Below are 1,092,808 nucleotides of genomic sequence, written 5' to 3' on the forward strand. Positions count from 1 at the left end.
GATTTTTGTAAAATCATTTTCAAAGGTATCTTAAAATGATTATAGGTTGAACAAATCAGTCACTAGGTTTTTAATGCAGTGAGGAGAAAAAATGCCCTCTATCATTTATTAATTAACTAATAGCAACAGACTGTATGCCAATGATCCTTAATATTTCTTTCAAATTCAAGATGTCTATCACTCCTTATTTGTAAAAGAATTGAAAAAAAAAACACCAACAGTAAAGAACTTTAATTACAGACAACTGTACAGCTTGAAGACTTTCCTCCCGCGGGTCCCAGGCTTCATTTTCATTCTCTTCTCTCCCATCCCTTCACATGCCTCTTCGGCTGCTTTCTCCACCCTACCCTACTCTCATGCCTGATATCGTCCTACCTCAAACACTTCATATGAATTCTCTACATTTAACTGATTACATCGATTTCCATCCTGATCTTTCTGGATGAAACAGAAGCTGTGGACCCAGCTTTTGAGCTGCTTGCATGAATGTCCCGTCCTTGAAATAAATGGCAATGACAATAACAGCTAGCATTTCTACAGTGCTTTAAGGTTTGTAAAAAATTCTTTACACCTATCATTCTATCTTCCCAACAATCCTGAAAGATGGCTGCTATTCTTATCCCCATCTTGAAGATGAGGAAACTGAGGCAAACAGAGGCTAAGGGACTTGCCCAGGGTCACACAGCTAGTAGGCGTCTGAGGTTGGATTTAGATCCAGGCCCTCTTGACTCTAGGTCCAGCACGGCGCCCTTTAGTTGAGTTATAAAAGGTAGCCTTAATCTGCCTTTGTTAAGGTTTAGGCTGAGTAATCTTGAAGGGGTAAGCGGGCAACATTTGTAAGATACATTGGATTTTGAGACATTGCCTGTAAGGGTAATAATTTCTGATAGCTGTTGTAAGGAACTAGTTCTCGTGAGTGAGCAGCTAGGTGCTACAGTGCACAGAGCACAGGGCCTGGAGTCACAAAAAGTCATCTTCCCGAGTTCTAATGTGGCCTCGGAAACTTACTAACTGTATGACCCTGGGCAAGTCACTTACTCCTGTTTGCCTCAGTTCCTCATCTGTAAAATGAGCTGGAGAAGGAGGTGGCAAACCACTCTAGTATCCTCATCAAGAAAACCCCAAATGGGGTCACAAAGAGTTGGACGTGACTGAAAAATGAGACTGAACAACAAAAGTTCTTATGAATATCCAGGCATGATAGTATTCCTGTATAGACTTGTACTTACAAAGCGGAAAAGCAAATGATATCTCGGGAAAGTACAAGTTCAAAATAATTCAGCAACATGATGTTATTTCCCCAAAAAGGCTGATGTGATTTTAGGCTCCATCAAGGGTCAATAGAGAACCTGGAATGGAGATGGTAATAATTCCAATCTGGTTTGTGTTGCTTGATTTAAATCAACATATATGTATTAATCACCTATAATTTTCAAGGCACTGAGAATACAAAGATGAAAGAAAACACAGTCTTAACCATTAAAGAATTAAAAATACGGTAGAGAGAAGGAAATAGAGTATAAAGAAATGAATTATCACCACCCACTTCACCACACTAAGCCTCAGCCTCCTCAACAGTACAAGTGTAGACAGTGAAAACTACAGTTGCCTACCACACTTGATTGTTGAACCAATTGATAACGGGAGACTAGACCTGTGATTTCACTGATGACAGGAAGCCCCATTGAGCAATTTTCTCTACCGATGCTGGTTGGCACCTTGTCTTCATATTACAGTCTTACTAGGATTAAGTCAGTGAGCATTTATGTGGCACATCCTATGAGCCAGACACTATGCTAAGTGCGGAGAATGACAGCTCCCAGCTTCTAGGAGCTTGCGTTCCATTGGCAGACACACACCTGAAAGGAAGTTGGTAGGGGTGAGGGGGAAGAAGAGGTACTCATGCATGGACATGGCAAGAAGGTGTGGGAAATGAAGGGTCCTTCATTTGTCTCTTTTGGGTCCTTCCACAAAATGGAGGTTTGGGAAGAACTAAGCAATGGGAGAAAAGAGCCACAGGGGCAGAGGGAAGAGGTGGTTGAACAAAGTCTATTGCTCTCAGAGGTTATGTTACTTTCCCAGAGTGAAACAGCAGGTGTCAGAGGCAAGATTTGAACTTAGGTCTTCCTGGCTAAGAAATCCATTCTATGCCATATGTCCTAATGCACAAAAAAGTGCCTCATAAACTGAGAGTGTCTTGTAAAGTCAGCTATTATTGTTAAAAAATAGCTATAACACAATTGTTAATGTTTTATTCATTTTAAACTCAAATACAAAATGAGAAAAGGTAAAAAGAACATTTCCATGTACACGGCAGAACATGGGAGGATTCAATATAAAACATTAAATTTCCATTTCATGAAAACCTGTGAATCAAATCCTGCATACTGTTTTCCAAGCTGCCCAGCTTTTCTGTGCTTCCGGCCAGGGTTCTGTTTGTGGTTGTTCTCGGAGGTGCATTTTTAACTTTTTTTTCCTCCCTCCCTGGCCCCACCCCGAGAAGGCTATAATGAAATGTAAATACATGTACATATCTACAAACATACACATATATACATATACCTAACATGCAAGACCATAACATTTCTATTTCTATTTGCCAGTTCTTTTGCCGGAGGTGGATGGAATCCTCCTTCATAGCTCCAAATCTTTTCATGTTTTTCTAAATCAACGAGTTTATTTCTTCTATCACAGCAGCATTCTACCACAAACATATCCTATGTGAGAGACTATCTATGAAAGTTTTCCTCCCAATTTTCTGCTTTCCTTCTAATCTTGGCTATGTTGATTTTTATTTTTAACATAAAATGTTAATTTAAAATAATCGTTTTATACATCAATAATGCTCTTCCCTTATAAGATAGTTTAAGGTCTGGTACTGCTGAATCTCCTTCCTTTACATCCCCCCCCCTTAGTTTCTTTGACATTCTTGACCTTTTGTTCCTCCAAATGAATTTTGCTTTTATTTTTTCTAATTCAGCAAAATATTTTTAGTGATTTATTTGGGATGGCATTGAATAAATAGATCAGCTAGGTTAAAATGTCATTTTTTATTATATTGACTTTGCCTGTTCATGAACAATGAATGTTTCTCCAATGATTTAAATCTGACTTCATTTGCACAAAGAGTGTTTTATGTTTAAGGTCCTGCAGTTTCTGTGTCTGTTTTGGCAGGTATACTCTCAGGTATTTTATTCTGTCTAGTTATTTTAAATAGTCTAAAACAATATGGAATGACATTGGTGATGCATAGTGCAGTTTCTCTATTTTTCTCTTTTAATTAAATCTGTTTTACCATTAACTATCATGATTACTACCCGTTTGGTTTTTTTTACATAATAAATTCTACTCCAGCTCTTTATCTGTGTGAATCTCTCATTTTTATTTTATTCCCTGAAATCAACATATTGTTGAGTTCAGATTTTCAATCCATTCTGCTATGTGTTTCTGTTTTGTGGGTAAATTCATCTCATTCACATTGTACATTATAACTACTTGTTATGAGTTTCCCTCCATCTTATTTTGCCTCACTATTCTTCTCACCCTATTTGCTCTATCCCTGCTCACTCATCTAATTTACTTCTGCCGCTAACTTGCCCTCCTTAATCTATCCAGCCCTCTAAGAGTTTCTCCCTTATCCTCTCCCCCTTCTAATTCTTAATCTACAGATCCTTCTAAAAGTCCCTCCCTATCCTATCCCCTTACCCTCTTATTTCTTTCTAAATTTGGGAGACTTTTATAACCTTCTAGATATGCATGTTATTCTCTCTTTAACCCATTTCTGAGGAGAGTAAGGTTCTAGCACTACCAGCCCCCCCCACTTGCTTCTTCTGTATCAATTCTTCCTTTAATGCATCGTTTGTATAAAACAATTACTCATTGTTATCTCTCCTTACAAAGTTTTATTTTTAGAACCACCCTATCACGTACAGCTCAGCCCATACCTACCTAAATGATGATAGTCATAAGAATACTAATAACATTTTAACATGTAAGAAGTAAACAGTTTGACCTTATTGAGTCCCTTCTAATTGGTCTTTAATGTTTACCTTCTATTTCTCCTGCTCTTATATGTTGAATTTTCCATTAAGTTCTGCTCTTTTGTCACAAATACCTGAAAGTCTTTCAATTTGTTAAATGTTCTTTTTTAATAAAAAAAAAATCAGTATTATACTTAACTTTGCTGAGTAAACTACCCTTGGTTATAATCCCAGCTCTTTTGCTCTATGAAATATAATGTTCCAAGACTTATGGTCTTTCAATGTAGTAGATGCTAGTTCTTGTGTAATCGTGATCATAGCTCCATGATATTTAAATGTGTTTCTTTTTCTTGTTGCTTACAATATCTTCTCCTTCTCCTTTGAAGGATAAGGGAGCTTTGAAACTTAGCTATGATATTCCTGTAAGTTTTCCTCCTAGCATCTCTTTCAGGTGCTGATCAGTGATTTTTTTTTTCTATTTCTGCTTTACCCTGTTGTTATAGAACTTCAAAGCAATTTCCTTTAATAATTTCTTATAATATCGTATCAAGATTTTTTTTTTATTGTAACTTACAAGTAGTCTAAAAATAGAACGCACTGATGTATTCTTCAACATTCTTCTAATCAAACCTGGATGACTCTCAGATTGTGGTCAACAAGATTTGTCCTTCTCATGATGGAAAATGCTATCCACATCCAGAGAAAGAACTGAGAGAGTCTAAATGCAGATTGGAGCACACCATTTTCACTTTGTGTGTGTGTGTGTGTTTTTCCTTTTTCTTCTTTCCTGTTTCTTCTTTCACAACATTACTAAGACGGAAATATGTTAAATCAATTACCATTTCAGGGAGGGGGAGGGAAGGAAAGGTGGAAGAAAATATGGAACTCAAATTTGTTCAAAAATTAATATTAAAAATTATCTTTACATGTAATTAGGGAAAATAAAATAAAATTTATTAATTTTTTTTTTAAAAGACATGCCCTTTGGGTAAAGTTTGATGCAGATGACTTCTGAGGTCTAGGTCTCTTCTAGGCTCAAGTTAAATTGTTCTTTGAACTTTCCACTACCGACTAATAGATTCATAAGGCTATGGCCTACTTCATTAGTTAAGAATATGGGGGAAGGGTGGGATCTCTTTGTGAAGTAAAGTCAGCTGTAAGCATAATACCTTATATAAATGAGCTTTTGGAATTGTCACCACAGTTAACAGCCAGGATATAAAAAAATTGATTAAATGTAACTAAGCCTAACAACACTAGGAAACTCAGGAGGGGCTTTATGCAACAAAGCAGACTATGGTAAACCCATATTAGTATTGCTCTCTTCATGGCCCTCTCCCCTTTCCTTCCCTTTGACTCTCGTAGAGATATTGATAGGATATCTATATATCCTATAAAGTAGCCTTCTGCACAGTTAGCTGGCTTGCTGAAGGTAGAAGAGACACAAACAATTTGCTCCAGCTTTAGCAGGGGTTTGAGAGATCTTTGAGGGCCTTGCCCCTTGCTCAACATACAAGGTCATACACAGGTTTGGACTCACAATCGGGAGATATGGGAATAAAGAGCTTCGCTCTATCCCAACTGGGCCCCCAGCCTCAGGACCTCCAAGTGCTAGAGACCATCCAAGTCAGTCTCACACACATCAGCCTAACAGCTAGTCACCTTTCAAGACAGATTTCCTTAGCTTTTAATGGAGGGATCATCCAGGTGAAAATGTACCAAGGAGCTCTCTTTGAGACACCAAACTTTGGGCTTTTCTCTGATGATTTCAAACAAAAGGGACTTTGAAAGAGGTACCAGGAGTAGGAGTGTCTCTGCAGAGGGAGGACATTGCAAAGGGAAGGGAAGGTCCTGGCCTAGAAGGAATCTTGATTCTAGTAAAGGACAGAGAATCAGCCGGGTGTAGAGCAGTCTGATACATGGAGTGATGTCAACTGAAAAAACATAGAAACAGAGAAAGGAAAGAACAAGTCACTTTCTTTCATGTAGGAGGCACTGAGTTCAAAGCATCTTTGTTACAGAGATGGAGAAAGTGCCACACAATAAAAACAGGACTGGTGCAGAGACCCTGGGTTCAAATCCTCCTTCTGCTATTTTTTTTTAACCACGTGGATGAACTTAGAGAGGTCGCTGAACTTCCCTGAGCCTTCCTTCTCTCATCCCTCCAGTCAGACGGTTGGACCCGATGTCCTCTAAGACCGCTCCCCACTCTAAGCTGAAGAGGACTGAGGACGCAGCTTCTGACAGCTCAGCAGGCCAAGAATCTCAGGGTGTAGAGGTCAATGGCCTCTGTGCAGGCTGGTCTCCCTTCTAGAAGGTTCAAAGATCATCTCTCCCCAATCCAGGACACCAAGGACAATGACGTGGTCTTTAAAAAGAAAAGCACAAAAAAGACCTGGACGAGGGCTTCAAGGGAAAACAAAGACCAAACAAGACATGACGAGGAAGACGGTGATGCCAATCCCGACCAACAGGACCAGAGTGGGAAGAGGACAACGCGACAAACGAAGAGGAAGAGGGGAAGAAGGTGGCTCTTGGCAGTGAGAGGGGAGCTCCACCCACTGGGCTGCACACTCACACTGATTCTCACGAACCTGGTATGCACTAAGGCACCAGCCTTTTATCCACACAGCTGAAGGCTTACCAAGCCTCTAATCCAGTACTTGTGAAGATGATTTGTGGACCCCAGGATTCACAAGGAATCTTTGCATTAACTTTTTTTTTTCATTCCGAGAATTTAACAAAAGATCAATATCGAGAGTCCCACCAAGAGTTTGAAATATCCACCTTCATGATCTTTTTGAAGAGGATGAATATTTAAATTTCTTGTGTATAAATGACATTCAGGTGATAGGTATTTTAGATGACAGAATTAGAAGGTCTTATCAGGCTGGAATGAAGGACTAACTCTAACAATCTAAAAATGAATACATATAAATAGGAACCTACTTGGGTTCAAATTAAAAAAAAAAACAAAAACAGCACAAGTCTAGAATGAGCAAAATATTGCCAGACCACATTCGATTTGAAAAAAGACCTAGGAGTGTTAGCGGCCCTTGTACTTGAGGACTTCAACAAAGCCCATTGAATAAGGAGCCATCTTAATTTGCCAGCTTCCTCCAACCCTACAACCTGGATCTCTGCTCCAGCCGAGCTATACACAGGGTTGGTCATCCCTCGAATCTCATCATCACCCTCAAGTATTCCCCCATCCATAGTTCCAAACTGCCCAGATCTGATCATCACCTCCTCACATGCTAGAAGCCATGCCACCAATTATATCCACTTCTCCCAGCCTGAGGGAAGTTTAAGGAAAAAAGTCTGCTCTTTCCTCAACTTCTGGTGCCAGTGCTTATCCATTAAAAGACACCACAATCCATTTGAGTTGCTTCTTTACTCCTACTTTGCACAATCTGCATTTTGCCTGGTTCACAAGGAAGGCAAGGGTTAGCTAAAGATAAATATAACTTAAAATTCAAGCCAGGAGTCAGACTTCTGTCTAAATGTTAGGAATTCTCTAAGTGATTGTGATTATGCTCCTAACTTTCATTTACTATAAAATGAGTAAAGCTGCAGAAGATGGACCACTTAGACTATTACATACTGATTTTAAAACTAGATGATCACTGTAACAGGGTGTGACTGATTACATTCCAGGGATGAATGAGGTAAGGAGGAAAGGGCAATGAAGACTTCAGGACTGACATTGGCCATCTGCTCCCTCAAAAAGGATGCTGGAATCCTTTAAAACAATTACATCTCAGAATCACTCCCACCACCCAGCCCCTTGTCTAGCCTCTGTGCTCCTGAATTCAGTCAATCATCAATAAATAAACATTTATGAAGTGCTAACCATGAGTTAGGCAGTGTCCTAAGAGCTAATTTTGCTGGAGAAAGCCAAATGATCGTGCTGCCTGGGTCTAATGCCAATTTACATTATCCAATCATAAATGGACTTTGATTGGCTGCCCACCAAAACTTCTACTCTCCTTGATAACTGTTCTAGTCTGTTCCTGTTCTTCCTTTTCTTCCTTCTTTTCCTCCTTCTCCTACTCTTCCACATTTTCATCTTCTGCTTCTTCTTTTGAGATTGGGTCTCTAGACCTTTCCCAGGCAAGACAAAATTGCCCTTCCTTAGGCAGCCTGGCACCCCTCCTGCCCCCAGGCATTGATTGCAGACTTGGAGTGGACAGCACAGCTCAGCACTCATAAACCCAAGCAATTCCACCAACCTTGTCTTCTGCAGCAGTAAAAAGTACAGGCGTGCACCACAACACTCACTCCTTTCCTTCCATTTCAAGCCACCGACACCATTTTTCCTCCTTTCAGCAGAGGAGTTCATCTTCCTCGTCGCCTGAAAAGAACTGAGGCCATCTGTCCAGAGGTCTCTCACCTCCCCATAACAATAATCAACACGTCATTAGGCACTAAAAAAGCCTCATTTACCAGGCTCTGTGCTGGGCACTAGGATACAAGGACAGAAATGAAAGAGCACTCTTCCCAAAGGTCTTATGTTCTGTCAGGGAGACAACATGCACATATTCAAAAGATGCACAAAATGAATATAAAGTAATTTGTGATGGGAGCAGAAAGGACTGGCAGCTGTGAGAAAAAAGGAAAGGGTGTGTGTAGAAGGTGAAGGTTTCTATTCTCATTCATCAAAAAAATGGCATGCCATTAGCACCCTACATTTGATTAAGTATTTTATTCAGAATCTTTTATATCTCTTTTTGCAAGGTAAATCTTCTTTGTATAGTTCTAAATAAATTATTAGAGTAAAATAAAGGACATAGAACAGTTGTGCATTCAATAAAACCTTACCCAGCAGTTTTGGTTGGTGCTTAGCAACAATGAAAGGTCCTTACGAGCACAGGTTTATAGATCATGCATATATATGTACCAGTCCCGAATGTTTAAAGTAAAATGTAAACTAACATGGAGGAGGGGAGAAATACCCTAAAGCATTCAATGCCAGGAATCTACCTCCCAAAAATGCTTTGGGAAGCTAATTTCTGTATTCCTTATTAGAACTACAACAATCACCAATGGTTTTAATAAAGCAGTTAAATTCCAGTTTTCACTTTGGGGACAAGATAACATGAATGTAGCTCACCAAATCAGATGACAATGAATGTTTATTGAACACCTCTTCAGTAGGGACCTTTTCTATTTATGTGAGCACATCTTTAGGATAAAATGTTTTTGGCAACTGCAGCAGCCTGTGTGTTCTACTTGCTTGCAACGTCTGAAGAAGGTCTCTCATTAGAGTTGAGAGATGGAGGTGAAGAGAAAAAGCATTCTATGTGTAAGAAACAGCCAGTAGTAAGCTCATCTGTATCTTTGGGGTGTGACAGCACATCTTAACCTTTACAAGATGCCTTTCCTGCCTCCCAGCCCCATTAGTATCTTATCTCCAATTAGAGTATGGAGAGACGAGGCAAGAAGACTATTGAGAAAGATAACTATTGTGGTAGTCCAGGTGAGAGATTGTTACAACCAAAAACAGAGCAGCTACAACCAAAAACAGAGCAGCAGCTGTGTGACTGCAGGGAAGGGAATGTTGAAATGCTTCTATTTACATTACACACACACACACACACACACACACACACACACACACACACACACACACGTGTTTGTACATACATATACATATATATATAAATATATATGTGTACATTCATGTATATACATGGTTTTATGTGGTCTCCCCATTAGAATATGAACTCCTTGTCAGCAGGCACCATATTTCTGCCTTTCTTGTGTGGCCTTCCATAATGACCCAGAATCTTTTGCCAGTGTTACTGTGTATAGTAGTCTTAATTAATCAACAAATACTTATTAAACACCTACTGTGTGCCAGCACTTGGGATAAAAATACAAATATAATGAATAATCTCTACCCTCCAAGGAGAAATAGTGAATGTTCAATAAATTAGTCACAAACCAGACAATAATCATTAAAAAAAAAAAAGATCAGAATTCAAAATTCAAAGAAAGTCAAAACACATTGTATTATTCATCATGACATTTCACAGACTGAGTAGCAAACACCAGTCTCAGCTTCTTTTACCAAACTCTTCTCATCAGTTGTTGGGATAAAAGTCAAGTAGAAAATAGGAGCTAAAATGTAAGAAAGAGTGACACATTTTTCATTTGAAGTTCCTTTTAACCCTTTCTGAATCACTTCTTTCTACCTCCTGAGAGATGGTTGGCAAGTTTCCTGTTTTCTTATAATCCTAAATTCAAAGCTGTTTCTGGGAGTCAGAATAAACCAGTTTATGATCTGGATGATTTAGAAGAATCAGAAGAAGAAAAAAATGCAATGGAATTCAAATTTTTTTTAAAAATAGTCATCATTTTTTATAAGTGGGAATACCTCGGGAACAGATAATTTTTTCACGAGTCAGGCAAAGTTTCCTTTATATACTAGATCATGCTTTAAGTCTGGGTTTATATAGGACAAAACAAACATGTTTATGCCACTGCCATTATATCTGGCATAGTTTCATCACCATTTCTAGAGTTGGAAGGGAACCCAGAGCTCATCTAGTCTGACTGCTTCCTAAAGCAGGAATCCTTCTCTAACCTCCCTACTAAGTGGCCATCTAGTCTGCTACATTGTGAGACTTCCAGAGAGAGGGAATGAGCTCCCCCAGGGGCCAACCTTCTCGTTCATGGACAGAACTGATGGTTAGAAAGATCTCCCTTATGTAAAATTAATATGGGGGAAAGGGGAAAACATTCCTGTGCTCCCAGCCATCGATCCTATCTCTGTCCTCGAAGATGAGCAGTCAGTTAATAAACATGTATTAAGCAAACATAATGTGCCTGGACCTGTGCTAACCACTGAGGACAAAGAAAAAGTCAAAAGACAGTCCCTACCCTCAATTTAATAGGGGAAACAACAAGAGAAATAGTACACATAAGCAAGATAGACAGACAGATAGAGATGCAGATAGATATCGAGATGTAGATATGTATATATCTATATCTTGATATAAAAACATACATATAGATATACACATATTTACATATACACATACACATTATGTATATGTGTGTAGGTGTATATGTTTATGTGAGCATGTACATGTATGCATATACACACATGCACACATACACATGTACGTGCATATATGCCTGCATGTGTGTGTATATATGTCTGTGTACATGGAAAGCAGTAGGTAGAAATGAGGAGAGAGAACATTCCAGGCATGAGGGACAGCCAGGGAAAATACCCAATTGTTCATGGACCAATGGTCATACAAAATAAGTGTAATCCTTTCCTATAGGAAAACCATTAAACCATCTGAAGAAAGTGACCACATTCTGCTCCTCATAACTCTTCTCTTCTAGAGAACAAATGTCCTCTCTTTCTTCAGTTGATTTCTATATGATGAAGTAACATGACACGAAGGGGAGATGGCAGCGTCAGAAGTCGGAGGGTACGGGTTAGACCCATCTTATTTGTGGTGCCTGTTATTAGTGTGACCTCAGGCAAGTCAAATCCTTCTGCCTCAGTTTCCCTTGTGATTGAACCAGATGACTTCTGAGGACCCTTCCAACTTGAAATCTATTATCTCCTGGCTCTTCTTTCCTCACACCCCATGGGTGGATGGCTTGAGGGAAAGGGCTGTCATTCAACTCGTGAGATTCTCGAGGGCACGGACCCGGCTTCTGCCTGTGGTTTCCCACGGCTTAGCAGAGTGTGTGGCACGTCACAGGAGCCTAGCAACTGCTTGTCGATGACTGACTTTCATATGAGCAGAAACTATGGACCACGAGGGCTCCTTCTGCAGGATGCCTCTCCCCAGTGCCTTCCCCTGAGATTGCTTTCTCTCTTCTCTGAATGGATCTTGTTAGTTGTGTGTGATCTTCCCCATTAGGCGGTGAGCTGCTTGAGGGCAGGGATAATGTATTTGGTTTCTATCTATTCCCAACACTTGGCATGACATCTGACACACTGAGTGTTTAATAACTGCTTGTTGTCTAACTGGCTGAATGATTGCCTAGTGGGCATGAGTCTGGCTGTACAACTCCAAATCCTCCTAAATCTTCCCCTGTTCTAATCACTTTCTTTTCTCTACTTTCTACTCCTCTCACTGGATCAAACACTGACTGCTTGTGGCTTGTCCCTCCCCCATCCCAGCCTTCTTACTCGTTTCTGGATGACTTTTACTTTTTTCCAAGCAATTAAATTCAACCTCAAAGGATGATAAACTTGCTAGCTTTGACAATATCAACAGGAAGGCTCTGAAGTTAATTCCTAAAGAGGGTCAATGGTATTTTTAGCATTGTTGACATTGCTGAAATACATGTCCTAACCATGCAACTTCCTAAGGTGACCACTCCTATTTGGATCCATAAACTATCTCCAGTTTGTTTAAAAATCAGTCACAGTACATTAAAGTGAAGTCATATGATACAAAAAAGGTACTCAGATATGAAAATATGAGACAGTATGCAAATAAAATTGATCAGTTTGAATCAAAGCCACTCATCCATATTAAAGCAAGGACATTCCAGGTAACTGACAGACCATTGGCTATCTTGGATATATATAGTTCCTTTGTCATGAGAAGGAGTAAGGACAAGTTCAGCGTGATCTCACAAACCACTGGAATATTTGATCTTCCTCTAAAATGCAGTATCCAAGGGGCAGCTAGGTGGCACAGTGGATCCGGCCTCAGACACATAGCACTTATCAGCTGTGTGACCCTGGGCAAGTCACTTAACCCCCATTGCCAACCACAAAAACAAAAAAAAAATGCACTATTCAGAGCTTGGTAGAGTCTCTCTATGATTCTGAAATTTGAAAAAGGGAATTTTGCTTGAGGTAGACCAGGCAAGAAGAGAGAGTTTGGAGTGAGAGCAGGCTAGGCAAGAATGGCAAGGCCAGAGGTTCTTAACCTGGTGTCTATTCACCCTTCCTCTCCACCCACTCCCTCATACACACACACAGGGACTTTGTGAACACAGAGGAGAAACTCATTACAGTGTTCTTGTCAGTAACCTCTAATGGAAATTTAGCATTTTTTACAATTATTTAAAGACATGATTCCAAGAAAGGATCCATAAACTTGACCAGATTGACTGTCACAGGGCTCAAGGCGAGAAGCCTTGGTTGGGTTAAAGAATTGTAAGCCACAGAACAGTGAAGAAGGGAAGCATGAAAATCAGATAGGACTTAAAGATGAAAGCTTTCTTGACACTTTTCTAGAACTTTGTCCACTGGTTCTAGAGTGAGAGAGAGCCAAGGTCCTCTAAAAATGAAGAAGACAGATTGAACTGGAGGAATACAAGACACAAGTATTCAGCCAAAACCTTGAATTGACCATAGATAATGAGAAGGCTATGGGAAAGAGATTCCAGAAGGATCAGGCACAGAGAAGCCTTGCTTCAAAATTTCACAAATTAGAAGAATTAAAGGAAGGTTTGAGAATGATGGAAGGAGACGACTTGAAAAAAAGCACTAGCTAAAAAAGAAAGGCTTCTTCCCCTGACTCTAATGGATAAGCCCAAGACCAAAGCTCCAGACCACTGGAGGACTCTAAATGTCTCCCTTTTTTTGTTGGTGTCTCCTGAATGTAATTTCATTATTCCACATGTTGAATACAATGGAGGTTCTTATATATTAAGGAAACATCCAAAATAGTTAAAGAATGGTCATATGTTAATCCTGGGGTTTGGCCTAAGTCTATAACCCCCCCAGAGAGACCTTATAGCCAGGTGGCGGGAGTGGGCAGGACACTTTTAACCAAAACTGCTTTCTTCAAAGTTACTAAATACAACCTAATTGCAATATCCAGTGGCCTTGTCTCAATCCTCACCATTCTTGACTTCTCTTCACTTTTTCATGCTGTCAACCACTCTCTTGTCCTTGCTATTCTATGTTTTTTGAAACTCTTCTCTCCTGGTCTTCCTCATCTTCCCTGTCTGATGAATCCTTTTCTGCATCCTTTGCTAGATCTTCTAACCATGACAATCCCCTATTTGATAAACTCCAGTGGCTCCTATCAGCTCCAGGATCAAATGCAACATCATCTGTCATTCCAAAGCCTTCATAACCTGGTTTCCCTCCTCCTTTTCCAATCTTCTTACTCTTTACTCTCCACTCCCCATCCCCACATAGTCTGGAATCCTATGACACCTGTCTCCTTTCTATTTCTCCCACAAGATGCTATATATCCAGACTCCAGGAATGTGTTTTGGTTATTCCCCCCCCCCATTTCTAGAATACTCTCCTTTCTCATTTCTAGCCCCTGGATTCCCTGACTTCCTTCAAACCCCAGTTAAAATTCTATCATTGACAAGAAGCCTTTCCTGATGTCCCTTAAAATTAGTGCCTATTCTGCATTGATTAGATTGGAAATATCTTGTTTTTACATAGGTGTTTCCATGTTTTCTTCCTGTAGATTGTGAAGTCCTAGAGAAAAGAAAATACCTTGTTATGTGATATGGATGAAATGAGAAATCTGAATTTTAAATGAAGGCAAGAGATAGAATGGATTAATAAAAGGAAAAAAAAAGAAAGAAAGACAGTAATCTCAAAAGTTACTGTGTCAGTCAATGGTAGGGTAGAGAACTTAAAAAAGGAATAGTGAAAGAAAAAGCTTTTCTTAAGTGATCGCTATAAGCCAGGCACTGTGATAGGTTCTGGGGACACAAGTGCAAAAATAAAACACCTTCTAGCCTAAAGGAGTTCATTTCATGATGGCAGAAATCCCCATATATGGGAGTGGTGGCCAAGGGATAGAGGGCAATAAATATATATGGCCAAACCAGGGGACAATGTTGGCATTGATTTGATTAATTAGTGCAGTGCAAGAAGTGAAAAGAGAGAGGAACAGGATGAACATAAGGAGAGGGTAAGTGACAAGGTTTAAATAGCCATTAAATGTATGGTGGTACGGTACATGAAGCTTCATCTGGTCGGTGGACTGAGGACAATCAGATAGGGTCAGCCACTTAGTTTTGTTTTCACTAACTCACCAATCAAGGCAGAGCAGTCCAAAGCACACAAAGATGGAAACGCTGGTCATAGTCAGAGTATAACTGAGCCTTTCAATAAGTTCAAAGAAAACGATGTATACCACAACTATGAGCTAAGGAAAATCTGATCAAGAGGTATGATAGCAATTTCAAATGAAATACTGATCCCGTGAGTATGAAATACTTTACTGAGAAAGACTAGGGGTGGAGGAGAAGATTCTTAAAGAAAATAATGGCTTTATATGTGGTTTTATGGAGATTTTAGTTTGGAGAAAGTTCAAGTTCAAAAGACAGAAACTGGGGCATCATTGAAGGAATAACAACAAAAAAAAAATTCCTTGGTCCTGAAAGAAGAGTGCTAGGAAGGCTAAAATTCCAAAATGAGGCAAGGCTTACCAAAAAAAAAGAAATGCTATGGAAACTAAAGGGCATTTTAGAGCTCTTTGACAGCTACTGCACAGCAGAGATCTGCTCCATGTTTGGGTCAGTGAAATCCTTTCAACAGTTCAGGTAGAATGCTCAACTCTTCTTAGGTTTCTGTGTTCTTCATCAAGAATAGTGATTTTCAGCCTGAAATGGATTCTGCAAAACGGAGTGGACAGCACTGGGATGAAACTGAAACTGAACTCTTGGTCAACAAGGAGGTGATCCCACATGTTCAGCTGCCTACACTGCCTTCAGGCCACCTGGCCAGGAGAATCATAGCACAGGGTTTGAGATGGGGGTCAAACAAGAAGAAAACAGAATTATTGGAGATTGTAATTTAAGAACCACTGTATTTGATCTTTGGGTGTCGACTGAGACCAGAAATGCTACAGGATGGATCAGCAAATGTTCTAATATAAAAAAGAGAGGTGGGGTATGATTCTACAGGGAGTAATGGTAATCTGTGAATGCATGACTTGGGGAAATGGGAATTACTCTGAGTCAGTCCAGGATCTTTATGAAAACATGTTCCACCACGCTAACATTGGGATTTGGTGACAGATTTACCAAACAGGGATATTTCAGCAAACCTGGAACTCAGAGAAGTGTTTGAGGTCATCTCCTAAAAGGCACATGGACAAGATAGAGAAAAAATGGTTTGGGACCAAACTTCTGGTTTCACTGGTGGGGTGAGAACCCTCAGTGAGAAAACTCTCGCTGCCAGCACAGGTCTGTGCCTTCTCTTCAACTTAGCAAGTTGATTCGAGCACTAAGGGGTTAAATCAGACACTCAGATCTGACTCCTCCTGCCTGGGATGCCAGTTCTCCATCCCCAATGCCATGCTTCCTCCATAGTCTAATGGGTTCAAAGTCTCTCGTACATAAGGACTAAGTCACATTAAAGTTTTTTATTTCAGCCAGCAGCTAACACATTGCTTTACATAAAGTATCATATAATTGTTTTGACTAATTTATTTATTTGATTAATTTGATTGAAAGAATTTGCCAGATTGGAAACTGATTTGGAAGGAAGGTATGTTGTTGTCTCACCATTAACCTGAAAAGTCACTAGGAACAGATTCCAGACTTGTTCTTGAATCTGCTCTGTTTGATCTTTTTACCAGTGACGTGGATGAATCAATGAAGAGCACGATTCTTCAGTCTGTGGAGAACATAAAGCTGAAAGGAATGAGTAATGTGTTGAATGAAAGGATTGTTATCTAAAACATCTTGATGGGCTGATACAATGGGAAGAATTTAATAAGATGAAATCAGGATAGGGATAAATAGACAATGCTGCACTTAAATTAAAAACAATCAATTGCACAAGCATAAGATAAGGGAATTTGGTAAGATCGTTTATGGTCTAAACACTGAGGGTTTGAAAGGTCTTCAAGCTCAATATGAGAGGATGGTATGATGTGTTAGCATTAAAAAACAAAACAAAACAAACAAACAAAAAAACAAGAAAAAAATCTGTTGCATTAATAAAAATCTCCTGTCCAGAATGAGGAGAATGATTGTTCCACTCTATTCTGTCCTGATTGACTAAATCTAGAGAGTTATGTTCAATTCTAGACACCATTTTAGGAGAAAATAGGCAAGCTGAAACATGCAAATGAGATGTCTTGAAGCCATGGCATCCGAGAGCCAAGTGAAAGAACTAGGCTTATGCAGCCCAAGGAAGAGGTGACTTGGTGGGGTCTGGGTTCAGTTAAGGTGGTGGTCAGAATTAATGTCTTCAGGGGGCCGCTAGATGGCGCAGTGGATAGAGCACTGGCCCTGAAATCAGGAGGAACTGAGTTCAAATCTGGCCTCAGATCAAACACTTGACACTTACTAGCTGTGTGACCCTGAGCAAGTCACTTAACCCCAATTGCCAAAAAAAAAAAAAAGGAATTAATGTCTTCAAATAATTGAAGAATTGGCATTCTGAAAAGGCATCACATTTGTTTGGCTTAGTCCCAGAAGTTACAACTACAAAAAAAAGATGAGAAGTTACAGGAAGGCGGATTTTGCTTTCAATATGTAGACCGGCATCAAACAAGGAGAGCTGCCCCCACGTGAAGAGAATGAGCCACTATGGGAGATCACCAAGCCGTGTTAGTGCGGCCGTCCATGTAGAAGCTGAATGAACTCTGACGAGGGCTTCTACAGAGAGGCTTCAGGCCAAACGCAGGCATCGGAGAAGAGGAGTGCTGGGTCCTTTCATCCTGGAAGATTCATGGACTCTAAACTGAAAAAAGAGTCTTGTTTTGTTTTGTTTTAGAATCAAAGAAGGGAAGGAGGAGAGGAAAGAAGAAAGGGAGGGAGGAGGGCAGGCAGGACATTCATCGCTTAAGCTCTTAGGTGACCCTCTTTCCATACAAACGTGTTGGGGGAACTTGCTATGAAGTTTGTGAAGAAAGTAATTTCAAGATGAAAGCAGCTTTTTTTTTTTGAGGCTTATTGTCATATTTTGGTATAAATATTTTAAATTTTGGTAATACATTTTCCTTTGGTACCATGATGAAAAAGAAAAGGGCTATTTCAGTACACAAACACAAACAGAAAATGCCCATTCCTTAACACATTCCGTTCGTTAATAACTCTCAGGCTAATGCTTTTAGCAGATATAAGGAAATCACAAATTCCTGGAAAACAGAACTTTAGTGTTGAAAGGAACCTCGCACACACTCCCCTCCCAGGACATAAAAAGCTCACCCAGCCCTTGGCTGGAAACCTCCAAAGACAGGGAATCTCACTGCCTCTCCTAGAGGCCATTCTGATTGTGGACCATGGTGGGAGGGTGGCAGCAGCTGCTGCTGCTCTTTCTCCCTCAATGTCAAGTCTAAAACCACTTCCGTGCCAATCCTCGTCCCCACTGTGCCTTGTGGATCTAAACCCAGTGACTCTCAGACTGATGCCTATCCTGTCCACGTCCTCTCCCAATTCCAGGCATCTCTTCCACAAGCTACCACTACAAAATCTTTCAACAGATCCTCATACGACACAGACTCAAGGCCTTTTATCACCGTGGTGGTCCTGCTCGGGACCTTTTCTAATGACATGCCTAGAATTGAAGATAACAGGTAGGCGGTGCCACAGTGCATAGGCTACAGGGCCTGGAGTTAGGAAGACTCATCATCCTGAGTTCAAATCCAGCCTCAGATACTTACTAGCTGTGTGACCTTGAGCAAGTCACTTCACCCTGTTTGCCTCAGTTTCTTCATCTATAAAATGAGCTGGAGAAGGAAATGGCAAATCACTCCAATATATCTGCCAAACAAACTCCAAATGGGGTCACTAAGAGTTGAATGGGACTGAAAGTGACAGAACACCAACAAAAACTCTAGATGAGGTCTGATCAGAAGGGAGCGCTGAGGGACTATTGCTTTGCTGTTTACCAGAAACTGTGCCTTTCTTAACCTAGACCAAGTTTGGCATCCCAATTTTGGCTGCATCCTCACATCAGTCTTGAAGACCACTAAACCCCAGATCATGTTCAGATAACCAAATTTCCCTATTAAAATAGGAGGACCTGGACTACTTGTTAATCCTGCCTTTGAACTCTGAATTTATTCTCCCCAAATCTCAGATTCCATCAGAATCTGCTGCCCCATTCCTGGTTCTACTTGAGAATCCTGAAGTTTCAGTCATTCACCTCTCAGTTTTCATCATTTCTACACCAACAGGCAGTTCCTCACTTTAGGTCAGGTCCAGAATAGCAGTTTTCTCCCTTGTTCCTTCCTCTTTCTGAAGAATTGGTACATTAAAGTAAGCCAAGACTCTTCTGCTTTTAAAAAATATCCCCAAAGTATTTTATAGTCTGGGGAATGATTAATGATTCCAGAGAGGAAATGGAATATCTCCCTACTCTTCACGTCAGGTTGAAATATGGCCAGTTATATTCCCGAGTTTGCCTCAGCAGGGAGTTGCCAACCACCACAGCTGGCCTTCCAGATTTCGGCCCATCCCACCCTCGACATAATGTGGAAGTGCTCTCCCTGCCCAACCATCCACCTCCTGGAATCTTCTGCTTCCTTCCAGGCTAGGCTCAGATGACACCATCTTCAGGCATCCTCTCCCAGTGACCCCTGGTGCTAGGGCTTTCCCCTCCACGGGGACATTTATCTGCTTTGCATGTGTCTTGAATATATCTATAAATGTATGGGTTTTCTTCCCCATGAGAGTGTAAGCTCCTTGAGAGCAGGGACTGTTTTACTTTGCCTTTGCACCCCCAGAGCTATGTATATTTCCATCTATACTGTGGGCACTTGATAAAATGTTTGTCAGATGATTGGCTGACTGACGGGTGGGCTCTCCCCTCCCACCACTGGTAATTCCTCTTCTCCATTTCTCAGAGCACTACAAGCTCTTTCTTCTTCAAGAGTCTAGCCCTACCCTTTACAGGAATATCCTCCGACCCACTGCACAGCTACAAAAGTTTTCTGTCGCTCTTTTCTTGCTTTTCTATATTACTTTTTTCCTCTCCTTCAACCTTCTGACAAAGGCTACGGTTCCCCTCTGATTCTTCAGAGCCTTTTTTCCACTCTTCATTTTCCCTTTTAAGCACTTCCATGTTTTCAAGGGGCGCTTCATTCTCTTTGAAAATCCGGAGAGTGGCGAATCATTCCCCTCGTCCTCTCACCTTCTCCTTTAATGGAGATCCTAATCTGCATTTTTTGCAGGTGTATCTATCGCTTTTCAACTGCAGAATTGTAAAGAGCCCACTCTCCCAGTTATTAGAAGATTCCCAATTGTTCTCCATACTTATCGGAAACAAGCTCTTTAGTTATGCATTTCCCTGCTGATGGCTCTTGTAACTGACATGGCAAGGTGCCTGCCTCCATTTTCTACCCCCACCGAGCTCCGGGCAGCATGGGTAGGATAGCTATCACTACGTATTCTAAGAGCTGGCAGGTGAAAAATGATCAGAGAATCATAACATCACTTTATAGAAGGTACCTTAAAGAGAAAAAAGTCCAATCCTTTCGATTTACTAATGAGGAATCTGAGGTCCAGACAGGTTCGGTGACCTGTCAAAAGTCACACAACTAGTCAGTGTCTGAAGCTGGGTTTTTCTGATTCCAAGGACAGCACTCTAGCTACTCCACCGCCCTACCCGGGTGGGATGAAGCTTATTCTTTTAGACCCCATAAGGAAGAAGTAAGAGAAACTGATAAGAACTGCAGAGGGAGAAAAATGTAGCTCGATACAAAAGGGGAAAACAAAACTTGCCAGTCTACTTCCTCAGCGAATTCCCTGTCAGTGGAGGATCCCAAAAGGAACCTGTGGATGTCTAGATAGGAAGGTGAGTGGCATGACTTTAGGCTACTCGGTCAATAGCATTGATTAAGCACACACTATGTGCCAGATGCTATGCTAAGGGTTATGGATGCAGAAAGAGGAAAAAGACAGGCCCTGCCCTCCAAAAGGAGACAAGAAACAAACAAATATGCACAAAGGAGCTTTATACAAGATCAATAGGAAACACTTCAGAGAGGGAAGGGACTAGAAGTAAGAGTGGTTGGGAAAGGCTTTGGGTAGATGGTGAGATTTCAATTAGGGCGTGAAGAAAGCCAGAGAAGCCAGGGGCCAGAGAGGAGGGGGGATCACCTTCCAGGCAGAGAGGACAGCCAGAGGAAATGCTGGGAGCTAAAAGATAAGAGTGTCATTGAATCAAAGAGCATGTCTGAGGAGGGTGTAAGGTACAAGAAGAGTGGAAAGATGTGTGTGTGTGTGTGTGTGTGTGTGTGTGTGTGTGTGTGTCGGGGTGGGGAAGGATGTTCATGAAGGGCTTTGAACGCCGAACTAGGCATTCAAGGATTCAGGAACTAGGTATGCAGGTAACAGGGAGACACTGGAGTTCATGTAGTACAGCGCTGCCATATTGGAACCCGTGCTTTAGGAAAATCACTTTGCTGGCCCAGTGGAGGATGGGCTGCAGAGGAGGAACACTTGAAGCAGGCAGATCTGCCAGCAGCCACTGCAGCAGGGCAGGCATGCTGCGATGAAGGCCTGGACCACTGTCTAGGCATGGATTACATTAGATGGCCTTCAGGTCAGAGGCAGCATGGCCTAGGGGAGAGCACAGAGCATTCAGTCACAGGATTTGGTTTGAACACAAGTGCATCACTCCTGTAAAGTGACCCTCGAGCTGGGTCTCTCAATCTCTCTGAGTCTCAGTTTTCTCATCTATAAAACTAGTGACTGGGGTCAGATGATCTCTGAGGTTGCTTCTTTCCTTAGATCTTGTGATCCTCTGATTTTATGCCCCTTCTAATGCTGAGGTTCTGCCTGCTATTTGGAATTGGGAATTTTCATCTCAAGATTAGATTTGCTCATTACTGATGATTCGCATCTGGTTGAATCACTGCCAGACAGTGAAGGAAGGAAGAGCATGGCCATGCTACCCAGAAGATCCGTGATCTAGGACATCGGCATGACTGGGAGTGAGCAGCGGCTAGTAGGAAAGATGCATGAAGAGCAAGAAAGGGTTGGGTCAGTTAAGTGGCTCAGGAGGGATGCAGTGACAGCAGGCGATGGAGCAAAAGCAGAAACAGTGAACTCCAACACCCATTCTATTTTCTTAATTAAGGGGAAAAAATATTTCATACTGGAAAGACCAAAACAAAAATGGTCACTGAGGAAGTGATGTCCAGGGCAAGAGATGTTTCACAAAGCCCTACTTGGCCTAAATGAGTTCAAATCATCAGGATATGACAAATGATACTTGGGAAATTGTTCTGACAAATATATTTGATATTATTTTTTAAGCTGTATTGTGAGTAAACTTGAATTGACGTAATTATGTTCTGGGGTTCCAAAGGAAACTCAGCATCCAATTCCTGAGTTGCTGTTAAAACGATTTTGGAGTACTGGGACTTTTCTCATCTTCCCTCACCCCTGCCCCCACCCATTCCCTTTCAGAGCAACAAGCTGCAGCAGATCTACCCAAAGTGCCAGAGCCCCACGTCTGCCACTAATGGGAAAGAACCCTTAGAATTACCAGGGCTTACGAGACACAAGCAAGAGAAAGCACATGGGAAGGGAAGCCTATGGTGCTGAGGAGGAGGGAGAAATGGATTTGAAACATCTAGAGAGCACAGGTAAGGGGCTCCTGATCATTTTACTGATAATACTAATACCATCTCATTCTCCTTTGTGATAGGGGAAGAAGAAGGGAATGGAACAAACATGCGTTAAATGCCTACTACGGGTAGGGCAGGTAGGTGGCTCAGTGGATAGGGAATGCTGGGGCTGGAGTCAGGAAGACCTGAGTTTGAATCCAGACTCAGACACTTACTACCTGTGCAACTCTCAGCAAGAAGGCCTTAGGTCCTCATCTGTAAAATGGGGAGGCACAGAGAAAGAAATGAAAAAACAATCCAATACCTTTGTCTAGAAAACCCCATGGTCTTTGTCACATAGATTCAGACACAACTGAATGATTGAACAAGAAACCAAACCATGTCTGGCCCTACACTAAGTTCTTTCTAAATATTCACTCAGGGGACCTCACAACCGACTTCAGAGAGAGGGGCTGTCACGATCCCTGTTCCACAGATGAACACAATGAGGCAGATGGAGGTGTCAGGTTGGCTTGACCTGGGGCAGCCTTCCCAGCTCCAGACTCAGCCCTCCTTGCCCTCTGACATCCTCAAACTGCCTCTGCACTGGACAGAGTTCAGAGAAGTCCTCCCCTGCCACTGTCCTGGGGGCTGTCACCCAGATGGGAATCAAATAGCCTGGGCTGGGCCCGACAGCTCATCACGCCCATGGGGATGCTGTACACCACTGACAGTTTTTATGGACACTGTTCCATCAGGAGAAGGCATCTCCCTCTGAGGCCATGCTCCCCTTCTCTCCCCTAAACAAACAGGGCTTTCCTCACTGTTGCATCCTAGGGCGGGGTGGGGCTTCAACGATGGGAGACCAAGCCACAGGAATCCAGGACTGAGATCTAGGCTGGATTTTATAGGCAGACAACATCAGTGCCTGGAGGAGGAGGGACGGAGCTTGAGCAATGTCCTTTAGAAGTGGAGCCCATGGGACAGACAGGTGGTACAGTGGATAGAGCACCAGCCTTGGAGTCAGAAGGACCTGAGTTCAAATCTGGCCTCAGACACTTGACACTTACTAGCTGTGTAACCCTGGCCAAGTCAGTTAATCCCAATTGCCTCACCCCCCAAAAAAAAAAATGGAGCCCAGAGGAAAGATCCATCCAACAGCCTTGTTGCATCTGGACCTAACTGAGGTCAGTTTTGAACCCACTCCCTCAGAAACCAAGATGGCATAGAAAGAGTCTGCTCTGGACATATGGTGAAAAATAGGTGTACATTTGTTCTCGATTTATCTGTAAAGTAAATCTCTCTGTCAAAGCTCTCAGTGACAAGTGGTTAAACATCATTGGGGCTGGTTAGTCAGTAAGTAAACATTTATTAAGTGCCTACTATTTACAAAGCGCTGTACTAAGTACTAGGGAAAAAAAAATCCTTGCCCTCAAGAGATTCACAACTGGGGTGTAAGGCATTGCCCCCGAACAAAGGCGGGAGACCCTGAACTTACGGTAGTAGAGCGAAGGGACAACCCCAACTCCTCCGGGCACCTGCAAACTCTGAGAGGCAACATATCTTGGCCATTAGCCAGTGAGTTGGAGGGCACTCATCCTACACAGAATTATCTGGATGAAGGCACGCTGTGTTGGTTTCTAGCTGTTCCCTTACAAAATAAACAATGAGGAGACAGATTTTTTTTCTTCTCTAGACCACGTGTCTCCTTAATGATAAACACTAAATACGCATTTCTTTTTAATTAAATGAGGCAGTTAAATGGCATGGCGAATAGAGCAAAGGACTGGGAGTTAGGAAAGCCTGAGTTCAAATCTTTCCTGAGACACCGTGGGTGGCTCTGTTCACCCCATCAGTGTCACTTTCCTCAGTGGTAAAAAAAAAAAAAAAACATTAGCCTTCTTCTCTCCACTACCGTCATCTCGAGCCCACCCCAGCTATAGCCACCCCGCTCACTTTAGCAGACAGTATGCCTAACTCATAGGGACGTCCTTAGGGATTAAACGAGATGAAGCGTGTTCAGCGCTACAGAAAGCTAGCTGTTATGAATGGGCAATGCCTGGCCTCATTTTTAACAATTAAATTGCAAGCTCCCTGAGGGCAGGGACCATCTTTTGCCTTCCTTTGTACGCACTGAGTTTAGCCCAGCGCCCGCACACAGTAGATGCCAAATAAGTGCTTTGGGACTGACTGAGCACTGCTGATAGATGGGTTTCACAAGTTATGGCATGGTTTGGATGCTCTGACGATTCTGGAACGGATGGTGAGCCAGATGACTTCTGAAGATCCTCCGGACTACCCAGCCCGAGCAGCTCAAATGAGCTTCATGGGAAGCATCTTTATATTCTTTTTCACAGGCTTCACTGTAGGGACATAGGAGAAACACGCCATCAACAAGGTAGACTCAGATTTAGTGAAACACTTGGCAGTGTCTCCCAGTACTCTTATAGGACAGGATCAAGAGATAGGGATCAGAGGACAGTACAGTTAGCTGTGTTTGGAGCTGCCTGCCTAACTCAACCCAAACGACCAATCCAGGCTGACCAATGGACTGATCTCACCTCATGTGGACATCTCTGTCCACGTCCATGTTCTGCTACACGTCTTCCATTGGGCGACATCAATGAAGACATCAGCAGAATCTTCAGCAGATCTGTACAGAGTATGTCGCTAAGAGGGATAGCTGATATGTGTAATGCCAGAGGGGGGAAAAAAAGATCCAAAAATATTTCAAGAGTCTGCATTACAGGTCAAACTTAGTAAGATATGGTTTGCTAAGGATAAACACAAAACTTGCTAAGGATGATAGATAATTGAATTCAAAAAGACTCGAATGCAAAAGTATGGAACTGTGTGGAGGTAGTTAGAAGGAAGCCCATGCAAAAGTGATTCATGGGGTTTGTTAGCAAGCAAACAAGCACCAAGATTTATTTTCCACCTCCTACATGCCCAATGTTGTCAGGTTAACTGGGATGAATCACAAAACCAAAGGCAATGTGATCTCACAGAGAAAGGGAAGCAAGTGTTCCATTGTACTCAGATGACATCTGAAGTACTGAGTTCAGATCTAGCTATCACACTGAGAAAGAAAAGGGGCATGCTGAAAGGTGACTATAGGCTGATGACAGGGAAATGAAGGGTCTCAAAACCATGCCACAGGAGGACTGAATTAAGGCATTGGAAATACCAGTCTAGAGAAGAGAAAACCATGGGAAGCATGATCCCTATTGCCTCCTCTCTACTTGGGGCCGTGTAGGATTTGGAGACGATTCTTCTGCTTGAATCCATTGAAAGGAATTAGGAACGGTTGGTGAGAACTACAACGACATATATATTTGCTGTAACAAAGGGCAAAAACTCCTTACAATCAGAGCTGCCTGGAAGGAATAATCTTGGCAATGAAAAAATGACATACGAAGCCAGGCAATGCAGAAAAGTAAGTCCCAATGTTTTTACCTCTGTTTAAAAAAATGAACTCTTCATCTAATCACAACACTCAACGTCCAGCCTCTGAGCTCACTGCAAGGCCCAAGTGCCTCTTTTGCCTCTCCAGAACTAGCCTCCTTTTAGGGGTCAGCTGCCCCTTTTTCTGACACAAATTTCTGCCAGACCATGCCTACACATACACATGTGCACTTCCACATACACATCTGCACACACGAGCACACACACACACACACAGAGGCATGTACTCTCTTTCTTTCATCTACTCTGATGGACATTTGATGATCTGTACCAAACATAATGGCACTTAGGTGAATGCTGACGTGTATTGTTCTATCATTATTCCAAATGTGTATGTCTTGTCTCCTCGATTGATTAGAAGCTGCCCATGGGAAAGGGCAAGTCTCAAGCATCACAGCGCCTAAAAGTGAAACGCACGCAGCAGATCCCCAATACATGGTGCTGAATTGAGCTATGTGGGTCGGTGTGTCCAGTTTTGTAGATAAAGCTGGCTGGGAAACACAGATGTAACCCAAGCATTACTTCTGCTCTAAGAGCATCAGTCAAACTGAAAAGCCAGAATTACCACTGAATACAAAGGCACGATAACCAACAACGTGTTCATAAACCAGAGCCAAACCACTAATCCTAAAGTACTTTTTGCTTTAATATAGCTCACCACCACACTGCACTAGGAGATACTATGGAAGACAGTTGGCACGGTACGCGTTGGGTGAGATGACAGGGACCTAAAGAAGGCACTAAAAACAAATGAATGAGCCCAGGAGCCCTGACGCCCGGTCTCACAAACCTGAAGACAAACCATGGGTGTCTGGGCAATAAGAGCATGAGATTGACCAACACTGCCAGGAAGAATCAGTTTGAGTGGCTTGAGTAGTGTGGCCTGGCCCCTGCGGCTATAGCTGCAAAACAAAGGAGGAGTCAGGTTTGCCGAGGGTCCAAAGAGCTGCTCCTCCTGCAGGTAGGCTTTACGCGGCTCAAAGGAACAGCAATGTCATTATCACATCGTTGTCTAACATGAAGGATCAAAACAGTGCCGAGGAGAATGAACAGCATCGTTACACAACATTCTCCACAATGAAAATATGTCTGTCCATAGCTCCACTTGATCTCACTGATATTATAGCAAAACTGCTCCTCTAATTACATTTTCTTTAAAACTACTGATCACTCGCTTTATAATGTGCAGACATAATAAGGGACTGCAAGTCTGCACTATCTGTTAGTATGTCCTGGATAGGGGGACAGCACTGGCATGATTTGAGAAGGAATACATGGCAATAGATGTGATCTGGAGGGTTTGACATTCCTGCTAGAGAAACAGGACATGTCACGATGTGAAAAAAGACTCCTCAGAGCTGACGTCCGTAAATAAGGTTCACATCTTATCCGTGATGCCCACAACCTGTGTGTCCTTGGCCAAATCACACAACAGTTTGCTCATCAGTAAAATGAGGGGATTAGACCAAATGTCCCCCACCACGATTTTCTGCCACTTTAAATCCTGTGAAAATGAAACTAGCAAACATTATGACAGACTGGCATTGGTGAAAAGTGCTATAGGCCTGAATGCAGTCACTAAGGATGGAACGGTGGGGTTTGGTCAGAAATCATGATCTAGAAACATCTATCTATCAATCCTGTTTGCACACAATGGATACAGGAGAAGGTTGGAAAAGACTCCTGCTATCTCGAAGATGAGCACATTTCTTTGTAGACCAAGGGGCTGAAGGCAGAGCCAGGCAGCAGCAGCTGGCTGTGAATCTCATTTTCTAAACTTCCTAGCTATATGAAGGCTATTGGTTTAATCTCTCAAACCTTCAGCGTCTACATCTGTGAAATGGGAATCTAAACCCCTGTATTACAGTCCCTGCCTCACAGAGATATAGTGAGGTTAAAGTGAAATAAGGAATTGAAAGGGGCTTGGCCAACCTTAAAGGGCAACAAAGATAGCAGTTTTACTATTCGTGCTGGGAAGACATTGTGATTTCTGTTGTACATTGCCTCACTCACGGCAAGTAGCAACACACAAGTGAATGGTCCTCAGAGGTCTGAAGTACAGGCACAGTTTATGAGAAGGCGAGGGTACAAAAAAGGAACAGGGCTTCTCTGGGCCCACAATGTCTACTCTAAAGGCCATTCACCATCTAAACTCCCGGTAAAGAAAGATGCCTCTCACAGTGCTTCACACAATGGAGGCTGTCAAAAAGTGAATGTGGAGTCAAACTGCATCTAAGGAAGGGCTAACCCACACTTCTCCTTACTTTGAAGTGCCAGAAATTAGCTCTTCTACCATCCCACCAAATGTCTGGTGTCATCGTAATGTGAGAATGCAGCAAGAATTATTAAAAAAACCAAACAGTAATTAATGTACCATGTGATCTTGCTTGTTTTAGAAATGATTCTTTCCAGTTATCTGGATTAAAGTCACTAGAATCTGAAGCAGAATATTAAAAGCTTTTTTTTTAAATTCCAATTTTTGGAGGCATGCATTACTTTCCAAAGCTATCTCAGGAGGTGGCCAATAGTCTTTTTTTTTCCTTTTCTTTTTTCTTTTTTTTTTAGGCAACTGGGGTTAAGTGACCTGCCCAGGGTCACACAGCTAGTAAGTGTCAAGTGCTTGGTCTGAGGCCGGATTTGAACTCAGGTCCTCCTGACTTCAGGGCTGGTGCTCAATCTACTGTGCCACCTAGCTGCCCCACCAATAGTCCTGCGATAGAATCTCAGCTCAAATTTCCTAATGAAAAACTCCCCAGTGAGGATTCCCCATAATCACCTTCCTTCCAGGCAAAGTGGGCTTTTCTCCTTCAGTTGCTCTGGCTGCCTTCTCATCTTCCTTTGTTGGGCACTTCCCTTCATTTTCCTTTTGTATATTAATAGCTATTTTTTCATGAATAATAACAGGTTCCCTTTGTAAAATATTAAGGTGAGGTTTTGTCCTAAAAAGGAAAAAAAATGAATCGTCAATTAATTATCTGGAAATTAAAAAAAAACATTTCAAATTTCTTACAGCATCTTACGATAACAGTTATTTATATCACTTTAAGTTTTCATGTTACCTCATCTGACCCTCATAACAATGCTCCACAATATGTGCTACTAATAATCTCCACTGTAAAAATGAAGAAACTAAGGCCCAGAGAAGATCAGTTATCTGCCCAGGGTCACATGGTGGGCATCTGAGGAAGAGGGCCCCAAAGTCTTCCTAATGTTCTGTTGACATGAGGCTGCCCCGCTAGCATTTCTTCTATGCCTCCCTTCAGGAGTGTTTATGAATTTCTGATTGTTGGAATGTCTTTCTCCCCACTCAGCTGGGAGCTACTTGAGAGCAGGTTACATAGCACATCTCTGAGTCCCCAGTGTCCATCTCCATTTCATTTGCATAGTAGATCCTGAATAAATATCTGTGGACTGTTGTTTGTGTCAATCGGTTCATGAATATTTTACTAAGTCCAAAAGACAGTCACTACTTCCAAAGAGCACACGGTCTAATGGGAAAGACAATAAATAACCAAATACAAGCAAAGCAAACTATATGCAGGGTAAATAGGAAATATTTAATATAGAGAAGGCATTGAAATGAAGAGGGATTGGGAAAGATGTTGCTGCAGATGGAATTTTAGTTGGGATTTAAAGGAAGCCAGTAGGGGCAGCTAGGTGGCACAGTGGATAGAGTTCCTGGTCTGGAGTCAGGAAGACTTGAGTTCAAATCTGACCTCAGTCGTTTACTAGCTGTGTGACCCTGGGCAAGTCACTTAACCCTCTTTGCCTCAGTTTCCATATCTGTAAAATGAGCTAGAGAAGGCAATGGCAAACCACTCCAGTATCTCTGCCAAGAAAACCCTCAACGGTGTCACAAGGAGTCAGTTATGACTCAAAAATGACTGAACCACAACAAAGGAATCCACTAGGCAGAGAGTAGGAGGGAGACTCTTCCAGGTATGGGAGTCAAGAAGAGAGAATGTGGAGAACTGAGGAGTGGGGGTGTCTTGTTCCTGGAAAAGCAAGGAGGCCATGGTGTCACCAGATCAATGAGGACAGCTCAGGGAATGAAGAGTAAGACAAGAAGGGGAGGAAGAGACTAGGTCACGGAGGGCTTTGAAAGGCAAGCGGAGAGCTTCGTATTTGATCTGGAGGCAATAGGGAGCCCCTGGCATGCACTGAGCATGTGAGGGGTTGGAGGTTGAGATGGTCAGACTCTTACGTTAGGAAAATCACTCTAGTGGCTCAAAGGAAGATGAATCAGAGCGGGGAGAGACCCGAGGGAGGCTGACTCCCAGAAGGCTACTGCAACAGTCTGGGCATGAGGCGATGAGGATCGGCACCAGAATGGCAGTAGGTCAGTGGAGAGAAAGGGCTATATTTGAGAGATGTGTGTGTGTGTGTGTGTGTGTGTGTGTGTGTGTGTGTGTGTGTGTGTGTAGGTAATATTCCAAATTTTTACCAGATGATCTTTACAGGAAACTTTCATAAAAATTTATTAGATAGTAGCAAATATTAGACTTTTGTTCTTTTTTAATAACATTTTTTTCAAATTTCATGTAAGAACAAAATTTAATCTTTTTTTTTAAATTTTGAATTTCAAATTCTCTCCCTCCATCTCCTGACTCCTCTATGAGAAAGTAAGCAATTTGATATAAGTAATAAATGTGCAATCATGCAAAATATATTTCCATATTAGTCATGTTGTGAAAGAAAACAGACAAAAAAAACACAAAAAAATTAAAAAGTGAGAAATATGCTTCGATCTGCATTCTGACTCCATCAGTTCTGTCTCTGGGAGTGGAGAACACTTTTCATCATGAGTCCTTTGGAAGTGTCTTGAATCACTGCACTGCTGAGAAAAGCTGTTATTCACAGCTGATCATCACACAATGTGGCTGTTACTGAGACCAGTGTTCTCCTAGTTCTGCTCACTTCACTTTCATCAGTTTGTGTAAGTCTTTCCAAGTTTTTCTTTCTTTCTTTCTTTCTTTCTTTCTTTCTTTCTTTCTTTCTTTCTTTCTTTCTTTCTTTCTTTCTTTCTTTCTTTCTTTCTTTCTTTCTTTCTTTCTCTTTCTTTCTTTCTTTCTTCCTTTCCTTTCTTTCTCTCTTTCTCTCTTTCTCTCTTTCTCTCTTTTTCTTTCTTTCTTTCTTTCTTTCTTTCTTTCTTTCTTTCATCAACTTCTTCATTTTATTTTCCACTTAATAGTATTTTTTTCCAATTACATGTAAAGATGGTTTTATAAGATTTTGAGTTCCATTTTTTTTCTCCCTTCCTCTCTCCCCTTCCCTCCTCTCTCCCCTCCCCTCTTCCTAAGATGACAAGCAATTTGACACAGGCTATACACATACAATCATATTAAATATATTTCCCCATTAGTCATGTTGTGAAAGAAAAACCAGAACAAAAGGGAAAAGCCACAAGAAAGAAAAACGAAAGAGAAAATACTCTGCTTAGGATGACACCTATAGGCTGTGAGTCTGAAGGACTGGGAAGACATATTTTTGACAGTAATACAGAAGTTTAGGGGGAAAGATGTTAAGTTCTGTTTTGGACATGTTGAATTTAAGATGTCTACTGATATCAATTGGAGATGTCTGAAAAGCAGTGAAAGTTTAGAGATCAGCAAAGAGGTTAGGGCAGGATAGAGAGATTTGAGAATCATCAGCATAGAGATGGTCATAAAATCCATGAGAGCTGATGAGATCATCAGATGTAGTATAGCGGGAGAAGAGAATGAAGCCCAGAACAGAACCGTGGGGGCCACTATGGTTAGAGTGAATAGAAGAGTTTGGTTTAACTTCTATGAAGGGGGGTAGGGAAACAAGCAAATGATGAATGCCTATTGGTTAAGACTATAATTTGGAGTAGAAGAGGAAACCCATACTGTTAGTCGATCAGGTTGATACTCTGAACAGAAAGTGATTTGAAACAAGCATTAAATAGGAGTAAAGTAGTGTGGATTGCATTTGGGAAACTTCACAATGCTTTTAGTCACTGAAAGCAGGCCCCAATTTTTTAAGCATCAATATTCTTATATTCATGATTTACGTCTGTGAGTCATAGAATTAATTCTACGGTCTTTGAAAAATTTTATCACCCAAAGGGCAATAGTGAGAGGTCCAGTTGCTATAAATAGCCTGTGACATAATACCACCAACGAAGATTTAGTTTTAAGGATAGCATCAAAAATAGGTCTTTAAAAGATGGTGAACTGGACATGTATAGAGAGTGAAAATAAGCAAAATATGATGATGTACACTGGTATACCAGTAGTACTCCTGAAATGACAAGAGCTCTGAGAGGAAAATTCCTAATACATTGGATGAGCCACCTGTGAAGGATTTACAAGAGGACAGAGATCAAAGTCATGGACAAAGAGAAAGATACCAATGTCCTTGTAAAGGTAGTACCAATGTTGATGAGATAAGAAAGTCTTTAAAGTATCCAAACACCTGTCTATTGAGGAGAGAACCATCATTTTTACATTAATCAATAGGACATGTGTAACGAATATACTAATAATTTCATTTCTCAAGAGCTGCCTTTCTGGCTTGTGAGTCAGAAGCTTACAATGTAGCTTGAAATGATCAATCAAACTTTGACAACACTCACAATCACTGGCTTCCTTGTGCCTGCACACCTGCAGTGAAGCGAATCAGAGATTATAGAACCTGTTCTCACCACAGAACTCTGGCCTCAGGACCCACCAAATAACGACCCCCAAAGACCTGAACAACGCTGTTGCCACAGCACTTCAGAACACCTTTACCTTAGTGAAGGTGGGATTTGTGAGCTGATCGTGGGAAATCACTCCCGTCCTAGAAACAATTGTTTGTAATGCACCTTCTCTCCTTTCCCAATTGTGATTTAAGTATATAATCTCTGTCTTCACTTCAGCAAAGTGGAATTCTGATCAAGAGAATACTCGATTTGAAAATGTGTTCCTCCTAATGAAACTAGTTAATTAAATGGCTACCTGATTACCAGCACTTTGTCTCTGGCCTGCTGTTTGGTCATTCTCAGGTTGGAGACCGGCTCAGTAAAATCCTGTTAACATTATAAGTCTAGCTATCTAGTTCTTAAGAGCCACTACTAAGAGATTGAATGGATATTATAATATTCTGAAGAAGTTTTCATTTAGTAAGTTTGTAGTGCATCTTCTAGTGCTTATAAGGATTTGTTTAATTGTGGATTTCTGTCGATAAATTATTCAAAGTCTTATTTTTCTTGGAAATAAATAATTATGTTATCAAACAATATTGTCAAATTGTGGATTATGTGATTTGGGGATGTTAACCTTAAATTTCAAGACTTCATATTTTTGTCTTCCTTTATGATTTTTCCTCACTTTTGCATAGTGTGATGACTTTCATTGGTATTTTAATATAACTAAATTCTGTCTTTCATAGGCTTTTGTGACTTTGTCTTTATAATTTCATAATTTAATATGCATGTGCCTGAAAGGTTAACAGTGAGGATTTTCCTCACTGAGGCTCCTTCTGCTTCGAGAATGTCTCTTGCTCCTGACCACCAGCACGCTTCACCCAGTACTCCACTCTCAGCAAGCACAAAGTAATTTACGCAGGTGCAATGATGCATGGATTTTGCTCAGTACTGGGGATACAAACACAACATGAAACAAACCCTATCTTCAAGAAGTTTACACACTAACAAGGGAGACTATGTGCACATGTGTCTGTAGAAAACATATACAAAATAAATACAAGACAATTTGGCAAGGAAGTCAATGAGCAGCTATGGAATCAGGAAAGACAACCTGGCCCAGATAAGAAGGCCAGGCATTCCAGGCGCGGGCACAACCTGTGCAAACAAAGATGATGGCATGCCATGACTGAGGAGTACATGCTCAAATAGCTTTTCCCCTCATTCTTTGTCCAGCTTACACACATACACACACACACACACACACACACACACACACACACACACACACACACATACTTTTTAGATGCTTTCCTGGGATCTCAGTTAATATAATGTTTGTACTTCTTACTTTGTGAGTGAAAGATCTCTTAGCTCTGGCTGGGCTTGGAAAGGAAGGACTTGCCTCAAGCCTGAGGCTAGGTACAAGGGGAGAGGAAGGATACATAAAGGATATGCCAGGCTATGAACACATTCAACACCAGGTAGGAGTAAATGAGAAGATTCTGTTGTTCGTTCCAAACTCTACATAGATAAGACATAAGGATTGTCAGCTACCTAGCCTCTAGTCATACAAAGGTAGGAAAGGAGTATTTCCTAGGGCTTAGGCCAGTCTGGTAGTGGGGGGTATTAATAAATTTATGCACAAGTAGGGGAGTGGGGATTCCCCTAAGTCTCAGGCCAAACTAGGGTCAGAGGACACAAAGGTCTCTTACACAGTTGGGTGGGGCAGCTTCCTATGACTTTGGTTCAAGAGAATCATGGAACCTTTGTATCTCTGTGCAGAAGAGAGGAGGAACGAAGCAACTTGAAGCTGGATATGGGTTTAGAGATCCAGAAATGTTGTTTAAAAAGGAGGGAAGAAGGATTATGGGAACCTTTGGTGCTCTAGTGCAGTGCAAGAGAGGGTCTGAAGTGGAGCAAGAGAATGTCCTGGTTTTGGACTTGTGCAGAAATGGGGTAGTATCTGCTCTGTAAGGGCTAAGACGGAAGCTGCGGAGACTTCCCAGAATGGTGGGATCTGGGGACAGAAGGAGCAGGAATCCATGTTCTGAAAATGGGCAACTTGAACAGTGATAGAGATGGAAAGTGGTGGGTGACCAAACCTGAAATGTATCCCCTCCTCACCTGTGCCTCTTGGAAACTTCTTTCCATTCAAAAACCCTGATCAAGAGCTCCCTTCGACATGAAACCTTTCTTGATTCTTCTAGATGCTAGTGCCTTCCTGCCACACTTGCCAAACACCAGTGTTTAATCTGGATCTACTTATAAAGGCACATTTTTGTCTTGTGGACAGTACATAAGATCCTCGATAAAGGGTTGCTTCATTTTTATCTTTTTAGCCCTAGATCTTGTCACATATTAGTTGCTCAACAAATGATCAACTTTGTAGGCAACAGGGGTAAGAAGAGACTGAAGATAACACGGGGCGGGGAGGAGGCTCTAATCGAGTGTGCAAGATCCCAGAGAAGATGTGATGGCACAAAGGATGAAAGGCACCTGCAGAGAGGCTGGACTCATTAAAGAGGAGGATCATCAGAAACTGGAGGACACAGAAAAAGAAGAGAATAGGAGGTGAGTAGAGGAGTTCTGAAATGTAGAATTGGGAAGAAAGAGGTCACAATGGATGGCTTCGGTTTTCTTAGGAAAGTGTGGAGTATGGTTCTCTTGTAACGGGGGTGGCACGCAGGTAGGTGGTTTCAGAAGATGTTTGGAATGGCTGTTGTTTAGCTGGGTTGAAATTGATGATTAGATAATATAAATTTGTTCCCTGTTTGCTTCTGTCATCCCAGCACCTAACATGGCAAGCAGATGGTTGGCATCTGGTGAACATTTGTTCAGGCATTGCTTGGCTAAATGTAGTGGACCCAGTAAGAAGGGTTTTGTGACCTCATTCAGTAGCATCCGAATGTAAGCCAAGAGAAGCAGACAAGACAGATGTGGAGAGTAACCCGGGATTGTCGTTGGCGATCGGGTAAAAACAACATAAAGATGAGCTCACGTCAATGACGCAGCTTCACAGGTACGAAAGTGGGACCCGGCCAAGGGTGCTGGACGAGGTGGCACTGAATGACCAGAATTCACAATACAGAGGAGGAATGGGTTTCGGAGAAATGAAGACGAGAGAGTTGACTGTAGCAGAGGCATCTGTAGCCGGAGAAGGGAAATTCAGAACTGTGGCCCATGAGAATACTTAGAAAAGACGATGAGATCAAGCATGGAGGGATCATGGCGAGTCACTGGCATGGAGTGCAGGGTCAGATCACGGACTCTGGGGAGGCCATGACATGCAAGGATGCAATGGCACCTATACGTACTGTTGTCCCCAAGTCAAAGGGCAAGAATTAGGTTGAAAAAGAGGACTATGAGCCAGAAACTCTCTTTAGAAAGAAGAGACAATGACCTGGTGGCCAACAGGTTGTATCAACCAGGATATAAACAGATGTCTATATAGATAAGGAGAGGTTTCTGAAAGTGGTCTTGAGGAGCGAGGAATATGCCCACTCCTCCTCCTGGTCCAGTATGTTGGGAAGCATGAGAGGACAAAGACTGGCCCTATTTGCTTAAATTGTGGAATGGAGGTAGCAAGGGTATTGGTAGTGAAAAATGGACAACTAACAATGACTCTGAGAGATATTTTGAAGGACATTATAATAGGAATTCAGTCCTGATGTGCAATAAATGGTCAGAGAAAATAACCAAAGATAAGCCAAAAATCTCTATACTTGGAAGAATGGTGGTCTCATCACAAAAACAGGAAAGTTAGGAAGGGGGCAGAGTTCCCCCAGGAAATAGATGAGTCTGTTTGTTTGTTTTTTGGCTTTGTTTTTTTTTTTAACATATACAATCTAATTTGATGGAATATCAAATATTCTGTGACAGAGCTAGTAAAGGGTGAAAACTAGAAATATGGATTTAGAAGTACTAGAACATTAAACTTAAAGATTTAGAAAGGACCTTCAATTCAATTCAACAGCCATTCATTATACGCCTGATTTGTATAATGGACTCCAATAAGGAGTGAAATGCAAAGATGCAAAATGGTGGCCTTTGATCCCACAGGCCCAATTGAACCTATGAGAAGAGAAGAAACAAACACAAATGACTATAATACAAGTTAGAGCTGGATTAAGTGCACAGGAGAGGTCAAAGCGAATTAAAGGATGTAATCAGACCAGCCTTTAGGGAGGAAGGAAACCCCTGAGCAGAATGAATATGTTAAGGTCTGAGAACAGGCCTCCCTCCATGGATATATTTTGCTCTCAGATCATCTCATAATCAGTCCCATCTTTAGTCTATTTGAATCTATAAGTAGTTAGGTTTGTGATGGACCATTTGCCCTTCTTGTGATTAGCTAGCTCAACTTTATTCCTAGGCTATATTTGCCCCACATGGCTCTTCAGTGGAATAAATAATAAATATTAAAGTATTCCTGATCCCATATAATTTCTTGAACAAAAAATTTAAGGCCCAGTGACAATAATGTTAGTGCTTCCTGGGGTATATAAAAAAGTACTCTGGAGACCTATGCGGAATATACGAGTAGCAGATAACATCAAGCTTACAATTACGAGTTCTAGTCAAAACAGTCAATAACATATTAGAAGTCATTCTTAACAGATAATTTTTGGCCATGGCAGATACTTTGAAATTATTGGCCCGCTTCTGATTGGACTTAGATATCTTCCTATTATAACTAAGTTGATGGAGAAATCAAATCCATAGCTATAAAAAGTATAAAGTGGGTATTTGAAAAACCTTTTTAAAAAGCCTGAAGTATTATGTCTTTCAACAATATTGAAATGACGTTTCAGTTTCACTTCAACTGAGCTTAATTAAAAAAAAATACCTAATGGAAGTCATTCTGCTAGATGAAAATGTAAAAGGGACGTTAAAGTAGTGAGGAGTATTAATAGCATGGGAATGAAATGTACAAAGAAACAAAACATGTAAAAGAAAAATGAAGGTGTATGTGGTGGGGGGGTAAGCAGGTCATGATGTCACATGAGGCAGTATGACATCATAGCGAGGGGGAAAGCCATGACAATTCCTATGAGGCCAGCTCTGTGGCCAGGGGGAAATCACTAAACCTCCTAGTCCTCGGGGCAGCCCTCTAAAGTTTCAAGTTATAGACCGGTAGCCAACACCAGGAATTCCTCACTGAAGTGAAACGACAAACCTCAGTCAATAGACAAAGAATAAGCAAATGAATGACTGAATAAATAGATGGTTGGCTATACAGGTAAATAAGTAATAGAACTAATTAATTTAAAAGGAAAGGAAAAATTTGTTAATGCTGCAGATTAGGAAAGTGGTTGAATATTAATGCCATCAGCTAATTAGTCAAGAAGCATTTAGTAAGCATTTCTTCTGAGCCAGAAACCGTGCGAGGAGCAGGAGATACCAGTACTGACCTGTGACAGTCCCAGCCTTCGAGGTTCGTAGGTGCAACTAGCATTTACCTGCTTTAGTGCAGGGCTTGCATCCCGGGGCTCCCCAGACCCCAACCCCCCACTGCCCCAATCGCGTAAACTTTCACTACTGATGGTTTAAGTGTGTGAGCAAGTACAGAAAGTGCCACTTAAAGCAAAAAGGTCCAAAGAGCCCATTTTTGTTGTTTAATCCTACAGAATATGACCTGAATTTTAAAATGCTATTGTAAAAAGAAGAAAACAACAGGAAGCAGCATCTTTTCTGGCTGGATTAGTCTTCTGAGAATCAGCTACTCTGAGGATTCGAATGAAATCAAGACAAAGCCTGACTTTCTTTTGTGGACCACAACACTGCTGAGCCTCCTCCCTCGGACCTGGGGTTCCCAAGGCAAAGGCAGTCAAAGATAACAAGTCCTTCTTCAGCATCCGCCAGGGTCGGGAACTCTGGGCTAAGCATTTTACAAACGGGGTCTCATTTGAGTTTTACAAGCAGTCTGCAAGGCAGCTGCTACTATCACCCGCATTTTACAGCTGACGACGCAGAAGCAGACACAAGTGAAGGTCTTTACCCAGGGTCACATAGCTAGTTTTCCTGACTCCAGGCCCAGTGTTCTGTCCAAGGAATGGTAAACATTTTCTTGTGGACCTAAGACAAAACGAGCCCGGTAAGTGTTGGAGGAGGGAAAAGATATTAAATCACTCTTTTCTTTCACTAATTATTATTTCAGTTTATCAATATCCCTACCATCCTACACCAATGAAATCACAGAAAAACCTCCACCCCCATCAATCAATCAAATGTTTACTGATTAAAGAAGATATTTACTCACTAACTGTTGAATCCAATTGAAGTACAAAGAGGTAGGATTTGAACTGAGATCTCTAAAGACTTGAAGTGAGCTGCACACAGACATAATTATACCCATCCTCTTACCATCACCTGTGAAAGTGCTCCACTTCATGCCTGAGAATGTTTACATTCCTCCATCTGACCACACCCTTTCAGCCTTACATTTCTCACCTATCTGTTTAATCTATTCTTTGTTCTGTTTCCCCAACTCTATGAGTTCTGTCCTTGGCCATCAAACCTGTGATGATTTCTCTCCTCCCAGCCCTAACCCCATAGTCTCCCAGTTCAACTACACAGCCATCCACCCTCAGCTCCTTACCCCTTTGTCTTATTATTACTCAGGCCTTTCCAAATTTCAGTCCTGGAGCACTGTCACCATCTACGATCCTATTCAAATACAAAAAATGGCACTGGAGAACGCCACTGAAATGCACTGTCTGGGTCTGTGACAACTTTGCCATCTAACTTCAACAGGCCCAAGCTGCTGGAAGGCAGTGAGTGGGTGGGCTGACCCTCTGCTCTGCTCAGGCTTCCCCTGCCACCCCTCATGCCCCTGCTCTCAGCCCAGACTTCATTAGATACTTTCAATGAGGAAACAGAGGCTGCCTGTTGTGACCCCCCTCTCATCCTCTGTCGGGCCTCTTAAAACTCACTGACTTCTCTTCCTGCATTCTCTTGTTCTGTTCCAATCTCTGACCGCTATATTTGACCTCAATGGCCATCCAGGATAGTGACCTGGGTGTCTCTGGCATTTCCCAGCCAAACTCCTGGGGGGTGTGTGTGTGTGTGTGGTGTGTGTGTGTGTGTGTGTGTGTGTGAATGTGAGTGTGTGTGAGTCAATGTGCATGTATGAGTGTATGTGTCAATGTGTGTGTATGTGTGTGTCAATGTGTATGTATGTGCTTGTCAATGTGAGTGTGTGTGTGTGTGTGTGTCAGAGTATGTGGGTCAGTGAGTGTGTCAGGGTGCTGTGAGTGTGTCAGAGTAGGTGTGTGTCAGTGAGTAGGTCTGTGTGTATGTGTTTGGGGAGGGGTTGATTTTCTACTTGTTGACTCTCCTTTCTCATTTCCCTCTCCCTTCTCAGCCCTGTGTCATTGGCCTTCAGCCTCCACTACTCCCCTCAAACTGCGCTCTCCAAGCACACCAACAATCTCCATTTCTACATCCAGTCACCTTTCCCCACTCTTCATCTCTCGGTTTCTTCACAGCATTCTTTCTAGAAACTCTCTCTTCCCTAGATTGTCAAGACAACTCCTGGTCTTAGTGCTCTTCCTCTCCCCATCTGGCTGCCTCTCCTCAATCTCCTTGCAACACCCCCCGCCATGTTCTGTGCTCGGTCGTGGCTGTATCACAACATTTTGTCCAGAGGCCTCTTTCCATATTTCCAAACATTCCTTTGGCGAGATCACCAGCTCGAATCTGGTCAGCTGCCACCTCCATGGAAGTGACTCCCATACCTATTCTCAGCACTCATTTCTCTACTGAGCTCTAGTTCCACATCTCCAACTCCACCTAGATGCTTATTGTCATCTCCAACTCAACATGACCAAACGACAACTCACTGTCTCTCAAACCTAGACTTACTCCTCTTCCAAACATCCTCATTTCTATTTAGGGAACCCACGTGATTTTCAACAGAGGAGCCAATCCTGACTCTTGATTCTCACCCATCACCCACAACTGGTCTGGTCAATTCTGCTTCCATAATGTTGGTTGACTCCATCCCCCATTCTTCCTATTCATACACAAACTAGCCTAGTTTCTACCTTTTGCCTTAACCCTAAATTCCACTCATCTGTCCAGCTAACCTTCTTAAAGTACAGATCTGATCATGTCAGACCTATACCTGGAGGTCTAAGGAGAGCCACTGGTTTACTACATAGGAGGAAATTCAATAAATTCTAGTGGTTCTCTTATTGCACCTCCAGGATCAAATTAAAATTCTGTGTTTGACACTCAAAGCCCTTCTGAACCTGCTCCCCAAACTTTCCAATTTATTTATACTTCTCCACCTCCCCCCACAAGTAGTTTTCCATCCAGCTGGCATTGGACTCTTTGCTGTTCCTTCTCAAGACACTCCACTCCCCTAACTCTTGTATTTTCACTGACTTTCCCCCATTTCTGGAACGTACTTCTCCCCTTCATCTTCACCCTTGGCTTCCCTGGCTTCCTTCAAGTTCTAGATAAAGTCTCACTTTCTATAATAAGCTTTTTTAATCCCCCTTAATGTAGTACCTTACCTCTGTTAATCATCTCTAATTTATCCTCTCTATATCTTATTTGTGTTAAGTTGTTTGCATGTTGCTTCCCCACTTAAATGTGAAGTTTTTGAGGGCAGGATTTTTTTTTGCCCTCTCTCCCCTTTTTATCCCTAGTGCTTAGCACAGTGTCTGATATATAATAAGTGCTTAATAAGTTCTTGTTGACTGAACAAATTATTATGTTACTTCCCTTCTCAAGAAGTTTGGGTATAGACGTCATCTCCCAATTGATAAATGGTCAAAAGATATGAACAGGCCATTTCCAAAGACATCAAAACTACCTACAGTCATATGAAAAAAAAAATGCTCTAAATCACTACTGATCAGAGAAATGCAAATTAAAACAACTCTGAGGTACCACCACATACCTATCAGATGGGCTAGTTTGACAAAAAAGGAAAATTATGGATTTTGGAGAAGTGGGAAAACTGGGACATGAATTGTTGGTGGAGTTGTGAACTGATCCAACCCTTCTGGGGAACACTTTGGAACTATGACCAGTAGACTCTAAAACTGTACATATCCTTTGATGCAGCTATACCTCAGCTAGGTCTATACTCCAAAGATATAAAAAGGGGGAGAAGAAGGACCTATATGCACAAAAATATTTACAAAGCTCTTTTTATGGTGGCTAAGAACTAGAAATCAAAGAGATGTCCATCAATTGATGATTGGCTAAACAAGCTGTGGTATACGATTGAGACGGAATAATAACTGCTGTTCTGTGAGAAATGACAAGCAGGATGATTTCAGAAAAACCTTGAAAGACTTACATGAGCTGATGTACAGTCGGTGTGCACTGCTACAAGAGCATCATTCTATGAAGAACTGTGAATGACTCAGCTATTCTCAGCAATCCGATGATCCAAGACAATCCAAAGGACTAATGATAAAGCAGACTATCTGCCTCCAGAGAAAGAACTGATATTGATTGAAGATACACTGAAGCAGGCTAATTTTCACTTTATTTTTTTCATTTTTTTCTTTTATTCAAGTTTTCTTGTACAAAATGACTAATATGTAAATATTTTACATGATTGAACATGTATAACCTATTGTTTACCATCATGAGGTGGGGTAAGAGAGGGAGAGTTAGAATTTGGAATGCAAAACTCAAAAAAAAATAAATATTAATTGTTTTAACATGTAATTGAGGAAAAATTATATATACGTGCACACATTAAAAAAAAGTATGGATGATTCCTTATCGCCTGTAGGAAAAATATAAACTCATCTACTTAAAATTTATGCTTTTTCCCAATCAAGTTCCAACCTACCTTTCTAAGCTTGTTAATCATTATTCTTCTTCAGGCATCCTATATTTCAGGCAAATTGGCCTTCTGTTCTTTCTACATGACATTCAAATTTCTATCTCCAAGCTTTTGCATAGAAGAATCCTTATGCCCAGGATATATTCCTGATACACCCCAATTCTTAAAATCCCTGTATTTGTTTAATTAATCAATCAGCTTTTTAACAATGCCTAGTAGGCACCAGGTTCTATGCTAGGTTCGGGAGACAGAACAGAAAAACTTCTTCCATGAAGAAGCTTATGTACTTTTGGGAGAAGGAGCATACACACAAACATATATATGTGCACAATCATGAATGTAGATGCTCAGAGTAAACAAATAAGGGGCCAATTTCAGGAGCTGTTGGCAGCAGGAGGGATCAGGAAACACTCCTGTAGGAGGTAACTCGAGTATAAAAGGAAGGGAGGTGTGCTAAGATGTGGAGGTAGAGAGGGAAGCCATGTAAGGTCTGGGATGGGAAGCCTTCAGAAAGGTGGAGATGGGATGTCATACACTGGGGCAATCTGGAAAGAGTGGGTGGAACACAGGAGGTTAGTGTATAATTAATCTGAAAAGATAAGAGTGAATTCAGATTTCAAAAGGCTTTCAAGGCCAAATAAAGGAATTTTTCTTTTAAACTAAGGGCATGAGAGTGTCTTGGTCAGGGAATCACATCTTTCAGGAACACCACCCTTAAGGCAGTAATGATTAAAATGATTCAGTACTGTTCAATAAGCAGCTGATCAGTGGAAAAGACTAGGTTAGTATGAGAATATAGTTTGATAATGTTTAAGAAGCACAAAGACCCCAGTTATTGGGGGAAGGATTCACTACATGAAAAAAACAAACAAACAAACAAATCTACCAAGAAAATAGGACACTGGTCTGAAAGAAATTAGGTTTAGATCAATACGTCACAGTATTTATCAAGGAAACCTTCCAACAGATGCATGTCCAGAACTGAAAAATTATATCATAAACAAATGAAAGGAGCAAAGTAAAAAATATCTTTAAGATGTGTGGACAGGGAAGAGTTTAGAGCTAACCAAGTGATAGAGAGGGTCACAAAAGACAAAATGAACAAGGTCACCTATATCAAATTTAAAAGTTCACACACAAACCAATCGACTGTAGTTAAAACTGGAAGGGAGAAAGGGAAATGAGTGAAATATCTTTGCAGCAAGTTTCTTTGATAAAGACCTCCTCTCCAAGACATTAGGAATTGATATTAGAAATTGATTCAAATAGATTAAACTAAAAACTCCCCAAATTTGTTAAACCAAGAAACATTCTTCAACAGAAAAAAATATAGTCAAAGAATATGAACTGAGTTTTAAAAGCAAGAAATTGAATCTATCAACAAAAAATGAAAAATGTGCTCTAAACGACTAATAATTAGAGAAATTCAGATTAAAGCAACCTCACACCATCAGGCTGGCAAAGAGGACAAAAGAGGAAAAATACAAATGTTGGATTGGATGCATGAAAACAGGCACATTAATGCTCTGTTGTTGGAGCTACAAATTGGTTCAGCCATTCTGGAAAGTCATTTGGAATCATTCCCCCCAAAGTTCATAAATTGTACACACTTTTTATCCTAACAACATTACTAGTAGGTCTACACCTCAAATATATCAAAAAAAGAAAGGACCTATGGCTGCAAAAATTTTCATAGCAGGGGGCGGAGCCAAGATGGCAGAGTGAAAGCAGTGACTTGTTTCAGCTCTCCCCCAAACCCCTCCAAATACCTATAAAAAAGGGCTCTAAACAGATTCTAAAGCAGCAGAACCCACAAAAAGACAGAGTGAAGAAAATTTCCAGCCCAAGACAATCTGGATGATTGATCAGAAAGGTATATCGTGGGGGGCTGGTAGGTGAGCACAGTGAGGTGTGGGCGCACAGGACACACAAACCTGGAGCAGGCCTCAGAGGACTGAATCGTGGGCAGCTGTGGTGGTTTCAAGACTTCTCAATCCAGGAACGCAAAAGAAGGTCAGTGGGAAAAGTCTGTTTCTGCAGTGCTGAGAGAGGAGCTAGGGCTCAGAGCCAGTTTCACAGTGCAGAGCGTGGGCGCCAGGGCGGTGGCTGCATCCTGATCTTCCAGCCCACAGACTGAGGGGGAATCCAGTGGCTGATGAGAGGGGGACTGCAGGGGATCTCTTTGCCAGTGCTGAGGCAGGAATCTTGCTTTGCCCATGTTTGGATCTGGGTCACAGTTCTCGGTGGTGGTCCTCGGGTCTAATAGGAGGAGTGGTGGCTTGGTGGAGCTTGTAGTGGCAGTGGAGAGGAAACCTTCTTCACAGTTCCAGGACAGAAAGGAATGCTTGTGGTCACTAACAGACCAAAGCACAGGCCAGGAAAGGAGTAAACACCTCACCCCTTATCATACCACCTTGCAAGAACTGAAAATTTACAGGTCCCTATAAGTATCTCTGAAAACAGCTGTATAAGCCCCCGAAGCTTGGGACAGTACATTCACCACATTGGAAGCAGTCTCTTACCTTAACAAACAGTTTAAAACTCAAATACTTGGCTGGGATCATGAGCAAACCTCACAAAAAGAGTCAGACTATATTGTCTTACTTTGGTGACAAAGAAGATCAAAACATACAACCAGAAGAAGAAAACAAAGTCAAAGCTCCCACATCCAAAGCCTCCAAGAAAAATATGAATCAGTCCCAGGCCTTGGAAGAGCTCAGAAGGGATTTTGAGAAGCAAGTAAGACAAGTAGAGGAAAAACTGGGAAGAAAAATGAGAGTGATGCAAGAAAATCATGAAAAACAAGTCAACAGCTTGCTAAAGGAGACCCAAAAAAATACTGAAGAAAATAACACCTTAAAAAATAGCCTAACCCAAATGGCAAAAGAGGTCCAAAAAGCCAATGAGGAGAAAAATGCCCTAAAAAGAAAAATTGGCCAAATGGAAAAGGAAGTCCAAAAGACTACTGAAGAAAATACTTCCTTAAAAATTAGGATAGAGCAATTGGAACCTAGTGACTTTATGAGAAATCAAGACACTATAAAACAAATTCAAGAGAATGAAAAAATAGGAGACAATATGAGATATCTCACTGGAAAAACAACTGACTTGGAAAACAGATCCAGGGGAGAGAATCTGAAAATTACTGGACTATCTGAAAGCCATGATCAAAAACAGAGTCTAGACATCATCTTTTTTTTTTTGGGGGGGGGAATTTTCTTTTCTTTATTTTCTTAATCTTAATTAAATTTCCACAAGTTTTTGAGTTCCAAATTTCTCACCCCTCCCCCCACCCCAAGATGGCATGCATTCTGAATACCCTTCCCCTGTCTGCCTTCTCTTCTATCTCTCCCCCTCCCTTCTCTTATCCCTTCCCCTTCTATTTTCCTGTAGAGCAGGATAGACTTCTGTACCCCATTTCCTGTATTTCTTATTTCCCAGTTGCATGTGAAAACATTTTTTTTAAAACATGTTTTTAAAACTTTGAGTTCCAAATTTTCTCCCTTCCTCCCTCCCCACCCACCCTCATTGAAAAGGCAAGCAACTCAATATAGGTTGTACATGTGCAGTTATGTAAAACACATCCATAGCAGACATGTTGTGAAAAACTCTCTTTCCCTTAATCCTATCCTGCCCTCCCATTTATTCTATTCTTTCTTTTGACCCTGTCCCTCCTCAGAAGTATTTGCTTCTGATTACCCTCTTTCCCAATCTGCCCTCCTCTCTATCATCCCCCTGCTCTCTTGTCCCCTTCTCCCCCTATTTTCCTGTAGGGTAAGACAGATTTCCATACCCAATTGAATGTGTATGTTATTTCTCCTTAAGCCAAATCCTATGAGAATAAGATTCCCTCATTCCCTCTCACCTTCCCCTGTTTCCCCTCCACTGTGAGAGACTTCTTTTCTGTTTTTTTTTTGTGAGATAATTTACCCCATTCTACCTCTCCCTTTCTTCTCTGAGTATCATCCTCTCTCATCCCTTAATTTTATTCTCCAGATATGACCCCTTAATCTTCAACTCACCCTGTGCCCTCTATCTATCTATATATACATACATACATTTTTTTTCCTTCAACTACCCTAATACTGACAAAGTCTCATGAGTTACAAATATCATCTTTCCATGCAGGAATGTAAACAGTTCAATCTTAATAAGTCTCTTATGATTTCTCTTTCCTGTTTACCTCTTCATGTTCCACTGAGTCCTGTATTTGAAAGTCAAATTTTCTTTAGCTCTGGTCTTTTCATCAGGAATGCTTGAAAGTCCTCTATTTCACTGAATGACCATTTTTTCCCCTGAAGGATTATACTCAGTTTTGCTGGGTAGGTGATTCTTGGTTGTAATCCTATCTCCTTTGCCCTCCAGAATATTATATTCCATGCCCTGCAGTCCTTTAATGTAGAAGCTGCTAAATCTTGTGTTATCCTGATTGTGTTTCCACAGTACTTGAACTGTTTCCTTCTGGCAGCTTGTAATATTTTCTCCTTGACCTGGGAACTCTGGAATTTGGCTACAATATTCCTAGGAGTTTTCCTTTGGGATCTCTTTCAGGAGGAGATCTGTGGATTCTTTCAATTTCTATTTTGCCCTCTGGTTCTAAATATCAGGGCAGTTTTCCTTGATAATTTCTTGAAAGATGATGTCTAGGCTCTTTTTTTGATCATGGCTTTCAGATAGTCCAATAATTTTTAAATTCTCTCCTGGATCTATTTTCCAGGTCAGTTTTTTCCAATGAGATATTTCACATTGTTTTCTAATTTTTCATTCTTTTGGATTTTTTACAGTGTCTTGATTTCTCATAAAGTCACTGTCTTCCAATTGCTCTATTCTAATTTTTAAGGAAATGTTTTCTTCAGTAATCTTTTGGACTTCCTTTTCCATTTGGCCAATTTTTCTTTTTAGGGCATTTTTCTCATCATTGGCTTTTTGGACCTCTTTTGCTATTTGGGTTAGGCTGTTTTTTGAGGTGTTATTTTCTTCAGTATTTTTTTGGGTCTCCTTAGCAAGCTGTTGACTTGTTTTTCATGATTTTCTTGCATCACTCTCATTTCTCTTCCCAGTTTTTCCTCTACTTCCCTTACTTGCTTCTCAAAATCCCTTTTGAGCTCTTCCAAGGCCTGGGACTGATTCATATTTTTCTTGGAGGCTTTGGATGTAGGAGCTTTGACTTTGTTGTCTTCTTCTGGTTGTATATTTTGATCTTCTTTTCACCAAAGTAAGATAATATAGTCTGACTCTTTTTGCTGCTTGCTCATGATCCCAGCCAATTACTTGAGTTTTAAACTCTTTGTTAAGGTAAGAGTCTGCTTCCAATGTGGAGAGTGTACTGTCCCAAGCTTCAGGGGTTTGTGCAGCTGTTTTCAGAGATACTTGTAGGGACCTGTAAATTTTCAGTTCTTCCCAGGTGGTAAGATAAGGGACTAGGTGTTTACTCCTTTTTTGGCCTGTGAGCACAAGTACTCCTTTCTGTCCCGTAACTGTGAGGAGGGGTTCTTTTCCACAGCCACTACAAGTTCCACCACGCCAGCAATCCTCCTCACTCCAGCAGTGCCGCCCAGAACTGTGACCCAGATCCACACATGGGGAAAGCAAGAGATTCCTGCCTCAGCACTGGCAAAGAGATCCCTGCATCCCTCTCTGATCAGCCACTGGATTCCCCCTCAGTCTATGGGCCGGAAGCTCGGGAACCAGCTGCCCCCCACCCCCAGGGAGAGGCTCTTGGGGAATGGAGCTAAGACCCTGCCTTCCTCTCTGAGCACTGACAGAAACAGACTTTTCCCACTGACCTTCTAAGTTATCTTTGGCATTCGTGGACTGAGGAGTCTGGAAACCTCCACAGCTGCCCGCGATTCAGTCCTCTGAGGCCTGCTCAAGGTTTGCTGGGGCCTGCACGCCCACACTGTGCTGCGCTGCGCTCCCAGCCCGGCGCGATACCCCTTTCTGATCAATCATCCAGGTTGTCTTGGGCTGGAAATTTGTTTCACTCTGTCTTTTTGTGGGTTCTGCTGCTTCAGAATTTGTTTAGAGCCATTTTTATGAGTATGTGGAGGGGTTTGGGGGAGAGCTCAAGCAAGTCACTGCTTTCACTCTGCCATCTTGGCTCCGCCCCCCCATCATCTTTCAAAAAATTGTCAAGGAAAACTGCCCTGATATTTTATAACCAGAGGGCAAGATAGAAATTGGAAGAATCCACCAATCTCCTCCTGAAAGAGATACCCAAAGGAAAACTCCTAGGAATATTGTAGCCAAATTCCAGAGTTCCCAGGTCAAGGACAAAATACTACAAGCAGCCAGAATGAAACAATTTAAGTATTGTGGAAACACAATCAGGATAACACAAGATTTAGAAGCTTCTACATTAAAGGACTGCAGAGCATGGAATATAATATTCCTGAGGGCAAAGGACATAGGGTTACAACCAAGAATCACCTACCCAGGAAAACTCAGTATAATCCTTCAAGGGAAAAAGTGGTCATTTAGTGAAATAGAGGATTTTCAAGCATTCTTGATGAAAAGACCAGAGCTGAATAGAAAATTTGACTTTCAAATATAAGACTCAAGTGGAACGTGAAGAGATAAACAGGGAAGAGAAATCATAAGAGACTTGTTACAGTTGAACTGTTTACATTCCTGCATGGAAAAATGATATTTATAACTCATGAGACCTTTGTCAGTATTAGGGTAGTTGGAGGGGGAAAAATTATATGTAGATACATAGATAGATAGATAGATAGATAGATAGATAGATAGATAGATAGATAGATAGAGGGCACAGGGTGAGTTGAGTTGAAGATTAAGGGGTCATATCTGGAGAATAACATTAAGGGATGAGAGAGGATTATGCTCAGAGAAGAAGAAAGTGAGAGTTAGAACGGGGTAAATTAGCTCATAAAAAAGCAGAAAAGAAAAGGCTCTTACAGTGGAGGGGAAATGGGGGAAGGTGAGAGGGAATGAGTGAATCTTAATTCTCACAGGATTTGGTTTAAGGAGGGAATAACATACACATTCAATTGGGTATGGAAATCTGTCTTACCCTACAGGAAAATAGGAGGGAAGGGGACAAGACAGCAGGGGGATGATAGACAGGAGGGCAGATTGGGAAAGGGGGTAATCAGAAGCAAATACTTCGGAGAAGGGACAGGGTCAAAGCAAAGAATAGAATAAATGGGGGGTCAGGATAGGATTAAGGGAAATAGAGTTAGTTTTTCACAACATGTCTACTGTGGAAGTGTTTTGCATAACAGCACATGTATAACCTATATTGAGTTGCTTGCCTTTTCAATGAGAGTGGGTGGGGAGGGAGGAAAGGAGAAAATTTGAAACCTAAAGTTTTAAAAACATATGTTAAAAAAAATGTTTTCACATGCTACTGGGAAATAAGAAATACAGGAAATGGGGTACAGAAATCTATCCTGCCCTACAGGAAAATAGAAGGGGAAGGGGATAAGGCAAGGGGGGAGATAGGAGAGAGGATAGACTAGGAGAAGGGATATTCAGAATGTGTGCCATCTTGGGATGGGGGGAGGAGTGAGATGGGGTGAAAATTTGGAACTCAAAATCTTGTGGAAGTAAATATTGAAAATTAAAAATAAATTTATATTAAAAAAATAAAATAAAAAATAAGCATTAAAAAAAAAGAAAAGAAAGGAAAACAAAATTTGGAACACAAAGTTTTCAAAACACGTGTTTAAAAAAATGTTTTCACATGCAACTGGGAAATAAGAAATACAGGAAATGGAGTACAGAAGTCTGTCCTGCCCTACAGGAAAATAGAAGGGGAAGGGGATGGGGGGGGAGGATAGAAGAGAGGGCAGACTAGGGGAAGGGGTATTCAGAATGCATGCCATCTTGGGGTGGCGGAGGGGCAAGATGGGGCAAAAATTTGGAACTTAAAATCTTGTAGAAGTAAATGTTGAAAACTAAAAATAAATAAATTTATATTAAAAAATTTAAAAAAAGATCTTCATAGCAACTCTTGTCATGGAAGCCAAAAATTGGGAACTAAGGGGAATGTCCTCTTATTAAGGATCATTAAGTAAATTGTGACATGAATATTATGGAGTAATATTGTGCCTAAACAATGACCAGACAGCTACAGAGAAAACTCAGGTGGCTTCACTAAAGTGATCAGGAGAGCAAAGTGAGCAAACTGGGAGAACAATTTATATAATGACTACAGTATTGTATGTGCAGCCAAACAATCTAGAAAGATTTTAGAACGCTGATCAAAGCAATAATAAACCAAGAGTCCTGAAGACTGGAGGTGAATCACATCCTCTACTTCCTGCCAGAGAGATGATGACCTTAAAATGTAGAGATGCATTTTGAGGAAAGACTATATGGTTAACTATGAACCTTTATGGTAAAGGTTGTATTGTTTATTTTGTTGTTTTGGTATGGGGGTGCAATGGGAAGGACAGGTTTGTAATTCATGTAAAACAAATATATATTTTTTAAAAATAATTACCTTTCCTTATGTGCATACTAAAAAAAGAGAAAAACCACACACACACACACACACACACACTCACACACATACACACACACAGAGAAAAACATCACAAAGGAAGACCACTTTGGCAACTGTGTATGGGAAGGATTGGCACAAGGACATACTCCTAGACCAACAAGGAGACTGTTGTGTTAATCCAGGTGAGAGGCAATGAGAGCATGGTTTAGGGCAGTGACCATGTTAGCGCAACTGCTACCTGCTCAACTAAGCCTTTTCTGATGATGGAAGATGCTATTACTGCCCCCCCCATTTTTATTTGGTATTTGCTGTCCAAATCTCTAAGCAGCAGAAGAGGTGCTCATCTTCATTGACAGAGAGAACTTCCTCACTGGGAATTTCTTGCACCACTGAAGTCCCTGATCTGGTCCCAAAAGAACTATTTTGTGATTACTTATGCAACAGATTCACGTGTTCTGTTCCCTCAGTAGAACCTAAGTTCCTTGAGCGTAAGAATTATTTTTACTTTTGTCTTTTTTATCCCCAACACCCTACCCAGTGCTTGGCACCTAGAAGTCGCTTAATAGCTTCATACTAAATGGATGAATATGACCTATGAATGAAGTGTGGAGACCGTGATGCTTTCCAAGAGGTGCCACAGCTGTGCCTTGCAAAATGCATCTTTTTCACGAAGTCAGTAAGCCTCAGTTGTAGAATATTTTGCCATATCTCTCATCATACTTTCCTATATGTCCTGTACAGAAGAAGAATTACCAAAAGCAAGACTCCACTGAAATCCTGCTAATCTAACTATAACGTTGAAGCTTTAGTACCATTAGACTGGGAAACTGATTTATGACTGAACACCAAAGCTGCTCTGAAATGTGTGCATGTGTATGTATGCATGCATGTGTGTGTGTGTGTGTATGCATGCATAGCACTAGAGTCATTAAGAGAAGCAGTCCCATTGGTGATTTCATAGCACTTTCTCTCTGCAAGTCCTCCTAAGATATTTATTAGTTAAATATGCATACCAAGAGACATATATGCTGCATCGCTCATTTCCCATTTGCAGGGAAACAGTGACACAGCAAAGCCTCCAAACAGAGCAGTGCTGTTCAGGGGCGGTCCTTTGGTCTAGCCTTTGCCTAGACTCCTAACATTTGGCCCGAGGCTCCTTCCTCTTTGATTCCTGAGATGACCAAGAAATCTTCTACTCAAGTTCAACAAATCATTTCCTCACAGAATTTCAGAATTGAAAGGGAGCTCAGAGACTATGTAGTTAAACCTGTCCTCTTGGAAGAAACCTTTCTGACCAGTCCTCCCTTGGCTTGAAAATTTGCACGGAACAGGAATTCTTATTTCCTGAATACAGGCCATGCATTGAAGCATGGCTCTAGGTACTCTAGGGCGTTACTGATCCAGAGCACTGGGAGGAACCTCAGGAGTTATCTCGCTTCCCAGTTGAGGAAACAGGCACAGAAAGGCTGACTTGCATAAGGCTTTAGGAATAGTAAGGAGTTTGTCCCCAGCTGGTCTGACTCCAAATCCACTGGGCTTTCCATTAAAGATCATTTCTGTTAAGAGTAAGAATTAATGAGTTCAATTCCAGCCTCAGACACTTGACACTTACTAGCTGTGTGACCCTGGGTAAGTCACTTAACCTGACTGCTTCACCAAAAAGCAAAATAAAACAAACAAAACACAAAAGTAAGAATTACATAAATATCTCTACCATAAGGTATGAAGTCACAAGTGCTCTAAAAAGCACACATTGTCATGGAGGTTTAGACATCCAATTGAAGGACTCTGAATGGTTTCATCAGATGGGTGTCAATACGAACGGGGGTGTGCAAGCAAGCATTATTCCAGTGCTCCTAGCTCAGAACAGCAGATGGACGAAAATCCTCCCTATCTACTCTCACCCAGATTCATCGTTTCAAATAAGCTTTTACTCTTTTGCTCAAAACAATCATCAGATACAAAACATTCTTCCTCCCAGTAACCAACAAAACGCCTCAATATCAGCTCAAATGTCTCAAAGAGAAGTTGTCGGGTGAAATGAAATTATAACAGCAGGCTCACCCAGCCAGCAATTCTTCTAATTTGCCACACATGTGGATTAATATCTTGGCATCATGGGGATGGTGATTTATACGTGCCACATGAACCCTCAAGCATTATATAAGTGTGCACTATTACTACTGGCCATAATTTCTCTTTAGTTAAAAGATTTTCATTTGCAACAATGATTTGAAAGTCAATCATAAATATCTCAAGGGCCGTAGAATGATGGAAATCAGGGTTTCTTCCATCTTAAAGCTAATATAGTTTCTATCGGGAGACACAACTCCTAACAGTGAAAGAAAAAGAGGGGGGAAAGATTGTTAAGACCTCCATCTCTACTGCTTATACTCTAGAATGCACCAACTACAACTCTTTGGTTGTCTTAATAAATGCGGAAATCTGATTCTAAGAGTGGTCAGGCTACTTTGTGATCACTAGATAAGGCCTTGCATATCTTTAAAGACTACTGATATTTTTATCAACATTATGCACAATATTTCTACCTTACCCATACCGAGGCCTCTAACCAATGTGTGAATAGGCAACACCTCATTCTTTGACAGTCTCCAAATTTAAACTATGTTTCCGAGTCTGAGTAAATGTTAAAAGGCAACTGGATAGCTCTCTTCTTTCTCCTAAGTAACCCTTACCATTAATACTTTACTACAGTATGATTAGGAATATTGTGGCTATTGTGGGCTAATCCCTAAAAATACTAACATATCAATATCAACATTATATAACACATACTCGCATATAGAAACCTCATGCCTACAAATTATGGCTTTCCTTCAAGAAAGAAGGATCAGATAGATATGATGAGCACAAAATATCAGAAAATAAAATAAACTGATTGTATTTTAATGTAAATGACTAAAAGTGGGAATCATTTATGAACAGTGTATTTATAGAGAGCCTATATCCTCTTTAAAGTAAGTATCAAAATAAATATCTACATGAATAAAAGCTATAATATACAAGTGAGTCCATTCTGACCAAGCTATTGATGTTGAACAACGAGGAACAGGTACAATAAGTGATAGACACAGACGATCATCATTTCCCAAGGGACAACAGAAGATCCTAGAAAGCAACAGGAAGAGGCAGGCTTTCCACAACGATATTCTGCATCAAATCCCATCTTTCCAGGAACACAACTGACCTTTCTGTCCTTCCTCAAACCTTCCACAGCTTCTCTGTCCCCTGCCCTCTTGGATTTCACCAACAAAAGGAGGTCATTTGCAGAGAGCTCTCATTTCTCTCCCACTTCTCATCTTACATTACCCAGATGCCTTCTGCAACCATCTCCACCTTCATCCCGATCACATGAAGACAGGCCTTTCTCCTTGCCAAGGCAAAGCCCTCCACAAGCATGAGGTATTCCATTCCATCATGTCTTCTTCAGCAGCTTGTCCTCTCCTTCATCCCTACTCTTATGATTTTTTTTTCAATTACTCCTCATCTACTGGCCGCTCCCCTACTGCCCACAAACATGTGCACATCTCTCCTATCCTCAAAATTTAATGCTCAACTGATCTATCCTTCCCCACTCTTTATTGTCCTATGTCTCCACTTCCTTTCATGACCAAGCTCCTTGAGGAGACTGCAGTAGGTCCTCTACTTCTTTTCCTCTCACTCTTTTCTCAACTCTTTGTAGTCTGGCTTTTAACCTCATCATTTCACCAAAAGTGCTCCCTTCAACGTTGCCAATGATCTCTTAGTCATCCAATCCAATAGCCTTTTCTCAATTCTCATTCTCCATTGCTTTTCTTGCAGCCTTGGACATGGTCCATCATTCTCTTCTCTGTAGTTTATCTCTCGGTTCTCCTGCTATCTGTCTAACAGCACCTTCTCTGTCTCTTTGGCTGGATCTCCATCCCACATTACACACACTATGGGTGACCCCCGAGGCTCTGCCCTGCACCCTTTCATCAGTGATTTTCCTCAGTCATCTCATGGTTTCCATTATCATCATCTCCATGCCAGTGACTCCTGGATTTACTGTCCAGCCCTAGCCTCTCTCCAAAGCTCGGTCTCACTTCTCCAAATGTCTATCTGTTGTCCTGTCTTTGTCAGTCCTGTCCGACTCTTTGTGGCCCCGGCCTCCATTGGCAGTCCTCATTCACACTCCATCTCCCAAATCTGCTTCTTTGCTGGCTGTCCTCCATGACTCATCTCCACCTTCCAGCTTCCTCGGCTTCCTTCAAGTCTTAGCTAAGGTCACTGCTGTTGTTGTGCAGTGCTTTCAGTCATGTCCAACTCATCCTGACCCCATTTGGGGTTTTCTTGGCAAAAATATTGGAATGGTTTGCCATTTCCTTCTACAGCTCATTTTACAGAGAAGGAAACTGAGATAAACAGGGTTAATTGACTTGCCCAAGCTTCCATAGCTAGTAAGTATTTAAGCCAGATTTGAATTCAGGTCTTCTTGACTCCAGGCCCAGCACTCTGTGACACACACACCAGCTCACTGCCCAGCTAAAGTCACATCTTCTACAAAAATCATTTCCCAGAATGCCTGAACTAACCTTAGTGTCTGCCCGCTGAGACTACCCCTCATTTATCCTGTCTCTCACACGTAGTTGTTGACATATTGTCTCCTCCATTAGACTGTGATCTCCTTGAGATCAGGCACAATTTTTTGCCCTTCTTTTTATCCACAGAGCTCAGTATGGTGCCTGGTATGTAGTAGGAGATTAATAAATATGAGTTGACTGACTGCAGCACTGAACTACCTTACAGGCTTTCAACCAATAAGGCATCCCTCTCCCTTGCACATATCAAAATCATGCAAAATTTGTGAAAGAAGAAATGAGAGAACTTTGTTCCATTAACCCTTTGTCCATTAACCATTTGAATATGATTATCCTCTGAGGACTGAGCCTCCTGTTTTGAAACTAACAAGGAAGAGGTCCAGAAGAGCATGTAAAGAGGTCTTCCTGTGAATGTTCACAACCCCCCTGGGGTCTTATTTATGAAGGTCACTGGATAAACTACAACAATAAAGCAATTCAGACACATGTCTTAAGGACTCTCGTGTACCAGGCACTGTGCAAGTACCTGAGGATACAAAGAAAAATACGTCAGCCCGTTGCCTTCAAGATGCTTACATTCTGATTAAATGAGGTGAAGGCTTGGTCTTCAAAAGTTTAAGAAGAGTGATCTGAAATAATGACACGCAGTTCAACAGAAAAACACTAGTTAAAATGATCTTCAGAATTCAAGGAAATTGTTGGTCATGGTAATTATTCAGTGAGTACAAAGAATAAGCATATACTTTTTAGAATGCATTGTGCGGTACTTTCAAAAGATTGACAAAGCATTATCTGCAAAGGGCTTCAAATTAACATATTAATGAAAGTTTTCAAGACATTATGGGAGAGCTGAGGTTTTTACGGTAATATCTAATGTGCCATTAATAACGTGTAAAATGCATAAGCATGAAGGACAGAAATTTTAAAGGTCTATACTTCGAAGAGCTATTAGTTTAAGAAAGTGCAGCTCAGCTATTATGTATTTAGAAATTAGGTCTATTTGTCTCCCAGAGTAAATGATTAGGACATTGTAGCCACTACCTTTCATTCTGCTTTTCTAACAACGAGAAATGTACACAAAAGTATAAAAAAAGCAATAATTACAAATAGTAAAGGTAAGTAAAAAGATAAAAAGAATACGACAGCAATAAGAAAATGGTCTTTTGGGAGCAAATCCTTTGTAAATTTATGGCATATAAAAGTACAAATCCGCCGAAAGTAAAAGTGTTCTGGATTTTCTTTCCTTTGGGACCCTGGCCCCTTCTGACTTTTCTAGTCTTCTGACACTGTGCTCTTGTCCACACCCTCCTCAACCCAGGCATAATTGCCCACATGGATCCTTCATGCACACTACCTCACTTTCCATCTCCCTGTCTCACTGTATTTGTCGTCCTTTTACCTAGAATACTCTTCGTTCTCATACCATGTCGCACCTCCCCCCCCCCCACAATCCTTGGTTTCATTCAAATACCAGCTCAAATGCCACCTCCTGTAGGAGACATTTTCTGGTTTCCCAGCCCCCACCCCCCAGACGCTGAAATCTTCCTGCTAATATTTCTTTCCACATATTCTGGTTTGTGTCCTAGGCACCTGTCGATTTACATTACGTCTCCCGTATTAGAATGACAGCTCTTTGACAATGGGCTGCTCTGGCTTTGTTTTCACTGAGCACAGCGGCCGGAGCAGACCAAGCACTTAGTAAATGCTGCACTGGTATAGATATGACCAACACGCAAAATGAAGTTCTCTCAGCTACACACATGCAGCTCATCTCTGTAAAACTGCTTTGCCTTAACAGGAATTTAGTAACAGGGGACTAGATCATATGAAGTGTCTATTCCAAATAATTAAAAATCATTTCACTTATACTATCTCCTATTTCCCCAACATTGTTGGCATAGCCTCATCTTGCATATGGAAAAACTGAGTCACAAGAAAAGACTATCCAGAAGTTCCAAGTCTACTATACACTGTTCCAGAGCTTCATTTGCCTAGGTTGCTAGACCATTCAAAGGGATGGTGCTAAAACTCAGTTTCAACAAAATCTGTGACAAGTCCTCAAAGAGGTGGGAGCACTAGAACATCTCACTTGTCTCCTGCAGAACCTGATATGTGGATCAAGAAGCAATGATTAGAACTGAACATGGAACAACTAATTGGTTTAAGATCCAGAGAGAAATATGACAAGTCTGTATATTGTCACCTTATTTGTTTAACTTATATGCAGAGTGCATCATGGGAAATGCCAGGCTGGATGAATCAAAAGCTGGAATTAAGGTCACCAGGAGAAATATCAACAATCTCAGATATGCAGATGATAGCACTTTGATGGCAGAAAGTGAAGAGGAATTGAGACACCTCTTGGGGGTGAAAGAGGAAAGTGTCAAAGCTGGCTTGAAGCTTAACATTTAAAAAAAAAACTTAAGATCTTGGAAACTGGTCCCATCACTTCCTGGCAAATAGAGAAAGAAGAAATGGAAGCAGTGTCAGATTTTATATTCTTGGGCTCAAAGATCACTGCAAAAAATGACTGCAGCCATCAAATTAAAAGTTCCTTTCTCCTTGGCAGGAAAGCTATGGCAAATCTGGACAGCATATTAAAAAGCAGAGACATCACCTTGCCAGGAAAGGTCCACATAGTTAAAGATATGGTTTTTCCAATAGTAATATATAGCTGTGAGAGCTGGGCTATAAGGAAAGCTAAGTGCCACAGAACTGGTGTTTTCAAATTGTGGTGCTGGGGAAGATTCTGAGAGTCCCTTGAACTGCAATTAGATCAAACCAGTCAACACTTTAAAAATCAATTCAGGCTATTCACTGGAAGGTTAAATATTGAAGCTAAACATTTTGGCCACATAATGAAAAGATGGGGCTCCCTGGAAAAGACCCAGATATTGGGAATGATTGAAAAGGAAAAGGGGATGGTAGAGGATGAGATGGATGGATAGTGTCACAGAAACAATGAATGTAAGTTTGGGACAGACTTCAAAAGACAGTGGAGAAAAGGAGGGCCTAGCATGCTCTCGTCCAGGGGTAGGGAGCCTTCGGCCTTGAGGCCATATGTGGCCCTCTAGGTCCTCAAGTACGGCCACATGTAGCCTTGAGGTCACAGGGTCCTCACCCCTACAATCTGGTCTACGGGGTCATGAAGAGCTGAACTGAACAACAACAAAAAGCTAATTTCAAATGAATGAGGACAAAAGAAAAATCAAATGCAATTGAGGTTTAAGCACTTACGGAATGCCTGAGCTTCATCAAACACACACACACACACACACACACACACACACACACACACACACACACAAAATAACAGCTCAAACACCATGTTTGCTAGAACCAGTTGAAGAATGGGGAATTCTCACTGTTTTAGCAATCTTAATTCAACTTTCCTCTGTCTAAGGCAACACAACTTGCTCTACAAGCACCTCTAGCCTTTTCTCTCAAGTCCTATCTTCTGCTGTTCCTCCCCTTTCTCTTCTTTTTGGCCTCCTCTATCATGAGAAAGGAGTCATCAGGACTGATGTGAAGAATAATTCTACTCCTTTCATTCCCTCCCATCAAAAATCTGCCCAGTGGGGACAGGGAACAAGGGGGCAATCAGCAAGAGGAGTTCTAAAAGTTCAAATTCTAAAACGGAAGAGGTGCCAGTTACTGGTCTTTCACATAAATCCCCAGCTATGCACGGGCTCCATTTTTCCATAATGCTTTCTCTAGCTCTCTCCTACATGTATGTTTCAATGCAAATGAATTAAGCACTTAAGCAAATACTGATCAGAGGACCACTGAGGGAGGGAGGGAAGATGAGAGAATGACAGAGAAATGGAGACAGAGAGAGGCAGAGAGAGGCAGAAGCAGACAAAGAGAGGAGAGGAGAGGACAGGAGGGAAGGGGAGGGGAGGGGAGGAGAGGAGAGGAGAGGAGAGGACAGGAAGGAAGGGAAGGGGAGGTGAGAGGAGAGGAAGGACAGGAAGGAAGGAAGGGAGGGGAGGAGAGGAGAGGACAGGAGAGGACAGGAGGGGAGGGGAGGGGAGGGGAGGGGAGAGGAGAGACACAGAGACAAAGCACAGTATCAGATGCTAGAGAAGATACAAAGTTTAGATCAGATGGAAGACATGGCTCCTCTCCTCATGGAATTTGGAGATTACTCTTCTCTAAAAGATAAGAGATTGCTCTACTTAATTCTTGGCATAATACCAGGTTAAGTCAACAAACATTTATTAAATGCTTACTATGTGCCAGGCACTAGGCTAAGCACCAAGGGTCCAAAGACAAGCCAAAACAGTTCCAGCCCTCCAAGAGCTTACAATCTAATGAAAGAAGACAACATGCAAATGAATAAGGACCAACAAGATATATGTGTGTGTGTGTGTATACATACAGATATATGTAAATATGTATACACACATGTGGAGGATAAATTATAAATAATCTTAGAGGAAAATAGAGGAAATGCACTAACATGAAAGAGAACTACAATGAGGCATTTCACTAATATATTGGGGGGGGCAGGGAATAAGTATATAGTGATTACCATGTGCCAGGCACTGAGCTAAGTAAATGCTTTACAAATATGATCTTATTTCATCCTCAGAACAACCCTAGGAAGTAGTTGCTTATTTTATCCCTATTTTACAGTTCAGGAAACTGAGTCAAGTTAAAGGACTTGCCTGAGGTCACACATCTGGCAAGTGTCTGAGGTTGGATTTGAACTCAGGTCTTCCTGACTCCAGGGCTGGCACTCTATTTATTGTTCCACCTAACTACCTGCAAGCAATACAAATTATGATAAGGGGAGTGGAATAACATATAATTGCAATTTCAAACTTAGCCTTGTCCTCACTTACTACTGAAGAAATAAAATGTCTTCAAACATTATTAAATTCATTGCCACCTAATTTGTGATGTCTTTTTTAGTAAATAATCAATACCATAATAATTTAATCTCTATCTTACTGCTTTAAAACTCAAATAATCAGTAGCTTTGCAGGAAATATAAAAATTCATATGCAAAACACTAAATATCCATCTTTGGCATGTCACTGCTTTGAGATAGCACAGCTTGACCTTAAATTATACAGAATTATACTGGAAAAGCTGCATGTAAAGGGAAAGTTTCCAAGTAACATAACATCACTTTTTTATTTCCCTTAAATATGTTCTCACACATAGAAAGCTCAAGCTAAAATAAACATCACCTTTAAGAATCTACAAGTTTGGGATGGAACATGGTGGAGTAAGCTGCTTGGCTTGCTCCAGGGCTCTGCAAAACTTTTAGAATCCTTGGCCTTGATACAACACAAACAATGTCCCAGATACAGAGTTATTAAAATTGAAGCAATAAAAAGGCATTAGGAATTGCCTCCACATAGTGTAAATCTTTCTGATCCACAGCAACAATATGGTCCTGACTTAGATTCATGTTCCTCCTGCCTTAGCTGCCCATGAGGCTGATCATAGCAGATTGATGCTGAACATCTCACCGGGTTGAATTGGCTTTTATTATATCTTATTATTAATAAAAATTAATTTTATTATCGGTTTTTATCATGAATCTACTCTCTTCGCCTCACTGCTGCGAGCAAGTCTGGTTCCCTGTGCCAGAAGCAAACTTGCCTGACCCTACTGGAAAGATAAACTAATGTATGAAGAAGAACCAGCAGTCTGGGACTGAACTGGGTACCGAGAAGTTGGGGAGGGGTTAATAACCCAAAGAAATTCTGTGCAGTTTCTGATGCGGTCTAGGGGTGCTGAGAACCCTGAAATGCAAGGGTACAGGGCAGAAGTCTGCCTCAAAAGAATCTTACTGGAGCAGCTAGCTGGTACAATGGCTAGAGCATCGGCCCCTATTGTCAGGAGGACCTGACTTCAAATCCAGTCTCAGGCCAAACATTTGACACTTACTAGCTGTGTGATTCTGGCTGGGCAAGTCACTTAACCCCAATTCCCAAACAAAAAATAAATAAATAAATAAATAAATAAATAAATAAAGATAATTCAACCAATCAAGCCTTCTTTCAGTCCAAGTAGCAAGTTTATTAAGACATTGGGTGGGTGGGCAAGATTTCTAGGAAATCTGCAGTATTTGTGATTCTAATACAATCAGGCCAGATTTTAAGAATCTGCACATTTGATGAGGATAAAATTGGTTACTTTTGCACAGAAACACTGTGGGAAGATCTGGGTGGGATTAAGGGGTGTAGAGTAGCCTGGGCTGGGCCAGGTACAGACAATGAAGGGAGGTAAGTGGCCAGCCTGGAAAGCCACAGTGAAAGGGCAGTTAAAAGGCTTATTGACTGGGATGGGTCAAGTGCCTCAGGTGAACACCAGAGATCTGGGCTCAGGGGCTTTGAGGTCCAGGTTCCTTATAGGGGTACAGCATGAATCCTACTCCCATCATTTCCATAGGGAAGACAGAAGAAGCACCTTGCAACACCAAATTAGTATAAACAGTAGATAATGCTTCCTGGCAAGGTTAGCTGCATAAGTGTGGGAATAAACTTCACCTTTAGATTATAAAGTTTTGATGACTCCTCCATGCCTTTCTCTTCCCAGAGGAAAGAACTATTTCTGAATGACTGCCTTTTCAAGTCCCAAAGTAAATCAATGCCATGAGGTGAGGAATAAAGCATCTTTAATTGAGATAACAGAGTGGCAAACCTGCCATCCTGCAGGATGTCCAGTGCATTTCCCAACCAAAGACACCCATGAAAAAGTTTTTTCTAGTTTAAGGAGGGGAGTGGGAGGAAACACTTTGAGGTAGTAAAGCCTGCTCATGATACCCCAGTGGCCCTTGGCAACCTGGGCAAGGAAAGCCACTTCATTGTAGATGTTTTGCCCTTCATTCCATGAATCTCAGTGGTAGGGCACAAGGACACTAGAAGCTGAGCTCCAGCTTGAGCTGGGCTCCCCACAAGACAACACCCCTGGGTGGGGGGACCTTGGATATGGTTCAGCTCAATCTAATCAAGAGTAAATATTTTGAATAGTAATGTAAGGTCATTACTGAAATTCTGACATTACAAGGACCACTGAAAGGAGTGGCAGTCCATATTACATTTGATATTAACAATTTCTGTCATTTTAACAATTATATGAAGAGCTATCACCTTTCTCTGCTTGGCATGCTCAATAAGAAGACTCAACGAAAAGACAGTATTTGCATGTGTGTGTATGTGTGCATGTGTGTGTGTGTGTGTGTGTGTGTATGTGTGTGTGTATGTGTGTGCATGTGCTGTGAGGCTGACAACTTGTTTTCCACATACCCGCCCCTTCCCTTCATCAGACCACCATGACTACACCTGTCTCACAGTGCTTCACTGTGTTTGTATTTTTTGTTGTTTTGTTTCATTTGCAGCATAAGGGGTAGAAGAGGGGAAAAAAGAGAAAAAAAGAAAGGAAGGAAGGAAGGAAGGAAGGAAGGAAGGAAGGAAGGAAGGAAGGAAGGAAGGAAGGAAGGAAGGAAGGAAGGAAGGAAGGAAGGAAGGAATGGAGGGAGGAAAGGGAAGGAAAGAAAAAGGGAAGGAGGGAAAGAAGGGGGAATTTCAAAAAAGCAAGAAAGAAAAATTATCAAGAGACCAGAAAGGGTCAATAAACATTTATTAAGCTCCTACTATATGCCAGGTACTGTGCTAATCATTGGGCCACACCAAAATGTAGAAATGGTATCATAAAACAGAAAATAAGCTGAAAACTCCCAGTGAAAATGAAAACAAAACAAAAAAAAGTATCTGATCCCCTGCATAAAAATCAAGAAACTAAAAAAAGGAACAAAAAAGGAAATGGAAAAATAAATATTTTTGTTTTATTTTTACTTAAGGAAAGAAAAAATGGGAAATCTGAACTGAACTAAGAGGTGGAACTGAGAGCTCATAAAGAATTTACCAGGAGAACTGAAAGAGAAGCTAGTTTGGAATCCATGACAGCAAATCTCCGTACAATGCCAAAGCTTCTGAAAAAAGAGAATCGTAAATGTGGGTTCTGAGAAGAAGGAGAAATGGTTATTAAAGCCCACCAATGTGAACAACCTCAATGGAAGAAAGCCTGAATTATAAACAGATTCCATTCCATTAAACCAGCATTGATGAATGGTCTGTTGTGTGCCAGGCACTTTCATAGGTGTTGGAGATAAAAAGACAAAATATCCCTGCTCTCAAGGTCTTTGAATTTCTATTGTGAGAAACAACATTTACACAGAAATTAACCACAAAATACATAAATAGTCACATGTGGGCTGGGGAGGGGGCGGGGATTCCCTAGTGACTGGCAGGATCCAGATGGGCTTCCTGTAGGAGGTGATCCTGAGGCTAAGCATGGACAGCAGTTGGAATTCTAAGGTCCAATGATTAGGAGGCCCATCCCCCTGTAGACAACACAGCAAAGGGGGCTGAAGGGGGTGGAGATGAAGGTACCCCAGGCTGGGGCAAGGGTTGTTTTCTGGAGGCTTGGAAAGTCAGCGGCAGGCCTGGAGATGAATGTAGGCCAGCTGGCCTGGGCCTATCCACAAAATGAAGGAGGAAGAGGACGAGGGAGTCATCCTTGGAATTAGAGGGGCCTGCGCCAGGAGTCTGCAGGTCTTGGGGGACGTTTCAGGTCAAGGAGATAGATCTGGGTGTGGACAGAGAAGCTCCTGGGTGAGACGGCAGGCCATTTGTAGGTTTGTTTTCCAGGAATACGGAATTCATAAAGCAGAATAATGAGCAATAAGGCTAGGAAAGTGCCTGGAGTTCAATGGGGAAGAACACCAAGCAGAGTCTGTGTTTCTTCCTGCTCGGGGCACTAAGGGGCCGCCAGAACTTCCTGTAAAGCAGAGTGCGGGATTGGACTTGTGTTTGGGATTCCTAAATCAAAACAATCAACCTGCAGAGAGTCTGAACATTTTAATCTCAGGAAAAAACCAACTGCATGATGACAGGGCTAAAAACCTACTCCATGAACTACAGGAAATCATTGAAGGAAATTTACCTGAACTTTTGAAAAACAAATGTCGTTCTAATTGAGATAACACTGCTTAAAGTTCAGGATTCCAATTCTGAACAACACGCATTGTAAGCAATCATGAGAAATGTCTTAGCTAACAAGGACAATCATTTTAAATATTAGCACAATAGCATCACTTATGTATCTCGACAGCATTTCAGCATTTGTAAGGTACTTCATGAATATCACTTCACCTGATCCCCACAATACCATGAGGTAGTTATTATTATCTCTCTTTTATGAAGGAGGAAACTAAGGCAGGCAGAGGTGAAATGACTTGTCCAGGCTCACAGACAGAATGTGTCAGAGGCCAGAGTGGAACACCTGCCTTCAGGTCCACAGCTCTAGCCACTGGCCCACTTGGCTGCTTCATCCATAGCCCAAGACTAGCTGCTGAGAGAAGAGAGAATGTACTATGGTACTCCAAAAATCAAAGGAGAGCTAGATGCAATACGTATTCCAAGGCTATTATCTGCCAAGGAAAACCCAATCAAAGATGTTAGGATTACTCATCCACAAGTAAACCAGACCTTGGAATGAGTCGCTCTAAAACACCCCAAGTTTGAGGATTCAGCAGTCACCCATTAAATGAGGAAAAATGTTTAGAATGGAAACAGTCACTATTGGCAGGGCGAGGCTGTACCAGCTTACACTGCTGGTGGAACTCTGAATTCCAATCACTGGATGCCAGAGAGCTTACCCCAGCCAATCTCCTCATTCTCCAGATGAGGAAGGGGAGCCTTTCCAAGGTTAGGAGTCACATAACTGGTGACAAGTATGTGGAAAATCAGTTATTTGGAAGTGTGTCCTGTGACTTCAAGTTCAGAACGTGCTTGATCACACTATTAATTAAGTCAACCGTTAAAAAATCAATTCAGAGTTATTCAAGGAATGCCATTGAGTTATGGTTATCCTTTCACTGAGAAATCCCCACACCAGGTGGAAGATAGTCCACAGTACTGGTGTGGCCACCTGTCTATATTACTGGTTTCCCATTACTCTAGAAGTCAGTGCATTATGTAGGAAGTCTCAACTGCAATGGACATTTTCAACAGTTGCATCTATTTACACATCCACCTTACAAGATTTATCCCAGCGTTAAGAAAAATTCACCATATTAAATAATTTCATATAAATACATTTTGTAGACAAAATTCAGATTATTGTCAGATTCAACCCTCTTACTGAATATATAAATATGTCACAGGTTTTTGTTTCTGGTTTTTTATGGAGGCATTTCATCAGATTCCTCAGAAATCTTCATTATAACAACCCGTTCTAGTGCACGCCAGGTGTTTATTGAGCATTAGGTTATTATTAGATTATTATTCTAAAATGTTGCTTTGAAGAATGCATTCCCAGCACAGAACTCTGGCACAGAATTGAGGTAATCAAAGCTTTTTAAAAAGTTTCTCTTTTGTTTTGTTGCCTAAGAATGTGTGTGACACCCATGTATCTTAGCTAAACTGCCACTGCAATGTAGAGCCAGTGAGACATGAATACAGCATCTTACATTTATAGAAATATCTCGCATCTGTGCTTAGCTTAATAGAAAACCATTCAGTGTTCTGAAAACTTAGACCAAAGAAAATCTTTCTGAATAATAACAGATTCTTAGCCAAAATGTTCTTGGGTTTTATTTTTCATTTGCCTCGATGTGGTATTAAAGATAAAACAGGGTTATTAACAGAATCAAACAAGAATCACAATCATGAAACATTTTCCCAAGAAACTTCTCTTGAATACATTAGAGCACTTGCTGGCTCAAAAAAGATTTTGATCAAATGTTTCACTGCGTAGAACTGGTTCCCCCAGACTCGTGCCTGGATGCACCTGTGATTACTTTCCAAAAAGCTACTGTGTATCTTACAGACTCGAAGAAGGAGTATTTTCTTCATTAACAAAGTTAAGTATGTTCCTACCAACCACCAGGAGACAATAATGGACTTACTGTTTGACTCACGTATCACAAAAACAGGATGTAAAAGTAAGAAGGGGCCTTAGAGGCCATTTCACATGAACAAATATCCCAACTGCAGGGAAATAATTCTCATAAGACTTGTTATCACAAAGGAGGAACACCACTTCTTCATCCAACCAGAGGAAGAGGAGTGCTAGGTGTTCTCAGAAACAGGATAAAAAGGTAACAAATAGTGGCAAAGCTACGAACCAAAACCAGACTCCATTTTGGGGAGCAACACTAATGACCAGAAGAACCAACCACTGGGTTGGTGCAGCGCGAGTGGAAATGGTTTATCTGTGACAGAGCCCACGCATGACCAAGATTCAAGGCTGGAATCTGCATGTGCATCAACTCAACAAAGAAACATCAAACAAAAGACTGAGACCTGATTGTTTGTTTATTGAAACAGAGGAGTTTATATGATGGTACTTGAAGAGACCAGATTGTTCTTGTTTAAATTAATGCAGATTGTGTAATGAATGAAGCCATGGAAACATATCACTGTAGGTGCAAAAAAAATTAGCATCTGCACGAGACCAAAAAAACATCATGGGCTACCTAGAAGTATACACCAAAACCTTGATATCCTTTAGAAACACATAGGTAACAAAACCCTGTATTTCAAGTACAAGCTCCAAAAACTCCTTGAGAATGACTGAAACCAAAATGTTATTAGGGCTAGAACTATGTTGAGCAGAACCAGGAGAACTTTGTAACAGTAGCAGCCACGTTGTGTGACGACTGACTTTGATGGACTTGGCTCTCCTCAGTAATGCAAGGATCTAAGACATCTCCAAAAGACTCACGATGGAAAATGCTTTCCACATCCACAGAAAGAATTATAGAGTATGAATGCAGATGGAAGCATACTATTTGCTCTTTTTTTCCTTTTGTTTTGTTTTGTTTCCTCTTTCTTGTGGTTCATTTCATTGGTTCTAATTCTTCTTTACAACATGACTAATGTGAAAATATGTTTAATAGGAAAGTATATGTAGAGCCTATGTCAGATTGCATGTTGTCTTGGGGAAGGAGGAGGGGAGAGGGGAGTTTAAAACTCAAAGTCTTCTGGAAGTGAATGTTGAAAACAAAAAATGAATAAATAAAAAAAATAAAAAAAGAATAGAGCCAAGACCACAAATGCCTGGATAGAACACTGATCCATAATATTTAAGAACAATGTTTTTGTTTAAATATATGTCACCATATTAAATATTCATAATCTTCAAACTACATGAAATGGAAAAAAAAAACCTTTCAAAATAGAGAAGCCTGCAAGTATCAGTGGGAAGCGGGTGTGAAGAGGATGCATGACGCAGTACACACCATCCCTATCATCCCATCTCCAAATGGTGCATCCAGGATACTGTCAGTGAGTCTGCAGGAGAGGAGATGACATCCAAACAATCCAATTCAATAACAAAAGGCAATCAGCTTAGTCATCTGTGTGATGGGGTACTTATGGTCGCTTCAGTCATATTCAACTCTTTGTGACCCCATCTGGGGTTTTCTTGGCAGAGATACTGGAGTGGTTTGCCATTTCCTTCTCAAGCTCATTTGACAGAAGAAAAAAATGAGGCAGAGTGAGTTAAAGTGACTTGCCCAGGGTCACACAGCTAGTAAGTGTCTGAGCTGGGTTTGAACTCAGGTCTCCTTGACTTCAGGCCCAGGCCTCTATCCACTGTACCACCTAGCTGCCCCATCTGTGCAACTGTTTGTAGAATATTAAATGAAAAAGATTAATAGCAAGAAAGTTCATACCATTTTCATCAGAAAAGATGAGAACATAATGATGATAACAACCAATAGGGGTATACCTCTGGATGGAGGCATGATGGAGAGCTATGATGCCAGAGTGGAATCAAATGAACTCCCATCAGGTCTATCCCATGTGAGCCCGATCAAAATGATGAAGATGAAGAAGTGTGAAGCAATGGCTATGTCTTGTGGATTGATTTCAACCTATAAACAACCATCAATGTAGACATAATCCTAGAGAATTAGTCATGCCATGAAGAATTATGAAAAAATATAAATGAAATAAACCCATCTCTGATAGCAGAAGACCCTGGAAAACATTGAATTCAATTCAATTTGAACTGTCTGCAGCACAGACCCTGTGCTAAACATGCCCCAGTCCTCAGGAAGTTCACAATCAGAGTGGAAGGAAGATGCGCGCACAAAAACATCACGAGGCACAAGGCGCTAGGTATGGAAGAGACAGCCAGAGAAGCGTCATTTGAAAAATCAGCAGGGAAGGATTCCATTGAGCTGGGAGCATGGAATTAAGACCCACTGAGGAGGCACTGGCCAAACTGGGCTTTGATGGAAGGGAAATGTTTCAGTTGGCAGAGACTGGGGAAAAGGAAGGGAAAGAACATTGATTAAGCACCTTCTATATGCCAGGCACAGTGCTAAGTGCTTTACAAATATCACCTCATTTGGTCCTCACAACAATCCTGGTCGGCAAGTGATGTTATTATCACAATTTTATAGTTGAGGAAACACATAGAGGTTGTGACTTGCCAAAGGTCACACAGCTAGCAATTTTTTGAGGCTGGATTTGAACTCAAGTCTTCCAGACTCCAGGTTGAGTGCTCTAACCATTGTACTACCTACCTATTTCAGATTAATGAAAAATAGAGGAAACAAGCCCACTATTCACTGGAAGACAATATGAGTAAAGGCTCATTTAAAAATATGTGTTCAAGTCCGTGAATGCATGGTTCCTTCAAAAGATTAAATGCTTGAAATGGTTTTCCTCATCATATTATGGTCTTTTAATTTTTACATCATTTCTATTTTTAAAATGTTTGTTGTTGTTTTTTGTGATCTCACAATGGGATGAAATCTGCCTATGCTCTAAGACAGAACTGTATTATATCAAGTCACTGGTAAGGACTGTGAATTCATTTTAGATGGATCTACCATTCACTATCCAAAGCTTCGAGAGGCCCCAGAACTAAGGCCACAAGCCCGGCATGGACTGCTCACCTGTCCTGACTGAGAAGTGATGCTGCAGTGCTCCAATACCCATGATTCCACAGGGTGGTCACCGCTCTACCCAGACCTTCTAGCTCCTTTTGCTGTCTTTGAGAAAAGCTCTCTAGTTGTATAAATGGCATTTGCTCTAATTATATTTGTTTGACAACCAGCTATCTGGAACATGTGCATTTTGAAAAGTCAGGCTTAAGTAGTATTTATAAATGATGAACTGAGAAATATTCTTCAATATTATAAAAATAATGGAACAGTAGAAAATAGTATTCAGAGTTACATGAAAGAGACTAGTAATGGTATAACCATTACAGTTCAAAAATGAGATTTCAAAATTTTCCCTGCGGGAAATGCAAAGGTAATTTACTTTATGCAATAGATTAAATTATGTATTTCTCTAAAGCTACAAGAAAAATAAATTTTAATATACTGATTCATGTTCATATTTAAAGGCAAGTTTTCATATTCAAAGAGCATCCCTTAAGAAAGCAAAAAAAAAAGACTTCAATTACTTCCCAATTAACTTAATTTCAAGTTGCAATTTTCATATATTCAATGCTCTTAATAGAAGGTTTAAATTATTCATTAATCAATAAAAATCAAAGAGTGCCAAAGTTTGAGAGTGTTTCAGAGGTCCTCTATAGTCAACCCCAAAGAGAAGCATGAATCCCCTATGAAATCTTAAAAACAACTGGTCATCCAGCCCATTTAAAGACGTTAAGTGTGGGATAGCACACTATCTCCCCTCCTGAGCCTACCCATTGTATTTGGGATGATTCTAACTATACCATTCCATCTAAAATTCCTTCCGCTTAAAACCATTCCCCTGAGAGTTGCTCTTTGAAACTAAGCAAAATAATCTTAATCCCTCTCTTCCACATAACTACCTTCAAATGCTGGGACACGATGATCAGGCCCTCGTTAAGTATCCCTCTCCTTCTCTGAGATAAACTCCCGTAGCTTCTTCAGTAGACCTCTGAATTATATCCTTTCAAGGCACCTCAACATGCCTTCCAAAATGATGCACCAAGCCTGTCCCTAGTATTGCCTCTGGGGTCTGGCTAGAGCAGAGTAGGAGAAACCACCATCTCACTTGCTCTGAATGGATGCTGTACTTTTCTAAATGTGATCAGAGGTCACCTGTTTGTCTTCTGCTATCAAATTCTAACACAAATGACTCAGAGCTCACAGTCTGCTAAAACCACCTGGGACTTCTTATTCATATGAATTGCTTTCTAAGCATGTCTCCCCCCATACCGCACTTGTGTGTGAATTGAAATAGGTACATGATTTTACACTTTCATTCACTACTCAAATGGTTCAATGACCTCATCAATGTCCCGTTCCCTCCAGTGCTGCAAACTGTGAATGAGCCAGGCCTTCTCCTCCAATGAGATTCTTTCCTGCACATGTCTTCCAATAATTTCATCACGGGGGGGTAGGTGGTGGGGGCGGGGTTCGTCCAACATGTTGGGACCTATCTCATTTTCCCCCCAGACGTTGTAAGAGTGACAATGGAGCCAGTGACTGTCCATCAGTTGTCCTTCCCTCTTGTCATGTGACCAAGCCATCCTCATTTGCCCCCATCCATCTCCTTGGAGACATTCTTTACCATCCTTTTCTTGTGTAATTTGTTGTTCATAATGTGTTAAGCCTATTCATGACCATAATGTACTTTTCCATTTCTATTTCAATGCTCTTAAATTTCAACTCCTCAGAGGAGGTAGTGTTCCACAACCTGCAGCCATACAACTCTCATAAAAGAGTATTCCATTCATCATTCGATCAGCAAGTATTTATCACCACTACTGTTAGGCAATGTGAGGGCAATGAGGATTCAGAGACAAAAGAAAAATGATCTCTTTCAGGGAGTTTGCTTACATTCTACAAGTAGAAGAAACACGTACACATTATCATCATGTAAAGAATAAATACATTCATAAAATAGTGTTGGATACATCTGTACAGCATGTTCATGTTTTTATAGAGAGTTCTACAGAGAGAACTAAGATAAAACTTTACCAGGTAGTTAAATACATGGCGAGGGACGGCCCTTGGAGACTTTGTGCAGACGCCAGTCTTGGAGGACGTTAAGGGAGAGAAGAGGCTGTGCTCTCCAGGCAGGGGAGGGTCACAGCACAGGCACAGGCACGGAAGGAACACAGCCGGCCTGGTACTTTCTGCTTTTTTTTAATCCTCGGCACTCAGGACAGTGGCTTGCACGTAGTAGTTACTTAATAAATGTCAGCTGACTTAATACCAGACAAGCGTGAAGAACAGAGAGAACACCAGTGTGATTACACCATGGAGTCCAGGAAGAAGAGTATCATGTAATGAGGCCAGAAAGATAAGTTAGGGCCAGACTGTGAGTATCTGGAAAATCCAAACAGATGACTTCACATTTTGTCTTAGAGGCAATAGGGAGCCACTGGATTTTATTGAGAACTTAGATGTTTAAGTATATACACGAGGAAAAATCACTTTAAAGCAGTAAGGAGGCTGATCTGAAGTAGGGAGACACTTGAGGAAGTAAGGCTAATTAGGAGAGCATTGCAATCATCTAGGTGATGAGGGCCTGAACGAAGGTAATGAGTGCATGAGATGTGAAAGATGGAGGAAAAAATTGCAAGATTTAGCAGCTAATTTGTTACTTAAGGTGAGAGAGAGTGAAGAGCCCAGGCTAAAGCCAAGGTTATGAACCTAGGAGAGGAGAATAATGGTTCCCACAACAGACACAGGGAAACTTGGTCAACAGGAGGTTTTAATGGGAATGATAACAACTCCTATCATGTATATGTTGAGTTTGATGTGACAGTGGAAAAGTCGGTTTGAATATCCCATGGGCAACTGTAGATGTGAGAATGGAGCTAAGAAGAGAGAACAGAGTCACATACATAGAGCTCTTAAGTCATTTTATAGAGAAGATATTTAAATCCATGAGAGATGAAGTCAGCAAGTCAAAGAGTATAGAAAGAAAAGAGAAGAGAGCCCAGGACAGAGCCTTGGGGTTGGCAAACTATGGCAAACAGGGCAAATGGAGCCATCTTTAGATCACTAGTGGTACAAAAAGAGGTGGTGGGCCACATTCTACAGTCCCTATAATGAGTGAGAAAAAGAATTATCTATTTGCAAACATATTTATTATATACTTGCTACCACCCAGCTCTGGCCTTCCCTCAAAACAAAGAAAACACTTAAGTGAAACACACCAGTGCAGTGATCCCATTTGCTATTCTCCACTCAGGAGATGATAGGAGGGTCATCATTTCACTGGGGCTAAGGATGATTAATTATATCTCCTCATATCTGTATTTTTCATGTGGCAGAATAACATCACATTGAATTTATGTATTGTAGATATTAAGCTATCTGTTAATAGACATGCAGTTACTTTGTTTTCTTTGTTTTTCTTTGTTTACAACAAAAAGCCCTGGTGAATGTTTTGTTATATGTGGGGTATGTCATTCTCTGTTTTTTATCTTCCCACAACAGGATCTCTGAGTAAAGGGGTATTAACTGTTTAATAACTTTTCTCATGTAATCCCAAATAGTTTTCCAGAATAGTTGAACCAATACATAGTTCCATCAATAGTGTAGCAAAAGGCTCATCATTCCAGAGTCCTCCAGTTTTGACATTTTCATCTTTTGTTACTCTTTAGTGTCACTTTGACACCTGTACCAGGATTTCATCACAGAATGAACGCACCGAGATCTCTAACATACTTTTTTCCCAACACCATTTTGTTTCTCCTTCCAGTGAGATCACATTTGCTTCTTGCATGAAAATCTGTTAGCTTAATTTTTATGGACTTGATCAGCTATTTGATAGATATATAACACCATTCAGACATATATGGATATATATATAGGAGCCCCATCATTGCCCACATTATCTGTAACAATCTTGTGTAAACTGATGGCTACTTACACAACTAGTCATGTTGACTTCATGTTTACTTCTATCAATATCCACTTTAGAAGCTGTATCCAAACAACAATCTTCCCAAACTCCTTTTTCAGTTTAAAGGTCTTAAAATCAGATCAGAAGTTCTCCATCCAGGCAAAAGCATTGTTCCTCACGGATTGTACACAGTCTCTAGTTATGAGTCAGAGATAGAGATTTCTGGATGCATTTTAAAGAATGACAGAAGAGGCACAAAATAAAGAAAGAAATCTACAGACACTTTGTACTACAAATTCAAAATGAAACTCACAAATATTCAATAACCAGTAATGTTGGATCACTGACAAACTTTGACTCTCCAGGGCTCTGTCCTTTCTACATTACCAAGAAACTTTTTAAAATAAGTTTCAATATTTCACAATGATGACTTACAGATAGGGGGCTTCTCTGACCACAGGAGCATGTCATGGTCCTATTTCTACATACATCCCATTCACAACTTCTGCCCAAATTTGATAACATTTGAATGTTCAATAGCCTCATTTTATCTCAGCTGAAAAGTGTAAAATAAGGTCTGAATTTAAAAGGGCTAAGCTTTTCCATCAACAAATATCAAATCATATTCCAATCTCATTCAGATTTGTCACAAACTAAATGTGCAAGCAGAACAAAAAAAAAAGAAAAAATTAACGTTTTTCATTATAAATTAAATTAAAATAGTACCAAGCAAATGGAAATATAAATAAGCTATTAATATTTCAAGAAATAATGTCTTGCTCTCACATCAGACTTTAATATTGTGATAACATTATCCATACATATGCACAAATATATATAATATGAGTATATATGTATATAAATGAAAGAGAATTCAATGTCAATTTATAACAAAAGTTGATATTTCTCAAGAATCAGTCCAATCTTCATAATTACACTCTACATTGAGGTAGAAAAAGCATCTGCTTGGCCACCTCTCAGCACGGCATAAATTATTCAACCAATAACAACTAAAAAGTGAACAATAAGATTCCTGTATCCAGAAAGGATTCTGGTTGCTAGGGTGGTTACATAAAGGTGTTATTTTTTTAATCATATGAGAGCTTCCATTGAAAAGAAAACAGTACAGGATAACAAATACATGTTTTCTTTTAATTCCCCTAATTGCATTTACCTTTTTATCCTATTTTTTCTGAAAGAATAATTGTAGTAATTATATTAACAGTGATTGAGTATTTACACACACACACACACACCCCACTTTGGGCAATATTAATAACTCTCAACCAGGTAAAAGCACTTGTTTGCACCCAAAGCTCCTGGGAATACTTTCTAATAAGAGACAGAAATGAGTAGCAAAAGAACTTTTGTGAATATTGTTATAACTATCACCCTAGGCCAAGGAAAATTAAAAGGAGCAAATTTGGTGTGACATCTATTCCCTTTGAAGAGCTGTGTTTTTTACTGTATAAATGCATTTTGTGGGAAAATATTATCTAAAATTATTCCATTTGAGATAAGAAAATTCTTTCCTCTTTGATGTACTATTTGCCTTTGATGTATCATGAATGCATTCTTAAATCACAGATGATAAATACAAATTTTAGGGTATTATGGAAACCCAGAAAATTTCCAGTTCAATAATAATATAGGCTATACTATTACAATTATAGTAAAGAAAAAACCAAATATAGACTAAAATGTCTCTAATTTCAGCACAGCTTCCTAAAAAATCAAAAGGCTTAGCTTGAAGAAAAACAGATCAACAATAACAGGAGAATAAAGCAATTGTCAGAAATCTTGGTCTCAAAATACAAATATGTGGCATAGAAGAAAGGTACATGAGAAAGTACTGCAAAACTACATAAACAATGTAAGAATCCCAGATTAGGTGTGAGAAGTGGCTGAGGCAGGATTTGAATCTAAGTTTTCATAACTCTGAATCCTACCTTCTATCTACTATACCATACTCTTTCCTTAGAATGTTGCATTGAAGAAAAATCTTCATAAAATCAGTGATAATCTCAATTAGCTTCAGAAATACATAATTCAGGTTAGCAATCCAACGAGACAGAATTGTAGAAGGGTATATGGGGGGGGCAGTGCCCACCTATGCTACATCTCAAACTACCCAATAAAGTGATAATCATTCAAATATTCAGTTCTAGCTCTAAAAGAGTGGAGTCAATCAGTGGAACACAAGAGAAGCAAGTAGATCTTGCAGAATAGTGTTCAATAACCCAAGTGCCCAAACTCCTGAGGTCAGCACTCATTATTTCACAAAATCTGCTGGGAAAAGTGGAAAGCCGTCTGTCACAAATTAGGTTTAGGCCAACAGGCCACACCAGTTACTAAGAGAAGCTCCGTGTGGACATTTGCCTCCAGCTGAATCAGGAAGACTATGAGAGAAGAGAGAGGAGGCAGATAGAGCTAGGCAGGTCAGACCACAACCTCCTCTAGCCTGCCTTCGCTCCTCATGTTTGCATTCCCAGTGGATAGGTCGCTCTCTTGTCTCTTTGGTCAGGCTTGCCACGGCACATTCAAGTAGTTCTTTTTGCTCATTACTTTTTTCTAGGCAGGCCATAAATCCTGCTGTCATGATCACCATTTTTTTTAACTACCCTGGGACAGTGTGTTGTGGTTCATCCCCTCCTCACACTTCATGGGGTCTTGTGTTCCATCAAGAGTTGGATAATTGGGGCAGGCAGGTGGCTCAGTGGATAGAGCACCGGCCCTGGAGTCAGGAGGACCTGAGTTCAAATCCGGCCTCAGACACATAACACTCACTAGCTGTGTGAGTCTGGGCAAGTCACTTAACCCCAACTGCCCTCACCCAAAAAAAAAAAAAAAGAGTTGGATCATTTCAAGATAAACCAAGGAATTATACAAAAACAATTACAAAACAATGTTTGCATAAATAAAGCCAGATCTAAACACTTCTTAAAATATTAGCTGCTCATGGGTAGGCCAAGCCAATATAATAAAAATGACAATTGTACCAAAATTAACTTATTCAATCTCATAGCAATCAAACTACCAAAATATTACTTCATAGAGTGAGAAAAAATAATAACAAACTTCATCTGGAGGAACAAATGGCCAAGAACTTCAAGGGAATCAATACAACAGTGAAGAAAGGTAGCCTAACCATACCAGATCCCCAGCTGTATTATAAAGCAGTAATCATCAAAACAATCTGTACCGGCTAAGAAACAGAGGGCAGGATCCATGGAAACGTTTAGGTAAATGAGACACAATAGTAAATGACCACAGTAATCTAATGTTTGATAAACTCAAAAATCTAAGATTTTGGGACATGAAATCACTATTTAACAAAAATTGCTGGAATAAGTGGAAAGCAGTTTTGCAGAAACAAGGTATAAACCAACATCTAATGCCATATACCCTAGGAAGGTCAAAAGAGATATGTGATTTTGACATATCAGGTGATATCAGAAGAAAATTAGTGGAACATGGAATATTTTGCCTGTCGGATTTATGGATAAGGGGAAAAAATTTGTCAGAAACAAGAAACAGAGAGCATTACAGGAAGTAAAAAGGAGAGTTTTGATTACATCAAATTAAAAAGAGTTTGCACAAAGCCAATGCAGCCAAAATCAGAAGGAAAGCAGAAAACTGGAAAAAAAAATTAGAGTGAGTTACTTAGATTAAGCCCTCATTTCTCTAAAATATATAGAAAACTGAGTCAAATTTATAAAAACACAAGTCATTCCCCAACTGATATATGGTTAAAGGATATAAAAAATTTAGAAGAAGTCCAAGCTATCTATAGTCCTATGGAAAAATGCTCTAAATCAATGCTTTTTATCTACCTCCAGAGAAAGAACTGATGCAGTCTGAATGAAGATTGAAGCATAATTTTCTTTAACTTTTTATTTTTCTGGGGGGGAGTTGTTTTTTCTTTCATAACACATTTAATATGAAAATGTGTTTTGCATGTGTATAACCTGTATCAAATTACTTGCCTTCTCAATAGGGTGGGGGAGGGAAGGGAAAGAGAAAGGGAGAAAATTTAGAACTTAAAATTTTAAAAATGAATGTTAAAAATTGTTTTTACATGTAATTTTACATGAAAATATTTTTTAAGAGTTGGATTATTTTGCTTTGATTTGCATTAATTCTTAGAGATCTAAAATCATTTACTACATCTGGAGGTCATCTTTCCTTCTGTTACTATTGTTTTCTCTATTGATTTATCTACTTATGTATGAGGTTTTTCTTCCTGAGATCTTTGGTAATTTTGGTCTCTCTTTTTTTCTTTCCTTAGTTTCCCTTATTACTCATTTTATGACTCCCTCCCCTCTGATGGTGGTTTCCTTGGGGACTGCTCTCAGCCTCCACCCACACCGGGCAGTTTCATGGTTTTCCAGCCTAGGTGTCTGCCCAAGTGACTTCTGGGGGACAGAGCTGGCCTTAGCTCGGTGCGGGGCTCTTTCCCTCAGCCTTGGCAGAGTGTCACACAGCCACAAGACACCACACACACACATCTGATGCTTTGTCCCACAATGTATTTTCCTCAGTTCTCTGGCCTCGTACCAGTGGTTCTGAGTTGGCTCACTGGTGCTATGGTTGATTTCAGTAGTTTGGGTCTCTGAGGCTCTGCGTGGGGGAAGGGGCAGAGGGTAGAGTTCTATTTCAAGCCCAGATATGTCTTTCCTCTTTCCCTCTGTCCATCTGCAATCCCACAGACACTGCCTATCATAATACTGGCGGGCTGTTTAAGCTCAAGCAAACTTCTGCAGTATGGAGCCTGGATTTCCATGGCACTGGAAAGAAGAAGAGGAAACCAGGATGTGGGGCTGGGTTTTATGCCAATCTGTCAGATCCTCGGATTGGCTAGTGCTGCCAAGTTTATGGAGGTGGTGGTGACAGTGTTTGGGGATGGGGTGTTGAGAGAGCTCAGGGTTGGCACGAATTCATTTTTTTAACCTTCTTTCCGATTCTGGGAGTCCTAAACCATGGAGTCAGCTGAAATTGTTTGATCTTTGATGCATAATTTCCATTTTGGAGAGGTTTTCTGGATTGTGAAGATCAGAGAAAATGCCTATTCTGCACTATTGCTGGTCACATGACCCAGAATTACTAGTTCTCTTCAGACATCGATGAACAGCCTAGGACACTGAACCGAAGAGCCTTGGAAATAGTGTCACCACTAAGATCTCATCTGTCCTCTTTCCAGCCCTCACCCTGGAAAGCAATCTCCATGGAGGACACGGCAGTTGACAGAGGTTAAATGACTTGCCAGGGAGGTAAGATTTGAACTCGGGTCTTTCTTGACTCCAAGCCCAGTGTTCTTTCCACTGTGCCACTGATTAGAGATTATATATTATCATCTTTCTTGCTGCTGCATCCTAAGGACACTGGGAATTTTCCATCTGACTTGCTATCACCCTACCTCTTCCCTTTGACCCACCTATGTCATTGCTAGGTCCATATACCAAAGAGATCAAAGAAAGAGGAGAAGGATCTATGTACACAAAAGTATTTACAGTACCTCTTGTTGTAGTTGAAAAAACTAGGAAACTAAGGTGGTGCCTATTAATTGGGGAATGATTAAACAAATTATGGTACATGAATGTACTGGGATTATCCATAACTCTAGAATTGCTTCAATTTATTTTGCTATCATTTTTTTTCTTTTCCTTTACCTTTTTAAATATTACTATCTTATCATTAGTCCCGCCCCCTTCACTGAAAACAAAACAAATCAAAACCCTTATATCAAGTATCTATAGCAAATCAAATCCAAACAAATTCCACCACTGGCCTTGTCTTGAAAACATGTCTATGTCAGTGTGTATCCTAAGTTCATCACTTTTCTCTTAAGTTGTAGGAAGCATCACTCATTACTGCTCACCTGGAATTGTGCTTGGCCATTTCACTGATTAAAGTTGGTGAGTCTTTCAAAGCTATTTTCCTTGACATATCAATGTCATTGTATCTAATTGTTTTATTAATTCTTTTCAATTCACTCAACTTCAGTTCATATAAGCATTCACAAGTTTTTGAAAACAGTCTTTTGTCAATAGAAAGTTAATAAGCCTGTCAGTGGAGAGTTGAGCTGGAGAGAGGACTCCTTGAGACAAAGTATTTCCAGGCCCTCTAGTACCAACAATGGTGAGCAGTCATGATCCAACATGTTCCATATTTGTGTGCCTCACTATTTGTACCCTGCTTTTCTAATGGATGCTACGTATATTTGTAGGCAAGCGAGTCTTAGGTCTGGGTAGTGGGAGGGTATGAGAAAATGCTTTGTTTTAATACTTTCACTACATCATGTTAGTAAATGATGTTAAGAAGAGCCATTTGTGTCTATTATCTGATTGTGATATTTAGGGGTATGGACATAGCACCCACTCCCTTGAGCCTATGAGTAGCAGTTACCCTCTAGAAATCTTCTCGGTGACTACAAGTGTATAAGCGGTATTGCAAATAACAATGCTGAAGGGAACAGGTCCAAAGAAGGACACAGATCCCACCCCAGCACTGTATGAAGACCCTTGCTAGGTTGTCATAAAAAATAAACAACTGAAAAGCAACACACTGGGTAGAATCATTGCATTACTGGTGAAATGACCAGGCTGGTATTACCGAGTCATCAGTTTTTTCTCTATTTTCCACAAGGATATCATAAAAGTACTCATCCTTTCCTTAAAGTCCTAGAATCTTATCGAAGGGACTTCATCAGTCCAAGTCAAATGTACCTGCAACACAGTTACCTCTACAATGTTTCAGATTATAGTCATTCAAGAATGCTCATTAAAATGGCTATTATACTTGGAGTCAGAAGGCCTGTGTCTGAATCTCCAGGTTACGTGGGCTTCAGGGAGTCACTGAACCTCTCAGGGTCTCAGATTCCCCATCTGAAAAATGAGAGGGTTAGGCTAAAAGAACTTCAAGGTCCTTTCAGTTATCAGTCTAGAACCTTATGAAGACCTCCAGGAACGGGGAATTTGCCACCTCCAAAGAAATTGCATTACATTACCAGACAGTCCTAATTTTTTAGACATCCATATTATATTCAGCCAAAGTCTTTTTCCCTTTAGCTTTCAACTACTGGTCCTAGTTTTCTCCCAAGGTGTCAAAGAGACCAAATCTAATCATTCCATGACATGACAAACTTTCCAAAATTTGAAGGCAGTGACCACATTCCTACTTTCTTCTCTTCTTCAGAACCAAGCTCTGCAGTCCCTTAACTGATCTCATGAGCTCCCGTCATTATTGACACCTACAGGGGCATTAGCTTTTGTTTGTTGGCTGGCTCATGTCAGATATGGCCCATCTCAAATAAACAATCACTAACCTTTAAATGCAGGCTGCTCATCACTCCCCCATCTTCCATGTCTCCAGTCACAGCTGGAATGAAGTTACATTATAGCCTTATCTGATCTCCCAGCCTAGCAACTCCGTCAATACTGAATGGAAATTATTCCTAGTAACCTCATATTGTTGACAAGTGATTACTCTTTGCTTTTTGTAAGTATTCTTAAATCACTAGTTAAATAATCCAGTTTTGTATTACAATGCTGATTAAAATAAATTTCCTTTGTCAATAGTTTTCAGAATATCTTTTTGTTTTCCTTTGAAAACTAAAATAACAGAAGCAAAGATGGCAGAGTGAAAGCTGTGACTTGCTTGAGCTCTCCCCCAAACCCCTCCAAATACCTATAAAAAATGGCTATAAACAAATTCTAAAGCAGCAGAACCCACAAAAAGAGAGAATGAGGCAAATTTCCCACCCAAGACAACCTGGATGGTTGACCAGAAAGGTATATCAACCCGGGCTGGTAGAGGAACGCGGTGTGGTGTGGGCGCACAGGCCACAGTGAACCTGGAACAGGTCTCAGAGGACTGATTCTTGGGCAGGTGTGGTGGTTTCCAGACTTCTCAACCCACAAAAACCGAAGACAACTTAGAAAGTCAGTGGGAAAAGTCTGTTTCTGTGGTGAGAGAGGAGCTAGGTCAGAGCCAGCTCCAGAGTGCAGAGCGCACAGCACGGGCACCAGGGCAGTGGCTGCATTCTGAGCTTGCGGCCCACACACTGAGGGGGAATCGAGTGGCTGATCAGAGGGGGACTTCAGAGATCTATTTGCCAGTGCGGAGGCAGGAATCTCTTGCTTTGCTTGTGCTTGAATCGGGGTCACAGTTCTGGGCGGCGGTCCTGGGGTGAGTTGGAGTGCTGGCATGGTGGAGCCTGTACTGGCTGTGAAGAGGAAACCTGCCTCAGAGTTACAGGACAGAAAAGAGTGCTTGTGGTCACTAATAGACCAGAGCACAGGCCTGGAAAGAAGTAAACACCTCACCCCTTATCATACCACCTTGCAAAACAGTGAAAATTTACAGGTCCCTACAAGAATCTCTGAAAACAGCTGTATAAACCCCCGAAGCCTGGGACAGTACATTCTCCACGTTGGAAGCAGACTCTTACCTTAATAAAGAGTTTAAAACTCAAGTAATTGGCCAGGATCATGAGCAAGCAGCACAAAAAGAAGATCAAAACATACAACCAGAAGAAGAAAACAAAGTCAAAGCTCCTACGTCCAAAGCCTCCAAGAAAAATACGAACCAGTCACAGACCTTGGAAGAGCTCAAAAGGGATTTTGAGAAGCAAGTAAGAGAAGTAGAGGAAAAACTGGGAAGAGAAATGAGAGTGATGCAAGAAAATCATGAAAAACAAGTCAACAGTTTCCTAAAGGAGACCCCCCAAAAAAAAATACTGAAGAAAATAACACCTTAAAAAATAGCCTAACCCAAATGGCAAAAGAGGTCCAAAAAGCCAATGAGGAGAAGAATGCCCTAAAAAGAAAAATTGGCCAAATGGAAAAGGAAGTCCAAAAGATTACTGAAGAAAATCCTTAAAAATTAGAATAGAGCAATTGGAAGCTAGTGACTTTGTGAGAAATCAAAACACTGTAAAACAAATCTGAAAGAATGAAAAATAGAAAAATGTGAAATATCTCATTGGAAAAACAACTGACCTGGAAAATAGATCCAGGAGAGAATTTAAAAATTATTGGACTATCTGAAAGCCATGATCAAAAAAAGAGCCTAGACATCATCTTTCAAGAAATTATCAAGGAAAACTGCCCTGATATTTTAGAACCAGAGGGCAAAATAGAAATTGAAAGAATCCACAGATCTCTTCCTGAAAGAGATCCCCAAAGGAAAACTCCTAGGAATATTGTAGCCAAATTCCAGAGTTCCCAGGTCAAGGAGAAAATATTACAAGCTGCCAGAAAGAAACAATTCAAGTATGTGGAAACACAATCAGGATAACACAAGATTTAGCAGCTTCTACATTAAAGGACGCAGGGCATGGAATATAATATTCAGAGGGCAAAGGAGATAGGATTACAACCAAGAATCACCTACCCAGCAAAACTGAGTATAATCCTTCAGGGTAAAAAATGTCATTCAGTGAAATAGAGGACTTTCAAGCATTCTTGATGAAAAGACCAGAGCTGAATAGAAAATTTGACTTTCAAATACAAGACTCAAGTGGAACATGAAGAGGTAAACAGGAAAGAGAAATCATAAGAGACTTATTAAGTTGAACTGTTTACATTCCCACATGGAAAGATGATATTTATACCTCATGAGACCTTTGTCAGTATTAGGGTAGTTGGAGGGGGAAAAATTACTGTATGTATATAGATAGATAGGTAGATAGTAGGTAAAGGGCACAGGGTGAGTTGAAGATTAAGGGGTCATATCTGGAGAATAAAATTAAGGGATGAGAGAAGATTATACTAGGAGAAGAAGAAAGGGAGAAGTAGAACAGGGTAGATTATCTCACCAAAAAAAAAAGAAAAGGCTCTTACAATGGAAGGGAAACAGGGGAAGGTGAGAGGGAATGAATGAATCTCATTCTCATAGGATTTGGCTTAAGGAGGAAATAACATACACATTCAGTTGGGTATTGAAATCTGTCTTACTCTACAGGAAAATGGGAGGGAAAGGGGACAAGAGAGCAGGGGGATGATAGAAAGGAGGGCAGATTGGGAAAGGGGGTAATCAGAAGCAAATACTTCTGAGGAGGGACAGGGTCAAGAGAAAAAAATAGAATAAATGGGGGGCAGGACAGGATTAAGAGAAATAAGAGTTAGTTTTTCACAACATGTCTAATATGGAAGTGTTTTGCATAACTGCACATGTATAACCTATATTGAGTTGCTTGCCTTTTCAATGAGGGTGGGTGGGGAGGGAGGAAGGGAGGAAATTTGGAACCCAAAGTTTTAAAAACATGTTTGAAAAAGAAAGTTTTCACTTGCAACTGGGAAATAAGAAATACAGGAAATGAGATACAGAAGTCTATCCTGCCCTATAGGAAAATAGAAGGGGAAGGGGATAAGAGAAGGGGGGGGGAGATAGAAGAGGGCAGACTAGGGGAAGGGGTATTCAGAATGCATGCCATCTTGGGGTGGGGGGAGGGGCGAGATGGGGTGAAAATTTGGAACTCAAAATCTTGTGGAAGTAAACGTTGAAAACTAAAAATAAAAAAAAAAATTTAAAAAAAGAAAACTGAGATAACATTCTCAACACTTTAACATTTAAAGATATGTTAAAAAATAAAACATACCACATTCTTCTAGTCAAATGTCCACGTATCCATCTTTGGACTATCACAACTGGTGAATTGTGGGCAACAATTTTGTTTATTTTTGAAATAGTGCAATTCATCTGATACAACTCTTTCTCATAGTTTGTATCCTGTATAAAGGGAAAAAAATGCTCAACATTTGTTTCATTCATCAAGTTCTTAAAAAGAATTTCTAAGTTTCATACAAATCATGGCAGTCAATGTATTGAGCATGGTTCTCTTACTGAAAAAAAAAATAATATCATTGAATTTTTTTTTTTAAATTTAATTAGAAGACAGAAAAATCAATGCAACTAAACTGGATTAATTCTATCACCGAAAATATGCTTCAGAAGCATAATTGTACCTGCTCCACTCAGACATGTTTACCTTGACCTGGTGGCCTGGCATAAGGGACCAGATGTTTTAGTTTGGCCATAACTATCTTAATTATTCACATCAAGTTCCTGAGTGGCCTAATACCCTACTGACCTGTAGAGAAACTATGAAGTATGTGAAATTAATCTAGAAATTACCATGCCCATACTAACTTGACATATGATAGTTCAGAAAGCAATTTATAATTTGTTTCCTGTTCATCTGCATCCTGGGATTCCTTTCACTGGAATATGGCACCGTTTCTTGGCAAAGCAAAATCTGTAATTCTCCCAAGAATTGTTATCCATTATTATTAGCCCTCTCCAGGAGCTTTTCCCACTCCAGTTACAGAGAGTGGGGCATGATGAACGGAGAGCAACTGGTTTCTCCTGTCTTCTTCTTGACCCCTATTGGACTACTCTGGCTAATGAGAAATTTGGTCAATGACTCTTAAGCAACAATCTCAAGAAAGGACACTGAAAATCTGACATTTTTATTGGGTAATCAGCAATGCCACATTAAAATGCATTAAGTGCCAAATAGGCCTAAAATGCTAAAAATGTTTATTTTTGTACAAGGTAATTTGCCGACATAAAATGAAATATAGTTCATTATATAGCTAATCCTTTTATTCAGCTGATCAACTGACCAACATTTATTGCTTTCTACATGCTGGAAAAGCAAAGAAAGGCAAAAAGTACTCTCCCCGTTCTCAAGGAGCCCCCGTTCTAATCAGCAGTAACTACCTACATCCAAGACACATACAGAGTAGGTCATCTAAAAGGTGAAGGTCCCAGCAGCTGGGAGAACTCGTAAAGTCTTCCTGCAGAAGCTGAGATTTGAGCTGTCTCGACAGTGAAGCTAAAAGTTGGAGGTAAAGAGAGAGTGCATTCCAGGCATGGAGGAGAGGCCATGAAAAGCTAGGGCATCAGGAGATTAAGTGTTGTGTGTGATAAACAACAAATAGGTCAGAGCAGATGGATTCTTCTTTGTGTATAGGGGAGCTAAGTGTAAAAAAGAAAAAAAAAACTAAAAGGGTATAATGGCCCCAGGAAGAGAAGACGCTTAAATTCCAAACTGAGGAGGTTATATATGATACTGGGAATAATGGGGGCCACTCAAGTTTACTGAGTATTGGCGGGGGGAGGGGGAGATGAGTAACACAGGGGAGGGACATGATCAAGTCTATCTATGTTTTATGGAAATCACTTTGGCATCTGCAGATGATGGATCAAAGTGGAGAGAGACCTAAAACAGGGAAATCCACGAGCAGCTGATTGTCATAGTCCAGATTTGAGGTGATGAGGGCCTGGGCTACAGTGCAGGGTACGTGAACAGAAAGAAGGAGATGAATATGAGAGATTCTATGAAGAAAGAAATGCCAATATCTGATGACAAACTACAGATGAGGACTGAATGAGAGAAAAGTATTGAAAATGAATCTAAGGCTGCAAGCCTATGTGACGGGGAGGGATGGTGCCATTGCCAGTGACAGAGAACTCCAGAAAAAGAGTGGGGCAAACAAAATGAATCCCGTTTTAGACATCCGGGTTTTGAGAGGCCTCTGGGGCACCCAATTCAAGATGCTCAAGAGGCAATGGTAATGCAGGACTCTAGTCCAGGAGAGAAACTAGGACTCTAGATACTGATCTGAAATCATCTGCATAGAAATGATATTTGAACTCATAGGAACCGATGAGGTCACCAAGTGGGATGGTACAGAAAGAAGAGAGGAGAGTCCAGGATATGTCTTTTAGGGATGCAAAAAATATTGAAAGATCAAGAAAATAAGAAAATGTTATTTAACATCATCATCGTCATCATCTTAATAACTTTAACCCTTAGAGAAAAAGTGCAATCTTATGACTAGATTATCTATAAGATAGATAAAATAGTAGGAAATTTTATTTTTAAAAAAGAAAATTAAATTACCAGCACCAAAAGTGACAAAACAATAACTTATAGCCAATGCAGAGGAAATAAAAATAATTATGAGGAGCTATTTTGCAAAACTATATGTAAACAAAACTGATATGAATGAATATTTAGAAAAATATAAATTGCCCAGATTAACAGAATAGGAAATAGAATACTTAAATAAACTTATCTTAGAAAAAAATTTAACAAATAAAACAAGAAATGCCTAAACAAAAAAAAAAAAGGAAGAGAAAGGGAAATCAAGAAAGAAAGGAAAAAAGCAAGAAGGAATTAAAAAAAAGAATCCAGGACAAAATGAACTTAAAAGCTAGTTTTACCAAATACTGAAAAAACAAAACAAAACAATGAATTCCAATACTACATGAATTAGTTTTTTTTAAAAAAATAGGTAAAGAAGGAATCCTCCCAAAGTTCTTCTATGACTCAAATATGGTCTTGATACCAAGACAAGGAGAGTCAAAACAGAAAAAGAAAACTAGGGACCAATATCCCTACATAATATTGATGCAAAGGATTTAAATAAAATATTAGCAAGGGTACTACAGCAATATAGCCTTTCCTTGATGATGAGCCTTCTGATAAAGAAATATTTTGCTTATATTTATTTCATACCAGACTCTATTTTCCATCCTAACCCTACTCCTTTCTTCCTTCTCTATCCTTGTCTAGTAAGTTTAATGTATTTCTACACTAATCTCTGTGTGTGTGCACATATTCCACTTTCCTCTGTTGAGTTCAGTTGAATGGTATTCCTAAGAAGTCATGTCCTTTCACTCCATCCTACAAACTTATGTACTCTTCTTTTACACATCAATTATGTGAAATAACTACACCTCCTTCTTACTCAAGTCTTCCCTAACGGATTCATTTTACCTCCCTTTTTGCTCTCTAAAACCCATCAAAATGCAACAAAATCAGCACCAATTATATCTATACAGAAATAGCATATATACATATATATAATATATATACACATATTATATATATATATATTATATATATATATATTATATATATATATACACACACACATATATACATACACACATAGATAGATAGATAGAAAGAAAAAATGCTACTGCAGAAATATCAATGACATTTTGATGAAGATCCATAGATCTTTATATATTTGAGGATAATTATAGTCACTGTTTTGTGAGAAAAGTGAATGTGCCTTCACCACTAATATTTAGTTTATGAAGACAAAGCCTCAGTTTCATCTCTTTCAAATGAATAATGATGAGAAAATAAGGCAGAAAAACTTATTGAGGACCAATAATTGTGCTTCATATTTTCATCCAAAATTTATTATTTGAGCTCCTTGGTCTAAAACATTAAGAGCATTTTTTTTCACATCTTTTCTTTCCTTATAGAAAGTTGTGATTATTTGAATTCATGAGAACCTCAAAGCATCTCCAGAACTTACTATCTTCAAGGCAAAATTTAATGCTTGCTAACTATTTTAACTAATGGTACACTTCAATATTTAAAAATATATATACATATATATGTATGTATGTTGTACTGTCTTTAAACTATATTACCACTATGCTCCAGGGTAAAAAGCATTGGGTCAAAATAGTATGGATTCATTATGATTTAAAGGAGCTGTATTCATCAGTTTATTTCTAGAATATATCAGTAATACTGTAGATATCAATTCTTGGACACTAAGGATATTAGCTATACACACAAGATAATGTGTATGTGTGTGCATAGAGAGACACAAACAGAAGCAGCTACATATATCTAATAACCCAATATAATAAAACTTTATATATAGACAGTAAGATATTAATATATACATTATGCATACATACATGCATACATACATGTATGTGTGTATGTGTGTATGTATGTATATATGTATTTTTTGGTAACAGGACATCTAAGTAGCATAGTGCTCAGAGCACCAAGCCTAGAGTCAGGAAGACTCATCTATCTGAGTTCAAATCTGGCCTCAGACACTTACTAGCTGTGTAACCCTTGATAAGTCACTTCACTCTGTTTGCCTCAGTTTCCTCATCTGTAAAATGAGCTGGAGAAGAAAATGGCAAACCCACTCCAATATCTTTGCCAAGAAAACCCCAAGTGGGGTCATGAAGAGTTGGACATGATTGAAAATGATTGAACAACAACGGCCTTTTTCTCTATACATTTGTAAGTATACATTATACCTATCTCCCTATGGTAACATATTTTTAAGATTTCTAATCTCTATGAAATTTTCCATCCATTGTAAAATAGCTAATATGAACACATTAAAGCCATCAGATAAAAGATACTCAAAATTGCTCTACAAAAAGCAAAATATTCCTAACAATGTCCTTAGTAGTCTATCCTCTTTTATAAAAGAGGTAATAAAATTAACACAAAAGGCAAGAGGGCTCATTAAAAAAAGCTGGTTAATTTCTATCCTACCTGTCTATCAGGTACTGGCTTTGGAGTCAAAATAGCTATAATTGAATCCTGATCTTGCTCCTAGCCAGATGAACAACACTGGACAAGTCATTTCTACTTCCTGGGCCTCAGTTTGGTTATCTATAAAAATAGGTCTCATGATAATGAAGAGCTCTTCCAACATGAATACTCTCTGATTTTATCATTCCCTTGCTTTATCTCACAAAATACTGACAATCTCAACAGGTTAGAAATGGAACTGAGTACCTATTTTGTAGAAGAATTGTGGTGTGAGTTTCTGAAAACACAAATTTCACTTCCATGTTGCGCCCATTTTAATATTCTTGGGGGAGATTTTTTTTTACAAGTATGACAATCACCCTGGAGCAGGGCCACCTTAGCACCCCCACATTCCAATGAAAATATAACTGCATAACTAAGGTGAATGCTTCTCTAGCTCTTGCTGTTTTCTCTTTCTTCTTGCCTCTTCCAGGACACTGATCCTTAATTATTCCTTTTACAACTTACATCTTTAATTGCTCCATCAGTACTGGTTAACTACAAATAATGGTAGATGCCTGTAAACTTAAACTCAACATGTCGAAACTCTTCATAGATAGTTTCATTTTTAACAAGGGTGTTAATGTCATTCTCTAAGTCATAGGATCTTTAAGGTCTGTAATTATCCCTGACTTCCTTTTTCCCCAAGATCCAATACATTTCCAAGGCACAATGATCAGCCTTTCATATTGTCTTACGACCCACGCTGTCCTTCCCATTTCCACTGTCACTAAGTTGAAGCCTTCATCACCATATCCCTGAAAAAGAACTTAATATTCATTCTCTCTCTCTCTCTCTCTCTCTCTCTCTCTCTCTCTCTCTCTCTCTCTCTCTCTCTCTCTCTCTCTCTCTCTCTCCCTCCCTCCCTCCCTCCCTCCCTCCCTCCCTCCCCCCTCCCATCCATCCTACCAACTATATAACCAGTTTAACCTCCAGGAAATGTTATTTTGTCTTCATTACCCCACTACTCAATAGCTTTATTTTTTAATTAATTTATTTTGAATTATCAACCATCACTTCCATAAGCTTTTGAGTTTTACATTTTTCTCCCCCTCCCTCCCCACCTCCCTCCTCAAGATGGCACACAATCTGATATAGGCTATACATATACATTCCTATTAAACATATTTTCACATTAGTAATGTTGTAAGTAAGAATTAGAACCAATAGGAGGAACCACCAGAAAGAAGAAAACAGAAGAAAAAAAATTGCAAATAGTATGCTTCAATCTGCATTCAAACTCTATAGCTCTTTCTTCGTATGCAGATAGCATTTTCCATCATGAGGCCTACTCAATATCTTTAATGTCTAAAGAATAGGACCTGAGTTCCCTGGATTTGCATTCATACCTTTTGTATTGTGGCTTATGTTTATACTGACAGGAGAGTAGGGACTCATTACATATTCCCCAAAGCTCCCCACTTCTGACCTTCCCTATTATTACCCAGGTCACCACAAGCCTCCCCTTCACACAGGCTTTCAGCCTTAATGACATCCTCAACACCTTACTCATGATTACTCTATATATCCAATCTGTTACCAAGTCCCACCATTTTTATCTTCACAAGATCTGTTGTACAGTTCTCTTATTTATAGTCACGCAGCTGCTGCCCTGGTGCCAAGCCTCATTATCTTAGGCCCAGACTATTGCAATAACCTTCCAGTTTGCCTCCCTGCCTCAAATCCATCATCAGTTCGGCTGCTAAAGTGACTTTTCTAAAGCACTGAGTTGACCATGCCACAACCTCCTTCAGTGAGCTCCAGTTGTCCCCCGTTAAATTCATGACACTAAGTCCTCTGCTTCTTGTGTAAAGCTCTTCATAGCCTGGCCTCTTCCTGCCTTTTACTCCAATTGATACTCTCTACCAACTGGCCACACTAGCTCCTCCTTGCCCGATGCTACATTCCGACCCTGCGCCTTGTCTGGAATGCTCTCCCTTCTCACCAGGTCTCCCAGAATCCTCCTCTTCCTTCCAGACGCCGCTCAAACACCTTCTTCTATGTGAAGTCTTTCTGATCTCCACAGCTGCTAATGCATGCCCTCCCAAATGCCCTTGTATTTACTCATTTATTCTGAACATGTTCATATATGTACACACATATACACACACACATATATATGTTCCTTGAAAGTAGAAACTGTTCCATTCTTCATATTTGTGGCCTCAATTCTTTAGCACAGTGCTCAGCATAAAATAGTTCTTTGTTAAATGTGAGATGATTGATTGGCTGATTATTACCCTAAGAAGAAAAAAATGGACTTTTAATAAAATAGAGGGCTTTCAAGCATTTCTGAAGAAAAGATTAGAGCTGAGCAGAAACTTTGAAATTCCAACCCAGGAGTCAACTGTAACTGTCAGTGATTCAGTGTTGATGGACTAGTTACATTCTAACAGAGAGAAGAGATAAGTATTGCTTGTGACTTACAGCATCTTTTCGTGTCACAGAGCGAGGAAGAAAAAGATGAACCCAGAGACTGGTGCTGATTTTGTTCCATTTTGATAGTTTTAAGAGAGAAAAAAGGGAGGTGAAAATGTATTCATTGTTAGGAAAGATATGAGTAGAAAGGAGGAATAATTATTTCTCATAACTGGTATATATAAGAAGAGTAGGTAGATGAGCACCTATCTATCTATATCTATATGTATGTAGGACTGAGTGGAAGGAGATGACATCTCATGAATACCATTCAACTGAACTCAACTAAGAGAACCAGAACATGCAGAGATGAAGAGATGAGTGTAGACACACATTAAACTTAGCAGGCAAGGACAGAGAGGAAGGAAATGGGGAGGGGCTTGGATGGAAAACAGAGAAATGGAGTCAGGTATAAAATAAATACAAGAAAAACAAATTTCTTTATCAGAAGGCTAATCATAAATGGAAGATTAAAGGAAGGAAACTGTCAGAACCACATTGTAGGAGAAGAGAGAGTGATGGAGTGTGACCATGTTCCTTCTTTTTCACCAGCTTCTTATGAAAAGGGTTTTGGACAGAGGTTAGTCAAAGAAAAGAAGAGAAAAAGTAAGAACATATGATGTAAGGAAACACAAAATTGACAAAGATAATTGTGACCATGAATGGGATGAGTTCACCCACAACATGAGAGTAGACAGTAGGAAGGACTGGGAAGCAGAATCCAACACTATGTTCTTTAAACGAAACACAGTTGGAACATAAACAATCACATGAAGTTAAAATGAAAGGCTATATGTATATGTATATGTATATGTATATGTATATCTATATCTATATATATATATATATAAGAATTTATTATATGTGATGGTGGTCTCAAAAAACCATACGCATGGAAAGAATTTTAAAAACATTAGTTATGATACATCTCATGTTTACTAAATCAAACAGAAAGGAGCACGCATATTTCTCAGCACTTTGATGAAACACCCACGCTAGTCACCATGCTCTCTTCCAACACAAATCAACCCATGATTTGCCAGACAACCTATCCATCTTGTCCCAACATGAATATTCTCCGTCTTTTCTCTCCAGCTCCATGTTAGTCAAATGATTTCATTGAAAAACATTACAACAATGAGCAACAAAGCAAAATGGAAAATGGGCTTTTTGAATGTAGCAAAAGCATGTGACTGTGCAGGACTCCACCGAGCCTGAGGGAAAGGACCCAGTGCCCAGCTGGGGCCACTCTGACTACCCAAAAGTCAGCGCAAGTATATACCTAAGCTGATGAACCACGAATTGCTCAACATGGGAGCTCCCAAGAAAATGACAATTAGAGGAAAGTAAGTCAGAAAGTGAGTGATAAGGCAAATGGGGGTGGGGGGATACTGAAATTACCTAAGATTCCGGAAGCACACTTAAAACCTTGAACATAAATAAATCCACAGGGAAAAAAAAAAACAGTGACAAAAGAAATATGGCCTTCGGATCCAGTAAATGAGTCCAGGTATTTATGAATAAACACTGGGGAAAAAAGGAAATGATCTAGCACTTGAAGACACAGAGGCTCCTGTAGAAGTTGAGAACGAGCGAAAAAGCCGTGCTATGCCTGAGTCATCTAAAAGAGAAAAGAGAATTAAGATGGCAGCGTTTATGTCCTGCGCAGCAAAACTAGTGAGCAGCGCAGAAAACCTGGAATCTGAAAGGGCCAATCTCACCAAAGAAGCTCACGAGAGAATGAAAGACTGGGAATGCAGATGCACTGGAGTGAAAGAGAAGCTGGAAGAAGAGAATGAAATTTTTGAAAAAGAATAATTTTAAAGAATTATACTCACTATGCAGGCAAAACATATAGCTCTCTAAGACAGGATATTCAGAGACAAACCAAGGATTGTAAGTCTCCCAGAAGAACATAACGGGACAAAAACAAAACAAATTAAAAAAAACCAAAACTTAATACATGATGCAGGACATTATAGAAGAGAGCTGCTCAGAACTTTTGAACATAGAAAATGAAAATCCAACTGAACACTTTCATAGATCACCCGCCTCTAGAAAAAATCCAAGGGTACAAACTCCAATTTTTTTTTTTAATATTGCAACACTATCCTGCACTCACTAGAAAAAGGAGGAGGGAACGGAATAATGTGTTTCACAGTGCAATGGTGCTCAGGATACAGATCAGGTGACCTATCCTGCAAATCCTGACCTAACATACAGGACAGATGGATATTCAATAATAAAGAAGATTCTGAAACATTTTTAGAAAGACACCAAAACTGGGGAGGCAGAGCCAAGACAGTGGAGCAGAGACACACTCAGTCAAGCTCTCCTAAATTCCCCTTCAAATACCTCTAAGACAATGCCTCAAATTGAATGTCAGATGAAATGCTTTTCCAGCCCAAGACAACTTAAGAGGTCGGCAGGAAAGTTCTGTCTCATAGGGTGATGGAGGACACCAGAAATACATCACAGGTCACTGAGGCCCTGCTGAAGGTGTGTCTGCACTGGTAGCAGCAGCGGTATATTGAGCTAGTAGCTTATGGACCCTGGGTGTGGGTGCAGAGAAGTGGTGGGAAGGAGACTGTAGGGGAACCTTTGCTGGTGCTGGGGTCAGGACTTGGCTGCATTGGTGTACAGTCATTTCAGCCATGTCTGACATTTTGTGACCCCAAAGATGCCGGAGTGGTTTGCCATTTCAAAAAATCTGTTCTCAGACACTTACTAGCTGTGTGACCTTGGGCAAGTCACTTACCCCTATTTGCCATAGTTTCCCCATCTGTAAAATGAGCTGGAGAAGGAAATGGCAAACCATTACAGTTCCTTTACCAAAAAACAAGGTCACAAAGAGTCAGAAACAATACATATACTGAAAGGAAACCAATAATATTCAAATACCCAGCGAAATTGAGCATAGCCTTTCAGGGGAGATGGACATTCAATGAAATAGGGGAGTTCCAAATCTTCCCGATGAAAAGACCAAAACTCAACAGAAAATGTGATCTTTAAATGCAAGATTGAAGAGAAGCATAAAAAGGTAAACCGGAAAGAAAGAAAAAAAAAACATGTTATTAATAAGGGCAGACTGTTTACATCACTACCAGGGAAGATGACACTTGTAACTCTTGAGAACTGTATTGTTATTACAACATTTTAAAGGGGTATACATTGACAGAGGCCATGGGTATAAGGTGACTTTGATATGATGATAAAAAATCTAGAATCTTTTCCAATAAATACTGGAAAGAAGCAGTGATGCCCACACTCCTCACTATTTTTAGCTAGGTCAGGGAATGCTGGCAACAGCAGTGAGACAACAGAAAGGAATAAAAGAAGTTAAAGAGGAGACAAAACTACCCCTGCTTTCTGGAAAGATGATGGTTTACTTAGAAAATCCAAGAGAATGAACAAAAATGTTGAGGAAATAGATTCATCAAAGTTGTAGGCTACAAAATAAATCTTCAAAAATCAACAGCATTTCTATTTAATAATAACAAAACACAAGAAGCAATAATAGAAAGAAAAATCCCATTCCAAATAACTACAACATGCATAAAATACAATATGCCAGCCTCCAAAAGGACACAAAAGACTCGAACAGATTCAACTAAAAATTGCTCCTTTAAAGAAATAAATAATGACTTCAACAGCTGGAGACATGTTCAGTGCTCCTTGCTAGGTTGTACCAACAGAATTAAAATGACATTACTGCCAAAATTAATTTACATGTTTAATGCTATACTAATCAAATTACCAAATGGATACTTCGTAGAACTTGATAAAATAATAATGGAATTCATTTGGAAGAACAAAAGATGGAGAATAACAAGGGAAATTATGAAAAGAAGTGAGACTGAAAGAGAAATAGCACTTCCAGATTTTAAGCTATATTATAAAGAAGAAGTCATAAAAACCATCTGGTATTGGTTAAAGAACAGAGATGGCGATCAATGGAACAGATTAGACAAAAGAGATTCAATAAAATCCCAAAACCCAGTATTTGGTAAAGCTAGGATAAACATAAATTACTTTTAGGGAAAAACTCCCTATTTGATTAAAAAAAATGGGAAAATTGGAAAGCAGTCTGGCAGAAATTGTTCTTAGATCAACACCTTAAACCACACTTCACAATATGTTCTCCATAGATATACGAGTTTAATGTTACAGATCATACAAGAAAAGAAATGAGAAGAGATGTAGCTCATAAACCTCTCACAGATATGGATAGGAACTATATTGTTAATTAAATAAGATACAGAGGTAATTACAACAGATAAAATAGATAACTGATTATCTGAAACTGAGGAGCTTCTGCACAGACAACATTAATGTACCTAAGATTAGAAGGGAAGTGTTTGAAAGAGGAAAAAAATCTGTGTCAAATTTATCTAAATGGTTTGATATCCAAGATGCTTGTTTAAATACATACGTGCATATCTACATCTATATATAAATGCACATGTGTATATGTGTGTGTGTGTGTGTGTGTGTATACATTTATAGTTGTTAGTCCTTTGTACTTGAAGATCGAAATGACATCGTGATGTTGGTGTCAACATTCAGCATATTCAACTGCAGCTGATCAGACCAATACGAGCTGAGAAGGCTGTACCCCAGGTAAGTCACAAAGAGTCCGTTTGAACATTTGAGATGCAAATGTTCCCAGATTTGTACATCTCATGCTTCTTTTGAGCTACTGTGATTCTGCTTTGCTCATCAAGCCCAGTACCATTTCTGAGGCAGGCATGCTATACTGGGCAGTCCTGCGCCAGTCTCGCATGTCTCCCAATCAATACCAAAGTTCTCCAGAGAGACCTTGAGTGTATCCTTGTACTGCTTCTTCTGACTTTTGTGTGAGTACTTGGCTTGTGTGAGTTCTCCACAACATAGTCCTTTAGGTAAATATACAGTTGGCATTCAGACAACATGGCCAGCCCATCAGAGTTACTCTGTCTGCAGAGTTTGAATGCTTGGCGGTTCAGCTCAGTGTCCAGCACGTCATCTTGGCAGGTGATCTTCGGAATCTTCCTAAGACGACTCAAATGGAAGAGAGTCCATTTTCTGGCATGGCGCTGGTCGACTGTTTGAGTTTCACAGGCATACAACAATGAGGACAGCACAATGGTTCTGTAGGCCTTCAGTTTGGTAGTCAGTCTAATACCTGTTCTCTCCCACACTTTCCTTCAGAGACACTCAATCATTGAGCTAGCTCTGGCAAAGTGTGCATCAACATCATTATCTACATGGACATCCCTGGAAAGTATTTGGCCAAGGTAAGTGAACTTATTGGCAGCATTTCAATCAAAGTTTCTCCATTTGCTGTAACCAATGGTTCTACATATGGATGGTGTGCTGCTGACTGATGGAGGACCTGTGTTTTCTTGATGCTAATTATCAGGTCAAAATTAGCACGCATAAACATACAAATACATACATACACACATACGTATATAGCTATACATATGTGTATATATAGAGAGAATACTGAATATACTTATAGTTATTTAAGTCATTCTTTTTTTCTTTAAAGAAGCAATTCTTAATTAAATCTATAAAAGTCTTTTTGTGCTTTTGGAGGGTGATTCCCAGATGTTTTACACATTTTGTAGTTACCTGGGGTGGGATTTAGCCATATATATGGAAAATGCATATCAAATCACACTGACCTTTATTTCCCACCCTGCAAATTGGCAAAATTGATAAATAAAAATATCAATGGCCAATGCTGGAGGGGATGCAGAAAGACAGGCATACCAATACATTGTTTTGTTTGTTTGTTTGTTTGTTTTTTAGGCAATTGGGGTTAAGTGAGTTGCCCAGGGTCACACAGCTAGTAAGTGTCAAGTGTTTGGTCTGAGGCCGGATTTGAACTCAGGTCCTCCTGACTTTTGGGCCGGTGCTCTATCCACTGTGCCACCTAGCTGCCCCACACCAATACATGGTTGATGAAGCTGTGAAATGGCAAAACCACAGAGCAAAGCAATTTCAAAATATGCAAATTAAATGACTAAAATGTCCATATCCTATGAACTAGAGACTCCTTTACTGGGCTCATACCCCAAGAGAGCCATCAACAAGAAGAAAAGTCCCCATGTTCTCCAAAATATTTATAGCAACACTTTTTGTGACAGCTAAGAATTGGAAGCAAAGACAACGCCCATAAATTGTGGAATGACTAAACAAATTGTGCTACTTGAATGTAATATAATATTACTGTGATGTAAGAAATAATGTGTGTGATGTATGCAGAGAAACATGGAAAGAAACATTAACTGATGCAGAGCAAAGTAAGAAAGGCCAAGAAAACAATATACAAAGGGACGACAATTACATTAATCTTTTTTTAATAATATTTTATTTTTTCCCAATTACATGAAAAATAATTAACATTTTTTAAGTATTGAGTTCAAATTACAACCCTCCTTCCTTCCCTTCTTCCCTCCCTGGTAAGCAATCTGATATAGGTTATGCACGTGCAATCATGTGAAACATTTCCATATTAGTCATTTTGTCTTAAAAGACAAAGAAAAAAGAAGGAAGGAAGGAAGGAAGGAAGGAAGGAAGGAAGGAAGGAAGGAAGGAAGGAAGGAAGGAAGGAAGGAAGGAAGGAAGGAAGGAAGGAAGGAAGGAAAGAAGGAAGAAGATAGTATAGTACAATCCATATTCAGACCACAACAGTTCTTTCTCTGGAGGCAGAGAGCATTTTTCATCGTGAGTACTTTGGGACTGTCTTCGTTCATTGTATTCTGAGTATAGTTAAGTCATTCACAATTCTTCATCATAAAATACTGCTGTTAATGTGTAAAATGCTCTTCTCATTCTGGTTTTCACTTTGTATCATTTCACGTAAACGTCTTTCCAGGTTTTTCTGAAATCATCCAGCTTGCAATTTCTTACAGAATAATGATATTCCATTACAATCATAAACCACAACTTGTTCAGCCATTCCGCAACTGATGGACATCTCCTCAAGTTCCAATTCTTTGCCACCACAAAAAGAGCTGCTATAAATATTTCTGTACAAATAGATTTTTCCCTTTTATTTTAATCTCTTTGGTATACAGACCTAGCAGTGGTATTGCTAGATCAAAGGGCAGTTACAAATTGTTCTCCTGAATGGCTGGATCAATTTACAACTCCACCAACAGTGCATTAGTGTCCCAGTTTTCCCATATCCCCTTCAATATTCAAAATTTTCCTTTTTTTTCATGTTAGTCAATCTGATAGGTGTGAGGTGGTACCTTAAAGTTGCTGTGATTTGCATTTTTCTAACCAATAATGATTATTATTAATTAATTAAAGTATTAATTGCTCACGTGTAGGCTGAGCCAATATAATACAATGATAATTATTCCTAAGTTAATCTACTTATTCAGTGTTATACTAACCAAAATACCAAAATATCATTCTATAAAGCTAGAAAAAATAATAACAAAATTCATCTGGAAGAACAAAAGTCAAGAATATCAAGGGAATCAATGGAAAAAACTATGAAGAAAAGTAGCTTAGCTATACTAGAACTCAAACTGTGTTATAAAGTAGTAATTATCAAAACAAGCTGGTACTGGCTAAGAAATAAAGTGATGGATCCATGAAACAGATTAGGTACACAACATAACGTAGTAAATGATCATAGAAACGCCTAGTGTTTGATAAATCCAAAGAACCAAGCTTGTGGGAGAAAAACTCATTACTTGACAAAAATGCAGGGAAAACTAGAAAACAACACGTCAGAAACTAGGGATAGACTAACATCTCACACCACACACCAAGATAAGGTCCAAATGGGCACGTGACAGACACAGAGAAGCTGACGTCATCAACCAGAAATTAACATCCCCTCTGTGGTACTGTATTTTGATTTATTTTGTCAAACATCATCCAACTCTACTTTAATATGGTTTGGACACACTCAGGAGTTTTGAGGCTACTTACAGCAGTGAGTTGGACACTTGTCTCTTAGACTATATTACAAAGAAATCACAATCATACGTATCTGATACTGGTTAAAAGGCAGAACAACTGCCTAACTGAACAAAATAAGTACACAAAATTCAGAAGGAAATAAACATAATTGGATCAGCTCACAAAAAGAATAAAAGATATCTACGTGGGTACAGACTTTTTTTAATTGTTAGTTAAATTGAAAAAGTCTAGCAGAAATTTGGTTTCCACTAACATCTCACACCATATACCATATATGACCTAAATATAAAAAGTCAGGTATTAAACAAATTAGAAGAGACTGGGAACAAGATATCTTTTATAACTCTAGAAATGTGAAGAAACCTTGACCAAATAAGGTATAGAGAGCTTCACAAGACATAAAATGCCCAATTTTAACTATATTAAAAAACATCATAAATCAATGATGTTAAAATTTGACATGACCTATGAACTTTAAAAAAAATGGCTTTAGGTTCAGATTCTTAAAATCCATCCACTGCTTAGATTCTTACAATCTAGCCAATAGCTCACTAACATGCAGACTCCTTAAGAGTCTGCCCAATATGACAGATGTTCTAATAAACCTTGTCTTTGGCTGAAAAAAAAAAGGCTTTAAAGTACACTTCTCTATAAAGACGTGTTATCCACAATATGTAGGAAATTTATTAAAATTTTTAAAAATCCCAGTAGATAAATGGTCAAAAATCAAAAGGCAGTTCTGAAAAGAATGTCAACTTATGAACCATATGAAAAATACTCCAAATCATTAATAAACTAGATGCAAATTAAAACAACTCTTAGCTTTCAGCAATTTGGAAAAGATAAGAAAAAAGGGAAATGGCAAATCTTGGGATATATGAGGGTAAGCACAACATACTCACCCGTCTTGGTAGAGCTGTGAATTGATTTAACAAACTTCAAACACAATTTAGAACTAAAGGTGAAAAGTCCCTAATGCCTGCATATCCTTGGACACAGCAAAACCACTCCTAGGTCTTATACTCCAAAGAGACCAAAGGAAGTGAGAAAATATATTCATGCACAAAAACATTCCTAGCAGGAATTTTGTTAAAGCAAAAAAAAAAAAAAGGCACCAAAGGGAGTGCCCATCAGTTAGGGCATAACTGAAGAAATTCTGGTTTATGGATGTAAAGAAACAACAGAATGTCACAAGAAATGATGGAATGTGGTTTGTTCTCAGGCATTCAGAGAGCACTTACTCGGTGCCGTGTTCTGAGGACACAAAGAAAAGAAAAGCTTGTCTGTGACCTAAAGGGGCTCAAGGTCTAATTGGGGAGGCAGTATGTAAATGATGATCCATACTGGAGGTGTCAGTCAGTAAACATTTATCAGGGGCCTGCTATCCTGAGGATACAAAGAAAGGCAAAAGATGGTCCCTGCCCTCAAAGAGCTCACAGTCAGATGGAAGAAAACATACAAGAAGAAGTTTAAAAGGGGACAGTCAGAGAAAGAAGATACCTGGGGGAGGAGATTAGCATGATGGAAGAGTCCAGAGAAGCAGAGTTGGAGGTGAGGAGACTGCTGACCTGGGGGCCCTCCTGCAATGGGGGTTCTGAGAGGGACTTCTAATCAGGAAGCCCCAGGGGCATAAGGTACAGAAGAGGTATATACAGTATGAATGAAAGGTAAGTTCAGACTGAGAAATCCCTTGTGCAGAAGGTGGGACTCGATAATGCAAAGCAAATACATAGAACCAGCATAGCAAGCTCCATACTGCTTACAACAGTGTGAGACTTTGAAAGACTCCAGAACTCTCATCATTACAAGGATCAACCAGGACTCCAGGAGACTGAGGATGATGGATGCTTCCCACCTCTGGAGAGAAATGTCTGGAGATCTCAAATGAGGTAGACATTTTCACACATGGCACTGTGGGCATTTTTTTTCTTTACTCTGCTTCTTTGATTTTTTTTTCAAAAATAATGATAATGATAAATTGTGGTTTTGCATAAATTAAATTCCCCTGTCTGGATCCCCCTCCCAGAGAGCCGGTCTTTATGTCCAAAGATGCAGATTTGTAGATATTTATATGTGGATGTGTATATATACGGATACAAACGTTAACAGAAGATATAGATAAGGGGATGGAGAGAGAGAGAGAGAGAGATGGACATGGACATAGCCACAGAGATATAGACAGACAGAGTTATGGTTACAAAGATACAGACACGGATATGGCTTGAGATAGAACTGTGGACATCGCTACGGGTGTGTCGACACACACACATACATGCATATACGTGTGGGGGGGTGGGGTTTGAACGCTGCTGTTCGGTCGTTTCACTCAAGCCCGTCTCTTCATGACCCCTTTTTTATTGGCAGGGGAGGTTTCTTTGTAGAAATACTGGAGTGATTTGTCATTTCCTTCTCCAGCTCTTTTACAGATGAGGAAACTGAGGCAAACAGGTTGAAGTGACTTCCCCAGGGTCACACAGCTAACACATGTCTGAGGCTGGATTTGAACTTAGTTCTTCCTGACTGCAGGCCTAGTATTCTATCCATCACACCACCTAATTGCTATATTTATAGATACAGATGTAGAATATGGATATGTTTAGAAAGAAACACAAGGGTAGGGGCATAGATATAGATTATGTATTGCTATATAGCTATCAATATTAATCTGTCCCTTCAACAATCCTCCTACCCAGTTGAGTACATTTTGAAAAGAAGGAGGAGGAGAGGGAGGAACGGGAGGAGAAGAAGAAGAGAAGAAGAGGAAGAGGAAGAGGAAAAAGAAGGAGGAAGAGGAGAAGAAATGGAAAATAAAGTCCTCAATATATCGATGCATAGCCTGATAAAAGAAATCCCCATGCTGATAACAGGACTCTGCTTATTAATTATCAGGTAGGATTTTTTAAAATCTTTTATATTAATTGTGATGTCAAAAAAGACAAAAGAAAAGGAAACATAAGAGCACTAATTATTTTTTTAAGATATTGAACTTTTTCCATACTAAAATAACTAGCTATACTTGATAGAGATTTAACATGCAAGCCTTATCTATCTTGCATATATGGAAATATCTGCAATTTTTTATCAAATTAATAATAATAATGATGATGATACAAGGTAATTGAGGACAAGCAGGGGATGCTTTGTTTGTTTGTTTCTGTCTCTTAGGCCCTCAGCATTAGGCCTTTCACCTAGGGGTCTAATAAAGTCTTGTTAAATGGAATTAATCCCATCCTTTCCTCCCTCCTCCATTCTCATTGGTCTGAAGTTATGTTCTTTTAAGTCCAACCAGATTTCTTTGGGCCAGAAACTTAATAACTTTCACAGTTTCTATAAAACTGTTAATAACTTTCTCAATAATTTATGATCCCTTGTATGATTTATTAAAATATCTCTAGAGTGTACATAATTTCAGTACATCATTCAAAACTGAAGTCTCTGCTATCTAATTACTCCATTTATACATGGCAGCCCAAACCAGACACTCACCTTTATCACCTTTGAAGTGATATCACATAAAAGCCGTTTGTTGAGTGCTTTGAATCTTTCCGGAAGCGTGAAATTCTCAATTACTTCTTCATCAGAAATCACATACCGGTCCAGGATTTTGAGTGACCATATACTATTGACCATCACGTGTCTATAACCTTTTTTTAGGCTCACTGGGCAGTCGTACAAAGTGAGGGCAATGAGGTTTGGGCAGGTGGATAATGAACACATATTTTTTAGTTTTACAAATGAATTATCATGAAGATACAGAAGTTTTAATTTCTTCATTTCACCCCAAAATTTCTTATCCGGCACAATTCTTATCTGAAATAACATTGAAATACAAAACTTGAAGTTAATTTAATAACATCTTTCCTTTAAAATGTGTAAGAGCAGCAATGCATTGGCTTACAAAGTATTCACACTTGACTAGCCTACATACACAGTACAATAAAACCATGGTTAATGAGAGCTTAGAGAAACTGGATTATTTTATTTTTGAGGGTGCAAAGCACCTTAAGCCTACTTAAGACTACTTAAGGAAACCCAAAGACCAAAAAGAAAAAAAATACAACTTTAGAAATTTTTCAGAAAGAATTTGTGTAAATTATAATCATTGAGAGTATGCAAAATTTGATCATTTCTGCCTATTAAAACAGACTTCTGAATAGAATACTAGTGCCAATTAAAAAGTGAGAAAATGGAGAAAAAATCAACAAACTTATCTTACCCTTTTTCTAACAGAGAATTTGAAAACAGAAGTTTCATGCACACACACACACACACACACACACACACACACACACACACACACGCACAGGTTTAGATAGGGAAACAGAGGCATGACTAAATGTATTGAAAAATCATACTTCATTTCTTCATTAGAAATCCCTTTTCCAGCGCACATTTTGAGGGATTACATATAATCAAGAAGCATCTTATTGAGCGGCTACTCTGGGCCAAGAACTGTGTTAGGTGCTGGGACTACAAAGGCAGAAAAAAGGCTGTCCCTGCCCTCTGGGAGCTTATCATCAAACCTGAGGGCAATCAGCTAAGGCCACAGTCTTGGAACATGATACAGCATCTATATTGACCCTGATGTCAAAAGGCTGAATAGGGAGAGGGCGCTGATAGTTTCTTTTACCAAATGCTAAAATTTATGGATGATACACCTGTGAAATCCTAATTTTTTAAAGGCAAAAACTATTTTTCTAAATAAATGGTCCAGTTGTTTGTGTTTTTTTTCTTTCAATTGCTCCTGGAAGAGCATCCCATGAGCTAAAATACCTGCTTCTCCAAATGCTTTAGCAAAGTAACGACAATATGGAAGAGATTCTGTGGTCCTTTTGCAAAAAAGAGAATCTTGGAAAACTGAATCTCATTTAAAATATCAAATTAAGTAGATGAAGGCTAATTATCCCAAACGGACACATGGTGAGCAGTTATTTCTTTATAATCGGTTTCAATGGCAGGCTTGAAGGCAATGTGAGAAAATTTAGAAGGCAATCTGACAAATGATACTGTACCTCTAAAACACAAAGGTATTGGGATGTAGCATATAGCCTCAGAGCAAGAACATCAGAGTGACCAGTGATCCAGAGCTCTGTGGAAGAGCTCTGGGGGCCCAGGCTACAGTTCAGATCAGCATCTGGCTAGTGGATGCACAGCCAGGGCGGGCACATGGCCTCCATCCCAGGGCACCCTGAGCTGAGAAGTGGAAGGGACCTCAGAGGCCAAGTCAGCCAGGTGAGTCACCCACCTCACTGGTAAGGAAAGCCTCAACTTCCCAAGCCAGTACCCTTTTCGTGGCATAAGCTGCCTCCAAGATAAGTACTTTCTGTAATCCACAAAAGCCTGATGGGCAGATGGGGGAGGGACGCCCAAGGCCAGAGGACCTGGCTTCAAGACCTGCTTCTCACACACAGTGGCTGCAGGACCTTGGAAGAGTCCCTGAAACTCTCAGTTTTCTGGGCAGCTTGTAGGAATATAGGTTGTAGAAAAAAAGGGTCCACATGAATTGGTAGGAGTTTTCTCTGGAAGTTCCACACATCAATGAAATCACAGGCCCAGTCCCTATTCCTGTGAAACAATAGGACATGACAGGCTAGGACAGGTGAGAGGGGAGGGGAGGGAGAGGCTTTAAACTTCTAAACAAACTTTTCATCCTACTTTTAAGTAAAGAATTAAGGATTCTAAATTAAGTTACTATATACATTGTTCACCTAAAGATGAAATAATTAAAATGGTAAGAGCCTAGAGTGACTTACATTTTAAAACAGTTAATGTAAGGAATATTGAGCCATTAAACATATTTACATTAAAAATTCTACTGAGCTAATATGTGTTTACATATATCTGCCAGAATTCCTGTTACCTGGTTTGAATGGAGATCCAATTTAATTAATTCTGTACAGCTGTGAAGTGGAGACATATCTACAATAAAATTCTTGGACAAGATGCATATCCTGAGGGATCTGGAGCACTGGGTGGCCTCCAGGGCACATAAGTGTGATCGGTGCAGACACAGAAAAACAGAATCCTTCTCGTCACTTAATTCATTTTCACTGTCTTCTTCCCTGTCTTGGGAGCTACTTCTTCTTTCTAACTCTTCCATGGAACATCTGCGGGTGGAGGAGACAAGGACAATTCCTTAAGAGCTGATCTTTTTCCCCAACTTTTAAAAGGAAATACATTTACAAAATTTAACATTTTGCTTCTAAATAAATATGGCACAGCATTGGTTTTGTATGAATAATAATAACATATAGCTAAAAGGGAAAGAATTAGGTTACAGTTAAGTAGACAGAAGGTATTTTATTACATAAAAGTAGCAGAGTAAAAAATGTACTGAAATTGCCTAGCACATTCTGTCCCAAAGAAACTTAAAATACCCAAAATCTTATATAGTTACATAAAAAAATTCCTGTCTTCCCAATTAAATGAAATTAACTCGAGGACAGAAAAGGGAAACTCCATTTAATTAGAAAACAAATTTAAGAACATTGGCTTGAAATAAAACTACTGGGAAATTTTAGGTCATATCTAGACAAGAAAAATATGAGGAAGGGAGGACTCCCCAGTCGCTTGAGCACAGCAGCAGTTCAGATGGCCCCTCCTAGATGTGTCCAAGATGTACAAGTACCACATGACTGAACACAGAAGCAGAGGCAGTAGTTGATAATTTTTTCAATAAACTTATTCATTTACTTTTCACATTCTTTTTTAAAATTTTGAATTCCAAATTCTCTCCCTGTCTCCCATCCCTCCCTCACCCACTGCAAAGGTAAGCAAATGATACAAATGACATATGTGAAATCATGTAAAACATTTCCATTGCAGCCATATCACAAAAAAGAAAATGAAGAGAAATCAAGATCATTTGACTTCAATCTGCGCTCAGCATTCATCAGTTCTCTGTCTGGAGGTGGACAAGGTTTTTTGTCATTAGGCCTTTGGAATTGTCTCGGATCACTGCACTGATCAGAACAGCCAAGCCTTCCATGGCTGATCATCACGACAACATGGCTGTTACTGTGTGCCAGGGTCTCCTAGCTCTTCTCCTTTACTTATATCAGTTCACACAGCTCCCGCCATGTTTGTCTGAAACCACCACGCCCTGTCACTTCTTACAGCCCAAAGTACTCTATCATAATCATATGCCACAACGTGCTTAGGAAACGTCCCTTCAATTTCTAATTCTTTGCAATCACAAAAAGGGCTGCTCTAAATATTTTAGTACATATAGGCCCTCTTCATTTTTCTTTGATATCTTTGGGATACAGACCTAGCAGTGGTATTGATGGGTCACAGTTTTATAGACATTTAGGCATAGTTCCAAATTGGGCTCCAGAATGGTGGGACAAGTTCACAACTCCACCAACAATGCATTAGTGTACCTCTTTTCCCTCATTCCTTCTGGCATTTGTCATTTCTGAGAGGTGAGAGGTGTACCTCAGGGTTGTTTTAATTCGCACTTCTCTAATCAATAGTAATTTAGAGCATTCTTCTTCATATGACATTAGATAGTTTTGATTTCTTCCTCTGAAAACTGCTTGTCCATTTCTTTGACCATTTATCAGCTGGAGAAGTGCAGTTATTTTTATAAATTTGACTCAGTTCCTTATAAATTGGAGAAATGAGGCCTTATCAGAGAAACTTGACTTAAAAATTGACTCAGACTCATGCCCTCTGTGTATGTAACTACCCTAACAATAATGTTCTTCTCATCTCCCCATATAAGTAGGAAATAAAAAAAAAAAAGATCAAAGACTGAACATTGACAAAGAGAAGACACAACTGTTCCAATCTGCTGACACCTTGATGCTTTAACTAGAAAACCTCGAAGAATCAATAGAGAGTAACAGAGACAACAGCTTCAGTAGAGAATACAAAATACTTTGAAAAAAAAATCAGCAGCATTTCTATACAGTTATGACAACATGCAGAAGGACATAATAGGAGGGGAGATCCCATTTAAATAACTTCAAAATGTATACAATATTTGAGAGTCAATCTGCTGAGACTCTCACAGATTCATATGAATATAATTGCAAAGCAAACCGAACAGTTGTGTGTCTCCTCTTTACCAATGTTCCTGCCTTCCTCTTTGTTTTGTCTTCGGCCTTGGGTTATCTCTAGCATTTCTAGAATTACATGGAATAACCTGGGGGGAGGTGGGGGAGGGGGAATTCTGGCTTTACTCGTATTCATTGAGAAAGCTTGCATAAGTGTTTTTCCCACTGTAAATACATGAATGAACATGTTTTTTATGTCAATATTTTGTAGGTACTTTTTTTTTGCATTAGTTACTATTGTATACTGTCATAGGCTTTTTCTACATTAATCAAACTGCTGTTGGTGTGTTTTTAATATAATTGTCTATGTAAGTTATCTCTGTGTATCTTATCTTCAAGGCTGGTTACTTTGGCTTATATAAAATTCATCCATCCTTTAAACAGTGATGACTTCTTTCACCAATTTTTTTCTCTACTTCAGAATTTTTATTGCCAATCAATTTGTCTCCCCGTTGGAGCATCTATTTTCTTTGCAGAAATTCTTCATCCTCTATTCAATTTCTCCTGCTTTGTAGTGTGTGTTTGTGTGTGTGTGTGTGTGATAACTTTGTATTGGGAGCTAATTTCTGACAGTCATTCATTTCCTTTAAGTGGTCTATTTTTCTTTTGGAACTATTCTGGATTTTCCTGCTGTTACTCTATGATCTCTGGGGGTTCCAGAGATTTTATGCTCAATTTCCCGTTAGAGTGTAATGCTTGATCACTCTATTCTGGACTTTGATGCTTCATTCCTTCTTTTTTCGGTTTTTGTGATCCTCTCTGGTGGTTTACCTCCCAGTGAGCTGGTTTTGTGCTGCTTTTTTTGTCTTACATGTTTCTTCTTTCATAACATCTCTTGTATCCCAAAGACCTTTCCTTGAGGTTTCCTCCTCAGTCTGTGGTGTCTCTCTCTCAGTGCCCTGTGCAGATAATCTCCGAGGCTGCCTATGTTGCTTTCCAGCAGTGTGATGCTGAAAGTCTCCCAGTCCACAGAGCTGGCCGCAGCTAGGTCATCATTTACCTTTCCCTTTGGGCACTGAAGGTCTCTTTCCCTCTGGCTGCCTCTGGGCAGTGAGCAGCTCGTCTTCCCTGGAATCAGTTACCAGGCTGGTTTATTCATTCTGCCTCTCCACAGCTCTCACTTCTGCCTCTTCTCTGCTGATCATTCGACCAAGGTTGTCCAAGTTCTCATCACCTCTCACCCATGCTATTGCAGTGGCTTCCCATTTCTTCCTTCCTCCCTAACGGCTTCAACATCAGTCGTCCTTCAGCACAAGTCTGTCCCTACCCTGCCGGGCTCTCACTGTCTCTGGGAGAACACACAGCCTCTTCTTTTTGGCGTGGAAGGCTCCAGCCCAGCACTCTGGCCCGATGGGGCAGGATTCTCCTCCGCACCCTCCACGTTCCAATCCAACGGGCCTCTCCGCCTTTTTCTGCACACAAAACCCACCGTTGCACCCCTGCACCTTGATACTTTTCCAAAGGCTTCTTCCCACGCAGAGAACGTTCTCTCTTCTCACTCCCAGTCAGAAACCACAGCTCTCCTCATGCCTGCTCTCAAGGTTCACTCCAGGAAGAGGCCTTTTCCAGTTCACCAATTCTTATCAGTCTGTATTTATTTTTTAAATAGCTTGCATTTACTTATAGAATATAAGGACTTTACAGTCAGAACTTCTGGATTTGTTTCTCTAAGACCTAGTACATGGTCCTGGTATGCAGAGTCAGGAAGAGCTGAGTTCAAATCCAGCTTCAGCTACCTACTAGCTGACAAATCACTCACCTGTAAAGTGGAGATAAAACTAGCACCTGCCTCCAAAGGTTGCTGTGATGCCAACAAGTGACAACATTATTAGGCGTTGTGTACACCTGGATGCGCTCTATAAATGCTGATTGTTATTATCCCATTTGCTGTTTAGTCATGACCAGCTCTTCACAAGTCCCTGGATCATAGCACGCCAATACCGTCCGTGGGGATTTCTTGACAAAGATACTGCAAGTGGCTTGCCGTTTCCTTCTCCAGTGGATTAAGGCAAACAGAGGTTAAGTGACTCGTCCAGGATCACCCAGCTAGTAACTGTTTGAAGCTGGCTACGAATCCAGGTCTTCCTGACTCTAGACTCAGCACTCGATCCACTGAGCCATCTAGCTGCCCCTTTATTATCACACAGTAGGTGCTTAATGAATGCTCACTGGTTTGGGGAATGGAGGTGTCCTTTACTTTGTCACACCACAGCCGAATCCCACTCCATTTTGTGCCTGGGAGCAGGAACACTTCTCGTCAAGCTCGTCTGAAGCTTGTGTAACAAACACCACAGGCTCTGAAGAAGATCACACAGAGCCGGATTTGGGCACTGCCACTCCTATTAAATGTCGATAACTTTACTTGGAGAAATTGCAGGTGGATGGGTAAATGACCAAGCTCAGAAGGAGAGTGGGTGCAATCACAACAGCCTTTTACAGACAGCACGAGGGCTGCAGTCACCAAGAAATCCACACCACTGCCAGGAAGCCTCTCTTAATTCAACGTGTCCACGAGGACACACTGCATCATTTTCACGTCATCTTACACTTTTAATCACTCTGTGAAAACCAGGCCTGGGCAGAAGACGGTGCTGCCCCTTAGGAGAATGTCAGCCTGGCTCCCAGTAGGAGTCTAGGACACTGAAGAGAATGAAGACAATAAGAATTAAGGAAGAGCACAAATCCTCTGCGTGCATATTTAATTCACTTTGTTGCCTAGTGAGAGAGGATGAAACATTTGTTGAAGAAATTGCTTCGATGGCAATAGTAGCAAGACATGGCAGGCCTTCCCCAGGCCTCTTCAACAGGAGGAATGCTAACAAACTATCACCTAGAAATATAAACTTATTCATATAAATATTATCCTTCAAGGTTGATGCGCATTCAATTCCATTTACAAATCAGACTTGTGGACTCTGACATCTAGAACTCAAAATATCACATTAGTCACTGAGGTTCTGTACAGTAATCCCTATCTCCTCTCCCCTCACCCCCATCCCCAAAAGCCCAATAGTCACCTCAGGGATTGCATGAAAAAAGGGGATATATCACAGACATTTAATTGTAAAAGATGGTGTGGTGCGTCGAAATATATTTTACACGTGTGAAATAATTCATATTGGCAACGCAAATGAAAAACATTTACTAACTGCATCCTTAAGTACACAGCACGGTTCTCAACGCAAGGGAAGATAATGACAGTTAGATATTTAATGAATTTAAGTACAACCTAACACAGAGATCAGAAATACACCCAGGTGACTGCAATACAAAATAACATCCTCAGAAGCATCAGACGCATATACACCATCCAATTAATCAAATCAATAGGGCAGCTAGGTGGCGCAGTAGATAGAGCACCAGCCCCGAAGTCAGGAGGACATGAGTTCAAATTCGGCATCAGATCAAACACTCAACATTTACTAGCTGTGTGACCCTGGGAAAGTCACTTAATCCCAATTGCCTAAAAAGAAAAAAAATCAATAATCTGTAAAGAGCAGTCAGCACAATGCCGGCGATATAGTAGATGCTCGATAATGTTTTACTGATTCACCAAAAAAGTAGTTGGAGCTAGACCTGTGATTTCATTGGCAGAGGAGAAGCCCTGTCTGGCCATCAGAGGTCCCTGCACCTTTTTAGTCTTAGAGACATTAAGAGGCACCACTGGTATGCATCGGAGGCAGATCTTGAACCCAGGTCCTCCTAGATCTGAGCCCAGGCTCCCTCTCATGAGAGCATTCTATGTGGTGACTCAGCCACTTCACTGTCATCACCAATATTCTGGAAACAGAAGATGCCCCAATTCGACAAAATAAACAATTATCTCATACTGAGATCAGGCGCAAGGTTACGAGAAGGGTAGAATTGTTCTTTGAGTTTCTTAGTCACAGAAATGAAAACAGAAAATGATAAGATTTTAAAGTTAATATAAATAACTCCTAAATGATTTGAAATATTAGCTTTTCTAGACATATCCTGACTGCTTTTAGACAAATGGTCTTTACAGAATCACTAAATTACATTACATTCTATGTGGATAACACTATTAAAGCTAGACCCATAAATGCAGACTTCACTCTAAGTCTGTATTTAAATGGTTCATAACTACAGGAAAGAAATTTATCTTTGAGATGTTGCTAGGATTCATTTTTCATCAGTTTCTCTCTTTTTAGAAAACTTTATTCTCTAAATTAGCAATTTTATTGAAATATCTGTGTTCAGAGGCTTGTGGAAAAGATACAATTATTTTCAACTTCAATTTTTATTTCAAGCACGTGGTCTGTAAAAATCACAAACCAAAGTCAACTACAAATTAATTCAACTAGAAGAAAACGGAGCCAGGAATCAAAACCATTCAGTGGGGCACACCCAGTGGATGCAGAAAGCTGGGAAGCTCGCCACAGGAGAGCAGTGAAAGAGCGGGCCTGGAGCTCTCCACTCCCTCCTTCTGCCACATGATCCTGGGCAGGGCTCCTGCCCCAAAGCTCCCCTTCCCTCTCTCCTCGCCAGAACCTTTTACCCGTCCACCTCAACCCTACTCCCACCCTGCAGACCTGCTTCTCCCCAGCTCTCCCCCTTCCATCACAGTCCTGTCCCAGCCCACCCCCGTCTCGTTCACCAAGGATGCTGTGTGTGTAACCACACGTATCCTTGATGTCACCGCCTCCACTGAAGCAGAAGCTCCGTGAAGCAGGAACTGACTCATGAATCAGTGTTCCAGAGTGCGGCACAATCTCTGACATATTAATAAATAAATACTTGTTAACTGATTATAAGCGGAAGGCGAATAAGCATTTACACAGCACCTCCTATGTGCCAGGCACAGTGCTAAGCGCTTTTGATAAACATCCCAAGTGATCTTCACAACCACCTTGGGAGGTCAATGCTACATCGCCCCATTTTACAGCTGAAGAAACTGAGACAGAGAGGAAATGACTTACCCAGGGTCACACAGCTAGACAGCATCTCAGGCCAGATTGGAACTCGGGTCTTCCTGACTCCAGGCCTGGCACTCTGAGCACTGTGGCGCCCACCGTCTCATAAGACCAAAGACACAGCTGGAAAGGATTTCTGAGATCAGCTAATTCAACTTATTTTATTGGTGAGAAAGGAGTCCCAGAGAAATTGAGTTACTTGCTGGAGATGACACAGACAAGTGGCAAAGTCAGCACTAGAACCAACCCTAGGTGCTCTGCCACCAAACCCAGCCCTACTTTTCTTTCCTACTTAGCCAATTCTATCATCTACACTCTCCTTTACCCTTGACTCCCAAGGCCCCTGGCCTGGCCATCCACTCACACCCTGACAATCCACGGCTGCCTGTATTCTCACCTAAAGCCCCAGCCTGCTGAAAGCCACTGGAAGAGCTCACACCACAGTGCCAAAGGGCAGCTGCCAATTCATTTTTATCCACTCCTCCTGGGCACTCACCAGCTCATGGAGAGCTTCTCTTCTTCTGTGGTTCTCTATCCATTTCCCTCATTGCCTTTTCCAAATCTCTTTCTCTCCTTGATACCTCCTCCAATGTCTTCAGTTCCCTCATTCCATACCTCAAAACCTTTCTACGTCTCCATCTTGATTCTAGTAGACATCAAGGCCAACTCCTCTTTCTATATCCTCAACCCCAAATCTCCTGTCTCCCCCAAGACCTTGTCCCATTCATCACTTATTCTCCCTCTCCTACAGAATCTCTCTACCCTTTCCCTCCCCTGTCTCCGGTTTCTCTTGGTTTCAATAGATAGATAGACAGACAGACAGACAGAGAGACAGAACTGTCTCTGGAGTGTCTTTGAGTTTCTGTTTCTCTCTCCCCTTCCCCCCTCTGTCTCTCTCTGTTCCTTTCTCCCCTTCCCCCCTCTGTCTCTCTCTGTTCCTCTCTCCCCTTTCCCCCTCTGTCTCTCTCTGTTCCTTTCTCCCCTTCCCCCCTCTGTCTCTCTCTGTTTCTCTCTCCCCTTCCCCCCTCGGTCTCTTTTTCTTAGTTTCTCTCTGTGTGTCTCCTTGTTTAGGTTCCTGAGTCTGTCTTTCTGTCTCTGGCTAGCTCTCTCTGTCCCTCTGTCTGTTTCTCTCCCCTTCCCCTCCTTCTCTTCAAGTACGTTTTTCCCCATAGGCCTGGCAGGGGTGGAGAACGTGCAGCCTTGAGGCCCTACCTGGCCCTCAAGTGCAGCCCTTTGACCGAATCCAACCTTCACAGAACAAATTCCCCTTAATGAAAGGATTCGTTCTGTCCACTTGGACTCAGTCAAAAGGCCGCACCTGAGGACCTAGAAGGCCACCTGGGGCCAGGAGGCTGCAGCTTCCCCAGCCCTGGGCTAGGGGCTCACTCTATCATTTATTAGGCACCACACGCTTCATTTGACCCTGATGCCCTGAGTGCTCTTACATTTCCTCCCTTTCATTGCCAGACTCCTAGAGGTAAGTATCTACACTCACTGGGCCCATGTCTGGGGCCAATGCTGTTGGTCATTAATCAACAGCCAAACCTTTTCTCACCCTCCTGAGTTCCTGCAAGTTGCAACAGCTGGCCTAGTCCCCGTCCCCTAGGCTGCCACCCACCTTCCTCACTGCCCCACAACCTCCTTTGCTCAGACACTGTCTAACTCCTGCCCCTCCTTGGGACCCAGTTCCCAGGACAGGTTCCAGCCCTCTTCCTGCCAGTCTCTAACCCTCTCTTCCCTTAAAGAAGGAAATGGTGGACTGGCAAACAAAAGAACCTAGCTTTAAATCTCAGCTGTTACTTAGCAGATGGAAGGCCTGGAACAAATAATTTAACCTCCCCGGGGCTCATCTGTAAATAAGGCAGTTGGGCTGGATGGCCTCCGACCCTGCACCTCTACATCCGGGCTCCCAGAAATCTAAGCAATCAATAATAAACTCTGCAGAGGACCACAGATGAAACATGGCATCAACCGCCTGACAGAGCACTGACAATTACAACTAAGACACACAGTCCTGAACACGGCGAAGGACCAGAAGTCGTGTTGCTGGATTGTGCATGTCTTATGAGGTCAATACACATTTACTAAGCGCCTTGGTCCAAAGTGTCTCACATCGAGGATTCACCGGAGCCTCACAACCAGCCTGTGCAGGGGCTGAGAGGAGCACAGTGAGTATCATCCCCATTTGGCAGATCAGCAAACTGAGCCCAGGAGGTGAAGGGTATAGAAAGAGTCCTAAAAAGAGCGTGCGCCAGAGGCAGGATTTCCATCCCACTCTAGAGAGTCTCAGCCTTGGTGTCAGAAAAACTCGGGTTCAAATTCTGACTCAGAGACATACCAGGTGTGTGTCACTCATAACAACGAAGATGACGACAACGCTGTCTAGCATTTCCACAGGACCTTATGGTTTGCTAAGCACTTTAGGAGTATGATCTCATTTGATTCTCCCAGCAATCCTGGGAGGCAGGTGCTATTATTACCCCCATTTTACAGATGTGGAAACCGAGGCAAAAAGCAATGAAGTGATTTTCCCAGGCCCTCACAGATAGGAAGTGTCTGAGGCTGGATTTGAACTCGGGTCTTTGTGAGTCCAGATCCAGGGCTCTAGGCACCACACAGCCTAGCTGCCTGAATAATTATGTACGTGCAGACACCCTAAGCCTCAGGGTCCTCATCTGTAAAATGGTCACGAATAGCAGCTACCTCAGAGGGTTACCGGATCAAATGGGTTTAAACAGTGAATATGCCTTTATTAAGCACCTACTGCATGCCAGGCGCTGTGGGCCAAGTGACGGAAAGCGCTTCGAGAACTTTAAAGCGCTACAGAAACGTCAGTTGGGGAGGCAGTTTGCTTCAGGGGCTCTTGGGGGCTACGCAAACTTCCTCTTCTGGACCTAAGGCTCAGAGGGGGTCACCCCAAAGCCCACTCACCAGGCTGGCAGGGCAGCGGGGCTGCAGGGTCGCAGACAGCGAAAAGAACGGCCGGAAATGTCGGCACCAACTCAGAGCCACCTGCACCAACTCCCAGGCCGGCCGCTTCCGTGGTTGCTATGGACACCCGCCCTGAGTCTGCGCATGACCTCTGGCGGGGGTCAAGGAGGGGCGGGGCTTCGAAGACGGCGAATCGCGAAAGCGGGGCATCGCGCGAGGGGCGTGACCGGCCAATAAAAGCCGCGCAAGCGTGCTGCTCCGGCAGCCCCGCCTCGTTCCACCTCCCCAGCGGCGTGACGATCATGGCGGCTGCGGAGGCCGGGCCCGGCACGGTGCTGCGCGAAGCCACCCAGCGCAAGCTGAGGAAGTTCGAGCAGCTGAGAGGTATGGGGGCAGGAGGCGAGAGGGGCGGCAGCCTGCTGCAAGCAACCTTGGCTTCTAGGAGGGACTTCCGGGTGACGAGGAGGTGGGGCCTGGGTCTGTCGTCTGCACACTTCCGGAATCCGTTTGCTCTCCACGCAGGGGCGAGAACGGCGCGGTGACGTCACACCTAGCCCACTTCGGGGACCTCCAAGGCCCCAGGCCAACTTCGTTCAGTCACCTGGCTCTTATTAAGCGCCTGCTCTGTGCAGGCCCTTGTTAAACACCTGCTGTGTGCAGGCGCCGTGCCCTGCATTGGAGATGCCAAGAGAGGCCCTCGGGGGGAAGAAACTGGGTGGGGGGGAGGGGTGTCTGCCTCGTCCTCAGCGGGGAGGGAGGGACCCTAGAGGTGAAGTTTAGAGGGTTTGCGGAATGGGGCCCGCCAGCATTCATGGAGAGCCTGCTGTGTACCCGCGGGGACCGGGAACAAAGAGAGACTCCGTCCAGTAGGAGAGGATCCTGTTCGCAGAGGCGGCAAGGCCATGGGGGCGGGGGTCACTCAGTCAGTCAACAAACACTAACATTTATAGAGCACCTACTGTGTGCTACGCACTTGAGACCTGTGATCTCCCTAGATCCACACAAGAGCCCTGGGAGGCAGGGCTGTAAAGAGCCCCATTTTACCGATGAGGAAACTGAGGCAGATGTGATCTGCCCAGGGTCCAACAGCTCCTAAGTGTCAGAGGTCAAATCTGAACTCACGCCCAGGGCTCAACCAGCGTGCCCTCCCAGCCCCAGCGATCTGACGGTCTCGTGGGGAGGGATCCTACAAGCAAGCCTGGGTAGGAGGACATAAAGCGGAAAGAATCCACAGAGAGGCCGGTCCAGGTGTGGAGTGACCAGGAAGAGAGCCAGTGTAGAGTGTTCTTGGAAGGGCGGGTGACTTTTGGCCTCCCATCCGCCATGCCTGGCGCCTCGCCCTGAGGCAGGGTGGGACCGGTCTTGACCGGGAGGGAGGGAGGGAGGGTCAAGCAAAGCAAAGATGATGTCGGCCTTTGGCTTGGCTCTGGGGTCCTTCTGCACCAGCCGCCCCCTCTGCGGCCTTGGGTGGGGTCCTTTGTGAGTGGATGACCCATGAGTCTGTTTAATAACCGAGTGACCCTGGGGCCCGGCTCTGCCCCCCCTTCTCATTATCCTCTAGACCAACGCTTGAGACTGGGACAGCCCCGCCCAGGGTGGCTCCCCCTCACCTCCCTGCAGATTTCCCATTGTCTTTCTCCACGCACTTGCGCATAACCTTGCCTCTCCTCTGTGCCTCTGTACGATCTGTTCCTGGGCCTGGAATGCCAGCTCGAGCTCCCCTCCCCCCTTGGAATCTTGGCTTGGAAGCCTCATTCACTCTCCCTTCTGCAAGGACGTGACACCTGTCTTGCAGGTTTTTGTATCTTCTTGTCTGAGTATGTGTGCACTGTCAGCTCCCTGAGGGCAGGTATAGTACACGTGTATCCTGGTATTCCCAGGACCTTGCACAGTGCCCGACACGGAGCAGGTATGTAGCAAATGGATGTTGAATTTCATTTTGAGCAGCAGTGTAGGCCCAGCTGATGCAGGGATTGCCTAAACTATTGAAATGCTAAGGCTTAGACTAGCCAGTCAGCCCTGGAGGCCCCTAGCCAACAGGCGTCCCTGGTGTTCATGGCCGTTTAGCCATGGCTTTTTATTTGACCTGTTTGCAAGCATAAGAACTAGGCCCTCCCTTCATCTGTCTACCAAAGGTTCGAGATGTTCCCCAGGAAGATTTTTTTCTTGAGCTAAGGCTTTCTGTTATATAGAATTTATGTATCCTATCCTTAAAGCCTTTCTTTGCTTAAAAGACCCCGTTTTTAGTAAGGAAAAGGGATAGCTGAAGGCAGTGGTGGCCTTGGAGGACAATCTTTCCATAGATGGTGGCTGACTGCCAGCATCTGCCTGAGCTAACTGCCTCTGAATTTCTGTGATCTATGAAGATTGATTTTTTAAAGCAGGAGACTCGTTTATCTGTTTCCATCTTCTCCTCTCAGTGAGAGATTGAGATAAAAGCCTCTGACAACCCCAAAGTCCACCTCTTAACCGAGAGCGTCCAAATGGAATGTCTTTCATCCTAGGGTTTAATTCAATGAACAGAGTCTGGGGTCTGTCGAAATGGGCAAGGAGAAGTCTAGCTGGTGGCCACCAGGCCCCCCGAGGACCATACCGCTCACCAGGCACGACACAGGCTCTCCTTCTCCAGTGGAGAAGGTATCCCCATTGGTCTTGTAGGGGACGCAGAGGTGGGAAGTCAGGAGAAACTTGGGATTGCCTCCAGCCAGGGGTGCTGAGTACAGGCTTCCCTGGGTAACTTGCGTCCTTCCAAGCCTTAGGTTCTTGGTATTTTAGACGGCAGATCATACTTGGAGCTAGAAGGAAGCTAGACGTTCCTCTAGTCCAGCCCCTCATCGTGCAGTGGCCAGGAGCACCTTGCGGGGAGGGGAGTAGCACCCAGCTCCTCTGACTCTCCCTGAAGCTCCTGGAGCCCACGTACCAAAGGAGGGCACGTTTGTCAGCTCACGTCCTCACTGCCTTCTCCCCTTTCCAAACAGGCCGAGTTGTGAACGTCGGAGAATTCTGGGATGTGGTTGTGATAACAGCGGCCGATGAGAAGCAAGAGCTGGCTTATAAGCAGCAGCTGTCCAGGAAGCTCCAGCAGAAGGAGCTCCCCCTGGGTGTCCACTACCATGTGTTTGCCGACCCTGCTGGAGCCAAGATCGGTGGGTTGGCCAAGCGGAGGCTGATGCAGGGTACACTAGGACCTGAGGGGCCTCTCCACACGTGTCCAGCCACAAATGGGGCAAAGTGTTAGTTGGTGTGATGGGAGGAAGCTCAGAGTAGCAGAGAGGGCTTTCAGGACCAAAGGTCTGGAATTGATCTCTGGCCTTGGCCGCTGGCTAGAGCTCTCTGGCCTCCATTGCCCTCTGTAAAAGGAAGAGGGTTAATTCCCAGGGCCCCTTCAGAGAGCTGGTCCATGCTGTGACCTGGCTGCTAATTTCCTGACCTGAGAAGGGAGTCTTTATTTTCAGTCACTTCTCTTCCAGCTGTGAAAGATTTGCAGAATGCTGTTTAAAGGAGAATTGTGTTAATTGAGCCACAGAGTTTTAATGACTTTAAGGCTTTGCTTTGCCCAAGTGGAGAATGCTCCCTGGAGACTTCTCAGGATGGCCATTAAAGTCTCTGTGTCTTCTCCTCCTCCCCCCTGTTCCCCCATGTGCCCTGGGCTCACAGGACAACCAGGCAAAGAACAACCATCACATCTTGGCATAGCATAGATCCCCTTGGTGTTGCCAGGGAATGCCAGCCTTCTGAGGTTTGGGAAGGGAATGAATCTCGCCTGCCCAGGGAACTGTTTCAAGTTAGACATTTGGAGCCAAGGACTATGGCTCCAGAAAGATGGAGACTCCCTCATGGGGGCCTTTATTTATGTTGGGCCAGGCCTGTGATTTCATCCTCAGAGGGAATCCTCAGCGTGGACCTTCCACCTTTACAGAGCAGCCACTCAGTTAGCCTCTTTGCTGGGCTCGGACAGTGAATGGGCGCCCACTGGGGGCAGAACTGGACCCCAGGCTGTCCTGGCTGTCCCTCACTGGCTTCACCCCAAAGGAGTCAGCTTTGTTGTTTAGCTTGTGACCTCCAAGGTTATATTGAGTATATTGAGGTGGGATGGGTGATGTCGTTGACACAGGGGACTCCCAGAAGAAGAACCTCAGTCTACCAAGTTGGGGCAGTGGCTTCCCTACACTTTATAATCTGGGGAAGCTTTGGCAGAGGACTGAGAGGTCGGTCACTTGCTCAAGGTTACACAGGCTTCATATGTCAGAGGCAAGACTTGGGCCCATGTCTTCCAGTCCCTAAAGGCAGCTCCACATTCAGGACACCATGCTGACTCTCAGCCAGGAGTGTACTGGAGGCTCCTTGAACCGCTTACAAAACCTGGTGCTTAAATTTTCATAGTGAGCACTTACACCTTGGACGTTAGAAAATGCTACAAATGAAGGCTGCTTGTGTGGTTCTGTTGATAGTTGAGGCTTAAAGTGATAGAGAACATGTCAGTAATGCAGATGAAATGTAACAGTCTCTGTGTGTGTGTGTGTGTTTACCCCTTTTTTTCCTTTTCCCAGTGCTGGCTGTTAAACATTGACTAGCACTACCTCTTCTCCAAATATGGTGGAATTCTCTTTTGAACTGAATTCATGCAGGCCCTTGTCTTAAGGAGCCTTTGAGGCCCCAGAGTCGTTCTGGGCCCAAGGCCAATGATGGGTTGGAGGGGGCACGACAGTAGACCTGGGTTTCCTGCCCAGCTCCCGCTGCCTCAGTCTGGAGGATGCGGCCCACGCCTCGCAGGACGCAGCCAGCTCATGTCCCCTTGTGTCCTCGTTCTGTCATTCAAGCTGTAGCTGCTGTGAGCTGCTTTACTTTCAGCCACTGCATCAGCAAGCTATTTATCAGGTCCCTGCTGTGTGCCCAGCAGTGTGCTGGAGGCTGGGGGTGCGGATTCAATGAATAAAACCCTGCCTGGGCCTGTATTGTAAATAAAGCTAGTTCAGACTCTTGAGCACATGGCTCCTCTTAGGGCTGAATGCCTGAGGCTGACCTTGTTGGCTTGAAGCCCAGGGCTGGACAGAAGCAACAGCAAGATGGCAGAACCAAGCAGGCATTTTCCTACTACTTTATAAGTTTGGGGTTTTTGTTGTTTGTTTAAAGATTCAAGCTCTTAAAAACTCACTTGGGGAAAACTACCTATGAGAGAAGTGAAGCCTGAACATTGTGTTGTGTTTTGGCGCATTGTTTCTTGTGGAATCTACATGGAGCCTATTAGGATAGATGGGACAGAAAGAAAAAGAGGAGGCCTCAGGGTCCGGAGAATGTGGTTCAAGCCCCACCTCGGGCTCATTCCAGTGGCATCACCCTGGACAAGTCACCTGACTCCTCCCGTTCAAGGGCAGCTCTCCAGAACAGTAACTTTCAGAGAGGAAGAGTCTACCCTGGCAGCCCCCCAGTCCCACAAAATCCCAGTTCCAATAAAAATAAATGTGGGTCTGGGTATGTACATATGCATATGTTCTCTCTGTGTGTTAAGGCATATGTGTACATGCATGCATGCATATATATCCGTGTGTGTACAGCTATAGATTTACATGTGTATATGTATACATAGGGTGTGTGTGTGTATGTGTGTGTGTGTGTATACACACACACACACATACACATATGCACCCACATAGAATCACAGAATGTTAAGCCTGTAAAGAGATCTGGTTCAATCATTTTTCAATCATGTATGATTCTTTCTAACCCTATTTGGGGTTTTCTTGGCAGTGTTTTACCATTTACTTCTCCAGCTCATTTTACAGATGAGGAAACTGAGGCAAATAGGATTAAGTGACTTGCTCAGGGTCATCCAGCTAGTAAGTGTCTGCCGTCAAATTTGAGCTCGAGTCTTCCTGACTCCAGGCCCAGCTCTATCCACTGGTCCACCCAGCTGCCAAAGGGTCCTTAGAGATCATCATATCTAACTAATTCCTCTTACTGATACAGAAACAGAAGCCCACAGAGGGGCAGGAGGTGACTTGCCCCATTCAGTTAAGTCCAATGGCCAGTACAGGACAGAGGCTGAAGTTTGACTTGTATCATCTGGTTACGAACATGTTTACTTAACACTGTGGAATGTTGTCCATCCAGCAGCTTGTCACTTTCATTGTTTTGTAGAGAATACTACCACAAATGTATTATTTTTAAAAGCCTTAAAATCTAAATGTTACAGCCAATGTTAAAATCAGTTATACATGTGTATGCTTATGTGTGTTTACATATATGTGCATGTTTGTGTGTATGTGTACGTGTTTTAATGTGTGTGCAAACACATAAATGTAAAGGTAGACATGGGCACACCTAAATCACACGTAAGGGTCCCTCCTGGCTGCGTATTGATTTAGTTTCAAGATGCCATTACCTGTGTTTTATTATAATTCTATTTCTTTTGCTAACTATTTCCCAGTTAAATTTTAATCTGATTTGGGCTGCACTTGGGACTGTTGTGAGCCGTGTCTGACACCTCTGTGCCAGATGTCTCCTGGTCCTTCCAGCTCCAGATTTCTGCTCCTGGGCTTCTCTTCATCTGTGCGCTATAGCATTTATGTTTCTTGAGGGCAAGGGCTTTTTCTCTGTCTTTTCTATCCCTAGTGCCTGGCACATAGCAGGCAATAAATAAACATTTCTTGAATTGAATTCAGTCTCAATAATATAAAATATAACTTGACTGAAATTGTACTTTCTATTATAAATATATTAGTAGTTTTAAAAATTCATTTGCCAAGACCTTGTGTTCATTTTTTCTAGTGGGTATTTTATGGCTTGAATTTTTGAAATCCTAACGTACTGCAATTGTAGCTCCATAATGGGTTACTTGGATATAAGCTGAATACTTCTATCTTACCTCAATGATTTTAATTTTTTTTTCTTTTCCTTTTTTTAAAGGAAATGGAGGATCAACACTTTGTGTCCTTCAGTGTTTGGAAGAAATATATGGTGATAGATGGAATTGTTTTACCATCCTGTTAATTCACTCTGGTAAAGTCATACTTCACTAATTTATAAGTTTCTTTTGAGTTCTTCACCTTTGAAACCTCAGGAACTTTGTCCTCCCCCTTGGGAAAACTTAGCATTTTTGTGTGTCTTTGAAGTCGCTCCTCTTTGAAAACAAACATTCCGTACACGTCTTGCTTTGATAGTGTCTAATGTCGGAGGCAGCGTGATGTGATTTTCTCGGTTAGAATATTCTTTAGATTGTACATCACGTACTTGGTCATCAACTTTTCATCAGAGATGGCTTTGATCTGGCGATTGAAAGTTACTTTCTTGAGGCTGAGCTCATCAAAATGTCTCCATCTGTTGGGAATGGTCTAGAGAGGATTTCTGCGTTGGGTGGGAACTTGGTGTAAATGCCCTCCAGCATTCGGTGTTGGGTCTGGGCGTGCCAGACTCTGAGGTCAAGCCCTCCCCATCAAAGAAGTCTGGTGGTTGTTGTGGATGTCTTACTTTCAGCCTCAGTACCTGGCACCAGCCGTGGCCCAGACCTGGCCTGCCCCAAAGGCACCATGTCCTCCCTGGCCTCCTCTTCCAGCACAGCTGCCCCTTCACTCCTTCTCCTTGGCGCTTGAGGTGGGGTTGGGATGGGGCAGTTGGACTCCTCTTTGCTCCCCATTGGTTCTCCCAGGATTTCTCCCCAGCCCGTGACTCAGTAACTTCTCTTCCTGTCTACTACCCAATCACAGCCCTGGTAGCTTTCATCTTGAGCCCCCAGTAACTCCCCTTTCTTCCTCAATACGTTCAGTCCCTGGCTTACCATTTCCCTCCCATCTTTAGCTCCTGCCTTCATATGAGGGGACTTCAGAATACGTTTCGACTCTCAAACACCCTAATCGAGTTCAAATCTAGCCTCAGACACTTGACACTTAGTAGCTGTGTGACCCTGGGCAACTCACAACCCTGTCAGCTCCTCAGCCTCCTCCCTTCCCTGAGCTCTTCCTCCACCCCACTTCCACCACACAGAGATGCTCGTGCTCTTGGCTGTGCCTCCCCCCCCCCAAAACGGACCTCCTCTTTGTGCAAAGTCCCTTCTTGTGACTAGATTCAGATGGCCTCCATCTCTCTTCTGCCTTCCCCTTGCCCAGCCTTCCTCTTGACAATCCATTTTCAGTCTTCTTCAGATTATCTTGTGTTCTTGAAAGGCAGGAAGATGTCTTATTTTTAACACACTCTACAATTTTTACCTTTCTTTGACTCAGAGTGTCTTATTTCTACCTCTGCCCCAAATTTACCTGAATCACTGAGATTTGATCACGTCTATGGTTTGTGAGATCATTTCTCAAACTCTTACCCTTTTAAATCTTGTAGCTGATTGTGGATCTATAGCCCATGCAAAGGCTTCTACTTCTTAAGATGTAGGTACAAGCAGATTTTACCAGTTTTTAGCCTCTTGTCTTTTTCTAGACACAGCTTCATCATCTAATTCATTCAGCAAGTATTTATAGAGCCCTTGTTAAGTGTGAGGCCCTGTGCGTGCTCTGTTAGACATTTGTGTCCAAACAGAGCCCAGGCCTGGGGGGAGTTAGAATCTTCTTCCACCTGCATCCTTTGGACTACATCATTTCAAACAAATGACAGAAGATGACTGACTTTCAAGGTCACTTGTTCGTCTTTGCTCTCTGTTTTGACTTAGGCTCCCAATAGAAGAAAGCTACATTGCGTATGGTCAGTATGCTCAAGACCGTTTCAGCCAGTGACTAATCAGGGTCCCTCATTCACTCATTTTCCCTCAGTGTGTCTCTATATTCTTCTTGTCTGGAATGCCTTTTTCAACAATCTCTTTGATTTTTCCAGGTGGCTACAGTCAACGGCTACCCAACGCAAGTGCCCTGGGAAAAATTTTCACAGCTCTGCCTCTTGGTTACCCAATTTATCAAATGCTGGAATTAAAACTGGCCATGTACATTGATTTCCCCTCTCGTATGAGTCCTGGAGTTCTGATCACCTGCGCAGATGATATAGAGCTTTATAGTGTTGGAGACGTCGATTGTCTGAGGTTTGATAAGCCAGGCTTTACTGCTTTGGCTCATCCTTCTGACTTGATGATAGGGACAACTCATGGGGTGTTTGTGTTAGAACCTTCAGGTGGCTCAGAATGTGGAGACCTGGAGTATAGGACTTGCTACCGTTTCCTGCACAAACCCAGCTTAGAAGAGATGTATCAGGCCGGTGCTGTAGGCAAAAAGGGAACCCTCTCCTCAAAGAACTTGGCTGTAGGGGACCTCAGTACTCCTAACTTGCACTCAGACTTTGTCTACACAGATAGTCTATTCTACATGGACCATAATTCAGCCCAAAAGTTACTAGCCTTTTATCAGCAACTCGGGGCCCTAACCTGTGAAATTGATGCCTACGGAGACTTCCTGCAGGCCCTGGGCCCGGGAGCAACTGTGGAGTATACGAAAAACATGGCCAATGTCACCAGAGAAAAGTCGGAGTTGGTCGAAATGAGAGAGAAGATCTTCCATCTTCTCAAAGGGACACCACTCAACATTGTTGCTCTTAACAACTCCAAATTCTATCACATTGGCACGACTCAAGAGTATTTATACCATTTCACCTCAGATAGCACGCTGAAATCTGAGCTTGGCTTACTGTCCAAAGCTGTTAGCATCTTTCCAGGGGGTTCAGAATGTTGCCGTGAAGCCCCCTGTGTCATTCAAAGCATAATAGAATCAGGGGCTTCTGTGGGCCTGGGCTCCGTGGTGGAGTACTCCTGGTTAGGACCTGATGTCGCGGTTGGAGCCAACAGCATCATCAGCGGCTGTCACGTCCTCACTAAAGCTGCCCTCCCCCCCAATTCTTTCCTGTGTGCTCTTAGCCTGCGGGCAAATGGACACTTAATGTACGCCACGATGGCATATGGCGTGGAAGACGACTTGAAACGGAATGTGAAGGTGCTGTCAGACATCCATTCCCTTCAGTTTTCTGGACTGGGGTTCCTGGCCTGCTTAGATCTTTGGGGCTTGAAAGTGACAGAAGGCCTGTTCTCTAGCAGTAGAACCAGCCTCAGTTTATGGAATGCCCGGATCTTCCCCATGTGCCCAAGCTTGAGTGAATCAGTGACGGCCTCCCTTAGGCTGCTGGCTGCTGTGAAGCATGAGTCACCATTCCATCTGACCAGCTACAAGCTCCTGTCCATTGCAGAAATGCTCCTCTACAAAGACGTGGGGGACATGATGAGATGGAGGGAGCGCATTGCTCAGGAAATCCATTTACGGGGGTGCCAGGCAGATGTGTCACAGTAGGTTTGTGGGGTGTTTTCCTCGCATTCAGTTTGAGCAGCCTTGCTGTCAAGGTTGCAGAGCCCAAGAACCCTGGCTCTTTTTTCTTTGTTTCGCTGAAGTAGAAATAATGAAATTGCATTAGCAGTGTTATTGTAGCATAACATTAATAATGCAAAAATACAAATAAACCATTCTTTTGATGAAGGAATTAATGAAATATTTCAAACTTCCAGGTACAGAAAGAGACAGATTTTCTGAGAACATTCATTACTCCATGGGGAGCTTTTTGAATAAGAATTAATGACTATGGACATATTAACTCCATATATTCATGGAAACAATGTTTAAAAAAAGAAAACCCAAGTAGTCATTTTAGCAATGTGTCCTGGCAGATCATAAAAGAGCATTTTATTTGGTATTTTCCTTTTAAGAAGGATTTAGGATTTGTGTAATATTATTTTGACTAAATAATATCATAAATAGTTTTTAATGTAATTTTCCTCAAGGCTTAATTGAGGACTGGAAGAAATAAGTCAACTTTAGAGTCTCTTCTGCTGCTTATAAAGGACATTGGACTTTTGGTTCCAATAAAAGCTCAAAATACTCCTTTTCAAAATACTCCCACCCTGGAATGTAATTTCATTTAGATGAACTAATCAAAATATCATCTCTTTAGGCCTATTAGATTCTCAAGAACCCTCCTAATAACTCTTTATCCTTAGAAACAAAGCTGTAGCTAGAAAATTCAAATTAAATTAATGCTCAACAATCTGAAATTGTTTTAAAGTAAGAATTAACTCAAGGTCTTAGTAGTTCAGCATTTAAGGGAAAAAAATACATACATACATATATATATATATATATATATATGTATACATATATATATGTATATATATATACACACATATATATATACATATATATATATACATATATATATATATATATATATATATATATATATCTTTTTTCCCCCTTTTTATTTCTCAGTTAAGTGTCTGTTTTGTCCAAATGGAAAGGGGCAGCATTTATGTGCTTACATGTATTTTGGACGTATGATTTTATTTGATCTCAGGGAATTCTCCTTTCTATGCACTACATGAAAGATGGTGCTAAGGGATGATGGGTAATTGGAAGGCCCTGATAATCAGCTAACAGGAATCCATCCATTTGTCTCACCTTTTGTTATGAAACCATTTTACACAAATGTTAAGTTACCGAATCGTTTATTGGACCAGTCCCACACTGGTGAAGGTGCTAATCGGTGATAAAATCAGAAGCAGGAAATAAAAAGAAGAATTGACCTGGATAATACACAGAAGGAAAATAAATTTGGGGTATGAGCTCAGGTTACTTAGGTGTTCCTAGTGAAATATGGAAAGACTTTGTATCAAATTATCAGTAAACTTGTGATTTTTAATTACTATGCATCAACCAAAGTAATAAACTAACATGTAACTCTTAAGTCTGCATCCTTGCACCAATAGTTTGTTCACCTGCAGCAGCTCATACACTGTTATGAGAATGGCACATGGCATATGGCATCTCATTGGCAGAGAGGGTAAGGAAGAGACAGGACTTGGTACTTTGGCCCTTGACTGCCTCCTGCCTCTCATCTGCCTACCACCTAGTAAGCAAAAAGTATCTCAGTAGTTCTGTTCCTTCCGTCCTCTATTTCTGGTGACCCAGGAGAACTCGGCTTCCATCCCTTCTAGCTTTGCTTCTGTCTGTGATCTGTCCATGAGCTAAGTAACAGAGACCAAATTGGGTTCCTAGCTGTTCTCTGACATTGTTCTGCCCTCTATGACCTGTCCTCACACAGAAGGCCATCTCCCACGCTTGGAATGCACTCTGCCATCTTCTCTGCCTGTTGAAGTGCTCCTCGTCCTCCAAGGTCTGGCTCACAGCTCTCCCAGTGTCCCAGGCTAAAATGGCTCTCTCTGCCTCAGATTTTTGTCAAGACACTGATTGATCTCTTCTTTGCTCCTGTCACACCCTAACTACTGCAGATCGTACTTGACATGTGTGTGACATCCCTCCACATTTGTACTTGACCCAAAGTTGGAAGAGAAAGGTCACACCCAATTGCCAGATTCAAGATTGAAAAGACAGACTAAAGTAGTGGGCCAAATCAAACAAGAAGTTTAATGGTGATGAATAGAATGTCTTACGCTTTCACAAGTTCAAGAATCACGGGATTTCAGAAAGGTGAAGGACCTCGGGGTCCATCTAGTCCAACTCTTATAATCCCCTGTACAACCAATGTGACGGTTGGCCATGGTGCCATTGATTTCAGGGAGGTGGAGCCCCCTACCTCCACAGTCAATCCCTTCCAGGCTGGAATACTTCCAATCCTTAGGAATGTATTCCTTACATCATTTGTCCCACTGCTCATAATTCTGTCCTCAGACCAAAAAACCCAAGTCTAGTACTTCCTGCCCATGACAGCTTTCAAGCATTGAAGACAGCTATGATGGTCCCTTGCCCTGCCCACAGCTTTCTCTTCTCTAGGCTAGGTAAGCATCCTCAGTCCCTTCAAACCATTCTACTGTGGCACAGACTCGAGACCCTTCTCTAGTCTGGTTTCCCTCCTCTGGATATGGCCCAGCTCAGCCATGTCCTTACTAAAACGTGGGAGCCAGAATCATTGAATGCAATGATCCTGAGGTGGTCTGATCAGCACAGAGTAATGATGATGATTATAACAGCCACAGAGTTGAAAGTTTTACAGATGTTCTCTCATTAGATCGTCATGTGAATTCTAAGATGGGGGCTATTATTCCCATTGTATGGACGAGGAAACAGTATGAGAGAGGATAAAGGATTTGCATAGGGTCCTACAGGGCATATCAGAGGCAACACTGGACCTGGGTCTTCTTGACTCTGAGGCTGACTCATATCATCTGTACCATCTTGCCTTGATGTTTTTTTTAATCACTTAATAAATGATTATCTAACTAAACATTTGAATTGATGAAGACCAGGTTGCTCAGCTGATCTGCTTCAGGTTGCGGGTCATGGCACCTATTGTGTGGGAAGGACCACTTGGGCCCCGTTCTCTTTCCCATGGGCCTGGGGAATAGTGATAGCTAACATTTTTATGATGTCCACTAGGTGCTACTGGGGTTAAGTGCTTTACAATTGTTACCTCATTTGTTCATCACAGCAACCCTAGGCAGTAGGTTCTATTATTATCCCCATTTTATAGTTGAGGAAACTGAGGCAGGCAGAGGTAAAATGACTTGCCCATGGTCACACCTAACTAGTAGTATCTGGGGCTGGATTTGAACTCCAGGCCCAGTGCTGTATCCACTGCACCACCTGACTGTTCCATGTAATACTGCCTCTTCAAAAAAAAAATACAGTAAAACAGTTTCTAGATCTGCTCTTGCTGGTGAACCCCAAGAAATGATACCCCTCATCAGTACATGAAAAGTGATGCTCTTTTTAATCTGTAGCACGCAGGGCATAGAATAAGCTTAGGCCCTTCTGAGGAGCTCCTAGCTCAGATTGGACAAAACCCCCAGAACCAAAGGCCACCATAGTTTACCAGGGAGCTCATTTGTGGTTTGTCCCAAGGCCCAGAGTCAGAGCAGCAGGGAGCCAGACTGAGCTCCCACCCTCCCTCTGTCACTGAGTCTCACCGTCTGTCCTTGGTGACAGCTCACTGTGTTGGGCAAAGCCCAGATCTATGAACGTCACCCACCACTGAGCCTCCACTACCCAGAGTCGTGCAGCCACTTCGGGGCAGAAGCCAAACGGCTCCCCAGCTATTACCATCTGCACAAAATAGCCCAAAGGCCTCCCTGATACATTATTTTATTTCTTTGTTTGGCTGCATAAAAATTCATGTGTTCGTGTCCGCCAAGAACAGAATGATTGACAGTGGGAGATGGAGGAGCCCTCTTAGATTCTCTGAGCCACATCCTCACTGGTGTAAGGGTGGCTGATGGAGGCAACCATTATCTGCTTAGCTGCAATTCATTTTTCTGTGCCTCTAAGGCATGTGGAATTCACCTCTTTCTGTTGAAGTTGAGAGGGCACAAATTTTATCATTTGCACTTGTTGAAATTGCTATAGGGATATTCCTGATGCTGGGGTCTGCAAAAGGAGTTTAGTGTTACCTATTTTAAAACATTTCTTACGCAGATCAGCAATGTGCTGGTCTCCACATCACCTACTAGGGTTTTTCATACTCTGATTTTTCGGTGTGCAGCATTCTCTCCGATTCCAGGCAGAATGATTCCTCGACAATAGGGAGAAGAAGAAGAGCACCCAGCTGTCTGTCAGGGGAGCTGAGCTCTAGCCACAGCCCTGATGGAAAGAAGCTGTGAGACCTCAGCAAATGTTATCCTGAAGCTTATTTGCTACGTCTTTATATGTCTGAGCAGATCTGACAGTGTTCTTCCAGGACCACGTCCATGCTTTTCTATTTACCCTTGTATTCATCCTCCATGCGCATGTCCACCATCATCTTGCCCCAGGAAATGTTCGCTTCCTGGGAGCTCCACGATGGGGAGAATCCTCATCTGTAGCTTCTTCCGCTCTGACTGATGGGCAGAGCAAAGCCTCCCCCCAAAGCTCCTATTGAAAGCTGGCTCAGAGCCCGGCTGCTCCCTACCACAGGCAAGCCTTGGATCCAACTCTACCTTCCCAGCCCCTTTTTTGTGTATTGCCTTCCCCTAATTAAAGTGTAAGCACCTTGAGGGTAGTGACTGTTTTTTCTTTTCTTATTTTGTAGTAGTCACTTAATAAATGTCTGTTGAAGTGAATTGAATCAGGTATGAGTGTTTTAAATCAAAGTTGACTGGTGAACTTTAGAAGTACAACCATTGGTCTCTTCAGACAACTCTCTTTCATGTTTCCTATTAGAATTCATTCCCTTTGAGTCTCCAGAATTTTACTTTTGAGAGTTTCCCATCCCTCCTTGTCTAATATCCCCTATAGAATGTTAGTTCCCGAGAACCTTCTTATCCGTTCTCTGAATCATTTGAAACCTGTTCTCCCCAAATCAGACTATATATAGCTTCTCTCTCTTCTATCACAAACCCCAGGAAAGAAGAATAACTTTTCCCCAAGATTCCTTTTCTTTTCACCACAGTTCATCACCATTACAAAGAACCCAGTCCATAGATTTACCCTTTATTGATTTCTTCACCTTTTCCAATATGAAATTATTATCAAAGCAAGGTAGGGAACTATTAGCTGTTCTTCGGTCAGCAGAGAGAGCTCCAGCATGTGGCTGGACACGTGAATCCCCTAACAATAGTTTCGTATCTTGGGGCTGTACTTAGGAGAATCTGTTTCTTGTACTTGTCATGCATTTCTTTCTTCTGCCCAGATGTTATAAGGCATACCAGAGTACAGAATGGCTTTCTTTTCTCTCTCATCACTCAAGTTCTCTCTCCAACATGCTTCCCTTCACTGGTTCTTGGATTTCATCTCCTTAGTACACAATGCAACCCCCTGCTCCTTTTTTTCTATTTCTTTTGAATGAGATAGCCCGATTGGGAACCACATGCCAATCTTGGGCTTCACCCCATCCAATCGTAGTGATAATGTAGGAGGCAAAATTTGCCCCCATTGGTTAGGGCTTCTGCTTCCTCACACACTAGTCTATGTGTCTCTAGTGACCAGCACATGCTGTCTTATACATATAATGTGCTTAATAGGGGTGAGCTGATGAAAGCATCATAGTCTCAGAGTGAGAAGGGCTCTCAGAGAGGACTCAGCAGGATCTTAATGTCTATAAAATGATACCAAAGTGCTGTTACCCTCTCTCTGGCAAAGGGCCTTCTACCATCACGTCAAGTCTGAATTGTCCTCTTGGTGACTGCCATCCACTGCTCCCAGTTCAGTCTCCTCTGGCTGTGAGGATAAGTCCAGTCCTTCTTCCCCATGGCAGGGAGATGAATTAAAGACAACTGCCCCTCCCCAGTGGCCTCTCTTCTCGGTGCTGAACACCCAGGTCCTTCTCCAGACCTTCACCTGTCATGAGCGTGCTCTTCACTGTCCTGTTCTCCCCTCTCTACATGAGGTTCAGACTTACTGCTGTCTGATGTAGATTTAGCCCAGGCTTCCATTCTGTCCAGAGCTTTTTGGATGCCAGTTGGTATCTGTTTAACTCTATTAACTGTCCTTTCCATAACTGGGCTATATGCAAATGTGATAAGAACCTACTATTCCTTTATTGGTTTCATTGATTAAAATGTTAAAGGTATGAGCGTTTATTAAAACACCCACTATGTGCTCAACACTGTGCAAAACACTTCACCAGTATTATCTTCTCTGATCCTCATAACAGCTCTGGGAGAGTGTCACTAATATTACCCTTGTTTCAAAGTTACAGAAATTGAGAGAGAAGTTAGGGGACTTTCCTAGGCTCACCCAGCTAGGATGTATGGGAGGCTGGATCTGAACTCATGTCTTTCTTCCTCCAGGCACCATGCCACCTACACACCCCAGAAAGTCACTAGTGATTCCCGAGGCCTTCTGCTTCAGACCTCTTGCCAAACTGATGTGGATACACTGATGACTAACCTTTGAGTCCAACCTTTCGACCAGTCCTGAATCCCTAAACTATGTTATTGTCTGGCCCACATCTCTCCTTCCCACCCTCTTAAAGAAAATAGCATGAGAAAATCTTTCAAATGTTTTGCTAACACCTGGGTAGGCTCTATCTAAGCACACTCTACAGTATTCCCCGATCTATCCTGTCAAAGAAGGCCATGTCAGCTCTTTTGGGCACTGCTTCATTTTTATGATATTGACTGACCATTTTTCCATAAACTGAAGAACTGCTGTTGTTCAATCATTCTTGGTCTCTGTATTCTCTCTCTCTTTCTCTCTCTCTCTCCCCCTGCCTCCCTTCTCTTTCTCTCCTTTCTCTCTCTCTCTCTTTCAAAAGCTTTTGCCCTTTTCCAATCCCATGTTAAATATTCTTATGTCTACAGTTTATCAATGATCCCTGACAGTAGTCCAGTCATAACATCTGCCAGTTCTTTCAATGCAACGCAAACCCATCCAGGACCACTGGGTGTTCTTTTACTCTCTCTACTTTTGCTGGACATTGCGTCCTATAAAGCCATTTTTATTCACCTCTCTCCAGACCAAATGTCCTTCTCCTTGGAAAAGATCGTAGTGGCAAAATAGGACACTGGGTTCTAATTTCTCTCCATCAAAGTTCACTGGCCCTAAGATGGAATTGCACAAATCCTTCTCACCTCGCTGTCATGAAGGGGATAGATGCTGATGACCCAGTTGTAGATATCATTATTCCTAAGTACATAGTTCCCTGTCTCACTAAGTGAATGAAAGTGAAGCAAGTGGTTGGTGACTGGCATTTTTCCTAGGCTGTGGCCTCTGGCTGCAAGGATATTCTCAGCTTTTGAGAGCGTAAAATTCTACCATTCAGATGGGGGAGGAGTTATCTCTCATTGCTCTAAACTGGACCCACCCACTGGCTGTGGTCATTTCCCAACTATTGATGTTAAAAATTGCATTCTTTCCATTGTGCTTCAAGGCATCACTAAAGCACTGGAGACTGCCTTGTCCATGTTCCATGCAGTGTCTCATGATATGGTACTGATCCTGTTGAAAGCACCAGCCTCCTGCCAGGCTCTTAAAATCTTGCTGCAGTCAAAAAATGTTAGGGCGTCCTTCCTTCGTGTGGGTGAAATATCTTCATTGGTTTGTCTCTTTTTGTCACTAGCACTTTAATCTAGCTGGCTGAAGCCTGTTTTCACCTTGCACATCAGGCAGAGGTCTCAAGTTCACTTTCATCTACCCCTTTTGGGTAGGACAGTCTGGCATTGCCAAAAGAATTAATACATTTACATCTTGAGGTTAAAAAAAAACTCCAAGAAAGCAAATGTTTTGAAACCAAATAAGCGTCCATTTCATTTGTGGGTTGAGAAATGTTGTAGCACTTGCTCTGTGAGGTTTTACATGATTGGTTTCTTCTCTATTATTTTTAGCCCTGGGCTTCCAGAAAGTAAATTACATTCAGTAAATACGCTGCTCTTCACAGAAGTTTCAAACACTTTGCAATAAGCCCACAAACAATGCAACTTCTCCTCCACTGAGGCATGATTCCAGGGGAAAAAAAAAAATATGTCATCCCCTTACACCTTCAGCAATGCACAAGCCCACTGCCAATGATGCTAATTTATGCCCTTTGATTCCACTCTCAATCTGATGTCCTTCTTCTGTAGCCCTGGGATCTTTTCTGATGAAATTAAATAAGAAAGAACATTACTCATTACAATAAATTTGAGTTGATAAAGCTTATAATTAACCATTATCCAGCCAAATCAAGACATGCATGAAAACTGGGGGATAGGGACTGGGGAAGGAGAACAGTGGGGAAAAAACCTGGAATTTTCAAAGAAATTCTGCCATGTTTCAACTTTTATTCTTGAAGTACAGAAGGAACTTGGCATTTTAAGAGAAGAAACTGAAACAAGAAGGGTCTACTTTAATTTTTGAAAATCCTTCCTTCTGTTATTTTCTTTAGTTTTGTCCTCTCTTAAGTTCTGCTTTTTATTGGGGGTTTTTGTTTGTTTTTTTGTTTTCTTTCTAAGAGAGATTATTTTAAAGAGGAGATCCAACCTGAAGTTATTTCTAGGAGTTCTTCACCACATCCATGAGGTGACGAAGAGGAGCCAATAATCGTTGACAAAGCTGTGAATTGGTCCAGCTGAGAAAAGGCACTCAATTATTCAGGTCCTTTGACCTCCAAATCCCATCTTTGGCTGTGTATATCAAAAACATGAAAGTCAGGAGGCGGGCCCAAGCCAAAACCTTTGCCCCTTGCCCCAAAAGAATTTGGGTCCCATTTATTTGAGGGGGAAATGATAGAGTTATAGGCTCTGGAAATCCCCCCACTTTTGAACCCTCTTTGAATTTTCCCAATTAATCAAGTAATTCTCTAGTATTCACCTGAGGCTATAGTCCTCTTAACTGACCTTTCATTATTGCTTAAACTCAATTTTCTGTTACCTTTAATCTAGCCCAGCCCTTCTAGCTCTGTTACCTCCAGATTGCCTTTAGCTACTTCCCAACCCAGATCCTACCTGACCCCTTCTCCCAGACCTCTCCTCTAGTCACCCCAAATTACTTGGTCACTCCTAGATCCCTCCCACAGTCTTTCTATATATAAGATCCATCTTGTCTCCATTGAGGTGCTGAGATTCACTCTGGCCCATGGCTCGGATTCAATCTCTCCCTCTTGTCAACAGGAGTGTCACCAGTGTTCAGATTCAGTAAGAGTCTGACCAATATGGCAGATCTTTAATATATGTTGTCTTTGGCTGAGAGAAGGCTTAGGTCTGTTAGAAATAAATGCCTTAGAGAAATAAAGCCTTCTAGTTAAAAATGAAACTAAGCTTGGAGTGAGTGAAGAATCATGTATTTTATGGTTCTTGGGAGAATCGGGCAAAACCTCTCGGAAGAGATTAGGCCAATTACAGAAGCAAGAGAACATTTTATACCGTTAGAATGCCGAGAGTCCTCCTTTCCAGGGCCGGACCATCCATTCCTTTCCATGTTACAGTCTTACACATCCACCCATCCCCGTGTCCCCTTGACCTGCCCCAACCCCATCCCTCATCATCCCAAAGCCTGTGCCCTTTGTTCTACTTAGGGCTAGTTAAAATCGGTTCTGCCCTCTTGAACTTCGGGGTCTATTAAAGGATTAGGGCCCTTCTCGTTGGCTCGCCCTTCCAAGGTTTCCCAAGCTTGTTAAAACAATGTAACTTCTTTGCTGATGTTGTAGGATGTCAGAGGTTATTTTAAATTGTGGGAGCATGCTACCTCGTCACTTACAGGTCGAATTCATTCAGCCAGGAGCCACGTGGCGCTATTTGAGGCACCGAGCACCCCTAAACCTCAACAGGCCCCATATATGCCCAAATATTCGTAGCAGACATCCTTGTGCTGGGGCGGCCCTGCTCTACCGTGGATGCCAGATGTTCACGTGGTTTTCTGCACTTTCTAGATCCCAGGCACCAGAAAGATACGGCCTAGGGAGGTAGCTGGGGGGATTGGGTTGGACTGTCTCTGGGGAAGGGGTTTTTCAAAGGACAGACACCGCTTTGTGCTGTTCACATTTCTTGGTTGCCTCATATTGTTAGGGCTAAGCTGCAACCAGACTCTGAGTACCTGGATGGCCCTGAAGGGCAGGAATTTCTCTGGGCCGGCCCAAGCAAGTACCAAGCAAACCTCTGGCTACAAATTGAGTGTGGACTTGACCAGCACATGAGGGGATGGGGGTGAACCAGGTATATATGATGTGACTTTCCCTTCTAGTTTGACTTTGAGAACCAGAATGCTTGAGAGCGCTTATCCACAATGGCCTTCGGATGGATCTGTACGTGTGGTAAAAGGAAAGATGTCCAAGATAGGGTTGGGCAGATGGAATTCCAGCTTCATCTGAGAAGCCTCTGGCAGGAGGTAGCTCTTGGCCTGATCCCAGGGAGCTGGGCTTTCCTAGAGTCCGAGAGAGGAGAGAATCCCGGGCTTGGGGAACAAGAAGGTGTGGAGACGGGCTACAGAATGCTGTGTAGTGAATAAATGAATGGATGGATGGGGGAAAACCTCTGATGAAGCAGTTGCCATTGCCAGGCACTGGGCTGAGTTCTCTGTATGTGAAAATAAGCAGGACAGGCCCTTCCAGCCCTCAAGAAGTTTACTTTCAATGGAAGACAACACGTGTGGAAGAATGGTGAAGAAGGAAAGGGATTTTGTTCTGGGAGGTGGAGAATGCCATGGGCAGGATGGGTGGGTATTTGTCCTCTGGGGGTGAATGTTCTGGGTCTCACAGATTTTGGGTGTAGGGTGCTGGTGGGTCAACAGCTGCAGCCAGTCAGTCAACAGACATACATTAAATGTCTGTTACATAGTAGGCACTGTGCTAGCAGCTGGAAATTTTTTTTTAATGAAAAATATATATACATTTTTTTTTAGGAAGGTCAGCCTTTGCCCTCAAGGAGCTTACAATCACTTGGGGAAAGACCATACACAAAAGGACATTTAATTAGAATGAAAAAGTGGATTTAAATCCCTTCCCCCCACCGCAGGTAATAGGGTGGACTCTAGCTTACTGTGCAGGGGAGTGACTTTCAGGCCCTCCCTGCTGTGCTGCTGGGACATCTCCCAGACCTCTCGCACTGGAACGCTCCTCTGCCATGCTGGCCTCCACTTCCCACTGGTGAGCTCCTTCTTGGGGAATCCATTTGGGGGATGGGTGCAGGCTGATCAGGTTGCATTTCAGACTCTCTGGGCATTGCCACCACTCCCTTTCAGGGACCTTCCTACCCACATACCGCCCTTCATCCTCCTTTTATGAGCTGTGCTCCCCATCAGAAGGTCAGTTCCTCAAGGGCAGCATGCTCTTTGTTTTGCTTGTATGTGATGCCTGGCCCCTCCTGGGCACTTACCAGATGTGGGTTGCCTGCCTGCCAGCCGTGAGCAGACCAGTGCTCTGGGAATAGGAGGAGAGTGGGTTGGGCTCCACAACGAGCAGGCTTTCACAATAGTCCAGGAGAGTTGTAGAGGCCTTGAGCTAAGGTGGTGTACCTGTGAGTGGAGGGAAGGGCTCACATGGCAGAGATTCTGCAAGTGGTCAGAAGCCAGACCTCCCTCTCCCCTCTCAAAGATCAATGCAGGCCGTGGGTGGGATGCTTCCTGCTCTGGACTTCCTTTCCAAGGAAGGGAGAGCATCAGAGCTCAGCAGCAGCATGTGGCCACACCTGACCAGGACTGGCCGTGGGCATACAGTACGTGCTTATAAATGCTGATTGAGTCACCTCCTGGGTGTGAGTGTCAGCCCTCTGCTCCTTCTGCCTCTCTCCCACAGGGGCCTCACGGGCCGACCACAGAGAAGATGCTGTTTGGAGCTCCTGAAGAACAGCTGCTGTGAACGTGCCTTTCCAAACTCTGGAGCCGCAAGGGCCTGTGGGCTCCAGGGTGGGCTGGCAGGGGCCGCCGCATGGAATGAGGGGCTGAATGATAATTCATTCCTAGTGACTTATGATGAATCAAGCAAGACGTCCTAGGAACCACCGACAGTTTTAAATCTTAATATTGGGAGACATGAGGAAAGCAATATGAGTAGCCCCAAGCTTGCCTCCCTTCCCCTCACTTCTGAGTCCTGCTTTGAAGGGTTCCCAGCAGCCTGTCCCCTCCAGGCATCAGCCCCACCCCACCCCCAGCACTGCTCTCCTTATGTTGTGGCCTCAGAGCACCAGCACCGAGCTCAAAGGCTGTGCCAGCAGCCACGTCCACCTTCTGAAGAGGCTTTGAACATTCCAGGGGTTTTGCTTTCTGAGGACCCCAGCTGAGTCCAGAGATTTGTCACCTGGAAACTGATGCCTTTAGCTACAAACAGCCAACATGCAAGGTGGCAATGGTCCCATTCTGTTCCCATTTGGTCTGGAAGTTCGATGGAAAAGAGAGCAGAGGGTGCTAAGAATCCCATCATTTCTAGGTTTTAACCTAGCACCTAACGTTCACTCCTTTTCCAGTGCCCAGCAAGTGAGCATGCTACTGAAGAGCCAAACCAGATCCATCTTGGCATTTTCTCTGTCCGTGTAACCAGAAGATTGAAGGAAGTTTCAGCTAAATGGAAGGGTGCTCGCAGGTTTTCTCTGGAGAGGCAAACAAAGGAGTGGGTGAAGATGATGCTATCGGCTAGCCTATTGGCTAGCCAGGGGCAAGAAGCAATGCTATTTGAAGGGATGTTTGATAATCTGTCGTGTGAATCATATTCGGTATCTGAAAAAAAAAAGGCAGCATGAGAAGATTTACAGTTTGCATCCTAGCATCCCTTGCATCTATAGTGAGGAACTTGAAAAAGCCCTCCACATTGAATCAACCTGTGTTAGCATTCTTTTTTTTTTTAAGGAATTTATTTATTTTTAGTTTTCAGCATTCACTTCCATATGATTTTGAGTTCCAAATTTTCTCTCCATCTCTCCCCTCCCTACACCCCAAGATGGCATGCAGTCTGATATAGGCTCTACATATATATTCATATTGAATCCACATTGATCATGTTGCAAAGAAGAATTAGAACATGGGAGGAACCATGAGAAAGAAGAAAAGATAAATGAAGAGAGGGCAAATAGTATGCTTCAATCTGCTTTCAGACTCCATAGTTCTTTTTCTGGATGTGGATAGCATTTTCCATCATGAGTCTTTTGGAATTGTCTTGGATCATGGTATTGCCAAAAAGAGCTAAGTCTATCAAAGTTAGTCATCATACAATGTGACCGTTACTATGTACAATGTTCTCATGGTTCTGCTCATTTCACTCAGCATCAGTTCAGATAAATCTTTCCAGGTTTTCTGAAATCTGCCTGCTCATCACTTCTTATGGAACAAGGTTTTCCATCACATTTATATACGACTTGTTCAGCCCAGTTGATGGGCATCCCCTCAATTTCTAATTGTTGGCCACTACAAACAGAGCTGCTATAAATATTTTTGTACATGTGGGTCTTTCTTCCCATTTTTGTAATCTCTTTGGGACACAGCCCTAGAAGTGGTATTGCTGGATCAAAGGGTATCTGTGCTGGCATTCTTAAAGACCTCCATGTAAAGTGAGGATGGGGAGGATGTTGAAAATTACATTGTAAAGTGTAGGTCAGTAATGAGGAATGAGAGATGCCAGACACTTGTAGACCACACTGAAGCTAGAAGTTTTTACTTCAGGAATACTTTCTTAGAGAAAAAAAAAAAGACATCCTGAGTATGGCAAGCAGCAAGTAACCTTCTCCCCGCTACACACACACACACACACACACACACACACACACAAAATGGATTGCATTTTAACAGTCAGGAAAATCACTGATTGGAAGTCATTTCTGAATTATTTAGCCCACGTGTCAAAGTTAGTACAAAGCTAGACTAAACAATGAAAATGAGAAGAAAAAAAATGTGGTGTACATTTTCAACAACCCTAACCTGGAATGTTGTAAAAAGTTATCAATGATGAAAAATGAAATCTGTATAGAGAAAATGGCACAGATACTAATTATAATGATTTTATGATGAATTTTTAACTGAAACAGATCAACTAGAATAAGAAGAAGAGACTGAGAGAGCTCAAAAAGTGACTTAGTAAGCAAACCTTTGACTTCCTTGAAAAGCGGAGAGATGTGGGAGGCAAGAGCAACACTGATTTTGAATATACACTCATTTGCAAAACCTCTTGGAGAAAGATGGTAGATGATGAGCAGTGCTACTCAGAAAACAGAGAAGTAGTACAGGGCAAACCAATGGAAAGGACTGTGATAATGAAGCCATGTATGCAAAGACACACTGTGTGTTTTTAAGGACAAAACTGGAAGGTAAACAAGAAATACACAAAAGATGGTAAAAATCTGCTGTTTTAGATAAAGCAAACTCTTTTCAGCATCAAGGAAAGTGAATCCAAGATGCTAGGTCTTTTATATCACAGTCTTGGATGTCTTTCTGAGGGACATACAAATAGCATTAAAGGGAAAAAAAAGGCAAGATGAACGTTGGATTGGATTTTCTTGCACGCAGGTATGTCCATGCTGGGGGCAATATCATTGGGATGGCGTTGAGAGAAACCAGCAAAGACACGGAGAAAAGTCCACATCTGTTCCCTGCTTTTCCAAAAAGGTGTCGGAGAACACCAGCACCTCCCAGCCTGCAGAACTGTCTTTCCTTCTGCAAAAACCTTTGAGGAGAATAGCCTATGTAGACATCAAGACCATCCTTCAAGGCATCAGCAGTGAAGAAGCAGGCTTCACAAGCAGTTTACATAGGAGGCCTCACATCGTCACTGTCACGTTGATTGAGCTGCCTGAATGATGTAGAGAAAATGAGATCCCATTGGACCTGCTGTAGCTTCTGATTTGTTACAGCAAAGTGCTGCCTTAAAAACTCTCTTCCACCTAGATGTCACTCATGGATGGAAATGCAAATGGGAAAGAACACTGGAATAGCCTCATTCAGCAACCTGAGCAGGCGCAACTGCTCACCAAAGGCATTCATCACCTTAGGTGAGAGACCCACTGCCAACTCCAAGGCGAAGGCCGATTTTCTGTACATGGTGAGGCTCTCCATTGTTCTGGCTTGCAGGTGACCTTTTGCTGATCACATCAAGACCTAAAATGTGGCAGAACCTGGAGATGAGATCCTTAACCATGAAAGGGTTGATCTTAACCATTCCCAAGGGGGCACAGGCAAGGAGATGAAGGATGCCTGTTATCCAGACTGTGAAGTGTAATCAATGGACAACCTGTGAGTGAATGTGTGTGTTTATACATATAATAATAATAATAATAATAATAATAATAGCTAACACTTATATAGCATCTGTTATGTGCCCAGCACGATGCGAAGTGCTTTACAAATATCAGTCTGCACAACCACCCTGGGAGGTAGGTGCTATCATTACCTCCATTTTACAGGTGAGGAAACTGAGGCGAACAGAGATTAAGCGACTTGCCCAGGGTCACAAAGCTAGTAAGTGTCCGAGGCAACATTTGAACTCAGGTGTCTCTGACTCTAGGCCCAATGTGCTATCCAGTATACCACCTAGCTGTCTCAGTAATATGTTAGCCCAGTGCTATATCTGCATGTACATCATGTATGTATGCATATGTGCATGTATGCATATATACTGTGCATATAAATATGTATATGATACGCCTTGGACAAGTACTACAAAAGGAAAGAATGAAAGGTATATATGACAGTGACTCCTTGTCTCTGGATGGGCAGAGAAAGACTACCAACAATGTTTTGGTTTTAGTATATTATTTTATTATCTATCGGTTTTATTATCTCTTTCCTCTTTAAATAACTATGTGGCACAATGGATGACGTTCTGAAACCCTGGAGTCAGGAAGAAGACTGGCCACGTCACCTTGGGCAAGTCATTTGATTTCTCCAGATCACTTTCCTCATCTGTAAAGATCTCAGTTTCCCCATCTGTGAAAACAGGATTAATAATAGCACCTACCTCCCATTGTGATTATTAGGATCAAATGAGATACCAGGTGTAAAACATGTTGCCTGCATTAGAACACTATATAAATACCAACTCGTTTTCTCAGTATGCACAAGAATACTTAACGAGGAGTGAGAGAGATTTTACAGTTGCTTGGATGTTTTGGGAGAAATATTTCTGTAATTCTTTGACAGAATCTACTTGGACCAAGGTAGAGAATTAGAAAGCAAAGTATTGACAAAAGTGACTGTTTTGGTAGGAATCTAGAAGTTTAGAACTACATCTTATCATCCCTCTAGAAAGATAATCACAGGTTAAGTACTTTAATTCCACATCGCCAAGCGTGCTGGGAACCTGGAGTCCCGGGAAGCAAGGAATCAACGTGCCATGTTTGTAGAGGAAGCATATCGAATTCTCATGGCCAGTCTGGCTCTAACAGGTCATGTAGAATGATCTCCCAATACTTCCCCTTGTATTTTCAATGGTCCGACCCAACTGGCTCACTCAGAGCTCGCCTTTCCCACCTCCATGCTGCTCTAGCTGGATCCCTCTACCTGGAACACCATGCTTTCCCCATCCATCTCCTGGAAGCCCAAGTTTCCTTCAAGGTTCAGCTCAAAAGCCACTGCCTTCCAGGGGCCTTTCCTCCTCCCAGAATTTTTACTTAGTACTTATTTTGTGTGCACATACACACACCTCGTATACGTATATTTATATATGGATACATATATATACACACATATACACACATATATAGTCATCCCTTCCACATTGCAACTTTTCGCATTGAGGTTTCAATGTCTTTTGGGCCTGTTTGAGAAATTAAATGGGAATTTGGGGGGAGATTTGTGGAAACTGCAGATGACATGTGAAGGCTGGCAGACAACACAGAACCTATGACCAAATACCCAGATTTTGCAATAAGGTACTATAAATACCCCAAAAGAAAATGAAAAAGAAATTCAGACTTCTTCTCTGGGACACAGGAAGGCCAAACATTTTGTGTGGATTTTCCATACCTTGAGGATGTGGTACCCCTAATCTCCATGATGTGGAAGGGAGAACTGTATACACACACACACACACACACACACACACACACACACACACATACGTGGCTAGCTGGCACAGAGGATAGGGTGACAGGCCTGGAGTCAGGAAGACTCATCTTCCTGAATTCAAATCTGGCCTCAGACATTTACTAGCTGTATGATCCTGGGCAAGTCACTTAATCTCTGTTTGCCTCAGTTTCCTCACCTGTAATTTGATCTGGAGAAGGAAATGGCACACTCCTCTATTAACTTTGCCAAGTAAACCGCAAATGAGGTCATGGATGGTTGAACACAACTGAAATGACTGAACGACAGCACACACACAAACATATGTGTATACACATGAATGTTTATGTGGTTTGTATATGTGTATATGTACATATATGTGTGTGGGTATGTATATATATACACACACCGGCATCCCTATGATGAACTCATCTAGAACTTAGCCTAGGATGGATCATTATAGAGAAGGTTAAGGGAACGTATAGAAAAGGAACTGATAATTAGCGAGAACCACTATGGCTTTGTCAAAGGCAATTTCGGCCAGAATGGCCTTATTTCCTGTTGGAATAGGGCTACTAAACTGGCCGATCAGGAGAATTCTGTACAGACTGTGTGCATGGATGTCGGCAAAGCATGCGATGAAGTATCTCGTGCTGTTCTTATAGGAACAATGGAGAAATGTGGATTAGTTCATAATAAAATTAGATGGACTCAGAAGTAAGTGAACAGACTCAAACAGATGTTGTTACTTGTTCAATGTCAATGTGGCAGGAGGTTTTCAGGCGAGTGGCCTGGGGATCCCTCCTTGACTTTGGTGTTCCACATTTTTATCAGTGACTTGGATAATGGCAAAGATGCCTCGTTAATCAAATCTGACAATAACCCAGAGCTGGGAGGGCTAGCTATCACTCTGGATTACAGAAGCAGAAATCAAAAAGTGTGATCCTGGGAACTTTGGGGTCCCAAAACCCTTTCTGGGGGTCTTTGAAGTCAAAATGATTAGCATACAAATATCTCAAATATTGATAAATATAATCTATATTAATAATTGCTGAGGGGGAGGGAATCCTGAGGCCAGAAAGTAGAGAATCCCTATGTTAGAACATTGTTCTCAATCTAGAAGAAATTCAATATGCACATTAGTAAAGTCTTACACTTGGGTTTAAAAAAAATAACTTGCAAGTCTGTGATTTGGGAGGCAGGAGACGATTTTATTTCTTCAGTCAAGAGATGATGTGGGCAGCCTAGTGGATGGGAAGCTCTCTGGGAGTCAGCTAATATGATTCTGGGCTGTATTAAGAGAAACATAACTTCTGGAATAAGACTGGGATAATCCCTCTGAAATCTGCCATCATCAGGAGATCAAAGAAATGAGTTTGTAAGTGCTAGAATCTGAATCTAGCTTGGGTAAACCGAGAGCTTCATTTTCAGTGTCATGGGATGGTTGCATCTATGAGAGCTTCTCTGTGGGACCACGAGGAGCCTCATCACATTCACAAGGATAAGGCCTTTTCTTTGACTCACGTGAAATCACAGGGCCACAAATATTTAGAGCAGGAAGAGATGTAAGATGATATCCATTCCAACCTTCTTATTTCACAGTTGAAGAAACAGGCCTATAGAGATTAAAAGATTATTCAAGGTCAAACAGGAAGTCATCATCAGAGGTTAAATTTGAACTAGATTCTCTGGCAGTGTTTTTCTCTTATATGTCCCCTTTCAGGCACATCCACTGGGACCTATATACCTACCACAAGTGGAGTTCTGTGTGTCATGGATGGGGTACCAGAGGACTGTAGGCCTGAGGACTTACTCCTTGCCCACCAACACCACATTGGGGATGACTGATTGAGTTGCAGATACCTGAGAGGTGAGCTACAGCCTTTGATTCATCTTTTAAAAGTGAGTTGGAAGAACTGGCAAAACCTAGTTGAGTGTCAAGAGAGATCAGAGCAAAGAGAATGGCCTGAAGTGCCTGGGGCAGAGGAAGATGTCTGCTCATTACCGTCCTCCAGTAGAATTTCCTTAGGGCCTGTGATGGCAGCTGTGAAAAGCATGGGGGGAACCCCTCAGCCCAAGGGAATGAGGATGGCAAGTAGAAGAGGCATTCCACTCAAACTCCTGCACCAAGACTCACCGAGACACAAGGAGATCTCTTAGTGCTTGAGAGATGGCAACAGCTGGGGAGCAGCAAGGGACAGCTGGCTGAAAGCTCCAGACTCTTGGCCAGAGGGGAGGGATGTTACCTGGCCAGTGCCACAGGGCTGGACCCAGCCTCCTGGAGAAAGGAGGGGCAATGCTTAGATAGTGCCAAGTTCTTGGACCTGGGAGGAGCAAGAGTCCAGGAGCAAAATGGATAAAACCCCCAGTGTGGAGGAAAAACAAACCAGCAGACTTTATTATTGTTATGACCTGGAGAGAGTTGGCTCCCTGGCAGCCCCCGCCCTTCCCCTTCTGGTGTAGTGTTCCACAAGAATGGAGAATAAATATGTCGCTTCCTTGGGAGAAATGGGGATCATCTGAAGAGAAAGGGGAGTAGTCTTGAGGGTTTGAGCCTGACCCCAAGTTCTGCACATTGGGCATTTTCTATGGGGTGAAATCAAAGCTGGCTGTTACATTTTGTTAGCCTGAATACTCATGGGAAGAGCAGGAGAAGCGATGCCCTCTTTAATTAGAGACCAAGGCAGGATTCAATTTTTGAGGCTCCCAAAAAAAACCCATGAGAGGACACAAGTAAAAGGACAGATGGGTGTGGGAAGGCTCAAGATGGAGCCCTGTCTGTGTGTGTCTGCATCATGGAATTATGGGCTCTGTCCAGGTGACACACTGAACAGAAGAAGCTGTTTTGGGAGGACATCTCTTCTCGAGAAAGCTGCTCGTGTCCCATACATGAGTGCTGTCCAGACCACCTCGTTTCTGCTTTATCTGGTATGGACTCTAGTTTCCATTCATTTTGCTAATTAGCCCTCAGTCAGCACCAAAACATGTCTGAGATCTACGTAAGTGCTTGCCCTCTTTGGATAACTAAGTAGTGTTAGATCCAGACCTGATCATGATACACTGGGGCAGAAACAGGAATTTGCACGAAAGTATAGGTCTGGGATGTAGGAGTCAGGAAGAACTGAATTCGAATCCTGGCTGTGTGACACTGGGCAAGTCACTTACCCCATTTGCCTCAATCTTCTCAACTGTAAAGTGGGGGTGACAGCATCACCTCTCTTCCAGCGTTGCTTTGAAGATAAAATGAGATGACATTTGTAAAGGCACAGTGCCTGGCACGCAGTGCCCTTTCCCTTCCATCATTCCAATGAACAATTCAGTAATCCCCCAATAAAGCACCTACTGAGCTTGAGGTATTGGATTAAGTCCTGGGAATATAGAAATGAAAAACCAACACAGCATAGTCCCTGACCTTAAGCATATTACAGGGCCCACGGGACATTTTCAGAAACAAATACAGTATGTGATCGGATTTGTCTGGGAGGTTTCCAGCCTAAATACGATTGGATCACTTCTCTTAACTGAGGGGTTCGGGGAAAATTTCGTGGAAGGGCCAGGATCTGACGTGGGCCTTAAAGTAAGAGACAAACATGAAGCGATGGAAATGAGCGAGAATCAATGGCGGACACTGGCAACAACGTGACCTGAGGCCAGGAGATGAGGTTGGGACTATGACAGGAGCTGTAGAGTGGTCCAGTTGGCTAGCATGAGGACCACGTTCAGGGGCAAGCAGGGAGGTTCAGGCTGTGTTGTGGGGGGCACTCACAGTCAGAGCAAGAAATCCGCCTTGTAGCGTGTCCTCCCTGGGGAGCCACTGGAGGCGGTCATTCTGTTTCTCTGGCTTTTGGTGGGGAGCGGGGAGTGATATGGTTGGGCCCAGGTCTGAGGAAGGACTACTTTGGCAGATTGGAGGACGAACAGAGTGAAGGCTGGGAGAGTGATTAAAAGGCAGAAGATGCCCTGACAGCCCTTGGCCTGTGAGGTAGAGCAATCCCTTGCTGGGCCAGACTCGCCAGAAAGAGTCCACCCCTAATCATTACAGATATCAATACAATAGAACAAGCCCCTGAGCCTGCATGGAGGATTCACGGATAGAGAAGTCCAGAGCTTCTATCAAGGGCAAAAGAGACATTGCAGTAAAGACATCTGTAAATACTCGAGATGGCAGTGTCCTTCTCTGAGCAGGATGACTGGCCTCGGGTTGAGGGAGCATAACTCCAGCACTGAAGATCTAGAGCTGAGAGGGGCCATCTTAGGGGCCATCTGGTCCAACCCCTTTACTTTACATAGGAGGAAACCGAGGCAGGGAAGTGAAGGGACTTGCACCATGTCATCCAGGTCATGCTACAGCTGGGGTTTCAACCTGAGTCCACTGACTCCACCACATCAGCCCCTTTCCAGCCAAAATCGGAGCTGCAGGAGGAAGACACTGACTCCTGGTACACGACAGCTTCTTAAACAGCGGTTGGCCCTCCATCGTAGGTGTTCAAGAGGGAGGAAAAGGCCACCTGTCAAATAGGCCATAGAAGGGATTCCTGGGGCAGGAAGGAAGAGTAAAGGTCCATGATAACTAAAATGAACAAAGCAGCATTTTTAGTCAGTCAGCCAGCTTGTGTGGAACACTCACCATGTGTGAGAAAAGGTATCTAAGTGGTGCGGCACTGGGCCTGCAGTCAGGAAGACTCGTCTTCCTGAGCTCAAAGCTGGCCTCAGACTCTGACTAGCTGGGTGACCCTGGCCCAGTCACTTCACCCCGTTTGCCTGAGCTGCAGAAGGAAGTGGCAAATGCTCCAGTGTCTTTGCCAAGAAAACCGGAAAGGGGTCCCAGGGAGTCAGACACGACCAAAAAAATGACTTAAAAACAACATGTGTGAGGGATACAAAGAAAGGCACAAACATGGTCCCTGACATCAAGGAACCTGCATCTAACTGGGGAGACAACATGCAAGCCACTAGGACCACGCCAGGCATATCCACAGGCAGCAGTGGTTAACCTCAGGGAGGGCACTAGCAGTGGAGAGAGCCTGCCATGTCTTCTTGCAGAAGGTAGGATTTGAGCTCAGTCTTAGGGAAGCCAGGAAGGCATCACTCTGGCTTGAACAGTGACATGGAAAGTCACACATCAGAAAGGTGCTCCAGTACAGAAAACGGTGTTGAGTGAACGTGCTCCCCATCTGAGGAAGGAAAGAACGAGGCTGCTTTGGTGGAAATGTTGTTTACTGAGGGCAGCTAGGTGGCACAGTGGATAGAGCACCGGCCCTGGATTCAGGAGAACCTGAGTTCAAATCCGGCCTCAGACACATAACACTTACTAGCTGTGTGACCCTGGGCAAGTCACTTAACCCCATTGCCTAGCCAAAAAAAAAAAAAAGGAATGTCATTTACTGGTTTATAAGTTGCAAAACCTTTTGGCACTCATCACAAATTTATATAACATTTCCAAGTGTTAGAATTTCCTTCCAACTACTGGAGTTAGCTAACCTCTTCATAAAATAACATGGATCCTTAACAGTTTCCAATCGACAGCATGTATAAATGACTTTTTGTATATTACTTGTTCTAACAAGTCAGTAAAACATATTACCTTCCTCCTTGTATTCTGGGTTTAGGTTGAAGTTTTTTTTTTTCTAGACTAGATAGAGATTTTTTTTTTCTCTTTCACTTTAAGAAATGATTTTTTTTTCTTCCCTTTGAGCCTCATACATTTGGAATGCTAACCATATTAGTCTGGGCCTTGTCACAATATATTACCTAGACTACTCTCATTCCTCCAGCGATGTCTCCGTAATTCCATTGATGCTATGAACAGAGCTGCTTTCCAGATTCTCCAACAGAATCAGTTTATTAAATTCAAGGAGCTTTTGATAATTGGCAAGAATGTGCCTTGGCACATTGTATACAATAACATATCCATACACATGCATACACAAACTCTACTTGATAGCAGAAGCATAAATTTATTTACTGAACACTCAGAATGAAAACATACATTGATTTCTTGGGTAGGAATTTTAACAGCAAAACAAATTTGCCAATCTACCAAATGGCAGTTTGTGTACATAGTCATTTTTGCTTCCATTCCAAATCTACCTACCCACTTACAATGTGCACGAAACAAAGATGGAAGGAAATGCAAGAGTCTCAGTGCATCAGGTAGGAGTTTAGCTCAGGTGACTAGAAGCCCAGAACCCCCCCCCCGCCTCCTCTAAAGCTGCAGCGGCCTACTTAAAACAGGCTTTCAAAGAAAGGTTTCAGGTAGCTGTATGGAAGCCAATCTTACAACAGAGCTGTCTCAGCAAAGAGAGAGTTTATCTCCCTAAGCTAAAAGTACATCGAACATCAAGGACCTTGGCTGTAATGGAGGAAAGAGCACCCCATCACAAGCCTGTGAGTACCATGGGGGTCCCTCCCTAAAGTAAACCTTCCCCATCAATCAAAAAGAGTGAACCTCATTCCTGACCTCGACCTTGTTACAGCATTCCTTTTACTAAACTCCAGGCTGGCAGAGATTGTATTTGGGGGCCTACCAATTTCATATTGCTTCAGCAAGCTTCTGGTCCAGCCCTAGAAGCTTGGATCTCACTCCTGCCAACATCTGGTGATATCATTTGTGTTGAGGGAAATGGGAGCAGGATGGCAGCTGGTGGAGGGTAGACAACGTAACCTTCATCCTTTTTCTTTTTGACTTGCCTTTTCCTCTCTCCAGCTTCTTCTTGATGCCATGGGCTGTTTGCAATTGTAGCTTCTATAGCTCTTCAGAACCCATCTATCACTCAGCCAAGACTATTGTTCACCATGGTTCCCCATGGTTCAGGGGTCACTGATCTCCTCAACAGAGGGGATCAATTGAGACTGAAGAAACTCTATCCATTTTTAATAGAATGTGGCAGGTTGTTATTGTTGTGGTTTGAATAGCGCCTCTCCTCCCCTTCCCTGCCCCATCCTGAGACCCTGGTTCTGACTTACTCTAGCTCTTCCAACACTGATCTCAAGCTGGAAGAGGCTATCTGGTTCAATCTCTCACTTTACATACAAGGAAACTGAGGTTCTGGGGTGAGGAGCCTTGCTCAAGGGCACGCAGGGAGGAAGCATGGGAGGGGACTTTGATTCCAGAGGCAAAGAAAACCACAGAATGGACCCCAGATGGCCCCACTGGGAGTCCTTTGTTACTTCTGCTATGATAGTGGGAGAATAGGAGAAGAGATCCTCCAAGAAGGACCGAGTCTTCCACCCATCCACAAACACCATCAGGATTGCTGATGCTCTAAATATCAGAGCCTTTCCAGTGACCAAGGAGACATCCTCCTGACGCAGCCACATTGAGTTCATTTTAATGTTCTTGCTCTGCCGAAGTCAGCAGACAAATGGTGGCTGTCATTCCATGGAAGGTCCTCCTGGTGGGCTTTTGTCTTGTGTCCAAAGACAAAAAGCACAATTTCAAGGGCCATTTATCCATTTCTTAGCCCAGGGGTCATGGGGCGCATTCTCTTTGAAGACCGTCTTGAAGATGATTGCACCTTCTGTACTGATGAGGCAAAAGGTGAAGGAGTAAAGGAATTCCAATGAAGATAAAACCTCCCTATTAAATCAACACCTATTTTAATTTTTGGTGACTTCAATACAAAAGTGAGTTTAGGGAAGGATGGTAACAATATATTGGAAAATACAATTCAGCAGTAAGAAAGGAGAGCGTAGTTTATAGAGCCTGTAGAAGGCAAACCTAGTCAACATGAATAATTTATAACAGGAAAGAGTTTAGAGTCATCAGACATGGTGGGCAGTAAGTAACATCACAAAACCTGAAAGTGATTCTGTTCTCACACCCAGCAGATGACTGAGTACTGACTGGTGAACGTTCTTGAATTGGCTGATTGTATGAAGAAGCAAAGGGAATTTACCAGATGAGGCCCATGGGGCCCGCACAGGGCACTCACCAAACAACTTAGATTTTTAGAAGAAATGTGGAAGATGAGAACATGGCCGGGCACTAGGTAAAGATGACTCTCAGGGCATTGGACCATTTGGTAAAAATAGACTCCTGTGAGCAAAAGCTCAGAGTGGGTTTGGACAGGCAAGGGGGTGAAAGGAGAACAGAGACACAGGTTTGGTTTTGGTGGCTACATAGGCTCTGTATGAACGAGTGGCCATGCACAAGGAAAGATGCGGAAAATCCATGTTTCATGCTTTTAAGACACTGAGATATTTATTTTGAAGATTCATGAAACATAAGCATTTACCAAGTGCTTGGAGAACATACGGACGTTTTTGTTTTATTACCAAAAATGTTGACCAAAACAATAACAGTGAATACTGCCCCATATGTCTACTTTCACATTTTTACAGCATGTTTATGAGGATAATTTATAACCCATCTTTGTTGACAATATACAAGGTGTGTTGTAAAATGTTTAAGAACGAGTTCTCAAGAAAAAATGCATGCACAGCACATTTTAAGTATAAACTGCATTATTAACATTTTCTCCATCGTTTTCTTAAATCCAGACAAGGAATAGAACAATCAGTAAGGCTCTGTTTTATAGCATTTGCTGATTTTGGAGGTGTAAGTGCTGACACTGAAAATTTAACTATCAGCTCTCGGCAATCATATGAGCTGCCTCTGTTCAGTTTGCCCCTTGAGTTAGGAGAAAGGAACAATCAGCCATTTACAAGTAGTATTCTGCGGTAGACCACCTACTTAAAGTCGCACAAATAATGGTAGAGAGGATACAAGTATAAAACTGAAAAGAAAACAACAAAAAGGTGACAAAGGTAGAAATGATACAACAAATATAAAGATGTGTTTTTTCATTTATTAACTACAAAAATAATATGAAAATTTAAAATAAAAACTAACAAACACAAATCAAAGAAGATGATAGCAAGGAAGACTTTACATAGCTACTTAACTAAGCAAAAAAGAAGAACTCGAGAATTAGAAAACAAGATGAAAGGTAGGAAGGAAAGGGATTAGTGAGCTTCACAAAGTCCCAAAACTAGGGAAAGAGAGGACAAGGAGGGGCTAAGGATGAAGGTGAGAGGCTGTCGGAATTGGGCCACCTTTAGATATATTGAGGGAAAATCACTGAAGACACAAAGTATTGACTTTATGGAGCAAGGGGGAGCCCTAATTCAGACGCACAAGAAAAAACAACCATAGAAGAGAGAGATGTAGGAAAATATAAACCTAACTCATAATTTTAAATGTCAATTGATTAAACAATTCAATGAAATGTAACAAGTGACAGAGTGTATAAAAAATAAACTTAGAATCTGTTGATTTTTTTTTTAAAGCACACCTAAAAGACAGAAAGAATAGAAATGATGAGCTGGGAAAAAAAAATATTGCTATGCATCAGATAAATCCAAAAAAGGAAGATCTGTCATCATATCATCAGAGAAAGCAAAGACAAAACAGAAGCATACAAAGAAGAGAGTAAACAAGTCAACACTAGGCTGGAAGAAACCATAGACGAAGAAGTCGTGTCAATATTAGACCTCTTTGCTTCAAATGTCTTCATATCAGTTTATGAAGTGTGAATGAACTGCATTACAAGAAGTCACAGACAGTAACACAACAGGGGCAGGTAATTTTTAATATACTTCTCTCAGTTTTGCATAAAGTAAAGAGAAAAAAATCATCAAAGGGATAGTAGAGAATAGGACAAATTGCTGGAGAAACTAAAGCTAAATACTTATGGCATTCTTTAGAGGTGACTGCTAAAGGATATACGGAATTCTCAGTACCGCCTATGCCTTTTACAAAAATCAACTTAAATTAGAATACAGGGATATTGCAAGCAAAGTAAAAAAGGAAGAAATAGGAAGCATATTTTTTATAAACCATAATACAAAAATAGTAGTAATCAGTTCAAAGAGCACAAAGCAAAGACACAAACCAAAATGGACACTTAACAATGAAATCATAACTAACAAGTGAGTAAAAGAACAAATCATAGAAATAATTCTTATATAAAAGAAATGATAATGATGAAACAGCACACCCAAAGTTCTGGCATGCAGAGAAAGCAGTCCTAAATGAGAAATCATATCCCACAAACATTCTTAAGATAAAAAATATATCCATAAAAATATTTTTTAAAAAGCATTGATTTAGTAAAGTAAAATATTATTTTAGAGGCCTGCTTCCATCAAGGAGTCTCCCACAAATTTGTCAAAGTCATGAAAAATTACACAAAAGTTGTGACATTAAGAAATACCTTTGCTGACCCTCTAATTATTGACATCAGATGAAGATATAGGCTTGGAGATTTAGGCTTACCTAAGGTGTCTGCCTCCATCACAGACGTCCACACAAAGTTCTAATTGAGGCGGATGGTGAGGTGCTCCAGATATCCCTTCTTATGGAGGACATTCTTCAATTTCTATCGAGTCCTGACACATTGGAGAGTCTTCTAAATTAGATCCATAATCACTTAAAATAGTACAATCTAAATATGTTCACAAGGGGGAAATTACATAAAGGAAATATATTGTTCTGATTTTGGTATTCAGTTGAATGAATTGTTCACATAGTTGTCTGATCATTCCCTATAACTTAGATTGGCAATGTGAATGGAGGCAACTATTTGACACAGTGGATAAAAGGCTGAACCTGAGTCAGGAAGGCCAATGTGACCCTGGACAAGGCACTTAACCCCTGTTTGCCTCAGTTTCCTTATTTGTAAAATGGTGATAAAAATAGCACCTACCTCCAAGCATTATTATGAGGATTAAATGAGATGTTTCAGAAGTTCTTTGCAAACCCCAATTCTATGAATGCTAGCTATTATTCTTGTTATTATTATTAAGCAAGGTGTACAATTGAATGGGAGGAGGAAAGTAGGCTGGTAGTCTTTGGACAATTGTGCAGTGCTTTTAATGATACCAAATTTCTCCCCCACAAAACAAAATCCTATTTTTTTTTAATACAAAAATTATTCTGCAAATGCTTCATGCCTGAGTAATGGAACACCGTGGTTTCTCTGAAGACCTAATTTGAAGGTCATCCAAACACCAAAGGAGTCACACATGGTGGGTGTGACCAGGTTGACATATTGTTCTAAAAGAGTTGTGCTGAAGACAGGTCAGGAGAGCATCGCCAGACAGAACAATTACCGAAAAAAAAGCTGCACCCACCAACTGGTAAGCCTGAGCAATCTGTGTGCATTCTGGATATCCATGCCATGTCAGAGAATCACCGGTCCCTGAGGAGGTCCTCAGTTCATTGAGGGGTCCCTTGTAGAGGATTTCCTGGGGGACACATAGAAGAGGTCAGGAAAGGAAGGCATAGACGGAGGTGTCCGCTTGGTCAGAAGGAGAACTAACATCCACAGTCACACATCCATCAAAGATTATTTCCATATCATTCAAGCCACAATTTTGTCACCCTTGCCCGGGGAAGGAGAACACTTGCTTCTTTTTTAAGCAAGGCCTGACCAAGCTAATAGAAGACAATAGATAATACCAGCATCCTGGAATTGACCTTAAGGGTCTTTTCATCCCAAACAAAAGCTTGAGAAGCTGACTTAGATGAAAACTTGCAGTTCATTCTCAGGTCACCAGATGGAGGAGCCAGCAAGGCAGACAAGCCATGTCTACTTTCTGTTCAAGCTGAAAAGTAGGTGAAAAGTAGTCTCCTCCATAGGTCACTGGGGATTTAGCAACCATACTCTACAGAAATCTAACCCAGCCCAGGGAAGAATGTACTCTCTCTGCTAATATAATCAAATGGGTTCAGCCAGGGCACCTAGTGATGGGGTATGGACCCAAGTCAAGACCTTGGCCCTTCGCCCCCCAAAAAATTTGGGACTCATTTGTCCAAAGGCCTCAGAAAACCTTTAAACTTTCTTTGACCTCTCTCTGGTCTCAAATGGTTGCCCAAGACTATACTGCACTCAATGGCCTTTCCTCATCTCTTATTCTTGTTCTGATGGACCTGTCTCATAGGCTCCATCTCCCTTTGAAAAGTTAATGAAGCTTAGTCTTAGATCCTACTATATTTCCCACCTTCGATCTTATTCAGACCCCATTCAAACCTCTTCCTTCCAGTTCCCTTCATTGTCTATTCCCAGCATCACTCCAGACACTCTCAATCGCCCAGGTCCTCTTCCCAGCCCCTCCTCCCAACACCCCAAAGTTACTTGACTGTGTATAAGGTTCATCCTGGCTCCCATTTAAATGCTGAGATTTCCTCATGCTTGCTTGTCTTTACTGGTGTCACCAATGTTCAGATTCCTCAACAGTCTGGCCTGTATGGCCCATCTCTAATAAAAACCTTGTCTCTGGCAGAAAGAAGATTTGGGTTGAATTCATTTGGGTAGGACCTGCCGTGTTGTGATTATGGGGTTCTAGCACCACAAGAAACTACACCTCATCACTAGTAAGGAGGGACGGAGGATCAAAAGTTCTTGGATGGCTTCTGAATGGCAAAGAGTGACCCGAGGCAGACCCAGACCTAAGGTAGGGCAGATGGGGCTTTTCCCCAGGAAGCTGAAATCAGAGGCTATGTATTTGTCTCCCATTAGCACAGTAAAACAACTGAGCAGAGCATGTAGATAGCAGAATGCATTAGTGAAGTAGCTGTCAAATGTAGATGATCGTTCCACCTCATTCCTCCTTCACCCCACCCCCATCCCCAGTCACCTCAGTGATTTTGGCGGCTATTTTCACTTCCAAAGTGAATTGATGAGCCTGAGGGTCTGTTTCTTGCTACTTTATTAAGCTATGAGCTCCTTGAGAGCCAGAGCAATCTTTTGCCTTCCTTTGTATTCCCAGCACTTAACGCAGTGCCCAGCATACAGTAGGGGCTTAATAAATGCTTACTGACTATTTGTTCCAGGAACAAAAATGCAAATTACAGTTTTGATCCTAGGCCGTAGTAGTGAGTGAGGAACTAGGGAGACAAAAATGGAGCTTTTCCTCTGGCTCACACAAGATTTGCACATTAAGTGAAGATGGTAATGAAGAGGTCTAGAGGCTTTTGGGGTGTTGCTGGAACCCCAAGATCGCAACGCTGGGACCTGCCTGAACGAATTCAACTCAAATCTTCCAGCCAGAGGAAAAGTTTATTAGTAATAAATCCCATAGGCCAGGTAGCACCCGTGAGAAAGGCTTAGCCTTTGGGGCTTGAGAGTCTCAGCATCTGAATGGGGGCCAGGGTAGATATTACATACTAAAGCAACTTTGGGTGGCCAGAGAAGGGGGCTGGGAAAAGGGTCTAGTTGAGAATTCTAATTGGGGAGGTTTGAATAAACAATGGGAATAGCTAATAGGGGGGAATGGGAAGGCATTTTTCAAGGGGAGATAAGGGGAGTCAATAAGGAACCTCATTAAGTGTTTTATGGGTTCTGTAATGGAGGGAGCTGGAAGGCATCTTAGTAAGGTCAAAAAGTGGAGGCTAAGGCTTCCAAAGGGAGATGAGGAGCTGGGGTCCATAGACAAATGGGAGCCAGATTCCCTCTGGGTCAAGGGGAGGGAAGATCTCTGCTTGAGCTCACCCCAGCAGTAACATAGAGTATTTCTATCCTGAAGGTTGCTGTATCACCCGGTGACTTGTGCACTGGGCTGGCAAGAAGAGGGGGAAAATGATCCAGAAGAAGGATCCCAAATGCTTTGGGTCAGAAACATACGGAGAGATGAACTAGGCAATTTTCTGCAGTGACTGTTTGCTCCAAAGTTGAAAATGAAAGCTAAACCGAAAAAAAAAAAAAAGATTCCAAAACCCTTGTTAATTAATTCTTGACCCCTCATTCCATTTTACTGCATGGTCTTTGTTGTTGTTTTTTCTTTAAACATAAATGCATATGTTTTTTCCTTATAATCTTTTCTCTCTTATTTAACTATGCTGAGCTCAAAATTCAGTATTCAGAAACAAGTTTCCATTAGTATTAATGAAATGACAACACACCACACATGAAACTATTAAATCCATCTGATTTAGAGGATAAAAGGAATGCATTTTTGTAGTCAGCTACACTACATCAACCTTTTCTTTCATGGATTTTATTAGGGAAGTCACAAGTGTAACTACAAACACTGATCAAGACCCCCACCACAGAATCCATAACCAGCCATCAGCTTACACCATAACCTGGATGTGCTTCAGCAGATGGAAACAAAACAGAATTTCAGCCTGAGTCGTACGCGGCTCTGCAGAGGACAAAGGGGAAAGACTGGCAAGGTGGTGAGCCCTATGCCCTACTTTCTGTTAACTAAATGAGGTCTTTATTGAACTCATCATTTCCTCTATGTTAAGACAGAGTACCCTGGAGACTAACGCAGGATGGCAGCAGCCATCATGGCTGTGAAATGGACAGATTTGAGCCATTGCAAAATCCTCCACAAATGCAGAGAATGCCATCACACCTACATAATGAAATGTAGACTCAATTCTTTCAGGAACATTTGGTGCAATTATAAAAAAAATATCTTTCTGAGAAAAAGCATCATTATGGTGGCTAGCCCCTCTCAACTTGCATGGTGTGACACACAGAGCAATAGATGTGAGTCTGGAAGGATGGCGTTCTAATCCCACCTGTAACCGTCACCACCACCTGTGATCCTGGTCAAGTCACCTGACCACACTGAACCTCATTCTGCTCACCTGTAAAATGAAGATAAGATTGTTGTGAAGACGACATGAGATAATTCAGGAAAAGCAACTACGAAATTTGACTTCCTTGGGCATATACCTAGTAGCAGGATGTCTGGGTCTAAGGATGTGAGGACTTGATTAATTCTTTTTTTTAAGCATAATTCTAGAAGTTGTTTTCCAGAATGGTTAGATCAGTTCACAGCTACAGCCACAATGTATTAGGATGTCGGGTTTCCCACGACTCCTCCTGGCACTGACCATGGCTGCTCTTTGTCATCTTTGACAACTTGCTCTGTGCAAAGTGAAATCTTGCTGGCTTTAACTTAGATCTCTCCTATTGGTCGAACATCAATTGCTGCCTAACATAGAACATGGCGCCAGGGGCTCTCTGTAGCCATCCCCAGTTGGAGCCTTGCTTCTTCCTCTCCTTTCTTAAACCCCCCTTCCTTCTGCCCTCAGTCTCCCTGCATTCCGAGTTGTCTCCCTCCATGTTAGCGCCTACTGGGTACCAAGTATGTGCTAAGCTCATTACAATTACTATGCTATTTGAATCTCATAGTGGTAGATGTTATTATATGCTCATTAGACAAATAAGGAGACTGAGGGAAGCAGAGGTGAAGTGAAGTACCCAGGATCACACAGCTAGTAAGTGTCTGAGGCCAAATTTGAACTCAGGTCTTTTTGACTTCAGGCCCGGTACTCTACTCACTGCACCACCTAGGTGCCCTGATAAAATGAAATTATATATTTAAGTGCGTAGTACCCGTTAAAGCCCCATACAAATGCTGGCTATTATTATTATTGCATCTTCTTCACAAACGTAGTAAACAATCCGCACGAGCCTTAGTGCTTCCTAGGTTCCATAGAATAATGGAATCTCAGAGTTAGGAAGGGTGTCCATGAGAGGTCATCTTGTGCAGCCGTCTCCTGGACCAGAAGCCCACAATACTGCACTCACGATATTTTCTCCTGGCCAAATTCTTTTAAGTTTATTCCAGTTTGAGAGGGAGAGAAGATGGCAAGAAAGAAGGTGGCAGAAAAAAAATCTCTTCTTTCTTTATGTCCAAACTGACTGTATTTCTTTGAGTTGCGGACTTCAGTTTTCCTCGGCAATGTCAGAATAACTTTCACTTCCACCAAACGGCAACAGTGGCAGAGGGACCTGTGAAGGGTTGGTCTGCTCACTCCTCTTTTGGTGCCTTTGCTCCTGCAGCCTCCATCCGTTCCAGCTGCTGCTTTTGTGAGGGAGTTGGGTGATAAGAGGCAGTGTGGAAAAGCAGGATCCTGCGGAGTACTTCCTCCTTTCAAAGGAGGCCTTCCTTCTGGGAAAATGTGTTTCATTAGGAAAGGAAGACCTCAAGGTGGCAGGAAGTTTCTCACTCACTTAGGATCAGCCATTAAGGAGAACCTTCCAATCTTATGGAGCATTTTGAGAAAGGTCCACTTAAGCCTCCAAGGATCTATAGGTTGTGGTAATAGATGTTGAATTATTGTAAATATGTATGTATATACACATACTCACGCATATACATATAAGTACATATATGTTCAAGTACAGGAGCAAAATGTGACCTGAAAAGTTGATTTGCTCTATCAATAACATGCTAATTTCAAATGCCGCAGAACTCTTCCATCATGCAGTTAGAATTTTGCTTTATTTAATAACAAATTTTATTATTGGCTTGTAAATAATACACAGAACTGAAGTCTCATGCCTGATGAGGTGGTTATGACAAATTTTCATTAGGAAGTAAATTTTTCACTGTCCTGCAAGAAGGAAAAACTGACCATTTCTCTTAATGTCAATAAATACCTAAGCACCCTAGCAGTAGTGAAAGCCTTTTGCCACAATGTAGCATTCCTGCTTGTCCAGCTTTAAAATACTGTATCATGTTGTGAATTTCCATTAAAATTTCTGTATGATTTTGCGTTGAAACAAAACAAAAGCATTCTTGCCCTGGCTTTGCTCGTAGACCCCTGGTGAGTCTACCATCTGCCAAGCAGTCCCACCAACATTGGGCCATCACTAATCATGAGGAAGTGCTTCTTTCCTTAACTTGCCTTTGTGTGAATTCGTTCCATTGTCTCTCTTCCTACTCCAGGGCCAGGTAGAAGGCACCAAGCCCCTGCCCCCCAACAGCACTTCCAGTGTTTAAAATTGCTCCTGTATGAAGGCTTCTATTCCTCAACCAAAGACCCATAGTTCTTTCACCCAGCATGCCCAGCTTGGCATGCTCTCCAATCCTTTGGACCCCCTGGCTGCCCTCCTCAGCATCCTTCCTGAAATGTGGTACCTGTGATGCCACCGTGACCTTCCGGAGCTCAGTGTGACTCTCTTTGGGCGCTGGCACTGTGCTGCTATTCAGTAGTGTTCTCACGTCCCTAGACCTGGATACTATTCCTCACTCAATGTAGCTGAGATTCTGTTAGCTTTCTACTCTGCCTCAAAGTGCTGTTGACTGTGGCCTGGGGAGAAGGCGCAAGCCCCCGGGTAGGATTTTCAAGCCCTCAAGGGGTACCATGGTGGCTGGTAGCATATGGAATGCTGAGGGAGTGCCTCAGGGCCACCATTGTTTGCTCATTGGACTGTTCCCTCATCAGAGTTCTTGGTGTCTTACATCATGGAGACAACTAAAATGGACTTATCTCCTAAATGTAATTCTTATTTTGAAGTGGTTTGAGACATTAGGAGGATGGGGAAAATGTCTAGCCCTCCATCTTAAAGGTCACATGACATGGAAATCCTCATCCAGAAAATGGGGACCAGTAGGGATTGTGGTCCTGATTCCACAGAGTTGTTGAAGAGTTTAAATGAAATAAAATCACATCTGTGAAGTGTGTTGCAAACTTCAAAGTTCTCTTCTAAATATCAGTTATTGTAATTGTCATATCTGAATGGGCGATTTAAAGATTCTTCATTCACTTGAAAAAGAAAGTTTTCTCTGGCATCAGAATGCTGACTCTTGGCCCTGCTTCTTCCTGAGCACACAGCGTTCTCTTCTCTCCATTCATGGGGCTGCTCTGTTGGCAGGAGAAGATGAATCCTCATGCAAATGTCGCTGGTAAATGGAAGGAACAAAAATAACAGCATTGTTTTTCCCTTTAATCCACTTTCACAGTAGAAACATCCTGAACACCTGCTTAACTTACTGGGACATTGATGGTCTTGCATTTATTTTCATTACAATTGAGTCCTTTCCCTAGGTTCTTTTCAATTTTTTTTTTTTTTTGCAGCTAAATCTGTACATTACATCACTGGCTTTGAGGAGGGTGAAGAGGATTTATTGCTTTTACCACCATAGGAGAGATTTGGCTATTCACAAAGAGAGTACAGTGGGAGAGAGGAAAACTTATCTGACAAAAATAAGAATATTACAAAGTCTTCTTTTGCCACCGGGTGGGAAAAGGCCAACTGAATGCAAAGCATTATGGAAACTTGAATTCTTAGAGATGTTTCCATAACACTCTTTGGTCCTATGTCGCCGTTACACTCCTAAATGCTTTGTGCTACAAGAAGTAATTTTGTTTTTATGGAGGAGAAGGGGGAAAAAGGTGTGCATATATATGTATCTGTATATGTATAGATATGTATATACACATATAAACATATATACATATATCAGTTGGTAATTATGATATATTATGTATTAGGTAATAAATCTCTTAATTGCTTGGTAACCATGTTATTATCATTCAGTCAGGTCTCAGTCTTTGTGACCCTGTGGACCATAGCATGCCAATATTCTTCATAGGGTTTTCTTGGCAAAGGTACTGGAGTAGTTTGCCATTTCCTTTTCCAGTGGATTAAGGCAAACAGATGTGAAGTGACTTGCCCAGAGCCACACACAGCTAGTAAATGTCTGAGACCAAATGTGAACTTAGGTCTTCCTAACTTCACATCCAGTGCTTTATCCACTGAGCAACCCAGCTGCCTCCTTGGTAACCACAGGCAACATTAAACAACAAAACAAAATGTAAAACTTGAATGCATATTAAGAAGAGATATTGACACTAGGAAAAAATGCATTTAATGTGTTAATATATGTCCATTCCTGGTCGTTGGTGAGGGATATCCCACGTGCTTTAGGCGGGTTGCATTTCCTGCACATACATCATATCATTGTCAATATCTAGATGGCAAGAAGAATTGGCTATGTCCATTTGAGTCATTCACAAACTTAACATCGACCCTTTGAATATTCATGAGGATGCTAGTTTAAAAAAATAGCATATACACAAATGGAGATTAGGATAAAAATATCTGAACACAACACATAAAAGAAAAAGTGGGGGAAAAAATGTCTATAGGTTGCTTAAGGGCTATGAGAACGTAGTTATGACTGTGAACAAATAATACAATGGGTAAATGGGATAGACAAAGGTTTTCACTTTGATGTGGACCAGGAAGGGCAAATGGAAATTCAAGAGAAATAAGATTTTTATTAAGTTCACTAGGACATGTAGAATGAATCCAAATAAGCTCTACAGAAAGTGTAGACATTTATCAATATCCATATATTCCCTGGTGTAGTGGATATTTTCTATAAACACCGTTTGAAACATTTTATAATCTCATTTGTGAGATTAAATGCAGCTAGATAGCAGAGTGGATAGAATGCTGGGTCTGGAATAAGGAAGATCTGAGTTCAAATCTGGCCTCTGATTTGTGTGACCTAGTTGTATGACTCTGGACAAGTCACTTATCCTCTGTCTGCCTCAGTTTCCTCAATTATAAATTTGTAAAATGCTTCCCAGGGTTGCTGTGAGACTCAAATGAGATAATATCTGAAAACTTGAAGCTGGATTTGAACTCAGTTCTTCTTTACTCCAGGTGCAGGGTTGGTAGACTTGACAGTCTGGTGAAGCCAATGGACCACTTTTGAGAATATTTTTAAAGCATAAAATAAAATATATGAAATTATATATTGTATATGGAATATTCAATAATAACATTGAAATAAAGTTATCAACATATTAAAAGTTCCAAGTTCCCAGACCCCTTAAAATGAAGAATTCCTGAATTGAAGCTATCCAGAAGTGAAATGGAAGACCATTTAAGGGTGTTCATCAAATTCTGAATAAGTGTTTATTACGTGTGGTGTAACAGAGTCCTTTTTAAGTAGGACTTAGGCTAGATACCTTAAGAGGTTCCTCCGACTCCAGAATTTGTGACTCTGGATATATGGCTTCTTAGAGTTGTTGGACAACATAGAGGAAATCTGGAATCAGCTAAGTAGGATGGGCTGCTAGGAGAGGTAGTGAGTGCCCCCTCCTTGGAAGTATTCAAGAAGAGGGGGGATAACTGCTCATCATGTACATTACAAATGGGAATTACTTTTGTGTGTGAGTGGGAATGACTGACCGCTGAGGTTCTTCTGACTCTCAAGTTCTGTGATTTCCTGCACTATAACATTTGAGCAGGAGATCCCAGGGAAGCTAATCGTGCATGTACAATTCCACTCTTGACACAGGGTATTCTTTCCATTACGGCCACACCTCTGTCTCTTCATCCCTTCCCGAGCCCTTCTTTAGTGTGACTCTCCCGTCGGTCATTCACCTTCATCATTGACATCCTCCCATCCATCCACAGTTCTAAGGGTTGAGGGGGTTGGGGGAGGGACTCTTCCTGAACTCCAGTCCCTGTTGGACATTTCAATCTGGATAGCCCACGGGGATCTCAAATTCAACCTGTCTAAAAGGACCTCATTGCTATTCCCCCAGTGTCGGGGACACGTTATTACAATTTAGATGAAATGGTTGGTAAAGGGCTTTACTTAAAACACTGTTGCAAGCCAAGTCAGGGAGAAGCCACAATCGGTCCATTGTAAAGGATGTCTCTGTGTGACAAGGGGGCTTCTGAAGACACGCTGTTTTCCATGTGAATATATCATGTGCCAAAAATACAGACTCAAAACAAGGAGTCCCCGGCTTGGGGAGAAATCAGCTGTGCTTCAGCAGAGGGGACGAGAGACCTCCTAGTCAACTGGTCTGTCATCATCAGTCTTAGGATTCTAAGACAACGAGGACTGGTTTGTGCCGCTGACACTGCTCTTGTCCTCACGTAAGACCTGGGGCTAGAAGAAGGCAAAACAGAGAAGTGAGATGTGACCATACCTTTATACTGGAATGGAGTCACATCAAGAGGTAGAAATATAACTGCTCCCCTCTCTGTGCCACCAAACTCCTCCTCTCCTAAGCATCCACATTCCCGTTGAGAGTTTTACCCTCTATCAGTTTCCCAAGTTTATAACCTTGGTTTACACTTGATTCCACCCACCATCGTTCTACATGGCCAGGCGGCTGCCAGATACAATCATTTCTGCCTCCACAAAATCTGTCCTTTCCACTCAGACTGCTGCCAGCTGAGCTCGAGCCCTCATCGCCTCTGCTTGCACTATTGCAATTGCCTCCAAACTGGTCATTCCACTGCAAGTCTTTCTCCTTCTTCGGCCCTCCTCCACACAGCTGCCAAAGCGATTTTCCTAAAGTTCATATTGGACCCTATTAGTGCACTCCTCTGTGGGTGCTAGTAGATCCTACTATGTGCTGGATTCTGAGGATACAGACAAAAGCAAAACAGATCTTGGCCTGCTCTGTGAGGGAGACCCTGCACGTGTGGTTATCATCTTCATTTTACAGATGAGGAAACTGAGGCTCAGAGATTGGAGATGACTTACACAGCTAGAGGCCAGATTTGGATTTAGGTGGTCCTGACTCCATAGATGCAGCTAGGTATGCCAGTGAATAGGGCCCTGTACCTGGAGTCAGGGAGACCCGAGTGCAAATGTCAGCTCAGACACTTATTAGCTATGTGGGCAAGTCACTTAGCACCCACCTCCCAGAGCTGTTGTAAGGATCCAATTGGATGGCATTAGTCAAACACTCTGCAAACCTTTTTTCTTTCTTTTTTATAAATTAATTTTGAGCTTAAATACAAAAAGAAAAAAAAAACATTTCCATAGTACACAGCACATGAATCTCCATTTCCCAATTTACTTTAAAAAAACAAAACTATTAAACAAAAGCTGCAGGTCATTTTCAAAGCTACCCTACTTTTCTGTCCTTCTTCCTAAGTTGCTGTTTTTGTTCTCTGCCATGTACTTTTTTTCTCCCTCACCACACTGTACTAGAGAAGACCACGATTACACACAATTATGTATGTGTATACATGCAAAAATGTTTTTCTGATGTGTCCTTCAGAGGACCACGACGTCAGGAAGATGATGGCATGACTTGCAATTGACTTTGATTTGAGTGAGGGAGGGCTGTGCAAAGTCACCATCCTCACTTTCTCCCCCAGAGCCATCTGGGTCCTGGGGCCAGATATCAATTCACTCTCAATCTCCCGGTTTGGACAACATGGGTTCCTGCCTAAGCACTATTTAATGGTTATTTTGGGGGCCCTGCAGGATCAGAGAATGTAAATGCTGTTTCTCTTTTGGCCAGCCCACTGAGGGTCTCCCCCTTCAAGTTTGATTCTTTTTTTTTTTTTAATGAAGGGGTCATTCCTTGACTCACTCCTTAAAGAGGCCTATTCACTGAGTGGGACTGGCATCACTCAAAGTGAGAACCTGAAAAGACCTCAGCTTAAAAAAGGCCAAGGTCTCCCACTGCATCCTGGGCCATCTCCAGTTGTCTATTTAAATATGTAAATGTATCTATGTATAATATGTGTGTGTGTGTATGGTGTGTAAAACCATATTATACTTACTTCTATTTATCAGTTCTTTCTCTGGAGGTGGATAGCATCTTCCTCCATAGGTCCTTTGGAGTGGATTTGAGTATTTATAATATTCAAAATAACTTAAATGTGCACAGGTGTACTCTGAACACTACTGTCATTGCTGTACACAACTGTCTCTTGGTTTTTCTCATTTCTCTCTTCATTACTTCATGCAAGCCTTTCCATGCGATCTTTCTGAAATCAACCAGCTCATTGCTTCTTACAGCCTAGTAGTATCATGCTAGTCATGTATCACAGCTTGTTCAGCCATTCCCCAATTGATGGGCATCTCCTCAATTTCCAGCTCTTTGCTGCCACAAAGCAGCAGTGTAGAAGTTCCTTTCATTTTCCCCTGATCACCTCAGGAAACAGAGCTCATAGTGGTATTGCTGGGTCAGAGGTTATACAGTTTAATGGCTCTTTGGGCAGAATTCCAGAATGCTCTTCAGAACGGTTGGATCAGTTCACAGCTCCACCAGCAGTGTATTAGTGTCCCAATTTTTCCACATCCCCTCCGACATTTGTCATATTCTCTTCCTATAGTTTTAGGGAATCTAATAGGTATAAGATGATACCTTAAAGTTGTTTTAATGTGCATTTCTCTAATCAATAATCATTCAGAACATTTTTTCACATGACTATATAACTTTGATTTCTTCATCCAAAAACTGCCTTTTCATATCTTTTGAGCATTTATCAATTGGGGAATGACTCATATTCTTATACACTTGACAAAGTTCTCTATGTATTTGAGTTATGAGACCTTTATCCAAGAAATTGTCTGTAATTTTTCCCCTAAATTTCTGCTTTCTTTCTAATCTTGGCTACATTGGTTTTATTTGTACAAAACCTTTTTTTTTAATTTAATGTAATCAGAATTATTCATTTTATGCCTCCCTATGTTCTTTAGCTCTTGTTTGTTCATAAATTCTTCTCCTATCCTTAAGTCTGATAGGTAATGTGTCCCACATTCTTTGAGTTTTCTTGTGGTCTTTTGTCTAGGTCAAGTACCCATTTTGACCTTATCTTGGTAAATGGTGTAAGATAGTGAGCTAAGCCCTATTTCTGCCAAAGTACTTTCTAGTTTTTCCAACAATTTTTGCCAAATAATGAAATCCTTTTCCCAAAACTTAAATCTTAACATTTTTCAAATGCAAGGTTACTATAAACATTTGCTACTGTATATTGTGTGCCTATTCTATTTCACTCTGCAAACCTTAAAGCGCACTCAGAATACTGATGACTATAAAAGCCTTTCCACCCCTGCCCCTCTCCTACCACCATGCTGCCTTTCCATCTAGTGTCTGTGCTCAGATGACCCTAGCCTGTGTATCAGCAGCTAGTGTAAGAAACAAACAAGCGTACAGATAACGCTGAGTTGTGTGAAGCTGCTGTGTTTTCTCCCAGCCCTTCGGAATTCCCAGGACTTAGGCCAACAGATCTTGTATTCCCTTCTCTTAGTGGTTTACCTCCTGCAGGCCTCCTAGACCAGGGACTCACTTATTTTCATGCTCAGGGTCAAACTGTGCCATCTGAGGCTCTGGCTTTCTTGCTTCAGCCCCTTTGATGAGAAAGGGGAGAAACTGGTGGTGAAGAGAGGCTGCTTTAATGACTTTTTTTTTTTTGGAAAGGCTTAGGTACAGCTAAACCACTTTTCAGCATTATCTGCATAAGAAAAAGCACATAATAGGTGAGTATGGGAAGTCAATCAATTGTTGGAGGCAAATAAGCCCATTAAATGGTGTGCCATGTATTTTTTGGATGTCGCATTTTTAAGCAAACTGATTAGTTACCTTTATTATTTTACACTTGAGGGCACACACAGTTTCATTCTTTTGTCATCATGACATGACATTCCACTTGGCTCCTGGTTTATTTTTAGCCAGGCTATCAGAGTCATTCTCAACAGGACTGTCGACATACTGGAGCAAGACAGCACAGTGCTGGGAGACTTTTGCTGAGACCAAGGCGAAAAAGCCAACCGATGGGGAATTATAAATCCAGACCGACCCAAACCTGCACGGGTAATTAGCCAACTTTCTTCTAATGCAATATGTGCAGATTGGCTCAGGGACATGCTCTTCTGTCTTAGGTCAAGGTTAAGATGTTGCCTAGGAGGATTAGGATGATGAGATAAGCTCTACTCATTTCTTTCTGAAAGGTCAGCCCAGAAACAAACAAACAAAAAAAACAATTCTTGGGGAAAAATAGGAGGTGAATGTTTTATTACCTGACATAATGTAATTGAAATTGAGTTAGAATATTGCTGAATCTAGGGATTTAAAAAAAATTAATTCTTAAGTAATTAGTATTTAAAAATCTCAAACTCAGTTCTAAGACCAGAGATTGCTATAATTAAAATGCAATAAAATCAAATGAAATAACTAAAATCGATTTTTCTTAGTAAATATATTATCCAAAATAAAATGAGGTCTTAATTATTCCCATTCAGTATGACTGCATTTTAAATACAAACATCTGCATCTAAAATTCAAAATCAGTGATCTAAACTCGGTATTGTAGAATAAAGTATGGAAAGCAAGGCTTTGATTACTGGTGTGGTATAAACTGTGTCTGCTTTGTGGAAAACACAACCGCAAATCAGGCCCATTTGTTTTCCTTTACTAGATGAGTGGAAGAAAAAAGTCAGCGAATCCTACATCATTATAACAGAGAGGCTGGAAGATGACCTGCGTATCAAAGACAAAGAGATGTCAGAGCTCAAGCACGCCTTTAGGTAAGGTGGCCTGCAAGGACGCTTTACGGGACGCGCCTCTGAACGGGGTCAACCCTCACTGGGGAAACTCCCTCCTCTGGTGCATGTTGCCACCTCGTCAGCAGGTGGGGTCTTGGGCAGCTGCTCGGAGAGGCGGGGCCGCATCTTGTGTGTGCGGAGGTAGGGTCTGGAGGGGCTTCCCGACCCCAGAAGGGCTGTCGTCCCACTATATCACGCCGGCTCTCTTGCTGGCCTCAGAGACGTAATGATCAATGGCCAACGTTGGTAAAATACCTGACATTTTGCAGAGTGCCTCACCCACATCATCAAAGTTGAGCCTTCTAGCGTCTCTGCAAGGCAGGCACGCAGACTCTGGGGACTGACATCATTCGGCCGTTATTTCCTCCATTCACACAGATCCAAATCCGTCCACATCTGCCTGTCCTGTAAAGCCCTGGGCACTGACCCCCATCAGTTTGCCCCATGCAGCACTCCAGCTCTGTTAGACGCATTCTGCTTTGTGATTTTGCTTCCTTCCCTATAAGCTAACTCCCTCTTCCCATGCAGATGATCAACTCTCCTTCAATTTATTATCTTAGAGAATTGTAGGAACTTTCCTCTCTCCTCTCTTCTCCTCCCCCTTCCCCTTTCCCCTTTCCCTCCCCTCCCCTCTCCTCTCCTCCCTCTGTTGCAGATAGAAAGGAGTGGGGAACATGAAAGCCAGGAAAACCCAGTTGACACCTGTTCTGAATAACCCGTTCTGGGATGGTTCTTCTCCTGTGAACCACACCAGCCACAAGAAGTGTGATCTCACTTCCTTAACGGTGGCAGCAAATTGGCCACACTGTCCTCCTTTAGTGATTAAGGCAAGTCCAACTTTGACAAACCCTTTCATCTTCAGGAAATGGGTACTGCTGGCCGATCACACGAGAGCACGTCATATCCACCAAGGGCTTCAAGCAATTTTATTCTGTGGAAGCAGGAGAAAAAAGCGTCGGGGGTAGCATCACAATTCTGGGAAGAACAAAATACCTAAGTAAAGGGCAGGAACCCCCTGGGTCCAAAAATCTTTTAGAGAATCAGGCTGCATCCTAGAGGTGTCACTGAGGCGGGCTGCCCAACTTAGAGGAAGTTCAGCCGTTGAGCCTTGTTCCTTTGAAAAATACACAATTCCTACCCTGCGCCCACAGCAAGAACTTGGGGTTGGGTTAGAATCCATTTTCCTTTATTATTCTCAGAAAACGTGTACAAACCAAGGACTTGGTAGCATTATTTCTTTGCCAAAACAGCTCCCAGACACATTGACATATATACAGTGCCCATATCTGGGTAATAAAATCTCTGTGGATAAAATACTTTTAAGACTTTTGTCAACAGAGTTGATAAGAGCCAGAAATGGACTTGATTTATGGCCGAGAAAGAATTGCTTCAGATGACGTCCTCTACGGGCTAAGGCGATATTCATAATCCTGACACGGGCGCTGGGAAGCCCCCAGACCCGCCGACTGTGTGTGTCATCAGTGTGACATAGTGGGTGGAGAGCCAACCTGGGAGCGCCTGGGTGTGAGTCCTGCTTCTGACTCGTGCTGGCATGGGTGAAGTCACTAACCCTCTCAGTTCTCTTGGCATCTCTCAGACATTATAGGCTGCCAACAAAGTCCTGATTGATCTGCGTTGGTGGAGGGAGTTTCCTCCTCTGGGACTTCCTTCTATGAAGGAAATCACTGGTCTGGTCTCTGTCCATGTCATGTCGAATGGCCCAATATTCCAATGAAGATTTTGCCTCATTAGGATGGCATACTGTCCAGTGAAGCCAATCCCAACTCATTCATGTCTGATGAATGATAGTTAGATGATAGAGAGATGATAACAGGTGGATGACAGGTAATTAATGGATGATAGATAGATATCGATAGTTGGGGTTATTCAGTCATTTAAGTCATGTCCAACTCTTCATGACCTTATTTGGGGTTTTCTGGGCAGAGATACAGGAGTGGTTTGCCATTTCCTTCTCCAGATCATTTTACAGATGAGGAAATTGAGGCACAAGGGTTAGGTGACTTACTCAGGGTCACACAGCTACTAAGTATCTGAAGTCACATTTGAACTCACATTTTCCTGACTCCAGGCCTGGCATTCTATCCATGGTACCACCAGGCTGCCTCAAAAGTAAACAGAGAGATAAAAGGAAAGAGCAGAAAGTTGGTATCAGAGTCAAGAAGATCTGGGTTCAAATTCTGTCATGTTGTGACTGTGAAGAAATCATGACTTCTTCATGCCCCAGACAGCTCTTTCTCTTAAGTTTCAGAGCAGCTTCTGATCATCATTAATATAGGACATTTTCTCACGAGAAAATCCCAATCAGTTGCCCAGCTATGTTGAATTTACTTTCCTAAATCTGTCTCATGTGCCCCTTCTCTCCTCAGACAGTGCTAGATACTGGTGCAGGCCCTCAGTCCCTCATCTCAGCTGAAGGAGTGATCTTCCTAAAACCATATCACCCCTCCACACACACTCACACGCCCACATCCCCCCCCACACCTAACCACCCACACCCACACTCACCCCCCACCCCCCCCACACACGAGCACTCCCCCACACATACCTACCCCCCCACCCCCCCACACACATACCTACCCCCCCACCCCCCCTGCACACACACATACACACACCTACACACACACCTCACCACCCACACCCACACCCACACCCACCCCCCCCACAAGAGCACTCCCCCACACATACCTACCCACCCACACACACACACATACATACACCCCCCACACACATACGTACCCCCCACCCCACCTGCACACACACATACACACACCCACACCCACACACCTACCCCCCCACACCCCCTACACACATACACACACTCCCACACTTACACACAAACACTCACACACGTGCACTGGCCTCCTTGCTTCCAGCTCCATCTCCCCGCGCAGGGTACCTTTACAACCTATCCCTTGTGCCTGAACCCTGCCGTTCCCCTTCCCTGGCATCCTTCAAATCCCAGCTGAAACCTGCCCTTCCAAAGATGGCCTTGTGTCCCCCTTTCTTCTGCTGCCTTCCCTCTGACTTTCTCCAGGGATTGCTGACGTAGGTTGGTGTGAAGAGCGTTTTTGTGCGCTTTTGCCACTTTAGACTGTGGCATCCTTCAGAAAGGAACCGTCTTTGTATCCCCAGTGGTCAGCCCAGTGTCTGGCATGCAGTAGGTGCTTTATCAATGCTTATTGATTGACTGGCAGTTTGCCACCCCAAGAAAATCATGGCTGGCTTGCAGAAGGCCAGGGTGGAAGGTTCAAGAAACCTGCTCCCAGAGTTCTGACAACTCTTTTGGGCATCAGGTCATGGGGATTAAGGGGGTTTCTTGAACCGATTGCCAGACTTGGCATCAACTCTGCTTCAGATCCTGGCTAGCTTTATGACCCCAGGTAAATCACTTAGCAGCCTCAGTTTCCTCAGCTTAGGAGAAGTGGTGTCCTTAGAAGGTACAGCTCTAGACCTGAGGTGGAAGAAGACCTGGGTTTGAATCTTGCTTCATTCGTTTACTGGGTGACCTTGGGCAAGTCACTTGATGTCTCTGTGCATCAGTTTGCTCATTTAAAATGAGGGGACTGGCCTTGATGACTTCGAATATCCCTTCGAAGCTCTATATCTAAAACCTTGGGATCCCAGGAGTGTGCCTCCATTATCCCTCTAATTCATAACCTTCTTTCTGCCTTTTTGAGTTTCCTTCAAATATCTCAAATCTATAGTTATTAAATTAATAAAAAACGCAGCTGTCTCTGAATATTTGGGACAGTTATGTATGACACAGTCAGTTTTTGCCAACTGTTGGAGTGTCATATTTTAATAAGCAGCCATTTGGGGTTACAGTAGATGTCAGTTGGAAAACAGGGAGGGTCATAAGAAAGAAGCTTAATTGGATCACAAAACTTCATACTCTTCTGGGTAAAAGGTAAAGTCTTTAAAAAATAGGTTCATTATGCTACAAGAAAGAAAGTAACCTTTGGTTGCAGAACCACCATTTTTAATGGCCCACACTACATTCTGCTGGAATTTATTATTAGCAATATATTCATCATAACTGCTTCATTTTAATTAGAGACTCCATCCATGCCCCGGCAAGCTCTATGAACTCATTAGGATCTGCTAAGGTACTAGATGGTCTGGCAGATGACAGTGAATGTAAGGGGAAATTAGAAAGTCAATTGGGCTTAGGATGTTAGAATACATGGGAGGTGTTCAATTGGCAGTGAGCTCAACACACGCTGTTACTTTAGAACAGGCAAAAGGAGAGAAAATTAAATTTCTCTCCTAGGAATGATAGGTTTTAAAATCTTGAATATTTTAATTGCATGTATCAAAACAGAAACATTTCACCAGAAGCCAATGGGAAATGAAAATTAGTATCTAAATATAACTACAAAAGTAACTTCCATTAAAAAAAAATCCCATTCTAGTTATTCAGGTTGAGCCAAAAAATGTACTATGATGGATCTAAAGTGCTAAATATCGTTAGGGTCTAGTCTCCTGATGATTCACTTCATCAGCATGAAGAGATATTAGATGTGTAAGAAGTGGGCAAAGTGTGGGAAGAGCATGGGGGGAATAGGCAAGAGCTATCTCCTCAACAGGAGAGCTGATGGTGCGAATTGACAATCAGAAAAGAAAACAAATAGCTTTTTTAATGGCTTTTTCCCCACCTTTCAAAACATCAAGAAATAACAGACATGTCTCGCTAATATTTTAAAAATCTGCTTTATTGCTATCTTTTCATCTGTTCCATCCCACCCACCACCAGACTGAATTCTCCTTTTTTCCAAAGAAAAACAATTAAGCTAAAACATTCCCTACAGAGACTGTATCTGATCTTGGATACAACACTCTTCCACCTCTCTGCCATAAGGCAGTAGGGGTGCCCCATCCCATGTCCTCTATGACCTTCATTAGCTATTTAGGTTTACTGCCTTTCAGTAATCTTTTCACTTCGTGCCAACCTCATCTTAAAGCTATTTTTAGGGCCTTTAATTTCTTCCCTTCTAGTAGCAAAGTAAATTTAGTCATGTGCCCAAAATAGGAGAATCACAAAACTGTAGAGGTGGAAGAAAACGCAAAGACTTTCTAGCCCGACCTAAAGCTAAGAATCCTCTTTACCATCCCACCAATGAGTGGCCATTTTGCCTTTGCTAGAAGACCTCCATGGAGGAGAAACATTCTCTTTCCCGGGAGGGCCCATGCCACTTTCACACGTCTCCAGTTATTAGGAAGTTTATTTTCTCTATCCCCCTATCCATCCATCCATCCATCCATCCATCCATCCATCCATCCATCCATCCAGTTACTTACTTTTTAATTGATTTTAATCAAACCCATGTTTTCTTCTTCACAGTTTCTACACTTTTCCCCTAAGTCTCCTTTCTGTGACCAAACAGAACAGGTTGGATTTCTCTTCCAGATGAGAGCCCTCCAGATGTCTGAAGACAAGTCTTGTGCCTCCCCTAAGTCTTCTCCAGGTGAAGCAGCCCCACTTCCTGCCACTGTTCCTTGATAGGCATGAGGTCCAGGCCCTCCCCCATCCTGGTCACTCTCTGGTGGATGCTTATGGGCTTATCAGCAGCCTTCATGAAACGTGGCGCCACAAGTGAACACAATGGGCCAGATTTGATCAGGGTAGAGAACAGGGGAGAATACTCCCTCATTTCTGGGAATTGGGTCTCTAGGACCATTCTTTTAACCTTTTCACCAGCTTCCTTAATGCTAGCTAAAAGAAACTATTGAGATCACTATTTCTATATGTGGTAAGAAAATATTTCTTGGCTTTTTTATTTTTAAGGCAAATTTTATAGATCTTTTGTTTTTAATAATGCCCACATACTTCAATGTTCCATTACCTTCCCCCTTCCAGAGAGCCATCCCTTGTTATAAAATATATAAAGAAGAGAAACAGTTCAGAAAATCTAACCTTGTCTTCAAAAAAATCTGATGTTGCCTTAGAGTTCCATAGCCAGGAGGCACCCATGTTAGCAAAAGGGAGCAAGTCATCTCACTTGGCATCTCTTTTTTGAAGGCAAACGTGGTCACTAAAAGTCACTAAAGTTCGAATTATTTTGTCATTGTTCTTTCCTTATTTTTTTAATCATTGAACATATTATCGCCCTGGTTGTTCTTACAATACTTTCTAGTAGTTCATATATCTTCCCATGCTTCTTTGTATTTATCAGCTTCATCATCTGTCTCTCCTCTTGACCTTCCCCAGTTGGTGTACATCTACTTAATTTCTAGTTTTTTGCTGCTACTAATATGAATATAAATATGTTGGTACACTTGGGACCTTTCTTGTTTATCATTGACTTCTTTCACTAATCTCCATAACAGTGGAACCTCTGCAACAATGCGTATGAACACTTTAGTCACTTCATTCCCATAATTCTATTTTTTTTTTTCCAGAATGGTTGGACCAGCTCCACTGACAGGCCAAATTGAGCCAAATTTTCACAACTCCTCAACAACTCCCACTCTCACTTTGTGTCATCTTTGTCTAGGTGCTGAGTGTGATGGGGTCTAGCACTGTGCTGATTGCCTCTTTGGGCTTTTGTTGGTTTTGGAGTTATTTCATTTGTTTGTTTCAGGACAGCCATGGGCAGACGAGTAAATGTTTCACAACCAAGTCTCCAAGAGGAAAAACAAAAGTACACTAGACACACTTTTCAGTTCCTCTTCAGCATGAACATTTTTGTATCATTTTCTTAGGTCTAGACAATCTACAACTCAATAAGGCAAAACCTGATTTGTAGTGTTTGATTTCATAGATGTAAATGCTCATGAGGAAAATTTAACTGTCAGTTCTCTGAACTCGTTCAAATGGACTCCAGCACACACCCACAGCCATAGGGAGATTTGTGTGTGTTAAAAATGGGGTAAAACAATGGGCCCTCATTCCTAACACAAGTGCATTTTGGGGACACAATGATTGTACTGTTGAGTAGCTGTAAAACTAATAAGGTACAGTTGGGTTAGATAAAATAATGTTGTTATCATGAGAGAGGCTTATTAGTCACCTTTCTAAGACATATTCTTAAGGTAGAAATAAATTAAATTCTTAACTTTTTTACATCCAGTTGTACATTTCACATTCTGTCATGTTTATACTGCTAAAATAAGTACAAAATAAGGATTTGTGTTTAAATATGACAGTTCTGGCACAGTAGAAAGAAATCAGAATTTAAAATCAAGAGGCCTGGGTCAGAATGTTGGCTCTATTACTTCCTAGCTTTGGTATCTCAGGTCAACTCCTTGACTTCTCTGTGTTTCCAATCTTTATTCATTATGTGGGAGAAATAATGCCTATACCCAATACTGCATTGGGTACCAGCATGGTTCTGCTAATGGCTCTATGGGGCTTGTAAAATCCTGTCTAAACATCAGCAATTATGTGTATTATGGCAAAGTACACTGAGTATTTTTACTCCTGGTCAGAGTAAGAGGGACACTCACTAGGTAGGGGCTACTTGAGCGAAGCAAAGATGGTGGAAAGCATGAGAGAATTCTAGTACCTTAATTCCTACACAAATAGACTTTTGAGACATTGTAGAAGGATAGTAAGAACACAATTGGCAGTAGTCTTGGAAATCAAATGAAGAGGATGGTCAAGAGAAGGAGAAAGGAAGACAAAACTGCTAATATAGGTTTGCCAAACCAATTCCCACAGAAAACTATAGGTACAACAAAGGATGGTGTAGACCAGCAGAGGCAATATCCAGGAAGAGGGTCAGCAAGAAAAGCTCATGGATCTCCAGAAAGAAAGTTGTCACGTGCGGGTAATAAAGCTCCTCATGGACGGGGAAGAGCCCCTTTCATTTCATCCTGTGAGACAGACTCAGGACTGAGCTATGGCCATGGGACAACACGCTTCCTTCCAAAAGACAGAATCAGTAAAAAGAGTCAGGGGGACATCTTCATGCAGTAAAGCTATATTCAGGAAAGTCAAATGGGGGGGAGGGGCAGGGATGGCAGAGAACATTTACTGAAGAGCACTAGAAGGAGAAAAAAGATTTGATATTTTAGTGCCTAGATACCACAGACCACCCAACCAGAGGGAGGAAAAGGTTAGTTTGGGAAACAAATCCACGATTTTAAAATTCATGTTCGAGCGGAAGTAGGAAGCCAGGTATAGTCGGGTATGGTCATTAAAAGGAAAAAAAAAAAGAGAAATAATCTGCTCAGTATTAGAGTGAATAGCAGGGAATGGCTGACCTGGAGGATGGGGGGCACACCAAACATGCTTCACTGCCCCCATGGACCCAGAACCAGACGAACCCCTGCTTTCATTGTGTTTTAGACAGGACCAGAGATGGGGCACCTGCTTGGCTGGCTTTGTGTGAGCACTCCTCCTCTCTCTTCTTTCCATCTCTGTTGTGTCGTCAGTATTGCATTTGCTATGGAGAAGGGCATGATAAGCTATTGCCTCCCGGCTCCACTCAGGATACTTGTTACTGGTCTTCATAGGCTGCCTTGACCTTCCTTCCCTCTCCACTGCCCCTTGTTCTCCAGGACCATCAATGTCATCCCCATCCCTGAAATCTTATGCAATCTTTCCTATTATGCCCTCTGGAACTCCTGTCAAGAACTGCCTTTAATTCAGACATACGCCTTTGCCTTGTAAATGATTGCGTCTATGCCTTGGGTTTACTTATCTGTGTATATGTTGCTTCTAACCAATAGAAATGCCACTCTTTGAGGACAGGGGCTGTTTTCTTTTGTTTTGTTTTATTTTGTTTTTGAGAGGGAGGGGAGAGTCAGCTAGGTGGCAAAGTGTATGGAATGCTGGATCTAGAGTCAGGAAGACCAGAGTTCAAATATGACTTCAGACATCTACCAGATTAGCTGTGTGACTCTGGGGAAACCACTTAATCTTTCTCTGCCTCAGTAACCTCATCTGCTAAATGGGAATGATACTAGCACCTACCTCCTAGGGTTGTAGTGAGAATAAAATAAGATAATATTTCTAAAAAGTTTTGTCCACATTAAAGTATATATGAATGCTGGTAATTACTACCAAATGCCACATAAGAATTTATAACTAGACAATCAGTGGGGGCAGAGAAGGGAATCCACACGAAAGTGCAAGGGCTAGGTTCTATAAAGTCTATTAGGCAATCACCCTATTCCACTTATCCCATGACCACATTTCTGACCTGAGATATGACCTGATAATCTCTCCTTAAATCTATTAATCAACCGATCAAAGGTATTTCAATCAGGTTTGCCATGATGACTTCGGATTGACAGAGGGACTTGGTCATACCATAGCCAAAGACGGCATCAGGGATATTCCAGAGCCACCTTGACTTGGGTTTTGGAAGCTTACTGCTGAACTTTCAGTCTTACCATTTACACATCAGAAATTAGCAAATGCTACAGATCAGGTCTTCATTTATTGCTTTGCTGATTTTCTAGACTTAAAAAAGTAATGGAGAAAATATTAATAATTCAGATTAAGCTTGAAATTATGTTTCCAGAGACCCAGCTGATAAACATTTACCAACACACTCTTGGGTGGTGTGCTTATCAAACTGGGAAATGGCTCAAATATGGGAGGGATCACTCCATGGAATGAGGATGTGAGATGTCTAAAACATGGGAATCTCTTTCGGCATGGGGAGAAGAGCTCCAGCCAGGGCCTTGACCCTGACCTTGGTATCTCCCCTCCCACCTCTGGAACAGGAATTGCTAGAGAAATTTGGCAGTTCAAAGGATTTGGGTGTTCCTAGCAACACCCAAGAACAGCCGATGCTGTGTCTGTATTACACTGGAAACCACAAGGAAAATAAACACCCCAAAGAAAGGCAGCTTCCAGGCTGCCAGGAGTCCTAGAGAAAAGCCTAGGTGCTGCATCATGAGCAGCGGGCCATCAGGGGAGGAAGGACCTCCCCAAACAGGTGCTGTGTGCTGCTACCTTTGGCTGTGTGAGCTTCAAGCTTGAGCTCACTTTCCTGGGACATGGATGCTGCATGTACTGGTGAGAAAGTGAGTCACAGACTTCTGGGGCAGAGGAGATTTGGGAGGCCAATTATACCACTGTAGTAAATACCCATTGGTAAAAGCCAAGTCTGACTGGTTAATAGATATAAATCTACAGTCATGGTGTGTGGGGGGGGAGTGAGGTGGACTGGCAAGCTATAGGGTTGGAAATACGGCCACTCAACCATTCTAGGTTCCCCTTTGGTCCCTGAAGGGACAAACAGCCCTTGAATTCTGATGACCTAGCCTGCTAAATTCAACTGGCAGGAGTTGGGATAGTAAGCTCAGAGCATGTGCAGCACAAATCAGCCGGGAGGAAAAGGAGTGAGCTTTCAAGCTTCCTGAAGCTGCCACCCTCTCTAGCAGCAAGGATGCTCAGCTCCAGCGTCTGATGGACAAGGTGGAAAAGGCAAGGAAGGTGGGGACAGGATTCCCTGTGGAACCTTTGGGCACAGCCTGCCTATCTCCCCTAGGGAGAGCATGCTCCCAGCTTTTAACCAACACCTCTGCTTTTCCCTTCTTTCCTTCCCAGCTCAAGCAGAAAATTAATCTCTGGACTCACATTTTCATAAATGATTTGGATGAAGGCATAGATGCCTTGCTTATCAGACTTGCAAATAGCTCAAGGCTGGGAGGTAGAGCTAACATGTGATCTGAGAGAGTCAGGAGCCAGATATATCTTAACAGCTTAGAACAAAGGACCTGCAAAATACCATGGATTTTGATAGCAACTGGGGTGAAACCTTATGTTTGAGTTCAAAATATCAAACACACACACACTCTCCCATAACTGAAATTGGGTCATACTTTAAGGTTTACCAAAATAAAATAAAATAAAATAAAATAAAATAAAATAAAATAAAATAAAATAAAATAAAGCACTTCCTATGTGATCCTCACCATGACCCTGACAGGTAGATGCTGTAGTTCTCCATTTTTCAGATGGGGAAATTGAGGCTCTGAGAGCTTAAATGTCCCGCCTATTGTCTCCTAATTATTAAGAACCTGATTCAAAGCTAGCTCATCCATATCCCAAATCTTGTGTTCTGGCCACTCTGCTGTATATAAACAGCCAAGTAGACAAGGACAAATGCAGTAATAATGATGTTGAGAGCAGCCAACATGTATCTAGCACCAACATGTGCCAGGAACTGTGCTAGGCATGCTACGATGATTATGTTATTTGATCCTGACAACAATCCTGGGAGGGAGGTACATTGTGATCCCCATTTTACAGATGAGGAGATTGAGGTAGGCAGAGGTTAACTGACTTGCCCAAGGCCACATAGCTAGGAAGAATCTCAGGTCAGATTGGATCTCAAGTCTTCCTGATTCAAGGTCTGGCACTCAGTGCACTGGGGTACCCCCTAGCTTCTTGTAGACTGCAGTTTCTGTGAAAAAGGGAGGTTTTCGTGCATCATAAATTCAATAGGTCAGCAATCTGATATCAGCCAGAAAAGCCAACAGAATCTTGACCTACTTTCAGAGAGGCAGAGTTCCTCATGGGAAGGAGCTGTTTGCTCCCTAGCTTGGCCTTGCTAGCTCACTCCTGGAATGGTGCATCTATTTCTGGGCGCCATATTCTACAAAAGTCCGTTGACTGACTGGAGCAGAACAGAAAGTAACTAGGCTGGAGAAGAACCTCGAGATTCTACCTTTTCAAGATTGATCAAAGGACATGGAGACCTTTAGTCTGGAGAAAGGAAGGAAAAAGAAAACAGGTGGAATGGATAGACTTTGCAGAGAGGGAGGTGTTGCCTCGGAGAAGGGAGCTTCTTTCTGGTCAGAGCGGTCCCAAAAGGAATGGGCTTCCATGAGAGGCCGTGGGCTCACTTTCGTTGAGTGTCATGAAGCACAGACTGGAAGACTCCACAAGAGGGGGAGCTCTCCCATTGGGCGTCACTCTCTGCTGAGGGGCATGAGGTCGGGATAATTAGTGGGGTGGCCTGCTTCGCTCGGGCTTTGCCGGCTCTTTTCTGTGCCAAGGCCCTAACATCTTGTCCAGTTGGTCAGCGAACTCTTACAGGTTGTTGTGGAGTTGTAGACGAGCACCTTCAAGCCTCCTTTAGGCTTTTTGAGCCTTCTGTGACCCTGTCTACTCAAGTGGGGAAGTGGGATATAGGGGGAACAGCCTCCTTTCAATGCAATTTAATTCTTTTAAAATGATTCTTACCTAATGGAAAAGGTATTTTTCACAATAACCTAAAAATATAAAGCACAGATTTTCCTTTTTCCCATAAAGAGGATTAGGATGGGTTATAATTAGTACCTCTCAGAGTCCTAATGAGGACTGACTGAGCATGAAACAACACAGACTCCCTGGGCTTTTCAGAAAAAAGAGAGAAAGGAGAAGAATGCCTCCTAGCCAGCTCCTTAGCCTTCTCCCCCAAGGGCGAGACAATGCTTAGCTTGGCTGGAAGGCCCTAGAACAGAAGGATTCAGACAAGTAATCTGGCTCCATCCTGTAAATATAAACCCAGGTCTCCAAATTCAGCCCAGAGAACTCAAGGGGACCCACAGAATGGAATTAAGCAAGAACGGCCTCCAATTTACCATAGAATGTTGTTTGTCTGGACCCGTGACTCAGCTGTTATAGGGAATTACAAGGTGGGGATAAGGAAACTGAGGCAAACAGGGTTAAATGACTTGCCCAAGGTCACACAGCTAGTAAGTGTCTGAAGTCAGATTTGAACTCAATATAATTATGTGGATATCCATGTACATGTGTACATTTATGCCTATATAGATATTATGTGAGTGATAGACATAAATATGAGTCATTTCAAAAGGGTGCTTACTGAGATGTCAAGGAAAAAGAATAAAATCAAAAACATTACGAATTCTATCTAAAATCCGTTATCTTTATACCCTGAATAGGTCAAGATTTATAAGGTTATATAAGGCAGGGGTTAATTTTGATTAAGGATCATTGCTTTAGAAGTGAAAGGCATGGGAAAGGTCATCTATTCTAAATTTTCATGTAACTCATGCTAATTAATAATAATATTAATGAGCATTCATATAGTTCTTTAAGGTTTACAAAGGGTCATACAAATATCTCATTTTTTTTCCTTCCAACAACCTAAGGCAGATGAAGGTTAATTGACTTGCCCAAGGTCACATAAGTAGTAAGTAACCTATTTGGGATTTGAACCCTGGTGCTCTGACTCCAAATTCTGTATTGCTTTGACAGAAGCACTATAACTTCCTAAAAGGTCTGAGTAAGAAAGGAATTATGTAAAAGATTTCACTAATGAAACTTTTGCCTTTATGCCCCCCCCAAAAAAGAACTCTCTCCGCCTTTTCCTCCCCCATAAGATGGCCCTAGGGAGCTTCTGGCAGCCTTTGGAAGGGGACCCAAAGCTCAAGTTTTTCACCCCTTCTGGTAAGGGGCCTCCTTTGGCATTTTCCAGCAACATCCATCAGACTTTCAGCCTCCCAAGTCAATACTAGCTTGTCTCCAGCCTATTTAAAAAGCCCTCCAATTTCAGGATGGTAACAGAGCCTTTGGTCTCAGAAGGCGGTCTATCACTCATATAATATCCATATAGGCATGAATGTACATGCATACCCACATACTTCTATGTTTCAATGTGGGCAGCATTAGAGGCAGAGAAGCCTAGTGGTAGAGAACCAGCCTTAGGTTCCAGCACCTAAAGGTAGTGTGACCTTGGACAAATCATTTCCAAACGTTGTTCTCAGACTCTGAGTTGAAGAGCAGATCCCAATCTGCATTGGTAAAGGGAATTTCCTTCCCAAGGAGTTTCCTACCCCAAAGAAATGGCAATTCTAGACTCTGTGTGTGCAGTTTCTATGTCTTGGAAAAAAGACATTCACCTTTTCTAACATTTACTGTTCACCTGCCCCTCCCTTGAAGAGCTTCAATGAAAAGTGGGAGGAATCTATTGGTGAATTTTAAGTGCTTACTTGGTGCCTGGCATGGTGCCAACACTGGAGATAGAAAGAAAGGTAAACACAATGTGCCTGCCCTCAGGGAGCTGATAATCCTTTGTGGAGACCAAGTGCAAGCGTGCATATGTGATATATACTATGTAAATAGAAGACATCGTCAAAAAGAAAGGGGTAGATGCAGAAACAGAGATGGTAACAGGGAAATAAGCCTGATTAGAGATACAAGTAACTCATCTCTGCTCACATCTCCAGTCTTCTCTAATGTCTAACCTTTTACATGGGGAGGGGCCATTTCTGCGTGCAGAAAGGTAACAACGAGGAGGGAATAGTGCTTCTGCAGTTTAGTAACACGTTTCCCTTCTGTAATTTTCCAAATGAAAGACAATATACTGAAAGATTAAATATGTGATCATCTGTCCAATCTCTTTGCAGCTCTGATGAAGCCTTCAGCAAAGTCAACTTAAATTACCGCACGGAAAACGGGCTGTCTTTACTTCATCTGGGCTGCATTTGTGGTGGTGAGTACCTTGAGCGCCACTCTCCCCTTCCTCAGTGATCACTCCCTCAGTGCTGAGCCGACTATGAGCCCATTCTGGTCCCTGGCTTTGTCCCTTCAGACGTCAGTGACACTTAGTTGTGGTGCAAACCAATAGGCCATTGGTCCATTTGATTTAGTTCTGAGTTGAAGCGGCCATGTGTCCCAAACCAGTGATTATTGGGAAACTAAAGCACATTGTTTTCCTCCCCCTCCAAAAAAAAATTGTGCTTGCCAGTTAAGGAAAAGGCAGATCTTAAACTCAGAGACATTTAAAGTCTTAACCCAAAATGTTGTCATGCAGTCAATCAGCAAACATGTATTAATGGTTCACCTTGAGCCAGGAATCTTAATAAGGACAGGGAGAACGAAGGAAACCAAGAGCAGTCCTTGCCTTCTGGGAGCATGCTCTAATGGCAGGAGACCAGACATAAATAAGCCACTCTAGGACATATACAGAAGAGGCAAGCGCAAGTCTCAGAGTGAAGGCTCCATGATCTAGGGGAACAGCCCTGACCAGTAGAACACATTCTAATAGCCTGGGGCTGCAAAGAAAGGAGAGAGACAAACAGCTCCCTCCCCCCTTCCAAAGAGCTCCCAGTCTGATGCCGGAGACAAAGGCAAACTGGTGTAGACCTTGGAGAATATCCGCAAAGGGGCGGCACCAAGACGAAGGAGCATTAGGAAAAGCTTCTTGCAGAGACCTGAAGAAAGCTGAAGAGAGGGAGAGGAGGACAGAGAATTCCAGGCATGGGAGACAGCGAAAACACCAAACCTGAGATGTGGAGTTTCCTGTTAGAAGGATAGCCAGGAGGCCAATATCACTGGACTGCAGAGAATGAAGAGCAGAGCAGGATGGGAGAAGATTGGAAAGGCAGGAAAATACAGGCTTAGGAAGGGCTTTAAAAGACAAACCGAGGGTTTCCATTTGCTCCTGAGGATAATGAGGGGCAGCCCCGGGGAGTTTTTGCTTACAGCAATGATAGGTGGTCCCATCTGAGGTTCAGAACAATCAGTTTGGATGGGGAAGGAGTATTCAGTCAGGGAGGCCAATTAAAACATGCATCTTTGAAATGGGGGAGGGAGACAGCAGAAAGGGAAGTTTTCACCAACTCTTTCAAGGAAGCCCTGGATCCCACTTGGCTTACACGACTCTCAAATCCATCCATGTCTGCCACTGAAAGGCCAGAACACATTCAGAGAAGGGTGACCAGGAACACGAGAGGCTGGAGACTCTGCCATAGGAGGCGTGTTGGAAAACCCGGGATATTTATCACAGAGAGGAACACATGGGGGCTTGGGAGCATGCTCCCTTCTTCCCAGTACTTGAAGGGTCATTACGGGGAAGTACAATTGGATATGGTCCGCTTAGTTCCTGGCAGCAATGAGAATAAGCTGCAAAGAGGCAAATTTGAGTAAATGGTGAAGAAAACGCTCCTAATGAGAGCTCTTTGGCTTCCCTCTCAGAGAAGCTCTTTAAGCAGAGGGTGGAAAGATTCCTTCTTGGAGTCGTGTGGAAATCTGAGCTAGATCTTTTCTGACCCTCCCCCTCCTCCACACACACACACACACACACACACACACACACACACACACACACACACACACACCCCACTCTGTCATTCTGTGTCCTGACCATCCAATCCCAGTCCTGGCCTGGCCAATACCTCTGACTGTGCCCCATGCCAGCGGTTCTTTCCTTCCTCATCCCCACCTCTGGGTTACCCTGCCTTCCTTCAGGTCCCGGCTAAAATCTCATTTTCTACAAGAAGCCTTTCTCCACCCTCCTCACTTGTAGTGCCTTTACTCTGAGATCATCTCCAGTCTTTCCTGCCTTTACCTTGTTTGTGCATCATTTTTTGCAGGCTGTCTCTCCCATCAGACTGTTAGCTCCTTGAGGACAGACACTGTCATTTGTTCTCATTTGTATCCCCCAGACTTAGCCCAGTTCCTGGCTAAGCAATCTTGTTGCTCTGACAACACTCTCCACCTGAGAGCACACCACCTCCTTTTGATTATATCCTCAGACCTCTTCACCAATGTGACACTTGGGGAACTGGACAGGGAAGAAGGTAGCACAATAGAAGAGCAGTAGAGAAATTAAAACGAAAAGATGGAAAGGTGTGGTAGGCATTTTTAGAACACTTCATGCCTATTCAGAAGGTAGGGAGAAAATGAAAGCCATTAAGAGAACTGGCACAAGACCATCCCTTTGTCTTGCCCTTCTCCATCCCTCCCCCCAGTTCTCTGCCTCTGAACTTGGACCCTCCCCACTTACTCTTTCTTCCACCTCAAGCCCAAATGCCTTCAGTAATTTGTGTACTCATACCTAGTTGGAGGACTGATAGAGCTTTTAGGAAAGAGAGTGGAAGCTCTTTGTGTTTCAGACAGTGGAGATGTATGATGGAGCCACCTGGATCACTGTGACCTGACTTTGGCTCTCCTCCCCATGACTTCCCAAGCAACACTTGCCAGTATGTCCTAGGTCTGTTTTCTCCTTTACCTAAATTAAGATAAACCTGATCAACAAACGGCTAAGGAGGCCCAGTGCATAAAAGCACCAAATAAGGGGGGCTTTCAGACCTGAGGATTTGTTCCATTTAAGGGACCCAGGATTAGTAGGACCTAAAAAGAAGATGGCTGACTTCCACGCAATGAACACTTATTGAGCGTCTAGCTCATCTTTAGCCTTTTGTACTTAATCAGACTCCTTCTGTTTTCTCATCAAAGGCAACAAGTCTCATGTGAGAAGCCTCATGTTAAAAGGGCTGCGCCCATCTCGTCTAACAAGAAATGGGTTTACAGCTCTGCACTTGGCGGTTTATATGGTAAGATATTTTTGTGTCTGTTAATAATGCATGGGGAGCCTGGGGGGTGGGGACAGAATGAGCCATCCCTTTCTAGTCTACCACAGGCCTGGGGAAGATATACTGTCCCATAATCCTCTAGTGCAGAGAGAGCCCTGAGACTTGGTCCATCCGATCCTTTGTATTCACCGGCAGGCATAACCCTGGGCTGTGGGTCACCATCCTGAAGTTCCTGGCTCTGTCACTGGGGCACCCTCGTTCTCTTCACATTCAGGGTGCTCTTTTCCCTTCAGTTCCTCTTAAAGATGCTCCTCTAGAGCTCCAGAAATTCCCCCAATTCCCTTGGTCTACAAACTTGCCTCAAGAAGTTTCTGTGGTACGAGGTGCAGAGGCCCTGATTACCCAGAGACTGGGGAAGGAGACATTATTCTTGGATCCAAGGCTGGCTAGGTATCCCCTCTGCCACCCTGCCTCTCAGCTGGCAGAGGGACCTGTCTACAGAGCAAGAAAGGGCCTTATGGTAAGCCAGAAGAGGAAACCGAAGCCCCAAATCTGAAGTTACTTTCTCAAGGTCACAGAGGCAGAAAGTGGCAGAGAGTGCCTGCATGGGAGGCAATTACAGTGGATAAGGCTGGAGAGGCAGGCTGGGACAGGCTGTATTCTGGAAAGCCTTGAATGACAGGTAAAGGAATTCAACCTTCACTTGGTCGGTGGTAGGAAGCCTCTGAGGATCTTTGATGAGGACTCTGCTTCTGGAAGGGTCACTCATCTGTCAGTGCTGTGAAGAGACAGGGAAGAGGAAGGGGGAGCCCTTTTAGGGGGCTAGTGCACTCACCCAGGCTGGTGGAACTGAGGGCGGTGACAAAGGAAAAGAGAGGAGAGGTTGGCTTGGGGTGATGCAGCAGAAATGGGATGGACCCTGGAGTCGGGGACAGTCTGGGAGTGAGGGGAATAGGAGCGGGGCTCCGTCACAGATGATGTGAGAATTTTGGACATGGGAAAGTAAGTGCTCGATGTTGTCACTGTTGGAAATTGGGAAGTCAGAAACTGGAGCAGGGAGCTAGAGGAAGTTCTGTTTGGGACATGGAAGTTGGAGCTGATGATGGGATGTCATAGGTCCAACTCCCTGGGCTGAACCCTATGAACTGTTCAGTGGGGGGAGGCTTCATTCTAGCCCTGCCCAGGCATAGGGCTCACCTTCTTCCAAGCAAAGACAATATCCAAAAGGTTTACCTTTCTTGCAGATGCCATTTGACATCGTAATCTGGTGTGCCAGGGTCTGTCACTTCCTAATTCATTTTTGGGAGAAGTTGGCATTGTGCTTAGCATTTTCTAGATGCTAGCAAGAAGTCCACCAACCTGACCCTTAGGTATTGGCCACTTCCCTCCAAAGTGATGGATACCATATGGGGACCATGAAGCCCATGGACTATTATTACTCAGAACGCATGAGTCAGACATGGGAAGGGACAAAAGAGACGTCATTGGTCAGGGTTTATCACATGCTTTCTATATGCCAGGTTTTGTGTTAAGCGCTAAAGATGCAAAGCGCCCCAGATCTAATGGCAGACAGTGCAGATGGAGGGTGATCGCAGAGGAAAGCAGAGGCCCAGGGGAGTGGAGCCTGGGAGAAGCTGCTGGGAGATGGTAGGATTGGGATGAGTGTTGAAGGCAGGAAGGGAATGGAGGCAGTGGAGATGAAGAGGGGGAACATTCCTGGTTAGATTACAGCCAGTGCAAATGTTTGGGGTCTAGAGACGACATGGAACATCAGGGGAGTAGCAGCTCCTAAAGGAGACCATGTCAGGGAAGTAAGGGATGAAAAAACCTAGGAAATGCCTGGGGGAGTCAGTTATCTGCGGCCCCCAGTCCAGGGATCTTGAGAGGCCTCATGATCTACCTTCTGCTTTCACATGAAGCCACGCTTGCATTGCCAAGATGGAGAAGTTATCTTATCCATCCACCAGACGACTTTGCATTTCTGATGGATGGACTTCCTTAGAATTCTTGGAAACTGCTGCAGCAGCTTTTTTCTGCACATCTGTGCTATTTTTCCTCCCTTTTCAGTATGCAAGGTTCAATTAATCAGTGTGGAGAACATGCAGTCATCCCAAAACACTTTGTCTGTAAAGAAAATGTCCAAGTTTCCCCAAATCACTGGCCCTTTGGAGAACAGATTGGATAACTGACAGTCAGTCTTCTGGAGTATTTTGGAAAGCCTTGAATCGCAGGTAAAGGAATCAGAGGATTCTTGTTGTTATAACGGAGATAGATACTGAGTTGGTGTATCATATTAATGAAGAATTTAAGGCATCGATTATTAGATGGAAAAGAAAGGCTGTGAATCACTAACTTTCCTTGAACCGCATCTTAAAAGCAATACTTACCTTGGCTCCTCGCTTCATCATCATTTCAGCCAATGTTGAATATTTGACCAGCAAACAGGAAGAACTCGTGACCAATCACATTTCATATTAAAAAATGGGAGTGGCTAAGACACGGCATTTAATATGGTTCTACTTACATTGTACTGCCACAAGATGCCAGATAATTCGACTTTTCCATATATACCAACACATTTCCTATTAAAAAGGAGCTTTACTTTGTGTCACAAAGAATTTTCCAGTGGGAAGGGACCTTACCTGAAAGGCCACTTGGTCCAATATGGGCCTGAACAGTCATTTTCTCCAAGATATTAGCCACAAAGTGGCCACCTCTCCTCTACTCAAAGACTTCCATGAATGGAACACTGATGACTACTTACCTCAAGACAGGCCATTCCATTTTCAGATTGCTTGAATTGTGAGGACACTTCCTTTCGTATCTGGCCAAAATCTGCCTCTCCAAACTTCCTCCCTTTGCTCTGAGACAGCGAGGTAGCTTGTACATAGGTGCTGGACCTGCAGTCTCATCCTTCTTGACCTCTGGGCATCCTCCTTTCTCTCAGATACTTGCTCTTCTGTGTTCTCTTTCATGTCACTTCTCTCTCCTGGTTCTCCCTTTAACTCTTTGAAACTCTGCCTCAGTTTCCTTTGCCAGAATAACATCAAACTCTTTCGCCCTGACTTGATGTCCCTCAAGGCATCATCCTGGGCCCTCTTCTTCTCTGTCTCTAGATGTTCTCTTGGTGATTTCATCAACTATCATATATTCAATGATCATCATTTTGCAGATAATTATTATTGTCATCATCATCATCATCAGCAGCAGCAGCAGCATATGGCTCCCAAACCTATACATGTAATCACACATCACCAGCTCTCCACTGGACATCTCACCAGGATGTTTGATGGGCATCCAAAGAGCAGAATATCTGATGGATTTGAAACATTCACAGTATTCAAAGCTCACTGGTACAGAGGATACAAAGGCAAAAAAAAAAATGGAATAATCTCTGTCCTCAAGAACCATATTGTCTTCTGGGGTTTATGGGACATGTACACAAGTACAAAGTCTGTGAATGTCTTTGGCCAACACCTTTATGGAACGTGCCCATCCACATTTGGTCACAGCATCACATCTCATCAGTCACGCACATGGACATGCCATGACACTAGATGAGGTTAGCTTGACATGACTTCTCCTTGATCAGACTCTCCTGGAGCCTGGTGGTCCCAACTTTCCTTTCTAAATACAGAAAACAATTCCTTTTAATAACACATTGAAGGATTTCTCCAGGAGTCAAACTCAGGTTCACTTTTCTTAAGCCTGAAGAATTCATTGTCTTTTCTTCCTCAAAAAGGGGAACATCTGCCCGCTTCTGCAGTCCTTCACATTTCCTCCATAATCATATGTAAGTTCATCAATTACATTGCAGTCAGTACATTGAAGCAATATTCGTGAATTGTCCACTGTTCTGGAAACTTAGAATACAAAGATGAGAATATCACAGCCGCTGCCTTCAAGACCCTGAGGCATAACTGGGGGATATGACATGAACACACGTGCAAACGTTTAAGTCAAGGTAGCGTTTGAGATCCAGGCACAGCACTCTAGGGGGAAGGACAAAATAGAATGATTAGCCTGAGGAATCATCCAGCAGAGGGCGTCTGAGCTGGGCTTGAAGCAAGAGAAAGACTTCAGCAGATAAAGCGGAGGGCAATGGGTGGAGGGATGGGGGAGGAGTGAAGTTTGGCCTTCCTGAATCCACAGAAGGAAGCCTGAAGACATGTGTACAAAGAGGAGGGCATGGGAATTCATCTGCTGGAATGTAGAATTTGTGTAGGGGGGCGGGAGAGGTGAAGCTGGCAGGGAATTATGGAAGCAGAGAACTGGTGAAAGTATGGAATTATGGAGACAGAGACTCAGGTGGAGTCCTTGTTTGGCACCTTGTTGGAGGGATTCTGGCAGGTGTGGGTTTGGCTTCTCGGTCATTGATGTCCCTCCCTACTCTTACATGCCATGATTCTGGGATCAGAACAGAAAGGACTTTGGGGGTTCTCTGGTCACACCCTTGTTTTACAGAGGAGACGACTGAGGCCTAGGAACATGAAATGACTTGGCTAATATCACTTGTGAGTGAACACGTGTGCACACACACACACACATGCACACATACCTGAACACACACACACACACGGACACACACACAAAGTGGTAAAGCCAGGGTTTGAACCCAAGGCCTCCACCTTCCGATCTAAAATGGGATGATAATGGCCCTCAACTTATTGGGTTATTGTGAAAGTCAAACAAAACAGCATTTGTCCAGTGCTTAGAACAGTGCCTGGCACATGCTAGGAGCTCCATAAGTGTTTGTTTCCTTCCTTTCCGCAGCTAACACAGCATTCTAGTCCACATTTTCTACAATAAATCCTTCTTTGTCAAAGGTTTCCATTACTTCTCCTTTTGGAGCAAGCTCTTCTTCATTGGCCAGAATTTGGTCCAGAACAGCCTCATTCCTTCCATGTTAAATATGGATGCCATTTTATCTGGGTCTTTCAGAGTCACCACGTGTTCTTCAAAGGTGACCCCACTCCACCACTGCATCACTCGGTAACACATGCTATTGGTCCCTTTAGAGATGAAGACACTGAGGCTTAGCGGAGTCCATCTGTAAGTCACCCACTAGTCATCTGGCTGGTAAATAAGTTTGGGAAAATGGTGGACTCCCCTCCCTGGGAAGCATGGAGAGGCTAGATAACTGTGTGGCAGCAATGCTGATGAGATGCCCTTGGGGGTCCCTGCCAACTCTGAGATTCTGTGATCAGGAATGAGACAGACTGAAAAGTCAGGCTTCTCTTGGCTCCAAATCCAGAACTCATTACTCTGTATGTCACTGTCTGTGTGCTTGTTTGGAAGAGTATAATGATATTAATGATACAATAGCAACAGCAATAATAGCTAGCATTTATGTAGCACTTTAAGGTTTCTAAAGACTTTTACTGGTATCATTTGATCATCACAACGTCACCTCCCTGGAGGTAAGTGGTATTATTTTCCCCACTTCACAGATGAGGAAAGTGAGGTGGACATAGGTTAGGTGACTTGCCCAAGGTCCCACCTCTAGTGAGTATCTGAAGTCTTAGCCCAGGGCTCTACCCACTGCCCCATCCAGCTTCAAGCTCAAGAGAGTAAATCTGACACACACAAAGCAGCCGGCCTCCGTCTTCGGTGAAGCCTCCTGCTTCTCCCAGGCAGTTTTCACGATGCTGCCTTCCCTTCCACCCCTCAAGTCTCCCAACAAAGCCAGGATATCTCCGTACAGGGGATAATTTTGATGAAAACAGATTCGACATTATTTCAGCGAGAGGCTGAGGCGGAGAATGATAGCGACAATGGTTGTTTTTATTCTGATTAATGGCTCCTTCTGCTGAGGACCCGGTGTACAGGGGGGAACTCTCTGGTCCATTAAGTTTTAATGCCTGGAACTAAATGCTCTTCATCCCACAGGCTGGGCAGTCCCTTGTCCTTGGGGGCGGAGGCAGGACTTCTGTGGCTTCACTCCCCTGCACGCCCAACCAGCCCAGAACAGTCTTCCTGCTGTGCTTACGTGGATGGAGTGGGGTGGGGAGCAGACTTGGGATTTCACAGATGCAGGGGACTCCCAGGTGAGGAGAAGCCCTCTGCCAATGGGGGTCGCAGCTCCTCTCCATCTTAAACATTCAGAAGGCTGCCCAAAGGACCAGCTCCCAGCTCCCCCTCAGGAGCAGAGGCAGGAGCCTGCACCTGGAGTCAGGAAGACCAGACGCTTCTTACTTGTGTGACCCTGGGTGAGTCAGCTAACCTCTGCCTGCCTCAACCCCCTCATCTATGAAATGGGAATTGTGGCAAGGCCATGCATGGCCCTCTAGGTCCTTTTGACTGAGTCCAAGTTTGACAGAATGGGATCCTTTTATGAAAAGGATTTGTTCTATGAAGTTTGGGTTCTGTCTGAGGGCCCCCCTTGAGGACCTGAAGGGCCACGTGTGGCCACAGGTTCCCAGCCCCTGGTAGGGGATACAAAGACCCAAAGGACATATTCCCTGCCCTCAAGGGGCTCACATTCTGCTCAGAGGGTGGAAGGTTTGCACAAGGCAGTAGACCCAGCACAAACTGTTTATTGCGTCATAGAATACAAAGGAATTTCCAGAGGGAGCAGGTGCTAATGAGGGAGGGAAGCAGGAAAGGTCCCCTGCAGGGGACAGCCGGAGAGCCACGCCCTGGGGGGAGCTGGGATTCCAGAAAATGGTGGTGTACACCCAGCTGCTCTAGACACCAAGAGCTGCTTCAGCCCCGAGGGAGAGCCAGCAGGCTTCTGCGACTGGGAGGGCCGGTTTGACCAGCGTAGTGTTAGATTTGGACTGAAATCCTGCCTTGCAGCCTTGGGCAAGCTCCTCCTCTCACAGGGCCCTGGTTCCATCATCTGTAAAGGGAGAGGATAGGGCAGGAGGGCTCCTCAGCCTGGTGGCCCAGAGCTCCAGCGGAATTCAGAGGAGGGACATCTGTGAAGCCAAGTTTTGTTTCCTTCCATTATGAATTGTTTTTTAGAAGTTATTCCAAGGAGGTCAGAGGCCTCCCCAGACTGCCAAAGGGTCCATGAGACAGCAACAAAGGCTCAGAACCCCTAGACTATGTCCTTTCAGCTTCTCCATTTTAAAGAAAAGAAACCGAGGCCCAGAGAGGAGGAGTCACCTGCCCAAGATTACATCATGGGGTCAGTAAAAACTCATTAAGCACCTACTGTGTGCCAGGCACAAGTATATAAAGAAGGACAAAGTGCCTGCCCTCAAGAAGCTCACGGTCTAACGGTCTAACGGGGGAGTCACCGTGAAAATAATAGAGTCCAAGCTAAATGTCAACAGGCTAAATTGGAGATATTCGGGAGCCGGAGGTGGGCAGGGAGGGCTCCCCGTGCCTGAGGGGCAGCCAGAGAGAATGTCCAGAGCTGGAAGATGGAGGTCATATTCCTGGAATAGCCCGGAGCCCTGTGTCCCAGGGTCCCAGAGGATCGTGTTGGGGTGACTGAGCCTAGACCAGAACCTGACTGGCCTCACTCATAGTCTCTTAGGCCAATGCTCCGATTCTGTTATTCTCCCTCCTTTACACACTGTCTTCTGCAGTGTTACTGGACTCAGAGTACCTGGGTTCAAATCCAGGCACTGCCACTCACTCTCAGCATGACTTTGGGCAAGTAACCTATCTGGGCCTCAGTTTCCACATCTGTAAAATAAAGGACTTGTACTTGACGCTCTCTTGACTCCCTTCTAGTTACAATTCATTGATCCTCTTGCCCTATGTCATTACAACCTAATTCCTACCCCTCCCCAAGCTGTCATGTTAGCCTTAATCATTTGTTCACTGGGATACGGTTAATTAGATCTTCGGTGATGCATCACATGTAGTAGGCATATCATAAATGCTTGTTGAATTAAATTTTTGGATACTCAGTCATTTATTCAGTGTTGTCATGGTTCAGTCATGTCCGACTCTCCATGACTGTATTTGGGGTTTTCTTGGCAAAGGCACTGTAGTGGTTTGCCATTTCCTTCTCCAGCTCATTTCTTTACAGTTGAGGAAACTGAGGTCAACAAGTTTGAGTGACTTTCAAAGGGTCAGTAAGTGTCTGAGGCCACATTTGAACTCAGGAAGATGAGTCTTCTGACTCCAGGCTCAATCCACTGCGTCCTCAAGCTACCTATCATTTAACTTACTTATTTTGAACATCTACTATTGGAAAACACAAGGCACTAGAGATAAGTAGAAAATTGTAAACTGGTCCCTGCCCTCAGGGAACTTACATTTTGAGAGGAGAAATCATGTGCTTTGATAAGTCAACACAAACTGTATTCAAGTAAATACAATACCTTGTGTGTTAGTGGAGAGAGTCAGGCAAGAGTTCAGCTGCTGACTCTGACATTGGCTCAGTAACCCTGGACCTTACCTCTGGGTGCTCCCAGGCAAATCTCCAAGACTGGAAGATACAGCCAAAATGCCAAGCTCCATTGGTCAGGGAGCCTCTGTGTTTATCTGGGGAGTTTCCTCTGCCTAGGAAATCCCAGATCCCCTCCTCATCCCCTCCAGAGAAGAGCACTTCTGGATGAGGTGGGCAGGGTACCTAAGCTTGATGGTATCTGGGGAACCCAAGAGGAGAGGATGAAGAGGGAAAACTTCCCAGACAAGGTCAGAGATGGAATGTCCTGTATGCAGAAGAGCAAATGGGGTGTTTTGGCTGCAGTGTCCAGTACGTGGGTGGAGTAACTCAAAATGATCCTAGAATCATACCCTGCAGCTCAGTTGCAGAGGGCGGGAAGGGCCCAAAGGGCTGGTTGGCACTTTATAGGAAGGGCAATAGGAAGTCATTGAGACTTCTGACCGGGCTGTGACATTGCCCTCTTTTGTGCCTTATGTGGATCCATAATCACTTTGGTCATTAAACGGTCATCTCATCTCTTATGGGAACGCGGGTGGGAGAGTTTTGTTATGAGAGCAGGTTCTCCCAGACTGGAACTTTCTTGGCCAAGTGCCAAATGTGTTTGTTTTTAAAATCAACAAGCCACAAACACAAGAGGGCCATTTTTTCATCTTACTCCTACGCAAAAGTAAAGGCGTGGCCTCTGTTGCAAAATAATTTGGAAAGCTTGATTGTTCTCTCTTCCTATCTTCACCAAGAATGCCTTCTGTCTTGTCTGGATCAATCTAATAAAGATTGTCTAAAGACGAGAAAGTGAGCATATGGACCAGGTGTACAAATTATCCTTTGGGGGATAATAATGTCATCTATTTTTCCCCTCCATAAGATAGCTTGTAAATAATTTCTTGGTGTTTTCAAGATTGTGTTGCCACTAGAACCCTACAGCCTATGTGTTTGGGCCAAGTCTGAAATTTAAGATGAAATTTGATCAAGATATATTGTACAGTATTATAAAGACTTTTGGAAGAATTGTAAAGTCTGAGACTTGAATGAAAAATAACTCACAAATACAAGACGGTAGAAGTGTGTCCAGACAGAAGTCGGTCTGAAAAAGAACTGGCAGTGAGAGTGGACTACAAGCTAAATTGTATGCCAGGAAAGTCCCGGTGATGCTGGTTAATGAAGTCTCATGCTCCATTAAGAAAGGACAGAAAAACTGAGCCAGCAAGAGGGTGGCTGTCCAGCTGTGCTGGATGTGGTCATATTGCATGCGCTTCTGGGCACTGCATTTTCGGTAGAGTATTGGTAAGTGGGACGGTGAAGGAGCTCCAGGACACAGGAGATGTGGGTCCAGTGAGGAACTGGACGTGCTTCCCAGGGAGAGGAGAAAACTTAAGAGGAACATGGTGGCTGACTTCAGTCACCTACAATGGCTGTCAGGTGGAAGAAGAAAATTGTTTAGCTGGGCCCCAATTACAGGGCTAGAAGCAATGTATGAGACATGAAGAGAGGTACCTTTAGGTCCAGTGTAAACACACACACTCTCACACATACACACAAGCACTCACACACATGTGCGTGCACACACACACACACACACACACACACACACACATGCACTAACAATCGATAGAATGCTCTAAAAGTGGAAAGGATTGCCTTGGAGGGAGGTGGCAGGCACCTCTCAGGAACACTTTCATTGTGCCTGGTTTTCTTGTCGCAGTAGGAGTTAGGCGCTGCCGTGTCCTCTGACGTTCTCCCCAACTCTCATGTTCTCTAGCCTTTCCCTTCTTTTTGGAGGTGAAGAAGGGGAAAAAAAGGGGGGTTTGTTTCTCTCAATAAAAATAATGTTAATGCCAGCTAATACTTATATGGCATTTCCTATGTGCCAGGCACTGTGCTAAGTGCTTAATGATCATTATCTTCTTTGATGTTCGGAACAATCCTGGTACATAGGAGTTATTATGATCTCCTTTTAACAGATGAAAAAACAGAAGCAGACAGAGGTTACACAGTTAGTAAGTGTCTAAGGCTGGATTTGAACTCAGGTCTTCCTGATTCCAGGACCAGTGCTCTATCACTACACTGCCTTGCTGTCTCAATAATGCTATGTTACTAGAAGGATGGCCTGGGGAATAGAAAGTTGGCTCCAAAGTCAAACGGACCTGAGTTAGATCCTGCCTCTGACACATGCTGGCTAGGTGACATTGGACAAGTCATTTATCTTGTCAGTGTTCTAGGTAACTCTCCCAGACCATCAACTGGAGAGACTCGCTTCCTGTGCAATAGTGGAGGGAGTTCCCCTTTTTGAGACTTCCTTGTAGAATACTTGTGGAAAGATGGAGGGATAAAAAGAGGAACGAAGGAAAGGAGAGAGGGAAGGAGGAAGGGAAAGAAGAGAAAGAAGGGAGGGAAGAAGAGAAGGCAGGCAGGCATCAAGGAAGGGAGGGAGGAAGGAAGGAAGGAAGGAAGGAGGAAGAAAGGAAAGAAGGAAGAACAGGTTTTATCCCCTGAAGGAATTGTGAAGGATTCATTGTTTGGAATCTTTTTACCCACAGTCTGATCTGACAACTCATTTCCTTTGTCCAGCATACGCTCTTTGGAAAGCAGATCTGAATTCTGTTTTGAAATATCAAACCAGATGCACTTATATATGCCAAAGGGTGTGTACCCTCTACCTCTAGCATGCTTAGATATAGCTGTATTAAAAAATAAACACGCATTTGCCCCAAGGTAGCCTTAAGGCAAACCTGCCTGCTCTTTTGACGACCAAGTCCTAATGCAAGTCTTAATAGAAACTTCATTTCTTTAGGAAAAGCCGGTATTATTACCTGCCATATATAAAATGCTCAGTAATAAATGTAGTCAGTTTTACTAGGTTCGGGATTTGCATAATGCTTATGCTTTCTGTCAAATGCTGCTCTATGAGGTGAGTTTATCATGTAACGGCCTTGAAATTCATCTACTTAGAAAGACGCCCTCTTGCCTCTCTATACACTGCCTGTTGTAGATCCCATCAGTCTCCACAGGTGCCGGCTCTCCCCTCCACGTTGCCTTCAGCTCCCAGATCTGTGCATTCAGCCCCCATTTCTCTCCAGCTGCCTGAGGGACACCTCTTGTCTCTTCGCCATCTTCACTTCCACATGTCCTACACTGAGTCCATATCTTTCCCCATAAACACTGCCCTCCTCTCCTTATTTCTGTTGAAGGCACCCCCATTCTTCCAGGCACCCTCCTTTGCAACCGAGGAGTCATACTCAACTCTGTCTTCCCATATCTCTTTCCAGTACCCCATCAGTGGTCAATTTGTGTCCAGTCAAGTCCTACCATTACCCATTTTCTGTAGCACCACCAGCGCCTCCCCTGCTCAGATCTCATCACAGCTCAGCCAGCCTGTTGCTATGGTTTCCCCAAAGGTTTCTCCACATCCTGCCTCTCCTCTCCACTCTATCAAGAAGCTTTCCAGGGCCCTAAAGGCCTTGCCCTTGGTGTGCAAAAGAAAAAAATTAAACAAAACAAACCAGCTTTGTCCTCAAGGAGCTTCCATGCTGCCAAGAGAAGTCATCTGTGCACAAATAAGAAGACAAAAAATGTAAAAAAGTCAGCAGAAGATTGAGGCGGGGGAGGGGAAGGGCACTAACTGCTGGGGGGAGCTGAGGGGGTCCAGAAAGGCCTCATCCCCTCAGCTGAGATCTGAAGGAATGAAGGATTCAAAGAGGGGGAGGAGAGTAGGGAGTACATTACAGGCCAGGAGGTTGTCCTGGGCAAAGTCATGGAGATTAGAAATGGAAGGCCCTATTCACGGACAACAAATAAGACAGTTTTGCTGGTCAGTAAAGAGCACGACAACCGACCGGAAGGTGGGTCTGAAAAGCCAGGTTGGGTCCAGGCTGCGACGGGCTTTAAAGGCAAATGGACAAAATTGAATTTTACCATAGAAAAGAGGTCTGGGCAGGTGTCCCCTGCCCCGGGAGCTTGGATTGCTCCCTACTTTATGCCGAGGGTACAATGTAAATCCAGCCATTTAGGATGCAAAGCCCTCCAGAATCAATCTCCTGTCTGTCTTTCCAGTCTGATGACCCATCTTTCCTGTGAGGTATGATCAGAGCCCGTCAGGCCTGTGGGCTGGTCCCTGTGTTGGACGGTCCATCTCCCATTTCCACAGTACCCACGGCCGCCAGCCCTCCTTCACCCTTTTGTCTCTCAGCACGCCTGAGCAGGCTCAGCTCCAATGCCATCTGCTTGGAGAGTTCTTCCTCAATTCCCCAGCTTTAGTGTCCTCCAAATAACTTCATGTTTACTCTGCACATGGCTCATATTTAGTTAACTGTGGGCATCCTGCACCCTCAAGCAAGTAGAAGTGCCCAGAGGGCAGAGGTTGTTTACCTTCATCTTTATTCCCTCAATGATTGGGAGCTCTTGGTGCGTAATGGGAGCATGGTCAATGCTGATTGAACTGAATTAAATCAGGTGAAGTCTGAAGCCTTGGGCCAGAATCCTGACCTGTCCCTTTCCAGCTTTGTTTCCTTGAGAGAGCTATTGACCTCTCCACGGGACGTTTGGAATGAGAGTTGTAACAGGTGCCTCATAGGGTGACTGTCACATAACTCGCACAGAATGCTTGGCAATGGCAGAGGGCTATGCGATATGAGTTAGGATGAGAAGAATGAGAGGATGTCATCATCACGACTGGATGCTCAGAAGATCAGAGGACTGAGCGCTAGAGAAGCCTTCTTGTTGCTATCCAGTCATTTCAGGCATTTCTGACTCCTCATGACCCCATTTGGGGTTTTCTTGGCAGAGATACTGGAGTGGTTTGCCATTTCCTTCTCCAGCTCATTTTACAGCCGAGGAAACTCGGATAAACAGGGTGGATTGACTTGCCCAGGGTCACAAGCTTGTAAATGTCTGAGGTCAGATTTGAACTCAGGAAGATGAGTCTTCCTGACTCCAGGCCGAGCATTCTATATACTATGGCACCACCTAGCTGTCCCAGAAAAGGCCTTAGAAGTCATTTAATCGAACTTTTTCATTTTATAGATGTTGGAATTAAGACTCTAGAGGTTATACCCACTCAGCTAAGAAATCACTCTGATAGACAATGGAAGAGCCAGGATTCAAACCCAGGGTCTCTGCCTCCAGATGCTGTCCTACATCCTCTTTCCAGCGGTGATATCATTGTCCAGACACCATGACCCATGTCCTCACTTTTGTCCCTATTATACCTCATGACCCAGCTCTTCTTCACACAAGACTCTCCATTTCCTTATTCTGGGCACCTTCTCTGGCTGTCCCCCCATGCCCAGAATACTCCCCCTTATGGTCATCCCCTGCTGGCTTCCCTGGCTTCCTAAAAGTCTCAGCCAAAATCTCATCTACTGCAACGAGGCTCTCTTGGTCCCCTTCGTGCCATCTTCCCTCTGCCACTGCCTCCGATCTGTCCCACACGTGGCTCATTTGCACAGCATAGTTTGCGTGGCTCTCCTCCCTTAGAATGACACTCCTCCAAGGCTGGGACTGCTTTTGCCTTTCTTGGCATCATCAGCACTTAGCCCAGTGTCTGGCACATGGCAAGCATCTAATAAATGTTACTTGACTTTGTTTGCCCGGAGAAAGATGGGCAAGTTGGTTCAGGCGGGTTTAATTTCCACTTAATGCTTCAGTTGGAAATAAAGCTCACTCTGCTTGTTATTTGAGCATTGGTGATGGACTTGGGAGATTTCTGTAAAAGTCATTGATCTGGAGAAGAAGATGGTAGATCCTCAGAGCGCCAGACTTAGAAACAGGGAAATGTATGTTGAATGTGGCCTTGACCATTCACTCTGTCACCATGGGCCAGTCCCTCACTGTCTGAGTCCTAATTTGTCTGTAAAAGGGTCAGAAGAGTACACGCATTGAAGGCTTGACTGAGATGATATAAGTAGAAGTTTCATGTGAATGCCAATGAAGCAGCTGTGCTGCTGTGTAGGCCCTGTGCTAAGGGAGATTTCATCATGACATTATTATTGTTATCATAAATGCTATTGCAACTATGAGTTCTTCTCATCACTATTTTAAATGCTTCTCCTCCAATCCCAGTCTCTTCTGGATGTGCTGAGCTTCCTTTCCAGGGTTCCCTACAGGCAGGAAGCTTAGCATTGGACCCACACCAGGCTGCTTGTGGGTCCATGAGCAGAAACCTAGATGCCTTGAACAGAAACCTGATAGTTCTGGGCAGTGAAAGATCCCAGCTGTGAGAAGCAGTATTGAGTGAGTGTGGAGAGGACCCTACCGCCGGGCCTTACAGACGTAGTAACGAAAGATTACTGGTAATGATGAAAAAGTAGCCATGACTATATCTGACGCTGGCCGTCAACAGGCCCATGTCTCAGTTCTCTAAGGCAACTTTCATCCGAAGATCTAGAAACAGTGGGCAAACTTAACCCTGCCCCATCCTGGTCTCTTCCTGAGGTTAACACTCCTTGCTGCGGAGAGCATTCTTCCTGTCTGTGAACCCCACGTAGGGCAACCCCTGCCTGGAGGTCTGAGCTGAGGCTGGGGCAGCAGCATCTCCGGTAAACAGCGTCCCTGCCTTCCCTTGTGACTGGGAAGAGGCTCAATTAAAACTGGGACCCAGTGACTCCCCAGCTCCTGCTCTGAGCACCTGCGAGCCTGGCCTCTCCCTCTGATGCGCTAACACTTCTGAACACCTGAAATCCCACTTCTGTTTTCTCTGGGCGTCTAAACCAAGTGACAGGCGGGGAATCAGTAAAACATCACACGCAGCTTTGAAAGCTTATAGATGAGAAGTCTCACTGAGGATGTGTTTCCTTCCAGGACAATGCAGAGCTGATCACGGCCCTCCTGCACAGCGGGGCTGACGTCCAACAGGCCGGCTACGGGGCACTGACAGCCCTGCACGTGGCCACCCTCGCCGGGCACCTGGAGGTAGGCCCCTCTGTGCGCCTGGGGGAACAATGTGAAACGGCCTCACTGTTTTCATTGATATCTTTCCTTCTTGTAACACATAGTTTTCTCCTACAATACATTTGGGGGGGGGGCTAGGCAATGGGGTTAAGTGACTTGCCCAGGATCACACAGCTAGTAAGTGTTATGTGTCTGAGGCCTGATTTGAGCCCCAAAACATAGTTTTCTCCAATAACCTTTCTGCCCCGAATAATAAAAATGCCATCACTGCTGCTGTAATAATTTATTTAACATTTATGTGGCATTTTAAAGGTGAATGTATTATCTCACTTTCTCTGACAACAAACTTGTGAAGTTGGTGCTCTTATCCCCATTTTACTGATGAGGGAACTGAGGCAGACAGCAGTGAAGTGACTCGCCCAGGGTCACACAGCTATCTGAGGCCAGATTCGAACTCAGAAGAATGAGGAGATGCCTTGTTTTAAATCCAGCGCCTCTCTCCTATATTACTGAGCAGCCTTTTAACAATGACAACAAATGTTATCTTGTTTATTCTTGGTCTTAATCATAGTGACTTTTTCGGTTACATAGAATATCGTGCTTTGGAATGTTTGCCGTTGTTTTCCTGCTCAGTAAATAAACGCTTCCATTTCCCTTGGAGTTTTGTCCTTCCCAGTGACTCCTGGAAGCCGAATCCATCCAGTGGGAATATTAATATAATTGAACATTATGGGCTACGAGGAAGCTCTGCATGCTGGCCATCACGTCCAAGGTAGCCCAGCCAGAGGCAACAGGAGGCCAGCCTTGAAGGGACATTGCCATCGTCCCAGCTCGTCTGTGCCCAAAGCCTGGAGATGCTGGAGGGGAAAAGGAGGAACAATGACGCAGGGCTGGAAAAATGATAATAATATTAATAACTGATGTTAATAGAGCCCTTCAAGATTCACAAACCACTTTGCACTTATCTCCAAATCCAATCTAACAGGCATTTATTGCACAACATATAAGTGTAAAGCTCCAGGCCAGGTTCTACAAATGTATGTGTGTATGTATATGTGTGTGTGTTTATGAATATGTGTGTATTTGTATATATAGGTGTGTGTGTGATTGTATATATATATATATATATGTATGTATGCGCACATGCATATATACATATATACATATATACATATATACATATATACATATATACATATATACATATATATATGTACATATATACACATATACATATATACATATATACATATATACATATATACATATATACGTATATATACATATACACATATATATACATACACACACACACACACACACACACACACATATATATATATATATATATATATATATATATATATATATATATATTCCCTTCCCTCAAAGAGCTTTTGTTTCCCTGGGAGAATTAATAATTATAATCATAGCTAATATGTATATATAAGTACCTACCATGTGCCAGGCACTGTGCTAGGCACTTTACACTTATTATCTGATTTGATCCTCACAACAACCTTAGGAAATAGATTTTATTATTAGTCCCATTTTGGTGATGAGAGAGCTCAGGCAAACGGAGGCTAAAGGACTTGCTGTGGCCACATAGCTAGGAAGTATCTGAGCTCATATTTGGCCTCAGGTCCTCGATACTCCAGGCCCAGAGCTGACTCCATCACCCAGCTGTGCACAGGAACACACAGCACTTTTAATTTGAGAAGGAAGCCAAACCTCCTAGCCATGCGATTCCTGGAGGAAGCTCCCCCTGAGCTGAGCCTTGAAGGATGCTGGGGATGAGGAAGGAGTGTGGACCTCCTGCACAAAGCTGTGTGTGCGGAGGTAGGAGGGAATGCTCACTTCTGGTCAGTCGGCCTGGAGCATAGAGTGTGGGAAAGGGAGAAATTTAAAATAAGCCTATCAAGGTGGCAGGCTGTAAAGGGGTTTGAATGCCAAATTGAGGAATCTGTCTTTCATCCTGGAGGAATAGGAAACATGAACAATCATTCAGCACAGCTATCATGTCATCAAACTTCTGATTTAGGAAAATTATTTTGGAAGCTCCTTGAAGGGTGGATGGATTGGAAGCGGGACATCCCTTTTGGAAGCGGATGAGATTATACCATTTGAGCCAACATTGTGAGGCGGATAGCTTTGATATCATTGCCATTTTATGGCTGGGGAAACTGAGGCTATGTGGGATTAAATGATTTGGCCAAGGTAACGCAACTAGTCTGCATCAGACTCTGGATTTGAACTCAGGTCCTCCTCATGGCAAATTCAGCCCTCTATTCAGTAAATCCCATATGCATCAAAGACATTCTCTGCTGGTAATTCATAACAAAGGAAAAAGCCAAGGACAAGAGAGGTAAGGGTTTTACGTTGCTTCACAGAGGAAGGAAGAAATGGATCTGCTCCTCTTACTCCAAATGCAGGGAGTGGCCTTTCCAGTGGGAAATCTCTGGCCCACTTTTCTTTATGTCCACCTCAACTGAGACTGTGGGAAGACAAGCTTAGTGATGTCCTCTGGAGTCATCTCAGAAGTTCTATGTCCCCCACCCCCGCCCCCTCCCCTGCCACTGCAAAAAACAAATAAATATAAATAAAAAACAAATTACAAAGCACCCTGCCCAAATATTCGCCCTATACCTTTCACCTGGTGTTCATATTGTCCCCCTTTGTGGCTGGCTCACTAATCACTGGGGGACTTCTTCAGTGTGATTTACCTCAAGTCTCTACTTCAACTTTAATAGCAACAAAGTTTTGGATCAACCATAAGAACGCCTACGGTGGCCAAGGCAAGGAGGTGGGAGTCCCCCTGTACTCTGCCTTAATGAGAAGACAGCTGTGGGTGCCACATTTTAGGAAAGACATTGACGAAATGGAGAGTGTCCTGGGGAGGGCGGCCTTAAGGGTGAAGTTGGGGTGTGAACAGGCATGTTTTCTTGACATCAACCCTAAAGGTGCCTCTTGGCATTGCCCACCCATTGTTCTCAGTTCTGCCCTCTGCGGCCAAGCAGAACAAGGCTGATGCCCTCCCATGATGGCCTTTCAGTCTAGAAGATGGAGATCATGAGCCCCCTATATTTGGTCTTTTCTTGACTCCTCATTTCCATTTCCAACCAGATCATGGAAAGGGAGATATCATGGCTGCCCTTGGCTGCTTGAAGGGATCCCATGGGGAAGATGGATGAGACTCTTGCTGTTGACCTCAGAGGACAGAGGCTGTCTTGCCTCTAGGAACAAGGCCAAACAGATAGAACTGATCTGGTGGAAGCAATGAGGCAAATTCAGTGCCGCAAAGTAGGTGAGAGGGAGCTCTCTTTCAATAGAAGTCATGGAGCAAATTTGGATGACCCCTTGTAGGGTCACTCAGGAAGGAGTACTTATTATCATATGTAAGTTGGAGTAGGTGATCTCTAATGCTGAAATACTGCGATTTCACACAGTCCTACCCAGGGAACACAAGCAAGGTTTCAACTCCAGACAAATCAATGTTAGGGGTATTCTTGTGGAAGTTCAAATTCATCATTCCAGTCCTCATGCAATATAGTGATAGAACATCATATCAAAATGACAGTAAATGTGACAAACAAAATCTTTACCCCCCTCTTTAGTTACCTCTTGCATCCACAGTCAGTTATCATAAGAGCATAAATGCACAGATCTAGAGATGGAAGGAAGCTCAGAGGCTCTCATTTTACTGATGACGGAACTGAGACTCCAGGAGTAATTAGTCCAGAGTCACACAGGAATCAAGCCTTAGAGGCAGGATTTGAATCCAGCTCCTTTGATTCCAGGACCAATGGTCTTTCCATTGACCCATAGTGCCTTCTACAGGTCAATCCATTGCCTATATGTTCAGAGAGGAGCCAGCTTACATGTACTGAACTAAAACTGAGTGTCATCCTTGTTCTCAGTGGCCAGTCTCAGAGTACATTGAGGTAATTATGGTAGGAGAGTCATCTAAAGAAGACTAACGTTTCATTTTCACATTCGGTCCTTCAGCCTGTCATTTTCCTCCAGCAAATAAATCTGTTCAGTGCAATTCATGGCAAATGTAAGTCTAGGTGGCTCCATTGTGAGAAAAAGGAACTCCCACTGGGCTTCCCTAAATATTTAAACACACTTTCAGAAGAAGGAACAGGTTTGGACCAAGGATGAGACACAAAGCATTTAAAACTTTAAAATGTCAGAGTGGGAAGAACTGATGAGGGGCATTTTAGGAGCCAATGGAGCAAATTCAGCTTGTGACCCGGAGCAAGAGACAGCATGGGAGGTCTCTAAGAGGAATGGCTCTTATTTATATCAATGCTAAACTGCCTCCATTGGTAAATGAGGGGATTTCAGCTGAGACCACTAACAGAGTATATAAGAGCACACAGTCAAAGATCTGCGATTCCTTGAATTGCAAATCTTGGTCTGGAAAGATATACATACTCAGTGAGTCTTTCTGGCAGAACTGCAACTTATCCAGATAAAGAGGTCTCCATTCTTTTCCCCTTTCTCCCCTGCTCCCATATCCTCATAGATCCCGCCTCCCACTTCTCTCATTTGCCAATATATTTAAAGATTTCAACATGAATCCTTCCTTCTTCCTTCTCCCTCTACTCTCTATCCAGTCAATTTCCAAATTGTCATTTCCATCTCCATGTTAATTTTCCTATCTGTCTGTCACATCGTTCTTCCAGCCAACTTGGTGTTCCATTTCGGGCCCCGTTCCTTTGCATGGTATGATTCCCAGCCCTGGAAGTTTCCTCCTCCTTCACAGAAAGGTTGATCTCCATGAATCACTGGCTCCTTCCAGGCTCCTTTCAAGGTCTACTACCTGCAAGGGGTGTTCCCAATGCTCCTCACTTATTAGGGCTTCCCCCCAAATTTACAGTGTATTAACTTTGTGTGTATGTGTATGTGTGTATATGCACATATTTATGTATCATTTTAAATTTGACTTAATCTGTGAATCTGTAAAATTTCTTGTAAGCTTCTTATGGACAGGGACTGTATCATTCTAGCCTTGCTATCTTTGCTCCCTAGCAAAAGGATATTGAATGAATGCATGCCAAATGGAAGTGACCAGGTAACCAATAGAAGTCATATAATAGAAACTGATTAGCCTTGACTCTTCTGCATAATGAACTAATAAAAGTTATTCCTTAAACTAATAAGCAAAAATTTATACAGAGCTAGCCAAAAGTATCACATTCTTAATTTAGTGGATTTTCCATGTAAATGAATTGTTCTAATATTATTGTATATTATAATCATCCCTTCTTTCCCAAATGCATTCATTCAATAAATGCATATTATGTGGAACTTTTCTTCCCACTCTAATCTCTGGAATTCAATTCATCTTAACTGGCTTAAAAGACTTCCCTTCCAGGCCCAGCTCAGGGACTACCACCATACTTCCTAATTAAAGAACCCAGGTTTTCCTGACTTTGAGGCTGGCCTTTTGCCTATTACACAGTGCCACCTCAAGTGATAGTAGCCAATTAAAAATTAATGGGATTGAATTGGATTGTGTTGTACTTAAGTCCTAGAACTGACAAGGCATGGTCAACTGGTAGGGCATTGCTAAGATGAGCTCTGTGAATTTGAAAGTCCCTGGAGAGATGAGTGCCAGGAGGGCAGCCACTGCTTCCTGCACACTCCCTGGTTCAGACCAATGGGCTTTCTCACTTTCTTTTGTACATCTCTTTCCATCTCTAACCCCCAAGCCCAGAGCATGCCCCCTCCTCACCTCTATCACCTGTGGTGTCTAGACTCCTGCACGACTCAATTCAAAGGTAACTCCCTCCTACAAGTTGCCTTTCCTGATTTCCCCCACTTTTTAGTGCCCTCCCCAAGCTAATATTATCTATTAATTATTTTCCATATATTTTGTATGTATTTGTAAGCAGCCATATTTGGCTTTTAAAGCCCTGCAAAACCTGCACCTTCCTACCTTTCCAGTATCCTCACACTTTATTTTTTCCTCTCCAATTTTCCTACATTCCTGAGACACTGGCCTCCTGGCTATCCATCGCAGAAGATACTCCATGAATTTTCCTTGGGTGTCCCCCATGCCTAGAATGGTCTCCATCTCTGTCACTAGATTCAGGCTTCCCTGAGTCTCAGCTGAAATTCTCCCTTTTCCAGGCAGCCTTTACTGGTTCCCCTCAATGCTAATGCCTTCCCTCTGAGTTTACCCCCAATTTCTTATGTAGGTGTGTGCTTGTGTGTGTGTATGTAGGTGTCTATATGTGTGTGTATGTGTGTACATGTGTGTGTGCGTGTGTGTGTGTGTGTGTGTGTGTTGTTCATACAGAATAGCTTTCAGGTTGCTTCTCCATTGGATAGTGAGTTCTGTGAGCACCAGGGTTTTTTTTTGACCCTCATTTCTTATTATTCCCTGGTGCTCAGCACAGTGCCTGACACATAGTCAGTCCTTTATGAATGCTTGTTGAATTGATTAGCATAATGTTCTGAAAGTCAAGAGAAAAGAATTTTAAGACTGGGATCTAAATGTGAAAAGATGTCAAAGGCAGAGAAAAAGGGGAACGTCAAAGTGGTGTCACTTCCCAATACAGAACAAAATTACCACTTTTAATTACACTTGTCCCATTCGCCGTCCTTCCCACCATTAGTAGGAGGCAGGCTTCGGCCGAATTTTGAAATGAGATGAAAAGAAGTTTCTTTTCATTTGCCAGCATTCTGTTTCCTTGCCCACCTTTCTCCGGGAAACAATAACCGATGTTCAATCTGACAGGCCTCTTTGTCTCCAGTTATCAAATTCAGCTCCTCCATTAGTGTCTCAAGTGTGTTTGTCCTCCCATCATAGAGGATTCTATTAAATAGTTTTACAATAAAATTTACATTGACTAGACAGCTGTCTTCTTCAATAATAGAGGAGAAGACACTGAAAATTTCTAGACAAACTGACTGCAGCTGGAGACAAAGATTCAGATTGGCCGTGATTGGAAGAATCCGGCAGTAATGCTTTGGCCCTATCCTCCAACACACAAAACACCCTTCAGGCTGATCTGTCTCTGTCTCATCTCTCTCTTTCTCTCTATCTTTCTGTCTCTGTCTCTCCCTCCCTCCCTCCCTCTCCTCTCTCTGTCTCTCTTTCCTCTTCTCTCTTTCTCCTCTGTCATTTATCAAACCTCGTATCTATCTATATAATTGTGGTTGATTTTTGATCAATTGATCAGATATCAACGACTCCCATCCGGATCTGAATCTGTATATAAGTCTTTTTCCTTCTGTATTTCTCACTAGACCTGCATCATCATCCATAGCCTCACAAATATTTATTTTTGCTTGTATAGCTATGTTTACAAAGAAGAATGCATATGAATGTGCAGGCGTATACGTTTCTCTGTACCAACAGTCAATAAACTTGTAAAAAGCTTAATTCTCTTCCATGAGGGCTGCAGAGGCAAAAGGCAGCTTTCTTTGCCAGTGTCAAAGGGAGGATCCCCTCCTTCTGGGCACGCTTGCATGTACCGCTAGAGTTAGGTTAAGACTTCAAGAGTTTAAAAAAAAAACAACCATTTCCTTGGATCTGGCAATGTCTCAGACTAAAGGTGGGGTTTTTGTTTTTTTGGGGGGGTTGTTTTATTTTGCTTTTTGTTTATTTGTTTTTGGTGGAGTGAGGAAGACAGTTGAAAGCTGCCACGGTAGAGAGCCACACAGAAAGCAACTCTGTTAGTGAGTGAGTGTTAAGTGGTGGGTGGCTGCTGACCCCACTCATACCATGATTGGGCCATACTTCATCTTGAAGATACTTGGCCAGGTTTTCATTTGGGAATAGGGTAAATTCTGTAGTAATCTTCTACCTGAAGATAGGAACTGGGGCATCTTCCCTCTCTTCTCCAAAACTTCCCATCAGATTCTTGGTAGTCAAAGTCTTCTTTGCAAAAGCCTTATTATCAATGGGTAGAAAATGGATCTTAGCTGAATCCTTTCCCTACGCTCTAGTACCCTATCACATCCTAGTCTGCCTGCTGCGCACCTCCACTTAGATGTTCTTTTGAGCTCTACAGCTCACCATTTCGAATGATGGGAATAGCACTAGGTTTGGAATCTGGGGACCTGCCCTCAAATCCTAATTCTGTTTTGTATAAACTCTACTTATAATTTTATTTTACTAATCCTTCTCTAAATCGGTGAGTCTATGCCCAAAATGAAACTCAGAATGATTCCCCTTATGCTGACTGCTCCTGTAACCTCATCAAGCTCTGGTGACAGTCACCCCCATGTTTCCAGTCAGGAAAGTCTGCAGCCCCCCGCTGATCTCTGAGGCAATCTTGCCCCCTGCCCCTCTATCCAATCAGCCTCTAGAGCTTGCCAAGCCTACCTCTGGCATAACTCTTGCATCGCTTCTCATCCAGACTATTTCAGTAGCATCCCCCTCAGTCTTCCTGTTAGCCTCTCCTCTGTCCATTCCTTCACCCACACAGCTGCCAATGTGACTTGTCCTAAAAGAGGAATCAGACCAGGTCACTGCGCTGTTCTGAATCCGCAGCGGCTTCCTATTTGCTTAGGCTTACAAATACAAGCTCTTCCATCTTTGATTTAAAGCCTGTCTCAGTTCGGTTCCAGCCGTCTTTCCAGACTCAGTGCTTATCATCCCCCTTTGGGGGGGCTTTCTGTTTTAGCTACACTGTTTTGCTTGCTGTTCCCTAATGCTGACATTCCTCAGGGTCCCTCAGCATGGACTGCCTCCCTTCCTGGGCTGAGCTCCTGCCTTAGCTTCATTTCTTACTATTGGCAGCTTCCTCTAGGGTTCTGCTCATTGGCACCTCCTATGGCAAGCCTTTCCCAGCCTTCCTATTGCTAGTGTTTTCTCTTTCCTCCAGTTCAAATACAGAGTATCCCAGAAGTCTTAATGCCATTTTAAGCTGCTAAAAGTTAAGAAGAACCGGAACCAAACGAACCTGACCACTGGGTTACAACCAATCTTAGGCCCTGAGCAGAGTTTAGAAAAAGGATCTTCTTCCCTTCTTGGCAGAGACAGGGGACTACCAGTATTGAAGATACTGGCAGACCCAACTGAGAAATTGGTTGGTTTCACTCAACTGCTTCTTTTTCCTTTTTCTTTTTTAAACTCTGTGTTACAAGGGATGGCTCACCGTTTTAAGCTCACTTCATAGGCATTAATAGCTTAAAATGGCACTATGACTTTGAGGACATGCTGTATTTACTTATGTGAGTGCCACCTTGCCCCTCCCAGAATGTAAGCTCCTTGAGGTCAGAGATGGTTTCACCTTTGTCTTTGTGTTCCTAGAGCTCAGCATATTGTCTGACACAGAGTAGAGGCTTAATGCATGCTGGTTGAATTTGTCAAATTAATAATTGTTGTTGCTGAAAAAACACATTTTCATGAATTATTTAATAAAGTGAGCATTTATTCATCTTCCACTCAAATACCATACTCATGAATAAAATCACAAAATCTCAGAGTTGGAAGGAACCTCAGAGGCCACTGTGTCTAAGCCATCCATGAAAAGGCATCCCCTTATTCAAATATACTACAAGTGGCCCACGGCAAGCATTTGGTTGAAGATTCCAAAGCTAGAACTCAACATTTCTTTATTAAAAAATCTGATTTTGTTGCTATGTCTTTTGTCCCGTGATGCCTTTATTTCTAATTCTATTCTCCCTTCATCTGTTCAGTTAGCCATCCTTTGTAACACAGATTTGTTTAAAATAGAAAAAGAAAAAAAAAGTTGAGTGAAACTATTCATTTATTAGTTGTGTCTGTCAGTTTATTTGACCTGCCATTTCAGTAGTCCCCCACCTCTACAAAGAACAAAGGAAGATATACATACATACATACATGCATACATACATACATATACATATATATATATATACATATATATATATATATACATATATATGTATATATATATATATATATGTATATATATATATATATATATATATATATATATATTTGTGTCCCCTAAATTCAGCTTTGGGATTAAGATTTGATATAACACTGTGGTCAGGTTTCTTTGGTCCTGGTTTTTCCCATTTCCATTTCCATTTTTTGTTTGTATATCATCATGTATATTGTTTTGCTGCTTATCTCACTTTGCATTAGTCCATAGCAGTTTTCCTATATCTCTGAGAATTCTTAATGCTCCTCATTTCTTGTGATGTAGTAACATTTGATTTTATTCATAGGTCACAATGTGTGAAACCATACCCCAGATGATTGGCACATACTTTGTTTCCATTTTTTTGCTACCACAAAATGTGTTCCTCTGCATATTTTGGAATCTACCACTTATTGAGACAATCCATTTCACATTTTCATGGTTCTAATTATTGTTTTTACTTTATTTTCAATGACATGTAAAACAATTTTTAACATGCATTTTTAAAAATTTTGACTTCCAAATTCTCTTCCTCCTTTCCTTTTCTTCCTCCTTCTTGAGAAGGCAAGCAATTTCCTTAAGATTATACATATGCAGTCAAGCAAAACATATTTTCATATTGTGAAAAAAGACAAAAAACCTAATAAAAATAAAGTTTAAAAAGAATACTTTGATCTGCATTCCAACTTCTTTCTCTAGAAGTGGAAATCATTTTTCATCAGGTTTTTGGAATTGTCTTGGATCATTGTATCGCTGAGAGGAACTAAGTCATTCACAGCTGATCATTGTACAATACTGCTATTACTATGTACAATGTTCTCTGGTCTCTGCTCACTTCCCTTTGCATCAGTTCATATGAGCCTTTCCAGGTTTTTCTGAAACCATCCTGTTCATCACTTCACATAATCATATACCTCAACTTGTTTAGCATTTCCCTATTTCATGGGCCTCCTCTAAATTTTTTCAAATCTTTGGTACCACAAAAAGTGCTGCTATAAATATTTTTATACGTATAGTTTCTTTCTTTTCTTTTCTTTTCTTTTTCTTTTCTTACCTCTTTGGGATACAGACCTTGCAACGATATTATTGGGTCACAGAGTATGCATAGTGACAGATTTTGGGGCGTAGTTCCAAATTGTTCTTCAGAATGGTTAGACTGTTTCACAACTCCACCAACAGTGTGTTAGTGTCCCAGTTTTCATATGACCCTTCCAACATTTGTCATTTTGCTTTTTGTCATGTTAGCCAATCTAATAGATGTGAGATGGGACCTCAGAGCTGTTTTAATTTGCATTTCTTGAACCAGTGGCAATTTAGAGCATTTAAAAAAAATAACTATAGAGAACTTTGATTACTTCATTTGAATATAGCCTGTTCATATCCTTTGACCATTTATCACTTGGGAATGACTCATATTCTTGTTAATTTAACTCATGTAAATTCTCTATATATTTTAGAAATGAGGTCTTTATCAGAGAAAATTGCTGTTGATGTTTTCCCCCATTTCCTGCTTTGCTTCTAATCTTGGCTGCATTGGTTTTGTTCTTGCAAATGCTTTTTAATTTGTTATGATCAAATTGTCCCATTTTACTTCCTGTTATGCTCTCTATATCTTGTGTGGTCACGAGTTCTTCCCTTCTCCATAAAGCTGACACGTAAACTATTCCATGCTCTCCTAGTTTGCTTCTTCTATCACCCTTTACGCCCATTTTGACCTTATCTTGGTATACAGTATAAGATGTTGGTCTATACCTAGTTTCTCTGAACTGCTTTTCAGCTTTCCCAAAAAATTTTGTCAAATAATGAATTCTTGTCCCAAAAGTTTGGATCTTTATGTTTATCAAACATTATATGACTATGATCATTTACTGCTATTTGTTGTGGACCTAATCTGTTCCACCGATCCACCACTCCACTTCTTAGCCAGTACCCCATTGTTTTGATGATTACCACTTTGTAATACAGTTTTAGATCTGGTGCTGTTAGGCTCCCTTCCTTTGCATTTTGTTTTTCATTGATTCCCTTGATATGCTTTATCTTTTCTTCTCCCAGAAGAATTTTGTTATTATTTCTTATAACTGTTAAAATATTTTTGTTAGTTTGATAGGCATGGCACAGAATAAGTAAATTAATTTAGGTAGAACTGTCATTTTTATTATATTGGCTCAGCTTACCTATGAGTAATTAATATTTCTCCAATTGTTTAGATTTGATTCTATATGTGTCAAAAAGTTTTGTAGTTGTTTTTGTATAGTTCCTGGATTTGTCTGGGCAGATATTGTCTTTATATTATCTACAGTTATTTTAAATGGAATTTCTCTTTCTGTCTATTCCTTCTGGACTTTGTGGGTAACATGTATAAGTGATAATTATTTATGTAGGCTTATTTTATATTCTGCAACTTTGCTGAAGTTGCTAATTATTTCAACTAGTATTTTTTAGTTCATTCTCTATTGTCTGCAAGGAGTGAGAGTTTTGTTTCTTTATGCCTGTTCTAATTCCTTTATTTCTTTTTCTTCCCTAATTGCTATAGTTAGCATTTCTGGTGCAATGTTGACTAATCATGGTGATAATGGGCATCCTTGTTTCACTACTGATCTTATTGGGAAGTTTTCTGTCCTATTCCCATTGCAGATAATGCTTGATTATGGCTTTGGATAAATACTACTTATTATTTTAAAGAAAACCCAATTTAATCCTGTGTTCTCTGGTGTTTTTAATAGGCTTGTTTGTTATATTTCGTCAAAAAGCTTATTCTTCCTCTATTGAGATAATAATTTTTCCCTTGTTTTTGTTACTGATATTGTCAATCATGCTGGTAGTTTTCCTAATATTGAATTCCAGGTATAAAACCTACCTGGTCATAGTGTATGATGTATTGCTGCAATATCATTGCTGGTGTTTTATTTAAAATTGTTGCATCAATATTCATTCAGGAAATTGGTCTATAGTTTTCTTTCTCTGTTTTTGCTCTCCCTGGTTTAGGTGTTGGCACCACATTTCTGTCATAAAAGGAATTTGGTAGGATTCCTTTGTCTATTTTTCAAATAATTTATACAGCATTGGAATTAAATATTCTTCAAATATATGGTAGAATTCACTTGTGAATCCATCTGGCCCTGGGGATCTTTTTCCTTAGGGAGTTCATTGATGGCTTATTCAATTTCTTTTGCTAACATGATACTTTTTAAGTATTCCTTTTCCTCTTCTGATAATCTGGGCATTTTATATTTTTGTAAATATTCATCCATTTTACTTAGATTGTGATATATATTGGCATATAATTAGGCAAAATAGCTCCTAAAAATTGCTTTATTTTATCTTCATCGGTGGTAAATTCACTCTTTTCATTTTTGATGCTGGTAATGTGATTTTCTTCTTTATTTTAAAATCAAATTAATTAATGGTTCATTTATTTTATTGGTTGTGTGTATGTGGCAATTGGGGTTAAGTGACTTGCCCAGAGTCACACAACTAGTGAGTGTTATGTGTCTGAGGCCGGATTTGAATTCAAATCCTCCTGACTCCAGGGCTGGTGCTCTATCCACTGCACCACCTCATTATCCCCCCTTGGCTTTTTTAAAAAAAATTAAATCATTTCCTAGTTTTGTTTAGTAGTTCAATGGTTTTCTTTCAATTTTATTAATTTCTCCTTTGATTTTCAGGATTTCTAATTTTGTGTTTAATCGTGGATTTTTAATTTGTTATTTTCTAGTTTTTTTTCAGTTGCATGCCCAATTCATTTATCCACTCTTTCTCTATTTTTATTCATATAAGTATGTAAAGTTATAATGTTTCCTGTAAGTATTGCTTTGACTACATCCCATGAATTTTAGTATGTTGTCTCATTGTTGTCATCTCTTTAATGAAATTATTGATTGCTTCTCTGATTTGTTCTTTTACCCACTTATGTTTTAGGATTAGATTATTTAGTTTTTAATTAATTTTTATCTATATTTCCATTGTCCTTTACTAAATATAATTTTAATACATTGTAATATGAAAATGATGCAACTATTTCTGCTTCTTTGCATTTGGTTGTGAGGATTTTTTGTCCTAATAGAATGTCATTATTTTTTGTGAAAGTAGCCTGTACAGCTGAGGGAAAAAAAAAAAGGTATACTCTTTTCTATTCCCATTCAATTTTTATAATCACTAACTTTTCTAAAACTCTATTCTTCTCCTTAACTCCTTTCTTGTTTAGCTCATGATTAGATTTATCTAGTTCTGAGAAAGGAAAGTTGAGGTCCTCCACTAGTATACTTTCGCTATTTATTTCCTCTTGTAACTCATTTAACTTTTCTTTCAAGAATTTGAATGCTATGTCACTTGGTGCATATATGTTTAGTATTAATGTTACTTCATTGTCTATGGTACCTTTTAACAAGATGTAATTTTCTAGCAGATCTCTTTTAATTAGGGTTATTTTTGATTTTGCTTTGTCCAAATCATGATTGCTACCCTTGACTTTTTTTTTTCTACTTCAGATGAAACATAATAGATTCTGCTACAGACCCTTACTTTTATTCTGTATGTGTCTCTGTTCCAAGGTTGTTTCATGTAAATGGTGTGTTGTAAGATTTTGTTTTTTTAATCCATCTTTTTATTCATTTTCCTTTTATGGGTGAGCTCATCCCATTCATATTCACAGTTATGATTACTGGTATTTCCTTCCATCTTATTTCCCTCCTGTTTATCTATTTTTCTCTCACCTTTTAACCAGTCCCTCCTCAAAAGTTTGTTTTGCTTCTGACCACTGCCTTCCTTAATCTGTCCTCCCTTCTTTCAGCTCCCCTCTTCTATTCCCTTCCTGTTCTACTTCTTGTAAAGTAAGATAGGTTTCTATACCCAACTGAATGTGTATGCTGTTCCCTTTTGGAAACAATTTTTTTTTTCTGAGGCAATTGGGGTTAAGTGACTTGTCCAGGATCAGACAGCTAGTAAGTGTCAAGTGTTTGGTCTCAAGCCAGATTTGAACTGAGCCAATTCTGATAAAAGCAAGGTTCCAGTGTTGCCTACCACCCCGTACCTCCCCCTCCCACTATAAAAGCTCTTCCCTTCCTTTTATATGAGATAATTTTCTCCATTCTACCTTAACCTTCCCCCTTCTCCTAGTGGATCCCTCTTTCTTACTGCTTAGTTTATTTTTTTTAAATCATCCCATCATAGTCCACTCATTACTATGCCCTCTGTCTATGTATACTCCTTTTTATCTTCCCCCACATGATAAAGTTCTTAGGAGTTACAAGCATCATCTTCCCATATAGGAATATAAACAATTGAACCTTATTGATTGAATCCCTTATGATTTCTCTTTCATGGTTTTACCTTTTCATGCTTCGCTTGAATCCTGTATTTGAAAGTCAAATTTTCTATTCAGCTCTGGTCTTATCATCAGAAATCCTTGAAAATCCTTTATTTAATTAAATATTCATCCTTTCCCCCTAAGGATGATGCTCAGTTTTTCTAAGTAGGTGATTCTTATTGTAATCCTAGCTCCTTTGTCATCTGGAATATCATATTCCTAGCCCACTGATCATTTAATGTAGAAGCTGATAAATCTTGTGTTATCCTGACATGATATTTAAATCATTTCTTTCTGGATGCTTGCAATATTTTCTTATTGACCTGGGAACTCTAAAATTTGGCTATAATATTCCTGGGAGTTTTCATTTTGGAATTTCTTTCAGGAGGTGACCAGTGGAATATATGCTTAGCTTCTCATTACCTCAGCTTTGTTAGATTCTAAGATGAAGAATTTATGCAAATCTGCATGGATGGAGAAATTTTCATCACTGGGAATTTCTGCACCAAAGAATTTACCATTGTAATGTAGGAAAAAAATACGTATCTATTAAGGGAGTTAGCCTTCACAGAACTAATAACTAACGGGAGGCAGACAATGAGATATTAAATTAACTCTAAAATGCAGCCATAACAGGTGTCTCTTCCCAGATGGGAATTAGTCCCTTGATTAAAACAGAAAGGAAGTAAAGCTGAAGAATAATAGGCCAGGCCTCCAGTGACCTTTCAAAGTGATCGATGATTTCCTGAAGAGACAAGATGAATCGAAAATGCATGAAAATCTAAAGTACCCCCTTAGAGCAAGGAAAACTCTAAGAAGTCATGAAAATCTGAGAAAGCAAATATGTGGGCAGAGGCAGCCATCATAGAGAAAGGAGTCAGGCCTCTGGGAGTGATAGGTCAATGCTAGGGCAAAGATCATTGAGACAATTTGTGTTGTTGCCTAAGGTTGTAATCCTGTATGTACTTTTCCCCATAGAGTTCATTCATAGATACTTTAACTATTTTCCCCTGGGCAGACAGTTAACTTTTATTTATTTATTTATTTTGATATCTACTTTCTCTTTACAAACAAAGTTAGAATGTGACTGAGGAGGAACTATCCCCAGAGAAGAGTTAGAGATAGGTTTAACACCGAGGTCTTTTGGCAGAAGCCTTTCTCTGGCTGGGGGCTTGAAGCTTACATAAAGATAAAAAGAACCAATGGCCTTTAATATTACTTAACAGAGTAGGGAAGTTGTGTTTATGCTGGGCAACTCATCAGGGCAATGAATTGATAGGAAGGTAGGAGACAAAGAAGAGTGTTTGAACAATGCTGCTCACCACCCTCACCCTTTAACATGCTACACATAGGTTCATGGAATACATGGATACATATACACAAATTAGTGAGTAGGAAAGAGTTAGGGATTTGGACACAAAGGACTTGGGGTCAGAAACTGACTCTGGCCCTTTTGTTACCTTGGGTGATCAGTCAGTTACCAAGCACACCTATATTAAGTGGTGCACATGCTGGGCACTCTGAGAGGGAGTCAGGCTTGTGTTGTAGGAATATTCCTTTTTTGTGGCTGTGCAGAGGGTGGATTAGAGAAGGGACAGGCTTGAAGTGGGGAAATCCACTAGTATTTTCTGGTAATAGTCTCAGTGAGAGGTGCTAAGCACCTGAACTAGTGTGGTAGCAATGTGGCTGGAGAGAAAGGGACAGATAGAAGGTGCTTTGGAGACAGAATCAGTAAGAATCAGATTGTTAGAGCATGGGGCAGGAAGAGGGGGAATTAGGGAAGGGTAAATAATAACCTCTAGGTTGAGAATCTGAGTGAATAGAAGAATGGTGGTACCTTCAATAGAAAGAGAATCTTGGAAAAGGGTAGGCATCTGAAGAAATATAATGAGTTCTGTTTTAGATAGGTTGTCTGTAATGTCTCTGGAATATCTAGTTGGAAATATCCAGTGTACGTTTGGTGATGCTAACGTTGATATGCGGAAATGAAAATCATTCAGTCAACAAACATTTTATGCACCAGTCACTGTGCTAAATATTGGTGATCAATATAGCCATATAGAAAGACAAAAGAAGAGGGTACAGGGCAAAGCCTTGGAGGGAAGGGAGAATACAGCCATAATTAGAACATGGGATATGCATGAAGATCCAGCAAAGGAAACCAAGGAGTGGCTAGGCCGGTAGGAGGAAAGCCTAAATAGATCCATGTCACAAGAAGTCAGGAAGAAGAAGGTGGTTAACAGTGTCAACTACCATAACTACAGCCCAAGAATAGAGGAGACAGAGAAAAGATCATTGTACTGAATGAATCACTTACCACTCTGGACTCATTTCTTTATCTTCAAAATGAGACATTTATGCTACGTGATCACTAAAATCTCTTCCAAATATAATCTGCAATCTTATGATTCTATAATAGAAAAAATATCTCAACTTGGAAATGTAAGAAGATATACACACACACACACACACACACACACACGACCGAAGTCCTACTTTATTGTCTCATGGCAGCATGATTCAGATGAGCTTTGGTTCTCAGTCCTAGTGGCCCATAGCTCTAATGGTTACTAAAAGGGAAGAGTCTTAGAGGAGGATGGGCCTGGGGACAGACACGAGCACCAGCTGCTAAGTAGTTTGTGAAGAAGACATGTGGCCACCATCAGATTTTTTTTTTTTGCCCCAGCATGACTTGATTATAATTTCTTTTCCTAAAGTGGAGACGGGTTTGCAATCTGACCTGTGAGGACCCTCTGAGGAAATCATGGATCTTTTGGAAGATAGAAATGTATGTGTACACCCCACACACACACACATACACATGCACTAATACCTAGACACATCTGTGCTAAAAAGCTTTCTTTGGAAGTAGGTGCAGATACAAATTTCAAATAGATAAAAAGCAAACATTATCCTTAACAATTTCCCTAGATTCAAAAAGGGATTGAAGCAATGAAAGAATACCCAGACTACTTTTGTGCAGATGAGTAATAAAGAAATTATGAAGGAAAGGTGGATTCAAGTCTTGTGTCTTCTTCCTTCACTTCCTACCTCCCAGATTGGGACATTTGGGCATGTTGGGGTGTGTATGTGTGTGTGTTGGGTGTATGTATGTGTGTGTTTTAAGCACAAAACGTTTTATACTTACTCCAAATAACTCCATTAAAAAGCTATTATTCTTCAGTGTTTCATGTAGCAGTTTCAACAGTTATCAGGGGACAAATAAATTTTCACCAGCTGTAGACAACTCCTTCAGTCAGTGAACAGGGAAGCATGTTAATAGAGCAGGCTGAGATGATGCAATGTAGAATGTATAAATGTTGTGAAAGAAAAGTTTAAAGTCAGCTTTCTGGGTGTTAGAGCAATATTACCACTGCTACATTGGCTCCACTCCACCTAAGCCCATTTGAGAATGGAGAACTTCTCCAAATCATTACCACCAGAACACTTCCCGTTTATTTAGAAATGCGCTCATTCCTAATGTCAAGGAAATGTAATCAGTGTTTTTCCAGTTCATTCGTAATGAAATCATCCCAGTGTTCCAGGAGAGTGGCTCTGCAGTCAAGATGATGCTCACTCAAAGCTATTTCTTTCATCAGTCTTGCTTTTTTTAGATGCAGGAGTACTGATTTTCTCCTCAAAGGCATAAACACCATAATATTTGGAATCCCAGTTCCTCAATCTCTCCATTTTACATTTTGTTACTGTGTTTCATTTGTTTTTTCAGTACTGTGGCCACATTCCCAAGCCCTTCCTTGTAATGATGAAAGCTCCTGTATCTGCCTGAGTATGCACCGTTCTGCTCTTGCAGCCCTCCACCTCTCCAGTGAGGGAAGGGGAAACTTCTTTATGCTCTGTTGGCGAGACCAAGCTTGGCAATGTGACAATGAATTATTTTGGTTCTCTTGGGGTTGTTTTCATTTGCATTGTTGTAGGCATCAATTCATATGGCTCTTCTTCAGTTTTCCAACTTCCTCATACTCATTATTTCTTGTGACTCAGTAGCATTCCATGATATTTACGTGCAACACTTTTTCTTAGTCATTCTCCAATTGATAAGTACCCAGTTTGTTTCTAATTTCTTGTTACCCTTTGGTTGAAAAAAAATAAATGAAGCTGCTTTGCTCCCTCTTCCTCCCCCCAAAAAAACCCTTCCATACTCCGTAAGTTCTGAACCAATGCCCCGTATTGGGTGGATCACTCTGAGGAAGACCGCCCCTCGATGCCACTACGCTGTGAGCAGGGGTTTCTTCCCCTGGTGCTCACTTCCTTGCTGATGAAATGGGATCAGAGTCTCATGTCAGCAGGAAGGGATCACCGAGGCTATCTAATTGATCCCATTTCACAGAGGAAGGACTGAGACCCAGAGAGGTTAGGGGACGCCGGGGAGCCTCTGTCCTTTCTCATGTGCTCTGCTGCCCTCCCAATCAAGATCCAGTACAAGGACAAGTCAGCTGAGTCAAGTCAACAAGCAGTGACTGATCACTTACTTACATCCCAAACTGTGCTGTGCCCTAGGAATGCAGCTAGCCAGCAGAAGGAAGAGTAGCCCTGGCCTGGAGGAGATTATATTCTAATGGGGAGGGAGCTGAGAGGGCTGGAAGGAGACACCCACGAGGGCCATGGCAGAGCACGCTGGCAGCAGAGCCTCAAGAGGAAAGAAGACGGGATGAACTTGGGCATTTTCCTGCAGACAGAGGACTTCAGAGGAAGGGGCTGCAGGGCAGAGAGGCATTTCTAGGCTGAGAAGTTCATGGATGGGGTGGAGGAGTGAACTTCCAAGCCTCCAGAGTCGGAGGTAAAACCTGGAGATGAGGATGATGTGGCTGAGTGGGCCATTTCCCTGAAAACACAAACCAATGCCAGGTGTCCCTGCAGGCATCTTGGGGGCCTTTGTGGTGGTCATGGATGAAGAGTTAAGGTGAGGGGGACTAGGAAGGAATCTATGTGGGGTTTACCTGGGATCCAGTCCCACTGACTAAGGGTGAGGTTCATCCAGGAGGGAAGGGTCTGGATGGACATGATCTGTGCTGTGCGATGGGGAACTCAAATCAGCAAGACCACAGATCTATTGAAACATCAACGTTGGAAAGATGTGGGTCTTCCCTGTTTTGGACTGGGACTAGCAAAGGAACATCTGACTTGTTCCAAGAACTGTATTGACTTACCCAGGGTCACTGGGAGCATTTGAACACAAGTCTTCTTGACTCCAGCTTTAACACTCTAGCCACTGGGCCTTATGGCTGCTTCTGTATAAGTGGATGCTATACTTTCCATAGAAATATATCCCTTTGCCCAGTGTTATGATGGTAAATGTTTAACAAGCAGCTCTTTGCTGCTGGGGATGGGGATGTACCCCTGAAGCATTTTAAAGCTTAATCTGCATCGTTAGCATCATTTCCATCGCTTTCTTAAATATGGACAACAGAGAACACAATAAATCAAGCCCTGCTTTGCAATGTATGCCCATTTCTGAGGTCATCTTCTCACTCTGCACATTTCACCGTTGGCCCTTAGGAGCTGGTGTGGGCTGACTCCGCCGTACCCCTGCCTCTCACCCACCTTATTGGAAGGTAGGAGCTCCAAGTTAAGTTGAAGTTGGACTATAGGTGCCGGGACCACGTGCTCTTTGCTGAGGCCTCCAAACTGAAGAGCAGAAGAAGAGTATCAGCACTTCTGATAGTGGGGAAGAGGTCCTGGTGCTCCCTGGGCCAGGTTGCCACATTGCAGACTGGGTAATTCCGTGTTGGGCTAATAAACCAGCCCCTAACATAGGATCATAGGATTCCATCCCGGAGGAAACCTTGGCGATCATAAGCCAGACCTCCTAGCTCACACGAGCATAAGATCATAGTTTAGAAGCTAAAGTGACCTTGGGGATTATCTACTTACATGACTTATTTTAAAGATGAGGGAGCTGAGGCCCAGACAGGCTACACAGGGAAGGTGAGGCAGAGGTAGAACTTTGCACCATAGCTCCTGATCCAGAGTTTCTATTACGTGATGGGGCTTCTCAATTGCATAAGAGGGATTCTGGCTCTTGAGGATTCCCCGGACACCAGAAGAATAAAAGTGAAGGGCCCCGGGGTCCTGCTGGTGACTGTGCCCCGCATTGGCAAGTGCTTTCTCCACTCACTCCGAAAGCAGCCAGAACCTGGATTGAAATTTGGGGTCTTGCATTTTCATTAACATCATTTCTTCCCAGTCTTGCTATTCCCTTTCTCGAAGGGGATAATGATGTAGTGATCAATCCCTTTGGAGAGTCAGAGGACAGGCTCATCCTCCTCTTCAGTGCTAGAATTTATATATCTCTTTACCAATGATATCTCATCCCATCCTTGCTGTAACACTGGAGGCAGACATTATCATACCTATTCTACAGATGAGGAAGCAGAGGCGGAAAATGGTTAAGTGGTTTGCCCAGCATCATGCAGTTAGTATGTCTGAGGCAGAATTTGAGCACAGATCTTTCAGACTTCCTGTCCAGGACTCCGTCCACGTCAGCTAGGGTAGCTAAGTGGTGTGACATCAAATCTTGCCTCAGACATTTTCTAGATGAATGACCATGGACAAGTCACTTGACTGTTCTCTGCCTCAGTTTCCTCATCTGTGGTATAAGAATACTAATTCTGGCCACTTCCCAGGGTTGCTGTGAGGATCATAAGAGACACTTAAAAAGTGCTTTGCAGCCTTGCAATACTATGTAAGTGCCACATCCCCAGCTGTTCGTGATTTGAATAATCAAGTCTATGCCCACACTGGCCATGGTCTGGAAACCTTGTGTGAATGAAATGGAGTGCTCATTCAGAGAGAAGCCTTGATTGGACTTGCCTAGGACCTGTACAGTGAGTGGAGGGGTCTGCCCTCCCTCCCGGGAGGTTTCCACCATCCTTTCTCTCCTCCCAGATCTTCTTCAAAGGCCTTTGCTGTTCCAAGTGTCCATCCCTGTGGCCCTTGCCAAATGTCATGTGCTGCCCACTCTTTGAAGCTACCCTTTTCCTACTCCAGGCCCAAGTGGGCTGGGCTCCAATCCTAGACATGCCCCTTACTACCTGTGTGATATCGGCCAAGTAAGGCTACCTATCTGGGCCTCAGTCCCCTTAAGTGAAAATGAGGTGGTAGGACTGAAAACCACTGAGCTTCTTCCCTTTCATCTTGGAATTTGTGTTCTTCTCACCCCTCCCCCACCCCATTTCTCAGTTCCTTTTAGGTCACCACGGCAATTATCTTATCTTGGTATATGTCAGTCATTTGACTCTGCTGGTCTCTACTGCCTTTTGCTAAAAGGATAAACCACAATCCACTGGTTTGCCTTTTTTTCTAATTGACTTGGAATCTTCAAGGCTCAACATGAATCTCTGAAATGCTCCCCTTTCTCCCCTTGACATAATGAGTAAAGTGTTGGTATTATTTCTGATTCTGGTTGAAGATCAGGTGTCTTTGCTTCAGTAAAGGTCAACCAGGAACGTCTCTGCAGCATTTTTACAATTTTTGTTTTCGATTATGAAGTTGATAAAAAAGGACAAGTATGCACATTTAATATTTAAAGAACCAAAAAGGATTGCATAGGAAACTGTGGACCTTTGTCACACATTCTAAGAGTTCATAGTCACCTTGTCGTGGTTGTAGCAAAATTAGCCTTTCCCCATCCTTTTGTTTTCTTCTGTGACCTTACGTGTTCTGTTGATCCCCCTTTCTGTCTCTCATTCATTTATTGCTTTGCTACCCCCAGCAAAAGTCTGTATTTTCAGCACACATGTATTCGCAGGTGAATGGTCCCCAGACTGATGTCATCTGAAAGTGCAGGGCTCCTTTTAGCCCTCTGGAGCACTGCTGCACTGCCACAGGGAACCTGGGTCTGAAGCAGAGTAGGCACTGCATTGCTCACAGTTTGGGAGCCTTTTGGAGTTGTTTTCCTTTACATTGTGGTCATCATGGACACTTCTCTCGCGATTCTTCCCATCTCACTCTGCGTGAATTCACACAATTTTTCTGAGAGTTCTCTGACTTTGTCGCACTTGTTTTTACAACTCAATAATCCCTTGTATTCATGTACCACATCTGTGTAGCCATTTCCCAATAGACCATATCTGTTGTGTTTCCAGTGTTTTGTTACAAGCAAAGTCCTACAATAAATATGTTCATAACTGCATATCTTTGTACACGATTAGGCAATTCACCACCTATCACTTCTATGTTTGATAAAGCAGATGTGATGTAGGTCATAGCTCAAAAGTCTTGGAGGGACTGTCCTAGTCATTACCTTAAATAGCTGCCTGAGGATGGTGAAAATTGATTTATCGGTGGAAAACAGCATCACTGATTCAAATAATGAGTATTTTAAATTAAGATTCTGTATTAAGGAGTGGCTGGCTGAATTCAATTTGTCTTTAAGCTAGAAGACATCTTGGAGAATACATGCTGGTTATAAAGTATTTTACTATTTTATACCAACAAATGAGCTAGGGTCTTCAAATGCAACTTAAGAGGGAGGAAACATTATCATGCAAGCCACTTGATGATCCTGACAAGTCTCCCCTTTGTATAGAAAGGCGCTAGTGTAAGGGCAGACATTTTTGGTCCCAGAAGGTGGAACTAGCATGTCAGGGGCAGAGAGGCAGACTTTGTGCCCCTAGAGACCCCCCCTCACAGACCAAAGAGTTGGAAGGGACTTTGGTAGCCACACAGTGCTACCCACACCCCGAAGGAATCTCTTCTTTAGCAGACCAGGCAAGTGGGAGTGGGAACCTATGTCTACTTGAAGACTTCCAAGTTTGGGGACAGCCTAAGTTTCTGCTGACATCAAGCCTCAATAACCCTTTTTTTAATTCAACCTCCACCCATTACTCCTGATTCCTGCCTTTGGGGCCAACCAGAAAAAGTATGGTTCATTAGACGTCTCTATGATAACCCTTCAAACACTTGAATGTAGCTATCATGTTCTCTACCCTCCTCCATCTTTTCTTACCTTCTCTGAATCTACTCAGTTCTTTCAGCTAATCTCCATATTTCATGAACTCATGGGTCTTCACCCTTCTGGCTGCTCTCCTCTGGACACCATTCAGTTTATCAGTGTCCTTGGTAAACCATGGTGCCCAGAACTGAACACAGTGTTCCAAGGGAGATTTGATGAAGGCTAGAGTGGGATCATACCTCCCTCATCCTGCTCTGTTGATACCACGTCCAATTTCTTCCTCCCATGTGCCCCACAGCCTGTTATGGACCTATTATATGTGCTAAGTTCTGGGACACAGAAAAAGGCAAAAGAGCCCCTACCCTCCAGGAGCTCCTAATTTAATTCACTTCTATTAGCTTTGAGAGTCAATATAGCCTAGTCTTAGGATTAATGGATTTGGACTGAAAGAAGTTGAATTGAAATGTGACCTTTGCCAATATCTCTTTGTGACCTTCAGCAAATTGCTTAAGCTCTCTTTTGGGTTGATTTTCCTCATTTATGAAATTATAGGATTGGAGTTATTGAGCTCTGAGGCACCTTTCACACCTTATCCACCTCTTCTGCCTTCATTTTTCATGCTACTAGCCATGACACTTCCATGGATAAGCAATGCCCCCTCAACTGCACAGGTATTGGCAGTCTAAGCCTGAGCTTAAAAAAAGTTCTGATGTAAAAAAATAACAAAATAGGAAAATGTGATCCTGGACAACAGTTCCTGATTCCATGAGCCAGTTTGAAAGAGCCAACCTTACTCACGCCCTGTAGTTTGTTTTTCTAAGAAAGCTTCTATGTTCCAATAACTTACATCTTTCAGCTCTTGGCTTTTGCCCCAAAATTAAGCAGGTGTACACAGCCTCTCCTAGATATTCCCTTCACTTTTAGAAGATGCAACTGAAAAAAAAAAGGAATCCAATCTAAAAGAGATAAAGAGGAAAGACAAAAAATTGAAATTATTTCCTTTATAAGTGTCCTGAATCAAGTCTTAAAATATCTTAGGCAGAGAGAGATCAGAGACAGATAGATGGATTCATAAAGCTTGGTTTTGGTGTTCTGGCACATTTTAGCTGAGAGCAAATCAATGTATCACAGATGGAAGAAATTAGCCCAGTCCTCTTGATTAGAATTGATGCTTTCTGGGAATGTAGTTTTGAGTAGAAAGTGATGCCTTCTCCTCCACCCCCCTTATAATCCAAGAAATTGAAGCCTAAGCTAATCTTGGTATTGGGTGTGAGATGTAGGATTTTAACACAAATTCCTGATGTTGGATACTTTTCCTCTACATCAAGGTTTTGATCAGCGTCCAGAAGACATGCCTAGGGTTGTTACAACCCCTCATAATCACTCTTGGTAATCCTAAGAATTAAAATATATATAGCACTTCAAAGTTGGCCAGGGTTTTTCCCCACAATCCATAGCCCAAATAATATGAAGCATTGCAGGTGTCTGGTCCAGCCTAATGCACAAGACAAGTTTAGGTTGTAGAAACAGTAGGGAGTTTTCCAGTGGGAGAGTGACTTGGTCAGATGTGTATTTTGGGAATATCAATTCTGATGGATTGGAGAGGACAGAGAATCCCAGTGAGGAAGCTACTCTGCTAGGCGATCCAAGCTGGAAATACTGAGGGCCAGACCCAGTGTGCTGGTTATTAAATTAAACTTTTAAAAATCCTAATGTAATTCCAATCTCCATTATTATGAAATGTAGCATACCACATAATGAATATCAGAGTTTCTGTGCCTGCCACATCACACCTAAAGTACTGTCTTCAGTTCTGGGTGCTGTGTTCCATTATTCCACTAATAGAATTATTTAACCAGTAGCTTGGTGGCTCAGTGAATAGAGCGCAAGTCTTCGAGTCAGGAAGACCTGAATATGAATTGGGCCTCAGACTTTTACCAGTGTGTGACCCTGGGCAAGTCATTTCACCCAGTTTGCCTCATTTTCTTCATCTGTAAAATGAACTGGAGAAGGCAATGTCAAACCACTCCAATATCTCTGCCAAGAAAACCCCAAATGGGGTCACAAAGAGCCAGACGTGACCAAACAACAACAACAGAATGTATACTGTTTAGAGGGCCCACCTGGGAGCTCAGGAGACTTGGGTTCAAGTTGTGCTTTTCATGTATACTAGCCTCAAGAGCCTGGCCAGGCCTCTTAACACCTGAGTGCCCCCTCACAGCTGTATAAGGCTCTAAGAGAGCTGTTGCCTTTTATCATTGGGTAAGAAGAAATTACTTCCTAGGAATCCTAATGTCAATGACATCCCAGGTCTGGACTCCTCCACAGACAAACAAACAAACAAAACACAGAGCTTAAAGGGTTCTAAGCACTTTGCTCACAATCACTTCCATGAAATGGTTAGTGAAAATTTCTTACAGAAAGAGAAACTGAGGCTTGGAGCACTTCAATGACTTGCTCCTAACGCGGCCATTGTGATTCAGAGCTGGGCTTTGTGCCCACCCCTCTCCTGACTTCAGAGCCAGCTCCCTTTCCACTAATGGACAAACTGGAGCTCTTCCATAAGAGCGTTGGGTGATTAGGGTCATAATGGGATTTAAAACCCAATCATATGAGGATTAAGTGGAAGCAATGTGGGCATTTAACCCGAGAGGAGACACTTTGAGCAAATGAGATGGCAGCCTTAGTGCACTTGAGGAGCTGTAATGAGGAGTTGTAAAGGGGAACTTGCATGAGTCAAGAGTGGACAACCAGCATCAGCGTCTCCAAGAAAGGTATAGGGAAATAGATTTTGGCTCCGTGTAAGGAAGAGCCTGAAAACAATAGGACTATCTCAGTATCGAATGGACAGCCTTACAAGTCAATGAGTTCCTGGTAACTGAAGGTCTTCAATTACAAGCAGGAGGGCCTCTTTTCAAGAATAGCATGGAGAATTTCCACGCATTGATTGGGTCTTGGCCAAATGGTCTCCAAGGTCCCAACAAATACTAACAATCTCTGATTCTATACGGGTTGAACTCTCCAACTTTGGACATATTCCTAACCACACCGCTCTCTAGACAATGAAGCCATAAGCGACCCAGACAGGTCCAGGTTTGGGGCAGAGGCGGCAGATGAACATAGTATAGAGATGTTTCATTGACACTTTCACAGTGATTTGTGCTTAGAACTCATATTCCAGTGTGGATTTCCAAAGCTCAATTTCACTTATTCATTCAACAAGCATTAATTTAGGTACATGCAAAGCACCAAGATACAAAGACAAAATGAAAAAATCCAAAATCCCTGTCCTCAAGCAGCTTATATTCTAGTGGGGGATGGTGGGGGAAGGGGAGGTTGGATGCCTGGCTTTTGGGCTTTTCTCCAAAACTACGACTTCATTGGCATAGCAAACTTGCAATGAATAAATTCTCTCTACCAATGCAGAACAGAAACCACGCAATAACCTAAGAGTCAGGGGCACCGAGAGGTTAAGTGACTTGCCCAAGGTCACACAGCCAGTACATGCTTGAGGTAGGATTTAGACCCGGAAGGCTATTGCGACCATCCTGGCAAGCAGCCATAAGGGCCGAGATGAGGACTGTGGCTTTGTGGGTGGGGAAGAGGGAGCACATGTGGGGGATATCATGGAGGAAGAAACGACAACATTTGACAATGGGTCGATATGATGAATGAGTTAGGGAGAGGCAAAGAAGCTTTGGAAAATCACAGTCTGTCGAGGGCTCAGTGTCTTGATCTGTAAAACGAAGGGGCTGGCTTGGACAGTCTCATGGCTGCCTTGTGGCTTCATGATTTTAGAAGCGCTGAGTGAGCACCCACCATGTCTCAGGGGAAGGCATCCAGACATGATGCTTCTTTCATTGATCGTTAACTCAACCATCTCTGTATTCTCAGGTTTTAGGAGAGAACAGCCCTGATGATCAAAGGTCTGCAGGATGTATGTCTAGGAGAGCAGATTTAGTATGGCAGCATAGGGGATAGAGAAGGGACGGCTTTCTAACCGACTCCAAGTTGGAAAAATCCCACAATCTCCATGTAAGACAGGACCCTGTGACCATCCAGTGCAGCCTATACTTGACAGAGAATGCCCACTGCTGCATTGGAGAGAAGTGGCCACCAGTCTGACTGAAGACCTCTGAACACCACCTTTTGAGATATCCTATTGTCCTTGAGGACGCCATGGACCGTTAGCTGCAACTTCCTAATGTGAAGCCTAAAACTGTCCTCTCTGCAGCTCCTAGCCATGGCTCAGACCTTGTGGAACAGAATAAGACTAATCTCCCCCAGTTAGGCCCTTGAAGATAGCTGATTTACCTTCCCTGTAGGCTCAGGAGTTCACCAAGCTAAACAGCCCCATTCCTTAAGCTAACACTCATGCCTTCCTTTGGATGCCCTCCTAAACAGTGGTATGCAGAAGAAAACACGTCTCTAGGTATTTAGGTATGGACTCCCGAGGAAGGAAAACAGGTGGGCCTTTCAGGTTCTTTTGTGTGGGAGCAGGACAAGAGGATTTCTGTAGAATCTGCCTCCTTTCATCACAAATTAGGAAGTTAAACACAATGCAAAATGGTTTGACCTTCCAAAGGGCCACCCCAACCATGCGATGTTCTCCAGGCTGACATAAGGATTCTCTGAGTCTAAACATCCCTGGCTGTCTCAGAGCAGAGTCCGATACTGACAGCTCACAAACTGTCCATGAACCATCTAGATAAAGAAACATGTCTAGGCTTTTAGTACCTGCTTCTTGCAGCTTCCCACCTTCTCAAGAAAAAGTAGGCTTATGCTCTGCTCTCACGTGAACCTCAAGGTGACCTTGTAAGGAAGCTGCTGAGGGTTAGTGACAGATGAGGAAACTGAGGCCCAGGGACAAGGAAAGGCCCAGTTCTACTCAGACAGTGGGAAGACGCTGGGCCCGGGCTCCAGATCGCGTCTTCTTCCCTCCCGGTCCGGCTTCCTGGCTCAATTACGCCTCCTGACCCAAAGGAGGGACTTGCTATCTGTGCTTTGAATCGAGGGCTAGAAGTCCAGGCTTTGTCTAGGCTTCTTGTCTTACATTTGAGAAAATGGAGGCCCAGGAGTGGAGTGATCTTCCCCAAGTCATGCATGTGCCAGAGTGGGATGTGAGCCTCGTACCACAGACTTTCAACCCCACATCCCTTCCATTGTGTGAAGCTGCCCCCCCAGTAACACAATTGGCTGTTTCACAGTGGGAGGCCTAGGGGTGTGGACACTCTACACAGCACAGCTCAGAGAAGATAGGACTAGGGAGAGAATACTTCCATGAAGAGGCTTTCTTGCAGATTCTTGTGATCCCTTCAACTCTTAGAACCTTGGTTTCCCCATCTTTAAAATGGGAGTAATGTTACTTGCAGTGACTATTCCATGAGTTCACTATAAGGGAAGTGATTTGCCATCCTTGAAAAACTACAACAGAATATACTGAATTTGTAAATCCTAGTAGCTATCATCTGGTGATGATTGCTGCCGTATTCTTTTTGTCTGTTGTATTTTCTCATTTGTATCTTCAGGGGATCAGGAATGGTCCTGGGACAAGTCACTCTAGCTATTTTTCTTTTCTGTTTAACATTCTTTGGAGTGGCAGACAGCCGAACAAGATAACTGCTTTTTTGGGGACAGGGTGAACAGTGTTAGGATGTAGCCCCATCTTCAGTGGGCTCCCGGAACATGCCCCAGAACAGCCCAGCTCCAGGGCTGATAGAACAGTGGGCCAGGGCTTCCTCGCTACCACCTGGTGTCTGGGCTGCTGTATTATGAGAAGCCACACACGTGAAGCCAAATAACAGATGTCACATTTGTATCCTGTAATTAATTTTATCGATTCTATCTCTACAGAGAGCAAACCCCTGTAGACCGCATTCAAAACATGTTTCTGTGGGCATATGACTTCTTCAGGCTAAGGTCACAGGAACATTAATGAATTCAGGGAAGAAACAAGATTTCTTCAGATAGGTTGGATACCCGAAAGCTAACTCTGGTCCTCGAATCACCAGTCATGAGGCCCCTTCAGTGGGGGAGCCAGTGAGGCCCGTCATGGAGAGGCAGGGGAAGAGAGTGGTCAGTGGATGGCCCTGGGAATCAGAGGACCCAGCTCTGCCAGTCAGTGCCCATGTGGCCTTGGGCAAGGCCCAAGAAGATGAGGGTCTTCATCTGGAAATGAGGCAGCTGGTCTCAATGTCTCTTCAGGAAGGGATGGGCTGCCAGTATAAGCACCCAGCTCTCTGAATGAAAATGTCTGCACACTATACTTGGATGTGCACTATTGATATTTTCTCTATTACTTTCTTAAGTAAAGACAGTCAGCAAAACAATAAACCAGCCCTGACTGGTGGTGTTTGCCGATTACTGAAAACGTAACACTTGGAGCCAGTTGCAGTCTGTCTGTGCCTTAAGGCCTCCTGTGAGAGGAGGCTGTCCACACTCAGAGGATAGCTGAGAGCTCAGCCTGATCAGCAAAGTGGGCTCCATGCTGGCTGGGAGGGCATCGATGTTTCCCATTGAAGACAACCCTCTTGGTGGCTGCTCTGGTCACCTGGTGGCTGAAAGTAGTTGGTTTGGGTCCCTTTCTTCATTGGCCACCTCTGTGGATTGGGAACACAACTATGCCACTGTGCCAGGGGAAAGGACCCAGGTTCAGACAGATCCTGCACTCAAACATGGAGACCTCCTCCTCCTTGGAATCGCCTTGCTCTTTTCTCCACTGTCTCTTAAGCAGTTATCATGTCCTCTTCTACATCATAGCTATCTGTATATATGCTGTTATTTATTCAGTAAATACATGTTCAGTTCCTACTATGTGCAAGGCATCCTACCAGGGGCTGGGGAAGTAAAGATAAAACAAACAAAAAAGGAGTCCTTGACCTCCCAGAGTACTTCATCCTAGAGGATTTGCATAGATAAGTGCAGGAGATAAATGGGGGCAGGAGAGGGACCTTGCCAGGGAAGAACCTTAAAGCAAACCAAGGGGTCTAAAAGAATCGAGGTCATGTATTCGAGAACATGGGCCAGCCTGGGCAAAGACCTAGAGGCTGGAGATGGGATGCCAGCTTCCTGGAGTGATGAAGAGAGCAGTAGGACTGGAATGTCAGGCACATGACGGGACTGGCTGTCAGAGGTCTGCAAATGAATATGGAAAAACCCTGAAGAGCAGGCCATCACTGTCTGTGTATCCTGTTCAGAACCTCGGCCAGGAATCTGCACGCAGTAGCTGCTAGGAAGGGTGTTTGGACAGAAAACCTGAATTTGGACTGGGAGCATTTGGAACTGTGGCCCCAAAGTTACTAAAATCTGCATACCCTTTGATCCAGTAATACGACTGTGAGGCCTAAAGCTTGATGAGATTGATGGAAGAGGAAAAAAGCCCACATGGACAAAAAGTATTTACAGCAGTGCTAATTCAGGTGGCACAGACCCACAATATGGGTGTGGTCCCCATCGTTTGGGGGATGCCTGAGCAATGTATGCCATGTGTATTTAATGGAACATTAGTGGGCCATAGGAAGTGATGAAATGGAGGGTGTTCAGAAGATTTGCATGAACTGATGCAGAGAGAAAGGAGTAGAGCCAGCAGAACAATTTGTAACAGAACATCCACATTGTAAAAATGACCTATTTGGAAGACTTATGAACGATAATCAACTTGACTGCAGAGGCCCAATAATAAAGAATGTTCTCTATCTCCCGACAGTGAGGCGGTGGACTCCAAGTGTGGAATGAGACATATTTGGGGACATGGCCAACATGGAAATCATTCTGCCTGATGATGCAAATTTGTCTTAAGGCTTTTTTGTTTATTTCCTTTTTGGTGGAGGTAGGGGAAAAAAATACATGCTTGATAATTTTTTAATGACAAAAATGTGCTCCAAGCATAAAAGCTATTTTACATGAGTGTGTACATATATGTGTGTACATGTGCATGTATGTACATGTGCATGTGTGTATGTATTAATATTTATATAATGCTTGCTTGCAAATTGAACAGTGTGGATTGTATCACATTTCTGGAAATTCTGTGTTCCAGAGGGTTCTGTGAGGAAATGTTCAGCATAATATCTCACCTCTCCTACAACGTCCAAAAACATAATTTGTGTAATAATTTTTCATCTTCCCCAACTGAGGCAGGAAAGCTTGGGAGATTGTCTCCCACCCCACACTGTGAGAGGCATTTTAGGGAAAGAAGACTGAGAAGAGCAATTGTGAACAGGTCGTAGCTGGAGATAACGACATGGCTTTTATCTTTGAGTTTGAAGGATGCAGAAAGCGCCCATTCGAAGCAAAATAAAAATCAGTGGTACTTCTTAGAGTGTCCTAAATAAGGCCACGGCCTGGCAGATACCTTGCCCAGCTACATTTAATTTGAACTTATTTTTGGAAAACAGGAAAAGTGTGAAGGAAAACAAAGCTGTGGCGAGATATATGGTCCAAGACTGGCCAGCATCTTTTGATTTAAATTAATCCTCGGTATTGCCCTTTCTGAATTATTTTAGAACTGGAAAAAGACAGCGCAAAATCCTGCTCTCCAGAAAGAATAAAATAAAATGAGGAAAACAGTCTCTGGAAATGCTGACTTCTTGAGACAAGCAAAATTGCTCGTCACCTTAAAAGTTAGCCTTGTCCCTGAAGTAGGCTGGCCTATGAGCCATAGAATTCAATCCAATGAACATTTATTGAATGCCCACTCTGTTCAGATGTGATGCCATATACAAGGGTCACAGAGATGAAAGCAAATAGTCCCTTCCCCCAAGGTCTAACAAATACTCTACAATGATTTTTGGAGCAGAAGGAAGAATGTGATCGCTCCCTGAACATCTGTCTCTGTGTTCCCTGAGCCCCAGTCTCTCTCCTCTGGCAGGTATCCAGCAGAGAGCACCCCGAATCGCTTCCTTCTCCTGGCTCAGCTGGGCGGCCTTCAAGTGTTGTTTTCTTCCCTTTCTGTGCCTCCTTTGGCCTCCCCTCCCACAACATGCAGCCCTGGCCTCGCCCAGGACACCAGCTCTCCTCCACAGTCTCCTAGCTCAGACACACTGGCTGCTTCACTTTCTGGAACTTCCTCTCACTCTGCATTTCCCATGAACCCAAACATCCCTCCCAAAGGCATCCCAGGGGCTACACAAACACTCTCTACTTGGCATTTACAAGCTGGACTCTTTCCCCAGTTTTGTGCTGCCTAATGGCTTGTCATAGCTTGAGGCCCCCTCTGCCTCAGAATCTAGATGATGCACTCTGTGTGTGTGTGTGAATTTCTCTTGTGTCCAAAAGGAAAGGAGGGTCTCTCTCTCTCTCTCTCTCTCTCTCTCTCTCTCTCTCTCTCTCTCTCTCTCTCTCTCTCTCCCTCTGTCTGTCTCTCTCTGTCTGTCTCTCTCTCTCTCTGAAAGCACTAATTCTAGAGTCAAAGGGCCTGGATTCAAATTTCACCTCCAGCACTTAATACCTGTGTGACCATGAGCCCATCATTTCATGTGGGGTAGTCATGTAAATAGCACTGCTCCAGTCCAAAGACTTGGCTTCCGGCCCCGCCTCTGACACTCATGTCTTGTGTGACCCCAGTGAAGCCCCTTAGTTTCTTGGAGCTTCAGACACCCCTTCTCTAAAACAATGGGCTCAGACTAGGTGGTGTCGGAGGTCCTTCCCAGCTCTAGCATGCTTTGACCTCAGACCAGGGTGCAGTCACATCAGTTCTGTGATCCTTGAACAAGACACGCCATCTTTGGACTCCAAGTGTTTTCTCTGGAACACTCTCCTTCTCATCTGTGCCCCAGCTTCCCTGGCTTCCTTCCAGTGCCAGCCGCAATCCTCCCCCCATGCTGGCTTCTCCCTCCTGTTGATTATCTCCAATTTATCCTGTATGTCATTTACCTGTACAGAGCTGTTGCATGTTGTCTTGTCCCCCCAACCCACCACCATTGGAGCTCCTCCAGGGCAGGGGCTCTCATATTTTTTTGTATCCTAAATGTTTAGCACAGTGGCCTAGCCCCCAGCAGGTGGCTATTCCAATTGTCTGGTGTGGATTCCAAAACAATTCAGGAAGGAGTAAGAGGCACACAATCCCCAGACAGTGTGAGTGCAGAAAGAGATAAATCCTTTGCTCTCGACCCTTAGCTGTTAGTTGTTGTTAGGAATTATGTCAGGCAGGTCATAGATGCATTCAGAAAATGTGTGGAAAGCATGGCAAGATGTGGAAAGAATATTTGGATAGAATATCACATCCATATGTCAGCTCAGTGAATCTGGTATTACAAATACAATAATTATTTGTACCAGGGAAAGATGCAAGTTCCATCCCCTGTTTTTCTTTGAAAATAATTTGAAGTGTATTATGATAGAAGTCCATTCTGTCTGAAGATGACAGCAAAGTTCCATTCTGTCCTTGATTTCCTTTGGGCCTCCTAGAGTGAGGAGTAAGAGTGGCCCGAGAGGGAGAATTAATTTTCAGGATAATTAAGGAAAATCATGCATATCTGCTCTAGAAATGCTTTATCATGGAAATGCAAGGAGTCCCCTCAGCAGGTCTACAGTCTAATTTGGGCCTCTGGGCTTTTTCTCAGAAAGTTGAAATTTCATGCAGTCACTTCCCTGGCATTTCTGGGAAGGTCTTCTCAAACAAAATTTGACCCACTATACTTTGCATTGGTTGGGAGCCCTTTCCCCATCCTTCCCAGTCCAGTAGCGGTTGCCCTAGGAAAATAGACTACCAGTCAATCAACGTTGCTTAAATGCTTTTTAAATGCCAGACATTGTGCCAACTGCTTTTTTTAAAAAAATAATTATTATTTGATCCTCATACCAACCCCGTGAGGCGGGTGCTATAATTACCCGCATTTTACAATTGAGGATGCCAACCCAGAAAAGTACAGTTGGTGGGAAATGAAGAGATGGCAGACTGGGGAGCCCTCTGTACCTGGAGGTTTGGGAGGAGTCCTTCGCTCCACCCTCCATCTGGCCAATCAAAAAGGTAGAGGCTGCCAAGGGTACTGATCGGTGTGAGTACCAAGGGTGATGACATCTCACAGACTGAGTTTTCTGATGACAGTTTCCTGCAGCCATCACAGAGTCCAGTCCAGAAGGGAGCAACTGGTAGGAAAATGTGGGTGCTTCATAATGGAAGTTTTCATTGCAGCAGTAGGAGGCCTAACACTCTGTAGATCAACGAAAGCGATTTCCGGCTGGACTCTGTGATCAAATATAACTCGGTTGTCTAGTGGACTGTGTGCTGGCCTTGAAGTCAAGAAGATCTGGGCTTGAACTCCAATTCAGTGTTTAATAGCTGAGTGACCCTGGAAAAACCACTAGCTCTCTCAACCTCAGTTTTCTCATATTTAAAATGGGGGTAAATAATACCATCTTTCTCACCTATTTTTCATAGTGAGCAAATAGGATGATGAGTTTTGAAACGCTCAGAGTGTCAGGGGCAGCTAGGTGGTTCAGTGGATAGAGCACCAACACTGGATTCAGGAGGACCTGAGTTCAAATCTGACCTCAGACACATAACACTTACTAGGTGTGTGACCCTGGGCAAGTCACTTAACCCCATTGCCTAACCCTCCTCCCCCCCCCAGAATAAAAAGCTCAGAGTGCCTTGCAAATGTGAGGTCATCCTCACTATCCATGAGGGCACCTGTAGAATCTAAAAGACCAACCCCAGGCATAGGCGTTAATGCTGCATCCTCTCCTCTGAGCCCCAGTCAAGATGGGACCTTTCCTCTTCTGTGCCTGCTAATTTCCCATTGGCTGGGGCTTTCAGAAAGCAGGGAAATCCCAGTGGCTGGAGAGCCCACTGGCTTCCCTCCTCTTTGCTCGCTTAGTCTCCTGCAGGTGCTGAGATAGTCCTGACTCCTCTTCTCCCTCTGCCCTTTGTGCCAGACCAACATTCCGGGGGTGTGGCCTCCGTAAAAGTGTGGAGGTAGCCTTGATGGGGATGATGATGAGGATACCCTACTTTGTACATCAGAGGCATGACAGAATAGTAGGCAGAGAGCTGATCTTACATTTGAGAAGACTTGAACTCCTAGCCCCACTTCTGACACAGCGTCTATGTTGCCCTGGCCAAGCCATTCTTATATTTCAGGGTCCCAGGCAACCCTCTAAGACTGCATATTGTGGAATAGTTGTTGCTTTAAATTGATACAGTAAGTTCCCTCACTTATTGTTACCCTGAAATAAATTACAAGTCTAGAGGTAGACAGACAGACAGATGATAGATACATAGGCAGATAGATAGATAAATAGATAGATAGATGGACAGATGGACAGACAGACAGATACAGATAGATAGATGATAGATAGACAGACAGATACAGATACACAGATAGATAGATAGATAGATAGATAGATAGATAGATAGATAGATAGATAGATAGACAGATAGACAGATACAGGTAGATAGATAGATAGATAGATAGATAGATAGATGGACAGATGGACAGAGAGATAGATGATAGATAGATGGACAGATGGACAGACAGACAGACACAGATAGGTAGATGATAGATAGATAGATAGATAGATAGATAGATAGATAGATAGATAGATAGATAGATAGGTGTACAAGTGAGCAGACAGACAAGTATCATCTCTGTGATTCTGCTTTTGTGTCCTGGATATGGTTACACCTAGGGCACCTATCAAACAGCAACCAAAATGGTAAGGGGTCTTGAGTCCATGACATGATCATCGGATGAAAGACTCTGAGCCGTTTTGCCTATGGAAGGTGGCCCTGAGGGGGAGAGAGCTGCCCCCTTAAGATTGGAAGGACTGTGCCATAGGACGTGGGTTAGATTTGTTTGGGTTCCCCCACCCCAGAAATCAGGACCAGAAACAATTAGTGACTCTTACAAAGAGGCAAATTAGATTTGATTGAAGCATTGTCCCCCAAATTAGAGCTATACAGAAGTGGGATGGGCGACCTCCGGAAGCACTGGGTTCCTCTCCTGGGGAAGGTCCTCAAAGAACAGGTCAGCTGATCACCTCTTGAGGATGCGGTAGAAGGGTTTGCTATGTCAGGATGGGTTGAGCTCCACGGCCTCCGAGGTCCTTCCAACTCCAAGGTCCCCACGATGTTCTATGTTCCAAGGTTCTTTTCACTGACGCCCGGTCTACATGAGAAAATCTGAATCACTTCTCTCGCTGAAAGATGATTTTTTTTTCCTGTTTAAAACATATGGACACATGGAAAAGGTGGGAGGTGTCAGTGTGGAAAGACTGTGGAATTTGCATCTTGGCAAATCATTCAAAATAGGCCTCAGGGCCATCTGTCTCTGTTGGCTTAAACGCTCACCTCCCAGAGGAATACATCATGACCTAGTGGCTGCTGAAACCTTCTCCAGTCCTGCGACTGGTTAGACATTGCTGAGAAATATATCTTATTCCAGTGTTTCACCTCAGTGTCACCTGAATTTTGGTACTATGTCCAGGTTCAGGCCACCCTACGCAAAAACAAACAAACAAACAAACAAATAAATGAATGAATAAATAAATAAAGGAAGGTGAAAGCACTAATAGAATATGTGTAGAGAAGAGACATGGAAATGATGGAAGAGCTATTTTAAAAAAAGACTTCAGGGGGTTGCTGAAATTTTCATGTGGGGGCCAAGGTCAGTTAATACTGTATTTCCGGTGAGCAAAGGGGCACTTGGGGCTGGTGCAGTTGAGCAGCTAGCGCCGCTCCTCCCCATGAGGGAGTGGATTTAAATGGCATCAACAGGGAAAGGTTAGAACAACAAGGCAACTGCTGATGCTTGTGGGTCAGTTCTCTAGCTGTTAGAGGGTGCTGCCCTTTGCTTCCAGCCCCTTCCTGCTGCTGCCCCTTGAGCCGCGCCAATGCTCATTAACCTGTCCATGGAGACAATGAGGAAGGAAGGGAACATAAAATTAGTCAGTTCCTTAATTGTTGCAGGCTCTGGCTTGAACAACAGCAACAGCCACATCTCCCTTCTGGGAGAAGGGCAGCTTTGGGGAGCGATGATCATTCATTAACAGTCCGTCACCCACCTCTACCCTCCCATTCCCTCTCATTGTGCGTCATCTGCTCCCGACTGTCAAACAGTCGTTAGGCTCTTGGGAGGTTTTTGAAGGTTTGTCCAGTTCGTCCCCATGTTTAGAACAGCCCCTCCTACTGAGATCTTTAAAATGCGCCATGGATGGTGGAGCACCTCATTGAACAACTGTGGACACAGAGTAGGGACTTCATCAATGCTTACTAACTGCCGGGTTCTGTCAAGGACCAGCCTAAGTGCATTAAAGTCGTGAAATCAGTTCATCAATAAAGCAGCGAGAGTCCACAATGTCCCAACAATGTTCCCCGTGCCAGTCACTGGGGAAATAAAGGGAAAAAGAGGCAGCCCACATGCTTGAGGACATCCCATTTTAGTGTGTCTACATGCATCTGTGGATGCATGTGTGTGTATACATGTATATGAATAACATAATGATAACAGCTGGCACTTAGCGAGCACCTACTATGCAGAGGACCTTACAGATTCTTCTCATCTGATCCTTATAACAAGGGAGGTAAGTGCTACTATTATCCCTATTTTACAGTTGAGGAAATTGAAGCAGACAGAGGTTAAATGACTTGCCACAGTCACCCAGCTTGCAAGTGTTTGAGGCAGTGTTTGAAACCCAATCTTCCTGACCCCAAGCCTGACACTCTATCCACTGCCCCACCTGGCTGCCTCTCAGTATGCCTTGACATATACAAATAGGTACGGTAAATATGCAAAGTAAATCCAAGGTCACTTCAGGGTAGAGGCACTAGCAATTTCAGGGATGAGGAAAAGCCCTGGCTCTGAAGCTGAACAGCTGAATGGTGGTGGACTGGAGTGTGGAAGGAGACCAACCAAGAAGCCATTGCACCAATCCAGGCTTGATGTGATGAGGTCCTACACATGGACAGTGTCAGAGCCTGAAGAAAGAAGGGGAAGTAGATGAGAGGTATTAGGAAAGTAGACATTGGCAACTGATCAGATATGGATGGTGAGGGGATGGCACAAAAGTTTTGAGCCTGGAGGACTGGGAGGATGGGGGTGTCCTCAACATTAATAGGGAAGTTAGGAAGTGGGCAGGGCATAGGGGGAAAGATAATGAGGTTAGTTTTAGACATGTTGATGTTGGGATGTCTATGGGATCTCTAGTTTGTGATGTACAATGAGGAGTTAGAGATGCGAGACTGGAAATCAGGAGAGAAATGCAGCTGGATAAACAGATCTGAGGGTCAGCAGCATAGAGAAGATGATGGAATCCAAGGGAGCTGATAGGACCACAGGACAGGGCCAAGAACGGGGCCTTGAGGGATAGCCATGGTTAGCAGACACAGCTTGGATGGAGATCCAGCGAAGCAGGCTGAGATAGCCCAGTCAGACAAGGAGGACAGGGACCTGAGAGTGCAGGGACACAGAACCCTAGAGCAGTGAGGTGATGGAGAATTACAGAACCCTCAGCCATGGCTGGCCTCTTCCTTCCTTTAAACTGGCCCATTTAGAACCCAAGGCTCTTTTAAGAGGTGCACAGGTAAGCTCTGCAGAACCCCTCTGGGCCCCTGTGACCATTTTGCTCACTTTGTGATGGGGACAAGGTTCTTCTCACTTCTCTGTTTTATTTGGTCCTCATCCTCTCTTTTCCATCTTTATCTTATGTTTGTGCTCAAATACAGCTGAGTCTGGTGTTCCTGTTCCTTCAGCAACTACTTTTTGGGCCCCTCCTCTGCACAGTGCTATGAATGTTTAGGCTCATATACACAAATATTGCAATATAAATATGTATTTCAGAGTTAACAAAGCTCAGTGGATGAAGAGCTGGCCTTGGGGTAGACAAGATCTGTTTCAAATCCTGCCTCAGACCCATGCTGGCAGCGTGACTCTGGGGAAATCAATTAACCTCTCAGTGCCCTTGGCAACATAGAGAAGATGCTGACCTGCCTTCATAGAAGCTCCTCATTGAGTATTCCCTACACAGGTGAAATCAATTTGAAAAAGAAAAGAAAACCAAAACTATAATACAGGATACATGGAATTTATTTTGAAGATGATCTGTCTATCTATCTATCTATCTATCTATCTATCTATCTATCTATCTATCTATCTATTTGTCTGTCTAATCTGTCATATATCTATGTTATCCATCTATCTAATATCAGTATGACTATATAGAGTCATATAAAGATATATTCATAGGAGTCAATTCTATAAAGAGGGATATTCACACATATATATATGCAAGTTTTATTTGAGTCTTTTCTTCTTGCAAATTTAAGTCATTAAGTAGAATGTTGTGAGTTCTTTAAAGTCAGGGACTGTGCATTATGTATGTTTATATCCCTCATAGTTCCTAGAATTATACCTTATAATTAATATGCTTATCGAATATTTATTTATTGAAAGACTGCATGGATGACTGGACTAGAAGAGGCAGAGCAATTAGAGGAGTGCTGTAGGTTGTAGGTGGAGAAACTGTTTGTTTTAAGAATTAATCCTTTTAGAGGGAAACCATAGTCCATTTCCAGAATTATTAATGGGGTTGGGGAGTGAAGAATAGTGGAAGGCAATCCCAAGCCTAGGTGTGAGGGGAGCAGGAGAGAAGGGAGAGTGTTCACACATTCTGGGGGGGAGGGTCTTAGAGCCACAGCTGTTTTTATGTGGGGGGGACATGTTCATGCTAAGCCTCAATAGCTTCACAAAGCTTGTGATGGCCAGAGGCAGAGACAGACACTGATTCAGGAGGGGAAGTAACACATCCAAAGGATGGACCTTAGTGCTCCCTGCTTCCATGGTGTTGTTGGCAGAGAACAACCTATGGACCACTGCTGGGAGCTATATTTCTCAATGAGCCATCAGGAGCAAGAACCACCACTTAGGTGAAAAGCAGGAGTGAGGGCATCCTTCACTTAATTCAACTCAGCTGGGGTTCAGCAATGCTTGCTGTGTTCCTTGTTGATGTAAGGGGGAGGGTAAGAAGACTACCAGCAACCCTTGCTACTGACCTCAGCGGTTCTCGTGCCCTGGCGGCGTTTCACCGCGTGAGCCCTTGGTTGGGTGCAATTTACATCTGCAGTCACAGGAACACAAGAGAAACAGGACTTCAGCAGTGCTTCCATCTCAAACGTTCAGTACATAGGATCACAGATCTAGCACTGGAAGGGACCTCAGATTCCAGCCTTTCATTTTATAGATGAGAAAACCAGGCAGCAAAGTAATGTGCCTGAGGCTACCTATGGAGGATATGAACCTCTGTCTTCTGCATGCAGATTCATTGCTTTTTTCCATTATACCAAGTGTATGCACTACTTTTTCATGATGAAGGAAAGAGGGAAGGAAAGAGAGAAAGAAAGAAAGAAAGAAAGAAAGAAAGAAAGAAAGAAAGAAAGAAAGAAAGAAAGAAAGAAAGAAAGAAAGAAAGAAAGAAAGAAAGAAAGAAAGAAAGAAAGAAAGAAAGAAAGAAAGGAAGGAAGGAAGAAAGAAAGAAAGGAAGGAAGGAAGGAAGGAAGGAAGGAAGGAAGGAAGGAAGGAAGGAAGGAAGGAAGAAAGAAAGAAAGAAAGAAAGGAAGGAAGGAAGGAAGGAAGGAAGGAAGGAAGGAAGGAAGGAAGGAAGGAAGGAAGGAAGGAAGGAAGGAAGGAAGGAAGGAAGGAAGGAAGGAAGGAAGGAAAAGAAATAATAGAGTGACGTAAATACCTCTGTAGAAGACAGATTATTGAAGAAGTTGCATGCACTAATTGTTTTTATTTTCATTTATTCTACCAATACTTTTAAAAACGTGTCACTGATAATGACCCCAAACTTCTCCCAGTAACAAAGACCCATCTTCTTCATGCCGATGTCTTACTGGTGGTGTTATCTCATTCTAGCTCATGGGGCATAACAATAACCAAAGGATTAAAACTGAATGTCACATTGTAGGTGACGGAGACACACATGAATCTTGCAAGGAAGCTACAACATGTAGCCAATGAGGAACTCTGAAGGATAACAGAGGTTAAAAACATCAACCAGGAAATCTGTGATTAGAAGAGAAGCGAGGTCATGTGGCGAGGACAGCTAATGATAGATGGACTGGCCAGCATGTCTACTGTCACCTTGTGGCATCGAGAGGAAGTACAGAAGCCTCCAGGATGTCGGATAGATCCATTAGTATCAACTTATGGAAGAAGATTGACAAGAGTGGGAGGTGATGGGCAGCCACAGAAAGTGTGTGACCTGCATTGTGGGAAGCAGGATCCAATTGATTGAGGTCATATGTTCACTTGAGTATTTGAGTAATAATGATGATAACAGCTCACACCTCTGTTGTACACGATAGGATGCTGTTCATCCTTCCTTTGCAAAGAGAACCAATGAAATCACTAATGAGTGATGCCTTGACTTGCATATGAATTGGATTTAAATAAGGCAGAGCTGCACAAAGTTGTCAGCCTCACTCTCTCTTCTTGAGTCTTCAAAGTCTAGTGGCAGGAAAAAAAAGCCAAGACAGCTGACAGTGTCCTGGAATGCAGTGGGTGACCTCAGTGTCTTCAATGTCTGACCAAGCTCGAAGCACTCCATAGTAACTGCTTCAGCTATGTTCCATGCCCATTAAGACAAATTGTTCTTATCTGCCCATCCCCCTGGAGCAAGGCTTCCCATGCTTGGGGTAGATATTCCCTGAACTGACAAACAGGTTTAGACACCCCCTTGGGGTAGACATTCCCTTAAACATTTGCTGGTTACCTTCAACCTGGTTTAGCCCATCTCCCAGCCAGACGGTTTTATTGAGGTGTGGCCACAGCAAATTCCATAGCTTTCTGGAGCTGCTGGTGAGAGTTAGGTGGTAGGTGGACACCAAAGGTGGATGAGCAGTCCCCACACCAGAGGAGCTCATCCTCCTGAACACCCCCTGCACTCCTATGAGAAAATACATGATAACATGATAAAATACATAGGGTTCTATAAATTGCAGCTACTGTACTAATATAGACTGAAATCATTCCACATATTATGAGTTTTTTCAGAACAATAATAATAATAATTCCTAGTGACCTATTTTCCTTAAAGTAGGAATTCCTTTCATGCATAAGTCCCCTTCCAATTACAAAATTCTGTTATTTTGGTGATGAGTCACTCCGTATTTAGCTAGGCTTGTCCTTGATCAACTCCATCAACCCCTGGGGGTGGACCCAAAGCCGACTTTATTTGGTAGGACCTTGTAGACTAGTTGTAAATATTCGGTCATTCATTTGTGTCCAACTCTTCATGACCCCACGGACCATATTGTCCATGGGTTCTTGGCAAAGATACTGGAGTGGTTTGCCAATTCCTTTTCCAGCTTATTTTATAGATGAGGAAACTGAGGCAAACAGGGGTTAAGTGACTTGTCCAGAGTCACACAGGTAGTAAATGTTCGAGGTCAGATTTGAAATCAGGTCTTCTGACTCCAGCCCTAGCACTCTATCCACTGAACCACTTAGCTGCCTCCTAGTACCATAGCGCTAAAAATCTTTATGCTACAGGGAAGCTTTAGAATAGGGCTTTATTGCAAAAACAGAAAACTTTTTCAAAACTCAGGATAACAGGAGTTGCTTTCACTGAGTGGTGGGAGAAGCTATAAAAGACCTCGATGTGGCAGAACTCTCAGGGGCAGGAGAACTGGAAGGAATTGGGCTGTTTGGAAAGTGATGTCAAATCACACCAATCCAGAGTTGCACAATTGTGGGTTTTGCACTCCAGTGTGTGAGTGGATCTAAGATCTCAATATCACGGTTAAAACCACCAGGGATTCTGATCACAAACCACCTATGCCTACCCATTCTGTGCAGGTTGGCCATGATCCTCCCTTAGAGGCTCAGCCAACATGCTGGGGGTTTTCCTGCTATTCTATACTCAAAGTTAATCATGTGAATTAGCTCTCTACCCCGATTGCTTTCCCTTAGTTGTTGTTCAATCTCTCACTTTGTTTTTGCATTAGATCAACTTTTAAAAAAGATCCCTTTCATTCCTAAATGATATTTATTTTCAAAAATATCCCTCTGTTTTCCATCTCCATCATACACCAAAGGCCAACACTGAAGGATGAAACCCCCACATTATTGAGAACTCCTACCAGAGATCACTGGAAATGATTCCTCCCCACCACCATTTTCATATTCTCTTTTATGGTCTTACAGTTTCTAATTTATGCTTTCTCCAGGATCAATCCCAAGATTCACATTGGCAGATCTTTGGAGAATTGTACATCATGCTGTCTTTTCTGCAAGAGAGCAGAAAGTGTTGTGGATATAAATAACATCTGTCTTTGGTGAAATACAGGAATGCCTAAAGTTGGGGGGTACAGAGGAAGTAGACAAGTAAGAAACTTCATATTTAAAACTTCTAAACATCTGAATTTTCTCCATTGGATTTGATTTGGGGACTTTTTTTTGTTGCAACAGAAAACATGTTTTATAACAATAATGATAGAAGCTTCATTAGAAATATTCTTGAGGAAGGGAGTGGTGCACATTCCCTGGGGCTCGTTTGGTTTCCTCGCTTGTTTGGAACCTGAAGATTAATAGGTGAAACTGATGGTCTCCTTTTCTTTGTTCTATGACTAGCATGTCAGCCTGCTGAGCATCTCCCTTGCTGGCCCAAGAAGCTGACTTCACATGGGAGTCCATGAATATTCATGAGAGTTGCAGAAGTAGGAAGGTAACCCAAATCAAAATAAAATGAGGAACTCTGTGAGAGGAGAGGGGGGAAAAGTGTATAATTTTCTCTCTGCTTTCCTAAATTGGAGATGGGAGAGAAACATGTTTAGTTACATAATTAGAAGACAGCAGTCATACAAGATACATGTTTTATTTTTCTAAGGCTTAGTGCATTTGTTTTAAGTTACCCATAGTTTGTGTGTGAAAAATGAAACCGTAAAAGAGGCAGGTAAATCTTTTCTCAAGGCTCTACATCAGGTGCACTTTATGACTTTGAAGAAGTCACGGCAAGCTCTTTGCTCATCCTACACCATTGTGTCTACAAATGCAAAGAAATTTAAGGACATATCTGGAAATGATGCATACCAGTCCCCCAGATTCAGTGTGCTCTATGAATGTTTCATTTGCCCCATGATTTGTGCCCAATTTCTTTATTGAAAGTAGTTAGCATTGGCTTTTATTCAATAATGGGAATCTGCAGACAGTAGTCCTGTGCCTAAAGATAGATGTCTTTAGCAAGCAAAAAGAACTGGAGCAGCAGAAAGTCAGATAACAATCAGACACAACTTTGTTACTGGAGTTTCTGCGCTGTTCCTACACTTGGTGTTTTTAAAACATTATGTATTTTCAATCCAGAGAGAAATCGCCCTGAATAAATAACATATTTTAGTATGTATTTAGTGGGTTATCAGTTATTTCCATGCAGAAAGAGTATTATTATTGCATATTTCATTCCATAAATTAGTGTCGGCATTTGTAAATTATGGCACCAAGGAGCCCATGAACTGAGCTGAGACTCCATTCAGTAAAGAACAGTGTGGCTTGGTTTTCTCAATGTGCTCTTGACAATACAACAGTGACTTATTTTTAAAGGATTTGTAAGAAAATAAGATAGCCAGCCCCGTCATTGCTGCTTTCCTACAGGCAATTTTGTGGCTATAATTACAAATGCATTTCCATTAGCAGGCCATATTTCCTAATGGACAGAAAAATTCCATCATTTGTTTTCCCTTGTGGGAACTCTTTTTGCTCCCAGTAACTCCAGACTCTCGATTCAGGGTCCTGTGAACTTTTAGGAATCCCTCTTTTCACCTTCACCTCCACAGAGTGGGCACTTAAATGCTTACAATTTGACTTTGATTCAAAGACAGTTGTTGGTGGGGAAAAAAAGAGTCTGGAGCAGATGAAATAAAAGCAACATTTTTTGAGCAACAGAGGGAGTCTGGTAGGGTGGACATGGGCAGATCCATTCAACAATTAACATTCAGACAGCATTGATTAAGCACCGATCATCTACCTGCACGGTGCTTTCTTAGTCCCTGGGGATACAAAGATAGTGACACTGTTCATTCTTTCCAGCACAAGCCCCTCTCCCTGCCCCCTTGGTCCCATCCCTACCTGTCTTCTGCAGCAGATTGCTGCCAACATCCCAATCTAATCCCTAATCGTCAATCTCTCCTTGTAGCTGACCTCTTTCCCTGCTGCCTACAGACACACCCATGTCTCCCACATCCTTAAAAATCCTTCACTTGAGTCGACTATCCCGCTCGATATTTTCCCCATTCTCTTCTCTCCTCAGTTGAGATCCCCAGGGAAGCGGTCAGCACTAGGTGCCTTGACTTCCTCCCAGGGGATTCAAACCTGCCTTCTGCCCTAATGGGAACTGTGCTCTCCGAAGTTAGCACTGATCTCTTAAGTGGTAAATCCAGTAGCCTTTCCCCAGTCTTCATCCTTCCTGACCTCTTCGCAAACTCTGATATTGTTGAGGATCCTCTCACCAGGTCTTCATGATGTTGCTTTTCCTGGCTCTTCTTCTGCCAGTTTGACCTCTCTCTCAGGCTCTTTAATTGGGCATCATCAGTTAGTCCTCCCCAGCCATGCAGATTGACCTTCTTCTCTTCTCCCTTTATCTTGTCTTAATGGTGATCTCATACATTCCTGTTGGTTCAGCGATTCCCAGATCTCTATACCCAGCCCAGAGCTCTCTCCGAGCATCAGTCTTACCCTCCACCCCATCTTCGAACATCAAAATCGGATGTCCTGGAGGTAACAAAATTTCAGTGGGTTCACAAGGAGAGTCATCGTCTCTTCTATACTCTCATGGCCTGGAGAACCATCCTACTGCTGATCACTCCAGCTTGTCCTCTGTTTCTCACTAACACTCACCTCTTCTGTATTCAGTCTTTGACAAAGTCCCATTGTGGCTACTTTCTCAGATTTCTCAAATATACTCCCTTCTCTCCCCTGCCACTACCATCACTCCGGTAGAGGGGCTCACACCTCACACCTGGATGCTGGCAATGGCTTATCGGTGGGTCTGCCTGTCCCAAGTCTCTCTCCCCTCCCAAACATCCTCCATTTTCCCACCAAATGGACTTCCCTAAAGCTCATGTCTGGCCATCTTAATGCTCCCAGCTCAACCATCTCCAGTGATTCTCTCTTGCCTCCAGAATTGAATGTAGTGTCCTCGGTCACTCCAAGCCACCCACAACCTGACCTTTTCTCCTCTTTCTGGTCTTTTTACGCCTCACCACCTTCATGTCCTCAGCCTACAACATCCTCGCAGCACTGTCCTTCCTGCCGGTCAGTCTCCCGCCTCTGTGTCTTTGTACTGGCTGTGCCCAGTGCTTGGAATATTCCCCCTCCTGCCTTACCTGGCCTCCTTCAGAACTCAGCTGAAACCTCACCTTCTTCAGGAAGGCTTGCTGGGCCCCAGCCCCTGTGAGTCCTGCTCAGGCCTCCTCTCTTAGATTTTCTTTTCTCTGCACCATAGAGATGTTGTCTGGGGGCAGTTATATGCTTGCTGTCTGCCAGGGTGGTGCTGGTGGATGGTTTACAATCAGCTCTCTGGAAAAAAAATATTGCATGTACAACCACTTTAACTTTAACCTACTTTATTAATATTCTCTCCCTCACTTTCTTAAGTCTACAAAATAAACAGAATGACAAATTCCAAGTGATTTTACAGCATTGCTGCTTTCTGCCTTGTAAATATTCACCCTGAAAATTTTGCCCTTGGCTCCTGGGAGCCTGCTCAGCTTGGCTCCAGCACAGCCTGGTCATCTCACCCACCAGAGCACATGCTCTGTGGGTGGTGACCAAGCTTTTGTCTTCTCTCCAACCTCCTTGCTTAGCACAGCGCCTGCCACATTGTAAGAACCTAACAAATGCTCATATGCTGACTGTTGACTCATTCAGTGCGGGAAAAGTCCATGAATGCACGTTAGCACATCAGGACAGGCAGTGATTTGGGGGAACAGAAATACCGAAATCTTAAAGGTTCTACAAGGAAAGAGATCCATTTCAACTTGAGGGATGAGGGAAGACTTCATAGGCAGCACCTTAGCTGAATCTGGACTCGAGAGTGAGGTTCTCACAGAGAGAAGCAAAAGAGGAGTGAGTGCCTTCTATAGTGTTCAAATGCACAGGGGCTGGAAATTGCTTCAAAATCTGGGAACAGCTGGAAACACATTCATTTGGCTGCTTGATGCTGGAGTTCTTCTAGTACAGCTTATGCAGGAAAATTGCTGTCTGTCAAGTTTGGTACGGGTATATGGAGCTGAGATAGGGAAATTTTGGAATTTTTTTTGTTTTTTGTTTTTCTTTTGGCTGGGCAATGGGGTTAAGTGACTTGCCCAGGGTCACACAGCTAATATGTGTTATGTGTCTGAGGCTGGATTTGAACTCAGGTCCTCCTGAATCCAGGGCCGGTGCTCTATCCACTGCGCCATCTAGCTGCCCCAGATAAGGACATTTTGAAGCCAAATAGACTCGTTTTATTTGTTTCATGAACATCTCTGTACCAACAAGGACTCTGTCCTTCTAAGCCATTTAGGATTGCCATGTGTTCTTGCTTTGTTTCCCTGTACCAAAATGACAATGAAATCCTTGGAGGAATTTCCAGTTTGGACAGTCCCTCCACTTATGCAAATAGACAGCCCATCACTGGCTGAATCTCAGAAAGTTACCAGGGTCACTGAGAGATCTTATTATTTTCCACTGGTCACGCAGCCTGTAAAAATCTTTGCCACATACTGCCTGCGTGAGTCACCCTAGTCACCTGAGTGAGTCATCTAACTTGCCAGTGCCCTAGGAGACTCTCGAGGTTGCAAAAGAAAAAATGCTGACCTATGTGGGTGGAAAGACTTTAGAAATCACAAGCCTGTTCCTCCAAAAATGCCACAAAAAAAGAATGGGGGTAGTAAAAGCTAAAATGGATTCTGTGCTTGGAAACACCGTACATGGCATGTGATTGTCTGTCTTGGCACCTCATTCAAAAATAATACTAACAATGTAGGACACATCCTGAGGGAAGGTGCACGCAGGGATGGGGAGGGAGCTCAGAATCTTCTGACGTGATGCAGGAATCAGGAATGAAAATGTTTATTCTGGAGGAAACTCAAGGGTTGTCCTAGCTCTAGGGATTCACAAGGTGTGGCTTGACTATACCCAGATATGATGGCACTCACAGCCTATGCTCTGTGCATACCCATGAATGGAGCAGGAGACCTGATTCATTCTGAAGACAGAAAGAGGATCAAAGGTTGTAGGTTACAGGAGGGTAGATCCCAACTCAACATAAGAAAAATATTTCTGACAAATAAAGTGGTCCAAAATAATACATATTAATGTTTCAATTCCACAAACTTTCATCTATCCAGAACCTATTACGTTCAAGGGAAAATGTTTAGCTCTGGAGGATAACAGAGATGAACCCATGGACAATGTGTGCCCTCAAGAAATAAGTCAGAGGATGGGGATGTGCAATCACATTCGATGATTTCATCAGCTCCCATGAGTTCCATCATGATGTGTATGCAGGTGATTTCCAGCCTCAGACTCTCTCCAGCAACAACCCTGAATCTCCAGCTGCCTCTTGAACATCGAGGCTTGACCAGCCCATGGACATCTTACACTTAACAGCTCCAAAACAGAGCAGGATAGATACTGCCTGCCTTCCAAACTTCCCTATTGCTCTCAGGAGCGCCACCCTCCCACAGTTACTCAGGCTCACAAGCTCCATTCATGACAAGTTCTTCTCTCTCACTCCACATGGCCAACCTGGTGCCCATACATTCCACTTTTACCTTCAGAAAAGTTCTTGTGTGTATTCTCCTCTTCCAACTTATGCAACCATAACCTGAGTTCAAGCTCTCCTAGCCTTTTACCTGGGTAGAGAAAAATAAAGCATTTATTAAATGATTGCTATGTGCCAGGTACTATAGTAGGTGCTGGGAATACCAATACAAGCAGAAGGAAAGGCAGTCCCTGCCCTCTAGGAGCTTACACTCTACTATGAAAAGACAGTATATAAAATAAAGCTTAAAAGTTAGGAGGAAGAGGTACCCAAGACAGAACAAGTTATTAAAGTTGTCCTCAGAGTCAGGAGTGGAGATGCCCTCGAAGTCAGCATGGATGGCCTGAGCACTTCCTCAAATGGAGGTTCTGGGGAGGACTTTGCCAATCAGAGGAAAATGCTGCCAGGGTGGAAGTTTCTTCAGTGTGGGAAGTCCACTGGGGTGGAGGTAGGAAAGTATTCTGAGCAGTCAGGAGCTGATCTGGGTTAGATGTGGAATTCTGCAGGCCCCTTCCCACTGGTCTTCCTGCCTCAGGTTTCTCTATACCCCAATCCATCTTTCCCTCACCTACCAAAGTGATTTTTCCAAGCACGGGTCTGATCACATCACCCTTTGGTCAGTGAACTCCGGTGACTCCCTAGTACACCTTGAATCAAGTGGAAATTTGGCATGTGAAAGCTGGACTCTACCCAGGCCCTAATAACTTTCCAGCCTTCTCATACCTTGATTCCCTCCACACCTCGGCATTCCAGGAAGACTGGCCTATATCCTGTTCTCTGAATGCAACACTCCAGATCCCATGTCCACGTCTTTTCAGCAGTTATCCCCAGTTCCTGGAATGTTCTGCCCACTGACTTCTGCCTCATGTTTTCCCTGGCTTACTTCAAAGCTTGGCCTTTTACAGGAAGACTTTTCCAGGCCTCCCAAGTGCTAATGACTTCTCCTTTCAGATGACCTTCCATCTAGCCTGTGCAAATCCTGTATATACCTACTGATTTCCATGTGGTCTCCCCCATTACAGACTGGGCTCTTTAAGGGAAGGGACTGGTTTTGGGGCGTGGAGGAGGAACTTTCTTTGTCTTCCTGCAGCTCAGCGCCTGGCACATTCAAGAAATGAATTTGTTATGAGTGAACACATATAAGATGCTTAGCAAACCTTAGAAAACTATTTAAATACTAGCTGTTATGAAAAAAAAGAAGACTGTTGATTCACTGACTTGTATGATCTACTCAAGAAGGAGAGATGTCTATAATTGAGAATATAATAGAAGACACCCTGGGATTCAGTGAATAGCAAAGACTGTATCAAAGCTAAGTGGAGCATTAGATAGAGTATTTAGCCTGGAGTCTGGGAGACCTGAGTGTAAATTCTGCCTCAGACACTAGCTGTGTGACCTTGGACAAGTAATTTCACCTCTGTGACTCAGTCTACTCATATGTAAAATAAGAATAATAATATTACCTATGCTGCATTAGGATGGTGTGAAGATCAAAGGAGATAATATTTATAAAGTGCTTAGCGCAGTTCCTGACATAGAATAGGCACTCAATAAATGCTTGTTTCCTTCCTTCCTCCTTCCCTCCCTCTGTTCCTTCCTTTTTTCCTTCTTTTTTCCTTCCTTCCTTCCTTCCTTCCTCCCTCCCTCCCTCCCTTCCTTCCCGCCATCCTTTCTTCCCTTTTTCCTTCTTATTAGTCAACAATGTGATGTCAGCCAGTTAAGCAGATGGGATTTTAGGATTTATTAAGAGGCATAGCATCCAGGAATACAGAGCTGATCACACCAGAGCTATTTTGCCCTCCTCTGACCATTCTTGGAGTATTGTGTTCAGCCAGATTTTGGGTGATCAGGTGAAGAGTTCAGGGAAGGCTGTATGCTGAAAAGCCATGTGTTGTTAAACCCCATTTGAAATATCATTGAAGGAATTACCCATGTTTAGCCTTGAGTGCAGACAAAGAAGGGGCAGGCCAGGACAGCTGTTTTCCGTTCTTTTACGGGCTATCCTTTGGAAGAGGAATGGGCCAGCTTCTGCTTGGATACTTAGGGCAGAATTAGGACTAACGAGCTGAAGCTGCGGGGCTTGGTTTTGTGGGGAAGGAGGGAGCCGAAAACAAAACAAAAAGAAGTGAAACTAAACAAATTGGACCAAGGTTTGGTAACACTTACACAAGTGTCTCATGTTGGAAATGGATTGCCTCAGGCCAGTGGGAGCCATCACCGGGATCTATAATCACAGGATGGTTGAGGGAGCGTCCGATGTGTTAGAGTCGGGATTCTTTCTAAGGCTTCGAGTGGACAAGATGGCCACTGAGGACCCACACTTCTCTGGAAATCTGTGAAGCTGTGATTTTTGGTGCCTGAATTAGATCTTAAAAGAATGGGGTAGTTTCAATAGGAGACACTGGACAGAAAAACATCACCAACCATCATCCCTCACATCTACAAAATTCTTTAAGGTTTGTGAAGTGGTCTACACACATCATCTCAACTGAACCTTACAACCACCTGGTGATGGGGACGATCTCATTGCCCCACTTTACAAATAAGGAAAATGAGACTCAGCTAAATTAAAAGACGTGACCAAAGTCACACAGAGGGAGGATTTGAATCCAGGCCTTCTGACTCAGAAGTCAGCACTCTTGCCTTTGCAGCACGTGGTTTCCTGTTCCCGAGCCCCTGTGAGATGCTGTGGTTCTATTCTTGGCACAACATTATATCCCTAGCCTTCTGACCCTGCACTATGACACAGCAGGTGGGGAGCACAGTGGAGGGGCCAGAATACTGGGCCTGGAGTCAGGAGACCTGCCTCAACTCTGCCTTCTGACTGTCGCTATGTGGAGGACCTTCCTCTCTGAGCCTCACTGTCCTCACCTAGAAAATGAAGAGGTTGGATTATGTGGCCTTGCAGCTTGTCTTGAGTCTTAAGTGTATGAGCCAAGGCTCTCCCAGGTACCTAGCCTCATTCCTACTCTAGTACTTATTATTGTGGCCAGAGGCAAGTCACTGATCTTCTCTGGACCTTGGTTTTCTCATATGTAAAATGAGAGGGTCGTACCCACTGGCTTCTTTGGTCCCTTCCAGATGGAGAGCTAGGCTCATAAGTAGCTATTTAGTACTTCTGTGTCCACAAGCCAGCTCCTCCTTGCCCTAGTACGGAATCCAGCTGCACTACTTTCCTTGACGCTCAGAGATGTCAGTGCTGCCTGGAAGGGAGACCCCAGCCCAGAAGAGTATGTGGACTAGCCCCCTCCTGGGTTGCAGCAGAAGAACTGAACTCACGAAAACCACGGTTTTGCTTTTCCTAGCTGCCACAGAAGTTACTTGGGTAGAATTAATGTTTTCACTTTTCTACTGAGGCTTTTAAAAAAATCTAAAACCTAGCTGTATTTATCTTTGTTTAACAGGACAGAGAGAAGGTCTAAAGAGTTTACCTCCACCCTGCCTTCTGTTTTCTGTCCTCATACTAGTTGTCTGACAAGGAGACACTTATCCCAGACCCTGAGCCTACTCCTTCTGGAGAAAGCACATCTCCTCTAATTGATTCTTACACCTGCCATCCCCCGGTGCCTCATAATCATTGGAAACATTTTTGCAGCTATGGATTCTTCCATTTGATTGTCTGGCTTCTGAAATTCTTGCAGACCAATGGACTCGCTATTGTATTTTTAAATAAAGAGTCTTTACTGAAGGCGATTGATTACCTGCATCTGTCGCCTTTCAGTGAATTAAGTTAGTATCTTGCAGTTCATCATATTGTGAGCTTCCTGCCTTAATTAATGAGGCAGCTGGAAAAAAGGAGCATTAAATATTCTGTGGCTGTGCCAGTTCTGCGATGTAAGGGGCCTAACGCTGGGGCCTGAGATTTCATTGTTAGAGTTGTCTTTGTCTTTCTAATTCCCCTGCTGGAAATTCAATAATCATCGATTTCATTTTGTTAGAAGGATTCTTATCGCTTTGCCTTGTCTCAGAGACCAGATCTTTATATGTTCTCCCTTATGCTCCATTTGTTGACTCCACCTTACCTTCCGAGTACATTTAATGGTTGCCTTTTCAAGTGGATTGAAAGCACTTTGGTTTGCAAAGTGGTTTTGAGAAAGTGTCTCTGGTAAGAAAAGAAAGAGCCAGATCAGGGAAACCTCACTGGACTGAAACCTGGGTTGACAAGGGACTGTCAGGAGATAAGGATGCCTCCCTCTCACCAAGTGAGAATCCTGAGTGTAAATGGGGTAAAATCGCCAAAAACAAAGCTAAGCTGTTACAATTTTGTTAATTATAAACTGTAATGAACATGGAAGACCTGTCCACAAAAAGAACTGTGTTTAAATACAAAAAAAGGGGAGAGGGGGGAGATATAGATTTGAAGTTGATAGAACTCATATCTGTCTTAAATTTGAATGGATTTTTGTGATTAAAAAAAATCAGTTAGGAACTCTCAGTATGGAAAGTTACTCCTCTGATACAGATTAGCAACTCCTTTGTGACTTAGTGACTAAGAGGTTCAGTGACTTGTCCAGAGTCACACTGAAAGTATATCTTAAGATCATGCATTTAGAGCTGGAAGTAATAGCCTTAGAGATGATCTACTTCAGCCTCTTCATTTTATAGATGAGGAAGATGAATCCCAGAAGCCAGAGACACATGGCTAGAATATATTAGAGACATGACTTGCACCCAGATCTTCCTGAGTCCAAAGCTATGCCCATATCCACCACAGCAGTTGTGTCAAATAGAAACAACATTGCAGTTGGCATATTGACCTAGAAATCCACATGTCAATATGATGGCTGTTTTATTTTTCTTTGTTTTGCTAAATGTTTCCCCATGATGTTTTAATCTGGTTTGGGATGTAGCATGTGTGACATATGCATATTACAGAATTGTGGGCTCCTCCCAACAAAACTGGATATCTATATTTGGAATTCACCTGTTCCAAGATGAACTCATTATGCCCACCATCCCATCCCAATTCCCAAGTTGTACCTTCATAATCAATCCCTGTTCTGGCCAATTGCATTGCTAACCTGCCAGGTATAGATCTTCAAAAACCTTGGATTTTGAGCTAAGAAGATCAGGATTTGAATTCTGCCTCAAAACTTACTACTCATATGACCATGAATAAGTCAGTGAACCTCTATGATCTTCAGTTTCCTCATCTGTAAAATAGAGAGTATAACAGCATCCACATTATAGGGCTGATGAGCTTGTCAAGAAAGATAACATCCATAAATCACTTTGCAAACCTTAAAATGCTGTGTGAATGTGAGCTATGATGGTGGTTCTTGGTTAACAGTAGGGAGCAAGCTGTGTGCCTTCACAAGTTTTGAGTCCATTTCCATCATCACGTCGTTGCCCAAGTTTTTCCTGTAAATTACTCCCCAGTTTAAGTAGAGATTATTTTGAGGTGTGCTTGAGGAAACTCTAACAGACTTCAGCCTATTGAGAAATTTGTGGTGGGGCATTTACCCCTCAGAAATCGGCCAAGTTCCATTGATTGTTTCATTGATCATCTAGACTTGTTCTCGTGAATAATGGAGATTGAATGTAAAAGTGTTTGTGCATACATCCTGCAGAGGCTGGTGGTTAAACGTTTACCAGCACTCCCCTGTATTGTTCTATAGACACTGTGAGAGCTCAGTCAGAGGATAGTGGAAGGTTCAGAGAATAAAGTTGTCAGCAGGCTGGATGTCTGGTGACTACCGGCTGATAATGAATAATCATGAAAACAATAGTAATAGAGGCAGCAATCGCTGGCGTCTTATTGTTCTTTGAGGCTTGCAAAGCACTTTACTCCATTACTTCTCGCCAGCCTGACAACAGTCCTGAGACAAGGGATGGCAGGTAATGGTTCCCTTCTGAGGCAATTTCTCCTCATCAGCGCCTCCTCTTCTTCCTTTGAGGCTGATGCACACGGCTCATCCTCTCAACAACAGCACATCAGGGCTCATTCTTCTCTAGCATTTTGCTTCACCTCTCTTTTCCTCCTCCATCTCTTGCCTCTTGCTTAAAGCCCTTACAAAGGAGTAACAAAACCTTAGGTGGTCTATGTGAACTTCTTGCTCGTAAGGGCTCCCAGCCAGCTAGCCTTTAATCTTTTGCCCTTCTCTTTGAGCTTTCAGCTACAGCTGTACTCTGATGGAACATTTTCTGAGTGAGCTGCAAGAGCGAATTAATTTTAGCCTATGCTAATAAGAGAAGGATCATATAAAAGCACCTCGTTTCTGAAGGGAGGCTGGAAGAGCTATTTTTTTAATAGGTCTTCATACATAAATGCCTAATTACAGCTATGTCAGGTGAAAAAAGTCATTACATCAAACAGTCAGCCAGCACTAAGAGAAAAGATTCTGTAACAGCACAATTGAGGATTCACTCCTGAAATGGTGACATTTGGAATGAATGTCAAGAAGTGGGTACATTTAAGGAAAAAATAGATAATACTGTAAGAAAGAGTTCTGAGTGAATTAAAAAACAGAAACTTTAAAGCTTGTAACCAATTGTTATGGCTCTTGTCTAAAGCATATTTCCTATTGGAAGCAAGATATAATTTTGATGTAAATAGGCAAACCTTCATTGGGCCATCTCTAAAACCGGTGGGAATTTATTACCAGGGACTTAAAAACAAGAATATAAGGATGTATTGAATTGAAGGACTCACTTTAACTGCAAAGAGCTCTTTATGTCAGATCATAACAGACTGGGCTGTTGAAATGTTCATTAAAAAATAAATAAAACCTAGTTTAGACTAATCTCCCAGCCTCAAACCCACCCCCCCCATCTGCCCTAAAGGTCATGTCTGACCATGTCAGCCCCTAATTCTGTTGCTCCCCGTTGTCTCTGCCATTTAACACTCGTCTCCCTCCTCTCTTTCCATACTCATTGCACAAGAGCCCCCTCCATGCATTCTATGATCCAGGCACATGGGCCCATTTGCCATTCCTCACATATCCATGTCCCATCTTGATTACTTTGCATTTTCTGTCTCCCATGCCTGGAACACACAACTTCTACACTTGTTTCTGGGAAATTCTGTTCTTCAAGCCAGTACAAGCACCTCTTGCACAAGGCCTTTGTTGGTCCCCACTCCGGCCCCAGTTGTAGACCTTTCCCCTCCAAGTTCACCTTGCATCTCATTTATATGTTAATCAGCAATCATTTATTAAACACCTTCTATGGGTCAGGCATTGTGTTATATGCTGATGATACAAAGAAAGGCCAAAGACAGCCCCCGCTCTCAAGGAACTTATGACTAATAGAGGAGAAAGCATGCGTATTGAATAAAGTTGGTCAGTTCTGCATTTAAGGACCAAACTGACAGATGAGTGAAGGGTGGATGGGGGTGGGGAGAGATTGGAGACAAGGAGACTGACCAAAAGGCCATTATGAGCACGAGATAAGGAGGGCGTCCCCAGTGGTGGTATGTCCGAGGAGAGAAGAGGGCACAGAGGAGAAATGTTATGAAGTTATAAACAATATAACTCAACAATCAATTGGTTATGGGGTGGGGAGAGAGAGTGAGGAGATGAAGATGACACCTAAGTTTCCAACCTGCATGACCAGAAAGCTGGTGATCCTCTCTACAAGAGGACAGTTGGGAAGAGGGGAGAGGCAGAGAGGGAGGGAGATAAGCCCAATGTTGGGTGTGTTGAGTTTAAGGTGTCTACAAGGCACCCAGTCTAGATGCAGCTTGTGCTGCAAGACTGGATATTGAGAGAGGGGTCGGGGAGATGAATGAGTCCGAGAATTGTCTGTGTAGAGATGGTGATTGAATACATGGGAGCTGATGAATTCGCCTAGGGAAATAGTATAAAGGGTGAACAGAAGGTGAATAAAATAGGGTCAAAGAAAACAGGGTAGTACCATTTGTATTTTCTTATTGTTTGGAAGATCACGTGAGCAAATTTATGCGAAGTGATTCACAAATCGTACATTTCCACATGAAAGTTGAATATTGTTATTCGCTTCCAACCAAATGAAAGCTGGGATTTTCTGTGGGTTTCAGTCCTAGGTCAGCCTTGTCTTTGGGAGAAGGGATGGACAAACTGTGCAACCCATAAGCTTAATTCTGAATCTTTATAGGGAAAAAGTTACTTTAAAACATTTCCCCTTTTAGGGGCAGCCAGGTGTAGCAGTGGATAAAGCACCAACCCTGGAGTCAGGAGGACCTGAGTTCAAATCTGGCCTCAGACACTTGACATTTGCTAGCTGTGTGACCCTGGGCAAGTCACTTAACTCCATTGCCTAGCCAAAAACAAAAAAAAATCTCCCCTTCTAATTCTAGGTAACAATAGCTGTATTCTCTTGTAAGATTCTAAAGTACTTGCCAAATATTCTAAGCTCACAAAAAACTCTTCAAATAGATTTTATTCCTATTCAAGGAATGTTGAATTGTTCTAGATAATTCTGACATACCTTTATGGACTGAAAAGGACACCAGAAATATTGTCCAATCCATCACTTCGCAGACAAGAAAACTGGCCTCCGGAGAGATTAGCAAATGCCTTTTCCAAGTCCCTAATTCCTGCTCTTGGCAGAACCAGGACTAGACTCTTTGTCTCTGGATTCTCCTTATTATTTCTTTCCCCTAAGCCACATTGGATTGAAGCCTTTCTTTCAGCAGTAAAGGCTTTCTTGGTATTTTAAAACAAAACTAAGAGGACCCTGCACTTCATTGATAGCCCAATGTGGTTTCGGTAAAGCTCATATTTTGACAATTGTTCAGAAGGCCAACATTTCATAATTAATAGATGTTCAGCTGAAAGGCTGACCTTCTGAATGGATGGGCAAGTGCAAACTTAGAAAAAAATCCACTTTGGACTATTTATTGAAGCCTTGGAGCAGTTATCTTTTGGAATGAAGTACATCTTGGAACTGTGCCTTGGAAATTGGCTCTCTATGTGAGCATTTCACAAAGTCCTTTTAAAATAAAAATTCATGCTAAGTCTTCCATTTGAGCGTTATGCTAAATTTAAAATATGAAACTTTCTAAAAGGGCTCTCATCTACCTTGATCTCTGCCACATCCTGTTAAGGGTCTCAAAGGTCAAACTTTGGGGAATCAGAAATCATCAGGTTTTTTTTCACATGAATGATTCTTAAATTTTCCTTCCTGACTTAATCTGAAAGAGCCCCTGTGCAGATTTCTTCCTGTCCCTTTGCATTCCTTGTTTGGGCCAATTAGCCCAATTGGTTAAAACAGGTTTTTGATGACGATCTGGTCATGGATTTGACATCACGTTGGTCATCTGGAAAGTTCTCAAGAATACCAGTAATACTTCATTTAGAACCAGTACTATTATGCATAAGAGTAAACACACCAAAATCTACTGGGCCAGTACAAATGTATCCTAAACTCTTGGAGAGAAAAAAAAGAATATACAAGGCACAAGGCCACTGATTGTGGATCAGCAATATTGTTTTTATATACAGAGTTGTGGATCCCATGTCATCAAGATTTTCAGATTCAATAGGAAAAAACCCTACTCGTCTCCCTGCACTCTCCAGAAAACCCAATTACTATAACAAACATTTCTCAGTCCATGAAGGACAATCACCATTTTAGTTCTCTTTTCAAGTGACAGAGAGGATAATTTCTACAAGCTTCAGAAATGAAAACCATAAGATTCAGCAGGAAGATTCAGGAATTATATGTGGAACATTTGAACAGGAATCAGAAGGCATGGATCCTAACTCATCCTTATATGCATTCTCTGTCTTTAATTTAATATGTGATATTAGGCAGAACATTTTAACCTGTTTGATCCTCAGATAGATTTTTTGTTTTGTTTTTTATTGTTTTTCCTTTGTTAAATATGGTGGTTGGATTAAGCTTTGAAATTCCATGAGATGAGAAAATAGGAGCAGTTGTATTATTATAAGGGGAGGTAATATGATTATTTTCATGGAAGAATGAGTGGATAGATGGATGGATGGATGGATGGATGGATGGATGGATGGGTGGGTGGAAAAGCATCTGTCAAGCATTTTCTATTTGCAAAGCACTGTGAGATAAAGAGAAAGTCAAGAGAATCCCTACTGTCAAGATTTCACATTCTGATATGGGAGACAACATAGATTTTCAGCTATAAGTCAGAGAAAAAAGCAGATTGGTCTTTAGGGTACAGCAAAAAAATCAGATAATTTATCTTCTTTAATATAATTTCCTTTGATAAAATCACTCCTATACAGAATGCGGAACCATTCAAAAATTCCAAGAACTTTGATGTTGCTTTTTGGTTTTAGGTATTTCTGTAAGCTGTTTATAAGCTTTGAGGGAGATGGGACTGTCACATTTGATGAGAAAGTTGCTAGGTCAAGTCAAGGATTGCTTCTCCAGTCCATGGCTTCTGGAGTAAACTGAGAGCAGAATTGGTGGTGGGGGCTGAAAGGATTGATATTGCTGGGACTTTTGAACTGCCTTGCAACTAATGGCTCGGCATTTGGGGCTGATGGTGTCAGGGATGGAGTGGCTCTCCTCAAGATGTGTATCCTGTATGCACTATCCCCCCAAAAGAACTGACTGTGCCCTGAGGAAATTGGTGAAGAGGAAAAATAGCATTGTCATCACTGTCTTGACTAGCTGCTCTGAATACCAGAAGCATGATACCTGGCACATAGTAAATACCTAATAATTGCTTTTCCATGGATTGATTCATTCACTTTGAGATGGAAAGTTGGTGGGAGGAACTATTAATTTTGAGCTACTTTTTCATGAAAGGCAATGGATTCATCACCTCCGGTTACATGTTTTACAAGGACGTGGTAGGTGTAAGCTGAAACAGCAAGGGTTTGTATCATCTGCAGAACTGACATGGTCTTCTCTTGGATGCCCCCTTTTCTAGGCTGCTGACATCCTGCTACAGCACGGAGCCTATGTAAATGTCCAAGACGCGGTCTTTTTCACCCCTCTACACATTGCAGTGTACTACGGTCATGAGCAGGTAAACTGGTCATCATTTTGTGATACAGTTCTCCATTACTTTGGTTCTCTTGGAAAAGATGGGGTAAGGACCACTGAGGCAAAACATCTGGACATAAATATAGTGATGTGGATGATTAGCATCACTGTTCTGCCCTGTCCCCTTCCCAGGAACTCAGGCTACTCTGAAGCTACTGCCAGTCTTTCCCCATCCTTGCACAGGTCAGTCATTCAGTCAGTAAGTGTTTATAAAGGGCCTTCTATATCCTAGTCACCGTGCTAAGAGCTAGGGATGCAAAGAGGCAAAATATGTTCCATGTTCTTGAGGAGTTCCTAGTCTGACAGGGGAGACAAGACACAAACAACTGTATGAGCAGTATAAAGTTGGAGATCATAAACCAAGGGGATGGTAATATTAGCATTAAGGTGTACACAGAAATGCACAACACACACACATGTGTGCACACACACACATGCACACATGCACATGCATGCACACACACACGCACATACGCACACACATACACACGAGCACACCCGCAGGCACACACACACGTACATACACATACATACATGCATCACCCCCACCTCCATGTGACTCTCCTCATTATTGCAGTAGATTCAGATGCCCTTGAAAAGGAGGAAAGACAGACTCACAACATAATACTTGAACCACAGGGTGGAAGGGGCTAGTCATTAGATTGAGAGGGACCTAGATGTCCCAGGAAATGTATCTCCATTGAGAGGAGCTATTGGGTCACCTCACCGTGCAAACACACTGAGGAACCTTTCCTAGAAGCCATGGGAAGGAGGACAGTGCCAGGGATAATCCCCAAGGCCTTCAGGCCCTTTTGAACATTGACTAACTTCAAAGGGCTTCCTGGGAAGTGGGGCTATGATTTCAGCTTCTTCTGTCCAACAATCCTTCATAATGCCTTTTGCATTCCATGAACTCAGGTAGCTTTCCGAACCTGAATAGCATTTGACAGACCTGAAAATTCAGTGAGAGGGACAGCGCTACCTCCTGTCTGCCCATAGGTCAGATTGCTGGTGCTGAGAAGCCTCCCCAAAATGCACGGAGTCCACCATTCTCACCTCACTTCAAACAAATTGAGTAGAAGTGGTGAATTAAGTATGCTTTCTTGTGGTCAGTCTGAACTTAGAGTGAGTACGGACGCGCGCAAACATTCCAGTTCATCAAACGTCTCTTCATCTCCGTCACTTAGGAGAACGTGCAGAATGCAACAACTGAGAAATGCTTCCATTCAGCTGTCACGGACAATCACCCAGATGATGCTAGCAAGGAAACCTCGCCCGTCTTCACTGCATTCCACTTCAGGCGTTAGTGCCTAGTTATCCAGATGAATTTCTCGGCTCAGATTTTCACTTTGCGTGGGCAGACGCAGTCATCAGGAGATATCACCATGCCATTTGGTGAAATGAGAAAAGACTTGGACTCACAGTCTGCCATCTTCCGTATGAAACCGAATACCCCACCCACCCATCCACCCACCCATCCATTATACTTCCCGATTCACTTGGATGTTCTGTGACGAAAGCGAGAGTAGTCAAAGCTTTCTCCTTGGAATTTACCTTAAACTGTAAGTAAGCGAATAAGGAAATACAAGCCAGGTCAAACCCCAAAGACCAGTCTCCTGGAGAACAAAATCAGAATATGCTTTGCCATTCCCATTTCATCCTTCTCCATTTATGTCTTTGGTTTACTTAAGGGTAGTCTGCTGTCTTTGGAAACAGACTTCACTTCCCTTCAGGAGAATCCTAGAGTGAAGAGCAAGCCTCTCTTTGTGTACTTGACTGTTCCTTATTGCTTTTGCCACCAGAAACAGGCACATGCTTGGGCACTTTCAGTCCTGGGAAGCATAACCTCCAGCCAGAGTTGATTTCTCATCTCAGTGATGTGTTACTTAGAGCACTGAAGAGTCAGGTATTGAAAATGAAGTGGAATGGGGTGGAGCCAAGATGGTGGAGAAAAGCCAGGACGTTTCCTGAACTCTCCCCAGTTTCCTTCCGAAACAACTTTAAATCAAGCCTCTAAAAGAATTCTGGACAGAATCTACAAAAAGACAGAGTGAAACAGTTTTTCTGCTTAAGAGAACTTAGAAGGATTTCAGGAAAGGTCTGCCTCACTTGGGTGACAGGAAAGAGCAGCCCAGTGCAGGCACTGTCCGGGCAAACCAGTGGGATACTGTTAGCACAGCACAGATCAGCCACCGAGGCTCTGTGAGTCTGGCACAGCAGGCCAGTTGTGAGGCCTCCAGCCCCAGTGCAGCAGGCAGACTGCGAGCCTCGGAATCCAGGGCACAACAGGTATGACTAGGCCAGGCCACCCTAGTGCAGTACATAAGCTACCAGCCCCATAGGCCCCAGATCAGAAAGCCAGTGGCCAGATCCCTAGCCCCCAGTGCAAGAAGTTTGGGACAGTGTCCCCTGTACCCCAGGAGCAAAGCTCAACTTTTAAAAATGAGCGTAAAACAAAAAAGAGCCCTGACCATAGAAAGATTCTATTGTGACAGGGAAGATCAAAATATTAACTCAGAAGAGGACAACACTGTCAAAATGCCTACATGTGAAGCCTCAAAGGGGAATATGAGTTGGTCTCAAGGCCAAAAAGTCCTCTTAGAAGAACTCAAAAAGGATTTGAAAAACTCAAGAAAGAGAGGCAGAGGGAAAAAAAATGGGAGAAAATGAGAGTTACAAAGGAGAACTATGGGGAAAAAAAGAGTCAACACCTTGGAAAAGAAAGCACAAAAATTGACTGAAGAAAACAATTCCTTTAGAAGTAGAATTTGTCAAATGGGAAAAAAAAAGGTACACAATCTAACTGAAGAAAATAATTCCCTAAAATTTGGGCAAGTGGAAGCTATGAGACATCAAGAATTAAACAAAATCAAAAGAATTTGTGAAAATAGAAGAAAATGTAAAATAACTCATTGGAAAAACAACTGACCTGGAAAGTAGATCCAGGAAAGAGAATTTAAGAATTATTAGACTATCTGAAAGCCATGATAAAAAAAAAAAAGAGCACAGGCAACATATTGTAAGAAATTATTAAGGAAAATTTCCCAGAAATCCTAAAACCAGAAAGTAAAATAGTCATTGAAAGAATCCATCAATCACCTCCAGAAAGAGATCCCAAAATGAAAACTACAAGGAATATTGTGGCCAAATTTAAGAAGTCTCAGGGCAAGGAGAAAATACTGCAAGGAGCCAGAAAGAAGCAATTCAAATGTCAATGAGCCGCAGTCAGGATAACATAGGATTTATTGAAGGGACTGGAATATGATGAAGGCAAAAGAGCTTGGATTACAACCAAAAAATAAACTGTCCAACAAAACTGAACATAATCTTTCAGGGGAAAAGATGGATATTCAATACAATAGGGGACTTTGAAACTTTTCTGATGAAAAGACCAGAGCTGAACAGAAAATTTGATCTTTAATTACAAGACTCAAGAGAAGCATAAAAAGGTAAACAGAAAAGAAAAAAAAAACATGTGGAATTCAATAAGGCTGAACCATTGACATGCTTTCATGGCAAGATGAAACTTGTAACTGTATCTCTATTAGGGCAATTAGAAGTATACTTAGACAGTGGGTGTGGGTATAAATTGACTTTGATGTGATGATAAAAAGCAAATTAAGGAGTGAAAAAGGATTGTACTGGGAGAAGAGGAAAGGGGGAGGCAGAATGGGTAAATCATATCACATGAAGAGGCATGAAAGATTTATTACAGTAGAGGGAAAGAACGGAAGGGGTAAGCATTGTTTGAACCTTACTCTCATTGGATTTGGCTCAAAGAAAGAATAACATACATACTCAGTCAGGTAGAGAGATCTATCTTCCCTTATAGGTAAGGAGGGCAAAGTATATAAATAGGAAGGGAAAGGGGAAAGAAAAGGAGGGTATGATAGAAGGGAGGGCACATTGGGGGAGTCAGTGGTCAGAAGCAAAACACTAGTGAGGAGGGGCAGGGTGAAAAGAGAGAGAAAAACATAAAAATGAGGGAATAGGATGAAGGGTAAAACACAGTTATGAATCATCACTGTGAATGTGAATGAGATGAATTCTTCCACAAAATGAAGGCAAAGAGCAGAGTAGATTAAAAACCAGAATTCTACCAGATATTATTTAAGAAACACATTTGAAGCAGAGAGACACACACAGAGTAAAGGTAAAAGGCTGGAATAGAATATATGATGTTTCAACTGAAGTAAAAAAAAAAAGTGGGGGTAGCAATCCTGATCTCAGACAAAACAAAAGGGAAAAAAAATAGATCTAACTAAAAGAGACAAGGAAGGAAATTACATCTTACTAAAATATATCATATACGGTGAAGTAATATCAATATTAAACATACATGCACCAAATGGTATAGCATCCAGTTTCTTAAAGGAGAAGTTAAGTGAGTTACAGGAAGAAATAGATAGCAAAACTATACTAGTGGTGGATCTCAACCTTCCCCTCTCAGAACTAGACAAATCTAACCATAAAATAAATAAGAAAGAAGTTAAGGAGGTGAATAGAATTTTAGAAAAGTTAGATACGATAGACTGAATAAAGAAAACTGAGTGAGGATAGAAAGGAATGTAACTTTTTCTCAACAGTACATGGTACCTACACAAAAACTGACCATATATTAGGGCATAAAAACCTCACAGTCAAGTGCAGAGAAGCAGAAATATTAATCTTTTTCAGATCATGATTAGATAAAAATTACACATAATAAAGGACCATGGAAAGATAGATGAAAATTAATTGCAAACTGAATAGTCAGATCTTAAAGAATGAGTGGATCAAACAACAAATCACAGAAACAATTGATGATTTCATCAAAGAGAATGGCAATAATGAAACAACATACCAAAATTTATGGGATGCAGCCAAAGCAGTATTTAGGGGAAATTTTATATCTCCAAATACTTACATGGATAAAAGAGCTGATCAATGAACTGGGCATGCAATTTAAAAAGCTAGAAAACAACAAATTTAGAATCCCCAGTTAAGTACCAAATTAGAAATTCTGAAAATCAAAGGAGAGATTTAAAAATGAAAGTAAGAAAAATATGGAACTAATAAATACAACTAATGACTGATTTTATTTTCAAAAATAGCAAAATAGATAAACCTTTTCTTAATTTGACTGAAAAAAAGAAAACCAAATTATCATTATCAAAAATGAAAAGAGTGAATTCACCACCAATGAAGAGGAAATTAAAGCAATTTTGCCCAACTGTATGCCAAAAATCTGACAATCTAAGTGAAATAGATAAATATTTACAAAAAATGTAAATTGTCCAGATTAACAGAAGATGAAATGAAACACTTAAATAATCTCATTTTAGGAAAAAAGACACATGAACAAGCTACCAATGAACTCCCTAAGAAAAAATCTCCAGGGCCAGATGGATTTACAAGTGAATTCTACCAAACATTTAAAGAACAATTAATTCTGATATTATATAAACTACTTGGAAAAATAGGCAAAGAAGGAGTTCTACCAACTTTCTTTTATGACATGAATATGGTGCTGATACCTAAATCGAGAAGAGCCAAAACAGAGAAAGAAAATTATAGACCAATTTCCCTAATGAGTATTGATGCAAAATTTTAAATAAAATATTAGCAAAGAAATTACAGCAACTTATTATGAGGATAATATGCTATGACTGGTTGAGATTTATACCAAGAATGCAGAGCTGGTTCAATAGTAGGAAAACAATTAGCATAATTGACCATATCAGTAACAAAACTCATACGATCATTTCAATAGATGCAAAAAAAAAGCTTTTTACAAAATACAGCACCCATTCCTATTAAAAACCCTAGACAGTATAAGAATAAAAGACAATTTTCTTAAAATGATAAGTAGTATCAATCTAAAACCATCAGCAAGCATTATATGAAATGGGGATAAGCTAGAAGTCTTTCGAATAATGTTGGGGTAAAATAAGGATGCCCATTACCACCACTATTATTTAATTTTGTACTAGAAATGTCACCTTTAACAACAAGAGAAGAAAAAGCAATGGAAGGAATTAATTAGACTAAGCAATGAAGAAACAAAACTATTGCTGCTTCAAGATGATATGATGGTATACTTAGAGAGACCTAGAGAATCAACTAAAATAATTTGTAAGAATACAAGTCATTCTCCAAATGATAAATACTCAAAGTATATGAACAGGCAGTTTTCAGATGAAGAAATTAAAGCTATCTATAGGCATATAAAAAAAAGTCCAAATCACTAGTGATCAGAAAAATGCATAATAAAAAACACTCTGAGATACCACATCATGCCTATCTAATTGGCTAATATGACAGAAAAGGAAAAATGATAAATATTCTAAAACATTTGGGAAAATTAGGAAACGAATGCATTCTTGGTAGAGTTGTAAATTGATGCAACCAATCTAGAGCAATTTGGAAGTATGCCCAAAGGGCAATAAAACTACTCGGTCTGTATCCGAAAGATATCATAAAAAAGAGGAAAGGATACATGTACAAAAATATTTATAGCAGCTCTTTTTGTGGTGACAAAGAATTGGAAATTGAGGGAATGCCCATAAATTGGGTAATGGATGAACAAGTTGTGGTATATAAATGTAATGGAATATTCTTATATTATAAGAAATGATGAGCAGGAAGATTTTGGAAAAAACTGGAAAGTTCTTACATGACTAGATGCTGAGAGAAGTGAGTAGAATCAGGAGAATGTTGTACATGGTAACAGTAACATTGTGTGATGATCAAATGTAATTGACTTAGCTTTCCTGAGCAATACCATGATCCAAGATAACTCCTAAAGTCTCATGATGGAAAATGCTATCCACATGCAAAGAAAGAACTGTGGAGACTGAATGCAGATCGAAGCAGGCTATTTTTTACTTTTTTTGTTGTTGTAGCTTTCCCTTTTGTTCTGTTTCTTCTTTCACAACATGACTAATGTGGAAATATGTTTACATGATTGCACGTGTATAGCCTACATCAGATTGCTTGTCATCTTGGGGTGGAAGGAGGAAAGGGGGGAGAAAAAAATTTGAAATTCAAAAATCATATAGAAATGAATGTTGAAAACTATCTTTACATGTAATTGGGGGAAAAAATGAAATACTGTTTACTGAAAAAGAAAAGAAAAGAAAATGCATTGGAACGTGCCAGCTCCCAAAACTGAGATGATTGAAAAACTCTTCACTTCTCTGGTTCAGTAGCAGCAAGGATGTACACCAAGCAAGCTATCTGAGGAGCTTTCCTCTTTGGAGATTAACCTCATCATTCAGCAGGAACATAAAGGGAATCTTTACACGTTGGGCGGGGAGATAAGGTTGTTTACTTGCTGTGAACATAGCATCACAGTCTTGTGAAATTATGCTAAAATGGGCATGGGGCTTTTATGATAAGCCCTTGGACTCCTCCCTGCCAGGGATGGCACCACAAATGCAATTTATGGCTGCAATGGTTCTCTCCTGCAGAATGCTGACAAGAAGAATGGTGCATGAGCTAGAAAGAAGTGTGCTTCACATGTCTGCCTGTGACCACGCATTCATTTATTTCTCTGGAGAAGAGTTGATGTTTACTATTGTGGGCAAAATTTCCCAAAGTGCATAATCACGGGGCTTAATAGACAATATATTTTAGAGATACTTTGTGCCTACCCTTTATAAACCTCATCACTGAGATTTATGAGGTGTTCCCTTTAGTTTGTATACTGTATATGCTAGTGAGTGCTAGGCTCCCAAGAGGTAAAGGGGACTACTCTGACTTCCCTTGAATTTAAGGATGGCTCCTCACAATAGTAAACAAACACTTGGGAAGGGAATGAGTTCCTTAGAGTCATAGTTGGAGTTTTTTTGTTTTGTTTTAAGTGAGATAACATGGCTCCTTTTCTCTTTCCTCTCTCCATTGCAGTATTTTAGCCCAACATGGAATCAGAGGAGTAGGGTTGAAATATCCCCTTGTGTGCTCACTATCTCTGTGATATTAGGCCCCCTTCACTTCCCTGGGCCTCATTGTCATCATTGATACAGTGAGGAATTTGGACTAGCCGACTTCTGAAGCCCATTCCCACACTAGGACTACGATCCCACGAATGGATGGGTTTTGCCACGTTCTAGATAAAGCACCTGTCTGGTGCCATGTTGGAAGCCAGACCAAGCAGCCAGCACTCCCTTCTATTCCAGCTGCCCCTTGATTGAGCTATCAGGAAACAAAAGTGTTTGAAAGGGAGGTGTCTCTTGGAAGCATAGGAAGCTCCCATCAGGTGACAGGATAGAGATTTGCTAAGTTTGTTAACGGAAAGACGATCCTCAGAGGAGCTCCAAGTAGGGGGCAGAAATGGTCAGCCCTGAGACACCCCCAAGGCTCCGCAGAAGCTCTGGCCATCAGCCAAGCTCTTTTCAGGGGAAGGGAGAGGATCCGACATGAGGGTGCTGTTCTACTGTGCTGGGAACAGGCCCTCCTGCTTGGGCCTTTTTTTACCTTTCTGAAGCCACTTGAACCTCGCTGTGTCTCTCCACATTTGTAAAATGTGAAGGTTGGGTGAGATGATCTCTGAGATTCCATCCAGGCCTAGATCTGTGATCTTACAAAGTGCTGCTCCGTACAAGGAGTAACAAAACCCTTGGAGATGACACCTGAGGCTTTCATAGAGAGCTCTGACTTCATGGAGGGGTGGAGGAGTGGTCAACAGCACAAAGCCCCAAAGAGCAGTTGAGAGAAATAAGGCATGATTAAAGCCTCCTGGATTTGGCTGAAAAGAAATCAGAGCTGACTTTCAACGAGCCTGGGTCAGTGGGATGTCAGCAGGAGTGCAGGATGTGAGGAAGGGTGTTGCTCGTAAGGAGACAGAGAGGACCAGCCTGCCAAGCTCTGCAGTAAGAGTTCATTTTACCTCTGCAACCATTACCTTTACTTGATTGATGAGACATCTCTCCAAAGTAGATGAAGCAGATATTTCTGCCATTTTAATTATTAAAAAAACTGTGACTCAGAGAGAATAAGGGGCTCTTTATATCTCTAGGTAATACAAAGACTCTTCTCTGAGAATCCTGAAAGCATTACATTCCTTCATTCATGACATTTAAATAATTCTAATATTTGATTTCAATGAATGGTGTCTTTAGGTAACCCGTCTCCTGCTGAAATTTGGCGCCGATGTGAATCTAAGTGGAGAAGTTGGCGATCGGCCCCTCCACTTAGCATCTGCCAAAGGATTCCTTAATATTGCAAAACTCTTGATGGAAGAAGGCAGCAAAGCAGATGGTAAGATATTATTTTTAGCCAACAGAAAACTGAAATGGTGGCTTACAAATTGTACTAGCATTAGGTTGTTAAAACAAATCAGACTGGTTTTGTTATATCTATATTTTTAAAGTTTCTTTTTGAGTTTCTTTGACTGACCCTGAAATTGCATCTCTTTCTGGAGCTCCCTGTGAATAGCTTCCTCTAACAAAGCAGTGGCTGTCCTCCTCTGAAGCTGCCTTTGGTACTAAGGTTACATGACTTATCCAGGTCATCCAGCCAGCACGTGTCAGAGGCTTGATTGGAGCCTGCCTCTAAGATCAGCTCTAGTCTAGCCACTATTTGCTGTTGCCTTTCATAAAAGGGCTTTACATCAGTAATTTCCTTAAACCCTGGGATTAAAGGAATATTGAATTTATGGAATGCTTGATGCCTCTAAAACAGGTCTTCTTAACTTGGGGTCCATGAACATGAATAAGAATAATGAATTGTTTTTCACTAGACTCAGTTTCCTTTGTACTCCTATACATTTAGGTCCCAAGGCTTCCCCAGGATGCCCAAGGGCTCCATGACACAAAAATATCAAGAATCGCAGCTTAGGAGGAGAGGAGGAGCCTCTCACTCTTGTTGGACATTGCCACTACCACTCCTTCCCCCATCAGAGAACGTGCTCTTTGAAGGCAGGGACGCCACCTTTCTTTTTCACTCCAGCACTTATCACTTAGCACCTTTCCTTAGTCAGCACCTCATAAATGGTTTGTAACTTGACTTGTGTGCCATCCCAATTCTGGTCAGAGCCTGGCACATAGCAAGTGCTGAAGAAATGTTTGTGGATTGATTGACACCTCCTGATTTCTGCTTTTAAAGAGCATCAAACTCTCACATGACTTGGTGAAGCTTCCTTTTGATTTTTAAAATGTGTAAACTAGAGGATATTCCCAGAGATCACATTATTTGGTTTGGGTTTTGTCATGAAAACGTGTGCTTGAGTATGACGCGGAGGAAGATGTTCTAGGGCCATGGGGCAAGGCTAGCTTTAGACAGTTCTCATCCTATGGGCCATTTGTGGGATTGTTCAGAAGCAGAAAAAGCATAGTCTGGCCCACACCCCTGCCCATACCCTCCCCTTTTTGGACCCAAGTTCTCATAGTATTGATCTGCTTGCTCTGCAGTCCCTTCAGGCATGTCGAAGCCAACCTTCTTCCATTGACCCCCAAGAGACCTAATTAAAAACACAGCTGCAAAGGCTGTTGGCCTTTACTACACATTACAAAAATGGACAAGATTGTCAGACCTCGGCAACTGCCAGCTTCTTGCTCCAGAGTACGGATTGATTTCCAGTTAATCCAGCTAATCAGTGGTTTCACCTTTTCCTAATGAAAGCCCACAGCTCCAACCAGAGAAGAAAATAGGAAAGGAGGCCAAGGCTATTGTTATTCTAGTAAAAGAAAATAGGGTGTGTGTGTGTGTGTATGTTTAAAACTGTAATAATATGCAGCTTTCTATGTTGTGACATGTTTGCTTAAGACAATCAGGTGTTGCAATTAGCATAGAGCACAATTCCTTTATAGAAGGGATTGTGTCCTTGGGATTTGGGAGCCATTCATTTTTTCTGGTGGAGAGCAAGGGTTGTTATTCAATCTATGCAGTTGTGTTTGACTCTTTCTGACCAGTTTACTATACTGTCCATGTTTTTTTTTTCTTCTTCTTCTTTGTTGTGTTTTTAACAAAGATATTGGAGTGGCTTGGTATTTCTTTAAATGACTTGCTCAAGGTCACACAGCTAGTAAGTGTCTAAGTCCAGATTTGAACTCAAGTCTTCCATGACTCCAGGCCCAGGGCTCTATCCACTGTGCCACCTAGCTGCTGGAGAATAAGGAGAGCTTTTCTTCTATCCATAAATTAATTGGTCAGTCAACAAATGTGTATTGTCCTTCTTTGACCTCTCTTGTCTCAGTCACTTAATCAATACATCTAGAAAGGGCTTACTATGTGTCAGGCACTGCACTTCACTCTAGAGATACAAAGTCATAAATGAAACAAACAGGCCCCACCCTCAAAGAGCTTCCATTCTAATTGGGATCAGGAATTTCCTCCACTCCACTTCTTACTACTCAAATTAACTTCAAGCCTTCTCCCCTGATCACCTCTGAGGCTCCATGATGTCAGAACAAATGTCACTTATGAAGGGCATGTCCTCAGGATCAAAAAATCCTTCTGCAAAAGGACTGAAAGGTGTAACACACCCACGCCCCTCCTACGCTCCAATATCAGACCTCATAAATTTAACATTTTCTCTAAGTCTCATGCGTGCATTATATGCCTCCTACTCTCTCATTTTTAAAAATGTGGAGCCAGCATGACTCAGGTTTCTAAGTGTGTTTCCCTCCCTCTTCAAGCATAACCTTGATATTTAAGACCTGTTTGCGCCGAACCATTACTGCAAAAAAATAAACCAAAGGAGCCATGGGCCCCTGCCCACCAGAGTGCAGCACTTAATATTCGTCCGTTTATTTATTCTGAAAAGCAGGCTAAGCTTCCAGATGATTTGGTTTAGACAGGACCTTTGCCACAGAAAATGTACGGAAGGGAAAGATGAAATGAATGACCCGTAAAGAAGCACAATTTGAAACCTGGTATTTACAGGGGGTTGTCATGGTAACCCAGAATGTCACAAACACTTTAGAATGAAAATAAATTCCAGCTATAAAATTAACCAACTGTAATTCTGAAAATAGCCACCAAGGTTCAGGATGTTGGGAAGACTAGCCTATTCTGAGTCCTACGTTTTAACTGTCTGGTCATCCTCCTCTGAGTTCTGGGGTCAGCGACACCAACAAAATACAATACCCTTTCCCCTTCCCCCAAGGTGAATGAATGAGCCAAAAGGTAGCTGAACATTGCAAAGTGAGGTCTTGCGATTTTCCTTTCTCATCAAGATGAAAAAAGGCCTTTTCGACTATGGAAGAGGGTCACTGGGCTATGTGAGCAGAGGGAGACATGCCACAGTCTGTGTAGAGGCCTTGATCTTTTTCACCCAGTCCCTTTGACATGCAGCAGCCCAGGAAGGAATTCTTCATGCTGCGACCAAATAAATGCAAGCTGCTTTTGTGACGAGTGTCTGGATGTAGGTATTCCATTTCGATAGTGTTCTTTCCTACTAAAAGCTCATTTAGAAGAGCAATTAAGGGAGTAATTTGCCCCTGAGAACAGCTTTCTCTTGTCTTGAAGTCAACTTTTAATATTTTTCAGCTAATAATAGTGATGACTATGGAAGAAGACGGTGACAGCAATGATGACAATCATGATGATGATGATGATGATAATGACAATAGCAATAATATAATGCCCAACAGCAAACCAAAATGAAAATGCTAGCATAGAATATAAACTGGGATGGAATGACTTTGCAATTTAAATGTTCTCATCCACATTTTTCCTGATGATATTTTCTCTGTTTTCTGTAATTTTGGTCAATCAATTGATCAACAAGCATTGATTAATTGACTGCTATGTGCCAGGAACTGTGCTAAGAAGCAGAACAGTCCCTTCCCCCAAGAAGCTTACATTCTACTGGGGAAACAACATGTGTAAACCTATCATTCCACAAAGTACTAGAATTTGAATTAGACTGGACCCAGGATGTCATTGGTGTTGAGAACTCCTAGTGAACTAAGTCCTTCCCCCAAAGAAGATTAGCACCAGCCCTGGAGCTTTGGAGCTTAGAGTTACCTTTGACCACTGAGAGGCTGTTATTGCCATAGGGATACATACCTGAGTATATGCCCAAAGTAAGATTTGGCCTCAGATCTTTCTGATCACAAAACCAGCTCTTTACATATTCCTCTGCTCAATTGTTCCAACTTAAAAAAAATGCACAAAGTAAATTCAAAATAACTTCAAGTGTGGCACTGGCAGCTGACAGACCAGCCATGGTCTCATAGAGGAGGGGGCACTTATTCTCATTTGCACTATAACTCCTAAAATTGAGTCTCTCAAACTGCTGCCTGAGAGTATGGGAAGTGAATGAGAACCATGTACAGCTCATCGCCTGAGATGACTCCCGGGTGACACTAAGTCAGGAGGGCATCAGCTCATGGGTGTTACAGCTGGGAAGGGTTTGTGATGTGTGTTTCATGGGACTGAAGGCCAGCCAGATAGAAACCTAAGGTAACATAGACAGTGAGTGACAGAGCCAGGATTTGAACCTGAGTTATCCGATGCCAGACTTGGGGCTCTGTCCTTCCCATATGAGTAGGGACCCTATTACTCTCTCTATTTGTCCACCCTATTTACTATACTATCTGTTTTTGTTCCCAGTGCTTCACACTTTTCTTGACACCTAGTAGGCACTTAATTAATGTTTTTTATTCATTCATTCATTCTTAATTACTACAATTAGTCAGAACTGGTAGCAAAGTAGGAAAGAACACACCAGAATCCTTCACTAGAGATAGCAGCATGTTGTTACTAAAATAGAAAAAAAAAACTAATGAAATTCAAAGGAGAAAAGACCATTGAAGAAGGGTCTAAGTACTTTAAGCAAAAATGATCTGAACTTCCTGCATTGGCTACAACAATCCTCCATTGGACACAATCCATTGGACATGCTCTTTGGTAGTGATACTAAACATTTTTGAATTTTCTCAACAAAAACCTTTTTCTGTTTACCGGATTCAAGCAAAGTCCTACATGTCATAGTACTGAAATTAGGTCCAAGATGAAAATTTAACTGCTACTCTCAATCACTTGAGATGTTTGTCATACAATGTGGTTTAGTAGAAAGAATTCTGGGCATAGAAGCAGGAGGTCTGCATTCAGATTTTGGCTGTGAGACTTATTAGATGTGTGACTATGGTCAAGTCATTTAACTTCTTGAAGTCTCAGTTTCCTCATCAGTAAAATGATGATAATCATGTTTCCACCGCGAACTGGATAACATTGCTGAGAACAATACTGGATAAGATATAAAATGTGAGATGATAATGATGGTGATGATGATGATTACAAGATGATATGGAAATAGATAAATTCAATCAGAAATGGAAATGGCTTCCACTGCTGTGCTCTTTCTGCCACTGAAAGCAAAATGTACCTGGCATGTGCCCAGACAATTCATTGCATCATAGTTCTAGATCTGCATGGGACCTTACAGGTTATCATGAGTCAAAACCTCTCATTTCAGGGGAGAGGAAAATGTAGTTGGGGTAAAAGAGGGAGGACTGAGTAATCAATCCAATATCACACAAATGGTAAGCAGTGATTTCAAGCCTTATTATCTGATTCTAAATCTAGCACTCTTTCTGACATTTGGTTGCTATCCATCTATCCATATCTATGATCTATCTCTTTCTTTTTTTCTCTCTCTCCCATCTGTCTATCTACCTATCCATCTATTGAGCCACCTATGCACCTTCCATTCATCTATCTATTTACCATCTATCTGATGTATATGTGTGAGGAGAGAGAGAAGGAGGGAGGGAGGGAGAGAGGGAGAGAGAGAGAGAGAGAGAGAGAGAGAGAGAGGAGAGAGAGAGAGAGAGAGGTTATTTATTCATAACCTTCAATATTACCCAGTATGTTGGAGTATTTTATATGGTATGTGTGTTTTAATATTTTAGCTGTTATTTTTTAAAATTGAATTCAGAAAGCCACCACCTACCCTGGTGAGTAAGACCTCTGGTTAGTTGGACGCTGTTTCTTGGGTGCTTCAATGTGCATTAAGTCCATGTGATGAATCTACTTGTTTGGGATCCTGTGTTTAAAGAAAGCTAACCCTTCCCATATCCTCTGTGTACATCTCATCTACTTTTCTTCCCCATGGATATTTTGGTTGTGTTGATTGGACTGGCATGCCTTGGAAAACAGATATTCTTGCAGTATATATATATATATATATATATATATATATATATATATATATATATATATATATATGGGTGTGTGTGTATATATATGCACATACATACATGTATATATGTATGTATGTATACATTTTTAAGAGCAATCAGCGGTATTAAACATACTTTCTCATGATTTTTTTATATAAGAAATCTTATAGATCTGTTTTCTTGGGTCCATGAACCTTTGAAATGAAAGATTAACATAGATATTGAATTATAATAATTTTCTTTTTGAACAGACATGCGATTTCACTGGAGAAGGAACTCCCATGATAAACTTCCTGTATTGATGGGAATAGCAGTTTTCCTGCAAATAACAGTCTTAGGGAAGTATGTAGGGCATTGAGAGGCCATGTGACTTGCCCAGGGTTGTGCAGACAGGATTTGTCAAAGACAGGATCCTATTTCCCCACCTCAGCTCTCTATCCACTACAATGGAGGTGTTAAAGTGGCAGCCTCAAACCTCTAATACCTCTGAAAGCAAAACAAATCAGATTAAAATGTCATTGGAAACTATTTAGCAAAATGAAGAAAAATATAATAAAACATAGACAATGTTAATTATTGGTTTTCCAAGTCAATATGCAGCCCTCAGAGATCAATTTCTATTTGTTATTTACTATTGCACTATGCGCCATTGCCTTTCTCATTTTAATCATAATTATGGTGATGATGATGATGGCAGGGGTGGAGGTGGTGGTGATAATAGTAACAGGGACAGCACAAGCTAATTTACCATAAGGTTGAAGGATTAAAAAGCCTGTTGTAAATACTATCTCATCTGAGCCTCACAACCACACCTGAAAGGAGGGTGCTATGGTTGATTCTTATCCTCATGTTACAGATAAGGAAATTACAGCTCAGAGTGGTTAATTTACTTTCCGAGGGTGAATTTTCATAAATTCAACCATCATTTATTAAACTCTTCCTTTGCATAAAGTACTGGATACCAAGATAAAAATCATACAGACTCTGACTTCAAGGAATTTCCGTTCTAATAGAGGGAAACAAGCTGGACACCGGTTTGAAAATAAAATCAATGTACAAAATGAATACAGAGTGACTTTTTTTGGGAGAGGGAATTCATAATGGGGAGAGCCTCGAAAGGTGGCCCATGAGTTGAAGGGGCTTCAAAAGACTGTGATGAAGAAGAGCGTACCAGGCAGAGGTGCTAGCTTCTGAAAAGGGATAGAGATGGTGGATGGAGACTCATATATAGGGGACATAAAATGGAACATTTGTGGTCACATATCTAGCAAGGATTGGTCAGACAATCAGTCAACATTTAGCAAGCATCTGCAATGTGCCAGGCCATGAAACCAGGTTTTCCTGATTCTAAGCACTTCATTCTAATGTTTCTTCAATTGCATAACACAAAATGTGTGACTACTTTGAGACATTTATTTAGTCATTTTTCCTTGATTTTTCCATTGAAATGTGAATCAAAATATGTATTGTCCATGACTGGCACATAGTAGATGCTTAAAACACATTTTATTGACTGATTTCTAACCAGTCATTTCTTGTGAACACTGAAGTCCCCACATAATATTATTTCTTGGGTTTTGGAGCCTCTGTATATTAGAGATCATATAAGTAAATTATTTTGATGACAATCTTTTTAGACACTCTCCAAAATGGACCCATTTTATATAAAATACTGTTCTGTAAGCAATAGGAGTGTCACTGGGAATTTTTTTGTGGACATTCATTTTACCAAATTAATTTACAAATTTGTGATGAAATTAATCAAGACAGGAATGTCACAACATAGAAAATTTATAGCGCAAATAAAAAATCACCTTATATTCCAATCTCAATACTCATTTCTTTAAAAAAATAAACACTGAAAAGCCAGACTGAGTGGAAAATAAAACTTTAAAGAATTTTAAAAGTTTGATCTTGAAGAATAATCTATTCACTACTTTTTGTGCACTTATGGAGTTCACTACAGAACCTACTAACCTCCTACAATAAGGTGCTAATAAGAACATGAAAGGGCAGTGGATTTACATGAGTAAATATCATAGGATTATATCTGGTTTCCCCAGAGTAGAAGTAATGCCATCTAATATGACTGAGGGGAAGATGAAATGCTAAACACCTGGCAAGAGCTCAGACATATGCATCATTAAGAATTTGTGAATTGATTATCTGAGGACCATAGATTTAGAGCTGGGCAGGACCTTAGAGATTCCTGAGCCCAACACCTTGATTTGTTGTTATTGTTCAGTTGTTTCATTCACATGTAACTCTTCATGACCCCATTGGGGGTTTTCTTGGCAAAGATACTGGAGTGGTTTGCCATTTCCTTCTTCTACTCATTTTTACAGATGAGGAAACTGTGGCAAACAGGGTTAAATGACTTGCCCAGTGTCATATAGCTAGCAAGTGTTTGAGATCAGATTTGAACTTAGGAAGATGAATCTTCCTCTATCCACTGCCGTACCGAGCTGCCTCCACCTTTATTTTACACTTGAGGAAACTGAGGCCCATTTCAGTCTATTTCTTCCTGACTCCCAACCCAGCATCTACCCACTATGGTGTACTGTGTCTCTCATTTGTACAGGAAAGAGAAAACAGAGTTCCTCCTAGAAATATTAATAGTGAGCTCATTCTGATTCAAAATAATAACTGAGAAATGCACAAAACAAACACAAGAACAGAAACGAAGAACACTACTGTATTTTGGCACTTGATTATTTTCCTCCTCAATGTGATTTTTAATTAATTTTAATTAATAAATGTATGTGTAAATCTTGTCTTCCAAGTTGGATTTTAAACACCTAGAGGACAGGGAACATAACACTCATTAAAGGAGATATTAGACAACAGCAGTTTTTAAACCTTAAACTTTAAAACACTATATAAACATCAGCTATACTTGTTTAATTATCAAATTATAAATCCGAGACTCTTTAACGTTAGAAGTTACCTTAGAGATCATTCATCCATAAGATCATCAAGTGTAGATGCTGGAAGAGATCATAGATTCTATCCAAGCCAATCTTCTTGTTTTACAGATAAGGAAACTGAGGCTTAGAGAAGCTGTGACTTACACAGTCATTCAGGCAGAAAATAGCAAAGGGAGGATTTAAACTCAGGTCTCCTGACTTTGTTTCTAGTGTTCTTTCAATTATGCTGCACTGCCTTTTGTCGAAAAGCACAAGTCACCTAGTTCATCCTGTACTCTCTCCAAAGGAATCTCATTAATTCCATCCCAATAAGAGGGTGTTATGCATGGCCCAGCACACCCTTCGGAGGATGCAAGGTTCTGCAATTTTATCAAGGTGGAAAGCCCTATCTACAATGCTGAGCACTACCAACTATGAATTACTATATCAAAAAGTCCTAGACAGTTATCTGGGGCAAAAGTAGTGTAAGTGATTAGCTTGTCCAGAATCCCAAAACTAGTAAATTTTGTAGGACAGATATGAAGCCACTTCCTCTTGTCTGTGAGGCCAGACCATTCATTACCAGGATGCCTCAATGTCTAAGGGATATGCACAGTCTTCCATAAGTCTTTCTTCCATTGACCCCTGTTGAATCTGCTTAGAGCAGGGAAAGTAAGACTTGAAAGTATCCCTGGTTTTTCTCCAATTTGCAGTTGTGTTAAAATATATATTTATAACATGGTTGATACAGTTCTGGAGTTTGCCGCACTAGAGTCATGGATGAGTGGTGTTCTCATGGCCAGTAGCACCAAAAGCAATGTTCTCTCCTATCAATAATTCAAATCAGCCAACATTTGTCAAGGCCTGCTATGTATGCTGATTCCCAGTGATGATCTGGAGCTATGGTTGTATTAGACTTCATCCATTGGCCTATATACTTTAGGATACAAAAACAATGAAACAATAGAATAAAACACAAATACCATAAAACAGTCCCTGCCCTCAGAAACATGTCATTTACTGGAATTGGGAAGAGGGGATACAGGCAGGGTTTCAGATAAGTAAATAAAATAACTACAAAGTAAATACAACCTAGTTGGGGAGCACTAGCAACAGTGCTATCAGGCAGTGTTTGAGATGAGCCTTGTGCTGTCACCCTGTTACATGGGCTTATACCTCTTGGCTTTTCTATGTCTTTTCCATTTCTCAGCCTTCAACAACACTGCCCCAAATATGGCAGGAACATTCAAGAGACAAGTTAAAAAGTGAGATAATCATAATGGCTTCCATGTTAACCATTCCATGTTAGCATGTTACTATCTCTAGCATTTGTGAGATGTAACTTTGCATATGCATGCCCACTACAAGACTCTCTGGCCTGATAATTAAGCCAATTGTCCTAGGCATAGTCTCAAAAATCAGTTCAATAATGTAATATGGGGAGCAATACTCTCACCTCCCTATAGGCCTCACTGGAAACTTTGTTAGTGGGGAGGAAACCCTCCAAATCTCTATCAGGGTAGTGTCACTTCCAGAGCCATTTCCAGTCCCATTCAAATAGGTCAGCTGAATCCCCAAAGAGAAACTAACTATTCCACCCTTCAGAATACTAGGGGTAATCTTGAAGAGTACAGATTTGTAATATTGGAACCCACAAGCCTTCATCTAGTATCCTCCTCATTATCAATCAAGTAGCCTTAATTACCTTTTTAAAAGGTATTACTAATGTATTACAGTAAGAATTGTTGATATAAATCATACCTCTAAAACTAGGAGAACTCTCCTCTGGTAAGCCAAAGTTTCTGAGAGATTTAGAATCAGACTTTGGCAACATGTGATCAAAGTGTAAACTCATAGTTCCCATTAGCCAATTAGTCCATTTTCCTCTTTGTGGATCTCACATAAAGTTCAATCAGAGGGGAGAGAAGGCTGAGGGATGGGATATCCAGTCACTTGAATCCGAGTTTATTGAGGGCAACAGTGAGAGTTTAATATGCTGATTTTGCTGTGTTCTCCTTTGTATGCCCAGCACATAGCACATGAGCCCGCATGAGGGGCTTGATAAATGCTCATTGAGTTGAACCAAATTGAATCAACCTGAATTAGAATTTACTGAGGACATCACGGACACAGGACATGGTATTAAGCAATTGCTCAAAGGGAAACTGGATGACAAACAATCACAATAACCTGTTCCATCCTCTGTCTTTGATGACAGTGAATGCCCAAGATAATGAAGACCACGTACCTCTCCATTTCTGCTCTCGATTTGGACACGAGGATATTGTAAAGTTTCTGCTCCAAAGTGATTTTGAAGTTCAGCCACACATAGCTAATATCTATGGAGACACACCTTTGCACTTGTGAGTATGATGAATTGGCATTTGGGTCTACAAGGTATGTTATGTGACTCTCCTAGCATTTAAAAAAAGAACCTATATTTTCTTTAACCCTAGGGCTTGCTACAATGGAAAATTTGAAGTTGCCAAGGAAATAATTCAAGTGTCAGGAACAGAAAGTCTGGTAAAGGAAAACATCTTTAGTGAAACAGCTTTTCACAGGTAAGGGATATGTCAAGGAATCATGGAATTTCAAAAGGGACCTCATTTGAATTGCATCTGCTCAACTGTTCCCTCTATACCACACCTATTCGGTGGCTATCAAGGTTTTTCTTAAAGACTTTTTAAGGTACACATTTTGGGAGAGTTCCAACCATTAGGATTTTTTTCTTTTGTTATCTTTTGTTTTGTTTTGTTTTACTGAGATTAAGCTTAAATCCACCTCTTCTTAACTTCTAACCATTACTCCTGATTTATCTCTATGAGACCAGGCAGAATAAATCCAATGGGAGAGTCATTCAAATATTGGAAGACATATATTGTGACACTCTACTAACTCGGCTATTTTTCAGGCATCTCCCGTTCTTTCCATTAATTTTAATTTCACATGAATGTAAGCCCTCTTGTGGCCAAGCTCCTGGACTTCATAATTTTCTCCAGTGAATCATCTTTCTACAAGATCTCATAAACTCTGAAACTTCCAATTCCTCAGTCCCCCCGAGATCGGGGCCCTCTCCCTTCCTCTGACTGGACACGATGGACAGCTCCTTCCACCTCCTCCATTTACAGAAGGGTCCCAGGACCAGCTTGGTGCCCTGCTTCCCCACCTTTTGGCTTCTTTTTGTGTTCTCTTCTCCCATTAGACTGTGAGTTCCTTACAGGCAAAGCCTATCTTTTGATTTTATCGTATTCCCAACACATAGCACAATGCCTGGCACATATGAGGTGCTTAGTAAATGCTTCTTGACTCGCTGACACTTCAGCCAACCTGGTCGCTCTCTTCTCCACATTCTTGAGCATGACGATGTCCATCCCAACATGTGGAATCCAGACCTGAACACAATACCCTAGTGTTGACCTGATCAAGTAAGAGTGCAGAGATAATGTCGCCTCATTCCTTCTGGAAGCTATGCTTCTACGACCCCTGAATTGAGTACAATTTAAATACAATTGTCATCCAAAATGGATGCTCCTATAAACTGTACACAAAGCCGCATGTACCAAACACAGACAAATCGCAGCAGATGTTGCAAACATACAGAAAGCAGAAGTTGAGGAGAGGGCAAGGGGCCCAGGCTAGACACATAGCAGCAAAGGTAGAGGCAGATGCTATAGTCAGGACAACAGATGGAGTCAGAGCCAGCTGCTGCCATCACAGCAACAGCCACAAAGACAGCGACTTACGTTGTCATGGCAACAGGCATATCAACATCTGTAAGCATATTGCTTCTCTCCATCTTCATTCTGTGGGAAGCTGCCAAGAGCAGCGGCTCCCACAGTCTCTCTCCTTTGTCCAGATCCTCATCGCAGGAGCTCAACAGCAACAAATGTCATGCATTTTACTGTACTGTATTATATATGTATTTTTTGCCATTAGCATCTTGGGTGCAAATGTGCCTACCTTTCTAAGGAAACCATCTGTCATCCTTTAAAAGCATAGTTGGAGTGGCCACAAAAATGCCTAAGAAGGTACTGACTTCTTTCTAGGAACCTGTGAGAAGCCATTACAAGGCCAGCTTGCTTGCAAAAGCACACTCAAGCATCAGCTCTAATTGGGGAAAAGCATGATAAAACACCAGAATCTACTCCCTGAGTGCCTAATCAAGCTTTGGGTGCATTCTTTGATTTAATTAAGGACACAATGGGTTTTTTTAACCAAATGATTATAAGCTCCTTCATATCATACCGTCTTTGAGAGTTGGGATTGGTTCATTCTTTACATTTGCATCCTCTGGCACAATGCCTGGCACATAGTGGGCACTTAATAAATTTATACTAAGTTATTTAGCTACTATTCAGCCAAAATAATTGTCATTTTCGAATTTGTTAGAAAATAAATGACGTGTGTGTGCGTGTGTGTGTGTGCATGCGTTTGTGTGTGTGAAAATCTATAGACCCTACATAAGAACCAGTGGCAAAAACAGAGGAGAAAGCTACCCTCAGAACATCCAGGGTGCTGATTTATTAAGGAATAAAATCATTAAGAGATGCAATCTCGACGTATCTTTAAGTGTTGACTCCTAACCTCAGCCTTTCTTTACAGTTAAAATGAAGAAAATTTGATTATCTACCCATCCATCTATCTATTCAACTACCCATTGTACAGAACATTGTACTATATGTGAGGCAGATTCAAAGTTTAGATTAAAAAAATGGTCACTGCCATCATTAAGTTCAAAGACAAATAAAGAGATAATTATAGTAGCTTTCTTTATTATAGTTCTTTAAGACTTACAATACAAAAGACAGAAAATGTATAACTACATTTGTGTGTGTGCATCTACACGTACAGCTGTTGCTCTATCCCTATCTTGGCATTTCTAACTCATCTGCATCTACTATATATATGGTCCAAAGGATTAGTTAATTATTATAAAGAATTGCTGGAATGAAGACCCTCTCCACCTAGAAAGATCAGAATCACTTCAGTAGTTTTCAGTCTTAGGGACTTGTCTGTGCACTGAACGGTTAAGTGAGTTAGCCCTGGTTATAAATGAATACATGTCAGAGGCAGTACTGTGGGGTTTGGACCTGTACCCATTACAAAATGCAGTACTATGTAGGGAGTGTCTTTGAGGTGTTCGAATGTAAGCCCTTTGAGGGCAGAATGTTTTTCATCTTTCTCTTGTTATCCCAGTCACCTTGAATAGCCTACTGCCACACATACATTAGGCACTCAGCAAATGCTTCTTGACTGACTGATTCATTGGTTGTTGATTGGAGAGTTGAAAAACAGTCTCTGAAGCCCAAGGAATATGACTGATGGTAGAAATCATGAAGGTTTATGAAGGTTTTGGCCTTTGAGTTAAACTTTAAAGAGTGGATAGAATGTCAACTGGCAAGGAAGGACAACCAGCAGAGACAATGGCATGAGCAAATACAAGGTGCATGATGTCTGCAGGGAAAAAAAGTCATATTGGTTTGACTAGCACATACTATGTATGCAGGTGGTTATATGAATTAAGGTAGAAAAGATAAGGTGATACCAATTTGTAGAGAGCCTGCAATGCCAGGAAAAGGAATTAAACTTGTACTCAGTATGCAAAAAAAGTCTTAAAAGTATCTGGAATAGAAGTGTATCGGGGTTAGAGGTCTGTGTGCACATTCTTAAGCTGGCTGACCACCTCTGGTTAGAGTACTTTTTTGGAAGTTGTTCATCGGCATACCCCATATTATTTTAACTGCATTAATGAATAATAGAGTAAATGCATTTTCATAGTATACTTTGGATCGTTGATTAGTAAGGGAGCTGGTTTTGGAGGCTCTCCTCCAACTCAGCTGATGTAGTTATAGGAAGGTAGTCACACATGGTTAATCATTACACCGTGAGAGTAGTAATACCCTCCACCCCCCACCCTGCAAGTCAGTGCAAGATGCGGGTGTAAGGAAGTAGCCCAGAGGAAGTGTTGTAGAATCATAGATTTTTTTTGATAGTTGGCAACATGCATAATCTAATCAACCTCCTCATCTTTACAGATTAAGAAACTGAAGTCCAAGGAGGTTAAGGGACATACCTGGGGTCCCCTACCTAGTAAATGGCAGAGCCAAGATTCAAACTCAGGTCCTGCATCTCCAAACTAAGTGTCCTTGTATTTACATAAAGGAAGAACCAATATGAGGAGCCCTCAATTCACACAGAGACTTCTGGATTTGTCTTAATGATCAAACAGCAACCAATCAAAGGAAGATGATGGCACATCTAAGAGCGGTTGGTGCCAAATTTCCCCACTTTCAATTCAATTCAGTAAACATTTATTAAGTGCCTACTATGTGCCAGGTAGTGTGCTAAGCCCTAGGGATAAGAAAAGAGGCCAAAGAGTCTCCATCCTGGAGGAGCTCACCACACCATCCATCCCCATGAAGCCCGTTGGTACCAGAGATGTGTGAAGTGCCTTCTGCTCTACTGCCAATGTAGCTGGTGTAAAGTCACAATTTAAGTTGGTTCACAATCCATTTCCTCATCAGAGTTGGCCGTCCTGTCTTAATTATTCATGTTTTGGGAGTAAACATGCCTTGAACTGTGTTCAGTCTGGCAGTTATTCAGTACTGATTAGCCCATAAGAAGACAGCAAAACATTATTCTTCCTTAGGCTCTTTGGTCTTAGCCCAGGCATACCAGGTTCTTATTATTTGTCGGTCATCGATGCCATGCGTTGTCTAGGTGTACATTCAGGGGAGAAAAATCTTGTTGAATTACAATGATTACTTACAATCTGAAACTCTTTTGGCCTATGGGAATCAATCAACAAGCATTTACTCAGCATCTATTGAGTATCAGGCACTGTGTTAGGCACTGGAGCGTTGGCATGCTAAAGGGAAAAGTGCATCACATACAAGTAAACAAAGAGTATACATAAGGTAACTAACAATACATCTTTATGGAGAACTTTACAAAGACTCTTTCATTTGAGTTTCATAAAACCTTGTCTTGTAAATGTCATAATCCAGAGACATCGGAAAATTAGTCTAAGTGGTTGTGACTAACCCAAGGTCCCACATGCTCTTGAACCTGTCAGAGGTGGGGATTTGGAGCAGACATCTCCTGTCTCTAGGGCCAACATTCTCTTCACTGCACTACATCCACCTTCCCCACAGTAGGTGACAAATACATCTTTAGAGATGTAGGCTGTGGACACTATCATGCTTTTATTCCTAAGACGTAATTCAGATGTTATCCAGACTTCTTGGATGCCTCAGTTCAGCTCATGTGCTATGACTTACAGGAGACCTTTCCTGATTCCCCTAAGCCTTGGTACTTTCTCCACAATGACCTCTTACATACATATTTATTTATTTACATCTGGTCTCTCCCTCACCCCCACCACCACAAGCAAGATGTAAGTTCCTTGAGGGCAGGAACTGTCTTTCATTTTGGCTTTGTTATTCCCATCATTTAGTGCAGTGATTTAGGGTCACAGTAGGCACTTAATAAATGCTTTTTAGATTATACTGTAATGGACCCAGTGATCTATTGTCAGCACTCTATGATGGGGCTATATCCCAAATAGACAGATAGTTGAGAGGCTTTCTTATGACCTGGTTTTGTCCTTCCTACTCAGAATTCCTACTCAGAAGCCCAGCTTTCAGGAGTTTTGTTCAGAACCCGATGCAGCCACAGAGCCAAGCTTAGGTGGAATTGTGAGTCAATAATTTGCTTTTGCCTTCTTCCTCAGAGTGTCTTTGGTACTACTTTCTCTACTCTCAGCTCTTTCCCAGACCTTTGCCGTGGCTGCTGTCTCACCAGAACTTTGTTTATGGGAAGCAACAGAAAGAGCTCTGGCCTTTGAAAACCTGTTTTTGAGCCTTTGGTTCCCATCTAACTCAGCCACATTCAAACTGTGCGACATGTAGTCAGTTACTCCACCCCTCTCATCTTCAATGTGACCATTGATCAAGCTGAGACAATCCAGATTGTTTTCAAAGCAGCTTGAGCCTCCCTGTGACCTGTGAGCATGCCTCAGGGAGCTCCTGATCTCACCTTGCAGATAAGGAGACTGAAGCTTGGAGAAGTTAAGGGATATGCCCAGTGTCACATAGTCAACATGTGTAAGAGACAGGAGTAGAACAGAGGCCTTCCTCATTCCAACCTCAGCATGTAAGCAGTATGCACATTGCCTATCTCATGGAATTGTGATATCATCTTGTGGCTATAAAGTAAACCATAAATGAGTTATTAGAATTACCCAAGTCTTACTAAGGGGTTTACTTCTCCCAGACACATTTGGACTTTGACATGTGGAGACTGAGCAACCATTAAGACCAAAAGGATTATATTTATAACAATTGAATTTCACAGACTAAGTGGAATGAAGTCGACTGGTGGAAGATATTTGGCCACCAGTGTTTTGGGTTCAACATTATTCATGATATTTTTCTTTTTCAGTTTTTTCTCTTAAAATTATAAATTTAATAATGGTCTGTCCAGCTTTATTTAAATTACACTCCTAGTTAGATATTTCCTTTGCATAAACTCTGGAATGCTAAAGTCTGCATTGAAAAAGCTGCCCTGATTTGAAGTGATCACTTACCAAAGCTACCTACTCCAAACACCCATGGCTCCTTGCCTCTACACTAAAGTTCGGAGCAAAAGGCTTTCATGAACAAGCATCTTTTTCTGTAGCATTGCAACTAACATGACACTTGATTCCAAAATTAGGAACCTTCAATCAATAGTTAGTATAATAGCTCCCAATGCTTTTTTGTATGTGTTGCTCACATGATGTATGACCCTTCTACTACAAGAGCTTGACCTACACATTAGGTACCAGGAAGGTAGAAACTATTGAGTATTTATATATATACATATATAAAATTTATTTAATTAAATATTTACCAGTTACATGTAAAAAACAAAAATCATTTAAAAAATTTTTGAGTTCCAAATTCCCCCCTTCCATTCCTCCCCCTTTCTTGAGAAGGCAAGCAATGTGACATCAATTCTACATGTGAAGTCATGCAAACCATTTCCCATATTAGCCATGTTGCAAAAAGAAAACAAGAAAAATAAAGTGTAGAAAGTCTGCTTCAATCTGCATTCTGATTCAGCAGTTTTCTATCTGGAGGTGGGCAGCATTTTTTCGCCCTGGGACCTTTGGAATTGTCTTGGAGCATTGCCTTCATCAAAGCAGCTAAGACTTTCACAGTTGATCATACTTGCAATATCGTTGTGACTGTGGGCAAAGTTTCCTTGATTCTGCTCACTTTGTTTTGCATGAGTTCATATGAGTCTTCCCAAATTTTTCTGAAAATATCTTGAAATCATCATTTCTTAGAGCACAATAGTACTCCATCACAATCACAGGCGAAAACTTGTTCAGGCGTTCCACAATCAGTGAGCACCCGCCAGTTCCCAATTCTTTGCCACCACAAAAAGAGCTGCTTCGAGACACTTTTGTGTAAATATGTTCTTCTTCCTTTTTTATCTCATGGGGTATGGTAGCGATATTGCTTGCTCAAAGGGCATGCACAGTTTTATGGCTCTTTTGGCAGACTTGCAAGTTGTTCTCCAGAACATTGGTTCAGTTCACAACTACAACAACAGCACATTAGTGTCCCATTTTTTTAAAATCCTCTCTACTATTAGTCATTTTCCTTTTGTGTCACGTTAACCAGTCTGATAGGTGTGTGCTAGTATATCAGAGATATTTTAATTTATATTTCTCTAATCAGTAATGATTTAGAGCATTTTTTCATGTGACTAGTAATAGCTTTGATTTCTTCTAGTGAAACTCTTCATATCCTTTAAATATTTAGCAGCTGAGAAACAGCTTTTTTAAAATAAATTTGGCTCAATTCTTCATATATTTTAGAAATTAGGCCTTCATAAGAGTAACTTACTCTAAATGTTTTTGTTTTGTTTTGTTTTTTGTTCTGTTTTTTGGGGGGTTTCCAATTTTCCTTTTAATTTTGGCTCCATTAGTTTTACCTTCTAATTTCATGTAATTAAAATTATTTTACTTCCCATTATGCTCTCTATCTCGTGCTTGGTCATAAACTCTTCTCTTATCCACTGACAGAAACATTTTTTCCACGTGCCCCTAATTTACTTATGATATCATCCTTTATATCTAAATTATTTATCCATTTTGATCTTATTCTGGTATATGGTGTGAGATGTTGGTTACCACATAGTTTTTGCCAAACTACTTTCCAGTTTTCTTAGAATTTTTATCAAATGTTGAGTTCTTACCTCACAATCTAGAATCTTTGGGTTTATTAAACACTAGATTACCGTGGTCACTTACTACTGTATATTATGTACCTAATCTGTTCCACTGGTCCACCATTCTATTCCTTAGCCAGTACCAGAGTGTTTTGATGATTGCCACTTCATTATACAGTTGGAAATCTGGAGCTGCTAGGCAGCCTTCCTTTCTGCTTTTCTGCATTGATTATCTTGATATTCTTGATCTTTTGTTTTTCTAGTCGAATTTTGTTATTATTTTTTTCTAGCTCTATAAAATAATTTTTGGTAGTGTGACATGATACTAAATAGAGAAATTAGCTTAGGTAGAGTTGTCATTTTTATTGTATTGGCTTGGCCTGCCTATGAGCAATTAATATTTCTCCAGTTGTTTAGATCTGACTTTATTTGTGCAAAAAGTGTTGTGATCATATAGTTCCTGGGTTTCTCTTGTCAGGTGGATTCCCAAGTATTTTATATTGTCTGCAGGTAGTTTAAGTGGATTTTCTCTTCTTTCTCTTGACACTGGGTTTTGCTAGTAATATATAGGAATGCTAATGATTTATGTGGGTTTATTTTATATCCTGCAACTGTGCTAAAGTTATTAATTGTTTCAACTACTTTTTAAACTGACACTCTTTAGTTGTCTAAGCATACCATCATATCTGCAAAGAATGACATTTTGGTTTCCTTATTGCTTATTTTATTCTTCACCTTTTTTTCTTGCATTATTGCTTTTGCTAGCATTTCTAGTACAATATTGAATAATAGTGGTGATAATGGACATCTTTGCTTCATCTCTGATCCTACTGAGAAAATTTATCCCCATTACAGATAATGCTTGCTGATGAGTTTCGATAGATGGAACAACTGTATCATTTTAAGAAAGGCTCCATTTATCCCTATGCTTTCTAGTGTTTTTAATAGCAATGACATACTCTATCAAATGCTTTTTTCTGCATCTATTGAGATAATCATATGATCATTACTATTTTTTGTTATTTGTATGGTCAATTATGCTGGTAATTTTCCTAATATTGAACAAATCCTACATTCCTGGTATGAATTCTATCTGGTTGTAGTGTATGATCTTTGTGATATCATGCTGTAATTCCCTTGCTCATATTTTATGTGATTTTTTTTGCATTAATAATAATTAATGAAACTTGGTCTATAGTTTTATTTCTCTATTTTTTGCTCTTCCTGGTTTAGGTATCAGCACCATATTTGTGTCATAAAAGGAATTTGGTAGGATTTCTTAACCTATTTTTTTCAAATAATTTATACAGTATTGATATTAATTGTGACTTAAATGTTTGGTAGAATTCACTTGCAAATCATCTGGTCTTGGTGAATTTTTCTTAGGGAGCTTATTATTCAATTTATTTTTTCCAAGATGAGGTTATTTTTCTCTTCTGTTAATCTGAGCAGTTTATATTTTTGTAAATATCCATCCACTCCACTTAGATTTTCCGTTTACTGTCATATACTTGGGCAAAATAACGCCTAAACATTGCTTTAATTTCATTTTCATGTGTGGTGCATTAACCCTTTTTTATTTTTGATAGTAGCAATTTGATTTTTTCCTTTCTTTTTATCAAATTAATCAATGGTTTATCTATTTTATTGATATCTTTCATAAAACCAGATCTGTTTTATTTATCAGATCATTTTTTTTTACTTTAAATTTTATTAATCTTTCTATTTTCAGTGTTTCCATTTTGGTGTTTAATTGGGGATTTTTAATTTGTTCTTTTTTCTGGTTTTCTTTTTGTTTATCGTATGCCCACTTCACTGATCTACCATTATTCTCTTTTCTTGGTGTACATGTCTAAAGATATAAATTTTCCCCTAACTACTGCTTTGGCTGCAACCCACAAATTTTAGAATGTTGTCTCCTGTTATGCTTTTTTAATAAAATTGTTGATTGTTTCTATGATTTCTTTAACCCCTTCATTCTTTAGAATCAGATTATTTAGTTTCAAAATAATTTTTAATCTATGCTTCCATAGTCCTTTTTAAATGTAATTTTATTTTATTATGGTGTGGAAAAGGTGCGTTTAATATTTTTTGCTTTTCTGTACTTGGTTGAGAAACTTTTATGCCTCACATGGTCACTTCTTTTTGTGAAGTTTCCATGTACAGCTGAGAAAAAAGATATGCTCCCTTCTCTTCCCTTTCAATTTTATCCAGAGGTCTATTGTATGTAAATTTTCCAAAATTTTATTTCTTTCCTTGACTTCTTTTTTTATTTACTATATGATTAGATTTCTTGAGCTCTGAGAGGGGAAAGTGGAGGTCCCCCACTTGTATGGTTTTACTATTTTCTCCTGCGATTCATTCAAATTTTCCCTTAAGAATTTGGATGCTATTCCATTTGGTGCATATATATTCATTATTGATATTACTTCATTGTCTATGGTTCATTTTAGAAAGATATAGTTTCCCTTCTTATCCTTTTTAATTAGGTCTATTTTTGCTTTTGCTCTGTCTGAAATCATGATTGTTACTCCTGTCTTTTTTTATTTTTCATATAAATTTATTTATTTTTAGTTTTCAACATTCCCTTCCACAAGTTTTTGAGTTCCAAATTTTCACCCCGTCTCCCCTCTTCCCCCACCCCAAGATGTCATGCATTCTGAATATCCCTTCCTCTACTCTGTCCTCTCTTCTATCTCTCTCCCCTTCTCTTATCCCCTTCCCCTTCTATTTTCCTGTAGGGTAGGATAGACTTCTGTACCCCATTTCCTATATTTATTTCCCAGTCCTCCCTCCCCACCCACCCTCATTGAAAAGGCAAGCAACTCAATATAAGTTGTACATGTGCAGTTATGCAAAACATGTCCATAGCAGACATGTTGTGAAAAACTAACTCTATTTCCCTTAATCCTATCCTGCCCTCCCATTTATTCTATTCTTTCTTTTGACCCTGTCTCTCCTCAGAAGTATTTACTTCTGATTAACCCCTTTCCCAATCTGCCCTCCTCTCTATCATCCCCCTGCTCTCTTGTCCCCTTTCCCCCCTATTTTCCTGTAGGGTAAGACAGATTTCCATACCCAATTGAATGTGTATGTTATTCCCTCCTTAAGCCAAATCCTATGAGAATAAGATTCACTCATTCCCTCTCACCTTCCCCTGTTTCCCCTTCCACTGTAAGAGACTTTTCTGTTTTTTTTTTGTGTGAGATAATTTACCCCATTCTACCTCTCCCTTTCTTCTTCTCCGAGTATAATCCTCTCTCATCCCTTAATTTTATTCTCCAGATATGACCCCTTAATCTTCAGTTCACCCTGTGCCCTCTATCTATCTATCTACATATACATACATATAATTTTTTCCTCCAACTACCCTGATACTGACAAAGGTCTCATGAGTTATAAATATCTTTTCCATGCAGGAATGTAAACAGTTCAATCTTAATAAGTCTCTTATGATTTCTCTTTCCTGTTTACCTCTTCATGTTCCACTTGAGTCCTGTATTTGAAAGTCAAATTTTCTATTCAGCTCTGGTCTTTTCATCAAGAATGCTTGAAAGTCCTCTATTTCACTGAATGACCATTTTTTCCCCTGAAGGATTATACTCAGTTTTGCTGGGTAGGTGATTCTTGGTTGTAATCCTATCTCCTTTGCCCTCCGGAATATTATATTCCATGCCCTGTGTCCTTTAATGTAGAAGCTGCTAAATCTTGTGTTATCCTGATTGTGTTTCCATACTTGAATGTTTCCTTCTGGCAGCTTGTAATATTTTCTTTTTGACCTGGGAACTCTGGAATTTGGCTACAATATTCCTAGGAGTTTTCCTTTGGGGATCTCTTTCAGGAGGAGATCTGTGGATTCTTTCAATTTCTATTTTGCCCTCTGGTTCTAATATCAGGGCAGTTTTCCTTGATAATTTCTTGAAAGATGATGTCTAGGCTCTTCTTTTGATCATGGCTTTCAGATAGTCCAATAATTTTTAAATTCTCTTCCTGGATCTATTTTCCAGGTCAGTTGTTTTTCCAATGAGATATTTCACATTGTTTTCTAATTTTTCATTCTTTTGGATTTGTTCTACTGTGTCATGATTTCTCATAAAGTCACTATCTTCCAATTGCTCTATTCTAATTTTTAAGGAAGTATTTTCTTCAGTAAGCTTTTGGACTTCCTTTTCCATCTGGCCAATTTTTCTTTTTAGGGCATTTTTCTCCTCATTGGCTTTTTGGACCTCTTTTGCCATTTGGGTTAGGCTATTTTTTAAGGTGTTATTTTCTTCAGTATTTTTTTGGGTCTCCTTTAGCATCACTCTCAGTTTTTCTTTCTACTTCTCTAACTTGCTTCTCAAAATCGTTTTTTGAGCTCTTCCATGGTCTGGGACCAATTCATATTTTTTCTTGGAGGCTTTGGATGTAGGGACTTTGACTTTGTTTTCTTCTTCTGGTTGTATATTTTGGTCTTCTTTTTCACCAAAGTAAGATAATATAGTCTGACTCTTTTTGCACTTCTTGTTCATGATCCTGGCCAATTACTTGAGTTTTAAACTCTTTGTTAAGGTACGAATCTGCTTCCAATGTGGAGAATGTACTGTCCCAAGCTTAGGGGGTTTGTACAGCTGTTGTCAGAGATACTTGTAGGGACCTGTAAATTTTCAGTTCTTCCAAGGTGGTATGATAAGGGGCAAGGTGTTTACTCCTTTCCTGGCCTGCAACTACAAGTACTTCTTTCTGTCCTGTAACTGTGAGGAGGGACTCCTCTCCACAACCACTACAAGCTCCACAACGCCAGAGCTCCTCGTCACCCCAGCACCGCTGCCCAGAACTGTGGCCCAGATCCAAACACAGGCAAAGCAAGAGATTCCTGCCTCAGCACTGGCAAAGAGATCCCTGCAATCCCTCTCTGATTAGCCACTGGATTCCCCCTCAGTCTGTGGTCCAGAAGCTTGGGAAGCAGCTGCCCCCCCACAGGGCCACACTCTTGGGGAATGGAGCTGAAACCCCTCCTTCCTTTCTCAGTCACTGACAGAAACAGACTTTTCCCACTGACCTTCTAATTTGTCTTTGGCATTGGTGGATTGAGGAGTCTCAAACCTCCACAGCTGCCCCAGATTCAGTCCTCTAAGGCCTGTTCCAGGTTCGCTGCAGCCTGCGCACCCACACCTCTCTGCGCTGCGCTCCCAGCCCAGCACAATACACCTTTCTGATCAACCATCTAGGTTGTCTTGGGCTGGAAATTTGTTTCACTCTGTCTTTTTGTGGGTTCTGCTGCTTCAGAATTTGTTTAGAGCCATTTTTTATGAGTGTTTGGAGGGGTTTGGGGGGAGAGCTCAAGCAAGTCACTGCTTTCACTCCTCCATCTTGGCTGCGCCTCTACTCCTGCCTTTTTTAAACTTCGACTGAAGCATAGACCCTTATTTTAACTCTATGTGTCTCTCTGTTTCAAGTGTATTTCTTGTAAGTAGCATATTGTTGGATTTTGATTTCTAATACATTCTACTATCCACTTCTGTTTTATGGGTGAGTTCATCCCATTCACATTCACATTAACTGTCCATTTCCCTCCATCCTATTTTCCTCCATTTATCTTTATCTCTTTTTATCATGACAGAGGTATTTTCTCTTTGACCCAGGAGATCTGCAACTTGGCTGTAATATTCCTGGGAGTTTGAAATCTCTTTCAGCTGGTGATTGGCAGATTCTTTTAATGTCTATTTTACTTTCTTGTTCTAAGATAAGTGCATTTTCCTTAGAATATAATGTGTAGACTCTTTCTTTTATCATGGCTTTTAGGTAGTCTAATAATTCTTAAATTATTTCTCCTCAATCTATTTTCTAGGTAATTATTTTCTAAAAGAGATATTTCACATTTTGTTCAAATCTTTCATTCTGTTGACTTTGTTTTATTGTTTCTTGATGTCTTACAGAGTCACTAACTTATACTTGCCCAATTTTAATTTTCAAGGAATCATTCTCTTCAGTGAGCTTTGGTACCTCTTTCCCCCATTTAGCTAATTCTGCTTTTTAAAAAGTTATTTTCATCAATGAATTTTTTTACCTCTTTTTTTGGCCAATTCTGTTTTTTAAAGTATTATTTTTTTCATATGTTTGTAACTCTTTTACCAAACTATTGTCTTTTCATAATTTTCATCTTTTTTCTTTACCTAATTTGTCTCCTACCACTCTTATTTGAGTTTTAAAATCATTTTTAGCTCCAAGAATTCTGGTTGGGTTTCTGTCCAATTCATATTTTTCTTTGATGCTTTGCTTGTAGCCATTTTGACTTCATTGTCTTCTTCTGGGTTTGTGTGTTGATCTTTCTTGTCACTATAGTAGCTTTTTATGCTTATTCTATCTGTCTATCCATCTATCTGTCTTTCTGTTTGCTCATTTTTCCACCCTATTTCTTGATTTTGGAATTTATGTTACTATTTGGTTCTGGTACTGATTGGGGGATTGGTGGCTTGATTAGAGTTATCATTCTTCTATTTAGGTGACTAGGGCAGTATGCAGGCTTACCCCTGCTTTTGAGGTCTATGAGGACCTTGACTGTCCCTCAAAAGAGTATTTTCAAGTATTCTCACCTAATGAAAACTCTATGGCCATATTCACTGGTGGGAGGATGTATGTATGTATTCAGGCTGGAATAATTGGGGTTGGCTGGAACCCTAGGGAGCTTCCTTGAATTCTTCCCCTTTACTTCAAATATCCAAGTAGGTCCTGTATGTAAAAAGTTTTTTAAAAAAAAGTTAAAAAAGAAACTCTTACCATGATTTTCCCCTTTAGGAAAAAATGGAATAAATATGAATATATTTGCCAAGAAATACTCAGTACCGAAATCCTAGGAATCTAATGCCATTTTTCTGATGGTCTGGCATAAGAATCTTTGGGCTGTTTGAATAGCAGTCACACATGCTATTCTATGAATATAGATGGCTCATCAACAAGTGTGCATTCACCCTAGTTCTTTGGGTAACAAAACTTCAGTCATTTAGTCCAGCAATAAGCATTTATCGTATGTACTATGTGCCAGGCACACAACTAAGCACTCAGGATGCAAAGAGAAGCAGAAGATAGCCCCTGCCTTTGAGGAGCTCACAATCCAACAAGATTCCCAGAATTCTACAGTTTAAAAGCATCTCAGATGTCATCTAGTCCATATATCTCAATAGAAATCCCCTCCAAAACATCTCTGAACCATCAGTCTTTCACCTAGGTTTACGTTGAAGAGCTCCAGTCAAGAGCAGCACACAGCATCTGGATGCCAGCACTTCAAGTTCGGGATAGCTTTAATTATTAGGAAGACTTTCTGAACTTCAAAGTTCTATTGATTTCTCTATTATTTCTAGATATTGATCCCAGAACCAAGAAAGAGAAGTCTAATCCATCTGCCCTGGGCCCTCTTCCCTTTTTCCTCTTGACTATTTTGCTCGGTGATCTCATCAGCTCCCATGAATTCAACTGTTATGGCTATGGTGACTATTCTCAAATCTACTTTTCCAGCCCTAACCTCTCTCCTAACCTGCAGTTTTGCATTACCGCCTACCTATCGGGCATCTAAAACCTAGTGTTCCTTGCATATCTCAAAGTCAGCATGTTCAAAAGTGAACTCATTATGTTTTTTGCTTTCCAAAGACCCTCCTTCCTCTTAACTTCCTTATTACTATTGAGGGTGCCACAATCCTCCTAATCACACAGACTCACAACTTAAGGGTCATCCTCAACTCTTTACATTCTCTTACTTTTAGTCTCCAATCACTCACCAAGGACTGTTGATATCACCTTTGCAACATTTCTCAAATACACCCCCTTGTCTCTTCTTAAACTGCTACTACCCTGTCATAGACCTTCATCCACTTACAACTGGACCATGGTAATAGCCTGAGGATTGGTCTCCCTGCCTCAAACTTCTCCCCATTTAGGCAGCTATCAAAGTGATTTGCTTAAATCACTGCTACTTAAAAATTCCAGTGGTGCCATATTGCCTCAAGCATCAAATGTAACATCTTCTATTTGGCTTTTAAAGCCTTTCATAACCTGACCCAGTTTTACCTTTCCAGTCTTCTAAACCCACTCACCTCAACATACTCTGTGATCCAGTAACACTGACTTTCTTGTTGTTCTTCGCATAAGGCATACCATCTTCTAACTCTGGGCATTTTCATTAGTTGCCTCTCATGCCTGGAATCTTCTCTTTCCTCACCTCCTCTTCCTAGTTTCCTTGATTTCCTTCCCACCTTCTACAAGAAGGCTTTCGTGATTTTCCTGATTCCCCCTCAGTGCTAATGCCTTCATTCTTTTCATTATCTCTAATTTGTCTTGTATATAGCTTGTTTGTACATTTTTTTTGGTTTTGTTTTTTACATATATGACACCTTCACTGCATCCCAAATGTGAATTCCTTGAGAACAGGGGCTGTATTTGCTATTATTTATATTCCCAATGCTTAGCACAGTGTCTGGACCAATTTTGTTGTTATTGAGTTGTTTTTCTGTTATGTCCAACTCTTTGCGACCATTTGGGGTTTTCTTGGCAAAGATACTGGATTGGTTTACAGGTGCTAAATAAATTTGTATTAAGCAACTGATTCCACATAATGGGACTCAAATATTTGAAGGCACTTATCATGAGTACCTGCACCATATCTCCAAGATGTCTCCTCTTCTCTTGGATAAACAACGCTAATTTATTCAAATGATCCTTATTTGGCATCATATCTAGTCCTCTCCCCAACATGCTCACCCTATAAATGTACTTAATTCTGCCAATGCCATGCCAAAAAGATGATGCCCAGAACAAGACAGAAAGATATACATCACATGATAGTAAAACTGAATGGATTTGGAGCTGGTTGAATGGTGTTACCCAAAGTCACAGAATCTTGGTTTCCAAGGGACTTCAGAAGCCATCTAGTTCAAAACCTGGATTTTGAAAGATCCCTGAGACAGCATACCTGATAAGTGATCCTCTGACCTTTGTTGGAAGACCTCCAGTAAAGGATATCCTGCTGCTTCCTGATGCAAGTGATTCTATTTTTGGAAAGCCCCAATTGTTAGAAAGTTCTTCCTCATATTAAGATTAAAACTACTTCCTTTCAACATTATCCTCAAAACCTTGAAACTACTCGACTGATGCATTCCTGCAGTTCTTAAGTAGTGTGCCTAATTACCTGTCCTTGCAATCTAGTGTTCTTCATTTTATCAGTAGCTTGGATGAATCCATTAATGATATACATACCAAATTGGACATACGAGATAATAAAATCTGGACTCAAAAAGGAACCAATAGGATAGAAATTGGGCCAAATCTAACAGGATGAAATTTAATATGGATTAAGGTAAATTCCTACACATTAAAAAAAAACCAAAACTTCATATGCCCAAGATGGGGAGCCAGGGCTAGAAAACGATCTGTATGAGGAAAAATTAAGGGTTTATTTTTAAGGAACTTCAACCTCAATGAAATTCAGCTCTGTGATATGAACACTGATACCTGTAATGTGATCTCAGGGTATTTTAAATAGAGCCATAGAGTGAGGTTGCAGAAAGGGAGATTGTTGGTGGCCCTGCTATATTCCAGATACCCCATCCACATCTGAGAACAATCAGGGTCTTCCATTTGAACAAACCACAACATTCATTCCCAGTGTTTTGTGTTTTCACAGTGCTTGTACCTATGGCAAGAGTATTGAACTCGTTAAATTTCTTCTTGACCAAAACATCCTAAGCATCAATCATCAAGGAAGAGATGGGCACACTGGTAAGAGTGCAATATAATTACAAGTCATCTCCCTTTGCTGTCACTTGTCAAACCCAGAGAAATGAGACATTCTGGAGGTTTTCCTTCCTTGATTCTCCTAAAGCTGCTAAGTTGAGTTGGTGGTAATTACAGTCTATATCTAGGAATTACAGTAGAGCCAAGAAGTGGATTGGCTGTCAGAGAAAACACTGTCTGCTTATGACATTGTAGCTTTGGCCCCATAATAGGATGGACTCTTTATTAAAGAAATCAATTCTCACTTTATAGCTCTTGCTGCAATCCTATTACAGGGCAACAATTGTCTTTGTGGCAGTCAGGGGTTGATGTTTGGTTTTCTTGCTTTTCTCTTCCTTCCCCCTACCCCCATAGGATTACACTCTGCTTGCTTCCATGGACACATTCGCCTGGTCCAGTTCTTACTGGATAACGGAGCTGATATGAATCTGGTAGCCTGTGATCCCAGCAGGTCAAGTGGTGAAAAAGATGAGCAAACTTGTTTGATGTGGGCTTATGAAAAAGGTATTTTTTTTAATCCTCCTGTTTCTTAAAGCAATGTTTTGAACTAAATACATAGATTATGGAAATACATGGCTAGCACCTCTGCTCCCATCACTTGTACTTTCTCATAGCCTCTCACAATATTGTAGCAGGGCTCTGTGGATTTGAATCAATCAAGTGGACTATCACTGGGGAAATCATCGCTTAACTTAGAGAAGGAACTTATGAAAGCTAATTTTAAATCAAAGAGTCAATTATCTTGTGGGGAGAGGGTTAAGGACTTATAGCGGCTTGGAGATTCTCTATGACCTGACATGGAAAAGTGATACCTGGCTTTTTCTTTGTGGTTTCAGAGAGCGTAACTGGGTTAGATGGGTAGATGGGGCCCAAAGGGCAATAGATAGATATTGCAGAGAAGGCAAATTTAGGCATGATATGAGCAGGAAAAAAAAATAATATCCCAAGGAGCTAATGTTGTGCCTAAGTAGGAAAAGATTCCTTGTGAAAAGGGTATTTTCCCCCATTGGAGCTATTTGAGCAAAGAATTGACGTACATCTCATCTGCTATGTTAACAAGAGGTTTCTTTTTAAGAGACCAATTGAATCTGATAGCCTTCACACTTCTCTCCAGCTCTGTGATTCTCTGTTGGCAAAGAAGAGAGGACTAGAAGCTGGTGGTGATCTGTTGAATTTGCAGAATGAGATACTGTTGGGAAATAAACATTACAGAGCAGCAGGGGAAGGCAGATGTGAACACAGAAATACAAAAAGGTCTCCAAAATGTAGTGCACTGGACAAAGTGAAAAGTAAGGGGATGACTATTTATTGCCTAAAGTCTTTAAATGCAAACTCAATAGAGTACAAAGTGTTCCCCTTGAATCACAAACACTTCAAGACAGGACACCTACTACAAAATCTTTCAGATAGAAAGATAAAACAAATAGCAAGTTCTTTCTGAAAGATGGAGGTGATGAGGGCAGGCTGACTTTTGTTGATGCAGCAGTAATAGTTCCCTTGTATTTAGTGCTTTAAAGTTGATAGCGACATTCCTAGTTGTATTACAAGTGCCCTCAGCAGCCATCTAACTCAGACCTGAATAAGAATTCCCACAAAAACATACCAATAAATGACCATCCGGTTAAACCACACAGGACTGTTCTGTCTACTTCAATAGAGCTGTAATTGTTAGGAAGATGTAGCTGACAACCAGCATAAATTTGCCTTTTTGCAAATTACATATGGCAGGTGTTATTATCCACACATTATAGAAAGGGACACCCAGGTTTAGAAATATGAAATGAGTAGCTGACATAGGTCAGTGTCACACAGGTGAGTAGCACTGGAAGCAATCCTCAAGCCCAGGTCTTTAGACTACAAGATCAATCCTTTCTATAATGCCATCATGCTTATATAAAGCATATCCATCCCTCAGCTGTTTGAGAAGCTTATGCTTTGTGGTAACAGGAGATAACATGTCATGATAATGGGGTCTAGAAGTGTAGGGGTTCTGAGATCCTGAGATCACAACACATGGGTCCTTCCTGAAAGAATTTGACCCAAGCCTTCCTTCAGCCAAAAACAAGATTTATTAAAGATCTTCCATATTGGCCAGACTCTTAAGGAATCTGAGCACCTGTGAGCTATTGGCTAGATTGTAAAAATCTGAGCAGTGGCTAGATTATAAGAATCTGAGCATCTTAATGGAGACAAGATGGACCTTATACACAGAAAGATTATGGGAGGAATCTAGGAGTTGCCAAGGAGCCTAGACAGGATTGAGGGTGGGAAGTGGCCTGGGGCCATATGGAAGTTAAGACAATGGAGGCCTAGGCTAGGTTAAGGGTAACAGAATTGGGAGGTTGGATATAGGCAATAACAAAAGGCCAATTGATGGGATTATAGCCTAAGGCTAACACCAGAGATTTGGCCATGTGGGAAAGTTTAGGGTTATCCTTTTTGGGGTCCAGATCCCATCCTTATCAATGGGATCCTAGATGCAGAGCTGGAAGGAACATTAGATGTCATCAAGTCCAGCCCCCTCATTTTACAGAGAAGGAAACTAAGGCACAGAGTGGTCAAGTGACTTCTCCATGGTTATACCCCTAGTAATTGTCTATGGAAGGATTCAAACTCTTTCTTGACTCCATGTGTAGAGTTCTCCCCTCTACATTATGCTTCTTCTCCAAATCAAAATGAAGTGATGAATATTGAGATGATACAAAAGCATTTGGAGATCTTTTTTAGGGGCTGATTATATCCATGGTATGGTGCTAAGCTCCAGAACTACAAAGACAAACAGGAAATAGCTCCTACCCTCAAGGGGCTCACATCTTTTTGTTTTAGTCCTAAAGGAGGCAGCACAATAGTGCAAATAAATCCACATAGCATGTATATGCAAAGTAGTTATTTTAAGAGACAGAAAAAGCTCAGGAAAGACTTTCTATATAGGAAAGGATAACTGAACTATGCTCTGAAGCACTACAGAAAACATTTCCTAGTCAGGGAAGCATATGATGAGGTCTGGAGGTTAGGGGTCTTGGAATCCTGAAATTGTGACATGCAGGTCCTGCCTGAAAGAATTTGACCGAAGCCTTCTTTCAGCCAAACATATGGTTTATTGGAGATTCACCATATTAGCCAGACTCTTAAGGAATCTGAGCATCTGTGGGCCATTGGCTAGATTGTGAAAACCTGAGCCTCTTAATGGAGACAAGATGGACCTTATATACAGAAAGACTGTGGGAGGAAACTAGGAGTGGCCAAGTAATCAATGAGGTAATAGAATTCCAGGGAAATGGAGCCTAGATAGGAACAAGGGTGGGAAGTGGCCTGAGGACATAAGGAGGCAAGACAATGGAGGGCCAGGTTAGGTCAAGGATAACAAAATTGAGGGATTGGGTGTAGCTGAAAGGACAGAATCATGGCCTCAGGGGAACACCAGAGATCTCTTTGCTCAAGTGGGAGAAGGACAGTCCAAAGGTTTGCTAGGGCTCATAGACAAATGGGGCCCAAAGTGGGACAAAGGTCCCACTTTGGGGCCCATGCTCCATCAGTAACAATTGGTCTCTTAAATAATTTTGGGTCAAAAAATTTATATATATGTGTGTGTGTGTGTGTGTGTGTGTGTGTGTGTGTGTGTGTGTGTATGTGTGTGTGTATATATATATGTATATATGTTTAAAGAGAGTACTAATATTTATGAGTTCTATCCAAAAACTAATGCTATATTTAATTCTTCAGGGAGGTAATGGCGCTGGTAGGCTTTCCTGGTATTTTGTTGATTGGGAGTGAATGCTGAAAAGTTTGTGGATTTGCTAATTTTGTGAAATAATGAATGATTCTATTGTCTTCTACTATTTTTGGACCAAATCTCTTGGGTTAGTGGACTTGCCTACTGACCCACAGAACATATGCCATATTTGTCACCCTTATTTGTTCAACTAATATATAAGATGGCATTTAATTATTCCTATGAATTTTTAATGAAATAAATGTTCTAACTCAGGAATACCTAGAGGGGTGTTTTACATATTTTTCAACACAAAGGAATGCAAACCAACAAAATCAAATAGTGAGATGCCATTGTTCTGTTTTGTTTTGCTTGCTGCAGAAATGTTGATTTAGATCTATATGGGTAGGGTTTGTTTGAACAATAGTACAGTAAAAAAGAAAATGTTGCTAGAAATGTGAAATGTAAGGCTAAGCAAGCCTGGTGGTATAGTAGATGCAGAGCATAACCTGAAGTTAGGAAGACAGAGTCACATTGATCCTCTTCCTTTGACTCACTATGTGACTCTGAGTAAATCACTTCCTGTCTCTCTTAGAATCCATTTCTTCTTCTGTGAATAGGGATAATGTTCCTTTTATCTACCTAGGTTGTTGTGAGTCTTAAACAATCCTTGTTAAATTGTTTCAACCATGTCTAACTCTTCTCAACCCCATTTGGGGTGTTCTTGGCAAAGATACTAGGGGGGGTTTACTATTTCCTTCTCCTGCTCATTTACAGATAAGGAAACTGAGGCAAACAGGGTTAGGTGACATGCCCAGGGTCACATAGCTAGTAAGTGCCTGAGGCTGGATTTAAACTCAGAAGATGAGTGTTCCTGACTTCAGGACAAGCACTCTATCCACCTAGGTTGCCCAAACAACCATTCAGTACTTATTAAGCACTTAACAAGTGCATAAGGTGGGATCAAGCATGCACATTTCTAAGTATAACTAAAACATCAAACTGATAACCATGGGGAACATGTGGGATAGCCTTTGGGGACAGAGACTAAGAAAGGCTTCCTGAAGGAGGTGGCTCTTGAGGTGAATCTTAAGGGAAAGCAGGAAATGCAGGCGGCAGAGACAAGCACGGAAGTCCATTCTAAGCATGCTGGGCAGCCAACAAAGGTAACATATGGAGAGCATTTTGAAAACTATAGTCTCAACTTTTGTCATTGTGGTTTTGAAAGGCTGAACCCTACGAAAAAAAAAAGACAGATGGTTAAAAGGGGAGACAGGGGAGCATTGCATATTAAGAGGATACACTCACAGGAGGAAATCAGGTAAAGATCAATGAAAACAGAAATAGAAACTTTATATAGCTATCCAAAAATATTTAATAGAGGAAACAAAAATGGGAAATTTTATTCTGTATCTTTAATCAAGAAAGGATTAATAATGAGGATCTTGGGTATGGAATGGTAATTGTAGGAACATTGCTAAGTAATGACCACTCTATCTTAGAAGATATGATAGAGAAGAGAATCTAACATGTACTGTAGATTTTAGGAAACAAACAAAAGAAAAACTATTTCAAAGAACTCAGAGAAAGGATATGCAAGATCACATAGACTACAAATGAAAAGAAGTAGTCAGTCCTAGAGGAATGGACAGTCCTCACGAATGAAATTAGGAAGACACATTGAGGAATATTATCTTACAATGAGGGAAAGAAGGAAATGTCAAAAGGAACCAATGAAGATGTGCAGCACTCACCAACCAATGTAGATTTTTAATACAGATGAGAAAAACAAGGGTTGGTAAATGAGATAACATATGTAAAGCCTTTGCAAATCTTATAGCACTGAATAAATGTTAAATATTATTCTAGCAGAAGACTTCTGCAAAAGCTCACTATGATCCCATCGGAGTACAATTCATCAGGAACGCTAAAGATCAGGGTGAGCTGAGACCGGCAATCCAAGCAAAGAAGTATGTAAAAAGGCTTGACAGCTACATTAGGGGAAGGTGGAACACCAAAGAAGAGAGAGGACCACTTTCCTCAGTGAAGGGGTGGAAGGGATGGTGATTACTGACAGAATTTCTTCACCCTATTTGGAATCCATTGTTTTCGTTTTTGTCCAGGATAATTTTCTTTAGACTGAAAATGAGCACAATTGGCTAATGGGGAATACATTTTTAAAATAATCTAGGAAGATGGTCACCTGGCTGCCCTTGATAAGTTCAGGTCACTAGACCAAGATCAGCTCCAGCCTTGGGCAGACGTGCCTATTGAATCATTATCAGTGGAAATTGGGAGATGTACAGAAAGACTGAAGAAAGGCAAACAATGCCCCAAATTTTCCTTGAAAAGTCAGTCAGACAACAAGCATTTATCATGTGTTTCCCATACCAGTCATGCACTAAGCACTGGGGGCATACAATAAGGCAAAAATATTCTTTTCCTTCCATTAGTTTACAATCTAATGTGATAGACAACATATAAGTCAAGTGTGCACACAGAAGCTATAGAATATAGTGGAAGTTAATGTTAGAGGGAGAACGCTAGGAGAGAGCGGGGTCACCAAAGCCTCTTATGGAAAATGGCACTTAAGCTGAGGCTTGAAAGAAGATGGGAGACAGAAGGGAGGAGAGCGAGCCTGCCCAGTGTGGGGGATGAGCCACGACTAGGCAAAGAAACAGGAGATGGAGTGCTGTGTGTGAGGAACAGTAAGAAAAGAGCATCCTAGGATCATGAAGTATGTGAAGAAGATGAAAGGGAGCAATGGCCTCGATTCTGAAGGTCTTTAAAAGCCAAAAAGAGATTTTCATAATTGCATTAAATCTTGGAAGTAACAGAGAGCCACTGGAAACTGTGTAGTCCGGTGGGGATAAGGGAGGGAAGATCATCACACGTGGACTCAGGAAGGCCACTTTGATCTGGAGATGACAGAGGTTTAGGTAGAGAAACTAGCCAGAACATGATTGCAATAGTCTAAGCGTATTGTAATGAGGTCCTGTGCCAGGGCGGTGCTTGTGTGGGTGGAGAGAAGGGGAAGCACAGGAGAGACATTATGAAGGTTTGCAGCGACAAGACTTGGCAGCAGATTTGAGATGAAGGGGTAGAACTGTTGAGAGATCAAGGCTGTGAGTCTGGGTGCCAAGACAGGTGATGGTAGCCTCAACAGTAATAGAAAGACTAGGAAGATGGGGAGGATTTGCAGAGAATGATAACAAATTGTGTTTTGGACATGATTACTTTGAAGACTTTAGGTCTGTGAACTTGACTTCAATTTCTGCAAAAATACAGATTTTGTTATTAAATGAATGATTAGATATATTTTTTAAAAAAAGAAGAAGCATTGAACATAAAAAGATGGCTTCAGCAAGAAGAAGACATACTAGACTAACCATTTTCTTTTGGTTGACCAGTTTATTCGAATGGTAAGCAGTGTGTGTAGTCTCTAGAGAGCCACCATGAAGCTAGGAAGACCTAAATTCAAGTTCATCTTGTACACTCCCTGGGAACATCACCTACCATATTAGTATTCCAGGCCAATCTCTCAGAGTTTAAGTCGTAGAGAATGTGCTTTCTGGTATTGGTAAAAGCTGCTTTCTCATCCAGGAGCTTTCTATATTAATGAGTAGACCCGGGTCTGGTCCTTGTCCTCCATGAGCCTGGGAAATCAGTGGAATGCTATAGAAGGAGTGCCGAGATTTTCCCATTCCTTTGATATTCTTTCTTTTGGGGGGGGGGACAAAATGTAGAAATTTGGCATAGTTTATGGATTAAGTGGAAGGATTTGGAATTAGTTAAATGGCAGAACCCAAAGAATCCTCATTAATGGTTCAATATCCCATTGGAAGGTCATAGGGGAGTGTCCCTGGGGCATGGTTTTTGACCTTTTGATGTTTGACATTTCAACATAACCTAGAAAAAGGCAAGCTTATCAAACTGGCAGATGACTCAAGCTGAGAGGCATAACCAATCCATTGGACGACAGACTCAGGATTTGTGCAGAGACTGGAATGAGAACTACTCAGTATAATAAGATGTGAAGGGGTTCAGTTGTATATTGACGGGAAAATATGTGAAGTGATGACACCACATTCAAAGCATAGTATCCAAAAATAAAAGCCACAACACTACCTGATGGGGTTCTTTGGAGACAAACACTGTAAAATTGTAAAGTGTTAGCTAAATGTGTGTCATCATTATGTTGACATATCAGGCATGGCTCAGACACAAACGTCTCTCTACCTCACTCTGCCTGGCACACTGAACAGTATAAGATTTGGAAGGTCAAACTATTCATTTATTGTATGAATCTAACAGGAGCATTTACACACGTGGATGATTCCAAATCAAATTTAAATCCCACAGCTGTTCTTAAGCACCTCTCATATTCCAGGCACATCCAGAGCCAAGTGCTGGGGAGACCAACAAAGAAACAAACCATCTCTTACTTTCAAGGAGTCTACATGCTAGGGGGATGCATGGAGAGATGACCTATAAACAGATACAGAAATGCAAGGTGATTGGAGATGGGAGAGAATGCTACCTACTAAGGTGAACAGGCAAAGCTTTTAGGAGATAATACCAGAGCTGATCCTTGAAAGAAGTGAAGGATGACAAGAGACAGATTAAGAAAAGAGTGCATGAAAGGTATGGGTAAAAGGCCTGTGCAAAGGTGGGGAGGAGAGCAGGAGCTGCAAGGCCAGAGATTTCTCTTTGGAGACAGAGATTCCTTTGTTAAAGTTTGTTTGTTTGTTTGTTTTTGGTGCGTTCTACTTGTATCTGTTGAAACATGAGCTTGGTTTTAAAAAACAAACAAACAAGCCATACAGAATGAAGCCGACCAGGGGCTGGACTCCTGCTATGGCTATGTTTTCAGAAAGGGTAGAAAGGTAATGTGTGGGGCAGGCGTCCTCAAAGAGGGTTTCTGAGACCATTAAAATATCATCGTGTCTCCCGAAGCCCTTCCCATCTGCATGATTGAATCTGATTCTTATATTGCTCCATGACTAAGTACAATGATAATAATAATAATATGCTGCTTCATAGTAAGTGTCTCACATATGTAAAGAGATAGACACATTTTCCAAGATGTTCTCTTTCTTACCTTTGGTCAGATTTTTTCTTCAGGTAACCATGGGTTCATATGATTTGAAAATCTAAATAAATTTAGTAGAGAAATCCTTGGATCAATGGATCCACAATAGGCAAAGGAATCTAAGGATACTGAGGAGAGTGACCCACCTCTTTAGAGGTTAACATTTCAGAAGGCATTGTTTCATTTTCCAAAATATCCTTAGTAGTACTGTAAGGGGCAGAATCCTAAGTAGGATATTAATAAAGGAATGAATAAATGAAAGAAAAAATGATTACACATTTATTATGTGTCAGGCACTGCATTAATACCACATGGCCATTTTTTTTTCTTTTCTTACTGAATGTCTCAGTGATGCCTCAGGGCTCTGGAAGAGTTAATTTCAGTTTCTGGGCCCCAAAGAATCATTTAGTCCCCCAAGGCTCACTGTAAGATCAGATATTAATGATGCTTTGTGTTTCTACAGCCCTGTTAACCTAAACAGCTCAATGTAATTCCTGGAAATCATTTCCCCAGTGACCTTGATTCAAAGGAGAATCTTCCAGGTTAAAGTTTCAATAAGCCTTTCCCACCTCCCAAGATCTCCTATTTTATAACAACCAAAGCATTTTCCTTCTCAGACTACCCACCCCCTCTATCCCTTTTCTTTTCTACGATTCCATCTGAAAGTACAGAGATAACTGTCTCCCTCACGAGGATTTGTTCTCCCCTTTCCCTAGGGGTACAAAGGACTTGTATGAATCAATTTAAATTGGTCAGAAGAAATAGCTAGAAGCCTGCTTATGTTCAAATCCCTGACCCTGATCACCAATATGGAAAACCCATTGAAAAGACTGGCACGTAATCTTTCATCCATTGCGTTAAAGATGAAGCTGCCAAATTGAAAAGATCCCAGCCAGTTAGAACCAAGTCCACAGCTCAATACAGTTTGTCCACCAGGGAGATTTGGAAAAAGACAGGGCTGACAATGAAAAGTGCTCTGACAAATCAGACTATTTAAGGTCAGACAATCACTCAAACTAGAAACAGAATTAAAAACTTCATATTTGCCTCAGTTCTGATCCCAGTTAAAGTAATTTCTCTGAATCCCCCACATCCCAGTATCTAATTATCCTGAATACAGTATTTGTACACAGCCGGGTCGCTCTAATTCACAGTGACAGGGAGATGGAGATGGAGAATTACTAAGTAAGTGAACAAAAACAATAAAAATCAAGGGTCCTGCATCATAAGATATGCTTTGTTCATTCCCTTTGACAGGTGTAGTGTGGTGTGAATTATTTATAGTAGGAGTCCCATAGGGTATTCTGGAAGAGAGATGAAGTCCTACAGACATGAGCATGTCCTGCAGCCTGTGCCAAGAAAAATCAGAGCATGCGGAGAGAAATCTGGGGAGCCTGGGAACTTTTGTGCAGACTAAGAAAGGGTTGGGAGAGGCAGCCTGGTGGAGCATACTGGAGAGCAGGCTTTGGCATCGGGAAGAGCGGGACTCTGCCTCTGGCACATGTCTACTGGTTTGGTGGCCATGGGCAAGTCATTGCTTGAGTTCTCTCAGGGTTCCAGGCAATGCTCTGAGGCTGATTTGTAGATGGGCTGTTGGCCTGAATCAGTCCAGGGAGCTTGTGATGAAGTCATAAGTTAGCCAATAATGATGATGATGATGATGATGATGATGATGATGATGATGATGACAATGATAACAATAACAACAACAATAGTCATGATGAAGATAATAGCTAACATTTCTGTAGTGATTTAAAGTTTCAGAGCACTTTACAAAAAAGTCATTGGATCCTCACAACAACCATGGGAGGTAGCTGGTGTTATCATCCCTCTTTTACAATTGAGAAGACTGAAAGAGACAAGTTAAGCTACCTTGCTAGCAGTCATGCAACTAGTGTCTATGATAGGATTTGAACTCAGATCTTCCTGCCTCTAGGTCCAGTGCTACAGCCTTTGGACCATCAAGCTTCCTCTAAAAATAATAGTAAAACTTGATATGTACACAGAATTTTATGTTGTCCAAAGTGTTTTGCATACAATACCACCTATAGCGAGGAGACAGTGTGGCGCAGTGGACAGGCTGCTAGCATAAGAGTGAGAGAGGAGGTGAGGATCCTGCCTCTGCCAGTATCTTGCTGTGATAAAATGCACAAGAATCAGTTTCCCTTCTTTAGAACAGGGGCTCTGGATGGCCCGGCTTTTGCACTGCCTTTCATGTAGGGCTAGTCAGCGGATAGTTCACTAAGCCTGAAGTCAGGGAGATCTGAGTTCAGATCTGGACTCTTATACTTACTGGTTTTATGGCCCTAGGCAAGCCACTTAATCTCTGTCTGCCTCAGTTTCCTGGACTGTAAAATGGGGATAATAATAATAACACTTATCTTTCAGTGTTACTGTGAGGATACAAAGAAAAAATTTGCAAACCATTTAGCACAGTGTCTGAAACATAGTAGGTGCTTAATAAACACTTTTTTTCTTACTTCCTTTCTCCCGCTTTCCCTCCTTTATTTCCTTCTTCTTTTCTTCTCTCTTTCCTTTTGTTTCTTTCTTCCTTCTTTCCTTCCTTCCTTCTTTGCTTTCTTCTTTCTTCCCCTTCCTTTCCTCTTTTCTTCCTTCCTTTATTCCTATGATCATCTGAGTCTTACAAGAACCCTGTGAGATAAGGGCTTATGGATATTATCATCCCCTTTTTACAACAGGGGGAAATGAGGCATTAAAAGAAATTGAGTGACTCACTATTGCCAGAGGCCTTAGGTTGAAATCTAGTCTTCCTGACTCCAGTACCTCACCCATCCCCAACACAGATGTTCTGGCTCTTTAGGGAAAATGCGCTTCTTTGTTTAAACAAGAAAATCATGGACTTAGAGTTGTAATGAACCTTTAAAACCACCCATTTCAACTCACCTATTTAATAGATGAGAAGACTGAGGTACAGAGCTCTAGTAACTTGGCTAGGACCATTCAGCAAGTAAGCATCTAAAATAATCTTCCGATTCTAGTCTGTCTGACTCCAAGTCTTGAGTTCTACCCATTATGAAAGTGGTACTTCACTAATGAGTGTTCTCTGAAGAATCAAAACCATGGTTGACCCAGAGAGCAATGGAATGGTGCATAGGGAATTCAAGTGGCCTTTAGCATGCCACTTATGACAATTTATATGCCAAAGTTGGCATAAAAAGATTACTCAGTGCATGTATGATTGGCAAAGGAAATGGAAAATGTCCATAATGTATCCAGTCAGCACCAATTGCTATACAACTCAGTTTCTGCTCTGACATCCATAGAATGTTTAAAGAAAAAAAAAAATCAGAGGGCTACCTCCGTTGCATCAAGTGCATTCCTTATGGAGAGAATTTATGGGAGATTGTGAATAAGCATCACACAATCCAATTCATTTCACCAAAGATTTGTAGTATATACAATATACTGTTACAAAGAGTAGAAAGTGCAGATAGGTTATAAGCTATACTGCTGTGAAAGGGAGGGGAAAAGCATTTATATATCATCTACTGTGTGATAGACACAGTGCCAAGCATTTTTTTACAACAATGCTACAAGGTATGTATTTTACAGCTGAGAAAACTGAGGCAGAGGATGACTTGCCCAAGGTCACACAGCTAGTAAGTTTCTGAGGCTAGATTTTAATTCATGTCTTCCTGACTCCAGGCCTGGTGTTCTCTCTACTGCATTACCAACTGCCTCAGTGGAATAATGAACCCTAATTACAGAAGTGTAACACACTGATGTGATCATAAATCCACAATAGCAATAGGCATTTGAAGGCATAAAAAATGTAGCATTAAGGAGAAAAAAGGAAATGATGGTATTTTAGTTATGGAATTTTGGAGCAGCCTTGACCATGTGCTCCCAAGTCCCTACCCCACAGTGTTGAATAAGCCAGGGTTATGTGAAGATCTGTGCCCTTGTTTAATCTTAGTAAGCTGTATTTATTATTTGGGGAAAGCCATTCTGAGACCCAAGACCTGCAGCAAAATTAAGGTGGATATCAAAATGATAGGACTAGTTGAAATGTTTTGAAAATAATTCCAAGTAAATATTCTAATGTACTTACTAAAATGTAATTTCTAGGGCAGTACTGGAAAAAAGTATTCCCACATGTTGAGGGAAGTTTTTTTTTGTTCCTTTTCTTTTTCTCCTACCAATCTAACTCTGTACTGTAAGTATGATCAACGTGAGGAATATTCGTATTCCTATCTCTTCTCACCTGGAATTTGCACACTCTTCCTTCTAATGCAAATGGCAAGGGGAATATGCTTCAGTTTACATCTAGCACCTCAAAAACTAAGACATTAAAAAATGTGATGCAGTACAGGAGAGAGAATATGTGGGTCATCTTCTTTTTGGTTTGTTCTTGTTTTTTCCTCTGAGCTGTGCTCTGAGGCTGCATCAAACACCTAGAAAGCTGAAAGTTAGCATGCAGACATTGGACCAGCATCAGGAGACCTCACAGACAAACCAAAGAAGCTGCCGGGTGTGGCCAAAGGGAGGAAAAACCCACCAGCAACAATCTGTTATGCAGGGCATGTGGACTTGGCCACGTGTCAAACCCTGCCTCATCCACTTAATAGCTGTATGATCCTGAGCAAGTCATGTGATCTCTCTTTGCCACAATTTCCTCATATGTAGAAAGGAAGGGTTGGGACTCCATGGCCCTTAAGTACCTCCTAGCTCAGAATCCCTGACCTTGCACCCATCTCTCAGAGCCTGTTTAAATAAAGGTCTTGGACTAAATCTCTTCTAAGGTCCCTTCTGTCTCTAATGCCATGATAACCCTTTGGTCAATGAGTCAAGGAGCCCAAGAATGACACAGAAGTGAAACTTGGATGGGGAATCTGTCATTCTGGGCTCTCTCTTGCTCGATAATCTGGGAAAGCAGAGGCTAGAGAGTCCATGGCCATCTGCTCTATGCCCAGCTTGTCTGTCTGTGAAGCCTGCTGGATTTAACCATGTGAGACTCGACTAGATAGATAATGGAGGTGGGGAGGAGATTGACTCTGGGATGTCTCCAGATGGGCTTGCTTCTGTTATTCAGGGGTTCTTAACTGATTTGTGTCCCAGGATCCCTTGGCTGAAGCCTATGAATCTCTTCTCAGAATAGTGTTTTTAAATGCATAAAAGGCAACAAATTATCAGAATATAAAAACAAAGTTCACATGGCCCAGGGTAGGAGTCCCTGTTCTAAAACATTGTAAGGATGGAAGGGCAGGCCTCCTCAAAGTTCCATGCCACTAAGGTAGGGATCATGTGGCTATGCCAGGTTGTCGATGGACGGACTGGATTACCGGATTCCTTCATGGAATTGGGTTGGGGTGGCTAATAAAGGAAGCACCCCAATAACTTGTCTTTGGTTGAAACCTTTAATTGCCCATAACTTTCTCCCTATAGAACATGGAAAGTCCCATTGGCTTCTTCTTAAGAGGGCAAAAAGCAACTCTTAATTACCTTTCCATGCCTGGGGCTGCTGCCTCCTAATTTAGTTTTCTAATGAAGTGAGACTCTTGTCTAAGACAGAACTTCTCCATGCTGGCCCATAAAAGAGAATCAACAGACTATGCTGCTTAGATTTTTTTACCCTTTTCCTTTGTGGATTTTTACCTTTTCTTGGGTCCTTTGCACTTAGCACAGTGCCTGGAATATGGTATACACTTAATAAATGCTTGTTGACTAAAGCACTCTATTTCTTCTGCAGTCTAAAATAAAAGGAGGAGCAAATGGGGGCAAATGTGTAGGATCTGAATGTGTTCTTCATAGGCTTTCTTGCTCAGAAATCCAAAGAAAATGTGTCCTCAGAGAGGGCTATGCCAGGTCAAGAGATGGCTGCCTGTACGATAGTGATGGAGTCTCCTGGAAAAGTGTGAGGGAAGGAGACGTACTCTTCCATGTGGCTCCAAGGGAGAGATCACGGAGGATGTTTATGATGCCCCCCTTACATGACTTCAGGATTAGACTCGATCCTCATCCCTCTGAGTCTTTCCCTAAGGAAACTGTTATTGGTCTAATGACATCCTACTTCAATGCACAGGAATGATGTGAATATTGATCTTGGCCATTTAAAGGTCATGGCACGAGAGGGTGGGCTCTGAGAGGTACTTCTAGACTAGAAAGAGCTTGAATATGGCACATGTGACTCTATGCCTCTAAATGGAAGAGAGTGGGGGCCATCACCAGATTTGCTATAAGGTGAGGCATTGTTACTGCCTACATCATCTCTTAAAGATAATTTCTAACGTGAGTGTACTCAGGCTGATGAAGTCATACATACTTGACATATTGAAGAAATAATTATCCAGCAAATCAGAGCATTTGAAAACTACAAAGTGGTAACATGAAGGGCACATGAAGGATGCCTGAAGGAGCTCTCCATGGTGGAGCAAAGGCTTCCGTAGCAAGGTTCAGCTAAACCAAGAGGGAGAAAATGGGGTATCAAACACATGGTAATGGATAGGAAGAGTGAACAAAAGAAATGAAGTAGAATCAATTCAGTTCAACAACACGTGTTAAGAACCTACTCAGTGTCAGGAATTTTAATAGGTGCTTAAAGTGCAAAGTCAAATATAAGTTTGCCCTTGCTCTCAAAAAGCTCACCTTCTGCTGGTTAAGCATGAATAGAGAAATTTGCAAACATACAAAGGACCCAGGATTTTCTAAGTGGAGGATCCTGACATTAGAGGTCCTTCCACCAAATGTGTATTACAATCTGTCTGTGACTTCAGGGCCATAGGAAGTTATCTGGGGCACATTAAGAATAAATGACACAGGTGATGAATTCGATATGCAGAAAACAGGATAGACATTTTTTGTCATGACCAATACAGGGATTTGTTTTGTTTGAATATACATTCACTAGAGGGTTTTTCCCTTTTTGTTTTTTTTTTTTCCAGTGGGAGTAGGGAATGGGATGGAGAGAAAATAAATGCTTCTTTACTGAAAAAAATACTTAAAGGTAAATGACACAGCAAGCATCAGCGATGTCGGTAGAAGGCCTTTGAAGGCCGGGGCTGCTTCCCATTTGAGTGTGTGTCTTTGTACCTATTGCAATGACTGGCACACAGCAGGCCCTTAATACATGAGTATTCTTCTTATTAACATAAGGACCGTTCATTGATTCCAGAGAGGTGAGAGATTCAATATGCCAAATGAAACATATGTTTTGTGACAGAGGCAATATCAAGATTTGTTCGCCTAGACTGTGTATGTTTTTTACAAAGGGGATGTTTTTCCTTTTATTTTTCAACAGGAGGAGGATATAGGAGGGCAAGAAAATAAATACTTGTTAATATTTTTTTAAATAATTTTAATTTTTTAAAAAAGAAAATATGTTTCTTGATGGATTCATTGTAATTTTGACCCAAATCTTTCAAATTGTAAGTCCAACAATCTATTCCCCGACTCCGCTTCTGGCAGTGTATTAACATTTTACAAAACACTGAGATATTCAAAAGACTTGTGCTGTGGAAATGAACATCATTGTTCAGCATGCATTAAAACTCATTACATCAGTACTGGACTTTTGTAAGATACTTGAACACAAACACTAACTGCTTGACAAAGCCAACTACTTTATTGCTTTATCAGACTTTGAATGACCTCTGGGCAGGTGTTCCATTAGTATATCCTGGGCTCTCTCAATTTCTCCGTAATTGCCATTTTAGCTTAACCAGCCCATTCCTGATCTCCAACCAGGAAACTCTCCTCTTAATCCCTCAGAGTTGAGTATTGGGTCATTAACCCCAGGTCCTCTAAGGTTCTTCCCAAAGGCACTTGAAAGGCTTATCCCAGTTGGATTCACAGTCTTGGCAAGTGAAGATGTAGCATGTTTCAGGCTGCTGCCTCAGCCTCAGCAGGCACTGAGCAGGAGGTGGGAAATCCAGTGAGCCAGCCCTCCACGCATTTCCCTGACAGCCTCAAGCTTCTCCACAACCAGGATCTATACACTCATTAGATTCATGATGAAAAGCATCCTGGAGAAAAATGGCAGCCAATGGGGCCGCTGTGTTGGCAGGAAATTACAGCTGCTCCAAGCAAGTAGAGCCAAGAGAGCTGTTGAGATGAAAGGTGTGATCCAAGTGTGATCACTGGCTCACTTGGGCCATGTGAAGGTGGCACCAGGGACCCGTGGAGGAGGCCTGTGAGCCTGGCAGCCTCACTACATCAAAAAAAAAAAGTGCAGGTGGGCAGGAGGGGTGGGGGGAGGGGACTTAACTGGGTACACATATTGTAGCTTCTGATGATTTTTTCTTCTTCCTATGCAGGTGGCCTTCATGGGGGAAGAGGAATAATAGCATGAAGGGGGATCTCTGGCCTTGGAAAAATATTAACATCCCAATGAGCCATTAGCAAACCCTGATAGTAGTAGTGCCTAGAGGGCCAATTTTAGAGTTAGGACGACCAAAAGCCTTGCCTCTGAAACCTGCTGACTGTGTGACCCTACCACCAGCAAATCCCATAACCTCTCAGTCTTCCTAAGGGAATTTCTGTGTCAATAGCATGGTGGCACCGGGAAAAGAGTGTTGGCATCATAAAGATCTAAGTTCAAATCCAGCCGCAAACACTAGCTATGGCAACGTAGGGAAGTCACCCTTCTGTGCCTCACTTTCTTCATCTGTAAAATGGGGATAATCATAATATTGGTAGATGTTATTAACTGATGAGATAAAGGAAGGGAACGAGTATATAGCACCTACTATGTGCTGGGCACAGTGCTAAGTGTTTTTTTTAAATAATGTATGTATATTATGATATATACAATATCATATGTAAGGTATTTTGAAAACTCCAAAACACCATATAAATAAATGTTCACTACGGTGACAAGTGCATTTGCTCTAGAGTCAGAGGAACTGATTTCAAATTCATCTCTGTTGTTTACTGCTCTTGTGACTTGGAAAAAAATTATTTTGCTAGTCTGTGCCTGGAGTCCTTGATGTGTAAAACTGAAGGCATCAGCCCAGGGGGCGGTTAATCTCTTCAGCCATGAGGTTGTGGCCTGGGAGCTGATTCCAGAGAAGGCCGGAGGGGGTGGCAGCCCAAGGACTGGGGACAGGCCTCCGAGGCCCCCTAGGTAGTCCTTCACTGGGCCCCGCCTTTCCATCCATTCAGCACAGCACTGCTGAGGGGTCATCCTACCCCAGAGTTAGGGCTGAAGACTTCCAACAATGGAAGACAACGGTGGGCCTTAAGTCCATCCTCCCCACCCGAGGGCGGTGTGGGGGGGGGAGGGCTCCACCTGCCAGCAAGTGCTTTCCTATATTTAAGCTTAGTCAACTCTGCACTTGACCATTCAGCAAGCCTCCATTAAGCACTTAGTGTATGCTACAAAGTCTGCTAGATGGTCCTGTCAGGAACTTATTGATCCGAGGGGAAGAGTATATAATCGGTTAGCCAATCAACAAGCAATTATTGGCAGTTTTCACAGTAGATAGAGTGCCAGATCTGGAGTCAGGACGACCTGAGTTCAAATCCAGTCTCAGACACTAACTTTATGACTCTGGGCAAGTCACTTAAGGATTGTCTGCCTCAGTTTCTACATGTGTAAAATTGTGATAATAGTACCTCCCAGGGATGTTGTGAGGATCAAATGAGATAATATTTGTAAAATATTTTGCAAATTTGAAAATATTTAAAAGATTAGCTAGATATTTAGTAGTAATAGTAGTTTATTATTTTTATTATTAATCAGATGCTTACTGCATGCCAGACACTGTGCTAAGCCCTGGGGCCACTTACGGAGGCAAAAGTCAGGCCCTGTCTTCGAAGAGCTTTCAGTCTAACAGGGGAGACAGCAGGCAGACACATACAGACAAAGAAAAGCGTATGTAGTAGAGACAGGCCACGATTCCCAGAGGGAAGGCCCTGGAATTAATAAGGAGTGGGATAGGCTTCCTGGATGGGTCAGCGAGATGGTGCTTTGGCCAGGAGTCAGGAAGACCTGCATCCAAATCAGCGTCAAACACTTCCCAGCTATGTGACCCTGGGAAGTCACTTCACTGCTAATCGCCTCAGTTTCCTCATCTGTAAAATGGGCATAACAATAGCACCTGCCTCTCAGGATTGTTGTAAGGAGCCAACGAGATAGTAATTGTGAAGCTGAGAACACAGTGCCTTTCATGTAGTATGCGCTACGTAAATGCCAGCTAGCTGTTATTGTAGAAGTCAGGAATTTAGCTGGGACTTAAAGGAAGTCAAAGAGACCAGGAGGTGGTGATAAGGGTTATAGGATGGCCGGAGAAAATGCCCAGAGTGGGGAGCAGCCAGGAGACTGGAGGGGAAGTGTGGGGAGCAGAGGGTTCAAAGACTGGAAAGGTGGGCAGGTGGGAAGGGGCCAAGCTATGAAGGGCTTCGAATGCCCAGCAGAGCATTTGGTATTCGATTGTAGAGGCAATAGGGAACCACTGGAGTTGATTGAGGGGGTAGAAGGAAGTATATGTGACATGATTGAACCTATGCTTTAGGTAGGTCCAAATCACTTTAGTGGCTGAGTGGAGGATGGGCGGGAGTGAGGAGACACTTAAGGCAGGCAGACCCCACATGCACACACACACACACACACACACACACACACACACACACACACACAGACACACACACACACACCCCAGCTACTGTAATAATCCAGGCATGATGTCATGAGGTTCTGCTCCAGGATGGGGGCAGCATCAGAGGAGTGTATTGTAGAAACATTGCAGACAATCCTTGACAATAGATCAGATGTGAAGATGGGGGGATTGTGAAAGAGTGAAGAGCTGAAAATGACACCTTGTCTTTAAGATTGAGGGATGCGAAGATGGTGTTGTCTTCAAGAGTGGTACAGAAGATACCAGGGGAAAGGATTTAGTGGGAGAAGCTAATGAGTCCAGGTTCAGACAGGTTGAGTTCAAGCTGTCCACTAGACATCCAGCTCTGAATGTCAGAAAGGCATTTAGAGATGTGAGATTGGAGGTCACAAAAAGAGTCAGATATACAGGCAGGAAGTGCTATTGTTGTTGTTCGACCTTCATTTTCCAAGAGGACGCGTGACCATCACGGTGACGTCCTGACTTGGAGTGAATTGGACTGGAGTGAGGCAGAGCTGCACCAAGTCATCAGCCTCACTCTCTCTTAGAAAATGCGTGGAGCCAGTGAGGTGCTCCCTACCTCCTGGCCTTGGGAATCCTTCTGTCTGCTTCGAGGACTCTATCTCGCTCCCCTCAGGTGCATTTCTTAGGGCTCCAAGAATTGACCAGTCAGTCAAGAAGCATTTATGAAGTTCCTACTGTGTGCCAGAAACTGCTGAGTCATGAGACTGCAAAGAGGCAAAAGGTGCATTCTACCCTCAAGGAGCTTACAATCTAACGGGAGAAGATAAAACACAAAAGAAAGCTGAGAGACGGGGTGGAGCCAGGAGTACCTGGGCCATGGTGATGACAGAGGAGGAGAAAGCTAAGCAGAGCGGCTGAGGGCAATTGAATGCACTGAAGTATAATAATAATACATATATACAATAGAAAGTATACACACATTGTATGTATACATATACATCTATGTGTGTGTAATAATAATAGCTTGCAACCATATAGCACTTCAAGTAAAAGTAAAGTTTGGGAACTCAGAGGTGAATCGCCCCCTTTTCTATGTACACTCACACTGAGTTCTGGCTCAGCTGCTCCTAAGCCCTGAGTCCCTCCAGCATTTCCAAGTAAGGACCCTAAAGGCCACCTCCACTGAAAGAAGGACCAGATGAGGAGCTTAGCAAGCATTCCAGGCCTGGTGCGGCCCCCCGAGGCTGTGGAGAAAGAAATGATCCCTTTATCTGTAGGAGTTCTCTTTCTGCTAAAAGGAGAATAGCAAATATATTTTTGGCTTGACTTAATGTCCAAAGGTGGAGGAAGTGAAGGTGGACATGGGTATGCTGAACCAGATTCTCACCACGAGGGAGGAATTGCTTGATTTTTCGGCAATAACAGACACCGTGGGGAGAAGGGGTTTCAATGACCTCATTTGTGGTTGGTAAGGAGAATGAAGAAAGGCATTCCAGGTGGATGATGATGTGGCTAGAGACTGTCATACCAGGATTATTAAAGGAACAGGAGATGGTTGGCCCACCAAAAGAACCAAGAATAGATACAACAGTTCTTACCAGCTTACAAAAGCCAATTGTTAAATTTTGAGTGTGAGCATTTACACCTCAAAAATCAGCAAAAGCTATAAATCAAGGTTTTGTTTTGTTATTTGGTTGATTGTCTAGACTTGGGAAAATGATGGAGAAAATGTTAATAATACAAACTAAACTTAAAAGTGGGGGATATTCCTGCTCTTTTTACAGAGAGCTGGTTGTTAAACATTTACCAGCATGTGCCTGGATGCAGCAGACACTCTAACAGGAGATTTTGATAGTGAGCTAAGAAATATAGGGTAGCATGCATTTGGCCCTTAATTCAAGTTTACTACTGGTGTTCACGATCCCCATCACAAAACTTTGTTTTTTTCTACTCATCTGCCCCCGCCAAACCCCCTTTTTGCTTTCATTGTCTGATGCTGAAAAACTTTTGTAAAAGTTTGTTCTGGAATCTTCCATCCTGCAAATCTTATTTATGTTATTAATTTACCCTCTGTCTAATGACAGACTTTGACGAGTGCATAGACTTCAGCCCAAACTCTGAATGAGTCATTACAAATTCTGAATTAATGGAATGGCCTCATGCTGGGCTGTGTATCTTTGGTGATGGATGGGTGTCTCTGCCTTTACTTTTCTGACGTTTTCCACTTTTGGAATGGTCTTTTGCTCATCTTACAGCTACCTTGGCAAGGTCTGCAAGGGGCCCACAGTCTGAGGCTGAAATCTCCTCCTTTTGGATAATTAGCTGTGGTGGGTCTTTTTTGTAAGTGGGAAGAATAAAAGAGCACGAAAATATCTCCCCAATGTCTTTTTGGTCTTTCCCTAAAGGGCACGACGCCATCGTCACGCTCCTGAAACATTACAAGAGGCCTCAGGATGAATTGCCCTGTAATGAATATTCTCAGCCAGGAGGAGGTACAGTGAATTTCTGATCACAAGTATACTCTTCTTTACTGAACATCCTTCTTAAAGGGGAATAAAGACCCTTGCTATTTGAGGGCGTGGGGAGGAGAAGAATGGGGATGAAAGGGACGTGCTTGCTTCATATTCAGAAAGTTCACATCGACAGGGCACGGAATGGTTTTGTTGTGGATGCTGTTGTTTTACTTACTAAACCCCAATTCCACAAAGTTTAGGATTTTCATGAAGTTCCTATAGGAGGGTGGAGGCCCAGATGAATGGTGAACCATTTCCATATTCAATTAAAGCTTAGCAGAGCATCCCCCAAATCTAATGCAGAGTCAGCCTGCCATCAGGGTTCTTAACCTAAAGCCTCGGGATCCTGGAGTGTTGCATAGATTCCAGGAGGTCTGTGAACTTGGATGGGAAAAGTTGAATCCTTTTTATTTCAATATAATTGATCTTAGGTACCTCATTTTATTCATTCTGAAAAGGGGTCGGTGCCTAAACTTCCCAGGGGGCCCATGACAAAAGAACAAGGCAAACAAAAAGAGAAGGCCTATGGGCTGAAGAAACTCCATTTTCTCACTTTTCCCTCTTACTCTCTAATTGCCTGATGTTCAGACTCACTGTCTAAGGGGAGAAAATGGACCTAAAGTAAGAATCCTATTTTGCTTTTCTAACTAAATTCTTTTGTTCAGTATTCAGGAAAAAATGTGTGTGTGCATGGATGTGCACGTGTATGTGTGTGTGTGCATGGACATGCATGTTTGTGTGTGCATGGGCATGCATGTGTGTATGTTTGTGCACGAGCACCTGTGTGCGCATGTGCCCATGTTTCTGTCCTTCCCAAGGAGGAAGTTGGACTCTCTTCTCAGCTTCTCAACCGCATCACTCTTTGATTTCAGATGGCTCCTATGTTTCCGTTCCATCACCTTTGGGGAAGATTAAAAGCATGACAAAAGGTACTTTAAATTCTTTAATGGGCAAACCCAGATTCCTTTTTTTTTTTCACATGACCACATAATCATTTTCTACTGACATTTAACCGTTTAAAACATTGTAAGTAAATGAGCAGTGTAAAAGATGTTTTCAAGACCACAGGGAAATAATCAGTGTAACTGCATAGACATGTGGGCCTGCAGCCTCACAACTCACACACAGGTGATCATCATGGGGATTTTGCTTGCCTCTCTCAAGAGATTATACACCCCTTTAGTTATCTACTTACTTCTTCTGGATCTCCTATTCTCAAGAAAACTAGAAAAATTCTACCTATTCTTGGATAGGGGAGGGGTTGCGGGCTGGGTAGGCTATAACATAGAGGTTTTTTAAATATTAAAAACAATTATTGAGCTGGGGTGCGGTCTGAAGGAATGAATGCCAGTGAATTGGGCAAGGTATTTTTAAAAGATCAGAGAAGAACAAACCAGACTGCAAAGTTCTATTTCCAGATTTGAGGTTTTCAAACACTCGCATTGCCCAACTTTGGATTCCTGTGAGTGCCCACATGTCACTGAATGACCATGCCTCTGAGTCCTGTGAATATTCAGACTTATTCAGACTATCTTGTTACGAGAGGCCTCTTGGTTGACTAGACAAGAGACTACTTTGGGTCACCTTACAGCAGCCCCTCAGGGCTGGCAGGCAATACAGGCAAGCTGGTGTGGGATCTCATCAGGGAGAAACAAAAGAAAGAAAGAAAGAAAGAAAAAATACTTAAGCCCAGACAGGAAATGTCAAAGATAGAGGACAGGGCACTATTTCTCCAGAAGAAGGATTTTTTATGCACTGCTCAAGTGGCCTGGTAAAAATGGCCTCATGGGACAGTCTTCATCTGCCATAAAGTTTTGGTACTCCAAGTCCCTAGGCAGTAATAGCGCTGCAGATTTGCTCGAAGTGTTGGGGTTTGTTGTGGGTTCCTATGCAAAGAGGGATTACAAGTCAAACAATTTATGGTCCTGAAATTGATTGTGGCTGGAGAACAGTCTTGGTGAAGAGTGTGTGTGTGTGTGTGTGTGTGTGTGTGTGTGTGTGTGTGTGTGTGTGTGTGTGTGTGTATTCTTTAAAAATGCCCTTTACATAGAGGAAAATGTTTTCCATTTGCAGAAAAGGCAGATGTCCTCCTCCTGCGAGCAGGGCTGCCTTCCCATTTCCATCTTCAGCTCTCAGAGATTGAGTTCCATGAAATTATCGGCTCAGGTAATGTGGGGGAGCGGAGAAAGGGACTGTCTGAGAAGTTCAATAACCTCAGGAAATGTGCCTTTGCTTATTGGCTCAAATCGTTTTAGGGTCTTTCGGAAAAGTCTACAAAGGGAGATGCAGGAACAAAATCGTGGCGATCAAACGGTAAGGCAGAAGATGGAACCTGGCGGCATCGAGTCTCAAGTTCATTTTAATACACAACTTCCAGCAGAAGCCGTTTATCCTCTCGTTGTTGACACTTCTCTAATGCTGCTGTTCTTCAGCTATCGGGCCCACACTTACTGCTCCAAGTCCGACGTGGACATGTTCTGCAGAGAGGTGTCCATTCTTTGCCGACTCAAGCACCCCTGCGTGATCCAGTTTGTTGGAGCCTGCCTGAACGACCCCAGCCAGTTCGCCATCGTCACTCAGTACATCTCAGGGGGGTCCCTGTTCTCTCTCCTCCATGAGCAGAAGAGGTACGGGACCTTAGCTCTAATGCATAACACGGCAGTTTGGGTGAGGGCACAGCGGCCGGCCTTGCTTGTCCAGAGGAGCTGGATCCCGGCCCTGGCCAGACAGTCATGGACAAGTCTCCAGTGCCCCGGGGCGCTGGGAAACTCTCCTAGACTGTAGGCACAGACTTCACCCACATAAATGCGGGGAGCAAGCTCCCTAAACTAACGAAGCCACGGATCCAAACTGAAAAAGAAAACTTCATTAGGGCTCCATCTCTACAAAGCCAAGCAGAATGTATTTGGGGGATTCTGTCTTTTCTTTGACTGCCTGGTTGTGCCAAACACACCAATATCTCATCAGTGTGCCCCTTGCTGATGTTTTTTAATGGATAAAAATAACTGTACCTTCTGTATGCTTCCCAGCTGCAGGTAACAAATGCCTGGGATTTGGAAGCTGTTAATTAAAGCCTGTAATAATTAGCTGCATTTGACAGACCAATAAAGTAGATCTATATGACCAGTGAATAGAATAACTATTAGAGATCACAATGTCTGTGGGGGAAAAAAAATAATGTCCCTGCTTAAATCTAATTTTGAATAGTCTGTTGAAATTTATGCGTGTCATGACTGAAAAAGAATCTCCTCTCCAGAAATCTTCCCCCCACCTCCACCCCAGTCCAGGCTTCCAGTTCATTTTTTCCTGTTGATACTGTCTCCTATAAAAGCAGGCGGATTTGCTGCCGTGTGACCCCAGGCTGGTGACTTTACTTCCCAAAGAGGGAGCTGGAGAGATTGGACCAGATGCTACATAGAGTTCCTTTCTGGATTTGTGTTACCTTCCAGCTATCATTGTATGAGCTAGAACATTCTAGACCAGAACATTTTTCAAGAGAGGCTCAGATGAGAGTCAATCCAAAATGATATATGATCTGATTTAAAAGGTGAACCCACCCCTCTTTAGATGGACGGGAAAATGCCCCATTTCTGACCTGGTAACTGGGGGTTACCTTCTGCCTCCACCAGGTACTGATTGTATGACCTTTCTCCAGCCCCTTGGACCTCAGTTTCCTTGCATTTGAAACAAAAAGGGTCAGTCTGGGAGACACCTAAGATCCCTTTCAGTTGAGAATCTGTAAGTCAAATCCATATATGTATGCATATATGTGTGTGTGTGTATATATATATATATACACATATATATATATAATATTACATATTCTAATATATATGATATTTTATGTGCATAGATTGACATAAGGGAGACACCATAGGCCAGGTGATAAATGCTCACCTAAAGGGCAAGAAGATCTGGGTTCAAGGCCCGACCCTGAACAGGACCCTTCACTGTCCAGGTCTCTTGCCAGCCTTCTAAGATGACAAGCTGTAGGCTCATGGCTGCGGCCTCCAAGGGCAGAGGGTGAACCTACGCTGATGAAGTCACAGATCTGGCTTATCTTATACCACACAATAAAGGAAAGAATAGAATGGAATGTGATATGACAAAATAGGATAGAATGTCAAGTGTCTATACATATAAGTGCATGCACGTGCATTGATTTGTAGATATACACGTCCATGTGTATATTCATGTGTACAACGTTTTATAGTTTACATGATATATATTCAGCCAGAGAGGAGGGAGAGAAAGAAATACAGAATCAGAAATGTCCGATTTAATTGAGGAAATATGAAGTACTCTGTGTCTCCCAGGCATTGTTCTAGCCTCCACACACATAAAGACCAAAAATCTAAATTCCCAGCCTCCCCAGGAGCTTCCATACCACTGTGGGAAACTCACAGGACAAAAGCAAGCTAATATCCATCGTCCACTTTTTGGAATATGTGCGTTTGGCTTCTGCCGGTTTGGTCTCCTTACTATCCCCATTCCTTTCTAGGACTTTGGACTTACAGTCGAAATTGATCATTGCTGTGGACGTGGCCAAAGGCATGGAGTACCTGCACAATCTGACCCAGCCCATCATCCACCGTGACTTAAACAGGTCTGTCTTTCTTGGGGACTGCAAGGTCCAGAAAACTGTGTCAAGCCAGGAGCGTGCTGACCAATTGAGGAGGAATAACTTAAGAGGAAAAAACTTGTCAGTGCATGCCTGCCCCATTCTGACCATTCTCATCATGGTGCTTTTAAATCAGTCCATAGTCATAGGGACGGGGGCACAGGACTCTATGTAGGAAGCCAGGAAGGCACGATTGTTTTCATTCAATTCAGTATGCGCCAGGCAGGAGACCTTCTGCAGGGGGGACCAGGCCTAAAATGATCCCAGTCCAAGTATGGGCTGTAGGGATTAACGGGAGCATTTTCACCTCAGTCATAGACAGGGTTAGTGTATTGTTTTGCTGATTGCTTAGACTAGAAAGTGATGGAGAAAGGATAATAATGCAGATTAAACTGGAAAATGTGTCTTGCATACTTCTGTTTTCTTTTCTGAAAGCCTGTTATTAACCCTTTACCAGCCTAGGCTGGCCAGGGGCCAGATGGGCAGGAACCTGAGGAAAAAGAAAGATGAGACAGCCCTACAGGGTCTCCACCCTCAAGGAGCCCATAATCCAGCAGACAACACCTTCTCTGGACACCAGAGAGGTGCAGAGCCAGCGCTCATGGAGGCAGAACAGATGAAGGGCTGGCGCTGCCTGAGGTAATTAGGGAAGACTTCCTGAAGGAAGTGCTCACCCACTGCTCCTTCTCTCAGAAGTAGGGTTTCACCGGGAGATGACAGACACAGTGTGGAAAGCATTACTAGGTTTTCCATGATCTAGGCTGGGACTGTTTACTCATTCATCGTTCATTCATTCATCTCTCCATAAACAAATGTTTACGTATCTACTGGGGGTGCTTAAGGAAACAGAGCCAGCTCACCATAGCCCAAGATAGGTGCATTCCCCTAAGGCACAAACTATGCAAAAATATCCCCCCAAAAAACCCCACAGCACTTATGGGGAAAATGGGGTCAGGGGCACGATGCTCAAAAACTTCATTGGTGGTACATAAAACCAAGACTGATAGGAACCTAATACTTAGCACAATCTTATGCGCATTAGATGTTTAAGAAACATAAAATCATCATAGACAACGGCCCAGTCCAAGCCTCAGCCTGGGCCCTGGGCTGCAGGAGCGAACTGGGCCTCAGGCCTGGGGTCCGAAGGGGCTGGGGGAGCGGGGTGGACCTGCTTGGCTCTTGGCTTCTGTCGTACCAGAAGAGGCACCATCAACATGGCGCCTGACGATGCCCAAGACCTGATGTTTGCCTGGATGTGAGCCTCAGCAGGGCTGAGAGTGGGGCTTGTCCTCCACATTCTCCTTTCCTTATGTTTGATCCTACATCGGGCATGGCGCCACAAAACCCACGCTCTAGCAGAGCAGGCAGCAGTGTGCTGGAGATGTTGAGGTCCCTGCCCTCAGGGAGCCTCCAGTCATCCTCTGAGGACAGGGACAGCTGAGATGGAAGCCCCAGCCTTCCGAGTCAAACTCAGTACCATCGCTGAACCCTCCTCCCTTCTGCCAGAGGGAGAGGTGGAGACAAAGTCAAGGAGATAGGAAACCATGGAATACTTGTGGGGGGATGGGCAGCCTGGGGTGGCTTGAGGCTAGAGCCCGAAGGGGGAAGCTACAGGAAGTAAGTTAGGAAATGGGCAATAGGGGAAGGCAGTGGTGGGCCTTGAATGCCAGGATAGAAGGCATGCCGTGTGGCCCCCACCCTTCAAACAGGCTGAATCAAGCATGAAAGCAGAGGTTGGGAAAGGCCGTAGAGACCAGACTCTCCTACATCCCTAAAGGTCCCTGGACGTTGGGGCCCACGTAAGAACACTTGGGTATTGGAAGAGAGTCCACCTGGGGTGCTGCAGTGCACAGAGTGCTAAATCCTGCCTCAGACACTAGCACGAGCCACTTCACCTGAGCTTGCCTCTGTTTCCCCAGCTGTAAAATGGGCATCATAATAGCATCTGCCTGGCAGCGCTGCTGTGAGCATCAAATGAGAAATCTGGAAAGTGTTCCTCACAGTGGCTGCACAGAGTAGGTGCTGTGTAAACTCTGGCTGCTGTTGTCATTACTATCATCATCCATTTGTCTTACTGATGCAGAGAGCTCCTAGGGAAGGAAAAGCCCTCTGACAGCGCTGGCATGGACCTTCTCTGTAACTCAGCCTTAGACCATTGCCTCGGCCACAGAGAACTCGAGGGACTTTCCCAGGGCCTCCCTGCTTCCATCCATGACCCGACGATGTTGTCGCTGTTCCTGGACATGTCTCTGATTTAATAATAAATGGACTTAACTTTCTCCTATCTATTTAGAACAAGACAGGGAGGAAACATGGCAGAGAAGGCAGGGTGGGGGAAGGTTTAGAATGAGCTGGATTCAAATTCTTTCTCTGACACTTGCTGGCTGTGTGACCATAGGCAATTACTCAACCTCTCTGGGCCCTTCACGGTTGCTTTTCCTGGGGCCTCGATTGCTCAGCCTCTTTTTCTGAGTCAAACCTTTATTTTAATAAAATCCCTGCTTTCCCTGCCTGCAAGCATCCTGGTGCCTCACTCCTGGCTCTCAGGAAGCAGATGTAGCCCAGAAGCCAAATCAGCCCTTGGTGAAGGGTGGTCTCCGGCTTCGGGTGTGCTCCCTGGGGTCTTGCTCAGCTGCGCATGGTGCATACAGACACAGGAGAGATAAGGGTGCATTTTCTGCAGCCATGGCTTTTCACCCAATTTGGAGAATGGGCATCCTCTTGCACTGGGCGTGTTTTAAAGGGACGCTGGTGCCCACTCAGAGGCTCACACAGCATGCCTTTGAATTGTGCCCAAAGCTTTCACCGTGTGCCCGGGACAGGCCTCTTCTGTCCTCTGGGAAAGGCCGAGATCCTCTCCCCTACCCCAAGAGGAGAGCACCACTCCTCTGGAGGTACTCGGTGTTCATAGCTGTCATAAGGGGGAAGATGGGGAAAAAAAGCGGGAAACATCTGCCACGTAACATGAGGATAGCCAGATGTAGAATGGCTGAAGAGAGAGGTCCAATCCTGGCTCTTTATGTTATCCTTCTACCTGGGCCAAGTCACTTGACAACTCTGGGCCTTGTTTTCCTCATCTGTAAAATGGGGTTGAGCTAAATGATTGCTAAGTTCCATTTCCTCTCTGAAGACTAGAGGCACTGTGTTGCAGTGCAAACTTAGAGGGGCGAATTTGGAAAGATGGGCCTGGGTTCAAGTCTGGCACCTTAACTTACACCTGTATGACTTTGGGGAAGTTACTTGGAATACTCCAGGACTCAGTTTCCACATCCTGAAAACCAGCAGGCTGGATGACTTGTCCTCTAAGGTCCCTTCTGGTACTGAATCTGTGCTCCCTTGGTGATGGGGGCCTAGGTAATGGCGGCCAGGTCATGATATCTCTCAAAATCAACGAGTCTCTCTATAAAGACAATACTGGTCTCAGGTAAGAGAACACATGAGCTCACCTTGCAGAACCGGCATCCTAATGGCAGATGTCAAGGTCCTGCTGGAGGTGGAGAGGGACAGCTGTGACAGGTGGGGTGGCAGCAGCATGGCCACACGCTATGGGGTCTGTGGCCAGGCTGGAGGCTGCAGGATGCTTCTGGGGAGAAGATGAATGCTTCCCCCCAGAGCCTGCTTTCCAAAGGGGCAGAGCACAAAGCTCCAGTGGGGGGGGGGTGTCAGACTTCAGCAAAGAGTCGGGGATGATGGCCAGATGTGAAATCCAGGGGCCTGCATTTAAATTTCTATAGTGAGGCTGCTTTGGACAAGTCACTTAATTCTCTGAACTTCAGGTCCTTAATGATAAAATAAGGGGAATCAGTCCACATGACCTCTTACAGCTCTAATTCTGTGGTCATGCGGCTGGGCAAATAGAGGCAAAACAGTGCACTCTGTACTTTGTTTTCTCATTTAATCTTCGCAAGAATCCTATGAGGTATCTGCTATTATGATCCCCATTTTACAGTTGCAGAAACTAAGGCAGGCATATGGTGAGTGACTTTCCCAAGGTCACCCAGCTGTCAAGTATCTGAGGCTGGATTGGAACACAACATCAGGCCAGCATTCTATGGCATTACGTGGCAGCCTCCATGGAGGAATCAGGAAAGGCCCAATGTGGGCATTGACATTTGAGCTGAGCTTCGAAGAAATCAGGGAATCGAAGAGCCAGGCATGAGTCTGGTGGGCATTCCATGCAATCAAGGGACAACTCTCCTGTGTGAGGGCCAGTAACAGGAGTGCCATTCTGTCTGGCAGAGAAGTGAAGGGGAGTCTGGAAAGTGAGGATGGCACCGCCCCGTAAAGTCTTTACATGCCCCTCAGAGAAGTTACAGGGTCTATCAGTCCTTGACTCAGAGTTTGTGGATTCTTGGTTTTATATGCCAATAGTCTTTCTATAAATACAGATTCCTTCTGATTGTTTTTTTTTCTATTTCTATTTGCATGTTCAGCTCTCCTGATAACAAGTGAAAGATAAAAAAATTAGAGACAATTTAGAAAAGCCGACCTCCTGATGACCAATGACAGATAATTAAAAGACAAAGCTGTTAAGAGCGAAAATGATTCTGTTTTAGAAGATGCAATGTTCACTGGATCCGGTCATGATTTGAGAAAGTGACAAAGAACACAGGGAATGATTGAAAAAGGCTCCATTTGGGAAATCTAGGGATGCTTGGAGCTGCCTCAGGGACCTGCTCTCCTATAAGAGGGCCACAGTCCATGTCTCCCCAGTCACAGGCCTGGAGACCCAGGTCTGGTGTGGGTCCAGCGGCCCCACTGGCAGCGCAGTTCTGGCTGCACATACACGCTCCTTGAATTGCCGTTATAAAAACCTGTTTAATTCTTCTCTTCCCTGATAAGTTTTCACACTTGGAGAATTTTTGCCTCACGAGTCCCTGACGTTGATGAGCTTACTGAACTTGAAGAAGTCAGCCCACCAAAACACCTGTGGGTGTGCTTGGCTGGGGGCCTTGACTAATTATCACTAATTATCTCCACTAATGCTTTCAAAGGTCCAACCTCATGAAATGCTTGTGTCACCTCCTACATTACAAACTAGACATCCACCCATTCGGTCAATATATGCGATTTGCCACAGCCATTGTCTCCCCACTGCCCAGGAGATGAGGATGATCACCTTCTCTACTCTCCTTAAAGCCTAAGATCAGTCACTATGCCTACCCAGCCTTCCACTGGGGGCAGCGAGCAGTGTCTGGGTCTTTCTATCTGCAATGCTGTAATAGTTACGAGGGTTTTTTGTTGTTGTTTTTTTTTCCTTTTCCCCCAGTTCCACTTCCTTACTATGACTCAGTCTGTATAAACTCTCTCCTGATGTTCCTTTGCATTCATGTTTTTCTTTTTCTTTCTATTTATTAAAAGAGATAGATTCCTAGGTAGGAGCTATATAGGTAAGCTACATAGTTAACAGCCTACAGATGTGTGAGTCATTGTCAATAATAATAATGAATAGCCTGGGTAATATTTAGAGGTTTCCAGGAGCTTTAGGAGGTAGGTAATGCCAGTCCCCTTATTCCCATTTCATTTCACAAATGAAGACATTGAGGCTCCAGGCCCTAAATGACTTGCAAATAATCACAGGGCCAAGACTTTTCTGATTTGGCTAGTGCAGATTTTCAATTTTATGTTATTGAAATTGTCCATTTTAATCTCCTTTGAGAATGCCTATCCGCTATTTAGTTACAAATTCTTACCCTGGCCAGAGTGATGAACAGTATCTCTTTCCTCCTTTGCTTTTAAAAATGATACAACCGTCTATATTCAGGTCAGATATCCATTTAAAGCTGCTTGTAGCTTCTGGGGTAAGATGTTGGTTTAAATCTAACATCTGCAACCCTGCTTTCCAGGTTTCCCATTAGTCTGTATTGACTAGGAAATCCTCCCATAGTCATTAGTGTCCTTAGATTTATTGAACTCCATACTGCTATGTTCACTTTTTTTTGGTGGGGGGGGCCCTCTTATTTATTCACCTAATCTGTTCCACTGATCCACTTTCAAATGGTTTCACCTGCACCAAACAGCTGTGATGGTTATGTCCTTAAAGTATTGTTTGAGATCTGGAACTGCTGGGCCCCTTCATACCTACATTCCCCCCCCCCATCACTTCCCTTAAGATCCTTTGACTAAATGCTTTTTTGTTGGAATTTAAAAACCGCATACTATATCAAGTCCATAACTTGTTTTTCGGGCCTGGAGAAAACTTTGCAAAGCCCCTCTGGGACAAGCAGCATGTCATGCACCTAGAAATCAACTTTGTGAAAACAAATTTACTTGAGGGAAATGGGGGCTCTATGGAGATAGCCTTATGACACTTTGCAGCTTCTGCTCCATCAGGGCAGGGGTTGGGAGTTCACCTGGATGGTGTCATTCAGGGACAGGAGGCGTCCACCATTTTGTAGTTTCTTATATTATATAGCTATTCTTGATAACTAGGTACTAGGTTTGTTTCTAACCACATAAAAGGATGCCCCCCTTAAATGCTGGCACCTGGGAACAATGCCCCAGCTACCACACCCTAATTATTTCCTATGACCATTTTGCTGCCTCTTTGATTTTTCCTCCTGAAAATCCCCAGTGCCAAGGAGGCATTACACTTCATGTACTTTCCCTATAGGGATGTGGACTTTCCTTGTCTGTAGCCATAGTACATCTCCTCAGAGCATTTTCTTTGAATGGCTTCATTTTTTCCCCCACTGGCTTTCTGTGCAATGTGTGAGGGGGTGTGTGTGACCCAGCCGAATTCTAACTTGTTGGTGTGTTCCTGGCACCTTACATTGCTTCTTTCTCCTTTTCTTGATGATGTGTGTTGAGTTGTCAGCTTTGGAAAAAGTCAGCAAAGATGTCTGTGCCTCCCTTATAGCCCTCACCCACCCACCCAACTGAGTTCTTTTCTTTCCTCATTTCTTTAAAGGGGCTGGAACTGGTGTTCCCTGCCCCTCCACAATCTTCTGAGTTGCTAGCCTCTTGATAATGATGTTATTGCAAACTTGTTACCATTTACACTTTCCTTGGTCCATTATTTCTGCCTCTCTTTATTCATTCCAATTATGTGTTCTGAAAGAGGTAGAGCTGAATCCTCTTGGGATATTCAGAATAGAAAACTGGAATGAGAGGTTAGGATTAATAAAGGAGCAACCATTTTAAAAGACCAATGTTTCTGGTCCTGCTGATTTAATTTCCAGTAGCTGGACCTCCAAGAAATGATACAGATAATTAGTTAATTTCTTGGTTCTTTTCATAGCTTTTCTTTTAAAGTCCTCACTATCACCCATGAAAGGGTCTGGTTTTTCAAGCAGCGTTAATCTTCTCTGGGGACAATGCAGCCACTGCTTTCGTGTCTCAGGAGTGTGAGCCTATACAGAACAGGTTTATGTTACCAACACTTCCATTTCTCCCTTATTTTACCGTGTGTATGTTTCCCAGTCATGACCATAACTTCATTTTTTTTGGATGTCTGCCATAGTCAGTCTCTCCTTACTTAATAAGGTGGTCCCTATGGGTCTATCTCTCTTTGTGATAGCATTAGGAAATTCTTCTTGTTACTCAGATCTGTAGAATAACTGGATTACTTGGCTACAGAGCCCTCTGAGGGAGTACAGAAACAGGAATCCTATCTTATATGTACTCTCAGAGGACCATCATTGCTCAGAACCAGAATAGGTATTTAACTAGTTTGGAACCCAGCCAGAGGGTCACTCAACCAATGAATCTGTTTTTCTTAAATATCAGGCATTGTGCTAAGCCTTAGGAATTCAAGGAAAGGTAAAAACTGTCCTGGTCCTCCAGGACCTCACATTCTAAAGGGGGATGTGTTTCCACTGTGGAACAATGGCACAGGATAAAAGTTACTACTTCTAGGTCCATAGGCCAAAGAGATCAAAGACAGAGCACAAGGACCTATGTGTATAAACACATTTACAGCAGATCATTTTGGTGGTGGCAAAGAACTGGAAATGAAGGGCTAGCCATCAACCAGAGAATGGGTGAACAAAATAAGAGACATGAATATGACGGAGGACTATTTGTCATAAGAAACGATGAAATGAATGGTGTTCAGAGAAACCTGGGAAGAGCTTTATGATCTGATGCAGAGTGAAGGGAGCAGAATGAGCAGAAGTAACAGTATAAAAACAAAAAAGAATCAAGAAAAACTTTCAAAGTTTCATCTTCTTAAGGACCAGCTGTTGTCTTTAGGCTTCTCACATAAATAGGCAAAAAGATGCCATCTTAACCAACATCATCAACAAAAATATGATTTGTAATTCAATTCAATCATGCTAACTAAATGTTCTATATCTATCTGGCCAGCTGGCTAGCTAGCTATTTGTCTACAATAGTCACCAACCTTAAGGAGCTTACATTCTGTTGAGAGGCACACAACATGTAAATTCTTTTTTTTTTTTTAATAACCAAAGTAAACACAATGTAATAGAGAGGAAATTGAAGAGGACAAGCATTTACATAGCACCTAATACACTCCAGAGACTTTGCTAAACGCTTTACAGATATTGACTCATCTGATCCTTACAACAGCTCTGCGAAGTACATGCTATTACTATCATTATTTAAAGTTGAGAAAATTGAGGCAGAGAGAGGTTAAATGACTTGCCCAAGGTCACATGGCTAGGAAGTGTCTGAGGCTGGACCTAAGCTCAGTTCTTCCTGACTCCAGGTCCATGCTCTTTCTACTCCTCAACTGAGCTGCCTCCAGGAAAGGCCTGGTTTAGGAATTTGAGCTGATCCTCGAAGCAAACTAGTATCTCTTAGAAACAAAAGTGAGGTAAGAATGCATTCCAGGCATGGGAATATCTGTGAGAGGCAGGAGATGGAAAGCTATTTACTGAGAAGGGCAGATACACTGGTTTTGCTGCAGCATGGAGTTCATGAGGCAGGAAGCCTAGAAAGGTGGGCTGGAGCCAGGCGGAATAGCTGCCAGCTGTGAATCATCCTGGATCAGGGGGATGATCTGCCTCAGCGAGTTCGTCTTCATGTGCACACTCCATGCCATCCCAATACACTCAGCTGCAGAAAGGAAGGCACACACATTTTCTCCTGCTGGAGGACAGACAGGACCAAGCGGTCAAACGGCGCCGCGTGCCGTGAAGCTTCCCTTCCCCAGCCCGATACCTCACAATTAGCACCATCTGAAGGTGGAAGTGGCTGCCTCAGCACCTTGCGCCCCTTTGGATCTCATCAAGTAGAGCCTGCATTACCCCGTCTCAGGTATGTTGACAGGGAGGCTTTCTCTTCAGCACTAAGTGTGTCTTTGTAACCCCTGAGCTCCTCTCCACCTTTGAGAACACGTCAGGGCACAGCAATATCGCTCAGCAAATCACTGGCTCTGGAGATGGCTTCCTCTGGCCTCTGCTGCTTACTGTGTATATAAACTTGGGTAGACAATTAACCTCACTGAGCCTCGGTTTTTGTGAAGTGAAAGGGCTAGCCTTTGAAGTCCCTCCTAGCTTTAGAGCTATGATTAAATGACCTCTCCCTCCCCCATTAAAAACAAAACACTTTTAAAGGAGAACATTTAAGTAATTTACCGTTAAGATCATTGCCCCCCCCCCACTACAAGCAGAGAGAAAAAATAGGCAGATGCCTTGTGACTCTGGTGTTTACTACCTGTGTGACCTTTGGCAATTCCCTTAAATTCTCTGGGCTTCAGTTTCTTCATTTGCAAAATGAAGGGGTTGGATTAGATGATCTCTAAGTCCCTCTCACAGAGGAAGCTAGTTGGTGGAATGGAAAGAGCGCTGGTCCTGAAGTCAAGAAAACTTGAGTTCAAATCCAACCTCAGATATTAACTAGGAGACCACAGGCAAGTCCTTTAACCTCTCTGCCTCAGTTTCCTCAGCTATAGATGGGGATCATAACAGCACCTACCTCACAGGGTTATCATGAGGGTCAAATGAGATGATATTTATAAAGCTCTTGGCACAATGCCCAGCACATAGTAGGGGCTTGATAAATGTTTGATCCCCCTTCCCACTTTCCTCCTACTTACAAATCTGTGAGCTTCCTGCATCCCTGCAGGAAATTGTCTTACCAATTATCTTCCTTCATAGTCTCTTTGTGTAACTATAAGCAAGTCTCTTGATTTCTCTCTCTCTGAGGCTTCTCAATTGTGAAACAGGTCATTTTGTCTCTTCCTACCTCTTCTCGCTGATATTCTGAGTGCCAAGAAAGGGTACTAAGCAAGCAATTTGATCACTTTAGAGAAAGACAGTCCCTAGCAAAATTTTATGTCATTCTTATTCATTGAATGACACCAAATTACCTGAAAGTCTCTGAATGTGAGTCACTTAGCAGCCAACTGGCAGATCTGTGGTTATTGGGGGGATCATTTAGATTCTTTTTATGGCTTTCTTTTCTCCTATTTGAAGGGGAAAGGTGGCGTGATTTCTGCACGGTATGGCCAGAAACAGCCCGTCCTCCAAATTGCCCTATTCCTTTGCAGCAATGAAAAGAGTGTGAGAACCTGAATTATTAGAGCCTTTTATCCAAGAAGGATGGTCTGCAGATCAATCACATTTGGGGGTGGCACTAGGCACATAAAGAACTGTAGTTTTGGGTCACACTAAGCCTCATTTAATAGCTTTAACTATCCCTCCAAACTTTGTCAAAAGCAGATATGGTACTCTAGATGAAATCATGTAGGGCCTTCTTGCCATCTGGTTCTTTGTTGTTGGGGGCAGGGGGAGGAGACAGTGAGAAAGAGACAGAGACAGAGAGAGGAGAGAGTTTGCATCTGTGTAAAAAATCTCCTTAAAAATCCTAAAATAGCAGCTGCCTTTCATTAAACCTATAGTGAGTTAAGGGTCCGAGGATTATCAAGCAAACCCTTTCTTTGGAAAAAGGGCATGTGATTAATAGGCTTTTCCTGTCCATGGTCCTGAAAGACAGTCATCAGGCAAGCCACCTGAACTCTGGGAATTTTAAAGAAGAGAATTGATTACAGGCTTCTTCTAATTCTTTTTCTAATTTCATGTTTTCCCTCCTCCCAATCCATAGAAGAATGAGCATGAAATTCTAAGCATGCTTCTTTTGAGATATGGGTGGCCTTAAGGGCAGACGATTTAGTACTGGATTCTTATTAACCTCTTCTTGGGTTGACTTCAAATTCCTTCTTGGCAGCTTACTGAATATGGGGCTTAAGGGCAGCTACTCACCATGTCCATCCCTCAGTTCGGTAAGCCCTGAAATGCCAATAATAGTGTTTTTTTTTAAGTTGCTCACTTGAGCTATGGCTTTTTTGTTCCTCTTTTTTTTTCTTCTAAAAGTGGAATTAGTGTTTCTGAAAGGCACTAGATTGACATGTCCAAAGAATAGTACCCAGTAGTCTCTTTGAATCCGTTATTTCTTTTGAAAACTTGGTTCAGGCACCACCTTCTATATTAAGCCTTTCCTGATCCTCTAGCTACTAGTGCCCTCCCACACAGAATCACCTGGTATTTCATTTGAATATAATTTATATAGACATTTATTTACATGCTGCATCCCAGATAGAATGTAAGACCCTTGAAGACAGAGACTATCTTTTTTCTTTGTCTTTTCTGTCTCTCTCACCTGCCCCCAGTCTCTACCACAGTGCCTGGAATATAGTAGACACTTTATAAATGCTTATTGAGTTTTAAAATTAGTATCTCTAGAATTATTTAGAACTCATCTTAAGTAACATCATCTGCATGAGGAATTTCTTGATCTCTTCAGCTTCTAGTACCTGCCCTCCTGGAAAAAAAAAGATTGTATCCATTTTTATGTGTCTTATATTAACTTACATACACATAACCTTTATTTTCTGAGAGAATGTTCACGTCCTTGAGCCAGGGCTGTGTCAATTTTGTCCTCTTCTTTGCAGTGGAGAGCACAATGTTTGGCATATAGCAATCCCTTAATAAATGATTGTTAACCAATTGATTTATGAAAGAATAGGGGCAAACCTGGCCAACTCTTGAGCAGCAATTCCCAGTCTCCCCTGCCTGTGAAGCTTAAGGCAATTAGAACTTAACTCCTCTGATAGGAAGAAAGGATCTCTATAATTCACCTACTGTTGTTACTGTGTGGGAACCATGTAGATAGCTTTTGAGGACTGATGTAGAACATCAGCCACAGGACTGCAGTTATTGTAAAAAGACCAAGATTCCCAGCTCTGCCGTTCACTATCTGTGTGGGCTTGGGTAAGTCATTTAATCTCTGGGGGCTTCAGTTTCCAAATCTTCAAAATGAGATAGTAGGTTGAGAGCATATTTAAAGGTAGTGATAATGACCTTGAATAGTCTGTGGCACATTCTGACACTATGCCCTAGGTCATTATAAACAGGAGAGTAATCTGTCAGGAAACCCTAAAGGGCTGTCCTGGAAACCTATTTTTTTTTTTGGTGAGGCAATTGGGGTTAAGTGACTTGCCCAAGGTCACACAGCTAGTAAGTGTTAAGTGTCTGAGGCTGGAAGTTTTTGCTTGGACATTTCCTTGGTCCTTGTGTAGGTGAGTAAAGCTGGTGGTGCCAGCCTAAGTCTTTTTTTTTCTTTTAAGCAATTGGGGTTAAGTTACTTGCCCAGGGTCACACAGCTAGTAAGTGTCAAGTGTTTGGTCTGAGGCCAGATTTGAACTCAGATCCTCCTGACTTCAGGGCCAGTGCTCTATCCACTGTGCCACCTAGCTGCCCCCTGGAAACCATTTGATTGGAAGAGAGTCACACCTTTGCTAATTGGCTAGAAAAAAATTGGAGCTCATTGGAAGAGATGCATTTTTCTGCTTTTTCAGATCATTGTCTTTCAGTGCTTCCTAGAGCTTAAGAGGAGGGACTTGTCTCAAAGGAATGTGGTTGTTCTGTGCTACTTTCTCTGGTTTTGAGAAGAAACAACAGGGAAAATAGATGATTTGGTTCTGCATTCCTATGTGTTCTACTTTGCTAGAAGAGGGATCTTGAGGCTGATTAGAAAAAAAAAATAGAATCTTATTGAGAAGACCTAGTTGAGCTTGTCTAAAATTTTCCAGAGAGTCAACATGATGAATTTGCTGTAAGTTCTTGGTATCCTGTAAGAAGAGACTTAAAACTAATTTGACAAAGCAGAATATGCTGCTAATTACACATTCAATGAATTTGGTAATTCTCTGGATTAAGGGAATTGCTTCTCCCTGAAAAGTCATAACAGTTTTCTACAAGTCCTGTTGAGGATGACTGTGAGCAGACAAGATCTTGTTACTGTTTCATTGACTCAAGAGCAGAACAGGAATGGTTTCACCCAGCAGGAGACTCCAGAGGAACAAAGACAAGTAACTAGCCAAGAAGCAGCATAATGCAGGGCAGAGTGCTCCTAGAGATCAATGACAGAGGCATGCAGTCCAGAGCTATAAGTTACCCTGAGCACATTTTCCTCCACTCGTGTACTTCCTATAGTTTTCTGTAAGGGTGTGCTAACTCTCCCCATGGAAACTTTATACATTGGGGAGAAAGTACCACTTAGGTTTATGGGACTATAATATTATAATTAACTTTGTGTTTTGCTTATATTGAGTAACAGTGATATGATTTTCCTTGCTTTTGTCTTATCACTAAATACATGTTTCATGCTTAAAAGTTGATGGTATCAGCATTGCATTGGACTGAGGTTGGGTAAATGGAAACCACACCATTGAGGTCTCAGTAGCTAAAATGGCAAGTAGTAGGTGTATATCTCCCCCCTCTCCCACACACACACACATTCATGCACAGCAGACTCATCTTCATGACTCTGAGAAAGTTTTGAATTATAGCAGCATGGAGGTCCCTCTCTCTGAACCCAACAGCTGATAGGGCAAAAGTAGGGAGTGGACGTGCCTTACGAGTTCTACCTTCATAACATCTTTCAGATGGAAATGTGGCAGTGGCAGGATTGACATGGTCAGATATCAAAGAAGGGGCAATGGTTACCCAGAAAAAAGGTCTTGCCAAAGTAGCCTATGACTTTGAATCACAGAGATTCTGAGTCAATCAGTCATTAACATGTATTAAATACTTAGTGTAAAACAGTGAATAAAAAAGTTTTCTTTAAAAATAATTTACCTATTTTTTCTTCACATTCTTTTCTTTTTAAATTATGAGTTCCAAACTCTCTTCCTCACACCCCTCTCCCACCCACTGAAAAGGCAAACAAAATTATACATGCAAACCATGAAAAAATATTTCCGTGTTAGCCATAACCTCCCCCCCAAAAAAAAAACTGAAAAAAATATACTTCAATTTGCACTCAAAATTCATCAGTTCTCTCTCTGGAGGTGGATAGCATGTTTTAATCATGAGTCCTTTGAAACTGTTTTTAATCATTGTGTTGATCAGAGTAGCCAAGTCTTTCATAGTTAATCATCATAACAATGATGTTGTTACTGTGCACAATGATCTTCCAGTTCTCTTCTCTTCACTTTTCATCAATTCAAAAAGGTCTTTCCATGTTTCTTTTTCCCCCTTGAAACTACCTCCCTTTGTCATTTTTTATATTACAATATTCCATCACAATCATATGCCACAACTTGTTCAGCCATTCTCCAATTGCTGAGCAGCCCCTAAATTTCCAATTATTTACCACCACAAAAAGAGGTACTGTAAATATTTTTGCACCTATAGGTTCTCCTTTACCTTTTTTTTATCTCTAGTACTGATATTGCTAAATCAAAGGATTGCTAAATTACAGTTTTATAGCTTTTTGGGCATAGTTCCTAATTGTTCTGCACAATGATTGGACTAGTTCATAATTTGACCAACAGTTTTTTTAGTGCACCTATTTTCCCACAGCTATGCCAGCATTTTTCATTTCTCATGGGTGTGAGGCAGTACCCCAGAGTTGTTTTAATTTGTATTTTTTCCAATCAATTGTGATTTAGAACATTTTGTTCACATGACTATAGATAGCTTTGATTTTTTTTCTACTGAAAGCTGCCTTTGACATTTATCAATTTAGAAATGGCTCATATTTTTTTTTATAAATTTGGCTCAGTTTCCTATATATTTGAGAAATGAGACCTTTATCACAGAAGTTTGAGATATATACATATATGTATACATACATATATATACATATATATACATATTTTATATTACTTCATGTTACCTTTTAGCAAAATGTAGTTTCCTTGATTATTTCTTTCAATTAGGTTTAATTTAGCTTTTATTTTTCCTGAAATAATAATTACTTTTGTTGTTCAGTAATTTTCCAATCATGTCCAACTCTTCATGACTTTATTTTGGGATTTCTTGAAAGAGACACTGGAGCAGTTTGCCATTTCCTTCTCCAGCTCATTTTACAGATGAGGAGGCTAAGGCAAACAGGATTAAGTGACTTCCCAGGGTCATGTAACTAGTGTCTGAGACCAGATTTGAACTCACAAAGATGAGTTTTCCTACTGCCAGGCCCAACACTCTTTCTGCTGTGCCACCTACCTGCCCATACTATAATAACAACCCCACTTTTTTTTCACTTCAACTGAACCATAATGGAATATGCTCTAGTCCTCTATTTTAACTGTGTGTGTCTTTCTGTTTAAAGTGTCTCTTACAAACAACACATTGTTGAATTCTGGATTCTCATTCTTCCTTCCTTCCTTCCTTTATTTCTTTCTTTCTTTTTTCTTTCTTTCTTTTTTGAGATCATCTCAACCTAACTGACTCACATTCATGCCCTCTGCTTATGGTCTTGTTGTTCAGTCATTTCAGTCATGTCTGACTCTTTGTGGCCCATTGAGAATTTTCTTGGCAAAGATATTGGAATAGTTTGACATTTCTTCTCTAATTAATTTTTTTTAAAGATGAGGAACTAAGAAAAACAGGGTTAAGTGACTTGCCTAGGGTCATACAGCTAGTAACATCTGGGACTAGATTTGAATTCAGATCTTCTTGACTCCAGGCCTGGTACTCTAGCCACTGAACTACATACTTGCCATTTAAACTCTGCCTATGTAAACGCCTTCTAACTGCCCTAATAATGATAAAGTTCTTTGGAATTACATGTATCCTCTTCCCATATAGAAATGTAAACAGTTTCATTTTATTGAGTCCCTCATGATTACTCTTTCATATTTACCCTTTCATGCTTCTCTTGAGTCTTATGTTTGAATGTCAAATTTTCTATTTGGCTCTGATCTCTTCATCAGGAGGGCTTGAAAATACTCCATTAAATATCTACTTTCCCCCCTGAAGGATCACACTCAGTTTTCATGGGTAGGTGATTCTTGGTTGTAATTCTAGCTCCTTTGCCCTCCAGAATATCATATTCCCAGACATCTGATCTTTTAATATAGAAGCTGCTAAATCTTGTGTTAACCTAATTGTAGCTCCACAATGCATGAAATGTTTGTTTTCTTTTGTTTTGTTTTTCCTGACTGCTTGCGATATGTTCTCCTTGGCCTGGGAGCTCTGGAATTTGACTATAATATTCCTAGGAGTTTTCATTTTGGGATCTCTTTCATGAGGTTTCTTTCAATTTCTTTCAATCATGAGATTTTTGCAATGTCTATTTTACTCCCTGGATCAAAGGTATCAGGGCAGTTTTCCTTGGTAATTTCTTGAACCATGACACCTAGAGTCTTTTTTTTTTTCATGGCGTTTAGGTAGTCCAGGGATTCTTAAATTATATCTCATTGAGCTATTTTCCAAATCAGTTGTTTTTCCAATGAAATATTTCACATTTTCTTTTATTTTTTTCATTCTTTTGATTTTGTTTTATAGTTTCTTGATGTCTTGTGGAGTCATTAGTTTCCAGTTGCCCAATTCTAATGTTTAAGGAATTATTTTCTTGAGTGATCTTTTGTACATCTTTTTCCATTTGGCCCATTCCAATTTTTAAGGAGTTCTGTTCTTCAGTAAATTGTTGTGCTTCTTTTACCATTAAGCCACTTTTTCCAGTAAGGTGTTACTTTCTTCACCATAATTTTGTGCCTCTTTTACCTAGCTATTAATTCCCTTTTCATGATTTTCTTGTAACACTCTGATTTCTTTTTTTTTTCTACTACTCATCTCTACCTTTAACTCTTCTAGGAATTCTTGTTGTACTTATGTTCAATTTTTCTTCGGTACTTTGAATTTTATGTTAAATTTTATTTCTGTTCACCTGGGATGGGAGACACTACCCCCAAACTTTAGGCTTTTTCATACTGCTGCTTTGAGAGGTAGTTCTGGAGTTCTTCAAGTTTTTAGTGTTTCTAAGGAAATATGGTCCTGTGAAAGAGATGGTCACTGCTCTCATGGTCTGCACTATGTTCTTTACTCAAGAAGGGTCCCTGCTCCCCTGCAGTCAGAAGTACTAGTGCATCTTATGGCCCTGGAACTCTGACCAGGTCTCCTACTCCCCTTTATCCAGCAGGATATTTGCTCCTTTTGCCTTGGAACAGTAGTCAGGACCCTGATCCCTTGTGACCAACCAGAAGCAATCTTCTATGGCCTGGAATTGTGACCCAAAACTGTGTATGGGCAAGAGTTGTTAATCAGTACCAGCAGCACCCAGTGCCAGCAAAGGGTCCCCTTTAATCTCTTCCTGATCAGCTGTCTGACCCCCTTACTGGCTCTGGGCTGAAAACTAAAGTTGCTGCTGCTGTTGCTGTCACAATCTCCTCCAAGGTCCATGGCTAGTGCTGTCTCCATGTGTGCCATGAACTGGTGCCCACCCCAGTGTCACAGACCTCTCCTGCCAACCACTAAGTTGTCTTAGGTTGGCTGATCTTTTGTTGGCTCTGCCACTCACAAATGTGATTCGAGGCATTATTCTGAAGTTGTTTGGAAAGGAATATTGGGAGAGCTCAGCTGGGACACTGCCTCTAATCTGCTATCTTGGCTCTAGGGCAAGTTTTTTTAGCCATGGGACAGGCGGTTGTCATACCCTTCACAATACTAAAAATGGCCGAGCTACAGGCTTTAGCCCATAATTAATCTGATTATCATTTCCTGAGTAAGAGTTTGATAGGCAGAGAGAAAATATGAGTAAATGAGTAGAGGCCTCTGTTATCTAGACTCTGACTTTGGTCTGAGTATTTTCCAAGTGGCCCCTTCATAAGGGGGAAGGGGCAAAGACCAGAGTTTAGAAAGAAAAAGCCCTGTGTCTGAGCCCTAACTCATTATGGATTTACATGTTGTGGGGTCTTCCTTTCAGAACTCAGTCAGTCAATTAGCAAACATTTATTAAACACTTACTGTATTCCAGATACTGTTCTATAAGTCAGTTGAATTGGCTGAAATGAGAAGACATAGACCAGGCTGACCAAAGAATAATAGAGTCTTAGAGCAGGAAGGAAATCTAGAGCATTTTTCTCACACAAAGTCATCCTCAGCAAGGCCATGAGAAGTGTGATATGACCTTTCAGTAAGAAGCAATTCCCTTAATGCAAAGAACTGCCAGATTCTTCAGTATACAAGTAACAATGGATTTTTCTGATTATCTTGTTCAATCCACTTACTGTACAGACAAGGAAAATGAGGACTTGAGAGACTGAGTGGCTTGCCTAAAGTCACACAGCTCACAAAGGGCAGATACCCTCAAGAATGTCACAATATTCTAACATCCTACTGCTCTCTGGTCACTAGGACCACATGGATGTGAGCCAATCCCTTTTTATTGGAGTGATGGATTTGCAATCTCACAGGAAACATCTTCATTTTCTAACCTGCAGCATTTCAGTGCCTGACTGGAATATTTTTGCATTTGATTAATATTTTCATTTGACTTTTGATGTGATCTCAAAATGATTTAGCTTGTCATAGTCAAGTCATCAAATCACTTGGATATTCCCCCCAATAAAGGAACAGAGGAACTGAAATCAGATTCGTGTGAACCTGAAAGAACCAACACCACATTATCTGAATCCAGAGTTCAGTTGTGTTTTCTATGATGCTCCAACTCTAGCAGCCAATGACAGGTGACAGCACTAGTTTCATCTGACCCCCAAACCTACAATCTGGTGAAATTGGTGCTCTTCATTTGAACCTCCCCTCCCCCATCCACATGATTAATGCTCTCTGCTTTTGTGTTGAGTTCCTCATAATTGCTAGTAGTTACCATTTATCACATAAGATGAAGCTTATTAATCCATTTATTCTTAACTGCACTTAATTCTTTTTAATTATTATTAATAGTTATCATAATTTTATTCAAATAAGAAAGTAGTTCTTTTATCCAACTGTGTAATTGTCCAAAAAATAATTCGACATAGGAGGATAGCAGGGTAGTGACTTGTCTCATCCTCATCGGTAAAATGAGGATGACAATCATTCCTACCTCTCAAGGTTTTTATGAAGATACAAACAGAAAACATATGTTAAGTGCATTGGAAATCTTAAAGCACCATATAATGCTACATTTATCATTATTACTTATTCTTTATCTTGGAATACCTACTTCTATTTGAGATTCAGTTCAAGTGGCAATTCATCCAGGAAGTCTTTCTTTATCCCTACTGTTGTGAGAGTTTCCTCCAACCCTAGAAATCATTTCATAGTTACTTCATAGACATTTGTATTCTTCTGTCTATATGCATGTCTGGTTTTCATTATAAGCTCGTTAAGGGAATGTGGTTTTGCCTTTGTATTTAAGTGGTACATAGTAGATGTTAGAAAACATTTGTTGAATAGAATGGAATGGAATTGAATCAAATAGGAGTAAAATATAATATTGTAGGAGTAGAATAGAATGGGATGGGATGGGATAGGATGGGATGGGATGGGCTAGAATGGGACAGGAAAATAATGAAAATTAAGCATTGGGTGCCAAGAGATTCAACATACGTATTTCATAATCTCAGCTTGGATAGCCTAATAGAACTCTGTTTGCCCTCCCCTGTGACGTATTATCAGAAAGAGTGCTGTGCATATTCATCCACATGGTCCAACTCATTATCTTAAGCTTTTTCATGTTTAATTATTTTTTCCTATTTTATTATGAACTTAATAGACATAAACATTTCCATAAAAGGAACATAAAAAGGATTATATGTGAAAACATTCATTGATACTACATATGTTTGTTTTTGCATATTTATTACATTTAACATGATAGTGCCAATGTTGCCAAACTTGCCTCTGTCCTGTTTTGAACTTATTTCCATTTTTCTTCTGTGTATCTTTTTTTTTTTTGTGAGGCAATCAGGGTTAAGTAACTTGCCCAGGGTCACAAAGCTAGTAAGTTTCAAGTTTCAGAGGCTGGATTTGAACTCAGGTCCTCCTGACTCCAAGGTCAGAGCTCTATCTACTGCGTCACCTAGCTGCCTGTCTTCTGTGTATTTTTAAAAGTTATGTTCATGTTCTTTTTTTCTTCTCTTCATTTTTTTTTCTTTCATTGCTATGATTGCCTCATTACTGTCCCGCAATTTGCCTTCCAATAACAAGTAAAAGTATTATCTTACAATAAATTAACATAAAACAAAATCTATTGTATCTGGAAATGTGGATCTCATCCTGTACTTATAGTCCATCACTTCTCCACCAAGAAGAAGAATGATCCTTTATCACTTTTTGGAGTAATAATTGGTCCTTGATGATTAAGCCTTTCAAAGCTGTTTTCCTTTAGATTAATGTGATCATCATGTGAACTGACCTTCTGGTTCTGCAGATTTCACTCTGCATCAGTTCATACAAGATTTCCCGAGTTTCTCTGAGTCCATCATTTCTTATGGCATGATAATTTTTCATCACATTTAGCAAAATTTGTTCCGCCTTCCCCTGTTGATAAGCACCCACTTTGTTTGTAGTTCTTAACTACTAGAAAAAGAGCTTCTCTAAATGTTTCTCTTGCTTTGTTTCCTTTTGTTTTGGTCAATGAGTCCTTTTCCTTTTCTCTTTGATCTCTTTGGGTTTTATGACTGGAGCAGTAAATTGGTTCAACCCTTCTCAAAAGCAATTAGAAGACATGCCCCAAATGTCACTAAGCTCTGCAACCCTCTAATGGGTATGCAGAGTCTTGTGACATTTGGGCATGTCTCCTAATTGTTTTTGAGAAGGGTTGGACCAATTCATTGCTCCACTTTCAGTAGATAAATATTCCTTTCCTCCCATAGTCCCTGCAGCAAATGCTATTTTTCTCTTTTGCCTCCTTTGCCCATCTGATTGGGTCGATATGGAAAGTCAGATGTTTGTTTTAATTTTCACACTGATTATTAATAATTATTTGAAGTGCGTGGATATTTGCACACTTGATCCTTCAGTGAAAGTATTACACATATGGATGATAGCATGAAATGAACCCCTTAAAGGAATACTCCACTGAATTATAAAAAGTGCCCGTATAATATTCATATTACAGACTGACCTTTCTGAAAATGGCCACATCTGCTTGGCCCAGATGTGCAGAGCTGCTCAAAAGTATTCAAAGCCATTGTGACTATTTGCAATGATTCCAGATTAGTAGAATCAATAAGCTGCTATCGAAGTGAGAATGAGTTCTGTTCCTTTTCTGTGTCTTCCCAAGACACAAGAAGACAATCTGCTTCATCATGTCTTCCAATGTTTATTTACTTTTCTTGGCACAAGCTATTGTTAATCAATCGCTCAGAAATATTTATTAAACATTCACTATGTACAGGCACTGTGCTAAGCTCTGATAGAGTGTTGGTAACAGCCATCTTTCCAAAGGTGAATGACCTATGGATCTCTATGAATTTGAACCAGAAAAATCTACTTTTAGTAGGGACTCCCTCCAATAAAAGGAGGTGGCTAGGTGCTGCCTGCATACTCCTGCAGTAGATAGAGCTCTGGATCTGGAGTCAGGACAGCTTGAGTTCAAATTCAGCCTCAGACATTAGCTAACTGGAAATTCCTAGCTCCCTAGGAAAGTGTCTTGACCATTGTCTGCCTTAATTTCCCAGTCTGTTAAATGAAGGTAATAATAGCATTTACCTCCCAGCATTATTATGAGGATCAAATAAGTTAATATTTGTAAAATGCTTTGCAAGCCTTAATATGCTATATAAATGCTTATATTTATTATTATTATTATTATTATTATTATTATTATTATTATTATTGTTATTGTTATTGTTATTGTTTAGATTGCAATACATCCCTGCTCCCTCACACTATGTATCTCTTGGCCAAGTACTCACATAAATCCTCCCTAAAGGGCCCATTGAACATTCTGGGACCTTCCTCCCATTCTCTTGGCATAGTAAGGATACCATTGCAGACATAGGCTATTTTTTGGTCTTTTCTAGAGACTGATTTGATTCAGCAGTATTTCCACTCATTGATCACTGGGGTGGAAACCTCCATTTGTATTCTGAAAACTAAGTTAATTATCTTCAGTGGTCTAACAGTGATGTGATTCTTCACACCCTTTCCTTGAAGTTTTCTGTCACTCGGCTAGTACCACTTCAGAAGTGGACAGGGCCTCAGAGCACCAAGGGCCATTTTGCAAATGGGAACAGTTTGCCAAATGAGCTCTATTATATAGATACCATTGGAAAAGCAGCTATGTAATTATCAGACTCACTGCGGCTTTTTCACTTGGGGCAATTGACACCGATGTGCACCATCATACTCATTTCTAGATGGGCTTCAGATTTTGAATTTAGTGTGTTTGAGTTATATTGTTTACATGGATTCACTTTCATGATCTTCGCTGTAAATTAAATCATTTATAATAGGTTTTTGGAGTCACTAAATTAATTTTCATTAGTGTCTATGGATGTCTTCCCTGCTAAGTGGCATTTTGCAAAAGACAAAAGCCATTTCTGCTGCCTGGGTATGATGAGCAGTTTTCTGCTTCATCCCAGGAAGGGCATTGCTTTTAATCAGTTCAATGTGCTTAGGGTAGATTTGAGCATGTACGTGTGTGTGTGTGTGTGTGTGTGTGTGTGTGTGTGTGTGTGAGCATAATATGAGTCATTCAGCAAGCTTAATGGGGGCCAAGGTCTCCTACCCTGGTTGGATTCAATTTATAGGGAGATAGCGTGGTACAGTCTAAAGGTTCACTGGAAAGGGTACTTACTGTGGAGTTAAGATAGCTTATGTTCAAATTTAACCTTTGAATGGGTACATGATTTAGACAGAAAGGGTGAAAAATCATTTTAAAAAATAGAGAATCCGAAAAGAAATTACCTCTTAGGCTATGGAGAGAGGAAGAATTCACAATCAAACAATTGATAGAGAATTCCACAGGATGCAAAATGAACAATTTTGATTAAATAAAATGTAAAAGTTTTTGTTCTAACAACACCAATTCCACCAAAATTAAGAGAGCAGAAAATTTGGAGGAGGGAGAACTTTGCAGAAAGTTTCTCTGATAAAGGTTTCATTTCTAAGTATGTAGAGAACAGATTTCTAAAAAAAAAAAAGCCATTCTCAATTTGATAAATGATCAAGGATAAAAACAGATAAGTTTTAGAGGAAGACATGCAAGTTATCAATAGTCACACGGAAAAAATATTCTAAATCACCAAAAATTAGAAAATTGTAAATTAAACAATTGCACCCATTCGATTGGCAAAGTCAACCAAAAACTGTGGAAAACAACACATGCAGTGAGAAAATAGGCATGTTAATATACATTTGGTGAAACGATGGACTAGTCCAACCATTTCTGGAAAGCAATTTGGAAATATTCCCCAAAAGTTACTAAGCTGTTTATGTCCTTTGACCCAACAATACCACTATAAGATCTACAGCCCTCCCCCCCCAAAAAAAAGAATAAAAAAGAGAAAGGGGCCTTGTGTACACAAGTATTCATAAAATCGTTATGTATAACAACTCTTTCTACAGTGGCCAAGAACTGGAAATTAAAGGGATACCCACCAACTGGAGAATGGTGAAATAAATTATGCTGTATGAATGTAATGGATGCTATTGTGCTGTGAGAAATAATTAAAGGCATGGTTTCAGAGAAGCAAGACTTGCATGAAGTGATGCAAAGTGAGCAGAACTAGAACAATTTATATAAAAACAATATTTTAAAGGCAGACAACTTGGAAAGGCTTAGGAAGCCTGATCAACACAATGAGAAGCCACAATTCCAAAGACCTTGTAATAAAACACATTACCCATCTCCAGAAAGAAAGCCAGTGGCTTCAGCGCACAGATTTAGGCATGCTTTTGAGGGGGGTGACATGGCCAATAGGGGAATTTGTTTTTGCTTTCTACACGTTTGTAGATTTGGTTTTCTTGCTTTCTCAGTAAGAGAGGGAAGTGAAAAGAAAAAAAAATGGATGTGAAAATAAAATAAAATTCCATTAAAACACATTTGACCATTGACACTTTGTACCTATGTAACCTTAGAGAACTTGCTTGACCTCCTGGAGCTTGGCATTCCTTTTTCTCCTCTGTAAATGAAGGGTTGGATTAGCTGGCTTTCCTTCCAACTCTGTTTCCATGGTTCTTGATTGAAGGCTGGTAGATGACAAAGTGGATAGAGCTCTGGAAATCATCTGAGTTCAAATCTTGCTTCAGATCTTTCCTAGGTATGTGATTCCCGGGCAAGTCATTTAACCTCTACCTGTCTCGGTTTCCTAATAAGAAAAATGGGAATAATAATAGAATCTGCCTCCCAGGGATACTGTACGGTCCTAGTTACACAGTGCTTTTTCAAACTATTAAACATCATACGAACACTAGCAATTAGTATTCTATGAGTGATGGATTCATAGTCCTACCATAGAAGGGGGCTCAGAGACTATGTGCTCCATCCTCCTCAATTTGAGATAAGGAAACAGGGACATAGGTAGTATAAGTGACTTGCTCAAAGTCATATGGGGAGGAAGAATCAAAAGTAGAATTTGAATGCAGGTCCTCTGCCTGCACAGCCAATGCTCCTTTCACTAGTGGTACCATACCTCACTGAGTCAGAGGACTTGGTTTCAAATTCTGACTCTACTGGTGTCAAATTCAACATCTAATGCTTATTATATATGTAACTACAGACAAGTTACTTGACCAGTTCCTCATGTCTAAAATGAGGAGGTTGTATTAGATGGACTCTGAGGGCCTTTCCAATCAATCAATAACAATTCATTAATCATGTACCATGTGCCGAGGACTGCCAAGCACTGGAGAAATAAATACAAAAATGAAAGAGTCTCTACTCTCAAGGAAATTACATTCTCCCAAAGTACAATATGTAATGATATATAAATAAGTACAGAATATATAGAAAATATGTCAGTTGAAGAAATAGAAGGTAATTGAGGGAGGCAGTGAGTCAGTTAATCAGCTAATAAGATGAGGAAAGGTGTCTGGTAGGTGGAAGTATGTAAAGTTCCAGCTAGGAATCTGTGATCTGGAAATCATTATAATGCAAGTTCCTTAAAAGCAGATGGCATCTTGCTTTTAAAATTGATAAACTTAATGATCAGCAGTGTTGTTTTTTTTTTTGCTTTCTTATTAATTTATCGTTAGTTTTCAATATTCATTTCCATAAGCTTTTGAGTTTTAAATTTCCCCTTCATTTCCCCCTCCCTCCCCAAGATGGCATGCAATCTGATATAGTCAGCACTACGATTTACATACAATTAATGCTTAGTGCCTTCCCCCCCCCACTTATTTACCAACTAGTTCAATCTTAAATTGAAGTGAATTATGTCATTTCATGTTTATATCCCACATATTTTCTGGCATGGACAGCATTATTACCCTTTGGCTAGGAATGATGCCTGCATTCCACCAGAACCTATGAGAATCAATAGAGGGTTAATTTGCACCATCTCCAGGATACTCTTTCCTATCTCCCTCACAATCTATGTTTGTTATATCTGGAGATAGAGCAGTGACAGTGACACTGACATTGACATTGATGCTGACGCTGACACTGACAAACACAGGCTGACACTGACACTGGCAGACACTAACACTGATATTGACACTAATGACATTGTCACTGGCTGACACTGACATTGATACTGACACTGGCAGACACTGATGTTAACACTATTGACATTGACACAGGCTGATGTTGACACTGATATTGACACTAATGACATTGGCAATGACACAGGCTGACACAGACACTGATATTGACACTATTGACATTGACACAGGCTGATGCTGAAATTGATATTGACACTAATGACATTGACCCTGGCAGACACTGACATTGACACTGACATTAGCAGACACTGATGTAGACACTTGACACCAACAGTGCCTACCTTGTCCTCACTCAGGACAGATTTGTATTCAATGGTGGCATTGGACAAACCTATTTTTTTTCTTTCCAGTACACTCATGTCAACATCTTTTATTTTATAGGAATTTGTTTTGCTACCCTTGCTAAGGGATCTTTCTCCTCCTCTTTGATGTTCTAAAAAGGCAGGCTTTCATTCAGGATGAGAAAGTCTCCTAGTCACTTTGCCTTTGCATATCTCTCTTTTCCTCACTCATTTATCTTATCCTTAGGCACTTTCTTCTATCTACATTGGAAAGAAGTGATGGAGGATGGGGGACCAGTAGAGGAAAATCACATTTGGAATTGTAACTAAGCCTGGACATACCTCACTGGTGCTTTTTCTAAGTGTCTTTTCTTTCTCCTTAGGGAGCAGAGGGAACATATTTTTCCTCCTTTAGAAGTGATGCAAATATTATGACTTCTTTGGCTCTCTCTGACCTTGCCTCTTTTGAAGTGACAATTTATTTACCTTTAGCATAAAGCAACTTTCTGATTCCAAGTAAAAACAACTTCAAAAAACAGGCTCCTGGGTTACTTAGGGTAGATAGTCAATGGTGTTTTTGCAGCAGTATTTGACTAAGTTAAATTTAAACGATTGCCTCACCAAAAAGAAAAAGAAATAAAATAAAATAAAATGAGGCTAAGAATGGGATCAAACAAGGAGACACATATAAAGTGATTTGCAAGCCCTAAAGGCTGGTATAAATGCCAGGTAGTATTATTGTTGCAGAGTAGCTCATGCCACTTTGGGGTAGAATGAATGGTTAGGAGTCAGTGCTTGGTGTGAAGAAGGGAAGACCTGAGCTCAAATCCCACCTTCTGCTAGCTATATGATTATGTATAAGTCAGTCAGCCTTTCTTGGCATCACTTTCCACATATTTAAAAAAAGGAATTATGTTTGTTGTTCAGTCATGTCTGACTCTTCATGGTCTCATTTGGAGTTTTTTTTTTTTGGTAAAGCTGCTGGAGGGGTTTCTTTCTCCAGCTCATTTGACAGATGAGGAAAATGAGGCAAATGGGGTTGAGTGACTTGCCCAGAGTCACACATCTAGTAAATGTCTGAGAACAGATTTGAATTCAGGTGTTTCTGACTTCAGGCCCAGCTCTCTGTGCACTGTGCTACCTAGCTGCCCCAATTAAAATATTATCCCCACCATAAAATTGCACTGGAATGCTTCATCATGGCACAGAGGCCATGCTCACTCTTCTGCTACAGCAGAGACCCAACTTGGGCCACTAGCCAAGACCAGAAAGACTCATCATCAGAAAAAGCTTAAAAAACTTGAAAAATGGCAACTACAATCCTTAATAGGCTTTATCCTTAGGGATGAATTCTTGGCCATGGTAATCCACGAAAAAGAAAGGGAAATAAAGAGAAACCACTAGTCCTATGTGGACCTCTTTCCCCATTGTGAAAGTGTCAAGAGTAGCAACATCAGAGGCAGAGGGGCCAAGTGTTAGATCACTTAGAAAATCTAATTGAAATATTGGGGTTCTAAGTTAAATATCCTTGCTGAATCATCAGTAAGGGAACACGCTCCTGGACAACTCCAAAACATCCATCTTTAAATTCTTGTTAATTAAATCGGAGAAAGATGGAAGTAGCCAATGAATGAAAAGACGACTCACGGGTTCTTTTTGGAGAGGCAAATAAAGGAATTTGTGTATGCATAGAACACAGAATCTTGAGTAAAGAAAAACTTGTTCATATCCAACCTCGGAAAGTTAATGGCTGTGTTACTGGGTTTCTGTCTGTCTCAGTTTCTTCATCTTTACATTGGGTATAATAATAGTACCTACTTCCCAGGGTTGTTGTGAGGACAAAATGAGTTAATGTTTGTAAAGGGCTTTGAAAAGTGTTATATAAATGCTAGGTATTATTGATATTAATTACACACTCAAAGATGAAACATAATTTGATGGGATATGCCACCTTGTAGTGCACATGTATTTACCAAAAAGATTACAATGAAAATAAATTCAGTTTTTGCACAACATTTATGCCAGAGAATGAAAAAGTAGATAAATTCTATGAAGAATTGGGTAAGTCTGTCTGAATTAAATCAGCATATAGTTTGATATTTAGTGACTTCAACACAAAATGGGACTAAGTAAGGATGTACAGAAATATGTTAGGCATTAGAAAAGAGAAGGACAGAGGCTAAGGACTTGTTAGATGCACAGAAGACTTCTATTCAAATTTCATGAATTCTTTCCTTGAGAAAAAGATCAGACACTGGACGTACATCACCAAAAATATATTATAGTTCAGCAGACAGGGAAACATACATTAATTGTCACTGGATCCATCCTTGAATTTTCTGTCTTTGTACATCAACATCCCTGCAAAGATAAAAATTAGTACAAACAAGAGTAAAAATGAGTTAAACGTCAGCGCATTCAACTGAAACAATTGAATCATGGGTAGCACAATGGATAGAATGCTGGACCTGGAGTGAGGAAATCGTGCCTCAGATCATCCTTAGATACAGCCCTTTGAAGTCATGTAATCTCCCAGCCTTCTTTGCTTCACTTGAAAAGTGCAGATGAAAACAGCAAGAGGGACAGCTAGGTGATGCCGTAGTGCATAGAGCGCTGAGCCTGGAATCAGGAAGGCTCATCTACCTGAGTTCAAATCTGGCTTCAGATACTTACTGGCTGTGTGACCCTGAGCAAGTCACTTTACCCTGTTTGCCTCAGTTTCCTCATTTGTATAATGAGCTGGAGAGGGAAATGGCCAACCACTTCAGTATCTTTGACAAGAAACTCTCCAAAATAGAGTCACAAAGAGATGGACATGACTGAAATGACTGAACAAAACAACAACTACATCTTTAGATTATTGTGAAGATAAAATAAGATAGTATTTGCAAAGCGCTATGTAAGTGCCAACTTATTCTGACTTATTCAAATAATTTATTGATAATTAAAAAAGGATAATGGATAAAAGAAAGAACATAAGCAGAAACTAGGATAATTTCATGCAGAACTTTAACATGCACAATCCAATTGCCATAATAAAGATATTAAAATTAAATCACCTCAGTCTGCAAATATTTGACTCAGTCGCTAAGTGAAACAAGCACCATACAAAATCAACACTAGTCCAGATTGGGAACTTGTTTGTAAAACCTTATAGATGAGGATCATGGAAGGTAATGAGCCGCACTACCTGCTAAAAGCAGTGAGTGCTAAAGACTGCCTCTGAAAAGCTTGCAGAGAGACCAGCCTAAGCAAAGTGCTCCTGACAACATTGAACAATGCAATGCACAGGGCTCACAAAGGAAGAAAATCTGCAGAGATTCTAAAATGATTTTTAAGTCAATAAATGGATAGTGAGGTCCCTCAGAAGCTCTTCCGTGGATACAATGTTTTTGTGGCTACATCAAGCATCTGGACATTTCAGAGCCTCCTACAAGAGAGAGAGAGATATGACCACTCAAAAGTTTGGTATAACCAACCTCACAGGAAAAAAAATGGCTGAATAATATCTATTGCTCAGTATTCTACTGGCATTGTTGTGAGGCTTGAGTCATGGAGCACGATACTACCTAAAGAATTAAAAATTGACATTACTCAAAGACCAGTAGAGAGTTTCAGGGGTAATGGGGAGTTGACCAGAGCCTAATGTATAACAAATAAAAAATATTGAAGAAATGGGGGGAAACTGAGAGGGTGAATGATGTTTTCAGGGAAATATATCAATGAAAAAGAAGATAAGCTGTTGAAGTGTCCAGAGAGAGGTACAACTCATACTCCACTGGCTTATTTACCACTTCAGGAGACCCACATTAGTAGAGTCTCCCATGGCGACCTTAGGGGAAGACGTGGATGAGTGAGAGGTGCAGGAGGCGGGCAGATGTAGGTGCCTTGAGATTGACATCATTGTGTGTGAAGCACCCAAATTCTAAGGTGATGGAGACATTTGAGAGTGCCTACTTCAGAGGAGGCCTGGATACAGTCAGAGGAGTGTAAATATTGTAGGAGTTAGAGGAGTAGGAGGTCAATGGGAATGCAGTGGTCTGCAAAGACCGTGGGGAATGGGGAAGCTGGAAGTCTTCCATGGACTCACTTTCAGAGGGGATGGGAAGGGGCGATGACAAGGCGGGGAATGGGAGACCAAGGGATTACATACAGAAAATCCATGAAGACTTTTGGAACAGAAGGCTTTTGTATTTTTTGGTCATGCCCCTTTTTGACAGGGAAACACATCAAGTCTACAAGTGGATTTAGAAGAAGTTTGTCAGGGAAGGGAGAAAGAGGCTGGGGAGATAAAAGCGAATGGGAAAGAAAGTGGGGAATGATTAATGAAGGGATATCACTAGGAGCAGAACAGGGGGCAATCTGAAATCTATAGATAAGTGAGGAGATGGGAGAAGGAAGCCAATGAGAAGGTGATGAGTAAGCTCTGGGAGTTTAGCAATATGAAAGGAAGGGGACTGTGGCTGCCTTGGGAGTGGGGCACTGAGGACAGAAAGAGCATCTTAAAATCCCAAGCTTGACTTTATGTTTCTTTCCCTTTGGTTTTGAAGATGAGCCTGCATCAAGCAGCAGGGGCGAGCCCCAGGGAGGAATCCAGTGTCGGCAGAAGACTCAGTGAAGGGCACCTTTCCTATGGGGAGGTCTTCATCTCTAAAGGCATATATACGTGCATACACATAAATATACATATTCCATTAGGCATAGATACATATCTATCCCTACATATGCTATAGAGGCGTGCATGTATCGATCTCTATGGATATGGATAGAGCTAATTATGTCTATGAATACGATAATTATGCCCCCTGGAAAAGTTCTTTGTGAGCATCCAAAGAAAAGTCTTTTTTGCAGCATTCATATGGGGATGCGGGCCATAAAGGCACAGCAGCTAAGCATTGGTTTTAACACTTACTGCCTAATATCGTATTCCGTTATTCCAAAGTGAGGTTGTAGCTTTAATAGCTCTATCTATTGATGAGAGGGTGGCTGTCTATCTGCATTTTGTAACAAAGGGGGGGATGTATAAATAGGTGGGCATTGTCTGGCAAATTCGACAGTACAGCCCTCAGGAAGGTAAAGTGATGGGGATGGAGATAAATAATCCATACTCCATGAAAACAGGTTTTGTAAAAAAACAAAAAACAAAAGAAATCATTCAAGGGCCAGCAGAGAGGCGGATTGCACAGCACTAAATTCATTTTCATAAATGTTACCAGAGAGGCAATTGCTCAAATATAATTCTCACATTAGGAGGTTAAGAGAGATAATAACAGCTTCACACAGGAGGAAAATAACAAAAGAAATAAGATGTCAAATATAATCAGATCCATCTTTTCCATATAAATTCTGGCCACAAAATTGCTCTGTAATTATTTCAAAACTCTAGTTAATTTCTTTCCTTTTTTTCTTCTTTTCAGTATTGAATTCAGCAGTTCCCCAGAAGTCTCTGACTACATCTGGGTTTTTGTCCTCACCAGAGCATTTGCATGGGGGAAATCACTTTGCATTATGCCAGTGAAATCAGACAGGTTTCAGTGCCACAACCAAAGGTGATGCTGAAAATAACATTTGGGACACATTTCAAAGTTCCAATCTTCTTCCCCAAACTGTAGATGATAAACTTGAGTTGCTGTAATGAAATATTGGAACATGCACCTCAAACATGAGTTCTTTTATTTTTTTGTTTTGTTTTGTTTTTATTTTTAATGCTAGAAATTTCCTCTGCTGTTCTGAGATGGAGGAGGTGGAGGACCTTGTAAGAAAGAGGGGTAGAGTAGAAAGACCATGGCCATTGGAGTTGGGATGTTGGTGTGGTAGACTCAGATCTAGACATGTGGCTTTGGGTAAGTCACTTCACTAGCTTACTGGGCCTCGGGATCCTTTCATGTAAAATTAGAGTATTAAAATAGATGAACTCTCACCTCTTGGCCGTCCCCAAACATCTATGATGCTATGATTCACTCTGGGAACTCAGAAATTGAGTTTGAAGATGTTCTTTAAGAGATGGGAGCCAGGATAATGGGATGCTTGCCTTATCTCTTCTCCTCTGGTGGACCTATAATGGCAGTCTTTAGTGGTAACTAAGCCAATAACCCTGTCAAAGTGAATCTGCCCATTCCCTACCAGCAAGCCCAAGAAAGCCCTCTCCTCAAAGCTCTCTAGAATTAAAGTACTCAGTAGCTAAAACAGTCATTTAAGTCATAAAAAAAAAATGGAACCAAAAAAAGCCATCCTTGGAAGAGTTTACAGTTTGGAGGGTCAGTGTGGCATCCTGGCTGCCTAAGATTCATTGTCCCTTTGCTGCCCTTAATAGCTGAATTTAGAGTTAGGAAGACCTGGCTTCAAACACTGCTTTGGTCACTTTTTGTACAGGCATTTATTAAGTGTCTACTACGTTTCAGGTACTCTACTAAGTACTGCTTTACAAATATTATCTCATCAGGTTCTCACAACAACCCTGAGAGGTAGGTGTTATTAGTATTCCCCATTGTACAGTTGAGAAAACTGAGGTGAAAATGACCTACTCAGGATCACACAGCTAGTAAGGGTCTGAGGCTGTATTTGAATTCAGGTCTTCACAAGTCCAGGACTTGTGCTCTGGGCACTGTGGTGCCTTCAGTTGCCTCTTCCTAGCAGGGTGTCCCTCATCAAGTCACTTCTTTTCTCATCTCATTCCAGATCTAAATACATGAGCTCACAGTTCACTAAAACTTCCAATCCTCCCCCTTCCTTTCTCTTTCTTTCTCTCTCTCTTCCTTCCTTCCTTTCTTCCTATCTTTACTATTTCTTTCTTTCTTTTTTCTTTCTTTTTTCTTTCTTTTTTCTTTCTTTCTTTCTTTCTCTCTTTCTTTCTCTCTTTCTTTCTTTCTTTCTTTCTTTCTTTCTTTCTTTCTTTCTTTCTTTCTTTCTTTCTTTCTTTCTTTCTTTCTTTCCTTGGAGACAATCAGTGCTAAGTGACTTGTCCAGGGTCACACAGCTAGTAACTGTCTAAGACCAAATTTGAACTCAGCTCCTCCTGACTTAGGGGCTCGGCACCACCTAGCTGCCCCTCAATCATTTTGTCATACAAACTTTTGTCTAGTCATACTTCTCCTATTATGTGCTAAGAAAGGGCATTTTTTGAACCAAGGGTAAAACTACATTTTCCCCAGGAAATTTCATCTTATCCGAGTAGGCTGCCTCAGGCCAGCTCCCTCAGATCCTGCCTTTGTGTGCTGACATTTTGGCTTTCCCTCCCAGATCTCCTACTTTCTCACTATTTTCCACCCACTTTAGAAAGGGCAGATTTACTTGGCGCATTTCATACTTTCACAAACAAAATGTTAAGAAGCAAACCCCATAATCCTGCCCTTTATTGATTATCAATTGCTCAAACCCCTTGGCAGTCCTAAGCCCAGAGAACCAAGCCCTTCTTTACCCAGTCTCCTTGATAAACAAAGGCAACCCTCTCAGACCCCAGACTCTGTGGGAGGCAGCCCCTTTCTCCTCCCCCACAGGCTTGTATCTGTGAAGTTCTTCAGACCAAGGACGCCGTTTAACATTCAACTTGTCGGCTTCTTTCCAGAGAAACAGCTACACCGTCCTGGCCATTGAACTTTTGCACTGAAGTTATTTCCTCAGGGTGCTTATGTTCCTGAATTAGGAAAATACTCTCGATCATTAGAGCCAAATGTATATATGTCACATTCTATATGAAAAATGATACACCAGAGAAAGATGCCTTTTGTGGGATAATTCAATGCTGTAAGGAGGCCATAAGGTCAGCTGAGACCCAGACTGGAGCCTCCATCAGCTGAGATTAATTTTTCTTCTTGTCTTGGTTTATGGAGGGATGTATATCAATTTCCTCTTGTTTAGGTTTCACATTAAAAAAAAAAACTTCCTACAGAACGTACAAATTCTGGAAAACAAGCAGCAGAGTCAATCCACTAACTCAATTAAAAGTCAAGGCAGCATTGATTAAGTACTGCATGTCAGGCACTGTGCAGACCACTGGAGATATAATAATAATAATAATTAATAATAATGTAATAACTAACATTTTAGAGAGCACCTAATATGTGCTATTTCATTTAATCTTTACAACAACCCTGAGATGTGTTCTATTATTATTCTCACTTTGCAGATGAGGAAACGGAGGCAGAGGCTAAGGGACTGGTCCAGGGTCATACAGCTGCTAAGAGTATGAGGTCAGATTTGAACTCAGGTCTTCCTGACTCTTTATCCATTGTGCCACCTAGCTGCCCACAAAGAAAGACAAAAATAGATCTTCCTCCATGGGGAAGAGATTGTCAATAAATAGGAAAATACAAGATAAACACACAGCGATGGAAGGAGAGAAGGCCTTAGAGAGGAAAGCCCTGGTAGGAGACTAGGAACAGCTCTGGGCACAGGGTCAGAGGGTCTTAAGACTGGAAGAAACCTCAGCATTCATTTCATCCACTTCCCTCATTGGGCCGCTGTGAACCTGGATGTCGAGAGAGGGGAAGGGGCCGCATCCCTGCACTTCTCTCTCTGAACGGGGCTGTTGTTATGGTGTGCCTGTTTCCCTGTTTTAAATATAAGCACGGCTTTCCATTGGGTTACTTTTGGCCCCCTTTAGGCCAGCTGGGAAGATTAGCCCTACTCTGCACATCCTCACATTGTGGTACTGCAGAAGCCCAAAGGTCAGTCTACACCTATCTGCCAGAGCTGTCATGAAATAATAAAGCCCTGCTTCCTCAGAATAGCTGAACCCTAGGAACCATCCAGAAAAGTACATTGGGTGAGCGGGACGGATTCAGATTATAAGTTACAAAATGCATCTTCCCGCCCATCATCTCTGGCAAGGTGCCGAATACAAGAGAGACCCTGTCTCAGTAAATATTAGTGGAATTGAGTTGAAATAAGAGACATTTTCATTTTCTTTCTAATTTATTCTGGCTGGTGAATAGAGAGGAGAGATTAGGCTTCTTCTGCTTGGTCCTAGAAAGCAGAAGTCAGAGCAATGGGTAGATGTTGCCAAGAAGTAAATTTATGTTTAATGCAAGAAAACCTTCCTCTCAGTAGAGCAATTTCCAAGGGCAAGGGCCCCCTCTGAAGGGAGGAAGGTGGGGCCACAGCCCTTGATTTGGCATGTGGCAAGGGGGACATTTTCAGACATGGTCCAGACGACGCGGTTGCTGGAGACCCTTCTAGTCTGGAAATTCCGTAGTTCATTTTTAAGTCCAGAGTTCCTCAGTCTGGAGCCCATGATCTTTTAAAAAGAAAAAAAAACACCTTGATAACTCTATTTCAATGTAGTTGGTTTCCTTTTTCATCCTACCTATTTGTTTCATGTGTTTTAAAAGCACAGCTCTAAGAAGGTGCCCATGAGACTTCCCCAGACTGACCATGGGGCTCGTGCCACAAACAAGGCTAACAATGCCAGCCTTAATCGCACAAGAAAGTGAATTTCCGTTTGCGAAGGTGGGGGCGGGTCCCTTCACGGTGAACAGTGCGAGTGATACTGATAAGTTTATATTTGGCCATCCTAATTCTATTTCTACTGATGTGTTTCATCACACTGATGATAAGCAGGCTCTCAGCATCCATTCTCTTCTTCTGTGGGCTGTTGGCATGATAGAAAACACACTGCTTGGCAAGAGACGTACAGGTTGGGCACGCTGATTTGATTTGCATTTATAGAACACCAAGTGGGCCGTGGGAATAGGTGAGTTGGTAAAATGATTAGAAAGGCAGGAGGGAGTTTGTGTTGAGTCAAACAGTGGAAGAGATGGGCTGCGAATTTCTACAATCCCAGGTAACCTTGATGAGGGACAGAGCAGGCAATGTAAGCTTATGGGAACAAAATCCCTGCCTGCCAGATGTGGAGAATAATAGCCTGGTGCCTAGAAACTAGGCCTGGAGCTAAGGAAAACATGAATTCAAGTCTTGTTTCTGACATGTTGTGACAGGATGACCCTGGAAAAGTCACGTAAGCCTCTCTGGGCCACCTGGAAAACTCTCCAAGATTATCCAAATTGGAGAGCAGGAGTCGACACGCATTGGTAGAAGGCGTTTCCTTACTGGTAGGACCTGTGGAATCAAATTTCATATCTGACCACCTTCCCACTGAAAATAAAACGTTGTTCTTCCTTATCATGACAGCCTTCTCATTCCAACCTAGGAGGGGAAACTAGGTTTTAACCTTGACTGTTTAGAAACCCTTTGGCTATTTGGGATTCTTTTCCAACCAGAGTGCACCACTTGCTATCTATTTACTGGATTTGATATGCCATCCCCCACCTCCTGCATTTGCAGAAGGCCTTCCTTACCTCCCATGCTCCGCTTTCTCATCTCTGAAGCTCATGAACTTTGCGTTCCTCAAGGATTAGCTCCTCTGTGAAGCCTTCCTTGATGCCCTGGTGATTAGCAGTCCTGACTTCTGCCCTTTCTGTTCGATTCTGTTTATCTGGAAGTGGAGCAGAGCCTGTGCTCCTTCTGGACAGAATCCTCTGGCTCTTCGTAGCCTTGGTTCTTAGCAGAATGCCTCACGCATGGTAGGTACTTAATAGATTTAATAAATATAAGAGCTGTCAAGCATTGGACAGAAAGTAGAAGTTCATGTCTGTCAGAAAGACTTAGGAGTGTTGTAAGCATTGAGGGGGATCACAGAATGTTCGTGCAAGCCCTTCTTTTACAGATGAGGAGGCAGGCCTAGACGGTGTCCAAGGACAGGCAAGAAGAAGACTGCCATGGCTGGACCTGGCGTCCCACAGAATCCCTTTCAGGCACCATACTCTGTGAGTCTGTGACTGCAGAGCTATGACCTGCCAGTCCAGTGATGGCTGACACCATCTGAGCCATGCCTTCAGGTGGGCGCAAAGAGTGATGGGTTTGCGCCCATTCCTGTGACTCTGCCAATGAATCAGCCGCCATTGTAGGAAGGCTTTCGTGGGTCTGCAGCTGTTTGAGCTTAGTGACACAAGGGGGTGATATTACTAGGGTAGCCCATGCTGGTGGAGTGCATCTGGTGCACCCCACTAGAATGGCAGCTCTTTGAGGGCAGGGATTTTTAAAAGCTTTGTCTTTGTTTCCTCACCGCTCAGCACAGTAGCTCATGCGTAGCATGGGGCTTGACAAATGTTTTTTGGGTTTAATTGATGGCACACGATCTAATAACTGGAAAGTGAATCATCCCCGTTGCTGGTGTTGTCTTTGGAAAGTGGCATTACAAACATCACCCCCGGAAGTGATTGGGGTGAAACTGACTCCTCTCCCCCTTCCCAGCACAGTTCTTCATATGTTTTAAATATATGTTTGATAGGAAACTGGGCGGTCTAGAACTTAATCAATCAATAGTAATGACTTTAAGCCTAGAAGCTGAGTGGAACAGACTCAATTTGGAGGCAGAAGAACTGAGTTCAAACACCACCTCTGTCACTCACCACCTGGGTGACCTTGGCCAAGTCACTTAACCCCTCCTGGCCTCAGTTTCCTCATCTGTAAAATAATTGATTTGCACTAATTGACATCTAAAGTTCCTTCTAACTCCAGCTGTAGAATCCCAAATCATGACTCTGCTACTGCTTACCTGTGTGACTTTGGAAATCTCACTCCTTTGGACTAAAACAAAGTCCAAATCCTCAGAAACGACTTTGACAAATTGAAATTAGAATTCACAACATTGCTAAGCATGGAGACACGTACCGTCCTGGGAGAAGGACGCCGTTAGATTACAAACCACTTGTTCTTCTAGACCCTGTTGGGAATATACTAATGTGAGGTCTTATGGCCTCCTAGATCCAGCTAGGGAGACACAGAGAAAGCACCAGAGGGAAAAACAAAGAGAGGAGAGGTAATGGAGGGACGGAGAATGAGGGATGGATAGGCGACGAGACAGAAAGATAGATGACAAGAAGACAGATCAAAGATACACGTGTACATGGGGTGGGGAGGGGGAAATAAAGGTGGAGAATGCTGCTACTTCTTTGCCAGTAGAAATGAAGAGTCCTCCTGTGAGCATCTTTCTTAAGGCATTTTGACCACTGAGTGAGAGGCAATGCAATGTAATAAGACTGGGTTTCCAATCCTGCCTCTGAGACTCACTCTCGGACTATGGATAAGTCACAGGATAATAACTACAGTTAATGCTTTCAGGATTAAAATGAATAATTTTAAATAAAGCAGTTTATGTAAGTGCCAAAAGTACAGTGCTACATAAGTGTCGTCTATGGTTCCTTCCAGCCAAGTCAGATCAAGCGTAATAATCTCCCTTGTCTTTCCCTCTAAGATCACCTCTATGTCTAGTTACTTACATGGTGTGGCCTCCGATTGGAATGTGAGCTTCTTAAAAACTGGATTATTTTTAACTTTTTTGGTATCCCCAGCACTAAATACAGTACCTGGCACACAGTAACTAGTGAACTAACGTTCTTCAATTGATTGAATGTCCTCAAAAGTGGAAGGGAAGGACATAAGCATTTCCATAGCATTTACTATGTACGTCAGGCCTCCTTGGCATCCCAAGCCAGATTTGATGGCTCCTGGGGGCATTGCTTCTTTTAGGAAAACTTTTCAAATCCAAAAAACCTTGTCCTGCCAACAGACAGCTGTGTCTTTGTCTAGTCACATGACCTCTTCTGTTCCCTTTCCTCCGGTCCATTTTTCTCCTCGGAGATCAATACTAGACAGGTGTGCTATCCCACGCAGGAACAAAGAAGCAGAGGCTTGTCATCATGACTGTCTTTTGCCTCTTTTTGCATCCCCAATGTTTAGCACACAGTAGGTGCTAAATGAATCTTTACTGAATTGAATTGAATCTCTTGCCTCAGATTCCTCATCAGTAAAATGGAGGCACTGCACTTACCTCTGAGACAGCAGCTGTGACGAGTTTTGTAGCCCTTGAAATGCTGTAAAAATAGTGGCTCTTAGTAGGAGGAGAATCCCCATCATGCTTAAAAGCCTGTTTCAGGCACCTTCCTTGATGCCTGTCCTAACCTGTGCCAGCTGCCAATGTCTCCCACTCCCCATTTACTTTGGCGATGCACTTTATATCTACTTACAAGTGAAACCGTCATTTCTCCAGAGGCAATTTAAAGTCACAGAGGCCACGGGCTATTTCATTTGTGTGTTTCTTTAGTACCTGGCACATATTAGGTGCCTAATCAATGGCTGTTAATTGGCTCATTCATTTAAACAAGCAAACAAACAGAAAAAACCAAGCTTGTTCTAGAAGACACAACCTATGTTTTTCTGGCTCTAACGATTATTGGCCACAGAGACTCAACAAGAAGAATAAATATTAATATTCCCATTTTCTCTTGAATCTGAAAGGTTTGGACACAACCTTGACTGGAGTTTTAGGAAACTCGTTGACGAGACGGAGCACGGAAAGGCTCTGGAGAGCGACTGAGCTGTGCCAGGGCCTTCTGTCCATGCTGAAGCAGGCTCAGTCCAGGCACTGGAGGCATTCAGGCTGGGGAGTGGATAGGACAGCTTTCTTCTGTATCTGAAGGGATTGTAGGGAGAAGAATGAGGAAGAACCTGTTCTGTTTGTCCAGAGAGGGAAAAGCAGGAGTGACAAGCGTGGGGTCAGTGAGGCAGAGAGAATAGCTTTGTGAAAGCTTTGGACCAGAGCTACCCCAAGGTGGAATGAGTGGCTCGGCAGACAGTGTGCCCCTGAGATGAGGACATGGAAGCCACTGTTCTGGTGTGTTTTAGACAAGATTCTTTTCTACCTCTATTTTGGACGGACCCTTTTTTTGGAGGCCCCTTTCAATTCTGAAATTCTATGATTCTGCCTGACTTTTGTCAAGTCAACACAAGAAAATGCATTTATCTTTTTTCTTGGATTTGATGTGTAAAACCCATATAATTCTTACTTATACGGCCTTGTTTTCTGATGAATGTAATGACGATAATTTTAGCCCACATTTGTATAATGCTTAAGATTTATAATGTACTTCAAATGTACTATCTCAGTCGAACCCTGTGGAATCAGGTATTAAATGATAGAATTTTTTAAGATGGAAATGACCTTGGAAATCCTCTAGGCCAGGGATTCTTAACCTGGGGTCCTTGAACTTGGTCTTTAAATATTAGATTACTGTCCTGATGTCACTGGTCTCCTTTGTAATCTTACATATTTTACTTTATGCACTTTAAGGCAATATTCTGAAATGGGACCCCATAGGCCTCACCAGACAGCCAGAGGGCTCCCACATACCCAAACACACACACACACATACACACACACACACACACACACACACACTCACAATTAAGAACTTCAATCTATCCAACCCTACTATGCTCCGGGCACTGTGCTAAGCACTGGGGATGCAATTAGATTTTGCAGGTAAGGAAACTGAGGCATGGAGAAGATAAGTAACCCAGCAAAGGTTCTAGAGCTAGTCAGTCTCAGAGCCAGGATCAGAACTGCGATAAGTTGACTCAACCTCATAGTATCTCAACTAAACCAGACTTCCAGGCTTGGAGTAAGAAGGACCCAGGCCAAAGCCTTACCTCTGACACATTCATGGTGGATAGAGAACCACACTCCATACTTCATGAGAAAGAAGAAAGGTTGATCCTACCTCTGTAATTTCTAGGAAGGAACAGTCTCTTGCTTGTTGAAGGATGAGAATTATTTTTTTTTTAATCTAACAAGAGGCAGCAAGGTCTAATGGATAGAAAGCAAGCCTTGGAGCCAGGAACACTTGGGTTCAGGCCCTGCCACTAAGGCCAGTGGTGAGACTTAAGCCCTTAGAACTCTGGGAAGCTCTCAAAGACCAGTGAGAAATTCCCTGTGCCAATGAAACTCCCAATCCATTCCCTATTGTCTTCCTCATCTCCATTTACTGAAACACGGCAGTCATTTATTTTTATATATTTAGCTTTTAATCCAAACTTGCATCACATTACAACTGACCTCATCCAAAGGAATGTTATTCTAAGAGCAGATCTTTGAAAAGCATGGGCTTCTTCAAACTATGCATGTATTGAATTTGAGAGACCATTGGAGAAGCCAAAGACTGGGAGGAAAAAGCACCAGCAACAAAACTCACTTTCGTGCTGTGTTCTGTGATTTAGTGTGCAGTGGCCAAGATGACAAGAGTGATAGAGAATTGAGATGTATTTTGTGAATCCCAAATGGTGCTCTTGGGGGCCTCTTAAAATGAGAATACCCCCAGCAAGTGATTATAGCCTGAGCCTGCCTTTGGGTGGTTAAGCCAGCAGTGTCAAATGTACTGATTTCACCCAGTGCTAGGATGATGAAGAATGTGATTGGAAAGAAATTATTTTTCTCTTTGTCAATCAGAAGAGAAGGAGGTGTGTGTGTGTGTGTGTGTGTGTGTGTGTGTGTGTGAGTGTGTGTGTGTGTGAGTGTGTGTGTCTGTGTGTGTCTGAGTCTGTCTGTGTGTGTATGTGTGTATATTATGTATATTATATATATAATATATATGTGTGTGTATGTGTGTATATATATATGTATGTATGTGTATATATATATGTATGTATGTGTATACACACACACACACACACACACACACAGATATATACACACACAAATAACCTCAGAAGAAAGGATGTAGATTGATCAAGCAGAACATATTCCCAAATATATGAAATACAAAGTTAGGGAATCCTCCCCAGTGCAAATAAGGATTTCCCTATGACTTAGCAATGAAGTCCCAGGAAGTTGCTTAAAGCACATAGCAGTTAAACAATTACCCAGGGTCACACAGCTAACTAGTGTCAGAGACAGAATTTGCATATAGGTCTTCCTGATACCAATGTCACACTCTCTCTGCCTCTCCATTCTCCCCCTGTGATCCATCCCTACTACAGGAAAAATAATGATAGCTACCATTTATATAAAGCTTTAAGTCTTACAAAGGGATACATGTGTATGTGATCCATATCTAACACACACACACACACACACACACATACACACACACACATATGTCTAAATATGCATTTCTGAACCTCCAGATACCCACCGAGTGCTAAGTTTTAGCATTGGATTAATGGTCTTCTACATATCTATTCCATATAATAAACCTAATCAACCTAAGTCCCTTGCAGTCTTTATAATATCATCAACTCAATAAGACTTAGAATTTTTAGCCCTGGTGATTTTTTAAAATTTCTTACTTTAAAAAATTTTATATTGTCATACTTTTGCATAAAGGAAAATTACCTGACCACTCCATTCCTTTGTTAAGATCATAAATCCCTGTTAGCCTATCCACATGGTTCTATTTAGATGTTAATTAGTGAAATCGTTGTCCATTTGGGTTTCTGCTAACTGCAGATGTATCCAGATAAGAGCTCCATTCCAAAAGAAACCCATTGGCTCTCTCATTCAGTCTGGGACAGCATGCAAGTCAATGTCTTTGGATTACAAATGTAGGAGTACCAGCTCCAAGGTCTATGTGAGGATAGGTGAATTAGATCTAGTCATCCATAGGGACTGCTTTGAGCGGAGACTCCTGCTGTCTGCTGCCTGAATCTCTGGGCACCTCATTATGGGAAAGATATAGACTGCCCAAAGGAAAGTGAGCAGGACAGGTGATGAAATGCCTGTGGGGAAAAATAACATCTAACATTTCTAAGGCCTTTAAGGTTGGCAAAGGACTCCCCATATATCATATCCTCACAAAAATTTTGGGTAGTAGCTGTTTTTACTCTCTCATTTTACAGAGGAAGAAGCTGAGACTGAGAAAGGTACAAGGAATTCTCTAGCTAATATTGATAAGGAAGAGGAGGAAGAAGAGGGGGATAGTAATCATGCTAATTATAGCATATATAATATCTAAGGATGATTCCAACTCAAGTTTTCTTAAATGTAAGTTCACAGTTCTATTCCTCATGCCGGCTAGATGCCTTTAACAATAAAATTAAAACCCACACAACATTGGTGATGGCCAGTATGGTCATTTTATTACAGGCAGAAGAGCCTATAATTAACATATGGACATTTTAGTTACATGAAAAATGGTATTGAACTTAGAGAGAAAGTGAGCGCTACATCTTTGATACAATATTAATCACTAGAAATGTGACATTCAACTATCCTAGACCCTTCCGCACCTCACCACATGATATTTTCAATTATGTAAAGTACATTTCATGTCTTGTGCTAAACACTCTTGGGCTATTTTAAGCAACTACTGGCTCAGAAATGGCGGCCATCCAATGATGAAGTGGTGATCATATTATAGTCATAAACTATACTTAAATAGCAAGGGTATTGTGGAGCCTGATTAATTAATGTTCAAGAAATTAACTGAACTTCACTGATGAAAGGTACTTAGTGCAAAGTATAACTGTCATTATGTTCAGTGCCAAAAAAAAAAAGTCTACTCTCTTTGAAGTTAACTTACAGTGATGAAAAGGTTTCTCCAAGAAACATTTGGGTCAATTGGAAGGCAGGCAGATCTACGGCGTGATTCCCCACTCTCATTCTTAGACTGTAACCAGATCAGTTCTGTTGCTTAGTGTAATGTCCTTGAAATATTCAAAAGAAGAGAAGGAAAGCAAATTTGGAATATTGGTATGTCTGGTAGGATTGGAACATAAAAGTCCTTACCAGTTGGTGATTGCCAAGTGCTTTAAAACTGGAATTCTTACTCATAGTTATTATATGGTTCCTTTAAGAAGCACATCCTGAATTTGTGTTTCAGAGTGATGAGTACATCTTCTGAAACAAGCGTTTGTAGTGTGAGTGTGAAGAGTCTCTAAGAAGGTCTCAGTGGCCAAAACCTACTAGAACAAGTTTGGTTTGCTGGGTCATTCGCTCACTGGACAGCTTTATAGCCCTGGAGGAAACCGCTGTACTAGACTTCAGTTGTGGAATACAGCCATATACTAAAAAATTATTATCGGGATTTTCCTCTGAAAATCTGCTATACATAGAAGGTAGATTTGGCTGCTTGGTTTTTTTAAGTGTTTCCATTTTGTTATAGTAATATTTATATACACAAGACACACACACATACACACATATACATATGTAGGAATACGTATATATGTGTGTGTATGTATATATGCACACATACATGCATGCACATTGGCATATTTCCAAAAATACTATATTCCATATTATCAGTTAATATTATTTCATTAAAAAACTTGATATTAATTGAATTTTTTCAATAATAATAATAATAAATTGTACATATTTATCTTTTGGATCAGTCAATCAACATTTATGAAGTGCCTGCTATGTGCCAGGCACTTTGCTAAGTGCTAAGGATACAAAAAGAGGCAAAAGACAGTCTTTGCACTTAAGGAGCTCACAATCTGTTTGGAGCCTTATCCCATCTTCCATCTACACTTTAGAGTAATGATTCTATTCTTTAAATGATGATAAGAAATAAGTAATAATAATGATAATAACAATATTAACTAGCATTTATATAGTACTTAATATGCACCAAGTCCTGTGCTAAGTTCTTTAACACGTTATCTCATTTTTATCCTCACAACAACCCTGGGAGATAGGTGCTATTGTTAACCCCGTTTTACAGATGAGGAAATCAAGGGAAACTGAGGTTAAGTGTTATAGGAATCATTTTAAGCATCCATCAATATCACAAATTGTCTTATTTTGTTACCATGCTACCAGTGCCACTTTTGTCTCCGATTTCTACACCAATGTTTCTATACATTAATGAGTCCATGACCTTATGCGTGTGGGTGCTCCTTCCAATGGTGGAACCCATCAGGGAAATTCCACTTCACTGGGTAGATCTTCAGGGAAGGATCTCTCCCCCCAAACTCACACCCTTCTCTGGGTCCTTTGATCTCTTCTAGTTACCAGGGCAGCACTTGGACAGCACATCTGCTCCCTAGCAGCCACTTCTTCCAGGCTGAGCTGGACCCAAGACTGTTCCTCGGTAGTTGATGTGCTATTGCAGAATGAAATTGAGCATTGATCATGACATAACTCTCGCTGATCATCCAGCAGTTAACAACAGGAGATTTACTCAGCTATAAAAGGAGAAGGATATTCTCTGAGGACTCTCTGAGTCCATTCAATGGAGCAAAGCTCCCTTGCATTGTTGGCCATTCACCAGCCAAACCTCAAAGAGCACCTTGTACTCTGTGGCTGCTTTGGAATCAGGCATCCTAGAAGTGATGTCAATAGCCAAAGCCTTTGCTCCCCAGAGCTAATCAAGTCTCCAGAATGGTTTCAATGTGATTTAAGGAAAACACTACTATAACTTGTCGGGGGTGGGGGTGGGGAGTGGCGCAGATTGTTCCTGCCACTACAAGTACTCTTCTGTGGAATCTGGCATCTGCCCTTTGTCATTCTATCCAGGCTGTCTTCAACTCCCATTCCAGACTGCCATCGACTATTCCCGAAACACTGGTAGAACTGAGAAGGCTACCAAAAAGAAATCGAAATCCTCCACTTCTCTGAAGTTCACAAAGTGTTTCTCTGGCTGAGGGGAGGGAGAGAGAAAGGAGACTAAGACTGAATTTAGGTGATTAATTTCTCCTCAAGTGATACTGATTCTCGGTGATTCTCTCTCTCTCTCTCTCTCTCTCTCTCTCTCTCTCTCTCTCTCTCTCTCTCTCTCTCTCTCTCTCTCTCTCTCTCTCTCTCTCCCCTTCTCTCTCCCTCCCCTTTATCACATATTTCAACCTTCAGATTCTAACTGGTTGCTATTTTATATACAACCATGATCAGATCTCCTTAACTCCTCAAACAACCCAACACATTTCCTGTGAACTTGTAGTTTCTCCAGTAGCCTTCAAAAATGTAAATTGGTCATGGAGCTTTTGCTAATTAGCCTTTTTTTTTTGATTGATTCATTCATTTATTGAGTGGATGCAACTAGGCCTTCTTTTCACCTAATGAAAAATTGAGGTATGTTCTCCTGAAAACATATCAGGGCACAGTATCTTCTCATTGACTTCATGCAGGAAAGGGTAATATTTTACACTGACCCCAGCATTATTCCAGATAATTTTGAGAGTGAAGACCCTGTCAGCTGTAAAGATTAAAAAAAAAATTGTGGAGAAGGCTGTACCTGAGCTGCATTTTCAAGGAAATTTAGAAGTCTAAGGGCCAGAGGCAAGGAAGAGGGTGTTCCAGGCATGGGGCAGAGCTGATGTAAAGACACAGAGACAGAGGGTGATGTAGGAGAAGCAATGAGATGGCTAATTAGGTTAAAACACAGATTCCACAGAGGCAAGTAAAAAGACTAGTAAGTTGAGGTGGGGGACACAGGAGATTAGGTTGGATTCTAGATCAAACATTGTCTGGAAAATACCCTTGTCATCTGGTCTTTAAAGCAGCAGTGTAGAGGGAGATATAAATAGAGACATGTTGATTCCCAGCAAATATACCACGGTAAAACTCTGGGTTGGGTTTCCATAAGTTTTTCCATTGACTTTTAATTAGCTCTTGAGTAGACTTGAAGAACATTTCAAAGAGAGCTTGCTTTCCAGCCAAGATTTTCCAAGCACTTATAACTTTCAAAATTATCAAATGCCAACATGCATCTCCGGCCCTCTTTATCAAAAAGGACACTCCACAAAGCAATATAGGCTTCAGAATTCTTTATCACATCATAAACCAGCTGCATCCCAAAGCGAATGCCTCCACCTGGGCCGTAAGCAAGCAATGTTGGCATTAAGATGTAATATTCCGCAGATGCCAGTTTGAGCAAGAGATGCAATAAGTGTCAGAGGTAAAATGCATGGACCATTATCCAACGTGCCTGAGCCAAGTGGGAAACATGACGTTTATCAATCTTTTGAAAGCACATGTTCAACTTGCGAAGGCCCTTGCCTGCCTGCGCACCGTGCGAAGAGAGAACATTCGAAGCGGCCTGGAATGCAACTTTCTGAGTTCTCACTGGTGTGATTCTTCTATTGAGCATGTTTCACCCTTTTCCACAGTCATAGGGAGCTTGCTGATTGCTAGTGTTTCACGCTGTGAAGTAGCTACAATTATTATCCCCATTTTTTGTTGTTCAATTGTTTCAATTGTATCCAGCTCTTCATTACCATATTTCAGGTTTTCTTGGAAAAGATATTGGAGTCATTTCCCATTTCCTTCTCCAACTCATTTTACAGATGAGGAAACTGAGGCAAATAGGGTTAAGTGACTTGCCCGGGGTCACACAGCTAGTAAGTGTCTGAGGCCAGATTTGAACTCAGGAAGATGAGTCTTCCTCACTCCAGGCTTAGGACGACTCTATCCACTACATCACCTAGCTGCCCATGCCCAATTTGCAGATGAGGAAACTGAGATTGATTACAGTTGAATGGCTTACCTCACATACCTCCTTTAATCTCCCATGACTCTCCCTCCTTCCAGTTTCTCAGATGAGAATCTTGCCTCATATTTCACTGAAATATTGAAGCTATTCCCCAAGAGCTCCCTCTTCTCCTTTCCTCCTCATCTCATGTGACTCAAATGTCTTCTACCACTTCTTCCTTCTTCATCCCATCTCACATGAAGAAGTAGCCCTTGTCCTTTTCAAACCAAACCATTCTACAGGCACAGGTGACCCCATTCCATCCCATCTTCTCCGGCAGATTGCCCCTTCTATCATTCCTACTCTCTGACTTATCTTCGGTCTCTCCCTGTTTATTGGCTTCTTCCCAACTACCTGCAAATATACCCATATTTCTCCCATCCTTTAAGATCCTTCATTTCATCCATCCATTTATCCCCACTAGCTACCATTCTGTGACTAAAAGAAGGTCATCTGCAATAGGTACCTCATTCTATATTGTCTGGCTTCTGCCACCATTTCCAATAAGAAATTTCTTTCCAAAGTTATTTCTTAATTGTCACATCTAATGGCCTTTTCTCAGTCCTCATCTTTCCTGACCTCTCTGTCACCTTTGACAGCACCAATAACCCTTCTCTCCCTGATACTTTCTTCTTTGTAGGTTTTCAGGATCCTGCTCTATCCTGGTTCTCTTCCTTCCTGTTTGACAGCTCCATTTCTGTCTCTTTTGTTGGCTCTTCATCCAGGTTATGCCCTCCAAACCTGGGTATCCCTCAGGGCCCTGTCCCAGACCTTCTTCTCTTCTTCTCCTATAACATTTCATGTGGTGGTCTCATCTACTTCCATGGATTCAAATGGCATTGCTATTCCAATGATTTTTAGGTCTGCTTATGCATTTTAACTTCTCTCCTAAGCTCCAGACTCACATCTCCAGTTGACTATTAGAAACCTCAAACTGGATGTCCTGTCCCATGCACACTTTACAACCAATATTTCCAAAGTGAACTCATTGCCTCCCCTGCACCCCACAAGTCCTGCCTTCTTCCTAACTTCCAAACTCTTACTGTTGAGGGCAACACCCAGTCTTGAAACCTAGATATCATTCTCAACTCCTCAATCTTTCTCCTAGTTCAGTTACTTTTATTTCTAATGCTCTTAGACTTCCTCTTCTCTCATCTGACACTGCCACTACACTGGTGGAGGTCCTTTTCATCTTATCAAAAGCCAACTGGTTGGTTCTTCCACCTCAAGCCTTTTCCTACTCCAATCCATCTTCCACTCAGCTATCAAAGGGATCTTACTAATACATGGATCTGGCCATGTCAACCCCTAATTCATTAAATTTCCCTGGCCCTTCATCACCTCTAGAATCAAATGTAAAATCTTCTGTTGTTAAGATTTCAGCTGCTAGCTCCACATTTTCTGTCATCACCATTATCATCATGCTTGTTTCTTTCTGATTGGGGGGTGGTGAAGGGTGATAGGCAATGTTTCATCATCTTGGTAAAGAGGAATGAAATAGAGCATCTTTTGTTTGGTTTAACTCTTTCAGCCCTGCTAGGTAGTTTAATACTGGGACTGTGGAGAAAACATCCAATCATCTGGCTACACCAGTCCAGTTATTTCACCCTTGAATTCCACCAATTCAAGTCAAGTGAGTTCAGTAAGCATTCCTGAAATGCCTTCTCCGGATCAGGCCATCAGCTAGAAGCCTAGGCTCCACAGACAAGAATGGTACACTGGCTGATCTCACGGAGCCTGCATTCTTTTTCAGGGAGATACTATGCAAACACATAAAGAAATACTAAATATGCACAAAATTAAACGATTCAGGGTGGGGAGCTAGGATCTGGGAGACCAGGGAAGACCTTAGGACTTGGGCTGAGCTTTAACTAGAGACTCTAAGAGGTAGAAATGAGAAATGAAGAGGTTCCAGGCACAGAGTTACATCTTCTACAAAGGCACGAGGAGGAGAGATGGAATGTTGTTTAAAGGTGCAGCCAAGTAGGCCAGTTGAGGTTGGGTTAGGGTTAGGATTAGGTTGAGGTATCAAGTATGTGAAAGGGAGTAATTGGTAATGAGCTGGTAAAGAAAGACTGGAGCCAGATTGTTTAGGGATTTAAATGGCAAACTGCAGAGTTAGTATCAATCCTGAAGGCAATAGAGAACCCCTAAAGTGTCTTGAACATGGGAGTGACATCATTAGACCCATTCTTTAGGATTATCAATTTAGCAGCCATGTGGAGAATAGAGAGATGCTTGAGACAAAGAGATCCTTTAGGAGGCTACAGAATAGTCTTGTAAAAAAAATGATCAAGAGGCAGCTAGGTGGTGCAGTGGATAAGCTCCAGCCTGGAGTCAGGAGGACCTGAGTTCAATTCAAGCCTCAGACACTTAACACTTAATAGCTGTGTGACCCTGGGCAAGTTGCTTAACCCCGATTGCCTCACCAAAAAGGCAAAAAACAAAAATGATCAAGGTCTGAGCTAGGGTGATGACGATGTGAGCCCAAGGGACCCAAAGACAAAAATAAAGTGCATCATGCCCTTGGACATCTAAAATTCTCTTGGAAAGAAATGAAATGTCCATACATGAGTCAACACAAAAATGCGTCTTCCAGTGACTCAACCATATCAGAATCAAAACAATCTGTAAGCGCAGAGGGGTGAAAAAAACTAACTCTCTTTACTTACATATATGCATTCTAAACAGATGTTATTCTTTAGGAAAGAACACATTCACTAATGATATTTTTTTATTTCTTCAAATCACCTTTCCTAGCTCTTGGGTAGAGTCATCCACACCCACGTTAAGTTAAAACAAGCAAAATCTTATACAATAAATGCATTGCTTGGGTTCTTCCAAGATAATGCCTCCATTGGAGTCCCAGCATCAAAACTATTTAGCTCAGCAATTCTCTCACCTAGGAGTTCTCATGAGATTCCACCCTTTTAAAATAGATAAAAAAGTCTGAAACCATTTGTCAAAATGGAAATTATGCCATGCTTACTGATTCTTGAGAGCTCACTTATAGAACTCATGATCAATACTATGAGTGGGGGACTGGATTTATTCATTCATGGTTACTATTCCCATTTCATTCCATGGCTCTAAATGAATAGTAAGGGCTGAGGAACGTGCTTCCTCACATTGCCCTCAGTAAACAGGTTTAACCACAAGACAAATCTCATAATTCACCTCCACGGTCCCAGAGGCTGTGGGACAAATCCAGTCGCTTTAGCAATAAGCCTTCAAATATACCTCTGCTGACAGTCTTGAGTTTGTTTTGGGGAAGAGTCAAGGTTCTACAATCCTTTGCATTTATGGGAGTTTTCCGTTGCCATGGTTGCTGAGTTCACTGAAATTAAACTCTCCATGTATAGAAGAAGTTCATGATTCAGGCTGTCTGTAAATTTCTCTCCTCTTACCCAGATGCTTGAACAAAGGATTATTATAGGTGAGACGCATCATGGTTGTAATGGATAGAGAGTTGTCCTCAAAGTCAGAAAGGCCTGGCTTTAAGACCTGCATCTAATACATACTGACTGTGTGACCATGGGCAAATCACTGAGCCTTTCTTTTAACCCAGGTTACTTGAAAATTATAAATTGCAGAGTAGTTTCATGCCATATACCATTGAAATAATGGGATAGTGGGTCTGTTGCAAATTGCAAACAGAATTTTAGACAGCTAGATAGATGATAGAGAGATATAGACATAAATAGCCACTGATAGACAGAAAGACAGACAGATAGACAGGCAGACAGTGATAGAGAAATAGACATAGAGGTAATAGATAGATAGATAGATAGATAGATAGATAGATAGATAGATAGATAGATAGATGGATGGGTGATGGATTGATGGATGGATGGATGGATAGAGACCCATGATCTCTTAGTGCAGTTTTAAACTATTAAGGCTTGAACAGGCATAAACAGACACATTATTAGTCTCTGTTGATCAACACACCAATGCCCACCATGCTTTAAGGGAGATCTTGCTCTCATTAGGATTGTCTACCCCTCTCAGGGAGCACTTCACTCAGTCAGGGCACATTGATGAAATGGCTGTTGTATACCAAACAATGTTTAATTTGCTAAAGACACAAATACAAAGGGGCCTCCAAGGAGCTCACATTCCTTTTGAAATTTGATTCCGTGAGGAATTTTGGATAAAAGCACATGGTGACAGGATGGTGACTTTGCCCTTTAAGGGTCCTGCATCAGATGCCAGTCTGATAAAGACAGCCTGGTAGAGTGAAGAGTGCCTTGTGTTTCAATTGTATGCCTTTAGGCAAGTCACTTAATTTCTTTGGGACTCAGTTTTCTTCTTGTGTGGGGAGGGGTGGCTGGGGGTACAGAGAGAGGAAGGTTTTAAACTAGGTGACCTCTAGTATCCAAACCACCTTGAAATCTGTGGTTCTTTGATCCAGGTGGGACAAGCTGAGCTTGATTTACAGCCACAAGAAGGCAGGCCAACTCCCCTGTTGCCTGGGATGACCACCCTCTAAAGAAATTATAATGTAACAAGGAGGAGCAGGTAAGGGTATAGAAAGTCTGAAGGAAAGAACCCCGGTGTCTCTAGCACTGAGCAAAGAGTGAGCTTTAGCTTAGCCCTGAGCTTCCTATATTCCCCTTGCCTTGGACCTGACAGAAATCCTGGAATGGGCTTCCTTAAACTCCATGCTGGAAATACAAAGTTCAGGAGCATAGGGAAAAGATTCACCATGTTGTCTAGTACCTTATCTTGGGTAAGCCCTTCAATCCTTCCCAGTAGCTTTCTTAGAACCCAGGATTGCCTTTGTATTTGGGAACCAAATTACAGGATGTATCAACATGTTTTATGAGAGATCAATGACCACAGAACCACTGAAGGGGTAGGGGTGGGCATGTTGAAGGGCCTTGCTCCCAGTATTGGCCTGGCTACTTTATTATCTGTGTGATCTTAAATGAGTCACTTCACTTTTGGGGTTTCAGTTTCCTCTTGTGTAAAATCAGCAAAGTTTCAACACTTTCAAAGTCCCTTCTGGCTCTAAACCTAGGATCCTTTGAACTTGCACCAACAATCAAATGAACATCCATTGGAATCAGCCATTGGCTTCATGTGGCCTCCCCTCTTAGAGGAGTGTGACCTTTCTTGGAAAGCTCTAGAATACATCCAATGGGCTTCCAAGAATCATGGCTCAGTTATAATGATGATGATTACTGATTATTGTGGAACATCCACTAAATGTGGGAGGGAGAAAGTGTGTCATAAGTGAGGAGAGAGACACAGATGGGGGAAAGGGAGAGAGAAAATGGGGAAAAAGGAAAGAAATTGTCGTAATGACAGAAAGAGATGTAAGATGGAGAATGAAAGAGACAAGATGGAAAGGGACATGAGATAGGGGAGATGTATTAATGGCAACTGGAAGAGAAAGAAAGATGATGGGAAGAGAAAAAAGAAATGGTCAGAGGAGAGAGAAAAGAAAAGGGATTTTGTGTGAAAGGACAGAGACGAGACGGGAAGGAAAGCGTATGTAGAAAGAAATGGAAAAGGAATGTGTGTGTGTGTGTGTGTGTGTGTGTGTGTGTGTGTGTGAGAGAGAGAGAGAGAGAGAGAGAGAGAGAGAGAGAGAGAGAGAACAATCCTGCCAGTAAGGAGCTCAACTCTATTGCCAAGAAGTTTCTTGGGGAAAGGATGAAGACCCAGGGCCAACACAAATGAATTCTTTTTGACTCTAGGCATATCAATCAGCACCTCATTCTGGACTTGAAACAAACTGCAAGATGTTTCAGAATATGGCCCTTTGTGTGCTTGGAAAAGCTGAACCTCTGGAAGGGGAAGGAACACAATGATGAGTGCCCTGAAGCCTAACTAAATCTCCCTGGGGTTTTAGGCAAAGCAGAGCTGAGAACACTGGAGTTAGCTTCTTTGAGGGTCACAAGAGCCTATGTTGGCAGCCAGAGGTCTGCATCAGAGAAGAGCTGTCACCCCTTCTGTTCACTGGAATGGTGAAGTAAATGGGTCCAGCAGAGCAGAAGGTGGATTCTTTAGTCTTCTGGGGGGGCGGGGTTAGGGGAGGGAGAGATCAATGACACTCCACAACAGGGGTGTTTATAAACAGGTGACCTTCACGATATCCTAAAGGTACAGTGAAAAGAGTGTAAGGGCTAGAACAGAGGGAGCAGATTCCACACTCATCTCAACTGTTGACTCCCTATGTGACCAGTGGCCATTCATTTCATCTCTCTGTAACTCAGTTTCCTCATCTGTAAAAGGAGATGGTTGGATCTGATGGCCTTTAAAGAGTCTCCCAGCTCTAAGCCCATGGTATTAAAGACCTCTCTAGTTAGCCTAAGAGAACATGCCCAAATCATCATGGTAGTCATTTCAGCAAAGTCAGATATACTGGCTAGCCTTTGGGGAATGGAGAGCTGCAAATAGGCCCTTAGAAAGAGTACAAACAGGGAAATTGTCTCATAGTCAAGCTTGTCTGCTTAATAAGGACTATTCCTTTTGGACAATCTTATAGAGCTATGAGATTATGAATCACTGGAACATTAGGTAAATTTCAAATCTAGTCAAGTAGAATGAAAAGACTTATGCTCTGTGTACATAATGGCTTCATTAATTCATTCTTAGTTAGGAGAGAACATCTTATTTTATTTTTTTTCACTTTTGGTTAAGAAAATTCACGGAAGGCTATTTACTAATCTCTTTAAAATGAAACATAACTGTTTCATAGAAGAATGGACCAAAGGTTAGAATACATGTTCCTTCTCCATATTGAAGTGAATCTCATAGTTTTGGAATCTCAGAGTGGGAAGGCGCCTCAGTAACTGTCTAGGCTAGTCTGGACCTGAATGACAATCCCTGCTACGTCATTACAGATAAGTGATGATCCAGTCTTTCCCTAAAGACCTCAAGGGAAGGGTAACACACCACACAGCAATCCATATATTTCATTTTTGAACAACTGTGATTGTTAATGATTTTGCTCCTTTTGTGCCTCCCACCCATTATTCCCCTTTCTGCCTAGTGGAGCTGAATAGAGAAAATATATTACCCTCCCAATCCTGGGGAGCAGCTACCTTGTTCTCCCTGCCTCCTCCCAAATCTTTTCTACTTCTTTAGTGCATGTGTGTGTCATATATGGGCTGATCATGTGGCAGACCCTTCATTGGTACAAATCAAGAATGACCAATGTCTTCTCATCCATGGACTTTGGAAGATCTCAACTGTATCCACACAATTCACTGGCACAGGAGGTCTTCACCTAGGTTTTGTTGGTCTGTTTTCATTTCTAGTACATCAGAGAATTCCTCATGAAATCCATCTGTTACCCTTTGTGCTAATAGGATCATAGCATCATAAATTTAGAGACATAAGAGTCCTCCAAGGCAATAGATTAGCCTCCTCATTTTATGTTTCATAATATTTTATTCCCAATTATATGTCAAAACAATTTTTAGCATTCATTTAAAAAATATTTTTACTTTCAAATTTTTCTCCCTCCCTCCCTCCTTTCCCCTCTTCCAAAAATGGTAGGCAACTTGCTATAGGTTATACATGTGCTATCATGTAACACATTTCTGTATTAGTAACAGTTGTGAAAGGAGAAACAGATGAAAATAAAGAAACACAGCAAAGAATAAAGAAAGTGAAAAAAGTATGCTTTGATCTGCAATCAGAGTCTATCGATTCCCTTATCTGGATGTGGATAGCATTTTCCTTCATGAGTCCTTTGTACTTGTCTTGGATCATTGTATTGCTAAGAAAAGCTGAGTCACGCATAGTCAATCATCATACAATATTGTTGATACTGTGTACTATGTTTTCCTGTTCTGCTCATTTCACTTTGCATCAGCTCATGCAATTCTTTCTAGGTTTTTCTGAAATCCGCCTGTTCATCATTTCTTATTGCACAATAGTATTCCATCATATTCACACGCCACAGCTTGTTCAGCTATTCCCCAATTAATGGGCATCCCAACAATTTCTAATATTTTGCCACCATGAAAAGGCTGCTATAAATATTTTTGTACATGTAGGTCCTTTTCCCTCACTCATGATCTCTCTAAAATGCAGACCTAGTAGCAGTATTATTGGATGAAAAGGTATGCACAGTTTTATTGCCCTTTGGGCATAGTTCCAAATTGCTCTCTAGAATGGCTGGATCAGTTCACAACTCTACCAACAGTGCATTAGTGTCCCAATTTTCCCACATCCTCTCCAACATTTATTATTTTCCTTTTTTGTTATATTAGTCAATCTGATAGGTGTGAGGTAGTACCTCAGAGTTGTTTTAATTTGCTTTTCTATAGTCAAAAGTGATTTAAAGCATTTCTTCATATGACTATAGATTGTTTTAATTTCTTCATCTGAAAACTGCCTGTTCATTTCCTTTGATCATTTATCAACTAGGAAATGGCTTGGATTCTTAGAAAGTTGACTCAGTTCTCTATATATTTGAGAAATGTGGCCCTTTTCAGAGACCCTTGCTGTAAAGATTGTTTCCCAGCTTTCTGCTTTCCTTCTAATCTTGGTTGCATTGGTTTTGTTTGTGTAAAAGTTTTTTTTTTATTTAATATAATCAAAATTTTCTATTTTACATTTCATAATGACCTTTATCTCTTGTTTGGTCATGAGCCTGTAACTCACTTAACTTCTCCTTTAAGAATTTGGGTTCTATACCACTTGGTGCATATATGTTTAGTATTGATATTGCTTCATTCTCTATGGTACCTTTTAGCAAGATGTAGTTTCCTTACTTACCTCTTTTAATTAAGTCTATTCTTGCTTTTGCTTTGAGATTAGGATAGCTATCCATGCTTTTTTTTTTTTTATTTCAGCTGAAGACTAGTAGATTCTGCTCCAGCCCTTTACCTTTACTCTGTGTGTGTCTCTGCTTCAAGTGTGTTTCTTATAAACAACATATTGTAGGATTCTGGATTTTTGTTCCATTCTTCTACCACCTTTCATTTTATGTTAGAGTTCATCCCATTTACGTTCACAGTTATAATTACTAATTGTGTATTTCCCTCTCCCCTATTTTTCTTCCTGTTTATCCTCTCTCTCCTTTCACCCTTTTCCCTCTTCAACAGTGTTTTGCTTCTGTCAACTACCTCCCCTGGTCTGCCATCTCTTGTTTGTACCTCCCTCCATCTTTACTTAATCTCCTCTCCTCCTAATTTTTTTTCCTGCTGGGTAAGATAAATTCCTTTATTCAACTGATTGTGCATGTTGTTCTTTCTTTGAGCCAATACTGATGACAGTAAAGTTCAAACAATGCCCATCCCCCACCCTACATTGTAATAGGTTTTTTGTGCCTCTTCATATGAAATAATTTACTACATTCTTTCTCTTCCTTCTGTACCCAGCATATTGCTATTTCTCATCCCTTAATTATGTTTTATGTCATTCCCTCAAATTCACCTCATACCTGTACCCTCTGTTTATGTATATTCCTTCTATCTCTACTATTAGTGGTGCAGTTTTAAAAAATTACAAGTCTCACCTCACGTAGGGATGAAAACAGTTCAGCTCAATTGAATCCCTTATTTTTTCCTTTTTTCCCTTTTTAGGCTTCTCCCAGGTCTTGATATTCAAGATCAAATTTTTTGTTCAATTCTGGTCTTGTCCTTATGAAAGCTTGAAATCTTTCTATTTCATTGAATGGCCATTTTCCCCTTGAAGTATTGTGCTTAATTTCATTGGGTAGGTGACTTTTGGTTGCAGTCCTGCAAACTGATATTCTGAAATATCATGTTCCATGACCTCTGATCCTTTAATGTTGCAGCTGGTAAGTCATCTGGTGTAATCCTGACTGTGGCTCCCCGATATTTGAATTGTTTCTTTTCAGCCATTTGAGGTATTTTTTCCTTGACCTGATAATTCTGAAGTTTGGCTATAATGTTCTCTGGGGATTTGATTTTGGGATCTCTTTCCTGAGATGATTGGTGGATTCTTTCAATGCTTATTTTACCCTCCATTTCCTAGATATCAGGGCAGTTTTCCTTAATAATTTCTCAAAAGATTCTGTCCAGGTCATCTTTTTGATTATGGCTTTCAAGTAGTCCAATGATTCTTAAGTTTTCTCTCCTGGATCCATTTTCCAGGTCAGTTGTTTGTTTGTATGCTTGTTTCTTTGTTTTTCCAGTGAGGTATTTTACATTTTATTCTATTTTTTTTTCATTCTTTTGAATGTTTGATTGATTCTTAATGTCTTGTATACTCATTGTCTTTCACTTGCCCAATTCTAACTTTTAAGGAGTTGTTTTACTTAGTTAGCTTTTATACTTTCTTTTCCATTTGGCCAAGTGTACTTTTTAGGGAATTGTTTTCTTTTTCCAAGCTGTTGACTCTTCATAATTATTTTGAAACACTCATTTCTTTTCCCAAGTGTTCTTCTACCTCTCTTGTACGAATTTTAAGCTCTGTTTTGAGTTCTTCCATGAGTTTTTTTTTTTTTTTCCCCTGAGCTTGAGACCACTTCTCATTTTTTTTATTTGGGTTTTTGCCCATAGGTGTATTTTTTTTTTTATTTGAAGTTTCCCATAGGACATTGTTGTCATCTTCTGAGTTTGTGTCTTAAACTTCCCTGTCATCCCAATAATTTTCTATGGTCAGATTCTTTTCTTGTTGTTTCTTGCTCATCTTTTTTGGCCTTTTTATTTTCTTTTAAATTTGAGCCCTGCTCCCAGGATGGAAGGGACATTGTCTCAGGCTTCTTGTGTCAGGGGCTGCAGACCTTGACTGTTTACCTGGTGCTGCACAGATGTTTCCCTGAGGCCCACGGGGGGACCCTCATGTCTGGTGCTGCACAGAGAGGGTTTAGTGGGGGTGGCTGGAGCTGCTGGGAGCCACAGGGGTTTGGCAACTTATCTAGTACTAAGCTCAGGTCCTAGTGCTGGTGTCTGGCGTTTGCTGGGGGAGGTGTGGTGTTTCTGCATTTTCCCAAGGCTACACTGAAGCATGTGGCAGTCTGGCTGCTGAAAGCTGCCTGTTTGCCTGGGGCTATGCTGAATCACATGGCAGGGGCCCAGCACTGGCAGCTGCCTGTTTGTTTAGGCACCAGAGTGGTTGGCTGGTGTTGGTGTCTACCTGTTTGCCCAGAGCTATACTGAAGCACAGGGCAATTCTCAGAGCTGGAGTCTACCAGTTCCCCTGGCTATGCTGAGGCATGTGGGGGGTCCTGGTGTTGACGTTTGCCTGCTCCGCCACCCTGGGGCTCAGGATCTCTCACTGGTTTGCTGAGGTGGGGCATATTGCTGGCTTGCGGGTTGCTTCCTTTCTTGGACTGCATGATATAGATTTTTCTTGCCAATCTTCAAAGTTTCTTGGGCTAAAAATTGTTTCACCCCATCTTTTTGTTGATTCTACTATTATAGGATTTGTTTGGGGGCGCCATTTTATGGTTGTGAAGAGGTGCATATGGGAGAGTTATGACCATTTACTGCTTCCTCTGCCATCTTGGCTCCTGGAAGTCTGGCCAGCCCCATCATTTTAAAGATAAGAAAACTGAGGCCCATATAGATTCAGTGACATGCCTGTGGTCATATAGCTAGTAAGTGTATGAGAAAGGATTTGCACCCAGCTATTGCTGATTAGCCTACCTCTTCTTTGTCAATGATATAGTTCCTTAATGATCAACTTTATATCAAAGGTGTCAAACACATGGCCCACAGGCCTCAAGTGGCCCACAGTGCTCCCAAGTGTAGTCTGAACCACGTTAAAATGTAATTGGGAAATACTTAACATTGGGAAATATTTAGCAAAATAAATTAAAATGCAACAAAATATAGATAATATTAATATGTGGTTGGCTAAGTCAGTATGTGGCCTATAGGGATCCTTACGTATGGTGGCTCTGTTTCTATTTGAGTTTGACACCATCACTCCACACAATTCATACGCAAAAGTCATCAATGGAAATTACACCCTCCCCGTACATAATGTGGCACAATGGAGAGTAAGTGAATCTGGGCATACCCGGATTCAAGCCCTGTCTCTGACATATCCTGGCTGTGTGACCTCCAGAAGTTGCTCAATCTCTTTGTGATCTAGGCAAATCTCTAAGGGGACCAATTTCAAAGAAGGCACCAGCCTGTATGGTTAGAGGGAGTTCTACCACCTGGGAATTCCACATGCTAATGAAATCACAAGTCCTGTCTTTATTGTCATCCTGACATGGTTTCTCCATATAGCACATTCTGCTAAAAGGTAAAAACTTGAAGGAATGTTGGGAGTGGGGATGCTATGTGAGGAATACATGCTTCAAGTAGACAGAGACATTAAGTAAACCCAGACCACTTTTCCATTACATAAACATACAGTTCCAAAAAATGCTCTTCATGGTTAGAAAACAAAGTCTAAAAATGGCCCAAATATCACAGTGCCAATATCAATAATAAAGCACAGGTAGCTCAAGGTGAAGGTGACTGAAGCAGAAAACTGCATAAAGATGCAATCACATGGTGTGAACAGAAGAGGGAGATGCTATGCTGGGGTTTCAAGGCAAAACCATCCTCTAATGATCACAGTTATGGTGGCACTTCTTGGTCACCTTATGATGTCAAATGCAATTACTTTGTTTCCCAGACAGTCCGTCAGCTCTGCATAGATTATTTCCCTCATTACCTTTATCCCTCATCTAATTGTCTGTCTCCTGATGCTACATCTTGTGACTATTTCTTTCTCCAACCCTCGCCTCTTTGTTCTCTCATACAACTCACTCTAAGAACCTCCGATGAGTAGGGGGTTAGATTTTGCTTGGGAGTACGCTAACAGAATCACCAAATCTCAGGGTTGGAAGGACTTGAAAGGTCGTTAAAATAAGAATCCTCTTACCTTTGGACCTGGCCAACCTTTGCTTGAAGATCTGAATGGGGTGGGGAGGGCAGGTACCCAGTAATTCTCCAGGCCATTCTTTCTATTGGGATGTTTCCCCTGAAATGGAGCCTAATTCTGCCCCTTCCAACTTCTGAAATCCTATGCTCCTAGTTCTGTCCTTGAGGGCCAAACACAAGCCATTGGGTCTCACTGCCATGTAGCAGTGCCTCAAATGCTTAAACACAGGCCTTATCACCCCACAGAGTCAAGTCTTCTCCAGGCTCCTGCCTTCAGCAGCTTCTCTTTAACATCATCCATGCGCCCTTTACCATGCTGGCTGCCTCCCTATGGACATTCTGGAGCCCATCAATGTCTTTCCAAAAATGTGTTAATACCTAGCCCTGAATGAAATTCTCTGGATATGATCTGACCAGGGCAGGATGTAGTCCTAAAACTATGTCTCTCTTACCACAGCCAGGTTTCAATTCACCATTTTCATTGTCATACTATATTGTTCGGTATTTCAGAGCCTGCTGTTCACCAGAAGCATCCAGCCTTCATCAGAAGAAAATATTTTTAGCTATGCTTACCCCAGTTTTGAACATTTCAATTTGATTATTTGAACCAGTATATGAATTCCCACATAACATTTATTATTATTATTATCATTATTATTACTATTATTATTATTTTATATTCAGCCTAACTTTCTAAAGTGAGCTAGCAGAACAGCTATGTAGTAGATGGAGCTCTGGACTTGGAATCACAAAGATCTGAGTTCAAATTCTGCTTTAGATGCTTTACTAGCTGTGTGACTATAGCTAAGTGTGAATAATGAATCCCTCAAATGGTTGCATTATTCAAATTTGCATTGTACATTTCTTTTGGGCTAGAACCAATTACCTCCCTCACTTAAGTCCAATTCACTTGTACATCATGGCATCACTTCCCTGATGTCATGGTCTTCTTCAAGAAAGAAAGACAAACAGCAACCACACTTTACATTGTAATTTTGAATAGTACAAATTTTAATATATGCAGACACTTCGGAGGATTAATTATTTACACTGATTGAGGACTAGCTTTATATGGACAACATACATACACAAACACACATACATACATATGCAATTCATAGATCTTAACATGATGCTAGACAAAAACATAGTCTCTACTCTTAGGGTGCTCAAAAACTATTGGGAGAGACAGCCTACAAACAACCATGTACACATAAGAAATGTTTGGGCTAACTTGGAGGCAATCTCAAAGGGAAGGGAGCAGCATGAATGGGGCCTGGGAAAGAAAGATTTCCTACAGAAGGTGACAGTTGAGCAGAGACTTCAGGGATGGCAGGAGGGAGAGAGGAGAAGGAAGAGAATCCACAGCAACAGGGAGAAATGCATTCACTGAGCTGAGAGATGAGTCTGAAATGAGAAGCAGCAAAAAGGCCAGTGTCTTTGGGGTTAAATGTCACTGGCTCGGGATGCCTTAAGCAGGACTCACACACCAGCCTCATCTGTAGCTCGGAAGCATAGATGCTACTTTGTCTGCTTCTATCTCCCTCTGTGCTCTGCATACCCCACCACCCACCAGCCATTTTCTCCACTCCAGCATCCAGGCTTCTGAGGACTGCTTGGGGAGGATTTAGCTGGACAAGGTAATTAGCATCTATTAAGTGCCTGCTGTATGCCAGACACTTGCTGGGGCGGGGGATACAAAGACAGAAACAACATAGCCCCTGCCCTCAGGGAGTTCGCATTCTTTTTTGGATATAAAGATGACTATTCTTGCAGGTCCCTTCCAGCCTTCCTGGCCTTCCTTTGTTCTGAAACTCAGCATATCATAGGGGTAGAAATACAGCTTGGCAGCCACTGGATTTAAATTCTGCCTCCAGCATTTACTGCACGAATTACTGTGAGCCAATCACTTCATCTCTCTACCTCAGTTTATTCATCTGTGCAATGGGCGTAGGGCAGAACTGGTGATCTCTTTGAGTTCCTCCAAGCTCTTCAGCTAGGATCCTCTGAAGCACCAACTTCTTGTCGATCTAGACTTTCTTATTTGGTAGAAATTCATTATTCATTCCGGGCATCTAGTCCTGAGCACAGTCTGAGAACTTTTCTGCCAGTGTGCTCAGGTGGGAAAACTTTGCAAGGAGGGCTTATTTGCTAGTTTATGGAGCTTCTGTGTCTGAATGGCCCTTTTAAGCAGGAACCAGAAAAAAATCATTAAATAGACAGTGACTCTGAGCAGACTCCAAAGAACCTCCTCAGTCTCTCTCCCTGCCTCTGTTTACCAGGCTATGAGGAACAAAGACGTCATCACTCAGCTCTCCCTCTTCTTCCTCACTACATTGCCCTTTCTCCCCTCACGAGATTCCTTGATTCATGATTCTGACATAGCTTTCTTCATCTCCTTACATTCCCTCACTCCCTCTACCTTTCTCCTAGTCTATCAAGGTAACTCACGGTCTTGGATCTCATCTAAAGTCCTCTTTCGGCACTCCTGAGGTCTTGAGCACTAATTGGAAAAGATTTTGAAATGTCTGCTACTGACTCGTTATCAATTCTGGTTGACTATGTTCAGGTTGGCCTTCCCTGTTGCTTGTCAATAATTATATTCGTTTCTCATTGATTCACAGTACCATGAAAATTCTGTGTTGGATAGGACTCCAGCGGCCATCTAACATAACCCACCCCCACCCCAATCTCCCCTACAATGTACCCAAGAAATGTCGCATCCTGTCTCCACTTAAAGATCCCCAATGAATGGCAACCCATGACCTCTTAAGCCAGCCCATCCCACATCTGGATTACTCTGATTGTCAGGAAGACTCTCTTCACTTTACAACTCCATTTCACTATGGATATCTTCTCCTGTTCCTCCTAGTGCTGCTTTCTTAGGACCAAGCAGAAGAATTCTAATACCCCTTTCACCCAACAGCCCTACAAATGCTTGGGTAGAGAAAACAAATATTTAATAAAGCTTTCTAGATTTCCCCTAAGGATTGAAGTCAAGACCATTGGCCAATGAAGGAAGGAAGTGTGGCTGTGGCAGCAGGACCAGGGACTTGAGATTATTGGGAATTCCACTTTGGAGATGGAGACAGAGATGGAGTAAGCATGATTTAAATGGAGTCAAGAGAACAAGAGAGGAGCTCCGTGTAACAGGGGGCATAGTAAAGTGATTCTAGAGAGTGGGGCATTTGAGTATTGGGCAGTTCTGTCACCTGTGGGGCCACTGCCTGAACTCTAAGCATGACAGCTGCCATCTCTCTTATAAACTGGAATGGAAGAGTTGGGAGGCAGTACAGTTTGTCTGAGAGATAGGTGGTAACCAGCTTTCCAGCTGAGAGAAGAGGTATTAGACTGTAAAGTATGGTATCCCCATTTTTGTTCCCTCATTCTGAATTGGGAAGAAATTAATTTAAAAGTTTATCTTTGATTTCTAAAGTACAGTCTGTAATTTCTGTTTAAGTAGTTTGAATTTGCCAACTATTTATTATATTCAGTCAATCATAACTGGTTTGAATTTCTGTATCCTTATTTACAAATAGAGGCCATAAAAGAAAGAGTTAGTGGTTGGTTTGTGATATTAAAAAAGGAAATGGAGCAAAAAAAAGCAAAAAAAAACAAACTAGAATTGAGGTTGAAACCTTTGTCCAAAATATCTAGCTTTCTCCTTGGCTGGGGACTTAAGTGAAATAATATAGAACCATACTTATATTGATGTATTTTTGTATTAACTTTCAAAATGTAACAACAAATTACTTGAATCTAAACCATTAAATCTAGGTAGTCATGAGTGTACCTGAGCCATGAGTAAGCTGATATAAATGGAGGAAGAAAATTTGTTGAGGAAAAAAACAAGAGATCTTCCCTCAGAGGTGGGCATCAAAGATACATCCATTTCTTCCATTATTCACTTTGAAAATGATACTTTTCAAATTTTTACAACCAGTGTCTCTGATAAAGGCCACATTTCTCAAATATATAGACAACTAGGTCAAATTTATAAGAATATGAGTCATTCTCCAATTGATGAATGGTCAAAGGATATGAACAGGCAGTTTTCAGATGAAGAAATTAAAGCTATCTGTAGTCATATTCTAAATCACTATTCATTAGAGAAATACAAATCAAAATAACTTTGAGGTACCACATCACACCTATCAGATTGGCTAACATGACAAAACAGGAAAATGTTGGAGGAGATGAGGGAAAATTGGAGCATTAATGCCTTGTTGATGGAGTTGTGAACTGATCCAACCATTTTGGAGAGCAATTTGGAACTATGCCCTAAGGGCTATAAAAATTTGCACACTAGGGGCAGCTTGGTGGCATGACAAAGATGGTGGGCATGGGAAAATGGGCACCTTAGGCTCCCTTGGTGTAGCTATAAATTAGTCCAGCCATTCTTGACAGTGATTTGGCATGCTGGCCCAAAGTTACTAAACTGTGACTACATCTTCACACCATACTAGGCCTGTACCTTAAAGGGAACCAAGAAGGAGGAAAAGGGCCTGCGTGTACAAAGATACATGTAGCCCCCAAATGGAAAGTAAGGGGGGCCCCACCTTTTGGATGATGGCTAATAACATGGTAGTATATGAATACAATGGAATATTATTGCCCCATAAAAAAGGATGAAATGAAGTGTTGTAGAGAGGAAACTGGGAAGATCTCTATGAACCGATGCATATTGAAGTGAGCATAACCAGAACAATTTATATAGAAAAGACAAGATATATAGACAAGAACATTATAGAGAAAAATGACTTTGGGAGACTTAAGAACTCTGGTCATTGCAACAGAACTCCTGAGTCCAGAGGACTAAAGACCACTAGTTTCACCCATGTCACTGTAGAGAGGTGATGCATACAAAATGCAGGAGAAAATCAGTTTTGGACTTGGGCAAAGAGGGAATTTGTTTTGTTGGACTGCATGTATTTATAATGAGGGTTTGTTTCCTTGTTTGTAGTTAAGTTGGAGGGGAGGACTATGGGGGGTGAGATAATAGATGGTTGAATAAATAAAGAAACAAATAAATGCATGTTTATGAATTGTACTTGACACCCTGAGAATTCCTTAATCACCTTTCCTTCTAAGAGGGGAACCAGCCTTCTCTTTTATGTTGTACTTTTCATTGGTCGCCATTCCCTGGCTACTCTTTTTCTAAGAGTTGTGAAGTCACTAAATCTAAGACTTTTCTAGTTTTCCAACCACAAGTATCTTTCCAACCACTTTCCTGGTCTGATCCTGTTTGCTTATGTGTCGAATGAGGGAGGCAGAGTAAGACTCACCTTCCAAGGCTTTCTTCTGCCCTCTATGACCTAAGTTTCATGAATGCCTTTTATCTTTATATCACTATAATTTCCAAATATGCCTCCTATCCCCTCCCCCAAAAAGCTTTCCATTTTAACAAAGAAAGTTTGAATGGGAAGAAAATGAATGAATGAATGGATGAGACAAAAGGTATTAATTAATCAGTTACTGTGTGCCCAAGACTGGGCTAAGTGTTGGAGTCACATACCCAGAAAGTGAGACACCCCTTGCTTCCAAACGTTTTTCACTCTAGTTATGGGAGACACAGAAAAGAAAGTTCAGCGAGGGGGCAGATGGAAAGGCCTGTGAGTCCTAAGTTTTCCACAGAGAGGCAAAAAGGCAAGGCTTGGGGGTCTGGAGTCTTCATTACTAAGTTAGATGGCAGCTCTGGGGGACCATAGGGCATACATGCAAGGTAGATGAAAACTTAGGCAGCACTCATCATAGGAATGAATAATGTGGGTGACTGCTATCTCATCTGAGGTTCTAGGCAAGGGAGATAAAGGGGGAAGGCAAGAGGACAGGGTCCCTCCCATGCTATTGGGTCTTCCTGCTGCCAAGCAATCTCTAATGGGCACTGAGACAGCCACGGACTGGGGGTAGTGCCAAGGAGGCAAAGGGGATAGCAAAGCAAATCCAGTGAGTTTTTTTTTAATCACAGATATTTGTTTGATATAAAATTTTTCCCCAGTTGACAATATCTCTTCTTATCCAAGTGGCCTTGATATTATTCATGCAAAAGCTTTATATTGTGCTGTTGGTGAAACTCTCTCTAACAATATAGACACCGCTATTTAAGTGTCTTCAAATTGCCCAGAGCACTGAGGTGCAGTGACTGACCCATGGTCCCATTCCCAGCAGGTGTCAGGAGGGGGACTCAAGCCCTTGTCTTCCGAAGGCCAGGGCCAGCTTTCCTTCCACTCTACCACCTGGACTCCCAAAGCTATCATCGAAAGGTCTGTTTTATCCTCTTGGATCGCTTCTGCCTTGCGCTGTTAGGAATCCTCCCATTCACAGAGTGACTCCTTCCCTGCTCCTGATTCTTTTCATCAGGTGACTTTTTTATACTCTGGCTGTAAATCAACCCAAACTCATGGTGATCCATTGTCTGAGTGATGGTAACAACAGCAGCCACCACGTATGTGACACTTTAAGCCTGGCAAAGAGCTTTCTGGATGCTAATTCATGCAATTCTCACAATAGCCCCGTGAAATCTGTTTTATTATTAGCCTATTTTGCACATGAAGAAGGTGAGCTGGAGCCCTGCCCGCAGATACCCAGTCAATGTGTCTGTGATAATGTTGGTCTGAGGTGGGATTCTGATTCAATTTAGGTCTTTCAGACTCCAAGCCCAGTGCTCTAACCACTGTACCACCTAAGTCATCTAATCTATCAGAGGCTAAGCTGCTTTCCACTATTCCCAATAGATCTCATCAAATCCTCCCTTAAGTAATTTACTTTCTTGGACATTTCAAATGCTCAGTTGGATTGTTTTTGTTTCTTACGTAGCCTGTCCCACTGATGTAATGTTCGGCTTTTTAACACATACCAAATTGTTTCCGTGTTTACTGCTTCATAATATAGTTTGACATCTGGAAGAGCTATTACCCTTTCATTTCTGCATATGTTCATCAGCTCGATTCTGTTCAATTTAATTCAATTAAACAAACATTTCTTTAGTCCCAACTATGAGACAGGCATTGTGCTAAGTACCAAGGATAGAAATTTAAAAAAAAAATCATTGGCCTAAAATGGCTTAGAATAGAAAACAACACTGTCTATAGACAATTAAATATGCAATATAGAGAAAAGCATTTCAGGGGATGGGGGAAGGGGGAAAGAAGACCCAAGTGGTTGGGGGATTGGGAAGGGCTCGTTTTAGAAAGGACAGCTGAGCTGAGCTTAGACGTTAAGGAGTCGTTGAGGAGAGGGAGGAGGGAATGTTCTCCTGGCATAAGGGACAGCCAAGACAAAGGCACAAGACCAGGGCTCAAATGTCATAGATGGGGCACAGCTGAAAAGCCAGGTGGGCAGGACCAAAGAGGGCATGACAGATAGCAATGGTGATAAAGGCTGGAGGCTGACTGGGAAGGGTGCTTAAGGTCAAAGAGAAGGGGAATTATTTTATCCTAGAGACAAGAGGGCCACATGACAGCTCCTGAGCAAGGGAGTGAAATGGCCAGGCCTGTGCTATAGAATCATCAGTGTGGAAGCTGTACGGACAGGGGAGTGATGGAGGAAGAGAGATCAAGTCCAGGCTAAAGGTAGTGAGGGCCTGAGCCAGGAGGGCTGGTGTTAGAGAGGAGGGGGGAGAAGTCAGAATGTCATCAGAGCAGACTCTATAAAATTTAACAAGAGATTGATGTGAGAAGTGTGGGAGATAAAAGATATGAAGATGGTTCCAAAGATGCAAACCTGGGGGGACTAGAAGGAGGGGGGGTACTCACAAGAGAAATAAAGAAGAAGGGATGGTTGGGAGAAAATGTAACACTGTTGGATGTATGTTGTGATCATGGGTTGCTTTGAACAAATTGTGTCATTATCTTCTCTAGTATATTTTTTTCTTACATTTTTTTTTTTACATAGAGACTTTGTACCATAGGTAAATAAAATAGTGGGGATTAGAGAAGGAGGGGGCCTGGAGGATGCACTTCAGGAGAGGATAGACCCCTGCAGATTTGCAACACACTAACCCATCAGCATCTAGAGGAGGAGCCCACATAGTTTGCAAAGCCTGAGGGCTTACATTTTCGACTTTTAAAGTATTGTGATTAGAATGGCACCAATCCTGAATGTTAATATGTGTAGCATTATCATTTTTATTGTATTGGAACTGCCTAACCATGAGCAATGAATTGGTCTCAATGTATCATTGTGGATTTTGCTTCTGTAATAAATACTGTATTTATATTGTATTTATGTACCATGAGTATCTCAGTAAATTGATTTTGAATTTTTTTTTACTTATTTTGAGTGGTATTCCACTTTCTGTCATTTTCTCCAGTTTTTTTTTCAATTGATACACAGAAGCATTGGTCATTTTGTGAAATTACCTTGCTTTCTTAATTCATTATTTTATTGAATTTTTAATTTCATAATTTATTTACTGATGCTGTGGGATTTTCTAAGTGAACCATCATGTTGGTGGCAAATAGGAATAATTTTATCTCTGTTTTCTGTGTTTATGTTTTTAATTTTTTTCTCATCACCAGAATTTCCTGTCAAATTACAATGGTGAGAGCATTCTTGTCTTAACCCTGTATTACCTAGTAATGCTTCTCATGTTTCTTCCTTATATTGTGAGCTTTTGGATTATTTTTAGATCTATAATTTTTAATCCCCTGGAGAGAAAATGGCTTTTAATGCCAAATACATATAAAAGCATTAGAGGAAGGCATCCCAGATACTGTGGGAGCAGAAAGTACCTAGAACCCATGGTCTTTTCTGTTTATCTTACCCATAGAATCACTTAGGATTCCTCATTCGCAGCAATTTATCTCTGTGAGCTTTCAAAAATTAGCTCATCAAATCACTGGCATCAGAGTAGTCCCTGATGGAGTAATAAAAAAAAAATTATTAAGGATTTAACTGTGTTAGTTGAACCTGCATTCAGACACTTAGTAGCATGACCCCGGGCAAGTCACTTAACTTCTGACTGCCTCAGTTTCCTCATCTATAAAATGGAGACCATAGTAGCACCTATCTCCAATGTTGTTGTGAGTATAAAAAGAGATAATATTTGCAATAGGTGGTTTTATTATTGCCAACTATTATTCTATGTTCCAGGATAAAAATAGAAAAGGGAGATGGTCCCTGCTCTCAAGGAAAGGAACTCCCACTCTAACTAGAGAAGACAACATACACTGGAGTGTGCACTTGTTGTATCATTGGAAATTCTAAGGGTGCACCAGATGTCCAAACGGCAAAGGCCAAGTGTCCTTAGGGTTCATTAGCACATCATTGTAAGTAGCTATAGAACAGATCATGAGGCCTAGCAGACCTTAGGATACAATATCAGGGCAAGTCATAGGCTTAAGTGTCCTCTATCTTCCTTTTTTTTTTTTGATTTATTTTTTACTTTTCCTCAATTATATGTAAACAAAAAGTTTGACATTTGGTTTTTTTTAAAGTTTATTCCAAATTATCTCCCTCCCTCTTCCCTTTCCTTGAGAAAGCAAGCAATTTGATATCGATTTTACATGTACAGTTACGCAAAATATTTCTTCATTAGCCATGTTGCAAAAGAAAACATAGTCCAAAAAAAAAAAAAACAACCCAAGAATAATAAAATTTAAAAAATGCTTCAATCTGCATTGAAACTCTATGAGTTCTTTCTTTGGAGGTAGATAGCATATTTATCCTTTGGAATTATCTTGGATCATTGTATTGCTGAAAATAGCTAAGTCATCCACTTTTGATCATCATGTAATACTGCTGTTACTATGTACAACGTTCTCCTGGTTCTGCTCACTTCACTTTGCATCAGTTCATATAAGTCTTCTTAGGTTTTTTTTCCTGAAATCATCCCACTTATCAATTTCTTATGGCATAATAGTATTTTACCATCATCATATACTCCAACTTGTTCAGCCATTCCCCAATTGATGGATATTCCCCTCAGTTTCTAATTCTTTGCCACCCCAAAAAGAGCTGCTTTAATATTTTTGTGCATGTAGGTCCTTTTCCTTTTTCTTTGATCTCTTTGGGATACAGATCTAGTAATGGTGATGCTGGGCTAAAGGGTAAGTATAGCTTAATAGCCCTTTGTGCATAGTTCCAAATTGTTCTCCAGAGTTGCTGAATCAGGTCCTAACTCCACCAGCAATGTATCGGTGTCCCTATTTTTCACATTCCCACCAATATTTCTCATTTTCCTTTTCTGTCATATTAGCTGACCTGATAGGTGTGGAGTGGGACCTCAGAGTTGTTTTAATTTGCATTTCTCAAATCAGTAGTAATTTACAGCATTTTTTTTTCATATGACTATAGATAGCTTTTATTTCTTCTTCTGAAACTTACCTGTTCATATCCTTTGACCATTTATCAATTGGGGAATGACTTGGAGTATAGTAAATGTTACTCAGTTTTCTACATATTTGAGAAATGAAGCCTTTATCAGAGAAACTTGCAAAAAATTCCCAGTTTCTTGCTTTCCTTCTAAATCTTGGCTGCATTGGTTTTGTTTGTACAAAAACTTTGGTCCTCTATCTTCTAAGAAAAATAATTTGTAATGAGTGACTGCTCTTCCAAGCAGTGTGAGTAGTCGGGTTCTTCCTTCAAGGTGGGGCTTAAAGGCGCCCAGCCTACCACCACTGGGAAAGGGGAAGAAGACAGAAGATCACATTGAAAATTATGATTCTCTTTTCCTTCCCATGGGGTGGTATATGAAGTGATTAGTTTCCATCCAGGCAGCAGGAAGGAGGGGAGTGGCAAGAAGGTTATGGGATGAAATATGGATGGCTTTGGATGGGAGAAGAGATAAGAATCTCTCTCTACACTGGTAATTTCCTCCCAACATCACCTGGAGATCTCCAGGCCACAGATTTTAGAGGGAAGTTATAGAAAGCTTTCACACTTTAAGGAAGAACAGACCATAAGACCATAAAAGCCCCTTTCAACTCTGTGACTGGAGGATTTTCTAAAATATAAAAGTCTCTGATGGGGATTGATTTCATCTTCTAGGAGGCTTGATTGGAACAACACTAGCTGTGAAGCCAGAAGGCCTGGCTTCTTGCCCTGCCTCTGATTCTCCCTATCTGTGTGATGACCTCCCCAGACTTCCTCTCTATCAAAAGAGGGGGATAGAATAGAAGTCTTCTGAGCTTTCTTTACACTCTCAGTCTGAGACCAAAGAGAAGTCACATGAATCATTTAAGGGCTCCTAAATTCTACAAGTCATTATGCTAAAAAGAAAACTGAGTATGGTCATCTTCAGCTTCAGCCCAGTGCAAACAAAGCATTATTCTTCTGGCATGGAAAGAAAGCCAATGGATAGTGTTAGTCCTGAAACAAATCGCTCACAAGTGGAGGAAAAGGCATCTTTAATCAAGATAAGAAGGGCCGCCAGCCTGCAACCCTGAGTCACCCATATCTGAGTACATGGATGTGGAACAAGAAAACTCACAGAAAAGGTTTTTATGCTTTCAGGAGGAAATAAAAGGGAGGGGGCAGGCGTTGACATATGGAGTGAAGCCTGGTCATGAGGCACCAGCCACCCTAGGCAATCTGAGCAAGAAAAACCATTTCATTCTGGTTGTTTTACTTTTCATGAGAGAGGCAAGGACTTTCCACAGCTGTAATGTAGCCAGAGCTAGATTTGTTTACAAGGTAAGATCTCAGGGTGGGGCTCAGTTCCACGAAGTTGAGAGTCAGTGCCTCATAAGTAGGAATTGAAGGACATTGCTTCAATTCTGACATCACTAGGATTCTTCAGAGGGAGGGACTTTCCTCCCATCAGTCTGGCCTTCTGACAGGGAAGGGAATATTACATTGAATATTAACAATATTCCTGTCAATATAAACCAGTCATTCATCAAGAATTTATTAAGCATTTACTGTGTCCCAAGCACTTTTCCAAGGGGGCATCCTCTATTTGCAATTGGTTGATTGCAGGTTATCCTTGGAGATTTCTGGGAAGGGCTTAATGACTGCTCACATTTATATAGCTTTGGTTTATAGGCTTGTAAACTGCTTTACATTCCTTATCTCATTTGCATCTCACGGAAGCCCTTGGAGGGCTGCTGAATACACATTGTTTTCCCCAATTTCCTGGTGAAAAATTCATTTCAGAAAGGTCAAATGATTTACTTACTAATGGTCACACAGCAACTCAGTGTCAAGGGCAGATTTTGAACACAGGTCTTCCTGACTCCAAGACCAGAACTCTATCTGAGATGTCACACTGATTTGTCTTTGACTGCTTGGATCAGAAAGAATTGGTTTATTGGTTATTCTATTAAAATATAAGTTTTTTGAGGGCAGGAAATAATTTGCTTTTTTCCCCTTTTGTGTCTAACACAACATCTACCACACAGTAGGCACGTTATATATACTTGTCGTTTTATTTAACATAGGAATGCTACCTTCTATAATAACCCTTTCCTAATTAGAAAAGTTAGGTATGATAGATCTCTGGAAAAAACTGAATGGGGATAGAAAGTAACATACTTTTTTCTCGGCAGTTCATGACACATACACAAAAATTGACCATGTACTAGGGAATAAAAACCTCACAATCCAATGCAGGAAGGCAGTAATATTAAATGCATCCTTTTTAGATCACAATGCAATAAAAATAGTATGTTATAAAGGGTCACGGAAAGATAGACTAAAAAATAATTGGAAATTAAATAATCTAATCCTAAAAAATGATTGAGTCAAACAATAAATCATAGAAGCAATCAATAATTTCATTCAAGAGAATGACAATAATGAGACAACATACCAAAACTTATGGGATGCAGCAAAAGCAGTTCTTAGGGGAAGTTTTGTACCCTCTAAATGCTTACATAAATAAAATAGAAAAAGAGGAGATCAATGAATTGGGCATACAACTAAAAAACTAGAAAAAGAACAAATTAAAAATCCTCAGTTAAACACCAAATTAAAAATATTGAAAACCAAAAGAAAAATTAAGAAAATTGAAATTAAGAAAACTATTAAACCAATAAATAAAACTAAGAGCTGGTTCTATGAGAAAAAACAATAAAATAGATAAAACTTTGGTTAATTTAATTAAAAAAAAGAAAGAAGAAAACCAAATTACTAGTATCAAGAATGAAAAGGGTGAAGCTACCACCAAGGAAGAAGAAATTAAAACAATAATTAGGAATTATTTTGCCCAACTATATGCCAACAAATTTGACAATCTTAATGAAATGGATACACATTTACAAAAATATAAATTGCCCAGATTAACAGAAAAGGAAGTAAAATACTTAAATAACCCCATCTCAGAAAAAGAAATTGAACAAGCCATTGATGAACTTCCTAGAAAAAAAATCTCCAGGGCCAGATGGATTTACATGTGAATTCTATCAAACATTCAAAGAACAATTAACTCCAATACTATATAGACTATTTTGGAAAATAAGTGAAGAAGGAGTCTTACCAAATTCTTTTTATGATGCAAATATGGTGCTGATACCTAAACCAGGAAGAGTTAAAGCAGAGAAAGAAAATTATAGAACAATTTCTCTAATGAATATAAAATGCAAAAATTTTAAACAAAATATTAGCAAACAGATTACAGCAACTTATCACAAGAATAATACACTATGACGATGTAAGATTTATACCAGGAGTCTACCTCCCAAAACAAACCCAGGAACTCTATGAAGACAATTACAAAACACTTTTCACACAAATAAAATCAGATCTAAATAATTGGAAAAACATCAGTTGCTCATAGGTAGGCCAAGCTAATATGATAAAAATGACAATTCTACCTAAGCTAATTTACTTATTCAGTGTGATACCAATCAAACTACCAAAAGTTATTTTATAGAGTTAGAAAAAATAATAAGAAGATTCATTTGGAACAACAAAACGTCTAGAATATCAAGGGAACTAATGAAAAGAAATGCAGGGGAAGGTGATGTAGCAATTCCAGATCTTAAATTGTATTAATAAAGCAGCAATCATCAAAACTGCTTCATACTGGTTAAGAAATACAATAGTGGATGAGTGGAATAGGTTAAATATGCAAGACACAGTAGTCAATGACTATAGTAATCTATTATTTGATAAACCCAAAGACCCCGGCTTCTGGGATAAGAACCCACTCTTTGAAAAAAAAAACTGCTGGGAAAACTGGAAAAGAGTATGGTAGAAACTAGGCATAGACCAAAATCTCATACCACATACCAAAATGAAGTCAAAATGGGTTCATGATTTAGATATAAAGGCTGCCAGTATAAGCAAACTGGGAGAGCAAGGGATAAAAGTTTACCTATCAGATCTATGGAGAACAGAAGAATTCATGACCAAACAGGAGATAGAGAACATTACAAAAAGCAAAAACTTTTCAATTTAATGTAATCAAAATTATCCTATTAAACATATTTTCACATTAGTGATGTTGTAAGTAAAAATTAAAACCAAATGGAGGAACTATGAGAAAGAGGAAATAAAACTGAGCAGAAGAGAAAAAAAAAGATAGCAATTCAACTTCCACAGTAGTCAATGACTATAGTAACATCACTAATGTGAAAATATGTTTAATAGGAATGTAAATGTATAGCCTATATCAGACTGTGAGCCATCTTGGGAAGGGAGTGGGAGAAAGAAGAGGGAGAAAATTTTTAAACTCAAAAGTATGTGGAAGTTATTGTTGATTAATCAAAATAAATTAATAAAATACAAATTTTAAAAAATAACCCTTTCCTGGTCCACTTGGTTGCCAGTGCCTTGTCCTCCTCAAAAACCTCTTTGTATTTACTTTGGAAACCTTTTGCCTATACTTATGCATGTGTATATCCTCTCCCCCAATAGCATATAAGCTCCTTAAGGGCAGACACTGTTTCGTTTAGGTCACTGTTTCCCAGCACCTATCATAGCTCCTGATTGACACCTAATAGGTGCATAATAAATGCTGGTTGATTGACTGATTTTTGGTCGTTCTCCCCAGGCTAGCCCACTGTGGTACTAAGAATGACTTTTCATATTTTCTCTTGATCTTACACACACCATGGAATCAGAGCACCCATTCCTCTTCTGCTCTCTCACTATTGGCCTTATTGTTGTTCCTTAATAATGTTTATGAAATGAGGGCATGAATGTATTAATTAACGGAGAGGGAAAGAATACACATTTATGTAGCACCCATTTTGTGCCAGGCATTGGGCTAAGTGAGCCCTTTACAAAGATTAGCTCATTTTATACTCACTATCACCTTGGGAAATAGGTGTTATCATTTTCCCTTCTTTACAGATGAAAGAACTGAGGCAAACAGAGGTTAAGTGGCTTTCCCAGGATCACACAGCTAGTAAGTGTCTGCAGAGGCTGAGTTTGAGCACTCCATCCCTACTGCTCTATCCATGGTATCACCCAGCTGCCTCCTTTAAGTTACTATCAAGCTAATGATACTAACAGTTACTCCCAGAATCTCAAGGTTGGAAGTGATTCCCCAGTCCAGTAAGTCCATTCCATACTTATGCAAGAATGCTCTCTACTATATAACCAATAAAGATTCATCCAGTCTCTTTCTGAAGACCTTTGAAGTGGAGGAATACACTTTTCCTGGTGGCAGCCCATTCCACTTTGAGATAACTATTAGGAAGAGTTTTTCATTTGCTGACATCAGGTCACAGTTCCTCTTTGTCACTTCCACCCATCACTGCTGTTTGGTCTTCAGAACAGAGCCAAACCAACAATCGTGGCCGGCTGCATATAGGACTTGAAGGTTTATAACATGCTTTCCTCACGATAACCCAATGGGGGCAAGTACAAGAAAAAATGACTTGATTAAAAGGCTGTCCTTTCTTCCAGCCACAACATTCTCCTCTATGAAGATGGCCATGCTGTCGTGGCAGACTTTGGAGGTAAGACTTTCCTACCCAGCCCCCCAAACATCAGGCTGCTTCTGGCTTCCTCCTTACTTTCTGATGCCATTTGACAAACGGAAAAGTAGCTGTCTCTGTGACAGCTGTCTTTGTCTCAAGTCACACAAATTATACAGAAACTGGATTTTGATCCTATAGCTTTTTCTGCTTTGATATTATTAGTCAGAGGGGAGGGAGGAGTGGAAATGTAAATGTGACTGCCAGCTCCCTGTGGTTTGGGATTGTTAAAAACAATCCCTGGTGTGGGTGGTGAGGTATTGCTTTGACATGAATTTGCTTCCTTTCCCCCCCACTCAGAATCAAGATTCCTGCAGTCTCTGGATGAGGACAACATGACAAAACAACCTGGGGTTTGTAGTCTGCTGCTGTGTCTAGTCCCTGTAATTAGTACCCAATTAAAATGTGTAAACCCAGCCTAGAAGGAAGAGATGAGATGAGATCAGAGTGCCATTTTTTTTAAAGATGTCATTTTCTCAGGAGCAATAGAATGTTCTGTGTTTTGTTTTAGCTTCCAGCAATCTATTGGAATGGGGTGGGGTGGAAGTGGAAGGAGCTCAGTACATGGGAACGGTGCTGGATTGGAGTAGAGGGAGATGGGTCAAATCTGAAACTCCCTACCTACTTATGAGACTTTGAAGTCCCTTGACCTCTCAGTATTCTCATCTGCAAAACAGAGGCTGAGCTAGATGTCATTTCAGGGTCAGTGGAGAGCTTAATTCATGATCTTAGCATTTAAAGATTTCAAGGTTTCCTTTTGTAATTACATAGCTCACAATGACCAAGCATTTTAAGTACATTATCTCATTTAAGCCTGACAATATCCCTGAAGGCAAATACTCTTATTAGTGTCATCTTACAGATGAGTAAACAGGCTTGGAAAGGTTATGTGCCTTGACTGTGATCATATCTGGTTAGCATATGAAATTGTGTTTCTGATCCATCCCACAATCATCAAGTATTTATTAAGTGCCTACTGTGTGCCAGGCACTGTACTCCCTATGGCTATACACCCAAATGTGAAATCATCCCTAGCCCCAACGAGTTTACATTCCAATGGATTCTTCTTGAATCAGAGCTCAGCTCTCTGTCCACTTTTCCACTCTGACTTTTGCTTGGAAAAACTTTTAAAAATATAATTCAAGTGATATTGGGCATGAGATATAGATGGATTTGTTCCTGGGACCCTTGAAGGAATGTAGACACCATGAATAGACAATCTAGTTTCTTTGTTAGTTCTATCAATTTTTAATAGTTCATTAAAATCTCAATTTTCAATGTGTCAACATTTCTACACTGTTCAGAATCTACTATCCATTAAAGCATCATTCATTCATTGAAAAACCATTCATTGTTTAGCACAAGGATGCCCAGAGCTATGTGCCAGGAGGCAGAAGGTAATGATGGCATCAATAAGACAGGACCACTGTCTTCAGGGAGCTTACAGTCTAGGAAGGGTGATACAACAACCTTTAATGAGATGGATGCTATGATAAATCACCAGTAGAAAGTAAGCTCCTGGTGGGACAGCTTCCTTTTCCTCCATCTCCTCCTGATCAGAACAGTGTCTGCTTCTTGATATGGGCTTTAGGAAGGTCCAGCCTGAGTGTCTTTGCACTGGCTGACCCGGACACCTGGAGCACTCTCCCTCCTCACTGCCACCCCTCAGAAGCCCTGGCTTCTTTCAAGACTCAGCTGAAATGCCAGCTTCTGGAGGACTTTCAGTCCTCTCATCTCACTCCACACCAGCTGCTGATGCCTTCCCTCTCTTTCTCCCTTCCATCTACTCTGAGTGTATCTAGCTTCCATGCACCTATTTACATACCAGTTGTCTCCCCATCAGATTGGGCAGGGACCAGGTTTTGGCCTTTTTGGCTCCCCATAAGGTGCAGACATGGTGGGTACTTAGTAAATGTGTGCTGATGTAGTAGAAAGGGATAATCTATCAGTCAGTCAATGAACAAGCCTAACTTCACAGATCTAGAGCCAGAAGGAAACTGGAGGTTACTAAATCCAACCTCACCCTCTTACAGATGAGGAAACTGAAATCCAGACAGGCTGACTTGCCTGGATGGAGTCACAGAGCTAGCATGTGTCTGAGTCAAGATTTGAACCCAATTCTTTCTTCTTCACCCAATCCTCATGTACCATGGACAGAGGCTCTTTGCCAGGCTGCTTGTCCTCTGGGTCATCTCCAGTTTGCCAAGGCTCTTCCAGAACCATGACATCCCACAGGAAGAAATATAGAGGATGTCTCGCTTTCTTATTCCTGGAAACCTGGCTCCCTTGAGGCAGCCCATCTGCAGTGGCTTCCGGGGCCACCATATCAAACTCCTTGCTCATGCTGAGCTTGCAATATACTTAAGCCCGGCACCTTTTCTCAAACTACCAGCCTCCTAACCAGCCTGTGCTGCTGAAGCTAATATTTGAAACCCAGGTCCCCATTAAATTCTATCCAATAAGGCTCATCTCTTGCTCTAGCTCATCGTCCTGTGCATTAGCTGGGAGGCCTCTGCAGATTTGATGAGGAAGCTGTCCCCACCTTCATTCCAGCCTGCCTGGGATAAAGATGTAAGCCAGCACAGCACCAGGCACAGATAGATCCCTGGGGCATGCCATTAGAGACCTCTTCCCAAATGCACATAATTGGGATTATAATACCAAATATCACAATAACATAATTAGAATACCAAAGGAAGGCTCCAATATTATTATACCAGTGAGAAAATAATCCTGTCATAGCTTAGCAGTTTAGCCTCTTAGCATGCATACTACTCTGAAGACATAGTTTAAATAGTGTTCTGCCTTGTGCAAGTTGGTTCACCACTCCGTTGTCTCCTCAGTAAAATAACAATAAGACGTGTCTGTGACTACCTCTGACATATGGTGTATCGATGCACAATCTGTCAGTGCAGTCTCTCTTTCTCTCTCCCTCTCTCTTTACTAAGAACTCACATTTTATAGCACTTAAGAGGCAGCTTTGCACAATGGCTAGAGAGCCCACACTGAAGTCAGGAAGAGCTAGATTCAGATCCTATCTCTGACAAGTCAAGTCAGCAATCATTTATTAAGCACCTGCTATGTGCAGGGCACTGAGCTAAGTGCTGAAGATACAAAGAAAGATAGAGAAGAAAAATCCATCCACGCATCCATGCTCTCAAATTGCTCCTAGTCCAGTGGAGGAGACAATGTACAAACCGCTATGTACAAATGAGACCTGGACAGAATAAACTGGAGGTGATCTCAGAGAGAAGACTCTATAATTAAGGGGAAGTGGCAAAGGCTTCTGGCAGAAGCTTGGATTAAGCTGGGGAAGCTAAGGCAGGAGATGAAAAGGGAGAAAATCCAGCCAATGAGAGAGGATTGAAAAAGGCAGCAAAAGCACCATCAGGAGTGGGGACCACATACAGAGTTTGGGGAAGAGGAAGGGAGACATTGAACAACTGAAATGAACAGCAAACTCTAACCCTCCATGCAAGGCACCCTGCCAGAGGCTGGAGAGAGAAAGCAGAGGCCCATAAGGAGTTTAGACATAGCTCCATACGTACACATCCCACACTTACAGGTGTATGGTGTCCGTGTATATATAGTGCATGTATGTAGAGTGTATGTATGTATAGAACACCTAAATACATGTGCATGTGGTGAGGAGAGGAGAGACAGAGAGACAGAGAAAGGACAGAGAGATAGAGAGAAAGAGATGAGACAAAGAGGTGGAGAAACAGATAAAAGAAAAAACTGAGAAGAGACAGAGAGATAGAGATAGCTGAGACAAAGACCGAGAGGACAGAGACAGATGAGAAAGAGAGATAAAGAGATGAGGTACAGATAGAGATGAAAGAGAGACAGAGGACAGAGAGATTAGAGAGAGGGAAAGAGAGAAACAGAGAGAGAGAGAGAGAGAGAGAGAGAGAGAGAGAGAGAGAGAGAGAGAGAGAGAGATGAGGCAGAGAGAGATATGAAAGAGAGACAGAGAGGACAGAGAGTTGAGAAACAGACAGGTGAAAGAGAGGGGGGGGAATGAGACAGAGAGACAGATGTGAAAGAGAAATAGAGAGATAAGAGAGAAACAGAGATGGAAGAGAGACAGAAACAGATGAAACAGAGAGATGAGAGAGAGATGAGAGAGGCAAGAGACAGAGATGTGACAGAGTCATAGAGATAGAGACAAAGATAGATGAGACAGAAAGGTAATGAGACAGGGATGAGACAGAGTTCAGAAAGAGAGGGGAATGAGAAGGGGGATGGATTCTAAGAGGAAGGTGGACATGAGGAGGAAAAGTATTCTAGGTTTGAGGGACTTTCTTGTGTGACTGCACCAGATGAAGGAAATAGTCAATGTGCATTTATTAAGCTTTTACTATAGAGAGTGCCAAGTTCTTGGACAAATTCTACAGTTCTAGAACTATTCTCTCTCAAGGAAATAGAAAGAAAATGGGATTCCATAAAACTTAAGGACTTTGGGGAGAATTACAGAAAGGACTTGAGTTCACCCCCTTCATTTAACACATGGAGACCGCTGGGAGGTGCCACAGTGCACAGAGCTCTGGTCCTGGAGTCACAAAGACCTGAGTTCTAATCCAGCTTCAGAGGCTCCCTAGCTGTGTGATTTGGTATACGTCCTTTAACCTCTGTCTGCCTCATTTTCCTCAACTTCAAAATGGGAATCATATCAGCACCTAATTCCCCCAGTTATTTGGTAGATAAAATGAGATACTGTTTATAAGAGCACTTAGCACAGTGCCTGCACACAGCAGATGCTACATAAATGCTTATTTCCTTCTCCCTTCCATTTATAAGGAAGCCTAAGCCCTGAGAGTTTGAACGGGGATTGGCAGGTTTTTAATGCATTTTGAGATCCACCTAAGACTACTGGTTCACCCAAACATTTCTTCTGCTACTGTACCACAGGATTATTACTAAGGTCATTTTTTATTCTGCCACAAGTTTGAAAGTTTTTAAATGCAGGTTTACAGTAGGATCAAGGAAAGTTTTTGTTCAAGTTTATTCAATATCCAACTTTAGACATGCCCACAGCTAAGGTTAGAATCCTACGTATCATGTATTTTCAGAAGTTTCCTCAGATTTTTTAGGACATTGTTACTCTAGAAAAAGTGTGAAAATATGACCTGATGGAAAGGATGAGCTGAACTTGATGCGACAAGGCTTGGCTTCAAATCCCACCCCTGCACTTCCTATCTATCCTTCCTAGTCCTCAGTGTTCTTCCCTGTAAAACGAAGGGGTTGGGCTAGATTATCCTGAAATTCCTTCTAGCTGTAGACCTATGACTGTGCAGACAAGGTTAAATTTTAGCTACCTCTGTGACCTGGAGTAAAGCACGTCATTACTCTGTGACTCAGTTTCCTCTTTCATAAAAGAAAGGGTTGCATGGTCCCAAGGTCTAGCTGTAAACCTGTACTCCTCCGTAGCTAAAGTTAGGCGCGACCCTCCAGGGTTCCCTCGCTCTTCTCAAGACACTGAAGACCCCGTTTTCTTTTTTTAATTTAGACTTCCGAACCCAGAAAAGTTAGATTAACCCCCACAGGGCGCAATGTCTCTGCCAGGAAGTCATGCAGGTCTCCGGATAAGTCACTGATTTTGCTGCTAGGGAGCTCTAAGGCTCCACTGGGGGAAAGAGGGAGCAGGCAGAGAGGCCAACCGGCAAACCCACCCTGCCACCCCCAACGGCAAACTGGAGCTTATTATCCCTGCCATTCCATACCTGGCCGGATGTAATGAACGATGTCATGAGGCTTAGAGCAGGCGGGGTGGGGCGGGGTTTCATGTGCCCGGGAGACATGTGTCTCTTGGAGAAACAGCCAGAACAGCTAACACGGTCCAGCCTCATTATTTCAAGCAGTCAGGTTACCTGAGGTTAAAACTACTGGCAAACAGCGGAGGTCTAAGGGCTTCTCATGCTCGTCTTTGCTCTGCAGAATCTCCGTTGGATGGCCCCCGAAGTCTTCACTCAGTGCACGCGGTACACCATCAAAGCAGACGTGTTCAGCTACGCCCTGTGTCTGTGGGAGCTGCTCACTGGCGAAATTCCGTTTGCTCATCTCAAGCCAGGTAAGGCGGCTGCGGCCAAAGGCTCCTATCTGCCCTCAAGCTCACTGTATTCCAAGATATTGAGAAGCAGCCCCCGGTCCCCTGCACTCCCCCCCCGCCCAAAGTTTAGTGTCGGGGACTGGTCGATGCTTGGATTCTCCCTAGGACGCTGAAGAAAGTCTCTAGGTGAGCCTTCAGCACGAGGCTTCACGGGCTGCTGCAGTGGAAGGAGCCCTGGGCTTGGGGTCTCAGGGTGTGGGTTCAGATCTCAGCTCGGTCACTGACTAGATGTGTGACCACGGTGGTGTCCTTTGCCTCAAATGAGAAAACGAAGCTGGTTACCGCCTCCAGCTCTGTCTATGACTCCATGGTCTTATCATCTCTTCACTGGGCTTTATTTTGGTGTGTCATAACAGACTCCCTTTCCATCCCCCAGGCCCATGTTTGCAGTCAATCCAGGTAACTCCACCTAGTGAGCGTGTTGTGAGAGTGAGGATTTGTCACATACATCATTTGTAGCAAGACTTGTGATGTGTGTGGCTGCCAGTGGTTTGTACTGGACTGGTGTCCAGGAAGCATCACATGTAAATATGATTTTCAAGGCCTCTTGGAATAACATAGCTGCTTCTGACTGCTCCGAGGACTGTCCTGGGAAACAGAGAGTGGAGCTGTTCTGATTAACCTCGAAGCAGAGCATTGGGTCAGAGAAAGAGCTGACGGAAGCCTCAGAGACGTCTATACCAACCTCCTTCATCGGAATTTGTCTGACAAAGCCAGCGTTTGAACCCAGGTCTTCTGACTCCAATACCCTTTGTGCAAGAGGCAGTTAGGCTGTAGAGTGGATAGAGCACCAAGCTTGGGGTTGGGAAGTCCTGAATTCAAATGCTGCCAAAGCCAGTTCTTAGCTATGTACCTCTGAGTAAATCATTAAAATTTCTGGGCCTCAGTTTCCCCATCAGTACCTTAAGAGTTCCTGTCTCATTCACAGGATTGCTGTGGGAATTAAAGGAGATTCCATGCTGAAAGCCATTAGCCAATTCTAGAGTTCTATGTGAATACCATCTATCAGTACTGCTGCTGCAGTGTGCACCATCTTAGCCCCTATGTGGGACCCAGTCCTGGGTCTCTGTCCGAACCTTGGCAATGAATTCCTTTCTTTTCTGGTCCCCTGCCATGTTGTCCCAGCCATCCCTTATGATACCAGTCTGTACCTGCTTCCCCGCACACCTCAACCCTCAGCCCATTCAAAGCAATGGATGACCCAGGCCAGGCCCAAAGAACCCACTTATTGCCTTCGCCCATTGCTGTCTGTTCCGTGGATCAGCTAAGGAATACTTCTAATCGTAATAATAGCTATTATTTACCCAGATATTTCAGGTTTGCAAAATACTTTACATGAGCTAACTTGCTTTATCCTCATAACAACCAAGAGAGGCAGCTAGGTGTTACTGGTATTCCCATTGCACAGGAGAGGAAACCCAAGTACGGGTTAAGTCCATTTCAGTGAGCCTTCTGGAAATGTGTGGGAACTGCTGCTGAGCATTTTATCAAATGACTTTGTGCAGTTTTGCATGAAAATGATCATGTGCTTGAGCTCCAGATGTCTGACTCAACATCGTTATATTGTCTCTCTTGCCTTAGTTATGTCAGCGGGAACTTTGGTCCAGGAGGCAGGCAGCTCTTTGTCATTGGGAGGAGCTTGCTGTTCCTTCTATATTCCTATGAATGGAAGCCTCTCCAGGGCAGGAGCTGCCTTGGCTTCTTCTTTGTACCTTCAGCATTTAGCCCAGTACCTGGCACATAGTAAGGACTTAATCATTGTTTGTTGATTTGACTGATCAAGGTTTAAGGCTAGAAGAGGCCTTAGGTCTTCTGGTCCAACCCTTCCATTTAATAGAAGAGACTGAAATGACTGGCCCAAGGTCATACATGGAGTTAATGCTAGACTCAGGATTTGAACCCAGCTCTTTCCAACTCCAAGGCAAACTCTCAATTTGCTCTTCCATGCATCTCTGTCTCTCAGGTTCAGTTTCTGTTGTTGTTATTCAGACTAGACCTGAGATTTCAATGATTATAAGGAATTCCTATTGAATACTCCCCACCTCCAGCTTGACTCCAACCAAGGCAAATCTCCAATCACTCTTACAGTTTTAGAGAGTTACCTGAGACAGTAATAGTTGAACTGACTTGCCCAGGGGAAGTAAAATCCTTGTCATCCTAATGTCAAGTCAAGTACTTCATCTACGATGTCAGGCTGCCTTTATGTCAGTATCATCATTTATACAAATATCAGCAATTAATGGTAAAAACATGGTACCACTGGAGGAATCAAGAGAAAGAAACTCCTCAAATTTTATTTTGAACCATAGATAAAATTGAATAAAGTAAGAAAAAAATAAATCTTCTAAACAATTCTTTCCATTAGCTAATTTTTTTTCTGTGAAATGGGTATATAAAGCCTCTTTACACAATTCCCCAAAGTCTCCATAGTGGAAAGAACATTGTAGTCAAAGGACCAGGATTTAAAACTTGGTTCTACTTCTCTTTTTCCTGCGTGACCTTGAATGAGTTGCCTCAGTTTCCACATATTTTAAGTGAGGGGACTGGCCTAAATTAGATGATATCTCAATTCCAGTCTAACTCTAAATGCTAGCACCTTCTCATCCCACAGCCTTTGGGACTTGAAATGTGGCCATGTCAGGGAGTCTTGCCAGAATTGTCCAAAACTTCATCTATTGCTGACATACACATCGAGACAGAACAATTATGCTGAGGTTTGAGAAAGGGAAGCCAAGGAATGTGCTGGCCAATCACAACGCAGAAGCCTGGAAAAGTGGGGGTGTCCTCATCCCGAAGATGTTTCCATGAATATCTCACGGGGAGGAGTGCAGAAAGAGCAGGCAATGGTCCACCTCCATCCCTCTCTCTGATAGAGCCAGCAGTGAGAGAGGAGGTTTGGTCTGAAATAACCATCAAGTCAGTCTTCCATCAGTCTCTTCATGGTCCTCTCAGATTCTACAGCTTATACTCTGGTGATACATCATGGAAGGGTGTTAGTTTTCAAAAAGCCCTGGCTAGCAGAGGAGAATGCACTACACATCTCTGACTATGAAAAAGAATGTACTTGGATTAATTATGTTATTTTCTCTTTCAAAAAAAATCACTGTATACATAAACACAATTAGAGAAACAGTCTGGCAATTTTATCTTAGTGAGAACTGACAAACACATGCAAAACAGCTCACTTTCTCTGGAGTTCCAATTTTAAAAATGTATGCCTAGATTTAATTTTATATATAACCCATAACAGATCTAATGATGGTTTATTTTTGGAACTCAGAATCCAAGACCAATTTATCTGTGAGTAGGGTGTAACTAATTAAGTTCATCATTGAGAACTGCATTGTCATGCTCTTGACAATGATCAAATCTGATTTTGCAAGTTGGGGAGATGAGAGAGGAGACAGTCTGCAGCTAAATAATTTGCAAAAACTCAGCAGAGTTGTGTTTTTGAACACAAATTGAATTGCTCCACCTGCAAAGAACAAAGGTTTCAGGCCAAAACAGAAAAAAATGCTCCCAAACTGTTCCCCCCCCAATGTTTAGTCATTTTTTTGGTGTGTCCAATGCTTTGTAACCCTATTGGGGGTTTTCTAGGCAGAGATACTGGAATGTTTTGCCTTTTTCTTCTCCAGTTCATTTTACAGATCAGGAAATGGAGGCAAAGTAAAGTGACTTGCCCAGGGTCACACAGCTAGTAAGTGTCTGAGGCTGGATTTGAGCTCAGGATGATGAGTCTTCCTGACTCCAGGCCTGGCACTTTATTTACTGCTCCACCTAGCTGTTACCCCCACCCCACCCCCACCCTCTACCACACTCTTTTAATAAATTTCTTGGGACATTTTCTTTAGTCCTAGATTTTTCTGATGATTGAAGATTTTCCAAGACCGTAATTATAGGATCTTTAACCTGGGAGATACCAATGAGATCAACTTCTCTTGAAAATTGTTAGGGCCATTAAAATAACTTTGCCGACAATACTGAGCAGAGTCAGTTCTGGAGGGGTGATGGAAAGACTGGCACACTGATGCATTGTTCATGGACCCATGGACTGTCCCAGGCACCATGGAAAACAATTTGCTAGTTTATCAAGGAAGTTTTAAACAATGTCTGTGCCCTTTGATCTAGACATTCCAATGCTAGGCACATATCCAAAGGAGGTCAGCAACATAAAGAAGACTCATAGAAAGGAAAATAACCATCACAGTGCCTTTATTCATGGCAAAGAATTAGAAACAAAGTAGACTTTCCCATAATAGAGAATGGAAAACCCAGTTGTAGTTATCTGGACGCAGTGGGGTATCATTCCGCTATAAGAAATTATGCAAGTAATAAATTAAGATGCTTCTAAGTCAAGAATCTTGGGAAGACATGAAGTGATGCAGAGAAAGAAAAATAATGCACACAATGACTACGTGTCTGGGCAACGTAAATGCAAAGAATAATGCTCTGAGGTTGAGAGTGTCGCCATTGGAAGGATGAGGCACGCCGAGGACATTGAGGCTTGACTGGATTGTTAGAGGAAAAGGCTCTCCCCATTTGTATGGCCCTCCTCCTCTTGAGTTTGTCTTTGAATCCCAAGCAGCTAGCTCAGAGCCTAGAGCACAGTAGCACTTGATAATTGTTTGTGACTGATTCATGGCTCCTAGAAGTAGAGCTGGAAGGAACACTAAAGGCCACTTGGTCCATGCCTGTGTTTCAGAGAAACCAAGACCCAAGGAGGCTGGGATGTTCCCAAGACCATGCCAAGAGCAAGTGATGGCATCAATATTTGAACTCAGACGAGGCCTTGTTGCTAAAGCTTTAGCACATGGTAGGTGCTTAATCAATGCCTCTCTCCTCTGGGGAGTTGATTCTGAATCTGGCACTCTTCAATTCTTCTCCTGCTCTTTGCCTACATCACACTGGTTGATTGTGATTCTGTTTGTAAAGCTCTTAACACAGTGTCTAGCACACAGTAGGCACCATAGAGATTCTTATTCCCTTCCCTTCTTTTCTTCTCCTTTCCCTTACTAAAACGCATTGAAGCACAGCTAGCATTGTGTATTTTGTTTTGTTTTGTTTTCAGTCAGTGAACTGAGATTCTAATAGGTCATGATTCCAATCCAGGAGTAATGGAATTCAGAACTGGAAAGGTCCTTAGAGATCATCTAATCAACCTCCTTCATTTTATAGAAGGTGAAACTGAGGTTCAATTAGTCAATAAGTCAACACTGATTAAAGTGTACCAGACACTGTGATAAGCACTGGAGATACAAAAAGAGGCAATAGATAGCTCCTGCCCTCAGGAATTTACAATCTAGACAAGTTAAATAACTTGGCCAAAGTCACATAGTTGATAAAATGAGAGTATAGCTTTGAACCCTAGTCTTCTAAAGCCAAACTCAGTGTTTTTTCCACTGTGGGGCAACTGAGGCCCAGGGCCGTGGAGAGTTACCCAAGACCAAGTTTTCTATGTCATAGCAACATTGTGTGTTGTGCATATGTTCATATTCTACAATTTACTTTGATGCTAGACAAGAACACAAGTGTAAATGTACCCCCCAGGCTCACCCGAAGCCTCAGGGACACATCCTTTCCCGTATTCCACCTTATTCTCTGAAGAAAGTAGAGGAAGCCTTAGCACGGTTTCCAGATGTAGTTTCTTGGTCTGCCAAGGTCATTCTGAATATGGGATGACTGCCAGATGAATCTTTGTCTCAGCTAACACTGGACTGGGGCCCAAATGCCACTTCTGAAGGTCATTCCTCACTCCTCAGTTCATTAATGCCGGACTAGGTGCAAACCGCAGCAGATGTAACTCCAGGACACCGGCATGCTGGGACCACCAGGAGCTACTTTTCTGACCTTTTGAAAGTCACAAAGTTGGAATATCTAATCCCTTCCCTTCAATAGGAAAGAACAAGCTGGAGGCAAAGGTCCACAGCCATTTCTCAAGGACACACGTTGACCTCACAGGGAAGTGGGCTTTTGCTCATACATTGCATTTCTCACGGCTGTCCACAGAAGCATCAAACCAAGAGAGCAGCTGAAGAGAATCTCTCACAGAAATATCATGAACAAAGCATTCTCTGAGCCTTAAAGAGCACTTATTCTCAGGCCAGGCCATACTCTTTCTGTTAAGCCAGACTACATCAGCTTCAATGCAGAGATCCACAAAAGCCTTGGACAGGACTTGGCCTGATAGACTGTGGACAATGCCTGGCTTTTACTACATCTTAAACCTAGTCATATTTTCTTGGTAATTTAAAATTGAATAGAAGTTGCATTAACCTACTGCCCTAGTCCATTGCAGCAGCTTTGGGGTGGGGGACTTGGAGATGTCTACAGAAGAAGCAAACCAGCAATGATGCTAACAGCCACAGGCCCTTTGTGATGGACACGTTTTACCTTACAAAGCCCTTCAAATTAGACAATTGAGGTAGTGGGAGGTGGGAGCCAGGAGGAAGAGGAAGGCAAGGGAGGAGATACTGGATTGCTGGGATCACTGTTGCCTCAGATAAAATGATGCAAGTAGGATATTCCCAAGCCAGTGTGACCATCTTTAAGTCAATGAGAGAAGAAGGGAATTTGGTGATCAGACTCTCAGTTAATCCTCCATTTAACGACTGAGCTGTGACTCCATTTGGGGCTTTCTTGGCAAAGATCCTGGGGTGGTTTGCCATTTCCTCTCTGGCTCATTTTACAGAGGAGGAAACTGAAGCAAATAGGGTGAAGTGACTTGCCCAGGGTCACACAGCTAGTAAGAGTCTGAGGCCAGATTTGAACTCAAAACACTAAATCTTCCTGACTCCAGGCCCAGCGCTCTATACACTGTGCCACCTAGCTGCAGAATTAATATTTACAAAAACAGAAAATTCTCAAGTTAGAAGAACAAGAAATAGAAATAGAAACAACCCTATTTCAGAAAAAGAAATTGAATGAGCTGCAGATTAAATGCCAGAAGGAAAACTAAAACAAAAGCAAAAAAAAATACAAAACCAGGACCAGGTAGATTCACAAGCAGATTCCAGCAAGCATTTGAAGAACGCTTAATGCCAATGTTAAACAAACTGCAAAAATAGAAAAGCAGGGACCTGACTAAATGCCTTCTAGGATACAGCTATGGTCTTTATTCATAAACCACAAACCAGGTAGATTCAAAGCAGAGAAGGGAAATACAGCCTAATGTCTCCAGTAAATATAGACATAGAGTTTACAAAGTCGAGACCGAGACAGTCCCCAGCGCAGGACATGGAGTCGGCCAAAGTTCCTGGCGCTCAGTAAATAGTGAGGGATGGAGGTTGTTGTGGTGGATACAGTGGACAAAGCGTCTGACTTGTAATTGGGAGACCTGAGCTGGGACTCAGCCTCAGGCGTTTAGCAGGTGTGTGACCCCAGCAAGGTCCTGGATCTTCACTTGCCTCATTTTCCACATCTGTCTCTATGAGGATTAAATAAGACAAAACACGTAAAGTACTTTGTAAACCTTAATGTGTTGTATGAATGCTATATTGGAGAAGGTTATTATCATGAGGACGCAGAGAGTCATCTAACAAAGAAGATTCCAGATAGGGGTGGAGGATGTTTCTGAGGAAGGGCAGTAGGGACAGGAGGAAGCAGAAAATCTCTGGAGAGCAGCAGCCTGCCAGAAAAAGGCACCTCACCCACTACTGCGTCCTGTCAATTATCCAAGACGTACACCTTCCTCTCTCCAACATTGCTACCACCATGGTCTAGGCTCTCATTCCTTCAAGCCCAGGCTATTACAATAGACCACTGCTGGGTCTCTGCTTCAACTCTCTCTCCACTCCAGTTTACCCTCAAACAAGCAAGCAATAAACATTCATTAAGCACCTGCCATGTGCCAGCCACTGTGCCAGGTGGTGGGCACACGAAGAAAGGCATAAAACAGCCTCCTCTCGAGCAGCTAACAGTCTACTGGGAAGATGTGCAAGGGACAAATTAGAGAAGGTCCCAGAAGGCAGCACCAAGGTTAGGGAGGCCTGGGAAAGGGTTGGTACAGAAGGCAGGACTTTGGCTGAGACTCAGAGAAGGCCAGGGAGGCAGAAGGCAGAGATGGGGAGAATTCCAGACTTGAGGGACAGCCAGAGCAAACGTGGGGAGCTGAGAGAAGCGTCACGCCCAAGGAACAGCTGGAAGGCCCTGGTCACCGGGTCACAGAGTGAGTCAAGATGAAAAAGATACAAAAAGACTGGAAACAGGCAAGCATCTCCCCCCCACCCCAGACTGGGAGCTCCTTGCAGGCAGGGACCATTTTTGCATTTCTTTGTATCTCCCCTACCAGTGCAGTGCCTGGCACACAGTAGGTGTTTAATAAATGCTTGCTGACTTGACAGACTCGCGGATCATGAAGCCAAAGCTAGAAGGAGCCAGCTCCATGACAACGTGTCAGGAATGTTGTCTAAAAGACGCTTCAAGGCCCTCTAATGCAGCCCTGCAGATGATGCATGTTTTCCGCAGATGAGCCAAGAGACCCTAGGAAGGTAAGTAGCAGCTGGCAGGTGGCTGGGACAGAGTCAGGATTCAAACCCAGGTCCTAGGATTCCAATCTCTGTCCGTCACCTGTGCTACTTTGCTCTCCAGGAGCAGCGGCCAAATCCTTGAGTGGGTTGGGGCCAGGATGCCCCTTCACTCCCTGCCTCAGGTAGAAGGCAGACTGTGCCCCTTAGGGTCTCGGAGGGCGGCTCCAAGGTGAACCTCCCCAGGGGGTGTCCCCGGCTGCGCAGGGCTGATGCTGCTCCTCCAGCACACTTCTGTAAAGGGGTGCCACGGAAGAGGCACGGGCTTGGTCCCTACACGCCATTCCAGTCTCGCTAAGGCAGGAAGACACGGAGTTCAGAGCTGGAAACCCCAAAGTGCGGCTCCATGAACGACTGAGGTCCTTTGAGATTGTTTAGGAAAATACACCTAGGGAAGGAAAGTGACAAGGGAAGCAGAGGAGAGAATGAGCATTTATTATGCAACTACGATGTGCCAGGCACTCTGCAGAGCACTTTACATGTCTTATCTTATTCGTTCCTCCAAAGAGCCCTGAGATGTAGGCACAATCACTATCCCCACTTGATAGGTGAAGAAATTGAGGCAGAGAACAGGTAAGTGACTTGGCCAAGGTCACATGGCTAGAACGCGTCTGAGGCTGGGTTTGAATTCAGGGCTTCCTGACACCAGGTCCAGGTCCACAGTACCAGTCACCTCCCTCCTCAGAGACCACCTAGGCCAACCCCCTCACTTCACCTGTAAGAAAATCACACACAGACCCCACACCTCCCAGAGGGTCATTTCTGCTGATAAAACCATACCCAGTTCTGATTTTGACAGTGCTAAGGACTGAGAATTTTCTCAGCAGGAGAAAAAAAGACACATGGTCAGTCAATCAGCATTTATTAAGCACCTACTAGGCGCCTTACATAATAGTGCCAGGTACTATGCTAACTACTAGGGATATAAGGAAAGGCAAAAAAAAAATGTAGGTCCCATTTCTCAAGAAGTTGCCTTCTGGTGACTGTAAGGAAAATGATAGAGGGCCAGTACGACAAGAGATTTGAGATTGCCTTAGGAGAGCATCCTGAAGCGAACGCCATCTCTAGCGGAACACTTCAGGGGCTGTGACCTAAAGCTGTGGACCTCTGGGTACCTCCTGGAGGAAATGGGACAAGATCTACCTAACTAGGGCTCTGGTAAAACTCTGGAAGACAGTCCTGGCACCATCTCCTATCACATAGCTCCAAGGACCAAAGCCCAAAGCAGAGGATTTCTGAAATTACAGAAGGAAAGACAGGCCATTTTAAAAGAGGGCAGGTGGTGCTGCAGGAGACAGAATAGTGTAGACTATGCCTGGTGATGGGGCTTGATTCCAATACCATGGCCAGCTCCAAGACCCAAGAGAAAGTTTTGATCTGTGAGAAGGTAAGACCTGCTTCAGGGTTGTTCCTACCTAGAAACTGCATTGTGAAAGGTGGGACTAAACCCCAGCCATCCCATCCAGGACATGAGATAGAGTGACAGCTTACTGACTACAGTCACTAACGGGGAGCAGGACCTGCCCCAGCATAATATTACCCCATTTGATTTCTGTACAAAGTGAGAGGCATAGCCACCCCAGCCAAAAGCATGGGATGGGTGCAGAACTAATTTTAAGATGTGGTACAAAGCCCTAAATCAAGAAAGGAAGCTGAAAGCATGAGCAAACAGAAGAAAATGCCTTCGGTACAGAAAGAATACTATGAACTCTCTTTGAGCTCCAGGAAAAAAATCCCAAAGAAATAGAATAATTCTGAAATAATTACATGTAGAGCTTCACACACACACACACACACACACACACACACACACACACAGAGAGAGAGAGAGAGAGAGAGAGAGAGAGAGAGAGAAGAGAGAGAGAAAGAGAGAGAGAGAGAGAGAGAGAGAAAGAGAGAGAGAGGGAGAGAGACAGAGAGAGACAGAGACACAGAGAGACAGAGAGAGACAGAGACAGAGACAGAGAGAGAGAGGGAGAGAGAGAGAGAGACAGAGACACAGAGAGACAGAGAGACAGAGAGAGACAGAGACAGAGACAGAGACAGAGACAGAGAGAGAGAGAGAGACAGAGAGACAGAGAGACAGAGAGACAGAGAGACAGAGAATGAATTGGTCATGAAGACTCCTAGATTAATCCTTAATCCTAGAAAGCATTAAGGAGGAGCTTAAATGAGAAATAAAAAATGAAAACACACCTAACAATTACAAATCTGAATGTGAATGGGATGATCTTACCCATAAAAAGGAGCACGCTGATAAATTAGATTAGAAAGGGGAATACTATAATATGTTCTTTAAAATATACATGGAATCCTAAAATTCACATTGAGCTAAAATCAGGGATTGGTATAGAATCTTTTATGCTTCAGATAAATCCACCCACCCCTCCCACCAAAAAACAGGGTTGGCCATCATAACCTTGTTTTAAATAGGCTTTTGAGGTTTCTTCGAAATATTACATGAATGAGACATTGCAAATATGGTCACATCAAAGGACAAATTGCCACAGTTTTGATGATGAAGCCAGATAAATTTATTTAGGGTAGATTTCCAAAAGTATTTAGACAATACACCAATTTTAAATCATAGGTAACCTACTTCTAGAAATGCAAAACATAATTCATAGGTTGTTTTCTATGTAAGCAAGTTGAAATTTGTTTTGCTTTCCTCAAACAATTAAGACAAGGAACATCTCCTACTTTTATTTCCAGCAGACCACATGCTCTTATGGAGCCTATCTCAAACCTAAAAAAAAAAAAAACCTGTCTCAGAACCAGAGCAAAAAATCACAATTTACCAGGGTGCTCAGCCTGCTTTGAAGCTGATAAAAGTGAAGCCTAAAATTATTAAAGCACTGTAACCTCCATAATAAGGGAGCTCTGAAAACTCAATGATTTCCAAGGGCATTTGTGAAAAAAGGGAAAAAAAATTACATACTCGACTTCATACACAGTAGTGATTCTTCAGCCCAATAAAAATGGCAACAAACTGCCACTGAAAGGTGAACCATTCCAGCCTTTACCAACACATGATGCTGATCTCAGTCCACTATCATTTTGAAGTGCCCACTATGTGTCAGACCTTGCACTAAGTGCTGGGAACACAAAGAAAGGAGAACCAGTCCCTGCTCTCCAATAGCTCACAGTCTAATGGAGAGGGTGGGAGAGACAATATGAAAACGGTTAAATTGAGGCTCATTGTTGAGGGAAGGCACTAAGGTCAAGGAGAACTAGACAAGGCTTCTTACCAATGGGACTTGAAGGATGCCGGAGAATCAAGGAGGTAGAAATGAGTAGGGAGAGAGTTCCCAGAATTGGAACTAGTCCAATTGGGAAGAAATTATTTATATAGAACTACTATGTGCCCTTTGAATAAATGTTGTCTCATCTGTTTCTCACAATGGCCCTGGGAGGTAGATGAATTATTATCCTCATTTTACAGATGAGGAAACTGATACAGAGGAAAAATGACTTCTCCAGGGTGACACAGATAGTATCTGGGGCCAGATTTGTGCTTGTGACTTCCTGACTCCAGGCCTGGCCCTCTATCCACTGTGCCACTAGCTGCCTTGGGAACCTTAAGCTGCATTAAGAAGGGCACAGCTGTCAGGAGTAGAAAGGTAATCAATCATCTATTGTGTGCAGCCTTCTCCAGACCTCATTTGACCTATGATGTTCCTATGGGGGGGCCATGGTTTTGGTACGGATTATTGTCCAGAGAAGGGTGTCCAGAAGAGTGATGAGCTTTGAGTCTAAGTCATGTGAGGATCAGCTGAAGAAAATGGGGCTGTCTAGACTGCAGAAAAGAAGGCTCAGAAGGTACATCGCAGCTGCCTTCAAGTGTTTGGAGGTCCGTTGTGTGGAGAAGGAAACAGCCTTGCTTCGTGTGGCCCCAGAGGGCTGAACCAGTGGGGGGATGCTGTGGAGCAGAATTGAGGGCTGATATCATGAGCACTTGACTTCCAACCAGCAATGGTCCCAAAGTGTCATGGCTGCCCTTGGAGCTCGTGGTCCTGCTTCCAGCAGGACACTCGACCAGCAGCGGGTCTGTCCCTTTCTGGCATGTCCTGCTCCAAGATCCTTACAGGTGCGGGTCAGATCTATGGGCCAGTATCGTCTTCAAAGCTCTCATTCATCCATTTAATATCCAAGGCTGGGGATTGGGATCCCAGACTCATAGAAGAGTAGAATCTGACATTTTGAAGACACAGAGGCCATTTAGCATAGACTATGCCTGAAGAGAAAGTTTTCAGGCCACTAAAACTTCCAGATATTTCTTTTTTTTTTTTCCCTCCTGGAAAACAACAACAACAGCAAGAACAACCTACTATGGATAGAATACCTGGCCTGGAGTTAGGAAAGCCTGAGTTCAAATCCTGCCTCAGACGCTTATTAGCTGCATGACCCTGGGCAAGTCACTTAACCCTGTTTACCTCAGTTTCGTCATCTGTAAAATGAGCTGGAGAAGAAAACAGGAAAGCACTTCAGTGTCTCTGCCAAGAAAACCCTACGTGCGGCCATGAAGAGTCAGACATGACTGAAATGGCTGAACAGCAATGACAACCAAACAGTTGTTCCAGGCCTCCGCCCACTTTGTATTGATAAGGTTGATTTGGGCGCCTCAGTGCAAGGCTTTAGATGTATCCCTAGGGGATTTTCAGCTTTTTTAATTTTTATTCAACGCAATATTCTCCCCTGTGTCATTCTTTGTCTTAACTACCCCTTCAAGCTTTGTGATTAGCTGCATATTTGACAACCCTATCATCTCTACCTTTTTTCCAAGTCATTGATAAAACGTCAAACAGCTCAGGGCTGAGCGGAGATCCCTGAGGCCCTTCACTGCAGATGTCTTGCCACACAGGTATTAAATCATGAACCACTGTTCTTTAACTCCAGTCATCCAAGCAGCTTGAACCCATCCAACTTTGTCATCTACTCAACAAGAATCATTAGGTATTTTATTGAAAACTTTGCTAGGTAATCTATGTCCTCATCTGCTAGTTGAACAAGCCCATCAGAAAAAAAAAATGAGGTTACTCTAACATGATCAATTCTTGATGAAGCCATGCTGCCTTTTCTAATCACTGTTTTCCTACTTACTTAGATGATTGCCAGCCATTGTGTTAATGATCTGCCCTAAAATGCTGAGGTATATAGGGAACTGGGTCAAATCTATGGGATAAGAACCATCTTACAACTGATGAATAAATGGTCAAATGCTATAAATATGCAGTTTTCCGAGGAAGAAATTCAAACCATCAATAAACATATGAAAAATTCTCTGTATCATTAATCATTAAAGAAACCCTTGGAAGGAATGTAGTAGAGAATGTTTCTATATCACACCCAGAAGTCTATTTCTTCCAAATCAAAGATTCTGTAATTCCGTAATACTAAGCACTCATTTTTTGGTAACTTGGTTCTATTTAATTCCTTCCAATTCCCTTTTAGGCACCTAGCTTCCCTACATACATTTATAAACATGGAACTCATCACTGATGGGAGTTGTATCACCTATTCTAAAGTTGATAACACTGCAGAAACCTGACTGGCAGACAGATGGGGGCTCTCATTGCTGGCCCTATTAAGCCAGGAAAGCCTCCCATCACTGAATCATGGCACTAGAATTTGCTGGTGAAGAAGCAACACCTGAAGGTGGCAAATTGGAATTTCCATTGCCCACTTTCTGGTAGAAGTGCTAATGAGCAGTACCACTGCCAAGATCTGGGGAGAACAGGAGGCAGATGGAGAAGCCAAGGGCTCATGCAATCCACTTTGAATAATGAATCATTAATTATCATTCAATCTGAACCAAATCCCCCAACAATACTCCACGAAGCAAATACCTTGACATAGTTGATACTAGAGCATATGTGGAATATCTACACGGGGGTGATGGACACCTGAAAATGAGGTACATTCAAGTAAGTGGACAAGCTCATCAGAAAGGTTTTATTTGGCTGTAAGCACTCTAACTATGCTCATATTCAAGTGTTTTTTCTGGGTTCTACCAGGAGGCTAAGTGGAAGTCTCTGGGCAATGGCCACAATGGGTCGCCACAGGGTTGTCCCAATAGTTGAGCATATCTGGACCACAGCTTCCCACTCCCATCCCCACACCATGCCCAGTTATTAATTATGAGGCAGTGAGGGAGAGCCTTAACGTTGCATCTGCTAGACAGAAGGGACAAAGTGTCAGCACATCTAGACTAGATCTGTGTTACTGGGTCACCACACTCACCTGTTAGATTAATTACCCTCAATTAATCTCAAGGTGGATGCCAAGCATAGAGACAGTACAGGCGTATCCTTGAATGGAAGTGGAAGAGGTGTAGACATGCCGCCATTACCTCCCTACTGGGAAATAGCTAATCAGCAGTCATTTATGAAGCCCTACTATGTGCCAGGCGCTGAGGATTTTTATTGTTGAGTTGTCCCAGTTGTGTCCCATTTTCTGTGACCCCCATTTTCTTGGCAAGGACATTGCAATGGCTTGCCTTTTCTTTCTCTGGCTCATTTTACAGATGAATAAATTGAAATAAATAACGTGAAGTGACTTGCCCAGGGTCATACAGCTAATAAGTGTCTGAGGCAGGATTTGAACTCAGGTCCTCCTGACTCCAGGGCTGGCACTCTATCCACTGCACCACCTAGCTGCCCCACGTGCTAAAGATGCAAAACACAAATGAAATAGCATCTGCCTTCAAAGGACTTAACTTTCTGTGAAAAGGAATGGGCTATTGGTAAAAGTTGCCAAATTTGCTTCCCTTTGAATAGTATAGCTAAAGTAAAGTCACCTCCATTGTACATTAAATTTTCAATATTTGTGTGAATTTGTGGTTTCATCAATGTGGGTGATGAGACTCCCTCTAATGGTGCAAATCACAGCCCCTCCACCCCCTGGCCTTTTACTCTGTGAGACTCTGCTCCATGATGTATAAATCTTCCATAAAAAATCTCCCTAGCATGCTTTAGGCCTTCCTGTCATTGTCATAACAGCTAATATTTCTATAGTACCTACTGTGTGCCAGGTATTGTGCTAAGCACTATATAAATATTATCACATTTGATCCTTACAACAATCCTTCCAGGAAGGGGATATTGTTTCTTCCGTTATATAGACGACGAAACTGAGGCAGACAGAGGTGAAATGACTTGCCCAAGTTCATACAGGTGGTCAATGTCTGAGATCATATTTGAACTCAGATCTCTCTGACTCCAGACCCAGTACTCTGTGCACTCTGGCTCCCCCTACACAGGATTTAAAAGAGGCAACATTGGTGACAAATTTGAAAAGCTTTCATACAAACAAAATCAGTGAGGTTGAAATCAGAAATAAAGCAGTTAAGGGGGAAAAAGGTTTTGGAGCAGATTTTTTTTTTTCTGGTAAAGCTTTGATATTTGAAAGGCAACGTGTCCTAGAAATCTTAGTACAGGTTTAATAGTTATAATGACTTTGAAATAGCTTTAAAATTTGTTAGCTTAAAACTGCACTATGGCTTATGGGACACCCACAATATAAGAAACTAATTCATGTGTTCATAGTCATAGTCGATCTAAAGGAATGAGAGCAATTCTCCAAGAAACCAATGGTCAAAAGATATGAAGAGGAAGGAGTCATTGATAACTGTGTGAAGAAAAATGATTTCCAAATCACTAATAATTAGAGGAATGCAAATTGAAGGGACTCAGATCCTACCTCATACCTATCAGTTTGACAAAAATGGCAAACAAAAAAGTTGCCCGAAAGACTGCAGAAAAGCAGGCACACTCCAACCCCATGGAGCTGGGAAGTGGTCTGTTCATTCCAAAACTCAGGAGAAGCCTTGCCCCCTGATGTCACCAACTGTTCACACCCTTTGATAGCTTATACACCAAAGAGATAAAAGAGAGAAGAAAAGAACCCACGTGGACTAACACTGAAGCAGCTCTTTTGATTGGAGCAGAGAAGTAGACATGAAGGGGTCACTCATCAGTCACAGGATGGTTCAATGAACAGTATACTGATACCAGAAGAAAGGGTGACAGGGATGGTTTCGGAGAAGCCAGGGAAGATTTGAATGAGCTGATGCTGAGTGACATGAGCAAAGAACTAGGAGAATAAATTATACAACATCAACAACACTGTAATGCAAAAAAGGAGTCTTAAAAATCTTTGTAATGACCATCCAGAATATAAGAATGCTGCCGATGAGAGCAAGCCCCGTTCGGCCTCTTCACCCCCTTGGTTCCATCACCTTCCGTGATCACTCATCATTCTATTTCAGGTGTGCTTGGCAGGACAGTCTCTGAGGTTCCTCCAAGCTCTGAGAGTCTCTGATTCTGGGAATTGAGGAACCGTTTAGAATTCTCTTTGTGTGGACTCAGTTAGCAATTGTGGAAGATCTGCTCAGCCCTCCAGCCTACAAAAGGGCCCCCGCTGCACGGGGCCTGCTTGGAGGGCTGAGTGCATCATGCCGAGCACATCTCTGAGGCATGGATCTGCTCCACCCCTCCCTTTTCTCTGAGCCTTCAAAATGACAGCTGCGTCTTTGAGTCACAGCCTGTAGTGTACAGATCAATGTGTAATGATTTTTTTTTATCTATTTATGTTTTTTTCTCTTAAATTAAATGGTTTTACTCCCTGAAGTTGATAAGCGTTCTTTGTTTTCAGCTGCAGCAGCTGCCGACATGGCTTACCATCACATCCGACCTCCCATAGGCTATTCCATTCCCAAACCCATCTCGTCTTTGTTAATGAGAGGCTGGAACGCATGTCCTGAAGTGAGTAATTTTTTTGGTTATGTATAAAATGTGTCATGGTCAAAAATCTGTTTCAAATTGAGCAACAAAGTCTACTTTAAGTGTCTATTTTAAGAGTGATTTGCCTTCTGCTCTTCGCCCTCTAATTGCTTTAGAGATTTTGAGTTCTGTGTGTTTATTCAATTTTTTTTCCTCTGATGTTGAAATGTTTCTCAAAACTAACCAGAAGGCCCAGATCTGCTACTTGCCATCTGTGTGACTGTGTGCAGGATATTGGACCTCTCTGGCCCTTGCTTTTCTCATCTGAAAATGAGAAGATTGGATTGAATAAAATTCTGTGTCCTTTCTAGCTTAACCAATGGTCCTAAGATCCTAAGGACGTGAAGCCACCTATAATTTCACCTCACTTATACCTCCAGCATACTGAGGATGTGTGTGCTGAATGCAAAAAAACCTCATATAACTGTGTTTTCAACTGAGAGACATTTGGTTCAAGGCTGATTCATCTGGACTCCACAGAAGAGCTTTATCAGCCAATTAACAAGTTTTTAATAAGCTCCTATCACGTGTGAGGCACTGTGCTAGGCTCTGGTGGCACAGAGACAGAATCTCCTCAGGAAGATTACATTCATGTTATGACATGCACCTGTACATATTCTCTCTCTCTTTCTCTTTCTCTCTCTCTCTCTCTGTCTCACTGTCTCTCTCTCTGTCTCTGTCTCTGTCTCTCTCCCCACATCTATACACACACACACACACACACACATATACATATACATGTATATATAAGATATGCCTGTCTATGTATATCTGCATGTACATATTTGCATATATGTACATCTTGGTAGATGTATCTTCATATCTATGAAGGCTCTCTCTTCTTCCTCGCTTGGGTAGCACTGTGGGTGCATGCAGTCTCGGTCAATTGCTTCACCCAGCATCACAGGGCTGTCGCTCAAGAATCATGTCTGCGGGAAAGTGGGGCATCCAAAGTCATTAGGACTGCTCACTACAAGCAATCCCACAGAATGCCGGGACTTCAGAGCTCCTCCAATCTCTCGTGTACCCTAAAGAGGATCCTCTCTTCAGCCAGTTTGGGCTGTGGTCTTCCAGGCTAAGTGTAAAGACTTCCAGCAGGGGGAAGTCCACCCTCTACTTCACCCCTCACTAACCAGGTGTCCATTTCACTTGGGATTGGTGGGTGGGTGGTTTTCCCCTTATCTGGAGCCTAAGGTTGACTTTTTGCACCTGCTACCTACAGCTTTGCCTTTGGGGCACAGGAAAAGAAATTGCATCTCCCTTCCTCTTAACACACAGTTCAATTATAGAAGGATAAGCTTTGCATTGCCCGAAGTTGTCTCTTCTCCAGCTAATCATCCACAATTCCTTCCACCCCTCCTCCCATGGAAGGAATTTAAAGCCCTTCCCTCTTCTGGTAGCCCTTCCCTGGACAGGCCAGGTACCCAGACCTGAGGACAGCCCTCCAGATGTGCTCATTACTGTTACTTCATTTCAGAAAGAATTCATGGGGTATTAGTAGGAAAAGGAAAGGAGAAAGACAGAAAAGAAATCATGTGAACTGATTAAAAAATGAAAGTGATAAGAGAAGGAGAAATGAACAGAAAGATGGAACAGAACATAGTAGTTAGTAGCGAGAGGCTCCTAAAGCCAGGAATGAAATCTGCCCCTTGAGGTCATCTACTGAGTCCAGCCTCTTTCTTTGGGCAGAGATTTACCTCCTCTGCTGCAGACAGATGCTTTTATATTCTTTTCTCAAAGACTGACCCAAAAGGCAAGATTCCATAGCTTCCCCTGGTAATGCAGCCGAGTGTTTAACAATCCTCCCTGTCAGGAAAGGTTATCTCTTCTCTCAAGCTCATCGGCTTTGGGTTCACTCATTTCCATTATTTCTGCCTGACAGCAGCTATGGTGAGCCCTCATTCTTGCAGAGTGTGAAGTTTTTGGTTCTCTGGATAAATAACATCAGCGCTCTTCTCATTTCATCACCTAAGCTCAAGCACCGCCTTTGACAAGAGGCCTGCCCTGATCCCTGGTGAGAAGCTGCTCACCCTGCCCACGTCATCTTCTGTTTAGTTTGCATTTACGCATTTCATATATGTTTGCATGTGGATGTGATACCTCCCCAGACAGAATACAGGGGGTCCCAAGAGTCATAGTGCACTTTAAGCTATTGCAGCTCAAGCATTAGCCATGCCTTTGGGACACCCTGTACGTGAAGACTTCTTCAAGGCAGGGACTGTTTCATTTTTGCCTTTGTATGCCCAAGACTGAGTACAGAGAGGGAATTTAATAAATTCTGATTGAATGATTCCTTTATGATCCTTATTTCCATCCTTCCCAGAATTCCCCAAAGGTTTCCCCACTCTGTATTGTCAAAGTGGTGAGAGAGAGATTGCTATGGGGCGCCTGTGGCTGCTATCGGTTAAAAAAATCTTTTGTAAAGGACCCGCTGTGTGCCAAGCACAGTGGACATTTGGAGGGGAGATGTGAAAGGTGTAGACCTACAGGTCCAGTGGTGTGAGGAACATCCAAAGGAAAAGCTCACTCACCCACACAGAGCTGCTGCTCCTTGTGTTAGAGAATTATGTGCGGCCCCAGAAGATGAAGGGACTTGTCTAGGGTCACACAGCTAGCACATGTCAAAGGCAGGACTTGAACCCAGGCCTTCCTTAATCAGAAGCCAGTTTGCCATGACGTCTCTCACAAAGGATTTTAAAGAAAACGCCAGCCCAGTTATTTCGCTGGTCAAGGGAACTCCCGGTGAGGAAACTCCCCTTTCCAAAGTGTAACAGTGCCTTCTCAGAAACTGCCAAGCAGTATCAGGCATAATCACCAGTGGCTTCAGCTCCTTTGCTGCAAACCCACTCCCTCAAAACAACTCTAGGAAAGAGGAGAAAATAGGCCCCTCACCAAAGGCGTGGGGGGAGCGTCCCTTTTCTCCCAGGAGAAGCATTCTGGCCCTAACCTGTCATTGCCTTGTGACAATGGAAGATGATTGCTTCTGACACTTAACATGAAAAGGAAAAGAGGAGAAAAAGAAGCAGCGGATCATTTTTTTCTTATTACCCAGCTTTTCATGAGAATTCATGAAGAAGTCACAAAAGTCCTTGAGAAAAATGTAAATCAGAAGGAGATTCAGAGATTTCCTTCTCTGATTTCCTCATTTTATGGATAAGGAAACTGAGGCCCAGAGAAGCAGACTGGTGTGCAGCAGTGTGCAAGATGGTTTTTGGTAGAACCAGAATTTAAATTCAGGCCTTCTGTCTTCCAATGGCGAGCTCTTTGTGTGATGCCATCTCCAAGGGCAGTTTTGATGGCATGGGGATGGTGGGAACCCAGAAATTGACACAGCCCCAGAAACTCAAAACTATAACCTGTGCACAGAATGGGTGTTGCCTCCAAAACACTTCTCCTCATATACAGGGGAAGGGCTCCACCAAACTCTATAGGGTAGCATTCTTCAGAGTTCCAGGATCTGCACAAAGAATAAATGTTATTCAGATAGCCCTTTAAGATTTCAAAGCATTTTGCACACATTACCTCAGATACTCTTTACAAAAATCCTTTGAGTTGAGTTTTATGGGTATTATGCCCTTTTTAAGATATAAGAAGACTAAGGCTGAATGAAATTAAGTGACTCGGCCAAAGTCACACAGGGAAAGTAGGAAGTAACATTTTCTTGACCCCGACCCTAGTCTTCTATCAACTAGGCCATACTGCATAAACTCTCCCTCTATGCATGCATGGAACACTAATGTGGAATTACTCTTCAATTAGCACAAGCTGATCTGTGGGTGTCAAAGGCAGGAAACCATTTGCACCCTTCTGTGGAGGCAGACCAGCACTCCGGGAGTCTGCTGATCCAGCCATAGTCAAACTGTGCCTGTGAAACTCCAGAGCTTGGCAGGAGCAGATTTCTCAGGACCACTCCACTAATGGATCTCACACAGAGTCACACCATCCTGGAATCAGGAGGTGGCTCAGAACCCATCTGGTCCAGCTCACGCCAGGAAAGACTCTCTCCTAGAGTGTCCCTGCAATGTGGCCATTCAGGTAGGATTTGAAGAAGTCCCTGGGAGGCGAGCCCGGCTCCTCAGCCAGATGTGGACAGCTGTCACCATTGGAAGGTTCTCCTGACATCCAACCTAAGTTTGCCACTTGGGCAGCTTCTGCCCACTGTTCCCTATTCTGTCCTGAGCAACCACACAGGCCAGATATAATTCTTCGTCACAGCTTTTCAAGTACTTGAACGTGTCTGTGGGGTCTTCCTAAGCCTTCTCTTCTCTAGACCAAACGTGTCCCATTCCTTCAGTCTCCGCACAGCCTGAGTGTAAGCCCCTGTGGGCATCTGCCTGTCTTCTTCTGTACTCTCTACACACTCAAACTTAGCAGCATCCTTCCTGAACTCCGGTGCCCAGAACAGAACCAAACCTCTGGCCGTGAGCTGAGCAGGGCAGACTTCAGTGGATCCATCGCCACCTCCCTGATCCCGGGACGGCATCATTCTCTTAATCCTACCCCAAGGGCTTCCTTTTCCTCTGAGGATCAAATGTCAATGTCCCTGGCTAGCTCCTGCACAGCCTCTCCCCAGCCTAGCCCATTTTCCCAATGTCATTCAATGTCCCACCTCCTCTCACACTCTGAAGTAGAGCCACATTGACCTTCCCTTTCTTCCTCCCAGATGGCTTCCCATTTCCCATCTCTGTGCCTTTTCATTGGACATTCCCAATGCCTGAAATGCATCCTCCTTGTCTCCCCTTCCTAGAGTCCAAAAGATGCAGCTCAAGTGCTATCTTCTTCATGGAGCCTTTCCTATCGCCTCCTCTCCTAGCATTCTCCCCTCCCCCAAGCTACCTTGTAGTTAACTAATTCATGTATATTTGGATTTATTAACTTCATGTTACATGTGTGTATGCTCGTGTTATCCATTTGAATGCAATGTCATTGGGATTGCTTCACTATTTTTATTTGCATCTCCAGCACCTAGCCCCATGCCATGCACATAGTAGGCATTTCATAAGTGCTTGTTGATTGATAGGTGGGTTACTGCATTCCAAGATGGCCTTAGGTTGCTTGTGTACCACAGCCTAATGATGGTTCAAATTGCTTTTTCCTTACCTAGAGCTTTTAATGATGCCACCCATCACCAAGCACGTCAATGAATTAATTGATATGTATTTACTGAGCACCTAGGTGTGCCCTCAAAAAGTTTATTCCTCATTGTATTTGTTCACATATAATCCAATATTTTTTCATTAAGTCTGTCTTACATAAGACCTCAGTGATGCCTGTAAAAAGCTGAAGATTTGCTTCAGGGAGAAGCTTAGAGATCTTTAAAAACACTGAAACAAAAGTTCATCTTTTTAACACAAATATTCTTCCCGTAATTCTATGTGACTGCAAGTCATGGAATTTTGCAATCTCTTAAATAAACTAATTTGAGAGATAATTCCCTGGGAGATAAACTAGATTATGGAGAAGTCCATTAAGTCAACAAGTATTTATTAAGGATGTAATTAAGGACAGCATGCATTTACTGGATGCCAGACTGGGCAGTTAGGTGGTTCAGTGGTTAGGGTGCTGGCCCTGGAGTCAGGATGATCAGAGCTCAAATCTGACCTCAGATATTAACTAGCTGTGTGACCCTGGGCAAGTCATTTAACTCAGCTTCAGTTTCTTTATCTGTAAAATAAGCAGAAGAAGGAAATGGCAAACAAGTCCAGTATCTTTGTCAAGAAAACCCCAAATAGTATAACAGAGTCAGACGTGACTGATCGACTAAACAATTGACCAGACAAATAGACTCTGTGCTAAGCACTATAACTACACAACAAAGTAAAAATGTGGTCCCTGCTCTTGGAGATCTCCTCCTCCAATCAGGAGAGAGCATTGGGACAACTATGTTCATACACTGTATACAGCATAAACAGAAGGTGATCACAGAGGGAAGACTCTTGGGGGAGAGGAGAGGGGTGATGGCCCAGTGGGAAAAGCCTCTTGCAGAAAGTGGGGTTGAAAGGAAGCCAGGAGGGAGAGAGAGGAGAGCCCAAAAAGAGGCTTTGTGTTCAAGCTACTGCCCCTGAGAAGCCCAGGCACAGACAGGTGGGTGCCCAATTGGACTTCTTTGGTGAGGAGAAGAGAGGAACTTGGTGAAAGGGTTGTTGGAAGGGTAGACAAAGAGGACAGGAAAAAAGATCAAAGGGGCAAGTAGCAGAGCCATGCTGTCCATGGCCTAGGACTAGCTGGGAGAGCCTACAAGCAAGGGCCATTGAGTCAGCCCTAGAGGCCAGAAATGGAAGGAAGCCCACTTCACCCTCAGGGGCATTCAGCAGAGGAGATTGGGAAGCAAAAGGAGGTGGAGACAAGAGGAGCTAGCTCCAAAACCATGAAGAAGGAGGAACAAAGTGAGACAGGAATGTTGGGAGGCAGAGAGGGGGCACGTGTTCAGTGTTAGGGGGCTAAAGGAACAGGCCAGCAGGAAGGAGGTCGTCAGGGAGCCGTGTATGATGCTCTGAACCTAAGTACAGCTACCCTGTACTGAGCTAAATCGACCGCCCCCTTCCCTCCCTCCCCCATCTATCTCTTTCTCTCTCCCCCCACCATCTCTCTCTGACTCTGTCTCTCTCCCTTTCCTTTCCCTTCCCCCTTCCCCCTTCCCCCCCCGCTTTTCTATTTTTCTCTCTCTCTCTGTCTCTATCTATCTATGTATCTATGTATCTATCTTTCTTTCTCTTCTTTCTCTCCCACAATTCTTCCTCTGAATAGAATGTCCCCCCTCACAAGCTGGAAACACACTCCTCCTGCATATTTTGGAAAGCGAACTATTCCAACATTCTCGACGTCGAGGTCATTTGTCAGCATTTCATTCATCCAACCATCAAAATTCATTAGTTTTAATACAATCAAGGCCCCTTCAATTTACCATTGCTCTTTTTCCTTTGGTGCACCACTCAGCATAATCTTCATGAATGTGGCTGATGTCCTCACATTTCCTTCCTCTTGACAGGACCCCTCAGACCCAACCATAGCAGAGTACCAAGGTAGCTACACTCACATATCAATTGCATTATTTATTTGTCTTGCCCCCCTCCAAAAAAATATGGAGCTTAAAACAGCCAGAGACCAAAAAACCCCACAACATTTCGTTATTGCTTTTTATTTCATTTTTCGGACAAGATGCCTTGTGTTAATCTGCACACTTGGAGTCTTGAGGGCCTCCGCGTTTGATTGAGTGCAAGATCTCCACCTAGTGGCCATCAATAATATTACAGATTTTTCAGAAAAGTCTCCTTACCCTCCAGAGAATTGGAAAGACCTGCATTTGTTCTCCCAGCGAAATAATCGACTTAGAGGTTGTCTCCTCCTCCCTCTACACCCCACCCCCTACCAACTCCATCTAACACATTAACTATATTTAAGATCTAGGAAAATGTCAGGACAGGAGTTATAAATGAGTAAAACATTTTAAATGCACATGAAGCTGCCTTGAACCTCCTTATGAAGCTTAGGGAAAATGCAGTGTATAGAAATAAAGGGGTGTCATCAGCAGCAGAGGAAGCAGGATTATACTATATATTAATTGAGATGTGGACAATAACCCTCATAAAATAAACATCAACTACAAATCTGCTCAATTGTGTTTTTATCCGATTTTAATTTCTCAATTGTTATCTTTCAGTTGCTTTTCCAGTGGAAGATGACTGCCAGCCTCATCTTCATTTTGTGATTTTTCTCCTTCCCCAGGGTATGATAATTAATTGTGTCAAATGGATCTTGTCGGTTTGATCTTTGGTTTCTGCATCACATTCAGCCATGGAGTTTTGCTTCCTTGATACAAAGACTTGAGTGAGGCTTTTCTCTCCCCAATAATGTGTTTGGAATGCTTATAAAGGCTAGGGGGTTGTGTTTGTGCTTTCTGAAGAAAGCTAACTGGGAAAGCAATTATTATTGGAGTTATTTGGCTCACTCTGTTCTGCTGCTAAAGGTGATGGATTAGCACATTCAGCAGATGGTAGAAGCAGGGTAGGGTCTTCAGCAGAGTTTTCAGCATCATTTCCCCAGTTAGGAATTAGAGGCTCCTCATTTTCTGCCTCAAAACGGCCGTCTTTGATGTCTGGTAACAAAAAGGCATCTCCATGCTTCTCGGGGGGCATTACATCTTCTTCTCCATGTTCCTCATCACCTTTACCTGGTCGGATGGCTTGAATTTCTTGTACATCCTTTCTCATGTGATGACAAATCTGGGGATCAGTTTCACTAGGCAGCAGCCTCGTTTTCATGTCAGGAGACCTACTCTGCAAGAAGACACTTGACCCCGGGAATGCGTGCACTTCACTTTGTCCATTTTTCTGACTTTCCTGGGCCTCCCCTGCTGTGCCAGTGATGACCATTTCCTTGGCTTGAATCACTGTCCCATGACTGGCACTGCTTTCCTGGGCTGCTTCTTGACTTTCTTCCGCTCCTCCTTTTCCCCTAGGTGCTTCATTGCCATCATCCCTGGGTAATCCATTTGCACTGTCAGTTCCTTTTTCACTCCTACTGGTTGGGTGCCAATTGGTTTGAGTGCCAAGAGGAGAAATGTTGATATCATTGGGACACTCAAGTCTATTTTGGTGTGGAATGAAATTGGTTTCTACAAATGTTATGTCACTATTGGCTTGGGTCTGAGGAATGAGGGAACAGTCATAAGACTCTACTCTAGAAACATTTTTGTTTAGGGATTTGGGGCCCCCATTTGTAATGCAACATTTAGCTACTGGGGATGGTGCCTTGGTGTTACTTTTTACAGTAGCCTTTTCGGTTCCCAGCTGTAGATGTCGGGAATGCTGGAGCTTGTAAGGTAACATTTCCTCTGGGCTTATATCCTTTTGATTGGTGTCAGGCTTGAAATCACATTCCGGCTGTGTTTCATTCCTTGAGGTGATAAAGTTGTCCTTCTCTTTCTGTCCTAGAGTATACTGTGACATATGGCTCTCCCCAGCCTCAGTGGCCTCTGGTGTCACTTGGTCAGCAACAGCCTGGAAATGTTGGGGCTTGAAATCATCTTTTGCTGACCCTCGTACACCACCTGATGAATAGTTGAACACTAAAGATGACAGGGTAGCAGCCCTTTCCCTTCTCTCCATTGATGATGACTGAGGGGGAAATGCTGTTAGGATGCCTATAGATGGAGAAGATGCAACACGATCAGCATGGCTTTGTCCAGGAACTTGATCAGGGACATGAGGGGAGTGTTCCCTGGGGCTCATACTGACTCTGGATGTCACCGGAGCTACATTTTGGATCCTTTGGCTTCTACTTAAGACCTGTGTGTTAGCAGCATTAGGAGTCAATGTTTTAGGGACAGTTCTACTATTTCCACTGTTCTCAGTCTGCTCAGGGGGACCCCTGATCCCAACAAGGCTTCTCTGCCTTTCCTTCTGAGCTGCCTCTTCCTCAGAAACTTTGGATGATTTCTGCTGAACTACTTTCCTGCCTCGCCTTGAGGACTTGGGAGGACACTTCTCTCCATCAGGTTGCTTTTCTGGGTGGATTCTTAACTTCCTGAAAGGGTGTAAATTCAATTTAATGTTTAGATTCTGTCCTTTCACTTTTCTCCGTGGGTAAGAGGCTTTGCTTTGTTCTTTTTCTGGAATCTGTGCGTCAGAAGAGCCTTTTCCTCCTTTACTCTTTTCCTGCATCTTGCTTAGCTTCTCACTATGGCAGACAACTACTTGTTCATGTGAATTTTGCTGTTGTGTCCAAAGAGCTCCTGCCTCAGTTGAGTCAGTCAGGAGCAGAGCCAACCCATCTTCTTCGTCCAAGTCTGGAATGTGGAAGCTAACTCTCTTTTGGATGTGCGGTTTCTGGACTTGAGTTGATAATCCTACGTTGCCCCGACTTGACAGGTTTTTGATTATTCTGTTCACTTGGCTTTGGTCTTTCTGGGTCTTTAGACGTTCTCTATAACTTGATTTCTTTTCATTTGTACGATCTTGCAAGTGATCCCAAGGGCCATATTTGCAGACCAGGGGATTGTCTGGGGGCAGATCCATCAGCTTGCTCTCCCAGAGCAGCCCATGAGGACCAGGACGGCGGGAGCTGGGATTTCTTGTATTTTTTTGTACTTGGCGCTCCTTCGATTGGTAATGCTTGGCTGTTGAGCTTGTAATGAAATGTCTTTGGTGGTGAGGTTGAAAGCCATCATCTCCTGTTTCTGTTGGAGGCTGCCACAACTCATTTGTTAAATGGGTTTCCAGGCTTTCTCTTGCCAAGGCTGAGGTGGGCATTGAGCCTCTTCCATTCAATGTGTTGCTGCCGATATCTGCTGAACGATAAACACAGGCGTTTAGCACACGGCGGAGTTCTATTATACCAACTGAACAGATGCTTAGCCACCCTATGGAAACACTACTGAGGAGGATGGCTTTGCTTCTGGCAGATTCTAGGGAACATTGTCACTAATTCTCAACCAGATAGATAGGAAGGAATGTGGGGAACTCTTGCAAGCCTTGGTGATGACAATTGCCCATCACTGGATGGATTGACCAGGAAGTGTGCTCTTCAAACGCACTGGGCTAGGGGCATCATTCAGTCTGTTGTCCCACTGAATTGAACAGCATTCATTGAGGCTTAGGAGCATCTTTATTGTCCATAAATATAATAATATTAGCTGGAAACTATGTAGCTCTTCAAATTTTTCCAAGTGTTGTGTTACACATATATTATCTCATTTGAAATATAAAATATAAGACACATTAGCCTGATTGTTTTGAATCGGCCTAACAAATGAACTCCTTCTTGCCTCCCCCCCCCCCCCCGCCCCTGCCTTTCTGGTGGCTAAAAGCACTGAACTTAGATGGACAACTTAAAGTCATAGAATCTGCTTTTTAATCCTGACTGTGTTAATTACTACTCGTGTGACAAGGACAAGTCACTTTCCCTCTTTGGATTCCATGTCCTTCTCTGGAAAATGAGGATATTGTCCAGTCTGACTCTGAAGGCCCTTTTGAGCACCAGAGTTGTAACATTATGAATTCTGGTCTGAACCAGTCCCCTACTTAAGTCCCCAAAGTATCATTGGATTCCCCACAATGTAGAAAAAAGCATGAAGAGAGGGTCAGTTGAGTAATTTTTAGCTTTGAATATGATAGTACCCTCATTTAAAAAAAAATACAACTTTATATTGACTAGTATGTTAGCATATATAAAATGTGCCATGACATAGCAGAGAGAGAGAGAGCTAGCCTTAGAGTCAGAAAGAATTGGGTTTGAATCCTGCCTCTGTCACACATCATGACCCCGAGGCCCAGAAAGCTTAAATGAACCATCCAATGTCACCAAGGTAAGGAAAAGCAAAGCTACACTTAGGTGCCTGTCCACCATCTCCAGGTCTAGCCCTCCTCTGTCTCCCCACAGTGACTCCTTGAGTAAACAAATCAATGTGATGCTCCCTGCCCTTCATCCTCCAAAGTGAGCCTAAGTGAATTCCTAGAGTTGGAAGAACAATTAGTTGTGCCTTTAGAATGTAATCTTCCTGTGGGGAGGTGCTGCTTCACTTTTACCTTTACCTTCTCAACACCTTGCATAGTACTAAGAACATAAAAGCTGCAAAACAAATATGTGTTGACTGCTGGTTCACTGGGAGAAATAAAATAGGTCATGTAGTGAAGTGTCCCCTTTTTACTGCCTAAAGCAGGGAGTCCTAAATTTCTTGTGTATCCTGGGCTCCTGTGGCTGCCTTGGAGAGCCTATGGACCCTTTCTCAAAAGGATATTTTTAAATAATTGATAGAATGCTATATATATACATATATATTTTCCCACACAAGTACATGGACCCCCTGAAATCTGGACTCAAGGCTGAGAACCCTCAGGCTACATCTAGATCTATAAAGTGTGGAGGTCTGTATACATTCCCACCCTCAGACCAAAGCTGCCTTCTCCAGAAGAAAAGGCCATCTTTAAGAAAGTCCAGTATTTCAGAATCCACAACCTCCAAATTTTAATACCAATTCTTGAATCTGTCAAACTGAGGGCTTGAGAGTGGTACAGGGGAAATTCTGGGAGATAATAAGCATGCCTGAAAAGAAGGGACATCTGAAGAACAAGAAAAAAAATAAATAAACCAAAACAAAAATCACCTTGCTTCTTTATCAGATGAAACTCCTTTTAGGTAGTCAGCTGGATAGAGCATGAGACTGGAATTGGGAATACTTGAGTTTAAATCCAGCCTCAGACATTGATTAGCTATGTGACCCTGAGCTTAACTTCCTAACTTAATCCCAGGATTCCTCAAGTTTCTCAACTATAAAATGGGGTTAATAATAGCATCTACTTCCCAAGATTGTTATGAGAAACAAATGAGATAAGATATGCAAAGCGCTTAGTAGAGTACCTGGCATACAGTAGGCACTTCATAAAAGTTTTCTCCCTTCTGCCATCTAATAAGGTTCTTTGTCCAATGCTTCTTTCCACCATCATCCGCACCATCCATCCTTAGAAAGTGCTAAGAGCTAGGGCCTGGGTATACAGCAGAAGAGGTGCCCATGCCACCTTCCATTATAAGTGAAAGGAACACATGGTCTCATTCACATCCAATTGTCCCTAGTTCTACCCTTAGGCCTAAATGACCTTGGTAAGATTTCTTAGAGCAGCACCTCTGGCATCCATATTTTGAGAGAAAGTGCTGCTTGACATAAATGAACACAAATAAATGACAGGAGCCTCCCCCATCCTCCCAACAAATTAAAGGAATTGCCTTTCTAGTTAGGAAGCAAAGTGGGTCTGGGGGAGGTGATGGGGGGGAGGAGCAAAAGAAATTTCATTCATTTTTTCACTTAAATATTGCAAATGTCCATGTCATGACTCGGCTTGCTTCGTTCCCAGCCTGGGAGAACAGATGAAGTTCTGCCTTTTTCTGGCCTCTGAAGTGAGGGCAGGAGTCTGTTTTTGCCTCCCTTCCCAGGATGACTCACTAGGATTAGAAGGTCCATTCCTCTAAATTGTCACAGACCAATAGGGGCAGTCTCAGACTGCCAAGTTGGCATTGTAGATCATAGCATGCTAAAACTCACATGGCCATAAATCTTTCCTAGGATCATGGCCACTCGCCAGCCATCTTTTGGTTTGGACATTCAATAGACATTGTATTTTTTCCCTAATCCCACAAGTGTCCTTTGGCCCTGAAGAATGATGCTGCATCTACTGTTCCCTCCCCATTGAGCACTACCATGTACACTTCTCCCTCACACAAGAAAAGCTAACTCACCCAATGTCCTCTTTGAGTTCCATTGAAATGTCTGTGTCTGGATCTCTCCTGGTTCAAAATGCCTCAGCTTTCCTACTCTTCTCTGGAAGTGTCTTGTCAGTGGACTGGCTTCATTAATGACCAGCATGTTCCCTGAACACTCTGGAAGGTCTGGCTGTACCTGTCTACAGTTGAAGCATAAGAAAGGGCTGTTGTATGGCCCACATCCCTTCCCTTGTGCAAGGTTTCTGAAGGAGGCTTTGAGGCCCGTGGACTCTGAGGCTCTTTCTAGCATTGCTGGATGGCAGTTTTCTTGTAAAAGTGGCACTTCCTTTCCAGATCCCACAATGGCCATGACCTTGATCTCATTTTCCCGAGTTAAGTAACAGTTACAGTATTGTTGTGTGAAGTCGTCTCTTAGCTCGTGAGAACACAGGGATTCACCGAGGGCTCGGCAACATGGGCTCTCTGACATGGGTCTGGCTCTGCCTCGTTGGAGTTTCCAGTTCAAAATGGCTAAAATTAGGCAAGTGAGACCAACTGCTCCTGTGACAAATAAAGGGACCATTGAAAGTCAACGTCATGAGAAGAAATGTATACATCACCAGATGTTATAGCTAGAGATAACAACAGCGAACAACCATAACTAAGGGTGGCCACCGGACTTAGCTCCGAGGCACCGCCAAACAGCAAGCAAACACAAGCATTGATGCAGTAATCAATCGCTCGATCAACAAGAAAGTATTACATGCCAGCCCAGAGGGTGTCAAAGGGAAAAGGGGAGCAGTACCTGCAATGAAAAAAGCTAAGGAAAAAAGCCCCCTTTTCTCCAAAGGAATTTGTCGTATTCATGTCTTGTGTCCTCTTCATGCCGTATGCTACGAAGTTGGTTTGAGAAGCTTGCATGCAGCTTCCACTGGGCATGGAGTCAATCCAACCACCCAACTCTCTAGTTATGACTCTGATGGCAAATGAGTTAAACGGAGATGTGGCAAGACTTCACTCAATTTGAAGAGAAAACATATCAGAGGACAGAGAGTTTTCTTTAGTCTTTCTAGTTGGACATCTTCTTGCACACCTTAGATAACCATAGTAAACGATGCCGGGTAATTGGAAGTGACCTCTTTGGTGGAAATGTAAGACCAGGGCTTTTCTGTGTAATGCTTTAACTGTTAAAAGGTTATCCTAGCCTGAATCATTTTCAAGGAAAATTCTATTTCTGTTTTAAATATCCTTTTTACTTCCGTAAACAGGATATAAAGTGCCATGCCCTTCCCTCAGACAACTTAAATATCCCATGCTTAGCACAGTCTCTTAGATTCTCAAATAACCTACCACAAAACTTTCATTCACACCCACTCACAAAAGAAGAAACACCCATCATGCTTTCTCCCATTTTCATTTCCCCTGCTCTAAAATCCCCCATGGCCTTCTTCTGATCATGGGACAGCTGTGGGACAAAGCCTGCTAAGTTTGTTAGTGGGGCATCCAAGACCTTCACAATCTTGCCACAGGCTGTAGTTTATAGAATATTCAAACTTAAAGGGGCTTCAAAGACTGTCTGATCAAACCCATATCTGAGAAGACAGTGACATACAGACACATGGGCCTTCAACTTCTTCCAGGAGACCTCATTTCCTAGTGTGGTCATCCATCCTTCCTCAGATCAGATTCTTTGCTCCCACCTGCCTAGTCTGTTTACTGTTCTGAGTATTCACTTAGTCCCAGCCCCACTCCAGGCCTTTACTGGTGCTAGTCCCTAGGCCTGAAAACCATCTTCTCTGTGTCTGTCTATGGAGTCATAGAACCTGACATTGCCAAGGCTAGAAGAGATTAAGGACACCATTTGGCCCACCCCCTTACATTACACAGGAAGAAGCTGACCCACAGAATATCAGGATTGTACAAGACCTTAGTGGCAGATTTAGAATGGGAAGACCTGGGTCCCACCCTGTGTCGATGTGGGCAAGTCCTCCTCCATCTTTGGTTTCCTTAGATTCCTCAGGCATAGAATTGGAGGGGTGGCGGATTTGATAGGTCGTGGGATAATAGGAACATGAATTTAGAGATGATGCCTTAGGCACTGTCCAGCTCATAAGCTGATGTCTCTCACAGTGCTAATTGTGGGGTTGAGCATGGAGTTAGGGTCTAGGTATTGAAACATTGTTTTAATGAAAAATCATCCCAAATATTCTGCTTTGAAGCATAATGGTAGAACATGTTTTAGTGAAAAAATGTCCTAAAGCATGAAGCATGTTGTTAAACCAACAAGAACTAAAAAAGCAAAATTATTTTTAAAGTGTGGACCCCTGGAAACAAGGTTTCTGAGACTGGGGTCTGGGAATTTTTTTTTTTGAATCTTGACATCTATATTTCAATACAATCCATTTCCTTTTTAATCTTGTGTATTTCATTTTACACATTTAGAAATATTATTCTGAGAAGGATCCATAGGCTTTACCAGACTGCTGCAAAGGGATCCCTGCCACAAAAAAGGTGAAGAACCCCACCCCAATGTCTTGTTGTAATACCTCATTGCGGTATTAAGGCAACATGGGGCTCTCAAAGGCTAAGCACATCTGGCAGGCAGATCAAATCAGTCCAGAAGGGCTTCCAGTGCAGGATAGTCATTTAAGCACCTGCTTCTATTTGAGGGCCACTGTACCTTTTGAAATAGACTAATCCCATGTATGAGTATCAATTTCCATCAGTGGAGGAAGGACCTTTTGGAATGTTCAGAAATTATCCCAAGAATCTACTGATATGCTGGTGGAATTGGCATATACTAAGATAGGGTGGCACAGAGGGAACACATTGCAGGCACACAAAACAACTGGGCAATGGCTGAGGCAGGAGGTGGAATGCTACCTAGGAGAATGCAAACATAAAAATCAATGTAAACAAATAAATTGCACTGAGGACACTATTACTACGGAAAAGGGGAAAGATGTCCTCACACACCTTCTGTTCAGGGAAAGACTAGGAAACACTAAACAAAACCTCTCTCCTCATTGTGACATGCCGGACGTGGTAGAACTTCAAAAACATTGTGTGCCAGCTGCTGATAACACAGACAACATGAAAATGTAATGTTGCCTTTAAGTAAAAATCTAAAAGTCTTCTGGGTTGTGTGGTAGCTAAAGATAGTTCTTTCCATTTGACAGCATCATAGAAATTTGCTTACAAACACTGAGGAAATTGATACCAGAGCCAGGATTATAATACATAATATTCTGCCCACAGCCCACATCCCAGTTAACTAACCACACTTTTTGACACTAAGAGGAATAAGTTAAGATAAAAAGTGAAGGACCAAAAGAGGTTAATGCAAAGGTTATGGAAGACAGCTTAGTGTTTTAGCTACATTCAATGAAACCTCATATTTATGTTTATTAAAGTGTACATTTACTCATGTTGTCCTTTCTTTGCCCCTTTCATCCAATTTCCAATCAACTGGTTAAGAGACTGCCCACAGAGCCATTTTGGCAATATCTAATTTGACAAATGACCCCAAGTTATCTTCTATTTGTTTGGAACTGACTTGGGGGACACATAACATCCCTCTTCTTCACTTGGCTCCAGTCAAGAAAAGAGATCTCAAGCAAGGGTAGTCCCTAACAGTCATAGATTCAGAAAGCAGCTTTCTGTTATGAAAAGTGCATAACACAATGGATTTCTTCCTTAGAAAAGCAGGGTGGGGTCAGGTGGAGGAGACACCTCCATTGACATTTAGAATTGGAAGAAACTGGAATGTAAAAGGCATACTAGCCCTTCCAAACCTCAAGCCAAGTGAGGTAAGCAGGCAACGATCCTGATTTTTATAAACAGGCAGACAGACAGACAGACAAATAGAGAGATAGATGGATGGGTGGATGGATGGATGAATAAGGACCTTAGCTAGAAAAAGTATTTGAGTTGATGAGAATGGAACAGAATAATGGGAGTTTCCTAACATAAACTAGCTGCTTTCAAGCCTTTGAAGGGCATTCATGAAGAGGAAGTACTAGACTTGTGGTGTCTGGTTCCAGAGGGCAGAACCAGGTTCTTAGATGGAATGATATGGGTTGGACTAGATGCCCCCCACCCAGTTCTCTTCAATTGTCAAATTCTGTGATCTGTGACACTGCCTGAAAAGTTACCTATAGCAGCAACGCCAGAACTCAGGTAGAGAATAGCGCTACCTTTCTATCTGTGTTCTCTTGAAGGAAGGAAACAGTGACGGGCTGGGAGTCACTAGAATCCTAGGTTCTAATCCTGCTTCTGATATTCAATACCTATGAGACTCTGAGCATGGCATTTTAGTATTCTGGACTCCGTTTCTTTATTGAGAAATTGGGCATTGTTGTGAATATCAAAGGAGAAACAGCCAAAATCCTCTGCCAAATGCTTTCCAAAGACATCAGCAGTTGGTGTTGATGAGGCCTTCCTCTTTCCCCATTCCCATCCATTCACAGAATCATAGCATCATAGAGCTTATGGGATGGAAGGAACCTTAAGGCACTAAATTCAGCTTCTCATTTTATAGACTAAGAAATGGACCAGAAATGTGCTTACTGGCCCAAGATGACAAAGGTAAGTAAATGACATAAATGAGTTTGAACCCAGGCGCAGTGTACTGACTCCATCACACCAGCAACATCAATGGGGATGGCAAGGTGGAGCAGGGAATAGAGTGCCAGGACTGGAGTTAGGAGGACTGTGCTCAAATCTGACCTCAAACACTAATGAGCTGTGTGATGCTAGGCAAATCACTTAGCCTCCATTGCCTCAGTTTCCTCATCTATAAAATGTGAAATAATAGCCCCTACCTCCCAGGATTGTTGTGAGAATCAAGTGAGATGATCATTGTAAAGCACTTAGCCCAGTACCTGACACATAGTAGCTGCTGTACAAACATTAGATATTGTTATTGTAAATGAGGGAGGTGCCATTCATGAAGTGTGATGCAAGTTTGGAGTCCTTTGGTCCAGAACTCATTCTTAGGTACCCAATGTCCATTTGTCTCTGCTCTCAGTTAACCAAGTGTTAAGGAAAACACCTTCCTGATATTATGCTAAAGTGATGAACAAATGCATTAGGGCATGAAAAGTATCATGGTTTTATTAAGGATGTTAATAACGTATTTCCACTTCTTGAGAGTCATACTCACAAGGGAATCCCATAGGCTCCCTTTGCCTAGATTTTTGCAAGGCATTTACTATGTGAGAAAGATAGCGATGCATTGGCCAGGCGACTGTAGCCTTTAGTGATGTGGACGCTGGGTGAGTGACCATCCCCAGCAGTAGTCAATGTTGACATGGAGAGAGTTCTCTACTGTAGGGTCCTGGCCCTTGCTCTTGGCCTTGTTTTTTTTTATCAGTGACATTAATGAAGTTGTGGGTTGGATACTTATCACAAAGATGTGAGGGATAGCCAGCGTTCTGGGTGACAGTGTCAAGAACTCAAATCTGTCCCAACAAGCTGGATGGAAGGATATAATTAAATAGGCATAAATGCAAAGTCATAGTCCTGGATTCAAAACATGGATAAGCATTAATGGTTCCATCTCAGGATGGTGGGGCAGGGGAATGAGGCTAAACAACAGGTCATTTCCATCCCCCTCAGCTCACACTCTGTTCTGCAAGCCTCTATCTAGCGTATTGAGATAACATTGCTTATTACAGATAGCTCTGCTGGCATTCTTCATCCCTTACTAGCTCCACAATGGCAAGAACCACGATTTTCTCTAAAAGCTGCGTCTTCCCTAGCCTCTGTCACAGTGTCCTGCACATAGTAAGTGTCCATCAATCAAATGACAGTTGTAGCTTTTGCTGGAATTGGGGGTGGGGTGGGGGTGGCTGGGAGTTAGTGGAACACAAGTTCAGCATGAGTCAACAGTGGCGAAAAAACCTCATGCTGAACCTCTGCCAGCCTCTTGTTTCTCATCTGTACACTGGGGATAATGATGTTACCTTCCCATGCATAGAAGACCTACTGTGCAAAGCAGTAGAGTGTGCCCACCAGTCCTACTGTGCTGGTCATGTTAGTCCCGGACTCCTTGGGCCACATTTTCAGGACATTGACAAGCAGGGCAGCCAGGGAGGATGGCAGATGGTGTCATGTAAGGACCAGGCAAGAGCGCACTGGAGGGTGAGCAGACTCTGTGGTGGGAGTGGGGAGGTGAAGGACAGGAGATGGGATCTCTCTGAAGGACGGTTGTGGGGAAAGAGCCATTGGCTCTTGGTGCCCGAGGGCAAAACTAGGGGTCACGGATGGGACGAAGCCATTCTTTTCTTTGTCTCCTAGGCCCCTAGCACTGTGCCTGGCACACAGTAAGTGCTTAATAAGTGCTGATTGATGGATTGCTTAAAATTGCAAAGAGTTCAGTTTAGGCTTGATGTCAAGGGCTGAAACAAACAAACAAAAGCAAATCTTCCTAAGTCTTAAGAGTTGCTCTAGGGTGGAATGAGCTGCCTTGGGAGATGATAGATTTCCTCTCATTGGGGGTTTTTCAGGGAAGGTTGTTGGGAAGATTTTCATTCAGTTTGGGTTGAACTATGTGACTTCTAAGGTCCCTTCTGCATAATTCAGTTATTCTGATTCTGTGATTATGATTCTCTGAATACAGTCTGGTCTACTGGAATCCCAAACTCAGAATACCTTAGATCAGTCTCAGGCTCTTTAGCCGGCCAGCTCTGTGTCTTGACTGCTACTAATGCCATTGCCATTACCCAGACAGAAAAGGCTTCTCTAATTGTAGCTGGGAAGTTCTTCTCATTTTCTGATCAGCCCAGCAGTGAAGGAAACAGGGAGAAGTTAGCAGGGCACCTCAGAGGACAATCCAGAGAGGTAACCCTATCAGTGTGATACAATCCGTGTTATGTATAATGTGAGTGGGGATTCTTGGAGGAAATCATCGTGTGAGGCATATTTTCTCCTCGAAAATATTAAATTTGAAGTCATATTGGTACAAAAGTGACAATTATAGGTCACCATTACTGTTAGAAAAATAGAACCGAATAGGCTTAATTTTTACAATAGCTAACATTTCTTTTTGTATTACTGTAAATTTTACAAAATGCTTTTCATGTATTGTCCTCCTTGAACTTCAGAGCATTTCTAGAAGGCAGGCACCATTATATTTTCTGTTTTACAGATTAGGGAATGGAGGCTAAGAGACTTGCTCAGGGTCTTGAATCTACCAAGCACCCGAGGCAGGATCCCACCTCAGACACTTCTGTCCTCAAGTCCAAAGCTCTGTGCTCCTGACTCGATGCCCCTTTCCTGTAACATCCTCCCTCATCGCCATGTCCTGGTTCCGGGCTTCTCTTAGGACACATTTCTCCTGGTACCTTCTGTAAGAAGCCTTGCCCACTCCCCTGCTAATGGTGCTGCCCCTCTGAGATGACCTCCTATTTCTACTTTACACAGCATTCATGCATGTGTGTAGTTTATTGACCTGCTTTCTCTCCCGTTAGAATGGGCTCTCTTTGAAGTCACAGGCTGGATTCGCCTTTCTGCATATCTCTCACTCTCAGGAAACAGTTAATAAATGCTTGTTGATTGACTGACCGACTAACTGGCCTCTGAGATCTTCCTGACTGGGGCTGACCCTTTATCTATTACTCCACTTCTCATTAAGAAGACTAATCGGCATTTCTGTGTTGCTGTGAAATTTACCAAATGCAATTGAATGTGTTATTTCATTTGAAACACACAACAGCTCCAGAGCCCCTGAGAGGTCAGGTGACATACCCATCCATGGACATCTGATGGGGGGGGGTGTGAGAGAGGCAGGCCATCGGCCAGGGCCTCCAAGACTCCCAGACTGGCTTTCTGTCTACTGCCCCTCCTGCTATCAATGCCACAGAGCATTTGCAGAGTGATTGAGACTTCTTTTTGTTTCCTTTGAGATCTAATGAGGTGAGGCATGCACATCATTACCCCTACTTTAAAGAAGAGGAAAATGGGGCCTGGAGAGCTAACAGGATAGGGACAGCACGAGGCAGCCAGAAGTAGGACCAAGGTCTTCTTCCCCAGGGCTCTTGCCCCGGTAGCTCGCAGCCGCTTGGCATATCTGCTGCCCGTCATGTCCACCACCCGCCTTCACAGCTGTAGTGACCCAAGGCCTCCAAGGCCCTTTCCAGCTCTAGATATATGAACTGCGGCCCCATAGACTTGCCAGACATCCTAGGAAAGGTCATCTCCAGTGGGAGACAACACAGTGCTTTGGAAAGAGCCAGAGGAGGTGGGTTAAATCCTTGTGTGACCTTGGGTGAGCCAAATCTTTCTGAGCCTTGGTTTCTTCATCCTTAAATGACGGATGGGGGAAAGGGAGGAGAGACTTACTAGATTATGGAACCATTGCCCTAGAGCCAGGACTTGAGGGGCATCGTGCCCAGCCCTCTCATGTAACAGAGGAGGAAACTGAGCAAACAATGGCTAAGTGATGACCAAGGTCTGGCTTCTGGGAAGTGCGTGAGGCAGGGTTTGACACCAGACCTTCGGGGCTCCAGGCCAGACCTTTGGGGCTCCAGGCCCAACCTTTGGCCTGCTACATGATCAAAGCCCCTCTGGCTCTCTGTCTGTGCTTGCGTGATCTTAGCATGCCTGGACCAGAGGGAGAGAAGCAGAGCACACCCACTTCTTCCTATCGCACATACCTGCAAAGCACAGGACCGTCACCTGGGCCACCTCTCCTCCGGAGCGGCTGCTGGCTTTGTCCCTGAACACCAGCGTTGTGTTTGGAGACTTGTAATCGCAGTCGGTCTCCGACCGTCGGAGCACGGCGTAAGCAGCCACCGCCGCCGCCGGGCTCCGGCAATCCAGGTCTTTGCCACGGCTGAGCGTGGGGCCAGAGGAGTTGGTTGTGGAATTCCTGAGGAGTGGGGCCGAGGGGTGCAGGTCACACGCGCAGCCCCACTCATTCCTCTCCAGACCCCGAAGGATGATCTGCGTGAGAGGAGCGAATACGTCGGGGATGTGTGCCAGTTTATTGCGGGAAAGGTCCACCTCCCGCAGCCCAGGCAAGGCCCGGAAGGCACCCTCCCCAAGGTAGCTAATGAAGTTGTTCGATAAGTCCAGATAGCCGAGGCCGGCGAGGTCAGCACCGACAAAAGCGCTTTGTGTCAGGTTCCTAATCCGGTTCCCGTTCAGGAGCAGCCGGAGCAGGCCCTTCGTGTTTCTGAACCAGGTCCCCTGGACACCGTCCAGGAGGTTGTCACTCAGGGAGAGCACCTGCAGGTTCCGGAGCTCTTGGAAGGTGGCGTTGGTGATGGAGGAGCTGGACAGCTGGTTGCGCTCCAGCAGCAGAATCTGCAGCCCAGGCAGCCCGTGAAAGGCGTCTTCTCCAATGTCCGTGATGCAATTTCGGCTCAACGTGAGCACAGTCACATTTAATAAGAAGGACAGGTTGGTGCCCTCGACCGTGATGATGAAGCCATCGGTCACCATTAGCGCCCTGGTGCTTACTGGGGCCGCTGTGTGGAGGAAGACACCGGAGATGAGACACACACCTGCACACACAGTACACACATACACACACACAAACACACATGCACACACATCCCCCACCGATCTCAGCCAATATCCGAGAAGCAGTCACATAACCTGGGCAAGAACATATCAAAGGGGAGCATGAAAGTTACCCCCTCGTGCTCGGTGTGGGGGAAAAGCTGGCTGTTTATCAGAATGGTGCCTTTTTACATTCTGCATCCCCGGGATGTGTTTGCTAAGGAGACAGAAGCCCATCTGTTCGTTAGCAGTCAAAGTGAACTCTCTGCTTACTATATCCCTGTTTGTAACAATAGCTCACATGCTATGGTTAAAGGTCGGCAAAGAGCTTCACATCCGTTATTTTACAGGAAACAAAGGCCTTATCACCTAAATGCTGCTATTATACCCATTTCCAGGTAAGGAAATTGAGGCTCAGTGTATGAAAGTGTTTTCAACAACAGCAACAAGAAATCTGTATTATGTGTGAGAAGCCAGGGAGGTGCAAAAGGTCACCTAGCAGAAGCACTGCATGAACTCAGCTCTTCCTGCTTCTTGCTCCAAAACTCTTTCCCGCAGCCTTTGCTCTTTTCAAGATTTTTTTGTTTTTTTGTATTTATGAAAAGGAGAAACAAACATTGTTTCCCATGGGCAAGTGGCTGGCATGAAACAAACTGCCGACATATACTTTGTCCCCCAAGACCCTGCCCTGCCCTGCAGCCCCCCTGATATTCCAGTGTGGGGCTTTCCCTCATCTGGGGCCATCATCTAAGCTGGCTAATTCATCTGCTGATGGCAGGCTTTATTTAATACTGTGAGTTCATATGGATTTTTCCCCAACAGAGTAGATTATTATTATTGTTGTTGTTCACCTCATGCTAAAACCTGTGACATGGCAGGCATGTGTTTACTCACTGATGGCCCAAGGATCTGTCAGTAGGGCTCTCAGTGCCAGTGGGCTGTCCCAGCCTCCTGGCCATTAGAGGTTTCCTCCGATGACATCTACCATCCTATGACAGGTGGTGCTTGGGACTTCCAGCCGCTCAATCCAGTTATCATCATTATCTTCCAGAGATCACAGCTTGGCTGTTAGGAGCCAAACCGTTTTAACAGACAGAGAGGCATCATAAGGAGTCATTGCAGCACCTCATTATCATACTAACCTTATCTGGACTGCAAATGACAGTTATCATAATGACTATCATTACGAGCAGGTCTATGGGTGGTCTAGTGGCTGGGGAGGAAAGTCACAGAGCCGGGCCTTTGGAATCCTGATCTTTAGCAAATGGGGGAAAGGACAGACAATGCCTGGCTTTCCCATTGTGTGCTCCTTTGAGACTGAAGCTCATTTCCCTGTAACTCCTGGGATGTGCATGTTGAACACGGACACACTTGAATAAGGGCATTACTTGGTGATGATGTGGATGAATTAACATCTGGTTTCTCTTTCCTCCCATCACTTAAAAAACAAACCAACGCTGGATGGTGAATTTTGTTTTCCCTGGGTTCCTTCCACCTTCAGGGATTTGTTAACACTAAGTCACCAGCCTATAGCCAGTAAATTATTTTTGCTGGTGATGGAGGGAAGCTTCACTACTAACAAGCCGTCCACACGATGCTCTGTTTTCCTGAAATCCCCTGCTCCCCCATGTGACATCTTAGAAATGAAGACTGTAACAGAATAATCTGCATGCATGATGGAAATGAGGGAGTGCTCTTTGTTTCTCATCAGCATCAACCAGAGTCTAATCCCCTTCCCCCCCAAAAAAAAAGAACAAATCAGGGATTCCATTTTCCCACAGAAGGGTGCTTTAAATTGTTACAGGATGAGGCCGTGTCCCTACTAACCTTCCTCTTGTCGGGAGGGCTTTAAGAGCTGCCATTTTCCCGGCAGAGGCTCAGGATTTTAGAGTTAAAATCTACCTTTTTCTGTGGCTTCCTCTTCAGCCCAAGTAGATACCTCAACTTTGCACTCACTTTGTTTATGGCGGTGCTCAACTCTGGTTAAATATCAGCATGTAAATCACATTCTCTTTAAATTTCTTAATAAGGTGCCTTATTAAATTGTTGACTTTACCAAGCAGTAGGTAATGAATACAGCCAGTGGATCTTGTTAGAATGGCCACAGATCATTTACTCCCAATGAAGAAAGAAAGAAAGAAAGAAAGAAAGAAAGAAAGAAAGAAAGAAAGAAAGAAAGAAAGAAAGAAAGAAAGAAAGAAAGAAAGAAAGAAAGAGCCTAGTCTTTCAAAATTAGATCTGTTTGGATTGTCATCTCTGTGTCTGGATTATACCTTCATCTCTCCGAGGTGGGAGCCTGAGAGATGGGAGAGCTCTGACAATCGGTCCCACTGTTGAACTCAGCAGAAAGGTGGGGTGAAAGGAAGAGCAGAGAGATCTATTGCATTTCTTTCTTTTTTTTTTAAAGTGTTGTCCTGAATGCAATCACACCATTCATCTTCAATAATAAAGATTTCAAATGACCTCTGTAGGGATTAAGATAGGTTTGCTGAGGATGGTGGTCGTAGGGAAACAAAATCAGCCAGGAGGCTCTTGGTCTTCAGAAGGAAGGGTGACTCTCGGTGTTGCTCCCCTACAAGCTGAGCTCAGGGAGCAGCAGGTCCAGTTAAAGGTGGGACAGGAGTGGACTAGCCCATCCTTCCTTTCATTACCTGGTATATACGTCAGCCTCTGGCAGAGAGTGACGTCCGGGGAGCACGCCGAGCAGGACAGAGGGCAGGATGCTCCCAATCGAATGGTGATTGCCAAGAGGGAGAGCCAGCCACCTGAAAGAAGAGGAGAGAGAGCATCTTCACTAGTTTTGGCATTTATTATTTGTGATTTAATGACTGTCAGCTCATTGGACATTTTGCTGATTTCTTCTTAAAAAAAAAGTGTCTTCACAGAACACCCAATGAATGGCATTGGAGACTACTTGCCTTAATTTTAGCAGACAAGAATATTTGAAGAATGTAACTGAGTTTACAGCGGCATATAGACCCTGATTATAGGGAACTCATTACTTTTCTTTAGGATTAGATAGAATTAGACCATCTAGTACAATTTGTCTTTTTTTTATAAATTTTTTTAAGCCATCAAGGAAATAGAGGTCCAGAGAACTTAATTGACTTCCCCAAGGTCACAGAGGCAGTAAGTTTCTGAGGTGGGATTCAAACCCAGGTCTTCCTGTCTCTGGGTCCACCACTTTACCCCCTTTACCCTGATTTCTGCCAGTCCTCTTTCCACATCACATCTTATCAAAGTAAGATGACAAATTCAGACACATCCATAAGCACCTCTGGAGATGCTCTTCTATTACATTTCAGTTTCTGAGTATAGACAGTCTCGCTAAAAAGCTTTATTGATTACTTTTGTTTTCTATACCACAATCATATCCTGTTATGCTCCAAGCATATTCTTCCCCTTCAAACAAAGAAAACAGTTAAGCAAAATTGATCCACCTAGCAACTCTGTCTGACAAGGCACAAGTATTCTTCATCTAGAGCCAACCACCTTTCTAAAGAGAGGAGGGCAGCGAGTTTCATGACCGACCGTCTGCGACACCAGATACATTTAACTTAGCTAAAGTCTTAACAAGCTTGCCCCAAACTCCCTCCCCTCACCCCACCAAAAAAAAAAAAAAAACAAACCCTAACCGTTTGTGTTTGGACTTGCCCCTTGTTTTGCAAAGAACAGCACATGAAGCCAACCCCAGAGTCTACTGGGAGCACCAGAGCTCCTGACAATAGGGCTGAATGTATGAAGCCTTCTGTACCCCTCGGGACTTTGAGTCCAAGGCGATTTTAGGAGACAAGCCAAGCGCATAGTCTCAAGGCCTGTGGATTGGTGGGTCATTGGGCATTGAGGGAGTTAGCACCTCTTTTTTTTCTCTTTTTCATTTCCAGTCTTTCATTTCGAGGAGGAAAAACTGCCATTTCAAAACATGCAAAGCTAATTAAACCTTTTTGCAGCTTCATTATCTGAATACAGTTGAGAATCCTGACTTAAAACTCTTATCAGGAGGAGACTCGACATTGGACCATGAACAGCAAACGAACATTCAATTAACACTTCAATACAAGAGTATTTTTAATAAAACATATACTTTCTTGTTAATCTCTTACTCTTTGCAAATGCAAATACCACATTTTAAAACCCATAAACAGTTGCCACCCTTTTACTCTTTCTTGCCAGAGAGAAAAAAACAAGTGCTTCTTTCTCTATTTACAGGGAAGACCAGAATTTTCTGAAGTTGTGACAAAACTGGAAGAATGCCTTTGTAACATTGAGGTGAGTGTGTCAGGGCCCCTGAAATTAGCAGCAAACAATGGTGTACACATTCGGGTGTGTCCCTGAGCCTGGCAGGGAGGTGGTACTTGGGAAGAGAAAGCTTGGCCTGAGTCTCAGGCTTTGTTGTTCTTACTGAAAATTCATACAGTGCCCTCCAAGGAATCTGACCCAAAAGGCACGTGCTGATGGCTCCAGCCTGGTGCAATCAATTAGATAACAAACAGAGAACCCAGGGAATCTGAGCTCTCCAGACAAAACCAACCCAGCAAATCCAGGCATGACATGTTCTAGTAAAGCTGACAGGTAGAAATGTGAATTTACAAAAAGGATAAATAGAAGGGGTGCCATCCCTATTTTAAATATATACATATATACACACATGTATCATCTTTCCATATATGCACATATACATATATTTGCTTTCAGATCAGTCTTGTGAGAAGTGTAAGGCTTGATCACAAGAGCGCTGACAATTGAAGATCCAATTGGAAGTGAAAATGAAGCCATTCCAAATGACGACTGGAGTCATTGGGGAAATATGGTCTGATTTACAAAAATGTGATTTGCACACTTTCCCCCAGTGCACAGATATCACATAAAGGGATAAACCCTGTCATTAGGCCAACAGATTTTTTTCCCCCTCCTTCATAGCGGGGAGCTGCTAAGCCTGAATTTTCTGGATAATTACTTCAGTTTTCTAGTTGAGTTTACTAGTGCAGACCAGGCCAAAAGACTGGATTGTAAAAGGGGCAGAGACCAGCACAAACACTGATCCATACAAACTCTCTTGCCAAATGCTAATAATGCCCCCTCCTTCCTCTTTAGTTTCCTGTTGTAGAGATGAGAAGAAGGAAATGAAGGTCATCTACCCTGGCTCCATCTTATTTACTCACATAGAGAAGGGGAAGAAGAAACACACAAATAAAAAATGCCAACAAACTTAGGCACGGGCAGCTGAGGAGGGGTGGGACGGGGAAGGACCCAATCGAAGCAGCATTCTCTGCTCTGAATAGAGCTCATGCTGTCTCCATCTTGTGCAGTGGAGGTGGGAGTGGGGGAATGGAGTCTTTTTCAGCTTTGTGATAAACTCATGGAGACACTTGAACTCGAAGATGATTTTGAAAATGCAGGAGTCATAGGACCCTAGATTTAGGGAGCAAAGGGTCCTCAGAAGTCAAACACTTTAATTTTATGGATGAAGAAATCAAGGCAAGAAAAAGGGGGGGGGGAAAGGCTAAGGGATTTGCCCAGTGTGATGCAGCTAGAACATGTTTAAATCAGGATTTGAACCTAGGTCTATCTGACTACAAGCCCTGAGGCCTATCCAATACACAAGACTTTAGGTCTGTGTTTGTGCTATGCAAGGATCAGTAGAAGAAACTAGTAATAGGTTAGATATTATGTCTTCAAGTATATTGAGGCTATAATATAGAAGGGAAAGAGACTTCCTCCTCTCCTCCAGTTGGGCCCCAGAGGATAGCATTTAGGCTCAGGTTACACAGGACACTTTAGGCTAGGGTCGGGAAAACCTTCCCAGCTGTCCAGAGTGGACTGAGGATCCCTCCCTCATTGGAGGTCTTCCAGCAGAAGCCGCATGTCCACTTGACTGGTGTGCTGTAAAAGACAATCTTGCTCAGGTCCAGTTTGGACCAGTAAATGGCCCCTTCTGAACCTCAGATTCTGTGGATAATAGAAATGACTCTGAAGCAGTCCCTGCTGAGACTTCCCCAGGGCTCCCAAAGAGCAGAGCTTGTTCCATGATTGAGACCAATGGATGACTTGGCTTATGTCTGACCTGAAGGAAGCCGAATGGGGGAAATGGTGTCAACTTGTGAAGGGCCAGTGTTTAAATCAGGAAGCCCAAGCAGCAGGAGGGATCTCGGCTGAGTCTGGCAGGCTGTTTGTTTGTTTCTATTGCTTGGGAAGGTGTCTATCCAACTGATACCTCTTCTACACATCATATGAAATTCAAATGTGCAAATGTGCAAAAACACTTGCACTGCCCAGTTGGGCAGGGGGGCTCGTGCTAGCCACAGCTGTGCATGTTATAACTAGAAAGACACAGTGGGTACTAGAGAAACATGTCTTTGTTTTCCACACTGCTCCTCTTTTTTCCTCTTCCCTCCATCCTTGTCTTCTGCACCAGCAGCTTTTCCTATTCTCATACTTGTTTTTGTAGGTCCTATAATCTTTCCCTGGGTAGGCTCCAATCTTGGCACAGAACTTTGGAACTGGGGTATTGAAAAGACCCTCAGGAGCCATCCAGCTCAACCCATAGATGAAATCCCAGTCCAAAGGCATCTGCACTAGAAGACCTGATGAGTTTTCATCCAGCCTCTGCTCAAAAGATACATGGGTGCTCCATACTTTACACAATGGATGAGTCCTTGGAGATAGTTATATCCCCAAGCCTAGCAGCGGGTCTCCGTTTAATAAAGTTGTCTTTTGAATTGAATTGTGTTAAAGTGCCAATGCAATCAATCCAAGAGGATTGATTAGCCATGTACCATACGATAATTATAATGCCCATTTACATAATACATGAAGGTTGACAATGAGCTTTACACTCTTACTTGGTCCTCACAACAATCCTATGGAGTAAATGCTGGTATTCTTATTCCCATTTAACAGATGAGGAAACTGAGGCAAATCAAGGCTAAATAATCTGCCCAGAATCACCCAGCTAGTAAGTGTCTGAAGCAGGATTCAAACCCAGGTCTTTCTGACTCCAAATCCAGCTACTCTGCCCACTTCGTACACCTCCTAGCTCTGTTGAACTGAGCTAGACCTAGAGGATACAAAGACAAACTGGGGTGTGTGGGGGGGGATCATTGCCCTCAGGGAGCTTACATTCCATCTGGAGTCTGGAGAAGATACAACTTGTAGACAGAAGGATAATACCTTGTGGAGAAGGGATATTCAAGGGATTAAGAGAATCGAGTTTTTGTAAAACTAAGAGATAATCCAGGTTTTCTAAATCAAACACCCTTTAGAAATGCACTAGGAAAACTTCCTTTTTTAATGGAGTTTTACATCAATTTTTTTTTCAATAAAGTGAAAGTGTTTACAATGATCAAACAAAATTTATGTAGACCTTTCGTGCTCTTAAGTATTTTGCATTCACTGTGTGATTTAGTTTTCACAACAGCACTGTGAGGTTAGTGGAGAAAGAGGAACATTATCCTCACTTTACAGATGGGGAAACTGAAGCTGAGACCATTGAAATGACTTTCCACAGATTACGCACCTTGTCTAGAATTAGAGTTCTGGTTTTTCAGATACTAAGGCAGCTCCTATGGAAGGATCCCCTCATTCATCCATTTTGTAAGCTTGATTTCTGAACATTACATTTTAGGAGGTCAACTCAGAAAAAGCCCAGGTCTAAAAAATGAATGGAATCAGTCTTCTCTAGGTGACAGAAGATTAAAGAAAACACAGAAGAGAATTTAGATGAACAGAAATTAAGCTGAAAGAAATCCTAGTCTAGAGAATTAAACAGAGACCACCTTTGCTCACCCTGTGTCTTTAAGCCTGTCTTCTTTGTTCAAAGATTGAAAATACCCTTTCTTTATGCAGCTGATGTCTCCCACATCCAGTAACAGCAGTGGGTCTCTGTCTCCTTCTTCATCCTCTGATTGCCTGGTGAGCTGGGGAGGGCCCAGCAGGAGTCACGTGGCTGCCCTCCGGAGCCGTTTTGAGCTAGAATATGCCCTGAATGCCAGTTCCTGCAAGTATTGGTCCCAGAGGTGAGTGGTCCTCACAGACACATGGGATAATCAAAGTGTGCTTGTGTATGCGTGTAGGAGTAAATTCATATATACATATATATGTATATAAGCAGCAGAAAAAAAGAGATACTCTGATTAGAAGGCCGTCTTGTCATAATCCTCCTTGTTACACAATAATAACTAATTATTCTTCTCCCAAGTGCTGTTTACTTTGTTCCATGCTGTTGAAGAACTAAGTATGATGAATGCTTCTGTATTCCAACCCCTTGGGGCAAAGCCCCAGTTCCCACTCTGGTCACTTATGCTCTTCTTCCTCAAATTATCTTGGATTTATTAACCTGTTCACATGTTGTATTCCCCAATAGAAAGTAAGTTCCTTGAGGGCAGAAACCTTTTGTTCTTTCATCTTCATATCTCCATCGCTAGGCCAATGCTACATACACAGAAGGTAGTTTGAAAATTCTTCATGAATCGGTAGGTATTGGACCTCCGATTTCACTGAAATTGTCAGGAGGAAATTTCTTCTAATGATGTCGGTTGACGCCTTCTGATCTCGGTTGCATTGAGAGGCTAATGGTTTAGGGTCACGCAGCAAGATTATGTGAGAGGCTAGATTTGAACCCAGGTCATTCTGACTTTGAGGTGGATTGTTGGTCTGTTACTCTATGAGGCTTCTCTTTGATGGATTGGATGGGATTGGATCAGAAGAGAAGGTTCCCCTTCCCTGCCTTGAACCTACATGCCCATCAATAACCAATTAGCAGCAAGATATTTCTATCTTCTGAAAGCCAGTGGGAAAACTGTTTTCAGGGGCTGGCAGAATTCTATATAAAGTGCTAAGGACTTTACAGCAGTAGGTGTGAGGCTCTTCCTGGGTTTGCAGAAATATTTACGGAAGAAGATATGTAAGTGACACATTAAGCCTATGATGCATGCAGTATCCTAAATACAGGAATTGTGGCTGACTGCCTAAAAGCCAGACATGCTGTGGACACTTGGTTGGTTTGTTTGTTTTTGTCATTCCTTGTTAACCAACCTTACGCACAAAAACAGAAGGTTCTTCGAGGCCAAACATGGATCACTTGATTCTGCATGTCAAACTTTTATTGGTTACCTATTGCATACAAAGCATTTTAGAAAAGATACAGAGGTTGGGTAAGATAGTCCCCGTTGTGAAGCAGGTAACCATTGTGCAAAACAGGCCACATAAGTGTGTCTAAGAGGGCAAGTGTGTAACTAGGAGGACTGGGGAAATAGTCATTATTGATTGCACATCTTGGAAGAGGTGGCTTCTGAGAAGGTGTACTCACCCCATCAGCAATAGCAGTTGAGGGAATTAGGAGGAGGTTCACAGAAGAATCACATGGGAATGTGTGAAACAAGGAGCCTTTATGACAGTGGAAAGTCTAAAGCCTAAAACAGTACAGTAAGAGGTGAACAGAGGAAAGGAAAGAGAAATCCAGGGCAAAAGGCTATCTGCAGATCTTGGTGGATGGAAGGGTCAGATCTGATCAGGTCTAGTCCCCAGAAGTGGGAAGACGTCTCTAGGTCCTGAGTCACTGGGCCTGGAGTGCAATCATCTTCAGTGCATTGCAAGAAGAGAGATGAAGATCAGAAATAGTAATTGAGCAAGGATTTCCTTGCCCTAGCTGTACAAGCATAGAAAAAGGTATTTCTAAAAGAGAGCATGTCAGGTTACTGAACCATTCATGCCCTTAGACCCAGCAATAAAACTATACCCCAACAAGATCAAAAGAGAGGAAAAGGGCCCCTAAGTACAAAGCTATTGATAGCAGGCCTTTTGGTAGTAGCATGAAGCAGGAAATTAAGGGAGTGCCCATTAACTGGAAAACAGATGAACAAATTCATAGTAGATCAATGTAATGGAATATCATTGAGCCATGAGAAGTCATGAAGGGAATGGTTCCCAAGAAACCTGTAAAGACTTGTGTAAACTGATGCAGAATAAAGTGGACAGAACCTGAAGGATAATTTATACTCTAACAACAACACCAGAAAAAAAGGAACAATTTTCAAAGAACTCTCAGCAGTTTGATGGCCAGACACATTACCAGTCAGAGGACCGATAATGATGAACATAGCTCACATCCTGCCAGAGGAATGATGGACTCAAGATTCAGAGTCAGGCTACATTTCTGGATATGGCCAGCATTGGAATTGGTAATGTGTGACTAGGTATACTTGTGATAAGGTTTTGTTTTTCTTTTCAGGGCAAGAAGAAAAAAAACAATGCTTTGTAATAGAAAACATATTTTATTATAAGGAAGAGAAAGAGGAAGAAAGGGGGAGGAGAAGAACAGAGGGTGAGAGGTGTCATGTCCAAAACAGAAACAGTCTGTTGAAAGTAAGCCCCCATTGGCCTCAGAAAGCCCCCAAAGAAAGAGATTTTCATGGTCGATTGCTGTGTCTTTAGGTCAATTTCGGATGATCTAGTCTTCATAGATCCATATTCATGGTTTTTTAAAAGTTAATTTCAACAAAAAGCTTCACATTCAAATATTCAAATGCAACATTTCTATCTCAAACTGACCTACTTGAGGGAAATGAAAAGAATAAACCCAGCTTAATTAACAATCAAGCCTTAACTACTTTCTCCTTTCTTTCCATTTAAAGAGCTTCCACGCAGAGGTCGACCTTTCTCAAAGGGTTCTTGTCCGTAGCTAATACTTGAATCTCCTACCATCTACATATAACAAGTCTGTGGGAAATGGTTTAGAATTCTTAAGAATGAAAGCAGGTTGCAAACCGTTGGTCTTGAGAGAGGATGTGGAGGGAGAACGTGCTCCCAGTTAATTCCATAGTTGAGGTAATGTTCCCTTCTTCTTCCTACATCTCCCATTGGTGCAGGGTGTCTGTTTCTGCCTCCAAAGCTGAGGAGTGGCATGCTCCCAGTTTTTGCCTGGAGGTGGTTTAGGGACATTCTAGGTCTTTGAGGACTTTGAGGTTGACTTCTTCAGCCTCCAAACAACAGCGGAACGGAGACTCCAAGAGCAGAGGAGGCTTAGGATGATAGGATCACAGGTTCAGAGTGGGAGGGGACCTTGATGATCGATTTATCTGACATGCTCATTTCCAATGTGAGGTGCTTGAGAGCCATAGAAGAAGTAGAAAGTCTAGAAAGTGATTGTAGTAGTAGCAGCAGCAGCAGGAGCAGGAACATTGGTAACAACTGGTGTTCGCATAACACTTCAAAGTTCACTGAGCATTTAGAAGTTTGATTTATGTGATCCTCACAACAGTCCTGTGAAGTAGGTGCTATTAGGATCACCATTTTACAGATGAGGATGTAGGGACAGAGGCTAAGTGACTTACCCAGGGTCACACAACTGGGAAGTGTCTGAGGTGGTATTTGAACTCAGGTCATCCTGACTCCAGACCCAGTTCTCTTTTCATTGCCCCCAGCTCCCAAAGCATGTGAATCTGGGTCTTCTCAATCCACATCCTTTGTTCTTTCCTTCCCAACCACATGGCTTCATATGCCCTTTTTGAGGGTTCAAAAGCCAGCTCTAGCCTGCCTGAGTACTCAGCTTTACCCTTTGCTCTTTGGGAAGGTCAAGCTGTTGAGTGGCCATGAGAAGAATCAGCCAGAAAGAGGCCAGAGTAGCCACAGCTGGGCAGAGAAGACATCGAATTAAGCAAAGTCATCAAGCTGAAGCTCTTTTTTTCGATGGGAAGGGGGAGGATCCCCTAAAGATTTCATGGACAAAGATTGACCTCTCACCTGTAGCTTATAGTCTTAGAGAGTTTCCTGGAGCCTTTGAGCTAAAGTGACTTGCTCAGGGTCACACATCAATTAGGTGTCAGAGACAAGGACTGGAGGTTCCTATGTCCACCAACCCTCTATCCACTGAACCACCCTTCCTACACTTGATTGGGGGGAGGGTTAGGCATGCAATTTATATGTCAGGTATTGTATACTTAACATTTATATCAGGCATGTGAGGATGGAATGGCTGACTTTTATCAACGATATTTCGCTGTAGAACAGCATTCACAAAGTTGACTGAAAGGTGTAGAGAACAGACTGTACAAGATTCAGGATTTTTATTGTCTTTTGCTTAATAATTTAAAAAAAGAACGTTTGATTTTGTAGACAAAAATGTGTCTTCAAGTCACCAACAAGGCGACTCCCATGCAAAATGTCAAAATTATGTAAGATTTTTTGCAAGATATGACAGCTAGGTGTGGTATGGTGGATAAGAGTATTAGATTCAAGAAGTAAGAACACCTGAGTTCTAATCTGACCTCTGACACTAGATGTATGACTTCATACAAGTAACAACTTCTTTTTATTCTCAGTTTCCTCATCTGTTAAATGGGGATCATAATAGCATCTACCTCCCAGGTTGTTCTGAGGATCAAATGAGGTAACATCTATTTAAAGGGCTGGCCAACATTAAAACACTATATAAATTCTGCTGCTGCTGCTGCTGCTGCTGAGGATGACGATGATACAACAGAGATAACCTTGTTCAGTGAATCTATGACTATTGCTCTAAGGCAAAGCATAGAGTAGGAAGAAATATCTTCCCCAAAGGTGTTCCCTCTGTCATGTAGGGAATCAGTTCATACTCCAACTCAAAGAGAGATTTTTTTTTTAATTAAGAGTAACATTTTCTAGTTTTTCCTGGATGACATGGTCCTTTATCAAGCCCTGGGTGAAACTCATATTCATTCAGAATATTTTTCCCTAACTATCCACTAAGAAACACCAAGCGGATGGAAAATGTTTGTTATGTCCATTAATATATGAATTTCTCTTGAGCACAAACTGCATGTGGATTACAAGTTAGACTCAAAAACAAACAAGAGAGGGAGGAAATAAATTCCTATATCGCCTTTGGGAAATTGTGATGTTCTTTTAATGACCCTGAGTTTCTCCCTTAAAGGCCCATTCTCTTAATGCCAAGATTTTCCTGGTGGTATGGTGTGTCTGAGAACCATGGAGCCCTCCAGTCTATGAAGAATTGAAATCAATAATTGCTCAAAGAGCAACAGAGAGGCAGGTAGTAACTGGGCAGGTCAAAACTGTGAAAAATAAGGAATTACAATAAAGAAGAGGGGTTGAAGATGTTGTCAAATAAAGTTAGAAACAGAAAACAAGATGGGCTAGTCACATGGCGAAAATGTGGGACAGCTCTTGGACATTTCCTATGCTCTATAATCTCCTAGAATTGTCCAGAGACATTTAGAGAGGCCCCTGTAAGGCTAGGTGGCCCCACTTAAGCAAATTTATACTAGAGTAAGGTGACACAAGATAAGAATGCATGGGGTGAGGATGCCATCTGCATCACTGGAAAGAGGAGATTACAAGTCAATCAATCAATAATTAATTCCCTGATATGTGCAAGACTCTGTACCAAAAGTGGACTAATGCCTACCCTCAAAGAGCTCAAATAGGGTACATCATGAGCTTGTGAAGTTGAGTGATGAAAAGGAAGGCAGTGCCTTAGACACAGAAGGACAAATCTGAGCAGAATTGAATGTGAGGGTCAAGACAATGAGTTGTCTTTTAGACTTGAGATGAAAATGCTTCCAGGCATCCATCTGAGTAGTGCATGTGTAAAGTGTGTAAAGTCTTTCATAGACATTGTCCTGTCTCATCCTCCCAAAAGGTGTATAAAGACAGAAGGCACAGGAATCAGCCTTGAAGCAGACTTGAGTTTGGAATTTTGCCTCAGTCATGTGATAACCATGAGACCAGGGTAGGTCACCTACAGGTAGGTAGGACTGTCCCAACCTCTCAGCCTCACTTACCTTATCTCTAATTTGGGACTAATAATAGTCCCTACCACCCAGGGTTATGTTGAGAATTGAACCAAATGCTATCTGTAAAACCCTTTCCAAAAAGTGCCAAAATGCAATCTACTCGAAGTCCAGTCAGGCCAAAGCCATTTATTAAGCACTTGACGTGAGTCAGGCACTCTGCTAAGGGCTGGGGATACCAAGCAAGGCAAAAACACAGTTTCTGCCCTAAAGGAGTTCCCAGTCTATGGGAGACAATATACAAAGAACTCCATGCATAAGAGATAGATGCAGTATCTACAGTATAAATGGAGGGGATCCCACAATCTCAGTGGAGGGCTGGGGACAGAGGGAGGAGGTGGGGCAGAAAGGAATATCCCCAAGAAAGCCCAGGGAGGTGGAGTGGACCATGGACTAAGTGGAAGGAAATAAACTGTGAGCATTAAGTGGGCTGCCTGATGTAGAGTGTTAAAAGGGACATGGTTAAAGAGATCCAAAAGTGTGGCGTTTAGCCTAACAGTGTCCTATGAACAATGGAGAGGAGACAGACCCCACAGACCCTACCAACATAAGCCACCCAGCTCTGGGGCTTGGGGCCCTGCAGCCCAAGCCTGGGAATGGTGCATTCACATGTCACTTTTCTATGCAAAGGTTAAGATGTTAGTTATTTTATGGAACTCAGTTGCATTTTTCTTCATTTTTTTCCCCAAACTGTGAATTTCAATGTTGGGGCGGGGTGGGGAAGGAAGGCCCCACTGCTCTTGTTTGTGTTGAGTAGAGTTCTGGGAATAGAACACTGTTTAGCCATCTAGGAAAAGAAAACCAGACCTATGGAAATCAGAATTTTCAAAACAGATACACCAGGGAGTAATTATTCACATCTACAAAAGGTTCTGCCAAAAGGTTCCTTTAAATAGCAAGTTTGCCTGCTGGCGGATCTCAAACTCGTTTCTATGTTTTTAGGAGAAAGGACTGAATTAAAAATTAAAAAAAAAACAATTAACACACACTTTGTCAGGAACGTAACTATTGTGCAGGGTGAAGCAAGCCAGAGAGTCAGGCATTGGGAGCTTTGGGGGTGGGCTGGGGGAGAGCTGCAAATAGGATGGGCTGATCATTGCCAAGTGGGCAGAGGGCCAGCTGGGAGGTGCGGAAGAAAGGGAGATATGTGGGGTTATAGGCACCTGCTGTTGTGGGGAGGAACAGGTCAGAGCAGAGCAGTCTTCTGCCATATATTTATGGAAGGATGATGGAAGAGGGAGGTGGTGGGATCATTAATTAACACAGCTGTAAAGGCGTGGAGGTTTCTTACTTCTCTGGCTTAGGGATTAAAACCAAACTGGCGTTTTTGCAACACTGAGTTTCTGATCCCTGCGTTTGTTTCACAGAAGCACTGATTCTTAGAATTGGAAGGAACCTCAGAGGGTATCTAGACCAGGGGACCTTAAGCTGGGGTTAACTGATTGGCTGGCTGGCCACAGCCTATGAGCTGCCTATGGATTTTAGGGAGTCCATGAACTTATATTTGGAGAAACACATCTTTATTTTCAATAGCTTTGGTTTCCTTTTCATCCTGGGTATTTTATTTTATGCATTTAAAAGCATTACTCTAAGACGAGGTTCACCAGGTCCGTAGGCTTCACCAGACTGCCCAAGGAGTCCATCACACACACACACACACACACACACACACACACACACACACAAGAAGAGCTCCTGGACTTCCCCTTCCACCCGCATCTACAACACACATCCAGGGCCACTTGAAGACCTCTGGGGAGGCCACACCCAGTAGGCAGCCCATTCCATTTGGAGACAGCTCTAAAGTTTTTTCATGCATGAAATCAAAATCTGCCTCTCTGCATCTTCCACCCATTGGTCTCTAGGGCTAACACAAAGTAACCTTTTCATATGACAACCTTTCACATATTCGAAGGTATTCTCTTGTTTCCACGAGGTCTAACCTCCCCGAGACTAAATATCCCCATCCCCTTCAAAGGCTCCTCGTAGGGCTTAGTCTCAAGTCTTTTCACCCTCCTGATTACCTTCCTCTGGGTGCTTTGAAGTTTATCAGAGCCCTTCTGAAGAGGGTGTGCCCCAAACCCAGTACTCCAGATGTGGTCAGACCAGGGGGAACCCAGCACAACTATCACTTCCAAACCTGGAAAGACCAGACAGAATCCTGTCACTGAAAACCAACAAGGTTGGTTTTGCCTCCTCTGTCTGGCTACTCCATTCCCATAGCCAATGCCCTTGGGGTACGAAATACAGGCTGTCTTCTTAGAGTTATGCTGAAAATGTATAAAATGAAATCTAGAAGATTACAAAGGGAACCAATTACATTGAAATACAATTATCTGTATTTTTCTATTTGTCTGCAACTCTCTATATTTTAATATCTCTCCAGATGCTTGATATCTTCAGCATTATATATAGATCTAGCACATAGATGTAGAACCCAAAGCATAGGGGCAGTTGTGGTAGGTACGGAATGAGCCTTGACTTGGAGTCAGAGGATTTGAACTTGAATTTCCGAGCATTTGCTTAAGACCCCTGTGATTTTGGGGAGGCCATTTCACCTTCATCTGCAAAACGAGAGGAGTAGACATGAGGATCTTTAATGCCCTGTTTCACTTCAAAAGCTATCAAGAAGAGGGCAAACTTGAAAGGGGACATCGGAGACCACATCTGCTCCAGTGGAAAGAAAATCTTGTCGTTATGATTCATTTTCTAGAGGACTTTAAGATTTAACAAAGCACTTTCCAAACCACAAACCTGTGAGATAGATTGTGTAAATGTTATTTATTCTCCCCATTTTACAGATGAAGAATATGAGTTTCAGAAAAGTAACTTAAGAAGAAGAATATTCACACAGCACTTTAAGGTTTTACAAACATTATCTCATTTCATCCTCATGGCCACCTTGAGGATTAGGTACTATTATTGTCTGCAATTTACAGATTGAGGAAACTGAGGCTGGGAAGGTGACTTGCCCAAGGTCAGAACAGCTAGTAATTATCTGAGGCAGGTTTTGAATGCAGTCTTTCCTCATTTCAAATCCAGTGAGCTAACATAAGATTTTTTGGAGCTGGAAAATCTCACTTTTTCATTTGTACCCCTGTGCCTACCATAGTGCCTTGTACAAACAGGACATTTAATCATTTTTTCATTGATTCATATTTAGGAGTTAGGGACAGAATCCTAATACTTAAGATTCCGTTTCTTGTGCTACTTTGCTAATTTCCTCATTAAATAAAAAGAAAGAAAATAATAGGAAGAAAAGAAAAAAAACTGAAAAGGTAGGACTGTTACCTCCCCCTCCAAAAAAAAATAGAGAATAAACACTACCATTTCTTAGTTGGTGATGTCAGACGGTGTAATACAAAGAGTGATGAAGCTGGAGTTGAAGGACCCTGGTCTGCATCTTGATTCGCTGCCTCTGACCTGTATGACCTTGGGCAAGACATGGGGCCCCAACTGTAAAATGAGGGTCCACAATGACATGAGTTCTGGTATCTGTTCCAGCTCTGAATCTCTTATCCTATGATACTTAATGACTTGCAATAAAGCAAAGTTGGGGATCTTAGATGGGTGGGGAGGAAGGGAAAGGAGGGGAGGGGAAAGGTGGTGAGGAAAATAAACAAAAAGAGCCTATAGAGGGAGCCACTGAGTCCCTGCTTAGCGCTCCATGTTTACTAGGAAAATGACAACTACTTTGGAAATTAATGAATACTTTGCATTCTCCCACCCTCCTAACAGTCTGGACAGAGTTTAACACCCGCCAGTGTTAAGGATTTAACAAGTAGTTCCCTTCGACTGCCTACAATTCTCACAGCTATTGCAGGATTCCCTTGGGACTTGTGCATGCAAGGAAAGGATCTCGCACCCGTTGAGGCGCTAGTGTCTAATTGTTCACATGTCTCTACATGGGAGCTCCACAACTAGACTTCAGGCTTCTGCAGCAGAAGGATCCTCTCTCACTTCTTTCCCACAAGAAAATGAGCAGGTGAACAAAGAGGTTCTATTGCCCCCAAAGCAGAGCAGCCTTTGCCTCTGGCATGCAGAGACTTATACTTTCTTACCCTTCTTCATGATGGATTTAGGCTCCAACAGAAAATAGCTCCTGTCTCCCAAGTAGGTCTCAGCAAAATACCATTCATATGGTGGAGGAAGATATTTAAATATAGCTTCTTGGGAGAAGAGAAACTAGTTCAGAGTTTTTAGAGGTTACCACAAATCCATATGTTATAGTATTAGTCTGAATAGAATTTTCAATTCAATTCGAGAACTATTCACTCGCTTCTGAGATCTCCTTTATCACAAAATAAATTAGAATGAAGTAGAAGGTGAATTAACCAAATGAAGTGGTCTATGCCCAATTCTGCGGGGGAGAGTAGAGAAAATAGTGTTCTTGGGGTCAGAAGATAGGGCTTCCAATTCCAGCTCTGGCATTGCTTATCAGTGTGACCCTATGTAAATCACCATCCTCGCTGAGCCTCTCAGCTTCCTCTGGAGAGTGAAAGGGCCTACCCCAAAAGAAGATGGAGAGGGAAAAGCTCTGAAATCCTGACAGTGCAATTCTTCAGGCACAAAGCTCCATTTCCCATCTCCTAGCTCTGTATCTTTGCCACAATTGTGGACAATCATCCCTCATTCCTGAATGCACGTCCTTCTCCCATCCTCCTGCTGAAGGGGATGCTGGGTCCCTTCAAGTAACACCTTCTGTTGGTCCTCTCCACCCCAATCATCCCCAGGTTATCTTGTGTCTGCCTTATATATGTCATCCAAGTCACTATCTGCATATCGACGGATTATCTCTTCTCGTGGAATGTAGCCTTCTCAAGGGCAAGGGCTGTTTCTATTTTCTCTTTGTACTCCCAAGGCCTAGCACAGTGCTGATCCATATTATGCACTTAATAAATGGATAATGACTGATTCTTTCACTTGTTCCCTCTCACACTTCCTCATGTCTTCTATTGAAATGTTTTTGGAAATGAATTGAATCTGTCCTACTAAATCCCCCTCCTCCCTTCCCATTAAAGAGTGTAAGCTCTCTTCAAAGGCTTCCAGTAAAGGAAATAATGCATGCTTGCATTACCCGGCTAGCTTTATCCAATGATTGTCTTTCCTCTTCAAGGAGACCTCCAGGTCAGGGGCTGTCTTGTGGATGCTACCTACACCATGTTTCTCATATGGGTCTTTGTCTCCAATCATGTTCCCTATGCTAATTCTCACTCTCACAAGACTTTTGCAAGGGCCTCCTAGTCTGTTTCTCTGCACCCATTCTCTCTCCTCTCCAATGCATCCTGCACAAGCTACCAAACTGTTGTTCCTAACCACTCCCCTGCCTTGCTCAAAAATCTGCCATGGCTTCCTATTGCTGCTCAGAGGAAATAGAAAGCTCTCTGTTGGACATTTAGAGCCCCCCCTCATGGGGTTCTCATCTTGCTTTCCCAGCTCATGTCTCCTTCATAATTCCGATCGTTTAGCTTGCTTAGTGTGCCCCCCAACAGAGCATTCCATAGTTTGGAACAAGTGTTTTCCCATTCCTGGCACACTCTCTCTACTCATTGTTGTCCCTTAGTATTCCATCACCCTTTGAGGCTTATTTTAGGGGCTGCCTCCTCCTTTAGGCCTTTCCTGATCACCCCTGACTCACTTGGCATTCTTGTGAAGCCCAGGGTTCCCTTCTCAGAAGAATACTTTTAAACGTATCAAATAAAATACATACCATGACAAAGGAAACCAGTTGTATTGAAATACAGTTATCAAGATAGTTTTAAAAACACAAATGCATGGACCCCAGGTTAAAAACTGTGGACTTGACTGTTAGCTTCCTTCCCTTAAACAAGCTACTCTGTGTTATTTTTCATGTATTCACATTTACTTCTCTGGGTATATATTGCAGGTAGCTAGATGTCACAGCAAATATAGCACCTAGCCTGGAGTCAAGAAGACTCATCTTCTGGGGCAACTTAGGTGGTGCAATGGATAGAGCACTGGCCCTAGAGTCAGGAGGACCTGAGTTCAAATCTGGTCTCAGACACATAACACTCACTAGCTGAGTGACTCTGGGCAAGTAACTTAGCCCCAACTGTCTCACAAAATATATATATATATAACTCTGCCTGCATTTGCACATCTGTAAAATGATCTGGAGGGCTCTCTCTCTCTCTCTCTCTCTCTCTCTCTCTCTCTCTCTCTCTCTCTCTCTCATCTGTGTGCCAAGAATAGTGCCTTGCACACAGTTAACACTTCAGAAATCCTGATTGAAGGACTGTCTCTTCCAGCCCACGGCTTTGATCTCCTGATGCTATGAATAATGAGAAACTCTCTCCTTACCCTGGAGGCCCATTGCACTTTTAGACAACTCCAACTTCAGCTGTTGGCTAGGAGGAAATTCTTTTTATCTACTCTTAATCCCTCAGGCATGAGAAGAAAATAATTTCCTCTTGTTTTCTCCTCAGAGGCAGAAAAACGGATGGAAGGGTTGGAGGAAGAGGAGGGCGGGGGAGCTTTTTGACAAAACAGTCCATCCCAGTCTTCCAGACTAGCAGCTGGACAGCAACCACCTTCATTCTGTCCCCTACAGGATTATGGATACAGTCTGTACACTGAGTACCTGAGGGCATGATGATGTGTGCCCCAGTGTCTGTTTGTCTATTCTGTCTTGGCACCTGGATTGCAAAGACCTAGAGAGAACTCTTTTTTGTTTGTTTGTTTGTTTTTGTCTTACTCTTTTTTTTTAACGACGCCTATACTGTTCCCCAGCTGAGATTTAATTAGCAAATTTTTATACCTGAAACAAATGATGGGGAGGGGTGGGCCACCTGCGCTTGAGTGGTTAGGGGAGGGAGTAAGCCCCAGGACACCAATCAATCAACCAATAACTATTTGCCAGGCAGCTAGTATATACACAGGGTACTGGGACAGTGGCATGCTGTAGTGATGGGGATTCCTTAGCATAGAGAACCCCAGAGGGAGTTGGGGGAGGGGGAGGAAATTCCCTCTGGCAAGCACCTCTGTTACTACAGAATCGCCCAAGGCCCTAAGAGGTTAAGGAAATTGCCCAGGGTCACACAACCAGTAGAGGCCAGAGGCTGGGCTTAAACTCAAGTTTTGCCATGCTGAGCATACACAGTCCCTGACTTTAAGAATCTTATGTTCTATCACAAAAACAACCTGCACATATACAGATTTATTAAAATATATGCAAAACAAATACAGTAATTCTTTGTTATAAGGAATGAGTACCTGGAAGGAAGAAGAGGAGGAGGAGGGATACAGGGGTAAATCTAAGTGACATAAAAACAAAAGATATCTACAAAAAATGTATATTTAGAAAAAAAACACTCACGATTTTTGATGGGGGATAGAGTGCTACCAAACATTAGGGGGAGAACCCAGGAGAGCTTCAGGTAGAAGGTGGCTCTTGAGCTCAGTTTTGAAAGAAACAAATGGGTTCTGGGCCATGGTGGCTGTGGTAAGACTTGGGCTTCTCCCGAGGGGCCGGCCACCTGACTGAAGGAATATCAGAAAGCTTGCTTTGAGATCATGCAGGGAACTGTGGAATATCTAAGCTTCTGAAGCTGGAGTCAGTCAAGCTGAAGGGCTCTTCTCATTGGAGGGGACAGATTGTTGAACAGGAAGTGGGACCATAGCATGCCATGTACATACCCCCCCCCAAGCATAGACATGAATGGAGCTGGTATAGCCCAGTGAGGAGGAAGGGGGAAGGGAGAAAGGAGAGGAGAAAGAGGTGAATCAAGTGCACCCAGCACTCGGGAATGGTAAGAGGGCTGTTTGGAAAGCCATTGATTAGAGGAGAATAAGGAAAGAGACTGAACCTTGATTGTACTAGGAGAGGGAGTTGTTGGGTGAGGAAACCGGCTTCACCGATTTGCCTTAGAGTCCTAGAGAGTCTCCTGGGTTTGGAGGACTTGACCAGGGTCTCCTGGCCAGAGTGTGTCAGAGGAAGGACTTTGGCCCCACATCAGCCTGGCTTGGAGGTCTCTCCTCTATCCTGGTGAATCAAGGCAGCAGCTGATGGTGCAGAGATAGAGCCCAGGGCCTGGAGCCAGGTGCAAATCTGACCTAGTTGTCTGACTTTGGGCAAATCACTGCCTCAGTGTCCTTAGCTGTAATATTGTGGTTAATAGTAGTACCTGCCTCACAGGGTTGCCGTGATCATCAGAGAGGTCATATTTATAAAGTGCCTGGCACATATTGGACATTCTATATGTGTTAGTGTATCTCACTGCCTCTCATGATTAGAGAGGACACTGTTCAAAAAGGAAGCAGATACTCATGAAACCTGAGCTGTGCCTTCTCATTGTGTCAGGTTCTAAGATGCTCCTTGTCCAGCAGGCTTAGCCGAAGTGTCTGGTCTCAAACAGTTTGGTCTCAGGAGCCCTTTATACTCATGCAATACATACTTTATACTCAAAAGCACTGAGGACACCACCCAAAAAAGAGTTGTTGTTTATGTGGCTCTATGGATATTTTCTGTATTAGAAACTGAAATATCTTAGTATTATGATACAAGTTTTAACCTCCCCGACCCCCGGGAGAGTTTTGGGAGCCTCTAGGGTCCCTCGAGCACACTTTGAGGACCACCGGTCTATAGGAATGGGATGGAAAGGAATGGATACCCCAAAGCATTCAGCTCCCCAGACCACGTCTGGCCCAGGAAACAGGCATCATTCTTAGAGATCACTTAGTCTATCCTCACTGGAGACATTACATAGTAGTGCTGGACCTGAACCCCAAGCAGATCTGGGCTCCAGTCACCCCTTGGGCCTTTATATCGTGTGATGACACAAAAGTTCTTTGAGTTCTTAGCCTCAACCAGCCTCAGCTTAGTACAGAACCTGGCATGTATAGGCACTTAATAATGCTTACTGGCTGATTGATGTTTCTGTATGTATATGGTTGGGAGCACCTCTAGAGCAGAGACCGGCCTTTTCCTTTCCTGACATCCTCCGTGCTTAGCCTAGTACCTGGCATACAGGATGCCCTTACATTCTCAGTGACTGACTGACCATGACTGACCCCATATGTAATAGTCCATTCCCCCTTCCGTTACTTTGTGCTGATGGCACCCCATACTGGGAATGCATGATGTCTTCACCTCTTTTTCTAATATAGGGATTCAGCTCCAACAACCTCCAACATAAAGCGGTCCCTGATGCCCCTCCTCCCAGATGCTGGCACCTTCTCTCTCAAATTGCTTTCTGTTTATTTTCTGCATACCCGCATATGTCCATGTTGTGTCTCCAGGCAGGAGGTAAGCCCCGCAGAAGAAGGATGGCTTCCCTTCTGTCTTGTATCTCCAGCACCTAGCTACTGCCTGGCACATGAGAAGCTTAATAAAATGCTTGCTTGTTTGGTTATTATGTACCCCTTCGTGTTAAAAACACAGGACCTGAAGCCTGGAGAGTAAAGGAGCTGCCTGCAGTCACAAGCATTGTAAGACCAAGCTGAGATCCAATCCCAAGTCTTATGACACCGTATCCAGACCTTCCAGGTCTGGGCCCTTCAATGACCATTCCCTAGGAAGAGACCAACTCATGGGTCTTTCTGAAGAAGAGTGACAACTCAGGAAGGAGGAACAAAGGCCCACTAGTCATTCAGAAGATTGCTGTCCCTCCATGACGTCATACTCAGTGAGATCAAGAGCAGGCACCAGTGCATCATGTTTCTTTGTTAATTTAGTCTCTGCCTTCTTCTTCCATTATGGAAGAGTTCCTGGGCTCTGAACTTAATGAAAAGAATGCAGAGCTGGACTAGACCTTAGAAAGCCAGATCCAATGTCCCCATTTTGCAGATGAGAAAGCAGAGATGAAGGGACCAGCCAAAGTTCACACATGCAGTTGAGGATCTGAGCAGGTTCTGAAGCCAGCCTCTTCCCTCCAGTTCACTTCTTGTGCTGATCACTCTCTCTGGCCACACTGCCAAGTCTGTGCTTGAGGACAAAACACCTTTGGTAGCTTTTGGAAGACTCCTGGCTTTCTTCCCTTCCTCCTCCTCCTCCCTCCCCTTTCCCCTCCCACCCACATTCTTCTTCTCTAAAATGGCCCCATTCCTGGGGTCTGGGAGATAAAGAAAGCCATCTGTTACTGTTACAAAAAGTCTGTTAAAAAGGAGGGGAAAAGAAGATTTTGTTTGTTCCTCATTTTGAAAAGACTTTAAAATGTGAATTTCGAGTTTTGAGGAAGATTCTCCTAGTTTTCCCAACAGTATTGCCATTTCATTTTGCTTATTAAGTTGCCATTCAATGCTTCTGAAAGCAGCAGTCAAGCCTTGCCTCTGGTCTAAAAGACCTTAGAAGACTGTGACATGGAGCCCCCCTTCCCAGCCTCCCAGTCTGCTGCCCTCGCAGGGACTCAGGTGTCCATTAAATGTGGGGCCAAAAGAAGCTTGGAGCTGGGGGAGGGGAGGGTTCCCCAGGAACTTCTCTATAAATAAAAGCTTCCCAAAGCCAAGGACAATTTCCTTTTCATCTTTTTCTCTCCAGCACATAGTACAGGGGCCTGGCAAACAACAGGTTTTCCTAAAGCCATATTTATGGATTAATTGATGTGAAAGCACATAGCTATGGTACAAGAGACTGTATAAGTACAAAGGAATGGTTCAGGGAAGGAGCTAGGAGCACTCTGAGCTAGTAGGAAACATCACTTTCAGCTGTGGAGAAAGTCGCGATCTGTTTAAATTTGCAGGAGGGAGACAGAGGCCATAATCAATTAGAGGCCGAGCAAGAACCAGCTTTAGAGCTGAGAGGGCCATGGCATCTAGGTAAGCCACCCAGTCCTCTCCTTTTGCAGATGAGAAATCTGCAGGGAGTGACTTACCCAAGGTTACTCAGATACTCTAGAGAAGAAATGGGATTCAATCGAAAGTCCTCTGATCCCACCTCAGTCCTCTGCCCACTCTACCAGACTGATGGACACACACTGTCCCATGTTCCTTATCTGCTATCATTTTTCTACCCCAGTGTCCGAAGGAATGCCCGCAGACGTTAGGGAGAGCGGGCTTGGGCTGGGCAGAAAGAACGAAGCTGACACTAGCTTTTCTCACCGCACCCCCAAGAAGCAGGAAGGGCAGCGGGGAGGGAAGGACGAAGGGAAGAGGCTAAGGGGTGCAGGCGATTCCCACGAAGGATAACAGAATCCTCCCTCCCTTCATCGTTGCCACTGGTTACATCCAGCAGCCTTGGGGCTTGTGTGGTTAGAAAGCAAGGGCCGGGAGACCCCAGCTCCAGGGTTCCAGCCCCTGGTGTTTCAGGCCCTTACGGGGAGCAGGGGAGCGCACGGGCTGCGGGAGTTCTCAGCCCGAGTGCGGTCCTGTCCCCGCCTCCTCTCTCCAGCCTCGCTACACCCGCACCTGGAGAGCTGCGGGGATGCCTTGCTCTCTCGCGCCACCCAGCGGCCAGAAGAGGACAGCACAGTCAGTCCCGCGCCCGCCGCCTCCGCCGCCGCCGCTGCTGCTTCCCCCGGGCTCCTTCTGATTGCTGCCGCAAGCGCCGAGGCTTAACTGTTTCCTGTGGAATTCGGGGGGTTGGCAGGTTAAAGCAATAGAGGAAGAAAAGATGTTAGCTCTCTCCTTCGGAGCCATGCCCTGGAAAGGCTCCACTTGGTCGGCAACAGCCCCTCGGCATTAAACATACAAGAGGAGGATGTATTTATTTATTTATTTATTTAAGAGACCTCTTCAGCTTTGAAAAGGGTAATAATGATGGAACGTGGAGCATCAGTAAAAGTGACACAGGTTTTGTGGACACTGGCAAAGCAGACATTTGTTTTGCTTGACTCTGCACATATGCAGCAAGCCTCTCCCCACCCCACCCCATCTTTGGAGGAGGGAGAGAAAATATCAAATATTTAAAAAGCAAGGAGGGGACGATGGCGCTGTGTACGGAGCACTGGCGCTTTATTAAAAACCGAGGGCTCGAATTTGTGTTGGGAATAAAAGCTTTGCATGAAAAGAATGAGAGAGTGACACATTTGGGTTGGAGCCCAGGGACTTGAGAGGGAATGAGAAACATCTCTCCTGGATCTTCCATTGATAGTCTAATCGCGCCTCCTTCCCCAGGCTTCATCCAGGCTTGTTAGCATCCTCAGAAGCGCCCCTCACAATCCAAAGGCGGAGGGCTGAGGGTGTCCCCACCTTTCCAGTCCTTTGTGATGCTTATTAGCAAAATCCTGCCTCCAAAAAGGGCCTTGGAAAGATGCTTCCCAGAAAATGGGGGCAGCTTTCCAGGAAGGGAAATGCAGCGTCCTGGTGAGGGAGGGAACAGCTCTACTGCCCACTAATGAAAGGCTCCCGAGGTTATCATGCCCCCAGTGAAGAGGCAGAGGGGGCATCCTCGGGCTCCTCGGGCTGCCAACCAGGGCCAGCTCCTGTTCTGGGAGAAGTCACTCCGTAGCCGTGGGTATGTCTGTGAGGAGAAAGACCCTGCTGTGACCATGCGAGCAGGACAAAGCAAGGCTCGGCCCTCGGGGCTCCTTCTGCCCACTTGGCTTCTGATCCCTTCTAACTGAGCTATGGCTAGCCAAGTACTTTCATGGGTCGTGTGACATCCCTGAGCCTTAGTGTCTTCATGTGTAAAATGAGGGGCATTGGCCTCTACGGCCCGAGCTCCTTGCCAGCATCAGTCACTTTACCCGGTGAGCCTCAGTTTCCTCATCTGTACAGTAAGAAAGCCTTTGAGGTCCCCCCCCTCGGGCTGCCAGCCCTGGCTGTGCCCGAGCTGGGATCCCCTGAAGCTCCGACTCCTTGTTTGCATTGCCAGGGCCTCCGGCTTGCCTGGCAACAGTTGCCAGGTTTCAGAGATAGGCGGGGAGGGGGAAAGCATCCCTGTAATGATTCAGATGCAGGAGGGATGAGATCGGATTGGCGAAGCCTCTGACCCAGAGGCACAGCCCAGGTTAGCAGCCTGAATCCCCTGATGGATTCCTCCCTCCCTCTCCCTCCTGGCCCCTTCACAGCATACACACACGTTTGATGTGATCAGCCTCCCTTCTCCCTCCCAGAGGAAAAGCGGCCAGCAAACATAGTCAGTGATCATTCTGGTTCTAATTGCCTGGCAGACTGTCTAACCTGCCTTTGGAAAGTGGCAGTTTGTAGCTACCACAGAGCCAGACAAGGAACTTCGGGGGTCCAGAGGCAAATGACTGTCCTATTAATGACCATCTGATGGATGCCGCTTGTCAAGGGTATCACAGGCCACTGAGGAGATGAGGCAGCCAGTGACAGAATCATGGACCCCAGATCAGGAAAATCATAGACTCCTGTCTTACAGTTACTGGCTAGGTGACCTGTCCTAGCTATGGCTCTCCATAAGGGAAAAGAATCTGACAGTAAAAACTATTCTGAAATGAAATAGCTCACCTTGGGAGGTAGTGAGTTCCCAGTCCCTGGCTGGATGACCAGTTGCGAGATATGTTATGGGGAAGATTCCTGTCCAAGTATAGGTTACACTAGAGAGTCTCTGAGGTCACTTCTGACCCTGAAATACTGCCACTATGTGAGCTGACTTCCCCTTTCTGGGCCTCAGTTTCTTTGTCTGTTAAATGAAAGGATTGAGCTAGGTAAGATCCGTTTCAATCTGTTCTATGATAATAATAATAACAATGAGTTGAAGTCTGGATCTGTGGTTTCCTGGTAGAGGGGACTCCCAGAGGAGGACACTCCCTTTACCAATGTAGATCACCCCTTTCCTGAAACTTACAGTCTTTGAGGGTTGCCTAGGCTACCGGGAAATTAAGTGACTTGTTCAGGGTCACACAGCCAGGCCACATCAGAGGTAGATCTTAGTCTTTGTAGCCAGTTCCATATTCACAATGCCATGTTGTCTCTCGGTATACATATCTAAGTAGTGATAAAAATTAGACAAAATAAACATGGCTCCTGGCTCCAAGGTCTGCTCTCCACCCACAGGCTTGTCCATCCTGCTTGTCTGGTAGTGGTGGTGGTGGTGGTGGTGATGGTGATGGTGATGAAAGGAAGAGGGGGGAGTTGTTGGTAGAGGGGCAAGAAGAGGAGGTGGAGGAAGAGGAGGGGGAGGTAAAAAGAAGAGGGGGAGGAAGGGGTGGAGAGAAGAGGAAAGGAGGTGGGGTGGGTGAAGTGGAAGAGGAGGTCATGGAGGAGTAAGAGGAGGGTAAGGAGGAGAAGGAAGAGAAGGAGGAAGAAGAGGAGGACAAAAGGGAGAATGGTAGTGGTGGTGATAAATAGACCATCTAGTCCAATTCCCTCATTTTACAGATGGGTAAACTGAGGTCCAGGAAGATTGTGACCACAAGGAATGAAAGTATTATCTCAGAGTCATTTATTCCAACTCTTATCTGAAAGAGAATCCCTTCCACACCACATCCAACTTTAATATGGTTCACCCTCCTTTGGTACTAAGAGCTGAAGGTGGCAGTGGGAAGAGGGAGGCTCATGTCTATCTGTGCTTCCTCTTTTGGCTCTGACTCTGTGCTGGTGAATATCACACAATTATTTTAAACCCTTCAAAAGACTCGTTCCTTGTGCTGGTCACGATTGCACAGCTGCTACAACGGTTGGCAGAATGGTGCGAAGCCTGAGGTTGGAGATGCGCAGTTTCATTAATAAAAGTAAAGTCAGTACCCCCCTTTTTAAAGGAGCTAAAAGCCAATTAAGGCAGCCTTCCAAGAGACAAGTGTAGTCGGCAAGGATCTGATGATAATAACAATAACTGATAATCACGAGGAGGAAGATGATAATGGTGATGGCAACAGCCACAAGAAGAGTGCCGCTCTGCCACTACTTAGCAATGTTACCTTGGGTTGGTCTGCTGCTTCCCAACCATTTTAAGTCTGAGGCCTTCTTTTCAAAGTCCAAGCATTTCATGGATCCCTATGTTACGGTAGTTGTACAATTAATGTCCATTGATCATAGGGGAAAAAATGACAAAAAAGCTGCTATGAATTCAGTAACATTTTAAAAAGAATTTGGATTTTATTCATCCCAACTGTACTTTTGGGAAAAAAAGTGGCCTACGTGTGTGAGATGTCTCATTTACTCAGATCAAAGAAAATGTTTGCTAAATAAGGGGGGATGGTAATGCTTAGTGCACCTGCGTGTTCCAGTAAACCTTTCCCAAAGCTCGACACACGCCTCCAGGGACCCACAGCCCACAAATTGGGAACTACATCAACTCCCTAGGATTCATTTTTCCTGACTGACAGATGCAAGGGTTGGGTTGAATAATTTCTAATGTCCCTTTCAGCTCCCATTCCTTCCTCTCACCTTGTGGTCCTCCATCTAAACCCCTAAGCCATATTACGGGATTGTCCCTGGATTGCCCCCTCCAGGCTCACAATACTATGGTGTCCCATCTCCCTGGCCCTAGATTCTAACATTCAGATAAAATTTCCTTGATTCCTTCCTTCCTTCCTTCTTCCTTCCTTCCTTCCTTCCTTCCTTCCTTCCTTCCTTCCTTCCTTCCTTCCCTCCTTCCCTCCTTCCCTCCTTCCCTCCTTCCCTCCTTCCCTCCTTCCCTCCTTCCCTCCTTCCCTCCTTCCTTCCTTCCTTCCTTCCTTCCTTCCTTCCTTCCTTCCTTCCTTCCTTCCTTCCTTCCTTCCTTCCTTCCTTCCTTCCTTCCTTCCTTCCACAACTGTTGATTAACTACCTACCCAGGTTAAACACCCGGCCTAGTGCTAGGCACTGGGGATGGAGAGATAAAAACAAGCAGTCTCCATCCACTAAGTCCTACCTTGATACCTCATCATGGCTCAAGGTGACCTTGGTTTCATAAAGCACAGTGGCATCTCTTTCAGGCCCTACCAGGCTGGGATGAACTCAAGCACGAGGCTGGAGAAATATCAGCCCTAGTTCATTGCCCAGGCTGGCCAGGGCCATGAATGTTTGAACCACAACATTTCTTGAAGACCTTCTGCTAAGTCACAGGAGTTGAGCTCTGTCTTACCGGGACTAATGGTCCCACTCATGAGATTTCAAACTTTGGAAGTACTGGGATATAAAGGCCCTTCCAGCCACCATCTGGTGACAGGTGGCTTGGCCTCCATACTGTTCACTGGAGAAATCTGGAAGTCAGTATCTGAAAAAGCCAGCCACAGAATGCAAGCGGAGAGCATCCATTAAAGGAGGAGTCAGGAAGAACCTGAACACGAGAGGAAAGTGCAAGTTTTGAGTGTTTTTAAGGCAGTATGCTAAGCTGTAACTAACCATGGTCAACCAGACCTTTGGCCTAGGGTGCTAACAATGGAAAGAGAGAATGTTTTTGATTCAGAACGAGGCTAGCAAAGCAGATTCAGACACTGGCTCTATGACCATCTTTGTCTGCAGCTGAAGAAGAATGAAGGCAGTTGTGGAAAGTGAGTCACAGAATTTGAGTCAAAGTTTTGGAGCGACTATCACTATACATATGGAAGCCCTCTAATATGAAGGCACGGGTTGAGGTGGAGAGAAAGACTAAATCAGTCACTGACCTCATTACGGAAGAACGGAGAACTTCCTCAGAGAAGGATTGGTACTTGCCACAGGATGGAGATTGGGTGATGGTCTGGTTGGTCTGAACCTCGTAAGAGGTTGTCGACTGAACGTGGCAGAGGGAAGGTCTGGAGGAGAAAGGGGGTTCTTCCTCCCCCACCACAACCAAGGATTCCAGGGGGCATGAGAGAAAATATTGCCAGTAATGGAGTGACAAGGGATGCGGTGAAGTTGGAAGGGAGTCATGTTTCAGTGAGAGCCAGAAAAAACGAAAAGTAAGAAAGAGGTTTCAGCTTAAAGAAAAATCATTAACTATACAAGAAACATTCCAGAATGGGGATCTTCTCAGAAAATGTTGATGATGAAGTCATTTTTTCTGCTATGATATTAAGTCAAGAAGCATTTATTAATACCAACTGTATCCAAGGCACAAAGTCAAAGTGCAAACAAAATGTACAAACTAGATAGGTACAGGACATATGTGAAATATGAGATACTCAATATAAAATCCTGCATCATTCCAGAGAATTCTGCTCCACAGAGGGCCCAAGAACATTTGGAAGCATTTTTTCATACCCATGGCTCAGAGCCTTCCATTTCCCCAGTACGTTCTGGTATATGGAGACCAGCTCTTTACATGATTATAAAGGAAATATCAATCACCAATAAAGAAAATAAAAAAGTAATATAACAATGATCAACTATTGGTCCCAAAGATATATTTCAATTCCTAGAGTAACTTGCTGCCCTCAGTTGGAGGAAATATCCATCCTGATGAACTCACAGATGTATCTGAGGGTCAATCTGTCTCAAGTGAAACATATGTAGATCTGTCCTATGACTCAGTCAGTTTTAGAAAGTCTTTCCATTTATACAGTAGAAAGCACAGAGTCCAAGGAGGGGGGCAATGTGCCGTCACCTTCACCTGTTCCTCAATGGTATTTCCTCCTGGCTCTGCCACCTAGCATCCATCTGACTTCAGGTGCGCTACTTTCCTCCTCCGGAGATCAGTTTCCTCATTCGCTTCTAAATGCTTTTGAGCATTTCTTTCTAGTTCCTGCTTCTAACATTTTCCAGCCACGTACCCTTTGGGGTATCACTTAACCAAAGTCTGACAAATGGGAACAGTAACTCCTTTAAAATGTCATTGCTAACTTGAAAAGCAAATGAAGAGCCGTTAGCTGAATGAGGAATGGGAGACGTCCTGGAGTACAATTGTAAATGGTCGTTTTGGGTAAATGAGAGTTTTCCTCTAAGGAAGGAAGGTTTTTGTTTGGCTGTGTGTGTGTGTGTGTGTGTGTGTGTGTGTGAAATGGTCAGACCATCACACCCCATCGGAGGATTGGGCTCCTCAGATAGTTGGGCAAATACTTGAGAGACACGGAAAAAACAAAAGCCCCTGGGCAAGGGCCTTTGCTCCCTGTCTGGTTGGCAGGAGCATTCAGAGTTCTGTTAAATGGAAATTGCTTACTCCTGTCTAGAAAAAGCAGCATGCAGATTGAATCGAGGCTGGCCCACTAGCATTTGCTGCCTTGATGTGTTAATAAACTCCTTTTATCTTATTTCCTGAGTTTGCCTTAGCTGATATTTTTTTTTCACCACAGCCTGTCTGCGTTTGGAAAGGGTCCTCACTAGGCTGGCTTGAGGGACCTTTTCAGCAACTGCTATTTTCAAAGAGCATTAACTGAGCCCTAACGTGGCCACACTCTGAAGCAGAGGCAGTACTCAGCAAGGAGCTGGATCCATATTTACATAGCACCAGGTGGACACTGCAGTGACCTTACTGGAAGAAAGTGGACCAGAGTTATGAAGGATGACCTAAGGCCATGAGAGATGACATGTCCTCAACTCTAGCCCTCCAATTCTTGGGTAGAGGAAGCTGAGGCCTAGAGAAGCTAACCAGCTTTTCCAGAGGTATGCACTTAATGGGATCTGAGCCCTGACTGCCCAGGGCTGCATCCGTTACACTAGCCCAGCTCACACAAAGTACTAACAAAGCTTATGACTGAGGGCAGGTTCCACTTGTCCTGAAGTTTACTCTCAGACTCTGTCATGCTGTAAATAGGCTGAGCACTGAAAGTTTTGCATCCCTTTTTGCTACCTTGGTAGTAGTATCTCTATTCTATGAGAAAAATAAAATGCTTCCTTAATGAAACTTGGTGATGCTTTTGGACAATTGATGAAGCACTTGAGAAAGACCAAGGCATTAGAATCAGCTGAGCATCTTGAGTGATTAAGAGATGTGCTTGCTAACTAACTGAGGGTCAAGGGAGCATTGGCCAGGGGACAAAGATCTATCAAGGAGATAAAAATGAGGTTAGCTGGATGGAAGTGCCTGTCACGTTGCAAGTTCATTGACCAGGAGATTGAAGCCATTTCAATCTCAACCATCTTAGCCATTTCTTCCCAGAAGAGCTGTTAAGTAGTCCTAATTCCCTTCCCCAAATCACCCACATCTGCAATAGATTAATATTTTGCCTTCACCCTGGAAGTAGGACTTTTCTTTTTTTCATCAAACTTTAAAAAGTTCCTATTTTCTCAAAGGCAGCTGGCAGTACAATGCAGGAGTGCTAAGTGTTTAACATCCTGTCACTTATATAACTGATTAAGTCATCCTTTTTGGTTTCAGAGCTTCATGTTTAGGGGTTGAAAAGCTAGATTGATGAGTGTTCTCAGAAAGAAATATTTTTTGAGGAGTAAGTGAATCTGATGGCACATTACTTCACAGTTTAGTGAAATTCAGCAAATCTAATTCTATTATCCTGTCAAAGTTTCACAAAAAAGAGACCTGAAAGCATATTTTAAACAAACCTTTAAAGATTCCAGCAGCCGCACATGCATCTGCAAAATGCAAAAACATCTGGTGCCGACAGAAATTTGTTTTTCCATAGATTAGGAGAGTAAATGATATTGCCAATGATTAATTAAGTTTAAGTAAAATTCTCCTTCAGTAATGTAGTGCCTCTTTTTCCTTTTGAAGGAGTGCCAGGGCAGTGGAACTCTAGCAAATGACATTTTCATTTCAAAAGCTTTTCAAAATGTGGGCAGACTCCCTCAATGAAGCCACTTCCTTTCTGAAGCCCAGGACTTGAATACAGATTGTATAAAGCATTTAAAGCCAAAATATCCTCATTTTATGTCACAATCAAGTGCCATATATGATTTGATAAACACACTTTTTTTTCCTGAAACAGCAAGAGTAGTTTTAAGGTATGCCGGGAAATTCATTTGCAGTCTACAGAATTTAAACAAGCTGTCCAAAGTGAAGTAAAAAGAGGCTGCTGATTCTTTGGATTTGGGGAATGGTTTCAAAATGCATATAGTGAAGATGCCCCCCTTGGTCTGGATTGGGAAACTCCTGGTGTAGAAACTCATTCAAGCAATGCAGACTGTGAACTGTACATCAATGGTGAGAACATTGAGCAGTTGTGACTCGTCCAAGGTCACACAGACAGTATATGTGTCCAAAGCAGGATTTGAGACTGCCTCTTTTGGGCTCTGAGGATCGATCTCTATTCATATGCTACGCATGCCCATAGCTCCTCCACAAATGCTCACTGAATTTAGTTAAGTTTTTGGAAAGAGGATCTTTTGGGAGGAGATCCACAGGATCGATAGGCACAGATGGCCCTTCTATTCATGATGCCTCATTGCTCAGTTTGCATCTGAGCACGTGTGTGTGTGTTCCCAACAGAAAACTTCACTTGCTTCATTTTAATAGAAGTTACTATTTTCACCTCTCCAGGTATCAAATCCCTTTCATTTGACAATCATCTGCTGAAAAAGGAGTTTTACTTGAGATTCACCCTGTAAGCAGCAAGAATGTCACCACTAAGTTTAAGCATGGACTCTATAGATTTAAGCTTCTGTGCCCTATGAGGTAATATGACATGATAACCAATCAATCCACAAGTATTTATTAACGTCTCACTATGTGCCAGGCAGTATGGTAGGTGCTGGAATAGAAAGATGGAGTGCCTTCAGGGACATTATGTTCTATCAGACCAAGAGCCCTGACAAGGGCAAACACTTTGTGCTGGAGCCAATTAGCCTGGCTTGGTGAATTTCTCCATCTATGCTCGACTGCTTAGGGGCCATGGTGGGGACACAGATGGCTAGTGGCATTTTGGGTGGCAAAAAGGGTAACGTATTCTGGTGTGCTAGAAAGAAAATCTTTGAAGTCACCAAACTTGGAGCCCAAGGGAAGTAGGGATGCAGGTGAAACCAGGAAGGAAATCCCTCATTAGATTTGGTCCAGATACTGAAAGACATGCGGCTAACATGGAAATGCAGTAGGAATGGGGAGTAGGAAAGGGGAGATAGAAGTAGATTGTGATGAAGCAAAAGCATATTAGAGCTTGCAGGCTGGAGCAGTAATTAAGTCATTTCCTTCCAAAAACAAGACACTGAAGGTTAGAGAATGGGAATTCATCAAAGTTCTATGAGATATTCAATGAAGGGTCAACTTAATTTGAAAAACATTTGTTAAGTGTTTGCTACATATAATTTATTGCATTGGAAACAAGAAATACAGAAATGAAAAACAACATAGTCTCTCCCTTGAAACTTTTACTATCAAATAATCTCTACACTAATAATAACAATACTGACTGACATTTATATAGCACTTTAAGATTTATGAAGCTCTTTATATATAGTATCTCTCCATACCTTACAATCAGTTTGTGAGGTAGGTAGTGTAGATTGTGTATAAATCAATACATAAGCATTTATTAAATACCTACTAAGGGCTAGACACTGTGTTAAGTACTGGAGATACAAAAAGAGGCAGGAAACAGTATTTGCCTTCAAGGAACTCACAATCTAATGACCTTTTACAAATGAGGAAATTGAGGCACCGAGTGATTGACTACCACATGGTCACACTGGTAAGGAAGAGGGGAGGGTTTAGGGTGAAAGGAATGAGTTCTGTTTGTCTCATGTTGAGTTTGAGACACCTACAAGCCCATCTGACTTGAGGTGTCCAAAAGGCAGGTGGTGAGCTCAGGACAATGGCTAGAGTGCATCTGTAGATGGAGGAATCGTGTGTATAGAAATGGTTATTGAACCCATGGCAACGGATGAGATCACCAAGCAAGGTAGTCTACAGGAAAAAGAGAAGAGGGCCCAGGACAGAAACTGGGGAGACACACCTGCTTAGAGGCGCAGCCTGGACTGGGGAAGAGTAGATGGATGAGCAGGACATGGGTTCGAATCCAAGCCCACCACATGATATGTGCGTGAGCTTTGGCAAGTTCCTTCACCTCTGTGGGCCTCAGTTTCCTCATCTATAGAATGGGAGTCTTGGAGCAGATGATCACTAAGGTCTCCTTCAGCTTCATCTTAACCTTACAGTAATTCTCGGTCCAGTTACTCTGGCCCATTTTTCTTGGCTAATTACACATTAGTTGCTTTCAGTCACATCCAGCCCAGTGCCTTTTGACTTAGCGCACTCTACTTTCTGACCAAACTGGCCTACGTGAACTTCCACTTGCATGCCGTGCCATCTCCCACCGCCACACCTTTCAGCAGGCTCTCCCTGATGCTTGGAGCGCTCTTCCCCCTCCGTCCCTTCATGGACCATCCTAAGGGTTATTTCCTAGGAAGCCTTTTCCCATTCCCCATTTGCTCAGTACCTGTCCGAGTACTTCCAACTTATTTCTCTTTATTTCGCATTTATTTATCTCTATATACAGTCTCCATTTTGAGACCTTGGCTTCTTGAGGTTCGAGAATGTTTGTTTTTTTATCTTTGTATCTACAGCACCTAACACAGAGCAGGCACTTACATGATTGTTCAGGAGGGGGATCTTAAAGGTCGCAATAAGGGAGAGGCAGCCCAGCATAAGAAGCCCTAAGTTCAAATCCTGCCTTGGATACTTCCTAGCTAGTCATTTAGCAAGTAAGGCAAGTTAGCCCTTCCTGCCTCAGTCTCCTCAGGCATAGTATGAGAGGGGCTGACTTGGTGGCTACGGAAGTCTCTCCCAGTTTTAGATCTGTGACCTGACCTCTTCATTCTGCATACAAGGAAACACAAATAGACTGAAGATCAGTGACTTCCCTGAGGCCACACGCCTGATCACGAGCAAGGCCAGGATTAGCACCCTCTTCCTCTCATTCATGGCCAACATTTTTCCACTGTTACAGTTTTGTTGTTGCTTTTGCTGTTGCAATTCTAAGCCAAAAGCCTCAATTCAGGATGTGAAAAAACCCAGATGAGATCCATGAGGCATAGCAAATGCCTGTTGGGGATCACTCTGCAAAGACAAATGATGGGAAGGGGCCAGGAGCCCCCTACCCTTCCCCCTTTTCCATGAGAGCTCTAGGCTAAAGCTTGGGGGCCAGCGTGACCTTTATATGTCCAAGGTTCATCATGGGTGGAACACATCAGGCAAAGGACCCAGGGCCATGATGGACAGAGGCCAATTTCAGACAGCAGGAGACTAGCTCTGGAGACCAGGACTTGAAGACCTTCTTTGCTTGAAGGGAGAGGAGTTCACAGCAGCCAGCATTTTCTAAGAGCTGAATCCTGCAGAAGCATCTGTGCTGAGTGCAGATAAATAAAAGAAGTGTGTTCCTATGGGAACCTTTGGCAGCTCAGATTACCAAGGCCCCTGGGACACTTCTTTTTCATCGTGTTAGCTCAAGCTGAATGCTGGACCAAGAGCATCACTGGCAGAGTGGGGTGGGAGTCCAGGAAAGAAGAAATGTCGGAGGAAGCGACTCATGAGTAATTCTCCAGACACTTCACAGATGATTTGCCCCCAGAGAACGGAATCCATTGTTAAGATCGCAGAAAGAAGAAAGGTTGTGTCTATTTTTTAAAAACCACCCACAGTCATGGTCATTTGATTAACCCCTGAAATGTGTTTTATAAGTTGCTTTCATTTAAAAAGCCCTAAAGTAATACCAGAGTAATACTAGTCATTTTATTAGAATATTCTGTAGTACTTTCTTTCCAAGAGTATATCAATTCCTGGTATGGAAACCTCCCTCACCCATACAGATCACCAATTAGTCTATCCTTTAGACGTGTCCAGACCAAGGCAACTTATAAAAGGAAACATTTGAACCCAGGTCTTCTGGATTCAAAAATCAATTGACCATGCATGAAACGTCTCTGATTCTCATTAGAATAGAATGGTATAAAATGATATCAAAATGTCCACTTGACATTTTGCTGAGACTCCTAATCTGTTGTGTTTATCTCCATGGAAGGATTGTCTTGTATTGGGAATTCAGGATTGAAAGGGATAGTGATGATCGTGATGACAACTAACATTTGAGTAGCAATTTGAGATTTATATAGGTATGTACATATACATACACACATACACACGTACATATCCATGCATTGCATGTGTGTATATACGTACACATGCACACATATGTGTTGGTGGTGGTTGTCCCTTGTTCTCAAAGAGGACTGAAATGACATCACTATGTTGAAGTCAAAGTACCTTGTGTCTGACTGTGGCTGATCAGACCAATATGAGCTCAAAAAGCTCTACCACAGGTCAGGTGCAAAGAGGCCATGTGGACATTTTGAAGTGGACATGCCTCTAAATTTGTACATTCCTCGGCCCTTTCTGAAGTCACACTGGCTCTCAGGTAGATGATCGTCTTCCAAGTGAAGAACCTTATTAAGGAGGACTCTGGCAAGAATCTTTCTAGCAATGACTAAGAGAGAGATGCCCCTGTGATTGTCACAGGATAATCCATTTTCCTTTACCTTTACAGAGGTGGACAATGGAGGTGTCCTTGAACTCCTGGGGGATAGCCTCCTCCTCTCATATAACCCAGAACATTTCAGTCAGTTTTTGTATGAGCAGTGGACCTCTTGTCTTGTACATCTCAGCTGGAATAGAATTAGTACCAGGCACTTTGCCGCATGAGAAGAGCCTAGTGGCATTCAAAACCACTTCTTCAGTTGGAAGTTCAGCCACAGAGGGAGTGACTTCAACCTGAGGCATACAGCGAATGGCTTCAGCACTGATTGATGATGGTCTATTGATGATACTATGGAAGTGTTCAGCCCATCTCCCCAGGATCATGTCCTTATCACTAATCAATGGGACTCTGTCAGCACTGAGTGGTGGAGATGCACCATAGGCCTTTGGCCCATAAATAGCCTTCAGGGCATCATAAAAGCACTTGGGATTGTTACTATCAGCATAAAACTGAATTCCATCTGCCTTCTTACTGAGCCAAGGAGCCTGCCTCTCTCTCGGTTTGCTCTAAGTGTTACTTGTGATGGAGTTAAATGCTGCCTTCTTAGAGATGGATGAACTATCCTCCCGGTAAACTTTGTGGGGTTCTCGTTTTTCGGTTAGCAGCTTCTGAATTTCCCCATCATTTTCATCAAACCAATCTTGATATTTGTGAGTGTTCTGGATCACATGAGTAAATGCAGTGCTCTCTGTGTGTGTGTGTGTGTGTGTGTGTGCATGCGTGCACATAAATGTAGTGCTGTGTGTATAGACACATATAAGAGTATGGTCCTCACAACAACCTGGGGATATAGAGAGTGCTAGTATTATCCCCATAATAGAAAAGGAAGCTGGAGCAGATGGAGGTTAAGTGACTTATGAAGCGTCACACCACTAGTATGTGTCTCAGGAAGGATTTGAACTCAAGGCTTCCTAACTCCAAGTCCAGGGCCCTAATCACAGTGGCACACCCTTGCTGCCATGAATACACACAAATACTCAATTGCATCTGGGATTTCATCTGTCTGGTTGTGTCTTGCAACAATGTAGCTCACAGCCCATCCATATGGGTTGTCCATCCCATGCTACTGTTGCCCATGTTCTCCCAGAAATTTAGGTTCAACATTAAACCCAACTTGGCTGGTCTACAATGTCAACAAATCACTTCTAATTCAGTCCTCTGGAGATTGGTCTCATCCCTTTTCTTTGCATTAGGCTTTCAAATACATGGAGACAATGTACCTTTTAGTACTTCCAGGGGAGAAACCACCTTAAGTGATCAGTTCTCTAACCTTCTTTTTTTAACCTACGATTTCATTAGAAGGATGTTCCAGTGAGGAAACTCCAACATAAATGGGGGAGAGGGGTTCTGCAATGGTTAAATGACATAGCCAAGATCAAACAGCCAGTATGTGTCAGAGGTGGGGCCTGACCGTGTCTACCTGACTTCCAGGCCACATTCTCTGGTCACTAAAGCACACGGCTTTGCAATACTACCTTCAAATAGTATAACCTGAAGAGGCCCTGAAGTGATCTGTTCTGCAGCCTTTCCTTCCACGCCTTTGTTTACACGAGAGAAAATGGAAACGCAGCAATTCTCTCTGTGCTTTCTTTATACCACATGCAGACTGGCTTACTCAACAAGTATAATTTTCTTCCAACATCTGAAATTTGCAAACCATTTTCATCACAACAATACTGTGGGTCAAGTGCTATCATTACCCCCCACCCATTTTACAGACGAAGAAACTGAGATTCAAAAGATGCGCAATAACTTGCACAGATTCATTTAACTGTTAAGGACCCAAAAGGCAATTCAAACCTTGGCTTTTCTTGTCTCCAAGTACAGTACAAATATCATCATGGCCCACGGTAATACTGATGGCTTACCTATGTTTATAAAGAAGGCATGGTAATTCTGCTACTAATTTGAAGCATTGTATCACTCCAGAATGCAAATAAGTTTTTTAGAGCTTTTAATCTGCATGAAGCAGGAACAGGATGGGATCAATATTTCAGTCAAGAGAGATGGTGAAGGATGCAAAGGCCGCATCTTAGAATTATGTCAACATCTTGGAATTCAGAGTTCAACTGCAGAGCAAAAACGGCAGGCTGTGGTGGCACATATAGTAGTGGAAGTCCCAAAGGGCCAGTGTTCTTTCATTTAAAACACAAAGGTTGCTTGTAATTTTGTAACCCCCAAGGAATATTTCAAATGGTTCACAAAGATCAACACAGTCCATGTTTTAAGACTTTGGGTGTTTTACAGTCTTCCCATTTGGACCAGCTTGTCATAAGAACACAAAACTGGGCAACTTCTTGGCGGTCTGTGAGTTCATATACATGAGCACAGAGAACTCATGTCAACATGAATTAGACAGTGAAGTGGTACCTTAGAGGACAGCTGGGGCAACATTTTTGTTTTACATGTGAGAAAGCTGAAAGCTGGAGACATAAGTGACTCACCCACAGTTATTCAGGGAATGAATGGCAGAGTCAGCACTAGAAACCAGCCTTCTTCTTAGCCCTGGCTTCTTATCTTGGCCCCATTCTGCCGCATCCCCCAGCTATCAGCTATTAGTTCTCTCTTCCTTTTGAAAGGCCTTTATATTACTTGGTATATATGCATATGTATGTGTGTGTATATATTATGTATATGTATATACATAATATATACACACACATACATATACATACACTCATACGTTTTATGTTTTTATCATGCATATTTATGTTATATATAAACATGTTATATTTTTATATTTTACTTATATCACTCAAAACAAACATTTCCTAAGCATGTGTAATGCATCAGACATTATGGTAGATCTTGAAGATGCTAATTAGATGCATGCATGTAAATGTTATATCCAATTTATCCTCTCTATATCTTGTTTGTACAGAGCTGTTTGACTGTCTTTGTATCCAATCCAGATTAATAAGCATTTATTAGGCTCCTACTATGCTTGGTGGTGGAAATATGAAGAAAAAAGCAAAAAAAAAATATTAGTCCCTGAGTTCAGAGGAACTTACATTCTACTGGGAGATGATATATGTAAACAGACAGCCCCTAACATCTAGCACCTAAGCAGTCCTGATGAAATGTTTGCTCAATTGAATCAGCCTTTGACTCCTCTATAATCTCATGGAAAAAAGAGTAAGACGCTGGCCTAGAAACTCAAGGTTGCAGTAAAAGTGGTGCAGTGACACATACATGTAACACCAACCCTCACACCACTGTTCTCAGTCAAAGTTAAGGTTCATTCTCTCATTCTTTAACCATTACCTCACACTGTTTGGCTCATGGTGCATTTCTTTTCAGCAACCTCTTAAAAACTGAACCTAAAGAAAGCACTCCACTAAATCCATGTTTCTCTAAACCAAATAACCCCAGAGGCTGCACACACCATGGATTTATTGACATGGGAAAGAAAGCAATTATGCCATTCCATTTTCACGTTCAGAAGAATTTCTTGTAGTGTTTATACAAATGAGGAAAGCAATATTTGAGATTATTTTGTCCCATCGCCTATCTCCATTCCTCTTTAGAGGAACCTTGACTCTCACCCCCACACAGCTCTTTTGTCTTGCCTTTCCCCACTAGAATGTAAGCTTCCCGAGGTCAGGGACCGCTTTGCCTTTTGTTGGCATTTGTATCACCAGGACTTAACACAATTCTCAGCACACAACAATCGCTTAAGAAACGTGTGTTGCTTTGCCTTGTTGATCTATTGATTGATGACATAGGTGATTGCTGTTTCTCCCCTAGTAGCACAAGCTGGCTCTCACTCCTGGGCTCCTGAATTCAGGGATTCCTATAAAAGTCAGCTCACTCCCACTTCCTAAATAAAACCTTTATTGATCCCCTCAGTTGCTAGTCTCCCCCCTCCCCAAGAAATTCACTTGAAATTACTTTTGAAATTAATTTTTATTTGACAGATTTATTTAATCCCTCCCATGACCCCCTACTGAAAAAAAAAAAAGAAAAACGAAATCCTGGTCAAACATAGACATACTCAACCATAATTCACTTTGTATCTATAATTTTATTTCTGTATTAATATGCACTTTGCCACTGCCTAACCTGAATTGCAAGCTTTGGGGGGACCAGAGCATTTGTTGTTTTCAACTTTATGTGCCCAACACCTCACAGAATACTCAGCACACAGTAGGCACTTTAAAAAATTCTTGAAAGCCAACTTTCATTACTCTCCCGGCTCTGCTTCTGACGTTCTGGATTTTCTACCATGTCTCTCCTTCTATCTCATTCTGGAGCTTTTCTCAGTGCCTGGGCCCTTCTCAGCCTGGAATACACATCCTCTCCCCCAGCCTTCTAACCTTGGGACATCCTTCTGCCATAACAGTTCCCTTCTCCGATTGGTGACTTCCTGTAGACTCTGCTTCCACCATTCTCGTCTTCCTTATCGTGCCCCTGTGGGTACCCCTTCCTTCTCCCTCCTCTCCAGCTGTTCACTTCCTTTTTGTGTATGTCTTCTCCCATTAGAATATATGTTTTTGAGAGCAGATGCTGTCTTTCTTTACTTTTTTTATAATCTCTAGCACTTAGCACAGTTTCTGGCACATAATGTTTATTTAATAAATACTTGGTGCCCCCTTTACCTTGTTGGTTGATCAGTTGATTAATTATCTATGCACATATTGCTTTGTCCCAATAGATTATACATTCTTTGAGGGCAGGGACTGTTTTATGTATATCTCTGTATCCCCAGGGCTTAGACAGTACCTAGAACATAACAAACACATACCAAATGATTGTCAAATGATTTCATGAATGAACAAATGATGCAGCGAGATAGTCTGAGTAGATGCTGCTACCATTCAGAAACAAGTGGTTGAGAACCTAGACTAGGATGAGCTATGCAAAAAGTAAGAAAAGAAGAAAGATAAGAGATTGCCTTGGAGAAATCATTAAGATTTCCTTGGTAACTGGCTAGATTGAGCTGTGTGTAAAGGAAGGCAAGCAAAATTAGTCACAAACCATGCATCAACGGTAAATCTAGAATCAAGGAAATTTAAAATGAAGCTACACACAGTCATGAGGAAGTTTGAAGGGAGTTCACTTAGTGAAAGGGAACAAATTTAGGATTTTGTGATATTCCTCCACAGTCATACCACTCATCATGGTAGATGGCCCCTCTAGATGTTATATCTTTCTTCTTCTGGGTTATGTTTGACCTGCTCTAAATGTTTGTATCACATATTTATCTATGTATATACATGCTGTTTTCCACATTAGAATGTAAGCTCCTTGAAGGCAGGGACTGTTTTTTTCCCCTTTGTTGTATCCCTTTGTTGCATAGCTTAGCACAGTGCTGAGCACATAGAATTTAATAAGGCACTTAATAAATGTTTGTTGTTTGATTAATTGGTTGGAAAACAGGCCTAGCTGTGGGTTACAGGCATGTGGTCTGAGCACCAGCCCAGCTAAGTGATTCATCAGCAGATTGGCTCAGATATGATGAATGTTTCAGCCACAATAATTCTCAAAGACATTTTACTACTCATAGGAAGATTGCAATCTGCATTGATGGAGAGGGTCCCATAGTGTAAAATCACTGATTCTTAAAACACTTTAACCTGATAAGTTTCAAGCGTTCATTTCTTAGAATCTTAGCTCAAGACTTGGCAGGGGTCTTAGCGGCTATCAAATCCAAGTCCCTCATTTTCTAGATGCCCAAAGCATCCAGCCCAAAGTCACACAGCAAGTAATGAGGACCATGTGGCTAAGGAAAAGACGAGAAGTCAAAGCTAGAGATGCAGATCTGGAAGTCATGTACACAAGCAATGATGACTAGGTGCCTTCAAAAGAACACTGGCTTTGGAGTCCGAGGATATGGGTTCAGGCCCTGGCTCTGCTCAAGTGACCTAAGGGACTTGGCTGAGAGGAGGTTCCTCCTAGACAAGATAACAGCAAAAGCCCTTCAAAGGTTAAATCCTAGGAAGCAAGACTAGAAGCCATGAGAAAGATCATGAGTGTGGTCATGGAGAGATTGCTGATTTAAAGAGAACTCCTTCTCCCCAGCACATACAGCAAGCATCTCTTCCAGAGGCTAATACAACTGACTCCAAGTTATCCTTAAGATTATTTTTTGAAGAGCTGTAATTTCCCTTCAGAGCCAGGTGATGAGATCTTACCTTGCTAATGTCCAACAGAAAGACCCCTAGCCTAGGTTGAGGTAGTGGAAAGAATGGTGAGTTGAGAAGGGAAGACCTGGGTTCACATCCCAGTTTTTCCCTTTACTCCCTGTGTGACCTTAAGTAAATCACTTGACTTCCAAGCATTCCAGTTTCCTATTCCGTAAAATGAAGAACTTGGACGAGGTGACTCCTAAGGATGCTTTCAGCTCTAAATGAAAGTTCTAGTGGCATCCGGGGTCTCCCTCCATGGTAACCCTATGATTTTAAGATCCACAATTTCTCTGTTTACCTTTGAAAGACAATTGATGGGTTTGATTTTCCTGCAATACACATTTTGCAGTAACCTCTGGCTCCATGACAAGCTTTGACCATTGCCCTTTCACTGTGCTAAGAGCTATAAATTCATCTTCATTTAGGATATTGTAGGGCATCAATGGTGACAAAGACAAAGTATTCTTCTGTAAGCAGCCAGAATGAAATCATGAATAAATAAACATGGTGAGCTTCCTGGATAAATTAAGAAATGTTTATTCATAGAGGAATTCGGAGCACAGTGTGAGCAGGACTGTTGAAAAGGTGAGGCAAATGGGTCTCCATCTCTAATAAGATGCATGCTGCTCCTGTTTAGATCAGAGAAAAGATGATCTGCACAGAAAGACCCTTGAAGGTTTAGAAATGCATTTATTACATACAATAATTCCATTTTAAAGGTGCCTGTTTATTTCTAGCTGAATGCCAAAATATCAGACCAGATGCCTTGAGTAGCTTTTCCCAGGTTTCTTATCAATTCCCCTTTCAGAACAAAATAATACTGAAACCCTATTTTAGATATTTCATTAGGCTTCTCACCTCTCTTTCTCAGTCATTAATTGTTTGTTGGTGACAACAAACAGACATTCTGGGCAGCTCTTTTCCTATCTATGTTGTTTCGTTTGAGTGAAAGGAATGATTTCCAACCTTAATCTAATCCTTCCAGTCAAGATGTGAGATTTCATAGGCTATCTAGCCTCATTATAAACATTTGATTTCTTATGAAATGAAATGGAACACTGTGTCATTTTAATTCCCAATCTTTACTTGGAGAGAAGAAATTCAGAAATGTATGTTCTTCCTTTTGTTTGAATGATGGGAGACTCTGGGTGTAGAATGCTATATACTTTGTTCAATGTTGCTGATGGGTGGGTTGGTTTTGTCTCACTAGTTTGCCTGGGCTCTTTTCCTTTGTGACAAGGTAAGGTTCTCTTGGGGTAAAAGATGAGGCTAGGTCTGAAAAGGGTGTTGATGTCAGTTACAGAGGGCATTAACACAAGTTTTAAAAATAATAGCAATAGAAACAGAATCAAATAAGTAAATGCATGTGTATTCATGTGCTAAAAGTAGCATTACTGTAGTCTGAGGCCAAAAGACCTGCTTCGCCATAAGACATTTGTGTGTCAGGATTCTGGGCAACAGTGAGGTGCTACTGCCAAGTAAAATAATAAAGTACCCCAAAATGAAAACCAATGGATGAACCTTCTCCATGCCCAGATAACTTTAGTACATTTTCAGTTGCATGAAAACTAATTGGACCAATTTGCATGGATGAGAAATTTTGCTGGAAGACTTTAATCACAGAGTAACATAATGGTTTTCTGCTCCACATAGTCAGGGACATGATATTACCTTTAGGAAGATGAATTCATGTGGAGGATTCAGAAAGCACTTGGGCCTGAATTTAGGGAAGTTTGCACCATAAAAAGTCAGTTAGAAAGCTCTGTTTGGGGTTGATATTTTAATGTTTCAGAAAGTAACCAGAAGGCAGAGAGTTAAGGGGCCATTGATGGAGAAAAAAGAATGCCATTTTCTTGAAGAATGAAGTGAGAACAAGGCAGTGAATACTGGGGATTCTCTTTTTCTATAATTAAGACAGAGATATTATGACAATGGGTCCAGTGGTGCTGGGCTTAGCATTTTAAGACTTTCCTCAAAGCCTTCCTCCAACGACTTGTATCAGCATCGTCTTGGGCAGATGATGGAGACTCCTGGAGCCTCACAAGTTCTCTAGGACCCATTTGCTGAGCCCTAAGGACTAGAGGTTCAAGGGGGCTCCCAATTGGAGTTCTCTAGTACTTTGTGCTGTTAATGGTGCCAAACACCCCTAAATTCCAGGACACTTTTTAAGTCTCTAAAAATACTGGGATCCCACCTTTCTCACATTGCTATTGGGAGTAAAAATGCATCCCAGATCTTGAAGTACTCTGTGTGACTGTCCTTGGCTGTTGTTGTTTGTGGAGAGGTAGTGGGGCAAAGTGAGGAAAGGCTGGTCTTGGAATAAGGAAGACCTGGTCTTAAGCCCAGCCTCTCTCTGTCTCTCTCTCTCTGTGTCTCTCTCTCTCTCTCTCTCTCTCTCTCTCTCTCTCTCTCTCTCTCTCTCTCTCTCACACTCACACACACACACACACACACAGACACCAGTTGGGTGACCAAGTCATTAAACCTCTAAATTCCCTCAGAAAACTATAAAAGATGTTAAGTTACCCAGGATTGGATATCTGCATTGGTGGAGATGGTCTCCATGCTGGGAGTTCCTCATACTGGTGAATTCACAGGTCCTGACCAAAACAGTAGGAGTAGTAGTTACAGTGGTGGTAGTGAGTGGTAGTACTATTAGTGAGTGGTAGTGGCAGTAGTAGACATGGTTTCAGAGCACTAATTTAGCATTTCCTGAAATTGTCACAGTCTACTATGAAAAGTAGGAAAGAATTTCCTGGGCTCCAAGATCTTTCTTTGATACTACCACTCCCCTTGACCCATGATTTAGACAAAGCAGGCAGAGGGGCAATGATCATTCTTCTGTGAATGGATTCAATTGTCTGACTCCAGTAACACTATTCCCAGGGCAGGGGGACCAAACCTGGCTTCAGTTACACTTGGCATCCTTCATGAGCTTGAAAAAGAATAAAATATTTTAAAACATGAAGTCAAGGAAGGGAAAGAAAGTTTTCCCAAGCATGTTTCTCCTGCTCACTTTAGTGAGCCATGGAACTCTTAATTTACAGCCTAACATGAAAAATGTTCCCTTCCAACTGCTATTTAAATGAAGATGAAATAGGCAGGAGTTGTTTATGCCTCCACAAATGATTGTGCTGAGTAGCCCTATGTATTTATGGATGCAGGGAGTGAGAGAGAGAGGAATAAGGAGAAAGAAAAACTGAGAGACAGACTGACTGACTGACAGGTGACATACTGATAAATAGACAAACTGAAAGAAAGACTGACAGGTAACTGACAGATGGACCTGCTGACAGACAGAGAGACATCCTGACAGATGAACTGACACCTGACTGACTGACTGGTGACTGATGGAGGCACACAAACAGAGAGAGTATGAGACATGATTTGAGGTCCTGTCCAGAGAACCCCACACAATCAGCTCTGCCTAAAAGTGTGAAAGAGCTGAAAGTAGGTTATCACCTCCTCAAGATAAGATCTAGGAAAGGGGAGAGAGCTTGGTGTGCTATGGGAGAGAAAACACTGCTCATAGAATCAGAGGGCCTGGGTTCAAATTCTGCCTGCTCCTGACATTTGCTGTCTGTGCTGCTCAAGCCAAATTACCCTCCCCAGCCCACAGTTGTGTAGGCTGACCACTGAGAAGCCTTCCCACTCTAGGGATCTGTAAATCAAATCCAGCTGGTCCTGAGTTAAGTCTGACAGCATCAACAGTGTCCTGCCTAAGTGAAAACACCCTTGACCTAGCCAAAGGGAATGCAACATTCACTGAGGGTCTACTCTATCCAAGGCACAGTGCTAGGTCCCCAGGATGGAGCATGGTCCTGGTCTTCAAGGAGATAACAAATCTCATCCAAGAGACATGCGTTCTACATGGTAGAGAGCAATCAGAGCAAAGGAGAGATCCAAGGTCTCCTAGTAAAATCTTCAGAGCAAAGGGACTCTTTCAGTTGGAAAATTGGGGGAGATTTCATGGAGGAGGTGGCACCTGTGTTGGGCTTTGAAGGAAGACAAGAGTTTCCATAGGCAGAGATAGAGAGGGACTATGTTCCAGGAATGGGGCGAAGGGCAGTCAGAAAAGACGCTTAAGAATGCAGGGCACACATTCACCTACAGCTGGTAACAGTGAGTACCAGCCAATGTCCCTCCCTCCCCATGGCTCCCTGGATGCAGCCTGTGCTTGGTTCCAATCAACCTCCTCTTTGGGACCTCTTTGAGGCAGGGACAGCTCTATACCCCTTACCAGCAGGAAGCAATTTCATAAGCTGATACCTTCGCCTCTTACCAAAAGAATTTGGGTCCCATTTACTTGAGGGGGGAATGATGGGGTTAGGATCTAGACCCCAGAAAGGAAAAACCCTGGACTTTCCCAGTTGGCCAAATCTCTGACATTCGCCTGAGGCTATAATACCATCAACTGGCCTTTCATTTTAGCTACACTCAATCTCCCATTTCTGTTAATCTAGCCTGGCCTTCCTTTGTTTTACCTCCCTATGGATAGCCCCTGACCATTTCCCATCATTAATCCTAGCTAGGCTCCATTCTCCCTTGGCCACTGTGGTCCAGGTCCCAGGAGTTCTGTTCACCCCAGTATACTGGTGACTCCTAGGTCCCTCCCACAATCTTTCTGTATATAAGGTCCACCTTGTCTCCATTAAGATACTCAGATTCTTATAATCTAGCCACTGCTGGGATTCTTAAAATCTAGCCAATAGTTTACTAATGTTCAGACTCCTTAAGAGTCTGCCCAATATGATGGATGTTCCAATAAACCTTGTCTTTGGCTGGAAAAAAAAAAAAGAATGCAAGGCACAATTGTGCAGCACTTTGTAGCCTGGTTTGGCTAAAGGAAAGAAGGTGGAATCTGAGCGTGAAAGAAGGCTTGAAAGGGAGTTTGGAGCCAGAAATGCGAAGGTATAATTGTTAGATCAAAGAGATTTGGGGATGTCAGTGAGCTCAGGAAAGACTTTGAGGCTGTAGGAAAAGTGGGACCTCAGAGCAGAGATACAGGCTCATGCTTAGACCAGTGAGTGAGGAAGAATCTTTTGGCCACTCTGGAAGAATGCATTGGATATGGGAGACAGGGTGAAGAGTAAGAAAGTGACCACAGACACAAGTCCAGGCCAGAGGCCATGTCATCTGGGCCTGACCTGGGGGAAGTGATCCAACCTGAACAGAGAGGAGAGGATAAAAAAAAAGAGAGGGGTAGGGAGGGAAGGACAGAGAGGTGGAGAGGAGAGGAATAGAGATAGAAACTGAGAGAGAGAGAGACAGAGAGACAGAGACAAACAGAGAGAAAGACAGAGACAGAGACAGAGAGAGACAGAGGGAAGGAGAAAGAGAGAGAGAGAGAGAGAGAGAGAGAGAGAGAGAGAGAGAGAGAGAGAGAGAGAGAGAGAGAGAGCTGGAGAAGGAGCCCTCTATATGAAGTCTTGTAGTGCAATCTTGGCAATCAAGGCAGTTCCCTATACCTCGACCTTGGTGCCCAGAACTACAAAAGGAGGCAGTTGGACTGAATGAGTGGGCACAATAAAAAAGGCATAGGATTTGGAGTCAGATGGCTTGTGTTAGAATCCTCCTTTTGATTCTACTTCACCTCCCTTAGACTCTGGGGCTGCTGTATTTGATGGCCTTTGGGCAATAAAGTCCTGATCTTATCCCATCTGTGGATGAGAAGGTCTTTGGGCTCAAGCCTCCTCCATGGAGAAGGCTTGAGCCCAAAGACCTTTTTCTATGGAGTTTCACTGATTTTTTTTTCTGTTGTGTGGCTTCCCTGTGTTATGAGATTTACAATGCGACTATGATGTCAGCGTTTACTTGGTTTTCAGTGACTTGTTATTTTTTGCCATTTGGTCAGAGCAGGTAGATGGGTTCAGTGGAGAGGGAGGCTGCATGTGTAGCCAGAGGACCTAGGTTAGATCCCTGTTCTTCTACTAACTCCTCCAATGTCCTTGACAAAATATGCCTCTCTCAGCCTCAGTTTCCCTCATCTGAAATAGGAAGGAGATGGATGACGCACTGGCTCCTGCAATGCCTACCAAGCTAAATCTGTGATCTTAGAGCAATCTGTGGGCCTCTCATGGACGTCAGTTTCTTTATCTGTAACATAAAGGGAGAGGACTAGAAATCCAGAGATGTCAATGCAAAACTCCCGGCTTAAAATGTAATTGAGAAATGTTTAACAAAACAAACAGAAGTACAACACAGATAATGTTCATTTGTGGTTTCCTAAGTCAACTTGCTGCCCCCCAGGGATCTGCTTCTATTTGAGTTTGACCCCCTGGACTAGATGAGTATGAAGGGCCCTTCCAGCTCTGATTCTGTATCCTCCAATGCTCATTCGGTCTCCCTCAATAGGGCAAGGGGAAAGGAACAAGCATTTATTACATGCCTACTATGTGCCCAGCACTGTGCTAAGTGCTTTGCCAATATTAGATCCTTTGATCCTCACAAAAACCTGGGAGGTAAGTTCTGTTATTATCCCCATTTAAAGTTGAGGGGACTGAGGTAGGTGGATGTGAAGTGACTGTCCCAGGGTCACACAGCTAGTCAGTGCCTGAGGCTGGGTCTGAACTTGTCAGTAAGCTGTAGCCTAAGCATAGCTCCACATGTAGGGATATTATTGACAACAATTTTGTAAATGATCCTTGGAATTGGTATGGTTCAGGGGAACAGCTTCTTGGACAGAACCAAGATACTGAGGTTGAGCATCAGGAGACCTTTCATCTCACTCTATGCTCAGGCTTTCTAGTCGTACCCACTTCTCAGATTCTACACACTCCCACACCTCAGGTTAGTAAGAAACCATAGACGGCAGCAATGCCTGCCTCTTCCCAGCCCCCGAGCAATGAAGGGACAGATTCTCTCAGCCATTTGAAACACTTTGAAAGCATACACATATATAAAATGAGGCCATATTATCCTCAAACTAGCACACAAGCTATATTCTCCCGTGTTTTTCAAAGAAAAAAATCCACTTCCAAAAAGAGTGAAGTTCCTGCCTCCAGCCTCCCTGCCCTGGAATTACCCGCTTAGCGTATTCAATAGAAATGTTGCTCGGCGACCCTTCTGTCTTTCGGCCTGATTCTAGGCACAAGCTGTGTCCCTCCACCGCCAACAGAAGGACAGATCTCTAATGACAAACACAGCTTCGCTATTTTTTCTTTGTGTCCCCAGGGCCTAGGATAATGTCCATCTCATTGGCTATTTCTGAAGACTGTTTAGTTTGCCAAGAGAATCTCCCCTCCGGGCCTCAGTTTTACCATCTACACAATGGAGGAGTTTTGACTAGATGACCTCCGATGTTCGGACCACTCCGGCTCTCCCCATCCCCCAACCCCCAGAAAACAAACACCAACAAGCAGGGGAACCTTCCTCACCTGCCATTAGTTCCCAGCGGCCCTCATTGGAATCCGGGCGCCAGCTGCATTGTTGGAAGTTCCAGTTCTCATTTGGCCCCAGCTTCAGCGATCGTGGGGTCCCTGGAGGGTCTCTGGATGCTTGGACAACTGTTGTCCGCCTCTGGCAAGCCTAGAAACAAGGGAACGGGAAGGAAATGGGCAGCCCGGCGCTGTCTGTCTGTCTCTGTTCTTGTCCTGAGGTCCATGTGGCAGTAGTCAGCATCCATCTGTCCCTCATGTTTACTCTTCCTTTGCACAGTTTCCGTGGGGAAGAAGGCCAGACACACGGCCAAGGCCCCAAGTCAGCAATGACGGAAGACAGCTGGGTGGCGGGCCTCTAGTTTTGGAGAGAACTAACTGCGGGAAACCAGATAGCCACCCTGGTGATTAAATATTTATTCTAGAAGACAGTCACATTGCTCTTGAGAATCGCCACTCAACGAGTTTATTATTTTAAAGAGATGAAGTGCTGAGGTCGCCAGTGCAGATTGGCTAAATTGATTTTGATCCCACACTGAATGCCATTCGAATCCCTCCAGGTGTGGAATACCACCCAGCTCTTGGGCATCGTTTGTCATTCACTATCCACTGAACAGCCTTAATAGCCGGCTTCCAAACCATCGGTTTATTGACTTTTATTCACTGTTTTACTCTGGAGACAGAGGCAACCTAGCTTCAGGGAAAGAGGGCTGCAAATGGAACCAGAGGACACCAGGGTTCAATTCTAGTCTCTGACATCAGCTGTGTGACCACAGGCAAGTCACCCACCCCCTCCATGCCCCCAGGCAAGTGCCTAAGACCGAGAGTCTGGAGAGGTGGCTATCGCATTGGTGGAGGGAGTTCTTCTCAGAATGCTCCTTACGCCAATGGAGTCGCAGGATTCCTCCAAAAAGAAAGGTCATCCTTTAAGGATCAAGGATCAGGAAGCAGTTCTGGTGATCCTCAACAGAAAACAAACCATTTTCTTTACCTTGTATTTTTTTCCAAGTTACTTTCAGGGGAGAGGGGCCACTCCCACAAAACGAGCCAAACGTAAGTTCCTGAAAATGCTAACTAATGTTCTGTGGAACTTCTTTTCTGAACTTTTCAGTTCTGGACAGATCCTCGCTCAAGGTCGGTCTCTGGAAGAGATGAGGAGAAACTTTCGGTTCCCGGCAATTGACAAAAATGGTAAGGACCCTGAAATTCTTCAAAAGCAAAAGCTGCCCTTTAGGGGTTGATATCCACTTAGTAAACCAGGATTTTTAAAAATTTAAATTTAATAACCACTAACAAAAACACTCAAATGCCCTTCAAAAATATAATCACATACTACACACTACTATATGTAGACAGTTTTTTAAAAATCCATATTAAATTTAGCAAGTTAAGAGCCCTAACCTAAACCGTAACTAGGGCAGGGTAACTGGTACTTTTTGTCGTGAGTGAAGACTGGATAACCTTTTGTTGAAAAGCCATCAGGCACCAATATCTAAATTAATGATTTTTAAACTTTATTACATTTTTATGTTCATAGCAATTGTCTGGCAGCGTAGAAATCCCCAAGCTTCAATACCCACTTAGCAAGGTTAACTGATTAAAACATGGAGCTACAGATATTTTCTCCCCACTCCTCATTCACCTTTCCCTCACCCTGCCCATGGCAAGCAGGTGTCCAGGGATCTCCTACCACAGAGAGCAGTGGCACAGGATCAGAGAGGTGCCATTTTTTTCCACAAAAAATTCCATATTTTATTTCCAATCCCACAAATAAACAACAAACTCCTCCAATAATGAAAACTGTTCCAGCTCTGAATCTGTGTTTTATGGAACCAAACATTTTGAATGCCAGTCATTTCTGGTGAGATTTCTAATGGTCAGAAGCCAAGGCACAGGAGTGTCAGAGAAGTCCTGTAGTTGACAGCCTTAAAAGAAGGGTACAGCATATTTCATTTTCCCTATAAGGAGATGTTGCATGAAAAACCCAACCCCTTAATTCCATAGATAGAGAAACTGAGGCACAGAGAGCTGAAGTGGGTTAAATGAATTTATATGAGTAATAAGTCATACAACCAAGATTCCTACTGTAGTCCTTTTTATCTAAAACCAGGGCTCTTTTCACTACCCTCTGATGCTACACACATTTCTATCATTCTAGCTAAAAGAAATATGGTGGCAGTCTTCCCAAGGGACACCAGTGTTGAAGTTTCTTCCCTCCCCCCAATTCGGCCACTATCCCAGAGTTTTCTCTCCCACTTAAATGAATTTTTCTTAAGATTCCTTCCATTAATCACTTTGTACCTAGGTTTTCACCTGATAGAATTACAGAATTTTACATTTGGAACATCTCCCAGTAGACATCAGTCCAGCTCATACATACATGAATAAGAATTCTGCCTACAGATATCCAACAAATGATCACGCAGTCTTTGCTCAGAGATTTCAGTGAGGATAACCTGCTCCCTGGACTGGTGTTGCTTTAGCAAAAGAAAGGAAAACCTTGCAACTGTTCTAGGAAAACCCTTCTCTAGCCCATTACAGTGCAGGGGGCTCTTGACTATAGTCTTCGTGTGTCACACCCTTCCTCACCCCCAATGACCCTGATTGTTCACAAGAAGGGAAGGTAACAGGCATGGAGGAAACAGTAGGAAGATCAACTCAGGGTGCATCTTCTATGGGAAAATTGTCCTGATCTTCTCACATGCTCTAGTGCCCACAATCTCAAACCACTTTTTATTTATTTGTTAGCATATTTGCCTTAATATACTTGAACATGTCTTTGCTATCACACCAGTTAGAGCACATGCTACTCCCCCATCAAGGCTGATTCATTCTTGGTATCTGCACCCTTTTCTTCTAGTGTAGTACTTGGTACATAGTAGGTTCTCAATAAAACGTTCATTGATTGATTAAAGATATATCTATACACATAGCAACATTGTGGAGGGATTCAGCAGCCCAGATCTACATCACAGGTAAATGCAACCTCCAACCAGGAACAAGGCACTAGTCATGTAGAAGCCAACTGGGAGGGGTGAAATTGGCACCGACAACTTTACAGAAAACAGAGATTGTTCTCCGTGCCCACAGAAACAACTTCTCTGCTTCTTTAAAGGAGGAGGCCATAAGACAGGCTATGGGAAGCAATGAGGGCAGGAAGTATGAGAGTCTCCTAAGACAGTCAGAGCAACCCATTCTCTCCCCTAAGTCTGGAAATTCATGTTCCCAAGGAGGCTAAGCTGTATGCACTCCCCGCTGTAAGCCTTCTTCTTTGGACTATATGGGGAACTGGAAAATGGGTTATCTAAACAGATCCTACTTCTTAAGGCAAGTGCATTTTCAGGGACTTAAGAAACACAAATGAAGTTAACACACCCGCTTGATGGAATAAGAAATCTGCCCCAAAGGCCCTGAACTGAAGCCTTCAGCTTTTAGGATTTTATAAGTGATTTGGGTGACCTCACCAATGTGCTCAGTCTACAGAGTCAGCGTTACCTGAGGCATTAGCAAGCTATTTAGAAAACTACTCTGAGGAGCTGGATGGATGAAGGTGCAATACCTGGAAATATTAGAGAGGGGCTTTTATGATTTTGACTTTCAGCTCTTGCCTGGAAAGTGGCAAGCACCATTTATCAGCAGCTTTACAACATAATTGTGTTGTCCGGTAACAGATTTTTTTGGGAAGGCGGGGTGGAGGTAGAAATTGTGGTCATGAGTCAAATCATCTCTTTTTTATATATAACTTTAATTTCATTTCCTCATACTTTTATAGATGTGACTATATAGCTATAAAATATGGAGTATCCTTTGAAATGACTTCCCTGACCAGAAGTATTGCATTTCAAAGGGGAATTTCAAAATGGAGCAAATATTTCACTGAAATCTATGTTTCTTGAAGAAACATCACTTGTGGCCAGATTCCATAGGATGGAGAAATAAAAGAGGAATGCACTCACTGTCACCATAGGGACATTTGCCCATTGGGCATCTGTGGCCATTATCAGAGGAAAGGAGATAACTATGAAAACCATCACTGGCACCAGTTTATCACTTTAAGATTTATAGCATGTTTTATAGAATTCTCAGATACATTGGGAGATTTTGAAAGAGAGAATTTTTTCTTTGAAATAGAAGCTCCTGTAGCTGGTAAAGCAAGATCAGAAAATCTTAAAATCCCAAGGTTGGAAGAATGTTGGTTTCCAACCATCCGCTCAGTCCCATACCTGAACATTGAGTGATATCTCCTTGACGATATCCCTAACAAATTGTCACCTAGCCACCACTCGCAGACTCAAGTATTAATTGAGCATCTGTTAGGATTATTGACATAGAGTTGGAAGAGACCCCACTCCTTCAGTTTAGAGCAACTGAGTCCCAGAGAGATCAAGTCTCTTGCCCAAGGTCATAAAATATTCTGTGGAAGAATGGGGAATTACTAATCCAGTATGTTTTCTACTGTAAGGGAGTGGAAGAGGAAAGGAAATAAGCATGTATTGAGTGCCTACTGTGTGCTAGGTACTATACTAAGCATTGCACAAAATATTATCTCATTTGAAATTGATACAAGATTCTTCACATTATGCTAAGCACTGCAGTCAGCCTGTGCCTTCTTGCCATGAGCTAACGTGGGCTAGGGGAAGCTCTCTTGCCAGGTGACAGGCTTCCAGAGGTAGAAACCCTGGGATAATAATAACAATAGTAAGAGTAATAGTAGTAGTAATAACAGCTAGCCCTTATATAGTGTTTAAGGTTCGCAAAGTACTTTACAAATATGGTCCTATTTTATCTTAACAACAACCCAAGGATGTAAGTGCTATTATTATCCCCATTTTACAGATGAGGGAACTGAGAATGAAAGATGAAGTAAATTGCCCAGGATTGTACCCCTAGTAAGTATCAGAGCCAGGATCTGAACTTGAGCATTCCTGACTACAAATCTAGGATTCCAGTGACACTTGAGGATCTTCCTGGAGAGGCTCCCTCAACATATCTGTTGTCTCTTCTGCTGATGGACTTTCAAGGTCTCTACACCTTTGGCCCTCTTCCAGATCTGACCCCTACAAATCTTTCCTTCCAAAGTTCAATGTCAAGGAAGTGAGGGTAGAGTGGAAAGAGTGTTAGATTTAGAATCGAGGGGTCTGGGTTTCACATAGATTACCTAGGTGACCTAGGCCAAATCACTTAGCTTTTCTGAAATGCAGTTTCCTTGTCTGTCCAATGAGGTGTTTGAAGCCAGTGATCTCCAAACGCTCTTCCAGATCTGAAGTGGGGCAGTAGATAGAAGGCTGAACTTTGGAGTTAGAAAGTCTCCAGTTCTAATCCATCCCCAGAGACACTTACTAGCTGCTGAGCCTAGGAAGGTCGCTTAACATCCTTCAGACTCGGTTTCCTCATCTGTAAAACCCTTTGCAAATTGTAAAGCATCATCTAAAATGATTGGTAGAGTTATGATCCCCTCGTTGAGGAGAGAACACACTGCCACCAATACCTAGGTCCAATTTCAGTCACCTCCTTCTATGGCTGAATGGTTCCCAGGCCTCATTGCTGGTAGACCTTTTGGTGTTACCTTCTGCTCTTCCTCTGGCTTCAGTGCCACCCTGAGCTTGGTCCCTGGTCTGGGCACAGAAAGAAGGCCCTCCCGTTCTTTGGTGGTCATATGCTCCCTCTCTCTGGTTTTCACTCGAATCCCATGGGGAAAGTGTAGACCAGGACACAACACAGACCTAGGAAGTTTCCACGGGACCACCAGGGGTTCTATTATAGGCAGGAGAGGACTTAAACCAACTGGGAAGCAGCTCAGCAGACGGTCTGAGAGAATCGGGCCTGCCTCAGGGGCCATAATTTCACTTTGTTTTCATTTTTCGAATATACATGCATTTGTTTTTGCCCATTCTGAAAAAATATGACACTATTTAATTTGGTTAGCATTTACAGAGTGCTCTGAGGTTTACAGAGTACTTTATAAATTGTGTCTCATTTTATCTTCAAAACAACCTGGGAAAGCAACTGCTATGAATTTTCTCCCTATTTTACAAATGAGGAAGATGAGGCAGAGTATAGTTAGGTGACTAGCTTTGGGTCCTACAACCCTTAAGGTATGAGGCTGAATTTGAACTCAGGTCTTCTTAACTCCAGGTCCAAGCACTCTAGCCACTGAGCCATGTATTTTGAAACATGTTCTTCATTCCACACCATCCCCTAACAATACACACACACACACTCATACATACTCACATACATAAACCATCACAACTCACTCACACACATACATACACTCATGCACACTCACATATATAAACCTTCACATACACATACACACATACATACTCACATAAACCCTCTCACACACACTCACACACACACACACACACACACACACACACACACATTGCCTAGCCTGACTTTGTCTTTTCAACTTGCACCTAAGAGGAAAGTGATGAAGGCTGCTAGGAGTCCAGTGGGCAGAGGCTTTCCCATGAGCTGCATGAGTTCCAAGTCTATCTCATGATCTGCCTCAATGATTTTGACAGGGATCTCTCTTGATGAAAGTAGGTCTTCTCACCCATTACTATGTGTCTTGAGAATTTAGGGGAGTGGGTTGGACTTGTAAACTTGGCAGTCCTGGATGAGGGCAGCTGAGCAGCAATGACTGTTGACCAATGAGGTAAAGGCTGGTGGTTGGCATTCACATCTCAGCTCAGGAAATACCATTTCTAATAAACAATTGCACTTCTGCCCAGGGTAGCCTGGGCTCTCATTATTGGCCACATTGTCCTGAGGAATGAGTTCCTTTTTTGGGTTGGGGAGAAATCTGCTTGGATGGTCAGAGTGTGCTGTGTTTGAGAACTGTCCAAAAGAGGGATGGGGCTCCTCAGCAGGTCATGGATGTCCTCCCCTCACTGGGGGACTTAAGAGGAGACTGCATGACCACTTGCAAGGGATGCATGGTAGAAGTCAATAGACTCTGACGTGCAGCATAAAGTTGAGTTCTGGACCTTCCAAAGTGGGGAAAGATTCTCCAAGCAGAAAATAAAAAGCAGCATGGTTTAGGGATTGAAGTATTTGGTGTGGATTTAGGAAGATTTGTGTTCAGATTCTGCCTCTGATGATTTCAGACTAGTACCCATGGACAGAACACCAAATCTCTTCATTGCCCCCAGGCAACTCCAAATTATGGGACATGTTGATCTGTATTAATGGAGAAAACCTTCTACCCTAGCTGTGTGACCTCGAGCAAAACTGAAACCTCTCTGAATTTCAATGTTCTTATCTATAATCTTACTTGCAGCACCTACTGGGAAGTGGGCTATTTGGAGGCTCAAATGAGAATGATAAGGACAATGGCAATGTCAGCTGTGATCACTAATGATCTCATCTTTTTGAAAGGCTGGTTCTGATGATTGCTAACTTTACAGTCTTTGTAAGAGGAAAGAAAGAAAATCATCCTCTCCTTCCTCAATCAGTCAGCAAACATTTACTGTGTGTCTACTATGTGCCAGGCACTGTGCTGAGTACTGAAGATACAAAAACAGAAGCTGGAGTCCCTTCTCCCATGAGGGAACAAAGGTCCAAGGAGAATAGGCTGAACCTGGACCCTTTGTCCAAGCCTATCTCTGCCATTTCATGTCTGGGCAACTTTGGGCCAGTCCCTTACCATCTCTGGGCCTTGGTTTCTTCCTATGAAAAATGAGAGGGTTTGCCCAGATAACCTCTCTGGTTCTTTCAGCCCTGGAGCCATGATTCTGTGATCCCAAATAAATATTAAAACTATACAAGTTAAGTATCAAGGCTCCTTGGGCAGTATTTGTGTGCATGGGTGAAAGCCAAATACCCAACATTCCAATTTCCCTTCAACTCTGCTTACTTCCTAAGTGATAACATTTAAGCTTAATTTTCCTTTCAGTAATGGTGCACCAGCAGCTGCTGACCAAATTCTGTAGATGTGCTGGAGAGAAATTGGTAAATAAACAGCTTACTTATCATGGAAACCACGTTCTTGTCATGGTTGGCTCCAGGCTGTGCTGTAAAAGGAAAGTGAGTGGTGGAGGTAAACAGAGTCATGAATTCCAGCTGAACTTAGGCTCTCTTTGCAGGCTACGTGTCAGACCCCATGAGCCCGATGCCCTTCCAGACCACCCACCATGGGGGCAGCTTGGAGAACAGCAGCTGACCAGCCAGGCATCTACCTGAGGAGATACTGACTCCCCACCGACCATCTCACACCTCCTGGGCAGCCAGGCTTCCAATTACAGTGGGAGAGTTCCTCCCGAGAGATCACTTTAAATGGCTTTGCTTATTTACTGATTCTGTGTAATTTTCAGCCACAAATTGGGCTGTGGATTTATGTCGAAAATATTAAAATGCAAAAGAATGAAGCAAGAAATGGAGGTTGAAAAATTGTTTTTAATTTTGTAAACTAACACTAAGTTAATCACTATATTCATTATTTCATAGTATTATTTGGAGACAGTATTGCAGTCCAGAACGGTCACATGTTGTCATTAAGCTAGCAAGCTTGTTTCTGAGCTGAACTGTGGAGAAACATGGCTTTGAGAATTGGTTGTTATTTTCTCAGAATATTGCTCTCCTCTCTCTCTCTCTCTCTCTCTCTCTCTCTCTCTCTCTCTCTCTCTCTCTCTCTCTCTCTCTCTCCCATTTCTCTCTCTTCTCATTTTTTTGGGGGGGTTTGGGTTAAGTATTTTTAGAAACACATTGAACTGAGTGCAGGTTTGTGCATTTTGACAACAGGCCTTTTGCAGTTAAGACACTTGAATTGAGAGGGGAGAGGGAGGGGGGAAAGAGGGAGAGGGGAAAAAGATCTAGGGAGAGAGGAAAAAAGGAAGGAAGGAAGGAAGACAGGTAGATTAAAAAAAAAAGATGCATCCATCCTCTAGAGCTTTGCCCAGAAATGGCATCTTACTTATTTAAGGTTATTTTTGTCATCAATTTAATTCAAGACAACAAATTTGTATTAAGTACCTACGATGTGCAAGACACTGGAGATGTAAAGACCATCATTAAATGGCTCGTGACCTCCAAGTCCATGATTAGATTCATGGACCCAAATCCCTCTCCTCCGTACAGTGGACAGCACAATTACATGGCACGCTAGTGAGGAATGCTGCTGCCCACTTCCCAGGCAAGAGTGGAAAGTCAAGACCATTGGTCCAAGACCACAGATTTGGAGCTGGGCAGGGTGTCCACCATGCCAAGCCCCTTCTGTAATGCTTCCAGATATTCTGTGGAGTGGAGGGGGAGTAGGGAGAGGCCAACACAAACCCCCCAAACAAGAAATATGTACAAAGAAACACAGGGGGCAGGGAGTCATGAAGTATGGTATGATGGACTTGGAGTTGGAGAACCTGGTGGGCCTCCTTCCTGCCTCTGCTGCTCATCACTTGTGAGTTGGGTGAGTCACAGCCTCTGCAACGAGGAGCTCCCATTTTACAGATGAGGAGGCTCAGTGGCAAGTCCAGGGAAGTCCCGTACAGCAGGTTCCTAGGAAAGGCCTCTGGTCAGAGGCGGCCCTTGAGCTGGGCCTTTCAGGAAGCCCAGGGCTCCCCATCTGGGCAGGTGAACAGAAGGGGGGGAGAGGGGAGCCAAGCAGAAGCATCCATTCCAGCAGCCCAGCTGCCTGAGCTCTCAGCCCCTGGCTTGAATTTCTGAGGCCTCGGTCAAAGCCTGCCATCTCATGTCCAAAGACCCATCACTAAGTGACCCTGCCACTGGCCTAACTCTGTGAGAGGAGAGTACCTGCCCTGGGCTCACATTTCCAAGGGAGAAGCAGAATGTGTGTACATTGGAGTATCCAGACTTGACAGGAGGTGGGAGGTAATCTTAGAGGGGAAGGGACTTAGAGAAAGGAAGGAAAGGGAAAAGCAGAAGGCAGTGTATGAGCTGAGTCTCCAAAGAAGTCAGGGGTTCTGGAGAGACTCTTAGGCAAGCAGTATGGCTATGCAAAGACCAAGGGATGAGAGGCATGTCCTGGGTAAGGGTCCATGACTGAGACCCAAGAAGATGCATCCATGTGAAGGACAGAGTCTTCATGTCCTACCAACGAAGGTTGTTATTGTCACTGTTGTTGTTTAATTGAAAAGCACGCAGCCCAATGCCTTAACCTACTCAATACATTTGCTGCTTCTGGTTTGGGGCAGTCAGAAGAGCTAGGGGCTCAAAGCCCACTGCGGGAGGCGTTGAGGACGAGGATTCAATGGAGCACAGGGACAGGCACAATTTAAATCTTCTTGTGTGCTCTGTACCCTTTTGGCAATGGAGCCTTCTCACAATACTATCCTTAAGTATACAAGATAAAATACCTAGAATCACAAAGAAAACAATCCCAGTGAAATACAGTTGTTGAAGTGTTTGTAAAAAGCAAAGTTGCCATGGCCCCAGGTTATTTTATCACTAAGTGTGAGTGTGTGTGTGGGGGGGTGGATCAGCTTGGGAAAAGCAGCCTCTAGAGAGGTAGGAAAAGTCAGCCAATCCAGGTGATGGCAGCATCACTGGGGCTTCCCTGAGAGGGACTGCACTGGCCTCCCCAATAGCTGGAGCAGCACTCCCATCACTAAGGACCCTGAATGTCTCTCCCCCTTCCTTTGATGAGCTGAGTGAGAGTCTGCGGTGGGTCCAGATGTGGATATTCAAGCCGTGGAGCTTCAACCTAACTTTGTCCTTTCTTAGCCTCTGCCCTCTGCATCCCCTACTCCCATTATGGAGTCAGACACCCTACATCCCACTTAGTGATTCCCTACAGTACCTTTGAAGAAACCAGAACTTACCAGTTACCAGAGGTGAATGATAGGATGGATAAGGCCAGAACTGGGATCGTGGAATGAATGTTGGACTTGGATTAGGGAAGATCTAAATTCAAATCCTGCCTCAGACTCACTAGCTGCATGACCTTGGGCAAATCACTTAACCTCAGTTTGAGACTCAGTTTTCTCATCTGTGAAATCTGTAAGCAGCACCTGCTTTACAGGTTGTGAGGATCAATTGATATAATGTATAAATAATTGATAGGGTTAGTAAGATGGTATTTATGGCTAGAACAAGTAGAGGAAGAAGAGAGATGATGGGACAAGAAATATCTGTGCCCTCTGGCCCTGCACCCTTTCCCTTCCCTTTCAGCTCCTTTAGGAAATGAGCCACATTCAAGAGTAAGAGGGTTTATGGTTTAATTTATTTGGTAATTCAACAGATGAAGAGTTTATGAGTTGAAATGAATACCTAACGAAGTGGGGAGAATCACTGAACAATTTTAACTAAAAGATTTAGTGTGTGTAAGGCATAATGGGCGTCTAATCAGGAGTGTGTTAGGGCAAGGCTGGGATCCTCCCAGGTTTCTAATGAACTGACTGATGGCATATTCAGAGTGTGCTGTTTGTTTCTGGGAACAACCATTCGAGCAAGATTTAAAAAAAAATATCTACATGGCAGATTTTCTGAGCCCCTTTCTTGTTTCATCTCATTAGCCACCTCTTCTCTTCATTCCCTATCTCCTCATGTGTGGCTGGTTCCCTTCCTCTCTAGTCTTGTCAAGTATCTGCAAATAATGAGACTAATGGGTCTTGATTCCTCAGGGTGGGAACCTTTGCAAGCACCAATGCCACCTGTGGGGCTCCCTTTTCTCTCATTAGAGCCCCCAAAATAGGGCACCTAGATCATCTCCAGACTTCTCTTTTCATGATTTTTTTTTCTTTTCTAAAAAATGTCCCACTAATTGCTTCCCCGTCTGCTGGTAAAAATGAACTTTTAGGATCATGTTTTTGCATGCTTAGCACATTAGCCTTTTTTTTTTTTCATGTGCATGGCAACATGAGGCTTACTTTGAAGCTGTTCAATTAGCTATAATTGTAAGCCAAATTACAGCAGCACCAAGAGAGAGATATTCCAACTGAGGGAGGTTTTAGGTTAAATTATTTCCAGGGCTGCCATTTTCCTGGGAAAAAAGGAGAGAAGTTGTAGGGGGAGTCAGTGCTTATGGCAAAGGGGGTGAAGGAATGACATTACCCCAGCCATTTGGACCAGAGCATACCCTTGTTCTGCTTGGGAAAGGCTGAGCAATGGACTCAAAAGTCAGGAAGAAAAGTGAAGGGAGTGCGGATTTCTCCCTTTTTCTTGGGGAGCAATCTTTATGGAATGGACATAGGACTAAGACCATGGGCTCTATCTGAACAGAAGCCTCAGATTGGAATTGGCCCAAGAGCTGTGTGTCCTCTGGCCTCCTGGCCCGGGTCTCCTTTGTTTTCCTTTGTTGTCATCACAACAAAGCCTACAACTACAGGAGACAAGGGAGCCTCAAGGACACAGCAGAGAATTGTGGGTAGAGCACATGGACTGGGGATGATCTGGATTCGAATCCTGGCTCAGCTACTTAGCAGCTGTATGCCTCTGGCCAAGTCACTTAATTTCAGTGTCTCTGCTTTCTCACCAGTAAACTGTAGGATGTGGAAAGACCTCTCTGGTCTTTCCAGCTCTGAGTCTCTGGTCCTGGTTCATAAATGGCTTCTACCTCTGCCCTCCCCTGATAAAGCTCATGGCTACTCCCCACCATGCACATCTGGGAGTTCTACACAGGGTCCCTGGAGGGAGGCCTCCTGTGTGCTGGCAGCTTCTATCCCCAATGCCCACTGCCTGACCAGCCCCTTCCATTTGGGGAGATGCACACCTCTAATGACACTCTTCATTCTTCTTTATATGCAAGTCATCATTGGGGATAGACTAGAACCTACATACAGTCTGCATCCACCTTGTGGCTTTACATTTCCAGATCATATTTGGGGGCCTCCAATTTATCTTCACTTATGGTAATAATTCTCATAACCTTGTCTATGATAATTTACCCAAAGTCATTAAGCCAGGCAGTGGCAGAGAAGGGCTTAAACTCTACATTTGACCTTTTACCATGGCGATCTTGCTTCTCTGGAACGGGGTCAAATCCAAGCTTTTGCTTCTCTGCTCTCCAAAATCAGAACCACATGCACATTCAGTTTCTGAAATCATGGTGGTCTCTGATTTAGGCACCATCCACAATACAGACTACCTCTCATGATGGTGTACCTCTCAGCAATTCCAGGCTTTTCTGTTCCTTTCATGGGATTATAGGATTGATAGCTAGATGAGACTCTAGAGTTTAACTAATCCAATCTTTTTATTTTACAGGTGAGCAAGCTAAGCTCAGGGGATTTGGGTAATCTGTACAAGCTCACCCAGATTATAACATTAATGCTGTCCTCAAAGATCTGCCTCTGTAGGTCATGGGTGGACTTCTTCACTTAATGTCTTTAACCAAAGTCTAGATGACTATTTGCTAGATGTGTTATGGAAAGTCTTCTTTGGGGAGTGTAAAGGAGGATAAAGTCCTTTCTGATTTTGCAATTCTGCAATTCTAGAAATTGGTAGAAATAGGATTAGAACTCAGGCCTTCTAACTATAAGCCCAGGGCTGTTTCCATTATATTAAGGTTTCTTAATTCCCCAACTAACTGACCCCTGGAACAGTTGAATCCTCATTGGAGCCCAGGGTAGATAAATTGCTGCAGGGGTTGGTGAGCCCCCCCCCCCCAGTCTGGGTCCATTTTTCCTTTCCGGGCTTGAGCCAATGTTTTCCTCTTTCCAGACAATTTGTTGTCCTTTCCTGGTCCCACTCTCCTTTTCCAGCCTCCAGTATTTCCATCTTTTCACCCTCCCTCTACCTCTACCTCCTAGAATCCCTACTATTCCTCAAAATTTCCTGTACATATTTATCTATTTACAAGTTACATCCCCCCAGGGGAAGGTCAATTCTCTGAGGGTTGGAGCAGTTTTTTGTATCTTCACACTTTCCAAAACTAGCCAGTGTCTTGTGCACAAATGCCCATTGCATTGGATTAAAATTCACATAGAGGAGAGTGATTAGAACGGATAGAAGTGTGGAGACCATGCCCTTTGAGGATCATTTGAAGGAGCCCAGTCTTTAGGCAGAGAAGAGAAGGCTATGTGGGTCCGTAAAGCATTCTAGGCTCATCCATTTAGACTGGATTCCAACCTGCTCTTTGAGCAGGCAGACATCAAGCATTTACTAAGCACTTATATGTGCCAGGCACTGGACTAAGAGCTAAGGATAGACGTATAAGCAAAAGGCAAAAACATTCCCTGCCCTCAAAGGGCTTCCATTCTAATGGGAGAGGACAGTGTACAAAAGCGAGCTGAAAAGAGGGGAGAAGGTGGGAGGGGAGGTGCCCACACAGGGGAGGGAGAGAGGAGGGGAATGCTATGTATGGAGGGGGGACAGTGCAAGTGGTCCAGTCGGCTGCTACCCAGAGTACTTGGAGAGCAATTTATAATAAGCCACAGTCTCCTCGAGTTCAGAAAACAGAATTAAGAGTAATGGGAGACAAGACAGAGAAACCAATTTAGGCTTCCTGTAAATAAAGAAAAGCTACCTAACCATTATAGCCTCAGGTGGAACAGGCAGCCTCAGGAAGCTCCCCCTCCCTCCAGGTCTGCAAGCAGAGATTGGCCAGCCATTTATCGGGTGTGGTGTTATAGGGATGGGCTGGACTAGTTGGTCTAGACTACAGGCCTCTCTGCGATCCTCTTATACTGTATGGGGCTGATAGGATGATTGAAGCCTGCTTTGCCAATGGAACGTGCTCCATCTATACAATCAGGACTGGGACTGGACCGTCAGCCTGGGTAATTCCCAGGACAGGAAAGTCCCTCTAACAACGCCGGTAGGCTCTCTGCAACTTTTAGTGCCAGAAAATTGTCTGCAGTACTAGTAAGAGTAATAGCTAGTATCTCTATAGCACTTTAAGGTTTGTAAAGCACTTTGGAAAGACTTCTGTTGATTTTCACAATGGCTCTGGGAAGTAGGTGTGATTCTCCACATCTATTATCTCCATTTCATGAATGAAGAGACTCAGCAAACAGCAAGTAACAGGTAATAAATCACCTGAGGGCAGATTTGAACTCAGGTCTTCCTTATCCAGGTCCAATAATCTATTCACTGTGCCACCTAGCTGGCCCTAGGAAGCTAAAGGACCTTTCCTGGGTCACAGAACCAGGATGTGTTGGAGGCAGGACATGAACCCAGATCTTTCTGGATCAGAGCCCAGAAAAGCCAGCTCTCCATCCACCATGTCATGGCTACATATCCTAGATAATTGTAAGTTATTTCATATCCAAAAAATGAATGTTAAAACAGATGAGAGATTGTTTAACACAAAAGGGATGAATTCATGACTAAATGGATTTGTTCTGTTGGAGATTTGTTAACCAAAGGGACACAATCTATCTTTCCTCTTTGGTGCCAAATATTGGCACAGGAATGTTGACCAGAAAATGGTCTTCCTTCCTCCCTAACAAGACTCATTCTCTCACACTTACTAGCTGTGTGACCTTGCACAAGTCACTTAACCGCTTTCAGCCTCAGTTTTGTCATTTATATAATGGGGATAATAGTAGCCCCTATTTTATAGAGTTGCTGTGAAGGTCAAATAAGGCAAAACGTGTAAAGTGGTTTGCAAATTACAAAGCACTTGTGTGAATGCTAGTTGATATTAACATGATTATGATTATGAAATGAAGATAATGTAAAGTACAAGTTATTAATAAACATTTAAAAAATAGTAAAACAAATCATAATCTCTAAAAGCTGGAAGGGACTTTATAAGACAAGAAGCCATTTTTAGTGTGCAAAAAAAATTGAGAGTACCGCATAAAAGTCCACAAATATCCATGGTCGATGAAATCTTGGATAAGGAAGAGATGTGTTAAATGCATATGCACTTTTTTGACTGAATCTGTTATCTAAGTCAGCCAGGTAGCCAAGTGGATAGAGCACAAGACCTAAAATCAGGAAGACCCAAGTTCAAATCTGGCCTCGGACACTTATTAGCTGTGTGATACTCAGCAAGTCACCTTACCTCTGTCTTAGTTTTGTCATCTGTAAAATGGGGATAATAACAGTACCCACATCCCAAGTTTCTTGTGAGGTTACAGTAAGGTAATATTTGTAAGAGCTCTTTACAAGCCATAAAGTGCTATACCAATGCTAGTTATAGTTAATATCATTAATATTTAATTAGTGTAGAGTACTCCATCTACTTGTGCAGATTGCCACCAATTCTTAAAGCTGTAGCCTTTGAGGGGGCTGGAGCAGGGGAGGGACTTGTCTATGTGGGGCAGAGACAGGACCTGAACCCATTTTCCAAATTCAAAGGCCAATTCTTTAATGGCTTTCTAGAAAGAAAATGTGCAACATTTTGAATGGATTAGTTATTATTGTTTTATATGATTTGTTTAAATTCATATTTCAGAATGAATGTTTTTTTAAAATTTCATCAAAAAGTATGTAGACATTGTCAATTACAAGTTTAGTGTCCCCAAAAAGTAACATGGTTTCATAGTTAGAGGACTTTACATGGCATCAGGAGCAGTTGGGTTTCCATCTGGCCTCAGTCATTTATTAGCTGCATGACCCTGGGCAAGTCACTTGGTGGGAAAAGGGAATGAACAAGTACTCATATGGCGCTGACTGTATGTCAGGTACTATACTAATCACTTTACAAATATGATCTTATCCTCCCTACCACCCTGCAAGGTAGGTACTGTTGTGATCCTTTTTACAGGTGAGGACACTGAGGCAGACTTCAGTGACTTGCTCAGGATTACACAACGAGGAGGTATGTGAAAGCAGATTTGAACTCAGTTCTCCCTGCCTCCAAGCCCAGCTACTTATCCACTGTACCCCCAGCTGCCTCTTACCTTGAGCTCTCTGGGTCTAAGTGCCAATGTCTGTAAAAGAAGGATTAGGACTGGATGAAGTCTAAGGTCCTTTATCACTCTCAACCTACGATCCCTGAAACAACACTATAAGGTAGCTAGTACAAGGATCATTATCCTCATTTTACAAATGAGGAAACTGAGGCTCAGAGAAGGTAGTGTGACTTGACTATAGTCATGAAGTGGAGGTGGAAGTGAACTGGCCTTCTCATTTCCGGTCCAATGTTTGATACCTTGTCTAGATAAGCTACAGTGATCTTAATTGGAAAGAAAAACATTCTCTTTACACTGAAGCTGCTGGGAAAATTTCAGTCCATCAGGAGGAGACAGCTTCAGTAACTCTAGCCTGGCTATAATGAGAACCTGAGAAAGCAGGTTTCAGTTGTCTGCTGAAAACAGAAAATAAGCAGAACTTAGCATCTCAGCCACTAAAAAGAAGGTAAGTAGTTGTGCAGTGATTACAACCGAGGAGGAAAAAATGCAAAGTTAGGACCACAAAAAAGTAATGTGATAAATAGCACCTTGTACATGGATTTTAAGTCCCACCTTTGACGATTGTGTCATTATGGGCAAATCGTTTAATTATCCGAGTCTCAGTTTCCTCACCTATAAACTAGTGACACTATCTCCAGTAGGCACCATCACAAATTTATTAGGAGGCTTGAATAAGATGGATGCATGGGTAAGTGGATGTATGGTTGGGCAGATGGCTGAACAAACACTTAATTTCTGCTTTCCATGTGCCAAAGTTTGGGAATACAATTACAAAAACAAGATGGTCTCTTACTCTCATGGAGCTCAGGTTCTATTTGGGGGAGACAACATACATAGAAGAGGAGATAGTATGGTACATAAAGATATGACTGGCCTTAAATAGAGGTTCTAAGAAGGGAAGCCCTCACCCCCCACAACATGGCAGTGGGTACTTCAGAGATGTGAATCTGGGAGTTCCAAGGCTGTTGTGATCTTCCAGGATGAAGAGGTCTCAGGGATGTGATGGAGAAGTCCAAGAGGCACAGCATGATGGGAAATGTCCATTGTCAATAAAGATGGTAATGCATCTTCTTCAACATCATTTCTATGGATAAAACCATAGTCTCTTCTGGCACTGAATCACTTTAGGGGGCACAGATGTTAGGTCCAAGAGCATTCTTTTCTCTCTCTTTAGTGTCTGGGCAGCTGAGAAGTAGTTGCTGCAGTAACTGCAAGGACAATATAGATGAAGCTTTTCTGGGTCTTTCGAGCTCTGGTTGTTATTCCAAAGCACACGTTTACTGCATGGTTCACCAGCTCTCCCCTCCCAATAAAACAGAGGAAATCTTATAATATTCTCCCTGTTAATTATGATAAAGGAGGGTTGGGAATAACTGCAAGAGTCAGAGAACACCTACATTGTTATTTCCTCGTCAGAAAGAACAAGTGATTGGCAGAAGCACGACGCTGACTCTGATAAGCAGGAGGAGAGAAGCAGGGAGGTGAGTGATGGCAATTAGAGAGTCAGGCATCATCCACCCACATGCCCAACATAGAGAAGGTAGGGCCGCCATTGGAACCATTACCCAACAGATTTTGAATGCCAAATTCCTTCCCAGTTAAGTCTTGTTTTCAGTCACGCAGCCACGTAGACTGAAGAAACCTTCCTGACCAGTCGCTTTGTACTCCCAGAGCCCCACAGACCAGGAGGGGCCATTTGGAATGTGGTCCTTTCTCATAGTCCATCCACAAAAGATGAAGTTTGGCCAAGGCAAGGGTTAACACCCTAGGGGAGGCATGAGGGAGGAGTAGAACTCACCTCCCTCCCTAGATACCCCACATTCTAGGAAATTATCTAAAATGAAGAGGGCCAAGGCTGCTCATTTCTCTTTGAACCCTGGATGTAAAGAGGTACAACAGCTGATATGGTGTCCCGGCACTAATTAAATTAGCCTTCCAGAATTCAAATCCCCACCTGGCATCCAGGGCCTGCTGATGAATGCACTTTCCTAAGCACACCCTAACCTACATTTATTTTTAATTAGTGGAATAAAAATGAGATTAGCTAAAGGATATTTTTTTGACTGATGGACTCAAAAACTAGAGGAAGGAATATTCACCACCTGCAAAGTCAGTTTCTAAACTATCTTTGGTAATAAAAAATGTTGCATTTCTCCAGTGCCTTGCAGTTCACAAAGTGCCAACCTCATAAAAAACCCTGTGACAGAGCTACCATGGGCATTACTATGTTAAAAACTCTGTCTGTCTGTCAGAGTTCCAAGGGACCTCATGGCTATCTAGACCCACCATACCCCCAAATGGGTGCTTCTACAAAATGTCCTCACTTGACTGCAAGGTCTCTCAACAGGTCTGCTGCCATCCAAGACAGACCATTCTCCTTCGGAAGAGCTCCAAGTAGTTGGAAGTTTTCCCTTGTATTGAACCTTCTTTTGCTAATTTGCAGGTATAATCCCAACGTTCCTGGTTTAGCTATCTGGGGAAAAACAGACCAAGCCCCAATCATGCTTCCATGGGACAGCCCTCCACATGTATGAAGGCAATGGTGATGACCCTCACCCACACCAGTCTTCTACAAGGTAGATAGCCCTAGTTCCTTCAACTAATCTTATGGAAAGAAAGCAAGGTCCTTCACCATTAGAAAGGAAGTTGGTACAGCAGTGGAGGTAGTAACAGGCCTGGAATAAGCATGACCTGAGTTCAAATCTGGCCTCATACACTTCCTGGCTGAGTGACCCAAGGCAAGTCACCTAACCTCTATTTATCTCAGTTCCCTCATCTGCCTCACAGGGATGTCATGAGGCTGAAGTGGGGTCATGTTTGTAAGGTGATTCATAAACCTTACAGTATAATATAAATGCTCGTTATTATTATTAGGTGGATTTCAACCTTGTACACCCCTAGTCCTGGCTCTTCTGGATACAGGAAGAGACAGAAGAATACAAGTGAGTCTAGACAATACTGTAAAGGGGGTGGATTTCCCAAATGGGCATTGCCACCCATTTTAGCATCATGTGCTGAATTGCTGCAAATAAATGTCCAGCCATTCTCCAGCCCATTAGAAGTTCTATATGGAAGCAAACAAGGGACCCAGAATAAAAACATGAGAAAACACTATTTATTTTTGGATGGGGACAAAAGCACAAGCAGGAATGGGGCCCGATGACTGGTCTGTCTTTGTGCCAGGCATCAGATATCTAGAGGACACACAATCTCTGGAAAACCTCTGATCTCCTGGAATGCAGAGTCAGAGCCTTCTTTGCATAAGTCCAAATGGTCAAGTCCATGCAGAGTAAGCAAGATTTTTCTTATTATCCAGTAATTAAAATAATTGGCTGGAGGAAGAAAGGACTGTCTCCACTGAAGAAACAGCAGGCCTTAGGGACAATGCATATTTAATAGAAGTAATAAGTCGTTAATACAAATGGAAATTCTGCAAAATGTGGAAGAGGAGGAAAACGGCATTGGGAAAGTTGCTTGCTAAAGCACAACGAGCTCCTTCTCTTCCTTGGCCGATTCATTACGGTCGTTTATTGATTTAAAATATTAATTAACTGCAACAGTCATCGAGAGGCCCCTCCATATCTTTAGAGGATGCCTGGCTATGGTCGCAGCCCTGATATTCCAGATCAGAAGGCATCAAACAGCAGTGTCTACACTGAATAAAAAGTCTCTGGTGTACGACAGAAAAGAGCTCTCAGAAATGTTGGGATCTCATTCATTAACTTTATTCTCTGGTAATTTACAACAGTCAGTGGGAAGCTTAAATGAAGGAAGGAAGAAGTATTAATTTAGTGCTAGATACTAGGCATAGGAATACTAAAGTAGAGACAGTCCCTGACCTGGGCGGACTTATATTTTGATAAATGGGGACAATACACATAGAGGAGTCATGACAAGAGAAGAATAGTTTGTTTTGGAAAGTTACAGAGAAGTAGATAGAAGGTCACCCTTGATATACAGAAGACCTGGGTTCTAGACCTACCTCTGACACAAACTGACTACATGCCGGGAAAATTATTTAGCCTCTTAGTGCCCCCAGGTGACTCCTTAATGAAGATTCAGTGGCAGGCTGGTCACTGGTCTCCACTTGGTGGAAGGGTATTCCTCACTTGGAGGAGGGAAGAGAAGAAGAGAGAGAGGGAAAGGGAGAAGAAGGAAGGAGAGAGGAAGAGGGGAAGAAGAAGGGAGGGGAAGGGAGGGGAGAGGAAGGAGAGGGGAGAGGAAGAAAGAAAGAGGGGAAAAGAAGGAAAGGAGGAGAGAGACATAGGGGGAGAAAGAGCAGGGGAGGGGAGAGGAAAAAGAGAGGAGGGGAGGGGAGAGGAGAACCAACATTGATGTTTGTATTCTAAAGCTGCATCTTTGAAAACCCAGAAAAGAAAGTCTTGTCACCAGTATCTTTGGCACTGTCAGACATTTCAACATCATAAACTGATGTGATATTTATTGTCAGTAGAAATGGCATTCAAAAAGATTCATTAGAGGCAGCTAGGTAGTGCAGTGGATAGAGTACCAGCCCTGAAGTCAGGAGGACCCGAGTTCAAACCCAGCCTTAGACCAAACACTTGACACTTACTAGCTGTGTGACCCTGGGCAAGTCATTTAACCCCAATTGCCTAAAAAAAATGCGTTACCATCTTTTTTGCTACTTGCTGTACCCTAAAGACCATTGGATGCCTCAATCTTAGCCACACCTGACACTTCCTTTGTGTGTTATCTCTCCCTACTAGAATTTGAGCTCTTGGACAGCAGGGAATGTCTTACTTTTCTCTGTGTGTGTGTGTGAAAATACATATATATTTACATACACACATATACATATACATATATTACATATATATGCATATTATATATATATATAGTACACCCACTTAATAATATTTAATATTTATATTATGCTTTTAAATTTATAAATCATTTTACAAACATTATATATATTCAGAAATGCATATGTACAGAATGTGTATACACACACACACACACACACACACACAAACACACACACCCTCTATCCCCAGGGCTTTGTACCCAATAAGCACTTAACAAATGCAGATAACTTTTAAAACAAACAGCAGAGAGTTAACAAAAATCCTTATATAGTAAGACTTCTATAAAAAGAATTATTCTGTGGGACAATTTGGGACATGGTTTCTTTTTAAATCTGTCATCTGCAGAAACTGAACACAATGGGAATAAGTTACATTTAGTTGATGTCTTCCTTAAACAGAGCTGTTAGAATTTATCACTCACGTATTCCATTTAATTTATTGCTTTAGCCACATATGATGTCTCCCACTGGCAGAAGAATAAAGCAAACAAGGATAGTGATTGCCCCAGATCCCCCTTCTTTGGGGCAGGAAGCACAGAGTTTGATTTTTTACCATCTCCATCCCTGTCTCCCCCAAGTGTCCCTAACAATTTTTTTAACCAAGGTAGAAGAAAGCACATGAGGTCATGAGAAACGTAGGATGATGTGAGATGGTGTTCATTGGAATGGCTGAGTGATTTCCATTGAGTAGGGGGGCAGTAGGCTTCATTAGCTCATTGTAATATGCCAATTTCTGTACTAACCTCTGAGAAACATATGGCATCCTAGCAAAGACCATATGTACAAACCTTTCACACTGAGAGGCAGCATTTAGTATGCAATGGTTGTCCCAGGATTATGCCCATCACATATGTAATCACTAGACTGTACTTGGAAGAATCTACATTATCATGGGAATTAAAACACAAACCCTCAGAATATTAGTTGTTCTGTGGGTAAAATGGAGTATACTCTCTTTAGATCTTCAGTGGGGAAGGAAGGAAGGAAGGAAGGAAGGAAGGAAGGAAGGAAGGAAGGAAGGAAGGAAGGAAGGAAGGAAGGAAGGAAGGAAGGAAGGAGGGGAAAAACACATTTATTTAGTGCCTTCTATGTGCCAGGCACTGTGTTATATGCTAGGTATACGAAGACTGGCAATTAACACATACACATTTATGTAAGTGTGTGTGTATACATATACACATACATACAAATATGTATATATGTGTGTATATATATGCACATGTATGTGTGTATATGTGTGCATATATACATGTATTTTTCTATATCTATATTCTTTACAAGGAGCTCACAGTCTGATAATAATAACTAGCATTTATATAGCAGTTTAAAGTTTGCAAACTACTACACCTATTTTCTTAGTTTATGATTTGAACTCAGGTCTTCTTGACTCCAGGTCCAGCACTCTGTTCACTGCGCTCCCCCATGACCTCTAGGGGAATAGCATGATAGTGCATGGACAGCAGGGAAAGAGCATGCTACAATGTAGGGCCACAACTTCATGCCATAGGAGGACCATGTGAGGCAATTGGGAGAGTTCAGTTCAGAGTAGACTTGGGAGTGGTGGTGGGAGGTATATGGCACTCCCTTCATTATGGGCCTTCCTGTGGAAGATGGATCAGATGTGCTGCTTGGCCAGAGAGTGAATGACCATTCAATGACCACCATGTCTGAAGTACTGACTGTGTGCCAGTCACTACAGCAAGTGCTTAAGATGTGAACAAAACGCACAAGCAGTTCTTGTCCTCAGAGGACTTCCATTTTAGTGGAGGACACAAAATATGTAAGTGGAAGTCTCCTCTCCATGTGAAAGGCTTGTGTATATGGTCTTTGCTAGGGAGCCATATGTTTCCCAGAGGTTAGTATAAAAATTGGTGGACACAATGAGCCACTAAAGACCACTGGACCTCTACTCAGTGGAGATCACTCAACCACACCAGGGAATAATATCCCACATAATTCTGTATTTCTCAAAACCCCATATGGTTTCTCCCATTTTAGTAAAAAAAAGAAAGAAAGAAAAAAGAAAAAGAAAAGAAAAGAAAAGAAAAGAAAAGAAAAGAAAAAAAGAAAAGAAAAGAAAAGAAAAGAAAAGAAAAGAAAAGAAAAGAAAAGAAAAGAAATTAGGTAAGGACACTTGAAGGAGAAAGAGATGAGGAAGTAGAAGCTAGAACACCATTTGTGGAATATGCTTTTCCCAGGGAAATTACTATTTAGCTTTGGGTTGAAATAGATGGCAGCTGAAGATTCTTCCAACTCTGAGATTCTACTATTCTATGAGTTAAAGAAAAAAAATTAAAAATGAAGGCTCTTAGTTGGGGGAAACAGAACAATTGGTTCCCCTTACCCCCATAATACTCACATCTTTCATCCCCTACTGCCTTTAGTTAAAGGAGAGATGAAGGAAGAAGGAAATGAAGACTATGGAGAAGGAAGGATGAGGCACAATCTTGAAAGCTCTATCTTAGGATTAGACTAAAGGGCAAAGTCTTACATGTACCCAAGATGTAAAGAATCTAGATTTTATATAACTGAGAGAAAAGGGCATGGAGGATCCCATGGCCTTCAGTTCTACTTGCCAAGTCAGCCCAATAAGGATGTCATGTTCTAAAGAATGGGCATTTGAAGATACAAACACCAGTGATTGTTATGAGAAAGAAAAGAAGGAGCTCAATGGAGACCAAGTTGATGCCACAGTGACCTTGTTGATGAAGACACAAGGAATATGGAAATGAAGGTAGATAATGAGGATGAAGGCAGAAAAAAACTATAGTCCTGTGCAAATAAGGGCAGGTTTTCTAAAGCATAGAATGAGCTGAGGCTGGTGAGAAGCACTAAGGAGAAAAGAAACACCTCCAGTTGGAGACAAGAAGAATGTTGGTAGCAGGATAGATAAGGCCCCTGTCTGGCCTGAAAGGAAGGCCTATGACAGATTTCTCAGGGAATATAAATGCACTCAACACATGCATTGCTTCTGATCCTGCTACCAACAAGAACATGGAAAAATGGTTAACATGGAAGAACTGGAAGTGGCAATAAGATAAATTCTCAAAACCAAAGGTCCATGAGTTTGATAAGTTTATTACTCAATGTGTGGGGTTTTTGAGGATTTGGGTGGGGACATAGAGGAATAATAACAACCAGCTAGTATGGGTCCATCAAAAACAATTAACTTTGTTTTCCTTTTTAAAATTATGTTTTTAAATAAGTTTACTTCCCTGGTAACTTTCAGCCTAGTCAGACTCTCATAATGTTTTTTAAATGAGAAAGAGGCTTAGAGCAGGTCTTTTTAACCTTTGCTGTGTCTCATGGCCCATGTGCCTGTCTGACGAAGTCCACGGACACCTCCTTAGAATGGTCGTAAATGCATAAATAAAATCCATAGGCTCACAAGAGAAACCAATTGTGCTGACATATAGCTACGAAAATAGTTGCTACCCCTCCAGCCCCCAAACGGATATGGGAACCTTGCTGGGGTTTCCTGGAGCTGTTCTCAAATCTTTATCTCTAGATCTGGGATGTTGCAGGAGTTCAGACGAAGCCCGGTTATATTGATAATGGTTCTCATGCCTTCCTTGCCTCCAGTTAGTGACCTTGCAAAGGCCTTGCTGACAGAGAAGAACAGAACTTTGGAACAGACTCTTTAGGATTTCCTTTTGGTAATGAGATTTGCCACGGCTTTGTTGTAAGATGCGTATAGGAAAGGACATGGGGATTCTTGTTGTTAATTTGTCAATGTGCTCCTCTAACAAAGACGAGAAGAAAGTGGTCTTGGTGTCTCAGCTTTAAAGCCAGAAGGGATCCCAGAGGCTGGCTCATTCCACTCATTTTACAGATGAGGAAGCTGGGGCACAGAAAGGCTAAGTGATTTGTCGAGCATCATGCAACTGGGAAGTTTCTGAGGCAGGGTTAGAATGTTGGTGAATCTATGTCTGGAGCTGTTCTGTCCACTACACTAGGCTGTAAGAATCACTGAGGAGGAGGAGGGTCTCTTGTAGTTTCCTCATGAACAAAGATGTCATTCTTCCCACCTGGTGGGCATCTTGCCAGCTGCCCTATGATATCCCATGTTCTTCTGAGCTACCAACCCCAGTTTCTACATCTCGAATGTCTTATTGTTGTTCAGGGAATGGTAATCAAATCCACACCGCAATTGCTATGGGAAGGAGTGGGGCAGTCCATGGCCTTCTGGCCCCATTCACCATTGCTACAACTTTCTTGTTCAAACCTCCCTCCCTTAGTGATCATTTCCCTATTTGTGTTCTATCCCCCATCCCCCTTAGAATGTGAGCTTCCTGAGGAATGGGATTATCTCACATTTGTAGGAATTTCACCAATGCATAGCATAGTGCCTGGCATATAGTAGGTGCTTAATAAATGCTTTTTTCCCATTCATTTATTCATTCACTCACTTAACAATGACATATATAAAGTTAGATTAGATAATTCTTCCATCTTGCTTTGGTGTATATGCACATGACAACTGATAGAATAGGATATTCTTTCTCCTTTCCTTACTCTCCCCTTCACATCCCTGGGCCATCCAAAGCAGAAGCGCTCAGGGAACTTGGGGATTTCTCCTCTAGTGTAACACCAGGGTGGCTGCTTTCAGCCTCCTTCACAGCAACACTCCCACTACTATACTCTTTGTGTCTGCTCTTTGCCCCAGAGTCCAAGACCTTAGAAATCTGAGCAGAGCCCAGAGGGCCCAACTGGAGGAGAGCAGCCTTAAGCGATTTTAGTTGTGCTTAGAGAAAACTTTGTATTCTGCATTCCTTTTTGTGGAAAACTTGGATAAAAATGAGCAACTGGCATTTCTTTTTTTAAATTAAATTTGAATTTAGAAAGTTTGAACCACACAAATCTCCTGTGACTAATTAAATCTGAAACCCATGAAGGAAATATATCTCCTAGGATTTGAGAACAAAATCTGTACTATGGGCTGTTTATGTGGAAAGTAAGGAATCACAGATGGACAGCCCCAGTGTGATGCTAACACCAGGGGAATGTGCAAAAGCCCAGAAGAAGGAAGGCTCCTAGCTTACTGAAGAGCCAGGACCCAGGGGAACCTAGATAGCTGTAAGTGAAGGGATGTCAGGGGAAAAAGAGATGAGCTTGGCTCTGCCTGGCCCCCAAGGACAGAACGAGGAACAGTGGGAAGAAGTTTAGAAGAGACTTGACCCTTTAAAGGAAACCTTTCTAACAATTACAGGTACCCCAAAGTGATATGGATGGGCAGCCTCCAAAATGGTGGATTACCCCCTTCCTGGAAGTCTTCAGGCAAAAGAGCATTGACTATCTGGTGTATTAAAGGTAGCTAGGTAAAGCAGTGGATAGAGTGTGAGATTTGGAATCAAAAAGACCTAAGTTCAAATTCTTCCTGGGACCCTTCCTAGCTGTGTGGCCCTGGGCAAGTCATTTAACTTATGCCTGCTTTAGCTTCTTCATCTGCAAAATGGGGATAATAATAGCACCTTCCTCCTAAGATTGTTGGGAGGATCAAATGAGTTAGTATATGTATGTTGATTTGAAAATCTTAGAGCATTCTTTGGATGAGTGCTGTTGTTATTATATTGTAATGGGGATTCATTTTATGGTGTGGGTTGGATGGGATCAGGTAGTTTCCTGAAAAAGAAGGGGACTGTACACTTCATTGGACCTACCCCCATAAAGGGTCCAAGACAACCAAAAGATGTTGGGAGCAGTTCCTATTAAGAGAATGCTCTCGCTCTCTCCTTGAAAGGAAGCATGCTACAGTGGATACAGTGGTGGTTAAAAGACTTGGCTAAGGTTCTACCAGTATGTGTTCAATGCAGGATTTGAACCCACATCTTCCTAGCTCTGAAGCCAGCTCTTTATCTGTTATACCACCTGTCCTCATTAAAGTGAAGCCATTTCTGTCTGTCCAGATACATAAGCAGACTGGAGCTCCATAGCACCTTGCTGGAGTGTCCTGGACTGGGGAGACAAAGGAGGAGGGAGTTGGGGGCAGATCATAAACCTTCAACTCTCCCCTGGGTACACAATCCCTCCAGCCCCTTCCAACTGATTGGAGACCAGCCAAAAGCCATGAAAGAAGAAAAAGAGCATTTTCTCCTCTGCTTCCCACCATGGCTATAAACTTCAGCATCTTCAGTGGGAATCAAGTCTAGCAGGCACCCCCACCATCCTTCCATAAGGGACACTCATAATAGTGACAACCCAAAGCAATTCTCCTTGTAATGAAATTGGAAATCTGAAACCAAGCTCGCAAATGCAGGAAGTGATCTATTTCCTCTGTTAGAGACCCACTGAACCTGTTGGATCAGAGTGGGATTAAACACACATTATTATCTGTCTTCAACCCACTGAACTAAGTCCCTATCAAGGCTTAGCACACAAATTATTCACCTGATTGGAAAGCCAGGTCCTTCTAAAAATAGTACTTATCAACAAGTGGAGGGACGATGCTGTGGTGGCAATACCACTTGGCCTCAGAGTCTGGAGGACCTGAGTTCAAGGATGGGTTCTGCCCCTAACTTGCTTTGTGACTCAGGCCAAGGCAGATGCCTTCTCTTAGGTTCAGTGTCCTCACATGTAAAATGTTCAACAAGACAATCTCTAAAGCTCTATTTTATACTACAGTTGAAATCAGAGGCATGGATTCAAATCCTGTTTCCATTACTTAGCCCCTGAGAACTCTCATGCAGATGTTCTCTCCCAGAAAGCAGGCTGCTACCTAACCAATCTGTGTGGAGCTCGTCCGTATTCTGCCATCATTCTGCCAGAGACTGTCCAACCGATATCCTGGCTCCTTTATTTGCTTTCTCCTGACATTGTTAGGACGTCAGGCAACACGTGGGAGAGTGAATAGTTATCTCTCACTCTTGTCACACAACTAGCTCATCTTCTTCAATATGAATTTCAGAACAATACCTTTCACTCTTGTCCTTTGTGGCTCTTTCTTTGTTTATTGATTAACTATTGGGGTATTTACATTCACCAAGTGCCTCTCCATTCAATGCAATTTGCCAAACATAACCCAATCTACTCTCCTCCTCCTGCATAATTAATTCTAGGACCAACTTGTTCAGATGATAGCTATATGTGTGTGTACGCATGTGTATAGGTATATACACATGTGAATAAAACTATAAAACTCATCTATCACCATGTTTATCTATCTATCTATATGTGTGTGTATGAGACAGAGCTCCATATGGGAGATGAGAGCTATATTTTGACCTTCTAACTGAATGTCATGATCTGGACAATAGGCATTTTCATCCACATCCTTTTCATCCATTTCAATTCTTAGGACAAAGACTCTTTGGAATGGTTATTGATCTCTTCCAGAAGTCTTGCAATGTTCCAAGGCTTGATGCAACCAACATCATGTTCCCAAACACATGCACACACATACATATATGCACAGACTTACACATATACATATTCATAAATAAACACATGTGGACATACATGCATAGACACATAGAGCCCCCCAGATGGAAAAAGTCACGTACATCTATATATAGACCCAAACATATACAAATGCACACACACACACACACTCAGTGGTAACAGCTCCCTCTAACCTCCAGGATCCAGTCTCAAGTCCTCTGTGAAGCCTTGGCAGCTCTTTGTAGCCTGGCCCCTTCCTGTTCCCCATCATCCCCATCCGCTCCACCACTCTAGCATGCAGCCATACTGGCCCACCTGCCATTCTTCATAAACAACACTCTGCTCTTCTTCTCTTTGCCTTTGCACTGACCTTCCCCTCCAAGTAGAATGTTCTCCTGCCTCATGTTTGCCTTCTGGATTACCAGATTCCTAGAAGATCTAGCTTTGGGGCCACTTTCTGCAGGAGGCCTTTCCTGGTTCTCCCATCTGTCAGTAGGGCTTTCCCCCAAAGGTTACCTTCCATCTCCTCGTATGGTTGTATGTCATTATTTACATGTTATCCTGCCCTCCCAAATTTGGACAGGAAAATTTAGAAAGCAGACATGAGTTTTGCCTTTTTTTTTTGTATTCTCAGTGCTTAGCCCAGTGCCTGGCACATAGTAGGTGCTAAACAAAAGCTTATTCATTGATGGGCACGCAGTGGACACAATAAGTGTTTATTTCTTGCTGCCTGATCAATGGATATAAAAGGAGGTCTCCAGCCTGTCCAGTGGCCCCTTGAAGGAGGGAGGGAGGGAGGGAGTTAGGGATGAGGCAAGGATGAGAATGGTGCAACATTGGAAAGAGAAAATGGGTTGTGATCTCTCCTACTGGCAGATGTTTCACACTGGGGAGATCATGAATCCAGGCAAGTATTGAGGGGTCACCTTAATGAGGCCAGGTCATCCATGAACCTGCCCTTTCAGCATGTTATTTACTGGTCCTTTTAAGAATGAAGAACACTGACGAAGAGGAGCAGCTGGGTGGGGAGGCTCATGCTTTCACTGCCATATTGCCCACATAGAAGACCCAGCCCAAGAACATGAAATCCAGGTGTGCCATGAACAGTAACATCCCAGGGGACTTTGATGCCATGAGTCCTTTGTATAAATCATTGTTTCCTTTCTAACCACCACACAAAAATCATAGTTCAGTGCAGGAGAGGTGCTTATGCATTCTTCCACATTCTATGAAAGCATTGTCATTCCAAAGAGTGAAGACAGAGAGACCAAAGACCGCAGAATCCTGATGTGAGGGCTCATTAAGACGTGGCATGTCATACTCTGAGGATAAAATTATGCCCCGAGTGACCCGGTGCCTGCCCACAGGCTGTGGAAGAAGCCTATTAGAGCAGAGCATTCCCCTCTCCAAAGTCAGCTCATTATGGTTATTAACTTAGGGCTAGGGGAGAAGGCAAGGCAGGGGAGAAAAATACCATCAGCCCTGCTAGAATGCCATCATCCCAGCCTACTGGAGATCCCACCTCTCCCTCAAAGGCCCAACCTCACCCCTCTGACCTATTTTCTTTATCACAAATACCATACCCCCTTTGCTCCCCCAAAAAATTCTTCTTCTGCAGTGAATGATCAATGATCATGTTCTTTAGAGAATTCTCCTTTATCAAGCACCAAAGGGCCAACCAAAATAAGAATCCTGGTCCCCAGGGCCTCAGAAGGCCCAGCTAGCACATGTTTGAGGCATTTGTGGGGGAGGTTTGCTGCCTGTTTTGGGGGAGGAAATGGCTTTGGTGGGGATGGGGCCTGGGGGAAGGATGGTTTAGTGTTGGAACAGATCTGTGATTTTGTTGGCCTTGGGAACTCTCATTGAGGGGATTTCCTGTACCGACGAATGAGCTCAGTACCTTATATACTTATTTGTGATCATTTCTCTATAGAATTTATCTGCCTTTTTGCCAGAGGTTCACAGGTCCAGAAAGGACCTCAAAGCCCACTTTGCCTACCGCCCCTTATTTTACACATCAGGAAACTGAGACTAGGGAACGGAGTCACTCACAAAAGGTCACACAGAAAATAGGCATCAGAAGTGGAATTTGAACTCAGGCTCTAAGAACCATGCTTTATCCAATCTAACAAACCACTTCTATAAGGGGAAAAGGTGGCCAAGGCCAGCAGCCCCCAAGGGCAGTGCTCTGTGGCTAGAGGAATCCTAAGGGAAGTCATGAGCCCTTTCCACAGAAGGAGGCACACTCACACTTATCTGGGAAGTGCTTCCAGTGGTGATCCAGAAATCCAGTGCTGTTATTTACTGATGCAGTCTTGGCACAACACCCCCCACAGAAGTGGGGAATAGTGGGCCAAGCCACCCCTCCTGACCATTCCTTGTGGCATCAACACAGATCCACCAGGATCCTTAAGATGAAATGCTGTTAAGCTGTGAGTTTAGCTGGCTGTCTGGGGAAGGAAGGATAATAAAAATACTCTCTCTCTCTCTCTCTCTCTCTCTCTCTCTCTCTCTCTCTCTCTCTCTCTCTCTCTCAGCATTTCAAAATAACCCTTCCCACTTAGAGGGAAATACTTGGCATTATCAGTAAGAAAGGATCTTTCTAGACTATAATCAAAGACTTTTTATCCATCAAATCCATCTTGTCAGGACAATTCCCAGGGATTGCATCCTATAGGTCAGCACTGGACTTTGCTTGATGAACAGACATGGGAGACTACTGGACATGACTTTCATGGACCAAGAAGCCAAGTCATTAGTAGTCCCAAACCACAAATCTGATTTAGGTAATCCCCAAGCAATTAACTAAGAAAAATGAAAATTAATTTAAAACAAAAAATAAATTTGCATAAACTCATAAAACTATAGGGTGATTTTGCATAAAACTATAGGATCTTAGGATAAAAGGGACTAATTTTAAAATACTATTTCACTTAGAAAATTGATGGATGTCAATTACGGGAAACATCTACAGACTAATCCCATTAGAGAGCATTTCTTCTAAGTTATCTTCTTATAAGTCCATTTCAATTGCATGTCCTGTAGTTCCTCTGGATTAAACAGAAAAGTTTGTCTTGTTGGGCATCAGCAAAAATGAATAGATGAGTATCTTGATCCAGCACAAACTTACAGCTCTGTGTGTGTGTGTGTGTGTGTGTGTGTGTGTGTGTGTGTGTGCAATACTCAGAGGGAGAAAAAACACAGTGCTATAAAAGTCTGGACAGGACAATGATTAGAGACTTGCTCCTCTGCTTCTTGTTTTTTCCATAGACATATTTAAAGCCATCTGAAAAATAAGAAAAAAAGCAGACAATGTTACCAGCAGAATAATTCAGCAGAGCTAAGCAGAACCCTCACTCATCACTGGGAGGCTGTCAGATGAATACATCATAGGTAGGACACACTTTAGAGATTGCTGCTTGTTCCATATTTATTAACAAACACAAACTTTACCAAAATTCTAAGGTGAAGGCACAGAAAATACTTAATAGAAGCAAGCAGTATGAAATTTCATATCATCCTGTTCAAAAAAGAAAGAAAGAGAGAAGGAAAGAGAAGGGGGAGGGGAGGGGAGGAAAGGAGAGAGAAAGAGACAGAGACAGAGAGACAGAGACAGAGAGACAGAGAGAGAGAGAGAGAGAGAGAGAGAGAGAGAGAGAGAGAGAAGAGAGAGAGAGAGAGAGAGAGAATACTGGAATGTTCAACTCATTTTTCTCCAATTTGGGGGTAAAGGGGAGAAGGTCACTTGCTCCCCCCTTCCCAGCATTAATCTTTTTATTCTGACTTAGTGTCCCTAGATAAAGGGAGAGTAGTGTGAGCTGTTTATAGTGAGCACCTGTGTTCCTGATTCTAAGGGGAGAAATCAGAAAATCTGAAAAGAAATACAATACTTAGTGAGGGCATGGAGTACCCTATTTTATCCCCCTTTTCCCACCACACAGTGGTCCCACCCAAAGCGATCCCTCTGAAGCTATCAAGTCTAGCATCCGGGGGAGGGGCACATTTAGTTGAAAAGCAAAGTAGAGGGGGAGGAAGTGTTTCTCCCACCAGATGTCAGCAGCTGTGACTAAACCCTAGCTGCTCATGCTCCTCCCAGCTCTGGCTACATGCTCACTCCGGCTCTCTGACCACACATCCCTTCTTGAGTGACAGTGAACCCTCCCCCCTCTATTTTTCTAGAACACTTTCTCTGGTTCCCTCCTTTTCTGCCATCACCCTCTCTACCTTGTGCTGTGCTTATATGTGCACATGCCCTCTCCCTTATCCCCTGGAGAATGGAACTTCCTTGAGGTCAGGAACTGCCATCTTTATTTCCTCCAGTGCAGGGACTGTTTCCTTTTGCCTTTGGGTCCCCAGCTCTTAGTACAATTTCTCACATATATTAGGTATTTAATAAATACATGTTTGTTAATTGCCTTCCTAGCCCCTTGCATATAAGGAGTTTCATACATGCTTACTGCTGAATCCACTGGATTTCCTTGGGGCTGGACACAGTCCATGTGGAGGCTTCTACTAAGCAGAGCATGCCCATGTGTTGGGCAGAGCAAGGAAGGCATGACCTGGGTCACTGTCCCTCTGTGCTGCTGCTTGGGGACTCTGGGTTATACTCACCTTAGGGCCTTGGGACTTCAGCTCCTAGAGCATCATCCTTCCTTTGTGCTGTGCTTTCTTGCCTCTCTCTGATTTCAGTCATCCCATTTTCCACAGTCATGGTTTCTAAGCCCCGGGGCCTCTGGCTCTGGGGCCCTCCCTCTCCGTGTTTCACTTCTCCCCTGGGCTCTGGCGATCCTGGTCTGGATTTCTCCTCATCCCCTGCCTCCTCAGCCTGGCTCTTCTCCCACATCCAGTCTTCTCTCACTATGTCCCTTTTCTGATCTCTCTCCCATTCCAATGCCTGTATCATGAGACTCATTTCAAGAACCCCTTCCCTGGTGGCTGGGTCTGCCTCTGGGGCTGCTTTCCCTATCACCTCCTCCACAGCTGGGACTCTTTCTCCCTTTCCCTCCTCCTCCACTGCCACTCTGCCTCCAGCTGCTGTTTTCTTTAGTAGCTGGTCCTGCCTGGGCCAAGTTTCCCCCACAACACCATCTGAAGGAGAGGAGGCTTTATTTTCTTCTGTTTTGCCCTCAGCTGCTGCCAACACCTCCCTCTTCAGTGCTGTCACTGCCATCCCTCCTGCGTCCCCCACATCTGCCTCAGCTTGGCCGTCCACGATGGTTTTCCCTTCTTGTGTTTTGTTCTTTAGGGCTTCTTTCTCCAGAGACATCTCTGTCTCTGTTCTTGCTGCTGGAGCTTCCTCTTCACAGACCTGTCCCCCACTCCCTGGCTCTTCTTCAAAGATAGCCCCGTAGGTCTTCACTAGGACTCCTGTTTCTTCTCTCTCTTTAGCCCTTATTACTCCTATTTCCTCTGGGGTCTCTACCCTTTCAGTGACCGATGGTTCCTTTGTTGTGGTCTCCTCCTCAGGTGTCCACTTCTTTCTCACCAGTTTGACGTCAGGCATTCCATCTCTATTGTTGGGTGACCTCCTGACCTCCTCTGGTAATCCCATCTCTTGTTTTTCCACTTTGTTTTCTTCTTTTGCCCTGCAAGTCACCTCTCTTGTGGCTCCATATCTGATTTCTCCATCTTCTATTTCCACTTCTTCCTCCATTCCTGGAATTCCTTCTTTCCCTGACAACTCTTTGACTTCAGAAGCTGCTTCCATTAGGGACAGTTTTCTCTCATTTTCGGCACTTTCTCTGTGAAACACCACTCCGTCAACAGGCTCCATTCCCTTCCCTACTACTCCTTCCTCGGTATCACACTCCTTTTCCTCTATCTCTTCTCCTCCATTTGTGGTTTCTTCCAATTGTTCAAAAACCTCCTTGGCTTCAGCTACAGCTAGGGGTGTCACCACCTCCCTCTGGGACATGGTTGCCTTCACAGTTTCATTCAGTGCCTCAGTTTCCTCCTCAGTCACTATTTCCTCTCCCACAGCAGCTGTCTCCTTCTCTGCCCCCCTAGGATATCCAACTTCCCTACCAACATCTTCTAAATCAGCTACCCCAATGTCCCCTTCCTCCTCTGGGGTCACACCCCTCAGAACTGCTGCCTTTTCCCCACCTTCCTGCCCCTCTTGGTAAGTTTCCTTTTTCTTAGATAGTGCTTCCTTGGTGCCCTCAAGTGCCTCCATCTCTAACACGTCTATCCAAGCTGCCATGTTCCACCTGACTGGAGACACCATTTCTGTGTATTCTCCTTCCCTTTCAGCCTCACTCTCAGCCTCTTCCTCCTTGGACCTTCCTACTTCACTTTGGATCCTTCCTTCATTCTTGGTCTCATGCCTTACCTCCCCTGTATCCCCATGGCTTTCCCTGGCTGCCTTCCCTATAGTCTCCTCCTCTTGGATCACAGCCTCCTTTCTCTCTGAGCCTCTGTCCCTCCAGATCTCCTCTTCATGAGATCTTGCATCAGTTATGACCTGTGTTATTCTCATCCTCTCTGTCGCTTCCCCCTCTTCCTTAGATGCTAGCCCTTCTCTTTTAGCTCCTGTCTCCTCCCCATCCCAATGGACCCCTGGGACCTCTCTGACCTTAGTCAATTCTGCCACTTCAACTAAAACTCGAGGTGCTGATGTGGCATTGACCACCACCCATCCCCTCCCCAGAGCTGCCTCAGCTTCCTCTTCCTCCTCTTGCTCCTTCTCCTCTTCCTCCTCCCCCTCTTCCTTCTCTTCCTCCTCCCCCTCTTCTTCTTCCTCTTCCTCTTCCTTCTCCTTCCTTGATCTGGGCTCCTCTGCTCCTGCCCCTGGCCCAGCTTTCTTGGGCTCAAAGGCTTCTCTCCTCTTCAGCTGCTCTCCCTCAGGTGCATCATGCTTGGACTCCTCCTCTGTCTCCAGGGCTGCTGTTTCCTCTGCCAACAAGTCCCCATCTGGAGTTACAAAAATAATTGAAGCATTATGTGAGAGGTGTGTGGTCGCTGCAGTTCTATCAGATGCTATTTTGAGGGAATTGGAGAAAAAGGCAGATGGAGGGCTGGTTTTTTGTTTGCTACAGTCTTTCATCAAAAATAATACAGAACTCCTGGAGTGGGAGATTGGGAAGAGGGTGCTGAAGCCACCTTGAATAAGCTTGAGAGAGCTGATTGTTAAATTCAATCGTGTGAGCATTTACACCTCAGAAATGGTCAAGTGCTGCAAACCAGGATTTGACTTAGTGTTTAAGAAAGTGGTAGAGGAAATGCTAATAATTGCATATTGAACTTAAAAATATGCTGTGTGTACTACTCTGCCCCAGCAAAGTTGGTTGTTAAACATTCACCAGCACACCCCTGCAGAAGGCCTTTGTTTTTCATGCCTGTCCATCTGAGCCTATTTTTCTAGCAACACATTCATGTAGATGGCTTAGGAGAGGCAGCCAGGGATGGTGGAAGGAGAATCAAGTAAAAAAAGTGGGGTGCCAGTTATAGGGCTGGCAGGAAGTCGAGAAGACCTGGATTCAAATCTCACTTCATGCAACTAATTATGTGCGCTTGGATGAGCCACTTCACCTCTGTCTGCTTCAGTTTTCTCTTCTGTAACACACTATCATAATCTCCATTTTACAGATAAAGAAACTGAGGCAGGCAGAGGTGAAGTGACATACCAAGGGCCACAAAGGTATTCATTGTTGAGGTAGGAGTGTTATGGAGTCCTGTTATCTCAGATCACCAGCTGGGAGGGACCTTAGAAGTCTTCAGCTCTGCCCCCTCACCTTGGCAAGAAAGACGACTTGCTTAGATCACCCTGGTAATAAGTGGCAGGATTCTAACCCAGAATCTCTAACTCCAAATTTATTATTCTCTCATTGAACTACTTTGTGTAGAAATCACTTAGCCTCTGAGCCTCAGCCTCCTCACTTGTATAATGGGGGTGATAGTAGCAGTACCTACCTGTCTAAATGAGATAATACAACTAAAACATTTTGTAAACATTACAGCTGCATATAAATGCCAGCTATCATTATCATGTGACTAGGGGACATAGACAGATTTGAGTTCAAATCCAGCTTCAGATACTTAACTGGCTTAACTTTGCTCAGCCTCAAGTGGGGATAATGATGGCACTGCCCTCAGAAAACCGCATGAGGATCAAAGACACAGTAATAGTAGCCAGCACTGATGTCCCACTGATGTTTGCAAAGCACCTTCTATGTTATTTTCTTTGACCTTCACAAACAATTCTGAGAGGCAGGTACTGTTATTATCCTTATTTTACAGAGGAAACTGAGGCAGACAGCAATTAAAGGAAGGCAAAGGAATAGGCATTTATTAAGCACCTGGTGTTTGTCAGGCTATGTACTTTACAAATATTATCTCATTTGATCCTCACAATAATCCTGGGAAGTACGTCCTATTATTAGCCTTATTTTTCATGAGGAAACTGAATCTGACAGAGGTTAAAGGAAGAGAAGTGAATAAGTATTTATTAAGGACCTCATACTAGATGATACAGTGGATAGAGCACCATGCCTGAAGTTAGGAAGACCTGAGTTCAAATCTGACCTCAGACACTTAGTAGCTGTGTGACCCTGGCCAAGTCACTTACCCCTGTTTGCCTCAGTTTCCTCATCTATAAAATAAGCTGGAGAAGGAAATGGCAAATCACCCCATTATCTGCCCCAAGAAAACCCCAAATGGGGTCATGAAGAGTCAGATACGACTGAACAACAGATGTGCCAGGCACTGTGCTAAGTGCTTTACAAATATAATTTAATTTGATCCTCACAAAAACCCTGGGAGGAAGGTGGCATCATTACCCCCAATTCACGGTTGAAAAAACGAAGGCCAAAGGAGATGAAGTAAATGGCTACAGCTCGTGGGTGTCTGAGGCAGGCCTTTCAGTGGGGTCTTACTGACTCCCTTCAAGAGCAGTCCTCTCATCCAACGCCACTCGACTGCCATAATGAACGTGAGCACTTTACAACATCAACTTGAGCTATCGATATTTTAAGGTTGTTATGCTTGGAATGTGCGCAGCAAATTTAAAGTGTCATAGCTATCAAACATTGTTACTTTAACATGCTAATCAACATTTACAATGTCTGTCATGACCCTCTCTCAGTCCCAAGCCTCTGATCTGTGTTGTTTAATGGAAATTATGCTGAATCCTACTCTTCATTCCAGGGCAATTCTCTATGACTTCAAGTTGGAGAAGAGGTGCTTATCCGCATGGGTGGGGAGTTCCCTCACCAGCAGGACCTTGCCCCAAAGAGCTAACAACTGCACTACGACTTTTGGGACACGCTTCTAGAATACCTTAGGGTTCACCAAGGGCTGTCTTTAAACCATCTGCTTTGAGCTTCATGACAATCCCGTAAATTTGTATTATCACCCTCATTTAAAAAAGAAAGAAACTAAGGCCCAAGAGGATACATGATTTTCCCCCGGTCTTATAGCTACTAAGCATCAGGAGAATGGTTGATCGGACCCAAGTCTTCATGGTTCTGAGTCAAGCTCCTCTAGCCACTGCACCACACTGCCTGTCAAATATACTGCTGGAAGAGAAGGCCTTTTCTCAGTAAGCTCCAGGGTCTCCATATGAACTCCGTGATCAGATGTAAACTCCCCTCTCTACTATTGAAAGCCCTTCACAATCTAATCTCTATCCATCTCTTCAGTCTCCGGAAACATTCCTCCCTTCCAGGCCAACTGGCCTCCTGACTATTCCTGGAGCTGTCCTTGGTCCTGGCTTTCCCCCAGTTGTCCTTCATGCCTCAGCCAAGACCTTTCCTGATTCCCCCAGTGGTTTCCCCTCCCAAGTACCTATTTGCATATACTGATCAATGTGCATGTTATATACGTATGACGTGTACAGACATATGTGTATGAATCTTCTCCGATAGAATGGAAGTTCCTTGAGGGCAGGAGATGTTTCACTTCTATCCTTGTGTACTTAGCACTTAGCACACTGCGTGGCACATAGACGCTTAATAAATCCTTTCTGACAGATTGTGTGATGCTTTGGGATTAGCCTATGTGCCAAGAGGACATGGCTCACCTTATGTCTGTAATTAAGCTAATGATAGGATTAAAAAACAAACACACTTAGGTAAGAGATTTAGTCTTCAGTGGAAACGCAACTGGTGACAAGAAGCCCTTTCAAGCTCTATCTTCAGCCATGCAGATTTTAATTAAAATATGTTTAAAAACGTCATTTTCAAACATTCCCTTGTAAGTCCTTTATTTTGCTAAGCTGGCTCCCAAATTTAGAAGTGAATCAAAGACCCCTCAGGAAGCCAACAGCGCAGAATCACTGAGCCAACAAAAAAAGAATGCTCGCCAATGAGCTCCACGTTGTGGGGAAGAGGTGCTATGGGCCTACAGGTGTGGGCCATCTGTGAGCGCACCTCGGGCAGGAGGGGCTCAGCTAGGACGAAGCTCAGCTGCTGACCACATGAGGCCAGGCCAAATCATGGCAAGGAAGCATGTGTAAGAAAAGAGAAATAGGATTAATCTTATACATATTTTAGGGAAACAATATGTGCATTACTCTCTAACCAGACATTCTAACTTTATCCACACAGCATGGAATGGTCACTAGGACACTGAACTGGAGTCAGGAAGAGCTAGATTTAAGTCCTGCCCCAGACACTCACTAGCTATGGCTGAAGCAAGGCACATGACTCTGAATCTGTACAATAAGGGTGGGGTGGGGAGGCTACCTCGATGGCCCCTTCCAGTTCTAAGCTATGATCCTTTACCAGCTTTTATGACCTCCTTAGCTCTGCCTTTCTGAATCCTCTTCCTTCAAGGCTTGGCTCAGGTGACATTTCTACCAACTTCAAGGATTCCCTTCCTCCTGTAATTTTCTTAGACCCCCATCTATATCACCCCTTTGCCTCTATACACCTGACCTTGGATAATACCTCTCTATGCATACACTGGGCTCTCCAGTCCCAGTTGAATGTAAACTCCTTGAGGGCAGCAACAGCTTGGGGCTTTGGATGCCCAGGACTTAGTATAGTATTGAAGACACTAGGTGCTTAGCAAGCACTTATTGAATTTGAATTTGGATTAGTGGCTGGTAAGTAGCAGATTAATTCCCTGGGCCTGGCATCATACAGCACCTTGAACAAATCAGACATATGGTGAGCGATATCTTCTCATCCCGTATTCTAGCCCCTCACCAAAAATGGTTCCCAGTTTTTACAGTCTTATTAGCCAGGTGCAATAAAGACTGCTATCTAGTTAGATAAAGACAATAGTTAGAAATCTCATTGAAGCGAGAATAATGTTCATTGGTTTTCTTTAAAAGAAATAAACCAAGTACAATGACCAAATGTCAATGAATTAGAGTGTTTCTATTCCTTTTGAAAGTGTCACATGGCCATGAATGGAGACGCTGAAATCTCCCACCTGACTGACAACACCATGTCCAACCGCAGACACACATGGGCTGAGTAACCCTGGATGATCTTCTGAAGTAGAGGCTATTGTTAGGCCCATTTTACAGATAAGGATTCTGAGATTCAAAGGTTCCTTAGAAGTTATCTCATCCCACACAGCAGCAGCCCACCACCACCTTTTTACAGACTGGGAGAAGTGAGGGTCTTGTTTGAAGTCACGACGACAATAAATAAATGGTGGGGAACTTGAACCCAGATCTTCTGACTCCCTTTCCACTATATGAAACTGCCCCTCATTTGCATGGAATTAAATGGTCCCTCTGAAGTAAGGGGAGACATCATAATGATGAGGAGGAGCAGCAGGAGGAGGAAAAAAGACATAATGAAGTTAATAAAAGCTGCACTAGCTCACAAGAGCCTGATTGTTAAAGTGTTATTGCGGGCATGTACTCCTCAGAAACTGAAAAATGCTACAAATTAGGGTTTGAATGATTGTTTTGTTTACTGTCTAAACCAAGGGTAGGGAATCTGTGGCCTTGAGGCCATATGTGATACTCTAGGTCCTCAAGTGTGGCCCTTTCACTGAATCCAAATTTCACAGAGCAGTTTGGATTCAGTCAAAGGGCCACACTTGAGGACCTAGAGGGCCACATGTGGCCTTGAGGCCCCAGGTTCCCCTGGCATAGACTTAAGAAAATGATGCAGAAAATGTGAATAATGCAGATTAATCATAAAGGTATATTGTGCATACGTACTTTTTTTTGGAGAGCTACTTGTTAAACATTTAACAGTTTAAATATCTGAAGCCACCATTAATAGCTCACACTTATATAAAACTTTAAGGTTTACAAAGCACTTCAAATACATTAATGCATTTGAGTCTCAACAACAATCTCATGAAGTAAGGGCTATCATTATCAGCCCCATTTTACTGATGAAGAAGCCAAGACTCAAGAAAGGCGTGACATGCTCAGAGGTAAACAGCTGGCAAGTGGCAAAATTTGAACCCTAGTCTTCCTGACCCAAAATCCAGCCCACAACTCCTCACCCATTATGCCAAGCTGAAGGATTTGTCAATGAGCTCAGTGGAATCTTGCTATAAAGACCCATGTTGTATAGCATCGGCCTGAAAGTCAAATCCACGGAGCTCATTTCATCTTGAACTTCACAAGGAAGTGAGCATCCTTAACATTAGTTGTTTAAAATGTGTGTGTGGGGGGAAGAAGAGAATGATGGAGGCAGAGACTCTGCAACTCCAGGTGCACAATGCATTAGCAACCATTCAGTACCATAATTGGGTCAGCCATTCTAAGTGGCACTGCAAGCCTGAATGCTCATTACCTCCAGTAGTCAGGTCATATGCCAAAAGCAAGAAATTCCTTCTTGCCTCTGAAAATAAAAGGAATTCAAACAAATCTTTTCTAAATGTGCTTCCTCCCAGTGACTTCAAGGAGGAAATTGAAACCTCTTCACTGAGCACTGGAAATGAGGACCAATTGGGCCAGTCTTCTGTATTGGCCGACTGAATAAGGCAGAGGCAGCTTATGAATTAGGTCAGAATTTTGAGCAAAGAATCACGGTCATACCCAGAGGACATTTTGTGATCTTCTTTCTTTCCCCCTAACCCATTTATTAAAAAAAATTAGAAGAAGGAGCTCAATACCCAGCTTTGAGCCTCCATGACCAACTATTGCCCCTTATTCATGAAAGAAAAATGAAACGATCAAGATCAGGATGGAAGAATAGATACGAAGATGAAAGATGGAAATAGAGCTGCCTTTTCAACTTCATTCCTAGGTAAAAGCTTGACCTCACCTTTGTGAAGATGATACAGACAGCGACTCGGGCCTTCTTGTGCTTCGTCTGCACTGGAGTCGCTAGGCTCGCCTTCAGAAGGGTATGACTCATTCTCTTCCACTGACTCTCTTATTTCTTCTTGGATTGATTTGAGCTCTTCAAAAATATTGCAAAATATAAAACACAGGTGGGGAAGAGGGAGGGGAGAATATTGGATGATTTCCAGGCATTTTAGTAAGCAATTAAGACAGAGGAAGATGAACTTCAATCCATTCCCTCTAAACTGTGATCGTCCTTGAAAGATGCATTAAGATCCGACAATCCCCAAGCCATGATTTCATAAGAGAAAAGCAATAGATACAAGATAACCACCCAGCAAGAAATTCATGCAAAAAAAGGCAGGAGGCTCGATTTCGTAAGAGAAAAGCAATAGATACAAGATAACCACCCAGCAAGAAATTCATGCAAAAAAAGGCAGGAGGCTCGCTTGTGCAGCAATTAGTCTTCAGACCCCAAAACGAGGGTGATGGGCTTGGCACCATCTTGGAAATGTTTACACAAGGAAGTGCCCGAGAAAGTCCTGGCATTTTGGCTCCTCTAAGATGCTCTCCCTTGGCTTCTATGTTACAAATGATTGTCACCCTTTGGAAGTGCTAGACAAACACCACGAGGGTGGTCCTCATTTGTTGCATTTCGATGGTTTCTCAGACTCAAAGTCTATATAAAAGAAACCATTTCATTCATTTGCAAGTTTTGTTTGGTTTCTGGCTTTTAACATGAAAGACAGTATGACTCTGATACTTTTCTATGTAAAATATCACAAAGAAATCTTGACAACATGACCTTGCTGATAACTACCAATTGGGGACTACCTGAACTCATATCAGGAAGACCTGAATTCAAATCCAGCCTCAGACACTATCTGTGTGACCCTGGGCAAGTCACTTAACCCTATTTGCCTCAGTTAATCATCTGTAAAATAAGCTGGAGAACTTTGCCAAGAAAACCCCAGATGGGGTCATGAAGAGTCAGACATGACTGAAAATAACTGAACAACAACAAAGTAGTTGAAATTTCCATTCCGTATTCTTCAAGTTCAAGCTCACCCTCTGCCCAACCTCTAGCAATCTTTGTTCCCAAGCCTATAAGGGCTTCATGTCCCCAGTGCAGCCCTATTGATGAGCCCACCTTTCAGAAATGAAAGAGCGCTGATTCTGGATTTGGAGAACCTGGGTTAAGATCTTACCTCGGCCACACGTTACCTGGGGAAAGTCACTGGGCCTCAGTTCCTCTTCTGCAAAATAAGGGACTTGGAATAGATGGCCCCTGGGGTCTTTTTGAGTCTTAGCTCTATGATCTGACTCCAAAATTACCCCTTTCTTTATTCCTTCTATCCCAATTGGAACTCTCTTTCACCAGCTATTCCCAGCTAGTTTTCATGAGGAAAGCAAACAATAAGTTTCCATTGTTCTAATACAGCAGCTAGGTAGTGCACTGAGGAGAGTACAGCATTTGGAGTCAGGACGTCTAAGGACTAAATCAAATCCTGCCTCAGACACGTATTAGCTGTGTAACCCTGGGCAAGTCACTGAACTGCTATGTGCCTCAGTTTCCTCATCCATAGAATGGGGAGAATAATAGCCTTTATATCCTGGGTTATCATGAGGATGAAGTGTGTGTGTGTGTGTGTGTGTGTGTGCGCTATATAAATGCTAATTCATATTCTGCTAGCTATGAATACACATCTGAGACTCTGGGAGAGTAAATTTCTGAGTTTCAAGAAAAGATAGGTGGCTCACAAGGACTTGTTGAATTGAAATGAATTATAGGATTGTGTAGTCTAAATTCAACATATCAAATCCAAAGGGATGGGGCTTTCTGGAAGTTTTCATGATACAGTCATAAATAACTCCCATGAGGAAAGAAGAAAATGGAGTTATAGGAATGAAAGACAAGCATTTATTAAAGCCTACTATGTGCCAGGCAGTTTAAAACTGCTGAGAATAAAAATACCAAAGTGGAAAAAAGTCCCTGCTCTTATCAAATGGAGGAGACAAAGTATGGAGAGCAGTGGGGTCCAGGAAAGGGAGCTTTGGTGAGGACAGTGCCAGTGATGGCAAGCAGAGCCATTGGGCCCTTGACTCTCTTCCTCCTTCTAGTGGTAGCTAGCAGTGCTGCTTTGATGACCATCCCCAGAAGTTATGCTAGAGGTGGAAGAAGACGGGGTGCACATACAAGATGTGAAAGCAGAGGTAGATGCCTGGATGTCCTAGTGAATAACTGGACATGATGGCAATCACAACCTGGGACCAGCTTGATATACGGGATCAGGTGAGTCGGTCCTCATTGAATCATCCTTCAGGACAGTTCAGCCCCAGGACAGCATTCCCAAAACTGAGCAGAGCAACTCCCATGCAGAGTGGGGGCATGATTTCTGGAAATCTGTTGCTCTTCCAGGTAGAAAGAAGGGGGGAAAGGACAATGGTAGGAAAGGTGGCAAATGGCCCAGGTAAGTTTGGGCTTCCTGGGTGTGAGAAGAAGTCTAGTATAGCCTTAGGCAAGTTTCACACCACAGAGAAGGCTGAATGTTTAATGTAGTCTGTCTGAATTTGTTAGGGGTTTAATCTATACACCAGGAACTGTGCCAAGTCCTAGCATTACAAAGGTAGAAATCAAACAGTCCCTGCCCTCAAAGAGCTTACATTCTACTAGGGGAGATAACATATACACAAATAAGTACACACAGTGTAGAAAAATAGACTTGTCCCAGCTTCCGTTCCCACAATAAGTTGGGTCCCTGGAACATGACTGCTACATCTCCCAAAGCTCTAGGGTTGGTCCTTAGTGATTAGGGGGTTTGTTTGATTAATGTGCTTTCCCACTCTGGTAATTGGTTATTAACTAGTCAACCAAACTTAAGTAGCTCGAAGAAAGGGGTATTTACTAAAGGAAGAACTCTAAGAAAAGTTGGTGCAAAATATCTCCCCCAAAGTTGGTGACATTCTCCCCTCGGTAGACCTGAGACCAGAAGAAAGTAGACTCCAACTCCGAGAGCACACTGTGTGGCACACGGGGAACACAAAGGGCCTGCTTGTTGGCACTTCTTTTCTTCCATTTTTGCGGGGGGGGGGTGTCTCACTTGATCTCCACAACCTTGTGAAGCATTTAGATAGAGCTTTAAGATTTTACAAAGTGCTTTACAAATATTAGCTCATTTTGTCCTTAACAACAACCCCACAAAGTAGGTGCTATTATTATAATACCCATTTTATACATGAGGAAAGTGATGCAGACAGAGCTCATGTGACTTGCCCAGAGTCACACAGCTAGGAAGTGTCTGAGGCAGACAAATACAAACAGGCATACAAATATAAGCCAGATGAAAGACAGCCCCTGCCCGCAAGGAACTTACTTTCTAATGGGAGAAGACAATACCTAAAAAGAATCTGGGAGGTGGGGAGAGATGAAGGTGGGCAGGTTGGGAAGATGCATGGTATAGAAGGCAATAAAATTCTGTTTCCTGGTACGTGGGAACGTCTCCCATGGAATCAAAATCAGTCAAGGTCATTCCAACTAAATGTGAAAATGTCTACACACAACAGTAATTGAAACCAGAAATGATGTGTGTCACACAAGAAGAATGTTCAAAATGCCTGAGGAAACTTGGTCATGCCTTAGGAGTGCAAGAGTAAATGTCAAGGTAGTTCAGGATTCAGAGATTCAGAGTCCTTAGCATCTGGCTTCCCCCCACTCTCCCCATCCACTATCCACACACACTATCAGCCTGTGGCAGTGTGTTAAGGGCAATTGAGGACCGACTGTATGTGATGAAGTGTGGCACCTTCATGCCTCCACAAGGGGACCACTAAAGAAGATTTTTGTTGTGGTTCAGTCATTTCAGTCATGTTTGACTCTTCATGATCCCATTTGGGGTTTTCTTGGACAATATACGAAAGTGGTTTGTCAATTCCTTCTCCAGCTCATTTTACAGATGAGGAAACTGAGGCAAACAGAGATAAGTGAAAAAAGCAAAGCACTTAGCACAGCGCCTGGCACAGCGTAGATGCTACCCAAATGATCATTGCCTTCCCTCCCCTCCTATTCTCCATGATTTCTCAAAGATCACGGAAAGCAATCCTTGATAACATATCTGCCAGTTCTGAGTGGTTTTTATAAGTACCTTGGAATCCATCAAGTCCAAACCCCTCATTTTACAAATGAGGAAACTGAGACACAAGAGATTATGTGACTTGCTGAGTCATGTGTCTAGAAAGGCTAAGGTGTGATTTGAACCCAGGCCTTTTTGACTTCAAATATAAAGCATTTCTCCAACCTGAATGTGCTGTATAAAGGAGTAGCTCTCCTCTTCCTCCCCTTCCTCCTCATGAAGTGCTTGAGAGTACTAGACTCGGAGTTAGAAAGACCTGAGTTTGAATCCTGCCTCAGTCATTTACCAGCTGTTTGACTCTGGAAAAGCTCCTTACTTCCCTAACCTCAGTTTCTTCATCTGTAAAATAGAGATGCACACACCCTACAGGATTGTTATGACAATGAAGATAACATTTGATAAGTATTCAAACCCTAAGGCACTGCAAAATTCTAAGAATCCTTCTTCTCCTTCTTCTCATTGTCTGAAACCTCATGGAGCCTCATTCCCTCCCAAGAAGTGCCTGCCCCACTGCCTCCCCCAAAGCCCAGAGTCTGCTGGGGGTGGCTCCAAGGGAGAGTGAAGGAGAGGCTAGGCCATTGTATGAGTCACTTCAGGGTGCAAGGCTGAGAAGGCAGGAAGAGGCCTGGCACAAAAAAACCGTACAGTTTGAGTAGAACACTGTTCAATCGGTAGAATTCCTTTGGTCTGTCAGGACAACATGCATGTGCTAAGTGCCTACTATGTGCCATGCACTGTGCTAAGTGCAGGGAATACAAAGACCAGAGAAAGCCTGGTGCCTGCCCACAAGGAGGTCTCTATGGTGTGCACAGCGTCAGGCATCTTGAACCAGGCTGGCATCTCAATGGTGACCCTGGGCAGAGGATGTAAGAGACCCCCGTGGTCTAATGTCCAAAGCACAATAGGCTTCCTCTTCCTAAGGGGCTCCCAAGTGAAATGTATAAATCACAGCATTCTCTCCTTGCCTTTGAAGTCCTGGGACCCCACTGAGCCCAGGGTGTGAGCCCACAAAAAGCCAGAGGACCCCCCAGTTCTGACATTTAGTAGGGGTGTGGCTTTGGATGAGCTGCGGCATAGGGAAGTCAGGACTGTCTCTGAAGTCAAAAGAACCAGCTTCCAGACCTGAATCACGCTGGACAGTCACTGGACCCCCTGGGGCTCACTTCTGTACAGGAGGAAGGAGCCGGCCCCAGCAGCCTCTGAGAACCATGCCTGCCAGGTCTAGGTCCATGACCGAGCACAATCTGCCTCCCAGGGCGCATGGCATGGCACTTTGTGCCTGGAATCCGGGCTGGGAGAGAAGCAAATGTCGGCGGATCCCTTGAGCTCCTTTCTAAATTGCTGTGGGCCCACCAGGATGTCTGAGGAAGGAAGGACAGGCCCAGGCTGCAAACAGAGTCCATGAGGGCTCCCGCGGAGCCGATCAGCGGTGGGAAGGGGCCGCTAAAGGCCCTGCCTTTCCAGCCTACAGGGCAGCCACCTTGGGAGAGCCCTCCTGCACCCAGATAGAAATCTCCCTCTGGGTAAAACAAATCACGGGTACTTCACTTGGGGAGCAGAAGCGAGGGTTTTAAAATATTTTTATGATATTGCACTTCCATGTAAGTGTTTCTTTTGTAACCTCATGCCTTTTATGTCGTGCATTTAAAACATTCTAAGGAGGCATCTTCACCAGACTACCAGAGGTGCTAATGCGCTCTCCTAAGCAGTATTTCTGCTCCTCCCATCTACAGAGTGGAGCGGGATGAAGTCAATAGAAAAAGGAGATAGACATTTGGGTTTTCCATTTTGATGGCTGGCTGCTCAGGAGTGGCCGATGCTGCCGCATTTTGCCCTTGTTCTCACACAGAAGAAACCATTCTCCTCCTCCATACCTTTGCACTGCTCGTGCTCCAGGCCGGAGGGCGTGGCCTCCTCACCTCTGCAGCGCAGAATCTTTCCGTCTCTTAAGGTTCCGTCCAAGCGCCGCTTTGTATAAGAAGCCGCCCCGCCCCCCCCCCCCCCCCCCCACGATGAAAACGCCCGGAGAGCAAGGACTGACTCACTTTTGTCTTGCTGCTTGCTCCCATCACATCTGGCCCATGGTGGGTGATTAATACCTTTTTGTGACTGATCGTAGACAGAATTATTTCATTTTTGCCTTTGTCTGCCAGTCAGTCAGTCAACAGCCTTTATTAAATACTCATTCTCTGCTGGACGGTGTGCCAAGCAGTGGAAACACAGGGAAGGCAAAAGACACTGTCTGTCCTTCAGTAGGTCACATTCCACTGAGGCAGACAGCATGAAAGCATGACACACTCAGAGCAGACAGAAGGTAAACCCAGAAGGAGGCATCGGCACATACAAGGGATTTAACAAAAGGGGCTTGAGATGAACCAGTATGTATGGATTATTGAGACTCATCGGTGATCATTAAGAGTAGCGTAGCTCATTTAAGCTCTGAGGCGTCCCTATCCTACTTCCACTGACAAGTCGGGCTCAACAGCTCGGAGAAGCCCAGCCTTCAGGGTTCTGAGGACACTTTGACATGCCAAGGGGGCGTCTGAGATGCCCCTGGCTCGAGCCCCCACCCCTGTGCTACCCCTCGCCTGCAGTTCATTGCTGGAGAGTCATTTAGAAAGCCAGATTTAGGTGGCTTTTTAGAAAGGGGACACAGCAAGGCGTAGTTGGCAGAAAACATCTCCCAAAAGTCCATTACGCACTCTCCCAGGGGAAAATGGGCTCCGGCACCGAGAGCACACGCGGAGGCACAGAGCTCCTGGTTGCTGCAAGTCCTTTCCTCTCATTGGTGGGGTGATCAGGCAGTTCCCCTTAGGCGTGGCGTCGTCGCTTTTCTGGGCTCCTTGCAGAGGATGGGTCAAGAAGTCTTTAGCTCCTACAGGTACAGATACTGCCACCAGAGGAGCCACAGACACTACCACACCACCCTTCGCTCACTCCTTTCTGGAGTTTTTCTAATTCTCTCTCTCTCCTCATTCTGCTATTACTTCTCTTTCTTTTCCTTCATTATTTAACATGTGAGCCCAGACAATTTTCTTGTACTAAAACGATGTGTACACAGGGCAGAATGAGGCCACCACATTACTCTCCTGTAGTCAGCTGTTCTCTCAAGGCAGGGTTAATGTGTCAAAGCTGGCCGGCTCAGCTGAAAAGAAACATGACGCATGAGCCTCCCCTCTCTTTCTGAAGTCAAAGTTGGGACCAGGGACCGGGAGCAAAGGTCCATGAAGTTCAAAAAATTTTCAGAATTATATCTTAGAGCACAATTCTCTATTGCTTGGTTTTTGGAGTTAGATCAGGAAAGTTTCCATTTTTCTTATTTTATTCTAAGGGATAAGAAAGCATAACAATACATATTTGTTCTTGTTCAGTCATGTCTGATTCTTTGCGACCTCATTTGAGGTTTTATTGGCACACATACTGGGATAGTTTGCCATTTCCTTCTCCAGCTCATTTTACAGGCAAGTAAACTGAGGCAAACCGGGTTAAGTGACTTACCCAGGGTCACATGGTTAATAAGCATCTGAGGCTGGATTTGATCTACTAAAGAGAAGTTTTACTGATTCCAAGTCCAGTGTTCTATCCACTGTGGCACCACCTAGCTGCCGAGAATAAAATACAGGCTCCTAAACTTGCTGTTTAAGGCCTAGCCTAATCAGCCAGACTCAAGTTTATACTTGTCATTTCAATACTCACCTTTAGTACTATGCTGGAAAACAATTGTTGGCTGTTCCCTGACCTTAGCTAGAATCTGCTGGCTTTGGTACATCCCCAAAGGCCATCCCCTGTGTCTAGAATGCACTTCTTCATCTCTACCTGGTGAAATCCTTTTCTCCTCAGGGACAGCTTGAAGGGCACCTCATCTGTGGATTGTTCTGTGATCCCCCCAACAAAAAGTAATTATTTCCTTCCTCAATTTTTTCCTAGACTACATTGTCTGTACCTCTTCTTTGCCAGGATCACATTTTATCATTGTGGAAAAATAAAAGATATTTAGATTTGATGGATGAAAACCCAGTGCATATGCCTATTTGATTGTAAACCACTTGAAAGAAGGGACTGTATTATGTTATCTTTTTCATCCAAAGTACTTACAAAAGCCCCACTAAATATGTGGGGCACTGTGGTGGGCACTCAAGACCCAAAGACAAAATGAAAAAGACAAGGCCATACCCCAAGGGAGTTCACATCAAACCTACTCCTCATCCTACTGCCTAGCACAATGCCTCGCTCACAGAAGACATGTCATAAATATCTGTTGAACCGAAATGACTGGAAATCATGCTAATTCTGATGAGTCCCCCTTTAGTCCTTCTGCAGGCTCCTAAATGATGAATTGTTGCTTGGCGCACATATATCCTTAGTGTTCTTTATGTCCTGTGCTCTCAACACTCCATTGCTTTTCCTTTTCTGCTCCCTTTTCGTATCCATACCAATCCCATCTTGGCATATGCTTACTCAGAAATGGATCAAATAAAGCATAAATGCCAGGAACACTCTATTAATCTTTCAGGAAGGAGACACTGTTCTGGAAGGAGAAAGAACCAGGGATAAGCCTGAGGCCGTTCCAACGTGGATGTTCTGGTGCTGAAAATTATAGTTTAAAATCCTAGGAATATCATATCTCAAAACTATATTACAAAGTAGTAATGACCAAAACAATCTGGTGTGAAGAAATAGAGTGGATCAACGGAACAAATTGCCTACACAATACACAGAAGTGAATGACCACAGTAATCTAGGGGCAGCTAGTTGGCCCAGTGGATAGAGTGCCCAGGTTGAAGTCAAGAAGACTTCTGTTCCTGAGTTCAAATCTGGCCTCAGACACTTACTAGCTGTGACCCTGGACAAGTCACTTAATACTGTTGGCCTCAGTTTCCTCATTTGTAAAATGAGCTAGAGAAGGAAATGGCAAACCACTGCAGTATCTTTGCCAAGAAAACCCTAAATGGGGTCACAAAGAGTCAGACATGACTGAAATGACTGAACAATAATATGTGTTTGATAAACCCAAAGATCCAAGCTTTTGGGAACTCACTTGTATGACAAAAAATTTCTGGGAAAAGTAGAAATCAAGTTGGCAGAAACTAGGTATAGACAAACAGCTCATACTGTATACCAAATTGAGTTCAAAATGGATATATGATTTAGACATAAAGAGTGATATGATAAGCAAATTAGGGGAGCATGGAAAATTTTACCTATCAGACCTATGTATAATGGAAAAATTTATGACAAAACAAGAGACAGAGAGCATTACAAGATGTAAAATGGTTAATTTTGATTGTAATACATTTTAAAAATTTGCACAAACAAAATTAGAAGGAAAGAAGGAAAGCAGGAAACTTTGGGGGATGTATAGCAAGTTTCTCCAATAAAGACCTAATTTCTTAAATATATAGAGAATTGAATCAAATTTATAAGAATGTGAGTCATTTTTCAATTGACAAATGGTCAAAATATGTGAACAGGAAATTTTTAGAAGAAGAAATCAAAGCCATCTATAGTCATACAAAAATGGTCTAAATAACCATTTATTAGAGAAATGCAAATTAACACAATTCTAAGGTACCACATCATACCTTTCAGAGTGGCTAACATGATAGAAAAGGAAAATGCTAAATGTTGGAGAGGATGTAGAAAAATTGGGACACTAGTGCACTGCTGGTAGAGTTGTGAATTGATCTAAACATTCTGGAGAGCAACTGGGCAATATCCCCAAAGAGCTATCAAATTGTGCACACCCTCAGGTCCAGGAGTATCAGATCTGTATCTCAAAGAGATCAAAGAAAAAGGAGAATGATATATTTGTGCAAACACATTTATAGCAGCTCTTTCTGTATTGGCAAAGAAATGGAAATTGATGGGATGCCCATCAACTGTAGAATAGCTGAACAAACTGGAGCATAAGATTGTTATGGAATACTATTATGCTATAAGAAATGACGAGCAGGATGCTCTCAGAAAAACCTAGAAAGACTTATATGAAGTGATGCAAAGTGAAGTGGGCAGAACCTTGTACACAGTAACAGCAATATTATACTACGACCAATTGTGAATGACTCCACTTTTATCAGAAATAAAATTATCTAAGATAATTCCAAAGGACTTTGATGAAAAATGCTATCCACCTCCAGAGAAAGAACCGATGGAGTCTGAATGCCGATCAAAATATACCTTTAAATTTTCTTTATTTTTTCTTGTTTTTTTTTTTAGTCTGTGTTTTCTTTTGTAATAAGGCTAGTAAGGAAATATATTTTGCATGACTTCATATTTCTAATCCATATCAAATTACTTGCCTTCTCATTGAGGGAGGAGGGGAAGGAGGAGGAAAGAATTTGAAATCCATTTTTGAAATGTTAGAAAATGTTACAGGTAATTGAGAAAAAAGAAAAAGTAGTTTAAAATTTGATATTAATTCAAAATTCTATTCTAAGCTTATGTTTTCTTGCTACCTGTAAAAGAGTTCCTTGGCTTCGATGTTTTTTTTTTTTTTTCTGTGACCAATCAATTATCTCCCCAATATTCTACTATGACATAACTAGTGTCAATCCTCAAGAAAGTTAAATTGTTACGGCATTAAAGCAAGGAAAACAGAAGACCAGGATTAACCACAATCTTAAGGCCATTTTCCCCATCGTCTTCCCCACCACCCCATGGCATTCATCAAGGATGCCCTTAGTTGTTGAATCGACAAAAGCTAAGTTTTCATTTGTACAAATGTAATAACTAAATATAAGTCTATGGAATTTTGTGTTTTTCTAGTGGACAAATACATTAAATTTAAGCCTTAAAAGAAAAAGACAACTAGATCTGTTAGCAATTCTCAATTACTAGGTATATAAATTGTTCTTTCCTATTATTAGGACTTCCTCACCATCCCCATTACTCCCAAATGGCAAGCGTCTCTTCGTGTTTGACCTCTGTTTAGGTTTATACAGTGGCCATGTGCTCTGACTGTTCTTTTTTGAGAAATCATATATAAGCTGGAAATACACACACACACACACACACACACACACACACACATATATCTCCATTGATAAGAGATCATGATATATAATTTCTTTGGATTTGGATTCAATGGATGAAAACCAAACAATATAACACATATGAAGTACTTCACCATCAATACTAGCCATAGAGACTTTTTTGAACATGCTGAACTAAAATGCAATGTCTTTACTAAAAATAAAAACAAAAGAAAAGAAAAACCATGGAGGAAAACTATTCACTCTAATACTCAATAAACACCTACAAAGATGTAGCTCGTTGGGGTTTACAATGACTGATCTAAGTGATCAGCACCTCTCTATCTCCCAAAAGAGCAACCTACCTAATAGCACTGGGAAGTAAAGGGAAGAGGCATCAAATTGGACAAATACACACAAACTGTGGGCTTTGTTTAAGCCTTTTTTTTAAACAAAATAGATTCAGTCTAGAAAAAAATCTTTATATTTTATTATAATCTCAAATCTTATGACAACATCTTCTCTAATCCTATTCCATTCATCCAAAATCATATTCTCTGGTTAAAAGGTTTTATTTATGCTCAACTATGATGACAAAGAACACATTTTAAATTATGTGACTGTGTGCTCTCTGAGAGGAGAAGCTGCTTCAGCCTTTGTGCTTGTATCAGCTGTTACAGAGCCTGAGGCATATAGTAAGTGCTTAATAAATGCTGGATTACCTGATTAATGAATGTGTGACCTTTGGGCTCCTGTCAATGTCAATTTAATCATAAAGAAAAGGATTTGGGATTTTGTGAAGGCTAAGGATCCTTTCCACTTCTCTTCTGAAAGATAATAGTACTGACCTCATGAAATGTTTTAGTGATGAAATGAGACAACGTATGGAAAGTGCTCTGGAAATCTTAAAATAACTGCCATTTACATAGCAAAGGTTTGCAAGGTGATTTGTAAATGTTGCCGCGTTTTATCCTCACAACATTGTGAGGGAGGGGCAAAGCTTGGCTTTGAACCTACTGCACCCAGCTCACCGGCAGCCACCTGGTCAGTTTTTAGTGTGAGCATTTACTCCTCAGAAATCAGAAAATGCCACAAATCAGGGTTGGAATGTCTAGACTTAAGAAAATGATGCAGAGAATATTGATGAAGATTAACCTAAAAATGTGTAAGTCAATCCTGTTTGTCCCTGCTTAAGAACCACTGTTGAACATTTAATAGCACACCCCTCGAGGTAAGCGCTATTTTTATCCCCTTAGGACAGATGAGAAAACTAAGGCAGACCGAGGTTAAGTGACTTGCCCACAGTAATACAACAAGGGAGTGTCTCGAGTCAAATTCAAACTCAGATTTTCCTGAGACCAGGTCCAGTGGGCTACATAAATGTTAGTTTAGGATAGCTGGGATTTGAACATGAGCCTTCCTGAATTCTAGACTGAGTATTCAGCTTTGCTGAGCTCCACTGACAGGTCAGTCAGAATCAGATTACTGTTTTATTTCAAGTGGAAATTTTAAGACAAATGACATTTGTAAGAGTCAAATAATGCAACTCTATGGAAAGATTAACAATTGTTCCAACATCATGAGTCTTTTCTCCACTCTTTCTAGAATGAGATATCATAAAATTAAATAGACTACAACATACATGTTTATCTGTATATGCAAATGTATATATATATATATATATATATATATATATGTATGAACACAAATGTTTATATGCATGGATATAACCCTACTAATATGATATATATATATATATATATATATACATATATGCACACACATATATATATATTATGTGTGTGTGTGTGTGTGTGTGTGTGTGTGTGTGTGTATACACAGAAGGAGGCGTATATAGAAGGTTTCCCAAAAGTCTTCTTAAGTGTAAACTGCAGTAAGACTTTGGGCCCCCTGCACATACCTGCCTACCTATACACATTAACATATCCATCCATCTATATATGCACAAACACATAATATTCACAATATATATATATACACACATGCATGTACCATAACACACATCACATGTTTATTGTGTATGCACATGCACATATATACATATGCTTATGTGTACACACACACATAGATGATAGATGTGCAAACTGAGATATAGACATAGTCATAGACAGACATAGAAAAAAGGCACAGATAGACATAGACAGACATGTAAATTTGATAAATTGGCCCAAGTAGCATTTCATCAGTTTGGATAGAATATTTTCTCAGGTATCTGTATGAGATCTAAACAGCACATTCCATGGCCACAGAGCAAAGTGTGTGTGGCAGCTGGTTGGAGGAAGACCCACCTCCCTGAGTTCAACTCCAGCCTCAGATACTTAATGGCTCTATCACCCTGGGCAAGACATTTTACCTCTATCTGTTTCAATTTCATCTGTAAAATAGGGATGATAATAATATTCCCTACCTGCCCAGGTTGTGTGAAGACAAAATGAGACAATATTTGTAAAGCAACCTTGCAAATCTTGAAATGCTATGTAAATAAAACATGTATTTTTGGGGTTAGTTGAGAGAACACTGGACTTTTTGTCTGAGGTTCGTGGCTGAATTCATGTGTGCTCATGACCTAGTTCCCATTTCCTCTCTGGGCCTCAGTTTTGTCCTCTATAAAATGGGGTTGTTGGACCAGATGAGCACTGGGGACTCTCAGCTCTTTGTCTTTTCTTTTTCATATTATTCAGAACACACATTAAAAGCAGCATGAGTACAACTGCACTGTCCCATGAGGCATCATTCAATTAACATTCCGTCAATTGATTAAGAAGCAGTCATGTGTGCCAGACGCTGCACTATGGATGTCCTAGGGATACAAATGCCCCTCCTCCTATAAAGAAGCCCTTTCCCTCAAAGAGATTGTGTTCCATTACGTGTCATTTCTCAGTTGTTCCATCCATAGCCCTCTCCTCCGTGGCATAGAGGTGACACGGTTCTTTAGGCCAATGGAGCAAGGTTTGGCCTCATCCTCCAAAGCTGGAAACATTCCAGAGAATCTCATTGTTGGAAGGTTGACCCCCAGACCTTAAAGCACTGTATAAATACCATCATTAACGTCCGGTACTTTATATTTTCCATCCTAATTTGTACTGTCCTCCCTCCCCTGTGTTGCCTATGAATACACTGGTTTGCTTGGAAGAATCATTGAAAGTTCCTCATAGACTGTCATCTTCCATGACACAAGTCGGGGTACAAGCTGCGGTCATCTCCACAGCTTGCTTACACGTCATTACAAGGACTCTAAATTAAGGTGACCACATATGCCAGAGATGATATTTCTGGCTTCCAGTACTCACATGACCACTGCTACTTTACATACTCACCTCTTTAAAGAGAGTTTAAACAAACTGTAGTGTGGGAATGTAAATGCAATATTATGGCACCACAAGAAATGATGAATACGTGTGAGGAATTCAAAGAAACATGTGAAGACATATGAACTGTTGCTGAGTGGAGACAAACATTAGGAAAACAACATAAACAGTAACTAGAGGACGACAAAACTAAATTAAATATTTTGTAATTATGACCAACCTTGGCTCTGGAGAATAGATGTGGAAATGCACTTTCCTTCCTTCATTGCAGAAATGGGGGACTATGAATGAATGAATGAATAAATGAAAAAGTCAGTCATTTATTAAAGGCTTCCTATGTGCCAAGAAGTATGTTAAGAGTTAAAGATATAAACAGAAAGGCAAAGATAAACAAAGAGCTGACATTCTGATGGGGAGATGGCACAAATGGGACCAGAGAGAGGAACTTTGGTCAGTGACGTACATGGATAGTAAATTAGGCTGTGGGGAGAAGATTGACACTTCCCATCCAGGAACAATGGCAGAAGGTTGAAATGACCATGTGTCAAGGTTCAAAAACTGAGGAGAAGAAGAAAGAAGGAAGTTAAAGAATATAAAGGGTCAATATGGGGGAAGGGTTTGGAAAAGAAGTTTGGAAAGTAAAGATGGAACTTAAACATGGTGGCTACGGCTTCCCTGAAATAGTGGCCTTGGTAGTGAGTCTTATATAGGCTGTCCTATGTGGTTGCTGCTACTTCTTTTTTCCTGAGCTGTTTTGTTTTCTCTTCATATCTGTTACAAGGTAAAGCTCATAGTCCCAGGCTTAAAGGAATGAGGTTATATTCAGAAATGAAGGTAATACAAAAACAAGCTCATCAATATAAAAAGAAAAAAAATCAGTGGCTAGCATACTTGTCAGTCAATAAGCATTTATGAAGCACCTACTATGAGCCAGGTGCTAAATGCTGGGAATATGCAAAGAAAAAAATATCCTCAAAGATCTTATATTCTAATGGGGGAGAAAATATGCAAAGTAAGGTAGATACAAGATATCTATAATGGAAGTGGAAAGAAATCTCAAGAAGAGGCACAATCAGTGTGTCGGGGTTGGGGAGAAGGACAAGACAGAGTCCAGGAAAAGGCATCTGACTAATATGCACAGAAGCAAATCTTGTTATTCAGCCAGTGCAAGCAAGACCTTAATGACAAGGTACCAGCCAAATTAGCGAAAGCAACATGTTCATTACTTAGTCAAGAACCCATGTTTTCCCAGGATGCCAGGAAGGAAAGAACAAATTAATGCAATTTTATGAATCCTAGAAGAACCTAATATTTACCTCTGGGATGCTATGGTCCGAGACAAACTGACTAGCCATGTTTTCCATTATCTTCATATTACCATCTATACTTTTTTGTTATTCAAATACGTATATGTGAGCCTATATTGTCAACATTTTAATTATTTGTGTATATCACATACTATCTATAATTATAGAATATATATATACATACATTATAATATCTAAAATTAGGCAGAAGAATCTAGTTTTCTAGAGTGAAAATCAAAGAATCAAGACGTGGTTTCTATATCAATTAATACATCCACCTTATTTAAGTCAAAGCCTACCTTATTTAATAAATTTGCTGAATCATCCAAAAATACACAATTAAACTCAGCAATTAAGTCAAAGTTACTGAAAAGCTCAGCTCCTTTTTAAAGCAGATTTCTAAAATTAAGTTTATGGTATTATTGACTCAGATATTACAAAACTCTGGGAAAAAAGATGCTTATTTCATTGATCTGCTTAGCCTGTTCCTTTTAACTATATTTAGAAAAAAAAAACCCTAGAGCGTGTGCTACCCCCTTTGCTGGGGCATGCAGATGCTCAACTCTACAGCAGAGCAGATGGGGAACAGCTTGTTTGCCTATCACCCACCTCAGCCATGATCCCAACACCTAATTTGCCTCCTGTGTGGAGAAGAGCTAGATCCTTCAGTAATCTAATCTGTCTGAGCTAAAGACAAGGTAGAGTGGAGACCTGAGTTCCATTGCCACTCTTCACCCTCACCAGATAGAATGAATCATAACCTACACCAAGAGTCAGTTCCCGAGATGAGAAAGCTAATCAACCACCCAGTGGAAATCTAGTGCCTTGACTAGCCTTACATTTAGGAGGGGCTTAATGCACATTCGTTGAACTGAATCTTAGAGAAGCCTTGGCGTTTGTCAATGGAATGTCGTCAGATTGGGTACAAGCCCTGACTGCCAAATATTGGTTCTATGCCCTAGGATAAGTCATTGAACCTCACACATTCCCTCATCTGTTTGTGTGTTAAGGTTTCACTGATTTAGGGAGTTCCCAGTGAGTAAATTCCATCTACCAATACAGATTGGCACCCCTCTTGCAAAACAGTCTCAGAATTGCTTCGAGCATTGAAAGGTATGTGACTTGACCAAGATCACAAAGTAAGTATGTATCAGAAGCAGGAATTTAAATTGTCTTTCTGACTGGGATCCTGTTTTCTATTCACTGGATCATGTTGTTTCTCATCCTCTATAAAAAGGAATAAAACTACTTCAACTCACAGATATTTCCTAGGCCTCAGGTGAGATATCCCTGATGTTATAAGCAAATACTTCTCTTTCCAAAACTGATACTTTCTAATGATAAGGGGCTGTATCCACATGAATCATTATATTTTGAACCAAATGTCAGAGACTAGAATAGGAATTCTTTGGGAACTGGGGGCATGTGTGGCTCATGCCATGGCCCTGAAAAGTCATTAAGTTGTTTTCACCTCTGAGCCTGCATCCCATCACCTTCTCTCTCTACAAAGGCAATCGCTCTGTGTTGGTGAGTGCCAAAGTCTTAGAGGGCAAGTCCAGTGGGACTGAAGTACTTAGAAGAACACAAACACAACCCCAAGTACACAATATGATTTATGTGGCACAGAGGCAAACAGGAAATAACAATCTCATGTCTTCAGTGTTGCTGCAAGTGCATTTCCCATGCTCGTACAAAAGGTAATGGCCATGATCAACTTCTGTGCATGAGGAAAATCTCCACTCAATTCAATGACTGTACTCACCACCACCTTCATCAACCTTAGAAAGCCTTGCCATTGTATCACCCATCTCTTTGTCAGACTTGGCCAAAAGCAACAGAGCATCCTCATCCTCTTCCTTTCCTTCCCCACTTGCACTCTTTTTGGTGATTTCTTTTAAAGAAGAATGGCATTCTGTCTCTTGGTCTTCACACATTCCCTCAGGGTCCATCCTTTTTGACTCAGTTTCTCTTCTATCCATGACACCCTGGGAAAGGGGGTATTCTTCAGCTTTGTCCTCTTCATCCATATCCCTGAAATCTGAGTTTTCTTGGTAAGTTTCTTCTTGGCTTTGCTCACTATAGCTTCTCTCATCCCCCATTTCAGACATATCTTCACTGGAACTAGAATATATATTACTTCCGGATGAGCCTGAGAAGGAAGCTTTGCTAGCTACAAAGAGGAAAAACAGGGACAACATAAGAGTTATTTTTATCACCCCCTATATAATTTCCAGTAACCAGCTGGTTAAATGTTTCCAATCACTTTAGTAATTTCTTTGACCTCTGAGCTATCAAGTGGGCTCAAAAGTGCTCTGGACTAGAGGCAAGAGTCATGGGTTCCAGTTTGGGCTCCATCTCTTATTGACTCCATGACCCTAGCAAGTCATTTCCCCTCACCTGTAAAATGAAGGTGCTGGAGGCTGTGTAGATAGCGAAAAGAGTCTGTGTCTAGAATCAGAAGACCTGGGCTCAGTTTTGGCTCTCATGTTTGTAACCTCCATGAGTGTGGACAAGTCATTTAAGTTCCCTGGGCCTCCATTCCCTCATCTTCACAATGGTAGGTTTGGGCTGGATGGCATCTGAATCCCTTTCCAGGATTGTGTCTATGACCCTAGAACTAGATGATTTTAGATCACATATGGGCATTCAATTAAAGGTCATCTAGTCCAATCCCTTCACATTTTACAGATGAAGAAAATCAGACCCAAAGAAAGCAAATGACTTGCCCAACATCACATAGACAGAAAGTGGCAGAGTTGGGATTCAAACTTACATCCCCATACTCCACATCCCACACGTCTTCCACTATACCAACCACACCGCCTTCTTTACCAGCTCCTCTAGTTCTAGAAATCTTTGACTGTTCATGGATGAAACAGCTCAAAGATTTAGGGGTATATATGCCCACCTGTATTTCATGTGATTATTTATTGTGGAAAAAAATTAAATACATTAGAATCCTATGAAGTTTTAAACAGTGGCTACAATCTGACCAACCAACCCTTCTGATTTGTTCTGTTCTAAGATGCTTTAAGAATAGTTACCAAGTTTTGAAGACCTGCAAGTAAACATCCATGTTACAATATAATTCATCAAATAATGTTACATCGATGGAACTGGGGGCAGGGTTAGGGGATCCACTGGATATCAGGAGCTTAATAAACAGTTGGATTAATACATGAATTTAATTATTTCATGTTAACATATTTATATCAGTATACAATGGTACAGATAGTGGCCAGGCCCAGATATAAACAGGAGCAGGATGGGAAGGATAGCAACAGAGACAGTAGGCAGTGCTTTAAGGGATACTGCTCTCTAATACAAAAGCACATCTTCCAATCATCCTTTTCCTCCCACTGATGCTTTACAACTACATTGTACAGCAATTGTGGCAGGGCCAAGATCGTTGGTAACCCAAAGGTCAAGAGAAAGGCATATTGTGGGCATAGTTTGTCTTTGGCATCTTACCAATGAGAATTCATGGATGAGGAGTGATACACAAGATATAGAGTCATTTGGCTAGGAATGGACAGGGGAAGGTTGCGGAGCATGAACGAGAATGGAGGATGGACAGTTCTAAGGGCTGCATTGGTACCTGAAAAATATTAAAAGAATGGAGAGTGGAGCCAAGATGGCAGAGTAAAGGCAGGGAATCACCTGAACTCTCCCAAATTCTTCCTCAAACCAGATTAAAATAATGCCTCAAAATGAATTCTAGAGTGGCAGAGACAACACAAGGATGGAGTGAAACAATTTTACAGCCCAAGACAACTCAGAAGTTTGGCAGGAAAGGTCTTTCTCGCTGGTGTGAGAGTGGAGCACAGTACAGTACAGACTGCCCCTGGCAAGGCGTGATCCCCTGGGCTCTAACACAAGCCAGCAGCAAGGTCTCATGCCCATGCACCAGGCAGCCAGTAGCAGACTATTCCTGGCCCAAGCAAGCAATAGTTTGTTGGGGACCACTGAATTGGCAGCTGGATTCTATACGTCTCAACCCATAGATGGTAAGGGGGACAACTGGTCAGAACAAAATGACAAGACACCTTTTGCTGGACTCAAGTACAAGACTCTGTTGCATTGCCCACTGTTGATTCTAGACCATAGTGACAAGGCAAGGGGAAAACCAGCAGAAGCGAAGTTCCAGAGTAGAAGAGAGTGCTTGTGGTCATTCACAGACCGAAGCACAGACGAGGAGAGCCCTGACCATCTCTCTCCTTAGACTACACCGCTTGGGAAGAACTGAAACTCATAGACACCCTCCGCCCCAGAACTAGCTTTGCCCTCACCATCCCAGGATCAGGGCCAAACTTTAACATAAAATTAAAAGTCAAGAAAAAGATTGGAAAAATGAGAAACCACAAAAAAAAAAGAAAGAAAAACTTTGACCATAGAAAGTTACTATGGTGACAGGGAAGATGAAAACACAAACTCAGAAGAAGACAATGAGATCAAAGCATCTACATGCAAAGCCTCAAAGACAAATGTGAATTGGTCTCAGGCCCTGGAAGAGCTCAAAAAAAAAAAGATTTTTAAATCAAAGAAGAGAGGCAGGAACAAATGGGGGAAAGAAATGAAAACGTTGCAGGAAAGAGTCAACAGCTTTCTAGAGGAGGAACAAAAAATAATGAAGAAAATACCACCTTAAAAATAAGCCAAACATTCAAAGAGGCACAAAAATCTACTGAAGGGAATTCCTTAAAAAAAATGGAATCAGTCAAATGGAAAAGGAGGTACAAAAACTCACTGAATAAAATAATTCCTTAAAAATTAGAATTGGGCAAATAGAAACTAATGACTTCATGAGACATCAAGAAACAATAAAAGAAAATCAAAAGAATGAAAAATATAAGAAAATGTTAATATATTATTGGAAAAAATTAATGACCTGTAAAATAGATCCAGGACAGAAAATTTAAGAATTATTGCAGTACCTGAAAGCCATGATCAAAAAAAGTGACTGGATATTTTATTTCACAAAATTGTCAAGTAAAACTGTCCTAATGTCCTAGAAAAAAGGGTAAAACAGAAATGGAAAGAATCTACCAATCACCACCTGAAAGAGATCCTAGAATGAAATATGAAAATCCCAAGAATATAATAAAGTCCTGAGCTCCCAGGTGAAGGAGAAAATATTGCAAGCATCCAGAAAGAAAAAATTCAAATATCATGGAGCAACAGTCAGGATAATACAAGACATAGCATCTTCTGCATTAATAGATCAATGGGCTTAGAATACGATATTCCAGAAGGCAAAGGAGCCAGGATTACAACCAAGGATCACCTACCCAGCAAAACTGAGTATAATCCTTCGGGAGAAAAAAATGGATATTTAATGAAATTGAAGACTTTCAAACATTCTTGATGAGAAGACCAGAGCTGAATAGAAAATTTGACACTCAAACACAAGACTCAAGAGAAGCATAAAAAGGTAAATAGAAAAGAGAAATAATAAGGGGTTTAATATGGTTAAAATGCTTTCATCCTACATGGCAAGATGATATTTCTAACTCTTAAGAATGTTTTTTTTCTTTATTTGGACAGTTAGAGGAAGTGTATATAGACAAAGGGCATGGATCTGACTAGACTATAAGGGGATGATATCCAAAAATAAATAAATTAATTAATTAAGAGGTGAGGAAAATGGATGCACTGGAAAAAGGGATAAGGGAGAGGTTGAATGGGGTAAATTATCTCACATAAAAGAGGTGCTAAATAAAGAGCTTTTACAGTGGAGGGGAGGGTAGAGGAGGTGGTGAGGAGCAAAGCTTAAACCTTGCTTTCACTGGAATTGGCTCAAAGAAGGAATGACATCCAATCTAAATTTGTTATAGAAATCCATCTTACTCTATAGAGAAGTAGAAGGAAAAGAGGGGGGTGACAGAAGGGAGAGTAGATTGGGACAGGCAGTGGTCAGAAGGACAATACTTTTGAAGATGGACAGGGTGAAAGGAAAGAGAAGGAAAAACAGGGCGGAAAGCAAGATAGAGGGAAATAAACAGTAGTAATAACTGCAAATGTGAATGTGATGAACTCCCCCATAAAATATAAGTGGGTAGCAGACGGGATTAAAAACCAGAATCCTACAATATGGTGTTTACAAGATTCACACTTGAAGCAGAGAGACACCCAGAGTAAATGTAAAGGGCTGGAGGAGAATTTACTATAGTTCAGCTGAAGCAAAAAAAAAAAAAAAAAAAAGAAAACAGGGGTAGCAATCATGATTTCAGACAAAGCAAAAGTAAAAAGAGATCTAATTAAAAGAGATATGCAGGGAAACTACATTTTACAAAAAAGGTACCATAGACAATGAAGTAATATAAATACTGAACATCTATGCACCAAATGGTATAGCATCCAAATTGTTAAAGGAAAAGTTAAATGAGTTATAGTAGGAAACAGATAGTCAAACCATATGAGTGTCAGACTTCTACATGCCCCTTTCAGAACTAGATGAGTCTAACCAAAAATAAGAAAGAAGGGAAAGAAATTAATAGAATTTTAAAAAGGTAAAGACACTATCCTTCTGGAGAAAACTGATTTTCTTAATTATATATTCCTAAATATTCCCAAATAATTCCTAAAAACCAATTTCCCTAACAGGAAAATAGAAAGGATTATACCTTTTTCTCAGTAATTCATGGCACCTACACAAAAATTGACCATGTATTACAGTATAAATACCTCACAACTAAATGCATAAAAGCATCCTTCACAGAAAATTACATTGGTTAAAGGGCCATGGAAACATAGATTAAAATTAATTGGAAATGAAATAATATAATTGTAAAGAATGAAAAAGTAAAAAAAAAACTAATCATAGAAATAATAATTTCATTAAAGAGAATGATGAGTCAATATGCCAAAATTTATGGGATGTAGAAAATTCAGCATTCAAGAAGAAATTTGTATCTCTAAATATCCTTACATTAATAGAATAGAGAAAAAGCAGATCAATGAATTGGGAATTCAACTTAAAAGACAACAACTAGGAAAAAAAAGCATATTAAAACTCCCCAGTTAGACAGCAAATTATAAATCCTGAATATTAAAGAAGACATTAATAAATTAAAAGAATGAAAACCATTAAACTAATAAATAGAACTAGGAGTTGGTTTTATGAAAAAAACAATAAAACAAATAAATCATTGGTTAATTTGATTAAAAAAGAAAGAAAAAAGAAATTAGTGGTATCAAAAATGAGAAAGGTAGATTCATCACCAATGAAGATGAAATTAAAGGATGTATTAGGAGCAGTTTTGCCCAATTATATGCCAATAAATTTAATAATCTAAGTTAAATGAATGAATATTTACAAATATATTAATTACCCAGATTAACAGAAGAAATAGAATACTTAAATAATAACCCCATTTTAGAAAAAGAAATTGAACAAGCTGTTATTGAGCTCCCTAAGAAAAAGTCAGGAACAGATGAATTCACAAGAGAATTCTGCCAAACATTTAAAGAATAATTAACTTCAATAGTATGTAAAGTATTTGGAAAAATAGTCAAAGAAGGAGTTCTTCCAAATTCCTTTTATGACACAAATATGGTGCTGAAACCTAAAACAGGAAGAACAAAAACAGAGAAAGAAAACTATAGACCAATTTCTCTAATGAATGTCAATGCAAACATTTTAAATACATTATTAGCAATGAGATTATAGCAATAAATCACAAAGATCATACACTAGGACTAGGTAGGATTTATCCTAGGATTACATTGCTGGTTCAGTCTTAGAAAAGTGACCACCTTAATTGCACATGTTAGCTTTTTCTTGTTGTTATAGGAGATATCTGTGTGTGCATGGGGGGAGAGAGAGAGAGAGAGAGAGAGAGAGAGAGAGAGAGAGAGAGAGAGACAGACAGAGACGGAGGGACAGAGAGAGACAGAGAGGGAGAGACAGAGAGGGAGAGACAGAGAGATGAATGGGGGGGAGACAGAGGAGAGAAAGAGGAGGGAGTGAAAGAGAGAGAGAGAGAGAGAGAGAGAGAGAGAGAGAGAGAGAGACACAGACAGAGGGACAAAGAGAGATGGAGAGGGAGAGACAGAGAGGGAGAGAGAGAGAGAGATGAATGGGGGGGAGACAGAGGAGAGAAAGAGGAGGGAGAGAGTGAAAGAGAGAAAGAGAGAGAGAGAGAGAGAGAGAGAGAGAGAGAGAGAGAGAGAGACAGAGACAGAGACAGAGGGACAAAGAGAGATGGAGAGGGAGAGACAGAGAGGGAGAGAGAGAGAGAGATGAATGGGGGGGAGACAGAGGAGAGAAAGAGGAGGGAGAGAGTGAAAGAGAGAAAGAGAGAGAGAGAGAGAGAGAGAGAGAGAGAGAGAGAGACAGAGAGAACTGAATATTATAAGAACTCAAGTCATTCCGCAATTGACAAATGGTCACAGGAAACAAACAGGCAGGGTTTTTTTTTTGTTTGTTTGTTTTTGCTTTTTTGGTGAGGCAACTGGAGTTAAATGACTTGCCCAGGGTCACACAGCTAGTAACTGTCAAGTGTCTGAGGCCAGATTTGAACTCAGGTTCTCCTTATTACAAGGCCAAGGCTCTATCCACTGAGACACCTAGCAGCCCTTAAGCAGGCAGTTTTTAGAAGGATAAATTAAACCTATCTATAGTCATATGAAAAACTGCTCTAACTCACTGTATATTAGAGAAATACAAATTAAAATAACTCTGAGGTTGCACCTCACACTTATCCTATTGGCTAACACTATAGAAAAGGAAAATAATAGATGTTGGAGGGGATGTGGGAAAACTGTGATACGAATGTACTGTCAGAATTATGAAATGGTTGGAACCATTCTGGAAGGCAATTTAGAACTATGTCCAAAGGGCTACAGAACTATGTATCCCCTTTGACCCAGCACTGCCACTACCAGGTCTGTATCCCAAAGAGACCAAAGGAAAAAGGAAAAGGACATATATGTACTAAAAATATTTATGGCAGCTCTTTTTGTGGTGGCAAAGAATTGGAAATTGAGGGGATGCTTATCAACTGAACAAGTTGTGGTATATTATTGTTACAGAATACTATCGTGCTACAAGAAATGATGAGCAGGATGTTTTCAGAAAAACCTAGAAAGACTTACATGAACTGATCCAAAGTGAAATGAGCAGAACCAGGAGAACCTTGTACATGACAACAGCAATATTCTACTATGATTTACTGTGAATAACTTAGCTATTCTCAGAAATATAATGCTCTAAGACAATTCCAAAGGTCTCATGATGAAAAATGCTGTCCACCTTCAAAGAAAGAACTGATGAAGTGTGAACGCAGATCAAAATATTTTTCACTTTCTTTATTTGTGTGTGGGTGGTGGTGTTTTTTGGTCTATATTTTCTTTCACAATATGACTAATATGGAAATATGTTTTTCATGATTACACACGTATAATCTATATCAAATTGCTTCCCATCTCAGGGAAGGGGAGGGACAAAGAGAATTTAGAACTCGAAATTTAAAAAAAAAAGAATGTTAAAATTGTTTTTATATGTAATTGGAAAAAAAAATTAAAGAGTTAGTTCTTCAAAATGCTGAGGAAGAAACAGAGGCAGAGTGGAACAGGTAAGTCAAACCACTGCTAGCACCTGCCCTTAGACCTTGATGAAGACAATTCTGGACCTGAAGCCCAAGAAGCCTAGAAAGAGCAGTGCCCAGATCACCAGCCCTGCTTCCAGCCCAGCCCCAGTGGCCATGACAGAGGGGAAGCTGTGAGCTGTACCTCCTCCTGCTGTAGCCCCTACCTCCTCAGTAGTCACAGCTACAGAAGACCTGGAAGAGGAAGTTTTCCAGACAAAAGTCCTCGGCAGCCGAATGGCTCATCCTCGGAAAGATAGTTTTATCATTGGAGTTGAATTTAAAGAAGACGCGTTGCCGTTTGCTTTGCTGTGGACCTTGAGGCCCTTCCATTGTCTCTGAAGCCGAGAACCTCCCCCATTAGAATGTGAACCTCTGAAGAGCAGGGATTATCTTCTCTTCTATTTGTATTCCTGGCTTTGAGCATAGAGTTTTCGCATAGTGGGCCCCTAACAAATGCTTTTATCATTCAAAAACATTCAAAGAATGAGAAGAAGGCCTAGAACTAGAGGGCTGGAAGACTCATAGGAGGACATGGATCACAATTCCACCATTGGAAAAGGAATGGATGAGTTCTAAGGGTCATGCATAGGGCAAGTGTCTATCCTCTCGAAGGAGTGAAAAATCAATAGGAGTGTCTTCCCTGAAGGGCCAGTGGCTAAGCAATCTCTCTCTCCCTTGATAGTTGCTGCCTTCACTGTGAACCTGGGCCCGGGCAGGAATTCCATATGATGGTGGCCTCAGACTCTACAAAGCGCCATCTCCCTTCTCCACGTCTTTGCTCGGGCTGTGCCCCATGACTAAAAGGTCCTCCCCACAAAACAGCTCCCTGCAGCGCTCAGCTCAAGCCATACATTCTACAGGAAGCCCTAGTCTCCAGACTCCACACAGAATCACTGGCGTCCTCCCCCATCCTAAAACTACGTTGCATTTCTGTATTTAACTTGTCTAGGTTGTTTTGACTTGCTAATTATAGGTGTTGCCAAGGGAGCACTATATAAATATAGAGATATAAACATAGATATATTATAGATACATACATACACACACATCTGTATATGTGCATATGTACATACTTAGGTATATATGTGTGTGTTTACTTATCTGCATACATTCATTCACCACCACCACCACCACCACCACCACTCCCAGAGAATTCAAGCTCCTTGAGGGCAAGACTTATTTCATTTCACTTTGATCTTTGTATCCCCCAGTGCCTCAGGTTGCTGTTTTATACATAGTAGGTGTTTTTGAAATGGTATATAAGAACAATTTTACTGGGAATTTAGCAAATTTCAGAAGCTTTTTTGAAGAGTCCCCCCATCTTTCTCAGTTATCTCTGGTGGGCCTACATGGAGCCACACCCTAAAAGAGTTTACCTGCTTCCCAACATGTCCAAAGGACTCGCAGAAAGTCTCTGGGATGATGAATGTGAGCTAAAGGGTTCACACAAAGTCCCAACTAAGGAACCACTCTTGGAGGGAAAAGCAGTCATTGCTTTATCATGTTTATAAACATAATGTAAATAATGTTTATTATTTATCTCCTTACATTATAATGTAATAAGCCCTACAAAGAGCAGACATTAAGCTAGTGCTGGAAGATTTGCAGAGGGCTTTAGGTGACTTAGCTCATTATACCTACACAACACTCCTAATCCTGCTTGTTTGGCATTCAAAGCTCTTCACACCTGGCCCCCAACCTACCCTTCCTACCTGATTACACAGGCTGTGTATTTTGGCCCAATGCACCTTCTGGCTGTTTCTTAAATATGGTGCTTCATGCCTTTGCATGGAAGACACTCCTTCCTTCCTGCCATCTCCCAGAATTTCTCATTGCTTCAAAGATGAGCTCAGAAACTACCTCCTACATTTTCTCCTATTTATTTTCTTTATGTGCTGTATGAGTGTAAGATCTTCTCCAGAGAGGAGTGGGAAGAGTTGGGATCTGCAGACTTCTGGGATTTGGAATGCATTGCCCATTTCCTGAGCCAGGGTGGAGAGCCCTTGGAAGAGAGAACCCACGGAGAGGAGGGAAAGGGTGGGGAAAGCTGGACCCGTGGGGTAGCTGCAGAGTAGCTGTGGAGACTTCAGTGATGCCCCCTCCTCAAACCCCAGTCTCCTGGGGGTGCAGAGGTATAAGCTAAAGGGAAAGCCTCCAAGTAGAGAACTGTGTTTCATATGAGTTCTGACTCAGGCAGCTGTAGCATTGAGGAAATAGCAAGAGGCTTCTTTATTCCCTTTCCCTCCTGGCTTCAGCTGGGTGGGACTGGCCCCTATTTCTATGTGGGGTCTTTTATTCTGACCAAGGTTGCACCTGACTCATCTGTTCTTGCTTATCATTAACACTGGTGCCTATCCCTGTACTTTGGACTTGGTCGTGTCTCTCTGTTCATGGCAAGGGTCTTCCAGATGGCACCAGGCACTGCATAGCAGACAGCAGCCTTTCCTTGAGCAAGCTCCCAGTCCACTAGGAGAGATTCTTCTGTCTCTGACTGGGGTCAGAATCAAGAGCCTTGATATGTCTCATGCCTAAACTTCGGAAGGTAGAATTCCTATGTCTTTTGGTCTTTACATTTTCATCATCCTCTCCAAATCTAAGGTAACAAGCCCTAGAGGATTATATCTACAGGCTGTGATGTCCCCCACAAATACATTACAAATTCCTTCAGGGCAAAAGTGTTTCATTTATGTCTCCATATACTAGGGACTAAATAGATGCTTGTTAATGAATGGGCTGATATAATCTATGGTCCAATGCAAGTGCCACACTAACATTCCAAACAAGGTCTTTTAACTAAGTTCATCTCCTCTTTCTCACCCCCTTCTTCTTCATTTTTCTTTTGTTCTTTGTATTTTCCCACTCCACAACTACAAATTGATGCTGTATCAGATGGAAGAAAATGGCTTCAATGGAGTGTCCCCACTCTCCCCTTAACTCCTTTGCAGCCCCACCTGCCCTAAGCCTCCTCTCGTTGTCTCTGGATGATTTCGAGGGTCCCTCCAGACCTGAACCTACATCAGGAGTTCACAAGCTTTGGTAACCAACATTGGAACCAGACTGCTGTACATCATAAAAAATGAAGATGTTTTTACAGCTAGATCAGCCAACTACAATTCCAATCTTCTCCTGCCCCCTAGCTACCACAAGCATGCACCAGGCATCTCCCAGCAGCATCTCTCAGGCTCCAACCCACTGCTCTATTTCCACGACTTCTCAAGTGGCAAATGGTCTCTAAATACTAGTCTAGGTGATCAAGGCCAGTTCTTCTTCATGCTATTTTGTACCAGTCCTGGTGCATGAGAGGCCATGGCATCTCCTCCCTTGATGAGACATTTTGAAATTGTTTATAAAAATTTCTACAGCAGTTTAATCAAAGTACAAAAAGTCCAAAAATTAAGTACAAAAATAACTGGGACGCCAAGTTACACTTCCTCTGAGCTTCCAAAAATACTCATATCTAACACCTGAACATTTACATAATGACTCCCAATACTGGCTAATTGCCAGGCTTGACAGAATAAAGAAAAGTCAGCATGGCAGACTGGATGGAAAGCCTCTCTCAGTCAAGAAGCCGCTTAAGCCCCACTTCTATAGTTACTAGTTATGTGACTCTGGACAAGCCACTTAACCTCGTAAAGTGAAAAGTTGCCAACTTGCATTTGAAAGAGGAGAAACAAACAAAAAAGGCAAAGAAAAATGATCTACTATTCTATCTTTCTCCAAGGGAGAGAGACTAGATAGTAACAAAGAATTATAGTTCATTTTAAAGTGAACAAAACACATTCTGCTTAATCTATGAGATGCACCTCCAGAAAAGAGCTCAAGAGAATGACCTTGAAATCCGGAAAGGAGCCATTCTCCCCTATAACTTCATTTCCATCTCTCTCCTTTGCAATGGCATAATCTAGTTCCACTCCCACATCTTGCTCAGAAAGCCTCCTACTGGTTCTCTCTCAGAGTTAAGGCATAATAGATCACCAAACACGGAGTCTAGCATGGCACAATAGGTAGAGCCTTGGCTTGGAGGCCTGGCTTGGACTCCACCCAGGATGGTGTCCACAGCCAAGTCACTTAGCTTCAATCACAAAATTAATTTGGATTCTCTTTGTAGATGTTTTATATAAAACCCAAAGTCCCTGGAATACAGTAAGCACTTAATAACTACTTGGTTGATTGGGGTAGTGGATAGCGAACAATCCATGGAGTCAGGAAGACTTGGATTCATGTCCTACCTCTGACACATACTGGCTGGGAACTGAGCAAAGTCACTCAACTTTTCAGTGTTCCAGGCAACTTTGGCAGACGATCAGTCTCACAGAAGGTGCCCATCCACACTGTTAGCAGTTTCTCACAAGGGGCTGATAAAATCACAGTTCCGTTCCAAAAATAATTTTCCCACATTTACTTATTCATATACATGTTGTGTTCCCCATCCCACCCCCAGTAGATTGGAAGCTCCTTGAGGGCAGGGCCTATTGTCATCTTTGCATTTGTTTTCTAAGTATCATACTTGGCATATAGCAAGCACCAGATAACGCTTGTTGCATTGAGACAAACTGAATCGAAACATCAGAGTCAAAAGCTACCTGAGAGGCTGCCTGTCTGGCCCAACCCCTCTCCTCCCCATCCAGGTCCAGAACCTCTTCCCCTTGTTCCATCGGAGAGAACAGTCTCTGGGCTGCTCCGCCCAAAGAAGTGTTTGGACAACCAACATTTGTCACTATGATATGCACATCCAGCCACTGGGGACATTGGTAAAAATGCTTCCTCTCCCAGCGACCACACATTTGTTTCGCACCAAGGATACAGGGACAGGAAGCACTTTTTTTTTCTCCATACATACTAACCTAATTAGCACACAGATGTGCTTTTCTTTGACAACTTTTTAAAAGAAAACAAACAAATGAAAACTCTACATTTTCTTCCATGAATATTACTGAGCTATTATACTTTAGTGTTAATGCTCTGACAATAATCCTGGATTAAAGGCACTTCATTGACATATGTATAAGTACACACACATGTGTGTGTAGACACATAATATGGCCAAAACATAGACGGTGTAGAACAGATCACTTCCCTATTACTTTTACTTAATTTCCCCTCAGAATTAAAAGTAACCATTAACAGATATTTTCTAGAAAAGCACCACAGTGAACTTTTTCATCCATGAGCAGATGTCCCCAGATATTTCCTGTTCCATGAGATACAGACTGTGTGACATGGTGGACTGGGGTTCAATGTCACCTGCTGTGTGACCATGGACAAGTTACATAATCTCTTTGAGTCTCAGTCTCATCAGCTGTGAAATGGGAATATTAGCCCCATGAGCCCACATCATTCACTGACCATCAGATCAGGTTATTGTGAGTCTCACGTGATATATTTGAAAGTGCTGTGGAAAAGTCTGCCATTTTCCCAGATTTCTTCTGAGGTTTGTACTGCACAAGACGCTTTCAGCAAATACTTTCAGCTGTGTGACCTTATACCAAGATGAAGAATAATAAAGTGACTGTGCACTGCTTGCTATGTAGAAGTCCCAGTGTGGAAATTCTCTCCATTTGTGCATATCACCAGTGTGTCTAGAACCTGTACTCCAGAGGGTGCTGGGAAATGTTTGACAACCAGCTTGTCAACAACAAAAGAGGCCCTTCAAAGTGTAATCGGCAACATTCACATTTCCTTGCTTTTTCTTAAGTCTGGACAAGCATCAAACAGCTCAAGCCCTGATTGTGGGTGTGCCAGCTTCTGAGGTGAAAATGCTCACCCTTCACAACCAGGGCAGCTGCTTTACAAGAACCCCAAAGTCAAGGAGTCTGTCGATGCTTCGAGAGCTGAGTCTTCATGGCTGTGGCTTAACAGGACCTACAACCCCCTGCTAACCCATGCACAAACTTCTTTGTGCCGAGGAGGTTATTGACTAAGTTGCCTCGGCTAGAGAAAAAATCGTCCCCTCATAGGCAGCCCACTAGCCCTGGGCTTCTCTCCTTGGGACATTCAGATCAACCATTGTTGGGCTTGGACATTCTTGGGGCCAGCCTCAGCACCTTCCCAGCTTGGTACCACGAACATAGCCTGGGGGTGGGGGGAAGGGCACCAATGTGTCTCTGATATCTCTGCAGAGGAAATACACGTTGTTACTTTTCAATAGCCTTAACTTCTATCTACCACGTGCCCTTACCTCTGTAAGCACTTAAGGGTTAACTCAAGTCAAACTGTCTGATTATGCACCTACTACGTGGCCATGCACTGTGTTAAGTGCTAGGGTTCTAAGAAAGGCAAAAGATGATCCCTGCCCTCAAGGAATTCACAGTCTAATGAGGGACAAGCAAATAGCTGTGCCACATTTCCAAGGGATTACAGGCTCTTATTCGCATAAAGGACATAAAACAAGAGAGACCAGAGACAGAGGAGCAACTTTCAATGTAGAAAGAAAGAAAGAAAGAAAGAAAGAAAGAAAGAAAGAAAGAAAGAAAGAAAGAAAGAAAGAAAGAGAAAGAAAGAAAGAAAGAAAAAGAAAGAAAGAAAGGAAGGAAGGAAGGAAGGAAGGAAGGAAGGAAGGAAGGAAGGAAGGAAGGAAGGAAGGAAGGAAGGAAGGTAGGTTGATTTTCATTGAGGACAAAGAGAAAACATAAATCTTAGAATTAGTCACTTGACTTGCTCCAGTAGTAGGGAGGTCTTGAACAAAGGTTTTCCCCACTTTGAGGCCATCTCTCTAACCACTACACAACACTGTCCATCTGGATCTATGATTCAATCAATATGCAGAACTCCCAGAGTAGAAACTTACTTTGTTGGTGCTGACTGGACACTACTACATTAAAGTTAGCCTTAAAGAGTTGGCTGAGGGTAGAAAAAGCTTACCAAGCATTTATGCCACACCCACTAGACTTAAAGCTTAAGACACAAAGGTAACATGGAGATGCCTGCCCTCAAGCAGCTTACATCCTACTAGGAAGAGACATCACAAACACAGGCAAGGTCTACAAAATAATTTGAGGAGGGAAAAGAGCATCAACAGCTGTGTTTTTCAGGAAAAAGGCTTCATTTAAGAGGTGAGAGAGGAAAAAAAAAAGAACAGTTAAGTGAAATAGTAAATCTTGTTGCCCAGTGGCATATTTGCTGACTAGTCTGCACATGTTGAAACACTCATGCAATGCTTACATGTGTACATGTATACATACATGTATGAATACATGAAAACATACACATATACATGTCTATGTTCCCTGTCTGTCCATCCTATCATCCATCTATCATTATCTATCATCTACGTATCGAATCTATCTAATTATCGGTCCCTCTGCCTATCTGTCTCCCTGTGTATCTTCTACCTGTGTCTCTGATTCTGTGATTTTGTTAGTGAAGGGAGTGCCACCAATTCAGACCAGCAGTGATTATCCAGTCACTTCCAGTGCTCTACAGTTGCAGCCACTGAATGGTTACATGATTTGACCAGGGTCACAAAGCTTATGTATGTCAGAAGAAGGCCCTGAAACTATGACAGTCAGAGATAGTCATTGACAAATAACTCTGCTACACCAAAAACCCACGTGTAACAGGCCTGCAATGTTAGCATCTTTTTAAGTGGTGATGCCTGACATTGTCAGTTACTCAAGCAGTCTGAGCATCCCTGCTGATGCTTAAATTCTCAAGAACAAACAAGCAATGTCTACACCCTTTTTCGGTTTGATCAGAAGAAAACAACTTTATCTTAGAAGATCTGAATCTGTTCATAAGAAGGTAAGCTGATTAGTCCATGCAAAAATAGCCCCCTGATTCCCATGTTCCCCCCAAACCATCTTGATTATTTATGAAATCAGCAAACTAATCATTCATTGAAAAAACACAAAATTAACACATCTTTTGATCACAGCACTGATTCTTGCATACAAAGGCTTTCACTCTTTTTTCACCTTCCCCCCAACCTGTTTTCTGATTCCAGTGGCTTTTCTGTTTTCTAGAAAATAATCAAGTCTTTCTTGCATCTGCCACTTCTTTTCCATCAAAGGCTTTCCCTTTCCCAATATCACATAGGAATATAAACATCAATGTAATGTTCACATGTACTCTGAGAAAACAGCCCTTTTATGAAGCATGCAAGTGAAATAAATGTAAGTGATTGGTGCTTTAAATAGAAAATCTGCCTGGTATAATGGGCACAAAAGATGTATAGAGAATTGGCAGATATCAGTGGGTAGTTTATTCACATTGTGTGTAAACCACAAATCTGGCTTTCAAGTTTACTGAAGTTTATTCTACCTACTTGCTTTGTTGATTTCAGATCACTCAATTTCAAAGAGTTCAACAAAAACAGAGGTTGGATTGAATGGCCTTAAATTCTCAAAGGAAAGCCATCTTGGAAGGAATGGCAACCTGTCAACAATGAAATACTGGCAATGCAACTGAATGTGATCTCACCCAGAAACAAAAAGAAGGGTCTCTAAGGAGATGGATGTGGCTGCACAGTAAGCTCACAGATGACCCCAGAGCTAAAAAAGATTGCAGGAAACATGGGTAGGGACCTGACACCCACTCCAAGGGTGGCACAGTGCTGAAAGAATGGGGTGAGAAAAGGAAAGCCAAGGATGATCCCAGGCTTCGCACACTTCTAACCGTGTAAAGGGGAAGACGAAAAGCAAGGAAGAGACAGAACCATCACGCGGGGACAACAGGAGGGCAAGAAATGACTACAAGATGGAAGAACTGCTCAACATCGTTGCTTTGATTCTGGTTTTTTATTTGTTTTCCTTCCAAGGATAAGGATCTTCATATGGGGAATAATAAAATGAAAATAGTTGTGAAGAAACTGACAGCCAAGATAAGTGCTGAAACAGGAAGGGATTATTAATTCACTCGCTGAAATATGTCCAAGTCACCTGGTGAACTATTAAGACTCAAAAAGGACTTGGGATGAGCTTTTTGAACCATGGCTGGTGATCTCAGAAGAATCATAGAGAATTGAACTAGAGATGAACAAATGTGTTGATTTTCTTTAAAGGGAAAAGAATGGAGGCAACTATTGGGAGTCGTGGAAAGAGTGCTGGGTTTGTATCTCAAAGACTTGCATGCGAATTATGGCCATGCCATTTGGTAAATGTATGACTCTGAGCAAGCCAATGGACCTTTCTAATGCTCAGATTCTTCTTATGTAAAAGTGAGTAAGTGATCTCTGGGCTACTGCTCCAGAAGGCGAGTATAAGGATAAAGAGGAGAATGCCTGGAAAGTGTTTTGGACAAAGTGTATGTTACAGAAATGTTAGCTATTAATCTTCTTCAAATGATCAGCTAATGAGCCTGATGCCAATTTCTGGAAAACACTCTAGAATGGATTACTAAAGGCAGAGTTTGTGAGTAATCCCATCCTGATTAGGCCATACAAGTAAGGGAGGCACTGGTCCCCATGAGCCTGGTGGGTCCATTAATAAAAATAAGTCATGCCAGACTTAATCTGATTCCCTCTTTTGAAAGGCTTAGGATCAGAGTGTCCATAATACATGCCTGTCACACAGTAAGCACTTAATAAGTGTTTACAGAATGCTTGAATTTAGAGTTGGAAAAGGCCATAGAAATCATCTAATCCAACCCCCTCATTTTGCAAGTAAGGAAACAGACCCTTCCCTCACCAAACCTGACCCTTCCCTCACCAAACCTCAGGCAAGAGCACCTTCGCTTGCCCAAGGTCAGACAGATTTAAGTAAGTAGCAGAGCCAGGATTTGAACCCAGGTCTTCTGGCTTCAAATCGAACTCTCTTTCCATCCCAACATGCTATTTCCTATTGTGGATAGCACTTATGAAGCACTCTCTCATGCTAGTCTTACAAATAACACAGAGAGATATAAATTCAATTATAGTACAATTACATGGTTCATAATTGGTTGAAAGCCCAAGACAAAGAAAAAACTGATCATTGGTTTAATGCCTAGAGTGTGGAGTAGTAATCTGCGTAGCCAGTTTACACTGGGTTGTCCTCCCAGTCCTTACTGTGAGGCAGATCCATTCCCAAGAGATCCCTTCAAGGGAAAGCAGTGGATCAATAAACATTTAGGAAGCATCAGCTACATACCAGGTACTGCACTCTGTGCTGGGGGTCACCAATACAAAGCAGGACAGAATCCTATTTGTAATGAGCTGACACTCTGCTGCACAATAGGAGGACACACAACAGAAAATTAACAAATACCAGTATCTACAAAGTAGTTAAACTCAAGATAGTTCGGGAGCAAGGGCATCAGCAGTTGGAATAGGGAGGACCAGGAAAAGCTTCATGCAAAATGTGGTACCTGAATAGCCCCTTAAAGAAAGGAACTCTGTGAGGTAGATGTGAGAGGGAGTACATTCCAGACATGGGAGATGGCTGGTGCAAAGACATACAGATGGGGAATGGGGTGTCACTGGTAAGGATCCAAGAGAAGGCCAGTTTGGCTTTAGGAAGTATTAGGTAGCAAGGTGGTACAATACACAGAGGGCGGTATTTGGAGGCAGGAAGACCTGAGTTCAAATCCACCTCCAAAGCTTAATGGTTGTGTGACCCTGGCCAAATGACATCATCTTTTTGTCTCAGTTTCCTCATCTGTGACAAAGGTCAATAACAGCACCCTAAGATAATATGTGTAAACCTTAAAGCACTACAAAATGCTGGCTATCATCATTATCACCAGGAAACAAGACTAGGTGTAGAGATCCAATGGAGCAAGCAGAAAGAGCTGTTTTCATGACGGCACCATGGCCACCATGACGGTGGACTGACCCTAGGCTAGACCCGTACTGAAATCGGGGGCCACAAATGACCAGTGAGGCAGCAGTGAAAGCAATCTTTCTGTAGAGCTGTGGTTGTTCAGTTGTTTCAGTCATGTCTGACTTTTTGTGACCCCATTTGGGGTTTTCTTGGCAAAGATATTGGAATGGTTCTCCATTTCCATCTCCAGCTCATTTTGCAGATGAGGAACTGAGACAAACGGGATTAAGTGACTTGCCCAGGGTCACACAGCTAGTCTGAGGCCAGATTTGAACTCAGGTGTTCCTGACCCTAGACACAGCACTTTTTCCACTGTGACACCTTGCTTCCCTCTAGAAATTCTTCCAGGATCCTCAGACAAGGAACACCACATGTCTGGATACAGCAGCATATATTGTGGCAGACCCCTGGCCACCAAAAATCCTGGCACACTTTGGTCTTCCACATCACAATACAACCAACCAGCTGTGTGTCCACTGTAAGAAAATCTCAGTACCTTGACCCATCATCCCTCTTTAGAAGGTACATATAAACAGCAGAAAGAGTCTGTCTGGGGTGTATGCTTCAAGAAGAGAGATATCCTGCAGATGTTGTCATTAAACAAATTCCAAGCTCTCCCTGGGACCTTTGAGGGGTTCCAGATCTGTGTCTTGCTTCAGGACAGAGCGCAGAAGGGACAGGATCATAGCTCGAGAGACAGAAAGGGCCTTAGAGTCATCTTAAACATCTTCATTTAACAGAAAAGGAAATCAAAACCCAGGGAAAGTTATGGGACTTACCCGAGATATTACTGGGAGGAAGGGACAGAGCCACCATATTGAAACAGACCCTGTGGCTCCATGTCTGAGACCCTTCCACTCTCCCATGTTGCTTCGCACAGAGTCAGCTCTAATTTCATATAACCTCTCCAGATAATAGTAGTAGGCATCTCAACAGCACGCCAAAACTTGCAAAGCATGCTCTGTATGTTGTCTCCTTTGATTCCCATGGTAACTTTGTGTGTTAGTGTGGCTTATCTGTTTGGGTGTTTCATTTTGTTGCGGGGAGAGTCCTGTGATTTCACTGGTATGGGGGAACTCTTGGTGTGAAAACTCCCTCCACTGGCACAGATAGTCAGCTCATCTTTAAGTTCTTAAGGAGTTGCTTGGGTCCCTGAGAAATGACTTGTCCAATGTCATATAGCCAGTATGTCTCAAGGGCAAGGTTTTCATGACTTCAAGGCCAGTAACCCATCCATTGCACCATATGGTTTCTCTTCTGTCACATTTTTGAGACAACTGAAGGTGCTCCATATTGCACAGACTAGGCGTTAGATATTGGACTCCTTCCCCACAATTCGGTTGTGGTTGAAAAAGGCCTTGATTAAATGCAATCCTTTCTACAAGACTGTCTACTTTCATTTTTCTAGGGATCATTTTCAAAAGTTGGTGCTGGAGTAATGTACAGCTGGTTAAATCAACTTCACATGTATAAGAAGAGGGAAGAAGAGCTAGGCACCAGGGTTTTTTATTTTTATTGTTTTGTTTTCCGAAAAAGATCCAAGGATTTTAGTGGACCACATGTAAGTTCCATGCGAGTCAATATCATATTTTGGCAGCCAAAAATGCTCATGTCATCTTGAGTTCCATTGACAGGCAGAGGTTCCAGGAATATGGAGCTTGTACGTACTCTCTGGAGTGCCTATGGAATGAACAGCAGCATATGTGTGCTACCGACAGGCTGGTCTCTGCCCTGCTAAGACCATGTCTCATGCATGAATTGTACTTCCTGATCTTCCATGTTAGGAAAAGAAGGACATTGGTAAGTGAAAGGTCATCAATAGCATTGCCACCACATGGGTAAAAAACAAAAAGCCTTGGTCCAAGCCATAAGAGGACCAGGTGAAGGCACAGGAGATGTCCAGCCTTGAGAAGGGAAGGCTGGGGGTAGGGCTATGACAGCTGTCTTCAAGTATAGGCAGAATTCATCCAGGGGTCCTGCACTCTATCCGCTATACCACATGCTACCTCACTAGGAAAACCTTGACCCCAGTTGGAAGCCACCCAGAATGGAAAAGGCTGCTTTGGGAAGCTGTGAGTGCTAATTCTCTGAAGGTGTTCAATCAAAGGGTGGATAAACACGTTTATTTTGTACTCACCTTTAAAAGGTATTCCTTTCCCCCTCCCCAAGTTGTATGTAAGCTCCTTGACAGTAAGGATTGTTTTGTTTTGTCTCAGTGTTCCTGGTGCCTGGAACAGAGTGGGGGCTTTAAAAAAGTTTGTTGATAGAACTGAATTCTCAACTTCAAGGCCAATTCTCTATCCACTATGCAACATTGCCTCTGTTCAAGGTAAGTAATGTTGTATCAAAGCTGAAAATCTCAACTGATATGGGGAGCAGGGGTAATTTTTCAGTGATTCACATGAAGTCTTCTCTTTACCTCCCAAGTAATTTGTAAGATTTGTATTCCTGCCATAACTGAGTGACTATTATTTGAATAGCAAGTGTAGGCTGATGCTCCTCTTGGAGGAGAAGGTAACCCTTTACCTTCCAGGAGTGGCTCTGTACATTCTAAGTTCTAAAGGATAATGAAGTGTTCTGAAAGGAAATAGAATCAAGGCTTCACTAGGGGGAAAAGGAAGTGAGATGGAGGCATGAAGATGACCCTCACCAAGAGGTTAGAGAGGAAGTGTGTTACACGAAGAAGACAGGGAAGTCGACGGGGGAGTGAGATATTGACAGCTAAAAAGCTTATCTGAAGCTTTGCCTGAAGAAGAGGGAAATGGATGCTCTAAGGATGAAGCCTTCACTTGTCATTTAAGCAATGACAGAGATGAGACAGAGGTTTGTTTCTCTACTGTAAGAGATCATACATGAAGGGTCAGAGAAAGAAGAGTGATTAAGATTGGTGATATCACAGCCTCAGAATATTGCTGCAGCTATTTGTTGACCTAATAGCACCAAGAGAGAGGTCTACTATCTTCCCAGCTCATGTAACCAAGACATATCAGAGAACCTACCAAGGCTTATCAAAACAGATGATGACTACCCACCTTCTGGAGATTTATGTAGGCACAAATGTCACAGCCTAATGGTATAAGAAAGTATGACAAAATATCATAAAATCTTGGGAAAGAAGACCATAGGGGCATAGGTTGTATTTTCTTCACTGCTAACTTTTGAAGTCAAGGGACTCAAAAGAGAAAAAAAAATCATTAGGAAATTATCATCTGGCTGAGAAGGTGATATCTGAGAAAGGGATTTGAATTTCTAGTCCATAGCTTTTAAGAAAGCAATGACAGATTCCTGGCCAGTGATGGAGTATACCTAACAAAGGTTGATAAGAATGTATTTGCTTGATGTCCTAGAAACAAATAGGGAGTTGTATTAAAATGGTGGTTGCTCTGGGATTTTTCCTGGGGTGATATTTTCTGGGCTTTCAGAGATCAATAAGGGAGGGTAAGAGTGACTGACTTCTTACCCCACCATCTTGGCTCCCAGGAGTACAACTCTCAAGAAGGATTTTAAAAGTCAAAGAAGAGAGGTAGAAGAAAAATTGGGAAAGGAAAATATAGGTATGCAAGAGAGTCAACAGATTGGAAAAGGAAGGACAAAAATCCGCTGAAGAAAACAAACAACTCCTTAAAAAGTAGAACAAGCAAAATGTAAAAGTAGGTACAAAAGCTAATTGAAGAAAATAATTACTTAAAAATTAGAATTAGGCAAGTGCAAGCTAATGACTCTATGAGACCTCCATAATTAGTGAAATAAAATCAAAAGAATAAAAAATAGGAGAAAATGTAAAATAATCTTATTGGAAAAACAACTGACCTGGAAAAATAGATCCAGGAGAGATAATTTAAGAATTATTAGACTACCTGAAGGCCATGATAAAAAAAAAAAAGAGCCTGGACAGCATCTCTCAAGAAATTATCAAGGAAAACTGTCCCGATATCCTAAAACCAGAGAGTAAAATAATCATTGAAAGAACCTACCAAAGAGATCCCAAAATGAAAACTTCCAGGAATATTGTAGCCAAAATCCAGAATTATCAGGTGAAGGAAAAAATACTGCAAGCAGCCAAAAAGAAACAATTTAAATATCATGAAGCCACAGGATTACACAGAACTTAGTAGGAAATTGATTAATTGAAGAGTATTTTCAGGGGGCTGTGAGGATGGTTAAGGGCCTTGGATCCATATCATGAGAAGATCAGTGAAGCTCATATTTATCCTAAAGAAGAGAAGCCTCAGGATCCAGGTGGGTGGGGGGCAGTGAGAGTTGTCTTGAAATATTTTAAGGGCTGTTATGTGCATGAGGAATTAAACATGTTCTGTTTGACCCTGGAGAGCAAAACCAGGAATGTGGATGGAAGTCACAAAGAGGAAGATTTAAGCTTAAAGTCAAGAAAATCTTCCTAAGAATGAGAACTGTCTCCAAATGAAATGGGCTCCATAGTGAAGTTAAGGTTTCTTCTCCTTGGAAGTTTTCAAGGACAGAAAGTACAGCCACTTGCCAGGTATGTTAAGAGTATGGATTCCATTCTTATATGGGTTGGATCACTGGTGTGTCTTCTATCTTTCCAATTCCTTGATTCTCACTAACAGGGCACGACTGGCTTCTGGGTGGGAAGTGACCACTCCATCCCAGCATTTGTAATAGAGAATACAAAGAAACCTAGACACAGTTTGACAAGAACCCTAGATTTGGAGAAAATATATTTCAAAGTTTTCAGAAGAAGCATAGTTAAGTTCCCCTGAACCAAAATTCTATAGGGAAAGCCAATTAAGGAGACATGGGCAATGCTCCAGAATGAAATTTTAAAGATACAATGAGAAGCAATCCCAATGAGGAGGGAAAATGGGAGGTATCTAAATGGAACACTGAAGATACTCAGGAAATTTGCCAATCAGCTTAGATTTCAACAGAATTGTAATCAGCCGACAATCAACCTTGACAAGCTTTTATTAGTGCTTACTATTGCCAAGTGCTAAGGATACATAGAAGGCAAAACACAGTCCTGGCTCTCAAGCAGTTCATAGTGTAATGAGGAAAACAGCATTCAAAGCAAGATGTGCACACAAAAAAAATGTATCTTGTAAGCGGGAGGTAACCTCAGAGGGATGGCGCACTCGTCAGTTGAAGGAGTTGTGCAGGGAAGGATGGAAGAGGCCTCTTGCAGAAGGCGGGATTTCGGCTGAGTCTTGATGGAATCCACAGAAGCCATGAGGCAGAGGTGAAGAAGGTGTAATCTGGGACAGCTAACAAATGATGAATATGAGAGTAAAGCACAGTTATGAAAAAAGTAATGCCAGGAAGTCTGGTGGTCAAAATGAGCTGAGGTTGTAAAGGGAAGGTAAAGACAACTGAGAAGGGTTCGGTTTGGGTTTGGTCTTAGCTAAAATGGGAGAAGAGAGGATGGAAGCAAGACCTATGCTTGGGGTGGGGGGGGGACTTTAAGAACCAACAAAAGAGAGGGCAGGGCAGTTACATTTTTTCCCTTCTGTTTTCTTTGACCTTTGCAATGAAAATGGAAGAACCAAAATGGCCAACAGTTGATGCCCAAGGTAGATAAAGAGAAAGAGCACAGAGCTGCCCTTGATGGGTTCATGTCACTTAAGCCAGGTGAAATAATTTTAAGGTGCTGAAAGTCCTCGCAAATGCGATTCCTCAGCCACTGCAGGTGATGTTTGAAGGATCATGGAATACAGGAGAGGTCTCACGAGGCAGGAACGGCAAGTTTTGTCCTGGATTTCAAGAAAACTCTAAGCCAGTGAATTTGACTTCAGGTCACTGAAAAAAAAATATAGAACAGAACTTTATAGATGTAGTAAATATTTAGAAAGGGGAGTCATAATTGGCCACACATACATACACACACACACACACACACACACACACACACACACACACACACAATGGATCAATATGCCAATCAGTCAGCAAGCATTAAGCACATAGTATTCACACTGTCACTTATAAGCACTGGAGATACAAGGAGCTCCAGTCCGATTAGGGAGACAACATGCAAACATCGATGTACAAGTAAGATACAGCCAGGGTAAATTTGGGGGCAGTCTTGGGGGAAGGCATTAAGATTAAAGGAAGACTGAGAAATACTTTGTATAGAAGGCTGGACTTTAGCTGAGACATTAAAGAAGCCCAGGAAGCTAGGGGGCAGTGATGAGGGTGAGCATGTCAGGTAAGGTGGGAAGCCAGTGAAAATACTTGGGGTTGGGAGATGGAGTGTGATGTGCCAAGAACAACAAGGATACCAAAGTAAAGGCACAGCAGAGTATATAGAAGGGAGTATCCTATCAAAAGACTGGAAATGGAGGAAGAGGCCAGGGTAGGAGGGGCTTGAAAAGCCAAACAAAGGGTTTTATCTTTGATCCTAGAGGTCAAAGGGAGCCACTGGACTGTCTTGATTAAGGGGATGGTATGGTCAGAACTGTACTTTAGGAAGATCATTGAATAGCTGAGTGGAAGATGGACTGAAGTGAAGAGAGTGGAGGCAGGAAGCCCACCAGGAGGCCAGCACAAGGTCCCAGGTGGAGGTGACAAGGGCAGCAACAGAAGGGGGAAGAGGACATATAGAAAGGAACTTATGAAGGTCACAACACCCGGACCTGACCACTGCCTGGATGGGGAGGTGAGAGAGTGAGGAGTCAATGAAACTTAGCATGAGAGCCTGAGTGACCGGAAGGCAATCTCTACAGTAATAGGGAAGATGGAAATAAGGGAGGGTTTGCAGGAATAACTGATGGTTTCCATTTTGGCTATGATGAAGTTTATGATGCTTATGGTGCATCTAGTTCAAAATGTCCAATAGGCAGTTGGAAACGTAAGAAGACAGGTCAGGAGTGATATTAGGCTGGACAAGTAGATATGAGAATCATCAGCATAGAGAGAACTGAAATTGTGGAACCATGGGAGCTCATGGGACCAAGAAGGGAAAAAGTAATGGTGAAGAGAGCCCAGCAGGGACTCCCGTGGGACAACCATGGTTAGCAGGAATGACTTAGATGAAGATCTGTCAAGGAGACTGAGAAGCAGTGGTCACCAAGGAAGAGGTCAGGGGAGGGCAGGGGAAGGAAAACCTAAAGTGAATGTCAAGGAAAAGAGGGTGCTTAACAGCGTCAAAGGCTGCAGCGATGTCAAGAGGGTGAAGAGTGAGAAAGGGTTGTTGGATTTGGCCATTAAGGGATCATTGGTAACTGTGGAGGGCACAGGTTTCATCAGGTGTTGTCAGAAGCCAGACTGTAGCAGAGGAGCAAGAGGACAGGAAGTAGCAATCACAGATGTCCCTTTCAAGTCGTTTAGCCACAGAAAGGGTGGTAGCTAGAGGGGATGCACAGGTCAAGGGAGGGTACTTGGAGGATAGGGAAACATGGGGATTTCTTAGGCAGTAGGGAAGCAGCCATCAGACAAGCAACAACTTCAGATCAGTGGGGAACAAGGAATAATAAAGCGGGCAGCAGCAGAGGAGATGGGATGGAATGGGGTCATTTGTGTATGGAGAGAGGTGTGCCTTGGGGAATGTAAATTTAGCTTACCTAGCAACGCCTTTATGAATCTTAAACAGTTCTTGAGGTACAGGTGGGAAGATGTGAACTAGATGATCTAATTGGAATCAGAATTGAATGGCTGGACTCAAAAGAACAGTCATTAATGACTCCACGTGAACATGGCAGGCAGTCTCCAATGGACCATCCCAGGACCACTACTTAGTCCTATGATGTTTTCACATTGTTTATCAAACACTTGCATAATGATGGGAAGTGGCAGGGTCATCCGCTTTGCAGATGACAGAAAGCTGAGAGGCCCAGCCAAAAAACACAGGACCCCAAAAGCTTTATACATGCCAAGGCCCCAGGACAGACCTAATGAGATAATGTAGGTAAATGTAAAGTCTGACAAATAGGTTAAAAACCAGCTTTCCCAGCACAGCATGGAGGAGGCATGGCCAATTAGCAGTTTTTCTTTAAAAATTTTGGGGGGCATTAATGGACTGCAAATTCACAAGGAGTCATCAGTGTGATATGGAAGTCAAGAGGGCAATGCAGTCATGGACCCTGCTAAGAGAAACCTAAGAGACGGCTGGCCACTTGTGGGCTGTATTATGTGTGCTACTCCACTTCAGAAAGGAGTTGGATGGCCGGTGAGCTACCTTCCAGTTCTCGAATTGAGGTATTCTGTGACATGGAGATGAGCCCAGATCACATGGGGACTTCATATATCTGAGGGCCGTCCCAGTGGTCCAGAGGGGGAGGACCAGAGAATGGGAGAAGCTCAAAGAGGCAAGTTCAGAATTAATATTAGAGGAAACTTCCTTAATTTAGGGGCCAAGGGGGACTAGGGTTGTGATTTCATTTTGTGGCCCTCCTATTCCTTTACCAAAGCAAAGCAGGACATTCCTGGCCACTTAGAGAAGAGTACAGACCCTGAAAGAGTCAATGGCTTGCCCCAGGTGATGCAGCCAACATATGGTGAAAGTGTGACCTGAACTCGAGTCTTCCTAGAGACCATGCTATTGCCATGGTGCCTTCCTCCCAACTACAGCTCAGGAACAGCATGCTGGCCATCTAGAGAGATGGTGGGGTCCCTCTATTGGAAGGCTTCAGAGGTGTGATGACCATTTGTCAGGCCTAGGAGGCCCTTTCCAACTTCCAATTCTGTTATTTAATTTGGGGAGTCAGAAGGGAGAATTCCTGGAGCTGGATTCTGGATGGGGTATGTGGAGGAGAGTCACTCAGTCAAAGTCGGAAATTGAGATCAAAATACAAAAATGAGGCCTGGGTTGATCACTGTCAACTCAATTTGCACCCACGGGGTAAAATGAGCTGTGGACTGTGCTCATACGCAGGTGCACCCACGCTCCCTCCTAGCATGCTTCTAATGATTCCCACCTGTGCTGGCACAAGGCCTAGATGGGGGAGACTAAGAGATATGGCCTTTGAAGTCTTCCCATTGAGGAGGTGGGTCCTCATGATTCTATTCATTCATTCTCATCGGGAAAGACAGCATGAAATAGTGGAAGGAGGACTTCACTGGGAGGGACGTGAGCTCAACCATCACTCAGGTGACCTCCAGCACCTTCATCTCTCCACACCATCTTCCCTCTCTAAAATGGGCTTACCTATTCCTGGCCTGTTCCATGGGGCTGTGAGAGGGAGGATTTGGGGGGAAGGAGAAATTGAATGAGAAAATGTACATGGAAGTTCAGTGCAAGAATTCCCTTCCCGGATGAGGACTGAAAATCTTTATGACTTAGAAGATGATATTTGAGAAAAAACTCTGGAAAAAAGATAAAATTAAATTAATCATCCTGTGGCTGGCCAGGTTGTAAACCTCACAGAACTTTTGTAGGTGGGTCCTTGAAAGATACATCTGTCACCCAGTTTTTCCAGCCTTTCATTGGGAAGGGCTTGCCAGGGCTCCATTGGCAGAGCCTCAAAGAGCCTAGCAGTATCAGAGTAGGTCCTTGATAACAAAAGACAGTGTTTTATGAACAGGAAAGGGGAAGCGAAGAGGAGGCACTGGGGGAATAAACAATCACCTTTTTTAAAGCTATCAATAAAACATTTTTAAGAGAGTAGAAATTCATTTCAAGACTAGATAACATCTTAAAATATACTGCACTCCTTAAATAAACAAAAGTTGACAAAAAGCAGTTTTGCCTACAAACCAAATTCTCAGTCATAAGTGTATCTTCAGTTCCTTCTAATAAGTTTCACTGTGATTCTCTCAAACCCAGGTGAGGTTGAATTTGTATCACTAATAGACTGAGCAGGAATTCTAATGAGGAAAATGGAGAGTTGCTCAGATCCACAAAAGTCAAGTTTTCCTGAAGCCATTTCAATACTGAATTCCAGGGATATTGGGAACAATATATTGATAGATAGATAGATAGATAGATAGATAGATAGATAGATAGATAGATAGATGTGTGTACATCTGCGTGTATGTATGTATACATGTGTATTTTCAAATTTAAATAAAAGCAGGTGCAAATTGAATTTCTGTATTGCTTATCTGGAATTCCATAAAATTATGGTTTCCTCCATTAGTTAGGGTGATTATAATTAATTAAATAGCACTTATTAAGCACCTACCGTATGCCATACTATGATGATATAAAAACAGTAATTTGCTTCCCAATTACTTGTTGACTGACTGAAATTCTAGCAAAGGAAACATCACGAACATGTGTAGATAGGTGATACATACTAAGTACATAGAAACTAATTTGAGGGTGGAGTACCAGTGACTGGCTGGGGATGGGGACCAAGACAAGCTTCATGTAGGAGATAGAACCGGAGGCAATCTTTTTAAATTTTTTTTTATTATTTCTATTTTCCATAAGACTTCTGCAGTGTGGGGAAGAGCAGAACCAGTATTTCCAGGTTAATGCCACTTGCTGGGATGTATTTTCAATAAAAACAAAAATTTATGTAGCACTTTGCAATTTTCAAAATCCTTTCCAGACAGTCACACTGGAGAATGTAGTACAAATATTATTTCCTCCATTTTCAGACAGAGAGTCTGAGGTACAGTGAGATACTACAAGAACCCATGGTCACTTGGCTAAGTCAGAGCTAATACTCAACTTGGGTGCTCTGCGGAGGCGATCTTTGATGAGAGCCAGGAATTCTAAGAAGGTGAGGAGGGAGTGCATTCCAGGTATCAGCCTGAGCAGAGGCATAAAGACGGGGAGCTGGATATCATGTACAAGAAGTCAAGTCCACAAGCAGGAAGTGCTTACTATGTGCCAGGCACTGGGCTAAGCTCTGGAGATATGAAGAAAGGCAAAGAGAGTCTCTGGCCTCCAGGAGACCAAATTCTAATGGAGAAAGCAATTTCTAAACAACCAAGGAAATAACATAAACACAGAGCGATGGGAGGTAGCCTCAAAGTAGAAGACATTAGCATCTTAGGTGACCAGGATTTCTGGAGTAGGTGGTATCTGAATTGAGTCTGTACACTGGCCAATTGTGCTACAACCTAGAATACCTAGAGAAGAGTTAGAATGTAATAAGCCTAGAAAGGTAGACTGGAGCCAGACCCTGAAGCGCTTTGAGTACCAAAGACAAGAGTCTGCATTTCATCCTAGAGGCCATGAGATTGATGTAGTTGGGGGACACATAATCAGACATGCTTTAGAAATATCACCTTGGCAACCATGTAAAGGATGGATTGGAAAGGGGAAAGACTTGAAACAGAAAAATCAGTTAGGAGCAACAGTCTTCCTAAGAGGGGATGGCAATCTAAACTAGGAAGAGCAGCCATAAGAGTGGAGAGGAGATGGATTCAAGAGATGTGCATATGGAATGACTGCTCCTAGGCTATGGAAGGCATGGGGATAGGAGAGACAGGGAAGAGCCAAGGATGATGCCGAGGTTAGAAACCTGGGCAACAGTAAAAATGAAAACTTGGAGAATCTGGAGATCTGGGCATGGAGGTGGAGTGGGGAGAGAGATAATCGGTTGGACATCTTGATTTTGAGATGTCTACAGGACTTTCATTGGGAACTACAGGCAGCCGATAATGTGGGCTAAGGAGAGAGGCAAAGGCCAGATGTGTTAATGTAAGAGTCATCTGGAAAGAGACAGAAATTAGACCTTTAGGGAAAATAAGATAGGATTCGATTAGGGATTCGATCATTACATTTTGTGTGCAGTCCAGATTTGTGCCTACATCCGTAATGGCCCATAAGCAGAAATTGGCCAACAAGTGGTTTGGTCAATCCAACCCAAACTACGAAATTCACCAAGTCACTTCGATCAGATTTTACTAGTGATGTAAGTGGGTGATAGATCAACTTCATTTCAGTTAGACATACGAACAACATTCTGAAACCCATTAGAAAATACTTGGGCATCAGGCACTTCTCTCTTGAAGAATTTGGTTTTGAGGAGGTAAAAAGTATGTCTGTCAAAATCTCTTTAACAATCTGCTTTCTCCATCAGTGACAATCGAGTCAGCATTTGGATTCTGTCCCCAGTGTTCTTTAAAAGGCAATAGAAATAGCAATAAAGCAAATAAAGATGGGAAAAATAGACACACTACATGAGGCAAACACATGACAAGGTCATGCAGGGAAGGAGGGAATAATTTTGATATTTAAAAGAGAGGAGGATACCAAACCCTTTGAATCGACAACTACTAACTACCTAGAGGAAAAAGCAGCCACATCACTTATTATTGACACACATGCCTAATCGCCTATCTCTACAAAGTCTTTTTGAGCAATCTCCTCCCATATGATGATGAAGGTATGAGGAGGTAACAGACAGGATCTCCAAAATGCCCTCACACACATTTACAGTCACACTATTCACTCTAAGGTGTGCGAAGAATGTTTTAAAAATCTGGCAGCAGTTAGTATTTGTTGACTATACAAAACAGGCTTGGGAGAAGGCTAGAGAAAAGCACCACCTCCTCTCTAACAGGGTGACTTCCACTCATTGTTAAGAAGAACAGCATTTCTACAGCATTGTAAGGTTAGCAAATCTCCTCTATAAATATTGCCTTATTATGTCCTCAAGACAATGCTGTGTAATGGTGGACTCTCCTTGAATATCTGGTATAAGTTCTTCTTGGTCATTGTGAATATTTATTTTATATAATGTTGTAGTTTTTAAAAATAGGATATTAAACTTTTGTGCTAATATTCATTAAAAAAGGCAATCCTGTGACATGGGTGCTATTGTTAGCCTCATTTACAAATGAAGAAACTAAGGCAGACAGAGGTTAAGCATCTTGTCCAGGTAGTGAGTGTCTGAGGCTGGTCTTCCTGACTCTGGATTAGCCTAAATGAACTCTCAGTTCCTTTCCAGCTCTAAAGCTATGTTCTTTTGGTCCTACGTAACACAGAAATAAGTTAATTTAACCACCTTTTGGTTATTAATAGCAAATGAAGCCTAAAATGGCAAAAGGAATGATCACTAGAAAGTGTTTGCTGTTGCGATGGAGGGGGACACCATGCAAAACCCAAATGGAAATGGGGCTCCTACCAAGTGCAGTGAGGTCCTCTCAGTTCACCTGTGAGTGAGAACATTGTGCCTCTTCCAAACTCAAAAGAATTTGGCCTAAATGTACTCAAAGGAAAAAAAAAAGCAGCAGATGAAGTCCTGTTGTCTAAACTCCATTTTGCAGTTGGACGAACATCCACCAAAGAGCTCCTTTAGTCTACATAGCTTAAAAAGATGATACAGATCATCTAAAACTGGGATCAGAACTGAATGGGAGAAAGACAACAGGCTGCCCTGTTCTTGGGAAACTATGCTGCACTTTACTGTAAATAACCCTTTTCCTTGAAGAAATAAAAAGACCCATCTTCTCACTGGATGACTGTATGGCCACAACATCTGGCTGACCATGTGTCCTTCTCCAAATCTGGGGCACTCCTCCCACTCTCCACAGCCTATTCTCTATGGCCTTCCAGTGATCAGTCCAGGCACTTAACAAATCCTTGTGGATGGACTGAGTGATAATAGTCGAGCCATCACATCTGCCTGCTCTGTCTCTACTCTCAGATACATTTCTGTTCTAGAGTCTTGGACTCCCCCAAGGCAGCTACTAGATAGTTGCTTGTTAGCTCCTCACTAATGTTGGGGATCCACTCTCTCTTAGTCAATTCTAATCTATCCTTTCCAGTGCAATAACTCTCCTTCATGGGGAAAACAGATGGACAGCATGGAGGTGCTCTGCCTTCTCAACATCCCACATGCCTTAAAGCAGCCAGTCATTATTTTGTTGTAAATCCTTTTTTCTCCCAACATAATAAAATCACCTTTCTCACTGTAGTGAACCTTAGTTTACCAAATACTCTGAAGTTTGTGCAGTTTTTTTTTCTGAGCTGTCCCACTCCTGATGCTATTCAGTCTCCGCCCTCTTTGCTTCCATTTTCAGTTTGCTTTGTGAAATCTATGCTTATAGATTCCATATATCACTCCCTTTAGACAACTCCCCTTTTACTCCTTATCAGAATTGGTGTTATGTCTTCCCATTCTCATTATAAAGAGCTTCTAATCTCTCCTGGGTTAAATTTCACTATAGAATTTTAGGCTGTGGAATCCTACCTAGACCTTCTCTGAACCCCTGAAGGTTTCTTGTCCTGAAATCTAGGCTTCATCCTGAGATATCCCTGGTTTTATGTTTTCTTTATCACAGATTTCACTGGAGAGTAATCACTCTCCATGGCAGATTTGAATGTCTCCCACCCCAGAAGCCAGGCCCTCCTTGTCAGGGAAAATGAAGGGCAGAGGAGAAATTCCTCTCATTTGTTCCTCCACCTTTTGAAGAATGAAACTATCATATAAACAAGTCAGGAATTTTTCAGCTTCTCTGCTCTTGAGAAACATGTATCTCCAGCCGATTCCTGGGTAATTGCTGTCTATTATCATTGCTATATTATGTATCCAGGCCAAGTTTGTGATCTTTTCTCTGAATTACTTATCTATTCCCTCTTCCCAGACTGGTGGTAAGTCATGTACTTGGAGGCAACATCATTTCTACCTCTGTGTACAAGACTTTGACTCAAAATTCTTTACCATGATTTCTTGGAGAAAGAAACAGACAGAGGGAGGGAGAGAGACAGAGAGAGAGAGAAGAAGAAGAGGAGGAGGAGGAGGAGGAGAGAGAGATGGGGGAGAGGAGAGAGAGAGAGAGAGAGAGAGAGAGAGAGAGAGAGAGAGAGAGGAGAGAGAGAGAGAGAGAGAGAAGAGAGAGAGAGAGAGAGAGGAGAGAGAGGAGAGAGAGAGAGAGAGAGGAGAGAGAGAGAGAGAGAGAGAGAGAGAGAGAGAGAGAGAGAGAGAGAGAGAGAGAGAGAGAGAGAGAGAGAGAGTGAATTATTTAGAGCCATGAATTTGTGGATGATTTCTTTCTTGGATTTTGTCTCCTGTGAATTTGTAGAGGTTTCCTTCCAGTATTCCTACATTTGTTACTGTCTATGGTTTCCTTGTTTGGCGGATACATGCAGGCAATATTGTCCTCCCCACCTATCCCCAAGCCTTCTCACTTCATTCTCAGCAGAAATTGGGTTTCACTGTTTTTGTTTTTAGGAAATCAACAAATGAGCTGAAGAGTATTGAGAGGAGGGTAAAATAAAGGGCATCAAGACCACGCCACCCTAGGAGCATCAAAGGAGCGGGACATCTGGTCGGTAGAGAAGAGAAGGAGAGCCGCGACCAGTCTTTGATGGACTTCGAGGAAGTGCGATGGGTGCAAGAGACAAAGAGCCTTCGATTTGATTTCAGAGGGGAAGATGCTCGCTAGAAGCAGAGGAGGATGCACAGGAAGGTCATGGAGTCTCCCTCCCCGAAGGTCACTGAACAAAGGGGGGTGACCATTTGTCATAGAGGAGGGCATGGTCTGGCCCGGCCAGCTACTGAGGTCCCTTCAATGCTGGAGGGTTCCCTGTTGCTCTGAGGACATTCATTCTGCATTACTTCACAGAGTGCAAGCACCTGGGCCAAGCCATGCAGGGTACAGTAAGGTGGAAAAGGATTTGTGACACTTACAGCCCTCCAAGAGCTCACCAGAACACAATGAGTTCCCTGTGCTTGCCAGTACCCAGGGCCAGGGTCACCATATCACAAGGATTTTCTACCAAGGGCCCTAATATTGGGACGTAAGCCACTCCATACAATCTAAGGTTCCTCATGAGGAGTCACGAGAAGACCAGTTGATTGGTGTGGAACATGAAGTGTGAGGAGGGGCCTAACAGGAGATGGGTCTGGAAGGGTAATTCTGAGTCCCATTGGGAAGAGTTGTAAACACCTTTCCAACCCTAAAAACTGATTTTTAAAAAATTGATAGCTTACACTTATGCAACTCCTCTTTGTACCGTGATTGCTCTCACAATTCTGGGGAGGGATTGGTATAAGTTGCACAAATATGAGCTCCATTTAACAGATGAGTAAACTGAGGTTAAGTGATTTTCCTGTAATCAACCAGCCAGTTAGCACTATGCTGTATTTGAACCCATGACTCATGATTCTAAGTCCATTTCTCTTTTAGCTGTGCCAGGCTATTTACAAACCATTGGTTATATTCACTTATACCATTACCCCGTGATGAGCTATTTCAAATTAGAAGCAATCAATATATAAGCCACAATACCTTATCTAATTCATCTCCCTGGTTTCTAAGTAAGACTCTGCCCAGAAATTCTAGCCACATGTCTGTCTAATCCATTAATACAGATGAATTATTGATTGGTTCAATTTACATGGGATAGTTCCTAAGAACCTATAAAGAAGTAATTTTACTTTTGGTCAGAAGTATCAAAAATAAGGGGCAGCTAGATGGCGCAGTGGATAGAGCACCGGCCCTGAAGTCAGAAGGACCTGAGTTCAAATCTGGCCTCAGACCAAACACTTGACACATACTAGCTGTATGACCCTGGGCAAGTCACTTAACCCCAAATGCCCCCCCCCCAAAAAAAAGTATCAGAAATAGGAAAATAACATATATGTGTTAAGAATAAAGAAGTAATTTTACTTTTGGTCAGAAGTATCAAAAATAGGAAAATAACATATATGTGTTAAGAATAAAGAAGCAATTTTACTTTTGGTCAGAATATCAAAAATAGGAAAATAACATATATGTGTTAAGAATTAAGCTGTCACATCCTGTGTTTAAAAAAACTAACCTTGTTTGTCATCTTCCAAGTCATTGTCTGAGCACCCATCAATTTTGTATTTCATATAATCAGAGGTTTCTCGTATTTCCTGGAATGAGGTTTCACTCTCCTTTTCATGGTCTAAATTATCTTTTTCATCATCTGAGGGTGACTTTGACCTTCCTTTCATTTGATCATCAGTCTGTCCATCTTCATTAACTTTCTCATTTGATTTCTCGTCATCGACTTCAAAATCTTCATCATAGTCTGAGGAAAGAAAGCCTCTGCTTTAAGGCTGCAAATAGAATCCCTCACACTTAACCTATTCCAATTTAATGAGGGTTCTGACTTCATTAGTTCCTGTTTCTCTTTGCCTTTATCCACTTCTCTTTCACACAATTAGCGGACACAGGAGAAACTGTGTGGAGCTAACAACAAATGATGGGTGATTGCAATCTAATACATAGACCCCAGTAGAGAAAAGAGAAAGCCCCGCACCAAAATCTGCAGCAGACAGAGAGTTCATTTTGAAATGGACATAGCCCATTACAATGAATAAAGAGGACAAAGGAAGGCAATGATAGGGAAAAATAAATGAGAGAGAAATTAAAAATGAAGAGAACAGACTCATAATAATAAAAGTTAATTTGGAAGCTGAGCAACAGAGTACTTTGCATGAAAGATGATCAAAATATTTGGATATCAAACTAATGAATACTGAAGTGGAAAAATTCAATTAATCAGGTCTAAAGGCACTAGGGAGGAATGTGGCGAATATTATCTATTCTTTGAGAAATAAGTGGACAGCAAAAAGAAAAAAAAAAGGAATTAGGACGTATATCTCATTCAGAGTGAAAATCCTTCCCATTATCTATCCCTCCAACAAATCAAATAATTACATTTCCAAGCTGGACCGTCTCAGAAAGTGAAATATTCCTATGACGGCCACTAATTTGCAACATTCTCCACAGAGAGGTAACAAATCAGTGGCAGAAAAGGAAATCGTCACATCAGATAGACTCCAGCTGTCTCTGGTGGCCATAATTTTTCACCTTTCAGATTTAATTGTCTGCCTGCTTATTTCCACCCACATTTTTCAAATGTTGAAATGACAACATGCCAAGGAAAGAAAGCTGAGGGCTCTCATGTGGAACCAATTAAGCAAATAAACAATTACCCATAAAAATGAAAATGAGAGAAGAAGTGCCAGGCCTTGGATTGGATATTAGGGGAGTGCCATTCTGGGCCTTGTACAAGGGTGGGGACTGACCCCACTGGATTAGTGGGAGCTACACATGTCCAGCAATGCAAGCAACTTAATTATGAATTTAAAAAAAAACAGTAAAACTCAGCAAATTAGGAAAGCTATACTAATTCAGAAAACCCAACAAGGCAGTAGCAGGAGAAAAAAATCACAGAGTAGACAAAAAGAGGAAAACAAAAAGAGATCCAAGGTGCAAAAAGGCGGTGCAGTGGATAGAGCCAGCCCTGGAGTCAGGAGGACCTGACTTCAAATCCAGCCTCAGACACTTGCCACTCTCTAATCGTGTGACCCTGGGCAAGTAACTTACCCAGATTGCCTTGCTGAGGAGGGAGGGGGACAGGTGCAACCTCAGTGGCATCTTCACCACTTGCTCTAATCTGCCTTTCAGCCTCATTATATACAGCTCCCACAAATTCTGTGGGGCCTCCAAACAGGCCTTCTTGCTAGTCCTCACAAAAGACCCTTCAGGTCTCCCATCTCTGCACAAGCCTTCACGTGGACAGTATGCTGGCCTGGAATGCACTCTGTCCTCTCTACTTCCAAAAGCCCCTTCCTCATCAAACCCTTCCTGGCCTCTCTCCTTCCTAAAGTGCTAATGCCTCCCAGGAATCTGCTTTGTATATACTTTGTATGAACCTCTAAGTGGGCACAGTCATGCCCCCTGCTAGAATGGAAGCTCTTGGAAGGCAGGGACTGTTTAACTTCTGGCTTTGTATTCCCGAGATCTAGGTTAGTGCCTGGCATGTATTAAACGCCCTTAATACACTGCTCACTGATTGATCACTGAGCCTCACTTCCTCACTCTCACTCCCTGAGTCCAAAGCTTCTTAGCTCACGTCAGGCCACAGACATCTCCTCTCCACCTATGTAGTCATCATCATGGCTCACACCTTCTCCCCCTCTAGCCTGGACAATTACAATAGCTTCTTAATTGGACACAGCCTCCAAGCCATCCCACAATCAGCCGCCAAACAGATTTCTCCAGAGACGAGTCGGACCATGCCATGCCTACAGTGATACAGAATAGACCTGAGATTTCACTGATATAGAGACCTCCCAGATGAGGCCCTTCTATCTACCTGTGCAGGTCATCACCTTCTCTATCACTTGGAGTCTTAGGGAGCTACCTACACCCCTTACATGATGGTTTAGATCTGATTCTCTTAGTCACTGAGGAAAATCCAGTGGCTCCCTCCTTCCTTCAAAAGCAAATGTGGAATTTTATCTTTGGTATCTAGAGCCCTTCACAAGCTGGCCCCAGCCTCCTTTTCCAGCCATATTAAAGAGCATCGCCCTTCATGTACACTACAGCCTAGCCACACTGGACATGAAGAAAGCCAGACTCAGAGAGAAGAAATAACTTTTTCCAAGGTCACATTGGCAGTAAATGACAAGGCTAGTCTTCTGACTCAAAATCTAGCACCCTTCTCCAAGACAGTGCCATGATGAATCCAGCACCCTTCTCCAAGACAATGCCATGATGAATCTAGCACCCTTCTCCAAGACAATGCCATGATGAATCTAGCACCCTTCTCCAAGACAATGCCATGATGAATCTAGCACCCTTCTCCAAGACAATGCCATGATGAATCTAGCACCCTTCTCCAAGACAATGCCATGATGAATCTAGCACCCTTCTCCAAGACCATGTTGTAATGAATTTAGCACCCTTCTCTAAGACTATGCCATGACAAATCTAGTACCCTTCTCTAAGACTATACCATAATTTTATTTTTTCTTTACCAGCTCACACTCCTTAGAGTAGAATCCATCATATCCCCAGGAAACCTTGAAATTAGTAAACTTATCACCCTATGAGACTGTATCAGCTTTGATACACACACCTCAGCAGTTCCCTCTGACTCTCTGATGGATGGCAGGAAGGCAGCCCAAAGAACTCCCTTAAAAGCCTCCATCTCAAAAAGACTCCCAGTCCAGCCCCATCTTCATTTCCTATGGCTACAGCCCTTGGACTGGACTCCATCAGGCCCTCCACAGCCCTTCTTTAGCTTCTTTTTGTGCATCATCTTCCCCTCTTAGATTACAAGTGCCTTGAAGGAAAGGATTTCTTTCTTTTTCATACTTGTATCCTCCATGCTTAGCACAGTGCCTGGCACATAGCAGGTGATTAATAAATGCTTATGGAGTGATTGCCACCGAATAGACCCATTCTGTGGTTGGGTCCTACAAATGTTATAAAGTCTTTTCCTATATTGACCTGGGATCAGTTCCAGTAGAACATCCACTAGTAGCACTCACTCCCCCTTCTTGAATTACACAAAATAAATCTACATGACAGACCTTCAAATATCAGCAGATGTTGGTCACAGTCTGCCCCCCCCACCAGAGCCAGGAAAGTTTTATATTGAACTGTTACTATTTTCAAAGGTGAAGAAGTTTGTACCTTCAAAAATCTGGAAGACCTTATTATACCTTACCGTCTTTAAATGAGACTTCTTGGTTATTTTCAGCAGGATCTGGTCCTGTCTTCTCTTCTCTTCCCACCCCTTCTTCAATGCACTCTTCAACTTTCTTGTCATCTTCTGGAGCCGAACAAGTTGTTGGCATTGGCCCCACATTCTCCACTTCTTCATTAAAATTTTCCCTCGATTTGCTGAACTCTTCTTCTTTGACAGGGTCTTCATTGACCTCCATCATCTCTTTCTCTTTTTTTGGAGGTGGCAATGGCTTTTTATCAAGTCCCATTGAAATGATGCACCTTGAAAGAGGAACAGAAAGCCCACTGTGACATTGAGACCCAACACTAGGGATCCCCAATGTTTGCTTCTTTATTCAGTCACTTTCCCTTATTATATATTAGGAAGGTGTCAAAGAAAGCTTTTTTAAAAAAAAATGGATTAGCAGATTTATTTTTTTTTGGGGGGGGGGGTTAAGTGACTTGCCCAGGGTCACACAGCTGGAAAGTATTATGTGTCTGAGGTCGGATTTTGAACTCAGGACCTCCTGAATCCAGGGCCGGTGCTCTATCCACTGTGCCACCTAGCTGCCCCGGATTAGCAGATTCAAACTGACACAGGAAGACATGGCCAATGAGGAGTTTGTTTTGCTTGACTAGGTATATATGTGACAAGGTTTGGAGATAAGAAGAGGACATTATTTCTTTTTTATTAGAGAAATAAAATTTAATTTAAAAATGAACTTTCAAATATCAGTGCTAGAAACATATGTTAATAACTTCTAAATGACCAAATTATCTTATAAAAGAACAGAGAATTTTTCAAAACAACGTTGGCGTATAGAACCACAGGTGTAGATCTGAATGGGACCATGGAAACCAACAAGTCCAACGCTATCATTTTACCCATAGGGAAACTAAGGTCCAAAGAGATTAAATGACTCACCCAAAGGCCACCCAGTTAGGAAGTGCCTGAGGCAGGATTCAAACTCAGGTCCTCATGACTACAAGTCTAACACCCTAATCATTATGCACCCAACCGCTGAGTCACAGATTCCAACAAATGATATTGTTCGGAGTTGGAAAGCACTGTGCAATCTCTGCTGCCACTACACATCCCATTTCCCAGAAGCAGTGAAAGGATTGTGCACAATCACAGAGCGAGTGAGGGTTGAGCCGGGAGAGCAGAAGCCCTCGGGGAACCAGCTTCCCCGTCTCTATGAGACTGTCTCCATGGCAACACAGAAAAGCCAGGTGTGCCTAAGCTTTGGGATTGCATTCCTCAGGTGGCTCTCATCCCATCACCACTGATCAGAAGAGTCCCCGTGGGCTTGGGCATGACAGTCGCAGAGAGCTGAGGGGTCTGGTTACCCGGTGGCTTTCTGATTACCTGACACTTCTTTCTGTTTTGTTCTTCCGTGCTGAACGCGTCCTTTGGAAAGTAATACAATCGCTAAGAGCAGGAAGTAGCTTGAGCTCTTTGGCACAAAGGAGGGTTTGGGCAGGGATTCTCTGCCAACAAAGGAAGCAGCTCTGGTGGCCCTGACAATACCCCCTCATATTAAATTGTGTAAACAAACCCCCTGACAACAGAGTAACTACGTCCTAACCCTAGACCTGAGGCTCATCACTGACCCAGACACATATGCAGTGACGGCCACAAGGCCGGCAGTGCGAGGCATGTCTGGTATTTAGTGCTCTCTCCCAGAAGCTTTTTCTTCATCCTCATCTTACCGGATGACGACACCTACCTGTAGGGAAGCTGCATCACATCTAGTAGGTAACAATGAATAACATCCCAAAAGGATCAGAATCATAATATTATACTTAAAAATAGCCTGTGAGACCCACGTTCTGAGAGGCAGCGTGGTGTTGCCTGCATGGCGAATTCAGAACTGGATCTGGAATCAAAACACTGGGGGCTAAATGATCACTCCCGTGCTAACTAATTAGTTGCGTGGCCTTCGACAAGGGCCACCTCCGAGCCTCAGAAGCCTCACCTGAACGGTGATCAAATGGCCTTAATCATCGTTAAGGTCCCATCCGGCTCTCAAGTTCGGATCCTATTATTCTATAAGCTAACTGGGAAGCAGGTTGGCTCAGGGAAAAGCCTGGAGATGGAGCTGAAAGACACAGGTTCAAGTCTCTAATCTGCCCCCACGTAACTTCAGGACCTCAGGTGTCTCTGGTGGGCTTTGAGGATGGGAAGATCCCTTCTCCCTCCTGATAAATGGGTTCCATATCACTCCTAGCTCCCACTCTACAGATCTGAAATCACCCGTCTGCCTGTTTCCTAGTTTATTCACTCCCTGTGGGAGCAGGATGTCTACACATCAGGGAAGTCATCTCATAACCGATAATGGAACGTGAGAGCCCATTAGGCAGATATCACTTACCCTCTTAACCTGCGTCTCTAAAGTGGGACTAACCTGATTTTCTCCCTCTATGCCTCATCAAGGTTCTTGTGAATGGATATAATGTTATGTGCTCAGTGCACTGGGTTCCTTGGAAGCAAAAAGGTCATGGACTTCAGGCAAATTATGAATCTGCACTGCCTCTTCACAAGGAGCACAGACAACTAGAGCTGGAATAAGGGAGATTAGAGACAGTGGGTGCAACTCCCCATTTTACAGGGGAGGGGGCAACCTTAGGCTAAGAGAAGAAGAGACTTGGCCAAGGTCTCACTGCCAGAGAGGAACATTCTGTCAGCATCCTTCCCTCTGCAAGGTAGCCACCACATATTCCTGCTCCAAGCCTCGTGTCGGGACAGCAGAGGGCTCAGCTTCCTCCCAATTTCATACACTCCACACACAGACTCTTTAGTGCCCATCTGTTTGAGGGAATTGGGCACACGGAGTGGGCACACAGACTGTGCTTCAGTCTGGCCAGCTACGATCCTGCTTCAGGGCACACTTTAAGGTGCTGATGTGGGTTTCTAAAGCTGGAAATGAGCTGCATTCTAGTTGGTTTTGTAATGAATTTCCTTCCCAGATTTCTCAACAGGTTCTTAAAACAACTGGTGCCTGACTGACGAACAGCATGAGACACAGGACTGGACTTTGGAGCTGAGGAAGACCTGGGTTCAAATCCTGCCATCAGAAGCTCATTAGCTGAGTGACCCTGGGAAATTCTGAACTTGGGCTTCAGCCTCAGATTTGTCCTCTGGAACATTCCTGGAGTACTGATTCCACAGAGTTGTTGGGAGGAAAAATTCAGATAATAAATACCAAGTACTTTGCATAACTACTTCAGGTGACTCGAAGCCTGGAAGACCTAGGGTTGAGACACGCTTTTGGTTCATAGGCCTGCGTGACCTGGACCTATCACCCAACCTTGCTCAGAATGAGCTTCCTCCTCTGTACAATGGGGATACAAGCTACTCACCTCACCAGGCTGTTGTGAGGATCAAAGGAGAGGGCGTATTCAGTCAACAAACACTTACCGTGCAGAGCATTCTACAACATTAGTTTGTCATGTCAAAGCCAGTGATTTATCATCAAGAAAGTGAATGCTGGCCATTTGGACAGTGACAACTAAGAGCCCAGAGACAAAACTCAGAATGAGCGTTACGGACACGTCCTGTTTTCAAACTCTGTACGTAAGACAAAGGAGGGAGGGATAGGTAACACAGTGGATGACAGAGTAGTGGTTTACAAAGAAAGGTTTTGACACCCTACAACATCAGGTTGAATCCAATGTCAAAATATTGTCAGTATTCATTTGAAGCCTTGCACTTGCATTCATTTGAAACATCACCTTCATGAATGCAAGATGAGGAGACATGGGAAAGTATAATGTTTGAAAAAAAATTGAGGGTTTTTGTCTGTTTTCTTTTGTAGACTACAAGAAAAGTGGGGCTTTGAAATAAGGAGGGGCATCCTCTACAGTCTTTTTCATACTTGGTCCAACCATGTTCGATTTCTAGTGTTTGGTTCTGAGAATCTCAGCTTTAGAAAGACATTGATAAGTTATAGAATGTCCAGAAGAGGACAGCCAGGATGGTGAAAGACTGAGATCGTGGCATATAGGGCTGAAGGAACTAGGAGTATTTATCAGTTTGAAGGGAAGACTTTGAGGAGATACACAAACTCTTTGCAAGTAAGGATCATTCTACTCTTTTATTTGTATCCTTAAAACCTCCAACAGTATGTAGATCACAGTAGGCACCCAATAAATACTGACTTATTGATCTTCAAGAATGGTATGGATTATCCCATAGAAGCTAGTCAACAAGCATTACTAAGACATGCTAGGCACTGCCTTAGGCCCTGGGGATACCACGGAAATCAAACACCAGTCTCTGCTCTCAAGGAGCTCAAAGTCAAATGGCAGAGAGCCTAGATACAGAAGAGGGAATAGATGAGTTACACATTCCTCTTGGCTGCAGGAGACAGAACTAGGGTCAGCTGACATGTTGCAAAGAGGCAAACTTTGCTTGATGTCAAGGAAGAGACTTCCCAACAAGTCAAGCTACCCAGGAGACAGATGGGCCATCTTGGGAGATGGGGGGATGTGCTCCCCTTTACAGAACATTGCAGACACAGGGAATGTGGCCACTTGTTGGGCATGGTAGAGAGGGGCTTCATTCAGGATGGGCTGGCCTAGAGACGGTCTCTGAACTTCCTTTAAAATCTGAGATTTTGATTCTGTGCGTCTGTATGCAACATGGTGTATGTAGGGTAACTTCTAAACCATCATGTTTCTACTCATTAACAACCTTATAAATAAAATTTGACTCTCCCAAGGACAACAGTGTTGGATGCACCATAACCTTCAGAACCCTGACCTTGCCACGCACTCACTGCTTCACCTCAAGGGTTTCTGGACCTTTCCATGAGCCCGAGAGCTGCGTGTCTCCCAGTGAGACACAGGAGCTCCTTGAGAAGAGGGACAGCCTGCTGCTTGTGCCAGTATCTCAGCACGTAACAGTGCTGTGTTTCACCCATCTGTCCATTCATTCACTCATTCGTTCATCTGCAACCTCTTCACTTGGAACCCCATGGACTGACATTTAGAATTTAAAACTGTGCTCAGGGTCAATACAGCCTGCCACTTTTGAGCTGCCAAAATTATGTGGTGTATCATCCTGTTGGCTCCTGCAGAGTGTAGAGAATAAGGGTGTCTGCCCAGATCACCAGGCCACAGAGCCAGGGCCGGAGATCCAAGCTTGAGCCCAGGGCTCCAAGACTCAGAGCAGCATTAAACACAGGCAACATCAACACATGTGATGACTCTCCCAGTCAGCCATGTTAGGGACTGGGTCTGTGATTTCATTTGTCCTAAGAACTCCCGGGGGGGGGGGAATACTACCTCTACCACTGCAATTCAACCAATGTTCAGCAACTTAGAGTCTTGGCAAATTTAAAGGGGCCCCAAGAGCCCAGGTGATTTGCTGGGGTCACCACACTAGGATGGGTCAGGAGTAGAACTCCAGGTCGTAGGCTAACAGGCCAGAGACTCCAGAGGCCATCTTGTCTAAGCCTTCATTAAGTATTGGGGAGATTGTAGACCAGGGAGTACAATAGATCACAGAGTTATACAGTGGAAGGGACCTCAGGGTTCACTGAGTGGAACTCCTCCATTTATAGACAAGGTAACTTGTCCAATTGGCTTGACAAAGGCAGTAGAGTGTCAAAGGTGGCTAGACCTCGAACTCAGGTCTTAACTGAAAAGCTTGCCTTCCATCTAATCTAGTATACTGACTCTAAAGTACTCATTAAATTTAACAGAAGTTTCCAGGATAATTGGGGAGATATTCCTCTATCCTCCCTTTTCCCCCATCCCTTCAATCTTTTAAATATGGATTGGGAGTGGGAAGTAAGTCAGAGGAAAGAAAGCAGGAGAGTAGAACACCTTAATTCATGAGCCAACTCATATTACGTATGATCCATTCGAGTTCTACACTGCCAATCATGCGGACTTCGAGAAGTCACTGCCCCTCTCTGGAGTGTAAAGCAAGCCCAAACTATGAAAATCCAGACTGAGCCAACTTATACGATTGGGGCATTCACCTGCTTTAGGAAGGGGCTCTGGGCAGAATTCTTCTATTTTTATTTACAAGACCCAAGAGAAAATGCAAACACTACAAGAATTCAAAGGCAACAATATTAAAAGGCAGGTGAACTCAAATTAGCCGCAAGGAACACTCTTGATTCTGGACAGTAAAGGCTAAACCATGCCCTCCCCCACTGGGGCTCAAGAAAGAAGTACAGAGTGCTGCTTTCCTTCCTTCCTTGCTAATCATTCATTCATTCAGTCAGTCATCAAGCATTCCTTAAGTCCCTATGATGTATGTGACATTGTTAGGCACCAGAGACAGCATAAAGCAAACTCATCTCTGTCCTCAGTGAGCTCCCATTCCATTGGGGAAAAGAGCGTGCAAGCTAATAAGCGGACACCGAGCGGATACTAATTAAATCCAAAGCAATTCTGAGAAGCACTAGAACCTGGGGGAGGGGGCTGGGGTCGGCCTCGAGTAGCATGGAGCACCGGAGGGGAGCCCATGAATTCCAAGGGGGCACCGAGGGAGGGCATTTCAGGCACGGGCGCAGCGGAGGCAGGAGCTGGAATTTCCCAGTGAGGCAAGATGCAGAAGCTAGTTTTGCTTACGCCAAGTTTGTGGAGGAAATTAACAGGCAATGAGCCAAGGAGGGTGGGCTGCAGCTGGACTGCGCAGGGTCTTTGGGTTCCTGAATCCTTTCTTCAATTTGCTAAAAGGGAGGGCTCGGTGGCAGACGGGCTGGATGCATATTGTCGGTAATATGATTGATATAGGGATAACATATGTCATGTGTACCCATAAATCTGATGATGTAGAAAAGAGGGCATTGATACACATTGGGGCCAAACAACTCACTGGCAGGAAATGTCGCCCACTCCCTCCCCCGCCCCTCGACCTCTGTCTTCCATACTTGTAGCACGGAGAAGCTCCCTCGATGTCGACGAATCCAAAGTATCCGTTCTTGCCTCCGAGCCTGGACCCTCGGCGATGCTTAAACTCACAGCACGAGCTCAGCCTGTCCAGCTGCATCCCATTCAGGAAAAACGTGAGGCTGAAGGGGAAGCCATAATGTCGTTTGGAAACAAACCGAAACGTCTCTGAAAACAAGGATGAAAGACAGGAGTGAAGGAGCCCACGGGGGGCCTCCAGCTTGCCTTTCTGTCACAGGAATACCCCAGGGGACTCTGGAGCAGCCGGTCTTAGTTTATTTTTTAAATTCTCTATGGAATAATCATAGGCTCACAGAAGCTGGGTGGCACAGTGGATAGAGCAGCAGGCCTGGAGTTAGGAAGATCTGAGTTCAAATTTGACCTCAGACAATGACTAGCTGTGTGACCCTGGGCAAATCATTTCACCTTCTTTGCCTCAGTTTCCTCATCTGTAAAATGAGCTGGAGAAGGCAATGGGAAACCACTACAGTGTCTTTGCCAAGAAAACCCCAGGTGGAGGCACAGATAAAAGGACACAACTGAACCGTCTGAACAACAAGAATAATCAGAGGCCTAAGGAGCTTGAAGAACTTGCCTAGGACTCCACAGGCAGAAAGTAGCAAGGATTTGAACCCGGGACCTCTCCCTTCAAATGCAGCCTCCTTTCTACTGCACCCCAAGCCTGAGAAATCCTGTGCCGGACAAAGACTCTAGAAATCAGTGACTACTTACCAGACGAGGCTGAAACACATTTTTACACCATGCAGTTTTACCCTGATGGACAAAACAGGCATGAAAATGTTAGCTTCCATCTACTGTAGCACTCTCGGGTTTGGGTATTGAGGCAAGGGCTCGAGGGTCTGGAAGAGCTGGAGCCCTGCCCCAATACAAACAGGCTCCTTCACCCTTCCTCCCCCACTGCATGACTCTCCCACACAGTGAGGAGCTGGGCACCATTTGGGGGCTGCTCCATTTCCCAGGCCTTGGGTTCCAGGAAGGGTTTGAACCAAAGAGGGGTCAAGGGTGAGACATTGTGGGATCCCCGATCTTAGACTGGAAGGGAGTGAGCACAGATGGAGGAAGAGCCTTTCATTGGGCCACGTGGACATGGATAGGGTCCAAACCTGTGACTTCACTGGAACACGGAACTCCCAGGTGAGGAAATGCTCAGTACCAATGGCGGAAGGTGGTCAGAGCCTTCTTTGCACCCTGTCACCTTAGAGCTCCCCAGAACGCTGGCCAGTGAAGTGGTCAGGGTCAGGCTCATAGGCAGCAGGGACCCATGAGCCAAAAGGCCAGACGCAGACCTTGAGTCACTTCTCCAGTGAGTCCTGCTGTCCAGCCACACTCAGTCTGCTTCTCTCTCATTGACTCAGCTGTGACAATTCTCTCGCTGCAGTCCTATATCAACCACGAGGCTTTATGAAGCCCTACTAGATAGCGGGCACAGCGCTGAACAATGCCTGTTTCCCATGGGGGCGGGCTATCCCCACTGCCTCCAGTCTTGACCAGTCTGGCCTTTAAGTCTCTGTGGTCTAACTTCTGGTCCCTCTGTGTAGAAGCTGTCCTTCAAAATTCCCCTGCCATAGGAGAGGCTGTGGTCCCCTTTGGGAAGTACAGAAGAAAACACTGTGGTAGGGAGTACAGTCAGTGACAGGCCAAGTCCTGCCCTCTAGGAGTTTGCAATCTAAGTGAACGGGAAAACAACACATACATTAAGATGAAAAATGAGAGGGCGGCCAACAACATGCAGTGGTCCATAACTCACTGCTCAACTGCCTAATCCTGTACTCTAGATGGCCAGAGGGGCAGGATACCAGTGAAAACTAGAAGGCTGCAGGGAAGAGTCTACAGAGGAGACAGACCAGAATTGATCTCAGGCTTAATGGATGGAAGGTATTGATAAGCAGAAGGGGAAGGAGTAGACATTCCAAGCAAGAGGCACAGTCTAAGAAAAGTGAGAGGGATGGGCATATGAGGAGACACAAGAGACCAGAAGCATTTCCCAAAGTCACACAGAATTCAGAACTGGGAGGGAACTGCTGAGAGCTAGACATCTTAGTCCTCCAGTGGTCTACCAGCTACCTTTCCCATCATCTGAACCCCCCATCTAACACTGACTCTTTACCTTCCCCTCCCAACTTTACTTTCTTGTCAATCTGAAGTGACAGGAAGGAGCTGATCTGGTCTGAGGTGGAGGGCCAGGTGAGGAAGGTCAGGCAGAGGGTTCTGACTCTAGGCAGCAGGAACAGAGAGCTTCTGAAAGTTGCTGAGTGGCAGGCTGAGAGCTGTGTTCAAGGAAGGTTAGCCTCCTGAGTAATATGCTGTAATGTGGATTTGAGAGCTTGAGTCAGTCAGAGAGATTTGAGAGGCCAGGAGGCTGACTGGAGAGTGGGGGATGTGACCTAGGAAGTGAGGGCTCAACCACTAGGACAGAGAGTTGACCAGAGAGATTTGGAGGGGAAAATCCACAGGGTTGGGTGCCTGACTGGCTGTGGAGAATGAGTCATAACAGGCCACACCTGGAGCAGGAAGGGTCCTCCCAGGCTATCCATCCAACCCCTTCCTTTTACATAGGAGGCCACTGGAATTCAGGAAAGTTCGGGGACTTTCCCATGGTCAGCTCTGTAAGTGATGGAGGTGAAGGGAGAGTCACGCTCGTCTCCAAGGTTCTTAGTCTGAGTGATAGGGGAAATGACGCTGGATTGACAGAGACAAGAAGGCTGGAAGGGGGAGCCCATGAGCGTGTGTGTGTGTGTGTGTGTGTGTGTGTGTGTGTGTGTGTGTGTGTACATGCATGCAAGTTGAGTTTCAGGCAAAATATTCAAGTCAAAAGTTGGAGAAATGGGACTTCAGCACAGGTGAAGGATGCCAGCAAGGCACTGGTATTAAGACAATAGCATCATAGACTCAGAGCTGAAAAGGAGATCTGAGGCCATCTATCTGATCCCCTCATTTTACAGACCAAGAAACTGAGGCCCAAAGAGGTGTCAGAGAGTCGGTAACTGGCAAAGCCAAGCTTTGTGTCCAGGAGGCAGCAGCCAAGATGGCAGAAGAGGAGGAGGCTATACAGCTCAGCTGTCCCCACAGCTTCTCCAACAAAGACCCAAGAAGAGGGCCAGACTGAAGGCGATCAGGAAATCCAGGGGGAAATGACAGTGGGTCACCCCAAAGGCAAGTGACCTGGGCAAGAGCTGAATGGGAACATGGTGGAATTGGGCTCTGAGCAGGGCATAGCTCCAATGGGGACAATGCCAGCCAGTGATTTCAGGACCAGCTTAGAAAAACCCAGCTGTTGGGGAGAGATTTTCCTGTGTCTCTGAATGGGGGTTCAAGATAAGAGAAGCAACATGTCTGTGGAATATCCGATGTCTGGGTCACAGGCATCCCTGTCTCATGAGGGTTTCACTTGTTCAAAGAATTAAAATAAAAAATGATGCAGTCATTTCAAGATTTTCAGAAAGGCTTTTGCAGCAGCCACACTGGGACAGGCTGGCCTGCCAATTCCTCTGACATCTTCCTCATTAGGTACTGAGGAACCGATCTGGACGGAGGGAAGGATAACGAGGACCAGCCTCTTGGGTGGGCTCCTTAAAGGCAAGAACTGGGTTACTTTTTCTATTTGTATCCTCAGTACTTAGCAAAGTGCGTGACACCTAGTCAGCTTTTAGGAAATGCTTTCTCATTCATTCATTCAATTAGATTACAAAAATACCAGTGGAGAATATCACTGACCTGGAAGGACAGTCCCCTAATGCAACCCTCACAGCACAGTTGAGGAAACAGAGACTCATGGGGGTTAAGGAGTTGGCCAAGATTGGGCAGCTTATTGGTGGTGGAGATGGGAAAAAAACCCTAATCTTTTCATTTTAAATCTTCCTCCTCTGCCATTTCCTATTTTTAAAATGACTCTCTACTTAACTTCTAAAAAATAGTTAATGACAGAGACTGCATAGGAGAAGTAATCAGCATGTGAGGAGTAATCACTCGAAAGGCCAGGAAGCAAAAACAAAAGGGTCGTGAACAATGATGGAAATAAAGGTATGTATTTTTTCATGGAAAAAAAAATGTACCCATCGTCTGACTGCGAAATTATCTTACTGTGATATCCCATTAAAGGAACAAGCCCATATTCAGCCGCGCCGGACTGGCCAAATGATGCGATGATGAGAAGACTTCGTTTTTAATGAAATGGACTGCGCAGAGCAGTGTGCCCTCTTCTCCGCAGGAGCGCTGAACGAACTGATCGCGCTTCACCGAATCGCTCTGCGTGCACTGGTGAAAAGGGCAGCGTCTTTTCAGCCCGGCTAAATTGCTCCGATGGCAGAACCCGGGGTCGGCTCTGGCATGTACAATTTTTCAATTCTGAACAATTACTTTTCTGGCAATCAAGGGGCCCTTGGAGGTAACATCATCAGGGGAGCAGGATACAATTACACACTTCTCTGTCCTTTGCCATTGTGTGAGTCTCTCTGCTAAGCCAAGGCAAGCAGCAGAGTCCAGGGATAGATCTGTATGCACCATGTCACAGAGCAAAGGACTCTTCTTTATTCTGTGACCTTAAGTCTGACTTCTGTCTCAGAGCCTAGGTACAGTATACAGGAGAATTAATTTAGCTAAACCTCAGGCCCTCCTCATTCATGGGTATGCATCAATGTTGTCTGTGGATTTTCCAGAAATCCCATGAACATTCTTCTGAATAAAACATTACCTGGCATGCAAGGCTGGCTTAATTGTATTAATTCCATTTTGAGCCTACAGACTGTTTTCAAAAAGTTTTTTAATAGAGGTACTTGGAATTACACTTTGTGTTTGCATAACAGGAAGCAGGTGTTGGGTGGCTTGGCACGCCCATACTACTCTTTGGGAGTGACTGGATATCCCAAGCAGAAGCCTTCAAAATGCAAGGGAGCGGACACTATCATCTCATTTGGACCTCATAACAAGTACAGAGACTAGGCAGGCACCACAGAGAGGGTTGCCACCACTTTGTGCACGAGGGAGCTCAGGCTTAGATAGGTAGAGGGATTGGACATGATCCCACAGCTAGTGTCAGCCGTAGGAGTTGAGCTCCTATAGATAAAAGCTCTCTGAGGGCAGGCACTGTTCCATTTTTCTCTCTAGATCCCCAGCCCATGATCTCACTGCTACAGGGAACTCCCAGGTGAGGGAACTTCTACCAATGAAAATTGGCAGCTTTTCTGTCACCTGGCACCTGAGAGGTTAGGTGGTTTACCCAGGACCACACAGCCAATGTTCTCTAGGGCAGGACTGGACACCCTCCCCAGGTCTTTTTGACTTTGAGGCTGCTTCTCTGCTCACTTTGCCCATATCTGGCACCTATAGAGGATGCTTAATAAGTGCCTGGTGACCAATTCCTGACTCCAAGTCAGCTCTGACCAGGATTGGACCCAAGACTGATGACAACAGGATTCCCAGTTCTACCCAAAGCTGGCAGAGTGACCCTGACAAAGTCACTGCCCCACCCTTCACTCCAGTTTGCTCAGATCCAAAATGAAAAGACTAGAAACATGATTGGTAGGCTCCTTTCAGCTCGAATTATCACTCTGGCACAATGAATTCTAATTCTAATATGTAATAGGATACAATTCATATTGAAAATCCATAAAAGTAGCTTTTTATTTGGCTGAATTTAAAAGGAAGTGCTTAGGGGTAGCTAGGTGGTGCAGTGGATAGAGTACCAGCCCTAGAGTCAGGAGGACCTGAGTTCAAATCCTGTAGGCTTTGTAGGCACCAAAATGTTGGCTTATTAACAGTCACACACATACACAACATACAGGAAGTGTAGGTGGTAGTTTTAGTTATGTTACTTCTATTAAAACAGAACCTAGCAGACAAGTCAGTTAAGCACCTTGGGCCTCAGTTTTCCTCATCTATAAAATGAGGAGATTAGATTAGGTATCCAACTCCAGATCTCTGACTTTATGGGGGAAAAGCCACTGAATTCAGGGCTTAGATGATAGGACCCTGGTTTCGGAGCTAGAAGGGACTGAGAAGTCATCTGGTCCAACCCACCCATCTAGCAGCTGTAAATACTGAGGCCTAAAGAGATTGAGTGAGTGCCCCAAGGTCACATAGGTGAGAGCAGGTGACAGAAGCAGAAGGCTCCTTGACTACCCATCCTATGTCCTTTCTCCTCAGCTGCTACATATTGATCTCAGAACCACAAGGGCCTCCACTGAGCCCTGCTCCTTCTTGATAAAGACTCCCCACTACTGACCAGCTGAAAGCAGGGGGGCCTTGAGGGAGAAGGAGCCCCCGACTTCACACTGTGGCCCATTTGGGTTTTGAACAACAATCGATAGGAGCTTTTTGTGACATCATGTCTAAATTTGCCACTTTCTTCTCACATTTAACCCAAAGTTACAAACTCAATCCATTTCACTGTTAATTTTCTCCTTCTATTTTTTGTCGAGGAAAAGCCAGGATGGCTGAAAGTAACAATTTTCCCTACTTCTTTCCTGCCCCACCATTACATGAAGAATGTCAGAGCAGAAGAAAAATTTCTATTTGAACGAATATCTGGAAACAAGTCCTTAAAGATGACATTTCTTTCTAGACATATTTTTCCACATAAGCTATTAAAACTCTAATGTCTGAGGGAAATAAAAGCACAGTTACAACTTTCCATTTCACTCCTGTTCCACATGGCTGGATACGTGAGAGGTCTGTGGTTCCATCAGCTCTGGGGAACTTCCAGTGTGAGAACTCCCTCTGTCAATAAAGACTGCGACCCATCTATGACTTAGCAGATAAGTGTTCATGCGTTGCCCAAGGCTCAGAAAGGTTAAAATACTTACCTATGCTCACATTCTGAACCAGGTGGGGTTTGAACACATATCTTTTTGTCTCCAAAGCCAATCTCCCTATTATAACATGTTAAAAACTCTAATGCACAGCTGAATATCAAAAGTCAGATACTGAGATTTGGTACGTGAAAAGTTGTATCAAAGAGCAAATGGTCTGGGGCTAATTCTCTAACCAAGTATGATGGACATATACAAGCAAGAAAACACGTTCGAGATCCCAGACTTGCCCACCACACTAGGGGTATGCTTCACAGTGACGTCCATAGGATTTGTGATTTGAGGTCAAGGCAGAATCTGTAGAGAGCAAACCATCCTCTGGTAGATTTCTCTCTGAATAAGTGATGACATAATTCACAATGGCAGCCCCACCAGGAAGGACAGCTTAGTCCTGCAACCTTTGGATAATCTCCTCGAATTCATCTGGTACCTGTTTAAATCATGCCCACCTCCTTTCTCACACAATCCATGAGAGTCATTGCCACCTTAATTCTACCCGCTAAGAAGCAGTAAATCTCTATTTGCGTTAGGGCAGGCAGTCTATAAATCCCAGGATACACTGTCAGAGCAGGGCTGGTAATTTTTGTCCATACCCTCACCTCTAGCCCCAATGTGAGAACTCTCCCTGGTGGGACTGATACCTTTTTCAAGGAGTCTGCCTTGGAAGACACAAAGGTTTTCTCCACCGCAGTGCTGCTGATAAATCTTGATCTCGTCTTTGTAATTTATGTCATCATGATTCAGGTGCACCCTCTTCCCCCAATAGATCATGGTGATGAAGGCGTTACTGTGCAAAGGAGATTTGTGATATCTTCCGGAATCCTGGAATGAATCGAGAAAGTGTCTGTTAACTAACCAACAAGACGGCGATAGCCCAACATCCTTGGTGGCAGACCCAAGAAAAGTTACTCTTTAATATACAATAAAATAAAGCAAAACCCACTTTTTGAGAAAAGCAATCTCTGTCTTTTAGGCAAGATGAACTCCTTTGAACAGCCATATCCAATCAATGATCCCTTGTGGGGTATGCTATAATGGGCTCCTTCAGTGCAGTGGTGGGCTAGATGTCCACTGACTCCCTTTTCCAACTTTCAAATTCGGTGATCCCAGGATCTAGGGAAGTCAGGAGAGGCCTCGGGAAGGAGGTACCTGATCCGGAGCTTTGACTTGACCCAAGGTTGCAAAGGATGGCAAGGAGGAAAGAGAGCATTCTCATTCCAGGCATGGAGGCCCATCTGTGCAAAGGCACTGAGGTGGTAAAGGGATATCATATACAGGTAATAACTGAAAGTAGGAGGTGCCAGCCACAAGAGATGGAGAGAATGATAAAGCAGGTCATGGTAGAGGTGCATCACTCAGGGGTCAATCCTGGAGGCACCGGTGGGTATGAATAGGCTGCCACATATGACACATAAGCAGAGAGGAAACAGATCAGAGTAAGCATGTGAGAAGCTACGGTGATCACACGACAAGAGGTCAGCATGATGGACAGCCCATCCCCATGCTCCCCTGGTAGCACCATACCACAAGGCAGGAAGGAAGCAAGCATCTGTTAAGCACTGACTGACTCTATGTTAACTGTGTGGCACAGATGTACAAGACACAAGGAGGGTAGTTTCTGTCCTTAAGAAGCTCATGTGCTAGTATGTGAAAATGGCATGTCAGGGGAGAGCTGGGAAAGGTGGGGACTGAATAAAAAACACTGCACAATTCGTAGTCATTCTCCACATTTATCCTGCCTAGACCTCTCCAGCACTGACTTATTCCCTCTGTCAGAATGGGAGCTCCTGGTGAGGGATCCTTCCACTGATGACATATGTACCCACAGGGCCTGGCCTCCAGCAGATGCTTCAGAAATACCCATGTGCTTGATTTCAAGACAAAAGGGAGGCCCCCGGTCTGCGGGCGGCCCACCCGTGATGAACTCATGGGACGATGGGAACTGCCAAAGTGCCCCAGGATGGGCAGCCATGGATGGCTTGGGATCTGCATTGGGATCTAAGCTGATGAGATCACAGGCCCTCCAGAGCACTTCAGTGTCTGAGGAGAGTTATTTCGTTCATCCACAAAAAAATTCTCGTTGGGTGTGCCCAGGGACCAGCAGCCATTAGAAGGGGCATAAGGGAATAAGCACTCCTTAACCACCTTCCATCTGCCAGGCACTAAACCAAGTGCTTTTACAAATCGTATCTCATTTGATCCTCCATAAGGAAGCTCAGCAGACTCAGATGATAGGCCTAAAGACATTTTCCTAAGCGTGATTCTGCCTACTTCATTTTTCATTAGTTCATTCATTCATATTAGAAGTGTGTGTTTGAATCCTGACACTGTGAAGAGAGCCACAAGGGTGTATATATGTGCATCAAGGGGAGATAGAAGGGACATGGATGACGAGAGGCAGTAAAACATGACCAGCTCCTAAATACGTATACACAGCTGTGCAGAGGAATGAGTCTAACCCACTTTATCTTAACAAATTGAAAAAAAAATGGGAAGAAATGGCTTCCTGTGCATCCCAGACTGCAAACACATTGAATATTTATTGGGACATGGCCCTTGTGCATTACTGATGCCTTGGGGGCGTTGCCTCCAAAGATCCCACAAAACCTCAGCAACCTTTGGAAAGGGTCACCAATGGCAAATCTTCCCACCCCAATCCCAGCTTTCCATCTCTGAGGATTCTTCCTTTAGAACTCTTCACCTCTCTAAGACAAAGTCAGGGAAAAATCAATGGGACCTGAAACCTAGCACACACAAGGGCTGAAAACTGTAACCAGGAGCACAGTCCACAGCCTAAAACTTAATAAAACTGGCCTGCCTGGAGACTCACACAGAACCTGAACAGAGGACTGATCATCAGAGTAAACTACCAGACAGGACAGATCAGGCCTCTCCTGAAACACAGAGAACTTCTGAAAATAAGCATCTCTACTGTTGGCAAAGGCCTCATCCAGTGTTCTGGCTATCTGTCACCTTTGCTGGAGTGTTTTTGTGTGTGAGTGTAGGAAGAGAGAGGGGGCCAGGAAGAGGGAGGAGGCGGGGGCACCCATGCAAACAAAGAGCATTAAGTTGGCCTAATGAAAGTCTAGTCTAAAACTGCTAGAAGAACATTAGCATCTAGAGACCACCAATGTAAGCTGTTCATTTACAGATGAGGAAACTGAGGACAGGGAGATTAAGTGGGTCTGGCCCATGGTCAAGCAGGTAGTGAGTCCTCTGCCACCAAGTCCACCATTTTTTCCAAAGCAACATGTCATCTCCTATTAAAATAGATACTCAATAAACATTTATTAAGCACCTTTAAGTGCCATTAACTGTATGTTGGGCAGTGGGCTGAGTGCAAGGTAAAAACATGGTTCTTGCCCTCAAGAAGCTGACAGCGGAAGGAAGGAGACCACGTGCAAACAAGATACATACAGCACGAATTGGAGGGGATCCAAATAGAAGTAACTTAGCGGTGTGAGTGAGAGGAATCAGGGAGCTGTGAGTTGAGACAATGTGGGGAAATGGACCTTGTACAGAACATGATTTGTCCACCCCTTTTTTAGAAGAATAATTCTCTACCTTTTGGACACGAGTCGCGTGAATAGCCCCATCTGGCAGCCCTGTAAGTCCTTGAAAAGAGCTGCCTCATCCTTCTGGCTGCAGAGCCAGACACTGGACAGTTGAGAAAATGGTGTGGGATTTTGGAGTTGGAAGGAACCCTAGAGAACCTATCGGGCCTCCCTCTCATTCACTGATAGGAAACAAGAGTGAAAATGACACACATACACAGACCGCTTAGATCACTGCAGCAGAGCTGGGACAGAAAGCCGCCTTCACAGTCCTTTGGCTCCACGTGACATTCTTTCCACCATACCACAGAGAGGCACAAAATCCCAGGAAACATCCATAACACTTGCTTCATGCAGGAATAATGACCAAAAACACAGTCAAAGCCTGGTTGGCCTCCTCATTCACTTGCACTAAATGAGATGCCAATTGGCATGACAGCTCTCCCAATAGGATGACAATAACTAGACAAGACAAATTTAAAACCGAACCTTGCAGGGTCATTCCTGAAATCAGACCTAGTATGAGCAGCCCCAGATCTCGGACGGGAGGGTCCTGAGCCTTGGGCTATAACCAGTCACTAAGGAGGCACAAAAAGGCTCCACAGAAGAAGCTTTCTCTAGCTCCACATACTTAGTGATGCTTTAAAGTTCAGTTCTTACATGTGCACCATATCTGGGCCACCTAGTCCAAAGTTCCTAAAAATATTCTATATGTCACAGCACAGGGTAAAGCATAGAGATCATTGGACTTGTAGTCAGAAACTCTTGGGTTTAAATTTCACCTCTGACATAGGGACGTTCCTTAATAACTGATTCCATTTTCTTATCTGTAAAATAAGAGTAATAATATCTTTCTCACACACCTTATAGGGTTGTTGTAATGATCAAGTCAAATAACACACATAAAATGTCTTGTAAACTCCAAAGCACCATGTAAATAATAGCTGGTTGTAGTTGTAGAGGAGGTGAGGAGACGAGTGAGGAAGGAGAAAAAGGAAGAGAAGGAGGAAAGGGAAAAGAAGGCAAAGGAGGAAGAAGAAGACAATCGAAGAAAAAAGAGGAGAGAGGGAGGAAAAGAAGGATGAGGAAGAAAAAGAGAAGGGGAAGAAAAAAGGCCAAAGAGGAGGAGGAAAAGTGGAGAAAATATGGACGATGAGGATGACAAAGTGAAGGGGAGGAAAAGAAGGACGAGAAGGAAGAGAAAGAGAAGGGAAGAAGAGAAAGAAAAGGATGCAAGAGGAAGAGGAAGAAGAGAGAAAAAGATGGAGGAGAAAAAGGGACAAGAGAAGGAGCAGGAAAAAGATGGGGAGAAAAAGGAGGAGGCCATTAGTCAACTCTCTGCTTAAAGCATATGTCTAATCAACTGAACCACTATGAAAATTTGGGGACTTTCTTCTTCTCTAGTTTTCTTTCATTGGACTCTCAGCAGCAATTTCTGTTTATTTAGTAAGTAAAGTTATAGTTCTTATTCTTACTCCTTTTCAATTTAACATACAATTAAATTGAGAGAGAAGGTCATTTCACTTCCTACAGACTATGCCTATTAGAAGTTTACCTGGATCTTAAATTCATTCCCGCCACAGTATTTTAATGGACCAAGTCTAACAAAATGTAATTAATGCCTCCGGAGAACAGACTCTTCATAATGAGGGTCATACTTGGCTTTGCTTCATTAAAAACAAACTTCCATGTTTGACTCAAAGGCAGCAGAAGCTTCTGACGCCATACTAAGGTATAAGTCAATCAAAGGAGTGGTTAATTTGGAAGTGGGGCTGGATTACTGGGTGGTTTTGATCACAATTCTCTTCCTGAATACGTTGAATTGGCAATGAAAGTGGACTTCTCACAGCCTGGATTTCTGTTGCAATGGAGTCAGCACTTACATTTAGAAAATTTATTCCATGTCTTTGCACTGGCCACTCTGCATATCATTACCCCAATTTTCTCCCTGTGCCCTTGAAAAAGCTAGCTCTCTGCCCTGTAAATCCACCAACAAATGGGTTCAGTAATTACCCTGTGAGGCTCCGGGATGTTTGGGGCTGTGGTTGGACGGACTCGTCTCCTCCATGCCTGGATGCGACTTCTGTTGATTATCTTCTCATTTCTTGGGGACGGTGGTGGAGGCACGGGCACCAAATACTCATTAATAATGGGCAGCTGATATGGAGCCACTCCGTGGGAATGCTCTGAAGGGTTCCTGTACCTTTCACCCTGGAATCATACGTCCTAACATTAGAATTCATTTAATAAAGGAGAAAAAAGCCACCCGGACTGAACCAGTTCACACAAATCAGCATATTCAAGATTTAGAAATCATTCTGATATTCTAACTGGAGTGCTGGCACAAAGTTTTGGGCACCATCATTGCCCCTTACTTTCTATGTGACCTTGAAGAAGTCCATGTCTCTGAATCTCATATGTGTCCAATGTCAGATGAGCAAACAGTGCTCACACACCTGTACCTCCCCTGCCCGGAACACAGGTCACTGGGATTCTACGTGCTCTCATTTAGTCAGTGCAGCTGTTGATCGTACCCATCACTCATCAGAATTCCTGAACCCAGCATCTCTCCTTCTCAATATAAATGAAAGCATGGGAGAAAAGCCAGGGTCCACACTTTCTTGGCAACATGGAAACCCAGAACTTCTTGGGACATAAAGACAGGGGAGCAGCCCAGCCGAGGGCATTTAATAGCGGGGAAAATTAAGATTTCTGATTCCCAACTCATCTACGTGGCCCTGCAGCCAATGCTTGACCCATCTGTGTCCACATTTCACTGTGCAGCCACTCCCCCAGGGCAGACGCATACCTGCGTTAGCCAATCCAGGAGGTATGGATCACTACTGCACTGGAGTTCATGGGGGCCTGTTCCCTGGAGGGTCAAACACAGACTACCTCCTGGTTTTGACATTCCAAGCCCCCCCCCAACCTGGTTCCAGACTATCTCACCAGCCTTGTTATACAAACAAAACCCTTCCCCACAGTCTTCAGCCCAGTCAGAACAGCTTCTTGTTATTTCTCAGCCCTCACAGGCCATCTCTTAACACTATGATTTTGCACAATCTGTGCCTAAGACCCACAATTCCTTGCCCTAAGAATCCCTCCTTTCCTTCAAAGCTCAGTTTGAATGACCACCCCTACATGAAGCCTTTCCTGATCCCCTCAGCTGTTGGCACTTCTGTTCCCTTTAGAATTTACCTTGTATTTATTTTGAACATGGAAAGGCAACCTGAGAGAGACTGTCTGATGGCAGATTTGAACCCAGGTCTTCTAGGTTCCAGGACTGGTGCTCTTCACTGCCCCACCAGCTGACCAGGCTCATTGAGCTCATGAGTGTCAGAGGTAGGATTTCAACCCCAGTCTTCCTGACTCCAAGCCTGGCCATCTATTAAACTTCAAGTTACTATACAAATGGAAATTATTAGGAACAGTGCCCCATGTAGTAAGTGCTTAATAAATGCTTGCTGGGGGACTGCCTGGGACAATGAATGACAATGACCAATGCTTCCATATCACTGCACATCAGCTCATCTGGACACTTGAATGCTTGGCTTCTGCCCATAAAGAGAGAAGAGCAATAGTCTGACATTAATTAAGATCCTAATGAAATTCCTCCTGTCAGCTGTGGGTCATTTGTTTGTTTGGATTTAACAGCCCCTAGATGTAACTGAATCTCCAGCAGTGTGCATTTCCTCGAAGGGACCCAAACCCACCCAATCCCTCCAGTCCCAGGCGACAAGCATTCACTTGTACTTATCCCACACAATGGCTGTCATCATCGTGCATCTGTCTTTCACAACAGAATGCCATCACTAACCAAGGCGCTAATTGTTCTTCCCTGTTTAGGGAACTTTACTTCACGGTTCTCTGACCTTCTCTTAAATTATCAGAACATTGTTATCACATCTACGAAAATAGGTGACCCACACCTAAACCATAACTTCAGAAAGGCGACAAGATCAAAGAGCTGGGGGTGATTCACTGAGCACTCAGCTAACAGGAAGATCCTTACCCCTTCTTCACTGTTCACCCTTCTTAGAAGTCAAGCCCCAAGCAATGTCATACATTGATGGGAAGCAAGATGACGTGCAAATTGCATCTACTTCAGGCTTTTCATTTCCTTGCTTTCGTGAATCCCCCTCCCTCTGGGGTTGTTCCTCCCTGATGCTGAGCCCAGTAAAGGGGTTTTTTGTCTGTAGAGCTAGAGAGCGGGCAGTCACAGGCAATCACAGCAAATACTGCCCAACTCCAGGTCAAGGAGAGGGATGCCAGTGGTCATGGCAGAGGCAGCTTGTGCCTTGCTAGGCTGCACATGCATCCACTCCTCCTGCCCTGTGACGGCTGCCTGCAGCTACCGGAGCTCAGATGGCTCTGTCAGAGGCAGGACAATAGGGAATGAGATCAACTACCATCATCTGGCTGGGGAAGGGGGAATGGTTCTGTCTTCTCTTGAGCCCAGCCAGGTCCCAAGAGCAACCACCCCGCGCCCCCCCCCCCGCCATGAGCCCCAGGTCCAGAATTCCTCTAGAGTTTACTAAAGGCTGGTCCCGCTGGAGATCTAAGTCAAACACATCTTTTTTACATATCTCTGCTGTTTGCAAGCTGCCACATCCACAGGGGAATAAACAGACACGGACTGGCCACATCTGGCGCCCCTGGGTCCAGATCGATGAATGCGCGGGTCTCGCCAGATTTTAACACACACGGTATGCTAATAATCACGTAATGTTTAACTTGTCGGCTCTAAGAGTGAAAACTGCAAGGCATTATCCCAACATGTTCTTCTGTTTCTATGGAGAGTCGACTCCTTCTGCTGAGGTGACCTGTCTAGGGAACACAACTGACCCTGTTCTGAATGAATCCACACATCTACATGCCCCACCAAGACAATATGGAGCTGATTTACAGAGAGAGAGGAGAGACAGAGAGAGACAGACACAGAGACACGGACAGAGAGAGAGAGAGAGAGAGAGAGAGATGTGCACTCTTAAAACCCGAGAGGGGCTCAGCACATACTGGGCACTTCTGCCCAGCAGGGAATGGGCAAATTGCCAAGATGGAAGTAAGATGCTCCAGACCCAAATGAGATGAGTTCAATGAGATCAGAAGGGTGGACATCAATGCCTCTGGTGGTTAAAAATTTAACATTTGGAAACAGCAGAAATCTCTTGATTAAGAGATTCTTTTTTACTTTTGGTTTAGTCTTTCAAATGGCCCTCTCCCTATTTTTGGACAGACCTCAGGACTCTGTCCTAGGACTTCACTTCTCTCTCTATCTCTTTCTTTCTGTCTCTGTCTCTCTACCTGTATCTCTGTGTGTGTGTGTGTGTCTCTCTCTCTCTCTCTCTCTCTCTCTCTCTCTCTCTCTCTCTCCTCTCTCTCTCTCTCTCTCTCTCTGTCTCTCTCTCTCTCTCCAGCAGTAGCTTCCTAATTGGTCTGTCTGCATCCAGGCTTTTGCCCTTTCCAATCCATCTTCCACAGAGCTGGCACCCAATTAATATTACCCAAACCCCACCGTGAGCTTGTCACTCTGCTGCTCAGGAAGATTCAGTGCGCTTCTATTTCCTTTAGGATAAAATGCAGATGCCTCATTACCCACTTCATGCTTTCCACAGCCCGTCTCCCAAGCACCTTTCCAGCTTCCTGCACCTTCCTGACCCTTCAGACACGCTGTTCTCCAGGCAAGCTAGACCGCCTATCGCTCCCCTTCCACAACATTCTGTCTGCACGCTCCGCTCCTTCGCACAGTGCTTCCCATAACCATGCAGCCCCTTCTCACGTGCACCTCTGGGAACCTCAGCCTCCCCTTTCTCAGCTCAAGATGAGCTCCTGCAAGAGACCCCTTGGATTCCCCCTTACGGAGCGTCCCACCCAAATAACCTGTACATATTTTGTGTGTCTGTTATTTTTATCTGTGGGCAAGCTGAACCACCACCCCATCACCATCAACCACCACCCAACCGAGACTGGAAGCCCCTTAAGGGCAGGAACAAGTCAGCAAGACCTGGCTTTGAATCCTGCCTCAGACACTCAAGTGTCTGTCCTTGGGAAAACCTTCCCTTTGCCTTCTCTCACTCATTTTGCTCATCTGTGAAATGAGGACAAGAATAGCTACTGCTCCACAGGGCTCTTGTGAGGAAGGTATGAGGTACTGTCCATAAAGCACTTGAGAAAATCTTTAAAAAGCTCTGCTGATGTTAGTTATGAGCCTCATCATCCTACTGCGAGGCACCTCGCTCAGGAACTGGCACACAGTGGGTACGTCACAAATGCATATCGGACTGAAGTGCAAAGAGTTAATTTTCAATAACCCAGAAGTAATAGGATTTCCATTCCTGGGGAGCTTGACTGATACAAAATCAAATGTAGATGAACCTTGTTATTTCACATAGGTTTCTAAGACTCTGCAATGCTTTCCAACGCATTAGGAAACATTCCTCAAAGAAGCGCCTCACCCCATTGGGAAATCGACCCTCCATCTCCGTCACGGACGGCTTTAACTTGGACGCTGACGCTGGCTTGAGCGCCGCTCCTGCTGCCGGATGACTGAGGAGTGGCTGCAGCCGAGGTGGCCGTTGCTGCATGTTTGCTGGGGCAGTGCTGGGTCTTCCTGGGGCAGTATTTGGCCGAGGGAAAGCCTAAACAATTAGGGTGAAAATGCAGCTTAAATTAGGATCTAGATACAGTTCCAAAACCAATTAACAGCCCGACAAATTGCCTAGAGTAATTAAAGTTGGGGGGTTTTAACCGAACAGATTAAACTTTAATTATGTTTCCATTATACCCCCTTGTGACCCAAAGTATTTGTTCAGAGTCGCTGCTGCCATCCTCTGCATACGCAGATGCAGCAATTGCAAAGGACTCTGAACAATGGGGTTGCTCTCTGGTACTTTTCTGGTATTTTTATTCATCCTGTAAACCCAGCGACAAAATCTAATCTTGGCTGGGAACGGGATGGCTGACAGCCGTGCTCAGTAAACACAGAAGAGCAAGATGTTCGTATTTTGGAGCCCAAAGGGACCGTCCAGGAATTCATCCTTTCCTGCTAAAATGTCATCAACTTAAAGGATTCCAGTGGATCCTCGAGATCATAAATCAACCCAGGACTAGAGGCATGCCAGAGTCTGTGTCTACACCAAAGATGAGTCTGACGTTCTGTGATGTGCCTGACCAGCGGTCACCGAGCTTTGGGGGAGAGGCTGTCTAGGAGCAGAAGTGCGGAACCCAGCCCTCCGCCTCCGACAGCCTTTCTCAAGGTCTTGAAGAGAATCGGTACTGTAATAACCCATGCCCTATGTCCTCTCTTCTGCCTAAACTTCTTCAATCCTTTCCCATGAGTCTACCCAGCCCCTTCCTGAGAAGAGTGGAGCTCCAAAAGAATGCCATCTCTGCCTTCTCCGAGTCTGTTGAACTGAGCTGACTTCAAGAATCAAGGGTTATCTTTGAAATCTAAAAGTACAAGTGAACTACATGGATGCTCATAAGACTCAAGTCAATGGACATTTACATTTAGCATGCAGGCTAACTGCCCTCTCTGAAGCAGGTCACACAGGTGACCACAGTCACAGGGATGACACATTGAACCCTAAGAGCCTCTGCTTGCCAGGGCTGCTAAGAGGACCCAATGAGATGCTGTCTCTAAAGTGCTTAGCACAGTTCCTGGCACACAGTACGCACTATACAGATGCTACCTACTGCTACTACTACTACTACTACTACTACTACTGCTGCTACTACTACTACTACTACCACCACCACTAGTATTGTATGATTAATTAGCACAGTGCCTGGCACACAGTAGGCACGATATAGATGCTATGTATTGCTACTAGTACTACTACTACTATGCAGCGTCTGACATGCAGTAGGCACTACAGAAATGCTAATTATCATTATTGTTATTACAGTGCCTGGCACATAGTAGGTTTTATACAAATACTAGCTATCATCATCATTTTTTATTGTTAATTAACATAGTGCCTGACACATTTGATCAGTCATTCAGTCGACTCTTCATGACCCTATGGACCACATCATGTCAATACTATCCAGTCTCTTGACAAAGATACTGGAGTGGTTTGTCATTTCCTTCTCCAGTTCATCTTACAGATAAGGAAACTGAGGCAAACAGGGTGAAGGGACTTGCCAGATTTGAGGTCAGGTCTTTCTGACTCCAGGCCCAATATTCCATCTAGTGCTCAACCTAGCTTCCCCCACTGACAGATCATAGGTGCTACACAAATTCTAGATATTATCATTGTTATTTGAACAGTGCCTCACACATAACACACATAAACATAAGCATAATACACACATAAACACTAGATATCATTACCATCATCATCATTATCATTAGCCCAATGCCCACAACATCATAGGGACTATGTAAATGTTATTACTATGATGGTTGTTGCTGTTATCGACATTTTCTTAGAAACCTTCATCCAAGACAACCCTCACTTCAGAAGGGGGATAATGCTTCCTTCTCACCTCTCCTTCCAGAGGTAGCTGTTCCCCGGGGTGCAACAAGGCATACTTTTTCATATCTTACCAGTATGAAGCCTTGTTTGAATGTACCTGTTACAAGAGAGGATCCCTGGGAGCAGCGGGGAGGAGAGACATCTCCAAGTGATGATAATGCTAAAAACATAGATCTCTATCTATACACATACATATATACACATACATACATACATACACATATACACATGTATAAACATATATACGAAAGAAAATATTCTCTATACATAATAAATATACATATATATAAAGGGGAGATATCTCCAAGTGATGGTAATGTTAAATATATATTATATATATATATATATATAAATACATAATGCATGTATAGTATATATATGTATATATGTATGTGTGTATATATGTGTATGTGTGTGTATGTGTGTATATATATATTCTTATATATACATACATACATATATACATATACATACATACATATATATACATATATATGTATATATGTACATACATATGAAAGAAAATAATTCAGGGGCTGACACCCTTTTCTGAGAAGTATGCTGCACAGTAGGGAACCGTCGTGTTGACTCTTTTAGGTGTCATCAGTGTGGGTGGGTAGATGGGCAGATCACTGAATGAAGCCACATGCAGGGGTAGGACGCGTGACATAGCACCCAGGTGCCTCTTTCAGAAGTGTGGTGGCCATGCCTGGTGATTCACACAAGTGATCTAGGTGATACAGCGGATAGAGAGCTGAGCCTGGAGTCAGGAAGTACCAAGTTCAAATTCAGCCTCAGATACTTACTAATTGGCTGACTTTTGGTAAATCAATTAATCTGTTTGCCTCACTGGAGGCCAAGGAACTCAAAAATCCTGTGATGGAGGCAAGCCAAGGAAATGACCTGCCCAGCTCTCCACACTGTCCACCTTTCAATTGTGTCTGGGGCTCCTTTGGAGGGATGGTGCTCAGATGCTGGGACAGACAAGATACTGACCTCAGCAAACAGAAGCGGCCAGAGCCCCCAACTGTGAGCAGAGCAGCATGGTGCGTCTCCGTCTGAAGCCACCTATGGACTGCTACATTTGGAAGTCTCCCTCCCTATTCTCTTGGCACAAACAAGGGACGGACAGCCCAGCAACCCTGGAGAAACTGCTAATAGACATGACCTGAAGGAGACAAGCTGGACATCCCCGAGCTCAGCTCAACATGGCAATTCTTAGTCTAAAGATCTGGGGGGACAAATTTTCCAAAACCACACTCAACTTTAATGGGAATCGTGCAGCTGAAACCTGACGTGCTGATGATCAGAAAGTTTAGAGGCAATTGGTAGCAAGCGTGATAACTCTGTGTTGTTGCTTTTTTTTTAACTTTTTTAATGGATTTTGCTTAACACAAAAAGTACCAAAATCGTATACAGGAGCATCGGATCACAGAGGTAGCTGGAAGGGACATGAGAGACCACACAGTTCATTCTATGTGGAAACTGAAGCCAGGAGAGTGTGACTCACCCAATGTCACAGAAGGAGTGAGAATTAGAGGAAGAATCGAACCCAAGATGACACAAAGTCTAAGGAATCAGGAGGTTGGGCTTAACTGACCAGCTGCTGTTACCCCAGCCAGGCCACATCTGCAAAGTTCTTGTGCCCTATTTTAGGATGGATATGGATGCACTGGAGACATCTAGAGCCCAAGGAGCTGAAGATCAAGCTGTATGAGATGGATTGGAGGAAGCTGGGGATGCTCGTCAAGGAGAAAGGAAGGCTCAGAGGAACAAGGAGGTTCCCTGAGGAATTAGAAGGACTAGGGAAACATGGATAAGACATTCTCTTTGTCCCCAGAGGACAGCACCAGCCCCACAGGGCATCAATAGGTGGTCAGTTAGTCACTCGATCAACCAGCATTATTAAGCACCACTATGTTTGAAGCACTCCGCTCAGCCCTGGAGATGCAAAGGAAGGTTAAAACAGTGCCTACCCACAGGGAGTTCACATTCGAATGACAGAGACAGCATGTTCACAGCTATGTATGTATAAGATCCATACAGAGTAGAAAAAAGATATCTCAGACAGGAAAGTACCAGTATGTGGGAGGGCCTTCTGCACAAGGGACTTAGGGTGCTATTTGAAGGAAGCCAGAGAAACTAAGAGGCTGAGGTGAGAAGGAACACCATTCCAGGCACAGGGGACAGCCAATGCAAAGGCAGGGAGGTGGGAGATAAGAGTGTCACATTTGAATGGCAAGGAGGTCACCGTAGAAGGATAACAGAATGCAGAGAGAGAAGTAAGATGCAATAAAACTGGAAAGGTGGGAGGGGCCAGGTGGACAGAATTTTCATTGCAAGTAGATTTTCAGTTGGCTCCTGGAGATAACAGACCCAATCTAGTTTACTGAGTGGGGTAGCAGTTGTGACATGAGCTGAAACACTCTCTTGGCGGCTAACTGGAAGAGCAATGGGAGGGGGAGATGCTGGAGGCAGGAGCCCCAGGCAGAAGGCTAATGCAACAGTCAGGGAAGAGGGCTGCACTCCAGGGACGCAGGCAGTAGGGTGGGGGCTGTGGGAGTAGAGAGGAGGTGTGGACATTACAAAGAGGCAGATTTCTAGATGACGTCATAAAGAATTTCTGAACTATTGAGCTCATCCTGGAGTGGAATGGGCTTCCTGCAAGAAATAACATGATCACCCTCACTGGAGTCATCAAGCAAATGTTGCTTTGATCACTGACTAGCTGTGTGATCCTGGGCATGTCATTTAACCCTGTGTGCCTCAGTTGCTTCATTTGTAAAATGAGCTGGAGAAGGAAATGGCAAACCACTCCAGTATCTTTGCCCAGAAAACCCCAAATGGGGCCACGCAGTGTAAGACGTGACTGAAATGACTGAGTAGCAACACGGGAATGTTACTGGAAGATTCACTATACAGGTACCAGGTGGGTGAGCTGGACTTCAAGCTTCCTTCTAACACTGAACTTCTGTGATGCTCTGAAACATACTTTTACATACTACACTATTTGTCGCAGTCATTGACACTTATATGGGGCTTTAAGATTTACAAAGCACTTTACTTAAAAAAATCTCATTTATCCTCAGAGTAACCCTTGTGTGGTAGGTACTATTGTTATCCCCATTTTACAGATGAGGAAAATAAAGCAGACCAAGGTTAAGTAATTTTCCCAGGAGTCACATAATTACTAAGTGTCTCAGACAGGATTTGGACCCAGGTCTTCTTGATTCAAGGTCCAGCACTCTATCCACTGTATCAAGTATATATACTGCCCTATACAGTATAAATATATAGATATATGTGTATGCACACATACAATTTCTATTTGTGTAGAAATGAGAGGCAACATGATGTAGCAGAGAGAGTGGCCCAGGAGTCAGGAGGGTCTGGGGTCTTGTCCAGCCTCTCATGCAGGCCTACCATAGGACCCTGGGCAAGTCTGGTAATTCCTCAGGGTCCCAGGGAGCTCTCCGAGACTATAAATGGAGAAGAGCTCCTTACGCCAATGCAAATACAGGTCTCTCTCTCTCTCTCTCTCTCTCTCTCTCTCTCTCTCTCTCTCTCTCTCTCTCTCTCTCTCTCTCTCTCTGTCTCTCTCTCTCTGTCTCTCTCTCTCTCTCTCACACACACACACACACACATACACTCTCTTTCTCTCTCCCTCTCTCTGTCTCTCTCTCTCTCTCTCTCTCTCTCTCTCTCTCTCTCTCTCTCTCTCTCTCTCTCTCCTCTTTCTCTCCTCTGTCTCCCCCCCATTCATCTCTCTCTCTCTCCCTCTCTGTCTCTCCCTCTCCATCTCTCTGTCCCTCTGTCTCTCTCTCTCTCTCTCTCTCTCTCTCTCTCTCTCCTCTCTCACACACACACACACACACACACACACACACACACACACACACACATAAGATTGTACTTAGAGTTTCTATAATGGACGGAACTCATCGGGGAAGTAACGCCCTCGGCCAAAGCTGTTCTACAACCTCTCTGCCATCTATAATCCTCAAGAATTGCCTAGAGCATGGAGAGGTTGGTGTCCTTTGGAATCCTATGAATTTTGGCTTATATAGTCAAAAATTTCATTCGGAGAAGTAGCCCAGAGGCTTCACCATACATACAGGACTGGTCAAGGACCCCTTGCTTAGGTCGGCCTGGATCGCTGGGACTTGGGGAAGACAGCCCTCGGGTCCCCAGATAGCTGAGGAGACAATTAGTGAATAGCTGGCCTTGCTGAAGCTCCAGGGAGTCCCATTGGGTCTCAGCATAAAGAGAAAAGTTGCTTGGAGCCATCAGAGAAGTAAATCAGTCTCGATTTGGTGCTAGGAGACCCTCACAGTCCAAGCTTGTATTTTCCATAATTTTTCAATTATTTTCAGATTCCCAACACTTGCTAACCTCCTAGATAGAACACAGAATATTCACCAAAGGTTTTCAGCTAAAAAATGGGAGGGGTCAGGGGAAGAGGCAGAAATATCATTTTTCAAGAGATTTCTCTTTTGTCCCCTTCCCACCCCAAGTAACGACCCTAAATTCATGCTGGGTTGGGTGGCTGAGAATTGGCTCTCTTTCCTGCCTAGTGGCTGATTGAAGGCTCCACAAACATACACAGATTTGGCTGGCCTAGAAGGGAGCTGAGGAGTAGAGGTCTTGGGTTTTACATGATGTGATGGGTTCTTCATCAAGGGCTCAAGCCCATTTGATTTTTCTCAGTTTCCCCTTGCTTTTCCTGGTACTATGGGCCAGAACATTCCACTTCTTCTGTAAACATTGCCTAAAGCCAGAAATCATTGCAATGAGGAAATAGACTATTGGATTTCACAGCATAATACAAAAAATGAGCCAACTGGGAATCACCATACCAATGTTAGCAAAGATGGCGCAATTCTGGAGATGTATTCCTTTGGTTAAGGTATCCTTAGCTACCTCCAAGCAACTAATAACTTTAGCCAAGGAAGTCAACAAAACACTAAGGCACAGTTCCTATTACTCCCAATAAGGTTTGTGTACCCACCATGACCCCTGTGAACCTCAAACTCTAACAGCCTCGCTCTTTGGCCATAACCTCCCCTACCTCCTATCAGATGATGCTCTAAACACACCCCCAACCAACTCTAATTTTATAATTGTTTTAAGCTTTTCAATGGAGAATACAAATAATGAATCCATTAGCCTATTTCCTCATGATTAGGCTTTTGATTTTATTTTAAAGACCTCAGAGGAATCCTGCCATAGCGAGTCCTGGTGCAGCCCTGAGCAAAGGTACCTGCAGCCTCAAAGCTGCAGAGACCTGAGTTTGAACATATATCAGGGGGAGGATGGGGCAATAAATCTGTACTATGGGTTCAATGATCATCTCTGTGCTGATCAGTTCCAGACCCAGTCTCTCTCCTGACCACCAACCTCACAAATGCCTTGTAGACATCTGGAGCTAAATATCTTGTAGAGCTCTTAAACTCCGCCATCATCTTTACTCTCCAATCCTCCCCTTTTCCAAACTCTCCACCACTGTTTCAGTCAAAGCTGGGTCTAAAGTTCAAAGCCGTTGCTGATTCATTCTTTGTCCTCATCCCACAAATCCAATCTGTTACTGATCTTGTCCTTTCCACCTTCACAAAATAGCCCCATAGGTCTCCTCTCCATGCACAGAGTTCGTACTCTAAATCAGGTCCAATCTCCTCCCTTCTGGACCATGGCAATTTCTTCTCCTTGTCCTCCATAGCATAGGTCTCTCTCCAATCCAATCTCTCTTCCTTCAGGAGTTCCTGAAGCACAGATCTACTTATGCCTCTCTCTCACACACAGTGGCAGCACCTAGCACATATAAGCCCTTAGGGAACATTCCTAGAAAGTATAATTTTGAATGAAGAACAAAGCCTCCATTTTCAAGAGAAGATTTTCAAGGCTATAGTGACATACAAGTCTAGATTATAGCCGGAAATTGAGCCCAGCTTCCTTTATCCAAACGTTCCACACATCCTCCCTGGCCATCTTCCTGGGAGACACATAAGGAGGAGTCTAAGAATGACCCAAAGGCTCATGCTTAATTGATTTTATTCAACAAGCAATCAATTAAGGATCCAATATCTGCCAAACACTATGCTAGGTGCTGCCGGTATGAAATAAGCCCCCCCAAAATAAAACAAAAAAGAAGGAGCCTTGGCCTCCAGAAGCTCCCATTCACCTCTACATAAAAAGGCACATTCTGTCTCAGAGGCACAATAGCAGGAAAAAGAAAAAAAAGATGGTGACAGCAGATTGAAATGAACGCAGCAGATGTTATTAGCCATGAACCCTCAAACTTGTCTTATTTTTTTTGTTTTTAATAAAAGCAACCATTAAAAACAGCTGTCTATGTATAGAATTTCATTTCACAACCAAATTGGCTACAAACAATAACCACGAAGCTGGTTAAAAAAAATCTCAATTAGAATTACAGATCAATCAATTTTGGATTCTTCAGTTTCATTTTTATGAGTCAAATTACAAGCCCCTGCAATCGTGATGTAGGAAATCTCTGTCATTACAACTCTGAAACTTGTATTATCCTAGAGGATTGTTTTTGTTCCACAGACTCTAACACAAATTGGCATGTTTATAGCATATCTCTATAAACACATAGCATATGCATCTGTTTCTACATATGTAAATAGAGACATAGAGCATATTACACAATGCATATGTAAATATATGCATTATATTACATTGCACATCTATTCATACACATGTAATTATAGATGCATGAGTTCTACATTTATACACGTGCTATACATGGGGTGGGATGGGGTGGGGTGGGCTGACCAGTGGGAGAGATGGTGCTTAAAGCTTGGTTCCAACAAAAGTAACCAAGTAACCAAGTAGGAGCTCTACTGGAATCTGTTTCTGACTACATGTGCTGAGGAGTGGGTTCTGTTAACAAACATCTTCTGTTGGGCTCTGGAGCTGGGTGAACTGACTCAGGTGTGGCTGAGATAGAGCCAAGTGGAATGTGAAGGGGCTAAGACGCCGCCATGTCTCAGTCTCTTTCCTTCATAGGGGTGGTGAAGAGACAGGACTGAGCTACCTAGCGTATTGGAGGGGGGATACTCTTCCTTTTCCTCCCTCACTCCCTCCTTGGCGGGGAAGGGACAGAAAAGGAAGTGAGACACGCTGTAAGGTATGGGAAGGTAGGCCTTTGGGTTGGGAGTTAGATGTTCTTATTTGCTTTTTTCCCAGTAATGAGGTCTGTGATTTTTCCTGATCTTTGGATATCTGGCAGATATCTTGAGAATCAAGACTTATTTCCTTCAAAGCTGTGTTTCCTCTAGCACAGATCTCCTTTAGGAGCACTTGGCACCATCCAGCCGCTCTTCCCGTCTCCCTTTTCTTTAGCAGAATTAATTTTCCCCCTGTAGCATCCTTGCACTGGAGTCCCAATGTGATGGCTCCATTGCCATTGACGGATAAAAGGGTCTGTTGAAGAAACCTCAGATCTTTTCTATCATTCGTGCATTTGTTACCCCCTTCCTGACTTCATTCCTAAATGACTTCTGGTTGACCTGGCATCACTGATTCTCCCTCTACATTTTTCTGCAAAGTTGTTTTCCCCTCCCTTGATTCTTACTGTTCTATGAAAGAATGTTCTCTATCATCTTCCACAATTTTCCTCCATAAAATTTTATCCAGAAGCTGCTTTTATGAATGAATTATTATATTACGAATGGCTGCCTTGTTTCTCACTTTGGCGAGGAGATCTGATGAGGAGGTTTCTGAACTCTTGTTCTGTTGGCTATGAGGACAATTAAATGTAATTAGGTAGTGGTGCTGATCTCTGTTGATTCCTCTGTGCATGTGTGTGTGTGTGTGTGTGTGTGTGAGCTATTTATGCATTTCCCAATTTTAAGCATCAACAATGTGTTTAAATAGGTAAAGATCAAGGGTTCACAACTGGATTCAATCTATTTTCCCTCAGATCACAGCTCTCTTGGTCCCTGTCACAGATGCTGAGAGGGCCAGCAGGGATGATCCCTTTCCCACCAGATTCTCATCATTTTCACCCTCAGCACTCAGATTCTCCTCCTGTCAATGTCCTCGGGTCTCGTGTATAACAAAAGGTCAGGATGGACATGATGGCTTTCTCCACTTCCTTTTTCGTCATTAGATAAGGATTTCTCATTGCAGGTAAAAACAGTTAGGTTGATATTAGACCCCTGGTGTGATTTCCTAGCTGCAGGCTTCAAATCACGGCCTTCCCCTAGCAAATTCTTGGAGAACTGTCTGGGGCACTGAGAGGTTGAATGACTGTGGGCTCACTTAGCCAGGCTGTGTCAGGAATGCAGACTCTCCATCAGACTAGGAGGTCTGTTTACAGGGACAGGAATTGGAACTGGATCCCAGGATCAGAAACCTGCAGCTGGAAGGAAACCTCAGCACTATCTAGTACACTCCCTTTGTTTTACAAAAGAGGAAACTGAGGCCCAGAGAGGTTTAGTGACTTGTCTCAGGTCAAAAGGAGGCAGAGGTTAGATTTCCCTGGGTTCCCTGAGCATAAATGCAGTGCTCCTATGGGGAGGCTTGGAAATGCTGGGCTCAACTCAAAGCCTTTCTAGCATGGCAAAATCTGCCCAATTTTAGAATGATATTACTGAGATATTAGGAGTGGAATTTAGGGAGCACACGACCACAAGGGACCTCAGAGGCCACTGAGCTCAACCTCTTCATTCTAAAGATGAAGAAACCAAGGGACTTTCCCAGGGTCACACAGAGAGGAAGCAACATCAGTGGGATTTTGGTCTCTGGGTCCTCTGACTGCAGAATCAGTCTTCTTTGCATCGACCACCATTTCTCCCAAATATTCTGATAATCTTTACAACTCACAGGTGGATCCATTTGGGCATTAAGCACCACTCATAAGACTCACCAGCTTTAAAGTACTAGAATACATTTGATCAATCACAACACATGATCCATGGTTCACTTCTGGAGCAACTGGAGGATGAGGAGAAAGCACAGGCATGTAATGTTCAACTGCCCTCCGTGAGCGGCCAACCTAGAAGAAAAGAGTAGCACTGGGTGAACACAGACACCATGTCTAGTCTAAGCCAACCCTACCACACATCTGTTCCATGAGCTATTCGATCGCGTTATCCAAGAGGACAGTTATAAGCTTTGCAGGAGCGTTCACAGTTTATTTAATTAGAATTATTACTCCAAGAGCTCACATGTTAGTTGTGTTTAGGGGTTCCAAAATTCTTTGCAGACACTCTTACTTATCACACTTGTGCCCCATCTTTTCAAGGGCGTCCCTTCTGACATACATTAACTACGTCATTCTCCAAACGGTAGAGGAAGCCACAGAAGGAATTCAATGATTAACACAATTCTGACTCACAAGGAGGAACTTGTTGCTGAAAGAGAAATAATGGAATCCTCGGAAGGAAGAGATGACGACCTCTTAAAAGCTTGTGACAGATGATTCAATTCAATTCAATACAATACACATATGCTAGGTGCCTACTATGTGCCCATGGCCCAAATCAAACAATCCCTACCTTCAAAGATCATACATTCTCCTTGGGAGTGGGGAGGATTGGGGGTGATATGACATTTCTTCTGAGAAGTAAACTCAAGCTATATACAGAGTACTTTCAGGAGGCAGACAGAACTAGTAATTAATGTAATCAGGAAGACTCGAGTGTAGAAGTTGGCATCTGGACTGAGTTTCAGAGGAAACAAGGGATTGTACAAGGCAGAAGGGAAGAGAGAATGGATTGTAGTGAGGCAAGGGGAAAGGGAGGACAATTTGTGGAGTTACCTCCATATTGTGGAAGTAAAAACTATAAGATTTGACAACTAATTGGGCAGGGGGTAAGGTAAGTATATATCCAAGGGTGATTCCGTGGCTGTGGATGTGGCATCATCCCCCAAGCTTGTGCCCCTCCTGCCTTCTTCAGCTAAACACCAACCCTCTACTCATCCACTGAACCAACTCCTCCCAGATTCTCCATTTATCCTTTCCTCCTCTTCATTTTCAACAGCTGTGTGCTGGTTCTTGCCCTAATGCCTAAAAACACCACCATACCTCCCACACTTCAAAAAATTTTTTTAATTTACCCTACTATCCCCTCAAACTATCATTCTGAGATCCCTCCTCCCCATTTTATAGCCAAACTCCTCAAAAAAGCCCCACTCTCTTACCTCCCACTCATTGCTCACACCCTCAGAATCTGGCTTCTCTTCCCAGTACTCAGCTGGACGTGCCCTCTCCAAAGTCCCTGATGTTCTTTTCTCAGTCCTCATCCTTCTTGATCCTTCTGCTGCATCTGGCATTGCTGGCCACTTTCTGCTTCAGGACGGTCTTGTTTCCCTCGGTTTTCATGACATCACTCCACCATGGTTCTCCTTCTATGCATTAATTGTTCTTTCTTGGTCTCTTTTGGAGGTCATTCGCCTCCTCTTCTTCACAGGTGTGTTCCAACGCTCTGTCCTGGGCCCTCCACTCTTCTCTCTCTCTGCACTCTCAGTGATAGCTCTCCTCCATTCAAATTTCAGATGACTCCCAAGATTCTACATTCAGCTCCCTTCTAATAAGCCCTAGTAGTGCATCTCCAACTGCTAGATATTTCTGCTTGGTCGGCTCATAGGTTATATCAACATAACTTCCCTGCTTCTGTTTAGGTACCACCATTGTTGCCATCACCCAAGCTCTGGACCTACAAGTGTCTTCATCACCAGCTTCACTTTCTCTGCCTGCCACCAACATCTAATCTCTTGCCAAGTCTTGTCAATTCTAATTCCTGTCTCTCTCACAGGCATCACCTCCTGTGCCTTATACCACAACCACACTGCTCACACATCCTCCCCCAGCTCACACATCCTCCCCCAGCTCACACATCCCCCACCCCAGCTCACACATCCCCCATCCCAGCTCACACATCCTCCACCCCAGCTCACACATCCTCCACCCCAGCTCACACATCCTCCACCCCAGCTCACACATCCCCCACCCCAGCTCACACATCCCCCACCCCAGCTCACACATCCTCCACCCCAGCTCACACATCCCCCACCCCAGCTCACACATCCCCCACCCCAGTTCACACATCCTCCACCCCAGCTCACACATCCCCCACCCCAGCTCACACATCCCCCACTCCAGTTCACACATCCCCCACCCTAGCTCACACATCCTTCACCCTCATTCACACACCCTAGACCTCTCAGAGGACAGTTGCAATAATAGCCTTCCTCCACCCAGGCTCTCCTGTCCCTGCCCTCTGAACCACAGCTGCGAAGCAGGCATTCTTCACTTTAGTACATGTCTGACATGTTCCTTCTGTGGTCTAGCAGCTTCTGCATCTCCCAACTGCCTTTCGGATAAGGTACAAACTCCTCTCTTGGCTAACTTGTGCTTCCAGGTACATGAGGCTCTTTTCTCTGTCTTCGTGAGAACCATCCCCAGGCCTGGAATGTTCTCCACTTTCTGCTCTGTCTGCTTTTGGTGAGCCCTTCCCCCTTCAAGTCCCAGCTCAAAGCTACCTTTTAAGGGACCTTTCTTGACCCCCGAGTTGTGATCACCCCATCCCCCAAACATCGTATATCCAGGCAGTAATCAGATAGATCGTTGGACCTGGAGTGAGGAAGACCTGAGAGCTATGGTACACTGAACAAATCACTTAATCTCAGAAGTGTTAACCTCACAGGTGCCTCAGTTTCCTCAACCATAAAAATGGGATAATAGCAGCAGCTTCCTACCATGATGCCTCGCTGCTTTGCAAATCTTCCAATGCTATGTAATTGATAATCAGCCAATGAACAATCATTCATTAAGTCCCTACTGTGTTCCACCTACTATGCTGAGTAAGGAGGATAAAAAAAAAATCAGAATGAAATGGCTAGAGTGTGCCAGGGTGCATGGAGTGCCCAGCCTGGAGGTAGGAGGACTTGAGTTCAAATCTAACCTCAGATACTTCCTAGCTGTGTGACTCTGGGCAAGTCACTTAACCACTGCAATCTGCCTCAGTTTCCTCATCTGTAAAATATTCTTAATAACAAAATAACAATAGCCCCTCCCTCCCAGGGCGGTTGCTATGAGAATCAAAACGGATGTTTGTAAAGAGGACTCCGCACAGTGCCTGCCCATGTGTGCTTCTTTCCTACTTCACATCCCATGGGTAAAATAGGAACAGAAAGAAAACATGCACACATATAGGTATAGGTAAGTATAGACAAGGTAGCAGGGCAAGGAAAAGGTACTTAGATGGCCTGGGGGATTGGGAATGGCCTCTTACAGAAGGCTGCTTCAGCTGTGAATTCTCATACTACAACCTAATTAGGAAAAGCACTTCAATTTTACCAGTGTCAGGAAATAGCTCCTATACACAAGCCCCTGTGTTAGGCCCTGGAGATACCAAGTGCTCAGCACAAGGCCTAGTACATAGCAGGTGCTTAATAAATGTTGATTGCCTGACTGACCACAAAGACTAAACCAAATCCTTACCCTCAGGTAGCTGACATTCTACTGGAAAGATACAAGGGATGCTAGTACTACTCATCTTCATCTTCATCATCATCATCATCATCATAATCAACGTTTCTTCAAGGAGACAGAACTAATGGCAGACAACCCATAGGTCTCTGTGAACGGTTGGTACCTGGGCTGAGTTTTAAAGAAAGAGAAAGACTCAGGAAGAAAAGAGAAGGAAGCATATTGGTGGCCAGGGGGAAGGCAGCATGGCCTTGCACTCTGGCCTCTAGTGAAGGCTAGCCAGTGACCCAGGCTGGTCACTTAAGAGTCCCAGGTAAACTCTCTACGACTACATCCGACAGAGGAACGCCTATCTAGACATTTCCTGCAACGATGAAGTCATTGGCCCGGAAGGAGCAAGCCAATAAAGGTCACATTATCCGCATTATTGCCATGGGTCACTTTTCCCTTCTACTCCTCATTGTTCTATTATTAAAAGAGAAAAGAAGGAAAACAATAGTGAAGTAGTTTGAACTTGTCACCATCCTCCATCATCATCATTATTCCCATCCACATAGAGCAACTGGTCCTCCCCCTCTGATCTTTCTCTTCTCCCCAACCAGCCTAAACAAAACAAAATGCCCTTCTGTTGGTAGCTAGCATGTACCATCTACCTCAACTCATTCTGAGTTTCAGAGCTCCTGATGTAGCTCTTACCTTCTGCATGCCCTCGTCTCCACCTACGCATGCATCTTTTCTGAGTTTATCTGTGAGATCCCGGTGAGTACACAGAAGAAACTCTCCTCTTTTTTCTTCATCAGATTCCTTTTCTGTTTATCTCTTCAGTGTTTCATTCTTGAGAGCTGTTCCCTCCAGGGTTGATTTTCCCTGTAGAATTCTATTCTTTTTTTCTGAACTCTTTAAACACTGCTCCCCCCAAATAGAGGTTCTGTGTCAGATCATTCATGCTTTCTCTCCCCTCGATCACAAACACTATTACGGGCTTTTTCTTCCCTCCCTGTCACTTCTACCTCAGCAGACAATTCCTCCTTGTTGGGTAGAACAGGATCCAGAATAATATTTGCCAGGGGCAGCTAGGTGGCGCCATGGATAGAGTACCGGCTCTGGATTCAGGAGGACCTGAGTTCAAAACCGGCCTCTGACACATAACACTTACTAGCTGTGTGACCCTGAGCAAGTCACTTAACCCCATTGCCTAAACCAAAAAAAAAAAAACAGAATAATATTTGCCCATTCACTTCCTCTATTTTGGAAAGATCATCTAAGCAAGTGGACCATTTGCTCACTGCTCTGGTTTTGGTTGAGTCAGGACCAGCTGGTGTCCAAGAACTGAAATCCCCCATTACTACTATATCATTCTTCTGTACCAAGTTTGGGATGTTCCCCAAGTCCTCCTCCTTCTGTTCAGTTGGTCGGTACCCCACCCCTCCAAGAGCATCATTTCCATTTCTGACATCATTGATCCTCACCCAAACGCTGTCCACCATGCTTCTCACAACAGGTTCCTGCTACGCCTCAGCAAACCAGCCACTACAATAATAAGGTACAAATGTGGTGGTTCCACTATTGTCCCTGATGAGAACAGAAGACCATGAGAAATGCCAGTAGATCTGCTAGGTTTCACGTCTATTTGATATTTTCTTTCCAGCTTACTCCAAAAATGCTATCGGAATGATCTGGCTTAGCGGAGTCTCATGCCAAGGCTCCAGAAGTCTTTTTTCCTCTTCGGCTGCCACTGCTTTTGGCTGTTTTGTGAGGCAACACTGCTTGGAATCTTCTGCTGCTTTGTGATGTTTTGCAAATGAGTTTATGCTCTAATCTGGGGTTGCCCATGGCTGCCTTGCCGAATCATGGGGAAAAAAAAGACCAAACATAAGTTGACCAGACTGATGTCACTCCTTGTTGTGGCCACTACATTTATAACGATTAGCTTTCTCCAAGAGATGGATAGTCAGTATCTTTACTTTTATCCATTTCTCTTTTCCAAAGCCAGTAGATTGTTTAGAGAGGTCTAGTAGGAGTTGCTATAATATCATGCAATGTCCTCAGGTTACATTTGTCATTTCACCTAACGTGTCATTGATTTTTCATGTTTTAATAGTTGGCAGCCAGAATACATCCATACAGCTGAGTCAGAAAAATACAGCTACATGAGAGAATGTTTATTCTCTGCCTTGTAAGAACAATCAACTTCTTTTCTTTTGTTTGCAATGTCGTTTAATTCTCTCTCTATGCCTTCTTGAAGAACATGCTCAAGATACATAGGCATGAAGCTATGGGTGGCTTGCCAAACTTCGGCCTTTAAATTTCTTGATCCTAAATTGTATTTTTAATATTTTCTCACATATTAAATTTTGCCCTCCTGTACTAGACCTGATTTTTTACAGCAGTCAGCCAAGTACCAAAGTATACTATACATTGACTCAAGTACTTTTATGGAATGTCTCTGATTCTTACTTACACTACAAGTATTGGCAAGTTAGCTACAATGACCTTCACAGCATCCTACTGCTTATGCTCAGTAGGAGTACTACAAAGGGAAATGACCTAGCATCCCATAAAATAATATGTACTTTGGTGGCACTGAAATAAACTCTATAAACTCTTTTATTTGCCCCACAGAGACAACCTAAAAGTCATCCTTCCATTTGTCCATACCATTTTCTATATTTTTATTGATAATTTTATTGATAAAATCAATATGAACATTGTTGGATTCCTGCAGGAGTGAAATTCCTTGGTTACTGGACAAAGATCTCACATTGAAAACACCCTTACTGAAATTAACTTTTACTAGTTGATCAAAGAACTCTGTGATTGATGGTAGCCTTTGTCCCCTTTCCCATCCCTCTGCAATTTTTCCTGTAGAAGGAGAAAATGAAGGGCAGCCACTTGGTATTTTTATGTTTCATTGACTGCTATAGACCCCAAAGCCATCAATTTAGTGGCTGACCAACTGGTAGTGAGCCTGTCTGCACTTAGCTAAGGCTCAACCTTGAAGAGCAGACAATTCGTTGTTGAATCAATACTTACAGCCTCGCCATCTCCTCCAAGAAGTCTTTCCCAACCTTCCTGAACTCTAGTGTCTTTCCTTCGAGCATATCCTGTCTCTATCTTGTTTGTATGTAGTTGTTCGCATGTTGTCTCATACAGTGTAACTGTGAGCTCCTTGATAGCAGGAGCCATTTTGGCCTTTCTCTACATCCCCAGTGCTTTAGCACAATGACTGGCACACAGTAGGTAGTTAATAAATGTTTGTTGACTTGACATTGGCAGAACTAATTAGAGTATGTGGTCAACCATCCAGTCTACAAAAATCAAGCTCTATAAACTTGCCACCCAGATAATGAGTGTCAAGGTCAGGATTTGAACCCATGACCTCAGGTTCCAAATCTAGCACTCTGCAACATTCAACAACTCTTCAAAATCATGTTCAGCAAGGATCAGTTGAAGGAACTATGGATGTTTCCCTCGATAAAAAAAAGATCCGGGGACAAGAACAGGGAGGGACATGACTGCGGTGTTCAGATCTTCTAAGGTTGGTCCTCTGACGCACAGTTGTCCATACCTCATCAAACACTTGGCTTTGTAGCAAGTGTTAGAATACTTAGAATACTGTGCATTGCTAGCATCTAGGTTAGTGTCCTATGACACAAACCCGATGAGGAAAGTGGACTAGTACACAATCAGTGCTCAGGAACTATCTGTAGGGTGGATGATTCTGCTAGATCCCAGAGAACATACCCAAGACTGTTTTGCAGAAAAGATGGGGACAGACCAGCTCACATTAAAGAAGAACATCTTAACAATGACAGCTATTTCATAATGAAATGGACAACTTGAAAATGTACTGAGTTCCTTGTCTCTAGTGGACTACAAGGAGATGGTAATTTTCAAGGGTATGCTACAGAACAGGGACATGGAGGTTGATCACTAAGGTTCCTTTCCAATCTAAGAATTGATGATTCTAGACTGTGACACTGATCATTAGGCTCAAAGAAGGCCCCGACATGAACATGTATATGGAATTTTATAAGACCAGCTCCTGACTTGGTGAGGCTCAGTAACAGATAGTAACAATAGCTACCATTCACAGGATGCTCTGTTTGCCAAACACTTGAGATGTGCCATCTCATTTCATACTCACAACCACCCTAGGAAAGAGAGAGACTATTTCTACTCCTATTATACAGGTATGGAAACTGAGGCAGATAGAGATTAAGTGAATATCTTATGGTCACAGGGCTAGAAGGTGTCTGAGACAAGCTTTGAACTCAGTTCCCTGTGATTCAAAAGCCAGCATTTTAACAATACCTACCACCTTGTGCCCCAGATTCAGCCACAAACACCAAACTTCTCATGAAACAATAAAGTAACTCTGTAAGGTAACAATTTAGAGGTAGGAGGGACCTTAAAAGGTCAAGTGGCCCAACCCCTTCACTTTTCAGATACAAAAAGTAAGGAAGGCTGGCCTTGGGCAAGGCATGTAATGAGTAAGGAAAAGCCAGGGCTTAAACTCAGGTCTTCTAAACTCTCCCTTCTCCCCTCCCTCCATCTCAGCAGTCTTCAAGGCCTGCCCATCCTCCCTCTGCTAAATCACTCACATCTGCCTCCTCTCAGTTCCCCGGCCACACTCCTCATCACCTCTCACCTGTATTACCTAAGGCAGAGGCCCCTAATTGGTTTCTGTGCTTCCAATTTCTTCTCTCTCCAATCCATCTTTCATGTAGCAGCCAAAATAACCTTCCTAGTTCACAGCTCTAACCATACCAGTTCTGCATTCAAAACCATTCCAAACAAACCCCTTCACCTGGCATTTAAGGATATCCACACTCTGACTCCAAAAGCCTTGGTTTACCTTGCTCTCTCCCATTCCTTGTAGCCAACTGGTCTACACTCCGCCCCCAGAACTGGCACACCTGTATGCATTGCAAGGCCATCCCCTGTGCCTGGAATGCACTCCCTCTTTCTCTCTGCCTCTCAGAATGCTCATGGTCCTTCCAAGCAGCTCCTATGTCAGCACCTCCAGGATGCTTCCCCTGCTGACTCCTCCTCAAACTATTGTGTACCACATTTTTTTGTGTACAAGTTGTATCTGATCAGTAGAATGGTAGATCCTTTAGAACCGGCATGATCTGTTTTGTTTTTGTCTTTGGTCCAGGAAGGGGCCTCATTCATAGAAGGTATTTAATAAATGTTGGTTGAATTGAATCGGACAGCATAAAATCCCCTTGCACTGAAATTTTTCAATGTGCTTGGTTTCTTGCCTCCCTTTACCAATCTCCCTCACAGAGTTCATGTCCAGAATATAGAAAGTGAAAGGCAGAAGAGATGAAAAAGAAGAAAAAGAGAAAGAGAAGAGGAAGAAGAAGAAGAAGAAAAGGGAAAAGGAGGAAGAAGAGGAAAAGAAAAAAAGAAGAGGAAAAAATGAAGATATGTTAGAAATAGTATCTCCAAAAAATTATAGAATTCCCAATTAGAAGAAACCTCAAAAGCCATCTGCTCCAACCCACAGGGTTGGGACATGACTGTGGTCTTCAGATCTTCTAAGATTGGTCCTCTGATGCAAGGTCGTCCATACCTCACAAAACATTTGGCTTTGTAGCAAACTAGGAAATGTCTGATAAGGGGCCATCCAGGTTTCACTAAAGCCTCCAGGTAGGGTAGGGGAAGGGAAGCTCACAATCTCTCTTTACTTTGGGACAGCTCTGATTGGTAGAGCATTTTCTTTGTTTTGTTTTCATTTGTTTTTGTTTGTTTTTTAAACACTGAGCCTAACACAGACTTTTTGCTACTTCCTTCCAAGGTTTCTAGTTTTACCCTAAGAAGTCTAGAAAAACAAGTCTGTGGAAGGGCCTGTTTGATTATCTGAAAAGTCATTTAGCATGATTCCTCCTCCTCCCAAGTGCTTGGTATTCTCATCTTCACTCTAAACAGACTCAGCTTCGTCAAGCCATTCTTCTACAACAGGATCTAGAGTTCTTCACTTCCTGGTCACCCCATCTGAATATTTTCCAGCTTATCAAAATGCACTTCCTAAAATGTGATACCAAAAATGAACATACAGGGAGGTGAGGCTGGTCTCCTACTTCAGGTGAAGATTTTACTTGCTTTTTTTGGCCACTATATTCAAATAATTGATATTGAGCTTACAACCCACTTGAAAAGGATCCAAGGGTGGAATGAGTTGTCCCAGTAGAGTGGCTCCCTCCTGCTCACTGGAGGTCTTAGGGCCAAAGCCATATGACCACTTGGCAGGGGGGTGATCTTTACAGAGCTGATGCTATTAGGCACAGGCTCAACTTGTTGCTGTCCGGCGTTCTTTCCAACTCAGAGATTCTGTCATTCCATAAAGCCGCCTGACCTTTCACAGATGAACTGCTCTCTAGGCATGTATTCCCCATTGTGTACCTGTGAAGTTGACTTTTTGATCCTCAGTGTAGGATTTTGCATTATTACCATTAAATATTATCTCCTTAGATTTAACTCAGTATTCTAGCCTTTGGAGGTCTTGTCATTTCAGTTCTCTTCCAAGAGGTATCTGCTCCGGCTTTGTGTCACTGACAAACTTGATAAGTATGGCTTCTCTAACTTTGGTCCAGTCCTCAGTGAATGGTTTGGTAGAGAAAACTGGAAGATTCTTAGGATACTCCATTAGATTCCCCCTTCCCTCATATGAACCCATTATTCAATTCAAATCAACAAATATTTGTCAAGTGTTTAAAATATGCAGGCAATGTGCTAGGTCAAACAAGACAAAAGAAATACAAAACAAGGTGGTGGCATCCACAAGGGAAGGAATTCAGAATGTCCTCTCAAAGATGGCACTGGGGTAGAGCCATAAAAGGAGAGAGGAGCTGACTTCTAGAGGCAATGGTGAGGAGGCAGAGCATTCCAGGCACAGGAGACCCCCTGGGCGAAACCACAGAGGAGAGGGAGGAAGGTCTGAGTATGGGGAACAGTCTAGCCGGACCAAATGGCTCTTGGTGTGCCTTCCCACTCTTAGCTCCTAGTTTCAAGCACCAGACCTTTCTTGGTTATACAATGCTCATCCTCCTCTCCTCTTCACCTAAGAAGACCTTGGATCTGTACCGAAGATGAAGCCTGGGGCTGAGTCAGCAGCCCTGCTGAAGCCTATAGGAACCTCAGACACTCCTGGGAGCCACTTGCGCCAGAATTCTGCCCAGGGAACCTCATCACCTTGCCACCCCAAGGGTCTCAAGCTGGCCCCTTTCAAGAATATTCCTCGAGTCCAATCATTCAGCCTGTTCCAAGTCTATCTAACTCTTCTATTGTCAAGTATTCAGTTTTCTACCTTGACCAAAAAGATGGAATGAAAGACTTTATCAGAAACCCTTCTACTGGTAGATGCAGCATTCCCCAATCTCCCAGACTAACAACCTGCCAAAGCAGACAACGACATGACCAGTTCTCAATGAGGCCATGCTGACCCTTCCCAAGCATTCTGGTTTTACTAGCTAGCCTTTCAATCATATCTCCTAATGCCCATTCAAGATCACAGACCTATAACTGAAGACTTCATTCTCTTCTCTTTGTTGTCTGTGGTCCTTATTGTCTTTTCTCTTATATTATGCTTTCCTGTATATTGAAAGGTTCTTGGTTAAATAAAAAATCTAGTTCATACCATTCTAGACACATCAACAAATTTTTTCCACTAATACTTTATTTTTAATGGACTTATATTTCCAACAAAATTTCAAAATCACAACTTGCAAAAGTTTCTGATGACTGAAAAGTCCTTGAGAGATCCTCAGCCTCTCACCAAATGGTCACTGAAACATTTGCAACAAGGTATTTTTACCTTGTCTCCATTTACTAAGAATCAGGGTGGTATGGTAGAGAGCTGGCCTGGAGGTGAAACTAAGCCAGGTTCAAATCCTGCCTCTGGCACATACTGCTTGCAAGCACCAGCTTCTCAGTAGTATGGGAAGCTCTCTACACCTATAAGGTACAGAAAAGGTGCTGACCTGCACTGGGAGAGGGCGTTTCTTCCCAGAGGAGTTCCCTATAGTAATGAAATCATGCGAGTCTCTCTCCCTATTTCTCATGGATGTACCAATTAGGGCTGAGATGGGGGAGTCACCTAATGTGAAGTCCCTTCAACAGCCACCAGCAATCTGGACATCAGCCCACACCAGCTATATACTGTTTGAGAGGAAAGCACCATCAGCTTCAGCCATGGCGCTATTGGGTCTCCTAAGAGCAAGGCAACACCAGGACCAGAAGGGGCTTCCATGTTCTGTCATCCATTACCTTGACTCTCTGCACTCGTTCCTTCTGAGAGCTGGTCTCCAGCCACCTCTTGAGCTCCATCTCGTAGTTGTGCTAAACAGGAGGGGAAACAGAGCAGGGAGGGGGGAGAGAAAATCCTTCATGAAAGCCAAGAAATGTTCATGAGGAAATCCCACCCGATGTGACTGTATCAGGAAACTCCCCTTCAAAGGACTCCCAGTGTTCGTAAGATGATAGGAATCATGTTCATCCAAGTAGAACCCATGAAATCCTCTCATTACAATTTTGGGATGTTTTCTTTTTATTCTTTAAATGTATACGTAATATACATACATATGTGTATATTATGTGCGTGGAGAGAGAGAGACAGAGACAGAGAGACAGAGACAGACAGAGAGACAGGGAGACAGGGAGAGAGAGAGACAGAGAGACAGACAGAGACAGAGAGAGAGCTTTTCTGCAATTTATAGTCTCATAGAGTTATGTAAAGCACTGAAAGTCTAGATCATTTGCCCAGGGCCACACAGTCAGTCTGTGTCAGAAGTAGGACTGGCTTCAAAGTCATCCCTTTAGTTACTAAACCCTGCTGCTTCTCATAAAAAGGCAGACAGACACAGAGATACAGAGATGGGTAGGTAGATTAAGAGGTAAACAAGTGATAGAGAAGACAATACATACATAGATGCAGACCCTTGTTAAAGTGCATACATGTGTGTATGTTTATTTAAACAAACAGTTACTAGATGTCTACTGTGTGCTAGGCACCATTCTCAGTGCTGAGTGTGTAAAGACCAAAGTGAAAGCATGACTGATCCTTTCAGGCGTAACAGTGGACAACACGAATATCTCCAGGTGGACACAAAAGGAAACAAGATAAAAGCACTAGGGGTTTGGTGGGGGCCAGGAAAGTCACTGAAAGGCTTTATGCCAAAGCTAGTCCTTGCACTGAGCCCTGAGACGTGGCACAAAGCAGACATGAGGCTGGGAAGCATTCCAGGCACAGGGGACAGCAAGGCAAAGAGACAGGTGGCAGATGGATGAGAAACAATAAGAAGGTCAGTTGGGCTGGCCGAGAAATAATAGGGGAGCATGGAAGTGACATGCAACAAAGGCGCAGAGGTGTAGAGATACTATGCTGTGTTATATTTAAGCACTTTTGTTTAAGTTATGATGCTATGTTTAAGCACTTTTCTACAGCCATTACATTAAGCATTTTATTCAAATCACCAGATTTAAGTTCTTTTCTGCAGCCTTTATAGACGCTATGTACTTTAAGTATTTTATTTAAGTTATGTAATTATATTTAAGTACTTTTCTATAGCCATTACATAGGTTATATACTTTAAGTGCTTTTATTTAAGTTGTTACATTACATTTAGGTACTTTTCTAGAGCCTTTTATATAAATGTGTGTGTGTCCTCTTCCACCTCTAAAGCAAGGATTCTATGATCTTAATTTCCTTTATGGCTTAATTACTTTTTTTTTTTTATGAGGGTGGCTCAGTTCTTGGTGTTGAAGATACAGAATGGCCACCATGAAACCTGATCCCACCATCTGCCCCAACTTACGTGACCCTTCACTGAGGCAGCAATGGGCCGCTTCTGTCAGGGGCTTTCCCTTTTTGTGAACAGCTAACATGCAAATAACTAAGCATCAGTGGCAGCTTCTGTCAAATTAAAACAAAAGCCTCACTTTAAATCAGAAAAACTCTGTACCTGGAAACATACACTTCCCAGTCAGGACCCAGAAAACAAACCAGGGCTCCACGTACTAACAGAAGACTCGGCAGAGAACAAAATGTTAAGGTTTCCTCAACGCAACGGCAGCGTGACAATAACTCAGACCAGCAGTTAAATATATTTAGGATTCTTTTACAGGCAATTCTAGAGTCGTTCATAAATGTTGACTGAATTCCCCAGGTCAACAGTTTTATGAGCCAGCTTTTCTGATTTACTGCTCTGCGGTCAAGCCAAGAAGTGAGATGCTTTTTCACAGACATTAAAATGTTGTCGATGCTTGAAACTACAAGTTGCTTGGGGCAAGGCTGAACCACTTTATCAAATTAGTTGGACACACCACTAAAAATGTCATGACAGATAAAGGACACACATGGAGTGTTCAGTGGTGAAGGAGTATATGTTCACCAATATGGCCTAAAAGAAGACGACGTGTCCACGCCAACATCCTGCATGGCAGGGCCAAGAGAATGATGGAAATGGAGTCGAAGACCTGGTTTCAGGTCTCAGACACTGACTACCCGAGAGACCACAGGCAAGAAACCACAAGGCCTCTGTGCCTCAGTTTCCTCCTCTGTATGACAAGGATAATGATGCCTACAACCTCCTTCCCTGCAGGTTTTTATGAAGCTCGGACAAGATCATGTTGGTAGCTGCTTCATAAACTTTCAATGCAACAGAGAAATGTCACTTTATTACTGAAGGCTCAAAGCAGAGAGGAGTCCTTCTGCTCATGGCTGTAAACTTTAAAAATGAAATGTTAAATTAGTAAATATGAATAAAGAAATGCAAACTTTTTTACCTCCATTTCAAGGACCTTCTTGAATATGGCATGTGCTAAGTATTCTCTGGTGAACTTCTGGCGGTCCTTCCTCATGGTGTTCTGTCTGTACTCTTTCTCTGAGAGGATTCTTCCACTTCTAGTGATCTGCGATGAAAACTCAAGATATACATATGGAAAACACCAACACACACATGCACACACACACATACATGTGCCTGAATGCATATAACACATACATGTGTATGCATGCATACATACAAGCACACATATGCACGCACACTTACACGCAGAACTTATATGCGATGGCGGTGGAGAAGGGTGGTGTCTAAGTGGAAAGAGAAAGACAACAATGGTTGATAAGCTTTCACTGTCAATTAGTGTTTCATCACCCAAGATGGCAGAACAAAGATGAGGTCCTCCCTCCCCCAGCATTCTCAGGGTGGTAAGGCGGTATATTTGAAATCTGCCATGGGGCTTCCATTTGTTTAAACGTGTTCTCTTGATGGGGTCCAGGTATTCTTTGTACCAGCCTTCCTGTGACCATTCCGTTCAGAAAAGACATTTTTAAATGAGTGCATTAGAAAATAAACAAAGCAGTCCGATAGCCTGAGCCCCAGAAAGCAACATTGATGCAATGTGTTCACAGCCTTGCAAAAGTTCTAAGTTCCACTGAGTAGTTATTAAACACCGTATTGTATGCAAAGCAAAAGGTCACAGTGCATAACTGAGAGTCAGGAAGACTTCTAGGTTCAAGATCAATCTCTGACCCATACTGGCTGCATGACCCTGGACAAGTCACTTACCTCAGAGACAATTCTCTAAGACTATATATAAGTGTCAGAGAAGGTATGTGTTGTATAAATACATGTGTATGGGCATGTATATGTCCATGTGAATGCATATGTATACATATGTGTATATGTGTATTATATATGTGTGATATGGGTATGAGTATGTGTGTCAATGTGTATGTGCACATGCACATACATGTGTATATCTTTGTCATACCACACACATATATACATGTACACATATATATACTCATACACATATACACACATACATGTACACATGCACATACAAAAACAAATAACATATCTACATATATGTGTGTGTATATGTACGTGTGTGTGTGTGTAATTTACCAGATACTCTTAGGTCTTAAGCTAAGTCCTGGGAATGAGACTCAAAATGGATAAAATTAAGTTTTGCAAAGCACTTTGTGTAAGTGGTTTCACTGGAGACTATGAGAGTCCCTGTGAGGAAAGTACCACAGGTATCCTTGTCTCCATTATGCAGAGGAGGAAACACATTTCAGAGATGTTAAGTGAGTTTCCAAGGGTCACATAGCTAGTTGGTGTAGGAGGCAGCGTTTGAACCCAGGACCTGTAGCCTCCAAGTCCAGCTTGCTCTCTACCATAACCCACCACCTCTCTAGAGTTAGGGAAACTATCAAAGGGTGCCATGGGGAAGAAAGGTTAGATTTGATCCACTTGGTCACAGAGGAGAGAAGCTGAAATAATGGCTGAAAGGCTCAAAGAAACCACTTCAGGCTGGGTACAAGAAAACTCGTCTACGAATCAGGGCTGCTTACACCTGACCAGTCGTCAGGTGTGTTATAGAGAGGATGCCTTTCATGTGTTCTCTGGACAAGATCAAATGAGATAATAATCATAAGGCTCTCACTTAGCACAGTGTCTGGCACACAGCAGGCACTACATAAATGCACATTGCCAGCTACTTAGTAGATGGCTGCTGGTATTCCTTCCAATCTTTGAATTCTCTGCTCTTGGGCTCAGCACTGGTAGAGGAGGTGTCCTACCACCCTGAGGAAACGCTGGTCCTGGGAAACATCAAAAGAAGCACCGAGGCTCTCTGGGGCATGCTGATGATGCCAAGACAAACTGGAAACCAGTTCTTGCCCTCAGGAAGCTTACTTGCCATTAGAGGTGGGCAAGAGCTAAATTATGAGTTGGTGCAGACTGTTTAATTTTGAAATAGCTTTTCATTACTGTATTGTCCTACTTGCTATTTTTCTGCCTTGGTAAATATAATATAACCAAGATAATCTGTATAAGAATAAATACAAGAATCCCATAACATGAGAGGGCATGGAGAGCTTGCCAGCTACACTGGTGATGGGGATGAGATCACAAATCTACTGCAGAATGCTGGCCAAGAGGGTCCATCTTCACAGAATCCTAAACTCGACTGAGTGCAGAGTTAGTAGATTCCTCAGTGACCACCGAGGCCACTCCACGCCTACAGAGGACTCTCCACTCCAACATCCCCAACATTCAGACGATGCATGGAGACTCCCAGAGGGCGACCACCATTTTGGACAGCTCCAATGGTTAGAACATCTTTCTATATATTGGTCCTAAAGATTCTAGGTTCTGAAGTCTGCTTGGATTGCCTAACAACGCAGGTGTGGAAGGACCACACCCAAGAGATGGGTCTGATTCCACATAGCTCCTCCATCACCCGCCACAAAGTGTGTTGGCTTAAATTCTCCCTCAGGTTCAGGTTGGGGCATTTGGCTATGGAGATGTCTTGCAGTTCTGTGATTTTGTGACTCTATGGAACAGGTAAGAGTCAGTGACAGCCAGAAGCTTTGAGTCCGAATGACTGGAAGCATGGTGGTGCTGTCTGTAAAGTTAAGGAACTGTGGAAGGTTGTGTTTGAGGGGAGATAATAGCCTGGTTTGGGCCGTGTTGAACTTTCAGAACAAGCAATGCATTTAACATGTAAATTAGACAATGAGAAAGCAGGAGAGATCAGGGGAAGATTGGGAGTGGGTTAATAGACTTGGGGCTCGTCTACATACAAGTGATGAGGGAAGCCCCAGAATTGGGAAGGGTGCATTGGAAAATACAGGGGCTGGATTTAAATCCTATCTCTGCTATTAATTGCCACTGTGACTTTAGTCACATCACTTAAACTCTCCAGGTTTTCCCATTTCTAAAGTATAGGGGTTAGGGTTGACCTAGATGAACCCCAATGTCCCTTCCAGTCTAAATCCACAGTCCTATTTTTGGAGGCAATTCTAAGAAATAGCAGAGGAAGAAAAGAAAATAGGTCTGACAGTCCCAGTTATGGGGTGCTCATACTCATCAGTCAGTCAATAAGCATTTATTAAGCATCTACTACATGCCAGGTGTTGTGGTAAATGATTGTCATATATCAGGAAGAATAAAATAAACCAGCCCAAGAGACTGAGAAGGAAGAATCACACAGACAGGGAAAGATCCAAGAGAGAAGAATGGGGTCTTCAAAGCCAAGGGAGGAGAGGTCATCAGCAGTGTAAGGCGCTGCAGAAAGGTTGAGGGGGATGAAGACTAATTTTAGGTAGAACAGTGGGGATCAAAGCCAGAATAAAGCCTCCACAGATCTTGGGTGAGGAAAAAGGAGGGGAGAACCAGAGCTTAGCCTCACCTACATTTCACCTCTCACATCCTGCCTGAGTCACCTCCTCCCCAAACAGCTGTGATCCTTTCAACCACTTTTCCCATAGCATGGACTTGGGCCTTTCTACCATTTTGCCTGGCCTTCTCAGGATGATCTCCAGCTTATCAATATCCTTCCTGTGCCGCCCAGATTTGAACACAGTACTCCATATGGCAGAGGCCAGGGGCTGTCACCTCCCTCTTCCTGGAGTCCAAATTTATATCAGCTATGTCAGACACCATATCATAGCACTGACCCAAGTTACAGTATGGTAAAACTAAAAGATTTTTTCAAAGAAAACTCTTGTCTAACAATGACCAAGCCTATTTGGATCAGGAGACGTCTACTTCTTGAATCCAAGCACAAGACTTTACATTTATCTCTATTAAAATTTGCCTTATTAGATTAAGCTAAATTTTGACCCTGCAAAGGTCCCTTTGCATAGTGGCTTTCTCATCCAGGCTGCTCTTTGTCACCTTCAGATCTGATCCCCATACCCTCTATGTCTTTGTCCTAGTCATTGATAAGTGTTAAAGAGCTCAGGGCCCAACACAGATCCTGGTGTGCTCCACTGGGGATCTCCTCCCATGGAGACACTGTGCCATGAACACTGACTACTCTGAGCCTGGTCATTGAACCAGACCCAAATCCATGGAGTTGCACACTACTTGAGAGTCTCTCTCTCTCTCTCTCTCTCTCTCTCTCTCTCTCTCTCTCTCTCTCTCTCTCTCTCTCTCTCTCTCTCTCATTCTTTTCTACAAGGATGGCTTGAGAGACTTGGCAGATGCTGTCATCAAGTCTAGGTGAACTCTATGGCACTCCCTGGAGCTAACACTAGTCATCCTGAATAAAGAAGGAAGCTCAATGAGTCTGGTGTGATCTGCTCTTGAGAAAGCCCTGGTAGCACTTGCTGGTCGCTGCTGCTTTCCCTATCCCTCATACGTTCTAGAACTTTGGGAGGAGTTGAAGTCAATCTCCTTGGACAATTGTTTTCAGATTCTATTCTCTTCCTTTCCTTTTCCCAAAAAATTAAGACATTTCCCTTTTCCCATTCTTTATAGTCTTCCAAATATCACTGATAGTGGCTCACCAATCCCATTTGCCAGTTCTTTCTATCTTGGGCGCATGTGCTCAGAGAGCTAGAGGTGGAGAAGCCAGCTAATCCAACCCCCTCATTTCACAGTTGAGGAAAGTGAGGCACGTGACAGTTGCTATTTTCCCAAGGTCAAATCAGGTGGCCATCATTAGGGAAGGACCAAGAACTGCCCCATATCACTTCCAAAGGTCTAGTTGGTTAAGCCATGTGATCTGATTCAGCAAAGGCAGCTTGGAGGTCTTTTCACTAACTCCTTACTTAGCTCAGGACCCACCTCCCCTTAGCCATTTTCATACTGTTTGCTACAGCCCAGTTCTCCTCCCTGGCAGAGAAAACAGAAGCAAAAGAAGCATGGAGGGCAGGCATGTCGACCCCATCTATCCCAAGCCATCCTGGAGCCTCCCTTTTGTTCCCCCAACAGAGGCAGAAATGTTCTTTCTGTTGTCTTTAACTGTCCTCAACAGCCTAAGCTCATTCTGGGCTTCAGTCCCTCTGACACAATGAGTGTCTGAGTAGGATCTGAACTCAGGTTTTCCTGACTCGTGGTCTAGCACTCTAGCCACGAGGAAACCTAACTGCTCCCTACACTCTAGGAGCTTTGGTTTTCTCATGTGCAAAAGGGAGATAATAATACCTTTGGTAACTACTTCAAATACGATAATATATGTAAGCATTATGTAAATGTCAGTGTAGTATTAACAAATTAAATTAGAATTAAATAATTAATGAGATTACTTTTCCAAGACTTTTAATGTGTATCCTGTATTCATATATCTATCAAGACATGAAATGCAGGCTCCTAGAACTCTCCAAGGAGGCAGTGTAGTACAACAAAAAGAGAAATGGCTCTGGAGTCAGTCCTAGATTCAAATCCCCGCTCTGTCACTTATTAGCTAGGTGACCTTGGGCAAGTCATTTCCCTGGACAAAATGGCTTCTGAAGTCCCTTCTATCTCTCTCTCTCCCTCTGAGCCTCAGCTTTCTCATTCTCAAAATGGAAGGGTTGCACTAGCTGACCTCGAAGGTCCCTTCTAGCTAAAAAGTTATGATCTTGTGACTAGAAAATTTAGGGCTGCCAAGTATGTGCCCCATGATCTATGAACACTACAAATACACGCATGCCTACGGGGACCCTAGGGTAACAGAATGAAGGAATCCATCACATTTGTAGATATAGGAAACGTCTGGAGCAAAGCCGTCTCCTAGAAGGAACAGATGGAGATGGTGTCACATAATCTAACCTGAGGAGGAAATGAAAAAAAAAAACAAAACAGTGTGATAAAAGGAAATAACTAAGAAAGAATGAATAGGGCACAACCTCAGGGCACCCCAACAGAACCCAGAAGGCTTCAAAAGAAGCAACAACTTTACATAATCTTAGGTAATCAATGAAGAGCTTCTAGGGACACAAATGAAGGACATCAAGGATTAGGGATGACCAGGAGACCGGAAGGGCGCTCTGCTGGTGCCCCCAGGATGCCAAGAGCAAACAAGGAAGGCTTTTGGGAGGACACAGACGAGACTCACACAAGCTGGGCTGCCATCCTCCCACTGGAGGGGACAGTCTTCTAGATCCATTTCAGTATTCTGTCACATGGATTTTTACACTTAAGGAAAGTGGCATGAAAAGTCCCCTCAAATCAATTTTTCAAGACAAATTCAGTTAAGTTTGAAATGGGGCAGGGATAACCTGGGACATGAAGAACCATGGGAGAAGAGACCCTGGGACACCATTTTGCTGGGGAAGAATGGAGACCATTGTAAGACTGTGTGAGGGAGGAACTCACCTGGGATATGGGTTCCAGAAGGAAAAGCAAATAGCCATCTGATAGCTCCCTATTTAAACTAATTATCCCTGCTAAATAGAAGCTAAGTTCAGTTGTTTCTAAATTGTTGAAGGACTGTTATCACGGGATCATATCCCAAGAGTTGGAAGGAACATTAGAGATCCCATATTTCTATCTCCTTATTTTACTGATGAGGAAGCCAAGGCTCAAGGTTGCCCAAGGTCACTCAGATGGTGAGAGAAGTGGGGTGTGAGCCCCAGCCCTCTTACTACAGCACCAATGCCCTTCTAAGAGTGCCTTCTAAACTTCAGTACCCCACGGCCTAACCCTAGTTAGTCGATTCTAGAAAACAGACCCTTGGCAGCCAATGGCTTTGGACAATGGTTGTTTCAGTGACTGAGCTCAGTCATCCCTATGTCCTGTAATGTCCTGAAAAAATCTTCCTCGGAATCAAGTGGATTTTCTTTGCTCATTTACAGAGTCTGGGGTGAGCCTCTTTACACGATTTGTCACCTAGGGCAGAGAAGATTCAGTCTGAATGCATAGACCTTCTTAACATTATGTGGAAGATGACCAGAAGCAGCCAGAATACGCACAGGCAATCTGCCAGGCAAAGAACAACGTTCTTTGGTGGGAACAATCCAGGCTCATCTTGCTTCCTCCCCACATATCTCCTCCACCAGCCTTGCCCATATTTTCCACCGTGAAAGCTTGCCCTTTGCACTAGGAAACAAGGCATCCTTGGTCTGTCCTCCCCTTTGCCATCCCTCTGCTATCTCCTCTCTTTTAACTAGACCTCACCTCAAACACCCCCGTAAGGCTGAAGAGGAGCTGATAAAATGTGCACCATTTCAACACGAAAGGTGAAAACCACTTAAGGAAACAACCTCCCAGGAAGAAGGTGAGAAGGGAAGGGAATGAAGGCTTACCAGCCCTGATCTCTGCAGATGTCTCCTTCTTCTTACGTTGCTGAAGTAGCCAACCAGGTGTTTGTCTGTCAGACTGTTATAGGTGGCAAGTGGCCTGTAAGGGTTTAAAACAAAAACGAGGTCAGTATCATGAGATTTTGGTGGATAAAAGACAGTATTTTTAAATCCCCAAATGGAGCCCCTGAGCTCGGGCTTCAAGAGGCTGCTTGCAAGGAAAGAGATTAGAACGAGATCGTTGTTCCAGCCTGACAGGGCCTGCTCCTAGGAGTCCCTGGGACCCATCGGTCCCCTCTCCTCCAAACTCACTGGAAGGAATCAACAATTCTGATTTCTCTCAAAGGGCCCTGCTCCTAAAGGTCAAAGCACAAGCTTCTTTTCCACTGTTTGAAGTGGAGACATTGTGGCTTATGCTGCTTACTCAGGGTTACTTATCCATATCATCCAACCCATTAAATTGAGAGCTGTACAGAACACTGGAGGCCAACTAACTCCCTCTCATTTTACAGATGAGCCAACTGAGGTCCAGAGAAGTTCAGTGATTTACCCAAGGTCACACAGCTAGAAAGTAGCAGAGGTGAGATTTGAACCCAGCTCCTTGGGTGATGAATGCAGCACCAGCACTTTCTTACCTGTTTAACATAAAGCCCAGTTCCTTGAAATCTGATCTCCACTCTCCTGCTATGATGAATCTGTTCCTTCAAAGGCCATCACTGATTGCCCCAAAACTAAATCCAATGACCTATTGTCTATCAACACCTTAACTGAAGTCTCCACTGCATTTGATTCTACTGAGTATCGTACAGTAGACAGGCTGTCCGTCTCAGCATGAGGAAGCCCTAAGTCCACGTCCCACCTGAGACACTCACTAGCATGTGGCCCTAGGCAAACCACTTAACCTTCCTATGTCTCACCTGCAAAATGAGACGGCCTCCAAGGGCCTTTCCAGGATGGAAGCGATGACCCTACAGTCAGCTCCTCATTCTTCATGCCCCCTCTGCCTCCAACGACCCTCCACTCTGCCTCCTATGCTGGCTCAACTTCAACCCCTACCCTGACTTTCAGCATTCTTCTGCAACTCTCTCCCTCTTGTCTCCCTCTACAGCCTCATCCACTCCCATGGCTTCAATTATCACCTCCATATGGATGACTCCCAGATCTGCACCTGTCTCCAGACCAGAATTTTCAAGCTACTTAGCAGAGATTCCCACCGAGCAACTTAAACTGCACACCTCTTGGTCCCCGCTTCCATAGACATTTGTTATTGGCACTAAACAGGCTCTAAATCTCAGAGTCAACCCTGACACTCCAACCCAATATCTTACGAGTTGCCAAGTCCCATCATTTCTGCCTCTGTAATGACTCATCAATCTCCCCTTTCCAACCACACTGCCATCACGCTAGTTATTGAATGAGCTGAAATGGAGTTAAAGCTCTCATTAACTTGGCTTGGATGACTGCAGCGGCCCCATCAGTAACCCCATATCTAGTCTCTTCTGAGTTCAAACTGTCCCCTACGCAGCTACCAGGGTAATAATCTCCCTCGCTCTCAACTCCCATTCAGTCATCTCCCTGCAGTTGCTGAATAAAGCCTAAGAAAGAGCATTCACCTGCCTAATGAACATCATTATAAATTAGACCCAATCTCCCTTTCAGTCTGATCTTTCATTCCTCCCCTTCATGGAACCCGGTTTCCTGGAGAACTGGACTAACTTGCAATCTGCTCCACACGTCCCAGACTTTCCCACTCGTGTGCTGTGAACAATACCCCTGGCTGTTGTCTACACGGAAAACACCTTCTTTCACAGATTGTGCAAAGAGTACCCCTTTTGGTGTCTGAGTCTTGGGTAGAAATGAGGGTTGTTCTACCCATGACTTGTACAACCTTGGACAATTCATAATCTCCTCAAGTCTCAGTTCTTCATCTAGAAAACGAAGGGGCTGCATGAGAGGATCTCTCTGGTCCCTCTCCAGCTCTTCATCTGTGATCCTGATCTTCCTAGCCCCAGTCTCCATTTGCTAAGTTCTCACCTATCTTCCCAAGGCCCAGCTTAAGGGTTTCCTGTTCTCTCAAACCTGAAGGGACTGTTTATTCTACTAACCCTTTAGCACATGGAACTGGCAAACTTCAGTCCTTGTGGGAAGAGGACAGAAACACTAAAAAGGGACAAGGTGCCCAAATGTGCAAGCTTCGTGCTTAGGAAAGACCTTGCTGAGGTGAATGAATGAGTGGATGAATGAATGAATGAATTGCTTGTTCTTAGATTGTGCTTTGAGGTTGGCAAAGCATTATAAATAATATGTCATATGTTCCTCACAACAACCCTGGGAAGTTGATGCTATTTTTATCTCCATTTTACGGATGAGAAAACTGAAGCAGGCTAAGGTTAAGTGACAAGTCCAAAGCTGGATTTGAACTCAGGTCATTCTTATTTCAGGCCCATCAATTTATCCACTGCACCTCCTAGCTGCCAAAGAATTTATCAGACATTGACTATGAATGGCAATTTGTCAGGGAGGTCTGGATTTGAGTCCAGCTCTGACACATCCTGGTCGTGGGTTCCTGGACCAGTGATTTTACCACTTGCTCTAGGCAAGTCTCTAAGATGGCAAGTCACAGAGAAGGTGCTATCTTGTGTTGGCAGGGTTTCTTCACCTGGGAGTTTCCCAGCCTAATCAAATCAGAAGTCCAGTCCTCCCTATTTCTAAGTGCTTAGCATGTGCCAAGGACTAAGGATACAAATTTTAAAAGATAAATGAAGAAGTCCTTGCCCTCACAGAGCTTACATTCTAACAGGGGAAGACGAGACACAGCACATGGTGGCCGGGTGTCCACCAGAGAGAAGTTTTGCACTGGCTGCCCTAACGAGACAGGTCCCCCTCAAATCTATAACGGGCCAAGTCTACAACAAGAAGTGCTGTTCTGTTCAGCACCACCCTCTCTCCATGCAATGGCGGATTACCTTGGATCTGGAAGCCCTGGGATCTTCTACAGGTGTGACTGAAGAAGCCAGGACAGAATCTGCCTCAGCGCGATGCCTCAGGACAGTGCAAAGCTCCTACTCCAAGCTCAGACTTTCCAATATTCTGGTTTCGGTCTAGACTCCTGGTAATAATAACTGACATAGTGTTTTACCATGACCAGCTCTTTTTTCAAAGACATCTCCAGTGAGCCACATTAAGAAGCCGAGGAGGTACACGTGAAGCAAGTAGTACTAGCATTCCCGTTTTACAGGTGGGAAAGCTGAAGCTGAGACTTGCCTAAAGTCACAGAGCCAGAGAAAAGAAGGGTCAGGACTTGAACTCAGGTCTCTCTTTTTTTTCTGATCTAGTGCAATGCACTCTGCTCTTTCTGGCTTCACTTTCTCCTACTCTCCTTCCAAGAGGGTTGACCTCCTTCCAAATCTGCTTTTATAGAGAAGATGCCCATGGTTAGTGGAGCTTGGGGGAGGAGAGCCGTCTCAGTATTTTTCCCAAAACGCCCAAGAGCCCCATTTCAAGGAAGACTGACACTAACACGCTCATCCTGTGCAGAGACAGAAATGGTTCTGAGGGTGTGACTTTAGGGGGAACAGGAATAAATCCCTGATCAGGCCAATTGAAGCAGCAACCTGTGTGGTCATTGTCACCATCACCACCGGGGGGTATTGTGATCATCACCATCGTCATCATCTCTATCACAATGGCTCACGTTCACATCAAAGTTTGCAAAGAGCTTTTACACACAGTATTTGAAGCCTCTCAAGGAGCCCATGAAGAAAAGACTTCAGGTGCATCTCATGCTTATTTGACAGACGGGGAGACGTGCTCCGAGAGGTCAATGACATCCAGCCAGTACAGGGGCTCACAAAGGAATCTTATTCTCTCACATGTAACAGTTTTGTTTTGTCCTCTAGGGACAAAACACTTGCCTCAAAGCCCAGAAGCTAAGACGTCACCTTCAGGGCTGAGGATGCCCAAGCAGCAGGAATGAATGCTGCTGTGAGCTTACATCAGCAGACAATCTGAGGCTGGAGGCTCTTGGAGACGTAGGCACCCCTAAAACCAGCAGCAAACAACAGTGAGACGCTCTTCGAGCTGCCCTGCTGACCTAGGCGCATGACCAGAGGGTTCCTGCTGCTGAAAGAGGTCCCCTTTCCGATGCTTACCCTTTTCTATCTCTTAGAACATTTTTTCAGGTGCTCATCTGTAGAAAGGTGAGAAGGTGTCCTTCACTCCTAATAGTCCTGATCCCACAGTTCACAAGCTCGTAAGAGAAATCATCAGTGTATTGTGATATGATAGACTTACTATCTCTGACTCAACTGTCTTTAAATCAATCTCTTTGCAAAGTCACGTAAACAGGAATGCTCAAATGTTGATTAAAGAAACTGGGAGCAAGAAGTTAAGGCATTCCCTGAATTCAGGACAGGTCTTGTCCAATGACCTTATGCTTAGACAATATTTCTTCCTTTAATATGGTCTGGAAAGTAGCTTTCACAAAACAGTTCCCCAAAATCTGCTTGCCTAGCACCTTTCCCTCTCAGATCCACCCCCCTGCACCTTAGTTCTTTTCTCTACTCCTCTTAACAATGGGCTAAGGGACCATAATGGTTAAAAATCTACAGCAATAAGTCAAGAGATGTCTTCCCCAAGGCTACCCCTTCCCCCCCAATCTGCCCATGCTTTGATCTGCCCTCAAAGATAGATTCCCATGGAAACCCAACTAAAAGGAAAGGCCTCATCATCACCACCATCATCAATAGACATTTATTGAGCACATACTGTGTCCATGGCATTATGCTAGGGACTGAGCATACAGAAAGAAGCATGAAACAGGGAGTTTCTGCTTTCAAAGGACCTAAGCCCATTTATTTCATGAGACGACTAGAATACATAAAAATATGGTCATCTTAGCCAACTGAATGGTCATTAGATCCAATGACCTGGTTTCTTTTAGATAAGAATTATTATTAACAGATTTTTTTTCAGATCTGAGGAATGGAAGTCATTACACTTTCTTTTAATATCTATTTCATTCTCTTTTTAATTAAGAGTCAAAACACTTGGCTTTTCTCAGTTCCACCAAGCTGTATGAAACTGGACAAGTATTTGACTTCTCCAGGTTTTGGTTTCTTCATTTATAAAAGGAGGTGGGGTGGGAAAGGTGGCCACTCAGATCCATCCCTATGGCTCAAAACTGCTTTAAATTTGATTTCAGTACACATCGTCTCCAGCACTCCACCAAGCCCCAAGAAAAGAGTCACCCTTCAAGGACAGGAGCTGGGTCATGAACCATAAATATTTAACTGTGCCACAGCCAGGTGCTTGGTGAGTGTTTTAAGTGCCTGTCTTTTTCCTAGTTTATTAAGAAGCTGGCAACAGGCCAAAATAATGCTACTGTCCTGAAAGTGGGTCAGCCCTGCTGGGAAGAATGTTGTTGTCCAGGTTTAATGGTAACCCTTTCAGGCTTCTTTCCTCACCTTTTGGTACCCCATTTTTGGGGGAGGGAGAGTGATGGAATTCTGAACAGCTTCACTCAGGCTGGTCAAGCTCTTCCGACGGGAATCAGTTTGACCATTTTATTCACATAGCATACAAATGGCTAAATAAAGCTGTTGGCGATATTCCGTGGGAGGAAGAGACAATGATAAACTCACTTTTCTCTAGTGGTGGGATTTCCAGTTTTGTCATGGCTTGGGAGGGGTACTCATTGTGATTCTGCATCCAACAACATGGAATCTCTTTGGGAGAAGGCGGTGTTAGAGAGGGTTCTGTCTTTATATACCCCAAGCACTTAGCATAGTGTCTGAGACACGGGCATTAACAAATAAATGCTTGTGGGTTATGACCGCTCAACTGACTGACTGACAAGAGGGCCCAGACAAAGAGAAATTTTCTTTAATGTTTCAGAATATAAAACATTGTTATATACATGAGACAATACCCAATTTTATCTATCAAGTGAAAGAAAAAGACTGTACTTACAGCATGCACAGGCCTAGAACTAAAAGGCAGATTTCCATGGATGGGTTTGGGATTTGTACACTCTATTCAAACAGATGGTTCTAGATGAGACCTACAGCTGTTCACCTTTGGAGTTGCCTGCTTTGTGAGATAAAGAGATGGAGGGATGGAGGGAGGGAGGGATGGATGGATGGATGGATGGACAGACAGGATAAAGAGATGGAGAGACAGGATAGATAGATGAATAGACAGACAAGATGGATGAATAGATAAAAAGAGACAGATAGATAAATGATAGACATACATACAGATAGATATATATATATATATATGCATATACATATATATATACATGCACACATACATTTTGTAATTTATCTCTTCTTGCCCTCCCTATAAAGCCTTCATATGTAGCTTAGATAATTCTGTTTCTATACCAGAAATAATGGGAGGAAGGAAGATGGAGGAAGAAAGGAATTCTTAAAGTGACTATCTTATACCAGACACTGATAATAGATATATAGACATAGATTTAGAGTGTATGTATATATGGAGTATATGTGTATCTATATATGATATGTATATTTATTTATGTAGGGTTTATATGCACATATGTGTATATATGCATACATGTATATGTGTGTGCAGATGTACTGTATGTATACCAGCCACTGTGCTAAGAAATGGAGGTATGAAAACAAAAGTGAAGTTAAGGCAAATATTTAAATCTGCACATTTTCAGTGGAAATCCACAGACTTTCTACCTTATCTTGAGAACTTTTCAAAGCTCTGTTGATTCACTCCAACACTTTCTGAGTCAAATTCAGCATCCAACACACCTACTATGTGCAAAGCCCCAGGCCAGTCTTACAATGAAGACAGGTACAAAAATCTATAAGGCTCTATATTTTAAGGTACCCAAGTCAAAGGCCATTTCTTCCATGAAGTCTTCCCTGATATGAAATGGCTTCTCATTATTCAGAACTCCATGGTACTTCTGCATACCTCTCTCATGAACCTTCCATGTTCATAGAATGTAAGGGTCTTCAGGGCATGGAGGATTTCATTTTTTGTCTTTGTATCTCCAGCACCTGGCACATAATAAAATTGCTGGATAAATGTTTTTGACTGATTGGCTCTTGATTCTGCTTACAATCACTTTGCCCTTCCAAGATGGCAAGCTCCTTGATGGTAATAACTCTGTCCTTTCTTCTTCAGCATCACAGCACAGTATTTTTGTCATAGAGAGGGTACATAATATTTGTTAAGTTTGGATGATTTCATCAGATATGACTAAGGTGTTTAGCTGAGTGTTCAAATGGTGATATTATCAACAACCAAAGGGCACTCAGGAGGGGGAACAGTTTTGGGGAAAGAGAAAATTCAGTTTGGGATATGTGAAGTTGGAGATGCTATCCAGACAACTGAAAAGACAAGATCACCAAATCAAAATACGATGAACCTTCTTTCATATGCTCTGTTTTCTTTAACAACCTCTGGGAGGCCTGACGACTAATTAAGTTTTGAGAGAATATTTGTACCATATCCCCCCCATTAGAAAGCAAACACTTATCCTTGTACAATCCCTTCCAAATGGTTATACATACTTCTTCTGTTTTTGTATTTTTAAGTTTTACTCAACTGTTTTGTTGCTGTTTTTCAGGGATGCTTGGAAGTCCTCTATTTAACTGAAGGCCCATTTTTCCCCTGTAGGAGAAAATCCTCAATGTAGCAGTGTAAGATAGAGCCCAAGCCCAAAGACCCCCAGCCTGGCCAGATGCCAACTCCAATGGGGGTCAACAGACTAAGAGGAGAAACGGGGCAGACCAACATTTACCTAGAAGAACACAGGATTAGGAATCTTTGAATCTTCCCTGGAATCTCAGTTGTGCCATCAACTCAGGTTTCTCTTTGGATGAGACTTTTCTGATCTCAGGGCCTCCATTTCTCTTCTCAGGGAGCCTTTTGTCCCTACCACAGAGCTTTGTACAGAGTAGGTGCTCAATAAATGCTTGTGGGCTTAGAGTGAAGCCTTTCCTGTACTCACGATTTTAAAACCCATAAATGTAGATTAAAGAGGAAATGGAGCTTAATTTGGGGAATTTTTCTTAAATACCAGTGAAGGGGGTTAAACCAGAGAACCTCTAAGGTGGTCTCTTCCAGCTCTAAATTTGCCATCTTATATTTAAAAAGGAAACTCAATTAGCAAACTGTTAAAAAATGTTTTGTGTCTTGTAATGGATTCATAGGTAGTTTTCTGGGCCTTGGAAAATAAAACTAAGTCTCTTCTACTGACCTGCTGTGTGCCCTTGGTAATGATATCACTTGACCATCCATCAATGTTGCATCTTATATAGTTATCTAAGGAGAGGACTCAGTATCTCATCTGATCCTCATAACAATTGTGTGAGTTAGACAGGTAGATATTTATAGGCAACATTGAATTAGTTTTCTATAACTATCTATCTATCTACACAGAGAGAAAAGGATTTCCATATCTCTCTCATATCTACATATAAGTAGATATAGAGACATAAGGAGTTTACAAAACAACCCAAAGTTGGGTCCTTACTGACAAATCATTGTCACTTGGGTGAATTTCTGATATGCTATAGCATTGCTTTGGATTTAAAGCTCTGGGGGAGTCAAAAAGAAAAACACAAATCCCCAGCTTGTCCTTCCAAGGAAGGCTGAAGAAAGCTGAAGAGAGGCAATGGACATAGAGGTCATTTATTTTCCAACCCTGAATAAGGAGCCTCCTTGCCAACTGAATTAAACCAGAAATAAGACTATGTGGCCTGCATCTTACATGAGGTGACTGAACTGATATTATATAAATTATTTTATATTACTTTCCTCATTTCTTTTTTATTTGCAGTTGGAGCTGCCAGATTGCAGCGATTATGCTGAATATTGACTTACAGTATCACTCAGCAAATTCTAATGATATAGCCTGTGGAGAACTTTAATATTATTTTATTTACATTTTTAATATGTCTGGGTGAAATAACTAGTAAAAGAAAAAAAACACTGATCTCCATCTGTGCAGACTATTGGCAAGCTAACTTGCAAACATTCCATTTCACGAGCAACATTTGGGTGGAGCCTACAGTTGATTTAACCAGTTCAATACATAACTCTGAGCAAACCTGTACAATCTCTAAAAAGTGCTCAGAATTCTCTGGTTTGGAAGGGACCATGTTTGTCCCCAAATCTAATGCAATCTTAGAATGATCTTTCACCCCACAAGAGAGAAATACAGCTGTGGACTAGAGAGCTATGTACTTCTATAGAGCCCAGTGGAAAGCCACACCTAAGGGGAATATCATGGGGGACTACATGAGGGGAGGAAAGGACTTCCAATGTGGAAGTTGTCACTCAGCAGACACATGTTTTCTATACACATTCCTTACTAGCATTATCCTTTAAATATATACCCACTCTTCCCATATATGCTGGGGATATTTTTGAGAGAGTTCTCCCCAAAGAAGTGCTTCCCATTGACTGTACTTGTTCTACTATCTCAGTAAATGCCTTGTCTAAACAAATCTAAATAAAACAAAACTAAATAAAATTGTTAGCGGGAAATCACATCAGTGGGGGCTCGTGAGAGATAATACGGCCCCTCAGATATGCCCCATAGAGCAAGAATTGTCCCTCTAGGACTGCAAATCAGAAGTGCAAGGGGAGTGAGCCCAGAAGGAGTGCTCAACATGAATAATAAATGAACAACAACCACATAAAAATGATCCCAATCACTAATACTACGTCAAATTCAAATGGAAACAACTGTGAATACCCAACCCACATCTATGTAATTGGCAAAGATGAAAAAACAAAAATAGAGTGGATGAGGCTAGAGGAATACAGGAACAGGATGAAATGGGTGGAGCCATGCAATTTTTCCTGACCATTCTGGAAAACAATTTGGAATTACGCAAGAAAAGTAACTAAATGGTGGAGAGTCAGGTGTAAGAAGACCGGGAAGGTAGGAAGGGACCAGTTAACAAAGGACTTTAAATACCAAACAGAGAATTTGATATCTGATCCTGGAGGTAATAGGGAGCCACTGGGATTTATTGAGAATGGGGGTAACATGGTCAGACTTGCATTTTAGGAAGATCACGTCAGCAGTTGAATGGACCATTGCCTAAGTTCATCTCTGTTGTTATACTCTCCAAGGAATCGTATATAATTTTGAAATCTGTACAGGAGATGTTTGGTGGGAAAAGAACCTTTCAAATGGTAGCCTTTGCTCTACTAAACTGAATGTTTTTGTTATAATCAACAAACAATAAGCATGAGTTTTGTATTCTCTAAAATTTTCATTCAGTAACATGCTAGCAAAAATGTCTTCATTTCTGCAAGCCTGCTTCTCCCTTCCAAGACCTTAATCAAGCCTGTCCTTTAGGCACGGATGGATGGATCATTCTCATGAAAATCCTCAAAGAGGAGAAAAGCAGTCAGAGTTACTGACATTCTTTTGGTAATAACAAAAGCCAATATTTTCCCACACTTTTGATAAATTCTCCTTCAGATGTCCTGAAAATTTATTTCTCAGCACCCTCAAAAAGTTGTCCTTTCCAGCACGTTCCTTGCTGGGTATCTTTGGCCGAGTCTGGGGGCTTTGCCCATCTTAATTCTTGTCTATGCCCTCTCCCCTATAAGCACCTTTGAGATTCTAATGTCACTGTCCAAATGTGGTGGCTGATTGTCCTTAACAGTCCCTCTTTAGGCATGTCCCTAAATGCCTTCAATATCACTTTAGCCCTGTCTCTCACCAAGCTTTCTTTAAACTGTTTCATCCCTCTACTGCTATTCAATGTTTTATGAGGTAACACTGTGCATAATCTTGCAATGTACTTCTCTATAAGTTTTACAAATGTTTATGTTGTAAACTGGCATTGTTCTGGCTTACCACATCTCTTCACTTCACAAAAGAGTCAAGCAGTTTCTGACTACGGTGGCTTTTAGTGACTTTTAACCTCCTCTTACGGCAATCAAATTATATAAATCAAACTTCCTTATTAAATTGTTACCATTAATGTTGCTGTCCTTTGCCCCATTTACTCCCCAAATTTGGCACCAATAATTTATTTAAATAAATTAAATTGGATTTGTTTTCATTGTGCAATATATCTCTTGTCCCCATTTCTATTCTTTCTTCTAACCTAATATTAATCTTTATTTTTCTGTTAACAAGGCAGTGGCCTGACTATAGGTAGACAACTTAGGAATGACCCCTATCCCATTAATGATTTGTTTCCCATCTGTTCAAATAAAATCAATTTCATTTTCAAAGATATTACTCGGTGATTGTCATGTCTAGCACCTTTTTTTCTAAAGAAAGCATTTATGATATATTGGCATGAAGCATCAGTGCACTCTACACATTTTCATCTTCTCATCCTTACCTTTGAACCTGATTTTCTAATTTTGTTTTTGCCGCCCTCACCTAATATCTTAGCAAGTTCTTCTTAGATTCGTACATTCATTCTTTGTACCAGATGTTGACACAGGCAACTGTTGTTTTTGTGAACATGAATGCTAGCTACAATATAGGATCAAATATTCCCCTACACGCCATTTCTTTTTGCTTTTGGAAACGTGATAAAGCCGGCTCTGTCAGTTCCTTTACCGGCTTCTCAAAGGGAAACCTGCGAGCCAGCATTACCTTTTGCTGCCACTTCTGTAATTTGTTCATCTTTTTCTCTTTTCGCCACAGCTGCTAGATCCTCCCTCCCACACTGCCTCTTAGCTCACTACCTTGGGTACATGTTTGCGCACTTACTAAATTGACATTCATGCTATTTAGTCTACATGCACGTGTCTCCCCCATCAGAATATAAACTAATTGGGAGTAATGATTGTTTCATTCTTTGTACCTGTATCCCCAGAACCTAGCTCAGTGTTAGCACATAGAAAGCATTTGACAAATGCTTGTCAATTGCTTGATTGATTTTGCTTAAGTCAAGAACATCAAGGGTGATACAACGTAGTCCTCCAGGAGCACGTCCCTTCATGGACCATTGGACGAGGATCTCATCTTTGGAGCTGCAACAGCGCTCTAACAATCATGTGATTCTTCGCCCCACTTCCCATCACCATGTCACCACCACAGGAAAAGCAGAAGAGACGTGGGACTGAGGACCACATTGTATTTTTGTTCCACAGATTGCCACGGCCTCCTGATTAGTCCCAAAGCCTTGGTGATGAGCCTCTGAGGTTCAGACATAGCTAGACTAGTCTTCCAAACGCGGACATGGAGTTTGTTTCCGGGACGACACTAGAAATCTTTCAACAAAGCCTGATAGCGCTTGCACTCTGTCAGGAAGCCCTTGAGAACGCTGGGTCACCACCACTCCATGCCAGGAGGCATCAGAGTAGGGCTGGGAGAGAAGCAACATGCACGATGGTTACAACAAAAGTACAAAGGACGCGAAGAGAGGGAGAAAGAGGGGTCAGAAGTCAAGGAGGATGGCATGCCCTTTCTGGACAAGGTCACTGGGTTTGTTGGTGTCTTTGTTACAAGGGAAGGTTAAGTGCAGAGTTGGGGGGAGGGGGCAGAGCTAATATTCGTATAGCGCTTGAAACATCTAAAGCACCTTATATTCATAATCTCATTTGATCTTCCCAACAATCCTATGTCATGTGTGTTCTTATTATACCTATTTCACAGATGAGGAAACTGAGGCAGGTGATATTTAAGTGACTAGCCCAGGGTCACACAGCTAGCCAGTGCCTCAGGTCTTCCTGACTCAAAGTCCAGTACTTTATCCACTGCACCACCTAGCTACTCTACCTTACTTTGATATTAAAACAAAAACATCTGTAAAATGATATTTTTTAAAAGAATGAGCTAGAGGTTTTTCTGAATAGGAATAATGCTGTTGCAAAGATCTTGCAGTGGATTGTGAGGCATGGGAAACTTCTTAATATAAATGGCACATAAAATTCGCAAATATGAAATATTACTGGTCACAGCCTGGAGAAGGAAAGAGATGGCCAAATTAATGGCTACCATAAAATATTATGATTCAATTCTGCTTGGAATCTTCACATTTTTACAATGTCATTTCATAACTAGAAGGTGCTATTTATAGTAGCTAGAGTACTTGTCTGTGTCTTTCTTTTGCTTTAATCTTTCCCCCAGCCCTTGAGACTAAGGATGCTCAAAGGTCTACCATGTTTGTTAATGACCACAAGCATGTCATCTATGGAGGGTTCTAGGCGGAGGAGATTCCAGGATGGACCAAGAGGTGCCCTTGCCTGTCTCTTATTTAGATACCAGCAGACAGAATGGGAAGAGACTTTATCACCACTTTGGCCACCAAGAGGCGAATCTTTTAGCCACAGTGAGTCCTAAAATCTACCTATCAAGTGACAGAGGGTTTTTGTCCTTTGCATAAATGACAAAATTGCAAATCATTTGAGTATATATATATATAAATTTTTTTTTCTAATATAAATTCTTAGGCAGTGTGGCCTAGTGCATAGACAGAATATGACTTAGAGTTGGGAAGACCTGGGTTCAAGACCTGTTTCTGAAACATGCTGACTGTGTGACCCCGGGTAAATCACTTAATCTCTTAGTGCCCCAGGCAACGCTCAAACTCTAAACTGAGAGGAGATGCTCATTTGCATTGGAAGGAATTCCTTAAAAAGAGGTTCTTCCAAGCAATGCCATCCCAGGTCTGGGGCCACTGCACCCCAGCCTACAAAAAGAAATTTCTATTCTTTTACCAATGTTTATTGTTACTAGAGGAAAAAAATAATTAGATCATAAAACCAGGTCTCACTAGACTATAAATTTTTCCTTTTTTTAGCCCCCTCAATTTCAAATGACTAGAAAGTCATTTGATCACTAATCAAATGGTATTTTTAAAAAATCAGCAAAAATTGTATTCTTTCACTATTGCCTCTGAGATGTGACTCATTTTCTTCTTGCTGTGACTATGTTGTATCTCTCAAACATCTCTGTAGACCTTCTATATGTATTCATGTGGTTTCTATTTTGTTCCTTCCCCTAACATGACCCTTCATTTAGAATGGAGCAGAAACTAAATTCAGTCTTTTCATTTCTACATTTCTTTTTTTTTTCTCAACACTATACCAAGCCACAGTCAGCCATTACTCATAGAACCATGTAAACAGCACAAGGCAGGTATTTGAAAAGTTCAGACGTGAGGCAGGAAAGTGTAAGTACTCATAGCATCAGCTATGGATTTAGACACAAGACAAACTGAACTAAGAGCTTTTGAGTAGAGAGAAACCCAGCTAACCAAATGAGAATTTTCAAGTCTTTTGTGTTGGCAAAGGGCAAGGGCAAGAGCAGTGGACAGCCAAAAGGGGAGATAAAAAGCCAAGATCAGACCTAAGTCCCATCCCTCCACTACTGGTATTCACTTAGAAAGAGTAGAAGAGGAAAAGGAAGGAAGCAGTAGGATTGGAGTGAGTTGGGAATTGCCACCCATGTGTACTGCTCAAAATGTGAAGGGCTGAGATGCCATTTCACCGTAGTTTATGGCTATGACCACACCAAGAAAATCCCCATCTGGTGATGTCTGGACCCCAAAAGAAACTGCCTCACTTGCTTACAATGTGTTTTCTAAGGAGGGATTCCCTTCTCAGCTAGAAATTTTCAGGATCTTGAAATAAATGCCTGACAAAGTGTTGCAGAGAGTTGAATCTCATTCAATAAAACAGATGTGACCTGAGAAAGAAAAGGACCAGGGACATAAGAAGTGATGTATCATCACATCACCATTGCAAAGAGTGAGAAGGTAAAAAAACTTCAAAGGATAATTACAAATCAGGAGCCTTTTTAACAAAAGGAATAGAGACAGTGAGCAGTAGCCTCCGTGTTTGCACCAGCATTTCCAACACCGAAGGGGACACTGAATCTTCTGATTACTGTCCATCATCTTCTTCTTCAGTGGCAAATAAAGCCCTCTGAGACCCTTAGGGATCAAGACTTCAAATGTCTTTTTTTCTTCACAGTTTGAATTTTTTTAATTTTAAATTATAGAAAATTCTTATAATATTATTATATTGTAAACAGTATTATTACAAGCTATTTTGACAATTTTGCACTTTAGAATGGAAATCTCTGAGAAGTTACTAATATTGGGCTGATTCTGTTTTCAGAACATAACAAAAACTTGTAAACTTGTCAAAGGAAATCCAGATTCAGGTAAGGAAGCATTATTGCTGTAATTGACCAAAGCCACAACAAACATAAAATCCAAGGAACGATTTTCTCCAAGACGTTATTTGTGTTTTTCCCTGAATTTGTGATTTGGTCAGTGTAGGGAAACAGCAGGGAGGAAAAATCCCTCCCACCAAGAGAAATCAGAAACTGGTCTGCAAATTAATCATTAGGTGAAATAAAATTGAACAAAAAAGTGTTTGCTCCACCCCAAATCACACAAGCATAATAGTTTTCTGCACTGCGAACTAGAACACCGCCAGCTGCAGCTCTGGAAGTGTTAAAGCAAGGCAGCCAAGTTAAAAGATGGCAGGGAGGCAGCAGAGCTCCAAGGCACACCTGAGAACTCCACCAGACGCTGTCCCATGCGATACATCCTCCAACCAGAGCAGCATGCAGGCTACTTCTGATTCTGGCGCCCGAGAGCACTTGTACAGAACGTTCTAATGTCAGAGGAAGGGGAAGGACAAATGCGACTGCACTGCAGCCCGGCCGGACAACGGTGGCATTCAAGGGTTGCTTCCTACATTTTGACTCAAAAGTCCAGGGAGAAAAAGAAAATGAAGTATGTTGGGAGATGGGAGATGGATATAATAAAGTGCACTTAAAACCCTTCAATGGTTAAGACTCCCCTCCCCAAACTTATGAAAACAAAGAGAACGCAGTGTTAGCAGGACGCTTTCTTCACTCCCATCAGAGTGCATGGCTAGCTCTTCCCAAGATGTGACCTGACTAGGTGTGGCCACTCGCTCTTCACCTCCATCGGCCATGATGAGTAGAGGTGGAAAAGACCTTGGAAGTCAGTCAAAGAGCTGGGTGCTCTCGGCCTCAAGGTGAACTTTAATCTCAACCCAGACAGAATCTTAGATTTCTGCATGGAGCTTCTGGAAGGTAACAAATCCCAAGACAGGATTCCTTTCATCTTGCCTATTTTGTTACCTCTTCTCCAGAAATATAGCAGAACTCCAGGTAGGCAAGCAAATGGGTGACTCGCTCAGGGACAAACAAGGTTCTAACTAGCACAAGAACCCGGAGCAGTGATACTTAGCAGGGAGTTCTTCCCCCCGCGAGACTGGGATATCTGCACAGAAAAGTAATTCAGGACCTTACTGTTGTAACTAGACCACCATCACGACAAAGGTGCCTCATTGATTAAACCTAATGCCTAAAACGACATAAAACCTGCTCATTGAAGGTGCTTGTGGCATCTCTGCCCAAGGAGCAGTGCAGCACAGCTGGTTAAGTACAGGGCAAGGAGTCAGGAAGACCTGGATTTGAATCCTGCCTGTGTGGCTTTGGGCAAGTCATTGGATGTCTCTGGGCTTTAGTGTCCCCATCTCTAAAATGGGAGGGGTAATAATGACTCTAGCACCTACCTCATAGGAATGTTTTGAGTCTTAAGTGACATAACATTTGTAAAGCACTTTGGAACTTTTGTTCTTAATTTAATTTTTTGAGACTGGCTCTCCCAGTCTTGCCCAGTTTGAAAGAGCAGTGACCACTCTCAGGCCCAACCCAGCTGCTGCTGAGCTCAGGACCTCTGACCCAATTGTCTCCCACCTGGGCCAGTTTACTTCTCCTTAGGCAGCCCGGTGGCCCCCTCACTCCTAAGAGCCTGCCATACTGGGGCCAAATGTCTTGTGGACACCCAGCTGGCTTTAGCCCTGCAGCTCAGACCTCCCGAGCTCAAGCAATCCAACAGCTTAGCCTTCTCAGAATCAGGGATCGTGGGCTGTGCGCACTTTGGAAAGCTAAAGCACAGGAGAAATGTCAGCCGCCATGTTCCAAGTACTCTGCCAGGCATGGGACAACAAAGACAAAAGCCCCCAACTCCCTCTGCCCTCAAGGAGCTTACATTCTACTACTGACAGGTGGAGAACAATGAGTAGACATATGCAGATACAAAATTAGACAAAAGCAAAGCCAAAGCCTTGTTGGCTTACCTGGATGCAGGCTGGAAGGATCATACATTTGGGAACAGAAGGGATCTCAGAGGCCATCAGGACAATCCCCTTCTACCACAGATGGTGAAATAGGCTCGATAAGGTTAAAAAGTTTGCCCAGGAGGCCGTACACCCAGTGGGTGGCAGAGGAGCTAACGATTTTTGAATAAATGACATCCAGAACTTTTCAAAGCAAAGTGAGCAAGGCTTCCAGGCTCCCATGGCCATTCTCACACCAAGCTCCAGTCCAGTGGCCTACCTCCATCTCACATCCTATCACTGGGGCCTGTTTCTGGGGAGGGAAGAGTATAGCACTCCCATCACGGAACACGAGCAAGAAGGGACAGTCACGGTGCTGTGACTCTTCACAAGCCACAGCCTGGGGTATTGCCAAGCTATTAAGAACATGCTGTATTTTTTAAGGCTAAGAGAACAATATAAACTACATCGACAATCCTCAGTTCAGTGATTGACTTTTCCTGTCTTCATGAAAAAGCCAAATGGCCCCTGCTGAGATGAATCCAGGAGATGAGAGCTGAAGGTCAACTCAGCTGTTCAGCTGCTATTCCAAGAACTTTTTCTGGATATCTTGCAAAAGACATCTGCGTGTATAGTTCACCAACTGTGCCCTCCCCTTTCCTCACTGTTCTCCTCCGTTAGAGTGCTTTAAAAAGAGAGAGAAAAGTGGGGCTGGGGGAGTAGCCTCAAGAAGCCCCACCTCCTCTACTGGCCATTCTACAGCACGGCCCCCCAGCTCCTCTCAGCTACAGATAAGCTGCCCAGAAAGAGAAAGGAGATTTATTTCTGTCCCCACGTTGACTGAGGCTTTCACAAAAAAAAAAGGGTCTGTGCAATGTCTGATTCTCAAAAAGAAACCCCAAATATTTCAGACATCGATGCACAGGTACTTTTTAAGTCTCCCTTAGCATTAGAAATGCAACAAAAAAAATAATGCTTTTCCCCCTTCTTCCTACTTTTTCATAGTCACTAAAATACAAAATAAAGTTAAGCCAACCAGCCTCCACTTTGGGGGGGGGGAATTGAAGCCAACCACCTAAGTTTCCACCCAGTCTGAAGAAAGGGAGGGTGACCGTGCAGGAAATCTAGAATCAGGAAGATGTGGGCTCAGATCCAACCTCTGCTCCCCCTCTCAGGACTTTGAGCAAGTCCCTCAAACGCTCTCTTGATCTTTCAAATGGGGCCGCTGCCCAGCTGCCTTCCCTGGTGGCCCTGAGGATCACAGGAGGCAAGGCCAGGCAGCCCCTGCGTGGCCAGAGTTGGGCCTCTCTTTTTTCTTTCTTTCCAGCCAGGCCTCCGCCAAGCCTCCACAGTTGGATTTGCCCCATGGCATTTGGATCCTTTTGCCCGTTGGAGACAATGTGTGTACTGGTTTGTGCCAGGGGTTCTTAACCTAGGCCCCTTTGCCAGTCTGGCAAAGCCAAGTTCTCCTTTTCAGAGTCATGTCGGCGAATGCATAAAATAAAACGTGGATGACTGCAAAGGAAACCTATCCTAACGAAATGCGGATTTCCAGGTTTTTTTAACAGCACGTTCACAGACCCAGGCTAAGAAGCCCTGGCGAGGCTTGGGCTTCGCGGGAGTCTCCCTTCGTGGGTTTTACTCCTATCTCCTGCTCTTCTTTGTCATTACAAGCCGCCCTGGTGGGTCCTGAGCTTGGAGGCCATGTTTACCCCTCTCCCTTCTTTTTCAGCTCGGCTTTTATTTTCAGGCAGAGCCCAGATCCTGATGGTCACTTCTATCCTACCCTTCAGTGTCAGCAGAAGACATTCCACTGAAGAAACTGCATATTTCCATTGACTAAATCTAAGTAAAAAATTAATTCCCCTGAACCAAAGACAATGTCATCAAGCTTGTATCTTGCTCTGTTTTTTTTTTTCCTTTTTTATTTTGGTCACCTAAAAATTTGCCCATTCCTCCCACATCCCTTGGAGTGATTTTTGAGGGGCCAAGGCTAACCCTCAGTATTTCTAGGAAACAGGCTGCTACTCAGCCAGCCAGCTGCCCAGGGTTGTTTCCATAGGTGATTTGGTGTTTGGGCTCTGGGAGTGGGGGGATGTCCAAAGAGTGCCCCAAAATCAAAAGCTAAAACACATCTTACTCATTCTCACACATGGTTGAGAGGTCTAAGATCAATACACTCCACACACAAAATCAACATAGGGCTGGGTGACCTAAGCTAATCAAAGGCTCTGTCTAAGGAGACATTCGACTCTACAGAAACCTTCTTAAAGACAAGACCACCAAAGATTCCATCAGCCCCTATCACTGGATGGTCACTAAATTAAAGGACAATCAGAACCAGAAGGACACCAGATTAAAACAATGGAAACACAGACAATGTTAAAAGGCGACTCCCAACTCAGATTCACTATAATGACCAAACTCAGAGAAGAGATGAGCAAACACAGCTCTCCTCTCTCAGGGGAGAGGTGGGGGTCTATGGATACAAAATGCTGCATACCTCTCCCCATCAAACAGAGCTTCTGTAAAAGCTGACTTGTCTTAGCTGCTATTCTTCTTTGTCACAAAGTCATTCACAGCTCCTGGAACTTCTGCTTTCTGCTCGTAGGCCTTTAGGCAAGTCCATTAATCTGTCTCTATCTCAGCTTCGTCATCTATCAAAGTAGAGCCTTTGGACCAGATGACCTCTGAGGTCCCTTTCAGCTATAAATCTTGAATCCTAACTTTAAAAAATGTCAGGGACCTATCCTTGTGAGTGGTCTTTACGACCATTTTTATTTACTCAAAAATATAGCTGAACCAAGTCAGCATTGGCCACTTACAATTTGTATGTAAATTGTTCATGCTGTAATTAAGTAAGTAATAGAATCCAGAAGAAACGGAATAAGGGATCCATCAGTGCATCCCTCATTGATTGGTGGAGTTTTGAGGAATTAAAATGTCTGCTTTATTGTACAATTGTACTTCATTACCATGTTCTCCTTGAAAATAAAGTAATAACAACTAACTGCTTTAGCAATGATGGAAAAGCTTTCTCAGCTTTAAAGAAACTCTTTATTCGCTACTGAAATTTTTATTATTTCTAAATGGTGGCATACGCAAAACTTCATTATGTTCACTCTGAGGAAAACTTTAGTAGTTTGGAAAATCTGGCCCTCAAGTACAATTGCCGCACTCTGAATTGGTGTTGTTAAATTTCAGTTTGCTGTTTTTCTTTTCTTTGAAAGTGGGTTGAAAAGAGAAGCAGAAAGCTCTATGTCCCAAAAGCACTTCTACAACTAAACAGAATGAACTATGACCTTGGCCCACCATCCACATTCTCTGCAACAAGGCCAGTGGTTGAACAAAAGTCACTGGTGATTTCTAGGCCTTGCATCCACATTAGCTAGATTTAGTTTATAGGTAAGAATTTAGTACAGGAAATTAGAAAGCCCTGTGGGCAGGTACATATTCTAGGCAATGCTTGCACATTCCTGGGGTCATAATGTAGCAACAACCCTTGCATTAACATTAAAAGTCTTTGTTTCATGGATCAAAGAAAGAAAAGAAATGGAATAATGATTTGCATCCTCACTGGCAACGAAAATACCAAATCTGAATTCATAAACACTTCAGAGCTGGGATGGCGCCTTGAGGAAGCAGAAATGGTTCTTAAGAGGAAGATGAATGGGGAGATGTACCTGACCAAGTACACACAAGAAAAATCCATGTAGGTGAAAGCATTGGTATGAACATTATTTTGAAGATAATTTGAAGAAAAGATTCCCCCCCAAAATGGAAAAGATCATGGATGACAGTATGAGAGAAAGGGAGAGAGAGGAGAGAGAGAGAGAGGAGAGAGAGAGAGAGAGAGAGAGAGAGAGAGAGAGAGAGAGAGAAGAAAGGAGGGAGTGAGGGAGGGAAGGAAGGAAGGTAGGGAGGAAGGAAGGAAGGAAGGAAGGAAGGAAGGAAGGAAGGAAGGAAGGAAGGAAGGAAGGAAGGAAGGAAGGAAGGAGAGTGAAAGGTCAAAGAGACATCAGCAACTATTAACAGGCCTATTCTTACCAGATGTCGTGAAGAGTAGTGAGAGACACGTCTTCTAGCGTAGTGGTGGCTGGGAGGTGGAAGGAACTTTGAGGACCAGTAATCACTAATTTCACATACACTTCCAGCATGGTTGGTGAAATTACAGACTATAAAGAGCTATTACCAGAGATCACAACGTGTCCCCAGTCCTAAAGGAATTGTACCACCCCTCCTTACACTTTAATGAAGTGTGAAATTCTTTGAAAAAACTTGATAGATTTGACTGGCCTAATGATTAGATATGGCAGTGGCCCAGTAAGAAGCAAAGAACATGCTCTAGTGAGTCAATCAAGGTATAAGTCAGGAGGAGTTTTTTGAGTTGAAAATGGATTCTATACATTTCAGGTCCAGCTGCAGAAAGGAACATGCCCAGGGAGCCCATTATAACTCCACAAATGGAGTGCAAGACACATGAATTATTTTGGCTACGTGTTTCCAAAATGTCTCTCTACTGGCGTCCTTTATATCTGTTCTCACTCTTGCTATTAATAGTATTGGGTGGTAAGCATATACCAAGCTTATGGGAGGAATGTTTTTTAGCTTCTGTTCTTAGTATACCATTATGGACATACCTTTGCTTTGAGCTAGTTTTGTCAGCTGACTATTGTAGGTAACACACTGATGGGGGCTCACAAGTTTGAGTAACATCATCTGGGACTGCTTGAGTATGAGATGAGAGTGGGGGGGAGGAGCTCTTAGAGCGAGTGTTGCACTGGAGTTCATTTTAGAATTCTCTTCAGAGCTCCAGCTTCCCTCCCCTTGTACACACTGAAGAGTCACAAAAGGGCTTCAGAAAAATTTGACTCGAGTAACTGAAGTCTTAATTATCCACAATTTAACAAGCAGTTACAGATTTTCTCTACTTAAAAATTGATGATTAAATGGTCTAATCAGACTCCTAACTTAGCCAAAATCTTGAAAAATACAGGGAGACAAGCATGACTGACGCATTCATTTTCCTGAAGGGAAGCACAGCCCAGACACCAGCTGTAGGATGAAGAATTCCTCTTCCATCCAAAATACCCTGCAGCAAACTACAAAACAGGGACACACAGAAGACATCTCTACAAAATGCAAACTGTTTAAATACAAAATAAGGAGATGAGATGATAAAGGACAACAAGGGCCAGAACTGAAGACTGAGAACCCAGATTCAAGAGCTGGGAGGGCCTTGGTTTCATCATCTGTAAAACAAAGGGGTTGAACCCCATAAACTCTAGGTCACTTCTGGCTCCAATCTATAATCCTACAACCTAAATACAAGAGCCAATAAAGCCTTGTCCTCAAAGTCATGGAGACCCATGGCCAAGTCTTGCCTTTGACACATACCAGCCGTGTGACTGTGGGCAAGTCACTGAATTTCTTAGTACCCCTAAACAATTGTCTAGGACAGAAAAAATGGCTATTCTTCACAGGGAGATAATTTCCACACTAGATCTGGACAGGCCCCAAATATAAGATCAAATAAGAAACAAGTGAAGCTATGAGACAGGCAAATTGATATCAGAGACAAAGAATACTGAACGCAGAATCAAGTCTTGAACACAGGACCCAAATTCCACCTCCAGCACCTATTTATTTGCTGTGTGACTATGGGGAATTGGCTTCAACTCTCTAAGGCTCAGTCTCTTCATCTGTAAAACCCACCTAACAAGTGAAATTCAAATGCAATCACACCAGTCTGGCATAGAGTAGGTGCTTAATAAATGCTTGTTGATTGTTTGATGATGGTATGTGAGGCACCTTTTAAATCTAAAGGTGGCACAGACGTGTCATCAATCACTATGGTCCCTGGACCATTTCCCAGAAAGACTTGGAACTGATTTCCACCATGGGGCCTTCCTTTGCTTGCAGTTTCTGAGTCATCCGAGCTTATTTCATCTGCCCAGAGAATTCATTTAAATGTGAAATCTGCAAGTTAGACTATAAATTCCAAGTGTAGCCATTAATGCCGCATTTCAGACATCACAAACTTCGAATGACTTTAGATGGGCTGTCCTCTGCCAATTTGCTGCTTTCAATAACGCACAATAAATTCAATTAAAAAGAAAAGCATCTTAAAATTATTTGCAAGATCAACTAGGATAGCTCTTGGCTCCCTGGATGTATCATAATAAAAACTCATCTAATATGCATTACATTGTTTAATTCAGAAGGAAATTGGATCTTCTCCTGCCATCCACCATAAGGGATTGAAGCCATTTTTAAAAAGCAGAATCCACTAATGATTGTGTTAACTTTCTTGAAATATTTGAAATATTTACTAACTGTGTCTTTTCTGGAGGCAGATCCTAATAAAGGTAAGTGGGAATGGATGATCATGGCCTTCCTCCCCAAAAAGGCCTGTCCCTGGTCAGCCCCTCAGGGCTCAAGAGAACTCCCTAACCTTTCTCCCCAACCCGCCCAAAGGTAGCTTCCTAAGGTTCCTGAAATCTTATTAGGGAGTCAAAGGATTTAAATCCTGCAATAAAGCTTTTACTCACAATGACATCTTTTAAAAAAACATATCAAATCAATCTATGCCTCATTCATACGCAAGACACAAGAGTAAGAATTTATTTTTCAGTCTCAGTTCTCCAGGTTAATGCATATTTGGGTGACCTGTAATTTTGCATTTAAACATATAACGCTGCACACCACAGGGTCTTCCACATCCCTGCTACTGTCTCAGTTTAATTTATCTACTACCCACATCCATTTTTCTTTTTTAATTCTTCAAGTTCACATTTCAAAGGGGGCTAGTTAGTTCAAGGAAAGGTGGGGGGTGGGAGAGGGAATGAATGTCTCTGTGAGGATTTCAGCCATCCAAACGCGGCAGCCCAGAATGCCTATTTAGATGTCTCCCCACCCCATCTTCCTCCTTCTCCTCCTCCTTATCTATACTCTCTCCTCCTCCTCCTCCTCCTCCTCCCCTCTCTTCTCTTTTCCTCCTCCTCATCTCTCCTCTCCTCTTTCTTCCTCCTCCCTTGTCCCCCTCCCTCCCTACCTCGGAGGGAGGTGGGGAGGGGACCCTGGACTGAAGCAGCCCCCTGTGTTTGCAGGTTCCAGGTGTCACTTACCCAGTGGGGTGAGGACGGTTCATTTTTGCTCGATGCCTTGTGTACAGGAGAGAAAATATAAAACAATTGGGTGCTGCGTCAGGCGGCGGCGGTGGGGCGATGGGGAGATGGCGCTGTGTGCTAGGGGAGCCCAGACGTGACCGTGGCCGTGGCCGTGGCCGTGACCCGCACGCCTACGCTGCACCGCCGGCCAGCCCCACCTGTAGCAGAGCAGGCCAGCCTCCACTAGGCCCCCCACCGACTGCTCAGCTTGGCCCGCAGGGACTACGCTCTGGCCGCGGGCGGCTCTTCCCCTGTGCCCCGAGCGTTGCACCCAGCGCCCAGCGCTCAGCCCGCAGCAGCCTTCCGGCCCCGGGCCGGGCCCCTGGTAGCCACAGCCTTCCCGTTGCTAAGGGAGGAGGAGAGGAAGGGGCGGGGGGCCAAGGAGCTGAAGGGTAGGTGCTCATGTGACAGAGCCTTAGAGCAGCTGCAGAATAAAGGGGCCACCGGGAGCCGGAGAGAGCTGGGACCCCGAGGGGGAAGGGAGAGGGAGCAGGAAGAGGAGCCCCGCTTTTGGAGCCAGGCAAGGAGATGGAGAAAAGCGCCCCTGCCCTGGGCTCCTGGGAGCAAGTGTTCCCCCGGCACCTGCAAGCAAAACACAAACACACACCCCCTATCCCTCCTCGCGCTGAGCCGCTTCTCTGGATGCGGCCAAGGGCCAGGGGAAAAGGGGGTGCTGCTCACGGTCCGAGAGCAGAGTAGGGGGGTCTGAAGGTTCACACTTCCAGGCAGAGAGGGGGTGGGGTGGAGGACTGAAGTCAACCTGATGGAAGCAGGTACAGTGGAGGGAAAGCCATCCCCTGCTCAGGAGGGCTCATTTCTGGAGCCCCAAGGGGCAAGCCGGCGTGTGCGTCTGCCTGGAAATGGTTGACTCCTGCCCTGGAAGTTTCCCTTGCCTGACACAGGGTACCTGACCTGCTCCCAGCAGGGCCTGCCAGGATTTAGGACTTTTCTGGAGAGGAGCAAGGAAGGGGTTTGGGGAAGCTTCAGGGATCTATCTCTACCCACTCTGAGCTGAACATTGAGTTGCTGTGGTCCAGGGAGAACGGCTAGGGAGGAGAATCAGGGAATCAGTTTCTTCATTTGTCCAGTGAGGCCGTCAATTCCTTCCATGTCTCCATCATCGGATGCGCAGGAAACAGAAACTTGGGCCTGTCTTGGAGAACTTGGGCAAGTCCCTAACTCTTTGACAAAGGTCATCTTATGTGGGAAAATTGGCACACTAATGCATTGTTGGTGGAGTTGTGAAATGATCCAACCATTCTGGAGAGCAGTTTGAAACTATGCCCAAAAGGCTATAAAAATGTGCCTACCCTTTGACTCAGCAATAGCACTTCTTGGGCTGTATCCCAAAGATATCATACAAATGGGAAAAGGACCCACATGTACAAAAATATTTATAGCAGCCCTTTTTGTGGTGGCAAAGAATTGGAAATCGAGAGGATGCCCATTGATTGAGGAATAGCTGAACAGTTGTGGTATATGAATGTAATGGAATGCTGTTGTGCTATAAGAAATGATGAGCTGACTTCAGAAAAATCTGGAAAGACTTGTGGTCTGATGCTGAGTGAAAGGAGCAGAACCAGGAGAATGTTGTACATAGTAACAGCTACATTGTGCTATGACTGATATTGATAGACTTAACCCTTCTCAGCAATACAAGAATCTAAGACATCTCCAAATGCCTCATGATAGAAAATGCTATCCACAGAGAAGAAAGAACTAGGGAGTTTGAATGCAGATTGAAGCATACTATTTGCTATTTTTTTTCTTCTGTTGTGTTTTGTTTCCTCTTTCTGGTGGTTCCTCCTATTGGTTCTGATTCTTACCTACAACATCACTAATGTGAAAATATGTTTAATAGGAATATATATGTATAGTATATATCAGATTGTGTGCCATCTTAGGGAGGAAGGTGGGGAGGGAGAGGGGGAGAAACTTAAAACTCAAAAACTTATGGAAGTGATTGTTGATGATTGAAAATAAATTAATTAAAAATTAAAAAAAAAATAAAGCAGCATGACAGTGAAAAAAAAAATCATCTTACCTGTAAAGTGAGATGCTGATCTCTGAGGGGCCTTCCCAATTTAATACTAACTCTGTTACCCATCCACCCCACCCCTTAATTCTCTCATACTAGATCTCTCCTCTTCTCATCATTGAACTAACAAAAAAATTATAAGGGTAGCCTATACTCTCACTGTGTCTTCACCACCTATTCGCTCACCCTTAACCTCCTCCAATATGTCTTCCTTCCCTGTCTCTCTGCTGAACTGCTCTCTGAGGTTCCCAATGGCCTCTTAGTGTACAGGCCCGTTTTTTAAAAATAAAGATATTAAGGATACATTTTTAAAACATAGGTGCCACCTCCAGGAGGGAGAGAAGGAAGGAAAAAGGAAAGAAGGAAGGAAGAAAGGAAAGAAGTGAGGGAGGGAGGGCAGAGCAAAGAAGGAAGGAAGGAAGGAAGGAAGGAAGGAAGGAAGGAAGGAAGGAAGGGAGGAAGGGAGGGAGAGAAGAAGGAAGGAAAAGAGGTAAGAAGGAAGGAAGGAGGGAGAAAAAAAGAGTTTATTGTTTATTGCATGCCAAACAGGTGAGGATATAAATACAAAAGTAATGTGGGCCCTGCCCTCAAAGAGATTACATTTTGATGGGGAATATGGTGACTAGGAAGGAGAAGCCCTGCAAAGTCAGGGAGACAATGAGCTGATCTGTGGGGCAGTCAGTTGACATGCCCTCTCCAGGAACAACAGCAGTATCAATCTGCCTGCTGTGCCCAGTGCCAGAGGTGGAAGCAGGAGAAGAGGAGGGTGAGCTGCCACCAGCCAGCAGGAAGTGTAGTGAATCCTCCAGGATGGACATGGATGAGATGTGAAGGATGGCCTGGCTGCTCCAGGGCCTGGGGCCAGCTAGATGCAGGGCAAGGAGCTACTTGCCTTTGAATTTAGCCCCTCATCAGTCAAGGCAGCTCAGCCCCAGATTATGGTTCTAGTATCTTTCAAAGTTGCTTTTCTTTACATGATTGTGGTGGTGTGGTTTTTCTCTTGGTTCTGTTTTGATCAGTTCATAGAGGGCCTTCCAGGTTTCCCTTAATTAATTCTATTAGTTTTTTCCTAATCAACCAGTAAACAAGTATTTACCAAGTATCCGTTATGTGCCAGGCCTTGCATCAAGTTATAAGAATGCAAAGACAAAAGGAAACAGGTTCTACCCTCGGGGAGCTTCCATTCAGTCGTGGGAAATAACACAGACACATAGAAGTGAACACAAAGTAAATGTGTAGTCACTGGACCAGGCACTGACATCGGAGAGATGAGCAAAGCTTTGCTGGAGGAGTCTGGAAGGAAGCTGGGGATGTCTGGGGCCTTCTGTTGCGGGGGGGGGGGCGCATTACGGGTGGAACTCAGAGCATAACATTTCAGTGCATTCAGACCACACCAAGTAATCACCTGATCCCGGCTGAAAGGCATCCACACGCCTGGAATGCCCTCCTTCCTTCCCTCGAATCCAGGAAAGTCCCTCTCTTCCCTGAAAACTCACCCCAAGCACCATCTTCTTCATGAAGCTTCTCCTGACCCCCACCTTTCAAGCTTCCTGTGCCTGCCCACCCTCCCTCTGCCTGCATTTTTAACTACCTGGTTTGTGGTTGCTTTAACTCAATTTGGATGGATGTTGTATACATTTATTTACGTACTGGTTGCCTCCCTCATTAGATCTGACATTGATGTAAGTAGGAACCACTACATTCTTTGTCCTTGGGTCCCCAGCACACATCACAGTGCCTGGCACCTAGCAGGTGCTGGAGACGTGTTGACTGATAATTTTGTTACCATGAAACGTTGCTACAAATTTGTAGCAGGAGGTGGGAATGAAACATTTCCCTTCGGGCAAGGTGTGGCTTTGACTAAGTCAAGGCAATTATGAAGCATTTGCTGGCTGCCAGGCACTGGGTTAAGGGCAGCCCCTGCCCTCATGGAGCTTATAGTCTAATGGGAGAGACAAAATGCTAACAAGATAGATATGGCAATGTGGAGCTAATCTACAGAGGGAAGGTGTTAAGAGGAATTGAGAAAGGCTGTTTGTAGAAGGTGGGATTTTGAATGGGTTGGGAGGGAATCCAGGGAAGTCAGAAGGTGGAGATGAGGACAGAGAGCATTGGACACATGGGTTAGCCAGAGAGAATGTCCTGAGCCAAGAGGTCTTATTCATGGAGCAGCCAGAAGTCCAGTGTCACTGGATGTATGAGGATGTATGAGAGTATGGAGGAGAAGAAGGGAAGGACAAAGTGCTAGAAAACTGGAAATGTAGAGAGATAGGAAGGGACCAGGTTATGAGGGCTTTAAATGCCAAACAGATTTTATATTTGCTCCTGGAGCTGCTAGGGTTAATTGACTGTGTGGTCATATCTGAACTTTAAGAAGATCAATTTGACAGCTTTGGGGAGGATGGACTGGAGTGGGGAGAAACTGAGGCAGGCAGACCCCACTTCAGCAGCTATTGCAGTTGACCAGGCATGAGAGGAGGAGGGTCTGCACCAGGATGGGGGCACAGGTAGAGGCAGAGGAGAGAAGGTATTGGGGAGATGTTACAAAGGCAGAAGCTACAAGGCTTAGCAGCTGGGGTATGAGGGGGTGAGAGAGGGTTGAGCATGATTGGTTGAGAGCCTGGGTGACTGGGGAGATGGTGGTGTCCTGGCCTAGTCATAGAAAAGTTAGTCAGACAGGAGGGGTTGGGGGTGGGGGAGATAATGAATTTAGTCTGAGGCATGTTGAGGTCGAGATGTCCTTGTCTTCCTTGACCTTTCTTTAGCACTTGACTCTGCTGGTCAGTGCCAACAGCAGCACTCATGCTCCCTCTTCCCTTGGCCTCTGGGACAGATCCCTTTCCCCTGCTTCTCCCTTCTCAGACTCATTCAGTTCATCTTCCTCCTCCTTGCCTCTAAAGGAGCACATCTTCCTCAGTTCACACACTTAGTGAAGGTCAGAAGCAGGTCTGGAACCTCAGTCTTCTGACCATAGAACCAGGGGGCTCTCTCTTTGTGGTAGTCCATTGCCTCTCCATCCCTCTTTGGCCTTCGTCTCCCCTATTTGCAATCATTTCTCCAGGTCTGTCATTGCTATAAGGACAGTATTATCTCTTACATCTCTTCCCTCTTTTCTATCCTTTCCTGCCCAGTTCAGACCCTATCTGAACTAGAACCTAGTTCTATCACCTAGAATCAGCTTGTAATCACCTCTGAATGTTTCTCCCCTCTCCACCCTCTCCTTCACCCAGCTGCCATAAAATATTCCTAATGTAGAGGTTTGATTGCCTTAACCCTCAGACCAGCTGCTCAGGCATTAATGAGTTCAGATAGTCTCTGGAAAGAAGCCAGTGGAACCACAACTGATTAGTGCGGTAGAATAGATTGATTAATGGCAAGGATAAATGGGGTAATTCTGTCACTCAGCAGGGCCCTCTGAGTCCCCATCCTATTCTGGAGCTGTGGTGTTTTATATTCCTCTGGAGGCTTCTAAGGAAAAGTGACTGCCATGCCCCTGGGAACTAGCTGGAGGCCTTAGGGACAAAAAGAGCCTTGGTCAGTTCGATTGACAGTTATCAAGCCCCTACTGTGTGTGTGCCTGGGCGGGGTGGGGAATATTTGCCCCAAGCCAGGGAACACTTCCTCAGGCAGAACGCGTGGTTGAGAAGAATGTGTTCCACTAGCCAGGAAGGCAGCTGAAGCAGGCTCTGTGGAGCACTCAGAGCTTGGGTAGACTTGGAAGACACCAGGTCATGCACTGCACCCTGGCTGTCACCAGTCACCCTGACTTTTGTCCTGCCCCTGGACTTGACCCTGGAGAAGAGAGTGAGGCAGATAACTTTGCACTGCTCTGCATTACATCTGTCCAGTGCATGTGCAAGTCAAGACATCCCCCATTAGTGACGCCATCGGTCCTATTGGAAAAAGATGGATGAACAGCAAAAGTTTGTGTTGGGACTGTGCCTACAAAGACCTGACTGTGGGGAAAAAGGGAGGGCAGCCTGGGCCGTGGACAGGTTAGTCAGTATGAAGCACAAAAACATGAAGAAGCTGGGGTAGAATAATACTAAAAACTGGGCCAATCAAGAAAGGCCTCAGCTAGGGGGTCCACAGGGGCAAATGTGAAGTGGGAGGGCATTCCAGGAATGTGAGATGGCACGGGTGAAAGCGTGGGGGTGGGAGATGGAAAGTCCTGCTGGGGGAAGAGCAAATAGTCCAGTTTAACTGGATCGTAGAGTAAGTATGTGAGGGCATCAGACCTCGTGCAACCCTCATCTCCTGCTGTGGTGTCAGAGGTAGAGCACCCTCTCCTGCCCTGCATGACCTGTGGCCCTGGTCCTTTTCCTTCTCCACTTCCGGGGGCTGCCTAGTGTGTGAGGTGCTTATCCTACAAGGTGTGCGGTCTCCTGGTCCCAATTATAAAGGGGGATGATTGGGGGCGGGGCAGCCCCTTTGGAAAAGTGACTCCAAAATTTCCACTGGGTGGATGCCTCTTGATCCAGGAGCAGCCTGCTGGAACCCACTCCCCCTCCTCTAATCCCTCCTTAGACCCTGAGGCAGCCTGAGGCCCACCAAACAATCCACAAGCTTTCATTAAGTACCTACTAGTGTCTGGCCATAGGGATACAAAGGCAAAAAGGCCCCCTGGTGGTTTTATCCACCCTTGTTGGACTCTCCCTCCCAGTCTGCCCAACTGAGCCCTTCAGCCTTTTCTGGAGGGAGTTAAAATGGACCAAATAGAGATCCTGGCTTAGGAGCATCAGAGAGCCTTTCCACAGACATCTCTCTCATCTCCCCAAAGGACTGAAAGAGCCCGATTCCGGGAGCTTACAGTAGGGGGCCAGCAAGTCACAGCGATTCAGTAACTGTGAAAGAAGGGCCCGTGAGCCAGAGACCGAACTCTTCCACTCCTGGAATGTTAGAGTTGAGAGGGGAGATGGTCGGTTTGTCACCTTGAAGGGAAGAGCTGGAAAAGCCGTTAGTCAGCATCGAGTGGGAGCCAGAAGGAACTCTGAAAGTGAGAATGTTGCCATATTCTTTCATGGGAAAAGAAAAGTAATCAGGGAAAAGGAGTATGTGGTCAGTTCAGAGTGATGGGACCCGCAGCACTCACAGCGCTGAGCTTGCTGGGGTACACGCATCATCCAAGGACTTAATCTCCACCTCTGAAGCCAGTTGGACTTCATGAGTTTGGCATTGGCCCTAATGCTGGTCTTTGTTTTGTTATTATTATTATTGTTGTTGTTGTTGTTGTTGTTATTATTATTATTATTATTATTATTATTATTATTGCTGGTCTCCTCCAATTAGACGGTGAGCTCTTTGAGAACAAGGACTGGTGAGATTGTTCTGTTTGTATCCACAGGGCTCAGCTTGCTGCTTGACCTAAACTGAACAGTAAGTAAATTCTTATTCATTCACAATTCCAGAGTTTCTTCACTTGAATGATGAAGACCTTTTCTTAGGAGTCAGCAAAGCAGGGCATTCTGCTCAAAGCTTGTAACTGGAAAGATCCCACAGGCTTCGGGGAGGAGGCAGGTAGCATTGAGGGTGCTCAGTGGATTGTGGGAAGGTGAAAACATCGACTATGCTAAAGAAACAAGCAAACAAAGGCTCATTTGTAACCTGGGTCCCTGAAACACAAGCCTCAGTTTATAGAGGTTGAGTTCAGTCATGAGTTGTTCCCCACTTACCATGTCCTTACCATGTCCATTTGCCCCTACACAAGGTCTCTTGTGGGAACAGTAGAAGAAAGCTTCTATTGCAGCCACTTCAGACCTGGGTAAAACTGATCCTTGGCTCCTGTGCAATCACTCAAGTGAGATGGGACAGACAGACAGACAGACAGACATATGGACATAGATAGATAGATAGATGGATAGATAGATAGATAGATAGATAGATAGATAGATAGATAGATAGATAGATAGATAGATAGAATCATATAATCCTTGATTTAGAATGGGAAGTGTCTTTATAAAGCATTGAGTCCAAGAGTCCAATCTGCTCATTTTAGTTCAGGAATGACAGAGAGAGAGAGAGAGAGAGAGAGAGAGAGAGAGAGAGAGAGAGAGAGAGAGAGAGAGATTCATTCCAAGTTTGTTTGTTGGTTGGTTTGTTTTTAAGGGAAAATTTCAATTGTTTTAGTAATCATTTTACAAATGAAAGCCATTAGTAGGGAAAGTGTTCACGAGAATTTTCACAAACACACACAAAATGTTCTGCAGAAACTACCTCCTCTCCCTCTTCCCTCCTACCTACCCCCTCCAAAAAAAGTGTACATAAAAACTTAACAATACAAAAATATAGAAAGCGAAAGTGGGGGACGGGTGGTACTTGATTGACTGATTGATTGAAGTATTTATGGGCTCCACTTAGGTACAACAGAGAATAGAAGTACAAATTATGATCCTTACCCTTAAGGAATTGGCAGAACAGTTAAAAATCCAATTAAATTAAATTGAATTTAACACAAACTTATTGCAGACTATACTATGAATCTGAAATACCAAGATGAGAAAGGAACAGTCTTCCCTGCCTTCACAGAGATTGTAGTCTGTCAGAGAGACAAACCCTCACACATATATACATGTGTATGTAGCATGCCCACTGGGCTCTGGTATCCCTCCAATTCCTGCTTAGAGGTTGGTTACCCTGGGAGATGAATAACTCAGGGTCAAGATACTTAATGTGTCTATATTCCTAAAGTTATAGTTCGTGAGTCTCCACCAGTGTATTCAATACACACACATACACACACACATTTAGTAGAATGTTATATATATATATATATATATATATATATATATATATATATATATGTTCATATTTGTATGTGTGTATGTACACATATATCTCTGTATCTATACTGTGCCATTATATTCTTATATATGTGCATATACCCACAAACACATATATATATAAGAATACATAACATACTTCCTGTATAAGATGTGAATGTTGCCCCCTTTATAGTCTACAGTGTATGTGTATATACATACATACATACCTACACACACACACACACACACACACACACACACATATATATATATATATCTTCTTATATGTATGTATAATTCTGAGTGTGTGTATAGAAACCCTGTGGTGTCCTTTTGCTCCAAAGCTCACAAGACATCTCTGCTGGAAGGCCATCAGTTCATCAGGTAGGGTTTCCCCTGGACTTTCCTAAAGTCTACTACTGGCTTATCCTAAAACTTGCCTCTATACCCCAGAACTCCTAGCCTAGACCAGCCCACCACCCCTGTGACCCTTCAAGCCAACACTAACCTCCACAAGGTCCCTCTCCTCCCACTGGTGAGTCCCTCCTGGTGAAAGCAGAAGCCTCTGGACTTCAGAACCAGGCCCCAGGTACCAACACATGACCCTTTCCCACTCTTCAGCTGCCCTTCCTGTGCTGTCTGCATTTGAACGTCAGCTGCTCATCATCAGAGTCTACACTGAGACACCCCTATCGTGATCAAAGGCATGAAAGTCAAGGGCAGTTGGGTCATGGCCTTAAGAAGGAACACCATCCTTCACCCCAAACTGTCTTGTATTTGTAGCCGGAGGCAGAGGAGCCCAGAGCGATCCAAATAAATGGGTAGAGCTATGCTCTGCTAGCTGATCAAACAGCAAGCCTCAGTGCCCTTCAAGCCCACTTCTAGAAAGAAGCCCCGTGAGTCCAGAAAGTCTGAGATGCAGCCGTGGCACCTGACCCTTGCTGTTGGGTTTCCTGTCCTCTGCCTCTGATGTTTTTACCGATGTTCCCTCTGAGTGAGGTCGTGCCAAATTCCATCCAGTGTCTGGGGTGAAGAGGGAGGGATCCTGACCCCAGAGTTTGTTTTCTGCCCCTCTGCAAGTGCGCCACTGAGCCGGAGCTTTGATTCCTGAGCTTAATCGTCTGCCAGGTAGGGTTGTGATGGGAATGCCCAGCCTCAGAGAGGTGCCGGGATGCTGAACATGGAACTGACGTCCAGACTGTGTTGCGCTGGAGCTTTTGATGTGTGCTACCATCAAACACGGCGACTTCCCTGCTAAGCCACAAGCCAAAGGGGAAGAGATCCGAGTTATTAATATTGGAGTGTATCATGGCACAAAGAAACAATTAGAGATGGGAAGAGGAGTCAGGAGGGAAAACTAGGCAGCTTCCCACTATGGTCACTGTGGTTTCAGCCCTTCAGCCACGCTAAAGGGACCCTGGGTCACCCTATACAGACAGCTCCAAGCCTTAGGGGAAATGGACGCATTTGCATTAAGCTCTTAATGATCCACCCAGGACAAGTCTCTGGCTGGGCCACTATCCTCTGGGTCCCCCTTGGCAAAAGGAGCAGATGGCTTGTAACCTAGAGCAGGATACAAGCTTCTTGAAGGCAAACACTGCTCCAGTCCTGCCCTGTGTCCCTAGTACCTAGCATAGCACCTGGAGAGTAGAAGGTGCCTAGTGAATGCTTGCTGCTTCACTGACTGGCTGGTACCACGACCTGTCCTCCATCTCGTAAATGGGATCTTTCTACACATGTGCTCAACATCTGGCTACATGCTACTAAGGGGCCAGTAACCTCCAACAGGGCATCACCCTGAAATAATCAGGATCCAGGGTAAGATCCAGGAGACATCTTCTTCTCCTCTTCTCTCACTCCCTGCTCCCATCACCCGCCAGGTCTCATCAATTCTACCTCCACACCATCTTCATTGTCACACCTTCCCACTTCGAAGAAGCCATCCTGGTTCTGTTCCTCATTATGTCTTGTCTGCAAGAATTGTAACAGCTGTCCGGCTGATCTTCTTGGCCCAATTGTCTCTCCTCTCCAGTCCATCCTTCACAGAGCAACCTGTGACCCTAGGCAAGTCACTTAGACCCAATTGCCTGGCAAAAAACCAAATAGATAAATAAATAATCTCTTGTAATCACTCTTTGGTATGTACCTTACATTTCTTTTGGCTTGTATGTCAAATCTTCTCTTAAGTTCAGATATGTTTGCTTTGTTTGTTTTGTTTTTTAACAAAGTCCTGAAAGTCTGACAATCCATTTCTTTTTCCATTCAGGATTATGCTTGCTTTTTCTGGGTATGATATTCTTGCCTGGAACCCCAAAAGCAATCTTTCTAATGCACACCTGCACTAATGATCAAGTCATTCCAAAGATCTAGAACCTGCAGGGGTCACTAATTACTTAGGTGGCACGAGAGTTAGAACCAAAATAAATAAATAAATAAAATAAAATCAGAAACATTTGATTTCAAATCTTGCCTCAATGTCCATATGACTGAGGGCAAGCAAGTTCACCTCTCCCACTCAGCGTCCTCATTTGTAAAATGGGCATACTAATGGCACCTGCAAATTAAAGTGGTGGGTAAAGGCAAGCTCTCCCTCCTCTCCAATCCCACTCCAACCCAACCTCTCCAGCCAGTTCCATGATGCAGCATCTCATGTGCTCTATGTATAAGCCGAGCTAGATTCCCCAGCAGAGGTGACTTAATTCTAAAGGAAGGAGAGAACACTAAGCTGAGGAGGGATCAGGCGACGCTTTGCTTTTCTTTGCAGAGAAAGGGCATGTTCTCTACTTAGGCAAATTCTTCCGGGTCATTTTAGGTCTCCCCTTTGCACTCAGTTCTTGTTCCCTCATTTTTCAGCTGTGTCCGACCCTTTGTGACCCCTTTTGGGGTTTTCTTGGCGAAGATACTGGAGTGGTTTGCCATTTCCTTCTCCTGCTGATTTTACAGATGAGGAAACTAAGGTAAACAGGGCTGAGTGACTTGCCTAGGGTCACACAGGTGGTAAGTGTCTGAGGCTGGATTTGAACTCAGGGAGATGAAGTCTTCCTCACTTCCAGGCCCTGCACTCTGCACTATGGCGCCCCCTATCTATTCCAATTGTCATTCCATATAGGGAAAGGAATTAGACGTGTCATTTCGTCTACTGGGTGAGGAAATTCCTTCCGCCAGGGCAGTGTGTGCTTCCTCTGAATCTGACAGCCAGAGAGTCACCAAGACAAGAGAGAGGCCAGGGACACACTCGAGCCACACAGCCGGGTGGGGCCCGACCCTAGCTGGCTCTCTCTTCCAGAGTTCAAGGGTCCCCTCTTTCCCTGAGCCAGATTTGATCCCCGTTTCCCCAGGTCCTGAGCTGTCTCTTCCCGCACTAGGTACTTAACCAATGACAGCCCAACCCAGGATGGTTCACGGTGAGGAGCAAGGTCAGAGCTAGCATGAAAGATGTTGTTGGAAAGGTCAGGCTGACTTGGGGAGAAGGATGAGGGAAAGCGGGATTTGGAGTCGGAGGTCTGAGTGTGGAATCCCAGTTCTTCCTCCTACTACCTCTCCAACTCTGGGCAAATCACGACCTTTCCAGGGCCTCGTCTGTACGATTAGAAGATTGAATTGCATGATGTCCGAGGAGCCTTCCGTCTCTAAACTCACGATTCTATGTTCCCTAGATCACAAAATCTCTGGGGAAGTAGCAGGAACAACAGGAGGAAGAGGAAAATTCACTTTTGCACACGTGGAGTATAAAATGTGGGCAGTATGTCCAGGTAGGCATTGATAGCCAGCAGAGAAGTGGAATTATGAAGCCGGAGCTTGGGCACAAGGTCGGCATCGGAGATGCAGATTTGGGAAGGCAGCAACTGCCGGGCGCTGTTGTGAATGCCTCTCTGGTTTGGAGCTGAGAGCTGCGAGGCACGGAAGCTGAAAGGAGCCCTGGAGCTTGTCTCTCCGCTCTTGCCCCACCTCCACCCCCCACCCCCGCCATTCCCCCGCCCTTGGAGCAGGGCACAGACTCGAGTTTTCTTGGCAGGACCCTTAGTTCTCTCTCCTGCATGTTTCATTTTGGTTTTGATGCATGTTTCATTAAATTTGTTGTTGGTGACAAGAATAATAAAATGATAAAGCCTCAGAATCATGCAGAATCAGAATCACAGAATCTCAGATTTGGAAGGAGTCTTGGGGAAGCATCGAGCCCAATCCACACCTGATTAAGCATGCCCTCTGGACAAGGCGCTGGTCAGTGCTTGCTGGAATCTTTGAGCAAAGCAGTGGTGGGTGGCCCCCCCCAAAGTGTTTCAGCCACCAAACCTAAATCTGCTTCCCTCTGAAGTGTACCCCACGCTCCCAGGAACGGGGTCCTATCTGCTCTCCACATACCAGTCCTTGAAATGCTCATTGTGCCCATAATCTGTTTCTTCCTCTCCCGGCTAAACATCCCCATTTCCTTCAACTGACCCTCTTCTAGGGGTGACGATCCACCCCATTAAACACCGAAGGCCCAGAATTCTTCATTGAATCAATCCATTAAAGGCATCAACTAGGAGCAAACAAGTTCCTAATCAATTTGAGATGTCTTTTGGGCTTGGATCGTTGGGTAAACACAAACGAGGGCCCCTAGCAGATGTTCTGTGATTGGCTGGAGAGAAATAGCCCCGCCTCGGGGGTTGCGGTTGCGCAGCAGTTCAGAGTCAGAAGTCAGATAGTAAAGCGAACAGAGTCAGGAATGTCCAGGCTCAGGAGCCCCTGGGGCCCGGAGCCAGGGGAGACAGCCTTGCAAAGGTGACATAGCTATCACAATGGCTTCCAGAAATCACAGACCCGTGTTTTTGTCAGTATGGTACTCCCTCCATCAGTTCCAAGGTTATTTATTCCCTGTAAGGCTGAGTCACAAGTCCTTCAAAGCTTGTTGCATTACATTTAGAAAGTGACTAAAATAGTCCTATTCTTTGATCCAGAGATCCCGCTGCTGAGTGTATACCCCAAGGGAGTTGAAAACAGACAGACCCCCCCCACCCCCCATATGCACCAAAGTATGTCTAGTAGCACTTTTTTGTGGTAGCCAAAGGCTGGAAGCCACGTAGATGTCCATCAATTGGGGAAAGGCCCAACAAACTCTGGCCCGGTCCTGCAATGGAATATCACGGGATTATAAGAAATCAGACATGGGAGAAATGCAGAGAATCGTGGAAAGACATCAACTGATGACAGCAGAGTGGAACCAGGAAAGCAGGACACGGAAGACATGAAGAAGCATCTGTGCCGAAGTGGGGGTCTACCGGAATGGAAAACTGCCCATCATAGCAGACTTTTTCCAGCTGTTGGTTAGATTTGCTAAGCTGCATTTCCTCTCTTTTATTGTTGTAATCATGACTGGCTTTCTGGGTGGGGAAATGAGGGGGATATTTTGGGGAAAGTAGGTGACATGAATGCAAATGCTATCCATAAAAGTGTATTTGAAAGACAGGCCTTCTGGGGTCAACAATCTCATCACTCAGAAGGTAACTGGGTGCCCTGCTCAGAACGGCAGCACAGAAAGCTTGAAGAACTTCGATTTACAGGAATTGCCTGAATTCAAATCCCAGCTCTGCCATTTATGGCCTTGGACAAGTCATTTTCTCTCTGGGGAATTCTTGGATATGTGAGTTTAGACTTGAAGACCCTAACTCTCAGTTAAGCTGTGGAGGAGGGTGTGTCCTACAGCCCTCAGGCAATCAGTCTGAGAAAGCCCATAGATCCCTCTCTTCTCAGAATAATGCTGTTAAGTGCAAAAAAATGAAAAACAAAGGATTACAAAGGAAATCAATCATAATGAAATGGTTACCAACATTTTTTTTAATAACAAGTTTACAGACCCCATGGTTGGACCCCCCTGCCAGAGATCTATGCTCCTGTGATTCCCACTTTGTCAGAGGATGGATAGTCAGCCACTCAACAGGACTATAATTAGAGCATTTTCCTTCCCTGCTAAGACCCCCCCAGGACTGCATTTCACTGGCCCAGTCTTTGGGAAGCCAGGGTTCCCACGATGGGAACTCAGCAGAGGGCAGCTGTCCCGATGGCCTCTGCCAGTCATAGTTGGGCGCTTTCTGAATTCTGGAACACCTTCACACCTCCCCCACCCCCATTGAGGCATGGAACATGATAGGCACAATCTGCTGCTGCTGCTACTGTTTGTCCTTCCTTCTCAAAGAGGACCATGACATCAGGGAGGTGATGCCATGACATGCAAGTGAATTGGATTTAAGTGAGGGAGGGCTGTGCAAAGTCACCAGCCTCACTTTCTCCTCTGGAGCCATCTGGGTTCAGTGGCCGGATATGGATCAGGAGGACTGCAGATGGCCCGGGATGCAGTGGGGACCTTGCCTAGCCAGCCAGACTGAGGAGCAGTCTTTACAATGAGCCACCCATGGGCGATACAGCCTCAGCTACTTGGAGAAATTCATCCACAACCAGAGGCACCTGATAATGGCATGGCTGGCGGGGGGGGGGGGGGGGACAGATGGTGTCCAGTATGAAGCATTGCACTGCAGAAATGGGTGTCAAGCAAGGTCACAGAGGGGCCCAGCGATGGCTGCCTCTTCCGTGCTGGCATGACAGATGATGAATGAGAAACGTGCACATCTGTGGGAGAATTTGCTTCCGGACCTCCAGACAGCTTTTTGAACTCAGCAGATTTCTGGCCTCACCAATGTCTTTAGGGCCATCACACGGGGTTAGTTTTCTGCTATGACTATGAGCTGGAGGCTCCATACACCAGGAGAACCTGCCTCCATCTGTCAATCATTCCTCAAATTTGGCACGGTGATCCAGGCTGACAATTAGCCTGCATAGCACAAACGTGATCTCTTTGCTTGCCCCAGGCAAGGCATGCAGGCAACCCAAATTACCACAGCAACATGGAGTTCAAAGCCCTACCCGCAGCCTTCCTGCCTGGGTGGCATGCTCTTCAATGGCAGTGCCCCTGGCTTGTCTCAGGACCTCTTCAAGGATCATGGGCGTGGAATTCATTAATGGAACAAGGAAGCAGCCACTCACACCAATGAGCCAGAATATCTTTGGGAAGCCTGACAGGTAGGACTGGGTGGCCACAGGGCACCTGATTAGCCAGGAAGACAAGGAGGTTGCACACAGTCCCCTTTATACAGGTGGAAACTCAACTCATTAGCATCAGTATTCACTTCCAAGCTCTCTCCTGCCAAGCGGTCTTGAGAATAGCTGCTGACAATGCCCTCCCAGCCCCCTCTTCCTGTGGTCGAAGAAGGATGCTTCTCAACAGATCTTGGGAAACAGATGTCTGTAGGGGATGAAAGCGCTAAGTAAATGGTGATCACACACAGCTCTTTGTCTTTTCGGCAAAGTCACCACCTGTTGTCAAAGATGCTTACCATCTCAGAAAGGAGCACGGACCCAAACCAGCTAGACCCAGAAATCTTACAAGACCGAGAGGGGTGGTGTGTGTGTGTGTGTGTGTGTGTGTGTGTGTGTGTGTTTATGTGTGTGTGTGTGTTTATGTGTGTGTGTGTGTGTGTGTATTCTGCATTTCAGCTAAGTGTGAAATAACTCAAAATGTGTACAATACTAAATTAAAGCACAGACACAAAGAAAAGGAGTGAATGCTCAGAGGGAACTGAGGAACTTGCATCAGGCTCCTGAGATAATGGGGCTCATTTTCTGTACTGGAGGCAAAAGGAAGGAAGGAAGGAAGGAAGGAAGGAAGGAAGGAAGGAAGGAAGGAAGGAAGGAAGGAAGGAAGGAAGGAAGGAAGGAAGGAAGGAAGGAAGGAAGGAAGGGAGGGAGGAAGAAGAAAGAAAGAAAGAAAGAAAGAAAGAAAGAAAGAAAGAAAGAAAGAAAGAAAGAAAGAAAGAAAGAAAGAAAGAAAGAAAGAAAGAAAAGAAAGGGAGAGGAAGGAATGGAGGAAGGAAGACATGAAGACAGGACCCACTATGCCAGGCTGTCCAAAAGGTCTCTACTGGTCAGCGGAAAGGGGTGCTCCCTGCCTAACAAATAGACCAGACCAACAAGCCTGTCACAAATGCCTACTTTTCCTTGGACTCCTTTGGGCATAGACACCATTCATCAGACCTAGCTCAGAGCCTTCCCCAGGGATGGAGAGACAATGGTCATGGCCATACCCATCTCAGAGCCCTAGGACTCAACGCACCCTCAGATTTTTAGTCCCTTGCACAGGTAAGACTTCTATTTTATTCTCATCATAAAAAAAAAAAAAGTCTGCTCTTCCTTTTCTTTTGGCAATTTCAGTTGGAAGACTACATTCGAAAAAATGTTCCCAGAAAGACTGAAGGTTAAATCATTTTTGTTCTGTAAACAGTGCCTAAATTATCATCTTCTTCCCCCTAACAGCCCAATTAATAGGTTCCATCAAAGCAGACGAGTCAATCAGGACAAAAGGGTAGAGCTAGGGCGCCATCTGCTGGCCATGACTCAACTTGCAACAGCAGCAGCCCCAAAGAGGTTGCGCGGAGGGCTCCTCCACTCCGGGAGGGCCATTTTCCTGCTGTGACGGTTGCACACCCACCTGACTTTGGCCGGCAGAGAAGAGCAGGCTGCCCTCCGAGCTCACTCCTCCTTCCCGGGCTGTGCTGCTGAGCTCAGGAAGGCTGCTGTTCACATTCCTGTTCAACAGAGGAGGGGGTAGCAGTGCCAAGCATCTCCAAAGTCAAGGCCCCTCACGCGGTCCACATTGGAAGGAGCTCCCGCACTGGGCCAAATGACATGGGAAGAGGACAGTCTGGCATGAGGGCTGTCTTCAGCCAGCACCTAGCAGGCACCCGCCCCAAAGTGGGAGCTTGATAAATGCGGATTGATTGGTTGATTGATGAAGTATTTGAAGGATCGTCATAAAGAGGAGGAATTGGCCGAGTTCTGTTGGCCCTAGATAGCAGAACAAGATGACGTGGTGGGAGGTGTAGACTTGGATTCACTGCGAGAAGAGGTGCCTCCGAGGAGACTACCCAAAGAGAAAAGGGAGGCCCGTGGGACGGGGAGGGCGAGCTCCCATCCTGGGCGATGGAGCACTCAGGAATGCTGGGCTGTGGCTTCTTGTCCAGGTAGGGGTCAGTCTGGACTTTGGCTGGGGCCTTTCCAGCAGGAAGATGCCACAATGCCCCCAAAACAGGCAATACACGTTTCATAAGTTAATAGGATGGGTGTGGTTTCCCAAGCTGGCTCCCTTCTACTAGTGTTCAAACCTGGAATAGAATGAATGCTACCAGTTGGGCTCTGGGCTGCAGAAAGGGTTCAGGGAGATGTAACTCGAGTTACACAGCCTCTTCTTCATCTGACACATCATGATTCGGGGTCTCCTATGGAGTGGAGGCATCAAGGCATGGTGGAAGGGTCCAGCAGAGGGGCAGTAGACCCAAGTTTCACAGAATGGCAGAACTTCAGAGTTAGAAGGCCGTTCACAATTCTGATTGCCTTCCTTGGCATGATCTCCAGCTTCTCGCTGTCCTTAAAATGTGGGGCCCAGAAGTGAACAAAAGAAGACATCGTGGACCCGACAGCCTTTTTCATTTCTGGACGTTATGTCTCTCCCAAAGCAGCCCGAGATCACATTCACTTTTTTGTGTGCCATCAATACGTTGTTGACTCATGCTGAGCATGTGGTCCACTAAAACCCTCAGATCCTTTCCAAACTGTCATCTAACCACATAGGTAACCAAGTTTACTTGAAAAGTCAGTTTTTGAACTCAAGCACATTGTTTTCCCTTCATTCTTACTGTCTTTTAATTCAGTTCAACATTCTAGCTTATCCAGGTTTGTTTGGATCCCAACTCTGATCTATGGGGTCTCTTTAAGCTCTGTGTCTTTGATTTTAATGCATGTCATCTGTGACTTGGTGCAAAAGGAAAAGCTCACACTTGGAGGTGAAAGTTTTAAGTTCTTTCATTTACCACCCATGTGACTTTGGGCGAGTCATTTCACTCCTAAGTCTCAGTTTCCTCATCTGTAAAATGAGGGCCTGGACTAGATGACTTCTGATAGACTTCCAAGTCTCATTGATGGGCCTTCCAAGAGAACCAGGTCAGCCTCTCACCTGCTCCAAACTCCTGTAATTCCAGAAGAGATAGGTCTATTCAGGTCATGGCTCCCCATGTTTTCCACAAGAACTTCAGGAGATCCCGAATTAAGAAGCACCCCTCTACGGGACAGCTCTCTGTGTAACCACTTTACAACTTGGCATCCCCCCTGGGGAAAAGGAAAAAGACACCACAGCACACTTTATGTGAATCAAGCAAGCCCCCCTCCAAAAGAAATGCTAGATGCTATTCTGTCCAGCCAATCGAGACTCTGTGACGGAGGGAGGTAGAAGTAGGATGTTACCGCCCTCATCACAGTTGGGGTGAGGAAGCAGCAGCACCCAAGAGGGGCTCTTCACTTCTCCCTTTTGGCATGACAGAAAGGTCCATCCCTGCTATGTTCTAGACATGCTAGGTGATGAGGCTGTCATGACGTGTGCAGGAGGCATGCTAGGTGATGAGGCTGTGAGTCTTCCCAGCAAAAAGCAGACCCGCAGCCCTTCTACTGCTAAGAGGAAGGTGTCACAGAAGGCCCGAGCCAGACAGCATTCGATGAGTTGTGGTGGTCCTAATGAGCCTAACAGAGATGCCATCAAGAGGTCTGTGGCAATCTAGGGCCAGCGTGACCACCGCCCTTCTGGTTCACCAGTCCAGTGATGCCGTCAAGACAAAAATCTGGTCTGGCACGCACTGTACTTGATGAGGCCAGTCCATGATGAAAGCTCCCCTTTCTTCATGGGCATTTGCCATTTAAAAGAATAACGCATTGAAGACTTTTCCAGGAAGCCAAGTTCATTGACACGAGTTCCTGAAGACAGAGACCCTATCTTGTTCCTTCTTTGAAAATCAGTGACATCTGCCTTTCTCCAGGCCAGTGGCCTGTTCCCTGTTCTTCAAAATCTTCCAGATGTTGCTGACAGTGGTTCCTGTATCACCCCTTCAGATTCCCAGGCTGTAAGTCACCTGAGCAAGGGGAATTTATTCATCAAGGGCATTTGAATGCTTTTATCCTCTCTTATCTTCAGAATGAATGCTCTCCTCTCCATGCAGATGTCATTCTCCTTGGCAGAGAAAACAGAAGAAAAATAAATGGAGAGCAGCTCTGCTCTCTCTCCTTGTCAGTGCCATCCCATCTGCACCAAGCCAGCCATTCAATCAGTTTCCAACCCATCTAATTGTATTATCATTGAGCCCATGTCTCTGCATAGCTTCCATTAGAGTAGTATGAGATACAGAATTAGGGCCATTTGTCCTCTCCCTCAATCGATCCCCAGCTTTCCCCCCAATAAAGCTGCGATTTCAGTGGTGATGGTTTTCTTTCACTTCCCTGAAAGGCCTCAGCATGTTCTGGAATAAGGGACTTCCTGGTCCTCTTCTCAGGGGATCCCAGGCTGGTTTTGTGTTCATCCTCCGTCACAGACTATCTGTGTGAGCTCGGTATTGTTTGATTTCTCAGTGTCTTAGATAGCTGCAGACAGCTAAAAGGTGAAGTATTAGATAGATGGATAGATGGATAGATAGATAGATAGATAGATAGATAGATAGATGATAGATAGATAGATAGATAGATAGGTAATGGACGGATGGATAGATAGAGAGATAGATAGATGGATAGACAGACAGATGAGATAGGTAGATATGTATGTATGTATATACATATATATGTGTGTGTATATTCATATGTGTATTGAGGGGATCAGGATAGCAAGTGGTTAATTGTGGGAGTTGAGTGAACCCCACTGGCACCATCTTGTGACTCAATTCTGGAGCCAGCTCAGTTCCCTTTCTATTCAATTATGGGTCTAATCCAAATTCTGTCCTGTGAGAAAACTTCATTCAATTGTGGGAACTAGAAGAAAACCTTACTGCATTGTTTGAACCTAACCCTGTGTGGCTGGGAAGCTGGGCCACCTCTCCCTGGTGCTTGGATACCTTTAACCAAGGACCTCGGCTATGCTGACCAGAACCCAGTCAGATCTGAAGACTTATGCAAGGAGTTTTCTCACAACTGTACATCTCAAGCAGCCCATGTGTCTTATCTGAAAACTGGTCCCTTACTGATCAATCAGTTATTGTTCCCATGTTCCTCTGAACAGGCCCTCAGAAACTGGGTCATCTCTTTCTCTGAATTCAGATAAATGCACTTGGTCACCCATCCCCTCTCAACTTGGAAAGTCCCTAATCTTTCCTCCAATTAGAATCAGATTACCTAATGTTGCATTGCTTCCTTTTAATTACTTGGTTTTATTTGGTTGTTTTTAATGTATAAAAATCCCCTGCATTCAGGGCCTAGGCCTAAGTTGAAGAGGTCTGGCCCAGGTTTGTTAGGCAATTGATATGCATTGCTTAATAAACAGAAATGTTCAGAAGAACAAACTTTTGTTTTCTCACTCATTTTGTCTTTCACCTGCCACCATATGTAGTATGTATGTATGTATGTATGCATGCATGCATGCATGCATATGTGTGTACAGATATGCATGTGTATGTATGTACATGAGTTTATATATATACATATATGTATGTCTATATACATACATACGTACAAAAAAATTTAAAGAAAAAATGAGCTGTGTGACTATTGAATTAGAAACCTGTGTGTTGGAAGATTTATTTATTTGCTGCTCCCATGTGCCACACACAAGCATCATTCCCTTCCTTCATGTTTTGCTTAGTATATTATATGTTGTATCCTTCAGGGATGATCATAATAGGTGGTGTCTTTTACAAGAACCAAGTGTGAATTGAATATATTCCAAAGGTGTACTGCTCTAAAATTAAAACCCAAGTCTAAAGCGAGTCAGCTCACAAGACCATCACCCAAGAATAAATATCTACCAGAGAGAAATGGGGAAGGGTGAGCAGGGGGAGTTTTATGCACAAGAAAATCACATCATAAAATAGAAATGTGGGTGATGAGATGACGCCTATTCTGAATCATGGTCTTAATAGAGCTATTGTATTTAATTCAAAGTCCAATTAAACTTTGTGTTTACATGTGATTCATTCATTTACTATCATTTATTTACGCCCTCAGTAAGTAGATTTCAACTGAGGAAATAAGAAAATTCAAGATTAAATGGAATTTTTGATGAGATTCAGTTTGTACTAATATCATGTTGAGCTCCGTTTGGATCAATCACTACCTGGGTAGCTGTAATGCAGGGTCAGCAGCCTGGTCCTTAGGAGAAGCAGGCCCATCAGGAAGCGGCCATCTGCCGCCAGCATTCCCAACACCTTCACCATGCTGTGGCTGCAGCCAAGTAGCAAGAGGAATACCCCATTGTTATGCCAGATCCACCATGATTACCACAGATCCCTCATCTCATGAATGTGGGCGTTTCCTCCTCCTGCAGAATGCAGGACATTCTTGCCTGCTCAGTCATCCTGGGTGACTCTCATCCATGTCCCACCCACCCCTACCTTAATTCACCAGGAAGGGAGTGGTTCCCCGACATGCCTGGAAGCCTTCGCCCTGTTTTCTTCATGCTCTGTGGACACCAGTGGAGAGTGAAGATTCCCCACTGGCTGTTCTTTGCTCTTGTTTTATGGCCAGTCCATCTCCTCTTCCAGTGATACAGTTCTCTGATGATACCCTTCACACCACTGCGTCTGCCCAATGCCGCATTCCTAAGGGGTGGCAGTTTGCTCTCTCCTCCCACCATGCACCTCTCCATTGCCCTTTGGATACTCATCAACTCCATAGAATCAGAGCTTCAAACCAGATGGAGCCATAGAGGTCCTGTAGTCTAGCCCCCCGTGTTACAGATAAGGACACTGAGGCTAATAGAGGTTGCCCAGGTCCATACAGATAGGAAGAAACGGGCAGAATTTGAACCCAGGTTCTTTGACTCTCCAGTGAGCTTTCCATTAAATGGCACTGCATCTTTTGATTCTTGGGTAGGCCCATCTATTCAATACGAATATTCTTTCATGATATTGTTTGTCAGTGAAGTCATGGAACCATAGAGTTTTGGAAAACATGAAAATAAGGATTCTTGAAAATAATGTTAATCCCTTTAACTAGAACTTTAACGTTTGCAAGAGTTTTTTGGGGTTTTTTTGGTTTTTGTTTTGTTTTTTGCCCACAACAACCTTGAGAAGAAGGAAGTATAAATATTAGCATATTCATTTTACAGTTAAGTAAACTGAGGCTCAGAGAGATTAGGTGAATTGGCCATAGTCATAAAGCTAGCAAGAGTCCAAGCTGGTGTTTGAAACTAAGCCCTTTGATTCCTTAAAATCCCAATCTGTTGCTTAGATGGAAGTACTAACAGCAAAGAACATAAAGACAAACTTGGAACTGTTCTTGAATTTGGACTATAATGGGAGACTCAAAAGAGAAAAGATGATCCCCATCACCTCACAAATAAATTTTACTACACCTTCTTCATGTTATATCTACTTCTCTAGCACAGGTTAAAAGCTTCTAGAATACCTGCCCTATGGATGTGGGAGGGGCAGGAAAATCAACTCCCTGACCAACAGATTTCTCCCAAGATTAAATGCTAGAAAACACGCCAATAACATTAACTTAGAATTGGAATGTGCATTAGAGGTCATGTAGCCTAACCCCTCTGCATGAATCCTTGCTAAAAAGCACCGTCAAGAAATGGTCATCTACATTCTGCTTGAGGACTTCCTAGGAATATCATTCAGGGAAGAGGGACAGGGAAAGACAGACAGACAGACAGACAGACAGAGGGAGGGAGAAGGAGAGGGAGGGAGAGAGAGAGAGAGAGAGAGAGAGAGAGAGAGAGAGAGAGAGAGAGAGAGAGAGAGAGCGCACAATAATAGTTACAGACCATTCATATACTCTGAGTTGAAATTTTTAATTTCTACCAACTGGCTCTCATTCTCCCTGGGGAGGTCAGAATGAGTTTCATTTCTCCTTCTAGGTGACAGCTGTTTGACTATTTGATAGTGGGTCTCATGTCCCTGGGAAGTCTTCTCTTGCCTGGACTAAAAATCCTCATTTCTTCCAGCCATCCTAACTCTAATGACACAGCTTTGAAACTGCTTGGCCTTCTCCAATGATGCCCCATTAGGTCAATATCCCACTGAGAAGGTGGCATCCAGAATGGAACCTAGCGCTCGAGGTGTCGACTGAACAGCACAGCCTAGAGCAGGACTGTTCCTTCTCTTGTTCTAGACACTGTACATTAAATAATGAAGCCTAAGACCACAGGAGGTTTCTGGTACTCACACCCCACTGCTGACTTACATTGCGTTTACAGCAACTCAGTTAAAATCCCTAAATCTTTTCCGCTTAAATCGTTATTAAAACCATTACTCTTCCAGCTTATAAAGCGTGCAGTTGTTATTTGAACCTAAAATCATGCCAAGTTGAACCTTATTGTATTATCTACATTATTATGACTATGCCTCTTGTATGGGAGGCAGACTGGCAGAGGAGATAAGGCGCTGGCCTTGGAGTCAGGAACTCTGATGCCTCCAATAAATACAAACCAGGAGTCTGTGGGCAAGCCCGTCTCCTCTCAGCTACCCCAGAAGGCCCATGACCAGCTCAAAGACTCAGTTACACAGAGGTCTGTGTCTGTACCAGTTAGGGGAGTTTTCATGCCAGAAATGTTCCCTACTCCTAGGAAATCACAGGTACAGTCATCAATCCCTGCTCCAAAAATGTTTATGTATATATCGCACACATACATCTATATGTAGATGGCATATATACATGTATATGTTATATAACGCAATGTCCAGCTACACAGTGGTGTGTGCATACATGTGTGTATATATGATATGCATATACACATGGATATATACATACACATAATGTATTAAAAGTGCCTTGCACATTTGAAAGCATTCTGTAAATGCTAGCTGTTTCTGTTATTGCTGTCATCAATAACATTTGGCCCATTTTTCCAGCTTATAAAGAACTTTCTGAATTTTGATTCTATCATCCAAGATAAATATTATCCTGCTAATTTTTATAGAAATGTCTGAGTCCTTGAGACAGAGACCACACACTCTACACCTCAGTAAATGTGTATCTACAAAATGAATGGGATAGATTGAATCACCACCTTCACCTCCTAGGGTAAATCATAAATACATGACAGCCCCCTATGTTTATTTGAAGTGATGTTGCATTCACTTGATCAGTACTAGGTGCCACATTTCAGGAAGGAAGCTGCAAAAATTGTGACATAAGTTATTTAATAATAAGCTGTGAATATAAAGTGTCACTTAGGGGCAATCATATTGAAAAAAGCTCTACTTCAAAGTGAGCTTTAGATCCGTGTCCTTTATGGCCTCTTTCTGCCTCCACGTTCTACGAGTCTGGGAAACTCTCTAGGCAGATGACAGGGAGCCTGGGGATGTCTATCACTAAGAAAGGTGAAAAGAAGTGTTTCTGCACTTCTGCAGAGGAAGACTGTGAGCCTCTTAAATTCTTGTGACCAATGTGTCAGATTAAGAATCAGCCAATGGACTCCACTAAAAGATGCACTTACAAACAACCTCCCAAATGGGTCCAGTTGGAAGTATGGCTCAGACTCATTCTATGGAAATAGTCAACACTGAGGAATTCCACATAAACATGAGGTTGGGGGAAGATCTGTTGTGATGGGTATTAACAAAAGCAATATGATTGCCTATAAACAACACTTCCAATTCACAGCATATAATTAAATAAATTATGTGGCAATTAAATTATATGCCAATTAAAGCGGATTGCAAGCTTTAATAGAACACACGGAAAAACAAGTAAATGAAAAATATTACTAGAGCACATCATTTACTCTTTTTATCTCCTGAGCAGAATTGACAAACAATTAATATTGACCCAAGAGTTGTGTACTGTCTGTGTGTAGAATGAAAGTCTAAGAATGCCTGAAAAAACCATGAGAATACTTTTTTTAATTGGCTAATTTCCAACCACGTTAAGAAGCATCCTGTCATGTTGCGTAAAATGAAGAAGGAAACTGACTATATAACAAAATGGACATTCCCTTATTTAGTACTTAGCACTATGATGTATCCTCGTGGCTGAACACTGATAGAACTTGAAAGCATCTCTTATTCTTTGACAACTATTCCATGCCCAACACAGATATCAGATGTCAATTGTTGTAATGATGCACCTTATCCATAATATACCTTGGCACTTAAAAATACATGCGTGCAATATCCAAACCATAACTACACATAATTTTATGCGCTCCATTATGGTACAACACACTTTGAAATTAGGAACAGCTAGCCCAATAAATATTAAACACCAATGAAAAAATTTGTAAATTGAATTGGATTCACAAATTCCATTGTGAGGGAGAGTTGAAGAAAAAAATCATTTCCCCCAACCAGAAGCTATTTATTGCAAACAGGCTTCAATTTCACAGTGTCTCATATGTCAGTGTCTCCAGCTCTATCCTCATTCTATGGACTAAAATCATCTATTCTTGTTAAATGCTTGAAAGAATCCTGGCATGAAGCAGCTTTTGCTCCTTTGGAATTACTCAAAACATGATTGCCTTGGACACCATTTGGCACCGAGTGTCTACAGATGGCTGCAAAGATCTCTTCTGACCACTGGTATTAAAACTTACAAGAAAAGGAACTTTACATCTCCAGATCTAATGATAAGTGAAAATGTGACCTGAATCAGCACTGGAAATTAAAAGTGTCTCTGATTATTTTCCTCCAGAACAATATTCTCGTTATGGAAGATTTTAGGGGGTTACAGAAAGCTGAGGGAAGGACCCATGCTCCCTGGTAACTTAATCTGGGTGTACAGTGGATGTGTCAAGGAGACTGACTTCACAGCTAACACACATGCACACACACACATAAATCACATGTTTTCCCACATATGTGTTCCTGACACTGAATTCTTTGTAACTGTGGTATCCCAGACTATGTGTGAGGCTCCCATGATCTCAGACTGCCAGAGTCTCAGATCTGTGAAGCATCATGGCAAAGTAGAAAGGATGCTTGACTTGGAGGCCAGAGAACCCCAGCCTGAATCCAGGGACTTCTAGTTACAACTGGGTGATTGAGGACAGACGTCCCCACTTCACTGGCCCTCAGGGCCCTTGTTCAGAAAATGAAGGTGTTTTAAAACAAGGCGACCTCTGAGATTCCTTCTGTCTCTCAATCTATGGTCTTGGGATCCTAGCACCTCTGGTAAAGCGTGCCCAGGGAAATAGTAACATTCTGGCTCAGACCTCATCAAGGCCACAGATTTCACTCACTCACCTTGTATATGGAAACTTCATGCCTTTCACACCAATCAACTCTAGTAATAATAGCAGGCACAATCATCATGATGAAAAACTATCTTTCATATAGCATTTTAGTAACAACAATAAATAATAATACTAAAAGCAGCATTTCTATTTTCACTTTAGGAAAATAATAACAATACTAAAAATGGAATTCGTGTAATACTTCAGTATTAATAATAAAAACTAGCATCCATATGGCACTTCAAGGCTTGTAAAGATTTTAATATCTATCTCATCTGATGCTCATAAAATCCCCTTAAGGCAGGTGCTATCATTATCCCCATTTTACAGATGAGGAAACTGAGGTAGGCAGAATTGTCCAAGGACAGACAGCTAGGGAGTGGATGAGGCTGGATCTGAATGCCTCATCCCAGGGCAATCGCTCATATCCATTGTGCCTCCCAGCTCTCTCTCTGTAGCTAGCAGGCATTTAACATGCCTTTGCTCCACAAGACGCTGTCCAGACACACAACACGAGGGAGCACAAGGCAATGGCAGCCTTTGTTGAGATCTCAGCTGAACCTTGCGCTTTCTCTCCTATCAGTGACCAGCTCTGTTGGTAGCACAAAGCAAAGGTTAGGGTCCCCAGTCCAGAATCCCATGTTAGCTCAGCTTTGATAAAATGGCTCCAGGCAATCTGGGGGAGGGGAGTGACCAGACCATCAGCCGTAAATGCTGCTCCATGTATGGGCAACCCGTCTCCTTTGCTGTCTTCTCATCCTCTACCCATTTTTGTTTTTATTGTTGACATGTTGTGGTCTGCTCAGACCCACCACCAGCCTCACCCAGCTTTAACTTTCTGGCCAGCCAGTCAAAAAGCATTCATTCGTTAAACCCCTACTGCATGCCTGGCACTGCGCTGGAGGAACAAATGTACAGTGAAAGAAGTCCCTACTGAAGAGAGCTCCTGGGATAGGACAAGGAGTTGGATGGCCAATAGAACCAGCCCAGGTTCTTTTCAGGGAGAGGACGGCAGGCTGGAGCATCATTGGGAATTTGTGCTAGGCTCAAGGATGCTAAGCCTCTCCCGGAAGGCCCGACTTCCTCACAATATTCGTGCAGTGGCTCTGAGTCATGCAATGCTGCAGTCTCCAAAGAATTAAAGTTGGGGATCACTCAAAGAGCTATTGGAGAGGCATGGTGGGCAGCAGCAGGCTGCAATATATAACAGACCAATAATTGCATGTGATAATTGGAAAACAACTAATCCAATTAAAAGTTGCAAGCCCAGGGGATTGACTAAATGTTGGGAGTCACAGGGTACCTCATTGGCTAATCCAAAGGGAAGAGGCCAATATCTAATTTGCCTTTGGTGCAAACATGATGGGTTTATGAAAGAACATGTCCTCCTAAGCATTATGAGTAGGGGTCATAACCTTTCGTGTGCCATAGACTTACTCAATTTTTTTTTTAATCTAAATGTAAGGAAATACCAAACGTCAGCAGTTAAATGGAAGGAAAGATGTAATTTTTCTTCCTCAGAGGAAAGAGGTTTGTGAATCTGCAGAAATCTTTCTGAGGGGAATCCCAGGCTCAGAAGACTCTATTTACTGTCATGAATCAGATTCCTACAAGGCTGAATAAACCCAGCAGATACACGCAGATGTACAGGCTCACAGGCATGGAGCAGAGAGGGGCCTCAGAGGCTGTGGAACCTTACCCTATCACTTTACATACGAGGAAACTGAGGCCCAGAGATTTTAGGTGAGTTGCTTGAGGTTCCCTCGGCCATGATTTGAACCCAGATCCTTTGACTCCAAAGTAAGCGCCTTTCCCTTTGACACACTGCTTCTTTGCCTTGATGGGAGGAAGCTGTGAGGCATGAAAACAATGGGGATAGACCGTGATTGGCGGACAGCCCATCTGCCATGCTGTTTACAGGGACACTTCTGCTGTGCCACCTCTTGTTTCCACCTTGCTCTGGTGCAGACCACAGCCCCTCCACTCCCCTCATCCAAACCAATCCTTGTCCATTTTTTCTTGTGCATTTTCCGCGGAAAACTTATCCACGATGCATGAGGCCTTGCTGTTTTTGTTTTTAGTTTCTCAGTGGTGCCAACATACCATTCACAGAGTCTATCCATTCTCTCCTCACTTTTGGGAAACGGGTTCTCAGGGAAGATTGTGATGCCTCAATAAGTCAATGCATGCAGGATTTGTTTCTGGGAGGTCCAATAACAACTCAGTCACTGTGTCCCATTCACCAGACTTTCCTCAGTCTCTTCACTTTTACTTCCTTCTCCCAGCATCCTTTGCTCCTCCTGTCTTCATTTTTCAACTCTGTACTGTCCTCAATTTATCCATTTCCTTCTCTGCCCAGCCTGCCAAAGAGGTCCCCAGCACAAGAAAAGGTAAGAACCCCTAGAGTGACATGGAGAAGTTGTGACCTGCCTAGTCACACATCCAGGACATTGGAGGTGGGCCTGGAAAATGCCTCTTTCTGACTCCAAGGCCACCAACCTCTGCTCCATACAGCCTCCTGGAAGACTTGATAGTACGCTCTTAAAAACAAACAACAGAAAAAAAAAAAGGCATGGCGTGCTGCTTTCAGGAGACACAGAAACAAATATAGACATGTCTGGGTCCCCTTCCACAAGTGATGGGGAATCGGTCCCGAGAAAAAGCGGGGACAACAGAAACCCCCCCAGAAATCAGGGGGACAAGTCCTTGTGGTAGAAAAAAACGGAATGTTGGGGGGTGTCATTGGGGAACAGAAGAGCAGACTCTGCAATGTCCCAAGTTGGCTTCTGCAAAAAAGCTGGTGTTCTCTCCTCATCCCAAGATGGCCAGCAGCCTCTTACAGAGGCGAACGAGGTACCCCAAAGAACAAAGCACTCACAGTAAAGTACCATTTCCCATTTAAGAAGAGGACAGAATGCGTGGGTGCTAACTCGCTTTCACATTCTTTCAAGAAAAACACATTCAGGAATTCAAAGAAAGAAAGCAACCAACCCCGTGCCATCCATTCAGTACTAACACAGGGCAACTTCTTCCAGATCACGTCACCAGAATAAACCATAAATTAACAGTTTAAAGTTAATTAGAAAACATTCTAGGCAACAACTAATTATGAATGTGTGTGCATACAATTACATAGAAATGTGATTAAAGATAAATATATGTACTCAAAGATTTAATCAGAAATCACAGATACGTATTTTGAATGTTCGTATTAAACTCTTACGGCGAGCTATTCATATTTATTATTTCTGTTACAGTGCTTCTCTTGAGCATAATTCATACCCTACTTTACCTGGAAGAGGTAAATTCTTCAGGCTGGAGGGATTTCTCTGAGGGGAAAGAATACACTGGTCTTCTCTTTGGGGGCTCACAGAAAGGTTTGTGGAGCACGTGTGGAAGACAGAGATCGGTGTCAGGCCCTGGAAGAGGACAGCCTCAAATGGACTGGCTTGGGGCACTTTAACCAATAAGATTCCATCATCCTAAAAAGGCAAGGGATCTGTCAGACTAAACAGAGCTGGCGCTGCTCCCCATCATTCCACGAACCTCTAGGGCATTTCCTTCACAGGTAGGAAGCTGCCGGGTGGGAGAGCTCATTCTTCCAGTCCCCCTTTTTAGGAGGAAGTGTCTTCTTCCTTCTCTCCTTTTGAAACAGTAGTAAAGTACGGTTCTGGAGGCTGCACCATCCTCCTGAACTCTGCTGGAATCCCACCTTTGAGAGAGAGCGTCCTGGTGGAGTGTGAGCCACAACCAGGGAGGCGAAGGCTTTCCTGTTTCACATGCTCCAGAGCACAGGGACTGAAACTTAAGTGTCACCTAGAGTCAAGGCTGGGGATGTGTGAGGGGAGAATTTTAAATGCTATGCTTTCCAGAGGTCCAAATGGGTCAGAACCAGTAAAAATGGTCATGGGTAATGAGGAATCCAAGCTGGATAAATGCAGATTCTAGGGTCCAGAAGTTCAGATATCAATCAATGCTGGAAGCAGTCACTTGAATGCAAGAATGACTCCACGTTCCTTAAACTAAGGGTTTTTGAGAACTGACCCAGGAACAGGGTCTGCATTTGGGGAGGGGAGGGAGCCCCCTGCCAGACTTTGGCCAATTGCCTCATGTCGTTGAGTTAAGACAATGGTCCCAGGTCGGCTCCCCTCCCGCTCAACTGGAAAAGAGCCTCCAATGCACGTGATCTCTGTTGTGCAGGATTGTATTGTGTTCAGTGCTCCCCAATGACCTTTTATCTGACCCCAGACGCCTTGGGGAGGCCCCTGGGACATCGAGGCTCACTGAGAACCTCCCAGAGCACTTAGTCCTCTGAAAACATCCCCTTTTCTTTTTTTTTTTTTACTTTTTAAAATAATTTTTTAAATTCATTTTAAGCTTAAATAAAAATGAGAAAAGAAGAAAAAGAACATTGGCATGTACACAACAGAGCATAAAGAGAGGATTCAATATGAAACAGTCAGTTCCCATTTCAAGAAAACCTGTAGAATAAATACTGGCCATTGTTTTCAAGGCTGCCCAGCTTTTTCCTGCTTCCTGGTGTGGTTTCCTTTGTTCTCTGCTGTGCACTTTTTACTTTACTTTTTCTCCCCCCCCCCCACTTAAAGAAGGCTACAATTAAACACGGATGGAGAAAGGTGCATGTGCACAGACGTCTACAAATATACACATATAGGTAAGACTGTACCATGCTTATTTCCTCCTATGGGCCTTTCCCTGAAGGTGGACAGCATCTTCCTTCATAGCTCCAAATCTTTCCATGTTCTTCTAAATCCACCAGGTCATCATTTCCTGCACCACAGCAGTATTCCAGTTCCGTGTCTGAGAGACTGTCTATGAAAGTTCTTTCCCAACTTTCTGCACTCCCTCTATTCCTGGCTACATAGGTTTTATTTATACAAGAAAATCTTAATATAAAATAATTGAAATTATCCATTTCATACATGAACATATGTTCTCTCACCTTATAATATGTCTAAGGTCGGATACTGCTGAATCTGCTTCCTTTATGTCTTTTTTCCTTGGTTTCCTTGAAATTCCTGACCTTTTGTCGCTCCAAATGAATTTTGTTATTACTTTTTCTAACTCAGATATATTTTTTTTGTAATTTAATTGGGATGGCATTGAATAGATTAAATTGTCATTTTTTTATTATGTTGGCTTTACCTACCCATAAACAATAAATATTACTCTAACTAGATCTGAACTTTATTTGTATAAAGTGTTTTATGTTTATGTTCATACAGTTCCTGTGTCTGTCTCTCAGGCATTTTATACTGTCTAATAATTTTAAATGGTCTAAAACAATATTAAACAATATTGCTGAAACACTATTTAGTTTCCCTATTTTTCTCTTTGATAAAATCTATTTTAGCTTTAACTTTGCCTAAGATCATGATTACTACCTCTGCTTTTTTTACACAATAAATATTACTCTGGCCCTTTATTTTATCTTTGTGTCTCACATTTTTATATTGTTTCCTCAAAGCAACATATGATTGAATTCAAATTTTTAATCTGCTACCCATTTCCATTTTATGGGTAAATTCATCCCATTCATATTCTAATCTACAATTTCTTCTGTATTTTCCTCTCTATTTTTCCTCACTATCTTTCTCACCCTATTTACCCTATCCCTCCTCACTCCTCTGCTTTACTTCTACCTGCTACCTGCCCTTCTATTCCTCACCCTCTGTACCCCTCCAAGAGTCCCTCCCTTATTCTCTCCTTTCACCCCTCTTCCTTTGCCCTCTTATTTCTTTCTGCATTTAGAAGACATTTATACTCTTCTAGATAGATCGATCGATCGATAGATAGATAGATGATAGATCAATAGATCGATCGATAGATAGATCGATAGATATAGATATAGATATAGATATGTTGTTCCCTCTTTCACCCATTCCCAATGGGATTAAGGTTCAAGTACTACTCCCCCTCCCTCTACTAGCTTCTTCTGTATGAATTCTTCCTTTTATTTCTCATTTGTATGAGATAATTACTCCATTTTATCTCTTCCTTTAATTTTTTAAAATTAATTTAATTTGAGTTTTCAACATTCACTTTCATAAGATTTTGATTTAAATTTTCTCCCCCTCCCCCTCTTCTCCCCTCCCCAAGGCAGCGTGCAATCTGATATGAGCTCTACTTACACATTCAAACTAAATATATCTTTACATTAGTCATGATGTAAAGAATTAGAACTAATGGGAGGAACCACAAGAAAGAAGAAACAAAACAAAACAACAAAAGGAGAGTAAATAGTATGCTTCCATCTGCATTGACTCCATAGTTTTCTCTGTGCATGGATAGCATATTCCACCATAAGACTTTTGGAGATGTTCTTAGAGGCTTGCATTGCTGAGAAGGGCTAAGTCTATCAAAGTTAGTCATCACACAATGTGGCTGTTACTCTGTACAATGTTCTCCTGGTTCTGCTTACTTCACTCAGCATCAGACCATATAAGTCTTTCCAGGTTTTTCTAAAGTCTGCCTGCTCATCCTTTCTTACAGCACAATAGTATTCCACTACATTCATATACCACAACTTGTTCAGCCACGCCCCAGTGGGTGGGCATCTCCTCAATTTCCAATTCTTTGCCACCACAAAAGGAGCTGCTATAAATATTTTTGTACATGTGGGTCATTTTCCCGTTTTTACAATCTCTTTGGGATACAGACCTAAAACTGGTATTACTGAGTCAAAGGGTACGCAGTTTTATAGCCCTTTGGATACAGTTCCAAATTGCTCTCCAGAATGGTTGAATCAGTTCACAACTCCACCAACAATGTATTAGTGTTCCAAGTTTCCCACATCTTCACCAACATTTATCATTTTCCTATTTTGTGATGTTAGCAGATCTGATAGGTGTGATGCAGTACCTCAGAGTTGTTTTAATTTGTATCCTACATGTTTCTTTTTAGACTCACCCCCTCATACACAGCTCAGCCTGAGCCTTTCTTTCAAAGTGCCCAAATAATGATGAAAGCCATAAGAGTACTGATAACATTTTCACATATACAAAGTAAACAATTTGACCTCACTGAGTCTCTTATAATTAGTCTCTAATGTTTACCTTATATTTATCCTGGATCTTATATGTTGAATTTCTCCTTAAGTTCTAATGTTTTTGTCACAAATACCTGAAACTCTTTCAGTTTAAGTGTCCATTTTTTTTCACTCGATTATACTTAACTTTGCTTGCTACGTTACCCTTGGTTGTAACCCCAGCTCTTTTGCTCTATGAAACAGTATTCCAAGACCTACAGTCCTAGAATGTAGCAGCTGCTAAATCTTGGGTAACACTTATTGTAGCTCCATATTTAATTTATTTTTGTTTTTTTCCTTGTTGTTCACAGTATTTTGTTCTTAACTGGGAGCTTTGAAACTTGGCTATGATATTCCAGTTAAGTTTTCCTCCTGGGAACTCTTTCAGGTAGTGATCAGTGGATTTTTTCTATTTCTGCTTTGCCTTTTGTTCTAGAACTTCAGGGCAATTTTCCTTGATAATTTCTTGTAATAATGTATCAGGATTCTTTTTCTATTGTAATTTTCAGGTAGTCCAACTATTCTTATGTTATCTTTCTTTAATCTGTTCTCCAGATCAGTTGCTAATTTCTAATGGGATGTTTCATATTCTCTTCGATTTTTCATTCTTTTGATTTTGTTTTATTATTTATTGGAGTTTTAGCACTTCATTTGCTTCCCCACCCTTTTATTTCCTACAGGTCTCTCTACTCAGCAAAGGTCCTTCCTTTTAACATGTTAGGTATTAGGTGCAGTGCAGCAGTCTCAACATGCAGAAGATGGCCTTTCGGCGTACACAAACACCTTGAGGGCTGACCAGAAGTATCTGGAGGGCACGAGGGACATGCCAAGAACATTGGAGCTGGAACCAGATCTTGCCTAACACATTTCTGAGCAATCACATGGCATCTCTCTTTTTCCTTTAATGATTAACAACCTCCTTCTCACCCAGTTGGGGCCTCTATGTTTTTTGGCAGCCCTCCGCTCTTTGGCCTCTCTCCCTTTTGCCCGGGACGCTGACGTCCCTCCCTCCTTCTGGATGCTTTTTCTCCCCTTTGGCTGGGAGCAAAGACCCAGACTGCAGGTCAAGGGTTTGCTTCCACCCCCCTGCAGAGTAGTAGCACAAACACATCAGGAACCACAGCTAATAATCTACTTTATTGATGAGCAGACAATGACAAGGCAGAGAGGCCTGGGAGGGCCCAGAGGGGAAGAGACACGGCATCACACCACTGCCCGATGCCCAAGGGCTCGAGAGGGAGGGGCAGAAGAGCCTCTTGCAGCAGCCACAGTCCTCGCTGGACCGGGCAGCATCAGTTTATGACCAGAATCATCTTTCCCAAAGCCCCCTGGCTCTTAATGATGTCTTCGTGGGCCTGCTCGACATTCTCCAGCGGGTACTGGGGCCCGACCACTGGCCACAACCAGCCCATCTCCATGCCAGCCAGTAGCGCAGCCGAAGACTCCAGGAAGTCCTCCTGTGGGAAATGCAAAAATGTAGTGACTTAGGGTCCTCTACACTGGAAGGGAAAGGGACGCAGGAGCCCTGAAGGCACTCGGATGTGCGGGCACAGGGGCACAGACCACTTTAACACCCTCTGGGTGCTGCATGAAGTCCGTGGACGTTGAGAACTCGCCCCGGCTCTGCTCGGGAGTCTTCATAACCTAGCGTATTTGATACATTTTGGGAAGGGATCCGCAGGCTTCTTCCCAGACCGCCTGCCCAGGTCCAGGACTGAAAGACCCCCTCAGGGACCACCCGGAAAGGTGCTGGCACTCACCTTGGTGCAGCAATATAAGGAGGCTCCAATGATGCTGCTTTCCTTGTTCATGGTGTCCCTGGGGTTTATCTCTATGGGGCCCCTGCAGCCAACGACCTGGGCACAAAGAGGGGTTCACATTAGAGGGGGACGGAGCATGAGGCTGGGGTGGGGTGAAGCTCGAACCCTGTCCTGGAGAAGCCAGTACTCACTATGACCCTTCCTCTGAAGGAGAGAAGCTGCAAATCCTTCTGGAGGTTGACGTTGGAGAGCATTTCAATGATCACGTTCAGTCCGCTCTCCCCAACATATTCCTACATCACGACACAAGTGCACAGATCAATAAGGCACCCCGATGGGAAAGCGACAGATTTTTTAGAGCGCCCCATGAATGGAGCGATGGTCCCTCCCTGGGACGGCCAAGCACCAAGGACCACAGTGGCTGCTGCCCCTCGCCAAGGTGTGCCAGCATTCCTGGAGGGACACATGGGCAGGTCCCTCCCCAAACCCAGGCCTAGCAGGGCCTTGGAGCTGATACAGTCTAGTCGGAGCCTCTCGACCTCATGAGACAGGTGAGAAATCTGGACCCCTATCTCACAGATGTGGAAACTGAGGCTCAGAGTCGGGTCTGAGGGCACCCACCTAGCTCACTAGTGTTCACCAGCCCTGCTTCATGCTCTGGGCCCACTGACCAAGCAGCAGAACGGATGTACAGGCCCTGGGGCCCCAGCCTCAACAGTGGCAGCCCTGTCACTGCCCTCCCACATTACTGGATGAGGCAACAGAGCCGCCAGCTCTGCCGCCCTCACGTTCCTTCCCAAAGTCCCGAGGATGAGCAGTGAGCGTGAGGTGCTGGCCCGCAGCCCAGTGAGTCAGTCAGTGAACAAGCATTTCTTTAGGCAGCACAGAAGCCAGCCTCAGACACCGACCAGCTGCGTGACCTCAGGAGTATCACTAACCCTGCCTGCTTCAGCTTCCTCAGCTGTAAAATGGGGTTAATAAGAGCATACCCCTCCCAGCCATGTCCTGAGGACCAAGTGGGAGAATCCTTGTGAAGTGCAAAGTGCAGGGCCTGGCACAGAGTAGGAGACAGAGAAATGCTAGCTATCATCATCACCGCTACGCCTACTATGCGCTAAACGCCAAGGACACAGAAACAAGCCAAAGACAGCGCACGCCCTCTGGGAGCTAAGGGCAATCCCACCTTGATCTTCTGGACGTAATCGGCCTCTCGGTGATTGAAGACCTTGTGGGCTCCGTTCTTCAGCACGATCTCTTTCCCCTCCTCCGTACCAGCTGTGCCCAAAACCTTGAGCCCGTAAGCTCTGGCGATCTGGCAGGCCGCTACTCCAACCTGAGGAGAAAGAATACTTTGGGTTTCTTTGGTCAGCTTCCTGACTTCCTATGCGACGTCTGTCCTCTGCGGGCTCATGGTCGAGAGGCCAAGAGAATCGCACAGGAGGCCGACACAGATGCTGGCGACGTCTAGATGGATGCTGGCGCTGGGCTGGACCCGCCAAGACCCCAGCCCCTGGGGACCATCCCACGGCAGCTTCTGGCTTTTAGCACGTGCCCAATCCTCCAGCACGCCCAGCCTTGCACCCCAGGGTAAACCGAGGGGCCACTCCCTGCACTCCCTGTCCTGGAGCCCCGGACCATCTAGGCCAATCCCCTGCTTCCAAGAAGGGAGGTCTGGGATAATTAGTGATGCACCCAAGGTAATAGCGCTAGTAAGTAGGAGGAGGGGCACAGTGCGCAGAGCACCAGGCCTGGAGTCAAGGGGACCTAAGTTCAAATCTGGTCTCAGATGCTTACTTGAGAAAGCCACGTAACCCTTGTTTGCCTCAGTTTGCTGAACTGTAAAATGGGGACGACAACAAAACCTATCTCCCAGGATTGTTGTGAGATCATAATTATAAAAATGCTCAGTACCATGCCTGCCACACAGCTGGCTCCATATTAACTCTGGTTGTCATCATCATTATCTGTGGTCACAGATGTAGAGCCGGAAAGGGCCACAAAGGCTGTCTAGTCCAAACAGTTCTTTTACAGCTGAGGAAACCGAGGCCCACGTAGAATTAGTGATGTGTCCAAGATACTAGAATCACAGATCTGGGACTGTTCGGAGTTAGGAAGCCATCTGACCCAAAACGGCTCTTTTATAGAGGAGGAAACTGAGGCCTGAGAAATGAAGGGCCTTCTGCAAGTTGCCCCTGTGGTAAACATTAGAGGCACAATTTGAACACGGGACCTTTGCCTCCAGACTAGTGGTATTTACACATTACTACAGAGCCATATGTACAGTCTCTACTATTTATCTTCAGAAGGAGGTCCAGGGGGGCAGGTTTCTCTCAGTTCCACTTAGGTATAGACTGGCTGCCCCATCATGACAGCTTGTTGTGGGCCACATCTCTTCTGTCCTCCTCTTACTGGACAGCCACCTCTAGCTGGGTGCCCTCACCAAGTGATGCAAGCACAGGCTTCCACAGGTAGTCTAGTGCCATGTTCCAAACAGGCCCACTCCAAGGGCAGCTAGGTGGCGCAGTGGATAGAGCACCAGCCCTGAAGTCAGAAGGACCTGAGTTCAAATCCCGGACTCAGACCAAACACTTGACACTTACTAGCTGTGTGACCCTGGGCAAGTCACTTAACCCCAATTGCCAAAAAAACAAACAAAACAAAGAGGCCCACTCTAGAGAAGCTAGAATCCAGTAAGGCAGCAAGCCGCTGCGCCAGACAGACGACTAAGCCAGGTACCAAGCCCCCCCCCCCCACCCCCGTCCCTTGTATGCAGCTTCCCACATCAGTCCCTCCCCTGGCCTCTCACACTGCTACTGTAATCCAAGGGATTTAACCAACGTTGAACCCGCTCAGAAACAGTGCCTGGGTTCTGCTTTTTAAAACTGCTGTTCAGGAGCCAGGCATTCTACAAGGGTGCTGGGGAGAACAAGGATTTCTGCTGAGCTCTTCCCTCTGACTCCCACACAGATTTGTATGTCATACAGCATACCAAGGTGAGCTCTCTCAAAGTCCATTAGAGGGTAACTGAGATTATTGGACATGTCCCGGCCATTCCAAGTTATGTTTAATCCACTTTCAAACAGCCAACTGGGGGAGTCAGAGGAGGGGGGCTCTTGATGTGGCTGACCTATCAAATAAACCAATTAAACTTCTCCCCACACAGAGCCAGCTGCCAGTGGGAAACTGGCTCCCCTTTTCTGTGTACCAAGTTCAGAAGCAGCATCAGCTCTGAAAGCCAGCAGTCTCTGAGCAGCCTGATTCTTGGCTTGGCTGAGCAGGGGAGAGGGGGATGCCTGGCTAAGCCACTTCGGATCCCTTCAGCAGGAGACTGGGCCTGTGGGCACTGCCTGGTCACCTTGTGAGAAGGCATGAACACAGGCAGGCTGATGCACAATTCCTGGCCTACTGGTACCAGCCTGATGCTTGCAAGGCCCAGGAGCAAGGGCCCTACCGGCCTCCTGTCTGAAGATGCTAAGTCATGTCCCCCAGGTTCTGGGAGGCAGGGGGCTCCTTCAACCATCTGGTGACAGCAGGGGTCCTGGGGCTCTTGCTCCAAGGAGCCCCCCTCTGAATCCATGCACACCAAGCCAGCTAGCCAGCCATCTATGAGGGCGGCCAGATGCGGGGAGCCCACATCCTCCAGAGCGTCATGATGGCTTAGCAGGTGAGCCAACAGCCCGGCCAGGAAGTCAACGTGCCAGAAGATGCTGGGAACTATCCAGGGCAAGGCCTGAAGTACCCTACCTTAGAGGCCCAGCTGTCAGGCTTGTTCAGATCTATCCTCTGACTGCACTGGGGAAGCAGGGGGCCTCTGAGCAAAGCCCCTCCCTTGACCAGTGCAGCTATCTGCAAAGGTCTTGTGAATACCCTCTCTGGCCTCCCCAGGGTACAGAAAGGGTCAGTGACTTGCCCAGAGTCACACAGCTAGTGAGCGTTACGTGTCTGAGGCCAGATTTGAACTCAGGTCCTCCTGACTCCAGGGCCGGTGTTCTATCCACTGAGCCACCTAGCTGCCCCCAAGTTTATCTTTTCACACGACAACAATCTGCTCTTCCTGCACAGAAAAGAAGAAATGCTCACATAGCAAACACGCAGCCCACGACCCGCCTCCTTGCATCGGCCACAGCTGCAGAGTCTAAGGAGCGCCCAACTGTCCTGTGGACAGGGACGGCTGCTGTCCCCTGAGAAGCCAACGTGGCACGACAGGGGGCCCTGAGGCCTCAGGCCCAAGTCTGGGCAGACTCTGTGCCAGTGCTCAACCCCAACCTGCCTCTCTCCAGGCCTAACAAAAGCAAAGGCCGGGCGTGGTCCTTCGGGCCCCTCGAGCAGGAACCAGCACCAGCCCCCCACAGTTCCCGCATCACCCTTTGGAGAACACTTACTCCTCCGCTGGCCCCGTGAACGAGGACAGTCTCTCCAGCCTTAGCCTGGGCTCTGGAACAGAGAACAGAGCCCCGATGACCTCCCGCTTGGCCCTGGGCCGGCCCCCGCCCCCGGCATGCAGGTCTATGACAATTTAGGGGCTTGTTGGGAAGGCCAGGCCACTGGGCCTGGATGGCCAGAGAGCCCCTATCTCCCTGTGTCCAGTCCTAGGGTTCCAAGAGGGGCGACAGCCCCACAGCCAGCAGGGGTCAGAGGAAGAACCTGAACCCAAGTCTGCCCGGCTCTGAATTGCTTCAGTTCTGCAGGCTGGCATCTCCACCATGACTGCAGCACTAAGGATAGGGGGCCCTGCTCCACGGGCCAAGGGCAGGGAGCGCTCTGAGCAGAGGAGGCACTGGCCCAGCCCTCTGGGGAGGAGCGGTCACATGGCTGCAGCCAAAGGATGCCGATCCAGACCGGACAAGAATGTGACCTGTGGCCTCAACAGGCCTGGGCTCAAACCCCAGCCAACACTGTGGGGAATGTTCTCTGAAGTCTCCGGGCTGGGGGGTTGTGAAGAGCACTTCACAAATGTCAAAAAGGACAGAAGCTGAGCCCACCCCCCCATGAGGGCCGACTCCACCCCCCAGGTCCTTACCTGTGTATCAGGGCATGGAAGGCTGTGAAATAGGGGATCCCAATGGATGCACCTTGACCAAAGTCCATCTTCTCTGGCAGCGGGAAAACAGTGTGCTCAGAGGCGATGGTATACTCGGCATAGCCCCCTGTGACCGTTTTGGTGGTGAAAACTCTGTCTCCTTTCTGTTGTGGAAGATAGAGGGGGAAAAGGCATGAGGGATTCTGGACAGGCTGAGTCCTTCATAGCTGGGGACGGGATCAGATGAGGGAACCTGGGGAGGGAGGTCAGATGAGGGTACCTGTGGGAGGGTCAGATGAAGGCACCTGGGTGGGGGGGTCAGATGAAGGCACCTGGGGGGGTGGGTCAGATGAGGGTACCTGGGGGATGGGGGTCAGATAAGGGCACCTGGGTGGGGGTGAAATCAGATGAGGGCACCTTGGGGGTGGGTCAGATGAGGACAGCTGGGTGGGGGGGTCAGATGAGGGCACCTGGGGTTGGGTCAGATGAGGACACCTGCGTGGCAGGGGATGGGGGTCAGATGAGGGCACCTGGTGGGGGCGTCAGATGAGGGCATCTGAGGAGGCAATGAAGGCAACCCGTGCACGCAGGGAAGGGGGAAGTGGTGAGACCCAGGAGACGATGACCATGATTTTGAGGTGCAAGTCCTAGGCTTGTAGCCAAGGCCAGTCTGGGCCTTTCAGCCGCAGGGGTCCCATGGGGGAGCCCAGACACAGTCCTTGTGCCCAGGGCACCGGGCCAGCTCATTCTCCACCCCCCACACCCCAGGGTGCCCTCGGCCAGAGCTGCCTTCCTATGGCTCCAACTGCTCCCATGCTCAAAAACTGCCCGGCGGCAGACTCAAAGGTGGACACCTTCCAGCCAAACTGGGCCCTGCTCTCTCTGCTGAGCGCTCCATCCTGAGCACACCCGCTGAAGGGGCTGAATGAAGGTGCTGGCCCCTCATTCTCAGTGCCTCCCAGGCCTGCATGGGCAGAGAGGCAACCAGCCTGCACGGGCAGAGGGAGCTTCCCCCCCTGGAAGTTCCCAAAGCCAGCAAGTCATCACAGGTGTCGTGCTAGGTGTTAGAGGTCCACGGACGGAACGGTCCCTGTCCCCAGGACCTGTCACTCTATGAGGGACACCTGACATGGCACCTCCCCCGGGCAGAGGAAGGCCCTGTCAGACAGAGCAGGGGTCTGCTGAAGCACATCCCCCCCCTCAGCATCACAGAATACAGAGAGACGACCCCAGAGGAAATCAAAGGTCAGTAAAGGCAAGATGTCATTTCCCCCCCAAAGGTCCCGGACCTCTGCAGTCTAACCATGGAGCCGTAAGAGACCCCGGCCCAGCCCTGAGCCCTGGCTGCCTCCACCTCGAGGCCCGGATGCCCCTCCTGCTTCTGAATGTCCTTGTCCTGCAGGCGGCCAGCCCCACGCTGCCCCCTTGGCACGTGAGCTCCGCCAGCAAGGGAAGGCCGGAAAGCCAGAATGCTCCGGAGGGTGAAAGTGGTCAGTGCTTGGTCTGGCTGCGGGCCCTGACCAGCGGCTAAAAGAGAAGTTCCCAGCTGACCTGCAGACAGGCCAGCACCAGGAGCGAGAGACACCAGGGCTAGCTGGGCAGCATGAGCGAGGGGGTGGAGGTATCTGGAGAAAAGGCAGCTGAGAAAGGAAACGCTCAGGCCTCTACCTTCAAGTGCCCCACGCGCCTTCCCACACTCTCCACGACCCCTGCCACATCCGAGCCAGGCGTGTACGGCAGAGTTGGGATCCGGCTGTAGGTCCCGGAACGAATATAGGTCTCCACTGGGTTCACGCCACATGCGTGGACTTTGATCAGGACCTGCAAGGCACAGAACACGTTTATCCGGTGCTGAAACACAGACGTGACCGCTTCACCAAACTTTGTATCAAGGGTACATCTTCAGAAGCTGTGTGTAGGATTAAACCACAGGCCTCACCCCACGTCCTCCAGGAAGGGGGGTGTCGAGGGTCTCTGCTCCCCAGTGTGGCCCAGGCCCCTCCCCAGTGACCAGGGATCGAGGGTCTCTGCTCCTCAATGCTACCTGGGTCAATGCTCAGTGACCAGGGGTTAAGGGTTTCTGCTCCCAAGTGCAGAACCTTCCCAGTGACCAGGGGTAGAGGGTCTCTGCTCCCCAGTGTGGCCCAGGCCCCTTCCCAGGGACCAAGAGTCTTTGCTTCCTGTGTGGCCTGAGACCTTCCCCAGTGACCAGGGGTTTAAGGGTCTCTGCTCCCCAGTGCTACCTGGGCCCCTCCCCAGTGACCGGGGGTCAAGGGTCTCTGCTCCCCAGTGAGGCCTAGGCCCCTCCCCAGTGACCAGGAGTCTCTGCTCCCAAGTGCGGCCAGGGTCCCTCCCCAGTGACCAGGGGTCGAGGGTCTCTGCTCCTTAATGCTACCTGGGCCCCTCCCCAGTGACCAGGGGCGTCGAGGGTCTTTGCTCCCAAGTGCAGATCCTCCCCAGTGACCATGGGTTGAGGGTCTCTGCTCCCCAGTGTAGCCCAGGCCCCTCCCCAGTGACCAGGGGTTGAGGGTCTCTGCTCCTTAATGCTACCTGGGCCCCTGCCCAGTGACTGGGGGTTAAGGGTTTCTGCTCCCAAGTGCAGATCTTCCCCACTGACCAGGGGTGGAGGGTCTCTGCTCCCCAGTGTGGCCCAGGCCCCTCCCCAGTGACCAAGGGTCTCTGCTCCCCAGTGTGGCCCAGGCCCCTCCCAGTGACCTCGAGGCTCCAGCCTCCTGGCTCTGGCCCCTGGCTTGGATGGCCTTTCATGTCCCACCTGATTCTCTTTTGGCTCAGGCACAGGGACATCACAGCGTAGCTTCAGCACCTGTGGCCCACCAAACTCAAAGACCCTAATAGCTCTCATCAGCTTCTGCTGGGTGGCCATGGTGGTCTGGGGGAGGGGACAGAAAATCCACAGTCAGACATCATCTCCTGTGTCCAAACTCCTTCAGGGAGGGACTCCTCATTGGCCACCTCGGGAAGGTGAGAAGAGCCTGGACAGGCAAAAGCCCAGGCAGAGCTGGCCTGTTTTCAGGCTGTCCTAGGCAGGTGGCTGAGAGGATGTGCAAACATAAGGCACAACTGAATACAATGACCCCAAGCATTCCTGCCTCCTCCCAATGCACAGGTGTGCACTGACCCCCTGACCCACTCCAGCCAGGGGAAGGGAAGGGAAGCGAGGGCGGGGCCAGAAACCTCATCCCTCACCCCCCTCCCTGTGCACAGCAGGCCTGGCCCTCAGGATAGGGAAGAGCTGAGTTCTTCCTATGCTCCTCTCCCAATAGCCTTGTGGGGGGGGGGAGGCTCAGGATCCCCACTTTACAGATGAGGAAACTGAGGCACAAAGCTCTCAAGTAACTTGACCAGGGTCACCCGGCTAGGAAGTATCTGAGGCTCCAGGTTCCAGTCCAGCCCCGGATGCTACCTGCCCCTCCCTGGGTCTCAGCCTTCTCCAAGGCCTCCGTCCCTCTGGGACACACCACGACCCTTTCTCCAATCCTCACCCACCCCTCCGAATCCTCCTGATCCTACATCACGTGAGAGCAGCTACAGCCAAGGGCCAAGCCGCCAGCAGCCTGCGGAGCAGACGCTTCCAGGACGCTATGCCCACCTGGGGACTGACTCCTCTGAGGAAATCAACCCACGTGAAGGAGTGACCATGGACCGCTGAGATTCCACTAAGCCTGTGATTTTCTGGCACAGGGCCCCGTGTCCGTGGCTGCTGCCACTTTCTCCAAGCCCTTCTGGTTCCCCACCAGCGACCCCACACCTCGTTTTATAGCACAACCGAAGCTGAACACGCTGACCCCATTTCACCGCTGCCCCCAGAGGGCCCCCGGAGCCATCCAGGTACAGACCCAAGGTCACCGGGTCCAAAGACAGAAGGGAGGGTGAACTCACTGAGCCACCCCAATCAGGCATATTCCTGTCCTCCCACGACACCCCTGTGCTTGAGGGGTTCCTGAGGGGCTTGGGGCTGCCAGGCCACCCAAGCCAATGCAGAGAACTCTCCACCTGCAGAGGATCGGCCAGGGAGAGAACGGACATCTCCCTTCTTGACCCCAAAGGCCCTGGAGCCCGGCTCCAATGTGGCTCGGCCACTTCCTCCCTGGGTCAGCCCGGACGAGTCACCCACCTCTCCGGACAGACGAGGGAGCTCAGATGCCCCTGAGCCCCAGCCCCAGGACACTGGGACCCTAAAACCCTCTGGCTGGAGCCAGCAGCAGCAGCAGCAGGCTCTGGGATGCTGAGACACCTGCCTCCACCCCCAAGTCACCAACAACAGGCTGGTCCTTCAGTGAACAAGGGCTGCGCTGTGAAGGCAAAAGGCCCTGGACCCAAGCATGGCAGAAGCTGCCAAGCAGCCCCACGTGCCTTCCTCCCCAGCTTTCTCTGAGGGCACCAGGAGGGGGAAGAGGTAGAGAAGGGCAAAGTCACTGCCACTCCCAAGGAGCCTTTGACCCCTGCCTGGAATGCAAGCCACAGAACACGTGGGCCCAGAAAAGGCGAGCCATCTTATCCAAATATACCTTCTTAAGTTCACGGGGGTACCCTAAACTCTAGAATCAGGAAATGGGTTCAAATCCCAGCTCTGCCACGTCCTACCTATTTTATAATAATAACAACAGACAGCATTTCTATAGCGTCCGCTGTGTGCCAGGCACCGTGCTAAGGGCTCTGGATTCTCACAACCACCCTGGGAGGCAGTGGCTACTACCAGCCCCATTCTACAGATGAGGAAACTAAGGCAGGCACCATTAAAGTGACTTGCCCAAGGACACACAGCGCTAAGGCCTCCGAGGCAGTATCTGAGCACAGGCCTTGTTGCCAGGCCCAGCCCTCTGCCCAGTGGCACACACCTCTCCCCCAGACCACTGCTATCCATGCTGTCCATAGGCAGAGACCTATCTGTTATCTGGCGGTTTCTCCATTCTTTGCCCCGTGCTTGGCAGGCAGAATTGGCCCTGGAGAGGGGCTCCCAGATCTCCCTCTTACAGCCTGGACTCGGTCCCACTTGAGCAGGCAGGGGCTGGTTCTGCCGAGCATGGTGCCTGGCACACACTAGGCGGCTAATAAATGCTTGTGGGCTTGACTTGGAAACAGAATAACAACGCACATTGCTCAAAACTGACCCCGGGCTTAGGAGGCCTCGGAGGCTCCTCCAGCTGGAGCCCACCATCCCCACAGGAGGGGGCCAGGCAGGGCTGACGCCTTCCCCCACAGTCACGTGCTCTACAGGCCCCGGGCTGGGTGCCAGGAGAGAAGGAAAGAAGGGGAGGAAGGAAGAAAGGAAAGGAAGAAGGGAAGAAAGAAGGAAAGGAAGGAGCGCCTGCCCTCCTGGGCATACAGTCCACATGGGGGAGGGGCGCGAAGCCGTGCTCGCCACCCCGCGGCAGGCTCCGGCTGGGAGCGGGAGAAGCGCTGGCGACAGCGAGAGAGACTGAGCGCGGAGAAGCGGAGGCCGCTCACCTTCCGGCGCCTGCGCCCCTGCCGCTGCCGAGGCGCTCAGGGGGAGACCAGGCGAGGGCTGCAGGAGGGGAAGTCCGGGTGCGACCCCCAAGGAAGAGGCCACTCAGCAGACTGGCGGAGCGGGAGGGCGGAGCCTGCAGCCCTGCAGCCCCGCCCCGAAGTGCTCCCGAGGCCCCGCCCTGCCAGCCCCTGCAGCCCCTCCCCTCGGTGCTCCGAGGCTCCGCCCCGCCTACCCCGCCCCCTACTCTCTAAGGCCCCGCCCGGAATCCACTGCGCGAAAGGCCTGCGCAGGCATAAAAGGCCCTTTGTCCCAGGGCAGCCGCCGTCACGTCCAACATGGCGGCGCCCATGAGGCCAGCTCAGAGGCCGCCGGGGCGTCGGCGTCGCGTCAGCGTAGGCGTCAGCGCAGGGCAGACGCCCCGACCCGGTCCGTATCCTCATGGACCGTTCGGGCGAATTCCAGAAGTGGAAGGCGCAGAGCCTCAGCAAGGCGGACCTGAGCCGGAAGGGCAGTGTGGACGAGGACGTGGTGGAGCTCGTGCGGCTCCTGAACGGCCGGGAGCAGTTCTTCACCACGAGCTCCTGCTCCGGCCGCATCCTGCTGCTGGACGGGGTGAGTGCACGCGCGCTCCCCTCTGCTGCTATGGAAACGGCAGGCCCCGGGCAGGCTCCTCTTCCCCCGCCCCCCTGCGGGGAGCCGGCCCCGTTACCAGGGAAACATTCTCCCCCACGTGGCAGACCTGGCGTTGCCGTGACAACAGCTGGACCTGCACACATGCGCCCTGGTTCTCTTCTTCACCCTGAGCTGTTGTTGCCATGGAAACTGTGGTTCTCTGTGCTTTGCCCAGGCCCTGCCCCCTTTTGATGTCCCTTGATTGGCCCAGCGACGCCCCCCTTCCGGTGATACTAAATAATTCACGTCTGTGTAGCCCTGTCAGGGAAGTGAGGTGCTCCCAAGAGGGGGTATCAGGCGGGCCCCCTGCAGCTATTGAGCTCCTGCTGTGTGCAGAGAGGCCCAGTCTCATGAGGGAGGGGCGCATGGGTCAAGGTCCTGTTCGGGCCCCGGGGTGACCGGGAGGGCAGGGCAGCGAAGGCCAGTTCCAGTGCTGCCCGCGTGGCCTTTGACTGATCACAGCACAGGGGCCTCAGTTTCCCCCTCTGTCAGATGAGGGGGTTGGGCTAGATGTCCGCTGAGCCCCTTTCCCGGGTCCGCGGGGCTCGTTGGACCCTCTGATCCGGCTGGTTTCATATTCCACGGCAGCCCCGCCCCCAGCTGCCCCCTGAGGTGTGGGCAGATGTCCGGTGATCCAGAGGGCCCCTCCCCCCCCCCCGGCTGGGTGCAGGGAGGGGCCCGGAGACCCCGGCCCTCCCCTAGCCAGGGCCCGAACGCTATGTCTAAGGAGGCGACCTGGGGAGCGGGGCCAGGGCGGGAGCCTCCCGCGGAATGTGTGCGTCGGGGTCTGCAGGCACTGCCTTCCCCTCCCCTCTAGCGCCCCAAGCGAGAGGAGGAGGGATCTAAGGAGTGTGTCAGCTCCGAATGGAGGTCCTGGGGTCCGCGGGCGGCCATCAGTGTGTGTGTGTCAGTGTGTGTGTGTGAGTGTGTACATGCGCGTGCATGCATGTGTGTGATGTACGTGTATGTATGTGGTGTGCATATATGTGTGAGTATGCATGTGTGTATATGATGTATGTATATGTGTTTTGTGTGTGTATGTGTGTTGTGGTGTGGTGTGCATGTGTGAGTGTGCATCACACACATGTATATGTGTGTCGTATATGTGTTTGGTGTGTGGTATGCATGTGTATGAGAGTGTATGTGTGCATGTGTGTTGTATGTGTGTGATGTACGTGTGGGGGTGTGTGTATGATGTATGTGTATTGTGTGGTGTGCATATGTGTGTGAGGGTATATGTGTGCGCATGTGTGTCGTATGTGTATGGTGTGCATGTATATGTGTGGTGTGCATATGTGTGTGCGATGTATGTGTGTGGTATGCACGTGTGTGTATGTGTGTGTGCGTGTGCATGTGTGTTATATGTGTGATGGTGTGCATATGGGTGTATGTATGAGAGTGTATGTTTGGGGGTGTGTATGTGTGCATGATCTGCATGTATGTGTGCATGATGTACATGCATGTGTGGTGTGAGTATGTGTTGTGTTGTATGTGTGTATGATTGCGTGCATGTGTGTGGTGTGCATATGTGTGTGAGTGTATGTGTGCACATGTGTTGTATGTGTATGAGGCGCATGTATGTGTGTGGTATGCATACGTGTAAGTATGTGCATGCATGTATGTTGTGTGTTGGATGTGTGTATGGAGAGAGACAGACGTGGAGCAAGTCTGGATAATTATCAAGTGAGCGCTGTGCAGTGGCTTCAGTTTCTGTAAGTTTTTTAAACGTGAAATGAACCAGTCTCCTTTTCCCTGGATTTTGCAAGTCTCTTAAGGGGCTCCTGGCCCCTCCTGCTGGAGGCCCCTCTCCTGATCCCAAGCCCTTCATGCCCAGGCTCTTGGTCACTTCCAAAGATCCTTCATGCTTCATCCTACACAGAGGCGGTCCGGGCCTTCCCCTCCCAACAGCGTCTGGGCAGAGGACCCAGAGCGGTCAGCAGGGAGTCAGGGACACGTCCCAAACTCTCCCCTCCCCCATCCCTGCAGACCCTGTTCCCTTCTCTGCCTCACTGGTCACCCTCACAGACAAGCTTTCTATCACAGGGGTCCTTGTTCCATCAGGTGAGACGAAGCACTTTGGAGCGCCCTCTGACCTCTTAGGGGATGCAATGCCCTTTGATCTCAGTGAACATTAGATGTTCCTTCTGTTTGTGGATGACTTACTTCACCCAGCTGTTGGAATCCCACTGAATAGTGCTTAGAATCATCAAACACTTGGTGAATTCTCACTGATGCAAATATTTTCTTTGGGAAACTTTTAGCTTTGCTTCAGGCCTTCAGGTAACGAGGTCTCTTCTTCCCATAGGGCCTCAATGGCTGTGAAATCCAGAAGCAAAACTGTTCCTGGCTGCTGGTGACCCACCGAATTTGTGCTAAGGATGATGTGGTAAGGACCATGGACAGGGTTTAGGGAGGCAGCAGGAAGCCTCTCACCCCCCCTTCCATGCCCCTCAGGTGAAGGCAGGCCACCCCCAGTACAAGGAGTCCGCTTTAAGTAGCCAGGGCCCACAGGGCACTGGGGGTAAGAAGGGGCAGATGGGGCCCAAATACTGGCCCCCTGTGATCTAGTCTCCAAGGAACTGAAAGGAGGAGCAGGGGTGCTTGCTGAGCCTCTAGGAGTGGTCTGTCCTTGAAAATGAGAGAGACCGGAAGTTGGAGGGGAGGGGGAGAGACAGAAAGAGAAGGGGAGGGAGGAAGAGACAGAGATAGAAAGAGGGGAGGGAAGTGGAGGGAGAGGAAGGAGAGGAGGAGGAACGGAGAGAGAGCATGAAAGGGCACAAGATTAGAGGGAAAATGTTTCCATCATTTTCCAGAAAGAAAAGAGAATGGAGTTTGCAGATGAATGATCTTGACATCAAGTGACTGGAATTTTAGTTTTTGTTTTCATAAAGAAGATACGAGGGTGACTTTGGCCTACTTAAAATGGACCATTTCATTAGGATCTAGAGGGGGAGTGTGCAGTTAGGGCAGAAGGCTGTCCTTGCAGCTCAGGGGCGGCTCTCTGAGGTGACAGGCTGCAGAGAGGGTGCCGGCCTGGATTGGTAGACAGAATTTCCTCACCTAGGCCTTCCCTAAAATCAAAGAAATCACAGGTCTGGCCTCAGTCTCATCAGAATCATGTATAACTCTCAACATTTTAAAAAATTATTTTATGTCTTATATAGTAATACATGAAATATGAGTTTTTAAAAAATCCACTTCATAGGTAACCCAAGGCTTAGATCACTGTGCTCTAGAGGAAGCCAGTCACCCTCTGCTTTTCTTGATGAATTCCATTCTGCCAGTGGGCCTAGTTCTGAGATTGTCATCCCCCGAAGGGCGTCAGGGGAGGCCACCCTGCTGTCCAGCTGCCTTTGCCGCCTGGGGGATGCTGCTCTGCAGCCACTGCCCCAGTAGGCTCTGGGGGATGCTCAGGGTTTGCAGAGGGTGACAGAGAAGGGTGTCTGAGGGAAGGAAGTGGCGATTTGGGGGAAAGGGCATTGCTGGTCTAGAAAGACAAGGTGGGCACAGGCCCTGCCTGACCTCCTTCCCCCTCTCTGGTGCTGCTGTCTAGCTCTCAGCTCTGAAGAAAGCCCGAGGGGACGCCGTGCTGAAATTCGAGCCCTTTGTCCTTCATGTCCAGTGCCGGCAGCTGCAGGATGCCCAAATCCTGGTAAAGCAGCACCTCAGCCCTTCAGTGGGCTGCGGTGCAGGTGTGGGTGGGTTTGGCCCAACGTGGCTTTCTGTGCCTGGGAAACACTATGAAAATGGCTCATGAAGTGAGGGGTTTTCTGGGATGTTTGCAAGGGTTTTTGTTTCTGTTATTTGAACAATCACAAGGGAAACATCCTTACAGTTTTAAGCTCCTGTGTTTATCTGATTGGTCATTTTTTTAATATGTTCTGTCCACACCTAGTGAGGCGCCACCCTAAGCCTAACCCTAAATGCTTGTGGACTGAGTCTGAACTGGCTGGTGGCATTGTAGATGCCAGGAGCCAGGTGGCTCAGCCCTGCACCTCCACCCCTACCCTCGGCTGGCCTCCCTGTCTGTCCCCACTTTCTCTAACTACAGCCAACATGGAGGACTCCTGAGAGGAGGCCTTGTAGAGGTCAGGCCTGTGGGGTTGCCCACTTCCTCCTTTCCTGAGTCCTCAGTTTGGCCCCCTTTAACGATAGCCTGGGATAGTCCAGAGCCTCTCTCGCTAAGTTAGCTTAGAGTCAGAATTCTAGAGCTGGGAGGCAGACGGAGAGCCCTTCATTCTGTGGGTGAGAAAACTCTTGCTGGGGGTGATCCTTAAGGGCTAAAATGATAATAATTAGGGAAAATCCAGCTGTGTTCATTAAGAAGCAGCTCCAGAGAGAGGGAGGAAAGAAAGAGAACTCAATTAAAGTAGCCTCAAGTTTATGTCTCTGCCTGCAGTTAGCATCATTTTGTAGGCAACATGGATAGAGTGCTGGGCCTGAAGTTAGTAAGATCTGAGTTCAAATATAGCCTCAGACATTTACTAGCTGAGTGACCCTGGATGAGTCACTCAACCTTGTTTGCTTTGGTTTCCTCCATGTGGGTACACGTGGAGAAGGGCTTGAATTTGCTAAGAAAGCCCCACGCAGGGGTCAGCGGGGAGGACACGGCTGGGCAAGATGCCCACCTGATATGTTGTACCACTGTTTTAAGAAAAGGTTTGGTTTGGTTTTCCCTAGGTTAGAAATGGTTATTGGCCAAGTTAGATCTTTTAGGGAACAATTCGGTTGAAGTCTGCATCTAGACATTTCCCAGTCTGTTGTTTTACTGTTTCCCGTACAAGCACTATGAAAGCTTCTTTTCAACGAAGCCGAGGTGGGTGACTTGTCCGTGGGTGACCGCTGGCGGCGTCTGACCGTCGGCCGTTTAGCGGAGCTAAGTGGAGGCAGATGAGGAGAGCGTAGTCCTTCTTGTCCTTTTCCCACAGCATTCCGTGGCTGTAGACTCTGGCTTCAGGAACTCCGGCATCACAGTTGGAAAAAGAGGGAAGACTATGCTGGTACGGAGAATTCCTATGTTGTTGAACCCGTGGGCGACGTTTCAGCAGATAATCTCTGAGGGCCGTCAGAAGGTGGCAGGGACCTCACGGGCCATCCAGCCACCCCGGGGCACGTTCATCATTTGGAAGTCTTTACTGATTGGGGGTGGTTTGGTCATTTATAGTCATGTCCGACTCTTCCTGGCCCCATTGGGGGTTGTCTTGGCAGAGATGCTGGAGGGGTTGGCCATTTCCTTCTCCAGCTCGTTTTACAGGTGAGGAAACTGAGGCAAAGGTGAAGTGACTTGCCCAGGGTCACACAGCTAATAAATGTCTGAGACTGGATTTGAACCCAGGAAGATGAGTCTTCCTGATTCCAGGCTCCTGGCACTCTGTGCACTATGGCGCCCCCTGGCCGCCCCATCAGGCCCTGCGCTCTGTGTCACCCCCTGGCTGCCCCCTCAGGCCCTGCGCTCTGTGGCGCCCCATGGCCGCCCCATCAGGCCCTGCGCTCTGTGGCACCCCCTGGCTGCCCCCTCAGGCCCTGCGCTCTGTGGCACCCCCTGGCTGCCCCCTCAGGCCCTGCGCTCTGTGGCGCCCCCGGCCGCCCCGTCAGGCCCTGTTCACTGTGTCACCCCCTGGCTGCTCCTGAGGTCACACCAAGGTTGACTCCCCAGCATCTTTGGTCACCCCCAGTGCGATGGCTCACTCTCCCCCGAGCCCTCCCTTGGCCACAGGCCCTTCTCTGCTTGATGTCTGCCTTTGCCTGCTGGGAAGCTGAGCCCCGCTTGAGCTGTGTCCGTCTGGAGGAGGGGGAGATGGGCCCAGCACGAGGGGGAGCGCTCTAGCCCACCGAGGCTCATTTTCACCGCCCACTGAGACCCTCAGCTGTTCTTTGCGTGCCCAGCTGGCCGCACTTTCCCATTCGGGGGTGCGTCAGGGTGATTTTTGAAGGCACAGGCCAGGCGTCTCTCCCCGTCCACCTCGTCTTGCCTTCTGGCCTCTGGGTTCTCTTGGACCCTGCCGCCGTCGTGCGGCCCAGGACCCACTGGGTGCCCACAGAAGCCACCCGCGAAGGCGAGGGCGTGGGAGCTCCGAGCCCGAGGCCAGGGCTGCCTCACCTTCGCCCTCCCCGCCCATGCCATGTGCCACGTGAAGATCGCGGGGGGCACTGCCACACCCAGACTGAGTTTGAGTTCATTCCCAGCCTCCGACGCTGACTTGCTGGGTGACCCGGGGCCTCACCGTCCTCATCTGTAAAATGGGGATGATGACTGGTGGTTGTGAAGATGCAGTGAGAGGACACAGGAAGCACGCTCAGCCCCATGCCTGGCATGTGGCGGGCACTGTATACAGACCCGCTGTCATCCTCGTCGTTATTACTCAGCTCTTTCTTAGTAATCCTTGACTGATGGGGCTTTTCTCCCAGGGCTCTGGTAGGAGCATTCTGCAGGCCTCCGGGCACTGTGGAAATGGCAGCTTTGCTGAAGCACTGCTGAGACACGAGGCCATGGTTCATGTCAGGAGTGCACGTGCCCTGCGGAGGGTGGGCCACTGCGGGCCGGACCGCTGAGGGAACGCCCACGGTGCCCGATGACGGCGTCAAGCCGGGCCTTGCAGTGGGTTCGACAGAGGAGCAGAAGGGGAAAGGAGGTTTCCTCGTGGCACCCGCTCTCGGGTCCTCCTTGCTGCTCTTAGCCTTTCATCACAGGCTCCGCTGTCCTTGGTCCCAGCTGAGTTTTCCAGGCAGGGGTGTCCCCACAAGCCCTTGAGCCCCCTTGGCCCTCCATTTTCTGGGCTCAGCTCCAGAGGCCATCCCCCAGTGACATCGGCCCCTCGGAGCACCGAGGGCTGTGACTGCGGCGCTCTTCTGGCCCAGGATTCCGTGCTGCCTGATCCCGTTATTCAGCTATTCTGCTGTAAAGGGGACCATCGGTGGGCCCAAGGGCCATTTCCTTATGTTGTTTCAGATTACGGTGCTCCAAAAACGTAAGACTTCTGAGCGAATTAAAAAGCCAGATCAGTGTGTTCAGTAATAATTGGTACTCATGCACTCAGGCGGTGTCTGCTTTGGGGGCCTGCTGTTTTGGGTTGTCTGAAAGATCCCATGTCGTTCTCTCTCCACGAGGCCCGATGCCTTTGTCCCCTCTCCTCTGCCCCTCCAGGCCCCCACATCCTCTCCCCTGCAGTCTGCCTGCAGGCTCCTCAGTGGACTCCCTGCCTCAGGCCTCACCACCATTCTGTTCTCCACTGAGCTGCTGGCTCTGCCTGGATTGGGCCCTCCGCAGGAATCCAGAGATTCCCTGTGCCCTCAGGGTCCCGGCTCTTCCCACCACTGCCCCTCATATGTTACTGGACAGCCCCATTCCTCCGTCTCCCAGGTCCAGCTGCCCGGGCACAGCGAGCCTTTGGAAATGGCCAGAGTGGGGAGAAACCGTCCTGTGTCCTGTCCTCAACTTGGTCAGGCCAGGTCTAGGCTGGTGTTGCTGGCCCGGGGGGCGGGTTCTTCTCAATGCATTTATCCTGACCGCCTCCACATCACTTCTTGTTCCCAGGCTGTCCGCAGTACTCACGGCCTGGAAGTTCCATTGAGCAACAAGGGAAGACTGATGGTGACTGAGGAATATATCGAGTTCTTGTTGAAAATAGCCAATCAAAAAATGGAAGAAAACAAGAAAAGGATCGACAGGTATTTTCATCGGCCCCTTCTACCCTATCCTAAACCTTCTAGGCCAGATTTGAAAGTGAGAATCAGTCCATTTTGCCCTTAAGGAGGATTGCAGATCGACTTCCCCATTGGCCCAGGTAAGGAAACAGAGCCAGAGAGGGGGCCGAGTGAACTCCCCCATGTTCCTCCTCCCACGGCCTTTTTGGTGTCACCAACACCTAATCCGACCCACCCCACTTCCTTTTTGAAGACTGGAAGGTGGTGTGGCCTGATGGATAGCGAGCCCGCCTTGGTGGGAGCAAGGTCGGAGTTCAAGGTCTGCCTCTGATGCAGATTATGAATTTTGGATGTTTGTCCCTCGTTTCCTCCCTTAAGTTCCCTAAACCAATGACAGACAGACAAAGAGCACTTCGGGGGAGTGGCGGCAGGGACAGAGTTTGTGCAGGGCCAAGGTTTGACGTGGGCGCCCATTCAGTGATCACGCGGCTGCCATTTATGTTAGAAGGCTGGGACTGGACCTGCATGAGGGGAGGAGCTTCAAGACGGAGGCCAGCCCTTCACCCCATAGGGAGGACATAAATGGAGTATCATACCTAGCGGCATCCTCGCTCTCAGCCCAGGTCTGTGTCCGGTACACCAGCAAAAAACCCTCATCTGTGTGTGCAACTGCACGTCAACCCAGAGGTGTGCGCCATTTTAAAAATGTGATGCAGTCGCTGAAGCCCAGGTCACCGGAGGGCCCGGATGTGACTGTCCTGAGCTACCTGCCCCTGAGGCCAGGGCCTGGGTGTGGCCCTGACGGTAATCTGCCCACCTTCTCTGAGAGAAAAGAGAACAACCAAGGTCTTCACCGAGAGGGTTTCCAGCTCCTTTCTACTTCACCCAGATCACTCCTTCTGGCCTACAGAACTGTCAGGCACTTTATGTTTTTGATTTCTCCTTAGTTGTGTTATGACTGATTGTTTCAGAATGATAACACTTTGTCTTTTATAGAAGAAGACTATACTGCTGAACTGTCTCCATTGGACACTCCATTTTAATTTCAGTCTTTGGTAGCAATGGGCAGGCAGTGGGATGATTCAGCCCTTCAGCAGAGAGGAAGCTGACTGGGCCTAGGGAGGAAGGCTTTGGGCTTGAGACAGGATGAAACTGAGTGACCCAGCTGAGCACCAATGCATTCTAGAGTCAGCTGGGCTCACTGTCACCACACGTGGTTTAACACAAGAGCCCACAGTGGGGAAAGATGCTCTGCTCTTGCCGGTATCTGCCTGTGAGCTTTGTGTAGGTCCTACTGCTGGTAACCGCTTTCACTTCCCTAGTGGCCAGGTAACAGACGGCTTTGTGGCCTTGGCCTAATGCAGACTTCCTCTCCGTTGGCCAATCTAGGTTGGCTACGTGCTGAGGAAGGTAATTGAGCCCTATTCACCAATTATAAAATCAAACTCTACTTTGGACCATGTGCTAGAAATAATTTAAAAAGTTTAAAATTATAAATGCTATTGAGAGCTTTGCTCATCATACGACACCAGTAGAAAAAATTAGAGAAATGTAAAGACCGCTTTAAGGTACTGATTAGAAGATTACATATGAATTTTGAAAGTGTGAACAAATTAGTAGAGCTCTCTTAGGATCCGCTATACATTCTGCCAAATGGAAAGAAAAAATAGCTCTTCGAGAGTGAAAAATGAAAACTTGATGAGGGCTGTAATCAGACATTCAGTGCTGAAATGGAGCACCGAGAGTTGAGCATTCAGATGTGCATGATAAAAAAAAAAAATTGAAGTAATGAAAGCAAAAACTTAATGAAGAAAATATGATTTAATCACCAAGAAATTCTTGGAGGCTCAGAAATAGAAGGCTCAGAGGAATAAAAGAAAGGCTCAAGATTTTGAATAGTGGGGAGGGGGCGAAACTTCGTTGTGGACGTGCCAATGTAAGAGAATGAAGAAACTACATAAATGTGTTCATTACTCAAATGATTTCATGACTCATCTCAGTGTAGGCTTGTAGGAGCTTAGGCTGGGATGTGGAAGGGACCGAAGTTGGCGTGTGGTCCAATCTGGTGCCCTTTTAGAGGTAAAGGACCTGGGGCTTGTCCAAGATGCCACAGGTCGTAAGTGGCACAGCCAGGATTGGAACCCACAGGGTTCTCTGACTCCAGATCCGGAGCACTCTGCACTAAGCTGTGCTGCCTTGTGGTGGGATTTATAAATGTGACTGAAATGAGAAGGGAAATGTTCCTTTTGTGACCTCTCGAGAATGCCATGCATGGGGCATTGAAACAGCCACTTGGAATGAAGACTGAATCCATATTGCGGTCTTTTAGACCTCATTTTAAAAAGAAAAGTGCTGCATGGATCTAAAGGGGGCCGCCGGGGCACCATAAAGATGATTAGTGGAGCAGATGAACCCCTGACCCCCAGCTGCCTCCAGGCCCATGGACCATCTTTCCTCTTTCACCCCATTCTTCTTGGACCTAGGACCCCTCTTCCGTCCTCATCTCCTCTGGGATCCCGTCAAAGAGAGTCCTTGATCCCTGGCCCTCAGGGCCCCGGCGGGGATGCGAGAGTAGCGCTTATGCTCCCATCAGGACTAATTCAGTATTCTCTAGAGTGGGGAAGGGATGACTTTTTTGTATCCTTGTGTAATGTGGAAAAAATTGTCTTGGCCTGCAGGAATTTGCATACTCCCTCCATAACGAGAACAAAGGGGGGAGTCGTGTCATTCATCCTTTTATTTTTTTCTCATAATACAATATGGTACAGCTACATCCTTCTAAAGTATGCAGTACACAGATCTATGTGAGCACAGCCATCTGTTATTAGTGCAGGTCTAAAATGGAACCCCCAATTTACACAAATTCATTCATGCCCCCATTTCAGAAGCTAAAGACGCTGTTGCAGGGCAGTCCTGCTATGTCTTGGATGCTGGCTTCCCTTCACAAAGTGGAGCACTTCGCCAGCCTGGCCATCACACCCACCCTGGCATAGACTGAGCCCAAGGACAGCCTGAGAGCCTTGGGGGCACTGGCTTCATTCCAGCCACGAGCTCCCTTGTGGGGAAGCAGGCTCTGGGGGAAAAGTGGGAAAACATCATCGCCAGCCCATGTGTGTGCTTCACTTCTGTCGCACTAGCGGTTTGCCCCAGGAGGACGTCAAGGAAGACCAAAAGTCAGGAGAGACAGCTCTCTGAGAGCCGAGCATCCTTCCTCCTTGAGGACAGCTAGCGTGAACAACTTCTGTCTTTGCCTTCCAGCTGGGGAGCTTTTCTGCTGCACTTTCCTGTTGATTCCAGGTCTGCCTCCAAGTGCACACACACCCACGGAGTGAATCTTCAAGCCCTTTAAGAAGAAGATTGATGTAAATTACATGTCAGCATTGAGTTGCTTTTATCCCATGTGATTGACAAGACAGCTTTTCAGAGAGCGTTCATCCTCTTTGTGTGGGTCTTGATATAAAGCATTTGTAACCATCTCATACATCTTTCATTATCCAGGAATGGGCAATAATATTTAATAGAGATAATCCAAAAACATGGCGCCCTCTTCAGGACTGCCTTTCAAGTTGTGATTCTAGGCTTGCTTTCTGTTTGATTTCTCCTGAGCCACTTTCAAAGTGCAGAGGCTATGGCCAACCACCTGGAAATGATGGGCAGCTCATGCCCAAAGGAGATCTCTGAGTAGCAGGCCCTGACATTGGGCAGGTGGCCTCTGTGGTGATTTTGTGGTGTGAGATGAACAGAAGAGACAGCTGCCTCAAGACAACATGGTACCTATGTCCTACTGACGTGCGTTTGCTAGAAAGAAAGAGAAGAGTGAAGGGCGCCCTCAGGAAGCTTGTCTTCTCTCTGGCCAAATGGAAGGTTCCCTGGGGATGGCAGACTCCCAGCCCAACTCCCAAGACCGTTTCTTGGCCAAAGTCAAGGAATTTTCAATTGATTTTAGAGTCAAAACCTCGGCAGGGGTGGGGGAGCGGTGTGTTTCTTTATATCCTGTTTTCTAGATGTAAATAATGTGAAACGGGCATTTTTGTGTTTGGCTTCTAAGTGCATACCTGACAAATGTCAAGTGCTCAGCATTTATGTTTGTCTGGTCCTAGCAACACCCCCCAGTTTTTGTTAGCTGCTGGCATATCTTTTAGTTGTCACTCTTTTCCTGACCATCCCAACATACAAGGCTGATGCTTATTTCTTTACAGGTTTTACAGCTGCCTCCAGCTGGCCTTGGAGAGACAAGAGACCAGTGGTCTGCGACCTGAGACGAACAAGATGACTCATCCCGTGTACACTCACAGGAGAAAGAGGAAAACAGAAAAAATGCATGGCCAGTGTAACTCTCCAGAGAAACAGAAAGACTTAGAAAGTGAGGAGGATAATGCAGAAATCAGTCTCAGTTTTTTCCCTGAAAATTATTAACATTGGACTTTAAAATGCCTTTGCAGGAAGATGTTTGTGGCCCTTTAAATTATTGCTCTTTATAAGAGTCATTTCTTTTGCTAAGTTCTGAAACCAATTCATAAAAGCAACATTTACCAGTTACACTTCAGATTTTGAATGAAATCTACTCTGTAAAAATGGGCATTTTGTAAGCAGCATTGTACGATGTCAGTGTGAAGCAGCTCTAGGCAAAGCCTCTCTAGAGCCTTTGGCCAGTCTTGGTACACCGTGGTGTGAAAGCCCTCCTCCCCTACCCCCCGCCCCATCCCAATAGCCTGAGCTTATCTCTGTCATCCCAGACCGAACATAGAACTCCAGAGGCAGCCTGCCCAGGCCCAGGAGAGGACAAGAGGGTGGTCCCCATCCTTGCTTTAGACATGATGAGTCTTTAAGGCAGCTTCTGATGGCACAAGCTTATCTGCTGCCACCTTGTTCTACAGACTCCTGGCAAACTTGTTGCTATTAAAACACCCAGATCTTTTTCAGATTCACTGTTGTGAGGCATCCTTTCCCCATCTTGTAGTTGTGAAATCAGTTTTGTTAACCTCGGTGCAAGAGTTTACATTGACCCCCTTTACTTAACTCGTGTCTTTCTAGACTCTTCCTCTTTTAGGAGTGCACCAAGAAGCACCTGGTCCTTCCATGTGGGCCTCGAGCCACTTGTCGGGCCGGCCCCTGGACCAGCTCTCCGGATCCTGCCCACACCATTGCCACCTTTCACATCTCTCCATTTTGTCCACAAGCCAGTGGAAGAGAGAGGGATGTAGCCAAAGGCTTCATGTGAGCCACGTGAACTGCATCCCCAGCATTGCCTGGAAGTCTTTCCAAAAGGGAAGTGAGATGCCCAGAACCCGGCATGCTAACATTCTCTGTGTTTTCCACCTTCCTTTGCCATTTGCTTACAAACTACCCTCTTAATAACGCATTAGGTAGTTCTGCTAGGAGTCCAGTCAAGCCCAATAGACTATAATCTTTACTCATCACTTCTTTTTTTAAAAAAATATAAAGACATTTTCCCTTCTCTAATCCCTTGGCATGTGAGAAGACAGGAAGAGAGGGAAGGAGAAACAGGTGGACAGACAGACCTCTGGGATATCCCAAGAGACAAAAACTGCAAATGAAAGATGGAGATTACCCTCCCCCACCTGACCGCGAGGGGCTGGGCTCTGCCAGAGCCCTCCACAAGGTAGAGCTCCAGGAACCAGAAGAATGAGTAGAGGGTGTTTCCTAGGGAACGTCAGCCAAGAACCAGGTTCAGGATCCACTTCAGAGTCTGCCCGGTGTGCCTCGGTACCCACATGTGTGAGAATTTAGCCCCACTGCGTGGAGTGACTGCGTGTGCATGTGCTGGCCTCCTTCAATGCCAGAGAGACACTGGCACAGAACGGAGTGGACCGACCCTGGCGCCAGCTAGGGCTCAGTTCAAGCCCTGCCTTGGGGACCCTGGGCACTGACCTCCATCGGTGCAGGGAGTTTCCACACTGGAAGATCCCTCATGCCAATAAAGTCGTGGGTCTGGACCAGAAACAAAAACATTAATGGAATACTTGCTTTTCATGCCAGCAAACCGAACATCATACTGTGAGAAATGGACTTCGAAACTTGAGATTTGTTTTTTGCTTCTTCAGAGACCCCAGATTTCAGCAGCAAAGCCTGGACTCCTGTGCCCTGATGAGCCGCTGTGTCACCAAACAATTCGTACGCCTGTGGCCCGGTGTGTTCCTGGGTGACCACACATTGCCCGTCATCATCGGCCTCGGCTCTGAGTCTTCCTGGGCTGGCCTGGGCTCTACTGTCCTGTCCTTGGTGAGCTCAGGGGCATGTCTGTGTCCCCCTGAGGCCGCCGGCTTTGCCCTTTGTCCTCAACAGCCGCGCCAACTAAAAAGTCTTTAAAGCTGAATTCTGCACGCGGGCTCCTTATTTCTGAAACCATAAGAAAGTTCATTTCTCACTTTGGAAAAATAAGACAAAAGCAACTATTCATACCTTTTCTTTCTGACATCAGCCATTTCCTGATATAACACTCTCCCAAGTGAGTCCTCCCTTGTACCAGGAGGTAGGGAAAGGAATAAGCGTTTATTATGTACCTGCTATATGTCATGCATTATAAAGCAGTTAGTGCTTTACAATTATTGTCTCATTGGATGCTCATAACAGCCCTGGGAGGTGAGTGCTGTTATTGTCTCCATTTTACAAATGAGGCAACTGAGGCAACCAGAGGTGGAGTGACTTGCCCAGGGTCACGAGGTCAGATTTGAACTTGAGTCTTCTTGACTCTGGGCCTAGGGATCTGAGTACTATGGCACCCCCTGGCATTTCCTCTTACAGAGAAAGAACAGTTAAGCAAAACCAACTGCATCTGGCAGTGTATAGAGCATCCCAAACCCATAGGCTACCGCCTCTCCAAGAAACGAAGACCCGGGTTTTGGCTTTGTGGCTCTTTCTCTGGTTTCATTTCCATCGTTCCTCCCTCACAGATCATTTCTTCGTCCTGCTCACATCCCTGCGCGCTTGTTCTGCACATCCAAAGCTCACGTTCTCTCTGCCAGTGTCTCACAAGTCCGGGCAGCACCTTAGGAGATCAGGGCTGGGCTGGCAGGGCCCATGCCCTGTTGTCCAGGCCCAAGGTTCTCCAGCTTTGGTCCTGGGGCTCCTCCGTGTTCTGATGTTGAGGAGCCCCCTTCCTTTTGTTTATTTGGATCCTAAGCATCGACATTTATTGAATCAGAAATTACAGTGTCTCAATATCATCATCAGTATAGTTCGGACTGCCCTGGAAAGGACTCAGGGCCCTCCAGGGTCTCCAAACCTCACTCTGAGAATCTTTGGTTCGGCATCTGAAATTAGTGAATCCTGTAAACATCCCCAATTATGTGGAACCAGTGTGTGTGGAAGCACCTGAATGATTTCCGGGTCACTCAGATGAATACTGATGCCCGGATCCCTTGTGGAGGGGGAGCCTCATTGTGGCATCACAGTTACATCAAGGGAGATGGCGGTTTGAGCACAGCTGTTCAGTGCTTGAGAAGTTAAAATTCACGTCTGTTCTAATTTGGAGGTTAATAAGAGAAATCTCTTCGTTTTCTGAGATGATCTTGATTGAAAAAGGATAGAACCAGTGGTAGCTTTTATGGTGGTTTTTCCCATTTCCCAACAGATGAACTAATACTTCACCAACATTGGTTTGCTGTGTGATACTTCACTGCCTTTCTTCACTTTACTCATTCAGTCAACAAGGATTTATTAGTCACCTACAGTGTGCCAGGCACTGAGCTAAATGCTGGGGATGCTAAGAAAGGCAAAAGACAGGCCCTGCCCTTGAAGGACTCAAAATCTATGCAGATGAACGGCTTTCTTAGCGACATGAACAAAGACAGCTCAATAACAAACAGGCCCTAGGGGTTCGAAGACAAAAGTATAACATGTCCCATCCTTACATAGGGTGTGGGCCAGTGCCGGAGGTCTTGGGCCCCTTTGACAGTCTGATGAATTCTGTGGACCTTTCTGAGGACTGTGCTTCCAAATGCCTAAATGACATGTAGCGCTACATAGTAAAGACAGTTAACACAGTACCAGGCCTCAGATTGCAAAAAGCAGTTGTTGCCAAAACATGTGGTACTGCCTAAAAAGTGGACAGGCTGATGTAGCCTAGGGTTCGATAAACACAAAGATTGAAGTGACTGGGATAGGAACTCACTATTTGACAAAAACCACTGGGGAAACTGGAAAACAGTCTGACAAGAACTGGGTATAGACCAGCACTTCATACCATGTATCAAGATGAACCCCGAATGACATAAATTGGAGGAGCAGGGGAAAAATTGCCTTTCAGATGTATGGTTAGGGGAAAAGGGCCAACAAGGGATGGAGAAGATCATGAAAGAAAAATGGACAATTTGGATTATATACAATTTTAAAAGGTTTTGTACAAACAAAAGCAATGTAGCTAAAATCAGGAAGGAGACAGTTCACTGGGGGAAAATATCAAGTTTCACTGTTAAGGGTCTTATTTCCAAGATATGTAAGGAACTGATAAAAGGCTGAAAGAGTAAGAGTCATTCTCCAACTAAAATGGTCAAAGAGTATAAATAAGCATGTACTTTTCTAAGGAAAAAATACAAATTATCAATAGCCACATGAAAAAAGATGCTCTAAATTACTACTAATAAGAGACAGGCCAATCAGAGCACCTCTGAGGTTCCACCTCATATATGTGAGATGGGCAAAGCTGAATAAAAAGGAAAAGCAGACACTGATGCATTGTTGGTAGAGCTGTGAAATGGCATAGCCATTGTGGAAAGCACTTGGGAACTAGGCCCCACAAACTCTGCCCTGTGCATGCTCTTTGACCCAGATATGTAGCTACTAAACCTAGGTCCTGATGAGATCAGAGAAAGAAGAAAATGACCCATGTATCCAAATATGTACATATATGTATGTATGTACGTACGTATGTATGTATGTATGTATGTATGTATAAAATCTCTTTTTTCAGTAGCAAAGAGCTTGAAGCTAAGGGGGGGGGGGTGCCGATCAGTTGGGGAAAGGCTGAATAGCTTATGGTACACGTTGGTGACAGAACACTACTGTGCCATGAGAAATGATGAAGGGAACAATTTCAGAGGAACCTGGGAAGACTCGTATGAGCTGATACAGAGGGAAGTGACTGGAACCAGGAGAACAGTTTATTTAACAATGACACAAATCTGAAAGCTAGAAGAGCTCAGTGCAGTGGTCAACCATGATTCCAAGGACAGGTGATGGAGCTGGTCGCTGAGCAGCTAGGTACACACAAGGCAGTCTGCAAGGCCCATCACTGAAGGGCCTAGAGGGAAGGTGCTGCCTATGGGAGGTACTGGGGAGGGGGAATTTAGAAGGGCCTCTTGGAGAAGGTAGGATGTGAGCTGAGTCTCAAAAGAAGCCTGGGAGGTGAGGAAACAAGGAAAGAGGATTGTATGCATAGGGAAGAGCCTGGGGAAATGCTGTCATGAGATGAGGTAGCACCATGTATGAGGGACAGCAAAGAGGACAACGTTGCTGGAGAGAAAGGGAGCAGAGTGTAAAGAGATGGGAGAGGTGGAAGGGACCAGGGTGGCAAGGACTGTGGATGACAAACCGAGTACTTTCTATTTGATCCTGGAGGTCATTGGGAGCCACTGAGTGGTGTGCTCCGACCCACATTTTTGGAAGATCTATTTGTCCCTGAGTGGAAAATGGACTGGAATGTTCATTCATAGGCTTGGTTTGGGACCTGTTAAATTGGAGATTCTGCTGCACCCTGCAGGTGGTGCCCAGTAGTCCTCAGAGATTAGAATGTGGAGGGTGTGGAGATGGGGAGGTGTGGTTGAGAATCATTGGCATGTTCCAGAAACGACCCCATGGTCTTGAGCCCTAAATGCCGGCAGAGCACATACCCTACAAGGTCCCACCAAGCAGTGTAGTGCTGCGGGGCAGGACAGTGGCTGGATTTGGGGGCAAAAGACTCAAATCTTGGTCCTTCTGTGTACTGCCTTGTGACCTGATTTCTTAATTGACAGATCTGATGATCGTAAATGCCAACTCTGATTTTTTCTCAGTCCCCGTCCTTCTTGACCTTTTTGCAGCCTTTGAATCTGTGTGGTCACCCTCTCTCCTTGATATTCTCTTTTATCTGGGTTCTCATGATGTGATTCTGTCCTGGTTCCCCTCCTATGTCTCTGACCTCTCCTCCTCAGTCTTTGCTGGATCTTCATCCAGGACATGCCTAATACTGGTGGGTTCCCCAAGGGTTCTACACTGGCCCTTCTCTTCTCCCTCTATATTATTTCACTTATCAATCTCATCAGCTCCCATGGGTTCAATGATCATCTTTTTACAAGGACAATTACCTGATCTAGTAATCCAGTGTTTCCAGGTGCCGAGTGGATACCTTAAACTAGATGTCCTGTAGACATTGTAAACTCAACATGTTCAAAACTGTACTCGGAAAAGGTTCTGCTTCTGGGAGCCAAGATGGCGGAGTGAAAAGGTAGTTGCTCTCACTCTCCCCTATCAACCTCTGAAAACCCAGAAAATATCACCCCAGAAAAAAAAACCCTGGACATTACAGGAAAAGACACAAAGTCCTGTTATAGCAGAGGGAAAAAAAAAGGAGGGGGGGGAGCATTGTTTGAACCTTACTCTCATCAGATTTGGCTCAACAAGGGCATAATATAATCAGTTAGGTATAGAAATCTAACTTGCCCTATAGGCTGTAGGAGGGAAAAGGGGAAAGAAAAGGGAGGGGGAAAAGAAGGGAGGGAAGAAGCAGTAAGACTAAAGGGGAAGAAAAGAGAAAGGGATAATAGGAGGGGGAGAGGACTGAAGGAAGCAGTGGTCAAAAGCAAAACACTAGTGAAGGGGGAAAGGAAAAAGGAGAAAGAAAAGCATAAATGGGGGGAAAAGGATGGAGAAAAAGACACAGATAGTAATCATAACTGTGAATGTGAATGGAATGAACTCTCCCATAAAACGGAAATGGATTGCAGAATGGATTAAAAACCATAATCCTACAATATGTTGTTTACAGGAAACATATTTGAAAAAGAGTGACACATACTGGGTAAAGGTAAAAGGCTGGAGCAGAATATATTATGCTCAGCTGAAGTGAAAAAAGCAGGGGTAGCAATCCTGATCTCAGACAAAGCAAAAGCAAAAATAGATCTAATCAAAAGAGATAAGGAAGGAAACTACATCCTGCTAAAAGGCACCATAGACAATGAAGTAATATCATTACTAAACATATATGCACCAAATGGTATAGCATCCAAATTCTTACAGGAGAAGTTCAGGGAGTTACAGGAAGAAATAGACAGCAAAACTATACTAGTGGGGGACCTGAACCTCCCCCTCTCGGCACTAGATAAGTCTAACAACAAAATAAACAAGAAAGAAGTTAAGGAGGTGAATAGAACATTAGAAAAGTTAGGTATGATAGACCTCTGGAGAAAACTGAATGGGGATAGAAAGGAATATACTTTTTTCTCGGCAGTACATGGCACATACACAAAAATTGACCATGTACTAGGGCATAAAAACCTCACAATCCAATGCAGAAAGGCAGAAATATTAAATGCATCCTTTTCAGATCATGATGCAATAAAAATTATATGTAATAAAGGGCCATGGAAAGATAGACTAAAAAATAATTGGAAACTAAATAATCTAATCCTAAAAAATGATTGGGTCAAACAACAAATCATAGAAACAATCAATAATTTCATTCAAGAGAATGACAATAATGAGACAACATACCAAAACCTATGGGATGCAGCAAAAGCAGTTCTTAGGGGAAGTTTTATATCTCTAAATGCTTACATAAATAAAATAGAAAAAGAGGAGATTAATGAATTGGGCATACAACTAAAAAAACTAGAAAAAGAACAAATTAAAAATCCTCAACTAAACACCAAATTAGAAATATTGAAAACCAAAGGAAAAATTAATAAAATTGAAATTAAGAAAACTATTGAAAATAAATAAAACTAAGAGCTGGTTTTATGAAAAAACCAATAAAATAGATAAGCCTTTGGTTAATTTAATTAAAAAAAAGAAAGAATTACTAGTATCAAACCAAATTACTAGTATCAAGAATGAAAAGGGTGAAGCTACCACCAAGGAAGAGGAAATTAAAACAATAATTAGGAATTATTTTGCCCAACTATATGCCAACAAATTTGACAATCTTAGTGAAATGGATACATATTTACAAAAATATAAATTGCCCAGATTAACCAAAGAGGAAGTAAAATACTTAAATAACCCCATCTCAGAAAAAGAAATTGAACAAGCCATTGATGAACTCCCTAGGAAAAAATCTCCAGGGCCAGATGGATTTACATGAATTCTATCAAACATTTAAAGAACAATTAATTCCAATACTATATAGACTATTTGGGAAAATAGGTGAAGAAGGAGTCTTACCAAATTCTTTTTATGATACAAATATGGTGTTGATACCTAAACCAGGAAGAGTCAAAATAGAGAAAGAAAATTATAGACCAATTTCTCTAATGAATATAGATGCAAAAATTTTAAACAAAATACTAGCAAGTAGATTGCAGCAACTTATCACAAGAATAATACACTATGACCAGGTAGGATTTATACCAGGAATGCAGGGTTGGTTCAATATTAGGAAAACTATCAGCATCATTGAGCATATCAACAACAAAACCAACAGAAACCACATGATCATCTCAATAGATGCAGAAAAAGCTTTTGATAAAATACAACACCCATTCCTATTAAAAACACTAGAAAGCATAGGTATAAATGGAGTCTTCCTTAAAATAATAAATAGCATATATCTAAAACCTTCAGCAAGCATTATATGTAATGGGGACAGGCTAGAAGCATTTCCAATAAGATGGGGGTGAAACAAGGATGTCCATTATCACCACTGTTATTCAATATTGTACTGGAAACCTTAGCTTTAGCAATAAGAGAAGAAAAAGAAATTGAAGGCATTAGAATAGGCAAAGAAGAAACAAAGCTATCACTCTTTGCAGATGACATGATGATATACTTAGAGAATCCTAGAGAATCAAGTAAAAAACTACTTGAAATAATAAACAACTTTAGCAAAGTTGCAGGCTATAAAATAAACCCACATAAATCATCAGCATTTCTATATATTACCAACAAAGCCCAACAGCAAGAGATAGAAAGAGAAATCCCATTTAAACTTACTGTAGACATTATAAAATATTTAGGAGTCTACCTCCCGAAACAAACCCAGGAACTCTATGAACACAATTACAAAACACTTTTCACACAAATAAAATCAGATCTAAATAATTGGAAAAACATCAGTTGCTCATGGGTAGGCCGAGCTAATATAATAAAAATGACAATCCTACCTAAGCTAATTTACTTATTCAGTGCCATACCAATCAAACTACCAAAAAATTATTTTATAGAGTTAGAAAAAATAATAACAAGATTCATTTGGAAAAACAAAAGGTCCAGAATATCAAAGGAACTAATGAAAAGAAATGCAGGGGAAGGTGGCCTAGCAATTCCAGATCTTAAATTGTATTATAAAGCAGCAATCATCAAAACTGCTTGGTACTGGCTAAGAAATAGGGAGGTGGATCAGTGGAATAGGTTAAATATGCAAGACACAGTAGTCAATGACTATAGTAATCTATTATTTGATAAACCCAAAGACCCCAGCTTCTGGGATAAGAACCCACTCTTTGAAAAAAACTGCTGGGAAAACTGGAAAAGAGTATGGCAGAAACTAGGCATAGACCCAAATCTCACACCATATACCAAAATAAAGTCAAAATGGGTTCATGACTTAGATATAAAGGCTGATACCATAAGTAAACTGGGAGAACAAGGAATAGTTTACCTATCAGATCTATGGAGAACAGAAGAATTCATGACCAAACAGGAGATAGAGAACATTATGAAAAGCAAAATGGATAATTTTGATTACATTAAATTGAAAAGTTTTTGCACAAACAAAGCCAATGCAACTAAGACTAGAAGGAAGGTAGAAAATTGGGAAAGAATTTTTACAACCAGTGTCTCTGATAAAGGCCTCATTTCTAAAATATATAGAATTAAGACAAATTTATAAGAACACAAGCCATTCCCCAATTGATAAATGGTCAAAGGATATGAACAGACAGTTCTCAGATGAAGAAATTAAAGCCATCTATAGTCATATGAAAAAATGCTCTAAATCTTATTGATTAGAGAAATGCAAATCAAAACAACTCTGAGGTACCACATCACACCTATCAGATTGGCCAACATGACAAAACAGGAAAATGATAAATGTTGGAGAAGATGTGGGAAAATTGGAACACTAATACATTGTTGGTGGAGTTGTGAAATGATCCAACCATTTTGGAGAACAATTTGGAACTATGCCCAAAGGGCTACAAAAATGTGCATACCCTTTGATCCAGCAATAGCACTTCTAGGGCTATATCCCAAAGAGATCAAACAAATGGGAAAAGGACCCACATGTACAAAAATATTCATAGCAGCTCTTTTTGTGGTGGCAAAGAATTGGAAATTGAGAGGATGCCCATCAATTGGGGAATGGCTGAGCAAGTTGTGGTATATGAATGTAATGGAATACTATTGTGCTATAAGAAATGATGAACAGGCTGACTTCAGAAAAACCTGGAAAGACTTATATGGTCTGATGCTGAGTGAAGTGAGCAGAACCAAGAGGACTTTGTACTCAATAACAGCCACGTTATGCAATGACTAAGATTGTTAAACTGAACCCTTCTCAGCATTATGAGGATCTAAGACATCTCCAGAGGCCTCAGGATGGAAAATGCTGTCCACATCCAAAGAAAGAACTATGGAAGTCGAATCGCTATCACTTATTTTTACCTTCTGTTGAGTTTTGTTTCATCTTTCTGATGGTTCCTCGTATTGGTTTTAATTTTTACTTACAACTTCACTAATGTGAAAATATGTTTAATGGGTATGTAAATGTAAAACCTATATCAGATTGTGCACTGTCTTGGGGCGGGTGGGGGGGCAGGGGAGAAAAATTTTCAACTCAAAAGCATATGGAAGTGATTGTTGATAAATCAAAATAAATTAATAAAATTTAAAAAAAATAAAATAAAATAAAACTGTACTCAATGTCTTTCTACCAAACCTTCTCCTCTTCCTAACGTCCCTAGTACTGGTGAAAGCACCACCATCCTCCCCATTAACCATGCTCACAACCTACCTGTCTTCCTCACTCTACTCTCCAATGCCCTGCAGCCAACCAGTTATCATCTTATCACCTCTGCCTTTGCTGCATCGCTCATGTGTGCCCCCTTCTGTCCTCGGCCACTGCCAGCATCCTGGTGCAGGTCCTCAGCACTCCATGCCTGGACTATTGCATAGCCTCTCACTGGTCCAGTCCATTCTCCACTCTGTGGTCAAAGTGATCTTCCTAAGGGGCCCTCTCCTATTCAGTAAAGTGCAGTGGCTCCCTATCATCTCCAGGATCAAATCTAAAGTACTTGTCTTAGCATTCAAAGCCCTCTCAAACCTGAGTCCTTCCTCCCTTTTCGGTCTTCTTCCATTTTATTAAAACCCGTGGGTTCTGCCATCCCATTCCTGGGTCTTAGTCATTTTCTAGGTTCCATCTGGTGGTAGACCACGGGATAAATCCAGTGAGATTTATCTATGAAGGTGGAATGGTTATCACACGCTGCTTAGCCCTGATAGACTTACTGAGGGAGAACACATCTCGATATTTTACTAGGTATAAAAAGGGCCTGGGCACCTCCCTACATGTATCAGGATGTCTCTTTAAATTGGCTGACCTCCAAACTGGTGATACCCTCTGGAGACTATTTAAAAGCAGGGAGCTAGTTCAGACCCCAGGAGATGTGATTATTTGGGGGCAGAGAGGAAGCCAGATGCCTTGGGGAAGGGGGAGAGAATGATGCTTCAGCCTTCAATTGCCTTCCCCTGCCCCATCCCTACCCCCCAAGGACTCTATGGGCTTGAGGGGTCAGACTGTGTTAGTCTCCCTGTTGACCCACTGGAGTCTTAGCTGTACCTCCAGCAGAACTATGGCAATCTGCCTCAGGAGCCAGGGATAGATGGGACAGAATATGGGTAGCAGATTTAAGCATCCATGAAAATCCTAACCAAGAGCCTACACTAGATCTGAGGAGTCTTGAAAGACTCCAGCAAAAGGATTTCTGGGAACAGAATCACTTTACCTCATGTGCTCTCCAAACCTGAGCCCACTTTCCCCTGGAGTCAGCATTTGCTGGTGGGAGAGTGCTGTTGGCTTTTTTTGGGAGGGACATTCTGTTTCAACTGTTTTACTCTACAACTTTAGCGCTCCTTCCTCAAAGTGACTTGTTTGGCTGACTGATTGATGTCAACTGATAACTGCTCAAGGCACACAGCAGTGGGGGCTCAGAGCTATATGGCATTAGGAAGACCTCGGCCACTGAGAGCTAGCTTGAGAGCCAACAGAGGATATCTTCAGACCCCGACTCCTCAGCATGCCTGGGGGTGGAGCTGAGAACCTCCAGAGTCAGTACACAGGCCATATCCATGGTCAGATTTTTCTATTGCTATGCAAGGTGGAATTCTTTTCACAAGTTGTTAAATTATCAGTCATGAAGGCTGAGGAGGCCTTGGGCCTTGTACTTCTTTCTGATCAAGTGTCCATATTTCTGTATTGGCCTTGGGGTGGTGGGCTCTGAGTTTGACTATTTGTAGCAGCAGCAGCAATAGTAACAGCATACTTTAAGAAGGGGATTTTATATTCTAGTGTTAACTTCAGGTTTGTAAAATAATCTTGGAAAAAATGAGTTCTTGGAAGAAACTGAAATCAGTCAGCCAGTAATTATTTAATGAATATTCACTGTCTGAATAATTCTGTGCTTTTCACTATACCCAGATCTTTAAAAATCCCTGACCCTGAACAACCTATAATCTAAAGTTATAGACAAGGAAAATGAAATGTGCACTTCACTGTTAAGTGTAACAAACCTAGTCTTTGAAGATTTCACTGTTTATAGTCATCTGCTGGCAAACGAATAAGATTTCAATGCTTGGTTCCTATAATAGGCATCATCAGTAAATGATGTTGGAAGAGACTGCGTGGTGGAGTACAGTGGTTCCCAGACTTTTGGTCTGAAGACCCCTTTATACCCTAAAAATTATTGCGCCTTGCCAAACTTTTGTCTGTGTGGGTTCAAATTTTACTGTACTGGAAGTAAAAACATTAAAAGTAAATATTAGTAATTCATTCCTTTAAAAGGGAGAAAGGAGAAAAGCATTTATTAAGCACCGACGATGTACCAGGCATTTAAAGAAATTTAAAAAAGAAACGCATTACATGTTAACATAGTCTTATGAAAAGTACTGTACTTTCCAAAGTGAATGAGTGAGGACAGCATCATTTTGCATGTTTTTGCCAATCTCTGTAATGCTCACCTTAACAAAAGACAGCTCCATTCTCTTAACTGCCTCTGGCTTCAATATGTTATTTTGATGAAGGAAATCCAGCCTCCCACAGATAGAAAGGAAAGTGAATGAGGATTTTAATAGGCAAAGAATGTCATGGTTTCATTATGAGAAGAGCTTTGACCTTGAGGACTCCCTGAAAGAGTCTCGGGGCCACCCAGGGTCCAAGATCACATTGCAAACCTCTGGTGTAAAGAAACAATAATCATCGCTCACATTTCTGTAGGACCTGAAGGTTAGCCAAGAACTTTACAAATATACCTTCATTTTATTCTCCCAATATGCCTGGGATGTAGGTGCTTTATTATCCCCATTTAACAGATGGGGAAACCAACAGGATAAATGACTTGTCCAGGGTCACACAGCTAGTTAGTGTCTGAAGACAATCTTCTTGACTCTAGGGTCAGCTCCCTCTGTACCCTGGGGAGTTGGGCTGGGCACTGGAAAAAATCTAGGTTCAAATCACACTAACTGGGGGACAGGGAGAGAGCTTCTGTGTAAAGTGTGGCTGATGGTCAGATTTCAACACATCTCCCCAGAAGGTTGGGAGGCTCCAATCAGCTGATGCCACGGAAGGCTCTCGGGTTTTAGGGTTCTCAGCGATGATAACCCTGCTTACCACATTGGTAGAGAGCTTTGAAGTACACAAAGCAATTTGCATGCACATCACTAAACCCTCTCTCTGTCTCTCTCACTGTCTCTTTCTCTTGTTCTCTATCTCTCTGTCTCTGTCTCTCTTCATCCTCTGTCTCACTGTCTGTCTGTCTCTCTCCTCCAAGGAACTGCAGAGAGGCCCGTGTGTGAGGCACTACGGGTATTGTCACCTCCGTGTTTCAGGTGGGGAAGTCGGGGCTCAGAGAGGTGAGACGCCTGGCCCAGATCGCCCAGTTGTGGCAGAGATGAGGCTTGAACTCAGGGTGGTAGACGTGTCTCCTTCACTGTGCTTGGCAGGGCCTGGGCCTATGCTTTCACTACTGTGGGAGCCCCTCCATAAGTGCTGTTTGGCGTCTCACCCAGATCGGGTCATCACAGGGAGCTGCTGGGCCTCGGGAAAGTTAACGGACTTGCCCGGGTTCACGCAGCCCCCAAAAGCTGGCGTCAGAACTCAAACCCGAGACTCCTCCCTCACTTAGCATTACAGCACTGAGATGCCCAGGGGAGACCGCAGCTCCTTGTCCTCAGCTCCCGTCCCTTTCCCTGGGCCGTGGGCCTGCAGGCGCCTTTACTGTGACTTAGATGCCTCATTATCCTCGGGTCTGCGGACTTTGGGGGCATCCCCCCGCTAAGGATCCTGGGCCTCGATTACGAGACACTGGGAGGCTAAAGTCAACGGTTGCCAGAAGGCTTGGGGGGGGGGAAGGCACACTGCAAATGTCAGCTGTGATCCCTGCTTGTCCACTCCAAGACTGCCAGCCCTGACCTCGAGGCCCAGCCGCACTGGTTCTGGGCAACAAGACGGAGGCGCCTCAGTGGGCCAGCGTCCCCTGCGGAGAAGGACGCCCGGCGCTGGCAAGCCCCAGCGCCCCAGCCCGGGGAGCCCAGTCCCAGGGCTTCTAGTGCCATCTGCCGCTTTCTCCAGTTTCACAAGAGGCCGCTAGGTGGCAGAGCACCACACGCGGTCTCCTGGCTCCGCGCTCAGCTTCATTTTATCCCGGGCTGGTGCCGCTGGGAAGGGTTTGCGGCAGGCGGCATTTCCTTGTTAAGAGTCGCCTTTACCCGGGTGTTTGAAAGTAACGTCAGGAGCCCGGCCGCGTCCCGGCGCCCAGCCAGTCCGGGTGACGTCTTCCGGAGGCCTTGCTGCTCCTGGGCTCCAGGTCCGAATGCCGCCAGTGGTCATCTCTCCGGCCACGAGGTCAGACTGTCACCGGTGCCAGCGCTGGCCCAGAGGCATTTAGAAGTGCCCGAAGTCGGCCGGGCTCAGGGCGATGCGCTCCAGACACCAAGAAAGGAGCCACGCCGGCCCTACCCTCAAGGAGCTTACCCTGCGCCCGCGCCTCTGGGCAGCCCGCTTTAGAAGGACAAAGTAAGCGCAGGCGATTTGGAGGTGGCGCAGGAGACACTGACAGGAAGTGGGGTTGGGGGTCAGAAGCACCTCCTGTGATGTCAGAGGTGGCCTGTGCGTCACTGGGGCGATTCTTCAGCCGAATCCCGTAAACATTTACTGAGTGCCGACTGTGTGCCAGTCACTGGAGGTACAGACAGGCGCTTAAGCCCTAGCCTCGGGCTGTTGATAGTCTGTTGGCAGGATATAATATGTACCCATATGTGTATAACATTAGCATGCGTATATAAGTTACAGATAAACTATTTATAGAAATTACAAAGCAAATCAATTGCGTACAAATTATGCACAAATTACATATTGTTCATTAGATCAATATTATACTTTACTAGGTACTTTGTAACATACAGAAACATTTCATTCACCGTTTAGTGAGTGAACTGACATACTTATCTTCATCCAAAGGGATTGGTCTCAGAATCTTCTTTGAAGGCATTTGGCATTTTATGTACGTAAAAATGGTACTCTCTTTGGATTTTGTTTGAAGTAGTGTGTGCTTGTTACAGCTGAATCTTACATAAGCAGAACCATGATTTTTGTGCGTGTAAACTTTGCCTCTAGAGCGTGCCTTTTCCATTAAACTGCCCTTTGGAATCATTCTGGACACTTGTTTCGGTTTTGAGAATGTAGATGCTCCGTGGCGAGGTCATTGTCCGTAAGAAAGAAGCGGGGCAGGGCAGGGATCAAGGTATTTAATCGCTGGATATTGCCATGTGCTGGGAGTCATTGGACATAAAAAGAACATTCTCCAGTGCTTGATAGGGCTTCACTCCTAGTGACAACACTATCTTACATTTTGTGCTGCATCTGGTGCAATGATTTAGCTTGCTTACATTTCGGAGAGTACACAGACTTTGAATTGTTGCTGTCTTTGTCGATTAAAGCCGAACGAAGAGACCTTCCTACAGCGTGTTTTCCACTGAAGGCACAGATGAGGACGGTCTCTCTGTGACCAGATCCGCGGCCCGGTTGTTAGAAGCTCTGGAAAGATGGGCACAAACAGGAAAGCAAAGCCTGGAAAAGAGCGAATAGAACTGAAGGCACTCCACGCACCCCAGACATCTTTGGGCATCTTTACCATTCTGGAACTCATTCCCTCCCTGCTACTGCTCTGGGGTGAGAGACGCAGGCCCGATAAAAATAACATCTGGCTGGTCCCCGGACCCTGTGTTTTGTAACTTACGTTCATGAGACAAAAGAATGCTTTGCTTAAGCATGAACAATGATAATAAAAACTGACATTTATATCATACGTTAAGGCTAACAAAGCACTTTAATGCACATTATCTCATTCAATTCTCACCACAACCCACCAGTATTTTCACTTACTTCTATGTCTGAGGTTGGCTATTCCACCTCTTCTTTACATTTCCTCTTCTTGCATGGAATTCTCTCTTTTCCCCCTCCTAAGCTAGATATAAAGGATTTTCCAGATCTCCATAGTTTCTCTATAACAATTTCCCTGTACATAAAAACAAGGATCGATGAGAACTCCTTCAGAAATATGAGGTGGAAATGTGTGTTAAAAAGGTTACAATCTAGCCTTGTTTTTTTTGTGTTTGTTTTGGTTTTTTTTTTTTTTGCAGTCATTGTTCTCTTTCCTTTAAAAAAATAACTTCCTTTATTCTTCAAAAATACAGTTTGATTGGGTCACTTAACAATCTGTTGTTTGAAGAGACCTCTGTCCTTTCGGGGGTGAGCAAGCTAAAGAGAGAAATGAGCATATAGTTTGCATCAGTCCTCATATCATGCTTTCCTTCTATGGAAAATATGCAATCCAATTTAATTATGTAATCTGTTGTTCTCCCAGAAAAGGCTTCCAACGGGGCCAAACAGCTCTGAAGCAGGTTCTCCTCTATTTTTTTTTGAAAGGCTAATCAGAAGGATTTATGATTTCAAAATCACCAAGAGGTAATTATTCATGCCATTCAGAGAAGGAAAATTCCATTCCAAAGCCCTGGATTTTTTTTCTTTTAGCTTATTTTGTTTTGAAAAAGTGACAATTTGTTAGCTTAGCTAACTACTTATTCTTGTGAGTGGAGCATTTTTCATGGGGAATTCTTGGGTACCCAACACAAAAATAGATTTAGAATGAAGAACAATAAATGAGCCCAGAGTGGCTGTAAGAATTGGCAAATAATTCATCTTCAGAATTGAAATTTACAGTGAAAATAAAATTTGCTTCCAGAAACAAAAATTTCTACATTGACTTAGGATGAGAAAAGATACACTATGAAATATATACATATAATAATAATTATTATTATTACAAAGGAGTCTTGGCTCTGAATTTTAAGTTGTTTTAAATATATATATATATGAGAAAAACAATGTTTTCCTTTTAAAAATATCTAGTCTGTTGACATGAATATGGATTCTTTTTTTCTATCAAAGTAGAACCTAGCAATTATATTTTTTAAAAGAAACTCTTATAATTATACATTTAAAATATGAATCCTGATGCTTAACTAATTAGGTCGTAAGATTGTAATGTCACCTTGCATTAGCGATAGATTATCAAATCCTAGCAATTCATCAAATGCCCATAGAGACAGACTGGAAGAAGAAAGCCTGCCGTAATTGTGGGACTTAAATAAAATACACCTGACTACCATGCAGCATTCTTTCAATATTTGAATGTTTACTAATGCTATTTAGTAATGAAGTTTGTCATTATGGCATATTGTCATTCTACTCACAGATAATTATGGTGCCAGCAATAAGCACACAGAAACAAGCTGTTTCTGCCCCCCTCCCCAAGAATGCTCTTAAATTGAGATCAGAGCAGAATTCCAAATGAAGCTTTGAATATTTTTTGTATCTATTTAAATTTTCACCTATTTTTCTCAACATTTCCTGAAATAAATGCATTGTGCCTCATCATAAGGTGGAAATGCAGGAATAAATGCAGAGTGGATTATTTTTCTCATACTTTTAAACCAGACAAAAACTTTGATTTTTCCCATCTTTTCCTTTTCTGGTTTTTACTAGCAAGCAATTAGGCAGTATTAGGGGTTTTCCATTCCAATGGCAATATCAACTTACATTTTCATTATCAATTCCAACTGCTGATGATTGATAACTTTCCACATTTCCCCGGATATTTGCATTTTATTTTTTCATTAAAATGGAGCCTGTTTTTTAGGGAAAACTACATTATGGTGTTCCCATTAAGCCATTCTCCTGATACTCTCAGACTGGCTTCAGCCAAGGGTGTAGTTTTGAAAATATTTTTCCCCCTCTGTGGGGAAAAAAAAATCATAACAAGGTTTTGTTCCTCATCAAAACCTTTGCCCTCCCTCAGAGCGGCACTGTGCACGCTGAGCTCATTTAAACCTCATGGGCTTTGTATGGTGCTTAAGATCCTTCAGACTTCTGAAAGAACTGGCTCTGTGGGTCTACGTTCCCCCAAAGTTCACTTCCTAGAGATATCAGTGACGTTTTAGTAGGTTCAGAAATGGTTTTCATTCATAAACACTTGATCGCTGGTGTCAGTTGGACACTGAACATTTTTAGAATATCCTCACTTTCAATGTCCCCAAGTAGTTTTGCTAAAACTTCCAAGGCTCAACAATCAGAGTGATTTTCCATTATATCCATAAGTACTAGGATTTTGAGTTTCTAGTTGACCTTAATCCTCAAAGAGCCGGTCACGAAGGAAAAGTTTTCTCATGTTTGGCCTCCTCAGTGCAGTGGAGATTTTTGTGATGAGCTCTCCCCTCTCCCCACCCCACCCTAGCATCCTGTATTTATCATTACACTCTCCCCTGTATGTGCTGCCCATAAACACACAGCTACATAGCATAGGAGGAAAGAAAATCCTTCCTGGGAACCAAGAATCCCAAATTCCACCAGCTCCTCAGAGGGTTCGGCATCCTTTTCTCAACCATGCCCAAGGAGGAAGCATTACTTCCTTGTTCTCCAGCTTTGGCTGTGCATTTTGCGCATGGAATAAAGTAGTTGTTCAGTGAGCTGGTTGCATCCCAGTCAATGATAGTGTTCAGTGGACACAAAGAAGGGACATAGTGAGGAAGAAATGGGGCTCCTTGGACCTGCCTTAAACTGCTTCTGGACACAAGGGGTCATTTGAGCTTAGAGAAAACTCTGGGGGATACTTTAGAAAAATTAAGGAACATGACGTTTCCTAGAAAAGTCCTAAAAAAAACCCAACCCAGTTTTAGGGCTCTGACCACTGCTTTTTCCTCTCAGGGAACCAATTCTACGTTAAGTCTCTCACTTTGTCTCAAAAGCACACATTTGTGCAAGGTTCAGCACATTAGTCTTTGGCATCTCCTTGATGCAGTTCTCACTGCGGGCCAAGACAGAAAGGTCCAGCCCCGCTTTCTACATCTGGACACTCAGTGGATCTTAGTGAGTTCGCTTTCCTCCCAGGTTGTGGAAGCACCTCTGTGAGATCAGACTTTCCTGATACTCACAATTGGAGTCGATTCCAGGCTGCTGTGACTTGTGACTGATTCACGGGCAAGTGTGCCGAGAGGTCTGGATTGGGTCATATTATCTTCAGAACGCGAGTTTTCTCGTCTCCGACATCCTACGGTTCCCAACTCTGCCACAAGACCACGTCCGGAGAGGACCTGAGTTTCCCTCTCTCGGTGAGATCTGAAAATATTAACTCCCCTTCAGCTCACTCAAAAAACCCCAGACATTAAAGGAAGTGCTTCTGAACTATGACCCATCATCTGAGGGAAAGAAAATCTATTTTTTCAGAGCAATACTTTGCATTTTACAAGATATGGTCCTTTGAGAAATAAGTAAGACGAGATCCCAGTGATGTGAGAGATGAAAAAATAATAACATCAAGCTGTAAATCTCTTTTGGCCATCTGGAAAATGAGGCCTCCTGACACCTTGTCAGGCACCAAGTTCTAGGCGGTTCTCCCTTGCTTTTTAAACATGGTTTGGGCTTTGAAAAGCCCAACACATAGTATACTGTTTCCTATTTTTAATTCAAATTCACATAATGCATTTTGATTGCATTAGATTATTCTATAAGAGGGATTTTTTTCATACATGCAGGGAAAATAATAAAAGAGCAGGGTTTTTTTCCCCTTTTGTTAACAGATGGACAAATGGTTAAAATATCCATTGATTCACACGATGGAGGATTCCCTCTTCTCTTAATCTTCTTGTCAGAATCATGCTTCATTGTCCCCAATAGACAGAGTGGGCCTTGTGTCATCTACTGGTGAGGGGCTCACCTCAGATCTCCTTTGACCTTGTTCTATCATTTCTCTACATGAAAAGACCACTAATTTATTCCCAGTTCTTCTAATTGACCCGACTAGTTGTTGCAACCAGCAGTCCTGTTCATTTTAGAAAAGAGACAGAGAGGTAGAGAGACAGAGACAGAGAAACTGAGACAGACAGAGAAAGTGAGACAGAAACCAAGGAGGCAGATAGAGACAGAGACAGAGACAGGCAGAAATAGAGAGACAGAGAGACACCCAGACTCAAAGACAGCCAGAGACAGAGGGAGAAGCACACACACACACACACACACACACACACACACACACACACACAGACTGAGACAGAGAGACAGCCAGACACAGAGACAGACACAGAGGGAGAAACACACACATGTGTGCACGCACACACACACACACACACACACACACACACACAGGCAGACAGACAGAGTAGAGAGACAAAGAGACAGAGAGAAAGCCAGACAAAGAGCCAGACAGAGACAGAGGGAGAAACACCTACAGAGAGACAGAGGAAGAAGAGAGAATTCTAGTTTCCCCTGAATAACATTTTGAAGTATTTATAGACATATGTACCGAAGGCAGCACATAAATAGAAAGACGTTTCCTTATCTAGACTAATGGGAATTGTTGAAAAATGAAGGAAGATGGCCTCTCATGCTCTTTGCCTCTCTAGCTTTAAGAAGAATGCCTGATTTTCTTAACAGCTGATTGCTACAGTAAATCTCCCCTTATTAATTCTATGCTGGTGCATGTTTCACATGTTAATAATTGTAACATAAATGGATAAGTGGCACTTGTGCTTTTTTTATTAAAATACTTTGCATTGAGGTAGTTGGGACAAGTGGTTCAGAAACAATAAGATACTGTAGAAAGAAGGAAAAATGGGCAGGCTTCTGTTCTGGGCCAGGCTCAATATACTCCTGAGGAGCCACAGGATCTCCGGGCCTAGATCCTTAGGGAAGCAGAGGGGGGCAGTGGAAAGGGTATCAACACTGTAATCAGAGGAGCTGGGTTCATTTTCAACCCAATTTCCTACTACTTGTGTGAGCTCAGGTAAGCCATCTAACTAACCTCTGGGCCTCAGTTTCTCCATCTGCAAAACAAGAGGATTGAACTAGCTCATGCTCCTTCCACTTCTAAATCTCTGACCTTATGATTCCTTATCTGTAAAATGAAGTGTTGAGTTCAAGGATTTCTAAGGCTCCTTCAAGGCCTTATGGTCTGGAATAATCATTTTCCTGGACCCTTTGCTCAGTATATTCTAATTCTCTGTTTCTCAGAAAGAAAAAAAAAAGAAAAAGATGGGGGAGGGGGCTGGAAGATATTTCTACATCTACCTACATGTACACCATTCTCTTTTCATATTAAGTGGGCTATTCCTCTTTTAAAACAGTCCAAATCATTATGATGATTTACTATGAAAAGAAAATATTGTGTACTTGTATAGAGACACTAGCACTCCAATACACTTACTATACAGAGGTAAATCAAAATACAGATGCTTTGTATAGATGTATTATTTTAATATAATGTGTAGATGTACAGATGTACATACACATATGTGTGTGTATGTGTTATATGCATGGGTGTGTTTTCCCCTGAGTGAAAAAGACACGTGTTTTGGATCCAGAGCTAAAACTACTGTCCAGTGCATTTCTCTTTGGCCAATGTAGTGTTTTAATAAAATAGCAGGCCCCGCCTTAGGCGTGAATGTTATACTCTATAAGGTCAGAATCAGGGCTGGAGAAGATGACTATATTTAACTTGGCCAGCCCAGGCACCGGTGCAACAGAAACCTCATCCCCAGTCAGATTGGTCAGAACTGGTAGGAAAGCTCAGAGTCCCCGAGTATGCAAAGCTGTCATTTGGCTTTGCATCCCGAACCTGTGAGATATCGAAATCCTTCCTGGATCAGCGATGCGCAAGGGCCTTCACCAACCAACAAATCTCCGTCCTCGCCCAAGCTTGTTAAGAAATCGGATCACAAATAGGTTCGGAGGAGCTGTCGGCTCGAGTTTCGTTGCCTCAGCCTGCCTGGTTTCCCTGGTGTGCCATCCCTCCGAACCTGTCAAGGCCCTCTGGCAGCTGGGAGGATGTCCCTCCCTTTCCAGCGCTGCTCTCTTGCATTTCCCTAACCTTTCTGAGGTGTTGTTCTAGAGGGACCTTCACGGGCCTCAGCATAGCGGAGATGGTAGCCCAGGGGAGAAACACCTTATCCACAGGGCCTCCTTCCTCTTTCCTCCTGTTTCTCCTCTTCCTCCTCCCCTCCCCTCCCCCTAAAATAATAACAATTTGCTAAATTGTTGGGAAGTTGTTCTAATTCCTTTGCCAAATTATTACTCGCCCTTCAGATTAGAAATGAGGCCGGGGTTAGCAATCAGCCGTAAATGGTCGGATTTCTCCCGTAAGAAGCACTTGTCTGATTGTGAAGTGGGGGCTATTATTGGCTTGATTGGCCCTTTTCTTGAGCTCGCTTGATTGGCCGTGGAGAGCGCACATTCACCACTGCACCGGCAGCAATCAGCGCTTCCCCCACTCGCTTCTCCGCAGCGATTTAGGGTCCACTCCTGCACAGCTGGCCCCTTTTAGCTTCCATCAGCAGACTATATCCTTTAAAAATCAAGGTGGGAGGGGGAGCTGGTGGGGAGTACTGACTAATGGACGTTTGGCTCACTGGCGGGCTCTCGGGACGGGCACGAGCTTTTCCTTCCAGAGTTTTCAGTTCGAACTCGGAGCTCGGCTTCGGACTTCAGTTCCCTCGTGCTTGGGTATGAGTGGGGAAAGAGGCATTGGAGCGGATTGTCCGTATCTATATTTACCCCGGGGACATTGAACAGGTGCAGAGGGGTGAGGCGGAATGAAAGCAGCCAAGTCCACAATTAATCCAATTCTGAGGAGTCCCGTTTGTTCCCAGAGAAAGTCTGAAGAGACAGGTTTTTCACTTCTTGGAAGTTCTGCAGGGTTTTTCTTTTCTTTTCTCCTTTCAAGTGAAAGCTTGAGTAAAGAAGTCTTTAGTCTCCTGAAACTCAAGTCCTGTTGACTTCAAGTTTGCTAAATACTCACTTTTGTCCATCAAACTCAAGATCCGCCCTTGCTGGAAACAAAGAAGGCTCACTTCCCTCAGGGACTTAAACCTTTCTACCTGGCAAGACCTAAGAATCTGTAAAGGAATTAACTTGGGTCTGCTGATAACAACAATAACAACAACAACAATTATTATTATTGTTATCATCCTCATCATTGGGGTAGACACATACGGTGTTTTAGAATCTGTACATGATCTCATTGGAGACAACAGCCTTGAGTCAGGGCCCAGGTTGTGGTTACCCCCATTGGACAGGTTAAGAAACTGTTATCTCCACAATCAAATAAACTCTTCTGTCTGACGTTTAAAGACCTTCACCGCTGGACACAGGCTTGCTTTGCAGACTTAGTCTACATCACTCCCTCGCACTCCCTTGACAACCCAGTTAGATTCTCCTCACTCCTGTTACTTCATGTCCTGATTCTATGCCTTTGGAGGCTAGAGGATGATATGGTGTACAAAGACCCAGGCCTGGAGTCAGAAAGCCCTAGGTTCAAATCCTGCCTCAAAGCCTTCCTAGCTGTGTGATCCTGGGCAAGTCACTTAACATCTTTTTCCCTCAGTTTCCTCATCTACAAAATGGGCTAATAAGAGCACCTATCTCACAGGGTTGTCGTAAGAATCAAATGAGATAATATTTGTAAAGGGCTTAGCATGGTACATGGCACATAGTGGGTGTTCCATGAATACTTATTCCCCTGCCCTTCTCCTTGGCATAGTCCGGCTCTCAGGCCTGGGATGCAGGCTCTCTTCCCCTTTCCCTCAGTTTTCTTCAAAGCTTAATTCAACAATCACAGTTGTAGGAGTTATTCTGATCCCCCTAAATTCTAGTACCCCCCCAATCACTTTGTATTTTTTGTACGTATTTGTGTCATGGGTGATGAGGGCAATCCTTCCTTTACTGGGCTCAGCTTCTCTTCCGGACAGAGCTGGACGTTTACTCTAGCTCTCCATGAGGCCAGCTCACAGAACTCATCATTGTCCCCCATGATGAGGGTGACACCAATGATGGTCAACAGTGGGCACAGAAGGGATTGACTCTCCTTTGGAGGAATCTCCTCACTCTGTGGTCTGTCCCTATGGGTTGTGAAAGTGTCTCAGTCCTTCTCCCCTGGCCCAGGCTTTTCTTCTCTTGGAGTTCCATTAAGGAACAGGAAAGAGGATCTCTCCCTTCCTCTCTGGCAGCTGGGAGGATGTCCCTCCCTTTCTAGTGCTGGTCTCTTGCATTTTGTGATGATGGCAGTTTGCAGCATGAACTTGTGGCTTCAAGGCCATGTATTTGCCAAGGAAGACATGAGACAGGACCTCAAGTCCCTGACTGCATTCATCTACTTTTTTGTTTCCTTGCTGAGCACAGGCCAGCAGCTATCAATGCAGAGGTAGGGATATGGCCAGGTTTGGAGGTTACCTTGTGGACCCAATTCAGGATTTGTGAGGGTAGATGCTGTTAATATTGCCATTTTACAGATGAGGGAATTGGGGCTGAAAGAAGCTAAATGGTTAGCCAGTGCCACAAAGCTAGTAAGTGTTTGAGGCAGGATTTGAATTCAGATCTTCCTGTTACCAAGTTATACTACCCACTTCACCATCTATCTGCTCCCACATTTGTTAATGTGTTTGTGAATCTCTTTAACTTTATAACTTTTTAAAGTTTAAAGTTTAAAGCAGGTGCCCTTTTGCTGATATCTACATGGTACACAGAGTACTCTTTCTAGAAGGACCCTGATACCCACATTTTGGGCATACCCTAGACAAGAGCTATGCCTAAGTAATGCTTTAGAGATTTCTCGGGAGTTTCTTCACAGTGCGGGCTGAGCCTAGAAGAAAAACCCCCAACCCTCCTCTTTGAGATCAGGTCTCTGTCCTGGAGAAGAACATGGGAAACCACTCCAGGATCTCTGCCAAGAAAACCCAAATGGGGCCACAAGAGCCAGCCCTGGCTGAAACAACCAAACAGCAGCTCTCAGGATCAAACCTGGGACGTGGGAGATCAGAGCTCCCTGTGGGGTAAACTTTCTAAACACTTCTACATGTACACCAGAAAAAATGTAAGCTCCTTGAGGGCAGAGACTGCTTACTTTTTTGTCTTAGTATCTCCAGCACAGTGCTTGGCACATGGTAGATCATTAATCAATGATTGGTAATTGATTGATAGATGCATGGGATTGGTTAAATAACCTGCTCATGATCACACAGGGAGTGTCAGGCAAATGAGCCTCATCCTGCCTAATTCTCCATTCAGCACTTTTCTCCACATTGTGCTAACTTGGGGATTTTAGGCTGGAAGTCCAGCTAATCTTCAAGGGCACAGCCTAGAGAAGTTCATCTATGATAATGGAATGAAAAGGTCTGCTCACCAAGGCTTCTACACCCAGCCTTGGTTCGGAATCTTTTACTCCTGATTCATCATATCGATTCCAAGGAAGAGAAGCCACCACTTGATTTTTCAAAGAGAAGACATCAATTATGAATCATGAACTAACTCAGACTTACCCAAATCCAGAGTGCTGGGCTCTTTAAAGAGCAGGCTTTTTGAGACCAGAAATCATATATTTTTATACCATGAACCATCGTGAAGACATGTTCATGGATTTTGAATATTTGATGCATTGTAATAAGGAAGAGAAACTGGTCTCTTTCTTTTCCTTCCTTTCATTCATTCTTTCTTTTCCTTCCTTCCTTCCTTCTTTTCATTCTTCTTTCCTTCCTTCTTTCCTTCCTTTCCTTGACACTGCTGGGTAAAACTAGGAGGAATAGGGTAGCAATTACAGTGAGGTAAATTTCATTTGGATTTGATGAAAAATGTCCTTGAAATTAGAGCAATGCCAAAGCAGAATTAATTGCTTTGGAAGGTAGTGAGTTCTTTGTGGCTGGAAGGTTTTAGGTGGAGGCCACCTAACCACTGGTCAGAAATGTTGTAGCGGGAACTCATTCTTCAGCCAGGGGATGGGTCAGAGTGTGGCTAAGCTCCCTCCCATCTCCATTGCCCAGGTTCTAAGGCTCAAGGAGTTTCTTTGGAACACGGCTTTCAAGAGGGACCAAAGCCTTCCTATTTGGAAGATGTCAATAACACCAGCCCCGTGTTTTGATCTCTTTTGTTTTTCTTTTCTTCATATTTTTAATGCAGGATTAAAATAAGAAGATGGAAAATGACAGGTCGATTCCATGGGTCCATGTGATGAAAGAAGGAAAGGATTTTCGGGTCTATTTTCTCTGAAAGAAACTGAAAGCTTTGATTTTGAAGAGAAAACCTTCATTTCAAACTTACCTGTCTCTGACCCCAGGGGGCTCCCAGACTTTTTTCTTGCCAAGGGCCTCAGAAGCTCTTAAGCCCAGCCTTATGCAAGGCACAATTCCTTTGGAAGCCGCCAAGTGCATAAATGTCTTTGATGCTGTGGCACTTCTTAGCCTTTCACTGCTGTTATGGCGTGGCTGAATGATTAAGGACTGGGAAAAAGGGAAGGAGAAGAGGAAGAGGAAGACAACTCTGAGTTTCTGTCTGGGCTGTAGACTATTTCCACACTAGCACAGTGAAGCCTACTGTTGGTTAAATGTTGAGAGGGACCATGGTCCACCACCCAGGCACCATCTCCTGCATCAGTGTTGGGCTACAGCAGGAAGGGGACTCTCAAATCCTTAGTGCTAATGGACAAGATCATCCTCAATTAACATATCTCATAAGAAAGAGAGGCTGTGAGAAGCAGGCTGAACTCAGAGTCAGGAAGCCCTGAGTTCCAATTCCCATTGTGCTACTCTTAGCTGGTGACCCTAGTCAAAGGGCTCAGACTCTATGAGCCCCACTATCCTCACCTAACCTTGCACTACCCATCTGTAGGTTGTGGTCAGGAAAAGACTTGGAAAATAGGGTATTCTAGATTCATGACATGGGGGAACTCTGAGAGCCAGCGATGTTACCCTTCACCCATCTCTCGGGGTTCTCTAGTACCTCAGGGGATTGAGGGAGGTCTCTTGCCTATGTCATTGTCTAGAACCCCATCTATTGCATTCCCCCAATTTTAGGGGTCCAAGTACCCCAGTTTCACTTAACCACTTAACAGTGAGTCAACTTTTACATAGGATTGTTTCCTAAAAGGTCTAACCATGGTAATCATAATTAATAGCAATAATAGTAACTAGCATGTATATAATGCTTTGAAGTTTGCCAAGTATTTTATATGTATATTTTGTGGGATCCTCACAACAACCTTCTGAGGTAGGTGATATTTTTAGTAAAATCTCTATTTTACAGATGAGGAAATTGAGGCTGAGGTTGAAAAAGATATTGTGACTTGCCTAGAATCACACAGGAAGGGTCTGAGGCAGGATTTTAGTTCAGGTCTTCCTGACTTCTGGCAGAACCAGTGCTCTGGGTATTATGTAACCTAGTGAACAAAAGAGCAAATGTCTTCCCTCACACCTGGCTACATAATCCTCCTCCACCCCCACTCCCCACCTTTTCAGTATCTGAGGAGGTGAGGAGGATTAGGCTCAGAGCTTAATTCAGTTCCTACACATTATCAGTCCCACCAAGTTCAGATCTAAAGATTCCACCCTTGGGCTAGTATCTTGGAACTCTAGCTTCTCAGGGCTTCCCTGCTGAGCTGGCAGCAACCCCTGTCCTGGAATCCTGGGCTTTATAGCCAATGTAAAGAAACTGCTCCCAACCACAAGGCAGGCCAACACAGTCTCCACACATGCACCAGTTCTGTTCCAGAAGCAGTTTCCTGGCACCTCCCGTGTAGACACCTCCATTTTAGGTGATCTGCTACACACAAATAAGAGGCGGGAAGGTGGGATACACTGGGTACTGGACATTAAGAGGAACCAGGTCTAAAATCTGCCTCAGACACTGACCCCCGGTGGGGTGTTAGCCAGTCATTTTAAACTATCATCTTACACATAGTCAAGACTTACTGTTTGTTATAGAGATAGAACTATGTTGGGTGTAGAACTGAACCATAGAAAACAAGACCGAAAATCCAAGAACTTTCATTTATTATTTCCCCCAACAAGGCTCTTCTATGGACAAAACTGAAACTTGGGGAAATCGTGAATGTAGTCCTTTTGTCCAGTCATTCAGCTCATACAGGATGGGGAAGCCATCGGGTTTTGCTTCAGGTTGATAAATTCAGAATGTCAAGTACAGAATTGTTGATGTTAATCAGACAAGTAAAGTTGAAATGTTGGTGACAGAATGAAATGAAGACTAGAAAGACTTTTTTTTTTTTTTTACAGAACACAGCCGGCATTCTAAAACCAGTTCTCGGCAGAGAAATAGGTAGGATGGAGAAAACAGATGAGTCCACACGGCCAAGCAAAAGTCAGAAAACTCAAGCAGCTTCATGAAACGTGAAAGGCAAAGGCCTCTTGGGGCAACAAATCAAACTATGGAAAGCAGAGAAGGTAAATCCGCAGGAATGGCTGGAAATGACTCAGGGTTAGGCCTGGCAACACAACTAAGGGTCTGCTCATCACCATTGCCTTATTTTCTCCTATCTGTACCAATATTGTAGATATTCAGCGTCCTAACAGGAGAATAGAGTCAATCGTCAAACTTTCTTTAAGTACCTACTATGTGCCAGGCACTTAGTCTGAGATTAATGGGGCCTCAGGGTCAACTCAGACCAACCTGTCCTGTCAAAGAATACTTGCTGTCACAACCCAGACAAGTATTTGGTTTAGTGAGGAAGGGCCCAGTTTGTTTGAATCATTCTAAGTGTTAGGGTTTTTTCTCCTTAATCAAAGTTTAAATTCCCTCTCTGCAACTGCAAACTCCAGCCATTGTTCTTGGCTTTGCCCTGGTAGGGACCAACAGAACAAAAGTAATGGCCCAAGACACCCTGCTGAGTATTTGAAGTCAGGCGCTCTCTACCTCCTCCCACCTCAGCCATTCCCACTGACCTTCAAGTGGCACACACTTGAGATTCTTCCATGTTGTCAGCAAAGACTCTTGTATACCAGTAGACATATATAGTTATCTGTAAGATTTCATTTTTGACCATTAAATGGTATTTGTATATTGCTGAGCTTAAATTGATTTTTTTTCAGTGCATTTTCCTTCATTGGTCACATCTATCAGTAAGCCTTTTCTAAGGACAAAAGTGAGCGTTCGTGAAATAACCTAGTTAAGACTGATATAAATCCTTCATTTATCCTGCATTCGTTGAGAGCTGTGCCCCTTCTTTCCTGTCCAGCTTTGGAACCAACATCAAATTGGTACTTCCCCGGCTCCTGGAAAGGGTGTGGCTGCTCTCCCACCACCTGCAGGCTCCAAAGCCTCCAAAGTCGTCAGAGGGGGGGCCGAGGTCTATTGACCAATACAAGGAGCCCTGAATCAGAGAACCTGAGGTCAAAGTCTTTTACTACCCGTAGTTCGTTGCTATCTTATTTCCTTCTTCCCTGGCCTCAGTTTCCTCATTTGTAAAAGGAAGATGCTAGACCAGAAGACCCCTCACACACACACACACACACACACACACACACACACACACACACACACTCACTCTGTGCTTCCATGTCCCCATTGAAAAGGAAATTGAAGGAGAATAAGTGACAACTTCAGACCAGTTCATCCATAAGCTTCAAAGCCAAATAAAGACAAAGCTCACAGGCTGGGCTAGGAATCCTATGAAATTCCAGACATGTAAAGAAAAGAAAGCCGATTGCCCCCCTCTCTGGTTAGGCTGGGGTACTCTGCAAAGCCTGGGGAGGTTCAGAAGCATCTTACTGATGTTTCGAGACATGGTTCATGGAATTTCTATTATGCCCTGAGCTCAGAAGGCTGGAGCATCCTCATTCATCCCTGGTGCTAATGGGGCTCTTCTTGGAAAGGCTGACTCATCCTTCAGATCCCTGATGTCTAGTGAACATGCTTTAAGAGTACTCCCATGGGGGCCTGAAAGGGGGCCAGACCCAGGACACCCTTTTTGTTTGTAATAATAATAATTACACTTTGGCCAATGAAAATATAGATGATAGCATTTATCCAGCACTTGCTCTGTGCCAGACCCCATGCTCAGCACATTGCCATAATTACCTCATTGGGCCCTGACAATAACTTTGAGAGGGAGGAGGTGTTATTATCCCCATTGTACTTATTGTTTTTCTCAGGATCCACCATCATTGTTTTTAAAATAATATTAATTTTTTTCCATTTACCCTTTTGTATATATAAAAAAAAAAATGGTTGGTCATGCAGGACCGAATGAGACAACCCATGTATAATGCTTTGAAAACCCTAATATGCCATACAAATGTTAGAAACTGTGGCCATAGATTTAAACAGACAGATTAATCTCTCAAATAACATTTAGGGTCTGAACTGTTTATAGCAGTTTTCTTTGTGGTGGCAAAGAACTAGACATTGAGGGGATGCCCATTCATTGGGTAATGGCTAAACCAGTTGTGGTATAGGATCGTGATGAAATACTACTGTGCCACAAGAAATGGTGCGCTCAATGGCCTTAGAAAAACATTCATAGACTTTCATGAAATAACGAAGACTGAAATCAACAGAACCAAGTGGACACTGCATACAGTAACAGCGATGTCATTAGAAGAATGACTGTGAGCTACTAAGCTATTCTGAATATTAAAAATACTCAGATCAATGACAAAGGACCTATGATAGAAGATGCTATCCACCTCCCAAGAAAGAGCTGATAAATAGAAGTATATAGAGTATGGTTTTATGGACATACAGACATACATGCGTACACATGCACACATACACGGTGGCTTTCTTTAGTGTGGAGGGAGGAGAGAGGGAAACAGTTTGGAACTTAAAATGTAACAAAATAAATTCAATTTAAAAATAACATTTCTGAAGAATCTGCTCTGTGCCAGGCATTGTGATTGATTCTGGGGATACAAATATGAAGAATGAGGTGATTCCTACCCTCAAGGGTGAGATTTTTAGGGGTCATGGAGTGGAAACCTTTCATTTTTGTGATGAAGAAGATAGAGCACAGAGGTCAAGTGCTTTAGTCAAGGTCACACAGCTCATTGGAGTCAGAAGTGAGAGGCCAAGCCAGGTCCTCTGATTCCCCATGGACAGCTCTTTCTCTGACCTCATGCTGGAGCTGGCTTTAGTGCTCATTAGTCATGTGCCCTTGAACATTAGCCCCCTCAAAGCCAAGAGTCAGAAGGACCCTTGTTTCTGCTCCAGTCCAACCACAATCCTAATCCCCCACATCCTTCTCTGTGGGAGTCTTAACGAGCTTCCTCATACTTGGCGGACTTGCAGGTGCCTGGGTTTGCATCTTCTGCACTGGTTCATTGGCAAAAGTTTCTTTCTCCTTTGGTTTACTCCGGGGCATTACAACTCTGACATTAATGTCCATGGAGCCATCCTTGGTCACGCAGCTCCCCATCCTACCCCTTTGATGCGTCTCCCGCCTCCACACCTTGGCCCACTGTGCCTGAAATGTGCTGCCTCCTCCCCTCTCCTTCCTGGGATCCTTCGCTACCTTCATGGCTCAGCTAAGGCCTCTCCCCATTGTGTGAGGTCTGCCCCATTTGTAGAGGAACTTTACCATTACTTCTATGCACCTCATGTACACAGCATGTTTTAATAATAACAACATTAACAAGAATAATGGATAACATTTATAGAGGACTGTAAGGTGTGCCACACACATACATGTGTATACATCATATGTGTAATATAAAACATATTATATATACAAAATTTTGTTCTTTTATTCTTACAATAACCTTCTGACATTGGTACTTTTATCGTCTCCATTTTACAGATGATGAAACTGAGACCAAGTAAGTCAGCAGTATCTTCTTGAGGACAAGGGCAGCTTCATTCTTGGTCTTTGCAGCCTCATACATGGCACCCTCTTTGTACATGTTCCCTAGGTTGAGGGCAGTGGGCTGGGAGCCTGGCTTCATAACCTGCTTCTGTCCCTTTGTAGCCTGGGAAGCTTTGTCCTCATTGGTAAGATGGAGGAGCTAGTCTTGCTTACCCCAAGGTCCCAATCAGCTCAGCTCGTGAACCCTGAAAGTCATTCCCCAGATTGCTTTTCCCTGGGCCTCTGCCTTCTCCCATCTGTCGGAAGCATGGCCTCTCCCAGGGGTCCTGGTTATCATGTTGAGCAGCTGCTCAGAGTCAGAGGAAGGCACAGAGCATGGCGGCCTCAGCATGGCAGGGAAGCAGTAACCAGTGTGTGGCCCATCACACCCATTAACCTGTAAAAGAGTTGGGTATCCCCATCTTCTAGCTCAACCATCGTCAGTCGATAAACATTTATTAAGTGCCTACCATATGCCGGGCGTTGTGTAAGTGTTAGGGATACAAAGAAACTCCACACTCAAGACTCTCACAATTTAATTAGTGAGGCAACACATGAATAACTGTGTGCCAACAAGCTCTATACAGTCGGCATTGGAAATAATCAACAGAGGAAGGCCCTGGAATGAAGAGGGTTGGGAAAGGCTTCTTGTAGGAGGTGGGATTTTAGTTGGGACTTCAAGGAAACCAGGGAGATCAGGAGATGGATCGGAGGAGAGAGGAGGAGGGAGGAGGAGGGAGATGGCCAGCCAGAGAGAACGCTGGAAGCCGAGAGGTGAAGGGTCTTGTCATGGAACAGCCAGAGGAGGGTTCACTGGCTCAAAGGGGACACAGGGGAGAAGAAGGTGTAAGAAGCTTAGAAAGGTAGAAGGGAGTCAGGGGAATGTCAGATCATTTTGTATTCTATCCTAGAGACAGCAGGAGCGAATGGCATTTATTGAGTAAGGGATAATATGGTCAGACCTGTGTTTCAGGGAAGTCACTCTGGTGGCAGAATGGAGGATGAACTGGAGTAGGAGAGACCGGACGCAGGCAGACCCCCTAGCAGCTAGTGCAGTAGTCCAGAAGTGAAATGATGAGGGCCTTCACCAGAGTCGAGGCAGGGTCAGAGGACAGAAGGAGGCATATTGGAGAGAGGTTATGAAGGTAAAATCAATAGGTCTTGGCAACAGCTTGGGTGTGGAGGGTTGAGAGATCGTGAGGAGTCCAGGATGAGGCCTCAGTTGGGAGCCCAAGGGATGGGAGGATGGTGTTGTCCTCAACAGTAATAGGAAAGGTAAAAGGAGAGGGCTTAGAGGCAAAGATAATGTCTTCTGTGATGGACACAGAGAGTTTCAGTTGTCTACAGGACGTCCAGTTTAAGATGTCTGAAAGGCACTTGGAGATGCAGGACTGAGGTCGGCAGAGAGACTGTGGCAGGAAAGGTAGATTTGAGAATCATTGGGAAAGAGATGGTCATTAAATCCATGGGAGTTGATGAGATACCCAAGTGAGGGAGTGTGGAGGGAGAAGAGAAGAAGGCCCAGGATGGACACCTCTGGTTAAAGGGTGGGATCTGCAGGAGGAACCAGCAAAGGACAGAGAGAAGGAGTGATCAGAGAGGGAGGAAGAGGCACAGAAAAGACCTTCTGCTAGAGGTCTCCCCAGGGCTCCTCCATGGTGAGAGTCCTCCCAGGCCCAGAAAAGGCCTTCTGCTAGAGACCTCCCCAGAGCTCCTCCATGGTGAGAGTCCTCCCTCTCCAACTCTTATTTTCAATCACCTTGCATTTATTTGTATTCGTGCTTTATATATTTATCTGTGTCCATACCATCTCCCCCCTTTAGAATGTAAATGCCTTCTAAGTTGGGTTTGTTAAAGTCAGTCAACAGGGATTGATTAAGCACCTACCAAGTGCCAGATTGCTAGGCCCAGGGGACAGAAGAACAAAACTGAAATAATTCTTTCCCTCTAAGAACTTATATCCATGCAAGAAACCAATCCCAAGTGCTGGAGGAAATTTGAACAAGAAGTCGTCTCTTTTGAAGATAGGGTTGGTCAAAGAAAACATTTTTTTTCTTTCTTTGTTGTTGGAGAAAAAGAAGGCTAGAACATGTGAAACTCAATAGAAAGTCAAGAAGAGATGAACGGAAAGTTTGGTAAATGGTAAATACTCAGAGCTAGTATTTGAGCCCAGGTCATTCTGACTCCAAGACCATCATCAGCCTGAAGGGTGATTGCTCTTGAGGAGGCGCCTGGTCCCCAGACCAAGATGGCACATGTTAACCATTTGACCCTGGATAAGTCACTAGAGGCTCACCTGGCAACTGGAAGTCTACAAGTAACTAAGGAGGTGCAAACGTGCACTGGCAGGAGGAGTTTTCTCCCCAAAGAGTTCCCTTGACCAGTGAAGTCTCTGCCCCATTTATTATCCCTGCAGGTAATAGCTAAAAACCAATACGAGGTCGTTTGAGTAGGGGAGGCAGTAGCAGCCAGGGAGGGGAGTGATGGGGAAATTGTGAGAGGCCAGTGCCTTTGACCATGAGATCAAGGTGAAGAGGGAGAATTACTGCAGATGTGTGAGACCCCTAGAGGCACCACCCCTCTGCTGCTTGTGGCAGAAGCGTCCTCTTTAATAAAACCTGCGTTAGCCCAAAAGCCCAGACTCACACAGGAGAACTGGGAAACATTTTGGGAACCCACAGCTTATCAGGGTATTTAAATGGCCATGGAATGATTCAAAGGAGTGTGCATGTGCACGTGTGTGTTTGTGCTTGCATGTGTGTGCTTGTGTGTATGAATGTGTGCCTGTGTGCTTGTATGTGTGCATGTGTGCATATATGTGTGTATGTGTATACAAGTGTGCTTGTATGTGCATGTGTGTATGAGTGTGTGCTTGTGTATGTGTGTTTGTATGTGTGTGAGTGTGTGAGCATGTATGAGTGTGTGCATGTGTGCCTGTGTGTGAATGTGTGTACACGTATATGTGCACGTGTGCATGTGTGTGCATGAGCGTGTGCTTAAACGTGCATGTGTATATGAGTGTGTGCTTGTGTGTGCATGAGTGTGTTTCCTTGTGTGTATAAATGTGTGCCCGTGTGTGCATCTATATGTGCATATGTGTGCATGTGTGTATATATATGTATGAGTGTGTGCTTGTATATTCATATGCATGTGTGTATGAGTGTGTTCTTGTGTATGCATGTGTATGCATGAGTGTGTGTGCTTCTGGGTATGTGTGTCTGAGTGCTTGTGTGTGTATGAATGCATATACATGCTTGTATGTGTGCATGTGTGCTCGTGTACGTGTTCAAACACATAGGAAGAGTAATTTGAAGCCTGAGCATGGAGACAGTAGATGGTAACTATGAATTATTTTGTCATTTCCTCCGGCGACATCCAGGAAGGAAGGAAGGAGATTCTCTCCACCGGAGTCATTGTCATCTCTGTTGACACCCCTTCATTTCTGTATTTTTCATTTCTTTTTATCCGTGAGAGTTTAACCGAGGTCCTTCCTTCCTGTGCTCCCATCTGAAACAGAGTGGTCCCCTCCATCTAGACCGATGTCTGCTAAGTCCTGCACGAGTGGCTTACGGGACAAACCAGAAACGCCAGAGACAGACATCTGCACCAGGAACCTTGAGTAGCGCACGCTTTTGTCAAGGCCGGACCGGGAGCCAGAGATGGCGTGATCTCCTCTTTTGCCTACTTGCCTTAGCCAGGGCCTAATCAGTGGGCAGTTACCTCGTGCCCTAGTCCAGGAGCTCTGCCCAGTCCCCATGGACTCAGGAGGCCATTTGGATCTGAGACCGAAGAGCTTGACAGAGCCTGAATTCTGCTTTATGAATGAAGCCGCCTCCCCTTCCACGGCAAGAGTACTTCCATGGGTCAGTGACAAGAGGTAACTGAGCGGCCAGGGAACGAATCCGCGGCTTCAACAGCCAATGGCCAGAGGCGGAGGCTCCTCGGCCGTCCCCGGGGCCATCTCTGTGGCCTCCTGCATCCAGGGGTCGGCGGAGCCTGCGGGAGAGCCGTGAGCGGCCGGTGAGCCTGGGGTCTAGCTCCCCCTTCCTAGGCAGCTCGGGAAGGGCTCGGGCTAGTGGTGGGCGCTACGCCGCTCTCGCGGGTGGTAGGTAGCTTGTCGCGGGCTAGCTAACAGAGCCGGATAACCATCTCTGTACAAACTTGACATGTATAAATCGATTACATAAGTGGGTAGTGGTGGTCCTTTCAAGTGTGCGTCTTCTGTGGCAGCTTTACAGTCAAATTACCAGCAGCAGTTTACAATTAGGGGAAATAATAATAACGGAATATGCTTTCATCTGCACACACAATTACAACGAGCGGCATGCTTTAATAGGATTGTGAAAAAATCTTCGTTTGACCCATGCAAAAAAGTAAACATTCTTCTTCTGGGTACTATATCATGATCACAACAAAGAGAAACTCCTGAAATCCGAGGATTCAAACATCTGGAGGAGGTTAATCACTTCAAAATGACGGATGTTTTTCATTTCAGCTCTTGACAGACACACTCCTTTCATAGATAGATGATTATTTACATAAATTACATCATCAATGTGAAGAAATCAGAATAACTTCAAAGGATACAACGCTTAATTAAAAAGGGGCTGGTATTTCTATTTCTCCTCCTCCCCCCCCCACCATTTTTAAGAAAGGACAAGAAAAATACCTTTTCCTGAGGAACCCTTTTGTCAGTTTACAAATTTGAAGAAGTCGAGCTTTCCAGTCTCTGCCTGCACGAGTGATCGGTCAATCACCTTTTAGCATAAATTAGAGGCTATGGATTTACGCCTTGAAATCCCCTTAATTGCCTCATTTCACTGGCTCATAGAAATCTTACTCTGCCAGGGTAGCCCAATGCCTCGATAAAAGCTGGTAAATTGAAAGAACACAGGTAGTAAATGGGAGGAGAGGTCGCACACGCACTTCTGGGCTAGCTTCCTCTAATTAACCTTTGTCTGCATGGGAAAAAACCAAACTTTGAAAGCTGACCAGCTGAACCAGGCTAATAGGTTAGCAGATTCCATTTCTCGAAACCCCTGGGGCATGAGGGAAGGAGTTCAACCCCAAGAGCGGGTGAAAGGACTGAGAAGTCTCTCTCCGCAGCCCCTGCTTCCTTCTCTGGCTCCAGGGCCTGGGAGGCTGCATTGCCTCAGGCGAGCCCTTGACTGGTGGCGTGCTGCCTGAAGCTGGCTGCTAGACCCAGACCAATTGGGCCGATCTGCTGCAATTTCCTCCTACACTCGGAGCTGCTCTGCAGGCTGACCTTAGCCAATTTGTCTTCGTTTCTGTAAGAAATGTCACCCAAAAGGAAACTATTAAGTGAAGAAGGTAATTCTGCCACAGCAGTCCACTGTATAAACATGCCTTGACCTCAGGTAATTTATGGCTGGGCCCTCACAAAGGGACTTAAGAGATAGAAGAGGGAGGGGCAGCTCAGTCTGAATCTGCTGGCCGCTGGGGCCTGGCCGGCAGGACCCCTAGGGGCTTCTCAGGAGTTGGGGGCAATGGGGAAAAATGGAGGAAAATGTGTGTTCCGATGAAAGAAAAAAAAAGTGAGGTGGGGAGGGGAAAACAGAAAAAGGATTTGGTTATTCAGAATACGATTGGCATTACTGACCAAAAAGCTGCAGGCTGTCCAGGGTTCCGATCCCCCTTTGGACCAGGTGGCCCTCTTTAAATACTCTCTCATGATACATATTCAAAATCCTGACTGTCTTTGTGCTCCAGGATCCAGCACGGGGCGCTCCTGCGTGCAGAATGCTGGAGTCAGGAAGACCCGAGTTCAAATCTAGCCTCGGATGCTAACTAGCTGGTGACCCTGGACAAATCACTTAACCGCTGTGTGCCTCAGTTTCCTCCCTTGTAAAATGGGGATAATACCAACACTCACCTCTCAGGGTTGTTCTGAGCATCGACAGCGTTTTGCAAACCTTAAAGTGCCATAGAAATGCTAGTTCTCGTTGTAGAAGCGATCTTCTCAGAGGGCAGAAAGCCCCCGAACAAGGACCACGGCCACCTTCTCTCAGCAGCTGAGTCTTAGGGAAAGGATGGAGGTCTTCAGGAGCTGGGTGATTCATTCCCGGCTCCCCAGCCCGTGAGGCACAGAGGCTGGGCCAGAAGACAGCTCCTTAGCCCCAGTCCCACACTGCCCTTCGTCACCATTGGAATAGGCATTACCTGATGATTATTAAAACAGGAGCTTAAGTAATGCTTATTGGGTGGAATGGAACATTCATGAAGTCCCCACTAAGCTCAGAGTGCTGGGGACACAGAGAAGAGTGCGCTCGAGAGAAATCCTCTTTGCCTTTTCTACCCAGGTTAGAAGTGACAGTTACCATCTCAGGGAACAAGGAGAGGAGGGGGGGGGGATGGAATTTGGAAGCAAAACTTTCAAAAAACAAATGTCAAAAATAGATTTGACATGTAATTGGAGAAATACATGTGTGCACAGGCATGTATGTGTGTGCATGTATGTATGTGTGTATATGTAGATATGTGGGCACATACACACATACATGTATAAAACTGACAAGAGTCAGGAGAGCAGGATCTAGATTCCATCACACGTCTTCCTGTGTGACTTTAGGGAAGGGAGCCTGGGCAGCAGAAAGTCTGCTGGCCGGGTTGGCGGGGGGGGGGGGGGGGGGGGGGGGGGGGGGGGAGGTGTCAGAGGATCCTCTGGTACCACAGAACCAGGTCAAGGTCACCCTGTGACCTTGGGCAACTCCCTAACCCACCTGGTCCTCAGCTCCTCCTCTGTAAAGTGAAGGGACTTGCCGATCCATTCTCCGGAGTCCCTTCCAGCTCTGCATCTAGGAACCGCTGTCTAGAGGGGACCAGTCCTCCGCCACCACATTCCCCTGTCTCCACACAGCACTTTGCATTTGCCTATCCCTATGTGCCTCTGTTGTTGTTGTTCAGGCGTGTCTGGCTCTTGGTGGGTTTTCTTGGCAGAGATACTGGAGTGGTTGGCCATTTCCTTCTCCAGCTCATTTGACAGATGAGGAAACTGAAGCAAACAGGGTGAAATGACTTGCCCAGGGTCACACAGCTAGTGAGTGTCTGAGGGCAGATTTGAACTCAGGCCTGATACCCTGTCTGTACACAAGAGTTTCCCAAAGTACTTACTATAGAATGGAAACTCCCTGAGGTGGACTGGGTTTTGTTTTTGTCTTCTATCTCCAGCACTCAGCTTACCATCCCTTATTAAGCCAAATAGGACGGAATTTTCTGACTGCTGTTGAATGTGTTTGCTGACTTTTTCTCCGGCCCTGTCTCACAAAGTAGTAGGACTTCTCTCTAGCTTGGCTGCCTGGAATGGATTTATTTTCACCCGCCTCGCAGAGGAGCTCCTGTCAAAACCCCAAGGGATTTTCGTGGCCTGGATAAAGTCCGGTCCAGACACCATATCCCTGGTCTCCTTCGAGGCATCTCCAGCTGCCTTTACCTCCTCCAGCCACCACCTGCTTTCAGAATGTTCTTTGGGAGGGCCTTGGGTGGTCTGTAATCACTGCTCAGTCTGCTTCACTCTCAGAAGTCTTGTCTTTTAGGGAAGAAGAAAGTCCCCCACGAGAACATTAAGTCGAACCCATTTAGGAAGAGAGTGATTTTGTCACAGTGGGGAACTCCCATTGGGAAAACTTCCTCCCCATCCATGACTCACCTCTAACCTGTCAGCTCAGAGGAGGGCCAGGTCTCTGAGCGGGGCCTTCCTGATTCTAAACCTGCTCTCCCCATCACTGTGGCCGATGCCCCCTGCCCAGGACTTCTGTAACAGCAGCCCACCCAGGCTCCTTCACCTTTTCTTCAGGACCTCCCCCAGGGAGACTCACTGTCTCCCAGGCAGAGCTCACAGTAGAAGGAATTGTTTTCTCAGGAGCCAGGCCTAAACTGGCCCCTTTGAGGTGACTCACTTTCCTCTCCTCCCTCTTCAATGCCCATCCCCACAGCTAGCCCCTCTTCTGGGCATCAGCTCTTCCAGTCCTTGAAGAAAGTTGCCACAGTCCACATTCTCTCTTCTCTAGGCCTCTTAGAGGTCACGACAGCCTGGTCTCTGATCATCCTGGGGGCTCCTGGGGGCACCCTGGTCCTGGTGTGGCCAGTGTCTATTTATCACTGTCCTCCCCCAATGGTGCCTGGACCATGATGGGGAGCATTTACAATTCCCCTCAAGCTTTGCAAAGTGTTTTGCAAATGTCATCTCTGGACAAATCCTGAGATTGTGGTCTGACCAGGCTATGGGACTGCAGCCTCCTTGGGCTTGGACTCCCCTCTGGCGGCCCTGGCTTCTTCCCCCAGGCTCTCACTCTGCTGAAGTTGGAGTCTCCTAGACAGTCCATTCCCTTTCCTTCCAAGCTTATGCTCCCATGATCCAAGGAAGATGGAAAAAGAGCTCTAAAGATGTACTGAAATGAGGACATTCCAGAACCACAAGATGGTTCTTTCAAAGGTTCCCTATTAAATGTGAATATTGGGAAGGAAGAAGAGGAAGAGAGAGAGACAGACAGACAGAGACAGACAGAGAGAGAAGGGAAAAAAAAAGGCTGTTTTTCATACCACCTGCAAAATAGTTTACTATTTATGCAAGGTAGGTATGAGTTCTGTTCTGGAATGACCCCTGGATTGGGAGTCTGAGGGCATACAATCAAATCTCAGCCCTGCTCTTAAGTGGCTGTGTGACTCTGAATAAGTTAATTAACATCTCTGAGCTTCAGTTTCCTCTTCTGTAAAATAGGGATTGTGTTAACCGCTGTCTCTCCCAAAGAGCTGTGAGGATGAATGGGATAATTCTGCATGCCACTATGGATGCATTAGAAGCAATGGCCTCTGGTTCATTAGGGAGGAAATTTCTCATTCCCTTTGCCAAGATGAGCTACCCTCTTCTCTTTCCCTCCTGGCCTCCATCACCCCCACCTCCAACTTATTCATCAATGGCTTTCCTTTCCAAGGTCCAGGCTCTCCTTGCCTCAGTCTGGAGTGCAGGTTGGGGGGGGAGGGAGAGGGCACCGCTCATGGGGAAGCCCCCCACCTCTTGTCCCTGGGGCCCCCAGCACCACGGGCCCTGCCTTCCCCAGATCCTGAAGGTCAGCTGGCTTCCTAGCACCAGGTTCAGGAGGGAGCTCCAAGCGGGCCTGGGAGACCACCCACATCCAGCGGAAGGCCTGCTGCCCTAAGAACCTGTCAACTAGAGCCAATACAGGGGCTGCCGGTTCGATTTTAATTCCAGGAACATTTTCCTACATTTCTGAACAGAGCCTGGGCCTGGTGATAACAGTGAGAGACCTCAAGCAACAGTTTATGGGATCATTTCCCGATGCTTCCTTTAGCTTATTATTATTATTCCCTCACCTCAGGGTGAGGTCTTCAGGGCTATAATACGAACAGCCTCAAGCTTTCTGTTACCTCAGTTAGTCCAGTCTGGGAAGTGGGACCAGTTCAATAGATGAGAGTCCAGAGGCAAATGGCCATATGGCATTTGAGTGGATAAAGTGCTTTGAGATCGTAAGAGGAAAGTTCTAAGAAGAAGTAACAGGCGTTCTGAATTGGAAGCAGTATTTAGTGCTGGGGAACGAGGAGATGGCCAGCAGACCAGGAAGCCTTGGGCTCATGTGAGCAGATAGTTTAGTTTTCACAGAGCCTGTGATTCCCGCGACCGCCGGTTCCTCGGGGAGTCTCTGCTAGTTACTGCAAGCGGGATTGGCCGGAAGGGGATGAGAAGGAACAGAGAAGCTGGGCCTGGAGGGACTCAGGGTGTCAAAGGGCTCCCGGGCCCACCTATGGGTATCCGCAGCAATGATCCCGTTTATGGAGCACCTACCATGGGCCAGGTACTCCGCTCAGGGTGGTACAACTATCATCTCCTCTAGCCTGGAGGGAGAGAGGTACCATTACTATCCCCATCCTACAGAGGAAGAAACTGAGGCAAACAAGTCCAGGGCCACTCAGCTAGTAAGCATCTGAGGTAAGATTTGAATTCTGGCCTTCCTGACTTCCTGTTCCACCTAGCTGTCTTCTCTCTTGTGATAGCAACTCTTGGCATTTAAAAAAAAATAATCAAATTAAAAATTAAAAGGGGAGGAAGAAGCTTAGGAGTCCTAGGTGTGACATTGACATCTTCCTACACAGTGAGACACAACAATCTGGGAGGAAGCCTGGGCCCTGGATTCCGTCGGTCACCTCCCTGACCAGTAGAACATGGGTGGCTTTGAGATGCTGCCTTCTGGCTTCTCTCTCAAGCATTCCTGACTCTGCTTGGAATGCAGACCTGGGTCAGCTGCTTCATGACCTTGGGAGACAGACTGAACCCGGGCAGGCCTGAGCTTCCTTGTCCACAGATGATGGCGTGAAACTGGAGGCTCTGTGACATCCCTCTTCCAGCACCAGAATTCCAGGAAATGTTACCCTTCCTTTCAATTTCAAGGGGTTAAGACTCCTTATTTAATATTTCCCAGGTATTGCATGACTAGTTACATACCTTACAAAGGTCAATGACAGACAAAAAGAGAGGTTCCCATATGCACCAAAATATTTAAAGCAGCAGAGTGTGTGTGTGAGTGAGCGTGTGTATTAATTGGAAAATGCCTGGAGGAATTCTGATACATGGATGTAATGGAATATTACTGTGCTATGACAAACAATGAGCCTTCTCCTCCTATGGGATGTCCCTCTGAGTCACTGCCCTGCTCCAAAAGCTCAGGGCTTGAGGCAATCTCCCACAGACGCTGGCTGGCCATGTTTCTACCTTAAAACTACTTCTGCCAGTAGAAGGAAGAGGGGAATGTGTCACAAACATGCCAAATCAATAGCAGATACCACCCCACCCCTTCATTTCTATTGGTTTTGGAAGGCAGGATGGTGTGTGTGTGTGTGTGTGTGTGTGTGTGTGTGTGTGTGTGTGTGTGTGTGTGTGTGTGTGAGAGAGAGAGAGAGAGAGAGAGAGAGAGAGAGAGAGAGAGAGAGTTGCCTTCTCAATGAAAGTTTTCTTGGATTACATTAAAAGGGGAGGGCTGACCCCAAAGAGCCAGCCAGTCAGTTGTCATGAAGAGTGGGACCCCAGACTCTCCTCATTTTCTCCGGTGGGCAGGGCCATTGGATGGCAGATTTCAGCTAAGCATTTGACCAAATGTCTCATAGTCAAAGTGGGAAGATGTGGAATAACTAACTGTATATTTAGATAGACTCAGAAATGGTGAAACAACTAGATCCAAAGACGTGAGCTATGCATGGGTCGATGTCAGTGTGGGGAGAGGTCTCGACCGGATTTCCCCAGAGACAGATACTTCACAGATTTATCTGTGACTTGCATTAATGCACAAGTCACAAAAATGATAGAATCTGAAGGTGGGGCAAAGCTGAGGAGGACAAGCAGCACCTTAGATGATAGGAGTGTAAATGATTTTGGTGTGATAAAACTTTGGACTGGATCTAATAATGTGACATTTAAGAGCAGTAAATGCATAGTTTTATATTTGAGTCAAAAATCAGCTTCTCAAGTAAAAACAATCGGGGAGTCAGAACTAGGCAACAGTTAGGTAAAAAAGATCTGGGGAGATGAGTGGACCTCAAGCTCAGTATGATTCAATGTGCAGCCTTGGAGCCCAGAAAAGGAATGCATTGAGAGACCCATGACTTTTTGGAATAGGCGGCAACGCGGTCCAAGGGAATGAGTGCTGGATTGGGGTCCATGGCCATGTTTCAAGGTCTGGCTTTGCTGCTTCCCACTGGGTGCCTTTGGGTGAGGACTTGATTTCCCTGGCCTCAGTTTTCTCATCTGGCAAGTCAAGGGGTTGAGATAAGTGACCTCTGAGGTCCCTTTCACCTCAGCATCGAATCGATGATAGTAATAATAGCAACAATTACAAAAACCTCCATTTGCACAGCGCTATAAGGCTGGAAGAGAACCGGTACAGTGCTATCTCTCCTTCGATCACGATGTCCGCAGCAAGGTGCCAATAGCTCTATTGTACTCAGCCTGGATCAGGCCACATGCTGACTGTGGGTTCAGTTCTGGCCGCCAAGCTTTATTAAGAGTGTAGAAGAGCTGGGAAGTGTCCAGAGGATGGCAGTCAGCTTGGAGAAGAGCATTGGTGGGAAGCACTGGGAATTCTTTTTTTTCCATGCTTTTTTTTGGGGGGGAGGCATTAGGCAGTGGGCTTGAATGATTTGCCCAGGGTCACACAGCTAGCAAGTGTTAAATGTCTGAGGCTGGATTTGAAGTCAGGTCCTCCTGACTCCCGGACCAGTGCTCTATCCACTGCATCACCTAGCTGCTCCAGCACTGGGAAGTCTTGGTCTAGAAGAGAAAATGCTGAGGGTGGGGAGGAGGTGTGAGGGCTTCATCAAATAATAATAATAGTAGCTATTATTTTATGTAAAGCTTTTAAGGATTATGGAGAGCTTTACCTATGTAATCTCATTTGACTTTCACAATGACCCTAGGAGGTAGGTACTATGATCCCCATTTTTACAAAGGAGGAAACTGAGGCAGACAGAAATGACTAGTCCAGTGTCATGCAGCTGGTAAATGTCTGAGACTGCATTGGAGCTCACCTCTTCCTCACTCCAGGCTGCATGCTCTGTTCACTATGGCACACCTAGCTGCCTAAATATTTGAAGGAGTAGCATACAAATTACGGATTAGGATTGTTCAGCTGGGCCCCAGAAGACAGAACTACGAACAGCAGCCTAGAGTGGCCATCTGGTGCAAATACCTCTTTTTATTAATGAGGAAACTGAGGCTCAAAGAGGAGATAGGATCCTAGGTTTAGAGCTGGAAGGAAACCTGCAGGTCACATGCCTCAGATGCCCCATTATACAGATGAGGAAACTGAGACCTAGAGAAGGATGAGTGAATTGTGCCTTAGGGAAAACAGAATGTAGCAGACCCAGCATTCGAACCCAGCTGAATTTATTCTACTATGTTTCTCCTGTACTACACTGCCATTATCATCGTCACAACCATCACCACCACCACCACCATCATTATCACCATCATCATCATCATCACCATCATCATCTTCATCATCATTGCCATCATCACCATCACCATCATCATCACCACCATCACGTCACCATCATCATCATTATCATCATCCCCACTATCACCAACATCATCATCACCATCACCACCACCACCACCACCACCATCATCACCACCACCACCACCATCATCATCACCACCATCTCATTTTTATCACCATGCCTTGTGAGCTCAGCAGGGTGATGTGGCATCCAAACAATGAACAGCCTCTTGCTAGGCTTTCAGAACCCCTCCTCAGGAGGGGCTCAGCCCCTCTTCCCCCTGCCCTGCTCAGACCATGTGGAGGGCCACCTTTGGCTCTGGGTACCACAGAATAGGGGGGATATCAACAAACTAGAAAAACCCCAGGCAGGTGACAGCAACTGGGACAATGAAGGGCTTTAATTCCATGACTTAGAAGGAGCTTTTGAAGAAACAAGGGATGTTTAGCCTGGAGAAGAGAAAATTTAGGAAAGTTTGATGGCACTCATTATGTATTTGAAGAGCTGCTCCTTGGAAAAGAGATTGGATGTGTTCGGTTGGGTCCCCGGGGAGGTTGCTAACAAGTGAATTTAGGTTATACCTCAGAAAACAAAAAAATAATAAAAACTGAACTTTCCTACCATTGGGAGCTTGTTCAAAAGAGGAGCAGGCTGCCTTGGGAGGTAGTTAGGGGGCTGGCCTTCATTGGAGGGCTTTGAGCAAAGGCTGGATAACCAACCGTGAGAAGGGTCACAACACAGAATCTTTTCCAAGCATGGGTTGGTAGATCAATGGTTCTCAGGCTCTGTGGGTGCGTGTGTATGTACATGTGTTTACACGTACGTGCACATGTTCACACATATGCATAAGTGCATTGTGGGTCTGTATTGCATGTGTGTGGGAGTGCTTGTAGCCCCGTATCATCCACTGCAGTGATGAATCATGGCACCAAGCCAGGACTGGGAGACAGGTAGTAGTATGCACAAATGGGAGTTTGCTAGTGGAAGTGCTCTACATGTCCTGCCTTGTGGAAACCCCAGTGACAAACCCTCAGAGAACTGCTGGACCCAAAGGTGGCCAAGACCTCTTGCAGATCTGCAATCCAGAGTCTGTGGGACCCGGCCCCCTTTTCTGTTTCTAGTCCTAGCAGCTCTAGAAGGGTCCTAGATTTGAGCCTTGGGGGACCTCAGATGTCTTTGAGTCCAACCTCCTCATCTTGCAGATGAGTTATTGAGGCTGAGAAGCAAGCTGGTTCTCCAGGAGGTGGGCAGCAGAGCTAGGATGGGAGCCCTGCTTGCTTTGAGTCAGTGAACAACTATTTCCATGCTAACTAGATGCCAAGTACTATGCTGCATGCTGAGGGCACAAAGAAAGACCATGCCCTCCACGAGTGTGTATTCTGATGGAGGCAGCATGCACATAACTAGGGACATGACACTTGCTAGCTGTGTGACCCTGGACAAGTCACCTGTGTTTGCCTCAGTTTCCTCAACTGTAAAATAGGCATAATAATAGCATTACCCTGAAGGGTTGTTGTGGGGATCAAATGAGACAATAATTATAAAGTGCTTTGCACAGCGCCTGGCACATAGTAGGTGCTATATAAATGCTTATTCTCTTCCTTCAGAGACCCACCTCCTTTCCTCATCTTATACTCTATCTTGCATTATTCTTCATTGTCATTGTTGTTGTTCAGTCATTTCAGTCGTGTCTGACTCTGTGACCCCATTTGGGGTTTTCTTGGCAAAGAGAGTTCATCTTACAGATGAGCAATCTGAGGCAAACAGGGCTAAGTGACCTAGCCACGGTGACACAGCTTGTAAGTGGCTGAGGCTGGATCTGAACTCAGGAACATGAGTTTTCCTGACTCCAAGCCCAGTACTCTCTTCACTAAGCCACCTACTGGCGTTAATACTATTCCTTAAATACATTATGTGAGAGTCTTGAGGGCACAAGTTAATATAATAAATCTACACTACCCAGTGGTTATCACAGTGGTTTTCAATTAGATGATCAACAAACATTTCCTAAGTACTACCATGTGCAAAGTCTCAAAGATCAATGTGAGGTAGTTCCTTCCCCTAAGGAGATTACATTCCAATAGGAAAGATAGTAATAGATAATAGAGATGATAGATCATGGAGAAAATAGATAGGTAGATAGATAGATAGATCGATGGATGAATGAATGGGTAGATGGATGGGTGGTTGAATGGAGAGATACATACAGTCAGACATGCAGGGTTAACTTGGGAGGGACAGTTCCAGCAATTGGGGTAATCAGGCAAAACTTCATAGAGAAGGTATACTTGGGCTAGATCTTGGTGGGACATTCCAAGAGGTGGAAGAAAGGAGGAAGTGCCTTCCAGACAAGGCAACCAGATGGGGCAAAGGCCCAGAGATGGGAACTGAAGATCCATGTTAAGGAACCATGGAAGGCCAGTCATGCAGTGCTCTACATGGAGAATGGAATCCAGTGCTGGCCTTCAGAGCATACAAGTAATAAGACTTGGAGAGGGGAGGTACTTCAAAAATGTTGGTGGGATTGACTTGAAGAAATAATCCTATCCATGCCCCATTTATATGAGGATCCCATGGAGAACTATCTTCCAGTTCCTTCTAAGTAACCCTTCTACCCAAGAACTTCTTCTAGAGCTATCCTAGACCCCACGGAGGAAGGAGCTGGACTTTTTCTGAACCACATCACAGATATTCTCTGGTTAGTCAACAGCTCAGGGCTGTCCATTGAGAGTTAGTTCATGTTTGTTGCCTCCGATGGGCCTCAGTTACTGGAGGAAACGACCTGCTTGAACAGCCGTGCCAAACAGGGGCTGCAGGCAAAGATCCCACAGAACGACTTAGTTTTAAAATGTATTGCAACCTATATTTATTCTATTTTTAATTATTTTTATTAAATATTCCCTAATTGCTTTGAATCTAGCTCTCAGGAGTATCCTGCCTGTGGTGGAGGTGCTGGAGTCCAGTGACCAGTGGCCTGAGCCCCTAGCTCCTAGACTTTGGTCCTGGCTACATTCACAAGGATGTTAAGGCCCTTCACCTTCCTAAGTCTCAGCAAGACTCTGGTTATACCAACATTTGCTCCAGCTCTCAAGGTTATTGAGAGGGTCAAATAAGAGAGCAGGCAGGGCTATTGTCAATAGCTCCCATGTTCTTCCGTTCATAACAGAAGGAAGCACTGAGCTTCAGGTCAAAGGACCTGTGTACCACCCTTGGTCTGACACTCACTGGCCGTAGGAGCTTGGTTGAGTCAATGTTCATCTGTCACGAGGGCAGGGTCAGCAGCAAGGCTGCAAGGTGCAGTGGCCAGAGTGCTGGGTCTGGAGTCAGGAAGACCTGAGTTCAAATCCTACCACATGCACTCAGCAACTGTGGATAAGTCACTCAACTTCTCTAACCTTCAATGTCCTCATCTGTAAAATGGGGATGATTAACCAGACCTCACAGCATTGTTGTGAGGGTCAAATGAGATTTCATGTGTATATATGTATGTGTATGTGTATTTATATATATTTCATGTGTGTGTATATATATATATATATATATATATATTTCATGTGTGTATGTATATAGGCACATACATACATACACATGAAATCTCATTTAACCCTCACAACAACCCAGCCAGGTTGTGTGTGTGTGTGTGTGTGTGTGTGTTTATATGTTAGTATGTATGTGTGTTTGTGTGTGTGAGTGTGAGTGCGTGTGTATGTTTGTGTGCCTTTGCCAACTTTAGAGAGCTCTGTCAGTGCTAGGTGTTATTATCTCTCGTTCTCCCTAGCTCATACCATTGGGGGATTGGAGCAGGGCAGAAAGATGGAATAAATGTGAGTCGTGATTATTATTTTGTGACAATGACAAATTAAATGCCGGTGGCGGTGGGGAAGGCCATGGAGAGGCAGCTTTGCCCAATGGACAGGGATTGAGCTCCCCCTTACCACCACCCCCGCCGTGTGTTAGTGCGGGGACCTTGGACAAGGCACCTCAGTCCATCTGCCTCAGTGTCCTTCTCTGCTGAGTGAAGGGGCTGAGCTGGCTGGTCCTTCCTGTCCCTTCCAGGCCCAGAGCTTTCATCTTCTAACATTCTAGCTTGGAAGAGTGAGGCACAGAGCCAACTTCTGTTCCTCTCCACATCCCAGAAGCCGCCATACCTAAGCCAAGCTCACTAAGTCTTCTCTTTTCTACTTAGCACCAGGAATCCTTCCTGGATGATGGATTAAATGTTTGTTTGGAGGAGAGACTCGGAGCTCTGGGTCCTCAAGCTTGCCAAAAAAAAAAAAAAAAGACAGGCCTGGATGATGCAGTGTTCCTCCATTGGATCGGAGCCTCTGGACCCTTGGGGACCACTTTAGGCCAATGGCTCGCTCAGCGTCACACCCAGGAATCCTTCCACGTGTACCAGACTGCAGATCTCCTCGCCCTGGGAATCCCAGCACAGCCTGTGTGCACTCAGGTATCAGAGCAGTTTCCAAGATGGCCATACCGGGAAGGGGGGGTGGGGATTGCAAACCGACGTGGGGCTGAAAGTCTATTTCAGGAGCAGATCCTGTTCCTGGGCTCCATCTGCTTCCCTGGGATCCCTCCGCAGGGAGCTGGGGGTGGGGGACGCCCAGGGCTGGCTGCTTTCACCAGGCACACAGAGCAGACTGACTCAAATCCCATTTCTGGGCTCTGCTTTCGCTCCTGGCCCAAAGAGAGACTTCCTCGATATTACCCAGGCACCTCCAATCTGTTTGAAAAGCTCATTGACTCCAGCAGCAAGACTAGCCATCGTTCAGCTGTGAACTCCCGGCTGTTTCCTATCATTAGGGGGGAAGGTTCTGGCTCTCCCAGACTTACTCTTTTGTTTGTTTTGCTTGGAGCAGAGAGACCCGGGAACTGTTTCCTTTTTGTTTTTGCCTAAGGCTGCTCTCTTGCCTTTTGGGGGTGTCTCTGCCCCTGGCCACCTCTCGGAAATCCTCCGACTCTTCTCCAAAGGTGTGGGCTCTTCAGGAGGGGCGTCCTGGTCCCCAGGCTTTGGCTTCCCGTCTGATGGGACTGAGCTGCTCCAGTCCCGTGTCGGGGAGGCTGCTGATGACCTCGCCCGGCTCCTTGGCTGCGTCCCTGCTCTAAGCTAATGATTGCTGAGAAGATGAAACAGAATTTTGGGAAAACAGCATTAAACCCAACGAGGCCAGTTCTCCCCTTCCTAGAAGAGACAGCTAGCTCTAGGATGAAATCACGGTCTAGAACTGGAAGGATGATGGACCCGGAGCTGGGAAGGAAAGTGAGACCATCCAACACAAGTCTGCCATTCGAGATGAGGAAACGCTGACCCAGGGAGAAGTGAAGGGACTTTGCCATGGTCCCGAGGGTTCTAAGCAGCAGAAATGGGGCTTGAGCTCATGTCCTACAGCCTCCAAGTTCAGCACTCCTTTCCACATTAGAAAAGGCATTCAGAAATTGGGGCTCAGGAACTTTTTAAAGAATAGTTTGGATAATTTTATTTCAATATGATTGGTTTCCTTTTGAATCTCATATCTTTCATTTTATGCTTTTAAATGCATGTGTCTGAGGCAGAATCCACAGACTTGAGCAGACCGCCCAAAGAGAGCACAACACACACAAAACGTAAGAACCCAACGTTAGCTACTTGAAAGTAGAAGGTTAAAAAAAAAGAAAAGAAAGAAAGAAAGAAAGAAAGAAAGAAAGAAAGAAAGAAAGAAAGAAAGAAAGAAAGAGAAAGAAAGAAAGAAAATTAGGTGGTGCAGTGGATAAAGCACCGGTCCTGGAGTCAGGAGGACCTGGGTTCAAATCCTGCCTGAAACACTTGACACTAGCTGTGTGACCTTGGGCAAGTCACTTAATCCCATCGCCTAGCCAAAAAAATAAAAAATAAAAAACTTATATAACATATAATACCTGGTATAATAGGAAGCCATTCCCAAGCCATCTTAATGCAAGCCCCTTCTTTCTGTTGATTACCCCCAATTTATCCTGTCTATATCTTACTTATACATAACTGTTTCCCTCATTAGATTGTAAGCTCCCTGAGGGTGGGACGGTCACTATTTTTTTTTTTTTTGTATCCCCAGTGCTTAGCATAATGCCTGGCACATAGTCAGGTGTGAGAAGACTGGAAAAGGAGGAAGAGGCCAGGTTGTGAAAGGCTCTGAATGTCAAGCCAGGCATTTTGTGTTTGATGCTGGAAGTACTAGGATGCCCCTAGAGTTTACTGTGTAGGGGAGTGACATGGTCAGACCTGCCTTTTGGGAAAATCCCTTTGGTGGCTCATTGGAGGATGGGCTGGAGTGGGAAGAAACTGAGGCAGGCAGACCCCCCCCAACATGTCCAGGTGTGAGGTGAGGAGGGTTGAAGTGTCCAAGGACAGAAGAGAACATGACCATTGATGTTACGAAGGCAAAATGACAAGACTTGACAATAGAATGTAAATGGAGGGGGAGAGAGCAAAGGGTCCCGCATGGCACCTAGTGACTAGGAGGCTGGAGGTGCCCTCAACAGGGAGAGGAAAGTTAAGAAGAGGGGATGGTTTGAGGGGAAATGTAATGAGTTCAGTTTGGGGCAAGCTGAGTTGCAAATGTCTGCAGGACATCCAGTTTATGGTGTCCAACTGGCAGTTTGAGATGCAAGACTGGAGGAGTTGGGTAAATGGATCTGAGAATATTCAGCATAGAGAAGTGAATTAAGAATAATGCTAGCTAACATTTATGTAGCTCCTACTACGTGCCAGGGAGTGTGCACAAATACAAATATGATCTCATTGGATCTTCACAACAACCTGGAGAGGTAGGTGCTGTTATTATTCTCATTTTATAGTTGGAGAAAATGGGGCAAACGTAAGTTTGCCTCAGAGAAGTGACCTGTTCAAGGTTACACAGCTAGTGAGTTCTCGAGGCTCTAGGTCCAATGCTTTATCCCCTGTATCACCAAGAGGACTCCAATGGAAAAATAGAAGGCTAATTGGAATCATGAGAGCTGGTGAGATTACCCAATGAAATTGTATGGGGGAAAGGAGAAGACAGCCCAGGACAGAGCCCTGTGGGACACCTGGGCAAAGATTAGGCAAAGAAGAGGTTAGAAATGTTGGAGAAGCAGGCTAGGGCAACGTCCCAAAAACCTAGAGAAAAGATGGTAGCAAGGAGAAAGGAGTGATTGGGCAGTGTCAGAGGCAGCACAGAGATGAAGCAGAACAAAGATGGAGAGCAGACTGGTTAAAAGCTTGTTGGCAACTTTGGAGAGAAGTGTTTCAGGTGAACGATGGGGTGCAAAGCCAGACTATAGAGAGCAAAGAAGAGGGTGAAGGAAGACATGAAGATTGTCGATGGCCACCTGAAGGAGATGGGCCCTCAAAGGGGGCAGAGCCAGAGAAGGACAGCTAGCAGGGATGGATGGATCAGATGAGGGATTTCTGAGGATGGAGGAGATGTTTGAAGGCAATAGGGAAGGAGCCAATAAATAGGGAGACATAAAAAGACTGAATGGGAATGATGGAGGGATGATCTGCTGGAGGAGATGGGCTGGAGTGGGATAACGGGCTCACTTGTGCATGTAGAGGGCTCTTCCTTGGCAAGGAGAAGGGTCACCTCTTCATGTGTGGGAGTGAAAAAGAGAGAAGGGCAGAAGGCATCTGGGCGATGGAGATGAGGAGGGGAGAAGAGGGAGTTTGCAGTAAATGGCCTCAGTTGTTTCTGTAACAGGCAAGGTTCTCAGCTGAGAAAGTGGGGAGGTTTGAGGAAGAACTGCTGTGGAGAGCGGCGTAGTGAGTCAGCCAGGGAGGTATGAAATACTGACAATAGCTAACATTTCTATAGCACTTAACTATGTGCCAGGCGCCTTACAATTAGGATCTTATTTGATCCTTAAAACAACTCTGGGAAATAGGCGTTTTTATTATCCCCATGTTAGAGATAACTAACAGCAGTTAAGTGACTTGCCCAGGGTCACACAGCTAGTAAGTGTCTGAGGACTCATTTGAACTTGGTTTTTCCCAACTCCATGCCCAGACTGTGCACTGTGGTGCCACCCAGCAGCAGCTGCACCATCTGAGGATTGCCTAGCTGTCATGAGGGTCCAGTTGAGATTATGCAGGGAGGGCCAGCCACCATGGTTTCTGATTTTCTCCAGCTTTCTTCAACAGAGCGGGAGTAGAGTGATCCTGGCCTGAAGCCTAGCAGGGCAAGGTCAGCAAGAGAGTAAGGAGTCAAAGGGAGGGGACCTGAGGGAACAGCCATCTTTCTACACCCTGCAGGCAAGGAGCGGCCCTTGCAAGTGGGAAAAGGCCAGCACAGGAGAGGAGCTCTCAAGGGAAGGACTACAGAAATCCGTCTTCCTGGCAGGAATGCACCAGCCTTAGGAAATCTTCTCGTGGTGGAAATGGAGGTAGTCACTTAAGATCTCTGAGCCGCAGTTGTAGGGTCTAAAAAGTAATAATGACCCCAGCTTGATGGCCTCAGGAGCAGCTGCTGGGTGAGCAACTCTTGGAGAGCCACAGAAATGGGAGTAATTGGCACATCCGAGACGTGCTGGCCTAGCTGGAAGAAGCCCAGTGCTGAGGCCCCAGCTTCCAGCGCTGCCTCTGGTTGAGTAGCAGTGAGGCTCCAGCCTGCCACCTGACTTCGCAGAGAGCTCTCCAAGCCTCTGAGTCACCGATGAGTCATTGATCTGCGGAGGTTTTACTTTGACAGGAGATCTGGTAATCCACATGGGGCTTGGGTTCAAGGTGGCCCCTGAATGGGGCTAAGGAAAGAGGCCCCTCCAGGGGGAGGATGGAGTACATGCCCCACGCCTGGGGAGATGGGAACCCTGGGGCCCAATGTGGGTGTGCTGGGTCTGCGGTCTGCTCAGCAGCAGCAGCTGAGCCCGAAGCCCCGCAGCTGGTTTGGGAAAGCGGAGGCTGAGTCCGGGCTGTCTCTTGTAACTATCAGCATTCTGAGTAAATGGGAGTCTACAGCGTTGGGCACAAGGATTCCCTTCAACTCGGTAATCTCAGACGCTTGCCCGGATTTCTCCGAGAACCAATTCGTTCTACTCCAGGAGAAAAGCTCACAGCTATTAGAAGCAGAGACGGGCCGTGGCGAACTTCAAAAGATGTTTTCACATTAAAAATTTGTAACAATTCAATTATTTGGTTATATGACTTGCTAGGGAACATTGTGAACGGTAAACAATGGCAGAGCTTTCTAGAGTCGAAAAGCCACAAGAACAGAATTCTTTAAAAAGTAATATAGTCCGCATGGACTCAATAATTTGAATTTTACAATAGATGCCAGTTACCCCAAAATCTTAAGCGGCCAATCTGGAAATTGTAATGCAGTTCCAAAGAGCTCTCAGGAAGGTTTACCCCGACCCTGGGAGGACGTTGCCTGGCCATGGTGCCCATCTGCTCGGCAGCACCCATCAATGGCCAACCCGAGAAAGAACTCCACCTGTCTGGGGCTTGCAAACTGCAGCGAGCTTCCAGGGACTTTTCTGTCTCAGGTAACTATCCAGAAGCGCCTTCCTTTCTGGAGAGCTGGGGAATGATTCAACCTCGGGGAATATTTGTGCTCATGCTACTGAAGGGCTTATAGACAAATGATATCAGCACCTTCTTCCCGAAAGGCTCTTTGTATCTTGGGGGTGGGGGAGGGGCGGAGATGGTCCTAGAGCGCTTCTTAATCTCTGTCTCACTGACTCCTTCTCAGGATACGGTTTTCAACGCATCAAATAAAGTACATGGGATTACAAAGGAAACCAATTCTATTGAAATAAAGTTACTAAATTTTTATTATATTTGTAATTTAAGGAATAAAACAAGCATTTCCTTAACATAATATAATAAAAAAAGATGATTGCACACGAAACTGTAAATCCACCATCTACACCTTACTATTCCTCTTAAACATATAATAAAGTTATCACGTAAATTTCTTGTTTTTTTTTTTAATTTCTCCTCCACTCTCCCCACCCTAGAGATGACTCAGGGACTTCAGGTTAAAAATCTTTGACCTAAAGGAGCTTTGAATAGCTCTATTATCAGTCCTATTTTAGGCCATCTTACTTTTTAAAATACATTTATTAATTTTTTTCTAAAGTCTTATTCATTCTACCAAAACATTTAGCATGTGCAATTTTAATTTTTGTCCTCAAAAATAATTCTGTTAATTTTGAATAATAAATATGTAAACAAAACAGTTATAGACTAGTTACAGAGGTACTATATAACATATTACAAGGTTTGCAAACAGTATTGTGTAACTATCTAGAGATATACATTGTAAAGATAGGCATTCTATATTTATTCATTAGTATTACAGAAATAGCAATGTTTTAAAAGCCCCCTTCAGAGTATTAAAACATGGATGAAAAAGGAATAATTCTAATTAATTATTTTAATAGGTGATACAGTAGATAACAGCCCTGGATTTGAAATCAAGAAGACCAGAGTTCAAATCCGGCCTCAGACACTTACTAGCTGCTTGATGGCTCAGGCCATCCTAAAGACTTTCCTAAGAACATCAGAGGTTAAGTGACTTGAACAGGGTCACATTACCACAGGCAGGCAGAAACAGTACTCAAACCCAACCTTTTCTGACTCTGAGCCTGACTGTCTAACCACCAGTCTGTCCTGCCTCTCGGCTCACTGCTCTAGAAGATGAGCATGTATGCTCGTGTGAGATGTATGACATATGCCAGTCTGCCTTGGTAGATGGCATTTTCCCAGAGGCATTTCCTTATACCAATAGCAGTCACAAAACCCTAAAACCTTAAGGCATGGGGTCTAGCTGAGCTTGCTATAGTCACAGAAAGTCCTCAGTTTATACCCTACTCTACATCTTCATTGTGATGATGTGAGTTGACTTGGGTCTCACAAGCTTCACCGGTGGAACTTCAACTCCAGTTGGGTCTGTCAACAGGGAAGTGCTTTGAGGATACACCCAGTGATGAATCATCCCCTGAGAAGCTGCTAGGCTAGGGTCTGAGATGTTCATCAGCACAAGGCTGGCAACCAGGGATTGAGGTTTCTTTGGTATCTCAGTCATTTAAGACTAGACTAAGGAGGTGTGCAGAAGGGGATTGTGACCTCTATTATTGCAGGTAGTGTTCATACCAACAAAATAATCATGGATTCTTGCATGGGCTTTTTTTTTTGTTCTAACTGAGTCCCACAATCAGATGAGTGAACTGGGACAATTAACCCAACTGTGCTGAGTACAATGGACTGACTTCCAGAGAGACCAGAGACCAGGGAACAGAGACAAGTTGTTGGAATGCTATTGCAATGGCCTGGGAAAGAGGGAGTGAGGCTCAGAATTGGCATGGTACTCTTAGAAATGGAAATGAGGTGACCTTCAAGATACAAAGGTAGAATTTAATTAGCAGGATTTGATGATTGAATGTGGGGGGTGAATGATATTAACAAAGCCATAGATGTTTAGATGACTGAAATCATGGTGATACCATGAAGGGAAATGAGGAATTCAGGAGAAGGATTTGGGAAGAGGAGATGATGGCTTCATTTAGAAAGCAACACGATTGAGGCATTAGTCTGTGAGTCCCCTGAAAGCTGGGACTGTCTTTTTGCCTTCCTTTGTAACCTCAGCTGTTAATGCAGTGCCTAGCACATTTGTCGTTCAGTTATACCCAGCTCTTCATGACCCCTTTTGGGGTTTTCTTGACAAAGACACGGAATGATTTGTCATTTGCTTCTCCAGCTCATTATATAGATGAGGAAACTGAGGCAAACAGGGTTAAGTGACTTGCCCAGAGTCACACAGGCCAGAGCTGAGTTCAAGAAGATGATTCTTCCAGACTTTAGGCCAGGCACTCTATCCACTTAACCACCTAGCTGCTCTGTACCTAGCACATGCTTAATACTTGCTTATTAGCTGACTGACTGACCAATGGGAGTGTGCATGGAAGGGCCTAGTAGGAAGTTAGGAATGTATGTCTGGAGGCTACTGGAGGTGATGCAGTGGATAGAGAGCTAGACTTGGAGTCAAGAAGACCTGAGTTCAAATCTTGCTTCAGACACTTAGTAGCTCTGTGATGCTGGGCAATGTACTTCATGTCTCTGTGCCCCCACGTCCTCCTCCATAAAATGAGAAAGATTCTACTTTCCCTTCTAGCTGTAAGTCTATGATTCTCTGATCTTAGGAAAGGTATAAAAAGTGGGGATAGCTATGGGAGAGCCAGCTGTTCAGGGGTGGTGAACCTGTGGCCTCAAGGCCACATGTGGGCCTCTAGGTCCTCAAGTGGGGCCCTTTGACTGAATCCAAACTTCGCCGAACAAATCCCTTTGTTCTATATAACTTGGACTCAGTCAAAAGGCCTCACCCAAGGACCTAGAAGGCCACATGTGGTCTCAAGGCCGTGGGTTCCCCACCCCTGGATGTTATTGTAGAAGCCGTGAGAGTGGGGAGATAATGTCCTACAGAGAATTTACAGGAGGAAGAGAAGGCTGAGAGCCGCGGAAATGTGGTGGTCTGGCTGGGGGAGAGCTGCTGAGGACTGTTACAAGAAGCAAGATCCCTGGGGAGATTTATGCCCCTTGCTCCCCCTTCCCCTAATCTTGTTTTTTCCCATTCAGTTCAAGCCCTTTTTTGGTCATAAGAGGCCCTGGGAGTAGAAGACAGTCAGTGAACAAGCATCTAAATACCTACTGTGTGCCAGGCACTGAGAACACAGAGACCCAAGTGGAGAAATTGTTGAACTCAAAGATCATGCACCCCAGGAGCAGAATCAAATACACTTACAAGTGGCCATGACCCAAGGAAGGCCATATTGAGTAAGCAGGCGAGGCCCGAAAGAGCTGTTGGGGAGATGGGAGAAGGCGTTAGGACACAATCTTCACAGAAGGGCCAGTGTCTGACCTAGGTCTGCAGAGACAGGACATTTGTCAGCACTGGGACAAACAGGATACAAATCTTAAGCCCAGAGCTACAGAGGGCCGAGCATTTCTGCATCTAGGAAGGATTTCACATACAAAACAACACTTGTCTGAGGCCAACTGGGGCCTTGAAAGGAGCTCCTCCAGTGAGAGAGTGACAAAGAGACAGGAGCAGAGACATGTGTCATCCCTGGGTACTTCTCCACCAGTCAGAAAAGAGGATGGACTTGGCTTTCTCTGATGGGGTCAAGTCAGGAGAAAGCCAGAAGAACCCGCCTAGATGTGGTAGGTACAAAGTGCTTTGTCTGTCACCTCCCCATTACAGCATGGACTCCTGGAGGCCAGGGGCCACTGTGGTTTGCCTGCCTTTCTTTCACTCTTTGGCACTTGGCACAGTGCCTGGCACACAGGAAGCTCAGTACTTAATAAAAGTTCGTAGACTGATTGACTGACTGCCAAAGACCAGCAAATGGTGGCGATCCTAACACATGAGATTTTGTTTTCTCCTGTAGAAGATCAGGGAGAGTGAAGTTGCAGCCACAGAAAAGAGAGGGAGGAAAAGGGGTGAGGACCCAAATCAGGCTCTTACTTTGGCCATAGGGTGGGGGTGGGGTTTCTAGATTTAAAACATGGCTCCATCTCAGGGATGGTTCTGTGCCTTGTCTTTCCAAACAGGTTCTAGATAGAGGTAAAAAACAAGATTGGCTCCAAACAGTTAGACTGGGCCTCTGTCCACTCTGCAGCCATTAATTGGCTCATATTTCGCAATGATTAATCAATATGTAGATGACTGCTCTTGACGGTTTGCTTTCAGGTTCTCTCCAGCTCAAGATCCTCATGACCATGATTTGTCTATTCTCCCGATGGCTGCATTTTCCTTAAAAGCGTTTTTTTGGGGGGTGGGGTGGGTGGGGGCCATGGAGGGACTCCAGGTCTGGGATCCCATTGGAGGCAGGTCACTAGCTCTTTGATCTGAGGATCCCTTCACATTCTTAATAATTAATGAGCTGTCCCCCAAGAGCTTTTCAATGGGTTACATCTACTTACCATATTAGACATGGAAACATCTTAGTATAACTATGAAAATAGTTTTGACTTCTCTCCCCAAAAGTCTTAAGGATCTCTAGGGTTCCCCAGACCCCACTTTGACCCCCTCTGGTAGGAAACTCGTGTTGAGAAAATGCCCTCTATCAATGCCAAGCTGAATCTGCTCTGAAACTGACAGTCTGGGAGGGGTTGCCTGGGACGTGAAAGGTTTATTGCCCTGTGTAGAGGGCCGGCTTTGGGGAGTTGGAGGGCTTAGGCCACCCCAGGTCTTACCTGTAGTTTGTACTAAGCCTGACAGCTGTGAAACTCAGCTCACCGCCCCCCTGTTCCATCTCTTGAGAACAGGATGCAGGAAGGGAGGAAACAGATGGGGTCCAGGACAGGACAGGAAAGAATGTAACAGACGAGGTACAAGGAAGTAAGGAAATCACCTAATTAGATTTGTGCTTTTCATGAATAACAATGTTACTATTGCTTGATCCAGTACTCTATAAGCCTGAGCCCTCGGATCAATAAACAGAGCTCGTTCTTCACTGCTCCCACCTGGCCCATGATTCTTTCTCTCTTCACACTCTGCCGGCATCAGACCACAGCCGGGGACGCAGGCGCTCCCGGCAGTCCAGAGCGTGAAAGGTTTAGTGCCCAGCTCAGGGCCAGAGCCTGTATGATTCCAGCTCTGGCTCCCTGACCACTCTTCCAAACTCCCTCAATTAGCAACCAAAATGTCATTTAGGAAACTTGGTAAAGTGCCAAAACATACTAGTGTTGACTTCTTTGATTTACTGGTAAACTGAGGATGGGAGTTAAAAGCACCTTTAAAATAGTCCCAAAGAGAGAAATAAAATGGTACCACAGGAAAGGGCTGCTTCTTTGTCTGACCCTGAGTGGACATCAGTGAATTTGAGGAGTGTAACCGTGGGACCTCCACAGAAACAGAAAAGCAAAGGTGAGAGAGTGCCCCGATCCCTCGGGAGGCCCCAGAGAGATACCAAACTCCCCTTTGCGAGAGAAAAAGTTCATTCATTCAGGACTGATCTCAGACAACTAGTCTATCCTCATTAAATCAGGCGAATAATTGTATCTCCTCTCCATCAGTACATGTAGGCCCAGTTCCTCTGTGGATCATGGCGGAGTTTAAATGAGAAAAGCAGAATCATGACGGCGCTTCTGAAATGCCAAGCAGAGCTCAACATGTCACTTCCCCTCCCGTTAAAAGGGAAACTGGGGATAGTGACCCCCACACCCTCGTGGTGCAGCAGTGCCTGGAAAGATTCATTTAAGCAGCTTGCCCAGCAGACAGACAGCAGGGCCTGGAACACATGAGCTTTTAATAAATAGTTTTGGATGATGTTACAGTCTCTTAAAAAAATATGCAGAATAACAATAATCGGGGGCTTTGGCCGAGAGCCTTGGGAGCCAGGCTTCCGTGGCTCTGGGCGGGCCTAAAGCAAGTGGTAACGCATAGGGGGCCTTTTAAACACAGGGCTAAAAAATAGAATGACCATCTCCAGTTTGAGTCATGGCCTTGGGACACAAACATCTTGTCCACCAGCGCTTAGTCAGAGCCCCCATCTCAGGTTCAGAAGGAATCCTCTCCCTCCCTGCCCCTGCAGCTTGCTATGTTTCAAAACGGGGTCCAATCTCAGAACAAGACTGCTGAGGCTTATAACCAACCTGAATGAAGCCAGAGAGAGGAAGAAAGGGATCTGCATCTGGAGCCAGAGCTTAGTGGGTAGGACTCCGACCCAGGGTCAAAGCCTGCCTCAGGCACTCTCTGTCTAAGTGGGTGAGTCATTTAACCATTCTGTGCCTCAGTTTCCTGATATGTAAAAGGAGAGGAGTGGACCTGATGGCCTTCTGAGATTTATTCCAGCTCTCTGCCTGTCATCCTATCATCCTCGGTTTTGATTTTGCCACTTTCTAGAAGAATAAATTTGGATGAGACACCTACTTCCCACAGCTCAATGCCCTCATTTGTAAAGTGGAAACACAAAGACCTGATCTTGTCTTCCTCATGGGATGCTTGAGGATGAATCAGTAAAGGATATAACCCTTGTGAACACTCATGCAGCAGGACAACATGAAACATCTGTATGTGGACCCAAGATTCATTTGGACACTTAGTAAGCTCCTGTTACATAGAAGGTCAGAGGCAGAATGTCAACAGAACATGGGCTTTGGAGTCAGGATGACTTGGGGTTGAGTTCTTCTGGGACTTTTATTCAATTGGGATCACTCCCTCAAACATCTAGGACCTTCAATTTTCTGTTTGTTATATCAAGAGGGAATGCCTAACTGGCTTTCGATGGACTGAATTTGTCTGCCTTTTCCTCCTTGAACCCCTCAGTTCTCCTGCTGGGGCACCCAGTCAGACGGCTTCCCTGTCCTGGCTCCTAGGGACCCTGCACATTGTTGCTGCTGCTGCTACTACTACTACTGCTGCTACTATTACTACTGCTGCTGCTATTGCTGCTGCTGCTGCTACTACTACTACTATTGCTGCTGCTGCTCCTGCTTCCTACAAAGTTTTTTTACATCTACAATTCATCTTGTTAATATCAGCCTTCCTAATTTATTGGCCATGTAAAAATACTTTAGCTGGGAAAATGGAGAGAATGAAAACGTGTAAATCACCCTGATCAGTTCCATAGACTACAAAACAAACCAGAAGGGCTCCATCTGTAAGGCTCAGGCTTCTGAGAGACAAACAGGTTGACAATTTATCAGAAGCTATCCCAGGGCTCCTATCCAGAGACTGGGTAACAGACTTTTCTAAAAAAAAGGGAAAGAAGGAGGAAAAAAGAAGGAAGGGAGGAAGGAAGGAAGGAGGGAAGGAAGGAAGGAAGGAAGGAAGGAAGGAAGGAAGGAAGGAAGGAAGGAAGGAAGGAAGGAAGGAAGGAAGGAAGGAAAGAAGGAAGGAAGGAAAGAAAGAAGGGGTCCAGGCCTCAGGACGAGCACACTGAGCATCTCAGAAGAGCTGCAGCCCTCTGCAGCTTCCATCCTTGAGCTCTGGCTTTTGATTCCTCAGTTTCCTTTTTTCAATGGGTCACAAACATTTGTGCATCTCTAGTCTCCTCCTCTTCCTAATGTGGTGATTGAAATGGATTTTTCCAATTTGAATAGAGAAGCCTAGGCTAGTGTAGGTAATTATTATCAATAACAATGGACATGCATATAACTCTTTAAATAAATGAGTTAGAAAAGAATTTATTAAGCACCTACTCTGTACCAAGCAACATATGAAGTAAGGAGCATGTAATTGCCCGAGAGAGTCTCTTGCTTACAGGAGCCCGAGCTCCTCTATGGGGCTGTTTAACTGCAAGTAAAGAAAGCCTACATGGAAAGTCACGGGACTGGAGCTGTGCAACAACCCTGGCACGGTGGAATGAGTGTCAGCTCCGGAGTCAACAGACCTGGGTTCAAATTCTGGCTCAACTGCTTACTAACCTTGTGATGTTGGTGAATCTTTAAACCTCTCTGGGCCTCATTTTGTAGATGTGTGTGTACATCTACATGTATGTAGACATACATATGTGTGTGTATGTAGACACACATATAGGGCAGCTAGATGGCACAGTGGCTAGAGTGACAGGCCTGGAGTCAGGAAGACTCCTCTCTCTGAGTTCAAATCTGCCCTCAGACACTCATGAGCTGTGTGACCCTGGGCAAGTCACTTCACTTTGTCTGCCTCAGTTTCCTCATCTGTCAAATTAGCTGGAGAAGGAAATTGCAAACCACTCCATTATCCCTGCCAAAAGAACCATAAATGAAGTTCCAAAGATTCAGATATGACTGCAAAATGATTGAACAACAAAAAATACATATACATCTTATATTACTATTTTCCCCACCTCTAAAATGACAGGATTGAGAAAGATGATCTCTAAGATACCTTCCAGATGAAAATCTATGTTTTTTTGAAGCCTATGGGGTAGGTATTACTGATAGTCTTAACCCCATTTTATAGATGGGGAAATAAAGGCTCAGGGAGGTCAGGTAAGTTGCTCATGATTGCACAGGTAGGAAGCACCATTTCTTCCTGGCTCTTTATTCTACTATACCTCAATGCTATAGTCTGAATTTAAAGCAAACAAAGATTACAGCACCTGAATGGACCTCCTTCTTTTAGGACAAAACCATCCAGAGTGGGGAGGGGGAAGAGAGTAAGCACTATTGAGAAGGGTCCTTCCATCCACACCACCACTACCAACTGTCACTGGTGGAGCAAGAAAGCTGAAGCAAAAAGGCATCCTTCAGGAGAAGGAAGGGATGTGTTCCAGGCAGGTCCCATCACCACGTCCCCTTCATCTTCAGTGGAGACAGCCCAGGAGCTCAGCAGCCCAAGAAATTTCCTGGCCCTGCTCTTGTCGTTAAGAGAAGAAGCATTCCTGGAGAAGGGCTGTCTTCATCATCACCACTGCCAGCTGCCAACTAAATGCCGCTGATGGGAAGGTCAGCCTGAGAGCCCTGGTAACAGCGGCCCTCCCCCTCCCACACCACCAAGCCTTCTCCTCACGCACCACCCCCCGCAACTGGCATCCAGAGGAGCCTGCTTGTGGGGATGAGATGGGGCAACTGTCTCTGCAGGGGTTATGGCCACAATCACTCCAAACCCAGAACTGTCATCACGGCCCAAGTCTTTGCAGTTGTCAAACGATTCACATCAGAAACAGATCCTGTCTCGTCAGTGGAAACAACATGAAAGAAGACAGATTATTATCTATTTTGCCGGTTCGTTCTAAGGACCAGGGAGCTTTTCTGTCTGACATGCAGTTCAAGCCTACCTTATGTACCATCAACCCCTCTTAGAATGTGAGGTCCTTGAGAACAGACTCTGCCTCTCTCTTCTGTTTCCCCCGCCCAGAGCACTTAATAAACAGTGATTCATTCATTCATTGGGAAGGAGTATGGAATGTGTACTTTTACAGACAAGATGAAATTTCCTCCCAGTTCTTCACTAGGAATCTGCCTTTTCAAAATTCAGTTACCATTTTGTTCCAAATATATTTCTTGCCTACATGTGAAAGTAGTCTCAGAAGTGAGCCTCCATGTGAATGCAGTTGATGGGAGTTCACATTTCCTTTAGACATGATTGTGAACAAAGCACGTGTTCTTCCATCCAAGCTGGAGATGGAAAATTGTGCATTACATTTCAGGGGCGTGATGCCACAGTTGAAAATAAATGTATTTTTATTTGCACACACATTTCATTTTTGTCTTTGTATTCCCCAGTGTCTAGAATAGTGTCCGGCATACAGTAGGTGCTTAACAGAATTTTTGTTGATTGATTGTCATGCCTGTTACACCCACCGGACCTGACATTTCCAATGTCTTCAGCACCTGGATTCTGTGGACTCTTGGAGACGTTTCCCCTAATTTTTCAATGGCCCCAAGAGAATTATAATTTACTTTTACTAGTGAAAGGTAAGTAACATAATGGCCCATTACTTCTACCTGCTGGGCCTTGTGGAGGAACAGCATACACACCTTTTGTTTGGGCTCCTTTCGCTCTTAGGTGAGATGGAGCCCATTAGATTTTCAGTTGTTGTTTTTAGTTATTTTATTCTGAACTTACCAAACACCCCAAATGCATTTCCACATAGAGAGTGGAACGGAAGAAGAGGACTGTACATGGAACTGCAGATCTCTGCCCTGTGTGTTTTGCTTTTCTTTCCAGACATATAATAAATTCAACATGTAGCTTTAGAAGCTGTCCTGCTTGGCGGTGCTATTTGCTGACCTTGTTTCTGCATTAAAAAACAAGATGCCTCAATTAGCTTTCCTTCCTTCCTTCCTTCTTTCCTTCCTTCTTCCTCTCTCTCTCTCTCTCTCCTCTCTCTCTCTCTCTCTCTCTCTCTCTCTCTCTCTCTCTCTCTCTCTCTCCTATTTCTATCTCCATTTGCCCTCCCCTCCCCAAATCACTTGGAGAAAGAAAAAGCCCTTCTAACAAATGTCCAAAATCAAGCAAAGTAAAATCCCCCCATTGGCCCTGTCCAAACAAGTACACCTCATTCTTCATTCTCAGTGCAACCCTCTCCTCCAAGAGTCAGGAAGCATTCTCCATCAACAACCTGCTAGAATTGTAGCTGGCCAATCCAGTAGTCAGACAGGTCTTTCAATGTGGTTTCTTTGCAATAATATTATTGTATAGATTCTCCTCTTCTTTAGACTTACTTTCCTCTGCATCAGTCCATACAGATTTCCCCAGGTTTCTCATTTCTCTCATGGCTCAGTAGTCTTCTTTTATGGTCATTGGCCGTAATGGGCTTGGCCATTCCAATCAATGGGCACTGCCTTCGTTTCTGGTTCTTTGCTGGTATAAGAATAGATGCTCGAAGTCAGTTGTGTCCAACTCAGATAGAAATGGGGTCTACTAACCGTGCATACAGGTCTTTCTGTTATTGTTGACAGGACACTTAAAAAACCACATATGTTCCATTATAGGACAGCTAGGTAGTGCAGTGGATAGAGAGCCAGGACAGAAGCCTCTTCTTCCTGAGTTCCAATCTGGCCTCAGTCACTCACTAGCTGTGTGACCTTGGGCAAGTTACTTAGCCCTGTCTGCCTCGTTTTCCTCTCATACAATGAACTAGAGTAGGAAGTGGCAAACACTCCAGTATTTTTGCCAAGAAGATTTCAGGTGGGGTCACAAAGAGTTGGACACAGCTAAAATTACTGAACGACAAAAAGAAATGTTCTATTATATTTTTTACTTATTTTGCTGAATATTTCCAAATTATAGTTGAATCTGGTTTCTCCCCTCTCCCTACTTGGAAGTATTGTGGCTTGGCCTCCTGATGACACCTCTGCTCTAGATAGTTTTGCACACCTTGGAGCATCTTCTCTTTCTTGGCACCATATGAATGTCAGCTATTAACAGCATTGATATAAGCGCTTGAAAAGTTGCAGACCCAATTCTGTCCCCATGTTGTTCCCTCAGTAGCTGTGGGAGGCAAGTGTTGTTACTTCTCTTACTTTACAGATAAGGAATCTGAGGCAGAGAGAGTTACGGAACTTATCCAGGATCATACAGGAAGTTTCTGAGGCAGTGTTTGAACTGGTCTTCTTGGCTCCAAGTCCAGGACTCTACCCATTGGGCCACCTCACTGCCTACAGAGATAAATAAGTACAAGGAATAGTAAAAAGATGTAGGTAATTTAAATTATTTAATATATATCTAAATTATTTAAAGCACTTCATTTTTTTAATTTGAAAAGCTATGAGAGAAACTAACAGTTAAAACGTATATACATCTTAAATGTTTACATTATTTTAAACTATTTAAATTTTAAAATATTTGTGGGAAATTACTGTAGTTGTATCATCTGAACCAGGTTCTATCTGAAGTAAAGCCCAGGCACCAGTGATTTCAGGAGCCTCCTCTATAGTGAAGAGGGTTCTGGCTTTAGAGGCAGGAGACTGGAACTCAAATCCTTCATCTGTAAATGTGGATGAATATTCTTTTGCTACCTATCTTACCTGGTTGTGAGGGAAATGCATTGTAAATCTTGAGGTAATATTACATAAATATGAGCTTTTATCATTTTTAGTCAAAATTCTTCATACTGCCCAAAGTTCACTAAGTAATTTATTCCTTCCCCCCACCCCACCCCCATCTTGTCCTAGGTTGAGACAGAGTTGGCTGCTTTGCTGATGATCCATTTGACTTTGCACTAAAGAAACAAGCTGGGGAAGTAGATTGTATTGGAAAACTTCAGGCTGCCTTTTAATGTCCCCATGCAGCTCCATGTCCTGAAGGCTTATCTTCTAAACAATATTCTTCTAGGGATAGAGTTAGGGTGACAATGAAAGGCATCACACTGTAGTGAACAGAGAACCAGCCTCAGAAGGAGGAAAACATGGGTTTTACTTCCACCTCTGACATACGCTGACTCCGTGACTCCAAGTCACCTAATCTCTAGTGCCCATAGGAAAGTCTCCAAGACCTGAAGTGGAAATGAAGATGCCATTCTCAATTAACAATAGAAGTATCCTCATCAGGAATTTCTACACCCAGTGAAATTATGGATCTCAATAAAAACAGTACTTTCAGTATTACTGTATGACTGTGTAATGGAAGAATAAAGGAATGGATGGATGGATGGATGGATGGATGGATGGATGGATGGATGGATGGATGGCAAAAACATTTATTAAGTGCTTATTGTATACAAAGTATTATACTAAGCACCAAGGATACATATAAAAGAAGAAGACAGTTTTTGCCCTGCAGGAGCTCCTGTTCTAAGAGGGGAGAGAACTCATATGGAAGATTTCCGCTGCAAGTTAGATAGAAGGGTAAATAGCAGTATTATTGCTTGATTAAAGGGTCTCATGGTCCTTAGATGCAGCATGAAAGCCGATGGCCATATATCTTCTTTAACATCATTTCCACTGATAAAATCAGATCCATTTCTGATGTGGAGCTATTGGGCATGGCCAAGGGCTTTAGAGAAAAGATCTTTCCTTTTGGGGTCACCAGTAGCTATGGCCATAGAGCCTGGAGGAGCCATTGTCCAGCTTCATCCCCTCAGGGCTTGCTTCTCAGGTTGAAGGTCTCTGGAGAAGTAAAAGTGAGAAGGATGGGGAGTCATCAGGAAGTGACAGTGATGTAAGAAAATGGAAGCATCAGTAAGGTGAAAAAAGACCAATGTGAGGGTGAGTGTCATTCATAGCCCCATGGGGAGGGGCATAGGCTACAACATGTCCAAGGGAAAACAGCCCAGGAGAAGGCGTGGGCAGGATTTCATCAAAGGGATGAATGACTAGTAAGAGAGGGAGCCCCCTCCTGTAGAAATAGGGAGGGATAACTAATGGATGGGATACTCTGGGTCCCAAACAATATTAAGAGAACTAGCAGAAGAAAGAATGAATGGGGAAAATAAGTGAAACTTCTTTAAGCATATAGAAGACAAGCTCTGAGTTAAGCACTGGGAATACATAAACAAGCAAAGCAGGTAGTCCATGCCCTTGAGGATATTACATACTAGTGGGAGACTAGAAGGTTTAAGAGGAGAACAGATGTGGAAAGCAGAGCAGGTAATAGTTGGAGAATGTGAGTGATGTGTGTTGCCTTAGAGAATGTTGGAAAGTCCATAGTGGGCCAGAGACCAGCCAAATAAGGCTGATGCTGGGACTGCCTAGGCTATCAAGGGATCTGTTGGAGCCAATCAGTGTACTTTCCTCCATGCCAAGGACCTTCTGGAAGAACTTGGAGGGGGAGAAGGCTAATATGCAGGCAGCATGACTTGCAAATGATTAGCAAGTATGTTATGGGCCAGGGATTGGGACCTGGAAAAAGTTGAGCCACCTAGGATGAGAACACATGAACTGGTTGTGATCTGCGCCATCGAAGGGAATATCAGTATTCATGTGGAAGAGGGGTAATAGTTGTTCTTCTGCACTTAACACAGTGCCTGACACATGGTAGCTGCTTAATCAATGTTTTTTGCTTGATTGAATGGCCCCAGAGAGCAGAGCTAGGGGCAACAGCGGAAGCTTCACAGAAGCAGATTTGGATTTGATGTCAAGAAAACCTTCCATACAATGAGATATCCAAAGCTGACCAATGAAGAAGTAGGGTCTCCTTCCTTGGATGTCTTTAAGCAAAATCCTAACGACCACATCCAAGAACTGATTTTCATCCAGAGAAGGGTTGGCCTAGATCAACCTCTGCTTCATTTCCAACATGAGATTTTCTGATGAGATTACAGAACCATGGGAGTCTCAAGGTATGTGGATTTGAACTTCACATGTGGCCTCCTATCCCAGCTATTAAAATTGCCAAGAAAAAAGTTGTAGAAAGAAGCCTGGTCCCATGGAGCTTAAGGAACAATCTTAAAAAAATAGATACAACCAATAACCAATAAACATACACACATACACACACACACACACACACACACACACACAGGCTTGTTTCTTTAGAGAGATCAGCTCAATAACAGCTCATAATAAAACTCAGGCTGGGCCCTGAAAGCTTCAAACTCTGGAAAATGAAACCCAGCAAGGAAAGAGCTATTGACCCAAGTATGATTCTCCCAGTCCCTGTCTCTGAGGGCAAGTTGGTGTAAAGAATTTCTTTAAAGTGCTAAATGGCGGAATCTGATTCTCAACCTGGGAAATGGTGCTAGGGAGTAAGAGTTCTGGCAGCAGCTTGCACATTGTGGGATTAAGAGGCCTGGGCTTTCCATGCCAAGAAAATAAACAGAACAAAAGCAAAAACAGAGGAGCTGGAACTCTTCCATTCCCTCCCAAGCTTGTCACCCAGACTTTGGGTCCAAATAATGATTTGTTCAGTGAAAGGGCACTAAAATCTTGTGAAATCTTGTTTTAACCCAATCAAGCCATCATAACCAGCCTGGAAGATGGTGTGGCACCAAAAGTGAGTGACCTAGCCTCTGGTATTGGGGGTCATCCCCAAAGAGAGGTGCTCTTTGTGTCAGTCCATGTCAGCAGGTTGGCACCGAGGACATCACTGACAAAGCAACCCTTTCATTAGAAGAGAAATTGCATAGAAAATGGCCCTTGGCCCCACATGGGCCATGGACATGTGGATGGGTGCTGATGGAGGATCATGGGTTCATAGGCAGCAGGCTGGAAGGGGTCTATTAGAGCCCATCAGTGTACTTTCCTCCATATTGAGGACCTTCCGGAAAAACAAGTAGCAGGAACACAAATTCTTACTTCAATGGAAAGAATATCAATGTTATCTTACTTAGTATTGACATGAACAGAGAAGTGTTAACAGCATCCCAGAATGTGAGCGGTGGAAGAACTCAGCATCCTCTAGCCCAAGTCATGAATCCATGCTGCAGAGTGCCTGACAAGTGGCCACCCAATCTTGGCAGAAGCACATCCAGTGCCTGAATGGACAGAAGTCATGGTCCCTGGAGGTAGCCCAGTTTACCATTGTGGAGTATTCTCTCTAACCTAAAACCTAAATTGTCAACCCAGTGCTCCATGTCTCACCCTCCAGGAATAAGGAGAACAAGCTTCATTCTTGTTCCAAACACGTGAATAAAGCTCTCGTGGCTTCCACTCATCTTCTCTTGTTGAGGCATCACTCAGATGGCACGACTCCAAGGCTCTTCACCATCATGGGTACCTTCCTATGAAGAAGCCAATGACCCTCCATCTTACTAATGTCTTCCATAAGGACACTGTACTCAATACTCAGATGTGGCCTGGCAAGAATAGAAATGGCAGGATTGCTGCCTCCTTCTCTCTTAAAGCAAGCTAAGGTTTCTTGGCTGCTGGGTTTCACTTCTGACTCCCACTTAAGCTAGATGGGGTATTATTGACTGAATCACAATTTTTTTCCTCAGGTGTTTTTCTCATATTCTCCTTAACATGTCTAGGGAAGAGTAAACAATGCCTATGACCTAGGGATAAGATTTTGCAATGAGAATCCTATATAGGCTTAGGGCATACCCTTGTCATGGTCAGCATTGATAGAGCACCATTTGGATGGATGCTGCAGGACTTTACAGAGCATGCACTCACATAATAATAGCAATAAGACTAACATTTATATAGCACCTACTATGTGCCAGGCACTATACTAAGCACATTATCACATCAGCTCACTGAATCTGTATAACAACCCTGGGAGGTAAGTGCTATTATTATCAGACAAAGAAATTTTACAGCCAAGGAAACTGAGGCAGACAGAAGTTAAGTAAGTTGCCTAGGGTTGCACAACTAGTGAGTGCCTGAGGCTGGATTTCAATTCAGGTCTTCCTGACTGCAGGCTCGGTACTCCATCCACTGCAGCGCCACCTAGCTGTGTTTGCTGGTCCTGAAGAAGCTGGAGTTCTAAACCTCCCTACGAGGTTGGGTCTCTGTCTCACACTCAGGCACCTAAAGGAGGGGGGTTGGAGGAAGGTGCACTGAACAGTGACAAGCAGTTATTGCTTCCTTCTGCAATCCACTTTTAACAGATGTTCTATAGTCAATGGAATGAGCTTTAGTCAAATAAATACCACATCTGCACTGGCTCAGGGATTGAGGGGCCATGATATTTGGCTGTCCTAAAGAAAAATTTCAGAGAATCAAGTTCAGGCGTATGAACCATAAATCTGCAGTGCTGCAAAAATGACTCATCCATTTTTATGAATCTATGAGGATTTTTCATATTCATTAATTTACAGTTCTGAGCCAAAGCCAAAAAATCAAATAACCAAAGTACATTAAATTCATTTCATTTCTTTTTGGAAGGGAGAGTTTTAACTCAAAACATGTGACATCTTCATCAATGACCACTTTTGGCCCACACAATTCAACAAATTCAACTTGATCAATGGAGTGGCCTCATTCTACAAAAGTGTTGTCTAGGTGAGTGTAATACCACGAGGAGCAAGCACATTTTCAGGAGAGCACTCCAGGCAGCCTTTCACTGTGGCTTAGCAGAGGAGAGGAGTCCCTCAGGTTGAGTCCCTGGACAGAATTCAGAAAACAATGGTAAGGAGGACCCGAGGCCTAAGGCAACATTACTTACAACATGAGATGAAAATTTGATTATAATAATAATAAGCAGCTAAAAATAAAGCAAAATAAAATAAAAAATAAAATGAGTAAGCAAAGGAAAAAGAACTTGACCCTAGATAACTACTTTGGGGTAAAAGATGATCTGGGTTCATATTTAAAGGAAGATAGTGAAGTAAATAAAACTGCTACTATTCCAGAGTAACATCAAATGATCACAAGCCCAAACAGAGTTCTTGGAAAAACCCAAAAAGGAATTTAAAAAAATCAGATAAGAGAGATTGAAGAAAAATTAGCGAAAAAAAAAGCAACCCAAGAAAATTAACCAGTCAGAAAAAAGATACAAACTCTTAAGGAAGAAAATAACTCCTTGAAAACTAGAATGAAGCAAGAGGAATCAAATGACATAAGACACCAATAAACCATAAAACTAGAAAAAATAGAAGAGAACCTGAAACATCTCATTAGAAAAACAACTGGTCTGGAGAACAGATGAAGGGGATATACTATAAGAATTGGCAAACTACCTGAAAGTTGTGATAAAAAAAAGGAATCTGGAAATAATATTACAAGAAATTATTAAGGACAATTGCCATGAAGATCTAGAATAAGAGGATAAAGTAGAAATTTTTTTTAAAAAGTCTACCATTCACCACCTGAAAGAGATCCCAGGAAGAAAACTTACAAGAATGTCATAGCCATGTTTCAAAACTCCCAGGTTAAGGAGAAATATTGTAAGCAACAAGAAAACAAAATAAATGCTACAGAAATACAGACAGGATTTCACAAGACCTAGCAGCCTCTACACTAAAAGATTGTAGGTCTTGGAACATTATATCTCAATGAGCTAAGGTTATTTATATATATATATATATATATATATATATACACGTATATATATTATTGTGTTACTTGATTATTTATATTAATTATATTATGTTAATATAATTATATGATATATATACATATATATATGTATATATATATATATAATTACGAGGTTGAGTATAATGCTGAATGAAAAAATGGACCTTTGACAAACTGAAAAACTTTCAATTATCTTAACAAAAGGACCAGAACTCAGTGGGAAATTCAATATAAAAGATCTAGAAGAAATATATGGAAAACATTAAAGACTAATGATAAAGCACTGATAGAGGTCAAACTTTCCTTATTATACATACATACATACATATATATGTGTGTGTGTGTGTGTGTGTGTGTGTGTGTGTGTGTGTGTGTGTGTACGAAAATATTATCATTATTCTTAAAACTGTCAGCATTACTAAGGTAGTTTGAGAAAAGAGTTGCAGTTGAGTTGCGTATGGTGGGGTGATTCTAAAAATAAAATTGAGGAGGAAAAAGTAACAGGGAACAATATATTATAAAAATGAGGTGTGAAAGAAAGAGCTGATACAGAGGAAGCAGGTGGTGGTGGAGGGCTGGTAATGTTGGAACCTTACTTTCATCTGGGTTGAAGAGGAAACAGCATGTGCATCTGTAAGGGTGTAGAAGTCTTCTGAGCATGCGAAAGAGATGAGAAAACTGGGGGACAGGATGGGAGAGGGGCTTTTGGAAGAGGGTGCAGATTGGGATTGGGAGGTGGGGGAGTCTTGGAGGGTTGAGTGGGATGGGGAGTGGGGGTTAAAGATAAGGTAACAGGGATAGGGGAAAAAGAGAGGCTGAGAAAAAAATAGTAAAAACAAGGTGGAGAAAAATTCACAAATAGTAGTTACAACCTTGAATGTGAATGGGATGTTTATAGCAACCCTCTTTTTGTGGCAAAGAACTGAAAATTGCAGGGATGCCCATCAATTGGGGAAAGGCTGAATAGGTTGTGGTGTGTGGTTGTGATAGAATACTATTGTGCTGAAAGAAATGATGGGCTCAATGATCTTAGAAAAGCATGGAAAGCATAATGAAGAAGAAATGAGCAGAACCAAAAGAATATTTTTACAGTAGCAGCAATATTATTTTTTAGAATGACTTTGAGTGGCCAAGTCATTTTGACTATTCTAAATAAATTAAATATACAGTACATATGAAGAAAGACACTATCTGCACCCAGAGAAAGAATTGATAAATAGAAGTATGTATAGAATAATTTTACATATATGTATGTGTGTATACATATACACATATACACATATACACATATATACATATATATATACACATATATACATACACACATACACATAGATATACCTATTTGTGTCTATTGGTAGCCATCTCTAGGGCTGGATGGGGGGAGGAAAGAAAAAAAGGAAAAAAAGAAATTTACATAATAACTTTATTATATATGTAAAAGGAATAACAAGCAGTATGTAGTAGATCGATAGTTTCATACGCAAACATCTTTTTATTATAATGTTATGGAAACACTTGTTTCAGTCCATAAATTAAAAATAAAAGAATTTTCAAAAGACTGATATCTATGCACCGAGGTCAGTTGCTTGGGCCACAACTTAGAAGGGACATTGACAGACTGGAGAGAATCTGCAGAAGGCATCCAAGATGGCGGTGACCTGGTCTTTGAGTCCAGTCATCTGAGCATCGTTTGAAGGCACCAGGGAAAGTGGACAGCCTTGAGTGCAGCTGGCTTCCCCTCACCTTAGAAGGCTTCAAGCAGAAGGCAGGTGTTCACTTGCCATGGGTCTTAGTATGGAGATTTCTTTCTGATGGACGTTGGCTTAGGCAGCTCCTGGGGCCCAGCTATTGCAATTGAAATTAAGGTAGACTGAGGCACCAAGCTTAGGGAGCTCCTACAAAATGTTAGTAGTGATACAGAATAGGATCAATGACAAAGTGGAATCAGACTCTATTTGATTTTCTCACTGCCCAATTCTAAAACCTCTCTGCTATTAATGTCAGAATTTTTAAAACCCAGAACAAGTTTAGGTGGGTGAGGAAAGCTAAGGCTAAGAAAGAAAAGTATTTATTTCACTTTATTAGAAAAAAGAAAAAAGCTGGACAACCAATATATCCATCATCTTTAGAAGATCCCTCAAAATGGCGTGGTGATCATGGTTTCCAGTTCTCTCTCTACTGTGGGATTTAGTTCATCAGGAAGTAATGACTTGGACTCTTCAAGGGTAGCTAGGTGCTCTCTTACTGTGTCTATTATCCCCATTTTACAGTTGAGGAAACTAGGCAAACAGGTCAAATGACTTGCTCAGGGTCACACAGCTAGTAAGTGTCTTAAGGCTGGATTTGAACTCAGATTGTCTTGACTCTAGGACCAATGCTCTGTGCATTGTGGTGCCTAGCTAGGCAGTAATAGACTACACACACATACACACACACACACACACATAACGTTTTGTTTTTCTCTTTTATCCTCTACTTAGTGTAGGGAAGGGAGGCAGAGAAAATCAGTTTTTGTTCATGGAAAAAAAAATAAAAAAATAGACCGTCCTCCACAGTGTAGCAGAATCACTTTTAAGAAAATGGGCTTATTTTAGATAAAATTTCTGCCACTTTGTACTGAGGTTTAAAATTACAGCCAGTCTGCCCCACTTTCTCTGCAAAGGGGCAGGACTATGGACTGGGGAAGTACATATAAAGGCAGATTTCTTTAATCTGTTGGTTATTTTGTTGAACTATTGTGTTTTTTCTTCTTGGTGATAAGGGAAGATTCTCTGAGAAGGGGTGGTAAAGTATATTGGGAGATGAAGAGGATGTAAAATAAGAGATATCAACAGAATGTATTTTTCAAAATTCAGACAAGATCTGGGTATCCATGCCCTGTTTTTCTTAGCACCCAAAGGTCTGTGTAGAACCTGAGCGCTGTCCTCTTAGGAATGTTTCTGGTGAGAGCATGTGGGCTCAGCTCGTCAGCAAAGGTCTCCATTTTAATAATAGCACATTTTACAGCACTTTTCATTCTTGGTGGCCTGACTACCATGGGCATGTTTTGATCCTTTTAGAACAAATCCCTCAGGTAACAGGAGCCCAGATTTAGAGCCAGAAGAGGCCAGAAGCCTTCTTCTTCAACTTGATAGATGAGAAAGCTGAAGCACAGGGAGCCGTGACTTGCCCAAGGTCACATAGGTAGTGATTGGCATTCAATCACTAAATCAATGGATCAGTTTGATTGATGACTTAAGTAATGTGATATAGTGGATGGAGGGCAGAGCCTGGAATCAAGAAGAGCTGAGTTCAAAACTGACCTAAAGTTACTAGATGTGTGACCCTGGGCAAGTCACTTAACCTGTTTGCCTCAGTTTCCTCATCTGTAAAATGAGCTGAAAAAGGAAATCTCTCCAGTATCTTTGCCAAGAAAACTTCAAATGAGGTTACAGGAAGTTGGATACAATGGAAACACCACTGACCACCAACATGCTCCATGGATAAAAATGGTTAATAACTGGGATGGGCCAGAATTTCCAAACACTGCAATCTGGCCCAGACTAGTGGTCCCCTCTCTGCATGGCTAAGGCAGATTTGCCAGCCAACATCCCCAGGCACCAGCAGGCTGACATACCCTTCCACTGACATCATGTCCCTTCAGGGTAATGAATCCTGCTCTGACTACAGAAGGGGCCTTCAATACTTTGGTTCTGGGGTCATTGGGAAGGGAGGGAGCAAAGGGAAAGAAGTTGGTCAGTGAGAGGTGCCAGGCCAAGTTCATGAATATGATCCTCTCTGGCCTCCACTGAATCTAGCGGCCAAATCCATATACCCACAGCCTAGGGAATTCAGAAGAAGATTGAACCTTGGTGAACTTTCTAGTTCATTTCTGGATCCAGGACTCAAGACTGAATCTGCTACCCTGACTCTGCCAGTCATTTGGGGTTTCTTTTGTGGGTGTGCTGAAGATGCTCAATTTCTTCATGTAGCCCTGCAAAGATCATCTCCACTTTATGCATAAGGAAATGAGGGCTTGGACAGGTTAAATGACCTGCCTATAATTGGCCAGGAGATAAGTGGCTGAGGCAGGACTGGAACCCAAGACTTTGTGTACAACAGTCTTATCTGATGCCCTGGGTGCAAATGTGTGCTTTTCTTTGCCCTTTCCCACACTGACACTTTATTTCCCTTTTTTCTGCTGTGAATAAGTAACACACACATACACACACACACACACACACACACACACACACACACACACACACTTCCTTTACCTCTTCCTCTTGGAATCCCCAGCTGTAGGCCAGTCTCAGCTCAGACAAAATCCCCTGCCTCTGGCTGGATGGCACAAGATGCTTTGGCTCCCCTGGTCCCGCTTTTAATCCAGAAACATTGAAAAAGAGCCTCAGATTGAACACCGAGCTCCAATTCCAAAGAGAACTTTTAGTGAGTGCTTTCTTCCAGCCTAAGACTTCCCCCCAACACAGCCAGAAGCTGCAGATCCTGCAAGGGGACCATGAGAGGAGACAGCCCCTAGGGAGCCCCAGCTGGAGGCACCCTACCTAGAGGAGCACCAGGGAGCTTGAAGACCACTCAGCCCCTGACAGGGGAAACCCAGAAAGTGCCACCCAGTGCCCACCCACTTCCCATACAAGAACCTCCAGGGCATACAAGGATCTCCAGGGGCAGCTTCCTGTCTGGGAAAATTCCAGAAAGTTATGGATAGATGACCACCTAGTATCCTCATGGGGAAAAAACTCAGGGAACAGCCCCAACTGAAAAAGCCCAGAGGGGACAGAAAACTACCCAGCACCCTGAAAAAGGAAGCCTGAGGAAGGACAAAGATGTGCCCTTTGTATTGATCAAGGAAGCCTCAGGGAGACAGGGACCACACAGAACCCTGATGAGGAAGGAGGAGGGGGCACATGGATACCATGTCAAGAACAGACACATGAAGACTGCCTGCTTCTGTTAGAACCAGAGCATTAGGGACTGGACCTGAGACTTGATGGATATAGAGTTCCCAGCAGAGGAAATTCCCTCTACCAGTGTGGATTGGCAATTTCTTTGTAACCTACCCTTAGAGACTTATAGAGACCAGGGGTGTCAGACTCAAAGAGGAACTGATCCCCAAGGGCCATATGTTGACTTAGAAAACCTCAAATCTCCATGATCCCTATTCTATTGTGTTTTTATTTATTTTGTTAGACATTTCCTAATTGCATTTTAATTTGGGGCACAATGGGGAGTTTTGGTGGAGTTTGTAGTAGTGAGCTGGGAGTCTGACAACTCTCTTTTAAAGCTTTGCAAGATTAAATGACTTTCCCAGAGCCATACCACCAGTTTAATGAGACACAGGTCTTGAAAGTAGATCTACTGCCTCTGAGGTCAGCTCTCTGCCCACTATGCCATGATGCCTTTCTAGAATCAGAATTCATATCAAAAATGGAATGAATCCACTTGTTACCTCCTCAAAGAAATACTCACATGAAAATTCCCAGTAATATCATTGCCAAATTCATAGATTCCAGGTTAAAAAGATACTACAAAGAGTCAGAAAGGAAAAGTTCAAGAACCCAGGAAAGGACACATATGAACCTGAAAAAGAAAGATAGCATGCTCTCTCTCCTTCTCCCTCGCCCTCTCTCACCCTATCTCCTTCCTCTGTGTCTCTTTGTCTCTCTCTCTCTCTCTCTTTGTGTCTCTGTATGTCTCTGTCTCTTTTCCTCTCTCTCTCTCTCTCTCTCTCTCTCTCTCTGTCTCCTCAACCTATACAAAGAGTTTAATACAGATATGCATCAAGCTCAACAGGAAAAGAAGTGGGAACAAAGAATGTGTGTGTGTGTGTGTGTGTGTGTGTGTGTGTGTGTGTGAGACAGAGAGAGAGAGAGAGAGAGAGAGAGAGAGAGAGAGAGAGAGAGAGAGAGAGAGAGAGAGAGGAGAGAGAGAGGGAGAGAAAGAACATTATACCTAATGAATACTGAAGCAAAAATACTCAATAAAACATTACCAAAGAAGCAACAGTAACACATAAAATAATTTTACACTATGTCCAGTTTTGACTTATGGCATGAATGCATGGTGAATTCAAGATAAGAAAATTACAAACATAAAATAACATTAAAAAGTTAAAAAATCACATAATTCTATAATAGATAAGGAGAAAACTTGAAAAAAGTCAGAGGCATCTAGGATTAGGGTTAGAATGCGAATTAGATGAGAAAACTGGAAAAAAGAACAACATCTATTTTAGTTAAAAACACAAAAAGCATTGGAAAAACAAGTCTTTTCTTAATATGGTAAATAGCATTTGCCTAAAACCAAGGTCCAATATCACATATAACAAAGAAATACTACAAGTATTTTTAATATAATGAAGGGCAAAACATGGACATCCATTATCACCACCAATATATGGTATAGTGATAGAAATTCTTGCCACTGAAATAAGATAAGAAAAAGAAATTGAGGAAATAAATGTAAGTGCAGAAGAAACAAAATTGCTGGGTTTTTTCTGATTAAAAATGGTCTTAGAGAACCCTAGGAATTCCATGAAAATTAATTAAAATTTATAACTTCAACAAAGTATCAAGATATAACATTAAGCCACATAAATCATCAGCTTCTCAGTATATTATTAATGAAACCCACCAGGATGAGATAGAAATTCTATTCAAGATAACTAGAGGGTAAAATATTTAGAAGTCTACTTACCAATATGTCCACAATAATTCCATAAATATAAACACAAAATACTCTTTATGGAAGCATATACTTTAATAATTAGAGAAATATTTATTAATTGCTCACATTTGGGCCATGCAAATATAACAAAAATAGCAATACTTTCCAAATTAATTTATTATTCAAATCACTAATAATTAGAGAAATTCAAATTAATACATTTGTAGTTCTACCCCACACTTATCAGATTGGCAAAGATGCCAAAAGAAGAGAATGGCATTTCTGGAGGAGGGAGATCTGGGGAAAGCAGGCCCACCAATGCTCTGCTGCTGGAGCTATGAGCTAGGTCCAACCATTCTGGAAAGCAATTTAAAACTTTAAACAAAAATTTACTCACTTGTACATACCCAATAACATCCCTCTATATACTCAGTAATAGCTTGGCTTATGCCCCAGAAAGCAAGAGGAGAAGCAGCCCCAGCAGTACTTTGTGCTATAGTGAAGAGCTGGAAGCAGATGGGAAGTCCAACAACTGGGGAGTAGCTGAACACATTATGGCACGTGAACAAAATGGAGTATTCTTTCACTGTAAGGAATGATAAAAGAGTTGGATTTAGAGAAATCTGGGATGATTTATATGAACTAACTGTGAGAGACATGAGTGGGACAGAAGAACAATTTCTATAATCGCTGTGACATTACGAGGGAAAACTCACGTGAAGGACTTCAGAACTCTGAGTCATGCAGTGGCTGGTCCAGGCTTTGGAGGACCATCGATGAAGTGGGCTCTGACTGCCTGACCCGGCTGGGGGGACTCAAGGTGCAGATGGAGACAGGCACTTCAGACACAGGGAAACGGGGAACTTCATTTTGCTTGGTTATGCTCACTTGTTGCTGTTGTTTTAAGTGGAGGATTTGGGAGGGATGGAAATAGCGATGATAGCGGGGCATTAAAAAAAATCAAAAGGAAAAGGAAAAAAATAGAGCCAACTGCTGCCCCCCAAGTCCAGCCCATCCCTGCTTCTCCTTCCAGTCTCCTCCATCCCCATGACGTCAAATTTTAACAACACGGGTCCCGTGGTATTTTAAAAGAAATGAACAGAATGAGGTTAAGATGTAGACACAGACAAACAGGATAGCTTGGAAAATGACATGTTAACTTTTTTATGTAGCTTTGAAAAGAAATCTTAGCTGTATATATTGGAGACGCAATATGCAGTCCTCTTTTTCTATCTGTATGTGGAAATGCTTTGTAGACCCTGGCCAAGAATGTTTTTTTTAAAAAGGGTAAACCATCCTAATGCGTCCTCCCAGATACTTCCTCCACTTGTTGGCACCCTCTTTGCACTTACCATTTATGTGCAGATATTATGCATTTGCTTCTCTCTGTGTGCATTACCCTCTTCTCCTCCTCTGTGCTCCCGATTACTTGAAGGTAGAGCTAGTTTCATTTTTGCCTTTGTATCCTCTGAGCTAAGCACAGTGCTGGATACATAACAGATATTTTATTTTATTTTTGTGGAATTTAACTCAATGCTTTTATAGAAGTACATTTCATTAGTATCTTTTGTTTTTACATAGCCCGTGTTTCCCAATATATTCCTTTCCCCATCCCTCTAGAGAGCCCTCTCAGAACAAAGAATTAAAAGAGCAAAAAATCATTCCAAAAGACTTACACCTCAAAAAAAATTAAAAATCTGCCATTCAGTGCTGTGTCCCCCCCCCCCCCAAGTCACTATCTCTGTAAAGAAAGGTGACAGGTGCCTTCTCCTAGCTCTTCTTGGGGGCCAAGATTTTCTACCCTGAGCACACCTCGAGTCTAGAACCTTGTTGGGATGTAGACAGCTCAATGAGTTTCCTGGGTTGCTATTCTCTATATTTAGGTTGTTGGGGACCTCTGGTAAGCTTCTGTTTTTCATTTGCCCCAAAAGATAACAAAATGTCCCCAGACAAGCCAACAGAGGCCAACTGAGGCCTGAGTGGCTTTCTAAAGCCAGCTGAGTGCTTCTCATTCACTTGTTTTTTTTTCCTTCTAAAGAATACAATAAAGGAGAACATTTGCCTGCAGACCAACAGCTCTTGTATTTCATTTCCAGAGCTAGTGATGTGCACACCTCTTGAGTCAAATGCAGAATTCCCATTAGTGGGGATAGAAATTAACCCTGCTGAAGAAAGCATCCCAAGTGGAGTCCCTGCTGACTACTGACTATTCATGACTTAGAATTCTAAGAAAGGAGCCCTTGGGCTCAGGAGCCTTGGCATGAAGGGAGACCTCAGGGGCCAGAAGCTGGCACTGTGTGTCACAGTGTCTGTCTCTGTCTGTCTCTATCTCTACCCATCTTTGTCTCTACCTGTCTGTCTCTATTTCTACCTGTATTTGTCTGTCAATCTCTTTCTGTGTGTCTCCCTGTCTCTGCCTGCCTGCCTGTTTCTGTCTTTTTCTCTACCTTTCTCTGTCTGTCTCTCCCTCTCTCTTTGTCTCTCTGGGTCTCAGTTTCTCTTTCTCTCTTCTTAATCTCTCCCCCTCCCTTGTTCTGCAGCTGAATGGTCTGTCCACTTCAGCCTATTTCTCTTCAGACCCAAGTGGTGATAGCAGATTCTAGGGATCTCTTCATGAATCAGATATTCACAGGGCCATTGTCCACAGGGAGGCAATTCTATTTTATGAAATCCCCCAGCTGGCAACTCAGATAGAACAGAAGCTTATTTACATAGTATTTTACATGCATTTTTCCTGCTATTAATATAATGTCAAAACATACAACCAACTGCTGTCCTCCACACCCCCCACCCCTCCAGCTCTTCTTCTCCCAGGGTCCTCTATCCCCACAGCCTCAAATGTAAAAACAGAGCTTAGAGACTGCATGAATATTCCAAGCACCACACTTGAAATAAAATCTTCCACATAATTTTAAAAAGACCTCCCTCTATACTGTCTCTGTTTAATGTTTCTTCATCTCTTACTGTCGTGTTTGGGTCAGAAGACATAGGGAAAGGGATTCTCCCTGTTAAAGGGCACCACACGCATAATCTGTCCCAGAATCTTGTTGCTTCCGCCTTTCCAGCATCTCTTTGTCTCTAGCTCCTTCTCTCCACTTGCATAACCACCATCCTAGCTCAGACCTCATCATCTCCCATCTGGTCTATTGCAGTGCCCTCTGGGCTGGTCTCTGAGGCTCCAGTGTCTTCCCACTCTGATCCATTGTCTTCACAGCTGACAAAGTGATTTTCCTAAAGCCCAGTCAGACTCTCTGTCTCTGTCTCTGTCTCTGTCTCTGTCTCTGTCTCTGTCTCTGTCTCTGTCTCTCTCTCTATATATAGGCGGGAAAGTGTGTCACCCATGGTTTTTTGTTTTGTTTTTTGGTGGGGAGGATGTTTTGAACCTAGTGTTCTTGCTGTGCCACCTTAGCAATTATTTTTTTAGGCAATTGGGGTTAAGTGACTTGCCCAGGGTCACACAACTATAGTAAATGTTTCTAAAAGCTACAAGTGTGGCTGACTAAATGATTCTCAACTGGCAATCACGGTAGAAGGACACACTGGTGGAAATGCAAGAGCTGCAACACTAGAGAGATACTTCCTCCAATGCCACGAGTCTCGGGGTGTGGAGCAGTGAGGCTCCTCAGCAGGAGACCGAGCTGGAATAAGTACCTCCGAGTGTGTGCAATGGACGCTAATGTTGATGTCGGCCCAGGAGGCTCCTTGCTGGAGGAGAAGCTGCTTTTGTTTTACCAACAGGATTTGGTTTTGCTTTGTTTTGCATAGCTAGCAAACACTAAGCCCAGCACAATCTTGTATTCTCTTCACTTTTGCAGCAAAAATGGCATTTAAAATTAAGCTTGCAGAATTTGTTTTCAATTTTGTTAAAAAATTAGCTTCCTTTGAACTGATTACTTTTACATTTACATTTGTGGCCCAGGGTTAAGTCGTGGGGAAAAGCTTGGCAGAAAATAATTAAAATGGTCAACATCACGCACTAAAATCCAACCCCAGGGTTTCTTCATGCCAAAGAGGCAGCTTTGTGTGCTCACAGGCCCTGCCAGTGAAAATAACGCTGTGTCAAGGCCTCCAAATATGGCGCCTGCTGGAGCATGAGCCTCCCACCAGACGGTCCTCAAAAAGCTAGACTTGGGGAGGCCCAGCCTCTGAGGCTTCTCGCCCAGCCACCATCCTCGCTCAGACCTCAACATCTCTCATCTGGTCTCTTGCAATACCTTTCTGTGTATCCTCAGCGCTTCACACGATGCCTGCTGCTTGATAGATTCTTATTGACTGACTGACCCTCTAACTCACCGATGAAGGAAGTTGCCCTGAGAGAGCTGGTGTGAGCCCTGGAGGCTGAACTCTCTCCCTTCTGTTTTCAGCCAGCACCCAACACTGTGCCTGGCCAAAGGAAACACTTAACACATGCTTGGCCCTCGCATAGCTAGCAAGTGAAAGACTCAGGATTCCCACCCAGGACTGCAGCTTTCTTTGGAAAATGGTGAGGAATGCCAGAAACACGAAGGCAGCTACCCACCACAGGATGAAAGGACCCTTATTCTACAATGGCCGGACACCTACAGAGCTAAGCCCGGGAGCTGCAAGGGAGGAGAAGATGTGAGCAGAAGATGTGAGCAGGAAGGTATTTATGTAAACTGAGCCCAGCCTTTCCTTCTGCATATATTTCTAAAGGCCGGCCTGGCTGCAATGAACCTCCAGGACCCTGGGGTATGTCTGCTCAGGCAGGGCACCCTGGGACTGAAATGAGAAGCAATCTGAAAGGTTAGATCATTGTGTAAGCAGATATATCATGCTCATTCCTTCCAGGGCATCCTGAGTCCGAATTTGTAAGGCAGAAAACCGTGAGTAAATCCTATTTTGTGTTTTAAAGAAGAGTTTCCAAGATATAAAAACAAACATGAGGTTAATGCAGCAATTAGATCATCCGACTGTGGCCAGGAGCAGATCTTGTATGCCTGCTTTCTTTCTCCTGCCCAGAAAAGCTGCTGTCATAGAAGTTGAATCAAGACATCTGAGATGCAGCGAGTTCACTTGGGAAAAAACTCATGTCAGGGAAGATGCCAACATCTTTTTGTGTTTAATAGAAACCAGCCCAGCAGCAGGACCCCAAAGCCATGGAGTTAATACCCAACTTCGTGAAACAAAATGTCAGGCCAAGCACAAGATCAACCAGATAGGAAGTTGTGGCTATAACCAGAGTAGGACAGCTGAGGCTTATGCCAGGCACTGACCTGGGAAGGTGCACTTCCTACCCTTGGCAGACCAGACATCTTCTCTAGGTCCACACACCTGAGGGGTTGAGAGTGGAGGAATGTGGCCCCAGAAGAGGCCAGTGGAGCAAGGATTAAGTCAGAAGGGGAAGGGACATCCTGCCCTGCTCCAGGGAGTCTGGACCTGCAGTCCAGCTGTCCCCTTGCTTGCTGTCAGCCTCCACCCACACACCCCATCATCCTCTGCTCTGCTTCAGCTGTGGACGCCACTGCTATCCCCCCCCCCCCATTGTTGCTCCATGTGAGAAGGGAAATGGGAAGAAAACAATGGGACTGGGTTTGTGATTTCATTGGTAAATGGCCTCTCAGTTGAGGAAACTCCCTGTCCTGAGGGAGGGCCTGCTTTCTCTGCAACTGATCATCTTAGACACTTCCCAAAAGGCCTTTTTTGTTACTGTTCAGTCATTTTTCAGTTGTGTCCAACTCTTCATGACCCCATTTGGGGTTTTCTTGGCGAAGATACTGGAGTGGTTTGCCATTTCCTTCTCCAGATCATTTTAGAGATGAGGAAACTGAGGCAAACAGGGTGAAATGACTTGCTCATGGTCACACAACTAGCAAGTGTCTGAAGCTGTATTTGAACTCATGAACATGAGTCTTTCCAACTCCAGGCCTAGCACTCTATCCACTGCGGTGCCTCCTAGTTGCCCAAAGGCCTTCACTTGTATGTAAAAGGCCTTCCTTATACCAAAACCAATTTTTCAGGAGCTCCCTCAATAGTTATATTCAAAGAAACCAGTCTCGATAAAAGGATATGGAATACAAGCCACCATTCTTATAATACTGAAGTTGGAGCTAGTCTTATCAGGATTATCTTCTGGAATGCTTTGAGCCAGAATACCTGAGGGGTTCCATATGATAAAGTGTTTTCACTAAGCACTGAGAGGTTCAGTGACTTACCCAGGCTCCCACAATCACTATATGTCAGGGTCAGAACTCAAACTCAGGACCCCTTTCCAAAGCCAGCTATTTATTCATTAGAGACAGAAAAGAAAGAAGGTGTGGATAGGAGGGAGAAAGGAACAGTCAAAAGTGGCAATGACTGAGTAGAGTGGGGAATTTCTAAGGACGAAAATGACTGACAGCAGTCATCAGTGAGAAAGGGGCATCAGCACCAGTTTCCTACTAAGCCCCCAGGAGCCGCTTCCTCCCAAAGCTGCTCTGGAGCTGTCCTCAGTGGGGCTTAAGGGTTAAAGGACCAAGTTTCAGCCCCTCAGCATCCCAGCGCCGCCACCGCCTCCTCCTCCTCCTCCTTCTCCTCCATGTCCCCTCTCTCACCTCTGACTGCTTCTCTCAATCCGGAGGTCAGCCAGAGGGGATGGGGTGAGGGGTGGGGGTGGGGGGGGGGAGGGAGGGAGCTGGAAGAGGAATGTTGTTGGGCAGTGGGGTGGGGTGCGCGGGGGCCGAGGGCTCTGGAGAGTGAGGTCTGTTTAAGGGGAAAGGGAAATGCTCAAAGCCAAAGGGTCACAGATTTCATCTACTCCGAGTCTGACGCTGCCAGAAGAATACTGTGTCCTTGGATATGAGGCAGTGATTATTCTGGGGACGCTGATGCATTAATCACCTTCCATCTTTGCTCCGTAAAAGTCAATTCAAGGTCCCCTCCGACGGCGTGGGTCAGTTGTCCAATTTGGATCCTTCAATCAGCAAACATTAAGTGCTTACCATGAATCAGGCTTGTGTGGTGGGAGTGGGGGGATTTAAAAACAACAAAAAAAGAAGTGGTCCGAGTCCTCAGGGAGCTTATATTCTATCTGGGGAGACAATACGTATGCAAAAAAAATAAATAAAAATAAGTAACGGTCATCTTTGGGGGGGGGACCTAATAATGTGGGGGTGGGGCAGGGGAGAACCAGGAAAGGTTGAAGATCCCACTGAGCAGTTACATTATAGGAGATTGGAGGTTTGACACTGTTACAGTCTAATAAGCTGTAACTTCAGCAGGCAAAAACGGGATCACGGTAGAGGCAGCAGCAGAGCAGAGGATGATGGGGTGCATGGATGGAGGCTAACAGCAAGCAAAGGGACAGCTGGACAGCTGGTCCAGTCTCCCTGGAACAGGGTGGGATGTTCCCCATACCTTCTGACCTACATCCTTGCTCCTCTGGCGTCTCTGGGCCCACCTTCCTCCACTCTCAACCCCTCGGGTGTGTGGACCTAGAGAAGATGTCTGGTCTGCCAAGGGGAGGAAGTACACCTTCCCAGGTCAGAGCCTGGCATAAGCCTCAGCTGTTCCACCCTGGTTACAGCCCTCACCATCACATTCAGCCAGCTATTTGCCTCAGCATCTAATGACTGGGTGCCTGCTGTATGACAATCACTGAGTCAAGCCCTGGAGGAGAGAGACCACCGAAGCCCTGAATGTCCACCCAGTCCATCATCGAGAATAAAACAATGCCATCAATAAGGAAGTGTGCTGTGCTAGAGAGTGGCTTCAGGGTGGAAGAGACATTCTGCCCATTCCATGAGAAAATGCCCAGAGCAAGAGAACACTCCTGGGGGTCTGGGGAAAGGGTCTGGGGATCAGAGAACAGTAACAGGAAAGAACCTTAGAAGCCACTGAGTTCATTGACAAAGGAGACTGAGGACCACCAGCCTGAAGGGACATCAGGAAGCCATCGGATCCAAGCCTTCCTTGTAACAGGGAAAACTGAGTCCTATGCTGGAGCAATGACTTCTCCAAGGTCATGTAGACATTAAGCAATTTCATATAGGCTCCCAAGTGATTTCATGGGGAAAATGCAGGCTGAATTTTGAAAGAAGAAAAGCATTTTAAGAAGCAGCAATAAGGAAAAAAGTGAGAGCTTTTATTTTATGAACATCTCAGGAGGTGGGAAGGTAAAAGATGATATTGGAGAATAGGACACCCAAGGGTTCTACAGGATGGAGGGTCTTCACTAATTACCAAGAAGTTCAGAGATTTACCCAAGGTCACACAGCCATGTTGTCAGAGACAGGATTCTACCTCAGGACTCCTTCTTGAGACCATTTCTCCTGGAATCTAGTGTCTGAAAAGGAATAGTGTCAAATAAGGCCTGGACATTCAGTTAGCATCACATTATGGGGGGCATTGAATGATAGACAAGCTAAGGATTTTGCATTTTTCCTATGGTCAGTCGAAAGTTTTTGAGGAGGCTGGGGGAGGATTAGGAGGATTATTTTGGTGGGTTGGATTGGAAAGGGGAAAGGACATAGGGAGCTCGTATAAGAGGCCATTATAATCATCTTCATTTAAGTTGATAAAGGGAAAGACAAAGCCCCAAAATGCCCAGAATTTGGTGTCATATTTGAGGCGATAGGAGAGGCAAGTTTTACGTGGCATTGCTAATTATATGGAAGTTGCTGGAGACTGAGCTTGGCTCAATATAAAGGAAATCTCCCTAACAATTTTTGTTCAGTCATTTTTCAGTTATGTATAATTCTCCATGACCCCATTTGGGTTTTTCTTAGCAAAGACACTGAAGTGGTTTGCCATTCCTCTCTCCAATTCATTTTATAGATGAGAAAACTGAGGCAAACAGGGCTAAGTGACTTGTCCAAGGTCACACAGCTAATAAATGTCTGAGGAAAAAATTTGAACTCAAGTCTTTATGATTCCAGGCCCAGCACTGTATCCACTGTACCACCTAGCTGCCTTCCTAACAATTAGAGCTACGCAGAAGTGGAATGAACTGCCTCAAGAAGCAGGGAGTTGTCTCTCCCTGGAGGTATTCAAAAAGAGGCTACTTGTCTGGGCAGAGCAGAGAGGATTCTTGTTTAAGGATGGGCTGGACCACTGCATCTTCTTCAGTGCATAAATTCCCTGATTCTTTACCCATTCTCTGCAAACGATGACATCGAGAGTAAACCTTGTGCTCTTTGAGGCCTGCGTGTTGAACCTGGAGTCAGCGATCGAAGCTGGAATTGTGTCCCAGCCATCCGCAGTGTGGGCCTGAGCCACCTCATCTCCTTGTCCCTTGTTGGGTTAGACACGTTGGCCTCTGTTCCTTTTAAGCAAGAATTCTGCCACCCACTGTTTCTTCTTGGTTGGTTGGCGGGTGACAAAGGTTTGCATGTCATAGTGGACAGAGGATTCCATCCATGGAGTAACTGAACTCGTGCTCTTTCTCCCTGATCCCATCCCCCAAGCTCCATCTTCTCCAATACTGTGGAGGACCACCCCCTTCCTCCCAGTCCCTCAGGCTCCCCACTCAGAAGCCATCCTGGCCTCCTCCCTCTCTCACCCTCCATAGCCAAGCTGCTGCCAAGTCTCACTTATACCTTTGCATCATCTCTCCAATACATGCCCTTCTCCTCTCAGCCACTGACACCACTCTGGTGGCCAGGCCTCCTGGCGCCACCTGGACTATTGGAATAGCCTCTGCTGGGACTGTGTGCCTTAAGCTGCCCCCACACTCCTCCCCTCGGCTGCCAAATTATTCTTCCCAAAGTGAAAGTCTGACAACGTCACCGCCTCACTCAAGAAACTCCAGTGACGCCTGTCCCCCAAAGGATTACATGTAAAATCCTCTGCTTGGCATTTCAAGCCCTTCACCTGCTGCTCTCCTCCTATATCTTCAGCCTTCTGACACTGACCTCCCTCCAGGTTTTCTCTGCTCCCATGATCCCACCCTCCCTACTGTTCCTCACACAAGATACCCCAGCTCCTGATGCCAGACGTTTTCTCTGGCTGAGCCTCCCCCCACCCCCCACAATGGAATTCTCTCCCCTGTCATCTCCATCTCCTGCTTTCCCTGGCTTCTCTTGGGTCTCAGATAAAATCTCCCCTCCTGCCTGAAGCCTCTTCTCCTCATTGCTTCCTTCCCTCCGAGGTTGTCTCCAATTTTGCCTCTTATGTCTGACTTGCACGTAGTTGTTTGCATGTTGTTTTCCCAGTGACATGGAGTTCTTTGAGACCAGGGATTGTTTCATTTTTTCCTTTTGTTTCCCCAGTACCTGCAGCCTTCTTAGAACCATGTTTTTAAAATGCATGAAATAAAATATATAGGATTATAAAGGAAGCCAATCATATTGAAATACAACTATCAAAAACAATTTACAGACCTCAGGTTAAGGAAGCCCTGTTCTAGAGGCAGACCCAAGAAACTCGGTAAGAGAACCCTCTAGGAGCCCTGCCTACAAGGACTGGTCAAAGCAAATCACTTCAGTCATGAGCCTTCCTGCTAAGATACAAGACCAAACCTCCCCTCAAGGGGGCTGTGACCTCCCGTTTGCAAGTGTTGCCTGTGAAGAAGCCAGTTTGGAATGAGAAAAATTTGACCCTTCCTTTCCCTCATTAAAGCAACAGAAAACTGCCTCTTCCAATCTAGACCACAAGATTCACCAGGGACCATAATTCTGGATCAAGGCATTATTGCTCTATGCAAATTATGGGAACTGCCTCTTCCAATCTAGACCAGTCTAGAGCCACCAGGGACCACAATTCTGGATCAAGGAATTATTTTTCTATACAAATTTTGGGAAATCAGTCTCTCAATCCTGTAACCTGTTTGGGGAACTTACTTGTACTGGTAGGAGCTATATTGAGGAGGAGAGTGTTTTTCTACCACCCCCATCCCCAACAATCTTGACACTAGAAAGTATGGGAGGAGCTGACAAGACATGCTTTTCAAGAGATAAAGTATGATGAGGAGAAAACATAAAGAATTCTGCTTGCATTGACCCTTCCTAAAAATATTGCCATTATCCCACCATTTTCCTTTGGTATGTATTGCAAAGGTTAGTCCTCTCCAAGAGTTAGTTCATTTGTCTGGCCAAACCTGGCTCAGCATCCTGATGGTGCCTGGTTAGGAGAAGATGTGACCATCACAAGCATTTCTTTCCATCTTCCACACCATGTTTTACTCTCTGTTTGGCACAAAGACAAACCTAAATATCTGTCATTCTCCTGATTTCCCGCTCATCATTTCAGGGAGTAAACCAAGGATGAAAAAAATATATGAAGCCCCATGTATTCAAACCAAACGAATTATACCCCTCAAAGTGAATCACCACTTACCAAAATGCCCAGGAATGTGGGACAAAAACCTTCAATAAATACCAGATTTCTACCAGCCACAATATACAAAGTCCTTCAAGGGGACAGTTCTATCTTGCTCACATATAAAGAGAAAGGCAAATTATAGCTATCATCTCACCAGCTGGAGATATGTGAGTGTGTGTGAGTGTGTGTGTGTGTGTGTGTGTGTGTGAAAGAATAGTGAAGGTCCTAAGACAACTTGCATTCCTATTCCCATGCCAGCTGATTCCCCATAATTCCAATTAGAGACCCTGAGGAGGTGTAAAAGAAAATTCATTAGGATACTACCAGACTGGGGAGGACAACTTAGCTTGACAGAGTCAATCAATCAACAAGCACATATTAAGCTCCTACTGTATATAAAAAGAATGAAACAATCCCTGTTCTCCAGGTGCTCAGATTCTAACAGAGGAGACACAAAATACAATAGCATATTCTAAAGTTCTTACTGCAGTTTTAAGCTATCAGAGTCTATCTATAGAATAAATACAAAATAAATACAAGGTGGAGGAGAAGGACTTTCACATTTGGGGAATCAGGAAAAGCTTCAGGTGGAAAGTGGTCAATGAGCTTCATCATGGTAGAAGAGGGGGATTCTATGAGGCAGAGGTGAAAAGGGAATGCACTGCAGTCAGCCAAAGTAGCAAGGGCAAGGGCTTGTTCATTTGTCTTGTCTAATTTTTTCCAAAGATTTGATTATTTAAATTCTCTATTTCTTGTTCATTCATCTGAGTATTTTATATTTCTGTAAGCATTCAATTTTGTCTCTGATTATTTCAATTATTTTATGTTCATTTGTTGTGAATTCTCCCCCTACTTTTTCGTCTGTGATACTGATAATTTGTTTTCCCTCTTTTATAAAAAAATCAGATTATCTAATTAATATATATCATATTATAATATGGCTATATCAATAACTAATATATTGCATTAATTATTGCCATTCCTCCTCCATCTCACCAAAAAAACCTTAATTATTAAGTAATTAATTACATCAATCATTTTCCCTCCTTTAATTTTATTAGCATCTCCTTTGATTTTTAAAATTTCTGTTTTGGTGCTTTGCTGAGATTTTTTATTTTTGGCTTTGCTACTTATTTTTTTAGTTGTGTACCCTCTTTAGCTACATGGATTGATCTGTTCTTTCACTCTTTTGTGGACAAAAGTGATTTCTGCCTAAATTTTTTTGTGGCAAAATACCCAAAGTTTTGGTGTATTATCTTATTATTGTCATTTTCCTTGATGTATTGTGTGTCTTTAACCCAACAGTTCTTTAGGACTAGTCTCTTGATTTTTCATCTTCCTGCAAAGGCCACTTGTTGAATATAATTTCATTTCATTATAAGTAAAGGATTTGCTTAGTACTTCTACTTTTCTGAATTTATAAGATTTTTACTTCTTAATACTGGTCATTTTTAAAAAGCTGTCATGCGCAACCAAGGCATATGTATAATCTTTTTGTTTCCCATTCATTAATCACTAGACATCTTTTATGTCTAACTTTTTCAAAATTCTATTCAAGTCTTTAATTTCTACCTCATTTGATCTTGTGTTATAGTTGTGTAAGTCCTAAGAGGATTTATTGGGGTCCTAAACTATTATTATTTTACTCTATCCTATGGATATTTACTTGTATTTACCCTGACAAATGGATTTTTTTTTCTTTAAGTATTTCAATGCTATGCCACTTGGTGCACATGTGTTAAGCATTGTTATTAATTCATTTTCAATGGTGCCTTTTAGTATGATGTAGTTTCCCTATTTATCTCTTTAATTATGTCTATTTTTATTGTCACCTTATCTGCTATCCCTGCTTTTTGAGTTGAGATGAAATGTTTTGCTGCAGCCCTTTATTTTATTTCTGCATAAATCTTTAAGTCTTAAGTATATTTCTAGTAGACAACATGTTGTTTGGTTTTGCTTTCTAACCCTTTCTTCCATATATTTCTGTTTCATAATTTAATTCATGCAATCACATTCATGATTATGATTGTTAATTGGATATTTCCTCCTAACATATTCTTTTATACTCTTACATCTCTTTGCCCCATCCCATGATTTATGATGAAGAAGGTGGTAAGAGAGAATTATGCTCAACACTAGTAATCTGAAGTTGAAACAATCTACTCCCATGGGTTATTATACTTTCTTTCCTTTTAATCCTCCTTCTAGAATCACCCTTCAAGGATGGAATTTCTTTTGTTCATGACTAATATCAATACAATTACATTCACTCTCTTAAGCTCTCCTTTCCCTGTTTCTATTTGTTTCACTGCTGATTTTCATATATTTCTGTATCATGTTCTTTGAGTGCATGTCTGTGTGTGCAACAATTCTTTATCCAGTTCAGATGAAAATGAGATTCACATAGTACCTTCATTCTCCACCCGTTCTTTCGTGCATATATAGTCTTTTCACATGCCCCAGTGATGTAAGATTCTAAGTTCAGTAAGCACCTCCCAGGGTCATTGTGAGGATGACATGAGATCAGATTCGTTAAGTGCTTTGTAACCTCAAAACATGACATCAGGGTTAGCCATTATTAGCTGTTAGGAAGGGTGATGCATTCTTTCCATGAAAGAGGGGACTCTGGCATCTGGCTTCCCTTCCTGAGCTCCTGGATGTCTATTAAGGGAACTCAAGGAACTGAGAGGTATTTATCAAGTAGAAGAGAAAATCGAGAAAACACAATACCTGTTTTTACATATTTCAAGGGCTGTTATATAGAAGAAAGATGAGACTTTTCCTGCTTTGTCCTTGAGGATTAAGGATGGAAGTTAGAGGAGGGGCAGGTGTTGATATGATATGGAAAAAAAAGCTTCTAAACGATTAGAGTGCTTTAAAAGGAGACATTCAATGCTTATTTCTTCCATGCTATTGAATTATGCTCTAGTCAATTTTTTCAGCTCCTTAACTGATCCTTGTATAAAATATTCTCTAGTCCTCTCACCATCCTGATGACCCACTCCAACTTGTCTGTGTCTTTCTGAAAAGGGATTGCCCAGATCTGAACAAAATACACCAGCTACAGTCTGACTAGGAAAGCCTGTAATGTCACTATTGAGGTCCCATATTCTGGACTGTATGTTTCTCTTACCATTTATTGGCTATGCTGTAGGTTTGGGGTTTCTTGTTCTGTTAAGGGTCAGATTAGATGGCAGCTGGGTCCCCTTTCAACTTTGTGAGTCTTGCTTAATGACTGATTGATCAAGATTATTAATGCAGCCTATAATAGCGTGATTTTTTTGGCCACCATCTCACGCAGTTAGTGCCTATTGATAAAAGAGACAGTTCCTTACACTCCCCAGATCTTTTTTACAATACCTATTATCTATCCAGCAGTTCCCTCTTCTTAGACTCATGAAGGTAATTGTTTTGAATCCAAAGATAAAACATTACATATCCAGCTTCATCTTATTCAATTTAGCATATAGTTCGAACTTTTCAGAATGCGTGGAGGTGCTGGCTCTATCACCTAGCATGTTAGTTATGCTTGCATTCTTATTTCATCTGCAAATTGACAAGTATATATTTTCGCCCAAGTCATTCTATTAGGGCCTAAATAATGGCCAAGTCCTCAAGGCCTCTCAGAAGAGCCATCTCTCAAGAAGCAAGCCAACTCCCTTAGTAGGGTCTTTCTTTGGGAACCTCTCTTTGTTCTGCAAAGGAGGTTTTGGGGAGCATGATATGCCACAAACATTTTTTTGTCATTGGGGGAAGGTAAACTGGAATTACTTCCAGCCCCACTCACTGACTTAAAAGGGAGAACTATGGAAACCAAACAATGTTTGAACCTGATGACATTTGGACCAAAGACTGGACAAAATGAACACATTGGCTGAGATATGAAGGCTATGTCAATGCTGCCAAAGGGGTGTGAGCTGAACCAGATGCAGAAACCTAAAGGCTTTAACATCCCATCCAACTTTGCCCCTGTACATTATTTGATAGAGTTGTTTCTCTTCTTCAGCAACTTGCCAAAGAAAACCGTACAAGGAGTGAAAGATCAACACTTGAGTTCCATTAAAGAGGGCATCCTGTGAAGGAAGCTGGAGTTACAGAGCTTCATGATCAAGCTAGAACTCTTTAAGACAAATTATTGTTTTGTTTTGTGTCCTACAAAGTACCCCCAAGATGGTTTGATTTTGTTTTCTAAAACAAATGATTATTGTTTAAGAAAGAAAGCAAAACTCTCGATGTGAATTGTCCTAAAAGCAACAACAGCAACAAACCCGCAACCTCAAAGAGCCCTATTGGCGCCATTTTGACTAGAAGGGATTTCCATCATTTCAGTCACTTCTGTCTTTCGCAAATGAGAACGACGGAAATCTCTCAAGACTGGTATGAACCACTAACTAAGCCCTCATCAGGCACCTACGGGGGTAAAAACCAGTTAGCCATTCTTTGGACGTGAAAGTTAAGACCAGGTTTGCCTTTCCATCATAACCCAGGCCCCAAGAGCGAGTCACTAACCACTGGATGATGAATGGTTTTATTTTGCATTGGGTTGAGTTGCCAAGACAGTGGCATAGCTCACCTCACTACTGTCAGAGGAATAGTTTAGTCCTTATTCAAGGGTTCAAGAGTTGGTTTTTCCCCAGCACAGGTGTGCTCAATTAAGAATATTAGCTTCTTTGTAGCAGAGGAATAAGAGTCTGAATTCAAGAACTGGCAATGACCAGTTGTGTGATCCTAGGTAAGTCCCTTATCTGCCTGGTCCTCAATTTCCTCTTCTTGTAATTTAGTTCAAGTCAATTAAATAAGCATGTATTAAGTTCCCATTATATGCCAGTCACTGTGTTGGACAGAACTGAAGAGTCCCTGCTCTCAGGAACCTTCTGCTCTCTTAGAGGAGGAACACCATATACGTAGAGAAATATGTATGTATTTGTATATATTTGCATATGTATCACAAATACAAATATACACACATATATACATGTATATATGTAAAGCAAGTACAAAGTAACTAGTAACAAATTAACTATTGTCACAGAAATGTGTGTGTGTGTGTGTGTGTGTGTGTGTGTGTGTGTGTGTGTGTATGCAAAGTAAATACAAAATGACTAGAGAAAGAACACCAGCCATTTGGGGGATGAGGAAAAGCGTCATGTAGGAGTTGGCCCAGGAGCTGAACTTTGACTGGAGCTCTAGATTCCCTGCAAGAGAGAGGAGGACAAGAAGAAGTGGGGATGGGGCCAAGGGGGAGAAGGCAAAGAATGGGGGGTAGGCAGAGAAATGGATTTTTTTTACAGGAAGTAGCAATTAGGTCAGTTTGGCTGGAATATAGAGAGCATGATGAGAAGGAAAGGACCTAAACTACTAAGCGAAAGAGTTTGCATGTTATTCTCGAGGCAATAGGAAGCCACAGAAGCTTCTTAAGGATGGGGGTGACTTGGTCAAAGAAGCAGGCAGGCTGAGAGGCCTCTAGAGTCATCTGTAAGTCTTTGATCCTGAGATTGCAAACAGTTCCATGGAATTCTTTTAAAAAAAATACCCAACAATATTAAACTAAATTTAACTTACTTCAATTTTTAAAGAAAATGCAAACCCATCCATAGCCATATTTCGGTGTAATGCTTACAGAGAGAAAGAAGGCAGTGACTGGAAATTAAATAAAAAGCAGGAAGGTGTCATAAGTCCCTTTGTTGACACTTTAACATTTTTTCACTTTCTTGGAAAGATTAATGAATAATCACTCCTCCCTTCCTTTTTTATGCCAGACCCATTTTCCTTACAATATGAGAAATCAGAAAGATATGGCTTTAATTGATTTTTTTGAAAATGTCAATCTTCTCTGATTAAAGTTGGGGGGTGGGGAAGAGGGGTTGAGGGAAATCCATGAAATAAGATTTCTGGATTGGCTGAGAGAAGGCAACTCTGTTCTCTCACAAGAACAAAGAGTAGTCAATGGGATGTGACATCAGGCTGGCCTCCTCTACAGAAAGCAAACAGACTGATTCACCGACAGGCATGGGGCTGAAGAGCACACTGCTACCAGGAAACTGGGCCTACCTGGGGCTTCAGTCCCAAGTAAGCAAACAATTGGCCTCCTCTCCCAAAGCTCTGACAACTACATATTTCCCTTAAAGAACATTAGCTTCTTTCAATGAGGGGCTTCCCTGAGGCAAAGTCCAGGGGGCAGCTATATTCCTGTGTTGGGTATATTAGACAATTGCCAAGCTGAACCCAAATTTTTCAAAAAGGAGAAGAAAAACCACCCAATCCTGCTCTGCTTGCCTGGATGCCGCATGAATGATGAGCTGGTGAGAGAGCCGGCTTTCAGTTAGCGCTTCACTCCCTTAGCATGAGCCCAGAGTGTGCTGTGGGAAAAGGTTGGGCTCTCCCTTTCATCCGACACCTTTGTCTTTCCTTCTGAACACTATCAACACCGTGTTCACTTAAATGAATAAAGATCCTCTCCCCACTAAGCCTCAGCGAGGCTTGTGTTTACCAGATGGGAAAATGGAAGTCTGGCAATGGAACACACCACCCGAATCCCATCATCAAGACTTCTCATAATGTGATCATCTTCTGGGCAGCCCTTCTTGGTCCACATGTGCTGGCCTGATGGTTCATGAAACATTTAAAAAAAGTGGAAGAGCCGCGGTGGCCGGAGACCATCCCTGGCTTTTCTGGTCCAGGTGGCATGATGTCTCTAAATGACAATTTGTACAATCAGCCACATGGCCCCTGGGAGTGTTCAGGCTCCAGGAGCTGTCCCAGACCTGAGAATCCATGATCAGCACTGGTTACTTAATCAATTAATCAACCAGCATTTATTTAGCGCCAGCTACATGCCAGCCACCACGCTAATCACTGGGGAAACAAAGACCAAAGTAACAAAGCCCCTACCCTCTGGGAGCTTTCATTCTAATGGGAAAAATAATCAGCACAGACGGTATATAGTTACATGACGATCATTGCTAATAATAGCCGATTTTATGTAGCACCTACTATGTGCAGGCACTGTGCTAAGTGCTTTACAATCATCTCATTGGATCCTTACAAGCAGCCATGGGAGGCAGGAGAGATTATTTCCCCCATTTTACAGATGAAGAAACTAAGGCAAACAGAGGTGAAGTAATAGGCCCAGTGTCACACAGCTGGTCAGAGGCTAGATTTGAACTCTAAGCCCAGAACACAGAAGAGACATGAGGTAACCTTAGGGGCAAATGTCCGAGCTGCTTGGGATGCAAGAAAAGGCCTCATGCAAAAGACACTGTTTGAGCTGAGTCTCGAAGAAGACCCACTATTCCTAGGTATAGAAGTGGAGAGTGAGAGCATGGCTGGAACAGGGGCCAGCTCAGACGACCAGAGGCCACACAGCGTGCAGAGGGGAGGAGCCAGGCGGGCGAGGATGAGGGTGATCTTGTGTGAGGCAGCATGGTGACACTGCAGACAGAAGGATGGACTTAACAAGACCTGAGTTTAAATCCTGAAACGTGGGAGGTTGCCTGCAATGAAATTTACTGAGTCAATTATTCCTACACTAATATAGAGTCAAGTGAACCTGAAATTTTCATGTTAGGAGGTAAAAATGACCCATAGGCCTTCTCAAAACTTCATGGAAAGGATTGTAGCAATGGGAAGATATACTCTGTTCAAAATAAACTAATCTATTAGACGGGAAAGGAGAAATTAATTATATTTTAATTTTATTTTTTGCATTATCAAGCATGTATTTTTCCTTTCACTCATCCTCCCCTAATTGGAAAAAGAAAAGAAAAAAAAAAAGAAAGGAAGAAAATCCTAGTAACAAATACCCACATGGGAACAAAATAAAATCCTTTATTGGTCATGTCCAAAAGTGTGTTTTTCTTCCTCTCTCTGTTAGGAGGTGGGTCACATTCTTCATCTCTTGTCCTCTGGAATCATGGTATATCAGGGTACGGATCAGAATTCTTGCATCTTTCAAAATGGTTTGTTTTTGCAGTCTTGATGTTAGGATACAAATCATCCTTTCTCTTGTTTCTGTTTGCTTTGCTCGGCATCAATCCATACAGATCTTCCCAGGTTTCTCTGAAGTCATCGCTTTCTTCAAAGTACAGCAGCAGTAGACTCTATATAAGAAACTATGACCCCATGAAGGAGGCCAGGAGCTCAAGGGTAGATGCACAGTGAATAGTATCTGTGTAATACCAAAATGGAGGAAAAACAGTAGTGACATACGATGGCAGTATAATGCAGACCGCCCAGCCAGGGGGGATATACATATCATGCATTCCTAATGCAAATTACAAAATTGGCAAAGACATAAGTCATGTTAGGACTGAAAGGTTTCAACCATTTGAACATCAGCAGGAATTCTAGGTAAATTGGAAACAGACCATCCGATTGCCTTCATAATTTGTCGAATATTTCATCTCTCAAGTTAGTTGCTGTCAGCTGCATTCTGACTAAGAAGATGGGAATACCTGAGAGAAAATAACCATGTCATCTTGGACTTCATAACATTGAAGAAAGAGAATCCTAGGCTGAGGGGCTGAGGCAGGCATACAACCTAGATCTGGGGAAAGCAGATTTCAGAAACCACAGAGAAAAGATAGCTATGAAACTTGGCCAGCTTCATGGTGTCCAAGAAACATCTCTGAATATGGATCCAAGAAAAACCTGGGTTGGAATCCTGGTTTTAACACGTACTGGCCCTATGAATTTAGCAAATCACTCAGCCCTCCTGAGTTTCAGCTTCTTTACCTATGGCATGGGGATATAATATTTCTATCATCAAAATCCCAGGGATTTGTGAGGGAAGTGCTTTGTGAATTTCCAAGTGTTCTATAAAGATTATTGTTACACAGCTTGAGTCATGCAAAATCTTCACAAATCAATTCTGACTATACAATCTGAAAGAAGATACAGAGGTAGAGAGAATTTTACTGGCTGATTCCCTGATTCTGTTGACAGTCTTGTGAGGGAGGTTCCATAAATATTCTCATCCCTATTTTAGAGGTGAGAATGGTCCCACAGCTTGTAGGAGTCAGAGGCAGAATTCCAAATCAGATCTTTCTGTTTCAGTTCATCTCTGGAGAAAATCTAAGGGAGGAAGAAAAGAGCACTAATAACTGGGTTGATAAGAAGATGGCATGTGAACTGATCTTCGAAGAGGGCTAAGGATTCCAGGATGTAGGGAAGAGAAAGATATGCCTGGTGTAGGGACTAGCACGTGCAAGAGCATGGCGAAGGGAGTCTGAATGTCACACACAGGGAACAAGGAGGCCAGTCCGGCTGGGACACAGAGTACATTAGAGGAGATGTTAAATGGGCCTAGAAGGATACATTGAAAACAGATTGTGAAGGCTTTAAATGCCAAACAAGGAAGTTTCTATTTTATTCCACAGGGAATTGGGGGCCTCTGAAGCTTCTTGAGGGATTGGCATGGTTCAACCTGCCGTTTTTGAATATCAGTCTGACAGCTGGGAGGAGGATGGACTGGAGAGGGAGAGAGAGCCAAGGCCACAGTGGTCCAGAGGGAAGAGGGGGAGCCAAGAAAAATACCAATGACTGTGAGCAGAGCAAAGGGAATGACTGGAAAGCTGCTAGAGAGAGAAGCAGTCAGACTTGGCAACTGATGGGATGTGAAGGTGAGGGAGAGTGAAGAGGTGCTCCACACTGGGGCAAATGGGAGGCGCTGACTTCCCTGAAACCAACGGACGATGGCCAGAAAGTGATTGAAGGTTTGCTAAGCACTTCACAGAGTTACTTCAGTTGTTCCTCCTCACAAGGCTATGAGGCAGGAGCTGTTAATAGAATAGCTAGGAAAAAGAGAGGGTTTGGTGAAGGAAAAGGGAATGAGTTCCCTTTGGGAGCCTGACTGATTTTCCTGGAAGAAGTTGGTGGTGTGGAGCACAGGCAAGAGAAAAGAGCTAGATCGATCAGTCAATCAACATTTAAGTGTTTTCCATGGGCCAGGCACTGTGCTGTGGTCTAGGGAGGCAAAAAGAGGCTAAGTGCAGGCGCTGCCTTCGAGGCACTCATAATCTAAAGGAAGAGACAATATGCAAACAGATACACACAAAATAAGTTGTAGACAAGGGAAATAGGAAATAGAATGAAGGCACTGGAATTAAGACTTCCTGTAGAAGGTGAGCTTTTAGTTGGGACTTAAAGGAAACAAGGGAGGTCAGTAGTTGGAGCAGAGAAGGAAGAGTGGAGGGAGACAGAGATTTGGGAGCCATCTGCATAGAGATGACAGTTGAACTGATGGGAGATGGACGATAAAATCAACAAGACAGTGTAAGGAGAAAAGAGAAACCCCTGGCTGGGTACTTGGCTGCACCTATGAGGTGGAGGCAAGAAGTCTGCGTCTGGTGAAAGAGGCTGAGAAAGTGTGGGCAGACAGGTAGGAGGAAAAAGCTGAGTCATGACAACCTCAGGTGCACAGATCATCTGCAAGGGAGGGGTTGTCTAAGGAGTCAAGATGAATGAGAGCAGAGAAAAGGGCAGTAGACATAATAATGAAGCTCATTGGCAGGCAGGGAAGAATCGCGTCAATGGCAGGAAAGAGCTAGAAGCCTAATCGCCAGGATCTGAGAAGGAAATGACAATTTTGGAACTTGAAAGAGCCCATTAGGCTAAGACTTTTCAAAGACGGGGCCTAGATTCGGCTTTTCTTTGGCTCCCCTGCCCCTAGCACAGTGCCTGTGCACGGTTGATGCTTAAGACTTAGCTGCTTCTTGACTTGACTTGAAAAGACAAAAGTGGAATTGTTAGGGGAGCACATAACAAGAAAATGCTGAGAAGTGTCCAGTGAGGTCGGGTCTGGCCTCTGATGAATTCTGTGCCAGGGAACAGAAAGGTCTCACGGATGGGATAATAGGACAGTTACCAGTGCTTCTGAGGAAGGATGGAGAATGGGAGACGTGCCAAGAGACTAGAAATGGAAAAACGTCCCAACTTCCAAATGGGGGAGACAATTAATCCTGTCAATAGCAAACTGGTAATCTAACTCCATTCTGCTGCTGAATTCTTGAATGAATTATTAAGCAAATGGTCTGGGAGAACCTTATCAACAGTGAAGTAACCGGAGATCCTGCAGCAGCTCCTCAAGAACAAGCCACATCAAGCTCATCTCATTTCCATTTTTAGCAAGTTTAGTAAGCTCTGAAATCCATCAAGATGATCAAATTGTGATTTCCTAACTGTGGGTTCTCCACTCTGTGGGGGCAGATCTCTGTTTCTCTGTCTCTCTGTCTCTCTCCCTCCTCCTCCCTGTCCCGCTTTCATTCTCTCTGTATCTGTCTATCTCTGTCTATATTTAGATACAGACAGTCAAATGAGTCCACACACACTCACTTTAGATGGACAATGACTTGGGGCCAGAACTGAACAAGAAGGAAGTAGATGAGTTTGCATTTGGGAATTGGGTGGCAATCTCAATGACCATGAGATTCCCCAGAAACTGCAGACTATGTGCTTCTGGGCAAGACATGGAACTTGCCACATGTCCTTAGGGTTGTAAGATGCAGAACAGATGTCCGCTCCTATTGGTAAAGAGATGGGCTTTCCCCTAGAACGATGAAACCACAGGTCCGGTCCAGAAAAGGCAACAATAACAGCAGACGTCCTTTCTGTTGATCCTAGCATGCTCACCGGCTACACCAGTGCATCTAGTTCTAATTGCCCAGAAGCTCCTTAGTCCTGTCTGTGGGATCAGCCAGCTAGGTTGGCACCACATGGATCGCAGCATCCAGATGTCTCATAGGCTAAAAAACAGTCGAAAATGTGACTTCATCTTTCCATGGGCTATCCTGTGATGAGATTTCACAGATTTCTGACTTGCTATTGTCAGAGTGTGAAAGTAAAGTAGAGATGGGCCAGACAGGTTGCTGGCCTTATCCACCATGATGATGATGGTGATGATAATGATATTTGCATAAATATTTTAAAGTTCGAAAAAAATCTTTCATCTGTCTAACAATGCTCAGTACATAGTAGGTGCTTAATAAATGTACATTGACTTACTGTAAGATAGAAGCTACTGTTCCCATTTCACTGTCGATCAGCCAACAAATATTTATTACATACCTGCTATGTGCCAGGTACTGTGCTAAATACTGGGAAAGAAAGAAAAGCAAAACACAGTCTCAAGGACCTGCCAGTGAAGGTTACCACCTCAACCTTGATGATTTCAATAGTCTTCCGGGCAATTCCCCTTCTCCCTCCCTGCTCCAATCCATCAGCTGCCAAAAGGACCTTCCTAAGGCCTCTGTGTGACTGGGGCACTCTCCTCCCTCCGTTCAATAAATCCCAGTGGCTCCTTGTAACCTGAGTCTATGATCAAATGGAAAACCCTCCATTTCACTTTGAAAGCCCATCGCCACCGGCCTCTCCTCATTTCCTGGACCTCTTACACTTTACCCCTTTGACGTAGTCTTTGCTCTTTCCTTCCCTCTAATTTATTTTATTTTTGATTTCTGGGATAAAACAAGCATTTCTATAACATAGTCTAATAAAAAAGATGATTGCCATGAAACTTCAAGTCCACTATGCACAACTTGCTATTCCTTTTAAATAAAGTTGTCATGTACATTTCTTTTTCCCCTTTTTTCTTCTCCCCCCCAGACATGGCCACCATGCATGCTGCTTCTGACCCATGACATGTCTGCCCACTGAGCAGTCTTCTGCCCTTCCCATCTTCCTTGAGGACTCAGTTCAAACCCACCTTCTGTAAGGGGGCTTTTCTCCCCACCCCACTCTCATTGCTGATGACTCTGAGAGTAACTGCCATTTACACTGTATGTATCATGTATATGTGCATATATGTTATATATGCATGGATATATACATACTTTTTTTCCCTTTGTTTAATTGCATGTGGTCTACCCCATAAGAATGTGACCTCCTTGAAGTCAGGGACTGTACTTTTTGCCTTTATTTGCATCCTCAGTTCCTGGAATATCAAAGTGCTCAATAGATGGTTATTGTCCTTAAAATGTGACTGTTTGACCCAACAATAACAATGCTAGACCTGTACCCCAAAAAGATCAGAGACAAAGGAAAAGGACCCGAGTGTACAAAAATATTTGTAGCAGCTCTTTCTGTAGTAACAAAGGCCTGGAAAGTGCAGGGGTGCTCATCCATGGGACAATGTCAGGATAAATGAATGCATGTTAATATGTTACTGTAATGGAATGCCATCATGCCATCGGTGAGGATAAAAGAAAATATTTCAGTGGAATCTGGAAAGACTTGCATGAACTGAGGTTTAGTGAAATGAACAGAGAAGGAGAACAATTGTACAACAATAACACCGAAAGACAGCTAAGTCTGAAAGTCTTAAGAACTCTGATCAACCCGGCTGCTCCAGAGGCCTGATGCTAAAGTATGCTCCCCACACCCACAGAGAAAAGTGATAGATTCAAGGTGCAGAAGTAGAATGGTCTGTGTATGGGTGTGTGTATACACACATTACTATGCATTATATGCATATGTATTCATATACATTATATATGTGTATATATCTATATCTTCACATCACTATATATAGAAAGGCATTAAACTAACAGACTCCATGTATATAATATATATATATATATATATATATATATATATATATATATCTACCTGCAGATATAGATATAGACATAGACATAGATAGACATAGACATAGACATAGACATAGACATAGACATAGACATAGATAGACATAGACATAGATAGACATAGACATAGATAGACATAGACATAGACATAGACATAGACATAGATATAGATATAGATATAGATATAGATATAGATATAGATATAGATATAGATATAGACATAGACATAGATAGACATAGACACATATAGACATAGATACATATAGACATAGACATAGACATAGATATAGATATAGATATAGATATAGACATAGACATAGACATAGACATAGACATAGATATAGATATAGACATAGACATAGACATAGATAGACATAGACATAGATAGACATAGACATAGATATAGATATAGATATAGATATAGATATAGATCTAATACCCTGGGAGGCTTCTACAAACTAGCAAATCCATTCAATTTCTTGCATTCTGAGAGTGGCCCAGGAGGAAGCAGTTCCAACCAAACCCCAGAACAGGAACTTCTGGGGTATTTTGGGGAAAGAAGAGAACCTCAGGATCATCTCTCCCTTGACCAGAAGACAGCCTTACCCACCTCAATGATTGGGACTCTTCCTTGGCAGCTTCATAGTGCCCCTACAGCAATGGTGGCTGGCTTCCAGCAATGTCTGCACCTGCAGCTGAAGGTAAACTATAGACCCGCTGGAAGACAGAGGTTCCAGGACATTTCAAGGAGTTCAGCAAGAAGCCCTCCTGCACTTACACAGAGACTCACAAGCATCCACAGACGTCAGAGAAGGGCTCTTCTGAGCAAAGAGATTTCAGACTCTCCATGACCCACTCTAGCCCATGCCCACCAAGCCCGAGCCCACCGTCCCATGGCTTTGTGTGTGCTCATAGAAAGCCTGCCCCAAGTTAAGGAAACATCTTGTACCAATTATTCTTACTATGTTACTTTCACAAATTCCCCTTTCTCTGTGTGTGTGTGTGTGTGTGTGTGTGTGTGTGTGTGTGTGTGTTTTTAAAGCAATTGGCGTTAAGGATTTGCCCAGGGTCACACAGCTATAAGAGTCAAGTGTTTGGTCTGAGGGCTGGTGCCCTATCCACTTCGGCCACCTAGCTGCCCCCATAATTCCCCTTTCTAACACCTAACAAAGTCTAGCTAATTTGTTTACATCAATTGGTGATCTTTAGAGGGAATCACCCTGGTAGGAGCTTAGGAGCTATAGCAGTCCCTCAAGATTTACCTGAGGTGATGATGGTAGCCATGCTGTGGCAGGGGATGGCAAACTATTCCCGAGGGTCAAAGACAATCTGCCACTTTTGTGTATGGCTCCATATTCTAAATAAAGCTTTATTATATTCTAAAATGGAAAAGCCATTCTTAGCCCTAAGGCTGTAGAACAACAGGTGGGCTGGGTTCGGGTCTGGGGCTGCAGTTTGCTGATCTCCGCACTGTGGAGATCCGGCCTCACTGATCAAGTATGGGTTGGGAGAGGAACCCTAGAGACTTGAGGGCAGGATTGATGCCGCCTTCCCAGAACTCAGAAGTCGCTAGAAATTTCCAAGGCAACGATAAGGATTGATTCCTAAGCCTGACACTTGGCCGATTCCTCCTGATTCTGTTAGTGCATGAGAAGGTCTGCCCTTCCAAAATGTTTTCATCCAGTTGCTTCTCTTGGAATCCCCTAGGTTCAGGGAGAGATGCCACTGTGTGGGTGTCAAGACTGAGAGAAACTTTGAGAAGCAGTGGATACTTTGCTTGGAAATCTTCCTTATGGCCCACAGACATCTTGGTGATGTTATATTTCAAATTTGGGAAAATCATGGTACCATCAAAGGGCTAATAATTGTCAAGCACCAAAGGAAAAATGCTGTTCGTTAGGAGAAAATGCTAATGTTTACTGCAAGTAGAAACTTCAGAACTGCTTGGCTCCCCTCGTGGGAGGTGTTTTCCCTGGGATCAGCACTTTTGTAAAAGGCTGCTACAATCATTTCTGGTGAATACTAGCTTGTGAAGACATACCTAAAAAAGAAAAAGGAATAAAGAAAGGCAAGCATTTGCCAAAAGAGCTGCAACCTAAGTCCAGACAGGAATCGGAGGTAGAAAGTTTCCTCCACTGTAACTACCTCACAGTGTTGTTGTGGGGAACAAATGAGATAATGTTTGTAAAGCCCTTGGCACACAGCAAGCACTTAATAAATGCTTGTTCCCTTCCATTTCCCTCATGAGTTTATGGCAGACTGTAGAAGTCATCTAGTTAAATTCCCTCATTTTACAGATGTGGAAACTGAGGCCCAGAGAAGTTATGTGACCTGCTCAATGTCATTCCAGAAAGAAGCAGCAGATCCAGGATTCCAACCCAGGTTCTCTGACACAAAGCCAGGGTTCATCCCCCTGGATCCCAATGTTTTTCTGCCTCACAAGCCTATGGTGAGACCCCAGTGAGAGAGCTGGTCCCCATCTGCATGAATAATGAATCTCATGAGGAGGTGGCATGTGCAAAGTGATAATCATACAAAACATAGTCATTGATTTCAGCCAATGGAAATTCGTTGTTGTGGAATCTTTTCAGTCATGTCCAACTCTTTACGAGCCATTTGGGGTTTTCTTGGAAAAGATACTGGAACAGTGTGCCATTTCTTTCTCCAGCACATTTTACAGATGAAGAAATTGAGGCAAATAGGCTAAGTGACTTGCCCAGGGTCACGCAGCTGTAGGTGTCTGAGACCAAATTTGAACTCGGATCTTTTCAACTCCAGGACTGGTATTTTATCCATTGCTCCACCTAGCTGCAGTGTGAATTCAAATAATGTGACCACATCTAGCAATTCCTTATTCACACTAAGCAGGACCTAGTTATGACATGTATAAACTGTTTTAGAAACTGTAAAGCTAAACATAAACATCTATTGTCATTATCGTTGCTGTTATAGTTATTATTGTTCTTCATTGTCCTTTTCAACAACTCATTTCCATCCAGCAAGAATGCCTTCTATGTTTAAGATCCTGTGGTAAATGCCAGGGTCACTAAGATGAAGTAGGACACAACTGCTGGGAAGGTTGCTTGGTTGTCCCTTATACGTGAAGAGGACCACAATGACATCATTAGGTAGGGGTTAAGGTTTAGTGTGTCCAGCTGTGGCCAATCAGATCAAGGTAAGCTCGGAAGGCTCTTCCACAGGTCGAGCACATGCAGTTCACGTGAACATTTGGGGTGGATTCTCTATGTTTGCACATCTCGCGTTTCTTTTGAGCTACTACAATTCTGCTTCACTCACAGAACATAATGCCTTCTTTCATGCGGGCATGCCATGCTGGGTGGTCCTGTGCCAGTTCCTCCATGTCTCACAATCAATTACAAAGTTCTTTTTTTGTCTGTATCAGTCATGTTGCAAAAGAAGACATAGACCAAAAAAGAAAAAAAAACCACAAAAACAGAAAGTGAAAAAGAGTATGCTTTGAGCTGAATTCAGACTCCATCAGATCGTTGGAGGTGGATAGCATTTTTCACCATGAGTCCTTTGGGGTTGCCTTGGATCACTGTATTCCAAAGTTCTTCAGAGAGACCCTGAGAGTGTCCTTATATCACTTCCTCTGACCACCATGTCAGCACCTGCCTTGTGTGAGTTCTCTTTTAAATACTCTCTTAGGCAGACATATGTTTGACATTCTGAATAACTGTGGCTAGCCCATTGGAGTTGTGCTTTCTGCAGTAGAGTCTGAAGGCTTGGCGGTTTATTCTGAGAAAGGATTTCAGTGTCTGGTATCTTATCCTGCCAGGTGATCTTCAGAATCTTCCTAAGACAACTTGGATGGAAGCCATTCAGTTTCTGGCATGGCGCTGGTAAACTGTCCAGGTTTCACAGGCATACAACAATGAGGTCAGCACAACAGCTCTGTAGACCTTCAGTTTGGTAGTCAGTCTAATAATTCTTCTCTCCCATACTTTCCTTTGGAGCCTGCCAAATACCGAACTATCTCTGACAATATATGCATCAACCTCATCATCTATGTATATATCCCTGGAAAGTGTCCTGCCAAGGTAAACTAACTTATCCACGGTATTAAAAGTCTCCACTTGCTGGAACTGATGGTTCCATGTATGGATGGTGTGATCATGGCTGGAGGAGAACCTGTGTTTTCTTGGAGTTATTTGTCAGGCCAAAATTTGCACAAGTGGCAGAAAATCAATTGATCCACACTCTGTTGTATCTCGGCCTCAGAGGCTGCACTGAGTGCATAATCTGCAAGCAAAGAGTCGAGCACCAACTCCACCTCTACTTTAGTCTTGGCTTGTAGCCTTTTCAAGTTGGATAATTTACCGTCAGTGTGGTAGCTGACCCTGATCTTATTTTTGTCCTTTTTGAAGACATCTGACAACACTGCTGAAAACATCATGCTAAAAAGCACAGAAGCAACACAGTCCTGCTTTACTCCATTGGTGACTGAGAAAATGTGGGAGCATCATCCATTGTCCAGAACCCGTGCAAGCATGCTGTTGTGCAACTGGCGCACGGTACTGATGAATTTCCTCAGGCAACCAAATGGCGCCATGATCTTCCACGAGCCCTCATGGCTGACAATATCAAAGACCTTGGTCACAATAACAAATGTTCTGTGCAGAACTCTCTTCTGCTCCTGACATTTCTCCTGCAGTCCTCAGGCAGCAAACACCACACTAACCATTCCTCAGCCTTTCCTGAAGCCACACAGGCTCTTGGTTGGATAACTACCTTCCAGGTGAAGGATCAGCCTATTAAGGAGTACTCTGGCAAGCATCTTGTCAGCAACAACTAAGTGAAAGAGACATATCCCCCCCCCCCCGCACTGGTTGGTTGTCACAGGACAACCTATTTCCTTTTCCTTATAGAGATAAATAATGAAGGCATCTTTGAATTCCTGGGGGACAGCCTTCTCTTGCCATATAACCTGAAAAATTTCAGTCAGCTTTTGTATGAGCAGTGGGCCCCCTTGTAAATCTCGGCTGGAATAGCATCAGCACCAGGCGTTTTGCCACATGGGAGGAGTCTAATGGCATTCCAAACCTCTTCTTCAGTTGGAGGTTCTGACTAGAGAGACAGATTGACTTGAACCTGAGGTACATAGTCTGTGGCTTCAGCATTGGTTGATGATGGTCTCTGGATGATACTATGGAAGTGGATGATACTATGGAAGTGTTCCAGAGCTGTGGAGCTCAGATGTGCCATAAATAGCCTTCAGGGCATCATAAAAGCACTTTGGATGTTACTATCAGCATAAAACTGAATTTCATCTGCCTTCTTACTGAGCCAAGAATCCTGCGTCTCTCTAAACTTCACTTGCACTTTACTTTTTGACAGAGTTAAACCTTGCCTTCTTAGAGACAGATGAACTGTCCTACTGGTAAACCATGTAGAGTTTTTGCTTTTTATTTGGCAGCTTCTGAATTTCTCTACCATTTTCATCAAACCAATCTTGATGTCTATGAGTGTTCTGGCCCAGATAAGTAAATGCAGTGCTGTACACCAAATGTCTGAAAGCTGCCCACTCCTTTTCTGCTCCACTGTGGCCCATTATGTGTTGGCTCAACTTTCTCTCCAAGTTAGCAATGAACTGTTTTCTTTTTTTTTCTAACCTGCAGACATTAAGTATTTTGGGAGTCATCTTGCCTTAGGGCCATCACTTTTGTTGATGTGAGTGTTTAGATTGGAGAGGATAAGTCCATGGTCATCCAGCATTCTGGGACACCTTGCCTTTGTCACCCTCACCTGGTATTTGTCTCTTCTCCAATGGCATGGTCTATTAAATGCCAATGTTTGCTGAGAGGGTGCATCCACAAAGTTTTATTGTGTTTAGGTAAATGGGAGACAGTGGTGGTGATAAGAAGGTCATGAGATGCACAAGTCTTCAGTAGTAAGTGACCATAGCTTTTGTTGTTTCCAACTCTATTCCTCCCAAGGACTCCCTACCACGTCTGATGGTCTGCGCTTATTCTGGCATTAAAGTCACCTGGAATTGCAAACTTGTCCTCCTTTGGGGTACCCAGGTCTTCATAAAAGTTTTCTTTGACTTCATTAGGGCTCATCATGGTGGGAGTATTCTTATTGGTGATGGTGGCATGGCTCTTTCCAACAAGTGGCAGTCATGTTGTCATGAGTCTATCACTCACTCCTTTTGGGAGGCATACAAGCTTGTTAACTGGATTTGTTTTGATTTCAAAACCTGTGCCGGCTTCACAGTACTCACCATCACTGTGGCCACTCCAGGAAAAAAAAAAAAAACATGTTTCTAGCTCCAAATTTGGTAAGCTGGCCTTCATTTGCCAGCCTTGTTTCACTAAGGGCTGCTATTTGGATGTGATACCTGCTGAATTCTCTCACAACAAGAGCTGTTCATCTTCCAGGTCTACTGCATTTTGTGCTGTCCATAAGTGGGCACACATTCTATGTATTGACAGTGAATAGAATCGTCTTTGCAAAAGTTTTATTTTGATGGTAGGGTAGGATCCCCGCCTGCCATGGTGAATAGGCCAGGGTTGGGCAGAACAGACAATTTTTAGGGCACCTTTTCTAGCCCTTTCCTCACACCAGGAGGTGAGCAGTGCAGTCCTGAAAAAGGTTGCTCAGGCACACATGGGGCTGCCAATTCCGACTCTACTCTGGTCTAGTGAGAAGACAACCCTGTGGTCTGGGCTGCCTGCATGCAGGGTTGTGTGTGACTGCAGCTCCCAGGGTATCTGTACCTACTACCACATCACTTGCCTGTAGTGACCTACAGGACTCTGAGGTAGGTAGAAATGGTAAAATGGTATGGGTGAGGTCTTTCGACTTGTGCATAAATTGGATTTGAGTGAGGCCAAGTTACCTGAAGTCATCCAGAGCCATCAGACTCCAGTGGCAAGACAGAAGTTCAGGGGACTGGCAGTGGCTCGCTATGCAGTGGATGACACTGACATCTGATGTCTAAACAAGCTGTAAGCCCTTCACAATACCTTCTTCAGCTGCCTTAGTGGCCATTGGAACAGATTGTTCTCATCTGCCCATTCTGCCAGGGGAAGGCTTCACGTACTTGGGGTAGACACTCCCCTGACCCCTCAGTTTGAGACCCTGATTTGAGAGCCCTCGGTTACCTGGGTTTAGTCCATCTGCTGAGACCGTTTACCAGGGTGAGGCCACTGTGCCTACTACAGCTTCTTGGAGCCATAGGTGAGAGATGGGTGAATCAGGTGGACACCAAAGGGGGCAAGCAGCCCTGAAAAGGGTTCTGCAGCCTTCATACCAGAGATATTAGTCTTCCCTGAACACTCATATACCCTCTAAGAGGATAGACACAAGAAGAATTAGAAGAGAGAAATACACAGTGTTACAAGAATTTGAAAGACAGATATTGGAGTCAGGGAGGGGGAAATCAGTGAAAACTTCACAGAGGAGGAGGTCATCACTGCATTTCATTTTGAAGGAAGAAAATATTTTAATAGGTAGAATTAGAGGGTAAGTCCATTCCAGGAGCATAGGATAACACAAGCAAAAACAAAGGTAAGAAGAGGCAGGATGAGAATGGGGGAAGGCGAATCATCTCTTTTGACTGGGCCATCAAGTATGAAGGAAGTACTTCTTTGTATGGCTGGACAGGAAGACTGGAGCTAGATATCTTAATACAGAGTATAAGTTTTACTTAATAGTCCATGGGGAGCTATTGACTGTGCTTGAGCAGAAAAGTGATACTCTATGAGTCTCGCATCTGATCTATGGTGTGAAGGACTGTTTGGAGAGGGAAAAGGTAGGAAGCTAAATGACTAGTTAGGAGGCTGATAGAGTACCCCAGGAAAGAGGTACTAGAAGTAATACAGGGTGGTTATAGTCAGAACGGAAGGGAAGAAAACACTTAGAGAAATAGTTTAAAACTGTAATTAGCAGGACCTGACAACTGCTTGGTTGGGAAAGCAAAATGGGAAGAAGAAGTGTCCCAGATGTAGCTGAAGCTGTCAGTCCGGGTGACTGGGAGAATCATGGTACCATCACTAGAGGCTGAGCAGGTAGAGCAAGGCTCAGGGAAGGAACTCAGGGAAAGTAGTCAATAGTTCTGGGCTTAGGGCTAAAGAGACAGATTTGGGAATTGTATCCATACAGGGAGAAGACATGAAGAAAACGAGGACAAAAGACCAGCACTTGGGAGATGCCTTCGTTAGTGAAATAAGGTGATAGCCAGGAGGGCACAGAGTCACAGAGTCCTAGAGAGGCCACAACTTCAAGAAGGCTGCTCCGTGGAGTGCTCTGGTGTTAAATTTTACAGAGCAATGACAGACAATGAGAACTGTATAATGGCCTGCCAGAGGGATTTGGTGATAAGGACATTATTAATGAGTTTGGAGAGAGCAGTTGAGTGATGGGGATGGAAACCAGGTTGTAAGTGCGCACTGGGAGTAGGTGGAATAGGAAAGGAGACAGTGTCAATGATTTCTCCCCGAAGGTCTGGCAGAGAAGGACCACAGAGACAGAGAGAGATGAGAGCTAGAGGGTGGGGCTGAATTGCCAAACCTTAGAGGAAATGAAGATCATGCTCTAGTTTTTAATCTATCCTATACATCAGCTGTGTCAAACTCAAATAAAAAGGGGGGCCACTAATCTGTACAGCAGGATCCCTGAGGGCCGCAGATTGACAGTTTTAGAATGTAATATTCTCTATGTTGTGCTGTAGTTTGACTTATTCTGTTAAATATTTCCAAATTACATTTTAATCTTGTTCCAGCTACACTTGGGAATGTTGTGGGCCTCATGCAGTAATGGCCTGTGTGTCTGACCCCAGGATGCATATTATAAAACTTACACAAAATAGAAACTGAAAGAGATGAGGTAAATATGAAATGGAAAACACTTTTTCAAAATAATTGCTTTTATCACTGATAGTGTTGTAAAATCTGTTATGCTCTGACTAAAGGTAGTGATATTTTGATTGCGAGCAATGGGATTGAATATGTGCCGTTATTTTTTAAAATCTCGATTTATGGCAGAGCCAAGATGGCAGAGAGAAGCCAGGAAGTTGCCTGAACTCTCCCCAATTTCCTTCAGAAACAAGGTTAAATCAAGTCTTGAAACACATTCTGGAGCAGCAGAACCCACAAAAAGACAGAGTGAAACAATTTTCCAACTTAATATAACTTAGAATGACCTCAGGAAATGTCTGTCTCGCTTGAGTGAAAGGGGAGTGTAGCCCAGTGCAGACGGTGTCCACGCAAACCAGTAGGAGGCTCTTAGCCACAACACAGATCAGCAACAAAGCACCCCCCCCCAGTCCTGGCTCAGCCGGCCAGCAATGTGGCCTCCAGCCTCAGCACAAGAAGAAAATTGTGAGCCTCAGAACCCCCACACAACAGGCATGCCTAGGCTGGGCCACTCCCAGTGCACTGGGCAAATCACCAGCACCTGAGGCCCCAGCATGGAAAGTCAATGACCAGAGCCCTGGCCCCCCCCCCCCAATAAGAAGCTTGGGACATTGCCCCCTGTGCCCCAGGGGCAGAGCTCAACTTTAAGTCACAAAATAGACTGCAAATGAGTAAGAAGCAGAAAAGAGCCCTGACCAGAAAAACTACTATGGCAATAGGGAAGATCCCGACTCAAACTCGGAAGAGGACAACAATGTTAAATTGCCTATGTGTGAAGCCTCAAAGGGGAATATGAATTGGTCTCAAGTCCCAAAAGTCCTCTTGGAAGAGCTTGGAAGAGCCTAAAAATCAAGTAAGAGAGGTAGAAGAAAAATTGGGAAAAGAAATGAGAATTATGAAGGAGAATTATGAAAAAAGAGTCAACAGCTTGGAAAAGGAAGTGCAAACATTGACTGAAGAAGACAACTTTTTACAAAATAGTATTGGTCAAATGGAAAAAAAAATCCATTGAAGAAAACAACTCCTTTAAAAGTAGAATTGGCCAAAAGGAAAAGGCGGTACAAAAGGTAACTGAAGAAAACAATTTGTTAAAAGTTAGAATTGGGCAAGTGGAAGCTAATGACTCTTTAAGACATCAAGAATCATTCAGACAAAATCAGAAGAATGGAAAAATAGAAGAAAATGTAAAACACCTTATTGGAAAAACAACTGAACTGAAAAATAGATTGAGGAGAGATAATTTAAGAATTATCGAACTCCCTGAAGGCCATGATGGAAAAAAAAAAGACCCTGGGTAGCATATTTCCAGAAATTATCAAGCAAAACTGCCCTGATATCCTAGAACCAGAGGGTAAAGTAGTCATTGAAAGAATCCACCAATCACCTCCTGAAAGATCCCAGAATAAAAAATCCAAGGAATATCATAGCCAAATTCCAGAATTATAAGGTCAAGGAGAAAATATTGTAAGTAGCAAGAAAAAAAAATTCAAATATCAAAGAGCCACATACAAGACTTAGCAGCTCCTACATTAAAGAATTGGGGGGCTTGGAATATGATATTCTCCACGGCAAAGGAGTTTGGATTATAAGCAAGAATCAACTACTCAGCAAAACTGAGCATAATCTTCAGGTGGAAAGATTGGCATTCAACAAAATAGGGAATTTTTAAGCTTTCCTGATGAAAAGGCCAGAGCTGAACAGAAAATTTGATCTTCAAATACAAGACTCAAAAGAAATAAGAAGGTAAACAGGAAAGGAAAAAAATGTGTTACTCAATAAGATTTAAACTGTTTTCCCTACAAGAGATGATACTTGTGACTCTCAAATACTACAGTTAGAAGGAATATACATAGATTGAGGGTGTGGATATAATTTGACTTTGATGTGATGACATAAAAATAATTAAAGGGTGAAAAAAAGATTTTACTGGGAGAAAAGGAAAGGGGAAGGCAGAATAGGGTAAATTATGTCACACGAAGAAGCACAACAGACCTATTACAGCATAAGGAAAGAAGGGAGAGGGTGAGCATTGTTTGAACCTCACTCTCATTGAATTTGGCTCAAGGAGGGAATAACATACACATTCAGTTGGGTAGAGAAATCTATTTTGCCCTATAAGGAAGTAGGAGGGGAAAGGGGAAAGAAAAAGGGGGGCTGACAGAAGGGAGGGCAGATTGAGGGAGGTGGTGGTCAGAGGAAAATCTTGGTTTATGACAATTCAAAGAGCTGGTCCCCAGGTCAGGTTAGTTCAGTACTCTGTTTTAACAGCTGCCATAGTTGAAAGAGAGACCTCAAAAAGACACAGAGCCAGCTGGAACATTGGAACATTGACTATCTTTCTAAATCACGATATTCCTTCAAATCCATCCACCAATTATACAAAGTTGTTTTTTTTTAATTCAGCCAGTAAATTTCTATTTTCATCCTAATATCAATCACTTGTTCTTACAAGGAAATCAGAAGGTGTCAAGTATTTCTATTTCTTACAAATGAGTTTAAAACCCTGAAAGTCTTCATTTGGAAGATTTTTAAGCAGATTAAAAATTGATTCCAAGTTTTCTAAGTGTGTAGATGGGAGAGGTTTTATAGACTGTGCACGTTATTTTTGGCAACAAAAGCTTTGTTTTTCAATGTCTTCTTATCATTATAGCTTCACAGCATCTCTGGCTAATATCTCATGGCTTACTATAGGCTTAGGGTGAGGTTTATTGTTAACGCTAGTGAATGTAAATCAAAGTTGAGGGTGCCTGACTTGTTCCACATTGCATTAGGTCATTGTGGTTTTCCCCTCATAATGAGGCTGAAAAAGAGCTCATACTGGGAGTGAGAAAGTATCAGCCCCAGCATTTCTTTTTGTTTTCATGTGCTCATATTTTTGGCATCATCTTCAGTATGAGATTTTTTTGCAAGACTCTTTAAGCTAATTGTCCATTTTGTGAAGATTACTTTTGTTAAAACTAGATAATGCCATCAGTAAATCCACTTAACTGAATATACATAAACAATAACATATTGAAATATACTGAAACAAAGTAACAAGTAAGGGTCCCCCCTCCTGCTCCTCCCTGGCCACCTGCACAATGCCTCAAGTACCACATATGAGAGGGAGGGCTGACGTACAGTCAATATTAACCTAGATATTAAATATCAGTAAAGCTTCATTTCTTAATTTAGATAAAAATAAATATAAATGGAAACCCTAATGGTTTGTTCTTACAATGGACTACCTTATTTACTCCCCAACAGTGCATACCTGGCAGTTTGGCAACTACTGACTTAGAAAACAGGAATCCAAGGGTCTGTTCTTGACCAATGCGTCTACAGCCTAGGAGATTTGGGATTATTTAAAAGTACTTCATAAGGAAATAAGGAAGTCTTGGCAGGGGGATGATTACTTTTCTTGCTATTAGGAAAAGCTACAGGGGGGAAAACTCATTTTAGGATTTGCCATTCTTTTCCCAACCTGGTCTTTCTTTTGGAAGCCACCTACCTTCCCCCCACCCCTCCCACCATGGCCCACGTGCCTTTTTCCCTCACAGTGTGGTCCTCACGGCCCATGGCTCTGAACCAGTCGAGATTTCACTTCAACATCAACACTAGCCTCTTCTTGGTCCTCATCTACAAGGTCCTGATCTACAAGGTGGTGCTACCTAATTTGTTCAATTAACCTGATTGCTACTGAGCTCATGTGTTAGCCCTGTTTGGTAGAGTGTATAAATAGTAGCTTTTCGAATTATTTATTACATTTATTTCATTATTTTATACATCCAAATACAATATGTACATACGTGTACATATTTGTTTTGAAACATGTTTTTTCCTCCTCAAATACATCTTAACGGAAAACATTAGTAAGCAGTGGGAATTTCAGCCAACTGAACCAAGCACTGCTAAAGACAGTTTTTTTTGGCCCAGGGATATCTTCCCCTCGCTCTCAGACATAGCTCAAAAGGATCTGTCTGCTCCACCAGCAAAGAGCTGCTGTTGTTTTCTCAGTTAACTGAACACTGAGCAGTGCTCCCCGGTAAGATCCATGTGAAGACATCTTAGAATCTTTTGAGTACTTCCTAGGATCAGGAGACTTTTGAGCTGGGGTGGGAAGAGATCTCAAAGTCATTAACTCAATTCCCCTCCTCTCACAGATAAGGAAACTGAGGCCAAATGAGTTTAAATGACTTGCCTAAGGTCACACAGGTAGTATCAGAGGCAAGATATGAACCCAGGTCCTCTGGCACCCAAGGCATGTTTGTTTGCCTGTAGGTGAGTTATATACATCACCAACAAGTTATTATGCACAGAACTTATACAGAGCACTGTTCCAGGCACAGAGGGAGAGAGAAAGTGTAGACATGACATGGCCCCTGCCCTCCTGGAGCTTACATTTTAGGAGGGATATGACACCACAGCTTCTGACCACAGAAACATTTATCATTCAAAATAGGAGCAAAGGTTGTCACTGAGTTTTGTTCTGTGTTCTCAGGGATTATGGTAGAAAGAGTTCTGTGTGCATCTCAAAACAAAGACCAGGGGCCAGCGAGGTCCCAAGCCCAGATCTTCCCAGAGCCTTCACTTTGTACAAACACCAGACTGCTGTGAGTTGTGTTCTGGAATGGCCAGGAGATGTATTACGTTTATTAACTCTAATTAGCGATTGTTTTCTTTAGCAAGAGTCAGGAACCTGAACTGAGTACTACTGGCCACATCTGTGGTCTCAGGATTCAGAGATAGCAACCAATGATGGAAAAACCCCCACCATTTTTGTCCTAAAAAATCCAGGGAGATTTGCAGTTGGCCAAAGTACCAGCCTACCTAAGAAGGAAAGATGGACCCGAAATGGATCTCATAAAGCAAGAATGGAATTGTTAAAACAGCAAGCGAGGGCTCATCTCACACTTACTCAGCTGATTATTCAAGGAAACACCATTTCATCCGATGCTGGATAGTCTAGATTTTGGAGTCTATAATTTGGCAAGGGGAGGGGGAAAGATTGGATTCTTTTAAAGATTCTTTTTATGTTGCTTGTTTTTAACTGTAGCCTTTTCTTATTACTCTCTTCCTTCTTTTCCTCCTTCCCTCCTTCTTTCCTTCCTTCCCTCCTTCCTTCCTTCCTTCCTTCCTTTCTTTCTTTCTTTCTTTCTTTCTTTCTTTCTTTCTTTCTTTCTTTCTTTCTTTCTTTCTTTCTTTCTCTTTTTTCTTTCTTTCTTTTTCTCTCTCTCTCTTTCTTTCTTTCTTTCTTTCTCTTCCTTCCTTCTTTCCTTCCTTCCTCACTCATCCCTCCTTCCCTCCCTCCCTTCCTCCCTTCTTTCTTCCTCCCTCCTTCCTTCCTTCCTTTTTTTCTTTTTCTCTCTTTTTACTGCTTTAGAAACTATTGCATTAATTAAAATGTAGAAGCAATTGCAGAGTACTCATATTGCAAAGAAATTTATGCACTTGGCATTGTGAATAAAATCCATTATTACTTTGAACTTCTGTGATTTTAGCTAGAAATACGGTGATCATACAGTGTAAAATATTTAAAAGTCTAAAATTCACACTTGCCTCCCCTCTGCCTCTTTGAATTCTTACTCAGGAGCCACTTAGTATATGAGGCCTTTCCTTCCTCCCCATCTCCACCCACCCTAAGAATCCATGCTCTCTCTCTCTCTTGAAATTATTTTGAATTTCTGAATATTTTATACTTGCTTGTCTGTGTGCATGTCACATTTCCTTAACACAATGCAGGCTTCTTGAGATCAGGCCTTTTTAAATGTTCATTTTTGTATCTGAAGCATAATGCTTTGTACAGAATGGGAGTTTATTAAATATGTGTTGCTTTGAATTGAATTAAATTAAATTGAATGTGGAAAAGACGGAGGCTCAGCTATTTTGCTATCTCTCACTCTACCGATCGACCATCTATCTATCGTTCACAGAACACAGAGCTTCAGAGCTGGGCTTTCAGAGGTAATCTGCTTTAACCGATGCCTCCTCCATCTTATCCAACAAATGGGCGTCCACTCTCCAGCCTCAGCTCCTGTAAGAAGTCAGACTTTTTCATGTGATTGCCTTCCTCATGGGGTGGGCTCCACTGTGCTAGCTTACACGGCTGTTGTTGTGTGCGTATTGTTCACCCCCAGTAGGGTCCCCATTGGAGTGTAAGTTTCATGATGCCTCAGAGACTGGTTTTGCCTTTCTTTGTATCCCCATCACTCAGCACACAGTAGGCACTAAATAAATGCTTGTTCATTTCATAGTATCCAGTGAGGGGCTGCTCACTTACCCCCCCATAGAGATATTTATATAGCTATTACATATACACATACACACACATAAACATGCATAAACATACATATACCATATATGCAATATCCTTAAGGTATATAAAAACCCTGAGTGAGAATCGAATACTCTAATTATCCTCTTCCCATACAAATCAAAGACATTAGACAACAGTTTCTCTGAGCCCCTATAGTGTGGAAATGAGACATGATTTTGCACGAATCCAGCCATGAGGGGGGAAAAAAAGGCATAAGCAGAATATGGCCTGTAATACATCATTCTGCTGCCTGCAAACTGTGGCTTCAGGACAGACGATTGATTTATTTTTAAAGCCTTGAGGCAGGGATGCTTACTGGGCAGGAATCTGGATTTGGATTTAGGAAGTCCTGGATTCAAATCCTCTTGTTGGTGCTTACTAACAGTGTAGATGAGCAAATCATGCCACCTCTCTGAGGCTCAGTTTCCTCATCTGTAAAATGAAGAGACTGAACTTTATGCCTTCAGTCTCTTCTAAATGTGAGATGCCGTGAGCTGAGCCTCAGAGAACTCTGTAAATCTCATCTGCCAAAATATATGTGGCCTGGAATCTGCCGCCATGCAAGTCACAGATCCTTGTGGTTAAGGCAGCATGGGATTATTGCTTTCCTCCATATTGAATCATTTTCAAGCCAAGTGGATTAATTGCATCTTTCTTGAACTCAAGAATTGCACAGAAATAGAAAATCAAAGTTGTGCCTTAAAATAGCATTGCTATCAATGACCCCACCAATAAAAACATGTTGCACCTACATTTTCGCAATCCAAAGTCTGTTCACGGCTGAACCTCCCAATGCTTGAGAGAAGCCTCTTGGAAATCTCATGAATCCAGTTATCTGTTCTACCACTTTCTGTAGACCACAGCCATGGGTCAAAAGTGAGTCTTAGGGGTGGGAGGGGAGGGAGGTGGAAATCACAAGGGATTGATTTCTAATGCTCTAATGCTAATTTTGATTTCTAATGCTCCTGATAAATTAAGTCAACCACTTTCTGAGTTCCGGCCTGCCATAAATGATCTAACCCGCTCCACGGGGATAAAACACTTTAAAAGCTTATAATTCCTACAGAGTGTTTTGATTATTTTATACAAACTAAACTCAAACAGCAAGAAATTTCACAAGGGAAATTCTTGTGTGGTTTAAGGCCACATAATCTGGTTTGAGCCCTTGTCTTTGCCTTGAGTTAAAACCGTGCTCATTAAACTTGAAACAATAAACGCAGACCTTAACGTTTCTGGGCAGACTTCAGTTCAGGGTTTTGGCAAGCTTGCAGGCCCAAGAGCGCACACAGCCCCCGTGTGAGCTTACCCAGAGACACGGCCAGGCAGGTGGGGGAGGCAGGGTCAGACTAGATCTTTTCATATGTCCTTTGTGCTTTTTCTGTCTCTCTCATTTTCATTCTCTCTGTTTCTCTCTTGTGTCTCTGTGTCTTTGTCTCTCTCTGTCTCTCTCTGTCCTCCTCCATTTGCCAAGTCTGGTCACCCCCAAGTTACATAACTTATTATTTAAACTAGAACGTGCCCTCCCTCCTGGGACGAGCGCTCAGGAGCTGAAGGCAGCTAGCTCAGTGCCTTGGGTCACCTTCTGTCCCTGCTGTCAGACGCCCTGGGTTTGAATCCATCACTCCATCACTGAGTGCCTGTATAATGTGATTACATCACTCTGGGCTTCAGTTTCCCCAAGTGCAAAGTTAGGCTCGACCATCTTGCTGGTGTTCTGTGGCTCTCATCTAAGTCAAAGGTCTAGCTCACTAAGCCCTGGGACTGTATCTGCCAGAAACCTCAGAATGGCTTCGGACATGGAGGGCCAAGCTCTAATCCAGCCTCTGCCTCTTGCTACATGAATGGATTTTGTTAAGCTCCTTAATCTCTCCAAGCCTCAGTTTCTTCATCTGTAAAATGAGGGAGTTTTCTTCCAGCTCTGAATGTAGGATCATGTGATAGAAACTTTTCTCCATTGATATAAATCAGAACCTCATCTATCTCTTACAGGCTTCGAGAGCACCTGAATCCAGAACTAATACTGGCTCCGGGTCCGGGATGGAACTTGAACCCAGGTCTACCTGACTCTGTGGCAGTTCTCTAACTTACAGCAATGATCAATCAGGATTCTCAAGAACTAAAGATGAACAATGCTGCTCACCTTGTGACTCCAGATGCAGAAGGAGGGCCACAGTTTGGGACAGGGCTAATGTGGGACCAGGGAAAGCTCAGAGCTGCCATAGTACACAGAGCATCGGGCCTGGAGTCAGGAAGACCTGAGTTCAAATTCGGCCTCAGACACTAGCTGTGTGACCCTGGGCAGGTCACTTCACCCTGTTTGCCTCAGTTTCCTCATTTGTCAAGTGAGCTGGAGAAGGAAATGGCAAAGCACTCCAGTGTCTCTGCCAAGAAAACCCCAAATAGGGTCATGGAGAATCAGACATGACTGAACAGCAATGTTACAAGTTTTTGGTCTTTTTTTTGAGCGGATCCAGGAGTGGAGAGGTGAGAGAGAAAGAGAATAAATGTTTAATCATAAAAAAGTTTAATTTAAAAAATCATTCTTATCCACCAGGACCTGGAAATATCAGAAGGACAAGATTGATATATTTAGAGGACAAATTTGCTCCAGATTTAATTGAATTGGAGAGGGATTTCACACAGAAAGAAGAGGAAGAAGACAGGAAACAAAGGAAGGCGCTCATTATTTGTAAACTGGCTGTGTTACTTTAAATCTAAAAGGCCATTTTTTATTATATCCCTGTATGCTTGACAGAGTGGAAGGAGAATGGTCTGAAATCAAGCTAACATAAGGCAAGCAGAAATGTGAGAGGTCTCAGAAAGCACATAGTAGGAATAAGTGGGGAGGGGGAAGGAAGCTGAGGACCAAGTCCTTCGGATAAAGACAGGAGCACTCACCCAGGATCTCCCCAAAACATCATCGAAATGCATGACTTACGCAAATACAAAGTAAGAGTCTGAACAGGAAGGGGAATAATGGAACGGGGATCCCAAGAAACTTTCAAAATTCTAACTCCAAAGCATGAGCAGCAAAGGTTTCTTTTAAATGGACACTGGAAATGACTGGTGCAGGCTCTGGTCTAGCCACTTACGGCTATTTTGAGATCAAAGGACATTATTACACGTGAAATACTCTCCTTAAAAGGTTTGCCTCCCAGCCTTCCTCAAGGATGTCATCACAGACAATAGGATTTATGGAAAGTCAGTTTCCCAAAGAGAAGGCCATCATTAGACTCAAACACATGGAGACTACAAGCTATTGTTAAAGGTGGAAACTGAAATTGACTCCACTGTTCACCAGATAGGAAGTGAAATCCCACTGACTGGCTTGGAAACATACACGCTAGTTAAAAGTTAGTCCCCTGCTCTCGAAATGTTGAAGGGAGGAGTTAGAATGAGCGTATTTGTACGCAAGGCAGAGCTGGACAATGAGGACCCCTTGTGTTTGAAAATTATAACCCCCCTCCCCCACTGGCTATTGTGTTCCTGCCCACTGGGGGCTCTGAGCCTTCCCTGTAATACGTGTGAATGGATGTCACAAAATAAATACCTACATGCTATGGACACTGGAACACATCATATATTCATTTATAAAAAGCTGTACCAAAAATTCGCTAATCAATAATAGCTAAGAATTATATAGCACTTACTATGTTCCAGGCACTGTGCTAAGCACTTTACAATTAGTATCCCATTTGATCCTTACAACAGCCCTGGGAGGTAGATCCTATCATTATTCCCTATTTTATAAAACAAGAAACTGAGGCAAACCGAAATTAAATGACTTACTCCGGTTCACACAGCTAGTAAGTGTCTGCGGCTGGATTTGACCTCCTATCTCCCTGACCCCAAGCCCAGCACTTCATCCCCTGCGTCAGTCAGGAGCCCGTCTCCGCACGTCGCGCACCCTAGGGAGCTATCCGTTTCGCCTGTGCCCAGTTTCGTCTCTAGCCTCAGGGGTAACCTGCATACTAACCAAAGCGCCCCAGGTCATCCCCTCTGTCCCCAGTCTTCTATGGCTCCTTTGGGCTTGTCCGCATCTCCTACACGTACTTTCATGGCATCGCCTTCCTCGTTCTCTAGGGCAACATCTGCTTTGCTTGTCTGCGTCTCCAGGACGTAGCACTGTGTCCGGTAATAACGCGAGGTTAATTAAAGCTTTTTGATTGATGAGTTGATTGCGTGCTCCTAATACTTCCTCACCTCCTATGCCAGGGGGATTTTATTCCTCGACCAAATGCCGTGAGGAAATGTCCTCCTTGCCTTTGCCCCTCCCCCTTTATTCCAGTCTTGCCCCTCCCTCTTCGTAATCTGGCCATAGACCTTTGGATCCCTTTGGCCGACCGCCTGATCTGTGCCATCTGATTCTACCGTATGTCGAGGGCAGAGTCGATCTTCCAGTCACCCGATTCTGAGCCTCCCTCTTCATTCTCTCATGCTTCTCAAACCCAGGCTATAGGTACCGCCACGTCTATCCACTTCCATGCCGTGACATCTCTTCCCTCTGTCTCCTTCTCACATGCAGCCTTGTTTGAGTCCTTAGAACCTCTCATCCATTGCAGTGGCCTTCTAATTTGCCTTCTTGCCTCCAGGCTCTTCCCCCTCTAACCCATCTTCCACACAGCTGCCAAATCGACATCCCTGCAGTACAAATCTGAATGTGGGACGTCCCCTACTTTTTCTCCTGATTCTAGGACAAAACATAAATTTTGCTGTTTGACAGTCAAAGCCAAGCCCCCTCTGGCTGCCTGGTAGATACCTCTTCAGGATGATTGCATATTCCTCTCTTTGACGTACTCCATACTCTAGTCAAACCGACCTGTATGCTGGTCCTTCTTTGTGGATTGCACCAGATGTCACCCCCGCCTGGGGCACGCTCCCCTCCTCATGTCTACCTAGAAAAGTCTCCAGCTTCTGCCAAGACTCAGCTCAAGCGCCACACCCTGCCTGAGGGATTTCCTGAACATGACCCCCCTCTCCGCTGACCCCCCCCTCCTTTAGAAATCATTTGGTTCTGCTTTGTGAGGGTTTGGGATCCGCTCAACTGGTTCCTCAAAGGCCATAAGCTCCTTGAGGGCAGGCACAGTTTTGTTATTTTTATCTTTGCATCCTCCGCTCCAAAGACAGTGACCAACACGTGTACTTCAGTCATTTTTCAGTCACGTCTGACTCTTTGTGACCTCATTGCAGGTTTTCTTGGCACAGATTCTGGAGTGGTTTCCCATTTCCTTCTTCAGCTCATTTTACAGATGAGGATATTGAATCAGACAGAGTTAAGTGACTTGCTTAGGTTCAAATAGCTAGTAAGGGTCTGAGGCCAGCATTGAACTAAGGTCCTCTTTAGGCCTGGTGCTCTACCTACTGCACCACCTACCTGCCCTCCAATACATAGTAGACATACAGCAAATGCTCGTTGCTTGAGTCCTCAGAATGAACAAATGAATTTTCATAAAATCACATGCTGCTTTATATTACCATTTAATTGCTTCATATATTTGTTATGTATAAGTCTTGTTTCCCTGATGATATTACAAATTCTTTTCCCAGACAGCAATTTATACAATGACAACAGTGTAAACAATTCTGAAAGATTTAACTCTGATGAATCTATGATGAAACCATGAACCATGAAAATCAGAGATCCCATGATGCAGCACATCACTCACTTCCTGTCAGAGTGGAGGTGGACCCACTACGAAGAATGGCACACACATGTTTGGACATGGCCAAAGGGGGAATTTGTTTCACACGACTGCATATTTTGCTCTAGTAGGTGAAGGGCAAAGGAAAAAAAATGCTTGTGATTTTTAAATTTTTTTTTATAGTGAAATGATTATAAGCTCCTTGAAGTCAGGAACAATATATTTGTTGTGGTTCTCCCACAGTGGCTAGCACAGTGTCGGACCAATAGTAGGTAAGAAATAAGTATCTTGGAATGATTGTAATGGTACTGATGAATGTCAAGAAAGGCAGAAGATCAGATTGGCCCTGGGAGCCTGGAAGACCTGGGCTCAAGCCTTGCTTCGGAGGCTTGGGTGCTGAGCAGGTCTCTGACCTGATCATCACCCCAGGCAGCTTTCTAAGACTATAAATCAGTAAAGCAAGTGCTCGTCTGCATTTGCAAAGGAACTCTCCTCCTCTGGAAGTTTTGTCAGCCCATGAAATGGCAGTGTAGTAAGCAGTACTGATCATGCTTCGAAGTGATGATTCACTTTGGGGTACAAAGTACCTTCAAATACAGAATCCCATGTTATCCTAATAAGCCCTGATGGTTATGTAGTCTTTTACGTGCTTTAGATACATTATCTTTATGCTCCCCTTAATCCTGGGAGCTATGATTACCCCCGTTTTATAGCTGAGGAGACAGAGCCTGGAGCTGAAGAAACTCATTTGATTCTCCCAGGGAGCTCACGATGGAGCCAGCACCCGAGTCCCAAACTCCTCACTGTAAGAGCAGTCGTTGCTCCGTCCGCAGTTGCTTCCTTTTGGCATCAGCAGGCAGTTTCGCAGTGGCTAGCAAGGGACAAGCTCCTGGCTGCCTTTTCTTTGCTGTTTAACTTTATGTGCACACGCAGGATGCTGCTATTGACACACAGGAGATGGCTGTTGGCTGATTGTTGTCCTCCATTCTCGAAGAGGACGAAAATTATGTTCGGGGCAAGTTACAGTGTGTCCGACTGCGGCTGGTCAGAAGGCTCTGCCACAGGTTGGACACAAATAGTCCACATGAACATTGGGGGTGGACTCTCTACATTTGCACATCTCATATTTCTTTTGAAATACTTCAATTCTGCTCTGCTCATAGAGCACAGCACCTTCTCTGATGCGGGCATGCCATGCTGAGTGTTCTTGTGCCAGGATCTCCTATCTCACACAATGAATTCCAAAGATCTCAAAAGAGACTCTGAGAGTATCCCTGTATGGTTTCCTCTGACCGCCATATGAACACTTAGCCTGTGTGAGATCTCCATAAAATAATATTTTAGGCAAGTATACGTACATTTGGCATTTGAACAATGTGGCCAACCCATCAAAGTTGCACTCTGTGAAGCAGAGTTTGAATGCTTGTCAGTTTAGTTCAAGGAAAGACCTCAGTGTCTGGCATCTTATTCTGCCAGGTGATCTTCAGAAGCTTCCTAAGACATTTCAAGTGGAAATGATAAGATATATATGTACTATATGTATATCATATTGATATGTATTATATATGATTTTAAAAATGTGTGTATGTGTAGTAATGGAAGAGATCTATGGGTAATTGAAGAAAAAGCCAAAATGTAGAACTTTTGACCAAAAGACTAAAAATAAGCAAAATTATAAAAAGAATTTGTTTTCTATTTTGTTAGTTTTTTTTCACCTTCATACCAAGCCAATAGAAAATGGTCATTTCTTAACTTCTAGCCAACATGGTTGTCAAAGGAGGCATGCAGTCCCACTCCCATCTACCCATTTCCCCCAAAATGTAAAAATTGTACCAGGCCAGATTATGATCCAGAAATACAATGAGAAATTGTAGTAGCCTTATCCACCCCAGAACTCAAGCAAAAAAGAAGTCAGCCAAAAACCCAGAGGCTATAGGCAAAAGGATCCATAAGAAAAGCTGGAATCAGTACAGGAAAACAAACTGATAGATTCCAAGTTTGACCAGAGACAAAGAAGCTTACCAAGCTCTTATCCTTGGTCAGCAAGAGTAAAGACTCCAGGGAGGTCAGAAAACCACAGCATGGACTTAGGAAGTTATTAGAAAGCCCTAGTGATCACTGACAGCGCTCACATCAGGATACTACAGACTTAAGGGTCCCAAGTCTCTTAAAACTCTATCCTGAGACCCTGAAGGTCCAACACTCTGAACTTGAAAAATCCAGGGGAGAGGTCCTACATTTAGGTCCTCCACCTAGGAGGTGGAGGTTAGCACAGAAACCCATGTCAAAACCAATCAGGGTTAACTACCCCCACCTAAAAGCACAACAGGGGTCAGGATCTGGCACTGATAAAAAACAAACTTCTATAAAGAATCATAATAGGATCATGGACATGGTCAATATGGAACTGGCTTTTCTTACTTATATTTCTTTGTTATAAGGCTTTTGTTTTTCTTATTTTTCCAAAATAAGGAGTTTAAGGGAGAAAAAATAAATCCTTGACAGTTGAAAAAACTTACTTTTTAAAGGAATTACAATAGATTCAGAGTTCCTAAAAAGCAACTTAGGAAACAGTAACTTTGTAATAATTACAAACATGGACTTAAAGGAAAATCCAGGAAAAAATCTATTTACTACTAGTACTAAATGAATATCTAGATGAAATGAAACAAGAGGTAAAAATAAAATAAAAGTACTAGAGAAAAGAATTGGAAGGAGAAAATAACTTGGAACAAAAAGTAGTGAACCTTACCCAAGTAACAGACAACCTGAAAATTAGAAGAAACAGAAACCAATGAGTCTATGACACAAAAAAATATTAGAACACAATCAAAAGTTCAAAAATCATAGAAGAAAATGTAGAGTATTTACTATTTCAAAAACTGACCTAAAAAATAAAGCAAGCAAAGAGAATTTAAGAATCATCAGACTTCCTGAAAATCATGATTTTAAAAAAAAAGCCTGGTCTCTATAATTCATGAAATCATAAATGAAAACTTCCTGAAGCTATTAGAATGAGAAGGTAAAGTGAAGATAGAAAAAGTATACTGATCTCCTCCTAAAAAAAAAAAAAAGGAAAAGTCCTAAGAATATAAAAGCCAAAATCCAGAGTTTACAGGTGAAAGAAAAACAAATATCGGAAGTAGCGAGGAAGAAAGAGTTCAAGAACCAAGGGACTATAGTCAGGATCCCACAAGACCTGAAAGCTTCTATGTTATGTGAGACTAGATCTTGGAATACAGAATTCCTGAATCAAAAGATACAGGTTTACAACCAAGAATGACTTGTCTCGAAAAGCTGGGTATAATACAGCAGGGGGAAAATGGATTTTTGATGGTAGAGGACTTTCAATCTTCCTACTGAAAAGACCAGAGCTGATAGGAACTTTGAAATACAAACACAAGACTCAAGAGAATCTTGGAAAGATACATTTATGTGAGCTGCTGGAAGGAGCTAAGGGAATCAGGGAGGGCTAACATTCTAACAGGAAGAGAGGAAACAACTGTTTCTTAGAACCTTAATGTTTTCAAAGAATATTGAGAGAATAATGTAAGAAAAACAATGGATCTGAGGGAAATTGGTTCTGTTCTAAGGATTTTAAGAGAGGAAATGAGAAAGTTCAAAAGAAAGTATTGGCAAGCAGAATGATGTTAAAATTTGTATACATATTTTGTTCTAAAATCAAGTTGCATGAAATAGACAGTCTTCTGGTTTTTATGAATATGGAATTACTCATTCTTATGGTGTTATATATATATATAAAAGAAAATACTAAGTTTTCAATACACTTGTCTTTTACCCCCAAATAAAAGTGTGTTAATCACCACTTATAATTCTGAAGGCTTACCCAAAAGGCAATGAAGGGCATGAGCAGGCTACAAAATTATGATGAGGAATTATATGAAAGAAGCATTGTAAGCAATATTGCTGCACACTATTGCCCCTAGTCAGTGGATAAGAATGGCCAGAGGCTGTCAGGTCTTGGAACGCTGGGCTTAGTGTCAGGGAGACTTTACAGGCATGTGATCCTAGGCAAGCTTAACTACTTTATTTTTGAAATTATTTATTTAGTATTTTATTTTTCCCCAATTACATATAAAAACAATTTAAATTTTTGAGTTCCAAATTCTCTCCCTTCCTCCCTCCCCACCCCCTTCATTGAGAAGTCAAGCAATCTGGTATAGGCCATACATATTTAACGACTTTAAACATTAGTTTCCTCACATGTGAAACGGAAATAATAGTATTGTTGTTCTATTGTGTCGAACTCTTCATGGCCCTTTTTGGGATTTTCTTGGAAAAGATACTGGAATGGTTGGCCATTTCCTTCTCTAGCTTATTTTATAGTTGAGGAACTGAGCCAAACAGGACTAAGTGACTTGTCCAGGGTCACACAGTTAGTAAATGTCTGAGGCAAGATTTGAACTCAGGAGAGGAGTCTTCCTGACTCTATGCCTGGCACTCTATCCACTGTGTCACCTAGCTAACCTTGAAAATAATAATAGCACTGAGATAATAGAGTTATTGTGAGGATCAAATGAAACCAAGCATGAAAAGCATTTTGCAAATGTTCAAATGTGGTATAAATGACAGCTCTTATTGGTAAAAGTAGTATGGATTGGTTGTGCCTTTCTTTGCACAATGCCTGGCACGTAATAACTACATAATAAATGTACTTTGGTTGATACATTGATGTCATGAGAAATACATGTGACCAGAAAAAAATTGTCTATTAACATAGCACCATGAAAGGAAGACCAACGGACAGCCCTTGTGTTGCATGGCTATCCATGCGATGATAAGAGAATGTGCAGAAGAAGCGCACAGCACTCTGTGGTTCCCAGGAATAGATTCACGGGAAGATGTAGACGAGAGCCACATACATGGACGGATTTGGATCTGGAGCCTTGAAGGTGGTGTCACGTCTGCCCCTCAGTTCTCAGATCCCTTGGAATATCAGAACACCTTTGGAAGAGGCTACTCACCCGTGGACTATTGGCCAATGTAGCTGACTGGCTATTGGGAAAGGAAGGCTTCCTCTGGACACACCTGCAGAGCTTTCTTAATTCATCTGTGGTATGGGATTTTGATGAAATAACCTTGTTCCCTTCTAGATTCTTCTCCTGCCCCTCCATCCTTCTTTCTCTACCTATATCCAACAGCCTTCCCAAGCATAAATGGCCACTCCACCTCTCCACTGAAGTTCTCACATGTTGTCTTTTTGCCCCTGATGGCAGATGAAATCCCCAGGAGAAGGAGAGAGAAGAGTGGACATGACTTAGCTTTGTTGTTTGTTTTCCTTGTCATAGTTCATATTTCTCTTTGTGTTTTAAGCACTTTACAAAGAATAAAAATTGGATTTATCTATGAAAAAAGTTGATCAGTCAGTTCCTTAGAGAACCTCCATTTTAAGGAAATCACTTAGGCCACCTATGTTCCCTCCTTCATTTTTCTCTTTGCTCCACTGTTGACTCTCCAAATTTCTTCTCCCATCCTTCCTGCCCTTTTCAGCCTCATTTTTATGCATTATCTTCCTCCATTATAATGGAAGCTCCTTGACAGCAAGGATTATCTTTCCTTTCGCTTGTATTTTATTCTTATTGACTTGACTTGATTGTAAAGATTTGTAAGTGATGGATCTAAGCAAACTTATGAATGGGGCTGAAGGAAGTCATCCAACCTAGCTGACCAGAGTCTCCACGACAAATTTACACTATCTCCTATCGCTTCCCTTTCCTCTGGTATGTTCTTTAAAAGTGGACTCAGTGCTTTAAACACATGTCTTACTTTCCTTGCAGACTAGGCTAGCACATAGTACAGAGCTAGGTGCATAATGCAAGCTCAATTTAATTCAACAATATTTATTAAGTACCTACTGTATGCAAATTACTGTGCTAGGCACTGGGGATATAAAGATAAGGGCAAAATCGACTCTGCCCCTAAAAAGTTTACTTTCTATTGGGTGGATAGAACACTGGTGAAAGTGAAAAAATACAAACCAAATATGAGGCAGCTAGATGGTATTACGAATAGACCACCACTGCTGCCATCAAGAATACCTGAGTTTAAATCCAGCCTCAGGCACTTACTTGCTCTGTGACCATGAGAAGGTCACTTAACCTCTCTGTGCCTCAGTTTCCTCATCTGTACTATAAGGTTAAACTCTATATAGCCTCTAAGATTCCTTCCAGCTGTAAACCAATGATTACAGTAATGCAAAGGAAAATTTCATTTCATTGAACCCCTCCATTTTTTACAGAAATGGTGGTTAGACATCAGAAACAAATATGAAAAATAAAAATTCCTTATCAATTTTTTTTCTTTGTTAACAATTAAGGTGGAAATAGTGACCAGATTTCCTTTAACATACTTGTCCATCTTTCTTACACTTGATTGCTCTGTTTTAAATGAATTGTAAATGTTTAGATCTAAGAATTTGGACTGCAAAAACCTCAACATTCAAGATGTTCCAAGGTTTCATTTAAAGAGGCAGAATGGCCAGGACTACACTAAGAATGCTACTTATGCCTTTTATTCCTTCTTCTCTATCATTGATAAAAAGATTGACAAGCCCAGAGCCAAGGACTGATTCCTGAGGCACTCCCTGAGAGACCTCTTTCCAAGATGATAATGAAGAATGCATGCTGATTTGGGGGTGTAGCCACTACCCTGAATACACTGACTCACTCTATTGTTTAGCCCTCATCTCTACATCTAGCTCAAATGGATAGCCAGGGAGACTTTGTCAAATGCTTTGTGGAAATCTGCACAAATTACTTCTGCACTTGGGGGATTCTCCCTCTTTGAGATTATCAATTAGGGTTGTCATGAAATGATTCTGATTCATTTAGAAGTTAGATTGGATGATCTCTGGGGGACCTTCCAACTCTGAGATTCGGGAACTCGGGGACAATATTCAAGTGGCTATTCAAGGATTTTAGATATACCCATTCCTGGAGCTTTAGGAGTCAATGATGGCTATGTTCAAATGCAGCAGTGGACCCAGAAGAATGAACAAATTCCCTCAAAGATGGGACAAATGTAAGTTGCTGGCATAAATCTTGCAGGAAGGGAAGCACAAGGTGGCCATTGAAAAACTCTGTCATCATCTTGGACAAGTAATCTTCTGAGAATGAGAGGAAATGGTTAAGACAGCTGGGAGACTCTACTAGCTGACCCCTGATTGGGCTCTTTTTCCAGCTGTCTTCAATGTCTGCACTTTATTAACCTTTTCCACTTTTTGCCCCCTGAAAATTCCTATAGGAATGATGGAGTTCCTGAGCTTAAGTCCACCTCTTGGGATGAGCCATTACCAGGTCAAATAACCCATCTCTAGGAAACTGACATAAGAGGAGAAAGTAAAGGCAAAAAGAGAGAGACAGAACTTGGGAAAAGGAGAGTAAAAAGAGAAAGGAAAAATGAAGAGGGTTGTGGGAGAATAGAAGAAGAAGGGAAGAGAGTACAAAAAAAGAAAGGAGAACATGACAAATAAAGAGAGGGAGGAGAAAAGGGTCTCCCAGGTTCCTCCTCCTAACTGATATTGGCTTGTCAGAAGCATGAAATGACAACCCAGAATGTCCTGCTTTTCTCTTCCCTGTTCTACCACCGGTTCACAGTATAATCTTAAACAAAGAGACAGATCACTTCTTTTACTCCTTCTCCTCATGTGGAAAATAAATCGAATAGGCTTTTTAAAAAAAAAAAACCACACATAAAAAAAATGAACAGAACTTAATGAAACCCTCAGACTCACCTCACAAGCGCACCCTCCCTGGTGGGAATAGGACTTTCTGAAGATCCCATTTGCTTTCATGGCTGCTATATCTCACTGTGGATATATGGGTTTTGAAGTCCTCAAAAATCCTGGAATTTGGGAGTTGGAAGGGACCATAGAAGCCTTTAGCCCACAACATACACCAAAAGGAGCTTCATCTTAGTCAATGGGGCATGTGACTGTTCAGCCTCTGCTCACAGACCTCTTCCAAGGAGGAGGAATCTGTCACTTCTCAAGAGGCAGCCCCTTCCACTTCTGGGCAGCTCTCAGTGCTAGGAAGTTTTTCCTGACTCCAAGCCTCAATTTGTTTCTTTGCAACCGTCCCCATTGCTCATGGTCGAGCACTCCAGGCCCAAGTCAAACCCCTTCTGCACATGGCCGTCCCTTAAGTACTTGAATACAGTTTCACGTGCCCCCTGAATCTCTTCCTCCCCTGGCTAAATATGCCCTGTTTCATCAACTGATTCCTATGTGCCATGGACAGCAAGCCCTTAACCATCTTGCCAGCTCTGCTTTGGAGATACTCCACTTTCTCAATGTCCTTCTTAAACTCTGACTCTAAGAAATAAACACAATATTCCAGGTGAAGGCTGACTAGGATACAATGCAATGAGATCATTGTCCTCCTTATTCTTGACATCTATGCTTCTTTCAGTGCAGTCTAAAATTATATTAGGCTTTCATCATTATCATCATCATCATTTATACAGAGCTCCTCCTCCTCCTTTTTCTTCCCAAGTTAAGACCACTTCTCTCCCTCCATTCTGCTAGCCCATGAAATTCCTATCTTCTAAATACATGGTGATGAGGAGACATCTAGTCCAGATATACAAAAGGCAGTTGGTGACATAGCTTAGTGGAGACTAGAGCTGCATATGCAGAGCTAAGAATTATCTGCATAGAGATAATCGTTGAACTCACGGGATATGATGAGAGAACCAAGTAAGATAGTTTGGAAAGAGAAGAGTAGAGGCCCCAGGACAGACCCTTGGAGGACATCCATAGTTCATGCATGACATGAATGAAGAAACAGCAAGGAAGACTGAGAGAGACTGTAGGAGAACCAGAAGAAAGTCTGGTCCCCAAAACCTAGACAGGAGAGAGTACCTAGGAGGAGAAGACCAGGGACAGTGTCAAGTGCTTCAAAGAAGTCAACAAGGATGAGGATGGGAAAAGGGCCATTAGACTGGGCAAAGAAAACATTATTGGGAACTTTGGTAAGAGCAGCTGCTGTGGAATGACAAGGTCAAAGCCAGATTACAGAGGATTTAGAGGAAGGTGAGAGGAAAGCAGAAGTGCTTAATGTATATGGTTTTCCCAGGAAATTTAAGGTAAAGAAGATGGGAGGAAGCAAGATATAGGATGATAGGTAAATGGGATGGTAGGATCAAGTGAGGTTTTTTTTTGTTATGAGCAAGAAACATTGGTATGTTTGTAAGCATTGAAAAAGGATCCAGGTGACCCTGGGCAAGTCACTTAACCCCAATTGCCTCACCAAAAAAGAAAGAAAGAAAAAGGAGCCAGTGCATAAGAAAAGATTGAAAATAAGAAAGCCAGTGGGGATAATTTGGGAAGAAATCACTGGAAAGATTGGGAGAGGATGAGATCAAGCATATATGTAAAGGAGTTGTTCTTGGTGAGGAGAAGGGCCACTTCTTCATCCAAGATGCAGGAGATAGTAGAAGAAGAAGTCTAAGTTATGTTTAAATAATGAGATGAAAAAGAGGGGAAAGGGGGAAGACTTAGTGAATGGCCTTAATTTTTTTCTACGAAGTTTGCTTTGAGGTCTTCAGCTTGCAGGGTAGGGAAAGTACCATGGAAGATTTGAACAGGAATGAAAAGATTTGAATAGCTGCTGTAGAGTGGGATGAACAAATTAATAAGAAAACTCCAGAATGATTGACTTGCTGCAGTGAGGCCCTAGTTGTCCAAAACCTAAGTCATTACTGTCCTTCTCAAATTCTCCCCTCTTCTTAACTTCCCTAGTACTTCAAAAGCATTGCCATCCTCTAAATACCCAGGTTTGTGACTGCTATGTCACATTTGGTACCTCATGTTTACTTACCAAGAAGGAGGAGGAGGAGGAGGAAGAAGAAGAAGAAGAAGAAGAAGAAGAAGAAGAAGAAGAAGAAGAAGAAGAAGGAGAAGAAGAAGGAGAAGGAGAAGGAGAAGGAGAAGGAGAAGGAGAAGGAGAAGGAGAAGGAGAAGGAGAAGGAGAAGGAGGAGAAGGAGAAGGAGGAGGAGAAGGAGGAGGAAAAGCTGTAAGGGATGTCAGAGGCCATCTAATCTAGTTTCTTTACTTTACATATGAAGAAATGAAAGCCCTGAAAAATTAAGTGCCTTCCCTGATGTCACACCAATGGTAGGTACCCAAGGTGAGATTTGAACCCAGATCCTCTGATTCTAGAATCACTTCTCTCTCAATTGTATCACACTGCCTCCCTCTACTACTTTGTATTATTGACACTCTGGGCAAATCTCTCTCTCTCTCACTCAGAATCTTGGTTTTCCCCTGGGTAAGATAAGGCAGTTGAATTTTCTGATCTGTAAGTTCCTATTGCCCTAAATCCATGATCTTTCTTGTGCCTTGGGGAGAATGGTTAGCCCACCCAGAGGAAGTCCAAGGCCACCATGTGCTCCTGGACTGTCTCCTCCTCATTCACCTTGATTCTTAGAATGACTCTTCTAATTCATGGCCTTTTCAAGATGACAAATTATACATGATTAATGAGCCTTTGGTGAAATTCCACACCTAGCAACACACCTCACAGCCTAGAAAGCACCTTGTCACCTGTACCTTATTTGCAATATTCCCTGTAATAGGATTTGATAGAAAAACATCCCCAGCTTGGCTGAAAATAACTATAAAAGAGTTGGTAAGTCAAACGAAGTCTTCACACATTCCTAGGGTAATATTTTCTACTTTTGTCTACAAGAAAAACTCTCTACGTGGAAACATAATGAGAAGCATGCTGTCTTTGAAGTGTGGGGAAAGTGGGTGGTTTCCATTGAAATAGTTGCATTTTACAGTGACTAACATGGTAGCCTTCCTGTCAGCATCATGATCTCCTCCATTCTCATCTGGATGGAAGATCAGCTGTGGAGTTCATAATGCCTCTGTTCAAGTTTGGCCTTTGACCCATCCTGGCTGTGTGACCACTGGAAATCTACTTAACCACTCTGAGTCCAGTAGCCAATGCTCTCATGCATTAGTGGAGCAACTTCCTGACAGTGTCAGTAACCTAATATTTATGAAGGCAGCCAGGGAAGCCAGGAAGTGCACAGAGAGTTCCAGGGATGGGGCACAGCCAACGCAAATGCCCAGAGTAGGGAGATGAAGTGAATTTCCCAGGGTCCCACAGCTATGAAGTGGCAGAGGCAGGTCTTCCTCACTCAGAGGCCAGGACTCTATCCTCTAGACTACACTGACTTTCTCATGATTTATTTAATTTTTATTCTGGGGGAAAGGATCTAGCACATATAGAACAGGTATGATGGGTCTGTCTTCTACCCATCTTGGTTGGTTTTATTGAAGAGTAATTGCCAAAGGTCCCAAATCTGCTTCCTCTCCAGAATGACATTCTGGATATGAATGATGCTAGATCATCTCCCTGTTGTAATCAGTGACCAAGTCTGAAATTGATTCCTGGAGCATCCCCTGACGAGTCACCCCTTTTGCCTTTATCTCCCTTGTGCCTGTGTCTTCTGTGACTGATTCTTTTCCACAAAGCAGTTGAGTGCATTCCTAAAATCATAGGCCTGAACCCACAACAACGATAGAACCCGTCGTAGATGCTGCTGTCCAGCCCTCACATATCCAATGACCACGCTCCCCTGGACTGGCCAGAAGCGGAAGAATCCACAATGCAATGTTGAACCCCCCAGCACTCAGGCATCTCATGACCACACCAGGTTTTTCTCAATGCTTTCAGACCCTGAAGAATTGTGTGTTTCTAGGTAATAATGAGATCAGCTTAATTGAATCATTAAGGTAGGAGAGACCTTGATCTCCTGCTGCCTGCAGAGGCTGATTGGAATTTTAAAATATTATTTTCGCTTCATTCAACCCAAATTAAATTTGCTATGCGGTTTAGAGGTTAAAAACATTCTGGTGCCCAGGGTGTCAGATAGGAGTTGTGTGGAGGTGGGGAAAGAGGAGGTGTTTTAAAACCCCATTATAATTACCTTCAAGGGAACACCTGATTGGCATGCTTTAAAGCACGTCCCTGCCAAGATTTCCCCCTGAAATAGATTGTACTCACATCTCAAGGGTTCCCTCTCTTTGTCAACACCTCAGATAAAGGCACTTCATGTTATGTTGAGATCCCCCAATCATTAATTACCATAAATAATTTATAACCTGCCAATGCTGTTACCTATTTGTTTACATTGTTAGACATTGTTTTTGAGGGTCATTTAAGGTTTTCTCTGGCTTTCTCCACGTCAGGAAGGCAGGAAGCTGCCTTGCTCCTGACTGGCATTCCAAGCTGAGCTCAAGAGGAAACAGCCTTAAAAAGGGCGAAGGAAGGGAGGGCTGGATGGCTTTAGGTTGTGCCTCCTGCCCTTTCCCCGCAAGATCATAAGCATGAGGCGAGTCCCATTTTTGTGTCTGGGTAGAGAAGATTTCTTGCACATGTAAGGGAGTCTTTCAGAAGCATCACGTAGTCTCCCTAATTAAAGGTCTACAAATGAATTTGAGTTTGGGCAGGGGTCGGTCTAGAAGCACCAGAGGCCACCCACTAGGGAGAGTCCAGCTGCACATGTTTGCATCTGAATGTTTGCATCTGAATGTTTGCGTGTTTGTTTTTTTTTTTAAAGAGGCTTCCATTTTCTTAGAAATATCACTTCAATAGCACTTGGTTTTTAAAATTATAATGAATATGTGTGCACACATGTGTTTGTATTGCATACATATAAATGTATAGTACACGTATATGTATGCACATGCATGCTAACATACCTTAATAAAAGACAGCATGACATAGTTAGGAAGACCTGGCCTTAAGTCAAGACATGGATTCAAGTCTTGCCCTTGCTCCACCCTAGCTGAGTGACTACAAACAAGTCACTTAACCATTCAGTGTCTCCAAGTGACTTTCTAGGACTACAAGTTACCAATGAGTTGCCTGTCTGGTCTGCATCAGTGTAGAGTTTCCTGCACCAATGAAATCACCAGTCCAAATTCCAACCCCATCCCTCCCCTCGACAAAATAATCTTTTGATACAAAAGCCTCTGTGTGAACATATACACATGGTCACAAGTCCACTCTACAAGTATGAGGATTGTAATGAAAGCCTCTGCACTCTGGGCCATCACAATGGTCTTTGGCAAAGGCCAGTCATTACAGACTCTTTTAGCCAGCTCTTCACCTCCAGGATTTCCAGTGCTCTCTCCAGTCACCCCTCCCCAAAAGCTCTTTCCCCCATGTTAGAAAGTAAGCTCCCTGAGAGCAAGAATAGTTTGTCTTTTGTGCTCCCTGGTCTTTCGTGGGACCGGCTTAAGAACTATTTCCTTTCATTCTTTGTGCTTCCCTTTATTCCAGGACAAGGAGACTTGTAATGTCATTGGTACAGGGAACTCCCAGGGGAGGAAGCTTCCTCTCCTCATGCAGGTTGGCATCTTCCCTGACCTGTTTTAGCCCTAGACAGCCATCGATAGCACAGCTCCCCCAGGGCCACAGAGCCAGCATGTGACATAGACAAGACTTTATGGTTCCATGGTACCCTTTCCCTCTAACTTATCATTATGTCAGGGTAGCCCTCCTGTATGGGCATAGGCAGGCACATGTGCATGTAAGCATGTACACATGTATGTGCAGGCATGTCCATGCACTCAGATGGACTGAAAGCCTTCATGCTAATTTAAGCTTGAATAGATTAAGAATTCATTGAGGTGTATGTGTGTGTGTGTGTGTGTGTGTGTGTGTGTGTGTGGTCCAGAATGATGATTCACAACTTTAAGACCTCTCTCAGCCAGTGCATATTCACTGATTCCTCTGTGACTTGTAGCCCTAGAGAGTGACCTGGGGGAACTGAGAAGTTCATCCACTTGCCCAGCGTCACATAGCTCCTATGTATCAGAGGCAAGATATGAACCCAGACCTTTACAGATCCCAGGCCAGCCCTCTATCCATCATATGATGTTCCTTTTTATAAAAAAAAAATTTATTTTCACCAATTAGATGTAAAAACAAATTTTAATATCTGTTGGATTTATTTTAAAGCTTTGAGTTCCAAATTCTATCCTTCCCTCCCTCGCCCTCCCTGAGATGTTAAGCAATCTGATATAGGTTATATATGCTCAATCATGTAAAGCATTTCCATATTAGTCATTTTGTGGAAGAAAACTCAAAAAAGAAAGGAAGAAAGAAAGAGGGAGAGAGAGGGAGAGAGAGAGAGAAAGAAAAGGAAAGAGAGAGAGAAAGAAAGAAAGAAAGAAAGAGAGAGAGAGAAAGAAAGAAAGAAAGAAAAGAAAGAGAGAGAGAGAGAAAGAAAGAAAGAAAGAAAGAAAGAAAGAAGAAAGAAAGAAAGAAAGAAAGAAAGAAAGAAAGAAAGAAAGAAAGAAAGAAAGAAAGAAAGAAAGAAAGAAAGAAAGAAAAGAAAGAAAAGAAAAGAAAGAAAGGAAAAATGCTTCAGTCAGTTTTCAGATGCCATCAGCTCTTTCTCTGGAGACAGGCAGCATTTTTCACCATGAGTCCTCTGGGATTGTCTTGGATCATTGCATTCATGCTCCTTTCTTCAGACACATACACAAAGGTGTGAAACCTTCCCTGTTCTTTTCATTTTGGCCCCTGTAGTCATTTCACAGGCTGTCCTCCTGCTTCTGTGGCTTTGCTATGCACGGTCATGCTGATCTCTCTCAGCCAGTATTTGCTGTTTCTTATAGCCCAATGAAACAGCAATGGATGCGCAACCCTTTTGTCTTTAGTTCTTTGCTCCCACAAAAAAATAAATGCTGCTCTGAATATTTCTTCCTGTATCTGGGACCTCTCTTTCCTGCTCTAGTCTTAGGATCACAGATTGAGAGCAGGAAGGGACCCTCAAGGCCATGTAACTGACCTCCTTCATTTGAAAGGTTCTGAAAAAGAGAGATTATTGGAGGGAGAGATACTGGCGGCATCCATGGGATGGCAAAATCTTAAACTGTTCCAATGGAGAGCCTGGACATGGATTCATGGAAGCTTAGAAGGAGAGGGCCACAAATGGGGTGGTGGTGATGAGGACAATGAAAAGGAGGTGGGAAGGCATGGAAACCTAACTGCCCACTTCATTTTTTCCAAGGTAGACCCTTATTCTGCAGTGGAAAGAAGGATCTCTCTACTTATCTGTCTGTGACATTAAAAAGTGTTAATTGAATATACATAAGTGTATGTGTGAAGAAAGGAGCATGGCATGATGGGTAGAGCATTGGCCTGGGATCTGGAAAGCTCTCTCTCTCTCTCTCTCTCTCTCTCTCTCTCTCTCTCTCTCTCTCTCTCTCTCTCTCTCTCTCTCTCTCTCTCTCTCTTTTACTCTCTCCCTTTCCCTTCCTATCTGAAGAAATGACTGTGATATAGAAACAGACATTATGAAACATCTAAAATGATAATAAGAAAAAAATTATGTTACTTAAAAAATGAACAAGTAGGTTCCCTGAAAAACAATGAAGACATGGCTTGGGGGGGTTGGCCTTGAGTTTAATATGTCATTCAGTGGATTGGGGAGGGCAGGGAGGGCTAATAGGGCAGCAAGAACCCTTGCCCGAAGACTTCCTCTTTACTCACATGCCTAGAAGAGGGAGCCATTAGGGTAAATGAACCGAGTTCAGGGGATTAGGGCTATTAGACCCAACACCTGATGCTAATGTCAGGAGGTAATCTAGACAGTTAAACAGGCGACCACCTGGGAAGCCGGACTGCCTGAGGTAAAGGGAGATTGGCAGGGGATGGAAGAATGATCTGTACAAGCCCATCTTTGGGAAGAGACTGTGATGAGAGAGAGAGAGAGAGAGAGAGAGAGGGAGAGAGAGAGAGAGAGAGAGAGAGAGAGAGAGAGAGAGAGAGAGAGAGAGAGAGAGAGAGAGAGAGAGAGAGAGAGAGAGGAGAGAGAGAGAGAGAGAGAAAGCATAGGAAATGACAGGGCTGGGGAGCAGCAAGGGGGGAAATGAGGCCCTGAGCCAGCTTCGAGGGAATTGAAATGTCCATCTGCCTGCCAAGGCCCAAGAGTTCTCCAGAGGAGGCTTCTGGAAGGAGGACGAGGCCAAGCCCTTCAAGCTGGGGTGTCCTTTGGTCTCACTGAGGAGCTGCTCCCTTCCTCTTAGGACAGATCAAAGACAACTTCTCTAGAGGCTTCCAGTCTTGTCTTGTTTTTTAATGAGAAAAAAAAAACATTTAGTGCCAACTTCTCTATTTCATAAGCATCTCTGCCCTCAATAAACCGAATCACAGCCTTTCTCCCTGACAGCAGCCTCCTCTCTGGAACTTGGGTGCTTCACTCTCACAAAACAGTGGGATGCCCTTGGAGCTGGGGTGCTAGAAAGAGGGGCCAAGGCAGGGCTGGAGCAGGACCAGCAGTGGCAGGGGAGGGAAAGTGGAGTTAGATGCTCCCAGGGTAGAGAAGTGCCAAAGACTCCAACATCCTCCAGACTGCTCTTTAGATCATAGACTCAGAGCCTGAAGAAATGCCCGAGTCTGTCTGTGGAATTTGAGGCACCGAGAGGTTCAAAATTGTCAACTCCTTAAGAACAAGGTGAACTGTCTCTTTTCCCCTAATGCATAGCACCTTGTGGTTTGTCCTTCATTCCTGAAGGGGACCATGACATCAGGAAGGTGATGCCAGGTCATGCAAGTGAATTGGATTTAAGTGAGGGAGGGCTGTGGAAGGTCACCAGCCTCACTTTTTACTCTGGAGCCATCGGATCCAGTGGCCAGAGATAAATCTGGCTGCCTGGAGATGCCCTGACACAGTGGGAGACCTTGGCCTATTTAAGCTGAGGTCTTCAACAGGTCTCAGTTTGTCTGAGGCAACACCCATTCAGTGATTAAGGCTAGGTAAGAAATGAGGCAGAGAATGGCCTCTTTTACCCAGTCAAAAATGAAATGAAATGAAATCAAATCAATCTGGGAGGGGAATACTCTGGGGTTACTGGCCAAAACAAAACCAATGGCTACTTAGGCTCACTCTAAGCCATAAGGGCAGGTAGGTGGAGCAGCGAATAGAATCAAGAAGATCTGAGTTCAAATTCAGCCTTAGACACGTAATAGTTGTGTGACCCTGGGCAAATCAAGTAACTTCTGTTTACTTCAATTTTCTCATCTGTAAAGTAGGGTTAATAATCTTTCCAGCACCTCACCTCAGTAGGATTATCATGAGGCTCAAATGCACTACTGTACTATAAAACTCTTGGGATATTTTAAAGCTCTCTGCGTTAGCTGCCATTGTTTTCCTAAGACTGGCTGCTTGGTACTGCCTGTGTTTGCCTGGCGATCACTGACTCCAGGGCTCCCGGAGGATTGTCTGAAAATCTGTTCAGCAGGCTGGAATTTTCAGTTGTGCCTGAGGGACAGGCTGGGCTCAGCAAAGGGGGAAGGGGCGTCTCCCCAGGGCTCGGGATGCAGAAGGATGAAAAAATACTTCCTACTTAGGAGCGCAAGGACAAGCAGCTGATGCAGTGTTCGGCGTCCCTCCTTCCTGCAGCGTTATCTGTCTGTGGGTTCCATGGAGAGGCACTATGGGGAGCATCCTTCATTGTACAGGGAGTAAAAGGGGTGTTGGCTTCGGAGTCAGAGCGCCCGGCTTCACATCCTGTCTATGACATTCGCTGCCTCAGTTTTCTCATCTGCAAACTAAACAACCACGCTGGCCAGTCTTGCTCCTGAATAATGGAACCTGCCCCGGTCATCTCAGCAGGCGGGGGGAGAGTCTCTGGGGGATGGGCTGGCCCAGAAGACCCAGGCAGCCCTTTCAACTCTGCCTCTGTGACCTTAAGGAGGAACAAAGAGGCAAATTCAGGCCTGCTGGGAGGACAACTAATCACTGAGCATTTATTAAATGCCTATTGTGTGCCATACAAAACTAGGCAAAAGACCGTCCCTGCCCTGAAGGAGCTTACAATCTAATGGGGAAGGCAAGGGAACAAATATGCCCAAGCAAGGTGTAAACTGGAGACACAGAAAACAATGAACGGAGGGCAGGAAATCAGCTTACCCAGGCTTCTCGAGCTGCTTCTTACAGTGCTCACCTTACGCAGTCTTAGTAAAATTCCACAGTAAAATTCTACAGTAAAACTCCACAGTAAATTCTATAAAATCATGACTTGATGGGATGCTTTGTTGACTGTTCAGACCAGAAAGTGATGGAGAAAACGAGAATCATGCAGATTAAACTTGAAAATGTCACAGATTCTTTTATTTTCCTTCAGAGAATTAATTAGTAGACAATAATCAGACCTACCCAAGCCCCGCACTGGGCTGCTCCTCTCTCCCAGGAGGCCTTCAAGTGGAGACTAGATGGCTTCTTGTCAAGACAAGTCAACAAACGCTTGCTAAACACCTCCTATGTGCCAGGCACTGTGCTAAACAGGGGAAGAAGGAGGAGGAGCTGCTGGCCAAGAACTATGTTTTGTTGGGCTCTGGTCATGTCTGACTTTTCACGACCCCATTTGGAGTTTACTTGGCAATGCTACTGGAGTGGTTTGCTATTTCCTTCTCCAGCTTATTTGACATATGAGGAAACTGAGGCAAACAGGGTGAAGTGACATGCCCAGGATCATTCAGCTAGGAAGTGTCTGAGGAGAAATTTGAACTCAGGTCTTTCTGACTCCAGGCCCAGGTCTTTACCCACTGAGCCACCCAGCTGCCTAAGAACCATGTACAAAACAAGAGAGCGTATTAGTTGGAGGTGATCTTGGAGAGAAGGCATCAGCAGGAAGGGGGACCTGGGAAGGCCCCGGGCCTGTTGTAATAGGCATTCCTTTCTTGCCCGGGGGACCAGAAAGCTCTGAGGCCCCTTCTGGCTCTCCAAGCTATGATTCCAAGCTATTAAGTCACCACCTCTTGGTCTGTTTGTTTTCTGACAAAAAGAAATTGCATGTAAACCTTTCTCTAGACCAGGCCTTCAGCTAGAAAAGTTCAGCTGGACTTTCCAGTACAAGGTTACTTGCATCTCAAGACAAAAAAAGCAACATCTTGTTCTTGATTTTTTCTTCAAACTTTGGAGCTGTGGGTGGATCCGGGAAGGCTCCATGTTTCTGTTTGTCCCCCACACGGGTCCTCCCTCGATTCATGGAAGTCAATGCTTGCTTGGCAGCGACAGCCCCAGCACCTCTGAGGACCAGATTCTCTGCCCTGTCCTGGATGCTGCTGAGCCTCCGGGAGAGAATCAAAAATCTTGGACAGCACTATGAATCTTTCCTCCTTTTCATTCTTATTTTCCATCAGACTTTCCAACTGCCTCCAATGTTATTTTAGGTCCTAAGTGATTGTGTCAACAAAGGGGCCATAGTTACTGGGCAAAAGTGGTTTATGGTTTCGCACAGTTAGCTCTTCACACATCTCACCTTTCCTGGCTCTTCACACTTCTCACCTTTCCTGGCCCATGACAGCTGCATTAGTTCTGGTGTTGGTGCCTGCTGGACCAAAGGGTGGGGCCAACCACCACTGTCTTCCTGAATCTGAGCCAGTTTTGTTTTGTTTTCTAACTTGTATTCTTACTTCTAAACCTTTGTTTTTCTGTAACTGGAACACAACAAGGGCCATTGGTAACAAGCTGTGTTCTTGATATGGCTTTAGTTGACAGCTGACTTAAGTCTTTCCCCATGGAATGCGACCCCTTACAGGAGGGGCCCATCAGGGCCTTCGTTAGTCTAGAACCTGGCCGGTAATTCTACTTCTGTGGCCAAAATCAGTTCATCCTCTTCTGAATTTAGCCTCTCCTGGAAAATAAAAATGTCAGGAGAAAAGTGTTATGCATTGAGATTTCTTTGGTTAATAATTGTACTAAGTGTGTGGCCTCAGGAACATCACTGACATGCTCAGGGCCTCAGAGCCCTCATCTGTAAAAGTGGGGGGCCTTGAAGGTCCATTCTCTATATTTGACTTTGTTAGTACTTGGGGGGTGATGATTTTAGGCACAGGATTGTCCAGGTTTATAGAATTTCGAATGAGAAGGAACCTTGGAAAGTAGCTCATCTTGAAAAGCATCTCAGTGAAGACCAGGGGAGTAGAGAGAGCTGTCCAAAGGCCACCAAGTGAGGTGGTCACCAACATGAGCAAGGTTCATGCACAATCACTGAGACCCAGGGCACTTCACCCTCTCCCTCGACGTCTCTCTATACAAGGAATGGAAGTGTCTCAGTGTAGTCATTCCCTCCAGGGGCCTAGATGTCTACACATCTGGCTGGGTTACTCTTGCCTGCATCCTCTCCCTTCTCCACAGTGATATCAGCCAACAAGATGGTGGGCTCACTAGTCTTTTAAATTTGCCTGGAAGACAAGAGCACCCAGAAGTCATTGCGGCTTAACCCTCAGCTTAGCAGGGCATGGTTTTGGTAGGCTTTGTCCAGACCTGTGATTTCCCCATTGCATGGAACCAACTCCCCAGCATAGAAACTCAGCTGTGCTGTAGAGCATTGGCCGGCCATGGGTTCAGTGACCTGCGCAGGGTCACACGGCCAGCATGATGTCAGAGACAGGACTTGAGCCCCCAGTCTTCCTGACTACTCTGTGCTGCCTCTCACAAAATCTCACAAACTAAGAAATTATAACTTGGCCCACCGCTCACAGCCTGTGCATGACAAAACCAGCATGCTCTAAGGAAGCTCGCCTTAAATGAAAAAAAGGACATTGGGGGAGATGCCTGGGCTCCAATGTAGCATTTGCCTCAGAAAGCAAAGTGGGGACCCAGTCCACACGAGGGGATCGTGAAGTTACAAAGTCTCCACTAATCAATGACAAATTTCCTACTTGTTGCTACAATTACAAAGATAATAGTCCCTTTATGTCAGGGCCTGTGCTGGTGCAGCTGGAGGGTAGCTTTGAAATCCAGAATTTCAGGGAACAGAAATTAATAGGAGGTCATTTCTACCACAGAAATTTTCGGGGCCCATCCTCTCTAATCATCATTAAAAACTAAATCTGCAGGAGAAGAGGCACTTTCCTGATTGTCAAGTGGAAGCCATTATTCATTTGATGAAGCTCTTGGCACCGGGCCATTGATTCTGCGTTCAGCCTGCTGCTCTCTCTCCTTCATCTCAAGCAATCAAGGTTGTTTCTGCCTGCCAGGAGCTATTTATAGAGTAAGCAAAAAAAAATTAGCACACTAAAAAAAAAAAAATCAAAGCTGATATGTTCTCCTGCTTGAAAAACAGCTTCCAAACTTTGTAAGTAAAGATCAGATTTTCTGGTCACCAGCCTTTGTCCTGCGTCTGCCTGCCTCTTTCTCAGCAAAGGCTGGGGAGGCCACGTGGGGCCATCTGTACCCTTCCCCAACAGCAAGCAGTGGGCTTGGCAAGGGCCGCGTCTTTGGGGATGATGCCTCTGCTTTTCTTGGATTGCCACGATGCTGGACAATGGCCACAGGGACATCGAGTGCAGGGGGCGGGGTGGGGGTTATATCCTCATGCTTCTCCAATTTCTTCAGTGGAAAAGGGACTCCCAAATTTTTATCTTTGGGTTTTTTTTAAAAGAAGCCAAGATAAACCCTCCACTTCTCCTCATTCCCTTACCCCTTAAAAGAGAAAATCTATGCAGCAAAAAAGGCAAGATGTAGGGCTCAGAAAAGGCCAGAGGAGGGGAGGGGCTGATCATTAAAAGTTAGTTCACACTGAATACTTCACAGGAGATCATGTGGGCCAAACAGTAATCTTTCAGACATTTGTTTATTCAACAGCATTTATTTAAGACCTACTATGCTTAAGGCATCATGTTAGGCATTGGGAAAAAAACCAAAACAAAATGAAAAACATTTGTCTTGCTCTGCAAGGAACCCTGTACAAGTCACTTAATTTCTCTGAGCCTCAGTTTCCTCACCTGTAAAATGGGGGGGGTTAAAAATAACATTTATTTTATGGGGTTAGTAAGAGAATCAAATGTTATAATGTATGTAGAGTATTTTGCAAACCTTAAAGTACCATATAAAGGTGAGTTGTTGTTGTTATTATTATTATTATTATTATTATTATTATTATTATTGCTGTCATCATCATCATCATCATCATCATTATAGTTTACTGAGAAAGATGTTACATTAATATGGAAATTGGACATTCACAAGCAATCTTTGAATTATAGGCATCCTTTTGTGTCTTGTCTCTACTATTTAAGAGAGATCGGTATTACCTTTATGGAACTTGAACCATTCTCCAAATGTCTTCATTTCTCAGAGTAGGAACACTGTCCCAAGACAGAAGCCATTCCAGATCTTGTCTTTGCTTGATCCCCAGAAGTAGGAAACACATAAAAAAGTTTCCTATTCTAAAAAGATACTGGATGTTGAAAGTCCTTCTGACTGCTCCCACCTGCCACTGAATGCTTGACCTGAAAGATTTTGATGACTTAAAGGAGCCAGATTTGTAGGGAAAATCTAGCTTTGAAAAATGCAGAAAAACATCCCGACTTACCATGGCCAAGTATTCCCCAATGCCCAGTTCAGGCGTTTTTGTCATGTGTCTTATCAAACCTTGATTCTTCAAACATACGGCAATTTGTTTTTAAGAAAGCAAATGCTGGTTTGCAATAGTGACTACCATTAAGGAAAGTTCATCTGTCCTATAAAATTGGAAAAGGTGAGATGGCAGTAGCAGCTTAATCAAGAGTTTAATGGGCATGAAGGCTTTTGTCTTCAGAGAAAGTCCCAGTGGAGAGTCAGAGGACCTTGCATTTACAGCTGAAATTGATGGACCTTTGAGGTTGCTTATTCTGACATCCTCATTTTACAGATGAGGAAACTGAGGTCTAGAAAGGTAAAGTAAGTTCCAGTATTCTCTTAAGCTTTTAGACAGAGCAGGTGGGTGGGGAAGGGGGAGCAGGTGAGAGGAGTTTGGTGACTCAGTTCAGGTGCAGGTGATTCAAGGAAGACCCACACTGGAAGATTCCAAAAATCTTTGGGGCCATTTTCTACACGTTGAAGTTCAGTAGCATCATTTTCGTGATCCACCTGGACACTCATAAAAGCATTTTCTAGATTTAATGTAAGGCAGCACATTTATTAAGCACCTCCTATGTCCCAAGCTTCATGGTAGGCACTGGGGCTACAAAAACAAAAGAAGAGGTTTTAGTCTCAAGGGACTTCTGTTCTAACTGGGGATAAAATATGTGCATTGATGATGACAACGATGATGACAATAATGCACCAAACATGAAAAAGGAAAGAATAAAGTCAGGATCTCTAGTGGTCCCAGGACCATCCCCGTCTGAGCCCCACAGAAAAAGAGGAAAACAAGGTGATGTCCACACTGAACACAAACAGCATTGTTCTAACAATGTGAAGCTCACAAAGTACACACAAAGCAATTTCAAGAGGTAGAGAGAACTAATATCCCAGGGCAGGGACAATAAGGATGAAAACAAGCATTTGTTAAACACCTGCTGTATGCCAGGCACTGTGCTACAGTACACATTTACAAATGCTTTCTCATTTAATCATCACAATGACTCTGGGATGTAGGTGCTATTATTATCGTCCTCATTCTACAGAAGAGGAAACTGAGACAAATAGAGGTTAAATGACATTTAAGGACAGCTGGGAAGTGTCTCAGGCTGGATTTAAACTCAAGCAGCCTGAGGCTGAGGATTACACAATTTTTTGCCCATAAGCACCCTGTTTATGTAGTTAAATTCGAGAGAGAAAGAAAAACTAAACCTGGCATCCACCCTGTGTTTAAAACCAACTTCTCTGTTGGGGAATGCAGCACTGGCTTTTGATTCCCCACTCCACCAACCCCTTGGATAGATGAGCTCAGTGTAGAGCTTCGCCTCCTAGCACGAACTCAGGGTGGGGACTTACCAGTAAACACTTTGGCATTTTGATCATGAAATAGTTTGTGAATCAAGGCTAGACCAGGGTATCGATAATTGTCCATCTAGAAGATACACACACACACACACACACACACACACACACACACACACACACACACACAATCACTGGAATATCACATGTGCCGAGATGACATTTATCCACTTTGGTTTTCCCCCTGGCTGCCATGCCAAACCCCGGACACCAAAATGACTGAGGTCGGGGAATAAATACCCATCATTAACTTTTCAGTGGTTTAATAATTGTGCCTCTTCCTGAGGATGGGATTAAACCACACGCAACAGCAAAACTCAGGCAAGGGAAGTGTCTGAGCATCAGAGTAAGGAGAGAGTAAAGAGAGAAAGCAGAATAGGGAAAGAGGGAAGAGAAAAAGGAGAGAAAGAAGAGTAAGAACAGAGGACAGAGAGAAGAGAAAGAGAAAATAAAGCATCCGAAAGGGCTTCCAGGTGGAGAAAGATCAGACTTGCTCTGGGTGGCCCCAAAGATGGGGGGAATCTGTGAAGAGGAAAAGTTAAGCTTGCTATGAAGAAAAACTTCTGAACAAGAATGTCTCCCCCAAAGTGGAATGGTCAGCCTTGTGAAATATTGGCTGCTTCCTCACTGAAAGGATTCAACTGGGTGATCCCTTGTAATTTAGATTATAATTCCCTTCTGGGTGTGGCTTGTACTAGATGGTCAATCAGTTGGCAAAGAAATATTGATTAAGTGCCTACTATGTTCCAGGCACTGTGCTAAGTGCTTGGGATTTGAAGATGAAAAAGAAAGACAGCCCCTGCCTTCAAGGAGCTTACAATGGAGCAAGATGGCACACAAAGGGAAGCTGGAAAGCTGGGTTAGGGAATGGAAACAAATGGCCCTAGGAGCTTGATGCAGTTAGCTCCAAAAGAATGCAGCTAGGGGAAATGAAGAGATGGCTGGCCCAGGAAGCCCTCTTTTACTGGGAGCTTTGGAAAGAGATCTTAACTCCACCTTCCCAATCAGAGGCAGAGGTTGTTGGGGAAATTGGTAGTACCAAGGTGATGCAATTTTCCAGGATGTTGTTTGTGACGATGAGCTTTCCTGGTGCCATGGTGGGCTCCATTTTAAAAGAGGGCAGCTGGTGGGAACCAGTGCTCACTGCGGTCCCTTGAAGCTCTGAGATTCTGTGCCTCTAAAAATGCAAAGTATATTTGGTGTCGTGCATTGCACGTAGTAAGTCCTTAATAAGTGTTTGGTAAGCTGAACATGGGCCCAAAAAGGGATACATGTAATGACAAAAAGTGAAATAGATTATTGAAATTGCAAACGAAAAACTTTTGCATAAACAAAATGAATACCAGTAGGATATAAAGTGGATTGGAAAGGAATATTTGTATTGAGTGTCTTTAACAAGGATGTAATATCCAAGTGTCTAATAAATATTCTCTCTCTCTCTCTCTCTCTCTCTCTCTCTCTCTCTCTCTCTCTCTGTCTCTCTCTCTGTCTCTGTCTCTCTCTCTGTTCTGACTGTATCTCTATCTCTCTTTATCTCCACTTCCTGGCCTCTGTACCTTCTTTCAACTCTCAGACAAAATCCCACCTTCTACAAGGAGCCGTTCCCAGCCTTCCAAAATGTTTGTGCCTCCTTCTGACTTTATCTCCCATTTGTCCCATACTCATCTTGTTTACCCACCGCTGTTTTTGCCTTTCTTTGTATCCCCAGGCACATAGTAGGTGCTTAATAAGTGCTTGTTGACGGACTGACACCATGCTAACTCTCTTGGGAAATGTAGGTAAGTAAGAAATGTTCAAACAAAGGATTTTGACATGATAATTTTTGAACCTTGTTTGTCTCCCGTGGGGCAGACACGTGTGACATCAGTGCCAAATAGAGATGACTTAATCTATCATTTCAGAAGTAGGGTCTGGAGGACAGGACCTTGAGTAGTGGGTGAACAGCAAAGATGCTGAGGAAAGAGAGCAGAGCCCACATGCGACTTCAGCTGTCGGGATGAAGTGACTCCTCCCTTCTCAACCGAAACAAAAACTAGAAACAGCTGGAAAAAACCCGGGTTAGAAGTGTGTTTGAAGCCACTGGCTTCTGCTTCTCCCTGCCTGTCTGGGCAGTCAGCTCCTCCCATCTTGGGCTCCATTTAGCGCCTGCACAGGGAGCAGCAGACAGGATGCTCACCCAGATAAACCTCAGGTCCCTGCACACCCTCAGTGGGATGCTCCAGCCTGGCCTGGGGGTGGGGGTAGGTGTCTTTATGTGTTCCTTAGAACTGGGGGAATGGGTGGCTCTTCCATCCCCTTTGCTCACTTCATCACTGCCTCTTGGAGGTTTGCTGGGAGTCAGCCACATAGGAGCCCTGAGCCAAAGAAACCGCTGCCTTGGGGTCAGGCCTCCAGGACCAGACCCAGGCCCTGCGAGCTCAGGCCTGGCCCTGGGCTGTGGGTTCCCATGTTAAGGGGTCCCAAAGGCTGAACCTTACCAATGAGGCAAATGAGTCATCCTATGCCAGTCAGCTCTTTGGGGCTCACCGTGCTGGCATGGCTGACATGCTCTGGCTTGTGTCAGGCCAAACAGACCACCGACTATAGTTCTGCAGATCTGTAAAGAAGGGCAGAAAGGCTGACGTGAGTCCAGGATCACGGGGTCATAGATTTAGACCTGGGTAGAGGGCTGGGCCTGGCATCAGGAAGGCGGCCCTATGAACCCAGGCAAGTCATGAAACTGCCTGCCTCAGTTTCCTCAGCTGTAAAATGGGGAGTATAGCAGCACCCACCTACCAGGGTAGTTGTGAGAATCAAATGAGATGTTTGTAAAGTCCTTAACACAGTTCTGGGTACACAGTAGGTGCTTAATAAGTGATTGTTCCCTACCCTTCCCTCCCCAAACTACCTTGTACTTATTCTGATCATAATTATCTATGGACATGACATCTCACCGATAGAATGGGACCTCCTTGAAGGCAGGGATCCCTTCATCCTTCTCTTTAGGGGCGAGGCTCCCCCAGGACTGGTCTGTGCACCTAGGTCCAGATGCATGAAGGAACCCTTCACTGAGAGGAGCTAGCCAAGACCCCCAGGCCCCCAGACCCAGCAGCAGTTCTTCTTATTCCAGTTGGCTTGGCTCACCTGCTTTTCTCTCTCTCTTTTTAATTTTTTTGTTACACAGACAGCAGAAAACTGTATCTGCAAAATTAGGGTTATATTAAATTAAAGATATCAATTGTTTGTTTTGTTTTTTTAATAGGAATTTGGGTCTTTTGACTTCTAATCCAGGGCTGTTTCCACTGCACCACACTGCCTTTCACAAAAAATCATGGCATCGATGATTTAGAGCAAGATGAGCCCTCGGAGTTCAGCTGGTCCATCCTGAGATTACAGGTGAGGAAACTGAGGAACACACAGACAAAAATAATCTGCCCCACATCACGAAGGTGGGAAGTGGTGGAGTCCAGATGGGAATCCCTTGAAAGACCTTTGGACCTCTAACTCCGAATCAATCAATGTATTTTAATGGCATTTATTAAGCACCTACTATGTGCCAGACATTAAGCTAAATGTTGGGGATACAGAGGGGGAAAACGTCCCAGGAAGCTTCCATTCTAGGGGGTGCCAACACGCACATAAGTAGACCTTACAAAATATAAGTGTGCCTCTGCAGCCACACAAGATGCTCAGCTCGAATCCCAGCTTCTGCAGGTCTCTACCAGAACCCTCCTGAGTGCCCACCCTCTGAGCTGTCTTCCGCTCTGTACTGCTTATGTGTCTACATCGCTGTCTTCATGGTGCCCCGCCCCTCCCAGAAGGGGAGCCCCTCACGGGCAGGGGCCATGCTGTTGGGCCACACTAAGCCAGCATCTGGCACACAGTCGGCACCAAAAACGTGCTTGTTCCTCAGCACACACAGAGTAGACTGGAGGAGTCTCAGAGAGAGAAAGGTGCTGCCGGCTGCCAGAGCTGGGGCCCAGATCGTCCCCTTGCATTGCCTCTTTCTAAGGGGCTGTTTTGTTTCTTGGGCTACTTTTTGAATTCCTGTTTCTTTGTTGTGTTTTGGTTTCCCTTACCTGCTGCCGTGCCTTGGGCCAATCTGAAGAAGACGGGAGCTATTCATGTCTCAGAAAAGGCAATTTGAGGCTGGTCACAGATGGAAGCAGAAGAAAAAGGGAAAGAAAAAAAAAGCAAGGACAGACCGAGTGAGGCCTGGAGAAAGCCGGAATTCGACAGCATCCTCTTCCTGCGAGCTCGACCGCGTCCGCCAGGCCCCACATGAAAAGCCAGGCCGGGCTGATGAAGACCAGCTTCCTGGACGAGGCAATTAGGCTCCTCTCTTCCAGAGACAGACTCAGAAATCCCAGCGTGACCTTTGCCTGAGTCTCCATGAATGGGCCTCTGGAAGACTTCCACCGGAGAGTAATCCTAGCTGGACTGGAACAATCCTGCAGCAATTAGACTGATTATGAATTTAGGGCTGAGGAAGGGGGGCAGGGAGAAGGGCTGCTCTGTGAGCGAGGCCCACGTGGCATTACCTGCAGATTCACAGTCAGACAAAACATCCCCAGAGGTCTGGTGTGTAAAAGCTGGGCTACTCATGCAAAGAAAGCAAGCATCCCTGATCATACATACGTACCTGCACATGTATGTGTGTATGCATGTATGCATGTATGTGTATGTGTATGCATGCGTCCATGCCTATATGTACACATACACACATTTCTTATTTGTGCATGCACACATCCCTGTGTCTATAGTGGATGGGTGTTCTTTTATGTATGTGTATAACTCTATAAGCATATATGTATGTGTCTATGTGTGTATATATATGTATGTATGTATATACATACGTGGGTATACACACACACACGCACAAAAGAGTTCTGTCAAGGGATCATACGATACTCCATTTAGAACTGGAAGACGGTCGTTATCTAAAAAACAAGAAAGGGAATAAGTGACCTTATTAGGTCCCCTTCCAAATACCCTGCAGCCAAAATGTGTTAGGTAAAGAAACAGAAGAGCAATGTCCCCAGTGGAACTGGACTGAATCACATTTACAAATCCTGGCAGCTCCCAAAGACAAGGCTTGGAGCTGAATCGCCAAGCACAAAGGGTCAGTGAGAACAGGAATACCCGCGGGACAGACGCAGCCAGAAGTGGTTGGTTTGGTCACAGACTTAGAGCTGGGAAGGTCATTCGAGGTTGTCTGATCTGGCCCCTCCTTTTGCAGATGAGGAAATTGAGGCCCAGAGAGGTTGTGACTTGCCCAAGGTCACCCAGGCTGTGACCGGGCACTTGAACAAAGGTCCTTGGTCTTCATGGTTATTAACTGTGGCAGGCAAATAGCTGTCCAGACAGCTCGTGACTTTTTTTTCCGAGTCATGTCCTCTGGGGGTCAGTCAGGGTCTGTGCTTGGGAAAGCAGAGCTCAGCAGCCAGAGATTCCCCACCCATGCGCAGGGCAGTTCAGAAACCTTTAGCCACATCCTACCCTGCCTCATTATCACCACTACAAATACTTTGCCAAAATCTCCACCAACAGAATGACTGGGTAGGTTTCTGGTACAGCGGAAAGAGAGCTCAATTTGGAACTAATCAAAGTAGTTGGGTTTGAATTTGGCCTCTGCTTCCTCTTCCTGTGTGACCTTAGGAAAGTCATACCCCAGATGAGGAGCCTAAATGAGGAGATAATATGTACATATACATATATGTGTATGTCTGTAAGTATGCATATATCTGCAGTGTATATTTAAATATATGAATAAATTAGATCCACAGCACATGTCTAAATATTCACAGAAGCACATATAGGCATGTTCAAAGCCACATATCCATATAGATCCACATACACACCCACAACATGGGCACATACACATACATATAGCTATATGTATGTGTGTGGGCATGCAAAGCACATCTATGTATATACACATGTATATCAATATGTGCATCTACATGAAAGTGGGGATTAGTTCATTCTATTTGTATGCTCACATCTAGGAGCCACTTAAATGCACACACATATACAACACACATGCATACACAAGTGTGCATGTGTCCTGTACATGTATGTCTATGTGTACATGCCAAGCACTTCATAGGTGTCCACTGGTGTAGACGCCATACTAGGCTTTGGAGATATGCGGCAACAGTGAGAACAATCCTGGTCTTGAAAGCCCTCCAGCATCCCTTCCAGATGCAACCCTTCACTTCTGAAGAGCCCCTTAAATGACCACTTTCCTCTGGGAGCTGCAGCCCCCTTGGTGCTGATTGTCTGACACTGATTGAAGGTAAGCCCTGAAGGAGTGGCACCCTTGCACCAGGAGTTTGGATGGGGCTGAGAAAAGTCTAGGCATAGAGGTCTTCCCTGCAAGGAGTTCTAGGTAAGGGAGTGGGGTGGGCAAGGAAGACCCTCTGGTACTTGTAAGGGAGGAGACCCTTGGGGAGAAGGAGAGGGAGGTTTTCAAAAGATGGCAGGATGGGAAGAAATTGAAATGGACAAGCCACCTCTTTGACCATTTTGCCCAGTACTATGAAGATCAAGTCATTTATGCATAGCTCTCCATGATCCTTGAAAAGGAAGCATTAGGAATCCTGGAAATAATTACAGCCGCACTCTCCTACCAGTGGGCAACTCTTACCCGACAATCCTGTTAGCTGGCTCATTGAGGCCAACATGGCGGCTGGGGCAGCCCCCAAGAGATCTGGAAGCTCTTGAGCTTCCTGGATCCCATCAGGATGACGCCACTGGGTCATTAGGAAACTCTCATCCTAATTATTCTTAACATGGGATAAACTTTCTGCCTTGGGTATCAGATAGTAAAAAGTGGGGCATCTTTCCAGACACTTTCTTGTCTTTGAAAGGGATTAATGAACTGTCTCCAAGCCCTCATTCCCAGCATGTAAGGAAAGAACACTTGCCACCTGTCTAGGGTATGGGTTTCACAGTCACGTTCTCTGAATCAAAGCATCATGACTTGCCTTTCTTTCATGTAAGGGGTGCAGGGGGAGAGAAGAGAAGCCTTGTGGGCACTTAAATGGAATAAGAAAGATGGGAAGCTCTGACTAGCTTTAATTACTTCCCTTTCCAGCCTCACCTTCTGGCCACCTTCTCACTGAATGGCCTTTAAAAAAGTCTTTTGATTAGTCTCTGCCTTAACTTCTTCCTAATTGAAATGGGATGAATTGACTTGGGCAGGTGACAGTAATGGAGTGGTAAAAGCATTAAATTTAAAGTCTAAAGACCTGGATTCAAATTCCACCTCAAACGTTTATTAGATGTATGACTGAGTAAGTCACAATGTATTTTAAAAAGAAAGGTTTGGACTAATGACCCCTACAGGCTCTTCCAGGACTAAAGCCGAGTTCCTAATGTAATAGGATTCTGGAGATTAATATGGTCATTTGTTAAGATGCTTTGAGGTCCTGAGATGAAAAGCTATTCTAAAAGATTAGAAGTATCATTGTAGAAATTGTTCTCCAGTTTCTATTCACTTCAATTTACATCAGTTCCTACAAATCTTCCCAGGTTTCTCTGAAACTGCCCCTTTCATTTTTTTTTTTCTTACAGCATAAAAATATTCCATAATTTTCATGCTACCCCCTGCCATAACAGCAAGGAGATAGGCTCAATATGCAGAATGAGACATGCCTTTCAGACATGGCCAACATATGAACCTGTTTTCCTGGACTATGTGAATTTATTATAAAGGTTTTCTTTTTTCCTTCAGAAAAGGATGGGGGAGCTAGGTGGCACAGTGGATAGAGCACTGGCCCTGAAGTCAGGAGGACTTGAGTTCAGATCTGGCCTCAGACCAAACACTTGACATTTCCTAGATTTGTGACCCTGGACAAGTCACTTAACCCCAATTACCATAAAATAAAGAAAAGGAAAGAACAGGTAGAGGAGGCAAGATGCATTCTTTCTATTTACATTATTTTATCATTGTGTGTATTGTTTTCTTGACTCTGCTTGCTTCATTTTGTATCTGTTCATGTAAGTGTTTCTATGCTTCTCTGGAATCAGATTTGTCATTTCTTGTAGCAAGATCTTTTGTTCTATAAATTGAATTTTATATGAATTCTGTTATTATTTCATCAAGTTCTATAAAATATTCCTTTGATACTTGACTAGAATAACCCTAAAATTGTAGATTAACTTTATTAATATCATCATTTTTATTATTGCCTTGAATATTCCTCCAGCAATTTAAGTTGTTAATGTAATTTCTCCAATGACACTTTGTCATGGAATCTGTAAGGGTTGAGTGCACTTTGGTAAATTGACTCCCAAATATTTTGTGCATTTCATAGTTATTTGGAATAAGATTTCCCTTTCTATTATTGCCTGTTGGATTTTGTTATTAATCAATAGGAATTTAAAAAAAAAATTCTGGGTTTATTTAGTAACCTGCAATGTTGCTGAAGCTCTTAATTATCTTAATGAGTGTTTTTGCCAATTCCTTAGAGTTTTCTAACCCATGATATCACCAGCAAATAGGGAGAGGGAAATGTTCTCTTTGCCTATCTTTACACTTTAAATTCCTTCTGGATTATTTCTAAGGCTCTCAGGAAAGGCAGGGTTTCTGAAAGACAAAGGGTCATTCCCTTCTCTGTCTGGTGCCAGTGTTTGAGCACTTGCAAATGCCTCCTCATCCTCTCTTCCATTCTTCTTTCTCTCTTTGTTTTACAGACCCTCTTCCATCCCACTTCACTCCTAAAAATATTGGTTTAAGAGGAAAGCTGTGTTGCCTGATCTGTAGTGCTCTGTATCCTCAAGCATAGAGCTCAGAATAACTCTCTGCACGGCCAGTACATCTTATATATATATATATATATATATATATATACACATACATATATATATATATATATATATATATATATACACATACATATATATATATATATATATACACATACATATATATATATATATACACATACATATATATATACATATATATACATATATATACATATATATATACATATATATATATATACACATATATATATATATATACATATATACATATATATACATATATATATATATATATATATATACATATATATATATATATATATATATATATATATATATATATATATATATATATATACTTTCTCACCTTGGATGTTGACCACTCCCAAGGACTATAAGTCCCCCTGGGATGGCATAGAGTCCTCAGAATCTTGACCTATGCTTGGTGAAGGTGGTCTCCGAGTCGCCCATTCTCTTCACATGAAATATTGAGGTTCTGTCACCATCTCTAATCTTGGGTACAAGCTCTCCATTGAGGATAAAACCAGCCTGTCATATCCTTCACCTCATTTCCTCCTTTATTCCTGGCCCAGACTCTCTCAGCTCCACAGGCTTTTCAAAAAATCCCCTAAATTACTAGATTTTCTCTGCTCATGATCAAGCAGATGGGAGCAGCTTCTTTGATCTCATTCTTTCTTTTATTTCATCCACCACTCAAGCAGCTTCCCATTGCTCTAGCCTCCCCTCAATACGTGTTCGCTGGTAGGGAAGCATCACTTTTGAGACCATGGAACGCTAATTAAATTCTTGCTCCTCTTCTCATGCTTCTTTTAGTTCCACTTCAATCTTCAGTACCTTGGGTCTTTTTGTTCCTTGATGACGTCTTTTTGGTTTTACTTTTAATCTTTGATCACATTTTATTTAAAATAATAGCCTTGCATTGCTCCAGATACCAAGGACAATTGATTCCATGGCTTAGTCTTTTCTTGATAACTATACATTTCTCATGTCTCTCTCCTGTGGAACATTTGTCAGGAGAATTCTCTGCTCATATCTAGATTCTTTTGGAAGAATGACTCAAATTTCTGTCTTTGGTTGAAAGTCCTTTTTGTTTTTGTTTTTGTTTTTTAATTCAAAATTAGTCTTCTATCTAACCATAGGTCCTTTATTTTGTGCCAAAGTGTAGCACCACATTTATCCCTACTGAATTTGGGCTTGGCATAGCTCCTGAAATAGACACTTAGTGAATATTTATTCTCTTCCCCTTTCTCTTCAGTCCAATGCCCTATACTATCATGGTCGTTTTAGATTATCATTCTGTCATACAATGTGTTAGCTATTCCTTCTATCTTTGGATCATCTACAAGTGTGATGAGTATGCCAACTGAGCCTTTATCAAAGCCATTGATTAAAATCACCCAGAGCCAAGAAAAGATCCCTGTGGTCCACTAGTAGAGACCTTCTTCCACGCTGACATCAAACCATTGAACCACAACTACTCAGAGTCCAACCATCGAACCAGCTCTGAATCCATCTGCTTGTAGTAGTCTAATCCACATCTCCCTGTCTTCTCCACAAGAATAGTATGAGATACTTTATCAAGAGATTTTCTAAAATCTGGATTATTTATATTCATAGCATTCTCCTCACTTACTAGCTTAAAAGTTCTGTCAATAAAGGAAATGACCTGTTCTTGATGAAACTGTTGCTGGCTTTTTGTAGTCACTATTTCCCTATCTAGACATTCACCACCTGTTTCTTTAGTGATCCAGTCAGAATTTTCCCAGAAACCAAAGTAAAAAAAGCATTGTTCCATAGTTTGTACTCTTTGTTTCCTTCTTGCTTTTTGAAACCCAATTGAACCCTTTGTGTGTCTCCAATCTTGTGGCACTTCTCCCATTTTCCACGTTCTTTCAAATCTCACTGACACTAAGAAATCACATATGTCAATCTTTTTTTTTTCATACCCATGGATATAGTCCATCTGTACCAGATACCTTGGATTCATCAAGGGGAACCAGGAGTGCCTTGAACTCTCCATACTTTTCCTGGGCATCAATTCCCTTTCAGTCACTTTTGTTCTTTTCATTTCCTTGGCAGAAAAATAAAACAGACCCAATGTGAGAAGTGAGCAGCTCCATCCCCTCTCTTTCTTTGGTTCTTCTCATCTCATCTATTCTAACCACAAGTTCTAATCCTCTTTCTCCTTTTCCTTCAACATACTGATGAGAGGCAGTATGGCACAGAGGATAGGGCCAGGAAGGTCTGGGTTCAAGTCCTGCTTCTTCTACATATTGATTGTGTGAACCTGAGTCATTTAATTTCTCAATACTCTAGGCAATTCTCTAAGATTATAACAGGAAATATGCCAACTTTCTTGATAGAGGTAGTTTCCTAAATTAAACGTTCCCTAAAGTACAGAAATCAAAGGTCTAATCCCTATTTCCCCATAGCTTGAAAAATCCCTTTCAGTTATCCCTAGCTTACCTTGCCTGCTTCAGCTCCCTTGGACATTTGCCATTCTTGACTTTAGTTGACTTTTCTTCATAGCCAAAGGCCTTTCTCTCAGCTGATTACAATATTGTTGTTTTGCATTGAAATCTAAAGTTGAACCACTACATTCCATTTAGTTTTAAGTTTAATATTTCTTTTTGTTGTGGGTATATAGATTCTACCCATTAGGACTTCACTGTTTCCTCCCAACAACTTCAGCATTTTTTTTTTTTGCATTTTTCTTGTAGTATAGTATTTAGGCTTTTTAATTCATTAAGGTTTTCTAGGAAACCTATGATCCTTAAATCAGCCCTCCAGAGAGTGTGTTCAAAGTTGTTTTATTTGCCTTATCTAGATTCATGCATTGTTTCAAATTACTTTTCTTCTCTCTTTTGCTACTTTTTTTACTTCTGATTTTGTGAGTTTCAAATCTTTCATTCTCTTTTTCAGAGCATCTACTATTTTAAAGAAATTCTCTGCCATGTGTTTTGAGTCATCCACTCTGATGTCTTATTTATTTCTCTTCTGTAAGCTCAGATTTCCAACTGGCATATTCATTTTTAATTCTTTTAAAAGTTTATTTCTCTTTCAAATCATTCTGAAGGCTCTTGCTAAGGTTACATTATGTCTTGGGAGAATTAACAGAAGGTGGTGCCTTGTTTTTTGTTTTGTTTTATTTTGTTTATTTTTCCCCCATTGGGGTGGGGAGGAAGGGAAGGGATAGCTTGCTTCACTATGAAACATAATGCTTATGTATTGTGTTGTGGCCTTTTCTGAAAAGTTTGCTCATTTTTCCTTATTCCTGTATGAGTTTCTATGTTGCTTTTTTCTGACTGGGAGTTGGGATGAGGAAAAATCCAGCCATATCCTTCTGGCCTTTCTTGTCTTCTCCCCTTCTTCTATAACCAGCAACATATATCAGATACCCTCCCTCCCACAGTCTGGCCTCTCCTCCTAGGAGTCAAAGAGCATTTATTAAGCATTTACTATATGCCAGGCACTGTGCTGAGCAGTGAGGATATAAAAAGGGCAAAAATCCAGTCCTTGCTCTTAAGAGAAAGACAACACATAAATGATTCTGTACATGCAAGATATTCACAGTGTAAATGGAAGGTCATCTCAAGGGAAGGTACCACTTGTGTGGGTGACCAGGAAGGAGCTCTTGCAGAAAGGGGATTTGAGTTGAGTCTTGAAGGAATCTGGGAGTTAGACGTGAGGAGGAATAGCATTCTAGGGGTGGCAGACAGCCTGTACAAAGACATGAAGGTGGGAGATGGCATGTCCTTTGCAAGGATGAGAAAATAGGCCAGTGTGTCTGGACCATGGAATGCATGAAGGGGCACCTGTACTCCTTAACAAGACTGGAAGTATGGAAAAGGGTAAGGTTATAATTTCACACAGATATTTTCTATTTAATCTCAGAGGTACTAGGGAGCCATGAGAGTTTACTAAGCGGGGGGGGGGTGACCTGTGCTTTAGGAAAATCACTTTGTTAAGTGAGCGGAGGATGGAGAGGAGTGGGGGAAGGGAAACAATCATCCAAGCAAGAGGGGATGCTTTGGCAGTGGGAGTGGAATGGCCATCATGTGTATAAGAGACGTGATGGTAGAAATGACAACAGATTTAATATGTGGGGTAATGCAAGTCAGGAGGAAAGTTTGACCCCAGTTGTTGAAGCCTAAGTGCCTGGGGGGACAGCAGTGCCTTGGCATTAATGAGGAAGAGGGGAGATTTTTTGAGGAAAGATAAGTTCTGTTTTTGAACATGTTGAGTTTGACCTCAGGCACCTATTGTAATAGATCCAAAAGTGGCTGGCATCGCAGGACCACAGCTTATAAATGAGACTCAGGATGAATCATCTGTGCAGAAATGCTAGTTAAACCCATGGAATCTGACAAGACCTCCACAAGAGTGTGGCAAGGGACAGGAGGCAGCCTATGAAGAAGACTTGAAGAATGTCCCTCCTTGGTGGGAACAACTTATGTGAAGATCAAGATTGAGAAGGAGTGCTCAGACATGGTGGAGCAGAGCCAGGAGAGCAGAGATCATGGAAAACCAGAGGGGAAGGAGCGGGCAGGAGAACAGGTGACCAGCAGGGCTGCAGGCTGTGAAGGAGCCAGCAAGGACAAGGTTTGTAGAAAGGCCGCTAGAGCTGGCAATTGAGAGATCATTGGGAACTTCAAAGACAGAAGTTTCATTTGGATGATGAGACAGGAAGCCAGACTCTAGAGGCCCCAAAATGTACATTTTCTCTGGCCCAGATCCCTGCATCTGGCCAACTTTGGCCTCCTCGAGTGACAGACTTTGAGGCTTAACTCAATCCCTGCTGAATACTATTTTGATCAAGAGAGAATTGTGGCTAAGTTTAAGGCCTCTTTACATTTCAGATAGAAGCACCCTAGGCCTTCATTGTTAGGTCTTCCATCTATCAGAGTTGTTCCTCCTTTCTGCCATGGTCCTGGCCAGATCAGATATTTTCTGTCTGTTGTAGGCCTGGTGCATTCAGACTGAGTCACTGCCAAAAAAGAAGAGAGTAGAGGTCACCAAACTGAGAGCCTGAAACATGGCGGTCAGGTATACGGCAGTGTTGTAGGCAACATAGGGACAGTGAGGATGAGGGAGCTCCAAGCAGTTCATTCCTCCTTTGTTACTTCAGATGGCTTTCCATCCTATGGAGATGTCTCTCTCTCTCTTCTTTTTGACTCAGTTTCAGTTCAATTGAATCGTCTTGTTTCTTGATGTTTCCAGATTATGAGAATGCCTACCTTGCCACCTTTCTAATCCCACAGCCCTCTTAGACCATTGTTAAACATCAGTTTACTGTTGGTACTCCAAACAGAAGATCCTGTCTAACAACCATCAAGCTAACCTAACATGCTGGAGGAACTCACATTCTTGCTGTAAGTGAAACCAGACATTCTCACATAGAAATGTGTAGCCCTGACTCTGGACTCTCTCCAGAATAGTCCAACTATGGCTTGCCTCTCAGGATTCTTGTGGTACATTGGAGAAGCCGTGCAATGACTTTTCTGATGCTGTTAGCTTGAGCTTCCATTTGGGTGTATTATCCCAAGAGTTAGCCATCAATGATTAGTGCCCCAGCTCCATTTCACCAAATGACATCAAGGCCATATTTGCTGTAATATATAGCAAGAACCAAAATTCAGACTTTCCCTTAATACCCCCTTAGTCCCTAGAGAGACACTTACAGCACTCTCTTCCTATCAACGGCCCCACCAAGTTCCCTTCCAAATGTGGAATGCATGGCCAATGAAGAAGTTCTCATCTTGGCTACCCTAGGCTGGAGCTCTCAGATCTTTTCTCAGTGTTTCACTGCTGGCCTGGCGACCACAGAATCTAGCAGGGACTGCAGCTTCTAGAGCTCTGGTGACTCACCATTCTGACCTTCGGAAGCGCACAAGGTTTTAGCTCTCTCCAATGCTCCTTCACCTAAATACAGGGAGAAGGAATCCAAGAGAGACAGAAGTAACAGCGAGACTGTGCGCTCCTGGCTTCATGCTGGCTCCCAGGGAGAGAGGGCTCAGGGCCCTTCCTCTACCCAGAGGCCCACAGCAGCTCATCTTTCTCAAATGACATACAGGCAGGAGAGAACCAGGCCAAGAGTCTTTGCTTGGGCCTTTCCAGAAGAACAGGCTCTCTGGCTCTTCCATACAGGGACTGCATCAGTTGAGCACACACTGCCTGCCAACAAGCACTAAGCCCATCTGTCACTTCCCCCAGTGAAGTCAGTCTATATCAGGAAGTTGTGGATAAGTGAAATAAAGGAGTTAAGAGTATTGGTTTCAGCACACAAGTGAACTTAATTGCTTCTTATGTTCTAAGGATAAAGAGGTACAGAAATTTTACAAAGAACTTGTTGAGATTCCCCAAGCAAAGACTCCATGGTATTCACTAACTTCAAGGAAGAGATGGCATTATAGGTCATGCCTGATTCAGGCCAGCCTGGTGTATCAGGTTCAGAAATGAAATACCAAAATGAGACTTATTTAGACAGAGGAGAGAAAGCATCTCATTAAGAACTTAGCATTGATTTCTTGCCACCATGTTTCTGTATTGGTCATGCCGGCCTGCCAGTCAGAACCCTCAAAGGCAGTTGCCTGCATGGGATAAAGCCTTAGTATACTGCATCTACTATATCCCACTCCTTTTTGTCAAGGTCTTAAGGTACCCTATTGGATCTTCCCCCACATCAATGAATTAAGAACTATAACTAGAGAACCTTGACTTTTGGGATTCAAGGAACTTAGAATAGGCAATATGGGAGGGGGCAGAGAAAAATGAAACACAAATACAACAAAACAAAACAAAAAAGCAATCTGCCTCCTGAAGGGGTGGCTTAATGTGGATGGGACAGCGGAGCAGGGCATCATTGCCTGTTCTACCGCCCGTGCTAATGCCCACTGCCATGGAAGAGCCCATACAGCCCCTGGAATGGACTGCCTTAAGAGATGCTGGGCTCCCTCCTGTAGAGGCCTTTGAGCAGACTCTGTGTGAGTGTATTTGAGTAAAGATTCTGGGATACAGAGTACTCTAGATACCACTGAGGTCTCCTCTAACCCTTATATCCTGAGGTTCTTTGAAGGCAGAACCAAGCCAGACTAACAGAATGACTTGTCATCAGAATAAGATTCAAAAGATGTCAACAAGTGCCCACAGGCACATGATGCTATGGGAACCCTCATTACATGAAAGACATTTTTGCCGTGATTCATAAGCCCAAGACTCAAGAGTGTGTCATAAGCTTGAGGAGTTGGGCAATTGATGATTTATTTTGGAAGAAATAACTGGAGGGAAAAAACCAAACCAAACAAACAGAAATGGGAACTGCTGGCTGCCCTTTGTAGTAATACCAGTAAGCAGGCCAAGAATCAGAAGAGTTCAAGTGTTATTTAGGAATTAAATGGTTGCTGGAGTCAATAAGATTTTGTGGCCAAAGAAACATTTTGGGGCTATGAGTCAGCCAAGTCAGAGCCTGGACAGATTGGGGTATGGACAAGAGTGTAAATGTAGAGATGAACTGTGGCAGAGAAAACTGTGCCCAGAATTCATTCCCTGATACCAGAAAGGCAATGCAAGTGCACTCAGAAGCCTCACACTTGTCTAAAATCTGTATCAAGGGAAGATCTTCTGTGTGTTCTGAGAGCCCCAGGCTACCTTGCCCAGTTAGGGAGAGTTTGCCCTGCACATCCCTCTACCTACTTTCCTGTACCTTCCTCCAGGTATCAGATGCCCCACATTGACCTCTGCCCTTTCCCCTCTTAGTCACTCAGGATCCTTCATTCCTTCTCCTGGACGGACCCCACCCCAAACCCCAGGCTCTAAAGTCACCACTCTCCAAGTCAGTATCATATCAATAGTCAATATACTATGGAATAAAACATGATCTCACTAAAATATGTGTCATTAGATACATGTCATGACAAAAATAGCTAGCGCTTCTATAGCTTTCTAAGATTCACAAAACACTTTATATGTGTTACCTTATTTGATACTCACATCCGGGAATTGTCGTGGGGTGGGGGTGAGGGGTGGGTAGATGATAGATGGATGAATGGATGGGTAGATTAGATGATAGAGCACATGATAAAATTAGATTATATCTAGATGATAGACAAATAGGCATTTATTAAGTACCTACTATGTTCCAGGCACTATGCTAAGCACTGATATAGATAGATGATAGCTACATATAAAGAAATGAGACAGATATGTAGATAGGTAGATAGATGGATAGATAGCACCCAGGGGTGGAGAATCTGATACCTTGAAGCCACATGGGGCCTTGCAGTCTTTTGCCTGTGTCCAAGTTTTACAGAACAAATCTTTTTATTAAGGGGATCTGTACTGTGAAGTTTGCATTCAGTCAAAGGGCTGCCTCAATGCCACAGATTCCCCATCCCCAGATATCAAGATTGAGAGAGTGCCAGGAAGGTGGTAAGAGATGCCACCTGTGCTGAGCTTTGGAGGATGGTAAGGGCTTCTGGAGTTCAGGAGAAGGGAGTGAATATCACACATTCAGACCAGCTGCAGAAAGGTACAGAGATAAACAGCATGTCCTCAGCAAGTGAGCTTCCCTCCTACATCTAACTGATATCTAATCCTGTATCATAACGCTGCCATGTGCAAGAACCAGGGGTAAAAGTGATGAAGAATCTGTCCAAAGGTGGGATGATTCAGGAGGAAAGAGGTTTCCAACTCTTGGAGGTCTCTGAGGAAGGGCTAGAGGGACACACTGGATGTGTGGCAGGGGAAGTTCTTCAGATGTGGGTTGGACCAGAGTCCACTGAAATTCCTTCCACTTCATGTTCTGTAATGCTGAGATACCTAGATGCCTCCCTTGTCTGGGAAGATCCACTCTGGGAGCCACCTCCTCCATTTAGCCTCCCTTGAAGCTACTCCTCTCACCCCTCCCTCCTCCAGCTAAAGGTGATCTCTTCCTACTTAAAATTTCTTATAGTCCTTGGTCTGGACATTTCCTCTGCAGCTAACACCCTCCCTTGTTTCATGGCTCATCCTATTAGTTTGAGAATGGGATCTATATCTTATCTCTCTTGATATCTACAACACTGAGCTCAGTTCCTGGTAGGGAGCAAGCTTTTCAATGAATGGATCATTCACATCATAGAATTCAGAGCTAGAGTGGTCCTTTGAGGTACAGGACCTCATTTTATAGCTATTGATTAGACTACATTGAACTTGAAAAAAAATGAACCACCATGTTGATCTATTTATGGCTTTGTTGGTGATGTGGCCAGGGATTCCGGATAATAACTGTCAATAAAGATTTTAAAAGGAGGCCAGAAATGGAGCCCAAGCAAACACAGGTAAATGACCAGGTGTCATGGCCCCAGCCCTTTGCTCCAGGTGAGTCCTAAGATGGCCTGGACAAGTCAGAGTCAGGAAGCCAGGAATACTCCTGTTCTCAGGTTGCACTGCTCACACCCACAAGCAGGCAGCCCATTAAAAAGTTGTGATTTGAGGTGTTTCCCACTCAACCTGGATTTTAAGATGTATACATTAGTTTACCCCTCAGAAAGATGTGGCTTCCTGTTTTTTGAGTGAAAGAAGGGCTTCTACAGGTTTATTAACAGAACTTCAAAAGATGAACTGGGCATCAAATTGCTATTAAAGACAATATTTTGACTATTTAAGTGTAAACGAATCAGAAACAGATGGATTAAATTTCCCTCAAACTTCATGTGCTCAAAGCCTATGGACCAAAGAACTTATAAAAGCTGTTTTGAATTTCAGTGAACTCCAAACATTGGAGAAAATCACCCGGGAAGCTCAGTGCACTCGACAGCCGGGCTGAATTCCCCCATCCCTACTCCTCCACATCCTCCATCCTGACTCTTCATCGGGAGAGCTTCATGCACTGATCGACTGAAAGAGGAAACAGCTCAGCCTAACTCAGAGGAGATGGGAAGAGGAGACAGAAAAGAGATGTGGAAATGCCATTGGTAAAAGCACAATAGGAAGGGAAACACATTTTCTCAACCTTCTTGGTAACATTTTTCATTTGGGTTTGTTCACTAGTTAAAGAATAAGGATGTGATATTAAAACTGACCCATTTGGTTGTCTCAATGAAAACTCAGCCTAAATGGTTGTTTGGAATCATGTAGATGATTTAACTTTCATCTACTAAACCCTCCCTTCTCTCTAGATCTGTCTCGCACAGGTGTGGGACATTGATCTTTACTAATGAGGACAGTCTCATACTAATGAGATTTAGGACTTGGATTATATATGATTTATATCAGTTCAGCATCCCTGGAACATTATTGTTGTTTAAAAAAAGATGGGTCCAAATGCAGGCTAAATGTAAGGTAGTTTGGGGAGGAAGGGCACTAGCAGTACCTGAGGCTGAGGGAAGGGAATCAATGGCAGGGAGGATTAAGGAGGGATGAGAATCATAAGTTCATAATGGCCCTGGCCAGAACAGTTGTATGATTTTCTCCACCTTTGTTCAGCCCTTTGAATGGTGGGAGTGACCTGAGGCACAGGCTTGGCATGGCTTTGTTGGTGATGTGGCCAGGGATTCCGGAGAGGACAACAGTGTAGAGTTGAAATGGTTTACCGAATAGAAAAGAGAGTGGTTAGTGCAAGGGAGATGGCCTGGGAGAGAACTGAGGATTGAAGGTCATGGTGCACATGAGAGTAGGGTTGTATGAGGGAAAGCAGAGGGAGAGGAAATAGGTATGTTTGGATAAAGAGATTTCAGAATTATTGAACATGGACGTGGTACATTTGTGGGTGATGGCAAAATCAAGGGTATGACCATTTTTGTGTGGCTGAAGTGAGGTAGAGGAAATAGGTCATGGGAGGAGAGTAGGTTGAGGAACTGAGTGGTTAGTAAAAGAGAGGCAACATATTTGTTCAAATCCCCAGGTATGCTGGCAGGAGTTGAGGAAGAGAGAAAAATTGTGAGCCAGGTATCAGAACCATTGAGGCAGAAAGAGGAGTGGCCTGAAGGTTTATAGACAATAGCATTTTGATTAGATTGTACATATGAATAGCATGAACCTCCAAAGAAGAATGGTTATTAAGTGCTAAAGGTAGGGGAGAACCCAGAAGTGGCAATGGGGAGCAAGAAGTATTTCAACTCCCCCAATTCAACCATTGAGCTGAAGAGAATGCATGAAGGTGTATCCAGTACTAGAAAGGGAGGCCAGGGAGTTTGTGTCATGTGTGTGTGTGGGGGGGGGTGTATATTTCACTAATAGTTAGTAGAAGGAAGAGGTGAGAAATGAAAAGATTAAAGATGAAGGGAACTTTGTTACCTACAGAAGTAGCATTCCAGAGGTCATGGAGGAAAGGCAAAGTGGCATTTGGTTGAGACTTTGGGGTAGAAGCTTTGAGGGGGATGGGATTAAGGAATCAGGTGATGGCAGGGTAGAAAAGAGGTTTGGAAGATAATCTCCAGAGTTTAGAATCACTGGGCCATGAAGGATGTGGCCAGAAATGATAATGTTCATCATTGGGTGGGGGGCTCCCCTCCTCTTCCCAAGAAAGTTCCAGATTGGGCTGGAGGCAAGTGCAGCATGAGGTGGTAGGGACGCAGATGGTCAGAGGGAGGCTGCAGTAGGTGGAGAGTAGGCAGGAAATGGTGCATCTGGAGATGGAGGTTGAGCCCACACAGCAAGAAAAGGAAGTCTCATGCTACACTACCCTTCTTCTTCCTCATCTCTCAAAGGAAAGCTCTTTAGAGGAAGATGGGAGGCCTGAAGTCAAAGGGAGGGATGCTTTTCTTTGCATTGGAGGTTCTCCACATCCCAGTTGGGAGATTAGGCTGGCAACAGGAAGCCAAAGTTGTCCAGGCTGATTCATCCACGTTGAATTGAATTGCAGAGGAATCAACCATGACTGGTGTGGTCCTTCCGATGCTTCTGTTTGTGGTTACATTGTGCTGATTGCTGACAGAACCAGAGCAATGAAGATCTTCCTTATTTAAATACATAAACATTTTAAAGACCATAGATAAAGAATATCTATCATCCCTGATGAAGTTGGGTGAACAGCCCATAGAGCTCACCTATCAGCATCATATCTCAGTCAGAGGCAAAGCCCAAAGCAAATCAAGGAAAACCAAACCAAGGCCAGGGTCCCTCCTCTCCACCTGCATGTTCTCGAGCAGATGCTGCAAATGCATAGCCACCTGGGTCCAGAATTGAATGAGGAAGGCAAGGCGGGCAAGACTGAAAGGTTCTTCTGATGACACCAAGCTTGCTAACAGCAACTTCTTACAGCGTTATTTTATGGGTCAGAGTCAAGGAACACTGCAGTTATCTTGCAGGGAGTACTTTTCTAGGCACGAAGTCAGCAAGACCTGAATGCAGATTCGGCCTTAGTCATTTCCTAGCTATAGGACCCTGGGCCAATCCCCTGACGTCCCTTCACCCCAGTTTCCTCATCTGTAAAATAGGGCTAATAGCAGCTGCTTTACAGGGTCAAATGTGATAATATATGTAAAACTCTTTGAAAACCTTAAAGCACCATGTAAATGTTAGCTGTTATTGTTATATTTCTATTATTATTATTTTCTCTTATAGTGTGATCCAAACTTTTCATTTTATAGAGAAGGAAACTGAGATCCAGAGAGCCGAATAATAATATCTAGTACTTACTTAGTGTTTTAAGTTTTGCAAAATCCTTTACAATTATTATCTCATTTCATCCTCACAACAACTCTGGTAGTTAGATTATTATCCCCACTTTACAGTTAAGAAAATTGAGGCAGAGAGGGATTCAGTGTCTACCCAGGGTCACAGAGGACAAGTGTCTAAGGCTAGTTTTGAACTCAAGTCTTCCTGACTACAGATCCATTGCTTTTTCCACTGGTTTACCAAGTTAGTGACTTCCCAAGTTGATACAGTTAGTCACTGGTAGAGTTTGGATTTAAGACCCTGCCCTCTGAGTCCAAATCCAGTGCTCTCCCCAGGACCTTCAGCTGCCTCTTTATTTGTGCCCCTGGCATGGATGCCATGAAGACAGCCCCATCCAGCAGCCACGTATCCATGTTCATGAGTTCAGAAATCACCAAAGAAGCAGTAGATTAACCATGCAGTGATGCCACTGTAGAGGTTCAGCCTATTAGAAGGAAATAGTAGGGTCATATGTGTCCATTTCCTTGATAGAAGGCACTCCACCTCTGACACTGAACTCATTATCTTTCCCCCAAAGTTGTCCCTCCATTACTATCAAGGACATTACCATCCCCTAAACTCCTCATTCTCTTTACCCCGCAGTATTTAATATGGAGCCAGCACCTGTTGATTTCAGCTCTACAATATCTCCCAAATATGCCTCCTTCTCTCCTCTGACATAGCTCCCACCTGATACAGAGCCTCATCACCTCACACCTGGACTATTGCAATAAATAGGCTGCTGAAGGGGTCTACCCACCCCAAGTCTCTCCCCTCTGCAATCCATCCTCCATTCAGACACTAACATGATCTTCCTAAAGCACAAGTCCAATCATATCACTCCTTTTTCAAGAAACCCCAATGGCCCATCACCTTTGGGATCAATTAAAAAATCCCCTGTTTAGCACTCAAAACCCAGCCACCTTCTCCCTCTCCAGTCTTCTTATACCTTACTCCCCAATGTTTCCTCTTTGATTCAGTGACATTGACCTTCTGACTGTTCCTCAAACAAGACCCAGCTCCAAGCATTTTCTCTGGCTATTCCCCCATGCCTGGAATGCTGTTCTTCTTCAACTCTGCCTCCCCCTGGCTTCCTTTAAATGCACAGTTTAAATGCTGCCTTCCACAAGAAGGTTTTCTCAACCTGTCTTAATCCCTTCTGTTAATTACTTCCCATTTATCCTGGTCACAGCTTATTTGCACACGGGTGTTCATATGATGTCTCCCTCCATTAGATTTTGAGCTACTGTTGGGCTGTAGTGTCCTACTGTACTGCCTTTCTTTGTCTCCCCAGAATATGTCACAGTGCCTGGAATATAATAGGTGCTTAATAAATACTTATTGACTACTTACTAACTTATTGACTATAAGAATCAGCAGATACTGTTGTGACCATGACTCCTGCCGTCTTGCATTTAGGTAGTTGGTTTTTTGAACCCATACATATGACTTAATATTTGGTTACAGACTTGCCATATCTATGCTCCTCCAGCACAGGCCTCAAGAGCCAAAGGTCACATCCATATCATGAGAATTCATTGGAAAAAGACTTTGGTAGAGGCCACAGCACATAAAAAACAACAAACCACAATGTCGAAATTACCATCTGGGTATAAACATCATTTCCATAATTATAGTCACAGTCCCACCACCACTGTGGATGGGAATTTTACTCAATTTCTCCCCACTATCTCTAAATGGAATACTGAGATGCTTCACAAATCCATATACGCACATACAGCCGTCAAGTATTCCCATGTTCCCAGTGCTGAGCTAGGTGCCCATTGAGGACAGAAAAGAAGCTAGTCTGCTGTCTACCCTTAGGTAGTTTCCAATGTAGTTAGGGAAACAAGACTAGACATAAACAAAATAGCTAGCTAACAACACAGCAACAGTATATGATTAAATCCTAAAATGTGTATTATCGACTTATAAGCACATCAGGGTTTATCCTAGCCCCTGGGCAAAACACATTTTCCAAGTAAAGATTTCATTTTACAAATACTATTTTAGAGCACATAGTATGGGATAAAAGAGACTCAACTGGTCACCTATAATCTGCATGTAGATAAATATGTTTGGGTTCTGATCAGGTGAGCAAATGAAAAAAGAATTTATCAGCATTCTTCATTTGTAACCGTTTTTAGACCAGAAAGATGAGTAAGAGGTTGTTTCCCTCAATATAAGTTTGAGCAGACTATTGGATCGGGATTAGGGGTCAAGGTTGCTCTTTTTTCTATAACAGTTGAGGTGGATTAGGGCCAAGGAACAATATTGGTGGAGGCAACTCCAAGAACGTGTTGAGTTTAGTTCACAAAAATGATGAACCAATGATAGAAATGAAATATAAGACAATTTCAGGAAGCAGAGAGTAGTAAAAGCTAAGTGCAAAAGGGATAGCTTTGTCTAGGACATGGTGCTTAAGCCAAGCTGTGAGAGAAGTGAAGGATTCTGGGTGGGAAAGGAAAGTGCCTTCCAGTCATGGGGGACAACATATGCAAGAGACGTAATGTCGAGTTTGGGGAGGCAGCAATGAGACCAGTTCAGCTGGAACCTAACATGGACAAAGAGGAATGAGGCCTCTGAGGCTCCATTTTATCCTAGGCAATAGGAAGTCCTTGGACATTTTTGAACAAGGGAGTAATAGGGTTAGAGTTGTGGTGTAGGCAGGTTATTTTGGCAGCTGTGTGTACCTTCTCTGTTGCCTTGGAAGGATAGTCATCCATGGCTCAAGCATTGGCATAGTACAGTACTTGGTCCTGGGCCCTCATCTCTTCTTTTTCACCTCTTTCTGTGATCTCAATATCCTCTGTGGGTTTGTTTAATTACTATCTTCATTCAGATGACTCCCAGCTCTCCATATCTAGCCCACATCTTTCTCCTGAGCTCAATTCCCTTATCATCAACTGCCTTCTGGACATTTTCAACTGGGTATCTCATAGGCATCTCAAACTCAGCCCATCAAAAGGGAGCTTAGCATCTTCTTCCCCTGAAATCTACTTTTCTTCCAAACTTTTCCCATTTCAGACAAAGCCCTGCCATCCGTATAAGTCACTCAGGCTCATAATGTCGTACTCATCCTACCCTTTCTCTTCTCATCCCCCATATCTACTCAGCAGCAAGTGATGAAGGTTTTTTTCTTTTCATATTCTACTTTTTCTTCTAATTAACAAACATTTTATTTTCTCTCCCACTTACTCTCTATTAAAAAAACAAACAAACAAACATTTTTAATGAATATCCATAGTCAAACAAAACATATTTCCACATTGTCCATGATTTATTCTATGTAAAAAGTCACTCATTTATCTGTCAGGTAGCAAAGTTTATCATCACCAGTCCTCCAGAATCATGATTGATCATTGCACTGGTCAGAATGCTTAAGTTTTTAGAAATTGTTTATCTTTACAATTCTATAGTGCTTATATAAATTATTCTCCTGGTTCTCTGATTGCTAGCTTAGATTTCTTCCTTTGAAAGCTGCCTGTTCATGGCCCTTGATTATTTCTCAATTGTGGAATAGCTCTTATTCTTATACATTTGAATCAATTCATCATATATTTTGGAAATGAGACATATCGGAGAAACTTGCTGCAAAGAATCTTGTCTAATTAACTATTTCTCTTCTAATTTAATTGCATTTGTTTTATTTGTGGGAAAAAAAACTTTAAATTTTATGTAACTAAGTTGTCCATTTTGTCCTCTGTAATCCTTTCAACCTTTGTTTGTTCATGAATTATCCTCTCTCCATACATCTAAAAGGTAACTTCTCCCTTGTTCCTTTAAAGTGTTATAACGTAACCTTTTCTAAGTCATTCATCCATTTGGAACTTATCTTGGTATGTGGTGTGAGGTGTTGGTCTAAACCTAATTTCTGCCAAACTTTGATCTAATTTTCCCAGCACTTTTTGCTAAATAGTGAATGAATCCTTATTCCAGTAGCTGGAGACTTTGGGGTCTTTTGAACCTAGGTTACTAGGTTAATTTGATTTTAATTAGGTTAATTTGTCTAATTTGTTCCACTGATCAACCTCCAAGGATGGTTGTGAGTATAAAAACCAAATAATGTTTGTAAAATGCTTTGCAAACCTTAAAGCACTGTATCCATTTGTCTATATCTATATATCTGTCGGCTATTACTTTTCTCATACCCAACCCTCAATCACACATCTCTCTGACTTTGCATTGTCCTTCCCCCATGCCAAAGATGCAAGTCCTCCTCACCTTTTACCTTATTAAATCCCCTTCTTTCTTCAAGACACAATTCAAGTTCTACCCTTTTTCCCTGATACCTCCAAGTGCTGGTGACTCTCTTTTTTTATTTAACTATGTTGTACTTATTTGAGGCAGCTAGTCAGTGCAGTGGATGGACTGTAGGATATAGTGTGCAGCTTCACTTTCTCTTTTGCTGGGTGAGCTTTGTCAAGTCACTTAAATTCTTTGTGCCTGTTTCCTTATCCATAAAATGAAGATAGTACTAGCAACTCCCTCACAAGACTATTGTGACAATGCAATCAGTTGGCCTATATTAAATACTATACATGCAGCTAAGTGGTGCCACGGTGTGTAGAGCACAGGACCTAGAGTCCGGAAGACTCATCCTCCTAAGTCCAAATCTGACCTCAACCACTTACTAGCTGTGTGACCCTAGGCAAGTCACTTAATCTTTTTGCCTCAGTTTCCTCACCTGTAAAATGAACAGGAGGAGGCAGTGGCCAGCCACTCCAGTATCTTTGCCAAGAAAACCCCAAAAGGGGTCATGAAAGTTGGACCCAATTGAAGTGACTGAATAACAATAACACAGCAATGGCAGAAAGCTCTACCTTGGGCAATCACTTCTCTGGGCCTCAGCTCTAGGATTTATTCCTCTCTGGATCTCTGACCCTACAAGATCTCAATCTAAGCAGGACCCTTCCTGCTTCCATGCTTGGGAAGTGTGTTTGTTTGTTTTCACATGGATTCCTTCCCTATGAAAAGCTAAGTGCATATAAATATCCACAGGATGCCAGCTCCTCCTGGGTATTGTTCATGCTTTCTTAGGTTACTTATCTCCATTCCTCAGAAGACAAATACAAGATGGTCTTTGGGGACCTAAATAGAGGACTTCTTATTCATCTCATCTACTACTTTCCAGGGTACCCTGTAAAGAACCTTCCTTAAGAACAAGCCCTCCTGGGCTAACCCTATCTTGGGTTGGGGAATCGGATTCGAGAGTTCTTGGAGGGGAAAAAAATCAGGTACCGTAAAAAAATACACACCTTTTTTTGTACTATTTCTGTAGTTATAAGAAACCACAGATATTGTATAGGATTATTTGAGACCCTGGAGAGAGCTAACACACAGTGTTTACATGCATGGATACTGTCAAGCTTTAAAAGCAACACACTGGAGGTGGACCTGTGACCACCAAGCTGAGAGGTTGGCTTTCAGGCTTTCTTGGCTATGAGAGTGATTCATAATGATATTGATATTTATAGCATGTTCTTGTCAACCTGGGAATTCTGGGATTATCCTAGGAGAAATGCAGGGGAAGATGCATGTCTCCAAACTTCTTGGATGAGAACATGAATCCACTGGGACCTCAAGAGCTGGGTGTTGTGTGTGCCAAATCTCTGCTTTACATGTGCACTGCTTGCCGTCACACAGCCTTCAGAAAGGTGCTGCCAAGAGTCATTTCTGTCATCGTGTTGAGAGCCAGGGGCTGTCTAAAGAAGGGGCTGTTCAGTGTGAGAAAGAGCTGAATTTAAATTCACAGATGATCCATCTGAGCTGGGGGACTGAGGGATTCCTGCTAGCAATATACTGCTATTCACACCAAATAAAGCTTACATGATCTTCACCATCCATAACTTGCACCAATCATCCCTCATCTCTCTGTGGTGCTGTGCAGTCTTTTTTTGCCAACATCTGGACTTTAAATACAAGGACAACCATCAGTGACCTGTGGGATTGTGACACTGTGGCTAGCTGCCTACCTCAGCAGTCATCACCCCTGCTTCCCTTGGACCATTCTTTTTTTTTCTTTTTTTAACTTTTCTAAAAACATGTTCACCAGTACTCCAAAGAAAAGAGTGAAAAAAATTTGTGATTTTGAAACAGTTATTTTTAATTATCTTAAAGGCTACAGAAGATGAGAAAGAAAGTCTCATTTGATGGCTCAGGATGGTTAACAAAGATGGGAAGAGCAGCTGGACCACACCAAGTCTACCCAGGGGAGCTCTTCACTGGAGGCAGCACCTTTCCGAGGACCCTGAGGGACCTCTTTGCAGAGGATCAGAACAATGAAAGGAAATCAAATACTGGAGGAGGGGGGGAAGAGGAGGAGATGGGGAGAACAAATCTATGCTTTTATTAAAATAGGCAACTCCTCCTGGGAAAATTCCTCCTACCAAGCCCATCAGCACTTTCTTTTAGACTGAGTCTCAGCATTGCCTTAAGGCATAGACAGTTTAAGTGATGTGCCCAAGGTCACACAGCCATTTTGTGTCAGAGTCAGGACTTGAACCCAAGACCTCCTGACTCTAAGACTAGCTTTTTATTCACTGCTACATGACCCGGTTAAGTCACATGGACCTTAATATTATCCCCAAAAAGGGTAACTTGGGAAATATTAATAATTACTAAACCATGTGCCTACTTTCCCATGTCTGGAAAACTTTGATGAGATTAATCAATAATCCATTAAGGACTTTCTTAATGAGGATTAGCTTTTATAGACAAAGGCTGGTAACAGACCCTAAGCCTTCTATACCTTATGGTGCCCAGACCTAGGCCCACCATGCTACTTCTCAACCATCTCCATGTTATCCAAATGGATGTGCCAACCCCTCCCACTTTCCAAATGGATATTTGAAAACAGCACAGGGGCTAGGGCAGATATCTGGTATAGTCTGTGCAGACAGAACAGACCTCTTTCCAATTTGGCATTAATTTGAATTCCACCTAATTCTAACTCAACTAGATCATCTAACTCACATCTCTCTAGCTTTTTCAGGAACAAGAGACTCTGGTATAAAATTTGCTAAGACCTAGGTGACCCAATTTTGGTTCCAGAAGACCTATGATGAAGCACACTTCCCTCCATTTAGTAGAGCCATGGAGGACCAAGGAGGTAGAATGTTGCATCCATTGCCATATGGGGCCATTGTGCTAGGTTGACTGTTTTCTCAATGACTTTTCTTTGTTACAAGAGAGGATTGGATATGGAGGATGGTGGCAAGACACAAAGCAACACATCTTCTTTAAGGTCATTGTAAATGATAGGTCCATTTCTGATGGACATGGCTTCCCCCACTCTCTCTTCTTCTACTGACTCCCTCTCTGTTGCCTACAAACACATACATGTTCAAATTTACTGTCATCATAAAAAAACCAACAAATCTCCCCCTGACCTTACCATTCACTCAATCTATTGTCCTCTACTACACTTGGCATCACTGCTTCACTTCTTGAAGGATTTACCTGCACTGTATAACTCCACTTCCTCATCTCTCACTCCTGCAAACTGTCTCCTAAACCTACCCTTGTAAACAGAAGTTTGTCAATCCCTACAACTTCACTCCCTCACTTCCCACTCTTTCCTTCACCCCTTATTTATAATATCTCTGATGATCTCCTAATCACCAAATCCAATAACCTTTTTTTCATTTCCTCCTGCTTAATATCCTTTTCTTTCTGGGCTCTGGTGACACCAGTGTCCTGGTTCTCCTCCTCCATTTCTTATTACTCTTTCTCTAACTCCATTTCCAGATGCCAAATGTGAGAGGTGGACAGGGACTCAGAGCCTAGTCCAGTCTAACCTGTACCTACACAGGTACCAGGTGTGACCATCTGGCATTTACCTGGAAATCTCTAATGAAGAAGAACCTCCTGCTTCCTAGGACAATCCATTCCAACAGGAAGTTCTTTTCTTCCTTACATCTAGTCAAAATCTGCTGCTTTTCTACTCCTACCCATTGCCTTTGGTTCTTCCTTCTGAGGAAGAGGAATAGGTATAACTCCTCTTCCATATGGCAACCCTTCAAATCCCAGAGGACAGTTATCATGTCTCCCCTAAATTTCTTCTCCTTTGCTCAAGCCATACTCATATGGAATGGTGTCAGATCTTATCACCATCCTGGTTACCTCCATCTGTTTGAGTCCTGGTTCAGCAATATCCTTCCCCTGTTATACAGGATTTTTCCAGAATTTCTCCTTGACCTCTTCACTCACTAGATTCTCTCTCTCTCTCTTTTTTAATTTTATTATGTTTTGTTTTGTTTTTGGGAGGCAATTGGAGTTAAATGACTTGGCCAGAGTCATACAACTAGTGAGTGTTATGTGACTGAGGCTGGATTTGAACTCAGGTCCTCCTGACTTCAAGGCCAGTGCTCCAACAAGAGCACCATCTAGTTCCCCCATTCTCTCTCTTAACAATCTTATTTGTACCCTTGGTTTCACCTCTGCTCAAATGATTTCCAAATCTCTAGCATGACTTTCCTCCTCAATGTCAAACTTATATCTCCAACTAGTTAGAGGATATCACCACTCACGCAGCTCATTGGAACCTCAGGTTCAACTCATCCAAAACTGAAATCATTATCTCCACCCCCTCCCTAACCTGGTCCTATTCATAACTTTACAATTTCTGTCTGTGACACCACAATTATTATCTTCCATAATAGGTTGACCTCATTGTCTTCATTTATAAATTGTGAATTCTAATACTCATGTATCTACCTCATGAGAATGGCATAGGATAAAATGAAGTCATACACTTAAAGTACTTGGGAAAATCTAAAATGCTACATAAATGTCAGCTACTATTATTTTTATTGAAATTATATTGGAGTCTTCCCTGGATGTAATTTCTTGCATCCAATTACATACTAAGTCTTAATCTATTCAAAATCTACGAAGTTTCTGACCAACGTCTCCTCTCTCTTTTCACTGTTATCACCCTAATACAATCCCTCATTACCACCTGTCTGGCTTATTGCAATACCCCCCTTAGAGATTTACCTGCCCCCATTTTTTATCTCTCCTCCAACTCACAAGTCATCCTTCTACCAGAATAATCTTCCTTATGCATAAATAAAGGCAGAGCCCGAGTAGGAGAAGAGTTGTATTCTCTAGAATACTTGGGCCCAGAGAATGATCGCTCACTGGGAGAAGGACTTCATCTATTTCCCATGAGGCTAATCCTACGGTATCGAGCAATTTCATGATAGGCAGATCGCTGAAATAACTAAGAATATTTATACTGGAGAAGACTTGTGGGGTGTGATCATTTGGAAGAGAGATTCTGTTTGATTCTGTTTGTCCCCAAACAGCAAGGCTGGGATCAGTGGGGGAAGAGGGAGTTAGAAAGAGCCTCAGATGGGCTTCATGTTAGGAACAAACTCACGATCAGTTAGAGCAACCCAAAAGTGAAATGAGATGCCTCAGGATGGAGTGAGTTCCTTCTCATTAGAACTTCAAGAAGAGATTCGGTGGTCATCTGATGCTCTGTTGCAGCATGTGCACACACGAGTTAGCCTAAATAGCCTCTGAAGGCCTTTCCAATGCTAACATTTTGTGATTCTGTGACATCCTAGGAAGAGGACACTGAGAAGAAAAGACAGTATGTTGGGTCTGGACAAGAAGGCTAAAGAAGACTACAGTGAATGCATTATAAGAACACCAAAGTCCAGGCATGCCCTTGAGACCTTCCAGAACAAGGAGAGATGGCCCAGCTCCTGGAATGAGAGGAGCTGGGATAGTGTCACAGCATCAGCAGCAGTCTTTAGGGAATGATGCCCCATGAGCCCCCACTGGCCTTCTCTCCCATGTTGGGGGAGGAAACTTGAAGAAACTGTTTTCCTCAATCTAGTGAGAATAAGAAATGAGGCTGAACTCATTCAGAAATGGGTGTTGAGATCTCTTTTCTATTTCTCTGCTCGGAAGTTCTGTCCCAATTAAATATTTTACATTTTGTTGAGGCATGGTTTCTGCCTGGTCTTTTGATAAGGTACAAACTGAATTTCACTGACCTTTAGAAAATCCCAGGCAATAGAGTGGGGGCTCAGACCAGACATGATGAATCACAACAGTCATCCCAAATACTCCCATCTTGAACACTAATGATAATATTAGCTAGAGCTGACAGAGTGCTCTAAGGTTCACAAAACACTTTCCATGCATTATCCAAGAGTTGAGAGGAAGACAGATTTCACTATGTCACTTCATCAGGTAAAAAGGGAGTGTGGCTTTCTTTCCTCTCTCTGTATTCCCTTTCCTTAGCAAGTAGCAAACTCTTAATAAGTGCTTGGCGATTGACTCCTTTGTTCAAAAATCTTAAGTGGCTTCCTCCTTTACCTGCTTCCTGACATTCAAAGGCTGCAACAATTTGTCATTATTTGGGTTTCCAGCTATATCTGCCTTTCATGTAATCTACACCAACCTAACCAGACAATTCTGTTTTCCAACACACAGTATATTCTCTCACCTCCATGTCTTTGCTCAAATCATTTCCTGCCTCCTGAAACACACTCCCCTCCTCTGCTTCCAAATTCCCACTTTGCCTTTAAAACCAAATTAAAATAAATCTTCCACCAGGAAGCCAGTGACAGTATATCACAATGGTTAGAGCACTGGGTTTAGAGTCAGGAAAACATGGGTTAAAATCCCATCTGAGGATTTTACTAGGCTATGGATTTGGACAATTCATAGAATGTCCCTATGCCTCAGTTTCCTTAATTATAAAAAGAGAGAGCTGGACTCAATAGTCTCCAAAATGCCTTCCAGCTCCGTGTCTCTGATCCTATAGTTCTCCCACCTCCCCTCATTTCCCACAGTTGGGCAGTATCCTCCCCTCAGACCAGCAAGCTCCCACCTATCCTAGGTGACTTCTTCAAGATTGTGTGTTCCAAAGTGTTCAAACCTTCTACTTTGGGGTTCTGAAGTGCTCGGACAGTGTCTTCTCAAACTTGCCTGTCTCTCCAGTGACTAAATCAAAGCTCAACACACAGTAAGCACTTAATAACTGTTCTGCATCGTGTTGTATGAGTTACAGTTCTGCCCACTAACATCCTTCCCCATGAGTCTTCCTCTATCCAAGTCTCAATACAATGCAGGTGTGAAGCCTTCTCTGACTCTGTCACCTAGAAGGGGGTTATTTACCCGGAAGCCTCCTTGGCCATTTCCCATTCACCTGCGTATCTTGCTCACCCCCTGCCCCCACTCCATTCTAGCTTCAGCTCCTGACTGCCTGGATTTTGTTGTTTTTGTCTTTGTGGTTCCCTTGTACATAGTAGGTACACATAATAAAGGCTTGTGAAACTGAAATGGGGCCTTGAGAGGACTCAAGGACAGCTGAGAATTAAAAAAGGAACAAATGCCCCCAAGGCCTGTCTTCTAACAACAGAACTACCCTTTTAGATCCAGCTACTCTTGGCCCTCACTGGATGCCAGCCTCCTGGTATCTTGTTACAATCTAATTTCAGCAACAGTATCATATCCTCTGAACACTTACGTCCTCTTGTCACAGCTTCTGCTGGCATAAAGCCAGATCAATATTGACCAAGAGTGAGAGACAGGATAGCTTGTCCAGCACTGAAGACAATCGTTGTCTTCACGTCAATCATCTCCTTCTCCAAATGGGTTCACGAACAAATCCCATGGAAGGTGCCTGTCACCCTGAGTGGTAACTGAGCCAATAGGCTGTTTGCCTGCTCTGGCTCTGAGCCTGAAGCCGACAGTCATGGAAGGCTCTGTAGAGTCCTAACCCAGGCATTTCCAGCCAAGACATTTGAGAAATATTTTGCTTCTGAGGTACCTGTCTTGTTAACCTTCAGCCTCTTTTCATGACTGTACTTGCTGAGTGAAAAATGTATAAGGAATACTCTTGGGGAATCGTTACAGGTAAAGAATATTTGTATATGTCCATGAGCTTCTCTTGTTGAAGATGTACAATGTTTCTTTCCTCTATGGTTTACTTGACACATCTTTTCAAGGCTAGGGTCATAGACCTACAACTAGAAAGGACCATAGAGGTTGCCCGATCCAGCTTCATCATTGGACAGATAAGAACTGAGGCCAAGAAAGGCTGCAAATGACTTCCCCAAGGTCACACAAGTAGTAAATGACCAAAGTAGAATTTAAAAACAGAACTTGTGAGGCCAAGTTCCACAGTCTATGGGTGCCCCTTGCTGGATACTAGGTGGAACACATTTTGTGTGGGCAGGTACATTTTGACCTTGGAAAATGGACTGAAAAGCCCAATGCCTAGAATCACAGACTCACAGAGCTTAGAGAACCAAGTTAGAAAGGACTTCAATGACCCTCTAGTCTGACCTACTCAAGAAGAGAAGCCTGCTGTAAGGTCCTCATAAAGTGTCCTTTACCTTTGTATGGACACCTCCAACAAGGGGAAGCCCACGGCCACCTGAAGTAGCTCCTTCTACTTGGGCTTCACTCTTTTTCTAAGGGAGCTTCTCCAGATATTAGATGTTAATCTGCTCCTTTTTGGCCCAGTAAATGATGACCTATTCCTTCTCTCTCTTGGGTTACTTGGCTGCCTTTTCTGTCAATATGTTAATGGAACAGGTTTATTTTTAATTTGGAAAGGCTACTTACAATACTCAAATTTCCAACCCAGTACTTCAGCCACTCTATGCCTGATAATTTTGTTGAGATCTTGGACTTTGTAGTATTTAGGACTTTTTGAAAATCTGCTTTTGCATGCAGACAAAGCTCAGCATTCCACTAAATTGAAGCACTAAATTGGCCAGAGGCTCACTTTGTTGGACTGGGCATCACATGCATAGAGAGAGCTGTGGAAGCTCAAATGACTCAGGTGACTTTCAGGGATGCTTGACTTAGAGTCTGAAGCTCTGCTTACCTGCAGAGCAAATGACTGCCCTTCTGGGGTGCAGGCAGATCCCTCGTCTGTAAAGCAGAAAAGCTGGACAAAATACCCTCTCAGGGCCCTCCCAACTGGAAAACTGGGAAGCCAGGAGGCTGTGATTCTTTATCTTAAAGCATTTGACAATTCCCAAGTGCCTAGTATCTGCCAACTTGTATCTCTCCTAAAGAAATAAGAGGATTAGAGATCCATTTGTTCACATTTGCAAAAGACGATCTTATTCCAAGTTTCAAATACCAAAAAGCATTAGACTTTCAGTGTGTTACCTATGAGTGGCAGTGTGGTGGATGACACTGAATAGTACTGTCAGCCTCAGCTCAAGTCCACTGGGACACCTCCTGGTTGTGCAGTCTTGGGCAAGTCCTTTCACCTCAGTATCCCAAACACCTTGCTAAGATGAGAAATTATCAATGACTTAGAATTCTGTAATGAGGAGAAGAGTTTTTTTTTTTTAAATTCTGATTCCCAATGCAGGTCTAGACACCTCTCCACCAAAACTGTTATCAGTGGTGGAGTTCAAATAGTGAATGATAGGATTGATTCCCACATCCAAGTTACCTCCAAAAATACCACCAACGTATGAGCAGCCAGTCAGAGAAAGGATCAGAAAGACAATTCAGTTTTCAATGGTTTATAAAACTCAAGTCAAGAAGATGGTGGAGTGAAAGCAGCAACTTGCTTGAGCTCTCCCACAAATCCCTCCAAATACCTATAAAAGTGGCTCTAAACAAATTCTAAGGCAGTTTAACCCACAAAAAGACAGAGTGAAACAAATTTCCAGCCCACGACAACCTGGATGTTTGATCAGAAATGTATATCTCACCGGACTGGGAGCAGAGCGCAGCATGGTGTGGGCACACAGGCCGCAGCAGACCTACAGCAGGCCTCAGAGAACTGAATCGCAGGCAGCTGTGGCAGCTTCCAGACTTCTCAACCCAGGAACACCAAAGACAACTTAGAGGGTCAGTGGGAAAAGTCTGTTTCTGCAGTTCTGAGAGAGGAAGGTGGGGTCTCAGCTCCATTCCCCAAGAGCTTGGCCCTGGGGGTGGGCAGCTGCTTCCCAATGCTTCTGGCCCACAGATTGAAGGGGAATAGAGTGGCTGATGAGAGGGGGATTGCAGGGATCTCTCTGCTGGTGCTGAGGCAGGAATCTCTTGCTTTGCCCGTGCTTGGATCTGGGTCACAGTTCTGCACGGGGAGCCTGGGGTGAGAAGGAGCGCTGGCATGGTGGAGCTTGTAGTGGCTGTGGACAGGAAACCTTCACAGTTCCAGGAGAGAAAGGAGTACTTGTGGTCACTAATAGACCACAGCACAGGCCAGGAAAGAAGTAAACACCTTGCTCCTTATCATACCACCTTGCAAGAATGGAAAATTTACAGGTACCTACAAGTATCTCTGAAAACATCTATAGAAACCAGTGAAGCTTGGGACAATACATTCTCCACATTGGAAGCAGACTCTTACCTTAACAAAGAGTTTAAAACTCAAGTAATTGGCCGGGATCATGAGCAAGCAGCACAAAAAGAGTCAGACTATATTATCTTACTTTGGTGACAAGGAAGATCAAAATATACAATCAGAAAACAACAAAGTCAGAGCTCCTACATCCAAAGCCTCCAAGAAAAATATGAATCAGTCCCAGGCCTTGGAAGGGCTCAAAAGGGATTTTGAGAAGCAAGTAAGAGAAGTAGAAGAAAAACTGGAAAGAGAAATGAGAGTGATGCAAGAAAATCATGAAAAACAAGTCAACAGCTTGCTAAAGGAGACCCAAAAAAATACTGAAGAAAATAACACCTTAAAAAATAGCCTAACCCAAATGGCAAAAGAGGTCCAAAAAGCCAATGAGGAGAAGAATGCCCTAAAAAGAAAAATTGGCCAAATGGAAAAGGAAGTCCAAAAGATTACTGAAGAAAATACTTCCTTAAAAATTAGAATAGAGCAATTGGAGGCTAGTGACTTTATGAGAAATCAAGACACTGTAAAACAAATCCAAAAGAATGAAAAAAAGGAAGAGAATATCTCATTGGAAAAACAACTGACCTGGAAAATAGATCCAGGAGAGAGAATTTAAAAATTATTGGACTATCTGAAAGCCATGATCAAAAAAAGAGCCTAGACATCATCTTTCAAGAAATTATCAAGGAAAACTGCCCTGATATAGTAGAACCAGAGGGCAAAATAGAAATTGAAAGAATCCACAGATCTCCTCCTGAAAGAGATCCCCAAAGGAAAACTCCTAGGAATATTGTAGCCAAATTCCAGAGTTCCCAGGTCAAGGAGAAAATATTACAAGCTGCCAGAAAGAAACAATTCAAGTACTGTGGAAACACAATCAGGATAACACAAGATTTAGCAGCTTCTACATTAAAGGACCACAGGGCATGGAATATAATATTCCGGAGGGCAAAGGAGATAGGATTACAACCAAGAATCACCTACCCAGCAAAACTGAGTATAATCCTTCAGGGGAAAAAATGGTCATTCAGTGAAATAGAGGACTTTCAAGCATTCTTGATGAAAAGACCAGAGCTGAATAGAAAATTTGACTTTCAAATACAAAACTGAAGTGGAACATGAAGAGGTAAACAGGAAAGAGAAATCATAAGAGAGTTATTAAGGTTGAACTGTTTACATTCCTGCATGGAAAGATGATATTTATAACTCATGATACCTTTGTCAGTATTAGGGTATTTGGAGGAAAAAAAAGTATATGTATGTATAGATAGATAGATAGATAGATAGATAGATAGATAGATAGATAGATGGCACAGGATGAGTTGAAGATTAAGGGGTCATATCCAGAGAATAAAATTAAGGGATGAGAGAGGATTATACTTGGAGAAGAAGAAAGGGAGAGTAGAATGGGGTAAATTATCTCACAAAAAAAAAAACAGAAAATGCTCTTCAGTGGAGGGGAAATGGGGGAAGGTGAGAGGGAATGAGTGAATCTTATTCTCATAGGATTTGGCTTAAGGAGGGAATAACATACACATTCAATTGGATAAGGAAATCTGTCTTACCCTATGGGAAAATAGGGGGAGAAGGGGACAAGAGAACAGGGGGATGATAGAGAAGAGGACACATTGGGAAAGAGGGTAACCAGAAGCAAATACTTCTGAAGAGGGACAGGGTCAAAAGAAAGAATAGAATAAATGGGAGGGCAGGATAGGATTAAGAGAAACAGAGTTAATTTTTCACAACATGTCTACTATGGAAGTGTTTTGCATAACTGCACATGTATAACCTATATTGAGTTGCTTGCCTTTTCAGTGAGGGTGGGTCAGGAGGGAGGAAGGGAGAAGATTTGAAACCTAAAGTTTTAAAAACACATGTTTAAAAAAAGGTTTTCACATGCTACTGGGAAATAAGAAATACAGGAAATGGGGTACAGAAATCTCACCTGCCCTACAGGAAAATAGAAGGAGAAGGGGATAAGAGAAGGGGGAAAGAGACAGAAGAGAGGGCAGACTAGGGGAAAGGATATTCAGAATGCATGCAATCTTGGGGTGAGGGGAAGGGTGAGATGGGGTGAAAATTTGGAACTGAAAATCTTGTGGAAGTAAATATTGAAAACTGAAAATAAATAAATTTGTTTAAAAAATAATAATAATAAAAAGAAGTTCAGAAGCAAAAAAAAAAAAGTCAAGTGAAAAGGCTGCTAGGTGGTGCAGTGCACAGAGAGCTCTGGCTTTGGAGTCAGGAGGACCTGAGTTCAAATGCAGCCTCAGACTCATGACACTTATTAGCTGTGCGACCCTGGGCAAATCACTTAACCTCAATTGCCTCACCAAAAAGCAAAAAAAAAAAAAGTCAAGTCAAAATACACATTCTCCAGATGAGGAAACTGAGGAGATGATAGAGACTTCCAGACAGTAAAGCTAAGAAGAGTTTAAGCTGGGATTCAACCCCCAGGCTTCTAACACCAATTCTCCTTAAAATCACATTTGCCCTATCTCCTTCTCAGGGCCCATGTGAGAGAGTGGGTGCAAAAATGTTCGGAAAAGCTAAAAGCCTTACGAAAATATAACATATTATTCCTCTTATGATTACCCAGAGACTTCAAGCCAAAGAAGCAATAACCAGAAAGAAGCCATAAGGCATGTGGCATGGGTCGTGTAGATTAACTGTCTCCACGATTCTCATTCACTGGATGGCTCAGAAACCTGCTGAACATGGTGGTTTGGGCCTGAGTTGTATGGATGACTGCAGACCTTGCCACCCCCAGGCCAAGTCTATGTGGAACCCTTAGTAAAATCCCTCCAGGCAGCCAATCTCAACTATTCAGGTCAAAATAAAGTTCCCTGTCAATTAAAAGGCTTTTTAAAATTGGAATTTTCAAGATAATTGTCTCAATCCTCCCCCTTTGGCTCAGGAAGCCAGGCTGGAGCGGTCTGGTAATCTTCAACTTGATTAGCTCATTACTGAACAGCCAGCTTTGACCTTCCCACTGAACTGCCGAAGAACCAAATGGAAAGCCTGGGGTTTGGGAGTGGCCTGAGAGCTCCCCTGTCCCTAGGACCCCAAGCATCTCTTCTCTGCTCAATGTGTGTCTCTTCCTTGGTCACCGAGCACTCAACTTTTCTGCAGCCTCCAACGCTGCAGTCTGCCTACCTCTCCTGGCACAGTGTCCTCTACTTCCCTCTCTCTGATGCTGTTCACTCTCCGCCTACCTCTCTGACTCCTCCTTCTCTATCTCTTTGACTAGATCTTGACTAGATGCTATTCACTCTCTGTTCTCTGCCTACTTCTCTGACTCCTCCTCCATCTCTTTGACTAGATCTCCATCAACCTTCTATCCTCAAGCAAAGGCCTCCCCCAGAATCTCTTCTGGAATTTTGGGCCTTCTTTTCTTCTGACCTTTGGCAACCTCATCCACTCACTCCTCAATTAATCAAGCAGTATTGACTAAGGACCTAAAATATGTCAAGAATTCTAGGGAACCGGCTCGGCCCTCATGGTGCTTCCAGTCTTTCTGGCAGAGACTACACGTACATATACAAGTCTATGCAAAAGGGATACAAGATAATTTGGGACTAGGGACTAAGTAGCTGGAAACCTGCATGTGGAAGGCAGAAGAAGTTTGAAAGAAGCAGCAGGGAAGGAGGGGTGCATTCCAGACCTGGAGGAGAGCCTCATGAAGGCAGAGCATTGGGAAGGACACTGGTGCATGGGCATGAGAGCCCCCTAAATAAGCCTCAGGTTAAGTTAAGAAGGCCAGCCCTGGGTGTGTCTGGAGAGGGAACAACACATACAAAGGTTAGAGAACAGATTGGGGCCCTCAGGTGAACATCTGCAAACAGCAAACCAAGCTTCTATTTGGTTCTAGAGGCAATAAGTGACCTGGGAGGCGACCAGAGGACTAATGTGGTCACACTTGTATTGTTTACAGAGATGACTCCAATAGCCAGCCCAGAGCCTTGTCATACGGCAACTACTTGATATATGTTCATTGACGGTGAGACATATGGGGGCTAAACAGCGACATGAGGCTAAACGTTTAGCAACCAGCTCTCCAAAAGGAAAAACGTACACCCAGCCCACTTTTATAAGTCTAGACAATCAGCAAAATGACAAATTGGACCCTGATGTGTAGCAGCCCCTGTCCTCTGTGGTGTAAATACTCATTCTGAAAATTTAACAATTGCCTTCCTCAACTGGTCTGAGCTGGTGCCAGCATATCCTGAACCTGACGGCTCACCAAATGTCACACAGGCAATAAGTGGTACTTGGATTTGAATTTTGCCCAAGACACTTACTAGCTGTGTAACCCCTGACAAGTCATTCAGCCTCTATCTGCCTCAGTTTCCTTACCTTTAAAATGGGGATAATAAGAGCACTTACCTACCAGGATTGTGAGGCTTACGTGAGATGACATATGTAAAGAGATCTGTAGGCCTCAAAGCACTAAGAAATATTTGTTGTTGTTGTTGTTATTATTATTATTATTATTATTATTATTATTTAGAGCTGGAAGGGACCCCCAAAGTGATCTAGACATTGGCTTATAGGATTATACATATAGAGCTCAAAGGCCATCTGGTCCAAGCCTCTAAATGTACAAATGAGGAAACTGAGGCCCAGCATCAGAGACAGTAAATTCCATCAAGGGTGGAATTCAAACCCTGGTCCTCTGACTCCAGTACTGAGGTTCAGCGTTGTTTCACTCTTCCATGCCAAAATTCACACTCGGGTCTCCCACTCCAGATACAAGACCCTTCCCGTGGCACCACCTTGCAGCCCCTCCTCTCCAGAAAAGAAATGTGCTTATCTCAAGACAAGAGCAAGAACTAAAACATTGGACCCATAACCCTCAGCTCTCAAATTGCCCCCATGAGTTGACTTCAAAAGCTCAGTGCATGCATCTTTAACATCCAACCTGCCCAGATGAGAAACAAAACCCCTTGGAAATGCATTTGAGGATTCAGAGCAAAGGCTCATCCCCAGCCTTGCGCAGGGGAGCGTGGCAGCATGCCCCTGGGGCTGTAGATGTCATTCAAGTTTTATTTCCACTCTTGGCCCTGCACTAGCTTTTCATATTCTAAGGGATTCCTGCCACAAAAGAGGAACCCAGCCAGGTGCTGCAGAACACTATTATTATCCCTATTTCATAGATGGGGGAACTGAGGCTGAGAGCTCAAGGGACTTGTCCAAGGTCACACAGTTAAGGATGTATCTGAGGCAGGATTCTGCCCACCTCTCACTGATTAAAAGTCCAGCAGTCTACCCACTATATCCCTGTATATATTTGCTGTGCTGAATTACAATGGATTCTTGGCCATCTTCCTAAATACTTTGATAAATAGATAGTAGTGTTGAGACCTCTCCCTTTCCAGTTGAAAGGCATGTAAAACATTTTAAGGTATTTTAACCCCAGTGGTTAATCTGAATCCCAGTCAATGATTCCCACCCTCAGGAACTCAGTGCAGTGGAGGGGCCTCTGACAGCAGGGATGTGGCTGAAGGGGAAGAACAGCTGGGCCAGGCACAGCTGAACCAGAAGTCAGGAAGGACTCAGATGCTTTCTAACTGGGTAACCCTGAGCAATTCACTTATTCTCATCTGCAAAATTAGGCTAATAATAGCACCTACCTTCCAAGCTTGTGAGGATTCAATGAGTTAAGATTTTAAACTATTTTAAAATGTAATATTTAAAAAGTGCTTTGCAAATCTTAAAGTGCTATATAAATGCTGCTGCTGCTGCTGCTGCTGCTACTACTACTACTACTACTACTACTACCACCACTACTCCTACTTCCACTACTCCTACTACTCCTACTACTAAAGTGTATGGGATGTTCAGGGAGGACTAGCCCCTCTGGTGCAAGGGCTACTGAGCCCTTTGCAGGTCTGCTCATCCACCTTTGGTGTCCACCCGATTCACCTGACTCTCCCCTGAGGCTCTAAGAAGCTGGAGCATGAGTAGTGGCTACACCCCAGGAAAACACTCTCCGAAGACAGGCTATGTTGTGGTAAATGACTTCAAACCTGTTGGAGCATTAAGGGGATGTCTACCCCAAGCACACGAAGCCTCCCCAACCCCCAATCTCCCACTTCCAGCAGAAGGGGAGGATGATAACAATTTGTGCCATAGCCACAAAGGCGGCTGAAGCCTGAGGTGTAGAATGCTGAGGGCTCAGTCAGACATGGAAGACTCCAAGATCATCTGCTGCATGCTGGGCCATCGATGGCTCCCTTGACTTTTGTGTTGCCACTGGACTTTGAAGACTCTAAAGGACAGAGTGAGGCTGATGACTATGCAAGTCTGCCTCACTTACATCCAATTAATGCAAAAGTCAAGACATCGCTGATCTGGGATGTCATTGGTCCTCTTTAAAAAGGAAAGATGAACAACTCCAAAAAGGCGCCTTCACCTCCTATCCTCTTATCCTCTTCTTAACCCTTTACAATATGGCTTGTAGCTTCATTATTCCTCAAAAACCACTCTTTTCAAAGTTACTAATGCTCTCTTAGTTGACAAACCCAATGGCCTTTCCTCAGTCCTCCTTCTCCTTGACTTCTATGCAGTCCTTGACACTGTTGATCACTTTCTCCTCCTTGATATTCTCTTCTCTAGGCTTTTAGGACAGCCCTCTCTCCTAGTTCTCCTCCTCCCTCTCTGTCTTCTTGGCTAGATCCTCCTCCAGGTTATGCCCTCTAACCATAGATGTCCCCCAGGGTTCTAGTCTGGGCCGTCTTCTCTTCTCCTTCTATCCTACTTCATTTGGTCATCTCATCAGCTCCCATGTATTTAATGACCATTTCTACACTGATGATTCTCAAATCTTTCTTGCCTGCTCCAATCTCTCTGCTGACCTCCAATCTTGCATCTCCAACAGCCTCTCAGACATCTTGAACTACATGTCCAGTAGACATCTTAAACTCAACACGTCCAAAATGGAACTCAATCATCTTTCCTCCTAACCTTTCCCCTCCTCCAGCCTTCTCTACTACTCTAAAGGACACCACCACCCTCCCAATACCTTAGGCTCCCAACCTTGGAGTCAACCTGGACTGCTCACTCTCTCTCATTGTGGTCTTGTTGCATCTCTCCAATACAGCCCCCTCTCTTTTCTGACACTGCCCCACCCTGGTGCAGGCCCTCATCACCTCATTGCTCCAGGAACAAGATACTCTAAACACAACACTCTCAATTCTGGGCATTTCTTTGCTTCCCCTCATCCCTGGAACACTCTTCATCCTCCCCCCCCAGTTACTGACCTCTTTGGCTTTCTTCAAGTCCCAACTAAAATCCCACAGGAAGACTCCCCCAACCTTTCTTAATTTCAATGCTTTCCCTCTTTTAATTATTTCCTATTTATCCTTTCTATAGCTTGCTTTGTATGTATTTGTTTGCATGCTGTGCCCTCTCCATTAGATTGTAAGGTTCTTGAGGGCAGGGACTGTCTCTTGCGTCTTTTTGTATCCCCAGAACTTAGCTTGTACTTTTGACATGATAGGCCCTTAATAAATGCTTACTGACTGACAAGTCTTTTACAGGCTCACACCTCCAATTCCTTCAACAGATCATCTTACAGCATTAAATAATCCTCACAAGACTTTCACCATCTTCCTTGGTTTGCTCTTCTCTGGGCATTCAAGGCAATTCACAAATGAGAAAAGTCTCTCTGTCAATGCAAATCAGTAACTATTCTTCAATTTATTGTTTGAGAGTTGCCCGGGATACTGAAAAAGTCAATGATTTGTCCGGGATAGCCAGTATGTGTCAGATACAGGTCCTGCAATCAGGTCTTCCTGACTCTAAGGCACACTCTCCACTATACCACAGTATTTTTCTGAGTTTGCTAAAAAAAACATGGTACCCAGAGCTGAACTCGAAAGGCCAGATATGGCCTGATCACAGCCAATCACAGTGAGACTTGTCCCTGAAGTTATGGACACAAGGGCTTTCTTAAGGCAACCTAAGATTAGCTTTCTTGACTGCTAATTCACCATCAACTGAGACTGAACCCACAAAACTCCTAGATCCATTCCATACAGACTAGTCAATAAATACTGACAACATGCCTATGGTGTCCCAGAAAACTAAAGGCAGATAAGCTTACATTCTAATGTGGGCTGGTTGAGGGTGAGGTAGGGTATCTGGAGGGTCAGGAGTGGAGTCTGAAGTGGAATGATGACATGGCATGCCTGGGCACTTCCCTTGAGATGGAGCTTTGGGAGGAACCAGTCAATTAGGGGAAGGGATATAGAGGGCAGCTTGTCCCTCAGGCATGAGAAGTCCAGCAGTGGAGTGAACTTCCAGAGTGAGGAGGCTGCTATGGCCTGGTACAGGAAGTCCAGAGTCAGGAGAGGAGCCTGGGAAGGAATGATGGAATGAAGTGTTGAGCAGAAAGATCCCCATAGCAATCCATCAGAGACCATCAACTCTAATTGTGCGGCCTTCTCACCTAACAGTTCCCAACCTTTTTGAGTATAAGCACCCTTTTTTAACATAAAAAAATTAATAAATTCTCACATGATAGGAGCTGTACTATTAGTATCTAATTCACTGAAAAAAATATAAGGATGATAACAAAATGCTTGGGCATCTATGAAATACTCCAGTCCTCCCTCAGGAATCTCCAGTGCACATAATGGACACCATTAGTCTTTTGTTGTTCAGTCATTCAGCTGTGTCCAGCTCTTCCTGACTCCATGGGCCGCAGCGCACCAGGCTCTTCTATCCTCCACTGTCCCTCAAATTCTGTCCAAGTTCACGTTTGTTGTTTCCATGACACTACTTGGCCATCTCATCCTCTGCCATCCCCTTCTCCTTGTCTTTTCAATCTTTCTAAACATCAGAGTCTTTTCCAATAAATCCCATCTTCTGATTAGGTGACATAATCCTTGTATTCAGTAGGTGACATTCACCCTCATATTCAGTATTTCCCACTAGTCTAGTGCACCTTTCTCCATCTTGTTCACAAAAACCATTGGTGTTGTAAGTCTGCTCTCCTCAACCTTAAGAGGAAATTTGAGACCCTGGACACCTTTACTCTTCTGCTCTATCACTAATTGTAAAATGGAGTAGTCATTTCCCCCCAAGGTTTCAGTTGCTTTTATTTCAGAAACAAGTTCCTCATGCTTGGTAAGGACAAGAACCAGAAGATCAGTTCTGCATGCTCTTTCGTCTCTCTACCTTTTGACAGATGAAATTGCCATTAAGTCAAGTCAAGAACGTCTTATGTATTCTGCTTTTGGTAGGCAGAGCACTTAACAGTCCTGGGCTTGAACTCAGATCATCCTAATGCCAAGACCATCTCTATCCACTGCACCTCCTAGCTGAATAGTAAAAGCTTAAAAAAACAAAAAGAAAATCTTTATTAAGTGCCTATCCTAGGCAGACACTGTGCTAGGCTCCTGCCTACAAAGACAAAAGTGAAACCATGAGCTTTCAAGGAGTTTACCTTCTGTGTTCAGGGAGAGACAAGGGAGGAAAAATACACCAAAAGCCATCTACCTTCTCAGGCTAAGTGGATGCTGCAAATCTCATCTAGAAAGGAGAGCCACAGAGAGGTCAGATAATGGGAACTTTCATCTCACTAATGACTGAACAGAATGAAGGAAGAGAGACGTCCATGAAGAAACTGACAAGATCATCTCCACTGAGGAAATCCTCATATGTTTCATAAGAATTGAGTTTAGAAATGGGCACATGGGAGGGGGACAAAAGCTTCTTGTCTTCATTCCTCCATTCACACCTCCTCCAGACTTTGCTGTTTCTGCCGATGACTCCACTATCCTTCAAGGCCCAGGTTTGGAGCCTTGGAGTGAACTCCTCATGCTCCCCCACCACCCCCACACTCCATCGGCTACTAAGACTTGTGGATTCTCCCTCCACAATATGTCTAGAGTCTGCCCCCTTCTCTCTGTTAACTCAGCCACCATGCTGTTCAAGACTCTTACCTCCTCCCTGCTGGACTATTGTGATAGCCCCACAATTGGTCCGCCTGCTTTTATTCTCTCCCCTTTTGTGATCCTTCCTTCACACTGCTACCCAAATAATTTTCTTAAGGTGTAATTCTCATCACCAACCGATCAATGGATAAGTATTCATTAGACACCTATTATGGCCAGGCAATGTGCTATGCCAGGCACTGGGGATACAAAAAGAAGCCAAAGCTAGCCCCTGCCCTCAGGGAGCCCACTCCCCTGCTTTAGTATTGCCTATGGAATAAATGCAAACTCCTCATCCTGATGTTTCCAGCCCTGTACCACTTGACTCCCACCTGCCTTTCCAGTCTCATGTTATGTGGCCTGCCTTGGTGCAATCTGTATTTCAGCCCCCTGGACCACTGATTTCACCCTGCTCTCTCCTATCTCTGCGCATTCTCTGCATGGTCATCTTCCATGCTTGGGATATGCTACTTCCTCTCATCCCCCACTGAAATCCTGTTCTTCCTCTGAAGCATACTTCAGGCGCTACCTGTTCCTTACCCCCTTCTTTAAACTCTCAGGTCAAGTCTACATACACTTGTTAATTGCCATTTAGGAGTCTGAGAGCTGGGGATATGAAGAAAGGCCAGAAATGGTCCCTGCCCTTCAGAAGCTCCCAGTCTAATGGGGCAAGAGACCTGGGGACAACAATATACAAACAAGATGGCAACTCAGTGGCTTGTCACTGATCTTCAAGGGGAGGCATGAGCAGGAGGGGAAGCAGCAAAGGCTTCCTGCAGAAAGGGAAGGCAGTTCCTCCCTTCTCAGAGTTTCTTAGATCTTTATCTCCATGGAACCTTCTCCTGGGAAGGAGTTTGGGTTTGCTCCATGTCTTATCCTCACATTTTAGATTGAAAGCTCCTTGAGCACAGGGGCCTTGGTATGGTTCACTGGCACTTCCTCTGTGCCCAGCAGGATCTCAGTATTTTACCTTGGTAACCTCTGTGCCTTGGGCGTAATGGGCATTTACCGAACATTTGATGATTTGGCTTGACTTAGAAACTAGAAACTAGATTTTAGCACAGAGACATTTTAATTAGAATCCCAATATTCTCCATTGTCCCCTGGACTGGGTGGCTCTGGCTAACCCAACATGCTGGTGAACAGAATGGAGCAGTAGAAAGACCACTGGCTTTGGAGTGATGTCCCTGACATTGAACCTTTCCTCTGTCACTCATTGTCAGGAAGACCTAAGGCAAGTCATTGACTTTGCTGATATTCAGTTCCCTCAACTGTAACATTATGAAGTTAGGGCTAGATGGGCTCTGAGGTCCCTTCCAGCTCTAACTTGTTATAGTCTGTGAAATGGGTATATTCTCTGATATCCCATGGATGCTATGTTGATCAACAGCTTTCAAAGAATTTGGACATGATAAAAGTACAGCTAAAGCTAAGTTTTTACAGAATGAAGTTCAGTCTCTCCCTGAGGCATCAGAGACACTTTGGGGTCCTGTAGTGCCTCACCATCATCATTCTATTTATCAGTTATTCTTGTCGGGGGCTGGGAATCTTCATCAGAGTTTTGCTTTGAAGCATCATAGAGCTGTGGTGGGCATCCTTCATTTTCGAAGGCAGGTTCAACAGAGCGTGCGAGGCCCTGGTGATCTGTGACAAGCTGCACATTGATTGATTAGGACTCTGGTGACTGATTATGCGGCTGAACACCCAAGAACCCACCCAGTTAAGCTCGGGAAGTCTTATCGCTAGAAGACTGGTCAATAGGGAATTGTCACATTGTTTATTGTTGTTGGCTGCTGCTGCTGCTATTATTTTCCAAAGTTCTTGAGACCTTGACAGTGTCCTTGTATCACTTCTTCTGACCATTATCTGAGCACTTGCCTTGTGTGAGGTCTCCATAAAGCAGTCTTTTTGGCAAGTGTACATTTTGCATTTGAACCACACGGCCAGCACATTGGAGTTGTGCTCTCTGCAGCAGAGTTTGAATGCTTGGAAGTTTAGCTCGAGAAAGGACCTCAGTGTCAGGTAGCTTACCCTACAGGTGATCTTCAGAATTTTCGTAAGACAATTCAAATGAAAGCGATTCCGTTTCCTGGCATAGCTCTGGTATATTGTCAGCACAACAGCTCTATAGATCTTCAGTGTGGCAGGCAATCTAATATATCTTCTCTTCCATATTTTCCTTCAGAGCATCCCAAACGCTGAGCTAGCTCTGGCAATACGTAGGTCAATCTCCTTATCACTTTGGACACCCCCAGAAAGTGTACTGCCAAGGTAAGTGAACTCATCCCAAACTTGTTGTAACCTATGGTGCCACATATGGGTGTTGTGGTGCTGGCTGATGGAGCACCTGGGTTTTCTTGGTGTTCATTGTTAGGCCAAAATTAGCACAAGTAGCAGAGAATCAGTCCACACTTGGTTGCATCTCAGCCTCAGAGGCTGCATTGAGTGCACAGTCATTTGCAACCAAAAACCATTCACCAATTCTCCCTCTGCTTTGGTCTTGGCTTGTAACATTTTCAAGTTAAATAATTTACCAGCAGTGCAGTAGCTGACCTTGATGACATGTTCATCCTCATTGAAGGCATTTGACAACATGGCTGAAAACATCATGCTAAAAAGCGTAGGAGCAAGCACCCAGCCTTGTTTTGCTCCATTGGTGACTGGGAAAGTGTGAAAGCATCGTTCATTATCCAGAACCCAGGTTCAAAAAAGAAAGATAGAAATATGATCTCAGATCAGCCATCCATCTACCAATTAATAATGAAATTCAGATTTGTTTATATTTTATAATCATATCATTTTGCATGTATCAAAAACAGGGAATAAAATGTATATCTCTTGAAGTTTCATAAACTTGGTAAAAGAGCTCTAAAATCATGGGCTGCCTTGATTAGCTGAGTTTCTAAAGATTAATGGAAATGACTTCTTGTTTATATAAACAGTTTCCATGTAGACTCCAACTGCAGCATTCTGACCACCAAACTATAAAATGTAGATCTTGAACTCTAATTTCCAGGGGAGGGATTTGCAAATATAAATGAAGAGTCATAAAAAAGCCATACATTTTTCTTAGTGCAAAACAAACCTTATTTTAAAATGCACACATGCACACACACACACACACACACACACATACACACACACACACACAACACTATAGCCTCAAAAAGTTAAAAGAGGAGAGGAAAAAAATTACCTTGATTTTTTAATAAAAGCCAAGAAGAATCCTGTAAGATGCAAATAAAATTCCATTTACCCTAAAGGGAAAAAATGCGCATGCCTTCTGTATTAGCAATTGGATTTCATGGGTAAAGGCACAAAATTTAGCATGTCTAACTGAAATGCTGAGTGTCGGTGAGGGTCAAATGCACCCATGCCCCAAAGGTCTGCCACTGCCTGTAAACTTTCTGTTTCTCTAAAAGTTGCATGTTATTTTATAGTCACTTTTTATCATCACCAGCCAAGCCTAGAACTGTGGTCGCAAGTTACTCCCTGTCCATGCAGGGGATCATTGCCATCTGAAGTCTGAGATGCAAGGCAATGGCAGGGGCCCTGGGTTTGGAGCTGAAACATCAGGCTCAAAGCCCGGCTGTGCTACTTACCACCTGTGTGTCCAGGGCTGTCATTTAACCTCTCCATGACCTTGGTTTCCTCCTCTGTAAAAAGGAGAGGCTAATGGATGAGCTCAAGCTCTTCTGCCTCTAAATTTATGAGCCTGACTTTTAGCTTCAAAAGCTGGAGCTGAGGGTTGACCAGGCCCATACTCTCACCAATTTAGGGAGGTCTCACCTCATTTGTCAGAAAAGGAAACTAAGGCTCTCTGCTCCCCGCGCCCCCAATCAAGTGACTTGCCTGAGGTCACACAGATAATAAATGGCAATGTCAGAACTCAAATTTGGTTTTCTGACTCCAAATTCAATGGCTTAGAAAGAGGACCCAATGCATAGAAAGGAAGAAGCTCTCTGGGCCTGAGGACCAGGAAAGTTGGATACAAGTGGAGCAGGTTCTGATTGCAAGAAAGTCCCTTAAATTCTTCAGACTCTTCATCTGCAAAATGGGCATATTACTCTATCTACTTATCTCCATATCTCCATATATACCAGCTCAATATAAGTGGGCAGTAGCACGTGGCACCCAAACAAAGAGGCTTGTGCAACCTCAGAGTGCATTAGGATGGCCCTAGCTTTCAGGGACAAAGACATGAGTTGGGTGGCCCACTTCTGGAGTATTGTATTGAGCTTGGGTTCTACATGTTAGGAAGAATGCTGAGAAGATGGAAGTCCTTTGGAGGCCAACCAGAATGGGGAAGGGCCTTGAGTTCATGTCACATAACAATAGATCATAGCAACCAGGGAAGTTAGCTGAGAAAAGACCCAAGGAGGGACATGATAGTCATCGACAAAGCCTTCGAAGTCCAGTATGTGGAAGAGGGATCCCACTCAATCTGCTGGGCCCCACAGGACAGAATGGGAAGCAGTAGATGGTGCCAGGAGCCAAATTAAGCTCAATGTCAGGAAACAGACTCTATCAGTGAAACAGGTGGCCCTGGCAGCTAGCAAGCTTCCCTTTGGACTGAATTCTTTTTACAGTATGGGTTGGGATGGATGGCTACTGCCTTGGCTCCCCAATCTAAATTCTACGATTCTAGAATATATCTTCTCTCCCCAACCAGACTGCGAGTTCCCTAAGGGGCCTCACCCTACTTCATAATTTTATTTGCACAGAAGAAACTCTGCCTATCTTTCAAAAAGACCCAGGGAGCAGGAAGGGTAGGCAGCAGAGGTAACCAGATCCAAGGGTCTTGCATTGGAAGGCAGCTAATGGAGTTATTTCTACTTTGAGTTAAAATAAATTCAGTGACATGAAGGGCTGTGTCTGAGCTGGCATTGTGGAGAGGAGAGCCAAGCATTCCTCCAATGCTGCTAGCCACTGCTGATAAACTGGGCGGCAGGAGGGGAAGCCTAACTTGGTTTTTTCACTGCGTGCTAAAGAATCTTACCTGACCTTTCCAAATACTCGTTAACCTAAGGAAAATTTTTGGCAAATGGTAAAATGCTGGGTGAAGTTGTGCTGTGATTCTTGCCAAACCGTGGAGACACATCAGGAAAAGAAAATTCATGTGACTTAGAGCTGGAAAAGATCATATAAGTGAGCATCATTGCACATGGGGGCTCTTGTCCCTCAGTGCTCCTATATCCTAGCAGCACTAAGTACATAGTAGGTACTTAAGAAATGTTTGTTAAACTAAATTGAAATCACCCAGGCCAACCCCATCAGGTTACAAAGGAGGACACCGAGGCCCAGAAAGGTAAGTTGAGTTACCCTAGGTCACACAGGGAGTAAGCAGAAGGGTCAGGATTTGAACCCAGCTCCTCTGATTCTGAATTCTGGCTTCTTTTTTACTATACTGAATATTTACTTGGGTCTTTTTTTTTTGCCAAATGGGGAATTTTAGCAATAGAGGGACCTCCCAGGGAGGAACTCTGTCCACCAATGCTGTTCAGTTTGTAGGAAATTTGCAATTTGTAGCTGTGGGCAGTTACCTGGGCACTGAAAAGTTGAGTGACTTGGTAAGGATCACACAGCCATTATGTGTCAGAACAAGACTTGAATCCAGTTCTTCTGGGCTCCAGTGCAGGCTGTCATGCATTTTGTCACATTGCTGGTTTGGGCTTGTTCTTTTAGCTCTAAAAATTGGCTTTTTAGACTCCCTTCAGCCCTGCCAAAGCCCATCTGCCCAAACATAGGCTCTTGTCCTGGGATTACAGGCTAAAAGGCAGAGGAAATGTTAAGGACAATACCAGTAATAAGCACCACTCACAAGCATATTGTCCTTCACAACTCTTGAGGCTCTTTGTTTGCCTCAGGATCTCGCATCCGAAGTGACCACAGAAGTCACTGAACCCAGCTCCTAGACTCGATGCCCTCTATAAGCCCCGGTAAAGCATCACCCAGCCTCCACTTGGAGAACTCCAGTGACAGGGAACTCACAACCCTCTATGGACACATGGTCTCTTTTTGGACAGCTCCCATCATTAAATAGGTTTCCTTATGTTAAAGTGAATTTGACCTCCTGGTAGCTGCCACTTTGGGGCATGGTTTTGACCTCTGAGACCCAAAAGAACAAGTTTAATCCATCTTCCAAATGACAGCCCTTCAAATATGCCCCCCTCTTCTAAGCTTAGCCTTCTCTATTTACTGACCTTCACATGACAAGGTTTAGACCCTCTCATCTCCTGTGCCCTGCTGTCACTTGCTAATGACCTTCCTGAAACGCGCTACCTAGAATTAATTACGATGCTAGAGATAGAGTCTCACTAGGACCAAGCACAGTGATGCTGCTATTGCCTTCCTTGTATATACTCTACTTCTATTAATGCCACCTGATATCACCCCACCTTTCCTGGGTTCTTCACAACATTGGCTACTCACAAAGAACTTACTGAAATCCAAAGATCTTTTTTCCCATGAACTGCTTTCTAGCTATTTCCCCCCATCCTTTCCTTCTTCAGTCATCAGAATATGTGAAATTAAAAATGTATTCAATGTACTTTGAACCCTCCTGAAGGACTTTATATGTGTGATGAATAAATTTCATCGTACTAGATTCAGGATTTTGTTCAAGTCTGTAGAAATTTCTTTGAAAAATAATTGTGTGATTTAGTGTGTTGATTTTGCTTCTTAGCTTGGTCTCTTCTTCAAAGTCATAAGGGTTCTATCTATTTCTTCCTCCAGGTAGTTAATGAAATCATTTTCAAGTTCTCTGCCATTCCAAAATAACTATCACATGTTGAACAGATCAGGATCACACACAGAGCTCTGCAGCATTCCACTAAGGCCCCCTCTCAAGGTTGGCATTGACCCTTTATTCAATAACCTAGATCTAGTCATTCAGTGACTAAACCTATCTAACTACCTTATAAGATTGTTGTAGGAGAAAGGCGCTATACATTTTAAAAACCTTATAAATACAACTTGGTATTATTATCTTTTTATATCTTCATAATAGCAACCTGAAAGATAGGTTGTCCACATTCTAATGCTCCCCATTCTGTGGATGAGAGATCAAGTGCTTTGCTCATGATCCCACAAGTAGTACATGACAAAGATGGGACTTGATCTGAGATCTTCTGACTATTAGAGCAATAGCTAGGTGAATGGAGCATGGCCCCAGGACACCAATACTGGGGATAAAGTGGTAAGAATCTGCCTTAGGGGAGGGTGCTTCCTCCCTGCAGTCACTCCTGTCCCTGTACTTTGCCATGCAGTCCTCTGCTGACCTGCATACAGCCGTCACCCCAGGGTCTCATACCCCATTGGCAAGCAGTATGATGCCATGGAAAGAGTGCTACACTTAGATTCAGATGCCTTGGGTTCGAATTGCAGCTCTTTCACTTCCTACTCCTAAAACCTTAGGTAAATCACTTTAGCCTCTATGGGCCTCAGTTTTCCATCTATAAAATGGAGAGATCGTATTAGATGACCTTTAAGGTCTCCTTCAACTCTAAATCTATAATACTGTGATCCATGGTGCCCCTATCCTGACAGATGCACACATAGGTAGACTATCCCTTTCTCTGCCATCCTCCATCTTTCATTGGCTTCATTGCCATTGAGAACATTCCTTCCAGCAACTTTTGATCCAATAATCTTTCTTCTATCCTGTAACTACTGTCCACACAGCTTCGATAATAAAGGCTTAACAGCCGACACTTGCCCACAGAAGCCTCCTTCTCTGTACCTTGGAGATTCTCTTACTTCCTTTTTTCTTGGCAGTTCCCAAGGGATAGCCTCCAGAATGATTCTCACTTCAAACCCAGACCAGTAAACACAGTAAGGGACCCCAGCACCAACACAAGTTGCACATTCCCTGGCTTTAGACTGACCAGGCACTGGAGGTTAAGATTTTTACAAAGACTCCCTCATACAATAGCAATCCTTGTTTTCACAGAAGACTTTCCTCATTAAAGCCATTTGGACCAGACGCCTCCTAGGCCTATGCCCTATGGTCACTTTCAGCAACAGGTAAATAGAGGTTGTGTAATGACAAATGCAAATGCACTAATGTGAAGACAGACCACACTCATAGAACTTAGTAAACCAGAGTTGGGGTCATCACTTATCACCAATTAAGGTGATTGTTACCAGGTGGTTTGTGTGAGTGTCTGAACATAAAATGTACATCAGAAATGAAGCCAGGAAATTTTTTGGACTCATCAATCAATCAACAAGCATTTATTAAATACTTCCAAGTTCTAGACTGTGAGGAAGGATACAAAGAAAAAGCAAAAACAGTCCCCGCCATCATGGAGCTTACATTCTAATGACACGTCATTTGCTTGACTTCGGGAGGCTCAGCTTTGCTATGTACAGTCATAATTGGTGGCATGGCTATAATAGTATTGAATTGTGATGGGAAGGCATTAAAGAAAATCTTGAAAGCAACAGCAAGAATGAAAAAGTGACTAACATGTCCATTCCCTTTGACCCAGAAGTTACACAGAACCCAGGAGTTCAAAGACAAACAGAGAATCCCCAGGCACTCAAAGCAGAGCCTCTTTGTGGTGACAAGGAAGTGTAAAAAAAGTAGCTATCCATCTCTTGGGAAATGGCTAAAGTAATCATGGTTCACAAAAGTAATTGAGTAAGAAATTGTAAATATGCAAAGTCAGAGAAGCATGAGCAGACTTAAGTGAACGGATGCAAAGTGAAGGGATCAGAGCCAGTGAGAGAAAATACCCAATGACTCCAGTGAGGGAGATGGAATGTAGCAGCAGGTAACAGCCTGGCCTGCATAGCTGGCAGCCAGGACCAGATTCCCCCAATTCAGAGAGGCTCATCTCCAGGTCCGTCACTGGCTGATGAATTCTTCACCCTCAGCAACCCTCAGAGACCATTAACCAAGATGAAGAGTAGAAGGGCTCCAGGCTGCCTTAGTAGAAGTGTCTGCAGCCAGTGAAATCACACATCATGGCATCATAGATCTAGAGCTCAGTGAAGCAAACGCTTCATTTCACAGATAAGAGAACTGCCATCCAGCAAAAGGAGGTCACCTGCCCACAATCACAGAGCTAGGAAAAAGTGGAGCCACCCAGGCTTCATGACTCCAGACATAGTGTTCTTTCCACTATAGCCCACTGCCTTCTGCTCCTTGAACTGCTCAGGTAGGAACACAACAGGGCCACATCTCTACCAGACTATGTGAAAGGCAAGGTTTATCTCCAGGGCTCCCCCATCTCCTGTTTCAGTACCAATGCAGGGGAGTAGAGAACCTTGGATTAGAAGGCTGCCGGCTCTGGTGCTTATGAGATGTGTGACCTGAGGGAGACAGCTTGCCCCCTCTTTCTTCTTTCCTTAAATGAAGGGGTTTGATGAGATGACTGCTAACATCCCTTCCAGTTTTCAATCCAAGGCTCTTTCCATGGCGTCAGATACCCATTTTCTTCTCTCAAATTCAATTCAACAGGCATGCCTTAAGCTCTTCTTCTTGACAATAATCCAAGAGAAGCCATATGATGTCCCCACACTCACAGCTGTCTCTGGACTCACCATTGGCCGCATCCCTTTTCATTTTGGGAAATGTGCACCTCCTAAAATAACTCATCCTTCTGTTTATATTAAATGCACAGATGAAATATGAATGGAGGAAAGTATGTGGAATCACAGGTCAGGGATTCTGATTAGAAAAACAAAATCCTTGGATATGTTTACATCCATGGTAAGCCCTCCAGGGCAGGGATATTATTCTTTCTCCAGCATTACCGGCCACTCATCCAGCACTGTATACACTTGTGGCACTACAGAGTGAAAAATAATAATTAATACATCATGTCTGCCCCTAATCCCAAAGACCTATCATTATTGGATTCTTTCATTCTACTGAGTCAGGTTTTTTTCTTTTCCAAAAGGCAATTTGCAATTGACCATATGTATTCCCAGATCCCTTCTCTCATGTCACTGTCTCTGCTAAAACCCACTTGACTTTGTCTTTTGGAGAAATATCTGCTCTATGACTTCTAGCAAGGCTATGACTTCAAAGACTTCAGCTCAGAGAAGTGTTGAAATGTTTGGTGTGCTGGCCAAGTTCTTTAACCTTAAAAAGATGGGACTTGAGCCCTTCAGATGGCTCCAGAAGAGAAGAAAACCAAGATTGGTGGGGGAAGGGGAAAGGAGACTAACCATAAACATTCATCTGCCTTCTTGAAACAAGCTAGAAAGGCCCAGGAAAAGGAAGAACTAAGTATTTCTTACTGTGGCCCTGGGCTCAGTACCTTGCCCATGGAAGGCATTCAAGCATCAACTGGGAGGAGGGGAATTCTGGCTGGGCTCCGAGTGAGAGAGACCAACCTGGGTTCGAATCCCACCTCTGGTCCATACTACTTCTAGGACCCCAATATCTCGTCCCTAAGCATCTATGAGCCTCAGTTTCCTTGTGAGGCTGTTGTGAGTTTCAACATGTGTAACATGTGGAAAGTGCTTTGCCAGCCTTAAAGTGATATGAGTGTCAGCTGTTATTACTGAATGGATGACTACCCCAGATGGTCAGACTATTCATTCCAAAAACATTTCTTCAGCATCTACTGTGGGAGCTACGGAAGACAAATCATATGCTGGGCATCAGTGCTTGGAAGGACCACAGGCCAGTAGGTGTCTTCTGACAGAACTATTTTCATAATAAAACAAAAACATTTTTAAAATTCTGATTTGGTAAACATTGATGGATATAACCCATACAAACAAAAGCTCTTTGAGGAAGGAGGCTCCAGAATCTCTTTTAGGAGGCTAAAAGGGTCCTGAGACTGAAAGGTTTGAGAACAATCTCCTTATTTCACAGGTGAGCTAAATGGGAAGGTAAGTGATTTGCCCAGGGTCTCACAGGTAGTAAGTAACAGAGTGAGAAATCAAGGCCAGTTTTTTTTTTAATGCAGAAACCAGATGTTTATCCTCCTGTTATAATACACCATTTCATTGTTATCTCTGCCCTCGAGAAGCTTAAAATGTACTTAAAGCCATGTGGTAGAAGAAGAATGTGATGGAGGCAGGAAGGCTGTGGGTCAGGGTCCGCAGCCAGGCTGCAAAGGCTGGCTCTGGCCTTTGGTTTCTGGGTCACCTCAGGTTTTACCTTCACTTTACCTGCTCTTTCCTCCTCTGTAACGTGAGTGTGTCGGACTAGCTAATTTCCAACGTCTCCACCATTCTTCAATCTAGACCCTTCATCCTCTGAAAGGAGGGATTTCTCAGCTGGGGAGCTCCAAAGATCTCCTGGGCAAGGTGGCTACTGACATGGGCCTTGGAAGAAGAGGGGATCCCAATTATTCACTCAACAAACTTTTATTTGCCAGATGCTGTATTTCAGCAGACCCAAACATGGAAGGTACAGGGAAAGGAGGGGGAAGAAAACAGTCTGGGTCACGTCAAAAACAAAAACAATTATTAGCCATAGTTTAAAAAAAAACCCTAGAAAATATAAAACATGTACTTTCTTATCCTCATAAGATAGATAATTCAATTTTTGTGTTTGAAACCTAAAACCATAATAAATATCTATTGGTTGGTAGATTAAATACAATTTAATTCCACATTTATTAAGTGCCTGCAACGTAACAGGCACTACCTGGGTCCTCAGGATTCAAAGGCAAAGACAAAATATTCCTTTCCCTTGCCCTCAGAGAGCTTCCATGTCACTAAGGCATTATTTGGGGGTAGGAATTTCTTTGGCAAGCTGGTGAAGCCTGTGGAACCCACCTCAAAACCATGATTTTAAATGCATGTAGAATTACAGTATACCAATTACACTGAAATATCAGTGTCAAAATCATTGCTTTTTTTTTTTAATTTCACAAAGTTCATCAAGCTAGGGGGAAACATGTACAGAGCTACATAAAGTAATTTCAGGGTGTGTGATGTGTGTGTGTGTGTGTGTGTGTGTGTGTGTGTGTGTGTGTGTGTTGGGGGGGAATCATGAAAGGCCTTTTAAAGTGGATGGGATCTGATCTGTGCTTCAAAGGGGACCAGGGGGCCATCTTAGGAGGCTGATTGCAATTCCATATAGATTTGGATATACCACGCCTCTGAGCCAACGTCTCTCCTAGACTAAAACCTAGAAGCCCAGACAATGGGGCCAGGCTTGGTAATGAGCCTAGCGAGCAGGTGTCGGTCTGGTCCTCACATGAGCCTGGAGGGGGGCAACTCTACTGCTTCTGCTGGGAGGCTCCTCGCTCTCCACCCCCTCCCCCACGATACCTTAACAATGGTAAGAGCTGCCTTTGAGGGTCTTCAAGCACACTTAAGCCCATTCAGAGTCCATGGAAATTAAGCCTTGGGGAGACTGTGAGGGAGAAAAAGAAGGGGGAGGATAGGAATCTGAAAAGCTTCTGCGTCTGAATCGGAGGGATTGGAAGAAGCCCAGGTTCTGGTCCCTTTTTTTTCCTTTGCATCTTTGGAAGAATTTATTGGATGAGGAAAGACCTTTGCCACCCAACATTCGCTGGGCCAGCTAGTGGTACGAGCTTGAGTTTGACATGGACCCTTCCTGGTTAATTGGGGCATGGGAGCGTCGGGCTGCCCAGATGTCAGATGTCAGGCTCTAGCTGATGGAGAGGTCCCTGCCTCAGGCTGTTTACTTATGACCTACCAGGATTTCCTGCTCCATCATGAAATAATTAGGGGCCCCCATGGCAGGGGAATAATGTTGCAAGTAAGTTGTAACAGCATTACATTAAAAGCAAAAACGAAACGCTGGTCTGATCCACTCCGATTCAGCTCCAAGTTTACGGGCTGCTGTCCCAGGCCTTATTTTGATATAAAATCATCTTTCCATGGAGACTCTTATTTGCTGTCATGGGAGCTCCCAAGATGCTGGGATGGCACTGGAGAAAATCGGGGCCTAAACAAACAGGAAAAAAGATCTTTCACTTTGTTTAGTTTTCTAAATAAGATTTGCCTTTTGCCTCATGAAGCAACAAATTCTATGGATTTTAGGCAATTAAAGAAAGGCTGCACAAAACCCCTCATCTCGTCTGCTTTCTTTTCTCAGCTGTTTAAAAAGCAGATTTTTTTTTTCCATTCTAAACACGAAACGAGGCTACTATCTGCAGCTAGCAGGGACCCAGAAGATAGGAGTATCCTTTGTCCACGGTCACTTAGAATATGTTTGGTCACCGAGGGGTATTCAAAGAGAAGTTCCAACCTCCTTTCTCCCTAGGCCCCCCAGAGTTTCCAAGCTGGCTGTCGGAGAAGGGGCATGCATGCATTTACTGTGTCTGAGAAATACACTTCTTTTGCTGCAGTTGCTGCTGTTCCTGTGGTTTGGGGTCAGGTCGGAGACTTTCCAGGTTCAAGGATCACCCAGCACAGATGGACAGCTCCCCTGTAAGGTCGGTGACAAGGTGACAGAGGCCACTTCCTCACTCATCCTGAGCTTCCTAGCAGTCTGAAAGTGGAGCGGGCTGCCTCAGAATATGGAAGGTTCCCCCCTGAGAAGTCTTGCAGCAAAGGCTGGACCACCATTGTAGGTTATACCGGGGAGTGTCCTTCCAGCTGTAAATCCTACAATTCTGTGATTCTGCTGGGGAACTTAGAAGGACTGCCTGTTCCCTGCCCAGGATTGCTCATTAGAGCTCAGAAGTGGCACAGAAAGGACCTGGATTCTATCTGGAGCCAGAGGCCTTGGGTTCAAACGCTAGCTCTGTGGCTCTGCCACTTGTGTGGCCTTGGTTCAGGGCTGGGAGCAATCAGGCAACAAGGATCTCAGGCCTACAGATGGGGCCGTCTCTGTGTGCTCGAAGAATCTCAGGACAAGAAGACATGGGGCAGTGAATCTTCTCCTCCTGCCTCCTGGCATAGTGAGAAGAGGGTTTTGGAGCCAGAAGGATCTGAGTTCCAATCCTGCCTCAGGCACTTAGCACCTATTTTACTGCTGGGCTGTAACCTCTATGGTTCCCTCCAGCTCTAAGTCGGTGATTCTGTAAGAGCACGGAAGTCCTGGTTAGCCCTTCAGATGACCAGAAGAGCCTCCAGACTGGTCTGCCTGCTTCCAAACTCTTCCAGACTCTCCAACCCATTCTCAGGACACCTGCCAAAATCTTCCCAAGGCACAGGTCTATCTTTGTCACTCTCCTACTTGCAGATCTTCAGGGGCTCCCCATTGCTTCTAGGATGATATAAAATGCCTTGGTCCATCATGAAAGCCCTCCACCCTCTGGCTCCCGCCAGACTCAGACTTCCAACATGTCCTCCTTCACACTCGACTTTCCAGCCTAACAGGACCTTGAGGCATTCTCCCAAATCAATTCTCTTCTACCTTCATGCGCTTGCAACTGACTCCTTCTTTCTTCCTCTCAAAAGCCCTACTTCCTCCAAGGCTCAGCCTAGATGCCATCTTTTCTGTGGAACTTCTCTGTATCTCCATGACTTCATCCAGTACCTTGCATCTAGAAGGCACATGAAGACTGTTGGGAACAAAAAGCCATCCTACCTGAAGACCCGAAGGTCTTGCTTTCTGCCAGCATAGCAAACTCCCTCCACCAACGCAGATGGCAACTCACTTTTTGACTTAGAAGATGCGTCCTGAGGAGTTGCTTCAAGCACACAGAGGTTCAAGCTTCTAGCTTCTGGAGACGGATTTGAACCTGCTTCCTCTGCATTCGAAGCCCTTGGTCCCACACTCTTTACTAGAGGAGCACACCAGAATGCTCCTTTGCCATTTACTTCTCCAGCATGCAGCTATCCAAAGAGCAGAATCCTGGAGGAGAAGTATTTTTGCTTTTCAGTTACAGTAATGGTGGAATATTCACATTCACATTCACATTTTCCCCCTGCCCTTTCTCTAGTCTTTGCTCGTGTGACCTCAGTAAGGCCCATGTTCTTTGGAGAATGGCCACTTTTGGCTTTGGCTGTGAATTGGGCCGATTCCTGCATTCAGGACTAACTCAGTTGCTTTTCCCAAGCCCTAGACCTGCTGACAAGTGGTACTGCTTCAGAATGACTGAATCCCAGCCAGAATAAACCCTTCAGGAAAAAATAAACAGGCACCGACTTTGAGATAAATCCTCCTCGAACCTGTTTACTGCTAAGAAAGAAAAGATCTTGGTATTTGAAACTGAACTTTTTTTCATCTTTTTCACCCTTTGTAAACAGAATTCTACAATTCCTATCCAAACAAAGAATCAGCATGAGTTAGATGCCAGCAAAAGCATTCTAAATACAGCGGAGAATGACAAATTGTCAAATGGTCAAGGGAGACAGCTTGACAAACACATGAAAGGTAATAGCACATTCTATAACACGAGATGCCTTGGTTCTGACACAGAATAAACTTCTTTCCTGGAGTGGAAAGTTACAGAAGACAGAATTCAGGAGTCAGAAAGGATTAGGAGGTTGCCTAGTCCAGCTCACAAATTCCTGGTCAAGAATGTTTTCTACAGCATCTCTGAGAAGGTGTCATTCAATCAAACCAGCAACCTTTATTAAGCACCTATTACGGGCTGGGCACTGTGCAAAAAGAGACAAAAGATGGTCCTGTCCTCCAGGAGCTTATAATCTAATGGAAATAACATGCCAAACAAATATATGTATACACATCCAACCAGATAGATAGATAGATAGATAGATAGATAGATAGATAGATAGATAGGTGGATATATATATATATATATATATATTATTATATATATATATATATATATATATATATATATATATATATATATATATATATATATATGAGATAATAATATACCTTGGCTTGAAAACCTCCAGGGATAGGGACCCAGATCATTCATAGAATCATTTAGTATCCAAACCAAAAAAAGAGCTCAGGGCTTATCTTATCAAATCAAACATGAATTATCATTACAACATTCCCAATCGGTGGCCAGCCAGCCTTTGGTGGAAGATTTGGAAGAGGGTACAAAGGAGGGGGGGAAGGAACCCATCATCTCCTGAGGCAGCCAGTGCATTCTGCTTGGGGACAGCACTCATTGTTGGGAAGTTTTTCAGCATCAACCCATCAACAAGACTTCATTAAGCATCTAGTAGATGCCAGGCACTGACCTGGGTAGCTAGGTGGCACGGTAGATGGAATCTTGGATTTGAAGTCAGAAAAATCTGAATTCGAATCCTTCCTCAGGCACTCACTAGCTTCATAACCCTGGTCAAGTGATTCAACTTTGCTTTACTTCAGCTTCCTCATAAAGTTTTCCTCATGACTTTTCCTCAATTTCTGATAAAATGGGAATAATAATAGCACCTACCTTCCATGGTTGTGGGCATTAAATGAGATATTTGTAAAGTGCTTTGCAAACCTCAAAGTGCTAAATAAATGCTAACAATTATTGTTAATAATATTGTTATTAGATGCTGAAGTTACATATACAGAGAACAAAACACTCTCTACTCCCAAAGAGCTTACAACCTAATGCGGCAACTATTTTATCTAAACTTTGGATTGATCTCCCCACCTCCCATTCAATCTGCTCAAAGTCATTGTATAATCGATGTTTGTTCATAGAATCCTAGCACCACAGGCTTACAGCTGAAAGGGCCCTTAGAGCAGAGACCATTGAACAAACTCCCTTGCTTTTGAAGATAAAGAAACTTGGGCCCATGGAGTCTGGGGGACTCATCCTACACCATGAGAGCTTCTCAGACTCATGAGGCAATGTTCCTTCCTTTGAATTGAAATGAATTGTGCTAAATTAAGCTGAACTCCAATAAGCAATAGGGAGTCATTGAGTGAGAGGAGTACTTCGGAGAGGGAGAGGAGTACTTGGATTAGATCCAAACATCAGCCAGAGAAGTCTAGCAGTAATTTAAAGAACAGATCAACAAGTGGAAGAAAGGGTGTTGAGAAGACCTCCTTAGGAGCGGCAGGAATGGTAAAGGAAAGCAGTAATGAAAGAAATGATGAGAAGAAGAGGGGCCAGTTGGAAAAGATGTTTAGGAGAGGCAGAATTCACAGTATTTGGTAATTGAATTGATAGAAAAGGGAAGGAAGAGGAAAGAATTAATAATAACAATAATAATAAATACCCAGGTTTTGGTGCTAGAATTCAGGGAGATTGGTGATTCTGCAGCCAGAAAGAGGGTGAAGGAGGATAATAAAATCAGTTTGGGAAAAGATAGTATTTCTTTGAGGAGAAATATTAGTCACATTGAATTTTAAATCAATTACTCCCCTAAACTTCTGTTCCTTTTCATCCCTGGATAACACCCCCTAACCTACCCATCCCACCCCCACTCATACTCATACATAGGCAGCACTTTTCCATATTTCAATATTTCCTTCAAAACACATAGACAAAAACCTGAACTTGAAGTCAAGTTCAATGGTTCAAATGCTTTCTCTGACACTCATAGGTTGTGCGACCCCTAGGTAAGTTACTTAACCTCACTGTGCTCCCAGGCAAGACTCTAAGTTGGAGTTCACTCCAGCAATGAAATAAAAGATTTGGTCTCCCCACCAAAAACAAACAAATGGATAGGTGGATGGATGGATGGATGGATGGATGGATGGATGGATGGATGGATGCATGGATGCATGGATGAATAAATAAACAGATACATAAATGAATGAATGAATAAACAAAGTAAAACCCTGTTTCTTTTCTACATGAATCATTAGCTCACATTTCTCATATTCTATGCTCTTATGATTGATTTTCTTTAAACCCTAATGTGTAATAGAACATACTTACAGCAAAAATGGGATAGATACAGATACTGAGCTCTCTAGGATCAAGTCAGTCCTTAGAGCCAGGGCTCCTGAAAACTAGAGATGTTTAATCTTGCACTGCTCCTCCTCTGAAGCACTAAGGAGAGCCAGACCTGGCTATTTCTTCTCCCCCAGCCACGGAGGTTCCTCTGGGGTGGGACTCTGGAGGATGAGGCAGACCCTGCAATCCCTCTCAACCAAGGCTCCTAGGTATTTGAAGTGGAGAAAACTACTCCCTCCACCACAGAACAAGGATATGATAGTGGCCATCCAGATAGGGAGAAAGCAGTATTATTGTCAATATTATTGGTTATTGACCCTGTACATTTCTTGCTCTGGGGTAAAGCCCTGTTGCCCTCCTCACTGGTACAGCCAGGAGTGTCCTGGTAAATGGTCACCAACCAATCCTCTTGGGAGTAGAGGGGAAATACTCTTAGACTCAATCTGCATCATGATCATTTTTTCAATCACTTTCTGAAGTCTAGACAACCAACCACACAATCACTCAAGCCCTGATGTGTAGTGTTTGCTGATTTCCAAGCTTAAATGCAAACACATAGGTCCAGACTGGCTCTAGCACATCCTCAGATTACAGCTGTTGCCCTTAAAAGAATGTATGCAAAAAAAAATTTACACTTGACCAGTCACACCAACCAAATTGCTAAAATCAAAGGGAAAAGATTAACTCAACACAGGAATTTTCATCTTTCTCTCTCTCCCTCTCCCTTCTTCCCCTTTCCCCTCTCTCACTCCTCTCCTCTCCTCTCCCCTCCCCTTCCCTCTCCTCCCTTCCTTTCCTCTCCTCTTCTTTCTCTCTCTCTCTCTCTCCCCTTCACTCTGTCTCCTCTCTCCTTCTGCCCCCTTTCTTTCTCTCTCTCTTTCCCTCTCCCCCAACCCTCCTTCTTTCTCTCTCCCTCTCCATGCCTAGAATGTGGAGTGACTTGCCAAGGATCACCACCAGTGTGTGCCAGAGGTGAGCCCTGAATTCAGTAAGCTTTCTATTCACTTCACCATTCTGCTTCTTGGATGTAATATAAAAATAAAATAAACCACCAACCTAAGTAGAGCAAAGGCTAACTTTCCAACCTCCATTTCTTTCGTGTCACACAAGATCTTTCCTGACTCCACCCAGGGGCTCCAACCTGAACATTTAGGGAGGGAGGAAGAGTGATTTCTGTTCCCAAAATCTCTTCTCTGTTGACCAAACCACTCCTGTTCAAGTGAGAGGGTATTTGGATTACAAATCATTTCAAGGGAGATTTTCAGTGAATCCAATGCAGTCTAGCTCCCCATCATCTATTTACTGAACTTTACTATGACAGTTGAGATATACTCAAGATGGAGCACCTCTTCCATGTCTTGGCTCAGACTTCATTCTTGGCTTACTTCTAGTCTGTTACAGGAGTTTATTGGTTGCTTTCCCCTGGCCTTCAAATCTTCCTTTGCCTCTTGCTCCATGACTCAAAATAAGAATCCATCATGGGCTTGGCAGAAGGAGACTAATTCAGACTTAATCATTTATCAGATATGTCTTTCTCCCTGGCTCTCTGGGCTATGATATAAAACAAAATGGAAATTCTAACCTCCCTTATCAGTCCTAAGCAGGACATGCCTATATCACACACACACACACACACACACACACACACACACACGCACACACACACAAACTCCCACTATCTCACTCTTTTTTTAATCAAATGATGACCTTTAAAATGAATGCTTTTTCATGATTTTATGTTTTATTTTGGACATATTTACAGGCATCAATTTGTCATCTGCCTGTTTTTTTGCTTTTAGACGAAAAGAGAAAAGAATTCCGGACCTCCCCCTTAGCTTCTCATGTGATAATCTTCAGGACACCCAAAGGGAAACCTTTTATTCTGAACATATCTGCATTTCACCTCTGTCTGTGTTCTTGTCATATTTTTTCATTTAATGGGTCCTGCCTTGGAGTCATAGGATGCTAGATTTTGTTCAGGAAGGTACTGGTGCAGTCATCTCATGCAACTCTCTCATATTACAGAAGAGGAAACTGAAGCCCAGAAAGATGAAATGATTTGCACAGGATTATATGAGCAGAAAGTGGCTGAGCTGAGATCAAAGTGTTCTTTCCCCAGATGACACCAATCCCCACTGCTCCAAAACCCTTCAACCAATCAGTAGACAAGCATGTATTAAGTGCCCAGGAGGTTCCATGTACTAGGCTGTATACTCAGGATACAAAGACCCAATGGCAGAGTTCCAACTTTCAGGTATATTCCATTATTTTGCATGCTGAGAAAGTCTGATGTCCTGTGAAAGGTTCACCTTCCTGTTGTCTAGTGAAAGTGCCATTCCCCAGATTTGGTTTGTAAAGAGTCCAAACAGCCTGCCTGTCAGTGGAGAGAACACTTTGCAGAATGCTGGGCTGATTCAGCAGTGCTAGTTTTGGGGAGTGAATAAAGAGACTGACCTACAGGTGAAAGGTCCGGCTTCACTTCCTTCCATCACTGAGTAACCCTGGGAAAGACTTTAACCTGCTTTGAACTCAATTTCCTCATGAACAATATGGTGATAATAATACCCAATGTTCCTAGACAAGGTCGCTGTCACTCTCAATTACCAGTATTCTTGAGACTGGCATCCTTACTAGTGTGGTTTGAAAGGAAAGTCGGAGCTGAGTTGTGTATGATCGGATGATTCTAAAAAAGCAAAAGTGGGTAGGCAGATATAAAAAAGGAGTAATTATCTCATTAAAACAGGGTGTGAAAGGAAGAACTAATACAGAGGAAATAGGTCAGGGTGGAGGGCTGGTATTGTTGGAACTTTACTCTCATTGGCTCCATTCAAAGAGGGAATAACGCACTAGGGGACAGGATAAGGAAGGGACTTTCAAACAGGTTTACAGATTAAGATTTAGGAGGGGGAGAGAATAAGGAAGGAACTCTCAGAGGAGTGGGTAGAATAAGGAATAAAGGGGTAAGAGGAGAAATTAAGGTAATAGAAATAGGGTAAAAAGACAGGCTGAGGAGGACAACAATGAGTAAAAATAAGATGGAGGGAAATTCACAAAGAGTAATTATAACTTTGAATGTGAATTAGATTGAAATGGATAGAGATGAAAAGGGATAGCAGAATGGGTTAAACATCAGAATCCAACAATATATTGTTTACAAGAAACAAATTTAAGAATGAAATATATACACAAAGTTAAAAGGAAGGGTTGGAATAGCATTTACTATGCTTCAGAAGATGCAAAAAGGCAGTGGTAGCAATCATGATCTCAAAGCAAAGGCTAAAATAGATTTAATTAAAAGAGATAAACAGGGTAACTGCATTTTGATAAAAAGCACCATAGAAAATGAAGCAATATCAATACTGAACCTAAATGCACCAAATAGTATAGCATGTACATTTTAAAATAAAAGTTAAAAAAATTAAAGGTGGAGATAGATAGCAATATTGTAACAGTGGAGGACTTTAACCTTCCTATTTCAGAACTAGATAAGTCTAACCAAAAAATAAATAAGAAAGAAGTTAAGGAAGTGAATAGAAATTTAGATAAGTTAGACATGACTAAACGGGAGAAAATTGGATGGAAATAGAAAGGAATATACCTTTTTCTCAAAAGTTCATGGTACCTTTACAAAGACTGACCATATATTAAAACATAAAAGTTGTATAAGTAAAAGCAGAAAAATTTAAAAGTATCCTTTTTGGATCACAATGCAATAAAATTATATTTAATAAGGGACAAAAGAAACATAGATTAAAAACGAATTAGAGATTAAACAACCTAATCCTAACGAATGAATGGGTTAAAGAACACGTCATAGAAAGAATCAATAATTTCACTAAAGAGAATGACAAGACAACATATAAAAATCTATGGGATGCAGCAAAAGCAGTAATCAGAGGAAAATGTGTATATCTAAATACTTTTACCAGTAAAATAGAGAAAGAACAGACTAATGAATAGAGTATGCAAAAAAAAAACTAGAAAAAGAACTGACTAAAAAATACCCAATTGAACATTAAATTGGAAATCCTAAAAATTAAAGTTGCAATTAATAAAATTGAACGTAAAAAGACAATGAATTGATAAATAAAACTAGGAGTTGGTTTTATAAGAAAAAAATAGATTAATTGTTGATTAATTTGATTTTTTTTAAAAAAGAAGAAAACCAAATCACTAGTATTAAAATGAAAGGGGTAAATATACCACTAACAAAGATGATATTAAAGTAATTATAAGCAGTTATTTGGCCCAATTATATGCCAATAAATTATAAAATGTAAGTGAATAGAAGAATTTCTTAATTGCCTAGATTAGCAGAAAAGGAAATAGAATATCTAAATAGGCCTATTTTAGAAAAATTAATTGAATAGGCCATTAAGGAGCTTTCTAAAAGAAAAGCACCAGCACCACAGGATTAACAAGTGAATTCTCTCAAACATTTAAAGATCAGCTACTTCCATTATTAAATAAAGTATTTGGAATAATGGGCAAAGAAGGGATACTCCCAAACTCCTTTCATGAAAAAAATATGACACTGATACCTAAACCAGGAAGATGAAAAACAAAGAAAGAAAATCATAGAAAAATGTATTTCATTAATGAATACATATAGAAAAATCCTATATAAAATACTAGCTAAAGGATTACAACATTACAAAGATTATACATTATGACCAAGCAGTATTTACTAGGAATGTAGGGATGGTTTTAATGTAAGGAAAACTATTAACATAATTGAATGTGTCAGTAATAAAAGTTTTAAAAATCATGTGATTATATCAATAGATGCAGAAAAAGCTTTTGAGAAAGCATAGCACTTAATCCTATTAAAAGTACTTGAAAGATTTTTCCTCAAATTGATAAGAATCATGTACCTAAAACCATCCACAAGCATTATTTGAAACAGGTATAAGCTGCTAGATGCTTTCCCAGTAAGATCAGGCATGAAACAAGGATGCCCACTGTCACCAGTATTATTCAGTACTGTAATGGAAATCCTACTAATAACAATAAGAGAAGAAAAAAGAAATAGAGAGAATCAGAATAAAGAGCAAGGTAATAAAACTCTTTTTTTGCAGACACTATGATGATATACTTGGAAAATTCCAAAGAATCAACTAAAAACCTAGTTGAAACAATTAATAATTTTAGCAAAGTATCAGGATATAAAATAAATCTACATAAATCATCAGCATTCCTATATACCAAAAACAAAACCCTGCAAAAAGAGATAGAGACACCCCATTTAGAATAATTCTAGACAGTATAAGACCTGCCAAAATAAACACAGGAAGCACACAAACAAAATTGTAAATTTTTTTAGACAAATAAAATCGGATTGAAATAATTGGAGAAATATTAATTATTCATTGGTAGGCAGGGCCAATATATTAAAAATGAAAATTTTACCTAAACTAATTTATATATTCAATGCCATCCCAATTAAATTACCCAAAAAAACTGAATTAGAAAAAAATGATAACATTTATCTGAAAGAACAAAAAGTCAAAAATTTCAAAAGATGTAATAAAAATGTAAAGGAAGGAGAGTTAGCAGTACTAAATCTTAAGCTATATTATAAGGCTGTAATTATCAAAACTATCTGGTACTGCCTAAGAAATAGAAAGGTAGACCAGTGAAACAGAGTAGATGCAATTTACAGCTGCAAATAAATATAGTAACCTTGTATTTGACAAGTGTAAAGACAAGTTTTGCAGATAAGAATTCATTATTTCATAAAAAATTGTTGGGAAAACCGGAAAGCAGTCTGGCAGAAATTAAGCACAGGCCAATATCTTATATCATTTACCAAAATAAGATCAAAATGGGTATATGACCTAGATATTAAGAGATATATTACAAGAAAATTTTGAGAACATGGAATATCTTACCTATCAGATTTGTGGCTAGGTAAACAATTTATGAATAAACAAGAAATAGAAAGCAATGTGAGGTGTAAAATGGATAATTTTAATTACATTAATTTTAAAAGCTTTTGTATAAATAAAACAAATGTCACCAAGAAGATCAGAAGGAGAGCAAAAATTTGGAAAAAATATTTCTAGACAGTTTCTCAGATAAAGGTCTCATACCTCAAATATATAAAGAACTTGGTCAAATCTGTAAGAATATGAGTCGTCCCGCAATTGACAAATGGTCAAAGGATATAAACAGGCAGTGTTCCCATGAAGAAATCAAAACAATTTATAGTCATATGAAAAATCCTCTAAATAGCTATTGATTAGAGAAATACAAATTAAAACAACCTTGAGTTATTATTTTATACCTATCAGATTGGCTAAAATGATTGAAGGGAAGAGTGACAGATGTTGGAGGAGATGTGGAAAAATTGGGACACTAATTCACTGTTGGTGGAGCTGTGAACTGATCCAACCATTCTGGAGAACAATCTGGAATTATGCCCAAAGGATTATTGAAAAGACTATACTCTTTAATTCAACAATAACACTGCTAGGCCTGTTTCCCAAGATGATTAGGGGAAAAGGGAAAGAACCCTAGAAATATTCTAAAATGTTTATGGCAGATCTCTTTGAGGTGGCAAAGAACTGGAAACTGCAGGGATTTCCATCAATTGAGGAATGGATGAATAAGTTGTGGTATATGATTGTGATGGAATACTACTGTACTACATAAGAAATGATAAGCTCTTCCCCAATTGATAAATGGTCAAAGGATATGAATAGGTAGTTGTCAGATGAAGAAATTAAAGCTATCTATAGTCATATGAAAAAATGCTCTAAATTAACTATTGATTAAAGAAATGTGAATCAAAACAACTGTGTGCTAGACAGGGCAGCTAGGTGTCATAGTGGATAGAGTTCTGGGCCTGAGTCAGGAAGACTCATGTTTCTGAGTTCAAACCTGCCTCATACAAGTACTAGCTGTATGACCCTGGGCAAGTCACTTAAGCCTGTTGACTCAGTTTCCTCATCTGTAAAATGAGCTGGAGAAAGAAATGGCAAACTGTTCCAATGTCTCTGCCAAGAAAAATCCAAATGAATTCATGAAAAGTCAGACACGACTGAAATGACCGAATAACAGCAACACACGCTTGAAGTTGGAAATGCCAGAAAAGGGGGGGGGGGCAGTCCTGGCTTTCAAGGAGGTTCTACTTCAGTGTGGGAGACAACACATGCAGAATCAGTCTGAGAGACATTTCACACACCCCTAACTCCAGTTAATGTAACTAACAAGGTGTTCTCTGACTCTGAAACCTTTATCAGGTGAGAATGCCCCTTTGATTAAGTCATGGAATCAATCAATCAGCCAATCAAATGTGTAAATGAGGAGTGAACAATTCCTAGAAACCTCTGTGGAATCAGTCAACCAAAGTTGTGAACTAGGCTTTGAGGAATGAAGTGCTGGAGCTTTGGAGGAAAGCAGATGAAATATATTTGGATTGGATAAAAACTTGGACACTCCTCTGGGGCCATGGATATCATAGAACAGAGATAGAGACTTGTACATACACATGCACATGCATATATACACACATATGGTGAACACATTTAGTTCAGCAGTTTGAGTGAACTCGCCCTCTTCAGTACAACTTCAAGACTCCTCAAGGCCCGTCAGAGAACTAGACATTCTTCAAGGGGCCTTCATGATGGCTCTAGGAATGGAGGAAGGGACTTCCATCTAACAAAGAGCTGGGAGTTGCCACTTTGCCCCAAGTGCTCTAAGCTTGGACTGACTTGCTCTGAACTCTCTATATGTGTGGAAGACTTTCTGTCTGATTTTTGGGAAAATTGATTTTGTACTAATTGTTCTTACTATGCTGTCTTAGTAAATAGACCTTTTAAAAAATCTGTTTGTATCAACTATATAACCAATGAAGAATACGCTGGTGGGGGCTCATAAGCAATAGTACCCGACCTCTCAGGGTTATTCTTAGGACCCTGAGAGGAAAACCAATTAACCACCCTCTTGTATAACCATGGACACAAGATACATGCAAAGTATTCACTAGATAGCCTGAGAGGGGAAGCCATTAGTAGCTGGGGAGATCTGGAAAGGCCCCCAGGAAGAGATGTACTGAATCTTGAAGGAAGTCTGTGGTTCTAAGGCATGAATGACAACCAGGGCAAAAAAAAAAAAAAGGGCCAGAGATAGGATAGAGAGCATTGCACATGAGCTACAAGAAGTAGGCCAGTGTGTCTGGACCTTTGGGTGGATGGAGGCTGGAAAGAAAGGACGGTGAGGGGTCAGTGAGAGCTTATGTGTCTAGTCTAATAAATAAGCTTATATTGACCCAGACATAGGGAGCCGCTAGGGTTTATAGAGGAGAAGAACAGCCAATGCCAGAGGGAACAGGAGAAGTTTCCCAGAAGAGGTGGCACCCAAGACAAGCTTTAGAGGATCAATCAATTAATCAGTAAGCACTTATTAAGCACCTACTATGTGCTGTTCTGGGTACTGCACTAAGTTAGAATGTCAGCTAGATATGAGCGCATCCTGACCAGGGAGAAAGGGGTTTCCTCCCGTTCCAATCCTGCCACTTAATCTGTGTGACCTTGGGCAATTAATTTTCCCTGTCTGGAACTCAGTTTCCTTGTCTGTAAAATAAGGGGTTTGGGCTATGTGTTCTCTGAGACCCCTCGCAGCCCCAAAGCCTGTGACTTGCCTACGTGCTTTCTGGGACTTGTTTCAATGGTTCCGAGGAAGTACAGACAGAGTCAACCTCGGTTTGCTCAACTGGCAATAAGTGATGGGCTCCAGCATCAGACGGGAACTCTTGGGATTAGCCGGCGGAGAGCTCAGCTTTCCGGTTTCACTGGAGCCTCCTTTCAGGTGGCTCCAGCCATGCAAGACAATGAGAGGGGAAAAAATGCTGTGTAACAAAACATTTGCCCAAACATTAAGAAAAGGAGAAACCACTGCTAAGTCAACCCAGACTTCTGGAGGATGGTACAAAGTGTTCCTTCTGTTCACAGCAGCCCCATCTGTGCCCTTTAGGAAGTTAATCTGGGCAGCAGACAAATGATAAAAGGCTCGTTCATCTTCACTTCGGATCCTCGCTCTTGACAGCATCCTAACAAAGTCCTGATTGGCTCATCTTAGGCAGAGTGAAGCTTCCGTGACAGAGCGGGGCTTGGCACAGGGCTTCCCTTCAGGCCAAGCAGGAGCTCACTCCTTGCCCTTGTCTGAGGAGCTGCTCTGATGGAAACATGCCTAGGAGAGTGCAGCGTTCTCCTTTCTGCTGTGCATGTGTGACTGCCACACTATGAAGGACACTGGGGGGTCAACAGCTTCTTTATCACTCATGCCATGGAGGAGCAGAAGGAAGCCAACTGTCAGGCGCCACCCTGAAAAGCGAGTTTGGGGGTGCCTTTGGCTCTTGTCACATAGGGCCCAGAGGGGCCTGAGAGGTCCCTCTGGGCCAGCCCCTTCCTGTCACAATGAGGATACTGAGGTACAAAGAGGTTAGATGAGTCGCTAAAGGTCACACCAGGGTGAGTGAGATAGGAAAGAGTCAGACACGAATGAAAGGACTCATCAACAACCCTGGCTCTTCGTACCTCTCCATCTTCATTTCCAGGTATCAGTTCCCAGTGCCTCCCATTGGAGTCTTCCCTCATAACAAAGAAAGAGGAGAGAAGCAAAACAACTAAGACAGGGATAGCATCTGACGCTGTATTCAATATTCTGTACCCATAGCCCTCCACCTCCCTGCTCAGAGGAGAGGAAGTGGGAGGCAGTGCTGTACAAAGGAAACACTACGGGAGTACTGAGGTTCTGCTGCATCTCTGACAACAAGCAGCTGTGAGAGCTTGGGCAGGTCTCCTGGATGGGCCACAGAGATCAATATTTTACTGAGGAATTAAATGTAGTCCAGACTGGTGCCCTCTAAAGACCTTTGCCAGGTGTGAATCCTGACTGTTGTTGGCTGTCTGTGTGACCTCAAGCAAGTCTCCTCTCCTGTCTAGACCTCAGTTTCCCTACTGTAAAAATGGAGGCTTGGACTAGGGAACCTCGAAGGTCCTTCCCAACTCGCCCTGAGTCCACACTCCTGGGCTGTTTGGGTTTGGGGTTTCCAGGGCCAGGACTGGTCACTGAAATCATGACCAAAGCTCACCTTCCTCTTAGCGTTCTTTTCATCCGTGTTGTTGTCATTGCGCTTACTGTCCTTCCAGTTCTGCTTGCTTCACCCTGCACTGGTTCAGAGGACTCCTCTCATGCTTCTCTACATTTCCCTCGTGTCTGAGGCAACACGGTCCATCATGCTTCTAGACCTCAGTTTGCTCAGTCATTCTCTGATCGATGGGCCTCCATTTTGTTGACAGTTCTTTGCTACTGCAAAAGCACTGCTTATAAACTTTAGGTGAAAGCTTTGTTCTTCTTAAGACAGATATCATTGCCCTCTCAAGACAGTTTACAAACTACTACAGTAGAATCTCTTCCCCATCACAGGAATAATAATAGCCATATTTATGTAGCACCTCCCCTGGGCTCGGCACCGTGCCAAGTGCTTTAAGTTTATTATTTCATGTGATTCTCTCAACAACCCATTTTTCACATGAGGAAACTGAGGCACACAGACTTGCCCAGCTCACACAGACTAGCCCAGGGTCACACAAGTATCTGAGTAAGTATCTGAGGGCAGATTTACCTTAGGTTTTCCTGACTGCCAGGCTGGAGCTCTAGCACGATGCCACCTAGACAGAAAAGAATGTCAGTATTTGATTCAAGCAACATAACAGTAGTGAGGCAATGTGGGAGTGCCAGTGGTATCTGACGAATGTGACCTACAGGGATGGTAACTGGAAGGAGGTGGCCATGGCCCAGGCCCTTCCTGAATCTTCATCCTGAAGCAGGTGGGCCTCTTCTGCACCAGCAACTAAAGGAAAAACAGGCCAATGCCAATGGGCTGAAAGCAGTCGCTGGAACGTGTGCTGATGTGATGCCCTGCAGGGCATCAGGTGAGCCAAACTGCTGTTTTACTTGAGTTCTCACTGCTTCTCTGAGCAGTGGATATCGGTTTCTCTGTAGGTGAGAAGCAGCCCTGGACTGGAGGGTACCTCTCTCTCTCACTGGCCCAGACTGGCCAGAACCTGTCCCCGACATAACACACTTGCCACACTTGGAAAAGGTGGGATCCGGGCCTCTGACTCCAGCCCTAAGTCCCTTCCCTTCATCACATGCTCTGTTCCCCTAGCAGAACATCAGTTCTGTAAGGGCAGAATATCTCACTTTTTCTTGTTTGTCTATCACGCAGCACAGTGCCTGGCATGGCCTAAGTGATTGATTTATTGAAGAGACCCTTGAAATCCACAGTTAATCCCCTCATTTTACCAAGGAGGAAAGTGATGGCTGGAGAAGGGAAGCAATTTGTCTGAGGCTGCTCAAACAGTAAGACAGACCTGGATCCAAACACATCACTCGTCCCACTGCACTGAAATCACAGCTTTTATCACTCAATATTGGAAGATGTTTTATATAGACAAGGAAGTAGGCTTTCTTTTTTTCTGCATTACAGCAGAAACAAAACTATCAGGAATGAGAGACAGAGGTTTTGGCTCCACATCAGAAGGAATGTTCCCAAACTGGAGCTGTCCAACAGATGGCATGAGAACTCACCATCACACGCCTGAGGAAGTGGAGAGCTGGAAGAGACTGTGGGCATTGTCTGCTCCTGCCTTTTAATCTTGTAGATGAAGCATCTAAAGGCTGGAGAGCTGGTGTCACTAAGTAGGTCATCCATCAAAATGGCAGCAGAGTTTACATTAGCACCCAGGTCCCCTAGCTCCTAAATGAACAGGCACAGGCTGGACTACATGGCATCTGAGGTCCCTTCAGACTCTCCATAGTTCTTTCTATTTTACCAGGCTAGGCATTAGCCAACTAGATGGCACAGTGGAGAGAGCACCGGGTCTGGTAACAAGAAGACCTGGGTTCAAATCCAGCCTCAGACACGAACTAGATGTATGACCTTGAGCAAGTCACTTCACCTCCTGTTTGCCTCAGTTTCCTCATTTGTAAAATGGGGATAATAATAGCACCTACCTCTCAAGGTGACTGTGAGGATTAAATGAGATGGCATTTGTAAACTTCTTACATAGTGCCTAGCATATAGTAGGTGCTTAATAAATGGTTGCTCCCTTCTTTCCTTCCATGCTTCCTTTGAAGCATTTAAGAAGCTATGTGACCAACAGACAAGGATACTATAGGCTTTAGAGCTATGATCTTATGCATTTATTTCTGCATTGTATGGTAGAAGTGGTCTGGCATAGTGTAACCAGAAAGACCTGAGTTCAAATTATGCCTTGAATATTTACTAGCTGTATGACTTTGGGCAAATCACTTAACCTCTCTCAGACTCACCTTCTTCATCAACAAAATGGAGATAAAAATAGCAGAATCTATTATACTTCAACCTAGATTAAAAAAAAACAGGGTTAGAAATCATGGGCTCAGGGGCAGCTAGGTGGAGCAGTGGATAGAGCCCTGGCCCTGGAGTCAAGAGGACTTGATACTTACTAGCTGTGTAACCCTGAGCAAGTCACAACCCCAACTGCTTCACCAAAAAAAAGGAAAAAAAAAGAAGTCATGGGCTCAGACAAAGCAAAACCAAAAATAGACTAATTAAAATAGATGAGCAGGGAAACTCCATTTTGCTAAAAGATATCATAGACAATAAAATAATATCGATATTAAACATATGGTGCATAGTATGCCAATTCTTATAGGAAAAACTAAATGAGCTACAGGAGGAAATAGACAATGGAACTATACTAGTGGGAGACCTCAACATTCCCCTCTCAGAACCAGATCGATCTAACAGAAAAAAAAAAAGTCCAGGAGATTAAAAGGAATTTTGGAAAAGTTAGATGTGATAGATTTTTGGAGAAAATTGAATGGGAATAGAAAGAAGTATGCCTTATTTCTCAGCTATACATGATATCTTCACAAAAATTAACCATGTGTTAGGGCATAAAAACCTCACAAACAAATGCATAAAAGCAAAAATATCAAATCCATCATTTTCATATCATAATGCAATAAAAATTACATTCAGTAATGGGCTGTGGGAACACAGATTAAAAGCAATTGAAAAGTCAATAATCTAATCCTAAAGAATGAGTGGATTAAAGAACAAATCAAAGAAATAATCAATAATTTCATTAAAGAGAATGACAAGAAGGAGACAATATACTAAAATTTATGGGATTAAGCCAAAGCAGAATGTAAGAGAAAATTTCTATCTCTAAATGCTTACATCAATAAAATAGAGAAAGAACACATCAATAAATCTGGCATGAAATTTAAAAAAAAAAGAAAAAATTTAAAATCCCTAATTAAATACCAATTGGGAAATCCTGAAAATCGAAGGTGAGATTAATAAAATTGCAAGTAAGTAAACAAATAAAACTAGGAGATAGTTTTATATATAAAAAAATAATAAAATGGATAAACCATTGGTTAATTTGATTTTCAAAAAAGAAAGAAGAAAATAAAATTTCTAGTATAGAAAATGAAAAGGATGAATGCACCACCAATGAAGATGAAGTTAAAGCAATTATTAGGAACTATTTTAATGAATTATATGCCAATAAATCTGATAATTTAAGTGAAATGAATGAATGTTTACAAAAATACAAATTGCCCAGATTAATGGAAGGGGGAATAGAATGTGTAAATAATTCTATCTTAGAAAAAGAAATTGAACAAGCCACAAATGAGTTACCTAAGGAAAAATTCCTAGGACCAGATGGATGCACAAGTAAATTCTACCAATATTTAAAGAACAATTAATTCCAATACTATGTAAACTAATAGTCAAAGAAGGAATCCTACCAAATCACTTTTATGATGCAAATATGGTAGTGATACATAAACCAGGAAGGGCAAAAAGCAGAGAAAGAAAACTATAGCTCAATTTTAAATAAGATACTAGCAAGAAGGTTACAGCAACATATCAGAAAGACTATGCATTATGACCAGGTGGGATTTATACCAGGAATGCAGAGCTGATTCAATATTAGAAAAACTAGCAGCCTAATTGTATCAATAACAAAAACCAACAAAAATCATATGAAGCCTACTTTTTTACTTTATTATTTGGGGGGGGGCTTGGTTTGCATTTTATTTTGCAACATGGCTTGTATGGAGATATTTTTGCATCACTGCACATGTATGTCATTCAGTCATTTCAGTCGTGTCCAAAATTTCATGACTCCATTTGGGATTTTCTTGGCAAAGATACTAAAGCGGTTTGCCATTTCCTTCTCCAAATCATCTTACAGGTAAGAGAAGTGAAGCAAACAGAATTAAGTGACTTGCCCAGGGTCACAAAGTTAATAAAGGCCAGGCCAGATTGTTCAAATAAAAAATCTATACCAAATAAAAAGAGTACTGAATTATCTCCCTCCCTTCCTCCTCTACCCTTCCTTGAGAAAGCAAGAGATTTGCACATGCATAATTTATATCAAATTGCTTGCCTTCTCAAGGAGGGGTAAGAGAGGGAGGGAGAGAATTCAGAACTCACATTTTTTTAAAAATGACTGCTAAAATAAATCTATAATAAATTTTAAAAAAATAAAAAAGAAATATTTGTAGCTCTGCTTTTTGAGACAGAGACCAGGCAGAGGGAGACAGAGAGAGAGAGACAGAGAGAGAGACAGAGAGAGAGAGAAAAACAGAGACAGACAAACAAGCAGAGAGAGACAGAGAGACAAGCAGACAGAGAGCAGAGACAGAGAGAGAATTCTTTGACAGATATCTGGGTAATTGAAAGGATTAACCACACTGACAAAATTACAGATGCTTAGAATATTGAATTATGGTATTTCTACTAAATATGGAGAACTTCATGTCTAGCACATAATAGACACCCCAGAAATGCTTGCTGATTGATTGATGTCGTTTAGACAAATTATTGTCTCCTTCTCACCATCAGCCACAATGCTTAGCAGCAGAACTACTTGCCCTGGAGACATTCCATCTAGCATCTGGAAAGTCAGCTCAAGAGAGTTCTGGCATAGTTGAGTAGGCATAGAGATACAGAGAGACAGTCATTTGAGGTCAGAAGCAGCTTCAAGTAATGTGATCCCAGGAGCAAAAAAAAGAGAGTTGATCATGAGCTCAAGACACTTAGCATTGGCTATGATGAACTGAGCTTTGTCAGGACTTTTCTAGGATAAAAAAGACAGCAAAGCCAAGACTGGAAGAGTCAATAACCTGGGTCTTATACCTTTTGTGTGTGTGTGTGTGTGTGTGTGTGTGTGTGTGTGTGTGTGCCTCATTCCCATTTTAAACTGTTTTATCAACTCTTCCCGTGGATGTTATATGTTTTTTGTGGAAGAGTGTTTCCCAGGTTTACATAGGGAATGTTTTACAGCTATTATTCCTACTATTCAATCTTATTAAATGCCTTTGCTAAGAGCTAATTTTATCTACTGGATTGCTAAAAGGACGATCACCCGCGGGGGCTCATGTACAGTAATGCTTTTAATATAAATCTACAGAGTGACCTAGAACCTTTGACATTAGTGACCTGCTTGAGGCCCCAAACTTGACTGATGTGCAAGCAAGGTGAGAGTGTAGCCCCAGAGGGGTTGGGGTGGGGGGATAGAGTTGATAACACTTGCTCTATTTGCCTCACGGAGTTGTCAAGAAGGAAGTGATTAGCTGCTGTTATCTTTCACTACCCTTCTCTACTGGCTTCTTCCCTGTTCCCTATGAACATGCTCCAGTCTTTCCAACTATAATACCATAACAAAACTAACTTTACTTCTTGTCCTGCTACTCACTTCAAACTACTATACTATCTCTTCATGAAAATTCACCGTCACTATGAAAACCAATGAAGATGCTCATTATCTCATTATCTCCAGTCTCCCTGTAATCTGGCTTATGTCTAAAACCATGGTCTTCCCTTCTTTTGTTAATAGTAACCCTGTCCTCCCAATCACCCAAGGTCGAAAACTCAGCCACCTTTAACCCTTCTCTACCCCTCCTCCTCAACACCCAATCAGTTGCCAAGACCTACCAGTTCTACCTCCACCACTTGTACTGTATTTGCACTCTCCTGGCTACCATTTTAGGTTGAGCCCTATCACCTCTCACCAGGATTACTATAACTGCCTTCTAACTACCTCTGCCCCCCACTCTCTTCCTTATCCCTTTTCTTTCCACAGAGTTGACAAAATAATCTTCCAGATGTGCAGGACTGAATGCATCATTCCCATATACAATAGTTTTCAGTGCCTCCTCACTTCCTAGGAAGGAATAAAACTCCTTGGCCTGATTTCTAAGGCCCTTCTATAATCCTACTCCAACCACCTTCCAGCCACATTTCACACTTCTCTGCTTTGTCCCTCAGCATTCCAGACAAACTGTACTAGCAGGCATTATCTGACTTTATCCCCTCCTGTTCCCCTTCTATACATGTGTTCAGGCTGTCCCTATGCCTAGGATTATGTATGGTTCTTCTATACTCTTGTCTTGTGAGACCTTGTTCAAAGCCAAGTTCAAATGCCACCACCTGTAAGCCGCCTTCTCAGATTTGAAATCTTCCCTCCCTTTTTGAGCCTTTTGCAGCACTCTGAAATCTCTGCAGCACCTTGTCCTGGGACGTCCCTCATTGCCCAGGGCCTACCACCTCTGCAGATTGCTCACCGTGGAATAGTCTTCACAAGGCCAGCCTCTCATTTCCTATTGGTGAGTTTCTTCTGGAGCCTCCATTTTGTGGCAGGGTTCAGGCTGACCTGCCTTCATTCTCCTCCTGGACCTTTTTGGACTGTTTTTGGACTTCAAAACCCTGCCCATACCATGCTTGTATTTGTATCATCCCCAGCACCCAAGCACCTTGTGAAAGCTTGATAAATGTTTATTTCCTTCCTTCCTCTCTCCTGTCCTCCTTTCTCTCTCCTTTCCTCCCTCCCTCCTTTCCTTCCTTCTTTCTCTCCTACTTCTTTCCTTCTCTCCTTCTTCCTTCCTTCCTCTCTTCCCCTCTCATAGGGTTATTGTAAGGATCAAATAAGATAATGTGTGTAAAGTGCTTTGCAAATATCAAAATATTAAATGTCAGTTCTCATTATATTATTATAGAAAAATCATTCATCTCATCTTGCTGTAACAAGGCCAGATGGCAATGAGTCTGAGGCAAGTTACTATCCTGTTATTACTCTTTTACGTACAATGTGCCGGGGGCAGCATGTATAAAAGATGAGCTGCAGATCAGGAAGCCGTGGGCTCAAGTCCCAGCCCCTGGACAGATCACTTCACCTCTTAGGATTCAAGGCAGCTGCCCAAGCCTCTGAGTTTGTGACATTACTGGAGGCAGCGTCCTCCCCCAGGGCGTTCTCTACACCACTGGAATCACAGCTCCAGGCCTATCTCCACTTAGTGTTCAGTGGTCTATTGCAGAGGAAGTTGAGATAGCTTGTTTTATTCCAACTCTGGGGTTTCTGAAGGCGTCCTTGGCTCAGCTCCTGCAGCAGATAATAGGACCCGACTGTTCCTGATCCTGATCCCGCATGCTGGTGATTCCTTCTGCTGGTCTCGGTTTCATTACACCCACTTTGGAGCTCCTGAGGCTTTGTTGTACAGTGTCATCAATACCATCATTCTCAGGTTGTATTGGACTGTGTTACATCTGGGTAGTCATGGGCACCAATTGTTGTGTTAATGAACTGATTCCAAGATATTGATTGGATAGCACTCCAAGACTGTTTGAGGTTTGTCTTTGTAGAATGGGGATTTGTCTTCTGTCGGTACATGGGAGCTAGCCAGCTCCTGATGCACTATTCCAGCCACTGGATCATGCCTTGCTAGCTATTGGAGGGGAGGGAGGTTTGCAGACTGCAGTGAAGTGTAATCTGCGTTGATCCCCATCAGAGCCCTTTAAGGACAATGTTATGCAACATCTGGTGTAAGTAAACTTGTTCCCAATTGCCTCCACAAACCCCTCTGCCTCCCCAAAAAAGTCCGTACAACAACTATTTGCTCAAGAATCCTTTGTCAGCCTCTTGTTGGCTGAGTCCCTTCTGATACTGACTACAGACAGTTTTGCCCTCTTGTGTCTTTATCATTTCATAGGGTCCACCAAGAAGTAAAATCTTTCAATTCGATTCAAAAAACCCTATGATCAGTATTCATTATTGCTTGTCTGCCTATTTCAAAAGTACTAGCACAGGGGCAGCTAGGTTGCACAGTGGATACAGCACCAGCCCTGGAGTCAAGAGGACCTGAGTTTGAATCTTACCTTACTAGCTGTGTGACCCTGGGCAAGTCATTTAATGCCAATTCCTAAAAAAAAAAAAGCAACACACACACTAGCACAGGGTCTTTGTGCATAGCAGGGACTTTGTAAATATTTGTTATTAGACATCTTTTAAAAGTCACGAAATCTCTGAACTGGATGGGTCCTCAGAGGCCACCTAATGCAATCTACACCCAGCCAAGAATGTCCTCTCTAATCTCCCCAATTGTTCTTTTGATCTTTTCTTGAAGACCTCCATTGAAAGGAGGTCTGTTCCACTGAGTGACAGCTCTCATTGTTAGGAAGTCTATTCCTTATATCTGCCTGTAAGTGTGCAGTTCTGTCCTCAGGTACAAGCAGAATAAGTTTAAACTTTCTTCCACATGAAAGCCATTTAAATACCTGGAGACCGCCATCACCTTTCCCCTAAGCCTTCTCTTCTCCAGACTTAATACTCCGAGTTCCTCCAACCAGTTCTCATACAAAATAGTCCTTAGACATCTCATTACTTGGGTCACCTTCTTCTGAAAACTCACAAGCCGATCAATATCCGTTCTCTAATGTCATAGGCAGAATTGAACAAAGCACTCCAGATGTGGTCTAGCCAGAGAAGAAGGCAGGGGAACCATCACCTCCCTGATGCTAGACACTACATTACTCTTAAGGTAATCTAAGGCAATAATTGTAACTATATGCATATAGTATCTACTATGTGCCAGGCACTGTGCTGAGTGCTTTATAATTATTGTCTCCATTAAATAGTCTTTCAAAATATTTGGTCAATATCATTCAATACTTAGTTGGATCCATGACAACTGGACTATTGGACCTCTAAGGTCCCATCCTTTTAGCTCTGTATCTATGAATGTAGCATCCTAGAGACTTGTCCATTTCCTAATATAGATTACAACCCTACCACAGTCTTCTACACATTATAAGCACAGTATTACAGCCTAGAGGGTCCTTTTTATCCTCTCTCATCTTCCCTACATGATGACCTATGATGGACGAAAGAGTAGTAGAGGTGGCGATGGCTCTGTGGGTCCCAGTGTCAATGACGACAACACCAGCAACTGTCAACGCTAAGCAAGAGGGCCCCGAGCCTTCCCTTCCCTCTTTATTCCACAGTTTCCCAGGAATAAGCACTAGCCACTGTTCCTAGTCTCACTGTGTAAGTTATAGGCTTCCCCTTTGGCCCTCCCACAGCCCTTTGCCAAGGATTCAGCACATGCTTAATGCCTTTATGGGAATATGGAGAATGAAGACTCTGCAGGCATGTCATGTCTCCCTCCAAGACTGGGAGCTCCATGAGGGCAGAGTCTCCTTTTTCCTTTTTTGGATCCCCAGCACTTGGCATGAGCCCACACCCTTGGTAAACCCATGCATACTTATTGACTAACTGACTACCTTGTCTGTCAAATCCTCAGCCTGGCATTTAAGGCTCTCCACCATGTGACTCCTACCTTACTTCCTGGATTTATCTCCTCTGACACCCCTTCCCTGACTCTCTCTTCTAGTCTTGCTGGACTGCTAGCCCTGGCCAGGAGCTAATGCCAAGCCTGGAACTTCTCCCCCATCACTCCCCTTTAGAATCCCTTCGAGGCCCCTCCCAAGACAACTGGAGGGCTGCCTGCTGTACAGTGCTGTCCCTGACTTTGTCCCCTGGAAGATATATTAGATGACTCTACATATATTTTTCATTTGCTCATGTTTTTGCACATGTCACCCAGTAGAATATAAGCTTCTGGAAGGCAATGATTATTATTTTTTATTATATTTTTAGTCTATGGAATAAAACAAGTGTTTCCACGACAAAATACAATTAAAAAGATACATGAAACTGCAAGTTTACTATGTACAACTTGCTATTCCTTTCACACACACAACCAAATTATCATGCAAATTTATTTCTTTTTCTCCTCCCACCCATCCTAGAGATGGCTACTGTTAGACACAAATAGGCATATACATACATACATACATACATACATACATACATACATACATATATACACACACACACACACACACATATATACACACACATATATATATATGTAAAATTATTCTATACACATTTCTACTTATCAGTTCTTTCTCTGGATGCAGATAATATCTTTCTTTATATGTTCTTAATAGTTAACTTGGGAATTTATAATAGACAAAATAACTCATTCACTAAAAGTCATTCTTAAAACAACACTACTGTTACTGTATACGATGTTCTCTTGGTTCTGCTAATTTCACTCTTCATTATTCAATGCAAATCTGACCATGTTTTTCTAAAATCATTGAGCTCATCATTTCTTATAGCAAGAACTATTTTGTTCAATTTTCTATTTTCAGCACCCCCCACACACTTTTATGCTGAAAGAATGTTTCTTAAATTGAATTGTGTGGTATCTCTGTCTTAGAATGTGAGCTCCTGGAGGGCAGGGATTGCTTTCACCTCTCTTTGTATCCCCAGCTCCTAATCCAGTACCTGGGACATAGTAAGCATTCAGTAAATGTTCATTGACTTGACTTGACTATCTGAGAATAAAAGTTCCCCCAAAACATACAGCTGGTCACAAAGGTCACAGGTCAGCACAGTTTGCTCAACAAATATTAATTCTTATTTCCCTTCCCCCTACTGAACCATTTCTTTGTGACCCTAGGTTCTGGAAGGCTATTTCAGCAGAGCACAAGTTCTGAGCTGTCCTGCCAAAATGTAAATGGGCAATCAACCAAAAACACAGAAGAACTGCTTAATAAATGCTTTATTCATTCATTCATTCACTTATTCTAGCACCTATTATAGGCCAGGAACTGTGCTGGGTAAGCAAAGATAGAAATGAAATAGTATCTGATTTCAAAAAGAATACGTAGAGAGATATCGATAGATGGATAGACAGACAAGACAGGGAGACAGAAAAACAGACAGATAAATGAGAGACAGACAGACAGGCATAAAAACAGACAGATAGTAGATAGATGATAGACATAGGTAGACAGATGGATAGATAGACAAGACAGGCAGACAGAAAAACAGGTATTAGATAAATGATAGATAGACATTGGTAGACATAGATAGACAGACATAAAAACAGATAGATGATAGATAGATAGATAGATAGATAGATAACATTGACTTAGCCATTAGTAGGTGCCAGCTGTGGGCTAACAGTTAGGGAAACAGAGATTAACTCCAGTCTAGTGACAGAGCATTGGTCCTGGAAGGCTCAGCCTTGAGAAGTCTGGAGGCCTCCACCATGGGTTCGGCCACAGGATGATGAGTTTTTGGCCACTGTCACTCTCAAAACTGCCTCCTACCAAAGACCCAGAGTACAGTTGTAATCTACCTCAGTGACAATGTTCTGCATGCTGACAAAATCTCAATCCCTTGAAGTGATGAAATAAGAAAAATGCACTTATCTCCTCCAAATAAGTGTAAACGCATAGACCATCCAAGTGTTGAAACACATTAGTTAGCTCACACAGGCCATATGCAATTCTTGTATCTTAATGGGACCATAGGAGCTGTTGAAGGGCATATCCAAATGTAACTAATTTGGGGGGGTGTCCAGCTGGGACCTGGCATCAGTAAGTGGGGTCTGTATCCTAATATGCTTATAGTCTTAAGGCTCAAAGAGTTTTCTTTTTCCAGTCTGGAGATACCAGGGACCCCATATTCAAGGCTATTATAAATATTTTCCCTACATGCTATTTTCAATTACTAACTTATTCATAGAAATCCTAGGACTCTTAAATATCCTCCCCACACACTTACCTTTTCTTATAACATGTATTTGCTATGTTTAAATGGTGCCTTTTCTCAGAACTATTTTATTTTAAAGATGTGTTTTTATTGCATATTCCAAACAATAATTATAACTAGGAACAGAGCTGTTAACTAGCAATTTTGGCACTGGAGCAAGGAGCTTGAAAACACTCCTGGGGCAAACAACACAAAAATGCACCCCTGGACAAGCAACATAAATCAGACCCCAAAATCAGCTTCATGACTTACGATATGAAAATGAAGAGAAAAAAAAATCATTAAAACAAGGTCAATTGAGCTGGAGAGACAATTATTTACCATAAATGCTTGTAACTGCTGTGAAAGTCCATGTTCAGTTTTTTGATACCTTCTAAATTTTAGTGCTCTGACACAAAGTGCAGCCAACTTGGGCTAGCTACACTTCTGACTAGCACCTTGAATTTTCCAGTTCCTGAAAATGCCAGTAAAGGAGGGGCAACCACTTAGGTGATCTTCTAGTTCATATCATTAGTAAAATGTCACAGACACCCTATTCCTATTTGCCCAATTAACTAAATATGTTTAAAGACTAGTGCTTCGATATTCTGAGGACAAGAGAAAATGAGCCTTGAGGGAACATATTCCCTCGTTTGCCCTTCCTTCCATGAAGCCGGTTTGGGGAGTCCGTTTGACCCTGGGCACGGGCTGAGCTCTCCATTTGCTGCCTTCCCTTTATTTCCAGGACTTTTCTTGATAATAATTTTATTCCCTCGTCTGCCTTCTTTTGGCAGGGGCTGATTTGGCAGTGAGCCCAAAACACAGTAAATGACAAATCACTACCAGATGAAGCTTCGAGTTTTACACGGTGTTTCCTCCAGCCACGGAACACTCAGAGGCCCCGATAAAATTACTCTACCGATTCAGAATTCTAGGGAAATTCTGTGTGTGTGTGTGTGTGTGTGCGTGTGTGTGTGAGTGTGTGCGTGTAGAATTCCTTATGTTGTAGAACATGGTGAATCACGAGGGAAAATCCCATTCATTTTCCATACAGGAATTAGGAAATAAGGTTAAAAATATATTTCAGAAAGAGAGAGAAAATGATAACAATGATTGGAAATAAGGCTGTTCAATATAGGATGTTGCAAGGAAGCCTCCTCATTGTGTGTGTGTGTGTGTGTGTGTGTGTGTGTTTCACATAGTGGGTATTTTAACTACAACTGTAAGTGTTGGCAAAGCTTTCTTTCCATTTTGTTTCATCAGTCCTCCGGGGGACCTTTAAAACTACACACAATTTTGTAAAAACGAAATCTGATGAATTCAAGAGAAGCTAGATAGGAAGAGCTAAGTCATATGAAGCTGTATGGCTGCATAGGAAATTTTAAAAAAACAAAAGTTAAACAAGGAAACACCTTCTGTGATCACTCTTAGGAAATTTGTAAAGCATGGCAGGTCATGGCCTCTCTTAGGAGTTGAAGAATGCTTTGCCTCCTTGCCCCCCCACCCAGTACCCACCGGGGGTGGGGGTGGGGGAGCAAGGCTGAGCTAAAAACACTTGCCTTCCTTGGACTTATCATATGGCCCCCATGCTACATAACTTATTTTGCCGAATAGTTGCAAAACCCACTTCTTAAATAGATGTGGAAGGATTTTATAGGAATGTTTATGATATTGAATGGTTCTTTATACAAGTTGAAAATGCCCAGGGTCAATCAAATTTTAAAGCCAACCTCACATAATGAACATCTGTAAGAAGCCCTGTCAAAGGCAGGGGGAGGGGCTGTTGTAAATCACTTTGGGGATATTTAGAAATAAGACGTATTTGTCTCTCTTTCCAAGTCCATTTTGTCCACGTGGGGCTTCCCTAGGGTCAGTCCTTGACAACAAGGCAAAGTGAGATAGATTTCTCTTTGGCCTCACCCAAGGATCGACGGGAGTTCGCCCGGGACTCTCACACTGTGTTTAGATGTCCCAGCTTACCCTGTTGCCTCCTGGACACTGCTCTCTCCGGCACTCCTCCCTCACCCAGCTCCCCTGAGCTTGAATGAGCCCAGATTTGGAGGCCGAGAACCTGAGATCAAGTCACAGCAGTCCCAATGGATCTCTGTTTGACCAGGGGGTACTGAAGCCAGATCAAATTGGCCTCAGGAGCTGATTATTTAGACCCCTGAAATAAGCAAACTGGATAAATCAGGACTTATTTGATGTTGTGTTGATTGTGGATACTTAAGAAGGCGCTGGAGGAGCTTAATACTGCAGATTACCAACATATTATTGTCCTTCACCTCTCTGTCCCTTCTTCCTCATCTGCAAAATAAAGAAGTTGGGCTAGATAGTTTGTGAAATCTCTTCTGGTGCTAAATCTGGTCCTTTCAGAACCCAGCTAACTACCTAACTAGTCTGATAAATGGATCCCTTCTAATGTGATAATAGGAGATATCTAGAGAGATGCTTGGACATATGCTTTTTACTGCCCCCAATTTTTGGTCATTATCACCCATCAGTGATTTTCTAGGTGGGAATCCCAATCTAGGAAGACCAAGGAGGGGGAGAAAGTCATTCAGGTGACCAAGGGACATGAACAAGCAGTTTTCACAAGAAGAAATCCAAGCTATCTACAGTCATGAAAAATGTCCCAAATCACTAATAATCAGAGAACTATAAACTAAGGTTCTATCTTATACACATCAGACTGGCAAAACTGACCAGAAGAGAGGAAATCAACCAACATTGGAGGGGGCTGAGGGAGAAGAGGCTCCTGGATGGTCTGTGGGGAGCTGCAAATCGGTCCGTGCTTTCCGGAAGGCAGTGTGGAAGTCTTTCCCAAAGTTACCAAGCTGGGCTAGTCTTTGAGCCAGCAGCATCACTTGTAGGTCTCTACCCCAAAAGAGATTTAAAAAAGGAAATATTCTCATGTGTACAAAACTCTTTGTTGCATCTCTCTTTGCAGTGAGAAAGCAGAAAACTGAGAGGTTGCCCAAGGGGCAATGGTATATGATTGTGATAGAACGTCATTGTGTTGTAATGAAGGCTAAAGGATGAAAATTCAAACAAACAAACAAATAACTGGGAGGGAGGACTTGGACGACATGATGCCGAATGAAGTGAGCTGAACTACAACAATCAACTTTATAAAACTGACCAATTCTGAAAGACTTCAGAACTTGGATGGATGAAACAAGCAGCCATGATACTCAAAGACCAAGCACCCTTCACCTGCGGCCACATCGGGGAGCAATGAATGAGACGCCTGTTTCTGGGCATGGCCAGGGAGGGGATTTGTTCTGCTTGAACATGCATGTTTGTTACAAGGATTTGGCTTTCCCATCACCCTCCCCTCCCCACCCCCCATAGATGGGAAGGAGAAAAAATGCTTCACGACTAGAAAAATTAAAAATAATTTTAAAAATCCATCCGGGCCTTTTTGAGCCCCTGAAGTCCTCATCTGGCTGAGTCTCCAGTCCAGCCCTCCCTCTGAAGGTGTTGGAGGAGTCCAGCCTTTTAGCATTTCATTGAGGGCCTTGTAAATCTCACCCTCCAGGTCGGCTAAGCAAGAATGCCATGGAAACGTCTTGGATTTCATCGTCCTTTTTTAGCTGGCATGAAATAAAACAAATTAATTTGGGAAAGTGGTTGGCTTTTGAGGGGTTTTTGGCAGGAAGAAAAGTTATCTTTACCGAGAGGACGCTCTGAGGTTGCTTATACTGCCCCTCTAGCAAAATTTAGAACTCCCAAATGGGTAGCAATGACTGTGGGCTCTTTGGGGGAAATGTTTCTTGCAGGTAAAATCTTCCCATGAATTCCCAGCTCAGTAGGGTTGCCATTTCTTTGGGTGTTGGATTTCAGTTCTGAACAAGGGGAGGCTATCGGGGTTCTCAGAGCTTCTTATAGGCAGGACTGACTAACCTGCAGTTGGCCATTTGCTTAGTGCCAGTCAGGCACAGAGGAGGTGGCATTAATTATGGGGTCAGTGGGACTGGGTTCAAATCTCAGCTATGTCACCTGGGTGGACCCCAGTTTCTTCATCTGCAAAATGAATGACATGAACTATAGCAGGGACCCCCAATGGCTCATTGATTTCCAGGGGTCCAGTAACTTGGGTAGGAAAAAATACCCCCTTCCTGTCACTTGCCTCTATTTGCAATGTAGCATTTGCTTCAGTGATTTAACACATGATTCAGAGAAGGGGGCCATGGGCTTCAATCAGACTGACTCCCAGAGGGACCTGGGATGCAAAAGAGGCAAAGAACCTCTGGGCTAGAACATCCATGATGTCATTTCTAGTTCTCAAAAAATGCTCCTAAGCTGATTTCCTGGAATGGAAGGAACCTGTGGCCAGTGACTCTGGCTAGAGTCCCCTTTCTAGTGAAAGTGTGTTTCCTTTTGCCAAGATCCCAGTCCCACCAGCAAGCTCATTGTCCCAGAGTGTGACGCAGGGGACAGTGATGGAACTGAGGTTCAAAGGATCTGGGTTCAGGTTTGGCTGTGCTGCACACCACTTGTTCAACTGTGGGGAAGTCAGGCAACCTCTCAGGCTCTCCATTTCCTCATCTGCTGACCTCTGGTGCCTCTTTGAACTCTAAATCAGTCATCCCATAAGTAGTTCGGGGAAGAAAGTAAAACTTTTTTTTTTCATACACTAAGAGGTTGGTGGTGCTGACTGTTCTTCCAGGGGATTCTCACTTACCAGAGCTCTTCCTCCTCCCCGTTCCTCAGAAAGCCCTGTTCTCTCCCTGTGGCTGAGCTCCCCAAGCAAGGGCCTTCTTAATTTGCAGAGGCTTCATCCCAAACCTTTCCCTCCCTCCCTGGCCTGCAGCCTCAGGCCTGCTATGGGCCACCCAAGGCTGAGCCAGAATGAATTCCAGGCCAGCTCCCCCAGCCAAGCTGGTATTTGTTCCCTATGCCCCAGCTCACACACTGGATGGTGGGCTCCAAGAACTGAGGCAAGGAGCATCTCCAGGCCCCTAGAATCCAAGAACTCACATGCCAGGGAGCAGGAAAATGGAGGGAGAGGGAACTTCAAAGGGTTCCGTCTAGACGACACTTTCCTGTCTCAGGGAATTGCTGGCAGCCCCCACTCAGACGGAGACAAGAGTGCAAAGAGGCCTGTCAACCCTTATTGAGTCTAGGTAATGGTACAAGGTAATTTCTTCTGATAATGTCACCAAAAAAGGAAATCCTACAGACTAAACCGATTAAGGCCTCAAGGGAGACGTCATCTGAATGAAGTTGTTTGGGTTTTTTTTCCCCCATGGGGGGAAGGGGGGATTGGAGGAAGGGAGGTGGAGGTCAATGACGGGGTTTGGACTATTGGTTTTGAGACCTTTTTCCTATGGGAGGCAGGACCAGGGAGCGGCAGTTGCTTGAACAGAAACATTGTAATGACACAGAGGAGTAGATAGCACTTTTACACATTTCCCCAATTAGCTCTTCCTGGACTTTTAAAACCTCGGGGTCCCGAAAGTCAGAAACTATTTCCCTTTATAAGAGGAAAATTGTGGGGTTTTTTTAAGAGGATGACAACTCTTTTTTTCTTTTTTTCTTTCCTTCCTTTCTTTTATTCTTCATTTCTTCCCCTCTTTTCTAACATTTCTTGAAGTCAGATCTTCATAGATAATTAAGAAATGTTGATTGCTGACCCTAATTATTTGTGTTAAGACATCACCTGCTATTACCAAGGAGAAAAAATACCTTGAAGTTTTTGGAACTGCATTTCAAGTGTTTAAATGTGTGGAGGGGGGACCGTTGACTCTGAAGGGGGGGAATGTTAGATGAGAAAAGCGATCTCCCTGTAGCCTTTGAAGTCCCTGCGTTTGTGTTTTTAATGTGAAATGGTTTCTCTAAACTTTAGTATCTTTGCAGAAGGAGACTGGGATTTCCTCTTCTCTCTCCTGACAAAGGTCTCTTCAGGATCTTAGATCAGAGAGGCCCAGCTGGGACAGCCCCTTGGAGAATGCCAGTGGGCTCTGGTGGGTCACACTCACGGCTGTCTAGTGAGCATGCCCAGGCATTAGCTCTTCAATCTCACTGCCCTCCATGGGGCACACCCTGGGGCAGAGTGGCTGTCTTGGCTTTCTCCTCCTTCCTAGCCATTGATGCAAATGACAGGGCCTCCTTCTTCTCCGGTTAGTGACTGTGTCTCTAGCTCTTAGAGTCCCTCCTCCCTGATGTCATGATCTATGACTCTGCTGAGCTTAGAGAGTGTTTTGGGAAGCAGCTCTACCCAGCAGTCCACAGCCAAGTAGGGTTTCTTCGGGAACAAGAAAGGTTTAGAAGGATTTTTCAGAGTGGCATGATGTAGCACAAACACTGTTGACTTGGCACCAGAGAACCCGAATTTGAATCTGGCTTTGCTGTTCACTCCCTATAGGAACTTAGATCAGTTACCTACAGTCTCCTCAGCTACATAATGAAAGACCAGATTAGATAATCCCTGCAGCCATTTTATAGATGAGGAAACTGAGGGTAAGTGACAAGCCTGGGGTCACATAGCTAGGAAGCACAGAAAGTAGCATTGAGCTTGGTTCTTCCTAACTCCCAAGTCCAGCATTCTCTCCATGTGGACACTGGGCTGTTTGACAGTGGGCAGAGCTCTAAGCTTGGAGTCAGGAGAAAATGGGGGTCTGAATTCCCATCCTGCTGACACTGTATCATCAAGGAAGGGAGTCACTGAGACTTTCCGAGACTCGGCTGCCTCCTCTGTAAAATGGGGATAAGAAGATGGATGGAGAGCTGGCCCTGAAGGGAAGATATGGATTCAATTCTTGCCTCACACTCATAGATGGTTGGGTGACCCTGAGTAAATCACTTTTCTCTCTGTAATCTCAGGAATTAAGACCATAAACTTCAGCTCCAGAGCCGATCTTCCCTGGTGCTGAGAGTTTCCACACCCCTCCATACCACCAAAACCACCCCCGGATTTTTTTGTTTTAGTGGGGACATCATATCCATAACACCCACCTCTTGGAGTCGATGTGAGTCAAAGTTTCTTTGTCTACCTTAAAGGACTCTAGAAATGTCAGTTGTTCTCAGAAGGCAAATGTCAATGGACTTTGACTCAATATAAGGAAAACATTCTAACAATTACGATCGACTTGAATTGTCCAATAATTCAAAGTGTGAGTTCACAAGATGAATTAAAACCAAAACTGTGTGACCACAGTCCACTGGGAGAAAGCAATAGGTGACCAATAACACCCCTTTGTCAGCTCCACTGACTCTATAAAACAACACTAGGTGTGTTTTTTGCTTGTAAGAAGTGGAATATCACCGAAACAATCTTGTCAGTACTGTGTATGTGTCCTAGTAATAATTACATCGTTTACCAAATTTAAAAAAAGAAATGAAAAGAAAGGGGGAAGAGCCTTCTTTCCAGTTCAATTAATCACAAATTCAAAATGAGTAGCATCTCAATTAGTAAAATGTTGCTATATATGGATGTGATTCCGGGTGTCTTTCGAACTGGGTTCAGTCCACGGCATTGGTGGACGGCCCCGTGGTCCCTGAGCTGCTCCCTGATTGTGTGGGAGAGCACACACAGACACACATGCCTGCACGTGGCTGCTCTCTGAGTTCAATCAGCAGCGGCAGGAAAGCTAATGACTCCTGTTAGTCAGAATCTGTTCGGTCGGAAGGGGTTTACCCATTAAGAACAAAAAGCTCCCCAGCAGCTTCTAGGCTCCTCGACACCTCCTTGAGAAAAAAAGGTGTCACACAAGTAGAAATCGATCTGGGCCAACTATGCTTTGTTGGGGCGGGGGGGGGGGGGGAAGCCAAGCCAGGGAAATGCGGTCTACATCTCCTCCCCATGAGCTCCTTTTCATTCATTTACTTTGTAAAGAATGAGAATTTGAGTCCACCTATGGCTGTGAGTATTAGGTGAAATATTTATAGATTTTTGTCTAGATTAAACATGCCCATGAAATGCAAGGTTAACCCTCCTTATGTATCTGAAAGAGCTTTATTGAAGTCTTTTATATTGATAGCTGCCTCTCTTCTTCTCACTAGGGTTATTTTAGCAAAGCATTTGACTCAAATAACTGTAAATTTAAGAAAAAAATCAATCTAGAAGGAAAATGTTGCCTATGGTATTCATTTTACAAGTGCAAAATCTCTCATTGTAATTTATAAATATAATCCTAAATCTGTGCTATATCTAATTTGGCAAATGAAGCAAAAATATCCCTATCCAAATATTAAGTGATACATTTATATCATGTAGGACTCTAGCATCCTCAATGGAAAAAAAATCCAAATCCTGGGAGTAATTTATTAAGACAAATAAATGAGAATTTATTAGGTAAAATTTTGTTTAAAAAAAATCAAAATCCTTTCTCTCTCCCTTCTTCCTCTCCCTTCTCTCCTTTTTCCCTCCCTTCCTTTCTTCCTACTTTCCTTCCTTATTCATTTTTTACTCCTTTCTTTCCTCTCACTCCCTCCACTCTTTCTTTGTCTTCCTCCTCTTCCTTCTGCCTCCTCTTCTTCCTCCTCTTCCTCTTCCACCTCCTCTTTCTCCTTTTTCTTCTCTCTGTTTCTATTTTTGCCTCTGTTCCTGTCTATATCTCTTTTCCTCTCTGTCTCTCCCTCCTTTATGTGTCTTCTCTCTGTATACATCTCTTTGTCGCTCTTTGTCTCTGTCAGTCTTTGTGTCTTTCTGTTTCTCTCTCCCTCAGGTTTGAAGCAAATACAAATTATCCAGCTCTTTATTCTGACTTTAGAAAACTAAGAAAATGAAACATAGATATGTGATCATATGGACCAGAAAAAATGCAGATACAACTACACCTGGCTGCCTAACCAATAGAGAAAAGCTGGTACTGTGTATCCATGCTTTATGGTGACTGATCAAATCCAGTAGCTCACATACAAGAAAATTCCTTCAGTTTGAAGTTAAACTTTGAAAAACCTGCAGAGCCTGGAAGCCAGAATATACTTGGCCCCTTCCATCAAGCAGTCCTTAACCACTGTGGACACTGACAGGAATTCCTTCCCTTGTCTCAATTCAAAGAAAGTCAAATAGAAAGTCCATCCTCTGTGACTCACACTGAAAAGTAATCAGAAGCTAGCTAAGCAGGCTGGCACCTTTGATAGAACAGCTGGAATGCAGCTAAATAAATACAAGGGGGCTCTCTGGAAGCCCCTATTCCTTGCTCTAAATATAACTCTGGATCCTTATTAGAAAATATGGAAATATATCTAGGATGAGTTGACAGGGTAAAGAGCAAAAGAAAAGAAGGCCACCTAGGTTATTCACTGAAATGCCTTTGGAGTTTGATTGAATACATTGATTATTCCTAAAAGTCTTTCTCAGGTTTTCTTTTCCCTTCTTGACATGAGCTTTAAACATTCACTTGATTTGGGCCTTTGGGGATTTTGGTTTTATGCATCTCTCTATTTGCTGTCATATAAACCACTCCTAATAAAGTTAACACCTAAACTTTAAACTCCCATTAAAAAAGTCTAAAGATTAGCAATGGCTTTTAATTTCAAATAATTAATGTGAATGATGATATTCTGTCTATCAGCTATAGGTACATTATTTATTGGAAAAATATTTTAAATGTTACCTTTATTTGCACATATTTAATTGTGTTTCCATTGCAGTTAAATATTCTTGTTCAAGATAAAATTGAGGCAGGATTTGACTGCATTTCATTGTGACAAGTGAAATTAGCCAGAGCAACAGTTTCAAAGATGGAAACCAATTTTTCTCTTTCTTTCCTTTTTTTTATTTAAAAAAATCTTGAAGTTTCCAAGACTTTTCATTTTAATAAGACAAAGAAAGAATTAAACCAAACTATTTCAATAGCACTATGAATCACTTACTATAATGCTTATTAGAGTGGAATAAATTCCATTTGACTCAACACTAATTCAGTACCTATGGTGTGGAGCATATTCTATTCAGCTCACCATTTCTTCAGCACCAATGGTGTGTCTTGTGCCATATTTGCTAGATGCTGGTCCAGACAAACCCTTGAAATTTTAGGCTCCTGAGATTAGCTTTGTGAATGACTTTAGGAAAGGTCATTGAGTCAGTCACCTCCTTTTACATAATGAGGAAATGAAGTAACAAGACCAAATAGGTAGGAACTGGCCAAAATTCAGACCCAGGGCTTCCAATTATGAATCCAGAATGCTTCTACGACATCACATAGTTCATGGCCCCTGGCTATGATAAGTCTTCCGGAGATAGAAGTATAAGCTAATAGAAAAACAAGGCACTATGGAACCAAGTGATCTGGGCTAGAATCCTGGTTCTGATGCTGATGAACTGTGTGAACTTGAGTAAGTCATCTGACTTCACTGGGGTTTGATGCTCTCATCCCTAAAAGGGGAAGAATATTTGCCCCAAGGCTACTGTAAAAGAAGATCTTAGTAAACTTCCAGGAGCTATGGTATTGTGGTCTAAGGAAGCTCACTGCAAAGGAGATGTTGTTTTTGTTCGTGCATTCATAGCAGCAGCCACTTAAAAGGCTAAATCCAGTGAGAGACAGTTCTCACAACATGGCAGTTTTAAAATAAATTTCATCGATGCCTATTGTTTTTACATCACAGTCACCTCCAGAAATAACATCCTCCTTACCTCTAAATCAGAATTGAAACCTCTGTGGTAACAAAAGGGGAAAAGACAGTTGTGAAAAACAAGCCAGAGAGTGACCCCCACACACACAATAGATGGGATATTGTGCCCTTGAAGTGTTTGTTCTACTGAGATGATGATGATCTGGTGGTCCTCAGGGACCAACGCTGGTTGTGGCAATTCCTCACAGTTTAACTTTCACATGTTGTTGCTGCATAAAGTTTCCTTTGGGGATGGGAATGTTACATACATATCTATAGACATACACACACATAGATGATAGACATATACATGTGTATATTTTATACATATTCATATATGTGTGAATTCATATATATATATTCACACATATAAGCTATATGTGATATAAAACATATAGATGTATGTTTATATATGTTAATTTGCAAATAGAAAACCATGGCATTAGGTCAGGGATCCAGTAACAAAAAGCCACCTTCATGACTTTTTCAACCAAGGACATAGTTCTCACCTCTTTGTTAGGGAAAAAAGCTAATAGAGCCTTGATCCCACTGAATATTTCTTTTTGCTATATTTTGTTCTGACACGTCTGGCATTTCCCAACAAACAGCACTCTCAACACTATTGTGCCTTCCTATGACAAGTTAAGCAAAACCACCTAAGAGATCATTTTCCATTAGGGAGTGTCACTAAGGCAGGATATGGGCATCAGTCTTAATGAGTTGCACCAACATCCTCTACTGAATTTGCCCCAGCTTTTGAGGTCCGTTAGAGTTGTTGTCATGTAGCCCACTGTAGTCATTGGAAGTGTGGCTTCTCTCCATCAGCTCAGACAAATCCAGCATTTCTCCAATTTCTCCCTATTCATGCTTCTTTATGGTACAAAAATATTCCATTACCATCGTATCCCAGTTTGTTCGGTGATTCCCCAGTGACTGGGCGTATCATTGGCTTCTGGATTTTTGCTGCTTCAGATATTTTAGGCAAACAAGAGATTTTGGTATGAAGAGCACTAATTTCCATCCTCATCACCTCAGCCTCCCTCCAGACGCTCCCTCCCAAGTTCCCGATGATCCCTCAGTGGGAATCCAATGACTTCTTGTCACCTCCTGTTCTTCCCGACCTTTCTGCACGTGCAGACACTGTTGGCCAGCTCCTCTTCCTGGACGCTCTGCTCGCTGGGTTTTCGTGACTCTGCTCTGGCTTAATTTTCCTCCTTAACTTTCTAGCTGTTCCTTTACTGGATTTTCTTCCATGGCATGGTCACTCACTGTGGATATCTTCCAAGGCTTATCCTGCCTTTCTGTCTCTGTGTCTTTGTCTGTTTTTCTCTCACAACACACACACACACACACACACACACACGCATACAAGAGATTACACCTCTGTTCTCTTGCCTCTTGTCTGACAGGCCACAGGGCTAATTCCCTGAGAGAGCTGAAGGGGCAGGGAAGCTGCCCCAGCTCCCACCCACCTAGCAAGGCTGTCTGTGAGCACACCATCCCCTCCTCTTTTGAGTTTTTTCTTAGTATCAGACAAATGGGTATACCAAGATCGGAAGGCCCTGGCAAGCTTTGAGTTCAAGAGAGCAGCGGCTGCTGGTGTGGTGGCAGTTAATGAGACGTAGCAACAAAGAATCACCTTTGGATGGGTGAGGAAGGACGGTCGCCCAAAGATGGTAACCGTGTTAGGAAATGAGAGAGAGCGAGGCATGCAATATAGACTCCCCAGAGGCAACAATGCTTGGAGCTGCAGCCAAAAACTGAACAGAAAGGAGTTTCATGAAGGCTCCAAAGCTGCCGCCCCCCCCCATACTCTTTCAGTGCCTGCCTCATTACTGTTGTACCTAATGTTGGCACTCATTCAGGGGGATGTTTTATATCAGCTGTTCTTTGTGTTTTGTTATTCAACCATCTGACTCTTCATGACCTCATTTAGGGTTTTCTTGGCAGAGATACTGGAGTGGTTTGCCATTTCCTTCCCCAGCTCATTTTAGAGATGAAGAAACGGAGGCAAATAGGGTTAGGTAATTTGCCTAGGATCACACAGCTAGTAAGTGTCTGAGGGCAGATTTGAACTAAGGTCTTCCTGAGTCTAAGCAAAACACTCTATCCGCTAAGCCACATAGCTATCCCTATATAAATGTTAGCAATTATTGTTATTAATATTAGGAAATATGCCAGTAGGGACTCATAAATGGCAGTATTAGAAACTTAATCCTGAGGGTAGCTGCCTTCTGGGCACCCCAACCTGTGAGTCTGAGTGAAATCTGGGGGAAGTAGTCCATAGGGGATCCTACATGTTTCAGTTTTCTTGACTAATTCCAAATTGTTTTCCAGAACACTGAAAATCATTCAAAGCTTTGTACAAGCTCTCCTCCATGTCTGGACTGCACACTTCCCCCTTATCAACATTTTTGAATCCCTGGAGCTCTTCTCTGCCCAGTTCAAGGACTACTTCCTATAGGAAGCCTTTCTTGGCGATGCTGGCTGCTGGTGCTGCCCCTCCCCCATTATTTTGTATTCACTTTTCTGAGTTCATGTTGTGGGCCTCCCCTCCCCACCAATAATATAAGTTCCTCGAGGACATGGACTGTTGTGTTCTAGTCTTTGTAGCGCCATTGACTCATTCTTGATAGGAACTAAATGAGTGCTCATTAAATGAATGAATGAATGAAAAATTTAATCCAGAATGACCAAGCAATTAAACATATATGTGTGCATGCATGCAAACATATATGCATATATTTACATGTGTGTACATTTGCTAACATGTTGTAGTCAGAACGGTTACCACAAAAATAAATGTTTTCTGTCCCAGTAGTCCACCAGGCAGGCAGCTAGCCAGCCAATAAGCATTTCAAGTGCCTTCTATGTGCCAGATGCCATACTAAGTGCTAGGAATACAAAGAAAGGCAGAAGACAGGTCCTGTCCTCAAGGAGTTTACAATCTAATGGGGGAGACAACAAGCAAATACTTACAAACAAGCTATATACAGAATAAATAGAAAATAACAAAGAAAGGGAGGCAATCAGATTAAGAGCTATGTGGAAAAGTGTCCTGGAGGAATCCTTTTGAGGAAGGGAAGTAAAGCTGGTGATCCTGATGAATCCAGTGGAGAAACTGAGTTCTAAGTAGAAGTATAGGCAACTCGGATCTTAAGAAAGACCAAAAACCTGGTTTTGTCCCCAGGACCTCAGTCCTTAGGGGAGAAATGAGGGTAGAGAAACAAAAGGAAATATTCAGAGAATATGATTAATAAACAGTTGAAAAGGTATGGCCAATTGAAGCCACCACTGCTAGTCCTTAAATTCTGGCTGGTTGATGTCAGGTTGGGTCATTTGCATTGGCCATGAACAGCTGGCTCTTCATGAGTTGCAGTTAGAACTATTTGTTACTGAATGGAATGAAATGTGAAGAATGGAGCAAAATGTGAGAAGACACGAACTAATGCAGAGTGAAATAAGGAAAACCCAAAGAATGATATTGACAGTGTCAGCAACAGTGAGACTAGAAAAAAAAAAGACACTGAAACTCACAAGTGAGTGTAATTACCAAGTGTGGCCCCAAGGGAAGGGAGGAGAGAAGGCTGCTTCCCTCCGGTCTTGGTGGAGGTTCGAGGGCCATGGGACACCTCTACTGGAGTGCTCCATCAATGTGCTGGTTAGTTTTACTGGGCTACGCTTTCCCCCGCTCCATTTTTATCATTTATTGCAAAGGATGGCCTGCTAGAGGTCAGGAAAAGGGAGGAATATGTTTGAAAGCGAAGGTGCCATTTTCTTGCAACAGATCAAGAGATACCTTTTCCTAAAAGAAAATATCAATGACTTGCACTCCAGCCCTCTAGAGATGCAATTCTGTAAACCTAGCAAGACTGCGTCCAAGCCTGCAGCATTTCTAGGGCAGCACAAAAAGGATAATGTCCAAGGCAGAGACTTAGAAACATAGTGTTCAGAGATGGAACGAACTTTGAAGGTCTTCCTGGCCAAGCGCCTTCTTTTCTACACATGGAGGAAAAACTAGTACCCTCTGAGTACCAGTCCAGAGCATCTGTCCCACATTTAGACCATTTGTTTAGATGCCATTTCATGGCTCCACCCCCAGACCCCTGGACTTGTGCTTTCCATGAACTCTTTGGGTCTTTGACATTGGCATGGGATGACCTGGGCTGGGCTGGGATGGGATGGGATGGGATGGGATGGGATGACCTGGGATGAGATGAGATGGGATGGGATGGGATGACCTGGGATGGGATGAGATGGGATGGGATGGGATGGGATGGGATGGGATGAGATGGGGTAAGATGACCTGGGATTGGATGGGGTGGGATGACCTGGGCTGGGTTGGGATGGGATGGGATGACCTGGGCTGGGATGCGATGGAATGGGATGGGATGATCTGGGATGCGATGGCCTGGGATGTGATGGGATAGGATGGGATGGGATTCTATTCCTTCTCTTGGATCAGGGCTTAGGATCAGAAGTCTAGAAGCAGAAGCGACCTCAGAGGCCATCTGGCCCATCTACTTTATTTTACAGATGAGAAAACTGAGGTCTAGGAATGTTAAAGGACTTGCCCAAAGTCAGAGTAGCAAAGGGAGAATTTGAACCCAGGTCCTCTGACTCAAAAAACCACTGTTTTTGTCATTATACCATGTTTCGACTATGCCCCCTTTTTACTTAGGGATAGGCCCTCCCTCTGGGCCTGTTTATTACCCCTAATCACCAATAGAATAATCTTTTTTTTTATTTCAATAAGAATAACTAGGGGCAGCTAGGTGGCTCAGTGGATAGAATACCGGCCCTGGAGTCAGGAGGACATGAGTTCAAATCCTGCCTCAGACACTTACCACTTACTAACTGTGTGACCCTAGGCAAGTCACTTAACCCCAATGCCTAGACAAAAAAAAAACTAGAGAAGAAGAATTAGGACAATAAGTAACATTTATATATAGCACTTTAAGGGTTTCAAAGTGCTTTATAAATAGTTGTTTATGTGATCATCACAACAGCCCTATGAGACAGGTGATTTTATTATCTTCAACTTGCAAATGAGGTCTCAGAGGCTAAAAAAGGTTAAGTGATTTCTCCAGGGTGACACATACATGTCTAAGGCAGGATTTGAACTCAAGTCTTCCATTAGACTGTGAGCTCCTAGAGAGTACTGACTGTTTTTTGCCTTTCTCTGTATCCCCAGGACTTAGGACAGTGTCTGGCCAAAGAAGTTGCTTAATAAATGCTTACTGACCCTAGGAGTCACATGTGGCCTTCTGGGTCCTGGGTGTGGCCCTCGGATTGAGTCCAAATTCTACAGAACAAGCCCTTTTATAAAGGGCCTTTGTGCTGTAAATTTGGACTCAGTCTGACTGCCACACCGAGGACCTAGAGGGTCACATGTGGCCTCCGGCTGAAGGTTCCCCACCCCTGCTCTAGGCTTAAGGTTTACAAAGTGCATCAAATACACGACTCATTTGATCTTCACCTGTAAAGTCGGTGTAATTAGTGTTTCCATCCAACAGAAGGAGATTTGCCCAGGGTCTCACCCATAGGAAGGGTATGAGTCAGAACTCAGGTCTTCCTGACAACCAAATCCAAGCCTCTACCCATTAGGCTACCTTGTGAACATGAAGCTGCGATCCCAGAAAAATATGGCCCAGTAGCAGTTGGGGGGAGGAACTGGAGGTAAGCTGGGGTGGAGGGGTCTCTAAGGCCTTGCCGAAAGCTCACAGCTGGACAAAGGTTGGAGTCGGGGGCTCTGCCATCCCACCGCACCACTGGTTCCAGAGGACAACCAGTGGACTTTCCAGCTTTTCTGGAAGTTTCCACCCAGTAAGTGGTTGTGCAGCCTTGGCTTTGTAGACCCCCAGTGGAGGGGGCCCCTCCCTCGCCCCCCCACACCACCCACAGGCAGTAAATCCAGCTCTGGGCTGGCTAACTAGAACATCCTCTCTGACATTGAGTCTTTGCAATGTCACCCCAGTGCTGCTGGCGCTGCCCTTGGGCCAAACAAAACAATAGCAACCGGTCCTTGGTGTGACAGCCTTCTCCCACAGAGCTGCCAAATCCCTGCCCCCACCCCAGTCTTTTCCAGGGTAAGCCTGCAAGTCCTTCGATATAACCTTCAATGGCATAACAGCCTTACAAGGCTGTGAGGTAGGGTCTTTTTATTCCCATTTTGTGGTTGGGCAAACTGAGGTTTAGAAACCTTCAGTGCCTTGCCCCTGGTCACACACCTGGCCAGTGTCGGGGGCAGCACAATCAGGCACTTCTATAACCTCCCATGCTTTTTCCTCACAGCTTCCTAAGTAATACTTAATTGCAGATTATAGGCCTAGAGCTGAAATCGCACAGTATAAAGTGCAAGTGAAGAGAAGGAATGAAGTCCTCTGGGGAAGGAAGGTCTGATAAGCTGTTTGTGGAGATGGCTTGAAGCCACCCAATGAGGCTATTAGAACTCATTTGTCAAATCCACTAAATCATCAGGTCTTTTAACGCAGGAATCCAAAAATGCTTTGAAAGAAAAAATGTAGTGGAACCACCTGGTGCCATGGATGTCAATAAGAAGCCCAGATCATCTTCACTTAAATCCTGCTCCCCTAAAACAGGGAGCAACCGGGGGCCTTCCTGATCTCCAGCCTGAGCACTGGAACTTCCTGGCCAACCCCCAACCCCCAGAAAGAGCTGAGAGATGTAGGAAGCCTCTTGGTGAAAGGTTTGGCAAAGACCCAGGATGAGTAATTAAGATTAACTACTAATTCAATTACGTGCAATCTCACAAGCATTTATTAAGCAGCCAGAAATCAGCGTTGGGCTCACTGGCCAATGATTTTCGGACTTTACCTCCCCCTTTTTGGAAAACCAGGATCATGTTTCCCTTCTCCAATCTTTGGGTCCTTCCCCAATTTTCCATGATCTTTCAAATATTACTGACAGTTTCTCAGCAATCACATCTTCGGGTTCTTTTGGACTCAAGAATGTAGGAGGCTAGCTAGGCCAAGGGGATTCCCCTCACCAAGGGCACTGAGGTGCCCTCTTACTACCACCTTACTTATCTTGGGCATCACCTTCCTATTATCCATCTTTGCTCTAGGTCCAGACAAACTACTTCATAGCTTCGATTTTCAGTCGCCTGGAGCACTGGGAGTTTCTGTGACTTGTCCAGGGTCATGCAGTCAGTAGGTGTTAAAGACAGAGCTTGAACTCAGTTCTTCTGTCCGCCAAGACCAGCTCTCTGTGTACTGTGTCAAAACCCCAACCCTAATTAAGTTTCACAAATGATCTCCAACTCAGACAAATGTGATCTTCCCACGTTTCCATAATGCCACTTATCACATGCTTGGCCTCTGGACGGATAGGTAGTGGTTTCTATTTCCAAAGCTAATTATTGGTTACTTTAAGTAAAAGGTCCAGGCTAAATTATAGTCCACTAACAAATTAAGGCAATTTGAATTTCACAAGCTAAGCTTACATTTGACTCCAGGAAACTTACTCATGACTTCCATGTGGTCATACATATGGCCCACCATGCCTTCATTACAGAATTAGGAGTTCTCACAAGTCATGAACTTGGTCATTGATCTTCAGCGGAATTGAATAGTGCCTGGAATATAGCAGGGGCTCAGTAAATGTTTATTGAGTGACCGAGAAGCCCTCGGTCCACTCTCACACATCCATAGCTTGATAATCCATGATGGAAGATAACGGTTCCAAACCCAAGGCAAAATACTTGGTTTTGAGGAAGTGGATACTGCATCTCTTTGTTGGCGAGGGGGAAGGAGGGAAGAGCTCCTACCTGGGGACTCACCGTGACATCTTCAGCCCGGGGTGCCAGGCCCCTGCCTGGGGAAGTGAGGGCAGGGAAGGCCCGACAGAGCGTGCTGGCCTCTTCTTGTTATCAGCAGTGGTCTCTGGTTTGGGGGAGCCTTGGCACAAAACCTGCCAGCAATGTCCACAATAGATGCACCCTCCCTGAAGGATAATTGGTGAACGAGAATCACTGGTGGGCTCTGCTGTCAGACAAGGCGATAAGGTGCCTTTTGTGGTGGTCCAAAGTTGATCCCAATCAAGAAACCATAACCTATAACCACCAAAAGAAGTAACAGATTTTTGAATCAAGTAATGTCACAAGGCATTTGAGATCAGATCTTGAGACATCTCACCTAATTCAAACTCTGGAAATTGATGGAATTATATTCACAAGATATGAGTAATTTCATTTACGATGTCACTTATTAGTATAGGAATGCCCCCCCCACACACACACACACTTTAATTTCTTCATCCTTAAGAAAACGCTGCCAGGAAATTATTCTTGACATGGTCAGAGGCAGGAGGGGCTAGAAGCCATCATCGAAGGGTCTATAGCTTCCTGGACTTTGACTGGAAGAGGGGTCCAAAGCCCCACCATTTCACAGAGCAATGAGGTGAGTTGTCCGAGGTGCTGCAGCAAGATGCAGAGCAGCTGTTGGCCTCTTGGTTCCTGTCTCTTCCCACCAGCTCTGACTGTCCACAGAGGCATGAAGCTTCTCACTGTGATCTCTGGAGGAGCAGACTGATCAGGTCAGCCTGGGAATTGTGTTCACTAGCAAAGGAAAGTAGAGGAACGGGCATCAGGCACAGGCACATTCCCGAGGTTTCACATTTCCATAGCCCACATCATGGAGGAATCCCAAGGCAGATGGAGAGCTGGCATTTCTGCACACAGGCCATTAGTGAGGCCTGGAGAAGGGCATTCTCAGTATCTGCTGTTAGCGGTTAGGGGCTTGGGGATCATGTAGTTTCGAGGAAGCAGAAAGCTGCTGACATTTCGGTCCCTTTTCCCCCAATTTTTCTCTTGTTGATCCCGATTCTTCCTGTCCAGTGTTTAAAGTCCTTCACCACGTGACTCCAGCTGACTTTTACAGGCTTTCTCCACTTTAACCATACTAGCCTTCTTGCTTTCCTCATGGGTCATTTTCCGTATCTTGCCTCCACATCTTTGCACAGGCAATCCTTCACGCTAAGCATGCCCTCCTTCTTCACTTCTGACTCTCAGAATTCCTAGTTTCCTTCAAAGTTCATCTCAAGCTCCTTCTTTGAGCCCCTGCCCCTAGCTACCAAGGTCTTCCCACTCAAAGGGAACTTATATTTAGGTTTGGGGTATTTATATCTATGGCTATTTGTTCATGGGGTCTTTGCTGACCAAATGTGTGGGCTCCTTCAGGGCAGAATTTGCTCAAGTTTGGCTTTTGCCGCCTGGGTGCTGATCATGGTGCCTAGCACCCACTAGGAGCTTGAGAAATGTTGGATGGTCAATTAGTAGGTGCTCACCTTCTCGCATGGGCAACATTGTGGCCATCTTGAGCACCTTGGGTGTTTTAAAGAGAGAGCAGGTAGATTTCCATCCCTGGTGAGAAAACAACCTCGGCTGAGGCAGGTTAGCACCTGCTTTGCTATCTGTGGTCTTTGAGAAATCCTAGAGTATTAAAAAGCCAGTGACCCTCCCAAGGTCATACAACTGCTGTATATCTGAGGGAGGATTTGAAACCAGGCCTTCCCAACTCCAGGGTCATCTCTTGTCTCCCCACCAAGCTGTCTCCTGGCCTTCAGTCTCAATAGTCACAAAGGCAAAGACTCTCAAGTTAACTTTTAAAGTACCCTACAAACAACCTTCAGGGAGTGGAAGGAAGGAAGAGGCTTCCTTGTCAAAAGATGGAGAATGGACGATTCCAAGATAGACTGTCAGAGGTGAGCTAAGGGCTCAGGGTTCTAAGTGACCCACACCTCCAGCCCATGGCAGGGTGATACCGAGCAGGGGCTTCCAGGGCCAGAAGGCCTGCTATCAAATGCTGCCTCTGTAATCAATGCCGCTGTCTTGAGGTGAATCATGCAATCTCCTGGGGCCTTGCCTTCTTATCTGTAAAACATGGAGACTCTCAGAGGCCTTTCAGCTATAAATCAATGATGCCTGAAAGAAAGAAAGAAAGAGAGAAAGAAAGAAAGAAAGAAAGAAAGAAAGAAAGAAAGAAAGAAAGAAAGAAAGAAAGAAAGAATGAAAGAAAGAAAGAATGAAAGAAAGAAAGAGGAAGGAGGGAGGAAGGAAGGAAGGAAGAAAAAGAGAGAAAACATTCATCACTGTCCAAAATACTTCTCTTCTATAGGACAAATCAGCTTAGACACATATAAATGAGTACCAAATACATCTTTTGCAAAATAACTTGGGAAAGGCAGCACCAACACTTTAGGGTGTCTGCAAAAGCCCAGTGGAGGAGGCCAATGTGGAGCTAAGCTTTGAAGGAACCTAGGAATGCCAAGAGGCAGAGGGGAAGAATTAAGGTCTTCTAGGTACAACTTGCATCTAGGACCCTTAAAGGTCTGTAACAGAGCAAAACCAATAAGGACTGTATTTCTCTGGATTCGTTTGAAAGTGTGTTGCCTGTGTCCCTGGGGATAACAATAATACCTACCTCCAAAGATTGTTGCAGGAATTAATAAGTTACTATTGTTCAGCACTTTGCAAACCTTAAGGCACCATGTAAATGTTAGCTACAACAACAATTACTTTTCTTATTCTCAGGTAGCTACATCCTCAGTCAGGATTCTAGGGGCACCCTCAAGGGGCTAGGGGGTCTCCCTGATGCCATCAGCTTGAGCTTCCAATCCAGTATGGTCTTTCCACTTTTACTTAGTTCCCAGTATGGTTTAACCAACTGACATTAATCAGCTTTTACAAAAGGCTCTTTACTTTGAAGAATGAGTATACAACCATTTATTTCCTTCTCCACCTGGGGGCACAGTTTCCTTTTACTGCCTAAGCCCCTGGCCAGAGGAGACTTGAGCTCAACAGTTTCTACCTAGTGTGATAATCAGGGACCAGAGGGGTGCCATTCCAGAATCTGAAGCCTGGGAGGTCATGCTGGTACTGCAGGATGCTGAGACACAAGCCAGAAGTCACCTGTTTTCTCCAGCCCATCAAACCAGGAAGACAACTCCATCTTCTCAGGTCTTGGTTTGAAACCCAAGAGCTGTAGATATCCCCTCTTTTGAAAGCTCACATTAGCCTTACATTTGTGCTCCCATGAGCCATGCCTGCCTCCCAAACAAACTGTATATGCGTTTAAAGGGCATGTTAAGGACCAACATTTTCTCTCTTTGCTTAGGGCAATTCCTCAGTGATCAAAAACACAATGGAGGAAAGGCTGGAAAATCAGGCTCAGGCTCTGGCTCTGACTTTGGTTTCCTGTTTAAGTGACCTTAGGTACGTTGCTTCATGTTGCATCTCTAGACCTCAGTTTCTTCATCTGTAAAGAGTATTGGACCTGACCTCTAAGCCCATTACAGCTTTAAGTGGATTCCCTCAAACCAAGACTAAAACCCATCCCATAGACTCCAATGTTTCAGCAAACTCCATGTCTCTGTAGGTGGCATTTTGTGGGATTTGATTCAACACAAGATGTATCTGCTGGTGAGTTCTATTATGGTGATATCACAATGTATCATTACAGAGAGATATTCAAGTCCTGAACCTGTCATGGAATGGTTACATGACCCTAGATAAGAACCTAAATAATATCTCAGGCCATTTTCTTGAAAAAGGAAGCAAACATATAATAAGGATATACTATATGCCAGGTACCATGCTAAGCACTTTATAAATATCATCTCATTGTATTCTTCCAATGAAAGGAGGTAACTGCTATTATTATCCTATTTTCAGTGGAGGAAACTGAAGGAAACAAAGATTAAGTGACTTGTCCTGGGTCACACAGTTAGTAAATTTCTCAGACCAGACTTGAACTCTGGTCTTCCTGATTCCAGGTCCAGTGTTCTATTTGCTGCACCACCTATCTGCCCCTTATAGTTTCAAGATAATAAATTACAGATGGGTTACCTATCTGCATTAAAGGATGGAGATTGCACACCAGGAATTCGCCGTGATGATAAAATCGTAAGTCTAGACCACCAAACAAACACATTGAGCAGATGAAGACACTGTTACCCATTCAGTGAGAATATAAAAAAATTCTGATTCCTCAATGAAAATGAATAAATATATTATCTGCCATGCTCATTAACTGCTCTGGCTATTTCTAACATGTATGTCTTTCAGTGGAGAGCTGTTGTTTATGTAATTGCCTAGGAATTTTTAATTTCATAATCATATTTCCAAATATTTGTTTCTTTTTTCCCACTATCTGTGCTATACGAATATAGTTTCCTCCCAGCTAGCCCTAAACTAAACTGCTATTGACCTGAGCAAATGTGTTTCTGACATCTGTCAGCAAGTACCAAAGTATAATTTCATTAAAGTTTATTATCCATCCTTGGGTTGGTGGGGGGCAGCATCAACATGCAGAAGTTTGGCTGAAGTTCAACTGGGCATCAGACAGCATTGGCAGAAACTCCCCCAGCCAGATGAGTGTAAAATTCTCGCTAACAGAATAGTGTGTGCCTAACACAGGGGTTGTATCAGAACCAGATGTGCTCACAATGACCAAAGTCACAACAGAAACAATAAACATGGCTTATACATTAAAAAATGATGCCCTTGCCAAGAAAGATGGGTGGGGGGAAAGAGAGAGAGGGAGAGAGACAGAGACAGAGAGAGACAGAAACAGAGACAAGAGACACAGAGACGTACATAAAGAAAGACAGAGAAGAAACAGAGACAGAGAGACAGAGACAGAGAGACAGAAAAAAGAAGGCAGAGGAAGAAGAAGAGACAAAGAGGAGACAGGAGAGACAGAGACAGAAAGACAGAAACAGAGACAGAGACAGAGGAGACAGAAAGGGTCTGGGGAGATGAGAGAGGGAGAGGGATAAATTATTTATTGGCCCAACAAACACATTGCTTTGTCAAATATGAAATGCTACTGAGTGTTTTTCAGCTCTAGGTTGGTGTACAAACAATCCACTTTCGCCTTCATCTTATGTGTTAGTATGAAGCCTCAATCAGGGTGGTCAAAATAAGGACCATACTCTTTTTTAAAGAAATTCATGGTAAAGAAACTATAATCATATTTAAGGAAAATAACTCCTTGGCTTAAGGGGATTTGGGGAGCTCAGGGTTCCCCACATGCGTAATTTAGTCCATTTAAAAAGACTCTCATCATGGTAGCTGCCCAGATGAAAACAAGGCAATTTGGGAGAGGATATGTACACACATATCTAAGCTGTTATAAATATTTTGCTTCGCCCTGCACCCCAGTTACTAAAAACAGGAAGAGAGCCAGAGTCTTCCTCCCTGGCACCTGAAATAAAACAAATGAAAGACATTATGGAGCCTGGCTGAGGAAGGCACTGCGGGTCCACCATCTCTGCCACCTTACAGGGCTCAAGCTCTCCAGTCAGGTCAATGTCAGGAGCAGGTATTGTGGCCAGCCTCAGGCACCCAGAAAAGCAGCCTGGGCTCAGTCTCCTCTAGAGCTGACAGGACAGCTTTGCTCAGTATCACCAGCTGTTGGGGGAGAGGGAGTTGGGGTGGGGGTCCTCATGACTCTCCATTGTGACTGGAGCAGAGCTTTGGTTTATCGATAAATTCAGAGGAAAGCCTGGCTCAGACAAAATCCAATTCTTTCAAACCATCCAGGAAGCCTGACAGTTTTGCCAGATTGTTTTCGTTTGCAATTCTTCTGGTGGGTTTTTTTCTAGGTTGCAGGCTTCCTGCTTTGTGTTCCTTTGAGTAGAAGAAACACTACACACATGTGCAATCTGTGCACATGCGTGGGGGCTTGTGTCTTGTTTTGTTTTGATTTGGGTTTGGCCCTAGGACTTTAGCTGGGAACAGGGAGCTCCCAGCAGGAAAGCTTCTCCATGGCGCAGGCTTTCCCTCTTCTGGGTTTTAAAGAGTTGCCTGGGCGGTGACTTCCCGGCGGTCAAACAGCCAAGATGAAGCTGAAGAAGTGAAGCCCAGGTTTTCAGGCCTCCCAGGTCAGTCCTCTATCTACTTCCACATGCCACTTCAGGGATACTCCTGTGTACAAAAAGCAATAGATACACACCTGCGCAGATTTAGGTGGGCCATACCTGAGCTGAGCACTTCTCCCCCTGAAGGGAGGAAGTTGGATCCTCCCAAACCAAGTCAACTGGGAAGATGGGGAGAGTCCATTTGGCACCAGGGACTAGAATCCTGTGGGTACAAAAGAGGGGGGAGCCAGGAATAGAAGGCTCAGGGACTGGACTGGGACAGGGAGCACCTCTAAGAAGGGCATTGGGACCCTTAGGGTACCCCCAAAATGATGGAGTCAGGAACTGGGCCCTCAGGGAGTGGGTGTGTGGGTGCACAGTGCAGAGTGCAGGACATGAGGGGAAGTAGAGGTGGTCAGGCTGCTGAGCCTTCCAACAGGGGCTAGGAGTGCCTAGCCCCAGATATCGCTGGGGAAAGGCACCAATGTGTACCCACTGAGCCCAAAGCCTGGAGAATATTCCCTAGAGAGTCTCCCCATCCTGCCCCAACATGCCACGTACACTCATACATACAGACTCATGGGTGCATGTGAGCACACACACATACACACATACCCTACATTCATACACAGTAAACACTAGAAACAGAAACACACCCATACACACAATAGGCACAATCCTCATTGATCAATTGGAATAGACTCTAAATAAGAAGGGACACAAGTTCATTCTCTCCAGTATCCTTAACCTCCTCTCCATTCCCTCCTCCACCAGTATTTAAAAAAAAAAATCAAAGCGCATCACTACAGACACAGTGAGGGGGAGGGATGGAAGAGGAGGAACTGTAACATTGCCCAGGGACTTCAGGCCTTGGTTATTCTGGGCCTTTCAATACCAGAAATTGGGCCAGGGTCTGGTTAGAATCTGACCCCAGATGGAATGAAAATCCCTCCGTGTTGTGAAGAAAGTCCAACTTGCCATTGGACTTTTGGGTTGGAGGCAAGGAATGATGGGGAGACAGCAGAAAAACAATTTTGAACACAAAGAAGGAATGTTGAGGATTTCCAGTATGACCATAAACATATCCAGGAGAGCTCACACATTGAGGATGGTACATGGCATCTTTCTTGTTCAGCAAAGAAGCTGAGAGGTGCTCCTTGAGATATTCATTCAGTGGAATCCAGTCAAGCAGAGTCATTGACCTTTCCTTGGATACTTCCAGGGCCAAGGACCTCACCATGGAGGGAGACAAACTGTTCCTCTCCTGGAAAGCACTAATTGTCTGAAATTTCTTCCTTAAAAGTGAGCAGGTGGGGACAGCTAGGTGGTGCAGTGAATAGAACACTGGCTCTGGAGTCAGGAAGACCTGAGTTCAAATCCTACCTCAGGCACTTGATACTAACTGTGTGATGCTAGGCAAGTCACTTAACCCCATTGCCTAGCCAAAAAAAAAAAAAAAAGTGAGCACGTGCCAGCCGTTCCACTGGAACCACCTCCCATCAGTGCTGGATCTATCAGTGGAGACACAGGAAGTAGGTCAAACTCCATCTTCCCCAAGGCAGTCCCTGAGATAGCTTTTGCTTCAGCAGAACTAAACATTTCCAATTACTTCTAACATTTTCTATATGACATAGTTTCAAAACCCATCACCAGCATCTTGGTACAAGCTGTCCTCTGGACAAGCTCAGGTCTGTTCATTTTATCTGCTATGTGTCAGGACCTGCGATTTTTGGGTATGGAAACAAAGCTCTGATTTACCCCTTCAGAGAGTTGCCCCAGGGGTTCATAGAAGCAAATGCTTTCCAGCAATGGTCCCATCAAGTCAGTGTCAGAGCTAAGATTTGAACTCAGGACTTCTGGAGTCCAGTACTCTGTCTGCTAGGCAAAAGAGCCTCCCTGTTAAGAAAAGAAATTACATATTAAGTGATTCAGAATTCTACTGAAATATATTTTTTGCAAAGTGAAAAGAAAGATGACCTCTGAGGTCCTTTTGCCATCTCTAAATCTATGATCTCCAGAGGAATAAAATCTAGCCAACACGCACTTAGGATTTTGGCAAGTTTTGTCTCTCAAAAGATCTATAACGGACAGGAAGAAATAAAATTAACTTTAAAAAAAAAGGTATCGACTTCTTGGAATTCTCAGTGAGAAGACCAGGGTTTTTTGTGGTAGCTCTGAAAAGCTATATATGTGATCTTGAGTAACTCACACCCCCTCTCTGAGGCTCAGTTTCCTCATTTATAAATTAAGGAGAGTGGACTTTTTAGCTTCAAATTTCCAAGGGTTTATACACTAAGGGTCACTTCTTAGACTCCCATCCTTGGAGGAACGAAAAGTAGAGAATGAATGCTGAGGGTGAGGGGTTCAAATATAAAAACAAAAGCATTGATCCTTTGTAGTTCAATATCTGAGAGGGGTACTATGAGTTTTGGGGCGGCTAGGTGGCACAGTGGATAGAGGACTAGCATGGAGTCAAGAAGAATGAAATCGGACCTCAGACACCAGCTGCTGTGACCTGGGCAAGTCACTTCACCCTGTTTGCCTCAGTTTCCTCATCTGTAAAATGACCTGCAGAAGGAAATGTCAAACCGCTCCCACATCTTTGCCAAGAAAACTCTAAGAGAGGTCACAAAGAGTCAAACATGACTAACCAACAACTCTGAGTTTTGCAATACTTAAAAGCCTTAGTCAAACCTCACTGAGATTTCCATCTACCCATCTGCCCAAAATTCTGAGTGCACAGATAAGTCAGAGTTTCCTTCATCAACCTCAGGATAAATCCAACCCATGAGGCCACCCTCTCCACTACACAGGTGTCCAGTACTCTACCTTAGGCCCTCTTCTGAATCCATAACAACAGAAACAATTGCCCAGCTGCTAGTGTTATTGCTAAGGTAGATAGGGCTTGGGAGAAGGGACTTCGCTGTCTTTGCCACTCTCCAGTATCTATCCATGCTGACTTCTTTCTGGGTCTGAATGGTGATGCCTTGGACACTTCCCAGCTGATAGTGACTTGCTTTGGAGGTGGAAGACTAGCATTTGAATCCTGTCTGCTTACTCCTCACACCTTTTGCGCTAAATGATGTGATCTTTTCTCTCCAATTCTGCCCTTTTCCATCCTTAAGATCATCATCCTGGAAAGGAAGGGTAGGCATCTTTCCTTTAGCTAAGCGGGTTTTTCAATCTCTCCCAGGAAAAAATAGGTTTCCCTTTCTGATGGTGAACATAGTAGGACTAGGGGGATTGTTCCCATCCCAAGGAAATCGAAAGCATATTTCAACATCAACTGAACTTTTCATACTCTCTCCACCCCTTAGCCTTAGTGTCTGATTCAGATTCCATTCCCTCCAAGGGCACTTTACTGAGGATATCAGTTAGGGCTGGGCTGTTTTATGGGTCCTCTGCATACACATTTATTCTCCAGACAGCCTCCTGGAGGCTGCAGACTTTAAAAACCAGTCTCAGAGATGCAAAACAACTGAGAGCTGGAAAAGTGATGATCTCGATTTAACTCATTTCTCCTGGAAATCGGAATGTAGGTTTCCAGTTTAATTGGAAAAACTGTGCTGTGCACGGAGCTCAGGCTTTTAGAACTTGGCAGGTCTGAGAGGCAGGTGGGGTGAGGGAGTACTGCAAAACTAGAGTCATGGACCTCAGCTCAGGCTGAAGACCTGTCTTTGGGTGAGGGCTTAGAGACTCCAACAGCCTCTTCAAAAATGGTTGTCAAAAATCTCCCCACTGGGTAAGCAACACTGGCAGGGTAAGGAAGATTAAGTTACTGCCATTTGACTAGAAAGCCAGGGAGAGGCTGAGGGGGGCAGGAAGGTGGGTTCCCAGGGCTTTTGTCCAAAAAGAAGGAGGAAGGGAAGGGCTTAGGGCTCTGAGGCCAAGGGAGGCGTTGCTGTAGAGAAGGGGGTTTAAGAATGTGTTCAAGTGATTTCCGTTAGCCCAGGAGGAATGACCACGGTGATTATAAAATGGCAGAGCTGAAAGGAAGCTTAGGCATCCTCCAACCCAACCCTCCTCATTTTGGAGATGAAGAAACTGCCACCCAGAAAGGTAGGTGAACTGCCCAAGGTCACACAGCTGGCCAAGACTGGGAGAGAGTCAGAGGCCAGTGAGCGGTTTGGTTTTTGGTCACTGTCTCATTCTTCCTGCACTCTGCTCTCCCATTCTCCTCCCTAAGCTTGATAGGATTTCAGAAACACTTAGGATTTTCCCCATGGGTTCCTTGGAGGTGAAGGAAGTACAGAGAGTTTTCTGTTGAATTCATTAGCCTGATGAAGAGGAGAGACTGATTGGCCTTCTCCCCAGTATTTCCCTAGATTTCAGTTGGGAACTTGAAAATGGGAGAAGGGAGTAAAAACCTTGCCACTATGTCCAGGGTCAAGCCTAAGGGCCCTGGCTCTTGGGAAAGTCTGGCTAGAGTTGGCTGCTGAGGGCTTGAAGTCACTCCTGATTTCCTTCTCGCTCCCCTTCCCCCACCCGCCCCCCTCTCCCAGCGCTGGAACCTTGGCTCTGCTCAGCTGAAGAGAGGCAACATTACCAGCAGAGCCCTCTCACCACGATGGTGAGCTTTGGGTGGTGGGCTCTTTTCAGTCCTTCTTGTCGCTGCTTTCGGAAGGTCACTCTGTTCCCCTCCTACTGGGAACTGCAGGAGAAAGGGACCTCCTCTTAGAGACTGAGGACCCAAGTTCAGATTCCAACTGTGCTGCTTCCTAACGCTATGGTCCTGGCAAGTCACTTCCTGTCTCCAGACTCAGTTTTCTCATCTGTAAAATAGGGCGTGTTGCTGTTGTCCAGTCGTGTCCGACTCTTTGTGAGTCCATTTAGCGTTTTCTTGGCAAGGATATGGGAGTGGTTTGCCATTTTTTTCTCCAGCTCATTTTACAGATGAGGGAACTGAGGAACAGGGTTAAGTGATTTGCCCAGGGTCTCACAGCTAGTAAGTGTCTGAAGCCAGATTTGAACTCTGGAATCTAAGTCTTCCTGAGTCCAGGCCCGGTGCCCTATGCACTTCCGCCACCTACCTGCCCCCAAATGGGAGTTGGGTGGGGGAGGGGCCAGATGACCTCTGCGGACCCTTCCAGCTCTAAATTCTCCTGATCCTACAGTTTGAGAAAGTCAAGCATTAGAATCTGGGCAGAGGTTAATTCTCTCGCTGCCCTCTGCACCTCACAGACTGTTGGCTTCTTAGTGGATTTCCAGCACCCCTGCAGACAAGTAAACTGCCCGGCTGGCAGCAGAAGCAGAGCTGGGGCTGAGAAGCAAGAACTTTCAGATCTGCCCTGGGCTATCATCCCTTCCAAAGGAGCCGAGCAGAGCTCCACCGCTCTAAGCCCCATTAAAGGAAACCGAGGAAAGGCAGCGAGTGGAGGCAGCTTAGAAAAGTAAATCCGGTCTCACTTTGGGAAATCACATTTCTTTACTTTCGCAATGTTCGAAAGGCTTGGCAGAAACGGCTTTCAGCATGTTGGGGTGTTCCACGTATGTCATCGAATAACCTAGAGCCAATTCAAAGTGGCTGCGCCGGGGTGGAGGGGAGAATTGAGGGGAATCGTTGCCCGGCCAGCTCCTAACGGTGAGGCTTTGGGTGTAAAGACGAACGTGCATCGGCCTCTTCTCCCTCTGGGCACCCTGCCTGTGGTCGCGCCCGGATGACAATGCCCCACCTGCCCAACGGTAGTACCCTGCTTCCAGCACAGAAGATTTGCTGAATGGTTTCGGAACTCGGAAAGAACAGGGTCTTAGCCAAGACTGGAACGAAGGCATCCCGTCCAATGCGTGCACCTTCTCTTCCGGAGTAAAGAAGGAGCGAGCAACTTCAGAGATTTCTCTGTACCCACAAGGATCATCAGGACAGCTCATCTGGCTTTGGGAGAGAAGGAAGAAAAAAAAACTGAGAGGGAGGAGGAGTGCAGGGATTGGGTGGGAGAGTAGAGGGAAGCATTTCTCTTTTGTAAGGCTCTTAGCACAGTGCCTAGCACATAGTAGGCGCTTAATAAACGCTTATTCTCTTCCTCTTCCTTCTCTGAACTTCATTTTCCTCATGTGTAAAATTAAGAGCATCAGAATAGACAATTTCTAATGACGCTCAGTTTTAAATTTTGTGGCCTTTGTGAAGTTAAAAAGGGGAGAGAACGAAAGGGGGGAAAAGAAAGGAGAGAAGAAGGGAGAGGAGGGGAGGGAAGGGGAGAGGCAGAAACAGACAGAAACAAACATAGAAAGACGAACAAAAAAGACGAAAGATAGACACGTGGACAGAGAGACAGACAGAGACCCCAGCCTGAGCTCGGTCAGGAAGAACAGGATTCAAATTCTGCCACTGCCACCTCGTTATGTGACCAGAGGCAAATCTCTTGTGCTCTGGAGCTCAGGAAACTGCCTAATCCTATCAGTTACAAATCAACTGAAGATCTGCATTAGCGAAAATAGTAGGTACATCCGAGACGCCCTCCAAAGAGGAAACCACGGATCCGGCCTCTAAACACAGACTCACACAGTACATGTGCATGTGCGCGTATATGAAAATATGTTGAAGTATGTATCTTCTGTGGCTGCAAGAAACAACAAGCTGGGATCAGAGAAACATGCACGCATTCGAAGATTTGCACACATAAGCTGTGTGTGTGTGTGTGTGTGTGTGTGTGTGTGTGCATGCAAACATTTCTGTAGATTCGGGGAGCTGGCTGAGACCAGGGAAACATTTGAAAGGCTATTTCACTTTTTAAAAATGTGCGTGAATTGAGCTTCCTCCCCACCCCCACTCTGTCCTCCAGTCATTCCCTGCTTCTTGGACTTCTGGGACACCCTGGTTAAGCACAGAAGACAAGGAAAAGTGCTAGGAATGGGGAGCCTGAGACCAGCCTCCTTCCACTAGGGCTTTTAGCCTTTAGATGAGATGACACTGAGTAGTGTGACTCAGGCTCTCGGCACTTGCGGTCCATCTCCGGCCGCGGGCTCGCTTCTGCCCCTCCTCTAGCTTACACCCAGCCCTGGAAACCAGGGAGCTGAAGAGATGCACTTCCACCAACCCCCTCCCCCACCACTCTCCTCCAGAAACATTTCGCGCCCTGAGCGCTCTGGGACAGCCCATCCTAAGGATGCCTTATTTGCTAGGCTTGAAAAATGAGCTGCTTTACACGTGTCTCCGCACTGGGATCAAGGTCTGTTTTCACGCGTCCCCAGCTAGCTTTCGGAGGGATGGAATCTCTGGAATGGCAGCCCGAGAGGGTCCCGTCTCTCCTGGCCAGATGCGGAGTCTGTCCTGGCTCTGACTCCAGCGCTCCCTCCCCATCCGACTGGGGCTCACCTTCAGTAGCCAGATTTCGGAAGATGTAAAGAAACAAACCGCAGGGCGGTTGGGAGGATGGAGTTCTGGGCCTCGGGGCCTTCCCCTCCTAATACTTAGGATTTGAAACTTAGGACGCGACAGATTGACCAGTAAGCATCTCTCTGCCAGTTCTGAGCCTCTGAGTTCGCTGAAATCTAATCTAATAGCTTGGAGAAGCGACGAAGAAGATCTGACGTTCACACACATACGGCATTTCACGGTCGGTTGGTTTGCCCAGAGCTGTACATACAACACGTGATCTCCTTTGGTCCTCATAGCCACCCTGGGAAGTCATACACTCCATATCTGACCCTTACTCACCGCCCAGCACAATTTTAAAAATGATAATGTAGTCCTCAGCTTACGCAGATGGCTAACTGTACCACCGCCACGGTCTCTGACAGCTACCTGGAGCTCTGAGAAGTGATGTCATTTGCCGAGGACGGCACAGTCGGTTTGCCCCAGACACTTGGCTTGAAGTTAGGGCCGACTCTCTGTCCACAATGTCTAGTTACTTTGTAGGCGCTTAGCTAGGTTTGTGAATTGTACAATTGTGGAGATTACAGCCCAGGAGATTACGTGAGTGGTCCAGTGACACGAGATCAGGAGGGACTTGAGCTCTACTCTTGGTACCTCCTAGCTCTAGCCACCGCACCCCGCTGCCTCCCGAGTGCTGTCCGTGTGCCATGCGTCCTGCACCCTCCACTGTAGGGTGACAGCCTGCCTGAAGCGAGCCGGTGGACTGCGCCGAACCCTTTCTTTGAGCCAGCCAGTTGGAGACCCACAAAGGCATCCCTTTTTAGGCCCCTGCAGTGCTGTAAGGGATGCGGCGTCTCCCTGTTTGAGACAAGTCTAGGGCAGCGTGGGCGAGGCCAGAGATTTCCGCGTCTGCGGCTCTCGGGTAAACACCGCGTTCTAAATGAAGGGCGTCGTAAAATTTAGCTGCTCGCGAGAGCTGCCTGAACCCCTCAGCTTTCGGGTTAGGCTGTGGTTAGTTTACGATGCCCCTTCCGGAGAGGAAGGCAGAACAGAGAGGTGGCAGCTGACGGCTCTGGGTGGTACTCAGTGGGCACATCTGGAGGCGGGCGCGGGGGGCCGAGCGCTTCCATCAGCCTCTGAGGGTCCCTGAGGCCCAGAGGACCGGGGATAGTGAAGAGATAGGGGACACGATGACCTTTGTTCAAGGGGCGGGGAAGAGCCGAACAGACACTGGGCTCAGGAGGGCCCCTTTAGGCGAGCAGAGCTTAGAGCTCCCAAGTCTTCTCAATGTTTCCCTGGCAAGACTTCTGCCGAGCATCCTTCCGCAGGGTCCCCAGGAACTCGTCGTTTTCAAAGGATAATGAGAAAAGCACTCCCGTAGTTCCGGGATCTCGGAAGGATGACGTGGATGTAGTGGGCAGCTCTCTGGGGGACTACAAGCCGGGCGGAGCTCGGGATATTGACCGCCGTCCTTTTGGCGCTTCCAGGAAAGAACGAAAGGGAGGGGGCGGCGGCGGGGGGGGGGACGACGACAACAATGTAGCCTAACCCGAATCCAAAGGGCAAAACCTGCCAAGAAAACTCAAGGAGGATTGAGACAGGTTTTAGAGAATTTAGCTGGATTTAGGAGTGAGCGCCGAAGGCAGCCGAGCAGCTTCCCAAGAGCCTGCTCTGTGGCAGGGGGTGTGCTCGATGCTTGGGGAGACAGACAAAAGGAAGATAGGCCTGCTTTCAAGGAGGTTACCTTCTATTAGAAGGATTACAAGAATGTCTTGCGATAGTGTGTGTGTGTGTGTGTGTGTGTGTGTGTGTGTGTGTGTGTGCGCGCGCGCGCGCACTCTCCTGCTTATATTTGGAGGAGGCATTCAGTGCCGCCAGCTTCAGATAAGGATCCTCTACTACCGACACAGATCACTGGCACCGTCTCCCAACTTAGAGGCTTCGAGAGAGAGGTTAAAGTGACTTCCCGAGGGTCATGGTACCAGTACGTGACAGAGGCGATCTTAAATCTAGTCTTCTTGACTCCGAAGACAGCACTCCAGCCACTATGGCACCCTGTAACTCCTTTACAAGTAGATACACAATGACTAAGAGGCAATGGCTGTGGGGGGGGCGGGGGGGTAAGGAGGACCGGGGAAGGCACTAGCTGAGGGTATATAGGAGATGTAGTTTGAGCTGAGCTTCGAAGGAAGTGAGCAATTCAGATTGTTTCTGGAACCAGAGTCCTTTAAGGGAAACAGGGCTGAATTTAGACTCGAAGCCTTGGCTACCTTCATCAGTGAAAGGGAAGAGCTCCTGCTGCAGACCTTGGACATCACCCCCCCCCCCGCCCCCAGCATTTTCCCGGGTCCAAGCCCAGGGGTCGTAGTGGGGGAGTTGGAAGAGATAAAAGAGTCCCCTGGTGCGTGCCCGAGTTCTCTGCTGGGCCCCTGGCTCTATTGAGTCCTTCTCTTCTAGAAAAGGGCCAGGGAAGAGTGGGCCAGAAGCGGAATAGGGGTGAGAAAACACTGAGTAAGGAGAAAGCAGGAAAGGCCTGGCTTTCCCTTAGCAGCTCCAACGAGTGCCTTTGAGACGTTCAAGTTCCCTTCTCGAGACCCAAACATATGGTTACTCATGCCGAGGAACAGGGAGGCCCAGGGCTCAATAAGCCAGTTGATGGGGACCTCTCCTCTTTAAAGTAATAATTTGCTAATTCGGATCTATTGCTTTTAAATATCAAGTTCTGGAGGGCTCGGTCAATGCAGCCTTAATTTCATCCCACTGATGAAGGAGGTTTCTAGGTGGCGCCCGCAGTGCACACGGAAGGAGAAAATAGGAGCTCTGGGCCCTTCGGTGAAGCACTAGCGAGGTTGCGGACTTATAAAGCGATTACAAAGCGCGTGGCTGCTGCCGCCGCCGGCTGCCACCCAGTTAGCCAGCCAGCCTCTTCATACCCTGGAAAGACAAGGGGGTCTGAACGGGGGTCCTGCGCCCCCTCCAATCCTGAGCCTCCGGCTTTGGGCACACTCATCCAGCCTTCTCTCCACCCCAGCCCATCTCTCTCAGAGGGCTTTGAGATCAGGCTGGGGCCTTGCTCCGGCCAGGATTTTCGTTGGGGGGGGGGGAGGTTCCTGTCACCTCCAGGCCAGAAGTCCTTGATGTCTTCATTTAGGAGGCGCCTCTAAAGGATACTCTATCCTCCGCAAAGACCAGGAGACTTGTATCTCCCTCCATCCTGCCATCTACAATACCAAGAAACATTTTTCATCTTTGTAGGTAGGGTTGGGGTAGGGAGCGCGCTCGTGTCGCAACTGTCTCCCAAATTTGCGCCTTTGGAATTTAGAACAAAAAAAAAAACCTCTCTAGGAGGAGAAAAAAGCTTCGGATTAGCGTGGAAGTTTTTTGTCTTAGCAAGTGACATTTTGCAAAACATCAGAACAACTTTTTCTGGAGCTACAGGAGGAGGAAGAGTCCCCGGGGGCTGGCCAGGGATAGAACCTTATTCCAGAACGGGAGGAAGAGTTGGCGAGGAGCGGAGGGTTGAGCCGAGGCGGGCGCACCCTCCAAGGGTGCACTAAGGTTCACGGGAGCCGGGGAAGTCGGACCCTGCTTAGTTAGAGAACAATAATAATTTTTAAAGAAAAAAAACACACCACGATTCTGCATCTATTAAATGCTTGCACACAGCCCAGGGCCAGCCTCCCCAAAGCCAGTTCGGCGTTTCCAATTATGTAGTTACAATATATCCATATATCCAAAGTACGAGAGAGAGAGAGAGAGAGAGAGGAGAGAGAGAGAGAGAGAGAGAGAGAGAGAGAAAATCGGGGAGGGGGGGAATGGGAGAAAACAGCTACTTAGAGACCCTCCTTTGTTTGTTACAACCTCAAAAGACTCTGAATGCACACTTCGAAGGAGAGGGGACCCTTCCAGGAAGACAATGATTCCGAAACAGGAATGGAGGGTATCCTGGCTTTGGTTCCGCTTAAATTAAAATGTGTCGAAGAACTAGTGCATTTGAGCTTCGAGCTACATAATACACACACACACACACACACACACACACACACACACACACACACACACACACACACACACACTTCTGATCTGTAAAGCTGTAAAGCCCGGGTGTTTGCTTCCAGTTCGGTAAGGACAGACTAACAACTCCCCTTGGATATATTGGTTAAAAAGAAAAAGAAAAAGACAAATCGAAAAGACAAAGAAAAGCCCACTTTGGCTGTAACTATATACCACGACTGGAAATTTGATTTTCATTCTGTTCCTGATCCTACTTTAGACTCGGGTTGATCGATCCAACATTCTGTACCTCCTGTCTTTCCGTTCAGAGGAACCGTCTCGAAGCAGTTTCTATTTCATGGAAAATGAATCTTGTGGATTTCCACTCCCACTCCCTTATGATACAGATTTTTTTTTTTTATGAAAGGCAAAAACCCTCAGTCCCACCTCCTCAACACAGGCTAGCCTTGTTCCCTGTTCAATTTGGAGTTCCTTGAAGTAATATAATGGACAATTCATATGCTAGAATGTAATATAATAATAATATGGCACGGATTAGTCGGCCACTACTCTGATGTGTTTAATCGAGGTTCAACGGGTCAGTGCTATCATTTGCAGAATTTCTAATAGGAACTTGTGGGCAGTTATAGCGAATTGGGTTATGGAACAAATAGACGTTTTATAGGTATATATGTGTGTTCGTGAGAAGACATGCCTTGGGGAAAAAAATCGGCGTTGAGTTGATCCAAGCAAATGACTTTTTGAGACCCAAGCAATGGAACCCAGTGAAGTCCCGCCTCACGCCCGGGCCAGCACTCTTGATATCTGCTTGAGACATTCAAGAGATGGGAATAAAGAGAAGTCACAACAAAACAAAACAAAACACAAAAAAGCAATTCGATTCAACTGCCTGCATGTACTTTAGTCACACACCGCTCTAGAGGGTCGAACTGAGAGAAAAATCTGACCTCATCTATGCTGATCATTTTATTTTTTTTAAGAAAAATACAGTACCTTAACAAAATGATTTAGTTCCCCGTATATGTGCGTACACATGTACTACATATTTATCTTTCAGCAAAGAACAACAACAACAAAAAAAACCCGCAAGGAAGCTGTAGAACCGACACCCCCACCCCCAGAAAAGAACCTTTTATCTGACACCTCACACTCCCCTCACCCCCCTGATGACCCTCTCTGGGTTGGTCGGGTTCAAATTGGGTCTGGGTCTAGATGAAAGAGTAGTCTTAATTAGCAACATACTTCTTGTTTTTCTTGCGGGCTTGATTTCAGATCTAGTGACAACCGTAAACTTTTGTGTTGCTCAGATGCTCCGTCTTTATCTTAATGAGAAAATTTTAGCAAAGGGACCTAGAAGCTCGGAGATAAATGGACAGCCAGGCTGGAAGGCGGTTGCTTTTCTGTTGTAGACGGTATCCGCCCAGAGGAGGAGGGATGGAGGGAAGGAAGGAAGGAGGGAAGCTTCAGAAGATATGGCCCAAAGAGTCCCCAGTTCCCACACAATTCTCTTTCCCTTCTGTTTGTCTTCTGGGTTATTTCAGAAAAGAGACGCAACCTGAATCTGTGTTTAGGTTATGGTTGCAGAGTAAGGGCTAGAGAGCTATGAGAAACCATGAGGATAGATATTTTTCAGTCTTTTAACAGGCTTTCCCCGTGTGTGTTTAATACAAAACCCTGAGTGAGTTGGTTCGTTCTGATAAAGATCTTAACATGTAGAGAAGGCGGGTTTTACATGAGGAGGTGAGGCTAGTCATCCAGGAAAAGGCTCCCCCCCCTTCTTTTCCCTCCCTTCGTGGAAGGTTCCACCCCCTGGAAAACAAAACTTTGCTTCCCCCCCCTTTTTTCCCCTTCCCTTTCCTGGAGGGACTGACATCAGTGAAGTGGGGAACGGATCCTCAGAGGAGTCGTTCACAGAACGTTCGCCGTCTCCAAGGCCTTCTTGGATCTAGCTTGCTTGCTTTCCTTTATTCTTTATTTCTTTCCTTCTTTCTTTTTTAAGTTGCTCCCCTTTTCAGTTATTCAGAGTGCGTCTCGGTGGGTACGAGAGAAAGCCGGAACGAGAGACCTCGGCCCTTCCAGGAGTTGGTATGTGATAGACGGGCCTCCCTGTGCCATGTATTGGAAGAGCGATCAGATGTTTGTGTGTAAACTAGAAGAAAAAGACGTGCCCGAACTGGCTGTTTCCACTGAGAAGGTGAGCCAGCAGACCAGACGCCTTCCTGGTCTGTCCCTGCGTTCGTCTGCCCATCCGTGTGTCCCAGACGCAGTCCCCTGAAACGGCCCAACTTTTGGGCGCGGGCGCATTTTCCTTTGCAGCTCTGACTTGGGGTGTTATTTATTTAATCATCATCTTCTCACCCCTCCCAACTCCACCGCCAGGAGAAACGAAACCTGAGTTATGAAAGTTGCCAAGTGGGAAACGAAGCCTTCGGTGTAAAGCTGCTTCTGGGCCAAGTGAGTGGGAGGTCTGGTTTTTCTCGTTTTGGGGTCATTGTTGCTGTGGTGGGGGTCGTGATGTGGGGGAGACTGACTAGCACTAGATAGAATCTAGCTTTGCAGACCAGTGGGTGACTAGGCGCTGCGGAGGCCTCCCGCAACCTCCTTTACTGCAGGAGGGGAGGAAGAGGTTCCGCCACCCCAAGGAGTCGGCTCTCCGAATGCAGTGTAAGAGCGTCGCCTTGGACCCTAGCAATAGGCCTTGCAAACCCAAGGCACGCTAGGACAGCTCATCTCTTGTGCCGAGACAAAAGCACCCACCAAAAGGCGTTTGGGCTTTTTGGACCTCCTTGGCGCGCACGATCTCCGGTGAGGGAACAGTGCTACGATCTCTTTTTTGTATCTTTGGAGCGTGGGGGTCCGTGCCCCCAAGAAGGCCCAGCTTCAGCCGAGGCCGGCCGGAGAGGGCAGGGAGCTCGCAGCTGCTTTCGAATCCCCTCCATCAGTCCCCTTCGCAAGCTCGGGAGATGAGTCCGATGGGCACCCAGCTGCCAGCCTTGGCCGGGGGCCGCCGCTGGCAGGAGGCGGGAGACGTGGTGCGCGCTCACAATCATACACACACACACACACACACACACACACACACACACACAGAGACACGCACACACAGACATACACAGACACTCGCGCACATACAGGTCTGAGCGCTTCGCTGCCGTCTACCCTTCAGCCAGGTCTGCGGCCGAATTGGTGGCCGCCGCTGGGCGTCCCCGGCCACCACACCGGTTTGGTCAAGGTCTCGGACTCCGGGGACAGGGGGCTTCCCTAGCCGGTCCAGGCGGGGTGGGGGGTAGGGGGCAATCCCGGGCTGCTCCGCGGCGCACTGCGCGGGCGGGAGGGCAGCTGGAATGGAAAGCTCGGGGCCAAATGAAAGAGGGTAAAGCAGCCGCCGGGCGTCTCCTTTGGGCCCCAGCCCTGCAAACCCGTGTCTGCGCCCACGGCCAGGCGGGGAGCTGGTTGGAAAGAGGGAGAAAGAAAGAGAGAAAGAAAATCCGAAGGGAGGGTGGATTGAGGGGGAGGTTTTTTGTTGTTTTTTAACAGCCCAAATTTAATTCAGTCGGATGTTACCTTCCATTACTGAACTCTCTTTCGGCGCGGTTTGCTAATAATCCTTGGGCAGCTCTAATGTTGACTCTTTTTAATTGAGCTATTAAGTAGCGATTTATACCTAAAAGAAGCAGCCGGGGGAAATCTAACCCCCCCCCAACGCCCCCGCAGGCTCCTGGCCCCTCCCCCGTCGCCGAGGCCGCGGGTCTAATTGCGGCCGGTGTGCGGAGGGGCCGGCTGCGGGCTCCCGCTCCATCTGAAGCATTTTCATTCAAATTGCGGTCGGAACAAACCGCAGGCTGCGGCAATCCCGACGCAATTAGCGTTCAAGTGTCCTATTAAACCTCTTCACCTTTGGGGTTAGCCAATTCAGAAAGGGCCCCCTTTGAAAACATATGTATGTCTTGCTCTTTTAATTGCCGCTATTAAAGAAATCAAGTTTCGAAGCTCCCCCCGGGATCCTTTTCTTCTGTCCCCTCTCCCCCTCCTTCCCCCAACCCCCTACACCCTTCCTGGAGCCCAGGGATCCCTGCTCCGCGGTGATTGACGCCTGCAAAGAAAACGCTTTGTCCGTGGCTGGTGATTAACTTGTTACCCCCGGCGGGGGGGCAGGGGGTCCTTGGAAGCCCCGCAGCAGCAGGCGGGCGGGCCGGGGCCGGGCTCCCATCCCTCCAGCTTTCCACCTAGGCTTCGGAGGGCAGCCCGGCGGGGGTACGGGAGGGGGTCCTGGACCGACCTCCCTGCCCAGCGCAGTCAACTCTCCGTCTCTCCCTCCCTGTCTCTCTCTTCTCTTCTTTCTCTCTCTTCTCTTCTCTTCTCTTCTCTTCTCTTCTCTTCTCTTCTCTTCTCTTCTCTTCTCTTCTCTTCTCTTCTCTTCTCTTCTCTCTCTCTCTCTCTCTCTCTCTCTCCTCTCTCCTCTCTCCTCTCTCCTCTCTCCTCTCTCCTCTCTCCTCTCTCCTCTCTCCTCTCTCCTCTCTCCTCTCTCCTCTCTCCTCTCTCCTCTCTCCTCTCTCCTCTCTCCTCTCTCCTCTCTCCTCTCTCCTCTCTCCTCTCTCTTCTCTCTTCTCTCTCTCTCTCCTCTCTCCTCTCTCCTCTCTCTTCTCTCTTCTCTCTCCTCTCTCTTCTCTCCTCTCTCTTCTCTCCTACTTCTTTCCTTTTTTCCCTCCCTAGTTCCCCAGGCTCATGTCTGAGGAGTGCGGGCGGACTGCAGCCCTGGCGGCGGGGAGGACCCGGAAAGGCGTTGGGGACGGGGGCCTGGTAAGTGTGAGCCCTTGTGTGTGCGGTGGAATAGGGAGCGGGGGAAGGGGGAGGCGAACAGCCCCGCTTGGTCCCCGGGGCGGCCCGGGTTGGGAAGGCGCTGGGCCATCCCATTCCTCTGGGTTCGCAGTCAGTGAGACGTGTGTGTGTGTGTGTGTGTGTGTGTGTGTGTGTGTGTGTGTGTGTGTGTGTGTGTGTGTGTGTGTGTGTGTGTGTGATGGGGGGCGGGGGGCAAGGGGGAGGGGAAGAGCGGCCCGGACAGGGGGCGGGGGCGGATCCGGCCGGACTAGAGCCTGGGGGTCACGGGCAGGGCAGAGCCGGCTGTTCCAGAAGCCCCGTGGGCCTCGGAGCCATCGGGGGCGGCGAGGTTTAGGGAGCTGTGGAGCCCCGAGCCCCCCCTTCCCCGAGTGAGCGCGCCCCGGGCGCTCTGCTTCCTCCGGCAGGTGAGCCCCGAGGGCGCGGCAGACGAGGACTCGTGCTCCTCCTCGGCCCCTCTGTCGCCCTCCTCGTCGCCGAGGTCCATGGCCTCCGCCCCCGGCTGTCCTCCAGCCAAATGCGTGTGCAGCAGCTGCGGCCTGGAGATCGTGGACAAGTACCTGCTCAAGGTAAGGGCTTGGGGGCTGTCCAGCGGGGTCCAACGCTCCCCGCCGGCCCCGGGCCAAGGAACAAATGTGGGGAGCGCGGCGGTCTGGTGCTGGTGCCAGATTGTGGCCCTTTGCCGTGTGCTCGGCATCGTGGGGAACGGCCCGCGGGGTACCTCCCCCATTTACCCCGCAATCCACCTGGTCACGCCTTCCGACTGGAACCCCAGCTTTCCGCGCACTCGAGCTCCCCGAGGGAAGAAGGAGCTTCTCGGGGTCTCCCTTCCTCGCATGCCCTGCGCGGGAGCCAGCAGCCCCCAAATGTCGCCCCCGAGTGACCCACCCTGGGGCAAGGGGGGGCGGGATTGGGGAGCACTTGGCTTTGCTCCTCGCCTTGTTCCCTCAGCCCCACCTTCTGCGTCTCTCTCGCCTCACCCGAAGGTGCTACTGCGCCCAGAGCAATCGCCCCCTTCCCTGAAAGCGAGGGCTCCCAGGCAGGGCCCTTGGCCCAGGACTTGGCGCTTTGCGCTCATCTCGGCCACCTGGGAGATTGGGCAAGACAGAAGCCCTCGACTGTGCACTAAAACACCCTTCAGCTCATTTTCCCTTAGCTTATTACGACTTGTTTGGGCTTTGCGATCGCCTTCCCGGGGTTCTGGCCTCTGCTCCGGCGCCGTTTGCTTATTTGTATCGATTTTGTTCGGAGATTTGGCGGTGGGCCTTAATGTGTTATGGATCCTGCTAGCTTCCCCTCCTCCACCCACTTTGTGTAGGCTCGAAGGTCCCTGGGAGCAGTTGGGGGTGGGGGTCCCCTATCCGAATGTGACTCTGCTCATTTAACAAGCTCCCCAGCGGTGAACTGGCTTCTCCATGAGCGGACGATTGCTAGTTCTGAGGGCTCCTTCCTGGAGACGACTGGCAGATGTCACTTTGAAAATACATTCAAGTTTCCACCTTAAAATATCACCATTTCTTCATTTACAGAATGGGAAGTCTATTCTCTGGCTGCTTCCCCAGGTTTTGGTGAAGTCTGCCTTTATCTGTTCATGGCTTTGTTTTAGTTTTTCATAAATGCATTACAAAGTTGAAAAGCTAATCTCGGTAGTAGGTTTTTAAGGTGATCTCTTAATATGTCTTTTAAAAACCTTAGATCACAAATTTTCATTTTTCCAAATAGGTGATATTGTTTCTGAAGGAAATAGACTATCCTCTCCTGTACTGTATATACCTATGCTATACTGGACCTGCCTTTTTATCTGAAGCTGAGCCTGTCAGGAATCACCCTCTTACTGGTTTGGACTTCTGCAGAGCAGTTGAACTGAAGCCTTGTTGAGTCTGTATTTGAGAATAAGTTGCTGAAAGAGCTTGTGTTTTCAGAGGCTTTGACTTTTGCCCTTCTGAAACATCAAGCTACTTCCTAAGAAAAATGTATAGACTGGGAACACTGGAGTTAGACCTCCAGGCCTCAGCTGTCTGCCACCAGTTCGGGGCATGTTTGGAATATACAAGTATGTTCAGGAGCAGGAGTGTTCATGATCTTGTGAGAAGTATATGTGGCCTAAAACCCAGACCTGATTGCTGTCTTCTGAAGTTTGACTGGAAGATGCCAGGTTCTCCCGGCTGCTACCGGGTACTCAATTGTTAGCCCCTGAGATGGTCATTTCGTGTTATTTGGCAGGAGAACGGAGCTCATGGCCGACCATGGCTTCTTGGCACGGTCTGCTGGGCCTGGTTTTCATCAGACTTCGGTTCAGACCCATATTGGTGCACAGATTCTGTCTTTCACACACTGACCAGAGAGACTGTGTTGCATGGCTTGTTTAGTTCACATTGCAGTACATCCCTTTGGGGGAATTTTAGCAAAGTGAGGTGGAAGATGCTTATGACAGCATCATGCCAATATGGTTAGACATACAGTGTCCCACATATGACACTTTAGTTCAATTTGGATGGGCTTTTAAAAGTGGACAGAGGCTTTCTCTTTAAAAGAATTATAAATTGCTAAAGGAAAATCCCAAATCTCTCTTTGAAGGAAGAGAGAGTTGATAGATTAGGTGTAGATCCAGCTTTATTTCAAAGCAAAGGGTTGGAGGCCTTTCCCCTGGGGTTCTGAAACTTCATTTATTGGTACTAAGAAAGCTCCAAAGGAACAATAAAGAAGAAGGTCTGCCTTGACCCCTTCTTTCTCAGCTGACACCCCAGCCCTCATATTTGGGGTCCTGTAAATGACGCTAGGGTTCCAACCTCTTCATGGCTACCGTTTTATAATGACAGTGGTTCTAAGGAAATGCCTATTTCCTTAGGAAGAGATCTGCACTTTGTCCAGTTTGTTTACTCCTTTAGGCCGTAAATGAGGCTGTTTAGATGGTCTGGAAGGGGTCTGGGCTGGTATCTAATCAGTTCAGGAAGCCCAAGGGGCACCTGTGGTCTCTGGCCACTCATTTCTTTTTGGTCAAATCCTTTGGACCTCCGTCTGTGCAGGCTCACACGAAATCCTGATTGTACCCCGCTTGACAAATCCTCCAAAGCATCCTTACTGTTTAAAGGGCAGCTGCTTGTATGGTGTTGCCATTGGAGGTGGGCTATGAGGCCAGAAACGTTGTTGAATCGGGGACATAGCTCTGTTGGTTTGGGAAGCCGGTCTCCCTGATGCTTCCACCATCAGGGACATACCTACTGGGCACTAACACTAGGATTCTGTCACCTGGGACCTGATCAGAAGCCAGCACTTAGCTAGAAGGTAAACTGGACTTTTTAGACAATGTCAGCCGTACGAACACATTTTTGTTACTGATTTCAGTAATAGATTTGTGGTCCTCCCCCCCCCCCAACTTAGTGACATTTTTAAATATTTTGGGTCAGAGTTGAAATGGTATTTCTGATTTCTGTTCACATTGTCTGGCTGGAGAGAGAATAAAGCTTTTTTAGGCTAATAAGTGGGGGAAGCCAGGAAGGACAGGCCTTAGAGCTTTGCTCCTGTAAACTGAAGAATTGAGATGACCTTTCTGAAACCAGGCCTTTGGGGTCTGCTGTCTCCTCTCCTCTGCTGGTGATCAGAACCTTCACCACCAAGTAACTAAACCATTCCCTTGACACAAGGAGCAGAAGAATGCCTGAAACACAGCTGCCAGTGTCCGGCTCCTTAGCCTGGTCAAAACCTAGCCTGGCAAATGATGCTCAGCAGAAAACGGAAGCCTCTGTTTTCCTTTGGAAATAGGCAGCCCATGCTGTGTGGTTGGGCCAGGATTGCAAAGTCAGGTTAGATCAGTTTGTCTTGGGGGTTTTGGGCAGAGTGTGGGGGACTGTTCAGGTCACATGTTTTGGGGGGGGAGAAAACCTCCCGCTTCTTCTGAGGATCCAGGGTTTGTTAAAAGTTAAAAATCTGATTCAAAAAGTCAATTAAAAAAAAGACAACAGAATCTTTTGTGGTAATTTTTAGAAGAAACATGTAAGGAACTTAAATGTTTTCCTAGTTATAATTTCTGGGAGATTTTGTAGAAACAGATCCAGATGCATATTTATGAAGATGGTAGCTCAAGCCGTTCAGGTGAGAGGCAGCGTAGCTGTGTCCCCAAGTGGCTTGGGTGTTGTAAAGCTGGGGGCTCAGCCCTGCCTGGCACACACAGGTGTGACCTGGGCTGGAACAGCCCTAGAGAGCCAGTGCAGCTGTTGATGGGGATCAGTGCAAGGGGGTTGCAGGCCAGGTGTCCTACCCACTAATCAAAAGACAAGTCTGGTTCCTGGCTGTGCCCTACTCCCCCCTCAACAGCACCAAGGTTTAAAATGGAAGACGTGTATTCATCTGATGTGTTCCCAGGTGCATTGACCAGGCTTTTGAAGCTCCTACTATGTGGGGGGCCACGTTGGGGTCTTAACCATTGGAAGAGCTTGCTTTCTTTTCTTGCTGTTATCTTTCCAGGTGAATGACCTGTGCTGGCATGTCCGATGTCTCTCCTGTAGTGTCTGCCGGACCTCCTTAGGAAGGCACACCAGCTGTTACATTAAAGATAAGGACATTTTCTGCAAACTCGATTATTTCAGGTAGGTTAGAAAGGCATCGACTCAGAACCTTTCACCTCTGAGATTTGTTGAAGTCTAATCTTCTAGCAAAATTCACTTTGAAATAAGCATGACTTAATAGCTTTCACTGGGATAGCCGTGGTGCCCAAGCCTTTTTAAAAGATCAGTCCTTTGGGAATCCATCCATCAGCTACTTCTACTGTAAAGAAAAAAATACTCACATAGCCCTTCCACTTTGGGGTTGAAAGTTCAGGTGGTAGGGTCTAGATAAGCTGGCTTTGCCTAGTAGCTCCACCAAGATAATTCAAAGCTGCAAGGACCAGGAGTGGAAGCCAAAGCCAAGTCTGACTCCTATTAAGATGGAACCAGAGAGTCCCAAGGCCTTCCTCAAAGACCCTCAGGAAGTTGATCGTTGGCAGACTAGATCAGTGCCTACCACATGGAAGGCAGCAAGCTACCCCCAGGTACTGGTCCAAAAGTCCAAATGTACTTTCCCATTCTACCTAGGAGATGTTATTTGACCTAAAAAAAAATGTGGCCTTCCCTGCACTCTGACCTTCAGGGGCCTACTTAGAGTAGCCTTGGAACGTGTCCTTCCCCTTTTCTCTTGACATTGTCTTTTCTGTATGGAATTTCATTGAAATGGTTTTCAAATTCCTTATGTATGCTTTTAAAAGAACCAATCAACTCAGGGCTGCAATGTACCAAAAATAGAAAGTCACTTTTTACAAACGTTAAGCACAATTTCCCAAAATTGTCAAGAAAAAAATTTTTTTGGTTGTATCTCCAAATGTAAAACATTTAGCTTTTACAGAGGCATGTCACATGTGAGAGGAGATCATTAAGGTACATCAGGAGTTTGAGCTTTGCAGTTGAGTAAAGTGTGGGTGACTTAATAAAAATTCAGAATTTTGTGATGAGGGAAAATAGAAATGCATAGTTAAAAAAAAAAGTAGCTGGCTTCTGCTCTGTATTAGGATCCCAGATGGGCTGGAAAGGCCCAGGTCTGCTTCCTTTGCTCCCCCTGGGAGGACTGTATGCTTCCTGTCATGGTCCTATTTTAAAGGCCAGTTGTAGTAGCATTTCAGACTGGGGTATTTGGGCAATGGATATTCTGACCATTTTACTTATGTCGAAAATTGCTCTTGGGACAGCATTAGTCAAAACCCGCAAAGGACATTGAAGCAGTCGGCATGTGGGCCACTGCTGTTAGCAGCATTCAGAGCCCAGGATGGCTCCTTGGACGTCCTTGGCCCCTCAGAAATACATTTGATTGGAACGGAGCAAAGTGGGATAGAAAACAGAAAAAGTGCCTCTGCTTTTCTTCTTTCTACCCCTGAAACTGCTATTTAGTTTGACAAATGCTCTCCAGGAATGAAATCTAAAAGGAAAGGAAGGGGTCTTTTTTTGGGGGGGGTGGTAGGGAGGGGTGCATCTTGTACCTTAATAAGGTCCACAGTTAATCTCTTCCTTGAAAGTATCAAATGGCCATTTTTTTCCCTGTATGGATAACAGCCCAATATCTTATGACTAAGGGACCAGTCGAGTGCCAGTTGTCTTGTGTTGTGTTTTGTTTTGGTGGGGGAGGGTTGCTGGGCAGGGGGTTATCCATCCCACCTCATTTGGTCACAGAATGGTCTCCATTTTCTGTCCCAATCTGGCAATTTATTTTACTCCATTTACGATATGTGTAATACATGCACATATTTTTTCAATCAATTCTGGTAATGGAATGCTTTGGAGTATTTGGAAGTGATTGGCTATAAAAGCAAGCTGGTCACCCGGGAGGCTGAGGACTGGGCGTTTTCTCCTGGGCCGCCCTTTGGTTCCAATCCTGGCTGTCCTCAGCATGTCGCCAACGACGGCTTTCACGCTTCCTGAGCTTCTGTTGTCTTTGTTGATTTTTACCCCTTTCTTTAGAGTCGAAGCCCTCCCAACAGAGCAGGTAATTAAAAAGAAACCAAGAAAACACAAAACTCCTAAACTATGATTATGCAATAACGGGCACTCTTTGCTCATAGGGAATCTGTTGGAATTGAAACCCACTGTTGAGAGGTGGCCCTTTTTGAATTGGAAGGAATCATAATATTTTCAGAACCTACTGAGTTCTTGCGGGAGGAGAATTAGAAGGAAGGTCCATGAAGGTTTTGAATGTTGGCCAGGCGTAAGTTAAGGGGAAGGGACACAAATGTGTCTGGTTGGCGAACTCTTTCATTGCTCATTTTGACTCCAGATGAAATGTCTGCTTCCCTTTTCTGCCTCCCCCACCTTCTTCTTTACCGTAGAAGATACGGCACCCGCTGCTCTCGCTGTGGGAGACATATCCACTCTACTGACTGGGTCCGGAGAGCCAAGGGGAATGTCTATCACTTGGCCTGCTTTGCTTGTTTCTCTTGCAAGAGGCAACTCTCTACGGGGGAGGAGTTTGCTTTGGTTGAAGAAAAAGTCCTCTGTAGAGTCCATTACGACTGCATGATGGACAACTTAAAGAGAGAAGTAGAAAATGGTAAATTCTCCCTCTGTCACAGCAGGTGTTGTGTGGGGTAGGGCTGGGGACAAGGGGAGGAGCAGCATGGCATCCAAATGCTTGTGCCCAAGTTAACGTTTTAGCTTCGTGACTGCTGGATTGGAAATATTTTATTTGGTCATATTATAGCCCAAATAATGATGGGTGTGTGTGTGTGTACAATAATTTTATGATACAATTTATAATAATTGCACCCTATTCTTTAGATTTAGGTCTCTCTCCATATTTATGTATTTATACACATATATTTTAAACTAAACTGTATTATTTCAGAAATAAGTGCACCACATTTCTCTGATGGACAAATTAGCTCTTTCTGGATGGCTGGTGATAAACATGGTTTGTCTTGCCAGAAATAGTGATTATAGTTGTACAGATTCACTTTCATTCTTTAAAAAACTTCCAAAAATAACTTATCCTGTGTCAAAAATTTGCAAACTTTACTTACGAGGAAGTTGTTTCTAAATAAATATTGGACAGAGGGGGGAAATCTGTGGAGGGGAGAGCAGGTTTAGTTAATACAATATTTTACAAAGATAGAGCAAATTTGGCTTTTAGTGGGAAGGAAGGAAAAAAACATTGGTCCCTGATAGCTCTGGGAAGGAAAGTGATTCCACCTCCTAAATGAGAAACAGAATTCTTTTTAATACTCAAGGGCAAAGATCGTGAGGAATTTAGGGCTAGTGAAGAAAGAGAAACCATCTTTGACCTAGGCTGAAAAAGTCACATGACATGTATCACTACGCTAGTAGCCAATGTGATACTTTGGAAGTAACAGAACTTAGAAATAGAAGCTATGACAGGAATGCTCCAGAGAAGTTAATACTTTGAGACTAGGTGGCTGGCCAAAGGACCTTCCTTTAATTGAAATATGAATTTTATCATGCTATTCCAAAGGCATTGTCACAATGACCTTTGGTTGTCTTTTTTAGGATAGATATTTCGCCTGAAAACAGTGTACGTGTGCGTGTGTGTATGTATATATGTGTAGAGAGAAAGGAGGGGAGAGGGTGTGTGTGTGTGTGTGTGTGTGTGTGTGTGTGTGTGTGTGTGTGTGTATGAATGAGTATGAGTGAGGGTACAGGGGCATCTTTTCTCAGTATTACATGGAAAGCTAAAATGTGTGCTTGTTTGTTACTAGAGGAAAGTAGGGTCATCTTGTTTTTAACCGATACATTTATAGATTCCTCTGCTTAGCAGTGGCCCTATTTCATCCCACAGAGCGTGTGCACAAACGCTCTTTTTGTCCTGTCGAGTTTACGTTGCGTTGTGGCTTTAAACGTCAGCTCCAAATCTTTTCTCCAGGGCAGGCAGGGGATTTTTTTTGGTCCCACACCACGTGAGCTCTGATGTTCTGGCTTTTCTTTGTAACCCCAGGGCTTAGCATGGGACCTGGTTCTTTGTAAGTGTTTAATACGTGATTGTTGCCTGACTGGTCATATATTGAGTAAATAAGAAGTGGGAAAGAATGGATTCTGGCAGCCTGGATGCGTTCATCTGAATGATCAACCCAATTGCTGTATTTTTCTTTTGAAATTCAGGCAATGGAATTAGCGTGGAAGGCGCACTGCTCACTGAGCAAGATGTCAATCACCCCAAACCAGCCAAGAGGGCTCGGACCAGCTTTACAGCCGATCAGCTCCAGGTAGGGGGAGGCCAGTGAGGGGAGTTGGAAATATCACTGACATCCCTCCCTCCTGTGCCCAGTGACCCCTTGACACATGGCTCTTACAGCCTTCCCAAGGCCTTGCTCTGTGTTTGTTCAGGAAACCAGCTAGGTGGCTGTGGAAACGTTCTCTGCTGGCCCCAGAGTGGTTCACAGAGGTTCAGGATCAGGCATTTCTTGAAAGAGAACCAGCAACTACTCACGCTTTTTCCCCCAGAGGCAGTTTGGTGTTATTCTGCAAAACGGAAGCAAAATATTGATCCGTTGAGCCTGCCCAATGAAATTGGCCTTGAGAAATTTCCGTCACTGCACAGCATTTCCAAAGAAGACAAACTATTTTTGAGAAGTTATGTAACATCAAGATGTATCATAAGCAGCTTGTGGGGACTTTAACATATTAGCGTTTTATGTTTCACTGGAACACACCACGGTCGGCCCTCTTGAGGAGGGACAAGATGGCCTGTTTTCAGGGTTGGAAATAATTGCAGTCACATGGGCACAAACGGGAACCCAGAGGTTGGTGCCAATCCAATGGACCTTTTTCTTCTTTTTAGAGGGACTGAGGCTTGGTAGTTGATGATGCCTCTCGAAAAGGGAAAGCTTATTTTCTTTCAGTCTGGTGTACCTCGGTGTAACTGTGATTGCCCTACGCTTGAGTCCCCCAGATGTTAGGAGAAGCTAACCAAGGGTGATTTTTGAAAGCTGTCCATCCACTTGTTTCCAAGGACGCTGCGTCCTTTGGTGTGTCTTTCAAAAAAATGATTTCCTTCAAAATCTTACCTACAACTTAATATACAAATTTCTGTCTTTCAGACTTTCTGCATCATGCTATAGGGTGGTTAGGAAGATCATGGGAAATGATAGAAGAACAAACATTTAATGCTGTTTTTGAACAAGGCTCTGCCTGGGTGCCAGGATGTAGGCTAACCCTCAGATAGGATGACATGGCATAGATACAGTACAATTAAGCTTTGAAAAAGTGGATTGTTTCAGTGGAAGACCAACTGCTATTAGATATAAAAATGATTAACAATAAAAGAATTAGGGGGATGTATGAGAATGAATGAATGAAATGATTACTGGCTGGGTTGCTAAGAGCTGCCACAGGGTCTAGAACATGGGGTCTGGAGTCAAGGAAACCTGAGTACAAATCCAGCCTTAGCCACTTACTAGCTGTGTGAGTCTAGGCAAGTCACTTCACCTCTATGTGCATCAGTTTCCTCATCTCTAAAATGGGGCTCATAATAGGACCTTCCTCCCAGGATTATTGTGAGGATCAAATGAAATGATTGCATAGCATTTAACCCAGTGCCTGACTCATACCAGGTGCTATTTAAATGCTACCCATGATTCTGAAGTTTTCACTTTGTGCTAAGCACCAGAGATACAATGGAGGAGGAGGAGGAGGACAGCCCCAGCTCTCCAGGAGCTCTCGTGCTAGGGGCAGAAACAACACATGGGGAATATTTCAGCTGCCAGTCAGAGGGAAGGGCCCCTGATCCTTAGGGTGCAGGGGCAAAGCAGATGGCTGGTCACTGTCCTTTCCAGGGAGCAGATCCTACCAGTTTCTGATGCTGCACCTTTTGACACTGGACCTGCCCCATGGTTATTCCAAACTTCTTCAGCTGGGTGCCCAGGCTGCCTCTGTCAGGGAGAGTAAAACCTTGGGCGGTTCATTCAGAAAGCAGCAGTGAGCCAGAACAGGACTGCCTTTTGTGGGGGTGGAGCTAAAAGTAAGAGGAGAGCAGGACTGGAGGCTTGAAAGGCCCTTGGAAACCATGGAGACCGGTGCCCATTTTACAGATTCAGAAAATGGGCCTCAAAGACTTTATTGATTTGTGAAAGTCTCATGGGTGACAAGGTCAGGATTCCAACCCATGCCCCTCTTTGCTTGGCCATGCTGCCCCTTAGCCTGGTGGCTTACCTGGCACAAAGTCCATTTTAGAATCTTTGAGGAGGTTCCCACAGAAAGTGAGGTTTGACCAAGTGACATAATCAGCTAGGACATTAATTTGAATATTAGTAGAATTTTAAAAAAACTGACAACCAAACTTGTCTCCCAGGTTTTTTCCAGATATTTTAATATTTCAAACATAACATCTCAAGTGAAAGAAAAGTAGAAATTTTTAGGTAGCCCTCGACCCTGGGAAAAACCTTTACAAGCTGTTTGGCCGATACAAGAATGTTCATGCAGGTCCCTGGATGTACGGGACAGTGAGGTGCCCAGGCTTGTTTTCTCTGATGCCAGGGGTGCAGGGGAGAAGGCCTCCCTGTCTTTGTGGAAACAGGAACATTCCAGGAGCTGCTCTTCGTTTTGGCCTTTGCAGCTGTTATCCCTCTGGGGGCTCTGAATAGCCCTGGAGGCTGGGCTCAGTATGAGGCACAGAGAGCAGGCCTCTGTATCAGAGCTGCTTCAGGGTAACTGCCCTGCCCAGGCCTCACTTTTCCTATCTGTAAAGGGAAGCCTAGGCCTTCTGAGGTCCTTTCTACTGTTAGTGATGTGATCTTATTGCCTCCTATTCCACAGATGAGAAAACTGAGGCTCTGGCTGTGCAGAGTCACAGCTAGGATATGGCACAGCAGGTTCTGGAACTCCCAAGTCCTCTGACTCAAACCCCCAGGCCTCTTTCTACAACATATACCAGACATCTTGGATTAGGAAAACTATATTCTCATATTCTCTCTCTCCCACTCCCTCCTTTCTCTCTCCCTCCTTCTTCCCTCAACCTCTTCCTCCCTTCCTCCCTCCCCCTCTCTCTGTCTCCCTCCCCTCCCCCTTCTCCCCTTCCCTGTGTCCTCCTTTTCTCTCTCCCCTTTTCCTCTCTCTTCCCCCCTCTGTCCCTCTCCTCTGTCTCCTGCTTCCCTCTCTCTCCCCCTCACCTCTCCCTCCTTCTCCTCTCTGTCTCCCTCCCTCCTCCTCTCTTTCTCCTCTCTCTCTCTCTCTCTCTCTCTCTCTCTCTCTCTCTTCTCTCTCTCTCTCTCTCTCTCTCTCTCTCCCCTCTCTCTCCCCCTCCCTCTCCCCATCCCCTCCTTCTCTCTCTCCTCCCCACTCCCCCTGACCTCTCCCCCTTCCTCCCCTCTTTGTCTCTCTCATTTACACACACATGTACACAGAAGCCCACCGAAGTGTGCAAAGGTCCACATTCTGAAGATCTCTTCACATGCTGTAGTGTCATGAGAACTGGCCTTTCTGTGGTTCTTGAACATTACCAAACACATGATTTCATTTGATCCTTGCAAGAACAGGAATTGTAATGGGTGGAGAAATGCCCCCAATTAGAGGAGAAATTGCAAGGCATTAACAAGGCAGATTAGCAGTGTCTCAGGTGAGTTAATATCCAATAAAACCTTTTGTAAATCCCAAAGCACTGTCTCACTGTCAGTTCTGAGAATAATAATGATGATTATGCCCACTTGGCTTGATTAATCCAATCAGGGACCAGCATTTGGAGATGAGTACTAAGGGGTTTCCGCCTCCTGGCCTCTTGGCATCAGAAGCGCTGGCTGGGGAGTGTGGCAGCAAGGCTGTATGGGCTGTTGTCTGGGTCTCAGCTGGCTCCTGGGACCATTCTGAATTGAGAAAGGCCAGCTCCCCAGGCCTTCCTAGGGCTCTGGGACTGAAGTCCGCAGCCAGGAGGGAGGCAGGATCAGGGCATCCATTTTTCTCCAGCTTCTCTTCCTATTCCAGGGAAGGCATGTTTGGCTTCAGTCCTGCCTCCATCCATGACCAGGATCCTTACCTGACTTTCAGTCCTGGTCACAGTCCATGTGCATGTGTAGCCTCTTAGAGAGCCTGGTTTTTCCTTTGATCTGAACCTGGATTTTCAGTGGATTTCATTCCCTGTCCTGGTACAGAGGGCAGCTCAGCGCCTGAGAGCCTTGGACAGTTAGTGAAGCATGAGTGGGGGTCAGAGGCTGTCGGCAGTCTGGCTCTGGTTAGCTTGTGCTGCTTTGCCCATCTGTATGGACAGGGCTTTGAGCACTTACTACATGCTGGCTGATGATTGACCTGCCAAGGCCTGATTTGGGCCAGCAGGCAGCTGTAAGCTGTGAGTTGGCCTTCCTTGGATGTTAGATGATGTTTGACCCATAAGCCAAACCGATTACAGGTGTATAAAAAATATGTGAGAGGGCAACTGGGTGGAAAAGTAGATAGAATGCCTGGCCTAGAGTCAGGAAGACCTGAGTTCAAATATAGCTTCAGACACTTCCTTGCTGTGTGACCCTGGGAAAGTCACTTAACCCTATTTACCTCAGTTTCCTCATCTGTAAAATGAGCTGGAGAAAGAAATGGCCAACCACTCCGTTGGCTGCCAAATGAAGTCACAGAAAGCCAGACACTACTAACCGCCTGAACAATAACAAGGAGAAAGGGCTGGGGAGAGGAAAAAGCTGGAATGATGGTGGGGGAGGGCCCTCACCAGATTCAAGTCAGATTGGGATGTGGTTTGGGGGAGGGGACATGCCCTGCTTAGTTTCATAGCAATGCATACATAATTACTAACAATCTTTAAAGACATAGTACCAAATAGTAACAAATGCCTCTTTCAAAACATTAGTTGGGTGGGGAGGAGGTGGGTTACCTTCCTGGTATATTTCAGTCAAAGATTCCCTAGAGTCTCCACTTGTAAATTGTCCTAGGATAAAGGCAGGGTGTGAGAGAGGACGCCCCCTGGTGTTGAGCAGCTGCCAAAGGCGGGCCAGCCACCATCTTGCCTCCAGCCTGCTACACACTCAGCTTGGGCTCTTAGCTGCTTAATCCTCGCTGTATAGCAGTGGCATGGCACTGGGAGGTTTTTCAAAGCACTTTTACCCTCTACTTGCAGAAGAGCTCTGAGAAATGGTCATTGCCAGGCCTCTAAGCCTAAGTTTACAGATGAAGGTACTGAATGAACCTCACTCACAAAGTCTAAGTGGCTTGCCATCTGGGTACACAGCTAGTAGGTGTCAGAAGGAGAACTCAAACCAAATTCTCTTTTAAAAAAATATTTTATTAACTTATTTTTAGTTTTCAACATTCACTTCCATAAGCTTTTGAGTTTTAAATTCCCCCCCTTCCCAAGACAGTTTGCAATCTGATATAGGCTTTACATATACATTCCTATTAAACATATTTTTACATTAGTCTTGTTGTAAGGAAGAATCAGAACCAATAGGACGAACCACAAGAAAGAAAAAACAAAACAAGAAAAAAAGAGCAAATAGTATGCTTCGATCTGCTTTCAGACTCCATAGTTCTTTCTCTTGAAGTGGATATAGCATTTTCCATCATGAGGTCTTTGGAGATGTCTTAGATCCTTGCATTGCTGAGAAGGGCTAAGTCTATCAATATTAGTCATTGCACAATGTGGCTGTTACTGTGTACAGTGTTCTCCTGGTTCTGCTCATTTCACTCAGCATTTTCAAACCAAATTCTTAACTGACTCCAAGAAGATCAAATTGGGGTGCCATTATTAAACACCTACTATGTGCTGAGCACTCTGGTCTGTTTTTCCACTACAATGATGCCAATTTTGTTCATGCTGATGCTGAAAAGCAAACTTTCAAAACAGGTGTACACATTTTGTTAAAGTCAGGGAGGTGAACTTATTCCATTTTAAACTTTAAAATTTGAGACGAAAAAACCAGTTTTTAACACTATTGAAAAGCCTCTTCCCTTTTTAAATGGTGCTCTGTTAATTATACAGACTCCTGTTTTGTATTCTATCCAAATGAGCATTCTAAGTCTTTTTAGATTAAAATGGCCTTTCTGTGGTTGGCATTTTCCCTTTACTGGCTCCCTTCTTGGGCAGCTCCCACTGGCCTCTGGTGTCCTCTGGGGGCAGAGCAAAGATCCTGATTTGCCTAACCTGCCAAGTTCACTGCTTCCCTTTGTTGCCTCCCCAGGTTATGCAAGCTCAGTTTGCTCAGGACAACAACCCAGATGCCCAGACACTCCAGAAACTTGCAGAAAGAACTGGCTTGAGCAGAAGAGTCATCCAGGTGACTACTGGGCAGGCCCCCCCAGGGGCCCCAAACGATCCTCCAGTTGTGGTTTTATTTGGTCGTTCAGGCAACAAAATGTTTCTGAGCTGCAAGGCCCTGTGTTGGAGAATGGGGTGGGGAGAGAGGGGAGAGAGACAGAGACAGAGAGAGACCCTGTCCTTAGGAACTTCCTACTGGTGAGATGAAACGTGTACACAGAGAAGTACAGGTAGATCTTAGCATTTCTGTTTATGGAGAGTGAAAATTTCTGAGAGATATAGTTTCTGGATAATTATTCATTTTATTAATTATTGCTAGTAGATAATTAATAAAAGGAGTCAGTAGCACTCTCGAATGCCAAAAACCCCTCATGGAACCCACTCAACACTTGTATACTCTGGGAAGAGTGGGTATTCCTGAGGGTAGAAATCAACTCTAGTTGGTTAACAAGTAATGAGGGAATGAATATTATAATGAGAGGTTGGCTTATTCTAATGAGGGTCTGGGGATGTGACTCTCATCACTCAGTCTTGGTCAAAGAGATTTATCTATACCATACCAGCCTGTCCGGGGTAATCTAGACAAACAGGAGAATATGTTTCCCCTCAGACTTATCTGATTGATATGTAGTGGGCTGGATTTCACTGGACTAGAATCTCTTTACCTTTTGACCAGACCCAGGTTTTCGGGGGGGGGGGGTGCATCTGCCCAAGATTTTATCTCTTTATCAGCCCTGCCCCTTCAAGAGCTGGCTGAATAGCCTGCAGAAAACGGGGACCAGAAGGAGAAAACCTTAGTCCTAATTCAGTAATTGGTTACTAATATAAGGGAACGCTCTCTGATGTTTTTCATCTAGTCAGGATCCCATGCTGTAACTTTGTGTGTCAGCCTGGTATTGGCTTTCTTCATCAGGCTCTTTGGGGGTACCAGGGAAAGTGATGAGAATTTGGAGGGTGAGAGGCATTCCTGGAGTCGGAGTGTTGTGAACAATGAGTTGGAGGTAACAGTATCTTGAGGTGGGTGTGAGTCTTGAAGGCTCATGCCAGAGGGCAGTGGACAGAATGATTTCCAGGAAGATGGAGCAGAGCTTTGGAGGATCTTAAATACTAGCTGGGTTTGTACTTCTGTAATGGGGTGGGATGGGGGGGCTGGCTGAAGGTTTTTGGAACAGGAAGTGGCCCAAGTTTTTTAGGATGTTGTGCTGAAGGTTGTGGCAGGTTGCGTTGGAGTAGTGGCAAAGAGGACAGGATGGAAGGGACTTAGTTGTGAGGTGCTAAGGGCCTAAATTAGTGTGGCAGAAAATGCAAGAGGTCTATGAGGAAACATTGACAGGACTTTGAGAATGGTTCTCCGGTCAGTGGCCACACAACAGGCCTCTAATGTGTCAGGTCCTCTGCTGGATGATGGCAGTGTTAGACAAGCTCCCTGCTTCCCCTCTGTGCACACATACACACATATTCACACTCACACACACACACACACATGCTCTCTGTCTAGTAGTAGAGTTTTTGCACAGCTATGGGCAGCAGGTATTGTGTGACTGACTTTCAGCTGAGGGAGAGCTGACTTTTGTTGAAGGGGGTTCTGGAAAGAGCTCAAGGTTGAGGTAGCATTTGAGTGTGCCCTTAAAAAGCAAGCAGGATGTCAATAGGCAGTGAGGGTCCTTCCTTCACAAAGGAATAACTTGAGTAAATTCACAAAAGTGAGAACGCCCAGTGAAGATTCAAGAAGAAAAGAAGGGTCCTATTTGGTTGGAACAAAAGGAGAAATAGTGGGAATTAAGACCAGCCTGCTATGCTGGGGCCAACTCCTGGAGGGCCTCCGATGCCGCACGAGGGATTTCAGCTGATAGCTGTTGAAGGTTTTTAGATAGAAAAGTGACCAATCCTCCAGAAATGGGCATTGGGAAGATGGCTTGAGTGGTGGATGAACTGGCTCAGAAGAAGGAGAGTTTGGAGGAAGAGGAGGCAGAAATGGTGAACTGCTGAAATTCAGCTGCCTGGAAGGACTGGGGTACCCTTGAGATGAGGGTGAAGAGGAGGAGCTACTTTGACAGATGGCTAATGCCTTTTTGCACCCCCCCATCTCTTCCAACTTCTGATCACCCAAGTGGAAGTGAGGGTTGGGCATTGGAATTGTGCATTGGAATTTGGAAGATGTTAGGGCTACAGGTCAAAGCATCTTGGGGTTCTTTTGACATGAGAGCAGTAGTGGGGCACAGGAAAGGGAGAACTGGCCTGGAAGCCAAGGAGACACGGGTTCAAGCCCTGCCTCAGACACCAAATAACTGTGTGACCCTGAGCAAATTGATGAATGTTTCGTTACTGAAGGCAGCGAAGACTCAGTTACAGATGAGGGGCCAACCTTACCGGGGAATGGCATTCCAATTCCAATCCCTATCCCTACTGGTGTGTGACTATGGGGATGGATGAGATCACTGGGGCAAAGAGTGATTGGACTTTGGCTGGAGTAAGCATCCATCAGTAAACGGCCAGGTAAGGGAGGACCAGAGAGGCAGGCAGAGGCCCAGAAGAGGATGTCATGAAAGCCTGGGGAGCACGGGGTTTTGTGAAAGAAGCGGTCACCATCATGGTGCAGAGGAGTCACAGGAAAGGAGGACTGGCCAATGGTACCGAGGAACCATGGAGAGTCACCAGGTGTGGATGGCCTGAGTCAGGAGCTGACCTACCAGTCTATGCCTTGCTCAAGGAGTGGGGGAGGCGGGGTGAGAACCATTCATGTGGACAAATCCAAGGATTTGAGTTATTGAGCTGGCTATGAGGTGACAATATGTTCTTGTTATTTTAAGAAGCTATTTCTTTTTAAGTCCAGACCTAGGATCTCAGTAGCAGAAGCTCCTACTGATGCAGAACAGTAACTCGTCTGTAATTTGTCAGCTTCATTTGGTCTTCCTTTATTCCTTGAGAAACTTCTTCCAGGACACTGGGTAGACCTCCCATGTAGGAGACATGAGAGGGCACGGGCCAGAGGCCCACCAGGCAGGCAGCTGTGGCTGGGTCACGGCCTACGCAGCAAGAGGGAGCTTGCAAATTAATGAGGCTCCAGGTCCCTGATTAATTGAATCATAGATCATTTTTTCAGGACCAGGGAGCTGAGTCCCCTCCTACTTTGATCGTTGAGTATCTGAGTACTACATATACAGAGGAGGGATGGCAAACCAGAAGGATGGGTGTTCATAGAAGCGAGACCAATATTGTGCTGTGAACAGAGACCGTCACGTGGAAAAGAGTAGAAGGAACAGGAGACATACTAGCTTGGAGCAGACTTGAAATGGGATTGGTGGCTGCAGGCACGTGAAGGCCAACTTTTGGAAAGACCTAGGCTTCCTTCTGTGGCTCTCTGGGGAGCAGGACGAGGACCAGTAGAAAGAAGTCACCCCAGCTCCGTATTGTGGATGCATTTGAAGAGGCCAGAAGGCCCCCTGGCATTGCCATGGTGACAGAGAAGAGTGCCTCCTGGCTTCCGTGGCAGGGTTCCTCCAACTGGCAGCGAGTGGGCAGAGCGCCTCAGCTGGCTGCAGCAGAGCCTGCCTGAATCAGTCTCTCTGGTTTTGACGGGTCAATCCCGACCTTCAGATCTGTATCAGAAAGTCAGTGGCACATGGCAAAAAGCCCATTAGACATAGTTAGGAGACTCGAGTTGAAACTCTACATTGAGCACGTGATAGCTGTTGGAGGCCTGTTTCATCACACGAGTACCTCCATCACAAGGTGGGTTATAAGAATCCAGAGATTGGAATCTGTGGCAGGTACTTTGCAGGCATTTGTGGGGAGGAGCTGGAGGTGTCCAGACCTTCTGTTTCACAGGGGTGGACACCTGCTCTTGAGGAAAGCCCCTGTGCCACTGCAGACACGGGGGCCACTTGTTAGCTCAGTCGCTGGGGGCCCGGAGATGCTAAGACTTGCCCGACTGTACCCAGACTGCAGACTTTCAAGTTAAACTTGGAGATGAATGTGGCTGCTGCTGCCACCAAAAACAATCGTGTAATTTTCAAGGAGTGCATGCTAGAGCATTGAGAAGGTAGGTGAGTGGCTGGCTGCCCCCCCCAACTGCCCCCTTCTGACGTCTTGCCCCATCAGGATTCCTCCATCTACAGGCACAAGAACAGATTGGGCCCTTCCTAGGTGGCGATAATGATGGATGGAGGTTTCTGGAGCCCTTTGAAGGTGGCAGATTGCTTTGCTCACACTTTCTCCTTTGAGCCATGCCACAAACCTTGGCCAAAGGCACCCCCTGGATTAGTCTTCCACCATTTACAGTTGAGCAAGTGAGACTCAGGAGATGTTCAGCAACTCTCCTCTCACCACATGGCCAGTAGAGGTCAGAGGTGGGATTGGGCAGCCCTCTGCCGTTGTATCTCCCCACCTTGCCAGGGCACAGGAACGTACAGAATCACTGAGCATGTGGCCTTGGGGGTACAGGAGACTTGGGTGAGGTTCATTTCCAAGGGATTTTCTGAAATTTTCCGGGGGGCTGCCTCTCCTAGGGTTCTCGGGGCACCCAAGCTCTCCTGAATGAATATGCAGAACAGATTTCATTCCTAGAAGGAAGCCTACCAGAGCTTTGCGGGGGAGCGGGTTTTAGATGTGAGGAGGCGACTGAGTTCCAGCAGATCATTTTTTGCATTGCAGTAAATAAAGGGCTGGGGACTTGGTTGTTTGGTTCATCTCTTAGGGAATATAAGATATGTCCCACCATTGGAGAGCCACCAATCCTACTCTTCCCCTAAAATGGCCAGCCCGGTTTTTGTCGTCTTATTCTTTAGTTCCTTCCTAGGGTTAGAACATTACAGAAATACTCAGGCCCTTGGCTCTTGGGTTCCACTTGCAATGTGTAAACTGGATTGTGCAGTATTTTCAAGAGGACAAAAATACGTCATACTGATCTTTTCCAAAAGACCGTCTTGGCCTCAGCAGTGAGGGTGGGGGGAGGTAGAAAGATACAGGTGGAATTCCCCTTCCCTCCCTTTTTAATGGCTCACCTTTTTTATTTGTACAGAATAGCAAGTAATCTTACCCTGGCTGAGAGAAAAAATGGTACTTTAGGGTTTAAACAAATCCTTCAGTTCTGAAGCATCTATTTTGAAGGCTTAGGACTTAGTAGCCTTAGCCCCAGAATATTTGGGTTCGCCCTCCTTAGAATGGATAGACTCAGCAGGCTCGGGGTTCATTGGCTTAGCAGGGCTTCATGTCCTTAGAATCAGACTAGGTCACCCTGGTGTCAGACTTGGTGACCCCAGAGCCATATTTAGTGACCCTGATGTCAGACTTGGCTTGACATCAGTAATTCTGGCAACCTTAGAACCAGGCTTTGTCATCCTTGGTGGCCATTTTGGGGCTGCTGTGCCAGGCACTGGCCTTGGGGTCCTGGGCGTGATGGGTTTGGTGTTGGAGGGCTTAGCTCTGTGGTGTTATTGGCTTGCATTTTCTTCGGCTCCTTCTTGTTGGTTTCTTGGCAAAATGCCTGATTCTCAGAAACTTGGGGTCACGTCCTTTCAGAGACTCCTCTGTGCAACCTAGTTTCCAGATGACATTTCATTTTTGTGATTGGTTATGAGTGGTGTGGTTCATAGATGTAGCCATCTTAACACCACCAGTGGCACAAATGGGCATCCCTCAGACAGGAAGAGACTCTGTGTGTGTGTGTGTGTGTGTGTGTGTGTAGGTGTGTAGAGTGGGCAGGACCTTCTTTCTTCAGGATTTGTGTACAGAAGCTTCATTTTCAGGGGTGGGAGAGGTTGTGTCAGCTCGTATTCCTCAGGAAGCATTTATTAAGCACCTACTATGTGCTAGGCACAGTGCCTGACTTAGAATACAAACATGCAGGTCCCTGAAGCAGATGCCAAACACATCAGATAAGTACATATGAAATCAAAATAATTTGAGGAGAAAGGGAATTTAACTGGGGCAGGTCTCTTGGTGGGACGGTGACCTGAGCTCAGCCTTGAAAGAAGTTGGGGTGCTTAGAGACAGAGTTGAGGATGGAGGCCACTGCCAGCCTGGGGGATGTCCTGTGGAAAGGCTCTAAGGAGACAGACAGACAGAGATGGAGATAGGAGACAGGCACATACCAGCAGATACACACACACACACACACACACACACACACTCAGAGAGAGAAAATGTGGCATAGAGGGAGCAGCCCACAGATTCCTTCAGCTGCAGTTCTGATCCTGCAGAAGGCAAATTCCAGTAACCCTGCAGAGGGTCAGCCAGAGTGAGCCAGTCAAGCACGTTGACAAACAGAGCCCTCTGTATTTTCTTCTAGCTGGCCATCTGGGCCCGTCCATCTGTTTTTAAGTGATTTGATCAAGCAGCAAATCCAATTTTCATAGGAAAGCTTCAGCTCTCAGTGTTTCCACATGAAGTTGCCCATCCTCTCAGGTCCCTTGTGATGGCCGGAGGGAGCTGCTGTAGCCATGCCTGAGGCTGGTTTTTGTGGCCCCTGCTTCACCCTCAAGCGCGGAGACCTGGGCACAATCACCAGTAACTGGTTTCTTTTGGCTCTGGCAGCCAGCCTCTGCCATGCCCTGGGCAGCTCTAGGTCCACAGCATCCAGGTGGGATCCTAGAATGATTGTTTCAAGAGATTATAGAGACTTGGGCCCCTTTGTTTTATCTTATGAGTGAGGAAACCCAGATCTGGACACTCCCTTGCTTATCTGTGGTCTCCCTGGAAGTGGACAGCAGCACCGATCCTTGGGCCGGGTCTTTGACTCCAAAGGAGCCTCCGCCTTTTCCTTCAGCCGCCCCTCGTGTGCTCACGATGCCTCCCCGTCTCTCTCTCTCTCACACCAGGAGATACACTAAGCCACATTAAGCCCTGGACCTTTCCCTGAGACTGATTCTCCATGCACATATATTACGTGCCTTCTGCGTGCAGACCTGTGTGCTAGGTTCTGGGGAGAAAGGAAGTCCAGGCAGTGCCCGCATGGTGTGATATTCTAGATGTTACCATCCTCCCCAAGCAGAGTTTACTGCAGCAGCGCTGTGTGCACCCAGGGGCAGCACCTGACCCACCCTGAATTTTGTTTCTTTCTTTGGGCTATAGAGTGAACCCAGAGGATTATTGGTTCATTCTCCTTTTGTGAAGAACCTGGGGACCCTTAGCCTCAAAGATTCATGGGAGGGCATCCTAGGGCTGCCTCCAAGTATCTGCAGGGCTCTCTAGTGGTCAGATGACTGGAATTGTTCAGTCAGGCCCAGGCAGGCAGACTGAGGAGTGGTGGGTGCTTGTTTCGGACAGGCTGACATCAGCTTGACATAAGGAAAAAACTTGGTGAAGGTAGAAGGTTCCAAACATGCCGTGGGGATCTCACCCTCTCTAGCAGACCCCAAGGGAAGCCTAGGCAGCCTGGAAACATCCTCCTTGGCCATCACTGTGGCTTCTTACCAAACAGCTGGCATTGGGGAATAGCCTGTCTGCTGGGAGAAGTGGAGGCCCAGCCAGCAGAGGAGAACCAGTCTGGCCCAGATCCAAGAGTCCTCCAGTGCTTCTCCTTAGCATCGTCGTCAGAGGGTGTTGGCTGGATTGCACTTAAATACTGGATTCACCATTGGTAGTCCTTTCATCTTTGTCCGTATTAGCTATAGTGAAAACCGCATATTTTTTAAAAAATGGTAGGTTTATGCTCCAGCTGTATACATGCGACAGGATTTGAGGACATCATGTCCATATGGTTATATTTTAGAAGAGGAGTTTCCAAGGGTCTATTTACAAATGAGTTATTATTTTCAAGTGCTTAATGGCCATTTATTAAGTGCTTCTTGTATACCAGGCCCTGTGTGAGGTAGTAGAGCTGTGAGTTGGAGCCTGCCCTTAGGGAAGGCATGCTCTAACATAGACCACAAACACCTCTATGTGTCTGCAGAAGAAATCGAAGGCAATGGGGTGCTGGTGTTGGCCCTTCAAGATTCATCAGAGGGACATGACCTGTATACATTGGGAGCTCCCATTCCGTTTGGGCCCAGGACTTTTCACCAGTCTGTTGACCTCTAGCATAACCACGTGTGCTAGTGATTGCTTCTGTCCCCCAATCTCCAGCTAGATAACATTCCTCCCAGGGCACTTGCTAGAGGCACTGTGCCCATAGAGGCTGTCCAGGGCTTCCCTTGCTCTACCGCCTTCTTCCCTTGAGGCTGCCACCATCATTCCAGCTGTCCAGGTTCATGCCTGAGGAGTTGATCTCCTACCATGTGCACTCAGCTTCAGCACTGCTGATTCTGCATCCTGGATGTCTGGCCCCCTGTCTCTGTTCACCTTGCCCTATCTGTGCCCTGAGCAATGCTTAGCCCCAAACTGTATTGTTGCAATAGCTTCCGAAAGTGGATTTCCCACAGCCAGCTTTTTCTCCTATAAAATCTGTCTTCTGGGCAGCCAGTGAGATCTGTAAGGTAGGAGGCTGACCGGATCACTGCCCTGCTCAAGAAACTTCTGGGGCTCCACATTGCTTCCTTTCCTAGCCTGGCTCCGCGTCCTCTTTCCAGGCTGATTCTGAATTCTTCCTCAATTCATTCTACCCTTGAGCCAGACTGACCTATGAGCTGTGTGCCATGCGCATCACTGGTCTTCCACTTCCATGCCCATCGAGGCTGTCCCTCAGGCCTGGACATTCTCTTTCCTGACCTTCATCTTGGAAGCTCTATCTCCTTTCAAGCTTCAGCTCCTGCTGCTTCCTACAGGAAGCTTTCCTGATTTCACCCAGTGATTAGTGTATTCCCACCTGCTCAGTACTGTGCACTTGTTCATAATGTAGCCCCTTCCTAGAGCATAAGCACCTTGAGGACAGGGATTGCTGTGTCATTGGCTTTGTATCCCCAGCACTCCAGAGCGTATGTAGTAGGTGCTTGATAAATGAGTGTTGATCAGTTGACTATGCTCTGATCTAGTGATAGCTGAATGAGTCTGGACATGTCCCAGGGTGGATCTGTGACATTGATGACTTGTCTTTTTGCTCCTAGGTTTGGTTTCAAAATTGCAGAGCGCGCCATAAGAAACACGTTAGCCCCAATCATTCTTCCACGGCTCCAGTGACGGCAGTTCAGCCTTCGCGGCTGTCTCCCCCCATGTTAGAAGAAATGGCTTATTCTGCTTATGTGCCCCAAGATGGGACAATGTTAACGGCCCTGCACAGTTATATGGATGGTAGGTATCGATTGTAACCTTTGATGTTCTGTGCATTGACTAGAAATGCACTGGCCTGTCAGGACCCACAGTGGCAAGCAAAACCCCAGTTCTAGAGTTTCTGTTCCCAAAGCACAGCTTGGGAACATCAGAGAACAGAAGGCAGAGATGAGTTTGAAGGGTCTCTCCCAGTGAAGGAACAGCTCAGGAGCCATCATGGCTGTGGACTTGGTGGAATATCCAGTCACCACCCTGGGCTTCTTAGCTGATTGGAAGAAAATTGATGTGGGAATGGCCTAGTGAGAAATGAGGTAATGGTTCGCATGTTTTAGATTTGTTATCATTAGAGTTTCCATTTAATGTTCTGAAAGTCATGAGAGGGGAACTGAGAGTTATCCCTGCCCCCATGCCCAATGTCTCTTGGCTTCTTTTTAAACACAAATTGTATTATGGAAGTGAATGTTGGATGTTGAAAGTGGTTTTCATGCTGGAGGCTCAAGTGTGTTCACTTTACATTTTTGGAATGAACAAATTTTCAGTAATGGAGGAAACCTCTCTTCTGATTTGTCTTAGGGGAGATGTAAGATCTGGGGCTCCCCCTTCCAAACCACAGTGGTAAAATGGGAACCCTCTGGCCTCACTTCCCCAAGCCCCTGCCTGTGCCTTCTGCTTCAGAATAAAGTACAATGAATGGGGCTCCCATGGAGATGGCATTAGAAGGGGACAGTTCTGGGCCCAGAAGGAAGAGTCCAGCCGAAAGCTTTAGTCCAGTTTGACTTAATCCCGTCTTTACTGTCGGTGCCCAAGAAGGCCATGGCCGCACTTTGGGGTTGGTTGAATGGGTTTAAGCAGGTAGCGCCCTAAGCTATGAGGAGAGCGCGGGTCAGGGCAGGAGGCAGGGGCCCATTCTTTGTTTTATGAGCGAAACTCAAACAAATTGAGCCATCTGTTTCTTTCTGTTTTTGTAGCTCACTCGCCGACAGCTCTTGGACTCCAGGCCTTGTTACCCCACTCGATGACACAGCTACCAATAAGTCATACCTAACTTCTTTGTTTCAGGGATAGAAATTCTTAAGGATATAATCTGAAGTCATTTATTGTGTATTAAATATCATTGAAAAATATTAATGTTAATTTTTTTTATTTAACATCCAAAGCATCTTCAAGATCATTTTGTTGCCCAGGTACGTATGTAGAGTTGGCCTGCAAGACACTTTTGTTACTTCTTCCTTTTTCTAAAAAAGAAAATGTTTACAAGAAGATGACTCCACCCCCTTTTGTATTGTCTGGAAGTAGTTTGCTCTAGCTGTGTGTCCGTTAATTTATTCGTCATCAAAAGAGCACTTTGCCTAAAAGAGAGGACTGACAAGTGTGCAAAATGTTTACAATTCTTTGTGAAATTGTAGTTTATCATCCGTTTGTATCTGTAAGTTATTGTTATAAAATATTACTTGTATTTTTTGAGTTACATACAACTTATACTTTTGAAGTTTGTAGCTGTGAATTTGCAACTGAGTTTTATTTTGCCGATTGGCTTTTCCCCTGAATGAGATGAATAAAGCTTCTGTTGTAGCATGCCAGGCAAAGCCGTGCCTCCCTCATCCTATGGGTATTACCTTCTGGCTGTGAATAACACTAGAGTTGGACAAGTCTGCCGGTCTGGGTTTATTCAAAGTTTTCCATTCCTGTGAAATGATATTGTCCGGCATCATCTGTCCTAATTTTAGCAGCAGGATGTTGTAGGCTCTTGGCCTATCAACAACCCACCTTTGCAAATAAAACATTCTGTCAGTTCTTGTTGATGTGAATTCCAAGCCCAGAGGGCGTCCCGGATCAGAATGGGCTGGCTTGGGAGATACTGTGCTTTCCCCTCCCAGGAGGTCTTCAGGCAAAAGTCTCCTGCACATTCCTTGGGTACTTTATAGAGGGGATTGAGTACGAGTGGGATGATAGGACCTTGGAGCTCCTACCATGCCAGAAGTTTACTCTGATTTCTGTGATGATAGCATTACCAGAAAAGAGCATCTACTCTGAAACATGTGACAGTAGACAAGATGTGAAAGCCTGCATACTCCAGTCCTCCTTGGGTAAGAGGGAGATTTCTCCTAGATACCTTTCTGGGTATCTCAAACCACAAGCGAAATACATCGTGTTAACATACTTGTCCAGAGTGTGGCATGGCCACTGAAACACTGGCCTGGGAGTCAGGGGACCTGGGTTTGAATCCACCTCTGAACCTTACCATTTGACCAGGGACAAAACTCACCCTATCAGTGCCTCTATTCACTTCTCCAACCTAGGGGAGGTGGCCTGGGGGCGGGGAGAAAGAGACAGTAGTTGATTACCGCCCCCACTGGGCTGCAGGAAGGAAAGCACTTTGTAAAATGTATATCCCCCTGTAAAGGCGAGTGAGCGCTCAGGCCAGGAAGGAAGAGTGAAGAGTATAGTTTATGCAGAATTAAGAATTCACAAGGTTGACGATGATAGATTCCCATGGCAAATACCCATTTAGCGCTGAATATTCCCCTCCAACTTCTACTCAAGAGGGCTTTGGGGGAAAAAACCCAAACCTTTCCGGAGCTTTCACTTGGAACTGTCTCCTGGGGACTCCAGAGAGTTTGACCTAGAAGGAGCTAAGAGTTCTTCAACATGAGTGTGAACATGCTCCACAATAGAGAGATCTCTCACTCTGCTTCGATTTCATGGTGAGATCATAGAGTTGGTGCTGCCAGGAGCCTCTTGTCTAACTGCTTCATTTTATAGATTAGGAAACTGAGGGCCAGAGAAGTGACTTGTGCACAGCCACACATCCAGTGAGGGCCAACGGCTGGTCTTCCTGACTGAGTCTAGGGCTCGGTTCACAACGTGTGCCTCGGGATTTTCCCCAAGGCTGATGTGATATGCTAGAAGTGTCTAGGGTGGAATCTGAGCCCAGTTCACCCTGACTCTGTCCATAATGCTGCTGCCTGCCCCTTGGAGCCCAGTGCTTAGGACTGGATGTTGAGAAGCCATTTGCATTCAATGAGATCACTCGTCCTCCCCTCATGCTAATATCGGGAGATAAATGGAACCATTCCAGTTGTCCTCTTTATTCAAGGAAAGAAAGAATAGTGATGGGAAAAAAATCTGGTCAGATTAGGTGAGTTCAAATCTATATCTTTTGTTTAACTTGAAAGAGGAGCTGCATCTGGCAGAGGAACAGAGCTGAAGGAGGCACATTTGTAATTCTATGCTCGACATCATAAGTGCAGCCCAAAAGCCTTCGCGTGCACAGGACAGCTTAGGAGCAGTCTCAGATCAGGGGCATTGAACGACACTTCTCCGGATCAGGCAGAATGAAAACAGATTTTGACATGTTACTCCAACTAGACCCACCCAAACCCAAGCCATTCTCCAGCAATCATTCTCTCCCATCCTGTGAGACTCACAACAGCTGTATCGTGGGCTCCTGGGTCTGCTTGTCCTGAATGAGAAGCGATGAGGTCACTTACCTTTACCAGATGTCCAGAGAAGCTCCCACAGGCTAGCTGAGAGGCAGCAGTACTCTAGATTTATAGCTTTTTCAGTCTCGTGTGACTGGAGTTCTTTAACTTTGGGGAGCTTTGGGAGTCCCCTTCCTTGCTCACCTGCCTTCTACGCACAATGACAAATACTGTTAACCATGGGATTGGGGGTTGGCATCAGCTTCCCCTAAAAACCCTCCAGTTTCTGCAGTTTCATGCTCACGTTTTAGAAGGATGTTGAAACGCTAGACAGCATCTGTCTAAGGGTTCACTAGGGTTTGGAGGTTTGGAGTACTTGCCACTGGGGGAATCCAAGGAAACAGGGATGCTTGGCCTGGGGTGGAGAGGAGAGGACCCTGCTAGCCGTCTATAAGTGCTTGAAGGGTTTGAGTAGTAAGAAACACTTGCCTCATTCTGTTGGGCCCCAAAAGCAGAACTTGGGGTTGTGGGGGAAGTTATGCTCCAAAATGTCCCCCATCGTTAGAGTGGGGACAAGCTGCCTTGCAAGCTGAGGGGCTCCTCAGCTTCCGAGGGCTTTGATCAAAGGCTGGGTGAGGGATTATGTTGTATAGCAGATTCTTAGATGGGTCAGACTCACCAGGCACTGAGAACCCTTGCAACTCTGGGATCCTCCAAGGTTAGAAACCTCACCTCAAAGCTGGAGTGTAAAAGTGCAGCACGGTCTGTTCTGCCTAGGAAGGGGCTGCCATTTATGAGTGGGCTGAGAGAACAAGTGTGATGTTTGTAGTGATGGTCTGGAGGGGCGCAGGGTGATGATGCATTAGTAACAGGGACCAAAGTCCTCGTTTTGCAGCCTCTCTCCTGAAGGAATGAGCATGTTAATAATGGCCAGTGTGTGCAAGGAGACTAGAGAAGAGTTTCCAGGGTCCCATTCAGAGTGCCTGGGAGAAGCAGCCAAGAGATGGAAGCAGGGGTGTCCTCACCTCTAGGATGAAGCAAACAGTCCTCAGCCTGGTCTTTCCCAGCCTCCACCTTTCCCCGCTCCTGCCCCTCAGGGCTCATTTTGTGGTCCCCTCCACCCTTCTCTCGCTCCCCAGGCAAGTCAGAGGGGCCTTCCTGGCCTTCCCGTCCATGGCGCTCACCTTCGGGCCTCTCTGAGCCATCACGTGGGCTGCTGTCCCTGTGTGGAGCACCTTTCCCCCTCCTGCTCCTTCCTGGTTCCCTCCCCCATCCACACACAGTTATTAGCCTGCTCTCCCCTGAGACCATTTCATGTGATGTGATTTTTTTAGATCTTTGAGCATCTTCCATACCTCCAGTAATGTGTGGAAAGCATTGCTTAGGCCCTTCTATGTCGACTGTTGTGCCAAGCCCTCCAAGGGGAAGGATGGGTTCTAGACCAACAGTGGTTCATATGTGTAAAGCGTCTTGAGACGTGAAAATCTCTTTACCAGCATTATGTCATCTGCTCCACACAAAGGATGAGTGCTGTTATTCCCATTTTATAGATGAATAAACTGAGGCATAATGAAGTTTTCACCTGTGCAGTATCACATCACTAGTAAATGTCTGAGGCTGGATTTGAACTCAGGTCTTTCCACACGCAGCACCTGCCCTACCCACTGCACCACTAGCGATGCCCACATTGTCCTTGTGTGTCCAGCCTGGGTGCCTCACAGAGGGTTAACAAACAGGCCAAGGTCTGAAGTTGTTTTGTCAGACAAGGCGGTCTCGAGGCACTCGGAGTAATTGGGCATGTTGGAAAAGTCATTCCTGACATTCCCCAGCCCTGACTCAAACCAGACGGGCTCCTAATGTGCGTATCAGATGATAAGGCCTTCCCAAGGCAGTGCTCGGCTTTTAGAAGTCGTTCCAGGCACCTGAAAGGTGATAGCAGCAGGATTTCTGAACGTGGAGAAATGTGCAGAGCGTTAATGGGGCAGCTTTGTGGTGAGGCGTGGAGCCGGGGCCGGAGACCAGCCTTCTGAAGAGGCCGCCTCATTTTGGGTGCCCAAAGTCGGCAGGCTGGTCGCAGGACCCTCACGTGCCCCTCCAGATGCCACATGTAAGTCCCGGAAAAGCAGCGTCCTCCTCAGCCCCAGGATCCCTGGGGTGGATGGATGGATGTTAGGAGCTGCTTCAGGGCGGCCTCCCTCTTGCCTCTTTTTGTATGCCCCGTGCCTAGCATGGTGCCTGGCATGTAGCAGGTGCTTAATAAAGGTTTATTGTCTGGCTGACTGACAGTCTCTGTTGTCTGACCTCTTGTTGAATGATCATGGGCGTCCTAGACCCAGGTGCTTTCTCTTCCTACTCTTGATAGTTAGGATAATGCATTGCATTTATTGAGAGTAGGCATTAATAGAGTGCTTTAAGATGCATATTTAGAGCTGGAAGGGCCCTTAGAGGTCACAGAGAAAAGGATGTTACCAGAATGAAGAAGAAGGTGGGCTGGCTCAGTAGCGTCAGCCCTCCTGCCCTGCTTAGGATGTCAGGAGAAATCCAGGGGACCTCTGGCCCGCTTGGTGGACCCTGTGGTGAACAAATTGGGGGAGATGGACTGGTGTCCATAGGGCAGGATGGGACTATGAGGAGAGGCCTCCATCAGCATTGCCTGAAGGAGTGTTGAGCTCAGGCTGTCACTGCTTCTCACCTGGGCTACCTGAGTGGTCCCTTCCTCCCCATCCTCCCTCTGCACAAATGCCAAAGTCGCCTCCTAAAGGCCAGCTCCGTCTGCACCGTGCCCTTGCTCCAAGAGCATCCGGGGGCTCCCAGGGACCTCTAGGATAAACCTCCAATTCCTTTGTTGGGCATTTAAAGCCCATTTCAGTCTGGTGACTCCAGACATGGGTGGTTCTGGCTACACACACAGTGGAAAAAGGGGTGCTCCTTGTCATGTGGTGAGCAGACGCAGAATCTCAGGGCATGGACCAGTTCTCGTGTTTCCTCCAGGCAGGCCTCCCAGCCTCTCCCATGTGGGTTGCATAGGTGATGCCATTTCTCTAAGTACATACCAAACCCCCATTACATACCTGAGAAGGAAAAGCAAGCCAAGGTTCCTTTTCCTGCACTAGCACTTCTATTCTACAAAATACATGTTAAAAGGTTCATTTGATTTGGATGACTTGGTGGTCAAGACTTTTTAAAAAAGAAAATAGCCATGTCACAAAAAGAAACAAGGAGGTAGAATGGAAAAGCAGGGTTTGGAAGGGAGATTGTCATAATAGCAAGATTTATAAAGTGTGACTCTGGGCAAGTCACTTAACCATGGGCTGCCTTAGTTTCCTCATCAGTAAAAATGGGAGAATCATGAAAAGGGAGATCATATTTGTCAAAGACCCATATAAATGAGAGCCATCATGCGTATGGTAACTCATTCGATCCTCACAACAACCCAGGGAAGCAGATGCTATGACTATTCCCACTTTGCAGATGAGGAAACAGGTACAATGACTTGCTGTGGGTCACACAGCCAGCAGGTGTCTGAGGCAGGATCCCAGCTCCCAAGCTCTGGCCACTGGGCAGCCTGGTCACCTGGGGCCGCGAGTCCAGTTTTGGCAACACTGATTGAGAGAGGCCAGCAGAACATCCAGGTGAAGCTGGTGAGCACAGCGCAAGCCCCATGGAGGCAGGGCACTTGTGATCGTTTTAATCTCCCATCCTTAGCTCAGCACCTTGCACACAGTAGGTGTCTAATAAGTAGCACTGGCCTGAGTGTCTGTGGGAAGACCAGCAAGCAGTTAGAATTTTTGGCCCGGAGTTCAGAGTTTTAGGGAAAATTCTATTTGTCGATGAGCTGAATGTAGCTAACAGCTGAAGGAGGCTGGGAGGTCAAGGAGCTCTTCAGAGAGATCTTGGGGACAGAGAAGGGGTGGTACCTTGAGGATGGTCTTCGCTTGGGGTGAGAGGAGGAGGAGGGGGCTGTTAAAGGAGACAGAGTCAAAAAGGTAAAGTCTGTGAGGCAGTATGACAGCTGTGCAAACGAGGATTAAATTCCTTTCATTCATTGCATCATTTGCTCATTCATTCATTCAACAGATATTGATGGTTTTTCAGTCATCTCAGCTGTGTCTGACTCTTCATGACCCCGTTTGGGGTTTTGTTGACAGAGATACTGGTTTGCTATTTCTTTATCTAGCTCATTTTACAGATGAGGAAACTGAGGTAAATACGGTCAAGTGACTTGCATAGGGTCACACAGCAAGTTAGTGTCTGAGGCAGGATTTGAACTCAGGAAGAGGAGTCATCTTGACTCCCAGCCCAGCACTCTATCCACCTCAACAGCCATTTACTCTCTGCTACACGTAAGGAGCTGCATATGCCTTCAGCCTACCCTAGGACACAGATCCCCAGGGAGCAGAAAAAGCTTATCAAGGGATTGTGGGTAATAGTTGGTAAATAATTACATCATATTATTGATACATTCCAAAAGCAGTTGTGATAGGGAGAAAACGATACGGAACAAATACGATTTCTTTATGGAAAAATGAGCTAATCTCTCTTTTATGATATATGTGCTTCTGCCTGATGGACTCTACAGTGTGTTTCCTTTCATGTTGCCTAGGGGGCATAGAAAGGTTTGCTGAAAACAAAATGAAGTGGGACCCACTGCCAGGTAGGGGCGTTGACCCACAGCCAACTACCCAACGTCTGCGTGAGGGGGGAGAGAGCCGCGAGCCTTGTTCGGTATCTGCTTCCATGACATTGATCAAACTGAAGCCAGTCACAGTCTCTCTGTACGTCAATTTACTCTTCTGTAAAATTTGGATTATAGGAGAATAAAAGTGAAATAATGTAGCCTCTGCACAGCTTTTAAAAAGCCCCTAAAACTCTAAAATGTGAATGAATTATTTTAGGAGGGCGTGGGTGCTATTGGGAGGCAGCCTGGTAGAGCAGAAACAGTGATAAAGTGGGAGTCAGGGAGCCTGGGGTGCAAATCCTGCTTCTGACATTAAGCTCCACGACCCTGCACAAGTTATTAACTTCCAGGAGCCTTGGGTATCTCCCTAGAACTAACTCCTTCTGAGCAATGGTTGGATACGACGGGTACTGGGGTCCTTTCCAATTCTCAGATTCTGTGATTGCCTGAGCATAAGTTATAGATACAATGCTGTGACCAGCGTTGGTAGAGGGTTTTCCTGCAACAACGAAAGCCCGTATCTGCCTTCTGGATGTGCCCGATGTCGTAAGATCAGCCAAACAACAGCGGGTTGTTAGGACTCGGGAAGGCTGACCGTTGCTGCTGCACTCTCCCTGGGCTGTTCCAGAAAGATGATACCTTAACAGCTGGTTTTACACAGCTTCCCCTAGTGATGAATGGCCCAGGTTTCGCTTTAGTCCCTCTGACTTTGTCCTTTTCTGAGGGGAAATGGAGAACACTTTGGCCCTGCCTGACTGCCCCGGTTATGGTTCAAAGTCTGTCCCGATGGATCAGAGCCAATGCATTCAAGTAAACAATTCCTTTAGACTAAAAAACAAACAAAATATTCGTATCCCGCACCCCCAGGTAAAATCCATTCCCAAGGCAGTTACATGCATTTCACAGGACGTTTTCTGGAGTCTCAGGAGTTCACTGCCAGAGTCCTAGAGATTGGTGGCTTCCTATCTTCCTTGCTGAAGGGTGGGTAGGTCCACAGCTGGGTCCTGGGGGCAGCTGGGGGCAAGGTGAGCTCAAACTGCCCCAGAGCTACCCCATCCCTTCTTCGTGTGTGTGTGTGTGTGCGTGTGTGTGTGTGTGTGTGTGTGTGTGTGTGACACCCCTAGGGAGGTAATTCTAGACCCTCCAGTTCTAAGTGTCCTAACCCAGGACTCTCCATGCCTGCTCCATGGGCACAGTGATTCAGCGCAACTGTTCTCACCCCCTCATCCTTGCAGCGAAGCCAAAAGGGCGCATCAAAACAGCGACAAAGGGACAGCTCCCCACCCCACCACCAGCCGACCAGTACTCACCGCTGGACTGGGACCTGTCTGTGGCTCCTTGTACCCTGTGCAGCCCCCTGCCTCCTGCTGCTTCTAGAACCAGCGCATTCTTTTCATAAGACCCTACTATAGTCCAGAAATTACTTTGGTTTGACCGAGAATTGGAGGCATCTACTTTGTAATGCTGTAAAGGGAAGAGGCATAAACATATCGAGGGAATTAGGAGAGGAGGAGATGGGAATGAGGAAAAAGGAGGCCAGAAGACAGAGATGATGGAGGGAGGCTGCCAGGGTCCTCTTGTTTTAGCTGCTTTCTGAGCAGGAGCCTGGACCCCCGGGGGCACCATAAGGGGTGGGGAAGCCCAGCACCTGCAGGCTCTAGACCCCTCCTGAGCCGTCCTCGCTAGACCACTCAATCCAATCCAACGAGCCTTTATTAAGTGCCTCTCTGGACCAGGTGGGAGGCATTCCATCTGGCTACAGGGCTTACCTTAGAACAAGGCAGAACTGGGCTCATTGCCTGCCCCTGACTTCTGGGTTGTGTGGCCCTGGGCCAGTCCCCTAACTTCTCGGTGTAGGTGGCATTTCTGCATCCTGGATCAATGCTGCCCCAGGTCCAGTTCCTGTCCCTCTTCCCTCACTAGGTGCCATTGATACAAAGACAAAAGCAATCCCTGCCCTGAAGGTGCTTCCCTTTTATGGACAGAACTCTTCTTGGACCCCCCACTGGGATTCTGGGGCCCCAAATCTGCCAACTTGGCCATATCCTCCCTTCTCCCTGCTTGGGCAGTGAGTTCAAGACAGCAGCTCGGGAGTGGCTTTCTTGGCTGGCCTCAGTCTCCTCAACAAAGCAGAACACGCGGCTGAGCCCTTATCTTGTACTTCAGCCCACAGAGGCAGCCAAAGGGGTTTTTTCTTCCTTGAGTTATCCGAATTGGCTGGCTCCCCAGCCTGTAGTTACTGGATAATTGCTCAATCTTCCACTTGGCTTTCTCTGTGTAAATGTGGCCGCAGAACCCTTTAGTTTCTATTAAATGCTTCATTCCACCCTCCACTGTTAAAAAAAAAAAAGCCATGGGAGAAAAAAAAAGAAAGGTCACCCTTCAACAACCACATGGGTCTTGGTTCCCAGAATGCCGTTAGAGAACAGGAGCCCAAGCTGGGTTTGCTGTCCAGATAGCCTGCCATTTTGGGTTCACAGAAATTGTGTTTGTTTTTATGCTGTGTGGGTTCAGCTGGTTCCCTGCTGCCCTTGGCATCCTCCCCACTGGGCCCACACACAACTGTGACTCTTAAGCCACTGGTTTAATGCACTGGACACTTTGGCTAGAGTCTCACTCTGAACGTGTCTTTTGTTGGCCACTCATTGGAACGTCCATGTTGCTGTTTGTCCTTTCTTAAGAACCCTGAATGGGGCTGGCTCATCAATTGGAGGGATTTGGAACACAGATACAGACCTGGCAGAAACCTCAGGGGTCACTGGGTCCACCCCCCTCACTTTTTTTTTTTATTTTTAGGCAATTGAGGTTAAGTGACTTGCCTAGGGTCACACAGCTAGTAAGTGTTAAGTGTTTGGTCTGAGGCTGGATTTGAATTCAGGTCTTCCTGACTTCAGGGCTGGTGCTCTATCCACTGTGCCACCTAGCTGCCCCCACCCCCCCTCACTTTCCAGAAGAGAGCACTACAGCCTAGAGCAGCTTAATGATTTCCCCATGGCCACACAACAATTGGCAGAGTTTGGCAGTTTCCAGAAAGGCATTTCAGCCTTCTGTTCTCCTCTGGTTCACTACTGGCTCCAATTCATTCAGCATACACACATATATATCTGTATATACGTAAGTATACATATAGAGACATACATACATATATAATGTGACCTCAGGCACTGACTAGCTGTGTGCCCCTAGGTAAGCAATTTAACCCTGTTTGCCTCAGTTTCCTCATCTATAAAATGAACCAGAGAAAGAAAGGACAAACCACTCCAGTATCTTTGCCAAGAAAACCCCAAATGGGGTCACGGAGAGTCAGACATGGCTGAAATGACTGAACAACGACAACATGTTTGGAAGTGTATGTACGTATATATCTGATCGTATTTACAAAAGCGTGTCCATGCATGCACAGACAAACCCCTCATCTACTTAGGTGCTCCTTTTGAAGGGTTACAGACCCCTCCCTTCCAAGATACCCTACAGTCTTCAGGCATGGAAGCAACCAGCACCACACCCCTGATATTAATGGACAAAGGGTTGATGAAGGAGGTGAGCCCTGTTAATTCAAGGAATCTTGAACAGTTTTGCCCATAGACAAGAGATGCCTTATTGAAAGTGAGCCCTCAGTGGGGCGCTTTAATCTTGAGAATCAAATGGGGATTTGGGGGAGGTCTGATTCTGTGCTCCGCAAACAGTAAGACAGCCAGATCTCACCTTCTCTACGTCTTCCAATCAATAGTGAAATGATAAAGATGTGGCTATACTAAGCCTTCCAGTAATGCCCTTATCAAGCAGGTCCTTAATGACTGGATAGATGGTTCTAACTTTTCTACATTTTTTAAAAGAATATTTGTTGGATATGTTCTTAAATATCCACTACACTCCCCTAATATATTCTTTCCTCTTCCTTTCACAGAGTAACACCTTATGATGAAATATAAAAAGAGGGTGGCGGGAGAAGCTCAGAAAAAGTAAATAATATACCAGAAAAGTCCAATGTCATAAGCAATATTCCACATCCATTTTTCCTTGCCTCTTCAAAGGGAAGGTAGTGAGTGATTGGAGAAGTGTGAAGGAAATAGATTGGAATGGAGACCATTTAAAAGCCAAATTGGTGTGGTTAAGTGCAAAGAGCATAGGATTTAGAATCAGGAGCTGGGTTCAAATCTCAGCTACTCTACTTCTTGGGCAAAGCATTTCATGTTTCTGGGCCTATTTTCTCCTCTGGAAATGCAGGAGTTAACTCACTAAGACTTAAGGTTCCCTCTATCTCTAACTCCCATGATTCATTCAAAAAGACAATTTATGGTTCATTGAAAGATTCATCAACCTCACCCACATCCTTCAATTTGGAGCCCAGAAGGCGGAGCAAGAGCTGAGTATGCGAAAAGAGGAGAACAGAGGAGAAAGATTGTGGTGCTCAGAATGACTTGTATCCACTTAGAAGTAAGGGAGCACAATTAAAATTGCCCCCAAAGAACGGAAATTGTCTTTGCCTCTCCCTACCGACTTCGTCCTCCATGGCTTCATGTCCATGCCCAGTCCTTTCCCTTCATTTTCTGCCAGTAGAAATGTTTAAAAACACAAACAAAGGCTCCTTAGGTTGCTCAGATGACCCATTTACAGGTGATATCTACCTCTTTCCTCCATTGCTATTTCCATGTCCTTCGACTCAACCTCCTGTCTGGATGGATTGGGGCCAATTCTATGGAGAGTTACTTTTCCAAAATATTCATCCTTTTTTAGTGTTTTCTTTATAGGCTTTTCCATACCACCCCTCATCTATGGGATCTTGGATGGACCATGTTTTGTAAAGACTTAACTAATGCTGAGGGCAGAGGCCTAATCTTGGGCTGGCCTAGTTCCTCAGGGTGAAATCAATCCACTCTCACACTTCCTCTGTAGTTTTCTGACTTCACCCCTTGATCAGCCAATGGTCAGTGACGACTTCATGCAGCCTTGTTTCTTTTTTTCATCAGAAGTTCCCAGGGCACTGGCCTCAGACTTTTAAAAAGTGGCCATTTGTCTAGATGGTGCCTCTACTAACAAGAATTAGAAAGGTAGAAGTGGAATTCAGGTTGTTTGGTCCCAGTGGATAGATTGAAGATTTATGAGGGGATCATGCAGAGAGGTAAAATGAGGCTTAATGTTAGGAGGGAACCCCTTCTAGTAGTTAGAGCTATCTAAAGGTAGGATTGGCTGCCGTGGAAGGTCATGGGCCCCCTGTCACAGGAAGTCTTCAAGAGAAGCCTGGATGACCTTACCTTTCTCTCTAATATTCAATCTCTCCTTATCTACACATTTCTTTCCTTCTGCCTGTCTATGTGCCAGGACTCCTCAAACTAAAAACATGAAAAGCAAAACCCTTTTGTGTGACCTTATCACCCCCCCTTAGCCATCAGTCTAACTATTTGTCCCTTTCCCAGTCAAAATCATTTCAAAAAGTCACTCGTACTCATTGCTTCTATTTCCTCCTCTCCCATAAACTTTTTCATTCTTTGTGATCTGACTTTCCTAGTCAACCAGATCTATTTCCTCCAAAACTGTCAACAACACCTTCATTGCTAAATCCAACCTCCGTTTCCAATCCTCATCCTTCCTGTAGCATTTGACACCGTTGAACACCACCTTCTTCAGTAGGGTGCTTTTAAACAAGTGGATCTCCAATGTATATATGTATGTGTAATATACACATGTATACTATATACACATATATACAGGTACATATATACACACAAAAAACATTTCTAAGTTTAATCTGAATTAATAACATTTTTCCATCACTTTCCAAAGTCTAGGAATCAACAAATCAATTTAGCCCTGGTTTGTAGCATTTGATGTTTCTGGATGCAAATGCTCACACTGAAAGTACAAGAATTCTCTCTTGTGAGCCAATATGAGCAGTCTCCTGCATGCCCCTGCCCTTCTGCCTGCTCTTTTGTTCTCCCCAGGTTCTTGTGACTCCCCTGGCCTTTTCTAGTTCTCCTACCTCTATGACTACTTCTCACTTTCCCTTGCATTATCATTGTCCATGTTTCCTCTTCTAGCCATTGGTGTCCCAGAAGCCTTTTCCTTCTTTTCTTCTTTCTCTAGACGCTCTCACTGGGAGGTTGGTTACCTCCCCTGAGTTCAATAATCATCTCTACAGATGACTCCCAAAATCTCTCTGGAGCTATCCAGCTCAAGTCTCTTTTCTAAACTATTGTCCCAACTTTCCTAACTTGTCTCACCAAATGCCCATTGGACATCTCCAAACATGGACTTCTCAAGCTTATCATGCAAAAAACAGAATTCACTGTCTTCTTCTCAGAGCCACCCCTCTTCTTGACTTCCTCATGTTGTGGTGGTTTGTAATTAATTTTTTAAAAATAGTATTTTATTCCCACCCTAATTACATGTCAAGACAATTTTTAGCATTTTTTGTGGGTTTTTTTTCGAGGCAATAGGTGTTAAGTGACTTGCCCAGGGTCACACAGCTAGCTAGTAAGTGTCTGAGGCCAGATTTGAACTCAGGTCCTCCTGACTTCAGGGCCAGTACTCTATCCACTGTGCCACCAAGCTGCCCCTTAGCATTTGTTTTAACAAGATTTTTGACTTCCAAATTTTTCTGCCTCCCCTCCCCACTTCAGGAAAATGGTAGGCAGTTTGATATACGTTATACATGTGCTATCATGTTTCCTTATTAGTCACAGTTGTGAAAGAAGTAATAGATCAAAAGAAAAACATGAAAAAGAATAAAGTGAAACAAGTAGATTCAATCTATTCAGAATCCATGAGTTCTTTATCTGGATGTGGATAGGTTTTCCATTGTTGAGTCTTTTGTACTTGTCTTGGATCATTGTGTTGCTGAGAAGAATTGAGTCATCCATAGCTGATCACCACACAGTGTTGCAGCTATTGTGTACAATGTTTTCCTGGTTCTGCTCTTTTCACTTTGCATCAGTTTGTACAACTCTTTCCAGGTTTTTCTGAAATCTGCCTGTTCATCATTTCTTATTGCTTAGTAGTATTCCATTACATTCATATACCACAGCTTGTTCAGCTATTCCCCAATTGATGGGCATCCCCTCAATTTCCAATATTTTGCCGCCAGGGCTGTTATAAATCTATTTGCACATGTAGGTCCTTTCCCCTTTTTTTGATCTCATTGGTGCACAGACCTAGTATTGGTATTGCTGGATGAAAGGGTATGTACAGTTTGGTTCACCTTTGGACATAGTTTCAAATTGCTCTCCAGAATGATTGGATCAGTTCACAACTCCACCAACAGTGCATTAGTGTCCCAGTTTTCCCACATCCTCTCTAACATTTATCACTTTCCTTTTTTTTTTTTTTTGGTAATATCAGCTAATCTGATAGGTGTGAGGTGGTAACTTAGAGTTTTTAAATTTGCATTTCTCTAATCAAAAGTAATTTAGAGCACTTCTTCATATGCCTTTAGATAGCTTTGATTTCATCTGAAAACTGCCTGTTTATATCCTTTGATCATTTGTCAATTGGAGAATGGCTTGCATTCTCGTAAATCTGACTCAGTTTTCTATATATTTGAGAAATGAGGCCTTTATCAGAGACACTTGCTGCAAAGATTGTTTCCCAGCTTTCTGCTTTCTTTCTAATCTTGGATGCATTGGTTTTGTTTGGGCAATATATTTTTAACTTAGTAAAATCAAAATTATCTGTTTTACATTTTGTAATGCTCTCTATCTCTTGTTTGGTCATAAACCTGTAACTCATTTAGCTTCTCCATTAAGAATTTGGATGCTATACCACTTGGTGCGTGTATGTTTAGTACTGACCTTGATATTACTTCATTGTATTTGGTACCTTTTAGCAAGATATAGTTTTCTTCCTTATCTCTTTTATTTAGGTCTAATTTTTGCTTTTGCTTTGTTTGAGATCAGATTGCTACACCTGCTTTTTTTTTTTTACTTCAGCTGAAGCATAATTGATTCTTTTCCAGCCCCTATCCTTTATTCTGTGTGTGTCTCTCTGTTTCAAGTGTGTTTCTTGTAAACAACATATTGTAGGATTCTGGTTTTTGTTCCATTCTGCTATCCACTTCTGTTTTGTGGGAGAGTTTGGCTCATTCATAGTCAGTTATGATTACTGTGTATTTCCCTCCGTCCTATTTTTCCTCCTGTTTGTTTTCTCTCTCCTTTTTCCCTTTCCCTCCTCAACAGTGTTTTGCTTCTGTCTACCACCTCCCCTGGTCTGCCCTCTCTTTTGTCAGCCCCTCCCCCCATTTATTTAATCTCCTCCCCTTCTACTTCCTTGTTGGTTGAGATAGATTTCCATATTCAACTGATTGTGTATATTATTCCCTCTTTGATGCCCATACCCCAACCTCCCATGTTTCCCTCCACTGTAATAGGTTTTTTGTGCCTCTTCATGTGAAATAATTTACCTCATTCTACCTCTCCCTTTCTTCTGCTCCTAGTGTACTCTTCTTTCGCATCCATTAATTATTTTTTATGTCATTGCCTCAAATTCACCTTATGCCCATACCCTTTGTCTATGCATATTCCTTCTAGCTGTTCTATTAGTGATACAATTTTTAAGAATTACAAGTATCATCTTCCCATGTAGGGATGTAAACAGTTCAGCTCCATTGAATCCCTTATGTTTTCTTTTCCATTTTTCCCTGTGTAGGCTTCTCTTCGGTCTTGATATTGAAGATCAATTTTTTTTGGTCCAATTCTGGTCTTTCCTTATGAAAGCTTAAATCCTTCTATTTCACTGAATGACTTTTCCCCCTTGAAGTATTATGCTTAATTTACCAAATACGTGATTCTTGGTTATAGTCCTAGCTCCTTTGCTTTCTGGAATACAGTGTTCCAAGACTCTGTTCCTTTAATGTTGCAACTGCTAAGTTGTCCTGATTGAGACTCCCCAATATCTGAATTCTTTCTTTCTGGCCACTTGCAGTATTTTTTCCTTGACTTAATAGTTCAGCAATTTGGCTAAAATGTTCCTTGGAGTTTTTGTTTTGGGATCTCTTTCCTGAGGTGATCGGTAGATTATTTCAATGACTGTTTTGCCCTCTGGCTCCAGAATTTCAGGGCAATTTTCCTTGATAATTTCTTGAAAGATGCTGTCTCATTCCTACTTTTAATTATGGCTTTCAGGTAGTCCAGTGATTCTGACATTGTCTCCCCGAATCTATTTTCCAGGTCAGTTGTCTTTCCAATGAGGTGTTTTACATTTTCTTCTATTTTTTCATTCTTTTGAATTTGTTTGATTGATTCTTGATGCCTCATAAAGTCATTAGCTTCCACTTGCTGAATTCTAACTTTTAAGGAATTGGTTTCCTCAGTTAGCTTTTGTGCTTCCTTTTCCATTTGGCCAATTGTTCTTTTTAAGGAGTTGTTTTCTTCAGTGGATTTTTGTATCTCCTTTTCTATTGGGCGAATTCTATTTTTAAGCAGTTGTTTTCTTTTTCCAAGCTGTTGACTCTTTTTTTTTTTTGTAATTCTCTTGCACCACTCTCATTTCTTTTCCCAGTTTTTCTTCTACCTCTCTTTTATGATTTTTAAGCTTCTTTTTGAGCTCTTCCATGAATTCTTTCTGGGCTTGAGACCACTTCCGATTTTTCTTTGGAATTTTGCCCAAAGGAGTTTTGACATTGTTGTCCTCTTCTGAATTTGTGTCTTGATCTTTCTGGTCACCAAAATAACTTTCTATGGTCAGATCTTTTTTTGTTCTTTTTTGCTCAGCTTTTTGGGCCTTTTATCTTTCTTTCAAATAGATATAGAACATATAGAAGCAAATGAATCATAGTACCCTAGTGTTTGGAAAAAACCCAAGATCCCAGTCATTGGGGCAAGAACTCAGTAATAACCTGGGGTGGAAGGGGCACTGTCTCAGACTTCTTGTGCCAGGGGCTGGGGGCCCTGGCTATTTACCTGGTGTTGCACTGATGTTGCTCTGAGGCCAACGGGGGAGCTGAAGGGGTGGAGTGAAGGGTGGCTGGTGCTGCTGGAGGCTGGAGGGATCTAGCAGTTTACATGGTACTGAGCCAGGGTCCTCATGCTGGTGTCTGACATGTGTTGAAGCTGGTGGAGTGTTTCTGTGTTTCCCCAGAGATAAACTGAAACATGTGGCAGTTCTTAGAGCTAGAGTCTGCCCATTCCCCTGGAAATGCTGAGGCATGAGGGTTCCTAGTGTTGGTGTTTGCCTGATACACCTCACTGGGACTCAGGATCTCTTGCTGGTTTGCTAAGGTGGGGCTTGCTGCTGGCTTTCTAAGATGTTTCTTATCCTGCACTGTGTTCTCCTTTTACCCTTTGACCCAAGTGAGACAAATCTTTCTTAAAGAATTTTTTTCTCCTTGCCTTTCAGGTCTTTCTGAAGTCCTAGTTTCTTTTTTCTTTTTTTTTTTTTGGTGAGGCAATTGGGATTAAGTGACTTGCTCAGGGTCACACAGCTAGGAAGTGTCAAGTGTCTGAGGCCAGATTTGAACTCAGGTCCTCCTGACTCCAAGGCTGGAGCTCTATCCACTGTACCACCTAGCTGCCCCTGAGACAAATCTTTCTTGCTCATCTTTCAAGTCTCCTGGGCTAAAAGACTGCTTCACCCTGTCTTTTTGCTGGTTATGCTGTTCCAGGATTTGTTTTGAGGTATTACTTTATGGTTTGGAGGTAAATATGGGAGAGTTATGGTGATTTACTGCTTACTCCACCATCTTGCCTCCCAGAAGCCTGTCCTTCACTTTTGAAGAGGATCAGTGACATCTTGGAGGTGATGTCTTGATTTGCCCATGAATTGGATTTAAGTGAGGCAGAGCTGTGCAAAGTCATCAGTCACACTCCATCTTCCAGTGTCCAGTGGCAGGACAAAAAGTCAAGATGACCAGAGATGTCCTATGGTGCAGTGGATGACATTTGATGTCTGACCAAGTTCCAAACACTCCACTGCATGTGCTTCTGCTGTCTCATGGCCATTGGAACAAAATGTTCCTCATCAATGGTGACAGACACATTGCGGCTGTCTTTATTCTGGACACTTCTGTCTCCCTCATATCCCATAGCCAGGGGGCTGCTGGCAAGAGAGAGAACATTCACAGGAGGCTAACCAGGATGCTGAGGATAATAACTGGCCTCCACAGACCGCTTTAGAGTTTGCAAAGTACTTCATGTATATTATCTCACTGGAGTCTGATATCTGCCCTGTGAGGTAGGTACTGCAGATATTATGATTATCTTTTAAATTTTTTAAGTTAAAATTTATTTTTCAATCAATGAAAATCTACTTTCCACAATCCATTTCTGATCCCTGCCCCTTTTTGCTTTCCCTTACCATTTATAATCTTCAAGATCCACCATCCTTAGAGTTCATTTTGCTTAGGGCTAATTCCTTTGCTTAGAGCTAAGTCCTCTCTTAATCTACCCTCCCTATTTCCTCTTCTCTCCCTTCTTTCCTTTTCCTGTTTCTCTATTGACTGAAATTTATTTCTCAGTTCAGGTGTGTGTGTGTGTGTGTGTGTGTGTGTGTGTGTGTGTGTGTGTGTGTGTGTGGTCTTCTCTCCTTTGACCAGTTCAGGGGAGAGTGAAATCCTAGTGTTTCCTACTCCTCTCATCTTTTACTTCTTGTTTGTATAATATTTTACTTTCCCATCCCAATTATGTAAGATCATTTTCCTCATCCTTCCTATTGCTCCCCCCACCCCAGTATAATTATCTTCTCCTTTTCCATGCTTCTCTTAAGATCATCAAGGCATCAGAATCACTTCCAGATCCTCTGTGTAACAGACTCTCTCTATGACCCCTGATGATGAGAGAGCTCTGAGGGGACATGTGGCATCTCCCCATGGTAGAATATACGTCCCTTATGATTGCTTGCTCATGGTTACCTTTTTATGTTTCTCTGGACTCCTATATTTATATTTTACAGTTTCTCTGCAGCTCTGAGCTTTTCATCAGGAACGCTCTTTCATTAAAAGTCCATTTCCCCTCTGTAGGATTATGCTTGGTTTTTAGGTTATTAGTGAGTTCTTGCCCCGATAACCGGGATCTTGGGTTTTTTTCCAAACGCTAGAGTACTATGTTTCATTTGCTTCTATATGTTGTATATCTAATTCTATCATTCTCTCTACTTTTAACCATAGTCTAATAGCTCTTAAATTATATCTCCTCTAGCCATTCCAGGTCAGTCATTTATGCTATAAGATATCTTACATTCTCTTCTATATTTTCATTCTTTTGATGTTGTTTTAATATTTCTTGTTGTCTCACAGAGTAATTATCTTCTATTTATGCATTCTAATTTTAAGGGAGTTTATTGCTTAGGTAAGTAAGACTTTTTACCTCTTGTGCCAACATCTTAATTCTCTTTCCAATTGTTTCTTCCTTAGCTTTCATTTCTTTTCTGTTTTTCCTTTAGTTCTCTCACTGCATTTATAAAAAAAAAAAAGAATAAGAATTCATTTTCCCCCAACTCTTGCTTCATCTCTTCCAGGTATTCTACTTGAATTTGTGTCCAGGGTGTGTTTTTCTTTGAGGTTTTGCTTGTAGTTGTTTTGGAACCATTCTCTTCTTCTATGATTCTGACTTGAGTTTACCTGTCACCATAATAGGTCTTTGTGGTGAGGTTGTTTGCTCATTCTTCCAGCCTACGTCCTGACTTCAGATGTGGTTAGTCTCAGGATCTGTGTGATTCTGGAGAGGTCTGGGCTGATCTTGTTTCCTTTTGGTCTCTGCTTTCTTGGGTATTGAATGTGTTTTGCTGGGATCTTAGGGATGGTGTGAGCTGGGGACCTGCAAGTCTTCCCTGTTCCCAAGGTGGTCTGATTTAGAGTAAATTCAGACCACTGCCCTCATGGTCTGAGCTCTGTAAGTTCCTGATCTGGATGAGGGTCTGAGCCTCTGATTGGAATTCCAGACTACTGCTGCACTCAGCCATTATCAGTCAGCTAGAAAGTTCTGTAGGCTCCCCTTTGATCTGCAATTCCTACCCTGGTTATCAGGTTGCCGGCCTCAGACTGGACTGGAAGCTGGTTTCGAGACTCAGCTGTGTTCCTGGGGTCAAATCCACTCAGTGATTGTTTGCTTCAGAATTTGTACCCTGTCCTTTTCACAGCCTAAGGTGTATGATGACTCTTTATTTTGGAATGGCCCCCCTATGCTCAGGCTCTGGATCTGTGACTTGGAATTGGGTAGTGAGCAATAGGGCTGCCAGTTGGCACTATCTTACACATTAATGGTGTGGTTCTGCAACTTCTTTTTGTCTTGGTCTGCAACATTAGTCTTCTTTTAGTCTCTGGACTGGGATTCCATGGCCATTCCTGGCTAGACTCAATTCCCCCAGTATCTATATACCTCTCTGACCACCTGTGCCAACCTGGAATGGAAAAATGACTGCCTGTGATGTTTGTCTTGGATTTCTTAATCCGGACATGGTCTAGTGCATTCTGTAGGTTTTGTGGAGAAGTTGTGGGGGAGAGCTGGGCTGCATTCCTTTCTACTACTCTGCCATCTTGGCTCTGCCTCCTGAGATATTTTAACTCCCTTTTACAGATGAGGCTCATGGATATTTAGTGAGCTGCCTGTTCAATACCATACAGATAATAAGTCATGAAGTAAAAGAATCATAGATCTGGAAAAGGAAGGAACCTTAGAATACAATTCTCTCATTTACAGATACTTCAACTGATGCTTAGAAAAGTTAAGTGACTATTTCAATGTCATACAGGGAGTCAATGGCAGAGAGGAGTTGAATTCAGGTCCCTTGACTCTCATGCTAAGTGTTGAGATGGGATTTGAATGCAGGCCTTTCTGATTTCAAGAACATGTTTTGTCCCTTTTGATCCATCCAGCCTGACTTGGCCATCTCATGGGGCATATGGGAATTGTCAGAGGGTAAAATGTTGGAGGGACACTGAGGGACAAACAAACCAGCTGGGTTAGAGAGAGGCAAGAATCCCCTAGGAACTTTGGCTTGCTCTCTTTAAAGTCCTGAGCAACCACCTGAAAAACATAAAGTGGTATCAAGATGAATTGTTTTGTCTAAAACGCGGAACAACCAATTTTTCTGACTTTATTCAAGTGGCAGGGGATGGAGGGGTTGCTATTACACATGGCATTCCCTGCTGGCTTTAAGCTGGGTCAACATTATGCCCAGAGCTCAGCCAGTGATCTGAGGCTGAGGATGCAAAGCTACACCTCCAGCTCTTAGCAGACACTCTGGACTTCCGGCTTTGCCAATCCCATGGAAAGAAGGTTCATTGTATTTTCTTCATTTTTCAGCCAGGTATCTTGCGGCTTCAAGAAACCAAGAGTTTTGCTTCCTAAATCCAAGCCTTTTCTTTGAGGCCTTTCACTTTTGTGTGCTGCCTGCCATGTTTCTTCTCAAGAGGAGGGAGCAGCATGGTGCTGTGAAGTCTTATTTCAGGTCACAGATGTAGCATTGCAGGGCTAAGCCTTCTTCTAAAAGAGCTGAGGGCTGGGGTGTCCATCAAGGTTGTCTCTTCTAATATACATGTCCTCCTTTTCTGAAGGAGACAAAGTCCCAGGCCTCAGACAGGACAAGATGGGGCTCTGGCGATCAAGAAGGAGATATCTCTGGGCCACTTGGTCTCAGTTTCCCTTATGGGCTCAGTGGTTAGAGTGCTGGGCCTGGAGTTGGGAAGACTCATCTTTATGAGTTCAAATCTGGGCCTCAGACACTTACTGGCTGACCCTGGGTAAGTCACTATGAGGACCCCACGCAACACGCTAAGACTCTATAACTTGAAGGGCAGGTATTCACTCGCACTGTGGAAGGAACATCTCACAATGCAGATCCATTACCAGTGGACTCCCAGGTTTCATCCAAAAAATTAAAGTGAAATAAAAATGTTGGTAGGCCCACTTGAGTGGGGGCCCCCATCAGAATCTGTTTGCCTGAGTTTCCTCTTCTGTAAAATGAGCTGGAGAAGGAAATGACAAACCACTGCACTATCTGACCCCAAGTGGAGTCAGAAACGTTTGATCACAACTGAACAGCAACAATCTCTTCTGGCTAACCAATAATTCAGTTCAACATAGCGAGCATTTACTAAGCACTGGGGATGGAAAGAGGAACCCACCAACAGCTCTGCCCTCAAGGAGCTTATACTCCCATGAAGGGGAATGACAGGCAGAAGGATCCTGGGAAGGAAAGGGGGGGAGGTAAGGAGACAGCTGGGATGAGTTGGGGAGGGCCAGCTCCAAGCTCTCCTATCAGAGCCAGGGCCGAGTCCAAGCTGCTCCGAGGATGGTGGTGGTTGGATGCTGGGGTCGTGGGGACGTCAGTCCAGGAGGGCATCCTGGTCCCTGGGGACAGAGCTCACAAAGGTGGGCAATGAACACGGACAGCAAGGAAGCCAACTTGACCAGAGCTCAGGAAGAGAGGGCAGTTAAGTGAAAGAAGTCTGGAAAGACAGGAGTTAGATTCTGAAGGGCTTCAAAGCCAGACAGAGAAGTTGATGTTTTATCCTAGAGGCCACACGGAATTCTGAAAGATTCTTGAGTGAGGCTTCACCTGGTCAGACCTGGTCAGTCATAGCAGAGGGCCTCTAGGAAGGACACTCCCTTTGCAAGTGCTCAGCAATCACTAGCCTTGGAACACTTCGGGGGAGGGCAGGGGTCAGCACTGGGCTACCACTAAAGGCCATGGTGGAGTTTGAACCCAGGTCTTCCTGACTCTGAGGCTAGCACTCCATCCACTATAATAAGCAGCATTTCTTTGGGAAAGTTGATTTGGCATCCTTACGTGGAGGATGAATTGGAGAGGTGGAGAGGCTAGGTGCATGGAAACCAGTTACGAGGGATAGTAATAGACTAGGCAAAATGATGAGGGAGTGAACTCAGGCGAGAGAGGAAATGCCAAGGAACGAATGAATAAAAAAAAGCATCAGTTAAAATAGCATCCGCTGTGTGCCAGGCACTGTGCTGGGCACTGGGCATATAAGGGAGATCATGTGTGTAAGGGAATTGGCAAATATTAAAGGGCTTTTAGGAATGCCAGCTATGATCCAAATACAAATGAGGGAGCTGACCCCTGCCCTCAAGGAGCTTATGTTTTAATAGGGAAAATCACCATATTTAGGCAGGTGGGGTCTAGGGAGGAAGGCTTAGCTGCTGTTGATTTAGTTATTGTTCTTAGACTTGGGGATGGTGGTGGGTTATGTGGGGGTGGGGGGTAATGTGAAGATGGCCAGGGAGTAGTGAGAGGGGTCTGCCTCTGGGTCCAGGCTGTTGAGAGTATGTGTTCACCAAGCAGAAGCCCCAGGTCACAGGGTGGGAGCGTGAAGTGATAGGTTGTAGGGTAGGGGCCACACAAAAGTGTGGCAGCATTAATATGACCAGGGAAGAAGGGGAATAACATGGCCATGTCATTGCCATTGTTGAAAATGAGTGTGCTTCGCCTGTATCCTTTCTAATATAGAAGCTATGGCCAATTAAGGTTCCATATTGAATACTGAGTCAACAGCTTGGCAGAGCGGAGGGATATCTGCTCACGGGGAGTGACTGCAGATGCCAGGGATCTTCTAGGACAAACACAGAGGGGTTAGTGCACCTGCAGCTTGTCTGCTACCCCACTTTTGCCAAAGACCCCCATCTTTCATTTCCTGGAGCACAGGAATGCTTCCCTTTGGAACAAGGTCGTCATCTTACTTGGACCTCTTTGTGAACCAAATGGAGTTTTACAATGGCATTTCCTGACCTCGTAGTATGTAAACTCTGCTGCTTGTCATAGCCATTTGGAATGGTTCCTGGGGCTATGTAGGGCTGTTTGTCCTGGACTTAGAAAAGCATCATTCTTGTTTATAATTGACTGATTATTCACATCGGTAAATCTGGACCTAATGCCTTTTGTTCCAAGGGCCAGCAAATGCTGATGGGGAGATTTTGATCATTACCTCTGTTGTCCATTAAATTCATTTTTTAGTTGATTTTTTGAAAATATGATCTCTTGCCAATTTAGCAGACACTGGACCAAACCCTGATGCTTCTGCCAGAGATTTTTCCTTATCTGTACACACTTGGTTCTCTAGAACTCGATGTATGAGATGATGACGAGAGGCAGATTTCAGAAGCTAGTGGGGAGATTCTGACGGGGCTCCCACTCAGGTAGGTCTACCCACGTTTTTATTTTGCTCTAACATTTTGGATGAGACCTGGGATATCTCTGGTAATGGGTCTGCATTATGCCGATGGGTACCTGCACTGAAAGTTAAGGAGTCTTAGTGTATTACCTGGGGCCCTGAGAGTTTCAGTGACTTGTCCAGGGTCACACACCCAGTATGCATCAGAGGAATGACTTAAACCCAGGTGCTCCTGACTGACAAAACAAAATGGATTGGCCCATTGCCTCTACTGACTGTTTACAGCACACTGCTGCTGTATTCCCCCATGCCACCCCCACCAGCCCAGAGGCGGGAAGCTGATTTTGTCATCTGCCCCTTGGGTCCGAGATCAGTCAACACATATACCAGGAATCAGCCGCCTTTTCATGTTACCTTTGTTTCCGTTAGTAAGGTGAGGTGCGTGGCTCTTGTGGCTCTGCCTTTTTTGACTTCCGGCGTTCTTTCCAACAGTAATTTCCTATGCCGCAGTAAGACTCTGTTACATTCATTCTGTTATTCTGTTTCGCTGCCCTATAGTGAATGGGTGTCCACTTAGTTCTCGTTGTGGTTTTGATTTTTTGCGAACACAAACAATTTGTTACAAATATCTTGGTATTTTGTTGCTGCTCACATGGAGTCCAGTCCATGTATATCGAGAATGTCTCTCTACAAGCACCCACTGGGAGGTCAGTCATTCAAGCTTTGATGAAATGCTACCGGTGAAGGCGCCTCTTGAGGGAACTCGCCCCGCTTTGGGACGGCTCTACGGGCCAGGGAGTTTTTCTGACATCAGCACTAAATCGTCCTCCACAGCCTTTCTCTGTTGCTCTTGCTTCTCTCCCAGGGCACCGGACATATCAAATCTAGCTCCTTTTTTTCTATGACAATCCTCAGAAAGCTCCAATGTAATATGAATAGAAGCAAATATTATTGTGCCCAAAGAATAGTGCTTATGAATAACTTAGAGAAATGGCTTCTAGCTTTGCGAAAAAAGATGGGTGATGCCAATCCCACTTCATGTTCCTGAAGGGGGGAAAGCCTCTGGGAAGAGACCACGGTCTCCATCATCGTCCTGCCCCAGCTTGGGACACTAAAGCCTTTGGGGAATGCCCCCTTTGGGTGAGGTCTGGGACTTTCCTCCCTTGGCTGAGCTGAGCTACCTCCCTCCCAATGGGAGAGCTCCTTCATTATACTGTCTGGTCCATGTTCTCCTATGTCTGCTTCCTCTGATTTCTGTTTTGCTAGCAATTTAGATAAATGTTTTTGTTTGTTTTTTGTTTTGATATTTGCTATGTGTTCATTGTGGCACTGGTGTCAAGCTTTGGATAGAAAACTTGGGAACTCCCTTTCCTCATTAAGAAACAGCCATCAGGATTTTAGCTTGAACCTGAAAACGATCTCCTACAGACCAGAAGTGCCAAACATCCTTCGGGGCCATGTGTAGAGACCAAAATACTTCCGAGATAAAACAGAGACAATGTTCCAGGGTAAAACTCAGTCAGTGTGGCCCACAGACATCCTCATGTACTGCTTAGTGGCCCTGTTTCTAGCTGAGTTTGACACTCCTGATCTAGTCCAACAGTATTTATGGGATCAGATAGATGGGCTCCCAGCCAATACCCCCTGCCCTGTGGAGAGCAGAGTGGTCGAGCTTCTGACCCCAGCCTCCTGCTTGCCCTCTCCCTTGGAGGAGGATGGGGAGAATGAGCTGGAGATGGCCCTTTGGCCTCCCTTCAAGCCCACACAGGACACCCAGACATTGATCTCCACCAGCAAGAAGAAAGTTCCACATCAATAGGCTTTAGGGCTCTGGTTGCCTTTCAATCCATTGCTTTCACATAACTGTAGAAACTGGTGTTTGGAAAGGGTTTGATTGTCCTCTGCTTTGCTCCCTCATTCCTTGAGGCATCTCTTTTTTTTTTTTTTTTGGTTTGCCACCAAAGTCTTTATGTTGTAACTTCTTCTCCAGCTGAATGTTTCCAGCTCCATATAAGTCAGCTTCCAACCCCTTTGTCATTGTCCTCTAATGTGGCAATGTCCATCTTAGAATTTAGAACCCACAACCAGATGTGATACTGAAGGCATGATCTGGCCACAATAGGGCAGGGGGGTATTGTTCAGCCGTGTTTCTCCCTCGCTCTCTTCACTCATTCCACAGTCGAACCCAGCTGGGCTCCCAGCCTGACCTCTTCTTTCTTGGTGCATTTGTCCATGCTGGGAATAAGAAGCATACCTACCTCCCAGGGATGCCAAGAGGGTCAACTGAATAATGTATATGAAGTGGTGTATAGTTACGAGCCACTGTTATAAGGGTGGTGATCATTAGGGCTGGACGGGACCTTGGAGGCTATTGAGTCTGGTCCCCTCAGTTTACAGATGAGGAACCTGAAGCCTGGGGAGACAGAGGAACTGGGTCAGGGTCACACGATGGAGGTCACACTTGAACCCATGTCTCCTCGACTCCAAGTTTGGTGCAAATGATTCACTTTGCCATATAGCCAAAGGGTCTGATGATGATGCCTGGAAGGAGCTCTCTCTGTATCTCTGTCTTTTGAAATCTTTCTCTTTCTTCAAGATCTAGTTCAAGTAACACGTCGATCAATTCAATAACAACAGCATTTCTGAAGGCGAGTGCCAGTCATCAAGCTAGAAATACACGAACAAAACTGAGCCCAGCCCTTCATGGGGCTTCCATTCTACTGGGTTGTGTGCATGTGAAGGAAACTTACAGAGATGAGTAAGTGCTGATCATCCCATCTGGAAGTCTTCCTCCTCCCCACCCCAACCTGCAAAGTCTCCTGGTCCCCTTTAAAACCTTTCTTAGGCCTTTCCATCACCATGGGCTCTCTTCCCTTTGCTGAGCTCTTCTTGTAAGCTCCATTTGGAAGAAAGACCCAGACAAGTCACACCTCATTCTCCAGACTTTGTTGCCTACCATACGTCTGAGGGGTATCTCACCTCCCACCCCTTTTATGTCTTATCTTCCCCATTAGAAGGGAAGCTCCTTGAGAGTTTCTGGCTTTTTTTTCCCACTTGTGCTTGTATTTCCAGAATTTAACATAGAGTTTGGGATACAGAAAGCGTTTCATCAATGTTTGTTGGCTAACTGACAATCATTTAATTGTTTATGTTCTAGTGTTTTAGAACATGCTTTATCCTGCCCCCTGTGGTAGACCAGCCACTCATGGAAGGCAGAGACTGTGGGATTTTTTCATCTCTGCACCCCCAGTTCATAGTACAGTGCCTTGCATATTGTACAATAATTACCTGATGAAATCTTTGTTGTAGAATCGAACTGACATGGATATCTTCAGCTGTATTCTGTAGTCAAGACTGCCCGATGAGAAATGACCTGGGTACTGATCCCCAGTCTGAGCAGGGCTTTCTCTGCATTGTCCTGTCACCACTAAGCCCTGATCCTGGGATACTGGTGGTTTCTCTACCAGGCAACAGTTTTCCATGTGGGTGTCAATTGGCTTGGCTCATTCCTCCTCACTTTTTCTTCAGGGCCAGTTTCATTACTGGGCCTCCCAATAGTCTGGGTGAACCCCACAAAGGCTTTTCTTCTCCTCCTGAAACTTCCTGACTTCCTAAGAGAGGTTGATTACCCCATCTATGTTGGCGTGTGTCAGCCCTAACTGTTCTTGACATCTTGGCCTGTTCTTGAGAAAACCCTCTTGCAACATTTCAACAGGAACTACCCCCTAGAAATGGTATCATATAGCATCTGCCGTCACAGACGGGATCAGAGTGATTTCCCAAGATATCCTTATAGGAAACAGCTGGCTCCTGCCCCAACCATCTGAGAGATAAATGGCAGTGTCCAAACACAAGCAGCCTTCTCTATTCAGAATGAAGGGAAAACAAGATGCCTTCAAATAAACAGAAAAGTGGGATCCTTTCCCCTCGTCCTTCTCCTGTCTTCACTAAAACCAATCTCTAAGAAAGCTTGCCATCCAGATTTGGAGATCTGAATGCAAGTTACTAGGTCAGCCAAGAAAACTATTAACTTATAAAACATCATCAGAAATATAATGCCAACAGTATGCAAGCCTCTAAGTGCAGGGATATGAGGAGAAGCCCACTTCACTGGCTTTGGCACACAGGAGTGGCTGCAGCTGGTGTGTACGCACTCAACTTGATGGGTAGCATGACAACAGTGAGATTGGAACATGCCTTCCCCCCGACCCTCCAGGGGATAGATAGACAGATCTCATTTGGATCCATTGAGGGGATAGTGTTAGGTTGAAATGGGAGCTTTTTCAGTTATTACATTCAAATGGATTTCATTTGGATGCCGGATTTCAGCATGGCACCTACAAATTCAGGGCATTCTGGACAATTAAGGCTTGTTTCCACCTGGTTCCTTCTCCTTTACTTTATTATCCAGCTGTCCTGAGAGGCCAAATAGCTCAAAGAGGTGTCTTCTAAAAGATCCTTTCTAGTTATATTGCTGATATGGCAGACCAACACTACATTTTCACATTTTTATGGCCACCTTTTGTTTTTACATTGCCTTCAGTTCCCAATGTATCCCTCCTCCCACCAACTCCGTTAGAATTCCCTCTCTCTGAAGGTAGGGGAAGGCATATGTCTTCCATTACATCCTTGCCACAATACCTAGCACAGAGGAAAAAGTCAATAGATGCTTGTTATAAGCTAGTGAGCCATCCCTTGTAAGAAAAAATAAAAATGAAAGTAAAAAAAAATGCTAGCTCCACAAAACTGGCCAACAGTACTTAGCACAGGCCTGGCATGCAGTAAATGCTTAATAAATGCTTATTGACTTACTGACAGTATATGCAATAATTCACCACTACAGAGAGGAGAGAGAGGCGCACCTCTTCTTTGATGGCCAAGATTCAAGGTAATGAGATTTTGGTCTGGTGGTCACCAACATAGTAGTCATCATCTGTTGGGAAGCTACCATTTCTATAAATCCACCGTTGGTTACTTGGCCTAAAGCTTTGGTATCAGTTTTCAATCAATCAAGAATCATTTATTAAGTGTCTACCATGTGCCAGGCACTGTTCCCAGCACAATCTCTGCTCTCTCCTTCCCTCCCCCTCACACTCTACTTTGTGACTCCCCCTCTGCCACCCTGCCCAGTGGCTGAATTGGTAAAATCTGTGGATTGTACCTTTGCCATACCTTTAACATTCACCCCCTAAGCCTGGGTGTCATAGTCAATGCAGTCATTACTCTGCTAGCCTCCTAACCGGCCACCTGCCTCCCTCTCTAGCCTCCCCTCACCCCATTTTATGGGGAATCTCTCCAATGTGAAGCTCTGGCCATATTTACTCTTCTGCGAGCAAGCCCTCTGTGATTCCCCATGTTCTTCCACCTGAAGTGTGACTTCTTGATCCAGGCATTCTGTTCCCTTCAGAATGCAGCTTCCAGCTCTCCTTCCACCCCCAGCTCATCACGCTCAGGATCCTGGGTAGAGATTTGGAAGGGACCTCAGAGGCCATCTAGGCCAATACTCTAATTTTATGGATGAGGAAAACTGGGCCCAAAGACATCCAGCGTTTTGCTAATGGTCACACAGCCTTGCCCCAAGGGGCATAGTAAGCGGCTGGGAAGGGATTTGAACCCAGACTCTTGATAATGACAGCAAAGCATTAGAGATGGAAGGGACTTTAGAGAGTCCTGAGCCCACATCCTAAAGCCCACAGCCATTGTGCATGTGAGGAAACAAAAATGGCAGGGAGGTTAAGGGGTTTGCCCAGACTTGTGCAACTAGGAGGGATTTGAACTCAGGTCCTCATGGCTCCATGTCCAGCTTTCTATCTACTACTGCCACTGTTCATTGCCAGTGAGTTCTCTTCCAATTCTGGGATTTTGCAATTCTTTGTTTCTGTGAAGCTAAGGTGATCATTAATGAGGCGCTATGGATTGGTTTGATCAATATGGCCTAGATTGCTGTCATGCAGAGAGGAGATGTGAGGAGACAAGCTAAGCAGGACAGTGTGTGATCAGTGGAGAACGAGCCCGGTTATCCAGTCTAGACTCCCACAAAGGGCATTGGGAAGTATTCAATTTGCCCTCCTCACCTTCTCTCCTGCCATCTCCATTTAGTTTTACCCCACCCCCCATATCATCTATTAATTTATAGACTTTCAGATGTTTTCTCCGAGTGTGAACATGAAAGTGTCACCTTTATTTCTATCAGAATTCAATCCATGGTTGGGAAATCATTCAGTATCACAGGTTTCTATAAGCAATAGGGCCTTTGGACCCTGGGCTCCATTGAAGGATCGCTGTCATGGAATTTTAAAATACAGGTTGCTCATCTAAAATGGATAGATTTATTGGATGCAAGAAGGTTGGCCCTAATAACCTTGGTCTTAATGAACAGTAGATGTCAAAAGTTGATGGAGAGGCTTTGGTTGGTGCCACCCTCAAAGGCTATCTATCCACCAAATTTTAAAGTTAATTTAATTTGTTGGCAGAGACCTGAGATTTCATTGGTAAAGGGAATTCTCACAGGTCCAGGCCTGCTCTACAATTTAGCTCCTTGGAGTGTTGCCTGCGGCCCTGAGAGATTAAGGGACTTGCCCAGGCTTGAACAACCAATCAGAGGAGAAACTTGAACCTGGCTCTTCTTGAAGGTAAGACTGGTGCCCTAACCATTGTACTATAATGTCCCTTCATCCAATTTATTTTTCAGAAAAGTTTTCGGGAAAATATCTTCTTACTGTATTAGAAGTAAAAAGAGGTAGAAACATAAAATAGTTATAACTGTTTTTTAAACAAACTGACCAATTTTTTTTAAATCAGCTGTGTTAGAGCAGTCTAATCAATCACACACAGAGAATGGAGACCCAGCTTAGAATAGCCTTCAAGGCTCCAACAGTTAAAAATCCTGTGATGTGTGGTACAATGGCCAGAGCACTGAGCCTGGAGTCAAAAAGATCTGAGTTGACTTACCATCTGGCCAGCCTCTGCACCTTGCAGTCCCCTGCGTGCTCATTGAAGGAACTTTGGGCCATCCATTGGCTTCACTAATGGACTGTAGGAATTTGGGGCATTTCCACAGGCCCTGGTCCTGAACTTCAGTTCTTTGGCATGTCTTTCCCAGTTAGATTGTGAGCTTCTCGAGAGTAGGGGCTCTCTAGCTTTTCCTACCTTCATCCCTGCATTTAGCACGGTGCTTGGCACATAGGGTTTCATAAATGTTTTTTTTTCATTTGTTGATCTTCATGTTTTGTACAGTCCTCATCCCTGGGCTTTGCCCCACAGAATGTCATCATTAAGAGTGATACTGGAGGCCAGCTAGTCCCAATCATGGCCAAACATGGATAACATACCCAAAGAAGCTATCATCCCGCCTGGGGTTCAAAACGTCCTGTGAGGGGGCATTTAGTCCCTCTCGTGGAGACAGTATTGCTTTCCTGGGCAACATTCCACATTGGGCCCCATCTTTGCCACTTCACAATTAACTGGAAGACATGGAGGCTGTGATGCTTTATTAGGCCTGTTGTTTCCTGATTACAGCAGAAAAAGCATTTGATTCAGCAGAACAAAACACTGCCTTATGGACTCCTTTACACCAAGCAATCTCCCATCCATACATTGAAATCATTCAAGATTTCTTGAAAGATCCAACAGAAATAACCCTGTTCAGTGAGCAGACTCTGATAATCATTATGTGGAAAGGCATAAAATAGGAAGCTAGATGGTCCCTAAAGGCATTTAGCATTGTGATGGAGGAGAGCCACTGAAGGGTACAGGTTGAAAAGGAATTTCCTATGGATGGTAAGGTGCTCCAGATGCTAATGTTTGCAGATGGTGCGCTGACTGCATTAGGGCCAAAACCCATTGTAGAATCTCCTTGGAAGGATCTGAGATCACTCAAAGTAATTTGCCTACTCACAGAAGAAAGACCAAGCAGATGAATGTCTATTGCCAAGAGAACAACATGCATTGGATAGACACCCTATAGAGCTTTTCCATTTGTATGTATAGCTAGGACACAAAGTATAGATGCACAACTATTTGGGCCCACAGTTGAACAGGGGGAGGGGAGCAGGATGGATTGCTTTTAGAAAATAGCACAGTTCCTTTACTAACTCTGAGCATCCTCTGAAAAGAAAGGCTCGTCTTTCAAAACTTACATTCTATCAGTATTGCTATGTGGCAGTAAGATATGGAACGCTCTTGCCTCCAAAGGACCAAGAATGAATGTCCCACAAGAGCACATGATGAGTGAGAACTGGTGTGAACACATAACCAAGAAGAAAGTAAGAGGTGGGCTAGTCACGTGGAACGAACGAGGGAACAGCAGGGCCACACCCAGAGGGACTTTCTCAATGTCAGGAGAAAGCAACAGAAGGCCTCCAGCCAGCTGGGTGAGCCCCTGGGGGTAAATTGGAGGGAGAGCATGACTGAGTCAATGGGCAGGCACTGATGGGCTGCCATCTTCATTAGTGAAGAGACTCCTGAAGTGATGAGATCGCAAATCCGTCTGAGTGCTCTTTCCACCTGTAGTATGACACAGGAGGAGCTGGTGATAGTTGTCTTCCTTTTACAATGGAGAAAAATGGGGCCCGCAGAGTTGAGGTTCTTCGCTGAAGACCTCATAGTTGCTTGGGGGCAAACTCAGGACGTTCATCCTCCATTCCTTTCTCCTTTTTACTAGATCTCAATTATAAATGTTTTTGACAAACTGAGAATGGATGCTGAGCTATGAAAGCCTGAATATGAAATTTTTCTTTCCACCAGAAATCCCAGGAACACAATGGACTGAGTGCTGGGCTTGGAGTCAGGACTGGCTGGGTTCAAATCCTGCCTCTGACACTGACTAGCCCTGAGACTCCCTTAGTCTCTTTGAACCTCAGGAAACTTCCTGTCATTTATCTAAGTGTTGTCTTTCGTGTTGGGGTGTTTCCATACCTGGAGTTCCCCACCTAAAGAAATCAGATTCTTTGATTCTCCCACTGAATTCCATCTCAGTCTCTAGGGTATCAATGACTTTAATAAGAAGTTTCAAGAAGAAAAAAATATCCATAGTTGCACTAGTTCTGATGAGTTAGATCTTAATGAACTTTCTCTATAGGACTGGCAAATGGCCTCCATGTTCATCAGTAGGATGCTGGGGAAACCTACGCATTTATTCCATTGAAATGATCTCCAACAGTGTCAGAGAAAAGTGTGCCTTAAGGAACGTTGAGCAGCTCATCTACTCTAAGCAGAATGATTACTGTTGGCAGAAGAATGCAGACTCTTTCATTTAAAATGGAGGGGGAGAGCTTTATGGAGTACTTTGGAAAAGTGAATGCACATAGGTCTAAATGACTTCTTCTCCTGCTTGAATTATCCAGAATATTCCCAATTGACCACCCTCAGTTTCCCTTTCTCTCTCTTTGACTGTGCAGACTCAGGTCTTAATAGAAAGTACTTTATATCATCTAATTAAGAAATTTCAATCTGTCATGTCATCAGAGGAGGGAGCTCTCAGTGAGAGAGATGGGCACATAGATGGGATTTAGTCATCTCAGGAAGTTACCTGGAGCCCTGAAAGGTGATGAAAATTTCCCGCTATGTGTCACATCATCAGGATGTGTCAATGGCATGACCTGAACCCAGTTCTTCCTGGTTCTGAGGTACCCTCTCTATCCACAAGATGCTCTCTCTGAATTGGTTCCTTACCCAAGGCTGAGGATTCCAATAAAGAATCTAATTATTAAAAATGTATTCAAATATTCCTGGGTAAAAAGTAGTTCCCAAAGTGCTTAAAAGTTTAGAAAAGCTGCCAGAAAGGAGGCTAAACGCATTTGGCTCTGAGGTTTCCTGGGGTCTTGGGAGCTCCCTGGCAAAGTTCTAAAAGCTCTTCTATTTTTCCTGTCCCAAAGGCCCAGAGCTGGGACCAGATCAGGCACCCTGGGAGCAGAGTTAACCCTGGGAGGGGGATAGCTTAGCTGCTGCCTCCTTGGTTCCACCAGGGTCCTGGCCCCTAATATGTCTGCCCATATGATTTAAGAACAAAATTGAAAACTCTTTTCTTTCCAATGTGAAGTTTTGCTTTTTAAAAAGGTAGATTTTTAGCTTCTTAATGCTTCTGGGATCTCATTGGTGTTGGTGTTCACTCCACTGGAATAGGCAGCAGCCCATCCTGAGAGGTCTGGGTTTGTATTCTCCCACGGATGCTTCACGGAGGATCTGCTCCATGTGCTGGAGGCTTCCTCTGAGATTTCTGACACTTCTAGGTTCCCAGTCCAGTGCTCTGGCTACCTATCTGCCAGCCTTTGTTCTCACTTCATGATGAGTCCACCTCTTTTCAACAGCTGTGCAGTGGTTAGAATGCTGGACCTAGAGTTAAGAAGACCTGAGTTCAAATCCTGCCACAGTCACTTATTATGTATGTGACCCTTGGCAAGTTATTTAACCTTTTCTTCTCTGTAAGATGGGAATCGTAACAGAACCTGTCTCCCAGGGGTGTTGGGAAGATCCAATGAGATTATATTTATCTTAAAATGCTATATCAATGCTAGCTATGGTGATGGTGAGAATGACATCATTTCATCCACTGTACCAAATGCGCACAAGTCAGGGACTGGAGCTGGGATTTCATTAGTATAGGGGCTTCCAGATGAGGAAATCCCCTCTACCATTGCAGTTCAACCCCTTCTCTGCAACATAGGGCCTTCATGAGTTGCCTAGAGCTGTGAGAGGTGAAGTGCAGGGCTACAGAGTCAGGCTGGGCCAGAGGTGTGACTGGAAGCCAGAATACACAGTGCCATTGGAAACATGCTGTAGCCAATGAGTGCCTACCATTATCTTTCCCTCGTACTCAAGGTCACCTGCAACTTTGAAACTCCAGAGATTATGATGCTCCAGTGTTTTTAATCAGGAAGCATGGCCAGGAGAACAAGGCTATTAAGGAAGACATGTTTTACCCCAGGAAACTTGAGGTCATTGAAAGCACTAGGGAATTTCCCAAAGGCAATCCAGCTCATTCCTTTCTTCCTAATCAATCTTGTGTACAATGTTTTGTCTGTCTGTTTGCAGTGTGTGTCCCAGGTATACAGACTAACTCCGTGGACTGGCCATCCAATTGTACATCAAAGTCTGAATACTAGGCATTCCACATCTGTTCATGTTTCCTGTGTAGATTTCTTTTGAGGAATAATGGCATTCAATGAGAAAACCATAATGTTCTTGGACTCTATGTAATTGACACAACAAAAATAATAACAATAATAATAGCTAGCATTTATATAGTACGTTAATGTTGGCAAACCACTTTCCACATGTTAGCTCATTTCGTTCTCAACCACCCTCAGAGGTAGGTTCTATTACTACCCCCATTTCACAGATGAGCAAACCAAGGTGAGTGAGGTTAATTGATTCACTCAGGGTCACACAGCTGGAATTTGAACTCAGGACTTCAGGCTCCAGCACTCTAGTCCCCAGGACTACTTAGCTGCCCTAATATCTCTGCAAGTAAGAGTATCTGGAGAAGTTCTTCATCTATAAGTGAGCCTTCTTCCATTTGTACCTTGAATAGGACACTTTCATGATAGTAGCAAGCACTTTTGCCAGGCATTAATAGCTCTTGAAGTTCACAGAGTGCCATTGAATGGAGTGATCTTAGTTATGGCATTTGTCAAGGATGAGTCTAAGGTAGGACTAAGAGCTAGCCAGCTGGACGAGCGCCTTGAGTGCCAGTCAGATGCTTTTCTGTAAGTATCAAATAATAAACACAATAGAATCTTGTATACTCTGTAAATATTAAGCAGTTGATTATGTAACTCAAGAGTGGAACCTATTGGAGATAATCATTTGTGAAAATCTACCTGTATTTTTTTACCATTACCACTGATATTCATGTAGACCATTTTTGTACAGAACATACAGATGGGTCAATCAGTACTGCTAGCCTCTCAATTGCCATTCGGGGCACTAATATCCATAATTCTCCCCCCACCATTCCTTTGGTTTCCTTTCCCATTATGAAATACTTTGTCAAATAGCTTGGTGATCTCAACCTCTTGATCCCTCCAGCGTGTTTTTCTCAGAATATACTTGGTTGAACTGTTCTTCCTAATTTCGTCTTCTTGGATGCCATTTCAGCTTCTTCGGAGAAGAGGGATTGAGTCACTAGTATTCAGATTTGTCAGCTCACTGAGGGTGAAACACAGTATTAAGAAAGCAGCCAAATCTGTTCCATTTCCTTATTCATCAGCCTCCCACCAGCTTCATCTCGGAATACTCTTGGGACAAGATGGCTCTGCTGGATCTCACACCCACACAGCAAGCTGTGCTAAATTTACTCTTTCCTTCCACCAGTTTAGGAGGGGATACTGCTCCTAATCTTTCATCATACTCCTCTGCAAGGTTGGTGGTGTTCCCTTCTACCTTATCTCAGCTGGACAAGGAGATCCAAGGTTATGGGATCGGTCAGTCACTCAGTAAATATTAAGCACCTATCTAGTATGTTCCAGGTACTGGGCTAAGCCCTGGGGATATACAGAAAGGCTAAAGATAGTCATTGTCCTCAAGGAGTTTACAGTCTAATGGTGAAAAGAAGCATATAAAGTCTGTAAAAGAAATTTGTGGGAGGGCAGAAGGTACCTGTCAGGGGCAGGATGAAGTCCTGTAGCCAGATGGGAAATGATGAGATGCCTGTTCTGGGCCCCAACCTTAGAGAATCTGGGAAGATCTGTCTAATGTTCACCATCTACAATCAGAGGGAGGGAGGGTCCTCTGAGGAAATGTGAGTTTCAAAATAGATGTGATCTTGCAGGAAGATGAGTTTGTGGAAACAATGATGAGTGCATGGGAACAGCAGAATGACAAATGAGGGGATCACAGACTCAAAGGGACCTCCGAGGTCATCTAATCCAGCTGCCTCCTTTCACAGGTGAGAAAACTGAGGCCTAAGGAGGTTCAATGACTTGCCCAAGATCACACAGGAACCAAGTAGCAAAGCCAGGATTTGAACACGGGTCTTCTACCTGCAGAACCTCTTTTTTCTCCATCAGGATTGTGGCTCTTGTGACTTCATTTGGACTTCACTTGATATTGGCTAATATTTTTCAGAAAATGGTGATTAAGGAGGTTATTCTCTTACCTTTTTCCAATTCCCTTTTAGCAGCATCAACAGCTCACTTTAACAGCTCAAATTGAAGTTGCTGTAGGATTTCTCAGTGTCCTTTTATTTTTATTGTTCTTCTAATTTGATATTTATTTTGAACTTTGCTCTAACTAGTGGATGCTCTGACACAGACAGCTGAGTCTGCTATAATTCCCACATTGGTTACCAATAAGTCGATTTCTGTCTAAGAAATAGTTTTCTTCCCTTCTTTCCTTCCTTCCTTTCCTTCTCTCCCTCCACTCATTCCCTTCCTTCTCTCCCTCCCTTCCTTCCCTCTCTCCCATCCTTCCTTCCTTTCCCTTCCCTCCTCTTTTCCTTCCTCCTTCCTTTCTGATATTAGTTCTCTATATGTCTGGTACTTTTCACTTCTCTTCTGGAAGAAAGATATTTGTGGTATTTAGGTATCTGGATTCTGACTTGTCTGCATACATTTGGTCTCTTTTTACTTCTCAAACCCAAGCAGTATTTTCCAATATGCTTTTTACCATCTTCCCCTATGCCTATCCTTTCCTTGAAATCAAGGAATAAAGTTTGTGTTGACTCCACAGATGTGGAAATTTGGAAGAGGCCACAGTGGCTACCTAGATCAATCTACCCTTGAAAGTTATCCCCACTATAACCTTACTTACATAGTCCCAGCCCCTGCTTGAAGACTTCCAAGGAGGTCTTGAGAGTATGTCTCAAAGCATCCTAAGACACCACTGGATAGCTCCGGGTATTAGGGCTTCTCCCCTCTTCTTGAGCCTAAACTTGCCTCATTGTGATGATACATATTGCTCTTGCTTCTGTCCTCAGGGGCCAAGCAGAATAGATCCAATGTCTATTCCACAAGAATCTTTCAAATACTTGAAGACAGCTCTTAGGCCCCTCAAGTTTTCTCTTCCCCAGGCTAAACAGCCATCGTTCCTCCAGCTGATCCCCATGTGACCTAAACGCAAGGACTCTCACCATGCCGGTTACCCTCCTACAGGTTCCCTCTGGCTTATCAATGTCCTTCTTGAGCCCTAGTACCCAGAATCTTGTTGGCTTCTTCCTGTCATTTCATTCCTCTTCATCGTCTTCAATCGGAGTCTGTGCTGAAGCTGAAGTTCCTTTTATGAGAACCTTCTGGTCCACGCTCTGCATGATACAGACAAAGTGAAGATCAAATTCCAATTAACGGATGCTTCTGAAACCAACTCGGCCAATGCCTTCATTTGCTTTTCCAAGGAAAACCTCTGACCAAGCTTTCCATGTGGCTACAACTTCCTGGTTTCATTTATCATGAGATTATCAATATTCATGTTTTCAAATTATTCTAATAGACTGTTAGGTGTCCCAGTGGATAGAATGGCAGATTTGGAGGCAGGAAGACCTCAGTTCAAATCCAGCCTTAGACACTTGCTACCTGTGTGACCCTGGGTGAGTCATTTCACCACTCTCTGCCTCAGTTTCCTCATTTATAAAGTGGGAATAACAATTGCACCAACCTGAACGGGTTGTGAGATTCCGCTGAGATGGCATGGATAAAATGTGTTTCCAACCTTACAATACTATGTAAATGCCAGCTACGTCTGTTTACTGGCCACTGGACAAAGATCTCACATTTAGACTAGAGGTTAATGTTTATGGTTTTTTATCCCTTTTTTGATCCTTGAATCCTCAATGCCTAGCATACTGTAGGTGCTTAATAAACATTTACTGAGTGACTGATTGGTGATTAATAGATGTTCTAAAATGATGTGACTCCTAATGCCCTCAAGCTTCCTTTCTGCCATTCTTCCATAATCACTGTTAACATGAAAGGAGGCAGCATAGGACTGAGGGCTGCTAGGTGGTACAATGACTAGAGGTCTGGGCTTGGAGTCAGGAAGTCTCAGCTTTGTGAGTTCAAGTCCAGGCTCAGACACTTACTAGCTGTGTGACCCTGGCCAAGTCACTTAACCTCTTTTGCCTCAGTCACCCTATCTGTAAGATGAGCTGGAGAAGGAAATGGCAAACCACTCCAGTATCTTTGCCAAGAAAACCCCAAATGGGGTCACAAAAAGTTGGACGCAATTGAAAATGACTGAACACTCACATATAAGACTGAGGGCCACTAAAAACATTTGTCTTTGTTTCACAGGCTACTATGGCCAAAGACTTTAACAGACACCTAGTGCTGAACCCCTCTCAACTTAGCTTGGATGGTCCCCAACCTTCCGCTCAATCCATCCCAGGGATCATAGTCAAAGATTTTCCACCATAGCAGAAGCCACCAGAGCTTGTGTTCCAAGGAGAGACTTCAAGAACCTCATGTCCCCTCTGACACCATGTTGAGGACTCTGCCAAGAATTTTAGAAGTTAGAGAGCACTGCTCAAATTGAGTGTTCCTAATTTGCTCTACTTCCCAAAAAGGAGAATGTTCTTATTTTCTATTATTCTGTCTTCTGCATAATTTCAAGGAGTCACGTGCTTTTTCTTTCAGGGGTAATTATTTTCATATCTCACACTGGGCAAGTATCTGTTTGAATCAGGGCTTCTTAACCAGGACTCTGGGAACTTGGATGAGAAAAAAAAATCCTTATTTTAGTATGAATGATTTCTTTTTGGAATCCTATGTGTTTTATTTTATGCATTTAAAAACTTGAATCTGAGAAGGAAAAGGTCTGTAGTTTTCACCAGACTGCCTAAGCTGGGGCAAGGAAGGGCAGAGTCCATGACCCAAAAAAGGCTTGGAATCAATGGAGTCCTAACCCCCTTGAGTTTTAAGAGAAGCTTACATCTAAGTTTCACACGTAGAATGTCACATCACAGTAACAGCAAACATTTGTGTGTTATTTCATAGTATCTTCACGATAGCCCTGGGAGGTAGATGATGTTATTCCTATTTTACAGATGAGAAAACTGAGACACAAAAGGGTTAAATGACTCACCTGGAGTCACACAGCTGGTAAGTTTCTGAGGCTGGATTTAAATGAAGGTCTTTCTGTCTCACAGTCTAGCACATTGTGGTGCTCCCCAGCTGCTTAGTCCTATGTTAGTACAGGAAGGCATAGTATAGTATAAGAACTTGCCTAGATAGTCATCTCACCCATTTATTTCTGCATATTTCAGTACTGCTACTTCCTCTCAAAGATAAACAGAGGATGCTAATGTCTAAAATGCAAACTGAAGGCCGAGTTTGGGTGAATGAGGTGCAGGGAGACAATGACTGCTTAGCATGGTTTATTGATGCTCAGAGCCAAGCACAGCATAGGAGGACATGGAGAGCCAATGGCAGCATCCTAGGTGAGGGCCAAGATGGGTAATGGGAATGGAAGCTTAGGTCTGTGGAGGACTTTCAGCCAAAGTGTCTGCCATAGCAGCTGCCATATTGGTGATGGGGAGATAGGATCAGGGAGCATGGACCAGGAGCAAAACGAGGATTCTAAAAATTAATCAGAAAGGCCTCCAGGTGAGGAAGGGGGAATGATGCCACGTCAGCACATCTGCTGGAGCTTCAGTAAGCAGTTCTAACTAGAACTGGGTGTACTTGAAACCTTAAGTCTGTCCAGAAACTGGATCTGATCCTAGGTGAGTGGGACCATGGTCTTCTCTGTATTCAAAAATATCATCAAGTCAAAAATCACCCACTTTGAAAGACACCCAATGAAGATCTGTGCTGAAGTGATCCAACTTATGTGCCTTGATGCATTAATACATTTATTCAATAATTTGCTCTAGAAGTAGGAGTGAGATATGAAAGCAATGAAGAAAAAAGAAAAAGAAAATGAAGAATAGCAAAGGGAGAGAAAAAGAGAGACTTTCGACTGTATCATTTGGAGAAAATTAGAGCCCCGCTCTTTTCCTGACACTGCTCCAGATTCCTTTCCAAATGGCAAAAAAACTTGGTATGTTTAATGCAGAAAAATTAAAATCGATCACATGCACACACAGGCCAAGAATGCAGAGGAGAAAGCTTGGGATTCAACAAGATGGAAGGGGAGCCAAGACAGGAAATTGCCTTGGTCAGATGCGTGGAAAATCAAGGCAACCCTTTCTCTCCCTCAGATGACATTAGCGAAGATCTGTGGAAAGCCCTCTCCCCTCCTTTGCACCCCACCCTTAAACCAAGTTCTCTCCAGCTGGGCAGATTTATTTCAGAGGAGCTGTGCCAACAGCTCCCTTTGAGGGAAACACGTCTGAAGCACGTCTCACAAAGAAACACGACAAAGGCCGCCCAGGTGGTGCCCTACGAGTGTCTTGGTCTGGACCCCGAGAGCCAACTACAGCTGGGCTCTCTGATCCCTGCCTTGAGAAATTCGATTCCATTGAAGAGAAATTCCAGCAGCAAAGCTGAGAAACTAGGAAATGTAAGATGCAGTTAGGAAGGCTTCATCCTCAAAAAACTATAGGAACATTTTTGAAAAACAAGGCTTAGCAACAAGATAGTGGTTAGCAAAGACCTAGGGATAATTGGAATTAATGACTTTAAAATGGATCTGGAAGTGGACTGTGGTTTCCTGGACTAAGGACAAAAGTGGGTCAAATTGAAGCAATCATGATCTGAAGTGACAGAGGAAGACATGCGAAGCATCACTCAATGCATCCCCGAATGCCTCCAATAGGCAATGTGCCATATGATCGATCCATCACTGAGCATTTATTTTTCCCCTGCTATGTGCCAGGCGTACTGCTTTCGGTGCTGGAGGTACAAGGAGAGACAAATTAGCCAATCTCTGATCTTGAGGAAATTACACCCTAGCAGGGGAGACAACGTATACATACATTACCAGCACACATAGAATAAATGTCCCTCCAATATAGGGTGGCTTGGTTGGGAGGGCACTAGCAACCACGAGCAGCAGGAAAGCCTTCACATCAGGAGTGGTGCTGGCGCTGGGTTCTGAAGGGAGTGCAGGCTTCTGTGAGCAGGAGGCGTGAAGGGAGTTCATTCCAGGCCCAGAGGAGCTACATTCCGTTTGCCCGAGCCTTCAATTTTTTCAGCTTTTATTTGCAACCAATCTTATGCGTTTCTCCAGACGAGAGCAAGAAAAGCATAAAAATTCCAAACTCTAATATCGTTGCATGAATAGAAAATTTCAGCTTGAGAGAAGATATACTTTATGGACATAAAATAAATATTAAGCCTGCTAAACTTTATAGAGTGTTAAAGATGTCTATTCAAATGTCTCCATTATTGGACGTCTGAATTTTTAGTGCCAAAGTCATTAAGCCTACCCAGCTCATTTCACAGATAGGGAGAGGAAGGCACAAAACCCCTAAATGACTTGCCCAGGGATACACAGAAGGCATGTAGCTGGGGCAGGATTTCAACCTAGGGCTTCCTGCCTCCAAGTCTAATTCCACGAACACTACGCCGTCTTGCTTCAGTCATGGTTGATGCTAAAAGATTCTGAGAAAAGGAACAGAAAAGAGGACTTTACATGTGACCTGGTGACCTTTCCTGCTTCCACCCAAGGTTAGAGAAGTGTCCATAGGTTTCTGAAGGCTATTCCAGCAGCAGACAAGCTCTCCAGAACTTACCAAGGTGAAAAAGTCTTGGATATGGGGCCAAGAAGAAATTGGAGGTGGGTCATCTGAGGCGCAGGTAGGCTAAATTCTGAATGACCCATCACCAGGTTAGCAAAACAGGAGTGGGCTTCTTGTTAAACCACAGCCATTGTGGGGGACTAAGCAATGTCTTAGAGGAACTGTGAGCTGCAGTGGTGAGAATTCTCATAGTGGCAACACTGTGGATCCTGGGAGTAGGGATGCAATGCTTCATTTAGGTTGGAACTTGAACTGGATGAGAGAAACTGGGGGTCCATAGCTCCAGGCTACAGGATTTAGCCCAACAGATGGAGAGCACATTAGCCCAGGATATGTCTCATCTATTCCTGTTTGTGTAGGGGTTGCTTCCTCCGTGAGAATCTATAAGCCCTTTGAAGGCAGGGACTTTTGCATTTTTGATTATATCCCTAGGGCTTGGCAGAGGCTTGGCATACAGTAGGAGCTTAAGAAATACTGCTTATTTAATCATTAGCATGAACCATAAAAGGCTCAGGGGTATGTCCCCAAAGCTCACTAATTTACCTTGATATTGTTTGTTTTCAACCTGAATTAACTCTTGTTTTATGAGATGAAAGCAACAAGTTAATTCAGGTTGAAAATATGAAGAAGGCAGAGGAGGCTAATAGATTCTCACTGAAGAACTTAGCCTAACAGGGAGAAAAGATGACATTAGGGAAACATGTGGTGGCATGATGGTTGAACAGCCAGGAGGAAGCAAGGACCCACACTGAGTGGACTTCCTGTGGTGAATACATGGGAAGACACAGACAATAGTAACGTGAGGTGAGCTGTCAAGGATGGGTTGCTATCTGTATCGTGGAAATGAATGTTAACATCAGTGAGTTAACACACAGTTAACATACAGATGCATTAGAATATATGACGGTCAGCTCAAGAGATAAACAATTTCCCCATGTTGTTCTACAAAATGTAGCATCCTATTCTTTGTCCTTATGGTCGGAGGACATTGGCTTTGTAAAATCATTCATTCCTTGATAAAAAGGCTTCAGTAGAGTTGGTACCTATGGGCTCATGAGTCCTTGATCAATAGAGAGACCAGACCAGTGCTCTTCCCTGTCTGTTCTGAGGGTTTACACGTATGGCTGAGCCACCTTTCCATTATTCTCTGGTGTGTGGGGCTTGGGTTTTTGTCGAGAGAAGCACATATACTGATCTTGGTGCTTAATTAAATGACAGCATCTTGCTTTCCGCATCTTGAAGTTTGGAAGAATTTGGCGTGGAAGGACTAGATGAAGGACCTGTGTGTTGAGTCTGAAAAAAGGAAAGGTATCCCGGGGAAGCAGGATTGGCCTTGTTTTGCTTGTCTCCCAAGGACAGAACCAGGAGCAGTGGATTACAGTTACATGTTGCAGAAAAGCAAATTTCAGCCTGACATAAAGAAAATCTTCTAACAGTTAGAGCTATCCGTAAGTGGAATGAGCCCCACCTCCCGCAGTATCCCTTTTCCTGGAGATCTTAAAGAACCAGCCACTTCCAGGGAATGCTGTGGAAAGGATTCTTGCATAGGTACGGCCCTGACTGTATGTCTTCTGGGCAAGACTACAACTAGGGTGTGGTGACTGAGGCTTTGTCTCTGGGTACTGGACTTAGACCTTGCTGGCAAGAGTCATAATCCTTGAGCAGCACAGAAAGAACAAACAGTCCCGATTTAATAAGAATTAATTGATTGATTGATTAATTAATTAACTGAATTAAGCTAGTGATTAGGTTTCTTATGGAAGCTACCAGCTTATGCTGTGATAAGCTCCACTCAACTACTCTCCATCACTCAGCTGAAGGTGCATTATATATGTCTTGACCTGGGACCATTTGCAGCATTTGGTCAAATAAAAGAATGATTGGCTCTGCTCCTGTCTTGCCAATCTCTTTCTGCTCTGAGCTTCTGAAATTCAACTTCCTCATCAGCAGGGGTCATTTCTTTAATTTTCTCTGTCTCCTATAAGGCCCTTAGCAGTGTGCTGAGCAAGCTGTGTATTCATGAAAGACTTTTGGAATTGAATTTTAGATGCTTCTCTAAATCAACTTCCCCATGCAAACCAATCAAAGGGATATCATTGGAGCTTCCAAGACTTCCAAGCCTTGTCTTCATAGACAGAAGTGGCAGATTGTTCCAAGCCAAAGTCAAGGGTGAATCTGAGTCTATGGCACCCCTTCTTTCATCTTAACATAGCTTTAGTCAATATGCCTCTTTTTTATTTTATTAATTTATTTTTAGTTTTCAACATTCACTTCCATAAGTTTATTATGGTTTTAAATTTTCTCCCCCTCTCCCCTCCCCAAGATGGCATACAATCTGATATAGGCTCTACATATAAATTCCTATTGAACATACTTTCATATTAGTCATGTTGTAAAGAAGAATTAGAACAAATGGGAGGAACCAGAAGGAAGAAGAAACAAAACAGAAGAAAAAAAGAGCAAATAGTCTGCTTCAATCTGCATTCTAACTCCATAGTTCTTTCTCTGGATGGGGATAGCATGTCGCATCATGAAACCTTTGGAGATATCCTTGTATTGCTGAGAAGGGCTAAGTCTATCACAGTTAGTCACCACATAATGTGGCTGTTGCTGTGTACAATATCCTCCTGGTTCTGCTCACTTCACTCAGCAGCAGTCCATACAAATCTTTCCAGGTTTTTTTCTGCTTGCTCCTCATTTCTTATAGTACAATAGTATTACATTACAATTATATACTACAATTTTTTCAGCCATTCCCCAATGGATGGGCGTCCCCTCAATTTCCAATTCTTTGCCACCACAGAAGGAGCTACTATAAATGTTTTTGTAGATGTGAATCCTTTTCCCATTTTTATGATCTCTTTGGGATACAGCCCTAGAAGTGCTATTGCTGGGTCAAAGTGTATGCACATTTTTATAGCCCTTTGGGCACAGTTCCAAATTGCTATCCAAAATGGTTGGATCAGTTCACAACTCCACCAGCAATGTATCAGCGTTCTAATTTTCCCACATCTTCTCCAGCATTTATCATTGTCCTGTTTTGTCATGTTGGCCAATCTGATAGGTGTGATGTGGTGCCTCAGAGTGGTTTTGATTTGCGTTTCTCTGATCAATAGTGACTTAGAGCATTTTTTCACAGGACCAAAGATAGCTTTGATTTCTTCCTCTGAAAACTGCCTGTTCATATCCTTTGACCATTTTTCAATTGAGGAACAATATACCTCTTTCTTAGGGGCCTACTGGGCAGTAATGGTAAATATGCATATTACTGCTAAGCACTGTCACTCCCCACCTTTTTAGCTTCTGTTCGTGTGTTGTTCTCTCCCGGTAGATTGTAAACTCTTTGAGAGCAAGGACTGTCTCACTTCTTATTTGTATTTGTATCCTCAGCACTTAGCACAGTGGCTATCACAGAATGGGCACATAATAAATGTTTGTCAAATGACTGAAAAACACATATACATTCATATACAAACATATATAGATATTTGGGGAGATATTAATTTACCTTTGTTGAAGGAAGGAAAGTTGAAATCTGACCAGAACAGATTTGTTCCTGGCACCATGGAGAATCGATGCTATACTTCATGGGAGTCACTATTCTTTGCTAATTTCAGGGCTCTTTATTTCATTCTCATACTTAAATTTGGGCGAGGAAAGCCAGGATTTTGCTTTTCATGTTGCATTTTTTCCATGTGCTGATGTCAAGACATTTTAAATTGCTCTGGGCTAGGTTTTGGCCAAGCTTGAGCTATTACCAAACGGTCACTTTAACAGGCTCTTCATGGGACTTAAAAGCAGAAAATGAGACACAACAATGAAGAGCACTTGACTTGAATTGATTGCTGCAGAGTGAGCTGGTTTTTTTTTTATGCATACATGCATGCAGAACAAAGCCCCCTTTTCCTGTTCATGAATGACCCATCATCATTTGCCATAAATTCCCAGCATTGCAGAAGTCCAGCCTCAAACATTTACTAGCTATATAACCCTCATCAAGTCAGTTAACTGCTATTTGCCTCAGTTTTCCCACTTATAAAATGGGGATAATAATAGCACCTACCTCCCAGGGTTGTGGTGTGGATCAAGAGATAATATTTGTGAAATACTTAGCATTCTTTCATTCTTATTTCCTTCCTTCCTAATTGGATATGGGGGGTGGTGGTAAGGGAGAGGTAAGAGCTGAGGATAATTTGGAGGTTGTGAACCTAGATGACTGGAATGATAGTGATGCCCTCTAGAAATAGGGTCATTTAGAGGAAGGAAGGGGTTGTATGAGGGATAGACTGAGTTCCACTGGAGACTTTAAGAAGTAGATGTGGGTCCTTTTCCCATTTGTATGATCTCTTTGGGATATAGCCCTAGAAGTGCTGTTGCTGGGTCAAAAGATATATACATTTTTACAGCCCTTTGGGCTATAAAAATATCAACTGTGATGCCCTTTGGAGCTATCAAATAGGCAGCTGGTGACAAGTGACAACAGCTTAAGAAGGAGTCCAGGGCTGAACCACCTGAATTGAGATGTACTTTGAACCATGGAAAGTGATGGATCGCCAGAAGAGATGGCCCAGGGGTATAAAGGAAGAGGTTCCAGGAGAGATTCTTGGGGGACAATAGTGGCTGGGATAGTAATCCAGCAGAGGAGACTGATAAGGAGCAGTGGGAAAGGTAGGAGAACTAGGAGAGAACCCAGGCAGAAGAGAATATCCATGAGGTGGGGCTGGTCAAAAGCATCAAAAGCTGCATAGAAAGAAGATGTCTGAGCAAAGGCTGTCAGGCTTAGCCGTTAGGAGATCATCGGCCAACTTGGAGGTGACTGTCACAGTTGAGTGGTGGCATTGGAAACCAGGGAGGGATGGTCTGGCCCAGAAGTGAGGAGGACATTGAGTAGAGTGGCGACCATGGGAGTGGAGGGAAGGGGCTGGCTTCCTTTGCTCTTCCATTTCGGAAACACCAACAACATTGACAGCTTCCAAGGCTTCCTCCTTGGTCCTTCCTGTTGGTGGCCCCTTCGGGGCTGCCCAAGGTCGCTTCCTACAAGAGACTGACATTACTTTGTATTCACATCTGCACATATGATGTTTCCCACAGAAATGTAAGCTGCTTGAGGACAGGTGTCGTTTGCTAGCTCAGTCACTAGCACATAGTAGGTGCTTAATAAAAATCACCTCATTGGATTGAATTGAATTCCCATAATAAATAAAAATAATTTAAATCTTCCTTTGTTTTCACCTGATTTGTCACTAAGCCTAAATTCCCATAATTTCCATCCTAAAAATTTTTTCTCTTCTTCAGGGATACTTTTAATTTTTTTTTCCTCACTGGCACAAAGTTGCTACAAGTCAATGAGCAAAAGATGGAAGAAGCCACAGTTACTTGTTGACACTCTCTTAGTGCATTATTTCACTCATTTGTTGGGAACGTCTTTGTTGGTCACACATGAGACTTGGGCATGAGCTAACCTTCCCACCCTACCGCCACGCTGCTACCAAACCTGGGCTCTGTGTGACCCACAACCCTCTGGCTTCTGGCAAATTCTAGAGGCCTCAGCTTTGGGAAGGATAAAGTCACTTCCTGGTCAAGTTTGGTCCTAAAAATAAAGACAAGCTCCCTTGCCCAATAATGCTGAGCAGAAAACAAAATAAAGCCCACATTTCCACTGACTCTCAAAGATCCATGAAGTTCTTACTGTCTGGGGGCAAATCCAATAGTCCCCAACCCCTGAAGTGAGTATCCCTTTGTGAGTGGGCAGCTGAGCAATTATGTCATATTAAATTAAGGGCACCCATAATTAGGTATTAGTTTTTACTGAGATAGCAACAGAGATGTCCCCAAATTACCCAAGTCCCCCAACTGGTTTAGGTCTGGAAATTAAATGAAGGGAAGAAAAAATTTATCAGAACTTTAACTGAGGAGTAGGGAGGTGAAAAATCTCTGTGAAATCACTCCTGGTAAGCCAAGAGGAGGTCTAATGTCAGTCACTGCTGACTCCAAGGAGAAAATGATGACAAGAATAGGAAATGTCATATGAGAACTATAATAAGGATATGGGAAGGAGCAAAGCCCACCCGCATTCTGAAAACATTCTCTACAGTCAACGTTCATTCTCTATGTATTTGGTGACTGGCGGGGATGGGGGATGGGGCAGGGCACAAACACAGTCCTCTACCCTACTGATTACTCAGCCCACTCAAGCCCCTTTCCTCCTTGGCCTCAGATTACAGAATATCAAATTTAAACTGGAGATGTGACAGGCCTATGGGAAGTCTATTCTCTGTGGAATACACACCCATTTGAGTTCTGAAAATGTTTGAAGGGGCTGGAGGAGTGTCTTTAAAGTGACCACTTTGTTGTGAGGTTTCTTGAAGACATCTGGTAACAGAATTATAATGACTAAACTGGATCCCAAAGAAGAGATAGAAGGCACCTCAATTCCTTCTTGATTTTGGAGACAACAATTTCAGTTGAGAGGTGAAGTCAGAAGCTAGAGTGCAACTAGAAGTGACATGAATGAGGGTGTAGAGGAAGCATGAAAGTCACACTTTTGGTGTATTTAGTTTTGGTGATTTCTTTTCTTTTTTTGGTCATTATTATAAGGCATGACTTTTCAGGAGGAGGGAGGGGAAGGATGCATTGGGAAACATAGATAATGTGAAACCAAAAGATGTCAATAAACATTGGCATTTAATAAACCTTTATGAGAGAAGAGGGGGAAAGAGAAGAGAAGAGGAGAGAGAGAGAGAGAGAGAGAGAGAGAGAGAGAGAGAGAGAGAGAGAGAGAGAGAGAGAATGAAAATCAGCAAGATGAGAAAGGGAGAGACAGAGACAGAGAGAGAGAGAATGAGGGAGGAGAGAGAGACACACACAGAGAAACAGAGAGAATAAGAATGAGAATGAAAATCAGGGAGCTGAGAAAGGGAGAGAGAGCACCTCCCCCCTCCCACATCACGAATGCAAAGCTTCTTTGGAGAGCATGCAAGAGAGCCTAGACTAGAGACAGATGCGTTTAATCCATGACTCAATCATGAATCCTGTTGGCACATCACTCCCTTCATTTTTGGCTAGATGCTTATATTTGATTAGTTGTGTTACACAGTCAGCGTCAATGCCATTTAACAGGAGACTGAAAACATTTTTATTTGCTTAATTACTGGCATCTGATTCACTGCTGAGTTTCTCTTTTCTAGATGTATGAATTGTACACTGAAGATATTCCATGTTTTCTTTCTTTCAGGAATCAGACAGATGTTTGGGATGCCATGGGAAGAGCAGTGAATTTGGAATCAAATGGTCTCAGTTTGAATCCTGACTGCCAAAGCCAACTTCTGATACTCATCACATGTGAACACAGGTAAGTCAATGAACCTCCCAGTGCCCAGTGTCCTCATCTGTAAAACGAGGATGGACTAAATGCCCTCTAAGGACCCTTCTAGCTCTAAATGTGGGATTCCATGATCCTCCAGTTTTCCCCAGCCCTCTTGTCCATTGAAAGCTCTGGCTCATGCAGTCTGTGTGGGGGTGGGCAAGCCACTTTTAAGCTCTCTTACCTTAGTTTCCTCATCTGTAAAATGGGAATGATAATAGCACCTACCTCATACAGTTGTGAGGATCCAATGAGATAATATATGTAAAGCACTGCTTAAATATGAGTTATTATTCATTATTCATTTCATATTTCACTTGCTCTCTCACTGTGCAAAGTAGCTTTATACAATAGCAGACACAGGCCTGCACACATCACACACAAATGACTGTAGGAGACATTTCCGCACACGACCTGAAGATGGAAGAAGCAGAGCTTCGATGTACGTCACACTCTGAAGAGGAATGTCGTTGGTGAGCTCGTGACCAGTGTCTTTGCTAAGGGGCAATTGCTCCCTCACTGCACAGGGCCCAAAAAATAAGATGAAGCCATGTCCGTAGCCTGGTAGTGTGGTAACAAGGGGGGGATGATAGGGGCTTTGCCCCAGGGAGCTGGGTGTGGGGGAGCACACTCCTACCCTCTGGTGACACTTCTCCAGGACCGCCCGCCTCAACCAGAGTCCTCTTTCTCCCCTCAACCTCCGTGGAGGCAGGGCTGTCTGGACTGGCTACTGCTTCTGCTGCTTCCTAGCTCTGTCTGGAACCAACATGGCCTAGTGGAAAGATCGCTGAACCTAGAGTCCTGCGACCTGGATTCAAAACCAAGCCCTGCACTTTCCACAACTACAAGGAGTTATGAAGCACCTACTGTGCACCTATGTGCCTTAGCATTATGTCAAGTGCTGTATTAAACTCGAGACTCGTGTGTCCTTGGCAAGTTACTTAACTTCTCTGGGGCTGCATTTCCTCACCTGTAAATGAAGAGGTTGGACTAGATCTTCTCTAACATCCCTTCTGGCTCTGGATAGATGGTCCTATGATTAGATACACAGCTGTGCCATGGCCAAATGCAAGGTCTCACTTGGCAGTCCACCTTCAGGTAAGATGCTGCTCTGTGCCTGGTGAGGCTGGTCCTCTCCCTCTCCCCTTCCTCGCTCCCCTTCTTCTCTTCCCCCTCTATTTCATCCTTCCTTCTTTCCCCTACACTCTCTCTCTCGATTTCTCTCTGCTGGCATACCCTCTCCATTCCCTCCCTCCCACCCTCTTCCTCCCTCCCTCTCTCTCTTTTATCTCTCTCCCTCTCCACTATCTTTCTTACTCCTCTCCGTCTGTCCTTTTTCTCCCCTTTCTTCATTCCCTCTCTCATTTCCGAAAGAAGATTGTGTAGAACTTTCTGGCAGTATCATCATTTGTAACCGAATGCTTACTCACTCTTTAAACATTAAGTGGTGTACCTGACTGAATAAACTTTAATTGACCATTGTAAATAACCTTAGCGTTGGATTTGGGACAATTCAAACTGTTTAAAACTGCAAGATGACTTCAGTGTTACTGTTGAAATAATCCATTAAAATGTTTGGTGGAGATTCATTGGGTAGATAATACATTGAACTCTTTGAAATACACTCTTGTAGATTCCTGACATAAATCCATGAAAGAGATGAGTTTTGGGCTCCGCAGAGACCAGGGATAGGAAACTTAGCCTCATTACAAAAGATTCTTCTTATTCAGTCACCAACATTTTGATGATAGCTGAATTTTCTCTGCCTTAAACCTCAGTACAATTTTTGTTTGAAGTAGTGGGCAAATAGTTGGTGGTTCATGAGTAAAATGTCCTCTGGGACTCTCAGAGATGGGACACCTGATGGGCACTGGATGGATGGTTTTGGTTGTTGGCCATCAGTGATGAGGATGATGACTGAGATTGTGTGCCCCTCTAGCTCATGACATAACAAAACAAAAGCCTTTGGCCCTTTGCAGAATGAACCAGCTCTGTGTGGAAAGAAAACTAAAATGCAGGAGTAACTCTTCATTATTAAGTTAGGATAGACTATACATAGACCTATGTTAGGATCCACATCCTTTGAGCCAAAAAGCCTCCCTTCTCTTCTACTTTAATTTGGCTGTGTAACTATTGTCCTACACTTTTTTTTTCCCTCTAGGATATTATACATTGGGAAAATCATGAAAAATTATCTTTTAAAAATCCATGAGTTCTCCAGCATCTGGATGTTTCATACACTACAGACATGGCCATAATATTTCAGTTTTGAAAGAACATATATGTTTTTTAACTTGAAAATATGAAACTATAGAAAAAAGGTAATTTTCTTATTTAAATTTTTATTAGAAGAAAAAACAAATAGATTTAAAACAATGAATAACAACAAATCTCATTAGATATTAAACATTTTAGTTATCAAAGAATTTTAGACACGATGTTCCTAATACTTCTGCACAGCAGAAGCACACAGATTATAGAGTTTAGACTATCATGTCTCATGTTAATTTATTTTTAGCATGAGATTATCTAAAATCACATTTAAATAGAAATGTGATTTTAGATGAAACTGACAGTAACTTATTATCGATTCCCAATACTTTCATTAATTACCATATGATTGACAAGTATTTATTAGGGACAAATGTTTTACAGACCCTTCTTGTGACAAGAAATAACAGATGGAATATAACAGATGCAATTCACTTTCCTACTGTTAGTAGTACCAGTAAAATTATTTTAATCTGAATTAGAAATGACATTCCTGGTTGTCTCAACACAATACATATTAACAACAGAGTACAAGTGAACTGATTACTCATATCAAAAGTTAGAAAAGGAAAGGCTGCTAGAAAACACAGTTTTCTGACAAGAAATGCTTCTTTCAAAGGGAGCATGGCATTTCCAGGGGTAAAGTTTCCCTTTAAGATCCAACAAGTTTTCCTTTCTGATTTCAGTAGCATACTGAGAAACTCTGTATTATACTAGTATGTTTTCAGAGGTGCAGTACAAGTTGTACCAAAAAAATAAATAAATAAATAAATAAGCAAACAAATCACAGAACAAAAATCCTGGCATCTTGAACTCATGTCTCTTTTTTTCAGACAAACAAACAAAAACAACAGGATTGTTTCAGACCTCTTTTCTTTAAAGAGTACACATTCATGTGCGTCCATTCCGCATAAGGAAAACTGTCTATGCCCCACAGCATTCTGCACCATGTGACAATTTCAAATCTAGTGAAATGGTAATTGATCTTCAACCAATGATTGAAAAGAAAAAAAAGGTGTTTTTTTTAAAATCACTACTCATTGCAATTTTTGCGTTTTTCACAACGTTTGTAAACTTGCCCATAAAAGCTGGCTAATCTTCAGCAGCTGGTAAGGCACTTTGTCAGAGAGGAAGAAGCAGTGAAGGCTGGTCTTATGGCTGGCAATTCATCTATTAGGAAACATTCTACACTCCTCTAGAGAGAACAATCAGTGGATGGGGGTGGGGGCATCATTTTTCTGTTCTTATTCAGTGGGGGATGGGAGTGCTGAAGGGTTTCAAAACCTCACTTCATTTTATGTCTCGTTGCGTTTCCTCCCCAAAAGGTAGGGTGATGTGTTGTGTTTTGCATTTTTCTACATCTGGATCAACCATTTACAAATAAGATTTTTAAAAAACATTTGACAGAATGCTTAGCATCTTCACAATTCACTTCAAAACATCCACACCACCAGAATGAAAAGATAACTGAAAACAAAATATTTTAGTATCAAATGTTCCCATTTCCTTAACAATTCCTTTGTGACTTCTAATGGCTTTACATGTTACAGTGTAAGCTTTGGTATAAACCATGCAAATAAAAGCCCACAAGTGATCAACCAGTGGTGAAGACACAACGCTTCCAAGAAAGCGGGTTTCCCCTGTACAAAGCAAAGGAGAACTTCGTCTCCCAGCACCAAGGGGGGACTAGCCCCGAATTTCTGTTGCTTCCTGGTTTGTGCATTCTGCTTGTTCAAAATCTTCGTCAGAGACTTCCTCACGTAATGGGGGCTCTTGGTAGAACCAGTTTCTTTCTACATCTTCCACTAGGGGGAGAATGGCACTGAGTCAGTGGCAAGCATGAGTGGGGACGGTTGCCACCTGCTGTCCCCTTCTTCCACAGCAGCCCTCACAACTCCAGCAGCTTTTGCTTTCATTGAACAGAGCAAATTTTGGCATCGGCATAGCGTAAACATAGGTATGAGAAAACACTCAGCCCTTTGTCAGGCCATCAACAGAATGGGATCCCACTGGACATACCAGGGGCAGATTCTGCCAACATTTCCTTCGCCTCAGTTGCACGGGGAAATCAAATTTAATCTAATGATGAAACAGCAAAGGGCTCATCAGAAACCTCTGCAGTCACTTTCAAATGATAATTTTTTTAAGTATAGTATTTTGATATGTCAGATTTGCTTCTAAAACAACCAGAATTGCTAAAAAAACAAAACAAAAGAAAACAAAACACCTGTTTTTCTGACATCAGTTATGATAGTATAATATTTTTGAAAATGACTTGTAAAATTGTAAGTCTTCGAATTCCTTGCCAGACCTAGGTTGTAAGCAATATTGGTATTCCTTTTTATTTTTTACACAGTTATTACCTTAATTGCTTCATTAAGAAAATGGCTTCTAAATTTTCTTCTCAAAGAGGCTCGTTTATATTCTGCATGTTTCATTTGTACAAAGAAATGATTAGCAAAGGATAATTTCTTTTTGAATAGGAACAGTCCCAATTAAGCTGAAACTTTCATACTGAAAAATCCTTCTCCAGAGTGCATAGGTTAGTGGCTAAGAAATATTTAAGCACGTCATATCTTTTTTGTTTTTTCTATGATTGAAAAAAAAATTCTTACTAGCTCTGTGTATACCGTTAGGAAACTTAGCCAAGTGCAATGTGTACCTCCCTCTAGGATTTCTCTCTTGGTTGAAGACTTCTTAAGTATCAATTTAATCAGCAGATGGCCCTTAATCAAAAGCTCCTGGGACCACCCCCACCCCCAACCCCGCCCAGCACTGACAGTGTCCCAGCCTTCGAAGGAGCAACCACTTTGCATGTCTCCTGTAAGTTGCTTTCCTCCCACTCTCACTGATGGAGACTGTGAGGGATGGGAAAACACAGCTCATTGATTTCTCACCTCTCGACCTTGTCTGTCTCCTACCCTCATGATTCTTCTGACTACTCATCCAGTGAGTCCAGCTGAAGAGAGCCTATAATCATTCCTCTAGACTTCTGACTTGGCCCCTGGACTGGAGAATAGCAACTCAGGGCAGAAAACCAGCTCGTTTTGGAGCTGGAAGGGCCCTTCTATAGTGACTAGTTGAAACCTCTCATGTCGCTGGGCCCAGAGAAGCAAAGTCCTCATCCAGAGGTGACCCAGATGGCAGGTGATACAGAGGAGAAACGAAACAAGCTTGGAGCCATTATAGAAGCGGAGCATGAAGTGACCTGGACATAGCCTCATTTTCCGCGAGGTGATGAGGACAGTTCAGCTGGTTCCCTCAACGTCTCCCGTGTCCCACTTTCACCAGAGCCAACGCTCTTTTCTAAACTGCCTCCCCCCAGTCGAAGAAGAAGGGGAAAGAGCAAGGCTCTCCCGCGCTCCCTGCTCCCTCGCTCCAGGAAATTACCAGGACACTTTTGATGGAGATGGAGCCTGCTTCTTTCTCAAGGCAGTAAGTTAAGGGGCATTTCAGAAAGAGAAACACTGTCTTCAGTTGTAGCACCTCAAAGATAGATTTCCTGTGGTGACCAGGAGCAGAGTTGGAACTAGGCAAGGCAACCAGAGCTTTGCCTTAGGATGCTCAGTTCAGAGAATTCTGATAGCACCTGCAACTCTTTCGCAATATAGAAACAATTGAATTTAGCACCTGTTAGCAAGAATAATTAGTTAAAATTGGAAGCTAACTGTTGGTGGTATTTCCCTACCCTGCCCTGACCAGTCCAGTCCCACACACTACCTGGAGGCTGAGCCCCAGGTGAGTTCCTTTCTGGCCTGGGGGGCCTCACTCCCTGATTTCCTCTGGGCACTCTCCCCAGCAGTAGCCTGGTTCTGCCTCTGTCTCCACTGCTGCTTTCCTTCAAGTGAGTTGAGGGTGTGAGTCCTGTTCTCAAATGCACACCTGTCTAGTGATGGTTCTGCACTTCTCTGCTGCATGATAGACCCTTAGTGTGTCTAAATCACAGTTCTTCCCCACAGTCATTCCATGCTGTGGTGGTTAGGGATGCCAGGCAGCCAAGATGGTCTGAGGAAAGGAAGTGGCCTAGAACCCCAACACGGGAAGTTGGGGTGGGCCCTGAAGCCTCAGTCAGCCAAGACTCTAGCTTGGGTCACCCACATTTCAGATCAGTTTTGCTTTATTAGTATTTAAATTACTTTGTAAATCAACAGAGACACTAATTTTTTAGTTCTCTTTGTGGCAGTGGGATTGGGCCCAAATTCAGATCGACAGGTTTTTTGTTCAGCTAACATGCATAATGTCCATATGAATCTAGTTTAATAGCCAAGAGGACACCAACTGTATGTACCTTGCTACACCCCATGTTAAC

The 1,092,808-nt window shown here is 43.4% G+C and overlaps 8 protein-coding genes and 2 long non-coding RNA genes across 19 annotated transcripts in view; 5 read left to right on the plus strand and 5 right to left on the minus strand.

Moving 5' to 3' along the window:
- LRRIQ3 (leucine rich repeats and IQ motif containing 3) overlaps window positions 1-115,227 on the minus strand; it is a 138,385-nt gene extending 23,158 nt beyond the window's left edge. The window contains exons 1-6 of one of the 2 annotated variants that reach the window (XM_020968579.2): window positions 114,917-115,227; window positions 111,992-112,108; window positions 104,852-105,098; window positions 102,478-102,801; window positions 83,869-83,999; window positions 28,695-28,857 (exon numbers count right to left, since the gene is read on the minus strand). In XM_020968579.2, the coding sequence (XP_020824238.1) occupies window positions 28,695-28,857; window positions 83,869-83,999; window positions 102,478-102,801; window positions 104,852-105,091 (858 nt within the window). In that variant the 5' untranslated portion in view covers window positions 105,092-105,098; window positions 111,992-112,108; window positions 114,917-115,227. The remainder of the gene's footprint in view (window positions 1-28,694; window positions 28,858-83,868; window positions 84,000-102,477; window positions 102,802-104,851; window positions 105,099-111,991; window positions 112,109-114,916) is intronic. The other variant, XM_020968580.2, reaches the window with a different exon arrangement.
- On the plus strand, window positions 59,086-63,353 carry LOC110195724 (uncharacterized). Its single transcript, XR_002320986.2, has 3 exons — window positions 59,086-59,161; window positions 61,987-62,047; window positions 63,251-63,353. It is a non-coding gene; the product is annotated as an uncharacterized LOC110195724 (long non-coding RNA).
- On the plus strand, window positions 115,162-125,368 carry FPGT (fucose-1-phosphate guanylyltransferase). Of its 2 annotated transcripts, XM_020968578.2 has the most exons (4): window positions 115,163-115,300; window positions 117,895-118,062; window positions 121,823-121,915; window positions 123,728-125,368. In XM_020968578.2, exons 1-4 carry the CDS (start codon window positions 115,219-115,221, stop codon window positions 125,179-125,181), a joined length of 1,797 nt encoding a protein of 598 aa, XP_020824237.2. In that variant the 5' UTR covers window positions 115,163-115,218; the 3' UTR covers window positions 125,182-125,368. The 2 variants fall into 2 exon arrangements, with proteins under 2 accessions (XP_078012846.1, XP_020824237.2); XM_078156720.1 differs by lacking the exon at window positions 121,823-121,915 and having other exon boundaries at window positions 115,162-115,300.
- A 41,047-nt stretch (window positions 125,369-166,415) lies between these two features.
- Window positions 166,416-506,983, plus strand: TNNI3K (TNNI3 interacting kinase). 3 transcript variants are annotated; one of them, XM_020968575.2, is made up of 25 exons: window positions 166,418-166,546; window positions 167,151-167,259; window positions 181,615-181,700; window positions 184,448-184,545; window positions 199,670-199,780; window positions 260,422-260,520; window positions 269,639-269,777; window positions 280,772-280,916; window positions 281,010-281,114; window positions 298,430-298,524; window positions 298,894-299,043; window positions 320,287-320,373; window positions 321,267-321,323; window positions 322,468-322,560; window positions 322,650-322,707; window positions 322,827-323,021; window positions 324,896-325,000; window positions 400,957-401,009; window positions 401,328-401,380; window positions 406,965-407,097; window positions 424,311-424,420; window positions 451,349-451,408; window positions 454,985-455,154; window positions 499,721-499,800; window positions 506,703-506,983. In XM_020968575.2, exons 1-25 carry the CDS (start codon window positions 166,507-166,509, stop codon window positions 506,777-506,779), a joined length of 2,508 nt encoding a protein of 835 aa, XP_020824234.1. In that variant the 5' UTR covers window positions 166,418-166,506; the 3' UTR covers window positions 506,780-506,983. The 3 variants fall into 3 exon arrangements, with proteins under 3 accessions (XP_078012845.1, XP_078012844.1, XP_020824234.1); XM_078156718.1 differs by lacking the exons at window positions 499,721-499,800; window positions 506,703-506,983 and adding an exon at window positions 470,324-471,386 and having other exon boundaries at window positions 166,417-166,546; XM_078156719.1 differs by lacking the exons at window positions 424,311-424,420; window positions 451,349-451,408; window positions 454,985-455,154; window positions 499,721-499,800; window positions 506,703-506,983 and adding an exon at window positions 415,476-415,616 and having other exon boundaries at window positions 166,416-166,546.
- Window positions 432,116-451,153, minus strand: LRRC53 (leucine rich repeat containing 53). Its single transcript, XM_078154549.1, has 5 exons — window positions 451,147-451,153; window positions 449,791-449,904; window positions 446,290-447,105; window positions 437,669-438,193; window positions 432,116-434,852 (listed from the first exon to the last, which is right to left on the minus strand). Exons 1-5 carry the CDS (start codon window positions 451,151-451,153, stop codon window positions 432,346-432,348), a joined length of 3,969 nt encoding a protein of 1,322 aa, XP_078010675.1. The 3' UTR covers window positions 432,116-432,345.
- Window positions 506,984-528,308: 21,325 nt separating the features above from the next.
- Window positions 528,309-678,181, minus strand: ERICH3 (glutamate rich 3). 2 transcript variants are annotated; one of them, XM_020968543.2, is made up of 15 exons: window positions 677,610-678,181; window positions 653,410-653,503; window positions 646,170-646,295; window positions 643,653-643,724; window positions 631,812-631,940; window positions 620,894-621,076; window positions 616,452-616,649; window positions 611,526-611,706; window positions 604,039-604,225; window positions 597,150-597,430; window positions 593,478-593,714; window positions 558,275-558,682; window positions 540,756-540,893; window positions 532,186-534,486; window positions 528,309-530,860 (listed from the first exon to the last, which is right to left on the minus strand). In XM_020968543.2, the coding sequence occupies exons 1-14, from the start codon at window positions 677,630-677,632 to the stop codon at window positions 532,187-532,189; spliced, it is 4,557 nt and encodes a 1,518-aa protein (XP_020824202.1). In that variant the 5' UTR covers window positions 677,633-678,181; the 3' UTR covers window positions 528,309-530,860; window position 532,186. The 2 variants fall into 2 exon arrangements, with proteins under 2 accessions (XP_020824202.1, XP_020824206.1); XM_020968547.2 differs by lacking the exons at window positions 540,756-540,893; window positions 558,275-558,682 and having other exon boundaries at window positions 677,610-678,180.
- Window positions 678,182-712,854: 34,673 nt separating this feature from the next.
- Window positions 712,855-724,130, minus strand: CRYZ (crystallin zeta). 2 transcript variants are annotated; one of them, XM_020968535.1, is made up of 9 exons: window positions 723,986-724,130; window positions 721,290-721,406; window positions 720,185-720,337; window positions 718,517-718,680; window positions 717,879-717,930; window positions 714,680-714,829; window positions 713,688-713,789; window positions 713,497-713,592; window positions 712,855-713,193 (listed from the first exon to the last, which is right to left on the minus strand). In XM_020968535.1, exons 2-9 carry the CDS (start codon window positions 721,398-721,400, stop codon window positions 713,029-713,031), a joined length of 993 nt encoding a protein of 330 aa, XP_020824194.1. In that variant the 5' UTR covers window positions 721,401-721,406; window positions 723,986-724,130; the 3' UTR covers window positions 712,855-713,028. The 2 variants fall into 2 exon arrangements, with proteins under 2 accessions (XP_020824194.1, XP_020824195.1); XM_020968536.2 differs by lacking the exon at window positions 723,986-724,130 and adding an exon at window positions 722,652-722,902.
- A 131-nt stretch (window positions 724,131-724,261) lies between these two features.
- On the plus strand, window positions 724,262-737,226 carry TYW3 (tRNA-yW synthesizing protein 3 homolog). Of its 4 annotated transcripts, none has more exons than XM_020968550.2 (6): window positions 724,269-724,598; window positions 726,964-727,044; window positions 728,212-728,310; window positions 729,587-729,658; window positions 732,193-732,326; window positions 736,502-737,226. In XM_020968550.2, exons 1-6 carry the CDS (start codon window positions 724,425-724,427, stop codon window positions 736,716-736,718), a joined length of 777 nt encoding a protein of 258 aa, XP_020824209.1. In that variant the 5' UTR covers window positions 724,269-724,424; the 3' UTR covers window positions 736,719-737,226. The 4 variants fall into 4 exon arrangements, with proteins under 4 accessions (XP_020824212.1, XP_020824210.1, XP_020824209.1 ...); XM_020968552.2 differs by lacking the exon at window positions 724,269-724,598 and adding an exon at window positions 724,823-724,885; XM_020968553.2 differs by lacking the exon at window positions 732,193-732,326 and having other exon boundaries at window positions 724,262-724,598; window positions 736,502-736,747.
- Window positions 737,227-883,128: 145,902 nt separating this feature from the next.
- LOC110195678 (uncharacterized) lies at window positions 883,129-889,695 on the minus strand. The gene is made up of 2 exons (XR_002320964.2): window positions 889,324-889,695; window positions 883,129-884,504 (listed from the first exon to the last, which is right to left on the minus strand). It is a non-coding gene; the product is annotated as an uncharacterized LOC110195678 (long non-coding RNA).
- Window positions 889,696-1,008,292: 118,597 nt separating this feature from the next.
- On the plus strand, window positions 1,008,293-1,036,860 carry LHX8 (LIM homeobox 8). The gene is made up of 9 exons (XM_020968549.2): window positions 1,008,293-1,008,592; window positions 1,011,112-1,011,198; window positions 1,011,642-1,011,803; window positions 1,015,699-1,015,820; window positions 1,018,085-1,018,305; window positions 1,019,868-1,019,971; window positions 1,025,879-1,025,974; window positions 1,034,937-1,035,120; window positions 1,036,068-1,036,860. Exons 1-9 carry the CDS (start codon window positions 1,008,512-1,008,514, stop codon window positions 1,036,142-1,036,144), a joined length of 1,134 nt encoding a protein of 377 aa, XP_020824208.1. The 5' UTR covers window positions 1,008,293-1,008,511; the 3' UTR covers window positions 1,036,145-1,036,860.
- Window positions 1,036,861-1,092,808: the final 55,948 nt, after the last annotated feature.

This window comes from Phascolarctos cinereus, unplaced genomic scaffold (genome assembly GCF_003287225.1).
Source record: "Phascolarctos cinereus isolate Bilbo 61053 unplaced genomic scaffold, phaCin_HiC Scaffold_5;HRSCAF=322, whole genome shotgun sequence".
NCBI classification, from domain to species: Eukaryota; Metazoa; Chordata; class Mammalia; order Diprotodontia; family Phascolarctidae; genus Phascolarctos; species Phascolarctos cinereus.

Excerpts from the sequence above, each read along its gene's own strand:
- LRRC53 (XM_078154549.1), bottom strand. Across the intron at positions 438,194-446,289 it reads GACGGTCCTGTGCTTTGCAG|GAGCAGTTGGTCTCACTTGC; the intron begins GTATGTGCGATA and ends TATTTGTCACAG. Across the intron at positions 434,853-437,668 it reads GAACTCAAAGAGGACATTGG|GTTCCCTAGAATCTGCCAGA; the intron begins GTGAGTTAGCTT and ends ATTAGTGACAAT.
- CRYZ (XM_020968535.1), bottom strand. The coding sequence starts at position 721,400 with ATGGCCACCCAGCAGAAGCTGATGAGAGCTATTAGGGTCTTTGAGTTT. Across the intron at positions 718,681-720,184 it reads GGCGCGTGGGGCACTTGAAG|AAAGGAGACAGAGTTTTCAC; the intron begins GTAGAGGCCTGA and ends CTTCCACAACAG. Across the intron at positions 713,194-713,496 it reads CCTTATATTGCTGCACCAAG|GAGGACTTCCTGGAGTCTTC; the intron begins GTGAGTGCCAGC and ends CATTTCCCACAG.
- FPGT (XM_020968578.2), top strand. The coding sequence starts at position 115,219 with ATGGCGGCTGCGGAGGCCGGGCCCGGCACGGTGCTGCGCGAAGCCACC. Across the intron at positions 115,301-117,894 it reads GAAGTTCGAGCAGCTGAGAG|GCCGAGTTGTGAACGTCGGA; the intron begins GTATGGGGGCAG and ends CTTTCCAAACAG. Across the intron at positions 121,916-123,727 it reads CATCCTGTTAATTCACTCTG|GTGGCTACAGTCAACGGCTA; the intron begins GTAAAGTCATAC and ends TGATTTTTCCAG.
- TYW3 (XM_020968550.2), top strand. The coding sequence starts at position 724,425 with ATGGACCGTTCGGGCGAATTCCAGAAGTGGAAGGCGCAGAGCCTCAGC. Across the intron at positions 724,599-726,963 it reads GCATCCTGCTGCTGGACGGG|GGCCTCAATGGCTGTGAAAT; the intron begins GTGAGTGCACGC and ends TTCTTCCCATAG. Across the intron at positions 728,311-729,586 it reads TGCAGGATGCCCAAATCCTG|CATTCCGTGGCTGTAGACTC; the intron begins GTAAAGCAGCAC and ends CTTTTCCCACAG.
- ERICH3 (XM_020968543.2), bottom strand. The coding sequence starts at position 677,632 with ATGAACCGTCCTCACCCCACTGG. Across the intron at positions 621,077-631,811 it reads ATTCTAGTACTTTAAAGCTG|GCTTTCCCTCGGCCAAATAC; the intron begins GTGAGTCTTATG and ends CTAATTGTTTAG. Across the intron at positions 611,707-616,451 it reads ACATCCCGGAGCCTCACAGG|GATTCCGGAAGATATCACAA; the intron begins GTAATTACTGAA and ends GATTCATTCCAG.
- TNNI3K (XM_020968575.2), top strand. The coding sequence starts at position 166,507 with ATGGGGAATTATAAATCCAGACCGACCCAAACCTGCACGG. Across the intron at positions 298,525-298,893 it reads AGGAAGAGATGGGCACACTG|GATTACACTCTGCTTGCTTC; the intron begins GTAAGAGTGCAA and ends CTACCCCCATAG. Across the intron at positions 407,098-424,310 it reads GTTTGCTCATCTCAAGCCAG|CTGCAGCAGCTGCCGACATG; the intron begins GTAAGGCGGCTG and ends CTTTGTTTTCAG.
- LHX8 (XM_020968549.2), top strand. The coding sequence starts at position 1,008,512 with ATGTATTGGAAGAGCGATCAGATGTTTGTGTGTAAACTAGAAGAAAAA. Across the intron at positions 1,018,306-1,019,867 it reads AAAGAGAGAAGTAGAAAATG|GCAATGGAATTAGCGTGGAA; the intron begins GTAAATTCTCCC and ends TTTGAAATTCAG. Across the intron at positions 1,035,121-1,036,067 it reads CCTGCACAGTTATATGGATG|CTCACTCGCCGACAGCTCTT; the intron begins GTAGGTATCGAT and ends CTGTTTTTGTAG.